Source organism: Camelus dromedarius, chromosome 3 (assembly GCF_036321535.1).
Source record: "Camelus dromedarius isolate mCamDro1 chromosome 3, mCamDro1.pat, whole genome shotgun sequence".
NCBI lineage: Eukaryota > Metazoa > Chordata > Mammalia > Artiodactyla > Camelidae > Camelus > Camelus dromedarius.
Window position 1 is genome coordinate 78,191,619 of NC_087438.1, and position 1,153,433 is coordinate 79,345,051.

Here is a 1,153,433-nt window from a genome sequence, read left to right on the forward strand (position 1 = left end):
CTGCGATGTAGAACAAGGTGAGTAGGTGTTTCAACATCTAAGGGTTGTGTCAATTATAGTTTGTTTTATCAGTGATGTAACTTCAAAAGACTTAGCGGTTCAAAACAACGTTCATTTATTTGCTTATAATTCCGTGGGTTGGCAGTATGGGTTGAGCTCAACTTGGGTCAGTTCATTTCTGTTCCACATAGTGATGGCTGGACTCACACGTGCATTTGGACTTTGGATAGGATGTCTGGAATAGCTGGGGTGGCCACAACAGCAGAGACCTTACTCCACATGCTCTCTCATCCTCCAGGAGCTACCTGGGCTTTCCCACATCGTGATGGCAAGTACTTTTCAAGCCTCTGTTGTGTTGTTTGATAATGTTCCACTGGCCGAAGCAAGTCATATGGCCAAACTCAGAGTCAGAGTGAGAGTGCGTGTATGTTTGTGTGTGTGTGGGTGTAATACCCAGTAGGCATGGATACTAAAAGATATAATTCACTGGGGCCATTAGTATAACAGTTTACCTCAAGCATAATTAAAATTTTAACTGGAGTTGAAATCTCAACTAAAAGTTGGATTACAAATAAAATGTAAGTTTTACTATCCTTTTAAGATGATAAACCTTTCATCATTCCTTAGATCATCATAGTCTGTCTGAAGTATCCATCAGGACTTAAGTCTAGGTAGGCAGCCAATCTGAGTTCTCCAGGTAAGCAGACTTTCATTAAAACAGCTTCTAAGGATCTGCCCATTTCGGATGAGTGGATTGGTTTTATACAGTCCCTCAAATGCACTCCTTTGGAGAGCTCATCTTGGAGGTGGTGAATTATTGCTTCTGTGGAAGGATCAGGTGACTAACCTTCCATTCATATCTCACTGCCACAGGCAAAGAATCTCTTGACCTCTTTAGATGCTGGAAGAAAGATGGTGCCCTCCAGTACATTGGACAGTTCAGCCTGCAAGAATATAATTAATCATTACTTTCTGGGTCAGCTCCTGAAACAGCTCCTTTATCATCATCCATCTTTTTCTAGAAGAGATCTTTAAATTCCACTTTGTTAAAGAAAGAATAATGTGGCTGCTTTTTGTGGGGGTGGGATAAGAGTTTAGAGAGGGTATCATTTTCTTCTTTTGAGAGAGAGAAAGAGATTTCAAAACATCCATAAGTGTATTTGTAAAAATCCTAAGGATACTTATGTCTTTAGAAAATTATCACTTGTGCAGAGCGTAGTGGACATTTGTGCCAACAACTATTGCTCCTTTATTTCTTTTCTAAATTTTCATGTGAGAATTTATGTGTTTCCTGGAAAGCTGGCTTTATCTCTGTGTTCTAACTTCAGAGTTAGAAGCTAAGATTGTAATTAGTTGGTGAATTTTGTTTCACTGGACTCATTCAGGTGTGGGCAGGTAACCTTAACTATTATAATTAGATTGAATTTATGGAGAATGTAAGGACAACTATATTATTTTCCACAAGATGAGGAAGGATAAGCATATAGTATGTGGAGCTGCTGATAGAAGTGTCTCTCTCGAGACCGTAATGGGGACCAATGCTGGATGAAGAAAACCATGCTGAAGGCAGAGTGGCAAGATAGGAAAAAATCAGTGAGCTACTGAATCAAGCTTTACCTGAGTGACTTTTCAGTTATGTGAGCCAGTAAACTACCTTTTTGCTTAATCTAGTTTGAGTTAGGCTACCATATTATTTGGAACCAAAAGCATCCTAACTAATGACCTCAAAAGGCAGATGAGTTGCTCATTTTGTAAAATCCCTTGAAGATTAAAGGATGAGGAGGAGGATACCTTTGAAGGATGATAATAAAGGGAGGGGACATTGTCTAACATGCTGTTATCTGGAGAGCCTTGCATGAGAAGGGTCTGACAGATGACATTTTATGGTGCAGGAAACATCAGTAATGAAAAAATCCAGAAAGTGGAATTCTGTCCTCTTACTGGAATGATAAAGGAGACTTCTGGCCTGGGACTACTTAACTTTTAAGTTCCTCAAAGGAATACGAAGCTGTAAGGCCAGGCTCTCACATCCCCTCCAACCTCTGGCCCATAGCTGGTCCTCATCTTTGCATGTCTGACTCTGTCCTAAAACAGGGTCTCATGTGAAAGTAGGTCTACACACCTGCCCACGGGTCCCAGTTCTATCCACACACATTGCAACAGCTGCCCTTGCCTGTATCCTGGGCCACCCAAGCGTATACATGGTGGTTGTCTCTCAGATAGCTGGATCAGGGGAGAGGACCAAACGAGACCTGAAATTGGCTTTAGGGCTGTTGAGGCAGGAATTTCAGGATGTTTATACTCCAAGCATTTAAAGAAGCAGATGCTTAGCCCCTGGGTGGGCCCATCACCTTGGTCCCTGTCTCTTTGATGGGGGTGTGGATGGAGGAGGGTAAGATGGGGTCCGCTAAAATATGGGGCCCAGCACAGGGGAGCGTCTCCCCCATGTCTTAGAGTTTTGTGCGCTATCCTCTTCCTTGTTACTACAGTCTCCTTTTCAGTGCCTCTTACTGTCTTTTTCCTCTTTATCTTAGTAATGTTTTTTACTTTCCCCAGGTCCCACTTGTTCCCACGTCTCTGTACACTGTGAACGGCTGAGTGTTCTCCTCCATCTTTCTGGACTTCTCAGAAGTCCAGCATTTCTTCTGTGGAATTTCTCAACCCGTTGATCACTCTTCATCACTTGTTTATAATAATTGCAAAAATAACACTTTCTCCGCTCCTTATCCCCACCTGTAATTGAGTTACCTGCTGTTTCACCCAATGACCCACGAATGCCACTCTTAATTATAATGCCAAGGGGACTGTCTGAGATGATGCGGAGGGGAGGCAAAACTTTACCCATCTTAGGTTTTTCAGCTGGGGCTCTTTAGCAAAAGGACTGATTAGCAAGCAAAAAATATTTGTTAACAGCAGTGCACACCATGCAGGAGAAAACTAAATGAAAAGTAACTCAGAGTGGTGGCTTAATATTTTGGCTTTTATAGCATCTTTAACAAAGAACAATATATTTGTGGAGAAATGACAAGAGAAAGGAAGGCAGTTTCAGGCTTCCAAGGGTGGAAAACTGTGGGAAGGTAAATGTATGAGAGGAAACTAATGAGTAAGGTTTGTTTGCACGTTTGTCTGGTGGTGTCTCTGGGCCAGTAAGAGTCTGTTTCCAGTAAAAGAAGAATTTATATCTTACCTTTAGGCAGAAAGGGGGAAGTTTCTTGTGTGTTTGCTGTTTCTTAATTGCCTTCAGATGAAAATTTTATGTCAAAGCAGTATCTTTCTGGGGTGGCATATTCTGCAGTTGGAAAGTCTGTTACTGGAGGAGTGGATAGGTGAAACATGGTGAGTGTACTCTGTGGGGTGTTTTGCATCACTTAAAAGTCACAGAGTAGGTATACGCATGTAACATGTATGGGTTATAAAAGCAGGTCCCATGAAGAAGTAACAAAGTAATACCATTCATCTAAAATAAAACTTCATATATAAAAATATAGATTATTATAAGAACAGAAACAGTAGAGGAGCCTCATGCATACTTATGATGATCACATGCCTTGGACCACAGTCATGATTACTCATCTCTCAGCACTTGAATTTCAAAAACAACACATCATTTTGCCAAGGGCAGTCCATGTGGTGTCATTGAATTCTTACCTCCTCAACCCACCAGCCAGGGTCTCGAGTACTGCTTCTTGCTTTTACAGCCTCCTTGGTATTGATTCATTGTGTGTTTAATCCCTCACACTTCCATGGGGAGGTGGGCCAGATTACACCTGGCTGGGGTATCCCTAGCTCTTCTCTGAGGACACTGCATAACCTTGCCATCCCTGATTAAAAGAGAAAGTCCGTTTATAGATCTGGGTTCTGTAGGGTATCAAGAAAAAGTTAGAAATGTCTATTTGTTGTTTACCTTATCCTTAATGTTTAAATTTTCTGTATTTTATTAACAATAATCATGATACATTAAAATAATGTTAATTAAAGGTAGAAGTTAAGAGAGTGTTGGAGACCACTGCTTTAAGGAGACATTTGTTTGCCTGAATCCTCAGGATCCTTTAAATGGTGACTCAGCTTTGGCTACCACAGAGGAAAACCTTGCCATTTTTCACAGGCTTTTAGGGGATGATTTATACTTTTAGGGGAGGTGAGTGGGAAAGAGTTACCCGTTTGCTCCATAACATTTAATAGCTTGCTTGTTATTGTCTGAAATGTCAACTCTTAGTCTTAGAACATTTCCTTTTCATTCTGTAATGTTTCTCAACTGAGAGGTGCTGGTGGAGTTTGAGGGGAACAATTCTCCCTGGTGTGGGACTTCCTGGGTATCAGAGGAAGGTTAGAACCCCTGGTCTCTACCCTGTAAAAGGCAGGGGGATTCACTCATTCTCATAATCCTTTGGGATAACCGCAAATTCCCCCAAGTGTTTCCTCAGGCCCCAGGGGGAGGGGTCGTTACCTGCCCTTTTAAGAACAATTCTTCCTGACACTTTGCCTGCACTTTCGGGACTTTTTGCAACCACTTGAACTTGCCACACCTCTACCATGATGCCTTCCCGGTGTGCCAGCCCACACAGATCTCTCCCTCCTATGAATGCACAATACGGTGTATTTGGCCCATATGTGTTACCTTGTGGTATCTATATTATATTGTTGTCTTATGTGATTATTTAGTATGCATATGCTTTATAAACTTTTATGATTCTATATATTACTGTTCCAGTGAGCTTATAAGCCAGGAGACCTGAAAGGTGGGAGAGGGGGAAGGCAAGTCCTCCACAATGTTTTCTGTTCTGATCAAAGCCTCCCTTTAACTAGATTCTAGGTTAAAAGCTTTGATTCTAGCAGAACTTGGAATGTTGTCCCCCAGCAGTTTAGGAAGGACAGTAGACATGTCACTGTGAATTAAGAACTTTACGTTTCTATTGGGGACTTGAGTTTAGCTTTGGGCTATTTTGGTAGAGTGACCTTTGATTAATATGTGTCCGATCAATGAATTGCAAATTGTAGTAACCAACTGCTTGTGAGAACTTGGTCAGAACAGCTTCCTTCCTCACTAGGGTAATTGGAAATTTTCCATTTCTCCATGACATGAGAGAAAAGAATATTTCTCCTGAAATGTCTGTCTTACCACTGAAACTCACCCAGGATTTTGGTAGCATTTTTGCTGACACTAAATGTCTTTGTCCTAATTTGGTAAGTGAGGACAAATGCAGTGATAATTTAAATTCCCCTCCCTCGCCAAGAAAAGGAGCATCTTGGAGGAACCTGGCCTTGCTTTGAACGACCTTTCTACAACTTGATGCTTGTTACTTTGTCTAACAGCCAATTAAATTTGCATGTGGAAAGAGTCTATAGAGAGCTTCTGGTTGAAAGAACAGAAATGCTAGGGAACGCGTAATAGTTGTCAGTGTATAAATCATCACAGACCAGGCCTTGAGAGCTTGTTAAGCTTAGAGCAGAATCAGCAAGATTTGCTGAGTTAAGGGGACTTAGCACCTGTGTGTGTGTGAGAGAGAGGCAGGAGTCTGAATTGATAAAGGAATAGCAACAGAGCAGGAGGATTTTGGTTCTCATTCTGCTAGTATAGGGGGCCAGAATATACCATCTCCAAATATGCCATTTGGCTTGAGAATTATTCTGAGCTGGAAGCAAATGAGAATCAATAGATGCAGAAAGACATCTTCCTAAAGCTTCCTTTATCTGACTAAAGGCAAAAGCTTCTGAAAAATGAGGACGACAGAAAGTTGGCACTGAGATGGACCTGCACAAATACTCTTTTTTCTATTAGTTTCCCCTATATATTTACCTTCCCACTGTTGCCTCCTTGAAAGCTGACAGACCTTGACCTTCCTCCTGTCACTTGTCTACAAATGTTCTTTTGTTAAGATGCTATATGCTCCCAAATTCTAACCATCCCTTTGGATTACTGCGTACCTTCCATATGCGTGTGTGATTTCTCTTTTTCATTTGTCTTTTGTCAATGTAATTTTAGAGGGCCCCAGCTTGAGGACCTAGGAGGGCAGAAGGAAAAAGAATTTTTTCCTCCTCTATAACAGCCACTGGGGTTGGGTGAGGAGAAATAGAGGAGGGAGTGCCAGGTTTTAAGGACTCCGTGATTTGTTAGGTTGGCCGCAAACAGTGAAGAGATATCAAAACTCTCCTATTTTAAAAAGTTGGGCCTTGACAGAGGTAAGGTCTCCTTGTAGTGAACTCCACAGTGCATTTGTTCTCCTGTCACTACGAGTAATCATGCTGCTAGGCCAGCAGACCTGAAACAGAACTAGCAGCAGAATTCTCTGCAGCATATATTTAGTGCAAAACAGTTTTGCATCCAGGCAAGTGAGTTGGAATCAGACAGTCTCCACCCGCTGTTCTCTCCTTTCGTAACCTGCCCCAGCCACCTGCTTCTTTGTCAATTCTCAGTGTCCCGGCCATGCTCCACCTCAGGGCCTTTGCACTTCTTATTTTCTCTGCCTTGATGCTGTTTGCCCAGTGAATCACATGGCCCACCCACTTGCTTCTTTCTGATCTTTACTCAAATGATGCTTTCTCACTGAGGCCACCCCATTGAAAGTTGCCTTCCTCTCTCCCATTATTTTTCTCCCAAGTTCTTGTGATTATTTAACAGATTATAAAATGTGCTCATTAGTCTCTTTTTTCACCGTTCTGCACTCCAATACACAACATGCCCTCCCTAAAAGGGAGGTTTTTGTCTGCTGTGTTCACTGCTCCATCCTCTACACCTAGAAAGGTGTTGGGCACACAGAAGGTTCTCAGTAAATGTTGGTTGAAGGAATTGAATGATTGGCCTCTGTAGCTCTGAGCAGCTCCCCACCTGCCCAGTGTTCATTCTGCAGGCCTGGGGCTCAACCTCCACCCCCCAACTCACATCCACCTCGCCTCCAGCCTCTGGGTTCCTAGCTCACCAGGCTGTCCTGGCTGATGTAAGATGCGTGTTCCCCAGTTCTCCTACCTACTTCCCCTCTGTCTCTCAAGTCACCACATGACGTTTTAAAGAAATTTTGCTGTTGGTAACTACAAAGAAGCAGACAGGGTTAGCTAGAAGGACAAACAGTGGAGAAGTCATCGGTTACCACACATGTCACAAAGTATAAATAAATATTACCCCTGGTTTCCAGCTAAATTTAGAGGATCAAGGCTTGAATCTGTTTTTCTGTCTTCTTGTGTTTCCTTATTAGAAGAGCCTCTGAAAGATCTCTGTCCCTTTAACCTATTTTCTCTTTATATTATCTTTTTTACCTAAATTCCTCAGCAGTGTTTCCCATTTATCTCTCTTCTACACACAATCCCTGATTATCTTGTTAGGTGAGAATACTAGGTGAAAACATCTCAGGGAAATATTTCCAATGTGGTCTCTAATGTGACCCCCCTGTCCCCACCTCACTTCCTACCTGCCTTTTTGGACCTAGCAGTTTGACTTCTAGGAATTTGATCTGTGAAAGAAACAAGCTACAGTAATGGCTGAATGCACAAGGACATTTCTGGCAGAATACTTGTAGTGGGAAAAATCTAGGAATAATCTAAATGCCCATTAAGAGGAACTGATTAAATAAATGGTGGTATGTTACAGAATTCTATATGCCTGGTGCGAACAATGAGGCAGATTTTCAAGAAATAGTTAAATATCTAGTCTCCTAGACTTACATCTGCAGAGAATAGCTTTGGAAAGAGAGGGTTATTGGTTGCCTATGAAGAAGAGCGCTAAGGGGCTGCTAGCTCACAGTGTATTTCTTGTATTCATCTTCTTTTATATCCTTCAAGACACTTTTGTAAATTTCTCCATAAAGGTTTGCACATGTGTTGTTAGGTTTATATTTAAGTTCCAAAGACTTTCAATTCTTTTGTGAATCATGTATTTTCCTCATGTCTTTTCTTTTTGATAGGCTGGTATATAAGAATGCTATTGTCTAAATTTGGTTGATCTTGAATTCAGCACCTTTGCTGAACCCTGTTCTTAGTTCTAATAGATTAGTTCTAATAGAATGCATAATATTCTTGTATTCAGTCTTAAATTTTCTGTGTAGCAGTCATATTGTGTGTGAGTGATAATTTAGCCTCTTTTGTTCAATCTTTCTTTTTGTTTGCTCCAATTTTTTTTCTACTTTTGGGCTGAGTTAATCAAGTATTATAAAGTCCCTCCCCCTTTCCCCTCTGTTGGCTTACAAGTAGGCATTGCTAACTTTTTAATACGTCTACTTCTTTACAGAATTTCTTAAAAAAATAAAAAAGAAAATCAAATGTCTTTACTTGATACGTTCTTCACAGGGCTTGACCAGAGATTTAATTTAAAAAACAGAAAAACAAAAATGACACCATAGCTTAAGATAAAGAGTCCTATACAGAAATCAAGGAAAGGACAGGCCTAAGAATGCAAAGAATACAGTGAGAGAAGCTTGGACAGCCAGGGTCAGGACTCTTGAGGGAAGACCTGCTCTTAAACTTCCTTGCACGTACTTCTTAAATGTTGTGGGTGTCTCTAGAACTTAGCGTTTGTGTTCAGAGGGCTGCCAGTGTTGGGTTCTGGCAAGCTGTACATGGAGAGCAGTGTGGTCCTGACGTCACACAGGGCGGCCCACTTATCCTCCGAGATGTCTGGGCCAATGTGACCCTGGTGTCCACATGGTGGTGTTCCAGGGCTCAGGAGCTTCATGGAGGATGTGCTATGATGGAAGCCACCTGGGAACTGCAGGGACAGTGCTCCCTGGGTGGTCCCCACCCATTTGGAAATATCTGATTCAGAGAAGGCAGAAATTCTGTCAGCAGACATCCTGAGGGTCACCAGCTCCTGCTGGAGTCTCCTGCCCACTAGCTGTCAGTGCCCAGGCTGGGGAATATCCCAGTCCCTTAAGGGCGGCTGCAGGTCACAGTTCTGGGAGGCCATGGGGGACTCTGGCAGGGAGACAGGTACTTGCAACTCTTTATATAATGCCTTATGCAATCTAAAGTTGTTTTGTTCAAACGAATAGGGATTCAGAGGCAACAGCAGAAGGAAGGGAGCCTCCATCAAAGAGATAAGTCCTAAAGAAAACAAAGGATCACTTTGGTCCACCTTGCAGGCTCATAAACAGTATTTAGGAGAATGATGCCTCTCTTCTGTAGGGAAGATGTTGCTAAGAAGGGAATAGGTCAGTGAACAAGCTCTCCTAGATATATGGAAGGAAGCCAGGAAACCAAATGCAGCAACCGGGACAAGACTCAGCTCAAATCCCCTCTTTCCACCCCTTCTAGCCACGCTGGAATCCCTTTATTCTGATTGACTTCTCATTGTCTTAAATAGGTTAGTTTTTTTCAGAGCTTCTTAAGGTGAGGGAACAAGTCCTGACTTTTATGCTGTTCAGGATACAGATTCAGAATCTGTGGAATCAGAAAGTAGTGGACTATCTTTTGTTTGAGAAGAGAACTGTGAAATGAAATTGCATCTAAGTCTCTTCTTATTTAGCCCTGACTAGAAGCCAGTCATGGGCATTGAGATTTGCAAAGGCAGCAGATCGCCTCGGGCTAAATCACTTTGTGTATTCAGGTACTGTGCTTTAAATTACCTTTCGATGCATTGATAAGCATGGTGAAGGTTGGAGAGTGTGGCTTAGTGAGCTAAACCCGCAATCCTAGTAATTGATTAATTAGGGTGGAGAAGACTTCGATAAGATTAAATTTGTCTCTTATTACAAGTTAGAAACTTACTCTGTGGCATTTTCCTGACATTCAAGGCAAAGAAGTACGGTCTTTTAAGGTCAAATTGTTTTATTACAGCAACAGGGCCTGTCTTAACTGGAGAATCTAGCTCTTCACCCCAAGGCTTGCTTGAAATCCAAAAGTTTGTAGGACATATTGTGTTTACTTGGAATAATAATATGCATTTATTGTAAGAAATAGTATAATACAGATGCCGTATTACATGTAAGCTATCAATGACCTACTTTTAGCTTCTCCCCTTTTCCTTTCTTTATTCTCCTAATATATAACTATATTCCATAAAACTCTGGGGAGAGAGAAATCAGTCTGCTGGCTCTGCTCCTCTGCAGCTGCTGGTATTGGAATAAAGATGCCCCTGGCTGTTTCTGATTCAAATCCAAGTCAAAGCTTTGTTTCTTCCAAATCCTCATGTTAGGCACATGGCAGGTGTTCAGTTCATACCTGGTGATTGACTGAATGGAAATTGATGAACTCTCTCTAATAAGGGACCTGGGGACCTGCGGGCATTTTCCTCTAGTGTTTTACATGAGAATGTGTCTGCCCTGCATTTAGAGTCATCATCTGTGCTGGACACAAACTGAAGCATGTGGGAAAGATACAGTCTCTTGCCCCCAAAAGTATACTGGATTAGATTCCATGGTTCTGATTAAACTCTTTTTCTAAGTTTACATTAAAGCGAATTAAATACAGGTAGTTAAAAAAAAAAACTGGCTTTTTTTTTTTTAACCTGAAGTTTTAGCCAATAATCTTCTGAAAAAGAATGTCACTGAAATAGAGGCAGCTGCCACCTCTGCTCTCCAGATTCTTATTTGTTTTCTTAGAGGTGCCATTTGGTGTGGCCCAGAGTCACTTGTGACAGCAGGGCCCTTCAGGGCAGCAGGGTATTGTCTGAATTGTTTTATACTAAAGCTATTCTATACCCGCGAAGACTGACAGCAGATAGACTTCTAGCTGAATAACAAGTTGGGGCGGGTGACAGGCCGACGTTTTTCAGAATTTCTCCAGTAACCAGTCAATCTGCTGTACCTTGGGCCATGCTCAGCCTACAGTAAAACGTTTAGGAAAACGACAGAAGCTTCAATCCCTGTCAAAATGGAGCAGAAAAGCTTGATTTCAGGACTGGCAGACAGTTTAAAATTTCTCCCTAAAGATGTGCTTTCATGAATTAAATCTGTTACTGAAATGGATATGTGAAGGAACCAATTTGTTTCTGTTTAGAAAACACTTTCTCTGTAGAGTTTTAAAATTAAACCTGGAAAATGAAAAGTTTTTTTTGTTATTGTTGCTGTTGTTGTTTTGTTTTGTTTCAAGAACTAGATATATCAGTGTTAGGTTGTAAACCCGAAGAGTGATAATTCATTGATTTGGATGGAATTAAATAGAATGTGTTGAAATTGATGAGATGTAAATTACTTGAAATCACTTACATATAAAGTCATATGTATGGTTTTGATGGAGGAGGGATGGAAGAAGGCGACAACCTGGTGAAGAGAGTGTTTGAGAAACAGGAGCAGTTGGTGATGAATGTCACCTGCTTTACACTGTGGATCAGGAATACTAGCTATCAGAAGGGATGTGGCTACTCTGTATCTCTTTTCCATTTCTTTGTGGATACTGGGTGGAGAGACTGCAGCAAGAGGGTCTGAGAGTCAGGCTCTTGGCAGGCTGGTGAATGAATGGAGGAAACAAAGGGGAAATCATCCAGTAGAACATCTCCAGAGATAACGTGTTTTTTTTTTTAAGGATTGATTTAAACAATTCAAGGGAGAGAAAGCAAAAATAAACATTTCTTTTAAAAGTCTCATCACCCAGATCAAAGCATTTTTTGTCATTATTAAAGATGGGAAATACCACAGCATGTTTTTCTGCTGGGATTGACCCAGTAGACAGGGAAAAGTTGATGATGCAAGAGGAAGAGGGGCAATCTTGGGTGCTTTTCCCTCAAGTAGGTGAGAGAAGAAGGGACATAGTACACAGCTGGAGGAGCTTGCCTTAGAAAGGGGTACAGACTGTTCACCTGCAGAGACAGAAGATGCAATAGTCCTTCCCAGATTAATTAGGCCTACCTCATAGAAGCCAGAAACAGGGGGACTTAGATCTCAGTTGTGGTACCTAACATCTTTCCATTACATTTATTTCTTCTATATTAATCTATTAACCTATCAACTTTCTATCCACCCACCCATCCATACATACATATATACATACAGCTATGTAAATTCACTCTTGAAAATCATTTAGGATAGTTTACAAAAACTTTAGATCGAATACTAGGGATAAATGATCCAAAAAACTAAGTAAAACCTGTCTGGCAAGAGAGGCAGGCTAGAGTGCAGAGAAGATGAAAAAGGGACAAGGAAAATGTAAGGAACTCCATCCCGGGAGGCACTGTGAAAGCTGGAACTGGTAGATTTCTAATCATTACTTCATAGTCAAAATGCACTCCATGGAGGGGATGAAAACAAGCCATCTAAGGAGAGGTGCTCATCTTGGAGTTCTGTGATCAGCACATGTGCTCCTCTGCTGTGTTCCTCTGGGCGTGAGGGACTCTCATCATTTGTGAGATTCCATCTTTCCATCTAAGATCCACTCAAACTGGGCTTTGCTGTCTTCTTTTCCTTGCCTTGCCTCTATTGTTATTGCTGTTGCTTGCCAGGTAAGTATAGATGTAGGAAGGATGAATAAATCAACTTTGATAAAAAAACCTTTCCTCTGTATTTTATTTTTGCTCTTTTGCTAATTTTCTTTGGAAAATTTGTTTATTCCAAAGAAAATAATTAAGAACTTCAATAAGAGACTTTGAAACTAAAACTTCATATATTGGTCCCAGGCTCCTTTAAAAATTAATTTCCATTATGGAATATTTCAAACAAGCTGAAAGAGTCAAGAGAAATAATGTGCGTACCATATATCCAGCACTAAGATTAAACTGGTATCAAACTGTTGATATGTTTACTTCAAGTTTCTCCTTCTCTTTTGTTTTTCACTTTGTAGGAAATAGAGCATTATAAATGGGCCAAAAACTTACCCCCCTACTTCCCGTCTTCCTCTTACTCCAGAGTGTGTCGTTATTTTTCCCAAGCATGTTTTTACACTTTTATTGTACATTTATGTATTTATGAATACTATCCTTTTGCTACTTGCTTTCTGCAACTCATACTATGTTTTTGAGGTCTATTCTTAATGACTCATGCAGCTCTCCTTTTAATCTCAAGAGCTATATAGAATTTCATTGGGTAACTTGAGTTTGTTCTCTTTAGATTTTTTCCAGTTTTTCTTTTATAAACAGTATTACAGTGAATATAAAGAGCTTGTTTCTTTGTGAATATTTGTGAACATTTTTCTGTGATAGACAATAGGAGTAGATTTCTACTCGTCGTGGATCAGAATCTGTGTCTATCATCTGTCGATCTAGACATCTTCAGCTTTACTAGATATTATCCAATTCCTTTTCACAGCAGTTTAACCAATGTACACTCCACCCACAGCATAAAAGAATCACTGTTATGGATCTGATAAGTAGTTTGGACCAAACCAGATACAATGGTGTAATAGGCCAAATGTGTCTGCCAATGGCTACTCTTTGGAGAATTCCCATTTTCTTGGCATCTCCACTTTTTGAAGTGTCCAAAACACTCTAGGCATGACCTTATGAAGTTATGCCTCTTAAAAATTGTCCTACTTTCTTACATATCAATCACTAGGTTTGTTAGACATTTTAGTATTTTACTACTCTGAAGGATATAAGTTGTATTTCGTTTTGCTACTTTCATTCATTTTAATAGCTGTGTGGAATTTTCAATGAATAAATTTTCTCTCATTATTAGTGAGGTTAATCGTTGCTTTATACATTCATTGGCCATTTGGATGTTGTCTTCTGTGATTTCTCAGTTCTTATCAATTATACATCTTTCTCTTGGATTGTTTGTCTATTTTCATAAAATTTTATTCAGTGTATACATTATTAAATTCTTCCTGCAGTCTGTGACTTGCCTTTTAACTTTGTTTGTTGTGCCTTTTGTAATAGTTTTTAATTTTGAAGTGATCAAATTAATAAGTTCCCTTGTAGTTTCGGCCTTTTGTGTCCTGCTTAGGAAATTAATTTTTATCCTGAAGTCATAAAAGTATTCTCCAAAATTTTAGAGATTTGCTTCTTCCATTTAAGGCATTAATTTTTTTAATGCACAAGTTGGATATCTGCTTTTGTTTTTTTCTATATGGATTACAAAAATTTTCAGCATCGTTTATTGAATAATGTATTTTTTTCACCATCTGATTTATGCTGTCTGCTCAGTCATGTATCAGCTCCCATATGTATGTGGGCTTGGTGAGCCAATTGTTGACCATTGCTTAAATTATGATGGTCTCAAAGCAAGTTGGTATCTATAGAAAGAACCCTCATTTATTATTTTTTTTCCTTAAAAAACAGTTTCGGTCATTCTTGGTCCACTGAGTGAATTCGAGTATCAATATATCAAGTTTCTTAAGAAAGTCTTTTGAAATTTTGATTGAAATCGTACTGAAAACATTAATACATTTTCTAATGTTAGATGACCTTTAACCTCCTCGGTCAAGCCTAGGTTCACCACATTGTATTTTTACTTTTCTATGTTGCTGTATTCAGTTTACTAATGTTTTATGTAGCATTTTTACTTCTGTATTCACAGGTAACACTGACCTTTCTTTTTCTTTCTTATCCTTGTCTGATTTTGGTATTAAGGCAATAATAGCCTTATTAAGTGAGTGGCAGAGATTTTTCTCTTTTTCTATCATCTAGAATAGGAGTTGGCAACCTATGGCCTGCTTGCTGAATTTGCTTCATTGCCTGTTTTGTAAGTGCAATTTTGTTGAAATACAATTTTGCCTATTTGTCTGTGTATTGTCTACAGCTGCCTTTGTGCTACAGCACAGAGTTGCATCAGAGATTGAATAGCCTGTATGTAAAAAAAAAAAAAAAAAAAAAAGCACAGTAAATCAAAAATAAGTGGAAGGAAGGAAATAGTAAAATTGAAAGCCAAAATTGACAAAATAAAAAAGAGAAAATAGGGAACACCAGAAGAGCCAAGAGCTAATTCTTGAGAAATGTTGATTAAAAAAACTTCTAGAAGACTAACCACAAGAATGAGGGGAAATATGAACATTAAGAATGGAAAGGGGGACATAAAAATGAATGCTACAATTCAGGGATAAAAATTGCAATCGAATATAAACACTGGTATTCCAATCAAATCTGAAAATTCAGACTAAATGGATGTTTTATTTAGAAAATAAAAATTATTGAAAGTATTAATTTTGACTCAAGAATGAATAGGACATCTACTGCATATATAACCATTAATGAAATTGAAACTGTAGTTAAAAATTTACCCAACACACACACACACATATCTGCTAGGACCAGATACTTTTATAAGCAAGAAATACCAAAATTTAAGGAACAGTCTTATGTAATGTGTTCTAGAGTAGAAGTTGACAAATTAAGAATATCATTATTTGAACAGTCTTTAAAAAATTATTATTATTATTATTATTATTATTATTATTATTATTAATAATAATAATTTCTAAGCTCAAAGCTTCTTGGGTCATACTGACATCATCAAATTTAGCTCCGAGCTGGTCTGAGGCTACAGGTTCTTCTGGAGCCTTCTCTTACCTCATCCCAGTAAAATCCAGGTTGAGGTAGACTTTCTGGTCATTATCATGTCATAGTGAGTAGATTATTTCAAGCCCATGTTCTCACTAAGGGTGCAGGACTTTGAGAACCTTGGTTCTAACACTTGTCCTTGCTCAGGCTCAAGACCTCATCTCTTGCCTCCAACGAGGGCCAAAGTGCTTTGTTGCTGAGACAGTCACCCCTCCAGCCCACTGAGGGCATCCTCCCCGATGGCTCAAACACACTAACGATTACAGTTTCAATCTCTCTCTTTAGTTTGAGAAACTAGAAAATCACTGTTATGGGTTGAATTTTGTCTCCTGCTTTACCCCACCTCCCACCCTCACATCCCAAAGTCATGTGTTGAAATCCTAGTCCTCTAATCTTCAGAATGTGATTGTCTTTGGAGATGGGGCCTTTAATGAGGTAATTAAGGTAAAATAAGGTCATTAGTCTTGGCCCTAATCCAATCGAGCTAGTGTCCTTTTAAGAAGAGGAAATTTGGACACAGACACAGAGAAAAGAGCATGTGAGGACATGGTGAACAGGCGGCCATATTTAAGCCAAGGAGAGAGGCCTCAGAGGAAACCAACCCTACAGACTCCTTGATCTTGGGCTTTTTGCTGTCAGAATCCTGAGAAGGTGAATTTCCATGAAAGAAAAGAACTTGCTTAAGCCACTCAGGCTGTCGCACCTTGTTGTGGGAGCCCTAGTAAAAGAATACACTCACTTTTTCTTATGAGCTCAACTTTGCATTTAAAACAATATTTATTAGATTCTACCTGGCAATTCAAACTATAGCGGGAGGGTTTTGAGGAGAGCTAGAAAACGTATTGTGGGGACTAAATTCCCAGGCTCATTTTAAAGAGCCGCATTGTGCCTTCTGGACTCCACCAGTCTTCATTAAAGGCATCACCTAGTGTCTGTCTAACAATGAACATTAGACCAGAGGTCAAGAGCCCCAGGTTTTCATCACAGCTTTCCATTAACTAGCTGCAAGCCAGTTAATTACTCCTTCTCAGCTTCAGGGCTCTCATCTGTAAAAGAGTGGTTTCCAAACGGTTCTAAATCTTCACCTCTTCAAAGCCCCCTCAGGAGCTGCTGAGGCGTGAGTGAGTGGGGAGGCGGATGGGGTGTGTTCTCTGCTGTCAGCCCACTTCAACCTGAGTGATAACTCGTGTGGGTTTTTGCCTTTCCATTCTGAATAATAAGTGAACAAAGCGTTGTGGGACCCAAACAAGCTTCAACTCATTTTTTAAAAGATAAAATCTTAAGTTCACTGTGGCTTAATGTCCACCGTCTCTAGATAAAATGGGGAGCCAGGTCCTGGAGGTTACTTCTTCTGGGTGTTTCTAGGAGTTGGTGGCAGAGCCTAACACAGGACTCCAGGCCTCTGGTTCCTGGCCTTCTCCTCTCAAGCCAGCGCTCTGTTACAGCACAGTGTGCATACGTGACCAAGGGCATTGTCTGCAAGACATGTGTAATATCGGGACCTGTTCAGATATTCCTGGAGACAGACCTATGGAGAGAATGATACTGGTTCATTTAAAAGTGCTGCCTGTTTGTTTCAGCCTTCCACTCTTCCCCGCTTTCTTGCACTTGTGGTGGCTGACGCGGTATCTGTCAACAGCTTAATGAGTCATTTGAGAAAATGGTATCTGGCCATCATCAGTGAAAGGAGGCTGCATGATCACTGTGGACCATAATCAAAATGGACAGTCATTGTCTGTCAGAGAAGCCAGAGTCCCAGCATTTCTCTGACTACATATATAGCTGTGCCTTCTGGAAAGGACATTGACCACACCCCAAGACCTGGTCTGTAGCCCTTTGGTGTCCCTGAGCCTTGGAGTCCCTGTGGATCAGTGTCCAGCAGAGATACAGGCTGCAGATGGTAAATTATTATTTCATCAGATTCTCTTGGAGCAAACCTTTTTTGATATTTGTACAGCATCCAAACACACACAAAAAAAACAACAAACAAATAAATCCCATGGACCACTTTTGGGTTCTAAATGTTTTTAAATTATCGGTCTCTCTCTTAACAGACTGAATCCTTTTAATTATCCTATTTGTCTTCTCAGTAAATAGTCAGTACCTGATTGCCTTTGGCAGTTTTTCTGCTGGAGAGTTTCATGTCATTTTTGCTTTGCTGCAGTTGTTTCCACAATTGTAAGTGGGGATGTTCCCTTATATCTTTGTTATGTATCATGCTAGTATCATACTAGTGCTGTCTGTCTAAGAATTTTGTCTGATTTATTTATCCTAGAGGCATAAATACATTTGTTATGAAGTTTGCCCTGGGGTTAGACTGTTGGTACCCATTACTTCATACCTTATCTCTACTCCTCATTCATAAGACATCATTTTGAAATATTTTCCCATTATTAAGAATCCAAATTAATTTCAACAAGATTGGGAGAACTGAATAAAATATTTAACTTTTCTTTATAACTGTTTTTTAAAGAATCTTTTATGGAGTCAAACAAATTTGGAACCAGAAGTAACCTTAGCAATCATAGTCTATTTGGGATATTTCTTTCGGTTTTTGGTAAAAAGCACCTGAAGTTCCCTTTGGGGACCCATCTTTCTCCAACGCTCAACCCAGGTGGTTTGCGTGGAGTTGACTTTCATTCTCCCTGGCTCTGGGGGTGAACACAGGGTCAGACATGGCTGATTAGCATGTTATATCTCTCTGGCCTCATTGATTGGCTCAAGGATAGGTTCAGGATGCTTGCTTTCAGTGTTAATAGAGAAATTTCCTCTTGACCATGGACTTGAAGCTGGGGGGATATAGGGTTGAAGCTGCTAGCAGCATCCTGCCCCAAGTTAGAGGCTGGCAGTTAGTCCTCCATGGAGGAGAGCTGAGCCAAGGAGTAGGGGGCACCAGGTCCTGGTAATAGAGCAAGCTGTGCCTGGAGCCACTGGCTCCTGCATGTTTTAGTTACAGGAGGCAAGAAAGTACCTTCCTTGTTTTCCAGTGCTCTCATGCGCAGACACACATACACACACACACACACACTCTCTCTCTCTCTCTCTCTCTCTCTCTCTCTCTCTCTCTCTCTCTTATTTTTTCCAAGCCAATTTGATTTGGATTTTCCTTCACCTGCAACTGAAAGATCCTGGCAGCCAAGTTCGGTGTTGGAATTCTCACATTCTTAGGAGTTCCATGCCAGAATGTGGCATCATGAGGCCCTACTCCACTGCCCAGCCCGTCACGCATGTGCCATGTTGTCTCATCCCCAGCTCTCACTTTGGAGGTCTTCTCATACACATGGATGGACATCCTGTATATCTAAGCTCTATCCTGAAAACCCTGACAGGGGTACTCTTGGGTTGATGCTTGTGCATAGGGATAGGCATTTTGGAGGCATGGTTGCTCCTTAGATGGACAGATCTGAGGAAGACGTCTGTACAGTCCCTGGCAGCAGGCTTAGGGAGAAAGATTTCTGGATCTAGGAACAAAGTCTTGAAGCAAGTCTCAGGGCCTGGGGCACCCCTCTTGGTCCATGGCCTCTTAGCCGTGAGGAGATGAGCTTGGCCAGAACATGGGTCCCTCTTGCCTGGGTCTTCGGGTGATGCTGGCTTTGCTTTCTCTACTTCTCTGCTGTCTAGTTTTGTAAGAACTGGTTCTTAGATGGGGAGATGGGGAACACGTGCATTGCAATTGTGGCAATGCCGACAGCCTGCTGATGTCGCTAATCTTCCCTCCTGTTTCTGAGAGCCACCAAAGAGGGTGGAAAGGACTGAGAAAATGGATTGATGACATTGATGCTTCTGCTGCTTTTTGTTTGCATAATATTTTCTCTTTCTAAAGTAGATATTTATGGTTAAACCACTGGACTAGGCAGAGTCCTTCCTGGGTCTCCGTACTGTATTTGTCCCTCACCTAACTACCCTCAGTATTGATTTCCTTTGGCTGCATCATCCTCACCTTTGAACTCTTCTCTCTTTCCCCACCTTAACTCCCATGTCTGTATGTCTGCATTTTCTGTGGCCTTTGACTGTCTTTTTGGGACTTTTCACTTTTGTATTACAGCAATAGCTGTGGGCTGCATACTCTTCTACGTTGTGCCACCACCTTATTATATGCAGAGACGTCCCTGGGCACCAGTCTGCACCCCCAGCCCCCTGCCCACACACACGCCAGCCCTGGGCAGCCCCACCCAGGTCCGTCTGTTCTAAATGCCTTTTAGCTTGGTTCCATCTCCCAGCTGGAGCATAAAATATGGATTTATTGATGCAGGCACATACATATACTTACAGAAAAAAAAAATCAGAAGTCATCCCTAAGATTATTTAAGCATTTGTTACCAGCAAGAGTTGAAACTGAACTCAGGTTTGGCTGCTTATTGCTCAAAAGTCGATGTTTGAGGGACAAGGGTTGGTGGGAAAGGAAAGATTTTTTTTTCAGGAGGCCGGTGACCTGTGGAGATGGTAGACTAGCATTCCCCCAAATCATCTCCCTGTTAGCAGAGAAAAAAGTGTTTTATAGGGGAAATTTTGGAAGTTTCAGAGGTGTGTAGGCGGGGACTAGTGCAGAACAGCATAATCAGTGCCGACAAGTCCTCTTGAAACTGTTCGTGTGCAGCCTGGTCAGTGTCATATTGATTGTTTTAAGTACAGTTAATCTTCCATTCCAGGGTCAGTTTGTTTCAATTTCCTTGAGGCCAATTCTTGAAATTATGCAAGATGTAGCAGCTTATGTCATGGCTACAGTCTCCTCATCATGCAGTTAGCTTTCTCCCTCTGGTGTTAGTTTTTGTATCTGCAAAACAACTGGGGAATGTGCATCAGACACTGTTACCTATGTCCTTCAGGGAGGAACTGAAGATTCTGTGACTCTGTTGTCCTCATCACTAACTGCTTAAACCCACTCTTTTGTGACTCATGGGAGGCCTGAGAGACTAGAGCTTTCCTACAAACAGGAGACAGGGGACACAGGGTGGCTTTTGTATCTGGGAGAGGGCCCCACAGGGTCCTGCTTAGTTTCACATTCTTTGTCCCAAATTTTATAGAATAGGAATCTGAGCCCCATGGAGGTCTTGTGAAAGCTCACACAGCCACCAGGACACAGCTGGGACTTGCACCCAGGCCTCTGACCCTTACTCCATGGCCCTTCTCATCCCCCCATGGTGACTCCCACCATCACATAGAAGATTTTCTCTTTCCGCCAACCTATAATTATTGGAACTAACAAAACATAAGAAAATTCATGTCAAATATTTTATTTCTTCTTTATTAGTTCAGGTTTCTCTTCTTTTATATTTAACCTTACAATGTTTTCTGGTCTGTGCATACTGAAACGTATCTCTGACTTCGTTTGTATTTGTTTCTCTTTCCTCATAATTTTTATTTTCTGAGAAACTAAAAGGTAACTTTACATTTTTTTTTAAATTTCAGAAGCCAGTCTGTGAGTCTAGGATAGAAACCCCAAAATAACCCTAGGATATTCAAGCTATTTGCTTCACTTTAGCCTCAGAAAGTGGAAACATGGCAGAAAAGGTGAATATATGTTTTTCCTCTAGTTCATTCACTAGCAAGTTAATTAATCACATGCTAAAGCCATCTGAGGTCAAGGATATTTTCTGTGTTCCCTTATCAAACATTGAAACACCCTCAAACTAAATAAAAATGACTTATAATCTTTTTATGAATAATCAGACTATCTTTGCAAAGAATTGTTTCCCAGGAATAAGAGAAATTTACAGCATATAGATAACAGTTTATGGCATAATTCAGTTCCTCTGTGTATGTTGCAATATTGGGAAGGGTACATATTCAATATATGATTTATTCAAACCAGCTGATTAGAAAAGAGTTTTTTCTTTGCCTCGTATGTGTCCATATTCTGTCAACTTTATCATATTTGTTTTTGCCCTCATGAGACTTGAAGTCTGATTTATTTATATCTTAGTCTCTTTTCCAGATACATAATTGGCAGTGAATAAATGAAATCAGTAAATAAACACATGACAAATTCAGGTAATAAACCTAGTTAATGAATAAGATGAAATATTTACAGTCAACATAGTACATCAGTTGGTAAACTCATTAGTGAGACAGTCAATGCAAGGAAAATTAATGTAATTTCCAAATTTAGATAGTGTGAGAATGGAAAAATTAAGAACTAAGACAGGAATTTTTTCTTTTACTATTTGTATAATTCTGTAATAATGGGTTGGAAAAATCTTTACTGCTTTATATCTCATTTCAAAATTTCTTGGCTACATTTGTTCATAATGTCTGTCTTTGTAGGATTTGATTAAATATTGGAAACATGAATGGGTATGCAGTCTATTCTTGACCAAAACATCTGTTCAGTCATAAATCTCTGTGCTCTGCTGCCCTGACCAAAGGGAATCTTGATATTTACTGAGCACCTGTGTTTTACATACATTGTTTTATCTAATCATCACAAAACACTTTAGGGTGTGTATGTGTACATGTGTACAATCACTATCCCTATTTAAGAGATGTGAAAAATTGACTTGGAGTGGTTCATGTAAGTTGTGCTGGGTCACAGAACTGAAGAATGATAGAATTAGGACCTGGACCTTGGTCTCAGTACCTGCTTCATGCCACCGCTCTAAAAGGCTGGAGTGAGTGATACTCTCACTTAATGGCCTAATAACACTCTTAATTCGTTTTTCTCCTCTGTCAATACTCACTTAACTTTACTGTAGAATCCTCTATTGAATCTTCATTGGAAAAGAGAGAAAAATCGGGTCTAAATTACGTGCAATATTTCCTTTCTATAGAATGTTCCACCTCCTGGAAATGTTCTTTAAACCTGCAAATTTTTAATAAAGCCCATCTTCTGGAAACTGTGTAAAAGCACCATGATAGAAAAGAGCTAAACCTTTAAAGCAGACTTCATCATGCATCATTCCTCAGAGGCCTGTACATGCCTGGCAGTAGATACAGCTAGTACCATGCTAAATACCATCAGTGAGGAAACCTACTTTGTACCAGACACCTTGTTTTGCGTTTTTATCGTAATAGTGATAGCAGCATTGTTTGAATACTTACTAGGTGAAAGAGACCATGTTTTGTATAAATCATCTTACATTTTTTTCAGTATTTCCATGAAGTAGAAACACTATCTCCATTTTGCACATGAGGAAGCATCTTCCGTGAAGTTGCCTAAATTCATATAGCTAGTTAGTAACAGAGCCCAGAATTGATTTTCCAGCCAGGTGATTTCTTTTCAAAACTGGAACATTACAACTGAGAGACTGTAATTGTCTTCTAAAAGGAAGGGAATAGTCCTGTTGAATACTCTTTACCAGAAGAAACTCAGAAATTAGCCCCTCTTTCCCAAATAATTTCTGAGCACACGTTGATGTAATGAGCTCTCTGCACGTGAAGGACTTTGGAGGATTGTCAGACAGCAGCTTTGCTTTAGAAGAGCTTGCAGCCTGCACCATTAGTATTAGACAAGCACACAACAGTCGTGTCACTGCACAGACAGGACCCCACGGGAGGCTGGGTGCGGCCACACAATGAGAGTCGAAAGAAAGGGTCTTCCCTCTCTCTCACTGGCATCTAGCAAAAAAATGAATTCACAAAACTTTTTGGATGACTAAAACAAAAAGGCAAAAGCTTTGAAAACCAGTCTAAAATTCTTACTTAGCATTTTTCTGGGTGAATCAAAAAATGCCAGATGCTTTACAAGTGAGTTTTCCTAAAACTGGAAAAAATATGAGAAATTCTGAAGAAGACAGAGGGGGAAGGAAAAGAAAATAGGAAAAAGTGACAGAAAAGGACATAGAATGGTGGGGATGGTAACAGAGATAACAGCTATTGGTCTCAGTTTTAGAAGCAACAGAGATGACAGAAAACAGTTCTGCTTTCTGAAGGGAATACTCTCAGAATGGCCAATTTCCTGTGAGCAGTAGGTGGCAGCGTTAATCTCCCCTAAAGCAAGACAAGAGACGTGACCGTAGCCTTGGAGAAAAGGCCACGATATTTGGAAACTGGAAACTGAAGATGTTAACAACTGACCTACAATAGCCATTGCTACTTTTCTTTTCATTGAACCATCACATAACACCTGAAGTATGTCTAATTTTGTTCCTGGGCCTCTATATTTCAAAGTAAGGAATTTAAGTATGGTGGTAAAGAGGGAATGACATTTTGAGTCTTTCGCTCTCTACTGTAAGTTCTGTGAGATGTGGGAAGAGAGCAAGTTGTTTGAGATAGAGTCATCTATATACTTTGAATTTAGGTTGACATAATTAAACTCACACCTCTGTGCATCAGGGTGTATGTAAATAGATCTAAACTCTCTCTATACATCTAGCTATCCTGTCAATATACTTCAGGTAGATTTGGGGAGTTCCCAAGGTTTGCTGATTCCAAATTCCATCACATCCAAGTTAGTGCTATGAATTGCTTTGCCTCATCTTTACATGAAAATTTCCACTTCAGCAAGCTAGCATTTTATGCACTTCTCTGTACCAGAGCTGCTTTACTAGTGACGTTCAGAGCTTTCAGAAGACATCCAATCCTTACAACAGGTTTAATGATGAGTGATTGAGCTTTGATTGTTTATCTTATTGAATTGTCTTGAATTAACACTGAAAAAAATTTCCTTTTGTGGTTGAGGTCTTTGCTGACAGCAGCAGCATCGTAATGGTGTGGTCTCATTATTTGTGTTACAAGGTCTCTATGATGTGGTTAGTTTGGATGAGGCTTGAAGGTGAATTTCCAAGTCCTTACCAGTCAAAACCCATTGAACCCTATAAATACAATAAGAGTGGTGGCATCAGGACAGACCTCTAATAGTATAAGCCCTGGAGTTTGTCCAGTTGGGGGTTCCATTTGAAGGAAAAGTGTACACAAATATCTTAATTTTGTAATCGACAGAAGCTTATGATCAAGGGAATATATTGCCAAGAACCTTCTTTCTCAGCAGGGCCGGTGGATACAAGAGCTTAGGTTTCATTAGCATCACAGTAAATTTGCCTCTGGATAGTACTCCCCACACTGCCTTCAAAATGCCTTTTCCTATTTCTCTTGTTCTCACTTAACTCCAAGTCCTTGGGGGCAAGTCCTTGGGTCTTTTTTAATCTCTGTACATTTAATATGTTAGAAAAAAAGCTTGTTAAACTGAACTGAACTGAAAAGTGCATTAGGAACTGGCAGCCTTGATATTCTCTCACCTTGTCCTGCAGAAACTAGGTCAAGAGATCTTTAGTCGTGAGGAATCTTCACTCATTAGCGTTGCTGTGTTCCTTCCCTCAACAACTTAGGGCATGATCTTTTTCTGGGAGGTGTTGTAGGTAAAAATATAACAGTGGCTGTTGTCATAGCAGTGGCTAACTTCAACGTAGAAGTCAAATTGCAAGGATGCTTGCAGAGTAATTGTTTTAACATATACGGAGTAACTATTAGTTGACACATGCTGGTAAAGCTATTAGGAGGAGTGGAACCGAAAACAAAGAAGAAGGTGATTTACAGAGCTGGGGTTTGCTCATGTGTAGTCATCTCTAGCTAAAGCCTGAAAACCCAGTGGATTTCTGAAGTCTAAGCTGCTGATCCAGGTTGAAGCAGGTGTGCAGATAGGCTGCATCTAAAGGGTTTTTCCTTCTCCCAGCAGGTCTGATAAGTTGATCAGACTTTCTGGGCCTTTTGGATTTTGATCCATGGAAGGGTAAGCTAGGTAAGAAGTTTTAAAGGTAAAAGGATTTTTTACTTCGGAAAAATCAAACTGGCTATGTTCCAAAATGAAAAAGTGCCTGAACCTCATTAGACACACACATCTCTGCTTATTGATTGATCGAGTTATTGAGGGAAGAAAATGTGTGGCAAATCAAGTGCACAATTACCATTGGTAAAAGGATTCTGAGTCTGGAACTTCCTAAAGACATCCTGGTAAAGCCACAGAAGGTGAAGATGCTTTCTGTGTAATTAAGACCTCTGCATAGATTTAGCTAAACTATGAATTTGTAAGACAGTTTGTGGTATGCTGATGAATATTGTCAATAAAATTGTACCGTGATTAATACATCTGTTGAAAAGTGGAAGCTCGTGTCTTATGATGCTTTAACTTAAAATCTTGTATCTATAGATAATACATAGTGTTCCCTTTTAATTTGGCACTTTTTTTTTTTGGTGTTGCTCTTTCTTTCCTCATATCTGACACGTTGATCTAATTTAATGATCTGAGCACACATAGAGGTGGTAGAGGTGGTTTTTTAAAACCAGGTGTGGTTGGAGGATGCAGGGAAGGAAAAAAAAATCTTCCTCTGCTCTCTTATGTTCAGTAAATGAAGCCTGCTAATTAAACTGACAAAAGACTGGTTAACAAAAGAAAAGGCATACTGATTTTTTTTTGTGTGTGTGTTGATGTTTTAATGTTTATGTTCATGGAGGCCTTCTTGGTAGGAAATGAAGACCTCCCAAAGAAGTGCTTAGTTTCTGGGGCTTGTACACCATTTTAACAAACAAATTTATGGAGAAGTAATAAGAAAGAGGAAAAGGAGTTTGAACTTCTAAGAGTGGTAAATTGTGGGAAGGTAAATATATAGGGCAAACTAATGGAAGTTCAGGGTCATTTTAGTGAGCTGTATTTGTACAGACTCATCTCTTACTGACTTGATGTGATGTAAAATAAGGAGCCCTGCCTGAAAGTCAAGAGAAGTGGGCTCTGGTCCATGGTTTTTCCTTCAGCTATGTGACAAGGAAAATCATTTACGGTAGGGGGGGGTGTGTATTTGTGGAGGATGACCAGAATAGATTATTATTTTCCAGTGCACATTCTGTGGAACACAAGTCTTGGGAAAAGCTTCTTCAAAAAATGATTCCATGGATAACTCAGCAAGCAACAGCCCTTTCTTAGAGATTCACAAAGCGCATTAGCACTGAGAATTGCTGCATTAAAGAAATCTGCCAAATATTGTTTGATCTAGCATTGCCAAAAATTATCTGACCACAAAAGAACCTTCTGTTTGGCTTTTTTTCTTTAATAGCAACCTTTAAGTACTCCTGGGAATAGACGTCTATCAAAATTACTTAAGGAAAAAAACCTGAGCTTGATTATCTCTAAGTACCTTGCTAGTCTTACACTTTATAATTTTAAAATTTAATTCACTTTATGAAATAATCCATTTGTACATAGTAATATATTTAGTGCTATATAGAAGTGGTCAAATAAAAGTGTGTTGGCTTTTTTTAGTTACTTTTCATTTGCTTTTTTAAAAAAATAAGTCTATTCACACAGAAAAATAAGTAATACACCTGATACTATACAAGAAAGACATGATAACATAGGTAGAAAAATTAATTCAGCTAAAATGCAAGGTATTTGCAATATGTGTGTAATTGGCATGCAGTGGGTGGTTCAAGGAAAAAATCACAAGAGCGTTGTAGTTGGGAGATGCTTGGCATGTTAATAGAAATGTTCAGTCATGTGGGAGAAGCTTATGAGTGAGGAGAATGGTTGGGAGGAATTAGGGAGCATTTTAAAGGAAAAAAAAAAAACAATTAGATTTTGATGTTACAGAAGTTGGTAGGATGGCCTTTGAAGTGATGAGTCAAGGTAGTGCGGTGGCCAGAAACATGAGAATCTGAAGGTCTGTGGTGTTGAAAGAGACAGCTCCAGGTGATGTATATTTCACTCTGGACTACCCTATCCTGAGCTAGGAATTTAATTGTGGAGATGGAGGCAGACGACATGGTGGGACAGATTACGTGTGAGAAATAATGCGTCAAAAGGAGTCAAGGATGACCAGGATTGACCCACTGGGAATGACCCAAAAGCCAAGTTCCCTGATGGCAGCCAAGGGCCAACCTAGGAAGGGGGCCATTCTAAAGAGAGCATGCTTGGATACTGAGTTCACTTTTTTCCACAAAGGAAGTATAGGAGTCTTTTTTCAATACAGGTAAGTGAGAGGAGAAAGTTTATAGGGTAAAACTAGAATGATTCAAAGGGTATAAAAACAGAGAGAGAAAGCATTTTCTATTAGAATGTGATGGAATGCCTCATGCCATTTGGCTGATATTTAAAATTAGTAGCTTTTCGTAGTTATGCAAATTCTTCACATACTCATTTGGGAAAAGTAATGCATAAGGAGAGTAAAAACACAATTAAGCATACTGAGTATATGAAAACTTTGATTTCCTAAGAGTTGTATTTTTTGGGGAAGTGTTTTTTCATGTGGTGATTTGATTGGTACAGAGGAATTTAGGACTAGGTTATCTACCAAAGTCAACTTTACAGATTCTCTGCTTCCTCAGCTGCCATCCCCAGGCAGGAATAATGATCGGTGGCTTTACACTTTTTGGCTTTTTTCCTCTCAGTTGAACAGACAGGCCCTGTTTGTTTTCCAAGTCTCTTCCCCAGGAGATTTAAGTTCTCTCAGGGCAGTGGGCATTCTCGTATTCCCCCAGCATTTTGTAGCCTGGTACCCAACAGTCAAATATTTTAAAAGTGAGTTGAATGAAATTAATGTGAATTGTATTGGATCTATCTTACAAAAATTGCAAATTCAATTTTTTGTTAATATAATAACATAGAAGTTACTTGGTTCTGAATTCTTCTTTATATGTCATTGGGATATTAGACATCTGACAGAATTTTATACCCAGGCCAGAATAGTTGCTATTGCTGAACGGATTAAAGACATTTTTCCTCATATTTGATCATTATTTAAACTCTAAAAATAAATAAGTAAGTAAACTCTAATACATTAAATGCAGAAAACTTGTATGTCTTATTTCCTTAAACCTTGAATGCCAATCACAAAATTCATCAAAAATTTGTTGAACATTTCAATAAAATTACAGAAGTCCAAGAAGGAAATTTTTCTTAAATGTTTTATTCACCTTTAAAACATATAATTCTGTCAATAATTACAGAAGGTATGATTAAATACAATTTTAACAACTGTTTTAAAACATCAACACCACGGATGTGGTTAATTGCTTCACTATTTGTATATCTACTTCTGTGACTAACATTAGCTAGTTATCTTATACTTGCCCTTAAAAGAAGCCACCCACCGTACCAGAGCTGAAGGTGCACTTTCTGGATTAATGCTCCATGGAGCAGAGGACCTGGTTGTGTCCTCTGTGGTCATTTATACCTGAACTAACATTTTTTGGAGTGGGTTCTTGGTCTGTTAAGGTTTACCTGCTGTGTAGGTGAGATTTGTAAAGCCATACTTTTTTATGCAAGCTTGTGCTACCCATTTCGCTCCCAAGTTCATCATAACTTCGTTTCAGGGTGTCCCTCCTTGATTCACCATTTACTTCATTATTTGGTATTAGGGTTAGACTTTTCACCTCTCTCTGATTATGATTGGTGTTCAGAATTGCCTGTTTCTGCATATCATCAGCTTCACTCTAAAACCCCTTCACGTGGAGAAGTGACTAGGATTTTGGGTTATGCTCCAGATCAGTGGTAACTCTTATTTCTGAGACAGATCTTATTTATTTATTCTTCTAACTTCAAAGAGACAGTTATTTCTGGACATCGAGAGATGGAAACTGAGAGTTTTACAAGCTGTTTTGCTTCCTGTGACATGCAGTGTGCAAACAGCCTTTAGATATCACCTGCCCTGCCCTCAGCCGCCATTCGAAAGTGGGCACCATCTCTCATTCCAAGTGTCCTGCATCTGTGTTGGCAGAGGGACAACAAGGACATGAGAGAAGATCTTATTGGCTCTTCTCAACAAGCTGTCTTGATTACTTTTTATAAGCTTAGTGTCGAGGGGGCAACATTTGTAGCTGAATCATGAAATCTACCCCAAGCTTCCTTAGGTTTTAATGCACTAGACCTTGCTGGGCACAGTCCAAACCAGGGAGATACCTTTCACTTTAAATAAAGAAATGAGATTAAAAGACAAGGCAGCAGGATCCTTAAAGGCTTGGCGTTTGTATATGTCATTTCCTTCCTTAATAAAAATGTACAGAGAAAATTATTCAGAAGATTGTTACTATCTTTGCCATATCTCTTTTAGAACCATTTATAAAAGCTGATAACATTTTCTACCACAATAAAAAGGGAGTATGCCAATGAAGACATACAGATGGCCAATAAGCACATGAAAAAATGCTTGATATTGCCAATTATCAGAGAAATGCAAAGCAGAACTACAGTGAGGTATCACCTCACACCAGTCAGAATGTCCGTCATTAAAAAGTCTACAAATGATAAAAGCTGGAAAGGATGTGGAGAAAAGGGAACCCTCCTACACTGTTGGTGGGAATGTAGTTTGGTGCAGCCACTATAGAAAACAGTACAGAGATTCCTTAAAAAACTGAAAATAGACTTAGCATATGAAACAGCAATCCCACTCCAGGCATATATCTGGAAGAAACTCTAATTTAGAAAGATACATGCACCCCAATCTCCATAGAAGCACTATTAATAATAGCCAAGACATGGAAGCAACTTAAATGTCCATTGACAGATGACTGAATAAAGAATTTGTGGGGGGGGTGTGTGTGTGTGTGTATATGGTATACACACACACACATATACACATACACACAATGGAATACTACTCAGCCAAAAAAAAGAATAATGCTATTTGCAGCAACATGGATGGACCTGGAGATTGTCATACTAAGTAAAGTAATTCAGAAAGAGAAAGAAAAATACCATATGATACCACTTATATGTGGAATCTAAAAAAAAAAAAAACACAAAAAAATGAATGTATTTACAAAACAGAAAGATTCACAGACATAGAAAACAAACTTACGGTTACCAGAGAGGAAAGGGAGTGAGGAGGGATAAATTGGGAGTTTGGGATTTATGGACACTATCTACTATATATAAAATAGATAAACAACAAGTTTATACTGTGTAGCACAGGGAACTATATTCAATACTTTATAATAACCTAAATGAAAAAGAATATGAAAATGAATATATATATGTATAACTGAATCACTATGCTGTAAACCAGAAACTAACACAATATTATAAATTGACTGTACTTCACTTTAAAAGCTAAAAAAAAACACAAAGAAAAAAAAGGAGGGGAAATGTGTTAGGTTGCTGGTATCAGGGGAATTGCAGACCTTACTGGGAGCAGAGGAGCGGAGACCTCCTGAGATTTCCCCACAACTTCCTATATTCTGTAAGATTGTCCCTTACTCAGCTTTTAGAAAGGATTGCTGTTAGAGACTTCCTTTAACTTCTTATCTCACTCGTTCATTTATTCCTTTGTTCATTTATTGATTGATTCATTCAATCAGGATGTAACCCAAATTTATAGAGTGGGATCCAGGTGCTAGATACAATACTAATAAAAAACCAAAATGTAACTGGATTTAAAACAAACTTTTCTTACAAAGTTTTCTTCTTTTACCGGGGGTGGGGACTAAAAACTTGGCTTCTGTATAAGTGATCTTGGGACCAGGAAGGAAACTCGCTATAATGGTTTAGGAGGCTTAGGAGGCAGAAAAGAGCCTGAAGTGAAACAGAGGAGCTGTACCATCAGTGACATGACAGCAGATGCCACGCATCCCATGGTTATTTTAACTTAGACCCCAATTACCAGGAACTTTGAATAGTGTTGGACTGGCTTTAGGATAATATAAAGTAATTATGGTTAGAAAGCTTATATAAATGTGTACATTTGTCAGCTTGGCAAACTTTTTTCCTTATTTCCAGGAAGGTACTTTTCAAAATTACATAAGAAAATAGTCAAGGAAACTCAGGAATAAACGACCACAGAAAGATTGTCACGTTTTACTGTCTTCTCTGAAGAATATCTGTTATGTATACATCCTTTAATATTTAATCACTCAAGTAAGCCATAAAATGAATTGTCCTATATCAGTAATTAATGATGTTAGCAGTAGATGTGTCACATGGGTGAGGTGTGGGAACGTATGACAACATACTGTTACCACTGTCTCTATCAGTGTGGGAGCCACCATCAGTTTCATTAGAGTATAGTCTGCCTTTGTCCATGTTTTTGAGCTTTAGTGGAGAACCATCTTGAGTCCGGGCCTACCTATGTCATCTGTGGGGTCTGTTTCCACTTTGCACCAGGGCAAAATGAAGATGCAAGGCCTCTTTTTCCAAAAACAAAAGTGTTTAGAGCTTTAGAATGAATGGTTAAGCTGCCCTGTCCAATTTGGGAGATTTAGGAAGAGATCCAGCCCCCTCCCCTCCCAAAAAATCCCTTAACCTGGAATCATAGATTCTAAAATCAACCTTTAGAGATAGGTTATTGCCTCAAAGCTCCTCTTTTATAATGCAGACACCTTGGGGAGCTGTGTCACTTGAAGCTGCTAATTACCCTTCAAAGAAATGAGTTCCTGAGATGCTTTTCTTTGAAGTGGAAGTGGCTGTGCGCTTTATAGTGGAGAAGGGCTTGGAGCAGTGGGTAGGGACCAAAATAGGCACCAAAATAAGAAAAAAAATGAGGGGAAAGGGTAAAAAAAAAAAAAAAAGTCTATGGCAACTCAAACAAAAAGTGCTGTATTGCATATTTGAAAGTTGCTAAGAGATTGTAGATCTTAAAAGTTGTTATCCCAACGAAAAAATCTTGTAGCTGTGTGGTGACAGATGTTAACGACTTACTGTGGTGATCATTTTGCAATATATACAAATATCAAATGATTGTGTTGAACACCTGAAACTAATATGATGCTATATGTCAATTATACCTCAAATTAAAAAAAAATGAGAGCTTAAAAAAATAGGCAGTAGTAGAAGGTGGGCAGAAGACGGGTTTTACGCTGCTGAAAGAGAGTCTGTGCGGAGGAAGGATGAGCGGGCCAGAGTCAGGAAACCTGGGTCTGCTCCTGCATTGCCTCCAAGTCTCTGAGCAGCCTTGGGAGGTCAGAACTTCGCCAACGCTTTGAGGATTAGTCCTGCTCTGGTATTCAATTCGCTGTCCCCATTGCATTGAGTCTGGTAGCTGGTACCCCTCAGTCCTTAAGTGCAGAACAAAAGACAAATCTCAAGGTGAACAATTTCAAACCTTCCAGAATATTCTGGAAGTTTTCCTTTGCATATTGTCTCCTTTATCCATTCGCACCCTCATCTATTCATCATAGTAGTTCTAAATTCCCAGTCTGATCATTCCAACATCCCTACCCTGTCTGGCTCTGACACTTGTTCTGTCTCTCCAAACTGTGCTTTTCATTTTTTGGTATGCTTTGTAATTTTTTTCTTCATGGCCAGACAAGGTAGACTAGGTGAAAGGAACTGCTGTAAATAGGCCCTTAGTGATGTGGTGGTGAGGTGTGGAGGGAGGGGAAGTGTTCTGGTAGCCCTATGAGTAGGTTTTGGTCTTTCAGCGAGTTCGTGCTCCTGGACTGTAAATTTCACAGGTGTTTCTCAGGTTTTTTCCCTCCCCCTTTAGTTGGGACAGAATGGCTAAAGGGCACTGGTATTGAGTATTGCACTGCCCCTGGATTAGTTAGGCTCTGATAATACCCCAGCAGGTTAGGCTCTGGTTAACTAGTTTCTCCTGAGGACAGGCTTTATTAAGAACAGAATGCTCTAGTGCATTTTAAAATGGTTCCATTTCCACTCCTCCTTTCGGAAGCATGAGGGGATTTTTCTCCAAGATTCATTGTGAGAACCACGTTGAGCTCCTAGAGGTAAAACCCACAGAAGTGTGGAGGCCTCCCTCTGAGTGGGTCTTCCTGTAGTTTTTAATCTCAGACTTGTCCACACTGAGCCTCCGGCAACTAGTTAATTACAGTTCAGGTTTTCCTGCTCCAGCACTGGTTCCCATGGAGGTTTCTGCTCTGGTAAGTTGTTATTCTTTCTATTTATTTGCCTGTCTGTTGCCCCAGTTTGGGAAGAAGTTGCTTGCCCTGTGACCTCATTTCTTTTACAGATCTAGGAAGAGTTGTTGATTTTTCAGTTTGTTTAGCTTTTTACTTGTTCTTAAGATGGAGTGGTGACTTCCAAGCTCCTTACATGTGGAACCAGAAACCAGAAGTCTGAAAGGGTTACCTTGACCTACCTAGTGTCTACTGATCCTAAAGTAAGGCCTTGTATTTACGGGAGAATCTACTTCCCTCATTTCTGGGTTGACATTGGGGAACCCGCAGTCGTGAGTTTTACATATCTCAGGGAGTCTCTAGTTTTCTGAGGGGATGTAACTCATCTTTCAGATTCTCTAAAGAAATATGATAACATTCATGTTTTAAAAATAGCATTTGTGGGTATCACTACCCACAACTTCCGTTCTGGGTCTTGAACTTGCTTGCTTTGGCCCCTCAAGAACAGATATGGGGCTGCTCTAGGATGCTCTCCAGGCTGAGAGCTGTTTGGAGGCATTTAGGAATGTGCCCATGACATTTACTAGGTTCAGGACAGACGTAGGGCTTATGGGATAATGAGACATTTCTCCCTGCAAGAAGTAAACTGCTGCTGCACTGGTGCAGGTGGACGGAAGTGCAGAGTGGATGGCCAGTCATCCGGGGGCCTGTGTGGTTGTTAGAAGGTGCTCAGGGTGACAGCTCAGTGGTTGGCTGTCCAGGGCTAGATCCAACTTGGCTTTTGATGCTCACCGGGACTTCCCAGGAGGTGCCCCACCCTTTTCTTCAGTACCAGGCAGGGAAGAGCTGGTATAGTACAAGACCTGACAAAACCTTTCCTTGGGCTTCTTCCCCTCAGTCTTCCCAGGATCCTCCAACACAACTACCTTCCCCTGAAACCCTCTTTATTTTTTCCCTCAAAAGCTTTTGTCCCTTAGAGCAGACCTTCACAGTCCATTAAAACTGGAGCTGAGATTGTTAGTAACCAAAAATGAATTCCTCTTTCTCCTTTCTTGAAGGCAGAAAGGACATATTCTTCAATCATTGCAAAAGCAGAGGGTGGGTGATTTATTTATCTTTTAAGCTCCTTCTCCATGAGTTCAGGTCTCCTACCCAATAAAAGGGGTTGGGGTGAAAATTAACTATCCATAGTAAAGTGATTGAAATTAAAAATCTTGTCACTCACTACCTCAAGGAGTCATAAAAGCCAAGAACTGTTAGGTGGTTAAAATATGTTATATCTTAAGAATTACTGCTCAACGACCCACTTTACTCCTTTTGGACTTCTGGTATTCCTCACCAAGGGGTGAGTTCTACATCCCAATAATTAATAGGAGAAAAAAGAGGCTACATTTTCAGCTATCTGGAATATTTTACTTGTGTTTAGTTTTGTAAACATTTATTAAGCAACTCTAAAGGTAGATTGTGCTGGCGAGTTGGAAAGTGCAGAGATAAATAGGACATAGTTCCTGTCCTGAAGCTTATGATCCGAAAGATAAAATAGATTCTAAAAATATATGCAGCCTGGAGAGTGTGGAACACAGGTGGGAAACGTTATACCTTGCTTTTTAAATGAGGAAAAACTCCATGAAAGGAGGTAGCCTCTGAAGGATGAGGAAGATTTTGACAACTAGAGATACGTCATTCTATTTAGAAGTCATTATGATTTTCTCCTCAGCATCCATCCAGCACATCTATTTGGTGACAGCAATGTAGTTTCAATGAGATGGATCCTATCTCTGCTCCCTAGATACACTTTGATTGGTCCAACCCAGTTAGGGAACATGCTTCCTTTCCATTGTAACTCATTCAGGTAATCCAGACTTAATGCATTTTGCTAGACCACAGACATCAGTTGAATTTGCATGCATCTTAGCCATTTTTCTGTGAATTCCATGACATTTATGTTGTATTTCGTTCCACTGGCTAGCTACTGTAGTGTACTGGTATGAAACAGGGACTATTGTAGACTCCATCATGAAGGAAGCAAGCCTAAGATTGATTCAGACACAGGGTCACAGAGCAGAGAGAAAGACAGAAAAATGGAACCTCAGTACTCATTTAACCTAAAAATGAAACTTGAAAATCCTTCAGTGGTTCATTACATAAACCAAAAAATTCACTTAGCTATCTAGGCTGATTGAAATTAGCATTTCTGTTCTTGGCACCAAGAGTATTGTAAATGATACAAGATGAGGGAGGTGGGGTATTTCAGGGAAGCATAGTTCAGGCTCAAGAAACATCATAATAAATCAAGATAAGATGGGCCATAACTTGGAGGCACAAGGGCCATGAATGGTAGGCTAAGTGTGAGGATTAGAATTTTAAGCTGAACAGAAATGTAAAGATCATAGGTTCAGCACCTTCTTTTGTCATGTGAAGAAAGGAGGTTCGGAGATCCCTACTGACATCTCTGGGGTAGAGCTGGGAAGTGACAGGTAGGTAATAAAAGCCACCAATTTGTTCCCTAGACCCCATCTGCCTCCTCAGTTCTTGCTTGATCACAGTGCACCTTTGGACCAGTCTAACTGCCTACTGGATAGCTCCTCCTCCACGTCCCACAATGTTTTCAGACTCAACTAGGACAAGATAGAGCTCAGGATTTTTGCCCAAACCCTTGTCCCTCCCCCAGTATTTCCGGATCTCATTTGCTCAAGATAGAATCTGATTTTTTTTTCCCTTTTCATCTAAATGTTCTTCTTATATGACCCACTCATCTTCCGTTAACACCTATATCCAGATAACTCACAAATAGTCTTAAACCTGTGATTTTTAGACTCTTGTGTATATACATATTTCATCTGTACATTTTCACTGAAATGTCCCAGAAGTATATTAGACTGAATATGTCCCCAAATGCAATAAATATCTCCCTATCCCCCCAAATCCCAGACAAGTGGGTCCACTTGTTAGGTGTCTGGGATTCATTCTCATTTCTTTCTTTTCTCTCAACCAGTCCCTCCACTCCCATTATCCAGTTGATCAGTATTATTTTTTAAAGTTTTTATAGTACTTTCTCTTCTCCCTACTCGCTGCCATTGCCTTTACTGAGTCATCAACATTTCTTAATCAGAAATAAAAATAGTCAATCTCCTTGCCTTCATTCTTGCATTACTTCCAATCCATTCCCCCAACTACTGTTAACAATCTTCCTATAATAGACATTGTAGATGACCTTGTAATGGCTCTGGATACTGATCTGCTCTGCCCCCAGTGTTGTCGTTTGCCTGGTCATTTATTTATTTGTCTACGACTCAACTGAAGTCTATTTCCCACACAGTGCACAGCCTCTGATGGCTCTGCTTAGATTTGCCCCTTTGTTTTATCTTTTAGCTTGGCTGCCCAGGGTTCAGCATAAGCCACTATTAGTCAAGGTCATGTTTGAGTCACCATAGCCAGTTCGATTTTTAGTCTTTACTGGTGTATGTGGCTTGCTGCTATCTAATTCAAGGAATTTGTGCTGTTGTTTTTGTCTGTTTTGCCCCACATTTGAGTTGGAACCAGTAGCTTGGAGGTTTCTCCTCTGAAGGCTCCTGAGGGCGCGGCATGGGCATGCGTATGGTCTTCTGTCTGCCAGGAAGGGAATGACCATGTTTATAAATAATATGTAAGCCTAGGAGTCACCCCTGGCTTGGAGCAGCTCATTGTTCACATGGTGTTTGGTTAGAGGCTGTGCTTGCGCCCCTTGTGCCAGTGTATTCTGCCCTCTATTGATGGGTCTGTGTGTGGCTTGGGTTGCTTTCAACTCTGTCTCCATCCTGCCATGACCACTCATGAGTGGGTGCAGCCTAGCACATGTGCACAGCCTTTCCATCACCCAGAATTACCCCCAGAGGGCCTCTTCTTGGCTGTCTCTTCCATGGTTCTCAAAATTGAACTGGCTACTGTGCCATTTTGTTTGTGTCATAGATAAATTCTCTTTACTAATATCTCTATTGCTTTTGACAATGGCCTTAGATGTGGAGTTTGTCCCCTTCTGTTCCAAATAAGCCAGCCACCTCAGGCAGAGCTGCAGAACTTTTTAATCTTACGACCTTCCTCAATCCCAGGAAAAGTCTCCTGGGCACCCAGTGTGAGCTAGGATCATTGCTACTGAATGCAGTTTAGTATATAGAAGGCTGGGCTCCTTTGAATCTCAAACCTATAAGGAAATTTCAGTCCCCATACAAATTGCTGAGATGGAGGAATATATTCTCTGTCCTCCAGACCTCTCCTTTTAGTTTGACATGATTTGTATTATTTTCATGTATTCATTTATAAGGATAACAGATTTCAGGTTATTTTTAGGTCTTTCAGCAGGGAGACAACATTTTATTACATGAGTATAATAAAATACAGCAGATCGTGGCAGATTAATGAATTCCATTAGCCAGAGCGTATAATAGGGGGACCTAACCTAGTGCGGAGGAGGTGAGTGGGTTTAGAAGATTTCGCTGAAGGATAGATACTTTAAGTATGAGTTAGGGCAGTGGTGGTTGGTCTTGAGAGCAGTTCAGATGGAGGGAAAACTTTGAGGAAGGCCCTCAAGCTACAGAAAGCTTGCTATTTTTGAAGAACTAAATAAAGAAGAGCATAGCTATGGATGCAAAGGAGACTAGTGCAAGGGGAAGGTGAGGATTGAAGCCAGAGAGGAAAGCAGCAGGTAGATGGTACAGGGCATAATGAACCAAACTAAGACTTCTTTGTTTCTACATAACATCTAGAAAGTAGCAACTTTCAGAAAAGGATGAACCCTCCTAAGGTGCAAGTTGGCTGGGAGAAGTTGGCCGTGATGACTCACTGCTGTGAGGAACAGAGTGGTACCTTGCTGATGATCACGTGCACAGTTTCCACGGGCAGCTGAGCAGGCCAACTTTTATCTTGACTTCGGAACAGGGGTTCTGTGATAAAGAGCAGAGACATAACAAGTCAGAATGGCTTCCTGGTTGTTTCTGTCCAGTAAAATCAGTCAGCTAAGTCCTTAGGAGACTTATTTGAAACCCAGGTTATGACAAAATGCATGGAACAGACAATGATGTTGCTGCACTCATACCTACAGGCCCTGTGATTGTGTGAACAGCAAAGCTTAGGACCACGTGTCTTAGGGTAGAGTTAGAGACGTGAAACGAGAAGTCTACCATTATCCCATACATTATACATCAGGATTTAATGGTATTAAAATTTGGATAATTTGTTGTTCAGTCTTTTTTCCCTACAAATCTCTCTCTTTCCCTTTCTTTAACTTTTTGGAGCTAGCCATTGTTCTGAGCACTTGATGAACATTAACATTTATTTCTTACCACACTCTCATGAGATAGAGGCTACTATTTTTTTCACGTTTTACAGAGAAGGAACCTTGCATCAGAAAAGTTAACTGACTTGTTCAAAGTTACATGTCTGTGGAGTGGTAGAGCCAGGTTTCTGATCCAAAACTATACTTCCTCCCAAGAACAATGGGATGCAGCTAAGAAATTTGAAGAGACAAAAGATACCATCAGTTCTGTTTTTAAGAGATTGTTCTAGCCAAAATGTTGAGGAAGTATCTGGTAAGAGCAGGTAGACCTGTCAGGGGTATATTGTGATATTCTAAATGAAAAAATGATGGTGCCTTGAAGTTTGGCAATGACTGAGAATATGGAGAGATGAGATTAATTAAGAGATGCTTAGGACAGTCCTAACAGGATTGAAAGTGTCAAGAATGACACCCATAATATTAGCAGAAAAAAGTAGGTGGATGGTGGTGCCATTTAATAAATAGGAAACACTGAAAAGGGAGCATATTTGAAGGGGAAAATGGTAAGTTTGGTTTTTCATGCAGTGAGTTTGGAAGTAGAAATATGGAATAGGCATTTTCATGGGTAGGCATAGAGCAGATGTGTAAAGTTTGGGCAGGATAGGAACCTGGTATTATCTTCATATAGATAGTATAGATACTAATTAAAGCCATGGTAAGAGACAAAATTGCTTCAAGAGAGTAGACAGAGAAGAGAAGAAGGCCAAGGACTCAAGAATTAAATGAAAACTAAAACAGAAACAAGCCTATTTATACCTTTGATGAATCCATAGAGTTGCCTTATTGTGCTGTAATACATTTTCTGAATTATGAAATAGTGATTGCAGTTTGTGAGAACTAGATTTATAATTAGAATCTTAGTTTAAGTGTTGGATTCATGGCACCTTAAAAAGCAAGTAAATACTTGCTCTGATTATGCACTGAATGCCTGAGAAGCTAGTCTTATCGGCAATGCTTCTTGTCATCCCAGAATAAGGATTAACTGTGCACTCTACTCTGGAGTAGCCCTGGATGATAAAGACAGATCTTCATAGATTAATATCCCATATCACAAGGGAAAGATATTTTTGTTCCTCTTGTTTGTTTTGCTTTCTCTTATAGTAAAAGCTGCCTCTTTTCTGGAAAAATGTCTTTCCATTCAAAATGTGAAATTTTGTATGCCAAGAAACAATGTATTTACTGCATTCTTTTTGGTTTATTGTGTTGAGTACACATGTGTCAAGGAATGAGGTTTGGGAAGGGATGAGACCAGATGGGGATATTGTCTAGCATATTACTGTCATTGTTCTGTATGGGCATCGACAGACGCTCAGTACTTTCAGACTTGACTAATAGATCAAAAGATACAAGTTTTGTGTGTTTACAAATTACATTCACCATGCATTCATTATCCCTTTCACCACCATTCATTAATCATTGCAGTAAAAATCTACCATGTTATGTGCATTTGTATTTTCAGCTTTACCAATGCTCAATATGATATATGTATAACATACCTAAACAGAAATAAATCTGGAATTTTATGTTTAAACATACACCCAGCTATATTGCTGAAATGACAAGATAACCAATACACAAAGATATGATACAAATACTTTGAAAATTTTTCAGTTTGCACTAACATGGAACATATGCATTCCCTATGATGTATTTGTTCTATTGGTTATCAACAGAAATGTGTACATATGTTCACCAAAAGATACATATTAGAAAGTGCACAGCAGCACTATTTATGGTAGCCATAAACTGGAAACCAACCAAATGTCCATTATACTTAAAAGGAAAATAGAATACTGTATGACAAAGAGAAAGAATGCTACAACCACATGCATGGACAATTATTATTATTTTTTGGACAATTATTTTTTGACAGAGGCAGTAAATTATTTCAATGGAGAAGGAATAGTCTTTTCAACAAATGGTGACAGAACAACTAACAACTAATTAAACATTGAGTATTGGAAAAGACCATATACAATTTGCAAAAACTTAATTTGAGATTGATCATAGACCTAAACATAAAAGCCAAGTCTACCACATTTTTAAAAGAAAAAAATTTGGTAACATCTTCATGCCCTTGGTATAGGAAGGTTTTTCTTACATAGGACACAAAAAACACTGACAATACAATAAATTGTAAATTGGACTTAATAAAAATTATACTTGTGCTTATCAAAAAAAAAAAACGCTGTTAAGAAAATCAGAAAGTGAGTCAGACTGGGAGTAAATATTCACTGTACACATATGACAAAGGACTTATATCCAGAATATATAAATCAATAATTAAAATTGATAATTAAATCAATAATTAAAATACGAAATCTAAATCAATAATTAAATCAATAAGTTAAAATCTAAATCAATAATTAAAAATATGAAAAACTTAATTTAAAAATGGGAAAGAGACTCTCAACAGAAATTTCACAAAAGAAAATAAGCTCATGGGAAGGTGCCCAAGATAATTAATCAAATTGGAAATGCAAATTAAAATCACAAGGTACTACTTCATACTCAGTAGAATGACTGAAGTTGAAAAGGTTGATATTGCTAAGTTAGATGAGGCTGTGAAGCAACAGGAACTCTCGTTCAATTGGTTGGAGTAAAAAAGTTGTGCAACTACTTTGAAATACAATTTGGCAGTTTCTAATAAAAATCGAATATACGTCTCATTTCTTTCTTTCCTTATCTAATTTGCAAGGACCTCTGCTATTATGCTAGACTGGAGTTATGATTATGGTCTGCCTTGTAGTGTTCTGGATCTTAAGGGAATGCATCTAAAACTTCTCCATTAAGTATAATTTTGATTGTATGCTTTTTGGATATACCTTTTTACCATTTAAAAAGTGTTCTCTTCTAACCTTACTTTGCTGAGATTTTTTTTATCATTATTAAGGACTGAATAAATTTTATCTGCTATGGTTTCTAAATGTAAGTAATCATAGGATTTTCTCTTCTTATCTTCCAAAGTGGTGAATTACATTAAAAGACTTGCTGAAGTTCAACTCTTTTTTTACATTCCTGAAATAAACCCAACCTGATCATAGTATATTACTATTTTTAATTAACAGTAGGATTCTATTAATTAGCTAGTATTTTATGTATGATATTCATGTTATTCATAAGTGAAATATAAAGAAATTTGAAGAAAATTTGAAGAATAAATTTAAACTTTTATTATTCACAAATGATATTATTATGTACTGAGAACATCTAAAAGATCAACATAAAATAAGAAGAGAGTTTGGTAAGGTTGCTGAATGTAGGATCTTCCTATAAAAATTAAAGAAATATTGCCAAAATACCCATGAGAAAATATATTAAAGTTACTCCATTCATAATAGCATCAAAATTATAAGTTTATTGAAATTAACTAAAAAAGACATCTCTGCAAAAGTTTTAAAAACTCTAACGAAGAAGCTAAAGTATGAAGATGTACTCTGTATTCTTTGATAAGACAAATGAATATAAATGTCAGGTTCCTCTCAATTACTCTATAAATTCAAAGCTATCAATTTAAATTTCAGCTGGAGCTATTGAGGAATTTGATAAACTTACTCTAAAATTCATATGCAAATTACTTTTAGTTATTAAAAAGAAGAAAACTATTAGGAGGAACTAGGCCTACAAGATATTATTACTACAAAGTTATAGCAATAAAATATTACGGTGTTGATAAAAGAGACAAATAGACCGAGAGAAGAGAATAGAGAACTCAGATTCAGAGCTCAGTTCCCAGACCTGAGAACCTCTGGCCTGAGTCTGCTCTGATCTGGTTCTTCTTCTAGGAGCTGCTAGCTTTTTCTGTATATCCCTGCTGTCTTTGTTCCCTTGTGACTTCCTGGGCCAGCAATGTCTCTGTCTATTGCCAACTTTCTCTGCTTATGAATTGTTGTTTAGTGATACCTAGAGTGAGGCTTTGCTTTCCTCCATTGAGCTTTAGGAAGCGTTGGCCACACTTAACCTGGGAGTAGCACAGCTCTGTAACTTGGATTCCTACAATGTGAGGATCTGTGAGAGACAGGATAGAGCATACATCAGAACTGCTCTGCTCTAGAGACAAAGAAGCTTGGTATTTATCTACCAAACCAATCTGTCATTTGATGAAGGAGAGTCCCTGGCATCTGCTCTCATGCTTCCAGTTGGCCCCATCTATAGTCTGAGCATACTCCCCCTTCTAGAGAAAGCCTTTAGTCTGAGAGTCACAGGTGTTTGCCGTAAAATGCTGTTTGTTGGTTCATATGGGAAGGCTGAGCACCAAAACAACTACTGTGTTATGTTACTGCCTTCTTTTTTGAATATAGACTCCAGAGAGGCTGGTAGAGTCTTAAAGTGTTAAAGAAGTCGGTTAGAAAACCCACAGGTACCCTTGGGTGGTGGTGGTGTACTCCTATGACTCTCAAATCCCTGGAAATGACTTGAGTTTTGTCTGATTCTAAGTAAAACGATTTGTGTTGAAAGTAGAGTGTAGTTTTTCTTTGTGGAAACACCTCATAATTGAGCCCCACAAGCTTTAAGGAAATTATCTCTCCCTGTGTTGAGGCTGAATTACATATAGTCAGCTTTTCGGATGACTCTTACCTGTCTTCCCCTTTCAGTGATACAGTTCCTGCTCACTTGCCAATATCTCTTATCCGCATGAAAAAAAAGCACACCATCCAGAATCCTGGGAGAACCAGCAGACTCACAGTTACTCTCTTGACCAGGAGAAGTCCCTGCAGCTGCTTGTAGTAGAAGTAGAAGATTGAAGTCTCCCCACAATGAACTGAGTTCCCCCTGGGGACCTAGTGCCTGAGATAATGGCCCCATTTTGCAAGCAGATAGCTTAGTAATAAAGCCTGGTGTGCAGTGGAGCACAGTGCAAATAGTGGAAAAAGCCTGAGACTGCCAGAAGAGTAAGATTGAAGATTCCACCTGGCCATCTATTAGTTGTATGTTATTAGATACATAATTTAACCTCCCAAGCATCAGTTTATCCTTGTGTAAAATGCAGGTTAACCTAATTCATGGGGCCATTTTGAAAATTAAATAGAATAAATATAAGCAGTGCCAATATCATGAAAGATGTTATTGATACAGTAATAAAAAGATCTCTTCTTACAGAAAATAAATTTTATTTGTAAAGGGAGTTTGTTAGTCATTGGTTTTGACCATTTCTGGGGAAATCTGGAATATGCTAGTTTAATGCTAGATTGTGTCTACTACATACGATTTTAGGGCTGGTAGAGCCAAATTCATAGCATAAATTTTCACTGTTTTTTCAGTGCATGAAGGAAAAAATCCCCTTGCTTCCTTCATTGCAGGCTCCTCTACTCTTTGTAAAATCATCACATGGAACTGCACTTCAATTAAAATTATTAATTAAAAAGAATTTATGAATTTAACATAAAAAATTGAAAACATAATAGACATATCTCCATTTTAGTGTTTATCTGCTCCCAGCTATAAACTACGAATCGATTAGCATTCTTATAATTGCTTTTCCTCTCCTCCTGTCATCTCTGTTTTCTGTTGTTTAATTTTATTTATTTAGCATTTGTAACATTTGCAGTTTTTTTTTTCAATCACAATTCCTTCAGGCTTTGTTGTTTGTTTAAATGGATTCAGTGCTTTCCACCAGATCTTCTGTCACAACTTCTTGCTTGCTCTGTATTTTGTTTCTTTCTTTTTTTTTTCTTGTTTGGCTGCATTTCACTACAGGACAATTTTTCAAAAAGTTCTTGTAGGCGTTACCGTCCTTGGATGTTTTCCCATTTGAGTGTGTCTTCCTCTTGCCTTCATAATTGAATTATAACTTGTCTGAGGAGGATGTTGTTCATTCCAGTCACTCCTCCTTAGTCATTGGACCTGTCTTCTGATTTTCTGACACTGATTATTGCTGTGGGGAAAACTGAGGCTGGCGTGATATCTCACCCTTGTCCAGACTCTGCTCTCTTTGTTTGGATGCCTAAAAAATTCTTTTTTATCATTAAAGTTCATTTCCCAGAAATCTTGATATTGATCCATTTAATTCAAAAAACATGCCATTTTTTATATTTACTGGTTCAGTTCTTCCTAAATATTTAAGAATATATTCAGCATCACTTGGGGTCTTTTACTTCAGAGACCTTAATTATCTTTATATTATTGTATTTGTCTCTACATACCTTGTTTCTTATCTAACTGCCTTAGTCTGTATTCTTCCTCTTGTATTTATTGCGACTCTCAATGTCATTAATTTGATTCTCACCTCTATTCATTCTACTTTTTGCTATTTAAAATTAATTATTACGTCACTAATGAATGACAGCCGTTCATTGTATTGTTATCAATTTGTTGCCTTCTTTCTGCAATCTCCTTGTAAATTTCATTCTATATGCGATAGTCTTGTTTTTGAGATCTTATTCATTGAACTAAAGACTTCCACAATCCATTGTGAAAATATACAAGGAATCTTCTGTTACGTGGGTTATATTTTCTTCAGTTCTAAGCTATTTCTCTCGCGTTTGCATTTTGTTTCTCTTTATTTTATTTGATACAGTATGTGTTTCATTCAGGACCCTGGCAGGAAATGGATAGTGCGTGCAGACTGGGAAAACTGAAGAATGTCTCATAAAGAAACTGTTTACAAAGATAAACAGGATTTCAGGATGCCCAAACAACAAAAGCTAGTGTAGCATCCCTTGGCCAGGAACAGCAGGGAGCCATGACCACTCCCAGGCCAGAAGGGGCAAAGAGATGGGAGCACAGAGAAGCCCAGAGCTCAGAGAAGAGAGCTGCAGAAAAGGCTGCCTGATGGAAACTGTGGACTTCTTAGAGAGTCAAGCGTCTCCATGGTCGTAAGAGGTCAGATGAGAGACAGGGAATAAATATACCAAGCTTAATCTTTTCCTTTCCTTTAATCATTTGCAAGTGCCTTCCAGTAGGAAGCCAAAGGCAAACGTGATAAACGTCAGTCTTCCAGAGCATAGAGAAGGCAGGGGAAAGGTAGAGAAGGCAAATGGAAGCTACCCAGCACAGAAGATTGTCAGACATGCCGTGTCACTGCTTTCCCTCTTGCTTAGGTTTGAGTGGTTCTGTCCAGATCTTCCTATACTGTAGCATGATGTGAGTTAATTCTTCTTAGCATTCATCATACCTAATCTGAGTGTTTGCCCTTTCCCTCCAGATCATACTCTGAGAGTAAGGTGTCTCTTCCCTTTTACATTTCTGGTGCTGGAAGCTATGGGTATAAATAAGAGCACATGGGGAAGTGTAGAGTTTAGATATATGACCTGGATTTTGCTCTCTCTTCTAATTTCCATTAAATTTCCTATTTCAGTGCTCTCTCTGCCACTGGAGGGGTAATTCCATTCCTGAACTTCAGCTCATTTCCCCAATATTTTTCCCCCCCACATTTATGATTTCAAATTCTGGAACAGTACTTCTGCTTTTCCTTCTTTTAGTGAGGATTTTACTTCAGCTAGTGAAATTTTTCTTTCTTTATACTCTTCTGCAATGCTTGAGCTCCTTTTTAGCTTAATTTAATATATCTTTACAACTCATCCTGTTGTATTTTCACCTTGCCTTTTACTTCTTGTGATTTTCTTTATATGGACAATAGCTTCTCAGGTCCTTTAGGGACACATGCTTTCCAAAAATAGCAATTTCTCTTCAACAAATAATTTCATTCATCCACTATTCCTCTGAATCTTTAGGATAATGTTCATTTCCCCTTATTCTGTACATATTCTCATAAGTCCAAAGTGTTTTTCTTGCTCTTATGCAAACGAGGCAGAAAATATCTAGACTCTATCTTTGTCAAAAGACTAGAGGTGTGGAATTCCCTTGGCTTTATTCATCTTCAACTTGGGTACCAGTCAAATCTCCTTGTCAAGTCTACTCTTTAGAGGAGAGATTGACATGGACAGCATCCAGCCAAATTCCTAATGTTAAGCAGACATTTGTCTAATGCAACTTGGCTGTTCTGAGGTGGGAACTTCCCTTGCTCCCCATTCTTGGCTGTCTGACACTCTGAACAGATGCAGTCCATGAGAAGCTATAATTACAGGGCTAACCACTGCCAGGGCTTTTTCTGCCAGGGAATTTCCATGCCCAACTAGAGCACCTCTCAGTAGGGTCTGCACATCCTAGATTATACTGTGCCACTGTCAGTGCATGCCTGCCCTCACTCCCCAGTGCTGGGTGTGGCAATTTAGTGCCTCTGAATGGATATAGAGGAACAACAAAGGGGCCATGATCTGCTTACTTGAGCAATACCAGTTAAGAACTGACAGACCCTGTTGAAAAATCATTTTCTAAGTTAGAGTCTCTGGGTGAGGAGTCAGTTGGTAGAGGAGGCACACAATATCTTTACCTTCTTTCAGACAGGTGGTAAATCAAGTGAGTTTTTCTCAGTCTTTCTCCATCACTTTTCATAGTGGAAATTGCTCTCAGCTTCTGCAGTGGTTTTTGTGGCAATCTGAATTTTCATCTTTTAAGGGCTTCATTGTGGGAAGTTTTGAGTGTGCATCACTGTGGCTAGAACAATGCACTGGCCCTTGAAAATACAGCACGTGTGAGCAAGTTGTCATAAAGTATGCAGTCATCCTTTTTGGTGTGGGGAAATCTCAGAAATATCCTACCCATCTAGAGAGACTTTTCTTTCACGGTGTTGCTGTCTTTAGTTGAAAGAATTCCAGAGGTGGTGTGTAATTTTAATTAAATTTGCTTCATAGATGAGTCTAGAGGCCTTATTTACTATGTGCCAGAACAGTTTGAGTAAATTAAGTTTAATGGTAAATTATTGCTGTGCTGACCAAATGGGTCAGTAAAGAAAGCTGTGAGTAATAACAGAAGTTCTTTGCTTGGCTATTTTGTAATAATGAGATCGAGCTACATGTGACTGATGAAAGCAGATCCTATTGATTAATTGTGGGGCCCCTGTGACCTTTCATGGACCCCGGTGCTAACAGCTGTATAAGACCACAGATACCAGCACAGCTGCCCAGAGGACCAGAAAGGGACTGCAGTCATCTCTCAGTATCCACAAGGGATTGATTCCAGAACCACTACAGATGCCAAAATCTGCAGATGCTCATGTTCCTTATACAAAATTATGTGGTATTTGCTTATAAGCTACATAATCCTTCCATATACTTTAAATCTTCTCTACATTACTTGTAATACCTAATACAATGTAAATGCTGTATAAATAGTTCCCAGCATGGGACAAATTCAAGTTTTGCTTCTTGGAACTTTCTGGAATTAAAAAAGAAATTTTTTTTGATCTGCACTTGGTTGAATCCAAGTTGAACCCATGGATACAAAAATCTGACTGTAATTCCTTTTCCTGGCTCCTCCTACCAATAAACATATAGCTAAATTGCACCAATATTTTTTCCTTTGGCAGCTAATTTTTCCTTGTTTTTCTGATACTAAAAACACAAATTTTCTCTCTCTTTCTGCATATATATCTATGTATATGTCCATCCTTTCCTTTTGTCCATATAACACACAGCTAATCCCCTCATTTCCTTCGAGTCTTACTTTTTCAATAATCTCTAATTGGACAATCCTATGAAAAATTACAACCCAGCCTCCCATCTTGACTCTTTGAGACTCCCTTACCTCCCCACAAAAATGCTCTATTTTTACTCTTTGACACTTGTTACCTTCTAACAAACCTGAACTTATATACTTACTGTGTTATTTGTTATGTTGTGTTCCCCTTCCTATCAATCTCCTAGGATGTAAGCTTCACAAGAGCAGCTTCTTTGTCTGTTTTCCTCATGGATATATCTCAAGCATCTTGAACAGTGCCTGGCATGTAGTAGATGTTCAGTAAATTTTTTTTATATATAAACATTTTTTATTGAGTTATAGTCATTTTACAATGTTGTGTCAAATTCCAGTGTAGAGTACAATTTTTCAGTTATACATGAACATACATATATTCATTGTCACATTTTTTGCTGTGAGCTACCACAAGATACTGTATATATTTCCCTGTGCTATACAGTATAATCTTGTTTATCTATTCTACATTTTGAAATCCCAGTCTGTCCCTTCCCATCCCCCACCCCCTTGGCAACCACAAGTTTGTATTCTATGTCTATGAGTCTGTTTCTGTTTTGTATTTATGTTATTTATTTACGTTATTTTTTTTTTAGATTCCTCATATGAACGACCTCATATGGTATTTTTCTTTTTCTTTCTGGCTTACATCACTTAGAATGACATTCTCCAGGAACATCTATGTTGCTACAAATGGTGTTATGTTGTCAGTTTTTATGGCTGAATAGTATTCCATTGTATAAATACACCACATCTTCTTCATCCAGTCATCTGTTGATGGACATTTAGGCTGTTTCCATGGCTTGGCTATTGTAAATAGTGCTGCTATGAACATTGGTGTGCAGGTGTCATTTTGAAGTAGGGTTCCTTCTGGATAGATGCCCAAAAGTGGGATTCCTGGGTCATATGGTAAGTCTATTCCTAGTCTTTTGAGGAATCTCCATACTGTTTTCCACAGTGGCTGCACCAAACTGCATTCCCACCAACAGTAAAGGAGGGTTCCCTTTTCTCCACAGCCTCTCCAGCATTTGTCATCAGTAAATGTTTTTTGAAGGTATGAATGGATGAGTGAATGAATGATGTGTCCCTTCTCTTTTCTCTGTCTTTTCAGTCTGTACTTCAGAGATTGTCTCCTTTGGAATTTTGCATACTGTTTTTGCCCCTGTTCAATATTTAACTATTGTGATTCCCTTTTCTTTGGATTCTAAAAATGTGCTCAAGTTGTTCTCATCTCAAAAAAAAAAAGCTTCCTGAGCCTGCCTCTATGTTTAATGTCTTCTCTGACCTTCCTACATCATGAAACTTCTGGAAGGGTGCATCTGTTTTAACCTCACTCCTCCATTCGGTGCTTTGCCATCTGAGTTCTCTCTTGGCTACAGAACTGAAATGGCTAATGCAAACTTATCAGTTGTCTTCCCTTGGTCCTCATCTTATTTCATCTCTGTGGGTTTTGGTGGTAATGACTAATCCATCCATCTTAAAGGTTTGTCCCCATTGGTCTCTGATACTGTGTTAGCTTCCTTCTTGCCAACTGCGCATACCTTTTCTTTCTCTGCTGTATCACCTCCCCCACTTGCCCCTTGAGTTGTGTTCTGTATAATTTAGAGTTTAGGACTACCGTTTATTCTTTCTTTACACACTCTCTAGCCAGTTTCATCAACCTTGGTGTTAGTTACCATTGATACCACCAATCACCACATCCCAAACTCCCAGCTTCACACTTTTTTTTGTCAACTTACTATTGAGCATTTTCAACTCAATGCTTAAAAGCATTTTAATAAAACACACCTAAAATTGATCTTAATTTTCCAGTCTCTATCCCTAAGCCTCATCCTTCTATCTTCATTATCTTAGCTAATGGCAATCCCTTCCACATATTTTCCCAAGCTAGCCTTATACGTGAATTATTCATCCAGTTCTTGTCACCTCTAACAGAAACTTATGTACACAATTAGTTCTTTTATATGAGCTCCAACCTCCATATGCATTGGTTCCCTGTCATCTTGATCTGGATTACCGAAATATTCCTTTAACTGATCTTTGTTTCAGTTTCTTATTATCTAGTCCTAATTCAATAGGCTTCTGACCCAATCCAACTAAAACCTTCAAAAACAACTTCTAGTCCAACAAACACTTACTAGGCACCAACTTCAGTCCCATCAGAGTGGTCCATGCCCTTAAAAGACCATTTGTTTACCAGAGACCCATGTATAAACAGAACGCAATGTGGTAAGTGAATAAGTACAATGCTGGAGATATGAAACAGATGAAGTGAGGTGGGTTGTCCCAGAGTCACATGCATTTGTCAGAGTGGAGCCCTCAGTCTCTGGATTCCTAGTGCTGTGCTCCCTCCATTGTGGTGGTATCATCGACATTTCCTGTGCACCATCCACAGTGTAGAGGATGTTTCCTGTTTGGGGAAGGTGTTTATTGAACTGTGGCTTATTTGGCTCTGGTGTTTATGGCTAATAAATTTCAGATGGATGCTGGTGAGATGTGGTCAGATTTGGAATGTACTTTGAAGGTAGAGTCAATAGGTTTTGCTTATTAGTTGGCTATTAAAGTGTAAGAGAAAGAATGGAATGAAAGATGATGCTAAGATGTAAGACTTGACTCCAACAGGAGGAACAGGGTTGTTATTTACTGAGATGGGGAAAATCACAGGAAAAACAAGTTGGGCAGCAAGGTGGGGACGGGGTTGGACAACCAAGTTGGAGATGCTCATTTGGCAATTATCACATTGAGGTTCAGTGGTCAAGGCTGGATATATAAATTCATGATTACTAATTGTATTGTTGATATTTGAAACTTTAGGATTAGATGAGATCACCTAGGAAGAGGATGTAGAAAGAGAATTGTTCTGAGGAATTACTCTCAGGGACTCCACTTTTTAGAAATCCAGAGGTTTGGGGAATCCAGTAAAGGAGACAGAGAAAAAAGAGCTCTTGAGCAAAAGGAGAGTGTGGCATCCCAAAGGGCAAGAGAATAAGGTGTTTTAAGGAGGAGACTGTGATTAGATGTGACTGTTGGTAGTTCACGTAGGATGGGGTAGGATGGAGACCATGAATCAACTACTAGATGTAACAACAAAAGTTGTTAACAAGAGCAGTTTCAGTGGGAGATTGAAAGAATAAAGCATTATTGGAATAGGTTCGAGACAGACTTAATGGAAAGACTATAAACAACTCTCTCGAGGACTTTTGTTATAAAGAGAATCCAAGAGCTGGAGCGGTAGCTGAAGGGATACAAGGATTGGAGGAGAAAAAGGATGAGGCAGGCAAGAAAGGAGACACCTGGAGGAACTGTGTTCTTGAGCTAACAAATGAAAATGGGACCCAGTGTGCAAGAGCAGGAGTTGGCTTGATAGGAGTCCAGAAACTTAGAAGATGCAGTGAGTGAAATGATGTAAAGTCAGGCCTTATTAGGAAGGACTTTGATGATATTTTTTTAAAGTTTTGAGTTTATTGTATAGAACATAGAGAACCACTGTATATTTTGAGCAAGAGAAATATGTGAGTGGAGAAAGACATGATTCTGACTATGGACTGCTCTCCAGCCAAAAACTTTAAAAATGAGCAAGACACATGGCTATTTCCTTCTTTCAAGTGTCTCTCCTCCAGATTCAGCCTTCTTTTATTCATTCTGCCGTAGGTAGAACATTTCTTACTTACCTTGCTTTGTTTTTGTATTTTGTCCCAAGTTTGTAGTTGTTATTTGCAAAGATAAGTTCCAGGATGTACTACTTGGCTACTCTGGAAGCAAAAGTTGAGTCTTATATTCTTGGCAAAATATGCCAGTTATATGAGTTATCCAACCCAAGGCACAGTTACACCCTTTGGCATCTTCTGTGACCTTCCTCCACATGCCAGTTGTTGGCCCTCCCAAGTTGAAGTGCTTTAATTAGAACATATTATCACACTTTCCAACCAGATGACATTATCAGAAATTTTACTGTACTCTTACAAGTAGACTGGGCATTGAAAGGAGGGACCCAGGAATTGACAATAAACTTTAAAGTCATCTGGTCTAACTAAGGTAGACCTTGGCTCTGATACTTGATTGAATCACTTTAAAATTCCACAGCAGTTGATGATTCTTTGCTTATTTGACAAGGTCACTTTGTACACACATATTAGATAATCAGTGATTCTCCAATAAGGATAACATTGCTTCAATTCTGTTTCTTGATTTCTCCCCACAATAGCTATAGATACAAGCCACATATAGAGCTAAATGATCAAAGCATCATTCCTGAAAAAAATCAATTTATATTTACTCAGCTTGCTCAACAAATGTTAAGATAACCTAAATCATGACATAGAAAATGAAACCTGGGTCATACCAGCCACTGATTCATTCAAGACAAAGCTATTTAAGACCCTCTTTAAGTGGGGCAGTAATTTTTGATAGATACTGAAGTGATGGCTTGAAAATCATGTTGGTCATTATAAAATCTTTGTTTAACACAGCATGAATACAAAGCATCAAGTCTGTGTGGGTTTTGACAATAAAAGACTAGGCTTTCCAGAATGTGATGAGTAAAGAATTGAATAATTATTAACTGAGAACTCTAGGGAGAGATAAAAATGACAGTCTCCTTATTAGATAGGACTTAATTCGACAATATAAAGAGCTTGAAAGCATGATTTTAATATATTAGGAAGTCAGCAGTATGGCTGAAACACCAACCAGCTCACAGTTCAGGACAAATAGCCCCATTATCAGCATTATCAGCTGAGCACTGTGGTGTGCTTGTCATGGTTCAAAACAGGGAACAGAATGGCAAGTGTGTCCTTCTGTGGAAATTAACTCATTAGTGTAGTCATTCATTCAAAAAAATGCATGTGTCAGGCAATGTGCTAAGATGAGTAATACATGATCTATGGCATAAGAATCTTGAGATTTAGCTGAAAGTGACAAACTTCTACTAAAATGTGCCATCAAATGTCATAAATAGTCCATGGCACTGTGCACAGGCTACAGGGGGCTGTAAAGGAAGGGATCTATGTACCTTGAGGAGCTATAGGACAGGCAAAGACTGAGGAAGGTCAGAAGTTCAGTATGTTATATGGCAGCTGAGGTGAGTAAACGTTTATTGGTCATAAATGGCAAGAGAGGGCATTGCAGGCATAAGGAGCCTTTAGAATATACCTGGGATAGCTTCTCTGAGGACAGATCAATAATTTGAGATGATAGAATATTGGAGGAAAGAAATGAGACTGGAGGGAAAAGTAAAGGTCATATCAGGTAGAGTTATTTAAGCAATAGACAAGCAGACTGGAATCAGAAGGACACCATAGGACAGGCAGTGCAGTGATTGAGAATAGGGACTTTGGAGTAACTGGAGTCCTGATTCTGCCACTTCCAGCCATTTGTGAACTTGGTCTACTTACTTAGCTTGTTTAAGCTTCAGTTTGACGATCCAGAAGAGATATGATGTATCCCCTGGGTCCTCTAATCTCATTTTATCTAACTCTTCTCTAGTTCACTAGGCTCTGACTCTACTGGATATCTTTTCTGACCTCCAGGGAGCAAAATGTAGTCCTGTCTCCAAGCCTTTGCTCTTGTTGTTCCTCAGCTTAATAAGCTCTTTTTTTTTTTTCAATTTTAAAAAAATTTCAGGGTTATTTTATCTTTTAGTTGAAGGATAGTTCCCAATATTGTGTCAATTTCTGGTGTACAGTGTAATATTTCATTCATACATATACATACATATATGCCTTTTCATATTCTTTTTCATTTTCATTATAGGTTACAAGATATTGTATATAGTTCTCTGTGTTACACAGTATGAACTTGTTGTTTATCTATTTTATATGTAGTTAGTATCTGCAAATCTCAGACTCCCAATTTATCCCTTCCCAATCCCTTTTCCCCCTGGTAACCATAAGTTTGTTTTCCATGTCTTTGAGTCTGTCTCTGTTTTGTAAATAAGTTCATTTGTGTCCTTTTTTTTATAAAAGATTCCACATAATATACGGTATTTTTCTTTCTCTTTCTAATTTACTTTGCTTAGAATGATGATCTCCAGGTCCATCCATGTTGCTGCAAATGGCATCATTTTCTTCTTTTTTATGGCTGAGTAGTATTTCATTGTTTATATGTGTGTGTGTGTGTGTGTGTGTGTGTGTGTGTATCTCCCCACTTCTTTATCCAGTCATCTGTCAATGGACAATTACACTGTTTCCATATCCTGGTTATTGTAAATAGTGCTGCTATGAACATTAGAATTCATGCATCTTTTCAAATTAGAGTTCCCTCCAGATATATGCCCAGGAGTAGAATTGCTGGATTATATGGTAAGTGTATTTTCAGTTTTTTAAGGAATCTCCATATTGTTTTCCATAATGGCTGCACCAAACTACATTCCTCACCAAAAATACAGGAGTGTTCCCTTTTCTGAACACCCTCTCCAGCATTTATCATTTGTGAGCTTTTTATTTATGGCCATTCTAACTGGTGTGAGGTGATACTTCATTGTAGTTTTGATTTGCATCAAAAGTATGGAAAGTTGCCTATTAATCAAATAAATTATGTATTTTCCTGAATAAAATAGAGTTTCTAAAGGAAAGGATGAAAAGCAAGGAATTAGAAAGTACCAACTGTTTTGGTCAGTTTGCACTGCTTTAATAAAGACACCATAGACTGGAGGCTTATATAACAAACACTTCTTTCTCAAAATTCTGGACTTTGAAAAGTCCAAGATGAAGGTGCTGGGAGATCCAGTGTCTAGTGAGGCCTTGCTTTCTGGCTTATAGATAGTTGGGCTCCACCCTCATGACTTAATTTTCTCCCCAAATCCCCACCATCTAATACCATCACCTTGGGGCTTAGAATTTCAACATGCATTTGAGGGGACTCAAATATTCAGCCCATTAACACAAATATTATTTGCTGTCCCTTTGAAAAATTCTGTTGTGTGCATGCGCATTAACTTATTTAACTCTTATTTGTAGACATTAATCTTCTTTTGAAACCCCTGGAGTGGATCATGACTGGTCAGTCATGGTGGTTCCATTGCTGCTTACCTTTACCCGGCCTTGACAATCCTTCCAACTCCCCTAGCCCCAGCATTTGCTTTAGGAGTTGATATGTGACCCTGCCAATGAGACATGACAGAGAGTTAGCAGGAGGGCTTCTGATAAATTTTGGCCTCTATGACGAAAAGAGGTACTAGTAGGAAATGGTCCCTGTGTCACCAGATGTGGTAACTCTAACTTGGATAGCCATCTTGGATCCATGATACAGGCTAGCCCAAAGACCGAGCTTATGTGCCAACAATGACAGAGCAGAAATATTAAAAAATCCTGGGTCCTTGATGATGTTGATGAGCACTTACTTAATTGGTCCCAGAGCTAACCTATCTGCATTCTTCTTGTTCGATGAGATAATAAGATATTTCTATTTTTTAAGCCAGCTGAATTAGAATTTTATACTAGTAATAGTCAAAAGTATCCTAATTTTACAGTTGGTATATATGTAACTTTAAAAAATTATGTTGAAATCATTATAGACTTACAGGAGGTTGCAAAGATAGAGTAGAAGGACCTGAATACCTTTCATCTAGCATCCCCCAAAGGTACCATCTTGTATAACTGTAGTACAATATCAAAACCACAAAATCAGCATTGGTGCAGTGCTACAGATCTTACTCAGTTTTCACTGTTTTTACATACATTCCTGTGTGTGTGTGTGTGTGTGTGTGTGTGTGTGTGTGATTCCATGCAACTTTATCCCATATACAGAGTTGTGTAGCTGCCACCACAATGAACATACAGAATTATTCCATTAGTTCAAAGAACCTCCTTCCTGACACCCTTCTGTATCCACCCACCCTAACAACCACGAATATGTTCTTAGCCTAGAGTTTTATCATTCTGAAGGTGTTATATAAATGGAATTATATGGTATGCAACTTTTTGAGGCTGATTTTTTTTTTTTTTTACTAAGCATAATGCCCTGGAGAACCATTCAAGTTGTTGCATGTACAAATAGTTTGTTCTTTTTTATTGCTGAGTATGTTCCATTATATGGATGTACAGAATTTGTTTGACCATTCACCCAAAGACATCTAGGTTTCCAATTTTTGCTATTATAAAGAAAGCTTCCATAAATATTTTCACACAGGTATTTTTGTGTGTGTATTAATACAAGTTTTCATTTCTTTTGGTTAAATGCCCAAGAGTGTGATTTCTGGGTCATATAGTAAGTACATATTTAATTTTATGAGAAACTGCCAAACAGTTTTCCAGAATGGCTGTACCATTTTACATTCTAACCAGCAATGGGTGAGAGTTTCAGTTTCTCTGCAGTCACCAGCATTTGGAATTATACTACATTTTTTAAGCTCTTCTAATAAGTGTTGTGGTATCTCACTGAAGTATCTCATTTTCAAAGGATACATAAAAATCATAATGGTTATATTAAGGGAAACAGTTTAGAAACAAGAGGGAAGAGTAGACATTTTATTTGTAGCTTTCTATTTTGTTTGGATTTCTTAGGTGTGTATATTAGTTACATTTCATAGATCAGCAGGATTATGGGTCACTGTTCTGGCTTTATCTTCACATTTCTGTTTTAAAATCCATAATACATGTTTAACAATTCTCATGTTATTTCAAATTGGAAGCAACTGTCTACACACCTGTCTCTGTATTGCTATCAGAGTTTATGTCGAAGAAAAGCTGCAGGCTTCTAATAATGTTGGTTGTCCTGGTTTTACATTTCACAGTCTTAACACTCATTTACTCAAACTGAATATAATTATTCCCTTGTGTCTACAAATTTGCCAGATTACATCCTGTTCTAGACATGACTCCATTTGTTGTCTTCTGAAGCCACACAAAGCAGAATACATTTTCCTGTTAAATGCCATGCTTAATAGCATTTTGGAATTTTATTACTTGTGTTTTATGCAGCTAAAAGAAAAGGTGGAAAACAGCACATCATGCATTGCCTTCCTTGAAGTCTGTTTCCCCCACAGTGCTATTTTTACTTTCAATTTGATCTTTTTAAGAGGAATGTTTATACTTCATTGGGTTTTTGAGTAAGGTCACGTAAAGAGTAAACGTGTAGACACTGGTTATCTGCTGTCTGAATAATGAATCTCAGGAAGGCCTGCAAAACCCTCTGCATTAATCAGAGTCGGAAAAATTGCCTAATCAAGCACAGGAAAGGAGCAGAAATAGAATGAAGTTGGACATGACCGTACGTGGCAGGGAAGGTGCATTATGGCTGGGCAGAATCTTATCAGCCACCTTCAAAGTTATCACCTTTTGACCTGAATGGATTGATTGTGTGGTAAATCATGTTGATCGTGCACTTGGGTCAGTGCCCTTCAGACAAAGACCAGCATGAACACACGTGCAGTAAAACAAGTTGAATTCATTAGCCATTACGATGGAGAACACACACCACGGAGAAATACTGGTGTCTTCATAAGAGGATGTTAAAAAGAGAGGATCTGAGGAAGCTGGGCTTTTCTCTAAACTGGCTGTCAGAAAGCAAAGGCAGTTCTATGATTGGCTATCTAAATTTTGCCTGTAGAGAGGTGGGGAATAGAATGAGCACAGGGCTGTAACTGGTAAAGAGCTAGCCATCACTCATCTTAGCCAGGAGAGGTGGGTGTTTGGCATTTTGTGGGTGCCACAGTGACCTTGATTTTTGTCCCTGCTTAGAAGGAAATTATGTAGTGGCCTAGTTTTGTCTCATTTAGTCCATGGTCTCTGAGTAATCTTGTCTGAGGTTGGTTCACTGTGAGATTGTTAATGTTCAGTAAAAGAATCATATGGACTAGCTGTGGGTGCCAGAGCACCTTCTGAATGTCTGTGGTCACTCCTTTGTTTTCTTTCTGCCATGACTGCAAAGTTGAAACACTCATACCACAGTGTGCTATATGGACCGTAGATTGGTGTATGTAATACTCATGTGGCTTTTAAATATATTTCATTTATATGCCATAGCTTTTGACCTGGCTTTCAAATATGTTGTCATTATACCAAGGTTAAATGCAAACATAAAATGCATGACTTTCCCATCAACCTGGAAGTCAGTCTCCAGAGTCTGTCTGATCCAGTCTTCTGCCTGCAGGCTAAGCTACCTATGATGATTGTAAAAAATTGCTGTCTTTCTGCTTTTAATGATCTGACTGAAAGGAAGAAAATTCCCCTGTTGCCTTCAGAAGTCCATAGCCTTCAGTTTGACCCTTTGAAAATGTTTTTCTACCCCATTCTCCATGGAGATGCTCTCTCTGCTGTGTAATTGAACTCATTTCCTGAAGCAGGCACCAAGGACTCAAAACCAGGTGGAGTTTGCGCTGAGTCTGGCCACCTAAACTGTATTATTTTGTCTGCATTATGTTTTACAAAGAGGAGGAATTTCACGTAAAATTCATCTTTTCACCTCCCTTGAAGAATCAGAATATTTGGCCACACTGGACAAAACGTGTTGGAGCTGAGTAGCAACTGCTCCTTTAGGTCATCCAAAGATTGTCGTGGTCCCAACCACAGCCTACTGCATGACTGTTTCTGCATGACTGTGCCACTTGTTTCTGTTTCCTGCCCAGCCTCATAACACTTGAGGTGTCAACCCTGGCATAAATGCCCTTTCTCTGCTGCTTGTGTATATTTCTCAAAATGGGCTATGGATCTTAAGGTGGTCCTTGGGGTATAACTAATTTCATTCAATAAACATAATATACCTTGCTAGAGTGTTAATTGTGCTTTAAGTTTTATAAAATACATTATTTTTATATTAAATGCGATATAGATACATTATGGAATGCAATGGGAAATGGATTTAAAGATAAAGCTAGAAATTAAAAGAAAAAAAGCTGCCTCAGGCTTTGCCCCTGACCAGCCCATAGGGTGGTTTCATAGGAAGAACATATACCTTCATCTTTTCCATTGGAGTAACTTTGGTGGAAAAGTTACAGAAGAGCAGTACTAATATAATCATCTCAAGTTTGTATTTTCCTATTTTTGCAGACTTTCAGAATGCCATAGAATTTTTTAAAAAGAAAGAAATTTAGATGTTAGCTAACTTTTAATTAACTAGTTTATTGAGGGTGTAAAAGATGTCAGTACATAAAGCCAGTCTGGGCACAGACAGAACTCAAATAACCAGATTTCCAGTCTTGTTCTGTTAAATGTATAACTGCTAAACATAATGGCAAAAGAGTTACACATAAATTATGTTTTGACTTTCACTTTGGTTTGATAATTCTACTTGTTACCATAGAATGGCAGATAGAAAACTTATTTCTCAAAGCAATTCAAGTCTTTCCTGATGTAGTATGAAAATGGTTTCTATCGATGTATAAGATAAATGATCTCAAGTAAGACTCAACTGGAAGTTGCTGGTTACACCAGGAAGAATATATTTGGTTTTATAGGTTGGTACCCTTGGACAGTTTTAACCATGAATTTGTAATGATCTAAAGCAAGATAGGCAAGACAGAGAGAGAAAATACTATAACTTGAAATGGATCTGATTTTTCAAATGTGACTTGTAATGTTTTTCCCATCTTTGCCAACGTAATGAAAATGGCATATTTATAGATCAAATGGTGTGCTTCTGATTTAATAGGTCATGCATTTGTTTTCCCCTTCATAACAGTCTTTATTTTTTGCTTTTTTATTGAACTATGGTTAACATATGATACTGCATTAGTTTCAGTTGTACGACGATTCAACATATATATACATTACAGATGAGCACCACGGTAAGTCTAGTAACCATCTGTTACCATACAAAGTTATTACCGTATGACTGACTGTATTCCCTTACTGCATATTATATCCCCAAAACTGTTATTTTACAACTGGAAGTTTGTACCTCTTAATCTCCTTCACCTCTTTTACCCACCTTGCCTCCCCTCTGGCAATCTCCAGTTTTCTGTGAGTCTATTCTGTTTTGTTTGTTTGTTTTGTTTTTTAGTTTTCAAATATAGGTTTAATCATATGGTATTTGTCTTTCACTGTCAGACATATTTCTCTTAGCATAATACCTCCTACATCCACCAAAGTTGTCACAAATGGGAAGATTTCATTGTTTTTATGACTGAATAATATTCCATTGTATATTTAGCCATATTTTCTTCATCCATCCATCCACCCACGGGTATTTAGGTTGCTTCTGTGTCTCAACTATTGTAAATAATACTGCAATGAACTTGGGGGTGCATATATCTTTTCTAATGAGTGTTATTGTTTTCTTTGAATAAGTACTCAGAAGTGGAATTGCTCTATCTATGTTAGTTTAATTTTTAACTTGTTGTGGATACTCCATAATATTTTCCATAGTGGCTGCACCAATTTATATTCCCACCAATAATGCACAAGTGTTCCCCTTTCTCCACATCCTTGCTAGCACTTGTTATTTGTTGTCTTTTTGATAATAGCCATTTTGGCAGGTGTGAGGTGATATCTCATTGTGGTTTTGATTTGCATTTCCCTGATGGTTAGTGATGTTGAGCATATTTTCATGTATGTCTTCCTTGGAAAAATGTCTGTTCTGGTCATCTGCTCCTTTTTTAATTGGATTTTTTTTACATTGAGTTGCATGAGTTCTTCATATATTTTGGATATTAACCCCTTATTGGATATATCATTTGCAAATGTCTTCTCCCATTCAGCAGGTTGCCTTTTTATTTTTGTTGATGGTTTCCTTCACTGTACAAAGCTTTTTTAGTTTAATATAGTTACATTTGTTTATTTTTGCTTTTGTTTCCCTCGCCTGAGGAGACAGATCCAAAAAAATATTGCTAAGACTGATACTGTCTGTTTTCTTCTAGGCATTTTATGGTTTAATGTCTTTATGTTCATGTTTAAGTCTTTAATCCATTTTGAGTTTATTTTTGTAAAGAGTATAAGAAAGTAGTCCAGTTTCATTCTTTTGCATGTGGCTGTCCAGTTTTCCTAACATTGTTTATGAAGAGACTGTCTTTTCTCCACTGTATATTCTTGGCTCTGTTGTCACAAATTAATTGACCATATAAGCATGCATTTTTTTCTGGGCTCTCTCTTCTGTTCCATTGATCTATGTGTTTGCTTTTGTGCCAGTAATTTTGATTACTATTGCTTTGTAGTGTAGTTTGAAATCAGGGAGCATGATACCTCCAGCTTTCTCCTTCTTTCTTCACGTTGCTTTGGTCATTTGGGGTCTTTTGAGTTTCCATACAAATTTTAGGGTTATTTCTTTTTCTGTGAAAAATGCCATTGCTCTTTTAATAGGGATTACATTGAATCTGTTGATTGCCTTGGGAAGTATGGTCATTTTAACAATATTGATTCTTCTAATCCATGAACTCAGTGTATCTTTCTATCTGTTTGTGTCATCTTCACTTTCCTTCTTCAGTGTCTTACAGGTTTTTGAGTACAGGTCTTTTACTTCCTTAGATTTATTTCTAGGTATTTTATTCTTTTTGATGCAGTTGTAAATGGGACCATTTTCTTAATTTCTCTTTCTAGTAGTTTGTTATTAGTGTATAGAAAAGCAACATATTTTTCTATATTGATTTTGTACTCTGCAATTTTACTGAATTCATTTATTATTTCTAATGGTTTTTTTTTTTTTTTTTTTTGGTGGAGTCTTTAAGGTTTTCTATATATAGTATCATGTCTTCTGCTAATAATGACAGTTTCACTTCTTTCTTTCCAGTTCGGATGCTTGTTACATCTTTTCCTTTTCTGACTGCTGTGGCTGGGACTTCCAATACTATGATGAGTAAAAGTGATGAAAGTGGTCATCCTTGTCTTGTTTCTGATCTTCGACGAAAAGCTTTCAGCACCTTTGAGTATGATGTTAGCTGTGGGTTTGTGATATATGTCCTTTATTATATTGAGGTATGTTCCTCTATACCCACGTTGGTAAGTGTTTTTATCATAAGTGGATGTTGAATTTTGTCAAGTGCTTTTTCTTCATCTATTAAGATGATCAAATGATTTTTATCCTCCTCAGTTTGTTTATGTAGTATATCATGTTGATTGATTTGCAGGTATTAACCATCCTTGAATCCCTGGGATAAATCCCACTTGCTCATGATGTATGATTCTTTTAATATAATGTTGAATTTGATTGCTAATATTGTGTTGAGGATCTTTTACATCTATGTTCATCAGTGATATTATACTGTAAACTTACTTTTTGTAGCATCTTTGTCTTGTTTGAACAGCAGGATAATGCTGGCTTCATAGAATGAGTTTGGAAGCATTCCTTTCCCTTCAATTTTTTGGACTAGTTTGAGAAGGATATGTATTAATTGTTTAAACATTTAGTAGAATTCACCTGTGACGATGTCTGGTCCTGAACGTTTGTTGTTGAGATTTTTTTTTTTTAATTACTGATTCAGTTTTATTACTAGTGATTGGTCTAAAGATTTTCTCTATCTTCTGATTTAGTTTTGGAAGATTGTCTGTTCCTAGGAATTTACCCACTTTTTCTAGGTTGTCCAATTTGTTGACATGTAACTGTTTGTAGTATCTTTTATGATCCTTTGTATTTCTGTGGAGTTGGTTCTAATTTCTCCTCTTTCATTTCTGCTTGTATTTACTTGGGCCTTTTCTCTTTTTTTCATGATGAGTTTGGCTAAAGGTATATCAATTTTGTTTATCTTTTCAAAGAACTAGCTCTTAGTTTTATTAACTTTTTCTATTTTTGTCTCATTTTATTTATTTCTGCTCATCTTTATTATTTTCTTCTTTCTACTCTCTTTGGACTTTGTTTTTCTTTTTCTGGTTCCTTTAAGTGTAAACTTAGATTGTTTATTTGAGATTTTTCTTCTTTCTTTAGTTAGGCCTATATCACTGTAAATTTCCTCTTAGATTTGCTTTTGCTGTGTCCCATATATTTTGAAACATTGTGTTTCCATTTTCTTTTGCTTCAAGGTATTTTTTTGACTTCCTCTTTAATTTCTTCATTGACCCGTCTGTTCTTTACATGTATGTTGTTTAGCCTCCAAGTATTTGTGTTTTTCCAGTTTTCTTTTTGTAATTAATTTCTGGTTTTATTCTGGTCAGAAAAGGTGATTGATACGATTTTAATCTCCTAAAATTTATTGCATCTTGTTTTGTGACCTAGCATGTGATCTGTCCTGGGGAATGTCCCATGTGTACTTGAAAAGAATGTTTATTCTGCTGTTTTAGGGTATAATGTTCTGTGTGCAGTTGACCTTTGAACAATGCAAGGGTTAGAGGTGCCAGCTCTCTCACAGTCCAAAATCTGTGTATAACTTTATAATCCACCCTTTATATCTGCAGTTCCACATCCAACTATGGATTGTGTAGTGCTGTAGTATGTATTTAATGAAATAAATCCACAGATAAGGAGACCTGTGCAGTTCACATTCATATTTTTCTAGGGTCAACTGTACATCTATTTAGTCCATTGGGTCTAATGTGTTACTTCAGGCCAGTGTTTCTTTACTGAGTTTCTGTCTGGATGATCTGTCCATTGATGTGGTGGAGGTATTAAAGACTCCTCCTATCATTGTATTACTGTTAATTTCTCTCTTTATATCTGCTAATATTACCTTTGTGTATTTAGGTGCTCTTAGTTGGATGCATAGATGTTTACAAGTTTACGTCCTCTTCTTGGATTAATCCCTTTGGCATTATTCAATGACTTTCTTTGTCTCTTGTTTTAGTCTTTGTTTTGAAGTCTGCTTTGTCTAATATAAGTATTGCTACACCAGTTTTATTTTCATTTCCATTTGCATGGAATATCTTTCCATTTTTTCACTTTGGCCTGTGTGTGACTTTAGATCTGGATTGAGTCTTCTGTAAGCAGCATATATATGGGGCTTATTTTTTTAATCCATTCATCCTTCCTTTGTCTTTTGATTGGAGCATTTAGTCCATTCACATTTAAAATAATTATTGATATGTATGTACTTGTTGCCATTTTGTTAATTGTTTTCTGGGTTTTTTTTTTTTTTTCAGGGTAAATCTGAAGTCCTGAATGCTTTTATTGTTTTTTATTAAAATTTTTTTGAATTGAGTTATAGTCAGTTTACAATGTTGTGTCAATTTCTGGTGTACAGCACAATTCAGTCATACATGAATATGCATATATTCATTTTCATATTCTTTTTCATCGTGAGCTACTACAGGATCTTGCATATATTTCCATGTGCTATACAATATAAACTTGTTTATCTATTCTATATATACCTGTCAGTATCTACAAATCTCGAAATCCCAGTCTGTCCCTTCCCATTCCCCTCCCCGCTGGCAACATTAAGTTTGTATTCTATGTCTGTGAGCTGTTTCTGTTTCATATTTAGGTTCATTTGTCTTCTTTTTCTTTTTTTTAGATTCCACATATAAGTGATATCATATGATATTTTTCTTTCTCTTTCTGGCTTACGTCACTTAGAATGATACTCTCCAGGAACATCCATGTTGCTGTAAATGGCATTATGTCATCTTTTTATGGCTGAATAGTATTCCATTGTATAAATATACCACATCTTCTTTATCCAGTCATCTGTTGGTGGACGTTTAGGTTGTTTCCATGTCTTGGCTATTGTAAATAGTGCTGCTATGAACACTGGGGTGCAGGTGTCTTTTTGAATTAGGGTTCCTTCTGGATATATGCCCAGAAGTGGGATTGCTGGGTCATATGATAAGTCTGTTTTTAGTCTTTTGAGGAATCTCCATACTGTTTTCCACAATGGCTACACCAAATGCATTCCCACCAACAGTGTAGGAGGGTTCCCTTTTCTCCACACCCTGTCCAGCATTTGTCATTGGTAGACTTTTGAATGATGGCCATTCTGACTGGTGTGAGGTGATACCTAATTGTAGTTTTGATTTGCATTTCTCTGATAATTAGTGATACTGAGTATTCTTCATGTGCCTATTGGTCGTTTGTATGTCTTCCTTGGAGAATTGCTTGTTTAGGTCTTCTGCCCATTTTTGGATTGGGTTGTTTGTTTTTTTCTTAAGTCGTATGAGCTGTTTATATTTTCTGAAGATCAAGCCTTTGTCAGTTTTATCTTTTGCAAATATCTTCTCCCATTTCGTAGGTTGTTGTTTTGTTTTGTGTGTGGTTTCCTTTGCTGTGCAAAAGCTTGTAAGTTTAATTGGGTCCCATTTGTTTATTTTTGCTTTTATTTCTATTTCTTGGGTGGACTGCCCTAGGAGAACATTGCTAAGATGTATGTGAGATAATGTTTTGCCTGTGTTTTCTTCTAGGAGTTTTATTGTGTCTTGTCTTATGTTTAAGTCTTTAAGCCATTTTGAGTTTATTTTTGTGTATTATGTGAGGGAGTATTCTAGCTTCACTAATTTACATGCTGCTGTCCAACATTTGCTGAAGAGATTGTCTTTATTCCATTGTGTGTTCTTGCCTGTTTTCTGGTTTTTTATGTAGTTCATTTCTTTCTTCTCTTATTCTCTTCCCTTGTGATTTGATGAATTTCTTTAGCATTATGTTTGTATTCCCCTTTATTTTTTGTGTATCCATTTGTAGGTCTTTGGTTTGTGATTACATAAGGTTCATATATAACAATGTGTGTATATAGCAATCTATTATAAGTTGATGATCACTTAAGTTTGAGCTTGTTGTAAAAGGACTACCATTTTACTAGCCCCCGCCATGTTTTATGTTTTGTATGTCATATTTTACATCTTTTAATTTTGTGTACTACTGAACTAATTATTTTAGATATAGATGATTTTGTTATTTTTTTCTCTTAACCTTCACGCTAGGTTTATATGTTGTTGATCCACTACCATCATTGTATATTTGCCTTTACCAGTGATATTTTTTCTTTCATAATTTCCTTATTTCTAGTTGTGGCCTTTTCTTTTCACTTAAAGAAATCCCTTTAACATTTCTTATAAGGCTGGTTTATTGATGATGAACTCCTTTAGTTTTTGCTTGTCTGAGAAACTCTTTCCTTCAATTTTGAATGATAACCTTGATAGGTAAAGTATTCTTGGTTTCAGGTTTTTTTCTTTCAGCTCTTTGAATATATTGTGCCAGTCCTGTCTAGCCTGTAAAGTTTCTGTTGAAAAATCAGTTGATAGTTTTATCAGGGACCCCTCGTATGTAACTAGTCATATTTCTCTTGCTGCTTTTAAGATTCTGTTTTATCTTCAACTTTTGAGATTTTAATTATAATGTGTTTTGGTGTAGGTCCCTTTGGATTCCCTTTGTTTGGAACTCTCTTTGCTACCTGGACCTGGATGTATGTTTCCTTTACCAGGAAATTTTCAGCATTACTTTTTCAAATAATTCTTCTGTTCCTCTTTCTCTCTCTTCTCCTTCTAGGATCTTTATAATGTGAATATTATGTTGTCCCAGATGTCCCTTAAACTACCCTTATTTTTTGAAATTCTTTTTTCTTTTTGATCTTCCAGTTGGATAGTTTCCACTATCCTGTCTTCCAGATCACTGATCCTTTCCTGTGAATCCTCTAATCGGCTGTAGGTGCCCTCTAGTGTATTTTTCATTTCAGTAGTCGTATTCCTTAGTTCTGGTTGGTTCTCTTTTATGTTTTCTGTCTCTTTGTTGAAGTTCTCACTGAGTTCATCCATTGTTTTCCTAAGCTTGGTGAGCATCATTATGACTATTACTTTGAACTCTTTATCTGGTAAATTGCTTATCTCTGTTCCATTTAGTTCTTTTTCTGAGGTTTCATCTTATTCTTCTATTGTATGATATTCTGTTGTTTCTTCAGTTTGCCTAATTCCCTGGTTTTGTTTCTATGTATCATGTACATCAGCTACATTCCCAGGTCTTAAAAGAGTAGCTTTATGTAGACGGTATCTGGTAGGGCCCAGTGGTGCTGTCTCCCTTGGTCACTAGAGCCAAGTCTTCAGGGGTATCCCCTATGTGGGGGCCCCTGTGTTTTTTTTTCAAATTAACCAACTGTAATTGTTATCCCAAATACATTTTTTCCATACATATCCATCATACACGGTAACCAAAAAAAGCAGTGTACATGAAATAAGAGAAAATAAATTAAAAATCCATAGCATAGGTAAAGAGGTTCTAGTCTGGAGCACAGCTGAGTTTCCAGCAATATTTCCACATTCCTCTTGTGGCTGGGCCATGATTGCTGTGGATGTGCCGGTAGGCAGGATTGACCCTGAGGTTAGCTGGCTGCGAGGCTCAGATGCAACTGCTGTGAACGTCATGGTGGGCAGGACTTGTCCTCAGACTGGCCATCTGTGAGGCCTGTCCAAGGCTACTACAGGTGCACTGATACATGGGGCTGACCCCCAATGCAAGTGTCTATAAGGCCTGGCCTCAGCTGTCACTGGTAAGCTGGTGTGCAGGGATAGATCCCAGGAGTGGGAGCCACTTTGGAGGAATGCTGGTGTTTGTGGGGCTACCTGCTGGGTGAGGCAGAGCAGGATTTGGAGGGACATTGGTGCTGGCCGAGATGGCCTGCTGGGTGGGGCAGGGTGGGAATTGCTTTGGAGGAGTTAGCCCAGATGGATAGGTTGGGCAGGGTGGGTACTCAGGGGAACACCAGAGTGGGGCATAAGGTATTAGCTTAGAATGATGGAGATGATGAGAGTAAGAAAAATGGTACCTGCTAGCTAGGTGAACGGAGCGTTTAAAAAAAAAGTTTCCTGCCAGCGTTTCTGTCCCTGGAGAAAGTTCCACCAGATCCCTGCCCCTCTGGCACATGCCCTAAGATTGGGCAGTGAATATCCTTCTCCTATGACCCAGACTGCCTCTGTGCTTGGACTGGGGGAAGTGAGTTTCTGTGGGAGCCCTTCAAGTGCAGAGTCTTCGTTTACCATAGCCCTCTGGCTCTCCTGAATGTAAGCTCTGCTGGGATTCAGTCAGATATTTTGGGGATTTGTCTTGCTGGTGCAGGTACCCAGGGCTGTGAGCCTGATGCAGGGCTCAGACCCCTTACTCCTCAGTGGGGACCTTCAAGGTTGTGATTTCCCCTACCATCTGGGGGTCACCACACTGGGGGTGTGGGTTCAGATTAGACTGTGTCTCTGCCCCCTCCTTTTTATTTCAGTATGACCTTTTCTTTGTATCCTGAGTTGTAGAACAGTTCTGGTAGTCTCCAGGTCGTTTACAGAGACAGTTGTGGAAATAGGTAGTTGTAGTTTTGTTGTGTCCATGGCAGAATGTGAGCTCAGGATCTTCCCACGTTATTTTCTTGATCTGGAGCCTATGAGTTATCTCTTAAAACCTATTTCTGTTATGAAGTTGGTGAAGAATGTGCCTACCTACAGTTAAATAATAATTAGTATCATTTTGCATGAAATAATATTACAACAGAAAAAAAATTGACAGGTTATTTGAGTTTATGGAAGCTGGAGTTTGACTTACAGAAGTAGTTAACTGATCTCAGAGGAGCAACCATGAGTCATACTTGAAGAATTTATTTATTGGCAAATCTCCAGTGGTGAATTACTTCTTTTCCAAATTCCCTTAGTTATTTATATCAACATCTATGATGGATCATAATTACTTTAATTTGTTTTGAAAGGAATTGATTAATAGCTACTGCCAAAAATACATGATGCATAAAGTATATTTCACATCATATGCAACTTTGAATCTTATATATTCTTCATAAATGGCTCTATATTATGAAGTGTGATTGCTATAATAATTTTATTTGACGAATACTCAGCATTTTCTCTTTTTAAAATAAAGGTACTAATATCACTCTTGGTTGAATAGGAGCTCTGGGAACTTACTAGATCCAAACATATGAGTTGCCTTTTGTAGGTCAAGGTGGCTGACTATTAGAAATTTTATATGACTTAACCTCAACTGTCCAGTTGCCTTATTTGTCATATTTGTAGCACCTCCAGGAAACTTTTACTTGACATGTACAAGAACAGACTCGTGATCTTCTCTTGCAAAGCTGCTGTACCTGCATGAGGAGGTATACCATTGTTCATTCAGCTCAGTAAACTGGAAAACTGTACCCCACCTTTTGTACTTGATACTGTGAAATTAGGTCCTATCTATGTCTAGCACTGCTGTCAGTGCCCAGCCACTGTGGTTTACTGTCATTTCCCCAGGTCGGGATGCGCCTTATTTCTTGCTACCATCAATCCTCTGTGCAGACCACACTCCCTACGTGGAACACTCTCTGCACACACCCATCACTTCTCTCCTTTACCACATACATTTCTATCAATCTTTTATTATTTATTTAAAGAATAAACAGTCAGTTTTCCTGGGCTCAGACTGGGAGTCCATGGGTCTTGAGGACCTCTGTGGATTTGTCGATTTTGTTCTGTATATTCTTTTCAGCCTACTTCTGTAGCCTCATGAGCTGCTTCTTCCGGTAATGGATCGTGGCCTTTTCCTTCCTCTCTTCTCTTCCAGGGTGATTGTTACTGCTTGGCACTTCCAGCCAACCTCATGAGCCAGGCACCTTAGGTAGGCAAACTCCCCTGGTAGTCTTCAGACACACGACCTTTAGGGCGGCGGGAACCACCATCCACTTTTTCTGTTAGGGAAGGAGAGAGGTTTAGAGACCTTGTCATAAGGTGGCGGGATCCCATCAAACACTTTGAGGCAGACCAGAGCGGCCTGGCCTTTCTTGGTCTTGTGGGGCAGCATGCCTGTGGGCAGAGGACAGCAGGCTGGCTCACGGGGCGTGGAGCGCAAGGCCCCTGCTGCCGCAAGTAGGCAGGCAGCCAGGCAGCCTCAGATGGTAGTGGATGTGGAGTCATCTCATGGTTGGGAAACGTGACAGGAGTGGGAGAAGTCCTCATCACCGGCCTCTATTAATCTTTCAGAGTCCTTCAGATTTAGTGCCTTGGGAAAGCCTTAATGTTTTCACTAACGTATTTCAAATTCCTATTATCTCTCTCCTGCAACTGTGTTTTTTTTTTTCTTTCTAATGTTTGCCTCATTTTTAAAAAGGTATTTGGTGGCATTCTTTACATAAAATAAAATTTATTCTTCTCATGTGTGTAATTCAGTGAGTTTTGTTAAATATGTAACCACCACTATAATCATGATATATAAAAAGTTTCTTCTGTATAGCACAGGGAACTATGTTCAATATTATGTAATAATCTTTAGAAAAATGTGAAGACGAATATATGTATGTATATGCATGACTGGGACATTATGCTGTACACCAAAAATTGACACATTGTAATTGATTTTGCTTCAAAAAGAAGATATGTAATATTTTCATCAGCATAAAAAGTGACTCATGCCCCTTTACAGTCAGTCAATCTCCTCTGCCATCCTTTAGCCTTTGATAACCATTGGGATGATTCCCACCCCTATGGTCTTGCTTTTTCCAGAATGCTGTATAGATGAAATATATAGTATATTGCTTTTATTGTCCAGCTTCTTTAACTTAGCATAATGGTTTTGAGAGTCACTGATATCTTTGCATGTATCAATAGTTCATTCCTTTATTTCTGAGTAAAATTCTGTCATATGATGTACTATAGTTTGTTTATCTATGCAGTCCATTCATTTGTTGATACACATTTGGGTTCTTTCCAGGTTTTGGCTAATAGAACAAAGCTGCTGTAAACATTTACATACAAGTCTTTGTATGGACGTATGTTTTCATTTCTCTAGGATAAATACCCAGAAGAGGAATTGCTGAGCTGTATGGTAAATGTATATTCATCTTCATGTGAAACAAGCAAGCTGTTTTACAAATGGGCTATACTAGTATACTATTTTGCACTTTCGCCAACAGTATATGAGACTTCTAAGTTGTTCTGCACCCTCACCAGTAATTGGTATCATAAGTCTTTTAAAATTTAGCCCTTTTAGCACTATAGTTATATTTTGTTGGTAGTTATTAATTTGTGTTTTCCTAATGAATAACGATGTTCCATATCTTTTCACGTGCTTATTGGCATCTATATACCTTCTTTGATAAAGTATGTGTTCACATCTTCTGTCCATTTTTTCGGGGTTGTCTTCTTGCTATTGCATTATAAGAGTTTTAAAAAATATATTCTGGATACAAGTTTATTTTTTTAATTAGATTTTGTTTTGTCAAACTGTTTTGCACAGTGGTACTATTTTACATCCCTGTCAGCCGTATATGAGAGTGCTAGTATCTCCACATCCTCATCAACACTTGGTATAGTCATTCTAATAGGGATTTGTGTGTGTGTTTAATAGATTTTATTTTTTCGAACAGTTTTTGATTTACTGAAAGATTTTGATTTACTGAAATACAGAAAGTTTCCGTATATCCTATACTCAGTTTCCCTTGTATGTAACATCTTATATTAGTAAAGCATATTTATTACAATAATGAGTTAATATTAATACATTATCACTAATTAAATTCAGTACTTTATTTAGATTTCCTTAGGTTTTCCCAGATTCTAGGATGCTATTTGGAATAACAAATTACATTAAGTTGTCATGAATCCTTAGGTTCATTTTGGTTGTGAGATTTTTTCATTATATTTTTAATTTGCATTTCTCTAATAACTAGGTATTTTGAACGTTTTCTCATTTTTTGATTTGACATCTGTGTATCTTCTTTGGTGAAGTATCTGTTCAAATCTTTTGCTTATTTTTACTGTTTTTTTAAATTACTGAGTTTTGAAGTTTTTTGGTTAAATATTCTAGCTGTAAATTTTTAATCAGATATATTTTTGTAAAGTTTTACTCTCATTCTGAGGTTTATAATTTGTCTTTCCATTTCCTGAACAGCATCTTTCAAAAAGCAAAAGTTTGCAGTTTTGCTGAGGTCCATTTTATCAACATTTTCTTCATATGGTTCAGGCTTTTCTTGACTTTTCAAGAAATCTTTTACCTAACCCAAGGTAGAAAAAGTTTTCTCCTATGTTTCTTCCACAAGCTTTATATTTTCAGTTTTTATATTTAGGTATTTGTAAGTTTATTAACAATAAACTATATAACATTTTGAATTTTCATTTTCTGCATTTGAACAATTTTTTTGGACCAATTTTATACTGACACAAGTAAAAAGTGTATATTTTAAATTCTCAGTGACTCAGTATTCTTTGCTTTGCATCACTCAATTCATGGATTGCCTCTGACATTAGAAGTTCTTTCCATGATAGCATTACAATTCAGTTTCTTTTTGAAATATATAAATAGTATGTGTCAATCACAGTTCCTTGGTTGCAAGCAACAGAAGCCAATTTTGTTTCTATAAGCTAAACAGGTAATTTATTAGAAGACTATGAAAGGAGCTGAAGAACTAGGCTTTAAACAGAAGGAAATAATTAGCTCTAAATGGTCTTGGAAGTATGAACTGTTCCATTTCTTGCTCAGTCATTTCTGCTACAATGAATGACCCTAAACCTTCTTGCTATCTGGAGTAGGGTAGGAGTGGAGAAATATTCTTTTTCATGCTTGCATCAAAATTAGAACTGAAGTCTAGCAGGGAGCTGGGAAATGAAAACGATCAACTGGTTTAGCTTGTTGAGTGGGTCATGTGCTCACTCAGTTGCTTGGAAAGGTGTCCTAATCAACAGCCCTCAGATTATATTCCGTGGAGGAAAAGGTTCTTCTTTAAAATAAGTTGTGGGTACTAATACTTAAAGGAGGGATGGATTCTGGGCAACCCCAAACAACAAATGTTCTCTCTGTATAATGTATTGCCTTGAAACTCTCCTTCTGGCTTATGTATATGTGTGTGTATATTTCATCCCATATGCAGAAATGAAAATGATTTCTAAATAGGTATGTCTGTCTAAGTGAAGTGATCAGTCTGGCCTAAACTTGTCACTGAAAAACCAACTAGTAGTTCAGATTTAAAAGAGAAACTGTGTAGTACTGGAAAAAGAAACAACTGGGAACTGGAATAAGTATCCTCTAGTTCCTTCTCGGGATGCTAACTAGCTGTGGGATTTTGACAAGTCTTTTAATCTGGTTACGTCTCAGTTTACTTAACTTTGGAATACAATTATTTAAGTACATTATGCCTGTCTCTTCCTGCTCTAAATTCTCTAATTCTAAGGATATTATCCATGTAAATAGTAACTGTTCTTGTGCTAAGAACAGTAGCTATAACAAGAAAACTGAATACACAGATATGCATACATAGGCATGCTAGATTGCCAGACAAAATACAGAATAATTTTAAACATATTTCTTGTTTATCTGGAATTCAAATTTAACTGAGTTCTCTGTATTTTTACTTGCTAAATCTGATTACCCTATAAGAGACAGACAGACACACAGACACACAGAGAGAAAGAATCAGTGAATGGAAGGAATTACAAGTGGATTCTTGGATTAGCGCTGTTTAGTCAGCTCCTCCTTAATTGAATCTATAGCAGCTTCAGTAAAATTTTTCAACTGAACTCAAGGGGTTTTCTAGATGAAATACAATCCTATGCCTTTGTTATAAGACTATGTTGATTTGATCTCTTTTAAGAAATCATGATTTTTAATAAAACACATATTTCTCCTTGAACTTCATGAATGAATTTGCTAAATGTGCTTCCATCTACAAACTCACGTTAGTGTGTCATCTAGGGCAGAGAAGTATTTTTCTAAGCTGCTCAATGGGTTGCTGACTGAATCAGTATTTTGCCTTGTTGAGAGTTAAGGTTGACTCTATCAATAAAACCCATTGGCTTTTTTAATCTCCTTTGTTTTGTACTCTTGTACCTATTAATCACATGGAAGCTGCTTATCTTTCATCATCTTGGCTTTGATGGATACTTTATGTAATAAGTCCAGACCTTCAACACTGAGTAATCACTCGGGGACTCGTGCTTATGAAGGTTCAGTAACTATACAACAGTGATACTGTTGATATATGAGCTCTTTTTCTTTCATGCGTTCCCCACTACATGTACCAAAATGACAGAATATCTTTATTCTGTCTTTGTAATTTGCAATTGCTTATTTTAACTTTGGCATATAATGCATGGGTGCTTACTCTGAACAAGGACTTCTCATTTGTAAGTCACGTTCCAGGTGTTTGAGGGCATGCATGCTTTGTGTGTGTGTGTGTGTGTGTGTGTATTTTTTTTAACTGAAGTATAGTCAGTTTCCAGTGTTGTGTCAGTTTCTAATGTATAGCACAATGCTTCAGTCCATGCATGCTTTCAAAACAAAATTTAATCTATTGTCAATAGTCAAGAGTTATTTTGTAAATTTTCATGTTAAGAGTAAATTTTCTTTTGTTATGGCTCTAACATGGTAAATATATTTAGTAATCCCTCTTAACAATGTATGGCTTTACTGTCAGAAGATGTACTAGTGTCAAACTAAAGTAGTAGAATGAAAAAACCCGATCAATTGGTTCTTAGATAAAACAAATGAATACAAGAGCTCCTTCCTCTTCAGGTCAGCGTGGTCCAAGCCTGAAATCCATCATGAAAATACACTTCCAAAGGTCCAATCCCACAATCAAAACACCCTGTTCATGATTATATATATATATAAAATCTCATATAAAACTGCCAGTTATCACAGTGGCTTATAGCCCTTGTTAAAGGTGCAGGTTTCTGCCTTCCTCCACCTTCAGGAGAGATTCCAATACCATAATTTGCATAAAGCCCAGGAGTCTTCATTTTAAATATCTGGAGATTCTGACATTGTCAGTCTGTGGACCACATGTTGAGAAACGCTGGTGCAGGAAATCCATGTATCCAGTTGTAAGCCTGGGTATTTGCATACTACTTCAAGACTGGCCAAGCAGAAACCTGGGGAAACCTGGTTTGGGAGTCTTGCTCCCAAGCACAGGGTCTTACGGTGACCAGTCACACATTCTGAGCATAATCAATAAAGGTTGCATAATTTCTTAGACTAGAATGAAAGGTTTGCATAGTCTGCAAAACTTAACTAGAAACTGCATTAGCAATAAGCTGGTAACTATAAAAATGAAAAGAGTTTTAAAGTTTGAAACTGCTCATGGGACTTTGTTTACATTCTACAGATTCTCATCCCATTGATTTTAGTATCCAATTTTAAGATTTCAAGGCAGTTCAGTAATAAATTTTGGTAAAACATGGTAAGCCCTTTGAATAGCCACTTGTAAAGTTTCCTCTTTTTGCTGTTCACATTTTGGTTCACCCAAGTTCAAATGGACAGATAGATCAGAATAATTTACCAGCTGTAGCAGGAACCTGGATGATCCCTGTGACTTTCTTGCTGGGGGAGCACACAGAGGAAAAGATGGCACATACTTGTATCCCTGTTCCCACACGGACTGTGGGGGTGTCTCAGCTGATGTAATGGGAAAAACTAAAGGAATGCATATTTGCTCAAAGGAGACTTTACCTTCAATCAGCAGTATCCAATATAAAATAAAAGGAGGTAAAAGAATAAAAGATTAATTTTACCTACCTTATCTATATTGGGCTTGGACCAACCTGGAGTTAGAGAACAGGACATGAGATGCTCAGAGGGAAGTCAAGGGTCCCAAGGGACAACCTATGAGCATCTCCTGTCCCTGAGGTACTGTACTTTCTGTTCAGCCAATGAAAGCCCTCGCTTGCCATTTCTGATTTTCTAGCCGCTTCTGTCAGCTGTTATCGGAGCAACAATTTCAGTCAGTCATTTTGTCTATTCAGGCGAACAACCAGTGTAACTAATTTTGATTCACTGGATCGACTCAGTGTTTTACCAAATTTGATTAAATCTGGTGGGTATCTTGTGTCTTGAGGGTAAACTTTGAAAAAGGAGGAAGTTGCATTGTGTGGTTGAAACAGGACTAAACTGCAGTATGGCATATGTAGATGGTTGTCCTAGTTTTGATACTGACTAGATCGCTGATTTCAACTGTAGTCTAGATAGGGTCCTAGAACAGAAGTGTGACATTAGGTAAAAACCAAGAAAATCTGAAGTATAGACTTCAGTTAAAAATGGCATGTCAGTGGTGGCTTGTTTGGTGGTTGTGACAAATGTACCATCATACTAACGTTAGATGTTGGCATCAGGGGAAACTGAGTGTGGGGTATACAGGAACTCTCTGTAAATACTTATAATTCTTCTGTAAATACTTATAATTCTTCTGTAAATCTACAACTACTCTAGAAGTGTTTACTTAAAAATGTATTTGTATAGAGAAGGAGAGCATTTCTTAAAATCTAGGTCGTATGGTGTTCAGGCAGATCTCTGTTTGATTCTGTTGGTTTGCCAAAGACAAGTAGTTGGTTCTGAATTTATCAAATGATCTTAAGACAGCACTTTAATAAGTTACATCTTCGCAGGAGACTGTTTCTGTATTTTCTTCCAATCTGTCAATAATCCCAAGAGCAGGATTAATTTGCTTTGTGCTCAGGTAGACAGAATTAGAAACATGATCGATGTGGTGATTACTGAAATAAAACTTGACTTTCCTCAAAATAATAGCCTAAGTTCTCTTGACTTGGAAGGAAATATTTCCCCAAGAAGTAAGAGAGCTTTGGTATTTTATAAAATCCAGGGAATTGAAAAGAAAGGCAGAAATAAAACTTTTTCATCACTCTAATAAAAAATTAAGTACTGGGAGCAATTCAACATACTAAAATGTTTGGAGTTCAACACATTATAAACATCTGTAACAAAACTGATGAAAGCAAATATAAAAACAAAGAATGTCCAAAAAACAGGCAGATATAAAAACCATGGTGCATGATTGAAAAATAGCTCCAAACGGGGAATATGCTTAGTTAAGAAAATGAATGGTCAGCAAGACCCCATTTCTCCTACTTGTTTCCTCTCACTTATAATTTCTTAACCTTCTGACCTTACAGATTCGAACATAAAGTGATCAAATTTTAAGTCTCTAACATCTTAGCTTTTAGTAACTATTGCAAAGTGTGAAGGGCAAGGAAGAATATACGAAAATTGTCTGTTTTAATTTATGTTAATGCGTTTTGTAAGATCACTAAACCAGTGCCGCTTAATCTGGAGAGTCAGCTAAATGGAGACATGTTAAGAAAGCTCCTAGTGTAGATAGGATAGGTTTAATCAATTTGTCAGCCAAATGTTTGCTGAGACTGAGTGAATAGGGGACAGGAAAGGTAAGTTTTAGCACAGGAGAGAGTGATTGTGAGCAGGCTTAGGGATCATGGGGAGTTGCCCAAGAGGGAAACTCAGGATAGGAAGTTAGCATGAAAACCCCTGAATCATCAGGGCTGTAGGGAAGGTCTTTATAACAAACCTCTAAACAGGTAAGAATAAAATGCTATTGCCCAATTTTGTCCTAAGGAACCCTCCGTAGGGAAACTTCAGTGTAGCCCTGGTTTTGAGACTTGAGAGCAGGGTATTTCACTGTCCCTTGTCACATACACAGCTGAGAGAAAATGTCATCATGTGAGGAGTCAGGACCTGCATCTAGTTTCAGCTCTACCTCTAATTTAACTTGTAACCTTGGGGAAAGCATCTTCCTCCTCTGGTTTTGTTTTCTGAAGTCAAAGCTACTGGGCAAGAAGCTCTCCAAGTCCCTTTCAGATCTACTTTGCTGAGAGGCTAGGAGGGAGATGTAACTATCTGATGAGAGTGCTCGGAGAGCTTCCCAGAAAACTGACACATTAAGAAACTAGCTTTAGATAAAGTGTATAGAATTCAGATTCTACAACTAAATAGATGAATTTTAGCATTTTGACATTCCCATGCCCATTTTCCTCTTTTTTCAAGTTGGATATATAAAGAGTGTTTTATATTAAACAAGACTGCTCTCTGTGCCTCCATCATTTGCCCATACTTTCCTCTTCCCTTTATACGTTGAAGGTGTAGCAGTTTCAGTATTTGTAGGCAGGAGCCCAGACTACAGGGCTTGAGGACTTCTGCACAGTGGGGAGACATTCCTATTTCTGGTGGTCGCAGACAACTTCTGCTTCCCTTGCATTAGGCGTGTGTTACCCTCAGAAGATCTCAGGGAGATTGCTTAATGTTCTCCGGACTAATTTGATCCCTTGGAAATATTTAAGATCATACATGCTAACTTCCTAGAAGTGATTTTATGCCTACACTGTGTTTCTGACTCTGGCATTTTGAGTTCAGTAAGCATAGTCAAGAAAGTCAGTTCTGCCTGGGACATGTTTCCATTTACATGTTATTTCATTTACATTGGCACAGGTTCCTGGCCAGGGGGTGGTAATCACAATACTGGGCTATCCGGGGACATAAGCAGGCTACAGGTGATTGGTCTTTCTGAGCCTTGTCACTGGGGCATGGATAGATGTTGACAGGAATACTCTTTTTCACCAGAAGTAGCAGTTCTAAAGGGGAGGGAAAGGATTTCTACCCATCAGCCGTTTCCGGGATTTTTAGATGACAGTTTGTTGATAGGATGCAGGCTGTGTACTATATGAAGTGCCTCACCACCGAGTTTTCAACTGACAAATTAACTAGGAGATTTTCTCAGTCATTAACTGCTTGACTGGTTGTCTGGGAGTGCAGACTGGCTTAGACTGATTCTTCGTGACAATCTTGTTAAGCTGTGACACATCATGTCTCTAATGTCTTCATTCTAGTATACAATGATCATGTAAAGTCCATACAAACAAATGTCTTTACATGAAGAAATAATAGTATTTCAGCCATCAGCTTAAAAACTACCTTCGCATACTACACATTACATGGAATGATTTTAAATACGAGAGAGAAGGAAATATATTAATATATTATATAATAGACCCCACATTTCCCATAAGGGCAAACGTAAGCCTTGGAGTGATCAAATCCTTAAGAGGCCAAAATCTGGTGGTTCCTTTATACCCCACATCTAACCACATCTAACCATAAAAAGCAGACAAGCTTTGAGTTAGTTGTATTATCATTATCATTTTAAAATTCTCTAAAGGCCATACAATCCTTAATGCCTGTACCTAAATGATGTTCTCACATCCCCCCTCCTCCCCTTTGTATACCTTTGGTCATGGAAAAGGCATAGTTTTGAGGAGTTGCATCATTTAAGCATACCTTTCTTCTATAGGATAATTCCGAATATGTTGTTTTTAAAAAAGGACTCAATTCCTCACAAAGAACAGTTGAAATTTAAAAAGCAGGATTCAGAGAGATTAAGTACCATTCTCAAAGTCAAACCACCAGTAAGTAGTAGAGTTGAGGTGTGAATGCCAATCTCTTTGACTCCGGTGACCACTCTTGTGAATTTACAGATTCATAGTAGTTTTCTACAAAGTCTGATCACATATAGTAATATTATACATTACTGAGCATTTACTGGGTACCAGTCATGGTGTTAAGTATTTCATGTATATTGTTCTACTTAATTCTCTTGGCAACTACCTGCAGTAATATAAATACTTTTAAATAAGTGACTTTTCCGTAGTCACACAGATGGGAAATGGCAATGCTTTTACAACAGTGCTCTGGAGTCTTGTGCCACAGCTGCTAAAGCTAAGGCCAGTTTCCTGGGATAAATTTCATGCACGGAACTAGACAAACTCGTATATGACCCTGACCTCTGCCATCAGGAATAAGGAACAGATGACAACTGCAGGTTTGTACATCGCATGCTTTTTGAGAAAAATGTGTTCTTTCTCTTAGTTGTTTCTACAAGGGCCCTGGCTGTATTCATATTTTCAGTTTATTCAGTGACTGCCAGCTAGATCTGGCTTGCCGTGGGGTGAAAAACAAGACTGTGATGGCCAAGTTATTTGAAAACCAAATGTGCATTCTTCCAATTCAGTCATTTGCTAATTGGTCTTTTCCTACCTGAGAATCTGGCCTGGTGTTTCCATCTACATTTAAATAACGCTGGCTAACCTGATAGTTTTGGTATGCCCTGCTATCCTATGATTTTAAGAAAGTATTTGTGTATCTTTAAATGATGAATTTTGGGTCACGGGGTATAACTATGACCATGGTGGCAATAACAAATGATTTTGGGGAGCTGAATCCCATTGGTTTCTTTTATGTTAAAAGAATAGACAGAGGCATAGAAAACTATGCAATGACATTCTTAGACTTTGAGAAATCAAATGTGTATTGATATATTAACTGTGAATTTCTTTGAAAAGTAGTTTACAAAATCGAATTGGAATTCCAACTGCCACATGCATTTCTTCATGCAGAAAATGCTTTGCATTACTCTCAATCTTGCCCAAAAAGTTATTTTTTAAACTAGCAACTGACTAGTTGAAAAACTTTCAGGTCAAATTGGACTGCTCTTAAATTATAGATGGACTTAACCAAGCATGGTTCATCTATATTATACTTGCTTTTAGTGAATTGCTCAACAGTGGGGAGCCTATTAATATGCTTGATCATATAGCAATCCCCATGTGAAAAGATGCTGGAGCTTCACATCTTGGTAAAACCGCGCACAGAACTGCGGGGCTCAGCTGCGCACGGCTGACACCCACACAGCTTACTCCAGCTGTCTTCATTGCCACACAGTCCATTTATGGGCAAGCCGTTCTTGTGGCTCCCGGGAGATCAGCACACCACCACTGAATCTCACAGCTGGAGATTCTCCTGGAACCCATCTAGGTTGCCATCTGGGTTTAAATCCTGGCTCTGCCCATTAGCAGTTCTCTGACCACAAGCAGATCATTTAGCCTCTAACCTTGTTTCTTCCCCCAATTAAAGGGAAAAGAACACTGATAGAACTATTATGCAGATATAGCACAGTGCTGGACTAGTAGCAAGTGCACAGTAATTGGTAGCTATTGTTACCAACCATGGGCAGGATTCCTATTTACTCCAAACCAGGGAGTTTCATTGTTGTTCCGTTATTAACTATCATTTGAGTTGGAGATTCCACTCATTACTAGGTAGCTCATTTCCATTTATAACTGATGTTTACGTTTGTTTTCTCCTGCCGAATTAAAGATTTAAGACAAATTATCATCGCTCTCTGAGGAAATCTCAAAGGCTGGTTACTGATTAGAGTTAAAATGTTAAATTTTACCCTGTACACATTTCCCAGGCAGTTTTTAAAGGCCCACAAACAATTATTTAAGAGTTTGACCTATCAAGTTTTCAGGATCTGGAATGGCACACTTTGCCTGTGACATTCAGAGCTATGTTAGAAATAAACATAGCTGATGAAACCCCGACTCTGCCCCAGTGTGTGTACTCAATAACGTGGATACAAAAATAAACTAGGCCTGGTTCGTGACTGCTGTTGGGCTAGCTGGCAGTCCCTTCTGTTTCCACCCAGGTATTGTGTCTCCTGCTCCCAAGCTACACCAAAATACATCAAGTTGAGGATTCTGATATTTATTTTCCTAAAACTTTCAATGCCCACTCACTTGGAAATTTTTTGAAAACCCTGAGGGGATACTCATATGCCAGTTTGAAGAATACTGATCCAGTCTACAAACAACTGCCCATTTCACAAATGAGGAAATTGAAGCCCAGAGAAATGAAATCATTTGTTCTAGTGTGAAGGAAAAGCCGGGCTGGTCTAACAAGGTAACTCTTAAGTCTAGGAATGTGAAGGAGAGGCTGGGCTGGGCTAACAAGATAACTCACAAGTCTAAGTATTGGAATACTGATCTGAGTTCTGCTAGACTAATTTGTAAATCTAGGTTAATTAGTGTTGGTTTGCTGTTCGTGTGTTTTTGCTAGCCAGCTGGGTTTTCAAAGATACATATCTGGCTTTGGAATGTTGGTTTGCTGCCTCCCCGCCTCCACTTTTGTGATGATAATGCTGCTAAAGCTGTTCCATGCCTATTGGCCTAATACCCCAAGCTTGTACTTTACCCTGTAAAACCTCATGTGCACGTCTTGGAGGTGCTCAGAGCTTCGGAGCAGAAGCCCCTCTGAGCCCGCCGGCGTAATACATCTGAGTACTCCAACCCTCCGAGTGGTGCTTGTTTCTTGGCTGGCCTGTCGCTTCCGTAACACTAGTTTCATATGGTGAAGGAGTGGCACGTCTTGGACTTAGTTAATGCCCTTGTACGTATGTCCCCATGCTCTTTCTTCTGTGCCTTAAGATAAGCAATGTCACATTGCCAGTGGGAGATCACTTTATTTTGTGACATAAACTCACATGCACATCTCGACTTGTTACCAAGTCCAAGCTCATACTCTTCACCCCACAACAGGCCAATAAATCTAGAGACAAGATGTTGGGGAAAGGAATAGGGGCTTTATTCCTTAATTCAAAAAGCCAGCAGAACCAGAAGATGACAGCCTCGTGTCTCAAAGAACCATCTTACCAGCATTAGAATTCAGGCTTCTTTTGTACTAAAATAGGAAGAGGTGTGGCTGGTTGTTGCAGATCTCTGTTGCCAGGCAGACCCCAGAGAGGATGTGATAATCCTTTGTTCTTGCAACTGTCCACATAAGTCTGGTCACTTCCTAGAAACCTTCAACAAGACAAATGTTATTTTCTATTCTACAACATGTTATCTCTACATGAATGAAAAATGTTATGCCTTTAAAGGTCAAGTCTGGGAGGCAGAACCTTGAGAAAGGGCAATTATGTATATTTCAGGCTCTAGGCAACATTCTTCTACCTTTTGACAAAACAAAAATGCAGAGCCAGCATGACTAAGCACAGGCAACAGAGCACAGAGGTTAGAGCTAAAGGAATAGATTCAACAGGGAGTTGGGTTTGTTCTTCTCTGTTACAGAGTCATATTCCCCATTCACACATCACCTAACCAGTGTGACTTAGAAACAAGAGGACTCAGTCCCCCTACTTCCATGGAACTTGCTATGACGTTCCATTCATCTTTTTTTTTTAATCTCAGTTTTAATGTCTAACATAGTAAATACCAAAAAATAGGACTCACCTAAAGAAAAGCTCTTTGGAGTTCTCCATAATTTTTATGAATGTGAAGAGATCTTGAGACCAAAATATTTGAGAACACCATTCTCATTCTCTCTCTTAGCAGAGTGGTTCTCAACCATGGCTGCACATTAGAATCTGCTGAGGACCTTTAAACACTTCTCATGCTTGAGTTCCACACTCAGAAATTCTGATTGATTAGTCTGGGTTGTAGCCTGGATGAAAAGATTTTAAAAACCTGTTCTGGTGAATCTAAAGTATAGCCAAGGTTCAGAACCACCGCCAGGGACTGCACGCCCAGTGATTACTTTAGGCATAAACACCCACAAACACACTAGAACACATTTTCCAGCATCTCTGTTTCCAGAGTATAAGGATGGACTGTAGCCCTTTTTTAGCATCTCTTGGAAACTCTTGTTCCCTGTTGTTCCTGGAAAGCTATGTTTTAAAAGTTGTTTATCTCTGTTCTACCTAACTTGGGGTGATATTTTCATAAACCATTCTGTTCCCATTTGCTTGATCTTTTTCATTCATTTATACATGCATTTATTTGCTAAATACTTTGAAACGTGCTCTTTCTTAGTCTGGGCTTTAACTGATAAAAGATAAGAAGGTAGTTACAAGTGACTGGAAATTAATTTGGTTATCCTAAGAAACCTTAATAGTAGGGGTTTTGATTTTAACAAAGGTTAGAGCATTTACCCTGGACGAATGTGAAGTTCAAAGTGTAGAACTGACTGATGAAATTCTGTGCAGTGGTTGATAATTGCTTTATTTAAAGTTTTTTTATTTATTACATAAGGTTCTGTCCAGACACATAATGGTTACCTGAATTAGTGTTCTAATGACTATTTCTTTTTTCTTGGAATGTCCATCTTTGGACACACTGACTCCTAATGTATTCCCCAAAGCAGTATTGTGGTGACACTTCTGATAGTTAGCTACGAACCAGAGCAAGAATAATACTATTCTTGTACACATGGGTCTCGTTCCTCTATAAACAGCGTAGTTCTCCCCTACATTCAGAACTCCCAGAGCAAGGTTGGTGAGAATGTTTGCTATGGGACAGTCCTTTGTGATGCCCTGTACTGGCCACCAAGTGTCACTCTTGCTCTTTTTGCTATTGAAAAAAAAATGTTTTTACTGACAAAGGAACACTTATTCTTTGTCCTAGCCCTGATTCATGGATTCTAGTTCCAGTTGTGAGTGGTTGCGTCTTAACCAGCTTTCTTGTTTGATGTCACTTTAGCAACTTGAGGTTGGTAGTCTGGATCCCGCTATGTGGGTTAATGGCATGAAGGGAAAATAATAACAGTGGGCTGATGTGATGGATGTGAGCCTTTGTGCCTCACTCACCTGGGCAAGCTGGGTTGCCCAGCTCATTTCTCATCTTGGAGAAATCACTCTGACAGCCTTCTATGCGAGTGACCATTCAGAGTCAATCACTTGTAGAGTCCTGTTGATAGAATCGAAAAGCTAGTTATTTATAGCAAAGAACTATACAATTTCAAAGGGGTAAAAAATGATTGTGAACTCAGTTTTCTTACTTGTGTAAGACCAATTACAGAAACAAAATGTAGAGCACACTACTGAGAAATGAATGTATTGAGAAAAGGAAACACATTCTCCCAGAATCTCAACGACAGGATCCTATAGTGTGTAGCATTATAGTTCATCCTTTTAAATTTTAGCTTATACATGTGTGTGTGTGTGGGGGGAGCCCATAAAATTTGATGTTAATAAAACGGATTTTCATAGATGATGTCAATGTTAATACCAAGTTGATGTCCATCAGGGCTCAGAGGTAGGAGTATTCTTTTGATAAATATGTATACCAGATTTCCTGGAGTATATGTGCATACCTAGTTCCATGGTCAATAGATAGAAAGTGATATTTTGAGCTCCCTGTCAAGGGATTAATCCTTTTTAAATTCTTTACATCTATTGTCTGATCTTCTGAAGTTCATAAAGCATGGCTGGAAGCTCCGTTATTGAATACAACCTGATTTAATATGGTCCAGGGGTGTGATTGAGAGATTAGACTCTGTGCTTACAGCAACTCTCTGGTCCTTTAAAAGTTTCTCTTTATGGGGGCAAGCTGAGGTAAGCTGAAACTAAAGGCTGGGATAAGAATGGGGAACTATGCTCACTGACACCCTCTCCTCTCAGATTCTACTCAGTAGTAATTAATTATTTCATGCATATTTCTTCCTGGCTATACTAGAAGAAGGACGAGCATGATGTAGCTAAGATGCTTAGAGTGAACTGTTGCTGGCTTTTATGGAAGCCACATCATTTCATTAAATTGACATGGACTTTGAATTCCTACAGTTCTGAGAATTGACTTCTGGCTCTGGCACATATTAACTCCGTGACTTTAAGCAAGTATCTTAACCACTCTAAGACTTTGGATAGTTTTAAATGAAAAATAATAGCCCTAAAATTTTCCAGGGTAATAATTTCCAGGATTATAATTAAAATGTGTGTGTGTGTACTTTTGAGAGAGAGAGAGAGAGAGGGAATTGAATGCATAATAAACATTCAGTAAAAAGCATGAACAACTGAATGATGATAAATACTCCTTTGATCTCCTTTAGAATTTGGTGAGCTCTATTTCCACCAAATAAAAACAAAAATAAAAAAAATTTACACTGCCCTGTGAGATAACTAAACTCTAGCCGTTCAGTGAAATGAAAGAAGGTGGCTGTCCTGAAATAACAGTTGTTAGTTGACATATTAGGATATATTAGTTTTCTATTCTTGCTGTAATTAAGTACCACAAACTTAGTGGTACTTAGTGGCTCACAGCAACACAATTTTATAGTAATTCAAAGAGGATTTAAATGAAGTGGCTTTAAGGAACAGGTCCTCAAAGTAGTATTTCTGGATGACATTTCTCATATGTCCAAGGATTATAATCTCCTGGGGTAGGGGAGTGGAGGAGCAAGGATCAAGGTAACCCATAACAAGCAGTGGAATCATAGCTACTCAGGTTATCACTGTAGGATAGAATGAAGTGGGAATAAAATTTTGTCACTATAGCAACAAAGTGATTATAAAGATGGTTAGAATCATCAGGCTTCTCAGTATGTTTCTGCAGAGCATACACAGGGAAAATTAAAGGCCCTGGGCAGCCAGTAAAGCACACATATGAGAAACTAGAAGATCTCTATGAAAGCTTTGAAGGAATGCTTTGTCTCCCAATGTTTCAGGGTCGACAAGACTAAGGATCAATCCCAGGACAGATTATAAGGTTGTAGAGTTGAAGACTAAGATAAGAAGTGGGAAAGAAGTGGGACTCTGAGAAACAGGGTAGAGACATTCGGGCTGACTTAGGCAAGTCTTGAATGTCCCATGAATTACCTTTCCTATTGAGAGACTACCATAGAAGTCTTTCAGTGACTACAGATGAGGTACTAGTCTCCCAAACTGATGCTAGTTCTTTTCAGCACCTATCCCTACCACCTCTTACTGCCTCCAGGGCAGGTACAAGATTTAGAAATCAGCAGAGCTAGGAGGTTTAAATAGGAGGGCTGCTCATGGCAGAGATAGCCCTAGACCAAAAACGTATGAGACCTCAGCAGTCTAGATCACCAGGAGCCTGGGGAGCATGTGGGAGTGAATTTAAAGGTGTTCGAATCAGAGGGATGAGATACAAAGCTCAAATGGCCAGATGCACTGCTATGGGTGTACCACCAAAGAGTCAAGATTTGGTGTGCTGGTTCAAGAAGTGGGACCCTGAGAAATTGATCATCTGCAGGGTTAACAATTCTAAGCATGAACTCAGTGATGACCTAAATTTTAAAAAGTTGAAAAGGTGTGAGTCTGAAGACGCAGGAAATGGGAATGTTGGAATGATCTATGATTTGCAGCCAGCCAAGCTGCTCTCTAACTGTTCTCCCTGGTAGAACTGGAGGACGTTCTCTTCGCCAAGAGATTAACTACGTGGCATTAGTCTTCGACAAATAAAAGGACATCTTTAGTTTTTAAACATAAAATTTTATAACTGTAAAACTTCCTTCTTGAGTCTTCCTGTAAACTTTTCAGATACTGTTTGTTAGAACATTTGTCAAAGCAAACTGTGGAAATAATATTACAGTGCTTGGGAATTATTTAGAATGCCAGATGGAACAAGGTTTAGAATTAATGGTCATAAGCTGTGATATAAGCTAACAGCCTTATGTAAAAATAATATGTCATTATTACAATGTTATCCTCAAAAATAGATCCTCAGTAATGTCTTTTGATAGGTTGAATTTAAACAATTCGCGTTGCAAAAGCCACCTTTATTTAAATGTGGCCACTATAAATCAAAAGATCGCTGTGAAAGCTCTATTCTTTTCTTTTTATTTAATACAAGAAAACTGAATAACTGTTTATCAGTTTACTTTCCAAAAGTATTTTAATGTATTTTTCATACATTATATCACACCTTTGTTTTCAAATGCATAAACATAGTTATAATTTAATGACTACTCATAATGGAATTTCTTATGCAACCATTACCCAGATCAAGAAATACACTGCCAGCATCCCAAGGCTCCATGTTTGCACCTAACTGATTGCAATCATAGCCCTTTCCTCAGAGTTTAACCACAGTCCTAAATTTACTTGCTTTTCTTTGAAGATTTGCTTCTTATATATGCAATTTTAGGCAGCTTAATTTAATTTTGTCTGACTTTGCAATTTTTTCCCCACAATTTTACTTTTGAAAGTGTCAAGCCAGGAGAAAAGTTGCAAGTGTAGTCATTTAAGTGAAAGGGGCATTTCCCACAATTAAATAAATTTAAATATAGACTGAGTATTAAATAAAATTAAGGAATTTTAATTTTGTTAAGTACAGATTATTTTGGGTAAGTATGAAAATATTTTTCATTTTAGAGATGCATACTAAGATATGGGTATAATCTCAAAATATTAATTTACTATAAAATATTTAAGCTTAAACAAGTAAGTGTATGTATATATATATGTACACACACACACACACACATACATATATCACAAACCACAGAAGGACAATAGATTTTTGAATAATACCTTGTTGTCTTTTGCCAGTAACTATTCTCTGCTTAAAACCTAGCTCCTGGTTTTATACTGAGTCCTTATGGTGACTGCATGAATGGCTGTGGGTCACCAAGGGAGTATGGGACCTCAACTGCCAATCATGTACTGGCGTTATCTAACCCATTGAACCACAAAATTGGACATGCAAGGCAAACTCTATTATGAAATGGAAGTTGAATGTAGGGACCAGGTCTAAGCAGGTCCAAAAGGCAAACGTAGATGGCATGATCAAGGGGCTCAGACTCCCACGGTACCTGCTCCTCCCACTTCATTGCGTCCGCCTCCGCCCACACTTGTGCCTTCATGACTGGTTCCCTCTGGCTGGTTAAAGGAAGAGGGAAAAGCATGGGCCTGCTTACAGGTGTATCTGCCCCATGTGCTGGGGAAGAACAGCTACTATACTACATTCTCACCAGGTGAGCTCGAGGGAGGGGGAAGTGGTGGAGGGAAATTCTCCCCGTGGGCAGAGTTTAGGGTGGTACATCTATTGCCCACTTGGCATTAAAAGGGAGATGGTCTTAGGTGCAAATGTACGTTGACTCATGGACAGGAGCTACTTCATTGACCTGCTACTCATGGGTTAGGAACAAACTGGAAAATTAGTGAGAAAGTTCTGGGGAAGAGAGATGCAGATGTCCCTCTCAGAGTGGCACAGAGTATGAAGATATTTATGTCCGGTAAATGATTACCAGAGGGCAGCCACTTTGGAGTAGACCTTCAACAATCAGGTGGACAAAAGAACTCATTTTCTAGATATCAGACTCTTTTACCAGTCATCTTGGAACCTACTTAATAGATCCATGTGCCATGTGGTCATGGCACCTGCAATTAAGGCTATCACAATCTTTTTTTTTTTTTTTTTTGACCTACGCTTATCTGGCTACTACTGTGCTGAATGGCTAACCTTCTAAAACCAGAAGCTGATGCAACAGAGTAGGGACAAAGAAGATTGTGTTTGGAACCTGAGACAATTACTGGAGTGCCTCTCAATATTCCTTAGCCCAGTGGTATAGGCCCATGGACAACTTTAGCACTGCAGTAATGATACAATCATTAAGTATCCTGATTTTACAGGAATGGAGTTTTTGATCACTTACTTCCATAAAGAGCTGCTCCAGACAAGGTACTGAATGAAACATGGCATGAGTGATCTACAAAAAGGCAGCCGTATTAATCAATTTAGGTATTGGCTTGGCTGCAGAAGTAGGGACTTTAATTCCTTATTTTCCCTTCCCTCCACTCTTATCTTATATGGAGAACACTGGTAATACTAATATTCTAGATTTCAGATGAACATATGACTAATTAGCATCAGTTTGTGTTAGTATGGGAGCTGAAGGAAAGGTGTATCCCTTCTTTGGGGACATAAACTTCTCACCCAGTTGCTGATAATAAGAGAAGTAAAGGATGGACCCTGCTGTCTACTTGTCATTTGCCATTTCAGAGCTATCTCCATCATTCTCCACCCTTCTCTATGCCCTAGAAAGCTGACCCATATGGATTACATAAACAAAGAATTGCTTAATCTTTAGCTTCCAATTGAGTTTGGCTAGTGGAGAATCCCAGTTGGAGATTGGAGGAAGAGGGGAAAGTAAGTTCATGATATTTATTCCCCAGCCCTATCCCTGCAGGAAGGAGCTAGCTGGTTCCCTTTACTACTTCTCTCGGAAGTCATTCTGCATGAGTGACTCTTTTTGAGTGCCAGTAATCTCTTTCTTCAATAGGGACCTAGGCTTGGCTGCATTGCCACTGTACAAACCCTGTGGCACTTTGTATCTTTCATGTTTTCTTTCCATCCTGCCCTTGTCTTTGTAAATGGCCATTTTATAAAACCTTTTCACATTATTCTAATTTGGAACTATCAATTTCCTGCTGGTTTCCTGCAATGGGTGATAATACAGCATGTTTGTTTACTGGTGGGAATGATCGAGTAGAGAAGGACACATTGATGATGAAGAAGAGAAAAAAGATGCAAGAGAAGATCTTAAATGAGTTGAGAGCAGATGGGAAGCAGTGGGAGGTTTGGCTTTAGTAAGGAGCAGGGAAAATTCATTCATCGTAGCAGGATCCAGGGCAGAGTAAACGAGTAGAAGTGCAGGTAGGTTGATGGATTTGTTGTTAGACAAGGTATAGAAGCTGTTTATTGGTTGCTTCTGTTTTTATCAGTGAATTAATAAATGTAAGTTCATTAGCAATGGATTCTTAAACAAGACATAAAAACACTAGCTATAAAGGAAAAAGTGGTAACTTGAACATCATTAAAATTAAATAAATCTTCTCATCCAAAGACACCAATAAGTGATTGAAAAGATACAGTTTAGACTGGGAGAAGACATTTAGAATATATATAAACATTAAAAGATACACATCCAGAATATATACATATATATATATGTAAATATATATAAATATATAAAGAACTACAAATAAATAAGAAGAAGACAAATGACCCAAATGGAAAAACGGACAGAATACTTGAACTGGTGCTTGTCATAAAATAATATCTCAATAGGTAAACACAAATGGGAAAGTGCTCAATATCATTGTTCAGCAGCAAAGTACAAATTAAAATCACAGGGAAATACCACTACACTCAAATAATGATGGCCAAAAGTTAAAAGACCAACAATAATAAATGTTAGCAGGAAGTTGAACTTAACCTGGTGGAGTTCAGTCAGCTGAGTATTACAGAGGGGTAGATCCAAGGGAATTCAGGATGTGGACCAAGAAGTGACTGTAGCAACAGCGTTGAGTAGATGCATGCTTTTACAATGTCAGCGAGTCTCTGCAAACATGGCGTTACTCTTACTGTATAGTCTTATACTGATGTAAGTTGAAGGTATTCATTTCAGGGAAGCAGCTGTGCCGTAACTTCATTTCAAGATGAAAGTGCGACAAGCTAATGGGAGGTGACTTTTGCAATGGCAAAACTGTCGTCAGTACTCATTCCGTATAAACATAAACATTCACCTGGTGTTAAAAAGTGAATGAATAATTTATATTATAAAGAAAGAGCTACTTTAATTATTGTTCTGAAGAGAGTCTCATGGTTGTTAGACAAGCTGCCAGCCTAACATATTGGCTTTTAAATTATTTCACCCATTCAGCCAGGAAAATGGTTTTATGTGGCTTTTTTTCTTCCTTGAATACAATAAAGGATGAAAGATAGCCAGCCTGGCTCATGAATACATAATGAACAGTGACTAGAAGAGATGGATCTGGTAGCACCTCAAAGAGTAAATCAACTGGAAACTATCTCCTCGTTAATTTTCTACTCAGTAAGGTGCCATAGTCTTGAATCTGAGACCACATATAAAGGCTCTCACTCTGAGCAGACTCCATGCCCTGGTGATCTGCAGGGCAGGTGCAAATGGTGTTGTCATCAGGTGTCACCTGTGGAGGGTAGACACCCTGAGTGCAATGTTTGGCTTGTTTTCTGTTTTCTCAAGTTATTTTGCTCTCTCCCTCTAAAACATTGGTGTTGTGTATTTGTGTGTGTTTAGCAGTGCAGCTGAAGTTCATTTTCTATAAAGACTGTTTAAATGAGAGATTCCACATGATTTCCTTCTTCCAATTAATATTTCATGCTTTATCACTCTTATTATTAATCTACCACGACTGAGAATCAACCTGTTAGAGACTTGTTTTCTCTTGAGGTTTGAATTTTACACCATTTGTTTCCCCAACGACATTGTAAAATTTTTGAGAGTCAAGGCATTATCTGGACACTTCCCTTATTGTGCATATCACAGTGCCTTGCATTCCATATCTTTAAGAGATACATGAGTGGAAAGATGGATGATGGATAAACGGGTGGATGGATGGATGGGTGAGTGAATCTGCCAGTGGCTGTGCACCTAATTTGGTAAATAGGTGAGTAAAGGAGGACAAAAAATTTGATATAGCAAGCTATATTCTTTTGTTTGTTTTCTCTTTATGTATAATAGGAAACTAGTCAATTTCCCAATGAGTTAAGTATTTTGAATCCAAGTAATAGATGTAAATCAAGAAAGGCTATATTCATCAAACACTAAATATTTTAACAACAACAATAACGACAATAATAAATAAGCTATCTATATATTTCCACTTTGATCTTTAGTATTTCCAAGAACCTTAATGTTTGGTTTTGCAATCAAAACAGTCAGCTTTGTGAAACTCTCATAGCATAGAATAGGGATTCCATAAAAAAGCAAGTGCTCCTAGGGGCCTCAGATTATCCTAGATATTTTAGGAAAAATCAGATCAGTAGCAGCCATAATATTTGATAAAATATGGCTTTTTATTCTAAAAGGAATGCATGCTCATGAAATGAGTTTTAGATAATATAAAAATTTAAATGAAAGTCATGACCTATAACTCCAACACTGAAAGATAATCACTATATATGAAAAATTTTGCTCTCTGTCTTTCTCTGTGTTGGTATGTGTATGTCTGGGTATACACACATATGTGCACATATGTATGCTATTTTGAAGTATAGGTTGGGTGTGAAGGCTCAGCCCTCTGTCACCCTGAACCAGAACAAGGAATCAGAGACTAGGGAGAAAGAAAGTTTGCCTCTCCTTAAAGATTATTTTTAGATGCTGCTCTTTCCATAGTTGTCTGTCATCCTCTGTCTGCTGTTTTTCCCTCAGGGATTCTTAAAACTTGTGATTTACACCTCAAAATTATCAGAGGCCAACTTTTACATCTACCGCTGATCTTTGCTTCTTCCCAGAGCCAAGAGGAATACAACCCCACCCAAATTCTCTTTCCTAAATGCACAGCAGAAGGTCAGCAGTGGGAAAGCTTCAGGATCAGGTATCCAGGCAGCCATCTTCCCAGAAGCCTTGCTCAGGATCTTGATAGACTGTTTTCTCTGTTTATTATCAAGGAGGTTAAAAAAAAATCAGTAATGTATTAAGATGTTTTCACCTGATTGCTCTCATTTAAGCCAAGACACCAAACCTTCTGTAGATCCTGATATGGCTTCTTCTTGAAACTCTGCTTTCAGTCTTGACCCAACTTGAGGCAAAGATGGTACAGTTAACAGTGTCCCAAGGAATCATAGGCAGAGAAATCCTGGTGCTTCTCACTAAGAGAGGGTACATCAGTGAGGTCCTGGAAAGGATCTCCTGATTTTTCTGATCCCAGTGGGACTCGGGCAGGATACCTTACTGGGCAAAATTGCTCCCCTTTGCTCTGGTTTGGAGAGAACTGCTGTACATTAGACGTGGAGAGAGGAGACAGCTCCCCAGTACCTCCCCAGTACCTCTTACCTCAAAAGAAAGGTAAGAGGTTTCCACTTTACATTCTTGGCCTACAAGTGTGGAAAAGACTATGACCACAGGGTTGCCACGGTGGTGAGATCCCAACAGCATAACAGCACAAGTATGGAATGAAGGCAGGACCATGAGCAGATGAAGAAAATCTATGACCTGTTCAAGGGGACTCTGTAACATGGAAGACCAGGACCTAGCTCATCAGAACAGATGGCTCCCAGTGAACTAGAATTAATGGAAGGGAATTTGAATAAAAACCTATGGGAACTCTCAAAGAGATAAAACTAGAGCATTGAAAGTACTTAAGGGGCAAGATATCAGTCTTTCTGCATTTGAAAATTGAATCAATGAACTTAAAAAGAGAATGATTTCTCCTGAGCACAGAATTAGTACTTAGAAAGTAATATCTCACAACAGAAAGTTAAAATGCAAAGGTAGATAGCCTGTAGGAGATGGTAACAGGTCTGGAGGGTGGATCCAGGAGACTGATGCTGGGTATCCTGAATTCTAAAAACCAAGAAAAGTTCTTAACAGATTTCAGTAGTGGGGGAAGACGCTATTTATATATGAAAAAATATCCAAATAGCATAGGATGTCTCATTGGCACCCTTAGAAAGTAGAAGACAGTGAAATAAATTAGTGAGTCATGGAGAGTGAAGAACTGTAGTCCAAAAACTCAGTTTCCAGTTGATACATCATTCATCATTCATCTTTGAAGACAGTATGGGAGGCAGAATTGTAAAGATGGGATCCCAACATTCCTCCCTTTTTAGTCAGACACTAATCTGATGGATACTGATGTGAATGAATTTTGCAGATATGATTAAAAACCCAGATTAGTTGGCTTAAGATACGGAGATGGGTCTGACCCAGTCACATGAGTCATTTAGAAAGACAAATTTCTCTGATTGGTAATAGGAGATGAAGTCAGAGATTGACACCATTGCTGGCTTAGAAGATGGAGGTGGCCACATGCTAAGAGATGTGAGCAGCCTTTGAGAGCTGAGAGTGGTCCCTGGCTGATAGTCAGCAAAAAAATGAGGATCTCCAACTCTATAATCACAAGGCCACCTGAATTTGGTTACCCATCTGCATGAGTATAGAAGGGAATTCTTACCCAGAATTTCCAGATAAGAACACATCTTGGCCAACCTTGATTTCAGCCTTGTGAAACCTCAAGCAAAGATTTCAGCCAAGTTTGCCTGAATTTCTGACCTATACAATTTTGAGATAATAAGCGTCTTTTAAATTGTAAGGGTTTTCCCCAGTTTTAATAAGTAGTTGACATAAATCATTGTCTAAATTTAAGGTGTATAGTATGATGGTTTGATTTACATTTATTGTGAAATGATTACCACAGTTGATTCAGCTAACATCCATCATCTCATATAGATACAACAAAAAGAAAAAAAAAATTTTTTCTCCTTGAGATAAAAACTCTCAAAATTAACTCCCTTAACAACTTTCCTACATATCATACAGCAGTGCTAACTGTAGTCATCATGTTGTACATTACATCCCTTGTACTTTTATCTTATAACTAGAAGTTTGTACATTTTGACCATCTTCCTCCAGTTCTCTCTTTGCCTGCCCTCTGCCTCTGGTAATCACAAGTCTGATCTCTTTCTCTGTGAGGTTTTTTTTTTTTTCCAGTTTCCACATTTAAGTGAGATCATACAATATTTATCTTTCTGTGTCTGACTTACTTTGTTTAGCATAATGCCTTTAAGTTGATCTATGTTGTCACAAATGTAGGATTTCCTCATTTTTTGTGGCTGAGTAATATTCCATTATATATGTATATCAAAATTTCTTTATCCATTCATCCACCCATAGACACTTAGGGTTGTTTCCACGTGTTGACTATTGTAAATAATCCTTCTATGAACATGGGGGTGCAGGTATCTTTTCAAGTTAAGTGTTTTCATTTCCTTTGGATATATTCCGAGAAGTGGAATTATTTGCTGGATCATGTGGTAGTTCTATTTTTAGTTTCTTGAAGATCTTCCATACTGTTTTCCATAGTGGCTACACCAATGTGCATTCCCAACAACAGTGCACAGTTTCATTCCCTTTTCTCCATGTGCTTGCTAGCATTTGTTACCTCTTGTGTTTTGGATGATGGCCATTCTAACAGGCGTGAGGTGATAGCCCATTGTGGTTTTATAAATTGTAAGGTTCATGTTCATTTGTTATGCAGCAATAGAAAATTAATACAAAGATATTTGGAAACATATGTTTTCAGAAAGCATTCTACTCCATACTGTATATTGAAAGAAACAGCAAGGAAAGTACTCTCAGTGAACCAAAACAGAGATCTCAACATAGAGGAGAGCAGAGAGCCAATGGAAATGAGCACCAGCCTTTCATTATAGGTGATGAAGGTTAATGTAGATGGTAATGAGTTAGCCTGGTACTTGAAATTCTAAATTATCTCACTATAACCCAGGACATGAAGGGGACTGGTGGTAAAGTACCAGCATCTCTTCCTAAAAGTTTTACCTGGTCAGTGAGGACAGGCACCAGAGAGCAGAGGGAGAAGTCAAGCATGACACGTTGAGGAGTGGAGGTAGAATGAAGAGACAATTCACTGATGCAGTAAAGTAGGGAAAGGAGAAAAGAAAAGAACCAATAAGTATATTAAATGGTGAAAATGAAATAACTTGGAAAAAAGAAAGCCATGTACACTGGTTGTTGCAATAAACAGGAAATGTTGGATTCTCCCATAGAAAGACAGAGACAGTTGGACTGGGTTAAAAATCCTGTACTGTGTTATATGTAATGTATTAAAAACAGAATGATAGAGAAATGTCAAAAATAAAAGATTGTGCAAAAGATATATAAGGCAAATTCAAACTAAAAGAAAACAGAAACATACCTGATGTGATAAAAAGACCTTCAAAGCCAAAAGCATTTCATGAGACAAAGAGGCATGTTATGCAGTAATAAAAGTTACAATCCATCAAGAAGAAAAAATGACCGCAAAGTTCAGTCATCAAGTAAGAACTGCTAAGTGTATAAAGCAGAAATTCCTCAAACTCCAGAGAGATGAATATGAAAACAAAATGATACTTCTTATTATATGTCCCTTAATGAATCAAGGAGATAGAGGATTTAAATGATACAACCAATATAAACATGTATCTGTATTTTTATAGTTATTTGGAGAGAGGAGAACATAGGATACATGCAAAATTTTGTATGGCACAATAAAATTTTCTTTGCTTTTTCATGCTTATGCAACTTTTTTTTAAAAAAAAACCAATTGTGTACTTGGATAAATAAAGCTTAATAAATTAAAATTTAGAAATTGATAGGCCATATTCTGTAACCATAATCCAGTAAAACCAACTATCAAAATTTTTTAAAATCTTGTTTTTTACTGAAGTGTAGTTGATTTTTTACTGAAGTGTCATTGATTAATGACAATAGTAGTTACAAGTGTATAGCAAAGTGATTCAGCTATACATATACATACTTGTATATATATGTATTTTTTTCAGATTCTTTTCCATTATATGTTATTACAAGAAATTGAACATAGTTCCCTGTGCTATACAGTAGGTCCTTGTTGTTTATTTTATATATAGTAATGTCAATTATCAGAACTGTGTGAAAAGTAAGAATTCACTATAAAAAATATCTGTATCACAGAGGAAATCAAAACTGAAATCAAATATTATCTACAACTTTTCAAAAATGAGAAAAAAAAAAACTTTTAACCAAGACCAGTAAAACATAACTCAAGCCATGCACAGAGGAAATTTTATGTCCTTGAAACACTTGTATTACCTAGAAAGGAGGGACTAAAAATAAACTAATAGATTATCTAATGATTAAATACCTTTCCATTTCTGGGATAGCATAACTTCATCATAATGTATATTTTTTATATTGCTTCTTTGGTTCATTAATACTTTGTTTAGAATATTTGTATATATTTTATTATTAAAAATAGCCAACATTTTACTTTTTATAGTGTCTGTCACATTTTGATATCAAACTTATACTTGTCTCATAAAATGAGTTTTGTCCTTTTAATCTATGTTCTATCTAGAGTTCTCTCTCCTTTTTCGTTACTAATACTGTTTATTTGTACTTCCTTTTTTCCTTGATTAATCTTGACAAAGATTTTTTTAACTTAGGCCTTTCCAAGCACCAACTTTGATTTTGTTTGGTTTTGTTTCAGAGCACCGTGATCCTTTTTGTTATATGTGTATGTAATTTATTTAATTTATTTCTGATCATATTTTATTATTTCATTCCTTCTACTTCATTGGAATTTTTTTTTCTGTTTTTCTTTCTCTAACTTCTTCTGCCATTTATTTTTCTCCTAATATAAGCAATTACAAGTATGATTTTCTCTCGGAACATCACCTTAGCTGAAGCTTCCGCTACAGTCCGTAGTATTGTTTTTAACATTGTGCTGTGTTTACACTTTCTCCCTCTCTCCCCTGGACCGTTCAGACACACACACATACGTATGAATATCTGCACACACATGTACCAGAAATTCTTTACGGTTCAGCCACAAAGTGTAAAAATATGTCATCAGTCATAGAAAATTTCTTAATTTTTTGGTTGACATTAGTCGTATCTCTAAGAGTGAATCCAAAAGCCTGCTTAAATTGTGTATTAGGGTATAGGTCCTTCATATAAGCTCATGTCCTTCTGTAATAATTTGATAGTGATAAAATATTTTATCTGCTTGTCCTGGTTTTAGTTTTGGTGTTGAAACTGATACAATGTTTTACTACTTTGTATTTTAGATCAGTTTCTGAATTTATAAAAGGATATTCCATAACATTGAGCATTCACATCGTCTTTGCTTCTCATTTCCTTTAGCGGCAGCCTATAGTGAATAATCTATCAGTGGAAAAACCAGCAGCCATTATTGGGTAGTATTAAAAAAAAAAAGTAACATTCCAATCTCCTAGCAAGACCAACAGTACTTCACAGAATCATGTGTCAATGTTGCCAATTTAAGGACTTACTCTGCTACCAAAACTTACTATTTTTTTTAGACTGCCACTTAAAGGAATTGCATAGAGTATGTTATATATATAAATGTCTTAATCTTAATTTTATTTGCAAGAATTACTCATTCTTGGCAGCAGAGAGGTCCACAAAGGCGATCTTAGAACATGGTAGCATTACCTACTGTATAGCCAGGGAACTATATTCAGTACCTTATAATAGCCTGTAATGAAAAAGAATATGAAAAGGAATATATATGTGTGTGTGTGTCTATGTTTGTACAACTGAATCGCTATTCTGTATGTCAGAAATTAACACAACATTGTAAATTGACTATACTTCAGTTAAAAAAAAATACACCTACAGAGTAAATAAGAAAAGAACCTGGTAGCATTATAAGCAAGATGGATTAGATAATGGTGACTTTTCTCTTCCATAACACAGGCACCTGCTAGTGTTTCCGGACCTTGCTTTTTGCTTTGTACATGACATTGGTGGATTCCTTTGAGCCAGTAACATCTCTGTGTTGATTAAACTCTAAGCCTCGGAGAAGAATTGTACTTTTCCAAATTTTCTCAATTTCTCAACTGATTTTCTTGGGATTTGAAATTGAGAAAATCATGCATATCTCCTTGGAAATGCTGCAGAGTAACTCCCTTGTGGGCACACTGCCTGTGTGTTTACCGTTTTGTGCATTCTGTCTCTTCTACATCTCTGACCTTCCTCCTGTGATCATTATTCCTTTGTCACGGGGCTTCTTTTATAGGTTTCTCTAGGGAGAGGCTGCCAATAATGAAAATGTCTTTATTCATGCTCATTGTTTAAAGATAATATTAATTAGTATTCAATTCTAGTTTGATGACTGCTTTATTCAGTTTAAAGCTATTACTACTCTGTCTTAGTTCTTGCATTGCTGTTGTTGAGAAATCAACTCTTAGTGTTGACTTCTCTGGGCAGAGAGTAACTTGCCCTGCCTTAGAGCAAGAGTTGTAACCCAGATGTAGCTGATTAAAATAATTACTGTTGACCTTGGGTAAAGTCCCAGGAAATTGAAAAAGACCCCATGTGTCTCTGAGTTTTATCTCATTGTAAGGAGATAATTGTAGGAGCCCACAAGTTTGAACTCACTGTTAACAAACAAAATTCAAAGGATATTGTTATTTAAAGAAATAGAACTGGCAAATTTTAGCTTCAGATGTTTTTAAGAAATTATATTACTGTTTTTCTATAATATAGGTACTCATTACATATGTTAGAGAAAGGTTTTTTATTCATCTTTATTTTAAATTCTTATGTTCTTTATTTATTTATTCAAAGTGTATAAAAAAGAAAAGCTAGAAGAAATGTTCTATCAAAATCAAAGAAAATATATAGCAAATGTTCTTAAATTTTCATGTAAATTTTTATATCGTGTAAAATGTGGATTCAAAGCCTGCTTGATTTAATATGATACTGTGGCATAATACATCTAGGAAAGGCTCCAACACTTGAATTCAATTATCAAAATACAAGTTGACCAACAAGCTAATAAAACTTAACTTTGTCAAAGCAATTTCTCTAAGTATAGATTAAATACCACTATCTCACTACTCTAATCAATTAGCAAAGACTACATTTTAGATAAAGCGTTCCTTGAATTATAAATTAGTAACATTTCCTGTGTTGATATAGGCTTTATTAGGCTTACTATAACCCTACTACATTTCAAAATAAATCACTGCTTTCTAGAAAGTACATTTTTAAATATGTGTTAGTATTTGATATTCTGCAAAATGTCATTTACTCTATACTATATTTTTCACATTTGTTAGGACAGAGTATTTGCCTCTTTTGGTAAGGATGAAAAAAATTTGTTTTATTTCACTGTCTATTTTTAAGGAGAAGAATTAAATTTTGTGTGTGTGGCAAGTTTAGTATTTATTTTCAGGATTGGCCCAGTATCTAAAATGAAAAATAATGCTGTGATAAGTGTTTTGTTTTTTTTTTAGGATACGGATGATTTTGAGGTACAAAAGTAGCAATAATATTTAATTATTGCTTATATGACTGTGGGAACAGAATCAAGATATTATTCTAAGATTATGAAATGTAGTATAATAGCATTGATTTGTTTTGTTCAAGCTCATAATTATTTTTTAAATTATATTGAGAACCTGCTTTATCTGCATTAGGTACTTGGGAGATTCGGCAGTAAATGAGAACCACTGTTGGATTCTAGCAGTCTCAGTCTGCCAGTAGCCACAGCCCTCATTCTTGGCAAGGTTTCCAAGACTGCTACATGGGCAAACTTGATCAACCATTATCTCTCGTTCTACTTTTTGACTAAGGAAGGCACCTTGAGTCTGTTGGCTTTAGTGCAAGACCACAACTTTTTGAGTCATTTTTTTCTAGTTGAAAAGTTACTGTGTCATGACTCCCACTTCTGGCTGTGTTAGAGAAACATGGAGTCAGTTTAATTTCTTACTTTCTACAGCTAAAAAGCTGGGAAAATATATGAAACATCTGTTTGCACACATTAGATATAAGGTAGCACAGGACTGAGAAACAGGAAGCAAGTGTATAGTGTTCTGAGCTGGCCAGGTTTTCTTCCAAGAGGCACATTTGGACCAGCGAAGCAGGAAGAGGATGCCAAACAGAACTGCAGTTGTCTCCACAAGTTGAGAAGGCAGAGGTAAATGTTCAGGGAGTCTGAGGTGATTAGAAATTGTGGAAAAGAGTTCCAGAGAGGAAAAAATGTCACAGAAAAAGGCTCTAGAAATCTAACTATGAGTTCCTTAGCTTCATTAGCTGAATAACAATCTGTTCATGACCCTAACAAAGCTTAAAAAGAAAACTTAAAAGGATCAAACTAAACAGCAAGTAACTTAATTGTCCATCAGGACAAAGCCCAAATTCCTGACAAGAAGACAACAAAAATCAAGACTCTCAACAATATAAACTTCATGATATCCAGAATACCAAAAAAAAAAAAAAAAAAAATTAGGTATAAAAAATCAAGAAAGTGAGAACCATAATTAGGAGAAAAATCAGCCAGTAGCCAATAAAATCAGTAGAGAAAATGCAGTCTTTGAAACAAACTGTGCTGGCTTTATTATATCTATAAGGAAAAAAATGAATTTTGATGTTTACCTCATACCATACACAAAAATTAACTTGAAATTGATATCTCAACTAAACATAAATGCTAAAGCTATAAATCTTCTAGAAAAATGAATGGGTAAAAATCTTTATGACCTTGGGATAAGCAAATTTTTAAAAAAATAAATACCAAAAGCACCAATCATAAAAATCATTGATACATTGGAGTTTATCATTATGAAAACAGCCACTCTTTGAAAGACATCATTAAGAAACTGAATATAGAGACTACAGATTGAATAAAAATGTCCAAATGCATAAAATACATGTAAGTTATTTATATATTCTAAATGCGTAAAGAACTCTTACAACTCATAATAAGAAGAGAAACAGCCCAATATAATAAGAACCAAAGATTTGAACAGACCCTTCACAGAAGAATATATATACATAGTCAGTAAGCACATAAAACAATGCTCAACATCATTAGTCATCAGAGAAATGCAAATTAAATTCACAATGAAATACCACTACACATTTACTTGAATAGCTAAAATTAAGACTGACAACCCCAAATGTTGGTGAGGATGTGAAACAATTGAAATTGTCATATGTTGCTGGTGGGAAGGCATAATAATACAACCACATTGAAAAAATGTTTGGCGTTTTCTTATCAGGATAAACATGTACATATCATATGACCCAGAGATTCTATGTCTAGATAGTTACTCAAGGGGGATAAACATATGTGTACACAAAGACTTGTATATGATTGCTCAAAGAAGCTTTATTTATTATAGACAAAAACTGCGTACAATCCAAATTTTCATCCTTATATGAATGGATACACAAATGTCAGTAGTCCATACAGTAGCATAATACTTAGCAAAAAACGATATAACTGTCTGATACACATAACAACATGGACACATTTTTAAAATATGCTGGATGTAAGAAGCCAGACACAAAGTAGTATGTAATGTGTAATTTTGTTATATGATATTTTAAGGAAGATGCATCTAATCTATAGTGATAAAAGCCAGATCAGTTGCTGATTGAGGCCAGGAGTAGAGCGAGACTGGGAAGGACATTAAGGAAACCCTTTGGGGAGATGAAAATACTCTATATTTTGATTGGCTGTGTATAGTTGCCAAACTCATCAAACTGTATAACTTAAAATATATGAATTTCATTGTAATTAAAGTTGATTTTCAAAATTATGGTCATTTGTCTCTTAGAGGCATACTCAAGCTTACCTTTTATTCTTCAAAGTCAAGAAAAAGTTACCATTTAACTCTGAACATTTTGTGTTCTCTGTTCCACTTTTACTTGAAAACCAGCCAATTCTTTTATGAGCTCAACTCTTTTTTATTTTACTTTGTCAAATACAGCCTGGGGCTGCCATAACAAAATACCACAGAATGGATGGCTTAAATAACAGAAATTAATTTTCTCACAGTTCTGGAGGCTGGAAGTCCAAGATAAGGTGCTGGCAGGACTGACTTCTCCTGAGACCTCTCTCCTTGGCTTGCAGACAGCTGACTTTTGGCTATGTCTTCCCAGGGCCTTCCCTCTCTGCTTTGGTCCCTGGTGTCTCCTTCTTCTTACAAGGACACTAGTAATATTGGATTACAACCTCACTCTTATAACCACTTTTTAACTTGATTACCTCTTTAAAAGCCCTATGTCAAAATATAGTCACACTGGGCATTAAGGCTTCCGCATGGAATTGGTGGGGGGTATGGGGCATGTTTAAGTCTGTTCTACTTTTTGGCCCCCCAAATTCATGTCCTTTTCACATGCAAGAACACTCGTATCATCCAACAGCCCCCAAATTCTTAATTTATTCTAACATAAGCTCTTAAGTCCAAAGTCTCATCTAAATTTCATCCAAATCAGGTATAGGCGAGATTCGAGTTACAGTTCATTCTGAGGCAAAATTCCTCTCCAGCTGTGAACATGTGAAGCCAGACAAGTTATGTGCTTCTAAAATAGACTGGTGGGACAGGCCTAGTTCAGATAGCCCCACTTCAAAAGGGAGAAACTGAAGAGACAAAAAGGGGTGATGGGCCCCAAGCACGTCCAAAACCTGGGAAAGGAAATTACATTAGATTTTTTTTTCCCATTAGATCTTTTTTTTTTTTTTAATACACTGGTTTTAGTGTAAATAAGCAGTCCAGTTCTGTTAATTAATTTAATTTTTTATTGGGGAGTAATTAGGTTTGTTTATGTGTTTATTTTTAATGGAATTACTAGGGATTGAACCCAGGACCTCACGCATGCTAGGCATGTGCTCTACCACTGAGCTGTACCCTCCCCTCTTCCATTAGATCTTAAAGCTCAAAAATAATCCTCTTTGACTGCATCCTCACTGCTCTCTAGGTCCACTGGGGCATGACTCTGGGTGGCAGCACAGTCCTCGAAGGCTCTGAGTGAGAGCCTGGCACCTGAGGCATCCAATGGTTGCAGCCTGGAAGGAAATGAGGAGGAAATGAGGAGACAGCCTTGCCTATGGAGCCAAGGTGAAAGTGGCCCTGTCCGTGTCCGTCCCCCCCCCCCCCCCCCCCCCCCGTCTGTGATGGCAGGGGCATCCCTGTTGATTTCTGAATCATCCTTGATCGTTCTTTTCTTTTCTTGAACAATAATGCATGTCGGCAGCCAGATTGCTCTATTGTCCCATCCTGTAGAATCCCAGAATTCTGTCTTCCTTCATTTCATCCTACCTCCATCCCCTTTACTTCCTGCTGATAGTGTCCCTGCTGGTATAATCTCATCTCTGTTCTTGGCTCCTGCTGTGATGCCTGATTACACCCATGAGTCACACCCATGATCTCTTTATCAAATGATTTTCCAACCATGCCCTTGAACTCACTTTCGCCCTGGAACTCACTCTCTCATTTTTGGCAATATGTCCCTTTGGCTGAGAATTTTCCAAATCTTCAAGTTTTGGTTGCTTTTTGCTTAGAAATTACTTCAATTCCTCTCTCTCCTCTCACATTTTACTATCAACAGTTAGGACAAGCCAGCCTGCACCTTCAACACTTGGCTTAGAAATCTTCTTAGCTAACTGTTTTTAGTTCATCATTTTTAACATCCACTTTCCACAAAACAGAGAACACCATTTGGCCAAGTTCCTTACCACTTAGCTTGGCACCATCAGTAAGTCTTCAAAAGGCCATTCCCCCTTTCTATCAAGCCTGCTGCTTCAGGATGGTTGGGAACGTGGTCATAGCTGTGAATTCTACAAGTCCACTGCCTCATTTCATTTGCTGTAAAGTGAGTTCCCTGACCAGAAGCAGAGGTGTGTGGAATACCATGACAGTGGATAAGGCATTCTTTAAGTCCATGGATGGTACTTTTGGCAGAAGCATTGCATGTGGGGGAGACAAATCCATATCCAGGAGTAAGTGTCTCTTCTGGTAAGAACAAAATGTTGTCCCATCCATGATGGAGGTGATCCAGTGTAATCAACCTGCCACCAGATAATTGGCTGATCACTGTGGGCGGTGGTGCCATCCTGGAGACTCAGCATTGTTCTTTGCTACTGGCAGATCGGGCACCAGTGGCGACCATAGCCTGGTCAGCCTTGGTGGGTGGAAGTCTGTGTTGCTGAGCCCACAACCTCTGTCCTTGCTACCATGGCCACTCTGTTCATGAGCCCATTGGGTGATCACAGGGGTGACTGGGAAAAAAAGGCTCATTAGTATCTGCAGAACAGGTCATTTTTCCACTTAATTATTAAAGTCTACCTCTGCTGAAATCACCCTTTGGTGAACATTCATACAGGATACAAATATCTTCACATTTTTTTCCCCTTCAGAGATTTATTCACATAACTCTTCTCCAGATTTCCTCGTCACCAGTCTTTCATTGCTGCTTGTTCATAGGTGCATAATCTAACCCCATGTTTCTGCAGGCAACAGTGTTTTTTTTTCACCTTGTGTAACATGGACACTATTTTTAAACTTCCATGATCATTCACCATTACCCACAGAATGACTACTTAAGCCAGCCCCACATATTTTAAGATTTTGTTTTGGCAGCATCCTGCACCTCATACCAAATTATGAATTAATCATGTTAGCCTGTGAACAGTCTCAGGGGCACAGAGCAGCAAATATTTATGCCTCACTTCCAGTTACTCATCTACAGTGAGTCTGCTGGCAGCTCTGTTTGTCCTTGTTGCTCAGGGACTCAGGCTGAGGGAGACCCCATACATGGCTTCAGGGTGAGAGTTGGCAAGCTTCCCATTGTCAAGGAGGTAGAGAAGTGTGATCTTGTTTTGTACTCAGAATTAGAGAAGATCTGGGTGTTGGTATCCTCAAGTAGTTTCTACATTAAGAACATAAGATTAGACATTAAAAGTCATCACTTCCTCTCAATCACTCAAAACCTAGGCAACTCTGTAACTAGGGCACCAACAAAAGCCAATCACAATCTTAATACAAATTCTTGCACAGTTAAAAGGCATAAAAACTCTCTAATACATATAGATCTTTGCTTTAAAAAGTTAAAAGGTAAGTCGGCTTGATGGAGTTGGCATAAGGAAGAGTTGAGGCTCTTGAATCACGGAGCCAAGAGAAAAATGTACATAGTTTGGGGGAATCATGCAGTAAGTCCTTCCAAGATAGAACACTTCGCTAAACTCAACCCAAGAAGAATGTGATTGAATAGGTTTCATGTTCAGGGTCGTATTCCTCTGTGGCTTGCTGTGTTTTGCTGTATTAGTGAATCTGGTTTTCAACTGCTATTATTGGTGTAAAACTTTAATATGCTGGAAAGAAAAAAATCACATATGAACCAATGTGATTTCAATAGTACACGGTTATTCCCTGTTTACCAGTGACATATGAGCTGATTTATATTGCCAGAAATATGCCTTGTAGCTGAAAGGCTGTACTAAGTGTAAGAGTGGAAGGGTGTCAGACAATCTGTAGTTGTCAAGCCTTATTCTAATCTGAAGGAATCAGGGAAGGCTTTCTGGAGGAAGTGATTGACGCTAACATCTGCAGGATTTTTCAAGGTCAAGCTGTTGCAGATGTTGAAAAGAAAGCATTTCAGAGGAAAAATTGGGGGAGAAATGCTTAGAGACCAAAGGGCAACAAACAAACAAATAAACAAAAATCTTTTTAGAAGGAGCTAAAGAAGGCTCAATACTTTTGAAGGTGAAGAAGCAGTTGGTGTGAGTTGAAACTAGAGATTTAGAACACAGCCAGACCAGGCAGGGGCTGTAGGCTGTATGAAGGATTTTTTTTTTTTTCTTAGTAAAAATGGAAGAGAGTGACAAGAAAAAAATTTGGCTGCTAAATGGAGAATGGTTTATTCCTGAGGCAAGAGTGGGAGCAGGGAGACCAGTGAGAAAGTTATTGCTGTTGTCTAAGAAAAAATTGGATGGTGGCTTGGACCCAACTAATTACAGTGGGGAAAAGAGCAGATGGATTCAAGAGCTATCAAGGAGGTAAAATAAGTAACACTTAGTGCTGTGTGTTTGCATGTGGTGGGCAATGTCGGCTAAAAAAATGCACAGCCTAACAGTTGAGAGTTAGTTTTATTTGGCAGACATTTCTGAGGACTTGAGCCTGGATACAGCCTCTGAGATCGCTCTGAGGGACTGCTCTGAAGAGGCAGGAGTGGAGCCAGGATATACAGGAGTTTTTGTAACGAAGGCCACATAGTCAGAACAAGAAAAGATTACTGTTAATTAAAAAGAAAACTAAGTATCTCAAGTTAAGGAATTTAGTTCTCTTCTTTGTATGAGGAGGTGCAAAACTTTGGGCTCGTTGAAATCGTTCCTTTGATAGGCACTTACGCTAACTAGGACCGGTGTCCTGTTCTTCCACATCCTGAGTCCCCTCAGGGGGCACCTTGCAGGTGGCAGCAGAGGCCCGGCTGCCTGCTGGTCTTCATCCTGAGTTCCCTCCGGCTCACTGTCAGGGTGGTGGGAGTGGCTGATGACTTGATGGCCACAGCATCCTTTGTTTACTAATAGGGCAGGCACTATTTTTCATTCACAGTGAGAACAGCGAGCATGAAGAGTCAAGAATATAAGGTAAATTTTAGATCTGTTGTGCCTGAAACTGCAGAGATATTGCCTAGTTGTTGATCAGATATACAAGCCTGGATTTCAGGAAACAAGTATGGGCTGTGGATAAATTTGGGAGTTGACAACAAAAAGATGGTTGTTAAGACCATGACAAGAGTATAAGAACTCATTTGGATATTTTTCAACATTGGCTCCTCAGCGGTGGAGTGCCAGGAAGACGAGGAGACAAGCAGCTTTCTTCTTCTATTCTAGTCTTCAAGACAGGCAGGTTGCCTGAGCTGCAGCCAGTGGCGAGCACTGGAACCAGTTCAAGATGCTGGGCTGCTACAGCTGGTTTCTCTGAATGACATGAGTGTAACACCGTAGTCCAGTGCATTGGCTCTGCTATTTACTAATCATGGCCCCATGGGCAACTTCTCTGTAACTCAGTTTACTTACATATAAAATGGGGATAGTTATAGTAATTATCCAATTGGGATATTATGAGGATTTAATGATCTGATACACGTAAAGCACTTAGACCTGCACTTGGCGTGTAGTAACTTTAAATAAGCATAAGCTATAAATATTACTTCTCTCTAGGTTCAGTGTGGGCATAAAGGTAGGGATCAAGAACAAAATGGCAGGAAGATAAATAATGGAGGATGGAGCATGGTGGCTTTCCTCCATGAGCTCAGAGGGAAATAAAAAGAAGTTAGTGGGTATAGTACTAAATATGCCCACTCTCATGGATTGTAACAGTCATCTGCTAAATGGTTCAGTGTCTCCAGTGTCAGGCACTGTGTACACCTATGGCAACATTAGGAGTCAGTGAGTCAGGAACGCCCCCCAAAAGTGACATTTTCTTGGCGTTTTCTTTAACATCTTTCTGGGGTACCACGCAGATGGGGAAACCCCAGTTCATGAGTCAGTTTCTCTGAGGTCAAAGTAAAATGATGTTTAATGAAACAAGAGTTTATGCAGCTAGGTGTTGGCAGGACTTGATTCACTAAACTGTGCTCTGGTTTCCTCAGTAAATCTGAAGTTGTCTTTCATACCAAACATGGATATAACACCTGTGCCATTCATTCATGCATTCATTCATTCATTCATTCATTCAGCACGCATTCACTGAGAGCCTATGTTGTGCTGGGGTGCTGTTCTAGGATGTATCAGTGATCAAAACAGGCAGAGTCCCATCCTTGTACAACCTGTATTGTACATTATAAGGAGGGCATGGAGGTGTGGATAATTCATGTAAAACACTTTGCATGTGTTTTCTGGAAACAAAATTTCCTACCTGATGGATAAAATTTTGCAGTAGTTCACCCTGCCTTTCTGACAAAATTTATTCCTGTCCTGGTAAGTGCCCCTTCTCCCTTGTACTCCCTATGTTCTCAGTTGATATCATACACTTGAGATCTCTAAAGATACTGTAGACTAATCTGGTCCAAACTTCTCATTTTATAGATGTGACAGTTGAGGCCCAGAAAATGAAAGGAACTTGGCTTAAGTCTTCAGAGCGAGTGACTGCCTTTGTCAGATGTAAGATTACCTTAACAGATTTCCCTTGAAAATTAGGTGAAAAGAAAATAAAATAGTTTAGAGATCCCCCCCTGCCCCCAGATACCCCAATACATGATGCTCCAACTCTTGAGTCTTCCAATTGATGCTTACTTACAGTGTATTTCTATGTAGGAGACAGAGGATTACATCAGTCAGGAGTGGGTTTGGTGAAAGCAACAGTAGATAGCAACACAGCAGTGGCTTCAGTAAAACAGAAATTGATTTCTCTCTCTTGGAAAAGAAATGCAGAGACAGGCTGCTCAGGGGTGGTGAGGTAGCTCTGCCATTTCATGATTCCGTCCTTGCAGCTCATCATTCCACCATCCCTGGAGTGTGGCCCATGTCCTCATGTCCAAGGTGGCTTGTCTTGGATGTCATCTCTGTATTCTAGATGACAGGATAGTGGAAAGGGAAGAAAGCAGTGAAGTGTGAGTCCTACTATGTCAATATCAGCCATGTGTGGTCAGAAAAGCAAGTCCAGGAAGAGTGAAGTAGGGGAGGCTGCTGGCCAAGATAGTGGAGTAGAAGGAGCGAGAGCTTACCTCCTCTCAGGAGCACACCAAAATCACAACTCACTGCAGAAAAGCCTTCGATAAAAAAGACTGGAACATACCAGAAAAGATCTTCCATAACTAAAGATCTTCCATAACTATAAAGAAGGAACCACAATGAGATGGGAGAAAAAAAGAATAAGGGATTTATTTTAGGGACTAGATCTTCCAAACTGTGGGCATGGGTTCAACTGTTTATGTTCTGTGTCGGTTCTGTGTGTGGTGCTGGACCTGAAGATAGCAGGACAGGCCATTTAGAAAGAAAGATGGACATTTTCAGTCAGTTTCATATGTCAACTTGGCTAGGCTATCATCCCCCAGTCATCCAGTCAACTGCTGTGAAGATATTCTATAAATGTGACTAAACTCTGTAATCAGTTTACTTTAAGTCAGAAAAATTATCCTTGATAATCTAAGTTGGCCTGATTCTATCAGTTCAAAGGTAGAACTGAGGCTTCCCAGAAGAAGAAATTTCACTTTTGGACTACTTGAGAGGTCCATCCTGCCCTTGCTGATGATCCACCTTACAGACTTTGAACTTGTATAGCCAAGTCTTGGTGTAAACCCATTCCTTGCAATATTTCTCTTAATTTATATCATCTGCTGGTTCTGTTTGTCTGGCAGAACCCTGACTGACACAGACCTGAGGTGAGAGAGAACAAGGATGCCCTGGAACCCATGAGGATGAAAGATGAAGTGGAACTTGCCCTCATCTCTAACCACCTCCAAACCTCCAACTCTGACGAGGCTGGTGACGTGGAGGAAAAGCTGGCACCCTTTGTTATGAAGCTAGCACGCTTTGTCCAGGAGCTGGAGAAGCAGTAGGATCCAGCAGGAGCTGTGGCAGACCCAGCTGCTATGTCATGCTGACAACGTGAGACAGCAGATCTGTGAGGAGCTGCACAGGCTGCAAAGACACCTGACTTTACACTGACCTTCCCAGGGTAAACATGGCTGCCGCTTCACTTCTGCCTTCCAAACCTTGTGTGGATTTCTCTTGTGCCCCATCCTGGCCCTGGACCATAGAGAAAACACAGTACGAAACCACCACCGCCAGGTATCTTGGGGGAGGTTTCTTGGAAGCTTCCATCTGCCTCTTTATTTTACAGCTCATTGGCCAGAACATGCAGAGCGCATCTGGCTGTATGTCTAAAAATCAGGGGTCCTCTTCTTTTGAAAGGGAGAATGAAATTGGGGTGGATAACTAATCCTTTCTGTCAGAGGCATACACTTTACAGAACCCAGTTACTACCTTCTAGAGCCTAATTTTTTAGGAGGGGGAACAAGAAACTGTACAAACTTGTGTTGAGCTTTGAGTTTTTAGCTAAATAGAAATACTTTCCCTTAGTACTCCCTTGGAAAACTTCACAGAGTGTTTTTATGTTTAAAAAACTTTCATATCTCTAAGTACGATCCCCAGGACAGCAATGAACCACTCTAAGCCGACGATTCTTTATCCCAGGTGTCAAAGTGTATCTTATATAGATTAGCAGCAGGACTTTTTAAAGGTCTTTTGAGGGGATATCTTTTTTCCCTGGAAGAAGACAATGTAGGGTTAGTGACCAGGAGCCTCCTGTATACATGGAACGCCCTCAGGGATCTGCTTTAGTACAATGAAAAGGAAACCCTACTTACATTGTGGACTTACATAGATAAAATAGGTTTTATTTAAATGCTTCTTTGTACAAATTCAACCAAATCAACTCTAGCTCATATTTGTGCAGTAATAATAATATTTCGTGTCTGTTGAGCTTTACCACTGGCCAGGCACTCACCTATGCAACTTCAGTAGGTGATCACATTGAATCTCACAAGAACCCTATGAAATGTTTACTAATACTCTTACTCATATTTTACAGATAAGGAGTTGAAGCACAAACAGGTAAAATAAATTCCATAAGATCGTATAAACAGCCAGGACAAACTCAGCACATGGTGCTCCAAGGCCTTCTCTTGTATCTCCCTGATTCACTCCTGGATCCTGACTCATCCCAGAAATAATATATTCAGGACCCTCTCTGTTCTAGGGCAGGAAAGTGAACACAGGAAAAAATGTTTCAACAGCAGGGAATTTGAACCAAAAGGGGTTTCCACTTAGTCCACAGATGACTGGAAAGTTAAATTAATAAGAAGCCCTGTTCCAGGATCATTCTGATTGAGTACAGTTAAGTAAATAATAACCTCTTACTGTATTAGGATCAGTTCTAAAAGGAAAACACAGAGACTGGAAGGTGGACGACAGGGAAGAAGAGGGGTAGGGCTGGTGGGCTTAGCACCCCCACTTCTGACCTGCATGAGTGCCCTTTGATGAGGTCCAGGCATCCTTCCACGTCTCATAAACAGAGCCCTACTTCAGGGCTGAGTTCTGAGGTCAGATGCTGTTCCGTGTGCCTCTGAAGCACCTAGGGGTCCTCAGGGGCTTTACACAGCACAGGGGCTCAAGAACTGTTTCAGGAAGGAGTATTTGAATGAAGGAGCTTGGGAGCCTTCTGTATGATGAGGGTAAGAATAGGAGCACACATGGTTTCTCCCGTATGACCAGTATCCACTGGGGCCAGGAACCCGTATGTGACACCATAACTACCCTGTTTTTTTTTTTTTTTTTGTGAAGGGTCAGTGTGGGATTTGATACAGAGACTATCTAGATGTGTGTATCATGCTGACAGACAGCCCTGAGACCCCCAGTAAGCCCGCAATTGGATGACAGAGGATGTGATCCTTCATTGCTCTTAGAGTCCCTTCAACCTGTTTTGACCGTGTGTGAGACTGATAGACAAAAACCCAAACAGGTTGAGTGTTGCAGAAAATATGAAATGAGCCTGAAGACAGTGAATCCATGGAGGATTTTTTTAAACTAGGCACCTGATAACAAAAGGTACCCAGCATGACACACCGCCTGTCTGCAGTTCACCTGTCTCAAATCCTCTTGACTCTCTTTCTCTCTCTCTCTCTTTTTTTTTTAACTTGGAAATGTAATAAATGAAAGACAGACTGCATAGAAGCAATCAAAATCCCGAAGGCTAGAGATATTTCTGCCATTCACAGAATGCATGAAAACCCCCTGTCTCTGGAAGGCTCTCCCAGCTCTCAACGCTCAGCGCGGCTGGTGAGTTCCCTGCAGCAGCTGGAGTGGAGCTATAAATAGAGCGGGGCGGGAAGCGCCCTCCGGAGGGGGAGCGGGCGGGAGATCCCGGGCTCTCCGCTCCCTCCGCTCCCCACCCCTCCGGCGCCGCAGCTGCGCGCTCATGGCCGGGGAAGCCTGCGGGGCGGGCGGGCGGCGTTAACCGCCGCGATGCCGGGCAGCTCCGGGCTGCAGCGGGTAGGGTGTGATGGCGAATACGCTGCAAAGGGAAATGCAGATAACGCTTCTGATCTTGTACTGGGAAAACAGTCTGGGATTCCTCTCCCTCCCTCTCTTTCCCCTCAAGCTCTGGTTAACACTTGTAATTCGGCCTGAAAATACACGAGAGAGGGAATTTGTTCCATGACTTTAAAAAGAAGAAAGAAAGAAAGAAAAAAAAAAAACCGAGCGGCTGAAATCCATGCCTTTAGATTAAAATCATCCCAAATTTGGTCTTGGGAATGGTGTTGGCTGTCATATTTCAGTGTAGGGTTATCTCCGCGCGTGCTGCTTACTGGACAGTTACTTTCCTTGGGAGGGAACGATCAAGAGCTGTGTGTGTGTGTGTCTGCGCGCGCGCGTGTGTTATTTTTGGCGCATGCACACCCCCTCGGTAGCCTCAAGGTCGGCAATACCCTGAGCATTCTGGGCCCCCCGCCGTCTGGGCTTGTTCCTGCCAGCCAAGGACTGGAGGAGGGAGTCCCCAGTCCTGGCAGGGCATCCTGCGATCAGGTTCAGTGTTCAGCAAGGTCGGTGCTGAAGCAGGGACCAGCTAGTGGGAGCTGGGCTCCCAGAAGGTGGACCCCGAGCAGCCACCAGTGGGCGGCGCGAACCCGGCCAGGCCCCCCGCGCGCCCGGGCTCCCCCGGTGGGTGCTCAGAGCCCCGGAGAGGAGGAGCAGGGAGGGGCGCGTCATTCTCCCGGGCAGCGAACTGTCACGGAATTTGACACCCCAAGTGGCAGCTGGTCCCTGGCCAGGACTCCTGATCCTTCTCAAATGGAAACAGTTTCTCCCAGTGAACCTGCCGGAATTCTCAGTGGAATCTCACTTCGGCTTTGCCTCCTGGCGCATTTAAGCAAGGCCGCATTTACCACTTTGAGACCGGGAAGGTTCCAAATGGAGAGGGGCTCCTGGTTGCAGAACAAGGTAAGCTGGAGACTAAGGTGACATTGACTGTGGACACCAGATTTAATGGGGACCATCCTCCCCCTAGGCAAGGTGATGAAATGAAGTTTGCCTTGGGCTTCCCCTCCCCATCCCCTTCCCCAGGCCTCTTTCTGTTTCACCTTTTCCCTGCCCCCACACATACCTTATAAAGAAAAATTACCCTGGGTGGGTAGGGGGTGGAGGGACTCCCTCATGTCCTTATTTTCAGCATTTTCTTATTCTGCACTACACGCAGATGCCACAGTACGACTTGAAATTTCCCATCTCCCCTCCATCTCTTGTGCCTACTCTCCTTTCTCCCTTGCCCGAGTTCCCTGCTGCCCCTTTTCTTAATGCAGCCTACTTTAATTTCTTTGCCATCTCTGTTTCTAACTTCCATTCTCCCTCTTTGGAATTATGAACCAAAATGAAGGGAGAGAGTGGAGAATGTGGTGACCCTGTGTGTGATGTAATGCTCGGGCTCTAGGGTGTAGGGGTTGATGGTTTAGGAATCATTTCTTTCTCAAGCCTTGTTGAGCACTCTGTGCTGTTATTAAACTTCTTCATGTGTGGGATGACCAGAGCATTTTCTTGAAAATAAGCTGCCCCTCCCCCCAATTTTCCTCCCAGAGCCTCTCTCCTTTCCTCTAGGCTGCAGGAATAGGTGTCTGCAAGACCAGGCGGGTGTAGAACATGTGGGAGAGGAGAAAGCTCCTTAGATCCAGGCTGGTCTGGTGCCCCTGTGCTCTCATGCCATGAAGTAGTAATAACTATAATCACACATTAATCACAATAATCATTTATCAAGCACTATATTTGTGGGATTTTTCTCATGAACAATTAGAACTCCGTGAAGGATTCCTATTTATCTCTTTCCTTTTTCTTTTTCTTTTTTAACATGTGGGGCAACTCAGGAACAGATGATTTAAGTAATTTGTTCATAATCACACAGCCATTAATTGGGGAAGCTGAGATTGAAACTCAGAAGTCTGACTCTGGACCGACCACAACTCTTAACCCACTACATATCTCTGTCATCACATATTCATCCATCCACCCTGAGATACAGTAGTGAACAAGGCAACCAAGATCCTTGGATCTTATATTTTAATTGAGAGAGACAGACAATATATCAGCAAACAGACTAGATAACTTCAGGTAGTGGTAGATGCCACAAAGGAAAGAGAACAGAGTATTATACTAGAGAGCAATGACCTTCACATGGAGAGCCAGCAGGGAAGTTCTCTTTGTAGTGGGAACATTCATGCTGAGACCTTAAAGCATTGAGGAGAGGAAATGCAAATAGCTAGTGAACATATGATAATTATTACCTTCAGTAATTACAGAAGTGCAAATTTAAGTCACACTGGGTGTCCCCTGTACATTCATTTGGTTGGCCCCAAATTAAAAAGATTGACAATATCAAGTGATTGAAGAAGATGTAGATCCACAGGACCTTACAGCGTTGTGGGTAGGAGTCTATAAACGGGCACAATGACTTTGGGAAACAGTGGGCATTATAGCCCAATATGAATATTTATACACCTGTGATCCAAAGTCCAACTCATTTTTAGATTTATATCTCTTAAAAACTGTTGTGCATGTTCAACAGGAGACATGTCCATGAATATTCATAACAGTCTGGTTCCCAAAAATGAAAAAAATAAAAGAACTCCATCATCAAGGAATAGATGAACAGTATAATATTGTTACACAGAGGAATATTATACAGCAGTCAAAATGAATAGACTAAGTGACACATAGCGATATGATTGGATGTAAGCAATATAATATGTGAAAATTGGTTGAAAGATTATATATAGCATGATAATCTTATAATAATAAAATTACTAAAATGAAAAAACCCTACTACTTAGGAATATACATAGTTGCAATAACATTATAATAATAAGTAGGAAAGCAAGATATGTGAACCTGAGATTTGAACACGTGGTTACCTTGGATGGGGAGAAGCAGGATGACCATATGGTTGGAGGTGAGTCAGTGGCAAGGTCTCAGTTGAGTTTTGGCTGGTAGGGCCAGATGTGCTTATTACATTGCTAAAAATAACTAGTAAAGAATGCAATATGACAGGCCATGTGTGGACTAATGATGAGAGTATATGATGAACCAAATATTAAGACTAATCCTGTTCTGTGTACTGTGGTCTGAAGTGGTTTAGGAATCATTCCTTCCTCAAGCCTTGTGTAAGTGGAAGGTAGGTAGGAAGGAGCAGAAGGCAGATATCTCAGTCAGGGAATGGTAGCTTGAGGTTTTTCAGGAAGAGGAAGGTGGCCAGAGTAAGGATGGGCAGCAGATCAGACAGGCAGGCTGGGATCATGCAGGGCCTTGTAGGTCAAGGAATAGATTGAAGGGTTTTAAGCAGGAGTGAAATAAATGGATTTAAGGTTAAAAAGGCCTCTCTGGTGCTGTGTGGAGAACAGACTAGATGACGGGAGGGGCCCTTCGGAGGCCACTGCAGTAGGAGAGGAGAGAAGATGGTGGCAGGAGTGGGACTGTGTTTCTGCAGGTTATTTACTGCAGAGGGCACCAGCCTGGAGGTCAAATCCAGCCTATACTCCTCTTGCCAGCAAACATCCTATCACAGGGTTGTGAAGGCCTGGAGGAGGGGCACCTTTTTCAAACTTGCATAAAGGGCTCAGGACCAGCAGCAGCCCACTGGTGATCCGGGCCGTGAGAATGGATTTGAAGAGAAGTTAGATGGATTCCGAACACATTTTGGAGGTAGAATGGACAAGACTTGTTGATGGACTAGATATGGGGGCTGGTCAGGGAAAGAGAGGAGTCAAAGGTAACACCTGGATTTTTTAATTTGCCTCTGGGGATGTTGATGGTGTTTACAGAGAAAAGGAAGAGCAGGGAAGGGGAGAAAATCATATTTTAGATATATTAATTTTGAAATGCTATTAAATGGTCAAGTGTAAATAGGGAGCTGGTTTGAATCTGAAGCTTGAAGGAGAATTTAAGGCTAGAGATTTAACTGTGGAAACTATAAGCCTGTAGATGGTATAGTTCAAAGTCCTCTGCTTAAGTTGTTTTCAGATTGTGAATTCCTTTGGGGCAGAGAAATGTTGTCTTTTTTTTTTTTAATCTGCAAAGGAGGGTAAAGTAGTATAGGTGATCAGTAAATATTGGTTGCATATAGACGTGGAGAAATAGAAGGTTCAGGGAAGAAGTGTCCTGGGTGACACGACCCTGCCAGGGGCTAGAAGTTAAGGCTGTGTCCTTGTCAATTCCCCCTGAGGCTGAAGCAAGTCTAATGTTGGTGCCATTGTCACATGCAGCACTGAGCTTCATAATACCCTCTGGGGCCAGACCTCAGGGGTTGGCCCTGCCCGACTACCTTTGGGCCGACGAGGTTCTCTTACGTCATCAAATTTCATCGCTCTGCTGACATCTAGTTCCCCAGCCACCACCCTCCCATTGCAGTTCCCATCTCTTTACTGATCTGTCTCCTTTCTTCCAATGGTGCCCCTTGGCCCTGTTCATTGGTGTATCTCTAGTGCCAGCACAGTGACTGGCTTATGGGATGTATGCAGGAGCTCTCAAAGGATAGGAAGGGGGGAGGAAGAAGAATTCCCCTTTTTTCTTGGCTTTTAAGATGGTCAGGATGAGAGCATCCCATTCTCACTAATGATAAGTGCACAAGGACCTCTCTTTCCTCAGACAGCTGGGTACAGTATTGCTTAAAAATGTAAGCTTTGGACTAAAATAGCCCTGGAATTCAGTTCAGGCCTACCACATACAGCTTGATGAGATCACTGAACCTCTTCTACGGACTCAGTTTCTTCATCTGTCAAATGTGGAGAATAACAAAACCTTCCTCATGCTGTCATTGTGAATTTTAAGTAACATAATGATGTGAAGCTTCTTAGCACAGTGTCTGGCACATAACAGGGACACAGTAAAAGTTTAGTTGTTCTTATTTTCTAAGGCATTTCATTTAATTGTCAGTGCCTCCTTCATTGACTGACTTCAAGGAATGCTTCTGAGAATTTAGGCTCCTCATCCAGAGGCGCCTGTGCTCTGGCAGGGAGGTAGTAGCCATTTTTGGCAGATGGGAAACTATTCCTGGGCACATGGGCATTTGCTGTCTCGTTTCTCACATTACGCCACGTAGTATTCCACTGCACATAATTCACGGCCAGCCAGGAGTCTGAATAACCGTGAGGATTCAGAATGTATTCATTCAACATTCCATAAACAGTGATTGAATGTCTTACTATGTAAATGGAGATGCAGTGATGACTAAGACACAGTCCCTGCTTTCAAGGAAATCACAGTCTAGTTAGGGAGGCTGACAGATAAGCAGACATTTACAATGTACATTCATAGGATTACTTCTGGTCCAGGACCCCAGCCATAAGACCCTCTGCCCAGTGCTGGGAAGAATGGTGTGAACATAATAGTTACTAACTTGGGTCTTTGGACTCGTTGATCAATAAAAATTGGTAAGATGCCAGATGAGAAATTCAGGCGAGGCTTTATTGGAACTGGTGCTGTAGCAGGAGGGAGTGAAAACAAGTTAATGAGTTTCCTTGCTTGCTCTCCATTCTTTGAGGGCTGGCTGGTTTCTTAAAAGGGGTGAGGGTAGGGGTGGATCAGTGGGTCTGGCCAGAGGGGTGGCTTAGGTGGTCTGCCTCCCTCCTTGGTGGTGCTGTGTGCAGGAATCATGTGCAGTGCCCTGCCTTTTCTCCCAGCACCTTGGAAGTGGCAGTTTGTGGCCTTTTTGTATCTTATTGTTTATAATCACCCCAACCGCAGGTGTGCATGGGTGCAGTTATTTTCAGTCCCTTATAGTTTCTTTGTATTCTGTTACTGGAGGAGACTTTGTCCAGGTGCAAGCACTCCAGTAAAGGGTCCCAGGTCCCAGGCTATCTCAGTAATAGTGATGGTCCCTTGGATTTGCACGTATATTTACAAACTACAAACCAGTTCACTTTTAATTATTTCATTTGATTTTCATAACACCTTCATGTTGCGTAGGTAGATTACTACTCCTGTTTTATGAATGAAATCCAAGACTCCATTGAGCAGATGCATTTACATAAGGCACACTGTCTTATGCCATGATCTGTCCTTCCAGCCTCTTCCGCTGTCCCCATGCAGGGGTCTGTCTAGCTCACCACTCTTGTGAGCTAGGGTTTAGTTTTGATTCTGAGTTTTACACCCTTGGATTTGATGGCCAAGTATAGCTTCCCTGTTGGGACCTTTGCTCTCTGTAGACTTAAACTGACAACTCATCCCATTTGATCAGCTTTGTCCAAACCTTCCAATCTCTGGGACTCACTCTTGGTACTGGCCACGAGGCAAAGCCCAGGTGAGGATCAGGACGGTTCCCCTGAGAAAAGGAATCAGCGCTAGAAGCTTGGTGGATTAACCATGCTTGTGCAACTGGGAAGTGGAGGAATTGACAGAACTTTTCATTCCCCAGTTTCACAATGCTTTTTCAGTCAGTTGTATTGCTGGCTGTTTCTACGCAAAGAATATAGGAGTCATTTCAACCTCCTTAAAAATGGAATGACTTATTTGTAATTTTTCAGAGATATTTTAACTGTAGTTGGTCATTTACGAAGCACTTGGAAGTCTTCCGATTCAGAATACATCATTGAATAAAATCTGCTTAGGGTTTTTACATAAAGAATATATATATATATATTTAAATTAGGGAAAGTAAACCTCACGAACTTGTCATGTGATTATAACATGGGAGAGTGAGTTTGTTGCTGAGCAAATGCATTTTTCAAATCTATTGTATTTATTATATTTGTAGAGGATATTAGTAGGTGTTTGTGCTGCCCACAGAATGTCTGGGTGGGGCAGCTCAGACACCTCCTGCCAGGCCTGCAGTGCAGCAATACCGCAGTTTCACAAATACCGAAGGAGAACTTCCTTCCCCAGCTCTTTAACCATACCACAATAACTTTGATTATATTAGCTTCAGCAAGGGGTCAGTTGGTTAACTGGTCATATTCTTTGAATTTAGTTTGTGAAACATGTGAAAAATAAGAGCCATTATTTATCAAAGGTGAGTTCTCAAAAGAGTTTTTTAAAATTCCATTTACTTCAGTGTAATAGGGATCAAGTTACATGTTAATTGACTGGTAAAGAAATACTACTACCATTTTTCTTCTGTATGAAGGGAGACTGGTCTGAATTCCTAAAATGTCTGAATTACACTGTCTGTGAGGGTTTTAAGAAATAGCTTTGTTTTACTTTCAGTTCATGCAGTAATAGTACTAACACAGTGTTTTCGATGAGAGTTTCTTCTATGTATGGCTAAAATTCATATGCAATTATTAGTATCAGTTGACTATAAATAGGTAAGTGCGAAACAAATCTGGTTTTGTTTTAAAGTGGTTAAAATTTTACGGTACTAATTTGCTCAACATAACTCTTCCTTGTACCTAGGTAAACTTCAGCCTAAGCTATTTAACAAGGACATAATTTATAAATTACTGAAAACTGAATGATGTTTTGCTGTAAATTCACATTGAAAACCAAGACTTCACTCCCAGATGAAACTTGAGTTTCTGCTTAACTTGAAGGGAGAGATTTTTTTCCTTTCAGGTTGGAGAAAAATTTACAACCTGACGTGTGTAGACGGCTTTGCTGTCTTCTGGAAGACTTGGGGCTTGTTAGCTGCAGACAGCTGTGCTCAGCGCACTCCTTCCAGACTCCAGCCTCTGTTGTTGATATAAAAAATTTTTACACAGCCCCTCAGATAAAAGGCTGCCAAAAACTACACCAGAAACAATGATGGTCATGTATGTGTCTGAAGATGCTGGCTGCTTGTGGTCAGGGCATCTCTAGCCAATTAGCATTGATTGAATCTTCCTGCTATGCTTATTATACTTTTACTGCAAAACAGAATCCCGGTTTTGCCTCATGTGGAATGGTAGAGACAGATGCAGAGGATAGCATGGCAGGCCGGGCCAGACCACTGTTTCTCAAATTCTTGTCTTTCCAAACACAGATTTCCAGACCCTAGTCTCAGATATTTTGACTCTGTTAGAATTTCCCCAAAGGTCCATTTCTAACAAGCTCTCAGGTGAAGCTGATGCTGCAGGTCCTCGGAACACCCTTCAAGCAGCACTGGCCTAGGTCATGAATTTGGAGGAGACTCAGGTGTTAACAGTGGGAATGAATTTCAGAAACCAAATTCACCAGAACATGACTAGTCCTGCAGAGGTGGGGAAGGCAATGTTATGCTGCCCAGCTGTTCAGTGGGACCCACATCGTCCTGGTTTTAGCACTGAAAGTCTCGTGTCCCAGGAAACTCCTCAGCCCCAGGCAAACTGGAAAGTTGGTCATCATACGAGACAGTCTGGGCTGGCTTAACACGGCAGCTTTATTGTGCTTTAAAGTGACGGGTGTTTGGCTTAAATTTTAAGCTCAAGAAAAGCCACTGAGCATGCTGTGGAATGACACGGAATCACGTGTAACAGAGGGCTGCCAGTTAGAATCTTCAGCTTTTCTAAATCTCTTTTCTCGTAAGTTCTGGTAGGTTGGGGAATTCCCAAACTTGTCTGCACATTGGAATCACCTGTGGAGCTTTTAAAAAGAAAAACGAAACAAAGGGATGCCTGCCTGCTACCTGCCATTTTGAATTTATTGGTTTAGGCTGTGAGCCGGGTTCTTAACCGTTGCCAGAGTTCCCCAGGTGATTCTGATTGGCAGCCGAGCCTGGGCGGCGCTGCGGCGGGGCGTCTCCGAAGATGGCGGCCTTCAATAGCTCCCGCTTGCCGCGCACACGCCGTTTTCACAAGAAGCGTCTATTTCCTGTCCGTTGAGTCACGCTGCCTTTGACTCTTGCTTTGAACAGTAAAATTTGGTGGCGGTGAGTTCTGGGGCTTGTGGCCCGGTAGGCTTTGCTTCTTCCCCGCGGGAAGCCGGCCCCCACGTGAGCCGTCTGTCTGCCCATCCCGAACCCACGCTGCTGTGAGGACGCGCCGCGCGCCGCGGGGAGGGCGAGCCGCGGCCCCAAGGAGCAAGTTTGTGGGGACATTTTCTGGGGCCTTCTAGCACACTCCAGCTAACAGCTGACTTTGGCCAAGTGTGACCCCAGCTGGTGCCACCGCGCTCGGAACCATGCAGGCAAGTCCCCCCTCATATTTGCCTTGGGTCATTTCACTTTGGGTGGTTTGTTTTATATACCTGAATCGTAAGTGTGGGCCTGGTAACAATAACGCAAAGGGGGCATTTCGAAAAGCCCTGTGTAAGTGAGGAATGATTTATTCGTCATCCAGATCAAAGTTCAAAGCAAATTCAAACCATAGTGCTGAATATTTGAAGGGGAAATTCTTAATTATATGAATACAGTTATTAGTGATAATGACCAAGAGATTTCACTTGTCAACATAGTAGATTCAGCAGTGCTTTCTCTTGGGTCCTGTAGAAGGCAGAGCCCAAAACAATGCTCATAGTGCTGTATCAGTTTATTTGGGCTGTGCAACCTAGGAAAGCGAGGGTAACAGGCAAGAGAGAAAGAATGTGATGTGATGCAGTGTAGTGCCGTGTATTGCCACACTCGCTACTGTGTAATAACGAGCTGTGGTCACTATACTATCTTACTTGGCATCTGGGGCTTCTCTGGAACGGTTGCAAAAAGGAATGGTACCTTGGTGTAGTTCACGCACGAGAAAAAGAAAGAGGAATTTAGCTTCCCGGCTCCCTCTAATTTAATTTTTCCCTGTTAAAGTTTCACCACATGGGAAGCTAAGTCTACACACTCCTGCCTCTCAGTGGATGCTGAGGAATCTAGGTACCATCCTACACAGTACATTATTCTTCCACGTCCAAAAGTGGAGGGTGCCACACCTGGGTGTAGTTGAGGAGCTCAGTAACACCGGGAGGAGGAAGAGGTTGAGGGAATCTGAGAAGGTCCATGGTGCTTTTGTTTGTCTGTTTGTTTATTGGTTTTTTACCAAAATGCATACTATGAGGTCTCTTACTTTGATACTATTTTTGCAAACTACATTCTGAGGCTGAGATTATCCATTGGTATAGATTGCCATCCTGCTTTTAACCATATGCTCAGTATCAGTTCCAAGATAAATGCGGTATTAGCCTTGACTGGTCTTTTCCCTTCCAATAATCTTACCAGACACAACAGTCTTCCTGGACATTTGCAAAAGTCAACTCCAAGGATTTGGTTTTTCTTTTACTGTTTGGCAGAGCCAGGTCTCTTTTCTTATATAAAATGGAGTTTGCATGCTTTATAGCCTTGTGACACCATTGAGCTGTCACTTCCGAACACCCATCCTTTTTTTACGTGCTATTAACTCTTTTCCTAGTCAGGCCTTTTTTTTTTGCAGTGGGGAAGGAGATTATGAACAAAAACATTATGTCATGTTTAGTTATGTCATGAGGTTAGGCAGTTCCTAAACATCAATGGTTTTAGATGACTCTTAGCATTATATTTTGCAACCCAATCCCACCCTGACACTAGGAGCCATTATGTTGGAGAATCAAGTCTGTTTAACAAATTGAAGGGTTTATTGTTCTGTGTATGATTTGGGGGCGAGGAGGGATTTGTCTTCACTAGTTTCTCATCTTTGCTTATGGGATTTTTTTTCTTTTAATTATCACATGTGTATAAGTAGTGAAGATCACCTAACTTCAAAAGGGCAGGCAAAAATAATTTTGTCTATAGTTAAAGCTGTGAAATTAATCTGCCCATTGCTTTTCCTGTGGACAGATAACCTCCCACTGAGGTGATTGATTGACTGTGATGATACCCAGTCATTAGTTTTTCTTCGCTCCTTGGGGCAAAGAGAGTTAGGCTTCCTCTCATTTTTATAGAAATATACCCAAGTAGTAAGCATGGGAAGATTCTTATGCCCCAGAGAAAGAGATGAGGATTGCAAAACACCTCATGTCTTTTTTGCCTCCCCATGTTGCAGAGGCTGAGCCTGTGGTATCATTGTTTTCCAGTGATGATTATTAGGTTCACCTTATTCTCAAATGGAGTTGTGGCATGCAATCCGTGTCTAGCTAGTCTCTGCTTCCTACTAGGGTGAATTTTCTAAATGTTCCCCTGATCAAGTGATAGATCTTTGGACCTAATGGTTGCTCTTGAATGGACGGTATATGCTGTATACGGAGAAATAGAGGTGTTTTATTTAAGACTCTTTAGTAAATGAAAGAAGTCCGAATCACACTGTCTCAAATAAAAAAGGAAATTCTCGGCTTTTGTGAAACAAAGAGTGAGGGTAGGACCAGCTATATCCAGGATTCAAGCAATGAAGTTATAAACTCTCCTCCTTTCCCTCTGCTCTCCCCACAATGTTATCTCTAATTCTTGGTTCTTATTTTGTCCAAGATGGTGGTGGTCTCAGACACGATTTTCTCTTGTGGCTCCAGGACCCACGCTGACAGATTTAAGCTTTACCTCTAAAGCTTAATTTTGTTTTAACAAAAATTCTGAGAGTGAGTTTAGAAGGCAAGCCATGTTCAGACTTGGGAGGACTCTGAGAACAGAAGAGTGGTGATTCCCCAAGGGAAATTTAAGCTGTTGTACTAGAAAAATGAGAAAGGGTGCCAGTCTGGCAAAAACGATAAATGTCTGCTTCTTTGGGAAAAGAGACCCACTACCTCCTAGCTGAGAGACTTTAGCCTTGAGAATCATATGCGTAGTTTTGTCAGTTATCTGAAAATGGATCCAAGTTTCAGGGCTAGACTCACATTAACTGAGCCCAGAGAGACTGATGTATAAACCCTTGACTGATTTATTCACTCACGATGAGGACATTCAAATGACCTCAGATGCCATTGTTGATAGAACAGCCTATTTTCCCCTCTTAATAAAATCACAAGGAAAGCCAATCCTAAGAAACCTGCTAAATGAGGATGCATCAGGACAAGAGGAGATAATACAGTGGTCCTTAGTAGGATCTGCCCTGGGAACTAGAGGCCTGGGGTTCTCAGAGGCAGAGCAGCATGGTTCCTGGATGGTATACCGAGAGTCTCTATGAAGTATTGATGTTTTGGACTTCTCTTTTGGCCAGTATTTTTCAGTGTGTCCTCAACTAGCTACATTAGAATCACCAGGGAGCTTGATAAAGTGCAGATTTCTGGCCTCACTCAGACCTGCTGAGTTGGAATTGAAAAAAATCTACATTTCAACAAGGTCCTCTGGTTTTGTCTCTGCAGTATGAGTTTCTTCTCTAAGCTGATCAAACCCTCTGTTCACACAGTCTTCATTCTGAAAGGATATAAATGATCAGATTTCTGCTTAATAAATTATTAAACATTTTGGTTTTGATGACCCATCACAGCTCTCAACGTAAGGTATTTTTAGATTCATTTTGATGATAAAATTCTGATTAGAAAGTAATAATGTAGAAAGTAGGGAAAGAATGGAAATTTATAATGAGTTTGGTAAAGTCATCTGTAATTTAATTACCATTCTTGTCTTTCTTTGTGTGTGTATGTTTCCATATCCTGTTCCTTCCATACGGGGATCTGAGTATATTGTACATAATATTTGATTCCTGCTTTATTTACTACAATTTAATTTGTGAGCACCTTCCCATATTGTTAGTCTTCACTTAGATGATATTAATGGCTATTCTCAAAATTTCCACTCGTCTATTTTATAATTTTATAGACAGAATTTTATTCCCACAGATCATTAATCATGTATAGTGCATGTTGTTTTTATAAGTGTGGAAGGAGATATTATGTGTTACTTTAAAATTAAGCAGATAGAATCACAATATTTTACAAACAAAAGCTAACTTTTTCCAGGAGGGAAATTTTTACATACGTTCTTAATAAGGGAATATTATAACAAAGTCACCAAGGTCTTGTGTCACAAGATTGTTAGGTACATTTAACCTCCTGTTACTGAACTTGTTTGTAAGTTTAAGTTAAAAAATTAACTTACATGAAATATTCTATTAAGCATATTTTCTGTAACAAATTACTTTGCCTCAGGATCAGTCATCCTTGGAAGATAACTATTAAATGTATCTCTGAATATGACATGAGAGATTTTGTGCCCTTTAAAAGACAGACTTGGGCAGAAACTCAGCTTCGAGCTTGTAAGATACAGAAGAAATAGGCATTTAACAGAAAATGTATGATCCCATAAAAATTGTATGCCTATATGCAGTCCTGGCAGACTTTACTAATTCACTGTCCCAGGTCAGCTTAGCCTGGCCTGCACCATGGGCCTCATATTTGCAGCCAGAGCTCACGAAGTGTTTATTCACACAGTTTGCATGGGTGAAAGCCCAGGCTGCTGTCACTTCTGCTGTCACACGTTCCAGGTCCCCCCTATACAGCGCAAACTGACAGGGAGAGACTTCAGAGGCTCTGCCTTCCCCCGTGCTGCTGGAGGGGCCAGGGGACAGTCAGTTTGGGGGGGAGGAGTGGTACTTGATGCACAATGAAATGGACTTTGACAAAAGAAAGATAGGCGAGGAGGAGCCTGTGGCTAAATTGCTGGCCTTTCTTCTCCTCCCTGCAGAGTAGTCCAAGATGCAGGTGTTCATACTCCCTTCTCCGAGATGGCGTGGAAGGCTGCGTGGCCAGCTTCATCCACAGAGCTCTTGCCAGCTGGGTTACACACTCCCTCCTCCCATGTGTTCTTCCACTCCTGCCTCACTCTTGCTTCCCTGAGAGTACAGCCCACTGGGGCATATTGCCATCACAACCTCTTTTGAAATGGAATCTGATCATGAGACTCTTCTGTTTCAGCCTTTCTCATGTTCCCCTTGGCTTCTGTCTTGACTGTCCTTACCCAGCATGGGACATAAGACTCTCGTGGTCCAATCTGGCACCTCTCTAGCCGTCTCTTTCATTGTTCAACTAGCATGTTTGTCATGTTCCAGCTACACTTTATTACTTCATATTTATCCAGTGAGCTGTGCCTTTACCTGTGCAGTTCCTTGTCTTTCTGGTCTTCCTCTATTCAATAATGCCAACTATTCCTTCAAGAGCGGGTCTTAGCATCTCCTCTGGGAAATTTTTCTAGTCTGCCTCTTAAAGAGGCCAGTGAGCTGTCAGGCAGGACTTCTGAGAGTTAACTTGGTTAAATTCCCACAGACGAGGAACTAGCCCTAGTTTCTACAGGTCAAGAAACTCATATTTTGCCAGTATCCTCAACAATGATCAGTATCGTCAGAACTGGTGCAAACTAATCAAACTCATGGAGACAAAGCTTTAAGCCCTAATGATAATTTGTCAGTTTTATTTGTCAGTTATAATCATGGAGGACTGTGATGCTACACATACACATCCCTGAGTAGGATAGACCAGGATTCATGGTCAACTAGCGTGTGACATTGGACAGGTATCAAATCTCTCTAAATTCAGTATATTTATATGTAGAACTGTAGAAATGATACTTTTTATTACTCAGAAGCATGAGGAATTAATGACTTTTTCTAAATTCCAGTCATTCATGTAGAAGTTAGATTTTCCAAGTTCAAAGAATCAGTCAAGGGTAGATCTAGGATTGGAACTCAAGCAGTTTGGCTCCAGAGTCCATGTGCTTCACCACCTGTCCTAAATAGTTTTCTTAAATTGACTACTTTTTTTTAAACATTAATTTTAGGCAGAATAATGATTTTTTGGAAATCATAAGGGTTGATGCACTAGCTGTATACATATAATATATGTATTATACGTATCATATATGTAAAGATAATTGGTTGCAAAGAACAGAATCCACTCTAGCTAAGTTAACCAGTAAGAATTTTGATTAAAGGATGTTAGATAGCTCCCAGAATATCTGGAAGGCGCAGAGAGGCAGCCCTGGGAACAGAAATTCAGGAATACTGGCAGCTAAGAAGCACACAGCCAAGAGACATACCCTCAGCCTCCAAGCCTGGTTTTGCGGAAACACCACTGCTCCCCTACAGCTGCCCCCGAACGACCTTCAGCACCCTCAGCCTTGTCAGGACGTCTGGACTCCCACTCTGGGCTGAACAGATCATACTGATCATTCCCACAGTGACATTTGGTGAAAGTGTGTCTGAAAAAACTTAGGTCACGTGCTTGCACCGGTGCTGCAGAGGATTCCAGGGAATGCTGCTTGAGTTTTTTCTGACTCCTAGGGTAGAGAAAGGCAACTACCATGGTACTGGAATTAGGGGTTAAGTCAAAATACAGTCTCTGCCACACACATTAGAAAAAAAAAGTTCGTTGGTAATTGCTGGAAATCTTCATATATAGAGAGTATATGCTTTGCACTCAGAAAGAAAATGAATTTTTACGTGGTGTGCTGGGTCTGTGACGCTCTCAGTACGTTGAGAGGTTGATGTTATTGATGCTCTTCTCTCTGAGTTACTACATCTTCTCTGGACAGTGCCAGGAGGGCACTATCCAATTCTTACATTGACACTCATAAGTGATGCCATGTGAGGTAGAATGGCGTTGTGGTGAAGAACATGGACTTCGGAACCAAACTGCTTGGGTTCCAATCCGGGATCTACCATTGGCTGGCTCTTTGAACTTGGAAAATTTCATTAACTTTTCTGTGCCTCAGTTTCCTCATGTCTCATGGAGGTAATAGTTCAAATCTTGTACAGTAGCAGCAGCAAAGTTTGCTAAGTTAATATTTTCCAAGTGTTTAAAACAGTGCTTAAAAATAAGAGCTATATAAATGTTGGTTAAATTAATTACATGCTGCTAATAATGTCTATTTTCAGATAATTGTAACAGTTTTTATCCCTTGCCTGCCACCTTATATACAGATGATGCACAGTGGCCATTTGTTTAGTCACAGTGGTTTTTCTCCAGCCACACATGAATAGGAGGAAGCTTTTGTTACAGTTTATATAAATTGGCTCTCCAGTATACCATTTTTAAAATGTGAAATCCAAGGCTGCTGGAATAACTTCTCTATTCCCTTAGCCAGTGTCTTCTTTCGGTTCTTTTGTGTCCTGGGTGGCACCCATCTTACTGGAATATTCCCATCAGTTGTGCCCCAGGAGTTTGGTCTGAGGAGTGCAACATTCTCTCTGCTGCACACCGAAGGGTAGGCATGTGGGATGTCTTTTCCTGGGTTGACTGCCTGGCCCATCTTTCATTTTCTTTACCTTTGAGTAACTTCTCAAAGGTTTAGTCTGTTGATGTAGTCAGTCTCTCCCTGTAAATCTGCATTCCAGACTTTATCCTGATCGTTCAGTTAGCACAGGCTTCATGGATGGCTCCGTATGAGCATGGCTGCTGTTATAACTTACTATTAGAAGAACCTTTTTAGAACCTGGTTCAGTGTGGATTCAAAAGAGCGTTACCATTTATAGTCCCACAAACCTGAATAACACCCCATGTCTAAAGTTTCTGCCTAACCCTTACCTCCCCACTCTTCATCTCCACCGTCTCCTCCCTAGAAAATATGTGCATCTCTGGAACATGACATTTAAGACTCTTCACTGCTTATGTTTGTCTTTGAGATCCTTTGAGAGCTGGTCCTAAGGTCTATTCAGCATTGTGTTCCTTATTTTCTGTCACAGTGTCTGACTCACAGGAGATGTTCAATAATTATTGATAACTAGTAACTTGAGTGGTACATACAGATAAAGCTATTTGAGGATAAAAAGAAAGCACTGTTGAGTATTCATTTCAGTGATGGAAAATAAGCTACGGTTAACACTGGCTTAAGCAATGACAAAATTGGACAAAATATAGTTCCTTCACTTTGTACACTATAATGTAGGGTCCTGGTGGTAAGGGGAAATTGCTTGTCTTTCAGGTTTCTCAGGATGGGATTCTAAGGATAATATCAATACCTTTCAGAATTTTGTCTGAGTTTTATTAGGGCTTCTACTCACTGCCCATATTTTAACCTTTGAATAAAAAATAAAAAATTACCAATTTTTAAAAATTTCCTCATTGATTTTTGTTTTCTGTGAAGATCTAAGAAAGGAATTTTTATTAAGCTATAATTGACATATAACATGTTGGTTTCAGATGTACAACATAATGATTTGACATTTATACATGTTGTGAAATGATCACCACAGTAGGTCTAGAGATAACATCTATTAACATGGTGACAATTTTATTTCCTGCAATGAGAACTTTTACTCTCATAGCAACTTCTAAATATACAATATAGTGTTAATTAACCATAGTCTCCATGCTGTACATTATATCCTATGACTTACTTGTTTTTTAACTGGAAGTTTGTACCTTTGACCCTCTTCATCCATTTCACCCACCCTATCCCCTACCTCTGTAAGCCACCAATCTATTCTTGTAATGTGATCTATTCTATGAATGTGATTTTTTTGTTTGTTTTTGATTTTATTTTTAGATTACATATATGAGTGAGATCATATGGTATAGTTTTTGTCGTACTTCACTCAGCATAATACTCTGAAGGTCCATCATATTGTCACAAATGGCAGAATTTTCTTTTTAATGACTGAGTACTATTCCACTGTATGTTTTCTTTATTCATTCATCCATCAATGTACACTTAGATTGTTTTCATATCTGTGCTATTGTAAATAGCGCTGCACTGAGCAAGGGGATGCCCATATATTTTTGAGTTAGTGTTTCTGTTCCCTTTGGATAAATTCTCAGAAGTGGATTTGTTGTGTCATATGGCAGTTCTATTTTTAACTTCTGAGGGGAAGCGCCATTCTGTTTTCCATAGAGGTTGCACCAACTTACATTCCCACCAACAGTGCACAGGGTTCTCTATTCTCCACATCCTCACTAACACTTGTTATTTGCTATCTTCTTGATGGTTTTGATCTGCCTTTCCCTGATGATGACTAGTATTGAGCATACTTACATGTGCCTGTTGGCCATCTTTATGTCTTTCTTGGAAAATGTAGGAACTTTAAACTGATTAACAAAATTAGGTACAATTTATGTCTTCTGGGCTTCTGAGTTGATGGGACCTGTCTTGAGACCAGGCATACTCTACCAAAATATCTCTTACCATATTATCTAAACTTTCATCAACAGAGTTAATCTCTTGTGAAATTTAAAGGCTGTGGTATATGCGAGAGGGAGGGGTAAGGGAGCATCTTTAAAGTAGTCTGTTAAAATGAAAACTTTCACAAGGAGACAAATACTCTGAATTGTTATTAAAAATAGCAACACACAATCTCCACAGTTTATGCAGTTCAGATAAAGAGGAGAACATCAAGAACATTTGAAAGGGTAGACAGAGACCAGAGTGAACTTTGCTCCTTTTAAGTGTGCTAAGAACCAGCCTTTGCAGATTTTTAAAGAAAAATATTGGGAGCAATTACACTGGCCCATGTCTTCAGCCCCTCTTCACGCTGCTCTAGTCCTGTGTAGTCAAGCAAGCTTCCTTTGAAGTATTACTGAGAGGAGAGGCTGGTCTTCTCTAAGAGGTAATTGACTCAGAGGCTTTTTTAACTGCGCAAAGAAATGAATGTCCTCAGAAGGAGCTTGAGGACACCATCAGAATTAAAAAGAACTTGGTGATGATTTAACAATGAAAAGAAGAAAGTCAGTCACTTTGAAACCTTCAGAGGAGCCAGACTTTGAAAATTTAAAGTGACCCATTAGAAGTTATTGAAACTGTGAAGTTCACCTTAATTTTGAAATCAATGGAAGTTCTTGAACTATACTCCTTGCAAAAGTTACTGGTTAGCATCCCACTGAACCACAGGATACAGGAAGGCCCCTTCCTTCCTTCCTTCCTGTCTCTATTATATCTACATGCTTAGCATAGTGCTTAGTACATAGTTAATTGGAAGAAATGTAACTTAAATGAGTTATTGTCAAATGAAACTGGTATAATGCTCAGTTTAATTGCCAAACACAGGTTGGAGATTGGAGAAAGTGGTCTATTTTACATAGCCATGCTCTTCAGAGATTTAAAAATTCTAACTGGCTGCGATTATTCATGCATTTCTTAAAAAGTGTCATTGAGTGACTTGCCTGAAGGCAGGAGCTCCCAGCCTTGGATTTTGGAAGGACAAGAATAAAATGAGGTACAGAAGCAAACCATCCAGGAGGAATTCCTTATATTTACATTTCCGTGTATAACTTTGGAGGGAGTTCCAAAGGTTAAGGAAGGCTGACGGTTTGCAAAAAATTCTCCAGTTCTTCTTTGCTCTGCAGGATCACAAATTTCATTTCTCCTTGTGATTTTACTGTAAAATTTGCTGCTAAGTAAAATGCAAGAATAATTTTACTTATTTACTTGGCAATATGAACTTGGGAATAAAAATCAGGTCATACTGACAGGCATAGATCTGTATTTCTTTCGTGGTAGGTGGTGTGAATGGCCACTGAGTCTTTCCCTACTTCCATTCATATGCATGGCATGTGACATTATAAATCCTCTTATTAAGGGGTAGAGTCCATGTCCTTACCCTTTCAATCTGAGTTGGCCATTTGACTTACTTTAACCCCTGGGGTATTAACACTTATGCCTCAAGCAAAGTCTTGAAAAATGCCTGCATGTTGGGCTTGTGTTTTGCTGGTCTGGGGACACATGTGAAGGAGCCTAGACTGCCCTAGTGGGTGATGACAGGACACAGCACTGCTGACAGCCAGAAGCAGCACCACTCAAACTCACCATGGGTGCGTGGATGAGCCCATGGGAGAAAAGCAGAAGAAACATCCCCGCTGTGCTCAGCCTAAATTGTGAGCTAAATATATCCTTGTTTTAAGCCACTAAGTTTGGAATGGTTTGTTATTCAGCAGTAGATAACTCATACACCCTGGTGCAGCTGTGCAGGGATTCCGCCCTTTCTTAACCCCTCTCAGTAGTCCTCAGGTCCCCAGAGGATAGCGCTGATGTTCTCTGAGGTATCGTATGCTTGGCCCTCGCGCCTCACGTCTGTCCCTCCTCTGGCTCAGGGTCCTGGTAGTGCTGATGTCCTTGGTTGTGGTCAGTGCCCAGAGGGGCAGTTCTGCTGCTGATGGTGCTGAAGCTGGCAGCTCTCCTGGCATCTACCAGAGATGCCCCCACTGGAATGTGTGCTCGAACTCAAGTTGGGCATCTCTGCTTTATCATAATTAGGACAGAGTGAGAGGGATGATTCGGACAAAATCAGAAGAGATGTGATTTTGAGAGCTGGAGGGGCCTTCGAGATTATTCCAACTTCTCATTTTACACAAGAGGATCCTTGCACAGAGGGCTTTGTCACTGTGCCAAGGTGCTATGATATATGAGTACCAGATAGGGGATCAAAACAGAAGATTTCTCACTCCAAATTTAGGGATTCTTTCCATTTCATTTTCTTTAGTTTTGCTTTTCTTGTATCATTTAAGATTTGTCAAAAGAGAAGTGTAGGTTTGGGGAAAACTTACTAATAGTGATCAGTAAAAAGTCTGGTGTATGATGAATTATCCCTAAGGAGTAATTTGATTGCAATGAGAGAAAAATGCCCATTTTCCCTTTTAAATTTGTGTCCTTCTGTTTAAATGGCTGTTTCACTTGAGAAGTTGAGACGTGCTTTGGAGATGGAGCTACAGCTCAAGCCGGCCCAGCAATGTTTGGAGACCTGAGCAGCTTCCCGCAGCCACGCTGGGTCACGTGCAGGTGGAGGGGTGCGCTCTGTGGAAACTTACACCACTACCCGTGGGGTCAGCCTTATCTCAGACACCGATTCCACATTGGAGCACATTTTGTCTGTCTGGGGGACGTCAGAAACACTCCCAAATTACTGAGACTTCATGTAGGGGTGAGGCTCAGTGTAGCAGAGAGGTCTGGAGTGTGGACAACCACAGTTGCCAGACTCGAACCTATATTGTGCTACCATCCTGTATGGGCAGCAGGGCATGTAGGAGGCAGGACACTAAGAAAAAAAAAAGGGGGGGGTGTCATAGCCCAGAGTCAAAAGGTAGAGAGGGCCCTGCCCTGGATCCCGAGTGCCTACAGCTCTTCTCTCTGGTTCTGCACATCCTTGTCAGGTGACAGATGGCCCTTTGGAAGCCCCTTTTCCCTTTTCTAGTATCATTGTAATTGGCTTCCATTTGCACAGCGGGAGAAACCTTGAAGAGGGCACTGAAGGCACTGAGGGAGGAGTCCAGAGCTGTGTTCTCTGGTGGGCCTTAGGCCCACCCAGCACTGGGGCAGTTGGGGCGATCATTTTAAGGCATCATCAAAAGAGCGCTACCAAGCACAAAGCAAGTGTGTGAAAATGGGAGTCTGAGAGTCTCTGCTCCCACTAGTGGGAGGCCTCTCTGTGGTGGGAGATCGGAGGAGAGCCTGGCAGAGGCCTGCTTCTCTCTTCACCAGCCACCCTGTTGCATCAGAAACAGATCCATAGGGAGAGGAGTTATTCACTGAAACAAATGTATTTGTCTTAGATATATTTAAAAAATATTCCCAAGCTTTCCTTTCCGGGTATATTCTTTTATCTCTGTCATTGGTGTAAGAATGCTGCTTCCAATAAGGGAAATAAATGTTTCTTGAGGAAAATGGCCAGTTACAGTACAGATCTGAGGAGACCATTTCTTGTTGAAAGGTAGCCCAGGAAAAGCAGGGCAGTCCAGTCACAACATTTCCGTTTCAAGCTTCTGATGGGTATTAAAAAATGATTAAAAGGGATTTTAAAAACGAATGGAAAATACCTTAAGGATCTCACTTTAAATTGGAAATCTAAATCACCACATCAGTGACTTAATATGTATTTTTATTGAAGTATAGTCAGTTTTCAATGTGTGTCAGTTTCTGGTATACAGCATAATACTTCAGTCATACATGAATATACATGTATTTGTTTTCATATTCTTTTTCACCATACGTCACTACAAGAGATTGTATAGGACAGGGAACTATATTCAGTATGAACTTGTTGTTTATTTATTTTATATATAGTAGTATCTGCAAATCTTGAGCTCCCAGTTTATCCCTCCCCACCCCCTTCCCCCTTCCGCCTGGTAACCGTACGTTTGTTTTCTATGTCTGTGAGTCTTTTTCTGTTTTGTAAATAAGTTCGTTTGTCTCTTTTTCTTAGATTCCGTATAGAAGTGATATTGTATGGTATTTTTCTTTCTTTCTGGCTTACTTCACTTAGAATGACAATCTCCAGTTCCATCCATGTATCTGCAAATGGCATTATTTTCTTTTTTATGGCTGAGTAGTATTGCATTATATAAACATACCACAACTTCTTTATCCAGTCATCTCTTGATGGACATTTTGGTTGTTTCCATGTCCTGGCTATTGTAAACAGTGCTGCTGTGAACATTGGGGTACATTTATCTCTTATAATTAAGGTTCCCTCTGGATATATGCCCAGGAGTGGGATTGCTGGATCATATGGTAAGTCTATTTTTAGTCTTTTGAGGAATCTTCATATTGTTTAATATAACAGCTGCACCAGACTACATTCCCACCAGCAGTGTAGGAGGGCTCCCTTTTCTCCACAGTCTCTCCAGCATTTATAGTTTGTGGACTTTTTAATGTTGGCCATTCTGACTGGTGTGAGGTGATACCTCATTGTAGTTTTGATTTGCATTTCTCTGATAATTAGTGATATTGAGCATTTTTTTCATGTGCCAATTGGCCGTTTGTATGTCTTCATTGGAGAACTGCTTGTTTAGGTCTTCTGCCCATTTTTGGATGGGGTTGTTTGTTTTCTTATTACTAAGTTATATGAGCTGTTTATATATTCTGGAAATTAAGCCCTTGTTTGTCTCATCTTTTGCAAATATCTTCTCCCATTCCATAGGTTGTCTTTTTGTTTTGCTTATGGTTTCCTTTGCTGTGCAAAAGCTTGTAAGTTTAATGAAGTCCCATTTGTTTATTTTTGCTTTTATTTCTCTTGCCTGGATAAATTGCCCTAGGAGAACATTGCTGAGATTTGTGTCGGATAATGTTTTGCCTATGTTTTCTTCTAAGAGGTTTATTGTGTCTTGTCTTGTCTTTAAGTCTTTAAGCCATTTTGAGTTTATTTTTGTGTATGGTGTGAGGGAATGTTCTAACTTCATTGATTCACATGTAGCTGTCCAGTTTTCCTAACACCATTTGCTGAAGAGACTGTCTTTACTCCACGGTATGTTCTTGCCTCCTTTGTCAAAGATTAATTGACTGTAAATTTGTGGGTTTATTTCTGGGCTGTCTATTCTGTTCCATTGATCTGTATGTCTGTTTTTGTACCAATGCCATGGTTTTTTTTTGATTACTGTAGCTCTGTAGTATTGTCTGAAGTCCGGGAGGGTTATTCCTCCAGCTTCATTCTTTTTTCAGTTTTTTGGCAATTTTGGGTCTTTTGACATCAGTGATTTAAGGTAAGTTAGAATCCAGAACCCTTGGGCCTATAAAGCTACATCCTTGGTGGTGAGTAGAGAAAGGGAGCTGACTGATCCCTGTCCTGGTGATGTGCCAACTAGTGGAGCTTTGTTTCTTGGCTGGATTTGTTTTCCATACATTTCATGTATTTGCTCTCTATCCAGTGCCTGTCTTGGGTCTTTGAGCTAGGCACTAGGAAGAGAGGACACAGGCTGTTAGGGCTTTGGGTATATTTGAGGCTGGGGGCAGTAAGAGAGTATGAGTCTTTAAGAAAAGGACATAATCCAGGCTCCATCCCCACACCCTGCTCCCTGATAGGGACAAATGAAGAGCAGGACACCAGACAGTTTTGCAACATTCTCTGAAAACTACGTGGAAAGAGAGATTCATTTTCCATGGGGATGGCATTTTATGGAAGAGAAGGTAGTTGAGCCTTACTGGCTGCTAAAAGGTGAAGATGGATAATCTTTTCTACAGGAGTGTTGGGAGGCTTAGTAGCAAGAAAGACTATGTCAAAGAAAACCAATAAAATGCACTTAAGCCATCAAAAAGTACGTCATTATTTTGTATGTATCTGTCAACCTTATTATCTGACATCATAAATTCACTTGGAAGTTCCCTTTGCCTTGTGGCTCTTTGGATTAAGACTTGATTTTAATGGCCTGAGTATACTCATACTTTCGTACTACCGCCAACTCCAAGTATACCCAAACCCCTAACAGCTTGTGTACAGACCTTTGCAGCAGCATCTGCTCACCAAGCTTCTGGGTAAGGTCAAGAATGCTCTGTATTAAGTGTAGTTTATTTCTGCTTCATGATTAGGGGGAAAAGTATTTTAAGAATTTTTGCACTTCCACCTAGCAGAATTTTAAATGTATTCTAATAAAAACTTTAAATCCAAAATCAGTCATTTAAAAATACAATAGGCATGCAGTGAATATAATATAGCACTATTAGCCATGGTCAAATACAAATCAGTTACTCCAGTAGTATGAGGTCAGAATACAGTCAGAATCAAGGTAAGCTCTTTCTTAATTAAGCAACATGACGGAGTAGAAATAGCACAGGCAGGACTAATTGCACATTTATGTTCTGATTCTGCTTTCAGGGGAATTCTAGCCATATAAAAAGAGTTGGGAATTTTTTCCTTATCATTTGTTTTCTGAAAGAATTGCTATAAGACCTTCTATATGTGTTTGATAGAATGTACTAGCGAAGTCTTCTGGGACTGTGGATATCTGTGCGAGAAGGGTTTTATTTATACAGTCAATTTCTTTAGATGTGGGACTAGATTGTAAGTTTGTTTTGAAAAAATTTTGAATCTTCTATGGAATTTGTTCATTTTATCTGTTTTGACAAGTGTATTGATATAAAGCTACTTGTAAGGTAGTCCCTTATTGTCTTTATGATTCTATTGGAGACATAGTGATGTCTTTATGTTTGATTAGTCTATACACAAGTTTATTTTTTGGAAAACAATTTTTTATTTCATTGATTTTTTAAAATCATTAAAAAATTTATTTGGTATTTTACTTGCATCATTAGTATATCTCCTTTCTACTTAAACTTGAATTAGCCCTTTTGGCTTTATAAGATAGAAGCTTACAGAATTGATTTTAGACATTAAAAAAAAAAATCTTGAATTAGGATTTAAAGCTGTAAATTTCCCTCTAAGCAATGCTTTACCTGAATCTTACAAGTATTGAAATTTGTGTTTTTGTTTTCATTCAGTTCAGAATGTTTTCTAATTTCCCTTATTTACTTATTGACCCATTTTTGGAGGTGGGTTTATAAAAATTAATAGACTATTTTTAGAATAATTTTAGGTTTACAGAAAATTGAGCAGAAAATACATGAAGTCTCCAGATTCCCCTCTCTCCCTTGCTCAAGGTTTCCTCTATTATTAACATCTTGTATTAGTGTGGTAGGTTTGTTTCAGTTGATGAACCAACATGGGTACATTATTACTGATTAAAGTCCATAGTTTACATTTGGGTTCATTCCTTATTTTGAACAGTTAGTTGGGTTTTGACAAATACATGATGTCCTGAATCCACCATTACAGTATCATATAGAATAGTTCCACTGCCCTAAAAATCCCTTCTGCTCCCCCAATTCATCACTCTCTTCCTAGGCAACCATTAACCTTTTTCTTGTCTCCATAGTTTTACTTTTTTCAGAATGTTGGAATCAAACAGTATGTAGCTTTTTCAGACTGGCTTCTTTCACTTAGTAGTATGTATTTTAAGTTGCTCCTCGTTTTTTCATGGCTTGACAGCTCATTTCCTTTTATTGCTGAATAATATTCCACTGTGTGGCTACCAGTCTACATCTCCTTTCACCTTTTGAAAAATATCTTAGCTGCTTCCTGTTTTTGGCAAGTATGAGTAAAGCTGCTGTGAACATTTCACATGAAGGGTTTTGTGTGGCTGTATTTTCAAATCACTTGGGTAAATATCTAGGTTTGTGACTGCTGGATAATATAATGAGATGATGCTTAGTTTTGGAAAAAACATACACCAAACTATCTTCTAACATGGCTGTATCATTTTGTTTTCTCACCAGTGATGAACGAGAATTCTTGCTCCACATCCTCGTTAGCATATGATATTGTCAGTTTTTAAAATTTTAGCGTTTCTCAGAGATCTATAGTAGTATCTCATTGCTTTAAATTGCAACTTCCTAATGACATGTGATGTGGAGCTTCTTTTCTTATGCTTATTTGTCATCTACATGCCTTTGATAAGGTGTTTGTTTAGATTTTTTGCCCATTTTAATTGTTTTTCTTATCATTGAGTTTTGAGTCTTTGTATATTGTAGGTACAGGTCCTTTATGATATACGTGTTTTGCAAATATTTTCTGAGTCTTTGGCTTATCTTTATATTCTCTTAGCAGTGTCATACACAGAGCAGAAAATCTTAACTTTAATTAGGTCCTACTTACGAAATTTTTTCTGTTATGCATCCTGCTTTAGGTTTTTCTCTATAAAATACCAAATCCAAGTTCTCCCAGGTTTTCTCGCATGTTTTAGAAATTTTCTAATTTTGTGTTTTACATTTAAGTCTGTGATCCATTTTGAGTTAATTTTTGTAAAAGGTGTAAAGTCTATGTCTAGATGAATTTTTGTTGCATGTTGATACCCAATTATTCTAGCACCATTTGTTGAAAAGACTGTGCTTTCTCTTTGGATTTGCCTTTTTCCTTTGTCAACAAGCAGTTAACTTTGTGTGGATGTATTTCTGGGTTCTCTGTTCTGTTTCACGGATTACATGTGTCGATTTTTTTTCCCAGTGCTGTGCTGTCTAGATTACTGCAGCATTTTATTACCTCCTGAAGCCAGTTTTGTCTGTTCTGCAACTTTTTTTTTTCTTCAATATTGTGTTGGCTATTCTGAGTCTTTTGCCTTTTCTTAAAAACTGTAGAAGCAGTTTGTTGATTTCCACAAAGTAGATTGCTGAGATTTTGATTGGGATTGTGTTGAATCTATAGGTCAAGTTAGGAAGAACTGACATCTTAACGATAATGAATTTTCTAATCTATGCATATGAAATCTCTCTCCATTTATTTAGATCCTCTTTAATTGCTTTTCATTGGCATTCTGTAGTTTTCTCCATAGAGATCATGTACATATTTTATTAGACTTACGTATTTCATTTTGGGTGATGCTATTATTAATGATGTTATGTTTTTAATTTCAAATTGCAGTTGTTTATTGTTGGCATATAGAAAAGCAATTGACTTTTGTATATTAACCTTTTAGCCTCACTTTTACTATAGATTTCAAAAAAATGATTTCTGGTTCAATTCTGTTGTGTAAGAGAACACATTCTGCAAAATTTCAGTCCTTTTAAATTTATTGAGACATGTTTTATAGCCCAGCATATGATCAAATTTGGTAAATGTTCCAAGTGCACTTGACAATAATTTTATTTTGAATTTCTTGAGTAAATTGTTCTATAAATGTCATTAACTCAGTTGTTAGTGTTTTTTTAAGTTTTATCTTGCTGAATTTTATCTTTTATTCCACCCATTGCTGAAAAGATTATTGAAACCTCTAAAAATAATTATTGTTAACTAACTTGTGCTTACTGGGACATAATGTGCATTAAACCATTGTCTTAGATAATAGGTAGTTGAAGAATTTAAGTTTACGAAAACTTCCAGAATTTTTCAGTCCTCCTTCTATGTACTTTAAATACAAATGAGGGATCTGAATATGTTTCTTTAAATGTTTCTTAATACCTTTATTGTTTTACAACATTTTCCTTGTGAGGTTAGAGGTTGAATGGATGTTTTTGTTTTCAGGTTTGGGTCTCAGGAAAAAACTGAGGGGTTTGAGTCAGTAGATATCCCTTAATTAAATGGAAAAGCTAAATTTGGGAATGTGAATTATATTGTGCTGTCATTCCAGGTATCTTTTTGTGTATTTAGAGCAAAGGCAGTTTCATAGATTTTTAGTGATCTAAAGTCTGAGAGGTGGTGTGTCTTATTGTGCTATATAAGTCGATGGGTAAAGACATAGGAAAACCTGTGCAGTCAACAGTGGTCAAGAAGCTTTAAGAGTGAGAAATAAAATCTGGATACTCTGACTCTTAAGTTGTCTCCTGTGACATACCCAGATAGCACAACGATGAGCTAAAATTTCCAGGAAAAAGTGCATCAGTACATTTATAATCTGAGTAGGAGAACTGGTTTTATTGCTTTGCAGAGAAGAGGCATGGATAATTATCTAAAATTGGAAGGCTGAATACAGTCTTCACAGCTTTATGTGTCCTACAGGAGAGACTGCCTGTATAACCATTCCTGTAGACTTTGCCTCCTCTTACTCAATTTCTTCAGTGAGGAAAGTCTATAACTTATCATTTTCTTTTTCATCCTTCTCTCAGAAGGAATTCTTCCCTTAGTCAGACCTGAAGAAGTATTGTCATACTTTAGACCTCAAATCTGAAGACGTATTGAGAACCAGTAGCCCATCGCCATAGTCAGGAACGTGACAGAAATCTAAATTGTCTTATGATAGACTTTCTTTTCATACTACATGCAGTAGGTCTTTACAGTTATGAAATTTGAGGGGAGGATACAAATATAAATTGAATAAGGACATTTGAATAGAGCTTGATGGTTTGTAAAGCAGTTTTAACATTATTTTAATCCTCATATTAACATCCTGAGAAAGGCAGTCTATGATCCTTACAGTTCTCTCTGCTCAGGACTTTTGCCAGTTCCCTTTTTTCTGATACCAGTAGCCATCTTTCAGCTTCCTCAGGGAAATCCCTCCTCTACTATCATGGTTGTTAGTATAAGGCTGTTAATCACAGTCCCCCTGCTGTCCTCTGGCTATGGAGTCAGGTCAGTTGAAATAACCACTTTCACCTTCCTATTCATAGTGGCTGGTTAAGAGATTGTGATGTGATTCCAAAGGGCCTTACATGAGCTCTCCCGGGCACTTTCCTGCTGAAATGGATGTAGAGAAAATGTCTTCTTGCTTTTGGACTCATGTTACTAGATGGATAGGAATTTGGAGATGCTTTAAAAATCTACACTGACTAGAGTAGGAGAAAATGGGGTTACTATGGCAAGATGAGCACAGGTGAAGTAAACAGATAAGGATCACTCAATGGGTTGAATTCCTGGATCCAGCAATTTGACTACATTTTGTGAGTTAATAAATTCCTTTTTCCTTAAGGTAGTTTAAGATGGCTTCTCTTAGTTTGTTTGGGCTGCTATAACAAAGCACCATAGATTGGGTGGCTTATAAACAACAGAAATCTATTTCTGAGAGGTCGAGAGGCTGGAAAAGGGAAATCAGGGTGTCCACATGGTCGAGTTCCGGTGGCAGCCCTCTTCTGGCTGTAGACTGTTGACTTCTCCGGCACCCTCACACAGCAGAGAGAGAAGCATGTTCTGGTGACTCTTACAAGGGCGCTAGTGTCATACCTGAGGGCTTCACCCTCATGACCTTATCTAAATCCAAAGGCTTATCACACTGGGGAGTCGGGTTTCAGCATAAGAATTTGGGGGATACAAATGGTCAGTTCATAATAGTGGATTTTTTTTGACTTGCAGCCTAAGGAGTTTTCCCTGTTACGGATACTTCTGCCTCATTTCCCACATGAAAAATGAAGGTTCCGTGAGATTCAGTAATGAATCTATAACCATATATAGTAGAGTAGGCTTAAATAAAGTTTATTCTCACTTCAACTAACCATTCTGTCTGCCAGTTACCTTGCTGCTTAGTAATAAGCATCTTGTGGTAGTTTTGAAGGTTGTTTTGTTGTTTTGTTTTGTCTGTGTGTGTGGTTGCCATTGTTGTTCCCATAAGAAAGTTTGCTGATCTGACTGGATAAGCTCTTCTGCTCACACCCTAGCAGAGAGGTGATGTCTGGTAGCTCCCTGGCTCTGCTGTGACTTTGTTTGCCTGTCCTGACCCCTCAGGACCAGGTGTCCATGCTCCAGGTCTTCCCAGAATACATGACCTATTGATCTACACCCACCAGGCCTGAGCCATTTGAAATCTGATTCTGAAGGTGCTTAGGATGGATCCAAGCTGACCATTTTATCTTACAACGGGTCTCCACTCTTGGAGAGTCACCTGGACAGATGAAGGTAAAAGAAAGTGTCCTCATTTGTTTCAAAATGTGTTGGCTGGCCTGCCTGTCCCAGGGCAGTCCCCTGCCATCCTGTGAGCCCGAATGTCAGCACAGTGGGCTTAGAATTGAGAAAAAATCCTTCTTCATTTCGTGAACAATAAGAAAAGAAAAGAAAAGAAAAGAAACAAGTAATGTGATTCTGTAAAGGTTAGATACAGTAACACCTCCCAATTCAGCTTTGCTAGAGAAACAACAGCTCCGTAAGTGGATTTTAAAGGAACACTTTAAACACCAAAAACTTTATGAAAACTTATTTTGAACATTATGGGATTGAAATCTTTCTAAAATCAATTGCACACACTCCTGCTTTGCTTTTTGAATCAGAGCTCTCCTAATGTAGACTGTTTCCTTAGAGACTTAGGAGGTCTCACTGTTGTTTCTGGATGACCACATAGTGGAGTATTCTGTGCTTTTTGATAATTCCATCCCACTTTTTAATATGTTTTCCTGTATATTTTTCATTGCTGATTTTCTCTACTACCTGTTCCTTTTTATGGCTGTTAATATGTTCTTTGCTGTCATTTTAAATCACCTGTCTTATTTTAAACATAGTCTGTGTGACACATGCCTCTGGCCCTCTCTTACAGAGTAGAAGGTGAAGGATTTGTGGCAACTTTTTCTCTCTTCACATGTAGAGAACTCTTCCATTTACCTCAATTGTTCCTGGCAGGCTTGAACACAGAGCATCACTGGGTCCCACGGAGAGAGAAGAAGCAGAACTTGGCCGAAGACCTGCGTAATAACTGGCATTTTGCTGACCGCTTGTGAGGTTTCCAGCATCGTGCCTTATCTCATGTAAACCTCACTGCAAGGCTTAGAGCAACATTTGCCAGGCAGTGTACTAAATGTTTTACATATATTGTCTCCCTTAGTGCTCAAAACATCTCCGCAGACCTCGCAGGAGGAGGATAACTTGGAGGTAGAACTGGGCACAAATGTTGACCTAAGCACACTGGATCCTGGGGCAGATTTGGCAACATGATGCGATTACAAATTCTATCCTAAAAGATTCTATTTAACAAGTTCTATTTCCCAGGGTCACAAAGCAAGCCGCAGAACTGAGATACAATTCTGATTTTTCCAGAGGCCATGCTCTTAACCACCATCCACGTGGTCTTAATTCCTTATCTACATCTTTGTTTTTCTGTGTAGTACAGCAGGCTTCTTCTAGGGCTTGGTTTGCCTCACTCCTCCTAGCTCTCTCTTCCCCGGGGTGGAATTCTTTTCTTCACATGTTCTGTTCACTTGTACTCAGATCTCCCTCTGTACCCAGTAATTGCTACCTGGCTTTCTGATTGGGCGCCATGTATGCACCTTCTGTGTCCTTTTCACGTGGTGCCTAAAATAGCTCATTAAATCTGTGAGTGAGTTGGTCTTTTATTAAGCACGTTGCACTTCATATAGTTAAAAATGGCCTATGTTAGTACGTATCTGGTCTATGGAAAATGTGCATATGGATTTGCAGACCCCTCACTGTAACTTGATGGTCCCCTGGGTCTGGAGTCCACAGGTTGAGACCACTGCCTTGGGGCAGCATGATTTACTGGCAGAGAGCCAGGCTCAGCAGTCAAACAGACATGACTCTGTCACGCCCTAGGTTCCAGGACCTTGGTCATGAATCTCAACCATCACCCAACAAGAATACCTTTTTGTAAGGCTCGTTGTCACAGTTCTATGAGATCAGGCATTTAAAGTACTTAGCACATACTGTCAAGTCAGCAACCTATTCTCATCTGGGAGTCCACAGTTTGGAGGTTAAAAGACATAAAACAGAGAAAGATGCACCAACTTTGACCGTGGTGCACTGGGTCCTGGGCTGATTGGGTAACACAGTCTGGAATTATAAGTTGTGTTACTTAATATAATCAAAGTAAGGATTGGTAAAGAGACTTGTAACCGAGTTATGTAATGACAGCCCATACCTTACATGGTCATTCCACAGGGTATCATTCCCCTCCTATCTCTCTGTCAGGGGCTATTGGTCAGAATTCAGACCTACACCTTGAGACCTTTCTCATCTCCCCCAAGTGTGAACTGTATCACTGAAGCCTCCGGACAGTCCCTCTCTTCCCTGGAACTGCCAAGCCCTGCGTCTTCCCACAGACCTTGATCTCTCCCTCCTTGCACGTCCCCATCCACTCCCAGTTCTGAGAGCTAAGGCTTCTGTCACAAATGCCAGAAAGCCCTCGCAGACTTTTTGTTTGAGACTCTGTACAAACCTCTGCTAGGAATGGAGAGATGATGTGCAATGTGCTTGATGGGGAAGGAAAGGTGGAAATGGCAGGGAGGGAAGTTCCCCCAAACTTAGTGCACACACAGAAGTGTCATTTACCCCTCCACTGGACTAATAGGTGGCAGCCCTAGTGGAACGTGGTGTGGAAGAGCCAGAGCCCCACTAGTTTCACTCTTCCTCAGCAGAAAGTCCCTGAGACTCTGCCACGGAAACTCAAGGGATCCACCAAGCAGATAGAAAAGAAAAAAAGCTCAAAGACAGAACAGTTGTTTTTAATCCTTTAGAGGGCAGCTCAAAATAATAGCAACTGAACCAAGAATACTTTCTGTACTGAATTTCGTTTAATCTTTCCATGACCCTCATGAAGCAGGTTCTGGTGTTACTTCTATTTATAGATTACAGAGCTGACTCAGACCAAGCAAGTGGCCCATGGTTACCCAGCTAGTAAGTGGAAGACAAAAGATTTGAACTCGGGTCTATCTGACTGTGTTCTGGCACTTACCGTTTGCTGTAACGGGATCCTGAATGTAGTAAGTCTGAAGGGTAGACCTAATCTATGGTTAGACTCGATAAGAAATTCTTTTAGAAATAACTTTTTAAGAAGCCCCCCCCCCCCCCATATTGCAGGTTAAATATTGGTGAAAATGGTGGGAAGTAGCTTTGTTTGGAGAGGTGATTCCTACAGAGTCCACTCAATTTCAGTCTGTTTTGGTTACAAACTATCTGACCTGCCAGTGAGTTCCTGCATTTAAAAGGAGAATAAAAACAAAGAGTGTTGCAGTATCTGTGAAAATTCATTAGCACTGCTGGAAACTGTGCCCTCTAGCTGGTGAGTCACAAGTGTCTCTTGTGTGTGTTTAACATTTATCTGAGCTTAATGGATAAAGCAGATGAAATTCCCATTTCGAGTACTGGAATACACAGTCTTTAATTAGAACCTCTGTTATGCCCGAAGCTCTGAGACTGGCCACTGGCTCCACCCAGATTCATCAAGTGGGTCACCTTGTCAAGGGCCTGGTCTACTTCCTCTGTGGTTCCTCCTCCCACGTTTATGCTATTTGGTCTCCAGGGCTCTGACTTCCTGTATTAGTTTCTTTTTGCTGCTATAAAAAAGTACCATAAACCTAGTGCCTTAAAACAACACAAGTTTATTATCTTACTGTTCTGGGATTCAGAAGCCCACAGTGAGTTTCACAGAGATAAAAGCAAGCTAATGGCAGGGCTGGTTTCTTCTGGATGATCTGAGGGAGAATCCACTTTCTGGCCTTTCCCAGCTTCTGGAAGCTGTGTTTGTTCCTTGACTCATCACCTTTTCTCCCTCTGCGGCATTACTTGGCCTTCTGTGTCTGACTTTGCTGTCTCCCCCTTTTAAGGACCCTTAAGATTACATTAGACCCACCAGGATAATTTCCCTATCTCAAGGTCCTTAACTTCATAACAACGTCAGGGCCCTTTTTACCACGTAAAATAACATTCATACGTTCCCCAGATGAGGACGTGTCCATGCAGCTTTGGAGGCCATCGTTCAGTTTACCATACCTCTTACAGAAGGCTTCTCAGAGAAAAGAAGGGTTCTGTGCTCATGAACAGGACATGAAACTTGGAGCAGGGTTTTGACTCCAGTCTTGAATCTGACATGATGCTCATTATCAGACTGAACAAAGCCTTTGCTTCTCAGACAGTATCGTGTAATTGAGGTTTTGAATTAATTCACTAATATCTCTCTCAGCTATAGGATTACATAACTTGACATATTTATTTATATTAAAATGTAAATGACTTGAAGCAGTTTTGCTTGGCTTCTCTCCAAAGGATTGACTTTATTTTAAAAATAAATAGTTCATTGCATTTGCTGTGACAAAAACTTTCTTTAGACAAAGAAACATTTACTAATAAAACCTTACAACACAGGCAGCCAAGTTCTTCCTTCAATATTAAGGCTTATTCAACTTGGGACCAGTCATATACATGAATATATAGGCCAGAGTTTCTCAGAGTGTGGTCCATGGGTCATCTGTAATCATATCACCTGGGACACTTGTTAAGAGTGGACATTTCTGGGACCCAGCCCAGACCTGTGTTATAAGGGCTGGTAAGTGGCTTATAATGAATGGCCAATGAAGTGAATAGTTTGAACAATAAAGTTTGAGAATCGCTATAGTATAGACATAATTAGTGATTACAGCTTATAAAAGTCAGAAATTGCTGGACTAAAAAAAGTTATCCCGTGCCCTTTTCCCACCTTCGTATTAATTTTGCAGATAAGAAAACAGAGGCTTAGAAGAGTGAAATTTCTTGCGCAAGCCCCAACAGCTACTTACTTCGAGGCAGAGTTAAGACTACAAGTCACATCTTGAGGCTTCACATTTAGAGTTCATTGACAGTTGAGCTATTTAAGTTTCTTTGGAAAAAAAGTATTTTTGACAAGATTAATTTTTTTGCAACGTATTAGTGCCTACTTTTAAAAACTAAAAAGATACTTAGTCAAGACTGTCTATAGAATGACTAATCATTGTTTTCTATTGTTGTTAAAGATGTCCTCACACAAAAAAAATTTATCTTAACATAGTAAAATTTGATTTATAAAACATTAAAACAATGTTCAGCTAAGTCACTAAATATATTTATCTTTAAAATATAAAATGCCATCAATGAAATGTGCCCCTTTGATATTAACTCCATAGGAATATGAGATGCTCCATGTATTACTTCATAAATTACAATCCATTGCTTTATCTTTATTCCTAATTTAAACATCCCAATGTATCTCAGTCTCATAGACCAAAAGTAAATGAAATTAGTCATTTATAGTCGGTGTACAAAAATAGAGTAGAAAGGAATGAGACATTGAGTGTAATTTTAATGTAGATTTGACCTTTGAACCATGTTAATGTGTTACATATTCCAAAAGGAAAAATGAATTTTAAAGAATAGGAAAAAAAAAAAACCTAAAGTTAATTGACTTTAAATATTTATCAACTTTATAACCACAAGAAAAAATTAGTCCAATAACTTTTATATATAGTTCTCTGATTTTATCCATTTATTAGGAGATATTCTAAGAGCAAAATGAATTCCAAAGAAATATTAACTTGGTAAGTTTGTGAAGTGGTATGGGTGTAGTGTTGCTGAATTTTGTATATTAAAGAATTAATCGAAGAAGTTAATGTATTATTCTTAGAAAACAATATTCTGTGCAGGAGGGAAAATAAAAATATGGAATGAGAAAAGAAGAAGATGAAGTTTCTCCTTGAGTGTTTCAGTATGAATATATGTAATAAGTATGCATATTACATGTGTGTGTTTATATGTGTTCTATATGCCTAAAGGGTCTAGAAGTGATGAGTCTTCAGTGGCACTAAGATACTTAGAGCCCCATCCTTGGTTCCTAAATGCAAGAAATTAAAGCTCCTTGCAGAAATTACAGATTCTGGTATAAATTAAGTTTAAAGTAAGAAGTGCCCCCAGACTGATAGGAGATGTCAAAAGGTTCAGGAGAGGACTTCTAGTAACCAAATTTGGACAATTTGAATGTTAGAAGAATAGTGACAATAATAAAGTATTAAACACTTAGTGAAAAATAATCTATGTCCATAGTGATGGCAGAATCCTATATTAATACATAATTATAAATATATCAACCTTGTAGGTCTTTTTTCAAATGTACAATATCTTTATTATTGTACTTACAGGTTTGCAGGTATATTTATCTACTTATATTAAGTGCTTTAATAAATATCTTTTACTATTATTACTATAATTTGTAATTCATTTGATTGCATAGTAAAACTGAGTGTGCCTGTAAATTCTAAGTTAATATTATTTGATGTGTGTATGAGTTTTGTGGATGTAATTTGGCAGTTTTTGTAATTTATACTGGAATCTATTTTGTAAGTGTTAGAAATAGTCGTGGAATTTTAGAATTGGAGGAATTTTAGGGAATATTTGGTTTAATATTATTCATCCCGCAAACATATAAAGACTTTGACATGACAGATTTACAGTAGACCCAGTGCAGATTGTATTCTGTACATACATCTCTAGGAGTCACCATTCACATGATGGTTTACAGAATGGTATCACCTATGGTTTGGAAAGCACCAACTGCAACACCCTGCTTCCTGGAGATAAAATAGTGAAAAAGATGAAACAGTCCCAGACCTCTGAAACTTCTCAGCCTACAGAAGAAAATACACACAAGAATAGGCAAATACACAAGTGATAAAAACAACATGACCAGGTTTCTGTGAGAGCTCACAGGAAAGGCATCTACCTCAGAACTAGGGGGGTGAGGGGTGGTTTCTGGGAAGATGTTTCATCTCTGTTGAGGTCTGAATGAAAAAGACAGGCTGAGGAAAACGAAGGAAGGTGAGACAGATGGAGAAAGAATGTTCAGGCTGATTTAACTGCAAGCTCTTGGAGATGAAGAGAGAGTGGTGCTTAGGGAGTAGGAATAGTCCTGTTGCAGAAACAAATGCTCAGAAAAACTGGAGGCTGCAAGAGGCTAAGTGGCTTATCTGGGGTCACCTACCCTATCTTCTGTATTCGTTAATGAACACGTTAAGTTACAGCACGTTTATTCATTTTAAGTGCAATTATAGACTGTCGGAAATGTTCTGTCACCGGCTATACTACGTTGTGATCTCGGCCCATTCGTCACCCTAGACTGGAGCTTGTCAGTTTCCGAGGGCAGCTATGTCCCGCTCATCTTGGCACAGCCACAGAGTCCATTATTGTCTGCTCACAGTTCATCTTCAGATGTGTTTTGATTGATAAGGTCTCCATCAATATGGAATGGTAATTGAAATATATTTCGATTGAATATATATTTCAGTGAAATATAGTTATTACAGAAAGACATTTCATCTAGATATGAGACATCTGCACATGCAAAAGCTAAAAGCACGACAAAGAAGCTAAGAGCAAAGGCATACCAACTCCTCTGGCAGGATTCTGTTTGCTAGTCTTGTTTGCTTCTGTTCTGAGATGCTTCCTGTTTAGTAGTTAATACCAATCATCTATAAGTCAAACAAAATTGCATTGATGAAATGTCATGAGTCAACCTTGAGAGTCCTAAAAAAAAATCAAAATAAATTATATTCCCATTTGTGAGTGTTTTGGTAATACTTTCAGCTAATCATATTATCTTGTAATTTTATTTTAAAACATCAAATATACTTCACATTATTTTTGCTGTCAAAAATACTAAGGTAATTTGTTGCTAATAGGTTATCATATTTACTTTCTTTTTTTATTAGGTTCATGAAATTTTCAGGAATTAAAGTTAATCCTGAAGGAAGTTCATGAATAAGTAAGTCCTCAGTCCTCAGCTGGTTTTGCTTGGCGATATATATTTAGTTCCTTTGTCTGAGTTAGGTAAAATTTCAAATTCCTCTTTTAACTATGTTACCATTTTTTGTTATGGTTATTCTAAGATATTTTATATTATTTTTGTCAGCCAAATATGGTCATTCATCTGTTATTTTTCCAAAGTTGTTACTGTGGTTTTAGTGTAGTTATTCAATTTGTGTTTGTCTTTTGAACTGACCATGCTGCTGAAGTATATTATTAGTTTTAATCTTTTTTCCCCAAACATTTTACTGTGAAAAATTTCAAACATACTGAAAAGTTGAAAGCATTTTTTAGTCAATATTCATATACCCAGTATCTAGTTTCTACTGTTAACAGTTTATTGTACCTGCTTATCCTTTTTCAGTTAATTTTTGAAACAATTTTCTTGGATTTTCTAGATAAACAAGTATTACACAAATAATTTTTCTCCTACTCATGAATATTACACCTCTTCTTTCTTGGCTTAATTCAAGAAATGATTTAAAATTAATGGCTATTATTGACTTACTCTGATGAATAAGAAGAATGTGTCTGATAATTTATTGTTCAGTGTAATATTGGTGATGATTTGGCTTAGATTTTCTTTTTCATATTAATGAAGTTTTGTTATTCGTAGTATAACACGATTTCTTCATCAGGGATGGATGTTGACTTTCTTCAAGTAACTTTGAATGCTTACCGATAACCATTACTTTTCTCTTTTGATTTTTCTGATTGACTTAATTGGTTGATTTATTCATTACTTTGTGACATATTTATTAAAATTATGTTTTGTCCCAGGCATTGTACTTGGCATTGAATATAATATAGGGGTAAAAAACTCCAAAGGTCCTGCATCCTGCCTTCTTGGGGAATGGAGTCTAGTGGAGTTTATATGATAAGTTGAGATAATTGATGTCCTACTATTAAAACATCCTGTAATTAGTTGAATAAAACCTACTTGATTTTAGTTCTTTTGTTCTTTCAATATGTAGATGAGTTAGATTTTCTAATATTTTATCGAGAATCTTTGCATTTTTAATTTACAAATAAGATTTGCCAGTAACTTTTAATTTATGTTTGTTATACTGAGTTTGCCAAATTCTCATACACAGGTTATGCTTGCTTTATAATTCGTCTTTTTCTGTGACCTGGAAATTTGCATGACATAACATAAGAACTGTCTTTTCCTTAAAGACTTGAACCTGTCCAGGTAAACTTCCAGGTTAATTCTTTTTAATTCAACTTAATTTGTTTTCCCACAAATTCACCAATTTCACTTTAATTTTTCATTGGCTACGTTTTATTTTTTATTTTTAATTTTTCATTGTTTTCATATAAATTTTAAGTGTTTTTCTACTTCTGTAAAAAAAGGACATTGAAATCTGGATAGGGACTACATTGAATATATAGATAGCTTTGGTAGTATTGCCATTTTAACAATATTAGTTCTTCTAATCCATGAACATGAGATACTTTTCCATTTATTTTCTTCTTTGATCTGTTTCATCATTGATTGCCCTGTAGTTTTCTGAGTAGAGATCTTTGACCTTCTTAGTTAAATTTATTCTTAAGTATTTTATTGTTTTTGATGTTATTGTAAATTGGTTTGATTTCTTCATTTTTCAAAAAATTTATTTTCAGATATAGAAAGTCTACTGATTTTATGTGTTAATTTTCTGTCCTGCAACTCTACTGAATTCATTGATTAGATCTAACAGGTTTTTGTTGCTGTTGAATCTTTAAATTTTTATATATATAAAATCAAGTCATCTGCAAATAGAGACAGCTTTCACCACTGACTTTAGCTGTGTGGGTTTGTCATAGGTGGTCTTTACTATGTTGATATACATTCTTGCTAAGCCATTTTTATCATGAATGGATGTTTAATTGTGTCAGATGCTTTTTGTCTATTGAGGTGATCATATGATTCTTTTCTTTCATTCTATTAATGTGATTTATCACATTGATTCATTTCTACATGTTGAACCACACTTGCATTTCAGGGATAAATCCCACTTGATCATGGCAAATGATTCTTTTAGTGTGCTGCTAAATTTAATTTGCTAGTATTTTATTGAGAATTTTTGTATATATGTTCAAGAGGGATATTGGCCTGTAGTTTTCCTTTCTAGCAGTGTCCTTTTTTGGTTTTGGTATCAGGATAATGCTGGCCTCATAAAATGTGTTTGGGAGCATTCCTTCTTCTTTGATTGTTTTGGAAGAGTTTGAGAAGGACTGGTGTTAATTCTTCTTAAATGTTTGGTAAAATTCACCAGTGAAGCCACCTGGTCCTGGACTTTCCTTTGTCAGAAGGTTTTTGATTACTGATTCAATCTCTACTAGTAATGGTCTATTTGAATTTTCCATTTCTTCTTGATTCAGTTTTGGTGAGCTTTACGATTCTGAGAATTTTTCCATTTCACATTGAGTTGCATAGAAAATTTTCTAAAAAGATTTGTTATTAAATCTGTATTAGTGATTCTGTTTCATTTTCATTTTTAATTTGTAATACTTATATAATTGAAGTTCTTTATGCTTCAGTACTAGGTAAAGAATATATTTACAAGGGGACTTGTGATATGTTTTAAATAACCTCCTAAGGTTATACATAGTATGATTTCCTTTGTATAAACAAAAAGGACATACGTTATTTTTTATGAAATTATACATATGAATCCGTGAATCTGTTGATAGTGGCTAACTGTAGAATGAGAGTAGGGGCTAGCAAGGGTCTTTCCTTTTAATTTTATACTTCATGGTACTGTTTTAGCTTTCTCGCTATGCATTAATTTCTATTTTATAAAAAGTAAACAAGTTCTCTTCATAACAGGATAATGATTGTTAATGATCATGAGTCATAGTGCTTTCTTTATACTTTTCTGTATTTTAATAATTTTAGGAAATTTTATTTTAAATTTTAGCTATGTTATTGTTAAAGCCAGAGGGGAAAAAGCGTAATGAATTGGGGTAGTGGCTAGCAGAAGCATCTAGATTCGTAAGTGTATACCTCTGTATCCATGCAGTGATAATATCAACTCTTGTGGGTCCAGGAGATTTAGAAGTATGACTGCCAAAAAATGATTCTCAGAATGAAAGGAAACTGTTAGGGAGGTTTACAGTGTCAAGGAATCATTTCATTCCTTTTGTTTTTCTCTCTATCTCCTAGAAATATAGGAATCAATACTCAGGGACTGGCAGTTTAGAACTCTGAAGGTGAAATATAGACTTAATCTTCAGAATGAAAAAAGTAATTTTTTCTTGAAGCAAATGAAGAGTTCTCTTAGAACAGAGAAAAATAGTCTTGGGAAAGCAAGTGTTTTAACTTTATAATAAATTATGAGCAGGTGGTTAAAGGTCAAGGCACAGTTTGTTTCTTAGTCTCTACAGTGTTGGGGCAAAATGTACAAATGTCTAGGAGCAGTACCTTAAAGTTTTTGATCTCAAGGATGATTTCTGAATTAGTTTGCTATTTATACCTATGCTCTTCCTTTTAAAATTAAGTTATGTTCTCTGGCAAGGGAAACATGAATATAGTGGCAATATGGCTCAATAGTAGGTGGGGGAGAAAGGAGGTGTGACCATTTTTTTTTTAGGGCAGTGGTCAATAAACCTTATTTATATATCAAAATACCTAGAAAGCTTGTTAAAACAGACTTCTGGGCCTCATCCCCAAAGGTTCTGATTCAGTAGCTGTGGGTGGGGCCTTACAAGTTCTCCAGTGATGTTGATATTGGGGGTCTGGAGACCATACTTGAAGAATTCAGCCTCCATAAAGGCCCTAAACCACCAGCTGGGGACCTTGATTAACAGATTATGGTTTGGACCTTCTTTCTCTGGTATGTGATTACAAACCTTTCATAAGACCCAACCCAGTGATTCTCAAACTTTAATAACAATGAGAATAAGAATCACCTGAGGAATTGTTGAGTTTTAGGGTCCCAGGGCCTATCTCCATGGCACTGGGAGGAGCCCAGGCTTTTGAACTCATAAAAAGCGTCGTAAATGCTTTGGTGCAAGGACCATGATTTTATTAAAAACTATATTTTTTATGTATTTAGAGGTTGCAATTTCTTGACATCTTGGTCTAAACATTATTAACACCTAATGTAAGTAGGGCTTAGTCGAAGACTGATGATGCTTTTATATGAATAAATAATAGCAATTTTATTAAGAAAAAAAGATTTGAAGAGAATGTTACTCTCTGACATCCTCACTTGGTAAGGCCTGGCTAATTCTTTTCTGTATTCTTGTCCTAAAGAATCCCTGTACAACTGGTAGTCCATACTTGCCAGAATTCAAACCACAGTGTTCTAGAAAGAATCACATTTATATGGCTAGCCTTACAAGGGCAAATTTGTAGAGAAAATACAACCTGGAAGATGTGGGCAGGTAGAGGAAACAAAGTAGAATAAAATTAAATTACTGTTCTGTGTATGTATTTAGACATAGATGTGGAGTGTCAATATAAAAATCAGAAAGAGAATCATTTCCTAGGACCACATGGCCAATGTTGAGACTGTCTTTTATCAAATAAGCATTTCAAAAGTTTGAGTTGAAGATAAGTATTTAAATTAGCTTTCAACGTAATGAATCTTTAAAATCATGGTATTTAAATAATAGTGGTCTGATGGTAAAGATTCAAAATTGGAGCTACTTAAGTCAACACTAAAAAGCCAGTAGTTTAAAGAAAAAAAAGTAGAACAGTTGAATCAGCCACATTTTTTGTGAAAATTAATTTAATCATTTTCTAAGCTTAATAGCACAATTGTCAAGTTACAGGAGTAACCTTCTGTTTGTGCCATTTTGGTATTGAATCATTCTGTTTGTTGAGTAACTTGCCACAAACTCCCTGAGATAAGGTGGTGACAGTGGAAACTGCTTTAATGACAATTCTTTTCTCCAACTGTTCTGGAAAATACTGAGATTCGTATGTTGGTTTGCACATGGAGGGAGGATTGATTCTGCCAAGATTCTAGGCATTTTACAGTGCCATCAGTCATAGGTATCTGACCTCTGGGATGATTTATACTTTTGTTCTGGTATGTGTTTTAATTGAAGTATAATATAGTAATGCACAAGAGATGGGTTTTTATATGTGTAGAGTCAGTGAAATCACCACTCATATCAAGAAAGGGAATATTAACATCTCTCCAGGGAACTCCTCTGTGTTCCCTCCAGTCAACAACCCTCATAAAAGGAATCTTTTATTGTTTTATTCTGAGAACTTCTAGTAGCCTGGGGAACTTTGTTTTTGAAGTTAATATAAAGGGAATGATAGAAAATGGACTCCATTATATTTGGCCATCTCACGGTTGTATCCGTGAGATTTATACCTGTTGTTTCATGTTGCAACGTGAAATATTTTGTTCTCTTTCATTGCCATGTAATATTCCATTATTTGAGTTTTGCAATTTACCCATTCTATAGTTTGTGAACATTTGGGTTGTTTTTGGTTTCTTTCTTTATTGGAAAGTATTGTACAAGTATTTTGTTGTACATGTACATTTACTGATGTAGACGTATCTGGGAGTGGAATTGCTGGCTCATAGGATTTACAGCTTTAGTCCATACTGTGTTTTCCACAGTGGTTATATTAATTTCCAAGTTGTTGCATTAGTTTAAAATCATAGCAGCAATGTATGAGAGTTGTTGTTGGTGCTGTACATCTTCACAAACACTCAGTATGTTGTGTTTGTTTTATTTTAAGCTGTTTTGGCAGATGCATAACACATCTTACTTTACTTTAAATTTCCTTGATGACTAATGAAATTATATATCTTTATATTTGTTTATTGGTTATTTGAATATCTTTTTGGGTTAAATTCCTGTTCCATATTTTTACTCATTAAAAAGATAGCTTTCTTGCTTTCTCTTGCTTATTTATAAAACATCTTTATAGATTCTGTGAGTCTTCATTCAGATATATGTATTGAAAACATCTTCTACTTGGTGACATCTCTTAATAGTAACTTTTCTATTCTTTTAATAGTAACTTTTGATGAACAGAAGTTTTACGTTTTAATGAAGTCCAGTTTATCAACCTTTTTGTTTATGCTTGATGCTATTCCTGTTTTGTTTAAGAAGTCTTTGGCAATTGCAAGGTCATGAAGATACTCTTCTGGGAAATCTTTTACAAGCTTTAAACTTTTCACATTTAAGTCTTCAGTCCATCCAGAATTGATTTTTATGTATGAAGTCTAAGGCCCAAGGTATTTTCTCCTCTCATGTAAGTATCAAAATAATCTAATTGGGAAACCATTATTTCCCTCAGCAGTGGCATCTTTTTTTTTATAAAGTAGGTAACCATACACATGTAGGCAAGTTTCGGAACTCTTGTTTTGTTTTAATGGCCTTTTTGTCTATTCTTATGCCAACAACAGAGTGTTTTTGTTATTATATCTTTATAATAAAATTGATCTCTCTTAATGTGAGTCTTTCACTTTTGTTCTTCTTTCAGATCTCCTTTCCTAGTGTTCATCTTTTGTGTTAGTTGTCTTTTAGAATGGGCTTGCCAGTTTCCACCCAAAATAAAACTGCTGCATTTTGAATAGGATTGCATCGAACATATACGTCATTTTGGGGTCATTTGAAAACTTTATAATATTGAGCCTTCCAATCCTTGAGTATAACACAATCAAAAGCTCCATTTATCTAGGTCTTTAATTTCTCTCGGTGATGTTTTGCAGTATTATTGGTTCCATTTCTTTCATTAGATTTGTTACAAAGTAATTAATGATATTTAAAGCTATTAGACATGATACTGTTTTAAAATTTTATTTTCTAATTGGTATATAAACCATCTAGTAGCCTTACCCAAGGTTAATTTGTATCTTATCACATCATCTACAAATAATGAGAGTTTTCTATCTTGGTTTCCAATCTTTATTTCTTTTTCTAGGTAGATTCTCCAGGGCAGTGTTGAATAGACCTGGTTTTATCAGACCTTCTTGTTGTGAATACCATAGTAGGGGAAAACTCAAAGGGAGAGGTTTTTATATTCCACCAGTAAGATGTTTTCTGCAGATTTTCTGTTTATTTGTCAGTAACACTTTGTTAAGTTTGTGGTTTGCATCTATTTGTAGTTTGCTAAGAGTTCTTTTCTGGATGGAAGAAATTATTAATTTCATCTATATTTAATTCATCACCATAAAATTGTTCACACTGTCTCTTGTCTTTTTTCATTTAGGCAAAATATGTGGACAGTGAACTGTAGTTTATAATTTGGCAAGTTTTGTTTAGGTATTCAACAATATTATCAAGATTTAGAGTATTTTCATTACGCCAAAAATTTTCCTTGTGCCCTCTTCCAATTACTCTCTAACACATTTCTTACTTCTTTAACAGGTTAAAGTAATGGGTTAATTTTTCCTTTTCTTGAGCTTGACATGAAAAGAATAATTAAATTTCTGGAGGGGTAATCTGGTTTCTTTGTCTCAACATAATTTTTATGAGATTCATCCATCTTGTTGCAATATCAATAGTTTACTTTTTTGTTGTTGTTGTTGAGCAATATGGCATTGAATGCATAGACCAAAATTTATTTATCAGTTCCATCAATTGATAGTTGGGTTATTTTCAATTTGAGGCTTTAGTAGTTAAGGCTGCAATGAGCAATCTTCTAAATGTCTTATAAATCTTTTAAAATATTTTGTGGACATTTGTGTTCATTCTCTTGGGTAAATGGGAGTGTAACTCCTGGATCTCAAGGTAAGTGTACATTTAAAGTTGTAAGAAATAGTCAGTCAAGTTTTCCAGAGTGGTTTATTTATCTTGCACACTCATCAGCAGTGGATGGGAGTAGCAACTGCTTCACGTTCTCCCAGTATTTGGTGCTGTGGGTTTTCACTTTGGACTCTTCCAGGGTTGTAAAGTGCTATCTCCATAGAGTTTTAATTTGCATTTTCCTCTTAATAGTACTGGTGAGCTCCATTTCCTGTGCTTCCTGGGCTTATTGGCCACTTTCATATTTTCTTTTTTGTAGTGTCTGTTCAAGGTTTTTGCGCATTTTAAAAATTGAGTTGTTTTTCATTTCACTATTGACTTGTAGAAGTTCTTAATACATTCTGGATCAGTTATTTGTCATATATATATGTTAGATTTGTTTGACATATATGTATTTTATTTATATTTATACGCACACACACACACACATACATACATATGCATACATACTGTAAATATTTTCTCCCAGTTTCTTACTTGCCTTGTTTTGAAATGTTTTTATTTGAAAATAGATTTAGATTTATAGAGAAGTTGCAAAGTTAGTACAGTTTCCATATACCCCACGCTCAATTTCCCCTATTATGAAATTCGTACATTAGTGTGGTACATTTGTCATAATTAATGAACCAGTACTGATACACTATCATTAGCTGGAGTCCATACATTACTCCTGTCTCCTTAGTTGTTACCTAATGTCATTTTTCTGTTCCAGATCCCATCCAGGATATCCTGTTACATTTAGTTGCTGTATATTCTTAGTTTTCTCTTGGCTGTGACTGTTTCTCAAACTTTTGCTTGCTTTTCATGCCTTTGACAGTTTCGAGGAGTCTTGGCCCAATATTTTGTAATCTGTCCCTCTATCGGAATTTTTTTTTTTTATGATTTAGACCATGGTTATGGGCTTTTGGGAGGGTAACCACAGAGGTAAAGTGGTCACCCTTCTTAACACCTCATATCAAAAGTACATACTATTAACATGACTTATTGTGGATGCTAGTCTTAATCACCTAGTTTAGGGTGCTCTTTATCAGGATTCTCCACTGTAAAGTCATTCTCTATCCTCTTTTGCGTAACATATTCATTGGAAGAAAGTTACTGGGTGCAGTCCACAGTTTAAGGAGTGTAAAGTTATGCTCTATCTCCTTAAGGGTAAATTCTCTGCACAGGTGGTTTGTTGATCGTCATTCATTCATTCATTCAATTACATCAGTATAGCCTCCTCTGTATTTATGTCATACTTTGCATTATAATCCAGTACTACTTTATGTATGTTTTACTCAAATTATTCCAGCTTTAGACATTTGGCACTCCTTGAGTTACCTCCTGTGTCCCCTTAATGTACTCCCAACATGTGGTTTTTCTTTGTTATTGTTGTTTGTTTGTTTATTTGTTTTTAGCAATTCCTTACTTTCTGGTACCACAAGATGCTCTTGGCTCACTTTGTATCTGTCCACCTCCACTCCTTGAATCTATTTCTCCATGGAGCCCTGGTTTCTTAGATTTGAGAATGTAATTAGAAACCTATAGCTGGTGTTAGTCATGCTACTGCTCTTGGGGTGTCATTGCTTTTCGGTCCTGTTAGCTGACACAGCAATGCAATATGTGTATGGACCCATAAATATACATACCTCTAGATCTGGATATTCAGCTGAATCTGTGTTAACTTCCTACTTATGCATCCAACCCTGATTCAGTACCACCTCATTCTAGGCTTTTCTTGGTTTTCTGTAATCTCCCACTTAACCAGTGAGAACCCTGGGTCCCATCATCAGTTATCCACTTAATTAAGTATTTGATTCCAGTAGACACGAATAGTGATTAAGGAATTGTTCACCTGTACCCCTAGAGTAGGGGACAGTGCTTATGTGTGGTTACTTTTGTCTTTATTCTTATAAATTCTACTTATTTCCAATATTTCCTAGGTCTGTACTGTCTTGCCCTAACTCCCACCATTTTTTTTTTAATGCTTTTTAAAACAGATTCTTTTGTCACAATCTGCATTCTGTTCTGGTATTCCCTGAACTCCTAAGTGATTTTTTAAAAACTCGTGTACATTAAAATTCACTCCTTCTCCTCTAAAGTTCTATGGGTTTTGACAAATGTATACTTTCATGTGCACACCATTATTGTATAATATAGAATAGTTTTGTTACTAAAAAAATCCCTTATGCTTCATTTACACACCCATTCACTCCAGATTTCCACTCACCACTGATCTGTCCACTGTCTCAGTTTTATTATGGTGATAATGTGACACAAATGGAATTATACAGTATGTAGCCTTTTAAGACTGCCTTCTTTCACTTACCAAAATGCAGCTAAGAATCACCCATGTCTTTGAATGAGTTGAAACCTCATTCTTTTTTTTTTTATCACTGAATAGTATTCTATCTCATGGATATATCACAGCTTGTTTATCCGTTCACCTCTTGAAGAATATTAGCTCATGCTGCCTATTAGCTGAAGGCTTCCCTGAGTTCTTGGCCATATAGGCTACACCATACAGCAGTTTATTTACTCAAAGCTGGCAACAGATTGAATCAATGGAAAAAGTCTTCTAGCAGGAAGGAAGTTACAGTCTTATGTAACATAATCAAGGAAATGACTTCTCATCAACGTTGTCTTTTTCTTCTGCTTAGAAGTAAATCACAGGTCCTGCTAACACTCAGGGTGAGGAGATTACACAGGATATGGGATATCAAGAGGTAGAGATAACTGGGGCCATTTTAGAGTCTGTCTACCACAACTAGCTTCAGAGATGATCACAGCTCTTTTCCAGAGAAGCACATCTTTTATTTTCTTCAACATAACACCATAGAGAGTAATAGTATGGCTGAATATGACCAAATGAATGCAGTGGGGTGGAATAGCTAGGGAGGAATTAGGGTTTGTAATTAGACTTGTCCATTCATGTGGAACAAAGACTCTTAGGAAGAAGAGTTTGAATAGTAGACAACCAGATGATCACTGTCCATTTACAGTCCTAGAAGGGGTCAAAAAATGGGCCTCCTCACTGCCCTGCCAGAGCCCAGGGATAGTGAACCCAGGCAGATGAGGCAGAGGCTCACCATCCGGGGGTTTGTCGGCAGCCAGCACATCCTGTCAAGGCGTGGGATTAGTAGCAGTGCTCCAGGTCCTGGACTTGCAGGAACACGAGAAAGGAGCCAGGACTGGACAGGATATCAAAATAAAGACATGGGCCTTAGAAATCACCACTGTGCACAGATTCTTAGATCTGAGGCAAAAGTCTCAGTAGAGGGCTTGGGATAAGAAACACAGAACTCATGCCTAAGTTACAAGGTCGAGACAAGCTCAGTTGAATTCTGGAGCACTTACAATTCCTAACTCCATCAATTTCTCTTGCCCTTGGACAGGATTGAGTCTAGATATTAGAATGGAATTAAACCTGCAGCTACGCGGAGAGAGAGCCCCAGAAACAGAAAGCCTTGTGGGATCTGCCATCAGGTGATGCCTCCAAGGCCTCAGGGAGCTTGTAACACAAGCAGCCTCCCTTTCAACTTCCTTTTTTTCTCTCTCTGTTTGACACACCATCTCCAGGGCTTACATGTATTTCCCTCCAGCTCCCAAGGGCATTTGTATTTTGAGCCTTCTTTCAAATAGTGGAATAAAAGGCCTTGTACCTTAGTCTTGGAATTTCAAATATTTGGAGAGAGGTAGAAGAGTCCCACAAGAAAGCGGTACCCTGAATCTCTTTCTGAAATCATACCTACAGATGGCTATGTACCCTTCAGTGAAAGGTCATCTGTCACTCACAGAACAGCTTTTTGTTGAGCACCTATTGGTGCTATTAACTGTGTTTGTGCTGGAATAAAATTGTGAGAAAAATGCACATTATTCCTGCCTTCAAGGTTGTTTAGTCTAGTGAGGTGTCAGACTTAGCATTGATTCACCCCATGTAGTAAAGTTAGGGCACAGAAAACACATGACGTCCTAGTCATGGGTCATAATAGAGGAATGGGCTTGGTCATAAAGATTGTTTTATGACAGGTTAAGGATTTTATTGTTTTTCCTAAAACATCAGGATGGAAGAGGTATATTTTAGTTTTAAAAGATCACCTTGCCTATATAGTCAAGACGGATTGAAGGGGGGCAAAAGTGAGTTCAGGGAGATCACTAGGATGGATATTGCAGTAAAAGATGATGTAGCCTGGACTAGAATGGAGCTATTGGAAATTAATGTGAAAGATGCATTAGGAGGTGTAAATCAGCAGGCCTCCCTGAGACGGAAGGCTCTCTGGCTTGTGCACCTGGATGGATGGTACTTCCAGTCCCTGAGACAGACATCCCTGGAAGAGGTCCATGATTTTTAGGGGAGGAGAATTTAGGAGCAGTTTATGAGTTAAGATTTAGATTTGTGAGTTTCAAGAGGCATTTGAAATGTCCAAAAAGAAATGTCAGGTGGGCAGTTGCTAGGGGGGGTCTTGAACCCAGAGCAAATACTTGAATTATCAGTGAAATCCTGATAATACTTGGAAATTCCTGGGCATGGATGGTATCAGCCAGAGAAGGGCATGGAATGAGAAGTACAGAGAAATAACAAAGGGAAATAAAGGGACTAGGTGCCATGTACAGTTGAAAAGAAGCTTCTGGGTCACATGAGCTTTGGCAAAAACACATTGATCTAATTTGATTTTTTTCCCCACCAATTATTTATGGTGACTTTGGGCCTGGAACATTTCTCTGTATACAAACTGCACAAAGCAGCTAATCTCAAAGGATTGTACATTTAAAAAGCATTTTTTATATTACAAACCTAATTAAAAGCTGAAAATGCAAGTAAGTATGTGGGTGGAAAAACAGGAAGTATCTATATTACATTGTTTTTTTTCCCACAGACTGAATGAAAATAATTTCTGAAAAGATAAATATTGCCACTTTTGCACAGAGGAGTGAGGGCATGTTACTTCACAGTGTGCATGTCTGTACATGATAATGGCATTGCTCTCCATCTCTCTCCATCCTTAGTTCAGAGAAAATAATTCCTCTCATTGTATAATTTTTTATACCTGAAAACTTGAAAGGCAGAAATGGATTTAATCAGTTAGCCAATGTCTGAGTTGCTTTATGGTTTGACTTCAAATACAGAGACAGGGATGCTTTTCTTAAGGATGGAGAGAGACTCGAATCATTGAGGCCTCAGCCAGCAGACAGAAACCTTATGAACCCATTGAAGACAGTCTTTTGAGGGGGGTATTGCACTTAAAAGTTGAAAACAGTTTTGCTTTCTCTGCTTTAAAGATCTCTTAAATAGAACTGTTTTATTACCCTTGTTTGGGAAATTCTCAATGTCTAATCAGTTTGAAGTTCTTTCTCATGTCTAGCCCAGCTCTTTCTTGCTGTCCTTGAAGATGTTTCTTCTTATTCAGAATAACAAGCAGCTGCCTAGAATCTTTAATTGAATGATTCTTCATATAAGTAAGGAGATTAATGAAGTCAGTTCTTACCCTCCATCATCTGAGTTAAAAATCAGTTAAAGGAGTAGTGTGCAATTACACACTTAACGTGGAGGAGAAAAAACAAAAGATACGTAGGCAACCAGTTACTGACGACCCACAGGGAGAAATAATTCCAGCCAGCCAATTCCAGAAGTCCCCTTTCCAAGTCTTTAATATGTATGTTTTATTTTCTGGCTTTTCTACAAATTATTTGGATTAGAAGTAGATATGCAGAAGGATGGTTCTGTGTATGAGAAGTTAAATTGATGCAGACCCTTCCTGTTGTTCTGGACTACATTGGCGGAATTCATTTGCTCATTTAACAGATGCTTATCCAGTCCCTAGTCTGTACCAGACACTGTTAAAGGTTCTAGAGATACAGCTGAGAAGGGAAAACAATTGAAACATGACTTCCCTCATGGACCATGAATAAAATGGAATGATTGTATGGGTGAATCTGAAAATCATAAACTGGATTATTCCTTGCTAATCTAGTTGTTTTCAGTTAGCACATCACTGTTGTTGGTTATTGCTCAAACAGGATTCCCTGAGTGTCCTCTCATGCTAGGCACTGGGCTCTTAGGGAGTTTGTAATCTGGCCAAGAAGAGGAAGCCGCAACACAGATCATTATGTGACAACCTGAGGCAATCAGAAGATTTTGCAAGGCAACACAGGATCAACAACTGAATGAGTGGCTAGGATTCTGAGGAGGTATATACTAAATTATGTCACAAAGTGGTTTTTTTTTCCCCCCTTCACAGTGTTAGTTGGTGGAGTATACATAATGTAAAAATAATTTGATGTCTGCTTGCATTCCTATCAACAATAGAATCTCTGTGTTCACATGGTGTGAAGTTCTAATTCTCCTTTATTATGGGAATCTCTTTGTGCTGAATCAATTTATTAATACGTCAGGCTTTCATTAAATTCACTAAACCTAGTGATTATTCCATATGGTCAAGTTTATTAAATGCATACTTCCAAGTGGCAAAATGTGGGCAGTAATTTAGATGTTCCAGGAAACTTCAGACTTTTCTTATTTTTGCTGATAATCTTTTTCTTTGTTAACTTGCCTTTTAAACAAACCAACCGTTTGTCACCTGTGAAATGCTTTTACTATTCCTCCACTAGCATTGGGCAACTTATAAAGACAACAAATAAACATTCCTTGCTGTGGGTTAGCTACTGGGAACCTTGCATGAAAGCATCTGAATATATAAGGCTGATGGTAGAGCCCTTGTGAAAAACATACCTCATCACTTGGATAATTTTCATCATCCTTTATGGAAGATGATACCTATGCTGATGTTGCTATGGAAACGTTAGATTCTTGATAACATATTGGAAACCAGATTTCCAAAATTTTGCCACGTTGTTTGAAACATGGTACACTATCACTTGAGAAATGAGCATTCTGGCGCGTTTTGGGAAATGATACACTGAGGAGGGAAAAAAAGGTGTGATTAATAGGGAAGAGGGAGATTATAGTAGACGACCTTTCAGGTGTCATGCAACTGGAGAGTCTACCCTCTCTTTTGGTGTTCGATCCATGTTTCTGAGGAATGGCCACCCAACTGTGTACTAAGCACCTACACTCATGGCAATGGCTGCTTGATCCAGTGGCATATTGTGCTTGCTGAACTCTCTTTCTTGGTCTTTTGGAACTATGATATAAAGACACCTGGTAGGTGTCTGTGTGAGCATGGGGCTGTAACAACAAAACTTAGGAGCTGTGAGGCACTATATTCTGCCATGTAAATAAAGGAATGGAGAATGCAGATCTGTGGAGATGGAGAGGAATGGGGCAGAAGGCAGAGAATAGAGGAGATAAGAGACGAGGGACAATCTGACTGGTTCCATTTCCTTGTGGGTGAAGTGGCTGTGAACTGATCACCAGGAGCCCAGATAGGAGGTCAGTCTTCCCCCAAGTCAGGAAACCCAAGGGGCCATTGTCAGAGGAACAGAGAATGAATACTGGGAAAACAAAACGGTTGTTTTTTTCTGTAGTCAGAGAGACAAAGGGAGAATTTTTCAACAATTGGAAGTTTTCTGGTTATCTGAAGAAAGTGACCCACAAATTACAAGAGGAGTCATTATAAAATTTGGATTTTTATAAAGAATTTTTTAAATATAAAGGATTATTTTCTTTATCTACATTAGTATTAATTTTGTGATCATTTGACCAGGGTTGGGTTGAAATTTGATTCATACAGTGCTTGAAGGAAGTATTCACTAAGAAATGGAGTCAGAGAGTTGCTGTTTACCCACTTGAGCAAATGCTATAAGACTTAAAGTTTAGCAATATCTATTCCTTCATGCACACATAGCTAACGATTATAAATGCATTTTTCTGGCCCACTTTGAAACTTACGGTAGTACTTAGTAATTCACACTTATAGGTGGCATCCCCCCAGTTATTCAAGTTTGGTAAATTACTACTTGGACTGCATCCATTTTTTTACTTGCTGGCAAACTGTACTGAAACGAAGTCCCCCTAAAACAGAGTTCCTCTGCTGAGTTTGTGATTAAATTAAAACATTCTTTCCTTTCTTATCCTGCATCTGTTCCCCTCTGGATTGAGGAATATCAGAGAAAAGGGGGTATTGAAACCTTCCCTGAGTTCATATGCCTGGTGTACAGTGAGGGCAAGCAAACTGAAACACTGGAGTTTGGAGCAGAGAAAGGTTTAAATCAAGGGCCAAGCAAGGGAAATGGGTGTCTTGTGCTCGAAAGACCCAAACTTCCCGGTGACTTTCAGGTGTGGGATTTTAAAGACAGTGTTAGAGGAGGGGATAATAGGGTGTGTTATATTTCTGGAATCTCAACTTGCTGGTTCCAGCCAGTCTGAGGTCTAGTGTTTGTGGTCAGCATGTAGTGACCATCTTCCACCTGGATAGGGGTGGGGGTGTCAGTATAAACAAATGCAGTTGTTCTGCAGAAGCAGAAGCAGAACAACTCAAGGATACATATCAGATTGTTATCTACATCCCTTCAGGAGGAGCCAGGAGTCCTGAGACTCTGTTGTCCTGATTATTAACTGCTTGAGTCTGCTCTTTGGAACTTGGGAGGCCTAGGGGATAAAGCCTCTTTTTCTTTTTTTTTTCTTTCCTACCCACAAGAAACAGGAGACCTGGAGGGACTTCGGTATCCAGGAGGACCCTACAGGGTTCTGGTTGGTTTTAGTAAGAGACTTTGGTTTTGAACAACTGTCAATTTATTTATGCTGTTGAAAGAATTCTTGGGTTTTAGAGATGAGGACATGTCCTCATCTTTTGCTTTCCTGGACAATTACTCACCACTTTGTTTGATTCATCATAAAATTGCCATCTGCTTCCATGAGTATGAGAAGTCACACAAGGAGAGGGGCAGATGGCTCTTGTTTGATAATGGTCTTCCATTGCCTTCCCTGCTTGTGAAAAGGCGAGGAGGGCTTGGTGACCTTCACGATGGTAGACATTCAGCTGTAGAAACAGTGAGAGTAGAAAGCATGTGCACATAGAGCCAAAAGGGGAATTTAATTTCTGGCTTTATTTGTATAGGCGAGATCAGGACGTGACTAAGCATGTTGGGAAAGCCTGCTGAAATGTAGCCATAGCGCTGCACACCTAGGGCCTGACGGGAGACTTTCTACCTTGGTCAGCCTGGTCACTTTTATACCAGCACTGGGTGTGACTACTCTGAGAACCGCAGGAGCCATATGAACAAGGCTTAAGCAGGCATCCTGATTCTTACCTGTTCTCCCACCTTACCCACTCCAAATGCTCTGGCAACCATCTGAATGCCTCAGCCTTCTTTATTAGTAAACATTGCAAGTGTCACAGCTTCGTCCCTAACACCTGGGAGTGACCAGCACTAGTGCCTGGGATACTCTTTCTTCCATGTTGGCAACATGCTCTTGGGGACAACAAGCTGCCTATGAGATGACTGGACAACAGGGAAGCATATAAGCCCATGGGACTGGACTGTCTGTGAGTGTGTGTGGGCTCAGGTACCCAGAAAAGTGACAAACCCGGGGTCTTGGAGGAAATTGGACTTAACCTGTCCTGAAGGGAGTGGGAACATTGAGAGAACTCACTGACAAGAGGAAGGGAAGCTTTCTGGGTAGGAAGAACCAGGTGATCCCAAACTGGGATAACAATGCTATTAATAGTCACTGAGCCCTCATGTTGTGTAAGGCACTGTGCTGCGTGTTTGCCATGTGTTTGCCATGTATTCCATCATCTCATCTCCACAGGTATGTACTGTTATCCTTCTGACTTTAGCGCTGAGGAAAGAAGCCCAGGAAGGTGAATTGGCTTGCCCACAGTTACAAAGTAGTACGTGGTAGAGGCTGGAGTACGTCAGACAGACATACCTGCAGAAAAGATGAGAGGCTGGTCCTGCCTTGTGTCTTACGGAGCTACTCTGCACGCAGAGCCTTTAGCTGGGACAGCACTACAGCTGTGGCACTGGAGAGCTGTAAAAAGGACTTCCTCTATAGAGTTTCTCCAGCCTGGTAAAAAGGCAAATCTGTGACTCTTGCGTTCCACGAGCCCTGGTGCTGTTGTGAGTTACTTGGAATTCATTCCCCATCACCTTCCCCGAACAATCACAGCACATCAATACATCACCAGTAACAGTCAAATTTACAGACACACACACATTATGCTAGAAACACTGATAACGTGAATCAAAGTCATCCATACATACCTACTGTATAACCTTGGTCTGTCAAGCAAAAACCAAACCACGTTTTCCAGGCCATGGCTGATGGCATCCTTCTCACTTTCCCACATTCAGGAACATCTGGCTTCCCATCTCTCAGGCCCCCTCTGTTTTCTGCCCCTAAGCCTTGGGCGTTCTAATCCTCCCTCTTGGAACACATTTCTTCCTTCTCTCCATCTGGTCGCATCCTCTCTTTTCTTCAAAACTCAATGTAAGATCAGCATGTTCTAAAAAGCTCCCAGTGTGGACCCCTAGTCTGCACTGGTATCTCCCTTGTCCTCTCCAGCCTCTTTGAATAGCATATGGTTCATTTGCTCCAGTATTTGAGAATAGCAGAAATTGTCTGTGAAATCTGTAGAGCGCCAAAAAGCCTTCAACATGGAGCAAAATGACTGTAGCCTGAACACTGTATTTAGGTGGCCAAGCTAATGGAGAAACCGAGGCAGGTTTACTGTGTCTTGGTGTCTGGTATAGGGAGGGTCTGAGGACAGTTGAACTGCTGGAGATAATTATCATATGCCATTAAAACACGGAAAGTCACCAAGAGCAAAAAGACAGACACGCACACACAGAGGCAAAATTGTTTGTTTATTCAGTGAAGAGTGCATAGGGAATCCATGTCAGGAAAGGCCAAAAGTAGCTCTTTTAAAATGAACTTCATTTAGGGCAGTACAGCAGTCTTTGATCATCATTTAGCCAGGAAGTTCTAGATTTTTAAAATACATCCCCAAACATTATGGAAATGTACCTGTTTTCTGAGGTTTCATTAAATTATACTTACGTTCATTTTTCATGTGGAAAATGAGCTCGAGGCTTCAGTGTGATGAATCATTTCCTCCTGTGTGACAGTGGTGGAGGAAGTTAATTTAGTGCTGCTGCAGTAATCTTGGCCGCCTCCTATTTTATTCTGGGGCTGTTGTGATTAATAGGATTATGTTGGAGTGATCACCGCTGCCTGTCTGTTTACCCCCTCACTGAGGTCAGTGCTGAGGTTCTCCAGGATTCTCTTGGTTTCAAGACCTAGCTTGTCATGTTCATAATGCCATCAACTTCTGCTGTATCATCACCCCCATGGAATGTTGAACTGAGCCAAGTGAACTCTCAGAGTCGTCCGGGTTATGGGAATTTGGGTTGTTTATTTGGAAAGTATTGACTGAGACCTGGTGGTGAACAATACCTTACACGGTGCCCAGGAAATCAAGGTCATTGCATTGGATGCAGTGTGAGGGAGGCCACTTTGTAGTGTGGCGCCCTGGTGAGCGGTAGGAAGTGGGCTGTAGGTGCAGAGGTGGTGGTGACATGACAAGTGAATGATACCTTGTTTGGCTTTGATCCCATCAATCATAAAGTAAATAGTAAATTAGGGTGAGTGGTAATTATTTTCCATATTCCGATTGTGAGACACCTTCCGATTTTGTGGAGTGTCAAGAAATACTGAAATACTAAATTAAGTTTAAAATAAACTGAGAGATACAGGTTGTACGTCTGTGTACGCTGCATAAATCTGGACGGGGCTGGCTGGCTTATTTATTTGGTTATGTATGTATATATTTATTTATTTCCTCGTGTAGTTGAAAGTATGAGTTGCTGTGTCTGGGAGCAGTACTACCCTTAGATTTGGGGAAGTGGGGCTCCAAACCTCAGGTGCCTTGTGCCTTGACTGTACCTTCCCTTAGAATTTCTAGATCCCCTGCTGATGCCTGGAACTGTCCTGAGGGCTTTTAGTGCTATCTGATCATGGTCCCTGAGCCTGGATTGGGACATGAGTGAGTCCCAGTCTCAGTTTCTCCCATATGGGGTGTCTGCAGCTCTCCACATCATATAATGAGCCGACCAGATATCCGAAGCACTGTGTAACTTACACTACGGGGTCATATCAGGACTCCGTGGCTGGCTCATATGGCTGGACCTTGCCTCCAGAAGGGTAGCCTGGAAAGCTGGTTATTCCTTCTGGCCAGTGCGGTATTTTTTTGGTGAGCTCACACAAGATGGGACTGTCTGAATGGAGCTCACATAATCATTTCGTGCAGCTTCCACACATGTTGGAATATAGGACAAGTTTAGGGCCCTGAGGGTACCTCTGGTCCACTAGTATCTCTTGGCCTTGAGCCATGTATATGGACCTGTGTATTGACTCTTGCTGTCCATGTCATGGCTGAAGGATCACTTCCAGCCTCCAACCCCTGAGGACAGTAGGTGTGGAGGCAGACATTCTTTATATGACCCCTTGCTGTTGGCGCCCAGGGAAGTTGCCACATGCCCTCCAGAGGCTCCACATCACATGCTGGGCTGCCCCGTGGGGGTAGCTGTACCTGTATCCCTTCAGGTATTTGGAGACCATTGCTCTCTGCAGTGCCAGTGATCTCTTCCATCTGATATCCTCTCTTGCCTCTGATCAGTATGGTGACATCATGCTTCCCCAGGTCGCTGGACAAGGGAAAGACCTTCCTTGCCCTAATGCAAATGTTCCTTTTATCCTCGCCACTTGTGGCAGTGTGTGGAAGACAAGGGTGAGGCCAACACGGAGAATCAGTCACATTCTAGGAATGCCGTGGTTATATATTAAAGAGTTCAGAGGAGAAATATGGGTGTAGAAAGTGTTGTTCTATATTTATACAATGTAATTCTGTGTAGTAAATTTAGCTTGACTAGAAAACAAATTATCACTTGCATTTCCCTGCATCTTTTTTGTAAGACTTGCATTTGTGGGCATGGTGAGTGAAGCCCAATGAAAACTTGTGAGAGTCATTGGAAGCTAGAATTCATGGGCAGCACAATGGATGATGTAGTGTCAGGAGTAATGATGTAACCAGCATTAAATAAATGGAAATAGGGAGCTGCAGAGGCAAGAAGAACTACATTTTTTTCAGTAAAAACAGGTTGTGAGTAGTCATGGCATTGTGAGTAATAATAGCTCTGCTACTTTTTTCTCACAGTGGGTGATACGAAATTAGCCAGAAATGATGCATATGGCAGTAAAAAACTTGAATTGATGGTTTCTGGACCTGAGCAGGAAAAGTTGGCACCTAAACACTAAGAAACTTCTCGTGAACTGATTGGAAAAGAAACTAACGTGTCTCTACTCTACCCATTAGTCTGTGTTTTCATTGAAAAATCACTATACGTTAGATGAGCCCATGAATTCTGTTTTACATTTTTAAAATGAAATCTGTAGTATTAGACAAGGGTACCACAAAAATTATTTGCCAAGGGCCCCTCACATCCTAGGGACGGCCCTGTTGGGAGGGGTGTTTACTGGTGATACAGAGGGAATAAGCTCTCTGCACTGCCCCCTGGAGGATTTATGTTGAGCTTAGATTCAACACTGGAATTTACTCTTCCTAATAAAAAGGAGAGACATATGAAGCGCCCTACTTCTTGAAGAGAGAAAAAACGAAGAGGAGTGGAGGTACACGGGAGGGAAGCCTGCTGGGCTGCAGACGTAGAAAGAGAAATTGCCCCCCTGGGTGAGAAGTTTCTGGTAACAGATATTTACCTAAGAATGTTGGAGTGGAAGTAACTCTTTTAAAGGGAAGATGAAGTCTCTGTATTTTAAAATAAATGTATATCTGGGGATAGAATTAGCATTTTCTGCAGCTGCTTAGTAAGAACTTTTGAGGAGGACATGTCCATCCACTATAGAGCACGCTTATGTGACAGACAACAGTGTGAAAGACATGGCCAAAGGATGGCTTAAAACGGCCAATGCAACACAGAGATAAATTCAGATTGTTAGTGAACCAGGCAGTACTCTTATTAATTGAGGCCATGTTTTCTTTTGTCCAGCGATCTGTTATATCTGGAATTCACTGTAATTGTCCAAATAATTATTGACAGATTCTTAATGACATTGGCAGGCTGCTGTTACCTTGTTCCTTGTTTCTCTAGGCTTGCAGGTCTGCATATATTCAAAGCAAGCAGGTTCATTCTTAGCATAGCCTCATCGGTACTGAGAGGAGTTCGTACATTGTCTTAATGCTCTCCATCAGGTCAAATTTAAAGTACCCCCATGTTACTTTAGGCCTTTTTCTTTTTTTGGTTTTGATTTCTGGACATGTTCAAAGATTCATGTCATTTGGCTGTGTTTTCTCCTAGTCCATATGCTCCTACTTCCATTTTTTAATAAATATCTGTAAAATGTGGCTCCCTCAGGGATTCCCTGTGCAGCTACCCTGGTTTCTTGATATATTTCATTTGTTCTTATTAATGAGAATTTTTAGCTACACCAGGTCTTGTCAGTCACACAGCTGCTTATTCAAATTGTCTGATCGTTAACTGCATTCTTTACTTCCCAAATTTTTGCAATAGAAATGTTCTCTTATATTGAAAAGCCTATATCTTGGTAATCATAAATTCCTTATGCATGTGTAATTTACAGAGTACATACTGTGGGTATATATTTCTTTGAATTCCATCATTTTCTGTTAGTTTGATCAGCTAAGTTGCTTGCCATTATAAAAAGACAATATTGAGGCAAAGTGATTAAGTAGATTGTAATTACCCAAAGGATAACTTCAAAAAGTTATGGGACATTCAAATAAAAGAAAAAGATAATGACCTGCAAATGACTTCATAAAACAAGTTTTTCCCCAAGATCACAAATAATTTTTGGTTGCTGCTAACTTTTCTTTAGAGACCCAGAAAAGAAAAATCTCAGAACAAACTATATGGATATTTGAAAAACTGGAATTCAGTGTGGGCAGTGAAGTAACGGACACTGTGTACTTTTGGAGAATCTAAATTATTACCAGTAGAAACTGGAATTTCACAAACATGATCATCTAGGAACTTGGGAGGGAGATCCAGATGGTAGAGTAAGAGGATGCTGGGCTCCTCTCCCTTCAGGAGCACATCAAAACTATGGTTACAGTTAGATTGACTCTCTGAAGTCAACCAGGGACTAGCAGGCTGGCTCTTATAACCAAGGCTACAAGAAAGATCTATGGAGTTTGGTAGGAAGAAAGGAGAGGCTATCTGGTGGCACTCACACTCCTAGCAGGGGATGCAGAAAAAGGAGGGGGTATCACAGGTGCAGGATCTTTAGGGAGTGAGGGATTGGAGCCACACATTAGGCACCCAGACCTAGGGTTGACCACTGGGAAGACAAGCCCCCTTAGCTGGTTTGAAAATGAATGGGGCTTACCAGACGAGGGTTGTAAGAAACCTAGACTCTGCTCTTAAAGAGGTCGCACACGGACTTACTTCCAATGAAGCAGGGAGGCAGCAGATTGAAAAATGCCTGGGGCTTTGGCCAGCCTGCTGAGACCACCTCATTGTGCCCCAGCCTGCACTGGGCTCCTGCTCCAGCTCCTTTGTTCCATCTCTGCTCCCTACTAAGTCACCATACACAAAATACACACAACAAACAAAATAAACTCAACATGGATTAAAGACCTTAATGTAAGAACAGAAACTATAAAACTCCTTGAAGTAAATATACGCAGTATACTCTTAGACATAAGTCTTAGAAATACTTTTTAGATCTGTACCCTCAGGCAAGGATCACAAAAGCAAAAATAAGCAAATGAGAGCTAATTAAACTTAAAACCTTTTGCAGAGCAAAGGAAACCGTCAGCAAAATGAAAAGCTAACCTACTGAATGGGAGTAGAAATTTGCAAATGATATGTATAAGTAGTTAATAATCCAAAATATATAAGGAGTTCATACAACTCAGTATCAAAGCGAAAAACAACTCAATTGGAAAATGGACAGAAAACCTGAATAGATATTTTTCCAGTGAAGATATACAGATGGACAACAGGCACATGAAAAGATGCAGAACATCATTAATTATCAGGGAAATGCACATCAAAACTGCAATGAGATACCACCTCACACCTGTTAGAATGGCTGTCATCAAAAAGCCAACAAATAATAGATGTTGTCAAGAATATGGAGAAAAGGGAACCTTAGTACACTCTTGGTGGGAATGTAAATAGGTGCAACCACTATGGAAAACAGTATGGAAGTTCCCAAAAAATTAAAAATAGAACTACCATATAATCCCAACAGTTCCAATCCTAGGTTTATATCTGAAGCAAATGAAAACATTAATTTAAAAAGATATACACACCCCCAATATTTATCACAGCATTGTTTACAAGAGCCAGAATACAGATGCAACGTAAGTGTCCATCAACAGATGAATAGATAAAGAAGTGAGACACAGATTCACGCGCGTGCGCACACACACACACACACGATACTACTCATCCATAAAAAGTCATAAAAATTTTCCATTTGTGACAACATGGATGGACCTGGAAGGTATTATTCTTAGTGAAGAAAGTTTGTTTTCTATGTCTTTGAGTCCATTTCTGTTTTGTAAATAAGTTCATTTGTCTTTTTTTAGATTCCACATATAAGTGGTATCATATGATATCTGTCATTCTCTGTCTGATTTATCTCACTTATGGCATTATTTTATTCTTTTTTATGGCTGAATAGTATTCCATTGTATAAAAATGCCACAGCTTCTTTATCCAGTCATCTGTCGGTGGACATTTAGGTTGTTTCCATATCTTGGCTATTTGTAAATAGTGCTGCTATGAACATTGGGGTGCATGTATCATTAGAGTTCCCTCCGGATACATGCCCAGGAGTGGGATTGCTGGATTATATGGTGAGTCTATTTTTAGTTTTTTGAGGAATCTTCATACTGTTTTCCATAATGGCTGCACCAAACTGCGTTTCTACCAATAGTGTAGGAGGGTTCCCTTTCTCCATACCCTCTCTAACATTTATTGCTTGTGGACTTTTTAATGTTGACCATTCTGACTGGTGTGAGCTGATACCTTATTGTAGTTTTGATTTGTGTTTCTCTGATAATTAGCAATATTGAGCATTTTTCATGTGCCTATTGGCCATTTGTATGACTTCATTGGAGAATTGCTTGTTTAGGTCTTCTGCCCATTTTTGTTTCCACTGCCCATTTTTGGATTTTTTTTTTTAATTAAGTTATATGTGCTGTTTATATATTCTGGAAATTAAGCCCTTGTCAGTTGCATCATTTGCAGATATTTTCTCCCATCCTGTAGGTTTTTTGTTTTGCTTATGGTTTCTTTTGCTGTGCAAATGCTTGTAAGTTTAATTAGGTCCAATATGTTTATTTTGTTTTTATTTTGTTGCTTGGGTAGACTGCCCTAAAACATTGCAGATATTTATATCAGAAAATGTTTCGCCTGTGTTTTCTTCCAGGAGGTTTATAATGTCTTGTCTTATGTTTAAATCTTTAAGCCATTTTGAGTTTATTTTTGTGTATGAGATGAGGGAGTATTCTAACTTCATTGATTTACATGTGGCTGTCCAGTTTTCCCAACACCACTTGCTGAAGAGACTGTCTTTTCTCCATTGTATATTCTTGCCTCCTTTGTCAAAGATTAATTGACTGTAAGTGTGTGGGTTTATTTCTGGGCTCTCTGTTCTGTTCCATTGATCCATATGTCTGTTTTTGTGCCAGTACCATGGTGTTTTGATTACTGTAGCTCTGTAGTATTGTCTGAAGTCTGGGAGGGTTATTCTTCCAGTTTCATTCTTTTTCTTTAGTATTGCTTTGGCAATTCTGGGTCTTCTGTGATTCCATATACATTTTAGGATTATTTGTTCTAGTTCCATGAAAAATGTCCTGGGTAATTTGGTAGGAATCCCATTAAATCTGTAGATTGCTTTGTGTAAGATGATCATTTTAACAGTATTAAGTCTTCCAATCCAGGAGTATGAGATATCTTTCCATTTGCTTTAATTTCCTTAATCAATGTATTGTAGTTCTCGCTGTATAAGAGTTTCACTTCCTTGGTCAGATTTATTCCTAGGTATTTTTGGATGCAATTTTAAAAGGGATTGTTTCTTTACTTTCCTTTTTGCCTAATAATTCATTGTTATTGTAAACAACTGCAACTGATTTCTGTATGTTAATCTTGCATCCTACTACCTTGCCAAATTCTTCTATCAGCCGTAGTAGTTTTCCATTCATGACAACATAGATGGACCTGAAGAGTACTATTCTTAGTGAAGTATGTCAGAGCTTTTAGGGTTTCCTATATATAGTCTCATGTCATCTGCATACTTCCCAGAGTGAGGGCACTTTTCCCCCTCTGTGGATCCCTCCCTGGGGAACAGGTTGCACATCAATTTCCTTTTTCTTTCTTTTTTCCCCTACTGGTTTCTGAGGATTTCCTTATATTACCCATGTAAGAGATATTCTCCCAGAGTTCAGTAGGTGTTGTGTATGATTTGTTCCATATGTACATGTGGATTTTGCTGTATTCATGGGAGAGGCTGAGCTAGGTGTCCTTCTACTCCACCATGTTGACCAGTCCCACATACACTTTTTATTTGTTTCTCTGCTTTATTTTTATCCTCAGCATTATCACATCTCTTATCATAAATATTTTATTCATCTATTTTGTTATTTATCTTTCCTTTTCACCAGCTGTAAGCTTCAGAGGATGGGGATATTTTTCTCTTCTGGTCACTGCTGTATCCCCAGCACTACAATAGTGCCTGAGACCTAATGGGCCCTCAGTAGATATTTGTTGAATGAATAAATGAGACCTCAACTAAAAGAGGTAATTGATTACCTAGAATTTTCCTCTAATACGTTTATACTGGAGAGAGATTGTTTTAACAGAATACATTAAGCTCAGGGATTTGTTATTTAAAAAAAAAAAACGCAAATCAACTTTCTATACCCACATCATTGATATTAGGCTGAAAGTTAAATATGAACAAACAAAAAACAGCTTTCAGCTTCCACTTTAAAAGTCATGCTAAGTGACTATTTATAATAGCCAAGACATGGAAGCTGCCTAAATGTCCATCAGCAGATGACTGGATAAAGAAGATGTGGTATATGTATATACAGTGGAATACTACTCAGCCACAAAAAAGAATAAAATAATGCCATTTGCAGAAACATGGATGGATGTAGAGATTGTTGTACTAAGTGAAGTAAGTCAGACAGAATGACAAATATCATATTCACACTTACATATAGAACCTAAAAAAAAGGTACAAATGAACTTATTTACAAAACAGAAACAGACTCATAGGCATAGAAAACTAACTTATGGTTACCAAAGGGAAAATGGGTGGGAGAAGAATAAATTAGGAGTTTGGGATTGACAGATGCAAACTACTATATATAAATTAGATAAATAGCAAAGTCCTACTGTACAGCACAGGGAACTATATTCAATATCCTGTACTAATCTATAATTTAAAAGAATATAAATGTGTAAGTGAATCCCTATGCTGCACATCAAAAACTAACAACATTGTAAATCATCTATACTTCAGTTAAAAAAAAAAAGTCATGCGAAGTGATCTGGCATTGAACCACTTTCCTCTATGTTGTCTCGGGATCTCAGCTGAAATTGAGGTGGAAATTTCCATTTTTAAATCGTGTTACATTAGGATTAATGTATTTTAATGAACATTACCAGTGTTAAACTGAATGAAGCAGGAAAATGAAATTGTAGGGACTGTTGCTTTCAAAATGTATTTTGAAATAAATAGGAAAGGTGTTCAATTCTGTTACCTGTTTCTTCTACTCTGTAGCTTCCTGGACAGGGAAGGACTCAGTTGTTTGATTTCTTTGCTTCTCTGCAGGGCAGATCTGCAGTGCGGTCAGCTGCAGTCTTTAAGTCAACCTGGAGCCAGCATGGGCTCATTATAATAGCAGTTTGCCTTTGTTGAACAAATTACTGTGTGGTGGATATGGCTTTAAGCATTTTATGTGGAATGACGAATAAATCATTACATGAATCCCGTGAGTTGCAAACTATTGTCATCCCACTCTTCAAACCACATTCTGAGGTTCAGAGAGTTTCAGTCACTGGTTCAAGTCAAAGGGCCATCAAACAGAGCCAGGGCAGATGCCAAACTGCAGTGGAAAATGTATCATATTATGAGCTGGGGTATCTGGTTCAAATCCTGCCTCTGAATCTGTCTTTGCCTTTGGATGTGAGGAGAGAGTTGTAACTTCCCAGAACGTCAAGGCCATGTCTGTCAGTGCGGGATTTGAGAGAGGTGAGCTAAACTAACCATTCAACTGTGTTTAAACCCAGTTAGAAATGTAGTCCAGATAGTGTTTGGTGGTTGATTAATTAAAATCCAGGACAGTTTTTCCCTGGGGCTCCCACAATAAAAAATGAAAAATGCTTGCATTAGTTTCTTAGAGCTACTATAACAAAGTGCCACGGGCTGGGTGGCTTAAAACAAGTTTGTTGTCTCACTGTTTTGGAGACAGTTCTCTGAAACCTGCAACCTGCAACCTGTTCTCCCTCTGAAGCGTGTGGCAAGATCCTTTCTCCCAGCCTCTGGTGGCCCCCGGCCTTCATTGGCTTTTACCTGCATGACTCCTGGCCCTCTGCTTTCATAGGGCTTTTCCCTCTGGGTCTCCCCACATCGTCCTCCTTCTGTGTGTGTCAGTCCTTGTGTACAGAATCCCCCAGATGTCATAAGGACATCAGTCATACTGGATTATGGCCCACTGTAATTACTTAAACTTGTATAAAGACCCTATTTCCAAATAAGGTCCCATCCTGAGGCACTGGGGTTACATTTCAACATACCTTTTTGAGACACAGTTAACCTGTAACAGTAATGTTCTTGATTCATGTTCTCTGTGGAACTCATGTCAAGTTTAGGCCTCGGTGCTTTGTTTAGAGTTTACCTGCTTTCCCTCAAAGGGATACTTAACACTAAATCAATCTGGATTCCTTACTAAGGTTATTTTCTGCCTAATCCTTAAAAACAAAATCAAATGAAAAAAAAAATCCCAAAGGCAAATCTAGTAAATCTAAATCTTATTTCAGCTTTCTTGTGTTGATTCATTCCCCTAAGCCTACTCCAGATGCAGAGTAATACTTAATTTCCCTCCCTAGGTAAAGTAATACTATGTAATTTTCTAGTTAAAGAGTGTGCTGTGCTACTTGTATTAGGCAGGGTCCTAGCTGAAAACATCAGGCACATTCAGAGTAAGATAAAAAGAGGATCTAACAAAGGACAGTGTACAAAGGCGTGGGTTTGGTGTCTTGCACTAACAGGCAGAGCAGTTATCAGCCGTAGATCTGAAGGGAGGACATGAGGGAGCAGTTACTGTGAAGAGTAGCAATTCCCTTTGATTGTGGGACACAGGAGGGAGCAAGGAAAACAAACACTCTAACTTTACTTTCCCTGTTCTTTCCTATCCTTTGCTGTGGCTCCCCATTAGCCAAGTCCACCTGGAATCTAGGGTTAAAAGAGACCCCTTTGAGCTGGTTCATATGTGTCAGCTCAGCACAGAGGTTGGAGAAAGATGGAGAGCAAACAGGAGTGCATTTGAGGATGTCCAACACCGCTAGACCCTTTTGCCTCTCAATGTCCACGCTTTTTCCCTCCTTTGGTTGAAACCCAACACAAGAAATGCAAGAAATCCCCTCAGCTACCTAATGAAGGATGATGCCAATATGGTCATACTCCCATCTAAAACATTAGCTGCCACTGTTGCCCTTCGTGTAATATAGCAAGAAGAAAATGGAAAAGAAGGTTAGAGAAGCAATTTAGTGACCTAAAATATAGCTCCTAACATCCCTGATTGGGGAGCTAGTTCCACGAACTTCTTCCTCCCCAGTCATGGCTGTCTTCTTCTGCCAGCCATTCCGTCTTCCTCTTAACTCTGCTGCAGCCTCAGCTGGGTGATGGTCTTTACCTAGTTGGTGACCCAGTTCTTTATTCCTGTAGGGTCTGAGTTTTTGGTGGTCTTATGTATGTTAGATCCCTGCATTTTCCTACTGACCACTAGTATTGGACAAAGAGAAACTCAGAGATGACCCAGTGAATCCCTGGGTTTCACATGTTATCCTGTATTGTATGGCAGCAACCCAATAATTGTGGCCAGTACGAAGACCTGCTTCTCAGACTGTTGGCTTGGGGGCATGAGGGCCCCGAAATGATCTGGAGGCATTCTGTTTTCGTTTTATTTCACGTAACTCAGTCTCCTGGTAAAATCACTGCTTCTGTGAACCCTAGGACCTCCAAACACATCAAATGCAAAGTTCTTCAAGAAGCTTATTAGATGTAATTATGGGAGGAGTCACTCTTACCTCCCCTCTTGTTCCCAGCCCTGTTCATTCTAGCAGTGGAGGAGACAACACTAAATACTAGCTGTTGATTTAAGACATATCCCTTGGCCTGTGGGACATCCCCCTGGCCTTGCTGTCTGGTATACCAGCTCCTGCCATCATTTGATGATGCAAGGTTTTGGCTATTTACAATTTTGTTATTTTTCTGGCATAAGGTTTAATAAATATGCTCTTTAAATTTGTTTTGCATGTTGTATATATATTTTCTTTTCTTTTACAGTTATGTGAATAGCTCTGATTTTTTTTTCTGTTTATTTATCGTTCATTGAGTATAAGTTTACTCAAATCTATAGTCTCTCTGAGAAAAGAGTGGTATATTTTCCTTAGCTTTCTTTCCTGGTTACTTAGGTGCTAGTAGAACTTGAGTGGGAGGAGAAAATGTGAGCTCATGCACTTATTTCATTCATCCAGGAAATTGGACCATGAGAAGAAATAGAAACTTTAGATCTTCCTGTTGGAGCTACTCAAACAGGATCCAGTCACTTTCTTATCTATTGAAATTTGGGTCCACTGCTTAGTTCCGGTGGATTAACATCTTGTCCTTCTAATTTCTTGACTATATGCCACTCTATTTTGCAATCTCAGCTTTGTAGACTTATTGCCACCTCTGACTTGCAGATTTGGATGTCGATGTGGTCTGTGTGTGTGCCCGTGGTCCCCCTGGATCCCGTTCTGTAGCTGTGCCTCTCCTCATCTCTCCCCACCGTATAAAGAAGCTGTATACTTTGCAGCATTTGTCTTTCATAGCCCAGAAATAACACAATCCATGCAGGTATATTAATCAGTGCATACTTGGTTACACAGTTATAACCAACTATAAATGCAGAGAACCTAAATTCCATACATGCAAGACAAAAAGTACATCTGTAGAGGTGTATGTTTTCCTGGAAGTCCATGTACAGCAGTCATTCAGAAAAGCTCAGTGTTTGATGTGACTACTCTAGTTGCTGTGAGTAGGTCAGAGAGTTTGGCCTCAGTCCGGGACAAGCTTCAAACTGTGGCAAATGAGTGACCTTCATTTCTCTGGGTCAAAAGTAAAACTGTGAATGTCCAGAAATAAGTGGAAAAATCTATATGGTTTCCCAAGCAGTATTCTTAAGATGAGATACTCAAATTCTGTCAAATATACTTTACTTTACTCTATATAAAATTAAGGAACTAGGTGTGGGTGAGAATACGTCTCCATAATTCTTAACATCTAATATCTTGGTTTTTAGAGAAGCATAGATTCTAATGGTTCATTATTATTTCACATTGTCTGGACGGAGCCTGGCAACATAGGTAGAAATGACTGAAGGACCATAAATAAAGTAGAATAATAAATAGCAAGGCATCAAATTCAGTGCCATAAAAAATAGTCTTAGGCAAGGTCTTGTTTAATATCTTAATTTATAATGCATTAGGCAGAAGAAATGGCTTGCTAAAAAAATTCACTCGAGTTGGCATATTTTGCATCACAAAAAAAGTGTAAGAATTGACCATAATTGTAGGAAGTCATACTTCTCTTATGATCAGACTATTCTAAAGGACTTATGAACGCTGGTCATCCATTGAAAGGGGCATTTACACACCCAGATCTAGGAAGCGAGACCCGTTTACTCATATTCCCTTGGTGCCCTGTACTGATTAGGATTATTTCAAAATCAGAAAAACTCAATAAATGAGTAATTGTAACTTTACTGCCTTTGTGTAAATTTACGATAAATTTCTGTAATTGTTTGAGTTCCATGATGCTTATTTTTTATTTCTGAAGTAGATCCTCTATTTTAGAGTCGCTAGAGCAAAACATAACCTAGAAAATAGACTAATACAGCCCAAGGTATTTTATTTTTATGAGTTTTTGGTACCGGCTAATTTATCTGCCATTTTACTTTTCAAATACCTCCTTGAAAATTATAATCATAATAGTAATAGGAATTTTACTTTGCACAGGCACTGACTAGATTTGATTTGCTGTTCTAGTTGGAATTATGGATGTTCCTTGTAATTATTTGTTTGTGGAATACAAGGTTGGGGGAACTTGACTCCATGTGTTGTCTGGCCTGTTAACACCCACTACACCACAGAGAAATCCAGGAAAACAAGTGCTACCCTGCTCACTTCTCTGTGAGCCTTGCATGTTGAGATGCAAGTCCCACACCTTCCGCAGGGGTCAGTAAAAGCTTCATCTTCTTGGTGACCTCTCTGGTGTCACTTTGTGATCTGTCAAATCTGCCACAGGGGTTAATTAAAAGAAACTCAGATCTTTATATGGGGAATCAGATTATGAATAAGCAAAGATCTTGACAGTTACAGAAAAAACAAATGTTTAGCATGAGTACCATATTTCTTCAGGTTATCAATGCCTACTCTCGTTATGTGTGTTTTTCACCCTAGGGGTGAGGAGCCTGTTGGTATTTTACTGATGGTTAAAAATGCATATTGATTCCTTTAAAAAAAATTCATAGGAGGTAACCAGATTGTTATACAGAAGCAGTTTCTCTAATTTGTTCATTTTGACTCCATTTGAGGGTCGTATCTGCCTAATTGTATGACTTGATGGATGTAATCCATAAGGAGGTCTTTGCTCAGATTTCTATATGGCAAGAGAGCTACATGTATCCTGCTCACAGGTGGCTAACTTCTTCTTGAGATACTCTTTTACCAGCCTCTCTTCCCACCCAGGACTGAGAGAGGCTCAGGGTTGAGGCTTCCTCTCTTCTGCCCTTTCTCCAGGCTAGATAACCCTATGCTGGGATGGACTTTTAAATCACCATCTTATACAGCAGGAACTTCATTCCCTATGGGTTTATAGTAAAACCATATGCTCAGTCCTCTTAGCTTTGGTCTTTGATATTTATTGGGAAGTATTTGAATCTAGAAACCTTTTTTTTTTTTCCTCTCTTAAGTAAATGAAAGCTTGAATTATCAGCCCTTTTTTCTGGAGTGGCCTTCAAGAGCCAATTTACAATACTTGTTCTTTGCATTCCAGCCACTGTAATCCTCATCTTCCTCAAAGCAACGAGTGTCTCTTGCTCAAAACAAGAAACTGTGAAAAAGTAAATTACACTATCCAGTGTTTCTCTACACTGGAATAGTGAGAAAAGCATGGAATTTGAGGATTTCTGGTTAAAGATAGGCCCTGTACATGTTTATCTGACACATGTTTATATATATCCCAAGTTATTTTCTAAATCCAATTTTTGGGGGGTACGGGGATAAATAGCTTTAATGGGTAACAGCAGGCTAGAGGGGTAAGACAAGAACCCTGAGGCCCAGGCCCTTCTCATGATGCCCTGAAGCCACAAGTCCCAGGGAAAGGTGGGAAAGGAAGATAGGGAGCTGGGGGCTCAGCCCCAGGAGTTCAGGGAGGCCCACACAGGGGCTAGTTGAATTTGGCCTTGGAAAAATCCATTTCTGGATGCTGACTTATGAATTTCAGAATCTCCTGTTTCAGCAAAATACATGTAGAAGGATTTTTTTTTAAGGCATTAGAGATGGAGAAGAGCCAACGTTAAGAGATATTTTGGAAATTATGAAAAGACCTAGTAGATCTGAAAGAGTCATATCTTAAGCCAATCATAGAGGAACACAGAAAGTCCCCTGATTTGCACAGCAAACCCCGAATCTGCTCAAGAATCTGCAGCCCCAGATGCCTCAGAAAATGAAGGTAAAGGTGGGGCTAAGTCATGAGGATTGGCTGAAAGCCCCTTAAAGAAGCAGTTTCCCCCTTTCCTTCAACACTGCCTCTGCTCCAACCCAACAGTAAACTGAAGACTTTGCTCTGTTGATAATAAAGCATATTTTTCTCACCAGGTAATAAGCCAGATGTTGCTGAACTGGGCACATATGAGAAAAGAGAATCAAGCTGAAGCAGGGATTTTAAATGAAAGGTTACACCTGAATATTAAGACCTCTTTGCCCCTATCCTGTTTTCCCACTGAGGTCCCAAACTCAAGTGATTGGAAAACTGTTTTCTTGGGTTTCTGACAAGCCTAGAGCAAACATATAAAGATACCAATAACAGGGTTTCTTAAATGAAAAAGACTAACCAGATTCCCCTTGGAAAGGCCATGGTCGAATCAGCTCACAGAATTTCCAGTCAGGGTTTTAGATATGAGCAAATAGGCAACAATTAACAGATATTTGATAAAGTGTGTAACGTAAAAGACAGAGACTAAAGCAAGCAAAATTTACAAGAAACAGAGACTTCTCATGAAAATTAAAGCTTTAAAAATTGATCATTAATATTCTCAGGCATAAGGAAAAAATTGGATCTCTGAAGATGCGTTTTTAAAGGACTATTCAGAGAAAAACTCTTGGAAATCAATGTTTACATATGGAAAATTAAAAAGTAAGTTTAGAAATTCAATAGTGAAGGTACAATATCTGAATAATAAAACCCAGAAAGAGAGAATGGAAGGAAAGAAAACATTAGCGAATGAATTTAAGAAAAATTTCCAGAATTGAATTGAGTTTGCGGATTGAAAGAGCCAATAGAGTTCCCGGATTAATAGGTGATAACAGACTTAAACCAAGATACAGCATCATGACACAGAACTCTAGAGACAAACAGGAGGTCCTAAAAGTCTCAAGAAGGATAGGATGGTAACTATAACATACAAAGGATCAGAAATAAACACATCTGCAGGGTTCCTCACAGTAACACTGAAAGTAGGAAAACAGTGGAGTATTGTCTTCAAAATTTTCTAATATCTAACCTAAAACTGCATACTCAGCAAAACTATCAATTAAGTGTGAAGGAAGACTAAAATATCTTCAGACATGCAAAACCTCGAAAAACATAACTCCTAAGAACTCTTTTTGAGGAAGCCACAAGAGGAGTTGCTTCATTAAAGTAAAGGAATACATGAAGAAAGAAGAATTAGTGGGATTTGGGGAATAAGGAATCCAACTAAGGAAGAGATGAAGAAAATATTCAATATTGATCATGAGAAGAATACATGGCATGAGGACTCCTGGCCAGCAGAGAGGGCAACCACCCCAGAGAGACCGCTGGGAGAAAAGTCCAGTAAAGAAAACATTAAAAACAAACAAACAAACAAAAAAACACCTGGGATATTTAGATGCATTTTAAGATTTATAGAATTGGAGAGCAGTTTGGAAACACATTAACATTCAGCACTTGAGAAACTAGAACCGTTATTAAATCTGAAGAAAATAAGTCATACAAGGAAAGAAATCAGATTACTACTTAGCTACAGATACTAAATAGGCATACTCATGTCAACACTGTATACAGGATACTACAGTTTGGAGGGGATGGCAGGGGATGGTGGTATGGAGGTGGTGGGCAGATAGAAATAGTGAAAGAGTGCTTGATTCTTATCTTTCAGTATGGAAAGTCAACCATTAATCTCTGTCCCTCTCACCGGACCCTCGTCCTCCCCCCAGTCAAGTGGTACACTGTAAACAGGAGTGTTTAGTGATGTGGGGTGATGAATATCAAAACAAACAGCTCAAAGACCTACAGGCAGCTAACTGTGGGGAGTTGGAAATGAGAGAAGGTAGACCTAAAAAGACTAATAGTTTTCATAATAAGCCCTTTAGAACATTTTAATGCTTAAAGCTCTGTGTCTGTCTGTCATTGATTAAAACAAACTTAATTAGAAACAGAAAGATACAGGGTGGGGTTAGAAATAAAACTACTTTCCAATCCCAAATCAGTTTTTTCACATGTAACTTAACCTCTCTGAGCCTCCCATTCTTCACAAGGAAAGTCAAAACTAAATGAGATAATTTATGTAAAGCACTTAATTATAGTCAGTACTAGCTTTAAGTAAGCTTTAGTAAATGGCAAACATTCAACTTAGCTTAGAAAAATCTACAAAGCCTCTGTGGAGGAAACTCAGGGTTACCAAGATTGAGTAACATGTTCAATCACACAGCTAAAAAACATAAAAGCCACATTTGACTGAGAGACTATGAGCTCTGAGGCCACATTTTGTCACCATTCTGCTTTATCTTTCCTGCTTTTCCTAGAAATGAAACTACTTCTTTATCTTTATTCCAAACAGTACCAGACTCAACAGACAATCAGTATTTGAATTAATGTTACTAGACTGTGATGTTTACCCATTTTAATTTATATAATAGAGATTCAAATAGCTTCAAAGTATACTGTAATATACTCTTTTTTAACTGAAGTATAGTCAGTTTACAGTGCTGTGTCAATTTCTAGTGTACAGCATAATAGTTCAGTATACCATAATAGATAAACAACAAGTTTCTACTGTACAGCACAGGGAACCATATTTAATATCTTGTAGTAACCTATAATGAAAAAGAATATGAAAAATTTTTTTTTAAATAAACAGCAGTCCAAGCTTGTTAACATATGTCAAAATTATCTTTTAAAAATTCGATGACAATTCTTCTCCAGTAAGCATTCCATAATGTTCGTTCCTTTGTTCCCCCTGCTCCTTCCCTGGGGACATGGGAGTCCTTCATGCACACACCACAGAGGGGAGCATAGAGTGGACACTGCATCCATAATTTTAACTTGTGGTGACTTCAAGTAAGCCAATCACATAGGTGTTATCCAGGATGAGAAAGTTACCAAAAAGGACTTAAGAATAGATTAAATAGTAAATACTTTGTATAGCATCATGAAGTCTAAATATGGTAGTTTGTTTTATACACAGAAATAATACAGTGTTGGACAGGATGGTAATAATTCTCATCCAACCAAGTCTTGGAGAAACGTAGAATGCTGAGTACTGTTAAGATCTCATCACCTCATTAACTCTGGAAATCCAGAAGTTATCAGAGAAGAACAATGAGAATGATAAGGTGCTGGCAGAATGATTTATGAGAAAAGATTAAAATAATTCAAAAAGAAAAACTTAGACAAATAGTAATGAAATAATATTGCTTATCTGGAAACAGACCATCAGAAGCAAAACTGGGAGGAAACAATAGGATGAGTAATTAAAATGACAGTACGTTTTAAGTTTACTGTTTTCAAATCAGTTGTTTAAAATCAATTGCTATAAAGAGTATGAGGAAACATTAAAGAATATTTTAAGTGGAACTAAGTAAAATATAATCTTCCAAAGAACAGAATTCTAGGAAAATAAACTAGCATTGCTTCTGTCTTGGATGTTTACCAAAAATGGTCAAAATTTGCAATAATCCTTCCAGTTTAGTTTAACTTTTTTACTATGTTAATATTTAGTTAAATTTATTTCAAAATAGTTAATATTTTTCAGACAGGTGGAAAAATTTTCAGACTGACTATTTAAATACTGCAGCTTGTTAGAAAACATATTGACAGTGAATCCCTTGCATATTCTGCTGGGTTTTTGTTTAAAGAAAGGTTGTTAATGTACTCTGTATCTCAAAAGAATATTCTGTAAGCATATTTGTTGTCTTTAGTCAGTTATCTTATCTATGACAAATGGCAGCAAAGAATCTGAGATATAGGAGGACAGGACACACGTCTGTTTTATTTGCCATTAAATCTTCAATATCTGGCACAGTTCTTGGTACCTAGAGGTGTTCTGTAAATATTTTTGAGTTAATGAATGAGTTATATGATTCTGTAATTGACATTCCATCTGAACATTTTTATCCAGAGTCAGAGTTTTTCCTTAAGGTTGTATATGCTTCTTTTTTAACTGGGTCGAGATCATAGGTTTAGTAACCAAATGTAGAATCCAAATTTCTGTTTCTCTTTGGAGTTGGAAGTTGGGATATATATTTTTAGATGGATAGCCAATAACGCTATTATTTACTTGATCTGTTCATCCACTCTACCTCCATGTAGAGCAGTGGTTCTCTCAAAGCCGAATCAGAAACTTTAAGAAGTACAATGACTGGGTTCCACTCAATTACTGGTGAACGGGTTCTCTGGACATGGGAGCCAGGCATCTGCAACGGACAGAAAGGAAGAGAGAGGGGAGGAGACGAGGCCAAAGCAGACGTCAGAGGAGAAACTACAGGTCACAAGCTAACAGTTTTCAGTTTTGTTTCTCCATTTTCCTCTGTGAACTTTCATTGGTTGGAAGGGTTTTTATTTGACTTCTGGATACTCTTTATGACAGTTTTACTAAGGCTAAGGAGAGTTCGCAAAGCAAAGGAAATAAATAAACTCAACATCACAGGTTCTGCCTGCCCCAGTATCTATCTTATATGCTTAACTCAAGTAATTGGGCTGCTGTTCTATTACTTGAAAGGCACAACATCCTGTGGTAAACACAGCGTATTTAATAACTAACTCTTTTACATGGCAGCCTTCTTATTTTTCACTTCCTAACTTTGAATTTTCTCTTACCTGGCTGGAATATATCTTAACGTTCTTTTCAAGAGGACATGTGTGGTGTTTCTTCTGTGTCCTTTGCTTATCTGAAAATTTTGTGTTGTTTTCACTGAGGACTCTAAACTTTCCATTGTCTTCTGACATTCTGTTGCACAGAAGATTGAAACTTGCCTGACCTCTTCGCCAGTTCCCACCCTTTTTCAATTTGGAAAACAAACACACACTACAAGAAAATAAAACATACCCACAATTCACGTGTCATTTTTGGGAACCACACACCTCCAGAGCTTGTGGAGGTTAAATAGATACTAGAGCAGTAATATAATAAATACTCTGGAACATTCTTTCACACCCTATACCCACATGTGCTGAGTTGTTTGCCTCAGAAAGACTTCATTACAAAAGTAGTGTCCAGACATGGAATGAATAACCCCTAAAAGGTGCTCTGAGATTCAAGTATTTGTCACTGTTTGTCACAATCTGTATAGCAGCACTTAGCATTTTACCATCTAAATTTTAGATGGAAATTCCTACTTTGAAAACCAATGTAACTTTCTAATTTGATAACAGGCAAATTGACTCAAGAACAGAATTACATACATAACTCAAATTCTATAAACTAATGTTGGCTTATGAGCACTTTAGAATTAGAATTTGTTTAGTTTTTGTGTATGTATTTATCAATGGCTATTAAGAAATAAAACCAAAAATGTTTCTTATTGATTCCTACATATTAATCTGTTGCAAAAAGTTACTGTCATCCTCATTATTTTTTATACATACATATTTTTATTGAAGTATAGTCAGTTTACAGTGTTCTGTCAATTTCTGGTATACAGCATAATGCTTCTGTCATACATGAACATACATATGTCCGTTTCCATATTCTTTTTCACCATAAGTTACTACAAGGTATAGAATATAGTTCCGTGTGCTATACAGCACTCATTATTTTTTAAAACCAAAATATCACTGAGAAACTTTCAGGTGTAAAATAGACGTAAGTTAATCTTGAGTTGAGAAAAAACTGATTATTTTTTGGCTCTCTTTCTGGCAGTAGAAACACCAAAGCTTAAGGGTCCTTAGAATTAATCCTGCCCATTATTTTGGTTTTTTAAATTTTGGAAAATGAATTAAAGATTAAACAGCAGAAGGGAAGGGACAAAACTCAGGTACTACCCACTCCCCTGCTTTGGTCCAGTGTGGTTTTGTTACCCCATTCTGCGTCTCTAGTTCCCCTTCCTCCCGCTGTGTGGGATTGTAACAGGGTTATCATGAGAAGTGTCAGGAAAATCAGCTGAAGGTTTGAAGTTGCTTATCTGCTCTTGCTTCCCATGGTAGTTTCAGTTGCGACAAAGAACATACAAAAGAGAGAGATGTCGGAGAACAAAGAAAAGGTCAGTTCAATGAACAGTCCAGTCACATTGAGCGTTTGATGACAAATATATGGATACCCTCTCCCGTAGATAAAATGCTCAATGGAATTTTTAAATTTCTCATCTGGTGCTGACACAGATCATAGAGTTTGAAGTAAGGTGGAAAGATGCATTTTCAATGTCTTACCCAGGTGTTTAGCATTAGAGTTAGTGGGGCTGTCTAGAAAGGTAAAATCTCTGCTTGGTACTACAGGTAATATACTTTCTCTCTATCACATTTCTAAATTGTAATAGGAAATGAAAATACTAATGTTTGCGTTCATGTGGTGTTAACACTGCATCCTCATAGATAAAAGTGAGGAAATTAAACTTTTCCTGTTCTCAAAGCGATAAGATAGTGACAGATAAATTGTTTTTACTCATGTGGAGCTAATCCCCTTTTTCAGTTGATGCATTTCTTCTTAAATGTAAAAAAGATGTTAAAACCAGAAAGTCAAAGCTCAGAAGTTATGGATGAGAATAAATGCTTTGGAATAGGAATGAAAATGTTTCTGTGATAGTTCTAACTACCATTTTGTTTTTGCTATATTGATTTAGATTCAAATTGCTGTAGAGGAAGTGTCACCTACTTTTAAGTGATGTTTTAGGATTCAAAAAATGTTAATATGATGAAAAATATTTGGAAACAGTAACAGTAAAACGAGCACTTAAAAGTAATTTATTTTATCTGTATTTCACACTATTCTTGAAAGTATTTCTTTGGTGATTTCCCCATTCTCAGGTTGAGTGAATTGCTAATTCCCAGTGAATTGTACTGTGTCTTATAGGAAAGGTTACAAAAATATTCAGAAGAATACCCTGGCATTACTCTCCTCAGAGACAGAGAATAATCAATCTAATTTGTAAATAGGATATTTAGAACAAATTAGTGTCTGAAGAATCAGCACTAGTCAGGAAATCTGTTTTTAATGAGTGTCATTAGGACCAGGATGAACCAGAAATTAAGATAAGAAGTATGCGTACCATGAGACATGAAGAACTAATGCATCCTTTAACTGGATTAAGAATGTATTTTTACCTAAGTCATAAACAGTTTAGATTTATCTTTCCATTTTAACATTAACACTATAGTCATTCCCATCAAGAAATTATCGATAAACCAAACTGACTACATCCTTTCCATGTAGATGCTGATACAGATAGTCAGGGCCAATGGAAACTAAACTTAGTTTGGGTAGCCTGAGGTGGGAATGGAATAGAATTAGGAAGTGTACACAAAAACACACACACTGACACTCACACGTGCATACATACAAGGAATGATGTCAAATGGGAGCTTTCTCATTGGAACCCAGGTCGCTTGGGTTGGATGACAAGATAATCCAGAGGCTTGGTGGGGGGACTTTTGACCTCTCTCAGGCAAAATCTAAGCTCACAAGGAAAGGTAAGAGCCAGAGTAAGAAAGTAGTACAGAATATATGAAAAAGAATGCTGCATTCCTCATATGGGACAAGACATTCTGACTACGAGGGATGAAGGCAGACACAGATGGGAGGAATGAGTGGGCATACTCTGAAGATTTGATACTGGATCTCTAATGGGCAGCTTGAGAAAAGACAGGGAGACACCAGAGAGCTACTGTCACACGCTTCATCTGCTAGTGCTCTCTGACCTCTCCTGTTTGCCATACGGCCCAATAAGGGACTTAGAATCTGACCAGTTGGTTTCATGTTTGCCCTTCCTGGTGAGAGGTGAGATGGAAAGAGATTGAACAAGGATGTGGATGTGCTCCTTTCCTCTCTTCTGGGGACACTGGGCTAAGTTATAGAAGCTTAATATGGATCCCAGGTTACTGATGTTCTAACAGAACCCACTACTTAGTATGTCAAAGAGGATAAGGACTGATGAAATTGTTTCAGGTAGGATAATAATTTTGATTGATGTGAACCTGGAATATAGTTTAGGCTCCCTTCATACTAACCTGCACCTTAATAACGTGAATTATTTCTAGACTAGTTATATGCACGCATTCATGCTGTTGTGGATAGAATGATGATTCTTCTTCCCTGCTTAGTATGTTACATTGTCACTTACTAGGAGCAACCTAAATAGAAAATTGATGATGACATTTAATAATTGTCAAAAACTGGCTTGAGGTCAACCATCCTAACCCCAAAAGCATTATTTTTTTGGCAGTTCTTCTTCATCACTTAATTAATTTCTATGCAGCACTCTGACAGAGCGGGTCAAGTCATTCAGTTACCTGGCAATACATTTTATAACTAATTGATCTTGAAGGATTCCCCAAGAAACTACTTGGCATAAAATGAGATCTTGTGTGGGCTTTACTGAAAATTTATTAAGGCAATAGTGGGATAACGTTAAAGACCATACTGAATTTTTTCCATGGTCAAATCATTTTGACTATGTTCTCTGGGGAGGAGTTCTGAGCCTCCATCATTTTTATACTGGAGTAGACCAGAACTTTTTCAAAGCACAAACTTAGCTCTATCTATTGATACCTGTGTGATACACTTCCTCATGAAATTGAGGTAGCTACGTTTTCCTGCCCCTGTCTGGACACATTTTCATAAGAAGATGCCAGTCATAGTCAACTTTCCTTGTGCTGAAAGTTGAAACTTAAGACTCTTCTCTCAATTAATAGTATAAAATATTTGTACCTAGAGTCATATCAGAGAATACAAACTCAAAATCTGTCTCCCATTTTTTCCCAAAATCCTAGTTATATACATTTCTTTTCATGTCCTAAATTGTACTCTTAAATTCAGTCAGACCTTTAGAAACCAGCTTACTTGGATTACATCAAGTATGAAAATCAACACAAACACAGATCTCTCTGACCATGCTTCTGCTGAGAATTAATTTTTTTTCATCACAGGGTACTGTGAATGTATTTCACTTTTTGCTTTGGTCTACTAGGAATCTCAAAGTCATATTTGTTACTCAGTTTTAACAACTGAAAAAGACATTAGGATCTGGCTTACAAGTATTAATCCTAATTTTACTTTTTCATTCTGATATTCTACTCGTCCCTAATTTTTCATTTTTTCCCTTTACTGTTCTATTATATGTATCAATGACCACATCTGTAAGTACCAAAGCAAAAAACATTTTTGGGAAGAAAGTTGGCATTCCAGTAGCATGGTCTTCAGCTGAGAGGCCACATCACATCAGATATTAAAACATAACATCAGCCAACAACAAAAAACCCCTTCATGGTTCTCTCATCTGTAGCATACACCCCTCAGAGAAATGCCCTCTGCATAGGAGCAGAAAAACTCAAATAACTGGCACTTTAATTTGTTACTCATGGCCTTGCAAACTATCAATTTTTGTTCATCTGTTCATTGGAAATTCCATGGAGGAGTTCAATGAGATTTACACATTATTCAATGAATACATTTTTTTTTTTAATAGCACCATACAGTTTCCTCTTCACCTCTCCTGCTCCTTGGGGGCATAGCACAACCCACATGTAGGTCTTTATTACTTTCCTCGTTACATCTATAGAGATACATCATTGTCTCTTTAGACTTCCCACTCTAGATTCCAGAATTTAAGAGCCTTGTTCTTCTTTCATGCTTCTTTTAGGAGTCATGTTCTCTCTAGCTTCATATTTTCCCCCAGATGCCTAACTCTAATTATGAATCAATACCTTGGGGACCACTCACTAATGATTTTGCATGCTAATAATAAATGCACTCTAACCTGTAAAGGTCAGTGTATTGCTATTTGACTATGTCTCTGTGACTTTGAATTCATGTAGCCTGAAACTGTGGAGGGGAAGAAACTTATCAGTATAATCATCCCAGTTTACAAGGTTTATAGTGTTGAGCCCTTTAGTTGTAGGAATGGAGAAAAGACAACCTGGAATCTGGTGTGGGTCTTGGGAACTTAAGCAATTTTATGTATCTTATGCCTTCCCATACAAAGTCTGACCAAAAAAAGGGAACCTCTTTACAAAGACTTGTGGATAAGCCCTTGGAGATGACCATGGTGGCTTCTCTGGTTGGTTCTCAGTTCTGCACAACTCTCTCTTTCATCCCGGTATAACATTTCACACCTTAAAGTGAACTACTGGCAACATTAATTGATTCAACCAGTGTTTAACTAATGCCTATTCAAGACAAGGCATCATACAAAGCATTTAGTAAATATTAACAAATAGGTAGAAAAGGTGTTCTGTTTCCAGGTGGCTTATCTTTGTTAAAAGAAAAAATTCTAAGACTTGTTACTGGTTAAGCCAAAGTCTTCAGTCATTTCAACCTTCTTATCACCCACCAATGTATTTTAATTCTAAATTCTCCAAATAACCAGTATCTGTGCATCAAAATCTGTAAGTGGAAGAGATTTTAATAGAACAGAAAGAGTAGGCTTGTATTCTTTCACCTCTTTTTTATCCATCACTGGAATATTCACAGGTTTTTAACAGTTAGGCAATGACCCTGGCCTTCTGAAGATTAGGAGAAATATAGTGAGCGGGAAAGTTATACTTCATCATGGGGACTTTCACCTGGGAAGAATATAGAGGGGCAGCTCATACATAGTCCATATATACATCACATGTTATATATGGGGTGTGTGTGAGTGAAAAAAATTCCACTTAGTTATCTCACTTTAGGATATATTAAGATATTTCTGTGTGAGTCCGTGGAACTTTAACTCATTCCTTTACATGGCTGTTTCACTATTCCAGCTTGTGATATCTATTTAAACATTGTCTTATTATCATTTAAATCATTTCCAGTTTTTCCTACTGCAAACGCTACTGCCATTAACTGCTTATACACTGTCTTAGTGAGCATGAACAGGAGCAACTCTAGGACCTGTAAGTAGAACCAGAAGATTGAACTCCTACCTATACATACTATTCTGTATGAAGTTCTTCACATTTTGCCCTAACTGTTCTCTGAAATTGTAGCACATTGATTTTCAGGGGTTGGTGTTTAACGTGCCACAAATTCAAAAGAGGGACTTAGAAGAATTCCAGTGGAAACAGTGTCTCCTTCCCAGAAGAGAGATTTTCAATTTATTTTCTTTGCATTACCTTCAGATACTGACACTTCACCTCGAATGAACTGATGAGTGCTCAAAATGTTATAGAATATTGTTATTAAGTTATTTTTCATTTTCCATCAGTGATCATGCCTAAAAGTACCAAATCAAAAAAATATCAAAGAAAATCATCAGTGTTACTGGCAGGAAGATGGTGAATTCAGTAAGAATGTGGTTGTGAAATAATGCCTTTTTAAAAACTTTTCTGAAGTGTTTCCATGACAAGAGTATCATAAGGAAAGAGCCTTTATATCTAGTTTTCACAGGTAAGTTCTAAATGGGTACATTTTCCCAAAATTGCCTTTTTAGTGAAATGTTTCTTACAATGCCAGTATGATTCTTAATCTCTTCGAGCGGCTTAAAATTAAAGACAGCTGAAATAAAAGTATTGAATAGAAAATGAGTTGAGAAAACCCAAGGGCAGCTGGCAGATTTTATGCCCCAGTGTAACCTATTCATGGTTGTCTTGGCTTTACAAGTTACGTGAACTCTATGGGAAATTTTGTGCTGCTTTAAAAAACAACATGCAGAGTGTCTCTGAAGAATTGTGTCCTGTAATAAGACACAAACAGACCAACCAAAGACGTGTAATGGCTACCCTATGGAGTTTAGAACAGTCTAGACAGGAACACTTAGAGTAAATTATAGGAGTTGACCTGTTCATTATCTCCTTTTAACTTTGTAAAGGTTAAGTTTTCTAGTGTTGCATACTTCTGAACTGACTTTTACCTAAAATGGAAGATCCTCAATCCCACAAGTCTAGAAAAATGTATTCTGAGTTGCATGTGCTTTGATGTATTTTTCAAAGATTTCAGCTACAGTCTGACATGCTGTGTTTGCTCAGACGCAGTGGAAAACCTCTGTGGCTGGCATGCCCTTGCAGATGAATTTGTCTCTTTCCCTTCACAGTGAAACAGCATTTCATGAAATTTAATTCCTGATTAGTTCCAAAAGGCCTACTTCCTCTGGTCATGGATTAATTTACAATGGTCCATCCGTGGGATAATTTTGGATGCCGTAAAAACCACCATACATCAATTAAATGGACTGGATTTTCTGTCCAAGGCAGGGAATGGGAAGTTATCATTTTAGCCCTTGGTATATGAAATCAAAGCCTCCTCAATTGGCTGTGTGAAGCTTGCTGTATCCTCACTTCAGGAAATAATTAAAATCCTCAGCTTCCTCTAACACTGTTTTACTTTTAACGTCTAGTACTGTTTATTGCTGGGGACATTCCCTTTTTTTCTCAGCATGTGATATCAATTCGAGCATGTTTGGGGAGAGGTAGTTTATAAGCTGTGGTTTTAGAAGTATATTTCTAAAAAGGCTAGGATTACTAATATTGTCATGTTAACAACTGCTTTCTTTTTAGGCTAGGATTATGGGGAATTCTTACTTTAATATTCTTCTGACACATAAGGAAAATGTTCCATCTTCTCACTTCTATAGATCATGAAGTTTCTCCCTGAGGACTGAGAGTCTTTTTCTGCCTCTAAATATGTACTTCTACTAATTTTGAGTCTCTGCAACATTAAGTTGTCCTAGACATAGGACATTTTTGTTTCCTTTCTTAAAAATAGTGTGCTCATGAATGTCTGAACAGATCCTATGAACTCAGATGTATATATCAAAGGAGAATAAGATTTACAGTTGGGTGTGGTAGGATCTGCATAGCTTTTGAAAGGCTGAGGGTTTTGTTGGTGTGCTCAAGGGGAAAGGCTCAGTAGGGTTCTTTTTACTATGGGAACCCTGGTTAAAAAAAAATAATAGTTCTGTAGATGAAATAATTACTCAATTCCAACAGTGAATGTTGAAAGGAGACTATGTATAGGTATACTCAAGGACACACATTTTCCAGGGGAAAAATAGATACTTTGTCCAAAAATTCATGTGGTAAATGACCCAAAATGAGATGAAATCTATGAACTATTTCATGTCTTTGGAGAGTTAACATAGCCCATAAAACTCATGGCAGTTTTACTTTAGTTGAATTACTGTATAATTTTCTATTTTACCAAAGTTACTGTGAAAAATGAAAAGAATTTGTTATTCTTAATGGTCTACACCCATTCTGCAATGAATCACAAGTTATATTGCCTGAAAACAGAATGAGTTTCAAAGGTAATTGCTACACTATTATTTTTTAGGTTGATATAGTCTTGTACATTTTTTTTTATCGGGGAGAATTACATTTCATCTGTAATTGTCTTCCCCTTTGTTTTTTACCTGATAATTTCTCAACTTATTTTTCTACCATAGATCCGTGTTTCTTAACCTTAGCACTGTTAACATTTTGAGCTGGATAATTCTGTGTTGTTGGGCCTGGCTTGTGCAGTATAGGATCTTAGCAGTATCCCTGGCCTGTAACCACAAGATATCAGTAGCACCTTCCCCCTAGTTATGGTAACCAAGCATGTCATCAGATGATGCCAAATGTCCCCTGGGGGGTGTCCAGTTGCTCCTCACTGAGAACTGCAGCAGACAAAGCAATATACCATGTGTAACTCTAATTTTTTATTAAATGCCTTAATTCCTTATTTATTTGGAAATAATTTGTCATTTATTCAAGTCAAAGAAAATTCTGAAGTTGACATTGAGCCTGCTTTTCCCAGAGCTCAAAAAATTTCATCAGGATTGAGCATGTAAGTTTAGGTTATAAAACATTTTACTCATTGCCAGAGTTCTTCAAATACTTTACATTCTAAATTTCATGAAGAAAACTTTGCACAAATGCTTGAGAAGAATGGAATTGCATTTATTGTAAGGTAATGCTACTATTATTACTAGAAGCTGTTAGTCATTTGTCAAGACTTTTATTTAAATATACATATACATCAAACATTTCTTTTTTTCAACATGTTAATTAATATGGGAACCAGTAAGATAAACTGGTTCAAGGAGCAGTTGAAAAGCAGGTATTCATGGAAAATTTCGTACACAAATCTTAGACACAGAACTGGTTAATATTTTCTGAGGGTAATGATAACTTTGGGGGTTTATTTTTCATCAAACAAATGATTTACATCTCTACAAAAGTCTACAAGTTAATATAGAACTCCTCTAAGTTGTGGACCTTTAATCAGTATTCTTAATAGTGTTTGAAGTATCTCCTTTTCATAGACAGAGATATTTACCCTTTTTTAAAGTAAATTTCTCCATGCCCAGACCGTCTCCCCCATGTGCAATCTCTTCTTCTCCATTTTCTTTCTTTTTCCTGCAAAATAAAGGCCTTTAAAAAATAGATTTGAGGTCTTTATAAAACAGCATGTTATGACCCTTCTGTAGAATCCTGCCCATTTTAGATAAGCCTGTCTTAAACTTACACTGCCTTGGCAGTTTTAATGCGTGACATTGTTTCTCATTCAGTCCTAAAGGTAATAAGCCTAACATTAAATACAGTTTCTCCTCATACAGTTTTGCATCTTTCCTATTCACTACCCATTCCCCTCCACAAAGGAAGAAGATGAATACAATAACCGTGTTAAAATGAATCAGGAAAATGTTCTTTATATTTTTGTCAGCATTTAAATAAGAAATACACAGACTTCTTGATGCTTGTGTCTTATGACTTCTACAGAGGCTCAGATTTTTCCGTAACTGAAAAATTATGATAAATAGGTATAAGGAGGCCAAATGACAGTTTCATAAGCTATTTGCTGTCTGGCAGTTGCCTACTGCTTTGGTCTGATTTGCTTTGTCTGGCGGTAGAATGTGTCCATCGGAAGATAAATGAATTCACACACAGCGCAGCTATGTAATCATGTTATATTTCAGGAGAAACCATATGTGGTCAAGCGTGTTGCATGTTAAAGATAGTTGGTTACTAAGGAAGTAATTTTCAAAGCTTTTAGAAGACTGTTAGAAACTGTAAATACAAAGTTCCAGTTAAAAATCTCTTCCCTCTCCATTTCCATACAGTAAGAGCCTCTTAAATGTCAAACCTTTCCACTTCAATTCATTTATTGTTTGAGGAGGCTCCTCTTGGTTGTATAGAACGCTATTCTCCTGAAGTTTTTAAGTGCTTCCTTTTAACAATTCCAAGAATACAGCAGTTAATTTCCCATTGCACTTGATCTGACTCTAAAATTTAGGTTAGTCACAGAGCTAGGGTTTCATTTGTCATTTTGTTAAGAAGGTCACATCATGTGGCTGTATTAAATTTAGGTTGTACTTTGATGTTCTGGGTGGATATATTTTCTGAGTTAGGACCAGAAGTCCTTGGCAAGTGAATTATCTTTTCTACTTTTTTCTATGACCTTCCATCTTTTCGAATTCTGGTAATAGTTAAAGAGGGAGTATGGAAGTGTTTCAGCCCTTGGAGATTAAATGCAAAGACTTTAGCATCTGTAGGTTTGTTGAGATTCCTTCAAGACAGAAATCATCTGCAAGAATATAGACTCAAGGAACTGTTTTAGTTATCCATTGCTGTGTAACAAATTGCCCCCCAAATTCAGCAGTTTAAAACAATAAATTTTTATTGTCTCAGTTTCTGAGGGTCAGAAAACCCATGGCTGAACCAGGCAGTTTTGGCTTGGGTTCTCTCAGAAGGTTTTAGAGAATCTTTTGGCTGAGGCTACAGTTCTCATCACTCAACAGGAGCTGGTGAGTGTGTGTACAAACTCACTACAGTGGATGTTGGCATTCCTTGGTTCCTTGCTGGCTGTTGGCCAGAGGCTTTGGTTTCAAGTGTGATTCTCTGCAGGGCTGATCACGACTTGGAAACTTGCTTTTCCCAGAGTGAGGGAGAGAGGGAGGAGAGGGATGAGAGAAAAAGACAATGCCCAAGACAGAAGCCACAGTCTTTATAACCTATGGGAAGTGACAGACCATCACATCTGCCATGTGATACTGGTCACCTGGACCATCTCTTGTGCAGTGCAGGCAGGGACTACACAAGGACTCTGTGGCTTGCACCAAAAATAATTTAACTCTCATTTATTGGATGCCTGCTGCATGCTTTACTGAAATTGACTCCTCCCTTCCTCCCCATGATGTTTTCAAGCAGAGAATATGATCCCCATTTAGGAAATAGAGACAAGAGGAGGACTAATAACTAGCCTTAAGTCACAAAGCCAGTAAGTCAGTAAAGAGCCCGTGCTCTTTTCACTATACTGTACTTTCTTTACCTTGGGAGTCTGCACCGCCTACTTTAAGGCCATGCTGAAACTTCTCAGACGGTGTCACACATTTTCCCCTAAAGCTTTCCTTGGTTCATTTTCACCTCTCCAGGCACTATCACCACTCTTACAGCAACAGTAGCCACCCATTTCCACTTAGTAGAGCTTTTAAAATGGTCATATAAGGCTCAATCGTATAGTAGTTTAAATTTTTTCATTCTATTAAACACTTTTAAAAAGTCAAATACCACATACTCACACTGTGGTAAGAGACTATGCAATGAAATAGAAATAAGAGTTTTTAACTTAAAAGAGCTCAAAATATTTAAAGCAATAAAACACAAAACATAGTTACAACCATTCATGTTTGTCTACTTTATTAATCCAGGGTTCCCCACTTTCCTTCAAACTGTTAAATATTTTTAAGAAAACTGAAGGTGACTTATGTAGGTCAAAACATATTGTCCTTATGTCTTTTGCCTGAAGTGTCAGGAAGGGTATACTCTGTGGGCAAATATAATGAAACAAAGTGGAATATAAGTTTAATGTTGAGTAAGAAATGGAAAGATGATTTGAGTTAACAAATCCATCACACTGTGCTGCTGTTCCCACCTCCCAAATCCATGTGGACATTCTTTACCCTTGGAGTCTCACTTTGACCTCATGATCTTCTCCACGTAGAACTTCAGTCTGTTGTTCCTTCCACTGGATCACATTGCTCACTTCGCCATCCTTGCAACTGTAGCATTATAAGTTACTTAGATGTTTCAGTTTGTTCCTAAGGGTTATGAAAGGTGAAGAGCTCATCTTTACTACAAAAGACTCAGAATATCGTTGTCCTCTAAAAACAAGGCCTAGCTGGTAAATAAGTGCTATAAATGATCACGACTGCCCTGGAGTCTTTGGAAATGCTTTTATTGGTGAGGAATTTGGAAGTGATGACATAACTGGTGAAACCCCAAAATGTTACTAGATTGGTAACAATGTCGTTGAACTCCTTATGCTGCCGGGCAAGTAAAGCAACTGAGCCAGATCAAAACATAAAAATACATAGAGAGAAAGAAAAGTATTTGGAACTGCAAGATGTCTTGGTTGCAAATTCTACAATCATGAACAGACTATATGCCAGATTTTTTTTCAGAATTATTGAGAAAATTTTGTAATGCTCAGTATGAGTTATTCTTTAGAATATTATTATAACATGGCCCTTTATGTGTGACATTTTTTCACAAATTTGCCTTGCCTGCAATATTAAGACTGCTTCTATTTAAGACTCTATGTTGATACTTTAAAAATTAACTCAGAATAACTAGCTATGATGTTCTAGCAAGTCCCTTATATTTAAAGATTAACTGAGATAAATGATGGAATATGCTTATCACTTCCCTGGCACAACATAGGTGCTCAAATAATGTTAGTAAATTGCCCCCTTTCTCCTTACCATATTAACCATCATTTCTGAGGATTCAGATTATTCCTAAAATGACTCTTTTTTTGGAATTGATTTTTTAATACTATTTACTGAGTATAAGTTTTTTTTTGTAATATCTCTGTGCATTATTTAGCAGCAGTCATTTTAATTTGCTTGCTTACAACAAAATTTTAATTATAAAAAACCGTACATCTACTAGAGTCCAGCAAGGCCATTTTCAGTGTTTAAATGCTACAGTATAAGCCTTTATTTCAGATTTTAAACGATTGGTGGTTGTTGACAAATAAGTATGGCTCTTAATTCTCATGAGCATCTTGTACTATCTTCTAGGTGATTCAAGATGCTGAAGTTAAAAAAGGGAAAAAGGAAAGAGGGAAAAACATGAAGCAGTGGAAAAAGCACAGGACTAGGAGTAAGTAGAATTAAGTTCAAGGCCTGCTCTATCATTATCTACATGTGTGTGTCCTAGTACAAATCATTTAACCTTTCTTGGCTGAAAATTCCTCTTCCAAAAAATTGTTAAGAATAATAGATCTAAGATTTTTTTTTCAGATCTCTGATTCTATTCATCCTTAATTGTGAATATTATTATAGGCCATATAATAGTCTTGAAAAATAAGATAGTAATTGGTTCAGTAGGGAAATGAGACTTGCATTTTATCCATCAACAGAATTTGGATGAATGCTCAAAATTGAAGGAATTTGACTTATGGCAAGGAGGGGCAAAAGCAAAAGGACCATGCTAACAGGTGCTCATCATCTGGTTTGGGTAAAACATCTGGTTTCCTTTGGTTGAAGACCATTGTGTTGGGAACAGGCTGAAATACAGTGATGACTGTATTAAGGAGATGGTTGAAAATTTTGCTTTGTAATGATAGTTCAGTTGAACTCTGTAGCTGAGGCCCAGATTTTTAGAGCAGAATGAGTGTATCCTGATTTGTATTGTTCATTTCTCTGTATTTTTCATGTTGCTAATTAATTATTTAATTTCTAGCAAACATAAATATCAGTTTCTTCCCTCTTTCCTTTGATTAAGGAATTGTGGAATGTCTGCAATCTTAAATGCCATCTGTTAGTGGAAAATTATACTTTAGTTCTGTGATCAGTTGTACTAAGTACATGTTTATATATGTTTTCATGCCTAACAATTTGATGTCATCTGATGGTCTTGGTAATTTGGCTACAGTATGGCAACCCTCAAAAATCCAGGTGAAAAAGTGCTATGTTGTATTTGATAGTACTTACAAAACTATACTCTCACATTAAGTCATCAGAAGTTGGAGTAAGGAGCTGAGGAAAGGGTAAAAACAGTCACTGAGAGAAAAATGTAGGGCAGTTTTCTGATCAGTATGAAAGAGTGAGCTGATAGAAGAAATATCCTTCTGGATAAAATATAATCAATCAATGAGTCTGAGCTCAAAAGCAAAAAAGGGAAGATCCCAGATACAAAAATTAATGCAAAGCCAGAAAGGTGCCTGTGTACTGAAGTTGAAAGTCTCCAAAGAATAATCAATATTTGTTTTAAGACCTACTATAAAACTTAATTTTGAAAGCACAAATGAAATGGACAATTCATTTGGAAATCACAAATAGTAAAATTTGACTTGAGAAGAAAAACTATAAAGCACTAAAGATTTTGAATTGGTTGTCCTTTCCCCTTCCCCGTCAAGACATCAGGCTCAGATGGTATTACAGAATATAGTAAGTAATCCTTCAAGGGAGGCGTGAGTTTTATTTTGTGTAAGCTATCACAGAGAAAGAAGCTAAAACTGCCCAAATGGTTATAAAGCTCATATAACTCTGATACCAAACTTGATAGAAAAAGATAATAAAGTCACAAGGCAGTCTCCACGTGAATATTGATGCAAAAATTCAAAATGTAATGTTACTACTTCCATCATTAAAAATGTTTAAAATTAGATATATTATCATCAATTAGGGTTTGTCTCAGGAAGGCAGAAATGACTTAACATTAGACATCTAATGTGGTGAGTTTTAATATTTATGTTTGCTAATTTTATACTCAGTGGCCTATTAGGTGTTCTGAATGAGAGACAGATTTATTACTAATTTTCTTTAGTCAATAACAAGCACATGACCTCTCCTACCCTTTCCACTCGAGACCTTATCCTTGTTTTAATCCAGTGAAACCAGATGAACAAACAAACCTCTTACATGAGTAGACTGACACCGCATAGGTGAGGGTTGGAGAACAATGAATTTATTCCTTTTATATACAGGAGAGAGGCAGCCACCTACTTGCCTCGTGAAAGGGAAGGGTATATTTTTACTTATTTGAGGGAGGATGGGAAGGATCATAGATTCTCAGTCTAGCCTTTGATATGTAAATGTATCTTTCTAAGGGCTTGATAAATGGCTGATGTCTCTGGCTTTTAGGACCTAGAGATGTGCTCAAGGTCTGGCATTTATATCATTTGAAATGCAGATACCCAGGGAAGTAGGGCTCCAGTCTTCCTGGCACCTTAGGACCATAACCTAGGGACTTAGTCCAACCTGTAACCATTTGGCCCTCTTGATTCTTTTAGGTCAGAGCAGTTAACTAGACGAATGGCCACGGACTTGCTTCTTCTAGCATATTTCTACAGAGAGGGACGGCAGCCATCATCTTTATATCAAACACATCTCTGTGTCTCAGAAGGCTAGGACCTTGATTATAAGTCAATATAGAAGTTTTACTGTAAGTCTTAAACAATACAAAAGATAAGAATAATAAAAAATGTATTACGGATGGAATAAAAGACAATCCTGGTATCAGCTGCAGTCTAAACAATGTGTTCATTCAACGTTCAGGGTACCATACAAATATACTATTAATGCTAATGAAAAAATACATCAAGCTTGTCGAATGCAAGAGCCATATAGAAAACTTGACAGAATCCCTATGCAGTAACAGATTGAAAATGAATTGGTAAAATAAAATTTTACTCATCACAGTAAAAAAGCTAGTGACTAGCAACTAACTTTATGAAAACTATGTAAGTTCATCATGTCAAATATTAGAATATTTAATTGAAAAAAATTAAAGAAGACAAAAAAGAAGGGGTGGGGTATAACCTGTTCATGGAGGTCAGACTCAGAATTATGAAAGGTCAATTCTCTCAAATCTGTGAACTCACTTTTCTTAATTCAAATCCTCAGGGAATTTTTGAGGCATTTGAAAAGCTGATTCCAAAAGTCATATGAAAACGTGAAGATCTAAAGAAATGTGGAAAATTTTGAAGAAGAAAGAAAATTTGCTTTAGGAGAAATCAAGAAGTAATGTAAACTTAGTCAGGATCTGAGAAAGAGAGAGAGAGAGAGAGAAGGAGAAGAGGTTCATTATAATGAGTTGGCAAGCTGGAAACCTAGGAGATGCAGTGGGGTGGTTCCATTTGGCATCCAAAGGCCTGAGAAATTGGAGAACTGATGGTGTGAGTTCCAGTCTCATTGCAGGGTAAAACTGATGCAGTCAGGCAGAAGAAGTTCCTTTTTTTTCCCCCACTTAAAAAAAGAATTGAAATACAGTTGATTTATAATGTTGTGTTCGTTTCTGATGTACAGCATAGTGATTCGGTTATACATTTATATATATATTTTCAGATTCATTTTCATTACAAGTTATAAGATATTGATCTAGTTCCCTGTGCTATACAGTAGGTTCTTGTTGTTTAACTGTTTTACATACAGTGTATCCTCTGAGTGAGAACCCAAGCCTTCATCAGATAATCGTGGTCCAGCACAATAGGGAAATCCTTTGAATGAGTGCTGTTCAGATTCCTCCCTTAGTAACATCCCCTTGGCTGATTAAAAAGAACTATATAAAATAGACAGAGATTATTCCAAACTAAAGCTGTAACCAAGGACATTTCTTCAGAAATATGTAGTGGTGTTTTTTTGGGGGGTGGGGGTGGGAGTGTTGTTTGTTTTGTCTGTACTGAAGGAAGATACACTGATTTCTTTGAAGTTTTGTGAATCAGTCCTTAAATTCTGAAAACGTAATATTCTCTTTAGCAACGAGTCTCTCTGCTCCAAGACTGTTTCAAGCTCTAGAAACACAGAAATGAGAAAAGATATTTTGTTTTCAGTGTAAGCGGATGAGTTCAGCATGTAAATGTGTATAGTTTTATACTTTAAACAATTTTAAACAACTTTGTTGAGATATAATTCACCTGCTATGCCACTCATTTAAAATATAAAATTCAGTGTTTTTTAGTATGTCCGTAAGGTCCTTTGTCCATCAACACAATATAATTTTAGAACATTTTCATCCCCCACTGAAAGAAACCCATATCCATTAGCAGTCCCTCCCCATTCCTGCCCTTTTCCCACTTCCCCTGCTCTAGGCAATCACTCATTTAGTTTCAGTCACTATAGATTTGTGTCTTCTGGATATTTCATATAAATGGAATCATACAATAGGAGGCCTTTTGTAACTGGCTGCTTTCACTAACATGTTTTCAGGTTTCATCTGTGTTGTAACATGTGTCAGTATTTTAGTCCTTTTTTATAGCCGAATAATATTCCATTGTATGACTGTAGCTCATTTTATTTATCTATTCATCTCTTGATGGGCATTTTTGGTTTGTATGAATGATACTATTATGAATACTCGTGTACAAGTGTTCATATGAACATACATCTTCATTTCTTTTGGGTCGGTCAATACCTGGGAGTGGAATGGTAACTCTGTGTTTAACCACTTGAAGAACTGCTAAAGTTTTACCAAAGTCAGTCCATCATTCTACATGCCTACCAGCATCTGAGGATGCCAGTTTCTTCAGATTTTTACCAACACATAATGTTGTCTTTCTTTTTTATTACAACCATTCTAGGAAAGTGAAGTAGTATCTCATTGTGGCTTTGATGTACATTTCCCTGATGGCAAATGATATTGAGCATTGTTTCATGTGTTCATTGGCTATTTGTCTTTTTTGGTAAAATATCTGTTCAGAGACTTTTCTGATTTTTAAATTGTCTTTTTATTACTGAGTTTTTTTTTTTTTAATATACTCAATATAAATCCTTTACCAGATATATCTCTTGTGAATGTTTTCTCCTATTCAGTGGGTTCTCATTGCACTTTCTTCTTTCTTTCAGCCTAAGAGTTTTAAATTTCGATGTAGTTTAATTTATTGATTTTTTTTTGTCATGTTTGTTTTTGGTATCACATCTAAGAATCCATTACCTAACCCAAAGTGGTAACTTCTGGTTTTCATCTAAGAGTTTACAATTTTAGCTCTTATGTGTAGGTCTGTGATCAGTTTTTAGGTAATTTTTTGTATGATGTGAGGAAAGAGCCTGATTTCATTCCTTTGCATATACCTATCCAGTTCTCCCAGCACCACTTATTAAGACTATTCTTTCCTCATGCGGTTATCTCGGCATCCTTGTGCAAAATCAGTTGACCATAAAGTAAGGGTTTATTTTTGGATTCTCACTTCTGTTTCATGGATCTATGTGTCTGTTTCATTAATACAATGTGTCTTCTGGCAGTGACACATTCGATTAATACTAGAGCTTTGGAGTAAGTCTTGAACTACTCCGTTTCCGATCTGGGCCGGCTCACCCCTCCTTAGGCAACCTGGTCATCCCCCGCTCCTGGGAGGTCACCATATTGATGCCAAACAGTGAAGACACCCGATTGGCATAGCGCACTACAGCCCAGAATTCCTGGGCTCAAGTGATCCTCCTGCCTCAGCCTCCTGAGTAGTTAGTTGGGTGTACAGGCACGTGCCACTGCGCCTGGCTGGAGTTAAGTTTTGAAATAAAAAAGTGTGAGTCTTTCAAAGGGAATTCTTATTTTTCAAGATTATTTTATCTCTTTTGGTTTTCTTGTATTTACATATGAATTTTAAGATGAGTGCATCAATTTCTGCAAAAAAAGCCAGCTGGAATTTTAATATTGCATTGAACCTTTAGATCAGTTTGAGAAGTATTGACAATTTAACAGTGTTTTTTTCCCTGATCCATGAACATGAGCTGTCTTTGCATTTATTTAAATCTTCTTCAAATTCTTTTAACAATGTTTTATAGTTTTTAAGATATGTTTTCCACTTCTTTTGTAGAATGCATACCTCAGTATTTTATTCTCTTTAATGCCATTATGTATGAAATTATTTTCTTAATTTCATTTTTAGATTTTTTATTGCTAGTGTGTAAAAAAAGTCAATCCATTTTTGTAATTTATCATTTACCCTAGAACTTTGCTGAATGTGTTTATTAGTTCCAATAATGTTTTAGTTGATCCCTGAAGATTTTCTATGTACAGATCATGTCATCTCTAAATAGAGATTGTTTCATTTGTTCCTTTTCAGTCTTGATGTCTTTCATTTCTTTGGCTGGCTGATTGCTATGATTAGACCCTCTAGTACAATGCAGAATGGAAATGAGGAGAACAAACATCCTTATCTTGTTCCTGATCTTAAAGGAAAGCAAGTACTCATTTTTTTCACCATTAAATATGTTAGCTGCAGTTTTTGTAATTGCCTCATATCAGGCTAAGTTTCCTTCTACTCCTGTATGGCTGAATATTTTTATCATGAGTGAGAATTAGATTTTGTCAAATACTCTTTTTTTTTTTTTCTCTATTGTGATAATTAAATGACTTTGCCCTTTATTCTATGAATATAGTAATTACATTAATTGATTTTCAGATGTTAGACCAATCTTGCATTCCTGATATAATTCCCAGTTGGCCTCGGTATACCATTTTTTATATGTTATGGGATTCACTTTGTATTTTGTTTAGGATTTTTGTTTCTATATTCATAAGGGATATATTCTTTTGCGTTTTCATTTCTTGTGATGTCTTTTGTAGCAGAGCAATACTGGTATCATAAAATAAGTTGGGACAATTTCCCTATTCTATTTTTGTGGGTGGTGGTTGTAAAGGATTGGTACTCTTTTTTTGAATACTGGGTGGAATTCACCAGTGGATCAGCTGGGTCTGGGCTTTTCTTTGTGGGAAGTTTGTAAATGACTAATTCTTTTTATTCATGATTTGCCTACTAAGATTTTCTGTTTATTCTTGACTCAGTTTTGATAATTTTTGCCTTTCTATGAATTTGTTCATTTCATCTAGGGTATCTAATTTGTTGACATACAGTTGACATAGTATTGTCTTATAATCCTTCCTATTACTCTAAGATTAGTAGTGATACACTGGTTTTGCTCCTGATTTTGGTAATTTGCATCTACTCTCTTTTCTTGGTTTATCATTCTAGCTGAAGATTTGTCAATTTTGTTGATCTTTTCAAAGAACCAATTTTTGGTTTTATTGATACCTTTTACTGTATTTTTATTCTCTATTTCATGTATTTCTGCTCTAATCATTATTATTTCCTTCCTTCTGCATGCTTTGTGTTTAGTGAGCTGTTATTTTTCTGGTTTCTCAGTATGGAACATGAAGTTATTCACTGAGATCTTTCTTCTTTGTTAATACAGACATTTAGATCTCTAAGTTGCACTCTGAGCACTGATTTAGTTGCATCCCATAAGTTGTGTTGTATTTCATTTTCATTTATTCATTCATATTTTCTAATATCCATTATGATTTCTTCTTTGACCAATTGGCTATTAGTATGTTTAGCTTCCAGGTATTTGTCAATTTCCCAAATATCCTTCAGTTGTTTATTTCTAATTTAATTCCTTTGTAGTCTGAAAACATACGTTCTGTTATTTCATTTGTTTTAGATTTATTGAGGTTTGCTTTGTGGCTTAGCATTTTGTCTACTCTGGAGAATGTTATCTTTATGCTCAAGAAGAATGTGTACTCTGTCGTTTTGTGGAGTTTTTTAGACAGATTTGTTAGTTCTGGTTGGTTTATAGAATTATTCAAGTCTATTTCCTGTTGATCTTCTGCCAGGTTGTTCTCCCCATTATTGGGGTGTTAAAGTCTCTGACTGTCATTGTTGACGTGTCTGTTTTTCCCTATAATTCTGAGACTTTTGCTTCTTTTTGCCTGTCTCTCTCAATGTGGAACTTCCATCCTGAGAGTGAGAAGGGGCAGAGGTGATCAGGGCCCCAGTATCCTCAGGCTGCAGCACCTGGGATAAAGCTTCTGCACTGCAAGTTGGAGCTGGGTTGGGGATACAGGCCCAGTCCTTTTGATCTCACCTTCCTGAAGTAGAGCTTCTGCAACATGGGGCTTGCAGGAGAGGTGGATGAGAAATGCAAAAGCCTGCTTCTCCTGTGGTGAAACTGTGGTTTCCAACTGGGAGCTGGAGGGAGGGGAAGCTCCTGTCTTCCTGGCTGCACAAGCCTTGGGTAGAGTTTCCCAGAAGCTGGGGGATGGGTGTGACAGACCGGGTCTTGGCTCAGATGCCACAGACTCTCACTCTTCTCTTTGAGGTTCATTAGATTTTCTTGAATTAATGTTTCTCCTTTTGTTATATGCATTTAAAGCAATTTAAATTGTTTTTCTTGGGAGTCTGCCCAGCTCTTTACTCCTTCATTCCAAAAGTCTGCACCCTGCCCCCTTTTTAAAGATTTGAAATACAGTGATTTTTTTGCTTCATTATATTTCCTCCCCCACCTTTGGTTTGTTTTGATTAATTATTTTTATAAGGAGATCACTTTAGCATTAATAACATGAAGTGAAATTGTAGAAGGTTTATTCAATAAATAGTTTCTTCCCTATGGGATCTGTATCTGCCATTTCTTAGCTAATTCATGAAGACATATGGCTTCATTAAGGTTGTTTATTTGTTTATTGAAGTATAGTCAGTTACATTGTGTCAATGAGATTTATGTTGAGTTTGAATCTGATAAAAGTCACATAACATAACATTGAGTCTGTTCTGGTTCCTATAAAACATTGATGTACCACAGTCAGTGCAGCTCTGTGGGGACAGAGTCTTAGAACTTTGTTCAGGCAAATCATCACATCCTTTGGTTTCCTTGTGCAGCATCTTGTTACATGGCATTAAATTTCAAGCCAGACCCTAATGTTGGTCTCTGATTCTTACCTGAACTTAGGACTGGAGCTAAGGTTTCACTCCAACCCAGACATAGTATCCCACTTGATAATTGTAATAGCTTACCAGTTATCATTCCCCCTAATAACCACGGTCCCTGTGGTCCTGGTACAGTTTCAGTTAAGGCAGGAGTTGTTTGCATGACAGAATTGATTTCACTGGACACAGGGCTTTCCCCATATCATGAGAGTCAAGCAAAAACCTGGCTAATTATGCCTCAGAGAAAGATGCTTTCTCAAAAATTTTATAAACCTCCAAATTAAAACAATTTTCTAGGTCTTTCCTGTCAATTCCAATCATTTTCTAATACAGCTCTTTACCCATCTCCATATAATGGCAGCAGGCATGGTGTTGGAGAGCAGAAACCTTACCAGAGGAAATAGCATAGGCAAGCCCTTTCCTTTTTATTCTGAGAGTTCTAGAAAATCATCTTGTCATTATGAGTTCCTGGTTTTTATGATTCCCAGTTTTCACCCCCCAAACATTGAAGACTCCTGGTTTTATTAGCTATCTTATTTAACATTAAAAATCATAAATATCATATATTGTGTATCAAATGAAGAAGAGACATTATTTTTTATTTTTTAAAAATTTCTCGAGGACTTCAGCTGGACCCAAACTCTGGAAGCACCCTTGTTTAACAGAGGTATTCTGACTTAACAGAAAAGGAAAACCATTCTATGTGTGCCCCACCATTCTTGGCTATTTTGCTGAGTGGAAGAATGCTCCTGAGCAATGAAGGAAGGAGGGAGGGGCGTTTTAAGTTTTTTGGCCTTTCTGGTTTTAATGTCTAATTCTATTTTAGTACTAAACCTCTTCTGTTTATTATTGTAAGAAACTTCTTACAACCTGGTGAAACTCACCATCTACAGCCTTGAGCCTTGTGTGGCAGGATAAATATCTAACATTCTAATGTTCCTCTTCCCAAAATCTCATCTAAAGTTCTCATTTTGCAGGTTAAGGCTCAGAAAAGCCAAGTGTCTTGTCCAAAATTAGACAGGGTTCTTGCCTGTAAGTCTAGTGATCTTTTGAGCTCACAGTCCTGCCTCTAGAAGGGGCAGCTTCTCAGGATATAAAGACAGTTCTTAGTGTCCAGAACTCTTTTCTCCTTCCTCATTCTCCTCGGCAGATGTGCAGAGTGAGTAGAAGTAAAAATGAGGCTAAGAGTTTGTGTTCTCTCTTCCTTCCTTGCCACAGCATACCCCGTAGTCACTTTTTTTTTTTTCCCTGAAATGACGGTGTCACCTTATAGTGGAACCTCCAAAAACCTGAGTGACTTTGTGGAGCAGACTCTGGACTTACCAATTTCAGGCACGTAGAATGAGAAAGAATATATTTTGTTGTGTTTATCTTCAGAGATTTGGGGGTCAATTTGTGACCATAGCATAACCTGCTATATCCTTATAAGTTCCAAAACTTAGGAGGAGATCACTTCAAGCCACTGTTGCATGAAAGACTCACTTTGAATAGATAAACAATAAGGTCCCGCTCTATAACACAGGGGACTATATTCTATTGAATATAGAATACAAGGCCAGCATCTTGTAGTGGCCTATAATAAAAAAGAATATGGAAAGGAATATATATGTATATTAGTGTAACTGAATCACTCTGCTGTACACTTAACATTGTAAGTTGACAACTAATAAAATTAAAAAAAAAAAAGACTCAGACTCCCTTTGAAAACAATACGCTGAGTTCTTTGATAATGAGAGAACTAAGAAGGACACAGCATCTGGTCAGTGAGCTGAGCAATAGCAGGAAGAAACAAGCCTAAATGAAGGCACAAGCATGGGAGGATTCTTCAGATTTTTTCCTTCTAATTCAACGGGCACAGCTGTGTTTTGGTAAAACATTGTCCATCCTTGAGTATAGGTAAAATTAACTAAATTTTAGTTGTTGTATAACACGAAGAGCTAATGGGGCATGCCCTTAAACTTGAGGTTCTAGCTTTCTTAAAAATATTTTTAAATGTATTTGAGAAGAGTCAAGTTAAAATCACACGCTGTGGGAGACACTGAGGGTATTAAGTTTGCAGAATGACTTTGCAGTGGATCCTCGCGACACTAAAGTATTTACCAGTAATCTGATTTCTTTATATGCTGCACAGTCATTTTTATGTTACATTCACTTCATTTTGTATTTTTTGGATCATTCTCATGCTGCTTAGAGTGCGCTAGGTTGTGGCCTAATTGCCTTGTTATGCAGTATTAAGTAATCTATAAAAAATGAGTAGAAGTGTGAATCGAAAGGAATGATCCTTGGTCACTGCAGGTGGCATAGGAGGGCAATAACAGTGGACTCATCATAGATGTAGGTGGAATGTTAAGCAGAACAAACCACTAGACTAAAGAGATCCTTCAAACATTTGTTTGGAAAGAAACCCCTCAAAATAAACTAATGGTGACTTATTTAAAGCTTAATCAAATGAAGAATAAATATAACTCACTTAAGGATGGTCTCTATTTTACAAGAAAAATATTGGTTCTCAGTATTTTACTCCTAATTTAAAATGTCCAGATCCTAACTGCTCTCAGCAGTCTGTTGGAAACCATAAGTAATGATGCTTACAGGCCTTTTAACAAAATTACATAAGTTCCTTTTCAAAGGCTTCTGCTTCCTACTATAATTAGATAGGGGAGGGCATGAAAAAGGCAGACATCCTGTTATTTTTTAAAAGTAGGATTGTTAATGTGCTAAATAGTACTAAATAGTAATTTCCCACTGTGAGTGTTCTTAAGTTCCATTCAAGGAAAGACCTCAAGCCCGAAGTTCATAAAAATGGCTAGTTAGTTGAGTTTGTTTCCTCCTCTTTTGATTGTATTTTTTATTTTTTTGTTTATTTATTTTGTTTTGTTTTTATTTTTTTACAAAGTAGACAACTCTGAGAGACTACCTAAATTCAATCTAAAACAAGAGTAAACTTAGTATATTTGCTAACTGGCCTAACCAAGATACTTCCGTGATTTCGGCTCTCAGCTCCCAGTACATGAACTCCCACATCTAAAGCTCTGAAGACTTTCCCCTTTCTTTTAGGATTAGTTTTAATCCCCAGCCCCTCTCTGAGTATTTCCATTTGGATCTTAAGTTCCAGCTGAATTCAATGTGTCTAAAACTAACTTCAATTTTTTTCCTTCGGCAGTAGCTCTTAAACCCATAATTTCTGTCAATGACACCATCTTCTTTCACTGCCCCAGGCCTGGATTCTCAAAATCACCTTTCTACCATTATTTCCTTTACTTCCTTCCCACTCCATATTTTTTTCAGCACCAAATCCAGATCATTTTTCTTCCTTTTGAATTTCTCTCAAGTAGCTTCTTCTTTCTCTTCTCACCGTCACCCTCCTTGGTCCTTCTAGACCCTCCCCATCTCAGCAGCACTGGCTTAGTGGCTCCTTTACCAGTGTCTTGCCTCCCTCTCCTGACTCCAGTCAGTCCCCCATATGACCAGAGCAGCCCTCCTTGAGTCCTCCTTTCAATCTGGTTTTCATCTGTGTAACACGCTGGTGCGTCTCTCTTACCCATGGAGTAGAGTAAAAAGGTCACAGATCACAGCCTCAGACTCAAGGATTTCTGTCGGTCTGGCCCCATTCTGGTTTCCCCTCTCACGCTGTATCATTTCTTAACCAAAAGTCTCTCAACTCTGGCCAAGCCAGTATGTTGACTAGCCAGCAAAATCATAGTTCCTCTTTCTGATTTTGAGTCTTTTCGTCCGTATTTTCCATTTAGAATTTCACACCTGTGCCCACCCAGATCCAGTTTGTAGACTTTTCCCTTTACCCAAGACATATTTAGTGAGCATCTACAATGGATCCTATCTCCAAAGCCATTCTGATGGGAGCTGAGGGAAGTGTCTTTGTGCGTTGGTCTCTTATGACTGCTTCCTGCTTTGTATTGTAACAGAAAGAACCCTGGACTGTGAGGAGCCCTCTTATAATAACTGCTGTCTGAACTTACAGAGAACCACACGTTGTCCACTCTCTCACTACCTCGTGGTATCAACAGATAAAATTGTTACCCAGTGCATTTTTTGTTGATGAATAAACTGCCATAGACAAAGTCTTCCCTTCCTAGGACTCAGTCTCCTCATGTGTGAAATGAAGAGTTGAAAGTAGTGTATCACTGATGTAATTCCATGATTCTGGTCATTGACACATGTTTTCTATGGCCATGAATTGTTGGCCAACTTTCTATACCCATTCCTATTGTATTGCATCATCTTTGCAGAAAGACCTGTAAATTCTCAGTATGTATGTGTTGCTTGGTTTTCAGCATCTTAAGCCTTTGAATTTAGATCTTATTTGGGACCATCATTGTCCTCCCCACCCCCTTACACTTGTAAAAATCATTGTAGGAGTTTCTCCTTGTCCTCGAAGAAAGGCAAAGAGGAAAATTCCTAATACACTGTGTGTCTCAGGATGACTTTCAGACTGCTTATGTTTGCCTCTTGAGGACAGTTTTAGGAAAGAACACAGTAGACTCTTTTCTTAAACGATACTCATCTCTCCAGTGATACCCAATACACCAAAGTGACCCAGCCCTGCTATTTACATGCTGAGAGGCATGCTAGAACAGAATAGGGATGTCTTATCACAGAGAATCAAAGAGATAACAAATTCAGTTGTTAAACTAAAAGCTCCATCTCAATCATAAGTGATTTAAATATGTATAAAGCTTAGAGGAGGCAATGCATGTTGGAACTAAATTCCACAATGGGAATTTAGGCATGAGACTGGGATTAGCACTGGATTCTAGGCCTTTTTATGCTGCTTAGTGAGTCTGGATAGAATAGCATTACCAGCATCACATCATGGGCTCAGAGATTAAAACAAAAATGAGAATAATTCACATTCTGTTGGCAGTGTTACTCCAAAAGGAGAAGGGAAAAGATCCCAGTTCTTGTCATGCCTGAAAGATAAGAATTCAGACTGGAGACGAAGTGATGTGTAAATTTAATATATATTTAATATTGTAGTAGGAATTACTTTAAGACCTTAATATAAAAATTTTAATCCTTTTTTTAAATAAAAATTCAAAACTTAATTGAATGAAAATGTTCTAAAATTGATTGTGGTGCTGGTTGAACAACCTGGTGATTTATACTAAAAACCATTGAATTGTGAACTTTAAGTGGGTAAAATGTACTCTATATGAATTACATCTCAGTAAAGCTGTTATGGAAATATACTCACAGAAGAAAATATGAATCACATTTTATCTTCAGTCTACCTAAACTTTTAAGTGTCAAGGCTGAATAGAACTCTTATAGACATGCAAAGACTTAAGGTATATTGCTATCATGAGCTCTTCCTGCAGAATTTACTAGACAGTGGCCTTCAGAAGATCAAAATGACTAGAGAGATACCAGTGTAAGGACAGGTAATAAGTATTGCATACGTATTTATCTGTGGTAGTGAGACCAAATGGTTGTTACGCATAGGGTGATCATCTATCCAGTCCACTGATACAGTCCAGTGTATACCTCTTGTCTTGGCCTAATTAGTAGTGACCCCCTTCACCCTCAAAACTTTTCTCACTTTGTAAATAGTATGCATGTTCTAGAGTTATGTGAGCACAGTAGTATGGGTAAAGGCTGTATGTGCTCAGAATGCAGTTACAAAACAATTTATTAATGGGGGAGAGAAGTGGGTAAGTTTACAGAAAAGTAGCATAAGCCTAATAATTGCCTTTGAAGTGTTGCTGAGAGTAAAAGGACATTCCTTTAAATTAGATGCTCAGGGAGTGGAGGAGGTTATTAACTAATTTTAAACGAGGAAACCAATAGAAAATGTATGAGTGTTTGGGTCCTCTGGCTCTCAAGGCCGTTAGAAATTCTTTTGTCTCTCCCTCCTCCCCTCCACTTTCTAAGTGCATTTCACCGAAACTACTGTTGAGGAAATTCAGGTCTTACTACTACCCACTCATGATGTTGGCAAATGTGTCGTCACCAAGGTTTATTGTAGATGGTGTCTGTCCTGTTAGTTTTTATTTAATGTATCCTATTTGCTTTGTCTGTAGGGGTAATTCAGGAAGATTTAAAATTCACACTCCAACCCTCACCTTCTTCCCAGTGTGTTCTGGAAACCATATCTCCCTTTTTTTGGTTACTTCTTTTTTTCTTATGTGGCACATCTTCAATAAATTGCCAAGAAAGAGCTCAGGAGAAGTTTTTGTTTGTCTGTCTTGGTGTCGTTTGTATTAGATGCTTTACTTCATTGCCTTTGGGGCTTTCGTGTTTATTCTTAAACACCAGGGACTAAGAGGCTCACTGGAAGCTTGCTTGCTCGCCGAGCTGCACAGCAACGTGAGGGTGGGCACTCACACCCTCCATGGTCTTGGTACAGAAGTGTCGTTTCAGGAGGCAGTTAAGTTTCTCTCCAGAGAAACCCTTTGCTCTCCTCCTTGGGAGCCAAGACTGCCAGCCTTCCAGGAGCCAAGCAGGAATAGATGGTGGGAATCTATTTTTAGCACAACAACCTCTACTTGTGAGCATCACTGTTTAGTCCCTCTGGTTCAGTCTTTTCAGACTTCCAGTCTCAGGACAGGAAAAGTGGATTAGTGCCTAATTGCTTCTTTTTTTTGTTGTTTTTTCTTTCTCTCTCTCTCTCTCTCTCTCTCTCTCTCTGTGTTTCTAATTGAAGTACAGTTGATTTACAATGTGGTATTTCTGGTGTACAGCATAGTGATTTAGTTATATATGTATATACTTTTTTATTATGGTTTATTACAAGCTATTGAATATAGTTCCCTGTGTTATACAGTAGGACCTTGTTGTTTATCTTTTTTATATATAGCAGTTTGTATCTGCTAATCTCAAACACCTGATTTATCCCCTCCACACCCCTTTTCCCCTTTGGTAACCATAAGTTTGTTTTCTGTGTCTGTGAGTCTGTTTCTGTTTTGTAAATAAATTCATTTGTGTCTAATCTCTTCTTAACTCACCCACCTTCTGAGATTTTTTGTTCCTCCCTTTTCTGCCCTTTCATTTTCTCCAGTGTGTGCCTTGGCTGGCATTTTATCTTCTGTTGTCCACATTTAGCTTGTGGCTTTCTCTTACCAGTTCCCTCTTAATGGTCTGCTTTCTGGCTTGCAACTATTTGTTGGCATTTCTCATCTGCTTCATCTTTTCACCAGCACTCTTTGATTTTGTAGAGCTTGTGCTTTTCAATCTTTTATTCTCTTTTCAGTTGGACATTGGGAAACATTGGAGGGGAACATGCATTTAAACTGCCATGTTTACTGGGTAGCTCACTGGTAAAACCACCATCCATGGCAGCTTTATTATTTCCTTATATAGGTATAATAAAGGTACAAAAACTTGCTTAAGGTAGTATACCTAATAACCTGTACTATATGGATTGAACCCAGATTTGAAGCTCTTTTTCTCTGTATGAGCTGCCTCACAAGAAATAGTTCAGATTGATAGCTTTAAATAGGACCTCAGGCCCCAACAATACTCACATGTATTGAGTGCTTCTGCAGACCCTGTGCTGTGTGCTTCACATGCAATATCTAGTTTCATCCTCACAGGAACCCCGTCAGTGAGGTCTGTTTCTATCCTCAGTTTACAGATGAGAAAACTGAGCTGTAAAAAGGTCACACAGAAAGTAAGAGAAAATCCTAAATAAATAGTGTCAGAACCCTAGACCAGGGGTCCATAAACATTGTTCATAATGGAATGATTAAAGGGATGGTTAGTAAATATTTTAAGCTTCATGTGCCACATGGTCTTCTGCAATTACTCAACTCTACCATCATGGCAAGAAAACAGCCATAGGAAAATGTGTAAAGAATGAGCGTAGTTGTATTCCAATAAAACTGCAAAAATAGATGGTGGGCTTAATTTGGCCTCTTGGCCGTAGTTTATCTATCCTTGCCTCAGATAATTTAAAAAAGTAGAAATAATGAACACCTAGTAATTAAGCTGAATTCTGCTTCAGCCGGAAAGATTGTTACACTCTTGTTCTGAGGCAGAGAGTCAGTGAACGCTTGGGCATTTCAAACCTCACATGAGATAGTCAGGCATGAGAACCTGACTCAGCAGGAGAGGACATTGGCACAGGCAGTGGCAGTGCTTGAGGACGAATGAGATGGAGGGCTGCCTGCTGCTTGTGCAGGTTCTTCCTGGGCTCCTCACTGTGCTCCTTTGGTGAGGCTGGGTCTCCCCATGTGGGCCAGATGCTTGCTTTCAAAGAATGAATAATGAAAATGGACTAATGGCCACCAAAATCAGCATTTGCCATTTGGACAAGAGGAAGCTGCAACTGGAGTGCCTGTCAGTCTTCTAACAGCTTAAAAACAAACAAACACAAGAACTATTTTATCAGGAAAAATTAACAGCAACCTCAATGTTAATCGAAAGGAGTAATTCAGTAAAGTCATCAATGATTAACTTTTAGGCTATGGCCACATGGTTTCAGTAACAAGAAACAGATGGTATCATCAGTTCCAAATGAATACTACCAGATGTTATCTCTCATATTTACCCTTTGGAACCAAGATCAGAGGAAAGGGTTACTTATCACTTCCACATAAATCAAGAATTGAAGAAGGAGGAGAAATGTACTAGTTTGGTGACAGTGATTTTGCTTTGCCACAAGCATAACTCGAATAGACTTAATGAAACATTTCAGTTTTTCAAAAGTACTTGCTTCAAGGTTTGTCTTTGTATTGTATAGGAAGCCAGCAAGATAGCAATCATTTAAGATTTTATTCCTACTACAGCATAGACTTGTCAGCTATAACCAGGATCCGAGGCTTAGGGTAGAAACTATAATCACTTTTATCTTCTCTGCCACAGTGTATAAGAACACAGTTCCTAAAGGGTGATTTTAAAGTGGAAAATGTACTTTATATTCAGCTTGGAGAAAGAAGCTGGTAGCTGTATAAAGAAAAGCAAAGGAGACTTACTTTTCTTTCTTCACTGTGAAACATACTCCTGATGCTCTGTAACATAAAAGACTTTCAGCATGATTATGGACTAAGACTCTAAGGCAGGAAGGGATCATGCTGTCTCTAGGCTTTGAAAAATAGTCAAATGTAGTCACTATATTTAAATCAGTAAATCGGATTAGAACCCAAGACGCAAAACTGTGTTACAAGTCAGACCTCCGTTTCCATTCCCTCCTTGAGCTACTCTCTCTGCCCATCGAAATTTCTACCTGTGTTTCTGCACCAATTAGTTCCTGGACCTCCTGCCTGAGAAAAGAAACATGGCAAGGATGGACTGTTCTCTCATCACCAACTGAAAGTCACCCATGGCCTTCACATGTTTGAAAACTAGCCCTGCAAGCAATTTTAGAAGCTCTTCTTGCACCTTTATGTTACAAAGTTGATGTAAATTTACCCTGGAACATTTTTGTGTGGGATAAAACTTTTGAGTGGTTTTTAATATCTAGAATAAGACTAAGAAATGAACATGTTTTAGGGCTCCAATGTCTAGAATTGAAAGTATTTTTTAAAACTGGCCTGCTATCCAAACTATACTCAGAAACAAAGCATTTGGTTCTTTTTAATTCTGATGCAGAACTCAGTTATTTCATTGAAAAGAATGTTATGTTTGGTCTGATGAATTTACTTCCACTGGGATTCTCCTCTGGCTGTGGTTTTCAAATCTTCTTGATTTAATGACCCTTTTTTTTTTTCCAGCCAATAACTTTACTTTGTCTCTTCAGTCTATAATTACTATACCAAGAAAAGAAAATAGTGTGAAATTTCAGCAATGTGAGAAAAAAGTGAAAAACAGGAAATAACTTGTTTCTCCAGTTTTGGTCTGAGAAAGGAGACTGCACTTACATATGGTATTTGGGATGGACTAACATAGGAGATAATTGTTAACACACAGGTCTGTAGTCATTGACAGGGAATGATGCTCAATTGTTTTGACTCAGTTATAAATATTTTGGGAAAACTTCATTTGGTGGTTCTCAAAGTGTCCCAAAAGCCCGTTGGATGTATGGACTTCCTAGGACAGGGTATCTCAAAGGAATCAGAACGATCTGATGTTGTAAGGTAAAAGGGAAATTCCTGAGTTTCACTCCAGGTATTTTTTTAAAATAAAACCATTGATATGGTATCAATAGATGCAAAAAAGCATTTGATAAAATCCAACACCCACTCAAATTGTTTTCTCATTAAACTAGGAAGAGGGAAACTTCCTCAACTTGATAAAGATCACCTACAAAAATATACCACTAACAGCATATCTAATGGTGAGAAATTTAAAGCTTTCACACTAAGATCCAGAACAAGGCAAAGATGTTTCCTGTCACTACTGCTTTTCAACAACTTACTGGAAGTCCAAAATAATGCAATAAGAAAAGAAAAGGAAATAAAAGGTATTCAAATTGGTAAGGAAGAAATAAAACTGTTCACAGGTGGCATGACTGTCTATGCTGAAAATCCAAAAAAATTGCCAAAAATTTCCTGGAACTAATAAGCAATTATAGGGAAGTTGTAGGATACAAGATTAATATACAAAAGTAAATTGCTTTCCTATATAACAGCAATGAACAGGTGAATTTCAAATTAAAAACAGAACACCTTATATATGAGCACCCCCCAAAATTAAATACTTAGGAATAAATCTAACAAGATATGTACAATATAAGGAAAACTACAAAACTCTGATGAAAGAAATCAAAGAATAAATGGAGAGATAGTCAGTGTTTATGGATAGGAAACTCAAGATATCAGTTCTTCCCAGCTTGATCTGTGGATTCAGTACAATCCTAATCAAAATCCCAGCAGATTATTTTGTGGACATTGACAAAATGACTCTAAAATTTATATGGAGAGGCAAAACCCCAAGTACCTAACACAATATTAAAGAAGAAGAACAAATTTAGAAGACTGACACTACCTGGCTTCAAAAATTCCTGGAAAGCTATAGTGATTAGGACAGTATGGTATTGGCAAAAAAATGGTCAAACATATCAATGGAATATAATAGCCCAGAAATAGCCCCCACATAAATATAGTCAACTGATCTTTGACAAAAGATCAAAGGCAATATAATGGAGAAAAGATGGTCTTTTCAACAAATGGTGCTGGAACAATTGGACATCCACATGCAAAAAAATGAATCTAGACACAGACCTTACACTCCTCACAAAAATAACTCAAAATGGATCACAGACCTAAATATAAAATGCAAAGTTATAAGAATCCTGGAAATAACATAGGAGAAAATCTAGATAACCATGAGTTTTAGATAAAACGCCAAAGGCACAATTATAAAGAAAGAAGTGATAAACTGGAGTTCATTGAAAATAAAAATTTTGTGCTGTATGAAAGACAGTGAAGAGAATGAAAAGATAAGCCACAGAATGGGAGGAAACATTTGCAAAAGACATGTATGATAAACAATTGTTAGCCAAAATATACAAAGAATTCTTAAAACACAAAAATAAAACAACCAACCTGATTTTAAAATACACCAAAGACTTTAATAGATATCTCATCAAAGAAGATACCCAGGTGACAAATAAGCACGTGAAAAGATGTTCAACACCATATGTCATCAGAGAATACAAATTAAAACAATGAGAAATCATTACACACCTGTTAAAATGGGCAAATCCGAACACTGACAACACCATAAGCTGGAGAGGATATAGAACAACAGGAATTCTCAGGCATTGCTGGTGGGAATGCAAAATAGTACAGCCATTCTGGAAGACAGTTTGGTGGTTTCTTACAGAAAACTAAACATACTCTTAACATAAGATTCAGCAATCATTCTCCTTTGTATTTACCCAAAAGGAGTTGAAAACATATCCACACAAAAACCTGTACACAGGTGTTCATAGCAGCTTTCTTTGTAATTGCCAAAACTTTGAAGGGACCTAGATGTTCTTCCAAGATAAATGGATAAACAAACAGTGGTACATACAATGGAATATTATTTAGTACTAAGAAAAATGAGCCCTCAAGCTGTGAAAAGAAATGGAGGAACTATAAAGGCATATTACTAAAAGACATAAGCAAATCTGAAAAGGCTACGTGACATATAGGATTCCAGCTATATGACATTCTGGAAAAGGCTAGTGGGAAGGGAGGGATGAACAGGTGGAGCACAGAAGATTTGGGGGGCAGTAAAACTATTCTGTATGATTCTGTGGCAGTAGATAAATATCATGCATCTGTCCAAACCCATAGAGTGTACAACACCAAGAATGAATCCTGACGTAAACTATGTGCATTAGGTAATAATGATAGGTCAGTGTAGGTTGGTCAAATGCAACCAATAACGCTCCAATGAAGGATGTTGTAATGGGGGAGGCCTTGCCATGTGTAGGGGCAGGAGTTTATAGAAAATCTTTGTACCTTCCACTGAATTTTGCTGTGAACCTAAAACTGCTCTAAAAAAAAAATAAAATTTGTTCTAAAAAATCAGAGAACAAAATCGTTGAGATGGCATCCATAGGTAAACTATATCAGGGGCTAGCAGACTTTTTCTGTAAAAGGCCAAGTATGGTCTTTATTGCACATGATTCTTTGTTTTTTGACAATTCCTTAAAAATGTGAAAACAGTTTTCAGCTGATGGGCCTTAAAAATCAGGTGGCAGTTTGGATTAGGTCATAGTTTGCTGATTTCTGAACTGTGTAGTTAGTAACATTGGTCTTTTAGAAGAAAGTTCTGAATGCTAACTTTGCGAATAAATAAAATATTTTTTAGTACCTTCTGGTTTAACAAGTAAGACATTAGAAATATGTTTTCTGTTTTAAGTGGCATTGTTAATTGATGCATTGTCCACCTCTCTCATCACCTCCAACAGAGCAATGCTAGACAAAATATTTTAAAATATGTGTTTAAAGTATCTAGGTGCTACACCACTATGACAGTGAGCAAAAGGAGAGAGCAGTCTTACTCAAGAAGAGGAAACAAAACCTCATGAAAGATGGCTGATAAAGTCAGTTAGCTGGTGAATTATCATTCAGAGAAATACAAATACTAAGTCAGTCTCCCAAAACAGATTTTTAAAGAATAAGTATTTTTGAAATATAAGAAAAAGGAATCATGAGAGACAGATGTGACTCAAAAACAGGGAAAACAAAAAATAACCAATTAGAGATTCTGAAAATGAAAATTACTATCTTGTTTTAATTAACAGGTGAGCACAATTAAAGAGATAATAAATTGGAAGACCCAGAACGAAACACTGAAAGTTTGAAAAAATAAAGTGAAAATAAAATTTAAGATCTAGATCAGAAAATAGTTTGAGAAGTTCTAATATGTACCTAATACATTTTCCAAAAATAAGAGATATAGCAATGGGAAAGAGACTAGATTTGAAGAAATGAGAGTGTGTCTTCTGAATTGAACAAAGACATAGATCTTCAGATAGTGATTTAAGTGGTAAATATGAGAAATAAATTCAGTCTTATGTACAATATAGTAACACCACCACCCTATATCGACACTTCTACTTGAAACAGAAAACAGTACTTTCTGGCAGATACCGTCCTTTAATTTCATGACTTGAGTGAGTAGCTTATGACCTAGTTTATAGTCTCCACTTGTTCCCTTAACCATATTCTTTTGTATAGGGCAGGAATTACAGAACCGTCCATGATATGGCTGTAGGTGAAAAACAGAAGAATCTAATTAAAATATGTTTTCCTGATTTTCTGCAAAATAACGAGAATTATGCTGACTGTAATTTTTTCCCATATGTGTGTGATAATAACATCCTAGAAGGCAACAGAATAAACTCTTTAAATGCTAAGGAGAGGGGATTCACAGCCTGAGGACTGTAAGCACTACATTATCATTCAGGAGTAAGGATGAAATAAAGTTTTAGACAAAATCTAACACATTTTACCTCTTACAGATTCTTGCTGGGAACTACAAAAGGATGGACTCCAGCAAGAGAAAAAGTGAATCTAAGGAATGGAGTGGGGTATAAGCAGTAACGGTGAGTAAAATATGTGCATTTACTTCCAATGTAAAGCAGAGTGATTTTACTGAAAAAAGATGGTTAAACTTAGGTCAGAATTACTTCATTTGAACCCTCCTCTCTGCCTATGGTTTCAGTTATTTTCAATATAGTGACTTGCTCTTTTTCAACCATTCACTGGCCATTTTCCTACTAGCTGACTACCACTGCCCTAAGAAGAGGTAAGACGGTTGATATTTCCATAATAGGAGGGGAAAAGAACAGACAGTAATTGTTTATTTGTCTTTGTAACCCTTGGGTAGGCTCATTCTGTGATTACAAAAGTGCCTGTCATGTAAAAGGCGCTAAAAAATTTTATTGAGTGAATAAATATATTCTTATTTAAATTTTAAGACTGGTTTCCAGCATTTTGGTAGGATTAGTTATCAGCACAGAGATTCATAGCCTTCGTTTTTATCAGAAGAGAGTGATAAAAATGAAGTTGTAATTAAAAACATGTTATAAAGTCTACATTTTTAAAATCTTATGACAAGCTTCAAAGAATAATTGTGGGAGATAAGAGTTTTCTGGGAGTTCTTTTTTGGTCCTGAAAAATTAATGTCAGGTTAAAAAAGGTACTTATTTTGGGGGATAACAACAAAAACCTTGTTCTTCTTTGGAAAGGAGACACATGTTTTTAAAGACAAAATTCTTAATGAGTAATTGTTTCAGGATCTGTCACCCAGTTATTTTTATATGAAACATGCAGACGGATGCTTCTCACCTTCAGTCCAGAGGCAATTTCTGTGTCCAGGCTGTCTTGCTGTCCTAGCATTTATTTAGGGCAATCTCAAAGATGGGCTGGCAGCTCCATCCTGGTGGTAAAATCATCGTCTTGGCGGAGTAATGATGATTTCCTTACACTGTTGCTCATTACCCAGATTGGCAGTTAGTAGTTGGGCACATTTAAGGTACCAGCACTAATTGTTAAGGTCCCTTACTTAATTTTCTGATTACCTGAGAAAGGCATGGCTTTTGTTCATACTCTCATGGCTGCCAAGGCTTTGTGAAACATCAATATGAAAAGCCAGACTTTTTGTGAAGCAGGTGGTTCTATTCGCAAAGTATGTTTTACTTGGTACTTCTTGGTAAGTCAGCTCTGGAAAAGTACAGGTCTTGTATATGTGGTGGTGTTGTTTCCTATGGAGTTTTTGATTCTTAAGACTGGTGATGTGGCTACTTGCTGAGACTGAGCTGCCACAGAGAGTGTATGTTTGGACTCAAATATTTAATAACCACTTAAGGCATCAGGATAAAAGTCTAGGCTTATTTATCCACATTGAAGTCTCTTCTGTTTTCATGCCTTCCATCTTTTCGACTACTAACATCTAGTTAGCGTCCAGTGATTTTCTACAGAAATAAAACATGAACTTAATAAATATCTAATCAATTTTTCCTCTCTTTTGCTACTTTTAAAAAAAAAGATGTATAATTTAGATCAAGACTTAAAGAAATACAAATCCCTGGACAGTTATACTTCAGTGGGTAGCATCCATCGTTTGACATTAATGCTTTCCCAGGCTTGGATAGAAAAATTACCCATATTTACTGGAATGAAAAGATTTCCAAAGATATACAGAGGATTTTGGTGCTTTGAGGCTACAGAAAAACTTGTTTAGAGAAAAATGTTATGGGAATCCTTTAATTTACCCTTTCAAACTCATTTATTTGAAATTAGGGGAGAAAGAGACCGTGTCCATTTTCCTTTAATCATATTTTTAGATGTTTCAGTATAGCATATAGTCCATAACATTTTTCATGTGTAATAAAATTAGTGGTTATTTTGACAATAGGATTGAAGTCTCACTGAACACTTGAAAAAGCTATCATAGGTAGGGAAGTAGATTATTCAGAGTCCACTTAGGTGACAGAAGTCATAATAATTTTATCAGGAGAATTTAAGTTAATGATCATCCAGGAATTGGACATCTGGAAAAGGGAACACTATGTCACAGACCATCTGTAGAGCTGAGAAAATTAAGGGTAGGGATTAACGTTATTAAGAATGAGAACTTGGCTGAGGGACTCACAGCACTTGGGCTGAGACTTCTGAGGAGAGTGCGTGGCCGAGCTGTGTGAATGCCTCAGGAACTCCACAGTGGTGTACATGGGACCAGGAACCAGACTGTTGAAGAGGGGGTACCAGTTAGCTGCAGCTGGGCCAGTGAGAAGCTATAGTGATGTTGTCGCACCAGTGTTGGAGAAAAATGCAGCTGGAATCAGCTGCACTCCTGGAATAACCAGCCACCATCAGGTGTGTCTTTGTTGGATGATGCTGAGAGTAACAGGAATCAAAACAGGAACAGGAAATAACTGATAAGGGCAGTGTCTCTTCTCCTTCCTCTTGTCTACTCTCTCTCTAGTGCCCCCTGTTGTCCAGCTAGCCAAAGAGAACTGGTTTGCAGCATCCCAGCCCCAGAATCCCAACACATAAAGAATAGAAGTGTGGATGTGAAGCTGAGAGATGATAGTGTAATAATGAGCACAGGAGAAAATGAAAAATAAAGCTGACTTTTCTTGCTTGCCATCTGTATGGTTATTTCATGAAAAACATATTTAATACTTCGGGCTTTCACATTTTAGATAAAATAACCTATTATCTCAGAGAACAGGTTTTCTCCTTGCTGAATTAATTTAATGGAGACTGAAAAGAAGTTCTTTGGGTAAAGATGGTGCTCTCAGGATAGATGTGTGCTTTCCCAAATTTCTTCAACTAGCTCAAGATATATTTTTTTAAAATAATCTTAATCATGTTATAAAATAATAGTCATTCATGACAGAAAGAAACCAGATGAGGAGAAAAGAAAGCTGATGAGTTTGATTCATGCCGAACAACAGAATAGAAGAGGCACAGCACAAAAGAAAGCAAGAGAATGCCACTGCAGATGTGGGAGTGGTTTCCAGGGAGCTGCAACCTAAAAATCAATGAATATGAGAAGCTGGCAAAGCTTCTGGAACATTAGGATCAGTAATAGGGTAATTTCTTTCTGAGGAGGAAAATCAGTCAGTCCCTCCTTTTATCTCTAAAGGTGCTGAGGAGTGGACAGTAGCAGTTTGCTGTCAAGGTCAAGTGATGAGTGTAGGCTGTGGGGCCAGAGAGAAAGTCCCTTGCATGGCTAGTGACCCCCCAGCAGGGCCTTGGAGCCAGAGAGTAGAAGACTGGCTGCAAACTTGCCTGTAATACGTGCACTGCTCTTGCCCCACAAACATCTGAGGTAACTGTCCAAGAAAGGACCAGGTCAAATAGTGGCTCTGGAATACACAGCTGACCAGACAGCCAAGCATTGCATGAGGAAGTCTGTTACCATGAAAGAGAGTCACCAAATTCATCAAATAGGTGACTTTACACCTGAGAATTTAGTTATTTGAGTAAACAACCCCCAAAAAGTTAAGAAACTATAGTTGATATTGGGAAGATGATACAACATCTGTTTTTAAAGAGTCATTATGGGAAGAAAAATAAATCTCATGGTAATTATAAATAAGTGGTAATTTTAAAATAATCTTGTCCTGGACTTTTGTTTGTAGAGAGGTTTTTTTTATTGCTGATTCTATTTCATTTCTAGTGATTGATCTGTTCAAGTGGCCTGGTTCTTTTTGATTCAGTCTTGGTGGACTGCTTATTTCCAGAAAATTACCCATTTCTTCTAGGTTGTCCAGTTTGTTTCCATATAGTTGTTAATAGTATTTCTCTCTCTCTCTCTCTTTTTTTTTTTTTTGTATTTCTGTGATTTTGGTTGTAATTTCTCCATTTGCCTTTCTTATTCTACTTATTCTATTTATTAATGTTCTCTTTTATTCTTGGTGGGCTTGCCAGAGGTTTGTTAAGTTTGTTTACTCTTTTGAAAAACCAGCTCTTGGTTTGATTGATTTTTTTCTATTTCTTTTTTATCTCTATTTTATTTATTTCCTCCCTGATCTTTATTATTTCCTTCCTTCTGCTGACTTTAGGTTTTGTTTGCTATTCTTTTTGTAATTCTTTGAGGTGTTAGGTTACGTTGTTTACTTGAGATTGTTACTGTTTTTTGAGGAAAGCCTGTATCACTATGAATTCTCTCTTAGGACTGCCTTTGCCATATCCCATAGATTTTGTGTGGTTGTGTTTTCATTGTCTTTTGTATCAAAGTATTTTTTAAAATTTCTTTGATTTCATCATAGACCCATTGCTTTTTTAGTAGCATATTGTTTAATCTTCATGCTGTCATTTTTTTCTCCTTTGTTTTTCTGTGGTTGATAAAATAGTGAAAATAATCAGTTTTATAGAATAATAATTCAGGACAGAAGAAAGGTGGGGAAAAAAGAAAGCAGATGAATTTAATTCACACAGAATAACATGAATCAACAACAGTATTTATACCAATGTAAATATCTTGGTAGAAATGAAAGATCTCATTAGTTAGCTTAAAGGCAGAATAGACAAAGCTAAAGGAAAAGGTAACAAGTCAAGATTTTCTTCAGGATAGAGAATAAGAAATAGATGAAAATGACAAAAAAATTTATGTTACATTGAAATTGGGTCTTCTATGCATTCCAAGTACATAGAAGAAAGAGAGTGCAATGGAAGAAATAATCAAAGAGATTATTTATAAAGCATTTTTACTGTGTAGTACAGTACTAATTAAAAGGGCCCCCCAAGCTGCCAGTAGATTATATAATAAGAGACACATACTTTTGTCTGTGGTGTTCTATATCATATTCCTAGCAGTTAAAACAAGTGCTTGGCATGTAGTAGGTGCTCAATAAATAGTTATCAAATGAATGAATGAATCTAAACGTCAAATGGTAAATTTTGAGAGCACCAAGATTCAAGAAAAAAAAAATCCCAAATGTCTACAAAGAAAAAAAAAAAAAAGAATTAGGTTTGCATTTGACATAATGATGAAAAATCCTAAGTGGGGCAAAATTTCAAGTTTGGAGGGAAATTGATTTTGAACCTGAAATCTTATAGCCAACCACATTAACACTGGAATGTGAATATAAAATAGGACATTAAGAAGTATGCTAAGTCTCAGAAATATACTAACTTCAGGCCCTCTGCAATGTATTTAAGCTTGTACTCTGGCAAAACAAAAATGAATTAAAGAGGGACATAGACTGGGGAGCAAATGAACTGGGAAAGCTTGTAGTAAAGTCTATGTAATTATCCTTCATTGAAAAAAAAAAAAAATCTGGGACTAAAATCCCCGAAGATTTCACCAGAAGGAATAGTCAGGGGGTTGGGGGAAGATTCAGTGCTGATTATTGGATAGGAGAAAGAAAAAACATTCCTGTTTTCTTCAGTAGAAAAATATACCAATGCATTTATTTAAATTTTCGAAAAATATGTTTTAACATAAGGGAAGCCATCAATTAAATATTCTTAAAACACAGAGCATATAAGAATCTTTTAGTGTTTCATTTTAAAAAATATTGAATCAAGTTATATGAACATTCTTAATATGATAAATACTGTCAAATTCTCTACAGTAAAGTTGACCAATTTATACTGTGTCAGCAGCATTTTAACGTGCCTATTTCCTGTAATCTTCCCAGTGCTTAATATAATCATGTAGCTTTCCCCTTAATCTGATCGTGTTTTGTAACTTGGTCTTTATTAGAGCCATGTATCATGGCTGTCCCTTGAGATCAATAAAAAGAGAGCTCTAACTCATTCTTGTAAATAGCTGCATAATGTTTCATAGCAGCTGGTACTTATTAAGATGATGCCTGTTTTGTTCTTGGTGCTATCGTTCATAACAAATCTTCTTCAACAGCTATTCTTGTGTAGGCAAAGATTGCAAGGTCAAATGTGAGCATCTAATTTTAGTAGACCCTTTTGGATTTCTTTGATTTCAACGTTTTCCTTTTCCTGACTACTCAATACAAAATACTGTTTTAATTCTCTTTAAAATCTTAATACTCTCTGAGAATTTTTCTTCATTTGTTTTTTTTTTCCTGATATTTTACTCTGTTTACCTCTAGAATGTAAGCCCTTTTAGGTGAGTACTTTGTCTAGCTTGTTGTATGTCCAGCATTTATGGCAGTCAATCAGTTATTGAATGAATGGATGAATGCAGTTGTGAATGTTGCGTGTACAATGTCTTCCTTCTTCCTTGCTTTTTTTTCCCCCTGCTTCCTTGCTTTTGCTCCTGCTATTCCCTCTGCTGAAAATACTGTTACCTGGCAGATGGTACTTACTCTTCACAACCTAGTTCCAACTCTTCTGAATTCATGAAGCATTATTGGATCTTCCCCTCAAAAGTGACTTTCTCCATATTCATGCCTCTACAGTGTTCTGTCCTATGGGACTCACACTTTCCCCATTCTGATTTCCACAATAACAACATCATTAGTCGTCCACACAGCTGTCTTCTCAGTAGATCCTAAACTCATGAAGGCGGAGCTCAAGTGCATACATCTATCCTCCAGAACTCTGATCATTGTACTGCGCACTTGACAGAATTTTTAATTTAATTAAAGAATTACCATAAGTACCCTAATACTTTAATAGCAGACTTAGTAGAAAAATACTCAAATTTGGAACCAGGAAAAAAAAAAACCTAGTTTTTTAAAATGAAACCCTGTTCTTTCATGCTTAGCTGTCTGATACGGGTTTTGAATTAACCTCTACATACATCTTTCCTTTTTGTGAATAAGGATTATAATCCCTCACTTGCAGTATTACAGTGATGAGCAAATATAAAACATGTGCATGTGAGGTACATGTGAAGGTATAGATGAAACTTAGTTCTTGGAACACAGTAGATGTGTGTTAGGTGATTCATTCATTCATTCATTCCATCAGCATTGAGTGCTTGCTGTGTGTCAGACATGATTATTATGATAAAAAGAAAAAGTCTCAAGTCTTAGAATTTGTATTGATAGATATGTGTAATTTAGGGAAGGATGAAAAAACAAGGAAATACATTTTCATTTAAGTGATTAAGAGCTTTGAATCTCAGGTACACACCATGTGGGAACAAAAGAATTTCAGTCTTGAGATACCTTTTTAATTTATTTGAAATCAAATTCTATTTCATTAAAAAACTATTGAACATAGAGTCTCCTCTCAGTATAAGTCTCAAAATAAACTGAAGAACATAGGAATTACTTTTGAGGTCCCGTTAGGTGAAATAAACAAAATATATTTAGGTAAAAGTTATTAGCATGTGGAGTCCAAGAGAAAATCTTGAATATTGCATTTACCGCAGTGATACAGTAAAGCTAAATTTAGTGACTGCATTTCACATTTTGAAAATGTTGCCAACCAAACACATTTAAAAAGCAGTCAGCTCAAAACGTATAACCTTTAACCATCTACCTAAAGCTTTGAAATAAAATCATGATGTTGTATTCTGCTTCTGGGAGAAAATTCAGTAATTGTCAGTAATTGAAAATAGGTGCTATATTTTCTTTTAACAAAACACAGACCAAGTAGCAGTGTAATGTCTGAAATTTACATTTTGGTAATTTATGTTGCTCCATTTCTGGTATGTAAAATGAGCTTTCTTATTCAACTTCTTTCTTTAAAAGTGTATATTCATGATTTTTACACTGTGACCTCTTCGTTATTTTATTAAGGGCTCAGTTGTAGAATGTTGTCAGTCATCTACAAGAAAAAAAGTGATTTTGGGGTTTATATAATTTAAACTTTCTTTTTTTTTTACATGTAAAGTCTGTCATTTATATTTTCTCTTTACAAGTGTTATGATTTTTTACTTTCAAAAATAAAAGACAAAAATAGCAATAAGTCATAATAATTTATATCATAATAAATATTTTATAGTACACTGCCTAATGCCCCAATATTAAAAAAAAATAGATTGTTTCTGAATATAACAACAAAAGAAAACACTGCAAAGAGAAATTAAATTTCCTAAGCTATTTAAATTATTGTAATGATTAGATAATTAAATTAAATTAGATTAGATTTATTAAAACAATAGAAAAGGTAAAGCTTCAGAAATATATGGTTTCCTAGAAATAGAGACAAATTGATTCCTCTTCAGAACTCCAGATGAAGGTATTTTCCATTATATTACTTAGTGTTCATCTTCACAGGGATTCATATGATAATGATGATTTCTTTTTAGAATTTTGGTTCCTAAACAGTGTGAACTATGAGCTTATTTCCTTTTACCATCTACTAAGGTTTCTGCAATCACCTTTTGCATGTCCTTTTTTGCTTTTGTGGTCTGGGAGCTCTCAATTGAACTTAGTATTCAAACACAGCAATTACATTCTCTGGCATAGTCAACTCCTCTTTCTTAAAATGCCCTTGTTTTTTATCTTTATGTTAATTACCTTGTGTAGGCATGCGTTTCACATCTAAATTCCTGAAATTTTTTCAAATGTTATAAATTTATAAAAGGCTTTTCCTTACAAATTCTATTTGTGATTATTTGATGTAGCAGATGAAGAAATGGGAACAACAGTTAAATGTCTCCATACACACACCCATACAGTGTTTTTAAAAAACAAAGCAAAGATAACCTTGTTTTGTTTAGGTTTATTTATTCAAAAGATATCGTAGTACTATTGTGGTGCTACTAAGAAAGATGGAAGCAATTGGGATCTTAGAAAACATTTGAAAATCTGAAAATGGGACGAAGAGAAATAAGCCCTCATTTTAAAGCCAGAAACAAAGCTTCTGAGGGTAAAGGCTGAAAGAGGACTGAGTCCCAGGAATGAACTTGAACATACTTCACAAGTGGAGCATACTTCACAATTTTTTTTTCTCTTTTTCTGGCATTGAATGCCAGCTATTTTAGATAGATACACCAGTTATAATGAACAAGCTTAACAGGGAAAAATGTCTCAAACAAAATAAAAGTTCAAGAGTTTGACTTAAACTAAGAGACTGCATTTCTTTTTAGATAGATTGGCAATTAATTTGCCCTTAAATGTATTTATGAAATAGAATTATGGAAGGTGAATTAAACACTAAAGTAGGAGTCTTCATTTCTGAGAGACATTGACAGTTATGTCCCAAGGAGTAGTGGTGGCCTTATTTTTAGTTACCTGGGGAAACTGATTTATTCTCTGATTTTCAGTCTCTTTTCGTAATGATAGATGACATTATGATCAATTCTGATGGTGACCCCCATGGTCACCTTTATTAACCTTCTACTTCTAGTATTTTTCTAACTCAAGTATAAATTAAAATTGCCAGTTATAGCTTAAAAACTATGACAGCCAATTAAGAGAAAATTTAGGTTGAGTTGGTTGGCTGAATTCTGTGTAAATAGGAAAGGTGAGTTTCCAGAGCCCTGCTCTTCACTACATGACTTAATCACTTACCCTCTTCTCCAGTTTCTACCTTCCCATGAAATTCTTTGTTTTTCTGTTAAAACTGTCTACTTGGCATTAGGCTATTTCAGGGACACAGATGCGTAGGATAACTGGATTCAAGACTATTAGCATCTGAATTTGCAAAAATATGTTTAAATGAATTGAATTGAAAGTATTGAATTCAGTTAAAAACCACAATTCTAGTCCACTGATTTCACTTTTTTTTTTAACTTTTAAGATTTATACTGATATCCCAAAGATAAGTAATCTTGCAAAAATTGTGAGAGTCCCCGTAACTTTATATTCCACCGAGAATCTGTGATTTGGCCACATTTCATTGTTTTGAGTTGAAATAGAACATGGCCCATAGAAGTAAATTTTTAAGGTGAGAGGCTCCATGGAATAGAGAATTGATGGTCTTGTCTAAATTGCAAATAGGATCAAACACACATCATCAATCCTGTTTACTTTGCAAGTTATTACATTAAATTTAGTTCTAAATTAGTGTTATAAAAATGTTTAAAATTAATGGTCCATCTTAAATCATGCAGTATTTCCTTCTCTATACATTATTAAAAATTTCATTAAAAAAAGAAAAGCTAAGTAGTCACTGGAAACCATCAATAATCTTTCCACATTTGCACATTGCCTTTCAGTCTGTCCCCATGGACTCCCGCCTTGTAACATCCTGTTTACAGTGGGCCTTTTTACCTATTCATGAGGATGCCTAACTCTGTTCACAGTAAGGAATATGTGACAATGAATCAGGCTTAACTAAAAGTTTTTTCACATCTTCTTTATTATCTTTAGATGATCTTGTTTTGTTGAAGTTTTTAATAATAAAGAATTCCCATTGAATTATCTTCTCTAGCTTAAAAAGTCCTGATCTTTAACCCTGTGATGTCACAGGCTTTTTATCTTAAAGGCTAACTCTAATAAATTGATAATGAAGGCTCAGAACGTTGTGTTGAGAAGGATTCTGAGTCTTCAGAAGACCTTGGCAGGTGATTGATTAGCAGTTATGCTAATGGAAACAGGAGGATACTTTTGAAAGAGAAAATGTTTATTACTGATTTTCAGAGATGTTTTTATATTCTGTTTTTTATTTTTACCAAATACAAAAATAATTTAGTTTCTTGCCTTTTAAAACTGACTTTACTATTTTATTATTTTGTAATTTTTTTCTTTTTTTTTATTTACAACATTGAATTAGTTTCTGGTGTACAGCATAGTGATTTAGTTATACATATATACATATTACTATGAAAAATATGAAAAAGAATATGATTTTCTTATTTGAAGTAGTGCTTCTTGAAGGTGATAGACTATTGACTGTGTGCTCTTTCTGGGTCAGTTGGAGTACCTCTTCATGTACCTTAATGTTCATACAGATGATTTGATCTGATCTGAGTGTTCTCATCACTCACATGTCTGAGAACATATTTCTGCCTTATTTCATGAAAAACAGCTTTCATAGAAATTTTTTTTGATTGGACCACAATCTTCTCATTATTTGCATGTTTCCTCCTTGACTCGTATTTTATAAGATGGCACAAATATTTGGAGCCAACCTGGTTTGAGTCCTTTTTTTTTCTGAACTAATACATGAAGAATTTCTTTCTTCATTCTTAATAACTTAAAAATACCAGAATTTCCTTTTTTCTTATAGTTCAAAAATTTATCAATACGTGTATTTTAATCAGTCACACTTAGAACACAATGAGACTTCTCAATTTGCTCAGAAAATATTGATTGTTTTTTTCTCTGATTGCTTTTGTTCTGATTGTTCTGTTCTCAACTTTAAGAAAACTACTTGTTTGCATCCTTCCTTCTGTTTTCCATCGTCTACATCAGTCATCTCCTTTTGCACTTAATTTTGTCCCATTCTTCTCAGTTCTGAGAAGACTCTTGAGTTTTTTATACACTTACTTGATACACATCTTCTTAGAACTGACACTTACTGCTGCAGTCTCCAACACAGCTCTTAACTTGGCTATAGCGTTATTCCTTACCAGTTCATCCATATCTCATTCATTTGATTTTTCTCTTAAAAAGTTATTTATAACAATCTTCTTTTATTTGATAGCAGCCATGTCTCATGAACTTTATTGAAAATGTCAAACAGTTCTTGGAAGTTTTCTTCTGATTCCTATTCTGAATTATTTTCGGAGGTGTCATTTATCTTCTGAATTTTTACCTTATTTGACAATATTTTCCATAGGTCACATGTTACTTTTTTTTTTGCTCTCATCCTCAGATAGTATAAGATCAGCATTTTCAATGAACAGAGAGAGAAGACTGACCTTGGTTTTGCCCTTTGTTCACACATATGATGGAAAGTTTTCCATTTCAGATAAACAAATTGGGCTGAGGGGCAGACAAAGTAGTGTCAACTTTTAAAGTCTAAGATTCTTGCAGAATGTCATGTAGTGTACTCTGTTCTGCCCAGGTATCCCTGTGCTTTCTTTCCCGAGGGCTTGTTACCTCTGTGACACTGAACTGCTGTGGTATATCAAACAAAACAACTCCGAGAAGAATTAGGTGTTTCTTTATTCATGGATTGCTCACCCAGCACGATATTGTTTGGAGGAACACTGATCCAAAAATACACTTAACGGTTGTCAGGGATTCTGCAGGCTGTGTTGTATGTGTGTGTGGAGGGGTTGTTGTTGGCCGAGGAGAAGGGAGGGAGGGAGAGTGGCCACAGAAGCATTCTACTTACCCTGAAAGGGTGGTATCTAGGGATTGGAACAGGATGGCTGCCAACTAGTGAGTAGTGGGCCTTCTTGGAACTGACTAAGGAGCTGAGATGGTCAAGTGCATCTGCTTCTTCCACTCCTTTTTAAAATAGTTTTTATATCATGAAGCAAGTTCAGAATATTTCATGAGCCAAAGCTTTGAGAGGATTTTCTCCATCTATCTAGATTGGCACTCAATAAATGAAACATATTTATGTCCCACATGGGGGGGGGCAATGGAAAAACAGCTTCAAGCTTCATAATTAACTTCTGTGTAAACACAAGTATTTTTTTAGAGCTTTAGTTTCTCGTGTTCTCCCCTAGGAGAGCAAAGGAGGACATCCAGGACATCATTTCAAAGTCACCCTTTTTCACCCATCCGTCCCCCAAAGGAAGTTGGGCTTTCTCGTTCATCAACACATGATTAACTGAATTACCATTCCAGACAAAATAGCACAGTTACTCTCTGGAGCATGTTTATAAAATATGCAAATCCAACTTGTCCGTTGCTTCATTATTGCATCCATTATTTAGTTTCATTATAAAACATTTGAGGGTAAGAAAGGATAATTAATGCAATTAAGTTTCCATCGTTTAGAAATTCCCTAATTTTAGTAAATGTTTTAATGGAACTCTAGCACAAAAATAAAGATGCAATTCTTTACTTTCATTATAACAGCACCAAATAGAACAAAATAATTACTCTGAAACTCAATAGTCTATAAATGAACACTGGTGATTTAATGGAAAGCCACTAAACTGTATGTATAGATTACAAATGTATGTACATTTTTCTTTTTCTGTTTCTGGATAAATAGAGAATGGGAGAGGAAGGAGGCTTAGCTATTTATTTTGTAAGGTACTTGCATCTGTATTATCACCTTGTAACTTACCTGAAGCATCACTGATTTGGGGGATTAATTTTTTAATACTACATTGCCAAGATTCATTCATATTTTGTATGTAATTATAGTTTGTTCATTTTAACTTCTTTGTAATGTACCACATCATAGTCATCAACTCTCCAATGGAAGATTGCTGTTCACGGTAGTTTCTTTCTATAGTGTACAGTGCTACTAAAAATACTCTTGAATGGAAATTCTGTCTTACATGTGCATGCGTTTCTCTTGGGAATATATTCATAAGATTGGAATTCTTGGGTCACAGGAGCTATATGGTTCATCTCTAGGATATAATGTCAGACTTACTTCCACTATCCCTGCAGCACTTTTCATTACATTTTAAATTATTTATTGGTGCCTTGGATATATACAAACACTGATGCATCTTTATTGGTGCCTTGGATATATACAAACACTGATGCATCTTTTGATAAATATCCTACTAGTGAATATTTATTAAGCATCAACAGGTGTTTGGTGGACTGGGCTTCATCCTAGAGGCAAACTTACAAACCATGATCACAACCACTCTTCTCAGAAATTTCATCATCTGGTAGAATTAAACCTCCATTTTATGATGTGGGTGGAAAAAATTCAGAGAGAGAGAGAGCGAGAGAGAGCGAGAGAGAGAGCGAGAGAGAGAGACAAAGAGAGAGAGAGCGAGAGAGAGACAGAAAGAGAGAGCGAGAGAGAAAGAGACAGAAAGAGAGAGAGAGAGAGCGAGAGAGAGAGAGACAGAAAGAGAGAGAGAGAGAGTGAGAGAGAGAAATAGCCCTGGTTCTGCTCTCTATATGTGTGAAAGAACCTGGGCAAGACAGATAAGCTCCTAGAACTTCTGCAAACTGAGGGAGTTGGACTAGATTAGTATCTTTCAAACTGTGTCCTGTGATGACCTTGCTCTGTTTATCGATGAAGGTGTGAATGTTGGAGATTATTTGGTAGCTGAAGGTGGAGATAGGGGAAGGGAAGAAGAGACAATGCTGGGACTCAAGGAGATCTAACAAAGCAGTTTCCCTTTGATCTCCAAGGTTTTTATATTTCATAGGATAAAGTTTTTCTATTGATAAGCCAAATCAAATGTTTGAAACTTGCTGGAATAGATGATCTCTTCAGTCCCTTTCTGCCCTAATGTCCTGTGACTATACACTGTATTATTTTGGGCAGTTAATGCTAGCTGCTACAACTGATGAAGCCCCAAATCTCAGTGGCTTAACCAACACAGGTTTATGTTGAACTCATACATAGCTGCTATGGGTTGGCAGAAGCTCTCCTCCATCAGGTAACTCAGGGACACAGCTCTCTCAATTTTGTGAGGCTGTGCACTCACCTCTTAGGTTGTAGCAGCATAGGAGAAGAATGGAGGAAGCACATCCACCTTTAACTACTCAGCTTGGAAGTGACACCACATAAGTTCACAGCCCTTTGGCTGAACCAAGTCACATGGCCCCAACTTCACCCCAGAGCAGGCAGGAACATGTGGGAGAGCACATTGAATATTTGAATATTTGGTGCACAGTAACTCTAGCACATGTACCAAGTGCAGGAAGCCTAATTCAGAGGCAAAAATGGCAGAGTGATCAGAGTCAAGGTGAGATACAGTTAAATAGCAGAGATTTTCTTGGAAAGGTACTTTGTTATCCTCAAAGAAGTTATTCTTTCCAGAAGATTTTCAGTGTGGTCTTTTGTTTTCTGGGAAATACACAATGTTTCTATGAGGACCCATAATTTTCTTGCTTTTAGGGTTGAAGGATAAGATATAAAAATGGGGTTATTGGGTCTCTCTCATACTAAACTTCAGTTTTTTAGAAAACAGTTCCTCAAGTTCTACCATGAGGAGTAGATGTATCAATTCATGTTATTTTAGAATGTAATTCCACTATCCCATGGCTTCTCAGCTCAAGCAATCTGTTTCCTTCTATGCAGATCAAAATGCAAAGACCCTTTTCTCCTGAAGTGTGTGCCTGTTTTTTCCTATGTGTGCTGAGATGAAAGCTAACACAGTACAGTCTTTCCACCATCTTGATGTGTCTTAATTGTACTTTTGAGTTTGACGATACTGCCTTTATCATCTGAGTTCTGCCTCTCCTTGCCCAGTGGCACAGCATGCTCGATATGGTTCACTTTCTGAAACAACTGATTTAACTTTGACGTTGCTAATGATCAGGAGATGTCCAAAAATTGCATCAGAAACAATTAAATCGTTTTGGGAAGGGGCCACTGCTGAGTTGGTGTGCTCTTTGGGGGGTGATTGTGGTGACTCAAAGCAACAATAAGAGCAAAATGGAAAGAAGCCTGTGCCTGGTGTGGGGGTGTAGCTGCAAGGAGGACTGGGAAAACAGTTCAGCTGGTGAAGCAAAGGTAAAATTATAAACAGAATGCTGCAGGAAATGACTGACATTAGGGGACATGCTTCAGCTGCCTGATGAAAAAAAAAAAAAGCCACTGAAGACTATGAAAAGGAAGAGAGAAAAAGTGAACTCATGTCAGGAATAGGAGCTGTAGAGGAGATACTTACTGAAATATTTAGAGAAATATCTTTAGGAGCTTAAAAAAAAATCAGTTCTGCAAAGGAAATGACCATTTTGTTTCCTGATCTTGTTTTAAAATGGAGCCTAACTAGGGGAAAGCAGATTTGGGGACAAAGGAAATGGGGTGGGACCATGTCATTCTTCCTGTGTCTCAGTTGGAGGCACACTTGACAAAGGAGCAAATAAAGCTTCTTGTTTGGGTTCAGCCATTTGTCTTTTTGCTTAATTTAATTTAATTTTTAATTTTTATTTAATTTTTTTAATTTTTACTTTTTGATTTAAAGTGTACTAATTTCTGGTATATAGCATAGTGATTCAGATATATATACACATATACGTATATATATACACATATATATATATATATTCTTTTTCATTGTATGTTGCTACAAGCCATTGAATATAGTTCCCTGTGCTATGCAGCAGGACCTTGTTGTTTATCTATTCTGTACATAGTAGTTTGTATTAGCCAATCTGAAACTCCCAATTTATCCTTTCCCCTTCTTTCCTCTTTGGTAACCAAAAGTTTGTTTTCTATGTCTGTGAGTTTCTTTCTGTTTTGTAAGTTCATTTGTGTCTTTTTTTTTTTTTTTTTTTTTTTTTTTTGATTCTACATTTTAACTGTTATCATATGATGTTTGTCTTTCTCTGTCAGACTTACTGCACTTAGTATGATAATCGCTAGGTCCATCCATGTCTCTGCAGATGACATTATTTCATTCCTTTTATGGCTGCATAATATTCTGTTTTCTTTACCCATTCATGTGTTGATGGACATTAAGATTGTTTCCATGTCTTGGCTATTGTAAATAGTGCTGCTGTGAACATTGGGGTGCATATATCTTTTTGGATTAGAGCAATTTGAATCATTTGGTTGTTTGTCCTGCTGCTTCTAGTGGTTACTCAAATCCAGGTAGGAAAGGTGGTTCTTTGAAGGGTGAGTTAATGAGGCAACTCTCCAGTGTTTTTGTGGTAGGATTTTGCTCTTCCCAACCATGTATTTTACCAATTTTCTTGAGGAAGTCTGCTGAGATATTCATGTAATGTCCCAGCTATGAAACCCTTTAAATCATCAGCTGTAAACACCAAACAATAGCCATAGGAGATTTAGAAAGATAATTAGAAATCTAAACTTTTTGAAACATTAGACTGAGATAGTTTTATAGCTGAACTGTAACTAAACATTTTAAAATATAATTCCTAATTCCTGTAATTATTTAAATAATTGAAGTAAAAATTTGGAAGCTTCTTAATTTATTTTAAGAAATCAGCATAACTTTAACACCAAAACTTTATCGAGATAGTACTCCGTAAGAACTAAAGATCATTTCTTATGAATATTGATGTGAAAAAAATATATATAAAATGTTAGTCTATCAAGTTCAGCCGTATATTAAGAGAATAATAATCTATGAGTAAGTCAAACTAATGCAAGAATAGGAATGCAAGAATAGTTCAACATTAGTAAACCAAATACAAAATGTGTTATAATTTTAAAAATTATAAGCAATATTGTAAGATGCCACTGATAAATATTATATTTATATTTATATGTTATATATGAATATTATATTTATATGTTATATATAAATTTTATAGGACCTGATAAAATTCATCAGTTATTCCTCATAAAAACTTATAAAGTAGAATAGAAAGAATTACTTGGTCATGGTAAAATTATTCATATAAATACCTACTGTTAAATATATATTTTAAAAAGGAAACAAAAACCATTTTCAATAAAATCATGGATAATAGACAAGTACTTACCAAAATTATTCAGTAGGGTTTTGACAATTATACCTAATGTAATCAAGCAGTTTTTAAAAATAAATTCTTAAAAAACAATGCAAATATTTGAAAAGAACAAATCACTTACTGATAATATAATTATACCTAAAATCTCAAGAGGCTTTATTAAGAACTGTTAGTCTGAATAGGGAAATTGGTAAAATGCTGAATAAAAATATATATACTGCTAGTTTGCATAAAAGCTATGCATAGCTTTTATGCAAACTAGCAGTATCTGGTTAGTAAAGATTATTTTGGGGGAGAAAAATTTGTGTATGTATTGCTATGTATCCTGGTTCAAAGAAATCCCCAAACCATAAAACATCTATAAATAGGAAGATGCTTGATTATATGAAGAGAATATAATGTATCGTAAAAGTCTTTCATAAGACCCAAATAAAATAGTAAACATCTAGGTAAAAAGATCTAATTTCACAAAAATAGCAGTCATTCCAAACATATTACATAAATTAATACAATTCCACTCAGTATTTCACAAGACTTATTTTGTAATAGGTAAAAATTATTATTTAAATAATTCATATAGCTGGATAAATGGTTGAGTACTAAAACATTTTAAATAAAATAGCAAATAGTGTCATGCCTTCACAAAAATTAAAACATATACAGAACTAATGTAATCAAAAGATTATTATATTTTCACAAGAATCTACATAAGTGGACTCCTGACACCTAAAATATTCCCAAATTGATTCAAGTACGTGTGGGGAGTTAGCATATAATAAGGGTAAACTTTTAATTCAGTGGGTAAAGGATTGTTTATTTAATAAAGATTCCTATCATGTGGAAGAGAAAAAGCTGAGCCCTCTATCTTTCACAATATACAAAAATTTTTATCTATGTTGACTCTTCAAATCATCAGAATATTAGAAGAAGATTTATGTAATTTGGGCATGTAAGAGACTATCAAAATTATACATGATACATAGAAGACTTAAAGATATATATATTGCACTATCAGTTTCTTGAACCATGAATGGTTATCTAAAACCATGAAGTGTCTGAGATTTTACCAACTTGCAAGCTACATGGGCTGTCATCATGTTATGGATGCTGGCAGAAGATATGTTTCTTGGTTCAGAAACAAAGGACTTTATTAGTTACAGGAACAGCAGTAGCCAGAGTATTGGCATTTTCTTGTGCCTGTTTCCAGAGCCCCAATTGCCACATGGAAAAATGGAGTGTCACATGACACTTGCAAGCATCATGGGTTACAGCAGGAGTACCCTGAGCTTTGGGACCCCGAATTTTCTATAGTGGACAATAAGCATGCCTACCCTCTCCTCCAGAGGGAAGCACTTTCTCTGTCTGCTATGGCTGTTCTTTGTACAAACATTGCTGTAAGAAGAGTGCAGGACACAGGCAGGAAGTGCCTCTGCTCAGAGGCAGATAGAAAGTCAAAGAGACCCATGGAAGGTTGTCTCCCAACAACAGCATAAACAAAGTTCTAGTAAAATAAAAAACTTCTTAAAAATATTTACACCACATGTAATAGAAAATGAATTTGTATGTTATATGTGTATATATATGTTAATATATGTATTGACCCAGAAATTCCATTTTCATGATTCGTCTGACAGATAGAAACCTAGTTCTCCATAAATGCTTATTTACAGGGATATTTGCATAAGTATTGTTTATAGTGACAGGAATTGAGATGCATCGTGAACACACATAAAAAATTCTTGGTACACAGTGTATTTTATAATGAAAAAAGAAAAATCAACAAAGAAACACAACACCTAAATGTAATTTGTTTGGATTGTGGCTTAGAAGAAAGACATTGTAAATTCTCACAATTGAGTGGAAAGAAAAAGCAACAAAAACCTACAATTACATTTGATGTCAACCACATAACAACAGTTCACAAATATGCTGACTTATGTTATAGACGACGAAGAAGGTTTCACTGTGGGCAGGAGTAAAGAGGGGATGAGCAGGCTTCCATCCAGAGTCCTTTATTGTTATAAAAACACTCTTAAATCCCTGTCTTCAACCACTACAGATTGTAGGATAGGATCCCAAAAGGAAGGATTCACCAAAAATAACTACATGATGAACATGGTTAATATCGAACTTCAGTGACACCTGTCAGACCTAACCTCAGTCCATTGCTATACAAACACACGTGGGAATGCTCCATAGTGATGCAGTCCTGCAAATCCAGAACTAAAATGTAACTTCTAAAGAAGGTTCATTCGTATCTATGTAAATCTGTCCCCAAATTCGAGAATTTCCTGAAAATCTTTTGGGAAGTTAAAGTGACTGCACCATTTTTATGTTGAAGCAGGTAGTAAACAGATTACAGACAGTAGCACCAGTAGAATAATTGGGCCTAAGAGCTAAACAATATTTTATTTGTTTCTTTAAAAAAGAAAGAGAGAGAGAGAGAGAAAGAGAAAAGGAAATGTCTGGACTTGTCCAGACACTAGTCTAGATGTATTTCTTTGGTGAAGTCTGGGATGACAGCTACAGCTTCTTGGTTTATATTTATGTCTTCAATTAACTGTGTTATCTACAGCTTTGCTCATTGAGTCTAATATCACAAGTTATGGGTCTCTAAAGTCATAAATTCAAATTCATTTTCTTAGTGAGATTGCTTATCACTTGAAAGGGAGCTTTCATTCTGGAGCTCCTAGAACTTCTGGATTATTCTGTAACTCAATAATAACCATGCAGGTGAAACCCTTAAGTAAAATAAAACAAAGACTGTTAATGGCTGTCAAATTACTCAGCATAAAAGGCAAGAAATAATGGGTTTACAATGCATTAGCTGTTTTAAAAGAATTGTCAATTAAAGTGCTCAGCTAGTTGCAAATATATTCATCAGACAAAAGCAGGTACTGATAAAATATGTAAATGCTTAAAATAATAAAGGAAGATTAAGGTGTCAAAGTTGATGAAAATAATTATCCCATGGTAAAAACAGGTTAGTTTTCTTCCTTAATCAAAAGCTCTGATTCTCCTGTCATGTAGGTGCATTTGGGGTGCAGGTGAGGGAGGTGGAGAGGAATTGGGGTGTCTGGTCAGACGTAGAATGGCCTGAATGTTAACAGGAATATTGATGGATGTGATATCTCTCTAGGCACGTAATAAAACGCCTTGCATTTGTTTAGCATTTTATACTTCATATGCTTTCACATAGATTATTTCACTTAATCTTCTCAAGACTCTTGTTAATAACGAGAAGTTCAGAGAAGGAAGATGAATTACCCAACTTTACAGAGAAACTCCATCAACAGTCGAGTTTCTAATTTCTCGCACAGCATGCTCTCTGGACTGTATGGCTGTCTTTTTGTTTAAAGCAGCTCTGATGGGCTGCTTGCTTGTTTGCTCAAGAACAATTTATATGACTTGAAAGTAACAATATAAGCAATTTTCTTGACAACTTTCAATATTAAAAAAAAAAAAAAAGGAAGAAGAAGAAATCAAACACCACAGGGCTGCCTGAGATGCTCTAGTTCATTTTACAGAGGAGGAAAGCAGGACCCAGGATGGCTAAACCACTATGCCAAGGCCACTGAGCAAGCTGGAAAAGAGCCTAGGAGTTGGGGCTGAACCACCATGCTTTACACATCTTCCTTTTCTCTTGGGTTGCCTTCACTTTGCTCCTTGCCCCACTAGCTCATGCCACCTCCACTAAAACTCAGAGGGAATTCACTCCAAAAGTCAAGTGAGTTATTATAGCCTCAAATCCCTCAGGACTATTAAGACATACAAACAGATTCCCTAAATTAGAGATTACTTCTTGGGGCATCAGGATGGTCTTCAGACTTCCACACAGCATTGTGGTTTTTGATTCCTGGTTTCCTCTGATCTGTTGGTTGAATTGTCCCTGATGCGACTTACTGCCTTCATGAATGCCAGTAACCTCTCTCTAAAATTGCTTCAGTAAATACTCAAGGTCTTTGACATAAAAATGTATCTCATACTCCAGAGGCCAAGATATACTGTCTTTTAAAAATTTATGGTCATAAAAAGCACCTACTGAATGTAATTTGGGGTGATTATATATCCTATTTGATGAAATTATCTGTGATTGCTCTAGGCAGCAGGAGCCATCTAAAGTTTAAGGTAGAGATAAATTGTGTTTTTGATATTTTAGAAAAGAAACATAAGGTCAGGGTCATTTTTCATGTCTGTAAATGTCTACCTATTGTAATGATGTATTTTGGCCTCTGAACTGAATTGTGTATAGGGTAGAATAAATCATTGAGAACCCAGGAAGGCTATACAATGATCAGTAATGATGCCAAGTTAAATCAACATTATCATTGTATAAAACCAAAAAATCTAATATTTTATGTCATACGACTGAGTCTTATTGTACGTTTATTTTGAGGCTGATTAAATAGAGCATTTGTGATCATCATAATCCCAAGGATATTTCCAAAGCCCAGTTGTATTTTAACTTTCAAATGAATAACACAATGTTACTTTTACTTCATTTGTAAGTCTCAATAAATCTGCCTTTATCATCTAACATAATTTAATAAGAATTTCTAAAATTAAATTGATGTATTATTGGTATGCTTTTAATTGGCAAAGAAGAAAGTAGCACTTTTGTGGGAATATACTTTCTCTGATCTGCCTCATCATTCCAAGGACGAAAATCAAACAAAAAAATTACCTGGAAATAGTAAGATTCCATCACTGGCTAATGAGTGGGATCAGTGAGGAGAACTAAAGGAGTAAGAAAGAGCCTGTGCCAGCCCTGCCTGTGCCTGATCCTCTTGTGAGTCTATTGAGGGATGAATATCGGTCAGTGTCTGTCCATAAGCTTTCCCAAAGGTCCATTTAGATGAAAAGGTGTCTACAAGGCAGTATAAAGTTTGTTTAGATTTAAACTCTGGCTCACTTATTGGCAAGCACCAGAAAGCTAGCAAAGTGCTAAAAGTGAGACTCAAACTGTCTTCTTGGATAACTTCTGAAGACTGGAAAACAGATTTAGGTTTCTCTTCCAAGTGATCTGTTGCATATTTAGATCAACTGCAAGAAGTCATTAACTCATCTGCTCTTTTTTTCAGTAGACTGAACTTGCTCAGAACATGCTAACACACACCTTTCCATGATGGGATTTGGACACTGTCTTGAGTTCTTGCAGGAGTATAGATGTAATTCTTCTCCACTGTACTCCAGCAAGAGTGTCTGAAGCAATGCCTCCAGATCTGGTGTGGGTGTGTAGGAAGGAGGGTGACTAGATGGGCTTCAGAGTAGCTGTGGAACCTCTCAGCTTACTTGTGAGCTGTGCCCACTCCAGTTTTCATAAGGGCCTGGTAACATAAGCTTAATAAAAACACAGTGTCTCAGGTTTAGAAAAGAGGGGCAAAAAGAGAAAGAAAAATAAAGAGGGCCAGTATAGTTTCTGTTATATAGATAACCTCTAATTTAAGAAAAAAGAACCTCCAAATTACAACAGCAAACTCTGCAAACGGTAATCACTGTGCATAGTAGTGCAGGACCGTAATAATGACTGTGCAAGCTGGAAATGAAGAAAATGATCTTAATAATCAATGGGGAAAATTGGGATTGTTCTGTGACCTTTAAAAATTTTTGTCAAAACACACTACCAAAGAAGAAAATTACAGGCCAATATTGAAGACCATAGATATAAAAATCCTCAACAAAATGTTAGCAAACAGAATCCAACAACACATAAAAAGATCATACACTGTGATCAAGTTGGACTCATCCCAGGGACATGAGGATAGTTCAACATACAAATCAATTAATATGATACACCCCATCAACAAAAGAAAGGACAAATATCCATATGATCATCTCTATAGTATGATGTCCTGTCTTATGTTTAAGTCTTTAAGCCATTTTGAGATTTTTGTGTATTGTGTGAGTTTATTTTTGTGTGTGGTGTTCTAACTTCATTGATTTACATGCAGCTGTCCACATTTCCCAGCACCACTTGCTGAAGAGACTGTCTTTACTCCATTGTACATTCTTGCCTCCTTTGTCATAGATTAATTGACTGTAAGTGTGTGGGTTTATTTCTAGGCTCTCTGTTCTGTTCCATTGATCCATATGTCTGTTCTTGTGCCAATACCATGCTGTTTTAATTACTGTAACTCTGTACAGCCGCATGTAAATCAATGAAGTTAGAAAACCATGCACAAAAATAAACTCACACCATACACAAAAATAAACTCAAAATGGCTAAAAGACTTAAACATAAGACAGGACACCATAAATCTCCCAGAAGAGAACATAGGCAAAACATTCTCTGACATAAATCTCAGCAATGTTCTCCTAGGGCAGTTTACCCAGGCCATAGAAATAAAAGCAAAAATAAACAAATGGGATTTAATTAAACTTATAAGCTTTTGCACAACAAAAGAAACCATAAAGAAAACAAAAAGACAACCTATGGAATGGGAGAGAATATTTGAAAATAATGCAACTGACAAGGGCTTAATTTCCAGAATGTATAAACAGCTCATACAGCTTAATAACACAGACACAAAAAACAGCCCAATCCAAAAATGGGCAGAAGACCGAAACAAGCAGTTCTCCAATGAAGACGCACAAATGGCCAATAGGCATGTGAAAAATGCTAAATATGGCTAGTTATCAGAGAAATGCGAATCAAAACTGCAATGAGGTATCACCTCACACCAGTCAGAATGGCCATCGTTAAGAAGTCCACAAACGTTTGAGATTTGCAAATACTAATTATTATATGTAAAATAGATAAACAGTAAGTTTAGCAATAAGTATAGAACAGGTAACTATATTCAATATCTTGTGGTAATCTATAATGAAAAAGAATATATGTATGTATATGTATGACTGAAACATACTGTACACGAGAAATTGACACAACATTGTAAACTGACTACAATTCAACTAGAAAATAAAATTAAATTTAAAAATTTTATCAAAACATTAGAAAAATATTACTGTTGGATACAAAGACATAGAGAAATGAAAAAAATACCAAAACCTAGTATTCAGTTAGTACACTGAAATTTAAAACATTAGAAACATTGAGAATTAAAAATACTTACTTCTTTGTAAAAAACGTATTAAGAATAGTTTGCACCATGTTTGTCACCTTGTTCTCACCGTGCACCTTACCATATGAAGTGGGCATCTTTTCTTTGCCTTGGTGAACTGTCACACATCTTTCTCATCATTGATTATCTTCCAGTATTTTAAGTGTCACGGAATCATTCCAAGACTTCCTTTAATGTGAAGTTTTTTGCTCACATCACTTCTTTTAAAACATCTTCATTTTTTCTTCTATAAAATCATCACCAAGTTTCTCTGACTGCGTATCAGTCTCTTAAATGTTCGCACTGCTGCCATTCGCATGATCTGCGATTTCTTCTATAACCCTATTTGTTTTCTATTCCAAAGTCGCTTCCAGAGTTGTCGCTTTTTGTTTGCTGTGATTTCATATTTGTTGATCATTTGTTTCCCTCTGCAGATTACCATTTTTGTAAAATGTCATGGGGGTTTGTCACTGGGGGACAAATAGGTAGTGCAGCTATGTGCTTTGCTGTCTGTGTGTGAACTGAATAACAGATGGACAGTAACCAATCAAGGACAGCTTGGGAAAAAGAACTCTGTGGACTGAAGAGCTAACATCAGAGTTTTTACTTTGTGCACTTTATTTCTCCCCATTAATATAGGGTGGTAATTGAAATTTCAGCCATGTTGTTGAGGAGGCTGGTGTTATTTCACTAAACCACAGTGACTGAAATTCATGCATATCTGAACCATGCAAAGCAAAGACTGCTTGCATTACACTGTAATGGTCATAAAACACATTGGAATTGAGAATGATCTGGTGTAGCAAAGAATGACACTTGTGGTAGGGAGCCTACTGGGATTCATTGGAGCCCCATAGAGAAATGACTGCTTGAGAGGTAGACAAATTAGTCTATATCTGTCCTGCAGAAGAAGCTGGGAAGGGCATCTTTCTTGGTAAAGATCAGCTGGAGGTTGTCCCAGCATAGACATTGCCAAAGGAAAAGAGAGACAGTGAAGAAAATTGCAGACCTCAAGCATCACTGGAGAGGGTAATGTTTGTAAGCCCAGGTGAGATGATCCTTGGCAACATCCTAAAATAAATGTGTGGAGGTCTCTTGTGAGGGCGGATCTAAAAGAAAGATCCTGCAATGGCAGCTGGGGTTAGAGCCAGAGAAAACTAGTTTCCTGCATTGTGACCCAATTTTCCACACCTGTTGGTGTGACCTGAGGAATACGATTCCTGATTTCTTCCTTTGAAAGTGCTTAAGAATCATACAGAAAGTCTGGTCTTAAAAGAATACGCCTGAGGCATTTCAGAGGGTGTCTTTGGATAGCCTCTAAGTGTCTTTTGACTCCTAAATGCGATTTTTCAACTGCCAAAGAGCAATTTTAGTTACCTGTTGAGTGTCAAGTGGCTATCCAAGCCATAAATAAACAGTCAAACCTAGAAAAGTAGCAAGGGTGTGTAGGGCACTTTCTGGAAAACTGTTTTGAGAAATTGCCTCTCAGCTGCCTCTAGAGAGCCATATTTCTAATCATTAACTGCCCAGAGGGGTAAAGATTAAGCAAAAAAGAAGTGCCTTTCACCCAACAGTTTGCCTCTGAAGTACTGATTATCTGTGACATTGACAGATATTGACAGCTTTCTGTAAAATCTTACAGGCTCCGTGTGCAACAGTTGCTTCAGTGTCTGTTACCGTGGACACTCATCATAATGGCACTTTAGCCTTATGAACTGGACCAGGAAGATTGAGTAGAATGTTTGCCATTGTCTGAGGGGCAGAAGGGGGAGGCAGGTGCTTCTCTTTGTCTGTGTTACCTCACTTACCACTTAACCACCTAAAAGAGAGCTTGTACAGCTCTAGGAAACTTTCCGTGGCTCCGAACTGCATTCCTTAAACCTTCTGTACCAGTGCATACCTTTATAAGCTTCTATCCCAGATGAGTTCTTCCCCTCGACCAAGAACAGGCACTGGCTAGTTTGGATTGCTGCTGTGTTATGCTAAGGCGGCCAGAAGTAGTGTGCAGGGCTCTGTCCCTTCCTCCTAAGGCAGCAGGGGCTGGGAGAGTCAGGGAGAGGTAGATAGATGAGGCCAACTGCATCTTCTGGAATGGTGATGGATGAGTTAAGCAGGAGACTCCTGTGTAAGGTTCAATATGCCAGGATTCAAAAGAGAACAAGATGCTGGTGCCAGAAGCCAGCGTGGCTTTCTTCAGAGTTTTTGGGCGCGCCATTCCCAGGAAGGCTTGGAATGGAGAGATTGCATTATTACCTAGCGGCAGTTACTCATCTGAGGAGTGGAAAATTCCAACACAAACATGCACTCAGGCAAATTCTCTGTGGCAACGTACTTTAGTATTGCCACCACCTCACCCTCCTTTCTGTCTTAACTCCCAGGCTAAGCTTTGATCCTGAAGAGGAGGAAAAACTTCCTTCTACCCTCTTAGGTTCTGCAGTTGGGCCTAAGAATCAAACTGATACAAGACAAATTAACAGGAGAAAAACATGCAAATTTTATTTCAGATTTGTACTTGTACACGGGTATCTTCAGAGGCAAATGAAGACCTGAGGAAGCTGTTAGGCCAATAAACTTAAATACATTTATATACAAAGAATGATAAATTGTGGAGATGTGACAAGACAGAGGAACTTGGACTGGGGCAATAAATTGTGGGACAGTAATTAGGACACATCTGGGGGAAACTAATAGAAGATAAGGCTCATTTTAGTAGATTTGTTTGTACAGGTGCATCTTCCAGTCTCTGGTGACAAGAAATGCTTTTCTTCCTGGTACAGGGAAGGTACCTTTCTTATGGGAAATTTCATGACTTGCTTTGCGGTAGAAAGAGGGAGGTTAGAGAGTTCTTTCTGCATCTGCTTTTTCTCAAGTGCTCAGAATGAGCAGTATGCCAGAGGGGCATGTTCTGAGGGGGCATGTTCTCAACTTCTTCAGATCCAACTCCATCGTGGGGCAGTTCACCATTACTGTGAACACAGCTGCGGGGCTGCCAAAGGACCACCCTCTCCTCCCCCATCCCCACCCTCACCCCTACCCCCAAGGCAGTAAAAGGATCAGGTCCAGAGCCTTAAAGAGTGACCTTTTTCTCAATTAGGTTTGAAGCAACTGTAAGTTATCTACTGGCTATACAGTGCTAATTTGCATGTTTTATAAAACATGACCAGTGGTTTATAAATCCAGTTGAGTCAGGAGACTGATCCGGTGGGGAGATGTGCCCATAGAGTTGGTGCAATGATACCTAGAGTGTTGAAATGATATAATTTGTAGAGTGTTGAAATGATATAATTTTTTTTTATAAGTCCCTTGAAAAATATCTGACCTCTAGCACTCCCTGCCCTCACGGTAGACCTGCAGAATCCAAAGCTCATGGTAAGGGCCCTGCAGACTATTTTTAACAGGGGATGGGTGAAACTCCACTGTCTTTGGCTCAGTGTGGGTGGCTTGGCCAGCATTTAGGGACTACTTCTAGAATTGTGTAAGGCGCTTGGCATCCCACCTGGCGTATAAGTGGTAGCTATTGATGCTGCTATTGTTATTATTCAGCTCAGTAAAAAATATTCCAACCCTAAGAATTATCCAAAAATATGATGGGCTGGTTTTGAAGGTGTTGATACCACTGTCTTGGAAACTGAAATGCAGATGGATCCGTAGCATGATAGTTAAGAGCATAATGTCTGGAGCCAGACTACCTAGGTTTTAATACTAACTTTTCCACTCACCAGATACTTAACCTTGGGCAGGTGACAGTGATTCCGTTTCCTCATGTCTAAGTCACAGTAAATAACATCTCTGTCCATAATATTGTTGTAAGAATGATCATATATCTAATTTAAAAATTTAAAAAGCATGTTTAAAAAGTATTTTACCATCTCTGAAATCAGAGTACACTGTCCAGTCAATGGTGTGTCATAATCTGTGGCATTGTTTTTTTCTTTCTTTGTGGTACACAGCATGATGATGCCTTTTATAATCAGCAGTAGCTTAGATTTAGTGAAATACGTAAGTGATTTAATCCATGGAAATTGCTAACAGCAATGTCTGACACATAACAAGCACTCAGAAGGGTGGCCAGAGTTGATTCAGTTGGAATTTCTCAGGGGAAGGATTATGTTTCAGGTGAGTCACTGGGTTTGATAATATTTAGCTCTTCTAAGTTTAGCTGGATATCTTCCGTGTGCCTCTCTCAGGATGCTTATTTTTAGAATTCGGTATTAATTGTCTTTATGTTTTCCATTTGAGACTCTAGACTTTTCCTTCCTTTTGGCCTTCCATCTTGGTTTAGGGTAGGACTCTAGGCTCTTCACCAGTTGGGTTACTACTTTGGAGGGTTCACCATGCTTTGTTTATTGTTCAGCTTGGTCCTAGACCTTATTGTATAGTAATGTTCCTTGTTTTGTCCAGATTCTTACATGGACAGGAAAGGGAAAATGAATATTAGAAGATAAAGGTAGTTCAGATACACATGATTTCAGCTTGAGAGTGGGTGTTATCCTCATAATGATATTAAGAAAACTCCTCACCATCCTTAGTAGAATGTTGACCAACGGTAATTCCACCATGAAATGGTATTTCTAGTACCTCTTAATTTAATTTGCTTAAAACTAGCAAGGATAATGTGAGGCTTAGTTATTTTTGGAATATTGCACTTAAAATAAAATGGATACTCGACTGATTTCCAAAAGAATATGTGAAGTGAATGATAATAAAAGGTGAGGCACTTAGGGATCAAAGAGCTCAGAGTCTGTCTGAAAGGAGCAGAGGGGATAGACGTTTTTAGGCCCCTTACTAAAAATTGCATTGCTTATGGAATAAGTTAGGCTTTATTTCCTAGCAGCTAAACCAAAAAAAAAAAAAAAATGTACAAGGTTTTGTAGCCTCATTTACCAAATAGAGAATGAGACCAAATTAATTTACAGAGAAGAAAACATCATCCTTGAAATGAAACTCAAGCAACTGTTTACCATGTTGATTTCTGATCATGGCGAGATAAACTGTACCTAAAGAAAACATATCCAAATAATTTTACTGGCTCACTTCCATGATAATGAATATATTATTAACAAATACACTTAAGTTGCTCTCATGAACCCATAAGATACAGAGAGTACTCTGAAAAGAGTCCCAGCATGTAGTGACCATTTAAATGAGTCATTCGAACTGGAGCATTTCAGTGAAAGGAGTGCTGCTGATAATTATGCCAGGAAAGCAGGTAAAAACCTGGACGATCCTGGTCACCCCCAGAGAGAGTTTCCATTTTATCCCTTTCAGACCTAAGTTGGGTGGAAATTGTTAGGAGTAAAAGGCAATAGAGACAAAGTCGTTGCATAAAATAAAGCACGAGGAAAGTGTAGACAATCAAAAGAGCAAGGAATTATGTAATTCCTGCCGATGATTCCTTGTACAGTGAAACCTAGATTTTTTTTTTTTTTAAGTCTGGAGCTTGAAGTGCTATGGACCACATTCACGGAGGGCACAAACATGATATCCTTAAAGTTCTCTTTGGATTTCCGAAAGAGATTTCTCTGACAATATTATAATGGATTCAAATTTACGGAAGTAAATCCAGCTATTTAAATAGATATAAGTTGGAGTTAGAATTAATGAATAAAAACCTAAACAGTTCAGGATTTTTAAAACATTTCCTAGCTTTCCCTCCAAAAATGAATAGGGGGCATTTTCTTTTTCAGCCAAAAATATGCAGAGGTGGTTCTCTGCAAAAATGTAATGAATCTGACTCCGAAGAGAAAATTGTAGATAAGAATGCTAAAATTCACTACCTGACGTTCAGGGTCAGAGAAGTGGCTCCGTATCTTGGTGACTTAGGATATACGCAGTGTTCTCCTTATGTGAGCTTTTCTTAGCACTCAAGTAGACTTGTCTGGATTCCCTGCTTCCTTGTGGCTTTCATTGCGCTGTATAAAGAAAGTTAAGGGTATACATTTCTAGGATGAGCCTGATGACAGTCTAGGAAAATTGGGAGAAATCTTTTAAGGGCACTTTAAATCAGTATCTTCGTTTTTTTTCTTTAGTCTTGTAAAGAGACTGGAAATAACTAAGTCTAGTGTGAGCATTTGGAGTGGACCTTCAATCAAAGGAAGATGATACTATAAACAGGTTCCACTGTTGTTTTAACTGATGCCTCTCCGAAAGTCAGTATGGTTCTCTGTTATCTTAGATTTAGAATTGGAGAACTTGCCAGAGCTACTTCATCCTTACTGGAGTCTTGCTGGGTGTCTAAGCCCACCCATATAGGGTCTCTGGGGAATTGGAAGTGTCTCTTGTATTGAGGAGCAAAGAGAGAGTTCACTTAGTGTTGAGCTCATTTTCAAAGGTTCTCTGAGACCCAGAGGTTTGGAAATGAAAGCCAGCTATATCTGCTTTGATGTGTCAGAACAAAATTAGAGACATTTCCAGGACTTAGATGGAAATGTCAGCTGATAATATGAAAAAGTAGAGTGCACAGGGCGTATCTTAGTAAGTCTGATGGAAATGGCATCCAGGAGACGGCTGGTAATTGGAGCCTATGAATGATATAATGAAGTCTATGTTCCCTGAAGGAAAGCAGGCAAAAGTCTGTGAAATGCACAAGCAGAATGCAGAGTGAGCCAGGCCATGGGTCTGTTGGGGGCCACACTTACAGACATGCTGGTGTGACCGAGTTGCTGCTGCCGCCTGATCTTAACCTGGTACTAACAGAAAGGCTGAATACTTCTCTCCAGCTGTCCGGAGACCGTTCATTGCCCATCCACAGTGCTGAGTAGATTATGATTCCCTGACCAAAGAAATGAGCAGGCTAACTCTGGCTTTAAGGACCTATCTGGGCCAGTGGTGGCTAGAATGGTGCTTAGAATGCTGATGTGATTTGATCAGCAAGCCACGTTAGCACTGATATTTAAAAATAGAGTGATTTCACACAAAAATACATAGAGTTCTAAATTCTCTGAATAATTGAAAGTTCCTATAGTGCCAGTTCTGCACTGCATCCTCGTCACCATCAGCTGACTCTTTGTAAACATGGGACAAGAGCCCTGGAGGCCTGTCTTCAGTGCTGAACAGTGGTGCTGGTTGTCGTTACATCCAGCCTGCTTCTCCCATGTTTGTTGCCTGCTTTGCCTTCCTAAACACTTGACTTTGTAACCCTGATCTAGCCTCATGGGGAGTCACCAGGGCTTAATGGAAGGCTCAAAGCCTTACAAACACAGAGCGATCTTGACTTGAATCTTTCGATGACATTTATTAGATGTATCAGTTTGAACAAATTGCTTAACTTCTGAGTCTCAGTTTACATATTTGTAAAATGAGACTGTTAATGCCTACCTTGTAAAGTCGTTTTCAGGATTCAAGAAAATATATGGTAAAAATAAATTTAAGATAATTAAAATATATAGATATAGTGCAGTGCCTGGCACAAAGCAATAGTAAATAAAACATAGTTATTATTATTGTTCTTCTTGTTCTTATTTGTTTCTATGCTGCTGTTTAATAGAACAAATTACTTCATTAGGGCTTGATAACATTCAAAAAATGCTTAATTAAAAATTGTGCACTAGAGAGGGGACCATGTGCATTCTACCTGATGCTGTGATATTTTGCATCTTCTCACAAAAAATTATATTGCATTTATTGGTTATTTGGGGGTTTTTCCTAGGAAAATAGATTCCTTTACTTCTTCTTGACTCTGCATTTGTTTTCTTAAATTTATCAGGAGAAATAGATTAATATAATAAAATACTTATTTGTACTTTAAACAATTTTTCTGTTTCTTATCATACTCTAAATATATTTTCTATTAACATTTATTTCTTTATACTCTGAATTGGGTTATAACACAAATGCAATGAAAATCAAGACAAGAAAAATATAGTAATAGAATGGAGGGAAATCAATATACAGGGACCCCCTCAGATGAGCCGGAACCTTGGGATGATGGAACCTTTATTCCTGCATCTTCTCACAGCAGTGAGGGACCTTCATCGGGAGAGGGAGTCCCTACCAGGTTCCAGATACTGGAATGGGGGCTCCATATTTGCATGGATATATACCTTTCTGGTTTTCTTTAAAAATAATCAGTGTTACTATCTACAATGGACCCCACAATGGCAATGAGGACTTTTGTTTTATCCCATTTGAGGATTTATTTCCTGTGTAACCAACAGAAGAACAGAACTAAAAAATAAGAATTAGTCTTTTATGGAAGTTAAGTATCCTAGGAAATGCCTCCTAAATTATTCTTCTCTATTTTTATTAGGCTTGATTGCCAGATCAAGCTCATTTTGTAAAAGTTTGGTGTTACTTCATTGTGTGTGTGTGTGTGTGTGTGTTTGAAAGAGAGAGACAGAGGATGAAGGATGAAGGGAGGGAGGGATAGGGTGGGGAGATAAAGAGAAATAGTGAATTACTGATGGGATGATGTGATGACCTGTGTGCATGGCCACAAAGAGGAGCCTAGGACTGAGCAAAAAGTGAGCAGTCAGGGCTGTCTGTCTTGCTGACACTCCCCTACCCACCTCACCACTTCAACAAGCAGCTTTGCTGTCTGTCACGTGCATCTCTTTGATAAGCAGACTCTTTCCCCTGGCTTGTTAAAAACTACTTTCATCCCAAAGAGCTCTGCTTCTCTTTGAGGAGTAGCACTTCTTGAATAGCCTTTCTGTGTATCTCCAGTGGGCAATACGGTCTTTTCAATTTTTCTCATAAGAGTAAGGCAGAGGTTTTTTTCATTTTATTTACTTCCTTAGCCAAACCCCAGTGACTACCTTCCATTCCATCTGGGATGCTGGGCAGCGGACCTATTCTTCCTAGTGCATTCACTCCCAAAGAAGGAATGTCTGGAATTCATAATCAGAAGTGATACGAGGCTGCCTTATGGGAACGTGTGTCCGGTGGGAGGAGCAGAGCACCTGGAGAAGCTCTCAGTGAGATTGCAACTAGCTTCCTACCTGGGTGGGGCAGAAGCAAAGACATGCCACAGGTAAATGGAAGATCTTTGATCTAGACTGCTCACATACAGCTCACAGAAATAAGCCCTGACAATGCAGTTTTTCTTAGTTGTGGGAAAGAATTTATCCATGATACTTTAAGAGAAAGACGAGATCTTTATTTTTACTCGTCTCTTTTCATCAGAGCTGTTTCATCTCTACGCTCTTTGCACCATGAGCTTTTTTTTTTTTAAACAGGTTATGAATCTTTTATAATGATTTTTCAGAAAGGCTTTCATGGTTTTATTAGGTTGTTGGATGCCTATTAAATCTTTATTGTGTCCTTATTATGCAATTAATCTGTTAGTCTTGGAACTCTGCATTAGGGACCTTTACTTCGTTAACAGAGGCACGGGCGTGTACTTCATCGACGTGGTCTCTGAGGCAGGCTCAGTAAGAGAAACTAGACAGCATGCCGAGTTTTTACTTAATTGTAAAGCCTGTAGACTTTAATCCTGAGATTCATTGATAAAAACCCATTTTTATCTAATGAAAGTATTTCTGGAAAAAATGAAGCCCTGAAAATATCCTGCAGTGTTTTGCTATGGACTATTTAGAAGAAACTGTCTCACTGAAAAGCAGTACGAAAGGATAGGAAATATAAAAAATATACCCAGCGTTTGTATTTGTTTTTGAAAGAAACAAATGTAGTATAAAAGATTTTTAAATGTTTCTACATGAAGGGAAAAGAATCTTCCAAAATACAGTGCCTGAATCCTGTATATGTGTAGATTAGAAACATTTATTTTACTGATCCTGAGATCGTGGAGAGGAGAGATCAGCATCTCTGAAATGACAAATAGTTTTCATTTCTTTAAAACTGATATTTAGGCAGACATCTCAAATGCACCCCACATCTGATTTCTACAGAAAGATCTTCCTCAAAAATCTCTTTGATAAACCAACGTGGCTAAGCTGAAGCAGACCCGACTATCTGTAGGGTGGGGCTTACAAAGAAGTTATCATAGTTTATACTTCAGAAAAAAAATAAGCAATCATAGTAGGTATTAGGTTCTTTGAGGGTCTAGTGTGTTTATCTGAATTTTAATATAGCACTTTGATTAAGCCTTTGCTTTTTCATATCCATGCCTTAAAAAGTCGTTCTCTGCCCTCTACTGCCAGTGTTCATCCCCATGTCCCTTAATCTCCTGAACCTGTAACTTAAAAACAAAAGACAAAGAAAAAACTGTTTAAATGAAATGTTTATTTACTTGGGAGAAAAAAAAAATGATTGACAGTGTTTTCAGTTCACTCTAGAAAATCTGTGCATAATTTATGCCGTATGTTCTGATTTTACTACCCAGAGATTATCTATAGGCTTGACTTTACTGAAAGTACATCTTAAATAATCTGATGAATTTATGAAATTGGATTTACTCATTCTGGCAAATCAGTAAGAATTCATTGATGTGTTCCACATTTTAAAAAGCAGTTTGTTTCCAGAGCATAGCTTGCCAAATAAGAGCTGTAAAATAGAGAAACCATTTGCTTCAAGTGTGCCTTGTCCTTTTTATTTGGTTGGGGGCAGTGGTGTTGGAAGGTGCTGCAGAGTGGAAAGGAAGGGGCTGGAACGACAACTAGAGAAGCCCCACAGAGTGTGGTGTTTAAAGATCTCCATCCTCTATAGACAGCTTCTAGAAAGGAGACAAAAAACCCAGGTAATAGGGGGACTGCTAAAGGTCCCCAACAGTGATTAGAAGGTCTGATACATTTCTCTCTGACATCCGTCCTAGACCTATGTTAGAATTATGAGAATCATTTCCCTGGATATCTGCATTCATTAAAAACCAAAGCTAAATGGTCAGAATTGGGAAGTATTTTTAGCAAATTCCAACCTCTCCCTCCCCCCCAACTCTAGCTCCCCAGACTAATTATGTCTCACAGTAGCACACCCATTGTTTCCTCAGTTTAACTCCCCCACTGAAAGAGGGGCCTTTGATGTTCAGATGGCTTGTAAAATACAAAAGTGCTTTAATTCACCAATCACCAATGGCATGATCAAAGTAAATTCTGTTTTAAAATTTAAAACCTAAGTAGTCTCTTTTTCTTTCTAAAGAATATCTAGTCCTAGATTGAACTACTGCAGACCCTTCTGGGCCTACTGCTGTTTAATGAATTCAGTGGTTAATTTAAACACAGAAGCTCTGGGGTGGCTGCACAGGGAAGTAAAGACAAGTTGAGGAAGCAGAGAGGGCTCCTGAAGGATGGGGTGAATTTAGTAAGAAGAATTCATTACACTAAAAGTGAAGTCTTGCTCGTAGCTTCGGTAAATCCAGGACATAAGTACAGGATGGCCTCTGCGTTGACTGAGAGTTCAGTAGATCTTCATAGGGTCCTGTGGCTTCCAGAAAGGCTCCTGTGGCTGTAGTTGCAGAACAGAACTTTGTCTAGGCCAAGGGAGGGAGCAGTCCGCGTTAACTTCAACACTCCCTGAATTGTGTCTGGTTTAGGAATGTCAGTTCAGGAAGGCAATCGGGGCCAGGAGGCAATCACAGTGTACGCACAAATAAGAGCTGGATATTTGTCTTGGCAATAAACTGACTCAAGTACATGAAAGGCTTCCCCATCTCTGTTAATATTGGCCCAACCTCCAAAAGATAACGACATTCACTTCTACCTGCTTTGCTATTACTCTTAACTTTCCCCATAATCCATTCTCTTTTCAATAGCCAAAGTACCCTTTTTAAGTGTAATTCAGGTCATTCCACTACCCTGATTACTTTTGGTTTTCCAGTTGCATTCCATTGTGGTTAGGTAGAGTCCCAACTCCATCCTCTGCCTTTAGCACTTTCCCAGATCCGGCTCCTGCCCATTCTTCTGACCCCGCCTCTGCCACTCTCTCAATGGCTTACGGTTCTCTAACCACAAAGCACACTGTTCCTGGATGCGCTGGTAGCACATTCCTACCTGAGAGCCCTTCATGTAGCTGCCCCTTCTGTCTGGAATCCTCCCATCCCAATTTTCTCCAGAATGGGTCCTTTTTTAAAAAAATTATTCAAATGTCAAGGTTTTTTTTTAACTTAAGAATTACTTAGTTTTTTAGTTGAACTACAGTCAAGTTTATAATGTGTCAATTTCTGGTGTACAACATAATGTTTCAGTCATACTGATACATATGTATATTCCTTTTCATATCCTTTTTCATTTTTATTATAAGTTACTATAAGATACTGAATATAGTTCCCTGTGCTATACAGTATGAACTTGTTTATCTATTTTATATACAGTAGTATCTGCAAATCTTGAACCCCCAGTTTAGACATAAATGAACCTATTTACAAAACAGAAACAGACTCACATAGACATGAAATGTCAATTTTAATGTCACTTCCTCAAAGTGGCACTCCTGATCACTCAATTTAAGTACTTCTGTTGTCTTTATCAATGCAATGTGTGTGATTTTTGTAGGACTGACGACACTTAATTTCCTTGCTTCTTTGTTGTCACTCTGTACCCCCTCCACATTAGAATATGATATCATGAAAGTGAAGAGCCTGTCTAGTTTGTTGACTCAACACTGGCATTTAATAAATACGTGAAAAAAAATTTTTAAAAAGTGAGGAGGCCCTAGGAATGGAATGAGTATATTGAGTTCACAGTCAGTAAAGATTATGCAGAGGCTATAATGGATGGAAATAATATACAGGATTTTCATTTAATTGTTCAATTACTATGTATTGATCATTTGGTATTTATCAGTCACTGTGAAAGGCATGTGGTTATACAAAGAGGGAAACATCAGTGCCTGCCCTTGCCTGTCCTCCAGGAGTTTACAGTCCAGAGAGGAGGAAGATGTGAAAAAGACCTCACAAGTACAATGCGATGTGGTATTAGATCTATACACAAAGTGCGATGCCAACTCAAGTTTCACTGAAAGAGATGGGGTTTAGGGAAACTGTTGAAAGAAAATGAGGCATTTTCCTGCTGGATTAGGTGTCCAAGAAAAGAAGGCTTTCTTAAGTAAGACAGCGATATAAAGAGGGCATGTGTGTTCTGAGAATTGTAAAGAGCATGCGGAGATCAGAGAGAAACAGATGAGAGATGAGAGAGTGAGAGGTAGGGAGGAGCCAGTAAGCACTAGATCAGGAGAGGTCTTTTAATGCTTCCAGAAGGAATTTGGATTTTATCTTGCAGCAGAGAGGAGCCATTGTGCAATGATCAGATTTTCATTCTGGAAAGATGGCTGCAGTGGGAGGAGACTTGTTGCAGAAAGCTGGGCTCAGAGGTGGTTTGGAGTTCTATTAACAGTCAGATCAAGGATGATGGAGGTATAAATCGAAGCATTCAGAGGCCATGGGGATGCATAGAAGAGATGGAGCAGGTAGTAAAACTGGTATTTAGGTTGGCCTCCAACTCTGTGATTCAAACGTTGTTACAAGTTTTAGAAGAAAAAGAAAGAATCTAGACTTAACATCCTTGTTTCCTCTTTCCCCTTCACCCACACCCAGTTCTTCAGCAAGTCTTTCCAGTTCTGCCTCAAAAGTTATCCTAAACCCCTCCCTTTACTCTCTCCCTACTCCCATCCTCCTGCTCCGAGATACCACCCCTTTTGTCTAAACTGCAGGAGCTCCTAGTGATCTCCCTTTTTCCATTCTAGTCCCTCAACAATCCATTCTCCACACAGCAGCTGTAGTGACCTTCTGAAAAGTAAATCAGAACAAATCAGTCCCCTGCTAACAACTTCACTTCATGTTTGGCATTAAATCCTAAAGCCTTTCCCTGATCCAAAATGCAGTCTTTGCCTATGACTCTGACCTAATCTTTTATTTTCTTGAAAATTTTTTAATTGAAGTATAGTTGATTTAATACGTTGTGTTCATTTCAGGTATACAGCAAAGTGATTCAGTTATACATAAATATTTTCTTTTTCAGATTTTTTTCTGTTAAAGATTTTTTATAAGATACTGAATGTAGTTCCCTGTGCTATATAGTAAGACCTTGTTGTTTATCTATTTTTTACATAGTAGTTAGTATTGGCAAATCTCGAACTCCCAATTTATCCCTTCCCACCCAATTTCCCCCGATAATCATGTTTGTTTTCTATGTCTGTGAGTCTGTGATTTGTAAATAAGTTCATTTGTGTCATTTTTTTAGATTCCACATTATTAGTAACATATAACATTTGTCTTAGTCTGTCTGACTTCACTTAGTAGGATAATCTCTAGGTCAATCCATTTGCTGCAAAAGGAAGTGACTTTTGAATTGCGTCTTGAAAGACCTGATGTAGAGCGAAAAGTACCTGCTTATTGCTTAAATATCTCACTCAGCTATTTTTTTCTTTTCCTTTTTTTAAAGATTAAAGTATAAATAAACCAACTACACTCTGCCCTGATACTGAAATTACCCTACAAGTCAGCCTCATTGGCTTTACTCCCTTCCTTTGTCTGTATTGTTCTTCTTCCAGATCTTTTCATGTTTCACCCCTTCTTGTCAATCAGGTCTTAAATGAAATCATGCTACTCCTAAGTATAATTATTTGTGTGTGTATAAATTTATAAGTGCAGGTGTGGAATATGTTTCTTCATTGTAGTGTAAGACCTTTAAAAGCAAGAATCTTGAATATCTTATCTAGTGCTCAACACAGTGCCTGGAACATAGTAGAATGTGGGATAAATATTTGGAGAATGAATAAATAAATGCGAGAAAAGAGGTCTCTCTTGGTGCCATTTGCTCTCCTTTTCCTGAGAGGAGTTTAGGGGAATCCCTTTCCCTTCTTTGTCTCATTTTGCCTTTCTCTTCCATCCTGAAGTCTCCTCTTCTAGCTGAGTGTTCCAGGAGGTGCAGGTGGCTTTTGTTTGCAGATGGAAAACTGGCAGTCCTCCCACCTTGCTGTGTTTATACTGTTTGCATGGAGTAAGGCAAGCCACAAATCTGCTGTAAACCTTACAGATGAGATTGGAGAGCAGAATGAGGGGGAAAGAGAGGGAGATTGTTTTCCTTCAAGGTCATGTGGCTTAAGTCTACAGTGACCACAGTCCCCTGCACGGGTGGTTTTCCTGGTGTGGTCATGCTCTTTGTGATTTATTTGTAAATAGTTTAGTACAGACGTGTGATAAATGCAGTTTGTAAATTAATGACTACACAATCTCAGGTGTTTTGTGAACATTTGAAGTGCCCCATTCAGGGATCCATTCTCCAGAGATCTCTAAAAAAATGATCCCAATGTCATGATTTAAAACTCTACATCTGAAGATACACTGATTAGCAGCAGACATAATTGAAATACTTTTTCATTGGTGAAGTGAGTAGTGTTGAAGACATTCAGGTTGCTAGAAAGATGCCACCTAAAGATACAGGCATCTCTGACCTTTGATGATGAGAGCAAGGACCTGAAATACCTGCTCTTCCATGAGCAGTGCACCCAGCAAGCCTGGCAGCCCAACAGCATGCCAGGCGTAGCCCTCAGTTTGTCCTGGTCCTGCCGTCCACTGTCCCTTAACGCGGGCTCTGGACACATGATTCAGGGACCAGGCAGGCTGATTTCACAATCGCAATATTACGTGCTGACATCACAGTGAAGCTTTCTGATAGAGAGTACTAATCAGAGTGCCCAAAAGGCAGAGAACCGACCTCGCTGAGCTTACCGGAGCAGCGTGTGTAACGTGTTTGCACCTGCTTCCTAAGAAATGTTTACACTTGCGGTGGGGTTTTCTCTGAGGATTATTTCCACTGCTATTTATTACTCCTCATGAGGTTGTGGGGGGAGCAGGCAGATAAGTCCATCCGTGCATTCTCAGCAGCTGTCTACGTTTATTAAGGAGGCCCACCCTGGTGAACGGCAGATTGACCTAGGTTACTTCAGAGGTTGTGCCCAGCTCTCTCACATCACCCAGCGACCCGTGGTCCACAGGCATGGCTGAGCTGGGCAGCCGCCAGTCCAGAGAGGGCCCGCGGGAACTGGGCACATGATGCTCATTGCTCTGCTTGGTCACTGTGAGCTGCACATGTGGACACCTTGCCTGGGAAAACTAGGGGAGGCCGGTTCAAAACAGGCACAGCGCTCTCTACCACTTTGCTGTACATTTAAGTCCTTGCAGTGATATGGCTGCAGGAAATCTCAGTGTCGGGCTTCTGCAGTGTTTCCCAACCTTAAGGAGATTCGTGTCTCAATTTATAATTTTCTGATGTCAGCAACTTGCTAATGCCCATCGCTCCTTTCCAATTTGACTTTGTTTCTCTGCTCATTCAGTTTTCCTGAACCAGCCTTTTCTCATTGCACCATTTCTTAAACTTGTCTGTTCAAGAGAGCAGCCTCCTTCTGTTAATGGTTCAACTGGTTTTCTTCATAGTTGATCCTGCAAAAGTACACGTTTTCAGTAGCCTCATGCTGTAGAAAGGGAGGATTATATCAAAAGACCAGCCACTTAGCAAATTAATGTTTCAGTTCATTAAAGCAAGTTGCAGTTAAAATACCAAAATGTTCTATGACCTCCCAAGTTTATATAAGCCCTCCCAACAATTTTTTTAAGAGAGTCAATTTAGCAGAGTGGGTAAGAACATGGGCTTCTGAGCCAGACTGCCTCAGTGTGAACCCCGGCTCTGATAGTGGCTAGCTGAAAGATCTTGGGAAATGTAGTTCACTGTGCTGCAGCTTCCTTACCTGTATAATTGCAGAAATAGTAGTGACTTCTTCATAGGGCTGGTGTAAAATTAAATTTGGTAAAGCTGGAGAAGTGCTTAAAGTACTGACTGAAACGTGTATTTTTAAAAATACATATATGTATATATCATCAAGGTCATCCTTAATGAAAACTTTGATAGGCAGGAAGCTGATTGTAATGGAAAGAATGAGTGGACCCTATTTGCAGCATATCTACCCACCAGCTCTTGACCTTGAAAAAAATAATTTGACCTTTCTGGGCTCAGACCTCTCCTTTATAAATAGAGATTGGCCTACCTACCCTCCAAGTCTCCCAATAATACTAAAATGTTGTGATTCTATAAATTTATTCTCCACCCTGGAGTTTAAAGAAAATGCTTTCAAAAAGAGTCTTAAAAAGACATAATAAAAATAATAAAAGTATAAATGGAAAGAGAAGATGGTGTTCAAATTTCTTTTGACATTGGGTCCAGGCGTGGCCACTAGCCTGTCCTTTCTAACTCATCCCACCCCTCGCTTTTCATTTTTCTTTTTAATCTAGGCTGGCTTTGGGCAAGCATGTTGTTAGAAAGACGAAAAAGAAAAAAAAGCTTGGATTGAGGATAAACAGTGTGCAGGTGGGTTTGACATGAGTGTAGGAGAGGTTATGTGCGGGCCCACATCTTGCCTGAGAGAAAATCAGTGTCCAAAGAAAGTACCTGAAGTCAGGCCAGTGGTCTTATCGAAAAAGAGACCAACTTCTACACCTCATGGAATTGGGACTAAGAAGGCTGTTACTTATTTTCTTGCTTATTTAAAAACACGTAACTTGTACTAGACAACTAGACGTATTCACATATGACAAAGAACTCTCTCTCCTTCACCCTGTGGTAAACCTATGCATTGGGTTGCCCTTTTCAAATGAGTTCTCCTTTTGACCCCTTTCCAACCTAGCTGTGCCTTGGCGGCCAGTGCAGTCTAAAACCAGGCCTCTCCCTGTCCTGAGAAGACAATTCTAACTATTTCTGGTTCTTACAATCCAATTAAAACATGGGCAGTAGATCTAAAGAGACTTTTTTCCAAAGAAGACATACAGTTAGCCAACAGGTACATAAAAAGATGTTCGACTTCATTGATCATCAGGCAAATGTAAATCAAAACCACAAGATAATACCTCACATGTGTTAGAATGACTATTGTCAAAAAGACAAGAAATAGCAAGTGTTGGCAAGGATGTGGAGAAAAGGAAACCCCTGTATATTGTCAGTGGGAATGTTAGTTTTGTGCAACCATTATAGAAAACAGTATGGAGTTTCCTCAAAAAATTAAAAGTAAAACCACCGTACAATCCAGCAATTCCTCTTCTAGGTATTTATCCAAAGAAGAAGAAAACAGTGATTTGAAAAGATACCTGCACCTCCCTGTTGATTGCAACATTATTTACAATAACCAAGATATGGAAACAACATAAGTCTACAATGATGGGTGTATAAAGGAATTGTGGTATACACATACTAGAATATTATTCAGCTATAAAAAAGAATGAAACCTTGCCATTTGTGAAACCATGGATGGACCTTGAGGGCATTATGCTAAGTCAGACAGAAAGATAAATACTGTGTGATCTCTCTTATATGTAGAATCTAACAACAAACAAACAAAGCTCATAGATACAGAACAGATTGATGGTTGTAGGAGGTGGAGGCAAGTGGGAGAGATGGGTGAACTGTTTTTATTATGTTTTTAGTTTAAATTGAACAAAATTAAAAAAAAATCTTTGTGTATAAAATACAAAATATTCAGCTTTTAAGTTTTATCTCACATGGGAAACCCTCTCTTTTCTGAAAAGTGATTCTATTTGCTAAAGTATTAAGTCATCAAATAATAAAATGGCCAGCTTGAACAGCACTTTACAGACTGTGCATTTATCCCTCCCTCTTGCAGAGGAGTTGAGAACGTTAGGGAGAGTCTTCTTAGCAAAAGGGCTGTTGTGTAAATGGTGCACTCGGTGCATGAGCTCCGTGCAGGAAGCTTCATTAAATCCTCTCATTCATCCTGAGCTTGACCCAAAGCCAAGCAAGGCTCTCTGAGCGTCTACTCTCTCAGGCACGTGATGAAAACCTTGCCTACCCCATAGCTGTGCAGTGTAGTTTAATGAGACATTGTCTATGAACCTGAGTTACAGACAGAAAACATTCTTCCAATTAGGTGATTAGTTTAAGCTCCCAGCTCAGTATGCCTAATGACCAACTCTACCTTTGTACTTGGAAACAGTTCATCTTTCCCCCCAGAGCTTGAAGTTTCCCATTCTTTTCGTCCTTTCTGTAACTCTACATTTTCTTCTCACTTGAGACATCATTAACAGGACTCATTCTGTGATTTCTTCTGTGTAGTAATATGTGCTTTTTATTATCACCTTTCATGATCTGTAATCCCAGTACTTCTGAGCTTCTCTTTCCATAGCGCTTGGTTTGTACACGTATAATGCATGAGGTAAATTGTAGAAATCAACTGATCTCTTTATATAAAGCAAAATCTCATGCAACAAATTTAAAAGTTGTGGTGCTTTGGTCAGAAACTATGAACTGTTGAATGACAGCAATAATTTTTGTTACTTTTTAATGAACCTGACTTGTGAACTAGAAGACATCCAATTAGGTGATTATTTTAAGCTCGCACCTAAATATGCCTTAATGATTGACTCTGCCTTTATAGTTGGAGACAATTCATCCTTTCCCCAAGAAAAGATGTTGTGGTTGAAAGAAAATAGGGATCATTTCTTTCCTGTTGGCAGCACAGGGAAAGCTCCTCTCCTGGTGTCAGTGTATTGGTGCCCACCATGGTCGCAGTCCTCCTGACAAACCTAGAAAAAATACTCTAGATGATTATTTTGAACAGTAAAGATTTTAAGAACTATAAGCTACAAAGAGTTGGCCTCATAGGAAAGTGTAAAGGGCACTGTTGGCCTGGAGTTGGGAGCTAAGCTGACATGTTGCTGGTAGCATCACCATTCATGAGTCCTGCACCAATGGCCCCATAAATAGCAGCATTCCACGCAGGGGACCCCATCTGCCTGCTTGCTCTGTAGATCATATCCCCTGGGCTTCTAGTCCCAGGAAGCGTGCTGCCCTGCTAATGATGAAAAGGACAAGTACCTTCAGGGACATAAGTATGTCAGATGAATTCTACGTATTGCTTGAAAACCTAACTCAACCTGTGAGTTCTTTAATGAGAATTTATCTTACTGTATCCACCATTTGATTTTTAGTTTCATTGTACAGAAAGAAGGTGGGACTAAGCGATTTTTAACTAGGGCTTGTAGAGAACTTTTGAGGAACCAAGCACTTGCTAAGGCGTCCTTTCCTTTACTCTCACATTATCCCTGTGAGGGAGGTTCTGTTTTTATAATGAGCACATTGAGATTCAGAGTAAGTCACTTTTCTGTGTTCCCAAACTAGTCAGTCATTGAGCCATTTGGAAAATATACTCTGAAAACAAACATCTCATTCACTAACTTTTAAAATTGTGATACTGTGGAAGATTCTCTTATAAAATGAACCAGTGATACACATGTTGTATTACTCAGGGCTTTCTGCAGAAACAGAACCAATAGGGTGTATGTGTATGCATGTACATATACATATTACATACGTGTGTGTGTGTGCATGTATGTGTAGAGAGAGATTTATTGTAAGCTGTTGACTCATACAATTACAAAGGCTAAACCCCAAGACCTGCAGGTGGCATGGCAGGCTGGAGACCCAGGAGTGTGGACATGTGGTTCCTGTTTGTGTCTAAAGACCTGAGAACCAGGAGAGCTGATGGTGAATGCTCTACTCCAAAAGCCAGTAGGCTTGAGACCCACAAAGAGCCAGTGTTTCAGTCTGAATATGAAAACCAGAGAAGACCAGAGTCCCAGCTCCAGGCAGTCAGGCAGGAGGAGTTCCATCTTACTCAGCCTTTTTTGCTGCCTGCAGACTTTCACCTGATTGGATGAGGCCCACCCACATTAGGGAGGGCCATCTGCTTTACTCTGTCAATTCCATTGTGAATTTCATCCACAAGTACTCTCAGAGACACCCAGAGTAATATTTGACCAAATATCTGGACACTCTATGGCCCAGTCAAGTTGACATATAACGTTCACCATCACACATGTGGTTTGTGGTCCTCTGGCAGTCAGCACTGGGGTTTGTTGCCTGCTGACCCTGTGCTCAGCTCCCTGCCAGACACTGGAAAAGACTGAAGCAAAGTGAAGCATACCGTATCTGCCCTAGAGGGATTGGAGAAGACAGGGCTGATCTTACCATCAGAAGGAAATGTTCTTTGGGCCTCTAGAGCAGTGCTGTCCATTAGAATTAGAGCGAGAGCCACTAACACGAAGCATGCATGTAATTTTGGATTTTCTAGCAGCCACATTTTAAAAAGGCAAATTGTAATAATATATTTTATTTTACCCAGTATTCCAAAATACTATCATTATAACATGTAATCAACATGAAAATTATTTATGAGGTATTTTACACTCTTTTTTAAAAAAAGTTCAGTCTTTGAACAGTGTGTATTTTGCAGCTACAGCCCATGCCAATTCAGAACAACCGCCATTCAGGTGCTCTGTAGCCACACATGACGAGTGGCTGTTGAATTGGCAGTGTAGCCACCACGTCTGCTGTGAGTGCTCTGTCTTCACTTACTGTGTTATTGTCTGAGAACCAAGTAACTGAGAGTCTGGAGGGACAGAGCACCTGTTTGGAGGATTGACTGTAACAGAACTGAGGTCTAAGTGATGCTTCTCAGGACAAGCTGCCTGGGAATCTCAGACCTGGATCATTGGCAGTTACTCAAGATCTAACCAGTCTGTCAAACTATGTTGTTACAAGGTGATCTATTTTTTTTTCTGTACCAGAATAGGCTGATTCTTGGGCTAAACCTGCTCCTAGATACTACTTTTTGTTCTACATTACTCACGTCCCTTCTCTCCCCAGTCACACTTACTATTGCCACATGAGGAACTCCTGGGAGAGTGGATATTGGCATATGAAAGAATGAGCCAAATCACGCTTTCCACAAGTTTCTTATACTGAGAAACAACCAAGAGTGAGAATACTCCGGAATCATAGGATTTTGCTGATTCCCATCAAATGTACATAATATGCATTCCTCTCACTTACATGTCCCACCAGCAGCCCCCTTTTAAATAAAGTTCTGTCGATTCCCCTGAGGATACTTATTCATCCCCACAACATACCTCTAAGGTAACTTGAGAATTCTGTTTCTGGTCAGCTTCTCTCCTTGTCCCATTTGGGTTATTGATATAAAGATGCTGCGTGAGCCCTCTTCCCTCTTTCTTAATGAGGCTTTCCCAGGCAGACTTTCTCAGAAAGGCATCTCTGGGTCTGTTTGCCCAACCACCCCCATTCTTCACAGTCTGTCTGCTCCAGTTCATGAAACTGCCCTTGGCGATGGCCTTTTTTTGTGTGTACCACTTTGAGGGTGGACAATGTCACTGATACTATGTATCAAGGAAAAATCATCTCACCTCTCAAGGGCCCTAAAAAAGATAGTGGCTGACTGTGAATTTTGAGGTAGAATAGATTTAGAACCCAGTGCTCATTGTTCTATCATGGTGATTTGCTTAGAACATTGTACTGATTAATAAAGCAGACAATAAGTTTGGTTTTTTTTTTTAAATTCCCTTGGTCCTCTTAGACAAAAGTTATTTTATTTTCCCTGAGAAAACAATATTCCCTGAATAGTGATTAAACTGTTTTCCCCTTGAGGAGAAAAAAGAATTTCATATCCTGTTAATATTCACATTAAAGTCAAACCTAGTTATGTCATTTGTAGCTGAGTCAGGCATTTGGCTCTAGATGCAAAGTGTTGAGTCAACTTAGAGTTAAATTAAAAAAATAAAACTATAACTTGATAGTTAAATTTTTTTTTTTTTTTTGATGTGGGAAACCAGTGTTCCTTTTTCTCTCTCGAGAAGCTTTTATGACTGTTGTTTCTTTGTGGAAGAATGTCAGGTCCTTTGCAAGGAGCTCCCTCCCACGCTGCGGCAGAATACCTGAAATGCCACTTCCTTCTGATCCCACACTCAGCACTTCGTATTTGATGCGGCTGAAATCACGTCAATCACCTCGTTTACGCCCTAAAATGCACACCGTGTGCATTAACACTTACCAAAGCGCGTGTGTCTTGGCAAACCATCTAAGCCAAATTAGGGCAAAACACAAAAGGCTGATGAATGGAGAAAAGTGTCCAGTCCAGTGCACCAACTCATCTGTCATGCGTTTGCTTGCCTTTCCACCTTTATATTCCTGATTTCTGTCACCAGTTTTTATTATTCACATACATCTTTATGGTTATTATCCTTCCTACGTTGAATTTCTAGAATTAGATTCCTGCTCTCCGTTCCTAAGTTTGTCCAACATCTTATACAAAAACAAGGAAAATGGGCTGTGCAGCTGCAGATGTAATTGTGATAGCGTCTCTCCCCTTCTGCCTCGCCAGCCTTTGATTTCTGCAGTTTGATGGGTTAATATGGGTTAATATGAAACCACCTTTTTGCAAAGACCAACCTGACTCCTTTTACTTTTCTCAGGGTGGGTCAGGGCTTGTGTAGGTGATACTTGAACCAAAAGAGCAGAGGCAGTGGGTCATGTTTAAAGGTGCCTCCTGGGGAGCTGAGGACCTTAAGGCCAGGATCACTCACCCAAATCCAGCCTGATGCTCTGAGTCCAGGTCTCAGAAGTCATTTCTCTGCAGCTAGAATCAGTTAATCTAGTCCCTGTGAAACAGCACTTGGCTGGTGATGGTTACTGCCAAGCTAGACAACAGTGGCTTATTTTATTTTGACTGTGTTAGAGTTCAAGGTGTGGAATTTCATTCAGGAATGTGGATGCAGCACAGAAGGGCTATTCCCACTGGCAGGGTAGCAGATGCAGAACAGGAAGGAGAAACCAGTCTTTCTCTCAGTCTCCCAGCCATCTGTGGGGTTCTCTGCAGCTACCCAGAGAGAGGAGGCACACAGGACCCTCCCGTTGACAAAGTTTGCCCTCAAGTCATAAGCCCATCCACAAAGTCTTGAAAACTTAATAGGCTTGTCCTACAAGCTATTTTTATCAGCTATAACTATACATACAGAGCACCCTCTTCTCCTTAAGATGTCTATTCTTGTCTTTCATGTTTCTCCAAGGAATTGGAAACCATATTCTACATGCTACACACACTGAATCTCAAATGCTCAGTTTCCTGCTCATTTATTCTGATTATTTTGAATCATCTCTGATTATATGACCTAAAGCAAGGGCCTACACTTAACCACATAAACTTCTCTACAAGCATTTGGCAGGATATAAGTTTCAATTAATTTTCCAGTTTCCTTTCCTAACCTCCAAACCCACTCTTCACTGTCACCTCACACATGGATTGTGCTGAAGGGAACACAGGTTAGAGGTTTTAAGACAGGCTGGGACCTGGGACCTAGGACCCTTGTTGCAGTGCTTGCACAGGCTGGGACCTGGCACCCTGGGTTGCAATGCTTGCACCAGGACAAACATCCCCTCAAGCAACAAAATACAAAAGCTGTAAGAGACTAAAAATAACTGAGTGCATGTGCAGTTGGGATAAGTTATGAACAAGATACAAAAAGACCAAAAACCTGACTGCCACTTTCAAGGTGTTGGGAACAAAAGCAGAGTACCAGGAGCAGAAGCAGGGTACTGCACATGATCCCTACTCTCAGTACCATCAAGGGGTGGGAGGACCACCTAAGCCACTCTTGCACTCTGACCCCTGGACCCGCCCCCTACCCTCACCCCATTTAAGGGACCAGCTTGCCCCTCCTTCAGGGAGCGAGCAAGGAAACCTATTACTTGTTTTTTTCACACACACTCCCCCCCCTTGCTGCAGCATAAGTCCCAATAATGCCTTGCTTGGATTTCTCACCTGACGTGTTAATTTCTATTGATTAAGGAGACCAAGAACCCTGATTGGTAAGTTTCTTGCAAGTTCTTAGCTCAGACTCTTCCACTTCCTAGCTGATTGATAAAGTCAGAGGTTTTCTCCCAGTGATTCTTAACTCTTTTTTTCACTGGGGTCACTGACCCACTCCAGATCTGCTGAATGCTGTAGATCCTCTCCTCATGTAATTGTACGTGCAGACAGATTCACACTTGCAGTTATTATGACTCTGTGGTCTCTATCCATGAACCCCAAGTCCCTCCATGAACACCAAGGGTCAGATCAGGTCACGGTAAGAAAGTCTTACCTCCTGGTGAAATGAAAATCTGCCCATCACATGGTAAAATGTGAAGACACAGATGTCATAGTGGGAAATCATTTGATTGCTTTGGGTCTTATTTTAGTAGCAGTGAAAGTAATAATTCTTATAATTTAATCAGTTTGGATTCAGAATTCAGAGGTATGTCCACATATTAATTTAACCCCCACAAAAAAGAGTAAAATTGAGGGTCACTCTTAGACTTTTCCATAATAGCATATGCAAAAGTTATTTTTCTGTTAATTTTGATTCACTTCCCCCTCTGGCTAATGATGGGCTGTTCATCAGAAACATTAATCTACAAAGAATTAAATGGAGCTTCCTTGTTCTTCATGTTTTGAGAGTTTCTGCTATTTCTAAGAGCGTCTGATCCAGACAGTTTTATCCCACCACTTTTTATTTCCATTGAGACGGAAAAAAAAATTTATAGTAATTTTTGAATCTGTGAAGGGTCATAATAACCAATCATACGAGCCCTGATTCAAATTGTAAGGTGCTTTTATTGTCTCATAACTTCAAGCAGATCAGCCTGAGCAAAGCACTTGACTTTAGTTCTATAACATTGAAAATATGGATAATAATCCTTCTATTTTCTATCAAATTTTAGTCTTTGAGACAAGAATGTGATAACATATTATAAAGACTGATTTATCTGGCATCTTATCAGGATTCTCTTGACTTAATACATTTGAAACCACTCATACAAAACCAGTTGATGTGTTAAGGGAATCGTTAAGGTCAAGTTACATCCACAAATGTTTTATTGTCATGTTGTCATATTTTACTCCCAGTGTTTGAAAGTTGACAATTTATATTTGATAGTCCTTATCAGTCTGTACTAAGAACACGGTAACAGTTTTACTATTAAATCAATTGCATATATAGCATAAAACTTAAAAATACAGAAAAACACAAAGGAGAACATTTAAAGTACCAATAATCCTATCCCCAGGGTCTATGTATAATGAGAGTGATCACTCTCTATGGGGAATTTTAACCTCTGTCATGATAGCAGGAACTTTTAATCTTCAGTCGTCAATCATGTTGGCTTATGCGTTCTTCTTTTATTTCAACGTAATTTTCCTTTTTAATTCCTGCTTTTTTAATAACTATGGACTGCTTTTGTCATGTATATATGATGCATAAGACTATTTTGGGGGAGTTAGACAAATACTTTTTTAATTGAAGTATGGTTGATATACAATGTTGTGTGCAGTTTCTGGTGTACAGCATAGTGATTCAGTTATATACATGTACACACATAATTCTTTTTCAGATTCTTTTTCATTATGAGTTATTACAAGCCCTTGAATATAGCTCCCTGTGCTATACAGTAGGATAGCAGATACAAACTACTATATACAGCACAGACTATTTTTATTTAAAGTCAGTATAGTATATTGGATAGGAGTTTGGACTTCTGAGTCACCTCTTGTTCCAGAATTAGCCTTGCCGCATTCACGCCATGTGAACTTGAGTAAGTTGCATCTCTCCTTTGTCTCAACTTTACCTCCTATAAAATGGGGACAGTCATCATAACAGTGTCATAAAGAGGAACAATCATCCTAATAGGGAGTGCGTGAAGAAATGCATGTCAAGTTCTTAGTGCAGTATCTGGTATTTAAAAACTGGTAACCATTATACCAGCTATTACTGGGAATGTTGGTGGTGCTTTTGAATAAAAGCTTTTGTCTTTTCTGATCACAAATTTTTAATGCTTATTATAAACAATATTTACATGTGCAAATTAGGAAAAGGAAATGCTGTCTCCTAAATAGTAGCTTCCTTCCATCTTTTATCTACCATCAACAGTTTACAATGTTAAATTTTTGCTATGGTTGTAATTATAATTATATATACATACATATATATGCAAATCCATATACTTTGTATAGATAATTTTGAAAGAGATCATACTAAATGTTCTGTTCTGTAAATTCCTGAATTTTTCACTTGATCAATGCCAGAAACCTTTCCATGTCAATATTAGTAAATATTCTTTTCAGAAAGGTTTTGTACATTTTTTCCCTATAATTTAAAAATTCACATGTATTTAAAAATTTTGTAGCTGCCATGAAGGAAAACTGTTGATGCTGGTATTTTTGTCTTATATCCATTTCCCTTACTGGATTTTCCTCTTTGTTTTCTTAGTTTTATTAACCTTGGATTTTCTAGGTAGCTATTATATCAAGTGTAAAAAATATAATTATGTCTCATCTTTTCTAATACTTATACTTTTTATTTTTCTTATTGCATTGGACAAAACTTCTATTATATGCTGAATAATTATAAATGGTATCTTCCTCATTATACTCTTGACTTCACTAGGAGTGCTGCATTTATTTAAATGCTAAGTTTGTTTGTTAAAACCTTAGAGTCATTCTTAGTTTTTCTCTTTCATAATTCACATTCAATCTATCAGCAAATCCAATTGGAAATATATATGCTCCAACAACTCAAAATACACAGTCCAGTTACTTGGCAGTATCTCTGCTGCTACTCCCTAGATCGAGCCGCCATGATTTTTCTGCCTGGCACTGCGGTGGCCTGGTAAGGGTTCTGTTTATACCCACCTTTTCTTCTTTACCATCTATTGTCCCTAAACAGAGTGATCCTTTTAAAATGTAAAGCTGAGCTTCTCAATGCCATGGATTAAACTTTCCAGGCATTGTAATCATCTTTAGAATAAATTCCAAGTTTCTGCAAGGTTGCACATGATCTGACCCCTGACAACCTCTCCAGCCTCATTTCCTAAATCTCATATCTGTCATTATTCTGCTCTCAGTCATGCTAACCTGGCTTTCCTGTTGTTCGTCACCACACCAACCCGCCTTCTCCCTTCAGTCCCTTCTACTTGATATTTCCCTCTTTGTCATATTCTGTAGCCAGATATTCCTTTACCTCCTTCTTCATTTTATACAGATCCATCCTCTAATACCTTCTTAGAGAAGTATTTTCTGACCACCTTATCCGCACAGCACCTCATTCATTGCTGTCTGTCCTTTTATTCAGGTTTTCATTGTCTTCCTAACAGTTAAAAATACTTGGCATTATATTATCTAGTAACTTATTTATTTGTTTATTGTTGTTTCTACTGTAAGGATATAAGCTCTCTGAAAGCCTGTCTTTATTTTGCTTGTTGCTTATCTTCCATGATGACAGAGCCTAGGGCATAGTAGGTATTCAATGCATGCTACTTCTAGGATGAATAAATTAATGGTTACAACACTTCCCAAATGCCCTTCATGGAAAATCACATTTACATTAACATTTTAAAGACTGAGAAGTCTGGCAATTCTGTTTAAACTCGTTTAAGAGTTTCCTGTTTCACATAATCATTTGAACATGAGAAACTTTTTCCCCAAGATACCGCTATTATGAGCTTGTAGAATATTGCTCTGTTGAACCTAGGCCTGGGAACCCCACTCTCTTGTTCTTATGGGGATAAGGGTCCTTCTAGCTTTAAAATTAAGTGGAAAGGTTAAGCTTACACTTATGATCTGAAACAGTTGAAATTAAAGTAAGAGCATAAATTATTTCCTTGAAGGCTTGAGTGAAATTTAAAATATCTGTATCTGGTGTCAATGGTTAGGGCTGTAATTTTGACAGTCTTCTGTGTTTTTCTAAGATCCATTAAGATTTTATATTCCTTCATAAATAACTAAATTCAAATCTTTTTTCTGGAAATTCACTCAATATGGATTATCTAGTTCAGGTGGTATAATTTTTATATAATATTCTCATACTTTAAAGCCTTTGTGTACATGCGTTTATGACACTTTTCTCGTTTCTAAATTTATACGTGTATGTTTTTCATTATTTACCTACATTTTGGTCCTTTGGTAGATATCCCTGAGTTTGTATATTGTATCATTCTCTATCACTTGGTTTTATTTGTTAATGCAACTGTTTATTTCTTTTGATGGTAAGAAGAACAACAGTATATGAGGAAACTACAAGGGGTCAAGAGGAGGGCACTGGGGTTAGGAGCAGGGCATGGGAGGCAAAAGCACATCACTGAGCATGATCCCTGCAGGCAGCAGCAGCACTAGAAGGGGTTCGGTGGACCACCCGAGCTCCCTCCTGTCCAGCCTAAATCTGGTCAGCAAAAGCATGAGAAAAATCTTTTGAACCATGATATAGTTAAGCAGTTACAAACACCATTACAGATATCAATCAGATGGTCATCAATGACAATAGGGGCTCAGTTAACATTTAATATTTTCTTGTTGTCTTTATTTTTTGCAGCTTCACTCTGCTATATCTAGCTATGGATTTGCTTTTACTCATCCTCTTGTTTTTTTAGGTCTATTGAATAGACTTACTCTGTTTTCAGTTGGTCTGTTTTCTTTCATCAATCTGAATTCAGACGTCAGTTTGCTTTAAACACTGCTTCTTTCCTCTTTTTCTGGAGCTCAAATTAATGTATGCGTATGCTAGACTATCTTTTAATGTCTCTCATCCTGTCCAATGTATCTCATATTTTTGTCTCTCTACACATCATCCCATCTAGTTTCTTCTAAACTATTTTCTAGTTTATTAATTTTCTCTTTAGTGATGTTAAACCCATCTATTGAATTCTTAATTTTATTACTGTATTATTCAGTTTCTACAATTTCCAGTCAGTTTTCAAATTCTTAGTGTCACATTTTACTTTTTCTAGTGGCTTATTATAGTACTTAAATTCAGCTTTTATCTCAGTGATCATAGTAACCATAACTGTGTTACTTTCTACACCTGGTAATTCATAATAAGGATTTTTTTCTGTTATCTATGGTTTGTGTTGATTTTGACTATTGTTTTTTTTATATGTCATATGGTCTTTTATTATTTGCTGAAATTTTTATTTGAAAAGTTATTTTAGAGAAATAATTTGAGACTTAGAATATATCTTCTACCAGAGAATTTGATTTTTTAATAACAGGTACCTAAAAGTGAAAGCAGCCTAGGACCAAGGCTTGAGGATTTTCTGAGCTACCTAGTTGACCTACCACAGTGTCCTAACTGAAGAGTACAGCCCCTTAATGTCCTACCACAAGTACAGTGTGTGCTACGTTAGGTTTCTACCTTGGTGGGCACTAAATTCAGACCCGTCCTTCCTGAAATCAGAGCTGAAATTTACATGAAAAATCTGCTTGCCTTTAAGCCCTTACCCCCCAAATAGGCAAATTGTTGTAAAAGTGACACCCAGGAAAGAGGAAGTATTCTTCAGGGTATTGACTCCTGGTGTCTTCAGCACCCTAAACCTTGCCCCCATCTCAGTTTAAGGAACTCCACTTCTCAGGTGCTTCACCTGTATGGGCAAATATCCCTGAAAACAAGTGCTCTAGTGGATCTCTTTTTGCTGTATCTTCTCAAGAAGAGATTGCCTAATATCTTGTTGGATCTTTATGTTAATTAAGATCCTTTCTGGCTTTTTCACTAAGTGTTTTTGTGGTCTTCAACAAAGGTTACAAATTCCCTAGTCTGCCGTTGTTGCAAATGGAAGCCTATTTTTAGGCTTATGTGTGTGTATGTATGTGTATAGCAATTGGATTTCTTTTAAAAACTCATTTCTGGTACCAGTCTGTTTCAGTACGAGCTATTTCTTCTGGTTGCAACTCATTATTCTCCTTTTAAACTGTGAATTTTCATAATGTCTGAAGATTTTTCATTGGCTACTCATATTGAAAGCAGATCTAGACAGTTGAGTATTAGTAACTGATGAAGTCTCCATTGGCTGTTGGACTTCATCACTGTGGTTTGAAATATTCCTGGGTGTACTTAATGAAAATAGACAGGTAGGTCTGCCCCATCATGAGAGAGTGTATTCACTACTTGGATTTATGGATGAACCTCACCTCCACGTGTTGGGCAGTTAAACCAGCAGTGGCGAAGAGGCGGACATTTCCCATGGTCAGCACCAACTGGCATTACAAGAGATGGGTTGGTATTTCCCTCTACATCACTCTCAAACTTACGGTTTCCACAGGCCTTTTAAGACTGTTAAGAATGTGGGCAATGAAGCCTCATTACCTGAGTTGTGATTTATTCATTGTATAATCTGGGTCAAGTAATTTATTATCACTATATTTCATTTTCCTAATCTCTTAAGTGGTGATAATAATAGTACCTACCTATCTGAGTATTATGAGAAGTAAATGAGTTAATATATGTAAAACAATTAGAGCAGTACATGGCATTTAAGTAATAAATGCTCAATAAATGTTAGCTATTATCATGTCCCCATGTAAGCTTTTAAAACATGTATTTAAAATAGCTTTTCTCAATCAATGTCTAAAATAGAACAAAATATTTTAACTTCCTCAGACTATTAGAGTAACCTGAGTATCACAATTCTAGATCTTTCTAGATAACAGAAAAATTTCTGGTTTTAATTTACATTTTTATGTCAAATTATTATATTCTAAAATATTCTTTTCGAATTTCTTTGTTGTTGGTTTTTGTTAATAAAGTGTTACATTTAATCAATTAGATAATTGGCACTTGGAAATTTTGCTGTTCAACAGAAATGATTTCATTTTGGCGTCTAAAACAAAAGGTATAATTTGTAGCAAGTAGGGCTATCCTCATTTTCTGATGGTAAGAATGTTGAAGTCTGGTAAACTTTAAATGACTTATTCAGTTATAAGCACAGTAATGTGTTAAAAGCTCTAGTTGAAAAGGTAGACAACGTCAGTAATCAGAGGAGCAATTTCACCAGAGATGGAAATTATAATAAGTAATCAAATGGAAATGCTAGAAATTATATAAGGATGTAAATTCAGGTTAAATGAGGTCCTAATGGTAGGGGCTCTAATCCAATAGGATGGGTATCTTTATAAGAGACATCAGAGAATGAGCTCACTCTCTCCTTATCTACATGCATGTGCACCGAGAAAAGCCTATGTGAGGACATAGTAAGAAGGCAGTTGTCTACAAGCTAGGCAGAGAGCCCTCACCAGGAACTGAACTGGCCAGCACTTTAATCTGGACTTCTAGCCTCCAGAACTGTGAGGAAATAAATTTCTGTTGCTCAAGCCTCCCAGGTTCTATTGTTTGGTTCTTGTTCTTGTTGTTGTTGTTATGGCAGCTTGAGTGGACTCACATAGTTGGGTAGATGTTATGGATAATTCCAATTAGGAGAGAAAATCTGAACTAATGCATAGAAGAAAGAATAAGGGTGGTTTGTGAGGGTATGTGCAAGTGGATTAGTATGGCTAGAACATTGAAACAGGACTGTGATGAATGAGGAAGAGTGAAAAATAATGATAAATGAACTAGGCCATTTTGTAGAAGTCCTTAAATTCCACACTAAGGAACCTAGGTTTTATCCTAAATCAAATTCTGTCGTAGATCAGAATTAAATAGTGAATTCGCAAGATGACATTTATGGTTTTTTTTTAAATTATCATCTTTAGTCAACAGTTGTAGTTTGTTTGAATGATGAATTTTTTGTGGACATAAATTGAGGGTTAGGATATCATTAGGAAGCTGTTCCAGTCTTTTAGGTAACAAATGATTAAGACTTAAACTACCATATTGGAAGTAAAGAAAGAGCTGAAATGGATCTAAATACTTTTGTGTAGCTAAAATACCAGCTCAGTGTTCTCCCTGAGGGGAAATTTAAGAGAAAGATAGATCTAAGGGGTTCTTTGCAGGCAGAGATGGATCCTGATTTTCAAGGGCCTGAAGCATATGCAATTTGGGAGGGTCCTCTTTATGGGAAATATTACAAAATTATAAAATAATTTTTTTACCCCACTCAATTTAGCTCCATGATAAATTTACCTCCACTGGCCAGTTTTATGCTTGAATGTCAGGGTTGATCATATGCCGGTAACGCAGCTAACATTCATAGGGCAAGGGCAAGGGCAAGGTTAGGGAAGAAGACAGTCAATGGGTTTAGTTTTGGACATCCCATGTAGACATCAGAGAAGCAGTTAGAAACGTTTGAAAGGATGCTTGATATGACAGTCTGGATTTTCTGAAATTTGAATTTCAAGAATAAGTGTACTAATTTAGGAGTCTTCAGAGAATAAGTAGAAATTAAAACTAAGAAAAAGAATTAGATCATCCAGAGGAGATAGGAAGACTGATAAAGAACAAGTATAAAATGCTGAGGAACACTAACATTTTAGTGTAGGCAGAGGCTCAGTGAAAGAACAGTGACATTTTAGTTCATTGGTCTAGGTAATAAAGTCCTAACAAGAGCAGTGGTGATGGTTGCTGAGAGGAGTGATGTTGTTTCAGAGATTTTAGTTGACCAATAAAACTAGAAGAACAGTTCGACAATGGAAGGATGAAAGAAAAGAGTGAAATAAGGATGATAATGAGTTTGTAGTATTTGGGCAAGTTGAGTAGATGAAATTGTCATTCACTAACATGGGAAGTCAGACAGATGAACAGATTTAAGGGAAAAAATGGTTAATTTGTAGTACTTCCAGAATATCATGATAGAAATGTCTGTTAACAGTTGGAAATATATCCAATAATTGCTGATTTTGAGCTAGAGATTATCTTTGCCTTTATTTTCCAATGTAAAAGAAGAAAGTTCCAAAATGTTGTGTCACTTGTCTAGTGTTACATGGTAACTGGAGCTCCTACAGAAGGTGAGCTCAGAATCATCAGCCAGTCTGTGGTGTTTTAAGCTCTAAGAGTGGGGACTACAATTGTAAGCGTATTTAGAAGATGTCCACAGACAGGATCCTAGAAAATACCAAGGACCAAGAGAATAGAGGGTGAGAGCCAACCTAAAAGCATCTGCTCTTTATTCCTCTCTCCCCTCACTTCTTGGCAAGCACCAAGTTGTTTTCTGTCTCTATGGATTTACATATTCTGGATATTTTCCACAAATGATATTATACAATATGTGACCTTTCAAGTCTGGCTTCTTTTACTTAGCATAACATTTTTGAAGTTCATCCAAGTTGTACTATGTATCAGTATTTCCTTTTTATGGCTGAGTAATATTCTATTCTGTGTCTATACCACAACCTATTCATCTGTTCACCCTTGATGGACATATGCGTTGTTTCCACCTTTTAACTATTACAAATAGTGCTACTATGAATATGTATATATTATTTGTTTGAACACCTGTTTTCAGCTATTTGGGGGTATATGCCTAGGAGAATTATTGGCTCATGTAATAAGTCTATGTTTAACTTTTTAGGGATTCACCAGCTGTTTTCCACAGTGAGTGAACCATTTTACATTCCCATCAGTAATAGGTTTTCTAATTTCTTCACATCCTTGCCAACATTTCTTATATCTGTTTATTTGATAGCCACCCTTGTAGGTATCAAGTAGTACCTCATTGTGGTTTTGATTTGCATTTCCCTTATGGCTGATAGCATTGAGTATCTTTTCATCTTGTCGGTGAGTGATTTGTATATCTTAGAGAAATTTCTGTTCAAATCTTTATTCATTTTTATTGGCTTGTTTTTCTTTTTGTTATTGAATTGTACATGTTCTTTGTGTTCTGAAGACTAAACCCTTATCAGATAAGTGATTTGCAAATATTTTTATCCAGTCTGTTGATTTTCTTTTTGCTTTTCTTCCTTTGCTGCACAAAAAATTAAATTGATGTAGTCTAATTTATCCATTTTTTTCTCTTGTTGCATGTGCTTTTGGTGTCAGTCTAAGTATCCATTGCTAATCCAATGTCGTGAAGACTTGATCCTGTATTTTTTTCTAAGAGTTGTATGATTTTCATTCTTAATTTAGGTCATTTTTTAGTTAATTTTCATATGTACTGTGAGGTAGGGGTTCAACTTCTTTCTTTTGCATGTAGATATATAGCTGCCCTATTCCCATTTATTGAAAAGACTCCCTGTTCCCATTAAATGATCTTGGTACCCTTGCTGAAAATCGTTTGGCCATGGAATTATGATTTTATTTCTAGACTCTCAATTCTGTTTCATTGGTCTATATGTCTCTTCTTATGGCAGTACCACACTGTTCTGATTACTGTAGCTTTGTAATAAGTTTTGAAATCAAGAATGAGTCCTCCAAATTTGTTCTTCTTTTCCAAGATTGGTTTGACTATTTAACTTGTTTCAAGATTGGCTTGAAATCCCATAAGAATTTAAGAATTAGCGTCTCTATTTTTGTGAAAATGCTGATGGAATTTTAATAGGATTGCTACAAATTGCTTTGTAGATCACTTTGGGTAATACTGCCATCTTAACATGAAGTCTTCAGATTCATGAATATAAGCTGTCTTTTTCTTTACTTATTTCTGAAAAATTTCCTTCAACTATCCTATATTTTTCAGTGTACAAATCTTTTACTCCTTTGGTTAAATTTACTCCTAGGTATTTTATTCTTTTGGATGATACTGTAAATAGAATTATTTTCTTAATATCCTTTTTGGATTATTCATTGCTGGTATATAAAGCACAACTGATAAGTTGTGTTGATCTTGCACCCTGCAACTTGTTGAATTTGTGTATTATTCGTAAGGGATATTGACCTTAAGTTTTCTTATCTTGTGATATTTTTGTCTGGCTTTGGTATCAGGGTAAAACAGTTCTCATAGAATGAGTTAGCAAGTGTTCCCTCCTGCTCAGTTGTTTTGAAACAGTTTGAGAAAGATTGATGTTAATACTTCTTTATATGTTTGATATAAATTACCAGTGAAGCTCAGTCCTGAACTTTCCTTTGTTGGGAGGTTGATTACTGATTAAACGTTTTGTTATAGGTGTGTTTAGATTTTCTGTTTCTTAAATCAGTTTTGATAATCTGTATATTTTTAGAAATTTTTATTTCTCTGGGTTATCTAACTGATTTGTGTATAATTATTTATAATATCATAATCCTTTTTATTTCTGTAAAGTCAGTAGTAATGTCCCCATTTTCATTTCTGATTTTAATTTTGTACATCTCACTTCTCTTTTCTTAGTAGTAATGCATATTAACAATATCTTTAGACACTTGCATAATCTAATGTGATATAAAAATATCTGTCATTCCTGTTAATGGCAAAGTCATAGGTACTTAGTATTAGTTGTATTAGTAATTAAAGGAAATAATACATTTCAGTTAAAGGTTAGTGAAAATAAACATGCGAATTTTTTTCCCACTGAAGCTCATAAACACACAAAATTCTATCCTCAGACCCTCTGGAGGCCTAAGGACCTTAGGTTAAGAACCCTTATTTAACACATTAGTCTTCAATTTAAAAAACACTGCTCTAAGCCATTGGGCACATGTTTTTTCTGGGGTTAGAGGAAGGAGAATGAGCAGTCCCACGTAGCCCCTACAACAAGTCATCTCCAGCCTAGAGAAAAGACTTACTTTTCCCTTCCAGTGACATCTGGGTTCCAAACTGGAATCAAATCCCAGTGTCCTGATGAAAGGAAGAGGCTAAAACTCTTGCCTCTGCTGCTGATATTATTGCTTACACTTAGAAAACAGCTTTGGGGACAAACCCTTAGGTATTTAGTAAGACTAGAAAAGAAAGTCTCATTTCTGAGGCTTAATTAGTATTTGTGCAGCACCAAGAGGTCTGTGTAGAAATAGCCTTGGGTAAGAGCAGATTAGTGTTTTTAATTATTATCATTAAAAATGAATATTTACAGGAAATTGGGCTGAAGGCCATCTGGCCCAAGCCCATTCCTAAGGGAGGCCATGAAGCACTAAAGGAGTGGAGAGGGGAGCATGGTGCAGAATAGATGGTACTATTTATAGTTTCTCAAGGCTCTAGTTTAAGTCATCAACTGGAAAGGGGCATTTGAAAGTTAAAGTAAGCATCAGGAGATGCAATACAAAGAATTATTGAGTTTTGTCTTTTTTTTTTTAATTTTTAAGAAAAATTTTCATACTTTAACATAAAACGTGGTGATAAATATTTCTTTCTCCGCTCTCCTGTATATCTATATATATAGTCTTTGTTATTTCTTTTAATTGAGAGATGTAAAGTAAGCATTTTAAACATTATTCTATTCACATGTGGCCTTGGCAGGTCATTTTATTTCAGTGACTCTCTGTGAATATTTATCCTTAGCTACTTCCTTGGTGATATATTGATGAAGCAATTACTATTAGTCTAGTAATGCAATGTTTGTATTTTTAAAAACATAACTAATTCATTATTTAAGTAATACAAAATAATATTTTAAATATAAGATTGAATTTTAAGGTGTTAACTTTATTAGGTCATTTCTTTTATGTACATTTCTTAATTACTACAAAAGTATCATTTGCTTATAAAAAACAAATCAGAAAAAGGATTGAATATTATTCTTTACCATTCATAATAGATTGACAAAAGAATACTGTAAGATCTAATGAGAGTTTGGTGAGAGGACTCCCTCCTACTTTGGTGTTGGGAAAGTAAGTTGATGTAACACTTTGGGGAGTAAGTTGCAATTTATGTCAAGAACCTTAAAATAGGCACACTATTAGACTTTGTCGTTCTAAGTCTAAGAATTTATCCTGAAAAAAAATCATGAGTACAGAAATATCTTTCAGTGCAGATATATTCACCATAGTATTATTTATGAAATTAAAAACTAAGACAATCCAAATATTATGTAATAGAGGTTGGGATATAAGGGATGTAATATTTATTGGCCATTAAAAATAATATATATTAAGTGTTTGTAATAACATGGGAAATGCTCAAGTAACTGTGCAGCATATAAAAAGGAAAGTGTGTTTGCACAATGGTCAGCGCATAATCCCTTAGCTATGTATTTGGGCAAGTTGCTTAACCTCCCCGTATCTCAAGTTTTCTTACATGTAAAAATGGAGATGACAGGAATGTAAAATGACAGCAACTCCTTTGTACAATGACCATGAATATTAGGAGGTAGTATATATGTCCATTGCTTAAACAGCACCCAGCACAGAGTAAGTGCTCCACAGATGCTATCTGCTGTTATTATCATCATTACTACTGGTTTATCAAAGTAGATTCAGGGGAAGAAGCCACAGATACCAGCAAAGATAAACATTCTTTAATGTGGCAAAAGATCCCACTTACTGCACAAAGGTGGCTCTGCTGGATAATAGACACAGAAGTACTCCCAGTCAGAGGGTCAAGCTTCCCTTGCCTTCCACCTCCACAAAGGTCAGTACCCACCTGCTCACAACCACAAATCATGGTCACAATCCCAGTACACTCCTAAGTGATCACTAGAAGATCAAAAGTTGAATTTGATCTAGTTTTTCAGGTGTGACTTCCCTCTAGAAGGCTCAGGCTTTACAGCTGTGAAGCTTATTTCTGCATTTACATATTAAGTGAGTAAACCAAGATGAAAAATTATAATAAAAAATACCATCATGAATATGTTATAAGAAATAATCCTGAATAGAAACTAAGAATCAGATTAAAGAAACCAAAATGTATCCAGAGGTTGGTCTTAGGTAGTAAGATCATGGCTGACTTATTTTGTTCTCTTTCAAATTTTCTGTTTTCCAGAATGTTATAATTTGAAGATACCATATGTAAAGTAAACTGAATGACAGTGGTAAAGGTTTCTTGTATCATGTGTTCTACCTCTATTTTCTGGACTCTCTTCAGCTGTATGGTGTTTTTCATGGGGAATTTCTGTAATAGGCTGGTGTAATGTAGCCAATCCATATTTGATCAGTATTAGTATAAACTAGAGTCTTTCAATTTAAAGTACTAGAAACATGTCATCAAACCTCAGTAACAGGGGGAATTAGTAACTAATCCAGAGGGTAAAGTTTAATGTAATGAGTTAAAAATGTCACCAAGAAGTCCCTCCCTCCTACTCATTCTTTTTTATCTTTTTTTCTTTTCCTTTTTCTTTCTATCTCTGCTTCCATGAGGATGGTTGTATGCTAAGGCTACTTCCTTTGTATTTGTCAGCAACATCCAAGGCTACAGCCCTCCTCATTCACACATATGGAAGTGACCTGATTGGACCAAATTAGGTTACATGGTCATTCCTCAACCAGTTACTTGGGCTTGGAGAATGCCATATGCTCATTGGCTTAGTCCTGACTTTAATGCTCATTCCTGAAACAATACTGAGCCAAAGGAGATAGAATTATCCTGATTGTAGAATGCAGTCAAAATTTGCTTATTTAATAAGCCCTCACTTTCAAATGTTTAAAAAAAATTTTTTTTAAGATGAAAAGGTTAAATGCAGACTTTGTGCTGCTGTCTTCAGACCTACTCAGTCATCTACCACCCTTCAGCCATTTCCATATACACAGCGCCATGTTGGAAAGTAACCCCTGCTGTGAGGGTTTCCATTTCCTGGGTTATACACTGGAAAGCCTCGTGGTGAATCATTCAAACGTAGGATTTTGTTGTCCACCCCATTTGCATTGTTCAGCCCTCCTACTCTCTTCATAGTCAACATTTCTTCTCTTTCTTACATTGCCATTGGTTCTCTCTCTAATATTTTATATTTGGATAAACTTATGAGCTCTTCATTGTCTTTGGCTCTTGGTTTCCAAGTACAGTTTGAAAATTCCCTAAATTTTTCACTCTCTAGCCCAGACTCTTGCATTTAAAAGTGACTTTCAGGACCATTGTTTCTATCATAGGTTTTTAAAAGTCTCATTTGAAATTCAGAAACCTAGAAATCAGCTTTTTGTTCTCGTTGAGTTCTTTTCTGTCTTTTCTTCCCTGGAGCAGTAGATTTCAGTCTCTGAGTCTAGTTTTAGTTGCAGAAGGGCTTTAGGGTGCAAAGCAATTACTTTGAAGAATATTTTAAAACACTGTCTTACTGTCATAATAAATGCCAAGAATCATGCAGACATTAAACACTTTAGGGGTTCAAAGAAAAGGGAAATTAAGTTCTAGCAAAGGAAATCAGGTATTATTCACAAAAGGAGTGGGACTTGAGCTAATTCTTAAAGAATGAGTAGAAGTTTGATACGAGGAAAAGGGAAATGAAATTCTTCTGGGGGCCTGCTTTTGCTGTGATGGATTATATAGTGTGATGTTCTCTGTGGTGTGCTTCTCTTTTAGCAAAGCTCAGGCAGGAATTGATCCACATTATTTGTCAGTATCATTGTTGATTACAAATATTTCCCTCAAGTGAATGCTTGTTTTAGTCTATTTGAGCTGCCGTAACAAAATATAGTACACTGGCTAACTCTTAAATGACAGAAATTTACTCCTCACAGTTCTGAAAGTTACGTGTCCAAGGACAAGTTGCCAGCATATTTGGTTTCTGGTGAGGGGTTGTTTCCTAGGTCATAGATAGCTGTCTTCTCATTGTGTCCTCACATAGGAGAAATGGTGAGGGAGCTCTCTGGGATCTCTTACATAAGGGCACTAATCCCAATCATGAGGGCTTGCCTCTTGGCTCTCATAATCTAATCACCCTAAAGACCCACCCTCCTCCACCTCCAGATGTCATCACAATGAGACTTAGTTTTCAACATACGAATTTTGAATGAACACAATCACTCTATGGCAGCACTTAATTCTCATCACCATTGGAAAGCATAAAGCACATATTTGCTGTCCTAAGTTCAGGTAACCCTCATATTTCCTGCCTCCTTTTGTTATCCAGTACTGTTGGCCTGGTTGCATTGAACTGCACCACTGCCTCTCAATATGGAGGCCCCAGGGGTCCACCAGAAAAATGCAGGAGGCTGCTAATAAGGAAAGGGTTTACTTGGGGTCTTAAGAATTGTGCTTCTGGAGACACAGATTCGGGTAAAACCAAAAAAAGTGTTCCAAGGAAGAGAAAGAGGGGCTTGTAAAGGCAAAAACCATGAGGCTGTCTTCTGACACAAGAAAAGAAACCTTTGTCCTTAAGGGATGACTGTCACAAGTCGTTTTAGAGTCAGGATCTGGTAAGTTCTTTGAGTTTCTAGAATATTGGGCAGATATTCTGGATGCCTGCATTAAGACAGTAAGTGGTCAACATTTTGCATTCTTGTGGCCTGAGAGGTACATAAGTCACACTTCCTCAGTGGCCTTTCAACTCCATTTTAGTGAGCTCTGTTAGCAATACCAACACATTTTGATTTTCCTATCACACAAGAGATTTTTTTCCTTTAGATGATAATGTTTAAAAATACTGAAAGGTAAATTTTCTGAATTTAGTGATGATTCATAATGAAAAACTTTTATAAAAAGTTAAATTTTAGTCTCTTAAATCTTACTTATTTTTATTCCTTCACTTTGTTTTCCAATTAGGCTATATGGACTGTTTTTGAGAGTTCTTACATTATTATGTAAATAAGTTGTCCACTCTACTGAGTATTTTCTGCCTGGAACTAGTCTTATTGATTCCTAGAGTTCAAATTGTAGCTTTAACGGTGGACATTTTTTAACCTTTCTCTGTTTCCTCTTCTATAATATGGGAATGATAAACCTTATCTGTTTCGCATAAGGATTAAATGAAAAAATTACGTAAAACCTGGTAGCTACTTTAATTAGGATTAGAATTACTCGATAACGGAAGTGAAATTTCCATATTGTCTGCTGAGGGCATATTTCTTGGGCCTTTTCTCCATTTACAAAAAGCTCTCTCGTAACCTCTTTCTACTCTAGTGCCAGTGCCGTGGAAGACCCTTTTAGTACACATGGGCTTGCCCTTCTCCTGGTATTCCTTGGGGTCCCCCTTCCTGAGAGATAGAATCGCCTCCTGAGACATCTGCATTGAGCTCCAAGGGGAAGGCTGGTGCAAGAGCCAAACTGACCCAAAGTGTCATTGGCAGAGGTTAGCACGCCTCAACCTGACAGGACTCTAGGTCCTCTATAGCCACATGGTAAGAAACTTTTTATGCTGGGGTAAAAGCAAATTTGCTTATTTGACCAAAGCAATTTAACAGAGAAGGTTTGCTATGAAAGTAGTAAAGGTACATATATTATCTCAAACCCTTCCTTGAAAAAATCTTTCTGATGCACGTGTTGTATTATAGATTTGAGAATACTGATATTCAGCATTAACTAGCAACCTATCCCTAAAAATTACAATCCACATCTGCCAAGTTTCAAAGCTTTCCACCTTCCTAAGAATTCGAGAGTGTTCATTGGATCTACTTTAGGTAGAGGGCAGGCTGCTGATTGAATGTGCTCATACCTGGGAGCTGATGTCTCTCCCAGTCACTCCTTTTTGTACTATTGAACTTGTAATCATGCTTGACTTTGCAGAGTTATTAACAATTCATTTGTAAGCAGCTTCTATCTCCCAATGAAAGGTAAATTCCTGGTGGATTGAGATCTTGCCTATAGTTCTTTATATGTATAGACAGTGAACATTTTTTCTTTCCAAAAATATTTATTTAAAACCTATTAAAAGCACCATATTAGATGTGTAAAGAAATATAGACAGTCTATTTCTATGTTTCTATATATAGACAGTGAACATCTGTCCATTCCAAAAATACTTACTTAGAACCTACTTCATTCAAAGTACCATATTAGATAGATGCTACTATAGACAAAAATATAAAAACAAGTTTGCTAATCATGAGGAAATTCTTCATCTAGTAGTAGAGGAACTAAAACAATTAAAATCGTAGTCATAATGGAAGAAATAGAAGATGGTGATAGATGTTAACTTTTGGAAACAATTAGAAAAATGAGAATGGATGGTTGGCAAAAGGAAGAAAAACAAAACAAATGGCGGGGTGTAAATCAAATTTTATTTCATTTTATTTGTTATCACATTCCTCTGAGAGAAAAGACAGTAAGAAGACGATTTTTTTAGCCTTGTGATTCCACTTAGCATGTGAGAATTCTGAGGCAATTAGATTGAAGCAGAGCATTCTAGAGGGTTTGGTGCATTCTGGTATGAGGTCATTGCAGACAGTTTACAACCAAGCCTGTGTTTGGAGCAAGATTTGTCTGAGGCAGCGCAGTAATATGACTGCCATAAGAAGCTAGGAGTTACCAGATGAGTTGTTGAAGCATGTGTCACTGCATTTCAGGGACTGTATTACTTAGACTCAGAAGGTGCATGGTAATTCAGACAAGCCACTGTGGAAGTTCAAATGTAAGAGAGAAGACTTGTGGATGGAAAGGACTAGAAGAGGCCACATAGACAGTGACATACAGACAGATGGAACAATCTCAGCCAAACAGAGAGGCAGTACACTTGGGTATATGTCAGTGTACTGAAACCAGTTTGCCAAAAAGTCGATTCAATTTGGCAAATGGGCCATTCGACAAGTTGACTTTTGGCAAATTGGTTTGCTTCTGGAAATCTTGGAACATATATAAGCAGGGAAAAGTGATGACCGAAATAGTGTTTATTGTTCTCATACTAGGTGTTAGATACTGTGCTCAGTGCTTTGTATATATCATCTTTTTTTTTTTTTTTTACATTTTTTGGGGAGGTACTATTTATTTATTTTTAATGGCGGTATTGGGGATTGAACCCAGGACCTTGTGCATGCTAGGCATGCACTCTACCACTGATCTATACCTTTCCTCCTGTGTATATCATCTTATTTCACCTTTTCAGCAAGGCTTTATGGTATGCATTAATTATACCAATTTCTCAGGTTTAGAAAAACTGAACATCATAGTTCATAGAATATAGAGGGTAAAAGTTCAGTTCAAGATCTCCCAGTCACTTAGTTGAAGAGCTACTATTGAACACAGATTTTCTTAGTTTTAACACTCTGTAGTTTCTGTTTCAACACACAGCCCAAATTTGTATTGAAGCAGAGTTTCAGAAGGGAAATGGGTGGAACTAGGATTATAGGCAGAGGCCAGAGCTCAAATACTCAACCAAGGAGCTTGAACCTGAGAAATGGAAACCGTGGATTCATTGGAAGAAAGAGAGTGACAGTAGCTTGTTTCTGTTTTAAGAAAATTTTATAATCAGTGAGTACAGTGTCAGACCAGTTAAATACGCAGGTGTTCGTTGCCAGTGCCTCACCTTACCTGTACCATTTTATGTCCTGCTCTGGACGTCTCTTGATGCTAACAAGCAGAAACCCAATGAATACTCACACATATACAAATGAGAGTGTGGAGGAGCTAATACCCACGAGACCAACTATTGACCACTGAGGGTATTTCTATGATCACTACACAAAATTCCTCAGAGTGTCCAGCAAGATTGGGCAGTGGTGGCCAACTTGATTTTGCATCTTTGTATTTACTTCCTTTCCTTCCTATCTTGCCTTCCCTCAATCTTTATTCTTGGCACTACATGCCAAATAATATATCTGCACACATCCTTTGTCCTTGGCTCTGTTTATGATCAAACTGCCCAAGACCGTAGGCGTCCTTATTTTCCATCTCAAAAACTTTCTTAATATTGCAACCATTGTTCAATTTTTATTTTCTCAAATGGCAGAGTTTTGTCTCATGTCTAAGATCAACTTTCCCGTTTGTACTGTCCAACCTGTTACCTTCCATACCCCTCAGGAACTTGCTCTGCCAGGCATTCCTTCTCTGTCTTTTATCTTCAATTGCTCCCTTCCACATAATTCTGACTTATAGACTACATTCTCAGGTCCCTTCTCTACATAAGACTCTTCTTTGACCCTAGATTCCTGTTCTCTCTTATTTTTCACCTTGAAAGCTGTGTGTACTTTGTTTGACCCTCCTTCCTCACAGCTAATCATCCTGCTCTCTAACCTCTGATTGTATAGCTTTCTTGGCCATCATTCATATCATATTTTTTTTAAATGCTACCAGTGACTTCTTCATTTGTTGGAATAATAAATGGTGTTCAGTCTAAGCTTCCTTGAGCTCTCTGGTATATTGATTTTATTGATAGACCCCTTCCTCCTTTTTTGCCACTATCCTCTGAAAATCAGTGTTCTCCACTGTTTCTCTCCGTTCACTAACCAACAACTCTAACCCTCTAGGGATCCTCTTCATCGATGGAGTGTACTTAGAGGCTTAGTCCTCAGCCCGACTCTATCTTCTAACTGTACTTCCCTTCCTAAGTAATTTTATTCAAAATAAAATACATAACAATTCTTAGCACTGTTTCTTACTACTTTCTTTTTAATGTAAAAGACTCCTAAATCACATCTCAGCCAGAACTTTTTCCAAGGGCAGGTCACAAATGTCCATCGACCAGAAGGACTTCTCTGCTTATGTATACAATTGATACCTCGACTTCTTAATGTCAAAAATACAAGACATCATCCTCCTGAGTCTGCTCTTTGTAATGCCTTCCAAACTTTACTCAGTAGCAATACTTTTGTCACAATCTCTTCTCTTTTCCTAGTGCCCTACTATAAATCCCTGATTTCTACTGACTTGCCATTCCACTTCTCTTAAAATCTGTCATGGGACCATCGGTGTGAGTTTGGTGGAGAAAAGTTGGTGCAACAGAGGCAGGTGCCTTGGGAGTCTGGGCCTTCTTGTTATGCGGTGTTTTTCGGCCTTTTGGACCCACTGGATCTCACCTTGAATATATCATTTTTACCATCCTGTAGACTGCTACTGAGTCTGCCCACACTTAGGATTTTGGTAAATTTTATAATGCCTGCTTACAATGGAAACTTCCGTCACACAGTCACTTGGTGGCTCATAATCAAATACTTCATCTCAACTAGAGAAGAACATGCCAGAAGCTGTCCATGGTACCTTAAAAATCCAGTGAGACTGACCAGGTGGTGTGCCTGTTTTTCAGTACAAGGCAAAATCTTTTACTTTAGATAGGATATGCCAGCATGCCACAAACTGCTGGACTCCTAAAGTATTAACCAAAATAGCAGATCCTGAATTTTTGTTGTATCTGTCAGGGTATATAATCATAAGATAGAAGAAACACAGGGTTTAATATCAAGAATTAACTATAACAGGAGAAGAGCTATAAAGGTTTAAAGAAAACAAAAGAGTACCCTAGAAATGAGAGAGAATGTGCAAGGAAGGAACTAACTTACCAGGGGGTCCCCTCCCCAAGGCTGGGATTCAAATTCTGAGAATACATGTGTTTGCAGCCCACTGGATGGCAGAGAATTGACTGGTTTGCGGTGGGCAAACAGGAACTCTCTCCAGGATGCAGGCATTTCACGGCTGGTGGGTGGGCTGACAGAGGGAGTCAGGTATCAGGAACTTATTCACCAGCAGGATATCATAAGGCATAAGCAGAGGGTACTTGTGTCCTCATCCAGAGGGCATGTACGAAGTGGTCATTGGGCCAGGGCTGGTGCTGCAAACTCCCCAAGGGATTGTGTGTTCTGAGCTTACAGCTGTAGCAGAGCATCTGTAGATGTCCCCATGCATGCGCTTCTGCTAGCTGCAGAGTAAGACTAAGCATCGAAACCACAGCACACCTGAACCAAGAAGAGACGCCCCCTTTCTTCTGCAGTGTCTCTTCAGTGCCCTCTATTGACAAAGATTGATAGTATACTCAACTGCAAAGGGAGGGATGCTTAAATGTTCCCAAGTTCCCAAATATTCCCACAGGAGTCATTTATAAAGGATGAATTTGGAGCTGAGGCAATACATTTGTAGCTTCCAGAGGGATGCATTCCCCACGCTGTGATGTGGATGTTTCTATTAGGATAATTGTTGTTTCCTGATCAGCAGATCTAATAACACAATGTCATAAGTAGAGTGAATCTTCTGTAGGTTGTCAGGGTGAACGAGGCCTCCATAGATTGTATTATGTCAGAGTTGTCACAGCCCTGGAGCTAGATGGTGAATGTAAACTGGCATCTTTACTTCATAAAAGCAAACTGCTTCTGATGCCCTCACTGATGGGATTAAGAAGGATGCATTCTTAATGCAGCCCTTACCTGTGAAATCCGTGGCTGTGTGCCAAGGGCCAGTCTGTGCTGACCTCTCCAGGAGGACAACTCTTCAGCACAGCAGCTGCGATCATGGCTACAGCTTGGTTGACTTGTGTGGTACCCAGTCTCATGCATTATATTCTACCTGCTTTTGCAGGGGACAAGCAGATAAGGGGATAGGAATATATGCAGGGCATTTTGATCCTTTGGGACTTTGATAGTTGTACTGTTCTCTGCAATTCCTCCTGGAATATGGTATTGTTTCTGATTTACTGTTTTAAGGGGGGTAGTTTTTGAGGCTTATACTTGACTGTTTCTATGAAAACGAGTTATATTTCACTGGTTAGAGAACCACAGTGGGGGTTCTGCTAGCTACTAAGCATCAGTAGTGCAAAGTTATACACTGAGGGTCCAGGAAAATAACCGCAGGACTGGTCTGAGAACCTGGTGAAGATGTGGTCGGGGCAGAAGTACACTTATCACCTGCCTTCCGTCAGCCCCACTGTAATAAAGGGGCTGTGATGATGTTTTGGTTCCCCTGGTGTCACTGGTAGACCTTGTCGGGTGATCCTCGTGAAGTCTGAGTACTGTCTTTTCTCCATTGCAGAGCTGCTGGTAAATGGCTGTAGATACCTTTGGAGAAGGATAATGAGCGTATTTATTGTACATGTTTCTGGTGACATTGCAGGATTATCTCATCAGTCATTGTCTTGTGGGTCTATGAACTGACTTAGATCTGGAGACTGGATAAGGAATCTCAGTTCATTCCATTGCGGCAGTTGACATCAGATTTCTGCATGCCAGGTCCTAATTTTTAAAAAAGGAAGTAACATAAGCTACTATTTATGTTCATATTGTTGTTAATAATGGGCCTTGAGCCCATTATGGCAGTTACATCAACCTTGCCTCCAGTGTTTAAATGCCACCGACCTTCCCTGTGCTGTTCTAGAATCCTGTCATCCTTATTGGTATTACGCGACCCAGTCCCATGGCAGAGTCTTGTTGTAACTCTGACCCGTACGGGATAGTCACCACTGTGGTTTTCAAAGATGTCAGTGTTTCCTCACTGGTGCATTTTTATTACCTTAATGAAGGGACTATTCTCTGGACCCTTCTGGAAAAATAGTCCAGGGAATGAGTTCTCTGATTAGCTATAATAAATCCATTCTAAATTCCTACGTCCTCAAGCATCTTACCTCAATACTCTGCCAAGATGGTTTCAGCCTCTCTACCTCACTTTCCAAAGGGCATCATTGAGGCCAGTCTTTAAGGAGCTGTCCCAGGAGCACATTAGCAGGGGATCATGAGTGCCCGAAAGGACGTTGATGTCAGTCTTACTCCTCAAATCCGCTGTTCAGCTTTACTCCTCCCCCCACCACAGTCCAAAGTCCTCATGCTCCATCCCCACATATACTTTGCTCTTTCTTCCTGTGTAAGTTCCCCCTGCTCATTCCTTCCTTCATGTGTGAGTATTTCCCCCCAGAAAAGGAACTGTATTTCCCCTATCAGGCTTTACTGAGGCTTTCTCCTACCCCATCCTAATATATTGCATTTGAGAATAATGCTGATGTCACTGCACACTAGACATTACCACGACCCTGCTAACCACTACCAATGGGGTCTTTATGGCTATTTGGCTGGTGAAAGGTCCAGCTCCAGAATCCCATCATAATGTTTTTCTCTAGCCAATCCTGGTACCAACCATTTTATCCTTGGTCCCCCTGAAACTGCAGCTTAAGATGAAGACTTCTATGCAAGTAGTTTATTTGGGAAGGGATCCTAGAGTTAGAGACTTGGGAAGAGCAGCAGAGAAGGAGAGAAAGTACACAATATCATACTGTCAAGTTGGCCACATAGAGATGACTGATGCTTGAGCTTATATTGGTCAAGAACAGCCTCCTGATCATTAACTCCCCTGAAACTCTAGGTTACATATGTAGGAGTATCAAGTATATTCCCATTCACGTCCTACCTGCCAGTGTCAGAGGACTCCCAGAATAGGAAGTGAGAGCACACTGTTCAAGTTGACACGTTGTCATAGCATGAGTGAGGTTGGTCAAAGTCAACATGAAACAGGTGGTGGTAATGATAATGGCTCTAGTAAACATTGGGGCTGAAAGGATGTGAAATGATGCACAGTAGCTATTCAGATCACTAACGGAGAGTGCAGCAGTGGCTCACACCAGAATGTGTGGGTAATGGACGGACTAAATGGAAAATAAACAAATCTCTCTTTCTCTGCTTTATGTCTTGATATACACATCCAAAACCGAATGTTAAGTTATTCCCTTTCTGAAAGAAAAAATGAAATCTTGCTAATAATTGTAGTATTTTAAAAATGTTTTTCATGTCTAACAACTCTTTGTCAAAAGACACAGTTTTTATACAGCTATCTTTACTCTGGGGACTCCAGATTAAAGAAATGAGAATGTTTATTCCAACACTTGGTTTAGGCCTGAAGGAGCTGACTGATTTATTTTCTTCCCATTAGTAAACTAGTTGCAAATATATTTAATTTAGGGCACGTCAGGAGTTATACTCATTCACTTGTGTCCATGTAAGAAGCTGCATAGTACCTTTAAAATGCTTTATATGGGCCAACAGTTTTCCCCAAGGCAGACAAAATTGGGGCAGTGTGTTTCACAGGAAAATAGCAATTCAAAGTTAAAATCAGGATCCAAAACATCACATAACTTGATTCAGTCATTAAAGGCAAGTCCAGCTTTCAGCTTGATCGTTCAGGGGAAGCTATATAATAATACAAGACCAGGGTTTTTAGACCAGCTTTCCCTCCTGAGTTACATGTAATCTTGTAAGAAACCTGCATGCAGAGTACAACCTCATGCTGTGAGTCCAGCTTTCATATAAGTTGAAGCTTCTTAATGTATATTTTACCCCAGTATTAGGAAAGATGGAGAAACAATTGCTTGGATTGCTTCTTTGTAGAAGGAGCAGGCAAGGGACACCGCAGGCCAGTGGACATAATGAAGAGAAAGGTAAACGAAGTTATTCATGTGTTTGTCTCAGAGACCCACTTGGGGACATATGATACAAATCAGGCTAGGTGCTAAAAGGGACAAGGAAAGCTGGGAAGAACTAGCTGACCAGTAGAGCCAACCACTGCAGACCCAGCCAAGTGTAGTCCAAGAAAGAATGTGATAGATGCTCTAAGAGAAGTGCAGAGTGACTCCTGCTTCAAAGATGCAAAGAGAATATGAAGAGTTTCTCGTGTGGCACCAGGAATGACTTTGCAAATAGGCTGGAGCCTGGACTGAACCTTGGAGGGGTAGCTTGGATTTTGAAAGGTGCAAATAGAGGTGGGATAGCACCCTAGGTTGAGAGAACAACTCTCCTCTTCTTTAAGGCTCAAAGCCCAACTGCTGTCGTGAAGCCTTTCTTTCCCTACTCCTTCAAGTTGCAAACCACCTCCTCTTCATGCTTTTTATGTCTCTCCTCTAGCATTTGTTGTGTGCTGTTTTAGATTATTGCTGCATGCCTGCCATAGTCCCTTCACCAAAGAGGGGACAGCCTGAAAGCTGGATTCATGTCTGACTCTTTCCTGGAGCACCAGTATCCAGGATAGGACTCCAGACAGAGTCAGTTTGCAGTAAATCAATGCGTGGATGAGAAAGGCAGTGAGGAATACAGCTAGTAGATTTCGTTCTGGTCTTATTTTGCAAATTCTTATTCTATCCACCGAATAAGATTTTCTCAGCAATCAGGTCCCCCTTTCTGTCCTTTGGCAGTGTGCCCTCCTGTGCTTATATACTAACACAAGAGACAAAGGAGACAGGGTGAGAGAGACGAACTACTATAATACACGGAGACCACAGTGCTCCGGCGACAGCATTCCGCGTGATAAATGGAAGACCCTGCACACAAAGCTGCCTTTCACAACGGTCTCTGTGGAAGAGCAGTTCAGCCAGGCAGAAGTGATAAGGTTAATTTTCTTTTCTCAATTAGAAAAACGTTTTAAAACACATTGTATTGGATTGCTAAATATACTGGGGAAAATAGGAGCTCTATTTTAAATTCATTAGATCTCAGGAACTGAAAATGTCAATTTCACCCTTCACTTCTTGTGCCTAGAAACTACAGCACATATAATATGGAAACTCCAGCCTTCTTGCTGTACTTTTTTGCTTATTTCACAGGCTCAAATATTACTTGTTTCATGATCTTGTGATTTAATTCTTCTTGCTCCTCCCTCTGATTTTCAATAATGGTAATATGAGAAAAGCAAAACTTCAGAACTTTCAGAACTACAGTGTGCTTTAATACTTCAGTTTAAAAAAAACACACATTAAAGTGAGGACCAGATGAAAACGAAAAGTATTAACTTTACTAACATTTAAACCTAAAAACTACTCAACAGAGGACAGCTCAGTATTTGTAGAACAGGGCATTTTCCTAGAGTCTCCATTTCCAGGGGAATGAAACAGGATCCACGGTGAAGTATTCCCAAGGTTAAATTTTTTTTTGAATGACCATTTACTAAATGGATTCAGAGAAAACTGGAAAATTATGAACAGAGAGCTAGGACATAGCAACCATGACTGTATTAGACATGGATATTTCATAAATTGTAAGTTCTTAAAGGGTTGACATTATGTCCAAAAATGGGCAGATCAAACTGCAGTCACCTGTTTCATAAATGCAGTTGGAAGTGTTGGGCTTAGTGGCATCTGTGAAACCAGAGTCTCTGTTCATCAAGTGCAACCGACATCTAGTTAAATGCTGTCTTTAAAGCAAAACTCATTTCCCTTTCCCCAAAGGCAAACGTGTGCCAGGAAATGAGGTGCAGCACTATCTGAGATCCAATATATCGTAATATTTGAGTTGCTTATCAATCAAAGTCTGTCTTTCTTTGCAGCCGCTTGACAGTTCCCTGCCTCACACAAGCCTGGGAACAGGGAAACTTTCTGGCTGGAGAATCTGCTTTTCTAGGCAATGACCAGCTGAAAGAATCTCATATTAGCATTTTTTTCAGTTAGGCATCGGTAAATTTCCTCCTAAAAATGATAATGGCACTGACTAGAAATGAGGCAAGAGGTAAAAATATAAATAAAATGGCCTTTCATTTATCATCTCATTTGTGGTTGATGAAGATACTCTTTAGATCCCAGAAATCAAAGTGGCTCTATTAGTGACAACTGATTTATAAAATAAGAATTTCTGCAGTTTAATAGCCATGACCGTGAATGTGGAACCTTTCCAGGAAGAGGATGATTTTGGCTAGCACCTCTTGGCAGAGTCTTCACTTAGAGTTGAATGAAAATTAAAATTTTCCTTTTAAAAAGTTTATTTTCACTGTTTTTGGCAGGCTCTCTCTCTCTTGGAAAATCACTCTCAGGTCATCTCTCTCCACTTGGTGCCTTACATTGATGTGATGATGTTTTTCTCTTTGCTTTGTTTTATGAAGATTCAAGGAGTCAAGCATGCACAACACCTAGCCCAGGGCCAGGTATTTACTATCTAGACTATTGCTGTTGTAACTAACTAGTAAGGTCTTTCTGTGTGGATTAGGAACGGGCCTTTGGTTTCATTTTCAATGAAATCCACTTGACTTGGATTTCCAAGTTCTTGCTCTGTCACTTATTATATTGATAGGTTGAGCCAGTCAGTTACAATTTCCCTGAACCTCAGTCCCTCAGTTCTAAGGGGAAAAAGTCATACTGTTTCACATGGTGTTGAGTGAGCTGATAAATGCAGTGGCAGTAGCACTTAGGAGTCTGAAGTGCAGTACACATAATAGCTATTAGCGTTGAGAGGAAGAGAAATCCAGACCTCGCAACAAATTACTTCCCTGTCTTATCTACTCCTATTTGTATCAGTAAATCAGGGACCCATTTCTAAGGGGTGAGAGTTCTCCTGGAATGAATGGAAAGAAAGATCTTAGGAACCAACCCACTGTGGAAATAGCGTCCCTGGCTTTCTCAGACCCCTGGGGAGTGGGACCATTGAAATGCTAATTCACAAGAGGGGCTGCCCCAGCCCTCTCCGTGCTCTTGGCCTGAGTTTCTGGCACAATCTCTCCTCTTCCTGCTGCTGGCTCTTTGAACAGGCTCTCCAGGCATTTTAAGTTTGGCAACCAGTGCAATGATTTGCTTCTTCTTAAAATAACTCGAATCATTTGATTTGGCTTGCCGCTTGGTTCCCCCTTGGTTCATGCTGTAGAAACAGAAGGGGGAAATGTAAATGTTCACACAGATCCAGCCTCGTTCCCCCTTCTGTTCTGTACAAACCCCCATATGGTCAAGAACCCAAGTGTTGCCCTTTTCCAGAACAGCTGACCCTGCCCACAGTTCTTCGCACTGATGCATAAAGCCTTCTAAGGATCGAGTTGAACCCCTGGAAAATTTATATTTGCAGAGGTATGTAAGCTATCCTCGTGTAAATTCCTGTAGGGGTTAAGCCCTAATGATTGAGGAAGATATAAAATGGAAAAATCAGATATAACTGGAGAGGATTGCACTTGACATAATTTCCTAGCAACCTCCCAGTTTTCAAGACAATGTTTACTTTATATGTGGTGCTTTTCAAAGTCATGCCTTTAATGTTATTGCTGTATAACATAGCTGATTTTCTCAGTAACATGTGTAGCTCAAAGACGAACTATCATGAGACTGGAAAATACAAGTTGTCAGTAGTTGCAAAGTGCCTAGTGAATTATATTTTGAGCTAAAAACATGTTTTTTTCTGATTCACTATAATAGCTGACTGCTATTATATTTATAAGCCACTCTGTCTCTCTGGAATCTTGTTTTGATCTCTGTAGAAAAGAAGATATTAGCCTGAGTTGTTTTTATATGTTTCCTTTGTTTAATTCATTTGGCTTCCATTTACATTGTTCCCATACAGTGAGCGTCATTATGCACACATTTGTTCCGAAATGCAATGGAATTTTCACTTTCCTTCTGCCAGGACACTGAATGTTGTCAGTTCCTTCAAATTAAAGTAGACCTTTTCATTCACAAGGGAACCTTCCCAAGGCTTTCATGGAATCCTCAGTTGATGAATTTCAAGGAACATTTCATTCCCCCTCTCCATAGTTAACTATGACTGAAAATTTTTACCTGAACTCTCCAGTCCCTTAACAAGTCTAGATATATGAGTTTAAGTCACTTATACGTATATAGCTGTTAAAGGCCGTCATTAAAATAAGCCCAACCCCATATTACATTGTAATTGTTTGCTAGTAACCTAAATCAGCAAAACTGCTACAGTGATGGTAAAATGTGCAGACATGTGGATCAGGGTGAAGATTAAATGTATTACACAGAAGGGTGGAGTAAATTACAGCAGCTCAGGAAGTTGACTCCTTCCTGGGGTGTGTTAGCTAGATATCAGAGGAGACGATCTGCCCTCAGACACTTTTGATTCCAAAACGACATCTTCCTTCTTGGACATGCACATTTGCAAAAGGCAGCTTCCTCTGATATATGTCCATTTCCTCTCTTCAGTTCTGAAGACATTTTTTTTGCAGCTAAGTGGCCCTCTCCTGTTAATTTCACAACATGGAACACTTCCAAAAATACATCCTAAAATGTACTTGTGGGAAAGATCAGCCTAGTAGTCCTACTGGTTGCTTCGTAGAAATATTTGTACAGGCTTTTGGCTTCTCCTAATATCACTGTTCAGTTAAAAGGATTTTTTTAAAATCATAGCTTGATAGCAACTTAATTCCATAACTATGAACATTTTATTTCTCATTTGCGCAAGGTGGAGCCCTGCTAAAATGGTTTCATGGTTCACGTTTTCTGTTTCTCAGTGTTTATGTATTTCCTGTTTTATAAATCTGAGCTACTTTCTGATACAATTTTTTAATTAATACACTTTATTTTTAGGGTAGTGTTATGTTTATAGAAAAACTGAGCAGAAAGTGGAGTGTTCCTATGTACCTCCCCTCCCCTGCACGACGTCTTCCTATAAACATCTTAGATAGATGGAGTACATTTATTATAACTGATGAGTAATGTATTGTATTGATACAACACATTACTATTAGCTGAAATCCATAGTTTACTTTAGGGTTTACTTTCTGTGTAGTACAGTCCTTTGGCTTTTGACAAATGTGCAGTGTCATATATCCAACATGACAGTATCATAGAGAATGTCTTCACTGCTCTAAAAATGTCCTGTACTCCACCTGTCTGTCCCTTCCCCCTCTTCCCCCTTCCCCCAGCAACTCCTGGAAACCACTGATTTTTTTTTTTTTTTTAACCATCTCTATAGTGTTGCCTTTTCTGCTACAACTGTTCACTCTTCAAAATTCTTTTATTTTCTGGCAAAGAACCATGCCTTGGGCTTGTATTATATTCCCTTCATTTTCATGACTGAACTAGCAGAAGATTTTCTTCTCGAGAACAGTATGAATTTTACCACCAAACTTATTACCAAGGTATCAAAAGTGCAGAACAATGGCCAGCCTGAGACAACGGTATTAGAGACCACCTAGGCCGACTCACATGTTAAGTGACTCCTTCTTGCATATTTAGCTTTGAAGCATAAGAGTCAGGTTTACTCCTATATAAATATTTATATTTATATAGGAGTAAATAAATAAATTTTACTCCTAAATAAATAAATTGCTGTGTGATGTGAACCTTCAGGTGCTCTTGAGAGCCCTTAAAACCTTGAGGGTTAAATCCACAAGTGCCAAAGATAAACTGAAACCAGCAGGCTGGAGCGTGTGACCAAGGCTGATTTCTCCAGCAAGATCCACACAGATTTGACTGTGGACCTGCACACCTGCAGCTAAGCTTGAGTCTTCCGCTGCTGAATCAATGGAATTAAAAGCTATCAGTGACCCCAACCTAGACCTTTTAGAATGGGAACGAATAGGAATCAAACTCCTCTCTGCAAGGCATCATTGCTGTCAACTCTCTTTGCCACAAGAAGACATAAATGCCTACCATTCTGTTTCCTTGTATGTTACATGGTAGGTTATGTTTCTTATAAATGACTGTTCTGGTGAATCCAGTTAGTTCAAGCAATTCTCTCACCAGTTGCAAGTCCCTCATAGTTCAAATTCTTTAGGGCTCTGGTTGAATGCAGTGCCAGCATTTATTTTACAGAGCTATCAAAAGGCAAGATTAATGCATTCCAGAACACAACTAAAATAAACAGCTGTGTACAATGCTTCCTATGGAAAGCAGAAACTTTTTTATATCTCTCTCCTTCTATGTCTAAAAGAATGGGGCTTTTTTTTCATTATTTATGATTCATTCTCACATTTTTTTGTTTCTTTCAGGGTTTAGAATGGTTTAAAAAAGAAATATTTTACTAGATTTTCACCTTTCGTGAAATAAGCAACATTGATATAACATACACTCCAATAGTGGACAGCTCCCATTCCTGCAAACTCAGAGATCCATTCAAATGTCTTTATTTTATTGGATTTAGTCTAATCAAATATTTTGATTGTTGAAATGTGTTTCTTGAAATAAAGTAACCCAGTTAAGATACTTAATAAGGTGACATGTAGAAAGATATAATAAAAACAGACAGAGGAGTTGTCTGGGTCCTTGATAGAGGAGCTTTTCTGGTGAGTAATTTTATGGGAACATTCCAATCTGAGAAACGAGGGTTGTCTAAGACTCACAGATGCATAGAAAAGGGAAGTTGGCAGGAACTAAATATTATTCTGAGGGTGGGACCTGGAGGGAGACAGGAAAATCATTTGCCCTAGGCCTTATATTTACCAAGGACCTCAAATGGAGAGGATCTAATTAACTTGATACATGCAGGAGTGAGAAGCAGTGACAGCCCTGAAATATGTTCATCACATACGTTATATAGCTCAGTCATTTTTAGAACCTATGTTAGCCTTTCTTTATCAGGGGCCCCCCAAATGGAAGTGGCCATGAGCTCTTCTGACTTATGGGAGGTGTGATGTGGTACCTTAAGAGAATTTACAGGTCTGGATTATTATAAATTCCTTTTTAGTGATAACTTTATTTCCCCGTGACAGCCGATGTGGCATATGCCTGCATTTGTGCGCACGCGTACACACACACACACACACACACACACACACACACACACACACACACAGAAAGAATGGAATATTACTCAGCCATAAACAAGAATGAAATAATGCCATTTGCAACAGCATGGACCGTGGACCTAGAGATTATTACATTAAGTGAATTCAGATGGAGAAAAATAAATATCATATGATACCACTTTTATGTCGAATCTAAAAAAAATTACACAAATTTTATTTACAAACCAGAAATAGACTCATGGACATAGAAAACAAGAGATGGCTACCAAAGGAGCAAGGTGCGGATAAATTAGGAGTTTGGGATTAACTGATACACATTACTATATATAAAATATAAACAACAGGGCCCTACTGTATAGCACAGGGAACTATATTCAATTTCTTGTAATGAGCTTTAATGAAAAAGAATCTGAAAAAAATACACATATTTATTTGTATATGTATAACTGAGTTGCTTGGCTGTTCACCTGAAACTAGCACTGTAAAACACTTACACTTCAATAAAAAATAAAATTAAAAATAATATTAAAAAATAAATTAAAAATTAAGATAAATGTGAATATATACTTTAAATAACAAGCACAATTAAACGTAGCACAGTTACATAGGTGAAATTCCAATGGTTTGAAAATAAAACGTTGTTGATGGGTTAAAAAAAGATCAGAGGTCACCTGAACCTCCTCCTGGCCCTCGAGGCAGCACTGAAGATAACTCTGAGGGAACTTAAGACTTCATAGAACAAGATTTGGAAACCATGAGATTGGTTTATCCCCCTTCACTTACAGATACCCAGATCTAGGCTCAGAGAGGTTAGGTATCCTGTTGAAGATTGCCCATCTGGAGGGAAGACAATCTCCTGATACACAGTTGAGCACTTTCCCCCCAGTAGGAATTGCTGATAGTAGTTTCATTTTGATCCCATGTTATTCTGGGTTCAGAAGGCCAGGATTCTCAGGAATGCTGGTGTATGGTAAACTGTTAACCTGGGCCCAGGGATAAATCCATATAGAAAGCATACCATGACCAGTCGTGTTAAAAAACATGTGTGCATAAGTATTTACTACATATTACTCTCTAGCTCAACCACTTAAGGTACACTACGATGAAATTATTATAACATGAAGGCTTGTATATATAATTTATAAATATGTTTATATTCACACACAAGTATAGTAATCACACCTGTTACCACAACTACTATACCTGTGTGATCACATACACACACATGCACAAAAAGAAGGCAGGGGAAGAGCAGTACAGGGCACTCTCTGAATCACTGCATTCACTTAGTAAATGTTTATAGAATAAATTCCAGATCCTGGGCTCAAGTGAAAGCCCTTTGAGACCAGCAGATGCCTTCCAAAAGGGGCTTTTCAGAAGAGTGGCCTCCTCGCAACTTCTTCCCAGACCTTTTTTTGTTATTGTTGTTGCTGTTTTGTTTTTTTTTAACTTGCTTCATTCTGTCATCTCTGAATCCCTGTCGACTCTTTGCTGCTACTATAACTTTCTGCTTTTGAGACAGAGCCCCTTGAGAGCTTGTTGAAATAAAAAGAAAATAGAGGCTTGTCTGGACTGCAGAAATTTGGAATATTGATCTCATTTTTTTTTTCCAGCAGGCCAGCTGTATATTGTTTCAACTCCAGCTTAAAGGGAAGCATATATCACCTGGCCTTCAGGCTCCTGTTGGAGCCTCATATCTCTTCACTTTCGGTTAAGCAATCCCCTATCCAAGGGCATAGAAACCCTATCCCCTTAATCAAAAGCTTCCCAAATGGGTCATACCAGTTTTATTAATCATTGTTGAAAGCTTACAACAATAGCAAAAATCATCTCTTCTCCCTTAGACTGTCTGTTGGACTCAAACGTGTGTTGACTTGAGATTAACCTGTTTCTGACTTTGATTCTTCTTGGGGTTTTACTTCTATATCTGATACCCACCCACCTCCTCCCGGTTTTGGCTTTAGCATTCTTCTGGTGGTCTTGACCACTCTGAAGAGTCCTGCCCTTCTGTGAGGTATGTGCTATATAGGAAGTCTTCAAGGGAGCAGGAATTTGGAGATTATCTAATTGCTAATGCCATTTTTTAAAATGGAAAGTAGAGGTTCAAGGAGATAAGAGTACTTACAGAGTAAGGAGGTTGTTGGTGGTATCAGTCGTATGGAGTTGAAGTAATGAAGCAGCAAGAAGCAGACCCAAGGTCAGAGAACTGGGGTGATGATTCAGAGCAAAAAGGAGAAGTATCAAGAGAGATGAAAGTGACTTCCACATTAGCTATCATACTCAGTTCCACAGTAATCACATATCAAGCAAAGTGGACAGGATGTGTTACCAAAGAGCTGCCCACCGTGGGCAGTGTGCCTGCTGATCCTCACAGCAGCATGAGTGTGACCATGAAATGGATTATAAGGCACTGAGGAAAAGAGAAGAGGGACCAAGAGGGGCCAGAGCTGATGGGCAGACCACAATAGCAGATCTTCAGGATCCCTGGGTATTTGCCGCAGTGTATCAGAACTGAAGATCAGCATGTACCCCTCCGCTGTTAGCTGCACATCTGCACTGCTGCATCAGGCAGCCAGGCGGCCCTACACTGGCTGCTTCTCCACACCTGACAGTGTCCTGCTCATTACCTGCCTGCTCTTCAACTGCACTGACTTCATTTCTACTCTCTGGAAATGCTTACTAGCTTCATTTCCTTTCCGCCTAGGCAAGATAAAGCTGTGTTTTGAGGAAAAGGCAGTGTAGTTTAAAGACAGGTTCTCTAAGTGCCCTATCTGTGGATAGTTCCTAGAATTCACTTTGGAATATTTGAAGTCCATTGCGAGATTCTTGTCATCACTCTTTGTTTGCCGTGCTCATGTAACGTATTTCCTTTCCTAGTAAAATCTAAAGCATGGCCACTTATGTGATTATCTGTGAAATGTGTATTTTGTTGAATGGATATATTTATAACCCCAGGTATGAAAGAGCTGAGACATCAAAGAATACATAAATTGTAGCTATAGTTTACTATATAGTATCACACCATACATGTAATCATATACTTAAAATAACAATTGCAAGGTACTGTAATGCTAGATTATGTGAGAATATATAATTATATATGACAATTCTTATATATAAATTATTATATGTAAGTTGTTATACCATAGTATTGTTCACTCATTGACAGGCACTAGAATTACATTATTTATGTAATCTAATTTTACTCAGGGTTCACTAGCTAAATTTATGCACTATGGGTGAAATCATACTTACAGTTTTAAATTCTCTTCCTTCATAAACCCTCTTCCATGCTCCCTTCAGTGGGCTCCTTCCATATTTCCAGCATAAGCCTGTGCTGTTTCAATGTTTTGGCTGTGTTCTTCTTAACCATTCTCATTGAACAGTTTAAGCGTTCGTGCCGGAAGAGACCATGGAGACCAGGATTTAACTGTGAGAAAGCTAAGGCTCAAAAGTTGTTAAGCGAGACATCAGTCATGCCGTCCTACATTTTTATCGATCTAGTCTTCATTCTTACGTACCCTGCCATATTCAGACTTCGGGGATACATTCAACAATCCCTTCTCCCTCCCATAGTTGACTTGCCTAGAATAGGTAACACAAGACTCCTCACCTGGAGAAGATGAAGGTGGGAACATGTTTGAAAAAACTCTCAGTATAAAATTAGGAGAGAGGACAATTGGGGCAAACTGTTCTTCTCTGATTTGGAAAAGCAAGAGTTTCCCAGCAGTCAGCTCAACACTAAAGAAGGTGGCTAGGCTCAAGGTGCAATGAAAGGACTGCTCCCTGAAAAGATGCGGGGAAGTATAGACACACCAACTGGGACAGGAGCTGGGGGATCCCTCAGGGTTCATCTGGAGACTCTCTCACCCTATCAGGGACTTGTGCAACTTGGGGGACCCTATGAAGGGGGAAGCTCGTGAAAGAATTGCATGCAGTGCTTGCCATGACAGGGTATTTGACAGCTAAGAGAACTGAGAGAGGCAGCATCAGCTCAACAAACAAACAACAGCATTCTGCTCCCTTACTTTCACTATCTCTAACTTTCTGCTTCTCTTAAAAGAGTGGGGAAGGAGACACAGCAAGGATAGAGAAGAACAGACCATGCCCCTCACTTCCAGTCCTGGCTGTGGGGGGCCAGATCTGGTGGGAGGGAGAAGCTTGGAGTTAGGTGAATTCTTTATAACTTTCTATTTAAATTTGCCTCATTTTTTTAACCCTAATATTCTATAGTACTTAGAAATGATGTGGGATCTACCTGAGATATCCAGATTTAAGGAAGGACGGGGATTATTTAAAAGAAGTGAAAAGAAAATAAAGCGCTTACATAATTTCACCCCATGAAGTTCACCTATTCAATACGTCAGTTACACGATTATCTTTGAATCTTTTCCTCTTGTATGATTACTCATTCATGTTTGGGGTGTGGGGGAAATGGGGATCTATTTCTGTGTTTGTGTTAAAGCTTCCATTTAAGAAGACAGCAATGGAGTATCATTCTTGAACATCTTCTCCATAATTCCTGTGAACTTCAAGGAGGGAAACAGGCTGGTTGGGAATGGGAGGTCTCTCTCTGAGCTCCATGTCCAAAGAAACACTGAATTCCTTCCTTTGACTAATTCCCAAGAGGAAGATGGAGAGTTTCTGTAAGCAGATTATATGTATCACACTTATCACATAGAAACATGAGAAGAATGAGCCAGAGCGTGGGGTGGTGCAAAGTGTCTTTGGTTTGAATTTCTTTTAAAAAAAAAAGAGAAAAAATGATAGCATTTTGGTATGATAATGGAACACTGAGGAAGACTTTATGAAACATTATAGGGTTTGGTTTAGGAGCAAGCAATAATTGTGTTATACCACATTTTGTTTAACCTGGAAGCAACTTAAATCAGACTTTTTCCTAAATGTATAAAGATTTATTTACAATGAACAAGTAATATAATAACTGTGGCAAAGAGTAGATATTTTCATATGAAACAATGACTTTTTCTACCAGCAACTCTTCTCAACTTTAAATATATTTATGGGTCCAAAAAGATTCCTCTTTATCTCTCTGAGCTTTGGGCTGTATTCTAAATTGCTATGTATGAGAGAGTCCATTTCAACTTCCTGGCCTCCCCTCGTGATTTGGTGGCAGAGAATTAAAAGCACAGGGAAGGAAGGGAGAATGCCACAATGTTCTCAACCATGAAGTATCCTTCATGAAGTTTCCTGTCTAGAATAGACCTCTTGCCTTCTCTTCTGTCAGCTTTTCACTGGACATTTTATAGAGGTTTGCAGAGACGTATCTAGCTCCTCTCTTCAAAATAGGGTAGAATGTCTTGCCCCGTTTCGTCAGCTTAGAAACTTTAAATGAAATTTTAAGACAATTGGAAGTCCTGTTCCATATCCTGTTACAATAAAACCCAGAATTAACCGGCAAGTAACATGAAGATTTAACAGTTTGATTTTTCCCATTTCTTGGTTCTATTTCAAAATCAGTTTATTTGTAGAACTCACTGTACTAATAGTTACTTAACTAGAGAATGACAGAAAGTTGTTGCTTGAAGGGACTTTGAAATTTTCTGAGTTCAGTCATTCCACTTAGCAGGTAACATAAGTGAAAAAAACAATGTTAAGTAGCTTAACTAAAGATAAATAAGATATTAGTAGGCTAAAAATGTTTTTTAAGTCTTGAAATTTTTAAAATCATCTTTCAACTAAAACCCAGGATTTTTCTTAACGTCATCTCTTAAGTTCCACTTGGAGGCTGAATTTTCAGAACTTCCTGGAGACTTAAATCTCATGTAGTCACATCCATTTATTTTACAAGTGAAGATATTAGTCACAGTTCATGGGCTATAAATCAGATAAGTCAATTCCCAGCTTTCTCTTCATTGAACTTGGGATTGTGTGTGTGTGTGTGTCCGTCCATCCATCTGTCCGTTCGTCCGTCCCCTTGTGCATGTATGCTTAAACAAACAAATTTGGTTCCAGGGCAGCAGAGTAGCAGAATATTTTTATAGATGCTTGAAGCTCCAGCTAAACATGTGGGAGAGTTTGAGAATGAGGGAGACTGGCTTGAGGAGAACCTCTGTGATCTTGTACAGTCCCTCCTTTGTTACTTCTTTCAGAGAGTGAGTAGACTTGATATTTTGATGGTGATGTGTTTAAACACAATAAACAAAAATAAAATGACTCTTCTTTGAAGTGAGTCTGTGCTCAGGCTGGACATTGAGGAGCCTGGCTTACTTTAGGGTTACCTAATATGAAGCTACCATCCACAGTAAATCTCCTCAGTTAGGACGCTGCAAAGCATAGTGGTTAAGAGCATAAACTCTGGAGTCACACTTCCTAGGTTTAAACTAACCAGCTGTAAAATTGTAGCAGAGTTGCTTTAAGTCTGTGTGCTATAGTTTTATCTACCAATTGGAATTAATAGGAGTATTCATCTCATTTTGGTACCATTATAAGCACCAAATACTGCATCTGCCTTGAATTGATATTTAGTTCAACCACTTAAGCTTAAATCATTAAAAATAATAAAACGGGAAGTTAACTTGGTCAGCAAAATATTTATTTTATCATTTACAGTGTAAGTTGCATTAACTTAGTACACATTAACTTCACGTTCACTGTATGATATTTTCTGATTTGCTTTTCCTGTCTGGATAAACAGACAATTAAGTATCATAATATAAACATGTCAACAGGTCTAATCAGTTAATCAGTGAAATCTGAAAGCACGTTGTGTTCTATAAAGCCCTATAAAATATAAACAGTAACTATCATTATAAACCGAATCTGGCTAGAATCCAGATTAACAGATTAATTAACAAGTGTTCACTAAGTCTGAGCTAAAATGCAAAGTGCGTGAAGATGATTGCCAGTTTGATCATCTTTTTGTCAACTCCATTTAAGAATAACTTTTATTATAATGTATTCTTGATGTGCTGTACCAAGTCCTATGTACTGAAGTAATAGGCAAAATAATGGTCCCCTGAAGATGTTCATGTCCTAATTCCTTTGGAAAAATAAAAAAGGAGGGCTTTGCAAATGTGATTAAGGTTAAGCAGTTTGAGATATGCAGGTTTTCCTAGATTATGAGGTAGGCCTGATCTAATCACTTGAGTCCTTACAAGTGGAACATCTTTCTTGGCTGTGGTCAGAGTCAGATGCAGATGTGGGTATGGAAGAAGGGTCAGAAAGATGCAGTATTGCTGGCTTTGAAAATGGAGAAAGAGGGCCAAAGCCAAGGGATATGGTGACCTCTAAGAGCTAGAAAAGGGAAGAAATAGATTCTTCCCTAAAGCTTCCAGAAAGGAATGCAGCCCACAAAAACCATTGTCAGACTTCTCGCCTACAGAACTGTACAGGAAGCTAACCAATTTGTTTTAAGCCACTAGGCATGTGATAACTTGTTATAGTAGAAACAAATACAGATGTTGGTACCTACAAATGGGATGCTGCTGAAATACCTAAAATATGGAGGTGGCTCTGGAATTGGGCAGTGGGCAGAGGCTGGGAGAATTTTGAGATGCATGAGAGAAAAAGCCTCGATTGTTTGCAATAGGCCATTAGTGGGAACTTGGATGTTGGTGACTCAGCTAGTGAGGAGTCAGAAGTGAGGAACGTGATAGAGGAAACATAAATTGCCTTAAAGAATACGAAGTCATTGTAAGCCTACTGTTAGAGAAATATGGACAGGAAAGACACTATTGGTGAGAGCTCAGAAGGAAATGAGGAACTTTTATTAGAAACCAAAGAGTAGGGGATCCTTGATATATGGTGGCAGAAACTTTAGCGGGACTGTGTCCAGTAGGTATGTAGAAAGCAGATTTTGTAAATGATGGAGTTGGCTATTTACCAAAGAGATTTCCAACTAAAATGGTGAAGGTGCAGCTTGGTGGTTTTCTCACTGCTTAGAGTAAAATGCAAGAAGAGAGATAAATTGTGGAGAGAAAAAGAAACAGTGTGTGCTTATTTGGGGAGTTTGCAGCCTCTACAGTTTTCAGAAGGTACTAAAATTAAGAGATTCACTGTCATTCACTAAAGAAAAAGCCAAGAGTGTTGCTGTACAACCTTTGCTAATATCTCAGAAAAGACTGAGGTTAAGAGATGCCCTCAGTCAGACCAGGAGCATCTAGGAAGCTAAGGGCACCAACCCCAGCCATCTCAGCAAAAGCCAAGAACAAAGGTGGGATTATGTAGGAAAGAACTGCAGACGAGCTTCACTGTGGAGTGAAGCACTGTGACATCCATAGGCATCCTTGGGCTACCTGACAGTGCCCCAAAGGAGAGAAATGAGAAGGGCCCATGGGGGTCGGGGTCTGGGTCTTGGCCGGGGCCTTTCCCCACTGGAGTTGCCTCCCTTGCTCGTTCTTTGTATCCAAGGAGAGTGAGTAAGAATTTCCGGGGGCACTTCTGGTTCTTGAAATCTACTTGAGTCTTAGGGCAATACTACCTACACCAAATATTATCTAAGACTTTCAGTGAAGTCTGGAATAGCAGCCTGTGGTCAAACATTTTTGTGGGGGGTAGGGTATAGAAAATGCATGAATTTGCCTAACAATGGAGTAAATCAAGATTGTAAGTAAATTCAATCTCAGTTTTGCCACCAAATGCACCCTGAAGCAAAAACGCTTTCAGAATTTGGAAGATTTTGGAATTGGAGAGAGAGAGTATGAGAGAGAGAGAGAGAGAGAGAGAAAGAGTGTGTGTGTGTAGAAAGAAAGGGGGAAAGTGGGAGAGAAAGAAAGAGAAAGCAGAGAGAGATTGAGGCAGACTGAGTAATCAAAGGGAATGTTTTGGAAGGAAGCATTAATTCTGCCTAGGAGAGTCAGAACAGGACCCAAAATGGTGGGTGGAGTTTGTAAAAAGGGGTGAGGGAACATTCTAGGTAAAAGAAGCAACATAGACAAAGTGGCCAAAGACTGGAAGTGAGAGGTACAATCTGAGGGCAGTGAGAAGGATGTGACTGGACCATGAGTGCTCAGCAGGGAATGGTAAGAGACGGGGCTCCCAGCAAACTGGGAAGGCCAAAGAGTGTGGGCTTTATTCTGTACAGCATGAGCCATCTGAAGCCTCCAGAAAGGGAGCACCATGTCCAGTTCTCCCTGTGGCCCTGTAGTAAAGGGTGGGTGCATCTAGAAAAGGGTGCATCTCAGTTTCTCTGAAAGCCGATGAGAGACCAAACTGCTGCACTGCGCTAGAATTCCGTCGATGTCCTCTTGTCCAGGGCAGCTCTCTCCCGCCATCTGGTTGCCTTCACAGCCTCTGGCCACACTAGGCAACCCAGTAAAGAATTTTTAAGGATGAGTTTTCATTTTAAAATAAATCACATTTTTTTCAATCTATTGTGTATTTCAAGTCCTTAGTCCTGTTCTTGCCTTTCCATTTGGCAAGTTTCCTCTTGGCTGTAGTTAGCGGTTTCTTCCGGGGCCACACTAAATTCTGTTCTATTAGCAACAGTGGACTCTGACTTGGAACAAAGAGAAGATGCTGTTTACCTGTTAGATGAAGAAGCACACTGCAGAAGTGAAGTGCTCTCTCTCCTCTACCTCATTCCTCCCGCCAAACATTGTTAAAAAAACAGATTAATGAGGGCAAGAGCAAATTACACACACACACACAAACAAACAAATAAAAATGAGAGGTGAGGTGGAATGAAAGCAGGAAAGAAATTTAAACAGTGTGTTTGGCTGTCAATAAAATGTCACGTTTTCCATGAGCTCAAATGAAAACAGTTCTTGATTTTGACACTGGGAGAAGCGGACACATGATCCCAGCATTTACCCTACAAGATGCATAGTGAACGGTCATTTGAAACAAAGTCTTGCACGCTATTAAAGCATCACTGGTTTTTTTTTTTTTAATTGAAGTATAGTTGATTGGCAAAGTTGTATTAGTTTCAGACGTATAGCAAAGTGATTCAGATAGACAGAGACAGACAGACAGATAGATACTTTTTCAGATTCTTTTCCATTACAGGTTATTACAAGAAATTGAATTTAAGTGATTCAGATAGACAGAGACAGACAGACAGACAGATAGATACTTTTTCAGATTCTTTTCCATTACAGGTTATTACAAGAAATTGAATTTAGCTCCCTGTGGTATACAGTAGGTCCTTTTTGTTTATCTATTTTATATATAGTAGTGTGTATCTGTTAATCCCATACTTCTAATTTACCTCCCCCCTTTTCCCCTTTGGTAACCATAAATTTGTTTTCTATGTCTGTGAATCTGTTTCTGTTTTGTAAATGAGTTCATTTGTATCCTTTATTTAGATTGATTTTAATTTTCTCATCTGCCTCTCTTGAAATAGATGTTTGAAAGTTGGTCTTATTTGAAATTGTCATATGTGGGAGCAGAATCCCACAGCTCCGAGAACCAAGCTATCCTTCTGGATGTCCTTCATTTCACAATGGGATTTGAGTAAATATTTTTAGTGCAGTACTTTTTGATCTATTAACACAGCTACCACAATTACATCACTTCAAAGCACAGGCAAAAGCCACACATCTAGCCTGAAAGAAACTAATTCTCTTTAAGTTGATTTCAACTGTATTTTAAGACCTGAGGAATAACTGGCCCAAACAAATGAACAAAACTGTGTAGGGCACAGATGTACCCTGAAAGTGGGTAAATTATTAAAATCTAGATCAAACTAAATTTGTAGAATCAAAGGGGTAGTTTTCTGATGTTGGCAGTGAGTTGGTCATTATTATCATTTGAAGTGTCCCCATCCATGCTTTCTTTTTGTGCCTTGACTTCTTTTGGACCAAAGGTGAGGCAGAACTTGGACAGAGATGTCTTTGTTATTCACTTCCAAAAGGAGAGTCCAGCTGATTCAATTTGATAAATCAGAGTGGTCTATGAAAATATAATAAGGGCATGGCAAACAGTTAGGACTCTTCTAATTTTAATTCCCTTCTGGAAATACTGTGACCTGAATCAGCCAGTTAGTTTACTTGACATCTGACTCTACTTTCACCAGAAAACCTATGGATGTTACTTATTGAAGAGGCAAATGGCCTTCTATAAGGATGTAGCTCCTGAAGGCTTTGGCAATGTCAATGAATATCACGTATTTCATTGAGACTCATCCTGATGGCTGTGAGAACTCTTAGAACCTTTTATTCTCCATCACTGTCAGTGGATCGGTCAATTTGTGGTTGGCTTTTAGTTTTTATTTTTTTTGATGAGTCTCCAGTCTAACCACATATAATATAATGTTATATTCTCCTACTAAAATGTATAAGTCCGGGATGTACCACCTGTGGTTGTCGTTTGTAAGACTCTCCTGGGTCATGCTAAGTGGCTCCTTTAATGGACCTGTTTCAGACCAGGATCTGAGACCAGTTCTACAGCAGCACAACACCATGGGTTAAGAAATAGACTTTACGGAGGGCAGGAGAAACTGATAAAAGTAGCAAGAGAAGGGAAGGTACACCACCCCCACCACCCCTGCCACCTTCTCACCATCCCAGGATGCTTTGCTAGGACAGTTTTATATTCCTGTTCTCCCTCACCTTCATCCTCTTTTATTATGGTTCAAGTATAAGTGCACCTTTGTTATTGGGGGATAAATGGAGATCTTGATGCTACATTTGCGAGAAAGCTGTTTATAGGTGTGGTCTAGGGACCAGCTACCCAATACCTGGTCACTGTGGGGCCCACCTTGCTGCCCCCTTCTTCAGGAAAGAAGTGTCTGTTCCTGTGGGAAACTGAACTTTGGAGCAGCCCTGCCTATAGGAAGATCAGGGATCTTCCCCCTCCCCAACCCCCAACTCATCTTAGCTAGGTCATTGTACGCAGTGCCGAATGGACACCAGGGGTCACTTTCAGACAATTCTGATCATTGCTCTCACACTGCCTGCCCTAGAATAGCAAATGTCACAAGGCATTCAACAACAGTCCCTTCAGCTGGCCAAAAAAAGAGTGTATTTCTATCTCATAAATTCCTTAACTATATTCCTGCAGCCCTATCCTCAATGCATGCCTGCCTTCTTCACTCCTTACTTAGGATTGTTCCAGTAGTCTCACAGTCAATCTTTGTGCCTATATTTCCTTTCCTGTATTACCAGCTAAACGTTCTTTCTGTAGCCTAAAATAGCCCTTCTGATTTTCTTCCCTTTGGATCCTAATAGCGTCCATCCATCCCTGAACAACCTTGGAACATTACACCCCTCTACTGATGCAGAATGCCCAGCCCACTGCCAAGTCTAACTCCCTGAAGAGTCTGGAATCCCCAGAATCTCTCCAGATATCTTCTACCCCCTCAACCCCTGCCTGCTGCTGCTTCCCTGGGCCCCGATGCTGCTCTGTCCTACTCCTTAGGGCGCCATCATTGCTCTTGCTACTCTCAGGAGCGTAGTCTTTCTCTGCAGGCAGCAACCCTGTACCCTCTTGTGAGAGCCACCCAATGTGGACATTTGCAACAGAGAAGGGAGAACTGACTCTCCCCAGTGGACCCTGCTCTCTTAGATGAAGTCCAAGGCTTCCTTCTGTTATGGAGTATCTTGAAACAGCACATTCAGGTACTTTGTACACCTCATTCTCTTGTTAGGAACTTGACCTCTATCTTGTTGCCTACAAGGGAAATAAATGCTACATAATAGCATTATGTAATTATGTAAATGAATCATTTGCATAAAGTAGATTTTAGTATGAACTACAAAGCTGATGCTGTACTCAGATTCCTCCATCTTCTCAATTAAGCAGTGGCCATGTATCAGGGTTATTGTGCCCAGTGCAGGCCCTTCTTGGGTACGTTCTGTCCCTAGGCCAAGACATGGAAACAACTTAAACTCCTTATCAACACTCTTCACCCAGTCACCACCCCGGTCACACACACACACTCACACTCTCTCTCTCTCTCTCTCTCTCTCTCTCTTTCTCTCTCTCTCTCCTAATGGAGTCCTCCACACATTTTCCATTTATACCCCCAGACCATGTTTGAACTCCCAGCAAGGCTCAGACTCAGCTTAGGTATTCATAACATTTTAAGAAGTTGAACTGTGAGACCTTCATATGTTAAAGACTTTTGATTACTTTTTTGTTAATATGTGTATTTTTAATTGAAGTATAGTCAGTTTACAATGTGTCAATTTCTGGTGTACAACACAATGCTTCAGTCATATAGGAACATACATGTATTCATTTTCATATTCTTTTTCACCATAAGTTACTACAAGATATTGAATATAGTACCCTGCACTGTATACAGCTTGAACTTATTGTTTATCTATTCTGTATGTATCAGTTAGTATCTACAAATCTCTAACTCTCAATTTATCCCCTCCTACTCTCCTCCCTCCCTGATAACCACAAGTTTGTTCTCTATGTCTAAGAGTCTGTTTCTGTCTTGCAAATAAGTTTGTTTGTCTTTTTTTTAGATTCCACATATGAGTGATCTCATATTGTATTTTCTTTCTCTTTCTGGCTTATTTCACTTAGAATGACAGTCTCTAGGTCCATCCATGTTACTGCAAATGGCATTATTTTATTATTCCACTGTATAAATAAACCACAGCTTCTTTATCCAGTCGTCTGTCGATGGATATTTAGGTTGTTTCCATGTCTTGGCTATTGTAAACAGTGTTGCAGTGAACACTGGAGTGCAGGTATCTCTTTGAATTAAGGTTCCCTCTGGATATATGCTCACGAGTGGGACTGCTGGATCATATGGTAAGTCTATTTTTAGTCTTTTGAAGGATTTCCATGCTGTTTTCCATAACGGCTGCACCAAAGTACATTCCCACTAGCAGTGAAGGAGCATTCCCTTTTCTCCACACCCTCTCTAGCATTTATCGTTTGTGGACTTCTGAATGACGGCCATTCAGACTGGTGTGAGGTGATATCTTATTGTAGTTTTGATTTGTGTTTCTCTGATAATTAGTGATACTGGCATTTTTTCACGTGCCTATTGGCCATTTGTATGTCTTCATTGGAGAATTATTTAGGTCTTCTGCCCATTTTTGGATTGGGTTGTTTGTTTTTTTCTTATTAAGTTGTATAAGCTGGTTATATATTCTGGAAATTAAGCCCTTGTCAGTCTCATCTTTTGCAAATATTTTCTCCTATTCCATAGGTTGTCTTTTTGTTTTGCTTATGATTTCCTTTGCTGTGCAAAGGCTTCTAAGTTTAATTAGGTCCCGTTTGTTTATTTTTGCTCTTATTTCTATTGCCTGGGTAGACTGCCCTAGGAGAACATTGCTGAGATTTATGTCAGATAATGTTTGCTTATGTTTTCTTCTAAGAGGTTTATGGTGTCTTGTGTTGTGTTCAAGTCTTTAAACCATATTGAGTTTATTTTTGTGTACAGTCTGAGGGAGTGTTCTCACTTCATTGATTTACATGCAGCTGTCCAGTTTTCTTAGCGCCATTTGCTGAAGAGACTTGTCTTTGCTCCATTGTATGATCTTGTCTCCTTTGTCAAAGATTAATTGACCAAAAGTTTGTGGGTTTATTTCTGGGCTCTCTACTCTGTTCCATCGATCCATATGTTGGGTTTTGTACCAATCCCATGCTGTTTTGATTACTGTAGCTCTGTAGTATTGTCTGAAGTCTGGGAGGATTATTCCTCCAGCTTCATTCTTTTTCTTCAGTAGTGCTTTGGCAATTCTGGGTCTTTCATGATTCCATATACATTTTAGGATTGTTTGTTCTAGTTCCGTGAAAAATGTCCTTGGTAATTTGATAGGTATCGCATTAAATCTGTAGTTTGCTTTGGATATATGACCATTTTAACAATTCTTCCAATCCAGGAGCATGGGATATTTTTCCATTTCTTTAAGTCTTCTTTAATTTCCTTAGTGAATGTTTTGTAGTTCTCCGTGGGTAAGTCTTTCACTTCCTTGGTCAGATTTAGTCCTAAGTATTTTATTGTTTTGGATGCAGTTTTAAAAGGGGGTTTCTTTACTTTCCTTTTCTAATATTTCATTGTTAGTGTAAAGGAATGCCACTGACTTCTGTATGTTAATCTTGTATCTTGCTACCTTGCTGAATTCTTAAGACTTCCGAATATATACAACATGACTGGGCTCTTACAGTGGACCCTGTCCTCCTGCACAAAATTCTTTTTGGCCTCATTTCCTGCCACTTTTAAGCACCCCAACCTCTAGATAACAGTCTAATGTTTTCCTTTCTCAACATACATGGTTCTCATGCCTCTAAGCTTCACAAAGAATGTGTCCTTTCTTGGAGCAAACTGCCCTCAATCTGTCTATTTGACAAATACCCACTCAGTCATTGAGGTGCAGTTCAGAAGTCACTTCTTTGTGAAGCTTTCCTTGATGGCTGTAGTGTCCTCCTCTGGCCCCCTGTGGGCGCGTATTTATACTGGAGAACTTGATACTTGTGTGGTAATTACCCTTGAGCAGAATCTTTCTCTCACAATAAACCACACTTCCCTCCTGGACAGGATGACCTTGACTTGCTCAATTTTACATCCCAATTGAGTGCAGGAAAAAAAAAATAGCAGATGCTCAGTGTTAATTAAATAATGGTCAAGTGGGAAACGAACAACACTAGTGATTATACACACGTCGCTATTTACAATGCAGACCTACCTTATCATCAGAATTAAAGCCCCACCAACTTTTCTGCTTCTCTAGTGGATGGTTTGTTCTCTATCACTGGCTGAAGTGCTGCAGAGCCAACAGGTGACTTGATGGCTTTGCTACAACAGCTGAAGGGGGAGTCCAGTTTCCCAGTATAAGCAGGTAATAAAGATAACAAAATTCCAAAGCTTGGAGAAAAAACTAAATGATGGCTTTGAGGGAAAAAGATGGAAATGAAAAATGAATAAAGGAATGTTTAGGAGGGAAAAGAGCTGGAGGAGCTCACAGTTTGGAGACACAGAAAGGGAGGAGTTGAAGAGCTGAAAGCGGAGGAGTTGGGGACCACAGGGCAGGGGGTGCTGAGTGATGGAAGCTGAGCTGCTCTATGAAGGTTCTGTTCTGCCCTCCCTGTCTGCAGCAGGCAGTGTGGCATGGGGTAAGCCTCATTCAGCAAAGCATCAGCTATCTGAAGGCCAAGGAGATGTGTTAGTATGGTATTAATATTAACAAAACATCAGGAAACAGAGAATCTCATTGATCTGAATTCTGCTCAAATCAGATTTGTGGAATTTAATGGGAATGTGATAAAACGTAGCTTTATGCTGTATGCAGAATTTACTATGCAAATTCTAGTATAAATAATTAATCTACTTAAGAAAATCAACTGTTTTCCAGTACCCTCAAGTACTTTAGAAGCACTGATTACATATAAACAGTGATTAATTTTCTTCTTCGACAAGTGACCAAGTATTTTCTCTATAAACATCTGTCAGACTGCAGTTGGTTAACAGATTTTAAATTATAAGTGTTGTGGAGCCGTCTGGCACTCTCTGGAGTCACAAAACTCCCCACTCCTGGGTTCTCTGTGTGCCTCAAGCCATTGACACCTTAACTATCCCCCCACACCTCCCCACTGCAAGACTGCTGCATACCTACATTTCTGCAAGATAAAAATCTTCCCTTGAACAAAACTAACTGCCCAGGAAATAACCCCACAATACATCTCACAAATAGTCTCACAGTCCCCTAGGTGAACAGGCCTCACTTCCTGCCTTTATCAGAGTCATAAATCATATTATTCAGAGTATCCCCTGACAGATCTTACAACCAGTTAGGTACCTGTGCATGAATTGATCATTGCAGCCGCCATTCCTTGTGTACACAGCCCCGTCCCCCCAATAAAAGACCCTGCAAGCCCACGCTCAGCGCTCACGCAGGCAGCTCTTGCCTGTGTGGCCCGCTGTTGCCTAGAGCAGGGTACCTATTAAGCTTTCCTAAACTTTCCTCGATGTCTGGTACATTCTTTTACCCACGCGCATCACCGGCCCACTGCTGTCATGTCCCACAGCAGATGTGTCTGTAAGTAACAGGACTGCATTTCTTGAGAGGTATTCAGACTTTTCCCCAATGCCGAATAATCCACTACTCAAACAATACCCATTCATAGCTTTAGCCTATTCATTGTTTTAATACATATCGAATCCCTGCTCAATTCCAGAATGTGTGCTTACCAGCTGAGGGCTGCAGAAGAACCAAGCTCAAATCTATTTGCAAGTGGCTGAGAGTTTAGTTGGGAGTTCTAATGTGTGCAAAAGTGTCTACAACACAAAAGCTGAAAACCTGAAAGTTCCACAAGGGAGAGATAGGCTTGAGCTCTTTGGGAGTTTAGAGGAGACAAAGATTCTATTCATTCATTTGTTTGTCCTTTTAATTCTAGGATTTTGAGTTTCAGGAGCCACAAGTGTTTAAAGTGTAAGAAACCCTCTACCCTCAAGGAGTTTACAGGCTAGAGCAGGGTTGAGCGGAAGAGACTGAGAGCACGTGACAGAGACGGACTGATAATTAGAACAAGGAATGGATGACCTACTACTGCCTGAGCTAAGTGTGCCAGTCTTCTCAGCAGCAAGGCTGTGTCAGACAAGGGGGAGTGTCCTCCACTTCTCCCATCCACCTGGTGTAGTTCTATATTTTTGTAGATGACATTTATTGGAGTTACTGATATGTTTTGGTAAAGAAAACATTTGGGGAGATTCTGGTTGCCTTCTAAACACTTCCATTTTACAGATGTAGTATAGTTTTTTGGCTTTGTTTGCTTAGTATTTCTGGAAACATAAAGCAGGATATTAGGTATTTTACTGCTATCATCCTTCAGTGAGCACCAGGTACTGTGTAATGTAGATACAAACAAAGGCAAAGGCCTTCCTTACTACACTGTCCCGAAACATGGAAGCATGGAGTCTAGGGCATTTCTTGTGACATTTTAATTTTATGAGCTTGTTTGTTATTTACCAAGTCTTAGGAAGAATAAGATACGGAGCTAGTTAAGTTAGAGGCAAAAACTGGCAGAATAACTTACTAAGCTACTCAGTTGTGTTTTATTCTTTTAAGCTACTCAGTTGTGTTTTATTCTTTCTGCAGTAAAAATAATGTTATTTTTCTCTTTCCTAATCTAAGAAGCTTACATTTCTCATTCTTGTGCCTAGCCTCCGAAGAGTCATGTGATTGTAAATGTGCCTGTCTCACTGGAGTGTCACAAACATTAGGTTGCATCACTTTATCTCAGTTGCAGATATGCAAGTGAGATGACGATTTCTCCAGTCATCCCTTGGTGTCAGCGGGGGTTTGGTTCCAGGACCATCACAGATGCTCAAGTTCTTTTTATAAAATGGCATGGTACAATGAATACCCTCGGCTCTTGGTTTTTGTGGGTTTGCATCTGTGGATGCAGAGGGTGGACTGCATTTGTATAATGTACCCATCCAGCACTGTTGCTCCCTAAGGTTTAGGGAAGCAGAATCACTTCTACAAATGTGGGAGCAGTTTTGCCTGCTGATCCTCTCCTGCACATTTTCCTGTGTTCTCCAGTCTGTAAGAGGGAATGCCCTGGGTGTTTTGCAGCTTCTATTTTTGGCTCTGTAACTGAATCCATAGTGACTACCTTAGATGTTGGAACCTAGATTCAGAACATGAAGCTTCTTAGACAATGAAACATCTCTCCTGCATTTCTGCAGTAAGAAATGACAAAACATAAATATCTTAGGATAGTATCCTGACACAAAAAACAAGGGGAGGCCAGTACAAAAGGAAAAGAAAGTCAGGGTCTAGGTAAACTATGTAACTCTGTACATAAACTGTGAAACTATAAACATTGAACAATGACTATTCATAAGTCACACCTCTGTGCATTTACACTGGTAAGTATTGCAATTATAGTAAATGTTTTGTTAATCAAAATCTATAAAACATGCACCGACTAAATGGCCCAGCACCATGCTAGGAGCTGTGAGAGATTTTAAAAAACAACAAAAAGAACCCTGAAGGTGAACCTTGTCTGCACTGTTAGTGGAAACCAGACTGAGAAATAATGAAAATACTAGCAGACAGTATGTAATAGCATGTCAGGGGCATGGAGTACATTCCATACCATGCCTGGGAAACTCTCCAGGAGGCGAACCATTTTCATTCTTTCAAAAAGGGAAATGATATTTAACCTGTCATGTGTTGGTGAGAAGACTGGACCAGAATTTGCAGATTATTTCCTATTTAAGGTATGAGGTACTAAGAGTTTAACTATGACAATAGCTTTGAGAATGGAAAGAGGATTGAATATATGAAACATTTAAAGAAAAATTGACTTCGTTCATTGATAGCTCATACATGAGATTAAGAAGGGTGGTATCATTTAGGAATCCAAGTTACCCACTTTACATGACTGGGATAAAATTAGGATCATTTAAAGAAACTGGGAAGGGGAGTCAGCATGAGGAGAAAAACGATAGGCTCCACATCAGCTGGGGTTAGTGCACTTATGAGTCGGAGACTGAAGTTAAGCTGGTCACAATGTTTTTATGTCCATGGGAAATTTCTGTGTACAGGAAAGAAAAAAAAGCTACAGTTACTTGAATTTGAAATTAACATGGAATTTATTAAATTAAAAATTGTAAAATGTGGTTTTCCTTAACCCCTTAAATTAAACTTACAAATATTTGTAGTCAAATCTAGATCATATAAACTAAGAATGATTATTTTTAAGGAATCCTTTGAATAATTTTTGATAAATTCAAATTTACCAAATCTAAGTGTGAACCTCATTAAACAATTTGCCTTATTTACTAGCTTAATTAAATCCCCAGAAACATTAAATTGCATGTATAAATTTAATATAAATAAATTTATAAACACTTCACATGTCTGATTTTGGTGAGTTTAGAATTCTAATACGCAAATCTTTTCAAATATAAATGTGTAATTTCCTATACATCTAGTAAAATCTATATATTTTAAAGTATATATATAATTTCAAACTTTTATAGATATCAGTAGTTTTAATAGAATGAATAAATATTAACTTTCAACTTAAAATCAAAAGCCTGAAATCAGTTTTACATTTGAAACTGGATTTCACAGCTAATCTGTCAGATTTTCTAACACTGCTAATAACCTTTCTTAACCATTCACAAGCATCAAGAAAAATCAAATACAGAAATTATCTTGATCTTCACACTAAAGTACAAATACTTTGCATTTAATTTATTTCATGTCTGCATTTATTCTAAACTTTCCCATGAGTAAAAACTACCTACTCATTAAGAGAATAATTTGACCCACGTGAGTGATGCAAAGTTGATCATTAACCAGTGATGTTTGAATAAGACCAAGGTCTCAAAAGTCTAGTGTTTTCAGTGATTCCACTTTTGTCATAGATGGGCACATTGTGTCCTTCCTGTGGTTGATGTAACTAGGGGGGACTCAGACTCCTTCCCCTTCAGTGAAGTCTGGTTTCTCCTAGATTCAAATTCCCCTCCAATGCATCTGCACCCCTACAAAGGTTGCGGAAAACCTCCTTCACTACTAGGTTGGATTCTGCCTGTCTTTAGCTTTCAGGTCACTTACTTAAAGGCCATTTAATATTTCTCCTTTGTAGAAGGAGCCCTGTGCTCCTTACACAGTGACAGTTCACTGCCTCGCAAACCTCATAAATACCTTCTGTTCTCTATTCTTATTCTTTTACATCTTTTCTGTTGGGTTGGGCTCCACTCTTAAATATTTTAATATCATCCATTGAGTTGTGTGTCGCTCACTGCCATCATCTGACTCAACAGTCACCTAAATATACTCACGCTACTCACAGATCTAGAGAGAGGTTTGGGGTGATCATAAAATATGGAAGAACCCTGTATCCACAGAAATGAGTTGGTGGGAACTCTGTTGGTGAGAATGTAAATTGGTGCAGTCACTATGGAGAACAGTATGGAGGTTCCTCAAAAAAGTGAAAATAGAGCTTTCACGTGGTCCAGCAATTCTACTTTGGGATTTATATCTGAAGGAAACAAAATCACTGTTCTAAAGAGCTGTCTGTACCCCCATGCTCACTGCAGCATTATTTATCATAGGGAAGACATAGAAATAATCTAAGTGTTCGTTGGTTGATGAATGGATCAAGAAAATGTGATATATGTATACAGTGGAATACTATAGACATAAAAAGGAAAAAATCCTGCCATTTGCAACAACATGGATAGACCTTGAAGGCATTCTGCTAAGTGAAATAAGTCAGATAGAGAAAGACAAATACTGAATAGTCTCACATATGCACAGTCTAAAAAACTGAACTCATAAAAAAAGAGTTCAGATTCATGGTTGCCTGGAGTGGGGCACTTGGGTGAAGATGGTCAAAAGGTATAACATTCCAATTTTAAGATAAATAAGTCCTGAGGGTGTCAAGTACAGCATGGTGACTGTAGTTCACAATGCTGTATTGTATGTTTGAAAGTTGCTAAGAGAGTAGATCTTCAAAGTTCTCATCACAAGGGAAAAATAGTTTTTAATTATGTGAGGTAATGGATATTAACCAAACGTATTGTGTTAATCATTTTGTAATTCACACACACACACAGAGCTGTCTATCGACTTGTTACATTGTATACCTTAAACTTATACAATGTTATATGCCAATTATATCTTAATATATAATTGACACATATGGAAAAAATAGAAGAAGTGAGTGTATGTGGAATTGAGCAGAGCAAATGGTAGAGCGTTTAGTGTTGCTGAAGTTTAAGAGTTAAGAGAAGGAGAGGGCAAAAGAAACAAAGAGTGGTTAGAAATATGGGAGAAGGTCCAAGATCACATGAAAACCTAAAGTGGAAAGAACTTCAAGAACTGGAGGCTGAAAGAACTAAAAGTCATGTGAGATTAGGAATGAGAAAAAGTCTTCAAAATTGACTGGAAGGAACCGAGTTGAAAACTGGTCTTGATTTAAGTCATGTTCCCGATAGTATTGCCAAGTTCCTCTCTCAAAAACTAAATGTTGAAAATGATTGAAAGTTGACCCCTTGAAGACATTCTCAAGTAACTGATATTGTTCAAGGCTGAAGAGTTTTCATAGTTGCCTTTAAGCATATGAGAAAGAATGACTAGTAGTTTACCATGTTTTGCAAAGTGTTCAATGAAAGCAAATATATTTAAGGCACTCACATAAAAGAAACAGTCATTAAACACAGAGAAGAACAGCTTGAAAGCTGTGGAATCTCTGGCCTTAGATGTCTTCAAGAAGAGCCTAGAAAATCATTAAGAATGTATGTGTGTATATGTGTGTATGTTCAGTTCAGGAGGGCAGAAAAATGAAATGCTATCTAGATTCTTTTTAAAGCCTTATTATTCATTCTTATTTGTAAAGGAATTGAATAATGTATCTGAAATGCCAACCAAAATTCCTAGAACATAAAGGGGACACAAATAACATTAGTTAACTTGTCACCAGCTCCAGATATTCATTCATTCATTTCAAAATTTTCTACTGTCTAAGGTACTGGGGATGAATCATTGAACAAGATATTATACCAACACTCCTTACATACTAGTGAGGGAGACAGATTGAAAAAGTAAACAAACATACAAATAAAATAATTATAATCTGTTAGTTGTTATGAAGAAACTAAGTAAGGGACTGAAGTCAGAACACTTGAAAGGAAAGTGGGGACAGGCTACTTCAGAAAGATCTCTAAGAGCGATATGTAAAACCACCTTGCCTTCTGTCCAAGAAGAGACTTGAGAAGGGTACAAGTGGAAGCTAGAAGACTAGTTAAGGAGCTGTTCCAATGATCAGAGTGAGAGGATGGCCACCAGAGCATAGAGGGAGAGGTTTGAGTTAGATTTGGGAGACAGCATTGACAGGACATGCTGAAATATTGGATATAATGAAAGAGAGAGTTGAGGAAAAAAGATTTATACCATAGGCAACTTGGTGCCGTAGACAGACATAGGAAACTGAGAGGCAGACAAGGTCTAAGAGGAGTGTGGAATGAATTACTGGGTTAGTATTTGAACTTACTGAGGTTGAAGTGCCTGGAAGACATTGTAGTCATGGTATCAGACTAGAAGAAAGGTGTCCTAGGAGTTAGAGACAGGAACATCTGTGTACAGTAATGAAGCATCTTGCAGTTATTTATAGAATAACATGTTAACATCTGAAAAACTGGAGAAAACCTATGTAAGTACCAAGAGTACACGAGTAAACCGTTTCTTATCTTACGTTTCCTATGGCAGCTTAGCTAGTGGCTCCTTTTAATGAATATACACAGTTTAAGAATGTAGCCAGAGCTGTCCTTACTACTCCTATTGCCAGGACAAGGCTAGCTGGTTTGTGAGGATTTCAAGTTGCTCTTGGTGAATGACCATAGTCAACAGTGTTTTCATCTAGGAAAAAAAAAAAACAAACCACTCTTGGCTTATATTGAATTTTAACAGGCAGTGCCCAGCATGAATTTGTAACTTCAATCCAACTAGATTTGTGTTTTTCAGGGGCAAATAAGCTCATGCATTAGAAGTTTTATTTCACATTTGGCTTTCCTTCAGTTTTAGAAAAATTAACTGAGGCTCCAAGTCTGAATTCCACTTTTAATAAAGGCAGTCACTGGGAATAAAAGATTAGACATACTGAATTTATACCAGCTAGAGAAGCTGGCTATGTTTTCATTTTTCTCAAGTCTTTCAAGTCATTTCCTTGAACAAAATCAACCATCTAGGCACTTTGAGTACCTTTTGCAGTACTTTTTATGAGTAGTTTTTTTTTTAAGGTCCGTTAAGCCAACATTGTACTTTTACATCTGTATTTTAAGTTTTGCTTTCCTTCTTATTTTTGATGCACAATTTGGTAGGTGAATGCAAATTATTCAAGTGCTGTTTCCATCTGAATTTCTAATGCCAAAATCAGGTTGGAGCTAAAAGGACTTCCATCAATTAGTGATAAGCACAGGGAGGTGATGATAAAGTAGGTTTAAGCTGCCACTGATCTCTTCTAAATATGCGTACATATCCAGGGACAAGGAAACAGAATACTCCTGCTGTACATGACTTTGTGTATTTGTAAAAGACTTTGAATATTTCAAGTCATGTCTAACTTGTGTTCTAAAGGGCCTTTTGGTACCTTTAGCAAGTATGGAATATGAGTCATTCTCATGAGAATCCAGAAAGGTTAGTGCTGTCCTCACTTTACAGTTAAAACACTGAAATTTGCAAAGATTAAGTAATCTGACAAGAAAATGAGTGGAGCAGGATTTCAATCTAGTCTTTCTTCCTCGATAGCTTTTTGGGCTATTCTGTATCACTATATAGGGAGACTAGATACCAGAATCAGCCTGTGGTACTGGATATAATCCATGAGGGAATGAACAATAGTGGTACAGTTACCACTTTGGAAAAGCTAGCATTATTTCTGAGTTTGGCATTTCCTTGTGGGAGTAGGGGCTGGAATTTTCTCTGTCCCTAGTTGTGAGCCTGGAACTGCAGCTCCACTGGAGCTGAAGGTAGAGCAAGTAGAGGGCTGACTAATGAGGTAGTAGGCAGATTGCTGTTGATTTCCAGTATTTTCCAAGAAAATAAAGGAGGAAACCCAGAAAGAGGAAAACATGAGTTCCAGGAAATAAAAATGGTTTCCTTGGCCTTGGGCCATTCAAGAACCCTGGAATTTATGGGTCAGTCTTTGATGGCAGTGTCTGCCGTTCTTTGTGTCTAAGCCCCTTGGTCTATTCAGAGGGCAACTCCACTGGTGGCCGTCTCTTTTCCTGCCAATCCCAGGTAAGGAGAATCATCACAAAGGTTCTCCAAGCAACAGTACATGGTATGGTTTCTCGTGGTCACCTAGACAGCCAGCTCTTGCTGGGATCTTGCTGCCCTGAGCAGCGTATTTGAGAAGGCTTAGGTCTTGGCCATTCAGAAAACCTGTAATCCAGATCCCCTCTTCAGGCCATGGTTTTTGATTTGTCCCAGCCTCTATGCCTTGTCAGGTCATACAGCTTCACTCCGTTATGGTCCGAGTCCCAAATTGCAAATGGGTGCTATTAGACTTGCTCTGAGCAGAAAACATGCCCCGTCCACTGCCTTGTGTGTAGAAAAAAGGTTTAAAGCTACAAATATTTAAGAATTAGAATTAATGTAAAACGTTGGATATTATATTTTCTCTTAAAAACACAAGAACTCTGGCAATATTGGGCCCTCAGACCTCGATGACAACAGCTAGATCTAGCTGAATTGGGTCAGCTTCCTTTAGATGGGGCAGACACTTCTCAGTTACCACGGTCCCTACCACTCCCAACTGTGTTACGCCTTCAGGGCTCTACTTGCTTGTTTCAGGCCAGGCCCCTGTAGGTATTTGAGTTTGTGAAGTATATCTAGAGCTTCAAGCCACAAAGCTCAGTTTATTAGCTTTCCCCGTGCTGCGTAAAGAGAGTCCCAGTTTGAGACACAAAATCCTAGCTTCTTCTTAAGAAGAATAAGAGAAGAAGGGGAAAAAAAAAAAAACTATCAATTTTTCACTCATCCTCCACCACATACAACAGAAGAAACTTTGTTTAGAAAAGGTGAAACATTTGTATTATGGATACATGATTCAATTTAGGATTTGAATTCAAGACTTTCTGCCTCCAACATCCAAGTATTTTCCATTATACAATGAAGAAAAAGCATTATGAAATAAAGTAGAAGTAAACATTTGTCCCAAAAAGGAGATTTTATTAATTCTATCTGCAAATATTTAACTTCCCCTATGAGAAGAGAAACTGAAATGATCACTTGCCAAAAAGATTGAGCAGACTATCGATGCTTGTGTTCTTTTTAAGCTGTCCCAGCCTCTCATTTGCCAACCAAAATACAATGGGGTACAAAAATATTTTCATTATTTGCATCTAATTGATTATGTGCCAAATGATTATGCTCTGAAGATTGCTGTGTACGTGTGTGATGTTGTTACCGAAAGATCGGCCCCTGTTCCTGACGAGCCAAATAACTCAGAGACAGGGTCTTAGAGCTTAGAAGAAAAGAGGCAGCTTTATTGCTTTGCTGGGCAAAGGGGACTCACAGCAGCCTGGTGCCTTTAAAACTGTGAACTCCCTTGGGGTTGGGGCTTAGTGATTATATAGACAAACGTGTGCTAACATGAAGGTGATAACAGTCAATAAGGGTCCTGGGTGAAAATTTCTTCTAAATCTTGGTGAGTCAGTTTTGGCATCATGGGACCATCTGGTGATCTGGAAGGTCATCAGCCCGGAGCTGCTTTATCTGGTTAGACCCATCCTGTGTCACAGAGGAACTCTGAAGGGTCTGGTCCTTTTCCTGAATTGATCATTCCATGACTCTCTTCCTGAAAAACGACTCAGAAAACATGACTATAAATTTTAGTTGTCAGAGCAAAGTGAAAACAGCAAAGTCAACAACCTTAGCTTTAACGAAGGGCCTGGGGCTGAGAGCAGTGTCCAGTCAGTCAGATTTGCTGATCATTCTAAAAGCAAGCAGTAAGCATACAGCCAAGAATTTGTTAGCCTAAGTGTGGCCATTCTATTATTTCTCCTTCAGAATCTCACACACACTCACACAAAGACACACACATACCTTTTCCGTGGTTGATATTGCTTTCCCAAGCAGATGTCTTTCATTAAAATGATCATTAGCCAGAGTATCATATAAATAATATTATAATATAAATTTCTATAAAATATATCATTAAAGAGATTTTACTCATAAAATACTATTGACGGAAGTTTATAGACTTTTCTTTTCTTAGTCTTGGTTTTATGGCCAAAATCCTAGCAAAAGGATAACAGCCAGCACACACTAAGGAAAGATGTGTCAGCATCCATAACAAAACCAACCTTCACACCAAAAGCATTTGACACAGAATCTACACAGGGACATTCCCATATAGAAACAGCCCTTGAAGACCATAGTAGATAACTGTTTCTCCTAAATTCATAGAGAAATGTAAGTAAAATGAAAAAGGAGAGGAACTATACCCAATTAAAAAAAACAAAATAAATCCCCTGAAAGAACAAATAATGATAGACCTCAACAGTCTACTAGACTCCTAGTTTAAAAAGGAGGTAATAAAAATGCTAAATGAACTAAAGACTGGGTAGAAATGCAGATCACTGTACCAAGGAACTAGAAGCTGTAAAGAGGAACCAATTAAAACAATACAACTCAATGTTGAGATTAAAAAAACCAATCTAGAAGCAATGAAATCTCCACTTTATAAAAACTGTTTGAAGTAATAAATGAACTCAGCAAGGTAGCAGGATACAAGATTAATGTACAGAAATCTGTGGCATTTCTTTACACTAATAATGAAATATCAAAAAGAGAAAATTAAAAAAACCCAATCCCACTTAAAATCACTCTGTCTCTCTCTCTCTCACACACACACACACCCCCAAACAAAACTACCTAAGAATAAACTTAACCAAGGAGGTGAAAGACCTGTACACTGAAAACTATAAAATATTGTTAAAGGATATTGAAGATGATTCAAAGAAATGGAAAATATCCCACACACTTGGGTTGGAAGAATTTGTATTATTAAAATGGCCATACAACCCAAAGCAATCTACATATTTAATGTAATGTCTATCAAAATACCCATGACATTTTGCATAGGACTAGAACACATCATCCTAAAATTCATATGGAACCACAAAAGACCCTAAATTGTCAAATCGATCCTGAGGAAAAAGAACAAAGCTGGAGGCATAACTCTTCTAGACTTCAAACAATACTACAAAGATGTAGTAATCACAACAGCATGGAACTGGCACAAAAATAGACATATAGATCAGTGGAACAGTATAGAGAGCCCAGAAATAAATCCACACATCACACACCTATGGTCAATTAATCTATGACGAAAGAGACTAGAATATACAATGGATAAAGGACAGTCTCTTCAACAGGTAGTACTGAGAAAGCTGGACAGCCATATGTAAATCAGTAAAATTAAAACACTCTCTCACACCGTATACAAAAATAAACTCAAAATGGTTTAAAGACATAAATATAAGACTTGACACCATAAAACTGAAGGAGAACATAGGCAAGACATTCTCAGACATAAATCGTAGCAATAATTTTTTAGATCAGTCTCCTAAGGAAAGAATAAAGAAATAAAAGCAAAAAGAAACAAACAGGACCTAATCAAACTTAAACATTTTTCCACAACAAAAGAAACCATCAACAAAATGAAAAGACAACTAGGGATGGCAGAAAACGTTTGCAAATGATGTGACCAACAAGGGGTTAGTATTCCAAAATATACAAAGAGCTGATACAACTAAATAGTGAAAAAACAACCCAGTCAAAAAATGGGCAGAAGACCTAAATGGATATTTCTCTAAAGGAGACATATAGATAGATGCCAACAGACACATGAAAAGATGCTCAGTGTTGCTAATTATTAGAGAAATGTAAACCAAAACGACAGTGAGGTATCGCTTCACACCAGTTAGAATGGCTGTCACCAAAAAAGTTTACAAATACTAAATACTGGAGAAGGTATGGAGAAAGGGGAACCCTCCTACATTGTTGGTGGGAATGTAAATTGGTACAATCACTATGGAAAATAGTATGGTGTTTCCTTAAAAAACTAAAAATAAAGCTATCATATGATCCAGCAATCCCATTCCTGGGCGTAAATCTGGAAAAGATGAAATTTTAATTCAAAAAGATACATCAATCCTGATATTCACAGCAGCACTATTTATAATAGCCAAGACATGGAATCAATCCAAGTGCCCATCAACAGATGACTGGCTTAATAAGATGTGGCGTATGTACAAAATGGAATATTAATCAGCCATTAGAAAGGAGTGAAATATTGCCATTTGCAGAAACATGGATGAATCTAGAGAATATTATACTTAGTGAAGTAAGTCAGATAAACACAAATGTGTATCACTTATATATGGAATCTGAAAAATAATACATATGAATATATATACAAAACAGAAACAGACTTAGATATAGAAAACAAATTTATGGTTACCAAAGGGGAATAGGTGGGAGGAGGGATAAATTAAGGGTATGGGATTAACGGATACAAACTAGTATATAAAAAAATAGATAAACAACAAGAATTTTCTGTATAGCACAGGGAACTGTATTCAGTATCTTGTAATAACCTATAATGGAAAATAATCTGAAAAAATTTATATGTAACCGAATCACTTTGCTGTACACCTGAAACTAACACAGTGTTCTAAACAAACCATACCTTGATTTAAAAAAAACACATATTAGACTTGTTTTGAATTCAAGGATGACAATAGGGATTATTCAGGTATGCAAAATCACTTGCCCCGTAGTGTGTTTTTTGAGTTCTTACGTTGTCTGCATCTGGATGTGTGTTAAGTTTTGTTTATAAATTCAGTATCAGGTTTTCAAGCAGTTGGTTGTCACCTCTCCGTATCTTGCTATTTTCACTTTATCAGACTCGGTTTATCTTTTTTCTTAGTCTTAGCTTAAGGTTTTGTTTATGTGGAAATCAGACAATCAGGATTACTGAAAACCTGAAAGCTTGCTTAGGAATAACTAGTGTATAGGCTTTTGACATTCATTTTGGCTCCTAAAGGCTGTTGTTTGTTCTTAGTCTTTGGCCAAATTCTGGAAAGATGGGCTACTTGGTAAGAGATTGCTGTATAACTGACTTGTTATGTGTACCTGGTTATTAAGATATAATAATTACTATTTCCCTAATCCTAAAAATATTAATGCATGAATGTACATAAGTAGAAATGAACAAAAGGAAGCTGACGGCCTAAATACATCTTTTTTGAACTGTGACTCAAATAAATAGGATAGGTAGGATTTGGAGGAAATCTCAGGTACAGTTAAAAATCAATGTGAGTTTCTGGATTGGTTCTTGGACCGTAAAAAATGGTAATACTGGAAAAATTGATGAAGTTTGAATATGAGCTGTAGCTTAGCTAATAGAATTGCATCCATGTCTATTTCCTGGCTTTAATAAGCAAGCTTGTCATATGAGATGTTAACATTAAGGAGAGCCGAGTGAAGAGTAAACAGAACTCTCTGTGCTGTTGTTAAAGCCTGATTTTCAAAATTTAATAATTTAATAAAGTGTCTTAAAATAAAAATGTGTATGATGAACAACACATTAGCATCCTAGGTTAACGGAAGTTGCATCTCAAAACACAGGCAAAAAATAGAAAGAAGTTGAAATCCTGAGTGAAAAATAAATGATTTGGGAGATATATCTAGGACACAAAATACATAAAACAATTAATATTCTAGAAAAAGGAAAAATAAGACTTGAAATATAAATAATAAAAAATAAATAGAAAATACTGTGAACTAGAGAATGACTAGAGCCTTTAGACAGACTCATCAAGTGTGTAGAAGAATTAATGGGGGAAAACACACATACATCTAAATATACCCTAACAAAATTTCCTGAACTCCAAGAATATAAAGAAAATCTTGCAAGCTTCTGATTAGGGGACCAAAGGTTATTTTCATTAGAAAGGAAATCAAACTAGCATCTGAGTTTTCAATAGCAATGCTGGAAGCTGGAATATAGTGAAATAACGTAGGTCAGCTACTCAGAAGAAAAGACTCCATTCCAAGAACCCGACACCTAGAATATACTGAGTTATATTATATACTGAATATACTGAGGATAGACTGAGATAGAATATACTGAATATAATATTCATCTGAAAATAAAAGGACATCCCAGGCATGGAAGGATTTTGAGAGTATGCCCCACTAAGGGAAAATTAAATCAGAACAACATAGTTGAGATAGGGAATGAAGAGGACTAGAAGACATTGTGATAAACAGTGAATCATACTTATATATGATATACACACAAAAGTACAAATTCATTGGAGGGGTGATGAAAATATGAATAGAAATTGCATTATGAGTGCATTTTAAACTTCTCCAAATCAAAGTCCTATTCTGTAGGAAGATGTTGGTGACCAAATAAAGTTAGAAGAGGGGAAAAAAAGAGCCTAAAATACATTTAATTAAGGATTACAAAATTCCTCATACATATTATTTGGAAACATTATATTTGCAGTGGTTATAGTTTTGAAAAAGCTATTTTTTATTATTTGTTGCAGGAGGTACTGCATGTGGCCTTATTATTTTCAGCTCCCTGAACTATCAGTTTTACCCTTTACATTTGATTTTCTTTAAAAATCTCTTGATTCAATTTCTGTATCTTTATTTCCCCAAAAGCTAATGGGGTGTGATATTTTTGCCCATAGTTCTCCTTTAGCATGGATCATAGAAAAAAATATTTTATATGCTTGCTGTTCCCATAAAATAAATGCAGAAGACTTTATAGAGAACCTTTGTTGTCACATGACTGTGACCACCTTCACCTCCCCACACCCCCTTCAACCAGCGATAGATGAAATAGTTCCAGAGAGTTAAGTGGAATTAACTTTATAGCAAAGTTTAGGAAGCTGTTATTTTAGTTTGCGTAAAGGCCAAAAAGATCATATATTTCCAAAAGGTAACTGTGCAGCTACATTACTGGTAAAACTGGCCCCAATCTGCAGTTCATTTTTAAGTTTGCTCTGACCCATGTAAAAATCTGATAGCCACAATCTGATTCTGGCACAGTTCTTGCCCAAATGATGACAAGCATTTCCATTTTGGGAAAAAAAGAAAAAACTTCAGTGGAGGCCTAATTAATTCTGGGATGGCAGTTAGCATCTGGAGTTCAGGGACAACCTACGCAGAGAATTTAGCAACCTTGATTAAAGACCACAGTAAAGTTTCATTTCCATAAAGTAAAACAAAACAAAGCAAAAAATTAAGTTCACATCTCTAAGATCAGTAATTCATTTTAATACATTAGTAAGAAAGAAATGAGACTTTGATTCTTGGATATTTGTGTAGCCTCTAGGTTTTTTTTTGTTTTGTTTTGTTTTTTTATTCCTAAAGCAACAACTTTAAATTTATGAATTTAATTTGAATTAAACACTAATTTAGCAGACACTTACTGGCCACATCCCATGAATCTGGGGCTGACTGGGATGAGGAATCATTGGTTACAATACTGGGAAGTGCAGAGGTCGGCATGTGAGAGATCGGGAAAGGGCCCAGAAGACGTTCACATACCTGAGCTTTATGGGTTTATTTTCCTTTCTTTTTATTGTATTTTCAAAAATGTATTTATTGCATAAGATTCACCCAGCAAGCAACACCTAAATGCTGCCCTTCATGCCACAGCCACATCCAGTTGTCGGCACTTGCCACTACCATCCAGATGGTCTCCTTCCTATATACAGAAAGGAGCATGTAATTTTTTATTTGTGGGATCATACTGTGTGAATTATTCGTTCACTTGGTTTTATGTAATGATAATTCTATTTCTCTACATATAGGTCTTACTGACTCTTTAAAAAACTATTATAGGATGCTCTTTGATGGACATTTATTTTATTCTGTTTTTTTTCCTATAATGTTTCCTACAGTGAACACCACTGTAAATATATCTTTGTGCACGCATATAAATACTTTTAAAGAATAGATTCCTATTAGTGGACTTGTTAAGTGAAAAGATGTTGTATACTTAACATTTTGATGGGTCTTGTCAAATTGGTTTTAAATTGGCTTTACCAATGTACAGTCCTATCTACGGTGTATGAGAAAGCTGGTTTCTTGCATCCTCATCAGTATCAATGTGTAATACAATATTTTTCAATCTAGTAGAACTAAAAATTGTTTCCATTTATATTTCCTTGATTATTCAAAAATCTTTTTTTGCTTTCTTTGACTATTCGAATTTCATCTTCTTTGAAGTGCTCATTTATATTCTTCAATTATTTCTTTGCCCAGTTTGATTATTTTTCTTTATCTCATCAAATTCTTAGACCTTTTAAAAATATGTTTATTGATATTAATCCCTTGTCTGTTAAATACGGCACTTGTCTTTTTGCTTTTGGTCCCTATGGATGTCTTGTAATACTGTAAGATCAAATCAGTGGTCTTTTTCTTTATGGCTGTTGGATTTAGTCACTTGTTTAGGAAAAGCTTCTCTATCTTAAGATCATAAAATCCTATCTGCTTTATTTTCTTCTATACTTCTTTAGTTTTGCCCCTTACATCTAGTGAGTTGTGTTTTTAAGGAGTAGTTAGGTCAGCTACATAAAGAAGGTTTAGAAGACTTTTCTAAACATTTGGTTGAGACAGTTTTCCTTGTTTTTAGAAATTGAACAAGAAAGAACAGAGTGCCTTGTACTTTGAACTTTTTGAGGACATAATCTGTGTCGTATTCATTGGTACCTTCAAATGTGGATGAATTTTTCTCTTGCCCATTTCCTCTTCCGATCTGCTGGGAATTGAGGTCTCTCTAGTTAGTTATCTGAAAGACTTCCTCCTTCTCACTTTTTCTGACCTCTCTTGAAGGCTGTGAAGCCATGTTCTTCCTTAAACCTGGGAGAATGAAAGCTGCTTCCAACGAAAATCCAGACAGTCCTCTCAGGAAAAAAAAAAAATGAGAAGAGAAAAAAGAAGAGAGATCATAAGGGCCCCGTGAGGACTATATACTTCTAAGACATACAAACAGAGAATACCTTCTTTGCTACTTGTTAAAGGGTTAAAAGTGAACTGCCCCATCTTAGTAAATCCAAGCAAAACTAACTCCTACCCCTCCCTCTGAGCAGAGCTCTAATAAACAAGATCAACACTCAGGCAGGCTAAGGAAGAAAGTGGCACCCCATCAGTTATGTCAGAATTTACTACTTGTAGGTAAAGCCCCATTTTAAAACTGCCTTCTCTCTGTTGTTCTCCAAAGTCCTGATTTCGGGATAAGCAAAATGCTAAAATTTAGAACAGGAAATATAAGAGTTCTTTATCTTGGAACTCTGCTTAATAACCTAGAAAATCTTTTTGATTAATCTTATTTCAATGGCTTAGTACACGTCATATAATTTATCTTCAAGAACAAAGTGTTCTGTTTCCTATATCTTTTCTTTTCCCCCCAGTGTCCATGGGATCACTAAAAAAAGTAAAAAAAAGAAACTTTTGTTCTTAGAAAAGTAGTTAGTACATTTAAACAAAAAACATGACCTGTATCTTGGCTAAATATATAAACAAATAAAAAAAATCCATGAATAAATTAGTTCTTCAAGTAAGAATGGGAAATGTGAGGAATTTTGCATTCCTCTGATTTAATTCCCAACTCCAAGCTCCCCTAGACAACCATTCATGAGACAGCTTTGAGCATTGGCTTAGCTTTCATTAGAGGGCCTCTGACTCCCTTGGTCTCTCTTTTGAAGTGAGCATTGAAGTAAGTCTGATCCTGGTGCTACAGTCACTAGTCACTATCAAATGAGACCCCTGCCACCTGCACAGTGCCTGCCTTGTGCCATGTCTTCTTGACTGCTGAGTCCTTAAGATGTTGGCTTCTAACATCCAGGCCACATGCTGTGGGCTGGGTGCAGAGTGCACTTCTGCTGCCAACCCTCAGGACTGAGAGCGTATACTTCCCAAGTTGCTACAGACGACCTGTTAATAAAGGCTTTAGTCTCACCATGCTGGAAGTATTGGTCTGAACTACTGAAGGGTAATAGAGCTAACATACTGCAGAGAAATTCATTAATGGCCACAAGGAACCATTGCAAGTCATCTTCAGAGAATGCTGTGGTCTTAGGTCCTGTGCACTGTCTGTTAGAATCATATGATGACAATGATTGTTAACTGGAGAGTTGAGTACAAAATATACCTGATCTATTATTTACATGTGAATAAGAGGTATCTATGTTCCACAATTAAAATAAAAATACCACAGCTTATTTTTCAATTAAAATTCTTCTGGGATATTTACTGAATCATGATATTTCTAGGATAAGCCACCTAGAGTTGGGGGAAAAGTCTTGAATTCACAAATGCCTCAAAATGAATAGATAATGGTCACTTAAGAAAACTCATTCCTGCTTCTCTATAATTTTATCTCATGTTGCTTAAGCAATATTCATTGTGTGTGTGTGTTTAATGGAGGTACTGGGGATTGAACCCAGGACCTCATGCATGCTATGCACGTACTCTACCACTGAGCTGTACCCACCCTCTAGCATTATTTGTTTTAAATTGATACTTTAATTTGAGCATTCAGTTTTGTTTGGCGATTTCTTTCATTGTTTTTAACAACTTTTTGAGGTATAATTCACATACTATACAATTTGCCTGTTTTAAGTCTACAAATTAATGACTTGGGGTATATTCAAATTTATATGACTGCTACCACAATCTAATTTTAAAATATTTTTATCACACCAGTAAGAAGTACTGTACTCATTAACAGTGAATCCCCATTGACTACCTCCTCCTCACCCCCAGTGTAAGACAACCACTAATGTAACTTTTGTTTATAGCTTTGACTATTCTGGACATTTCCAATTGATGGAATCATACAATATGTAGTCTTTTGTGACTGGCTTTCCTTCATATATTTTCAGGTTTCCTCCATGTTGTAGCATGTATCAGAATTTCATTTCTTTTTACTGATGAATAATACTCCATTGTAAGAATATACCACATTTTATTAAGACATTCACCAGTTGAACTGTTTCCACTTTTTGGCTGTTATAAATAATGCTGCTTTAATAGTCATGTACAAGTTTTGTGTAGAAGTATATTTTCATTTCTCTTGACTATGGACTTAGGAATAGAATTGCTGGGTAATATGGTAACTTCACATTGAATATTTTAAGGAACTGCCAAACTGCTTTCCAAAGCTGCCATATACCAGTTCACATTCCCACTAGCAATGTATGAGCGTTAGAATTTCATCGTGTCCTCTCCAACACTTGTTATTATCTGTCTTTTTTATCATAGGCATCTTAGTGGGTATGAAGTGGTTATCTAATTGTAGTTTTGATTTCCATTTTCCTAGTGGCTAATGATGTTCTGTATTTGTTTTTGTGGGCTTATTGATCATTTTTATATCTTCTTTGGAGAAATGTCTATTCAGAGACTTTGCCTTTGGGTTATTTATTCTTTTTATTATTGAGTTAAGAGAGTTCTTTATATAGTCTGGATACAAATCCCTTTTCACATCTGTGATTTGCAAAAATTTTCATCCACTCTGTAAATTGTCTTTTTACTCTCCTGCTAGTGTCCTATGAAACACAAAATTTTGATGAAATCGTGTATATATATATTTTTTTTTTCTTCTGTAGCTTATTGCTTTTAGTGTCATGTCTAAGAGACTGTTGCCTAATCCAAGGTCACTCACCCATATGCTTTCTTCTAAGAGTTTTATAGTTTTTGTTCTTACATTTAGGTCTTTGATCCACTTTGAGTTAGTTATTCTGTATGGTGTATAAAAAAGTCTAAATTTGCTTTTTACATGTGGATATCTAGTTTTTCTAGTGTCCTTTGTTGAAAAGACTATCTCTGTTCCCATTGAATTATCTTGGCACCCTTATCAAAAATCAATTGACTATAAATGTAAAGGTTTATTTCTGGACTCTGAATTCTGTTCCATTAATCTATATATCTATCCTTAATCCATAATACATTATCTTGACTACTATAGCATTATTACAAGTTTTTATTCAGCAAGTTTGAGTCCTTAAATTATGTTCTGCTTTTTCAGAATTGTTTTGAGTATTCTGGGCTACCTGCATTTCCATATGAATTTTAGGATCAGTTTGTCAGCTTCTCCAAAAAATCATCTAGGATTTTGAAAAGAATTTGACAGAATCTTTAGATCAGTTTGGGGAGTATTGACATCTTGACAATATTAAATCTTCTGATTCATTAACATGGGCTGTCTCTCCATCTGCTGAGGTCTTCTTTAATTTCTTTCAACAATATTTTTAGTTGTGTACAAGTTTCATATTTTTGTTAATATATTATGAATTTTTAAATTGTATCTCACATGAAATCATTTTTTTAATTTCATTTTAAAATTACTCATTGCTATTGTAGAGAAATACAGTTGACTTTTTAAATATTAATCTTGTATCCAGAAATATGTTGAATTTACCTATTCTAATATATTTTAGTGGATTCTTTAGGATTTTGTGTATATAAAATCATGTAATCTGTGAATAGAGGTAGTTTTACTCTTTTCCATGTGGATGCAAATTTTTCTTTTTCTTGCCTGTTAGAATTGGCTAGAACTTTAAGTATAATATTTAATAGAAGAAAGAAAAGATATTGTCTTGTTTCTGATCTTAGGAGGGAAGCATTTAGCCTTTTACCAGTAAGTATGATATTAGCAGTGAATTTTTCATAGATGCCTTTTATTGGGTTGAGAAGGTATCCTCCTATTTCTAGTTTGTTGATTGTGTTCGTTATAAAAGGTTTTTGAGTTCTGTCAGATGTTTTTGCTGTGTCTATTAAGATGATTATATAGTTTTTGTGCTTTATCCTGTTGATATGTTTTATTATACTAATTGATTTTTAGATGTTAAGCCAACTTTGCATTCCTGTGATAAGCCCTATTTAGTCATAGTATATAATTTTTATATGTTGCTATATTCAATTTGATTATATTTTGTTAAGAATTTTGCATCTATATTCATGAATGGTATAAATGATATCAGTCTCTAGACTTCTTTTCTTGTCATATCTTCAAGTTCAGTGATTTTTTTTTTTTTTTCCTGTCAACTCAAATCCACTGTTGAGCCTGTCTAGTGAATTCTTCATTTTGGTTATTGTCCTTTTCAACTCCAGAATTTCCATTTTGTTCTTTTTAACAATTTCTATCTCTTTATTGGTATTCTCTGTTTGATGAGTCATTCTTTAATATGGTTCAGTGCTGGGCTTGTGAACTAAGCTGGCGTGCTAGATATGCCACGCAAGTTTTTCAAAATGTTGGAACAGGGATGTTCTGCTTCCCCCTGAATAACAAGGTTGTGAATATGAATCCTAGAACTGCTACAGCCATTTTTCCTACTAGAAGGTAAATTAATATGACAATTAAGCCAATATATATGTAGGACAGTGACAAGGAAATATCTGAAGAAAGTAGCTGGAACCTTGATGATGTCTTAACCTTCAAAACAAACAGCAGTGAGGTCTTCCCTAATTATGATATTTTCAGTTAAGTGGGCCAAGAAATGCTCCTTGTTAAGAGAACTTGTGAACAAAAGTATCCAATAGTTTTAACTAATTAAAACATTTTTGAGAAGGACTCAATCTAAGTAGCAAGGGCAAAACTGTAAAAGTGAGTTTTGCTATTTTCTTTGTCTAGTATATATCTGTTGTGTTTTTTCTGATATATTATATCATTTGCATAATTTTGTATCATCTAGATACAAACAGTAGAAAAAAGTGCTGCTAAATTTACAGATAAAACAGCAACAATACAGAATAAAAGTCATTTTTAAGAAAAAACTGGTTTATTAGATGAGGATGAATATGCAAACCTTGAGGAAGATTTATCAGCATTTAGAGTGTTTTGCTGCTGAGAACATTGTTATGTTTAATTCTACTTAGACAAGCATGTTTTTCTCTTTATATGAGTGGGCACCATCTCTCTCCTTGCCCTAAGACAATTATTTAGGGGTAGGTATTTATAAATAGTTCCAGAAAGGGGGCTAATGATATAAAGATAGACGAAGGATGATTGATAAATTTCCTGCGCCTGTTTGGCAAGAGATGGAAAAGGAAAACACAGTGTGTTGATGAATAACACATGGGAGTGAAGTTAACAGGAAAAGAGAAAAAATAACTAATGCATTGTGTGTCCTAATCCTGTAAGAGAGGGGAAAATGATGATGGGAAAAATACGTTGCATTTCAGAGGGAAAGTAAATTTCAAGAATTTTTTTTTAAAAGGATCTCCTTTTTAAGTCTTTGGGATTTTTAAAAAAAGTTTATGTATTATTTTATTTTGGGGGGGTAAAGGGAAGATCATTAGGTCTATTTATTATCAGGTTTTTTTTTTTTTTTTAACGAAGGTACTGGGGATTGAACCTAGGCCCTTGTGCATGCTAAGCACATGCTCTACCACTTGAGCTGTACCCTCCCCCAACTTTAAGAACTTTTGAAGACTCATTACTCAAAGTTCAGACTTTGAGCACTGAGCTGGGACGAAACTCTGGGGATCACCAAGTGGAAGCTTTGACCTCCATACTTAGGAATGTTTTTGCATTTCTTTGATCCCACTTTTTTGCCAGCTCTACTCCTGCTCTAAGACACACTGGTTTATCTCTCCTTGTGCATGGCACAGAGCCCTGCCTCCTTTCTCTCATTCCGCTGCTGTTTGGCATGAAGGGAGCTGCAATGTGAAGACACTCTGCAGCACACAGAGGAGCTAGGCTGGATCCCTGCAGGACTGCATACAAGTTCTTCTAAGCCATAGGGCAAGGAGCTTGAGCCTTTTCTCCCTTATTACAGAAAAAGCCAAAATGCACTCTGTTAGTGCCACTATCCATACTCTTCAGTGGCCTTCAGCTTCTGTTGTTACTGTTGCCAAAAATGAGAAGTGTCCAGGCTGCCAGCAAAGTAGGCAGAAGGCCGTCTAAATAGACTGGAATCTGTACTTTTAAAAAATATTTAATAGGCACCTCGCACCTGCATGCATACAGCACTGCTGTTTCATCCACACTTGTATTAGATCCTCATGAATTATTCTGTTGATCAATTAAGTTAACAATCTCAGTATTTAAGGATCTCAGAATCCCAGTCAAGCCAAAGAGGAAATGTCCATAACGTCCTTCAAAGGTAGTGAATGGTAATGATAAGCTACTGCTGTGTGTGTGTTCCTTGACTGCTGGTGGAGTACAAGCCTGTATGAGTTAGGTTATTCTTCTGCTATGGAGGAAAGGCTAGAAGAGTGTTAAACCGACTCACCCGACAGACTCCAAAAGACTGTATTTGAAATCTGGCTTTTCCTTGCTACTCACTAGCTGTGTGACCCAGGGTAGCCCAGGCACTGCATCTCAGGCATTATCCTCACCTATAAGAAGGAGATGATCACAAACCTCCCCTATCTTCCATAAAGGTTTTTGAGAGCTGCAAATAAAATAGCACATGCGAAACTGCTTTATAAATGAGAATGTGCTATCCGCTAAGTCTTTTTTTTATGACTTTCTCAATTTGGATGTGTGTTTCTAGCTGCCAAGGGGTATTTGTTTATGGAATCCATAGACTGTGTGAACAAAAAATACTGCAAGTGATATCAGTAAACAAAGAATACTGAAGCCATCAAGTCATCAGACAAGGCCGCCACCCCCCCACCCCCCCCCCAGTGAAGATAAGCCTCTGCACCCTGAGGGGACTCAGAATAAGAAAGGACAGGATACTGGCTGTAGATAGCTAGATGCTTGTCAAAGGAATGATTTCAGTGAACCCAAATGTTTGCTCCCTCCCATATATAGAAAAGCACTAAATTCTTTAACTTGAGATGTCTGGCTTTTTTCAGTTAACAAATAATCTTTTAATGTTCCAACTACCTGGTCTTTGTTGTAAAGCTCCTATCTATCCTGACTCCTCCCCTACCTCTTTGGAGCAGCCCCTCAGAGCGATCTGAGAGGCTGTCATCCAAGCTCAAGTCCTCAGAAATGTCTGCCGAATAAAACATAACTCTCAACTTTTAAGCTATGCATTTACTTCAGTCAACAACTGTTATCAAAAGACTTATCATAGCCAATAATTTGAACCTGTTCACCTATGTAATAGTTCAATTCTACTAGCAAAACTGGTGTAAGTTCTATCTTTTTTTCTCTTTTTGCTGGCACTGCTGAGACTTTTATAGATATGCTAATTAGCTGAGAAATGGTAGGAGAAAAGGAGAAAAGTAAAAAAAATTTTGGAAAGTAATGATGTTAATGAATAGGCCCTAACATGATAATTAATCCCTGAATAATAGTGGTTTTACTAAAAATTAACAAGCCTATCATCAATGAGCTCATTCAGGTCATGATACTTTCTAATCATAATGCAGAAGTAATAAAGAATACATACAACAATTCCGTTCTAATGTTTTCTCCAACTGTATATTTCTTATGAAGTTAAGACAATGTGTGGTTTAAGAATAACAGTGTTTTAATGTGATGTGTCAGGAAACAAGGAATTGCCCTTGGGCTAAGAAAACAACTCTGATATCCCCATTTACATTTACTGCTAAGCAAAGTAAGTTCAGAGAGGCTATGTCTTGTTACAATCTCTGTGACTTGCATCACCAAATAACTTACTTACCTGGGCAAAGAAAAAAGAATTCCAAAAAACATTTACTTGGTAGGTCAGAATATCCATCAGAGCATTTGCTGTGGGAAACAGATGCCCTGGACCCCTGTATCAACTGCTCTGACTGCCTTTGAAATACACCAGAAACATCCAAATTCAACAGTCTTGCTTTTTTAATGAACAAGGAAGAGAGAGAGCACAGACAAATAATCCTTGTGAAGGAGAGAATTATACAAAAATTGGGATAATATAAATCTGAATAAAGTAAGGGATCAACGTGCAAAGGGCCTGAAGCTTTTCCCCAAGCCCCTGTGGTCTGGGCAAACAATTTTAACACTGTTATTCTTTGTGGGGTACTTGGGTGGGGGAGTGTTACGTATATGTGCATGTTTACAGGCTTGAAATACAACCCATATGGGAAAGAAATCTTCCTAGTTCATAAGGAAAAAACCAAAAAAACAGGTAATTTTTACAAAAAAGATAATAGAAATAAAGGCATTTAATTGGTTGGATTTGACATGCATTTTGTGGATGAGTATGACCTCTGGTGTTAAACTAGGGAAATTCCAGCACATACATCTTAAGGGCAGAAAGAGAAGCAAATACAATTTTCCAAAAGCTAATCATTGGAGGTTGCAGGCTTTTGTATTGACCTTTCTTTCAGCCTTTCTTATTCCCTCCCTCCTTCCCTCCTCACTCTCACAAATATAAATGAATATTTACTATGTGGAAAGTACTATCCACGGGGAAGATACTGTCTTTGTTGTTCTAACTGCTTAATTTTACATGTTACATTAACAATCCCCTATAGGGAAGAAAGGCTAAATTATAGTATACTATATTAAAAGTTTACATAGAATACTTGAACTCTGTTTGTTAACTTTACAAAGAGGCTTGATGAAAATAACTTCTTAGATGTGTCCGTCTTAACTAGATAGTGTAAAATGCCCCAATAATGTTATTAGGATTCAGACTCAAAACATAAAGTTGTTAGGACATCTTGTGATTTTTCATCGTCATACAAATACAGGATTATAACACTCTCCAAATACAGACATTTATTAGCAAGATGATTTTTTGAGTGTGTGACAACTAAATGATTCCTTAAAACAAGGAACAGAGATAGCAAGGACGAATAATTCCTGTGATAAAGAGATAAAAAATGATAAATATCTGACTGATTTGCTCTCCTCTCTCTCCAACCACAGTGGGTTTCAAATTACTATATTATTTCATGAAGTTTTTCAGAATATTGGCTAGGTGGAAGCACCTACGGTAATCTGAGTTTTGGTATTCTGACAGTTTTACATGCCATGGATGAAATCCTCATTTCTTTCTTACCTTTTACATCCTATCCTCCACGTGAACCCCCTTTGTGAGTAGTGGGAACTCCATCATTGCCATAAATCTCAGCATACATCATGTTTCTACATGATGAATGGCACTGCACTTAATCCCCTACTTAAGGCATAGGATACACATGGCAAAAGATACAGTATTTTTTCCCTTTCATTTTGTTTATGGAACCTCTTTGGAGCCTTAAATTTGCTGTTTGAGAGTCAGTTTGACAAAAGAAGATGCAGACATTACTTTTTTAAAATGACATTTTAATAACTCTAGAATCTTATCTACTTTCACGCTGTTAACAATTACTGTGATATTTGGGGGAGGATTGATGTAATCTTTCCTCTAAATTTACGAAACACTAATGAAAGTATTAATTTACTGTGATAATACTTCTTTGATGTGTTTAGATTTGGAAAGATAAATCAAACTTTTTCACTTAATCAGTTACATGTAGCAACTAGAAGGATATATAGTTGTTATAAAGTGAAAATAAATGTTATTATGGATTTTGTGCTTGAGTTGAATTTTGTTTCACACCAGAAGGTGAAATACTTTTATTTTGGAAGCTTTTATTGTTACTTCAGATTACTCATTAGAATTGTTTTTAATAGTCATGCTCACCACACAATTCATGCAGATCCACTCAACTGTCTTACAGATTCTACCAGCTTCAAAATTCTAAACAAGCTTTATTGAATTGCCAAAAAATCAGAATTAAAAATAAAATGCTATTTCCAATTTTTAGCCATTCAAATTATATTCTTGACCAAGACTACTGAGAAATACAAGTTCTGTGGGACTAAAAGCAATCCTCTCCCCTTTTTCTTTTGGATCTGTTTACTTGCATGTACAAAAAAATAAAATTGTTTAACCCAGGTCCAAAGGATATCCTAAAATGAATTATTCACCCCATGGCATTGAAAACACACTCTCTTAAGAGCAGGTACCTGGTAAGCAGCTTTAGGGCAGCTGCCGAGTAGAATATCAAGAAATTGGATCCAGGTGAGAATTCCAATTACCTAATGAGAGTGATCCGCTTTCACGTTAACTTCTTGGTCTTTCTGTTTCGTTGTAACTGCTATCATAAAAATCATGCTTTAAAATCACAATTTAAAATAAAAAAAAATTCCAACTGGCCGATTTCTTTCGCTCCCCTTTTCGGGAGACAGTAATCTCAATTTACCTAAAGAAATAAGAAGGATAAAGACTTAAGATGGGGCAGTAACAAAGAACTCTCGAAAGGGTCCCCTACTGCTTTGTGTTGGTATATCACCTAAAAGAACATAACACAGGAAATTTGTGAGGCACAAAATACAATTTTTTATTCGTTTATTAGCAAATAAATATACCTAACTCTAGCAAAACTCCAGCATTGTCTCCAGGCAGCTATTATTCAGCCCAGGTTATCATTATTAATAATTTCCTAGCCAGGCTGTGACTACCGGGGTGAATCAGCCCGCGCAAGGCCCGTCTCCATCCGTGCCGCTGCAGTTAGGGCTTGGCAGAGAAGATGCTCGGTGTTTGCGCATCAGTGATCCGCCTTTGCTTTGTGTCTTTGCTGCAGGTGGGGAGGAGGAAGAGGAACAGAAGAGGAGCTGGTGGCCGGGTCGCTGAGCAGCTCCTAGACCCTCAAGCAAGCCTCCTCTCCTCGGCAGGAAAAGCTCGCGGACCTACCAGCTGGGGTGGCCAGAGGGCCAGAGCGCCGCAGCCCAGGACCCAGCGGCCGGGGGCGCCAGCCCCTCATGTTCCGCAGAAGGCAAAAATGTGAGCGGCAGTAGCTGGGAAAGCCCTCCGCCCCCGCCAGGGGGACCCGGGAAGCCCGCGCGGGCTCCTCCCGCGGACGGAGGGGATCCCCTCCTCCGGCCCCGCCCCCATCCTCCCCCGGCCCGGGCGCCGAGGCAGTTAACCCTACCCGCGCCGCAGTGCACTCAGGCAAGAGCGCAGCGCGGCGCAGCCAATCCAGACTATCAGGCGCTAGCGCCCAGCAGTGGGGAAAGATCGGGTAGCCGGGCCCGCTCGGATCGGCCAAACCGAGGCTCAGGCCCTGGGGTTCTCACAAGCCTTAATGTACTGACTTAGCTAGTCGCCCAAGTTTTTCTCTCCAAAGCGGGTGCCCCCGCAGTTAGTTGGCGGGCAGCCGGCAGCCCACTCTCCACGGTACCATTGGGAAGAAGTGGGCGTGGGGCGAGGGGGTGGTTGTTCTGCAGCTCTGAGAGGCGTGCAGGTGGGCGGAGGAGTGGCCCGGGTTCAGCACTATTCCCTTGCTTGACCCCTGGCTGAGGTGGCCCAAAGTGCTGCAGTGCCCCACGCAGGTGATCTACACTGCGTGTCCGGCACTAGTTAGGGGGGGGCGGCGGCACGAGAAGGAGGGACGCCCCTTTCCTTTATCCTCCCCCTACAGACCCGCTGCACTGCCTGGGGGCTCCTCATCCCAGGTGGTGCTCACAGGCGCTCCCAATCAGCAGGTGAAAACACCGCCCTCACCCTGGCCCGGCCTGCGCACCCTAGGATTTTCATCCTGCAGATTCCCTCCTCCCCATCTCTTTCTCACACACGCTCCCCTAAACCGCGCGCGCCGCAAACTCAGTCTTGGTCCCCGCAGGTGATGTCATGCCCATTGTTTTGGTGCGCCCAACCAATCGGACTCGCCGCCTGGATTCTACCGGAGCCGGCATGGGCCCTTCCTCGCACCAGCAGCAGGAGTCCCCGCTCCCGACCATAACGCATTGCGCAGGGTGCACCACCGCCTGGTCTCCCTGCAGCTTTAACAGCCCTGACATGGAAACCCCATTGCAGTTCCAGCGCGGCTTCTTCTCAGAGCAGCCGCCGCCGCCGCGCTCCTCACACCTGCATTGCCAGCAGCAGCAACAGAGCCAGGACAAGCCGTGCCCGCCCTTCGCGCCCCTCCCGCACCCTCAGCACCACTCGCACCTCGCGCACCAGCAGCCGGGCAGCGGCGGCAGCAGCCCATGCCTCCGGTGCAACAGCTGCGCCTCCTCCGGTGCCCCAGTGGCGGGGGCGGGGGCGGGGGATAACCTGTCCCTGCTGCTCCGCACCTCCTCGCCCGGCGGCGCCTTCCGGACCCGCACCTCCTCGCCGCTGTCGGGCTCGTCGTGCTGCTGCTGCTGCTCGTCGCGCCGGGGCAGCCAGCTCAATGTGAGCGAGCTGACGCCGTCCAGCCATGCCAGTGCGCTCCGGCAGCAGTACGCGCAGCAGCCGGCGTCCACCTCCCAGTACCATCAGTGCCACAGCTTGCAGCCCGCCGCCAGCCCCACGGGCAGCCTCGGCAGCCTGGGTTCTGGGCCCCCGCTCTCGCACCACCACCACCACCACCCGCACCCGGCGCACCACCAGCACCACCAACCCCAGGCGCGCCGCGAGAGCAACCCCTTCACCGAAATAGCCATGAGCAGCTGCAGGTACAACGGGGGCGTCATGCGGCCGCTCAGCAACTTGAGTGCGTCCCGCCGGAACCTGCACGAGATGGATTCCGAGGCGCAGCCCCTACAGCCCCCGGCGTCTGTCGGAGGAGGTGGTGGCGCGTCCTCCCCGTCTGCGGCCGCCGCCGCCGCTTCATCCTCAGCCCCGGAGATCGTGGTGTCTAAGCCGGAGCACAACAACTCCAATAACCTGGCGCTCTACGGAGCCAGTGGCGGAGGCAGCACTGGAGGAGGTGGTGGCGGCGGCAGCGGGCATGGCAGCAGCAGTGGCACCAAGTCCAGCAAAAAGAAGAACCAGAACATCGGCTACAAGCTGGGCCACCGGCGCGCCCTGTTCGAGAAGCGCAAACGGCTCAGCGACTACGCGCTCATCTTCGGCATGTTCGGTATCGTGGTCATGGTCATTGAGACCGAGCTGTCGTGGGGCGCCTACGACAAGGTACGTAGTCGAACCCCTGCCTTTCTTTCCCGGGCCGCGGAGCCGGACACCGAGTGGTTGGAATAGGCACTGGCGGGAACTCTCTGCCTGCCAGTCCCGAGCCTTCCCACGATCGGAGGCGCCCGCCGGGACAGCGAGCACCGCTCAAACGCGCACCCCTAACCGCAAGGCAACTCTGGAGAGGAAGCCTTTCCGCGCGCGGCCAAAGTTCTGTAGGCAGTCAATGCACAGCGCGTTTGGGCACGTTCAGTAGTAGTGGTTTCAGGAGTTGGTGGGGGAAAGCATAGTGTATTCCTCTCCTGGTGCTTGCGATGTAGGAGACCCCGTTGAAACCCAAACGCTTAAACTCGGGAATAACTTCCTCTTGGATTTCGAGAGCCAGAAGCTGCCTGTAGGTATGCGTTGCCGCGGACCTCACTGCTTGGCCTTCCCGGCTCTCATCTCCTCTCACTTCCCATTGAGGCCAAGTGCTGTGATAGATCTCAGAGCCACGATAGGTGCCCCTACCCCTCTCCTCCTCTTGGAAGTTGAGGACCACTTCTTGGGGGCTGACCGACCCCCGAGCCCTGAAAGATGATTAAATGTGCTTCTTTTTAAAAAGCGCTTCTGTCTGTGTTGCAGGCGTCGCTGTATTCCCTAGCTCTGAAATGCCTTATCAGTCTCTCCACGATCATCCTGCTTGGTCTGATCATCGTATACCACGCCAGGGAAATACAGGTAACTTAGGTTCTGCTGTTTATGAATGACTAAAGCCTTGCCGCCAGCCTGGAGAAGTGTAAGGCAGTAGACACTTTCCCCCAGCCCTCGTGTCCTTGCTTGAGGTTACAGAAGACACATGCTGTATTCTTATCTTAGCACCTGACCTGTTCTTTCAGGAAGTTAAAAACAAAACAAACAGTGCAGCATGTAAACATGCAGTCGTTTCTGGGATGTATTTGTTAAACCTGTCAGATTTCCCTCTCTCTTCTTTAATAGATCCACTTCTCCATACCAGTCACTGCGTTTGTTTTTCTCAAGACCAGTTATGCACTAGCCTTAATATGTCGGGTAAATGCGTACTCTTGTTTGATACACGTCTTCCTAGTGGGTGGGTCATTATGGACAATTGTGCCCATCTATATCACTGTCACTGGAGAAGAAAATGGGCCCACGATACTCCTTGCTAATGTATAAGACAAGAGGAAAATTCTAACCTTTTCTATATCTTTCAACATTAAAGAAAAGATCTATTGTAAATTTAGGATTCAGATTCTGTATATCTGATAGTTTGGTAGATTCTTAGGTACAATTATTACATTGTTTAAAATGTTATTTAAGAGCAAAGGCCGCTGCCCTTGTAAGTGGACTTGTTAGGGAAATGTTTGTTTTAAATGCAGCCAGGAACTCTATTGTTAGGTTTCACTGTTGCTGACAATTTCAGAATACTTCATCTAAAATTCATAGGTCATTTTTTGAGTTGTTTACTTTGCTATAGCTTTCAGTCAAAGGAATATTAAGGTTTGTGAATTAAAATAACTATAGAGTTTTCAAAAATTTAGAGTTAAGATTTTCCAGTTTAGAACTTACACTAATATGCATTTTTTGATTTTTTTTTTTTTCGAGCAGTTGTTAGGCATTTGTCCGAACTACTAAATCTTCAACTTTAGCCTGCTTTCCTTTAGGAGTTGCCATTAAATTTAAATAGCTTAGTGTAAATTATAAATTAAATTAATTTTAAGTTAGTAATTTGGAAAAAACATACTAAATATGGAAGAAACCAATTTTAACTATTGCCCAAACAAAATAAAAATACACATAGCTCCGAATGAGGGGGGAGAAATCACTTCGTCATGCTTTCAAATTTGCAAAAACTTTGAAAAGTGTGATTTTGAAGGAATGAGAACAGAAAATGATAATTAGAAAGAATGAGAAATGTTTAGAAGTAATAAAACTGCGCTGGCCAGACAAGGCAAACACGTTTGAACTCTTTTAAAATTTTAACAATTTACAGAGGTGCATCTTTAATTTAATACTAGTGATTGTGGGATTTTGAGATTCTTTCAAACATTTTAAAGTTATGCGAAAGTGTAACTTAAATATTATGAGGGTATTGCCTCATTTTGACTTGAAGAGTAGAACACTAAAAGCTGGGGGACGAAATAGGTGTAAGGAACCTTTGACTCATTTTACAGATGAGGAAGTTGAAGTCAGAAGAGATGACCAGCTGGCCAGTTCCCATGGCTAGACAGTACAGAGCATGACCAGCCCTGTTCTAGGGTCAAGCCCAGGATATTTCCTGCTGGGCTCTGCTACTGCTTGCCAGCAACCCTGAAACATGGGTTTATCTTTGTGGTTCCTCTCTAAATCTAAAAGTTGGGTATATCATTAGGGTTAAATTTAAAAGGTGACTCTGAAATCTCCTTAGGTATTTTTAAAAATCAAATAACCTAATTTTCTTGTTTGCTCATTTCTTAGAGACCAGAGTAGTTTTACTTAACTCACCCTGGAAAGAGACCTTGCTGTTTTTTTGGGGGGGGAGGGGTGTTGGGTTTTGTTTTGTTTTGTTTTGTTTTGTTTTGTTTTTTCAATTCAACGTCAGCTTTCATATTATTCCTGTTCCTTCTGAAAAACACACAGCTAAACAAGCATTCATGGCAGGAGGACATTTGATAGTATTCACATCAGGAACAGAGTGTCTTCCTGAAAACACTGACTTTTTAGGAATTATGGGGAGATTTTTTTTTTAAATAACTTATATGAGTTTAAGAATGGCGAAATGTCAATGTGTTCTAAAAAAAATTTTTTTTTTTGATACCATATTAGAATTCTTAACACTTAGAGAAACAAATTCAGGAAGTCCTATTTTTATAGATTATTTCGCACTTGAAAGAATCCCACCCCTGGTTAGTTTTGAGGAATATTTCTGTTTTACAAATGCATAGATATATTGATTAGATATGTATAGCATGGGTGATAAAAATGAGGACATGGATTCTTTTTCTTAAGACTTGTAAGCACAGTGAACCTCTTTATTGCTAGGGCAATGTAAACCTCACAAAAAGTTAGATTTTTATGATTGGGTTTATCTGACGTAACATGGTTTCTATTAAAACAGACTTAAGATAATTTCAAAATAGATGCATGGGACATAGCATTTAATTTTTTTTTTTGGATGTAGCTTTTACATTCAGTGTTTAGTCCAGAGGCATTTTTTTCCCCTCAAGCTGAAGCTCCAAATTCTTATCTGAGATGCTTTTAAAATATATATATATATATAAAATGGAAAAGGATCAAGTAAATATGGAGACCCTGAGCTAAAAGTCAGGAGCCAGAAAAATACGTTCTACTTCATCCGGAGAATAAAGTCAGATGCTGTTGAAATAGTTACTCTAAAACACAGTAAAAGCAAGTTCGCAAGCTAATGTATAGATGTGTGGAAAATGATGAATTGTGCCCTTTTTTTACTTATAGGTGTGCTTCTTTCATAAATTTCAAGCAAATAGGCACTTGTAGGTTTACTGTTAAGAATTCCAAGCATATCAATTAGCTTTGAGTTGAGGCCCTGTATGTAGGGCTTATGCTGCCATTCCAAGTGTACCCTTGGATGTAGCATATAGTCTAATGTGACACTTACTCTCTTTCTTTTTAGTGTAACTGTAGGATGATTGGACAGTGACAGCTAGCTAGTGTGGGTTTCTGGTACATGGTAGGATTTCTCACTGCATTCAGAAAAAGTGTTATAGCCAACATTCTGGCTCTCTCTTCACCGGAATTGTTTTAATGAAGCCTGGGGAGGCCCTGACATTTCCATAGAGAACCTTGGTAAGCACATCAATGTGACCTTTTATAAAATGTTTATACACACGCTATCAAAATAAGATGGTTCAGGTGAGTCATGGATGGAAGTGCCTGAATTTAAATAGTGTGATGGGAAGGCTTTGTAAGAACTTAGCTCAGTACATTACAGCTTTGGTGTCATTTTTCAGTACCACAGACAGCTCAGTGCACCAGGCTCTAGTTTGTTCATTTCACTAATTACTTTTATACCCCCCAACCAAAAATGAAATCACTTTTTTGGGGGGAGGGGAGTTCAGAATGCTTATATAAAATCATTTAGTGAGAGCAGTTTTTCAGTTAAGAGGATATTAGACTTTTTCAACTAGACATTTGGCCTTTCTATATCCATCAGTAAAGTTAAAAAAAATGAATAATGAATAAATAAAATGAATTTTAGCAATGGCCTTTGTTATCAAAACCTTCTGACAAAAGATGAGTACTACAGGGATTGTTTTATACAATTTGGAAAGGTCACTTGATGCTAAATAAGTAGCCTACCCACCTCAAATCCAAGGTCAAATAATGGGAACAAGAGAGGCATGATTTCCTGTGGCTTTGCTTTTTAACTCCCTCTTCTGTGAGATTTAAAGTATTTCTTTAATGGAACAAGAATAAGACAGAGTTCAAGTACTCTTTAAGATCTTCATCATCAGATAAGTTGAATGTAGATTTCACTTCATCTTTTCAACTTTAGTGTTCCCAAATTTCTCTTGAGGAAGCAATTTTGTTGAAAGAAAGAGTTGCTTAGTATTTTGATATAGGAAAATACAAAATTCTAAGTTGGGAAAGAAAGCCTCTCGGACCACAATCTTTCTGGTTCTCATGGGATTTGGCAGAGTGGCAGGTACTGTACTTTAAAGTTGAAAACATTTTTGCTTCCTTGATTTAGTTTTGGTGATAATATAGTCATATACCAAACAACATTAGAGGAAACACTGATTTTTCATTGGTATCTTTTGCAGTAGAATACCTCTATGCATTCTCCTTCAAGTTAGCTTTTCAGAGATGCGTGATATAGATCTAAAACTGGGAGAACACAAATTAAAATTTCTCTTTACTTGTGCATCTAGGCCACACAAAGGAAGGAGTGAGTGAGGTCAGGGGCCTCAGCGGCCCCCAAAGGCTCTTGATCTGGTTGGGGAGGGATAGTTAAGTGCCCACTTCATAGACTCTGGCTCACCTCGGGGAGGGTAGGAAAGAATGCTCGCTTTCTCCCTCCTACAGAGAGCAAGTAGAGGCTTCCAGATCATGCAAAGAATACTGCATTTGGTTATTATTCTCATTCATAAAGTAATAAAAAATAAATACACAGAATAAAAATAACTCAGTACAGAAGAGTTTAAAATAAATGTGATAGTCACAGCCTGTCTTATTCCTCAGAAACAACCACTTCAACCACTTTTAAATTTTTCATAGATTTCTCCAGAACTTTCAAAAATAAATGTTTAATTGTGTTTAGAAACACACACACATTGCTTTTGTTGCTAAATATATCTTGAAGATTTTTCCTCATCAGCACACAGAGACCCATCTCATTCTTTTTTAGCAACTGTTTATTATCCCATTTTATGGATATACTGTGGTTTACTGGTAGGCACTTGAAGTTTTCTGGGCTTTTGCTAAATAAGCCATTCTAAACATGAACACTCTTGTATATGTACTTTACTAATTAGACTATACACATATGGTAAATATCCAGCAGTCAGATTAGCTGAATCAAAGTGATCATTTAATAAATTAAATGAAAAGGTACTTATTGCCCACCAGCCCTTCAGAAAGATTGTCAGAGTTTACATTCCCTGTTTCCTGACACATATTCCCCCCACAGCATTGTTAACACTGACTACTATAAAAAGGAATTTAAGATATTTTGGGCTTTTTAAAGTTGACTATCTTCCTGAAAAAATTTTTTTGGAGAAAAATTCTTTAAGGACAAAGCTCATGGCCTCAGAAGGCTATTTGGAACATTTTGCAATGTCTAGGGGTGCATTATCTAACCTGCTGACAAACTGACCAGCCATTGTAAAGATGCCCAATTATTATTGTTTTACTTAAAAATGAGAGATGAAGGAAGCTGAAAGAATAGAAAAAACGGTCTTAGATTGATCTTTAGGCCTCTGCTGTGTCTATGAGGTAGAGGAGAGTTAACTCTTTGGCTACAAGACTCCAAAAGGCAGCGAGGTGGGAATCTTGCCTGAATTGCGATGCTGTGTGGTGGTCAGCTCCACCACCGATAGCTGTATTGCCAGCAACTTCTCCATCAGTTGTAACCAGACTCTCAGTCCCTTTGACTTGGTGTATATGCGGTAGTAACGAAATCACTCAGGACTCATTTTCTCCCCCTGCCTGTGTAAAGATCTCTGCATTATTAATGGGGGGGGGTGACACCAAATAAAGTGATCCTGGTGTGTTTACAGAGCAGCATCACAAATGAATGAAGAGTGGAACTTTAGGTTTCCTGCAGATGGGTTCCCTTGATCTGCCAGCTCATTTATGGGCCACGTTATGTACAGCTCGGAAAGAAAGGCACTGTAGGCTGTCATCATCCCAGAGCACATCTGGCAGAGCGGACAGAGGGAGCTGGCACTGATTGCACTTCACAAAGTTCCTTTTGGTCAGGGTAGAAAGTGGTTTTGCGGGGGCCGTTTTAGAATTTCTGCTCATTAGGAAATCATACGATGTTTGCTACTTTGGAAGTATATTTTTAACCTCAAACTTCTTTAGAATTCTCTTTAGAAAACTGGAAACTGTATAGAGAGGATCTGAACTGTTACTGGGCCCAGGATCCCACCCAGCATGGAAACTCCCTTTATGTCATCACAGATAAAAATGGTCACCCAATTCCTACTTGAACCCTCTTCCCGTGATTGTCTGTACAAAGCTGTCCATTCCATTGCCAGACAGCTTAAATTTTAGGAAGATTTTCCTTACGTTGGGGTGAAATCTGGTTTTATTCCTCCCCATATTGAACATTTAAAAATTTTTTGAGCTCTGCTAATACAGTGGGGGAATTAAATGGTAAGGTTTCCTCCCTCTTGGAACCAAGCAGGTGGGGTTAAGGAGAGAGAGAAGACTTAAGTAGGGGGGAGGGGAAATCCTTGGAAGTCATAGGAAATGTCATAAAGGGGCCATAAGAGGCTGCAACAGAAAAAAATGAGGGGCAGAGGGTTGCACACCTCAGGGTGATCGGGGAGTACTCTCTAAGGAAGTGACTTTTAAACTGAGACATAACGGGAAGGAAGTCATCTGCTACTGGCAGAGTCCGGAGGAACAACCTATGCCAAGGCCTCGTGACTGAGAGGAGCTTCCTGCACGTGTACAATTGAGAGGAAAGCAGTGTGGCCCAAGCACAGTGGGCCTGGATGGGGCAGAAGGGAGTGTACAGTTCTGATACCAAAGGGTCTTGAGGACATGGTAAGAATTTTGTGGCATTTTCTTCCAAGTGCCTGGGGCCGTCATTTTAGCATAGAAGAATCATGATCCAGTCTACTGTTGAAGCAGACCTTTTGTTGAAGCTCTGAGAAGATTGGTCTGGAGAACATTAGGAGACTCTTGGCAAGTTACATTGTAGAGGTGATACTTGGACAGCAATGGTGGAAATCAGAAGTGGTCTGATTTAAGACCCAGGTTGGAGGTAGGATGGAGGTCCTAGTGATCGGATATGACAGGTGAGGGCAGGGAATGATGCAGAGATGGGCTCTGGTTGGAGCATTTGAGTATGTGGTGCTGAGGAGGGAGGATCACATTGAGGGGTAGGATGTGTAGTCAGGAAGGCTTCTGATTGGTATGTTTCTGGTGGTACAAGAGAATCTTGAGTAAAGAAGAAAGGTCTGTAGTGGAAATTTAAATTGGGGAGTGATCAGCATAGGGACTGTTTTAAACCGCAGGAATTGATAAAATCACCGAGAGAAAAAAAGAGAGAAAAGAAGGTCTGACATCTAGAGGTTGTGTGAAGGAGGATCTAGAGAAAAGAGATAAGAATGACTTGTGCTTGAGGTGGAGATGGGAGTGTTTTCAGGAGGGCACAGTGCTGTGTGTTGGTTGCTGTGAAGTCTGTTACTGTCGGGGGGAGAGGTGCCTGTTGGGTTCGGCAAGTTGAAGGTCACTGCTGACCTTGGTGAGCAGTTTCATTGGGATGGTAGAAGGCAGCCTGTAATTTCCAGTAAAACAGAATAAACTGATTTCTCCCTTCACAGAACTACAGAGCAAACATTTAAACATTAGGTAGGTCCCTTTAAATGCCCTCCTAATTAAATAGTTCCCAGTTCTTTGAATATTCCTGATCAGACTTAGAATGTCCCTGATCATATTCTTTTGGGCTGATTGTTTTATTGAATTCCTTCTTCGAATCAGGTCAGAAATGTAGTCAGTACTTTCAGATAAGATCTGCCAGTGAACTTGCTGCCTCCCTTCATCAAAAATGCTCCATTATACTGACTGTTTAGTATAAAATGATCATTGCCTCACTTGAACTGTTGCCAAGTAACACCTGTAAAAATGGTGTTGGACTGAATGTATGGCTTTGCATTTAGTGGCTCTGTTAAATGGCATCTTGGTTTCAGACGAGTGTTCAGCCTATCAGAATAGTTTGAATCATCATTGTGATATTTATTTGATAAATACTTATTTAGGTTCGGAAAATGCTGTGTAGGGACTGACGATGGAATTGGCTAGACCGAAATCAGTGCTAGATTCTGTTCCAGAAGCATGGCCAATATTGGTGGCTGTCACCCGATTTGCGCACATTCAGCTCTTCCTAGCTGCTTGCTAGCTGTGACTATGAAAAGTGTACCTTGGGAACCTATGCCCAAGGCATGAGTGAGCCACAGTCAGAACTGAGCAGTAAGACCTTCTTTGTAGTGAGCCGTCTGCTCATCCATGATATTGGGTACAGCCTGTCAAGTAATACCAACGCTATGAACTCTTGACTATCAACCAGCCCACCTTTCTCTACAAGAATGTCACAAGGACTGTTAGATCCCTTGCTGAAATCCATATATTCTGTGCAGTCTCATGATCTGCCAGTCTATTAGTGATGCCCTAGAAGGGAACAAGACTGATGTGCTTACCAACGTAGGTATTAAAATGTAGGCTTCATGACCAAATGCCTTTTCTCTTAAAATTTTTGTTTTCCTCTTCAAATTATAAAACTAATAAATATTTATGTTAGAAAGTTTGTAAAACATAGAAGATGTGAAAAAGAATATGTTAGTTTACTCTCACCACCCGGAGATGATAATTATTGTGATACAATGTATTTACATTAAGTAGATGGACCTGATATTTGCTATATATTGCTAAAAAGAAATTTGGTGTTCTTATCATGTAATTTTCTATTAATTTCTCCATGTTATTAAGCATTCTAAATAGCTCTGATTTTTTTTTGCATCATACAGCTATCATCAATTTAATCCTTTCCTTTAGTTTTAGACACTTAAGAAAAATTAGAAAGAACATATTTAAAATATTTTTATAATAAATGCTTTTGCAGGTGAACTTTTGTAAGTTTCTCTGATGATTGTCTAATGGTAAATTGCCAAGGCAGAAATTACTTTGTTAACTTGGTTATTTTCTGGAGCATCTTGGTTCAATTTACTGGTTAGTATTTGAACACTGTACTACCCTGTGAATCTAGGAATTTGCTTTCCTGTAATCCCCTGTAGCTTCCTATTTCTTCATAATTTGGGTTTGTAATATTGGGTAACCAGGTTTATAAAAGGGTATTCCTGTTTAATAATTAAAGTTTATATAGAAAGAGTGTGAAAGCAGTATTGGAAGACAACTTTGCCCCCAAATGTTCCCAATCTTTTTTTATTATACGAAGCTGTAAAAACCATAATTTCTGAAATTTACTCTATAAACTTTCCTGCTGAGCAAAGCAATCAGACTCTCCTTTGAGTTGTTTACTGTTTTTTGCAGCGCAGCCTCGTAGCTTCTGGAGCCAGCCTGTCTGGACTCATACCCGGCCCTGCCACTGATTAGCTGTGTGACCTTGGACAAGTTACTTAATCTCTCTGTACTTCAGTTCCCTTGTATGTGAAATGGGGACTGTAGAGTCCCTCTCTGATCGGGTTGTTATGGGGATTGATATATGTATATATATATACACATACATACATACACACACACACACTCACTCACTCACTTAGAATGCTGCCTGGCATGTGGTGAGGGCTATTTAGGTGTCAGCTGCTGGTTATTGTTAGCTATTTTGAGGTTTGTTGGGGTGGAAGGGGAGGAATTGGAGCCCAGCCTCTCTGGGCTTTGGGAAACAGTGATGGTATTTTTTTCTTCTTTTACAAGTCTTCTAAGAGGGAACATTAAAAAAAAAAAAGGTGTGCATTCAAAGTGTTCATTAGTTTATTAACATTTAATTTGAGAATATGTATGTATGTTTTTTGTTTTTTTAAAAAAGCTTTAATCTCTATTAAGGATAGCCAATATTGTTTTAACTGAGTTAGTTCACATTCTCTCTGTGGGCAAGTTAGCTGTCTGGGGGACCAGATAGTGTTCATACTGGTTGTCAAGTCAGTAAACTAGTGTTAAAGTACTATAATGCTTTGGTTCATAGTTTTTACCAAAATAGCCATTTCCCCTAAAAACCTACCACAGGCGTGGCTTCTGGCTGAAAGCAAGGCTCTCTGTGAGGCACGTTAACTCCTTCAGGCATACAGATCACAGCTGATGGCATCTTCTACTAATTAGGACCCTGGTGACTTAAAAGAGTTAAGTGCAACACTCTGAAAAGTAAGCAAAGGGAATAAATTGGATAATGGAAAATTCTGGTATTAACCCCCTGCTGAATGGAAAAGAGGTAATAAACAGCCAATGGCGTTTGTATGAAGGACTGTAACTGATGGCATTTCTGACTGTACTCACTGTAGGTCTACAGGGTATTTAAACAAAAAGCTTTTTAAAAAAATTTTTTTCTGTATTGGATTTATCTCTGACAAGAATTTTGTTTGATGTGCCACCACCCCCAGCCATAGAGCTTGGAGTCCAGTGGTTGGAAAGAATTGATAAGTTTGTATGTGTGTCAGTATGACAGGCAACATCTCAAAATATGCTTGGTTCGTTAAGTGGGTTTACTTTTTACCGTATAGCTCGTGTCTTCTGTTTCATTTCAAATGATCTTTAGTTGAATCTGAATTAGGCTGGTCTCTGTTTGTGAACAATGTGTTATTGTTGGGTGAGTTTTCTTCTTTGCTTTTGGAATTTGTGAAACACATTGGGATTCAGACATTATAAGCTTTGAACTGAACCATGATAAATTTTAACAGGCAGTGTTCTCTGTCGATAATTGGTCATGTGCCTTCTTGAATATCTGAGCATTTTTACCAAGTATGTATTTATCTATAATGGTTATCCAGAAGATACTAAGATGGGGTTGTTTCCAAGTAATCTGACTATTAAAATTTGGATATAAACCCTTAATTGGTTTTGTTCAATGAAGTAGTCTTCTTTCTATCACAAAGTTTTGATCTTCCAAGGAGATTGTATGCAATATTTGTGTATTAGTTTTCACACAAAGATACTGATTTGGGGGAGGAGGCATTAAACACTCTAGTTTGGTTATCATGGTCTTGAGTAGTGCTTTCCTGACAATAGTGTCTGCTGTCAAGAGGGTTAAATAAATACATGGTACTAATCCTTAAATTGCTTAATTTTTTTGCTGGGTGGCTAAGGGAAATTATATCCTAATGTTGGATTTAGTTTTAAGGTCACAGATTATTTAAAATACTGAAAAATAATCATTAAAAGTGATGGCTGTGGGATTTATAATAGTCACCCCCTGGTTTTTCACAGGTATATCTAGTACTTTTAGACATATATCCAAGCAAATCTATTGACTGAACATTAATTTCATTTATATGGATGTAGCTGTGAAATTTTGAAATGAAAAGTCTTAGCTTTTAGACACTTGCCTTAAGTCATTTTTCATGTTGGTAAATCCTCCCATACTTGGAAAAAAGTTTTTATAATTAAAGAGTATGAATTGCTGTCTATCCTTTGAAGGGAAAATAGCTTAAGATATATTTATTTAGTTAAATATGTTATTAGTTTAAAGCTTTAGCTTACTGCTTAAAACTGTGTGTAATATACATTTTAACGCTACTGTTGAGAATTATTTTGAATAGAGTTTTACTTCTTTCCCATTAGTTTTTTAGTTAAGAACCTCACTTTGTTATTTGTCATTGTCAAAAAGGATACTTAATGGCTTTCAAAAATTAAGTGGTAGAGATACAAAGAGAAGTCTCATATGAGTGTTTTGGGGGAAAAAGCAACAATACTGTGTTAGTGCTGAAAACTGTTTTTCAAAATTTCCTTGATTTGGAATTCACTGGCTCTTGTAGGTTTTTAAAATATCATTTAAAAAGGCTTATCTTACGCATTCCTTTTTTTTTTCTTTCAGTATATCTTCTTTACGGTCTTACCCTTTTTGACAACTGTACCTACTTTTCAGTTGTTACCTTTTGGCCATGTTCTGCTGCACGTCTCAGAATGTGTCCCTTGGGTGTTCTTTACATTGGAGGATGAAAATCCAGCTCACTCACTGTCATGTTCATTCTCACTTAGTCTGATACTGTATACACAGATTGCTTCCGTGACAGCTATTTTGAAATAATGTATCCATTATCCATCCAGTGTGTCTCATTGTGGTTTTACACAACTGGCCTCAGAGAGAAAGTGAACGTACGTTTAGGGCTTAGTTCCTCAAGCCCGTGTCAAAACGTCCTGCCCAGAGATCACACAGCATAATCAGTGGCGAGCATTTTTTCTGTATCATTTACCCAGAAACAAGAGCTCTTCTCTGCATTATTGTGCAGGAGCACACATCACCACAGCAAGATGATCATTGTGATGGAGGGTGGGATAAAGGCTCATCTTCCAGACCTGAATTGTGACATGTTGCCCTGTGGGAACCAAATTCAGCAAGCACAAGGGAATAGGATGAGACTGAGAATTCGGAGGCTGGCGAGGTTGGGTGATGAACTCAGATACGTGCCCTAGCTGCCTTCCCAAGACAGAATGCAACTTTTTATTAATTTGCTCTCACTTCCTTTCTCCTCTCTTGGTATAGTGATGACCTGTACATTTACAGTGAGGTCAAAAAAGTCAATGACTTACTTTTTTTCTTAAACACAGTGGGGGAAGATTACAATGAAATACTACAAATCCAATCCCTTTTACCAAGAAGAAGAGCAGGATTTTATAATTATCTCGTTGACTTTGTTGTAAATTTGCCTTTTGGATCCTTCTAAGGAGCAGCCCTCCCTACCCTGCAATCTCCGAGGTCCCTGCTGGGTGTGTTTACGTAACCCATCCCTCTCAGCTCCTCTAGCTTTGTTTTCACTGGGGAATATTCTGGGGGAACACATGCTGTGTTTTTAGATTTCCAGCTGTGTCAGGATTCCCTAGCTGACTCTGAACCTCTGGGAGTTCAGGATACGCGCTGATCTCTAATATGCTTGGGTGCATCACCGTGGTTGGAGGAAGGACAAATAGGCATAAATATAACATTTTCCAGTAATGAGGCCTCATATCTGACACTTGTGCTTGTGTTTATGTTGAGCGTTAAAACTTTGTGGAAAGCAGAAGAGCTGATACATACCATCTGGCAGGACCTGTCACTGTCCACCAGGGTGTGGGTGGCAACACAAAGTATGGCCCCTCAGATGACAGTGTAGGAGGAGAGTTCATACAGACACCTTGTACGGCCATGTGTGCTTCTACCACCTGTGCTTCTGGGAAGGAGCCCAAGGTGGCGTTTAACTCTGGCTCTGGATCCAGACAGATTGGGGTTAGAATAACTCAGCTTCACTCTGGTGACCATGAGAAGAAAACTTCACCACTCTCAGCCTCATTTTCTTTAATTGGACGGTGGAGATCATAGTTATTCCCATCTCACTAGATAGTTTGGAGGATCCAGTGAGACAGTGTTTATAGTGTGGTACTTGGCATGCTGTAAGTGGCACAGTCAGTAAATGTTAACTCTTTCTATGGTTCCTTTTCCGTCATTACTATTTTGAAATAAATATGGTAGCAGAGCCTAGCAGGGATTTCAAAGTGGAAAGGGGGCTGGGTAATAATGTACTGTATTTCAGGGTAGTTGAACCAAGTTCTGGTAAAAGGGAAGTTGGGCAAGGAAGGCAAGTACTTGGTTAGTTAGGGCAGGGAGTTGGCAAACTATAGCCCACAGGCCAAATCTGGCCTCCTGAGTAAATCTAGCCTATTTTTATAAAGAAAGTTGTGTTGGCACACCTTTGTCTACGTACTGTATACAGCTGCTTCGGCACTACAGCTGGCACTGTGGGCAGAGTTAAATAGTTATAACAGAGATGTACGGCTGCAAAGCGCAAAATAGTTGCTTTACAGAAAAAGTTTGCTGACCCTTGAGTTAGAGACCAGGATGGTCAACAAGGCAGCGAGAAACATGCATAAAATATTCCTTCTGCCTTTGCATTACTTTATTCCTTGCTATGATTTTGAGCTTCTTTTTTTTTAATGTAAGTATAGTCGATTTACAATGTTGTATCTATTTATGGTGTATAGCATTTTGATTCATTTATATATATATATATTATTTTTCATATTCTTTTTCATTATAGGCCATTACAAGGTATTGAATCTAGTTCCTTGTGCTATACAGGAGGACCTTGTTGTTTATCTATTTTACGTATAGTAGTTAGTGTCTGCAAATACCAGGCTCTCAATTTATCCCTTCCTACCCACTAGGCTTTTTAAGGTACATGGTGAGCAGAGGTTCAGGTAGCCCTGCTCACACCTGGGAAATGCAGATTTCTGTAAGGGTGACGTCTTGTGCTGTGATCCAACCTCTCAGTCTCCCTGTAATAATCTGCATTCTGGGATTGAGGTGAAGGGCATCTGGGAATTAGTTATGTCATCACAGCTGAGTAGAATGGCTGTCGTAGAAGCTGCTTTTATATGAAGTCTGAGCTGGAGTTTCAGCTCAGAGTTCTTTATTGTGGAGGCCAGTGATGAGAAGCTGGGCCTGTCTGACACTGGGTATTCTGAAAGTTAGTTTCAGGAAAGTTAGGCTGAGGGTGGTTTCCATTCTCATGAGTCTGTTGGTGTTTCTGGCCTCAGTCAGGAAGAGAGGCTCATTTGTTTCATATTTTGAAATAAGTGTTTTATAGTTAACTGTTCTTTAACTCCACGTTTTATCACAAAAATCACAGTTTAAGTTGGGAAGCAATACAGAGTGTTGGCTCACTTCTTTATGTCGAATTCTGGCTGCATGTATACTTTATTAATTTGCGTATTTCTGTACCCTAGTGATTCAGGTTATAGTTCATAAAGATGATCTTCTCCATTCTCAGCTGCCTGCTGGACAGTTCCCCTTGGAAGCCCCGCCGGCCCTTACTGTTCCCTGGGTCTCCTCCTTGCCCTCTCACGCTTGCTGTCTGCAGGAAGGGCACCGCTGTCCACCTGGGACCCTTGATCCTTCTTCCGCTCCTCTCCTCTCCCCTACTTGCAAGTAGAGTCACCAGGTCCTACAGATATTTCCTCCTCGGTGTCTTTTGCGTTACCTCTGCTTTCTGGTCACGTTCTCAAGGGCCATGGTTTTGTGTTTCCTGAACTTCAACTTTTCCCAGATCCTCCTACAATCTCTACTGTGTTTCCATTTAATTAATTTTTAATATTTATATTATTTATAGTATATATTATGCATTACATTATACAATATGCAATATATTATGTTATATATGTAATTATATGTGTACATGTCATTATATATGACATATTGCATATTACATAATGTAATGCATATATATTATATATTGATACATAATATATACTTGTGTATTATGATAAAATATAAAATACGTTGTATATATAATAGAATAACACAATATAATATATACTATAAATATATGTAAATATAGTTCAATAACTATATTATACAATATATAAAAATATATAATTTATAAAATATACAGTTTAATTTATATAAAATGTTTAAATAGTATATAGTATATTATACATTATATCATTTATATTTTAATATTTATATTATATACTATATTATATACTTATTTACTGTATATAAGTATATATACTATATATTTATATCCTATTCCTATATTAAAAATTTTTTTCTTTCTCTCTTCTTGTAACCTCATCTTAAGTAACCATATCCATGAAATTACAATCGTAGTATAATTGCATGTATTTTCTAATACACAGTGAGTTAAAACTATAAATAAACAACACACAGCCCAGAATCATCTCAGAGGAATACGTCAAGCTCCTTTTGGGAACGTCTGCCTTGTTGTTGTCGTATTGTTTTAAATGTGTGTGAGTGTAGTCTCAGTTTCCAGTTTGACACCTCTCCTCACCCCCATTCCCTGCTTCTTTCTAATGGTCCGTCCTCCCCGCCACTGCATGGATGTCCGTCCCAGACATAAACCCGATCCCATCACAATAGTTTAAAACTCTTCCATGGCTCTCTGTTTTCTCAGGGTGACATTCTTTAATGCAGAGGCTTTACAACACAGTTCTCTAGATCAGGCCCCTGTCTGTCAGCTCCGCTCAGCCCTGTTCGCAACCCCCGAATATGTCACTTCCACTCCAGCAACACTGCATCACTTGCAGTTCCTGAAGCACAGCACACTGTTCCATACCTCTGTGCTTGGAATGCCTTTCCCCTTTATTTGCCCAGATTCTGCCGGTGCATGAAAATCAAACTCAAGAATCATCTCTGCTAGGAAGCCTTCCCTGCCTAGGCCCCTCACTCGCCGTGACTTAGCCGCCCTCCATATTTGGGGGCTGCCCTAAAACAGTTAACAAACACAGTGGTGGAGAGGCCTGATAAGACATGGAATTTGATTCAAACCCGAATTTTCCTAACTTCATATCCGTGACTTTTGACGGCCTATTAACAGCTCTGCACTTCAGTCTCATGTGTAAAATGGGGAGAATAAGGCTCCCTGAGGGCAGGTGGCATGGACTGATTCTGCTTCCCAGGGCTGAGCAGGCCAGTGCACAAGACCTGGAATGGATGCATCGGGAATCCATATATCTTACTGTGATGCCTACGATAGTGGGCTGGAGTAGCCGTCTCTGTACTGTCATCTGTGAAATGGGGACAGCCATCGCTACTCCTGCTTCTCAGTTCACTGAAGGATCGCTGACCATGTGTGTAAAGCGACCTGTCTTAGAGGAGCTGGCATGGGCATCTCACCCCAATAGTAGTTTAATTAGTGCACCTTATCTTAGCATCAGGGCTTTCTCCTCTGTTGTATTTTCCTACCATAACTTCTGTATCACTCAAGAAATTTAGCTTTCACTATTTGTAATTCAGTTTGACTTAAAATTATTAAAACTAGATGTTAAAATGAGCACAGGTGTAGTTTGATCTCATTGGGTGAAGTCATAGCAGTGCTTCTCTTTCTAGTCCTCATAACTCTATGAAAAGAGACAGAGTTTGTAGACTTGGCTGAAAGAAATGTGAAAATGAACCCATCCAGGTACGACAGAGCTAGATTAGGAAGGCGCTGATCTTTTTAGGAGGTGGTGGTTATAAATCAAGAGGCCCTGAAGTCCCCTTCCAGTACTTCAGTTTGATGGCAGAGCCCTCCTCTTTGGGCCTCCTTCCATTCCCTACAGGGTGCTCGTGGTGTTCCCCCTCTGATGTTTCCCCTTTTACTTCTTGCTCCTTACAAAATCCCCTCTGGCTTTTTCAGTTCATTTCAAACATCACCTTCTCTGTGAAGCCTGGTCTGTTTATTTTAGACACTTTACTTTTTTCCTTTTCTGAGCAGTGTCTGTATGTATTGCCATTCTATATAATCAAGTATTTCGGCCTCCTGGCGTTGTTTTCTGCGGATATGCTTCACCTTCTCAAGGGCAGTTACACAGCTGGTTAAAAAGGGCTTTCTAGCTCTTCAGTTAGTCTTAATAGGTGACCGTCTCGAGCATCCAGAATATCTCCAAGTCGGCTGTCTTTTTTTTTTTTTTTTTTTTTAATTTAGGTAGTGGGGATTGAGCACAGGACCTTGTGCACGCTAAGCATGTGCTCTACCACTGAGCTGTACCTTCCCCTGGCTGTCACTTCCAAACCCTCTATGATATACAGCCATTTGGGAGCTTTAGTAAATTCAGTAAATTGTTGTCTTTAGTGGATATTCACCAGCCTGAACTTGAGTTACAATTGTTTGATGTATAGATATCTGCACATGATTATTGCTACCTCTGGGGAAAATCATAAATCTCTAGTCTTATATCTAATTCACCTATTGGCATTATGTTCTCCCGTGTCCATGTAATTACATTAGGGGACTCAAGAACTCTGCTTTGAGGTGCTTGATATAGGTGCATCTTTGTCTGGATGTTAGAGACAGAAAGAGAAGGCTAACAGAAAAGCCCCCTCGGAGAGAATTGCTCTCCCTCTCAGGAGTCAGCAGTTCTCTTGTCTAACAAGAGACTTGTATTCTCTTTGCCTGTTTGTGCAGCTTTCTGCCATAACACTAATGGATGGATGGCATCTGCTGTCACAGTGCTGGTCATAAGTCCATCTCTGGAAATCGGCCACTCCCTCGATTAGCAGCTTGCTTCTGTAAAACCCATGTGATTTGAAGTCTATGTGTTCAGAACTTCTCTCTGGGCTTTAAATATCTCTCTGGGTTTAATATCATGTTCCCTGGCTTAAAAATGTTTTGAGTGAACTTTTTATGAAATGTGTGAACCTTCTTGAGTGTAGCCATTGAGGTTAATAAGAACAAATGAGTATCTTGGAAGTGTTTTCCAAATTGTCCAGGTGGTAAGCCAGAATAACCAATCTGTGATATTTTGTGGAAGGGTTTAGGTAGGTTTTTCTTAGTCCAAGTCTCCTGTTTGTGAATTTGAGCCACCAGGGTACAATGAGATCTGTATATTCTGACCCTGTATTTTCTTATTGCTTTCCCACGCATGTAGTATTTGGTGATGATATAAAAAATTAGATGTGATGACAAAGGTAATGATGAGATGAAAGTGATATTCCTTAAGGAATATGCAAAACGATTGACTACCTGAGGATGAATATGGTCTTAGAAGGGAAGACGAGGCAAAGGAGAGATACTGGAAGACTTAATAAGCACCAAATACTTACGACTGGGTATGGGTAGGGACAGGAGCCCACTACGTGACTAATTGAGCTACATAAAATAGATGTTAGGGTTTGTTAGCTACATGCTAATGGCTATTCTTTGGGGAAGTGAAATAACTAATAGGTATCAAAATAACCGATCTGTGTCGTGCACCTACTGTGAACAAGCACTGTGTTAGGTACCTTTACACACATTGTCTCATTTTATCTAGCTTATAATTCTTATTCAGCTAGTGAGTAGCAAAGCTGAGAATGAAATTCAGATCTAAGACTTCAAAAGTTCTTTCCTTTTTTCAGCATGGACCTTAGTGTTAATGTGTGATTTCATCTGGAATATATGAGAAAAACTGTTTCAGCTATAAGCATAAAATAAAGTAACTGCTTATTAAAAACGTATGATATTCAAACATTTAGTTTAATATAGATGAGGGAGATACTTCCTCTGGATTTTACATGGTGTTACTTTCACTTCACCAGTTGATACAAGGAATTGGTGGTAGAACAATCTTTATCCATAATTAATTGTTCTATAAAATATGGCAAATTTAGTGTCTTTCATTTGTCTCTAGGGGTTGTTCAGAAAGAGCCACAGTGTTGGGATGGAAGCCAATGTTCAATTAACCATGAAAGTGAAGTAGAGGATGGGAGAGATCACTGATGACTAATAAAATCTGGATGGTATCTGAGGCTGTGCCATATCTGGGCTCCATTCTGGGATTCCCATCTTAAAAGTCTCACAGCTTTTTCTTTGACATATTTACCTAGTGTCGCCATATACACAACCAAACCAAATGACATGGTAGTCCAGGGAAGGATTTCTTGGGAAGAGGACATGTATTATTCTAGTTGCGTACAGCCAGCAGGCTTCACACCAACTCCCATAAATTGCTTGTCACTGTAGCACAGCACTGAGAATGATTCACGAAACCATCAGACAGGAAAGGGCTGTATGGGCAAGAATCTGGGTTGATTTATCATGTCTACCATGAGCGTGGGAGGGGAGGTAAGTGTTAGCCTGTGTAACACACACATGCCATCCCTTCTTTACTATTGCAAATGTCATTTAGGTTCACTTCTCTGTACAAAGAACTTATGAATCTCTGAGTAAAGAAGTTGTTCAGTTTAAAAAATCATCATTAGGGAAACTGTCTTAGTTATGCTTTTTCTACATGCACAGATTTGTTGCTGTCTTAGGAAGTGTATTTTCATAAATGTGGAGTGAATTTGGTGTGGGTGAAATGCTCTACCTCATAACATTCAAGGTATGCAGATATGTTGCCCCATTGGTTATTGTGGAAATCTAAGTCTGAAGATTTAGTACACTGTCACGCCGTTGGTCTCCTCTCCTGCCTGCCTGCCTGTGTTGGCTTCCTTCCTTCACTTCCCTCCTTCGTCTTCTTTTTTCTTATTTCCTTCCCTCCCTTTCGTTCAACCTTCTTCCTCCCTTGCTCCCTCTCTTTCCAACTTTGAACAGCAGTTAAACCCTGTTCATTAAAACTTTAATTTATTTTTTCTTGTCCTGTTTCACTTTTGAAATTTACAAGTGCATATTCATCTTGATTCACATAACTGATATCAACCGTGAGAATCACCTTCAAAGCATGTAGCACATACTGTGCAAGGAAAACCAAATTCCTTCTCGTGGCCTGTAAGGTTCTTCGTGATCTGATCTTTCTCACCCTTTCAACCCTATTATTCACAGCACTCCTCACCTCCAGCTCTGTACGTACGTATGTACGTACACACACACGCGCACACACACACACAATCATCCCAAACTGTGTGGAGGGCCAAAGCTGTGCTATTCTGTTAGCTTTCTGTGCCTCTGTGTGTTATGTGCTGCACCTTTTGCCTGGAATATAGTATTTTCCTCTCTCTGCCTTTGGACCCATCTCAGGCTCCCCTCCTGTGACGGGCTGTTCCTGAGCCTGTGGGCTGACCTAGTTGTCCTTCTCCTGTATTAGCATCTCGTTCTAACCCCTGTACTAACATAATATGATCATAAACCATGACAGTGAGGCACATGGGTAGTATGTGTTCAGCCCTTTCTGTGTGCCAGGGACCCAGATAAGGGCCATACTTAGCTTATCTTACAGTTGTATGATACCTTAGTGAGATAGGTATTACTGTTTCATTGAGGAGAGTGAAGCATAGAGAACTAACGAGACTTGCCCAAGATCACAATGCTTGAGTGTGGTGGAGACTTTTCGATAAAATTTTGATTGTTGATTTACCCTGACTTTCCTCCCCGGCATCATGAGTTCCTTGACGTTGTGGACTGTTTCACTGATTTCTGGGTCTCCATTAGAGATTGGCATGTTCTGTAGGCTCAAGATGTTTGTTCCACTCAATTTGATTGGAGTCTCATTTGTAATAGACTATCCCGTCTTTTACCTCTGCAAATTTTAGAATGTAGAAACATCTAGTTAACTGGTTTTCTTTATTTTTCCTCAGATTTTTGTGTATTCTCTACGAATTTAAAAATCAGGTAGCCTCAATATGACTTCTTGGCTGTAGCCTTAGTTTTGAACTTAGTATGTTCAGAAGAGTTATGGCACTTGAAAATTCCTACCATGTGAATGATGGGGTGAGATTTTTTTTTTCTCTCATTCTAAATTTCTGTGTCACTAATGTAAACACCTAAGGAATATCAGGAGAGGCAGCTGGTGCTGCATATGAGGCAAAGAACTAGTTGACTGAGATAACAGCTACTATTCTCTTTCTGTCTCTCAAATTTATTTTGCCAGGGATAGTTTCCAGTGTCTTCTCACCATCGCCGGTTTATTCACAAGGTCAGTGGTTCTTCTTTTCGATAGAGAATCTTCCTTAAGAAGTAGGTCAATTTTTACTTTCTATGTTAGTTTCTACAGCCTACATTTAGGGTGCAGTATTTTTATGTTAGGTCACTTGGCAGTCATGGAATACTTCTGAGTACGTGTCGTTCCCCAGAGCATTAGAGTGAAAAATGGACCTAACGGGGGCTTTGGAGGAAACCAACTTCATTATGGCCCCTCTGATTATTTCCTCTTTATTGGATCATTGAGCAAGAATATTTGCCTGAGATAGATAGATAGATAGATATAAAATAAATATTTATATGTATAAGTGAATCACTTTGCTATACACCTGAAACTAACATTGTAAACCAACTACACTTCAATAAAAAATAAGAATTAAAAAAAAAAAGAATATTTGTTGATTTGAATCCAAAGAATACAAATTGATCATCTTTATTAAAAATCACCAGTACCAGCCCTGACTGACTGGTTGTAACATGTGGGTGTTCAGAGCTAGTCCCCATGATTCTGACTTAATTACAGGCATGGCTAGTTGTGATAGACTTGCCACTTAGCATCTGCCTTGTCACGTTGTTTTCAAATCAGGAACGTCACTATTAATTAACAACACACAACAGTCATGAAAGAGCAAAGGAGGATGTTTTAAAAAAGGAAGTTTTGGGAATTACACACTAAGCTACAACTTAGTGCAGTTTTGCTTAACCTTGATCCTCATCTGACTGGGTTTAACGTGTTTCTATAGCTCCGTTCTAGCTGACTTTGAGGGCTGAACTTGGAAAAATAAAAATAAACAACTAAAAAAAATTCTTCCTTGTTTGTACTCAGACTTCGGGCTCTTGTATCAAACGCGTCTGGGATGTGTTCCCAGTTGCCGAGACTCTGAGCAGTCGAGCTTGAAGTCATGCTGGTGACTTTCTTCTTTCACAGCTTCTCCACTGGCTTCTGCTCCAACAGAGCCTTTTTGTTGCACATGAGAAAGGAAAGAAGACAGGTCGCACAGCTCAGCCCCGCAAGGGAGACTCTGAGCTGAGATTCCCGGGCATTTCAGAAGGGTTCCTTCCCAGAGGCTCTCTAGCCCTTTGCCTGTCAGCAGTAGAGGGTTTTTGTGCTCTGCGGTGTCTATCATTTTAGAGCTAGCTTTTTTTCACACACTGTTATATTTTGGATGTAGAGTCTAGTTCATTTACATTAATTGTTGCAGCTCTTATTTTTGTACCAATTTCTGACAATTGCTTTGAGTTCATAATGTTTTTTCATGACTTATTTCTCCTTTTCTTTCCTTCTACTGGGTGAAGTGAGGATTTTTAAAAATTTATTTTTTTCTCCAGTTTTTTCCTCAAATTCTTAGCAAATATGTATATATCATGGTGTCTGGAGTTAATCAGAATTTCATTCCTTTTATACAGTATAACAGCTCTTGGAGGCCTTCATCTAATCTCCCTTTCTCGCTCTGTCTATGTTATTGGTATCTAATTTTTTTTTATATCCTGCTTTTCCAATCTCTTCCAAATTAGTCATTATGATGATGTTGATGACTAATTATTTACAGCCATTTTTAAATTTAGGTTCCCTAGCGTGCCTACTTGTTCCTTGGCTCCTCCAGCTCCTTCTTTCTGGTCCTCTTTCCTTCGAGCTGAGCTTGTGGTACCTCCTTTAGCAACCACTCTGCTCTTCATCTTTGTGTCTGAAATGTCTTTCATATTTTTTCCCCCAAAAGAGATTTTACCTGTGTGTAGGGGTGTACAGGCTGACCCTTATTTTCTTTTAGAACTTTGGAAGAGATGATAATCAATTATTCCATATTAAATTTTAACAGTCTAGATAGAAATATTTCTAAAATTTAGACAGAGGTATGATGAGTCTCTACTCCCCTGCCTTCCAAGAGAAGATCTGTGAAATCTCAGAGAGCCTTTGTTCAAGGCAGCACTGTTATCTGGAACAGGAGAGTGGTGTTGTGTTGCAACGCAGTGGTGTCCTCTGGGTGATTGAGCTGTACAGGATTGTTTGTTCTTTCATTAAATGAATTAAGATTGTGGGGTCTTTTGAGACCCTGTGTCTAACTTGTGTGTATGTGTGTGTGTTATGTGTATCTTTCCTCTCTTCCCAGGACTTTGTGCTACAGCTGATGTACTCAATGTTATAGTTGTCTTCCTTCAGTCTGCTGTTTCCTTCCTTATTGTGTTTTCCTTGTTTCTCCTTGGCTGAATGCGGGGGCCCTAGATAACCAAACCTGTCAGTAATATATGGGTTCATTTGATACTGTCACTAGCATCGTCTCTGTTTTCTTCCTAAAATCGTTTTATAACAGGCTCAGTATGCGATGAGCAGCCAGCAGTAGACCTATTAAGGACCCAGTTTCTGAAGCTGGAGTGCTTGGGTTCATATCCAGACCCTAGCTCAGCACCATAGAACCTGGCTCGTTCCCTAACCCCTCGGTTCCCCTACTCAGATACAGATGAAAGTTGCATCTACCCTCTTGGGTGGTTGTGTGTGTTTTTTTTTCTTTTAATAGATTGGGGGGTGTGATTAGGTTTATTTATTTATTTGTTTATTTATTTACTTATTAACAGAGATCCTGGGGATTGAACCCAAGACCTCATGCATGATAAGCATGGACTCTGCCAGTGAGCTATACCCTCCCCTCTGCTTATGTGTTTAATATGAATTAATACACATACAGGTTAGGGCAGGGCTAGGCCCTATTAACACGTGGTGAGTTAAATATACTTTAAAACAACTTTAAAGTTTCATCTTAAGTACTGTGTGCAATTTGACTTCTATACAACCAATGTTTCAAAAAAGTATTCAGGATGAAGAAAAACTTAGAGAAAGACTGAATGAGGAAGTGGCGTATTTCTGTTACTGCGGAGCATAGAATGGAATGTGCAGATTTGTTTAAGTATTTCCTCTCTCCAGTGAGGCAGGAGGTCTGAGGAGCTTCTTCATCTAAGGTCTTCAGGGAGTAAAGATGTGACATTTTAGAAATCGTAATGGAAATTTGTGGGGTAAGCGTTTATTTGCTTTATAAGTGTTTGATTTGCATCTAACTTTGCAGTGCAGCCTGATGCCCCCATCAAACGATGGGAATGCTAGAGGACCTGAACTGTAACTCCAGGCTTTTCAGCAACTCACCATTTGACCATGACCAAACTCTTTCAACTGCTTGCACTTTGATTAGGCTGTCATAAGGGCAAATGAACTAATATATGTGAACTGGCTTTTAGCTAGCTTTTTAAGTGCTTGAGGTAACGAAGGTGATAATAATACATTTTAGCCATGTAGCAATCATTGCTATAATGCTTCAAATGAAAATGTCCAGTTTTTATTTCAGATTAAACTTTTAGAATCAACAGAATCACTCATATTCAGTTATTTCATGGCTTTAGGACTAACCACATTTATTTTCTTGTGATTTCTCCCCTCTCAACTGCCAAAATTATTTGAGGATGCTTATGAAAATGTATAGACAGGTAACATAAGCACGTCAGTGGAACATTAGTAAGAAATTGACCATGAAGGAATTTTATTCCAGTTTTTCGTTTGCTCTTGTCTTGATTTTCATCCTTTCCAGTACTGTAATCAGTGGTGTGAGTGTCTGCGTCCATCTCTTCTTACTGTAGTTGGGTAAGAGTATGTTCATTGAAGGCCACCTGTTGACCCAGGTCTGAAATCAGTTATTCTAAAAGAAACCAACATTTGCTGAGGACTGTCTCATTCAAGTGTCCTTCAGTCCTGTGTTGAGAGAGACTCTAATTAGACCCCCTTAACAGATGATGAAACTGAGGCTTAGAAAGTTTAGGTGGAGAGGTCATCAGCGGTGGAAAGTCAGAGTGAAACCTAGATCTGCCTGAGTAGATTCTAAAGCACAGGGTCCTAGGCTATATGCATTCGTGCTTTCTGTCAGATCACTTCTGTTAAGAGAACCAAAAGGGGAAAAGTAATTCTTCTAACTTTATGGAAGTTCACAAGTAATTTTTAGACACAACTGGTATGAATTCCAAGACACTGATCGCAGTTACCCAGTAATACATGAACATGTGTGAAATACCTGAGGGGACCCCCAGAAGCTGTGGGCCCGGCTGTGAGAAGCCATGTGAAAGGGGGTTAAGCTTTTAAATAAGTTTCAAGAGCAGCAGGGCATGGATTTATGATAACCTTGTATCACTGGACCCCACTGGACAATTCTAGGATTTTGGTCTGTAGACAAAGCCCTTGTCTGAGTCAGAAGAGGAGAGTTTTCAGAAACTCATAGTTTGATAAGAATTCTTTCAAAATAGGTACAGTGGAAGTTTCTAAACTTCCTCTCAATAATGACATTGCTCTAATCTGTTTTTCCTTACCAACTTCCCTTCCTCCTCTTCCATAACTAACTTTCCAGTTTTCATATCACAAGTTAACATTTAATTCATGTACTTGCCCCTCTTGAGGGCCTATGGAATATTATTACTTATTTATGGGGTCATGTTTACTAGGGTCAGCAGAGGGAATGATTACTTCATAATAATCTTCCAAGGTTGACGTTATTTGTGTGTGTGTGTGTGTGTGTGTGTATTTATTTGTTTTGGTCAGTGAGCCAGATAAGGTTTAGTGAGATTAAGTATCTTGCCCAAAATCACTTACCTCGTAAGTGGTCAAGCCAGAGATTAAATCCAAGCTTCTCTGGTTCCCAAATATGTGTAGATTTCCTATGAGTCACACAATGTGATATTCTGAGCAGTTGGTTGATATTTAAAAGGCATGAACAAAAGCCTCCCACCCATAAATAACTCTACCACTCAATAGTTATTGTGCTTTAAATTCCAATATTTGAGATGCATCTTTTTGGAATTATTGTCTGCTCTCTCCATGAAGTGTTTTAAGTTACTAATTATTCTCCATTTTTATAGACCTTAATACAGCACTTTAATGTATATTAAATTAAATGTAGGCATTCTTTTAGCTGCTCAAATAACAGAAAACCTCACAGTGGCTTAAACGAATAGAGTAAGTGGTTGCTGGTTTAGTGGCTTAAGATATCAGGGCTGGTATTACTGTGATTTTTTTTTTTTTTTTTTTTTTTTGGCCTTTTCCTCATGGTCACAAGACAGCTGCTGCAGACCCAAGCATCACCTCTTTTCAGGGCTGGAGGAAGGGAACAAAGAGCACTATGCCAGCCAGATGTCATTTTTATCCAAAAAAGAAAACATTCTATTAAATCCTCCAGCAATCTTTTGTTTATGACCTCTGGTCACAACTGCATCACATGGCTACACATATCTGCAAAAGAGTCAGGAGGATATTTCTATGATGGAGGTGGACAAGAGAGAAGAGGGAGGCGGTGGCAAGGAGTTAGCCAGTGAACAGGGTTGGCCACAACGTATATGTGTTCATTTCATCATTACAACTACTTTCAGAGACAGCAAATAACATTATGTCCATTTTACAGATGATGGACATAAGTCCAAGAAGTTTAAATGACTTCCCAAGGTTATGTAACAATTTAGACTATCCAGAATCTGAAACTTGGTTTCCTGCATTTTTTACACTCTTTGCGAAGAAGGAGTTAGTAGTTCAGTGATTAATATTTTACTGCATTAGATTTGAAATCCTTCTCTTTGGTTGCAGAAAATACTCAGGGCAGCATGGGTGCACAGGGCTGCTGGAATGGGCAACAGACTCCTAAAGGGAGGGAAGGCTGCAGGGTGGGTGGTGAGGGAATGACACACGTCAGCTGTGCTTGTTTTGCACGGGAATGGACACTGAATACGAATTCTGAGCCTGGCTTTTCTGTTTTTCCCTTCTGCAGTTCTGGGCTGAGGGTCTTGGAGGAAAAATCAGTCAGAACATTGACATCTCTCTGCCCCTATTTGTCCTGTGACCCGGTCTCTGATGGGCAATTGTGGTCTAAATTCTTTGTTGACTGACTCTTGGCAATGCCTTCATGAAGGAAAAAAATCTCATTATTTGTCTTGCCTCAGTAGTGGCTTTTCATTCTATTTCATCCAAAAGCTGGTTTCTGAGGAAGGGAACTCTTTTTTGGATGAACACATTTTGTGCATTTTCTTTGGGACCAATATCTTTCAAATATCCTAGAACTGAATTTGGAAGTTCATAGTCCTGAATGATAAGAGTCGAGGTGACGACTGTGGAAGGGAGGGGTGCGTACCCCATGCTAGTCTGTGATACAGCCTCCTCGGACTCCCCTCTGGGTTTCCTCAGCGTTTTCAGTGCCTCTGTTAGGGCAACTTCTACCAGCACTGTGGTCATTCATTTATATTTTGCTTCCTCATCAAACACCAAGAGGCCTTTTCATCTTTGTATCAACAGAACTTTACAAATAGCAGCGTTCAATAACTAACTGAAAAAAAAGAGCTTGGTTTTATTGACTATTTGGTTTAAAGGTTAACCAAAAAAATCTTATTTATTTTTGTTCATGCTGTTGAAAACAAGTTATGTAATGTAATGGTTCAAGGTTTTGCCTTAGTAGGCAGAATATTTTAGATATAAATGGTAATTCAGTGTGTTTGGTACTGTAGATTGTTATTTTAAATGTCAGTTACTCTTTTCTAGTTGAGCCATTTTGCACATGCAGATTCTTTGTTGGGATGCATTTGAATGTCTTATGACCTCAGTCATTCTCATTTTTCCTTCTTCTCTTTTTTTTTTTATAATCATTTTCCTTTATTTTTGTTATTAACTTACATTTATTTGTTCACTTGTTTCCAAAAGTATTAAAATTATATAATTAAAAGTCTCCCCTCCGTTTCTGATCCCCAGCCAGTTCACCTCCTCTAAGCAACACTTATCATGAAGTTCTATAATATTTTTTCAAAGAATTTTATGCACATACAAATACAAATATATGTTCTCCTCTTAGGAGAACTAGACAAGTAGTAGCATATTGTTTGCTTTTTTTAAAAACTGAGTTACTTCTGAGACCACTTTCTTCAATAGTATGTAACAATTTTCTCATTTTATTAATTCCATACTATTTATTTACTTATTCTAAATACTGTTTATTCCATTTTGCAGACATCTGTTTGTTTAACCCCTTTCCCTATTAGTGGATATTTAGATTATTTCTAGTCTTTTGCTAATATACAGTCAGTGCTGTAACAAATGATCATATGTGTTCACTCTGACCCGTGTAAATATGTTGATAGGACAGGTTTCATCTAAGGAAACAGAATTTTGTGGTCAAAGAATATGTGCATTTATGACCTGATAAATTGCCCTCTCAGAGGTTGTGCTGGTTTACACTTGCACCTGCAATCTATGATTCCTGTTTCCCCACACCTTCACTAGTATGGTATGTTATAAAACTTTTAGATCTTTTTCAATATGACAGATCAAAAACATGGTATCACATTTTCCTCTTACGAGTGAAGTTGAGCATCCTTTTTATAATAGGTTTAAGAGCCATTTTTATTTCCTTTTTCATGACCTGATGTTTGTTTCCTTTGTTCATTTTTCTGTGAGGCTGCTCCCGTCTCTTTTTAAGGATTTATAGGAATTTTTATACAACTAGGGAAATTAGTTTTTTGTGATAACAATTGTAAAACGTTTCCTCTGGTTTTGGTGTTTGACTTTTGTACTCTCTTTTTTGTAGTTTTGCCAGGCTTAGAAAACAAAAGCTTCACGTAACCAAGTCAAAAAGTATATCAATATTTTCTTTTAAGGCTCTGGTGTTTTTGTCAGATTTAAAAGACCTTCCTTTTGGTGAGCTTACAAAAATACATGATTTCTTCTAATATGGTGGTAGTTTCATTTTTGTACATCCAAATCTTTCATCTGCCTGGAATTTTTCTTGATATATTTGGCATGAGCCAACAGTTAAGCTTTATGTTTCTCCGGATGGCTATTTAGTTGTCCCCAAATCATTTTTCAGTAAACTGTGTTTTTCCCACTGATTTGATTGTCTGCCTTTATAATATTCTGAAATTCCGAGAGTGTTGGGTCAATTTTGGACTTTCTCTTCTGTCCTGTTGACCTCCCAGATATTTTATGTGCCACTACCACATGGTTTTAGTTATTAATGTGTTTAAATCTATCAAGGCTGCGTCTCCCTTATTACTTTTCCTTTTCAGCGTTTTCCTGGCTATTCTACCTGTACTTAATGTTCTTAACAAATACATACCTAAAATGATTTTATTTAGTCTGTATTTTTTAAGAGCTCACTTTTATGCTGAGCACTGCCCTGAATTCTCTACTAGGAAGGAAACCCAGGGTGTATAAGGCACTGTCCCAGATCAGACCACAGAGCTTTCAGTCTCATTGAGGAGGAAAAGCACATGTCAAGGAGGCTGAGGGCTGAGGAGAGGTCCCCACATGACCACGTGACCTGATGATGGGGCAGGCCTCTCCCACCCTCTTCCTGCTGATGACTCTCACTCCCAGTTCATTGTGGGCAGTGAGCTTGAAGTATATTATATTTGGAGTATCTAAGCAAATATAAAGCAGTTACACTGGAAAGTTCAAGCTTGTGATGGGATGTACTCGAAGGACATATCCCGTGTTATACCTGCAAGTTACTTTACTCTGGTGAAGACCATTAACCACAGCTCTAGAGTTAAAGTAGATGAAATTGTCCTGCTTTTGCCCTAAAAATCTTCTCTTATCAATGTCAAAATGAAAAGTGAATATAGCAGTGTGTTACTATCTGTCATTTTGATAACTAATGTCCCCACACCCCACACAGGTTAACTTGAAACAGATTATATATATTATATGGATCATATGGAATGTAATGGAATTATTTTTACAGTTGAACTTAATTCTTGACATGGAATCAGTTATTGAAAAATGTGACATTTAGAATGTTTTCACTCTATAGAATATTGAGTACATTAACATACTTCTAAACCTGGTAAACGTCACTTTACAGTTTGTAATTGACAGCCCTCACCCCTGGCTCCAAAAATAACACTTTCTTTTCTTCCTGCTTCATAGACGGGCTTGACCTTTCAGCTGCCCTCCGTGTGTGGGTTCCTCAGGACTTGGCCTGTGTCCTGTCCTTTTTATTTTCTCTATTTTTCCCTTTGATCTCATAAAACTACCTAAATACTGACGTCTTCCAAATTTATTTCAATAGTGCAGACTTCTCCTCTGAGTGACTTGCATTTCCTCTGTGTACTTGGCATCTATACTTGGATGACAATGGCCAAAGTGAAACCTCCTCCCTCCCTGCGTCCAGCCCTATTGTACTCAGGAAGTGGCACAGCCATCCACTGTGTCAGAGTAGAAACTCAGCCGTCTGTGACTCTTTTTTTTTTTTTTTTAAATCACTCCCACATTGAGCCAATCAGCAAGTTCTAGCAAGATCTCCAAACTATATTTCTAGTGCACCCACTATCTTCATTCCCACGCCAACCCCGACTCACCATGGTCCAGGTCAGGGGGATACTAACAACAGCCAGTCAGATGCAGTAGTGCTTCCTAACTTGTGTCTTCCCTTGTATATGCTGGTTTTCCCACAGCAGTAGGATGAGCCCTTTAATCTGTAAATCACATCATGTCATTCCTCTGCCTAATACCTTTTAGTGGGTTCCCACTGCGCTTGGAATGAAATCCAGTCTTGACACTCATGCAGGAAAAATGGGGCACGAGAGGATGGCCATGTCCCAGGACCCAGGCGAGTCACTGGGACGTGCCCCACCAAGTGAGGGTCCTTGGCTTCATTCAGGAAAGAATTCAAGAGTGAACCATACTTGAACAAAGGTAGATTTATTCAGAGAGGTGCACACTCCATAGACCTAATGTAGGCCGTCTCAGAAGGCCAGAGAGGCTACGAGGCATGTGGGTGGGTATTGAGTTTACATTAAAATAGATACAGACTCCATAGACAGAATGCAGGCCATCTCAAAAGGCAGGAGAAAGGCCACGCACGAGGTGCAGGGTTGTGAGTTTTTATAGGCCAGTAACTTCATATGCTAACAAGTGCAAGGATTATTCCAACTACTTTGGGAAAGGGGCTGGGATTCCCAGGAATTGGGTCCTAACCTACTTTTTGACCTTTCATGGTTAGGCTTGAAACTGTCGTGGTGCCTGTGGGAGTACCATTTAGCACGCTGTTGTATTACAATGAGTATATAATGAAGCTCAAGGTCTACTGGGAGTTGAATCTTCCACCATCTTGGTGCTAATTGCTGTGTCTTTCTTTTAATAGTTAGGCCCTGCCCCCTTCCCTCCTGTCTCAACACCATGATCAGCAAGGTTCTACATGTCTGGTGCCTCTTTGTCTCTTCAAACTCATCTCCTTTCACTCTGCCCCTTGATCATTAAGTTTCAACCACTCTGGGGTTCTTTCATTTCCTTAAGCATGCTAAGCTTTTTATAGCCCATGGCTTTTACGTGTGCTGTTACCTTTGCCTAGAATGTTCTTCTCCTGGCTGTTTATGTGACTGGCTCTTCTCTTTGTCCAGGTGTAGCCCTAAATGGTTCTTCTTGAGATGTCTTTCCTGATGACCACATCTGCTGTCACCTCCAATATATTGTTCTCTATCTCATCTCTTTGTTTCCTTAATGGCAGTGTCCACAGACATATTTATCAAATTGCTATAGGTCTGTCTTTCCTGATGAAAGTTAGTTTTGTGGGGCAGACCCTCGGTCTGCTATAAACCCTCTGGGGTGGCTAGTATGTAGCATAGTGCCTGACACATAGTGAGTATTCAGTACCCTGGATATCTTATAAGTAAATGAATAAAGAAAGGAATAAGCAGCAATTAAGGGTGGGATTATGTGAAGAATAGAAGAAAATATTTCTTTCTTAATTTTAGCATTGTAATATGTACTGTGATCAAACAAAACCAAGAATAAAGTCATTTTAGGTGTTGGTTAAATCTTGATAGTAAAAAGCAACTACGAGATAGAAGATTTCTCTGGGGACGTTACTGGACTTGCTCTGGAATTGCAAAATGCTGCTGCTGCAATGACTTAGCATTTAATGGGATGAGTTCTCTACAGATTTGGAAAATGTCATAGATTTATTTTACTTGTTTTTTGCTTCAGGCTTCTCATATCCTGTGAGCATACTTAATTAGCATTAGGACCGGTCCAGTGATTAGGATGGTCAACAGTAACTGAGAAATAGCAAGGTAGTTCATTTACAAGCATTAATTATTCTCTACTAGGTGGATGTGGAGCCTGTCCTTACGGAGCCTCACGGACAAGTAGGGGTGGCAGTCCTACAAAGACATCCTTATCGTCCTCTGTGGCTGCATCAATAAGATGTACATACAGGGATCGTGGTAGAACAAAGGAGGGAGTTTTCAGATTTGTCTAGGGCATGGACAGTGTTCTAAAGGTGACCGTGGAGTTTGGTCTTGAGTAAGAATTTGCTAGGTGGAAAGACTTTCCAGTCCATAGGACAGAATGGTCAAGGACCTACTTGGGCAGGTCCATCGGAAGGTAAAGGGGAAGGCTTCTGAGAACACCAGTGGCACAGTGTTAAAGTTATGGGAATAACAGAGAACCAGCCTTGTCAGGGAAGTGAGCAGAGGGAGCCATCACAAGGGGCCTGGAAAGAGTATAGAATGAGATCAGAGGAACAAGTGAGTGATGAGAGGAGGGCCAGGCCGGGAAAGATTGAACACTGGAGGTAGCATCGCTATACATCAAAATTGGCATTTCTTTACCAGTTGCCTGGGAAGGTACTTACTCTGCCTTTCTGCTGCTGTTGCGGGAGTGGTGTGGGGAGCGCCTGTCTTGCGACTGTGCTCGGGATCTGCAGCACGGCTTTTGACTCTCCGGAGGCTTGATGCTTCTTACTCCTTTTAGGGCTGGATTTGATTTTTTGCCAAGTCATTCAGAGCCATGTTCAGTGAAGAAAGTAGACATACTGGGGAATCCCATTTTCAGTAGAAATGGAAATGTAGATTTAAATAACAATGCTGTTTTTCTTACATGACCTGTAATAGGCCCTGATAGCAATTTCCAAAGAGAGCAGTTCCATCATCTCCGGGAGTACAGAGCCTCTCAGAGTAACTAGTTGGAAGGATACATTCTTTCGGGTATAAACGGCTTAATAGATTTTAGGGTCACATTCCTTTATGGTTATACAGTACCCAGGAAGTACTCACTGCTAGAAAGTTTAGAAGGCTTCTACCAGGACATCTATACAATCTTTTGTATATCTTTATTATTGAAATCCTTGTTGCCACCGTGGTATTGAAAGTGGGGAATTGAACAGAAATATTTCTGTAGCCAACTTGGCTGCTTTATTTATGATCTGTTTATTGGGAACTGGAGATTTTTTTTTTTAACTGTCTAGTAGCATTTATCAAATCCTTTGAGGTCCCTGGATGAAAAGTTACGATAAAGGCATACCTAAAGCCATTATATAGCCAGAGCTTAATTTGTTACAATTTTGTTGTGTTTATGAGAGATTCTGCTGGTTCTCCCACTTTTTGAGGTACCAGAAAGAAGTAATACTTTTTGTCCTCAAATTCCTGTCTTTGCAAAGCAGCACTCATAGCAGTGTTTGAATAATAGCATAAGAAGTAGCTGTGACCCACAGGATAATTAACGTAGAATGGGGATTTGTAACCATCTAAGTGGTGGGAAATTGACTTTCCTGACTCCAGAGGAGCGGAGTCATGGTGGAGATCTGCTCAGCCAATTTCCTTTGCAGCTCACCTGAGGACACACTGTTCTCACATGGGTTGCTTTCATTCCACACTTTTCTACCTAAGTTGGCTACTTACCATGAGGCAAAGGATATGTCATCTTTCTCAGTGGGGGAGCACTGTTGGCATTCTGGGCAGACAGGTCCTTTCTGTGCGTGGGACTCTCAGAATTGCAGCATGCTTGGCACCCCTGGCTTCCTGGCTGTAAATGCCAGTAGCCTTCACAAGTCACTGTGGCAGTCAGAAGTGTCATCACACATTTCCAGATGCTCTGGTTGTTTATGGACTGGAGCCTGGTGGACTTGTTTACTGAACAGTCAGGGAAGACAGGAAACATTCTTCTCTGTTCCTCTTACTGTGTCTGTCTGTCTGTCTGTCTGTCTGTCTTTCTATCTCTCTCTCTCCTTTATTTTCTTTTTGTTTTCTTTCATTGTGGAGTGAGGAATGATGGAAATAAGAAAAAGGAACCTCTATTAAAAAAAAAAGGAAGGTCAAAAACAAATTAATAATCCAAGGCAAGGCTAAGGGAGAGCAAAAGAAAAGAGATTTAAAAAATAGAGCAGTAGTGAAGAAGCTGGAAGAAATGATTTTGTCACATTTATCCTGGTCCCTTGTGATTTTTCCCTCTGAAGCCAAGAATAAGATTTCCTGTAAGAATACTCGTGTATTGTTGCATTATAGAGTATGAATGATTGCAGAGACACCGTGAATAGATTTCACTGAGAAGAGGGCTCAAGCTGTGCTAGCTTTAGCTGCAGACCCTCAAAGATGAGAGCCACTTGTTAGAAGGCACATCCATGTGGCTTCACCTAGGGGGAGGTATATTCCTGGGAGACCTGAGCCCCTTATTTTAAAATGATGTTTCTTACATGATTGTCCAGAAGCACAGACTCCGAAATACCTTCAGCTCCCGTAGAGAACGTTTTGAATTTTAATTTGTGTAAAACAGAATTCTCCTTTTCTGCCATTTTTGAAAAATAGTGTACCTGGCTAGCATTTAGAAGTTATGACCTCTAGCTTGCCACAATTGCTAAAAGTCACCTGTGATGTATTTTAAAAATCTGCGCTAACACTTGTGGACCATTCATGCCATACTGAAGCTGATTTTCTACTTTATTTTTTCAGTTGTTCATGGTGGACAATGGAGCAGATGACTGGAGAATAGCCATGACTTATGAGCGTATTTTCTTCATCTGCTTGGAAATACTGGTGTGTGCTATCCATCCCATACCTGGGAATTATACGTTCACATGGACGGCCCGGCTTGCCTTCTCCTATGCCCCATCCACCACCACCGCTGATGTGGATATTATTTTATCTATACCAATGTTCTTAAGACTCTATCTGATTGCCAGAGTCATGCTTTTACATAGCAAACTTTTCACTGATGCCTCCTCTAGAAGCATTGGAGCACTTAATAAGATAAACTTCAATACGCGTTTTGTTATGAAGACTTTAATGACTATATGCCCAGGAACTGTGCTCTTGGTTTTTAGTATCTCATTATGGATAATTGCCGCGTGGACTGTCCGAGCTTGTGAAAGGTAAGTTTGTTTCTTTTCCTGAGAACGTAATTTGCTGTACGGTGTTCTTGAAAGTTGGAGAAAGAAAACAGTTTTGACTAGAGGCGTGTAGTTTATGCACTCTTGAAAATTTGGGGTTCTCGACTGGGCTTCTTTTAAATGGGTGCGACACAACTTTTCTTAAGATGTTTGCCTACAGGAGTATCTTGATGGTTAGGTGTGTTTTTGTTTTCTGTTTTTTGTTTTTTCAAATTTGATCAGTTTTCAGCCGAGGGCTGCCTTTTTAACCCATGTCTAAAACTTGGAGACCTCCAAATCGTATGGGAGACTTCGATCAGAAATGTTTGTTTAATGGTAATACTGAATCATTTTGGTGCCTCTTTGGTTACAGTGTTGATTGTTGTTGAGATAGAAATCCAGGCGAAAAGTGGTGATGCAAGTTGTCTGAACTTTAGGGAACATCTCAAAATGGTCTGTTGATTGTAGTGCCTATTTATACTAGTGGTCACATGATTACTGTATATTCCTTGTAATGTATTTGGTTTTATTGAACTCTCAACAGTTAGTGAAAAGGGGCCGTTTACATTTGTTTTCTTGTCTGAAGAGCTCTGGTGGTGTGGTGCTAGACAGTCAGAACTCGGGAGCTGCTCAGTGAGTCTGAGTTAATCAGAGCATCAGTGATGATAACCTTGCCATTTAACAGACAAACAGAAATAGATTTGTTACGTAAATAGGAGGAACACCATCATAATGAGATGGGAAACATCTTGTGACCTCAGTGAAGAAAATTCCAGTTGAAATCAGCTATAGACATTTAGAAATGATTTAAATGTTTATAGAACTTAAATATTAGGAGATTGGTGTTTGTGGTAGCTAGGTATTTTCAAATTTAGCTTTGAAAATCAAAATCGTACACACACACAAATAGTTTAACAACGAAAAATGTCTGTATGAGAATTTTTGCAAAATTAGCAAAGCCAGGGCACCCCTCCCCCATTTCTGTTTTCCAGAAGCAGTCACTTTAAATTCATTTAGCCCTTTCTGTGGTAATTACTTTCCATATTTCTAAGTGGTATTGCTTATGTTGCTACATCTAGATTTTCTGTCTAGATTTTTATGGAAGTTGAGGTTTTAGTTTTCTTTCACTTTTTCTTGAACCTTGTTTCTCCCTCTTTCTTCGTTGGTTCCCTCATTTTGGCTGAATTTGTCTTCCAGTAGCTTCTCAGAAAAGGTAGTGGGTGAGAGAGAGTTTTTGAGACCTGACAGGTATAGCAGTCTTCATTCTTGTCTTCTGCTTAATTGATAACTGGGCAGAATAGAAAACTCTGGATTGAAAATTATTTTCTCAGAATATTGAAGACTTTGTGAACGAAAAATACCACAAGCCACATCAATAAACAAGGAATGCTGAAGTCAAGTCATCAGCCGCTGCTGCCGCCCCCGCAGTGAAGACAGCCTGGCCTCTGCAGCCACCCACGATAGTGTACCTGAGGGGACTCAGAATAAGAAAGGGCAGGGTACTGGCCCTAGATAGCTAGTTGCTTGTCAAAGAAATGATTTCATTGAGCCCAAACGTTTGCTCCCTCCCATACATAGAAAAGCACTAAATTCTTTAACTTGAGATGTCCAGTTTTCTTTAACAGTAATCTTTAATGCTCCAACTACCTCGTTTTTGTTGTAAGACTCCTATATATCCTGGATCCTCCCCTGCCTCTTTGGAGCAGCCCCTCAGAGAGATCTGAGAGGCTGTCATCCCAGGCTCAGAGTCCTTAGAAATGTCCACCAAACAAAACATAACTCTCAGCTTATAGGCAGTGCATTTATTTCAGTCGACAACTTCATTTTCCTCCAGCTTCCAGGGTCCAGCAGTCTGATGCTGTTCTCATTTTTTACCCCCCTCCCTTTTTTTTTTTCTAGAAGCTTTTGAGGATCATGGATCTAAAATGGCACAAGGAGGGTATATCTTGATGTGATTCTGTTTTAATCCAGTGGGCCTGTTCAGTCTTGAAATTAATCTTCAGTTCCTGGAAATTTTCTTAAATTAATGATTTTTGTTCCTATTCTTTTGTTGTGTGGATATTGGCCCTCCTATGTTCTTAATTTTCTCATTTTCTTTCTGTATTCTTTTCCATCTCTTTTTGCTTTTTGTGTGGAAGAGAACCTCAATTTAGCTTTCAGATTCTTTCTTTTGAAATTTTGTTTCTTTATTATGTATTAATTCACAGTGTCTCGTATTTGATCCCCGAATGCCCATTTTTTGAAGATAGTGTCATGCTTTTTCCCCCATAGATGTACTTTTTTATTTCTCTAGAGAAGTTAATGGTAATTTTTGGAATTTTTTCTATTTGTACGTATATTTTTTTGGTTTCCCCAAAGATGATTATGATTTAGTTCTCTTTGTTTTGTTTCCTTTTGGCTTCTGTCTGTTTTATAAGGTTTCCTTAAGTGTTTGGTAACCTTGGCTGTCCACTCGTACTTAAGACTGAGGCTAAAGACCTGATTAGAAGCTTTCTGTACAAACCTGGAACGTGTCGGCTGTGGGCTTCACTACAGGGTGATTTGGATGGGGGCATGAAACACTGATTTCAGTATCTGTACATATTTTTATTTCTCTCTGAACAATCCTACTGGCTCATGGGAAGTCTTTGTCCTGCCATGAAGGTAGATGCCTGGATAACAGCATACTGGGAATTGAAAGACGGGGCAAAGAAGAGGTCTCAACAGTCACTATGTGAACATCGACTTACCCTCCTAGTTGCAGAGGAGATACCCTGCAGTCAGTCAGCCCAGAGACCTTGCCTTTTACCTTTCAGGATTGGCAGAGGCGTTACCAGTCACACAGGGTGGAAGAGGGAGCCTAGGTGTCGAAGTGCTTGTATGCAGTATCTGAACCTGTCCTCACACTTAAAGCTCTGCCATTATCTTCTCTCTCAGAAGTACTGGTGCCCAGGATCCCTGAGTCTTTGGTTGTGTGTGTGGAGGGAGGGCGAGGTTGCTGGTTTTCAGTGCAAATAGGGTTGCTTCCTGATTTTTCGCCACTGTTGGGCTAGAATTCTCCTTTCCCCAGTCAGGTAAGTGAGTTTTCACTTGTCAGTTGGCTTTCAAACCTCTTTCTTCTTGTCCTTATGGGTTGATGCTTTTTTTGGTTTGTTTTATAGTCATTTTAAGGGGGTCTGGGAAGGGAGCTGAGGCCAGCATGTTTGTGGAATCCACCTGTTTTTATGAGAAATTCTGTAGTGACAAGTTTTTAATACTATGGATCTGAATCTTTTTTTTAGAATGTCTCTACATAAATACAGCATTTGAGGGATTAAAGTTTTTCCTTTTAAAAAAAGATAGACTCCTCATGGTAATGCTTTGTTTCCTAGCTGTCATGGTATTTAGAGGCTTATGATATTTTCTGGAGCAGATGTACCTATGAAGTTTGAAGAATAAATATGGAAAACCTTAGTTGATAAACCTATTTAGTTTATGAAAATGACTCTTGGTTGAAAGTTGTGCATAACAACATAACCAGGGGATAAAAGCAGAGTTGAACAATACCTGCATCCATGTGGGTGGTCCCTATTGCATCTGCTTCCCAAGGGCCAATTAAATAACAAAAATGTGCAAGCCATTCATTGTCTTTTCAAAATGGCTCATCCTAGCTGTTTGAACCCATTGTCACTTAAATACAGAAAGCCTGAGGCAAGCGATGCCAGATCTTCTTCGAAGCCTAAAAGTAAGTGTGTTTTTTAACATGCTGAGACTGTCAGATGAAGGACCCTCCCTGTTTTCATATAAAGAGGTGTGAAAAAGGGACAGTTATCTGTTTCACATCAAGAATGAGTCTGTAGCCAGCAGTTACCTAAAAGGAACACATCCATGGTCTGAGGAAGGGAGGGAGCCCAGACCAGGGCTGGAAAACGAGGATTTAGTCCCTGTTGTGTAATTTAGGGGCTGAGTCAGCTCAGGCCAACCAGCTCGCTTCTTTTTGCCTTGGTTTCTTCCTTACAAACTCCGTGGATCGATCAGCTTTTCTCTTCCAAAGGTAACATTTTATAATTGTACAAATGTGTCGAAGAAGAGAAAAATCATTAACCAGCATGGTGACAGTGGAAGATTTTCCACATTTCATTCTTCATTAAACTTCCCGTTTTGCTGCACAAAATCCCTAGACTATGATTTGTAAGATACAAAGATATAAAAAAATTTTTTTGGTTTGTTTTTTACAAAGTTCATTTTGAATATGATATAGCCTGCATCTTACACTTCCTTAGATGTTTACTTTCTGGCTGTTCTTCCGTCCGTCTTTCCTGCTTTCCTTCCTTCCTTTCTTTTGTGAAATTTGTAATACTTCAATATAACACACAACTCTCCTGTTTTTTGGTTTGGAATTTGGATTTGAATGAGCTCCACTAGGCCCATCCTTGGTTCATCCAAACATTCCTTCCATATAAAGGAGGATTCACACCCGATAACTAAGTTATCCTCTTAGTAAACGAGAGTAACTCTAAGAATGTTTTTTAAAGGAGAGAGTTTTTGAGAGAGAGAGAGGCAGACGGCTTTCTGGAGCAATTTTACAAACCTATCCATCTCCTTTCTCCGAGCACAACACATCTAGAGGTTTCTGGAAAATGTTCTCCATTAATGAGGAGGGTGTCCTATAGGAGGCATCTGTTCCTGATGGATTACTTTCCCTGGCAGATCAGGTACCTCTGATTCACCTATAAGTAAGAAGGACTCTTCTTTTCTATTCGTTCCTTCATTCCTTTTTTCTTTCTTTCCTTTTACTGTCTTTGAGAATAAGAGGAGGCAGATCGGCATTATTTCTGGGGCCTACATTTGTCAGGAGGAGGCTACCCCAGACCAGATCACAGCATCCTTTCTATCTTTGGTTCTGGTCTGACCTCGTGTTTTGATGATAACAGGCCTGGAAAGAACACTCTTTTCTGAAGCAGCCTGGGAAGTATGGCCTGCTGCTGTTCACGGGGACCTTGGACAAGGCATTTAATCAGATGTATCAGGGGAAGCTTCAGGAACATTTGTATCTTGGGACTGTGACTCCAAGAGCTTGGAGTGCTGAAAATTGGGAACTATCCTATCCCGACTTACATCTTTTGAGCCTTCACTGGCCTTGTGAAGGTAGCATAGGTGAGTGTTCAACCTGAAGTGTGTTGTGCGATTTCTGAGGAAAGTCAGTAGCTGTTTTGTAAGGGTACGACTGGATACCGTGGGCCAGTACTGTGTTACACAGAAAAAACCATTTTGCTTTGTGAATGTGCATTGAGAATATCCAAGACAGGAAAGGAACATTTTCTTCAGCCAGAACGATTGGCATATCTCAATACTGATATTTCAGAAGGAGGTGGGAAGGGATTGTAACATTTGGCACAGTTTGGGAATTTTTAAAAATGTTTCTTTGTTCAGTACATTATTTTTCTGTCTACTACAAGTTTTATAATGTGGGAGGGGGCCCACTTTGGGATGGAGAGGAAGAAGGAGAAAGGAAAGGCGAGCTGGGAACTTTGGTGGCAATGTTGCAAGTAGAAAAGCAGACACTGAAGAAATCTGTAATAAGCCAGAGATGCTGGGCACTGTTTCTGTCACTGGAAAAGATTCATTTAGTTAAGACATTAGTAGCCAATTAAACTTACTGTTTTTATTCATCTCATTTTATCTAAGAGCATTTAAATATGCAGTAACTCATAAGCATTAGTTAGAGACAGGTTTTTAGAAATGACTTGAGAATGGTTTGCTTTTTTTTTCGAAGTGGGAAAATTGGAGAAGCAAACAATGAAACTTATTTTGAATAGTTCCTAATAATCTAAACTGCATTTTAGATGGATTATGAATAAATTCTTTCCATCACTAAAAACAGATGAAAATCTGTTTGGTATTTATTTTTTAAATTATCCAAGACAACCTGAGGGATGGAATTTAATTAAGGTTTCGAATCTACCATTCAGTGTCTGAAAAGTATGTTTCATTTCTTTCATTAATCAAAAAAAACTTTTTTTTAACTCTGTCCCTAATAGCCACATTGCATTTTTTTTTAATTGCCTGAAAGATGTTTTCTGAACTGTAGTTGAAACTTACTTTATTATACTGTGGAATATTACAGCCAAATCATACCCCATAATAAAACTTTATATAACATACATTTCATATAAAATAGCTGTTTTTTGGCACAAGGATTGACTCTGTCTTCAGACATCAGTATTATGGAGTTGCTGAGGAAAGTCTTTGTAGGATGAGAATATCTTCTTTTGTAACTAAACCAAACAGGTTTTCATTCTTTTAACACCAATTCATAGAAGACATCTGATTTGGGCTTCTACTTTCTATTGAATATGGGCCCAGAATTTCAACTCCATTTTGTACATACTAAGGTAAAAAGAATACACTTATTCTTGAGAACCAGTAAAACCAAATATAGAATGGTAGTTGTTTAAACCTAGGAAATTAATTCAGCATTGTGGTGGTTACCTTTTTGTAACTAGGTGTGAACCTGTTACTGTAAGGTAATGAACATTTATGACTTCCTCTATATAGAGGAAGTTTTACATAAAACTGAACTTTAAGTTTCAACATGTGATAAACTATTTAGAATGCGTAAATGACCTGGGTTCTAATTTTCAAGTTTTTCCTTTCAAGAAAGTTTTTGTTGGCTTTAGTTTTCTCTTATATAAGCCAGTTTTTCAAGGAGAGATGGATGGGATCTGAAAATCTTATTTGTTCTGTTTATTTATTTTGTATTACTTATATAGGATCAAATGGAGCCAAATGTGAAATGAGAAGCTGCATTTTAGAACATGAACTTGTTTTCTTGATCCGCTGTCTATGATTTTATTTTACATTTTCAGGAGGCTCACTCAGAGACCTGCCCTCATTCAAGCCCTGACCCCCAGAGATGCCTTATTTCCTGTTGATTTACTTAAATTAGAAACATGTTACTTGTGATCAGGTGTCTTCAATAGTTGTAAAAGTCGTCATAAAATGTGCATGGCAGGGCAGGGGAGACCTCCTGCTGCATCCTTGATTTATTACTGTGTCCCCAGTAATTAGATTATTTCTCACCACTTTGGGTTTCAGCTGTTGCTAAGTAAATTGTAGGCATTTCATCAATGGGTGTGTAATTTGTGGTTGATGGTAATGTAATACTTTGTAAACTTATACTTCCAGGTCTGATTCATACCTACAGATATAGCGTTTTCAGGCTCATAAATGAGTCACAATTTTAAAATGGGCCCTTTCAAGTTATAAGAGCTGGCAGTTTGAAAGCATTCATCAGGCATCTGTGCCTTGCAGAGCATCACAGCTCAGGATGATGTTTGCCAAATAAATTGGTCATGAAAATTTTACAGAAAGAAAGCCAGTGCTCTCTCAAGCTTGATTTTCTCTTCATTCCTGCGTAGGTAGGATTTGGTTTTTGGTCTACCTCCTGAGACAACAATAAGCATTGGTATTTGTTGGCAGGGTGCTTTGAGATCCTGGTCTGATGAGTGCAGTTCAAATATACCAGGAATGATTATGTTCAAGCAGAAAAAAGGAGAAGCTGGATAGCTGAGAAATCCAACCTCATGATCTCCTAGTCAGTTCATCACAGTCCTCCCATCCTGACATCCCTCCAATGTCGAGATTTTATGCAGAATGGGTTCTGAGTGTCTTCCCACTTTGGAAAACCCCTTGCTTCATCCATTATGCAGTGTGTATGTGCATCCCTGGGCAGCGTCCTTCTCTCCAGCTTTAGAACCTCCGTGATAGATAGAAAGAACACAGAGTCGCAATGTAGATGTCCTGACATTCCAGCTATTTTGTCTTTAAGAAAATTAGTATATTTCTTAGCCATCTGTGGGGCTTGATGGGACAAAACTGAAGCATTCCCTACTTGCCTGCAGAATTTTCTACGTTCTATTTCTTTTTCAAGTTTAGATCTGTTATTTTTAACATTACTGTATTGCAGAATAGCACTAAAATAACACAAGAAATTCAAGATTTTAGAAGTGCCTTTATATTCAATAAAATGTACAACTTTTGAACAGTTACAGAGTTTGGACAAATTTCCATCTATTACAGTGTTAAACTTTTGTAACCGTTAGTACATATTAATGGGCATGCTTCCTCTGGTGAGAATTCACTTAGGGAATAAGATGGGCTTTAGAATCGTATCCCAGAGCTGGTGTTGTGGCCCAGAGCACCTCCTATATATAGGAGGGCTGTTTGGCTTGACTTCCTTGAGAGGGACTGGATGATCTATGGCCACCCAGCTTGGCAACCTGGTCGAGCAGAATCTGGCCTATTGATGCTTACTGCAACTCCATGGAGGGTGTGTCAACCCTTGAACTCTCCCTCTCTGCCATTTCCAGCCCTGTTTTGTCCCTGATTCAGAATCTTACGGATTCATAAATAGTTTGATCACCGCCAAATTCCTGGGCATATTGGAAAAGGCCCAGTCATCAGATACTGAAACGTAGCATGGTGGCAAAGTCAAAGCCATTTTGAGTACAGGGTCATTATTCAATAAAGGTTTGGTGAATAAATTAAGGAATTTAAAAAAAAAAACTTCACAGAGAGTTCCATAATTTTTGGCTAAAGCGTAAAAAGAAAAGATTCTTGACATTTTTGTGGGTTTCTTTTTTAACAACTTATTGAAGTAGAATTTATATACATATTTTAATTGTACAATTCAGTAGTTTTTAGTCCATTTAGAGTTTTGCAACTATCACCACTATGGAGTTTGGAAACAGTTCTCTCATTCCCCTCCCCCGCCCACACAAAATCCCTGGTTCCCATTTACAGTAAGTCCCTGCTCCCTCCAGTCCCAGGAGACCACTAGTATGCTGGCTGTCTCCATAGATATGCTTTTCTGAGTGCTACATAGAAATGGAATCAGGTAATACATAGTTGTTTTGTGGGGTTTTTTGTTTTTGTTTTTGTTTTTTGCATCTGGCTTCTTTTACTTAGCTTAAAGATTTTGACATTCAGCCATGTTATAGTTTGTGCCTTTTTACTGATGAGTAGTATTCTGCTCTAAGGAGAAGCCACATTTTGTTCATACGTCACCAATTGATACACATTTAGAAGATTCCCTGTTTGGGGCTGTTATGAGTAAGATTACTGTGATCTTTTGCACAGAAGTCTCTGTATGAACATATGTTTTGGTTTTTCTTAGGTAGACACCTAAGAGTGATTTTTCTTAGGCAGACACCATTGTACATTTTTACCAGCAATCAGCAATACTTGAGGGTCCTGGTTTCCTCACATCCTTGGCAACATTGTCAGTCATAGATACATCATGTCATCAGTCACATATATATATTCTTAAGTATATAATCATATAAGCATTCCAGTGAGTAGAAAGTGGGTTTAGTGTAGTTGTAATTTGCTGTTTTCTAATGACTAATAATGATGAACATCTTTTCATGTGGTCATTCACCATTTGTATCTCTTTGTTGGCAAAATGTCTGTTTAAATCATTTGCCCATATTTAAATTGGGTTATTAGTCTAAGTAAATTGCAAGAGTTCTTAATATATTCTGGTTACCAGTTCTTTATCAAATGCATGATTTGCAAATATTTTCTGTGGCTTGTCTTTTCATTTTCCTTCTTGTGTTTTTGAATACACTGAAGGCGTGCATTCTTGCCTGGAGCTCTAAATCACTCTTGCCTGATGTCCTAAAGCCACAGAAGAAGAAAGCCACCTACACACACCCGAGGGGATGTGAACTCTTTGAAGAGATTTGACTTTCTTGTTAAGTTTGCAGCTTCATAATGCTTCTCCTTCCTGCCCTTTTTCTGCCCTGAAGTCCTGCTTTTCTAGTAACCACTGTTTTCTAGTAACAAGAAAGAAAGGAATGGGCAAGGGAGATTATTTTTTTTCAGCTCAACTTAAAAAACACCTTTCTAATTCTTGAGCATTGCTTTGATGATTGTCGTAGCTCTGAAAAATGAAGTCCAGAGAATATGTCATTTTTACACTTAGGGTAAAGATGTTTCTGACTTGCCTCCCATGAAGATACTTAAGATTCTTTTCCCCTCTAGTTAAGGCAATATATATTTTTTTAATTGATGTACAGCTTTCTTCATGACCAAGGGCAAACATCTGTGACATGTCTGACCCTGTTTTAGGGATGCAGTTAAAGATTGTTAAAAATCAGGCTCCCCTTCTTCTTGGTGTGACCTCACCAGACTTTATGACAGTTCACAGTTATGACTTTGGAAGAGTGATGCTCTCGCCAGGAGCTGCCTGACCAGATGACCCTGGCTTGACTATTCTTCATAGCGTGCTTTGTATCACAGTGACAGGATATCAGAGTGAACATCACAGGGACATGGCGATTGATATTCGACACTCAGGTTTCCACGGTGGCTCAGGGGCAAAAGATTTTTGAGTGACTAGTGCCTAATATCTTTGTGTTCAGGTTTCTTCTCATAGATTTAGTGTTCTAAAAGCTTTCTGTTACATAAAATATACTCTTTTAGTTTATTGCATGGCATTAAATAGTGTAACAGAAGAAGATGCAATTTAAAAATGAGTTTTTGCAGAATTTGATATCTAATGCTGTGGCTTTAGAACCTCTTATGCAACTTCATATAAGAATGATAGCCTGTAAATATGAAAGCCACAATGGATTTGGACTGAGTTGGATTGGCAGAAGATAACTTTTGCCAATAATCATAGTAGAAACTTAAATTTAGTACCTTCCTTGATTTAAAGAAATGGTTCCCAATATTTTATGGGATTAGGCATATTAGTGATCTTCAGCTCTCTGTTTTTGGACAAAACTGGGGCTAGGCTAGGTATTTCTGGGGAATCATGCTGAATCTCCACTTATTATTTTGAGGTCATTTTATGCTTTTGTCCCCAAAGGCACAGGTTACACAATGAAGCATCCAGGACAGAAAGATCAGCTTTGGGCAGTAACTTTGACCTGGTTTAGCGGCCAGCCTTTGGAATTCCTGGTTTGCGCTATGTCTGGAAAGGGATGAGGATTCTCAGGTTTACTACTCGTTATGGTAGTCTGCCCACCACGCTTTCTAGTGGTTACTAAGCCGTTTTATTCTTTAACAGGTTCTAAGACACTCAGGGGTGTCAGTGTGCAGTGAGAGGCCAGCCACTCTGTTGGGCGATGTATTCCTGTGTGAAGAGTCTCCATTTCTGAAATACTCAGAGCTTTTGTTCCTCTTATCATTCACCGTACCCCTACTGCATCATCTGGATCCCTGTTTTTTCTGCCCTACTAAGATCGCTGACGTTTATCACGAGGGGGCAGGCGTTTGGGGGAGGGCTGTGATGATGAGTAGTTGATGGTAAGGGGATGAAGGCGCCGTGGTAGGCAGGTTTGATGTGGTCTTGAGGAAGAACCAGGAAGGCTACTCTAGTCATTTGTTGCTGGCATAATATGCTCCAGACTTTTACCTGATCCTGGTTAGATTAGGGGTTAAGTGCTTGCTGCAGTTTAAAGGTATTATTTGAGTGCTGGTGGCAGTCTGTGCTCATTTGTTCAGGAGCCCCATCTGAACTAAATTCAAGGGTAGAGACCATATCTAGTGCCAATTTAGGCCCACAGCCCAGAGCCCTTTAATGTCTGGGTCAGATGAGGCCTTACAAGTCACCGAATTCTGTCAGGTCAAGAGCGATACCACCGCACCACGAGAATTTACAACATAAATGTTTCCATACAAATGTGCACCCATCAGTCAGAACAATAGAAGGCTGATTAGTCACACTTCAGGAGTGACTTCATATATTGGAATTGAACCCTACAGGAGTCATTCTGAAGAATTCTACTAATAGGAATAATTATATGTGGGGAAAAACCCCTCATGTCTTTATTTTATCATCTTCCAGAAACTGGTTCGTTGGCAAGTAATTAGAGTTTTACGATTTAGTAAGTTAACAAAGGTTAATGAGGAGCTCTGTGTTCATTTAAAATTTCTTTGAAGCAAGGGCAAAAATAGCGCTCACTGAACATTTGAAGACTGCAGGCACATTGGTCTTGGAAATCTGAAACCTTCCTTCTGTGTTGGACCCACAGGCAGAAGGCCTCATGGAAACGTGACAGGCATGGTACACCCTGCTGGAAACCCTTCTCAGTGTTCAGTCTGGAAGTATTTTTATTGACTCTGCTGGAGCACACAGACTTCTGACAGAGATTCTGGGTCTCTTATCTTGAGTGTTGCTTTCTGGGCTCTCAGCTTCTGTGTGGCCCCGTCACTGACTGGGGTTTGCAAAGAGAAGGCAGAGAGAACCCCACCCCAAGGTGACACAGAGAGAGCTCGGCGGGGCGGAGAGACAGAGGGGCGGAGCACATGCCCCGGAATCAGCATTCCATCCTTCCTTTCACAGGCCTTCCCTTGTTCTAAGATCACTCCCCTCTGCCACTCAGCGTGGGTCCTGCAGTGTGTTTAATGTCACAGGTACTTCCTGAGAGCCTCATTAACTGTAATAGACAACCTAGCGCTTTGAGACACACACAAACACACACACACACACACACACACACACACGGCAGGTGCTGCTCCCCGTGGGCTGCAGAACTTTCTAGAATCCCGACCTCAGCCATCTGGGAAGAAAGCCTCATGAGCAGTAAACCGCCAGGATTCCCTTCCTCATACAATCATTTCTTTAAGTAAGCACAGCACCGAAGGAGTGCAAGTGGGCTCTTTGAAAGGTAACATGAGATTTTTTTTCATAGCCCTTTATCCAGTTTTACTTTTTATTAGAGATCCTGTCTGGTTTAGTCTTTGTCTTAATTGTTGCTTCTTATTGATCAGTTTTTGTAGAGACAAATAATCAGGATGAATTGAGGAAATGAAAATCTTTCCAGGGTGCTGAGCTAGCTAAAGCAGTGCTTTGTAAACAGTGGCCTGTGAGTCAGATTTAACCTACCACTTATTTTCGGACAGACCAAAAGCTGAGAACAGTTTTTACCTTTTAAAATCATTTAGGGGAGGAGAGGACTATGTGACAGAGACCATATGTGGTCTACAAAGCCTAAAATATTTACTGTCTAGCATTTTATGGAACAGGTCGACTGACTCCCAATCTTAAAGTAACATCATTTATGTCAAGTTTGTTTCCAGCACAGTATGATATTATAAATTACAAAGGCTTTTTTCTAATTTTACTTTGAGTTTCAGACAATGAATTTCTATATTTCACAACTTAATCTTTATAATATATTCACAACTAAATATAAACTACTTTTGGTGACCAAGGATCAAACATTGGCACTAGCTTAAGTGATGGGCACAAGTGTCCGATGTCAGGCAGTCTGAGCTGTGACTGACTAGTAGCAACGAAATGCTGATGCAGGTCATTTTTGATATAGATTAAAAGAAAAAAACTACCTCCTCTGTCTACCTTAAGGTAACGCAGTATGACCTGAAGGAAGTTCTCTGATCTGTCGGGGGGGTCTAGTCTCCTGGGCTTTGACGTCACTGACCTTGCGCTACATCAGTAGAAACACTGACTCATTAAGACATCTCATCTGGAAGTTGTGGAGGAACAGATCTTGAGATGCATTTAGAAACCTCAAAATGTGGTCATTGAACGTTGGCAGGAATGACTCCTTTGCCGAGGAGGATAAAGTCTTCTTGTAATACTTTTCTCCACAGTGTGTAAACTGAGCTGTGAGTCAAGCCCTGGCTCCACGTTGGCATTTTTAAGGGTAAAACAGTCTTTACTGCTGTCATGTAATGGAGCAGCTACGTGAGGTCCTGTGGTTGCCTTTGTCCTGTGGTCTCTGCTTCCGAGTGCAGGGCTGTTTCTATCAAGTCAGCTTCATGTTACTTAGCCTATGTCTTCCCGTTTGACTTTCTTATACGAGTCTCTCCTGAGCCCTCTCATGAGGTTTGCTTGCTATTTCTCTTAAGTGTAACTGCCTTCTCCATAAACATAATGTGCATTCCTCAGAAGAATATAAAGGAAAAAGCTATAATTTGGCCAAGATACCAGATACCTGGGACAATATCATGGTTGTGCTAACATTTTTCTATTAAATTAAGAAAGCAAATATCATATGATCTCTCTTATGTGTGAACTCTTTAAAAAATGACACAAATGAACTTCTTTACAAACCAGAAATAGACTCACGGACATAGAAAACAAACTGTGGTTACCAAAAGGGAAAGAGGTTGAGGGAGAGATAAATTAGGAGTATGGGATTAACATATACACACTATTATATATAAAATAGATAAACAACAAGGACTTACTGGGAACTACATTCAGTATCTTATAATAACCTGTAACAGAAAAGAATTGAAAAAGAATATATATATTAATGTATAATTGAATTACTTTGCTATACACCCAAGACTAGTACAAGATAAATCTACTACACTTCAATAAAAAAAAATTAAAGCATTCACAAAACATATTGTATAGGAGATCCAGAGCTTTAATGATGTTTTAGACTGGTGAGAATTTCATGTTAGTAGCACATCACAGCTTCCCCCCTCCCCACCTCATTCCATGTGACCCTGCAGAGTGGCTATAGTTCTGTCTCATCTTGGCTGCACCTGCTCTGGCCCCAGGGGACTACTGTTTCATAGCAGTTTTCAAGCTAGATAATAATGTTCCTCTTCCTTATCCATTGTTTTGATGGACACGTTTTTCGTGCTTAAGACAGGTTAGGTGGGATGTGACTAAAAATTGCAACACACTTCTTTCTCAAAACAAGTTTATTTTTTGAATGCTGCAGATTTTTGTACCTTTGCAATACAGCCTTCAGCACTCTCCAATCTATTTTGCACATAGCCTTGGATGTTCTTGATTTAAGCATATATTACATTCCCTTTTTATAGATTGTCTTTGTTGGAAAGGAAGAAATCCTGAGTTATGGTTAGTAGTGAACCAGCAAATTTAGGTGAAATTGTAAGAAAAGAAAAAAAAAAAACGAGAAGAGAACCTAACATGTATGTTAAACCTTGTTAAAGTAGATTACATTTTAAAAGAATGTATTTGTAATTTACCCACTTTTAATCAAATTGAAATTAATTTTCTTGGTATGTTTTAAAAGGAAGTGCAGCATTTGAGCCACTTATGTTTCCCAGTTTTTCATTATCAGTATTTAGTCACTGGTATTCAACTAAAACCCTTCCATTCTGCTAATTAGCCTTTTCTGAAATCACTATGCATTAAGGAGAAGCATGACTCAATCACAAGGAAAGATGCTACTGCTGCTGGTGGCATCTCCATATTAAGGTGTTTGTTTAGTTGAGTCTTGTCTTCCATAAGACAGAGAAACAGGCTGTGTGTGTGCAAGTCTCTTAAAGACTAGAAAATGGCTGGGCATTCTGAAAATAATACTAATATTATATAAAATTATACATATTTATAATAATTTATAATACATACACATGTATAACACATCTATAAGATGTACAATTATATGTCTTCTCAGTACTCCTTGGGTCAGTTGTGTGGTCAGTCCCTCTTGTCATCATGGCCCCTGTGGTGATGAAGCCAAGTCGGTATGTCTGACTATGTGGTCCCTGGAGTTTGCTTTGGGCACAGGTATAGGATGTTCTCTCTGAGCCATCATGGGCCTCGTGGGACAGACCATCGTTAGAGACTCATAGGTGACTGGAGTGGTTCAGAAAGCAAGTTCTACCAAGGCCAGTTGGCATCTTGCCAGGCAAATGATTAGCACTTTTCTAAATGTTAGAGGCCATAGTTCTACGAGTCCATTAATTTAGTAATAATGGAGCTCATGATTATTGACTGGCCAGATACTGTCTTAGGAGGTGAAAGTCACACATCATACACTGTGGCAAATTCAGTTAAAACAGAGAAGTGCACGTATTCCTAGGACCCAGCACAGGATCTGGCACAAAGCTGATGTCCCATAAGTTCATTAACTCTCAGCTGAGCATCACCTGAAGCAGAGCAGCAAGGCTGATGTCCCCATTTTCATGGAAGGCTGTGTAGCTGATTCCTAGCTTGGCTCCTCAGTGCAGAAGGGTGGCTTTGATTTTCTGTGTGCCTGGCACCACACATAAAACCCGAGACCAAGCCAGCCATCAATAAATAGTTGTTGGGTAAAATAATCAGTGGGTAATTCGAATTTTTAAGGAGCTTTTTTCAAATCCTCAGACTTAATTTGGACCACAGCTCCCCCACCTACTCATCCCTACAAATAAATAAACAAGCAAAATAGAAAACTACACACACACACACACACTCTTACACACAGGCAAAAAACCAGAATCATACAAGTTTAAGTGAGGAGACTAATAAAAATCTACCCTCTCAAGGGAAGGTGTTTCATAAGCTGTTTTCCACTCCGTAAGCTAGAGCTGCTCTTCTTTCTATTAAGACCTATTTCTAAAGGTACTTATTTATTAAGAGGAAAAAAATACAACGTAAATGGGTCCTGGCGAGACAATGAGATCAGATGGAAAAGTCCCACGTACAAATACATATCTCATGTACAGATACATATATTGGCACTCTCGATACCTATATTGGGAGGATAAATGTAAAAACGGCATCATCTTTGCCCTCCCGGAATTTACAGTAGAGCCGGGTAAGTGTGTGAACAAACTCTAATTTGAGAGAGAATAAAATAAGCACCATCGTCCAGGGACAAGCCCACAGATCATTCAATCAGACTTTAAACACTGAGGGGAAGACTTCCCAGAGAAGAGAACATTTGATTTGGGACTTGAAAATGGTAGAATTTGAAAGGCCAAAAAGTGAAGAAGGCTAGTGCAGACAGAGAGAGCAGCGTGAATAAGAGGACAGAGCAGGGCAAGGTCACGGGTGGAGTCCTCTGCGGCCACAGCAAAGAATTGATGAAGAAGGGCTGTGGTGGGAGGTTATGCTCAGCTGGGGCTGATGCCTGGGAGAATAAGGAGTCTGAATTTGAGTCTGTAGCTCTGTTCCTTCCTCTTACACCTCCTTTGGGACGTTTGTGTCGCCTGTATTATTTTTTATAAGAACTATTATTAAATTGACATTATTTTTCTTGACTACCTTTACTTTAAAAGGAAACTTACAATCACTACAGTAAATAGTAAACCTATAATACTTGCTTTAAATAAATCCAGAAAACCCAACACTCATAGTAAATTCTCATTTGACACTTTTCCTTTACTACGGCTGTAGGCTTCTTAAAAAGAGATCAGCAGGCGTCTAAGGCCCGATCCTGACCCGTTGACACTAACTGATGCTTTTGTTTTTAACACATACTGTAAGGATCAAAAGAAGGTGAAAATAAATGATTAAAATGATACTTTTTTAAATCCCGAGTCTCGGTGCTAGTGAAATTCTTCTCACATGCCTCCTAAAACTTTGGCCTGTGTCACTGCCTACACCCTACACTTTCAGAAACTCCATTGGAGACACTGGAAAGGGCCTGACAGGGTTTAGGTATGTGAGTAATATAAATGGTGCCCATCCTTTAGAAGGAAGACCATGGCAGCCTTGTTGCAAAGGGCAGCTGGGAGCAGGAAAACCAGCTGAGAGGTTCTCCCAGGATCTAGGCCAGAGGGGAGGGCAGGACTAGCAGAGTGTACCTTCCATGTGTCGGTTCCTGAGAGAGTGGTACCCAGTGATGTACGGAAATCAGGGAGAAGGCTTTGGGGAGTGATCTTAGATTCTAATGTGTGTGAAGTGGTGATTGGGGATTTAAAGATACACTAAACACAGGAGGAGAGAGTTGAAGAGGGGGCAGTGAATAGATTTATTACGGAGATGCCAAAAATATGTTGAAAGGAGAGAATACGGTGGTTAAGACCAGCCTGGTCTTCATCTAAAGATATGGGAAGCAAGGAGGAGGGGAAAGGAGGTTAAGGCTCAAAGAAAGGGAAATTAAGGGAATTCTCATTAGGTGACCTTTGGTCTCTGTGAAATGGAAGTTACAGCTATTTATGGAAAGCAAGTTCAGTGAAGAAATGACAATAATCTAAATTCAGTAAATGAATGATACTACACTCTGTTCTACCCAGGACCTTGGTACGAATAAGGAACTTAACTGTCATGCTTTTAAACGTTACAAACTCTGCGTAACTCTTAAAATTCTGCAACTTGAGATTCAGATGACAGCCACTTAGGAAATTCATCTAGGAACTAATGTGGTCTGCTTCCTGCATGTGTCTGAAAGGTCCCACTTTCTGCTTCTGTGTGACCTATAGCAACGATCCTAAAATGCACACATCTATGTGTCAGAGTCATGGGGTTTTGGAAGTTCAGAGATGGGAGGGACTTTCAGGGTTATCTTGCCAACTATTAACTTCATTCTTGAATCCTGTCAACCAAACAAAATGTCATCCAAGCCATACTTGGAACCTCAAAGGATGTCCTTTCCAACTCCTGAAAAAACCTCCTCGGACCAACTTACTTTATTTTTAGATACTCCCAAATTTGATACAGTTGTAGTGCCTTTGCTGACTGGCTAATCCTGAGTTTCTTGGTCTCAACTTCCCCCCCATCCCTGTCCTGCTGGATCTCACTAGAACAAGAAGTAAGACTCATGCTGACACCTTGGTTAATGGCAGCAGAGTTTACTTGATAACAATACGGGGTTGCTTCTATTTGCTGATGTTTGGAGTATTTTAATTAAATATTTATAGTGAAATGCCATTTGAATACAGGTATTATAGCGTTTTTCTTTTCAAAGCTTGTAAAACTCTCTCATCACTAACCTTCTTAAGCATCTCCTCGTTTTCTACCTGGGGTTACACTACTATGGCTACTCATGTTGGACCTGCCAAACCACAGGGTCTATAAGCAGTCATTTCTCTTCCGTGCATTGCTTCAGTTATCCACCCGTCCACCACATGCAACTGCCTGTGTTGGGCCAGGTTGAGAACGGTGACAGGTGACTTAACATTCTACTGTCTCCTTTGTGGATGAGTCAGTGGGCATCACCCAATGCTGGGCGCATTGTAACTGCTCCATAAATAGGTGGCAAATTAGTGGACTGTGTCAGAGAGCGGGTTGGAGGATGATAAGCTCTTCTGGGGAAGAAGGGGGAGGTGATGCCACAGCCCTAGCTCATATCTCAAACCTCACAGACTGTCAAGTTTGGCATGCCTTGAAAAGCAAAAAGTTGTGCCCGGGACCTAGCCTCGGGGACGTTTGAGTGCTACGGAGATGAGGAGATGGGGAAGGAAGGAGGGTTAAGGAGCAGATGCTGGTCTCCACTGCCCTCCATCCTCTCCACAAGTTGGCAGCCCTCTCAAGTTCTACCTCTTTTCTGCCTGATGAGCACATGATTTCTGCTTGAGGTCCCCTCGACTTGCAGCACGGCTGAGGCTACAGAGAAGAAAAATTGGTAAACAGGCTTCTTTTTTAAAAAGTTTGAAGAGATGGCTGAACCAGGGGCACCAAGTGTGGCTAAGTGCAGGGTGCACAGTCTCCTTGAGAGCTCTGGGGGAAGCTGGTCCACGAGTGCCACTGGGCCACCTGTCACAGTCCCGGAAGGCTCGTCAGTCCCTTTCTACCCCTGCTGCTTGCGCACCGCTGGCAGCTCAGAGAGACAAATTCCAGGGTTAGATGGTCTTCTAACAGCAGCAGCCGCTTCAGCCCTGTCACAGAGTCCCTTTCCTCCCCACACCCCTTCACTCTTCATTGTCCTCGTAGCAGTGGTTCCGTCTCTCAGCTCCTTGGCCTGTAGCTTTGCTTCATTTCACACAGGCAGGAAGGGACTTGTGAAGCTCTGAGAATGAGTCTTCAGTCTACTCATGCAGCCTCTGTAAAAATTGGCAAATAATGTTTTTTTTCCTAAAAATAACTAGAAAACAAGGACTTTCTTACTATACTCAGTCAAGAAGAACCAACCCTGAACTTTGATATATAGGGGAAAGAAATTGAGGGTAACATCCCTTCAGTTATGCCAGGAAGTGATTATATATGATTCTGTGTAAACTGTAGTCTCCTCAAAAGAGGTTCTGTGATTTGATGCCATAACTTCATTGAAAGGGTCAGATAGTGGAAGACATGGAAAAATGAATAAAGCTTGTTTTGTAGACACTTCTTAATGTATAGCAGTCTCTTTTGCATTAAATAATTAACACAGAGGAGATTTTAAAAAATTAATCTTGAATTATGTTAAGGCATAGTTGGATGATATGTTTTAACTTTCCTTTATTACAGTTTTACAAATTCAAAAGGATGTAAATACTTGTATAGGGACTTTAGCTGGACTTGCTGCCTCTCAGTACGTAAATATATTTGTACCTCCATTGAGGGCCTCCTTCCTTAGAACTGAGGTTGGAGAAAAAAAAAATACACATGGAAAATAGATCTGATTTACTCATTGGCAAAGTGGAGGAGCTGGGCTAACCAGTTCAGTACCCCCAGCTCCGACTCTGTGCTTCGTGCTGTGATGGTGTGGAGGCTGTCAGTAGGTGCTCTAGAGATGGGGCTTCAGTGCAGTGATCAAGTTTTGTTGTTCTGTTGACATTGTTTAGCCCAGTCCAGGAGTGTGTAGGACAGGGGTGCACTACGAGAAAGAATAGCAGTTGCTGTGTTATCAGAGGGGCGGGAGTGTGCACAGCTAAACCACCAAGGTCCCAGCTCCATAGGGGAAGCAGCTTGACTGCCTGCCATCCGGTCACACTCACTAACTCTGCTGAGCTACCTTGGAAAAGAGCCGTCGTTACCCCGCATACCCTCAGTAGGGGTGATGGCACCTTCGTGGGGGCGAATGTTGGTTGTTGGGGGTTGAACAAATTTTGCTCTTTATATATAAAATTTAAATACACATAAAGCACAAAATCAGATCTATAGTAGCCTGTGGTATTACAGTATCATGCACATGTTTAGGTTAAAAAAGGCTTCTTGGTCTATTGGGAGGGGGTATGAAAAAAAGGCTGAGAAATGCAGATTATCCTAAAGTTTTAGCGGAATAGTCTGTCACTCAGAAAGTTAAGGTGTTCTGACTTTGGTTACCGGGCAGGCAAGTGACTCAGCTGGCCCTGGAACCCACCTGACTGATCTCGAAAACCAGTGTGCTTTGAGAACTTGTTAGCTGGCTGGGAGAGGTCAGCAGTGCAGGCTTTTGGGACTCTGGGTCATTCTGTTATGTTCATAAAGTTCAGCCAAGTGTTGTTGCAGACACAGGGGAAGCAGGGAGGGGATGTTCCCAGTGTTTGTAAGCAGGTCGTTGCCGTGTGCACATGAGTGTGGTGCAATGGTGCAAGTGCTGAATTCACTTTCCTTGTTTTCTCTGATAGCCAGGGTGGATTTTCAAAAGGCATTTCTGGGATTCTAAAAGATACGGCATTGTAAATTTAAGTACAGGCTTTCCGTCTGTGTCATTGGCATAGGTCAAATCCACATCATTGCACACATTTGTTTTTTTCTGGTCGTTCATTAGTTCTCAGCACCGGAGGCACTTAATGCAACGGAATATAGGAGCCACTGAATTCTCGCTGAATTCTTGTGATAACCGCTACTCTGGAAGTCGCTTGTTCATGACGCAGGTGGAGGTGATTTGTAAGAACAGCACTGCAGTTTTGTCCTCCCTGTCTGTTTGGCCAGAGCCCTGGGTTGTGTTTACTGAGAGTGAGACCCAAGAGCAGCACCTCTCTTTGGTGACACGTGCTTGTCCTCAAAGTCTCCCTACAGAGGTATTTCCACTCAAGTCACATAAGGATGCTCGGTCACAACACCTTTGATGTTCCTGGCTTCAAAGCTCCAAGTTAAGAGCCGATTAGCAAGGGAATCACAGTTAATGCATTTTGGACTTAGTCTAATGAATGTCACGCTTCAGCACGGGAAACTTCTAGCATGTGAAAGGAGAAAAAGGGCAAGAGGGAGGTGGCCCTGATATGAAATGGATTTAAAATTTCCAAGCCTAGCAGGCGAGTCTTCAGAGAACTGCAAAGGGGGAATCTGCTTATATAGCAACAGCAGTGTTTGAGGTGAAGTGGAGGAAGATTCCGATGCCCAGGCACTCGGAGGCATTCGACACTGGAATCAGTTTTCAAGGGAAGTGCTGGCATGGCCTCTCAAAGGCTCCCTAAATATAGAATAGATTTCTTATCCGTCTGGAATTAAGTTGGAATAAGACTACCTTGATAATATGAACACAGTTTGCTGAAGGTTTCTTATGTCCAGTGAGTCTCTGTTTTTTTTTTTCCTAAGAAACTTTTACGTGTTGAGTTGAGGAGAAGCAGCACAGCGGTTGTGGCACAGACCCCGGAGCTGCATGGCCTGGCTCTGAATCCCAGCTCTGTGGTCTGCAGCTGTGGGATCTTGTGGAACTTACCTGAATGTCTCTAGACCTCAGCTTACTCATCTGTAAAGTGGGGGTTAAATGGTACCCACTTCATACAGGTGTTATGAGGATTCAATCAGTTAATGTTTTCAAATATTCTATAAGGGTTTATTAAAACAAAATCTTTAAAACACTTTGTCTCTTCATTTAAGAAATGTGAAAAGACTCTTATCAGTGCTTTTGAAGTTGTGTGCCTATATCACTGACTCATATCCACAAGCAAATTATTTACACACACTTTTAAAGCATTTCATGTTTAGAGATGCAGATATTTGCATGGTATGTTTGCATTGTCAGGAGAACCCAAAGAAACAAAACCGGCCCCACTTTGATGCTTTTGGTGACTTGACAGCTGTGGGTCAGATGGTGTGTTAGGGTTACATTTGGTAACCTAAACAGGCTGCCTCTGAGGACCCTGCTTTTCTGGACGCCTTCTCAGATGGTGGCTGTTTTCACTCACATACGTCAGTTACCTTCTCCCTGAAGGAGCTGCTGGGGTCCTTCTCCCAGACCAGTGTTCCTCTCTCCTTACTCCTTAAAAGACCCCAGCACTTTGGCAACATCTGCTTTAAACGCTCTTCCTGGTTGCCATTCTCTCTCCTTTCCTCCTGGCTACACCATCGTGCAGGCTGAAGATGCTCTGACCACCACACGGCAGTCATTCTCAATGCTTTCAGTACCCGCCTGGACAGCACATCCATGCCCCAGGACTCCCAGGTCCTTGAGCTTCCTGTCCTTGTCCTCTGTGCTGCCTCATCTACACACCCCTATGGCCCTGCCTTAGACTAGTGCTTCTCTGGGCAGAGAAGTCGCTTGGGGATCTTGTTAAAATGCAAGTTAAGTTCTGTAGGACTGGCCTGGGGCCTGAGATTCTACATCTCTTACAGGCACCCGGGTGATACTGGTGCTGCTGGTCCACAGACCACAGTTTGAGTCAGAAGGCTCTCAACTGTCAAAAGCATCTCACCTCCAAATCCTGTTGACGCTGCTGTTTTCCCAAGTCTGTCCTCTTTCCAGCCCCTCCCCGCTGCCACTCTAGTCCAAGTCACCTCTATTTCTCATCCTTAAGGGAAAATAGGTTGTGAAGAAAGACTCCCATAATTGCCTTCTACCTGGTCCCTGTGGTCCCCCTGCCCCTATGTCACATCCCCCCCCAGCAGCCAGAGATCCTTTAAAATGCAAACAAGATCATCTAACTTTCTTAAAACCCTCCTGGGACTTTCCATGACACTTTGAACAAATCCAAAGGCCTTTCCTTTTGGCCACTTCTCCTCTTGACCTCCTCCTCCTCCTCTTCCTCACACTCCTCAAACCTGGGCCCTCATCAGGGCCTTTGCATGTCCCTCTGCCCTGAACGCCCTCCGCAGTTTTGCACAGTCTCTTTCTCACAACACAATTTAAAATGATCTCTCCCCAAACACGTCACTGTCTGTCCCCTTACTCTGCTTTATTTTACTTCATAGCATTTATTGCCTGACATTTTCTGTAACAAAATAGTTCCCCATAGTACTTGCTGTGTACTCACTGATGTTCTAAGTGCTTTACAAATACTAATCCGTTGAACTTCTTGATAACCCTGTGGGGTAGCTCTATTATTACCCCCCCCCCCCATTTAGAAATGAGGAAACTGAGGCACCAAGGGGTTAAGTCACTTATGAGGTCATACAGCTATTACCTAATGGAGCCTGTGTTTGAGTTTGGCTGGCTGACTTCAGAATCCATGTTCTGAGTCATTCTGCCTCCACTCTTACGTGTAATATACAGTTTTAGAAATATTATCTAATACATAAACATGTATTTGTTATTACTTATCTCTTCCACTGGAGTGTAAGCTCAGTGAGGGCCAGGACTTGATTTCTAGTTTCTGTAGTATCCCCAGCACTTAGCACCCTGCTTAGCATGTAGTAGGCACTTCAGAGCATTTACTGAATGAATGAGTTCTACTGGTTTCATTCTCTGTGTTTAAAAGCATTGTTTGGTTAGCTAAAGAAATTTATGTAAATATTAGTATTTTCACAAAAGTCTGGGGCCTTTTTTACATAAGAAGAGTATGTTCTTTAGGTTGTAAATTTTTAATAAAGCTGCTTAACATTATGTACTTCAAACCTAGTTTCCCTGAAGAATTTTAGCTCAACTTACAAATCTTACTATACTATTGATAAATATAGTAAAATAAAAAAACAGGCAGCTTTACTGTTTCTTTTATTAAGGGTTGATTAATTCAAGTTGATAAGACTAAATTCTTTAACAGTTGTTCTCATTTACAGACTTGATTAAGTAAATTGCCTTCCCTGTCTTAAGTTCTGTTACAATTTAATGTATTCATTTTTCTTTGTAAGCATTTCAAATGCCTGACAAGAAACATTTCCAAAACGAACAAGCCAAACTTCTCAAACCCTTATTCTTATTAACCTAATAAATTAAAGCTTACAGCAAATCAGATTCACCTAAACATTCCAACACTGTTTTATAAACTTAATCAAATGATTTAACATCTCATAGCATAAAATCACAACTCTGGTAAAAATGAATTCTTCCTAAACTTAACTTTAAAAATAACTAATAGATAAGGGTTGATAAATGGCATTAGTTTTGTTCAATTTTAAGCGTAGTCAGTATTCAAACATTTAGTCTGCTTTCGGGAGAGTCCCTCCCTCCCAGGCAGTCTGAAGTACTGAGTCTCAGACATCTGAAGTACTGACCCACCTGTTGTTCCCTGAGGTCACACACAGGACACAGAGATGCCGCTCCTCTGATCAGTAGGTCTCCCCAAGCTGGAGGGGGACATACTAGCCCTTTTGTTCTAGTTGTTTTGAAAAGAGCAGACTCTGAGGCCACCTTCCTTGGATAGAATTGATTCTCACCCCCAAGTCTCACTTTTATGTCCTTTCCTTACCTGCTTCTTTTACAATTTATTTTTTCAACTTTTAGTCTTGACTGCAACTACTTTGCACAGCTTTTTCCTCATTTTCAAGAGTGTTTTGGCTATTTTGAGCCCCTTGAACTCCCATATGAATTGTAGGCTCAGTTTGTCAGTGTCTACAGAGAAGCCAGCTGGAGTTCCAATAGCAATTGCATTGAATTGGTGCATCACTTTAGGGAGTGTTTCCTGTCTTAAGAAGATGAAGTCTTCTGTCCCACAAACATTATATGTCTTTCTATTTGTTTAAATTTTTAATTTCTTTCAGCAATGTTTCATACTTTTTAGAGTATATGTTTCACACTTTTCTTAAATTTATTCCTAAATAGTTTATTTTCTGATGCTATTTTAAATGGAATTATGTTCTTAATTTCATTTTCAGATTGCTCATTACAACTATACCACTGATTTGTGTATGTTCATTTGCATACTGTCACCTTGGTGATTTTGTTTATTAGTCCTAGTATTTCTTGTGGGTTCCTTAGGACTGTCAATATACAGAATCATGGCAACTATGAATAGAGAGAGATTCACTTCTTCCTTTCCAGTATGAATGCCTTTTATTTAATTTTTCGACTAACTGCTGTGCTAGAATGTCTAGTACCATGTTGAATAGAAGTGGTGAGACTGGACATCCTCTTCTTGTTCCTGATCTTAGAGGGAAGGTATCCAGTGTTTTACTAGTAAGAGTGATGTTAGCTGTAGGTTTTTCACAGATGGCTTTTTTCAGATTGAGAAAGTTCCATGACATTCTTAGTTTGGTGAGTGTTTTTATCATGAAAAGGTGTTGGATTTTGTCAAATACTTTCTCTGTGTCTATTGAGATGCTCAGATAATTTTGTTTTTTATTCTGTCAGTATGGTACATTAATTGATTTTTGGATGTTAAACCAATCTTGTCTTCCTGAGATAAATCCCACTTGGTCATGTTGTGTAATTCTTTGTATATATTGCTAGATTTGGTTTGCCAGTACTGTTTTTGGAATTTTTGCATCTCTATTCATAAGAGATATTGTTCTATAGTTTTTTCCTTGTGATGTCTTTGGTTTTAGTATCAGGTAAATACTAGGTAAATAGAATGAGTTGTAAAATGTTCTCTTCTCTGTCTTTGTCTCTCTCTCCCTCTTTTTTTGTGGGGGGAGAGTGTTTATGAGAACTGGTATTAATTCTTCAAATATTGGAAAGAATTTATTGGGGTTTTTGTTTTATTTATTTGTTTTTTTGGCCTCTCCTCTGACTTTCTGTACCCACCTTGCTTATTCTTAAGATTTCTGCCAAATTGTGAATATCTACAATGTCAGTGGTTATTTGAAGTAGGTTTCTAAAACATGATAGCACTCTTTATTTGCTGCTGTGGGATGAAGAATAGCACCCAAATGAGAATTTTTTTAGTCTTGTGTATTGAATGGTTTCTTATCAGGAAGGGAGGAAAATCACCTGGACTGTTCATTTCACATCATGCCTGGTAGGTGCCTTTTAAGGTGATAGTTTTACCTTTCTAATCTTTTGCCTCAGTTTTTAGGCCAATTTTCTAATGGAAGTACATAAAAATTAAGTTCTGAATCTTTCCATGAAGACTCTTAAAGAAAAGGACAGGTTCACATCTCACAGACTACAAGAAACAGTTTAATGGTTCCTTCTAAATAAACCAATTGGGAACATACCTGCTGCCTGTCACCTTAAAGATCCTAAAGTCATCTCTGCCCTGCCGCTGCACACACCTGTTTTCCTCGCTTGTTCTCTTCTCACCCTCTTTCTTTCCCCAGAGCAAACTTGGTCTGGAACTTCTCTGACTTCTTGCTCACCAACTTCTCTCCTTTCTGCCCACCAGGTACTTGAGAAATCTTGCCATTTCTTGGAAATCTTCCAGTTAACAATACTGAAAAATTCTGACATGTGGGAGTGATGGGAGCGCTCAGGCTGCAGGAGAGGAAGAAAAGGAAGCACCGTTAAATAGGGCCCAGGTGGAGGAGGCGTGGGATTAGCCAGCGTGAGAGGTGTCCAATAGGTGCGGGCGGTGGGTTACCGAGCACGGCGGCAGCTCGAGAGGCTATGCGGGTATTTTTCTGGCTTACACATTCCCATCAAACTCATACCACTCTTGTTTCTTAAAACCTGAATAATGTTAATCTTATTCTCAGGGTGTATAGATACTACGCTCTGAAGCTGTTTTACTCCAACTGGTGATAAATGCACTGTATCTATAGAATATTCCTCTTGTGTGCTGATTTCTCGTGGAATGTTTTCTCACAGTTTTCAGTAAATAGGTCTTTCCCAGGTGAAGAAAGTCTCTTTCTTGAAGAAGTTTTGCAGATTGGCTTGGATGCTGATGGCTAGCCTTATTAGTAAGGTGGGGAATAAACCAAATGATCTATAGGCATTTGGATGCTTAAAGTGTTTTATTTGCTTCAATTTTTAAATGATACCTTTTGCCCTACTTAGCGTTGCATCAAAACAGAGCGAATCTGTCATAGACATGTATAAATAAATTTGTAGCATTAATTTAAAAGAGCTATTTCAGACTTAATTTCATGTGCCTTTGTCTCTTGTGGAATTGGAAGGCATCTTAATGGGCATTTGCTATGATGAAAAGGCCATATATGCATGAAAAGATAAGGAAGCACAAATGTAATGCCAAACACCTAATTCTGTCACAAGATAGCAGTATACCTTATTTATTTCAGTGCGTGTAAGCGCTGCTCGATGATTATTCCCTCTTCTTCTGTTTCGTTGATAGCTTTCGTATTTATTCAGTGAAAAGATGATAGCTCTTTTATCTGTTCATTCTCAATTTTACAAAGTAATTTTGTTAGGCTGTGGTTTTTCATTTCACTCTCTGTTTTATGGGGATTTTCTCGTTAGACTAATGAAAGAATGTTTGAATAACAAATATAAAAAGTAATAAATGCTTTAAAGGGGCAAGCATTCAATGAATCCACTACACCCTTAAAGGGAAATATTATTTCTTTCAGACATATTTGCAATATATTAATATACCATGGAATAGTTAACATTTCCTAAAGTATAATTCTAATTCTCTTCTTCTTACCTACAAAAATATTAGTTTTGAACACTTTAGAAAGACACATTTTTAATATAACCTACTTTTCTATCTATAAAAGTAGTACCTATTTATTTTAAAAAAGTGTTTTTAAAACACAGGTAGAATTTTTATAAGATCACCTAATATAATTTCATCCAGATATAATCAATGTTAATAGTTCTATCTTTGCTAATAGTTTTTAAAATTTCTTTCTCTTTGTTGGCTATTTACTTCTCAAGACTCTGTAACCAGGATGGAATCCAAAGCCTCCGGTAAAGTCTTGCAGACACTCTAGTCTGACCTGTGCTACCCTCTCAGCTTCGTCGTTAGCTTCGTCGTTAGCCACTCTCCCCTCCCTTCCCCATCTCACTGCACCAGATACCATGCAAGTCTTCTGTTTGGGCGCCTCAGAAAGTCAAGACTTTCCTTGTCTCAATGCCTTGGAGTATGATGTTTCCTCCACCAGCATATTCCCCTTCTAATGTCGTCTTTTCTTTTTTTGTACTTCAGTGGCAGAATTGAGTTTGTCATCCTCTCTAGTTCAGTCCATCTTTATTCATTTTATTTAATAATTTTTTATCTTCAGATCCCATGCCTACTCTCCCCTTACCCTTTCCCAAAAGTAACCATTCCATTTTATTAATTATGTGTTTAGAGATATGTCTGTTTTGATAAATTGTGTTTTCTGTGAGTGCATGTGTTTTTAAGTTTCATTGATGGTACTGTGTAATAAATCTCACTCATTTTTTTTTTCCTTCCCAGCCCTGTTCTGAGGTCCATCTGTGTCGCTCTTTGCAAACCCACCTTACTCATTTTAGTGCTGTGTAGTACTCCATTGCATGTGTTTACCATACTCATCCTTCCCCCAGTGACGGGCCCCTTCCCATGCTGGGAATAAACATCCTTGAACATGTTCTTTTTATCTATCTCTTCACAAGGTTAATCCCTACTCCTTATTTAGCCCCCAGTCTTAATGTCACTTCCTCAAAGTCCAATTGCCTGGCCTTTGGCACCACACTACTCCCGTTTCCTACCTAAATTAGGCCCCATGGTGGGCTCCTGGGAAATTTCTTGAAAATGTTTGTTACTGTTTGCACTTATATATTTATTTGCATGACCCTTTATTTTGATGATTGTCTTTCCCACCAGGCTATGCGCTCTTTGGCTGTAGGGACTGTAATCTGTTCTGTTTGTCACTCTTTCTTACTGCTTAACATAAAGCCTTTCATTCAACTGAGATCATACTACATATAGTATTGTACCTTTTTAACATTATAATATTACAGTTGTGATAGAGAAGCACTTAAAAACATTTAATAGACTTTACTTTTAGAGTATTTTTAGATTCACAGCAAAATCGAGAAGAAAATAGAGAGAATTCCTAAGTACCCCCCCCCCCCCCCCCAGCTCCCTCCCCACACACAGCCTTCCCCACTGTCAACATCCAGGAGTGGATGTTAACCCTGTATCCTGCAATCTTGCTGTAATCACTTACTAGTGTCATGAGTTTTCTTTGTTCTTTGAGGTTTCCTACATACAAAATCATGTCATCTATGAACAAAGATGGTTTTATGTCTTCCTTCTCAATCTGCACACCATTTGTTTCTTTTTCTTATGTTATTACATGAGCTAAAATTTCTAGTGCAGTACCGAATAGGAGTGGTAAGAAGAGACATCCTTGCCCGGTTCCTGATCTTAGTAGGAAAGTGCCTAATTTCTCACCAGTGTGTGATGTCAGCTATAGGGCTGTAGTAGGTTTTCTTTATTAAATTGAAGAAATTCCCCTCTTTTCCTAGTTTCCTAAGAGTTTTTTTTAATCATGAATGAGTTTGGGATTTTTACAAGTGTTTTTTCTTCTATTTATAATATCATTTAATTTTTCTTCTTTAGCTTGTTGATATGAGGGATTACTTTAATTGATTTTCAAATGTTGACCCAGCCTTGCACACCTGAAATTAATCTCATTCAGTTGTGGTCTGTTCTTCTTTTTATACACTGTTGAATTTGGTATGCTAACATTTTGTTGAGAATTTCTGCATCCACATTCTTGAGAGATATTGGTCTATAGTTTTACTTTCTTGAGAATGTCTTTGGTTTTGGTATTAGGGTAGTTCTGGCTTCACAGAATGAGTTAGAAATTCTTTCCTCTGCTTCTATCTCTAGATAAGATTGTAGAAAATGGGATTAATTTCTTCCTTAAATGTTTGGTAGAATTCACCAGCAAACCCATCTGGACCTGGTGTTCTCTATTTTGAAAGTTATTGCTTATTTATTCTATTTAATTAGATAGATAATAAGCCTTTTTGTATTAGCTTTTTTTTTTTTCCCTTGTGTGAGTTTTGGCAGATTATATCTTTTAACGAATTCATCTAGGTTATCAAATTTCTGGGCATAGCGTTGTTTGTCATTTCCTGTATCATCTTTTTAATGCTCATGGGATCAGTAGTGGTGACCGCTCTTTCACTTCTGATATTAGTAACTTTTGTCTTCTCTCTCTTTTTCATTGGCCTGGCTTAAAATTTATCAATTTCATAAATCTGTTCAAAGAATAGGCTTTTGGTTTTGTTGGTTTTTGTCTGTTGAGTTCCTATTTTCAGTTTATTAATTTCTATCATTTTTATTATTTCTTTCTTTCTGCTTACTTTGAACTTAATTTGCCCTTCTTTTTCTAATTCCCTGGGGTGGGGTCTTCTTTTTAAATACAAACATTCAGTGCCAAAAATTTCCCTCTAAACACTCCATCCTATGAATTTTGGTAAGTTGTGTTTTCATTTGCATTTAGTTCAAAGTATTTTTAATGTCTCTTTCTATTATTGATTTCTAGTTTAATTACACTGTGCTGTGAAAGCATATCATGTACTTTTTATTCTTCTATATTTTTAAGGTATGTTTAATGGCCCAGGATGTAGTCTTAGTGAACATTCTATGTAGATCTTGAGAAGAATGTGTATTTGGCTGTTACTGTGCATTCTATAAATGTCGATTAAATACAGTTGATTGATCATGCTGTTCAGTTCAACTGTGTCCTTAGTAATTTCTTCCTGTTGGATCTTTCAGTTACTAATAGCTAAATGTTGAAGTCTCCAGCTATAATAGTGGGTTTATCTATTTCTCCTTGCATTTTTACTAGGTTTTGATTCACAGGGTTTGATGCTCCATTCTTAGACCAATACACATTAAGGATTTTTATGTTTTCTTTGAAAATTGACTCTTTTATTGTCATGTAATAACCCCCTTATTATCCCTGATAAATTTTCCTTGCTTAACTCTGAAATTAATAGAGATACTCCAGCTTTCTTTTGATTAGTGTCACCATGATACATCTTTCTCCATTTTCTTACTTTTAATTCATGTGTCTTTATTTTTAAAGTGGGTTTCTTGTGGACAGCATATTGTTTGGTCTTGGTTTTTGATCCATTCTGACAGTCTCTTTTAATTGGTGTGTTTAGACTATTGACATTTAAAATGATTATTAACATAGTTGGATTAATAGCTAACATGTGTTGTTTTTATTCATTGCTCTTATTTCTTCTTTTTTTTTTTCACTCTTTTTGACTTCTGTGGTTTTAACTGAGCCTTTTATATGATTTCACTTTCTTTCCTTTCTTAGCATATCAGTTATACTTTTTCCCCAGTGGTTGTCCTAGAGTTTGCAGTAGACATTTACAGATAATCCTAGTCCACTTTCAAATAACACTACATGCATACCTTGTTTAATTGTGCTTCACCTGAGTGTACTTTACAGATACTGTATTTTTTGCAAATTGAAGATTTGTGGCAACTCTTTGTAGAGCAAGTATATCGGCTCCCTTTTTCCAGCATTTGCTTATATTATGTTTGTGTCTCACATTATGATAATTCTCACAATATTTCATACTTTTTCATTATTATTGCATTTGTTATGGTGATCTGTGCTCGGTGATCTTTGATGTTCTGTAATGACCAACTAAAGTCTCAGCTGATGGTTAGCATTTTTTAGCAATAAAGTATCTTTAAGTTAAGGCATGTACATGGTTTTATAAACATAATGCTATCGCACGCTTAGTAGAATATAGTGTAGTGTAAACATAATGCTTATATGCACTGGGAAACCAAAAAGTTCAGTTGACTTGACTTTTTTCCATATTCTCTTTATGGCAGTGATCTGGAACTGAACCCACCATACCTCTTGGGTATGTGTCTGTATTTGCTTCCCTGGTTAGTGCAAGTATCTTATAACAAAGTATTTTTAATTGTCTCCTCCCATCTCTCATATCATTGCTGTCATCCATTTCTTTTATCCATAATCACCAAGTACATTGTTGCTGTTATTATTTATCCAAACTGTTATCTGTTAGATCAATTAAGTTTAAGGGGAAAAAAACCTATTTTAAAAATTTTACCTTCATTATTCCTTCTCTAATGCTTTTTATTTTCTTTATGTGCATTTGAACCTGTATCATTTTCCTTTTCTCTGAAGAACTTTTAACATTTCTTGCAAGATGTGCTGATAACAAATTCCCACAGTTTTTCTTGGCCTGGGAAAGTATTTCTCCTTCACTCTTGAAAGATGGTGTCTTTGGATACAGAATTCTCGGTTGGGGGGGGGGTATCTCTCAAGACTTGAAATATTTCAATTCTCTCTTCTTGCTTACGTGATTTTTGAGAAATCTGATTTACTTCTTTTTCTTGACTCTCTATAGGTAATTTTTTTCTCTACCTTTTTTCAGGCTTTTTCTTTTCTTTTCTTTTCTTTTCTTTGACTTTTCATAGTTTGATGTGGTATCTCAAGGTGTAAATTTTGTGGCACTAATCCCACTGAATGTTCTCTGAGCTTTCTGGATCTGTTGATTAGTGTCTGACATTAATTTAGGGGAAGTTCTCAGCCATTATTGCTTCAGATATTTCTTCTCTTCCTTTCCCTCTTCTTCTGGTATTCCAATTACATGTATGTTACACCATTCATAGTTGTCCCATAGTTCTTGAACATCTTGGCTTTTGTGTGTGTGTTTTTTCTCTTCCCTCTAATGTCTTGGAAGTGTCTATTGACATATCTTCATGCTTCAGCCTTGTCCAGTCTTACAGTGTTTTGTTTTTAATCTCTGGCATTTCTGTTTGCTTCTTTATTACAACTTCTCTCTCTCCTTATACTAGTCCCTTGTTTTGCATGTTGCATATTTTTTCCACCAGATCCCTTAGTATATTAATCATAATTATTTTAAATACTGGTCTGAGAACTCCAAGATCTCTACCGTATCTAACCCTAGTTGATACTTGCTTCATCTCCTCAGAAAGATTTTTTTCTTCACTTTTTACATGCCTTTTTTTTTTTTTTTTTTGAAAGCCAGACATGAAATATTGGTTAAAAGGAACTGAGATAAACTGGTCCATTGTAATCCCCTATTACCCAGAAGCTCTCCTCTTGATGTGGCGCTAATGTGTGGGGAGTGGAAGCATTCTGTGTACTATGATTAGGTCTCAGCCTTTTCCTGAGCCCAGGCCCCTGGGCTTGAATCTTCACAAGTGCTTCTCAGGCTTATTTCCCCCCTCTAGGTAGGCCGGGAAGGCTAGAAGGGGCTGGAGTTGGGTGTCAGACTTCGGGGGAGAGCTGGTATTTCCCTTTTCCTGCTTGATTAGACCCTGATAAAATAGTTTTGAGATCAGGTTTTTTTAAGGAAATAAGTTGCTCTGGGCTTATTATAAGATGGTGGTTTCCACCCTCTCTTTTCTGGAAGCACAGTGGAATTTTTCTAAGATCTTTCCCCTTAAGATCCTGGGGCTTCTGGAGATGAAACTTGCAGAAGTGTTACGCCGCTCCCACCCCACACTCAGGCCTCCAGGAGTTACCGCTCAACCTAGTTCACGCTCAGTCTCCAGCGGTTAGTCAGTTACCCTTGAAGTATTCCTGCCAGATCCTGGCTTCAGACAGGCTTCCTGAGAAGTTTCTTTGCCAGGTAAGCTTTGGTTTTCTGTGTCTGCTTGTGTCTGTAGTTTTTTCATGGTGGTTTTTTTGTCCTGTGACCTCAAATCTCTCCTGGATCTAAGAGGAGTTGTTGAATTTCAGTCTTTAAACCTTGAAAAAATTTTCAGCCTTTTTCTTGTGCGAGTGGAAGTGACAACTTCTGAGCTTCTCAGATGTCAGACCAGAACCTCAAAGTCTAAAAACATTATTTTTAATGACTAAATAGTGTTTCATCATGTGGATATATGTTTAACTCTTGACAAAATTTTCTTTTGACAGAAGCAAAGATCTTTTAATTTTGTCAAAGACCTAAGTATAAACATCACAGTATTTTTTACTTTTTTATCCCGGGAATCCATTTTATTTTACATGCTTGTAATTTTATTCAGTTAGTCTTTTTAAATTCTTCTCACTAAGCCTTCCCTTCCACACCTTTAGGGCTAAATATGAAGTATAGATAGTAATCATTTTGGAGTCTTTTAATTTTAAATTTTTACATGAAAATAATAGCAAAATTTAGTCATTCCTTCTGTAAGGAAACTATTTTGGTCTGTCTTCCAAAGGGCATAGTTCATTAACTAGATAAATTAATGAGCAGTTGAACTTTCGTTTTACTCATAGTTATTAAGCTTCTTAGGAAGGATTGCCTTAGATTCTGCTGGTCCCCAGGTGGGGGTCCTTATCGCTGAAAGCGTGGGGCTGAGTAGCAGTCGAGCAGCTTGTTTTAATCTGCTTGCATGTTCTCTGAAAAGCTGCTTTTCACTGTTCCTGCCCTCAGGCAGTAGTCAAGGTCATGTTGTCATAGGTGAAATATGAAATGAGACTCTGCAGCTCACCCTTCTCCAACTTAAAAATAAGGGATCACCCTTAATAGAAGGCTCTGCTGGCTGTAGTGTATGAACACCAAAGTGGTGATGGCACTTGTGTGTGGTCAGGCCACTCAGGATGGCTGTTCTCTTGCCCGCTGTACGTTCCCTGCTTCACTCACATGACTGTCCAGTCCCCTTAATTTTAGGGCTTAATTCGTTCCTGGTAACCATGAGCCCGCCTGACTGTCAGTCCCCTCTATACACGGTAGCCTCCTTCTCCCCTGAGGAGTGAAGACCCTGCAGTGTCCTGCCTGACGTCTGTTGTGCACGGGGGGCTGTCACTCCAGGACCCTATGTGTAAGATCCCCCTTCCAACAAACCATTAATGCCTCTGTTTCCAGGCCCTGTCTTCAGTCTCGAAGCCGGGCAACTACAAGGCTTGCAGGCCTGTGGGGTGCAGCCCAACACTTTATATTGTTTTTTGTAGTATTTTTCAGGTTTTAAATGTTTCATTGGTGTAATAGAGTTAGAATTTTTTTTTTTTTTTTATCAACCTTGAATGTATAGTGATTCTCTTCTTTCCCCTTACGGAACCATTGAGTATTGTAAAATTAGAAAGGCAGAGAATCCCTTAAAATGAACAGTCTTGGTCTTACTTGTATGCGTGTGGTTAGGTGGATAAGGCCTTAGAAAATCAACCCCCGTGGAGTCAGCATTGAAAGTCCTGAGGTTTGGCTTTGATGTTTATTCTTAGACTACACCAGGACACACATACCTGGGGGTTATTTATTTTTTATAATCCTTTATTTCTCTGTCTTTTGGTCTGTATCTAACATTGGCATTTAACGAAAGGCATCTCTGGATTTTTCATTAAGTCGAAGGAATATAAGAACATGAAAGGAAAAAAATCAATGAATCATATATTTCAGCTTTCCAGTGTTAGTTTCAAATTCTGTAGGTATTTTTAAACAGTGCTTTCTGCCGTGATGTCACTGTTCTTAGGCACTATTCAAGGGCACTAGCTAGTGCCTCTGAAATGCAGTTAAGATTATTAAGGTACAGATTTTAAATCTTTATTAATCTTAATTAAATTTAAGTAGGCACTTTTGTCTGGTGGCTACCATATTGGGCAGGACAGATTTGGACTTTGTTGTTGTGTTTTGTTTTGTTTTTTTAATATCTACAAAATTGAGTGTGTGTGCGCGTGCGCGCACGCATGTATTATAAGAAAAGTTTAAGGACGAGCCTTTCATCCAGAGAAAGCTATCTGCAAGAAAACCTGGCACAAAAACTGTAAAATTGTTTATATATAGAATCTGAAAGAATTGTCCAAGAGATAATTTAAAGCATAGTAAGTTTGGTACACAGATTAAATGGACTTATTCCCAGAACAATGGAAGAGCAGTCTAGGAATTGAAAAGTGTCTGCTAGAAAAAGGGGAAAGAGGGCGGGCTGGTGGGGTGGGGAGAGGGGGGGTGTGGATGAATGTAAGACTTGTTGAAATTTTAGAATTACTAGGCGAGGTATTATTACTGTGCTGGCTCTTTAATACGGTAGGAGGGGAAAACCCTAATTTAATCTGCTTTCTATAGTGAACATTTATGAGTTCAAGGTAAATAAACAATGTGTTGCAAAATCTGCTTATTCTTTCATAGCAGTTAACTTTCTTTGAGATTTTAGATGGCAAGAGCTAAAAGTAGAAAATAAAAAGTGTTTAATTTACTGATTTGGACACTACTGAAAGTGTTACATAATTCAAATCCTTTATGATGCATTTGGGTTTTTCCAACTCTTTGTGGTCCTATAATATATTCTGAAATTAAAGAACCAAGATTCTTGTTAGACTGTCCGGTGTAAGGGAATCTCCACCTTTGTGGGAAGGTAGCAAATTGTGATTCTGGGGGAGAGGAGTGGAACATAAGGAGTGAGACTTGGGGTGGGCAGTAATTTTTTTTTTCTCTCTGAGGCTTGCTTTCTCTCTTTTTTTTCTTAAACATTCCTTTTTCTCTAGTTACATTTGTCTTGCTTTTTATCTATCCCAAATTTTATGGGCCTAGTAACATTTTTAAATGTTTTGACCAGTGAAACCAAAATAAAACACAAAGCTCCATCTTACCTCAGTCAATCTGTTAATATATTTCATTTCACCTTTATCTCCTTCTTAGTGTTTCTAAAGCAACTGTGCAGCTGTTTACTTCCTTGGAGAGAGAAAACAGATTGCCTGCAATCTGCCAGATTTCAGTGCTGTGGTCTGGGTGTGACAGTTGTGTACATAATGATTATAGGAGAACATACTTAGTGTACTTACACTTTAACATGTAGGAGTGCCACAATCGTAACATATAGGGAGGGTGAAAGTTTTAGATAATGAGATGCTTATCTGGGTTTGGACAAACTGTACTATAAACTAATTCCTATCACTCCGTGTGGCTAGATGGAATTGTGGCCAGGCCAGTGGCATTTGGAAGGATTAAGATAGGAGAAAGTGTTGAATTCCAGAGATGGGACATGGCAGTATTAGAAAAATATTTTGTGTTGCATCTTTTGATGTGTTGGGGACAAGACAGTCAAAGGGCTTAACAGTTTGAATTCCTAATCTCACACTTCACTTAAAAAAAAAAAAGTTGTCCAAAAGAGCTTTGGGAAGGTGCCCGAATGTTCCCAGTGGCCAGCTTAGCCATGCCAACAGTGGCAGCAGCAACAAACACGGTCACTGTGGTGCCTCCTCCTGTCCTTGTTTACTGGGAGAAGCGGTAACGTTTCCATGCTTCAGACGTGCCTGTAGCATGTGGTCTCTGCCCACTGGTGATCATCGTACCTTAGCACTTGGTCAACAAGAAATTCAGCCCTGGTTGTTCCTTTTGATTTCTGGCTGTTTTCTCTTATTTCCCCATTTGAAAACTCCTGTAGCTCTTGAGAAGTGGGCAGCAAGAACTTCAGAGCCCTGATCTGAAAGAATCTCTTTCTGCAGATGTATCTGTGACAGGCTTGGCGCTGCAGTGGGTGTGTTAGAAAGGCACCCTTCATCACTTGCTGTGATGTCTTTGTAGAATACATTAGTATCAATAGAGCATAATTACAGCACATTTTAGGTGTAAAATTAACTTAGACATGATAGTGTGTGTTTTTGAATAAACTTCAAAGAGAGCAGAAGTGTATAAAAAAATCTGGAATTCCGTCTTCAGCAATAGGGTAGATCTGATAATCCCGATAACCCTTCACAAAACACCCAGAGGGGCTGGGTGAGATAGAAACATATGGTGGAATGGCCAAGAAAGCAAGAAAGTTAGGAGAATGTCCACGTGCCAGGGGAAAAATGGCAGTAGGAATGCAGGTCAGAAACTGACTTTCATAAAAAAGATGTGGTGTACACACACACACACACACACATACACACACAGGAATACTACTCAGCAATAAAAAGGAATAAAACAATGTCATCTGCAGCAACATGGATGGACCTGGAGATCATCATACTTAGTGAAGTAAACCAGAAACAGAAAGAAAAATAACATATGATAGCACTTATATGTGGAATCTAACAAAATGACACAAAATAACTTATTTACAAAACAGAAACAGACTCACAGAGATAGAAAACAAACTATGGTTACCAGGGGGAAAGTGGGGAGGTAAAGGATAAATTGGGAGTTTGGGATTTGCAGATTCTAACTACTGTATATAAAATAGATAAACAACAAGGTCCTACTGTATAGCACAGGGAACTATATTCAATACCTTGTATTAGCCTATAATGAAAAAGAATGTGAAAAGGAATATATATGTATAACTGAATCATTATGCTGTACATCCGAAATTAACACAATATTGTAAACCAATTATACTTCAATTTAAAGAAAAAATGAAGAAGACAGAATTGGTCCAAGAAAAAGAAAGAAACTGGCTCTCATTCTTCAGCTACTCTGCAGATAGCTTCTAATCTTGGTACCCAAGAGGCTTAACCTTTTAAGGTTCTTTTTTTTAAAGGGAAAACTGCAGTAAAAAATAGAACTTATATTAGAGCACGATACATAGTCACACACACGCCACTGAGCAGGAGATCCTGTAGCAGTGTGCAGAGTTCTCACTGAGGATCAATGCTAATGTACTCTTGGTTCTATTGTATTTGATTCTGTTTTATTATAAAAGGCTAGTGATGATGGTGGTTCTCACTCTTGGCTGTTCATTCAGGTCACCTGGGAGCTATAAAAATATATGTTGCTGGCTCCCACCCTCTGTGATTCTGATTTAATTGGCCTTGGGTTGTGGCCTGGGAATCAGGGTTGTAAAAACTCCCTGGGTGATTCTAATGCAGAGCCAAGGTGGAGAACCACAGCACTGAATTGATTTCACTTTCTACTAATGGGACTTGACAGCAGTTTGAAAAACCTTGCTCTAAGGGGAAGTACCTTTAATGAAAGAGGAGACTAAATATAAAAATCTCCCACCACAGAAAGAAACCAAACAGAAAACATACCTGTCTCCCAGCCTGGGTGGTGTGTATGCTTGGGGTTGGGGTGAGAAGTGGGCTCCCCTGAAGAATATGTAACCACAGGCCTCATCACGTGTGCTTTTGAATTTACACTACTACGTGTTGAGAGATCAGCATGGAAATCCCTGGTAGGTAAGACCCTGAGTCACCTGGCAGAAGCAGATGCAAATCTCTCCAGAGGGACACACCTCAAGCCAGGTCCAGCAGGAGTTCTTTCCTGACATAAGACATACAGCTCCTCCCACCCCATCCTCAGCCATCCAAGGCTGCAAAATGCATGAGGATACAAGCCACTAAGATAAAAAGCACAAATAACAAACAAAAAGATGGAACACCAGGCCCCTCAGAACTTCAGATATGCAGAATAAGAAAGAAATGTGCCTAAACTGATTGAAGAAAGATAAATGAAAGGCGTAAAGCCAGAAGTATGCTGTCAAAAAGCCCGAGGGAAACTTTGAAAGTAGCAAACAGGAATCTCGGTGGGTAAGTATCAGATTAGACACAGCTATCTCACAGAGAATTACCAGAAGACAGAGCAGAAGAGATACGTCTCAGAATAGTGCACACTCCTCAGCTCTAGAAGTAGATGGAAAATACGAAAGAAATGGAGACACATGGGTACAATGAGAAGGCTTAAGTGCCTCAAATTCTTCCAGGAAAAGAAAATCACGGAAATGGGGATGGGACTTGGAATTTTTTTCAGTTGAAGACGTGTGAATCCTCAGATTCAGGAAGCCAAATAAATCAGAAGCAGGGTAAAGAAAAAGAAATACGCAGACATGTCTTAGCAAATTACAGAACATCAAGTAATAGTTCTTAAAAGGGATCAGAAAAGGAAAAGACACTTGTCACAAGTGATTGCTATTCCTATTTAGGTAGACAAACTTCAAAAAAACTACAAAACCAAAAACCAAGCTGGAATACAGGGACATATATTCAAAGTGCTGCAAAAAAAATAACTGTCAATCTAGAATTCCACACCTACCTAAATTTTATTTAAAAACAAGATCAAAATAAAGATATTGGATAATCAAAAAGTAAGGGTATTTACTGCTGACAGATCCTCCCTAAAGTGACTTCTAAAGGATGTCCTTCAGAAAGATTAAAGTTCTCCAGGCCGTGTACCACTCAGCGGAAGAGGGTTATTGAACTTTAAGGGTCTTGTTGAAAGTTGTAATGATAACCAGTAAAATAAAATGAGAATGCATAACACCCATGCAAATAGAGGACTGTAAAATGTGTGGTATGGGAGAAGCACAGAACAACCAGGCAACTAGAAATTCAAAATAGCAGGATAGAAAAAAACCCACAGATACTAGAAATCACAGTAAATGAGATCATTAATTTTCTTTCGGATTCTACTTAAAGTTTACAAGAGATATATCTTTGTATACATATAAGTACACAAACAGGTTGAAAATAAAAGATGGGGAAAAGATGTATCAGGAGTAAATGAATCAAAAAAGATTGGGGTAGCTTTGTTAATATTAAAGAAAAAGTCTTTTTTTTTTAACAAGGCACGCAGCATTTACTCTCAATAAACATGTTTCCATTGCAAACTCTTTGTAAATACAGTATAGATGATTATATAACATTTCATCAAAAGAATATACCATAATGTAAGTAAGTTTTTGTTAGTTTTGCATAACTTAGTTTGGCTAACCCCTTTCTTTTGGGAGACTGCTTAAGGTACTAAGCGTTCAAACTAATGTGAAACATCTTGAGAAAAATTCTGCTACATCACTTTCATGAAGCACCTAGTATAAGCAACAGCCCCCAAATCAAGGGAGTAAGACTCCTGCAAGTGGGGAAGAAAAACTTCTGTTTGAGTCAAGCAGTGGTGCTTTCTGCTTCCCACTTTTTGTTCTTTGCTAATAGGCCCAGCAAAAAAAAAAAAAAAAAAAGTTGCAGACAAAAACCCTACCTATAAATGTGTCTTATTTTAGGTGGAAATAGAAAAGCAAAAATAAACCAAACTTTTCATCCATCTGTGCTGTCAGGTAGAGTCCGTGATAGTGCTACACATGCTAGTTGCTGGTGCAGTCTTGGGAAAAGGGCTTTCTTTCTATCACAGGGCATAGTGGTGTGGTAATGGAGTTGGTTTTACATGAGTGATCCTCTAAAAATACTAGCAATGCTGACTCCCATAGAAAAGCGCAGAGAAGGCAGTGAATGCAGTGATGTGACTCAGTGTGAGCTGGGACTCAGTAAGCCACATAAATAATTGTCAACATGGGCACGGAGATCTTGACCGATAGTTGCTTTTTCTTACAGCTTGTTTTTGAGAGCATGCCCAATTTACCAAGTAACCCATCTGTCAGTTGCAGGAGCCTCAGCTGCAGCATTGGGTACAGGTGACGGTGCCTCCACCACACAAAAGTAGGTGGCTGAGTCTTTGGGCTCGGTGGCTGTGATGTGCCGAGTCCCGAGAAGTTCTTTCTTACCTAATGTGCCTCTTAATCTTCCTGATTTCTCAATCCCAGTTGAAATCAGCTCAAACAGAAATCTGAGAGCTTTCTCTTGCTGCTTATACCAGTGCAGGCTTTGAAAGTTAGTCACTTTGTAGCTGCAGTTGAGCGTTGCGCTTCATCCCTCATGGACGTCCAGAGATGGGGGGTGCGATATCACTTTGTCATTGCTGCTCACCTCGTCCCACTGTGGTTCCCACTTCATGTTTCCAGTTGAAGATCTTTTTTGCTAGTCTCCAGTCTTTTTTTTCGATGGTTGTTTAGTACTCATTTGTGGTTTTGTTGTAGCCGCGAAGACAGGCAAACTCATGGTCCTGCTACTCCACCATCTTGACCAAATCCCCAAAATAGCTTTGTTAATATCAAAGAAAAATAGTCTTTAAAGTAAAAACTTTATTAAGAGTGAAAAAGATCATTACATAATGTAAAGGTACCGTTCATCAGGAAGATTTAATAATTCTAAACTTGTCTGTGTATGTCTAATTATGTAGCTTCAAAAATAAATAAAATAAGACAATGAGCAAATTATAAGGGGAAATTTACACACGCACCATCATAGAGGAAGATTAGTACAGCTCAGCATTTAATAGGTCATGCAGACCAAAAGTTAGTAAGAATATAAATGACTTAAAGATGATTTGAATAACAGTAACCTTGATCATAACATATATTGAATTCTATAGCCAGCAGTTAGTGAATGTATGTTCTTTCTAGTTTTCATAGACATTTTCAGTAATTGACCATATGTGATCCATGAAATATATGTCTTAGTAGATTTTTATAGAATTAGCATCAATGTACAGTCTGTGTTCTTGGACAATAATTCAGAGAAGTTAGAAATCAAAACCCCAAAAGTAACTAAATTTAAAATAAAAACATCCCCCTTTTGCCTTCCTGCTCCTTAGCAATAACTGCTATTTCCCTCGCAAAAACTCCATGGTAATAATAAATTTGTATCCTTCCAGACTGTACATCAATATAGACATTTTTAATGGATAATTCTTATGATTACATCATCCTGTGTGTCTTTTAACTCAGCCGGCTACGTGGTAGTACCTGCAGGTGTTCTTCTGTTACAGCTGACTGATAGAACTTTCTATCTCAAACGAGAGCTTCGTAAAAGAGGCACATGACCTTGGGTAGACTCTTTGCTCCCGTGATCTGGTCTCTGCAGCCTGTCCTTCCAGAATTCAACTGCGAAAGAATGAAGACTGTCAATGAGTCGCCAAAAATATAGGTTTTAAAGCTGCAGTGGGCTTTGTTCACAGAAAAAATAATTGGCAGTCTCAACGAGCGCTTTCTGCCTTTCATTAGACACTATCTTAGTGTAGCTCAGAATCCCATTTCTCCAACAGCCACACATTAGAAACAGGACATTGCTGACGTGGGGATAACAACAGTTAGTGACAACCTGTCTGCAAGGGACTAGGACAAACAAAATGGTAAGAAAGCTACTACATTAGACACCACAGTCTAGTGCCTTTTCACCTGGGGACAAACGTCCTTCCCCAGTCACAGGAGAACAAATGCCTCAAGTCAACTAGAGAGAGAGAGAGAGAGAGAGTTCTTGTTATGAAGAATAAAGAAACGTCTGCTCTGTGTAGTGAAGCCAGGAGGGCAGGAACATTTAAGTACTGAATTTTAGGAAGAATATATGAGAAGTGAAAATGGTTGGATGCAGAAAGTTAGGCAGATGTTTGAGGTTCAGTGATAAGAAATTCACTTATATGGGTAAACCTTGGCACAACCCCTCGCCAACCTGCAGTTCTGCTTCCTGGGATTCACGTGCTGCTTCTGTGCTTCTGAACTGGGGCAGATGTGCCTCCTTCCTGCCCTCATTCAGCACATCCTCCTTGAGTGCCTGCTCTAACAGGTGCTGTCATGGCTGACGGACGCAATTATAGAAGCCTGGGACCATGGACCTGCCTCCAGGGTTCACAGCCCAGGAGGAAAGTGAGAAGATGTGCACCAGCAACAGGGGTGCAAGTTGGAAAGGGTTACGTGCCCAGGAGAGGGAGAGAGAATGCTGTATGAAGGAAGTGTCACTTGTACCAGACCCTAAGAATATGCAACAGTTGTGAATCGAGGGAGAGAGGTGGGACAGATGGGAGAGAGAACACACAAGTTCGTTGTTCTGTTTGAGAACAGAGTGTGTCAAGCTAAGGTTAGGAGGGCAGATGGAAGTCTCATTTAGGGAGCCCTGAATGCCAGCCTGAGAGATTTTTCAAGTGTTTTCTTTAAGAGAATGACTGATTATTTAAATGCCTGAAGACATGGGGGTCTTTAATACAGTACTAACAGTTGATTTAAATTTCTTTCTGCTTCAGTGGAAGTCTCAGGTTATTTTCAGCATTTGGTCACATACTGTTCATTGTTCTCTTGTAGAAAGAACTTTAGAATCATTAGGAGCTGCTTCGTTGGGATTATGTAAGGGATGTCTTGCTTCCCGAGCCTAAATCGGATTGAAGAGTTAAAAAAGAACAAGAACACAAGGATCTCAAATTATCCATTGCATAAAATATTTAATTTCTTATGAATAAGTGGATTTTACTAAAATTATTTTTCTGCCCTCCAGGGCTCTCGGGAAAGCAGTTTAATGAAGGATACTGATTTTAGAAGCTTTTAAAATTTTTATAGTAAAAATAGTCTGTGAAGGCCCATGAAATAGGTCCGTGGGTAGCAAGTATTGAAGCCTCTACGCCAGTTAGCAAACCTCAGCTTTGCTAAGGAGGGAAAGCTTGAGTGAGTGGTTAGAAGTCAGAAGACCGGGGTTCTGACCCGTGTCTGCTGAGGACTTGTGGTCCCACTTGGGACAGTCAGTTCCCATTTCTACGCCTGTTTCTTTAGCTATTTAATGAGGTTGAACTGGATGGCTTCTAAGATTTATCAGTTCATGAGTGTAGGAAAGGAAGATAATAAATAGGCAGAGAAAAAACTACAGAGAGAAGAAATTTAAGTTTTAGTCATTAGTTCATTCTCACTTTCTTCCTCTAAACTGAATGACAGAAACGGGATTAATTTTAGGCCTCAAGTTTTTCCTCCATCTTAGGGGTACATCCTGTTTTATTTGTAAGTTGTTTTGTTGATTGCCTTTTTAAAAATAACTTTTTAACTGAAGTATTGTTGATTTGCAGTGTTGTTAGTTTCGGTGTATGTTGATTGCCATTTAAAATCAGGTGACTGGGTTATTTCCCAGCCTTATCAACTTCTTCGCTTTCTGACAAGACCTCTGTTACCTTTTGTCCTGGGGATTTTGTAATCATTAGACCCTTTGGAACTAAGGTATATTTCTATTTATGTGTGACACATGTACATGGTAATAACTGGGGTTTTTAATACAGTAATAACAGTTGTTTTGCAGTTGTTTCTGTTGCAGTGTATAATCTTGTAGGCTGTTTCCAGCACTTTGTCACTTAATCTTCACTGTTCACATACGGAAAGAATTTTAGAATCATTAGGTGCTGCTTCATTGGGATACATAAGGACTGTTTTTCTTCTAGAGTCAGAATCAAACTGAAGAGTTTTTTAAAAAGGACAAAAACAAAAGAATCAAAATTAACAAATGCCTGAAATACATGGTATCCTACACATTGAGGAATTCATCTTTAATCTTGGGAAAAGGGGTTAATAATAATTTTAATTAACTTGATAGGTTTAGAATTATTGAACACACACTAATAAAACTCCAGGTTTTCTATACATTCACTAAATTTTGTCAATTTGTTAAAGTTGAGACACACGCAGTCAGCAAATTGCAACATATAACAACACAAAACAATGAAAACTATAAGAGTGTGGGCATTCATAGTCTAGGTAATATATTTATCTTACTGTTTGGCTACACGACAAAAACACGACTGTATTAAGTTTGATTTATCCTGACTTTGTGGTTCTATTTAAGCAAATAACTTCCAAAATTGCAATTTATTTAGTGATTAAACATGTAGGATTTAAACTTCTTACAATTCAGCATACAGAAATTTAATGAACTTCTATCAGAAACCAAATATTGAGCTAGTCAATAGGATGTAAGAGACATTCCCCCTTCGGGTTCTTAATGACCAGTGGAAGAGACAAATTACAAAGTAAAATTACAGTTTTAACACCAATGCTGTGCCATCCTTGAGGACTTGTGCCTCAAGGAAGTAGGGAACACTTCTCAGATAGGATAGGTGTTGAAGATGGAGAAGTGTGTTAAGGACAATTAGGAGCCAGGGACCAAGAGCAGCAGAGTTTGGCTTGTGGCTGGTGATGGGAAGAAATGGCAAGGATGGTGGGTTGGACCAAGTTGTAAATGGCCTTGGATACTATGCTAAGAAGGTGGGACTTTCCTTTTTGAACAGAGGGGAGCCATCCAAGGCTATGAGACAAAGTAGCATAGTTAGATTTATGTTTTAGAAACATAACTAAGGGACCAGAGAGGAGGAGGATGTGGGGAGATAGTCAGGAGACAAGGGGGCTGGGACAGTGTCTGTTGTAATTGACGAATCCTCCATCATCTCGGCCCTACAATATGTTGGTTTAAATGAGGATTCTTTTCACTTGTTCATTCACTAAAAATCTATGGTTTGGAATCTACCGTGGTCCTAAGTACCGCTTGGCCTGTGTCTTTAAACCAGAAACAGTGTGCACCTGTCAGGACAGTGGTGGTAAGAGAGAGCAGTGCAGGAGACTGTACTGAAGGGGCTGCCTGACCCACTCTTAGGAGGAAGAGGGGCGTAAGAGTTAAGATATGACTTTGGAGATGGGATGCGAAGGACTAGATGCCAGGCTAGAAGGGGGATTAAGGTATAAGAGGAAAGGACAGCATGTGTGGAAGGGTGAGAACATTGTATACCCTGTGAATGGATTCTTCAGCTGGAGCTTCAAATCCAAGTGTGAGACTAGCAAGACTGGAGAGGCCAGCAGAGGCCAGGCCGAGAAGAAATGGCTCCGTTTCGGCTCCTTGATTGTAGGGATGAGACTTAGTGAAATAACCCCCTGTACCCCTTGCCTGATTTGGGGCAGGCAGTATGGTGTCTGGAGACTACTTGATGGAGGAGAGGGCTATGGAGGAGGGACAGCAGTTTGCTGCAGAGATGGCACAGATTGGAAGCCGTGCTATTTATATGTCTCACTGCTGACTGGCCTGAGTGTCCCCAGAGGCCAGGGTGCACCCCACCTGTCGTGCTGAACACTGAACTTCTTGTCTCTCCCTGGAGCCAGGGGTTAGGACACAGACCTGCAGGACGCCTGCTGCTTCTCTCCACCAGCCCCAAAATAGCCCCTAAGATCCTTTTGCTCCTTGCACCCCACACTGCACCAAGCACAGTATGTGGCTTTATCATCTGTTCTGTTCTGAGGCCGCCATGTGTCCAAGCCAGCCATTCTCCAATTCAAAGTTCAGATGGCCCCTGAGTTATATATGATGGAGATCACAATTCTCAATGCAGTAGCAACATAGCTTCTATGTATAGAAATGGGTTTGTGGGTTTGAAAGATATGCCCTGGAAAATACATGAAGTGACACCTGCCAAGTGATTGCAGGATAAGCACCCCTTATATTTGTAATGCACTTGTGTGTGTGTATAAACTGAAAATCATTAAATCCTTAGTAGAGAAACAAAAATGTCCCACATATACCTTATCTCCATTTCGTGACTGGGGGAAAAATAAAGGTGTGACAGTTATTACTGATTTTCCTCTTTAATTTTAGAAGGCAACCCTTGTGTAAAGTGTTCAGCCAACTTTCCATCAGGAGAGACTTTGTGAAAAGGTTATTTTTTTTTTTAAATTGAATTATAATTGCTTACAATGTGTCAGTCTCTGGTGTACAGCACAATGTCCCAGGCATGCATATACATACATATATCCGTTTTCATATTCTTTTTCATTACAGGTATTGAATATACTTCCCTGTGGTATACAGAAGAAGTTTGTTTTTTTAATCTATTATTATATATAGTGGCCAACGTTTGCAAATCTCAAAATTCCAAATTTATCCCTTCCCACACCCTTTCCCCCAGTAACCATAAGATTGTTTACTAAGTCTGCAAGTCTTTCTGTTTTGTAGATGAGTTCTTTAGTGTCCTTTTTTTGTTTCTTTAGATTCCATAAATGAGCGATCTCACATGGTATTTTTACTTCTCTTTCTGGCTTACCTCACTTAGAATAACGATCTCTAGGTCCATCCATGTTGCTGCAAGTGGCATTACTTTATTCTTTTTTATGGCTGAGTAGTATTCTATTGTATAAATATACCACAACTTCTTTATCCAGTCATCTGTCGATGGACATTTAGGTTGTTTCCATGTCTTGCCTATTGTAAACAGTGCTGCTATGGACACTGGGGTGCATGTATCTTTTCGAATTAAGGTTCCCTCTGGATATACGCCCAGCAGTGGAATTGCTGGATCATAGGCAAGTCTATTTTTAGTCTTTTGCGGAATCTCCATATTGTTTTCCATAATGGCTGCACCAAACTACATTCCCACCAACAGTGTAGGAGGGTTCCCTTTTCTCCACACCCTCTCCAGCATTGATCGTTCATGGACTTTTGAATGATGGCCATTCTGACTGGTGTGAGGTGATACCTCATTATAGTTTTGATTTGCCTTTCTCTGATAATTAGTGATATTGAGCATTTTTTTCATGTGTTTATTGGCTATTTGTATGTCTTCATTGGAAAATTGCTTGTTTAGGTCTTCTGCCCATTTTTGGATTGGGTTATTTGGTTTTTTGTTATTAAGTTGTATGAGCTGTTTATATATTCTGGAAATTAAACGTTTTTTGGTCACATCATTTGCAAATATTTTCTCCCAGTCCACAGGTTGTCGTTTTGTTTTGCTTATGGTTTCGTTTGCTGTGCCAAAGCTTGTAAGTTTAATTAGGTCCCATTTGTTTATTTTTGCTTTTATTTTTATTGCCTTGGGTAGACTGCCCTAGGAGAACGTTGCTAAGATTTATGTCAGATAATGTTTTGCCTTTGTTTTCTTCTTTATCATGTCTTGTCTTAATTATCTAAGTCTTTAAGCCATTTTGAGTTTATTTTTGTGTATGGTGTAACTTCATTGATTTACATGCAGCTGTTCCAGTTTTCCCAATGCCACTTTTCTCCATCATATAATTCTTTCCTCCTTTGTCGAACATTAATTGACCGTAGGTCTGTGGGTTTATTTCTGGGCTGTCTATTCTGTTCCATTGATCCATATGTCTGTTTTTATGCTAATACCATGCTCTTTTGATGACTGTAGCTCTGTAGTGTTGTCTAAAGTCTGGGAGGGTTATTCCTCCTTTTGCTTCTTTGTTCTTTTACTTCAGTGTTGCTTTCACAATTCTGGATCTTTTGTGATTCTATATAAATTTTAGGATTGTTTGTTCTAGTTCTTTGAAAATGTAATTTGATAGGGATGGCATTAAATCTATAGATTGCCTTGGGCAGTTTGGCCATTTTAACGATTTTGACTTTTCCAACCCAAGAGTATAGGATATCTTTCCATTTCTTCAAGTCATCTTTAATTTCCTTAATCAGTGTTTTGTAGTTCTCCATGTATGAGTCTTTCACCTCCTTGGTCAGGTTTATTCCCAAGTATTTTATTGTTTTGGATGTGATTTTAAAAGCGATTGTTTCTTTACTTCTGCTAATTCACTGTTAGTGTAAAGAAATGTAACTGATTTTTGTTTGTTAGCCTTATATCCTGTTACCTTGCTGAATTATTTTATTAGCTCTAGTAATTTTTGTGTGGAGCTTTTAGAGTTTTCTATATATAATATCATGTCATCCTCATATGGTGACAATTTTACCTCTTCTCTTCCAATTTGGATCCCTTTTATTTCTTTTTCTTTCCTGATTGCTGTGGCTAGGGCTTCCAAGACTATGTTGAATAGAAATGGTGAGAGTGGACATCCTTGTCTTGTTCCAGATTTTAGTGGGAAGGCTTTTGGTTTTTCACCATTCAGTATTAATGCTGGCTGTGGGTTTGTCATGAATAGCTTTTATTATGTTGAGGTATGTTCCCTCTATACCCACTTTGGTAAGAGTTTTTTTAATCATAAATGGGTGTTGAATTTTATCAAGTGCTTTTTCTGTATCTATTGGAGATGATCATGTGGTTTTTCTCCTTTCTTTTCTTGACGTGGTGTGTCACATTTATTGATTTGTGTATGTTGAACCATCCTTGTGTCCCTGGGATGACTCCAACTTGATTATGGTGTATGATCTTTTTTATGTGCTGTTGGACTCTGTTTGCTAATATTTTGTTGAGGATTTTTGTATCTATGTTCATTAGCAATATTGGCCTGTAGGTTTCTTTTTTGGTAGTTTCTTTGTGTAGTTTTGGTATCAGGGTGATGATGGCTTCATAAAATTAGTTTGGGAGTACTCCTTCCTTTTCAGTCTTTTGGAAGAGTTTGAGAAGGATCGGTATGTGTTCTTCTTTGTATGCTGGTAGAATTCTCCAGAGAAGCAATCTCGTCCTGGACTTTGGTTTGTAGGGAGTTTTTTTTTTTTTTTTTTTTTTTTATTGCTGATTCTAGTTTCATTTCTAGTGATTGGTCTGTTCAGGTGGTCTATTTCTTCTTGGTTCAATCTTGGTGGACTGTATGTTTCCAGAAACTTGTCCATTTCTTCTAGGTTGTCCAGTTTGTTTCCATATAGTTGTTCATAGTATTCTCTTATGGTTTTTTGTATTTTTGTGATATTGGTTATAATTTCTCAGTTTTCCTTTCTTACTTTGTTTGTGTTTTCTCTCTTTTCTTCTTGGTAAGGCTGCCCAGAGGTTTGTCAATTTTGTTTACTCGTTCAAAAAACCACCTCTTGATTTGATTGCTTTTCTTTCGTTTTTTAAAAATCTCTGTTTTAGTTATTTCCTCCCTGATCTTTGTTATTTCCTTCCTTCTGCTGATTTTAAGTTTTGTTTGCTCTTTTTTTCTTAATTCTTTTAGGTAATAGGTTAGGTTATTTACTTGAGATTGTTCTTGGTTTTTGGGAAGGCCTATATTGCTATGAATGTCTCTCTTAGGACTGATTTTGCTGCAGCTCATAGATTTTGTGTGGTTGTGTTTTCACTCATTTGTTTCAAAGTATTTTTTAATTTCTTTGATTTTATTGTTGACCTGCTGGTTTTTTAGTATCATTTTGTTTAATCTCCATACTGTTGTTTTTTTCTCCATTGGTTTTCTGTGGCTGATTCTTAGTTTCACGGCATTGTGGTCAGAAAAGATGCTTGAAGTAATTTCTGTCCTCTTAAATTTGTTGAGGCTTCTTTTGTGACTAGAGTATATGATCTATCCCAGAGAATGTTCCATGTGCACTTGAAAAGAATGTATATTCTGTTTTGGGGGGATGTCATGTCCTAAAAATATCAACTGAGTCCAACTGTTCTGTTGTATCATTTAATATCTCCATTATTGATTTTCTGTCTGGAAGATCTGTCCAATGATGTTAATGGGGTGTTAAAGTCCCCTACTATGATTGTGTTCTCATGAATTTCTCTCTTTACGTCTGCTAATATTTGTTTCATATTTGTTAGTACCTGTTAGTATTTATAGGTGCTCCTATATTGAGTATATATATGTTAATGAGTGTAAAATCTTCATCTTGTATTGCTGCTTTAATCATTATATAGTGTCCTTCTATATCTTTCTTTATGGCCTTTGTTTGAATGTCTGTTTTGTCTGAAATCAGTATTGCTACATCTCCTTTCTTGTCATTTCCATTTGCATGAAATATCTTTTTCCATCCTCTCACTTTCAATCTGTACGTGTCCTTTATCCTAAAGTGGGTCTCTTGTATGCAGCATATTGTAGGTTCTTGTTTTATTATCCAATCTGCCACTCTATGTCCTTTGATTGGAGCATTTAGTCTGTTGACATTTATCGTAATTATTGATAGATGTGTATTTATTGCCATTTTGAACTTAGTTTTCCAGTTGATTTGGTAGTTCCTCTTTCTTTTTCCTTTTTTTGGTTTGATAATTTTCTTTTGTATTATCTTGGTTTCTTTTTGGTTTTTGTGACTCTGTTGTATGCTTTTGATTTGTGGTTACCCTGTTTGAAAAGGTTATTCTTAAGGAAAATATACATGTTAAGAAATAAATATTTATTAAGTCAAATGGAGCCGAAGAAAGCCATTGTGGGCTGCATTATTCTTCACACTGGTTCAGAACTGTTTCTGTGGAAGCTAAGTAGCTGTCTAAATGAAATGTTCCCACTAGAGAAACATCTGTTTTGAAACAACTTTGACAGATACCAAAAGATGCAGAGTAAAAAGAGATCATCTACGCACCCATTCCCATGACTTTTTTTTTTCTATAGGTTGCTATCAGTATACATACCACAGAACAGTAGTCAAAATAATCTTGTAAATATATGAAGGGAGGCTGCTTCTGTGACTTTTTTAGTAGGATGCCAAGTGAGCAGAGTTTGAATACTGACAATGAGAGAAACACTCGGGTGTTCAGGTTGTTTGATTTGGAAATGAGTCAACCTAAAAGGCACCTACCTGGCTATCAGGTTTCTGTGAATTCCTCCTTGGGCACCAGCTATGTCCCATAGTATGTATGGGCAGGATTGTGGAAACTGACTAAAGGAGACCCAGTAGGAAGAACAGTGGGGGCTTTGCCTGACTGTGCAGACTAAGGTAATCGTTCATTCAGTGTGGATTTCGGATTAGGGTACTTTGCCTCCCTGCTGGCCCCAGTACCTGGTGCAGGCTCCATGAACTAGGGGAGCACTGCGTGCCTGCATGAGTGAATACACACAAGGTAATCAGAATTCACTTTCTTTCTTTAAAATACTTCTTTTCTTTACCCAAGAAGCATAACAACAGAATAAGATAACAAGTAACAGTGGAGCATGGAATATCATGTAAATGTATATGTAATTTCCTGTCCTGGAAGTCCAGGAGTGTATTGTATGTCTTTGTCCCATTTCATTTCGGTGGATAGAAAGTTCAGTGTGAATATTATGCCTGAATTAAAATAGCTATGTTATTAAGGTGTGATTATGTGTGTTCTGTGGCTCCCATGCCACAGCGTGGCCCTTTTGTCCTCATTGTCCAGTATAGTGGCCAGTCATCCCACATGTACATTTTATTTTAATTTTAAATTGTTTAAAATGAAGTAAGATTAAATACTCAATTCCTCGTTTGTAGTAGCCACCTTTCAGGTGCTCAGTAGTGGCCACTGAATTGGACAGCATAGATATTGAATGTTTTCATAAATTTATGGAAAGTTTTTTTTTAAACAGGGCAGTAATGTAGTTCATAGTTCCCATTCTAATTTGTCTGTTTTCAGATTAGATCTTTCCTGTAAGCTGCCTTACAGCCTGTGCTGAACCCATGCAGATACTTTATCCGCTGGGGCACTTTGTGGTTTACCAAGCTATCCACATAGTAAGTCTTAAACTGGTTTGGTAAGGTGAAGGAGAAGGCCAGTGTGCACGGATTGACTTCTGCCTGCATAGCTAGCCCTTCATCATCTCAGTTCATCACACGGAGGACTGTGTGTTTTTAGATCTAGCTGTTGCATTGGCTGCTCTAAACCCAGTTTTGTCATTTTCACAGAAGGGAATGTTTCTGGCTCGGTGGGTTCACATTTCGTTAGTACAGTTTAACAGGAGTAGATTTTAAGAAGATCACATCATTGCGATGGTCGTTGTACTGAAGAGATGAAGAAATGACTGACAAGCGTTGCACAACTAGGCTTAAGCTCCTGGTTTGGTTGGAGTGTCGTGATCCTGATCCTCGATGGCTTCTGGTTACTTGCAAACAGCCCAAGTGCAGAGGTCATTTTCCACCCAGGTTTCCATTTGCAGTATTTCTTTTTATTGATTCCCGAATTCTCTGTGAAAAAATCTCACTGATTTTGCAGGCTGAATTGTGATTCCCTGGGGGGAAGTCTGTCACATGTGGCATCAACGATCATCTCCAGTGTAGTTGGTGTAGCTTGCTTTCCTAAGTGCACACTCTCCCCATGTTTGCTTCTGCAGGCGATACACATTCAGCTAGGAATGTTTTTGACTACCATTTTAAATTCTGAAAGTACTAAAAATTGAAGGAAAATGAACAACTTTTGAGTTTTTTCTAATTTTTCTTTTTCTGGAGTAATTGGAAACAATAGTAGAAAATAGTGAAGACTGAGATCTGTTTATGTGTAATGTTAGAAAATGAGGCTGATTCTTAACTTGTGTAAGTGAGTCGTAGACTGACTTGAGTCTAATGTTTATGAGTTTTCATGGTTTATGTAGTCTTTTTTCTCCAGTCATTTATGTACATTTCCCCAGCACTGTACTCAAAATAACTTCCACCATTTCTTTTCTCACTTTCAGCCTCTTTTGCTTTACCCCTCTTTTTCTCTCCCCTTCATCTCTTTCCTCTTTTAATTTATGCTTGTATAAAAACATTTTCTCTAGGCTTAACAAGACATACCGTTTTCATTGCAGACCTCTGAGGGCTTCACTTAGTGGAGGATTGATAGGTCTTTGGTGACAGTGGATTGGGTTTGAAGAAGGTCTGTTTCCCACATGTGTTCCTTCTTTATGAACCTAGACCTGAGTTTTAATTCAGTTCGTGATGCTTTGGGGGTTAAGGTCTATATTTTAGCTGATCATGCGCAGTCAAGCAAGGTGCATGCAGTTAGCAGGCACTCAAAGACAAATTTTTAGAATTGAAGTGGGAAATTTTAACTGGAAAACCTTGCAGATGCCCTTCTTAGAAAATATACTGTCCTTCTCCTCAGCTTCACTGGAGTCACTTCAGCTCAGTGTCCCTGAGAGCTCCCTCTGCTCTTGTCTTGGTTTGGTGGCTCAGTTTTCTGACTCTCTGCTTCTCCTCTTTCTCTGTGGAATAAAACCACATTTGGGAATGTTCTTCTTCCCTAGAAGCATAGCCTGGGACGGTGAAGTGCTGGAGGCTAGAACTTCTTATTGTCCTGTGTTCTAAGTAGGAATTTTCACTTGCTATATTTTGAAAACTTAAGCTTTAGAGTCACTTGATAATTGCGTACTGTTGATGTGGCCTCTCAGAGCTGGGTTGATTGGGGTCACTAGGGTAGATTCTTTTTCAGTTGACGGAGAGCCTACACAGAAGTCAAAAATCCCTCAGGGACACATGACAGATACTAGACACAAAAATGTACCTTCCTCCTCCCCCTTTCCCCCCAGAGGATGGAATTATTAGTGTAGGTGGGAGGACGGGCACCTGAGGAGTAGGAGAACAGGACGACATAGAAAGGTTCAAGAGTTTTTTTTTTCTTTTTTCTCATTCAGACTGCTTGTTGCTGAACATCCCTCTGCCTTATTCTCCTTGTTTTATGGACTAACCTCCCCTCACCTCCTGACTTACCGCTTCCTCCCCTTCCTCCTCTCTCCATTCCTCTTCTTTGCCATCTCAGTGGTACTAGTCACTGTGCTCATTGACAGTGACAACAGAACGTGGGTGAGACTGGAAGGGGGGAAAACCAAAAGCTGCCTGTGCTGGGGAAAGCCCCAGTGTTTGCCACCTCACCTGCGTGCAAGAAGGTACACTTGCAAAAGCAGTGACTTTTCTTTGTGTCTGCTTTTCCACAAATAGAGGATTTGGTCAAGTAGAACACAGAGTCAGTCTTGATGTACTGATCAAGGAGCATTTGGTAAGTACTTCATGATCTTAGTGCTCACAGCCACCCGGGAGGTGCGTGGTGTGGGTCTCATGCTGGAGGAAAGGGAGGCTCAGACTTGTTAAGACTCAGCTACTTTGGTTAAGGCAGCCAAGCGGGGGTGTGGTGGTCAGTACCTCTGAATACAGAGCAGCCCTTCCTGGACTTGATCTCAGAGTGAGTAAACCAGACCTTGACGTCTGTATCCTCAGATGCTGGTTCAGTTCCAACATGGCCTGGTTAGAAAAATTCACAGGGATTTTTTTTTTTCTTCTTGCACATTTAAGAGGTATAGTCTGGTGTTTGATGTAGACAATCTCAGAAGGGTGAAATGTGAAGATATGCTGCTACTTCAGAGCTCATTAGATTGGATCTAGGATGGAATCCATGTCCAGACACACACATACACACTCTCTCACCACAAGTGATGCCCCTAAGATACTTGGTAATAACTGAGGGCTCCCAGATGTAGGAGTGGCCAGGCAGTGTGTATATCACTTGTGACCACCGTTTTTGTTTTTGTTTTTGTTTTTAATTGAACAACCCATGCCACCAGGATGCCTGGGAGAGGGGCTTTCACTTGAAGGCATTTCCCAGCAAAGTCGCCTCATAACCCTGACTCTGGCACTGGTTGGCCCAAACTCAGCCAGGCAGCCGTGGGGATAAACTGGTGTGACACTGCCACCTAGTGACTGTCCGCCCTGCTGCTCTTCCCAGCCTCCCAGAAGGGAAGTGATTCTGGGTGCGGGCTGTCACTCCAGTGGGAGATCACGGTGGGGGCCTTCCAGAACCACAGCCTGCCAGGCCAGCATAGACATGCTCTGTTTGCCATCAGCAGAGCCTGGCATGTGTCAGACATGACTGTATTAAGGTTTTTTCGATAGAGGAATGTTTGAAAGTTGCCTTTTTGGTAAGGAAATCTTGGGCCTGACCAAGCGTGGCTCCTTCTCAGTCTCCAAGGTGTCCACCTTCCCCTTAGAGGTGCTCACAGTGTGTACCGTGTGCTTGGCACATTGCAGGGGCTGAAGGACTGGGGACTGCCCCCAGAAAAATGAAAATAACTCCTGGCTGGGAAGTTAACAAAGAAACGAGGGAAGGGAGACTTTGTCAGAAATGCAAGCAATGGTTGTAATATTGTTCTGGAACTTGGCATTTCTTTGATTGCCTGGGGAGTAGCCGGGCACTGCGAATGTAATTTGTGCCGGATTCCATGGTTTGCTAGTTTCATTGCTCTCTGGATGTGTTGGAATGAAGGCAGCCCCAGATTTTCCGGTAGCTGTTGCAGAGTCCCAGGTGCCCTGAAACTCTGGACCAGTGGTTCTCACTGAGGGTGGCGGTGTCCCTGGGGCCATTTTGGAGAAGACTGGTTTGGTTTGTTTGCTTGCTTGTTTGTTTGCTCACTGTCACTGGGTGGAGCCAGGGATGCTCTGTATTCTGTTTGCATGGAACATACCCACCCAACAGTGAACTGATCCCACTTGACCTTGGGCTGACCTGCTGAACATTTTGTGTTCCTAAAACCTATTTATAGTTTTCTTAGTTTAGAGATGTCTTCATTTTAAACATAAACAGTCAATATTATAACTCAGTTGTAGCATGCACTTAATTTTAAAATAATGTCATTAGTTTGTGAATTGAGGGAAAGTTGTCATTGGTTTTATCTGGAATTTGACCAAAGGTTTTTCACATTTCAGAAGATCACATTAGCCATGACTGTGCCCCTGTGGCATTTGAATTGCCAAAACCATACGTGTTCATCAGACTGAACTGCATTCAAGTGCTTTTCCAGATAGGTGCAAGCAACTGACCGCTTCTTAAGTCTTCTAGGTTAGCCTTGCCTGAGTATTTAGATATTGAAATATGTGACTTATTGTAAACTACTTCTGTCTTACATCTTTGTATTACAGTTAGGATATTATATTGCTTTTTACTTTATGAATCATGTGTATAGATAACTTGTATTACCTGGATTATAATTCAAGATCTTAAAAAAGAGCATTAGGTCCATTGGAATGGAGAACCGCTGCTTAAATGGAATTCTCCGTTCAGGGAAATCTCTCATGGTGGGCCTTATATCCCGGGGTCTTTCTCCGTCTTCGCTTATAGAAACCAGACTTACTGCTATGACTCTCTGGCCTCAAAGTTCTTTCTTAGAGCTTGTGTATTTCAGCAAGCCCCTTTATCAAAGAGACCTGAATGCTGGTAAGCCTTTTCAGGTCTGTTTAGGGCATGTTCGCGTGATACCACTATGTTCCTATAAGTTTGTAAGATATGTAATTATTTGACAATTATTTATCGAGGTGGGAAGCCTAAGACTGTTAACCTATTGACAGATAAGTCATCTCTGAACTTACTTATTCTTACATAAATGAAAATGTGTAAACGAATAATAGAGTCAGACAACAAAACGTTTTTGTCATCTTTTCAGGGAAACATGATGAATATAATTCTTCAAGTTTGAAAATCCCTCTGTGTTCTGTTACCCGTTTCTTTTTCTTCAGGGACACTGAGCTTTATTTCTTAAAAGCTTATGCTCTTAGACAGAACATACCCAACTATGGTCTCTGCCCAAAGGCCAATCTTCTGTGTCCATACTGTCAGTGAAATTCTCATCAGCCACAGTAAGCAAAAGAAATTGGACATTTCACAGAAACACACATAGACACACACACACACACACACACACACACACACACACACGGCATGGAGGAAGGAAAATGAAGAAAAGAGGAGAAGGAAGGGGAGAGAGAGAAGTGTTTAGATTTTGTTTTACTTTTCTAAATAAACAGAAGAGGGGAAAATTCCAAAGTGCAAGGTTAAAGGAGTAAAATAAAAACCAAAGTAGAAAGCTCACTCTGGTGTCTAGAGTTAGTTAAGACGTATGCACTGAATAAAAACTGAATCTGGCTCATGCCTAAAGAAAAGTTGGGCTTTCCAGGCAGCACCACCCTGCCTGTCTGCTGCTTTTCTCCTGATCCTTGCCGGTAGTAAAGGAAGTCTGTACTGGGATCCCCAAAGTCCTAAAGCCATGTCTGTGTTTTCATGACTCAGTGATGGGGAAAAGTAGGAGTATCAGGAGGAGATGAGGAAAGTCACATGGATTTGGGGGCATTTCAAATTACCTGGCCAGGAGGGACTGTCTTTAAATTATTTAAGGGAAGTTTCACACATAGCATTACACTGCTCTCACTTTAGAGCACCCTTACTCAGAGAGGTTTTTACTAAAGGGCTTGGGCCTACTAGATGTTACATTTTGTTTGAATTTAACACTGTAATTTTAGGTGTCAGTGTTATATTATTAGACACTCATGTCATTACTTCTAATCTGTTATATACATTTTTTTCTTGATCTGTCTTTACCTCTCATATTCACATTTACTCTAACTTGCCTGTTACCTTATTATTCCTTGCAATCAATTTTCTCCCTTACTACATTGTAAGCTTCTCATGAATGCTTACTACTTTTTTATTCATCTACATGTTCCCAGTGCCTCCGGAAGTTTCTTTATAAATATAGATTCTCACCATGGTATTGAATGAGAAGCTTCTGAAATGAAGCTAACAGATAGCTCTCAGCCTTGACATTAAAACCACGTGGGGAGCTTCTTCGGTTGTGGATGGGACTTTTGCATGGGTATTTTTCAGGCTTCCTAGGCGATTCTAATATGCAGCTACAGGCGGGCACCTCCGATGTGGATCAGTGACAAATAAGAGATACATGTCACCCCTCCTTTGTGACCCATCTAGCACTCAGCACTTTTCTCCTTTGGACTTAAATAGGTGCCTTCATTGGACTTCTTTGTATGTGTATATGTTTTAGTTAACTGAATCAGTTATTTTTATTTGCTTTTACTTGAAGTCAGAACTACATGCACATATCTGGGTTTGGAGGGAGGTAATTTATCATATTCCTCTCGCTCCTCTGGGTCATCAGCTGGCAGATGTCAACATGCCAGCTTCATCACCGGCATATAGCAGAGCGGCACACCACCACTGACCTGGTGTTCTGATGACTGACCACTGAAGTAGATGGAATCATAGGTGTACCTTCATACCCTGGGGGGATCAACCCTGCCCAGGTCAGCTTACCACCTAGAGAACCGAAGAAGGCCTTCTCGTGGGCAGGCAGAGCAGAGAAGGGGCCGGAACTACTCCTGTTCTGTTCCTCCTCCCAGATTCTCCATCCCTCCCCTCCACAAATCTGGGAGAAATAGACTGCCTCCCCTCCCCCCACCTCATAAGGACACAGAAGTGAGAATAAATGTTAGAGGCAACAACCATTTATTGTTTAGCTGTGATCTACTTTCCCTCTCTGAAACTTTTAAAGATCTTCTCTTTACTCCTAGTATTTAAAAATTTCCAGTGGTCCCCCTTGGCACAGGTCTTTTGTTTTTCTGTATGCAAATGCTCAGTAGAATTTTCCTTTAGCAATGCCGGCCTTCCAGGCTTCCTGGAAAACCAAAAACATAGAAGAATGTTCTCTTTTCTTTCTTTCCACTTCTGTGTTCTTCTTTGGGATAGTTGTTAGACCCTCTGTGTTCTCTGCGAATGTATCTTTTTTGTTCCCTTTCTGTTTTTCTGTTCTACTTTCTGGGAGATTTCTGCCAATTTATATTCTAATCATATTGTGAGTGTTCTCATAGTCTTAAGTTGTTTTAAAGTTCCTCTTTTTTATCCTTTAGTTGCACTTCTTGGTAGCATCCTGTTCCTTTTCATGGATGTCATGTTTACTTTAGCTCTTGCATGGTATAACTTAGAAAGTTCAGGAGTCCTACACATTACTCTACATTTTGTTGAGATTTTTTTGTTCCCTCCCAACTCCCTTCCCTCCCTTCTTTTCTTTCTTTTCCCGTCATTTGTTTTTTTTTGTCTGTATCTTTTTTATAGAAAGCATACTTCAAATGTGTGCTGATCATTTGCTATTCTTTCACGTTCAAGAGTGGGAATTGGAGGCTCTGTGTGGGGACAGGAGCTTACTGTCTGCTGGAGTTCACTATAGGGGGGGTAAGTGGAAAGCTGCATTTTTCATTAGAAAATCCTTGCTGTTAGTGCATGAATGTCTTTTCACTGAAACTCTTCTGTTTCTCCAGAGAGAAATATTCTTTCTCTGTATTAGTGAGTTCTAAAATAGGGTCAGAAAGAGAGAGTGAAGAAAGGAAACTAGGAACGTTGTTGTTCAGCTTGGAAACTTGAATTTAATCCTCATGTTTTCAGCCTCAAACATCTTTCCGGACCTTAGCTGGGCCCTGCATCCGATCCTCTAGCCTTTCCTCAGAGAACAGACCTCTGTCTCCTGTAAGTTACCCGGCAGCACCAGGCAGGGCATCTGTTACTCCACACACTTTGACATCATCATTTCTCCTGTTTTCGACTTGGGACCTTACCCACTCAGCGCATGACACCTGGTTTCTCCAAGCAGCGACCCTCCCATGGGTTCTCTGATAATCTGGATCTTGTAACTGGGGGCACTTACACCATTTGTATTTAATGTGGTTACAGATATGCTTGAGTAAATCTGTCCCGATAGCTTATTTAGCTGACCTTACTATAGAATATGGTGTAGTGTGGTTGCACGAAGAATTTTGAATTCTTAGGGGTAGGTTCAATTCCTGCAGTTCTAGAAATAAGAGGGTTTAAACCTCTATTATTTACTCTATCAAAGTAACTCTTTTGTCAGACATATTTCTTATGTCTGGGGAGGAATGCTTGCTGTTGAAATAGGTAGTGAGACATGTCATATACATAAGGCTAGAGTCAGGGGAAGAAAGTTTTTTCATAATAAGTGTATTAGCTGGTCATATCAGAATCGGGGGTAGGATGTGTCCTCTGGCAGTTTTCTATTTGTCCCATCTGTTCTTTGTTCCTTTTTTCCATCTCTGCCTCATTTTGGATTGCTTATCTTTTTTTATTCTATCTTACATCCTTTATTGGGTTATCAGTTATTACTCTTTGATGTATTATTGTTTTAGTGGGTTTTTTGAGGGTTTACAGCACTGTACACTTAGCTGTACTGTAACTAAATCATCAGTCTTCTCTTCACCTGGCATTGTGTCAGGTCTGCCTTCAGGCGACGCTGTGCTACTTCACGTGTGGCATTTTCACTTCTCCAGCCTTAAAGTTTTACTTGCACTAATTCGTACTCAGCTGAATATTCAAGGAGACCTCTTTATCCAGATGTCTTAATCTCTCTCTGTGCAGTCTCTCCTCTCTGTTTTTGGCCCTGTAGACTCTGGCCTGTCTGTATTCCCAGCTCTGTCTTCAACTTGGGGAGACCTCTGGGCTCTGCTGATTTCCATCCCTTAGCTACATTCTAGAGACTCTGTTCAGGCATTAAACTGGGGCAACTGTATGACTCACTTTGGCTGTTTACCATTTCTCAGGAATCACTGTTCTTTGTTACTAGGTGATCTGTATATCGTTAACTACCATTTCAAATATTTTGTCTGGTTTTGTAGTTGTTTCAGGAAGGAGCGTAAATCCAGTTCTTTGTTGTTCCATCTTGGCTTGAAGCAGAATTCCCCGTGCACTTTTGTTTGTATAAAAATATGTTATTTTCCATTCTCTGATTTCTCTTTTCCTTTCTTTTTGTTCTTGTGGGTTTATACGCTTTTTTTTTATTGCCTTACTATAATTTTAGTGGTATTTTAGAAGAGAATGATGGATCCAGGAAAGAGAATTGATGGTAGACTGATCACATGCATTTAAATCTCCATAATACTTTTCACTATATAACTAAGGCTGACATTTGAGATCAGAGTTGAGAGCTGAGATAGTTTTGCCATTCATAATATTAACAGTATGTTTAATAGAAAAGGATTAATGAACATAGCTTGTCAGCTCTTAATCTACATTTTTGAATTACTATTTACAAGTGTAAAAATAACTTGTACAAGTTGCAGATCTTGGAACTTAATGTGACAAATCTGATTCATGCTGATCGATGGGCAAGACTCATTTCTATCCCCTTTCTCTGTCTTTATATTTGTGATCCTGAGGGCCTAGCATGTGGCCAAGAGCAAGTCAGTTAGAGGAAAAATATTTCACACTGTCATACTGATTAATACAATAAACACCGATTCCCTGCTGCATTCTTCTAAGAGAAGATAAAACCACGAGTAAGGGGCAAGTTTGATGAGCAAAGTATACATTATACGTCTTATGACCCACGCCAGCATTGGCTGATGGCATGAGCCACGTGTCCGCGAGAGGCTCTGGGATACAGAGGAAGGACCTGTGGTCAGTGCCGCCTGGAGTGCCACGCTGACGAGGTCTTTGTGTAGTCTGGACAAAGGAGGGCTCTGAGCAGATTCTTAACGTACACATCAGGGCTGGGAAAGTGTGGGAGGGTATTTTTAGGCAGAAGAGAAACGGACCTGCAGCGAAAGAGCTGGGAAAAGGGATGATGGCGTAACTGCCAGCTGGCACTATGGCCGGAGCTCCTGGTGCTTATGGAAGGTGCTGAGAGGGAGGGAGGCGTGGTGGGCAGAGGCTGCCTCTTTCAGAGAGCAGAACTAAATAGTTCACTTGGAAAGACAGCCCTGCTGAATTGAAACAAATATTATGGAAAGCTGTCATATTTGTGATTTAAGAAACATTGGTGGACCCCAGTCAGGAATGAATGAAGAAATGAAAGGAAACTAAGAAAAGGGACATTTTACTTCTTTTAAAATGTTAAAGCTGATCTCATAACCTTTAAGCCTCTGAAGCATGCAGTGCTGTAAAACAGTTCAGTAAGTCCTCTCTCCATACCCTCAGGTCTTTATTTTAAAAGCTTGACATCATCAGGCATTGCTTGCGCTCATTTTAATCTTATTTAATAGGTTTTTAATTAAACAAGATTCATATTGATTAGCATTTGAAGTTTGCCACATGAGTCACTTCTTCATGTCTTTCCCAGAATAGTTGTCCTTGTGGAGAAGAAGGATGGAATTGTCTGAGGAAGTTTGTGAAATGAGCATAGACTGTAGGGAATGTTTTGAAATTTTTAAACTACTTAAATGTATGTATTTATCATTCACAGTGGTGTGAACCTGGCATAATTCAAAACCTGGAAGTGTTCTAAGTGATAATATCATCCTGTTGATAAGTCTAATGTTTATTTCTGAGTTGCTGAGAAAGAAATTTGATTATTCTCATAGTAGCTAATATGCCTCTAATTTCCTGCCTCTTCTTGACTGTTTACAACTAAGTATGTCGGAGTGTAACATAAGCAGTAGTATAAAATGCTATGTTTTCATTCTGAGCTATTTTCCAGGCAGGTTCATTATTTAATAAGTGAAAAAGGTGTAATTTACCATCGAAGCCCAAGCCCTGAAATACCAACTCATGGAAAAATACTTACTCCTAATTAGGCCCTTCAGTACGGGAGTACCGCGTCTGACAGAATATACTGGACATAGCATATAACAAGCACTGCCTGGATGATATAACGGTGTAATACTTGAGAGTATTTGGCAGAGAATCAAATGAGGATGGGAGAAATTTTTATATTTAAAACTTGTGTGTTTATTAATGGTAAACAATTAAAGAAGAGTTAGCCTGCCTCCATGTTCCAATAGATGCTTTCCATTGTAACTTTCAACGTCATTTACTGCTCCAAACATTGAAAACCAAATCTAGAGTGCTTTCAGGAAGAACAGATTAGAAAGACTTTGACACTCTTGCCACAGCTGAGGAGATTGCCTTGTGGGCACCAGTGATGAAAGTGTGCCTTAAAGACCTTTGTTTGTGGTATGAAATCTCAGACTCGTCTTTGTAGTTGCTCTACCAAAGGAGCAGCATGTGCCTAGCGGATGTGTTCTGGTCACTCATAATGCAGCAGTGACTTGAAGGATCACTCAGACATGATCACACTTTTCAAGTGGATAGTGACTGAGGACACTGTTGATATAGAGAGGGTGAAAAATACTAGCTGATTCAGCCCAAAATATCTGTGGCTTAAAACATAACATCACATGAGAAAGTGCAAGTGAAGTGCTGAACACATCGTGGGCTTAACAGATATTTCATGTGCATCAGCAAATTAGGGCTATCAGCTCTTAAATGTATCAGATCTCTGTGCAAATCATACTTTGTTAAGAAAGAACGTTATCTCACAATTGAAAATTGAAAGGACCTGAGGCTTCTGCCTCCCCTCTTTTGTGCAGCCCACACTCACGCCAGGGTAATGTATTCTGTTTCAGGTAACTGCTTGATGAGGACTGTTTGTAGAGAGCCCCAATATCATGAATACGATATAATCCAAAGTGTACTTCTAAGGGTCTGGTTTAAAATAAAAGCCACGTTCTCCCACAGAAGCCTCATCACACAGGCTTAGCAGTCTCCCCAAGTCAATCCAGAGCTGGAAGTGTACCCTGGAGGGCATCACCCTACTCCTGTGTCCATGTGATTTAACAAGAGTTTCCCAGGGGAATTGCACGCCCCTGTCTTCCTGAAAAGCTAGGAGTACATCTTCAACTCCCTTTGGCAGTGACAACCTCCCACCAGGCCATCCTGGGAAGAGTGGACTCCACGTCTAGGTCCTGGTGGCAGTTCCCTGGGGCAGAATGGCAGAGTTTCTGCCCTCCCAGCACCAGAGCCTGGCAGGATGCTTCTCAGCCAGGACTGGTGCCCCTGCAACTGCCCTTCCCTTTCCTTTCAGAAGATACGATGACGCCCTGACTCCTTGCTCTGGGGTTCCACTCGTTCCAGCCAGAGGTTTCTCTTTCCCTAGACCAAAGTAGCAGGGAATACCATTTCTTAGCTTCTCTCTTCTTTGGAAGAAAAAAAAAAAGGTATAAAAGTGGTAAGCATGAGACTTCATGTATCCAAAGACAGAGGTAGGGTCCACTATCTTCGCTGTCCGAAGAACGATACTGCAGAGGAAAGCTTATACTTGATAAACTTGGCATGAGATAAAGAACGAAAAGAAAAAAAAAAAAAGGTTCAGGGGATGCAGTGGCCCCTTGTAGGTTGTATATGGGAGCAATCCTGGGGCTCAGGTCGCTGGGCAGCCTCCCCGCTTCCACGGCTCTGGCTACACGGACAGGTAGCCAAGTTGAAAGGCGGGGGATTAGGAGAATGCTTTGCAAAGCAAGAAAGAAGGGAAGGAGAACCATCCCCAGTGGTATCTGAGAGCTAGGAAGAAATGGTGGTCCTTAATAGCAGAGTAAGGAATGCCTCTAGTGACCAGAGAGAGTTGGGGTGTGATGCTATGGACCCCAGAGGAGGGCCACTGTCTCCCATGACTGCACAGAGCTTGCGTCCAGGGCAAATTTCTCTCGGGTGACAACTTGCGTGGACTCACGATAGTTTGCTTGGGGGATCGCCGTGCCCCACCTGGGCCAGAGTTACTGCTTAACAGTGCTAACTTGAGCAAAACATTATAGGATATCTGCTTCTGGTATAAAAATCCTCCTCATTAGAAAAACTTGATACCTCAAAGAATGATCAGGATAAACTACATCCCTGTCCCTCTTTTTGACTCAGAAACTCTGTGTGTAACTGGTGAGGCAGTAAATTCTGTTAAGCTCCAGTTCTGGGTGTGGAGTGTGAATCAAAGATTCGTTTTCCATCTTCAAGGACGATGGCTAGAGCAGGACCTCCAGGTAGACAGATACGGTGTAGTCCTGTGATGGAGAAGTACACAGGATACTGGGGAGCCCCAGGGAGGGGCTGGGAGAAGAGTAGACAGACGAGGCTCCCGCTTGAATTGACTTTGAAGGATGACTAGGAGTTGGCGCATTAAGGAAGTAGAAGTAGCAGAGGGAACAGTACGGCTCCTCCCGGTGCAAGGGTGAGGAGGGAGATCGGGGGACTGCATGTTGTCCCACAAGCTGGGTACATGATTGGGCATCAGGGCAGGATGTGATGTGAGCACTGCCGGAGCAGGATTCAAAGATAAATGTGCATTAATCAGCTCACACCAAGTGAGAAAAGCAGTTTTCATATTTTACCGTTTCTCTTTCAGATTCTTTTCAAAGTCGAAGCAATTACTGATGTCTTTCAGATTGCTTAGGTGGAACCTCAGTTTTATTTACAATAGTGAGTTGTAAATAGAGCAGGTTATAGAAGCTACTTAGTAAATTTGGGGGATTGAATTGAACTGCCTTTGGCAGCTCTACTCTATATTTAATTATAAAGGACTGGCTTTGTTTGCTATTTTTCAGGTACCACGATCAACAGGATGTCACTAGCAACTTCCTGGGTGCGATGTGGTTGATATCAATAACTTTTCTCTCCATTGGCTACGGTGACATGGTACCTAACACATACTGTGGGAAAGGAGTCTGCTTGCTCACTGGAATCATGGTAAGTGTCTTTTTACTTTCCGACTCTTATGAACACTCAAGAAGGTACTCAGACCATTCCGTACACGTGCATAAGTCATGATAAGCTACTCAACTTCCCAGCAGCAGGAAGGCAGCATGAGTAAATCAGCTGGCAGAGAACCCCAGCCGTTTTCATGTGAACTCTCCTCGTCACAAAGCTCTGAGCACACAGTGCTGCTGGGTTGTTCTCTGGGGCTGTGTGCTAGTTTGATAAGTAGATCTGACCTCAGAGCTTTAGCTTCAAGGTCAGAAAGTTCTTTGTCTAAGTCTGGGCTCTGCCACTTCCTACTTGAGGAAAGGAACTTGTGAACTTGAGTAAAACTCTCTTCTCAGAAACGTGCTTGCCTCATCTGTAAAGTGTGGACCGTAGTAACTGTTTTGGAGTGTGCTGAATGGTTGAAGAATTCCATTTTTTTCAATTATCTAATTAGATAATATTTGTCATTTTAAGAAATGCTTGTGGAGTGCCACTTACAGCGCTGGCCTAGGGACTGGGCACACGGCAGAAAAGCCACAGAAACGGTCCCTGTCCTGTCTTTGTGGATCTTACAGGGAAAAACCTGCTTTTTAAAATGATTAACAAGTGATTGTTAAATACATTTGTGATGAGGAAGTAAGGCTTCTGATCGTATTTGGGGACTGAGGGGGAGGGATGGGACCTACCTAGAGAGATAAATCCCTGGAAAGCTGACTCTGAAACTGAGGTGGGAAAGGTGTGGTCAGGTCAGGTGGAAGGAGGGAAGGGCATTCCAGGGAGAGGAAATGGTTTATTTGAAGATAGACAAGGAGGAGCTTGGTACACTAGTGCAGGGCCCCTGGGCAGGGGCGTACAGAGTGGGGAAGTGGCGTGCGGCCGGGGGTGGGAGGCCAGATCTCGCAGCACTCTTGAGAGAGGTTTGCTGCCCGTGGGGCTGGGCCGCTCCTCTGGGACGCCTAGCAGACTGACAAGTTCCTTGCCCCTTATAGACTATAATTTGGCCAGGAGTGGTATTTCTCTTAGTTGTGTGAAAATGGAAGGCTAGCAAGTTGTCTAAAACTTACTATAATGTGGTGTGAATCTGTAAATGTCTAAGCCAGAGGTAGCGGCAAATGGATGCCCCACTTTCAGGCACCTAGGTTCACTTTATCTTTATCTGCTTTTTATAGTTTGGGTACAGCAAAGAGCATTATCCTCATGCGTGTTTGGTTTCTGCCTACGTGAGGATGTGAACTAGGACTGGAAGCTCCTTAGGCAGGAAATTCCCCGAGTGTCTGAATTGAGGCATCCCTGCCCGGCGCCTCCGCTGTGTCCACCCCCACGTGGGCAGGAGAGAAGCAGGCTCTCCTTGCGAGGGCCTCTGAATGGTGGCCAGCGCAGCCTGAGTCTTCAGAGCAGCTGCCTGGGAAGACTGTTCCAAGAGTCAGGACTAGCTGGAAGGACACGGTGCCCATGACATACACAGAGGGGGAGTCTTCTCCTCACTGAGAAGTACTGAACTGGGATAAGGCAGCGGGATGTGAAAATAAAATCTGGGGGCCATTTTCAGGGTCATCAGTAGTAACAGGATGACTGTATGTGGAAGAGATAATTTGGGGTCACAACATTGTTTGCTAGTAAGAGAAACATACAGTTTTGTGAATTTTAGAGATTTTTTTTCATTACGATTGGTATGGTCCAGTATGTTTTACTATGGGATCATTTCCTCCTTTTTCCTCAAAAGATGGCATTATATAGTATGATACTCTGGGAAATGGAATTTGCATGGATGTATTGTGGGAGGACCCATAAAGGCCCACAAGGGACATGAATGATGCTGTTTAGAAAAACAGAACTGGTAATTGTAGAATCTTTCCCCTTCTGCTTCTTAGAAACAATTTCCTTGGTGTTGCTTTTTGGCAAGATACTCCCCCTTTTATTCTTGAATCAGGTATGACTCAGGGTTTGTGCAAACCGCTTCATTTGCCATGGATCGGAGCCAAGCTTGAGGTTAACCTTGCCTGGATCTTGTACTTTTCTCTCTCCTTTATTTTTTTCTTTGTCCCTCATGGCTCAAGAACAGTTCTCTCAAAGTCTCACCTGACAGCAGAAATCTTTTATTTAGTTGCTTGAACTACTTTGTTGTTTAGGTTTCACTAGTGATCTTACTTTGTTGTTTTTTAATATAGGACACTTTTAGTGTGTATGGACACAAAAATGTTAAACACAGTGAAATTTACAGTGACGTCACTGCTGCCCTCTAAGCTCATGGTGAAACAGTCCTTCTGTTCTTAGGCCGAGGAGCTCCACTCCATCTCCCTCTTAAGGACAGGCATTTCTTAATTAACCCAATCAAAAATTGTTCAGTTGCGTATAGAGAAATTCAGTGATCTTTGTAAGCCTGGTTGAAATACTGTGTAGAGTTGCATTGGCTCTGTCCCTAGGCCCAGCAAGTTCTCACGGAGTCAGGCCACAGGGCAGTCTTCTGAGGGCGGGCTTCTGGGAACTGGTTATGTCCCAGGTAAATTTCCTGGGGATCAAGAGCCTATGTATTGATATTACCTTGAAGATAGTACAGAGAGTGGCTGACGATATAGTGTTCTAAAAGGTTAAGGTTTTTTTCATAGTCCATCTAAAAGGTTAGTTTTATTTAGATACACTATGTTTCTATTTTGTCAGACAAATTCTTTTGCCTTTGATCGCAAGAAGTTTACCAGTTTGTCACTTCAGGATCATCCAAGCCCGATAAGACTTGTTTTTATTAAAGGCTTTTTTTTTTGTTCTTTCTTTCTGCCTATTCTCCCTCGGACTTTTGAAATGCATGTTTAGCTAAAATGCACATTGTTAGATTTCTCAAGAGTCATCTCTCTGGCCTTTCATAAATTGTGGAAAAGAAATATAATTCACAACCCTTCTGGGAGAACACGGGGTCATCCCTGAATCATCTTGTGTATTATCTCTGAAGTACTGTGATTCTTTGTGCTCTTTTATATTTGAATTTTCTTGTTCTTGTGGTTATGAAATTTTGATAGAATTTATACCTTTCTGGTTTTTTTCCTACTTTGAAGTAAAAGACAGTTGATCTGAATGTTAACAGCTACAAAGCTTTCCCATTTTCAAAAAGTAGACATGAAGAAACAAGCACTGTGTTTGCTTCATAAAGCTAACGAAACCAAGGACTTATTTCATGAAATCATCTCAAATATTCACATTTCATTGGTAAAAACTCAAACTGTAATTTAAGTTTTTTAAATAGCTTAATTTATGTCACAAGTTACATTTTTGGGAGCCAAGGACATTAAAATTAATCTGCCATGCTCTGGGCAGAGCTATATTGTCAGACCGTGAGGAGAGAGTTTTCCAGAATATTTTCTAAGAGAGAAACAAATGGTCGTATCAAAAAATAACCTCTCCTCCCCTGAAATGTAAATTATAAATCCAAAACATATCAAGCAAAGCTTTTTAAATGTTTCAGGTTGTGTTTACAATGTTATACATAGATGATTATGAAAATACTAGAATAAGTGGATTTTGTACACAGAAATTGAAGTGTATTGAACAGTTGAAGAATTACATTTTTTCAATTACATAATTAGATAATATTTGTCATTTTAACAAATATTTGTTGAGTCCCTGTTGTAGTGCTGGCCTAGGGACTGGGGACACAGCAAAAAAAAAAAAAAAAAACCAGAAATTGTCCCTGTCCTGTTTTCATGGATCTTACAGGGGAATACCCACTTTTTAAAATGATTAACTAATGATTGTTAAATACATTTGTGACAAGTGCATGAGGAAGTAAGGCTTCTGATCTTATTTGGGGACTGAGGGAGAGAAATGGGATCTACCCAAAGAGATAAATCCCTGGAAAGTTGACTTTGAAACTGAGGTGGGAAGCACGCAGCTAGGCAAAGTGGAAGGAGAGAAGGACAACCCCCAGGAAGAGGAAGTGGTTTATCTGAAAACAGGGAGGCAAGGAAGAGCCTGGCTCACCCAGTGGGCCAGGGGTGTACAAAGTGGGAAAGTGACGTGAGGCTGGAATGGGAGGCCAGATTTTGTGGGGTTAACCAGACCTAACTGGTAACAGAGCTTAAGAGACAAAATCTTTCTCTCCCTGGATATTATTTTTAAAACGTAAGATCATAGGATTGCCTAATAGACAAAGTCATTCATTAGCCTTCAAGAGAAAACCATTAAGGTTGAAATTACTTACTTTTTTCCGTATTCTATCCTTCCTCTTTTTGAAGAGATACTAAGGACCTAGGGACTTACTATTATGGATTTCATAACTACTGGGATGAAATCTAAATGGCTTTATTCTTTTGGTTGAAGGTGGTAGGCAAATAATACTGTTATATCATGGTGTCTTCACTATTTGTCAGTACCAGCTTGTTTCTCAGTATCTCCAACTTTAGAATAGAGAAGGTTATCCTATCCACCACTGTATGTCTCTACATAAAGATACAACACAAGCTGAAGGCTACCATTTTCCTCACCTCTGAGTACATGTGATTGTTTCAAGAGTACAATACAGCCTGATTGGCAAGCGTATCTTGTCTAATATTAAAATGAAAGTCATTCATTTATCATTTTTATTTCTCTCTCTATAAAATTATGGCCACTCTTTAACTATTTAGAGTATGAATGGCTGCATTTTGGGCATAATTACTTTTAAATATGGAACAATTATGTGCCGATTCCTAGGGACACTGGTTACTATCTGAAAAGTGATCCTCTACTAATAGTGATGTATGAACCCCTAGATTTTGACAAAGTCCCCCATGGATTCTTCGACAAAAGTGAGATTACTCCAGATATGAGTGATTTAGGTTTCTTCCATCCCATCAATAATTCTGTATAAAAAGCAATGTATAAAGGTTTTCTACTTCATAACAGTTTAAAAATTACACCAGTTAATTTTAAAAATTTTATTCAGGGAGCAAAAAAAAAAAGAATGTCTTTAAACCACCTCAGGATGAGAGCATTTCATAATAATTCTGTCATCAAATTTACCAGGTGTTAAGAAGTCTTAAGGTCACACGGTGACTCGGTCAGCTGTCAAGGGTTCAATAGTTTTTATCCTCAAGGGCAGTTAACACTATACTGTTAACATAATCAGAGGGTATTCCAAAACACAGCCATAAACTAGCCAGAGCTTAGAGAAAGAGAGTGACTGGTATTAAAGAAGGCCCAACCTAAAGTCTGATTGTATTTCTGCTACTTTCTGTCTTTGCATTTAAGGATAATTTTTCCCCTACCAGTAGACATAGGGATCCTGAAAAACTAAAGGCATTTCTTGGTAGTACATGTGTGAATTAGCCAAAAAAAAAAAAAAAAAAAAAAAAAAAAAATCCCAGGATCCTTTTATGTGTCTTATACCATTTGATATGAAGTGTTTAATATCAAATAATAATTTTTAAGAGGTTTTTATGTTACTTTTATTTTCAGTTCTTTCTGGTGTGACTATTTTATCTCATCAAATACAGCCCAGTGAAGAGAGCTTATCTTTAAATTCTTACAAGAGTTTCTGTTTTGTGCAGAGCAGCCGGAGGGGATGATGGGCCCCAAGGCTAAATTGTACCCCACTGATGCTCTAAGCGAACCTTCACTGCTCCCCACAAAAATTTCTCAAGAAATATGATAGCTGCTTTCTTCAGGTACAGGCAAGTAAGTAGCTGGACGTTACTGTGACCTTCTAGCCTTCGACTACTGACTCTACAATTCCACCTCAGGTTTCTGAGCTGTCAGCACTCTGAGCTGGCAGGGCTGCCGTCCCCGTGTCTGGGATCTGCGCCCCCCCCCCCCCCCGGCACTGGTGCTAAGAAGGAGACTTAAACCCAGGGATGAGTCACTGCCTATGGCCGGGTTCATGTAGCACTTCCTTCTTTCCAGCCACCAAAGCACAAGAATGAGCTGAACAAGTAAATTACCCTAAAGGAGCTTTGAGGCTCCTAAGCTCACGTTGTGTCACTGAATTCAAAAGACCACACACATACCTTCTGCCCCCTTCCTTAAGGCGAGGACATTTACCTTGACCTGCACCCTCCCGTCAGCCACGTAGCTGACCCTTGAACAACACAGCTTTGACCTGCGTGGCTGCACTTGCACACAGATGTTTTAGTAGTAAACGCCTCAGTCCTGCAGGGCCGTGGTGGGCTGCATTCGTGGGCCCGGAGGGCTGACTCCCCCTGACCCCCTCGTTGTTCAAGGGACAACTCGATCTGAAGATGCTCAGAGGCAGGGAATTTTGATAAAGGGAATCTGTCTTCAAAATTATCTTGAATCTTGTTTATTTTCATGACAGAGATCTTGGAAAACTCCAGTGGGATATAAGACTAAAGCTAAATGTTTCATAGACTTTTCTTTGCCAGAGATGCTTGTTGTACGTATTCTTATGAAAGAATAATTGCGTCAGGCAAGTGCACTAAAAATATATTTATTATTCTAGGACACTGAGTCAGTCAACCACAGGGACAGAAAAAGGGGCAGTGTTTTCAAGTACTCACTTCACCTTCCTTTTGGAGGACAAGTTAATATTTTTAGATGAAAATTAATCTTTTAGCTGTTTTATTAACTTGGTTGTACTTGAGGTAGAAAGCATGAGTTTTTCAAAATAACTGTACTTTAGGAAGTTTTCACTAATGGTAGTCTTTGTCTGCTTTCAAAATGAACTTTGACCTTTTAGGAGCTATTGTGAGACTCAGGAGGATACTTAAACAGGGGAATAATTTGAACATTAGCACAGGTTAGCAGCGTCATTCTCCGTGGTGGTAAGTAACCTGGAATTTCTCCCGAATTTATAAATTTCATTATTATTATCTATCTTGACCCTTCGGCAGATGCCTTTTTAATAAGGAAAAATCAAAACCTTTCTCAGTATACTGTTCAAGGAATTCCCCTTTTCCATAGGCTTGTCTGTTAAGCTATTAAAGCTTGAGCCCAAAGAGGTTTTTCATAAGTACTTGTAGGATCAGCATCACCAGGTGATCTAAAGTAAAAATGTCACTTCTTTGAACTTTTCAATCAGCATGTGATCAGTGATCTTGGGGAAAATGAGCTACCTGAACTTCTTTTACATTCCAGGGACCAACATGGCTTTCAGTGTGTGTGCTGTATTAGAAAAGGAAACAGTGGAGAAAAGTTCTGTATTTTAATTCGGCATCTAAGACTCTCCAGGTGCTGGGATGGCTTACACTTTCTGTCATTTGTACGTTCGCTTTAATCTGGTGTCGTGCGCATTAATACTTGCGTTTGCTACGACAAGGCATCTCTCCCTGCTTTTCCTTTCTTGCAACATCTCATTTGTTAGAAGGAAAGCTGACAAATTAGCCAAGGAGAACTTAAACCTTTGATTTTAATATATTGGCTTCATCAACAGTGGGGTTTCTTTCCAATTTAGTTTTTAGTTGTCTGAGCATCCTGAAGTAGCAGGTTAGTTATTTGCTTGGCTTTTTTCTTAATAACATAAATGAAATAGAAAAGTAACCAGGAAGCATTTTCTGACTTTGGGGAAAAGACTCTGACTCATCTTGTTAAAGGCATACTGGAATCTTAATTTCAGAGAGTAACATATGTTAGTCCCCACTGTTTCTATATCCATTGTGATCATGACAGGATTTGGAGACAATGTTGTAAAAGCATATTTACTTTCATTCTTATTCAGTTTATGAGACACAGTGGTCCAGGAAATAGACACAAAAGGGACATCGTGTCCTTACTTTAATTACTGTAACCATTAATGTGTTGGCAGAAATTTACCTTGAACCTAGAAAGCTTTTAGAGGTGAGCCAACTTCATTGTGCATAACTCTAAAAGTTATTTTTAAAAACCTGATTCTGTACATATCAAAACCTCTTATGATTTATTAGGAACCTAGGGAGGAATCAGGCTTACAAATAACAAGTAAAAACTTTGCAGGTGAACAAAAAGAGGTTTCTAAATGGCTCTTGGGGTACAATTTAAATGGTACAGTTCAGATAAGGGAGTGAGGGACACAGGTAATATTTTCAATCATTATTTGTCAGATTCACTTGCTTTTCTCAGTTGCAACAGGAGTACTCATTTTAATGCATGAGACTTTGGGCTGAGTGAGAGGACGCTCAGCAAGAAATGGGCCAGGAGCAGGAAGGAAAAATAGAGCTCAAGAATAAACACAAATAAAAATCAGATTCCATAAGCTTTTGATACCAGTGATTTTCCGTTCCGGTTGGGATTTTGATTTCTTTCCAGAAGAATCTCAGCAGCGGCCTCCAGCCAGGGGAGAGCAATATTCAGCTTCCAGTGCCAACTGCCACTCAGAGATAACTCTCCAGTGGTAGAAGCCCCTCAGGTTTTGTACCTGCTGCTGATTAAAAAGCCATCGCTGCTCCTGACGCTCCCCGACTGAGGAGCGCCTGGGAGCACACCAGCAACAGGTGATGCCGAACTTGTCGAGCAGATGCTACCGTCCAGCGGGCAGGTGCTGATTCAGGCTGGTCTCTCATCAGAATACTGCAGCTTACTCAGATTTGGTGGTAGATGGTTGAAAGTCAACAGAAGTATAGATGCTTCACAGGCCACTCTTCTCTTTGGTACTCAGCTCCAAAATCACCTTGCTTCCGTTGTCTGCACAAAGAACAAAATATCAGGATAGCGATCACTCAGTCCAGACATTTCAGACCCTGTCGCCTGCCTTTGCTTTCCTTGTTTATCGTCTCCTGGATGTCTTCATTCGTAAGTGAAATGACTCTGCTAAGAACCTTTGTTTTATCTCGTGTTTAAAACAGAAAGTAGTTGATGCAGTTTGCCGTTTTCCTGTCATATCCTCCTTCACTTAAGCAGTTAGCTCTGTTAGAATCACACGGAGAGCTTTAAAAGTTTCTAGACACAGTCAAGTTTAAGAACAACTGATTTAAAAGTTGCCCCAGTAATAAAATAAGAATAATGTCTTTCCTTCTTTTGGTAACTAACCATATTGCTCAATTTTTAAACATTCATACTTCAAGAGTTAATCATATAAAATAAGCTGAATTTGAATTTGTTTTGCTTTGACATACAGTGTTCCATATTGTATTGCGGATGTGGAAAGGACCATGAATAAGCATATGGGTGGTCCTAAATAGAGATGAAAGTATTATGAGATGAGGTAAAGGGTGGGAAATAGATCAGAGCTAGTCAGAGTTCCTAAGTGAATAATCACTTACTCTGCCTTAGTTGCCTTGTTTCTAAAACCAGAAGTTTAAACCAGGTAAGTCTCATGCCTTCTTGCTTCTTCCTCTGATCATATTATTAGTATCACTTCATTTCTGAGGATCCTGATTTCTTCATAGAGCTGGGTAGGAGATATTTAAACCCTCTGGAAATACTATATTTAAACAGTAGTGGCTCATTAATAAGGGCACATCTCTATGACTGTAACGATCAGGGCATGGCAAGACAGGGCAAGTATGCATGTCCGTATGTATTTTCTCCTGTCTTCACAATCTTGTCCCTCCTGCCAGATGTGTTGCAACAACTCAGGAAGACCAGAAATTCCTTCTTTGGTTAGTACTTGAATGGCTAAATTACATTTATTAATTCAAATAAAGATGATTTTATATAATTAATTATAAAACAAGTAAAGTATGTTCATGAAGAAAGATCATTTTTCCAGGCTGGATTTTTTTTAAGGTTAATAAGGATATGGAAAGGTTAGGTTAGGTGTTTTCTTTTAACTATAAACTGTTGTCACTTTTTAAACGTGTAAGCATATGTTTGTGTAAGTAATACGTATTCATTGTAAGGAAGCACAAAGAACAAAGTAAGTTACTAGTATTCCATCCGTTGAGAGAGAAGTTCATTTCACACTTGGGTTTCTTTCTTTCCTTTCCAAATACTTTTTAAAAAATGAAATTGGGGCAAATTACATATATAGGCTACTAACTTGCTTATTTAAGTATATCGTCCTTAAATATTACAGAAAAAAATTCAATATACTGTGGATATAGTTAAGATGTAGACCACATTTTAAGGTGCAGAGTTGCTATCATAACCAGTGATTTTTAGACCTACTTGGTAACGAGGTAAAACCAGGTTACCTTGTGGGAATCAGACTCTTAGGTGGCTGTCTGGTAAGCACGCCACCATCTCGGCTAACATAAAGGGGATGCTATTTAAAATTGGGTTAAAAGGATTCAAAAATCCAGCAAGCTGCTTTTTTACCATTTATTTCTTATAAATAAAATGTATTTGATACAAATATCATACTTTTGTTTTTAAACTATGTGCACTAAGTTTTCTCATCTCAATCTAAAGGCATGTTACTTGTGTTCATCACCATGTGTTTTCTGTAATGTTTATTGAAGACACCGGGCACTACAGTGCTTTTTATCTGTGATGCTTGTGTCCTTGGTGCAAAACATTAATGAGGTTGATACCAAAAACACCAACTCTGCGTGGTGCTCTTATCTCCTGGTTTCAGGGTGCAGGCTGCACAGCCCTGGTGGTAGCTGTGGTGGCGAGGAAGCTAGAACTTACCAAAGCGGAGAAGCACGTGCACAACTTCATGATGGATACTCAGCTGACGAAGAGAGTAAGTCACCAGCCCTCTGTCTGCAAAGGGGATAGCATTAGGGTTTTTTTTCTTGGGCCTCTGAAGCGGAAAGGACATTGTTTAAATTTGACATCCTTGGAGAATCAATTCCACTTTTTTGCATTTTGAGAATAGAGTCTTTCTAACTTTAGGTCAGTTAGGAAACAATTGGACAAGCTGGTTATTTACTCAAGGATAAAAATAGACCACATAAATCTAAAATAGGCATACTTCATTTAACATTTAATATTTTCCTGAGCTTCTGGGAGACAGTCACTATGCTAAAGACTGGGGTTGCAAAGACCAATAAGAAACTAGCCACTGCCTTGAAGGACCCCAGGGAAGGGGCAGAGAGATGTTGAAACAAGTGTACATTGGTGGCATGCTCTGTGATTAGTTTTCTTCCATCCAGATGCCACACCATTTTCATCTTTACAAGTTTTTGAGGGAAATGCTATTATTATACCTAGTTTACAACTGTGTAAGCCAAGACACAGAGGTTAGGGAACTTGGTCAAAGTCATCGTATCACAGGTCAAAACTATGTAAAAAGAAAAAAAAAATTTTTTTTTAAACTAAATTGTTAGCCTCTCTTCCTAGTCATGTGAGACACCAAAATAACAAGGTCAAAAATACTTAAAGATTATGTTCGAGTCATCTTGCTGTATGACCACTCCCCAGGGTGGAGTCCGGTAAGGGTCTCACTGACATAACAAAATACACTGTCATTTGGTAACTTAACCCATGAGAGAATCAATGGAAATTCCAAGCAGAGTTCTAATTGTAGTGTTTTTCACTCACTCTTGATTTTGGTTGCCACTGTCCTGTCGGCCTGGATTTATCGCTGTGGAATGTCTTCTGCTGCTCACAGTTTTCTCTCATTTTCTTCAATTCCTGAAATCATTCTCCAAACTGGTGAACATTTCTCAGTGTTAGAGAAGAACACACACAAGCCCTCCCACGCGGGGAGGGAGGGGGTAAGTGAGCTGAGGCGGGGGGCACAGTTCTGGTCACTGTCAAGGGTAGACTAGGAGAGGAAAACACAGACACAGGAGGTTATTAGTCCACATTGTATCCAAAACTGTAGCATGTGCTTTGGGTATCTCATGTGCTTGTTTGGATGCATTCTATACTATACAGTTTGTGTTTAAAAATCCCAAAGAACCCTGCCACAAAGTCCCTCGTATACTCCAAATTTGGTTCTTATTGTTATAAGCAACTATTTAGTTTTATTTCAAGAAGGAAATACGTAATTGCTTTAAATGTACTTTGGAATATTGATATTCTATATCATTACTGAAACATTTTAGGAGCTAGAAAATACAAGAACTTTCACTTAAAAATCTACAGTGTAATATGGCCACATACTGCCCTTGACGAGGCTTTATGTGAGATTTACAGAGGTCTCTCAGTCTCATTCAGGAGATACTCCAGGTTGATTTTATAGTTTAGTCGCTCTGGTTGAGGGTCTACCCACCTCGTCACTACTGAGCTTCTGGGCTGGATATTTGTCATGCGGGACTCTCGTGCCTCGTGGGATGTTCAGCAGTATCCTTAGATGCTAGTAGCACGTCCCCCAATGTGTGACAACCAAAACTGCCTCCAGACATCGCTGTGTGTTCTCCTAAAGGGACAAAGTCACACGCAGTGAGAACCCCTGCTTTACCTCGTTCTTCCCCAGAGATCAGGAGACTGGGACAGTTCCTCTTAACAGATACTCTCTGAGTAGACTGCATTTAGTGTCATCTCCTCCTTCCTGAGGATATCAAGTTTGTTTAACAAAAATATACTATATAGTGGGAGAGTTAACTGCTGAGGAGAAAGAGCTGAAATGTATTCTAGGACTGAGAGAATTTTAAGCTTTTATGGTGGTGTTCCTTCAGCAAATCAGATGAAAGTTCCGTTTTTTCCTGCTTGGCAGAAAAGTGCATTTTTGCTCCTGTTGCTCCTGCCCCCTTGAAGGGACTGTGGATTCAGCATCTAGACGACTTTCTTTTGGTTTTTAGGAACAGAACTCATTTCCCAAAACTGACCGAGTTTTCTGATGTTACTGCTGTTCTGCTTTGAGTTTTTGTATACAGTTGACAAACTCCCTGCGGATAATATTGAAGCATGAGTCAGACTGTTGGTAGAAAGCTTTTTCAGTAAGAACTGCTCTAGCTGCAGGATTCCCGTGCTCCATTGTGCTTTTATAATGCTTTATTAATTCTATTATCTCATTTCTTTCTTCAGAGTGCAGCTACTTTGCAGTATTTCTTGTGAGCATCATGTCTCTCATAGGTCTGAGAAAGACACTCAAGCAGGCTTGCCAATTGATCGGTTTTTGTAGGCAAAATGTCACTAAGTACAAGAACAAATGTTAAAATGGCATTGAAATCAAGCAGAAATTTCTGGTTTAGCATACCCATTCCATTATTATACTCAATCCAACATATGAAAATAGTAGCCCTCTTGTGGTCCCCACTGCATTATTTTATCCAAAGCCATCAATTACTAGGTGTCATTCAGTTGGAATTGATTCCATTTGGTTATTTATGGAATTTTTAAGTGGACCCATTTATAATTTTAATTTTTTTAATTAAAAATTAAAAATTTTTTAAAATCTAAAATAATGATCATTTATGAATTATTCTAGGGAATAACCAAGAGTAAACAAGGACCTAATAGTTATTGAGATGAGAGATTAAAAATGTAACTTCAAGGGTGCTACTTATAGCTAGAGAAAAATTGTAAGTCTCCCCTAAACACTACAGGGAAGTTTTCTGATGTTCACACTACAGGGAAGTTTTCTGATGTTCACACCAAGGGTAACGATGGTAGACCTGAAATCTGAACATGATTCTGAATGTCAGATGATGCTCCCTAGAGGAAGTGTCACCTTCCGAGCCTTCCATTGTGTATTTTAACTGAAGTGAACAATTTCTATTGAAAAAGTTACTCATCAGGTACAAATTTTGAGGAACAGTTTTATCTGGAAATCACTTCTATGTAGGACTGTGTACTGGCATTAAGGGAGGCTTGCCCTATATAATTGTAAAATGCACATGACAGTCTGCAATCCAAAAATGGCCAATAGACCCATGTTTGCAGAATAATCTAACGGTTTGAAAATGAAAGCATGAAAGCAGTAACTTGGCAGTAGGTTCGTCAGACAGCACCCGCTGAGTAGTGGGCCTGTGGCACTTCTTCACCGTACAGTGGCAGTGTGTTGACCATGCTATATAGCTTTGGGAAATATATTATTACTATTCATTCAGGTCTGTCTGAATCCAGAGGAAATCTTGGAGTTTGGTCCTGTGGATACTTTCAGTTTAGAAAGAAACTTGCCAGCAAGCACCCAGACGTAATGTTTAAAGTCACGGATGTACCACGAAGGGTAATGATACATATTAATGTCCACTATGGATGTTTCCAGTCCTGTTAAGAATTCTCAATAAGATCCAGAATCAGAACAGTAGTGCGCAGTTATGTAATTTGTGTCCTACTCATCTCTTAATAAGGGAACAGAAATTCTATAGGATTTACTTTCTGGAGCTTTCAGTGGTCCCAAATGCATCGACAGACCTACTCCCTGTGGGTTTGCATGTCACTTCCCTGTAAGCATGTCACTTCCCTGTAACAATCCCCATCCTTCAAACCTGGAGAACACTGTATGTTTTCCACCGTCTTCTGTTCCCTTCAACCTTACAAGGGACAAGAAAAACCTACTATTATGAGTAGAGGGTAAGTTTTTCTATTGTTGGATCTACTGTTTGGTGGTGGTTGTATTGAAAAATAGCACTTAAATATGATGCTTTAGGAGATGCACTCCTGTGTTTGAACGGGAATTCAAAAGAGGATGTTTCACCATAAATGCATATATCTCTCTGTTTTTAAAAGCAACTGTAGGGATTTCATTTTCAGATGAGGAGTCAATTTTTATTTTCAGCCTGTAGTTGTACAGTGAATATTTACTGAATGAATACAAATTTTGTAATATAAGGCCTGGGTGCCATCCATGTGAAACGAAGCATATTTAAATTACCAACAAAGTCATAACAACAGAGACTTTTCTGTCAGTTGATTAAATAAAGGGGGCTAAATAAGCAAGCAGTGTGCTGAGTCACTCCGGGAGGCCGGATGACTAGGTCTCCTTGTACATTCAGTGATGGAAACACGGCCACCAAGCTTGCAGAGGCCACACTTAACCTTGGCGCCCTGGCGTTTTGCCTCTCCCTGGGGAAACAGAGACCAGGGAGAGAAGCACTGCACCAGCAGAGGGAGACAGCAGCATCACTGGGTTCTTTTTAAAAAACGAGATCAGCCCCTCCCTAATCATTCAAGGTAAGTGTTCCCAGACAGCTACAGGTACTTTTAAAAAGGCACAGAGTCAAGAAAACCAGTTTTTGAGAAATAGCTGCTAAATAAAGCTAGAGCTTACCATGATCTTTGGGAAGAAGGACATGACTGACCTCCAGGTTTCAGACGGTTCTGCTCTGGAACTTATCAACTGCTGTGTTTGTTTTCTTAACAGGTGAAAAATGCAGCTGCCAATGTACTCAGGGAAACGTGGCTAATTTACAAAAATACAAAGCTAGTAAAAAAGATAGATCATGCAAAAGTAAGAAAACATCAACGAAAATTTTTGCAAGCTATTCATCAGTAAGTACCAGCCTTCACTTTCAGCCCGCACTAGTGACTCTGGGTTTCAATGTTTTAAACTTGGTAACTCTTCTTTCATAAGGGATGGAAAAAACAAAACAGTGTCATGTTTGTTCCAAGAAGACAGTTGTTGGCATTTTCATAATTCCAAATATGATATCCTTAAACTGTCAGTTCATTTAATGATTGTAAATCATCACTATTGGGAGAGTTGCCATGTAACATACATTGTCTCCTTAGTTTGTGTTTTTAGATAGAAGCAAGAATTGGATTAATATTTCCACATTTAGTTTTATATATAGTTCAAGATGTTTTGTTTGTGTATGGGGAGGGAGGACCCTCGTACTGCCCAGCCAGGATTTCAACGTTTTATTGCAAAGTCCTTCTTAAATATCAGCGCCCTCTTGTGGTCGGTCTAAGATTGATAGGCTGAAGCTCCACCTTGAAGATAACGGCTTATGGTTGAGCTGAAGCTTGGGTGTCCAGGTATTCATTCACCAGCTTGTCTCACTTGCCTCAGAGAGGCAGGTACTCAGAGCTTCGCCAATTTTTATTTTTTTAAGAGCACTTTCAGCAGAAGATACAGAGACTTTGCACATAGCCCTCCGCACCCACACAATATATACTCCCTCAGTCATGATGACATGTAGCCACCACTGTGGTATCATACAGAATAATTTCATTGCCCTAAAAATCCCTTGTGCTCCATCTAGTCATTCCTCCGTCCCTCTCCCCTGGAAACCATGATCTTTCCATTGTTTCTGTAGCTGTGTCTTTTCCACAATGTCATTTGGTTCGAATCGTACAGTTTGTAGCCTTTTCAGACTGACTTAAATGTCTTCCATGCCTTGATAGCTCATTTCTTTGTGTTTTTTTTTTTTGCACATATTTTTTAATTTACATATATGTACTATTCATTGTTTCTAAGACCATTTGGAACTCTACTTACTTTTTTAAACTTACATAGTTATCAAAGGAATAAAGCTAACTATAAAATAAGAATTAATTCAAAAAGATACACATATATCCTAATATTAACAGCAACATTATTTACAATTGCCAAGACATGGAAGCACCCAACAGTACATCAAGAGTGATGCAGTACATCAAGAGTGATGTAGCATCTGTGTCTGTGATGGAATACAACTCACCCCTAAGAAAGAAGGGTATATGGCCATTTGTGGCCCTTCATTCACCTTTTTTTTTTCCACCTCAAAAACCAGAATTTTATAACCAGCATAAACATTTCCATTACATCAAAAATAACAAAATACCCAGAAACATACCTAACCAAGGAGGTTACCTCTATTCTGAAAACCAAAATGACACAAAGCAGTGGAAAGATTTCTTGTGCCCATATGGAATGAAATACGACTTACCGTTGATGTCATTGGTATAGTTTCATGTAGCCACAAAAAAAATGCTTTGACAGTTTTTGTAATATAATTCTATAGCCATGTGTAAGTGGTGGGTATTTATATAAATTGTCATAGAACTCAAGTTAGGACTACATCCACACTGAAAATCTTGGGGGACCACTCGGTAAATTTTTTCTAATTTTCCTGCAGGTGAGATAATTTTAAGACTAAAATGTTAGGAAAAAACACTCTGTGGGGAAATGAAGTTTGAAAACTGTCCCTAGGCAGATGGGCACATGGCCACAAGGCGCACAGACCTGAGCTGAGGGCTCCACGGCGCAGATTACCTGGGTCTCTGCACATGCTGCTTTCAGATAAAGTGATGGAGGAAACCACTTGTGATTCTTCTGCTGCTTTCAGACATTTCTCCTTCTGTTTCTTCTGTAGCAATGTGTCCTTCTAAAGTAGATGACCTGCAAGCAAGTGAAAAGTGCTCTGAATTGTTTTGTAAATTAGTCTTGGGGCTACTGGGTGTCCTTTGAGGGGGGAGGGTACGTACTTCTACATTGTGAGAAGTATACGGGCTGGGTGTGGCTAGATTATTCTCATTTTTCATATTTATCTTTCATTTTATCTTAGTGAGTGAAGTCAAAGTAAAGCACACAGGGCTCGATTCCTAAGGGCCAGGACTTCCCTACCCCCCTGTTCAGACACAGTGAGACCATCAACCTTGTCAGTCTGCACCAGGGGAAACTGGACCTTGTTGGTTAAGGAAATACTGACAAATTCGTTGCATAGAGCTCTCCTGGCCTCTCCTATTCTCTGATTTGTCCTGAGAGCTTTTTCAGTAGCTCTCCCTCCTTCTGCCAGCCTCCTCTTTCCTTTTCTTCTCCAAGCTTCAGAGCCTCCCTCCCAGACACATGACCTCTCTAGTCTCTGACGGACACCTCACCCTCCAGGCTGGTGTCCTCTTTTCAGTACTGTATCTATCTTTGGGGACCGTCACTTAGTGCCAGGAAGCATTCTGTTTCTGTTACTTTTAACTCTTTTTCTACTATCAGTATTACCTTCAAAGTTTCTCATTCTTCTGTCTCAAGTAGAGACCCATCCATGAACATGAACTTGTCTCTGAGTCAAGAAATCCCATCAACTTAATTTCTATAACAGAGAGTGTGAGATTACCCACCTTTCAGAAAACCAGGCTTCTCAACAGCCCTGAGTTGGAAAAGATGTAATCTAGCAAAAAAAAAAAAAACAAAAAACCAAAACTGAATTACTTAGAATATTCTCCTTTTAACCATATCCTATCATACTAGGCAAAATGTTTCCTATTGTTTACGTGAGCATCATGTATCAAGGAGACCAAGATGACTTGATACAAGTTCTTCCTTCTGAACTCCAGTTCTGGAGGAAGCCACGCACTTTAAGGATGACAATAATCGGATAGTGCTTCTCTCTTATCAGTACGCCAAACCCTGCAGAATCTTAACAGGATCTTCCAGTTAACGAATCGAGCCCCCTGTGCACCACTGAACACCACACTGTGTCACTGTGCTCCAGAATATTTTACAGTTTCTTTTCTTTTGTTTTGTCTCTTTATTTCAACAAAATGAAAATAGAGCTCGGAAGTAAGTTGTGTGAGCCGCTCCCTTCGACATTCGCAGAATTTTCTACTGGCTGCATGCACCCAAGCGGGTCCCTGATTTGTGAATTTTAGTAGTCTGACTGCTGCTGTGGAAATGTGATCCAAAATCATGATATTTTCCTGTGATAAGTGAAGTTCACAAGGAAGAAATCAACATATGTTTCTTATTCTTCTTTTTTTTGGGGGGGGGGGGGATAAAAGCACAATACACAGCTGCATGTTATCTTTTATTCTGGCAGCTGCAGCTTAAGTAGGCTTCTTCTCCCCATTCTCCGACGTTCCAGGCAGTCTAAACAGCAACGAGGCAACATAATTTAAGTTCAAGGAGCTACAGGTATTCCAATCAAATAGGGCTAATCTACGCCAGCTTTCCAGATTAGCGGAAAACAAAATGGGCAAAATTCTACTGTCATGAACGTAATGCAGAAATCCCAGACAAGTAAATGGGGCTCCCTTGTTGTGAAGGACCCACCTCAGGCAAGGGACCAGCACCGGCCCTTCCGCTGGGCTTGCAGAACTCAGGGCTCTCCTGCCCTCACAAGTTGCTGGAGGCTTCTGATCTGGTGTCCCCAGACTTCAGGCATGTGTGCCAACTATACTATGACCTACTTAAATCTGAACAGAAAGCGTGATACAAATCCCTATTCTAAATGGATAAAAATATATATCACTCCCAGCAACGAGAGGTGAAGATAACATCAGTTGATAATTGAAACACAGCTACTGAATTCTAACCATAGGCTATTGCCTGGAGAGAGCTCTGAGCTGCAATCCTGCTCCTTCTTTTTTTAAAAAGGAGGCCCTGGCAGGTGTTAGGAGATAAAAAACAGGATAGGACCAGCCTGAGACATTTTTCTTATAATAATCAAGAATTGGGAGAGAATTAAAGGGAATAACTGTCTCTCCATCTGTTTCAGCCTTGTTTAGTGTCTTGTTGGAGTACCACTTAGTCATCTAGAACACCTCTGTTGGTATAAATCCAGCACTGCAGAAACACTGTCCTAATCTAACCCTCTTCTTTTCATACATGCAGAAACTTAAGGTCAAGTTGGGGCCAGGGAGGAAAGAATCCACGTGTCACAGTGTTACGCTCTGTAGTACATTTCTCTATAATGACCCACACATTTTCAAAGTTGGGGGTTTTTTTCTGGGGGGGGGGGGGGCTTGTTCTTAAAAGGCACACATCCAGAATTGTAACCCTTGCACGTACTTGGAGAAATACATCTCGACAACATATTAGATTTAAATATGCTTGTCAATTTCTTTTAGATTCAAACACATTCTGTCTCTATAGTAGCTTAAAAAGGAGCTACTTAACTGAGCTCCAAGTCTTCTAATAGAGAAACACATAGTTAGGATCACAAGTTCTAACCTTAAGCTGTTTTCGATGGTTAAAGATCGTGTTTTAAGCAGGTGTCAGTTAAACTCTTACTGGCAGAAGGAACTGTCTCTTCGCTGTGGAGCAGATTTCGTGACATATTGGATACCCACATTTCAGAACAAAATCACTGAGCATCGTGAACATGTGTTACAGAAATCTCCCTGGCAGTAAAATCTTGCCCTGTGAATTTTTTTTTATCCCTTCTAGCTAATTACCTTTCATTTAAATTGGGAAATAATAGAGAGTGCTCTCTCCAACATTAATACTATACTTTGTAAAGTGACCCACCATTGAAGTAACAAGATTAGCGTGGATTCTCTCACCAAGTAGCTCAGAGAGACCTGCTTCTCTTTTGGAGCATGGCTCCCAGTGGTTGGCTTAAAGAACAAACCACTTTTCTCTCTCTTGTTAGAAAAATCTTAGTTTCTTGGTACCGTAGCAAGCACTGAGGAAATATTTCTTGAAATATTATGTAAATAAGGAATGATAAGTACTCAGTCAGAAAGAGTATTTTCTTAAAAGAACAGTGGCTTTCTGACTGTCAATCAGATATATGCAATGATATTTTTAAAGTTTCTAAAAGTAACTATATACAAGGACAGATCCCATCTGTTGGACACTTTAATTGTCCTGTGACTTTTATCTCCAATAAAAATTAAGAAAACTTCTCACCAAGAAATGCTCTGGCTTCCTTTCAAATTCAATGGCAGTTTAAGATAAAAGTCAAGTGAAATACAATGAAGAATAAGAGAACTATGTGTTTTGAGTTATCTTGCTGCTGGTTGAATAAAAGTTTTCTTTTTGCAAAGAAGAATCTCACTTATCACTGTATTTCATCAGGTTCAAATGCCTAACCCAACCCATCTCAGACTAAACAGGGCCGATGCCCGTATCCAGTCACGTAGGCATAGGAAGGTGCTCGCTGCTCCCACACTGATGAAATTCCAGCTGCTTTGCATACTTCTTCCTATGTCTATTTGTCACGATACTGGGGCTTTAAGGAATGTTTTGGCTTTTCTCATATGGTTAAATCCTTATGAGCCTTTCCCAATTCAACTTTAACTACCCGGTAAATAGCTGTCCTAAGGACACCTCATCTCTTAGTCTCTATTTTCCTTTTTTGCGGTGTTGGGGAAGCATGCTTCTCATTGTACCGATACATAACCAGTTTGGACTTTACCCCAAATATTCAAGGCATTATCCATGCAGTTATTTGCTCTTGTCAATTCTGTGCATGCTCTTTGGAAGGCGTATGATAGCCGTAGCAAAAAAGGAGCCCTTCTGACTTCAGATTTTGTCTTTTAGATTAAGGAGTGTAAAAATGGAGCAGAGGAAACTGAATGACCAAGCAAACACGTTGGTGGACCTGGCAAAGGTAAGCATGGGTCTCAGCCCTCGTGATTACATCTCTGGGAACTAACCACTGCACAAAACCCAATAATGCTGCAAGGGGAGGCCACCCCAAACTTATTTAACAAATTAAATTATAAGAACCATGCTGAGAGGATGGCCTAAACTGTAAGAATTTTTCTAAAACTCTTAATATGTGCTTTCGTTACATGCGTTGTTCAGCCCCGTCCTAAACACCCTAAAAGCTTTCCCACTGCCAGTGCTTTGCAAGCTCAGTAAGAATCCAGTGCACTACGAGGCAGCACCTTTGCGGTTTTTCTGCGTAGCTCAGTCTCATCCCTGTGAAAGCAGATGCACATCCTGGGTTTCACTATGTGGCTCAGGGCTACACAGAGCTCAAGAGAATTATTTTCTGTATTTTAAACCAACATAGACTTTTTTTTGACATACAAGAAATTAGAGCTTACAGCTGTCTTTCAAAAAAGGGTCATCACTTTTTATAATTTATGGTGGTTTCTGTATGATACAAAAACCATGCCATTTTTTACATGGTTCTTCTCAAGTAAACTCCACTTTCAAAATGTGACAACATTGCCTTTTCCTGCGTTACTTCCAAAGGAAGCATTAGAATAGCGTTCTGAGCCTTTCAACACAAATGCTTTTCCAGAGGCAGCTCTCAGTTGGACCCAGACGTCCTACTGCTTGTCGGATGTATCAGCTGTGTCCTTTTTAAAGCCTCCAGTATAATCTATAAAAATTACACCTGTTTGTCTGAGCCCCATGAAATAGCACAATTAATTATATTCATGTTAATGTATATCAACAAGACATGCTATATAAATACGTTGAAAATGAATATTTGATATCCTGTAAGTAGAAGACCACAAGTGAAATATGTAACGACTTACCTCTGGGAGAGCGGGCATCATTCATTCACGCTGGGCAGCACACGGATGTGAGGACCAAAGATGTGCTCAGTATTTTCACACATGGCTCCCACAGGGACACATGAGGAACAAACATGGGGCGCATTCTTTCATCACTCCTAGATCAAATGATAAAAGACATTGGGTGTTATTATGAAAAAGAAAACATACTTGCAGTGCTTGAAAATAATATGTAAGATACATCATTTTACTATGTGTAACATCGTATATATTACTGTTATACATACTATATATAATAGATACACTCTTGAAGTAAAATTATATATTTATGATGCAAGATGCTGTTTCTATTATTTCTTCAGTGCTATGCTTATTATTAGGACTGGCTATGCCATCAGGGTTCAGTATTTTCTGAATGAACGGATGTTGCTTACATAGTCTCAAGACTGTGTGGTAAAAATAAAAGTCAATGTATTCTGTCTTCATGGCCAAACTCAAACTAGGTGACTGTGTTCTGAATAATAACTCCCTTATTTAATCAGTTCATTTATCATCATTAAGAGGTTGTTAAGCAAGATAAGAGCACATATTATAGAGGCAAATTAGATAGAAGGAGGGAAGGTTTAACCAAAGGAGTCTGAGACTTGGGAAAGGCTGCCCTGGACAGGGGTTCATGTCTCCATCCTTCCCTTCTTGACCACCATCTTCCCTCTCTGGCTCTGAGCTGATCAGCCCTGAGGTCCTCTTTCCTTCTCTCTTGGCTATTTCCAGAACTGTAACTGGGGGGTCAGAGTTATGAATACCCTCTGATCAAGAAAATCAATTACCAAATTCGCCAGGATCCCAAAAGCCTTTTCCTATCTCAAACCACTTAGTTCTGATTAAGCTGCAGCCCATAAAATGGATTCGTTAACTTGAGTATCTCCCCAACTTTATTCTCTCAATGATTTTCTGTAAAAATGTTATTTGACCCAACGGAGAGCCTATAATTTGGAACAGAGGACAGTGAAGAAACTTGGGAATTTTTAAATTGCTTAAGTGACTCAGTGACTTGAACAAATCAGTTTGTCCTAAGCCTCATTCATATTCCACCTTCAAAGTTTCTGCTACATCCCAATACCATCTGTACTATTACGCGTTGTTCTTTAAGTCGGCTTGTTTTTCAAAAGCAGCCTTGTCCTAATTAATATACATGTGGCAAAATGAAGTTGATCTGCTAACTTTTCCAACAGCCATTAAAATATATACATAAATATGAAATCAAAACCTGTTCATCTGTACACCACCCAGCGTCCCTGGCCGCACCACCAGCAGCACCTGCACACCACTTTCTGCAGCTGGATCAGAGTAATGCCTGGGCTCTTGTATTTCTAAATCCTGGCATTGAACAGACGCTGAATTTGCTTGGCCAGGCTGAGTGTTCAGTTAGCTGACCCCACCCCACCACACTGTGTATCACCCAAATGAGACCAGCCCTCAAGCTGCTGTGAGAGTGGACAGTTTGCTTCCAGGGCAAGTGTAATTAAACCTTCGCTCTTTGTCTCTCTCTTCCTCTCACGCCTGTTTTCCAGACCCAGAACATCATGTATGACATGATTTCCGACTTAAATGAAAGGAGTGAAGACTTTGAGAAGAGGATTGTTACCCTGGAAACAAAATTAGAGACGCTGATTGGCAGCATCCACGCCCTGCCTGGGCTCATAAGCCAGACCATCAGGCAGCAGCAGAGAGATTTCCTCGAGGCTCAGATGGAGAACTACGACAAGCACGTCCCCTATGACGCTGAGCGGTCCCGGTCCTCGTCCAGGAGGCGGAGGTCCTCCTCCACGGCGCCACCAACTTCATCAGAGAGTAGCTAGAAGAGAATCAGTTAACCACAAAATAAGACTTTTTGCCATCATATGGTCAATATTTTAGCTTTTATTGTAAAGCCCCTATGGTTCTAATCAGCGTTATCCGGGTTCTGATGTCAGAATCCTGGGAACCTGAACACTAAGTTTTAGGCCAAAATGAGTGAAAACTCTTTTTTTTTTTCCTTTCAGATGCACAGGGAATGCACCTATGATTGCTATATAGATTGTTCCTCCTGTGATTTCACTACCTTTTTATCTGCGCACTTCAAGCAGACTTTACTGCTACATTATATGATATGTAATAAAAAAGTTAATTTCTGCACATACTTGTTCTGTCATTTGACATTTCTAAAGGTTCACTTCGCACATGCTTTTCAGGGTAAAATGATTGATCATCATCCAATGCATGCTAATCATTTTTATTTCTGAAAGTTTGGGCAGTTGGAAGAAGACTTTCAACTACCCCACCCATACCCTATACACTGAGACTTTCTCTCGTGATGAAACATTACAGACACAGCCATTTGACCTAGCCAGCTGACTGTTCTCCGTGACTTCACAATGTCTCATTTCTAATTCCGTTTGTGTCCAAATTATATGGGAAGTGAGGCTTTAACATCAAAGCTTGTGTATAAAGTAGGGGCACAGTTGTTTTCAAGAATTGTTGTTTTCCCAGTTTACCAGCAGATTTACTTGAAGAAAGTATCAGGGTTACACCACTGTCTATGAACTGATGTTGCAGAATTTTAGATTTAAACTACCTATGTCATCACTTCTCATACATTTATTTATTCTAAGGGGCCCCTGATGCACCCTGTGTGTGGCTCATACACGCATGTTCACAGGTGCATGTGGCTGCATAGCTCCGAAGAGCATGATCAACACAAAGGAGCAGCACTCTGGCCATGACACACGCCACCAAGCAAGTGGTCTGTACTTCCAAACGTGGTACATGGAAGTCAGCGGCATCCAGTATATTTCACAAGTTTTATTGTGCTTGTTTCACGGGCAGTTAAGGTCAGCTTTTGTGAAATGGAACTGGCTAGTTACTGCTGTTAACACATCTCTTCCCATATTTACTCTAGGAACCCAGTGGGTTTAGCAGAACCGTTCTGAGGTAACAGCACTGTGGACTTCACTTCCCTTACATGGTGGTCGTCTCTAGAGTCTACAGTAAGAGCTGGTCTACAGTGGTAGGGTCAAATGCCATAAAAATAAGGCTCCATTCGGACACCTCTTAAACCAGTCCTATTGGGTTGGGCCTAGATCTAAAAACGACTCCTTCATTTTCAGAGAAGTCTGCTTTGACCCTCTAACCCTTTATTCTGCACCACACCCTTTGGTGTCTACCTTACGACACTGCAAGTTGCTAGCACACCAAGTAGTTTTCTTCTTTAACACAAAACTAGAGCTATATATTTCATCACCTTACAGAGTTCAATGAATAAAAGTCACTTTCATAACTATTCTCCATAACTGATGCAAAAATCTAACATTGGCATTCAAGATCAAACACGTAAGTATATGACTCCTTTAGGCTGCATGAGAATCACTTGCCACTTACTATGGCCCATCTGAAGTGGCTGCAGACAAAGCTGATTCACACATCTTACATATGTCTGTACAGGACGAGGGCAAGGCCTGGAAATAAGCGAAAGAAAAATGATTAGAGCACTGCTTACTGGAACACACTGCGAGGTAAACAAACTTTAGAATCCTACTTCATCAAGATTTTGGCTTCGTAGATAAAATTTTCTTTTATACGTTCTGGGTCACAAGAATATATCAAGTATCTGGTGTTTAAACAATGGATGTAAGGAGTGAGAAACTGAAAAGATGATTAATGTGTTCCTACAATTGTTGCAGTTACTTCTTGCATAATTAAGTTTAATTTTCATCTTACTGATCAATTAGCACCACCACTCCAGAATACGAGAAGACTGGGGCTAGAATAATATATTGCTCCTCTTGCTGAGGAAGAGATGAGAACGTGAGTTTTATGTAGATTTCACTGCCTTGCGTCACTCTCCTGTTCCGATCCCCAGTTAACTGCAGCTCATGTAGGGTGTAATTCTCTACTCCAAAAACTGATCTTCCTTTTCCTATTTCTTTATGCAAAGTATACGAGGCCTGGTAATGAGTCAACAAGACAGTATGATCTTTTGTTTTGATATTTTAAACAACATCAAATAACCACAATTTGGAAGAGGAGTCAAGGACCCATCTATCGCATAGACATTGTGGTCAACGATTTGCAGAATGAAACCAACTTTTCCTGACATTTCCAAGCCTCCCCCAACATGGCTTTGAACGTGAAGCAACGTCTTTTGAGGGCTCCTTGGAGAGCTGCTCTTTCGTGAACTCTACGCCTTCCTCTAATTTACACTGTGTTTTCCAAAATTTCTAATTTGATAACTGAGTCTGTTCTTACACTTCAACCTACCACATCCTAGCCTCTCTCTCTCCAGCCTGCACAAGGACGTATGACCACCACAAATCATTCTGAATTACAATGACGACGCCTTCCTCAATATTTTCATTTCCCCTACTGACACACAGTGTCATGGATTGGCCACTAGAAAGAAGAGTCCATGCTATTCAAATAAAAAAGGATGAACCAAAGTCTTAACATGGAGTAGATCTAGGAAATTTCATATGCTTTCTCCCTAATTTCACCTCCCTTGGCAACTGTTTTCCAACAGACTCTCCACCAAAGCATCTGCAATAATCAAATAATTATGTTCGAGGACAGGGTGGGAAGTGGGAGAAAAACCTGTTGGTTAGGTTTCATATAAATCTTTAGATACGGATTAAAATTTCACAGCCCTACTGTTTTTCAACTTAGCCCAGTCTGGAGAATGACAAAGTAGAAAGAAAAGGAGATTAAAATTCAGAATTGGGTTCGGAACTGAGTTCCGCCACTCGCAGGCTCTGTGTACTGAACAGCCACAATCCTGAGCCTCCTTTTTCTCATCCACAAAATGAGTATAAAAAGGCACAGCTAACAGTGAGGCTCTGTAAAGCCTAGCACCTACTTAACGAAATGATGGTGGGTATTTTTAATACTATTTCCAGTAAAAGGCAACAAATATTAAACACCCCCGCTATCTGCCTGTCTCATTACAACTTCCAACACGTGGCGGCAGAGGCCGCAAGCCCTCCCCCTTCACCTGTCTAGCTCTTAACGCAAGTTACAGGACTCGGGATTGATTTATTCATCTCCTGCTCCTATCACCGCTCTTGCTTAATGTGATCCCAGAATATCAGCTCGTATATACGTTCCTTGTGCTTCTGTCATCCTCCTTCCTCTCCGTGCCATCCCACAAACTCTGTTCATAACCATGATCCAGAAACATGAAGGCGTTTATGCCGTACGCTTAGGACTTGGGATATGTGGTGAGGGGCGTGCTGATACAGTCACCCAGCACTTGGACCAAAGGGCTCACTTCCTTGTCCAAATCCACCCCTGTAGTCCATGAGCCTTCACAGACTTCTCCCAGTCTATGGAACCCTCCCTAACAGTTTGTGAGTTCCAGCCGAACCATCAAGTCCATCTATCCAGAAAAAATTATCAAACTGGTTGTTTGACAGAATCGTAGAAGATGTGGTGCCTGCAGCCCCTGCAGGGAGGGCTATGACATGAGGCACTTCTCTCCATCTCACTGTCACTGTTGTGAGAGGCCCTGATGGGCATGCTCTTTTTCAGTTTCTTAGGCCAGGGAACAAACAAAAATAGAGCCCTGCCAATGATGCGTTCTAAAACTTCTGTCAAATATGTCACAAGTCAGTGAACCCAGAAACAGAAAATACAGATAACGTGACAGTTATTTCATATTTCAAATTTTTACAAATACTTGGAATTTTTTTCTCCAGTCATGCCCTTTTCTCTAGTTATGGGTTTTCCTCTGACCCAGTGTTCTCAGTCCTCCATTGGTGCAGGGAGGAGGGGAGGGAGCAGCTACAAGAGTAATTAGAAGATACCGGGACTGCTCACCGGGGCAGTGTTAGCACCACTGGATTGGTGCTCGCTCAAGTTCAGATCCAAAAGTTGGATCTAACAGTTCAGATCTCTGAGATTTGCAAATATTAACTATTATATATATATATATATATATATATATATATATATATAAATAGATTTAAAAAACCGTATTTCTTCTACATAGCACAGGGAACTACATTCAATTATCTTGTAATAGCCTTTGATGAAAAAGAATATGAAAACAAATATATGCATGTACATGCATGACTGGGACACTGTGCTGTACACCAGAGACTGACACATTGTGACTGACTGTACTTTAATAATAAAAGACAAAAAAAAATTTATGAAAGTTCAGATCTAAAAGTGGAGTGTGAGGGAGGCAGGGGTCCACAAACTGTGACCAAGCAGAAAGCCGGACAGAGGGACACTTTCTCTCCAGCCTTTCTACTTGCTTAATAACTAGCCTCTTCTCTACTCCTGCTTAGAAAAACAACTCTTGTCTCTACATAGCCCTACTATTTAGTTATCAATGTCCCTGAGGTCTTCCACTCTGGCCAAAAATAAAAATTAAAAGCTGTGAACAAGATATTTCTTGTTAGTCAATTCTGTCACTTAAAAAACATATTTGGGGGCAGTGAAACCTAGTGCCCTCAGCTAAGGTAAAGGAATAAAAATACCTGAGGACCCTAAATGAGTTTAACTCAAAGGCAAAATACACATGTGTCTGACAAGGGACTTGTACAGGTCACAGAACAAACTGTGTTCCCACCCACACGCAGAGGAAGTGCCACCTGTCACCTCCACTGAAGGCCAGCAGGTAACGAGCCCTCAGTCATGCAGGCCAGCACCGCACACGCTTGCAGACACTGTGGCCACCGCCCGCCTCAGATGTAGACGAGCGGTGGCATGTGACACTAAAATAAAGATATCTGTGTCTGCGCTGTAAAGGGAGGCTCAAAATCACTTTAACAAGAAGACATTTGGTACAACGTACAACAAAAATCAAACGCCTTCTGGTCATAACATTCTAAATCTACATTACTCTGTCTCAAAGACCAGAATTTTCACTGTGCCACCTACCACCCCTTCAGGGGGAACTAGAGGAGATGCAGACTGTCTTCAGTTTTAAGGCATCTACTGTGATCATGTGTTGCTCTGAGTCGCACAGACCCACTGTCCCTCCATGTCAGTGATCCCCAGCTTCACTTGTTCTACTGCCTCTAAATGAAACTGTTAGGTCAAACATTTTTATTTTTGTGGACTTTGGGAATGTAAGTCCAAAATTAGCCTTTCTGTTGGATACAATTACAGTGCCTCAGAGAGAAAAGTGACAGTGAATAGATAAAAGGCTTTAAGTGAGCCACTTTTTAATTTTTGAGTTAGTAAGAGAAAAATACATACTAGGAGGAAATATTGGTATCCCTTAAATATGACTACAATGGGGTACTTTTTACTTTCCTTCTTTGAAACCTCATTTTTATACTACTTAAATGTTCTAAACATGTTTAGAGACACTGAGGATTATAATTCACTTAACAGAGAGCACTGACAAAGGTGTTTTTGCTCTTAAATCAGGCTGCAGTGGGAAAAAAAAAAGATAAAATTTTTCTAGTGATTGGGAAATAGCCCCAGTGTGGAATCCTTTGTACTTCATGAGATTCCTGTCCCCTCTGTTTTCTAGAAAGTCACATTAAGAGGCTATGTTTTCTGTATCAGTAATAGAGAGGATCTGAAAACCTAGTAAAAAGCCAAATACTGCTTTTAAAAAACATTTCTTTTAAATTAAAAGATTAAATGTTTAGAGGAAAAACCTTTTGCAAAGGTATTTAATGAAAACTTCTTTATAAAAAGGAGAGAAGTAAAGGTAATAACATGTGTTTTCATTCCTGACTTTGATAATTAGAAAACAAACCATAAATCAAAATGATTTTGGAAAAAGAAAAAAACCCCAACAAGAAAGCGTAAAAATGAGAAAGCAAAAAGCAAGGGATCCTAAGTAAAATGAAACATAACACCCTGACAGTAAGTAGAATGGTTTAATTTACACTCTTTAAGAATAGACCATAAGATTGAGTTAAACACAAAATGCATCCATGTGCTTTTTACAAAAGACACAAAATTATAGAAAAAAAAGTTAAAACCCAAATTCCAGGGGATAATTTAACTAGTGCAAACAAATGAAAACAACGTTAGCAACATTCGCTTCAGACTAATGGAACTTAAGAGAACCTGTATGAAGTGGTAAAAGGATGGCCATGTGACACTGATCACTGAAGAGACAGCTGACATGAACTATATGCACTGAAACAGCAAAGCATTTAAGCACAGCTACCAGAAAGAAAAGAAAAAACAATCATTGTGGGAGATTTTAAGACCTCTTTCAGCCTGGAGAGATTCAACAAACCAAAAATTAAGAGTCATGCTTTATCAAGAAAAATAAACATTATCAGAACTGGCCCCAGAATTAATAGACGCATGAAAGATGTGCCTTTTAATAAATGACCTGGAGGAAGAAGACAGGCATTTTTCAAAAGATAGTATTAGATCCAAACCAAAAACAGACTCACAGACACAGAAAACAAACTACAGTTACCAAAGGAGAAAGGGCAGGGAGGGAATAAATTAGGGGTTGGGGATTAAAAGACACATGTTACTGTATATAAAATAGACAAACAACAAGGACCTACTTGTATAGCACAGCGAACTATATTCTATTTCTTGCAATAACATATAATGGGAAAGAATCTAGAAAGAAAAAAATACATATGTATGTATATGTATAACTGAATCACTGTGCTATACCCCTGAAACTAACATTGTACATCAACTACACTTCAATTTAAAAAAAAGAGATTTTACTCCATACAAAAGCTCAATGTGAAAACGAAATTACACAAGTATTAGAACACAATGTGGGTGAATTTCTCTAAAACCTAGGTATAATGAAAGGTCTTCTAGAATCCAGAGGCAATAAAAGACTCATAAATTTGACTTACTAAAAGTAAGAGAACTATTGCATAGCCACATAAGAAAAGATGGCAAAAAGTTAAAAGAAACTGATAAACTGGAAGAAACATTTGCAACATTTATCACAGACAAAGGACCAATATCTCTAGCATAGAGAAAGAATTCTTAAAATTGAGAGAAGTTCTAAAACCCTGATAGGAAGTAGAAAAATGGGCAAAAGACAGATGATTTTCCCCCCAAAAAAGGATATATAATAATTCTTAAACAGATCCAGAGATGTTCATTTCATTCATAATAACAGAAATGCAAATTAAAACAACACTGATACACGACTCCTCACCTATTAAATTGGAAAACACTGGAAGTTTGACAGACTAGTTTTTTGTGAAGTGGGTACATAAGTACTTCAATACTTTGCAGATGGGAAGGTAAAAGGGTACAATCCAGTGGAAGGAAATGTGGCAATATCTACGAAACCTACAATGGATTTCTTTTTGACCCAAAAATATTTCTTTTAGGTTTTTATCTCTAAAATGTAACTTCAACATTATGTAAGTATATACAAACAAGAGCATTAATTACAGCATTGCTTGGAACTGCAAAGCATCCAATATAGCGTAAACACTGACATTGTAAAATTTTGTTCCAAATGGAATACTATGCAGCTGAATAAAAGAATGAGGCTGATCTTTGCAATCATATAGGGAATGATTTCCAGGATTCATTGATAAAACTGTATACCTACAGGACACAGGTGGGAATAGGGTGGAAGGGATAGGAAGGAGTAGCTGACGTTTGTCTGCACATATGATTAATAACAATTTTTACTTCTTGAGTTATGTTATTTTTATGCTCAAAAGTTCTGTATAACAATGAAATATCATAAAAGAAAAGAAAAAAGATACCTTTAAAATTGCATCAAAAAAAACCCTCAATAATAAACCTGACCAAGAAGGTGAAAGACTTATATGCAGAGAACTATAAAACACTGGATAAGGAAATTAAAGATGATTTAAAGAAATAAAAGGATATTCCACACTCTTGGATTGAAAAATTAATATTGCTAAAATGGCCATACTACCCAAAGCAATCTACAGATTTAATGCCATCCCTATCAAATGACCCAAAATATTTTTCACGGAACTAGAAAAAAATAATCTTAAAATTTATACAGAATCACGAAAGACCCAGAATTGCCACAGCAATACAGAAGAAAAAGAACGAAGCTGAAGGAATAACCCTTCCAGACTTCAGACAATCCTACAAAGCAACAGATTTCCAGTCAAGATGGCGGTGTTGTAGGACCATGAACTCACCTCTGCTTGCAACTACAAGACTACAGAGCAATAGTAATCAAAACAGCATGATATTGGCAGAAAAACAGACATATGGATCAATGGAACACAGTAGGGAGCCCAAAAATAAACCCACGGACTTACGGTCAATTAATCTTTGAAAAAGGAGGCAAGAATATACAATGGAGAAAATATGGTCTTTTCAAAGCAAATGGTGTTGGGAAAACTGGATAGCAGCATGTAAATCAATGAAGTTAGAACAATTTCTCACACCATATACAAAAATAAACTTAAAATGGCTTAATGACTTAAACATAAGACAAGACACTACAAACCTCCTCGAAGAAAACATAGGTAAGATTATCTTCTGACATAAATCTTACAATGTTCTCCTTGGGCAATCTACCTAGGCAATAGAAGTAAGAGCAAAAATAAACAAACAGGACCTAATTAAACTTACAAACCTTTGCACAGCAAAAGAAACTTTAAACAAAAAGAAAAGACAACCTACAGAATGGAAGAAAATATTTGCAAACGATGCAACTGACACGGGCTTAATTTCCAGAATACACACAGCTTACACAAACCAGTAACAACAACAAAACCCAAACAAAAAAATGGGCAGAAGACCAAAACAAACATTTCTCCAATGAAGACATAAAAATGACCAGTAGGCCAATGAAAAAGTGTTCAATATCAATTATCAGAGAAACGCTAATCAAAACTACAATGAGGTGTCACCTCACACCAGTCAGAATGGCCATTATTAAAATGTTCACAAACGATAAATGCTGGAGAGGGTGTAGAGAAAGGGAACCTTCCTCCACTCTTGGTGGGAACGTAGTTCGGTGCAGCCATTATGGAAAACAGTATGGAAACTCATCAAAAAACTAAAAATAGACTTACATATGATCCAGCAATCCCATTCCTAGGCATATATCCAGAGAGAACTCTAATTTGAAAAGACACCTGCACCCCAATGTTCATAGCAGTACTATATGCAATTGCCAAGACATGGGAACAACCTAAATGTCCATCTACACATGACTGGATAAAGATGCTGTAGTATATTTAAATAATGGAATACTATTCAACCATAAAAAAGACTAAAATAATGCTATTTGCAGCAACATGGGAAGACCTGGAGATTATGATATTAGGTAAAGTGAGCCAGAAACATAAAGAAAAATACCATATGCTATCACTTATATGTGGAATCTAAAAAAAAAAAAAAAGAGAGAGAGAAAAAAAGACACAAATGAATGTACTTACAAGACAGAAAGAAACCTACATAGAAAACAAACCTATGATTACCAGGGGAAAAGGGGTGGAGGTTGTGGGGGTAGAGGGATAAACTGGGAGTTCAGGATTTGCAAATACTAACGACTATATAAAACAGATAAACAACAAGGTCCTGCTGTATAGCACAGGGAATTATATTCAATACCTTGTAATAGCCTATAATGAAAAAGAATATGAAAAGGAATATATATATATATATATATATATATATATATATATATATATATATACACATACATACACACAAATATATAAAACTTAATCCCTATGCTGTGATTACACCAAAAACTTGTGACTATACCAAAAATTAACACATTGTAAACCAATTATACTTCAATAAAAAAGTTTAAAAAGTCGATTAAATAAAATAAAATTTAACCAAAATAAAAGAGAATCCAAAAATTCTATCAATGCCAATACAGGGGAAAAAAAACCCTAAAACAGAATACAAACAAAATAAACCTCAATGCACTTTAAACGAAAAATATTACCATTTCAAAATACATGTGTTGGTGGAGGAAAAAGCCCTAGTAATATTTTATAACTTTTTATTCTGCACTAATCATGGACTTAAAAAAATTTGCAGAAAACAGTACTGGGGTTTCCATATATTCTTTACTTTACTTCCCCTAATGTTAACATCTTAAATAACCACAGCGTAATTATAAAAACAAATTAACATTGGTACAATATGAACTAATTTACAGATCTTACTTTAATAACCTCAGTCTAAAGAAATGTTTCAAGCTTGATTTTCACAGCAGTGTGGGTCAGCATTTCTGAAACTACTTTCTGTACCCTGGCAGGTTGCAAAAAAGTGAATCAATATATTGAGAACAGTAGGACCAGGTTTCTCATTGTTGGAGAAGGGAATTAGCAATCCAGAATAGGGTGGGAACAACCCCGGTACTGGAATGGAATTGGAGGCATCCATATGAACTCATGTATACAGATACATGTTTAAACATATATTTGTGTCTTTATTTCCTAATTCTGTTTACTAAAAACAGCTAGAAGCAAAAACAAAACAAAACAAATAACAAAAAACCCAAACCTAGTGCTTCAATTTAATTTTTTTTTTATTTCTTTTGGGGGGACAGGTAATTTGGTTTATTTATTTTTAATGGAGGTACAGGGAATTGAACCCAGCACCTCGTGCATGCTAAGTACACACTCTACCACTGTGCTACACCCTCTCCTCAATCTTATATTCTTAAAACAAGTCTCCACTAAACACTGAATACCATCCTCCTTGTAGAAATGCAGATTCCAAGAGTAGGGCAGGGATGTTTCAGTTAAGCCTGAACAGCTTATGCCTCAGAGTAAGATTTACATGAGATCATGAGGACATGAAGGGCACAAAAGCCAGTTTGAACGTGCATGCATCATGAAATCATAAATGTGGGATAATTTGAGCATCAAAAAAATGCTGATATTGATAGTTTATAACTCACTGAATTAAAAAAAAAGCATGACTCCATGCTTAATAAATAAAAAAGCAAAACTCTTCCTTATAACGGTGGAAAGTTTGTGGAGAACAGGAAGCATATGTACATAGTATCAAAATATCCCCCAAAACGTTATCCTACAAAGGGTTAAGGGTCATTCTACTGCTGAAAAAAAAAGCAAAGAAAAGCCTAGTGACCACTTCCTTAGCCAAAGAAATAAAGTGACATCGTCAACACCCCCGCAGACCAATCTCACACGTTCCCTGACAGGACACAGTATGGACACACCAGCTGTGTCTTATTCCTGCCAAAAGCACGTAGCCCTAATCTAGTACTGAGGAACCAGCGGACAGTCTAACGACACAGACTCCCCAAAAATGCAAACTGATTTTTTTTTTTTAAAAACTAGCCTATATGCTTCGAAAATGTCAATTTTAGAAAAGACAATGAAAGCTTGAGGAAATATTCCAGATTAAGAGAGACTGAATAGACAGAACTAAATCCAAGTCATCTTTCTGAATTAGACCCTGGACCAGGAGGAAAAAACAAATTATGAAGGACATTTACAAGGACAACTGGGACAAATGGCACAACTGGAACACGGACTGTGGATAAGGTAATAGTTTTGTATCAATCATAAATTTTCTTTTCTTGCTAACTATATTGTGGTTATAAAAGACAAGTCTTTGTTCTTAGAAATAATACACATTTAAGAATTTAACATAAAAGAGCATAATGTCTTCAACTTACTCCCAAATGGTTGAGAAAAATGTCCCCTGTCATGAGTCAGAAAACGGGAGGGGGTTGGAGGGAGACTAAAAGCACTATGAAAAAAAGTTAGCAATTAGTGAATTTAGTTAAAGTGTGCATCAAAGCTCTATGTATTATTCCTACAACTTTTCTTTAAGTTTGAAATTACATCAAAAGTAAATTGTTACCCCAAAGTAAAGGACCATCGTTAGGTAGCAGATGTAAGAAGAATTAGTTACAGAAAATAAAGACAATGGGATAGGTCTATATACAGGCATGGAAAGTTCTCCAAAGTCTAGTATTAGAGTTTTCTTTTTAAACTTGGAAAATAAATTAATTATTACCCCACTTACGTAACACACAAAACCATACGTGTCTCTGCATTCATACATAAATGCACAAAGATTATTAGAATCCTGCCTCTGCTCTGGGCCTCAGTTCAAATGCTACTTACCCTGTTACTCTCCCTCCTCATCCCAGCTGAAAATAAACGCTCCTTCCTCCAGGCACTCAGACAGGTTCCACATTCTCCTTGTGTGCTTAACCCACCCTGCTCCCTGCCGCAGCTGAGACCTACAAGACCTGTCACCCATGAACAGAGAGCAGACAGGGGTTTATCTAGGCATCCCTCAAAGAGTCAAAGCGTAGTGAAATGTATGTGCTCTGTGCCCCTGAATTGTTTGTTAATTGAACAGAAACGTGTTGGCCTCACAGTCAGCATCTTAGCAAGGCTCCTCGGTCTTGATTATGGGGGAAAAAAAAACAACTCAATGTTTCTGATCAGCATGTTCTGAGTTCTTAGTGTTCTCAGAGTATCTGATCTTCACCTAGAGCTTGATCTGGATCCTGCTGCTTGGAGCCCGCCAGCAAGCTGAACGTGGCTAAATCCCGCCACGGCCAGGCTCCAGGGATACTGGCTTTCAAACACTTAACATTTGCTTTGTGTTACCCTTTTATTAGGAAGATTAAAACTGAAAGGGAAGCAAGTGAGGCAGGGCTTTCTTCTTTTCTTTCTGCAAGAACAGCTTGTTTCCATGACATTTATACAGGGAGCTTTTTCTAAATGACAAGCAGATTGTTGGAAGATGTTATTTTCTGTCTCTTTGCTTTGGATCTTCACTTAGTGGGTGTAATGTAAGAGAGACAGCCCCACTAGGAGGGTGACTGTCAGGTATATGGATTCGGGAGGGGATCGGGTGGGGGTTTGTTGAATCCTATCTGTTGGGGTTGCTATAGCAGCAGCCTAACAGATTCTGGCTGGAAGTTGTAAGATGTATCCGTGTTGTTATTTTTTTATATGGAGTAACATTTCTGCAGATCTAAGTGTCTGCTCTCTTTAGCTTTGGCCCTTAGTGAAGAAAACTGAAGGCTCACAGAAGCAGCCACCCATTGCGGGGCAGCAGGAAATCCTGGGCACCAGGGCCCAAGAGAAGTGACCAAGTTGTGCTCGAAGGTGGGGCCTGTTTTCTGCAGAAAAGAAGTCAGCCTTGAGGCCATGACAGTGGATGAAGGGAACGCCAGGCTCTCCAACCCTGACCTCAGCCACATTCCATGTAAGAGGTTACGTCACCTCCCATTCCCTCCACACTGTGCTGGTTACAAACTGCTTTCACTCATGTTACCCTTTTGAAAGAACTCAGAGAAGACTGGCTTTCTTCTACATCAGAAATCTCTCCTTTCACTAAGCCTCTTGCCATTCTCATTGTTACTGCCTTGGTCCAGACCTCATCACTATTCCCACGGGTTTGTCCAGTGTGTCTCTGAGACGTCAGCATCTTCTGTGTAGGTAGGGGGTAGCAGGGGCGGTAAACGACCCTACTAAACCAACCTTATTATATCATTCCTCCTAATGGAAGAATATAATTGGTTCCCTGCCATCTACAAGACAAAATCCAAACTCCTTAGGCTCTCTGAACCTACTTCCCAATGCCCTTTGTTCCTTGCACTTTCTCTGACTGGTAGCTGCCCCTGCCCCCCAATCTCCAAGCATCCTACAGTGTGTTCTTCACACACATTATGCATGGAATTACCACGATTTGCCCACAGATTTTTGTTAGTTTGGTCAGTAGAGCTTTTAGAAAATTATTTTGAGCTTCAATAACTTTCAAAGAAGCAAACATTCTTGAGTCTGCCACGGGCTCCTTTGGTATCCCTGCCTACTCCCAATCCACTTTGTGTATTTATATCACTTGCTTGGTCCTTGAAGGCATTGGAATTTATGCCTCTTGATCAGGAACTGCATTTCCTTCCTCGTAATTAAATCCCCACGATTCAGGATCTCGAACAAGCAGCACTACCAATTTAAAACAGCACGGCGTGCCCAGGAAGGTGGGCTGCTGCATTTGCTGGGCTCCCTCCCACTCTCCTCATTCCTCTACAAGAGCAATGATGTAACTATTATAATTAGCATACAATTATGTCTATGCCCTTCTTCTCAACCATACTGTCAGCTTCCTCAGAAGAAGTCAATCTTAGAATTTTCTATATACACACTGAGTAGCAGAATGCTGGACTGTGGGAAGGTGTGTTGCATCAATGATCACCATTTTACAGGTGGCAAAACCAGGTCTCAAGCTGGTTAAGTGCATTCAATGGCCCAGATCCTGTGTTGGGCAACACCTTAGTCCTGATCTTCTAATGCTGAGACCAGGTTTTTCACACGTTCCCACACTTTCAGAGCCTCAGAAGCAGAAGGACCACCATTCCTTTTTCTACCTGACCTTCTTCACCGTGTATAGCTGGGTCCTTACATCATGGAAGTCTCACAGATAAAACATTAAGTCCATGTGACATTTGTGGTGGAGACATTAGCAATAAAATATAAGTATTCCCAATCGTTCTCCTTCCCTCACCTTCTAAGGAGGAGTCTGGGTATAGGTGTGTTGGTTTACCTCCAAGGGAAATGGAATGAAGCAGAAATGAAGAAACAAGCCCAGAGAAGGGGGCAGATGGTTCTAAAAGAATAACTGGAGGAACATGGAGAAGAAAATATTCAGAAGTGAACAGGTGAAAAGACAAGAGGGGAAAGAAGAGATGCTCCTGGGTTGTGTGGGACCTGGTAAACAGCACGGCTCAACAAAATTTTTAGGAAATTCTGCTGCATGTGGAGTTGTTTAATTTTCTGTTTCACCACTCCCCTGAAGAAGGCCTCCTTGTTTACATCTCTGTGAATCCTCCAAGCCTAAGGAATCATATTTGTTGTCCGGTATATGCCACAGTGCTGTGTTACACAGAGCAACTGCATCAAGCCTCAGGACCATTTGGTAAAATATTTACTTTACCTTCCATGTTCAAATTTAAGAATGAAGTCGAAAAGAGGTAGAAGGTGATGCAGATACCATCAAAGGCAGATTTACTTGGTCTTCTTGAGCAACTGACCTTTTATCATTAAGAAATGACCCTAATCATCACTAGCAATTCTACTTCTCTTGAAGTCTTCTTTGAAGTCATAAGAGCTACCCTAGCTTTCTTACGATTAGTCTTTGTGTGGGTATCTTTTTCCATATTTTCCCTTTCACCTTCTCTATTTACTCATTTAAAGTGAATCTTGTACAAACAGCAAATAATTGTTTTTTTTAATTTTTAAAGCTAATAATCTCTGCCTTTAATTGAAATGGCTGGTCCATTGATGTTTAATGTAATCACTGATGTGGTTGACTGTACGTCTATACCTTCCCAGGGTTTTCTCTGTTTGTTGTATCTAAATTTTATTCCTCCTTTCATACCTTCTTTTTGGTTAATTGAATAAATTTTAGTATTACATTTAAAAAATCTTAAGAATCATCTTATTTGATATTAAAACAGTGGTCCAGAGAAGCCACTTGATTTGCTGAGCTTCTTCCAAAGTCAGAGGAGAAATTTAAAAAAAAAAATCATATGCTGAGTAAGGGCTGCCTGAAGATAAAATGGAAGGGCTAGGACCATTCAGGATGCTAAGAAACAAATTACAAGTAAGGTGAATTAAAGAAAAAACATCTTTGAGTGAAAATCAGAATTTTCAACCATAAAGAAGGTTGCTCTTCCATATAATGGGATTTGTAAACCAGGTTTCATCATCCCCCTGCATCTCTACTCCTCAATCTAAAGTAGGAGCAAAATCAATCAAAAGACAAAGTGGCAGATTGGATAATAAAACAAAAGCCTACAATATGCTGCCTACAAGAGATTCACTTTAGAATGAAGGACATACATAAATTGAAAGTGACAGAATGGAAAAAAGATATTTCATGCAAAAGAAAATGACAAGAAAGCAGGAGTAGCAATACTCACATAGGACAAAATAGACTTTAAAACAAAGGCCGTAAAGAGAGATAATGAAGGACACTACATAATGATCAAAGGAGCAATACAATATAAAGATATTACACTCATTAGTATATATGCACCCAATACAGGAGCACCTAAATTTATAATACAAATACTACAGATATAAAGGGAGAAACTGATGGGAATATAATAATAGTACGAGACTTTAACACTCCACTATCATCATTGGACAGGTCTTCCAGACAGATAATCAGTAAGGCAATGGAGATACTAAGGGACACAATAGGACAGCTGGACTCAGTTGATATTTTTAGGAAATTACATCCCCCCAAAACAGAATATACATTCTTTTCAAGTGCTCATGGAACAGTTTTTAGGCTAGAACCACATACTTGGCACAAAAGAAGAAGCCTCAACAGATTTAAGAGGATAGAATTATTCCCAGCATCTTCTCTGACCACAATAGCATGAAACTAGAAATCAATCACAGAAAAACAAATGAGAAAAAAATGACAGCATGGACACTAAACAACATGTTACTAAAAAACCAAAGGGTCAACAATGAAATCAAAGACGAAATTAAAAATACCTCGAGACAAACGACAATGAAAACACAACCACACAAAATCTATAGGATGCAGCAAAAGCAGTCCTAAGAGGTAAGTTCATAGTGATACAGGCCTTCCTCAAAAAACAAGAACAGTCTCAAACAAACAACCTACCCTAACACCTAAAAGAACTAGAAAAAGAGGGGCGGAGGATATAGCTGAAGTGGTAGAGCGCATGCTTACCATGCATGAGGTCCTAGCTTCAATCCCCAGTACCTCCATTAAAAAAAAATAATCAATAAGTAGACCTAGTTACCTCTCCTCTGCAAATAAAAATGTAAAAAGAAAAAAAAAAGAGAATTAGAAAAAGAAAAACAAACAAGACCCAAAGTCAGCAGAAAGAAAGAAATAATAAATATCCAGGAGGAAATAAATAAAATAGAGATTACAAAAACAATAGAAAAAAAATCAAACAAAGAGCTGGATTTTTGAAACAGTAAACAAAATTGACAAACCTCTGGCCAGGCTCACCAAGAAGAAAAGACAGAGCACACAAATAAACAAAATAAGAAATGAAAATGGAGAGATTACAACCAACATCACAGAAATACAAAAAATCCTAAGAGAATACTATGAACAACTACATGGCAATAAATTGGACAACTTAGAAGAAATGGACAAGTTTTTAGAAACATACAGTCCACCAAAACTCAATCAAGAAGAAACAGATCATTTGAACAGACCAATCATTAGAAGGGAAACAGACTCAGCAATTAAAAAAAAAAAAAAAAAAAAAAAAACCTCCCTGCAAACAAAAGTCCAGGACCAGATGGCTTCACTGGAGAAGTCTATCAAACATACAAAGAAGAGTCCATACCAATTCTTCTCAAACTCTTCCAAAAAATTGAAGAGGAGGGAGTACTCCCAAACTCATTCTACAAAACCACCATCACCCTGATACCAAAGCCAAACAAAGACACTACAAAAAAAGAAAGCTGTAGGCCAAAATCACTGATGAACACAGATGCAAAAATCTTCTACAAAATATTAGCAAACAGAATCCAGTAACACATAAAATAGGTCATATACCATGATGAAGATGGATTCATCTCAGGGATGCAAGGATGGTTCAACATATGCAAATCAATCAACACCATATACCACATCAACAAAAGAAAGGACAACAGTCACATGATCATCTCAATAGATGCAGAAAAGGCATTTGACAAAATTCAACAGCCATTTATGATAAAAACTCTTACCAAAGTGGGTATAGAGGGAACATATCTCAACATAATAAAAAGCTGTTTTTGACAAACCTACAGCCAGTATACTCAACAGTGAAAAGCTGAAAGCCTTCCCACTAAAATCTGGAACAAGACAAGGATGCCCATTCTTACTACTTATATTCAATATAGTATTGCAAGTCCTAGCCATAGAAATTAGACAAGAAAAAGAAAGAAAAGGGATCCAAATTGGAAGAGGAGAGGAAAAATACTTATTATATGCAGATGACATGATACTATAAGTAGAAAACCCTAAAAGCTCCAAACAAAAACTACTAGAGCTAGTAAAAGAATTTGGCAAGGTAGCAGGATACAAGATTAACATACAGAAATCAACGGCACTTCTTTATACTAACAATGAAATATCAAAAAAGGAAAGTAAAGAAACAATCCCTTTTAGAATTGCATTCAAAAAAAAAAAAAAAAAAAACTTATGAATAAATCTGACCAAGGAAGTGAAAGACACATGCAGAGAACTACAAAACACTGACTAAGGAAATTAAAGATAACTTAAAAAAATGGAAAGATATCCCATGTTCTTGGATTGGAAGAATTAATATTGTTAAAATGGCCATACTACCCAAAGCAATATACAGATTTAAAGCCATCCCTATCAAATTACCCAGGTCATTTTTCACTGAACTAGAACAAATAATCCTAAAATTTATATGAAATCACAAAAGACCCAGAACTGCCAAAGCAACACTGAAGAAAAGTAATGAAGCTGGAGGAATAACCCTCCCAGACTTCAGACAATACTACAGAACTACAGTAATCAAAACACCATGGTATTGGCACAAAAACAGAAATATGTATTAACAGAACAGAAAGCTCAGAAATAAACCCCCAGACATATGGTCAATTAATCTTCAACAAAGGAAACAAGAATATACAATGGAGAAAAGACAGTCTCTTCAGCAAGTGGTGTTGGGAACACTAGACAGCCACATGTAAATCAATGAAGTTAGAATACTCCCTCACACCACACACAAAAATAAACTCAAAATGGCTTAAAGACTTAAACATGGCACAAGACACTATAAACCTCTTAGAAGAAAACAGGCAAAATATTAATCGACATAAATCTCAGCAATGTTCTCCTAGGGCAGTCTACCCAGGCAAGAGAAATAAAAAGCAAAAATAAACAAATGGGACCTAAATAAACTTATAAGCTTTTGCACAGCAAACGAAACCATAAGCAAAACAAAATGACAACCTATGGAATGGGAGAAAATATTTGCAAAAGATGAGACTGACAAAGGCTCACTCTCCAGAATATATACACACAGCTCATACAACTTAATAACAAAAAAAAACCAAACAACCCAATCCAAAACTGGGCAGAAGACCTAAAGAAGCAATTCTCCAATGAAGACATACAAATGCCAATTGGCAAATGAAAAATGCTCAGTATCACTAATTATCAGAGAAATGCAAATCAAAACTACAATGAGGTATCACCTCACACCAGTCAGAATGGCTATAGTTTAAAAGTCCACCAATGACAAATGCTGGAGAGGGTGTGGAGAAAAGGGAACCCTCCTACACCATTGGTGGGAATGTAGTTTGGTGCAGCCCTTCCGGAAAACAGCATGGAGATTCCTCAAAAAACTAAAAATATACTTTTTCTTTTTAAATTCACAACCTTTATTTTCAAGACACTACCTACCCTTTTCAATACAAAAACATTATAAAAAAAAATGGAGATGACATAATGAGAACAATCAAAGAAAACGCTAGCAAGACAAACGTTCCCCCTTCCTAAAAGCAAGAGGGCTTACTTTGGGGAATGAAAAAAGAGGAGACTTAGGTTAAGAGAAACGTGAGCAAGGACATTTCGATTTTGCACCACTGAGCCCAGATTTTCAGGAGAACCTACATTTTTTCCGGGGAGGTTCTAAAGCATCTGTCTAGAGAGGCAGTGGGGCGATTTGGGGAGGGCAGTAGATATTAGAAACCCAGGAGACCTGTTGAGTGAATGGGAAAGGCGCCGCCCAGACACCAGGGAGAATCAGGAACCGCATCCACGCAGTCTCCCGCCCCCATGCAGTCCCCCACTCCCACACGCCCAGGGTGGGAGGAGGGGAAGTGGGGCACTAAGGATGCGCACGGACCCCCGCTCAGGTCCCTGGCAGACCTGGAGGTGCGGCAACCGGAGACACAGCTCTGGAGACCAGCCCTGCAGAACCTGCCCCAGGCTGAGCACGGGGAGGACCGAAGTGGCAGCGCCGCCGGCCCTGGGAGACGCACGGGGAGAAGCCGCGTCACACCAGGGTCCTCAGCGCTATCGGGACCCTCCCCAGCCCCTCAGGGTGGCCAATCTGCAGTCGCAATAGGCGACTAGTTCCACTTGCATGGCCAACCCTGCGAAGACCCGCGTCTGTGAAGGGGCTGAGGCGAGGCGGGGGCCGGGGAGGAGAAACTCACGTCCCTCATGGCCGCGGCTGTGTCTGCGTAGCGCTCCGCCTGCTCCGCCAGCCGGGCTTTCTGCACCAGTTGCTGGCGGTCCACCATCTTTATCGGCTGGGTCGGGCTGGGCTAGGAGTCCAGGGGAGCCTGAAGGGCTGGGGAAGATGGCGGCAGGGCTGCTGCCCGAGGCTGTAGCTCGTGTGCACGTGCGCAGGAAAGACCGACCCACCAACCCAGCAGCTGAGGCGACAGCGCAGGCGCTGAGACTGCGACTGGAGCTGCGACCGCAGGACGGGGCGCTAGACGGCTCAAAAGCCTTACCGTATGATTCAACAATTTCACTCATGGGTGTATTTCCAAAGGAAACCTTGATTCAAAAAGACACGTGCACCCTAATATTCATAGCAGCACTATATACAATAGCCAAGACGTGGAAACAACCTAAATGTCCATCGACAGACGACTGGATGAAGAAGCTGTGGTATAGTTATACAATGGAATACTATTCGGCCATAAAAGAGAATAAAATAATGCCATTTGCAGAAACATGGATGGACCTGGACATTGTCAGTCTAAGTGAAGTAAGCCAGAAAGAAAAAGAAAAATACCATATGGTATCAGTTATATGTGGAATCTAAAAAAAAAAAAGACAAACTTACAAAACAGAAACAAACTCACAGACACAGAAAACAAACTTATGGTTACCACAGGGGGAAATGGATGGGAAAGGATAAATTGGGAGTATGAGATTTGCAGATACTAACTACCATATGTAAAATACATAAACAAGTTCATATGTATAGCACAGGAAACTATATTCAATATCTTGTAGTAACTTATGGTGAAAAAGAATATGAAAATGAATGTATGTATGTTCTTATATGACTGAAGTACTGTGCTGTACACCAGAAATTGATACAACATTGTAAACTGACCACACTCCAATAAAAATATTTTTAAAAGTAGGAACAAATGAAGCAATGCCTGAAAATCGTATGTAGACAACAAAACTCTTCACTAATGCATAGAACCATTACTGTTTGTTTCAACAACTTTCTCCAGTCCATCCATTTTTGAATCGGCATAAGATCATACAAGAGACATTCTGATACCCATATTTCTTGAAACCTTTCATTTGGTAACGGTTTTCCTTCCTTAACGATATCAGACAGCACAGGCAACTACATAAAGAGAAAATACTTTAATAATTGAAATGATGTTTCAGATGTGGACCAAAGTAGTGAGAAGAAATGCTCTGAAAGTTATGAGATGACAAAACATTCAAATCAGATGCAAGCCAGCTGAAGGCATGTATGGTATACACAAATTTAAGGATGCTGTCTTGAATGAGTCAGCAATGTACTAGTTGTCTAGCATGCTTAACATCTTCCATTTCTACCATCATCAGCTGACTGTATGACTGCCCAGGACATCCAAGCTTTCTGGTTCTCTAATTTTTCAAGTACACTAGTTCATACACTGAAGTACTCAATATTGTTTTAAGGCATTACTTCTCCTTGAATTGATCTATAGATCCAATGCTATCCCACTAAATCCCCAGCAAACATTTCTGTAAAAATTGACAAGCTGATTAAAAAAATGTAAATGAAAATACAAATGACCTAATATAGCAAAAACGACACTGAAAAAGAAGAAAAGAGTTGAGGAATCAAACTACCTGATTACAAGGTTTATTTGTAATCAGTGTGATATTGGCATAATGACATAACATATAAACCAGAGAAACAGAACGGAGTCCATAAAGTTACAAATAAGTTTATAAATACTCAGAGATAATGTATGTAATATATGTATGTATGTCGTATGTATGTGCATAATTAATAATTAGGATAATTAAACAAGGAAAGGATAATTTTTCAACAAGAGGGACTAAACAATTGGATATCCATATGTTAAAAAGTAAAACTGACCCTCATGTCATACCATGTATAAAAATGGGGAACTAGGGCAATGGTTTTTAGTTTTCCAAAATGCCATGGGGTTTGGTAGTTCAAAGATAAGTTTTCTCTCCGTAAGATTGTGCATGTTCTCCAGTAGGTTTCCTGACAATTCTATTCAAAGTAAATGAATGCTACCATGAGTCCAATGCCCTTCTTGGAGAAACTATTTTCTATAAAATCAGCAGTGGAGAGTCTACTTTTTATGCTATGTACTTTTTACCTTTAAGGGTAAAGAAAAATGTCACTGTTTTTCAGAGAAAATGCTTTGCAATTTCACGGACTCTGATTATTAAATCCACATTTACTATATCTTCCATCATCATAGTCTTTAGCAACAGTGAAAAGCTTTAGAATTGTTTGGGTTTTAATGTTATTTTTGTTACCGTCATAAAACAAGCAATCTAGGATACTTTGGCGACCAAATGAGGCCACAGCTACTGGCATTATAGATTTAAGAAATGTACTTGGTGTAGTTAAAAATTACCCAAGCATGTTAATTTTGCTGAATGACCATTCTGATGTGATTAACTATTCATGTCATTAGCTTTTTTTATTGCTAACAAAGTCCATCTAGAGAAAAATATTTTTTTCAACTATCTCTAAGGAAAAATCAACTGATTTGCTAACTTCCAGTAAGGCAGTAAGACATAATTCATGGGTCACTGATTTTAGAAAATATGGGCAAAAGTTAACAACCATTTATTAGGAAGTTTCTATGTGCTTGATATTGTATTGAATGTGAAACTGAAAAATGGGTAAGACATGTTCTCTTATGCAGGAATCCAGACACGTGTCTCTGTAGAGTTCTGGTGAAATGTACCTGAATGAGGTTAATTCTGTAGTTGCTCCAGTTTTTCATTCAGGCTCTAACAATGTGATCTTGATCTGGTAGATAAAGAAGTGAACTGAGAATCAGATCACCAAACCAGTAGTTTGTATGACTTTCTTGTCACATCATATCTATCTCCCCCACCAGAATGTGAGGCCCTTGACGGAGGAAATGGCATCATTTATCTCAGTATTCCCAGCCTCTAACAAAGTATCTGGCACTGAGTAGGCTGTAAACTAACACTGCTGAGTGAATGAATGCTACCTTGTAACTCCAACCATCTAAGAAGTTATAGTTGTGGTTCTTCATCTTTTGGATTCATGAACTACTTTGAAAACTGGAAAAAAATGTATTATATGCAATTACCAGAGACAAATGCATATAATACAGTATTATTTATGTTATTTTAGGGGTACCCTGAAGCCCATTTCTGGTATACACAATAATTTTAATAATTTTATATAGAAAATAAAATTTAATAATTTTGTATAGAATTTTTAAACAACTAATATCTTCCTGTCTGTAAACTAATCACCTGCTCTTTAACCCTCTGATTTATATATTCATAGTTGCATTTAACCTGTTAGGTCTCTTAATATCTTATTTGGAATTTAAAAAATGCTCTAGAAGGCTACCATCCAAATTATATTGGTTATATTCCCAGCTCTGTCATTAACCAGCTGTATGGCTTTGGATAAGTTCCACAAACAATCTGGGCTTCAGTTTCAGACCTGTAAATTAAGGAGGTTGAACTAAGATGATTTCTAAAGTTCCTTATGGCTCTGAAATTCTCAAATCCTCATTCCAAAACGCTGGAGTTTCCCTGATGAAGGAAGGGATATGTGCAATGTAAATCTGCTTTGAGAGGGGAGCACTAAGCGTTGTAAAGATTCAATGTTTAAAAGGATATTAAAGTAAACCCTTTGTGGATGTCTGCAGGAGTCCAAGAATCAGATCTATAGCTTAGACATAAATCAATTTTCAGGACTCTTGAGATTTCCACTGTGTAAAGGAGTAAATACCCTCTTTGCCCAGTGGCTATTTGACTTTTAACATCATCTAAGTACTGGGAGTAGCCTGTCAGAATTACTTCTGATTCCCAAGTCTAAAGTGAGAGATGCCCTATAGAAAGTATGATTTGGGCAAGAACTGACACAAAAACTGATGAGGGGATTCAAAATATAGAGTACTTTCTGTGAGACTAAGGTCTTTTCTTGGCATCAGATTCAATATTTTGTGATATCAGTGCATGCAGGACTCAATGCAGTTAAATTCAGTTTTATAAAATGCCACTTAACATTTTTTCTTTCCTCCACTCCAAAATCCTGACTGTCTTAACAGTCTCCAACAGAGAAAAGTCCTAACTTCTGTCTGTACACATGAAACCTACCCATCTGGTCCCAATGGACACTGGTTCTCCCTGTTCTCCCTAAACAAGATTCTCTTTTAGACAAGTTATTCAGCCAAATTCTGCTGATACCATCAAACTTGACTCCCTCCATGCCATGTTCAGGCCATGAACCTTTCTCATAGTCAAAGTCCTATTAAACATGGAGTTGTTTCCATTAATGATAGACAAGGAAATTTGACCAACCCTCTGACTGAAACTACAGCTGGAAAAAAATTTTTTTACATCCATTTGAAGCTCTCATAGAGCTAAAAATGAAATAAATAAATTTTAAAAAGTGAAGAATTACAAGTCAATATCAAAGTAAATATTTGCGGCAGGTCTCGCCCACCTTATCTGGCAGTTCTGCATTTCTACACTGAAAAGCTAAGCAGAGCTTTTGACAATCACAGAAAAAAAAGAGTAACATAGATTAGAGTTCAGGACATACAAAGGAAGAGATAGAGAGTGACATCTGATCCACAGAGGTGGACTAGGAATTGATACTGTTTCAGAATGTAGTGGAAATATCTAATACACATGTAATTAGAGTCCCAGATAAAGAGTTAATGGAAAGTGGAACAGAAGCCGTATTTTAAAATATAATGGCTGAGAATTCTTCAAAACTGAGAAAACACATCAAGTCACATATTAATGAACCCCAGTCTTGATGAATACAAATTCTTTTTTAGAAACCCAAACATACATTACAGAAAGCTGTAAAACTTTTTTTTTTTAAAAAGATTTTTTTTTTAATCTGGAGGAATAAAAGATGTTACCATCAAAGGAGCAAAAAAGGAATTGACAGCTAATTTCGACAGAAGCAAAGAAATGATAACTGCCAACCTAATAGTCTACAGCCAGCAAATTTTTTCTCTCAAAAGTAAATGGAGAAGAAACTATTTTTCCTAAAAAATAAAGACAAATTTTGTTCTCAAAGGAATACTATGAGGATTTCCTTAGACAGAAGGAGAGAAGCTCATAGATACAATAAATGAAAATAATCTAAAGAATTAATGCATGGGAAATTTAAATAAACACTGATGGCAGAAAATATTAACAATAATGTATTGTGGGGTTTAAACATATATACTTAATTAATATACATTCCAAAACAATAGTGTTTAAGTAAGAAAGGGGATAAAGAGAATTAAAGAATGTTAAGATTCTCACATTCTCAGGAAATGGAAAAAAGTACAAATTTATAATAAACATTGAGAAGTCAAGGACACATATTCTGATCACTAGGTATTCTGATCACTAGGAAAACTATTAAAAGAAAAATTTAAAAACTGTACAAATGACAAGTTAATAGAGGATAAAAGGGTATAATACAAAAATTAATCCATAAGTTAAGAGAAAAAAAATCATTAAATATAAAGAATGACAAAGTAGATTTAAAATCATACTTATCAGTAATTATGTTAAATTTAAATACACTAAATATCTGCATTATTACAAATCATCAAAATATTTAAAAATATTAAACCCAATTATATGCTACTTCAAGAGATAACTCAAAAATACAAGAATACAGAACATTTTAAATTAAAGGGATGAAAAAGGATACCATAAAGAATACTGAACCAAAAATGGCTACTGTAGCTGTATTAACCGAAGAAAGTGCACTGTATGTGTTAGAGCAGGCAGATAGCTAGATATGAGCAGAGGAAGGGGGACACAGACCAAATGGCAGGAATTGGGCAGAAAGGAGGGGCACAGGCCAAATGCAGGAAACCACACATCATGTAAGCAGCAGGGATCCTTGGGCAGAGAAAGAAAAGCAGGAACCTTGGGGCTGATAAGGGATCATGCTTTTTGGGATGACAAGTGGCCTGGAGAAGAACAAAGAAAGGTGAAAAGGCAGGAATTTCTAGTGTCGAATGTGACCTTTTGCTCATTATGCCCTCATTTCAATAAAATTAGCCTTGCAGATCAGAAGTACCCATCATGCACCGACGCCATGACACTTCCGATCCAGACTAAATAAGGACAAAAATCCCTCCTCCCCTCGGGAAGGTGGAGTTGGGATGATAATCAGGGAATACGACCCCAAACCCTTCCCTCCCCAGTGAATATTCCGCCCATTCATTTTTACACCCTATGTAGCTAACTTGCCAAAGAAACTCAGGGCAGCCGCTCACCTGAGCCTGCCTGCTCTCCCCTGAGAGTGTACTATCCATCCTTTAATAAATGCTCACTTTACCTTTTTTAACCTCTAAGTCTCGTCTCTGAATTCTTTCTGGGACGGGACAAGAACCTGGAACACCGGCTGCATCCATCGGCACCATACGGAGAAAGCATTAATAGAGTTAAAGAGGAACATTTTATAATGGTAAAGCAAAATCATGTCACAAGGAAGTTTTAATAATAATAAACATGTCTCCTTTTATTAACAGAACAGTGAAAGATATAAAAGTTGGCATAATTAAAAGAAAGAAAAGACAATTTTATAATTATAATTACAGATTTTTGACACACTGCTCTCAGTTGTTGCTGAGATCAAGCAGACCAATGGAAAAAACAAATACAGCAAGACTATAAAAGATTTGACCAACACAATAGCAAGCCAGACACAACTGAGCGTCTAGGAAACTACTAAAAAACATGTATTATTGGTAAGGATACACAAAACACTTACAGAAATTGATCTTATACTACCCACAAAAAGAGTCTCCAAAATTGTCAAAGGAGTGAAATCATACAGAGCATGCCCTCTGACCACAGTGGAATTAACCTACAATTATGGTTTTTTATAATGTAACTAAAAATTGCCACACCTTTGGAGGTTAATCAAAATACTGCTAAACAAACCATGAGTCAAAGGAGAAATCACAATGGAAATAAAACATATTTGAAATGAATGAATATTAAAAAAGAGCAAAATTTATAAGATGCAGGTAAAGGTATCTAAGGAAGGGAATTACAGCTGATCATTTATAGCCTTACATTGTTTTCATCTATTAAAAGTCCTTACTAGAAATGAAAAACGCTGAAAAATCAACACTACAGTTATCTATCTTAAGAAATTAGACAAATGAAATGCTAATCAAATTTAAGAATAATAGCAGGCAGGACATAATAAAGAGCAGAAAGACAGAAAGAAAGGAACCAAAATTACAAGGAAGAGAATCAGTCAAAAGATGTTTTTTGAAAAGATTAATTTAACTGATAAAATCCTGGTGAAAGTGATTTAAGAAATATGAGAAAAAGGAAAAACAAGCAATTTAGAGAAGGAAAAAAAAGAGGCTAAAGGTCAAATACTACAGACACTGAAAAGATAGTAAGAGGATATTACGAAGATTTTTATGCCAGTACACGTTAAAATACAGATGAAATAAAAATTCCTGGAAAAAATATTTTACCTAAACTGACATGAGAAGATAATAGAAAAAATGACTACCCTGTAAACTACTAGGGAATTGATTGTATAATTAAAAACATATCCATAAAGGAAAATCCAAACCAAGATGGCTTTACCAATGAATTCACTGAACACTGAAGGAAAAATTATCACCAATCATACTTAACCTTTTCCAGACAATAGAAAAGAGGAAAATTTTCCAGATCTTTTAATGACGTTGGCATAATCATGATGCCAAAACCTGTCATCATATTAAAATGAAGAAAAAGTATAGGATTTAAAAACAATAGGAGAAAAAGACTTTTAAAAATTGTCAAATGCAGCAACGTGTAACAAGGATAATATATCATTAGGAAGTTGGGCTTATTCTGGAAATGAAGAGATAATTCTACATTTGGAAACAATGTAATTCACCTCATTAACAGAATAAAGGAGGAAAAACATTCTATCTAAATGATACAGAAAAAGCATTTGATAAAATTCAACATCCATTCATATTCATTCAAAATATAACTATTAGCAAGCCAGGGACAAATTTCTTAAGTTAAAATGTTAAAAATGTTTCTTTATGACATCAGAAATTATACAGTACTGCTGATTAAAATCACCATTGTATTAAACATTGCACTGGATGTCCTGCTCAGTGTTATAAAGCAAAAAAAGCAGAAAAAAAGGTAAAAGAATTAGAATGGAGGAAATAATACTCTTATTTTTAAATGACACAATTACATATATACAAATGCTGAGAAGGCCAATATCTAAAAATTAACTGTATTTCTACCTCAGCAATAAATAATCAGAAAATAGAATTTTAATATAGGTGTCATTAAAAATAGTATCAAGCATATCAAAGACCTAAAATAAATCTATAAAAAATATGTAAGAACTCTAATTATAAAAAAACAAACAAAAAACATTATTATTGAGAATGATTTTTAAAGGACTTACTTAAGTGGAGAGATAATCATGTTTTTGAAATGGATAACCCATTACCCTGAGGGTCATTGCCACTCATTTCTCTTCAGAATGACCTACACACTAAATACAATCTTAAAAAAAAAAAATTTAACCAGGCATTGCTTGAGGGAATTGAGAAGCTAATTCTAAAGCTTACATGAAGATTAAAAAGGCCAAGAATATTCAAGACATTCCTGAAGAAGAATAAGAAGAGATTATCCTATCAAGTTTTTATATCCTATCAAGTTTTAATTTTGAAAGTAATGAAACAATGGAACACATAGAAGATTATACTGAAGAACAATCTCATAATTTGAATTATAAAAAATTCATAAACAGAACAATGAAAGTACTATCTATAAAGGAAAAGACTGCTAAACTGAACTACATTAAAATGATCAAATTCTGTTTATTAAAAGATATCATTAAGATCGCGAAAAGGCAAGCCACAGAATGGGGAGATAGTATTTCCTGTACCTATAACCAGCAAAGGGTTCACTTTCAGAATTTATAAAGACTTCCTACCAATAAAAAAAAAAAGACTGACATTCCAGTAGAAAAATAAAGAAGACATGAAAAGGTACTTCACAAAAGAGGATATTCAAATGGACAATACATACTTTAAAAAGTCCTAAACCTTATAATTTAACATGGAACTGACAGTTTAAAATGCAATAATATTACACCTATACACAGAAGACTGGAAATAAAAATTATTGATAATATCAAATGTTACAGAATATATAGATCAGTGCTACTTCCTAGGATCAATAGAAATATAAATTGGTACAATCCCTTTGGAAAAAACATTTTGTCAGTTTCTGCTTAAACATAGTGTTGCCCTAGGACCAAGCAATTCTGTCCTTCAGCATACATTCAACAGAAACGCATGCATACGTGTAGCCAAAAGACTTTTGCAAGAAAATGCATAGCAGCGTTATTTCTTCTCGTGATAAACTAGAAACAATCCAATGTCAATCAAGAGTAGGCTTGATAAATTCTAGTATATCCTTACAATGAGATGCTATCAAAATAAAAAAATACAGCCACATCTAATAAAGCTGATGAATCTCAAAAACTTGATGAGCAGGAGATGCCAGACACAATACTGCAAGCAGCGAATTATTCTTTTCAGCTAAACTTCAAAAATAATCTGTGGGAGTAGAAGTCATGATAGTGATTACCAGGAGGAGCTGTGTATTAATAAGAAGAACAAGGAAGGCTTCTGAGGACTGATAATATTCTATTTTTTATAGCATCAATCCTGAAACTTAGAAGAAGGTTCTCAGGGCCTGCCATATGCTGAGTCTGATACGTGAACGTTCTTTACCCTGTTGTGCGTGGCTGTCAGGACTGTTCACTGTATGACTTGTAAGGACAAAAGAATGGGGAGACTTGGCTGGCAACGCATTTAAGGTAAATGTCCCAGGCTTGGTTGCTTTCCTGTGCTGATATGATCCATCAGTCAGTCTTTGTCAAACTTGCTTGTGATCAAAATGCAACTGTGTGGTGATTTGGGGCATCAGAAACTGCACCTGAGTATCTGAAGTCTCTGTGATGAAGCTACTGTTACTCCCTGATCTGGATCCTTTTTTAGAGCAAGGATCCATTCATTTGTGTTTTTTTCTGTATGTATTTTTACCTCAATGAAAAAGTTTAAGAAAACTAACCTGCCTTTAGGTCCCAGCTTTAAGCTTTCCATTTGCATGTAGTGCTCTTTGATTACCATGATGAAACAGAAACATACACAGGGTGTGTGTGGGTGTGTGTGGGTGTGGGAGAGTGTGTGTGTGTGTATCTCCCCTTGTTAGATTAGTAGATCTTTATTGTTCCTGAGAGACTAACTCCTACAATTGTAAATAAATATTTCTATAGTTGGTGGCTTTCTCCCCAATTCCCCCAATTCTATTTCTTTTGTGAATTTTGTTTCCTCTGTCTACACCCACACCACAACTTGGCTATATTTTCAGCTTTTTTGTTACAGTTTTTGTCACTTGGTGGTCAGAGTTTTCCACAAGGAAACATTTTTCTTAACTCATGGAAGTTACGAGAGATTCAAAAAGAAAAGATCATGTAGGCTGAGTTGAGCAGGAGATAGAAGATGGCTGACTAGACCCACTTACTAAGTGTTAATGTCTGTGCACACCCACCTAAAGGTCTAAGCAACTCTAAACCATGCCCCTGCAGAATTTCACATTTCTACATGCTGTGGACTGTTGCCTGAACAAGTCAAAACACTGGTTATAAAAATCCCCAAATGACAATTGCATACATGATCATAATTATGTTTCCATTTCTTATCTTCCCTAATCAAGTGTAAACCATTTGAGATCAGTTTGGTTCCTAGAAAGCACTGAATAAATTTTAACAAAATAAGTAAAATGAATGAAAATAGAGTATCTTGATTTATTTTAACTTACTCAATTCTGCTATATCAAGAATTCTTCTAGGATTAATGAAAGCTTAGAGACCTTTAGGTTTAGGGTAGTCAGACATCCAGGTTTACCGAGGATAGTCCCAGTTTACGTATACTGGTCCATGTAACTACTGTCTATTTCATTAAAAAAAAAAATCTCAGTTTGGACAGAAGTTTATATGGTTATTCTACTTAAATAACTTGTTTGTATCAGTTAGCTATAGCCACAATGATACTGTTTAACATAATCACAAAATGTCAACACTGTACAATAGTTAAGTTTCTGTTCAGCTCTCTAGTTTGTGTGTAGGTTAGTAGTTTGCTCATTTTAGCTGGGATGACTCATCCTCCTTCTCAGACTCAGTGGCTAACATGGGCATCTTCTCATGGTGATGGCAGAGGGCAAAACCAAATTCATAATACTTCCCAAGCTTTTGATCATGTTATACCCAATAACATGCCACTGACTAAAGCAAACCACATAGGAATTCCATGTTAAGGGGCAGAAAAATATATCCCACCTCTTCTGGAAGGAGCTGCAAAGTCACACGGCAAAGAACATAAACACAGGGAGGATGCGATCAACTACAGTTCCTTATAACTGCAGTCATTACCACCACATTTGCGAGGTCCCTGAATGAGACCTCGTAGACTGCAAGCTTGTCACTTGGCACTTGTCGTATTATAATCCAGTGTCTTTCCTAGAACTACGAGGAACCTTATCACAAACTGAAGCTATCTGATTTTTACAAAGCCTTTAAGCTCAAAAGGTAACAGTGACAGTGGTAGATGTGTGATGTTCTCTCTTAGAGCCTGTCTCTAGCTCTGTGAGCAGGACTGAGAAGCCCCTGAACTGTGTGCAAGCCCAGCTTTTCTCCTGAGGCCTGTTACATGGCACCATTTCCCCCTTAGCCTTCCTGACAAGCAACAGAATCAGAGGCAGAAGTGCTCTCCCCAAGCCCAGCCCGAGGTACCAAAAACAAAACAAAACAACACTTATCCATAAAAAAACAAAACAAAACAAAACATAACAACAACAACAAAAAAAAAAAAACCAGAATTGGACGGAATTGATGGACTTCTCTTCAGCTGCATGAACCATGTTCCATAGATAACTGGGGAAAATTTCATGTTCCCTTCACTGAAATGTACCAGAGACCAGCAACACTCCGTCAGGCCCCTGTACTCTCCATCCCAGCATAAGGAGCTGGGCTGATATAGTCTCCTTTTGCCCACCTGATGTATGATTCTTATTTAGTCCCTCGAGTGGGGGACTGTCCAATAGGGAGGAACTTCTTGGCAAGAGGTACCATCTTTTCTCCTCTTCCTATTTCCTATCCCTGGGAAAGATGAAAGGGTGTGTGTACATCCAAGAAGGTATCAATTTCCAAGACTATGAAAAATTAGGTACATACTGGCTCTCAAAGCTGATCATTCTAGCTTAACAGACAGAAGCAATTATCCAGAACCTATCAGGTCAAATGAGATGGAACAGTTGGAGCACTGGAACTGGCAGGTAAGTAATTAAGCTAAGTTCTACTATTAACTTAATGTGAGACATGAGGTCACCAGGCCTCCATTTCCTCATCTTTACTAGTGTGTACTAAACAGCTTTCATGATTCCTTCCAGTCATCTTTGAGTTTATGGAGTCAATGATACACTCATCACAGAGCGCCAAATGTGGATGCTCTAAAGTCACTGGGAAATAAATACCCAGCTGTTACATTATCCTGGACAAGGAGAGAGGTACGAATATTTCTCAGAAGGAAAATTTTCTTCCTTCTCACTCTGTTTCCATTAATTAATTTTCTAAACAAATCCCATAATCCTCCAATTAGAAACTTGTTTCCTGTCACTAGGGTCAAAATACCAGCCCATCTTCACTCACACAATTCCTTTAGGAGATTGGAAAATATAAAACAATGAACGGATAAATGAACACTGACAGAAACAAGAACGATGTGCTAAAATCCTCTATCCCAGACTTGAACATTATTCACTATTCATCCAAACATTTATGGGTTAGGCAGTGGATAAAGATTGAGAAAGACAAATAAAGAGAAAGAGAAAAGCATTTCAAGAGTGCAGAATCCAATAGGCAGATCACTTCACAAATAATGACCACTCATCTATAGCGGTGACACACGTGCTGTTATAAAGATTCATACAAAGGTCACGGAGGTCCAAGGAATGGCAAAGCTAACTGCACAGAATCTGAGTTATGCTTCACAAAGTCTTTGACACCAATTATTTTATTCCCCAACATCCTATGATAGAGATACAATGCTTTCATTCCCAGCATCTTACTTCTGCAGAAAAAGGTCCAAGGCCAAGAGAGATTTAACATTTTGCTTCTAGATCTTATTACAATTGTACAGATGCTACACTATAAAAAATTATAAAGCTACTCCTAGCCTTTAAACTAGAAATCTCACACCTAAGAATTTAGCTGCTTTGACCATCCCCTATGACCAGAAGATGGATTATGCATATTAAAAAGATTTTCCTAAAAAGATAAACATAGAGGATTTCTTGTTATTAATAAAACAAATGATTACTGTGCTAATAAAACTACATTAACCAAAAATCTGTATTCCCTAAGCAGCCAGTTCAGTCACATGTTATTTTCCGTGTAGAACAAAAAATAAAGAACATTTTAGATAAAACTGTTTTCTAACCTGTATATGTATTTCCCCCAACTTTTTAATGTATTTTTTTTTCTGATATCTAGAAACCTGTCTTCTTGACATTGCACATGGGAAGCGATCAGATAATTTGATTACTGAACTCTACTCAGAAAAAAAAAATGCACTTAACTACTTCCAGGTGTACTCCCTACTCCAGATTTTAATAGTAACTTGTAAAATCTTTCAAGGAAAAATCACATCTTAAGAGAAAAAAGCAACACTTTATGTTGCTTATGTGAATGATACCATGCTGAGAAAAACTGCAAGAAATACATTAAATATACTCATGTTTGATGTCATAGCTTTAAGCACAAGCCAGAGCAAGTGAAACATTACTTTGCGAAACACGATGGTGTGTCCTGCTTTAAGTAGTTGTGCAGATATAGGTGTTGGTTTGCAGTATATCAATATTCTACACTCTAAAAGAAAACATCCTAACATCACTGAAGTATCTCTGTGCAGTAGATAAGTTAGCACCATATGGAACAGGAGAGGGCAAAAATTAGGGTGCATTAGAGAAAAGCCAAATATTATTCAATAAATTAAAAAAGATAAAAAATCTCTACAATGACAGTCTCAATCAATAAGAAAATGATACCCAGTTTACACACACCCATGCACAGGGAAAGAACTTGCTTTAGTCCAAAATTTCAGGCCTTTCTCTGTTACATGAAGTGAGTGACAACTTTGTAAATAGTTAATATGACTGAGTACTTCCTTAGTAATTTCAAAGTATCAGTAATTTCAAAGTATCATTAATTTCAATTTATCAAGTGCTTATTTATGCCATGTATAGTACCAAGCACTTTACGTACCATTGGATTTAAAATTTTTCACAACTCTCATTGTAACAGAAAATAATCACTAGTTAATCACACATCTTGATGCATCCAAGGTGATTTAGCCAATAAGAGAGCTCAGATTTGAATTAACTAATGTTAAATAGTTTGTCACTTCCACCACATTGTACAACATTGTTTGTTTGTATGTATGTATGTGTGTGTATTTATATGTGTTTTTCCTTTATTGCTTTTATTACAGACTATAATTTTTGATTCATATGATTATTTCATTTATATTGTTACCTTTCCAGTTTTGACAACTGACAGGGCAAGGATATCTCACTTAACCATCAAGCCTCTCGCCTCCAGCATACGGGCTGGCACATGGTAAGTATTTAGTGAGTATGCTTTCATCCTTGGTCCTTAAGATTCAGGCCAGTATTCTATGACCCAAATCATGATCCTGCTGTTAAAATACTACTAGGCATTCAAGATCTTACAGGAATGCTACCTTTATTCTCAAAAGAGGTCAAAGGATATAACAACACTGAAAATAAATCACCACCATCATAAATTAGCAATAGAATTTTACCGATTTCGGGGGAACCACCCTGAGAAAACACAATTCCAATACTTTTTCAGTTTTGACATAACATCTTGACCTCTGAGTGAGCAAATTATTGCCAAAATTCTAGGCTGGGGAATCACATTCACCAAATGATATGAAAAGCTTGAAAATCAGTTTTTTTGTTTGTTTGTTTTTATTGAGTAATAGTTATTTTACAATGTTGTGTCAAATTCTAGTGTAGAGCACAATTTTTCAGTCATACATGAACATGTATGTATTCACTGTCACATTTTTGTTCGCTACAAGCTACCACAAGATCTTGTATATTTTTCCCTGTGCTATACAGTATAATCTTGTTCACCTATGAAAATCACAGTTTTAAAGTTCAAAGGGTCCATTTTCCTGATTCATGTTCCCCTTTGGCATAACATAGTATTAACTCCATGCTTTTCTCTTTTCCAGTCAGACTGGAAGGAAAAACAATCTTTTATTTAAGCCATTAAATGTGATGCCCACCATCAGAGTGAGGTCAGTCACAGAAAGACACAGGATTGAGTGCCAGTGGCTTATTTAACTCTGACAGTCTCTTTCTAGGTGCTTAATGTGGCCCTGGCTCCCCTATTCTGGAACCATTTTGACAGTGACAGTTTTTAAAGAAGAGTTATTGATAACTTCCTCAACTTTTGATAATTCATCTCTTTGAAAAGCCATGCATTCACTCACTGGCCCTGACATAATGGTGAACACTCTGGAAACTCTCTGGTTATGAATTCTGGCAAAAAAAAACAAAAAAAAAGAGAGAGGCATCTCCAGGAAAGTGATTTACATTCTGCTTAAAGAGATACTAAGTGCCTGGCTATAATTTTGCTCAAAACTTATTTTTATTAATATATGACCATACATATAGAGAACATTTCTGCCATCATCTAAATTGTTTTAACATAATTTACCTTTTTCTGGAAACAGGCTCAAGAGCAAGGAAAATGGACTATTTTGGTGAATATTCTTATACATAATAATACAAAATTATTATTCTAATTCCTCGAACAATCCTGGTAGGCAATCAATATTGTCCCACTTTACAGATGAGGAGACACATTCAGAGAAGGAAAGAAAATTTTCCTGTTTACTGAACTGTTAAGCAGCAGAGCCCATGTTCAGTTAAATCTGGTTCTTTTCATGACACTACCAACTCACTCTTTTTTTCTGGACTAGATTTGCAAGCAGCATTATGTTCCCATTGGACACTGTACTTTGCTGTGCTTACTTTTTAAAGAAGTTCTCTTTCCTCAGGCTCTACTCTGCCAGGACAGAAGAGTGCACACTTCTATTTAAGGGCACATGGCAGGGCCTCTCCACATAAAAAAATCTTTATAGGGGAGTATGAAGCTTAGCAGCTCTGCTTACCATGTGCTGTGGACATAACTATTCAAATTGTGATGCTTTGGGAAGTTCAAACAGGAAGAAATAAAGTATTAACTAGAGGATAGTGTTAGTATTAGCGAGGTACGTGGCAGCACTGTTCACAGTTGTGAAAAATAATGAATAGACTTACCACATAATCCAGCAATCCCACTCATGGGCATATATCTGGAGGGAATTCTATTTTGAAAAGATACATACACCCCAATGTTCACAGCAGAACTATATACAATAGCCAAGACATTGAAGCAACCTAAATGTCTATTACCAGATGACTGGATAAAGAAGTTGTGGTCTATATATACAATGGAATACTACTCTGCCATAAAAAGAATAAAATAATGCCATTTGCAGCAACATGGACAGAACTGAAGGTTGTCATTCTAAGTGAAGCCAGAAAGAGAAAGAAAAATACCATATGATTTAACATATATATAGAATCTTTAAAAAATGACTAAATGAACTTATTTACAAATCAGAAACAGACTCACAGACGTGGAAAACAAACTTACGGTTACCAGTGGGGAAAGTGGGTGGGGAGGGATAAAATGAGAGTTTGGGATTTACAGATACTAACTACTAACTACTATATATAAAACTGTGTGTATATATAACTGACTCAATTTGCTGGACATCAGAAACTAATACAACATTGTAAACTGACTATATTTCAATTGAAAAAATTATGGAACTAACCAGATGTACATTGATAGTAGAATGAAGAAATAAACTGAAGTACATTCATTACACGGGAAAAATGTAAAAATAAGTATGAACCAAATGCAGCCTACCACATTAAAACAAACTGATGGCATTTGGGACTATTTCCTAACATTACCACACATTCATGGGTTTACTTATTGTGATGGTTAATTTTATGTATCCATCTGACTGAGCCATGAGGTGCCCAGACACTGGATTGAATGTAATTCTGGGTATGTCTGTGAGTGAGTTTCTGGATACGGTTAACAATATGAATTGGTAGGCTGAGTAAAGCAGATTACCCTCCCCAAAATAGGTGGGGCTCACCCAATCTGTGGGAGAATCTGTTCTCTACTTTAGCCTGTCTTCTAGCTGGTACATAGGTCTTCTCCTGTCTTCAAATTCTAACTCAGAATTTACACCATTGGCTGTCTGGATTCTCAGGCCTTCAGACTTAGACTGGAACTTAACCATTGGCTCTCCTGGGTCTCCACCTTGCCAACTGCAGATCTTGGGACTTCTAAGCCTCCACAAGCACGCGAGTCACTTCCTTATAATAAATCTCTTTACACGTGCATGTGCACGCGCGCACACACACACACACACACAAAACCTATTAGTTCTGTTTCTCTGGTGAACACTAATACACTCACACAGTTTCTGGACATCTGTCATAATCACCATCCAGAGGAGGATATGGTCCTGAGCCCTGGGTCAGGGGAAACCACAGAGCTCTGAAGCACCTGGACCTCTAATCCCACAGAAAAAAGAAACCAGAGGAAAAGCATCTGAAAACAAGTGATACAATCTCCAACAAATAAACAAAAACTAATTCAGCTAACAGGCTAAATGAGCAATAAAAAATCAGTAAAATAGAAATAGTATCAGCAAATCTGTCAAACAAAAATAGACTAATTTATTATTTTATTATTTTATAATGTTGAATTTCAGGGGTGAAGGAGAAGTGGATGATAAGGAGGTAACCATGAGGATGTGAATGTAGTGGAAAGACAGAAGGCATGAGACCCTCAGGAAGCACTCATCCATTCATTTAACAAATATTGAGTGCATGTTACTAGAAGGCTCTACTAATCCTGGAAGAGCACCAGTGAACAAGAACAAACTAGAACTTGCTTCTCAAGTTTTGAAACAGGATGGTCAGTTTGTTTTGAGATAATTCTAGTTTAATTTAGGATGAACCATAGTATCCAGGTGAAGATGTCTTATATACTTAAGAGACTGGAGAAAGATAAAGAATGGAAATTCAGATATTGGAGCCACAAAGAAATGAAAGTTGAAATAATAAGAGAGAAGATGAAGGATTTGTGACACAGAAAAATAAAATAGAACTGAGAACTAAACATCAGAGAAGGTCTGTAATTTAGAGAGAGGAAGAGTAAAAGGAATCAAGGAGAACAGAAGGAATCTACCAGCAACACAGAAGACCAGGGTAGGGAGGACAAGCTGGCAAAGAAGGCAAAAGAGGAACAGCTTTCAAAGGTCAGAGGAGGAGTTTTCCAAAAGGCAGATAAAAACAAAAGGGGAAAACAACCAAGAGTTAGATGCCATGGGGTCTCTGAGAGGCAATGTTCGCCTCTTCTGCCATGTTCTGAGCCATGGGAAAATCAACATGCTACCAGTTATGTTCAAAAATTCCAGAATGGAGGGAAGTTGTATGGCAGTTCCTTTTAGGGGTCTGGAAGGTAGGTGGTCCTGTAGGGTTTCAAGGTCTGCAAATAGAAGTGGATCCAGAGAGATGGACCTGAGAGAAAAGCATAGAGATCTCTGAGCCTCAGTAGAATGTATTCCTTTGACAAAATACTGAGAAGTGCCAAGTCCAGGGAGCCAGGATGCAGTGCAGATAGCAGTGTGAATGGATAACTGTGACCACGAACATCAAGGTTGATATCCAACACCAGTGTCAACTCATAGATAATGACAACCAAGTGCTCATCACTTCCTTGTGCCCTGACTTTACGTAGGACTTCATGAAACCTGAAATCTAGAGGAGAAGGAGATGGGGAAGAGCTCTGATTTGACCGAGAGAATGTGAATTAAATGAATTTATCATAACTTAGCTTTGATTAAGTTTCCATGATTTGGCAGAATTTGGGTCAAACAGAAATGAAACAAAGAATCAATGTAACATGGAGGATGAGAGCACAGAATCTGAAGACCGGCTGAATGATTGCAAATCTCAGTCCTATCCCCCTATTAGTTGTGTGACCTTGAACTAGTCACATCTCTATGCCTCAGTCTTCATTTACAAAGGGGATCAATAACAGATTCACCCCATAAAGTTTTTACGAAGATTGAGAAAGTTAATAATTGTACACTACATAGAATACTTCTTGGCAAATGGTAAGTGCTTTATATTGTCTTTGATGCTGTTGGTATTACAGGAACATTGGTATTATAATTTCCTACATAACTAATTAGAGGATGAGCAGTCAATAATATAAAAAGAAAAAAGGAGAATGAGTGATGAGAGGAATTCAATGGATTTGATGGTGAGAAAAATCCACATGAACTTTGAGAGTCAAGCTACAGCCAAGCAGAAAATAGAAAACAGTTTGTAAAGGTTAAATGGGGAGTACAGAGGAAGAGGAGGGAGAGGCACCGAAGAACTTAGTCATCTGACATAGCTGGCTGTGGAGAGAAGAGACTGGTCCCAAGTCATCTTGGAATTAGATTTTGTACTTATAAATATTTCCACAGACCCTCGCCACAGAATAATAATACATGTGTATTATATTATTTCTTATATACATAACCCAGAGGGTACCTTTACAATTATTCCAGGATTGGGAAATGAGAGACAGGATGTGATGACTGTCTTAACATTTAGGTACCCACAGAGGCAGAGATGGCTGGCTGCTCTCTTTTTTTTCTCATGACCATAGCCACCTTACTCATGGCAGTCTTTTTTGGAGTTAGCTGGGCCTCCTGAGTGAGTTCTTGCCAAAGGAGTATGCAGGTAAGAGTTAAGTGTCAGAATCAGGCTTGGATGTCAAAAACCTACCATGCTCTTTCCCTCTGCCACCTGCCAGGAATAAAGACAACTCCCAGGGCTGGCTTGAAGCTACAGATGGAAAATGGCAGACCCTCGACAAGCTACCACCCTGGAAGACTGCATGGAGGAAGGTGGCCTGCCAACTTACTCACCTGCTCATTCCTATTACAACAGAGACAAATAAACTTCCACTGTGTTTGGACAATGGACATTTTGTGGACTACCAGATCAGTTACCATATTCTAACTAGTAAGTGAAAGTAAAAATAGATAGACTGCTACCCACAGAGAGCTGATGTTTAAACAAGTTTATACAAACTGGATTTAATCATTCCAGTTACTGGAATTTGACACAACATTGTAAAATGATTATAAATCAATAAAAAATGTTAAAAAAAAATCATTCCAGTTAAAAATGAGATTATGGCTATGTGTATTTTCAAAGATTTTCCCAAACTTTAATCTTTTTTATACCAGCTGCACCATTTTTGCTGGATAGAAGTAACCATTTTTATCCTCAGCACTTGGAACATCTCACTCATGGCAAGTACTCGATAGTTTTTTTGTTAAATGAAAAAAAAAAAAGAATATATACATATCACCTGTACTTAACATTTTTATTTCAATAGGTTCACTTTTTGAACATAAATACCTATTTTAATATTTTATTGAGCAAAATATATATTATGTTTATATATACATATACATATATGTGAGAATAAGTGTAAAAATAGATGTTTATATATAAACATATGTATGAAATCATGGGTTTGCTATTTTGGTTACGTTTCTTCTACTTTATATTTAAATAAATAAAATTCTAGTACAATTAAAGTTAAGAATCTGTTCTTACAATGAAATTGATTTTGCATACTAGCAGAGGTGAATGTACCACACTTTCAGAAACGCCAATTTAATGTAATTAACTTGCTCCTTATGCAGTCCACCAATGCGTTCTCCCCTCGATGTCATGGAGCAGACCCATCCCTATGAGGTGACAGAGTTCCCTTCCAGAGAGAATTTAACCCTCAGAAGTATGTCCAGTGCATTCCTTAGCATGATGCCGTCTACCTGCTAATAGTATATATGAATGTGATGTATAATAATGTTTTGGAATCAGGTGCAGCGTTTACTAATTTGTATTGATTTGCTGAATTTGATGAATCCTGAACCTTATTTTTTTTGCAAATTTCCAGGTAAAGCTTAATATTCTAACTCATGATTACAGAACTTAAATTTCAACATTTCTAGATAGGTCAGTTCCTTATTTTGAAAAACAACAGTAAATATAGATTTGTAGGAAACAATATCATGGAAGTTAGGTTTATATTTTGTGTTTCTTTGTATTTCTTTGAAAAACAACTTTTTAAAGTGGTAATCTCTTCAAGTAATCTAGACTTATCTTAGGAATTTAAGAAAGGGCTTAGTCTGAAAACTGCCGGCTATTCTGGTCTTTGAACAGGTCATTTAAATTTTTATAATTTTATAATTATGTCAGAAGAATGTTTAAAAAATTTTAAATATATATTTTTTTGACCCAGACATTCCACTTTAGAAGATCTTAGAGGAAAAAAAAAAAAAGTGCCATATGTAAAGACTAAGGATATTTATTGAATCATTGTCCAGAGTGGGAAATCTGAATATCCAATACTAAGAAAATGGTTGCAGACATTGTGTTACATCCATCCTATAACAAATAATGCAGACATGGAGAAAAACAACTTAGATCTCTATCTACTCTCCTGAAGGCTCTCTATCATACATGGATAAATGAAAACTGCAAACAGTAGAAAAACATGTACAATAGGCTGTCATTTTTATAAACAACTTTATACCTGGATTTGTTTTGAATGAGTAAAAATAACAGTAAAGGTACACACTAAGTTACCTTAGTGAAGACAAAGGAGAAAAAATTATTTAATTCTTCATACATTTTATATTATTTTAGTTGTCATAATAACCATATATTTTTAAATTAAAAAACTGACATTAAAAATAATTTTTTTCCAGTAGAAAGAAATAGCCTAGTTATTTTTAGGGTTTACCTTTTACCTTTTTTTTAATTGCTATTAAAAAATAATTTTATGTAATTAGGAAAGTTTATTTTCTGGTAATCATATATGCATGCCTATTTAATATTTACTCTGTTCCTTTTATACATGGGTTGATTTTATTAAATGCCACGATTTATAGGTTTATCATAAAGGGTGACAAAACCTTCAAACAAATGCAGTTTTATACTAGGTTCACAACACAGTCTGGAAAGACAGCAAAATGTACTGCGACCTCATCAAGCTGCTCTCATTGACTTCTGATCAATCCTGTTGACTGAACCTATTAAAACATCAGTAGCTTTAATGGGTCTAAAGGGACCTTAATTCATGTTCTCCTAACAAACCAGCATTTTAAAAGGGAAACTCTAGTCCAAACTGGATCAGTTTTTAACAATGCCGGAAGCCAGTTCAGTTTAGGGCTTTTCTTTGTGGATGAGTGATTGGTATGAGAATATAATAAATGAACATCATGAAAAAGAGCCAATGTTTGAAAAGGTATCACTCCACTTACTCACACTCAGAAGTGCAGGAAATTATAACTCTAAATGTAAACAGACAGCCACTTAGAAAAAAAATATTTAGAAAGAGAACATAGATTTGGAAGGCAACAAAAAACTGGATACCTATAGCAGCACTATTTACGACAACCAAGACATGGAAGCAACCTACATGTCCACTGACAGATAACTGGATAAAGAAGTTGTGGGGGGGGGTGTACACATACACATACATACATACATACATACACACATACACATACATAATGGAATACTACTCAGCCATAAAAAATAGAACAATGCCATTCGCTGCAACATGGATGGACCTGGAGACTGTTATTCTAAGTGAAGTAAGTCAGCAAAAGAAAGACAAATACCATATGATATCACTTGAATGTGGAATTTAAAATAAAAAGACACAAATGAACTTATTTAGAAAACAGAAACAGACTCACATACATAGAAAACAAACTATGGTTACCAGGGGAGGGAAGGGGATAGGAAGGGATAAACTGGGAGTTTGAGATCTTCAGATACTAACTACTATATATAAAATAGATAAACAAGTTTTTACCATACAGTGCACAGAATTATATTCAATATATTGCAGTAACCTATAATGAAAATGAATATATGTATATGTATGTATGACTGAAACATTATGCTTTACAGCGTACAATGTTGCATAACATTGTATTTTAATTTAAAAAAACTAGATACCTTAATTTGGTTTGCAAAGTGCTTACTGAGTGCATAATACATTCATTCACCTGTTGGTTACAAATGTTTTGTTCAAATTCCATAGTACTGTGCCCAGTTCCATACAGTAAGGATAAAGCAATGAAAAATCCAGCCCTGTCACCAGTGCAGTGCCACCATTTTAAGAACTACAGAGTGCCACCTTTTTCTCAAGATGCTTTACTGCCGTCTACCTAAAGCTGTCATAAGAAATACACAGATCTAAGATGACTGTAAATACGAATGGTTACCCTGGAGTTGGGAAGTGCCCAAAGTGTACAGTATCCTAGGAACTGAGGGTACAGAGATACAAGATAACAGATGCACCATGAGACCATTTCAATACAATGGTGAGTGTCTAAGGCACAGATATATTCCAGGGGCTAGGTGGGCCCAGGCTCGGAAAATGCTTTCCTGAAGAGATGACAGTTGAGCTGGACCAACTTTTTCAATTTTAATATACTTCTACCTGAATAGGAAGGAATGGTGAGTATCTCGTAGATCCAGGCCAGAGCACTGGAGGGTCCTTGAAGAGGGCTGTCAGATAGAGATGGGGTAAATGTGGCAGGGAGGTACCAACCCTTCATGAGAAAGTGATTTTCTTCAATATAAAGAGCGAGCCCCAGACACTCTCTTGGGGAGCTACACCATGAAGATCCCCCAGATTTACAGTATAAAGATTGTCCTCTCTGGGAATGACTGGGCAGCTGGCAGGAGAGAAAGGGAAAGCAGAAGTTCGCCAGATGAGAACTTTGTGCCTCTGCTGAGAAGAAACTGTAACCACACTTCAGTATTATGCAAATGACCTCTATTCTTAAAAGTTGGCTGAGAATAAAGAAATCTATTGTGCTTACAGAAATATTGTGTGAAAGCAAGGAGGGAGAGAACAAGAGTACTACTTGAAATGTACAATATAATTTTTCCCTAGCATCATCCAAATGAAACATTTTTAGAGCATCAAGCCTGTCCACAGCTCAGAAACTAAAAAAATAAAAGTTTTTCACATTTTCCTTATGCTTTTCCACTCAAGAATATTTTTAAAATATGGTTCCAATCCTAACACATAATCATACATTTCTTTTGTTCAACAGCTCATATATCATCAAGAAGAAGAAAGGGGAGGATTTGCCTTGGGTGGACTCAACCATATCTAAGACTTCCAATGGCAAATACATTTGGGCAGAACGGCATGGATTCTGCCCTGGATTTCAGTCACAGTGCCCAAGAATCCTACCAGGAATCGGGGGAAAATACTGAGGGTTGGGGAAGGAGAGAGGGCTGTGTGTCTACATCACTGTTCTTCAAGGTACTCAAGTGTAGAATTCAAAATGTAGGATGACTTGGTGAAGAAATTAAAAGATTGTCACTCTAAGTGTGAAGTAAGCCAGAAAGAGAAAGAAAAATACCATGTGATATCACTCACATGTGGAATCTAAAAAAATAAATAAATAAAAGACACAAATGAACTTATTTACAAAACAGAAACAGACTCGCAGACATAGAAAACAAATTTATGGTTACCCAGGGTGGTGGGGGAAGGGAGTGGGAAGGGATAAATCGGGCATTCGAGATTTGCAGATACTAATTAATATACATATAAACTAGATAAACAAGTTCATACTGTATAGCACAGGGAACTATATTCAATATCTTGTAATAACATGGTGAAAAAGAATATGAAAATGAATATATGTATGTTCATATATGACTGAAGCATTATGCTGTACAGCAGAAACTGACAAGATTGCGAACTGAATATACTTCAATAAAAATATATATTTACAAAAGAAGAATTATTTGTATCAGTTTTACAAGTTCTAGAGATAAAATACTGAAAAAGATAGGAATGTGTCTTCCTCCCCATATAACCCCATACAACCCCCTGTCTGGTCACTGGATAATACTATATTTAAATTTTTTAAATACTTTACTAAATTATTGATAATTTTTATTATTTTACAAGGCTTTTAAATAACAGTGCAAGATTGAGTTGCCAGGAAAATGTGAAGCTTAACGTACTTTATACCTAGTAAATATCTAGCCACATTTTCTTTTTGTGAACTATATAAATGCATCCATATGTTTTTCTAAGTGCTCATTCATTCCACTGGTGGTCATCAGAAACTGTATATATCAAGTCATAAATGTACAGAGACGCTCAACATGCCATAGGCTCAAGAATTTCTGTAGAGTTATTTTGATAAGCAGACTTTGGCCATAAATTTACTAATTGTAAAATTGTGTGCTGTTTCAGGAATTAGAGCACAAAACTCTTAGGGAGAGCAGCAGTATCTGAATGGTGACCATTGACGACTTGTGCTCTTAACTCTTGACTGGGAAGTGGAGAAAAAGTGCCTACGGGAGAGACAAGTAAAACCAAGACCTCAACTATGATTGAACCAAAAGGCTGACCAAATTACAAAGCAAATCTCTATCCAGAGCTTAAATTTTATGAAGTTGTCTTTAAATATCTCATTTTGAATCACCCAAGAATGGTCCAGTCTAGAGCCATCAAGAAACGGATGTTCCCTTCCCAATTTGTTGATAATCTGTTGTAAAGCTCTAGTGGCCAGACCTTGCCCAAGACTGTTGTATCTCCTTTATGCTGGAGAAAAAAAATACATCAAGGAATTTAAGTCCTGTCCTGGGTATCTCAACGCTGGAGTGGGTCCAATCTTTTGTGACAGTCTAGCTAACTCTGAATGTACCAGGAATGCGCTTCAGTCTAACTAGAGTGGCCAGAAGACATGGTCTGAGAGGAGCAGCAAGTGCATTTCATTTGGGGGATAGCAGAGACCACTCTGGGAAGATGCTAACTTCAGTTATCATCAGTTCAGGGGGTCTTAAGAACTTCATACAATACTGCTGCCTCTGAGTTATAAAAAAAAAAAAAATTTACCAGCAGACTTCTGACCAACCAAAAGAGGAAAATGGGGCATTCACAAAGTAGTTTTGCATGTAATCACTGAGAACTGTTATTCCTCCATGTCACAGCAGCAAATTATAGCCAGAAGAGGGATATGTTTTCTTCCTTTTTAAATGGGCAGATTCCAGCCTTGGAAACACTAGGGAAATAAAGAGCCCATCACTGAGTGTGGAGTTTTGAAAAACTGATTCTAACTTAAAAGCTTTAATTAATTGTCCCACATCAGGCTACCAATAGGTTAATGCTTTTGTTCTTGGCATTACCACCTTTATAAAAAATACATGGGTGGAAAAATGTGAATAAATAAATGAGAGTGATGAATGTACTCACATTTAAAGATGGAAAGGAGAAAAGAGAAACCTTTTCAAATACCACATGGGAGAAGAACTTAGAATTTCCCCCTCAGAAGGTGCTCACCGTGTTTGCTGCCCATTTGCTCAACTATGTTTACTATTTTAGCTTTCATTGAATCTTAACAGAAAGCTACCCGGGATAAAGATGCAAATAAGCTTTTGGATGATTTGCTGCAACCCCAATAATTGCCTTTTTCCATTTTCTGAATCAAACATAACAATATAACCCCATGCTACATTTTGGGGTTTTTTTTTCCATTTTATGTTATTTTTTTGACTTAAAAAATTTTTTTTAAATTGAAGTATAGTCAGTTTATAACATTGTATCAATTTCTGGTGTACAGCATAATGTTTCAGATATATATATACATATATATATATATATATATATATACACACACACACACACACACACACACATATTCCTTTTCATATTCTTTTCCATTATAGGTTGCTACAATATACTGAATATAGTTACCTGTGCTATACAGAAGAAACCTGCTGTTTATCTATTCTATACATAGTAGTTAATATCTGAAAATCTCGAACTCCCAATTTATCCCTTCCCATCCTCTTTCTCCCTGGCAACCATAAGTTTGTTTTCTATGTCTGTGAGTCTGTTTCTGTTTTGTAAATGAGTTTGTGTCATTTTTTTAAGATTCCACATATAAACGATATCATATGATATTTTTCTTTCCCTTTCTGGTTTACTTCACTTAGAATGACAATCTCCAAGTCAAATTGCATTATTTTATCCTTTTTTATGGCTGAGTAGAACACCATCGTGTGTGTGTGTGTGTGTGTGTGTGTGTGTGTGTGTGTTTATGTATGTATGTGTGTGTACATATATATACATACACACACACACACACACACATATATATATATATATATGAATGACACATACTCTTTACCCAATCATCTGTCGATGGACATTCAGGTTGTTTCCATGTCTTGGCTACTGTAATAGACTTTATTTTTTAATCAATTTTAGGTTCATAGCAAAATTGCGTAGCAAGTACAGAGAGCTCCTATATAACCCCTGTCCTTAAATATGCACAACATCCCCCTTTATCAACATACCACATCAGAGTAGTTTATTTGTTATAACTGATGACTCTACATTGACACATCACTATCACCCATTGCCCACTGTTTACATTAGAGTTCACTCTTTGTATTGCATATTCTTTGGGTTTAGACAAATGTAAAATGACATGTATCCACAATAATACCATACAGAGCAGTTTCACTGCCTTAAAAACCCTGTATTCCACTTATTCATCTCTCCCCTCCCCCACCCTCTCATAACCACTGATCTTTTTTACTGTCTCCATAGTTTTGCCTTTTCTAGAATGTCATATAGTTGGAATCATATGGTATGTAGCCTTTTCAGATTGACTTCTTTCACTTGCTAAGATCATTTAAGGTTCCTCCATGTCTTTTCATAGCTTGACAGCTCATTTCTTTTTAGCACTGAATAATATTCTATCGTCTAGATGTACAACAGTTTATTTATCTGTTCACTAACTGAAGGACATCCAGGATGCTTCCAACTTCTGGCAATTATGAATAAAGCTGTTATAAACATCCATCTGCACGTTTTTGTGTGGATGTAAGTTTTCAACTCCATTGGGTAAATATCAAGGAGTGTGACTGCTAGATCCTATAGTAAGAGTATGTTTAATTTTTAAAGAAATAGCCAAACTATCTTCTAAAGTGGCTATACCATTTTGCATTCCCACCAGCAATCTATGAGAGTTCCTGTTGCTCCACACCCTCACCACTATTTGGTGTTGTCAGTATTTTTGAATTTAGGCCATTCCAAATAGTTATGTAGGTGTATCTTATTACTAATTTGCAATTCCCTAATTACATTTTCACATGCTAATCTGTCAATTATGTATCTTCTTGGTGATGTCTCTCTTCAGGACTTTTGCCCATGTTTTTAATTGGATTCATTTTCTTACTGTTGAGTTTTAAGCATTCTTTGTTTATTTTGGGTAACAGTCTCAACAGATATGTCTTCTGCAAATATTTTCTCCTAATCTACAGTTTGCCTTCTTAATCTCTTGACACACTGAGTTTCACTTCTCATAGAAAAAGGCAGTTACTTGGGAGAACAGGATATTTTTTGGCAGTCTGTCTCCAAGTTATGCTGCAGATACACAACTTATAATCACAGAAATAATATTTTCTGACTCCTCCACATTCAGAAAAGCAGCACCATTATCCAACGTATAGGTATCCTGTTCACAAAGCAGTTTTATTAGACTTTTACTCCTCAAACTTTTTATTTGTTCAACTATTTTATGTTCTCCTTTCCTACCCATTTCAAAATTGATGGGTTTTAACATCCAAACTACCTTTGCCAAAGATCAGCAGTAAATTGATTTTTGCCAGTGAGAACTGGGAGGGAAGAACTCTTTTGGAAAGGGAATTTCTGTCTATTCTTTCAGAAGGGGTAGGTCACCTCAAGCTGTCCAGCTATATTTGACTTTATGGCAAGATACATACTTAGGGTTTATTACTGGGACAGCCACAAAGAAGTATCACTTTAGCTTTAAAGCTATAGGTTTCAGAGAGAAGAGTATATGTCTCTGATAAAGAAGAGAACTGAGAATAATCCTTATTTCACCAAGCCTCATCAGAGTATTAGAGAAGGTTTGACAAAGAGCAATGGCAAAGACCACAGGAAGGAACAACACAATCAATAAAGAAAGATTAACTCAGGGATTCCCTAGCCAGGGCAAGGTAGGAGGGAAGATTACCTCATGTTAGTTTGCCTAGCATGAAAATTAACTGCTTTTCTTTACTAAATACTCTACAAGGTTTCAGGGCAAACTGCCATACTTCAGAGTTAGGTATCCAAAGCACAATGTTTATCATTCCCTAGGATAAGTGAGTAAAGCTCAGAAAACATCTCTGTCAGGTCTGAGATAGTTTAAATGACTTCCTGCTTGAAGACAAAGAAAGCTGACCCTCCCTGCCAATTATACTTTTCTTTGTAGTTGAACACTTGAGTATTTCAAGAGGGGAGAGCTTTGGCTGGTATGGCAAAGAACTACCAAAAAAACTCACAAGCAAGATCCTATAAGAATCAAATCATAACCTTTCATTTGCTGACCCTGTCCAGACTGACATCATGTAACTATTTTGTTGATGAAGGCACACAAAATCTTGCCCAGGTCTATACAGACCATACTGACAGACCTGTAGGTAGGGGTGTAGAAAGAAAGATTTGAAGATGCTAACTACTATATATGAAATAGATAGACAACAAGTTCATACTATATAGCACAGGGAACTACAGTCAGTATCTTGTAGTAACTTACAGTGAAAAAGAATATGAAAATGAATATATGTATGTTCCTATATGGCTGAAGTTTTGTGCTGTACACCAGAAATTGACACAACATTGTAAACTGACTATAGTTCAATAAAAATATATTTTTAAAAAAAAGCAACCCATGCCTCCTGTCAGAAAACCCCAGAAGGACAGGCCTCCCGTTATGCAAAATGAACTAGAAACAAAACTTCTAATATGGGGCTCATAAAAAGTTCCCCCACATAACAAAAGAGGACAATTACCATGAAGAAAAGCACTTGGCCTACTATTATTATCTCTAAGGAAAAAAATACACGAGGACAATGCCTAGATCATACCATCACTAATCTTTAACAAGGGACACAAGTCTGGGACCTGCTGGTAAAATCTGGTCCACAGGAGTGTGCTATTTGGCTTCATGAAATACTCTATGTAATATTTTATTTTACAAAGATCTTTCTTTTTTTAAAATATGGGTTTCTTGCTTCTTTTGGTAAACTGGGAAATTTTACCAGTTTACTAAATTTGGTAATATTTGGTCCCTATTCCCAACTGCAGAACAATGGATTGGACCTGAGAAACAGTCGCTCCCTAAGATGGGCTTAGGGGACCCACTATCTGTCCCTAGATCCTCACACAAGCTCACTCTCATATGTGTCACCCACCTGATCCCTGATTCGGATCCATAATTACTGACATGTTGGAAACATGGACTTGATGAAGCCATAGAAGTCCTAAGAAGTGATTTGTAGTTAAGATTTTAAAAAATGCAAGAGCTGGAACTTCTGGAATGATGGAACAAGGACCTCCATAAATCTGCTTTTCCATAAAATCAATAAAAATACATGCAAATTTGACAAAATCAACTTTTTGGGAACTGTGGAAATTAACTGAAGGCTTGCAATAATCTGAGAAGCAATTTATTTTTTTAAAAAACCCTGCAAAACCTCAGTAAGAATGGCAATGTTAGGGGCATTTTAACTTGGCCTATTCCCATCACTTTCTCCTAAGTAGTTGGACAAAATACGGGTATGCATCTCAGGGAAGTGGATAAATAAACTATGCAAAGGCATTCTGCAGAAGTACTATTCAGCAATTAGAAGTGACAAAGTAGATGGACATATGGTAAAATGGATGGATCATAAACAGTCACAATGACATGAAAAAAGTAAAGCAGTTTGAGAGCTATAAGCACTCATACATGCACACAAAATAACAGTATTTATTTTATAATCATTTATACAAATAAAAGATATGCACAAAACACAGAAAGGTGATGCCTATAAGGTACAAGGGACAAATGAGAGTGGAGAATGAATACAGAAGGATTTTCATGGACCAATGAAGGTGATGAGTAATGATCTGAGAGCTGATTGACTCAACCTTCTGTAACCAAGGAAGAAAAACAAGAAAGAAGGAAGTAAAAAGGAGGCAAGGAAGGAAAGAAAGGGGAAAAGATAAATATTGAGAAAAGAATGAAAAATAGAAAAGACTGAAGGAAATCAAAAAGCTATCATGGGAAAAGAATTTACATTTGAGGTAATAAATCTTAAAAAATCTTACAGAAAATCAAACCAGAATTAGAGTACTCTGAGGATATGGGGTTTCAGGACATCCTGAAAACCAGAAGCAAAAATAGGATCCAAGGACACCTGGAGAGCGAGGCTACCTTTTATCCCTGTCTGTTTCCCACCTCCAATAACAGGCATATGGCGTTCCTGGTGCTCACTATGGTTCAAGAATAAGGAAAGCCCCATGTGCGAAACATTCCCTTGAATGGGAGCGTATAACTTTTTACTGTAAGCACTTTTGAGAATGGTGATCTAAGCCTGAGTATAAAAGGGAACAGCCCAATGAGAATTCTAATTTTGGTAACTCTGGTAGGATTTTGCCTTCATGCAATACTCTACTGGGAAACTACATACCAAGTTAAACTTCATGTCAGTAAAATTGATTAAAATTTTGAATTACGGGTTCTGCCTTTTAAAATTCCAAGATTGTGAAAAACAGTTACAACATGGAAGAAATTTTAACACCTTATATGTATTGCTGCACTGGTCAAGTTATTTATAAATTGTAGTGAGAAAATGTTTTAATCCAGAATACACTAAAATAAGTATTATGTTTGCTCATTTAGTTGAGAGTTTGGCTACAAATGGGGTCACTAATTACTACGAGAATGAATTTTGTCCTTAGAATCACATGTACCCTTCTGAAATGGGGTTTGATCCAGGCCTTATTACTTAAGGCATTTTGTACTAGACAGAGGTCTTTCCTGTGTATCCTGATTCAGGCCAACTGCTTTGCAAATGATTTACTCTCCTCCACCTCTCCACGTAGATGCAACTTTCAAAATATTAAATCTTGTCCCTACCCATTTTACCATAAGAAATACATAAAAATATAGAGGAAGAGCTATAGTAACAATCAGCTATAAAGACAAAAACTAAATAGTGCTTTCAGTTTATTTTATAGGCACGTATCATGTGCTCAGGAACAAATAGAGGAAGACATGTGTGGGAAAAAAAGCGAACTTTGTGGAGGAAGTAGGCTCTAAAGAAACTCACAAATGACAGAAGAGATAGGGCTTGGTCAGCGAGACGTGATGGAGTTCTCAGGCAGGGGCACAGGAGGGATGTCTGGAAGAGCTGTGTGTTGAGTAAATTAAGACAGGGGTTAACAGGTTAGGCCAGAAATAGCATACAAGGTAAGCTGGTGACTAGCAGGGGTAAAAACAACCCTCAATAGATGGAAAACCTTAGCCCCAAGCAGTCACCACAGACCACAGACAAAAGAAAAGGCTCAGGATCTGAGAGTCTTCAGAAATCACTGATTGGAGTGGACAATCTGGGCTGAAGCCCGGATTGCTGACTACAAGCAATAAAAGGTCCAACAGTCCAGTGAAGAGTAGATTTTTATCAATTAGTGGCAAGCCAAGAACTTACTAAGAGCTGGGTACCACTGCAGCTTGCTAACGTTTTCCAAAAGTCAGAGCTTGGTTTGATATTCTTTTCTCCACTAGATACAGACATCTGTATTCTTGAGGAAGCATTTATTTCTCTGTAGTTAGCAAAATGACCACAGTGCTTACAAACAGTGCCGTGCAGTCATTATGCTTAGTCGGTGTGGTTTCAGTCCCAGAATGACTTTACCACATTTTACTAAATCTTTTGAGCTAAATGCTAAATACTTCCCCCAGGCCAGGCCTTCTTTAAGTATCATGAGAGTGGACCAAATTACTCGAAGCATTCTCAAAGCAGTGTCAGAGACTTTTCAGATCAGGAGAAACAAGAATTATTTCTCACATAAGAATACATATTCCAAGCTTTATGCCTACTTCACCCCCATTCCTTGCTCTGCCTAGATGTTTCACAGCTGCATCACCTAGCTATAGCATGACGCTTAATTCAGAGTGTGCTGGTGAATGTAAATACACTTCTGAGTAACGGTATTGATCATTAACTTTGGGGTGGAATAAAGTGAGTATGCTCTCGGAATTTCTAATTAAAAACACATACACATTATAGACATACACATACACATTTATTTATATATGGGCAGGGAGGACAGATTGTGCCTCTTCTGGATCTAACTCCTTTGAGTCTAATGAAATAAACCATAAAGAAGAAACTTCTAAAATCCATACTAAAATCAAACTTCGGGTTCCTCGTTCTGAGTGTCAGGAGCTGGGAGGTTGCCACTCTGCCCTAACAATAAGTAAAAAACTGAACAGACTGGACAATCAACAACTCTTCTTAAATACTTAAGAGAGGAGAGGACATGGGACAAATCACTGCCCCCAAGAGGGGAGACACAGACAGGCAAATGGAGAGAGCATCACGGCTTATCAGAGCACAGACTCATGAGCAGAGACTACGATGGGAACCAGTTCCAGGGTAGGAAAACCTGAACTGTAACTGATGAATTGTTGGAGGCTCAGGGAGGATAACTGAGAATTTAAAACTTTGGGGGACCTTGTCATGGAAGTGGGGAGGCCCACAATATTGTAAGATTCACCTCCAGCAGCTCAACCAGGTTCTTACAGTAAATATCAAGGAAAAATCTCCTCAGGCTTCTGGCAGGGCGAGGAGAAAAGGAATCATTATGAAACATGCCGGAGCACTCTGTTCTCAACAAGGCTTGACCTCAGAGAAAGCTAGTTAACCGGAGCCTAACCTGCTAGGGTACTATGAGAGTCTAACTGACCTGGGGAAGGGAATTATCCAACTGCAGCCCCCTTTAGCCACTCTGTCCCACCTAAGGAAAGAGGAAAAAACCTAAGAAACATTTGTGAAGTTCACAGTCCAGAGGTACAGGCTCACTAAAAGACTGAGACAATATTAGGACTTTAGAATGTTTCCCCATCCCTGACATCTTACCACCACATTACTAAAAGCCTATTTATAGCATTTCTTTAACCTGTTACCTAATGTCTGGCTATCAACAACAGCAACAACAAAAAAACAATGGCAAGGCATCCCAAAAGGCAAAAAACACAATCTGAAAAGACAATGCTAGCATCAGAACCAAACATGACAGGGATGTTGGAATTATCAGATCAGGAATTTTAAAACAACAGTGCAAGTACTCTAATGGATAAAGCAGACAGCATTTAAGAAAAAAGATGCATAGTGTGATCAGAGATGGAACTCAAGAAAGAGTTAAAAAGAATTGCTAGAGATCAAACACACAGTAACAGAAATGAAGAGTGCCCTTGATGGGCTTATCAGTAGACTGAATACAACAGAGGAAAGAATCCCTGAGCTAGAGGATATGGCAAAAGAATCCTCAAACACTGAAAAGCAAAAAGATCAAAGACTGAAAAAAAAAAAGCAGAACATAATACCCAAGGATTGTGGAACAACTGCAGAAGGAGTAACATAGGCATAATGGGAACACCAGCAAGAGAAGAAAGGGAAAAGGAAACAGAAGAAATGTCTGAAACAATAGTAACTGAGAATTTTCCCAAATGAATGTGAAAAAGCAAACCAAAGATCCAGGAAGCTCAGAGAATATCCAGCAGGATAAATTTCCAAAAAAAAAAAGACACCAAGGGATATCATTTTCAAACCACAGAAAATCAAAGACAAAGAAAAATTCCTGAAAGAAACCAGAGGGAAAACATCTTATCCACAGAGGAACAAAGGTAAGAATTACATCTGACTTTTCAGCAAGGGTGAAGAGACTGAAGTGAAATAATTAAATTGTTGAAAGAAAGAAACTACCCTAGAATTCTGTACCCTGTGAAATTATCTGTCAAAAGTGAAGGAGAAATATACACTTTCTTGCACAAATGAAAATCGAGAGCATCTGTTGCCAGTAAACCTGCCTTGCAAGGAATGTTAAAAGCAGTTCTTTAGAGAGAAGGAAAATGGTACAGTTTAGAAACTGGGACCCACATAAAGAAAGGAAGAGCACTGAAGATGGAATAAAAAGGTAAACCAAATCCACATTCAGACCTTGGGTACAATGAGAAGGAAGAGCGTAGGGAACACCCTAGGATACCAGAAGCAAGTTTGTCTAGTTGGGTATCATTGAGATGATAGGAGAAGCCTTCATTTCACAAGCTGTGGCAGCAGTGTGGAAGGATGTGCACAAGCAAAAGAAGAGATATAAAAGGAAGCTACGTCCACAAAAGCTGTCTACCCATTCTGCTGCGAAAGAAATTCTAAATCATCTTCCCGCAGCGACCTTTTCCCCCAGTTCTTTTCATATATGTTATTCATGCTGACTTGATCCAAATTCCAAACACCTATAAAAAGAGAGCAAACGTGGTCACATGTGAAGGGCAAGCAGGGAAACTTGGTTTTAATCTACGTTCCACTTCTACCTTGGTCATTTATAAGAGATGCAGGTCACTGTGCCTCTCTTCGTCTATGAAGTGGGGACAGTTAGTTAACCAAACCGATAATCTCTGAAGATCCCTGTGGCTCTAAGATTCTTTGACCTAGTTAGGAGAAAGTCCAAAGCTTCTAAGAAAATTCTTAAAATGTGTTTCTCTACTAGAATTCCTAGAACTGACTGCACAAATACCACGCAAATATCTATGGTAAAGAAGAGGGTAGTAAAGCAAATCTTTATTTAGGAAGATTAACTTTAGTAAGAATGGTTTGGTCTGAATAACAGAACAAAAAGTAAAAAAAAAATCCCTTTATGAATTCAAATAGGAGGAGGAGGACAAATTATCTCAGGCTATTAGGATACCAAATTCCAGCCTCTGATGTGTTTCTCATTCAAATCAATTTTCTTTCTTCTATACCACACAACTTTTAGACTTCTAAGCAAAGATACAAAGACTTTCCTGAATTTTTCCACTGGAAAAGGCCTCTCCATCCTCTCAATTCCTGCTGGCCCTCACACCCCTCCCATGGCCTGTATCACTTTCCACCTTGCATTCTAATTATATGATTACAAATGTTACCTTCCTTGGCAGACTGTGGGCTTCTTTAGTGTCTTATTTACCCTTAATATCTTTATTATCCCTGGTGGCACTTTGCCCAATGTCTTGCAAATAGGAAATACTCATTATGAATGAATGAGTCAATCAATGAATGAATGAGAAGGAGGGAGGGAAGGAAGAGAAGGAAAGGAGGAAGAAAGGAAACAACAAACCCATTTGTAGTAATGCATCAGATGGTGTCTAGTTCCCTAAAAGAACTGATGACTCCTAAGTATAGGAACAGTGGGCACAGGGAGGACAGCTGCACCCAAAATGATGCTCACCTAAGGAGATAGGGCATGAGTTTTCTCCTTGGAGAAGAAATGATCAGGCACATGATGAGAAGACAATAAGAAACTTTTTGGTTGAAACTGGCCTGGCGTATGTAAGGTGCTAGAATGTTCTGACATGCCTGGTTACATCTCAGGGATAGGGCTTCTCCTATGTAACAGTATTCAGCAGGCATCTTAATCCTCCCTCTCTCCTCAGACCCCACTCATGAATATGACACCCATATAGTTCTTATTTTTTCCTCCCAACTCGCAATCATTTCCCCTCATCTTCCTTAAAGACAGTGTTTAATCAGAACAGGACAAGATTTAGACTTGATACAGGCTGAACACTCTCCACCACCATATCCCTTGGTATCAGAATCTGCAGAGTAAAACCTATTAAAACTAAAAAGAGAGCAAAAACTCTTAGATTTGTATCTTATATTTCTCTAAATCAGTATTTGCATAACTGTAGAGACCAGCAATGGTTGTGCACAGGAAAGCAAGAAAGAAAAAAATCTGAAGATTTAATTCTTGAAGACAAACCAATCTGCCATTTATAGCTACAAATAAAATAATAGCAACGTTTATTTTAGGGAAAAGGAAAGAAATATTAACACACGACATCTTCTTGCCTACCTATGTCCTTGCCATGAGACTAGGAAAGAAAGGGAAAAACGATTAACAATAAAAATCAAAGAACATTTTTTTACCTCACACAGAAATAAACTCAAATTATTAAGCTCTGCTTCAAGCCAATAACATGATAATATGTTCAATTACAAACTATTAAATGATTATTTTGTGGAAGAAACTTGCTATCCTTGGCTATAAATACTTTACGAGTGGCAACATCTCAGAGGACAGAACCACTATGTTGTACCCCAACTCCTGCTCAAGCCCTCCACACGTTAGTTTTGGTCATCAAGCTGTCACAATAGTTGGCCAGTTGGTGTTCAATGTAGACATTTCTAGATAAGGAAATTGAACCTCCAGTGAAATGCAAAGTACCTCTTGAAACTTAATGAACATCTTAGCCACTTGAACAAATGAAAGCTTAAATTAGATTGCTCCAGGATCTCAATGTGAAATATGTGTACAACTCAATTGCTCACACCAGCATTGTTCCCATAACTTTTTGTCACTCCACTCCCTTCTCAAAAGGAAAGAGAATAAAAAAAAAAAAAAAAAGCCCTAGGCAAATGAGGTAATGATGGAATGTTATGTGGGTTTGTAGTTGGAGCATTGAGTCAGCACATCAGAGGGAAAGATCAGAGGAGTTCAGAAGCAAGAGCTCTTTGCTTTCTGAATGCAGCAACAGCTGCTTGTTTAAGGACTGGCTGGAACCTCCGTGAAACCTGAACCAGTGGAGTATCAGAGTGAAACTGAAAAGCTCCAAGTCAGAAGTTATGTCTGGAGTTTAGGGATCTCACTGTTGGACCCTGCTTCCTTTGCCATTTACTCAGCCCACCCTTGGTTCATGTCACCAGACTACTTTCGTTCTATTCATTTTTGAAGGACCCGAATAAGGTGTCCTCCAGGCAGATTTGAGCATACCACTAGATCCCGAACTACAGTAACACACGATACTGGAGACAAAAACAAACAAAATCCCAGGTCTCTAGTATCAAAAACATGAAAGCCAAGTGCATTTTCTTGGCTTAAATTATTTGGATAATTGCCTGTATTTCCTAGTCACTTATCAGTCAGTATACACTAACCAAAAGTAGATCCAGCAATCTTCTTGAACTCTGAGGTTTCAGCACTTGACCTTCACTCAAAGTGATTCAGCTGTCACTTTTCAAAAATCCAAAAGGCTTTGTGTGGGGTCAAATACATTTACACATGTATTGAGGATACATGGAGACTGACAGTGGCCATCTGCAGGCATGTAAGACAGTGCAGAATTGGGTCACTGCACAAGTGGACCCTTCCTGAGTGAAAACAGGATTAATCACAGGATGACTCAGCATACAAAAGTATGGACGAAACCAAGTGGACACAACAGCAGAGAATGAAGAAGAAACCCAGATTTTCATTCCAGGTTTGTTAGTGTGGTGAGATCGTTAGCAACTCATTACACTCTTTGGGCTCCAATTTTTTAACGTGTAAAGATAAAGAAGTTAAACTATTAGTATTGATGTAGTTATGTTTCATGCCTCACAAGCTCCAGAAAAGGAACTGAGGTTGATAGAAGTTGTACTGGAAGATTTCTAAATTTACTTTTAGCCCTTACATGATTCTCATCTGGAAAAAAATAAATTAAATGAGAAAAAAACATTCCTGAGACGAGACTCCTACAGAGAAGTGAGACCTTCAGTCAGTCACCAAGCAGATGCCACCACAGCAGTGTCTTGGGATACTGGTTAGGATGAGTTTGACCTCAAGAAACAGAAATCCTCAATGCAATGTATTAATAAGGAAACGTTTACTCTCTCACTGGAAGATTTTCAGAGGTTGTGACACTAAAAACTGTTCTCCAAGACCCAAGTTCTTTACATTCTGCCACCCTGTCACCTTCAGTGCATGGGCCTGTCCTCCATCCAGCTCTCCTCATGCTGACCAGATGGCGGCCACAGCTCTAGAAACCACATCCTCAGGACAATGTGCAGCAGGAAAAAAAAAAGGATCTATGTTTTCCTTATTTTGTATGTCTTGTACCAGCAAGAAAAGTACAATTCCCAGCAGATGTCCACTCAAGTCTCAGAATTTTTACCTATGCCTTTGTCCACACCAATCAAATGAAAGTCAAAAAGGACCACCAGGGTTGACCTAGTTCAATTACGGACTCATGCCTTGGCCCTGGAGACATGGCCAGATTCCCCTGACATAACAGCGCTGTGTGAAAATGGGTGCTATTAGCAAAGAAGTGAAGGAATGGCTTTTGAGAGGGAACCAAAATTGCTACACAGGAAAGGTCTCCAAATCATCATAATAATGCATTATTTTAAAAGAATTAGCTAGATCAATGATCCATTATTATAAAATTGGATACTGCTCAAATTTGCTACTTATCTAAGAAGGATATGCTTCACAAATTCAGTATAATAAGGAGGATTGCTGCCTCTTAACAGTCTGTAATGGATCAGTAGGAAAGTGATTTTTTTTAAATAATATAATAGATGTCAACCTGATCTTTCCCACATAACCCTCTCACATCTTATTGGAAGAGACACAAAGAGAACAGAAGAGAGGAGATTAACTAGGTAACACAGACTAGAGCCAACGAAATCCTGAATCAGGGTAGACAGAGAGGGAATAAAGAGGAGGTGGATTCGAGACACGTGCAGCAGGCAGAACTGGCAGCTCCTAGGGACAGACTGGATGTGATAGTACAGGAAGAAGGGTCTTAAAAATTATGGAGGAGGAGACAGAAAAGAAAAAAAGAGAAGAGAACAGCAACGATATTTCCAGGAGAGGAATGAGCAAAGATAATAAATTCAAGTTTGTGGACGGTTAAATTTGAGGCTGTTTGAGTCTGTGTTTCGAGTTCAGGTCAGGTGCTGCCTTAGACCAAGCATCTTTCTGTAGGAATGGAGAAGGAGAAGAGAAGAATGGGTGAGGACAAACCTCTGAGGAAGGGAGAGGGTATAGCTCAAGTGGTAGAGTGCATGCTTAGCATGCAGGAGGTCCTGGGTTTGATCCCCAGAATCTCCATAAATAAATAATAAATAAACTTAATTACCTCCCACCCTCCTCAAAATACCAAAACAAACAAAAACTCTGAGGAAGACCAAAAGTGAAGCAGTGAGCAGAGGAAGAGAGTTGTTCAGAGAGAGATAGACAAACTAGAAGAGAAATGCATCATGAAAGTTAAGAAGATAGTTTGTTTAACTTTTTAATTGAAATAGTTGGTTTACAATGTGTTAACTTCTGGTATACAGCATAGTGTTTCAGTTATATATATATATATATTTCTTTTCAGATTCTTTTTCATTATAAGTTATTACAAGATATTGACTATAGTTCCCTGTGCTGTACAGTAGGACCTTGTTGTTTATCTATTTTTCTATAGTAGAGATAAATATGTAAAGGAAAAGAGTTGTATATACTAGGTGAAACGTGGCTCCAGAGTCATCAGATAGTTTCGGTAATGAAACATAGTCTAATGGAATCTGGGATTACAGATGTGGAAGTAAGACTGCAGTGGCTTCAGGAGTGAATAATACAAAGGAATGAGGAACAGAGATGCGGAGTAGCCAGAGGGAGTCAGAATTGCAGGAAGACATTTTGTTTTGAGGACGGACAGATACAAGCATACACATAGGCTGAACCCAAGGAGCCTTTAGAAAGGAAGAGATTTTTTAAGTCACTTCTAACAGACTTTTTAATTAATTCAACAAATTCTATTTGAGTCCCTATTATTCAAACAATGAGGGTACAGCAGGGAATAAACAACAAATGATAGATTTCTAGTAAAACATCACAATGACTCAAATTAGTTCAAATAAGAAGCTGGCAATGCATATTGTTTATTTACAGTTCCAAGAATGGTGGGTCTTGCTAAGAAAATGTGCAAAAGCTTAGACATTGTCTCACTGGAAAAGACGCCAGAATGACAATATATCCATGTAGCTGTTTTGATTACCTGTTCAGAGTACAGTTTATTGAGGCACAAGCATCACCAGGGGTCTCTTTCCTGGGGCAGTAGAATGCTCTTAAACCAAGCAGGGGGGCTTTTTTAGGATTAGGAAATCTAAATAGGACCAGACAGTCTGATCCTTTTTTTAATTGAAGTATAGCTGGTTTACAACATTGTGCTGATTTCTGGTGTACAGCATAGTGATTCAGTTATATATACATATATAAATAAATTCCTTTCATATTCTTTTTCATTATAGGCTAATGCAAGGTATTGAATATAGATAGTTTCCTGTGCTATACAGTAGGACCTTGTTGTTTATCTATTTTATATCATGGTTTGTATCTGCAAATCCTATATTCCCAATTTATTCCTCCACCCCAACTCCTTTCCCTGCTGGTAACCGTAAGTTTGTTTTCTGTATCTGTCAGTCTCTTTCTGTTTTGTAAATAAGTTCATTTGTATCATTTTTTAAAATTCCACATATAAGTGATATCATGGTATTTTTCTTTCTCTTTCTGGCTTACTTCACGTAGTATGATAATCTCCAGGTCCTCCTATGTTGCTGCAAATGGCATTATTTTATTCTTTTTTTATAGCTAAGTAGTATTCCATTGTATAAATATACCACAACTTCTTTATCCAGTCATCTGTTGATGGACATTTAGGTTGCTTCCATGTCTTGACTGTTAGTAAATAGTGCTGCTGTGAACACTCAGAGGTAGTGTAGGAGAGTTCCCTTTTCTATACATCCCCTTCAACATTTATCATTTATCATTTGTGTAGTATTCAGTGATGGCCACTCTGGTCAGTCTGATCCTTTGATGTGTATCTGTTTCAGGAAGGCAGAGCAAGGTTTTTACAGCAGCAGTTACAAAGCCAATGGCAACAACTAACTACAGTGTTCAGACCTCCAGTCCTTCCTTCAGGTGTCACCCACCTGTCTAACAACCTCAGAGCCAGAAATCTTGCAACAATTGATGCCACTGTTTCTCACTCTTGTCTTTCTGAGTCCATCCTAAATACAGCATTACCAGCCCCTCTAAGAAACTCTACTTAACTCCGAGCCCCTGCTACTCTGACCATGCTCATCTCCTCTCTCCTCCATGACTTGACAGCCTCAGCTTTTTTCCTCAAGATTTTCTCCTCTCCCCCAAATCCTGACACCCCAATTTGTCTACTTCTCTAAACACAGGGTCATTCACTCCTTTGATCCCACCCCAGGCCTTTGCACTCACCAGTGCTTATGTTCAAAACACTCTGCCCCGAGAAAGTCACAGTACTTCCTCACTTCATTCGGGTCTGCTCTACTGTCTTCTTATCAGAAAGGAATTTCCTGATTTTTCTGTGAAAAATGGCACCCCAATCAGTCTCCATCACCTGCCAGATTATTTTCTTCATAGCACCTTTAACCAACTATCATATCTATTTGTTTTCTGTCCCCCACCTGCCTTCCAGCATCAGAGTATAAACTCCCCGAAACCAGGGATTTTTTTATTCACTGCTGTATCTTTAGGGCCTATACCAGAGCCTAGCACATCAGCAGCAGCTCAATATGTACCGGGTGATTGCGCCACATCCCCAGTACATCACTAACACTTCTGTAGGCTCATTCTTCCACTTCTTCAATATCACTTCCTTCAGGATGCCTTTTCTGACCTTTTCACATTCACCTCCTTCCAAACCCAGCCTCAGTTCATTACCTCTCCATCCAGAGCAGTTCACCTGGTCACTCAGAAAGGAAACAGATCACAACTTTCAAAATGTACTATGACTCACAGAAGAGATGATCTGTACCAAAACAAAATTTCAAAACAAACAAGGCTGCAAACGCTTTAACAACCGCTCATTCAGATTCATATTTTATGTAAGAAGATCCCAGATAAACTGATTAAAAGTCTGAAAGAAACATTATCAAAATGGAATTCCACTCTAAAAATTGGTTCCTCCATAAAAACAACAAGAATACAGCAAAAATGATCAAAGGCAACTTCTTTAGAGCTCTGTAAATTAACCCAAGACCTGCAAAAGCTCCAAGGAACTTTTTTTCAAGAAAAATGGCTGAATCTCAGTAAGAAGAGCAAACAGTAGCTCCTTACTCCTCTCCTCAGTTCTGTGTGAGCTTTGAAAATCAAGAGCTTCACAAACACACAAGCTGTGAAAGCCATCAGCCTAGCAAGATGCTGACTGATCACCTGTATCATGTGATTTCTAAAATTTAAGACCAGTGGTCCAGCAACTCACCTAGTTTGAAAACTTTGAACAATCTCTACCAGATCTCACTTTCTGCCTTAAAACCACCTTATGACAAATCCAAGCCTTCATACCCTCCGTCCCACCACCCCCATCTCAGTAAGAATGTTTCTCAACATCCTCTTCTTAGACATCATTGAGAGTCAATCAAGGTAGTGCTCTCCCTAGTTTAGCAAGTCCAGTAAACCCAGCTTTGCATGATCAATGGGCCTCTCTGCTGGACTTTGGCAGGGCCTTGGACTTCACCATATGCTGACCTATTTTCTTGTCTCTAACTCCCATCAGCTTGTGAATTGGGGATATTCCTTTCTTTCTCTATATCACCAAGTAGAGGACAAATCCTGGAATCTAGTAGATGCTAAGGAAATGCTTACTACATAACTGAGTTTATTCAAGATTCAAAGTTGGGAGATTTAAAACGTAGCATCTGGAGTTTAGTTAGCATTTTGTTTCAACAAGGAATTAAATACCTTAGCCCACATGTCTTTGCCTACTCAGTCAAAGAATAGAAGCGAAGGCAAAGAACAGGAATAAAAACAAGATGCCAAAGATGTTTGCTTGAAAGAATACAGAGCAGCACGCCAATAGGAAAGAGCGGAGCCCTGCTGCATGGCTACCGGGAGAGATCACATCAAATCGTCACACAAACACTGAGTCACAGGATTCACCTCATTTGCTACAATGACGCAGCACACACCAAACATGGGCTAAATCTGACACACTTATGACATCTCTTTCTTTGGAGGAAAACATCATAGATGTGACCAAGTTAATAGAGAAGAGAGCAACTAGAATGCCTTCTCTCACCACTTTTTTTTTCATGCAGACTTTATGATCCATCTTCTATTTTTACCCTTTTTATAGAGACATGGGTAGGGAAATATATTTCTCTGTGCAAGACAAACAGCAATGTAGCAATGAACAGAAGTGGACACTAAGTATGGGGCTTAAGAGTCAGTAGGGAGTGAGGGAGATGTCACAGACCTGGACATACCACTTCTACCGGGGGGCAGGTACCCTATAGATACGGTGCCAACATTTATCCCCATTTCCTAAGAAAACCTAAACAATACATATTGTGATGTGGGCTTTCAGAATATTCAGATATTGTTTTAAATTTGATGGACAAAGGGGAAAAAGAAATTAAGAAATGGGTGGAGAAAGCAAAGGAAGAAAGAAGCACCATGAAAGGATGCTTACACGTGAAAGGATTATTACAAATAAAATGTATCTGTGGATCACCAGTTCCCATCCTTCCTCCAACCTCCCTACTATTCTCACAGATGGGGAAATTCACACCAAGAGAAGAAACATGGCTGGTTAGTGTCAGGAAGGTGAACCCAAAGTACTTTCTTCCTAAGCATTTCCCTGTAGCACATCGACCTAGTGCTGCTTTCACAGAACCATAATCTCAATCACACAAACATTTTCTTTCAACCTTTTTAACCTGTCTCCTGGAAGTGCGGCATGCTCACAGAGTAATGCTGCTCTCTGACACTCAGGGAATGAAAAGAAAAGGTAAGCATCCACCTGTGTCCATGTGAAAGTCCTCCATGAATACTTAGCTCCTAAGAAGTCTACTTCCTGACCCTTTTATAATATGACCCAAGGGGTTACAGAGTGCTCGAAGCAAACAGTTTTTATGACCCCCCCCATCTTTACTATCAAGCTCAGTCTGGCACAGTAATTTTCTTCTGAGCCTCTCAAGGCATTTTAGAAATTTCCATCTCATATACTCACTAAGTAAGCTTGCACAGGAAAATATTAGTCATGCTCATGAAGGTGAGGTGTGGATAATAGAAAACTTTAGACCTGGTAGACAGGAACACGAGCTCAGAGGAAAAACCAGAAACAAAAATCCAATGTATCGGGCCTCCTCCTCTTTGTTTTCCAGCAAAAACTTATTCATAAAGTTACTTCTGAATACCTGTCTCCTGAGCTCTCGTTAAACAGGGATTATTTCAGCAGGGAGTTTAATTTCAGAAACTCTTTCTGAAACTGCATAGTATCTTAATTTTGCAGAGCTTTTTGATGCTTATTCTCTACTAACTGCTTATCTTTTTCAGTAGCTGTGGCCTTTTTTGATCCCAGAGTGAGCTAAAAGAATTTAGGAGGGGTTGTGATTTTATATCTGACAGGAAAACAGGCTACGTATTATATGGAAGGCACCAAGCTAGAGCCAAAATGTTCAGACCAGGGCTTGTGTAAATAAAGAGATGAACCCCTTTTCCCAGTACATTTTTTATTTATCTATTACTGGGTCAGACAACCAGCCTTGGATCCTGAGTAACTACTAAATATTTCTCAATATGAATATAAGAGAGATCTGGGGAGTGTTAAGCATACAAATTCCTGGGTCCTACCCCAGACCCCATGAATTAGCATTCTCCTTGGGTGATTATCTCACACATAAAGACTGGCAACAGGGAAGCTGGGGGAAAGCCTCACGTCCTAAGACAAAAGTAGTGCAGGGTTTTCACAGGGCCATTCAATTTAATAGTTCAGGAAACCCTGCACTCTGAGTGAACAATGAGGGAAGTGCATTAACTAGAGACTTTTTGACTTCAGGTCCTGATCACTGAGAGGAGAACTTACAATATTGCATCAATTTTGATTGAGGCCATGCTTAAGGATGTGGCTGCTCCACAGATCTCCCATCCAGGCATAGCTAGAAAGTCATTTAACTATTCCCACGATTAGAGAATGGCTGTGAAGAAGGTATGGCCTCATCTAGAGAAAATTCTAATTCGAAAAGGTACATGCACCTCAATGTTCATAGCAGCACTATATACAATAGCCAAGACATGGAAGCAACCTAAACATCCATCGACAGATGATTGCATAAAGAAGATGTAGTATATATGCAGAATGGAATACTACTCAGACATAAAAAAGAATGAAATAACATCATTTGCAGCAACTTGGATGGACCTGGAGATTATCTTACTAAGTGAAGTAAGCCAGTAAGGGAAAGACAAATATTACATGATATCACTTATATGTAGAATCTAAAAAATGATACAAATGAACTTATTTACAAAACAGAAACAGACTCACAGACATAGAAAACAAACTTATGGTTACTAAAGGGGAAGGGAGGGATAAATTAGGAGTTCTGTATTAGCAGATACAAACTACTATATAAAAAATAGATAAATAACAAACTGTATAGCACAGAGAACTATATTTAGTATCTTGTAATAAATAACCTATAATGAAAAAGTATATATATATGTGTGTGTGTGTATAGCTCAGTCACTATGCTGTACACCAGAAACTAACACAACATTGTAAATCAGCCACACTTCAATTTAAAAAGTAAAATAAGGTATAGCCTCTACTCACAAGCATGGTGTAAGGTTAAATGAATAACTCTGAAGTGTTACATATATATCAATGTACACAACTGTAACTTCACAAGGCACTGAAAATATCTTCCCATGATTGCTATTTGAGCAATAGGCTTTGATAATTAACCATTAGATTATCAAAGGAGATAGAATTTGATATTCTGGAACACTTGATTAACTACACAGGGTTCAAAACAAGAAGTGAAAAAGACTGAAGTTAAGTAAATTAGAGCATGGGAAAAAATGCTGCTGCCTTTAATTTAAGAACCCAATTACATGGCAAGATTATACTAATTTTATTTTATTTATTTTTTAAACATTTTTATTGATTTATAATCATTTTACAATGTTGTGTCAAATTCCAGTATAGAGCACAATTTTTCAGTTATACATGAATATATATATATTCATTGTCACATTTTTTTCTCTGTGAGCTACCATAAGATCTTGTATATATTTCCCTGTGCTATACAGTATAAGATTATACTAATTTTAAGTAGACTTATCCTGAAAGAAGAATGAGCAAGGAGCAAATTGTCCTTACCCTAACTTCAAGTTTCTTTTTTTCATTTATTTAGTTTTATTTTTTCCATTATTTTATTCATTTAGTGAAATCTAAACAAAGGATTTAATATAATAGATTTTAATTTATTAATGAAAATAACATTACAGTATTTTGAGAGAATTTTTTTAGCCAAGCCCTATGAAAGAAATTTTAAATAAGTCTGGTAATTCTTTCAGTGATTTTATAAATATTAGTCACAAAGGGATTAAGCAACTTGCTCCAAAATAACGTTAGCCCAAGTATGCAATGATGTATAAGTGAAGGTATTCATTTCCAGCTTATTTGTAATAGTGAAAACCAGAAAACCTAAATGTCTACCAACTAAGTACTGGTTAAAAAGTTAAGGTACCTCCATATAGTAGAATACTATACATTTATTAAGAATAAGGGAGACCAATACATATTGACATGCAAAAATGTTCAGTATGTTAAGAGATAAAAACTATGTGGCAAAATAATATATACAGCATCAACATCTATTAATTTTTAAAGTATGTATATTTATATAGAAACAACTAAAGAACAACTTTAATGTTCATCAAATCAGGATTTTTTGTTTTATTCACTGCTGTACTATTTGAATATACTATTTTATAATAATTTAATGTTTAAAACTCAATTGCCCCCAAATCTGCAATTAATGGGGGAGCAAAATAAAGTATTTCTGTAGGAAACCTTGAATCTTTCCAAGCTATATCCAGGGTTCCTTTTCTGTGTTCCCATTTTACAACCCTGTGCTTACCTTTATGATTCTCTACCCACTTCTACCTCTACCTGGATCCTGGAAAGGTGCCCAGGACCTTCCTTATCATCCCCCTACACTTGTTATCCTAGACTGCAGTTGCTGATTTTCCTACCTGTCTATTCCATGGTTCTCAAAGATCAGTGAATGCAGCAACCATGTCTTATTCATATTTATTCATAGCAACTAGTACAGTTTCAGCCACAACATAAATATTCATTAAATGCATGACTTCCTCACCTTTAATTTTTGTTTTAGCCACATACTACTTGCAGTTCTCAGAATTTCCCTTGTCCTAGACATTCTGTGCAGGTATTATTCTCTTTTTCTAGACTGCCTTTCTACTCACCACTCTCTACTTGGCAAATTCTTATTTCTTAAACCTAGAAACCCTGTTCAAATGGCACACAAGGAAACAAAAATCAGATAAAGCTTGGAACATCCTTCTCTGAACTCTCACATGGATTTACACTTTTTTTAAATCAAATGTCTATTTTACCCTATCTAGGCTCTCTCCAGTATAGCAGTTTCACATTAATACCATAAATCGGTTGTTTGAACCAATTCTCATTCTCCAGCCTTCAAAATATTATAGCTTCATGGATTTCCTAGAACTTTCCTTTATATAACAGAGTCACTTGTCCTAGGAGATCATCTTAATTACTGGTTCTTAATAACATCTAGCATATTGGGGAAAAGAAAACCACAGGTAGAAGGACCAGCTGGTAGAAGGCCTTGAAGGCTGAAACAAACTTTGCACCATTCAGGAAAACAAAGAAGATTGGGGTGGCCAAAGCAAGGTGAGGTCAGAGAAGTAGGCAGCTTCTCAAATCAGAATAAACATTTTGAATATAAAGAACAATTGTGTGACAATTTATGAAAACTGAGTAAGAGTTATTAATAAGTTAACAGTACTGTGTTAACTGTTCACGTTATCAGTTTTGATCACTGGACTATGGTTATGTAAGATAAAGTCCTTAGTTTTAGAAAATAAATGCAGATATATTTAGGAGTATAGGGACACTGCAGTTTACTCACAAAAAGTTCAAATTTTGTGTGTAAATAATATGTTGTTATCATTTCAGCAGTATGGGTGAAGGATGTATAGGAATTCTTTTCATTCATTTTAGAATTTTTTAAGAAGTCCAAAAGTGTCCCAAAATTAAAAGTTTAAAAATACTTAAAGAAAAAAGTAGCACTAGGACACATGTCTGTTAGATTGGCTCAAATCAAGAGACCAAGTACCAAATGTGGACAAGGAGGTGAGATAATCAGAACTCCTTTTGGAAAGCTCTTTAGTGATATTGATGAAAGCTAAATACCTATGTCTATCCTATGACCTAACAAGTCTACTCTAGGATACACACACAACAGAAACGGTCAAATCTGTTCACTAAAATACATGGATGAGAATAATCGAAAGAAAATAGGTTTGATTCTAGAATTCCAAGCCAAGTAAAGAATTATTCAGTTGTGAGGAAAAAACAAAGACCTTCACATTTACAAAGAAGAAAAGAAAAAAAAAAATCAGAGAATCTCTCGAAGTTCTAGAATGTAAAAATTTTACTTTGTATATGTGAACAATATTTTACCTGCACAATTGGCTGATATTTTAGTAACTGTCTAGTCTAGAACAATTACTAGAAGAGAAACAAGTAATGAAATTAAAAGGATGAACTTAGGCGAAAAAAGCTATAGTTACTGTTTAGTTTACAGAGGTCATTTGTATACTAAGAATAAGCACACTCTGAAGCACCAATTCTAAAGTGTATTAATATGGTAGATCAACTGGAGGTAAGGGGACGGGATGAAGAGGGAGTTGGGGGATATACAAGAATGCAAAATCTTGGAGGAAAAACACTATAGATGCTGATAGAAAATATAAATTTATTTATGTGTGTTTTTATAACAATCAAATGTACATTTCATCAGAGAACAATCCCACCTCTCTTATTTTCTATAAAATATCATGCCCCAGGATAGTATCTGGCAATTAAGATTTGTTGACTTAATGATGCGTGAGTATGTGAGTGAACATACAAATGAATAAAATTATTTCAGGGTCACTACTATAGGTTGAAGTTATTTCAAAATCAGTAAATAAAAATAAATGCCAGTGGGTTTAAATACTCACTATGTAGCTATATTTAACATTCAAATGAATTCTATGTACCAGTCATTTTGTTAGCACATTAGAATTGCACTATCTAATTTCATCCTCACATCAATGTATGGAGTGCTCTAAGTCTATTAGATAGGAGTTCTCTAGAGTAGTACATCACACATGAAGGAACTGAGACTCAAAAAAATGTAAGTAATTTGCACAAGATCTTTACAGCTATCAAGGAAAAGAGTGAAAATGCAAATCTGGGAAATCTAACTTCAGAGCACATGTTCTATAAAAAGAGACATTCTCATTACTGAGATTGAATTAAAATATTAAAAGATACAACAATCATGAATCTTTCTATGCTTGACAACTGATTTGGAATAGAGACAGGAAAACCAGGTAAAAAATACCAGAGAATGTGATGCATCTACTGTTCAGAAATCTATATCAAGAAAAGAATCAAGACAATAGATTTCAGTAAGACAATTTACAAGCCTGGTATTTTAAAGATTTGGGAGACTTTTCTTGAAACTATCTGAACCTGGCTCATTTTTAGAGGGGTGGAGATTTAACTATCTTTTCCGTTTACTTTCGGGCTGTCAGCGTGGGATTCCCTAGAAGGGCAACATTCAGGGGCCCACTGGTATGAACTGAAGGACCCGGCATGTAGCTGAACTCACAGCTAAGGCTTGTTACAGTAAAATGGTATCAGCAAGGAAAAGAGACATGGATGGAGTCTAGAAAAATCATACACAGGCTTCCGTATGTTCTCTCCTTTCTGGAAGGGCACTCTTAGGAACCAAACGTACTCCTTTCTTCAGCAATGAAAAATGTCACATGTGCAGTGTTTCTGCCCACTGGAGATCAGTGCCCAAGGTTTTTATGGAGGGCTAGGCACACAAGCTCTTTCCAGCATGTTGCAAAATTGCAGATTCCAAGAAGGAAAGCACACATTCAGGACAGATCCAAGTGATTACACTGTCTAAAGCACAGAGAACCGCCTTTAACAGTGTGGAGAAGGGGGTCAAGTGCCAAGATCTCAGATGCCAGGCAAGAGCCAACCTGTCCTTCTGAAGACAGCAGCTTCAGGCCTGCTACATGGACTCTACTGCACATTGGTCTGTTTAGTTTTCTATTTTTTGAGCTAGTTTTTATAGTTTACATTTACCTAATAATCTTTGCATTACCTAAAATAATCTTTTGCTTAGGTGTTCAAATGAAATCCATCAAATTGTATTTTTGTTCCTCATGTTGTATGTGTCTCACTTCTTAAAGTCACTCCTATGTAAAGTTTACTTTATTAGTCTTTCTAAAGAACAAGATCTTAGTTTTTACTCACCGACTTCATTCTTTCTTTTATCTGTGCTTTTGTCTTTACTGACTCCTTTACTTTGTGTTTTACTTAGCAAGTTTTCTCTCTTCTACAGGTGAAACCAAACTGAGATAAATACAAAAATGTAAAACCCATGAACAACTTCTACAGCAAAACTAAGTCACAAAGCATCCCCAAGAATCCCCAAAAATAGGTGAATGAGGACCAGCTACCAGTAGCCATAATAACCCGCATGAGCTCAGCAACTGTGTGGGAGGAAATGCAGGAAAAAAGAGACATAGGAAAAGAAGTGTCAGATAAATGTCAGGGAAGGGAGGCGAACCAAGCTGGCTCAGGAAAAAAGAAGTAAGCAGAAGAACAGGTCTGCGATGAAAGCCCGCCTGAAAGGCAGGCTCACGAAAATCAGACAAAAACATTCCATTTTTAAATTGGCTAAAATTAGTTTAGAAAATGATACAAGATGTGAAACAGCATAAATCTGAAACAGTGAAACTTAGAAATGAAGGGACAGAATACAGGAAAAATACAAAACAAGAGTAAAAAATATTTCAGAAATGCAGAGTAAACTAGAAGGAACAGAAGAGCAAAAAAGAGCAATAAGCTCAAGATAGGAGGAAAAAGGAAGAACTCTTTTTAAATAGAAAATAAAGAGTTTTTCTTAAATTTGTGAAAAAGTGAAAATGTGGACAATAAGTAAAGAACATCAAACATCCAGATAACAAGAGTTTCTAAAGAAGAAAAGCAAAGAAAAGAAACAAGAAAAAAGTGTAATTCAAGAAAAACTTCTTAAAAAATACATACATATAAGTGTGTATATGTATCTACATACATATATATGTATACACACATATACATATGTATCTACATACATTTTGAAACTATGCATTGAAAGAGTATACTATGTAGTAGAGACAGAAAACGACTAATAGAATTTTACTCTGGTAAAATTAGTGGAATTTAAATTTTTAAAACAATTATAATCCTTTTGTTAACTGGGCCCAAGAGCCAGTGACTTATATGGAAACTGAAAATGAAGTTGGATTATTATCAGACTTTGAAAGAAATCCTTTATGTCGAAAGATAATGGAGTAACATGTTTAAGACACTCAAAAAAAAAAAAAAAAAGAAAGAAAATGGAAGCAAAGAATTGTATTTTCAGCAACATTACTTTCAAGTATAAAGTGCACAAATAGAGTTACTGACACCACGAAGTCAGGGAATCTTATTTCTATGAACACTCTGTAGAGAGTCAACTAGAGAAAGAGGTTCAAACAACCAAAATAACAAGAAAAACATTAACATAAAAGCCGGTGGTGAGTATTAAAATAAATAAATAAATAAAAATATATATATTACTAATTCTAAATGACGGTTAAAAATGAAGGTATAAAAATTAATGGCAGTGCAGCCATTGTGGAAAACAGTACGGAGATTCCTCAAATGACTAAAAATAGACTTACCATATGATTCAGCAACCCCATTCCTGGGCATACATCCAGAGGGAACCTTAATTCAAAAAGATACATGCACTCCAATGTTCATAGCTGCACTATTTACAATAGCCAAGACATGGAAAGAACCTAAATGTCTATCGACAGATGACTGGATAAAGAAGTTGTGGTATATTTATATAATGGAATACTACCACAATGGAATAAAAAATAATAAAATAATGCCTTTTGCAGCAACATGGATGGACCTGGAGAATGTCATTCTAAGTGAAGTAAGCCAGAAAGAGAAAGAAAAATACCATATGATATTACCTATATGTGGAATCTAAAACAAACAAACAAACTTATTTACAAAACAGAAATAGACTCACAGACATAGAAAACAAACATGGTTACCAGGGAAGGAAGAGTGTGGGAAGGGATAAATTGGGAGTTCGAGATTTGCAGATAATAACTAATATATATAAAATAGATACACAATAAGTTTATACTGTATAGCACAGGGAACTATATTCAGTTTCTTATAGTAACTTATGGTGAAAAAGAATATGAAAATAAATATATGTATGTTCCTATATGATTGAAGCATTATGCTGTACCCAGAAATTGACACATTGAAAACTGACTACTTCAATAAAAAAAATTTTTAAAAACCAAAACAAACCAAAAAACCCCAAAAACTAATGGCTATACGTTCTGACAGTGCAGATACAGTATAGTGCAAAAAACAGAGAATAGGAAAAGCACATGCATATAGTTACATCAGTCACACTGAAAGTGGTAGTATTTGTACCGTTACTCTGAAACTTGTGTATATAAGGTTAAAACAATTGAGCAGGATAGTATTAGTGTGAAACAAAGGGATACATAAGTCATACAGAAGATGTTAAGTAAAATCCCCATGGACCAGAATTAGAATTGGGAGAATCAGCATTACTTCATGATCTACTTTACACATGCACATAGGTACACACACATACATTGTAGCTCTGACCACTGGAAAAACCTAGAAACAATCACCAATCCACTCATATTGAACATGCCTAGTACATAGATGATAGTCTCGAAATCCTAGTTCCAATCACAAGAACCTAGGGCTTCTTAGAGAATGGCTGATTCCAGATCTAGAGCAGGAAATGGACAAGACGATTCTGGCAAGTCCTTTCAAAGCACAGAGGGAATAAGCTCTCTAAAACAGATATGGTGCTGTCAAAAGCCTCAGGCACAAATTCCAGGAGGCTTCAACTGGCCAAATATGGGAAAATTTGAACTTCAATGAGGAGAATAATTGTGATAGTTTAAAACCCGTCAAATACGTTTATATGCAGGAGTTCTAATGATAATAAAATGAACTAATTGGTTAACTTCAGAGAATGATAGGGAACCAATTCATTATCTAGAAAATTGGTAAATAAAGGGAAAGAATAAAGCACTATCTTGCTTAACCAAATAGCAGTAAGCATTAGTTAGATTCATTCTTTAGCACTGTCTACCCTAGTAATTACCTCATCTATTGAGTTCTTCATTTCAACTATTGTGTTTTCCACACTTAATATTTCCAGTTATTTTAAAAATATAACTCATAGCTTTTTTTCAGATTGTTGATAGCTTATCATCTCTTCAATACATTTATTATACTTATTTTAAACTATCTGTTCCAATAATTCTGCTTTAGTTTGGATATGCTTTTCAGTTTATTTTCTTTCTCTAGAGTTGAGGTCAACACACTAACTTTCAGTAAAGGACTAGATAGTAAGTATTTTTGGTTTTGTGGGCCAGATGGTCTCTGTCACAACTACTCAGCTCCACCATTGCTGTGTGAAGCAGACACAGACGACACGTAAATGAGAGTGTGGCTGTATTCCAATAAAACTTTATTTATGGACACTGAAATCTGAGTTTTATGTAATTTTGATGTGTCACAAAATAGAAAGAACCCTTCTTTCTATTTAATAAAACGATTTAAAATGTATAAACCACCCTTAGCTCAGAAACCATACATAAACAATAGAGTGGATTTGGTCCATGGGCTGCAGTTGGCTGACCACTGCAGGGAGGGGTTGCCCTCCTCCGGTGCCTGGCTATTTTGACCTGTAAGCTTATGTTTCTCAGCGTATTTTAGCTACCCTAAATTCCTATTTAACAATAATACATATTTAAAGAAATACTTACTTGGTTAGTAATTAATTATGGGTTTATATGTTATTTCTATTTCTAAATCTTAGGGTCTGACTTTCTTTTAATCTCACTAAAGATTCCCAAGAGACCAGGAGCATGAGATGTTAGTAATTCTCCCACTGTCCCTCAGACATTACAGCAGATCCCAAGGACCTGGCATTTTCAGTTGAACCCATATCTCTAATAATTTTACTTACAGTGAGTATTCAGAAGACTCAGTTTCTCTGCTTTTTTTTTTTTTTAACTGGAGCCATTTTAAATACGGGTCAAGATTAATCAAGCACCTCCTTTTATCTTTCCTTTGGGGGAAAAGTCATCAAGAAACACAAAGTTATCAATTTAACACCCCATGGACCTACAGGACAGCTGGAGCAGCTAGATATGAACTACATGACTGTCTGTTCTCAGCTGAAGCTGCAGCTGTCTTTCCCTAAGCCTGCTGAAGCCAGAGAGCCAGTGATGACACTTAAAGCATCAAGATTCAGAAAGACAGACCTGTAAAATCACAAACCCTTGAGACTTGGCAGTTAAGAGGCTAACTTTCTTTTGATAAAATCATAGTAATCATTGCTTTGATTCCCTGTCTTGCTCTGCATCAACTAACCACTTTGATCTGCCCTAATCCTTCCTGGTTATAAGAGGCCAGAACAGCAGTCTAAGAGACAGTCTGCAGTGGCACCTCCATGCCAAGCCAGGAGAGCAAATCCCCAGCATTTGCCAGTCCAGTCCAAAGCTCCTCCTGGGGCGGTGGGGATGATGCCTAGAAAAGGTGGGACAATGTGGATATGCACCAAAATGGTGTCTCATCTGTGGGGGGAAATATAAGGCACATATCCCACATGGAAAGCTTTCACTCAGATGACTACTTCATAGCCTCAGTCTTCCCAGAACCCTCCCTAGAATTTCCACCAAGGTTGAGGCTCTAATTATAATATATATCATTTCCATGTAGCCTTTCTCATTATGTCACTGTCATGAGAAAAGAACCCTATTCCATGGGCCACTAGGAATTGTTCAGCTTCAGTTGGTCCAACTTCAACTGTATTTTTGTCTCATCTTGTTTTAGTCTTTGTAAGGATAATCCACTTTCCACCTTGCTTTTTCCTAATTCTCCATACAACTTTGGTGACCTGTGTTGGTTCCTTCAAGAACTCCAACTACACACATTTCACTTTTTATCTTCTGATCCATACTGTTCATTACAATGAAAGCTTTTATTGCTTGCCTCTGTGTTCTGTATTAAGTATTCACATGAAATATCAAAAATATTATTTTCTAGATAGTACTCAGACCTTTCTTGCATATGCCTCCACAGTGCATACACACAATCGTTCATCAATAAATACTTTCTCTCACTCATTACATCATCTTCACCAACTTTAAAATTCCAGTCAGACACCATGGCTTCAGTACATTTGAGATGATCTCAATTTAAATTAGGTGAATAATTCAAATCTCCATCTTAAGACACCCTTGGGAAGTGGGTTATTTCCCTTTCTATACGTTTGATGCTGAAAAGAAGTTTATCATTATATTTGAAAGCATTTAGGGTAAAAAAAAAATTCTGAAATGGAATTTGAAGGGTTAGTTCTTACTTGAGGCAATCCACCAAAATCCTAGTTTAATTGTCAGTAACTGTGCTAATCTGGCTCTGAGGGACTGGGTACATCCCAAGTCCTCTTTTCCAAAATCAAGTCCCAATTTCTCCAGGAAGTGCTTCCTAGCACTTCAGCCTACAGTCTCTGCATCTTCTCTAAACTCTTGAGGCCTTACTGTCTTTGGCTTTGCTTGTACGAAATAGAGATCTGCTACGTTTGAGTTCCTAAAAGTAATGGGTATATATGGAAACAGACAGGAACAAGATTCAGAGCTATGTAAACAGACCTTGTGGGAAATTAGAACGAGTCAATCAAACACGTCTTGAACGTAAAGGAACAAGAGCATCTCCCACAGGAATCTCTGTCCTACTGTGTTAAAAAGAACTCTCGATTTCTTCCCCAAAGTTGCTCCTTCCCCATGCTTCCCTACTTCAGCCAACAGTAATACCAAAAACCTAAGAGTCAAATTGAATTCTCTTCTCTTTCTACCCACATTGAATCTTTCATAAGACCTGTTGACTCAATCTGTAAAACATATCATAAATCCACCTATTTCTCTCTTTCTTCAATGCAGCCTCCTCAGCCCAAACCATCATCATTTCTCACTCTAAAACCTAATGTACCCTTTTAAGTATTTCCACTATTGTCCTCTTCCAATTCACTCTGCATAGCAGTCAGAGTGATCTTTCTTAACATATGGATCAGATGCTCTACTTAAAAACACTCTACCGGGTTTCTAGTAGGTTACAGGTGGACTGGACACAAAATCATAAATGAATTTAGGTGGCCATAGCAGGGAGGATCAAATGCGCTATCATCTCCTACACTGACTTGCCATGGTCTCCAGAATCCCCAGTAGGAGAATCCCACACAAGTGCCAGGGGCACTGACCGTGTAAAGTGGGAAAGCTCAATTTGTACTTGAGGCTGAAGTCACCATTCCAGAAATAATTACGGAGAGACTGTATTCATTTTCTGCGGCTGCTCTAACAAGTTACCCAAAATTTAGTAGCTTAAAATAACAGAAATTGATTGTCTCACAGTTCTAGAGGCCAGAAGTCTGAAATCAGTCACTGAGCTGAAATCTGTGTGCTGGCACAGCTCTGGAGAAGAAACCATTCCTTGCCTCCTGCAGCTTCTGCTGGTGGCAGGCATTCCTTCACTTGTGACTTTATCACTCCCATCTTCAAAACCAGCGTCTTTAACTCTCTCTGTACCCTGTCTTCTCATCATCTTTCCTCTGGGCATGTAAAATCTCCCTCTGCCTCTCATTTACCTGGAATAGCATTTAGGGCCTATCCAGATAATCCAGGATTATCTCCCCACTTTAAAATCCTTAATTTAACCACATCTGCAAAGATCTTTTACTCCAAATAAGGTCACACGTACCAGCCCTGGGGGTTAGGCCTTGATACCTTTGGAGCACCAATTTTCAGCCAACGACATGGACTATCTACAGGTTCTCTTTTAAGGTAATATAGACAGACAACAATCTTGTCTAGTTCTTGAACCAAACTCTGCATCAGCAAGGCAAAATTCACACATGAGAGGGAAAAAAACAAGACACTCAGGTGTCCCTGAGGAATATGTGCCTTCACCGTCTAGCATGCCAAAATGCCCATTTCCCTGAAGCCTTCAGATGGATTCTCATTGCCCTTAGAGTAAGTCTCAAAATCCTTACCACAGCCTACAAACCCAACATGATCTGGCTGCTCCGTGCTTCTCTGACCTCTTGTTACACACACTACAATCCCCTGTGTTCAGCAGCTATTTCCATAACTAGATCTTAGGAAGGTCTATCTGACCCAGTGGTCTCTGTACTTGCTGTCTCCTTTGCCCAGAATCCTCTGTCCCCACATTCATTCTGGCAAGCTCCTTCTTTTTTTTGTATCTCAGTGTCCATATCATCTCCTCACAAAGGCCCCTCTGGTTTTTTCCTCTCTCTTAAAGTTATCTAAAACTATCTGGTTTACTGATTTGCTTATTTATCATGTGTCATACCTCATTAGAATATGAGCTTCCTGGCAGTAGGATTCTTACATGTTTTTGTTCCTACGATATTCCAATGCCTGGCACAGAATCTGTTCTCTCAAGAAGTCACAAGAGTGAGACACGTAAGACTGAGAATCAATATAGGCATCCTAGGTCCTCCATGAATGTTTGACTAATAAATCAACAAAGGTAGACAAGGGGAGGAGCCAGATGTTGGCACTGCGAAAATCTCACAAAAACATCTCTAGGCAACATCTTGAAAATGGAATACTATTCATGTAAAAGCATACAGACGCCTTAGGCTGTGTCAAGAGGAGGTGGGATTGCATCACAGAGGAAAGGAAGCCAAGAATGAAAAGATAATCCCTAGTTTATAGGTAGGATCTGAATCCTATAGCTGTATTTCAACACTGTTAAATCTCAAAAGGGAGAAATATCTTCAATGTAGATATGTAGATAAGAGCTTATGTTCTTAAGAAAGAAATATTAATGCATTCTAAAGTTTAATGTAATCACCTTCTCCAAGACTGTATCTGACTTAGGATAGAAGGATAGGATAATGGTACTGTTCTTGTTCTATTGTTTTAAGTGTTATCTATAAAAAGGAAACCTCTTCAAAATTACTTTCTAGAAAGGCTCTTTAAGAGGCACACTGCAGAAAAGCAGAGGTCAGTATTACTTCTGGACATGTAATCATAAAATCAAGACATTGCTGGTAATATTCCACTGGATAAAGAAAGCTCTTCCAAGACAAAATCATTAGCTATTAGAGAGCTCTTGTTATCTGGTAGATGAAAATATAATCAATCAGCAAAATACCACTTCAGAGCATCCTTGCCTCACTCCAATACTGTATCATTATTTACATTAAAAGTAAAGGGGCCTTCTTATTCTAAATCAATTTCAGATCCCAGGTAAAAAGTGGTATCAAACAGTTTAAGATTTACCACATAGGAAAAAATGGTAACAACAATTTATAAAGATGTTATCCAAGTCAGCAATTCTACCACTAACTGTTGAGTGACCTCGAGTAAGTCATTTTCCCTCCCTGAGTATCAAATTTCTCATCTTCACAAAGAGGGCAATGTCACAAATTGTCTCTAGGATATGTTTGGCTCTTAGGTTTGGTAGAGATTTACTTACATCCAAGACAATACTGTGATAAATAATGAAGCACTCAAGCAGAATATGTGGTCTAAGAAACGCTCATCTACTGACATAGGAATAGATTTGGGTGAGAGAGGATTGCTAGGAAGCCTTTGGGTCTTTTCCCACTGAAAGACTTGGGATCAAGAAAGAGTTGATCAACTTGGTCCTACCTGCCTTGTTCTTACTTGTTTGTACTAGGCATTGGCACCCCAGTTTCAATTTGTATCAATGACACACATGGTGGCCATACATGTAGCTATTTGTTCATGTGGTATCATGCACAACCAAAATGTATTCCAATGCCCTACCATGTTTTTGCACAACTCTTGATAAACAAGGGCCAGGACATTCTGATCTGACAGGTCATGGGACCACCTGAATGGACCACAGCCCGTATCGACTAAATTATTCGTCATGTCTCCAGAGGGCCCTCAAACAACCGTTGATAAGAGTAAATGGTAACACACAATCCTTTTACCTGAAACATCTCTGCCTGTGATTTGCACAAGTCCTTATGGACCTACTATTCTCATATACACATCATAAAACTAATCATTTCCTGTTTCTTTAAAGCTCGTTGCATTTTGGGAGAGGCTTGGTCTTGTTTCTTAGAAGGGCTGTATAAAATGTTTGCGACTGTATCTGTAAGTACCAACCTCTTCTCTTTTCCAAAGAAATGTTTCCACTGAGCGTAATGCAGCCTTTATGAATTTTTAAACTGACATTGTTTGTACCTTTTTCTCTCACTAAAATGGAAAATGAGATTCTCAGGAAGATTTTCTGAGCCTTAAACATGTTTAAAGAGTATGTTTCCTTTTACCAAGCCTAAGTTTAGCATCGCAAGAATGAATCTAATTATTTCATGCCCTAATCACTACAAGATGCATATTCCTATAAATCACCATGAAAACACTGGTTACCCTTTGCAGACTTCCTAAGAGAAATGTAACCCTTTAGTGGCTCATAACTATTCAAGGATGATGATATAGAAGGATCTTTCACAGGACTGGTTCTCTCCCAGAGGAGAGCCTCTGGGCCTTCCTAACACCAGATTCTTTCCCTGTCTCCAGATGTTCAAGGACCTCCTGCTGCCACTGTATGTTTCAAATTTAAAAAAAAACTCTGTTCTCTTTGAGCCCTAATCCATGATGCTCGGTTCTCAGAGAGCCATAAAGAAGAGTATCAACCCAGTAAATGAATTCACTGTGAAATGCAGGGCTGATGATGGTTCCCATGCCTACCAAAAGTGAGTGGGATGGGGGTGTTTGGTGGTGGTCTAGGTGACCTGAGGACAGAGAGGCTGGAGCTGAGGTGAGTTTTCTTCCTATAGCACTGAACGCACCATGGCTAGACTTAGGTTCACCACTGGTCCTGAGTATACATGTATAAATAAAAATAAAATACTGACTGAATAAAAGACTGAATGTAATTTGGGGTAAGGTGGGAGTTTATTTATAACTTTCAGTACATGCATGTCTTGAGCAAAAACAACAGTGTATCATAGAATTGTCTCCACTCCAACTTTTCCTAGGTACTCTTCTTCCTTACCACCTTTATGTCAGAGGCGAGAGGATGCATGGTAAGAAATGCACCTCAAATTACACTGGCCCTACTTGCTCCATCCTTAAGCTTCATCCTAATACAAAAATACTTTCAAAAGAAAAATGAATCTCATTTGCTTAACCCTAAAAAGCAAGGGAGTTCTCTACTGAAAGTTTCTTGAGAAAGCAGCATTCAGGGAAGTCATGAGCAAGTCTTTCTAAAACCCTTATTTACGCATATTTCTCCCCAGTGTCCCAAGTCTGACACTTTTCTTCCTTGCTGTCCTACTGCCCCTAGTGTTTCTTGACTCTCTTTTTCTCCCCTCTCATCTGGAATAATCTCCCCTACTCTAAACTTCTGTTTTTTTCTTCATTTTACCCTCCTATCAGCATGAGAAAGACCCCCCCTTTTCTTTTATTCTTCTCTCACATGACACAGGTCAGACCTGTGGCTAAAAAGAAGCGGAGACTAGGAGGCACAAAAGCCAAGAGGCAGAGTGAGAGCTGCAATGACCCCTGCAGAGACGGAGATCATGCACAGCAGGACACCTGTCCTCCAAGGTGCAGGGTTCAACAGGTGTGTTCAGCTCTGATTCAGGTAGGAGGCGATAATTCGGGGTAGGGTGAGGAAGGAGCACTTTTCACTTGGTGAGAGAGAACAAATGTGAAAAACATATGCAAAATGTAATGTCAGATGAGCAAATCCATGTTTAGGGGGGAGCAGGTGATGCAAAGATGCTGAATCTGGCATCTGGGGAAAAGGGCTGACACACACCAGAGAACTCAATCCAAAAGGAGAGTTTACAAAAATAAACTCATGGACACAGAGAACAAACTATGGTTATCAAAGGGGAAAGGGCAGGGGAGGGATAAATTAGCACTCTGGGATTAAGAGAGATGCATTACTATATATAAAATAAACAACAAGGTCCTACTGTATAGCACAGGGAACTACATTCAATAGTTTGTAATAACCTATAATGAAAAAGCATATAAAAATATATGTGTATGTATATATATGTATAACTGAATCTAGCATTATAAATCAACTACACTTTAACAACAACAAAAAAAATTTTTTTTAAAAAGTCAGACCCATACAGAGTGTTGAAAAGTGGTTGCCAGGAGCTGGGGAATAGGGGATATAGGGAGAGGCTGATAAAAGAGTACAAGCTTTCAGCTATACGATGAACAAGGGCGGAAGCTCTGATGTATAACTTGACTATGGTTGATAACATTGTATTGTATCATTCAGATTTGCTAACAGAACAGAACTTAAATGTTCTCAACAACTAAAAACTTTTTTAAATGTAAAAAAAAAAAAAAAAAAAAAAGAGGCCTCAGGAAGAACAGATAAAGACCAGCTCCATGGAACCATTAGACAGAAACTAGTGGGCAGTGCCTATAGGATGCTGTCATCAGGATGAATTCATCCCAATAATTTTTCTGCTTTTCTGTCGTCTCACTCATGTGAGAATCAGGGCTGATGTGCTAGCGAAGATAGGACTGAGGAGAAGAAAGAGGTCTAGAGAATTCTGTAATGTGCAGGCTTCAGGAGCACCAGGACTCAGTCCCAGGAAAAAGACTAGAACTCCTAGCAGGAAGACTCACTTCCAACCCCCATAATGAGTGGCTGAGGAGCAGAACCAAGTCTGAGCTCACAGGAGGAGCCCCGCGGGGACTAACACACTCCAACTTTCCTTTTCTGATACCCAGGGGAGCCGATGCTGATACTCACAGAGCTGCCTGCAACATTCTGAGAGCTGGGTGAAAACTGGGAGGATGGAGAGCAGCCTGGCCGCTCTTCTTTTCGTTAAACAGGACTGCAGTGTAAAACCCTAAATATTAACTTGTGGTCCTCATTCCCAGAGGGCCTGTGAACACCTTAAATAGTCATATAATTTGATTCCAATCAGCGTTTTTCCTTCCTTCCCATTTAACAGTGCTACTAGGTTTAAGGTACTGAAACTGTAATACCACAAATACGGTCACACACACGAAGATCATATATGATGACCAGTCTATGTTGGAAAGAAGCTTAAAAATTCCCCCTCACCATTTCCTTTTTATTTTGTTTGCCTTTTTTACCCAGAGAAGTAATGCCTTCTAGTTTTCTCTGATTCTACCACCAGAAGTAAATGGAAACACAAAAGCCTTTTATTATGGTACTATGGATGAGTAATTTGCCTCTTCCCAGAGGCATCTGCATTTAAAATAAAATATGCCAGGCTTGAGAAGCTGGATATAGCATAAGTGAAAGATGTTGACCTTACAGAAACAAAGTCTGTAAGGTGATGGGGAAGAGAGCTATTTGGGGATAGAAGCACTTCTTATACCTCTTAAAATAGACAAAGGAGCCTTCTTACTCCTCTGAGTAAACTAATCTTAATTTGCATGTGTTTGATTTCCAATGTACCTGGAGGTATGGTAATCTCCCTGTAACCAATATCTGACTGTTCAGTATTACTGCCAAATGAGGGACCTCAAAGCGTTTGCGATGATTTACCAAACTAGAGCACACAAAACTTTTTACTCCTGCAGGAACTGAGAAGCAGTCCTAGATCATAAGCTGGTCCATAATATGTTACTTGGGAGTTACTCTCAAGAAGAACACACACAATTTCAGTAACAGCTAGCGTCAAATGTTCAGTTTCAGTTCTCACATTTGGATTTGTGCTCTCTCTTGGGGTGGCACAACTGAAGGACAAATGACCTCAGAGTAAGCAACGCTGAAGAGAGGTCATGTCCTTTTTGAAAGAGATAAAAGTGGCCAAGAAACTGAGTCCTCATCAGACAAACAAGGGCCTGCCAAACACTAAAGAAACTCACCTCTGAGAGTGAATATAACACTCACGCTGCTTGAGGGTCATATCACACGGGTCTCATTTTTGCTCAACAACTTAACTACAATTCATGACCAGAAAATATAGTGGTACAGGGATAACAGAAAATATTCAGCAAACGGTATTTTGGGGAATGTACTCCACAACTGGCTACCATTTCAAAAGAATTCATCAGTAGCTACAGATAAGTTTATCTATTGAGAAAACCAGCAACAATGATAATACATCATACCCACTTGACCACAAAAAAAGCATGAGATTGGAAAATAAATTCTTCTACTTCTATTCTTGGCATGGACAACTTTGCCTGAAACATATTATCTAGAGCATTGTTAATATGGCTTATTTCAATGTTATAGGTTTTGGAGTTGTTTTTAAAATTTATTTTGCATTCTGTTTTGTAATTGTAAAATACTATAAGCCAGAGTTCATTTCTAGTTTATGTTTGTATATGTTAAAGTAATAATATTCTAAAAATAATTTGTCTACCTTGGGAGTTTAGGAGAATTTTTTTTCTTTAAAAAGGGTCCATGAATAATTTAAAGTGGAGAAACACTACATTTTGCCAGAATGAGAAAAATAAACCATACTTGATAAGGTCTAGATCTAAGTCAAGTTTAAAATCCTGGCTCTGTTTCTTGGTAGCTGTGTAATCTTTAGTAAATGTCCTTACTTTCTTTAGCCTCAATTTTTATCTATCAAGAGTATAATCATAAAATCTCCCTCATATTCTGTGTGAAACGAGATAAAATGTATAAAGGACTTACCAAAAAATGCCTGGTTCATGGTATATGGTAAAAAAAAATTAGTAATTAAGTAACAATTTCAGGTCTAACATTTTAAAGCTAACAGTTAGCAAAAAGAGCAGACAAGCTCAAGGGTTTCTGAAAGTGGCTGTTCACCATGAACCCTGGATAGGCTAAGATTTCTAGCTGGCCTTTGACAGATGTCAAAACACATGGAACTGATATTTGGTCAATGAGCCACTAGACTGATGATAAGCCCTAGATGGACCCCATTGCCTAAAAGTGATAAAGGGATCACGCAAGAACAAGAGCATAACAGAACTGTGTTTACCAAAATTCAAGTTCCATCACCTCTCCAGTGTAATACAAGACCTTTTTAGATTAACACCAACTTGCCTGTGAGATGAGAAGTTTAGGTGACGCGGTCAATTTCAAGACTGGCCAAATAATTCTATAGACTGCAAGTCTCAATTTTATAAGACTTCCCCATGATAGTAAGATACTCTAAAGATACAGAGGATCCTAATTTAGAGGTTTATTTTGTTTTGTTAACCTAATTAATTCATTTCTGTAGCTCCATGTATCAGAGCATGCTGTTCTCCAAGCCATGCTTATAGCACGAATAAATGATTTCTCTCACAGCAGTGATTCTCAAGGTGTACTCCACTCACCTTCAGATGAGATAGAAATAAATCCAAAACTCAATCCCTAATTTGTTTTTTACTTGACAGAGGAAATAGGCATATCAGATGGGGGTTCTAAATCATCCAGAGGGCTGAAAACAACTGCTTTGTTCCTACTAGTAATCCAAATGGGGGAAGGTTGTTCTGTGTTACCTATTCCTTAACATCAGTGGGCTCTCCATCCCAGTAATCACCCATACGGATGCACATCTTTTACCTCTATTTGAAGGAACAATCACTGTCAAAACAGTGTCCTTCTGAGGGCATGGCCAAGATGGCAGAATAGGAAGACCCTGAGCTCACCTGATCTCAGGAGCACACCAAAAGTACAACTGTTAACAGAGCAACTATTGATGAGAAAGAACAGAATCTATCAGAAAAGATCTTCCAGGAACCACGAAACAAGTGGGAGGTGGTGGTGTAGTCATGGTGTAGTCAAGACTGATATCCCAGGGGAGGGGACAACCCACAAACAGAATAATTAAAGTTGCAGATGATCTCTCCAAGGAGAGAGGGGTCTGAGTCTCATATCAGGCTCCACAGCCTGGGGATCCTGCATTGGGAAGATGAGCCCCCAGAACATTTGGCTTTGAAGGCCAGTGGAGCTTACTTTCAGGAGAGCCAGAGGGCTACGGGAAATGGAGACTCCACTCTTAAAGGGAACACACAAAACCTCACATGCTCCAGGACCAAGGGTAGAAGCAGTAATCTGAAAGGAGACTGGATCAAAATCACCTGCTAATCTTGAAGAGTCTCCTGGAGAGGCAGGAGGTTAACAGGAGCTCACCCTGGGGACAGAGACACTAGCAGTAGCCATTTGGGGGAGCTCATTCTACCGCGTGGACACTGGTGCTGGCAGGCGCCACTCTGGAATCTTCCCTCTAGCTTACTGGCCTAGACCCAGCCCCACCCTCACCCACCAGCCTGTAGGCACTGGGATGCCTCAGACCAACTAACTAGCCAGGTGGGAACATAGCCCCACGCATGAGCAGGCAAGCTGCTTTAGACTCCCTGAGGCCACAGAAACCCCTGGACATGGCCCTGTCCACCAAAGGACACCAGTCCCAGGACTCCTTCTGTCCTGGGGCTACTCAACAGTGACTAGTTCTAGCCTCAGGACCAGCCTCACACACCAGTGAACAGGCACCAGCCTCAGGACCCATTGGATACCACCCGCCCACCATCAGGGGGACACCAGCCCCAAGACCACTGCAGATCTGCAGGCTGCCATGGCAGGAAGCAGCCCTCCCCACCAGCAGGCCCACACCAGCTCTGAGACATCTTGGGCCCCTCAGCCAGCCACCCTTGCATCCAGCCACACTCACCAGCAGGCTGACACAAGCTTTGGAACACCCCAGACCTATGTCAGGAACAAATCCCATCCTCCAGTGATCTGAAACTAGTTCTGGGACCCCTAGGCCCAGAAGCCAGAGGCCTGTCTCTGCCTGGCACTTGGCTGGCACCAGCCCCAGGACCCAGCTTCACCCAATGGTGGGAGAGAACCAGTGCCAGGATCTCCTAGACCCTGACCCCGCCCACCAGCAGGTAGGCACTGGACCAGGACCACCTCACCTACCTTGTCAGGACCCAGCCAACATAGCAACAGGCCAGCACCAGCTCTAAGGCACCAGGGGTGCCTCAGCCAGCAGCCCCAGAATCCAGCCCTGGATTGATATAGAAGTTCCTAAGATTCTACTCCAAATCGATGTAATTAAAATATGGAATAAGGTGTGTGGACTTTGAGTACCATATTAGTCTTCTCTTGCTGTGGAAGAATTACCACAAACTTAGAAGTTTAATACAATACCCATTTATTATCTCACAGATTCTGTACCTCAATAAAAAAAACAACTGTCTTTTTTAAAGTTTCTTCTAGAATTTTATAGAGCCCCTTGAGGGCCTGGACTGTACAAGAAATTCCTTGATGAATAAAATGGAAGTACTATGGTAATGGAGTCAGACTAAGAGTAGAAGCTTGGGTCTGCTAATTCCTGCCTGGGCAACCCAACGATACAGTATAAATCCTATGTATGATATAAATTGTACAGTATAAGGTAAATTTTTGTCAGGTTCAGAATTGGCTTAATCACAGTCACACTTAAACAAAAATGTTGTCTAAAAGCATTCTAAATCATTCTCAAGAATCAGTCTTGGTAAAATGTGATTCATTCACTCACCTGGTTTATAAAATGAGGTTGAGGAATAGAAGCCCAGAAGAAAGCATGTGAAAAATGCATTGGCATCTTTAAGATTTCTCTTTTAAATTCAGAGTGATATTGTATAGACTAGGAATTTTTCAGCCTGATGGGATGCCTTTATCTAAAGATCAAAATCAGTATCGAGAGATCATCCTTTCCTTGGATCTTGTATACACTATGCACCACATACAATCCTGAAACTAGTATCTTCATTAGAAAGAGTGAGCCTGCTTAATCAGCCTGCAGTTGTAAACTGATTTTTCATACAACCTACTACAGACAGGGTAGGCAGACATACATCAAGTTGTTTAATCAAGGTTTTCTCTAACCCCCTCCCACATCCCCATTTCTTCTGTCACCCCTACTTACTCTGAGCTGTCCAACACTCCATCTGATGGGCACTTCCTACTCTGCCAAAATATGTGTACCCAAGAAAACCCTGTTTTCACTCAACGTTTTGTATCTCATCTGAGGAACTACCACAAACTTATAAGTTTAAAACAATAGCCATTTATTACCTCGCAGATTCTACAGGTCAGAAGTCCAAGCAAGGGTTAGCTGCAAATTCTGATCAGGGTCTCGTCTCACCAGGCTGAAATCAAGGTGCCCACTGAAGCTATAATTTCATGTGAGGCTTGGGTTCCTCTTCCAAGCTCATTTAGATTGTTGATAGAATTCAGGTCTTTGTACTCCTTAGAGATGACGGTTCTCATTTTCTTGCTGATTGTTGACCAGGGGCTACTCTCATCTCCTAGTGGCTGCCCACAATACTTTGCCATGTGGCCCTTGTAGACAGTTCACAATATGGCTGTTTGCTTTCTTCCATGGCAGCTTTCTCATGTCTGGTATCTCTTCTTCCAAAATGGCCTGATCTGACTAGGTTAAAGGTTCTCCAGACTTGGTTAAGGGCCCTCTCCTCCCCTATCTCATAATCTCCTTTTTTATCTACTCAAACTCAACTGTCTTGAGACTTTTATTTCATCTGCAAAGTCCCTCCACCTCGGTCATACAATGTAAGCTAATTACAAAATGAAATCCATTATCTTCACAGTCCCGCCCACATTCAAAGGGACAAAATTATACAGGGCGTGTATATCAGCAGGTGGGATCTTGGGAACCATCTTATAACTCTGGCTACCACAAGTACATTCCTTTGCTAACTATTCTAAATTTCCATTATATAGATTCTCGAAAGCTTTGGCCCTAAGGTTCTTAAAGGCACTTCTTACTGAACCAGGAAGCATCAAAGGCAGTAAAATGAAAAGAACTGATGCTTTGTAGGATGAACTGCTTTCCCCATTCCCAAAGGGGAATGAAGGGCATGAATGAAGACAGGAGAGAATAATCATTTAAATTTGTTTTAGATGAAAAGTCAAGATAAATTCTCCATTTAAAATATGTGTAAGAAGGTAAAAACCTTTTAAACCATTTGCATAGACAGCATACAGCAGGACACAATCATGGAGTTAGCTAGGTAATTATTAGAATGAATATGTGTCTTTAAAAAGATGTATACATGGCCTATAGAGAATATTTTAAATTTCAAAGAATATAACTGACAAAATTGAAAAATAAATCCAATGATCAAAGTGCAGGTTTTTCATACTGTTCTTAACAACAGCTTTTTCCAAAAGCTCACTGTAACCCAACTGGTTTTAGGAAGCCCAAAATAAAAAGTACACTGGACATCTGAATTCTTTCAGAGTCCTTGGTATGTAATAATTTATGGCAAACGATTCATAACCAGTTCAGAAGTGTGTGCCCTCGCCTTGCTCCAAGAATATCCCTGCACCAAAAATACATAGACATAGATTGTCATCGGAATGTACGACGTCCTCATGATTTGGAAGTCTCTCACCAACAGTTTATCAACAAGTTTTCTACACTGAAATTTATTGGTCACCAAAAAGGAAACAACCTTCCTATATAGTTCATGGGAACTAATCAGGAAATATGAAACAACAAATAAAAGTGTTCTAAAGAGCTAATATAATTTTTAAGTGAATATTTAATTCAGCTAACTTTCAATAACGTGGTTTGCTCATTCCTTGGTTGAGAAACATTCTATGGGAGATTAACTGAGAGAGAAGGGTGGAAGCTAAGAGCAGATACTAACTACTATATATACAACAGATAAATAACAAGTGTCTTCTGTATAGCACAGGGAACTATATTCTGTATCTTATAGTAACCTATAATGAAAAAGAATATGAAAACGAATATATGTATGTATATGTATAACTAAAACATTATGCTGTACACCAGAAATTAATGCAACATTGTAAACTGACTATACTTTGATAAAAAAAAGGTACATGACAACACATCTGTGTCTGGTGGGCAGATGGGGCCATGGATCTTCCATTTGAATTTGGAGACCATGCAATCTCAGCATAATTGTAAATCACTCTACTCTAAACATTTCATTATGATTTAATGAGATAAACGAACCCTTCTTCTCTATCAAAACCATGTTTCTGACCCAGTGGGGAAGGATGAAGGCCATAATTGAGTTTTTTGAAGAAATAGTTTAAAAAAAATTCTTTATGTGTTTCATTTGCTTCTAATCACTGACCAGATTCAAAGAGAAAATTATTTATAGACTGATAAAATTTTTTATTATTCTTTCTCTTCCTTTCAAACACATTTTGATATTATTTCTAAAGAGTAAATTTCAGTGTATTTCCCAATGGGACCAATCATATTAGATTTCATTAATTAGTGAAGCAGCTTTGAGGACTAAGCTCTAGGTATGTCCACTTAGTAAAATACAATATGCAACAACTGAATGTATAAAACAATTATGTCATCAAGCATATAAAGAATATATTCTTTCAATCAACTTTACTACTTAGTTACAAATATTTAATAGAAATGCTGGGTGGAGCCATGAAGAGAGAAATTAAAGCCAGTGTGTTAGAAGTCATGTCAATTGAAGATCAATCAGATAAAATGTATTAAGAAATTATAATGTAGAGTAAGAAAAGAAGATTTAATGCAAAGTGTCTAATTTACATATATACTTTCTCAGGTAATAATAAAGAGCTTTTTCACTATCAATCAAAAAAGTATCTAAACTGCAATTTATGTCAACTAACATTTTCTAGCATTAAGAACACTTACATATGGAGATTGATATATCCCCAAAATATATGAATTTACAAACATTTGCTTTCTTCAAGATTTCTGACCATTCCTAAAGCTTAATTCATACTTAGATAATTCAAACCATATTTCACTAGGAAAATAGGGTATTACCTCTGTTCTCTGCCTTCTCACTACTAGACCTCCTTATTATTTGTTTTTGAAACACATGCATCCTTGTACCCTCCTATTTTGCCAAAGCAAAACCTTCTATTCAAATACTACATTACATCCCATCTTGCCTCTTCCTGGATGCTATTTTATTATCTACCTTTCTCCTACCTGTCCCCACCTTCATAAGTGGAATTATATATTAAAATGGCTATTGAAGCAAAAAGCAGACAAAGTTTCAGAAGGCACTTTTCTGTAAGCATTATCACATTTGTAATATTTTAGACATCCAAGCAAAAACAATGAACAACAAAAAAATTTAAAACTCAAAAGCAGATAAACCATCAAAAAAGATGCCAACTCTGAAGGCTGCTGGATTGGAATGGGGAATCTGAAAGACACAGAAATGCATTCCCAGCCTTATGCAGAGCCTGGACAATTGAATTTACTTTATATCTGTCTTAAACTCTCTTTCTAGCGACCTGAGAGGCCCTGAGGGTCAGAACATACAAAGGAAAAGCATCCAAGCAGGTGTTAGTAAAATTGCTGAGCTCAATATTTTAAGCCCTTTTCTATTGGTCCATTGGCCTCTATCAACAAAATAGTTTGGCCTGAACAAATTGATGAGGGTGGGGTTAAAGCCTCTTCTCCAGTGGGAAGTTTTAGTGTATTTTATATTCCAAAAAAAATGATAAATTTCTATAAGGAGGATCAGAACTTAAACTGCTGGGTTGAAACAAATACTGCTGTGTGTGAAAAACCATTGAAAACGGTGAAACATGAGTCTGAGAGTAAACGACTGCCCAGGAGGCCCATTCTGAAAGGGCTCTTCCTCCCTGGGCGTTTGAGGTGCATACTTCACCATGCCAAGAGACATATTAGAAATGGGTCAAGTCACTTTTTTGATGGAAGTTAATGTCAAGCCAAGGACATAAAAACCAAAGGCATTAACTCCTACCTCAATTACCCAAGAGAGTCCACACCTCAACTCCAGCAAAAAAGTAACCTTAAAAGTCAACAACACTAACAGATAATGTCTTAGATTAAAATGTGTGATTAAGACCTTTATTTTTTCCTTTAATGATGCAAGCACCTGATATTTTAAATAACTAAGAGTTTCCATGGCTATACCAAACACACCTCTTCCTCCAGCTTATTCAGCTCCAGAAAAATCTCAATTGGCTATTATTTACACTGATAATAATGTATCTGATGCCTTAAACATAAATGGACCCTGAACATTCTCATCAAATCACCTTCTACCCTCTTCTTTTCCTTACCCCACCACATACAAAGACAGTTACCTTTTAGTCTCCTGAATGTACAAGCCCATTTCTACCCTATATCCTTCTCTCATGCCATTGTGGCCTGAAGCACTCCTACCTATCTCAGACTAACCTAACATATCCTTCAGTTATTAGGCAATCTTCTCGTCCCAAACTGGACAGAGGAGCCTGCTTCATACTTGCAAAGTTTCTTATGCTCTTTAAAAATCTTATAAAAACTATAATTAAACATGTAATTATTTGTATAATGTTTTTATCCCCTATATACTGGAACTCCATGATTATTATGGTCTTGTTCACAACTCTATTTCCAGTAAGGCCAGACTGACTACTGCCAAGAACTTCTCAAGTAGGCAATCTAAGCAAATCTCTTACTGGAGAAAAAATTTAGGTCTATTGAGCAACTTGTTAATTCTCTGACGGTTCACCTTCCTGTGGCCATAGTAGACACAGCCTTAATCGTAGAAGCTAATTCATTTCTCATTTTAAGTTGTTATTGCTCAACAAATCATCCCTACCCAAATCAATGATATCTATGGACTTGGAAAGAATATTGATTGGTTAGCAATTTTGTGTGGGTAATTCTCAGAAGTGTATAGCTCGCTGTCAAAGCTGTGGCATTCTCTTCTGCTGGAAGATTAATCGATGTAATTAGCAATTCTTGGATTACTCAAGGGGGGTTTACACTGGTAGCTTTATCACAGATTTTACTGACCAGCCTCTGAAAGGTACTATGAAAAGAAATGCTAGCAAAAGGTTGACAGTGGAAACAAATTTGGGATTTGTATTAAATTGAAGCCATAAAAGCAGAGACTCAAGGATCCTTGAGCTAGTCAAAAGGTTGGTGCATAAAGGAGAATCACCTCACTTTTAGCAATGCAAAAGAACTTTTACTACCACAAAAAAAATCACCCCTGAAAGGGCAATGGCTTCACTGCCACTGGGTTCACAACTGAGGGCAGGCTGTATAACTATCACCTGCCAAGGAGAAAGCTTCTAAGGACAGGCGCTCTGAAGTCTAGAAGAGCCTGTTGACGAAGTATACTTACGATCTCTATGTACTCTAAAATGCTTTATTTTGTATACACACACATACAAACACACAACCACAAGAGGATATTAGAATGTGTTAGCAAAGGAAGGCCTTAATTTGTAGAAGAACACATGTCAAACTTTGATATGAGTGTTCATGGGACAAGGAGAGCCTGCTGAGCCAGGACTGGCACTCAGGAAGAATCAGAAAGGTCAAATAGAATCAGCTAAGGCAAAGAGAGACAGGCAGTCATCACAAGCCATATGGAAAAGATGTCCCAAGTCAAGAGGGCCACAGAGCAAAACTGAGCAGGGGTGGAATCCCTCTGCCTGAGAGTTTTCTGCTCTCCGGTGCTTTATCCTTTGTTGTGGGTTTCACAGACCTGGGCCCTTGTCACTTATCAATCAGGGCTTGAAAGGACCCACAAGTCTGCCCTCCTGAAAATATCTAACTTACTAAACTATTTTATGGGTTAATAATTGTTTTGTTGTTGTTGTTGTTAACTGCTTGGTTGACTGACTTACTGATCATAAGGTCAAAAATTTCCTGTCTTGTTTCCACATGATGGACCAACAGCGGTTCTAAAACAAAACCTTCCATGACTACTTTCTAGTCTCACCAAGCTAATTTAGTGAGCCTCCCTCTGTGATCTCATAAAACATCACACATCCCTCTGTCATAGTGTTTACCTCATGGGGTTGAATTTTATCTGTTTACAGATCAGTCTCTCTCATAAAACAGGAGCTATTCCAATATGAGGACCTTGTTTTCTTCTTGGTATCACCAGTGACATTACTCAAAGAACCATTCAATTTTGGTTTTGTTTTTATTGGGTGTGCTTTCTAAACATACATGCTTTTTAAAAAGGTGGTGGTGGACAGGGATGACTAGGGAGAGCACAAATGATTTTAAAGGTAAAAAATACTCTATATGACACTATAATGATAGATACATTTCATTGCACCTTGTCCAAATCCATAAAATGTATGACACCAAGAATGAACCCTAAGGCACACCATGACTTTGGGTGATTATGATGTGTCAATGTAGGTTCATCAATTGTAACAAATGTACCCCTCTAGTGGGGGAATGTTGATAATGGAGGAGGCTATGCATGTCAAGGGCAACGGGTATATGGAAAGTCGCTGTACTTCCTGCTCATTTTTCCTGTGAATCTAAAGCTGCTCTAAAAATACAAAGTCTTTTAAAAATATTAAGAGTCCAATAATAAAAGAAAAATAAGCCTATTAAAAACGAGAGAGAAATGTGCATTTGGTAATTTGACTCTGTTGATGGCATGATCCATCAATACCGCCCATCCAGCAAAATCTTCCGCTTAGATCACACACACACACACACACACACACACACACACACACACACAGCCAGGCCTCTATGACTGCACTTCTTTAATAGTGGGCACAGTTATGTGTCTTTGATCTAAAATGTGCACAGCTCACTAAACCGATAACAATAAATGAACAAAGAAAGAAAAAAGAACATCTCCCTTAAGCTTTAAACTTTCACTGGCATTAGAAAAACACCATAGACTTTCAGGCCCTATGGAGGCACTTGCATATACTGACTCAAATAATCCATAGCAATATTGTGAGACGGTCAGTGATATTCCTTTTTACAGGCAAGAAAACCGAGGATCAGAGAAGCTAAATAACATGACCAAGATAACAGAGTCAAGAAATGATGGAGCTGAGATGTGAACATGGGAGTGTTACCCCAAAGTCTATATATTTCATGTGTCCTCAGGCTGGTCACCATTCAGAGCCTCATATTTGGTCTTGAGGATGGTAAAGTTCAACAAGAAGAGACAAAGTAGCTGAAACAGTGGACAGATCAAAACCAGGAGGGCCAGGAAAAGGAGGAGGCAATGGTAGCTAATATACTAGTTGGAGGAACTTGCAGTCTCAAAATGTTAAGATTTTGCCCATGGGAAGAAGACAATTTGGCAATGTATTTCAAAAGCCATAAAAAGCTGGTATTCTTTAACTTAGCTATCACAATTCTGCTAATTGATTCTAAATATGTAATTCAAAATATGGAAAAGCTACATGCACAAACAAACATGTTCATTCTACTGATTTTTTACAAAAGAGAGGGAGGGGTGGGGGCAGAAGGAGAGAAAAAAAAAGAGAAAGAAGGAAAGAATGAAATTTATTTATACTGTGCCTGTCTTAGTCCATCAGAGAAGTGAAATGGCAAATATATTTATGAGAGTGTACTGAGGTAACTAGATATAAGATCAAATAAGACTATAAACATAAATAATAAACAAATATACGTAACATGTAAAAACAATCTTATTGGATAAATGGAATTATAAAATTACACATAGTAAAATCTATTACAACTCTACCAAAAGATATAAAATATCTAAGAATTAGATGAACAAAGGATATAAAAAGTCCACTATGGAGAAAACTGCAAAATATTAGAAAAGCACATAAAACAAAATCCCCGTGAATGATAGGATTCAATATCTTTGAAATGTCACTGCTTCAGAAATTATTCATAAATTCAATGCAAGCTCAATCTAAATCCTAGGGATATGTTTTCAAGAAAATTCAACTTCCACTGAGATTATTCTCCAGAAAAAATTATTTCAAGTTTTATAAGATGTTTATTATAACCATGTTTATAACAATAAAAATTGACAGAGTATAAGAAGTAAAAAATACTCTGGTCTCTAGGGTTAGCAATAAAACAATAAAAGTATCGCTTATAAGCTAACTGGAAGTATGGAAAAATAAAAGCAATGAAAAATTTTTAAATGGGGTTTTAAATTGAAGAAAAAAGAAATCCTCAGTGACAACTGATGCTAAAAATATTTAATGGTGATACAAAGGAACTGGTAAGACAGTTTCTAAGATATGTATTTACATTAATAGTAAACAAACCAAATACTCCAATTAGAAGATAAAGATTGCCAGACTGAATAAAAAGCCAAGAACAACTACCTGTTGCTTCCAAAAGACATTATCTTAAAGGTAAGAACAACCAAGAAGAAAAAAGTTGGAATGTAAAAGAATGGAAAACTACTTAATGAAAACACTGACAGAAAGAAGGCCAGTGCAGTCATACAAATATCAAAGTAGACAAAGTCTTACTTGAGGTTGAAAGGGATACTTTATAATCATAAAATTGTTGTATAAAAATGATCAGTCTTGAAGGAAAATATAACAATTCTAATTATTGTTAGAGATTTTAACCTCTCTCATAACTTTTTCAAAAATATATGAAATCTGTAGATATGTAGAAGACTTTTTCAATTTGTCCCCAAACTAGTTTTTATTTTTTTTATTGAGGTATAGTTAATAAAGAAGACTTTTTAAACACAACTAGCAAATGTAACCTCATTGAAATAAATAAAATGCTGTGTAGAATACATATTTACATATGTGTTAACTATTGTAGAATACATATTTCTTTAGCTTCAGCACACATGTAATATTTAGTAGAATAGACCATGTGCTGGGCCAGAAAGCAAGTTTCAGCAAATTTCAAAGCACTAACATTAAAATGTTCTGACAAGCTAGAAATCAGTAACAGGAAGATAACTAGAAAATTCCGAACTATTTATGTTTATCCATTACACTTCTAAATAACAAATGGATTAAAAAATGACAATAAAAGGTATAAAATATTTTGAACTGAATGATCATGAAAATTTGTGGGATTCAACTAAAGATCTGCCTAGAGGAAAAGATAGTTTTAAAAGCATATATCAGAAAAGAAAGGCTAAAAATCAATTATCTCAAGAAATCAGAAAATGAATGGCAAATTATACCCAAACAAAATAAAAGAGATATGAATTAAATTGAAAATGCACAGTAGAAAAATTTGACACTGTTAAAAGTTGGTTCTTTGCAAAGGCTAGTAAAATTGATAAACCCCTAGCAAGACAAATCAAGAAAAAAGAGAAACAACACAAATTACTAACATGAGATATAAAAAGAAATAAAACATTACTATAGATCCTATGTAGATACCATTAAGACTATAGAAGAATATAATAAACAACTTTGTACCAAAAACAGAAGATTTAGGTAAAACAAACTCTACTAAAATACTACTTACCAAAACTGAGACAAAAAAAAAAAAAAACACCACCTTAGAAAATCTGAACATTTTTAATTAAATTAAATAATTTGAACTTAAAGACTTTCACACAAAGAAACTCTTGGCCCAGATGGTTTCAAGGGTGAATTCCTGAAAATATTTATTGTACTAGGTTGAAAAGTATCCCTCCAAAATTCATCTCCACCCAGAAACACAGAATGTGACATTATTTGGAAATAAGGTAACTGTAGATGTAATTAGTTAAAATTAGATTATGCTGGATTAGGGTGGGTCCTAAACTAAATATGACTGATGTTTTTATAAGAAGATGAGAAGAGACTCAGACACACAGAGACTGCCATATGGCAATGGAGGCAAAGATTAGAGTGATGTTTCTCTAAGGCAAAGAAAGTCAAAGATTACCAGCAACCCCAGAGACAAGGGAGGATCCTCTTTTAGCCTTTCAAGACAGCATGGCCTTGCCAACATCTTAATTTATTTCTGGCCTCCATAACTGTGAGAGAATAGATTTCTGTTGTTTAAAGCCACCCATTTCGTGGTCATTGGTTATGGCAGCCCTGAGAGATTAATATTTATAGGATAAATAGTTTCCATCTAATTCAAACTCTCCCAGAGTACAGAGAAAGGGAACCCTTTCCAATTTTAATTGTGATATCAAAAGTGACAAAGATACCATAAGAAAGCAAAGGTAAAAATCATTATCACTTATAAATACAGACACAAAAATCCTCAACAAAATATTAGAAAATGAAACTCAGGCTCAATAATCAATATTAATATATGTTACATATTAACAGAATAAAGAAGAAAAAAAATATGGCCTTTGGAAGCAATGCATAGAAGACAATTTAATAAAATTATACAAACATTCTTTGAATAAGTTTTATCAAGCTAAAAATAGAAAAGAATTTTCTTAGTTTGAAAGAAGAAATTGGAAGAAAGAAGGAAGTCTTACAGCAAGCATTATCTTTCATGTTGAAATACTGAAATAGCTGCTAATGAATACTATCTTAAAGGTTTCGACCAGTCCAACATGGCAAAAAAATGTTTTAAAGGATTTAAATGGAAGAAAAAAGTCCTTATTTGCAGATAACATGATTGCATTCATAGACAATCCAAAAGAACCTACAGATGAGCTATTGGAATTTAAAATAAATAATTAAATTTAGAAAACATTGTTGAATTCAAGGGCAAAATTTTTAAATTACTGTATTTCTATGGACTAGCAACAATTAGAAAAATAAAATTTATAAAATAATAATATTTACATACCAAGGTAAAATTTTTAAATATTATGATGGTTAATTTTATGTATCAACTTGACAGGCCATGGGTTCCCTGATTTCTGGGTGTGTCTGTGAGAGTGTCTGAAGGACATTATTATTTGAATTGGTGGACTCAGTAAAAAAGATTGCCCTCCACAATGTAGGTGAACATCATCCAATTCACTGAGGGTCTGAATACAACAAAAGGCAGAGGAAGGAGGAATTTGCCCCTATTTTTTTTTTTTTTCCCTGACTCATTGCTTGAGCTGGGACATTTCATCACATGTTCTTCTACCCTCAGACTGATATTTACACCACTGACACCACTGGTTCTCAGAACTTTGGATGCAAACTTCTTTACTTTGGATTTAAATTACACAACAGGCTTTCTTAGATCTCCACCTGCAGATGACAGGTCATAGAACTTATCAGCCTCCATAAGTTTGGCAGCCAATTCCTTGTAGTATCTTAACATTAATATCCCAGGAGTAAATCTCATGAAACCAAATATAAAATATAACTGAGGCTTTCATTCTGCTTAGGATGTAGAAAATAACTAAAAAAATTCACTTGGAACCTGGAGTACCTGTCGAGTTTCTCTCACTTCGGGAGTTAACAAAATAGGTCTAAGTTGCTCAAACTTGCTGTATTCCCAAGCAGTGCCTATTCTCATGACTGGCTCTTACTTGGCTTCTAGGAATTGACATCTTGAAATATTCTGTTAGAAGTATGTTGGGCACTCAGGACTTTGAACCAATTAATCTAGATTATTTGTGCAAACATTGTGGTTTGTGATAAGCACCCGCTTTGGTGGACTGGAGCTTCAGTAACTACAGTGAATCATGAAGATACTATATGCCTATGTGAGTGACCCCTGATAAAATCCCTGGGTACACAGGTTCAGGCCAGTTTCCATTTTGCATGTGTTGTCACTATCAGTTGCTGGAGATACTAAGCACATCCTGACCAGTTCCCCTTTGAGAGGACCCTCTGAAGCTTACATCTGGTTTCCTCCAGACTTCACCCCATGTGCCTTTTACTTTTGCTGATTTTGCTTTGTGTCCTTTTACTGCAAAAAAAACCAAAACAAAACAAAACACAAAAACAGAAAAACAAACAAAAAAACCCTGTAACCACAAGTTTTACAACTCCTGAGTCCTGTGAGTTTTTCTGGTGAATCACCAAACCTGTGGTGATCTCTGGGACCTCTGATAGAGAACCAAACGGTGAGAATAAGATATATAAACTATAAAAAAAACCCATTATTTTAAAAAAAACTCTTAAGAAAGTAAAGGTCACAAGGAAACCTATTGACTTAAAATGCAAGAAATATCAATGCCGTTTTAGGAAGGAATATACTCACAGCTACTTTTATCTTTGGCAGAATAGTAGAAGGAGGAAAAAGTTACCATAGGCATAGTAAAAGAAAACAGCCAAAGTTTTAACAAATTTTTAAAAGACAAGTATGGATTGGTATGATGGTTCTGTATGCACTTTCCTGCCAACTCTTATCCATAGATCTTCAACCACTGTTCATAAGAATGACTGGGGGCAGAGCATGAGCACTGAGATAAACTCTCCCTGAGTCACAGGCATAAAGATCTTACTGATATATGAAGGCAGGGCAGGAGAAATGAAAGACACTCCACAGGTACTCCATTCCTTGCATTGAGTACCAAACAATAACAGTCAATGACTGGAGGAGGGCAGGAGAGATGAGATACACATTTCAGGCAATCAGATTTCAGGAAGGTTCTGATAACATACCCAATTACACTTGGCCTTTGAACAACACAGGGGTTAGGGGTGCCAATCTTCTGTGCAGTCAAAAATCTGTGTATAATTTTATGGCCACCCCATCATTATCTGCAGTCCCACATCCACAGGTTTAACCAATTGTGGATTGTGTTGTACTGTAGTCTGCATTTATTGAAAAAAATTCCCACATAAGTGGACCTGCACAGTTCAAACTCATGTTGTTCAAAGGTCAACTGTAATTTGAAACCTGTTATGAATTGAATCTAAGACAAAAAACCTAGCAGCAATTTAGACCCAGTTTAACTATAGACTAAACTGGCTTAACAGATCATATAACAGACTCAAAGCAGCAGCAACATGTTCTTTGCTAGGCCTGTATTAGTTTTCTAGGACTACTGTAACTAATTACCACAAACTAGGTGACTTAAACAACAGAAATTTATTCTCTTACAGTTTTGGTGGCTAGAGGCCTGAAGTCAAGGTCTTGGCAGGGCCATGCTCCCTCTGAAGTCTCTAGGGAAGAAGCTTTTCTCTCTTTCAGCTTGGAGGTTGCTGGCATCCTCAGCATTTCTTATTTTGTAGCAGTATAACTCCAAGCTCTGTATCTGTCTTCATGGGGCCTTCTTCACTATATCTCTGTTTCTAAATATTTCTCTTCTTATAACAACACCAGTCATTGGAATTAAGCCACACCCTAACCCAGTATAACTCTACCTTAACTTGATTACATCTGCAAAGTCTCTATTTCCAAATAAGGTCACATGCACAGATACTAGAAATTACTTCAAAGTATCTTTTAGGAGAACACAATCTAAAGAGCAACAGGGTGTAGATACATACTTAAATTTCTGCTCTTCTTTCATTCACAATGTTTTGCATTCATTAAAATGTTATGACACATGAAGAAACAAGAGAATGTGGCCCATTATCGAGAGAAAATAGTCAAAAGAACCAGACCTAGAATGATCCACATGCTAGGACTATCAAACAGAGACTTTAAAATAAATATGAATGTGTTATAGAATCTAGTACAAAGTGTGGATGACATGTGTGAACCATAGGTAATTTCAAAAGAAACACGAAAACTATATAAAGGGGCTAAATGGAAATCCTGAGATGAAGAATTATTTTTATGGGCTTATATACAGAGTGGATATAATACAGGAATAAATCAATGAATTTGAAGATAGTTCAGCAGAATTTTTTCAATCCAAAACACAAATGGGAAGGGAGTTTTAAAAAATAAACAAACATCAAAGATATATAGAACAATAACTGTGTGTTACTGGAGCAGCATAAGGAGAAGAAAATAGATCAGAAGACCTTTTGAAGAGATAATGACTAACAATTTTCCAAAACTGATGAAAGAAAGCAAACACACAGGTCCTAGAAGTTTGGAAAATTCAAAGGACAAATATTAAGAAAACCTCAATTAGGTACACTATATCCAACCTGACGAAAATCAAAGATAAAAAGAAAATCTTAAAGGCATTCAGAAAAAAGATACATTACACAATAAGCAATGATAAGAATGAAGACTGACTTCTTATCAGAAACAATGGAATACAGAAGACAATGCTACATTTTAAATTATTGAAGTAAAAAATCCTGTAAATCAAATTCTATACCCAGCAAAAATATCTGTTAAAATCGAAGTATAATACAATTTTTTCCAATAGAAAAATAGTTGAAAGAATTACTCTCCAGCAGATCTGTACTACAAAAAAATGCTGAAATTTCCTTAGGTTGAAAAATAAAGAAACCAGAAAATATTAAAATATTCATAAATATATATATGATTTTACATCTAAAAATTCTTATTTATATTCACATAAACACACAATATGTGTTATACATACACATATACAGTTGATCCTTAAGCAATATATGTTTGAAATGCAAAGATGCACTTATATGCAAATTTTTTTCAGTAATAAATTCTATAGTACTACACAATCTGCAGTTGGCTGAATCTGCAGATGTGGAATCACAGACAGAAAATCAGTAAGGCAATGGAGATACTAAATGACACAACAGAACAGTTAGACTTGGTTGATATTTTTAGGACATTATATCCCAAAAAACAGAATGTACATTCTTTTCAAGTGTGCATGGAACATTCTCCAGGACAAACTACATACTCAGGCATAGAAGAAGCCTCAACAAATTTAAGAGGATAGAAATTATTTCAAGCATCATTTCTGACCACAATGCCATGAAACTAGAAATCAACCATAGGGAAAAAAGGAGAAAAAATTGACAGCATGGAGATTAAACACCATGTTACAAAAAAACCAATGGGTCAACAATGAAATTAAAGAAGAAATTAAAAAAACTTTTTGAGATAAATGACAATGAAAATACCACCACACAAAATCTATGAGATGCAGCAAAATCAGTCCTAAGTGGGAAGTTCATAGCAATACAGGCCTTTCCAAAAAAACCAAAAACAATCTCAAGTAAACAACCTAAGTTATCACCTAAAAGAATTAGAAAAAGAAGAGCAAACAAATCTAAAGTCAGCAGAAGGAAGAAAATAATAAAGATTGGGGAGGAAGTAAATAAAATAGAGATTAAAAAACAATAGAAAAAATCAGTCAAACCAAGAGCTGTTTTTTTGAAAGAATAAAAATAAAATGGACAAACCTCTGGCCAGGCTCATCAAGAAGAAAAGAGAGAACACATACACATACACACACACACACACACACACACACACACACACACACACACGAAAGGAAAATGGAGAAATTACAACCAATACCACAGAAATACAAAAAACCATAAGAGAATACTATGAATGACTGTATGGAAACGAACTGGACAACCAAGAAGAAATGGACAAGTTTCTGGAAACATACAGTCCAGCCAGATTGAACCCAAGAAGAAATAGATCACTTTAACAGACTGATCACTAGAAATGAAATAGAATCAGTAATTAAAAACCTTCCTACAAACAGAAGTCCAGGATCAGATGGCTTCACTGGGGAATTCTATTAAACATACAAAGAAGAACTCATACCACTCCTTCTCAAACTCTCCCAAAAGACTGAAAAGGAGGGAGTACTCCCAAACTCATTCTATGAAGCCACCATCACCCTGATACCAAAACCACACAAAGAAACTACCAAAAAAGAAACGACAAGGCAATATCATTGATGAACATAATGCAAAAATCCTCAACAAAATATTAGCAAACAGAATCCAACAGCACATAAAAAAGATCATACACCGTGATCAAGTTGGATTCATCCCAGGAACACAAGGATGGTTCAATAAACGCAAATCAATCAATGTGATACACCAGGCAAACAGAAGAAAGGACAAAAACCACATGACCATCTCAATAGATACAGAAAAAGCATTTGATAAAATTCAACACCAATTTATGATTAAAAAAACTCTTAACCAAAGTGGGTATAAAGGGAGTATATCTCAACATAATAATAAAAGCTATTTATGACAAACCCACAGTGAGCATAATACTCAACGGTGAAAAACTAAAAGCCTTCCCACTAGAGCAAGACAAGGACACCCACTCTCACCACTTCTATTCAACATAGTCTCGGAAGTCTTAGCCACAGCAATCAGGAAAGAAAAAGTAATAGAAGGGATCCAAATTGGAAGAGAAGACGTAAAACTGTCCCTATATGCAGATGACATGATACTATATGTAGAAAACCCTAAAAGCTCTACACAGAAACTACTAGAGCCAATAAAAGAATCCAGCCAGGTAGAAGGATACAAGATTTACATACAGAAATCAGTTTCACTTCTTTACACTAACAATGAAATAGCAGGGAAAAAAAGTAAAAAAAAAAAAAAAAGTCCTTTTAAAATTGAATTTAAAAAAATACCTAGGAATAAATCTGAACAAGGACTTACACATGGTGAACTGCAAAACACTGATTAAGGAAATTAAAAATGACTTAAAGAAATGGAAAAATATCCCATACTCTTGAATTGGTGAAATCAGTATCACTAAAATGGCCATACTGCCCAAGGCAATCTACAGATTTAATGCCATCCCTATCAAATTACCCAGGACATTTTTCACAGAACTAAAACAAATAATCCTAAAATTTATATGGAGTCATAAAAGACCCAGAATTCCCAAAGCAATACTGAAGAAAAAGAACGAATTGGTATAATAATCCTCCCACACTTCAGACAACACTACAGAGCTATGATAATCAAAACAGCATGGTATTGGCATAAAACAGACATATAGATAAATGGAACAGAATAGACAGCCCAGAAGTGAACCCACAGACCTACAGTCAATTAATCTTTGTCAAAGAAGGCACGAATATACAATGGAAAAAAATAGTCTCTTCAGGAAGCGATGTTGGGAAAACTGGATAGCAGCATATACATCAATAAAGTTAGAACATTCCCTCACACCACACACAAAAACAGGCTCAAAATAGCTTAAAGATTTAAATATAAGACAAGACACCATAAACCTCCTAAAAGAAAACATAGGCAAAACATTCACTGACATAAATCTTAGCAATGTTCTCCTAGGGCAGTCTACCCAGGCAATAGAAATAAAAGCAAAAAGTATACAACTGGGACCTAATTAAACTTGTAAGTTTTGCACACCAAAGGAAATCATAAATAAAACAACGACCAACAGAATGGGAGAAAATATTTGCAAATGATGCAACTGATAAAAGTTTAATTTCCAGAATATATAAACAGCTCATACAATTTAATTTTTTTAAAAACCCAATCCAAAAATGGGCAGAAGACCTAAATAAGCAATTCTCCAATGAAGACATACAAATAGCCAATAGGTACATGAAAAAATGCTCAATATCACTGATTATCAGAGAAATGCAAATCAAAAGAACAATGAGGTATCACCTCACACCAGTCAGAATGATCATCATTCAAAAGTCCACAAATGATAAATGCTGGAGAGGATGTGACGAAAAGGGAACCTTCCTGCATTGGTGGTGGGAATGTAGTTTGGTGCCGCCATTATGGAAAATAGTATGGAGATCTTTCAAAAGACTAAAAATAGATTTACTATATGATCCAGCAATCCCACTCCTGGGCATATATCCAGAGGGAACTCTAATTCGAAAAGATACATGCACCCCAATGTTCATAGCAACACTATATACAATATGCAAGACATGGAAGCAATCTAAATATGCATTGACAGATGACTGGATAAAGAATTTGTGGTGTATTTATACAATGGAACACTACTCAACGATAAAAAATAATAAAATAATGCCATTTGCAACAACATGGATGGACCTGGAGATTGTCATTCTAAGTGAACTAAGCTAGAAAGAGAAAGAAAAATACCATATGATATCACTCATAGGTGGAATCTAAAAAAAAAAAAAGAAAAGGAAAGAAAAGAAAAAGGAAAAGAAAAGAAAACAAAAAGAGCACAGTAATGAACTCATCTACAAAACAGAAACAGACTTGCAGACATACTAAACAACCTTATGGTTACTGGAGGAAAGAGGGTGGGAAGGGATAAATTTGGGAGTTTGAGATTTGCAAATGTTAGCCACTATATATAAAAATAGATAAAAGAGAAATTTCTTCTATATAGCACAGGGAACTATATTCAATATCTTGTAATAATCTTTAATGCAAAAGAATATGAAAACAAATATATGTATGTACATGCATGACTGGGTCACTGTGCTGTACACCAGAAGTTGAAACATTGTAACTGACTATACTTCAATTTTAAAAATCATTGAAAAAGATAATTACATTAAATATACATGGATTAAAATGCATTAAAAAGTATAAATTGCTATATTGGACAGAAAAGCAAGATCTAGTCAAACTACACTTTGATTGTAAGAAACACACTGAAGGACACATATCAATTAATAAATGATGGATTTAAAATATATACCATTTAAACACTAAGCATAAGAAAGCTAGTGCGGCTGTATAAATATGTCACAGTAATAAAAGTCACAGTTCATGAAGAAGAAACGCATATGTACCTAACAAAAAAGTACTTAAATACATGGAGAAAAAAATTAATAAAAAAGGTGTAACAACTCCCAGTCAAAACTGCTGACCTTCAAACTGTTCTGTCCATATTAATTTTTTTTTACTTAGAAAGGTTTTAAAGGTTTGAACACTATCCACCATGCTGACATTGTTAGTATTTATAGATTATTATATCTAATAACTGCAGAAAATACATTCTTCTCAAGTTTACATGAACTGTTCACCAAGATAGACCATATCCTGAGCCATAAATCAGGTCACAATAAATTTTAAAGAATCAAAATCATAGACACTTAAAATCAGAGAGTATGTTATCTGACTGTGACAGTATTAAATTAAAAATCAGTAACTTTAAGGTGTCTAAAAATTCCCTCAAATATTTATAAATTATACTAAACACTTATAAATAACTCAAATGCCACAATGAAAACATTAAAATATATCTTAAACTAAATGATGATAAAAAAACATTATGTCAAAGTTTGCAGGATACAGCCAGAGCAGTGCTTGTAAGGAAATTTATAACTTACAGGCCTATGTTGGTAAAGAAGAAAGAGCAAAATCAACGATCTGTGCTTATACTTTAAAGAGTTAAAGAAGAGTAAATTGAACCCAGATACAGGAGAGAGAAAACAACAAAATCACAGCAGAGATCAGTAAAACAGAAAACAACAGAGAAAATGACTAAAGTCCTAAGTTTTTCTATTTTGAAAAAGAATAATAAAACTGAAAAACCTCTAGCAAGACTGAATGAAAGAGAAACTACAAATTCAGAACATCAAAAAATAGAGGGAATATGACTACGCATACCATGGCCATTAAAAGGAAAAATAGTATAAGTAATTTTATGCCAATAAATGTGTCAACATACATTAAATGCATAAATTCCTTGAAAAAAAACTTACAAAAATTGGAACAAGAACAATGTTAAGTATCTCTATATCCATGAAAGAAATTAAATTGTAATTAGAATTTTCCCCACAAAAAATGTCACTCTAAGATAGTTTCACTGATAAATACTATCAAACATTTAAGTAAGAAATACCAATTTTATATCTACTCTTTTCAAAAATGGAGGACAGAATATTCCACAACTCATTTTATGAGGCCTGCATAATGCTACTATCAAGACTTCAAAAGCAGAATAGACTAGCATCCCTCATGAACATACTCAATAATAATGATATCAGCAAATAGAATACAGAAATAAATAAAAAGGGTAATATGTTACAAACAAGTGTGGTTTATTTCAAGACTACAAGATTGACTTAATTTATAAAATTTAAACAATGTAATTCATCAGAGTAACATATTAAAGGAGAACAATTATATGATCATTTTAATAGATATAGAAAAAGTATCTGATACAATTTACTACCCATTCATGACAAAAATACTCACAAACTTAGAAGCAAATTTCTCAACATGATAAAGGGCATCTAAGGAAGACCTACAGATAATAAGATACCTAACTTTGAGATACTGAACACTCTCTCCCTATGGTCAGAGTAATGCAAAGATGCCTGTTATTACCACTTTGCTAGAAGTGTAGCACTGTGCTAGAAGTCCTAGCCATTGTAATTAGGCAAGAGAAACAAAGAAAAAGTCATAAAAATTGGACAGAATAATTTAAATTTTCTTTATTACTGTAAATATACAGACCATTAAGGCTGAATATAATATCCAGAAACAGATCCTAACTTATGACAAAATTGTCAGTGAAATACAGTGGGAAAAGATTAATCTCTTCAATAAATGGTGCTAAAGCAATTGCTTAACATATTTAAAAAACCAAGTTTTGACCTCTTCCTCATATCATACACAAAATTTGACCTCACATAGATTCTAGATATCAATGTTAAATACAGAAGAATAATCATTTTAGACGATAACTGAGGAAAGTATCTTCATGATCTTGAGTTAGGCAAAGATTCCTTAAATAGGAGGAAAAGATACTAACCATAAACAAAAGATCAATTAATTGGAATTCATTAAATATATACAATTTCTGTTCATCAAAATAAGTCTTTAAGGAATGAAAAGTCAAGCCACAAATAGAAGAAGCTTTTAAATACATATACAACCAAAGGGCCTAAAATACATAAATTCCTAAAAGTCAACAAGAAAAAAAGAGAAAAAGATAACTAAATTTAAAGTGGGAGAAAAGACTTAAATGCCTCAAAAAAAAAAAGGATATTTAAATGACCAAGAAACAACAACAAAAATCCCTAACAATATCAAATGTTGCAAAGGTGTGGAGCATTTGGACGTCTCATACACCGTCAAATGTATAATTGATTCAATCACTTTGGAAACCTGTTTTGCAGTAACTTTAAAAGACAAATGTTCAAGGATCTTGTGATCTATGAATTCCACTACAAGGTACATACTCACAGAAATGCATGCAAATAAAGACATAGTCAAGGGCATTCTTGGCTAGTCCCAGGAATCAGGTAAAGTAAGGGAGATGCCTAGTGCTCAAAATCTGAGGAGGTGCTGACTCCCAGGGTATGATCTTGAGAGTGAGTGCTTTCTTAAATCTTGCATTCCAGGCACCTCTCTTGCCCTACCCTAGTCCCACCCCTGGTCTTGGCAACAGTGTTCGTAAGAGACAAAATATCCAAGTATCCATCAACTACAGATAGAGAAGTAAACTGTTAATTATAAAATTCACCATACAGCAGTAAAAAGAATGAATTGGTAATCTTCAACAACAGATATCAATTTTGCAAACAATGTGAAGTATGATAAGTCTGTCACAAAATAAGACATGATTCCATTCATACAAAGTTTAAAAACAGACGATACTAATCAATTGTGATAAAGGTCAGAACAGTGATCCGTTTTAGAGGGACAGCAATTGTGAGGGTGCAGGAGAGGCTCTTAGTCCTGGTAAAAGTGTATCTTGATCAAGGTGGAAGTTACATGGGTGTGTTCACTTAGCAAACATCAACTGACATGAATATGATCATTATATGTATATTATTTATCATAATACATCACTTATGATTTGCTCACTTCTCTGTGTTACTCAATTTAAATGTTTACAAAAAACAAAAAAACAATGGAAAATACACATCCCCTTCTGTGTACTGATATTTTGAAGAAAAAGTAGGATGGGGACCATAACGGGGAGAAGGGTACCAGTGGGCTTCCCCTGAATCTGTAATGTTTCATTTATTTTAAATTATGGCAAACAAACAAAGATAGCAAAATGGTAGAATTTGATGGAGGTGAGTAATGGGTATGCAGTTCATTGCTTTACTCTTTGCTTTTCTCTTTTGAGTGTTTTATACTAAAACAAAACAAAACAAAACAAAACAAAACAAAACAAAAAAACAGCAACGTGGGTTATCTGGGGCTGAAATTTGATCGACAAAGGGGACAGTTCAACCCACATAATTATCAACACCTCTTGAAAACACCATAAATCTTGGCCTTCCCCAGTAGACTTCTCATTCAGTTCCCTGCCAAGACAAAATATGCTATTTGCAACAAGCCCTTCAATTCCGTTTAAGAAAATCATGCAAAATCAGGAGAGCTTGTTTTTAGCTTTCCTTTTGTATTATAGGTTTTGAAATGGAAGCTTCAAAAAGAATATCCTGCCCCTCCCATGCCTCCATCAAAGTCAGAATCCTTGAAAAACAAGTGATTCTGTTCATCTCTCACTGATCCTAAATCATAGAAAAGATAACAAGTAAGATTAACTTGACATTCACAAGGCTGTCTGTGTGACAGACTTGCAACTGCAGATACAAAGTTTATTTTCACTCTTCCTTTGCCTTTTAAACTCAGTTTTATAAGAAACCACCAGAAATGCTGGAATTTTTCATTATCCTTCAGTTTGCCTTTGCTTACCTCCATTTAAGAAAATGCTTCCTTTCTTATATTAGAGATAGACTGGCTGGAAATACCTCAGTCCTCCATGTCCTGTGAGTGGAAGATCCCCACAGTGCAAGACAGAACCAACTGAACAATTTTAACACAGATACAAACTAGCCCCAGGTTCTGCATCCAACCTGTGACAGGCTGGATGAGAAAGCTCTCTGTTGACCCATTCATTTCAATTCTTTCCTAGCTCTAGGGTCAGTTTTCAAAGGTGGAGGGTGGGAGTGGCAGAGGATCTCAAAGATGGATCCAAGGAGACATGGTAATAAGTCTACCATACAGAAAGACCAAAGACCATGGTATGACAGCGTGGGAAGAGCAATGGGTTTAAGAGTCAAAAGCTCTGTATTAGATTTCTGACTTGTTGGACTAAGCAACCATAAACAAGTCATTGTAACCCAACTCCATTTCCTGTCTACAAAATGAGCAAGGTAATGCCTCTCTTTCAGGAGTTTTGTGTGGTTTGCATGTTGTAAAATGTTGCAAATATTACATGGGCATAAGCAGTAAAAGAAAATGCCTATCACTAGCTCACCTCCTAGTCCACAGCCTTGAAAGCACTATTTAATTTATCTTTAAGTCAAGTTTCATTCTTTTCCCTATATGCTCATTACATATTTGTTTCATTTTTCCACTTCTTTTTACATCTTCTCAATAGGCTGTTATGAGGATAACATACTATGAAGTGTCAAGGTACTGGAGCTTTTGCATTTCTGAGCTTTTCAGTTTTGATGTGTCTAAATTCTATCTTTCAGTTGAAATGAGTATGTGCCACTCAGAAGCAGAGCACCAGATGATAGACACTTCTCAAAAAACCAGTTAAGCAGACATTACTGAGTCAGGCAGTCATGCTGTCCATTGGATGGTGTCAGGAGGATCAAGGTTTTGAACAGAAGGGATTATGAATCATAAGTAAGGAAGTATTTCCTAGCCCTAAGGCTATGCCACAGCCTATGACAGACTGTAGGCTTTGGAACATCACTGTAGTAAAACTGACAAATTTTATTACTTTCTCCTTACAGAAAAATACAGCATTTGCAATTGGCAGATTGATGTTTCCTGCTGCACCTAATTTGGAGGGATTTGCATTTTTTAAAAGATGTATTTGTGATGAAAAGGAGATGTTTATTCTCTCCCATCTCATTTCTATTGACTTTCAGCTCCAGCTCCCTCTCCTCACAAGTTAGAAATGTCCATTACTTTCTTCTCTTTCCACTCTTATATTCCATTCTTATCAAGTGAAGAGAAGTTACTGATATGATTTTTCAGAGCATCTCTTTTTACTCTTTGGCATGATTGCCACTTTGGCCATTTTATCTCCTGTCTTCCTATATGAAGTAAGGGTGTGGTCCTAATCAATGAAGCTGGATGAATAACTCATTTCAGACCAGCAGTACAGACTGGTTGTCTTCAAAGCAGTAGAGAAGAAACACAGGATATCTGAATTCAGCCTTAGTCCTCTGCCTTATCTTCAGTGAGCTTTTACCAGACATCTCTGCATTCAGAGTTACAGGGTACTTGTTCTCCATTCATCTAGAGATAATGTATATGTTCTATCAGAAAGACCTCTAACAGGGCATCTGTAGTGTTCTCAATTTAGGGTCCTGAGTTTGAGTACATACCCTGTAATTGTGAGAAAAAAGGCAGATTCACACAGCCTACATTGCTACATCAATCCCACCTTGTATTGGGCAATGTTCTTGGATAATACAACAATATGATTTCATCAAATTTAGTTGTCCTCCAGAAGCATCTCTTACAGAAGAGGTTAATGCTACCTTTTGGTTAGCATGAGTAGACTCTCCTTCCAGATGCTCAGCCTGTAGTTGGGTATGCTCAGTCCTCCCTAGCAGCCTACAATACCCCATTCTGAGGAACTCTGGGAATAGAATGAAACTATTACCAGTTTAGGTCAGAACCCAGGATTACCACAAGACAGAATTCAGCATCAGGTTACAGTTGAGGGTCAGAAATCAGACTACAGCCATGATCAGCCAGCCAGGGGGTAACCTCTGACCCACCACCACAGGTCATAAGGGCTTGTCAAGGTCAAACATTCAAGGAGACAGGAGCGAGCACTCAGTGAGCATGGGGATAGGGAATGGAGACCATGGTCTGAAGTTTCTCTGCTTTTTGCTATAGAAAGAAGCCTGAAAGCAGAATTCCAGGTCTAGGGTCACAATGATTACCACTGTTAAGTGACACCCAAACATTCTTGGTGCCAAGACAGACTGCGAAAACATTTTCTTGACATTTTGCTATAGAGCAGGATATTTAAGAAAAAGAATGAGGAATAAGTGTGTGTTTAAGGATCCTTTACTCTCCCCCTCTCCATATGGAAAGAGAACTGATTTCCATAAAAGGTGTTCATCTGATATTCTGGCAGGATAACAATTCTACTGTTGTCTTCGTTCAAGAGATAACTAATCATAACATCTGCACTTCCTTCATACAAATTTGTAACTGAGTTCCCAACAGTATGTCTCCATACTTCATCAACAATGTCCTGTTAGCAATGGGCAGGGCCCAAAGAATCTTGTATGAAATACTAGTCCCTAGAGATGCTCTTTTCTTTAAAATGAAGGGAGAACTTGCAATGGTCATGTATAATTAAAGAAAGCAAAATAACAACCCTTCTGAAGATTCACAAGGCATATTAATCTATCAAAGGCTCTGAAAAAATCCAAGAACAAAAAACACTCAAAACCTCTGATTAACAATTTTCCCCCAAACCTGAGTATCCATAAGTCTTCCTTTTCCATATAAGCTATTAGCACCCATATCACAGAACTGACATTCAGACGGGCATCTATCGGGAAACTCTGTCCTGTCTGGAAGTGCAGGAGACTTAACTTTCATTTCATAACCCCAATGTTGCTGAGGAGGGAAGAAAAGAGAAAAAAAGAGAGAGAGAGAGAAGGGAAATGGAGGACCTCTCCTATAGGCACATCTGAGTGGTTCAATTTGTTGCAAACATGTATGAGGCACTAATTTATGGTTGAGTAGCCAAACATGCCAGAAATTAGGAAGATTCAGCGCCATGATACCTAGCTGAAGATGCTGCACTGATTCATAGTCGGACAATTTGTAGGCTGAACCCTACACATGCCAGAGAACAAATCCTTTTCCACATCCCTCAAGCCCACTGCAAACACTCCACTATGACTTGTTTGTTTTAGGGCAGAGAGGTAATTAGGTTTACTTATTTATTTTAATGGTGGTCTTGGGGATTGAACCCTGGACCTTGGGCATGCTAGGCACAAACTCTACCACTGAGCTATACCCTCCCTGTGTACTATGACTTGTTTGAAGGTGACCTCAGCAGCATCGCTTTTCTGAACCATCATTGGCCCACCACCAATGATCTCAGGTTACCTTTCAGCTAGGCACTTCTGGCCCCTGGGTCTGAAGGACCTGCGATTCAGTTCAAGCAAATACCTAAGGTAAAGTACAAGAGAATTGAGAACTGCAGGGAATCGGGGAAGATCAACCTCTGTCTTAGTTAGTTATTACTCCATTAAAAGCCACCCCAGCATTTAGAGGTGCAGAGCAGTGATTTATTATTGCTCTCAATTTTGTGAGATAGCTGGTCCCAGCCTGCAGTTCTTCTGTTCCATGTCATGTAGCTGAAGCCATGCTTGCGGCTGCATTCAGCTGGGGCTCAGCTGGGGCTGGCATACGTAAGGTACACCCCCTACCCTCCAGGGACTCTCACACCATTCCACTATCTAGTCTGAACTTACTCACAGCAGGGCAACTGGGTTCCAAGAGAAGGTGACTGGGAGCTCCCAGTTTTCTTAGGGCCTCAGCTCAGAAACCGCAGAACCTCATTTGTGATGTATTCTACTGGTCAAAGCAAGTTCCAAAGTCAGCCCAGATTCAAGGGTCTAGACTTCACCTCCTGATATAAGAAAAGCATTCACTTAGGGAGGTAGGAGGGTTGTGAACGGTTAATTCTGGAGACTACCCACTGCAACACCCAACACTTCACATCCAACAGCTTCAGCTGGTGGTAAACAAAAAAGCCAACATCATTTCTGACAAAGAAGCAAATTTAAAATGCAGTCCTTTTTATCTAGACCTATACGATCCTTTGGAAAGACAAAGGAAAACCACTACAGACCCCTACTGGGCTCTGTTTAGAGCAAACTAAATGAGCACCTAACTCCTCCAATTTCTTAGGGTAAGTCTTTTTAGAAGGTGACTGAAATAATTAATCCTGAATGAACATTATGTTCCTTTTTAGACAAATTATATTCCCTGACTACTCAGTAAATTATAAATTAAATTTCTAATGCGGTTCATGTTTTCCTTCCTCACTTACAATCCTTCTCAAGGAGCAAGCAATTCTCTTTAGCAACAGTCCAACTGACCTTTGAGCCTGCATTTAGCCATATCCAGGAAAGAACAGGTAAATATTTACTTAACAGTATTATCACCTTCCCTTCAAGGTGGTAATACTTTCCTTTTGCCTTAGTCACCATTTGAAGCACAAGGGAAAGGTGAGTGGGCTGGACAGCTGCCTACATAGTACATTCTGAGGGATACTAAGAAGGGGCCCTGCCCCAAAATAGCCCTCACAGCTGCCATGATAGGATGCTCGAAGTACCACCATAGAGATTCCTTTCACTCACTTATGGTACTGGCTCTCCTGGGATTCAAGGACAGAATGCAAAGACCCTAGGATATGGGAACACATGGGGCCACCACCACCTATTAGCTTCCCAACCTGGAGAGAATGGCTAAGCTGGGGTTTTTGAACAGTCAGGAAAAACCAAGTAGGGTTGGGGGTTTGTGAGGGCCATAAAAGCGGGGGTTCTCCTGCAGACAGGCTGTATGTTCCTGGAGGTGTGGGGACCTCAAGGGGAGAGAAGGATGAAGAAACAGGGCATGCCTCTCCAGCTTTGTAATGTTCTGAAGGTTGTTTGTTGGAGGAAAAGAGAAGGCACAAGAGAGGAGGGAGGGAGGGAAGGAGGGAGGGAGGGAAGGAGGGAGGGAGGGAAGGAGGGAGGGGCAACAGGACACATTCTGAGCGCTCTCTCCAAAGTTATCACTTCAAGAATTTCTAAATTAACGTTTTTCATCAGGACTGTTAAGACCAGGATGAAAAGACATTAAGGAATCAGTGTTCAGAGGAAAGAGTTAAAAGAATAACTTTATTTTATGGTTTTTTTAATTGAAGTATAGTTGATTTACAATGTTGTATTAGTTTTGTATAGGAAAGTGATTCAGTTTTATATATATATATTCTTTTTCATGACAGGTTATCACAAGCTATTAAATGTAGTTTCCTGTACTATATAGTAGGTCCTTGTAGTTTATCTGTTTTAAATATAGTAGTTTGTATCTGCTAATTCCAAACTCCTAATTTATCTACCCCACCCTTCCCCTTTGGTAACCATAAGTGGTTTTTTGGTTTTTTTTTTTAATGTCTGTGAGTTTTTCTCTTTCGTAAATAAATTCATAAGTATCATTTGTAATTAAAAAAAATTTTTTTTGGTTAGTGGAGGTACTGCAGATTGAACCCAGGACCCCATGTATGCTAAGCATGTGCTTGACCACTGAGTTATAACCCCAACCGCATATCATTTTTTTAGATTCCACATACAAGTGATATCATACGATATTTGCCTTTGTCTGACCTACTTCACTTAGAATGATGATCTACAGGTCCAGCCATGTTGCTGCAAATAGAATTATTTCATTCTTTGTTATGGCTGAGTAGTATTTCATTCTGTATATATATTACATCTTCTTTATCCAGTCATCTGTTGATGGACATTTAGGTTGCTTCCATGTATTGGCTATTGTATTTATATGCTCCTATGAAAACTGGGGTGCATGTATCTTCTTGAATTACAGTTTCCTCTGTATATATGCTCAGGAGTGGGATTACTGGATCATATGGTAAGTCTATTTTAGTTTTTTAAAGAAATCTCTATACTGTTTTCCATAGTAGCTGCACCAGATTACATTCCCACCAAGAGTGGATGAGGGTTCCCTTTTCTCTACACAAAAGAGGAACTTTCTAATTAAGTTTTATCCAAGATTATAAACCAAAAATAGCTAATACTTATACTGTACTTTCCATGGATCAGATAATGTTCTGAGAACTTGACATATTTTAGCTCACTTAGTCATCACAAAAGCCTTGTGATACAGACGCTTTTATTATCCCCATTTTAGAGATGGGGAAGCAGGCTGGAACGGTAGATCGACTATTTCAGGGTCTAACAGCTAATGGGTCTCACCACAGTAAATGGTGAAGCCAGAACTTGAACCCAGGCAGTCTGACAGCGAGAACTTAGGGCTTCCACCATGTATCACTAAACTGTGATGCTTGCCAGGGACCATTCTATACCCAAGCGCTTACATATGCAGAGAATATGCTATCAGGCTAAGATTTGGTTTTCAGTACTGGCAAAGAAAATTTTGAATCTGGAGTTAGGTGTTTCTTATTGAATTCCTACTGGTGTTGCTAGAATTTTTATTCTGTGTGCTTTAAATTAAAAAAAAAAGTAGTATTAAAATATTATGCTTCCTTCAAAAATAATGTGTGGAAATTATTTTTCTAACATTTATTCTAAAATTTATGGTCAGTCAGGCAGTAATGAAAAAATGCTGGAAAAACAAATCTCCATCTCCAAGAAGCACTGTTTCTTCCCTTATTTTCCTAAACCAAAGTCTGGTGTCACAAAGTTGGACTGCCTGATGCCTGGGCACACCTAGGACATCCCAGTGCACCACAAGAGGTGGGATCCTGACAAGTCTGACCCTGCCCAGTGGGTCAGTGGCCTCTCACTATGCATGTGAGCAATACACCCCTGCAGAATCTGAGGACCAGCTCTGAAAATATCTCTCTCTCAATTTCTTGTTGGTCAGATATCTAGTCAACTATAAATTCCAGAGATGATGTTCAATCTGCATCTACCCATGTTCTCTACTACTCATCTCCCTTTCTTTCCCTAATCTTATAAACACACACACATTTTCCTTCCCAAATGGTAGAAGGGATTGAGGAAACCCTCTTGCTTGGGTGAGAGGAGCACTCAAAGCTGCAAGTGAAACACTTTCATTGATTGCCATCATTAGGTCTAGCCACTTAGACTAATTTAATAGAAATCGAAGTTAGGTTACAGCCACAAAAGACAAGAGCATGGCCAATGCACCATCATAAATCTCCATCAGTAAATATTTAATGCTGGAAAGCACTAAGTCAGTTTAGGACACTGGCTTACTGAGAGGGAACTGCAGTATTCAGTATTTAGGAATCAGTGAGATAACTTCTGGCCCTACACTGTGGCTTTGCGATAATTGAAGTGAATCATACATTAGGAATGAGAAATGTAGTTTCCAAAAGGATACACTAAAAATGCAATTCATCCAGAGGAAGCAAAATCATCTCTATCTCCTGTAGTCTCCCCCTAGCAGTGCTCAACCCAGCGAGGTACCATGGTCCTCCCACTACCGGGCAGTTGGAAATGCCTGAGGCACTTTCATTAGTGGTCACAAGGATTGAGAAGCATCACTGGCATTTAATGAATGGCAACCAGTGATGCTAAATGTTCTGCCATGTGCCACAGAAGGGTGCTGCACAGTGGAGAATTTCCTAACTGAAATAGCGGAAAAGCATCCTGACCACTACATTAGACAGCTGCTGCACCGTCTCTCAGAGCCCCCAGTTTCTACCCTACTGTCTACTTGTCTGAAATTAACAAATTAGCTCTCTGTGTTAGAAAGTCATAGGCTCCTCCTCATCTTTTAACTAAGAGGAAAGACTATAATGCAACTCTACCCTGTCCTGTTGAAAGGGACCAAAGAAGTCACTTACGTGATGTGTACATCTGGTGAACAGAGACTAAGAGGAGAAAATCCCTCTTTAAGCACAAGTTAAGATCTATGGAATTCTGTGAAATAGGAGGACATCAAGTGGCTGGATTTGGAAAAGAGGTAGTGGATGAAAAGAAACAAAGATGTGAGCCAAAGTAGGCTATCTTAATTTTTCCCTTCCCATCTTCCCCTTCTCCCCTGTTACTGAGTAACCACTACCTGTGGGCACTGTGTGATGCCCTGTGAAACAGTGGTGAGTAGGAAGTGACACAGTTTCTGTTCTCATTAAGTATACCTCTCACTGCGGGAGACTAACACTTAAAATAACCACACAAATAAGCTAATGAATGAAGACCAATGCGATCATCTGTGGTTGCCAATTTCATTACCTCTAGATACAAAGAGCACCAGAAGAGTATTACTTACATCAGATAGTTCCTGGGTTCTGTTATCAGCAAGTTAGAACAGCCACTAAATTTTGATAGATCCATTTTTCCTTAGGTGCGCAAATGCCTGTTGCTTTGGCTAGTCACGTGAGCTCCAAGTGGCTACGGGAGAACTTTTTTGTTGTACTTTTTTCTGATTTTCAAAATGACTCATTTCAGCTCAGGATGAGTCATCAGGGATGACTGACCCTATTTCCACATACAGTCTTAATTACCTCCTCCCACAGAGAGGCCACAGTGCTACAATAGAGGTGGTCTTAAGATCCCTTGTGGGACTTTCAAGAACAGTCAGCATCATTAAGCTAATTCCGCAAATGCTGATAGAATGCCAGCCCTGGGCCTTGTTCAGCATAATGGCCCAAATAGGTAAAGATGAGTTAGCAGCAGCCCTTGACCTCAAGGGGCTCCAACTGGACAAGAAGATAGAATCATACAATGTGATGTGTCACAGGAACACGATGGCCAAGTGTCATGGGACCACAGAGGAAAAGACTGTTTACTCCTGCACTGTGTTCTGAAATCACTCTGTCTGGTTGCAAAGGAGAATGACTGGAGATGGAAATCTAGACTCTCAGTCTTTCCTGATAGAGATACGTGATGCTGATGGCTTTGGATAGACCATCCTATGACTAAAGGCTTTCGCTTTTTTTATTGAGTGAATGGATTCTCCATAATGTTTCTTGTTCAAACCTGGGTATGAATTGCTTCTCTGTTAGGACAGTTTAACTCAGATTAGCTGAATGAGGAGTTGGGAGATCTCCCTGCATGTGCATGGGGGCGGCTGTGACCTTCTCCTTACAAACTTCATGAACAATGCCTGCCTCACCTCCCAGAACCCTCCACCCCAGCTGACCCACACTCAGCAGTGGAGCTGCTGGTACAGAGAAGGAGTTCAGGGGTGGCATCCAGGGAGTATGAGTTCACAGCGGCCTCTCCTCACTCTCAGATCCCCACCTTCTGCCCCTTCGTGCCTGACCTTTCCAGGACAGGAATGAGGGTCCACGGCCACATCACCAGTATTCAGTCTGACAACTCTCTTTTTTGAGGTCAAATTAAAGAGAACTCTGCTGCCTCCCCAAGCTGGAGAAGCTGCTTGATTGACTTTTCAGAATTGGTCTCCATCTGGAAGCAGAAGGAAGTCAAAGCAAAGGCCTCATTTAGATCCTGGGGAAATCTGAAAAGCAACTAAAATGTCCATAGGGGCCAGAGCAGACAGAATCCTGGATGAAGCGTAACTGTTACCTGGACACAGAAATCCAGGTAACAGAAACAAGAAAAAGTAGAGATCCAACTTTTCCTTAGCGTTTCCTGGGTTTTTCGCCTCATTGCCCCCACCTTCAGCTCATTATCTTAGTATCTGGCAGTACCTGCGTAGGGAGGTTCCTCCAGGATAGAGTGGTGTCCATAAAGAAGCAGTGAGCATCATTTAGGCAAAGCAGAGTACATTTCTCCCTCCCAAACTGAAACAGTTCATATGTCTCTGTCGATACTTTCCACAACAATTTCCTCTGAGATTGAAAATGCCTCTTAGTTTTAGTCCATTTCTTTCAGCTCTCATGAAAGGTGTCAAAACTAGGAGTTAGAATAGTAGCAGTTCATTCTTTAAAAAGCCAGTACGGCAAACTATGTTGAAGGATTTAGTTTTATTTACACACAATACAATGGTTAAGATATTTACGTATAAAGTATACCCCACAAATATCTGAAGCGAGCATGGAGCAACTTTTAATAAAAAGCACATATAGAATAACGCAGCTGAAATGGGAAATCAAAAGATGGCGACAACATTTTGAAATTTAGGCTGGAGGCAGGCATTGTCAACCACACATTAGAGATGAAGGACATAGCACTGGGAAGTTAGTGACTCCCGCACACCATGACTGCCTTTTGAGGCGATACCCTGGCTCTTGTCTAGGGACCCTTGGCTGGTCAAAGTCACAACCAGCTCTCCTGGAGCAGCACAGAATGAGCGGCCAAGCCGAAACGAGATCTGGGAGAATATGGGACAACGTCTCCAAAATCTGGGAGGGACAACAGTACAATTCTGTGGCTGATATTTTAGAGGTCACAGAACAATAGATCAAAGTAAAACTATCTGATTATTGTCCAGACATAAGAGACTAGTTTTATCAATGCCTATTTTTTAAAATTTTTAAATTAAAAAAAAATTTTAAATTGAAATAGTCAGTTTACAATGTTGTGTTAATTTCTGGTATACAGTATAATGTTTCAATTATACATATGTATCCCTTTTCATATTCTTTTTCATTATAGGTTATTACAAGATACTGAATATAGTTCCCTGCTATACAGTAGAACCTTGTTTATGTATTTTATATATAGCAGTTAGTGTCTGAAAATTGTTATTTAAGGCCTATTGTTAATTAGAAGAAATGATCTTTGATAAAGATGTGCATCATTCAGAGGATGAAGCGTAACTGTTTTTATGAACGTTTCCACTCGTATATGGGAAGATTAATTGTGTTAGTAGTAGTACTTAGGGTCTTAAGAAAGGTATACTCCAAAAACTCACTTCTAACACTCTGGTGAGGCAAAGAGCACCATGATCAGAAACCTGGAGCAATAAAGCAGAAACTCAAATCCCTGCCATCTCGGGGAATACAGAGTGGCCGCCCCTCATCCTCAGATCCCCCCAGACACTGGGAGCCTCATCCTAGAGTTGCCACCTTCTAAACACCTCCCCGTCCACCTCCTCCTTCCCATCCCCATGGCCATTCAGGGACTCATGAAGGAGGCTGTTCCAAGAACCTCCCACCTTGACCCTTTCAATCTTACTTCCACAGCACCACCAATTATTCCTGACAAAGTCAAATCTACTCATGTATTCTACCACTATCAATTATTTAATGACTTCCTATCATTAGGTAGAAAGAATCACTTTCCAGCTCTCGGTGGTAAAATCTGAACCCCTTAGTTTTACAGCGAGGATGTGAAAAACTCACAGTCTCTCTTCTCATCCTCATCGCCATTCTGCGGTATCACAGCCTTGTGCCCCATCCCAGCTCACTTCACGCTCTAAGCACCCCAACATACTCGCCCTTCCTCACACAAGCTCTGCACTCTCGTGCATCGGTGCTTTTGTACATGCCACTTCCTTCACCAAAAATGCCCTTTTCCACTAACTGCACCTGGACCTCTTATTCCATTTACCTGAAATCTTTGGGCAGAGTTATCTATTGCCTCTGTAGTCCCCGAACTCTTTGTGCATGGGTGTCCTCTTCACACAATGGGTTAGTAATCACGGGTGCACCCTATGTGCCAAGAATACGTTAGTGAAGAGAAAAAGAAGAGACCCAGTTCCCGCCATCAGGGTGCTTATGTGGAAGATACAAAGGTTATGAAAGTCAGTGTTGTAACAGTACTATAGGGGAGAGGCGTGTGGGCTTTCAGAGTAAGTAACAGGTGTAAGTGACTTAGGGAAAGCAGGAAAGGCTTTCTTAAATTAGCCATGATTTTTTTAGTAGAAATCTGATGAGCACATCAGGCAAAGGGGGACAAGAGTTCTATTCAAACCTCAATCTTTAGACCCATCCCAGTCCTGGGACTAGTTGGTACCATTCTGCAGTGATATTTGTAAAATAATTGAGGGTGAGCATTTAGAAGTTTTGAGGGCAATCTGACACTGATTTCCTCTCTCTTGAACCTAATTAAAAGTGAGGCTTGTATTTGTGTCCTTTTTAGTCATTTTACTTTACTAGTGTTCCATTTTCATTGTCCAAAAAATATCAGTCTGTGATGGGTTACAAACATTTAAAAAACAGTAACTGGCCCTTCCTCCCAGAGAGTTGGAGGAGCACTGCCCCAGTCAGAAGGACAGCATGTGAGGAGGGCCGGCACTGGGACAAACCACGGCTCTGAAAGAAGGCGAGGTGAAGCCTCGAGTAGGGTGCACAGTGGAAAAAGAAGTGAGGCTGGCGATGTGGATTCTGAGAATATCAAGCTCACACATGATGAGTGAAGTCATGATTACTGTTGCAACCAACTGAGGGGGGAGGATGGAATTGGAGCAGAAGAGAGGAAGGCCTAGGACTAAGCCCTGAAGAGCTTAAGTACCCACTGGCCATCAGGGAAGGACGAGCCTACAAGGATGACGGAGGAGGAGGAGGAGTCAGGCAGGCTGAGTGATGAGACGGGTGGAGCCTGCAAAGACAAGAGAGGGTTTCAAGTGGGTGGAGTGGTCAGCAGCACTGAGTGCAACCGAAAGGACAAGTTGACCAGAAAATGACACCTGGATAGAGTGACAAAGGAGTCATTGATGTCTTCAGCAGAAGCAATCTGGTGGAGAGATGGGGCAACTGAGAAAAATTAAGCAACAAGGAAGTTGATGAAAAAGAAACAGCAAATTGTATAGCAGTCAAAAGGGAGGAGATCTGGTAGCAGGAGGTGGATGCGGGTGCAAGCATGTGTTTTGTTTGTTTTTTACTTGGGGGTCATTTTTTGTTTTAATAAGAGAAATCTGAGCATTTTAAAAAGATGACAAACCCTTGTTAAGAGGGAGGCTGCATACAGAAAATAGAGAAAATATCAGTAAGAGTTTATGTTTTCTGAGAAAATGAGTGAGGTTGGTACCCAGAGCACAACAAAGTAAACTTTATCCCCCAAAAGACAGTGTTCTTGAAAGAATGGCCTGTGAAATCTATGATTAAAGAGGAAGGAAAGAAAGAGATAAATGGGAAGAAAGTAGATGCATCAGTGGAACGAGGTGCTTGTGAGTCTGAAGAACAGTCATTGTGGGAAAGCGCGACCAAGTCATCCAGAAGGCAAGAGTATCATAATCAGAAAGGAAGCATTGATTTAGTCATTTCTGAAGAGAACCAACAGCCCGTATCTTTCCTGTGTTGTTGATTTCTCTTTGATGTCTTACTTTTCTTCTTCAAGCTTTGTTTTGAATACTGCTATTGTCTTTAATTTCTTTGAAACTACAGAAAAGCATCTGTCTGACTTCTCCCTCATTTTCCAGGAGGAGTCACCTTCTAAGGTGTATCATTCCTCTCTTTGTTTTTATTCCTTTATTTACGGTGGGCACGGATGCACAAAGTTTTCAACTTGCTCATATTTGCTGTGTCTTCTGGTGATTCATCATCTCTGCAGCAGTTCTATCCAGGCCAACGAATGCCAAAGAACAGGAGGGGAAGGGTGAAGAGAACGAGCTAAAGCAGTTCCAGTTGTGATTTGGGGTTGCTTCCAACACGCAACTAAACTGGATGGGTCTTCTGACACGAGGAACATTTCCCCATAGTTCGCACACTTCGGAAAGTCAGGGAAGTTCACGCTGAAGCCCTGCAGTCCCAGAAACTAATGCTCAATGCTGGGGCTCCCTCTCGCCTTCCTTACCTAACCAATCCCCTTGCCTTGAAAACTAGTCACAAACCATCTACACCCCCCAGCCCCGCCCCTTGTTACAGTGTGGAATTAGACATCTCTGGGAGATACTTCCTTTCCACTCCTAGAGCTCCACTGCCTAATCACAGAATGATTAGGTGGGTCTTTGAGAATTACACCACATACTGTTTGGACAGGGATCACTGACTGGCAGCTCACAGATGGAATCCAGCTGGCAGATAATTTTGTTTGACCCACACAGTTTTTGACAGACAGGAACATTTCATATAAAAATCCATTTTTTCAGCTACTTTTGTTAAAAACAACAACAACAACAACAACAACAAAGTCAGATGATCCAGCAATTCTCAAAGGCAATTTTTCCTCCATGGCAAAAATTGGTGGAGTTTGAGCTATGGTTGTCCCCTTTAGATGGGTGTGCCATTTACTTCCACCCTCCCTATTCCCTGCTGCCTGAAATTCAGCCCCCTTCAAAGTCTGTTGGTCATCTGGCCCTGGTTTTAGAGGAGCTATGTGGTATTGTTCTAAAGATCTTTCCCCAAGCCCACATTGCATTCTGTTCGGCAGATCATTTTTATACTTTATTTTGGGGGTTGTGGCTGGATTTTTTTTTCCCTTTCTCCTTCAACGTAGATTTTCTTCTTTATTTTTTTCATTTGCATTTTTTTGTAGTCATCTTCTCTATTTGTTACTCCATTTATTATTCAGTGTATTTAAAGAGAGAAGAATATAGTAAAAATGACTTTACATCATCACAAAAATCTGAAGTCTTCCTTTCCTGACTTTTTGGTATCTTCTCATCTAAAATGGGCAGTTATCAAAACAAACTGCAAAATGTATGCACATCAGAAATGATGAAATGGTTGATAAAGTGCTTTAAGGCCTAAACAAAAGAAGTCACTATAATATCACACACAAAAAATGAGTAGTGGTTTATGTGTTAACAGAAGAATCAAGCAACAGAATGGAGAGAACTTTTAACAACCTTTTTCTGTTTCTTTTTTCTTCGGTTTTCAAGATAATCTGGATATGCAAAAAAAAAAAAAAAAAAGTAAATGACTTCTTTTTAGAAAACATTTAAACACCGTGTCAGAGGTGAGGGAAACTCACAGGGAGTCTTCACTCCTGGCTGGAGGCCCTCCATGGACAGTCTTTAAGATGTGTAATAATCCGCCTGGAATTTGTCATGCTATACAAGTGGATTTCAGTATTTTTCTTGGGAGAGGAGCTGTACCCTCACAGATAAAGGAATGTTGATCAGAGTTCAACCTTATCACTTCCCAGTGGGATCAGGATGCAAGCCTCCTCAGCCAGTCTTCCTGCCTCCATCATGCCCCTCTGCCGTGAATTCTTCCATAGGGCAGGTAGGGGATTCTTTAGGAAACACAATCTGCTCATATTCACCTGTTCAAAACTTTCCAATGGCTTCTCACACACTCAGAGTAAAATGCTTAGCATGGCTTCCAAGGCCCTACAGAATCAGCCACTGCCTCACTCTGACCTCTGAGTCTCCCTTTTTGTCCTCTTCCTCATTGGTCACCATGCTCACTGACCTCATTCCTCTTCCTGAACCAACCATGTGTGCTTTGGCCATGGGACCTTCTCATTTGCTCTTCCATATGTCTCTCCTCCAGCTCATTCAAGCTTGGCTCCTCCTTGTCATCTCAATCTCAGGTTAATGTCACCATATCAAAGAAGTCTTCCCCGATCTCCTGATCTACAAGTACTCTTCAGTCACTATCTGATACATCCTTCCTTTTCAGGATCTTCTCAGCATCTTCTCAGCCCTCATTGCCATCTGAAATCATCTTGCTCACTTACCCGTTGGTCTCCTCCTCTAGCAATACTGTCTCCTTGGGAACAGGGACCACATCTTCCTTTTCTACCACAGCCTCAGCTCGTTGCTTGAATGCCTGAATTCTATAGGTGACACAGTGAGACTGAGAGAGGGAAAATGGCTTCTTTAAAGTCCCACAGCTCATCACAAGCAGACATCATCATGTAATCCACGCCTCCTGAAATCAACTCAGAACCTTCTTCATAAGCCCTTAGTTCAGTAAAAGGGAAATTCTACTAAGGTGGTTAGAAGATAATGAAAAGTCAAGATAAATACTAGGGCCCCATTATTTAGTCAGTCTTAACGATATTTTTTATTTTGTAAGACTGTACCACATCAAATGTATACTCTCTCTCTCTCTCTATATATATATATACATACCCATATAGACCAATATTCATATTTGATGATAAAGTTTTTTCAAAGAAAATGCACTTTCTAATAGATTCTAAAGGCTGCCAGCTGATTTAACTAAATTTAGTAAGAATTATTTAGGTGCAGTCTAATCAACAGATAGTCATTCAATTTTAGTGCATTTATCATTGTAACAGAATTTAATGTTTATTAGCTGCTCGTATTAACAATATTTATTTTCAAAGAATGGCATCCAGTGCTATCATTTACCATTTCACACGGTTCTTCAATCACTTATAGTAATAAGATTTATAGCAATAATAATGTTATCACAGTTAAATGTACATAATTTTTTTGTCCTCCTAAGAAGTTAAATTGCTAGTGAGTTCAAATTTTCTTTCCCAGACTCCACCAAATAAGCAATTAACTGCCAGTGCAGCTAATTGACTAAATTAGTCCTGAAAGACTCCAGAGCCAAATGCATCCCTGTAAGCTGATGGTATGATTCTTCCCTTTGACAAAAATTGAGAGCTGTACTCAAAGTTGAGAACTGTGTCACAGTAGCTCACTAGTGTATCGGGGGGAAAATACCAACCAAATAAAGTGAAAAAAAGAAAAAAAGGGTTGTTTCAATGAAGCAAACATGAAAGTTTCCTCTTACAAGAGCCACAACATATTCTGCTAAAAAGGAAACTGTTATTCCTTCCAGAGACATCTACTTTTAAAACAACGGGGGTTGCATCCAGCTTGGGACAGTTCATTCCCAGAACAAAGCAGCAGCCTGATTCAAGAGCCATAGGGCTGGAAAGGGTTTGCAATCTCAGGGGCAAACAGGAATAAAGGCATCTTTTTGACTCATCATTTGGAGAAGTCTGCTAGGGAGAGGTGTCAGCCTCCTCATGGCCTCTCGTGCTCCTATCACAGCAGGAGCTCGCAGAGGAAGCTGACTAACCGAGAACTTCAGCAGCACACAGGCAGTTCTCACACCTTAGTGAAATGCAGTGCTGTTCAATTAAACGCAAACCCACATTTTCTGTTTTCAGTCCAGGAGGAAAAATTGAGAAGGGTATATAGTTTTGGTGAGGACAATGTCCACTCAGAAGCATCAGGATGACAGGCTCCTCTTGACACCTTGATCATCAGTGAAGCTCCTCCATGGGGAGGCAACCCCACAGAGGCAGGAGCTATGAAGTCAGGGCAAAACTTGACAAACAAACATTCAGGAACATCACTCTGTGTTCCTGGACTGCAATCAGGGAACAACACAATCTTTAGGACTTGAGAAATCGTCTCTCTGTTTGGACTATAAACCAAGTCAATGAGGCTGTTAGCCTGAGAAATCAGCTCTGATATTTCTAATTCTAAATATTTTATTTTAAAAAAAAAAGGAAAGTTCTCTAGTCCCAGATCCAGACATAATGTACACCAAGCATCCTGGACTGTTAACCATTCTAAGGCCATGTTCTTTCTCAGCAAACTGACATCTACTTCTTGTTACGTGACAATTCCACGTGGACATGGAGGAATACCTGGCAGCTCTGGAGTGAGCTTGGAAGTACGTATGAGAGAGAGAGAGCGAGAGAGAGCGAGAGAGAGCGAGAGAGAGCGAGAGAGAGTGAGAGAGAGAGAGAGAGAGAGAGAGCGCGAGCGCGCGCGAGAGAGCGCACGAGCGAGCGAGCTGTGGTAATGGGTCGCATAAGCCCAGGGGTATCCTGACTCTTCCCAAGTACAAACGTCCTTAATAGCAGCAGAGGCCGGGTTCTCTAAATGTGTGGTAACTAGCGCCAGAATTACAAAGCATCAGTACAGTTCACTGAGTGTGTGTAGAGCAGGGCTTCCCCACCATTTGATTAAGCTATTTTTCTGTTCAAAAACCTTCAATGACACCCATGTCCTACCAGAGTCAAATCTGCCTTCCAAGGCCCTTCTAAACCTGATGTTCCCTATAATCAGTTCCAGCACCCTCTGCTCCTGGAGACATGCCTTCCACTCCAGGGTGGCTGGCTGCCTTTATCCTACAAACTCTCCAATATTATTCCCTCATCCCATCCTTTTTTTCCGTAGAAAAACATCCTTTCTCCAAATGCAGATCAGGTCAAATCCTCTCCTTCCCTGACAAACCCAGACTTTACTGATTCCTCCTTAATGGGATCCCTTTCAGGTCAGGCATCACACTGTTTGGCTTACATTTCACATTCTTCTCCATAACTAAAATTAAAATTCCATGAACACAGGAGTCAATATCCCCTATTTCTTCATAAAGAAAAAAGTCTTGGCATAGCTTAGTAAGTTGCTAATAAATTTTGGTTATTTATTGTTCTGATTTCTGACTGTTACTGCATATGCCAAATCCCATGATAATAAATACAATTTCATTAAAAATGTGCTCAGCAAACTTGTCAAAGCTTGATGAATGGTTCACTTAATTATAATATTAAAGTAACTTGGTCAAAAACTAAGCCAATTTATGAACTGTATTTGTAACAACGATCATCCTTACGATAACTCTTATACTCCTTCACTCCCATGGAATTTGAATTTAAACCCTCTTCTTGTCACCATGTACGTTAACTGTCACATATAAGTACAAGAAAACCTGGGAAACCTATCAGAAAAGCCTAAAAGAACTCTCTTTTCCAAACTGTAAGTCGGCCAGCAGGATTCCGCCAGAAGGCAAGACTGGAAGTGTATTTTTTCTCTCCCTCAGAACCCGAGAATCTCAGTTCCCTTTCTTCTTTTACTCTCTAGTTTGAAAATTCATCACCTGAAAGCAGTTGGGTGTAACCGCTTTTCCAAAAGGATGGTCTAGCAGCTTCTTTACCTCTTTCTCCAGTGAGTCCTGTGTGGAAAGGGGTGAAATGAGAATTTCTTTATTTTTGAAGACGTAGCGTTTTCAGAGCCCTTAATGGGTATAGTTAACTGTGGCTGATAACTGCTGCTGGTTAATCACTTTCCCTGCAGCAGGAGATGGGGCAGAGGTGGGGATACCTGGTCAGGTAGCTTATCTCTGACTTGTCAAGTATCTGCCCTGGGAAAGCAGAGGTTCAAGATCACAACATCTGAGCAACACAGGAAAAGGAGAGGGCTGACTTGGCAGCTTTCTTGTAGAGTACAGAGTACACCAAGCAAGCCCCTCAGAAGCAGGATTCCTCGGGGCCCAGTTCAACTACTGGCTTTAGGTTGGCCTTAATGAGTGGAAAATACATGTTCAGTCTGTCCCTGTGAGCCAAGTTTTAAACAGAGGAGCTGTGAAAGGCCTGATGATCCCCAACATATCTCCTTAGACAACTCCTTGAAATTCTCAACCTTACTGTTATTTTGTTTGCATATTATTTCCAGGAAGCCATTTTTAAAATGCAACTGCAATCTAGATGTGAGAAGAGAATCATCCCCATCCCAACTCTCCTTAAATCTGGGTGGGACTGGCTTTAATGCAGCCAGAAGAAAGGTAATGTTCTCATAAAGATCGCTATTAATACTCAGAGGACTTGGGCCCTTCTGGCTCTATCCACCTCAAGGCCTCTAAGCGAACCTCTCCTTCCTTTCCAACATCAGTTTTCATGTGACTTCAATGACATATGAATACACCCATGTACGATCCATTCACCAAGCACTTTGGAATTCAGTCAACTCTCGCTTGAAGATTTGGGTGACATCACAGAGCCCAGAGCCTACTATTACCCTCTCTCTGGCCCCGCTCTTCCTTCCCACCATCTCCACTTCTTCCTTTCCCTTAACTCTTCTTCCTCGCTCTCTGGAACAAAATGAATGGCTCCTCTTTTCTTGGTCACAGTCATTTTCTGAGTACTTTGTGCTGCTTAAACATGCCCTTGGGGTTATATCCGGTTTCCAAGCAAAATAACCACATGTTTCTGTAAAAATCAGGGCCTCTGCTAGCAGGAACTCTGGCCAATATTTTGTCACCTCTTCACCTTTGCAGCCTAATGTGATAAAGTAAGCCACTGATACTGACACCTTCGCTAATAACATCAATAAAGAAGAAGAGAATTGAGGAGAATAGGAACTTGAGCTTTCACAGAAGAGAAAACACTAAAACCACCCAGAGTCAGAAGAAGCTGTGATAGGGTCCTGGGAACCCTGGTGGCAAGCCATCTGAAGCCTAATCCCACCTGCTTCTCAGTGTCACCATTGGATGGTCCCAATTAAGATCCTTAACTTGCTTTAGTAACATTTTGTCATTTTTGCAGCTTGGCTTTTTAGAAAGGAAAACTCTGCCACTCAACAGAAAGCTAGTACATCTAACAAGATCCCCAGCATCAAGTGAAATAACAGAAATATTTTTCCTACTTGCATTTGTGAGCCTCAAATCCATTTACAACCCAGCCTCTACCTACCCAACTTCCAGCCACAAATGCTATAGTGCTTCATGACCCAGCACCTCTGCACTAACACTGATCCCTCCAGCACCACCTGCTGCCTTGACTCCCTGCCTTCACTGTTGCTGGTCATCCACCTGAACTCTCCTTTCCCCCTACCCAGCCTCCAAAACTGAAATCAAGCGGATCTTTTCCCGCAAAGGCTTCCCCTGATTCAACATCCCTCTGCGGTGGTTTTGGCTCCTCTACCTACCTATATTTTTTTTTCTAGATTTGTACTTTTCTTACGGCATTGTGATTATTTGTTCACACACCCTTCTCCTCTGCTAAAGGATTATGCCCTTGAAAGCACGGCTAGCATCTGACTCATCTCCACATCCCCAATGTCGAACGTAGCCGCTTCCATAGCAAGTATCTGATAAATGTTAAATTGCATATATCTCTCCAATCTTCCTAAGCTTTTTGAAAAAGAACAGCATTTAATCTCTCTCAGCTCCCAACCCACTCACTTATGGTATTTGTAAATCATCTTAAAATTATTTTAGTGTTATATAAGGTGCAAGAGAGTTAAAGCAACACTCCAGGGAAACACAGCTGCCCTAATCACAAATGCACACTTCAGCATAGGACAGCTTTATTTAATCTGAGAGCCATATTCCAGTGGTAGCTTTCTATTCCTATCTCAGTCAACACCAGAGGCTCTTTTTTATTAGCATAAGCAATTTTAATATTACATTTATATTGGTGAAAAGAATGATATTAAGATTTGTTAGGTCATGTCATCAAAATGGCATGAGTCTTCTACCATCTTTCTCCTGAAAAACACCTATTTTGATAATCACAGAGTTCCTCTGTGGAAGCCTATGAGTCCAGTGGAGAAGTTCCAGCACACCACTGGTACAACAAAATATATCCAAAGTGGGTGCACAGAAGAGAGTAAGAATAGTTTCATTTAACTCATGTCATCCATCCCCTAAGGCAGCACAGCTCAGTGCCAAAAGAAGTTTTCTTAGCCCATGATTACTCCAGAGAGGAAGTGAGAGCACTTAGTGAGTACCTCCAGCTTCCTCAGCTGTACAGGATGCTGCCAAAGAGGCTCGTTTCTTTCTCACCCCACTGAGATGTGCTGAGTGACTGGGCCTGGGGTTCGGGGGAATAGAGTGACGATGGGACAACAGCAAACAGAGCTCTTGGAGGGCATTCAAAGAAACAAAGACCCTACCAACCACTTCTATTAGGAAGCTCATCCATGAATCACGGGGGATGCCTTGCCTGCAGGTCCAATCAACTGGCCCACAAGTATCTCCAATACTCCACATAACTCACCCAAACATATCCCTACCCTGGGGACAGCTCCCACTGCATGACCCCTAGAGCAATGATGGCTGCTGAGCACACACAGGAAGCTGATATGACTCTATGGGCTTGGGAGAAAGCACACAAACTTGAGTATTCAGCACCACCCTCAAGAAAGCAAACAGGATGTTGTCAGCAAGTAGCATGGCTTTGCAGGATCAAAAGAAGGCAGACAATCTTAAGAATTCACTACAAAAAGGGAATAAGAAATGCAGAGCAGGAGTATCCACAGAAAAGATCTGAGAAAGCCTTAGAATCCCTACCAGGGCTGATGGAATGTATTTCCCTCTTGAAGCCCACCAGTAAAGACTAGTTGAGGTAGTCAAATGCAAAGACTGCAAAGCAAGACTTTAAGGAACACGAAAAATCAAGGATACATGACACCAAAAGAACAGAACTTTGCAGTAACAGAACCCTAAGAAATTGGTATCTGTGTTTTGCCTGATACAGAATTCAAAATAGTTGTTTTAAGGAAGCTCACTAAGCTACAAGAAAACACAGGAAGATCATTAAACAAAATCAGGAAAACAATACATGAATATAACAAGAAGTTTAACAGGAAAAAATTTTAAAAGAACAAAACAAATTCTGGAGCTGAAAAATACAATCAATGAAAATTTAAAAATGCAATAGAGAGCATCAACATCAAACTGGATCAAGCAGAATAAAGAACCTGTGAAGTAGAAGATGGTTCATTTAAAATTATGTAGCCAAAGGTTAGCAAAGAAAAGAAGAATGAAACAGGATCAAAAATACATAAACTATGGAGCACCATCAAGGAAAACAACCCATGCAGTACTGGAGTCCCAGAAAGAAAAGAGAGGGAGAAAGGGGCAGAAAGGTTGTTTAAAGAAATAATGGTTGAGAACTTCTAAAATCTGAGGAGAGATTTGGACATTCATGTTCATGAAGCTCCTAAGTCCCTCCCAAATTTTAACCCCAAAAGATCTTCTCCAAGGCATATTGTGATCAAAGCAGCTAAAATCAAAGAGAGAATTTTAAAAGGGGCAAGAGAAACAAAACTCTTCACAGACAAGGAAATCCCCATAAGACAGAAACTTTATAGGCCAGGAGAAAGTGAGATGATCTATTCAAAGTGCTAAAAGAAAACAAAAAACTGCCAACAAAGAATACTTTACCTACTAAAGTTGTCCTTCAACAATGAAGGATAACTTCTCTTCCAGGCAAACAAAAGTTAAGGGAGTTTAGCACCAATATGCCTGCTTTACAAGATTTGCAGAGGAGAATTCTTTGAGGTGCAATGAAAGGACACTAATTAGTAAATGGATTTTTTTTACTGCTAAAGGGAAGCACGTAGTCAAATTCAGAATACACTAATATCACAATATAGTCATGTGTCAACAACTTAATTCCAGTACAAAAGTAAAAGAACAAGAATATTAAAAATTACTATAGCTATAATAATTTGTTAATGGATACCCAATGCAAAAAGATGTCAATTGTGACAACATTTTCTTGCTTAAGTGCCCTGCTTAGATCCTCCAGTATATCCTGCTCTTCTTGTGATATTTTTAATCATGTGTTGATAGCCAGCCTATCTCCATTTCAATCTATTTCCAATACAATCTACCTCCTTAGGACACTCCTAACCAAATTGATCTTGAAACTAGCTAACTCTTAAAAGGCAGGGAATCAGCTTTTAGGCAATAATGTTAGAGTACATTGTCCTATGCCTGTATTGCCCTTCCTCACCCTTCTAGATTCTTAATCTCCGGTTCTGTTTAGTTGGAGGTTCCAGCTAAATAATCTCTAATGTAGCAAACAAATGAGTGACTTTGACCTCAGCCCAACTTGGTAGGAAACCCTAAAGAGTGCTCCCCATACAGTAGCTAGGGCAGGCTGTGGGAAGAGCCTGCTCTAGGGTTCGTATTCATTGATGTTACAGGTGTGGCCTCTCCTGTGTTCACTCTGTGATACTCAGCAGTCTCAACATATTTAATAATTGTTAATATTCATAACAACTCTCCCATGTATGACACCTGGGGAAGGATTAAGATCAAGGAAGTTAGAATGTCACTGCAGGAAATGTATTGATTTTAATCAATTATGCAAGGATATAATTGCCTCATAAGCCTCTTATGCTCCTAAGGAACAGAAGTCTTTAACTCACTGGACTCACTTGAAAACCCCTGTTGTGACTTGTTAAAGCCAGGGTGCTTTTGATTAACAAAAGGGCTGGGTTACCTAGAATCTGGTCAAGTTAAGCTCTAGGTAGCCACTGACATTTTCCTTTTATTTTTTTTTTTTTCAGTTTTTCTTCACCTGGATCTGCAGAAAAGGACTGTGGGAGTTTCTGCAAGGAACAGAGTAATATGGTCCATGTAATTACTATGAATATTACTTAGTAATCTGATGGCAACCTGAGTGAGCTTGAAGTTCTGAGTTTTCAAATTCCTTCTAAAACTATGTAGCTGATTACACCTGGATCTCGAGTTTTGATTTACCCTGTTTATGAAACCTCCATGCTAGGACTCAAAGGGTTATGCCAAAATGACCTTAGACAATTTGATCAAGCACAACCTTTAGATTATTTCCGCAAAAAAACGGTGCTCTTCTGCACTAATACTTGCAGTACAGGGGTTCCAGAAAGAAAAGAGAGAGACAAAGGACTTGGGAAAATTTTTGAAGAGATAATAACTGAAAACTTCCCCAACTTGGGAAAGGAAACAGTCACCGAAGTCCAGGAATTGCAGAGTTCCACACAGGATCAACCCAAAAAGGAACACACCAAGACACATAGTAATTAAACTGACAAAAAGTAAGGAGAAAATATTAAAGTTAGAAAGAGAAAAGCAACAAGTAACATACAAGGGAACTCCCGTAAGGTCATCAGCTGATTTTTCAGCAGAAACTCTACCAGCCAGAAGGGAGTGGCATGATATATTTAAAGTGATGAAAGGGAAAAAGTTACAAGCAAGAATACTCTATCCAGCAAGGCTCTTGTCCAGATTTGATGGAGAAATCAAAAGCTTCATAGCTAAACTAAAGCGAAAAGAATTCAGCACCACCAAACCAGCTTTAGAACAAATGTTACAGGAACTTTTCTAGTCATCAAACCATAAGAAAAGAGAACAAAAAGAAGAAAGAGGAAAAAAAAAAAAGACCTACAAAAGATTGCTTTGGCTGTTTGGGGTTTTTTTGTGGTTCCATATAAATTTTGGGATTGTTTGTTCTAGTTCTCTGAATAATGTCATGAGTATTTTGACAGGAGTTGCATTGGATCCGTAGATTGCGTTGGGTAGTATGGCCATTTTGATAATGTTGATTCTTCCAATCCAAGAGCACAAGATCTCCTCTTTCCATTTCTTTTTATCATCTTCAATTTCTTTCATCAATGTTCTACCGTTTTTACAGTATAGGTAACCTCCTTGGTTAAGTTTATTTCTAGGTATTTTGTTGTTTTTCATGCAATGGAAATGTTTATGCCAGTTATAAAATTCTGGTTTTTGAAGTGAAAAAAAAAAGTGAATGAAGGGCCACAAATGGCAAAATATCCTTCTCTCTTATGGGTGAGTTGTATTCCATTACATACATATCCTGTATCTTCTTTATCCATTCATCTATTGATGTGTACTTAGGATACTTCCATATCTTGGCAATTGCAAATAATGTTGCTGTTAATAGAAGGGTGTATATCTTTTTGAATTAATTCTTACTTTGTGATTGGCTTTATTCCTTTGATAACTATGTAAATTTAAAAAGCTAAAGCTCTAAATGTTCTTAGAAATGATGAACAGTACATATATATAAACTTAAAAATATGTGCAGTATACTATGTGTATGTATTTACATGCAATATATTGCATATGTGTAGTCAAACTGTAACAAGCTTACCTAATAAAACTGAAAAATTAAAAAAAAATGGTACTCTTCCAAAAGTTTGAGGTAGATGAGGGTTTACTATTTCCCAACAACTTTGCTACCAGGCTACAAAGAAAATTCAGGATGAAATCTTCATGATTTGTGGTTAGTCAAAGTCTTTTTTTTTTTTTTTTAATTTCTTTTTTTGATGTATAGTCAGTTTACAATGTTGTATTAATTTCTGGTGTACAGCATAGTGATTCAGATAGATAGATAGATAGATATATCCTTTCATATTCTTTTTCATTATAGGCTATTACAAGGCATTAAATACAGTTCCCTGTGCTATACAGTGTGACCTTGCTGTTTATCTATTATATATAGTAGTTAGTATCTGCAAATCCCAAACTCCCAATTTATTCCTTCACACCCCACCCCCACTTACTTCTCTGGTAACCACAAGTTTGTTATTTATGTCTGTGAGTTTGTTTCTGTTTTGGAAATAAGTTGGTGCAGCCATTATGGAAAACAGTATGGAGATTCCTTTTTTAAAAAAAAGTAAAAACATATGATCCAGCAAACTCCTGAGCATAAACCTGGAGGAAGCTCTAATCTGAAAAGATACATGCACCCCAATGTTCACAGCAGCACTAATTACAATAGCCAAGACATGGGGAAAAAATTAAATACTTATTGACAGATGATTGGATAAAAAAGATGTGGTATGTATGTGTGTATACACACACACACACACACATACACACACATAATGGAATACTACTCAGCCATAAAAAAGAATAAAATAATGCCATTTGCAGCCATATGGATGGACCTGGAGATTGTTATACTAAGAAACCAGAAAGAGAAAGAAAAACACCATATGATATCCCTTATATGTGGAATCTAAAAAAAATGACACAAAAGTCTTCTTAATTATGAAACTAAAATCATAAGCAACAATAAGAAAGAAAAGGTAAACTGGGCTTCACCAAAACTCAAAATTTTTGTACTTCAAAGGATACCATCAAGAAAGTGAAAAGACAACCCACAGAATGGAGAAATATTTGCAAATCATCTATCTGAAAAGGGACTTATATCTAGGACATATAAAGAATATTTATAAATCAGTAATAAAAAGACAAATAACTCAAATTTAAGTAATCTGAATAGACATTTCTCCAAAGACAATATATAAATGTCCAATAGCATATAAAGATTCTCAACATCATTCACCATCAGGGAAATGCAAAGCAACACACAATGAGACACTACTTCATAGCCACTAGGAGCCAGTAACAGTGGTGGGAAAACATTTGTTTAAAAGAAACCATGTCTCATAGGTGAAGATACTTTTTTAAAATGGAAAGCATTAAGAATTCTCTGGCCACTGTTCCTAAGAACACTACGTGTTTAAAATCCTTAAATGTAACACAAATTATTTTGAGTGTTTTCAGAATCATCCTGAAATCCACAATGTTGTGTTATGTGTACAAGGATTTAAAAATTATATAGATACTCACTGTCAATCACATTTCTTTCCAACTATGTCAGGAAAATACTGATCATCACCCTTTCACTACTGATGAATTTATTCTGAGTAGCAGTTCATGCTGCTGCTAGTTGGTTGTCTCAGAGATTAATATTCTTTTTTTGGGTCTGTTGACATAAGTAGTTCCTCCATGAATCTGACTTGCAGTTAGGATAAACTGATGGTAACTAAATTGGTAGATCCTTAGCTGTTACCATCTGAAGGTTAACCACCTATATTTCCTGTAACATTATCTGAAGGCAGAGAATACTATTCCTTCTCAATTATATCTACTTTTCTATACAACAAAGTATATCAGCAAAGACTTAGAAAATACTATTCTTGAAAAGATTCACTGAAACACAATGTAAAGAAACATAAATTCACAGAGTACTTAAGATGGCATTCTGTTAACCTTCAATTACAGATTCACTATAGAAAAAACTCTCAAATTTCAAAACCAGAATTGAACTATTGGTGTCTTTCAACCTACCCTCATCATTATGCTTATAGTTAAATATCCTTCCTAGGATACATCTCTCCAGGGTTCATCCATTGCTTTAACTCTACAATTTAGGCCTACAGACAGCCTATATCAAAAATAGGCACCTTTCTTATCTGCCCATAGCTTACCTCAATTATCTAGTGACTTTCTTGAAATTTTAGCTATTGATAGACATAGCCTTTTATATTTGGCCTTCCTTGTTTTCCAAATTTCTACTACGTTTATTGTACCCACCTTGCACCTGAATTTTCCCCATTTCATCACTTACAAGCAATAGATCAGCCATATCTCTTCTGGATATTTGCCAGCACATATCTGCATAATTATTGTTTTCTCACAATAATTTCCTAGTAGCTCTTCTCTAAATTTTTGAAAAATTCTTTTTACTTTGATCAATAAGGGTCTTCATTCCCACATCACACTGATTAGTGTATGGCTTACATCAATTTACAACTGAGTCTTTTTTCACTATATTTTAACCATTAAGACTATACTAAATCACTTTATTGTTAAGAGGCTCAATGTTACAAATAAATATAAGCTTTACTAAAATATAACTGTTGAAAATATATTCAACCACAAGTATGACAAAGTTTTAAGGAAAATCAGAAGTATCCAAGACGGTGGAATAGGAAGACACTGAGCTCACCTCCTCCCATGGGCACACCAAAATTACAACTATTTACAGAGCAACTATTGGTGAGAAAGATCAGAATCTGGCAGACAAGATCTTCTATAACTAAAGATATAAATAAAGAAGCATAGCAAGATAGGTAGAGACACAATATGGTCAAGAAGCATAACCCAGGATGGATGACCCCCAAGTGGGAGAATAATTGTAATTGCAGAAGTTCTCCCCAAGGAGCAAGGGGTCTGAGCCCTACACTGATCTCCTCAGGCCATGGGTCCTGCATCAAGAAGAGCTCCAAGAACATGTGGTTTTGAAGGTCACCAGGGTTTATTTTCAGGAGAGACAGAGGGCTGTGGGAAACATAGACCTCACTCTTAAAGGGCACACAAAAAATTCTCAAAGGCTCTGGGATCTTCAGAAGAAGCAGTAATTTGAAAGGAGCCTAGATCTAACCCCACTGCTGATCTTGGTGAGACACTGGAAAGACAGGAGCTCATCTTGGGGACACAGATACTGGTGGCAGCCATTTTGGAGAGCTCATTCTACCACAAGGACACTGACACTGGCAAGCATCATTTTTGGAATCCTCCCTCTAGCTTATCAGTGCCAGCACCCAACTCCATTCACCAGCCAGTCACCAGAAGGGGGACACCTGAGGACAAACAACTAGCCAGGAAGGGACACAACCCCACCTACTGACCAACAGGCTGCCTTAAGATCATCTAAGCCCATAGCCACCCCAGGACACAGCCCTGTCAACCAAAGGGCCAAGGTCCCAAACCACACACCAGTGGGCCAGCACTAGCACCAAGACCAGCCTCACACACCAGTGGGCAGCACTAGCCCCAGGACCCTCCAGGACCCTCACCCACTCACCAGCAGGCTGAAATACCAACTCAAGGACCCCAGGGACATGCAGCAAGAGACAACGGGACCAGGCTACACCTGCCAGTGAGCCAATAATAGCCACAGGACCGCATGGGTCTCAGCCCTACCCTACAGCAGGACCGTACCAATCCAAGACACATTGGACCTCTCAGCCAGTCACCCCAGGATCCAGCCACACTGGGACACCAGTGACCCAGTGAGTCAGCAATACCTCAGGACACCTAGGAACCTACAGCTAGCCATGTCAGGAGCCAGTCCCACCCACCAGCAGGCCATCACTAATTCTGGTAACCCCAGCTGCATGACCACCCATCCCAGAATCCAGCTCTACCCACCAGTGGATCATCATTAGGCCCAGGATCCCCCAGGGCTCTGAAGCAATGAAACTCATGACCCAGCCCCACCCAACCGGTGGCCAGCAGCCTACACACAAGGCAAGGCCTGGCAGCCAAAAATGGACAGCGGCCCAGCTACATCAACCAGACCACCCACATAGTCAGCATGCCACATCAGAAAGACTCATGCAGTCCATATAAGAGGCATCCCTATAGCTCTGATGACCAGAGGAGAGCACGCTGCTGGGACACAAACGATCTCCTACAAAAGGCTCCTTCTCCAAGCATGGGAAGTATATATAACCAACCTATGAAGGACACAGAATTAAATACAAATTAGGCAAAAGGAGGTGATAAAGAAACATGTTCCAAAGGAAGGAACAGTATAAAGTCTCAGAAGAAGAACTAAGTGATGTGGAAACAGGCAATCTACCCAATAAAGGGTTCAAAGTAGTGTTCATACAGATCTTCAAAGAACTCAGGAGGAGGTTGGATGAACAGAGTGAGAAGTTTGAAGTTTTTAACAAGGAGTTAGAAACTATAAAGAAGAACCAAAAGAAATGAAGAATACAGTAACTGTAATGAAAAGTACACTAGAAGGAATCAGCAGTAGATTATATGATACAGAGGAACAGATCAACAAGCTAGAAAACAATGCAAATCTGAACAGAAAAAAGAATTTAAAAAACTGAAGACAGTGTAAGAGACCTCTGGGACAATAACAAGCATACTAACATTCACATTGTAGGGGCCCCAGGAAGAAAAGAGAGAGAGAAAGGGGCAGAGAAGATATTTAAAGACGTAACATCTGAAAACTTCCCTAATTTGGGAAAGGAAACAGATATCCACGTCCAGGAATCACAGAGTCCCAAACAGGATCAGCCCAAAGAGAACCACATCAAGACATATTTCAGTTAAAATGGCAAAAATTAAAGACAAACAGAATATTAACTGTAGCGAGGGAAAAACAAGTTACAGAGAAGAAAACACCCATAATGTATTAGCTGACTTTTCAGCAGAAACTCTGTAGGCCAGAAGGAATTGGCACAATACATTTTAAGTAATAAGAGGGGGAAATCTACAACCAAGAATATTCTACCAGGCAAGACTTTCATTCAGATTTGATGGAGAGACCAAAAGTTTTACAAACAAGCAAAAGCTACACAAGCTTAGCACCACCAAATCAACTTCACAAGAAATGTTAGCAGGACTGCTCTAAGCAAAAAAGAAAAGGCCATGACTAGAAACATGAAAGCCACAAAAGGAACAACCTCATCAGTAAAGGCAACTATACTGTAAAGGTAATAAATCGACCACGTATAAAGTTAGTAAGAACATTAAAATACAGAAGTAATAAAATCATCTATTTCTATAGTAAGTAGTTAGGGGGTACATAAAACAAAAGAATGTAAAATACAATGTCAAAAACAATACCCTTGGGGGAAGGTAGTACAAATGCAGGGTTGTTAACATGCATTTGAAATTAAGCAGTCAGCAACTTAAAATAATCATGCTTACATATAGACTGATATATATATATATATATATATATATATATATATATATATATATATATATATACATACATACATACATACATACCCATAGCAACTACAAACCAAAACTATAATAGATACAAAAAAAAAAGAAAGGAATCAAAACATAACATTAAAGAGAGTCATCAAATCACAAGAGAACAAAAGAAAAACAAAAAAGAACTACAAAAACAATCCAAACACAATTAACAAAATGGCAGTAAGTACCTATCAATAATAACTTTAAATGTAAATGGACTTAATGCTCCAATCAAAAAACACAGAGGGCCTGAATGGGTACAACAAGACCCTTATATATGCTGCCCACAGGAGACTCACTTCAGATCTAAAGACACACAAACTCCAAGTAAAAGGATAAAAAAGGTATTCCATACACACAGAAGCAAAAAGGAAGCCAGAGTAGCAATACTTACATCAGACAAAACAGATTTTAAAACAGAGACTGTTATAAGAAACAAAGAAAGACATTACATTAGGATTAAGGGATGAATCCAAGAATAAGACATAACAATTTTAAATATATGTGCACCCGACATAGGACCATCTAAATACATAAAGCAAATATTAATAGACATAAAGGGAGAAACTGACAGTAACACAATAATGGTAGAAGACTTTAAAACCCCCACTTACATCAATGGAGAGATCGTCCGAAAGAAAATCAATATGGAAAGGCTGGCTTTAAATGACACATTACACCACTTGGACTTATATATACGTACCGAACATTCCATCCAAAAGCAGCAGAATACACAGAATTCTTTTCAAGTGCATATGGAACATTCTACCAAACAGATCACATAATATAGACAAAACAAGTTCAGTAAATTTAAGAAAACTGAAATGATGTCAAGCAGCTTTTCTGAACACAACCTTACAGGGCCAGAAATCAACTGCAGGAAAAAAAACCAGCAAAAAGCACAAACATGTGGAGGCTAAACAATAGGCTACTAAACAATCAATGGATTACAGAAGAAATCAAAGAGAAAATAAAAAAATACCTGGAGATAAATGAAAACACAAGGATCCAAAATCTATGGGACACATCAAAAGCGGTTCTAAGAGGGAAGTTTATAGCAATACAAACCTACCTAAGAAATAAGAAAAATCTCAAATAACAGCCTAAACTTACACCTAGAGGAACTAGACAAAAAAGAACAAACCCCAAAACTAGTAGAAAGAAAGAAATCATAAACATCAGAGCAGAAATAAATGAAAAAGAGACTAAAAAAAAATAGAAAAGATCAATGAAACTGAGCTGTTTCTTTGAAAAGACAAACAAAATTAATGTAGCTTTAGCCAGACTAACCAAAAAAAAAAAAAAAAAAGAGGGCCCAAATAAATAAAATCAGAAATGAAAAAGAAGCAGTTACAACTGACACCACAGAAATACAAAGGATCCTAAAAGATTACTATGAACAATTATATTCCTAAAAAATGAACAATCTAGAAGAAAAAGACAAATTCCTAGAAATGTACAATCTCCCAAGACTGAATCAGGAAGAAATAGAGAATATGAACACACCAATTACCAGTAATGAAATTTAATTAGTAATAAAAATACTGCCAAAAAAACAAAAGTCCAGGCAGATGTTTTCACAGGTGAATTCTACCAAACGTTCAGAGAAGAGTTAACACTTTTCCTTCTCAAACTACTCCAAAGAACTGCAGAAGAAAGACTGCTTCCAAACTCATGAGGCCACCATCACCCTGATACCAAAACTAGACAAAGATATCACAGAAAATTAGAGGCCAATATCACTGATGTACACAGATGCAAAAATCCTCAACAAAATATTAGCAAACTGAATCCAACAATACATTAAAAAGATCATACAACATGATCAAGTGAAATGTACCCCAGGGATTAAAGGATGGCTTGATATTTGCAAATCAATCAGTGTGATACACCATGTTAACAAATTGAAGAATAAAAATCAGATAATCATCTCAATAAATGCAGAAAAGCTTTTGACAAAATTCAACATCCATTTATGATAAAAACTCTCAACAAAGTGGGTATAGAGGGAACATAATTCAACATAATAAAAGCCATTTATCATAAGATCACAGCTAACAGCATACTCAGTGGTGAAAAGCTGAAAGCATTTCCTCTACGATCAGGAATAAGACAACAATGCCCACCCATGTCACTTTATTCAACATAGTACTAGAAATCTTAGCCATGGCAATCAGACAAGAAAAAGAGATAAAGTGAATCCAAATTGGAAAGAAAGAAGTAAAACCATCACTGTTTGCAGATGACATCATAATATACATAAAAAATTCTCAAGACACCATTAAAAGAGCTAGACCTCATCAGTGAATTCAGTAAAGTTGTAGGATACAAAATTAATATACAGAAATATGTTGCATTTCTATACACTAACAACAAACTATTAGAAAGAGAAAATAAGAAAAAAATCCATTTACCACTGTGTCAAAAAGGATAAAATAGCTAGGGATAAATCTAACTAATGAGTTATAAGACCTGTACTCAGAAAAGTATAAGATGCTGATGAAAGATATTAAAGATGACACAAACAGATGGAAAGATACACCATGTTTATGGACTGGAAGAATATTGTTAAAATGACCATACTTCCCAAAGTAATCTATGAATTCCATGCAATCCCTATCATGATACCACTAGCATTTTTTCACAAAAATAACACAAATAATTTAAAAATTGGTACAGATATATGACCCCCAAATAGTCAAAACAATCTTGAGAAAGAAGTACAAAGATAGAGGTACCATGTTTCCTGATTTCAAACTATTATAAAACTACATTCATCAAAACAGTAATGATAGGGCACAAAAACAGACACATAGATCAATGGTACAGAACAGGGAGCCCAGAAATGCACCCAAACTTATGTGAGTAATAAATCTGTAACAAAGGAGGCATGAATATACAATAAAGAAAGCACAGCCTCTTCAACAAATTGTGTTGGGAAAACTGGACAGCCACATACAAAAAAGTCAGACTGGACTACTCTCTCATACCATGCACAAAAATAAATTCAAAATGGATTAAAGACTTAAATAAAAAACAGAAAACCATAAAAGTTCATAGTATTTTGGGGGATATGTCTCCTCTGGCAAGGGAAACAAAAGTGAAAATAAACAAACGGGACTGCATCAAACTAAAAAGCTTTAGCATAATAAAAGAAACTATCAACAAAACAAAAAAGGCCACCTATTGAATGGGAGAAAATATTTGCAAACAACGTATCCAATAAGGAGTTAATATCGTAAATGTATAAAGAACTCACACAACTCAACATCAAAAAACCCCAAACCCAATTTTAAAAAGGGCAAAGTTTCTGAACAACATTTTTCCAAGGAAGACATACAGATCATCAACAGGCACGTGAAAAGATAATCAGCATCACTAATCATCAGGAAAATGCAAATCGAAACCACAATGATATATCACCTCTCACCTGTCAGAATGGCTATTGTCAAAAAAACAGCAAATAGTAAGTGTTGTCAAGGATGTCATAAAAGGAACCTTTGTGCACTGTTGATGGGAATATAAATTGGTGGGGCCACTATGTTAAAACAGTATGAAAATTCCTCAAACAATTAAAAATAGAATTACCATATGATCCACCAATAGCACTTCTGGGTATTTTTCTGAAGAAAACAAAGACACTAATTTGAAAAGATATTTGCACCCCTATATTCATTGCAGCATTATTTACAATACAAAGATGTGGGGTGTGTGTGTGTGTGTGTGTATATATATATTATATATACAATGGAGTAAACTGGAAGAATTAAAACAGCCATAAAAAAGAATGAAATCTTGCCATTTTTGAAAACATGGGTGGACCTAGACAGTATTGTGCTAAGTGAAATGAGTCAAAGAAAAGACAAATACTGTATGATTCCACTTATCTAAAAAGTAAAACAAAAGAACAAACACAAAACATAAACACAGTTACAGATACAGAAAACAAATAGGTGTTTGCCATAGGGGAAGGTATGGGAGGAGGAAAGAAATAGCTGAGGGAAATTAAGAAGTACAAATTTCCAGCTGCAAAATAAATGAGTCATGGATATGAAATGTACAGTGTGGGGCATATCGTAACATGTAGTATCTTTCTGTATGGTGAGTGTAACTAGACTTATTATGGCAATCATTTGAAATGTATAGAAATATGGAAACACGATGTTGTGTAATAGAAACTAACATAATGTGGTAGGACAATTATATTCAAAAACAAACTCACAAAAGAAGAGATCAGATTTGTGGTTACCAGAGGTGGGTTGTGGGTATAAGAAGAACTGGATAAAGGTGGTCAAAAAGCACAAATTTCCTGTTATAAGATAAATAAGTATAGGGATATAATGTACAACATGATAAATATACTTAACACTGCTGTATGTTATATGTGAAAGTTGTTAAGAGTGGATCCTGAGAGTTCTCATCATAAGAAAAAACATTTTTCTGTATTTATTTCTTTAGTTTTGTACCTATGTGGATATTTACCAAGCTTATTATGATAATCACTTTTATGATATATGTAAATCAAACCATTATGCTTTATACCGTAAATTTGTACAGTGCTGTGTGTCAATTATATCTCACTAATACTGAAAGAAAAAACCAGAAATGTTAGCTGAGGAAACAGTGCACTCTCCAACAGAGAGGCAGAGAATAAATGTAATTGGCTTGGGATTAGAGAGATGATGATTCAAGGGTCATGAGTTCACTAGAAAGAACATCTTAAAAAAAAAAGGACACTATGAACTCATCTACAAAACAGAAACAGACTCGTAGACATAGTAAACAATCTAACGGTTACCGGGGAAAGGGGGTAAGAAGGGATAAATTTGGGAGTTTGAGATTTACAAATGTTAGCCACTATATATAAAAATAAAAACAGATTTTTTATAGTTTCTTCTGTATAGCAGAGGGAACTATGTTCAATATCCTGTAATAACCTTTAATGAAAAAGAATATGAAAATGAATATATATGTATATACATGACTGGGATATTGTGCTGCACATCAGGAACTGACGCATTATAACTGACTGTACTTCAATTAAAAAAAATAAAATAGCGAAAGAACATCTAGAAAGTATTCAAACCTGACTTTAAAGAATAAACACAAGTGCATGTGAAGACACAGCAAGAAGACAGCCATCTATGAATCAGGAAGCAAGTTCTCATGAGGCACCAAATCTGCCAGTACTTTGGACTTTCCAGCCTCCAGAATTATGAAAAATAAATGCTTATTATTTAAACCAAAAAAAAAAAACCCACAAGTAAATAATACCTTAAATAACAAAAAATAGAAGCAAAATACTTGGGACACATAACAGAAAAAAAGTTTAACGTCTTTGATACAAGAAGACTTACAAATCCAAAAGGAGAGGAACCTATGAAAAACGGGAAAAGGATAATAATGAGGCAAAAAGAGATACAACTGGTTAATACTCATATTAGTAAGTATTCACTCTTACTAGTAACGAAAGGAATACAAATTTAAATAACAGCCTTTTATTCTCAGACTGAGACAGGTAAGAAAAATGAAAAATCATAATGCTGAAATTTCTTCTAGTTCCTATCGCTGTAAAATAAATTTCCCCCAAATTTGGTAACTTGAAACAACCAATTAATTCTGATCACAGATTCTGGGGTCAGGAATTCAGAAAAGTTTGTTTCTGCTGTATGGTTATGTGTGGCCTCAACTGGCTAAACTCAGAAGCTGGAGGTGACTGGATCAGTGGGGGCAGAAGTCAGTTGGAGTGTCTTCACTCCACTCGTGGCTTGATGCTGGCTGTCAGCAAGAAACTCATCTGGGGCTGTGGGCCAGAACACCTCCATGTCCTCTCCACGTGGCCTGGCATGGAGGCCTCTCTTTTATTACATGGTGGTGCCCCAGGCCTCCAAAGACAAGGGTCCCATGGGAAGGAAGCAGGTGGAAACTTGTCACCCTTTATGACCCAGCCTCTTGAATCACATAGTATCAAATCCCCTGAAGTCACAAACCTGCCCAGATTCAAGGGGTGCAAACAGACCCCATCCTTCAATGGGAGGAATATCAAACTTGTATTGTATAAAGACCATGTGAGAGAGATTTTGTTGTGACCATCCTTAGAAAATACAGTCTGCCACAGAAAAACCGTAGGAAAACTGCATACTCTCATAGAATGCCAAATGTGAATCGGTACCTTTCTGAAGGCTAAAGTGACAATATAAACCAGAGATGTTATAAATGTTTTAACACTTACATGCAAAAATAAGACCTTACCCTAAATCAAATCATCTTCTACTTGGGGAATGGATAGATCCACTTTACTTTTCAAATACATCAATTACTAATCTTCTAAATATAAATAATGAAGGTTTTATAGCCTCTTATTTTATGCAGATGTTCTTCTGGAGTATGTTTCACTGAGTGAATTCAATATGAGTTACACATTCATTCAACAAATAATTACTAAGTTCCTATTAAGTGCCAGGAGTTCTACCGGATGCTGATTAAATTGGACACCTTTCCTGCTCTCATGGGTTCAAAATCTACTGGAGAGGTAGATATTAAATAATTACATGATTATAATTAGAGCCTATGAGAAGTGTTTTAAAAATAATGTATAGGAAACTATGAAAGCATTTTCAGGTACAGTTACATTAGGGATCAAGAATCTGATACTTAAATTGAGACCTGAAGAATCACTAGAAACTTACTATTTGTGGTGTGAAGAAACTTCTAAGCAGTGGAGAGAATTGATATAAAAACCAAGAAGGAGGAAACAGATTGGCATATTGGGCAAACATAAAGAAGGTCAATACTTTCCCCGTGTACTTACTGAGTGAGCGGGACAAAGGCACAAGAGGAGACAGAGAGGTAAATAGGACCCAGACAAACCCATGGCCTTATGTCCACATTAAAGTTTTAAACTGTATTATCTGTGCATCTAGCACTCTTGGAAAGTTTTAAAGCAGGAATACAATAATGTCTCATTTTTTTTGTATTTTCAAAAACTGTTCTGACTTTTCTCTAAAGGATGGAGATAGTGGGAGTAGAGGAGGAGATTAGTTACAAGTCCATTGCTGTGATCCAGGCCAAGAGGTGAGTGTGACTTTGACTAGTGTATTGGTAATGAAGATGAGTTCACTTGGTCAGGAAATGAAGTATGTTGGATATTCAAAACTCAAAACTAGACATTTCTACACTACTCATAGTCACATAAATGGATACAATCTTTCTAGAACACAACTTGACAATATATTGAAAGCCTTAAGGTATTAACAATCCCTTTAACCCAACAATTCCACCTCTAGGCATTTATCATAAGGAGTAATCATAAGTGCAAAGAGTTAGCTCAAGGGATGTGTAGAGCAACAATGTTATAACTAAGATTGAAAATCATCAAAAGACTAAGGGTTGCTCAGATCCTGATTCTTAAATATGATTTTCCTATGAAAAGAAATAGGGATCTTTAAAGAAAAGGTTGTTCTCAGTACAGGGCAGGTAAAAACACACGATGATCATGGAGCAAACATCAAGGAGTACTCAAAAAACAAAAGAGAAAGGGACAGAGGAACCAATCTGCAAGATCTCCCAATGGCTAAAGCTCAAACTAAAAAAAAAAAAAAAAATTATAATATAGTAATATATTATAAGCCAAAATATAAAAGAAATGTGCACAATTTCCCACTGACATAAATATATGTTTGAATAAATGAAGGAAAAACAGAAATCTTCCTTACAGAAGGAGTCCAAAAATTTTGCAGATAACCCTGTCTAGGAGGTGGACCTCACTGTTCTTAACCCCTCTATCCACCCACCCCACAGTTACTCCTCCCAATGCCCGCTGAGTGTGTGTTGGATTTAGTGACCTTCTGATGAATAGAGAATGGATACAGGGAGGAAGGGTAACCTTACAGTGGAAAACCTGGTAACCACCACCTTGGCTAGGCTATCAAAGTTAATGTTGCCAGTGGTAAGGCTTACTGATACCAGGCATTCCCAATAGGATATAAGAAGAAAGTCACTTTACTTTTGTGGTATTCTTCCCCAAACCTGTAATTCCAGTCTAATCGTGAAAAAAAAAAAAATCAGAAAAACCCAAATTGAGAAACATTCTACAAAATATCTGACCAGTACTTCTCCAAACTGTCAAGATCATGAAAAATAAGAGATTAAGGAAATGACTCAATACCATGTGATCTCCTAGACTGGATCCTAGAGTAGAAAAAGATACTAGTGGAAACACTAGTGCAATCCTAACGAAGTCTGGAATTCAGTTAACAGTAATATACGAATGTTAGTTTTGGAGTTTTTATAAATAGACCGCGGTTATATAAGATGTTAACACTAGGGGAACCTGGGTGAGGGTTGATGGAAACTCTCTGTACTATCTTTGCAACTTTTCCATAAATCTAAAATTATTCTAAAATAAGTTTATTTTAAGAAATAAGCTTACAGTATGGTTGTAGCAACAGGAATAACATCCTTGAAACAATTACAGAACTACCAAAGGAGGAACAGAGATCCCCTTGCTGGTGATTTCCCACCCACATGGTTTGCTGCCAGCATCTTTTTGCTGCCTTCTTATATACACTTGCCTGGTGGTTACAATTTTCTTTTGAGATACTGGGAATTCATGTAATTAAAAAAATGATTCTGTGGAACTCATTTTTAAAAAGACTATTGGTTAAACACTGTGAAATAATAAAATGGAATACAGCTGTAAACATTAAAAATACTGCTGTAAAATAACATACTATAGTGATATTGAAAAAGTTTTACCATGTATTATTCACATGAGGTTCCCCTGTTGATGTTCTCATAGTATTCTATACTTCTCTGTCATAGGAATTACTATAATTGGAATTAAGTATTTTTGCTTTTAACTCTGTAACTGATCTTTCCATTCTTTGAGCATACAAAGCCTTTTTTCATTTAGGACCTGTGCACTTGCCCTGTTCTCATTTGTCTGAATGAGGATGTCCAAGATTTTCTCATAGTCAGCCTCTTCTCATTACAAGTCTCAACTCAAATGTTACCTTTTTAGAGAGATTGTCAAGAGATTGTCTAAAATAGTACTTGCTACCACTATCACTCTTCCTCAGATAATTCTGCTTTATTAACCTTCACAAACACTGTCACCATCTAAAATTACAGGATTATTTGTTCACTTGACTATAGTCTCTCTGCTCCTTCTAGAATACAGCTCCATTAGAGAATGGACTTTTCCTATCTCCCAGTCACTCCACACCAAGTGCCTGATCCAGGACCTCATACAAAGAGGTGCCTGGTGTCTGTGGCAAAGATGCTGAAGTGGGTCTTGGTTGGATACACAAATTTAGAACCCAGCCCATACAGGTGATGGCTGAAGCCACGAGAGTGGATGTTATCACCTAGGTGAAGAATACAGGAAGCAGAGGGCTGAAACTGAGCCTGGGAAGCCATCAGTAAGTGCAAAGTGGAGGGAGAGGAATTAGAGAAGACAGAAGAAGGGATGGAAAGGGAGAACAAGGTCCTGGGAGCCAAGAGAGGAGAGAACTTAAGGAACTCGGCAATGCTAAATATGGGGTCAAGAAAAGTCATTGCTTTTAACAACTCAAATCTGATCTCTAATGAGCACACTTTGCTTGTCTGTGGAGCAAAGCATATAGGCCCAGCTCTAAAACATGCCATCTCCTTGCACTTCCTTTGAATAAAGCACTGGCCATACCTGGTGCTTCTCAACATCAACAGAGCAAGATGGCTGCCATATCATTACACCCTTACTGCAGTAAGTAATTACATAAAGGCATGAAGAAATGCCAAAACAGGGTCACAAAATTTGTAATATACTATAAATTCTCTACATTAAACACATTAATGGTGCTGTCTGAGTCGTAGGGTCATGATTCATTCCTTTTCAACTTTTTAACGGATTCTTCATGTTCCAAGTTTTTCAAAACATGCATGTATTCCTTTTATAAAATCTTTATGCATTTGGCATGCTTATCCAATCAGTAAAAATATAGATAAATACCTAAGAGTCTGGCCTAGAGGCACCTTCTGTCACCCTTTTATTTCTCAACATTAAACAAAGAGCTCAATGACATTAACATTATCTCTAGAAGTTTTGTGACAGAATACAACGTCCTGCTTTCTCTAAACTTTACACCACCAACTCTTCCATTGTCAGAGTCCTTTTTTCCAAAAGAATTTGTGTTAATAGACCAAAACATTATTAAGATTAAGATTCAAAATACTGACTTCAACAGGATGGAAGGTATTAGATAAGGCAGCTTTCATTCTAATTCACTTAGATAAACAGTAGCTACAACGAAGGTAAATAAAGCTTTTAGAAGATGCCACAAAATGAGAAAGTTTCTTGTGAATTAAAAAATATTAATAACAAAAAAGTACAACAGAGGATTGTTGTTTTCAGTTGAGAAGTCAAGCAACAGGGTTTTGGTGAGCAGACCCAGAAGGAGGGTAGAAGTCTTAACGCCCTGAAGTGATGTGGGATCATCCCAGGTACTTATTCTGTTTGATTATATGCTCCCACTTCCCTGCACACTTCACAAGATGGCAACTGGCAGCCCCCATGTCTTATCTTGGGTTAGACCAGCACCTCGATGCTTTTTAATTCATGTTTTAAAATATAACATAAACCTAGGAAACTTGAAGGGTTTTCTCATGTTCTAGGATATTTTTAGTTAGTTTTTTTTTAGCCTTCTCGAGAAATTCTTTCACATATGAAGCTGAACTAAGGAGAAAAAAGAATTCAAGGCACATACACTAGAGGCAGGTATCAGAAATTCAAGGGACAATATGTTCCTACAAACAATTCAACATCCACCAACTCCACAGTTTGTTCCTTTTTGTTTTTCATGGTTGCTCCTTACACTTGACGCATCATCTACGATAACTCTTAATTTTCACCATGGTAAGTCTGTAGCTCTCTGCTTGCTTCTCAGCATACTCTGATACAGCATCACCCATTCCCACCCTCAACTCTGACTCTAGAAGTTTAACCTGACCCTTGAGGTCTCCTTTCTCTGAAGGGGTATCCCCTTAACAAGAGAACTGGAAACACTTCAGGTTGACATGGTGAATGTACTTAAACATGTACGAGCCTTGACACCGACGATCAGATTCTACTATCATGCCTGCTACCTGATCCATTTACTCATACAACAGAAATAAAATGTCATTAGAACACAGATTCAGCTTTTAATACTGCCAAACATGCCTACAAAAAGAGCAAATGCCTGATTGTACTTATTCCTAGACATTAACACCTAATCTATGAAAACGGTGCAGTAATTTGTTAATTAGAGCTATGTGTGCACTGAGAAATCTATTTTTCCCATTTGGTAGAAATCCAAAAGATTGAAACTATCAGGTTGTGTTCCAAACATACTGAGACCTCTCTATCCTTTAATTCTGAGATATTTCACACTGTTACCCAACCAAACTTGGGTCCGCTTGCCTGTATGCAGTAAAGCCAATCTACTGACACCAAGTTGTGGTGAAGAAAAGTGCAGCGTTTATTGCACGGCACCAAGCAAGGAGTTTGGGTCTTTTAAGCACTAGCTTCTCTGGCCTCCTATTGTTTGGCCCCCCTGCAATAAGCACTGCACTGCACTTTCACCGAAACCTGGTGTCAGTAGATTGGTTTTACTGTGCGCAGGCAAGCAGGCTCAAATTTGGTTCCATAACAACACTACTGAAATGTTAAGACTTTGAACTTTTCCAAGTCCCCAGTAAAGAAAAGAGTTTCAGGAGTCATAAATTGTTAGGAAAGGTGTGCCTAGGTCCAGCTGAAGGCACAGTGTTGGCCAACTTTGAGAGAAACAACTCCTCGATTGTCTCAAATCCCCAATTAACTCTAATCATGGCACATGTTCCTGCCGATCTCCTGGGTCTGAGATCCCCTGTTTAGAATTACTTCTATGACTTAGGTCTCAAGAAGTCACCCCAAAAAATGACATAACAGAATTTTAGAAGCAGTGGATATGATATAGAGCATCTAAGCCATTCTCTACTTTGTCAGGTGCAGAGGCTGAAGTCAAGAGAGGCAGTGTGACCTGTGCAAGGTCACCCAGAGAGGCAGTGGCAAACATTGCCCTAAAACAATTATCTAAGGCTTCTAAGTGGAGTGTTCTTGATGTATATACAAGGACCTAGCAAAGTTCCTGTCCAGGGCCGCAAACAACATAAGATTGTTTCCATTCCATCACTATAGGCATCCCTGTATGTCACTCGTTCTCAAAGTGTGGTCCCTGGACTACCAGAATCAGCATCACCTGGGAACATTTTAAAAATGCAAATTCTCAGGCTCCCCCGAGACCTAAATCACAACTCTGAAGGTTGGGCCCAGCAAGCCATGTTTTAATAAACCAACCTTCCAGCTGATTCTTACCAGTAAGCAGTTTTGAGAGCCACTACTCCACATGAAGCTGTTCATACCCTTAACCTACATCAGGATTCTTATTTTCTTTTTTCACCAGAAGCCTGACACAACACATCATCTATTTCTGGTGAAACCTGGTATGGAATAGATCAGTTTTTCTCAAATATTAATATGAAAAACTGTTACCTGGGGCTCTTGTTAAAAAGCAGATTGTGATTCACTAGGTCTGGGGTAGAGCTTGAGAGTCTTTATTTCTAGTAAGCTCCCAAGTGATGTCAATGCCACTGGTCAGTGGACCATACTTTTAGGAGCAAAGGAGAATGGTTAACGAGCTTCAGCGTCAAACTCTAGGGTTAAGTGTCTTGGACTGAGGAGGGGTGAAAAGTGGGATATCCCACCAGTTATGTGCCCTTTCATGGAGTCAACACCATTGACAGTGCAGGGACCTCTGTAAAAAGGCACACGGTTCAGAAGACCTCTCTGACACTTCACCAGTTATTAGGTAGTAAGTCTCAGAGTTTCAGTAGTGCTTTTAGAACAAGGCGTAGGACTGAGGGGGGACTAAAAGGGGACTGAGGGAGGTCCGAGCTACAGTAAAAGGAGTAGCCGCGGTGCTCTGAGGGGCACTGCAGTGGGAGGGCTCTGAGTACCCCTGAGAGGGGTCACAAAGACAGACATGGGGCTGAAAAAGGGAAGCTGAGAGGCCCTGAAAACATGCATGACTGACTTCACAACTTTGAGAAGGGTCAGTCCAGGGCCCTGGTGCCAAGGACTGTCGATTAACTCTACACAGTTTAGTCTGAGGGAGGGGCCTGATCACGTCTGATGGGATGCCTTCAGTTTGAGCGTTTCTCATAAAACCACTCCCTTGTCTTTATGTGCAGTACTCTCAGACCTGCCTTTTTACATTTTTTTTTCTTCCTTCTTTCTTATTCGTATTGGGAACTTTCTCTGGAAAATATTTTCCCCACATATACCACTAAAGAAGAAACCCTATGCCCAATATTTTAAAGAATGTTGTTGGACTGTACACAAGGCAACATATGACTGCCATGAATTATTCTGATTGATGTCTCAGTGACAGGTGGGTGTTCACCAAGGTAGGATGCTCAGGATCAGCATGACAACAGGGCAGGAGAAGGTTCTGCTGCTTAAGGGCTGATGGCAGTAAGGGACTCTTCTTCTCAATTTACAGGCCTGTATTCTATCATCAGTTTTCCCACTCCTCTTTACTTCTGCCTTACACAACCAGAAGGTTCCAAGCAGTTGCACAGTCAAAGGTCAAACAGACAAGATGACTAAGAACACATTCATGGGGGTGAATGGCAGGGCAGATCCCTGACTCGTATTCGTGGTATGAGCTGAATGCCGAATACTCTGTGGTTCACTCAGAGAAGATTCAATGACATTCAGGCCAAATATCACTGCTGTCCTTGGCTGACCTCCTATAATTGATCTTAATAGGACGATATCCCAGGGCACATTAAAAGCACAGTCCCTACCATCCAATGAAATAAGACTTCTAGTGCCACGTCATTTCTAATACAGGTCAGGAAGGAAGGGGAAAAAAATCACCTGTCATCTTCCAAATGACTTTGATGAATAATTTGTTGGCACACTGAACTTAGTTGAACTACACTTTTCCTATTGCAACAAAATAAAGGAATAAGATGATCAAGACCAAAATATTCCCCTTCTTGGTGATTCTGTACTATAGTTGGCTGGTAACTTGAAATTTATTTCTAACAAGCCTTGAACTCTGAAGTCATTTTCCCCAGTGATGGTTCAGTAGCTGACATTTGTATCCACACTGTATCCCATGCCAAAAGAGCCTCTTTGCCTTTCCAAATATCCTGCCAAGCTCCACCAGGGAATTCTGGACGGTGTAGGAGATTCAGGAAGTGAATTGAGGCTGCCAGGAATCTTCATCCAGGTTAATCAGCTCTGTAGACTCTAGCAGAAAAGAAGCGAGCTGGCTGGCTGAGCAATGCGGATAAGCAGATGGCTTGGGCACAAGTTAAATGAACTGCATATTGGCTTCCAAATTCTCTTGCATCTAAAGCCATCAAAACAACGTGATGTTACTGCAGATTTCATATCAACTTGATGAACACTTACCATAACAGGAGAGAGGGGACAATAAATTCAACACTTCACTACCTTTTAAATGTGAAGTTCATATTGACAATGCACAGCAAGAACAGTTAAGGGAATGAAATGTTAAAGACTTTTGAGTACTTACTTAATTTTTAAGGTAATTCCAAATTTATACTTTTACAGTGATTGTAAGAAGTCCAATAAAAACTGAACAATTATTCAAGGCATACAGGTCTCAAATTTTATAAGAAATATTTTATGACATATTACTAATAGGAAAAGAAAAGATTGCAACTGGTTGCATAAAGATTTCATTAGCTCAGGAAACCAAAGACCATTATACTTTTCTGCCACGATGAGTAGCACTGTTTTCTTCCTAGAGAGTCCCATGATTTTAAGTTATCTGAATGAATCCACACATGAGGAATGAATTTAGGGTCATCATTTTTTATTAGATAAACTTAGGTCAGGTCTGAAGCAGAAAGTAGCAGGGACTTATAATTCTAAGTCTACACTGAGTTATATACAAGGTCAGAAGACAATGATGATGTAAATGTTGTGGTCTTTTATTGTCCCAGAAAAAAAAAATCCTTCTATTTGTTGGAATAAAAAAATCACCTGATGAACAAATTTAAAATGAAAAAAGTTTTGTTTGGCTTAGTCTTCATGCACATTGGCTCTCATGCTGAAGCACAGAAGAGTGGTGGGTACCATAACAGGAAAGGATCCAGCATGTTAATACATGTTGAGATATGCTGAGATTTGTAGGTCCTCATGACTCGCTACTTTTAGTACTAGAGAAGTTATTTATGTCATTATAAAGGCTTAACTTTGAGAACTGAACATTATGTTTGAGAATTTGTGAAGGCTAGAGCAAAGCGTCTTTCAAAGGAAAAAAATGTAATTGCAAGTAAAATGCTTTGAGGATTAGACAACCCACATAGCAAATAAAAGTCATCAGGACTTTGTGGAGTATGTTGTATGAAAATAGATTCTACTAACCTAAGGCATTACATGAAAGCTATCAGCCTTCCTTGAGTCCACTGATTCTTCTACAAATTTTGTGAATCATCTGCTATATGCAAATACTTTTTTAGGGTACTGGAGATACAAATGTATAGTAGACATCAATTTTTGCCTACAAGGAACACATCTTCCATTCTTTGGATAATCCTCCTGTTTCTGTGGGGAATTGCTTCCCTCCTAACCACCTTGAATGGTGGAACCCATCACTGTTCTCCCTCCTCATGAATACAGAGATGGACACTTGACCCAAAGTAGACCCAGAGAACCCACTTCCCCTGGAGACAGTAATTGGTCTAGAGATGAACACGTCTCCAGATGGGCCAGAGTGTTGGTGTTAAAAGGACACAACTTGTTACCATGGCCACCACCACATGGAAGTGTTTAAGAGAACAAAGCTGTCAATCACAGGTAAGAAGAAAAGAGACAGAGAATGTTGAAGACATTCAAATCTAGTTGAAGTACTTGAAATCCCTAGAGCCCCTGAACATTCTGTAACATGTCCTTCAGTCCTGTGAGCTACTCCAATAGCCTTTCAAATCATTTCTCCTTGTGTTACATGTATCATCAACCCTTTAACACAGGTCTGAACTGCACGGGTCCACTAATAAGATTTTTTTTTCAAGAACGTCTGTAAAGTTATACATGGGTTTTGACTGTGTGGAGGGTCACTGCCCCTCACTCCCAAATTGCTCAAAGGTCAACTATAATTTGAGTTGAGTCTCTATCTCTTAAAACAGAAAAGTTCTAGCTACTTAAATGGGGTGGCCAAAGAGACCCCGTCTGCCCTCTGACATTACCACCTAGGAGGAAAGAACATCAATTGAATGGTAAGTACATCTGTGGTTTCATGGTGTGGAAGTACCAGGAAGGGATGTGATACAGACTGTACCACTTCACACAGCATCTTCACCAAAAACCTTGGAAACAAACCTTCAATCAGTGGCTGACTCAAACCCTTTCAGTTTTGCAATCTAACTTGGAGCATAATTTCAGAAACCTTTTCAGAGAAGACAGGTCTCAATCTATTAGGCTCAGGAATCCCATGTAACGTTCTAATCAAGTGCTCACTGGCTGGTCTAGCAGACCAAGGGCAATTGGTCACTTACTTTGCCTGAGAGCATGCTATGGGTTTTGCAGAGAAATCGTTAGCAGCCAACAGGTCTTCGGGTTGAAGGAGCTATTATAGACAATTAAGGTAAAGAATTAAAGATTTATTTCACCTTTCCTGGAAGGAATTGTATGTTAGGGTAACCATATCATCTGTTTAACAAAAGAAAAGTTATTCTTTACTGAATAATTCAAATTAATTGATATGAAAGGAAAAACAGAACTAGAAAATCACATTGTGCAATCCCATGCAATAGTCACCAATGGATAGAGACAGATAAGAGAAAGATGGAGAGCGTTACAATGGTGGGACCAGCTGTTACCACCTGAACTAATGATCAACCTTAGCATCCTTAGAAGTGAGAAAACCAGACATTGTGCCTCACAATAGGACACAACGTGAAGCACTTGGCCCTGCCTATGAAGTGTCCTTGCCAAAACAGGTGAACCAGAATAAAATCAAGCCTCTAGACATCTCTCATTTACTGGCAAGAGAGGAACAGAAGAGCAGTTAAATATCACCACAAAGAAGCCAACAGACAAATCCAAAAAGCAACCATTCTAAAGAATGAGCTCAGTTTCTACAACAGGTCACCTGCAGAAGATAAAAAGGAAGGAGGAAGAGGACTACTTCAGATTAAAAGAGATTTAAGAAAAAACAAATTAATGTGTACCTTGTTTGGGTCCTTGACTCAACTAAACCAACTATAAAATGACCTTCAGTGAAAAATGGAGAAATATTATTGTGGAATAGGTATCAGATGTTATTAAGGAATTATGATAGGTATGATAACAAGACTGTGGTCCATATTTGTTACAGATACTGATGTATGTTGGAGTGAAATAACATAATGTGTAAGGTTTATTTTTAAATACTTCAGCAAAGGAAAACAAAGAATAGATAAATACAGCATATGGGGCAAAATCTTGACAAATAACAAGGAGTGGTAGGCAAGCAGATACTCATTGTTCTATTCTTTTTATTTCATGTCTATTTAAAAATTTCCAAATGAATTTTTCAAAGTTTGGCTCTTTGCAAAGAAAAACTAGTTTTTAAGGAGCATACTATTGAGAATCACTGTTAGACAAAACACATATTGCAATTAAGTAACTTATAAGTCAGTCAAAAGAAAACAAGAGAAGCCAGCTTTCAAAAATATCTCACTCAATAACAAGATATGTTTTTAAGAGCAGAATATTACAAGATACTGCACTGGCTGACAGTTAGTAGTTTTTAAAATTTATCAAGGAAGAAAGAAACTCTTTAGCAACAAATAAATTATTTAGAACAGTTGGAAATAGTTCATTTCCTGACTTAAAAAAATTTTTTAATGAAAATTTTTTAACTATACAAATTGGTCTCTGTACAACTGTATTTACTATTTCTTTAGATTAATCAGTTCAGGTTTAGTGACTTGTTTACAAATATTTTTTAAATTTTAAAGACTAGATTTAACAGAAATGTTTTATCAATTCACAATTCTATTTATCAGTCAGAATCTTTAAAAAAATTTGAAAATAGCTAGGATATGTTGGTAAAAGGAATGGATATCAACAAATGATTATTATTGGAGACAAATACAGAACTTAATAAAGAAGTAAACTGCAATCTTCCTATACACCACACATCAGATTTGAAGTAAATGATGTGGAGATTCCAATAGAACCCAAGAAAAATGTTGTCAACAATACTATAGTTACAAAAAGCCAATACAGGAGATTCTGCCCACCATTTTCAAAACAAAAATTTAAAATTACAATGAAAAATTTATTTAGCTGAAAGGAAAAGATTTTTGTCCACAATGTTATGTACCACTGAAATTCACAGTTAAAATAAATTTAATTTATTTATAACACTACTCTGTTCTTCAAAGAAAAGGTAAATGACCTTCTTCTCCATGACTTAGACCACCTGCTTATAAAGTGATTGGAAACCTTCTGGGTATCCCCTGCTCCTGCCTTTCTGTATCATTTGCCTCCTTGGATCATCTGGAATCATATACACAATTGTCCAGCTCTCAAAGAAATCAAAGAGCTTCTTAAAATCCTGTTATCTTTGCGGTAGAAGATAAATGCTCAAAAAGGTTTCAAGAAATATCTTAACAGAGGTATCAGTATTAGAAAAATAAGAAAAAAAATAATGTTTTTAAGGCAACCACCGAAGAAAAAGCAAATGATTCTGCTGTTTGGGCCTGAAATGTTCCCTTCTTAAAAAATGAGGGGTTTTAGTTTGTCACCCAACTGCTGATATAATGTAGATGACAAATTATCCCACAAGCCTAAAGGGTGAGGATGTTTGTTTCACAGGATATTATTTCTTTTCAGAAAAAAAAAAAGCTTTAAAATTTTTAAATGGTTTTCTAATTAAAAAAATTTTTTTAACATCTTTTATTTTAAAAAAGTTTACTAAAGTCGAGCATTAAAATAAGAACCTTTGTCATATTTTTCTTTGTCTGCTGTGACTACACTATTAGGAAGGGGCTTTCTTCAGGAGAGTTAAAAATACTGGATTTCACTGGGGATAGGGTTTAACCACATAATTTACTATTTCCTATAATCTCCAGGAGTGACTAGACTTGGTGAATCTTCTAAATCTTCTCTCCTCATCTTCTCATTTGTTTTATCCCATGGGAGAAAGGGACACTAACCTAGTTTTTTAGATCATAGCTGACATGATTCCTATCAGAGCATGGTGACTAGGGGGCGGGGCCAATGCTTCTGGCTACTGTAGCTGCTCTCTCTAATTTGTAGAAAGCAACTCCAAAGAACTGTCTGTAGTTGTGGTCTCCTCCTTCCTCATTCTTTTCCAGTCCTCTCCAAACACGCTTCCAATGCTCTACCATGCCCCAGAGACTCCACAAGATCACCAGCTGCCTCCATGTTGCCAAATCCAGTGATCATTGTCGTCCTTCATTCACTCAAATCTCAACAGTCTTTGACCACTGCTCATACTTTACTCAGTGAACCATCTTCTCTGGGCATCCGTGAGGACACACTTTCCTGGCTCTTGTGCCATCTCCCTGGCCATCCTACTCAGGCACCTATACTGGTTCCTTCTGCCCTGTTCCACATGTAAATACTAACATATTCCTGTTGGGAGCAAGGCATAAAGAAAGTAGGATTCATGAGAAATTACTTTCTTCCTGTTCAATTAGCATGTCTTTTTTGTCTGTCTCCACTACCTTTGCTCTATATCGAAGGCCTAAAGAAGTTTTAGAATTCCTTTCACCATTTCACTTAGTTTTAGACCACTGAGGTATCTTTCTGGTCTGTATATTAGAGTACACAAAATAGATGATGTCACTATACATTGACAATTTCTTGGTTTGAGGTAGGAAAAAACCTCTAAACTATTACAATCACAAAGGATAATGGAGGAAATAAAACATTCTGTGCCTAGGAATAATATCTGTATGAAAACATGCCTCTATCAACAAGTGAATTGAGTGAATTGTGGTATAACCAAATCAATGAAAACCTTTTCAGCAATAGAAAAGAGTAACTGTCACCCCCAACAACCATCAGGAAACCCAAGACAATCATGCTGGGTATGGGCAGAAGCAGCCAGAGAAAAACATTCCTACAGTATGATTCCACTGATAAAATACTCTACAATATGCAAACTAATCTAAAGAGAAAGAAAGCAGATCAAGGTTGCTCAGGGATGGGATAGGCACTGGGATTAAAAGTGTACATGGTAACTTTGTGGGGGTATCAATATTTTCATTGTCTTGATTACACTGATAGCTTCATGATAGCTTCAAAATTTACCAAATTGCATACTTAAAATATAAGCAATTTAGTGTACATAAATAATACATAGTAAAGCCACCTAAAAAAGTACAGAGCTTGATTTCAAAGGAAAGATGTTGAGAATGACATAGTAAAGGGAATTCAGGAAACATAAATTTAGAGTTTTGCCCAGTGTTAAGTATCAGATTTGAGGAAAAAATATCTGGGTACTCTCAATCAGGTATAAATGGGCAGAATTTGTTTAAATAAGAGATCATCTTTACAAACTCAAAATTCAAGAAGAAGCTGAATTAGTGGACCCAAGGTTTCCCAGGACAATAAATGCCACTTTGCATAGATGGCAGAACTCCTTCATTATACCCTTCCAGTGATTGGTCTGGATACAGCCATGGGGAGCCCATCTTGGTGACTAAGAAAGCCTTAACATTTCCTTCAACCTACCTAAACATCAGTCTGCCTATTCAAATCCCTGCTGGGCCACATACTGAGTTACCTGGGGATAAGTTACATCTATCTGTGATTTAGTTTCCTCATTTGTGACATAGAGATAATGATAATAATAGTACCTACCTCATAGAGTTGTGTTAAGCAGATTAATGCATGCAAGTGTTAGAGCAGGCAGATAGCTAGATATGAGCAGAGAAAGGGGGACACAGACCAAATGGCAGGAATTGGGCAGAAAGGAGGGGCAAAGGCCAAATGCAGGAAACCACACATCATGTAAGCAGCAGAGATTCTTGGGCAGAGAAAAAGCAGGAACCTTGGGGCTGATAAGGGATCATGCTTTTTGGGGGTGACAACTGGCCTGGAGAAGAACAAAGAAAGGTGAGAAAAGGCAGGAATTTCTAGTGTCCAAATGTAACCTTTTGTTCATTATGCCCTCATTTTAATAAAATCAGCCTTGCAGATCAGAAGTACCCATCATGCACCGACGACATGACACTTCCGATCCAGACTAAATAAGGACAAAAATCCCTCCTCCCTTTGGGAAGGTGGAGTTGGGATGATAATCAGGAAATACGCGGCCCCCAAACCCTTCCCTTCCCAATGAATATTCCGCCCCTTCATTTTTACACCCTATGTAGCTAACTTGCCAAAGAAACTCAGGGAAGCTGCTCACCTGAGCCTGCCCTCTCTCCCCTGAGAGTGTACTATCCATTCTTTAATAAATCCTCACTTTACATTTTTTTAACCACTACGTCTTGTCTCTGAATTCTTTCTGGGGATGGGACAAGAACCTGGAACACGGGTTGCATCTATTGGCAACACAAGGTGCAAAGATCATCTATTATTATTTTCATTATCATTCCCATTTTAGAGATAAGAAACTAAACCTCATGTTCATGAATTTAACTGACTCATAAGTATATGTAAGAAATGAGGGTAAAATTCAGATCCTTCCTACAAGTTCAGCATTCTTTCCCGTACAGTGCATAGATTCCCTGCAGACAAAATATACTTGCAGTCTTGAGAAGTTCGTGCTCCTGATCAAATAAAAGCAGGCACGGCTACTCACCACTTAACAAGTTTGGCAAAACAAAGCCTGGCAAATTTAATCTCTGCACTTATTGGGAAGATCTTGCGCCCAGCTGACAGAGAGACCTTGTCTAAGAATGATTCAAAACCCTAACTAGATTGAAATAAAGAGGGAGAAAAAGATTAGTGATTACAGACTATCAAAGTGAGCCCTGAGTGAGGCAAAACTGGTCCTTGACAGCTGATAAAAAGGGAGAGAGAGGTCAAGTTAATTTAAGCGTATTGTCTTTCCCGGAAAACAGAAGAGGCTTCCTTTCAATTTAATTCCTCGTTTTAGTAAAACTCACAGGCTGGCGCCCCCCCTGCTGAGCCTTCCTGGGGTGCTGTGTCACCAGAGCCCATCATGACCTGATACAGTCATCACTGGGAAAACAAACTAAAGCCCATCTCTTTTTATTCCTCAAATTTATTTTGTCTCCAGACATTTAAGAACTCTAAGTTGAAATAATTTGAGCTTCTGACTTGAATTTTAACTTCCTATGTGTCCATCATCCTTTCCAAGGAAACTCAACCAGCTATTTGGAGTTCTAACACTTTTCCAGGGGCCAGAGAAGAGACTGCAGATGTGTAGGATACGTAACTCCATTGTCTCATTGTATTCACTTTGAGAGGATCAGAGGCCGCACATCACCTCATTTGGCTTTCATGGGATAAATCTACACACAAAAAAGCAAGAGCCCTGAAATATTTAGCATTGGAAGAAATACCTTCTGGCTTCCCCAACACACTAAGGTCATAATCACCTTCTTTCTTTATTCTTGCCTCCAGTGACCAAAGTATGCTTCCCCTTACCCAGTAAGGTTTTCCACTGGCCATTCACAAGCCCTCCCCTCCCTGTATCCCCTCCCTGTATCCCCTCTCTCAATCTCCCACTCTTCCATTCCTCCCAGAGAAAAGGGGTCATCAGCATTTACCAAGGTTGCCCTAGACCTACCTCACACATCACTCACTCATTCACTCACTCTCATAATGATGCTAATTAAAGGACTCCAGCACAGGAGTCAGGCAAGTAGAGAGTACTTCCAAGAATTCCTTTGTGGAAAACCTCTGGAATCCAGGATTCTGCAGACAGAAAAAAAAGAAGTTGCCTGCCATTTCAGTAAACAAAGAATGCTGCCTGCCGTTTGGGTAAACAACGAATTATGCCCACAATCAAGCCATCAGCCACTACAGCTGCCCACCCTCCCCAACAGCGTGCCCTGAAGGGATTCAGGATGGAGAGAAAAAGGATACTGGGCCCTGATAGTTAAGATGCATACCAAAGGAATAATTTGAGTGAATTCAGACTCTTGCATCTTCCCCTACAGAGAAAAGCACTAAAATCATTAACTTGAGATGTCTGGTTTTTGTGACTAGCAGTAATCTTTTGATGTTCAACTTCATAGTTTTTTTCCAACAAAAGCTCCCATATATCCTGGCTACTCCCTTACCTCTTTGGAACAGTTCCTCAGGGCAACCTGAGAGGTTGCTTTTCCAGGCTATAGTTTTCAGTAATATCCCTGAATACAACTTAATTCTCAACTTTTTAGACTGTGCGGTTTTTTCAGTTGATAACTCCATTGGTTAAGAGCGTGTATCTAATTTGATTAAAGACAACAATTCATAGGAAATATTCAAACTGAACTTGAATGTTCAGTTTAAAATATAATCATCAATGTTCTTTTCCTTCCAAATGTTGGGGCACTTTGAGAATCCATGTGAGGATGCGTTCAGAACATCTGCTCTTCAATTATAATAGCCATACCCGGTTAGCCAATATGATAAAATCCCCATCTCCAGAAGGAAAAAAAAAAGGATCAGAAATGAAAGGTACAGAAAAAAAGTAAGAAAATCCATCAGATGCGGTTCCCTTGAAAAGAGGAGTCAACTCCCTTTGATAAAAAGGTGACTCCAAGAGAATAAATTAGTGAATAAAATCCTTCACAAGCCTTTTTATTGTTTTAAAGCAGTTTTACCAATACCTCATTGTCCCCCCTAAAACAGGGAGAAAAGCATTATTAACTCATCACAGCACCAGGAAGGTTGGTTAACTTGCCCCCAGTTCACACAGAAATAGAACTGGCACCCAAGGTCTCTTAGCTTACAGGAAAATGACCTAAACTAAGACAGCTTTTCCCCTTCAAGTTAATTCCCTTTAGATACTGTCAACTGAAATAAAATGCACAACCTGAAAGTTGAGAGTTATGTTGTATTTGGCAGACATTTCTGAGGACTTAAGACTTAAGCCCAGGCTGACAGCCTTTCAGATCTCTCTGAGGGACAGCTCCAAAGAGGTAGGGGAGGAGCCAAGATATGTTAGTTTTTCCAACAAAGACCAGGCAGTCAGAACATTAAAAGATTAATGTTAACTAAAGAAAACCAGATATCCCAAGTTAAGGAATTTAGTGCTTTTCTATGTACGGGAAGATGCAAGATTCTGGACTCATTGAAATCATTCCCTTGATATGCACCTGGCTGTCTAGGGCCAGTGTCCTGTTCTTCCACATCCTGAGTCCCCTCAGGGGGCACCTTGGGGCTGGCTGCAGAGGCCCGGCTGCCTGCTGGTCTCCATCCTGAGTTCCCTCGGTTCACTGTCAGGGTGCTGGAAGTGGCTGATGACTTGATGGCCACAGCATTCTTTGTTTACTGATATGGCAGGCACTGTTTTTTGTTCGCAATACTGAAGGCCAATAGATTGGAACTTTGCCCATCTTGGACTTAAATTTCATCTCAACAGGAGCTTCAAGCCTGTGTTCTTCTCAAGAGATTGGCATTAAGTCCACGTGCCATGGCTCAGCCTCCAGAGTCCTTTCTGGGAGAGGAGGAAAGTCTTGAGAGGGAAGTTTCATTCAGAATTATTCCCAAAGTGATGCAGGAAAACGGATGTGGGGCATGAGAGCCATGTCCCCGGTCTTGATTGCACCCCTGGAACGTGCCCTGGCAAGTGTGGGTCCTTGGCTTCGCACAGAAGAGAATTCAAGTGCGAGCCACCGCTGAGTAAAGGTAGATTTATTTAAAGAGATACAGACTGCATAGAATGTAAGGCAAGAGAAAGGCAAGAAAAGAGGTGTGGGAATTGGGTGCTCAGGTTAAAATAAAAAGTAGGTACACACTCCACAGAGTGCAGCCATCTCCAAAGGGGAGAGAGAGAAAAAGGCCACTAGGTGTGGTGTTGTCAGTTTTTATGGTCTCAGTAGCTTCACAGGCCTATAGGTGGGACCATTCCAACTGCCCTGGGGAAGGGGCTGAGATTACCAGGAGTTGAGCCACTGCCTATTCTTTGTCCTTTTGCGGTTATCCTTGGGACTGTCATGGGCCTGCGGGCATGTTATTTATCACACTGTTACAATGAGCATATAATGAAGCTCAAGGTCTACTAGAAGTCAAACCTCTTAATCCTTAAGACCAACTGGGAATTGAATCCTCCACCATTTTGGTGTTAAATTGCTGTCATTCCTTGAGTGGCTATGCCCTGCCCCCTTTCCTCCAGACTCAAAAGCTTCTGCTTTTGATTTACACAACTGATAAATTCAAAAACATATTAATGAGACAGGAGTAGGTCTCTCTCTCTCCTTTCAGAACCAGTTAGAATATTTTAATTTCACATCAAATAAACTAAGGCAGAACCCATCTTTCCCCTCCCCACTAGCTGTTATTTTAAATTAGGAAAATAATAATTCAAGATAGTTGTATCAAATTTACAGGCTTTATTATCAACCCTAATGAAACCAAGAGTTTATGGGACTATTTCAAATCCACTCATTATGCTAATTAGTTACTTGATTCAGAGAAGAGAATGAAAACAATGATCTTACAGAAATCCAAATAAGGGAATAGGAATTTTAAATCAATGCATTTATTTCTCTCACCTTCCAAAAATGATCTAAACAATATTACAAAAATACATATAGGAAGCTAAAATAAAGAGTTGGAAGATGCAATCAAGAACTGAAACCACTGGATTGTTTAAAATAAGTTGACATTTGTCATGCCAACTACTAGATCATTACTCTTTAAAAAAAGAAAAAGAAAAAACGCACTACAGTGAGTTAAAATCTGCTTTAAAAAAATTCCCCTGACATTTTGAAGGAAAAATAATAAAATGGCCGCACTTAGGCTAATAAATTCTTGGCTGTAAGCTTTTGCTTGCTTTTAGAACGATCAGCAAACCTGATCTACCTGACACTGCTTCCAGCCCCAGACCCACTGTTAAAGCTAAAGTTGTTGAGTCTACTGTCCGATTTTACCTTACCCTGATGATTAAAATTTACAATCATGTTTGGCTTCTGAGTCATTCTCCAGGAACGGAGTCATGGGCCGATAACCTCAGGAGAATGACCAGAATCCCCAGAGTTCCTCCATGGCGCCAGATGAGTCTGATCAGATAAAAAAGGTCACAGGCACACGACCTTCTAGACCACCGGGAGGTCCCACAATGCCAGACAGACTCATCAAGATTTAGGAGGAAGTTTCATCAGAGACCACTGCTGATCATTATCACTTTTTATGCTCTCTGGGTTATTTGGCTCGTCAGGGACGGGGGCTGATCTTTCGGCCACAATATGACCAGCATTCTGGGAAAACTGCTCTTAGTTATTAAGCTGTTCCAGCATTATCAGTGCGTTACCAAAAGGAGACACTTCTTGTTTTCTCTCATCTCTATTGCTTCTTTTCCACCAATTACTATTGACCCTGATTTCAGACAAATCAGGATTAGAGAAAAGACACACACAATACCTTAGAGATAGGTAACTGGGGCACAGGGGAGTGGACAGAAAGACGGTCAGAATCTCAAGACCTTTGCAAGGCAACTAACAAATACTCCTGTTACACATCTGAGAAGGACGTCACACAGCTTCTGGCAATGCTCGTAGTCTTCCAGATTTCTAGCACCTTCTGATTAGGTCCTCTGTGGTTTACATATATGGATTCACAACAGATAGCAGCATTTATTTCTTTAAACCATATCCACCAAGTTTTCCTATATACCAAATTGTATACTCATATGCCAGTAAGGTCCATTTCTGACCCCTGAAAACAATTTTCACACCCATTATTCTTGTCAGCAAGAAACTAAAATTCTCCCTCTAATGACCCTATTTCACTGCAAAATAAACAATCTAAACTTAATTGCTTGGAAACACTGCCTGTTGGAGAGATTTATGGATTTTTGTTAGATAGTCACGTGGGACGTGAAATGTGTATCACGGGACCAAGTCCTGAGTACGATGCCTGCTGCCCCCATGTCTTCTGAGGGCTTCATGTGGTCCTGGTTCAATGCAAAGGCTTATGAGCTTATGCTGTGGTGTCATGGTCCAAACAGATGAACCCGGTTACTGGTGAGCCAGTAACTTCCTAAGACCACAAATACTGTTAAAATGAAGGAAATGTGAGACTTCTTGATTTAAAAGGCAGATAAGAGGAATCTGTTTTTCCTTCTTTCATCCATTTATTAGAATATTCATAGAACCCTGAGAGATGCCAAGTAGAGCAGCACAGGTAATATTTAACAGCTGCCTGCAATACCCCCGGAGGAATTTTGACTAAGAAAAGGGAGAAAATGTATTTGAATTAGAAGAGTCAGAAAAAGATGACAGGGGAGATTTTCACCCAACAGCATGGCAGACCCACACTTGGGAGAGAAAAGATTTCTCTGATCTAAAATAAGGAGTGCCCTAACTAAGCACTGCACACATCAGCTTGAACCAGACCAAAGTCCTTCTTGTCCCCACCACCCTTGTCTGTGCTTCTTTCAATGCACCTACTTGAAGAACATCCTACTTGATGAATGTAACGTCTATTTGGTTGTAGAAGGTGCAGGCGGAGCTCAGCATCCTGAATAAGAGCTTAGTGACAGGAAGAGGCAGAAGTGAGAGAGAGCTGGGGAAGCACTGCTTTCTGGGAGGCTGCTGTGCGCTGGTAATGACCAGGAGAAAAGGATCAAGTGTGTCCTCTTATGAAGAGTCTAATAGCAATAGACAACTAGGAGGCAGGAGGAGGAGAAGACCCCCCTCTCAGCCTAGCAGAATCACAGCAGGAAAAGGACCAGGAATTTGGCTTGCAGCTGTGAAGGTGATCTGTCCCTCTGGTTAACGCCCTAGGGGAGGCTGCATTAATTCACAGAAGAAAAGGCAGAAAGGATAAGGTAAAACTCACCATTTGGTCTGTTAACAAAATCTTAACCTCTCTCTAAACATGGGCCTGGATAGTAGAGGAAAAAGCATTTCAGAAACAATCAATGTGAGGTTATACAGAGACTCTACAATATAAATGAGGACACAACACTCATCAGAGAGAAGAACAGTATTCTTCTGAAAATACAGGCAAGATGATGAAATTAAAAAAAAAAAAATCCCAGGAGAACTTACATTACAGAAAAGCCAACTAGAACCAAGATAGAGGCAGAAGTGAAAAAGGAGTTGGATAGGATTAAAAATGACTACAATTTAAATGCAACATTAGCGTTAAGATCAGCAGGGGAAGCAAGAAAAGTGTATTTACATTGCTGAAAATATAATCAGTTAGGTGGAAGAGAAACTCCAAACCTCTCAGAATGCAGACACACTGGCAACGGAAATTATGAGAGAAAAACAACTTGAAGAGAGAATGAATAGTCAGCCTTGATATTAGTGGTATATATTTTTTTAAAGTACGTAGCTACAAAGTATTACATGCTTCATATTCTATTTGTTAATTATCTTATTTTGATCTCTCTTGTTTAATGTTTTTAGTTCCTCAGATGTGTTTCTTTTTTCTAAAGCTAATGGACTCAGCACTTACTCTAAAGCCATATGTTCTACTAACCACTATTAAAGTATCTACATGATAAGAAAACACATTCTCTTCTTTTGCTGCTGCAGAAAAAAAATCAATTATTTCGCATCATAAACTCTTTGCAAAAAAAAAGTTCTATGAAACATCTAGAATTCAGATACAATTGCTATCTAGAGAAAGCAAGTACTCTAAACCTCTGAAATGTCTATAACTACGATTCATCATATTATTTACCAGTAAGTATACCTAGGTAATAATTAAACATCTCTGCTATCTCAAATGTAAACTACAAATATGTTACACAAAAGGTAAAATAAAATAAATCAATTCTGGTAGATTTCTCAAAGTTCTTTTTTGTTTGTTTGTTTGCTTTAGAGTTTTGTTGCCATTTCCATAACAGATAACATCTATGGGAAAAAAGAAGAAAAGTAATACTCAAAGATTAGAACACTGAGCTAACAAGGACACACAATAATTTGGAAGAGTTCTATCAGTACCATGTTAAAAAAAAACCATCATATGAACATACCTACATATAACATTAAAATGCCAAGAGAAAAAGCAGTAAAACATGAAAAAACAGTATTTTCAATGAAAGAAGTTTCTCAAGAAATTGTGTTTTCTTAAGTATTATGAAGGACAGAGACAATAAAGAAATACCTATCTAAAGGTAATTCTGACATCTAATAATTCTATGAATAGTTAAGCTGTAGTTGACATGAGAAAGCAGTAGTAAATCTTTCTCAGATAATCAAATACTCAACACATTACATTAATTTATCCTTACACACACACACAGAGGGATATCCAATTACATAAAATAAGAATAAAACTTTTAAACAAAAATATGAAGTGATATTTTAAATACCATTTTATAACAAGTATTAGATGCAGATAGTTATTTCTTTATGGTTAGATTAGCAAAGAATGTGTTTAAATAATTAAAAGATATCCACAATAAAATAGGTTGAAAACAGTAATTTAAGCCTAAATGTACAGATTTTAATAAAAGTGTTAGAATGAAATATTCTAAAAAATATTCTAAAAAATTCAACCTGTAATACAGTGAAAAATATTTTCATAGTTTAAATATATTATTTTATTGTTAGTACTAACAAATGGAGATATATTTTAGTGTATTTTTTGAAATCAAAATTTACTTTTTAGTGTAGGGTCATAGCTTTCAAATCACTAGAAAAAAAGAAAAATAGAATTTAAACCAAGTTTGTATCCACCCAGAAAAAGACCCAATATTAGTTCTGACAGTAAGTTTAACAGTTCAAACAAGTATCCTCTTTCTCTTCCTACTCCTCTCTCCAAGGCAACAGCCCCATTTCTAATTATCAATTTTTATCAATGACACCTATCAACTAAAAAAAATGTACAGCCTCAAAGTTGACAGCTGTTTTATTCTGAGGACTTTGAGGACTCGAGCCCTGGAGGCCTCTCAGATCGCTAAGGAACAGCTCCAAAGAGGTAGGGGAGGAGCCAAGATATATAGGAGTTTTTCCAACAAAGACCAAGTAGTCAGAAAATCAAAAGATTACTGTTAATTAAAGAAAACCAGATATTCCAAGTTAAGGAAGTTAGCACTTTTCCATGTGTGGGGAAGATGCAAAAGTCTAGGCTCACTGAAATCATTTCCTTGATATGCACCTGGCTGTCTAGGGCCAGTGTCCTGTTCTTCCACATCCTGAGTCCCCTCAGGGGGCACCACTGAAGGGTGGCAGCAGAGGCCGGTCTTGTTTCCATCCTGAGTTCCCTTGGCTCACTGTCAGTAGTGGCTGATGACTTGATGGCCACAGCATCCTTTGTTTACTGATACGGTAGGCAATATTTCATTCACACACCACTATTTTTTTCTACAAGCAATTACATTAGAAACCTAAGGATACTCTATGATTCACCCCTAAATTTGATAAGGTACCAAAGCATATGAATTTCTCCTTAGAAATAGCTCTTGAATTTGTCTTTCCCATTCTTACTCCTCCACCTATGATTAAAGTTACTAAATTTCTCATCCTGTTTGATTCTAAGCTTCCTCTGTTTCATCCCACATATAGATAACTCTGAAATTCTGCTTCAGACTATAACCCGGCAGAAGAATTTATAATGTCAAAAACATCCTACTCCAAAAGAGCTGGCTGTCTTACTGTCCCTAAATGTCATTTTCTTTATAATTTCCACCCATTGGTATGTGGCATTTACTTTGCCAAGAATGCCTTCCCACCTATCCCTTCCAATGATCCAAGTTTTATCTTTCTGCCAAGACTTACTCAGATACCACCTCCTCCATGAATTCTCCACTCAATCCAGTACATGTCTTTGAATTGTTATAGGACTTGTTCCATCCATACTGCTTATTGACACTTCTAACATAATGTCATGAGTGGGTTTTATTTCTTAAAGCACATACATCTCTATTTACTTGTTAGCAGGATTAGAAAGTTCTGGTGAACCACTAAGCCCCATTTCTGTTTTTGAGTATTTTTCACAGTTTCTCAGCAAATCATGTTGAACTGGTAAAACAAAAGAGGATGAAACATTACCTATGCTTACTGCCTTGTATTTCTTTTTTCAAGGCATTGGAGTGGTTCTCAACATAGTGTCAACGCTAACACCTTCACTTGGAAAGGCATTTTGGGATTTAATCCTGGACCTTGTGGGGGCTTTCTACTATGTTAATTTTCTCATTTGAAGTCTCATACCTAAGTGAAAACAAAATTAAATTCTTGCTGCTACAGAAAACAGTAAACCCAACCAACTATAGCCTAAGTAAGGAAGAGGATTATTCCTAACATGCAAAACATCCAAAACTTGGCCAGCAGCGACTGACATAGTGACTCCCAGACTCCACTGGGGACTCTAGCTCCTTCTCCATCTGTTCTTTCATCTGCAGCCTGCGCCTTTTTTCCTCATCCTTATAGACACTAGGCAGCGGCTGCCTTCCAGCAGGAAGGTGTTCAAGGACAAAAGGCCTGAGGGTCTTGTCATTTGGACAATACCCCTTAGGGAATTTTTCCCAGAAGCCCTACTCTTTTAACTTTATCTTAGAGGGCAAGAATTGGGTGACAAGGGATTTTACCTCAGACCTCCCTAAAAAGTAATTTGGAAGAAAGGGGATTAGGCATTGGGTAGATAGCTAGAAATACCTGTCCTAGTAAAGAAAAAAGACATTAGTAACCTCATCCTCCACATTTTTAAATATTTTATTTTGACATAATTTCAGACTTTGAGAAAATTTATAAGTCTATTAAAAAGAATTCCCAGATACTTTCACCCAGATCCCCTATTACAGTCGTTTCTCTCTGATGTTATTAGAAACACTGCTAGGGTTTCCCAATTAAGGAAGATGCTAGCCTCAGAAGTAGGGGTGTAGGGGTGTGTGTGTGTGTGTGTGTGTGTGTGTGTGTGTGTGTGTGTGTGTGTGTGTGTGTGTGTGTGTGTGTGTGTGTGTGTGTGTGTGTTTAATTTGAATCTGTAAAAAAAATATGCATCAATTCCTGTTTGCTTGAGTGCATTTTGTCAGGAATAGGGGTTGAATCTGGTTAAAAGCTTTTCCAGTATCTGTGGAAACAATCCTTTGTTTTTTTCCTTAGATATATTATTTACATATATTGATGGTCTCCCAAATATTGAACTAACCTCACATTCCTAAAGTAAACTCAGGTCATTATGTATTGTTATCTTAGAGGAGCACTGGATTCAGTTCATCATCTTTTATTTAGAACTTTTGCATCAATATTCATTGATGATACTGGTTCATCAATTTCTTTTACTACCTTCATCAAATTTATGTCAGTGTTATACCTGCTTCATAAAAACATTAGCAAGTCTTCCTTCATTTTCAATGCTGTGGAATAATGCATAGAGCATTGGGGCCACCTGCTCTTTGAAGTTTGCTAGAATATCCCTGTGAATTCTCACCTGAACACAGTACATTTTGTGGCTTAGTTCCTTTTCAACTTTCTCAGTTTCTTCTGGGGCAATTTGGTTGAGTACATATTCTATCTTTAGTTGGGTCAATTTGGTAAAAAGTAACTCCTTAGGAAATTATCTACTTCATCTAAATTTTCAAATTTATTGCTTTGCCAACTAAAAATTGGCACTTGGTATGTCTCTACAAGGATTAAATCACAATGGCACTTGCCATCTTAACCCCACAAGGATTAAATCATGAGTTGCTGCAGCCACTGACTTCCAACACACCCTGAAAGGAGTTCAGGGTGGAGATCAGGAATGAGGCACTCTGTGCTCTGGGAAAACGGGCAGCACAGGCCTTCATATAGTTATTTTCAGGACAAGATTTTATGACCCCAAATTCTCAAGTGTCCTCTTATCTAGAAAAGCACTAAAATCATTAATGGTGACACCTGCTCCTTGTGACTAGCAGCAAGCCTCTGCTTAAATGTGTGCTTGACTGCACGTCCCTCCTTCACTAAAATCGTAAATGATACTGAGTTCCTCCCTGCCTCTCCGGAGCAGTTCCCTGGAGTTATCTGAGATGCTGTCTCCTGGGCTGTGAGCTCTTAAGTATTTAAGATTATTTTTCTTTAGCCTTGATACTTGAAGAGCAGCTTGCTAGAGGGAAAAATATTTGGTCCACATTTTTTCTTGAAAATGGTGCTCAGTTGTTGCCTTGCTTTGTCTGCTCTATTTAGAAGTCTCATGCCAGTCTAGTTATCTTTCCTTATAAGTTACTTAATCCTTCCCCTGGTGGGGCTGAGGATTCTTTATTGTTGTTTAGTAGCTTTATGACAGCATGACTTTGAGCTGATTATTAAAGGTTAGTTTATAATAGTGCCAATGAGCCCTTTCAAAATATAGACTCAAGTCCTCCACATCCAAAAAGCTTTTTTAATAGTGGTAAATATTAGTTCTGTTCCACTTTTTGTTTTTGTTCCTTGGGACTCCAACCATTTAGACGTTATTCTTCCTTTGGTTGTCTTCCAAATCAATCACAATACCTCTTTTTACTTCTTCCTTTATCACATTTTCTGGTTGCTTTTCTATTAATGTCCTTTATTGTGTTTTTATTCTTCTTTTATCATTTTTTAAGTTAGTCTACATTTCTAATATGATTTTAACTGAGTTTAATCAAGTTGTTTCATTTGAGTTTTTCTCCATTTTGCTTCTAATTTTTGGACTTCTGACTCAAACCATTTTCCAAAACCCACAAAAGCTTGTTTGAGGATATTAAATTCAGCTTCGAGTGTTGCATTTCAGTTTCCTTTCTATTTTGCCATTGGTTTTGGTGAGGATGAGTTTTTAATCAGCTGAGTATTTTGATTATTCTCATTTTCTGTTCTATTTTTGTAATAGCCTTGAAAAAAAAAAGATGGAAACATCCTTCTGCCTTTCTACGGACAGAGCCAGCAATCTGGGGTGTTTGTATGGTTTCTACTTCAAGAACACCTTCTTCTGTCGGTGTAGCAAGGACTAAATTTTGGGGGTGAGGGGAGAGAGGATGAGAGAGGTGTGGTGTATCTTTTCATAACTTGATTCTCTTCTACCCAAACTTCCCCTGTCTTTTCCCCTTCACCAGACACTTTCCAAGGATAGCTCTCCACTTCTAACATTCTTCTTTGCCTGTGGTGTTACCACTCAGTGACTTTTTACTCATGTCCCGCACATACTTTCAAGTCCCCTCCCAGTAGTCAGAGCTCTGGCCTGCACCACTACACTTTCTCTTGGTGGTTTCTGTTGGATTGATTTCCTTCCTACTGCTGTCTCCCCATTTCCTTTCTTCTGCACTGTTTTTTGCTGAACTGCCCATATAGTCCCCAAAGGCTTGCAGTACAGAGCATGGAATCTAGCATGTTGGGATTTTATGTTTATTCTTCCACTTACTGGTAATTCGAGGTTTGGACAGTCTGACTTCTAGTGATGATGATGGAAAAGAGTTCATGCAGTTGTGTTGTTTTTATTGGTTTTTATTATGTTGTTTTGAAAAGTTGGCAGGGTCCAATTTACACATCCATCCCTAGCTCAGCTATTTTCCCATTTTTTGAGATACTGACACCAAAAAAATGAGGAACAGGTGTTTTGATGAACATCACCACTTTAAACAGCTGACAAGAAAACCCAGCCTTTGGATAGAAAAGTAACTGTCAAGAAGAGATCTTTTACAGAGTTGAGCCTCTATGGAATTTAACACTCTCATATTTTAGCAACTTTCCCATGACTTCTATGACATAGGAAGTAGGCAGAGCGAGGGAGTATTAAAGGATATAATGGCAAATTTGAGGAAATATGTGTCTTAAAGGACATTATTAATAACAATCTCAGATATTTAAAGATGCTACCCATCTATGGCAGCTATTGTACTGTGTCAGTACAATATGGATAAAAACAATTATAGACAAGGGGTATTTAGGACCTTCAGAATCATCTTTAGTTTCCACTGCACACAGAAACACTGAAATTAACACACTTCATCAACAGATACCAACTGCCACATTCAAGATAGATGGCTTATTTTACTTTCATGGCAAACTATGCCATTACATCATGTTATGTTACAATAGAATCTCCTGAACCACCTCCTCAGTGTGAAAAATTGAACATCTGCTCATATCAGACACTGTTTAATGATGTGTGCCAAGCTTAATGTAACTTCCACCTGACACTTCATCACTTATACTTAGAGGACCATCTAATATCAGCAGCATTCCTTAGTATTTCAACATTGTTTTCATCAACTGAACATTGTAAAAAAAATTAATTCACTCATTAAATGTTATCTTATGTTCTCCATTCTGTGATATATGTGAAAAAGTAAATTAGAAACACTTCATTTCCATTTTCTATGTGAATCAAGATACCAGGATATCTTTCTCATATCATTACCATTAATTTTTTGCTTTTTCTCTTCAGGGATCAACTATTACTCAAGAAAGGAAAGGTTTTCTTCATCCCAGTTGGCTTCTGATGACTTTGTTGCTTCCTTTGGAAGAATCAAATGTTTTGGAGTAGGTGGGTGGGAAACAACTTCATTGCCAAAATCCTTTAAAAATTTCAAGAGTTCTCTGGAAAGAGTTGAAAAAAAAATACCCCTTTTTCTTTCTCTCAATAATTTCTAACAAAACCACAATAAAAGAAGGCATTCTTTCTTCCACTTTAATGACACTCATTATGCTTGTAATTACTTGATGATTATTAGTCATTCTGCATATTTTTTGACCCACAGACACAAAGATAATCTTTTGGACATTTTTTTCTTTCAAACTGTATTTTCACTTTCATGCTTATTGCTCTGTTAAAAACAAGACAGCTAAGCCTGCTTACATCACCAAACCAAAACTTAACACTTAATTATGGTTTCAGTTTCAGCCTCTCCCAAGAATGGAATCTTAAGCCAGTCAGTCTGGAATTATCTGGACAGCAGTAGTGAGGTCATCTGCCTGAGACACCTGCCTTCCCTACAGGAAGGCCACCTCGCCAAAACCAATTCACATTTTGCTAGTTTAACTTCCTTGTCAGCTCCCTGCCGCCTATGAAAGGTTTTCATTTTGTAAAGCTCCTTGGAGCTCCCTTCTATGTGCTAGATGGGATGCTGCCCGACTCAAGAATGGGTGAATAAAGCCAGTAAGATCTGAAAATTTTACTCATTTAAATTGTGTTATTTAACACCTCTATTCAGATAAATTGCTTTTTGAGCCAAGGTTAGTACTGATTTTTTAGAAATACACCCACTTCTTCTAGATTCTCAACTTTATTAGTAAAATGGTCTTCTTTTACTTAAAATTTCCTAAAATCTTTCATTCTACCCTTTTCAATTCTTGAAAAAGTTTTGGTTCTTTGTTGTATTTCTACTCAGATTTCTCCAGGAATCTAGATTCTAGTTAAAGGGAAAAATATTTAACTGATTAGGTTGTTAGGTTTTTTTTCCTACTAATTTATGCTTTTTTCTTTATATACTTGTTTTTTAAAATATTGTTGGTCTTAGATTGAGTTCCTATGTGTCTAATACACGTAATTAAAAGTATAACTTTCTTTGAGTGGGGAGGTAATTAGGTTTATTTTTTAGAGGTACTGGGGATTGAACCCAGGACCTTGTACATGCTAAGCATGTGCTCTACCACTTGAACTATCTCCTATTCCTGTTTTGAGCTTAGTTTTCCCAACAACTTAACCCTATCTGCTTTCTTTCTTTCAAGTTGTCTTCAAATTCTGTTTCCTCGATGGTTCCTCTCCCTATTTCTTAGTATCACTAGGAATTTATTCATGATCTTCTGTATGTGTGGTTCATAACTGGGAATCCCACAAAATGAAGTAACTCTCTACCCAGAAAAATACATACGCACTGAGACTTCAGGGCCCCCTGGCTCTCACCAACCCCCTGGGAAGAGTGGAAACAAGATAATGTCACTGACTCATGGACCTCCATTCACTCCAGCTTTTCCCAGAAAATATATTTAAAACCCCACCTGTTTTCCCTTCCATCCACTTTTCAGGATCCTCCCTAGACTTTCTATCAGTCCCTTATCCCTTGCCTGGCTCAACTGCCAAGACCACTACAGGACTCTGTCAGATGCTAACATAGATGGACCTTGGTTTTACATTACTTTTACAGCCACATGTCCACAACAGAAAAAGACAAAAATGTTTTCCAGAAAGAAAGAGAAGGTCAAGCAGAAGTGATATTGCTGGGCAACAAAGCAGCTGGGTGGGAGAGGACCCGCCGGCCAACAGCCTCAGCTGCAAACCATCACAGGCAGTGATGAATGGTGTTACATTACCCTCAGGGGTGGGGACAGCCTAAGATGATAATGAATATGCTGGGAAAGAGTAATATAACCTCATCTGGTATGGATGGGTGGTTATCAGCATCTAGGCTGCTGGATAGGAGAACATGTTGACATTATTTATAGCTACAATGCAGGGCTATGACAGAGATCCATTGTAAACAATGCCTTCCAAGGCAGCTGCTTTCCATTAAAACCATATAACAGAAAGGAGTGTGCAAAGGATGTCTTAGGGTCGTGGCATTAAAGAGGGCTGTCATCTTTGCTAAATCTGGGACTCATTTGCGTTCCTATTTTTATTTCCATTTACTTTTTCTATATCTGAGCAAACTTTCTAATTTTTTTAACCAGTGAAGTTTTTTTTAAAGTACATTTCTATTTAGAGCTCTCATTACTTGAAAATGGGCCAAATTACACATTTTTTCAAAAGTGAGGAAACTTGGTATAAGATCCTCTCCCCAAACCCCCACGAAAAATGTTTTTCTCTATCAAGAGCTTAATGCCTAAGTCTATTAAGGAATTGCCATTCCCAGAGAAGTCTTACTTTATATGAAAATAGGTTAAAAGGTCATTATCAGTTTAAAAAAATCTGATTATGAGTGAAAAGAAGTTATTAATGTCCTGAGGGTAGAATACATTAATCACGAAACTTGACCTAGATAAGTCCCCACATCTCTAGTGCCAATCTCTAGTTGTAAAATCACAGTCTTGACATCAGAGGAAATGAGAGTCCCTAAAGTGAGTAATATTGAAACGTTCTGGCAGAGAAAGAAGTTCAGGATTACGATTCTACTTCTAAACGTTTTTGGAAGATCGACTTTAGAAGCCCAAGAAACAGAAGTTTTATAACAAAATATCTGGAAATCTCTTGTAAGCTCACCTTTCCTAGTAGCCCCCTCCTGCCTGCTGGGACAAGGCAAACCTGTTGCTTTGAGTTTATTCACCACAGGGGCTCATGCCAGCCTCAGCTGTGGGGAATTTCCTCTCACACTTGATTTCATCGAGATGTTTCCAGAAGGTCACAGCCTTTCTCGTTTCTGTACCACGTGGCTGAGTAACTTGTCCTTTTACAGCTGTCCCATTCTCTCTCCTTGCTTTTCGCCTGGTATGGGTTCCTTATCCCTTCTCCATCACCGTTATAATCATCCAGAGTCCATTCTAGTCTCCTGTCCACCCCAGCCCAGTTTTCACTCTTCCCAGAAACAACCGAAGACCTAGAGGTCCATTACCTGCCACTTCCCTATCTCAACAGCTTCTCTTCCTGAGCAAAGTCCAGCCAAAGACCTTGTTTCTGGTCACCTCCCTTCTCAGACCAGGCAGCTTATCAGGTCTTTAAACATGGATTCAGGTTGGTGTGTTAGAACAGCACAAAATGCAGTTCCTAGAGTTAGGCCCCCTTCAGTCAATGCTGGGCTCTGTCACCTACTGACCGCCTCACTTACACAAGTCACTAATCCTCTCTGAGCCTCAGTTTATTTGCATATGAGAGGGAGATAATAACGTTGCCTACTTTTATAAGGTTATCATGAAACTAATGAGTTAATCCATAAGGTGAATTTATATGGTAAATTCTCCATAATTGCTAGCATATTACTCCCCCAATTGATTTTTCTTTATACTTAATGGCAAAAATCAAAGCACAAAGGAAAAGAGGAAAGACATTTGTGTCCATGAGGACCCAACCAAATCAACTGAGGAACTTTTTAACTCCTCTTCACCAGGGCTTTTGATTTTCCTTGTTGAGCCATTAGTAATTATGACCATTAACATTACTTATATGCTGTTTTGTGGGGAGGAGCAAATCAAGTTTGTTTGTTTGTTGTTGGATTGAACCCAGGACCTTGTGCATGCTAGGCATGCACTCTACCACTGAGCTATACCCTCCCCCTGGGACTCATCACATAGCAACAGGTCTTGATTTTGTTTCCAAACCTTACCCTCAGGACTCTCTCCAAAGAGTTCTCAACAGGACAAACAGTGGCTGATGCTACCTGGGTAATAGCTATTATCTCATAACCTTCTAGAACCACACCAGCAGCAAATATGTCATCACCTATCCTCTTCCAGAAAACCAAGATCTGTCTTTTCAATATCCAAAACTGATTATTTCCTCAAAACTTTAAAATCATCGCCCCTGTTTTTGTTTTGTGTGTACCTGTGATTAATTATGATGGAAATGAAAGTTTAAGGTAAAACACAGTCACTTAAAGTGCTGATCATATCAATTTCCCCTTCACAGGAGACCAGACCTGCTTTACCAGGAATCTAGTTAGTCATCCAACAGGCAGGTTCTTCAGGTTTGAGGGGGGCAGGAGTTCCTGCCTCAGGCAAAGGAAGAAGAGTGAAAACAGTACTGTAAGGTACTGTAGAACCAGTAAGGAAATGAGAAGTTTCAAAACAAGTGGGATTAAGAGCAACTTTTATGTCCCAGGGGGTTAGAGGTGGGATTGTGGTTGGGGATGTAGTGGGAAGAGCTCAAATTTAGAGAAGAGAGAATTGGAGCGTGAAGAATGCAGGAACAAGTAAGTGGATGGATTCAGAGTGGCTGCTATATATAGTTCAATGAGTTTAAGGACCATCTTTTTTCACAGCAGACAAGTAGATCTGGCTGTTTTTATATGTCCCAAGGCTTGGTAGATCCATTATGGCCCAAAATGTCTTAGTTGCTTATTTTATTTCAAAATTCACCTCCACTGATCATGCAACCTGAGATCCTCAGTATATAACATTGTGATTAAAACGTCAACCCATTCACTTAGCCAACAATCCCGAGCACTCAGTATATACCAGGACCAACACAGGTACTGAAGGCAGATAAGTGAATTTCTGCTGTCAAGTGTGTTCTTTGGTAAATCAGATTAATAAGAAAACAAACTATTATGGAGTGATCAGTGAACATACTATGAGCCAACAAGAAAGCAACTATTAAGCCTACAGGGGAATGTCTGGAGCATTTCATAGAGGAGACAGTGTTTAGGATAGTTTGGAAGGAATAAGGAGTTGGTACAAGTTTGGGGGAAGGTGAATTTCAAGTGGAGGGGCAATTTACAAGAGGGACTATTTGAAATTCACTTGACTCATGAGAGAGAGTTCAGCATGACTGACCCTGGGGGGTGTATTTGTGGCTCAGGGCTCGGGTAATGCTGTGGAAGGTTGAAAGGAAAAAATGGGGAGAAGAAACTGTAAAGAACCCTGCCAAACTGTAAAGAGTTTGAAAGGTCTCAATCTGGATTAGATTATAGAAAATCAAGGCTGCAAGCAAGAAAAACCAAACCTATTGCAGTAATTACATGTGAAAGTATAAGAATATGAAATAAAGCAGAAGTTGTATATAGAGAGGTTGGGAAGTACTGAAGAGTCTTCAGGTATCAAAATACAGACTGGACATTTCACTCGTGGTGTCTTGTAAGCTTTACCAGCTCCTCATATCCAGAGTGCAACTAATCACCTTTCCAACCAAACTTAACTCCTCCTCCTGTCTTCCTACCCTGCTTAACGCTTCTTTCATTCAAACAGTCTCCCAGCCTGGAGACAAGTGAAAACTTCAACATTCCTCTTCCCTCCTATCCAGTTGGTCATCAAATGCTATTGATTTTAATGCGGTGGGGAGGTAAAATGGGAAATAAAAGGGAAAACTGCTCAAGATCAACATGGAATCACAAGTGCTATGTGCCCTCTTATGCCTGAAGTCTGGCTGGCGATGAGGAATTAACTCACCACTAAAGCCTAAAATCCTGTGGTCATAAGAAAAGTGGTGGCTCTTTAAGGCCCATCCCTTTCCCCCGCTGAATACTCTCATCCCTTCTCCACTCCACTTCTCCATCAAAAATCTCCACTGCAGCGCAATGAGGCGGGTGACCTTACCTCACTCTTGTTATCTTTTTCATCTAGAAAACAAAGCTATTTTAAAGATCCAGGATCCCTGACAAGAACAAAGTCAGTATTCTGCAAAGATTTTGATAAAAACGTGCAAATAAAAGCTATATAGTCATGATTCTCAGATAGGCAGAACTTCAAGGTTAAATCTAAGGGTAGAATCGGTTTGGGAAGGGGAGAAGGAAATACCACTAACCACCTTCATTCAGGAGAATGGGAGAGGGGGTCAGATAAAGAGCAAAGAACAAGTATAGATGCACTTATGAGGTAGAGGAAAAAAATTAAAATACTAATTATAAGAGAATGTATCAGCTTTGGAAAAAAAAATAAAAACAAGAAGAAATTCAGAGGAAATATACATTACTAAAACTGGCACTAGAAATGAAAAGCAATAGGGATAAAAAAGAATGTTATCTAAAAACTTCCTCACAGAAGTACCTGTACAGATAATGTCACAGGTGAGTTCTAAAAAAACTTTCAAGCAACAAACTCAATTGTTAAAAATTTTCCAACACAGATGGAGAGAACACAAACTGCCAATTTTTTTCAAAAGCCTGCATGATAGTGATACAGAAATCTGATAAATATAGCAAAAAAAGAAAACTACAGTGTAATCCAATTCATGAATATTAATACAAAAAATTCTATATAAAGATATAAGCAAATAGAAGCCAAAATCTCTCTAAAAGAATGATGTATCACTAACTGTGTCAAGGATGATTCAATATTAAGACATATTAATATAATTCATTCTATCAATAAGTCAAAAGAAAAAAACACCTATATTATCATCTATACAGATACTGAAATGGCATTCCATCTTTATCATCTGGAAGGGATAAAGAATTTTAATTTTTAGCAAAAAAATTTATAAATACTCTATTGCTGATAAAATACATACATATATATATATATATATATATATATATATATATATATATATATATATCTCAAGTCAAATGCCAGCCATTCTAATGGTAAATTAATATATGTAAAACACCCAGCAGAGTCAGAGTTTTTTGGAAGATAATCAGTATCATATTATCTATCATATCTATCATCATTGCCATATCCATCACTATTATTTATAATTATTATAACCATTATTAGAAATTTTTCTATATTATCAGTAATAAAAACACATCACTATCAATATTTAACACTATTTTGAAAGTACTCCAATTAGCTAAGAGTAATAAAGGACAAAAATTGGAATAAAGTTAAAACTCTAATCATTTTAGAGTATATGACTTCAAACCTATTAACACCAAGAAAATAAAGTGAAAACTAAGAGAAATGGTGATAGAATCCAGTAATGTATCTGGTTATGATACTAATATATTGCTATATCTATTATGAAAACAATGAGCAATTACAAAATATAAGAAAAAAGCTCATTTATAATATATACAAAAGGACAAAATACATGGATGTGAAATTTGCAAGAGACGTCCCCATTATAAAGAAAACTTTGAAACACTAAAGAAAAATAACAGGATGGTGAATAAATAGAAAGATACACCTTATTCTTGGATAGAAAGACTCAAGTTGTAAAGATACCAATTTTCTCATTAGTTTTGAAGTTGAACAAATTGACTCTTAAGATCACGTATGATTAAAATTTTCCATTAAAAAAAGAATCCTGATTGGGGACTAGCCTCACCAGATAGTAAAACATTACAAACATCACAAAAGGAACGGTTGGTACCAGTGTCTACACAGAGTCTACCGAGCAGAGTGTTCAGAAATAGGACTAAACACATAAGGAACTTGGTATATAATAAATTTCAAACCAATTAATGATATTAGGATAACTACCTACCATTCTGAAAAAAACAAAAAAGTATTTATCTGACTTTCTATACCAGTGAAAATTCCAAATAGATCAAAGATTTAAATCTGTATTATTAAAGTAAAAATGCAAGATATTAGGACCACTGTGTATACTCTGCAAGGTAGAAGGCTAAAGTCTCAGACACTAGCTGCTCCTAAGAAAAACGTCCCTGTGATTGCCACTGTAGGCACTGACTTGAAATGGTCCAAGTCTGCTTCTTCCATTAATCAGAACCATGGGCTGGAACACCATCTTCTTTTTCTTTTTTTTTCTTCTCTAAGTTACATTTCACTCAAAAGAGGAAATAATATAAACAACAGAGTAAGTTTCCTAAAAGCAGAGACAATGACTTTCCTAGTTCTTGGAACATATCAGGGGTTCACTGTTTGTGGGTCTGAGCTCCAATCCCACCATCATGGAAGGAAGTCTCACACTTCAGGACCCTCTCAAGACCTCTGCCATCCCTCCTCCCTGCCGTACTTCCTTCCCATGCACTGTCCTCATCTTCTTATCTCGACTTGGAAAAGTTGACTTCACCAATTCAGATCCCTGTTTTCTACTCCTGAAATACCCCCTAGAAGCACCTTTTGAATTGACAGTGTTCTATACAATGTGTTCTTTTTTTAAATAAATTTCAGGGCACTAAAATGTTCTGAAATTGTTTTAACTACACCAAATAATCTGCAACCCTGAAACCTCAACTTGAGAAGAAAAACACTAGCAACTGACAAGTCCCTCTATTTAGGGCCAGTTATAAAATGCTAAAACATGATTGAGCAACACAATCATAAAACACATGCACACACAGGACTCAAACTAGAAGGAAATGTGAACATAGGGACATAGTTATGTTAGCACAGTAGAAGGGTAAGTTTCTTCCTTTTATTTTTTTAGTATTCTGTTACATAAATGTAAATATGTTTCAATTTTTAAATATTCTCATTAACAAATAAAAAATTCAGAGAAAAGTTACATCATCCTGAAAAGGTATTACTGTATTTCCTTTCTATCTTTAATGTTTTATTTACTCACATACACATTTCATAAAACAATGTTTTATAAACTGTTAATCTAGCTTTAGCTACTAAGCATTCCACATCATTTAAAATCTTTCAGAACATTTTATTGGCTACATAATAATCCAAAGAAAGGATGTATCATAATTTTGTTTACTTATTCCACTGTAGTTGGACATTTAGAAGTTATAATAGCACAAGATTTTACACAAAAGTTGTAATAGCAGTAATAGCATTTCTGACCATTTACTTTAGCTAACTCTACTTGCAAAAATCTGTTAGTTCACATTTTTAAGATAGCCTAACTGGATATTTATTATAAAGCTAGTTTTAATGATTTTATTGACCAGCATCAACCACGCACCATCAAGCAAAATTCTTACCTTTGATATTCGTTCTTAACTAAAATGATCAGCTCCTATCATTTCTGTAAGTCTTCAAAGACTGAGAGATGAGGGTTTCAAGAGACTAGCTCACTGGTTTATTCCTAAAAGTTTCTCACTTTTTCTAACTCACTCAATGAGACATCAGGTGAAAACCCAAATAAGAAAACCTCCACTTGAGAAGAGCACACAAAAATCTCCCATAAGGCCCTCAATTCTCCTCAATTTAAGGACTTATTAAACCCATGGTTCTAAACTTAGTGGGCATCAGAATCACCTGGGGGGCTTGTTAAATACAGACAGCTGGGCCCCACCTCCAGCGTTTCAGTAAGATGGGTAGGATTCCCAAAATTTGGGTGACTAGCAAGTTCTCAGTGGCTGATCTGGGGACCACGCTTTGAAAATCAACGCACTAAATGATTATGTTGAGTGTCTATTACGTCCCAAGTACTGTCCCAGGTGCACAGAGACACCAGTAAACATGACAGGCAAAGTTCCTACTCTCACGGAACTTATCTGCTAATAGAATAAACGGATGTCAGCCAAGAAAGGCTGGAGAGGGATTTGAGGTGAGCTGCCCAACTGGAAAAACGCATGAGGAGCCGACATAGAGCAAAACATCACTTTATTGCAGTATAAGCGGGTGGCACATGCAGGTGTGTGCACTTGTCCTTTTATTATGCCTGCACATGCGTATTGTTCATAATGATGACTCGTGCTACTAGCGCATGCGTACGTTTACTTCTTACCTCACACACATGCAAGTTATTGTGAACTTTGACCTGGGTCCCACTACCTACTCACTTAAAACTACCAACAACGGACATCAGGCAAGAAGCATGTAAGCCAATGAGCGGAATTTCCTGGCAACGCTAAGTGTTAAATTCTCTTAGAAATCCTCTACAGTGAGAACTGGTGTCTCCAAATACAGGGTGCTGGTACCTGTTATCCATCTGTGTCCTATTCCCTGGCCCATATAGGGTTGGAGCCAGAAAAACAGATCAAACTACCTGTTCGTGTTTTAGCAAATCCCTTCTCAACTAGGCAGAAAACCCAGCCACTACAAAACAAAGGAAGAATTGTATCTCCCATTTACGGTTCTGGAAAGCACACTGTTAATACTTTTTAGAACCTGGAGGGAAAATAATAGGTCTTTTTGTATCGGAAAACTGAATTGTCACTGCTATTCCAACTCAAGGCTTAATTATACATAAGGAGAATATATCGATCGATAAAATGAAGTTATACATACAAGTTATATATACAAACCATTTGACTTAGCAGAATCGATGGAAATGCTACAAATAACTCTTGTACTAAAACTGCTTCCAACCAAATGGAAATCAAGTACTTAAATGTAATTAAATACCATGTTATCTACATCACGATTACAAAATGCCTCCTTCTCAAATGCATTTGTTAGGTATTAAAGGACATTAAATGAGAGAGATTCTCCATCCCACCAACGCTGCCCCCAAAGATCACTACAGGACTGCCTTAAAGATCTCTCTTAGGAAGACAAAATGCCCTGTTCCCTTTTGCTTCGGCAGGCAGCATTCAAGTACGACCTAATAAGTGGGCTTTGGTATAAACAACTAAATAAACTTCTTAGCATTGACTTGCCGCTGGCCATTGCTTTAGGGCCTAAGAGTTCTTTTCATAGTTTTTCAACTTCAGAGCTGGCTTTCAAACATGCTTTAAGCATGATTCAGAGTAAAATACACATTTTTCCACAATGAACCAGTGTACCCAACTATGTACACATCTGAAACAAAATTTTACAAAATAAGAGCACTCCCACTGCACATGAAGCCTGATGACATTTTCATTCTATTTCCTTTGTTTTTAATGCCGGTAAAACCCACTAAGTTTATCTTACAACCTAATGGGTCATAACCCATAGTTTGAAAATCTCTGTTTAGGATATGTATAAAATCCTACAAATCCATGCAAAACCACCCCTCAAGAGAAAGAAGTTGGGTTTTTCTTACCTGAAGTTTTCAGAGCCAGAAGGGGAAGGAAAAAACTGCTTCCATCTAGTTGGTTATGCAGCTCAAGCTCCAAGAACCGCCCCCACTCCCAAAACCACCCAGAACCAGGAAGTGTGTGTTTAAGTATCTAATCTGGGCCAGGTGTGTAATTTCCATCTGTGTCTGTCCTTTCTTTCAGGGAAACAGAAAAGCTTCAACCAGTTTCATGATCCAGATCAAGTTTGACCAATAGAACTTTCAGCAAAGAAGGAAATGTTCCATATCTGTGCTGTCCAAACAGTAACCATTAGCTTCAAGTGACTATTAATCACATAAAATGTGCCTAGTATGACTGAGAAGCTGAATTTTTTTTATTTTACCTAATTTAATTTACTTTTAAATAGTCACAAGTCTAAGTGGCTACCAGAGAGGACAGAGCAGATACAGATTCTCCTTCAAGTATTCACCACATCGCTAGAGTGAAGATTTTTGCCAAAGTAGTAATGAATTTTCTGCCCTCCTAGTAACCTGAAAATGTTATTTTTCTGGGATTCTAATTCATTTCATTTAGGACTGCTCAAGCAGGCAGGGATTGTAGAGGTTTCTTCTGCAATTAAAGGATGTGCCTCTTCTACCAATTTGTTCTGCACAGTGAACAGATTTAGCTAAATTATGGGAAGTTCTTGCCACTTTTGGTGTGTCCCTGACCATGGAGGTATGCATTCTCTCCCTGACTCTCACACTAGCTGATAGCCCTGGGACGTTTAACTTCTCTCCACCCGTGATCCTCCTACCAGTGAGAGACCAAAGGAATCAAGCACAAATGCAGACATGCTGTGAGGACAGATTCACAGCCATTACCTTTCACCTTGTTTGCTCCTTTTAGCAACTTGGTGAACAGCACACACATGCTACAGAATGGTAATGCTAAACAGAGACTCTTCTCTGGAACTTCTACCAGGGAAATCTCCCTTCGATCTTTTCAGTAGTGACGTCTGCTCTCGTGTTGGCTTTTATAAATGGCTTTGACAACTGGAGCTCTGATTTCAAGGCTGAATGGCCCAACTTCCTCTGCTCTCTCTGGGTTTTCATCAGGAGCCATGATTTACGGGGACTAAACAAGGTATAATTTGATTTTCCTCTAAAGTAAGCCATGCATGTTGATCAAGGCTGGTTTGCGGCAAAGTTTTAAGTAGGCGAAGCTCATCTTCCACTACGTTCATCTGTTCTGCTGTCACCCCCGGTCCCATTAAAACCTGATCTCCAGGTACCCAGTCACTTTCTACTGCCCAGGTTCTCTTCTGAGACACAACAGCCCAGATATAACATCCTACCTTCAATGGTTGGCTCACTATTTAGAAACTCTCACCAATCTCTTGGTCTCAAAAGTTACTGACTCCAAGTGCAATATTTAGGACCTTGCTAGATAAAGTATTCTAATAAAGCAGCATGCCCAAAGTGTGAATCTAATAAAAAATAAGTATGCACTGACGTATAATGGCCTTATAGAAACAATGCCTTAATACATTTTATGGTTAAAATTTCATGCCTAATAGCAGAAGGTAATTTTTGACTTGCAAATATTTTGGACCTCTTCCATCATATAGAAAGGGACTTCCTCTGTCTGTAGCTATAGGGATATCAGTAACAAATCAAAACTCACTGCCTCAGAAATCCAAATAATTGATACATCTCTGCTATGGAGTAAATAGCAACCCTTCTGGGTGAGGCTGCATGAACTCTCCTGGGTTTCCAAAGTGTAGTTATATTTATCTGATCCAAGAGAGAAGCATGTTTTAGCCAAAGGAATTTCCAAAATTTGGCCCTGTTGTATCCTTCACCCCTTTACTATTAATCCAGTCAGACTCAGCAGCCTCAAAATATTACACAAAGTATAGCACCAAATCACTGAGTTCATTCACCTTTTGAGAAGGTGATAACCCATTTAAAGGTGGAAAGGAGAGTAAACAGTAAAACCAGATCTATCAGAAGTCTTAACCCACAAGCTTTCTCAACATGAGTAACAGACTATGACTGAACTTGGACTTTCAAATAGTGAAAGTAAAGGAGGTTCCATAAAGTATACTAACTGGTTGCAAGGTTCAGAAGGGTTACTGGTACCATGGAAAATGGAGAGGAAAAAGACTATCTACGTGCATAATATTGCTGTTTCCTTTTTCAGATGTTTCTCGTGGGGGTACACCCTGCTCACCACCCTGCTAAGGGACTTCCCCTGCCAAAGCCCTCCCCCACCATGAATTTATCAAAACCAGAACTTGGAAGCAACATCAGTGAATTGATGAAAATTTATGAAATTGCCAGAACTGGCTTTGTCTGTCTGTCACTTCTCAGAATTATAAATACATTTTTACTTTCGTTGACTTGATTCAGTTCAGCGTATTCTCCAGTCTCTACGGGTCTTGGGCACACATGAGCACGTGTCAACACCTGCGTGTTGAACAGGCTCCCAAGTTAACATGTTCAAGCCTGAGCCCTGACCCTACACTCCACACACCTTCTCTTCCTGGTCTTTCCCTCTGCAGAATGTGGCAAGACCATTCTTTCATAGGCTCAAGTCAAAAACACAGAATTCATCCTAGACTCCTCTCTTCAGCTCATATCTCACATCCAATCCAGCAGCAAAACCTTTTGTCTCTATCTTCAGATGATACCCAAAATCTGATCACTACTCATCTCCTCCATTGCTACCACCTTGGTCCAATCTACCATCATCTCTCACCTAATTATTGTGTAGCCTGTGTAACCTACCTGCTTCCTCTCTCGACCCCCTATTTTCAATGCAGCAGACAGGGTGATGCTCTTAAAATGTACATTAGATGATGTCCTCTCGAAGCCTTGCATTAACTTCCCATATCATCCAGAACAAAAGGAAAGATTCTGACAATCATCTATATGAACCTAACTTACCTGCCTCCCGCCCCTACTTCTCAGCCCCCTTCCCCTGCTCTCCTGCCCCCAGTTCCCTCCACTTCGGCCACCACAATGGCCTCCTTGCCATTCTTGGAGCAGGCAAGGAACTCTCCTGCCTCAGGGTTTATGCTTCTTACCTTCTCTACCTGTCACCCTCTCCCCTAGGGGTGCAGCTCATCTCTCAACGCCTTCACCCGAGAATGTTAACAAATGGCACATTGTTAGTGAGGCCTTCCTCGGACTTTCGCTTTAAAACAGCAGCCCCTCCCCCCACACCCACACACACTCTCAGTTCCCGTCCCCCACTCCTGCTTTATCTCTGTCACACATATCACTACTGACCACACCGTATATTGTAGCTTACTTATCTATCTTCTTCATTGGATTTCTTCCCTAGGCAAACATAAGTTCTGTGAAGACTGGAGTTTTTGTGACCTCAGTTCCACTGTTGAAGCCCCAGCTTCTAAAACAATACCAGGCACATAACAGATGCTCAATAAATATTTGGTGAGCTGGAAACACACTGATATAGATGCAGCTTTTGCGAGCTAGTAGCCCCCTCCTGCATTCTCTTAGGACCTTTCCTCTCCTTCCACCCAGGTGGTCCCAGCAGGTACCTGACATGAGCATATTCTGGCCACAGCTGCCCGTCTCCCGGCTCTGCTTCAGCATGTCCTTTGTCATCATAGGTGGGCCAGTGCCTGTGCCAATGTTGCCACCTCCAACCTCCTCACTGCCCCAGCTCCCAAGGCCCGCTTTGAGCTGATATCCACAGTTCCTGGTCGCCACAGCTCCTGGTCGCCACAGCAGGCCTGGGCCACGGGCTGCCAGTGTCCCCCCGGCATGAAGGCCCTGTCCTGCTCTTAATATTTCTGTCCCGAGCATGACCACAAGCCTCATCCTTAATTCCCTGGGGCAACTTCTTCACTTACTAGTGTACTCCTGAGCAAATGATTGAACTTCTCTGCTCCTCAGGATTCTCATCTGTAAATGCAAATCATATCTGTCTCACTGCATGGCTGGAAGACCAGAACTAATGTATGCGAAGTACTGAGCAGCACTGTCTGCTGGAGAAGTGCTCGATAAGTATTAGCTATGATCATATGGTGATGATGATGATCTTTATTGGCCCAGTTGTGGTGGTCGTTATTATTGTTCTTTAGAATAGCCCTTCTGGGAACCCACAGGCCCTGGCCCATGGTCCAAGGCTCCTATTAGGGCCAACTTCCTGATGAACTCCCAGGCTGCCCGAGGTAGCAGCCGCACCCACTCCTATGCAGGAGCATCCTGAGTTGTATTTGGGCGTGTACGAGTCCAAGCCCAGAAAAGCAAGACTCACAAAAAGGCAGGAATGTCTCCTCCTCTGGAGCCAAGTTCTGCCTTCCTTCCAGACTCTGATACCTCCCCAGATGAGCACCAGGGTAAATACCCATACCTTAAGGACAGCCCTGTGCCCAAACCACAGTAGTGTTATCAATCTAATCACAACCCATTAACCAACAGCAGTAGCAGGGATTTATTTCCCTCAGTAACCCGTTCCTTAAAAACAACAAAAAAAAAGGGGGGGGGGGTCAGCTCCATGACCCTGGACAAATTGGTCAAATACCAGGTACCTGATTTTCTCAATTATAAAAGTAGGTACAATTGTATCTGCCTCATATGGTTGTTGTGTGGATTAAATGAGTTAATACATATCAAGAAGTTAGAACAGTGCCTGGCACATGGTAAGAACTTTACAAGATTTGCTGTGACTATTTTCCCATAGCAATAATATAAAGACAGTCTTCTCTTCAAGTAGTCTAAGCATTGTTTTATCTGTTCAGTGCCTCCCCAAAACTGGAAATCCTGATGGCTAGAAGGAACTTTTCTTCACTTTTCTATTTTTAGTGCATTGTAGAGGGTCTAGCACAAAGTAGGTTTTCGATGCATTTTTATTGAGTAAATAAATGAATGGATAAATGCATTCATGAATGATTTCCTTATTCGGGGTCACAGTGAAGCCCAGATTGTTGAAAAAAGTAATCCTTGCAAGCAAGAAACAGTAAAGAAAATAAGGAGAGAAAAAAGCATCTCAAAAAATCAGGCTATTCCTTGAGGAGGAGGCAGAGTATTTGACTAATGATGGATTGGGGCCCCTGGGAGGCATCCATCACTTCTAATCCTGGACTCTGCTGGAGGAAATGAACCCCACATGCATAAATTAGTGAAAGGCATAATAGTGATTCGTATTCCTTTTGCAATTTCCTCTTCTGCACAGCCACTTATGCAGATTGAACAAGATGTCACTGTTACATCAGGAACAAAGTGAGACACGGAAATTGACAAAAAGAAAGCCTGATCCTGGATTTGGTTAACCTCCAACTAAAGTCTTCCCTCCAGGAAAAGACTCCAGGAAAGTGGGGAATTGTTATTTTAATTCTGATATTTTATGATATTACAGAAGCCATTCTGAAGTTGCTAGAGGAAAGCAAAGAATAAAATCATAGTTGTAAAACCAGGGGGAAAGAAAAGAGTAGAGAGACAGAATCTGACTAAGCAGAATTCTTACACTTTAATATCTGAACAGTGACGGAGGTATTAGAGGTCACAACCTTGGGGGCAGGAAAATCAACTCCTTTCAGAAGAAATTATTTTTCTTGCTGTTGCAAGGAAGTATTGAGTTAAGCAATGGGCGCTTTGGGTTGCTAGACAGATCACTAGCAAAGATCACTGAGAAATTTAGCCCAGCGTAGCTAAACAAATACTAACAAGAAGTTTCACATAAAGATTTTAACTTGATACTCTCAACTAATCCACAATAGGGAAGATAAAATTATTCTCACTTTACAGATAAAACTGAGAGACACAAAGTGACTTTTTCAAGACCATACCATCAACAGACAGTGGGGGGCCTTGGCACCAGGCCTTCTTCCCTAAGCATTCAGCCTCCCTTCTCCGCCATGTGTGTCCTGCATGTTTAAACAGATAGAAACGTGTATGTGAAATATACTTCAATCTTCAATCAGCAAACATAAAAGAAGGAAAAAAAGGAATTAAAGGTAACTTATGGCATATGATACAGAGAACATCTGCTATCACCAGGAACCACAGTAAACTCCTTACTTAATATTCTTTTCAGAAAGGACAGAGAATTACAGTATCTCAGCAACTTTGGAGACAGTGACTCTACCCACCTTGGCTGCTGTGAACTGAAGCAACACAAATTCAAGAAGCCATGAGAACAAGATTTTAGAAGGAAACCCTTGTGCGATGTCCTGAAAGCATGGGTTATGATAAATATATCAATCTAATATGGGAAAAGTGATGAAAATAGTCATCCTCAACTGAAGAGAACCACGTATTCAGGAAACTGAACACATATTTATGTAAATTTGAGTGGTTTAAGTAGTTGAAATTAAAAGACTCGAGTAGAATATGAATATGTATTATTATTTATCATATTCATGGAATTTAACATCCTGTAAAATGTTTCACAGATAGTGCTTATGCTATTCATTCAAGCTTTCCCCAGATTGGCTCATATTTCCTATTGTTGTCTGAGAAAACCAATGTTTACACTAGGTTAAGACACAGATTTAGGAATCAGTTTTTTTTAAAAGAGAAGAGAAAATGGAAAAGCGAACAAAATCTTTAAAAGCCTCACACAGAAGGCCTCAGCCCAGACGACCAGAGTGGGAACCCACTTTTGCTCCACCTAGAATCCCACTTCTATTGGCCTCATCAAATGAGCGGCCCAGATAGAAGGAAACTATTCACATCTTTGTTCACTTCCTAAGCCAGGCTGCCCAGGAAATACACTTCGTTTTTTTCTCCATTTAGAGAATTCTGTGTTCCTAGGAAGCCAACTAAGGCTGGGGAGCGAGCATAAGCACAAGAAGGTGTAACACCCGGAGCACCGTTTGGGGCCCTCCCCGCCCTACTGTGACAGGATCGTCCCTGTACCTCTCTCTCTCAGTTCAGTCACGTGCCCTTCCTTTGCACTCTACCCAGATGGACTCTATCCATCGTACCTCTATGAGGTAGATGCTACTATCACACCCATTTTAAAGTTAAGTAGATGGAGGCTTGGAGAGTTTGATCAATTTGACCAAAGTCATAAAGCTAGTGAACAACAGAGCTGAAATTTGAACCCAGAAAGCTGAGCCCAGAGGCCACTGTGTTCCCCAGGTCTTTTTTTTAACTCTCATTTTTTATTAAAGTGTCAATTTATAATGTTAGTTTCAGATGTATAGCAAAGCGATTCAGTTATACATATACGTATGTATATTTTCAGATTCTTTTCCATTACAGCTCATTACAAGAAACTGAATATAGTTCTTTGTGCTATACAGTAGGTTATCTATTTTATATATAGTACTGTATATTGCCTCTTACTACAAATGTCCTTGCACTTAGGGGAAAGGAGCCTGGAGCTGGACTTGACATCTTTAGTAGGTTTGGGATTTTTCCATTGCTGTTAAAGGCAACACTCCTGAAAGCTTTTACTTCTATAAACACACTATTTTTATAATCGACCCTGAGGTTTCCTTTCCTAGAATTCACCCCCAGTAATAAAATCATTTAAAGCCAGCTACCGATTTGTCAGTTCTTAGGCAAAGTGCCTCCCGGACTCAGAATTCCTCAGGATCCTGGACGGATGAACAACAAACATGAACAGGATAACTCCTGGCTAGCTGCAGGAAGGGGCGCCCCAAACCTGCAATTATATAGGGTGACATGACTCCCCCAATTGCTAGATGTTTGGGGGAAATGAATCATCCTAGCAGGCACACATATTTTCATAGCATGTTTATATTCAGTATAGAAAGAATGCATTTGCAGAAATAACAGAACTGTGTTTCCTCACCAAGGGAAGAAGAAATATAACTCTAAGTTTAAAAAGCGGTGGGAGGCTCTCTCTCGCTCCCTAACATCATAATTCACCCTTTCAGCCATGTGCTGCCATGCTTGATCTTTTTACTTTTAATTTATTATTTGTGCTGCTGCTGCTGGGAAGCTTTGATGTCAGGGACTAGAGGGAGGTGAAGACATCATCTTGGAGGTGCAAGGATGTCCCTTCAACACCACGATCTCTCTTCTTCACCTGGTTGCCTTCTAGCTCACCCAAGTTGTATCTCGAAAGAATTGTAAGGAGAAAGAATCTTATCTCAAGGGATTGCAAGGCCCTGGGGCAAAGAGGTGCGACTGTGGAAACAATTTCCTATCAAAGCCTAGGTCTGTCTGCAGAGATGCTCATTCACTGTATTAGCATATATGTCATTCATCATTTATTCAATCAGTGTTTACTGAGCATGGAATAACTGCTATGGACTGTGGAAGAGACAGGGACACAGTATGTGACAGATACTGCTGACTACCCATCCAACAGCCACTCCTTCCAACTTCTTAGATTAGAGGACACTAATTTTGTTTAAGTATCCAACAATCAAGGAGGGGAGCCCTGTCTCCACCCTAGCTAATTAGTTTAAGTCAGGAGTCAGCAAACACTGGCTCACAAGCCAAATCCAGCCTACTGGCTTCTTCTGTATATAAAAATATACTACAACCATGTCATCTTTACGTATCATTGATAAATGTTTTCATGCTGCATAGCAGAATCAAGTAGTTACAAAAGAAAGCATATGGCCTGCAAAACTATAACATTTGCCCTCTGACCCTTTATAGAAATATTTTGCTGAATGCTGGTCTAAACCAATTAGTAATACCATGCCCCTTGTCAGTGTTTGGTTTGGTTTCCAAGTGGACAAGTGACCCAGCACTGATAAATGACACTTGAGGGAAGTCTGCTGAGGGTAACTGGGACAAAAAGAGGTTTCTTTTCTTCCACTGGAGTGACTCCTAGAATGATGAAAACCAACTTGCATTTATGAGAAAGGCCAGTCTAAGGACCAAGTTGACATCCTGGGGATAGCAGGGCAGAAATGCAGAAATAACCTGTCTTGATGTCTTCAGGCTGTTGAACTAGCCAACCCTGGAACCAGATACCTCGGCATTTCCTGGCCTGTGAGATCACGTGTCCTTGGTGTTCAAGCCAGATAGGTTAGGATCATCATGTCTTCTTGATGAGTCAACCCCTTTAAGTTTAGGAAATGACCTTTCTAAAAAAAATTTTTATAATTCTTATTTTTAATTGAAGTATAGTTTACAATGTCAGTTTCGTGTGTACAGTGAAGTGATTCACTTAAACATATATATACATATGTATTTTTTCAGATTCTTTTCCATTACAGCTCATTACAAGAAACTGAATATATTTCCCTGTGCTGTACAGTATGTCCTTGTTGTTTATCTATTTTATATATAGTAATGTGTACCTATTAATTCCAAACTCCTAATCAATGACCAACTTTTATCTTGGTAATATTCTTTGCTCTAACATCTACTTTGTCTGATATTAATATAGCCACTCCAACTTTTTGTGGTGAGTGTTAGCACAGAAATCTTTTTCCATTCTTTACTTTAAGCTATTTGTGTCCTTGAAATGTGTTTCTTGCAGGAAGTATATAGTTTCATCTTGCTTTTTTATGCACGATGGCAATTATTTTCCTCTGCATCATGTTATTTAGACCATTTACACTTATTGTGATCATTGACAGAGTTAAAGTTTAAATCTATCTTTCTGCGATTTGTTTTTTATTTGTTTCATCTGTGCTTTGTTTCCTTGTCCTCTTTTTCTCCTCCTTTTGAATTAATTGTTTTATGATTCTATAATAGCTCCTTTACTTGGCTAATTTTGGTGACTGCCTTAGGGTTTGTAGAATACACCTCCAAGTCATGTTATTTTATGTATGGTATATGAACCTTATAACAGTATACTTGTATTTTTACCCTCACAACATTTGTGCTATTTTTGTTACATACGTTACCAATTCCACATTGCATGGCATTATTTTTGTTTAAACAGTCAATTATTATTTTTAAAAGGTTAAGTAATTAGAAAACATTTATATATGTACCATGTGTTCACCATTTCTGGGGCTCTTTATTCCTTTCTGGAGACCTGTATTTCCAAATGGTTTTATTTTCCTTCTGCCTGAAGACTTGGCTTTAAAATTTCTTAAAATGCAGGTCTGCTGGATGAATTCTATCAGCTTTTGTGTATCTTTAAAAATCTTTATTTTGTGTTCATTTTTGAAAGATATTTTCCCTGGGCACAGAATTCTAGGTTGACATATTCTTTCCCCAGTACTTTAAAAAGTTGTTCCATTGTCTTCTTGCTTGCATTGCCTCCTATGAGAAATCTGCTATAGCCTGATCTTTGTCCTTCTATGTGTAACATGTCTTTTTCTTTGGGCTGCTATTAAGATTTTCTCTTTGTCACTGGTTTTGAGCAACTTGAATATGTTGTGCCATGGTATGTTTTTATTCATGTTTATTGTACTTGAGTTTCATTGAGCTTCTCAGATCTGTGAGTTTGTAATTATCATCAAATTTGGGAAATTCCCGGTCATTTTTTCTTTGAATATTTTTTGTATCCTCATCTCTCTCTTTTCTCCTTTGGACACTAACTATACATATATTAACCAGCTTGAAGCTTTTATTATCTCACAGTTCACTGATGTTCTGTTCATTTCTGTTTTATCCTTTCCCCTCTCTGTGCTTTATTTCAAATAGTTTCTATTTCTACATCATCTAAGTTTACTAATCTTTTCCTCTGCAATTTCTAATCTGCAATTAATCCAAGCAAAGTATTTTTATCCTACACTGTAGTTTTCATCATCTTTAGAAGTTTAGTTCGGGTCTTTTTCAGATCTTTAATGTCTCTACCTAATCTTTTGAGCAACTAGTATTTTAATGTCCTTGTCTTTAATTCTAACATCTCTGTCAGTTTTGGTTTATTTCCTATTATGGTCTGTATTTTCCTGTTTCTGTGCATGCCTCGCAATTTTTTTTACTGGATTTACTAGCCATTGTGAATTTTACCTTTTAAGGTACTGGATATTTTTGTATTCTTATAAATGTGCTTGAGATTTGTTCTGGAATGCCGTTAGGTTTTATGGATATAGTTTGCTCCTTTCAGGTTTTTCTTCTAAGATTTATTAGGCTGAACCAGAGCAGTGCTAACTGAGGGCAAATTATTCCCTACAACTAGACCCTTCTGTGTACTTTACCCAAAGCCCCTTGAATTATGACATTTTCGGGTCTAGATGTTGGAAACAGGTACTAATGCTGTGCAGGCATTGTCACTGATATGTCTAATTCTTTGTGGGGGTTTTTCCCTCAGCCTCTGTGGTGCATGCATACAATCATTGCAATTCAGCTGAATTCTCTTGTTATCTTTCCTTCCACAGATCTCATCAATCCAATAGCCTAAACAACAACAAAATTTCTAAGGCCACATCTAAACCTTTCTTTCTCCAGGCCTGATCTCTCTCCCAAGTTAAAGTCCAGTATTTTCCAGGGATCTCTATCTGAATCGACTACCAACACTTTAAATATAAAATATCTCAAACAGAACTTATTATCTTCCTCTTCCTCCAGCAGCTCTTTCTTCTTTTATAACCCAGTGGCTCCCATTAACCCATTTAATGGTTATCATTATCATTTCCAAGTAGACCCCAAACCGTATAGTGACCTTTGACATTGCCTCCTTTCTCACATTCCAAATGTTTCACGTGCCCTGCCTTTATTTTCTATTCTTAGACAATGTTCTGTTCTCTGCCACCACTGAAGTTTGACCTACTATGTGGTCTTTCTGACAGTATCACTTTGCAGAATTTTTAAGAATAGTGTCTTAAAAGCCTTATTTTAATTATGTCACTATGTCTTAAAAGCCTTATTTTAATTATGTCACTGTCTTCTTTCAGAACTTCAGTGATTCTCAATTGCCTGCTGAAGAAGGTATAAAAATCCCAGCTTGGGCACTCTAGCCCTCGGTAATCTAGCACCCTTCCCATTCATGTTCTCTGCCACTATGCTGCACAGAATCTGTGTTTCAGCCAAACTTCCTAAACACTTTATGTTAATCCATTTCTCCTATCACTCTCTGTGCCTGGCATGTCTTCCTTCTCCACCACTGCTATCAAAATTATACATATCCAAGTGTGACTGGTACAACCTGTCTGGAAAGCAAATGTCAACAAGATCTAATATTTTACACACGTTTTTATTCAGAAATTCACATTTAGGATTTTATCCTAAGGAAATAATAGATGCACACAAAAAGTTGGCTAAAAGAATGTTTATATTACCAGTGTTTTTAATGGGACAAATTGGAAAAAATCTAAATGTTCACTAGAACATTTAATAATAAGATATGCAGTCATCTTTAATGTTATAGAGAGACATTTATTGATATAGAAATATGTTCGCTATATGTTAAGAAAAAATAGACTGTATATAATGTAATCCCAATTTTATTTTTAAAATGTAATTAATTCATTGATAATATCTAGATAAATAGACAGAATAAAGAGTAAAAGGCTATATAAACTTTACTGTTAACAGTGGTTATTTCTGTGTGGTCAGACAACAGATTTTCTTCTTCTATTTGCCTATTTGTATTGGTTTGATTTTCTATAATAAATATGTATTATTTTCACAACTTGCAAAACTCACAGCTATTATTTAAGGGCCAACCCTCAAGCAACCTCCTTTCTGGATATCAAAGCACTCATTTATCATTTTTATCACCTAGGAGCTCATATCATAGACAACTCTGTGTGTGCCTCTGTTTTTTTCTACAAGATACTTCATGTCAAAGAGTATGTATTAAAGAGCCACGAATCCTCCAGCATCCCACAGGCTGGGTGTGCACAGTGATCCCTAACAGAGTGAATGTTAGGCAGCAGTAAGAGGCACAAAAGCTATAGATAAAAAAGTCAAAGCCAATAGTTGACATAAGTGTAATATTTAGTTTACTCTTGAGTTTTCATTCCCAATTCTTTAGTTCTCTCACTATCTCTGGGAGAACTTTTTATATTTATTCTATCCTTTAAATCTGAATTTATTCTATCTTTTAAAAATTTTTATACTATTCCTACTGTAGGAAAATACCATGTCCAGCATTTCAGTTCTCCTTTTCCAAAGGAAGAAATCATGGAATATTTAAGAATTGTTTGATATTTCAAAAACTTGCTGACCTACAGTACTGGCAATACCTTCTGTGGCTGATACCACCATAAACTCTCTCACAGGAAGATGGTATCCACTCCTTCAAAAACACACAGCCCCACTGCTTGGCAGATTAGAAAGACATGAGAAGCTGAATCAGCCTAGTAGACTTTCCCTGAGAGAATAATTACTAACTGACACTCAGCCTGCAGGAAAAACAACCTGCACAATAGTGGAAACTATTATTTGCATGAGACATAATCTCAGGAGTAACAAAGTTAAACACGGTGTTCTTGAGTTCTATTCCTGAAGGTATCCAGAGTTAATACCTGCCAAGACATGTACCAACTCAAATCAAAATCTGAGGATAAAATTGCCCATGATGGAGATTTCTTCCTGAAAGACCTGCCATCAAGAACTGCTTTTGTTCAAAATACTTGGAAATGTGGCTAAATCCCCCTACTTCCTTCTAGGGCAAAATTACATCCTGTTCCATGCCATATCTCAAAAGTAAGATGCAGAACCCTTACTGTACATTTCAGATGGACAGATTTTACTTCTAACAAGACTGTTTACAATGATGAAAGGTGTTCCTCCTGGCCTCTGCCTGGACCTCTGGCTGCATAACCAGTAAAGTCTTCAGCCAGGGTTCTCAAATTTTAGTGAAGATGAGATTTACCTAGGGAGCTGGATTAGTCACTTAATGCTGTGAAACAAATCACTTCAAAACACAGTGGCTTAAGGGACAAGAATTCAGAAGAGGCTTGGCTGGCTGTTCTGGCTCAGACTCTCTCCAGGGGATGTAGGCAGACATCCGCTGGGGCTGCAGTCGTTGGAAGGCTTGACTGGAGAAGAGATGCTGCTTTCAAGGTGACTCACTCACAAGGCTGGCAAATTAGTGCTGGCTGTCGTTAGACAGCCTCAGTTTCTCTCCACGTGGACCTCTCCACAGGGCTGCAGAGTATCCTCACAGCATGGAGGCCAGCTGCCCCCAGGGCAAGCAACAAGAGACCAAGCAAAAGCTTTTATGCCTTCTATAACCTGCCCTTGGAAGTCACACACTGACAATTCTGCTGTATTCTTTCTGCTACGTGGGTCAGCCTGACCCAACGTGGGAGATCACACAAAGGCATGAATACCAGGTGACATGAGGCTCCTGGGGACAGGCAATCTAGGAGGCTAGCCACCAGAGTCCACCTTCTATCCTTCAACCCTGAGATAGATGCTGTAATGGGATGAGACTTGGGGGTCTCTGCGGAGGGGAAGGGAGGGGGTGAGTGTATTCTACACATGAAGGAATATGAACTGCTGGGGCCATTGAGTGCCCTGAGACAGAATGGCTCCAAAGATGGCCCCAACTATATATTTATCCCATCCTACATGCTCTTCTTACAATGTGACTGATCTCCTCCCACCAAGAGGTGGGGTCTATATTTTGTTCCCTTGAACTGAGGGGAGAGAGAGAGGAGAGGTCACTGCCCCAATCAGCGGAGAAGGGCATATGGTCAAAGTGATGCTAAGTAAATTTTGGAGGCTAGGACACAGTAATGATACAGCTTCTGCCATATTTCCTCCCCCCATCTCTGAGGACAATTGTCCTTGAGACACAGACACCATATTGTGAGGAAGCCCAGGCAACACAGAGAGGTCACGTGTTGGGGTTCTGGCTGACAGTCCCATCTGGGCCCTCAGCTGACAATGAGCATCATCTGTCTGTGAGTGCACAGCCCTCAGGTGCTTCCTGCCCCAACCTGAGTCTTCCAGCTGGGTCGCCAGACATCATGAAGGAGAGATGGACCACCTGTACTATGACCTGTTGGAACAACTGACCCACAAAAGCCGTAAGAGATAATATCTGATGATGGTTGTTTAACCCATGAAGTTTGAGGTAATTTAAGGTGATAGATAACTAATGCAGTAACTTAAAATATACTTGTTAGGACTACAAATCTTCAGCCCCCACTCCAGACCCACTGAGTGAGATTTCCTAGGCCAGGAGAAGCCTGGGAAACTATTCATTTACAGAGTGCCTCAGATGATTTTCACCATCAGGAATATTGGGGAAATTCTGATGGAGTATTTTCCGCCACAAGTCTCAATGGAATAGTCTACTCAGGTTTTATCTTTGACTATCTATGCATTTCATTCACTTAGTGAAGACTACGACTGACTAGAAATTGAATCTAAATATGCTTCCGGATGAGATGATCTTGAATTTCTAATTCTTCAATTTTATAGTAAATCATCAGAAGGTAGTGCTTAAAGAAGAAATATAGAAAATACAATACAAAAAGTTTTACAGATTTTTGGACAGCATGTGAAATCCTGTTTCTTCAACCTTTAAATACAGCTGTTCAACAATCAGGAAAAACAGAGAATGGAAGAAAAAAAATATTTTCTGTGGCAACTTTAAATGTACCAAGATGGTGTAGAATCCCCAAGTTATCTTAAGTGGGGAAAAAACAAAGTGTGTAACAGTATCTATCTACTTACCAATATAAACATATATATTTATTTATTTAAGTGGTAAATGCAAAAAACTACCTCTGAAAAGATATACACAAAACTGGTCATGCTGGTTGCCTTTAGAAAGAACTGTATGGCTGGGGTAAGAGCACAAGAAAGACTTATTTTTCACTGAATATCTTTTGTATCCTTTGAATTTTAACAGATAAATGAAATGTTTTTAAAACATCTTTTCTCTTTGGTGATCCCTCCTTGAGAATCATTCCAGAACATGAAAATGTGACCCCCATACCATTATTGGTTACAGTTAATTTTTTTTTTAAGGTTTCACAGTAAAAGGAAACCTGAGATCCTTCAGGACTAGTGATCCTAACAGATTACAATCTAGTCACTGTAGAGTTCAGCGCTCCATCCTCATTTATCACTGTATCTCTCGGTTGTCACTGTCCATCCTCCAACTTGTTACAGCACAGCACTTAAACTCTGCACAAGTGGACACTTGCCTTGGGCCTGTCACTCCGAGAACCCTGCTTGGGCCCTTCTCTGGCCTTGCCTATCTCACTCACTAAAGCGCTATGGCCAAGGGGACATGTCCATCAGGGCCTACAGGCTATGGGCTTGGGAAAACCTACCACCACTTGTTTTTGTGAAAGAATATGGTAGGAGATGTTTTATTTCAAAAATAAATGATAGCCATCTTGTCCTCAGAAACAACAGTGACTTCTATATTGTCATTCTCCTGTATTGTTGTTATTTAATGAAACATGTTACTAGGCTTAACCCCAGGGAAAAAAAATCAATATTATACATTAGTAAGGATTTTAATGTCTTATGCAAAACGATATGAACATATTACTTAAAAACAAGCAAATTTTAATACATTTTTTTCAGAAGCAAGTTTGTCAGTGGGGGATCCTTTGAATGTCTCTTTTGTTCAAAGATCATTCATATTAAAGGCTACATATCCTGACACTGCTGCTGATTGTTGGATAGGAATCCAATGGAAAGAAAATTGGAACCAAGAGGTCAAAAGAAAAAAAGAAGCTATATATTTGTCAGCACATTGCTCTTCAAGCTTTGAATGTGGAATCTGTTGTGTAAAACACAGAAGAGTAGACAGTCAGTCAAAGAGAAATGTGTTCTAGCTGGAAATGAAAGGAAGATTAAAGAGAAAGTTACATGTTAAAACTACCTATAGTGTACCCTTTTGAGGTATTTTAATTTGTATGCTATCATGAAAGGCTTTTTTACTAGGAAAAATATCCATATGGATGCATGAGCTAATGTGGAATTTCTCACTATTTTTCATAGCAGCTGAGCTTGTAAATCACTCGAGATCTCATTTAAGTGGAGAACAGGGACAGATCATGAATGAACTGCAAATGGGAGCAAGGGAGGCCTCGTTTGACTACATGGAGATCTGGAAAGCTGACATTTGAAACGGGCACTTATTAGCAGATACTAACTACTGCATACAAAATAGATAAACAACACGGTCCTACCGTATAGCACAGGGAACTATATTCAATACATTATAATAACCTATTATGAAAAAGAATATATACAGTATAACTGAATCACTATACTGTACTCCAAAAACTAACAGAACATTGTAAGTCAACTATACTTCAATGCTTTTTAATTTAAAAATTAAAAAAAAAAAATCAAAGAGGATTGGCCAAAATGTGTTGGAAGATATAAAGAAATAACTAGTATGGAATGCTTATCTCCCTCATCCCCTACAAGAAAACAAATAAACAAACTAGAAGATCTGGAACTATTATACCGAACCTGGTCCAAGAACCATTATACCAAATCTCTGGGAACTCTGCGATGTAAAATAATTTACTTCTGGACTCTGTACATGATAATAGAAGATAGGTAACTGTGATTTCTGGAATGCAGATGCTGATGGGGTGGTAAGATCCCTCCAGACATGCTGGTTCACCTCAGAACACGTCACCAGTGACACAATATGTCAGCCTGTCTGGTCTATGGACAGTGACTCCTCAGTGTCTCCCTAAACTGAGTTTCTGTCTTATTGAGAGCCTGAGAAAACTAGCAGTGATGTAGAATTCTGTCAAAGAAATTATTTTTATTTTAGTGTTTAAAAGGTCTCGTTCCCTACAATAACTAAGTGCACAAATGAAATTATCTGAGAAACGGGGACTTCTACTAATTCTCTCCCACACCGGGCACAGAGCAGCTGAGGGGCGACTCCCAGCTGTGCGTGGTCCTCTCCACATCAACCCAGCCACGAGACCCAGGTCACTTCCTTTGCATTGCATACATGCTCACCAAGGTTTGCAGGTGAGTTGCAGACATTACTGAGAGTTTAGAGAAGAGGAGGAGGGTTACAACCCAACAAGAAAAACAATTTAAGATTAAATATGAGACATCACGATTTCCAGCACCCCCTGGGCCCTGTTTACCAAATCAAGCATTCGGCACCCACAATGTGATTCGAATTGCTATTTCTGTTCTGCTCTCTCAGTCCCATCTCATCTTTCCCCTCTCCTCCCACCCCAGAATTTATGTCCATTGATGTAAAATAGTACAGTTCTTTGTTGTCTCTTTAAACCACATTCCCTTGAGGGACTTGTCTTCTGCCCCCAAGCCTTTGGCAAAGCATTTAATCCATAAATACAGTTCCTTTGGTAAAAGGAACTCATGCCCTTTAGCAAAATGATCAGAGTTTTTACTCAACATGAAGCACTTTGCAAAGTGCCAGGCAAACAAAGGGCACTGTTACTGGTCACCGCTGTTACTCTTCACTCTTCCACGGCCAACAGGAACTCTCTGTTTGTTCAGGGCCCCCTGGATCCTGCAGGGCTTCCCCATGCCAGTGCACCTGCCCCACCAACCAGGAGGAGGAGAAGAGGGAGGGGAAGGGCGAGGGGGGAGAAAGAGGAGGGTTTTTTTCTCCTATGTGATTCTGGCAGAAAGAGCTCTCTAAGTTAAACTGAACGCAGGTTACCTATGCACTTGGCCCAAACTTTACCCTTAATCAACTGTCTTAAGCATTTTATGGTTTTTATCTAATTGGCACCACCCTTCATCCTCCCAGTGGTCTGAGTCCCCGGAGATTCTGGCCAGAAGTAGAAGGGATTCACTCCTAGTGATCTCTTAGAATATCAGGACCTTGGCCTTAGGTTTCTCAGTAAGTGAAGCCGTCTTTTTCTGCCATTTCTGAAGCCCACTGCTTCCACTGCCCAGAGGCCCTGCAAGTGGACTCTGTCTCCTGCTTCCGGGCCACTGAAGCTGTGCCATTTTCTAAACCTCTCTCTCCCCTAAACATCCAAGAACTTCTGTTCCTATTGGTGCCCAGACCCAGAAATTCTCACCCTTGGGGCTCATGGTAATTCAGTGTTGGCGACCAGTTAACTCAAGGGTTCAGAACCTTGCAAAAGACACACAGACCCCATTTTCCTGGGGGTGAGGGGAGGTGGTGCTGAGTTCATCTCTTACTTCTGTGTTCTTTCTGCCTTCTGAATTCACAGATACTTGACTTAGTGGGTTTCCTTTTGGCCTGGGGAAGGTTTTTCCTACTATATTCTGAGAGACAAGATTGCTTGCTAGTTGAAGATGCACAGCACTCCAGGGCTGAGAATTTCAAAGGACTCTTCAAAACCACAGTCTAGACCCTTCATTCACCAGTAGTCACAATAATAATACCTCACATTTAAGGAATGCCTCCCATGAGCAATGCATACGGTTAAGCGTCTCGTATACATTATCTCATTCAATCATCCTTAAAGCCCAATGATATAGACATTTTTATTATGTCAATTTTACAGATGAAACTGAGGTTCAGTGAGGTTAAACAACTTGCCCAAGGTCATAGAACTAATGTGTCAAAGTCAAGTCCAAATGCTTTTAACCACTGGACTATCCTACCATTGAAATCATTTCATTAATAAGCCCTCTGAAGCCATCCCTCATATGTCCTCAGAGCCTTCTACACATAACTGAGCTGTGCACTGATAAGCCAGTCTCAGATGCTCCCTCAAGTCAGCAGATGAAGCACGGTGGCCCAGCCTAGAGGAAAGCTGGTTGAGAATTGCTAAGCAGAGCTGGAAGCTCCCCTCAGCAACAACTCAAAGAGGAAGTTTCATCTGAGGCCCTAGGAGATGCTCTGCAACTCAGAGCAGACACAGACTGCCCAACGTCATCCCTGAAGGGTCAAGGTCAACCCTTGGAGTCACTGCCGATTAATACAGTCATCATTCCTACTTCCCCCCTGAGAAGCCCCCAAACTCATGAAATAACCAGGCTTGCCTTCTGACCAGCTCATAGAACTACCTAGACTTCTCCAGTATCACTTAATGGTTCAGTGGGACCCGCCACTTTCAGCAGGGTGACTTCTAAATCTCCAGTCAGAGGTACCAAAGCAACAGATCTATTTGACCTAATGCTGTCACATACTGGCCAGCCTTGGGGAGTCCTCCCAAAGGACCATTTTAAAATCCTTAGCTATGTTATAGCTATGTGGTGTACCCTCAATATTAGCCCCCAAACCTGTGCCCCCCAAACCCTGAGCTCCACCTCAGGCTTGAGCTCCCCAGAACTCCCACACATCTAAGAATGTACAGTTGCATGGTCCTCCTATAGGAGTCTGGGGCTAACGTTCTTTCAGATATCCTTTCCATTATATATTCCATCTTACATACCTCATTCAAAATATTCCTGCACTCTGCTTCATTCTCAAACCATTGGTGTCCACCTTATACACACACTCCTGACTTCAATTTTAGCCTGTAACATGGCTACCCAAAGTACTAGTATATCCTTCTCTCTTATTTATTTTCCATGAGGCACTGACAGGCACTTTGGTACAAAACACAAACTCAGAAACCTGGGTAGTAGTTCCAGGTGTCTCACTAACTAGCCAGCTTCTGGACCTTTGCTGTGTTCTAGGCTCCTCTCCAGGATGGGCATCCGGAATGACTGTTAAGCTTCCTTCAACTCTAAACCTTCCCTCATTCTCCCCTGCAATGTCTCACTGCCATGTAAAGTTAATACGAGCTTGTTCCCTTTCTATCCATCTTCTGATCTTCCCCCTAATGGCTGGCATTTCCAGTGTGCTCCCTAATGTCTTAACCTTGGAGATATCCTCGATTTCTCTGCCTACAGAACTAATCTAACCAATGCCAAGTTCTGTCGAATGACAGTACTTAAATGTATTCCTCTGTTTCCCTTTATTTCAGTCTTCATCCATTCAGTTTTACTTGTACATAAACTTTTCCAGTGTAAACATCTCCATTTTTGCTAGTGTAGTCTCCTGACTCTTTTTTCCCTTCCTAATCCTCTCTATATAATTATACAGCAACAATCAACTCTTTCATGTGTGACTTGATACTTTTCCTTCTCACGAGAAGCTCCCAACTGCCTCCTGCATTGATTTTATACTCCTTCAACCAGTCCCCAAGCATACCATCTCAGGTTACCTCCAGGCTCATGTCATTTTAAGCTTGTGGAGAGAAAATGATACTAGTAAGCAACCTTTGAAATAATGGCTGCTGTTTCTTTCAGACGCCTCAGCTTCAGAAAGGTCACAGAAAGTTATCTGCTTCTTATTAACATCTAATAGCTGTGTTGTTCCCATAGGCAGAAACAAACAAACAAAAAAAGCAATGGCAATTTGACAGTGACATAAACACCTGTCTGGCTAATGAATTCCTTGCCAAGTGCATGTTCCAAGAGAGAAAGCAATGTCACCTTTAACATAAGTGACTTTTCCCAGAATGCTGGAGTTGCACCAAGGAAAAGTAAGATCTGTGAATAGCTTAAATGAAAAAAAAATATTGGAGCTGTATCTCTGGGAACATTAAAATGGGAACTATCATGTCATTTTGGTTCATCATAACTGTATTTCCTATCTCTCTCAAGAATAAGCACAGTGCCAACTGCCATTAAAACTTCACAAGAACCCTCAGGTTCACCAATTCAGGTATTTCCCTTGATGGACCGTAAAATGCTCTCTTTTCTAATCCTAGAAGCAAACTACCCAAATGATATAAAAGTGCATCTTTACGACTAAAACGATCAGGCTATCAAAGTTACTAAATATAACCACGAAGAAAACAGACTTCCCCAAAGCTGATCAATGCCAAATATCTTACAGGTTGAGACTCTTCCATGATATACCACACATGGAGAAAGAAAGCAGATATAGATAACTATGAAAGCTCCAGAGTCTTAACTCTTTCCAAACCACTGCATTCTGGATGCTCTCTTGCCACACAAACACAGCCTCCAGGGGGCTATGCATGATCTGTAACCAGAGAGGCAAAAAATACACATCCCTTCTGAAAATGAAATCTCCAAAGGTAAGGCCAAGATGATACCACCACTGTAACATCACCTTTTGCCCCTAGCAGCTTCTATTAGAGCAAAGCTTTAGAAATTTGAGGTGTCTCAGAGTGGCAGACTGGATAATAAAGCAAGAACCTTCAATATGCTGCATACAAGAGACCCACTTTAGGCAGAAGGACACATATAGATTGAGAGTGAAAGGATGGAAAAGGATATTCCATGCAAATGGAAAAGCCAAAAAAGCAGGTGTTGCAGTACTGATTTCAGACAAAATAGACTTTAAAACAAAGGCCATAAAGAAAGATAAAGAAGGACATTTTATAATGATTAAAGGAGTGATACAAGATGAGGATATTACACTCGTTAATATATATGCACCCAATATAGGAGCACCTAAGTACATACAAGAATTACTAACAGAGATAAAGGGGGATATTGATGGGAATACAATCATAGTTGGAGATTTTAACACTGCATTAACATCACTAGACAGATCTTCCAGACAGAAAATAAACAAGGCAACAGAGAAATTAAATACTACAATAGAAAAACTAGATTTGGTGGATATTTTCAGAGCATTACACACCCAAAAAATAGGATATACATTCTTTTCAAGTGCACATGGAACATTTTCCAGGATCGATCATGTACTTGGGCACAAAAGAAACCTCAACAATTTTAAGAAGATAGAAGTTATCTCAAGCATCTTTACTGACCACAATGCCATGAAACTGGAAATCAACAACAGAGAAACAAAGGAGAAAAAAAGGAAAGCATGGAGACTAAACAATATGTTATTGAAAAAACAATGGATCAATGAGGAAATCAAAGCTGAAATTAAAAAATACCTTGAGACAAATGATAATGAAAGCACAACCACTCAAAACCTATGGGACACAGCAAAGGCAGTGCTAAGAGGGAAGTTTATAGCGATACAGGCCTTCCTCAAAAAAGAAGAACAATCTCAAATAAACAATTTAACCCACCACCTGAATGAATTAGAAAAAGAAGAACAAAAAGCCCCAAAAAGCAGCAGAACGAAGGAAATAATAAAGATCAGAGAGGAATTAAATACAATAGAGATTAACAAGACCACAGAAAAAGTCAACCAAACCAAAAGCTGGTTTTTTGAAAAAGTAAATAAAATCGACAAACCTCTGGCCAAACTCACAAAGAAGAAAAAAGAGAGAGCACAAATTAGCAAAATAAGAAAGGAAAATGGAGAAATTACAACAAACAAAATAGAAATACAGAATATCATACGAGAATATTATGAAAAACTATATGGAACCAAACTGGATACCCTAGAGGAGATGGACAAGTTTCTGGAAGCATACTGTCCACCAAAACTGAATCAAGAAGAATCTGAACACTTGAACAATCCGATCACTAGAAAGGAAATAGAAATAGCAATTAAAAACCTCCCTACAAATAAAAGTCCAGGACCGGACGGCTTCACCGGGGAATTCTACCAAACATACAAAGAAGAACTCATACCAGTCCTTCTCAAACTCTTCCAGACGATTGAAAAGGAGGGAATACTCCCAAACTCATTCTATGAAGCCACCATCACCCTGATACCAAAACCAGGCAAAGACACTACCAAAAAAGAGAATTATAGGCCAATATCACTGATGAACATAGACGCCAAAATCCTCACCAAAATTTTAGCAACTAGAATCCAACAACACATAAAAAAGATTATACATCATGACCAAGTGGGGTTCATCCCAGGGACACAAGGCTGGTTCAACATACACAAATCAATCAGTGTAATACATCACATCAACAAGAGAAAGGACAAAAACCACATGATCATCTCAATCGACGCAGAAAAAGCATTTGATAAAATTCAACACCCATTTATGATAAAAACTCTCGCCAAAGTGGGTATAGAGGGAACATATCTCAATATCATAAAAGCTATATATGACAAACCTACAGCCAGCATAGTACTCAACAGTGAAAAACTCAAAAGCTTCCCACTAAAATCTGGGACAAGACAAGGATGCCCACTATCACCACTCCTATTCAACATAGTCCTGGAAGTCCTAGCCACAGCAGTCAGGCAAGAGAAAGAAATAAAAGGGATCCAAATTGGAAAAGAAGAGGTAAAAGTGTCATTATATGCTGACGACATGTTACTATATATAGAAAACCCTAAAAGGTCCACACAAAAGCTACTAGAGCTGATTGAAGAATTCAGCAAGGTAGCAGGTTACAAAATTAACGTTCAAAAATCAGTTGCATTTCTTTACACTAACGATAAATCAACAGAAGAAGAAAGTAAAGAAACAATCCCCTTTAAAATAGCACCCAAAGTAATAAAATACCTAGGAATAAATCTAACCAAGGAGGTGAAAGAATTATACACAGAAAACTATAAACCATTGATGAAGGAAATTAAAGAAGACTTTAAAAAATGGAAAGATATTCCATGCTCTTGGATTGGAAGAATCAATATTGTTAAAATGGTCACACTGCCCAAGGCAATCTACAGATTTAATGCAATCCCTATCCAATTACCCAGTTCACAGAACTAGAACAAATCATAATAAAATTCATATGGAACCATCAAAGACCTAGAATTGCCAAAGCATTACCGAAGAGAAAGAAAGAGGCCGGAGGAATAACTCTCCCAGACTTCAGACAATACTATAGAGCAACAGTCATCAAGACAGCATGGTATTGGTACCAAAACAGACATATAGACCAATGGAACAGAATAGAGAGCCCAGAAATGAACCCACAAACTTTTGGTCAACTCATCTTTGACAAAGGAGGCAAGAATATACATTGGAATAAAGACAGTCTCTTCAGCAAATGGTGTTGGGAAAACTGGACAGTAGCATGTAAAACAATGAAGCTAGAACACTCCCTTACACCATATACAAAAATCAATTCAAAATGGATTAAAGACTTAAACATAAGACAAGATACAATAAATCTCCTAGAGGAAAACATAGGCAAAACATTATCTGACATACATTTAAAAAATTTTCTCCTAGAAGAAATAAAAGCAAGAATAAACAAATGGGACCTAATGAAACTTACAAGCTTCTGCACAGCAAAGGAAACCAGAAATAAAACAAGAAGAAAACCTACGGAATGGGAGAAAATTTTTGCAAGTGAAACCGACAAAGGCTTGATCTCCAGAATATATAAGCAGCTCATACGACTCAATAAGAAAAAAATAAACAACCCAATCCAAAAATGGGCAGAAGACCTAAACAAGCAATTCTCCAAGGAAGACATACAAATGATCAAAAAGCACATGAAAAAATGCTCAATGTCACTAATTATCAGAGAAATGCAAATCAAAACTACAATGAGGTATCACCTCACACCAGTCAGAATGGCCGTCATTCAAAAATCCACAAATGACAAATGCTGGAGAGGCTGTGGAGAAAGGGGAACCCTCCTACACTGCTGGTGGGAATGCAGTTTGGTGCAGCCACTATGGAAAACAGGGTGGAGATTCCTCAAAAGACTAGGAATAGACTTACCATATGACCCAGGAATCCCACTCCTGGGCTTGTATCCAGAAGGAAATCTACTTCAGGATGACACCTGCACCCCAATGTTCATAGCAGCACTATTTACAATAGCCAAAACATGGAAACAGCCTAAATGTCCATCAACAGGTGACTGGATAAAGAAGAGGTGGTATATTTATACAATGGAATACTACTCAGCCATAAAAACCGAGAACATAATGCCATTTGCAGCAACATGGATGCTCCTGGAGAATGTCATTCTAAGTGAAGTAAGCCAGAAAGAGAAAGAAAAATACCATATGAGATCACTCATATGTGGAATCTAAAAAACAAAAACAAAAACAAAAACAAAAACAAACAAATAAACAAAAACAAAGCGTAAATAAAGGACAGAAATAGACTCACAGACAGAGAATACAGACTTGTGGTTACCAGGGGGGTGGAGGGTGGGAAGGGATAGCCTGGGATTTCAAAATTGTAGAATAGACTACACTGTATAGCACAGGGAAATATACACAAAATGTTATGATAACTCACAGAGAAAAAAATGTGACAATGAGTGTGTATATGTCCATGAATAACTGAAAAATTGTGCTGAACACTGGAATTTGACACAACATTGTAAAATGATTATAAATCAATAAAAAATGTTAAAAAAAAAAAATAAATAAATAAATAAAATCTCTACCCTAATGGAATGTATATAACAACTAACATTTATTGTGTAGTAACTATGAGCTACACACTATTCTCAGTGCTTTACATAGGTTTACTTTATTTAGTCTTATCATAACCCTTATGATGGTGAGTAAAATTATTATTCACCTTCTAACAGATCAGGGACCGAGGCCCAGAGTTAAGTACCATTCCTAAGGTCACACAGCTATGAAACAGAAGAAGGGGAATTTCAAATTTCAGTAGAGATTATCTGGCTCTAACCACTGTGATAAGTTCTCAGGCAATGCTCAGCACATTCTTAGATATGTTGGTTTCCATTAACTGCTTACTAAGAATGGTATTTTCAGATGGACAGATACTTTGCACATTGCAGTATAATTAGTATTGGTAGTACTGTATTTCATCTAATCTAGGTTGCATCAAATATAATTCACACTATTAATTTATGTGCCATTAAATAAGAAACTGCCAATATAACTGAAAAAAAAAAAAAAAAGAAATTTGAGGTGTCTGACCTACTTTTAGGTAGCTGCGTTTGGAAGAGCAATTTTCCCAAACAGCTTTCAAAGTAGATAGACAAGCCATTGGACTTTTGCTGTCCATCTGTCCAGACATTACTGATGGGAATCCCTGGAGAAGATTCCAATTTCTTTTCACTTGCAAAAAAGTTATGACCCAACTCTAAATGTTCCTCCACTCAGTAAGCAGCGCATCACCTTTAGACTCCCTGTGAGCGTGTTATTAAAGGAAAAGAACAGAGCCACGGAAAGATTTCTCTAATCACCCAGCCTAATTACAAAGAGGAGTAAATCACTAAACATGATGCCTTAAATATAATAAAAAGAATAATTTAGCAAACCAACAGGAAGTTGCGCCCTCAGCAGGATAATGACATACCAGTTTAGGTCCAGGAAACAAACCTCAGTGCTTACTATCATCATCATGATCACCATTATTCATTATGTATAGGTGGTATTAAGCACTTTTGAAGAGTTTCACAGGACACACGCCCTGCTGAGGTGCCCATGCGGGTCTTACTCAGGCAGTACTGGCCAAAGATTCATGGGACTTTAGAAAAATGTCTATCGAGTTCAGCTGAGCCAAGTACATTTGTCATCCTCAAGACAGGATGCTGTTCAGAAGCCAGAAATCTTTTCAAACATGACTGACCTCTCCCCTTCAGAGATTCAAAGGTAAAGTTCTTGTGGCTTCAGATTCCCTGTTCCCTCCAAGTGAAGTCTTGTTGTTCATAAAACGTCGATCAACAGTCCAACCTGCCCCTAAGCCCAGCTCCTCCCTGAGCCCTCCCTTCCCTGCTTCCCCAATTATGACAGAACTACTGTGCACACTGTTTCTGCCTCCTCAAAGCAGCAGCACTTGTCACAACTACCTCCTACCAAGTAGAGAGTTTGGCTCAACTGATAACAGCCTGAGGTTAATGAGACCAAGGCCAGAAGTCCGTTTTTAACCCATGAGTTTTACTGTATGTCATGCTATTGGACTACTCTCAACCCCAGGCACCTGCCCAGCAAATCCATGAAAATGATCATGAGTGGGGTAGGTAGAAAGGGCAAGGTGCCCTTGGAGCCCATCAGGATTCCATCTTCATCTAAGGCAGTGTGAAAATGGTAAAAGATGTTTATTTCAAAGAGGAAAACTTCTGTGTGATGTAAGTGGGATATAATTTGGTACCTGAATACCAGCAAATGACATTTAAGGGAGCCATATTACCTCTAAAGATCAGCCTCTATCTTCTCTAAGTCCTTTAGTGGCATCTACTGAAGTACCCATCTTTCAGATTCAGGCAGCCTCAGTCCCTGGTCCAACCACCAAATAGTTGGGGCCAGCCAAGAGGGTTTTGAACTGTGACTCAAAGCCCCATCAAGAGTTTTGGGCTCTTGTTTGGCCAGCCAAGTGGACCACCAGCCCAGGCACAGCAGGGCCAAACCTAAGCTTTCACATGACCCCTAAGCCACCTCTGTTGGTCCCTTGGCAGGCCACAGGCACTACTGCCTCCTTTGTGCAGGCTACCACCCTGTCTAGTGCCCAAGCCCAACCCGGGACACAGTCCATTTGGCTGGGTCTGGATACTCAGCCTCTAAATTGTCTTCAGAAACTTCTTCTTGGATAAGGAACCACCTTCCAAGCTGAAGGCAGTATGCTCCCACTGCCTGGCAACAGCAACCACAGCCTGCCTGGTCCCCCATTTACAACCATCCCTGCATCCCCTGCATCGCCCTCTGTGATGCCAATGGCTTCCGGACTCTGTGCCTGGGCCCGCCCTCTCCCTCCTCCTCCCCCACCCCCTCCTTCTCCTCCACACCCCCCTCCTCCACCCTGAGCTGCCAAGGACCCAGCAGGCCTCACACCTGAGCTATGACATAAGGGCTAATACTACCAACTTTACTCTGCCAAGCTGCAGAACTGGAGAGCAGCTGAATAAGCACATGTTTTAAAATGGTAATGAGGGGATGTTTGAAAGAAAAGTATATGGGAACAGTTGGCAGAATATTCCCTTCCATGAGGGTAAACTGTTGTCATCCTGATGCCTGATTTTACTTTCTAATCCATCCCACTTTTCTGTACTGTGTGTTCCAGGGCCTAATGATTTCTTTTCAAGCTACCTTAAAGCAAATGGTACTGTGAACCGCTTAATTTAGAGCTGATAAAACACAGACCCATGAGAAATCTGTCTCAGAGGATACAGGGTGAAAAGCATTCCTGACAGCTCATATCTGTTCAGTGGAGAACAGAACTGATGACATGGTGTTCTCCCACCTGTGCCTGGGTCATGTCATGGCCTCAAGGCTGGCTGGACCTCCCCTCTCACCACTGATCCTCCATGATCTTCCTTACATGCCTCCAGCCTGGACCCCTCTCTCCTCGAGAGCACCAGGCAGGGTAGCAAATGCTCCATCATCCACTTTCCATTCTGGATGGGGGCAAAAACAATCACCAATCTCTGTTTCACGACCCTTCTTCAGTAAGCCTTGAATTTGCTTAACTCCCACCCCCTGAGGAAGCTTATGAAAGGCTCTTTTTATTTCCAAAGACCAGCTTTTTGGTCTTGCAATGCTTTGTTTATGGCAGGCCCTGAGTTAGTCCAGATCACTTTAAAGGAAAGATTCAAGAGATAATCAATAAAGACAAGTGTTCACAGGCAAAGGGGAAAAGGGGCTTTATTCATTCCCAAATGAATTCCCACTCTCACGTAGCATTTTATTACTATAAAAGCACACAGGCAGGTATTGTTGGGTCATTTTGTTCTCACAAAACCTCAACATCATAACTAGGTCAGTCAATATGGTGCCATCTACTCAACAGACGAGGAAATGGAGACACAGGGTAGTCAAATGGTTTGTCCATGTTCACACAGCTGATGAGTGACAGTCAGGTCTGGGAACAGATCTCCACTCACGGAGAAAGAGGAAAGTCTCAAAAGCAAACTATAAGACAGATATCAAAGGGTCAAGGGTGACAATCACACTGACATTTAAGGATAATCCTAGGTGGGACTATTTCGAGATCTAGTGAGGTCTAGGCCACTTCCATATCTGTATTCTGATGATTCAATTATATATATGTACATGCATACATATGTACACACATGCATACATGTATATATGCATACACACATATATACATGCACACATATGTATAAACATATACCTGCATGTATTCACATACATATACATGTATACACATATACACACATATACATGTATGCATGTGTATACTATATATACATATACATACATATGCATAGTTTTAATACACTCACATGATATACAGCTGAACATTGAGGCTCATGTGGTTATAAATCTGAGGTGTGCATGAAAGCTGTGTACAGCAAGGTTGCCCCCCCGACCTCTCTCCATCAGCACGCCCCCCCCCCAACTTCTTGATCAGCCCTGACCTTGAGATTTCCCTAATGGCATTTTCATTAAGAACCAAACATGAGCTCTCTGTCCACCCCCACTTTTAAAAGTGGCCATGAGTGAAGGAGTTGCTTTGTTTTAACCATATGTTTTCCTCCTCGAGGAATACAAAACCAAGAGCGGACGTGTCTGGATACACGGAGCCTTGTGGAGACCAAAGCTCCAGCAGGATCGTCAATCACAGAGCTGCCTGGCTAGGGATGCGCCCTCACTGGGCCATGTGACTAGGGCACAGCTGGACCCCTTGCAGCCAGCCAGGCACTGCAGGGCCTGGGCCGGGAGATGCCCGGCCACCTGCGGGCTCCTGGCCAGCCCTTGCAACTGTTTCATTTACCGTTTGGGACAACTCTCCACAGGGCTCAGGAAAGTGCATGCTGCTGCCACACTCGGCTCAGCTTCCCCTTCCAAGCCCTAATGAGGTGAGATAATGGATGCAGGAAAGTGTGCAAATGCAAATCAATATGGAACATATGCTCCAGCTCCCTCCCATACCTCAGAGCCAGGCTGGGAGAGCGGAGGAAAGACTTTTGAAATAGTTCTAGACCTGGACTCCTTACTCTTCCCTTGAGAGGAGAAAAATGGAGGTTACAGCTCCCTGGTCCTCTGCAGTTCTGGCCCAGGGAACAAACTGCCAACTTGGATTGCTCTTCTCAGGAATGCTTTTACTGTCCATTTGTCTCTATCCCACATCACAAAATAAAACCAGCAAGATAGAACAAGAAGGAGAAATTTGGCACCAGTTAGTCCCCCATTTTGCCAATGCCCCATGCACCTTTCTAAGTATGGAGAGGCAGACCCTGGGCCAATGAAAAAGGACAGTGGCAGGTCCCTGGACCTCCCCAGCCAGGAGGCTGAAGCAGTCCAGGCAAAGGGCCAGGCAGAGCTGGGCCTTCTGCCCGAGCCATTGCGTCAGTGGGCTCAGCAGGCCATGCTGCTGGCCAGGGAGGTCTCCGCTTTCCGGAGTCCAGGGGACAGATAAGCTGGCATGACACTCTCCTCGCTAGCCAGATCCCCAGTATAGAGAGTTTTCTACAGGCTCTTTCACACTGCATGTGATGCTCTGAACCAAGAAAGGGAAAGGAAACCAACACATGGATAGGTTGCCTGCTCTGTGCCCCATCCTCGCCTCCACCTGCACGGTCATTGCTAACATCCCCACTTCACACAGGAGGACACAACCTGATTCCAAGCAGGTCAAGGAAACAATGTGGATGGAATGCAAACCTGGGTCTGTCCCTCTCCAAAATCTGGGCTCTTTCACCGTACAATGAGGCATCCCATTTCACAGATTCTGGTTTGGGCCAAGCCACACTTCAACTGAGCACTCAGTCACCAAAGTCTCTGAAGTCATTTAGGTACCCAGGACATCAATTTCCTGCAGCGCCCTTCTTTCTTCCTCACGGATCTCAAGGGTTTGCAAAAGCCATCACAGGGCCTCTATTCCACCTGTAGGCCTTTATCCTATAGCCATTGCAGAGTATGGAAATGACACAAGGGGCCTGACTTCAACAGTTGTCAGTCCTTCAATATGTGGCAAACTCCTGCAGATACAGAATTCTCAGAAAAGGAATGGGGGAGTTCCATCGTCCAGCAGATTTAGTAGATAGGGCTCAAGCCAAACACCTCTCACCAGTTATGCAACCTTAGCCAACTTACTTACTAGAGAACCTAGAGGGCTTAGCTTCCATTATTCTCCATGAAACGAGGTAACAGTGTCTCTCTAAGAGAGTTATATACCTTGGAACTGGACCCTGGAAGCAGGCTGCCCCAGTGCATGCCCACAAGCCACCACCTACTTGTTTACAACCTTGGGCACTTTATTTAACTGCTCTGTGCCTCAGTTTCCTCAACTGCAAAATGAAATTAAACATTGTGCTTGCCATAGAAGTTTGTTCTGAGGATTGTACGAATTAATATTTTAAAATGCTTAGGTCAGTACAGGCTCGGAGTCCTGCTATGTGAATTTAAATTAAACAACGACCATGAAGTGCTTAGTGGCACAGAGCAAGCTCTCCACAATGGCAACTATATTTATGACTGACTTGCAAAGATTTCGAGTGTCCTATCTTTAACAACAGTAGCCACAGTTTGGATTGTTAATTGAGCCATCTGCCGTGAGGATGGCGAGTCAACAGGCATTTCTCCAATGGATGGCGTGCACCCAGACGGTGTCATGATTGAGGAGCTCTGGTTCCACGCACTACTCCTCTGGGTCTGGTAGTCTCTGCATTAGCAGGCTTTGCTTCCTCACAAGCTGTGGATAAGTCGGTGACTCTGCCTGGGGCAGCCATTTCTCTGGACTGATGTATGGGAAAATTCCAACAACAACACAGGCAAATGCTCTGAAAATTCCCAAAAGGATGTTCACTCTCTGCCCACCAGCTCAGAACACAGGCACCGGCCAACTGATTCCCACTCAGGGAGAGGTTTATTGACCCCACAATGACTTTAATGACTTATAAAATTCTCTGACATAATGCCTAGACACAAACATATTTATTTTCCTAAGAACTCACAATGTGAGTTTGGGTTTCTGCATAAGGAATGACTGAAGACAGAGATCATAGTTCACTGGGAACATCGCAGTGCTAAAGGTTAACCAGCATGCCTACAAACAGTTTTGGACAAGCCTACCCCTAATATCTTTGGGAACTCAGACAAGAATATAAATCGAGCCTCAATGTTAAAAAATATATGTATGTTCTATATTCCTACCTTGACAACAATGAGGTGATTAACTGTAGAAGGTCAGATTCCAACTTAGAAATCTTAGATTCCTTTGAGTTTGGTGCAGGAATAATGTCACAGGAGGACAGTCACCCAGGAATCCTGGCTCCACCTGTACCACAAAGAACTGCATGTGTTTGAGCACAGATACCACAGACCACATGTCCAACCTCCATGCGCATTCCTTTCAAATAGCTACCCTTCAGCCACCCCTTAGACTTTGGGTCACATGATGGTGCCTGACCTACCCTCAGGAGGGTGGGGTCAGCGTGGATACAGGATGGGGTTTTCTGTGCAGAGAATTCCAGGAACCTTGAACCCAGAATGTGGCCACTAAGTGAATAGCGTCAGCTGGGTAAGTGGAAGTCCCTTTGTCCCTGCAGATTCTGGCCCTGCACGTGGAGAGCTATGTGGCTAGGGCAAGCTCAGTTGGGCGCCCCTAAAATGCAGGGCTCCTCTTACTCAGGTCTGTGTTCTGAGACCTTGATCTCTGTCACTTAAAATGCTAGTGGCTCTGGGTGAAGAGCCACCCTCTTCTCCACCACTTCCCCAGACCTAGAACCCTTCTGCTTCTGCTCCCCAGGAGACCCCAACAATTCTGCATGACTTGAATCACCACCACTAGTCCTTGGAAGTTTCTGATTGGCTGAGTCTTCTTGCATCTCTGACAGGGATGCAGCCTGCAGGAAACATGCTTTAAAGTATCTTGCGCTCCTCAATCACAACTGTTTCAGCAGAACATTGTGTTCTCATGTCTGTCTAGTTTCCTGTAGTCACCTGGGCTGACAACCTCCAACTTCTGGCCCCAGGGTAATCACTAACCAGCTCTAGTGTCCATAAGTTTCCCACTTTTCTATGGCTATTACTCCTTATTAGTTGCTGTTGCTTTCTTTTGTACTTTTCCATTAAGACAAGGGACTAAGATGCATACTTAAGGTTTTTAAATTTAGAGTAATACAGTAAATCACTTGTTTCTGGTAAGTTGCACCATGCCATGTGTTATTCAAGCTTAAAATTTCCACTGATGACAATTGCACTTCCAGGTCATAGAAACACTTAACAGAAACACTTCTACCAGAGAATTGTTTGTGTGTTTGTTTTCTGTCTGAAAGCACTTTCTTCTGCAAGACAAGCACTATTGTCTATATTTGGACAACTTACTCTAGTGATGCTGAATGCCCCATCTCTTTATCTATTCTTGCCTCAGTTTCCCCATCAGAATAATGAGGTGATGGGCTAAAGCAGTGGTCCTCAGGCATTTTTGGTCTCAGGATCTCTTTTCACTTTCAAGAATTATTGAGGAGCCCCAGAATGTTTTTTTCAGGTAGACTAAATCCATCAGTATTTAATATATTTGGAATTAAAACTAGAAAGTGTTTTAAATTAGCAGCAGTAAACCCATTACATGCTAACCTACAAAATGTATCTGTGAAAAATAACTATTTTCCACAACAAAACATGAGAATAGAATTGTTATATAATTTTGCAAATCTATTCAGTATCTGGTTTGAGAGGAGACAACTAGCTTCCCACATGTGCTTCTGTATCAATCTATTGTGATATATGGTTTAGGCTGAAGTATATGAAGTAGATCCAGCCTCACACAAATGTGTTGTTGGAAAAAGGGGGGGATATTTGAATTCCTTTTCCAGATAATTGTCATGAGTTGTCCATGACATGATACTGAACTTTACAAGTTGTAGTTTCTTAAACATCAGTTGCAAAGCAGAGGGCATATCAATAAACATTTTGTATTCTGATACATGAAAATCCATGGGCCCATCTTGCACTTTGAATGTATCTTTTACTGACAGATGATTTTGTAAGAGCATGCATTTGTCACTTGGAAATATTGGTTCATTGGCTTATTTCAGATCTTACAAATATTGACGTATCATTTTGCACAGCACTTAAAAATCATATTCATTAACATTACCGCCAATCTCATTGGAAAATCTTTAAGTATTAGGAAGACACTAAATACTACAGTAGATAGACGTTTTCCAAAATTCTAACTTTTGCTTCAAAGCTAAAATTTTATCATCGCCAATTGATACTTTCAGATGTTTTTCTTGCAACAGCAGGCTTACGTCTTTGATCTTTAAGAAAATGTCCACCAGCTTCCTAGATGTGAATAACCAGAGTTTGCAAGCATTCTTTCACCTAAAAATTAATAATTTTCACTGTTGATCAAGAACATTTGTAAGTAAAGCTGGCTTTTTTTTTTTTAAACTATTTTTTTCCTGTGACTGTGCAGTGCTAAAGAGTACTGTTTAGTACCACTGCCTTGATCCAAGCTCAGGCACCAACAGTTTTACCACATTCCTTTGTGTCCTTGATGTAAATGTCAACAAGATGAAAAAGGCAAATTATATGTAGTATTATTATGAAAGCAGTTTTGACCTTGAAGACTACTGGAAGGGTCTCATGGACTTCCAGAGGTCCATGGACCACAACTTTGAGAACCAATGGACTAGATCAATACTTGTGTCCCTGCCAAGTCTAACATTTTATGATGTGCTTATTCATGCTTCTAATGATGCTGTGGCTCTCACTCTTCTCTTCTGTCCACTCTTCCTCTTCAAACCTAATTTGCCAGAAGCCTTCTTCCTTTACTTGCTTTGACTCAGTTGTTTCATTTCTCTTCATTCCTACTTCTCCTCTCCAGAAAAACTACTCTGTGCAGGCACTTCCATAATCTCTTTGGGATAAGTTCATTCACTCATTCATTAATCAAATATATTTAATGAAAGCCCACTATAGGATTGCCACTCTTCCAATTAGTGGGACACAATGACAGGACACAGAGCTCTCCTTCTCAAGAAGGTTCTTTGTCTCCTGCTAGAAATGCACATGTAAATAGAGATTACAGTGGAGAGATTTTAAGACTGTGGGTACCATATGGCCCAGAAAGACATCAGCCATTAACATAGAAAACAAACTTGTGGCTGCCGAGGGGAAAGAGGGAGCAGAGGGATAAATTGGGAATTCGGGATTTGCAGATATTAACTACTGCAGATAAAATAGATATACAACAAAGTCCTACTCCATAGTGCAGGGACTTGCATTCAATACCTTTTAGTAGCATATAATGAAAAATAATATGAAAAGGAATATATATATTTTATATATGTATATGTGTGTGTGTGTATATATATATATATAGCATATATATGTAATTGAATTACCATGCTGTACACGAGAAATTAACACAACATTGTAAACTGACTATACTTTAATAAAAAATACAAGATATAGGGGAAATTTTTTTTAAGTTTTAAAAGAAATCAGTCACATCGAACTGTTATTCTATAAAAGCAACTGGGGTGTGAGAGGTTGTATACCTGACTTTACCACACTGCATACCAGCATGCTAACTAACAACCAGAGAGTGCTCAACCTGCCTGGTACCTGTACATAACGATGACAACAATATCTAGAGGAGTTTTTCAGCTCAGTACTTTAGTAAGATAAGAAAGGGAGCCCCTAAAAATAACTGAACCCACAATCCGTAATGGTAGTTCTCAACCACAGAAACATTAGAATTACATGTTGTGCTCTGTTCAAGCATCCCATTTAAATGTCCTGAACCCCCAGTGATTCAGATTTAACTGTCTTAGGGCAGGGCCCAGGCATCAGTCTTTTTTGAAAATTTGCATGGTGTTTATAATATGCAGCCAGGGTTGAGAACTACCAGTCCATAATGAGATTCATCTGAAACTGTATTTGTCGGGAGTGCTAGCTGACGTTACACACAAACCCAAAATCTCAGGAACAAAATAGAAGGTGCTCTCGGGCAGCCAGGGAACTATCCTCCAAGTGCTGATTCAGGGATGCAGGCTCTTTGCATCTTGTGGCTCCATTACCTTTAATGCATGCCTTCCATTCCACTAGGGAATAGGAAAGAGCTTGGAGAGGGCACATGGGAAGTCTTTATGGGCCAGACATACGCAGCACCCATCCCTTCCACCCACATTCCGTTGGCCATAACTCAATCACCTGGTCACATCTAACTGCAAAAAAGGGGTAGGAAAATTGGTCTATCTGTGTGCTTAGAAGGAAAAGGAAGCAGGGTTGGTGAATGTCTAGCCAGTCTCGGTCATAGATTCTTACATCCAAACAACTTATGTATAAGAATATAGTCATCTTCAACGAATTCATTGTGAGGAATAAATAAAAACAGAGTGATGGGGTCTTATAGACTTTAAAAGGCCAAAAGATATATAAACCAATCACAGTGGGTACGCTTTACTTACATCCTGCTTTAAACAAAATTAACAATTATAAGACAATTAGAAGTTTGAAGGCTAATTATATATTTGATACATTTGTATTGAAATATTTACAGATAAGTTAAATACACTGGGTTATGCTTCAAAAATAATATGCGAACAAAGAGGATATAGATGAAACAAAACTGCTCATGGGTTGATCATTGTTGAAGCTGAATTATGGGTATACTAGTCTATTTTTATAGACAATTAAACTTTTTCATAATATATATGTATAAAAAGATACTGTTGTAATTCTAGTTACAGTGTGCAGCCCCTTTTCCCTGTGGAACTGCTGCCAGGCCTGCCCTTGACCTAAGCAAACAGTTCCTGTGCTGTTCTGTGCATATATTTTCTGAAAAGTTCAGTTTCTCCAGGGAAATTCCTTATTGTCTCAAAGTCTTTGTAACTAAATCTTGGTCTTTGCTTATATCTGCATATAGTCATCAGGTCACTGATTTCTGCCAGAGGCTTTGTTTACTCAACATCATCTTGCAAGATGCTGGCCATGCCAGGTATGCTGCAGCTCCCTGCCTCTCTCCCCTGAGCCCTCTGTGTGCACATAGATGGGCAAGCACCCTTCAGTGAAGGATGTTTACCAAAAGTCCCTTTTCCTGATTGAAAACTAGAAACAAGAAGCTGAATTCACACCAGAATTTACTTTTGTGTTATGCATAAACACATCCCAAGAATCAGAGCTTGAAGAAATGACTATGTGTTAGTTAATAGGCAATGTTGGAGAGTAGAGGATAAGGCTTTAAATGTGCAGTGAGGGGGGAGTGTAGTAGCTCAGTGACAGAGCACATGCTTAGCATGCACGAGGTCGTGGGTTCAATCCCCAGTACCTCCATTTAAAAAAAAAGTAAGTAACATAAATAAACCTAGTTACTTCCCCCCTCAAAATAAATAAAACGTATTTTTTTAATATGCAGTGATAAAATCTAAGAACCGTTTAGCCTTATTCATGGTTCTCCTTTCCATCCTACTAAAAAATCACATCAGAAGTCAGTATATTCTCCTGGACCAGGTCCACTCACTTCTCCTGGTTCCAGGACACATCTTTAACAGCTCTTTCTGGAGGCTCTTTCCCCAAAAAGTCTCCTACTGCCAAGGGACATTCATCTCTACTCATCTTCCATCTCCTCCTCTTTATTTACAAAAAGACTCAAAATTAGAAGTCAAGCTTAGTTCTTCACACCTATTTACTCTGCAAAGCCAGATGCTCACAGAACCCCGGCTTTCTTCTCTTTCTCCAAGACCTTCCCTTCTTCCACATCTTCACAGCCATTTGGGTCCCAGCCATTTCTTGTCTCTCTTGCAAGAAGCTTTCACTTAGCCACCTATCTTCTTCTTGCCCTTTCCACAACTCTCTCATGTTTAGGGCTTGAAATGAACTTGCTATCCCACCTTTTAGTTCTCCATGTGCTCCACATGGGGAAGCCTTCAACATGATTCCTCTGGATCCCTTCAACCTAAGTGTCTCTTCCCATACGCTCCCCAAAGGAACATGTTTTACCACCTGGGTTTCCCTCATTTATCACCTTCCAGGTTCTACAGCAGCCCTTGCTGCAACTGGACAAGACCAGGGTGGACTGGCTCTGTGAGTTACAGACACTTTTCATTATTCTTCTACCTTTGACTGAAGATCTAAGTACAATCTCAGCCTTACCTCTATGGTGCTATGGGATATTACAAGGAATTATGCTTGTTTGCTCACTCAGAACAGTGTTAACAGGGAAACAGCGCCACCTAGAGATAGTGGCAGAAATAATTAACTGAGGATCTTCAGGAAGATGACAAATCTTAGGACAAAAAAGTTCGGATTTCTCCAAATCCCTCTGCAATCTTAACTGCTAACTCTGGAGGATCTGTGATTATTTTTAAATGATGCTGGTCTACAGTTACTGCTTTTTCTCCAAACTTCTCACACAGAATTATCATGAAGGGAGAATCCTTTGGAGGCCAGTGGAGGTGACACAGCATATACAGGAGAGAGAGGGAAAAATACAGGTCTAAAAATTGAGAAATTCAGTTCCAGGGCTCCCTCTGCTACCAACAGGTTGTGTGGAGTTCACCTAATGCTCTGAAGCTGTTTCCTGTAAAAACACAGCCTCTGAGCACCCTTACAATGTCCAGATTCCAGTGTTTTAATAATGCCTTTGTAAGTAATTATGTGTGTTTGTGTGTCATATGTATATATACACCCACATACAAACAAAAACACCACAAAAAATAGGATACTTTCCTGATTTGTTTCTTACTCTCTCAGGAGAATATATATAACAGCTTTAGACAAGTATTTAGCCTCCTTGTGCTTCAATTTCCCTATTTGTAGAACAGAAAGAGAGAATCTACTTAATATGGTTATAGAGAGGATTAAATGAGGTATTACGTGTGAAGTTCTTCAAGCAGTGATTGACACAGAGTGACTGCTATGTGAATGTTCACTATGATTCTTATCATTGCAATTGGAGGAAAAAATTCCAGGGACTAGAGAAGTTTACAATATACCTCTTTCTCTTTGTCGTGGCTTTCTCTCATGCCTGAATGGAATCACATCTTGCTAAAGGAGAGGGAAATCTTTAAGAACCTAACCCAGGTATTCAACCAGGACAGCTTTGTGGAAGATGCACACATATAAGTAACCAATTTATTTCCTCCTATTTGTCAGGAGAAACCTATAAATAAGATTTCTCAAAATGGTGGTCCAGGAATTCCCCGGTTCCCCATACATATAGACTCAAACTTTTCCACACTCAGCATATCCCATTCCTGTCCTTCCTGATTACAAATGACTCATTTGCTTAAGGCAGACCCAGAAGTCAGGCTGGACTCTTCCCTTGGCCTCATCCCCTACATCCAATCATTCAGCAACTACAGTCATTTCAATGTCCAGAATGTATCTGGGCTCTGTCCACCTCTCTCCACTCACACAGTGTGATCTAAGCTACCGTCCTCACTATGAAAACACTCCAACAACCTCTGACTTGATTCTCATTCTCTCCTGTTCTCCAACAAGTCAACCAACCTAGTAGTCACAGACCCTCAGGAAACACAATCAGATCACCAGGGCTTTACACTTGTCATCCTCTCTAATTCTCACAACAGTGTAGAGCATCCGGTATTTGGTCAATACGAATTTCTTGACCTTCCCTGCTCTGATCCTACCTCTGATGAGGCTTTCTTTTTCTCCATGTTCAGATCTTGAAGTCACAGATCTTCCTCCACCTCCTTTCTTTGTTCAGGGATCTTATCAGCTGTGTATGCTGGAGGAGTGGGGTGAGGCAGGGTGTTGGATTAGCAAAAGTCAGTTTGTTAGAAAGAGTTTGCTACTTTTTGAAAGAGTATCTGACAGACATCAGAGAATTAGCAGCAGGAAACCCAGGAAAGCATGGCTGCATTTCTTTCTCTAAGCATTCCTGGATCAGAATTCTTAGCAGGGGACCTGGAACTGCAGCTTTTCAATAAACATAAGTTGGATTCAGGCATGAACTAATGAATGATTGAATAAATGACTGAACAAACCTACCTGCTGGTTGTCCTACTCAGAGGCAGAGAAGTAGACTGCTTGTTTCTCTAATTCTGTGGGTCCTCACTGGCACTGGCCATATAAAAATAAACTGGAGATACTGAATCTCCCCACACAGAGTAGAAACCATGTAGCAGGTTCAAGTTTTCCAAGGGTGTCACCAGTGAAAAATGTCTCTCCCAAATTATGCATACCCCAGAGAGCTGAGTTATCACGAAAACACCATAGCTGCCTGTCCTGTTCCTGCACTTAAGTCTCAAAATTAGAAGCAGTTTGTTTAGAAACAAACAAGACGAAAACTCACTTCTCCTAGAGAACTGGATTCATCAGAGAAGAGAAGCAGAGTAATAATAACTTATTTCATACAGAGTAATTAATAGTCACAAAGCATTATACACATGGCAAAATGCCCATCTCAAAGGGAGAAGAGCATATGGTTCCACTAAACACATTCATAACAAAGAAGCAAAGAATAGTTAAACAGAAGGCTTCAGCTTTTAAAGCCTGTATGTTTGGACTGTCCCCCGTAGAAGTCTAATTTTAAATTGGGACAGGTTTTGTAAGATGGGCCCATATTTGAGCAAGGTCAAGCACTGCCAATGACTATTGTTAGAACACACGCTCTCCCTTCTTCCCCTGGTCCCTTTCTTTTCTCCCTCTCTTCCAGCCTCTCTCCCTCCCTCCTATCCTGCCCATGGCTAGAATGTGTCCAAAAACTCAGTATTCACTGAACTAATATTTACCAATATACAGTGGCATTTTTTAAAATGATAGATACAAATGGCAAATAAATATATTAGAAAATATATTAACCTTGTTATTATGAAAAACATGAAAATGTCAAAATAACGGGCACCATTTTCATTCTATTAGGATTGCAAAATAGATTTAAATAATAGTAACACCAAATTCCAGCATCATCGTGGTGAAACTGTAGCCACATATTGGAATATTTTGTCAACCTGTTTCAAGAGCTATAAAAAAATGATAATGCCCTTCAACCTCACAATCTCACTTTTGGGAATGTCTTCTGATTGAATAAAACAGACACTGGAGAAGCATCACGTACACAAGAAAAAACTGTAAATATTCAGCATTGAGGAACAGTTAAAAATGTATCTATGAAAATGAACATGAGTTCAATGGCTTTTTGTCATAGCCATTAAAATTTGAAAGTCTTTTTATGTGATTGTCAATAAGAAAGAAGACAAAATAGTGAACTGCCAAAAGAAAACCTAGTTGTTTAAGAACCATTTATGTTCAGGCATCATAAAGCCAGGACACTTAGCCATAATTAGAGGGCTCGGGATCAATGCACTAAGGGAAGAATCTGTCAGAAGCAGAGAAAACATTCTTTCTCAATAGTAACAGCAGCTCTAGTTCTCTGTTATGGGAGCAGTGGACTGAGGACAATTAGGGCATTTGGGGAGCAAACTTCCACCCAGTGACACTAGCACCTATTTCTGGCTTTGTTCTGTGAAAGGGCATTGCAGAGAAATGACCAAAATTAAGTGGAAAACAAACATTTGCATGAAAAAACAATTTCAATGAAATAAGGTTCCAAGACGGCCTCAAATACCTCCCGAAATAGCAGACTATAAAAGAAGAAGCAATCATTTTCGTTTTCTTTCCTTTTGGGGTCAGAAACGCACAACTAGAAGCTGAGTGGCATAATTTAAGAGATCAGGAGGAGAAGGGTGCTGGGGGTGGGCGTGGGTGCGGGAGACTGGGCAGTGGGCACACAGGCAAGAACACAGCCCGACAACTTTCTCCAACTGCTCTCTCCCACTCCAAAGCACCATGTCATTTTCTGAGGGGAAAATCACATCTTCTCAGTTCCCAAAGAAGTGAGCCCTTCTATGGTAAATGTTACAAGTCAACATCCTAAAACCGACCAAATTGTTCATCAAATTTAATCATGAAAGCTGTCAGAAGGTCTTTTACGCAAATTCCTTTTATTCTAGGAATTAAAAAAAATACATGTTTGGGATTCTCCTCTTTCTGTTTCCCTGAATGCATTCCTCCTCCCTGAGTTTTCAGTGAAAGAAATAAATCACAAATCAGCATGGACAATTATCTCTGGAGGTGTAGGGAAAACAACATACTGCTTCCTTCCCCTCCACGGTTTTTTCACTGTAAATGTTTGGCGGGGCTCCTGCAAATTAAATCAAGGAGAAGCTGCAGTTTAAAAGGTGATTCCTCACTTCAGCTTTTGGTTCCTTTGATCAATTAGTCATTCTCCCATGGTGTATTTGTTAGTTAGGCTTCGGGGATCTCACACCTTCTCATCAGTGACTAGCCATTGAGATGGGAACGAATCAATGTAAACAGAATTCTGCCTGTGACTTTGAGTCTTCCTTGAACTAAGGGAAAGGGAGATCAGGGAGGCTGGGGCCAAGTAAGGAGCCACGTTTACAAATGAGCTTGGTATGAAAGACATGAGATTCTACAAAAAGTAACGGAAATGCTGCAGACATTCGCACTTGGATAAAAACCAGCCGTGTAGAATAAGGATGCTATTGTTAAGTATTATGCTATCGTGTGGCTGTCATATTTCAGAAGGCTGGACTGTACCCGTCACACAACCAATTTATCATAATAACAAATTGTAGAATCTACATTTGTTTACGATAGAAAATAAATTGGCAACAGATGGACTAACTGGTAGACATCCTTAGTTCTTTCTTCATCAATTATGTTTTGCTGAAAACTGAAAACCTTAAAAAAGCACGGCCAGGTTCAAATATTCAGGTCTGCCATGTCCCAAGCCAGCTGGCATGCAGAGGCCTGGCTGGCTTTTAGTAAGTACATTAACACAGCAGCACTTGTGGGGCGCAGCCGGCATCAGACCTTAATCCCTGAGCATCACCCAGAGCCTAATGAGAAATAGGGGTTACCAGACCTCCTGAATCAGAATCTCTTGGGTCAGGGCCCAGGCCTTTGAGTGTTTCCAGGCCCTCTAGATTCCCAAGCGAGCTGGTTTGAGGATCACTGGCAAACAAAGCATTATTCACAAACAAAACTCCGCTTCGCAAAATTGAAATTACATCCAGTTTTGCAAAACATCTTATAACTCTGCTTACACAGCCTGAGGTTCCTCCTTAGAGGGTGTGCATCCACAGCTTTTAAAATCATCCCAGCTCTGACCATGGCTGGGGAATAGACACATTTTGCCTGGATTGTGGAAGCAAACTGCTAAGCACCAGAGGAGTAGAAGAGTTCTCACAGCAAGAGACCCAACTGTCCATCACTGACTCCCCTACGTTCCTTAGAGGAACCAGAAGCTCCAGGCACCAGCCTGTCCCACACAACTAATCACTCAGAGGTGAGTTCTGAAGGGGGAGCGGTCCAGGAAAGCAGAGGGGAGGTTGTATGAGCTGGAACACTGGAGCCCAAGGCCTAGGCTGGAGGTCGGGGTGCCAGGAGAGACGGAAGGGACAATACAGGCTTCATATCCCCCATGGGCATGTCTCAAGCTCAATCCAGCTTCTCCAAACCTCAATTCCATCACTTATAAAATGAACAAGTTGAGTTTCATAACCTCCAGTACCCTTTCCAGATCTCAAGTCCTGTCACTGAGACCTGGACAAGTCACTTTTTGAGTCTGGGGGTACTCCTGCCATGAGAGAAGAGCAGCTGACTTTTCAGGGTGGCGAGAGCATGGCCATCCACACCAAGCCTGTCTGTTTCAGCTCATCCCTACGCCACCAATGAGCTGGGACAACTTGGGAAAAATCATTTCATTTCTCTGAACATAGTGAACTTACCTACATACAGGGGTAAAGCAGCTCCCTCGTAGGACTGCTGGGGAGATTAAGTGAAACCATCCATGTCATCTTCCTAGATCAGGTCTGGTAGCTGGTGGCTAAAAAATAAATATTAGCGTCAATCCTTTCTACCTTTATGTGATGTAGTAATCCCAGGAGATTTACACAAAGCATTCTGTAAATGTGGCGTGAAGTCCCCACAATAGAACAACGAGCTAAATGACCTCTGAGGCTTCCTCCATCCTCTAATTCCACCCTCACAGACACTCAACAGCTTTTTGACATGATGCTTTAATTGCAACCTGTGTTAGTACTTGCTTTTATAGCTGCATGCATTGTAATTAAATAGACTGCAATTAGCAGCAGGCTAAATTACCTTCACATCGTGTAAAACAAAAAATAAAACTAAGAAACCGATTGATCTCTGTAAGCTGCTGGGTTGGTTCTAATTCCCAGCTGGTATTATTTAAAATAATATTGCTCATTTTTTGATATAATGATGAAAGAGCTGAAAATCCCCTTTGGTGGGTGGGGGTGTTTTCAAGGAAAGGGTATGGAAATGGTGAAGAGTATTTCAACTCCTTTAGGAAGACGGGAGTTCAAATTTGCCCTAAAGAGGCTGAGGTCTGCACAGGGTCCTGATAGACATTTAGTAAATATTTGCTAAGACTGCTGAGTCTGCGGCACTTTGCCGCAAATTCTCGCTGATGTCCCAGGTAAAAAGGCCTGCCTCTTTTGAGTAGCATGCTAGGTACAGTAGTTCAATTTGGATATGGAAAAATGAAGAAATTTCAATTTATTTATTCTGTGCTAAATTCCATGTAAATAGAAAGCAGCAGTCCTAAGTTGCGTCGAAGCCACATGTACTGCTGGGGTTCAAAGACTGCTACGTGCCCAGGCCTCTGAGGAACCCCTTGGGAAGGGATGTGGGCTGAGGGAGCCATGACACCTACCATCCAGTTCCCCAAGGACTGGCCCCTGTCTTAGTGGTGTAGGTCCCCAGGCTGGGAAACTCTTCAGTCCCAGGAGACCAGGAATGCTGGTCACTCATGGAGTACAGTGTGCTTATTAGTCCAAAAACAAAGCCTCAGCCTGGATCTGAGTATATGGAGGTGTTTCTCGTTCAGCTTTGCCATCTGCTGGCCCAGCCTCCCCATTTCATTCCCAACAAGCAGAGTCAGATCCCTGTTTGGGAACTAGAAACAATAAGGAAAAATCAAGTGTACTTCTTGCTGCCCAGACACCAGCAGCCCCATTTGGGAGCCTCTAGAGGATTCTGCCCTTCCTTGTCAGCAAGCACGGGCAGGGTGGCATTGGGACCAGGCACTGTGGCACCTCCTGACACAGCAATACCCATCTAAGAGAGAGCAGTGCCCACCAGACAGCGGCTGCCCAGAGAAGGTGTCAGTGCCCAGCTGCAGGGTGTTGGAGCAGGAGACTGAGAAAAACCAGGACTCCAACATGTGACTGCCTGGGAGACCTCAAAGGCCACTGCAACCCTGCCTTAGTAAGTGCAAGCAAGAGCCAGGAAAATGCTTAGTTTTTAAAAAATTCTTTTACTTGACTTCTCTTTATAAATACCATGCAGTGCTACACAGGACAAGAAGGGGAAGGGAAGACATCATCTTTTGAAGTACAAAGGTATGTTATCATTTTTCAGCTCAGAATGATGAAAACCTGGTTCTAATCAATTATTTTGTTAATCTTGGATTACACAGCTCCCCAGGCTTTTTCACAGTTTTGACCATGTATGTCCAAGGCTACTTTTCAGGTATACAATCAAAACCAGAGAGGCCTCAAAGATCCAGTCTCCCTAACTTCAGGCAGATTCTATATTATTATGGTTGATATTTATATTCAACAAATCATTATTTTATGAGCAACTTGGGTCCTAAGAGGTTTGTGAAGTTATTTGCTCGAAGCCACCCAGCTAGTGTTCGGAGCAGAAGCGGGTTTGGGTTGTCTAATTGTTGGTGTTTCCCATCGCCTTCACAAATTAAATTCTAGCTACTAAACACCTCACTCACAACCCCATTTCTTACAGAAGCAAATGTTCCCAATGTTCTCTTAGGTTGCCCAAGCCTGATTCTTCCCCGTTTCTCAGAGTGAAGAGTCATAGCACAGCTCTCATTGTCCACCACTCTCTTGCCCCTTCCTGTGCTGTGTTGAGACAAAAGTACAATCTGATTGTCTGTCCTGATCTTTTGTTTTTGAGGGCTTCTTGTTACCTATAAGAAGAATCATGAGGACAAAGCAAGAGAGAAATATGGACTCATAATATAGTAGAAAGAGAGGCCCAACCCTAAAGGTGCATTCAGGTTCTTGGCCACTAACTTTGCAATCTTAAAAAATCACTGAACCCTTCTGGTTTTCCATTTCCCTATTGTAAAATAATAGACCCTAAGAGATAGAGAAATAAAATAAAGGTACAGATGGATGCTTGGGGAAAATGAAGAAAAAGAGGAGAGCAGGATGAGGGAGGAAAGGAAGGAAGGAAACAGGGGAGGAAGGAAAGAATGAAGAAAAGCTGGAGCTTAAAATTCAGAAGCCCAGGTAAATCCATTTCAACCAATACAGAGAATGGTAGGCTCTGAGGATGAGAGGAAATACAGACTTCCTTCAAATCTAAAGCTCTCGGGGGAGGGTATAGCTCAGTGGCAGAGCATGTGCTTAGCATGCATGAGGTCCTGGGTTCAATCACTGGTACCTCCATTAAAAAATAAATAAACAAACCTAATTACCACCCCTCAATTCAATTAATACCTTTAGGTATTAACTGCTACTACTACTAATAACAATAAAGCTCTTGTGTCACAGGTAGGAAGGCTCAGGCACAGGGTAGAGTGACTGTCCCAGGTTTGTACAGTGGTTCTCTGCAGGACAGGTAAGTACAGCCCTGTCTCCTGCCTCCCAGCCTGGTGTGCCCTCTGCTACTTGGCTCCTCTTTTGTTCGGGCAGAAACTTGGTGTTGGATCTGATTTCAAGCAATATCCAACACCAATAACATTTCCTTGAAATGTGGTCCTTCTGCTAGGCTAGAAAATCAGACCCAGGGAATGTGTTGCTGTCACAAATTTGGACCTATAATTTGTAAACTTCAAAAAAAGACAATGAGTGTTCCTTCCTACTTCTAAAAAAAAAGAAAAGAAAAACAGAAGGACGGAAGGAAGGTTGGGAGGAACGGAGGGAGGGAGGGAATGAAGGAAGGGAGATGGAAGGCTTACTACCTAAATAATTTCATCCAGCACCTTTTCAGCTGCAAAGAATAAGTCAGAGGACAAGCTCTCACAGGATCCAAATGCACATTTACAGAATGTAGACGCTGCCCGCCCTAGTGATTACAGTCTCACTTCAGCTCAGAGCTTGGGTGGCAAGAAAGGAAACACATAGCATCACAGCCAAACACCAGAGTCTGAAGATTCATTAGGTGAAGAGAAAACTGCATCCTTTAAGGTAAAAAGAGATAGGAGAGATGGAACTTTGTGCCTGGGACTAGTCTGAGGTAACGACAATCTTCCAGTAGCCCAGGAATCGATAAAGATGACATATACCCATTAAAACTAAAATGCCAGTGAACAATAGGTAAAACTTGTATAGTGCAGCAAAGGTATTTATGTCTTGGATTTTTTTAATGATCCCTTAGTGTCTTGTGTTTCTCCCAGAGCGTCTAATAGGACTATTTCCTGCAGTGGTTGCTACTGAAAAATATATGAATTGAGCGTTCACAGACCTTTGCACAGAACCGGTACCCTAATCTCCCAAGCAGCTACGTATTTTTTCATTCCTATATAATTCTTTCCTCATAATTGTATCCTCATTTTTTTCCTTGAAAGACATGTTTTTTTCCTGAAATAGTCCCACCATAGGTAATAGAAACCACGTTGAACACAAAATTTTAATCCTCAAAGTTATAAAAGATCAGTATTCTGTCTTTTCAAGAAACATTTCCCCCAACCTAACAGCACATTTCTGTAGTCACGTAAAGCAGTTTCACCCAAGCTATGGCAAAGATAATAAGAAAAAAAACCCCTAGATTTCCAGAATGAATTCTTGAATTTCACCTGGAGTCAACATATGTAACAAATACAAGTGTTGGGGGTTTTTTTATATAAAGTTAATGTTCACCCTGAGCAGCAGAGGAAGGAAAAAGATCTGGAAAGGCATTCACCATGCAATCACATCTAGGAAGTATTTCTAAGTTTAGCAACGATTTCTGTCATAGAAAGATCATACCACATCACCGTCTAAAACTTCCTCTTTGTTCTGTAGAGAAGTGTGGATTCCACCTTCAAGTTGCTAATTGGCTTGGTTGGCGTTTGCCTTGATTCTTACTCTGCTTTGTTTTGCTTTTTACATTCTCTCCAGCTCTCTAAGAGGACACAAAGAGGGAAACTACACCCTGAGGACCAATAGTATTGAACAAAAGGGTTGGAAAATGATTGCTTCAGTCAGGCAAAAGATAGAAGTGGATGTTTTTCATTTCTCATTATACATCACGTACTTCTATTAGCCACAACCTTCGGTATTTTTTTTCCCTAACCCAGCTAAAATAAGGTCTCTCCCCCGTCTCCCCGGCCCTGCAACCCTGTCAGATAAAGTCTCAAGTTGGGTCGCTGCCCAAGGAGTCCTTAGTTAATTGCATGTAATTACGCTGCACCCTACTTTCAAATGCTAGAGCCGTTTCTTGTATCCTTGTAACAAAATACACCTGAGCATTCCTGCTGTTGCTGAAGCCTTTCAGTGGCTCCCCTCTTGTCTGAACATTTGATAATCTCATAGCTCTTGGCTGAGTCATGGTGATCTTTAAATATAATGCAGGCTACCGAGCTAAATTAGTAATAGCAGCTGCTGACGGTGCTCCCTTGGGCCGTGGTCAGCTCTGCCAAGGGGCTGCATTGCTAAGCCAGAGACACTTCTCGTAGGGACATTAAAGATAAATGATTGGGTCAGTCAACTGGCAACCGTCATGTTCACCTTACTTGATAGGAAGGCTTTTATTGTAACACAAATATCAAAAATAAAAAACAAAAAGTTAGCTAGGACCAGAGACTATTTTTTGGAATTTCTTGCAGGGTGTTGTACTGCTTTTGGAGTGTTCTCCTCTTGTTTTAAGAGTATAGTGCTTTCCAGCAGACTGGAATGTCTCTTCAGTTAATGCAAACCTCAGATAGCTGGTGATAGAACACTTGAGCACATCTTGGTACTCAGTGGTACTCATCATACTACGCAAAGAAATCTCTGTAGATATTTTGAAGGATTTCGATTTGGATCTGTATTTTTGGCTGGGAAGAAAAGGGAAATCTACTTATCTTTGAGCACTTTGATTTTTTTTTTCACCTTAAGCAAGCAATTAATAATCCTGGATCATTCTGGCAAATGGCTTGTAGAATCCTGAGGTCAGAAGAGACACATTACATGATACTCATCACAACAACTCAATAGTGTACTCCTGAGACATTATTCCCCTCTGGAAGTCAGGATTGCCAGCCCAACCCTTAGGAGGAAGCCCAACCCTTTACTTTCTCCTGGCACCTTCCTGCTGGCCTACAATTAGAAGACACTCGCCAGTAGGTGGTGGTGTTATCAGGAACTCATAAAGTGTGGTCCACAAGCATTAGAATCACCTGGAGGAGCTTGTTAAGAATGCAGATTCCCTACACTACACACTTACTGATTCAGAATCTCTGAATGGAGAAGGTGAGAATCTGCATTTTTTAAAATATGACCCACCAGGTGATTTGTTTGCACTTCAAAGTTTGGGACCCACTTACTCAGTTATATTCCATCATTGATATGACTACCTGAGACACATACTAGCTTGCTTTCCCCTCTGTCTTCTTAAAGATCAATCTTGTGATTAAAAGAACAAAAAATAAAGCAGATAGTTCTAGAGAACATATCAAAATGTGAAAAACAAAGTTCTCCAGACTAGCCCTCAAATCTCTCACTCAGGTAATCCAGCCTAAGGTCCCATTCCCTAAGGAGACTGTTCCTTTGTGATGTGGCCATCCAGATGTGAGAAGTCACACAGAGCACTTCAAGAGCCAGATAGGCCCAGGGCCCCAGGGTTGAATTCTCACTCACATGATGACTTGCATGGCTCTGGGCAAGTGATACAATATGTATAATCCTCGCTTTCCTCATCTGTATTGTGCAGTTAAGAAGAGGTCATACATGATAAGATTAAATGAGACACTGTCTACCAAGTCCTTATAACTCAGTGATTATAGCTCCTCTCAACATCATGGATAGCCTTTTCAACTTTAAGGTCAAAAGTCCTTTCCTCCAAGGGTCAACAGCCCATGGTCAGTTGTTCCACTGCCATAGCCAGGAACTTTCACTCTTTCACCAAAGAAAGCTTGTGTCTATTACAACTGAGTCAAGGAGCAGGGGACCGCTCACTCCTTTTGGGCTCCTCTGCTCTAATATTGCTGTTGACTACTGATTTGCCCTTTCTACTTGCTGCTGACTCACATAGGGTTGGTTAAAGGAGTCAGATTAAGTACATTTTAATGTTGGTTCTGTTCGCCTCTGGGAGCACTTCTCTAGAAGCTTACGCATAACCATGGCACCAAAAAGTGAGCTAAAAGGCTTTATCATCTCTCCCCATTATCTCTATCAGCACCTCCAAAGCCACTTCAAATAAATGTAGAACAAAAACTGAGTGCTTCCTGTGCCAAGAGAGTTTTAAGACCTGTCCTGAAGCCCTCCCTTCCAACCCATGTAGACACTCCAGAGCCTCCACTGCCTGTAAGGAATCTGTTTTCGACTGATTGACTGATTAACAGAGATGGTCCCTACCATTGGATATGCTGTCCTCACATCAATACTCAAACGTGTAAAAAAGGAAATATTCATTCAAGTGTTCATCAAATTAACGAGTGTTATTGCCTGCTAGGCACAGATAAGGCACTGGGAACTCAAATTGAGTAACATGCAGTCCTTCTAGGAATATAAATTTTAGCGATGCAGAAGTATCTCAGAAATTCAATGGAGCAAATTATCTGACAAACTTTACAGACTCAGCTCAAAGTAGGAGCTTAACAAATATTACCTTCTTTTCTTTTCAAAAAACACACTTCTTACAGAAGTATCTGTTTTACTGGTATTCATATCACAAATCCATCAGAGTTGGAAGAGATCTAACACTGTAACAGAAATTTCAAATCTCCAAAAATGTGCCACCCATTTCTAAAACAAGAATCCAAACCCCAAAAATAGAGAAGACAATGACCCCTACTAAACCCGAACCTAGAGAACAAAAATCTGAATTAAAGCAACTGAGGAAAATCAACACCAGAGGCCTTCAGCTCTAAGTTGTAGGTTAGCAGCCACATAGATCAGCACTGACCAATGGCTTTGCCAAGACTCCTGAGAAATGCTGTGTCATTCTCAAGTCCTTTTAAATCCATTCCCACAGCACCATTGGAGAAACCAGATGCCAGAAGATGACTCACCGGCTCCGAGTCATCCAGAACAATCACAGGCCTGGTGTGAGGGCTGGGGAGCAGGTGAAGGAAGAAGAACGGGGTTACTCCTCCTCTCTGCAGGGTTGTGTGGGCTCGGCAGCTAGATAGCTCTGCCTGTTCTAGCGGTGTGACATTGAGTAAGTCATCCCACATTCTAATTCACAGTTTTCTCATTTCTAAAATGGGGGTAGTAAGTATACCTTCCTCATGGTGTTGCTGGAAGGACAGAAAAGCTAAGCATCTGAGAGCCATACACCTGCTTATTTAGAGCACTCATGAAATCCCCATGGCAGGTCTGTCATCCTTGCAGAGGTGTCCCTAGAATGGTACCTTTACATCATCATACCATCATCATCACTGTCATCCTCATCTACATGCTCCAGACTCAAGATTCATCGAATGCCCCCTTAGGAGAAAAGAGAAGCGATCAAAAAGAAAAAGACTAAGTCTGAGCCTTTCTGAAGCTCACTAAAACACATAATGGAATAGGACTAATGAAAATGGTCATTCATTGGACATTTGTTGTGTGACAGTCACAGAGCTAAACACTTTATCCACAGAGTCTCATTCAGATCTCCTACCAACCACAATATGAGGAAGATGCTATTACGACTCCCACTATGGAGATGAAGAGAGAGGATTGAAAAAATTGAGTCACCCATTTAATGTCACACAGCTAGAAGTGGCAGAGCTCTAAGTGCCAGCCACAACCTTAGCAAAGAGGAGAAGAAACAGCATATAACTCCCTCGTTCACCCAAATGGGAGACTTCACACGCAGGACAGGCTAGGAAACTTGCCAAAAGTCTGTTAAGTCAACCTCATTTTCTGGTTGATTTTTTTCTTTCAAGTAGGTGCTAAAGTTCTTTTCTCTCGTTTTCCTTACGAAGCATCCTCACCATTTTCTCAGAAGATAAAGATAGTCACTACCAAGAAAAACAAAAGTCAGATAAGTAAATGTTTTAAAAAAATAATGTGCTATTATTTTAATCATTCTCCTTTGCGTTTACGGGCAGAATCTTGACCTGGGAATAATCCTACATATTAAAATACCATTGCCCGTGTTCTGTTTTGCTTTTTTTCTTTTTAATTGTTTCAAAGACTGTAGATGATGATTTTTTTTCAACAAAAGGAAGACACTTAGAAGGAGCCAGCTGTGTGTCCGTCAGCACACTGACAGCTGGAATTGCAGGACCTCAGTTACACCCGGTGAGTGTGGTGTGCAGTGAAGACAATGTCCTACCTCTCTGATGTGAGGCCACAGGTAGAGGAGTTCCACAGGGGAAAAGGTGGGAGCCAGTTTGCCTTGAATAGGTAACCAAATCCGATGCACAGCTAAAGGTGCCTAACCTGGGCAAAGGACGTGCTACAAAGAGGCCTTTAGCACAACAGAGCTGCACACCGCACAGAAGGCGCCTCTTTAAAAAGAAACAAACTCGCTCACGTAACTGGTGACTGGCCCAGGGAGAAAGAATGTTTATCCTTAAGCTGAAATGTGAAACAAATGTCCACTCAGGAAAGACACTGTGATCCTTCCTCCTCCACACGTGGGGAAGAAAGGGAAGCCAAGAGACAGTGGGATGTCTGTCCCAAGCCCACACAGCAGTCCGAGTCAGGGAGACAATAAAATGTAGCTGCCTCTGACTCCCAGAATATTGGAATGTTTGTAAGCTCACTAGGCACAGTCAGCCACCTATTTCATTTCTATGAGTTGAAAATAGAAAAGTCCAAACAGTACCATGGCCTCCATCCCAATAGTACAACCACCAAATCTATTCTTCATATTTACATTAAGGACTTACGTAAAGGACTTACAAGAGGCAAAACAACTTTGAGAAATAACAAAAATGAAGGACTTTCACCACCTTACTTCAAAACTTATAAGACAACAGAGATTAAGAGAGTATAGTATTGCTGCCAAGACAGACAAATAGATCAATGCAACATAATAGAGACTCCAGAAATAGAACCACATATATATGATCAATTGATTTTAGACAAAGATGTAAAAGTAATTCAATGAAGAAAGGATAATCTTTTCAACAAATGATGCTTCTTGAACATTTTGATATCCATATCCCCAAAAAACTGAACTTTGACATAGAACTTGTACCATATACAAAAATTAACTCCAAATGGATCATAGACCTAAATGTAAACAAGATGATAAAACTTACAGGAAAAGCCTTAGGAGAAAATCTCTGTGACCCTGGTTAGACAAAAATTCCTTAGAAACAACACCTAAAGTGCATTCCACTAAGAAGAAAAAAAAAAAGGTAAACTGGACTGCATCAAATAAAGAACTTCTGCTCTTTGAATGGCACAGTTTAGGGAATAAAAGGATAAGCCATAGGCTGGGAGAAAATATCGGAAAATCACACATCTGATAAAGGCTTTATATCCAGAATAGATCAAGAACTCATAAAACTCAATAATAAGAAAGTAAATAACCCAGTTTTTTAAAAAATAGGCAGAAGATTTGAACACACATGTCACCAAAGAAGATATACAGATGACAAACAGCCACTAGGAAAAATGCTCAACATCATTAGCAATTAGGAAAAATGCAAATTAAAACCATAATTCGGTGCCACTATTCAAATATTAGGATTTCTAAGTTAGTAAGATTGACCATACCAAGTGCTGAGGAGGATGTGAAGAAACTGGAAAACTCATATACAGCTAGCAGGAGTGTTAAATGATGAAACCACTTTCAAAAACAGTTCAGAAGTTTCTTAAAAGTGTTTTTTAATTAAACGTACAGTTATCCTTCAATTTCACTCCTAGGTATTTACCCAAGAGAAACAGAAGTATATGACCATACAAAGATTTGAATATAAATGCTTATGGTAGGTTTTGTTTGTAACAGCCAAAACCCAGAAACAGCCCACAACTCCACTAACAGGTAAATGGACAAACTGTGCTATAATCATACAAGGGAATGACACTCAGTTATAAAAAGGAGTAACTATTATTGGTACGCACAGCAACATGGATGAATCTCAAAATAATTATGCTGATGAGAGCAGACAAACAGTTTAAACTGTTAGATTCCATTTACAAAAAAGTCTAGAAAATGCAGACTAAACTATATTACAGGAACTAGACCAGTGAGAGCCTTGTAGGGTGAGAAGTTGGAGGAAAGAATCACAATAGGGCAAGAAGAGACTTTGGGGGGTGATGGGTATTACCTTTGTCAAAGGACTTTTTAAAATCATGACAGCAAGACCCTTGGCCTTGATCCTAAACTCCTTTCCTTTCCCTCAACCTCACTTTTATTTGCTACTCCTCCCTTCCCCAAAACAGTGACTAACAAAAGCACGAGGATTGCAAAACCAGCTCTCAGGAGAACTGTTCTGACGGTTGCCTGGATGAGATTGCACTATGCTCAGCAGGAAGCCCCAAGAAGAGGGAAAAATCTCTAAATGATACCAGTGGTGAGATTCACAACAGTTAAAAACTGAGATTTTTATCTGAGTCACAGCACAAAGACATGTAACCCTCTCTTCTGGTCACCCTGCAAAATCCCGTGCCTGCTTTGAGCCGGAGTTCCCTGGTCTTCAGAGGCTTCCTGGTGCATATCAGCAGAGTCTTTAACATTTATTTCACTCACTTAAACATTTAACATCTTGATTGTGGTGAGGCTGTATATATACATAAAACATACAAAATTATGTAGTTTAAATAGGTGTGATTTATTTTATGTTAATTAGAGCTCACTAAAGCTGGGGTTGTTTTTAGTTTTACTTTAAAGAGAAATCAGGCAGAAGGATCCAAATCTGAGTGGCTAACAGACAAGCACTGGAGGCTACCAGAATATTCCGCAAACCCTTTCCCATGTCCAGAGCCTATTCCATGAATGATCTCTCCTCCAGACTGAGCACCACACGTGAAACTTTTCCATTGTGTCTTGGGCAGTGTTTACCCAGTGAAAACCCATGTACATACATAACATGCAGAGGTGGTTTTCTCCCTTTTTTTGGCTTCATTAACCTTTACTAAGTCAGCTTTGTTTAGTCCCCTCAAGGTCTGTAAGACTTGGCATCTCATCACTAGACTGAAAAACCAAGGTTATACTCTGGTTCCTCTTCAAATCAAATAAACCTTTTACCCTTTACTTAAAAAAAAAACTATTCCCAAAATTTCTACATGAAATCATGTCTATTATTTTTTAAAGAGCAAATGTATTGCAGACTTAGAAAATTAAAGAATGCAAAACCACAGGCATATACTCCTGACCCTCACCTTCTCTTGATGGTGAGCTATGGTTTCCAGTTTCACAAAAACAAACACCAAAGTGCACTGCTTTGCCTTTGGATAAAAACAAAACAAACAAATCTCCAGCCTTCTGCAATCCATGAGTTCTTTATAACGCTGGGGCCAAGTAACAGAGGTAAAAGACAGGAGTGAGTTCTGCCTGCCATGGCCTGACTCAGTGCTTTTTTGTACTCTCCCCACCATAAGCAGAGTAATTAATGTGCAAGCAACCAAGTAACTGATAGTATGGGCTAACCCTGTGTCCTATGGGATGGAGGGAGGAATGCTCCAATGATTCTGTTACAAGATACCTTGTTGAATTAACAGAAAAAAAAAATGAGGAGGAGGGAGCACTCCTGGTTTTTTGTTTTTGTTTTAGATTGGCCACCTGAGATTTCCCAGCCTCAAGTCTGGGTATGCCTCAGTGGTCCAATTATACCTCTCTTTACATAGAGAAATAACTGAGTAGAACCAAGAGGAAGAAATTACCATTTAAACAGGGATGGTGCACACAGCAGGCACCAAATCTGTTCACAGAATGACTCAGGCCTTGATACCTAGCTGAGCAATCCAATCCACCTACCTGTTCCTAGGATGTCCCAGGAGGATGCTGCAGTTACAACACTACCCTATGGAAATTGCATTTACAGTAAGACTGAATAAAGTTCAGAGGCTTCCATATTGCAAAAACTAGGCAGGCATCTTATCCTCTACAAGGCTTCATGATTACTTCTATCCTTAACTATGGACCCCTAAGTCTGCCCAGAAAAAAAAAAAAAAAAAAAAAGATGAAATAGAACAAAACCACAAACTGATTTCACTGGTCCTTAAATAAGCTACTGGTTCCATATAATGTGAAAGGCAAATACTAGTTGCCATGCAAGGTACCAGACAACTCTTAGAGGCAGCATCAGGCTAATTTTAAGTATGATTGGTCTCTGTCCTTTCACCCACCATGGCTGTTTGGACATTGACTGTGACCAGAGGAAAGTTCTGGTCTGAAGGTCCAGCATACACGAGCACACTGAAGTTAGTTTTTTTGTGGTAAATAAAATCTCTCAGACACACTATTTCCTGTTCACACCTCTTAATCTGTATGTGTGATGTTAAAGTCTTAATTTGCATTTGAGAGATGTTAATGAAATATTCTTTATAATTGCTGAAAACAATTTTTCATGCTGTAAGCCCCTTCTAATTTCAGAAAGGAATCAGGATACAAAAGTCCTGTATCTGCCATTCCTGTATTCTTTAAAACTCTCTTTATTCCCCTTTAGTAGCTAATCCTTATTAGCAGCTAAAAATTCTTCTTATTAAATCTTCCCCCTTCAAATTATTTGTACAGTTTTTGTCTCCTGATAGAGCACTGAACATTTCTAAGGGATATATGAATGATAATTCCTGGAATTGTGCAGAGTGCAACCTACCCAACTATACATGATGGCCCAGCACAACACCCCACACATTTACATGTCAGTCACATCCTCTGAACCACAGACTACTCTATACAGGGACTAAGGAAGGTAGTAGAGCAGACTGTTACAGGCAGGGCTCCATAACCAAATTACTGGGTTGATACTGTGGTCCCAACGCTTGAAGGCAATGGCCTGAAAATGCAGGAAATCGAACTTTCCTCCTAAAGTTGGCTGTGAGGATTGACAAAGAAGAAAAATAGAAATTTAAGCATTGTGCCTGGAATAAATACATGCTCAGTAAAAGGGAGCTTTTGCTTTTATCTTATTCAAATGTGTATTCCCAGCATTTTGAAGAGTGACTACAGTGACTAGCACCTCATAGCTGCTGTGACTAAGGGGTGAACTCTTATCTTTTAACAAAGATTTCAGCTTTGCTTCTAAGATAAAAGACAAAAATTGTGTAGAAAGATGCTTTATTTCTCAATTGTTGGAAAGCCAGTGGCTCAGAAAATCATTTTATGATATATTCACTGGGAGTTAGAGAAGATGGGAGAAGAGGAAAAGACTAGAAAATGAAAATAAAGCAAATGGGAAAGGACATAAGAGGCAGTGGGCTATTCAGAGAGAGGACATGGACCAAATATGGGAAATGAAAACTGAATCAAAAAATATTTTCAGGAATCCCACTCCTGGGCATATATCCAGAAGGAACCCTACTTCAGGATGACACCTGCACCCCGATGTTCATAGCAGCATTATTTACAATAGCCAAGACATGGAGACAGCCTAAATGTCCATCAACAGATGACTGGATAAAAAAGATGTGGTATATTTATACAATGGAATACTACTCAGCCATAAAAACCGAGAACATAACGCCATTTGCAGCAACATGGATGCTCCTGGAGAATGTCATTCTAAGTGAAGTAAGCCAGAAAGAGAAAGAAAAATACCATATGAGATCGCTCATATGTGGAATCTAAAAAACAAAAACAAAAACAAACAAACAAAGCATAAGTACAAAACAGAAACAGACTCATAGACATAGAATACAAACTTGTGGTTGCCAAGAGGGTGGGGAGTGGGAAAGGACAGACGGGATTTCAAAATTGTAGAATAGATAAACAAGATTATACTGTATAGCACAGGGAAATATATACAAGATCTTATGGTAGCTCACAGAGAAAAAATGTGACAATGAATATATATACGTTCATGTATAACTGAAAAATTGTGCTCTACACTGGAATTTGACACAACATTGTAAAATGATTATAAATCGATAAAAAAGAAAAAATCATTAAAAAATTAATATAAAAATTAATATGAAGAGAAATAGAAGAAAGAAAACTGGAAATTAGCAAAAAAAAAAAAAAAGGAATTTAATTCCATAGAAACCATCTCGGGACTTTGTCATAATCTGCAAGAACACTTAATTGCTCTTTCCCTGCATCATGTGAACCTGCAGCTGGTCTGGGCTTCATTTGCTTCCTTCTATTTTTCTTCCCTCTTTATCTTGCTCGCTTCTTAGGGGCACTGAGAATTCAACTCTACAAGAACCGGTCTCTAGCAGGGGCCGATCAACCTGAGACCTTTGTCTTTTCACTTGGCCACTGGCCCCTGCAGCACACTGGAGACTTCATTTCTGCTCACCTACTTTCATGGGCTTCATTCACCAAGGTCTAGTCAAAGGTTGGCCTGCTTTGTTTTGTTAGAAAAACTGGGGTAAATAAAAAATTTCTGCCTGCACTACAAAGGGTTACTGCCACTGGGGAATTTTCCATCTCAAAATGAAACTGGGTTAATTGGGAAGGGCATGAAGAAATACTGGAGACCAATTAACAAAATCTAAAGTCTCCCAATTAACAAGATAATTGTTCAATGGCTTTGGGGCAGCATTTAGAGCTCTAGCAAAGAAACCACTTGTTCCTGGCTTAGTCAGAGAGTGGTTTAAGATCCTTCCCATCACATAAAAGGAGCCTATAAGTATAAAAAGAGATTTTGAGAAATCAGGACATCTGTGGGAAGCCCTAAATGGACAATGTCATGTGTCCTGAGGAGCCCACATAGAAGTATTCCTCGATTGACGGAGTTTATTCCAGTGTTATCACCAGTCTCAAAAGCTGTGCCTGAGGGAGCCTTACAATAGAGAGAACACTCTTGGCCACACGTCCTGGATTGCTGCCTACTGGTTTTGATCCTTATGTGTACTCCAATGATCATCCTTTTACTAATGCGGTGTTTCAGCTTGGCTCTACAGTTTTGATAGCATTCATTACCCCTCTGATGATTTTTAAATCAAGATATGATCTCCATGAAAGACCAAAAAGGAGAAAGTGGGAGAGAGAAGTCTTCCCGGGGCTGATCTCCTGTAGGCGGGAGGCCCATGGCTCATCCTCCGCATAGGAATGGAATTGCTATATGAGATCAAGATGCCCTGCGGAAAAAACTCAGAACAGCTGACAAGCACCACCGCAGTCCCTGGGAGCATAACCACCTCCATCAAGAAGAAGACACTTTACTCCAGAGGAGAGCTCAGTCCTGCCCACAATGGAGCCACCTGCCATCTGCCTCCAGCCCATCCATCCCCACACAGTCTGTCCTCTCCCTGAGAGCAAGCAGGGCAGGGAGCCAGCTGTTCCCACTCTAAGAAGATGGCAGGTGATGTGGGTGCAGAGCGCTTGTGGCCACCCTGGTCCACGGCCACCCCAGTCCATGGCCATACTCTCTTTGTGCCTCCCATCCAAGCCCAGCTTAGCCCCCAGGGCACTTCTCCTTGGAGAGCCTCACTGCCAGCTACAGGAAGTTTTTCCTTTGCTTGCATGATGTTATGTCGTCCATGAAACAGGTCTCTGGTTCTCTTTTTAATGCTGTTTTGCAAGGAAGGGAGTGAAAGAATAAGCTGGGGGTATTGAGGCCTCCCACCAGCAGTACTGGCAGCTACCCCTAGCAGGGAGTGTCTTCTGAGGTCTGGATTTAAAATACCACCATGACACCATGATGGCTGAGGTCAGCCATCCTAGTAAATTCTGAGTTTCTTCAATAAAGGTTGAGAGGTGATTGGGCATGAAACCAAGACTGTTGTCATCCTCATCCCTGTGTATTACCAGAAAAGTTTTGGGAATGCAAAGGATAATTTCTGCTATTTGGGCTGAAAAGCCTTTAACCAAATAAAAACTCTCTGCCATAAGCATTTTTTTTACCCTGCCATGTGGTCCCTGACACCCTACAAGGAAAAGACTGAGACTTCTCTCAAATGAATGGGATAATTGGTGATTAGAAAAGATCACGGACCTGCCCACCATCTGCCCCTCAAGTGTTCTGACACTTTTGCACTTGAGCCCGTTTGAGTGTTGATGGGGTGGGTTATATATCCTTTTCCCCAATGTTTTACCCCCACAGGACTAGGAATTATGAACAGTTGTTGAGTATTCGTATATTTGCTTTCAAATCTCAAGAGTTGTACTCTATCAAGTTCCCACACATGGTAGAAAAAGCTCAGAAACTGAAACTCATCAAAACACCAGTGGCTAATTTGCTTTAAAAATCACACCTCCCCAGAAGATGACAGCCTGGTATTTTCTGTAGAAACCTATCTGAACACTTCAGTCTGTCTTTTAGGGAAGAATTTTCTACAGATGAATCTAGCAGAGCCAAAAGTCTCATCGTCATCCTTGACCGAATTTGAATTGGTGACTTTTTCCCGTGGAATATAAAAGAAACTTGACCCGGCTTTGGTCCTGGTGTCTTGTCTGTATCAATGACAGCACAGAAAACCGTGGCTCAGCTGCTCAGGGGCAGTGACTGGCACGGCTGCTGGAAAGTAACAGGAGAAGTTTCAAGGAAGACTGTAGGTAGCAGAAGCGATAATGAGACCGAGTGTGATCCCCAGCCCCCACCAAGATTAAATGCGCAAGTGTCGCTCTTCTCTAATTAGACATTTATATCATTCACTTTCCAACCTTCAGAAATAGCCAAGGAGAGTGCTGAACGTGCCAATTTTTCTACTGACCTTTCACAGCTTTGCCAAGCAAAGACCCCTCTCAGGGTGGGGCAAGGGGAGGGGAGGGAGTACAGATTCACTAGCCTCTTTCAAGTCAAGCACAGTCAGCCAGGCCTTCTGCAGGACCCACTGTCACAGGCAGAGACTCCAGGAGGGAAGGATGATCTGTTGAATGTTTGCATCTTAAATCCAAAGAATGTATCCCATATGCTCCCCGCAGCCTCAGATCATGGAAGCATTTCTCTGTGGTTTCTGAATGGAACAGCTTGTCTCTTCCTGCTGCTTTACAACCATCAAGAAGAGGAAATAAATACTCAAGTTTTTTGGTAAGTTATAGACACATGCTTAGTGCTTCCCATCCTGTGACTGTAAACATTCAAGCTGCCTTCTCTCCCCCGTCTCTGGCTTTTGGGAGAATTTTGAGCATTTCTGAGGATGCAGTGATCTTTAACAATGTGTATAGTTTACTCAACCTCGGCCTAATCCTTGCTCTCCAAGAGATGCCGGCTGCTGTCATGTGATGTAACAGACGTAGAGAATGAGCGGGCTATTGTTAAAGGGGTAGAGGCCATTAAGAAACATTAACCCTGGGAGTCTAGTGGGTAAAATAGATGCAGTAGTGAAGGAGGCCCACATGGGCCCTGACTGATGGAGTTTGCATTTTAGTGGGAGAAAACCTACTAAATGGATTATTTCCTTACTTATTTATTAAAGTTAAATAAGATAAATGATCAGGGAATAAAGAAGGGCTAAGGGTAGGGATGAAGGACTACTTTAAACAGGGCAGTCACGAAAGACCACTCAGGAGAAAGAATTTGAGCTGGGACCTGAATGACAAGAAGGAGGCAGCCAGGTGTAGAAAAGCATTCCAGGCAGGGGAGATAGCAGTGCAAAGGCCCTGAGGCAGGAACAGAATCTGGTGGATTGCAAGAACAGCCAGAACATCCATGTGGCTGGAGCATGGTAGGGCCGCAGTAGCATGGGAAGCGGTGAGACATAAACAGAGGCCAGATCACAGAAGGGTGTTTATTTTAAATCTAGTAAGAAGCTATCAGAGGGATTTAAGCAGGAGAGTGATAGTCTCACATTTTTCAAAGATTATGCTAACTTATCTTTGGAGAATGGACTTTTTATGAAGTAAGAATAGAACCAGCTTGGGCCAGCTTGGGAGGCCAGCTTGCAGTTTTCCCAGGGGAGATGATGATGGCTTGAACCAAAATATGGTGGCAGAGCAAGTGACAAGTCAGGAAGATAAAATGGTTATTATTATACCAGTTTATGAAATAAGAAACAGAACTGTCCAGAAGTTGAGGCATTCTCAAGACAGCACTGCGAATGAACAGCAGAGTGTGGACTAGAACCTAGTTCACTTTATTTCCAGCCCAGTATCAGGAGGGTAATAAGAATTCCTCTATTGAAATAATTAATCCTAATAACTAAATAAAGGAACTCATCCCTAGCAAAATGTCTCCCATAAAATCATGCCACAGACCCCTCTCCCCCTGATGTTCAATGCTTCTCTTCTCACAGGGAAATCCAAATGCAGACAGACCTGAAAGTGACAGGAAGGGGCCACTCACACGTGTCCCCTTCCCTCCTGGCCATACCCGCAGTTTGGAGCAGAGCCCTATGGTGTGGCTAGTTGACCAGCAACTGCTTCTGGAAACGGTGTAATGACTGGGGTTTAACTGGCAAGACCCCATATCATGTTCCCCTCTGGATGAAGGAGATCCTGGAGGAAGGATGACAGCCAGAGGATGGATGCCAAGGACTCTCCATAGAGCAGAGAGGCTGAGGGAACCCAGGCACAAGCATTTGGGTAGTGACGGTGCCTGGGAAGAGTCAACTGTCAGGACCTTGACAGCGAGTGATGGGGCAGGAAACCTCTTGAGGAGGAATGTTGCTGGGAACTTGGGAAGAGCTTTCTAGTTCAAGTCTGAGACCCAGATTCTAGTCCTGGCTCTGTTATCTGCTGGGCCTTTGTTGGGCCAGTGGAGGGTGGGTGTCGGGGGAAGATCAGATTAGTGGTTTGATCCCCAGGGCTCCTGGGAGGTTCTATAAAGGTGCTTTGCCATTCTCTTCCCTCTTTTGAAGATTTAAGTGGAAGCCATATATTTATCTGCCATATGTAAGGCTGAAATGGTAAGCTCACCCCTACAACTCTGATGGATGTTTTATGTTTATAGTTACAGAAAGGGAAAAATAATTAGGTCTTAATGAAGCAGTTTGGAAGAAATCTTTGTAAAAAGAACTATGGGATAGAGATGAAGGAAAGTAGCAGAAGGGCTCCTTGATGGTAATTAGGTTGGAAGCACAGGGTGTGATGATCCTCTGAGCCTATGAGCTTTAACGGTCTGGAGACTGGACTACTGACAATCTCCGGGAGGCACTCTTCACATGAGGTGCCTCAAAAAATTAAATGCATCTGTATCCAGGATGGGCCCCAGCTACTGCTGTAATCCCATGACAGGGCCATTTCCTGGGGTAAAGTCTCTTATTAAGTGGGTTAGTGTAGATAAGACGTGACCAAGTGGGAAGAGCATGGGATCAGGAGTCAGGAAGCCTAGGTTCTGGGTCTGGGATGAATTTAAATAGTTAAACCCTTGTGAGCCTCTGCTTCCTGACCTGTAAAATGGGCAGGATTAGACTAGATGATCTTTAGGCCTCTGTAAATTTAAGTTCTATAATTCTGAGGATTTCCATAAGGTCATTTGGCTTTAACTTGGGTTCCCTAGAAAACAGGGCTAAGGCGAAAGCTATCGTGCTGACATTTTAGTGCAAGGTACACTCTCAGGGAAAAACGATGGAAAGGGAAAAGCGGTGGAGAAGGCAAGAGAGCACACACAAGGAGGGTGTTACCAAGCCATTTACGCCTTTGCAACACATGCAGTGCACTGCTCACTCTCAGGAACCATGTCTCAGAAAAAAACCATAGAGGAGAGGGAAGGAGGGCAATTTGCCTAACGGTGCCTTTCCATCTCCTCTCAGCCATCAAAATCCTCTCCACAGAGTATTAACTCGCCTGTGTCACCCACACCCATCAGGCATCCACTGGGATGGCCAGAACCTGTGGTGGGTGTGAGGTACACCGCCCAGCTCCTTGTCAGTCCTCCCCAGTCAGGACCCATTAGCCAGCTGCTCAGAGACAAAGAGAGCCACCTCAGCCAAGGTCATACCCCCTTCCCAGGGCAGCCACATCCAATGACCAGTTGATAAGGGAACACAAAGGCTCAGCCCATTACTTCAATTTGGAATAACTCTGAAGGATCATCCTAACAGCAGACCTCCCCATGCATTGGCCAAGAACTCTGTTGCAAAAGCATCACACTGTATGTCCTCTGTCCAACCCCACTCTGCTGGACAGAATTAGCCTGACCCTAAATCTCAGGGACACATAACAATAATTTTAAGTACATTAGAGGAAAAATCCAAAGGGGTGTTCTTCCTCTGTTCCCTACTATTGTTATTGGAAGGATCAGATGCTTTGTGTCATTCTGCTTTAAATTCAGAATCACTGTCCAGGACAAAGAGGATCATTTGTTATTGCCTGAGAAGTTCCTGCCCAAGAAATGACTAGTTATGAATATGCACATCAAATAAGTTAAACTTCTGAGTATTTACTGGAACACCAATAATAATTTTTTTCTATTCTTTTTTTTTTCTAATAACTTAGTTTTACTTTATTTTATTTCGAGGGGGGCAGGTAATTAGGTTTACTTATTTATTTATTTATTTCAAAGGAGGTACTGGGGATTGAACCCAGGACCTCATGCATACTAAGCATGTGCTCTACCATTTGAGCTACACCTTCCCCCACCTCCATTTATTTTTTTAATTGAACTATGGTTGATTTACAATGGTGTATTAGTTCTATGTGTATAGCAAAGTGATTCAGTTATATATATATTCAGCCCTCTTCCCCTCCTTTCCCCTTTTAAATTTGTTTTCTATGTCTGTGAGTCTGTTTCTGTTTTGTAAATAAGTTCATTTGTTTCATTTTTTTAGATTTCACATATAAGTGATATCATATACTTGTCTTTCTCTATCTGACTTATTTCACTTAGTATGATAATCTCTGGGTCTATCCAGGTTGCTGCAAATGGCATTAATCATAACAATACTTCGGTTTTTGTTTTAAATCCTAATGTCCCTAAGTAGCTCTGTCCTCTTCTCAGACTTCTCCGATGCTCCCAGAATGACAAAGGCCAAAGAGCCCATAAGTAATTGTCTGCATTTAAGAAGAATCCCAGGAAAGCCTTTTACTTCTACTATTTTTCAAACTGCCAACAAACTCCCTGAGCACACAGTAATGGCTCTGAGTCTCTTCCTTTATACGAGGCCATCCTGAGCACATGTTCTCCAAGGAAACCCTTGCTTTCTCTGCATTTCAGGCCATTTCCCTGCTTGCCTATCAGCAGAAGTGAGAGCTGTCTGATATTCCTGGCCCTGCAATAAGGGTCAGGAAGGAACCACATAAAAACTGAAGCATTCAGTACAAAAGATCCACTCTGGTGCCTAGATGATCTCTATTCACTGTTTACACTTAATCAAATATAATTATCCATCTTTTTCTTTCTCTTCCTTCTTTAGATGGCATTAGTCAGAGTACAGTGTCCATAGCAGGGACATTAAAAATCTCCTTCCTCTCTGTAGTCTAGATTATGCCATATTGAACAGACAAAGTATTGGGAGACAACTAGCAGACAGACCCAAAGAAAACATGAGAGTGTGGAGACTTAAAATACATCCTCTACAAAGAACCAGGGAATGCACCAGGGGCACTGGGTCTGGAGAAGCGAGTCTGATTGTCTTTATGTGGGTCAAGACGCTGGTGTGTTCTTTGTAGTTTTTTATCTGTTCAGGTTGTTGGTGGCAAGAAGTAGAAACTAACAGGTTCACCGTAAAAAGAAGGGAAAGAGGAGGGAGAAAAGGAAGAGAAAGAAGAGGGAGAAAAAACTGAAGTGAAACCAGAAGAAAAAAAATCAATTACTGAAAAGATAGGAGGTAGTTCAAAGAACAGAAGGAAAGCATGCGTTCTGGACTCAGCAGCAGTGCGGAACAGGGCAGACCAGGGACCTAAGCAGGGGTTGTGGTCAACAGGGCAACGGAGCTCCTACTTCTCTTCTCCTTGTTTCACATCCTCAACAATCAGCGTTCCTTGGGCCCACCTTGTGGCCCCTCTTGGCCACTGGATGGTGGAGAGGCTTGGCTGGCAGTCCCCACCAGTCTGCCTGAGGAGGAAACAAGTTAGTCCCCAGAGGAAAAACCTGGTGCAGTTTCCAAAGGAAGGGAGAAGGAATCTTGAAAGTCTAAATCAGCTGTTCAAAGGTAATCCACAGACCAGCAGCAGCACCTAGGAACATGACAGAAATGCAAATTCTCTGGCAGAACTTCAGACCTACTGGATTAGAATGTCTGGGGATGGGCCCCAGGAATGTGCATTGTAACAATTTCTTAAACGTGTCAAAGTTGAGAAGCACTGGTCTGAAATATCAGATGCTAATCCAGGCTCCAGAGTGCATAAATAGGACAAACAGAATGAAAGTTAAAAAAATAGATTTTAGACAGAAATAAGGAAGAAAATATCTAAGTGTCATAATAAGTGCAGTAGCCCAAGGAACCAAGGAGCTCCCTATTGGAGGAACCAATTGGAACGTTGAAGAAGAGACAACATCAAATGATCTTTAAAGTCCCTTCTAATCCTGAAGATTTTGACCCTGACTAACTTTAAATATCTACCGATCTATAATTATGAAATAAAATCCTTCTAGAGAGACAACAAATTCTCTTTGAACTATCTGTGAATAGAGACACTCTATCCACCCAAAGAAAGCACAGAAGAACTTGTAGTCCCATCTCTTAGTGGCAGAGAGGACTTTTCTGTCCTGATGTTTGCAGCTGCCTTGGCCACAGTTAGACTTCCCCAGGGAGAAGGTGAACATTTGTTAGGCAGGCTGAGAAAAAGCCTGGACTCTGGGGCTTTTCCCAGTGGGCAAAAGATATATCAGCTGCTAGTCCTACTAAAAGTTCTCTTGTGGTCCAGCATTCGGTGATTTACTTCATCAGATCCACAAGATTGTTCAAATTGTGAGCTGAATCTTAGAACCCAAAATCCAAGCCAAACCAAAACAATAAATATTTATTGGCCTGACAAAGAAAAACAAATAAAAATGATCACATACCAACATCACTATGCACTCTTTTTGGATTGGACTAGCATTTCTCCCAACGAAAAATTATTCTGGAGAATGTAAAAAAGAAATAAGCATTTCTCTTTTATCTCTATGCTATGAGGATGACTTGTAGAATATTTTCCAAACTTAGTTGGGAAATCCTTTTTCACAGAAATAACATGTTCCTTCAAAACAGACTCTAAATCATTTGATTAGAGTGACCTTTTATCAAAAGCAAAACCAATCTTGATGTTTCCTATTCTCTCAACATGGTTAGCATCGTTTCCAAGCTCTGAAGAGATTTGTTTCCCCTTGCTTCTACTTAAATCCAATGATACAGGAAAGCAGTAAAATGCCACTGACAAAACAGCTGTCCAAGTCTTAGTTCTTATGGAAGGGAAATTTTCACTCATAAAGTAGTTTTATCTTCATTTAGACCCATAAATGTACACACTGACTGGGAGGGGAAGACTGTGAGTTTCCCAAGTTTGTTCATAAATGTTCTGAATGAAGACGTGTGAAGAGTCAGTGATGGGATGTAAAAGGCCTTCCCAGAAGCTTGCCTGCTTCAGCTTTTTTATTCTTGACAGGCACACGATGTTGTAAACACCTAAGTGCCGGCTTTATTGCTCCGCTACCAAAAACAAGTCCTGAGTCAAGTTTAAATTCTGTTTGGTAAGCATACAATCATTCAATTTTACAAGGCACAGGTCTTACTTAAAACTATGGTGGAATGTTTAAATGGGGGGAGGGGAACCTAATGATATATAAAATAATTGGAGATAAATCATTTCAGTTAATTTTTTTTTTCAGAGAAGAGTTAATCCTTATTTTTTTTCTTTGACTGTTTTATTATCTTTCTTTCCAACTAGCTTTCTTTCCCATAAAAAGGGATGGCAATTTTATTTTTTAAGTAGCGACAAAGGGTTTTATACATTCAACATCTCGGAAAGTAAACAAGTTAATTAATTCAGTCAACACAGTATCAACCGATGCAGGCCATTCTCTTTACTGATTCCAGAATTAGGTCTCCAAGCACTGGTTGGATTAGGTCACTCCCACTGTCCATCTGTCACTGTCCATCAAGTCCATGAGAAAATTCAAACACAGTTGTGTAGCATTCAAGGGCTTCCTTTACAATCTGGCCCCATGCAACTTCTTGATTCCTCCTTTGCCATCCCCTTCTCCCCACACACAATTTACTGGGTATGCTTGAGGCCTAGAGGGAAGGCAGTATGAGTGGAACAGAGTAAGAACAGGTTCAATGGCCTGAGATAATTAATGTCAGACACCAAGCCCCGGATCCAGGAAGTTCAGAAAACACCAAGCAGGATAAATGCCAAGAAAAATACACCTAGGCATATGATATTCAAACTTCAGAAATCAAAGATTAAAGAAAAACACCTTTACTTAGACAGGAGCAAAGATAAGAATTGTATCCAACTTTTCTTCAGAAATCACACAAGCAAGAGAGTGGAATGAAATATTTAACATGCTGACAGAAAAAAAAAAAAAAAAACCACTAATCTAGACTTCTGTATCCAGAGAAATTATTCTTCAAAAGTTCAGGAGAAATAAAGATTTTCTCTGACAATAAAATTGTTATAGCAGCACAAACTGACTGAGCAAGAGGTTAACATCCACTAAAATTCCTACAACTCAACAAAAACAAAAACCCAATTAAAAAAATGGGCAAAGGACTTGAACAAAAATTTCCCAGAGATTAATAAATGGTCAATAAGCACATGAAAAGATGCTCAGTATCACTAATCATTAGGGAAATGCAAGTCAAAACCACAATGAGATACCACCTCATACCCATTAGGAAGGCTACTATCAAAAAGAAAAGAACAAGTGTTGGTGAGGATGTGGATAAATTGGAAACCTTGTGAAGCATTGTTGGTGCACACAAAAAAATTGTACAGACACTACAGAAAACAGTATGGCACCTCCTCAAAAAATTTTAACATGCAATTTGACTTTTGTAGATATGCTCAAAAGCACTGAAATCAGGGATTAGGGGAGATATTTTTGCACCCATATTCACAAACAAAAAGTGGAGGCAACCCAAGCATCCATCAACAGATAAATAGATGAGATATGTGATATGTACATACAACAGAATATTATTCAGCCTTAACAAGGGGGAAAATTCTGACACATACTACAACATGGGATGAACCTTGAAGACACTATGCCAAGTGAATGAAAATGAAAAATACTGTATTATTCCACTTATACGAAAGTACCTGGAGTAACCAAGCTCATCAAGACAGTAAGTAGAATGGTGGCTGCCTGGGCCTGAGGGGAGAGGGGAATGGGGAGTTTTCGTTTAATGTGCAGAGTTTCAGTTTCACAAGATGAGCAGAATTCTGTGGATGGATGGCAGTAATAGCAGCACAACAATGTAAATATACGCAATGCCACTGAAGAGTACACTTAAAAATGGCTTAAATGGTCAATTTCATATTATGTATATTTTATCACTATCCAAAATACTCAAAAGTAAATGTGTAAAGTTAAACATGTATCAAGACAAATTTTTTATATATAGAATGATTTAAATTATGTAAAATAAAAAAATTAAAATTCTAGGGAAAAATATTAACAGTTAATCTTCTTGAGTAGATTTATGGTTTCTTTAAAAATTCCATTTACATACTTTCTAAATGGTTTCTAATACATATGTATTACCTTTATAGTAAAACAAAGTAAAAGAAAAATTATGTAACTAAGGGACTGTACACTTAACAGAAACATATATTCAATATAAGGCAGAAACTGAGGAATCAGTAATGCTTCCAGAGAGCTAAAGGCCAGTGAGGAAAACAATGTGGACATTAACCTGAAATTGATGAGGTAATTAAAAAATCAGTCTATGTGTTTGAGCTACATGTCTATAAACAGAAACATCATTCTGGTTTTAATGAGAATTCCAGACATATTAAAATCAGGGGCAGAGGGAATAAACCAAGGTCTTGACAACACTTGGGTTGTTGTAGTTAAGAAAACTCAAGACTGACTGCCTGAAAAGGTACCATTTTTTTCTTTCCTTTTATTTTAAAGAAAGCCTGTACCTTTACCATCACAATGTTTCTAGGAAGTCATTAAAGTGATAGGAGGGGAACTATACTTAGCAGCCTTGGACCTCCAGCAGTGCATCAGCAAACTCATCACTTATTATGAAATGCCAGAGAATCAGCAAGAGAAAAATGATTCAATGAAGAAAAAGGAAGCCAGAACTGACCAACAGGAAGGTGAGCTGTTAGAGTCAGAGACAATCTTCTCAAGGTACGTAAGGGCACTAAACCATTTGAAATTGGGCTAGGAAAACAAAACAAATTACTTTTTTAATAGCTGGGAAGCAATTTAAGACAGCTTGAGTAATAGCAAAGTCAATATCCCCTTCTGTATTTATAAATTCAAGCTCCTGTACCAGGCAGGAGAACTGGCTGGCTGACTGTTATAGAACAGATTATCCTTAGACACGCTAGCTTAGAGCAGGGCTCTGGCAAACTGTTATGGATAAATTCCTTTTCAAGGGGGAGAGACAAGGCAAGGAAGCACTTCCAAATCTCTAAGGTCTGTCCTTACTATCTATCAACATTTTCAATATGCTCAACTTTGACCAAGCAACTCTACTTCTAGGAATACATCTTAAAGACATTCTTGTATTAGTAAATGCACAAGTGATGCTCATGGCAGGATTTTTAGTAAAGGCAAAAATTTAAATCAACCTAAATGTCCATCAGTTAGAGAATGGTTAAATAAATCATGAACTGTTCAAACTAGGAATACTATGCTGTCATTAAATGAAATCAATTATATTTGTATATTCTGACATGAAAGTATGCCCATGGTATGTTGCTGAAGTTAAAAAGACTAAATTTTTGATAATGTACAATGTAATCTCATGTGCTCAAGTAAGTACATATGCACATGTATTTGAATATGTATATGTGTATATGTACATGTATATATGACTACATAGAGAAAGAGATCATAAAAATAATAGTGAACACTTATGGTCTCAGCAGTAACATTTTTAGCAATAATACTCAATGGAGTCAGTGTAAGTAAGAAAAAATGGGAAGAGGCTAGCCATTTTTAATTTATAACCTTGTGCAGTGATAAAAACTTTTTCCAATTCTGAATATTAATTTAGTTAAACTTAAAGTTTAAATTAATAATTTAAACTTATTATAATTTGGCTCTTCCAAAATTTTCCAACAATGTTCAGAAGTAAAGTTTAGAAGCCAAGCTTGTTACAAAATTAAGACATCATTAAGAATCATATTATTCAAAAAATGTAATGCATGAGTACACTCCAGGCTCGTTACTTATCATGGAAAAAAGTCTCTCGATAGATATGGTTACTGCTTTTGTCAAGCCTCCCAAGACCTTTAAAAAGAGGCAGAATCCTTACCCAAAATGTGAACATAAATTATATAGCATTTCCATGTTTCTGTACCAGAGCCATCCTACAGAGTAGGTCCTGGCCTGAGCTAGTTCACTATTGCTCTGAAAGAAGGAAAAAAACATTACCCACATTTTCCTGGTGCTGACAATAGCCACCATAAGCCACGTACAACCTGTGGGGAATGCCACAGTTACAGGTGTTGTGCCTATAACATGATCAGCCCTCAAATATTTATTGAATGGAGAAGTGAATGAATGAACAGATCATGACAATTCGTTTCAAAGGCTGCTGGCCTCCCTCATACTCAATCTCGTCATGGTTAGGTTTGACTTGTTTGTCGCAATGACCATCATCAATAGCAGGGTTGGTTTCATTTATAAAGAATGGTGTATAGGTCATTAAAGCTTATGCAAGAGAGAAGACTTAAAGTTTTTCAGGGACCTATGTCAGCTTTTCTAGTTCATCAGACATTCAAAGGCAAGAGACTGAATTTAAGAGCAAAATCAGGAAACGTACTTGTGGGAGAAAAGACAGGTGACTATTTGGTGAAAACAGGAAAGGCCAATCATGGTGATAGTCTAGTAGTAACCATGGCAGTGCAGTCCTAGGAAGACTGGTCTGGCTGTGTTTCAGCATCAGGAAATCTAATCCTTTGGAGGCCTTGGTACTGGGCATGAGCTCAACAGGGCAGGGTGGAATATGTTCCACAAGGAGGTGTCCTTCATTAGTCATGGTCCCTAACATTGCCAGGAAAACAGAAAGATGACAAAGACCAGCATGACTTGCAGTAACTTCAGATAGTTTATCGCCCCTATAAAGCCCATAGGCAATTCAATGAATCAAACCCATTCTAAATAAGAATACTTTGACAAATTGTGTATCATTTTCAAAAACCTTTTCTGTTATCAACATATTACATTCCATTCCAATTTCAACCACCTTAAGCACCACAACAACCTACATCTCATGAAAAGCAGAGAGCTATTATTAGCAGAAAGAGGAGCAACCCAAATTCAGATATCTCTGCTTTCTTGGTGGAAGCTCTCGGCCTTGTGAAATATTTTAAATTTCTCCTCACTTATATTAATCATGGAAAGCTTTACAATTGGAAAAACAAAAATTCCAAAAGAAATGCTTTGGAGGTGTGCAAATAAAATGAGAATGCATTTTAAAGTAATAAATTTATCAGTGAATTCATGTGCTAGGTAAAATAAATAATATAAGGGGAAAATTGTTTCTAAATATTAAAAAGTTCTCTTTTTTTCAATGAAATAAATATTTATTGAACACCTACAAATGTGCTAGGTAGTGCCCTAGACTATGAAGTAGAGAGCAAACCATATTTGCAACAAAGATGGTAAATTGATTAGAAAAATAACAAGACTTCTGCAGATACATGAGCAAAGGATACAGACAATTCCCAAAAGAGGGGACAGCCTGAAAAAAATAATTGTATGAAAGACCTGATCAAGTAGTGATCAGAGATATAAATTACAATCATAATGAATCATTTTGATTATCAAACTAACAAGGACTACAAATGAAAAACATCCTTCTTAATTTTACTATAATAGTAGCTTTGGGTGTCTGTAGTTCATCTAGTTTATTCATCAAATTTCACATATTTTGAATTTTAATTAGATAACTGATTATTATTGGTAATTGTTTCTGATTGATTACTATTTGATGTTCTAACAAAGTCCTTAATTTACTTAATCTGATTCTTACTTTCCAAGGCAAACAATCTCTGCTGTTCTTAATATACAGAAGCTGCTTTTTTCCAAAATGTTCAAACACATCCCACTCCTTTGCCCCCTCCCCTCCCAGATAAATATCTCTCAGTGACGTTAGAGTTAAGCAGCAGTGGGCCTTCCTTGAGCTACAGCTAACTCAACTCTCCCTTAGGTAAGTAATTGAGAACTCTTCTCACCTTGAATTATCCCCATTATAGATAAAGTTAAGTAATTTAACAGAATTGTTATAAATTAAAGCATATCAATATTCAAATAAGCATAGCTCAAGAGAATATTCTTGGGTACTGTTGATAGATCTAGAAATAAAGTCACAGGGGCTACATTGTCATTAATGCAATGGAATTACACCCAAAGGAATGGGAGTGCCAGACGCTGGGTGGGAGGCTGGAGAGGAGATCAGATCAGAATGCATCTGTGTTTGAGGCCTTGAGGAGCCTGAAATGGAGAAGCACACGCTCACTCCAGATAAAATCTGTTTTGTTTTAAGTTTCGGAAGTTCCTGATTTGGCAAAATAGATGATGTCAGGTTTTCTAAGTATTTCTCTTAATCTAGAGCAGTAACTCTCCAGGTGTCTGTGGTCGGGGAACGGGCGGGGGTGGTATGCTCTTAAGGGTGGTGGTACAAGGCTGCAACGATGGGAAGAGAAGAGTGAGTAGCTTGAAAAGGCATATGATACACCTTCTTGGGTAGAAAAGATGGGGCAGAGCTGCAGGGAATAACTCGCATTATTTGAGGTGCACTTTGTCTAAGGAGCAGCCTGTGTGCAGAGGAGCCAAAAAAGTTCAGGAATGCTGCTCTTGATGGTGAAGATGGTCTCATCAAGATGTTTTCATAGGTAGAGATTGGAAATATGCCATCCCCAAGCAAGAGGTACTCCTTTTTCTGAGTTATCAGCCACAGTGATCATTCAGGCCACAGCTGACTCTGGGCACAGCTGTAAAGTATGGCTTTTGTAAAATGTTATCTCTTCTGAGGGGTCAATTCAGTCCACTGGGGCCCTTGACTCTTCCAGCCCCAAGCTGTAACTGAGCTTAAGATAGAATGATACTCTAAGATAAAACTGCTTTGAAATATGATAATTAACAAAGGTGAGTACACAGGAAAGTGAATTCTTGGGCAGGTGTATGTTGAGGTGGGATACAAAATTCTATGATGTAGTCATAGTGATAGCATTACGGGAACGAAAAGCATAAAGGATACAGCAAAAATATATAAAGAAGTTTCTTAAGCGAGAGAAGCAGAGACGATCATCTACCGCAGAGTTAAACCACATACTCCTTAGCCCAAACGAGACCAATATGATTTCCAGAATATTTATACCAACAATCATTCCAAGTAGCCATTTATACCAGCATTTATTTACTTAAGAGCTCACAAAGCAGTGTAGTATAAAGGCTATCATTTCAAACTTTCTGGCTTGTCTCTTTCTAGTTCCATGTCCTTTGGCAATTTTTCATCATCCTTCTGCCATAGTTTCCACATCTGTAAAATCTGAGTTGACCATAACATCTACCACGAATATTTTTCATGATACTAAGTGCATTAGTGAAAGCAAAGAACTAAGTACTGTATCTAACACATCATAAACACTCAGTAACTGCTAGCCATTACTATTGCCAACACTGGAACTTATCTTTAATTTTTATATCTTTACATCTCTTTGATCTTTCACAATTCAATTTTATTCTTGACTGAATTTGCATTTGCCTTATAAATATAACTGAATTTTTTCCATATGATTAGCCATTGATTATTTATATATTGGAAATTATTCATCTCCCTTATTTGCCTTTTTTGTTTTTATACTGATTTGTAGATATATTCCTACAAATATCTGACTTCTAAGATTTTTTAAAGATTCATCTCATAAAAAATAATTTAAACAATACATTTTTCAGTCATGAAACCTATTTGAAGTTATCTCAAGACACCATGACCTTAAGGTCATTTTAAATATAAAGAACTGAAGGCTAAGGTCTTATGGCTATAAAATAATATCTGAAATATATATGCTTTATGAGACTTTTGTTAGAAAATTCTTCCAAGCCCTTTTTATACAACTCCCATTAACAGGGGCTTAGAAGTACATATTTCACAATTATGGGATGTTGTAGAACGTATGACATCACATTGCCATTCATACCCTGCTCAGTGCAGCGGGGTCTTCAGCAAGACTTCTCTCCATGTGAAATACACCAAGGCTCTCTATTCTTTTTCTTCTTTTATTGAAGTATAGTCAGTTTACAACTGTGTTGTGTGAATTTCTGGTGTACAGCACAGTGATTCAGTTACAGATATATATAAATATATTCCTTTTCATATTCTTTTGCATTATGGGCTGTTGCAATGTATTGAATACAGTTCCCTGTGCTGTACAGTAGGAACTTGCTGTTTTTTATCTAATATATTAATAGTTAATATCTGCAAATCCCAAATTCCCTATTTATCCTTCCACACTACTTTTCCCCCTAGTAACCACAAGTTTGTTTTCTACATCTCTGAGTCTGCTTCTGTTCTGTAAATAAGTTCATTTGTCTCATCTTTTTAGATTCCACATATAAGTGATATTATATGGTATTTGTCTCTCTCTGTCTGACTTACTTCACTTAGTATGATAATCTCCAGGTCCATCTATGTTGCTTCAAATGTCATTAGTTCATTCTTTTTAATGGCTGAGTAGTATTCCACTGTATGTATGTACATATGTATGTATGTATGTGTATACCACATCTTCTTTATCCAATCATCTGTTGATGGACATTTAAGTTGCTTCCATGTCTTGGTTACTGTAAGTAGTGTTGCATGAACACTGTGGTGCATGTATCTTTTTGAAGTAGAGTTTCCTCTGGATATATGCCCAGGAGTGGGATTGCTGAATCATATGGTAAGTCTATTTTTAGTTTTTTAAGGAATCTCCATACTGTTTTCCATAATGGCTACAGCAAACTACATTCTCACCAACAGTATAGGAGGGTTCCCTTTTCTCCACACCAAGGCTCTCTATTTCAAAGCAAATACACATCCTCCAAAGTGCCTGGAACACAGACAGCATCAGAACAAGCCATTGCAATTTCCTTCTGGTAGTTCACAGAGCAAGAGCACTCCGAAATTTGTATGCTCTATAAATAACACAAAGGCAACTCTGTTTCATGGAGCTGTTTCTTTATTTTTTTTTTAATTAAAAAAAAAAAAGACAGAACCTCAATTTAAACAATGCTAGATAGGACTTTGTCTTAAATCAATAAATACCAATTAAGCTAATGTACCCATCAGGCTAAGTTTCAAATAAGGTTTTGAAGCTTCTAGCTAATTGTCAGTAACAGCCCTGTCATTACTTTTATTGTTTCTCAATAAAATGTAAAGTGTTCTGACATCACACACCAAAAAAGCAAGGGCCAGACAGAATCAATTATCTCCAACCTCTAGTATCCATCCGTCAGCATAAAGATATTTAGATGTTCTCAATACTTCTTTATAATTTCATTCAGTAATAGTCATTGTTCCTGAATCAAATAGTCAATGACTGCTTGCTATGTGCTGAGACTGGAAATACACAATAAATATGATAGCTCTCTTCTGTACAGTCATGGAATTTAGAGACCAGTAGGGGAGACTGGCAATGACAACACAGTCAGAGAAGTTAGGAGGAGTTGGGAAACCTGCACCCCGGAGAAACAACCTCCAAGCTGAGATCTTAGCAAGATGACGAAAAGCAAACAAAGGGAGAAAGAAATGCCAAGTATAGAGAAATGCAATTGCAAAGGTGAGGAAAGGAAAAAACACCAAGTTTTGTCAATCATATCTTAGTAAAAGTGGATGAAAAAAGACAATAAACAAAGCACCCCCCTTACCCTGAGCAGTTTCCTACTGGAAAAAAACGATGAGCCATCAGGTAAATCACTCACAAGTCATGATCTATGTAAAGCTCTCCAAGAAAAGGAAGGTGTTTTATGAATGGCATATATTCCAATGTTTTTAAGTTCACTTAATAAGGATTGGTCTTTGGTGAAGTTAAACCATAAACTTTGGAACTGGACCACCTGAGTTAAAATTCCTGCTCCACACACTCAAGATCCAGCACCCTCGGGAAATTTCTTCCCGCTTCCCTTACCTCCTTCCACAGGTGTATCATGAGGGTCTCAGTGGGCTTCACAGAGGGAGGTCCTGAACAAGATGTGCTTTCTATGCTTCAAAGATCTTACAGATTTGCAGTAAAGAAGGATAATAAAGTCTGGCAATCTCAATTTGCTTAGCTACTCACTAATGCAAACTGGATGTGGCTAAATGAAAAAAAAAATAACATAAAGCAAAAAATAAAAATAACATAAAATATAGGGACAAAAAAAGCTGGAAGTATTGGTGGGTGGCAAGAGATAAGAAATTATATCAAAGGGCTCAGAAAAGTGATCGGAGCTTGAGATGCTCATTGAAGCTTCAGGATAGATTAATATTAACCAAAGAACATATATGTAGTAAGAAGAGACAAGGGTCTAGGACAGTATTTTAATTCAATGGACAAAGGCAAAGGCACTCAAAAAGAAGCCAGTGAAGGAAGAAAAGGAGGGGGCAGGAGAGAGAGGAGGGGGAAGAGGGAACTAGAAGAGTATAGTGTCACAAAAATCCAAGAAAAGGGACAAGGGTATATATATAGCTCAAGTGGTAGAGCGCATGCTTAGCATGCAGGAGGTCCCGAGTTCAATCCCCAGTACCTCCTCAAAAATAAATAAACTTAATTACCTCCCACCACCAAAAAAGAAAAAGAAACAAAGAGCAAAAACAAAATCTAAGAAAAAATGAGAAGTTATTGTCTCAATGGGTACAAAGTTTCTGTTAAGAGTGATGATGGAAAATTTTGGAAACGGTAATGTTTGAACAACACTGTGAATGTAGTTACTGTCCTAGAATTATACACTTTAAAATAGTTTAAATGGCAAAGTTTATGTTACATACATTTTACTACAATAAAAAAAATTGCAACAAAAAAATCTAAGGAAAAGAGTGTTTCAAGACAGAGACCAGTCAAGTGTTGTTTTTCATACAAGTTTTAGTAAGATTAGGAATAAAAAGTACACTCTTTCAAATACACCAGTGACAGTGTCATTAGTAGTGTTGGTCTGTGCTTCAGAGAAGAGGGGCGGGAAGGAGTAAGGATCCAGAGAGTAGAGGAATAAATGGAGAAGTGAGGTCAGCAAACACAGACTATCTTTAAAGAGCTTTGCCTGAAAAGAGAAGAGAGAGAGGATGGCAGCTCAAGGGGACCCTGCGATTGAAACCTTTTATTTCCTTTTTAAGATGGAAGCAATGGAGCATGTTCTTTATGGTAATGTCATCTTGCCTTTCTGAGTAGATTTGAGCAAAAAAGGTAGGAAAAGATTCCTTAGTGAGAAAACCATCAATTACAAAAACATAAAGGAGTTAAGAGTGAAACTAGTTTATCCCCTGCCTTTATTCCAGATAAATGGTTGTCTCTTTCACTCCTAAAGGAACTCCAAATACGATTCATCAGCCCTCCCTATTAGTCTCTTCCATGGTGCAATCATCCATAAAGACAAGAAGACCCTCCTTCATCAAACAGAACTCTCTACATGCAATTACATTCTACTTTCTTTGGCTCTGGTCTGCACAGTGGTATATTAAGGGCATTTGCTAAATGACACCTCAGTCATTGATTCCTCAGATTAAATAAACCCAGCATTTCAGCTCTTACTCACAGACTCTGTCTCTAACCTATTTTTCAACTCTCCTTCCAGGTTTCCTCCAATTTCTCAACTTCACTCTCATTGATCAGTATCTGTCTTTTTATTTATGCTTTCCTTCCTCTTTTCTTCAAAACATCTGTCAAATTCAGTGTTTGATTACGTTTCAATCAATCTTTAAAGAGATGCTGGGAGAAAATTTCCCAACCAGTTCCTTGCCTTTGTAACCTGCTCTTGGTGAAAATTTAAGACTTGGTTCTCATTGAATTTCTTCCCTTGGCAAATCCTGCAGCCTGTATCTCTTTCTCAAACTCCAGATTCACAACCCATTATGAATTCATCCATTTATTTAGAAAATACTGATGAACTCCATTCTAGGTGCCAGGAATCATGGCAGGCACTGGTTTTACAAAAGAGAGAAAATAGTCACAGAACCTGCCCTGCAGTCTAGTGAAGGACTTAAACATTAACGGTGTAAAACTGCAACTTTGCTAAGTGGGATCAAGTAGAGTCGAAGCAGTAGGAGAACTGAAATAAGTGAATTCAACCTAGTTATTGAAGTCAAAAAAGGCTTCCGTAAGAAGGTAGTAATTTAGCTGAAACCTGAAGGAGTAGGAAGTAACTGGGCTAAAGTATGCATAAAAGAGAAAAGGTTTGAAGGGAGAAGAATAAGTATGTGAAAATACCCCATGACCAGAGTATGAAGCACAAAAGAGGTTGAGAGAGGTCAGCAGGTACAAAAGAAGAGGCTGGGAGAGAATACCAGTGAAATCAGGCTAGAGATGCAGGAGGGTCTTGTTAAGGATTTTGTTCTTTGAAATGAGCCCTCCGGTTGCAGTTTTTACTGCCGTTGGATGGTGACTGAAACATCACAGAACACTGGTCAGGAGGCAATTGCAGCAGCCTAGGACTAAGATAACGTTATTTCAGACTAGGATGGATCCAAGAGGTAAAATTTTAGGAGGTAAAATAGACAAGACTTGATGATGGATTACATATAGCGGATGTGGGGGCAGGTGGAGTAAGGTAGAGGGAGAATGATTCCTGGGTTTCCAGCTTGAGCAGCTGGATGGAGGATGGTACTGTACGCTGAAATAAGAGACACTGGGAGAGTTTGATGAGGATGATTGGTATTGGTGCAGTCTGAGTTTGGAGTTGCGTTTGAAGCGCCTTTACAGCAACTTGGTGAGAAAATGGAGGAGAGAAGTCTGGTGGGTATGCCTCTGGAGGCACACAAGGTCATTTTAGGTCATACATATATTGTATTTTTACAGTTATATGTTTAATGTAATGTGTTGCAACAAATGATTTCAGAAGTGTTACATAGAATTCTGTGAATCCATTTAAAATCCTCTTAAATGTCTATTAAACCAAAAAGTTTTTTTGCTTCTGGTGTCTGCCCTGTAGTGTGTGAGGCTGGTCTAGAGGCTTGGGTAGGCTTCCTTGTGGGAGGGGCCAGTGCCTGCCTACTGGTGGGTGGAGGGTCTTGGCCCTCTGGTGGGCAGGGCAATGTCCAGGAGCATGTCTAGAGGCAATTTTGGGCTCAGGAAGTCTTCAGGCAGCTTGTCTGCGGATAGGTAAGGGTGTGTCCCCAACCAGTTAGTTGTTTGGCCTGAAGCATCCCAGCACTGGAGCCTACAGGCTGTTGAGTGGGGCCAAGTCTTAGTGCTAATGACTCAACCAAGATGTCAGCCTCCAGGTGAGTTCATGCAGATGACTACTCCTTGGTATGTCCACCACCAGTGTCTATGTCCCCAAGGTGAGCCATAGCTGTCCCCTGCCTCCCCAGGAGACCCTCCAAGATCAGTAGGTAGGTCTGGGTCTGGCCCAGGCTCCTATGAAACTACTGCTTTTGCCCTTGATCCCAGTGCACGTGAGATTTTATGTGCATCCTTTAAGAATGAAGTCCCTATTTCCCCCAGTCCTGTGGGATTTCTGCAATTAAGCCCCACTAGCCTTCAAAGCCAAATACTCTAGAGGCTCCTCCTCCTGGTGCTGGAATCCCAGGCTGGGGAGCCTGATGTGGGGCTCAGAACTCATACTCCTTTGGGAGAAACTCTGCAATATAATTATTCTCGTTTGTGGGTCGCCCACCCAAAGGGGTATATGATTTGATTACATCGTGAGTCTGCCCCTCCTACTTATCTTGTTTTGGTTCTATCTTTATGTTTTTAGTTGTAGAAGATCTTTCCTGGTAGTTAGTTGTGATTTTGGTGTGTTCATGACAGGAGGTGAGCTCAGGCTCTTTCCACTCTGCCATCTTGGCCGCTGTCCTAAAATCAATTTTTTAATTACATAAAATAACAATAGTAGAGGTAATATTAGATCAGGGAAATCTTGTATGGTACATAAATATTACACAAACAAAGTTTGGAAAACTATGGCCAGGTGAAACTCAGCCCTCAATTTCATTAGCAACTTCAGAAAAATAACAATAATTCATCTGACTGAAAGTTTTGACATGTTTCTAAACTGTGTGTACAAACACAGATAATGAGAGAAGAAATTTCAGGACATTAGAAGAGATAGAAAGGGTTATATATTCTTCACACATTTCCAAAACTTTTCTATTCTGAAGGAATCTCATCAAAACTGCTCCAACATCTGTAACTACAAATGTGAACGTAATTGCTTTTATCTTATAAAAATAGCTGAGTAGTTCAATGGTATTTGCAGTCAAAGGAAGGTGAAGAGGATTGCCCTGCCTGCACCTTACAAAATGACTGCCTTTCAGAAGATGGAGCACAGACATCAATTATTTGTGTTTAGTGATATGTGTTCCAGTCCTATTACTGTAGCTGAATGGAGAGCTGTGTACTTGGGCTTCAAAAAGGCTAGAGTCGCTCAGGCAACAAAAGCAAAAAGACAAGTGGGACTACATCAAATTTTTAAACTTCTATATATCAAAGAAAACAACTAACAGAATGAAAAGGCAACCTACAAAATGGGAGAAAGTATTTGTAAATCATAAATCTAACACAGGGTTAATATCTACCATAAATAATGACTCCTACAACTCAATGACACAAGAACAAGTAACCTAATTAAAACAATGGGCAAAAGATTTCAATGGACATTTCTTAACAAATAAGATATACAAATTGCAAACAAGCATTTGAAAAGATGCTCAACATTACTAATCATTAGAGAAATACAAATTAAAAATAAGATATCACCTCACATCCATTATTTGACCACTACAAAAAGAGGAAAGAGAATAAGAAAGACAGAGAAGAGAGGTCAGCATTGTGGCAACATAGGTTGTCCCTCTTTTTCGACAACTCACCAAAAACAAAAATTTGGGATTTATCCACAAATAAAAGCATGGCTGTGGCAGTTGTGGCACCATAGACCAAGGGACCCTGGAGGAGTTTCACCCACCTGTGCATCAAGTATAGGCAGAGGGACTTCCATGACTGTGGCCCCTTAGTTCCAGCCCCTCTCAGCCACTGTACAGGAAGTAAGAACATTGACTTGGACAGTCACCCACAGACAAGAGAGCCTTTGTAGAAATCTAGGTTTCTAGAGAAGAAGATCCAGCACTCCATGGGAGGAAAAAAGTATGAATTTGGAGTAGGTAAGAGGAATAGCTTGGCTTTCCATGTATCACCACTCCCCAAGGCATCACAGCTTAGGACTAGGCAAGACTTTCTTGCTCTACGATTTCTCCTGTGAGAGAGAAAAGGAGAGCAAGAGAGTGAGCACGTGGCTTCCCTAGCTGTGCTGACTGCTGCCAAAAAGACTCATTTCTCTCCTGCAGCTTAGATGCCCTATGACTGAGGGGAGATTGGCAGATAAAATTCTCAAAGGCATTAAAGGAAAATGTTTCTTGATGCTGCATTATGGACTCCATTAGAAAACCAGTCCACAAGCTACTTGGAAAGCATCACCTAGGGATTCCCACAACTGGTGGATGGGTACTCTATCAGTACTCTCCATACCTTATCTACACATACCTCTCACTCCATACCAGACCCCTGAGCATGCTACTGAGGGTGACAGCAAGAATGAGCTTCAGTAGACAACTAGGAAGTAAATGCAAAAAGCAGGCCAGGGTCTGTAGGCCAGGGAGAAACCATAAACTTAAGCTATGGTGTTACCTTTAGGAAAGTACAAAAGAACATATCAGCAGCTAGATAGGTAAATTATAGGAACAAGACACAGAAGTGTAAGAATTCTGCCACAGCAGAAAGCTAGAAGCATGGAGCAGGTGTATCCATACAATGGCTGAGAAAGCCTCAAAATCTCAAGCAGGACCTATGAAAAGTATTTCTCCCCTGATGGCAGTTAGTTAAAACTGAAGGACATAACTACTTCAAATGTGAAGATAGCAATGCAAAACTCCAAAAAACGTGAAAAATCAAGAAAACATATCACCAAAGGATCATAGTAACCTTCCAGTAAGTGAAACCAAAGACAAGGACATAATGTTCCCATGAGACATCTCTATAATTTACCTGATAAAGAATTCACAATAGCTGCTTGTTGAGGAAATTGGTGAGCTACAAGAAAACACAGAAGGACAATTCAACAAAATCAGGTAAACAATACACACACAAAAAAAGAATTTTAATAAAGAGATAGAAATCATTTAAAAAAAAAAAGAATCAAACAGAAATTCTGGAGCTAAAGAATTCAACACATAAAATGAAAACTGCAATACAAAGCATCAATATCAGAATGGACCAAACAGAAGAATCTGTGAGTTAGAAGATAGGAACTCTGAAATTACCCAGTTAGAGAACAACAATAAAGAATAAAAGAGAGTGAAGAAAGCCTACAGGATACCATCAAAGGAACCAATATGTGAATAATTTGAGTTTCAGAAGGATAAGAGAGGAAAAAGTGGTAGAAAACTTATTTAAAGAAATAATAATTGAAAACTTCCCAAACATGAAGAAATGTTTGGACATCCAAGTTCATGAAGCTAAGAAGTCATCCGCTAATTTCAATCCAAAAGGATCCTCTCCAAGACACATTATAAGAAAACTGTCAATAATTAAAGACAAAGAATCCTAAAAGCATCAAGAGAAAATATTCAAGAGAAAAGAATATTGCAGCCTACAAAGGAATAAGGCTATCAGTGGATTTCTCAGCAGAAACCTTACAGGCCAGGAGAAAATGGGGAAGATGTATTTAAAGTGCTGAAAGGAAAAAACTGCTAACCAAGAATATTCAATCTGGCAAAATAATCTTTCAGAAATGAAGAAGAAATAAAGACTTCCCCAGATGAACAATAAGCATGGGAATTCATCATCACTAGACCTGCCTCATAAAAAATGCTAAAAAGAATTCTTCAAGCTGAAATTCAAGGACACTAATGAGTAGTATGAAAATATATGAAAATATAAAACATACTGGTAAAGGTAAATATATAGTCAAATTCAGAACATTCTAATAGTATAACATGGTGATATGTTAGCCACATAACTATACCATAAGGTTAAATGACAAGACTATTAAAAATAACTACTATATTTTATATTTTTATATTTACTATAAATTATAGCTACTATAATTTGTTAATGAATACACAATTTAAAAAGGTAAACTGTCACATGAAATACACAAAAAGGGAATAAAAAATAGAGTTTTTGGATACGATCAAAGTTAAGTTGTTATCAGTGTAAAATAGATTGTAATATGTATAAGATGTTTTATGAAAGCATCATAGTAGCCACAAAGCAAAAATCTTTGTAGTTTCACAAAAGAGAAAAAAGGGAAGAGGCTCTAAGCATATCACAGCAAAAGTCACCATTCACAAAGAAAAACAGCAAAAGAGGAAAAAAGGAAGAAGGAAATTACCAAAGGCCAAAAAACAATTAGATGGTGTCAGTAAGTCTTTAACTATCAATAATTATTCTAAATGTAAATGGATTGAATTCTCCAATTCAAAGGCATAGAGGGGCTAGACGGACAAAGAAAAATAAGACCTACCTATATGTTGCTTACAAGAGACTCATTTCAGTTTTAAGTACACCCATAGGCTCAAAGTGAAGGTATGGAAAAGATATTCCATGCAAGTGGAAGCCAAAAAGGACTAGAGGTAGTTATTCTTTTATTAGACAAGATAGACTTTAAATCAAAAATGGTAACAAGAGACCCCCAAAAAAGTTATTATATAATGATAGAGGGGTCAATTTATCAACATATAACAATCGTAAATATATGCACACCAAACATTGGATTACTTAGTTTTATTAAGTAAATACTAACAGGTCTGAATAGAGAAATACAAAACAGTACAATAATAATAGAAGACTTCAATATTCCACTTGCAACATAGGGATAGATCATCCGGACAGAAAATCAAAAAGGAAATGTTGGATTTAAACCATACTTTAAACCAAACAGACATATATCCAACAGAAGCAGAATACACATTCTTCTCAAGAGTGCACGGAACATTTTCCAGGATAGATCATATGATAGGTCATGAAATAAGTCTCAGCAAATTTAAGAAGATTGTAAACATACCAAGAATCTTTTCTGCCACAATAGTATGAAACTAGAAACAAATTATAGGAGGAAAGCCAGACATTTTACAAATATATGAAAGTTAAATAACATACTCCTGAATGACCAAAAGGGCAAAGAGGAATTCAAAAAGGAAATCAAAATCTCGAAACAAAGGAAAATGGAAATATAATACACCAAAACCTGTGGGAGACAGCAGAAGCAGTTCTGAGAGGTTTATAGTGATAAATGTCTGTATTAAGAAAAAAGAAAGACTTTAAATAGCCTAAATTTATACCTCAAGAAACCAGAAAAATAAGAGAAAAAAAAAAGCCCAAAGTTAGCAGAAGAAAAGAAAAATCAGAATTGAAATAGAGACAAGAAAAACAATTGAAAGGTCTCCAAAAATAAGAGCTGTTTTTTTGAAAAGATAAACAAAACTGACAAACCTTTAGCTAGACTAAGAAAAAAAGACAAGATTCAAATAAACTCTGAAATGAAAGAGGAGGCATTACAATTTTTATCACAGAAATGCAAAGAATTTTAAGAGACAACTGTTGAAAGTATATGCCAATAAATCAGATAACCCAGATAACTGACTTCCTAGCAGAAATTATGGAAGCCATCAGACAATGGAATATCATATATTTAAACTGCTAAAACAAAATGCTTGACCATCTGCACCCAGAAAAATTCTGTACCCAAAGAAAATCAACATAAGAACTTTTCAGGGAAACACAAACTAAATCATCATCGTAAGACCAAGTTCAAAAAGGAATAGTAAAGGGAACTCTAAGTATAAGGGAAAAACTCCAGACAGAAACATTAAAATCAAAAAATGAGTAAACAATAAAGAAAAGGTAACTGTAAAGGGAAAGTAAAAATAAATAGTAACTTTATAAAAGAATAACTATGGGGTATTATATATATGTAGACTAAGATGCATAACAACAAAGCACAAAAGGCAGTCTGAAGGAAACTCCAATCCCAGTCCCACATGAGGTCATGCTCTATCATGTTACTTCTTGTACTATCTTAACTGCTTTTACCAATATCAGGAAACATCTTATATGTTTAGTTTCCCTAGACTAAATATAAACTCAATGAAAGGAGATACAGTAATTTATCCGGGTTGCAGGAAAATACTTTGCAAAGTATGTCAATGGGCCCTCTGTTGATCTTCTTTCTTGTAGCACACTGCCCTCTATTAATTCTGAGGCAAATAATATTTAAGGAATCATTAGAAATGATATAGTAGAAACACAATGAAAAATCTGAACTTTTTGTTCCTCTAAAATAAGCTTCTGGGGCCAATGTGACACAGTAATTTTTAAAGCCAGGCTTTAGTCCATGTAAAAAGAGTTTTATAATTTTCAGAAGTGTCCTTTTATACACCAAGAGCAAAGCTTAGAGATTTAACAGAATTTTACCAGAAGCCATAGACAGACAGAATTCAGGACATGATACAAAGGAGGCTCCCAGGTGTTCATGGAAGAAATACAGAGCTCCTCTTGTTGGAGGAAGGAGCTAGTATGGAAGGACAAATCTAGAGTGAAGAATCAAATAAATAAACCTAAATATCTCCCCCGTCAGAAAAAAATCTAGGGTAAAGATGATGCCTGGGCCCCCTAACCAAGAGGAATGGGTCAAGAAGATAGAAGTCTCAGATAGGTTCAGAATGAAGCCAAAATCAGTAAGAGTCTGAGCCCCAACCTCCACTGCAAATCACAGGAATGCAACACAGCAGAATAGAAAGGAAAAAGGTGCCTCAAGTCTCCCCTGCCTTCCAAGTTGTGTAGACAGAACTTAAAGTTTGATTAATATTCCAAATGGAAGGGATGGAAGAGGGCAAAGAAGATGGCTGAGGGTAGAAACTGAGAGTCTGTTAAGGTGAAGGTCGAAATGGCCACATTGCAAAGGGTACAGGAATCATAATCTAGAGGAGTCATGATTTGAAGGAGTCATAATCAGATCTCAGAGGCTGCACATCCCTAGCAAGAGCTGAGGTGATGCTTCTTCAGTAGAAGGAGATACACACATGATCATCACATAAACCCTGTCCCAAGATCAAACACTATCCATTGTGTACACAGTAGATGAAGGGATAATAGGAGTCAATTCCCAGAAACCAGATGAGACAAACTGAGGTCAGTAGAAGCCAACAGAGAAGAGCACTCCTTAGATCAGACTCACTTTGCCACACCACCCCGACTCCAACCCCAGTCGGTTAAATAAATTCCACCTGGGTCCAGATCTTCATAGGAAGAAAGAAAGAGAAAGGGAGGGGAGGAAAGCTCTGAAAGGCTAACCAGGTCCCCAAAAGAGACTGAGTGTACCTACAAGAGACTGTTTTGAACGTAAAGAAATGGCGACTTTTAAATGGCAAGTTTACTCTCACCTTCCATCCCTGCTTGTAGAGAATAGGGTGTTTCAGAGCAAGATTCATTTCAGAATTTAAAGAACTTGCTTTTTTGTTTGTTTGTTGGCTTGCCTGCTTGCATGTCTGGGTTGCCCCTACCACATGTGTCCTTGTTTACTGGTATTTCCCCAGCAACCAGTCAAATGCCAGGTGCTTAGCAGGGGCTAAAGGCCTTTTCTCACTTTTCAGCAGAACTCACTTCATGCATCACCCCCTTGAGAAAGCCACCCTGACCCTTTTATATGCCCTCCTGGCTGGAGTAAGCCCCTTTTCCCTGCATAGCCCTGACATCCTGTGCATACCTTTACCATAGCATGCGTCTCCCTGAACTGTAGTTGTGCTCTGTTCCTCTCAACTGTGAACTTCTTGTCTCACTTCCCTCTGTTCTCTTCTAGATGTCAGAAAAATATGTCTCTGATGAGTTAATCCATTCAACTATGAGTGAATTTTCCGTGCTTGGAGCAAGAGGCTCAGGAGGTGAACAAACATGGCCATAATAAAAGGACAGGGAAGAACTGATCAATGGTCATGATTGAAAATAGGGCCTTTCATTGTATGGTCCCACCACATCAGGCTAACCGTAGCCTTCTCTTGGGCCATCTTCAGAGCATCCTTGAGGCCTTTGGCAATTTCTGGGGATATGGGGAGCTTGATAGGATCCCACCCTGGATACTGACACTGTAGTAGACAACATGGAAAAGGGGCCAAGGGGGCAGTCACAGAACTCAAGAAACTAAAGCGCCTAAGAAAAGAGATGATTCCTACACACATGCACACAGACAAAAAGGCAAGGCAAGTTCACAAAATAATTATCATTCTCCAGCTACCTCTCACCTGGCTGCCTTCCTACCTGCTTGGCACTGCTCGGAGAGGAAAGAGGTTGTGTCAAAAGGCTGCCTTCTCTTTGACATTTCTTGCATTTCACTCATTATTTTAAAATTCTGACATTTATTATTAATCAGTTTCATCCAGTTTGAGATCCACATGACTAAGCTCTTATTCAAGCCAACTTGAATTAATTTGGCAAGTATAACTTCATCAAGCATGTGCTGAACAAAATCTAAATATATCAGCCAAGAAGATAAGCGGCACGGCTCTTTGGCTGTAAAGACGTGTGACTGGGATTTCATTTAGGGGTGGGGAGACTCTCAGTAAAGCAATATCCAGGTTTCTTTTGCGGTTTGAAGATTGATGTATTTTGCATTGTCTTTTATTTTTCACTAAAGACTGACGCTGTCATATTTAAGATGAGCAATTCTCAAAAGGTACTTCCTACTGCCTCATAAATGTAAGATAGTCTTTGCTTTAACCTCAACCTGCTACCTTTCTGAGTTGCCTTCTGCTACATTCATTCTCTGGGATTTCTTGATAACAACGCATATGATATATTTTATTACCTTGCAGTGTCATGGACAAGGTGTGTGCTCATGAGATTTGTTTAAAACTTTCCTAACTCTCCCTTAATTGTTCTTGGTTTGCACCAGATTTTACACAGTCTCCTGGCATTTGCATTGCGGGGATGGTGCAACTGTACATATTTGCTATGGAAAGCTCCTCCCACAGATGTCCCCTGAGAATCCACTAAACAGGAGCTTGTGTTCTCTCAGAAAACTATCTCAGATGCCAGTGAGTTACTGTGAAATGTTTGTCACTGCCTCCCAAGTTCTTCCTGTTCAACTAAGAAATTCATGCATGTACAATACTTTGCATTTGCTGGGGTGTCACAAAAGCTGGAGAACAGAAGGGAAGCTCTGAAACCACATATTCCCTTGGATCATTTGCTGGGAAGGGAAACACTTTAGACAAAAACAACGGCCTTTCATGTTTCTCACACTCCTCTGTGCAGACTGATCTTATGCATCTTTGGATTCTCCCTGCTGTCGCTTTGGCTCTAATTAAATTCAACATTCTCCCTGGTGGAGGCATCTTTAATGACTCTTCAGCACTACAAGCATCCTCTCAATTTCCTTATACTCTGATGCATCTGAAACTCACAGAGGGTTTCTCCATGCTGTACTTTTACCCTGCCACAGGTTTTGAAAAATGTAAGGTCAGATCTTTCCTGCAGAACCTTGTATACCAGCAATTCATTACACTCTAAAAATAAAAAAATAGACCCAAACCCTACAATCAATTGGCAGACCTAACAGGCACTGTGAAAAATACAAAAGGAATGTAAAACATAGCCCTATCTTCTAAAAACTTATAGTTTATCTGAAGAGGAAAATGAGAAATAATAGAGCAAGCATGTCATCCAGTACTCAGTGATGTGAATTAGGATTACAATGGGCAATGAGAGACTGAATAAACCTAGGTCTCTGGGGATGTTGGAACCAGAGCTGTCTTCATAGTGGCAAGTCTTGTTCAGACTGAAAGAGATACAGGGTTGAACTGAGCAGAGAAGACAGGGTAGACCATCAGAGACTGTAAGAATTGTGAGCACAGAGGTCCAGAAGCAGGGGTGAGCATCACCCTGGGAGGATTAAGGAGTCAGCTGAACTAAACCTTGTAACATTTGTGTACATCCAAATGGTTTTCTTTAGTGGGCATTTTCCTTCATCTGTGAACTCATGTCTTTGTGCATTTTTGCCTTTCAGAGAGACTGTAACCTATGGGCTTTAAAGTCAGAAAAAACCCTAGATTCAGATCCCAGCTCCATCACTTACTAGCTATGTGGCCTTGGTCAAGTTAATTCTATTAACGTTTCAATTTTTTCAGCAATTAAATGGAGACAATAATGACATGTTTTTCAAAAGGTTACGGTAAAAACTGAATTACATGCTTATAAATAACACAGAGTCAACCACACAATGAGCACTCAAAAGTGTTACGTATTTTACTAATGAATTAACTTTCTCTAGTGTTTGCTACTGGTTTTCAGATCACAAACCCCTGCCTTAGCTCATCCAGTCTTACTGAATAAAAAAACACTACCTCCTCTATGACACTTTCACTGGTCCTCTGAGCTGAAGATAACTTCTCTCTTCTCAATTTTCATAGCATATTTGCTAACCCCTTGTTATAATTATCATATTTGGGGGTATTCATGTCAAGGCTTCATCCTTGTCACCTTCTAGCCTCTGAGTGCATTAACTGCATGATTGAAAATCAAAATCCTCTTGGCTTTTCCAGCAGCACTTAGCACAGCACCCGCTGCTCTATGTAGGACCTAATAAACTTTGAGACCTGAATTCAATAGTGACTATTGCTGAGTCAGAAAACTGTCTTCACAGGAATTCTAAAGGGCAGGAAATGATTGTATATTTCTCCTTCTTTCACTTATCCTTTCAAATAAGGAGCTTTGCTGGCTTTGATGTTGCCAGGCAGCTAGAGAAGGGTGAGGTTAAAGAGTTCCTGGGGAAACTTGACATCTGTCCCCTGGATTTGAGGAGGTGGATGTGGTGGAGACTGGTGCCTGGCTATGCCCATAAAAGTCTGCTGGAAAGCCTGGCTGTGTTGCCAATGTAGTTGCCACAGATTAAGTGGATCCCATGGGAAGTAACTGGGCTTGAGTTATCTCCAGAGGAGATCACCCAGGAGGACCACATGTTGGGAAGTCTTGCCCCAGAAGAAGAAAGTCTAGAAATAGGGATAATATTTAAAATACTTACTACTAGTAAGACACTAGCACCAAACAATGAGGATGGATGATGATCCAGGACAGATCCATATTGGCTGAATATCAGTCTGGCCAGAGGTGGTCTCCAAGGAGCAAGAGTAGGCAAGTGGGGTGGGCTGTAAGAGGTTGGCTACTAGGGAGAGGCTCAGTGTGAAACTCCGCAGTAGAAAGGTGTCGAAACAGCCAACCAGATGCCCGTAATGAGAGCCAGCACTTGGGCAATACAAAGAAAACTTAATTTTCCCCCTAATCTGCTCTCCCTTTGTACCCACCGAACACAAGTAGGAGAAAACACAGATTAAGGAGAGTAAATGAACAGACTACACGTGCTCTTTCCCTTACGTTGGTTGGGAAAAGCCTGGGTGAGGGCCTGCGCTGGAGAGAGGCAAGAGGCTGACGTTCTGATGTTCATTTCAGATGAGACAATTCAATAGGGACTAAAAAAAACTGTGGAAGCTGCCGAAGATATTATATTAGAACAAAAGAGTGATGGACTTAAAGGCAGGAATCTGAGAGAAAAGTTATTTCCTGAGTGCACTCTTTTGTGTCCAACCTTTTCAAAAAACTGATTACAAAGCATCAAGGCTTTCAGGAGTTGTCATGCAAGAACCCTGGCATTAAAAAGATGAACTATTTTTCACTTCCTTATTGATACTTTGGCCAGTCAAACAGCAGTCTAAGTGTGTATCTCTGACATGGGCCATTTACTACAGGACACATGAGAAGAGTTCATTTTCCAGTGTTATAGGTACCAGGTTATAATGTACATGAAGTGGGAAAAATAATTATGCTTTTTACAGTGGCTGAGCCAGAGGTGGATATTGACATCAGTTCTTGAACACCATTAATCACCCTCTCTGATATCTGATTTCCACTGTGTGGAGGATACTCTTGGTGAGTGCTGAGGTGGAGGTAAGAGGGCAAAACCAAACATTCAGAGTTTTAATAAAAAAGAATTGGATTCCCTATAACAGCCACCCCTGATTCTCTGAGGGCAGATGGAACTGATGTGATGTAGAAGAAAATAGGGAAAGAGAAAAATGATGAGGTAATTTCCACTTTTCTCATTGCATTTGGCATGATCAGGCTCAAAAGAATTAAAAATCTCAAGTAAATTTTGAGCCAGAGACAACGTCAACAAAATCACTAACACTGACATTTTTATTTGGAAAGATGAGTTTATATTCAAGTGATGGCAGTAAGCTCGTCAAGATATTTTTTCCTCCAAAGAGGCTTGTGACACTGTACAATCAGGACTCCAAAATCAGAAACTTAGCTTAAATCTATCTCCTCATAATGGGTCTTCCCTCTTCCTGCCGTATCTATATACATAAAAGCTAATTCCAAATATCACTGGATGACAAACACTAAGGAATATTTAATAAATAAAATACAAAACATATTTACTATGGCTCAAGTAGACCAAAATTTCTAGAACAATCTTTAAATAAATAAATAAATAAATAAATAAATAAATAAATAAGGAATTTGGCTGGGAGAAGTGAGCTCTCCATAAAATAAAAGTGAATTTCTTGGGCCACAGTGTCCTTGTTCAGCATTCCTCAGAGACAAATCCTTGTTGGCACACCAGGAGAAATGCTGGTAGAACTAAAAGAGAAATTATCTAATTACTGTAAAACACAATAAGTTGTGGTAGGCATAATAACGGCAAACCCTTATGAGTAACTCCCAAAAAACTCAACATCTTAATTCCTGGAATCTTTGAATGTGTTATGTCACATGGCAGGGGTATTAAGACTGTAGATGAATTAAGGTGGCTAATCAAGTGGCCTGGAGATGGGGAGATTACCATGGATTATCCAGGTGGGCCCAGTCTAATCACACAAGCCCTTAAAGTAAGGGACCTTTTCTGGCTCTGGCAACAGTGAAATGTGAGGATGAAAAAAATGTCAGAAAGATGTAATGCTGCTAGCTTTAAAGACAGAAGAAAGGGCCACAAGTCAAGAAATGTGGGTGGCCTTTAGAAGCTGGAAAAGGCAAAGAAAAATTTTTTCCTGACAGCCTCCAGAAAGAAATGCAGACCTGTTAACACCTTGATTTTAGCCCAGGCACCAAGATTTTAGCCTGAGACTTACGCTGGACTTCTGACCTTTAGAACTATGAGATAACATAATCAGTTTAAGTTGTTATGGAAGCAAAGGAAAATAGAGGTATATGTTGTAGGTTTCAGCCCATTTTTAGAAAACCTCCAGGTAATACTAGAGATCAGAATATGGACTAAAAATCACATAAATCCAAACCAAATAAACAATATGAGTAATAGTCATTTCAACTGACACTACAAAAAGTTGATGTGGGTCAAATTGAGGTCTGTAAGCCAATCAGAAAAAAAGGAAATGGGTCAAAAAGTAGGTGAAAATCAAAAGAAAAGAAATATAAATAAGACTCCACGACAATGGGTATTTGGTGGTAAGTATAATTTACTGCTTTTTCTCTCACTTTTCTCCTCCCATCCCTGAGCTGTCTCTGGTTCTCTCTTCTATTTATATTACATTCTATCCATCTTCTTTTACTTGACTAATATATAAGAGATTTAAAATACATTTGTGTTATATGTTGCATTTATCAGACTTATCCTGTGTTTCCTATTCTTGATTACTAAAGTGGATGATTGAACTTCCATTTCTTCCCATGACTGTAGCCCTCAACTCATTTTCCCTGGGAGCTGATGTTCCTGAGTGAAATCAAGACAATGTGGTGTTAACCAGAGTAACTACAGGCTTGTTCTGCAGAAAACCACCCGTGCGTTATCTTCTTTGTATTTTCCAGAGAAGAGAAGGTGACAAATTTCTTCAGTACCTAATTTGCCTGGATATCTTTCAACTAAACGCACTCAAAGGGAAGATATTTTGAGTGAAACAGGAGACACGGAAACCCTTCCCTTCCTGCCGCCAACTCCCACAAGCGGAAAGTCATGAAAGCCCAGTCAGTTGCCCATAAACTGTGTCCCTGGGTCTCAGCTATGTTGCCATCATTTCAGATCAGCCCCACTGATGCCAGATGGACCACCCAGATACATGCTCATTAGTCATATGTTTTAAAATGAGCCCAGCTCGCACACCCACCCGATGGTGGCAACGGAAATGATTGCTCTGGGCACCATGACTGTGTGACTGTGAAAGCAACTGTTTGGTGTTAACTGATTTGCATAATGGTGGAGAACTCCCGGACTCCTGTTTTGGAGGAAGTCTTTCCTGTTTCTGCAGCTCCACATGCAGTGCTAGTTTCTAAGGGAGGGGGAGCCAGATAGTGAAGCCATGTCACCCTGCCTGTTTGAAGGAGCAGTGCTTCTTGTCACCCTACACCTCCTCAGTTTAGTTACATGAGCCTTTGAAAGCAGAAGGAGTAGCTGTCCTCCCTGGAAGTTTCCATGTCCTGGGTAATATATTCAGACCCCAGAACAAGATCCGAGTGCCCACTCAACTCTATGAGGCAGATGAGAATAATACAATTGAACAAATGTCCCTAGTTTCTGAGTGAGACACCCTGGTTGCAGTGGACAGGGATTGTAGAGGGGCCAGATGGGCAAAAGGAGATTGGTCACGTGGCTGATGGACTCTTCCAGAAGAGGTACAATGAGGGCCTGAAGAAAGCCATGGCCTTGAGAAGAGAACAACACATACAGCCAACCACATATTGGCAGTCTGATAGGCAGGGTAACGGTCCAAAGATGTCCTTGTCCTAATCCGCAAAACCTGTGAATGTTACCTTACATGGCAAAAGGGACTTTGCAAATGTGATTCAGTTAATGATGCTGAGATGGGGAGTTACCCTGGATCAACTGGGGGTGCTCAATCTAAGCACAAAGTTCCTGGTATGAGGAGGCAGGAGGGTCAGAGTCGGGGAAAGTGATGACAAAAGCAGAGGTTGGAGTGGTGAGGGGTCAGAGCCAAGGAATGAGGGCAGCCCAGTGAAGTCAGAAAAGGCAAAGAACAGACTTTCCCCTGGGACCTGCAGAAGGAATGCTGCTCTGCCCACACCTCGATTTTGACCCATTTCAAACTTCTGACCAGAACTGGAAGATAATAAACTTGTGTTATTTAAAACAAAAGAAAAGAAAAACATCCCTATAGCCTCAAAATAGAAAAAAAAAATGCAGTCTTTTTCCCTTTCTTCTACCCAGCAAGCAAACTGTTTTTTTTAATCTTCCAGACCTAACTCTTAGAAAGAATGGAGTTACTTGTTTCAAAATTCTTTGCACATGGGAATAAACAGTTAAAATTGGGTTGTCTCCAACTTTAGGGTACAGAGGATTTTGTGAAGATATGGACTGAAAGGAGAGTGGGCTCTGCCAGTGGCAGAGACCAGTGAGTGCCTCAACCTCACCCAATGCTCCAGGAGATACTAGGACCTTCTCACAGGGCTAGGATGTGGATTCCCAGGGAGTGGACCTGAAGACACAAGCCTCAAAGTCCATGGTCAGATTTCACAGGGCAAACTGGAGGTGAAACAAATAGACTCTTTTAAGCAGAATAACTGCTTGACTTCAAATGAAACACCATTTGGATAATAAGCATTTCATCAACAGCAATTACAATATGGAGCCCAGAAGGGCCTCTCCAAATTCCTGCACAGTGTAAGAAACCTCCCATCTTTATATAACCCCAGAGAGCAGAAAGCAGCCATCAAACATGCCTAAAGTTTCATTTCTTATCAATAGGCAGACAAAGACTCATAGCCTAGCATGATTTAATAGAGAAAAACAAAATTGAAATGACATTTCTTGTACCCAAATACAGTGGAACAAATTCTTTCCCCATTAGAAAATGATCACAATGAATCCTAACATAATTCAAATCCCAGTGCAACCCTCCCTGGTTATTTTTACTGAAACTCTTACACCAACACTGTTGTCTTTTCCATCTGAATCAACCTCCCTTTGATCCCCTTTCTCATAGAGCCTTTCATTCATGTTGGTAATCAGCAAGCAATCCTACAGACTCAACTTCTTGGAATAGCTCCTCCACCTTCTCATTTAATTGAAATCTGGTTATCTTTTGAGGACAAAGCATTCCTGGGTAGCCTTCCAGATACAAGCTCTTCTTATCTTCAGCCTCGTGTTGTGATGGGCAGGCTGTCCTCTCTGTTTCTCATTGCCATGTCCATTCCATTGCACGTCTACCCTCTTATAAATCCCCTATTCTGTGAGGCTGTATCTTCTGGCTCTACCACCTGGCTCCTGGCTTACAACCTTCCTTTGTACCCCAACTCCTTTCATCATTTCTAGTAATACAAACATACATCTGCAAGACCTTGCTGATGCCCTGGGACACTCAAAATTCTTGACCTTCTTATTTTATGACTTGAACCTCCTATTTTGTTACTTCAGTCCCCTATTCTTGTGATCAATGACAGGACCTTGCCATCACCAAAAACTGTACAACTTTGACATCTTAAATGCAAACATTTCACTCTATAGACAGTCTCCTCTCCTGTTAGCCCACTTGCTTAAGTACAACCATTTAAAAATGTTTCATCCTCATCATGACTTCTAACCCATTGGTCCTGTAATTTTTTTCTCCATCCAGGGCCTCATCCTCCACTCACTTCCCTCCTTGTTCAGCTTAGATGACACGCCACATCATTGTAATTACACCATAACTAGTGCCGGCAAACACCAATCCATTTCCTCGTCCCTTCTCTCCCTCCATCATACCCATCTGCAAAAACACCTAGCAACCACTCACCTTCCTGTGCCTGCTCCCATGGCAGCTTAAAATCGCTAGAGAAATTCAAACAAGCAGGAAGAATGGTCTTACTTTTAATTCATATTCTCGCATATCAATAGAATCTCAAGGGCCCAGCAATTTCACTTCTCTCCATAGATAAGCATAGATTTCTGGTTCTCTAAGACTGCTCTTTCACATGTTCACCTGTCTCCTGAAGTTTTCCACCCCACTTTCAGCCTCAGATATTGACCTTGCCTCATACTTGACAATGTTTCCTCATCGCCTCACCACGAGATCTACAAATCTTTGCCCATATGCACACATCTTCAACAAATTTTTTTTCAATTAAGGAAGTGATCTGTTCCTTTCCAAGGTTATCCCAGTGCTTTCACAGGGGCTACAGTTACCACCACTAACCAGTAGTATCAGTCTCTCTCCCTCTACTGATTATTTCTAGCAGTACACAAACATGCTCTAATGTTTCTCCTAAGAAACAAAGAGGAGGAGGCAGAGGAAGAAGAAAGAATACTACTCTCTTTTACATACCCCGTCAGCCATTACTTCTTTTTATGTGCAGAATTTTCCAAAAAATCGCCTGCCTCCCATTCATACCTCAGTTCCCTTCAATCTGGCATCTTACACCAACTCCCTCATATGCTCTAATTGTTGACTGTGCATAGGAAAGCTGTGGATTTTTATACATTCATTTTGATTTACTCTCTCAGAAGTGTAATTCACATGTCACCCGATTTGGTTTCAGTTTTCAAGTAGACAAACACAACATCTGCATATATATGTGATTTTTCTTCCTTCTAACATGAAGGTGTATTATGCATTCTGTTCTCATTGCATACATTAAGATTTATAGCACGAGGAAGAATGGCAGCAATGAAAGCAATTAGGGTGGGCACCACTGACTTATTTATGACTACAAAGAGAATACTTTTGGGGTGAACTTTTAAGTGTTTATTTTGAAATATTTTCAGATTCTAAAAAATTACATGAAAGAGTATACCATAGATATTCTTCTGCATTTTGTATTTTTCATTTAACAATATACCCCCAGAAATCATTCACACTTTTATTCCTAGAGATCCTCCCCATTAACCCTCCACTGTGTAGATTTATTTGGCTTATTCAAACACTCTCCTGTATATGGGCATTTAAAATATATTCTGTATTTTGAAAATTTTTAAATGCTGCCATAAATATATGCACAGAAATATTTTGAGATTTGAGGAGGTACATCTTCAGGTAAATTTCTAGAAGTGGGATTACTAAATCAAAAGGTAAGTGCATATATCATTGTTAGATTTTGCTAAATTCCCTTCCAAATGGGATGTACCAGTTTGCATTTTCACCAATGAAAGCACTTACATGAAAGTGGCAGTCTTCCCACAGCCTCACCAACAGCACTTTTAGTCATACTGTTTTTAATTTTCACCAATAGGATGGGTGAAAAAATGATATCACAGTGTCGTTTTAATTTGTATTTGCATCATTGTAAGTAAAGTTGAAAAGCTTTTCATTAATTTAAGGGCGATTTTCCTTTGTTTAAATCATTAGCTCACTTCCCTATCAAGTTTTTTTTAATTTTATTTTCTCAATTTTTAAGCATTCTATATTAAATGGAGATATTCCCCTTTAACTGCAACGTATATTGAAACACTTTCTGCCAGTTTGTCCTTTGTATTTTGACTTTCTTTATGGTCCTTTTTGACATACAAATTTTTATTTTTATATTGTGAAATGTATCAGTTTCTTCTTTTATAGCCTCTGTATTTTGAATCATAGTTAGAAAACTTTCCGTTATATGCCTGTTACAGAGGAATCTGCTCATTTTTATTCTACTACCTGGTTGGCTTCATTTTTTGTTTAAAACCTGCATGCATTTGGAGTTTATTCTTGTGTGTGGTGTGAGTAAATGATCTAGTTTTATCTTTTCCAAAGGAGTAAACAGTTTTTTAAGCACTATTTATTAAAAAGTGTATCTTTGACTTGATAACTTGAGATATTGCCTTTATCATAGGCTTAATTCCCTTACATACTTGAGTCTTTTTCTGAACTTTGTTATTTCACTACTCTGTTTACTCATGCACCAGTATCACACTGCCTAAATTATAGAGGCTTTATATTATGTTTTAATGTCTAGTCTCCTTCATGGGTTTTGCTACTTTCCTGGATACTCCTGCATGTTTGTTTTTCCAAATGATATTTAGAAACAACCTATCTAGCTCCAGAAGAAAATGTATTGGTGTTTTTACAAGGATTGTACTAAACTCTTACAAGAATTCAGTGAGTCATTCTAAGAATAGGGCATGTCTCTCCATATGTTCAAGTATACTCTGAGTCTTCCAAGAGTGTGATAAAGTCCCCACAAGTAAGTTTTGCACATTTCTTGTTAAGTTTGTTGCTAGTTAGTCTTCTTTGTTCCTATTGAATATTGGGCTTTCTCTACTTTTATAACCTCAAATTCATTTTTTACATGTGTGGATATGAAGGCTAGCTATTCTTGTATATTAATTTTATAACCTGGTACTTCATTACTTTTTAATTGTTTGAGTTAATCTTATCATTGACTCTAAGGTTTTCCAGTTATGTGATCATATCATCTGCAAATTGAAATAGTTTTTACTTGTTCTTTACCAATTCTTATTCCCTAGCTTATTTTGCTTATCTAACTGCGATGGCCAACATCTCCAACAAAATGTTCAATAGTGTGGAGATAATGGGTTGCTAAGTTGCTCTATGTTTAAAGTTGTTTACTGATCCCCTTAGTACTTGAAGGATAGCTTAGCTAGACATAAACTTTTAGTTCACACTTTTCACTTTGTTGAAAACGCTGCTTCACTGTGGTTTTGCTTTTTATGTTGTCTTTGAGAAATCTGATGCCAATCTGACTCCATGGCTTTTGTTACTTGATCCTTATGACTGGAGGCCTTGAGAATTTTCTTAACTCTTTAAATCTAATTATTTTTCTCAGATATGTCTTAAAGTTAATTTTTCTGAGTTAATTTCTATATATGTATCCAGTGAGCTCTTTTCATATGTAGACCTAGATCTATTCTATTTCTAAAAAAAGTTTCCTTGAATTAGGCTTTTAAATGTTAGTTTTGTTATTTGGTTTCTTCTTCAAGGGCTCTAATCAAACATGTCATTTCTTCTTTTTCTTCCATTTCAACCATTTCCTCCCCAACCCTTTTCACGTCTATCTTTATCCCATTTTTATTCTCTTGGTTATTTCCCATCTTTCTTGAATGCTCCTCATTAAATTTCCTTTTGAGCCTATTCTCCCTTGGGCAACTTGTAATTTAGTCTTCATTTGTGAGATGATTTGGTCTTTTTTCTTCTATTTCCTTTATGAGTTTAATCAACTCTCTTTTCATTTCTTTCTTTGATTTTGTCTATTTCTGTTTTCAATTTTTATATTTCTGACTCAAGATAAGCTATCATATCCCCAAATGCTTAAGTACATTTCATCAGTTTGGAGAGATGCCTGACAGTTTTCTTATGCTTCTTGGTCGCTTTGTTTGTTTGGATAGGGAAACAGTCAACAGCTTAGGTAGACTGATTCTTACTTTCTGATGTAAAAATTTTATATAGATTTATAACATTTTTTCCTATTCATTTTGCAAGGTGAGGTGGTTTTCTAGATTCCTAATTCAAAGGCACCATGTTCTATCAGTGACCGAAGTCCAGTTTCTTCAGTGGGTGTGTTTGGTGTTTTTGTTTATATGCTCGTTTCTATATTCTTTTCATTTTGGAATAATTTTAGGTTTATAGAAAAATTGCAACGACTACAGAGAGCTCCTGTGTATCTCTCAGCCAATTTCAGTCTCCCTTAGTGTTAATTGTAAAAACTAAGAAAACAACATTGGTATATTATTATTAACGGAACTCTGGACTTTATTTGAATTTTGCCAGTTTTTTTCACTAAGATGTTTTTCTGTTCCAAGATCTAACCCAGGTTACCATATCGCATCTAGTTGTCATCTTTCCTCTGGTTTACGAAATCCTCTCAATCGTCCCTACTTTTTTCATGATCTTGACAGTTTTTAGAAGTACTGATCAGATATCTTGTAGACTGTTCCTCACTTTGGGTTTAACTGACTTTTTTCTCCGATTAGACTAGGTTTAGAGTTGGAAAGAACCAAGACAGAATTTGGAAAGAATACCAAAGAAGTGAAGTGACTTTCTCAACACATCACATCTTGGCGTACAGGATATCCTCATGTTTTCATTAGTGATGTTAAATTTGATCACATGGTAAAGACAGTGTTTGCCAGTTTTCTCCACTGTAAAGTTTCTATTTTTCCTTGCCTATACTCTGTTCTTTGGAAGCAAGTCATAGAGTCCAGCCCATAGACATTAGGGGAGAGTCTAAGCTTTACCTCCTGGAGAGGGGAATATCAACATATATTATTTGGAATTCTTCTGTAGAAAAAGTAGTTTCTTCTCCCCACTTCATATGTTTATTTCATCATTTATTCATAGCAACATGGACTTGTCTATGTTTTTTTTATACTTTGGCCTATAATTCAGTATTTGGTTGCTCAAAATATTCTACCTTTGGCCATTGGTAATTATTTCAGGTTAGCTCCTGTGTCCCTTTGACATGCCTCTGTCTTCTCACTTTTTGAGAAAACTCTTACTTCCTAGTACTATGTTTGCTTCATTTGGTTTTTTCATTTTTTGTTTTTGCTTTTGTTGAAGGAATTGCGGTCCTCTGGGTTTTTTCCTTCTTTTTTGTCTCAAAGAACTCTAAATTTTACCCTTAACTTCCACTTTACGATCCTTTTTGCCTTCTCCATCCAGAAGAAATGCTTTATAAAGACTGCCACCTCATATCATGCATATTTTTAAGACCCTCCCTATCTATAGTCAGCACTGTAATCTAACAAGACCCTTTTTTTAAATTATTTTTATGTTTCAAATGAACTTCCTCTTTCCAGTGGTTGCTTCTGATCAATTTCAAGTGCACTCTAGCTCTCTACTCCTCTCTTCCACCCAGTTTTTCTCTGGGCTGCCCATACTTGCCACAAACACTTGCACGAGAAGCATGATCAGTCACTCACTGGGATTTGCTAATATTTACACATATTTGTAATTTTGAAAATTCTTGTTATATCCACAATTACATTTCCTTCACATTCTTACTGTTGTTATATTTGTGTCTTCTCTCTATTTTCTAGATCAAAAAAAACTAATGAAAGAAACTGGCAGGTTTTTTTGTTGTTATTGATCCACTTTTGAGTTTGTTTTTGCATTTGTTTTCTATTTTGCATTTGTTTTTTTTTTTCCTTTATTTTTGTTAGTCCTTCCTTACAGTTTTTTTAAATTTTGTTCTTTTTCTAACTTCTTATATTGAGCACTCAGTTCAATTAATTTCTATTTTTCTCATTTGCTAATACATGCATCTAAAGCTATATATTTTCTTCTGCCTATCACTCTGACCATATCTCAAAGCACAAATTTGTATATGTACTGCTTTCAGTGTTGTTCATTTTGAAACAATTTGTCATTTTTGTTTTATAATCTCATTAAGTCAAAAATTATTTTAAAGGGTTTTTGTAAAGATTTTTTGGGACTGGAACTAACTTTGTTGAGAGTGTCTACTTAGATTGTGTTGTAGACAGTGAACACAGATTGTGTGATTTTCCCTTTTTTGTCAGTTTAGGTTTCCTTCATGGCCTAACACATGATCTGTTTGATAAGGTTTCCTACAAGGATATATATACATATGCTGGTCACCAAAACTGTTTCCTCTTCGTCCTACACATAGCAATATTACAATTCCCATCCTCCCATCCAGGCCTATATGGCCAAAGAATGAGGGAAGTAATTAAGTGTCTACTTCCAGGTCTTTTCTACTTTTGATCCACCGAGTTCTTTTCTCTTCAGACTTAAGCTGAACACAGCGATCCTAGAAGTTGAATGTTGAAAGGGACAGAGTCACAAGAAAGGAGTTAGATCCCTACATCACCTCTTGGAGGAGAGCCACCAGTTTACCACAGACACCTATTTTGAATTTTACACGAAAAAGACATAAAAGTCTATTATGTGAAACCACTGGGGTTTATCTATTACAGCAGCTAGTATTATCTATGCAATATGTTGACTAAAAAGCCCTCGCTATTATTCATTCCTAAGGGTTGAGGTTGGCATTCTTTAGAGCATGTCACCTTGATCCAATCTCACAGTTTCTTCCCCCATGAGTCTTTATATTTGCAGGCTGTTAGTTTCCTTCTTAGCGTTTGTCATTATGTGCACTACTGCATGTCAATCACTCCTGATGGATTATGCCTAACATGTGGTTCTCAGAAGTTATTCCCAAAAGGAAAAGGATCTTTTATGTTATATATCAATCTATATTCAATATCCATGTCAGGGCCTCAATACCTAGTAGGTATTCAAGAAACATTTCTTGAATGAATGGATAAAGGGAGAATGACTGCTAGACAAAGTCCTTTGTGGAAGAAATCTGTGTTACTCCTCTGGTGGCTCCTAGAAAGCCCAATTTATATATTGCGTTTAAGTGTATGCTAGAAGGATCACTATTGGAGGCTTAGGGAATGTCTACAGTGGGAAAAGAAAGAATTCCAAGCAGATTGTTAAACTGGTCATTTAAATGCACAGTGAATCTTCACCACTTTGAATATCTGCCTTCACCACATTTCTTTCTCACGGAAAAGGATCGAGACAGAGACAAGGGAGCCATCCTCTCCAAACCTTAATTTTCAAAAATAGAACAGAGACGAAGTACTAGAGACCACTTGCAAATATATCACCTACTCCCCGAAATCAAGCAAAGCAGGATTAGCCTTCGATTACTTAATTAACCAGTCCACAGATACCAAGGGCCTCTGCCATATGGTTTTCCACCATCTTTCTTCTACTCTAATGACAACTGCAGACAAAAATACACTTCACTCTCCTATCTTTCTGACTTCATGCCTTGCTCCTGCTTTTTCCTCCATTTGGAATGTGCCCCCATCCACACCCCACTCTATTTCTGCCTTCTGATCTCTTATCTGTCCTTCAAGATGAAGGACACTACCTTCTCTAGAGTTCCTACTCCAGTCCTCTCAACTGGAAATGAGCTTCTCTCTTCCACCTTCTAAGATCAGTTATTTTATTATTTGGTTCAGATGTGAGGTAGACTATACAAAGAGATTAGTATTTAATACTTGGCAGTGTGGATGGTATTAAAATGGGAGTCCTGTGCTGTAAAGCTCAAGGATTCAAAAGGTTATATTGAGATTTTGCACCTGAATATGTACACTTAAAATGTGCATAGTGAATATTGACCTTCCATACAAAAACAAAAATTGAAACCTTATCTAATTTAGAAAAAAATAATTCTAAACACATGTTTGGAGAAAATTTTTGAAAACTTGGTCCAGGGTAGGGAAAGATAACAAACGGCTAATGATCAAATAAGAAGCATATGAAAAGGGGGTTGGTGATGGCCTTTAAGGGAGATTTCCAAGCTTAGGGTAGAGAAATAAGCAGATAGTAATGCAGTCGAAAGATGGTCTAAATGAAAAGCAGAGAACCACGTAAGGAAGGAGTGAGAGATGGGAGCTGTCAGCAGTACTACAGAGGAGAACAAATTCTCGGGAAATAAGCTTAGGTGTAGGGAGCTCAAAGGAGTTGACTTACTGACTTCTTTCAGAATTGGAGTCATATTTGTGGATCTATATGTGGATCTATATCTGCTAGAAAGCTGGAGCCTTTAGATACACTTAGATTAAAATGTGAACAAAGTACCCCTGAGACACATCACTACCTCTTCTTATATAAATTGTCCTCGGCCACAGTTGAGTGGTCTCATCTGACAATCTGGGCAAAATCGGTCTAATTTGACCCAGGGTGATAAAACTATCTCATTTGGAGTTATTTGTGTGTCTCCTTTTCTTTCTTGGAGAAACTGTCTTTTTCATCACTCTATCCATAACAATATGTATAGAGCTCTGTTACACTCGATGCACAGTCAATTAACTTTGCTCTAGGAGTCCTCAGATAGTTCCAACATGACTTCCACAATCCCTTTAGCAACCCTTTAAGAACTTAGATTATACAGATATTAAATTTTAACACTGGAAGTAACAGTAGATATGTTCAAGGTCTGGAAAGGCAAAAAAAGATTTTGTCATTATTCCAACTATGATTGATTGCCCCTGACTGCTTGGAGTTCTGCTTTGAGAGGAACTCTTAAGGTCGTTTCCTGCGGAAAGAGCACTACAATTCATTAGGGATGTCTGCTAGGGAAAATGGCAGCTTGCATGCTGTGTATTTGCCATCTCTTGTATCTAGAATAATGCCTCATTTTGCAGATACAAGCACGCAGTTTTAGAGACTAATTAATTTGCTCAAAGTCTAATAGCTATTTAGTGTCAAAGTCAAGACAACCTAGACCTCCTATAACAGTGCTTATTTGATTATGTAATACTGGGACTAAGTTTTTTTGGTTTGGGGGGGATTTTTTATAATGGACAATTCAATTTTCCTATTGTACTAGATCCACTCACTTGGACTTCAAAAAAAAAAAAAAAAAAAAAGGTAGCTAAGAAGCCACAACTGTAAAACCTTCAAAACCTGACTACAGCAAAGATTTGGACATATTACCATGTCCATATTCCTAAAAAAACAAAGCTATTTATTTTACAAGGCAATCATAAAAGATGTTAATCTAAAAAGTGATGTCATTCCTCTTCCCCAAAACCAGTATATAATATTATCTGTGGCTGTGTAACTAACCAAGCCGAAACATGGTATATTAAAGCAACAAAATAATCACTCAACTCACATGTTTCTATGGGTCAAAAATTTGGGAGTGGCTTGGCTGGGTAGTTCAGCTCAGTCTTCAGTGAGGTTGCAATCAAACAGTGGTTGGAACTGGGGTCATCTCAAAGCTGGGTTATTCAGACAGAGATGTGAATAGCTGGAGGCTGGAATATCTGGGCTCTTTGGGCTCTTTTCTGTCTCTATGTGGCTTCTCCACGTGATCTCTCCAGCCAGGTGGCTTAAGGTAGCACAAATTGTTACATGTCAGCTCAGGGCTCCCAAGGTACAAGCACTGAGAGAGAGAGAGCCTACTGGAAGTTGTCATACCTTTAATAATCCAGCCTCAGGAATCAAATAGTGTCACTTCCACCACACTCTACTGGTCAATGCAGTTACAAAGTCTACACATACCCCACCTCTCAAAAGAGGAGAATCAACGTCACATTGTCAGAAGACAGTGCAGAACGGGATATATAATATAATCTGCCATGAAAGATTAGTCAGAATCCAATGTTGGCATTCCAGGGAAGAGTTCAAAAGCAATCATATCATACTTTTCTGGGAATTGAGATAAGATTATTAATTATCCTACATTACAATTGCCACATGGCATCCAGTTAAATTTGAACTTCAGATAAACAATGAGTAATTTTTAGTGTCAACTATGCACCGTGCAATATTTAGGACATACTTATTCCCCTAAATTATTCATTGTTTACCTGAAATTCAAATTTAGGTAGAAATTCTTTATTTTTATTTGCTAAATATGGCAACCTTATCCCAGATGGTCCAGGAACTGACTTTTTTATCTGGTATTTGGGTTGGGGTAAGACAATCTCAGTGTCAGTATCATTATTACTTTCCAAGTTTGCCTAGATATGGTGACCAAATTGCCTTATCTGAAGCTGTTTTCATCTCTAGAGTGGAACACAGACTTCCGTGTACCAAGACTAGTGTGAATTTGGGATCATTGTCTTTTTAGCTCTCTGATTTCCCAGAGTTTTCTTTTTCAATATTTCAGCTGTGCATAAGCTGATCTCCTGGCACTGGTTTTGTTTCCTGACAGGCAACATTAATTCATTTTCACATTCACAGTAAAATCACTTCTCTCTCTGTCTAACAACAACAATAATGGTGAAAGCCCATTCGGAAAACAGCTTGATGGAACAGCTGCTTCATACTCATTATGAGTCTAACACTTTCTCTATTTTGGGGGAAGGGATGCCCACAACTACAAGTACATTGCAGTTCAGGTATCCAATAAACACTGCACTTTTTTCTGATTTATTTTTCTACTCACATAATTAATGCGTAAGTTGTACAATTCTTATACCGTCTTCAGTGACTTACTAACATTTTCACCACTAATCTCCAGACCTATCCAACCAGGATGTCTTACAATGTCCCCCCCATTATTCCATAAATTCCAAAGCTGCCTCATATTTCCAGTGTCACTCAAAGACTGGCTTAAATGCTCCCCTTGGGGAGCCAGTGTTGGGGAGGGCAGATAAATTACGAGTTTGGGATTAGCAGATACAAAGTACTATATATAAAATCGATAACAAGATCCTACTGTACAGCTCAGGGGGCTATATATTCAGTATGTTGTAATAACCTATAGTGAAAAAGAATATATATGTATAACTGAATCATTATGCTGTACACTGGAAACTAACACAACATTGTAAGTCAATTATACTTCAATAAAATTTTTTCTAATTTTAAAAAATCCCTTTATATAGCATCATTATCTATTGTGAAATCTATTCTGGATCCCCAAATTCAAATCCGAGAGTTAAAATATTCACTAACAAACAAACAACAAATCTTTCATTATGTCCTTTCTCTGGTATAGACAAGTACAAGTAGTGATGACTCACCTGAAAATTCATGCTGCCATGGGAAGTATCAGAGTGATGTACTACTACTGGTAGGAGATGGCCCTGGTAGCAAGATAATATTAAGCACCTCCAATGAATTCACAGGCAGATCTAGCTCTCCTCTTTCATTGCTACAATAAAGTATATATTAGACACTGCTGGTGCCAACCCAACATTCATTGTCTTCTTTTTCCTTAATAACAGAACCTCAATTTTATACAACTATCCATTCCTTCCCACCATGTTTCTTAAGGGAGAGTTGGGAGACTCAGACACTCAACACTGAGACCAATCATGATGTCTCCTCATGCATACAAAGCTCAGCTTCTGAATAATCTAAGTCAAAGAGAGAATGCTATTTCCCTGGCCACTGTGGTTGGCCCAGGGGTATGCAAGTGGACATAGAAAGGCAAGTAGGTAGCTCCAGTAATGGTGAAGGCCACCCTGAGGTAATGTCAGAAGTAGTCTTGGGATTAAGCGTACAGTAAGACCAGCAAAATGGAGAGACATAAGAACCTGGGTCCCTGATGACAATACTGAGCTACTGCTTTATATCACACATGAAGCAAAAAAGAGGAGATAATAAATTTTCTTATTGATTAATCATTTTCAGTCAGGATTTTCTGATTCTAGTAGTCAAAAGCTTGCTTACTCAAACTAAATATAGAGTGGAGGATCCAGTCAAAAAGAAGAACAATGTTTTTAATCTTTCCCCAAGCCTTTCCTCACCTTCAACATAGCCCAGCTTCCATTAGCTATACTTGTACTTTCGTATCACCAAAATGTTTAACTGTTACATTTTCTGAACTACAAAAAACAAACAAATTTTTAATACTTTAACAACAGACATGCTTTAAAAATTAGCTTCTTTCCAAAAAGATAGGAAGCTGCCTCCAGGAACAGAGGATATAAAGACATAAGAGGAAAAGCACTGGAATCACAAGACCTGGGTTCTAAAACCACCTCTATCTCTAACCATTATTTGCAGTCCTGGATAAGTCACTTCTGCAGCCCCATTTCTTCATCTGCAAAATGAAGGACCTGGCCTAGGCTGCTTGTCTAGAATCTTTCAGCAACTTAAGGAAAAATAAAAATAAAACAGAATTACTTGATTCAAGTACCAAAAAAAAAAAAAAAATACATCCATAGCTTAGAAAATACTTTGAGGTTAAATTAAGGAGTATGTGAACAGTGACCTTTATTCATACAACTGGAGTTTGATGTGTTTCTGCTCCAGTGGTAGGCAGAGATGGCATATTTATTCAATTCTTTCAGTTAGAAAATTTTAAATGCAAATATATGTAAATTATGGACATTATAAATGAGAACAAGAAAGAAAAATAAAATCCTGATTATGGGTTGGCTGAAGGGACATTATCAGAATCCCAAAATGAAACCCAAAAATCCATGCTTGGAGAACCACAGCCAAGATTAATCCCATTCTCGCCCCTGCATTTCTAAGTCACCACCTGGAGTTCCTACCATCAGTTAGTACTTAGTGCTCCTGGCTGCATTAGCATTTCATGAATGTAGGAGGTTCAGAATCTCAATCCACAAAACTCAAGTATGCCAAAATGCAACTTTATTTTCTATGTATGACCTGACTTTCTCTCTCAAACTTTGCATTCCATCATTTGGCAGGAACTTTAATCAGGCACTGCTGGGTAAAATCAAATTAAGTCAGGGTTTTCTTTCCTTAACCCTTATTTCTGGGGTTGCAGTTAAATTCCAAGGGCAAAGAAAGGGCAGAGATGGTAATACTTAGCATCAGAACATGGGAAACGGCCTTTGGTCATGGTCTCACCTGTCTACACTGAGTAGTGTCCTGGTTCCCGCTAGTCACTGATTGGCACCTGTCCCCCAGTGACATGTGCAGAGGCATACACATGTGGTCTCTGGTCAGCCACATGCTCCACGCCACCCATGCTGCTGCACCCTCATCCCACTGAGAGACTTTCCCATGTCCTGGGGCCCCTTTCAGTTCTTTCTCTGGCCCTGTCAGCAGGTACACGGGAAATGTTGAGATGTTCTCCCTGCCAATCTCAGATTATAAGAAACCTGATAGCTGTGTCAGGCCATGTCTGTCTGTACACAGTTGTCAGCATTGCAATTCTCCTGCTCTCGCCACACAGTGCGGGGTGCCGGGTACCCTATGATTTGTCTTTCCTGATCATTCAGTGTGAAGGAGAGGTCTCCCCAGCCTTTGTATCACATATTCTCTCACTCCTCTACTCTTCATCAGGAAAAGGTCCCTTCTAAGAGCTACCCTTTGCCACATCCAACCCTCTTTCTTCCTTTCTACTTTGCAAAATCCTCAATTTAAGAGTGAAATAAACGAGGCCCAGAGAGGTTAACACACACTCCATGACCACACAGCTTACTACTTCCTTTGACTCCAGTTTCCTCATTTACTTACCTATCTGTCCATTCATTCAATGAACATACTGAATTCCAATAATTGACACTCAGTGAGAATAAGACAGCATTACTGCTTTTGAGCAACTCACATTCTAGTGAGGGAGGCACAGTCGTAAATAGATAATGACAATACAGTTAAATAAATTATTGGCCAAACAGACATATGAACAAGTGATATGATGGCTATTAAAGGAGCTCTCTGGATATTTCCCTACCAGAACCTGAACTTGCACCCCTCCTGACACTTCTTCTGATAGGAAACAGAAAGGATTAGCAGATTGGTCATTAGCTATTGTTCTCCATGCAGTCACTAAAACCACACCACCACTTCCCAGAACATGGGCTGTGTATGTCCAACAAGGGGAGGGAATGGTATTCTCTAAAGAGCCCTTACTTGACGTTTTTCTTTGTTTATGAATTCCTGTACATTTTTTATGTTTCTATTAAAGGATAAATAGAAAACTGTCCCACAATATCCAAAACCATGTAAGTGCATAGTGATTGAAGATAGCCATGGGTCCACATTTCTGCCATGAGGAAAATAATAAAAGGTCACAACCCCACTCCATCCCCACTGTGCCAGAATAGCCCAGTTAGGTCCACAGAGATATCACCATTCAGCATTCAGCATTCAGCATTCAGCATTCAGCATCACTCTCTCTCCAAGGCAAATCTCTCCAAGGCAGTTAGCTCCATCAGTTCTGGGGCCCAGAATAGTTCAGGCTGTGGGCTGTAGCAAAGCAGTTAAGGCTTTGACATTACTTGGTACAGGTCCCAGTTCCTTGGAATTTCTGACTCATTGAAATCAGAAGATTTAAAGCACAGTCTATCCCAGAGAAGGAAGACTGCCCCAGTGTTCTGCAGACCAGAAAACAGCAGCCCAGAAGGAGAGGGCTGCTCTTATCAGATAAGGGGTGAGCGAGTGAGTTGACCACTTGGCTGGGAGTGAAATGGTAGTGGAAGGAGCACTGTCAAAGGAGAAGCTCCCAGCTAAGCTTCAGCAGCTCTGAAAAGCAGCTCTAGATGTGGAAGGTAGTGGGAAGGTGTGAAGAGAAGCCATGGGGCAATCAGAGGAGAAAAGACTGTGGAAGGAAAGCTGAGAAACTACGCCACACATAAGAGTCCCAAATCAAACCCAGATTACAGTCAAGAAGCAGGTACACCCCAGGCCACCTTCAAGAAGCAAGAAAGAATGAATAAATCAAATAACTACATCTGGTTATGGATACCTGAAAGAGACAGGGACACTTCCCAGTATAGTAAAAGAAATGGTGGAAGTTAAGCATGCTTCAGAGAGGAGATGTGGGTAGAAATAAAGACTATATTTGAACAGTAGAAAAAAAGGCCAAGAAAAACAGAGAAAAAGATTGAGGTGAACAAGAGGTACAGCACAAAAGAGAGAAGTTATCTCCTACAGAGGGAAGGACTCTTGTGGGACCTGCTTCAGAGCAATGGCCATATTTGAAAGACACTGAGGCGGAAAGGATGGGAAGGGAGAATAGAGGGGAAATCAAAAAAAAAGGAAAAAGCACAGAAAACAAGCTTTGTATGTTCAGATGACTGAAGTCATAAGACCCATAGGAAATAGCCTAGAACCAGGGAAAAAAATTGAAAGGAAAGAAAGGAATCCCGGGTGAAACAAACAAAGGCATGTACAGGAAACCCAAAACGTCGTAACTGGAGAAACAGTAAAATTGGAATGTGCTGATAGATCTGAAACCCGAGAAGACAGGGAGAATTGTAGATACCTGGTATTTAAGTATTTATGCCTAAGTCTGTGAAGATCGCATCAGATCCTAGATGTAAACAAGCCACCAAAATTATACACATAGATATAGAATTGTAAGTTATTGTCATACGATTGTATTATTAACAATATGAGTAAAACTTATCCATTATCCAGAAGCTACCAATAATTGACCTAAGCACATAAACTTAACAGCAGCCTTTGTTGTGCTTCCAGCACTCAAGTGGAGAAGCCATTAGGATAGGGCCAGACATGAGCTCACTCAGGAAGTCAGAAATGGAATGGCTCAGGGGATGGAGGGCCCATCTACAGGTTAGTCGCAAAAATTCAGCTTTCATTCCCAAAGGATACCTCATGCTTTCCATGCTTCTTCTTCAATACCTCATCCAATTTCCCCAAGACACCAATAGCTCTGAGTGCCAGACATGGCTGATTATCTCCCAAAATACATTCTCTTTTTTTCCTTTAGTTAATATTCCCCCCACCCCCAAATTTCACCTCGACACATGGCTGACCAGCCCAAGTGTACATGTCTCAGCCTCCCTTGCAGCTATATGTGTCATATGATTATGTTCCGGTTGCTGGGATGAAAGAGAAAGTAATACTCGCAACTTACAGGTTGTACCCTCTGAAGTATTCCCCTTCCCACTGGCCAGAATGTGGTTATGATGATGAGAACCATGGCCTCCACCTTAGACTATAATTTGGGGAAAGTGCATTGAGGATGGCAGAGCAGCAAGACAGAGGGAACTTGGATCCCCAAAATTGTGAAGCCACCGCATCAGGCTGGTAACTGCTTATGTTCAAACTGTTACATGAGAGAAATGTAGATTTATATCTTCTTTAAGCTACTGTTCTTTGGGCCTTTGTTAGTTAGCAGCCATACCAATATCATAACTAAAATAAACAGTATCGTTTAGGTAGTTAGTATGAATTTCTCAATCCACATACTAAAACATGTAAGAAATGTGAGTTAACCTTTCATTATGTCAACTTAATCTCTATTTCAAGCTCCACCTAATTTGATGGTAAAAAAAAGATCACCTCAATCAAATGCGAGCTTTCTCAGCCAATCAAAGTTTTCTCTACTAATTTAAAGTTTTCTTCATTCCCTGGTCCTCTGAGAGTCTGCAGCATCCAGATATGAAGAGGGACTTAGGAACGTGGTCTTGAGAAAGATACACTGGCATTTTCCAAGTTGTAAATTGGTTAGGTATTTAGATTCCTGTAGTCCTCAGGTGCATGTGACATCTACTGACAGGCCCATACTCCCCAACCAAGAGGCCATTTCAGGAGTACTGGAATTTTCTCAGCTATGGCCATACCACTGGAAGCCATATGGGAAAATGACATCTTACTGTTCCTACACCCCATCCAGGGTGCCTCATCCAGATTTATGCCTCAGGACCCTCTGCCAAGACACCCCATGTGATGTCTGATCCCCACTCTTTCATTTCTAATAGCAGAGGATATATTGCACTTTCCCAGGGGAATGAAAAAGCAGGACACAGCCTTCTCTACTCTCAAACCCACAAACATCCCTGTTCATTTTATCACCTTCTCCAAGTCTTAGCATTTCAAATTTAAAAAGAAAAAGAATTTGATAACTGCTGTGACAATCCACCTTAGAGTGAGGCCTAATGTCATCACTCCATACTTGGCAAATGATACCCTATTCAGATTTTCAACATATTCAATTGACCAACTAAAATTCACTGTATTCATAAGTATTTATGCTTAGTTAAGCCTTTCCTCTAGACATCTTATATTTCATACGACTTAATTATGTGTGACTGTTGACCAAATCCCTGAATAATATGCTCTGGCTCCCCAAATGACCATGTAAATAAATATCCTTATATCCATGAATGTCAGGCTTGATTATATGTGACTGTCAGGGGAAGAGAGGGTAGGAACTTTACATTTATGTTTTCATGAATTCATCTTAAGCTTCATCTGCTTTGCCACATGGGCCAGGATCATAAGCTGGATGTATTAATTGATACTAAAGATAAAATAGATAGGAACAGTCAGTTCTTTGACCCTCAACATGAGAGAACTTTTCTGCTGTTTTACTTGGGCCCCTGTCATGGTTACAGCCCGAACGATGCCATCAGCAGCACCTGCCCTTCTTCCCAAATCCCAGTTTCAAACCTGCCACTCTGTAATCATGGCCCTTATTCTTCCAGAAGATTTTCTCAAGAACTCCTCCTGACAAACTTTCTGACCTCTTAATGACCTCAAAACCATTTTCTCACTATCCATTAGCTAATTATCCACTGGGTTTCCTTTTGCTCTCATCCCTATTTGATTCTACGTGCCATCATTACGATCACTCCCTTGCTAGTGTCTTCAACTCCCTACATGCTGTCTGTATGTCATCCTTGCCTGGGAAAATCCTGGTCCTCTATGAGTCTTACTTTCTATCTTTTCTGTGCCTTTACCTGAGCAGCTGAATATTGCCACAGTAAGTTAATAACTAAGTTCATTCCCTCATTCATTCTTTTAATAAATATTTCTTGAGTGCCTACTATTTACCAGGCCATTCAGGCACCATGGAGACAGTGGTAAAGAAAACAGACAAGGCACTTGCTTTCTGGAACCTCTATTCTCATGGACAGGGCTCACCTGAAGTTTATGAACCCAAATGTGCTCTTATGAAAGGCCAGCAATCCTATGCTGTTCTTCCTGTAGGCCTGCTTTCCCACTGATCGGATCATTTGATGTCTTCTGCTTTCTCTCAATCTCCCATGCTCCCTGCTTGATCCACTTCTCACCTGATGGTCTTGCCTCATTCTTCACTGACAAAAGTAGACAAATTGACAGCCACAGGCCTCATCATTTACTGAAGTCTATCTTCCTTCCTGTTAACAAAAGAAGTTTTCTTGCTTCTCTCAAAACCAGGCCCTCCCCCTATGCTCTGGATCAAGGGCTTTGCTTCTTCCCGTGTGACCTCTCTGGAGGAACACTTCCATCACACAAAAACATGGTCTCTCAAGATCCATCTTCTGAAAGCCCTCCTTTTCCCTTGACCTCAATAGAACTACATTTCTCAAAAGAGATGTCTAAACATACAATATCAACTTATTTATCCCTTTTCACTTTTCAACCCATTCTAATATGATCTCAACACAGTACCACCCACTCCAACCCATGGCCCTTATCATGGTCACCAACTATTATGCCATGTTGCCCAACTGACACCTCTCTGTCTTCATCTTACTGGACCTCTTATCAGCATTCAGCTCAGCTGATAATTCTCTCCTCCTTTAAACACTTTCACCTCTTGGTTTCTATATGCTCCAAGATTTCCTTTGCCTCATTAATCTCCTTCTCAATCTCCTTTGCTGCTCTTTACCTGAGCTCTAAAGCTCTAAGGTATATCTCCAGGCTTCTTTCTATTCTCTCCTCTCCACACACATTTCCTAGGTGATCTTCTCCGTAGTGTAGCTTAAAACTATATATATGCCAGCAACTCCCAAATTTAATCTCCACTCAGACCTCTCCCTTAAGGTCCAGACTCACATATCCAACTGCCCACCCAACATTTAATTACTCCTCAAGTCCTGTCAATCCTAATACATAGATGGAGATGTGGGTTGTTTGAGTCAGTTCATGTTTCTCCATCTCTACTGCCCCCATGCCAAGGCTAAGACTAAATAAGACGATAGTCTCCTGTCTCCATGCTACCATTCTTGACCCTCTTCCCCACATTCTTCACTCAGAGGCCAGAGTAATCTTAAAATATAAGTGGTATCATGTATATTTTCTGCTCAAACAAATCCTTTAATAGCTTCCCTTTTTGTAGGAAAAAAATTTAAACTCCTGATCAATGGCTCTAGTGCAGCACATGACCTGGCTTGACCCATCTCCAACATCAATCACTTGTCTTTGCAGATGGTATTCCTTCCTTCTGGAATGCCCTTCCCTTCTGTTCTTTACACAGCTAGTTCCTTCCACTCTTCCTCAAGTATAAAGCAGTTGGCCCTCACTCTATTGCCAACTTCCAGGTGGTGTCTTTCATAGTACTTATTATAATTTGTAATTATTTTTTAATAATTCAGTTGTTTTTAAACAGTGTTTGCCCTTATTTCCCATTCAAATGCTAACTGCACATAAGCAGGCACAAGTCTGCCTTATTCACCATGGTATTTCCAGTATCTATACCAATGCTTGTACCAACTCAAAATTAAATTAGACGTTTGCAGAACAAATTCATAAAAGAATGAGTGAATAAAGTATGGGAGCTCTAAGGGTGTATGTACCATTTCCAGAACTATTAAAATTATCATGTGGCAATAGCCTGCTAACTTATGAATCCTAGCTGTTGCTTTGTATTCTGTAATAAGAATTTTTTTATACAGCCTTTGAGATGTGTGGTTCTCTAGGTTTTCAATTTATTTTTGTTGTACATAGAGCATCATGTATGAAGCCCCAATTATATCCTGTTAGGTGTAAGCAAGTAGATCAAAAGATTCAGAATCCACTCTCAAGTCTCCACAGTGAAATTTCCCGGGCGTGTGAGACTAACATGCTGAAAGCATTCAGGGGAGAGCACACAGATTCTGAAAGCACACCCTAGTAGCACATACAATGAAAGCAACCATTTGCCTAACTTTTACCCTGTGTCGGGCACTAGACTAAACCATTTGCATGCACAGCGTAGTCAGTCCTCACAGCAACCCAATGAGAGGGACCAATAATTCTCCATTTATAGATGAGGAAACCAAGACCTCAAGACTTGGCTAACATGTCCAAGTTCATACAGAGAACAAGTAGTAAAACCACACTCCTCATCTTTTTGCTAGTCTTCCTCTCTGCGCCTTCAGAGGTACAGGTGACACAAATGAAGGGAGAGAATTTAGGTCTCTTTTCAGTTCAGATGATAGGAGACAATGCACAAAGAATACAAAGGGCCCGCAGATTCCAGTCTTATATCTTGGAATTATCCTGTTTTAACAAAGGGGATCTTCTACAGTGGAATAACTTTTTTTCCAATGTACTTCAGTCATTGTTATGCAAACCTCATATCCCATGTTGCACAAAAGTCCTGAGGGACCCTCTGGTGTGTGTATCTTTAGGTTTTTAGAGTTATTCTTTCCTTTTCCAGAAGGCTTGAAAATGATAGGCCAATGACAGCTGCATTCCTGTAGCCCGTTAATGTGTTCACTGGGCCATTTTTCAGAACGCCCCCCACAGAGAACACGTGGGGCCAAGAGCCAGGGAGGCAGATATGCTCCCTACAAACTGCATCTCTCAGCCCCAAACTGCACAAGGACAAAGGCTTGGCAAGTAATAGGCACTAATGAAGCTGGAATCATAATTAATGTTAAACACATTTCCTTTGGCCCACAGTTTACTCTCTAGAAACCCCCTTGTTATCTGCCAGCGCTCCTTCATTGTTTCATTCTATTCACACCAGAGCAGGCAGGCTATGAGGTAAGTCTAACAATCAGAAATGACAGACTTTGCTCCAGACAGAAAAGGGACACGCAGGGAGAGGTCACTGATCATTACACATGGTAAGCTCAATACAGGTATGTAGAGCAGTCATCAGATTTAATAACTGATGTCCTGCTTTATTGTCCTGTTTTATAACAAGTATTAATAGTGATAGCTAACATTTTTTGAGGGTATTCTCTCAAGTCTTTTGCACTTACCAAGTCTTTTAATCCTTACAGCGATCCTATGAAGTACTATTATTAGCCCCATTTTACTGATACAGAAATTGAGACTTGAAAAGCTAAAATAATTTGCCCAACGTCACATAGCCAGACACTGGTACTGCAAGAGTTAAAACCCCAGAGCCTGAACTCTTAACCGCTATACTCCCCTGCCTCTCACAGATACATAATCAAACATCTCTAAATGGCAACCTGGCTGCCCTTAATTCTAATCAGAGTCATTTTCAAACATGAGCATTCTTAGCTCAGTTATGATAAAATCATAGATATTTAGGGTTAGAAAGGGCCCTAAAGAGGCATGTGGACTAAAGCTTAGGCTTATCCTATTTATTCATAAGAGAAATAAGCTCAGATTAGCAGACAGCAATAATAGGGAAGTCGATTTTTACTCAATCGGAGAAAGACTGTTCTAGTGAATATCACAGGAGGTTTCCTGAGCCAGGCCTCGAAGTGGTACACATCACTTCTGCACTCATTCTACTGAAGAGGGCTTAGTCATGTGACCAGCGAGGATGGCCGAGCAGCCTGGCCCCCCTGTTTTAGAAGGAGAAGACAGGTTTTAGTGCACAGGAATTTTCCTTTCAGCCCCACAGAGTTTTTGCCTTACTTGTGGCTATATTCAAAAGTCACTGAGAGTCCAACGAGCCTTTTTGTTTGTTTGTTTGCTTTCTTCAGATTTACTGTAGTAATGCAAGTTGCTGATGACCATACTGACCTATTGATCACCATACTGAAAGAGCTGAGAATTCTCAGATGAGAGAATCTGAAAATAACATAGGCTTTTCTAAATGCTGAGAGGAGGGGCATGGTAATGGCTGGGACACCAGACAAATGTTTCAGAGAATCTAAAAGAAATAAGCAGCATGTCAGTATAGATATAATCCCATAAAGAAGAGATAATCTACTCCCATACTCAATACTGGAAGCCCCAAACCACATAATCCTTCCAATGCGTCCCAAGTTATGCTTACATTTGTGCTTTTTCTGAGTTCTTAACCCAAAAATAGAGAAGACAGTAGGTTTAAAACCCATTTCAGCTGCTTGCCAGTGAAAAATGGCATCACGCAGTCGATGGTTATTTTCGGAAAATCCACTCTCCTCTAGCGATGAAAGCCAAATCAGATGGTTTTTCCACTTGATCAATTTTAAAGTGTAGAAGTCGGGGGAGGCGTGTCTCAGTAATAGACTCTAAGTAGGACTCCATTAAAAATTTACAATTTAATAAGAAATGGGGTTTGTCTCACAAAGATCTGTACATTCGTTACCCAAGTAGTCCATCTACGCACTTTACTTCTCCCTGAAGACCAAAATCCTGACATGCAAGGGCTTTTTCTCTCCTCCTTTCTATTTCTCAGGATTTTCTCTTCCTCTCAGAATTATTTGAAACAGTCATTTTTTTTCTGACCATAAACAGAATGAACAATAACACTCCCTCATTTTCCAGGATGCTCTGCACATCCAAAGACAAGGACCTGTCTTTTCCTTCCCAGTACCAAGTACAGTGGCTTGTCATCTTAACTGCTTACAGATAATCATGTCTTGTTTGGGGTAAGAGCCTTAAGTCTGGGGAAAGAGCCTAAGCTGGGGATTCAGCAAACTATAGAAAAAACCATGCTTCTTCTATAAAATGGAAAATTATATGGCCATTTAAAAAATCATATTTTCAAGGAATTATTTCAGACCTAAAAATAATAACTACTCATTGGAACACTTCTTAAATTTCTAGTCATAAAAATATTGAACTTTTGTCTTATAATTTAAGAGTGAAAACAATGTTTGGCATTCCTTACTGACTCATGCAGAAAACTTGTCAAGATTCTTTAGTTTAATCTTATCAGGCTTTCTATTGTCCTTGAAAGAAAAGGAAGGCTGCATTCAAAATGAGTAGATTCCCAGAACTCAATGGTTATTCGCTTTGTGAAGACAGATATCTACTACAACCCTGCTCTTTATTTTGTGAATAAAGTTGTAAGCATAATGAAAAAAAGCAACTGCTATATAATGCTACACAAGTAGATTGTTAATTTTATGAGGAAAGATTCTACCTAGTTTTATCAATAGCACTTCTATTCCATCCTTCCATTTACCTATCTTGTGACATGACCAAGATTCTAGCTATGATTTTTGCTCATATGAAAATTTGGGCAGAATTGAAGCAAGGATCAAAACAGTATTGGCAGTAATGAGAATAATAGCCTTAGCACTACTTTACTGTGTCCATGAACTATGCCAACAGTTTCATGTATCTTACCACACTTGAGTCACATACCAGCCCCCTATTTTAGAGATGAGAAAACTGAGTCACAGGTTTAGATGTATTCCTCAAGTTCCTACAGTTAGGAAATGATGACTCTGGGGTTTAAACTGAGGGAATTTGACCCCAGCACCCACTCTGCTAACTCTACAGCATGCTGCCTCATACTTTTATTAAGAAGGAGAGGAGAGAGTATTGGGAAAAATAAATGTCTAATCTTCTCACAGATCTATCCACCAAGAACATTAAAAAATCAGCCAGGAAGTCAATCTCATCTGCCGTCTGTAATTCTAGGCCAACATTCTCAGTGCCCATTTGAAATCTATTCATTGACAGACAAATACTGGTGTACCTTTAGAAACTATGCCTCCAAAAAAATAATCCTGAGAGCTAATCAGTAAAAGCCTCTTCCAGTTTAGCACACAAAATAAACTCTAAAGAATAATGTAATTTTAGAAGTTTCCTCAGCACAGAAATGACCACCTCTCTGGTCTTATCTTTCTTGCAAAGCAGGAAATGAGAAGACAACATAGAAAATTATGGCCATAATTTCTAGCTGATTGGAGTTAAAATAGCTCTTGAAAAAAATAAGTGGTAAAATAGGCCACAAGCTCAAATTAGAGATAGCGAGTCTTGGAAAGCATTCACATTTTCAACGGAGAGACAAATTAACCATAAAATAAACATTAACCCAATGGTTCCAACTCAAGAAGAAATAGAAATGGGCCAAAGACCAATCAGCTTTAAGCAAATGTAATGCAGACTCTTTTAACAAATGGGACAAATGGGAGAATAAGGCTGAATCCCTCCAGGGCCTGGGCCTGGTGAGATCCACCGCACAGAGGGAGGTAATGCCCAGAACAAGTAGGCAGGGCAAGAATCTAGGATACGGACAACAGTCTGATAAAACTGGCCTATTACCCCAACTTCACTGCATTTATTTAGAAAACAATTTTCCAAGAAGCAATGCTGAACTCCATCTGCAGGCCCACAGAGGTGAGCACACTCTGAAGAGGTGAAGTCCACATCTACCCACAGGATAGGAAGTCAGGACAGAGAAACACTGCTAGCCAGAGGGGTGGGTAGGGAGAAGAATGTACAAGGGCAGCATCTAACATTCAGACATCCAACAGGCAAGGGAGTAAGGGTGGAAGAAGAAGGTTTGTGCTAGATTCTAACCACGGTTCTGCATCACAAGCCTGAGAGAATAAAAATCATCCACCACAGTTCAGGTCGCCTCCAGGCATCATGTCCTCCTTACCCACGTCCAGAGGTCCTTTTTGCAAAAGAAGACATTAACCAGGCAACAACAACAAAACAAGGATTCAGGCTGGAAAACCAAAGAGAGCTTTTTCAGCATCAGGCAAAGGAACGACTGGTCCAGCTGTTTGCTAACTTCAGCCCTTTGGAACTAAATGAAACTGAATGTTTCTTTTCCACTGGAATCTGAAAAGATGGAAGCAGCAGTGGTTCTAGAACCTTAAAACATTGCCTTGGAGGCTGAGGCACCCTCTGCCTTGGTCATATTCATTCAAGCATTATTTCCTTCAACAGACCTCTTTTGAATTCCTTCTCTCAGACAAGTCCTGTGCCGGGGAAATACAGACATCAAACAACAACCATGCATCCTGAAGGAACTTGTATTTGTTGGAAACGCTGAGTCATCAATCCAAATACATGCCCTGTGGCTTAAGGTAAAATGTTTCGAAAGCTGATAATGTAAAGTAGAAGGAAAGAATCATGGCTTGCCAGGGAAGAAAGCCAGCCGGTGGGGGAGGGGAACCTGAGCCAGTTTCTGAGCCACATCTCAAAGGAGGAATACAATTTCTGCAAACAGAGACAGGGTAAAAGAGCATCCTGAAAAGAAACAGAGCTAGAACAAAGACTCTAGATGAGAGGAAATGAAGGAATGATTAGAGGGGGAGCAATCTGCTTTGGTTCTAGGATGACCCAGACCACAGGTAAAATGGAGCTAAAATACACAGCTCCTAGGAAATCAATACAAGAGAATATGATGGGTAGGCACTAAACATTTTTAATTGTGGAGTTGATGTGACCAGAGATCAACCATAAGGGAGAAGTGTTTGGTGGCTTCAAGGGGTGGAGGGTGCAAGTGAGAATAATCATTGTACATTGATTTCAAGCAGTAAGAGATGGACCTAAGAAACTTCAACAGGAAATGAGGGAGATGGCATCAAGAGACATAAAGAAGGTAGACTCTACTGGACTTGGTGGCTGTGGTGGAATTGAGACAGGAAGGAAGGGGGCAGGGGACAACCATTAAAGGACTGACATACCAGTTGAGGATATGACAAAAACTGGTTAGAACCTGCTAGGCCCAAGATGGTAGAAGATTCGCCTTCCAGTAGACCTTGAGCCTCATCACACATACACTCACTGTAATACATTAGCTGCTAACTGATACACCCCCAGCTCCATGAAAGTTCCCAGGCTGACTATAAAAGGCCAAAAAGTGGGTGGTAGCCCAGTTCCTGGAAATCCCTGCCCCTTCCTCAAAATATTGGAATAATCCTCCCACTTGTTAGCCTATGAAATTATCAAGCCAATAAAAACTAGCAACATGCCCTGGGGCTGCCTCTCTTGCCTTCTGAGAAGGCCTGCACTGTCTATGGAGTACTTATCTCCCTGAAAAAATCTACTTTCACTTTACCACGGCTTGCTCTTGAATTCTTTCCTGCACGAAGCCAAGGACCCTCACTTGGTGGGGAACATCACAAGGACTCACCTGCGACCTGGGACAAGACCACCCTCTCACACTAGTTACATCAATAGCCCCAATTCTTCACTCCTCCCTGTATCCACATACTTTGCCAGGCAAAACCGCAGGCACCCCCACTAAAAAGTTGAGTCTTCTGAATCTGGACTCATCCAATGGAACGAGGAAGAAAGGAGAGAGTTTCTGTTTTGAGTCCAGGCTTCTAGAAGCCTTGCATGTTTCTGCTCATGCTCTGTCCCTTTGTCTTGAAAACATACTCAGCTAGAGCTAAGCCACCCATCACCTCAGCCAGCATAGCCCCAGGTGGGTAAGTGAGCCCAGCCAAGATGAGTAGAGCCACCAAGGCAGTTGCCACCTAACCCCAGACTTAGGAACCATGAACACAGGACTGGGAGCCACTAAGCTTTTGTGATTGTATGTTGTGGATAACTGACATGGCGACTGCTAAGAGAAAAGGGAGAAGGACAGCATGGCTTGGGGAGACTCACAGATAAAGACAATGACACCAGGATGTATGTGCGAAGTGAGAAGGGTTTGTGCCTGGGACAGTAATGGTAACTAAATAGGACCCCAAATTCCACCACTGGAACAGCATTGTTTTAGATTGTTGATTTATAGGCTAAAGAAGTAGGTTCAACTATATAAACAAGGGGGTAGCAGACTATATTCTATGAGCCAAATTTAGCCTGCTGTCTGTTCCTATAAAGTTTCCTTGGAACACAGCCATGCTTATTTGCTCGTATTCTCTATGCCTGTGTTAGCACCACAGCAACAGGTCTGAGTAGTTATGATAGATATGGGGGCACCCACAAGGCCTGAAATATTTACTATCTTGCTCATAGTTTGTTATAAGGGATCAAACAAGGTATTCTCTTTTAACACAAAATTTTCCAAATGTACATCAGCAAATGTTTCCTGTAGGAAGAGAGAGAACACTTCCAACATGAGCTTGCTTTAAACAGTGCCTCTTTCTCTCTATACTGTGTGTGATATCCTCATGGTCTTAACAGCTTGATGTGTTTCAAGGGGAAAAGGACTAGATACTCAAATGATGAAAAGGTGGTTGAAGAATATTCCCAACAGAATTAGTCTTCGTCTCACCCACCCCCTCTCCTCCTATCCACGAGTTTTGTGGCAGTGTTGATTAGATTAGCATTGAAAAGATCCAGCCTCCCATCAAGTATGGATAAGTTCACAGAGTTCTGCTCTATTTAAAAAATTAAAAGGCCACAAAAAAATTTTATTGATTATATAATGAGGGATGAAATATATAATAACAAATAGTTATTATTTGAATTAAAAGTAAATAATATTAACATACATCATGTTTTATTCTATTATTAAATGATTTCTGATTTTTTTAAAGGTTCCAGAATCCATTTGGATTTTCTAATTATGAAATAGTATGTTCCAGATGTGCGGCTGGGTGGGGAGCCCTCTCAGCACAACCTGAGTCTCTGCATTAAACTAGTTCAGGGGGCATTCACAAGAATGGCCGGAAAGCAAAGCCACTCAGTTGGGGGGGGGGGGTGTCAAGACAGGCTGAGGGTCCTCTACTAGTAAAAAGCACTATGGCATAACACAAAGTGTGTAAGATTTGGAGTCAGACTTCAGCTCTGCACCCAGCAACTGTGTGAGCCACCTCTCAGCCCCTCATTGTCTCCATCTGAAAAATGCTGGAGTGATAACATCTTTGCCCACGTTATCTCACAGAACATTTATGAGAATCAAAGTAGATAGCATATCAAACACACATAAGAAATAAACTGCTGTTCAAATGTTAAGGCGTCTTTAGAGATATTTATCAATGTGCAATAAAATTACGCCAGGAATTAACTATGCAGAAGACAAACCTCAATACTAGAAGATACTTAAGACGTGACCTTTTAATAAACAGAAGTCTTCCTTCAGCACATTTCAATGAAAGGGAAAATACAGGAAATAATCTCCAACCCTTAATAAGCGAGATTTCTAAAGCTGGTGGGTAATTTATATGCAAATCATTGAAAACATCTGCCAGTGGTTTCAACCAAGTTTATGTTGATCACATTTCTAATTGTGGTTTCTTAGCGAGTCAGTTGACTCATCAAGTACATCAATAAACTGCCCTATATAGGAAGTAATTTGGAAATTATTTGGGAACTGTTCTGATTGATGTCCCCAAAAGTTTCTAATTAGCCTTTAGAAATCTCCTGAGGTACTGATTGCTTTGTAATGGTACCTAAACAATTGGTTCACTCAAGAGCACCTAGTTGTGACTATGAGTAGAAATGATATCCTTTGGCAGGCTTTTTAGTTCTTTGGTAAAAAGAACTGTGAAGTGATTCCTGGGATGAGTTTATGTAAACAAACATATAGAACAACCCATATGAAAAGTACTGGGAATTAGGACACCCCTGTGCAGCCACTAGGTAGCCATGACTTTGAGAAATGCATCACTTCTCTGGCCTTCATTTTCTTATTTACAAACTGGGGCATCTGGATCCATTTCCATCTTTAGACCTGAGCAAGAGAAGCCCTGCCCTGGGCCTGACTTTGGATCCCCTTGGTCAAACCTTCCTTCCTCCCCACTCCAGTGGGGCGGGGATACCTGGGGTCAAAGAAATCTGCCTACATGGAGCCTACATTCTGCACTAGCTAGTCATGCTCTGGACCCCTGGGATCCTTGAATTCCCTGCCCAATAGCCATAATCCTGCCTCCAGGGCCTGTGTAGACCTCTTCCCTGGGTCCACCCTCCCAACAAAGGAACACACCCATCGTGTACATCCTATGCCTGAAGTGGGGCCAAAGGGACAGACATGGGCAGGCAGTGTGGAAGGACTTTGTACACATGGGTTGGTGAGTCCACATAGATCGATGCAAGGCCCCTAAGGAAGTAGGTAGCAGGACTGTTCTGGTAGTTTCTCTGGTGCTGCCACATTCCAGCATTGGACTCTGAGCATTTGAATTCCAGATTCAAAATCGGCCTTTTAGGTTATTATGAAGGTGGTCTTTTCAAGGTTGGAGGACAGAACATCTTACTTATAATGCGTTAGCTTGATTTATTAATTTTCAGTATTACCCAGTTGTTACACATGGGTCTTCATTTGTATTCTTGCCCTAAGCCCCACAAACACAAGGGGTGTTCCTGGCAGATCATACCTCTCTAAGGTCCCTTCCAGCTCTAACTTATCTCAGAGAAAATGAAAGAACATTGGGACCAGAAGTTTCTCTGTTTAAATTTTCAATTTATTCCAATGACTCCTTGAGCAAATTGCTTAAATTTTCTAAGTATCAGTTTCTTCACGTATAAAAAAATTAAAAACTGCAAAGTCATAATAAGGATGAAATGACAATCTATCAACAAGTCTGACACTTAGTAGGTTCTCAACATATGCGAGCTCTCTGCAATGGGAGAAGAAGACACATGAGGGATGAATCAATCAGCAGTCACACTCCTTGGTATTTACTCAAACAAGCTGGAAACTTATGTCCACACAAAAACCTGCACACAGATGTTTATAGCAACTTTACTCATAGTTGCCAAATCTTGAAAACAACTAAGATGTCCTTCATAGGTGACTGGATAAACTATTCATGACTATTAAGCCATGAAAAGACATGAGGGAAACCTAAATGTATGTAAGTGAAAGAAGCCAATCTGAAAAGGCTATCCAGTGTACAAATGATATTCCAGAAAAAGCAAAACCAGGGAGACAGTAAAAAGACCAAGGGTTAGGGGGAAAGGAGGGATGAATAGGTGGGACACAGAGGCTTCTAGGGCGGGGAAAATCTTCTGTATGACACTATAATGGTAGACACACCTCACTGTATTTTTGTCAAAACTCATAGAATGTACAACACCAAGTGTGAACAATAATGTCAACTATAGACTTTGGGTGATAATGATGTGTTGATATAAGTTCATCAGTTACAACAAATAACCACTCTGGTGATGGATGTTGATGTAAGGGAGGCCATGCATGTGTAGAGCAAGGGTTATACAGGACATCTCTATACTTTCCCCTTAGTCTTGCTGAGCTTAAAACTGCTCTAAAATCATTGTCTGTCTTTTTTTTAAAGGGATGAAGAAATTAAATCCTACCATAATGAGCACACACTGTCCCTCACGTCTCCTTCAACAACAATGAGATTCTGCTAAAAGAGGAATTATTCCAAAGATCAATAACAACGCTTTTTGTCTGAAATGAAGAACTTTAGCTCATCAAAAAAAGAAAGTCATTCAAATTACGAAGCAGATGTTCTTTACCAGCTGTTGGCAGATCATCTCACCAGCAGTGTCAGACGTGGAGTTCCAGAAATACAAAGATGCTAAAACAGCAGTAACTCAGAGCAGAGTTTAAAGCAAAGAATTTAACCCTTAGAGGATACAGAGAACTGTGCCATCACTGGATACAGGGGTGTAAAATAAATTTTGAACTTGAGTTAACAGGGTCAATATTTTTTCCAATAAATCTAGTGAACAGTGTTTACATACTGTTTTGATTAACATGTGGTTTTATTTTTTTTAAAGTCATCAACATAGAGAATGCACTGATTAGTCGGGGCCAATGAAATTATATCCATGTCCAAGTCTCAGCATCCTTGAGGAGCTGAAGTGCTCCATGGAGAATGTGCTGAGCATAAAGGGAATACAACTAACCCAGCCACTCCAGAACTCTCTTCTGGAGAAAGGATACCATGGAGTACTCCACCTTGTCTAGGACCCCACTATTCAAATAAAATGCCAAGTTCCCCCAGATCCATTAATCAGGATCATAAACAATGAAATAATACAATGTTCTGAAGAGCACCCAATCAATGGCCTATGCATTACTGAGACTAGAGGAATGTCTTATGAGTGCTGGACAAGCAAAAGGCATAGAAAGTAGGCTGTAACCCTTCTCTCTCTCTCTCTCTCTCTCCTCTCTCTCTCTCTCTCTCTCTCTCTCATAAAAATTCTGTTAAAGCAATGCAATGCTGCAAGGAGGACTTAGTAAAGCAACCTAAAATAAGGTGCTCACTTGCACTGGAAAAACCTCTCAGCTTTAAGAAAAAAGTCATTGTTTCAATGCTGAATTGTTAAGCTGGTCCAGTAAGGGTGTTTTTAAGGGTCTGAAGAAATCAATGAACATTTTTGGATGCTTGGAACTGATTATTCTTCATTGGGAATAGGCCCTTCCTGATAGCACAGGGTTTGTAATTAGCCATGTAAATAACAACCATGGGTCAGCCTCCCTTCCCACTCAGCACTGGTCAAGATTTTGTCAATTGCCCAGTTTTGGGCCCATCAACTAAAGTGTGATACTGAAAATCTGAAGGGGGTCCAGGAAAGAACAAAGAAAATGATTAGGAAACATTCTCCCATGAGGAAATATAAAGAAATGGGGCTTATTTAACCTAGAAAAGAAAAGGCTCAAGGGAAACTTAGTAATTTCCTTTAAATAGATAAAGGCTAATCTAAGAGTGACACGAATATGATTAGTTTTACGGATAACAGTTTAAGAGATCATATTACAGCAGGAAAAAATTAAATCAGGTATTAGGAAAACTTGGTAAGATCTGTGATCTACTGAAAATTATGAAAGACTGGGAGTAATTTTTTTTTTTTTACAGACATTTAAGAAAGGAATCCTCTCACAATAACTTGCATGTTAGGGGGAAAAATGAATGAAATGGGTTTCTAAAAGTTCAGTCTCTGAAATCTGAAGTATTTTTAGGACAAATAACAGCACTACCTTATGTGTATCCTCAAAATCAAAGTCTATTCATAAGGATTCCAAGGATTTAAAATGGTACACATCTTGCATTAATAATGCAAATTAGAATCAAGTAAATAAACAACAGAAGTTCATGCAAAGCAAAACATACTCTGGTTTCTTAGTAATGTGCTAAAAATGACACTCCAACATGATATAAGAAAATGCATTACTAGTCCTCAGTCAAGCTAAATCTGTTTCAATCATCTCCAATAGTTCATTCCATCAACTCAAAAAATTTAAGCACATTTAAAGTCAAAGATTTATGTATGACTCATCCTGGAATAAATTTCTCCTCAACCCTGCTATCCTCTCTCACCTAAGCCAATGCCTACTGGTTGGCTCACCCCTTTCTTTTCATCTTTATCCCTCATCACAGTGGAAATGCAGGAAAACAAAGGCAAAGATCCTAAAGCAGTCAGCAAGAAAAGACTGAGGACCAAAAGAAATGACCATTAGACTGACAGCTGACTTCTGCGCAGCAACAATGAAGATATAGGCCCGTGGAATACTCCAAAGCTGTCAATTTACAACTCAGTTAACTATAAAGACATTTTTTATAGAAATTAAAATTAAGCAAGTCTATCACCAATAAAATCTCACTAAAAATTATCAATGATATTTTTAAAATGTAACTGAACCTAGAAAGACCATAATGCAATAAAAGCAAGCTGCTTTTCACGTAGCTAGGGGGATTAAACATGGAACTTCTGGAGGCCACTTACACATGGAAAGAGCCTGTGCAAGAATTGAATCAACAGGAGAAAAGCAGAGGGGAATCAATGGAGAAATTGATTCATTCATCTTAGAGCCCAGGAACTAGTCATTTCCCTGGAGTTCTTAACCATGTAAGACAACAAGTTATAATTTTCATTCCAACCAAAAGGAAAGAATGTAGAACATAAAATGTAGAAATGTAAACTATGACAAAGCAATTTATAAAGTGAAGCACACAAGATAAAAATTTTAAAGGAATATAAAAAATAACTTTGGGTGGGTTATGAGGCACTTTTTAAATTTTCTTTGTTGCTTGAGAAGAAAAGGAAGAGGAAGGTAAAATGAGTGGCAAGACAGGAAGGAGAAATAATTCAACTTAAAAGTTCCAAGTGAAAGAGTTTAGATGTGTAGTGGTAATAAGGAAAGGGGAGGAATAAAAATGGCATTCAGATTTTCAACTTCAGCAGCAGTGGACTGAGATGCTATTATTTATAGCGATGGGGAAAAGTAAAGGAGAAGCAGGTTGTAAAGACCAAGAGTTAAGATTCAGACAAGAAAACAAACTTACGGTTTCCAGCAGGGGAAGGGGATGGGAAAGGATAAATTGGGAGTTCAAGATCTGCAGATACTAACTAATATATATAAAATAGATTTAAAAAAAAAAAACAAGCTTATACTGTATAGCACAGGGAACTATATTCAATATCTTGTAGTAACTTATGATGGAAAAAGAATATAAAAACAAATATATGTATTCTGAAGTATTGTGCTGTACACCAGAATTGACACAATATTGCAAACTGACTATACTTTAATAAAATATATTTAAAAATAAATTTTAAAAGATAAGTAAAAAGACTTAAGATTTAGAAATGTAGTGTTTCCAACTACAAAGGTAAAGAAAATAGTTACATAAGTCTAAATATCTAAAGAGAATCCAGAACTGAAGATGGAACCTTGGGAGTACTGTCCAACACACAGTATTTAAAGTTTCTAGTAGGAGAGAATGTAAGAGGGGAAAAGGGAAGAAAGAAAAGGGCAGAAGACCAGAAGACAAGAGCCCAGATTGAGTCTTGAGTTAAGAAGACAAGTGCAAAGGCCAGTAACACTTTAGATCTTGTTAACACTATTTTCTCAATAGTAATAAGGTGAGGTATTCTGGGCATATATCTGGAAGGAACTCTAATTCAAAAAGATAGATGCACCACGGTGTTCATAGCAGCACTATTTACAACAGCCAAGACATGGAAACAACCTACATGTCCATTGACAGACGACTGGATAAAGAAGTTATGGTAAATTTATACAATGGAATACTACTCGGCCATGAAAAAGAATAAAATCATTCCATTTGCAGCAACATAGATGAACCTGGAGTTCTTCATGTCATTCTAAGTGAAGTAACACAGAAAGAGAAAAAAAAATACCATATGATATCACTCATATGTGGTATCTAAAAAAAAGAAGGAGGAAAAAAGGACACTATGAACTCATTTGCAAAAGAGAAACAGACTCAGACTTAGTAAACAATCTTATGGTTACTGGGGAAAGGGGTGGGAAAAGATAAATTTGGGAGTTTGAGATCTGCAGATGTTAGCCACTATATATAAAATAGATTTGAAAAAACTTTCTTCTGTATAGCACAGGGAACTATGTTTGATATTTAGTAATAATCTTTAATGAAAAAGAATACAGAAATGAATATATGGAATATATGTATGTATATGAAACACTGTGCTGTACACCAGAAATTGACACATTGTAACTGACTGTACTACAATTTTTTTAAAAAAAAGTAATAAGGTGAGGTAGATTCTCATCCACAGTCCATCACAGGTGGGCCATCAAGGGGAGAAACAAACCATTCCTTGGGGTCTTGTGCATCACACCTGCAGCACACGTGTTGAACCCCACAACAGTGACTCACAGCTCAAAGAGAGCACCCCTTGCAGTTCCAACCCTGACTGGCACAAGAACCAGGCCCTGATCCACTAAATCTAATCTATTCTCTTACTTTAAAAACCCACTGGTCCTTGTTGTTCATCTGTTTTACTATACACATTAGATATACATTACCATATACAGAATAAACATCAAGGACCTACTGTATAGCACAGGAAAGTATACTCAATTTCTTGTAATGAGCTGTAATGGAAAAGAATCTGAAAATATATATATATAACTGAATCACTCTGCTGTATACCTGAAACTAAAATTGTAAATCGATTACACTTCAATAAAAAAATAAGAATTAAAAAAAACATTGTTTTTTCTCTGTCCTAAGTAAGCTATTTCCAAAAAGTTTTTTAAAAGGCTTAATAAGGGTAATAACATAACAGCATTAAACATGGAATCACTTCTGTCAGAGTCAAACAGCAAAAATGTCACTTGTACTGATACACTAAGACTAACAAAGAATCACCGACTAGACAGAGAAAAAGAGAGTCACTTGGGAACGTAATAACTGTCTGATACATTGTTGGAATATTCTGGCCAGTTTTCATTTTACAAATGCTCAAATCTCTCATCCTCTTTGTTTAGAAAGCTAAAAAAGAAAAAGTTAACCAAATTTTACTATATTTTCCCTGCATTTTTAGCCTTTCAAAGACTGCTTGGCCTGAGTATATCCATGGTCTTGGGCTATTGGTTATGGAAAAGGTAGCATAAAGTATTTGTCCTTACTTCTAATCTCAGATACCTTTTGTCATCAACCCCTATTCTTTATCCAATTTGATCCCCTCTTCTCAACCCAGCTTAAATCCTTTCCCTTAAATCCAGTCCAAAAGGATCTCACCCTCGAACTTGAAGTAACTGGTGTCTGCATAATTCACTTGACACTTGGTCGTGTGCTTGTCTTATCACATCTCCTTCCTCACTGATTTCCCTATATTCTGGGGCAACATTCAGGCACAACCTTCAAGAATGGCGAACTGTTCATCATGTAATTTGTGTCTCTCCGTGTTTGGACTTAACTAAAGAAGTTTTATGTTTTGCCTATGGGCACAAATGCCTAATATTGTGACTGAGAGAATTACTCATTCCATTTTAACTTGTCAGTTTAACCTTTTGTTGTTAATCAGGCTACCTGGATTAACTTTTTTGCTTCAGTTCATTTAACACTGGCCTAGGCACTACATATAAAACAGTGTCTGCGTATAAAACGAAGATGAAGAAAACAATGTCTGCATAGAAGCTGCTTACAGGCCACCGAATTTATTTGCCTAAAGCCAGCTCTGCTGCAAGAATCAGAAGCCCTTTATATAGCCAGAGAAGGTAAGAAGATATGAGTACCAGGCAGCTCTCTATATAAAGTATTGGGCTGGGAGGAGAGAAAAAAGGAAAGAGCAATAAAGTGAAGAGTCCCTGAAGGAGGTAGAAAAGGACCAGTGATTACAGGTTGGTGCCAATTGCTCCCATGCTTCTGATCATGGCATAGTCAGAAGATGAGCATCCTCAGTGCAGTGAAGTCAGAAAGAGCTACTCTTAAGCTCTGGGAAGTCAGTCCCACGCTCTAGGGAACTCATGCTTGGATTATTGCAATAGTTGCTTAGCAGCTCCTTCTTTGCTTCCTGTTTCAAGCCTATAATTAGCTCTAAATGCAGCCTCAATGCTAATCCCTAGTCCATCTCCAGAGCTGCTCACATGACTCTCATTTTCTAATTAGCATTATTCCCTTTTACTGTATGAAGTGGACTTCGGGTATTAATTTTTATATTCCAAGTTCTTCAATAATTGTCCTGAAAGTACATAAATGGCTCTATACCCATTCCACTGCCAAGCCCAGAGGTGAGGTCCAGATGTGGTTCTCATGAAAGATTTGCATCTGGGGTTAGGGCTTTGCCCAGTTCTCCTTCATTAGCTTGACTAAGTGAAACCCAACATCATCTCAAGTGGAGTCAAGAGAATCCTGCTGTTTTTTCAAATAGACTATTGCCTAGCGATGTCACTTTCACCCCATCCCACCCACTTCCCGCTTTCTTACGTCCAAAGCAAGACTGTAACGTAGAAGATTCTACCTTAGCCAAGCAGGGAGTAGAAAGAGTATGGACTTCAGAGGCAGACTGATCTGATCTTAACCTGACTTACTAAAATCACTCATTCATGCACGCATGCATTTATTCTGTAATTACTGAGCACTTAATCTACACCGGGAAATCAACTGAGTGGGGCTGGGGTTGCGGTGGTAAGATCTACTCCCTCCCTACCTTTGTGGACTTCAGAACAAGGCAGGACAGATGATCATTTCAAAAGAGCACTGTGGGTGCTTTGATGGTGGGCAGCGGGGAGCACAGGGGGCCCCTCATGTAACCTGCAGAGGGGGGCTTCCAGCAGACATAGCACCCCGGATGAGCACAATAGGGGAGTAGGAGCCAGGCAGCCATCAGGGATAGAAGAACGTTTCAGGCATGGAGGGCAGGGCATATAGCGGCTCCAAGGATAAAGGAGCACAGCAGAATGAGGAAAGAGAAGAATCCTGACGTAGGTTAAAAGCAGTGGGTAGGAAAGAGCCTGGCAGAAAATGAGGCAGAAACAAGGACTGACTGGTTATCCCAAGGTGTGTGGAGTGAACTATGAGAATCGTGGATCACTACACAGCAGAAGAGGAAAAGACAGAATCAAAGGTTTCTCTTTGGCAGGTTCAACCTTACAGGTTTCTTGAGAAAGATTTGGAGGGAAAAGGAGACACAGAAAAAGAGGTCAGTGGGAGGCTGCTGCCATAATCGAGGTGATAAATGTTAAGGACCCAAACTCAGGCCCCAGCAGAGGAGAAATACGGAGAGGCTGTGTGTGAGAGGAGCCAGAATCAACAGAAACTGGAGACAGGGTGATGTGAGGAAAAGAAAGAAAAAGGAGGGAGGAATAACTTTCAGGTTTCTGGCCTACACATCGATGCCATTCCAAAAAGAGGGACTCCTGGAGCCTGTACATATTTTGGAAAGACAATGAGTCCAAGTTTAGATGTGTTAAATTTGATGTGCCAAGGACACAGCCACCTGGAGAGGGCCAGTGGGCACTGGGTAACTAGTCTGGAGCTCAAAAGAGAGATCTGGACAGAACACAGAGACATGAAGCTCATGGGCATACAGGTGCTGAGTGAAGGCACGTAGCAGGTGAAATCACTCAAAGGTGTATACAGAAGAGAAAAAGACCTGGGAAACATCAGTACATAGGGGATGTCCGGAGGAAGACAAGGCCACAAAAGACTTTGTGAAAGAGCCTCTAGATAGGTATGAAGGGGAAAAATGTCCTCCACAAAATGCAAAGAACAATAGATACCCCCACAGGGTTGTCATGTGAATTACATAATGTCTGCATGTAAACAAAACATAATGTCCCCAGGACTAGCTACACAATAGGTAAACCATAAATGGTAAATTTCATCATCATTAATGTTACTACTTATAATAAAAATAATACAGGAGTTTTCCTTTGGTGTTTAGGTAGTTGTCTGTTTTTAATAATACCCCTTAACACAGATTAACTCTGAAAATTTGGTGTACAGTGTACAGTAGTCTGGGATGAAAGCTTTAAGTGAAAAATGCACGTGTTTATTTCAGATGATACATCTGAAACAGATGAAAATATGAAATTCTGATGTAAAAAATGCGTAGTTTAATAAATAAGTCTACTCTCTGTCTCTTCTGTAAGTGTATGTGGTCAGTTTATGGAAACAGCAAAGTGATCATACAAGGTGGAGAATAAAATTTAGAAGAATGAGAAACGTGAAGGATATTAGCCACCTGAGGAATGGCAAGAAGTAGCAAAGGAACTGTCTGTAAGTATGTGGCTGAGGAGTTCTGGAAGCATTTCCTCTAATCTAAGGTGCAAGGCACAGAACAAACAATAAATCTCCACCAAATAAATGTGCGAATGTGAGAGTCGGGCCAACTCAGCCAACTGTTCCAACTCTCCCCCTGGGCTTCCCAGAGGTACCACACATTCAATCTATAAAGTGGACCAAACCCTCTCTTCCCCAAAGTCTGCTCTTAAGCAGGGGAATGCCGTTATCATCCACCCAGACCAAGTCTCTGAGCTCTGCTCCCTCCCTCACCCCCAAATCACTACAACCTATCCATGGGACATTCTGACAGCATCCCATTCTCCACCGGAAGTCAGAGTAGCCCCTCTAAAACCCAAACCTCCCCCACATTCCTCTCCTGTTTAATGCCTCCAACGACTCCACACTGCTGCAGGAAAAATCCCAAACTGTTTGATGGCATAAAAGACCCTCCACAGTTCACCCCCAGCTTGTCCCCAATGAGCCCACCTATTCCCCGGTCATAATGATGCCTCTAAAGGCTCTTTGGAAACCCCATGACATTTCACACAGCCCTGCCTTTGTGAAGGGGTTTTCTTCCCCGCTCATCTTCCAGAACTCCACCTCAGACACACTTCCCCTCTGAAGCCTTCCTGACAACCACCCTTTCACACTACTATAGGTAGAAAGAAATCCCTGTGCTGCATCTCTCTGCTCTGCACATCAGATCATAATACCTACCACATTTTATTGCAATTACACGTATAAATGTGTGTCTTCCTTTGAAGTATTAACACTTTGAAAACAGAGCCACTTCTTAGTCACCTTTGCATCTTCCACATTTAGCAGAGTAGCCTGGCATATAGTAGGTGCTCAATAAATGTTTGTTTGCATTTATAGCTTATTTATTATTTATGTATTAGCATTAGCTATTTAGTATAGTAGGTTTTTTTATTTGATGATTTAGTTTAGTCAATAGTCTTTCATGACTGGAGTTTCAGTAAAGCAGTTCTGGAGAACTGATACCTTTTTTTACATTGATAAAATCGTGATTCTGGACTTCAAAAAAAACAGAAATTCCTAGATCTCTCTCAAAATATGATAACCACATCAAGATAAATTCATCCAGTGAGAACCATCTGGTTTCTCTAGATGACTTCTCTACTTCTGCCTGAATTACAATGATCTACACTGTGTTTAGGGACATTTAAAGGAGTTCTCTGGGAGTAAGTATAAAAATATACTGGAGTTTTAAGGAGACAACTATAAAACTCTACTGAGGGATATAAAAGAAAACTTGGACTACCTAAAAGCAAAATGGGCACAGGATGTAAACTAGTAATCACAAAAGAAACAGAACCACTCACGTAAGCAGTTCAAGGACTGTCATCGGACAAGGATTTAAAAGACTGATTATATCCGGCAATAGTTAAGTGGAGAGCAGGCACTCCCCACACACTGTCGGCAGGAATGTAATTCACAGAGCATCTTTGAGGGAAATTGACAATATTAAAAAAAAAAAAAGTAAATGTTTATATCCTTTAACCTATCACTCTCATTTCTAGAAATTAATCCTATAGAAACACTTGTGGAATGCAAAAAATACACGTAGACATACCTGTTTATGGGAGCACTGACTGTGACAGCAAAAAATTGAGAATAACCCTGTGACCATTACGTCGTTAGTTAAGTAACTTTTAGTTCATCTATGAATAGACCATAAATAGAATTCTATGCACCCACAACACGTTCTGAGATAGAAACATGCCTAATACGGTTGTGTAAAAGAAAATTACAGAATAATACCATTAAATGATTATTATAGAGTAACACTACAAAATTTCACTGAAAGTAATAATAACTATTTGTGAAAATTTTTCAAATTCGGGGTAGTATTAAGGTAGTACCTTCAAAAAATTCTATATGACCTGTGCTATTATTCACTTGTTTCTTAGAAATCAACCAATTTTTTATAAAAATGAATGTACTGGAGGAGAAAAATTATAGTATCCATGAAATCTTGAGTTCAGTACGTGAGTATGTTTTTCTGATACACTTGGAAAATAAATGCAGAATATTAAAATGAAACAAGTTCATCCCTATACCACCTAAAACCATGTCTTGTGTGTCACACACCACACTTTGGGAGTGAATGTGAGGACTGGCAGAGGCAACTAGCCAAACAGGGGAACTCCTTCACCAAACTGCTAACAATCTCCTGGGGGGCGGGGGTTGAATTAGAAAGAACTTTCATTTTCTCCATTACAGATGTCTGAGATATTTGGGTTTTTATAATGAGCGCATAGTGCCTTTGTACTCCAGAATCAATAAACATTTATTTTCAGGCTTCTCTGTCTTGGATTACCTGTCAGAGAAACAGGTATCACACTAACTAGACCTAAGACGATGTGAACAAACAGCAAACGAGTCACCTTCGAAGTGAGGCCCGCGCAGTGCTCTAGCCGCAAGGTGACAGCCGCCATCTACATGTCACAGGCGGACGGATGTGCGAGCCTGAAGGATGAGTCTGTGCACGTGGACGGCTTGGTAATGAAGTGACTGCCGCGCCGCCATCCACAGCATCAGCATCTCTGCCAGCCCCAGGCCCCGAAGTCACCAAGAAAATAAACCCCTGTCACCAACAGTGAGGATGTGCTGCCCAGAGCCAGACTGCTGTTTGGAGGGAATGAAAGCATTTACTGCTGCCCTGGAAGATCAATCTCCAGCGCTTGGGATGAGAGAATCAGAGTCTGCGCTGATGGAGAGATGGGAGAAAGGCTCAAAGGAGCAAGAGGAGAAACGGGCTGTGGACTGATTCTGTCCAAAGCCCTCCTCGCCCTGCACTGTGACCCCTGCACAGGGGAAAAAGAGACTGGCATCACTGACTCCTGCAAGCCCTCTCCCTCTCCACACAGACAACCCTGCTCCATTCTCTGCATCTCTAACCTGAGCTACTATGTTAAAAAACACTGCTGACGGCAGGGAGGGAGGATAGTTCCTCTTACTCTACCTGCAGCCATCTAAAACTCTTAGGCTATGGAGAGTCCCAAACCACTGTTATTATGTAAAAGCAAGCATTCTGATAAAATTGTACATGAATGCCACTGAAAAACATTTAACAACCTGAATTTCTTCCCATCTGGAGTGAACTTCTCTTTGTTATATGGCTAGACACCCACAGAAGTTAATGTATAAGACATTAGCAAGTGACCAAAGAATAGCATATGATAATGTCAAACACCTACAAAAGAGTGACAATTCCATAGTCAAAATGGAGATGCTAATATATACTGTAAAAATTGTCAGCTAAACAACATTCTGAGTAGCTAGTCTATGAAATTACACCTACATAATAATTTTAAAGTCTGTAAGTCTTGAAATATGTGATAAGGATCTGGTGATTTTTTTAAGTACAGTTTTTATGAAAATAAATAAATAAGAAAACAAATGACTAGAATAAGAGGCAGAAGGTTTTTTATAGTCTGTAGTCATCATACAAAAGTACTCTATTTTGTATCAGTGTCTAAATTAACCTGACACTGACATCCTTAAAAGCAGAGTCAAAAGAGATCCAATTCTTTCAAACATAAAATAAAATGTTAACCACTCTGATTTACTTGAGCACAAGAAGGCAGCCTCCAACATCCAGTCACCTCTGGTTCTCAGTTTAACTGCTTCCAGACAGGAAGGCAAATCCTAAAGGTTAACCACATTAGTGCTCTGGGTTACAAAAAATGTTACATGACTTTAAAAATCTTTAAATGAGATTATCCTCAAAAGACCAAAAAAAAGTGCTTTTCTTCTCTGAAAATGTTCTCTCATCACTAGAAAATTAAATGAGACACTGTCATCTTAGGGAGGCAAGTTAGAGGGGGTACTGAACTTGGAAAAAGGTTAAAACACTCTTTTTAACAAAATATAACATGTATAGTCAATGACCTTCAAATATTTTTCACTTGTTTTATTTTAAAAACCACTTTTAGAAAATGAACTAGAGCTTGACGACCATTCATCTGTTCCAACATTTATGAAACACCCTACTATGTACCTGGCTAAGAGTTTGGGATTCTAAACTGAATAATATCAAGACATATTGACTCTAATGTAGGAGACAGGTGAGCACATAAACAGTTACGATGCATCTAAATAAGTGACATAAAAATATAAGCGGTGAATTCATATTTATTGGGCACTTAGGATATACTAAACATCATGCTTTATATACATTATCTTAATTCTCTCATCTCTTTTTGACTAAGTACCATTACTGAACTATTACTGAATGTATTTTACAGATGAGGTAACTGATATAAACCGAGGTTAAGATACTGGACCAGGATTATTCAGCTATCAAGGGGCTAAGCCAGAACTGGACCCCAGGTCTCTTTGGCTCCGGTGCTGGAGTCGCGGGCTGGACTGGGAGGGAGTGGCAGGAAAGGGCGTGGGGGCGGGGCAGCAACGTCCTTGGATGCACATTGAGGTTCCTTGACCAGTGGCATCAGCATCATCTGGAAACACGTTAGAAATGCAAATTCTTAATCCCAAACCCACATTTACGGGACCAGAGACTCAGGGGATATGGCCTAGCAATCTGTATTTTAACAAGTTCTGCAGGTGACTCTGATACATACTAAGATAAGTGAAATAAGTCCATGGTTTACCTCTGTTCTCCCTTATGTTCCCTACCTGGGTTCTTTGCTTCCTGGAAGGAAGAGTCGATGTGGATTAATCAGACATGGAAACACTGGGTGGATCATATTTGCTTGAGGTGGAGTCACTCGGCACTAAAAGCTCAGCTCTCAGGCATGGCCCTCTCCCCTCTGTCTCTTACACCCGTGGATCCAGAGCAGAAAGTTCTCCTGACCAAATAAGTCCTGCCATCGCCACACTCTTTCACACGTCCTCACTTCCCTCTCCAGGAAAAAGAGAAGATCTTGGCTGGACCAAGATCTCTAAAGACCTAAGCACTAAAAATATTGTAGTATTTGACACATATAATGAAAGAAAAAATTTAAGTTTCTTCAAAGTGAAACAAAAACTAAATGCTTATAATAGAAATTTCTTTTTAGATTTTTCTAGGAATATTCAAAGGAGTTGACTTTTCTTCTCTTTGCCCCAGCTTTTCAAGGGTCCTAAGCACATACATAAAAGCACCTCAGCCTGGTCCTCCAGAAAAGAGCTGGGGTTATCAGGCAGCCTCCACCGGTTCTACTCTACACCAGGTGGACACCTCCAGGACAGGTAATGTGTGTGTTGGATGCTCCTCCCCTGGTGGCAAGATCAAAGATTTGGGTGTGAGCTTCAAGAGACAAAACAGAAAATGCTCACTATCTTGGGAAAGATGAACTCCAGGTGGTCCTGCTCAGCTTCCTGGAAGTTGGGTCCAAAGATATGGCAAATAATAAAGTAGGACTTTGCCTTCTAGTTGTAGGTCACTGCCTCCTTGTGTATTATATTTGTGTTTCTCAAAAACTAAATGGAGAGAAGCAATCAATTATGGGCATTCCTGGATCACATCACATGGTTCCAATTCCTCCATCACAAGCAGTAAACTTGATGCTCCAAATATCCAGCAGAAGTATAAAATAATATGGAACATAATTCATGCAAAAGAGCTTTGACTCTTTCAGAAGAAATCCATACACATAAACCCAGAGGATCCTCCTAATGATCCACACTGAAAAGCACACTTTTCACAGTGTCAAAGGTAGAGACCTGGTGACTTCTACACACTCCACTCTTCACCGTAAGAATAAGCGGTGATGCATTCTTCCTCCCTACAAAAGTGCTTTATCATTGTGTTATTTAGAACAGTTCCCAGAAGGATACATCCTTCCCTGTGCTGCTTGGCTAAGCCAAAAACAGCCGTGATGCTCAGTACGTACAGTCAAAAACAATTCTTGAAAGCTACTGAAAACATTCATCCAGAGCCACTCTACTGAGCGGCTTCCCAAAAGAAGTCTCTGTGCTCACCAAGCCAGTGCCACATACACAATGATGCCACACAAGGACCAACTGGCCACTCAAGTGTGTCCTGCATGCCTGCAGACACTTGCCACGTTCTGGGGTCTTTTTGACTCTCACAGGGGAGACACAGGCTCTGAAGCAGAGATGACTGATAGAGCTTGTAAGGATTGGCTGCCAGCCCACGGGCGATTGGATTTCTCCACTGCTTGAGCTGAAGGATCCTGCAGGAAGATTCTTCCAGGGTGTTCACTGCTATTTGAGGTTATATAATAGCAAATATCTGAATAAGTGATTATGTGAATTTCCTGCAAAACCATGAAAGCCCAATTCCTGGTCTAGGAGAGGGGAGGGGATGGGAGGATTTGAAGTTTCTGTCTTCAGCAGCTGACAGCTTATTATTAAGAAAGGCAAGGTGTCAAAGACTTGACATTTTTCGTTACCACTTTGGTTGACTTCATACACAAGCAAATGTGTTTGGCAGCCTTGTAATCAGAGCACAGGGACACCTGCCTGAGAGGAGAAACTGATTCAGGGAAGGGATTTATACTCCTAGCTCGGATGAGCCTGAGCTCATTTCAGAGGGGAAGCCAGTGGGCTGGAAAAGGACATGCCTCTGAAATGAGCTCAGGTTGACAGTATTTCTAGGCACGAGGAAAATGCTCACATTCTAGCGTGTTTGGGTATGTCAGCAGAGTGGACACTAGCATGGGCAGGAAAGCTGGACTCTGTCCAGGCTAGCTGTTGCAGGGTTGTTTGGGGTAAGGGGGTGGGGTGAGGAGGAGGGTCTGCAGTTCTCTGACAAGTTCACAGTTGGCTGAATACAGAGCTACTATATCCAGAGGCATCTGAGGCAGCCGCTGGGCCATCTCCACGTGTGCACAGTCAGCTGGAGAAATTTCCATAAGTAATCAATGACTCTTGACTCCACTGATTATGAAATACCATAAATTAGGCTCTCTTCCAGAAGACTTTCTGATTGGTCAGAAATCTGACCACTCCCAAACATTTTGTCTGTGTTACAGCTTTTGGAAAAGGGGTTTAGGGGAGTCTTATTTATACATAAAATGGAACTGAAGGGAAAAAACAAACTTGAACATCTTAATTGTCTGAAGATCAGTATGTGACAAATGTGTGATGGAACCTATCTATCCATCCATCTTAGAGTACGTTCCCATTTCCACAAGTATCGCGTATGTAACAATGGAGGTGCTGTCTCAATTGTTCTCACACTTGTCTCCTCTTCCTAGTGCCTCATTTTAAAAGAGTCACCGTACAGTTGGGATGCTTTCAGTTGCTGGTAACTGAAAATTCCAACTGAAACTACCACAGATGACACCAAAATGTGTTAACTTTAAATACAAGAAGTTCAGAAATCTGGCCATCCAATTCCCGTGATTCACTTGGCTTTGTTCTCTGTGTGTTGGCTTCGTCCTCCAGATGGCTGTGAGAGTTCTAACTTCATATCAGATGCAGTAAAGTCCATAAGCAGAAAGGTGTCACTTCTCCTGGTGGCTTCCACTTTGGAAGGAGGAAACATCTCCCAGAAGCCCCCATCCCCAGAAATCTCCCCTCACATCTCATTTACCAGACCTGGGTTGCTACCCCACACGTAAAGCAGCAGCGCACAGAAAGTTTGAGATTCCCAGTATTGTCAGAGACGGACTAGCATCCACCAGTAGGGCTGGAAGTGGAGACAGCTTTCCCTAAAGCACATGGAGAGACATGTGAGAGAAGGATGGAGGTCTCAACAAATAAATGGAGGCTCTGTTAGGAAGAAGAAAGGAGGGAAGCGGCTATCTGGTGGGCCAGCAGGAGTGCCGGCTATAGGCATTCACCAGCTGTCTTATACTCAGGGGAGAGCAACAGAAACATGTTCTGAGTGGTAAATCCATTATTCAACTCAGAGTCGAGTCCACTTCTAAGGGGAGGTTTACAAGTAAAGGTCTCTGAAAGTTAAGAGTCCCCTTCATCAGCGATTCCTGACCAGATTATCATAGAGCAGAGAGACCATCTGATCATGTCTAAGCATATGCAGCCTCTGCCACCATTAGGACCTATGGGGCCAGCATGTCCCAGAAAGCAAGCGTGAGCCCCTACAGGTGCCTCCAACAGCAGCCTGTGGAGGGTCCTACAAAGTAATTCCCACAAAAGCAATGGAGAAACAAGAGTGACTTAGCTAAAAGAAAGAAGATAAGGGAGCAAGCTGCTGCCTTCTAGAGTCTAAAAATATTAACTTGTCCTGCGTATTGCTATAGTTAAAAGCTGGGTACTCAGAGCAGAAGTTTCAAGCAAACAACATTCAGCTCAATATAAAATTGAAGTTATCAGCAACTAGAACTGCCCAACCATAGCGTGGGCTGCCATTCAAAGCAGAGAGGTCCTTTTCACTAAAGCAGCTCAAGTAAGGCTGGTGACAAGGAAACCTTTCCCAGGAGAAACACACTCAACGCATTTTAATAACAAGGTGACCCATTTTGACACCAAGCATTATGCTAATAACTTCTAATGCTCAACGAGTACTTGATTGCCATGTAGAACATGCATTTATTTAAAGTTTCTTAAACGTAAAAAACATTTTCCACTAAAATTTATAATCAGGAAGCCCCTTGCATTAATGAAGTTAGGACATGGGTTCATGTCCTCTGTGTGAGTGGGTTATGTACAAAATACTGGCCAAAACCAAACTCATCTTCCCCAAAGTCAGCACCGACTGTAGAATTCCCTACCTCACCACCATTCTCCGTGTCACCCAGGAATAAGCCCTTAGAGTCAGAGTTCCTTTCCTCTCCCTCCCCACCTACCCCCAACCAGTCAACAAGCCATGTGAATGTGCCCTCCAAGATGCCTCTTACATGGATTGCTTCCTGCCTTTCTCACTGGTCCCCCAGGATGGTTCAGGGGATAATTATCTGTCTGTAGAATGTATGCAATAACTCGCTAACTTGTTTCTGTGACCCAAATGCACTTCCTGAAGTACAGCTTCAATGACATTACTCATCTGCTCAAAAAATTCCATCAGGTAAGGACAGCCAAGCCTCCAGAGACACACAGTATCCAAGAATAGCAGGGTCTAATTAAGGTACCATCCACAATTCCAGAGTCAGGGGGCCTTCACAATGCCTGTCCGGTGGGATTTCGGGATGGCTGTAAACTACTGTAGGTCTGCCATCCTTCCCCCTTTCAAATAGAAGTGTAGAATAACTCCAGAATTATGTACAAAGTTAGGGGGCAAAAATCTTATCTCTTTAGTTCAGAGGACCAAGGAGGAGTCCATGGAGCTAATAGAAACTGCTGTGAATCACGTAGAGATTCTGAACTAAAAGCTGGGTTGAGTGACTGGATTCATGTTCAGACTGTTACCCTTGGAGAGAAGGTGATTGTGATCTATTGTGAAGAGATCATTGGAAAAGTAGACTGAGCAGAGATATTCCCAGGTATTGACAAAATTTCATTTCATATCCCTTTTCCTGAGCACACAGGAAGACCTCATTTCCCAGTCTCCCTTGCAGTTGGTTGGGGCAAAATGACTGGGTTCTAGCAAATAAGATGTTTGCAGAAGTAGGACACTTCTAAGCCTGGCTCTTAAAAACATCTTGCATGATCTTTCACTTCCCTCCGCTGCTTGCAGCAACCTAAGAGCGTTCCCAGCAGGTAAGCTCCAAGATGGGGGAGCCTCCATCAGCCTGAATCTCTGAGTACCTACAAAGAACCCACCATTGGATACCTTCCATGCCTGAGAAGTAATCCTTTTGACATTTGACAACAGTCAACATTTCAGAGTCAGTATAGCTGGTGCTGACTAGTCCATACACTAACACCAGCTGGCCATTTCATAAACTATGCTTTTGGTCAAGAAAGATACAGCAAAAAGGGTATAGCTGAAATTATCCTAATTCACCCAACATTCAGAAAAATTCTCCTGGGGTATCAGGGTCCTCTTACTATGAAAAGATAGCATGTGTTCATCATCATCTGTGTGTTTTACCTTAATCACCAAAAATTGCCATTCTTGACCAAAAATTAATTCCACCAAGCAGGAAGCTTTTCCTTACTTTAAAAAAAAATTAAAAAAAAAAAAAGCAGGGAATACCTTTTCCCTTAAATACCTGAGAAAATTTTTACTAAAAAAAAAAAAAAAATTTAAGTAGCTCAAGCTGTTAAAAAAAACTTTTTTTAAGGTAGCTCAACTTTAAAACTCAAAAGTAGTAATCCAAAATGAGGAGACTAGTTCCCATGTTATGTTGCCTTTAATTTTTAGTTTAAAGTGATGTGTTTTTAACATTGGCAAAATATCCTGTCTGCCTATGGAAGGGCGGAAATCTTCCTAACCTAAAAGATGACTACAACTTGAATAATAGCTATGACCTTTTCTGAAAGAGCACTGTTGTGTATTTTCAAGTAAACACTAAAACCAAAGAAAAAGCTAGTTACTTAGAGCACTAAGGTAGCAATTTATAGATTGAAGTGTCAGGCAACAGTTGTAATTTGCGACAGCACTGACTTCCCTCTGTGCTCATATGTGGTGGTCCTTTGAGGCCTCTTTGCAGTGCCCTTGGAATCTTAATACCCCATATTTCCAGAATAACATTATATTTAATACTTCATTTCAAACTTGCAAGTAGACAGACTTAATTCACATAGATAAAAACTGACCAAAGCAAGCAATGAATGAAACAAACAAACAAAAAAGAGTTAAGCACAGAAAAAGCCACAAGAATAGAGAAAAAGGAAGAAAGTAGGGAAAAGAGTAAGGCAAGGGAAGGTGGGTAAACAGAGAAACATATCAACATCCCTCAAGGTACCAGGAAAGGAAACAGGAAGAAAGGATAAACAACTGAGAATGGCCACATGGAATCAGTTGGGTGGGAACGGTCCTTGAGTCTGATGTTCTGTGAACAGTTACCATCTCAGGCTTTTGTTTCTATCTTATACCTGGAAGGACCAGAGAATTTGTGAGAAGGGAGGTTCTAAACACCATACCTACTCCTGTTTGATGCAGAAATCTTCTTAAACACCCCTGAAATATTTTCCTCTGGAACTGGAGAATGGGCAACCCAGCATCATTAAACTTCTGAAATTTCATAGGAGCCAGAGTAAGATTGATAATGATAGCCAGATATCAGTCTTCCTTCCTTCCTTCCCCCCTTCCTTTCTTTCATTCCCTCTTCCTTCCTTTCTTTCTGAATTCCAAGATGTAGGAGCAACACATGCTGTGTCTCCTCTCAACCAGGGAACTATTCTCAGCATAGTTACAGACTTCCAGATCTAGAAGTAGAAGTTGAACATGGTCAAAGAGAGGAGGATTAACAAAGAAATATGAAGTTTAGCAACTGGAAAATGAAAATACAAGACTGTTTCCATGGGAAACTAGATTTAAGGCAAGAGGTAGTTCTATCCTGGATAAAAGCCTTTGAAGTTTTAGCTGCTGTTAATAATCCCTCAGGGAACCTCAGAGATTACCCTTGGTCGCCCTCTCTTTTCAGCCTACAAATTCCCTGTAGATCCTTTTCTTTCAATCCTCACTCTACTGGGAAGGCTTAACTTTCCTTAGTGGCCAGATCAAATCAATTCACAAAAGCTCCCACATTCAGGAGAATGAATTCTACATTCTCCCAGTCTTGGGGTTTCACCCTACACCACAGTGATCACCAGAGAGAAAGAAATGGCAACCCAGATACACAAAAACACTGATTTTATTTTCACTGACACTAAGCAAGACAGGAGAGGTTACAGCACAAGAGAAGCTCTGGTATCTGGTATAGCATAAAAAGTCAATTTTCTCCTTTGTTTACAACTCCAAGGCTACCATCCCAGTGATCTCACTCTGACCACACCTCACAACCCTCCCAAATTCCTTTCCAGATCCTTTTCCAGTGCAGAGCCAGGCGGACCAAATGCTGTCCTTAGATAATCACTGTTTATTTACATTTGACTTGTCTCATTAAAATACCCGTTTTCAAGGAAGAGACCTCTAATCCCAGCAACCAGAGGCCCAGCAGGTACCATCTACTCTATGTTAAGACCTTTGTCCTACCTGGCCCCACTTTCAAGTATGTTCATATTTATCTCATCCTTAGAGTTAAAAGAATTCACATATACTTTAGCCTCCTCTTCCTTATCTTGATGAACTGAATATTTCAACCTAAGCTTAAAAACCCCGTACTATTGTCTACAAGATTACCTAACTCCTTTTTACAAGGCCTTTTACCAAAAACAAAACAGTAACATTTGAAGATCCACACACTACTATTGCTTCTATTCTAGCAGAACAGGCGTCCTCCTCCTCTTTGTCAGAATCTATCATTCTCCCGGACCAAACTCATCCAAGCATAGTTACACCATTGTCTTGAGATGGATGATGTCCAAGCTTCTATCTGTAGCACAGATCTTTCTTCTAAATGCCAGCCTCTATTTTCAGCTATTTATCTGACATGTCCCTGAACCATTCTGCTTAGCTTGGCTTCCCCGGGAAGAAGAGCCTGAGATGGAGATTTCCATGTGGATGGTTTTTTGGGGGCTGCTCTTAGGAACACCACCTGTGAAGGAGTGATGTCAGCAGGGCTGGGCAAGGAGAGGTTAAACTGTGATGCAGCCACTGCAAAGGCTCAGTCAATCCCACAGAAACCAGATGGTCCTTCAAATCTGTTCCAAACTGGGGCAAGGAAACTCAGACTTCATATTCCAAGATCTCCCTGCCATTGGAGGCTACCCCAAGGGAAGGAGCATAATCTTGAGGGAAGCAGTTCCCCTCCGGGAAATTCCCAGGGAGGAATTTAGCTATAAGCCATGGCAGCCAACTTCCCAGACAGCAGGGAAGACAAGTATCTAGCAGCTTTACCTCCTCCTGTGATCAGAGGCAACTGCTCCTGCCAAGACTGCGACTTCTTTCCTTACCTCATGCTATCTTGGCGTGAGGAGCCTAAAGTAACTAAGTGCAGTCAGAGATTAAAGTTTAACAGAGACTCTCTCTGTGTTTCCTGATGGAAACATGCTCTTCTGGGAACCAGGATTTCTATACCCAAGGAGCCCAGAGTTGCGGGACTAAGAAACACAAATTCCCCAGGTGGGTTACTGGGAAGTGATGGCAAGAGAGGTCATCTTCTATTTCTACCTGCCTGGTTTCCAGACTCATGTCTTCTACCTTCCCAGGACACAGGACCCTATGTTGGTGGTTGATTTAGAATGCACATTGCACACTAGGGGAGGACCCCATGCTTACAAGGTATTAGCTCAAAGTTGATGCCACAGCTGTGCCTTTCAAAGGCCATTCAGTTGCTCTGTTTGGCTGCAGCTTCTAGGTGGCATGGTATGTTAGGGCTGGAAGTGCGGGACATGATGGGAAGAGTGGAGCCCATGGTCAGGGGCCCGTTGCTGCACTTCCTTGGCTGCAAATAGGTCCAGGTGGCACATCACAGTAACATATCCAAACTGAACACATCATCCTCCCTATCCCCACTCCCAATCCACCCCACATCCTGTGTTTCCTATCTTGTAACAAGCAGACTGCCATGCTGCCCAAACGGGATGTTCCTAGGCAAGCCGTGCCACTGCCTGAATAGCCCTGGCACTGCCCCCTCTCTGGCACATGGTTCTGTATCCCAGAATATACTCAAAGCATCCTCCTGGAGCAGCAGTCTACTCCAAGATAAGTAGTTTTTAATAGCCTTACTATATAGAAATAACAAATATGTTACAAAGTAGAACAAGAAATCAGATGAATTTTCAAAAAACATAGACAACTTCAAATAAACATGATGCTTTAGCAGACTGATTTGGACTGAATGCCCAGAATCCTGGAGAAACGTGTTCACGGTCCTATAACCTTAGAAATTACTTAAGAGAGGGAAGCAATGCTTTGGGAATGTGCCCAGAGTAATAATTAGGAGATTTGAAATTGAGAACTGGATTTCCAATTGATGATTTAATTTAGTTAAGACATTGAGAAACTTAATTCCTCCATTTCCTCATCTATAACCCTACCTACAAATATCTGTTCAGTGTCTGCTCTTAGATGTCTCAAGGCACTGCAAACTCAACATGTCCAAAACCTATGTATAATTTTTCTCCACAATCCAGTCCTTTTCCAGTATTTCCAATCCCTGCAAATGACACTACCACCCATTCAAAAACCTAAGAATTCTCCTTGACACCAATTTCTTTTTCAACTCCTATATTAAATCTCTAACCATGCCCTGCTGATTTTACTTCCTAAAATCAGGATAGATGGCTCTAGAACTCATCCATTCCTGTCCATCTCCTCCACCACCACCAACACCCCACCCCAACCCACTTCTTATCTGGACCAATGCAGGATCCTCCCAACTGTTCTACCTACATGTACTCTGCCCCTACGCCATTCTCCGGAGATTCTGGGCATTTCGTCCAAATGCCCCTCACCTCAACAAACACACATCAATTGTCCCCATTCTACCACTACTGCCTCCTATTTAACATGACCTAAGAGGCAAGACATGGCCAGGTCTCTGCTTCCCTCTCCAGCCTAGTCTGAAATCAAGCTCTCACTCACTCTGCCCTCTGGAAATGCTCCTCTATTATGGGCTGAATTGTGCACCCCTCACCCCACCCGCTGACCTACAGAAAATTCATACGTTAAATTCCTAACCACCAGTACCTTAGAATTCACTTGTATTTGGAGACAGGGTTTTCAAAGGAGTAACTAAGGTAAAATGAGGTTACATGGGTGGGCCCGAATCCACCCTGACTGGTATCCTTGTAAGAAGAGGAAATCAATAGACAGGCACATACAGAAGAAAGACCTTGTGAAGATACAGAGAGGATGGCCATCTAAAGCCAAGGAGAGAGGCTCAGAAGAAACCACCACGGCCGACACCCTGATCTCTGGCTTCCAGCCCCCAGAACTGTGAGAAGTAAATGTCTGTTGGTTAAGCCACTCGGTCTATGATACTTGATTACAGTGGGCCTAGCAAACTTCCTCCCTAAACAAAATTCCTAAACCATATCAAAAATAATAGCTACCAGTTTCTGGGCACCTGCCCCATGCCGGGGTCTGCCCTTGACCCTTTTCTCATCATTTTATTTTACTCTGACAAGAACTATCATCACTAATGAGAATGAACTGAGAAATTCACATATTTGTAAAGTATGAGTGTAATAAAAATTCAATCTCCTTTTAAGTGAAAGCTGAAGAGAGGTTCTCAGCCACAGCTGGTGGAACCCACCATAAGAATCTGCCATGAAGGCTGTGAAGGAAAGAGGATGGAAGGAGTGATGGAGAGGTCTTGCCTTGGGGAAGCTCTGGGATCTAGCTAATGTTCCCCAGTCCTCCCTCCATCCTGCAATTCCTGTGTATCTGAAGGCAGGTCCTCAGTGAATGGACAGCTAAGTGGCTGTGTAAAGCCATCAGAGAGAAAGATGTCAAATATGTCAGAGCTACAGAGCCTCTGTAGGTGCACTTACATCCATTCACGTCCTTCTGAATCTGCCTGGGAAAGTAATGACTGCTTTAAGGTTTAGAGCCATGTCAGCCTAGGTCTGAATACAACTTCTATCTTCTTCTATTTGGGAAAGCCATTTAAATTCTTTAAAACCAAGTTTCCTCATTCATAAAATAAGGCAAGTAAGTATAACAATTTTATGATAGGGATATTATAAGAACTCAATGAGACAATATGTGTAAAGCACTTATGTAATACCAGCAAAGAGGAGGCTTAAATAGTATCCCATTAATTTAATGAGAAAGCATGCCTTCACATGGGGACTGTCTATGAAATTAAGCATAAGGTCTTACCTGTTTGAGGTATGATCTTGTAATGGACATTGTCAGGGCTCCTCCCAGCTCCCCTCAGGCTCCTTTCACTTTTCTGAGTCCCCTCCCCAGGCCACTGTGTTCTTTGGCCTCTGACAGCCTCATCTGTGCCTCTCTTGGGCGATACCTCAGGCCACTGGAGCCTGATGGATGACAGGTACACAAGTATGAAAGCCCAGCTCTCTTGCTGTGTGTGAGGATAAACTCTAAGTTCCCTAATGGGATCGAAATGAGGGTGAATCTTTGCCTGAAATGTCATCCTTGCTTGACTCTTCCACTTACCCATCCTGCCTCTCCACCCCCTCAATTCCTCAATAAATTCCCCCTGGGATCATTTCATCAATATATCTCTTTCACAAGGACCCCAATCTCAGGGTCTGCTTCTGGGGAGTGCACCCCAAGAAAGATCCCATCCTCCTGGTACTAGCAGGAAGACTGACAGCCTTTTCAAAGGTCCAGCTCTAAATCCTGCAGAAGAGGCAGGATGCAGGGCTTGGAGAAATGGGGTCCAGGTGTTTAGCCTCTCAATATGCAGGATGCTGGTCCTTCACCAACACAACTAGTGAAAAAAGATATGGGTCAAAATACTCTCTTTTGAAATCATCACATTTGAAATTGGAAATTTGAGAAATAGATGTCCTTATCCTTTTGACTTCTTTTTCTGAGACTTAGTGCTTCCATCTGTGAAGCTTTTCTACTAATAAGTTTCACACAGAGTTTACAGGGATGCCTGTAATTGCATCTTAACCAAAATATTTTTAAGTTAGTGTATTTTCTTTCTACAATATCATCTCCTCCCACTTAGCCCATTGTCATAAAAGATGCTGCAAGAAATCCCAGCCAGCATGTGGCCAGCTAGAGCACAGAGGCAGTCATGCCATTAAACCTCAGGGTCTCTATGTAAGGGGTCTCTACTATGACAGGGACAGAGACCACCAAGGTCTTTACCATCACAGACACAGTGACCACCAAGGGGGCCATTCTTTCTTCCCACTGGTCTGTTCAAGTTCAACAAATGCTTATTGAATACTCTCTGTGCTACAAGCACTCTGCTATCTGCAGTGACCAGTGAAACTGATAAGTTTTTGCCCTTGTGGAATTAAAGATAAAAATTAACGAAAGAAACATATAATTGCTAACTACTCTAAATGCCAAGGAAAAAGCCCAGGGTGCCAGGAGGGCATATCACAGGGGATCTGCTCTATGGGAGTGAGTGAAAGAAAGTACTCAGGACAAAGTCAGGAGAAGAGGAGTGGGGAGGGAAAGAGGTGAAAGAGCACAGAAGGAATCTTGTGCAAAGATCCTGAGGCAGAGACAGGACTGGAGCACAAAATCAAACGAAGGTGGTGGGAAGTGGCACTGGAGAAGTGACGTGGAGTCAAGTACCCCCTACCTCTGCAATGCATGATCCCATCCTCCCCAGCATGTGAGCCTGGTCTCTGAAATCTAGTGCTTTCCATCTAGGCCCCGCCTGGTTTCAACCATATCCAATTTTTGATATTACCTAAGATTGTTTTTTATTGTGAATTGATACAAGCGTATGGAGCTCTGATGGTGGAAGTGAGCTCGTAACAGGGAGGGCAGAGGCTTTCAGCACAATATGCAGTAGTCAAATCATCAACAATCATTTTCTAGGGATAGTGATTAGGGGTCCGAGTTGAGCTGTGAACTGTGCTCCCTCCTTTCCTAGAGTAAATAACATAAATGCTCCAGCAAGACTCTTCTGGCTTGCTGGTAAACCCAGATCAGAACACTACTCATCAAGAGACCTCTAAGCACCAGATTCCTTTTTTAATGTCATGTGCAGCATTCAGCATTACTGCTAAAAAAAAAACGCAACTTTGCCAAGAATAACCAACATAAATGTGAAGGACTCTCTTTACAGTGACTAATGTCTGCGATGATGAAGGAAGCTCAAGGGAAAAGAGCCTCAGCGGCAGGCCTGCAGAGATGAAAGCCAGCTGAGGAGAGGCGCGGACCTTGAGATTTAGCGCTCTTGAAAGGCTGTGTTATCTTTTCACTCCAGTCAGTTTAAAATCCTCACGTTGTGTTTCAGGGACAGGGATGCTAATGAGTCCAGTGAAACAAGTCACAAAAACCCAATGGAACCAAGGCAGCCCTTTGTCCGGACCCCACAGTTGCCCTGTCCCCCGCCATTCTTCTGCTTGAACCCCACCAGCACAGCCAGCTAGACCTGGACCACCAGAGGGGAAGTTCAAAATTAATGAAGATTTCTATTTTACAAATAACTGTGCTGCTCAAGAGATGGGGGAAAAGAAGACAAAACAAAAACTGTATGAAGAATTCACTAGAAGTTTAAAAAAAATAAAATTAAACAAAAGAAGGGCGGAGGCTTTTTCAATCCCAAAAGGAAGGCAGTAGAGATTCACTTGAGGCTCGGATCACTTAACCTTTATTTTGAACCAAAACTGCTCCTTTTTACCAGGGGTTTAAAAAGCAGCTTATAAAGAGGGGAGATAAGCCTCAATTATTACTAATTCACAGTGTGTTTCATGAGACTTTCCCATGATGAGACACACACTGCAGCTCACCCTCGATCTTCAATGAAGGGAGTATCCAGCTAGGGGGTTCCCCAGGCTCCTTAGCAACCGCTCACTCAGCCATTTAGCTGAGCCCTTTCTTATCATTGCCCACAGCCATGGCCAACCGAGCCCGGGCAGAGCTCGCCGAGGAGACCCGCCAGCTACATTCTGGACGGCTCTGCTGGGATAACTGGTTCACTCAGCCACAGTGATGCTTTCCCTCCCACCCTGCCAACAACCCAGAATCACTTGAAGAGTGGGATTCAGAGGGGACACCCCCCAAAGTGCACGTGGTACCGCATGCAGAGGGTTAAGACAAATCAGGCAGCAGGTCAAAAAAATATGTGTACGCTTTCCCACATTCTCGGAGCTTGACTGGGGCTCCATGCTCCCAGAGAAAGTAAATTTAGAAGAAATCGTGCACTTTCTCGATCTGACAACAGGGCAACTAATAGAAGACGATGACAAAAGTAAGAGCAGCAGCTGAAGTATGTCAGGGCAAACTGTGCCTGAGGTCAATGGTTTAAAATAAAACTTGGAAAAAAAAAAAGGAAAAATAGCCTGCTTAGCCTGAGCAAGGCTCTAAGCAGGAACTTGACCTTGTTAAGTTCACACAGGGGCAGCCTCTGGAGCATCAATATTGATATCATAATCCCCACCTACTGAGCACCACCAGTATACCAAGTACTGGTTAAAATGCTCTATCTGCCTGCTATCATCTATTTCTTATGATAACCCCACAGGGTTGGTACTTTCATTACCCCCACATCACAGGTGAGGAAACTGAGGTTCAGAAAGTTCAAGTAAGTTACTCCAGGTCACACGGCGAGAAAGTGTAGACCTTCAAACCCAAGACTGCCTGCCTCCAACCAGTGCCACATCCTGTTCGTCTCTGCAGCCCAGCCCCTGGGACAGAATGTCAGCAAACAACATGGAACCCAAGTGACACATCCCCAGCTGCCTCCAGCTAACATAACGAGAACCCCAGGTGAGTTTCCAATGCCCACCTGCTGGTCGTGGCAATAATCAAGGGAGAGGGGTCATGAGGCCCCTTCTGTTCAAAGAGTAGATCTAAGCTAAGCAACCCCCAGATCCTTTGGTGGAGCAGAAGGACAGACTCCCAGGGTGGGGCCAGCCTCCAGCTGTCACATCCACAGAGCAAGGTGTTCCTGAAGGCCAGGGCAGATGTGACAATGTGAAGGGAGAAATGAGAATCCCTCTGAGAGGAGACTTACCCTCCACTGCAGGTGGGTGTGAAGGAAGCACATAAAGCCAGCTGAGCTGAAGAGGGACAGACTGCAGGAGGCCAAAACTCCAGTCACGACCACTCACCACCAGAGCTCCCAGCAGGTGCAGCGTCAGGTAGCACAGACGGGGCCCTGAAAGGCCAACGAGACACAGCAGCTGAGGCCTGGCCTCAGAGGTGCTCAACAGATGCCTGCTGGAGAATGAACAAGGCAGGAGATTAAGAGGGACAGACAGCTGAGTGTAAAATAAACAAGCTACCAGGATGTACAATGCAGCACAGGGAACATAGCCAATATTTTACAACAACTATAAATGAACTATAACCTTTTTAAATTGTGATGCACTATGTTATACACCTAAAACTTCTATAATACTTATATAATATTGTACATCAACTATACCTCAATTTTTTAAACGTTCAGTTCTGTTTAAAAAAAAAAAAAACCACGAACAAGTTGCAAAAAAGACCTCAGACCCGGGTGTGTCTGCTTCAAAACACCAACACCACAAGGCGGACTGTTGGAATTTGTCTGGCCTACAGAGGGAATTTGGGGCCAGGTTTCCAGATGGGGACTGGGTCTAGAAAATGGCAGTATTTTTAGAAAAGTGAGAGATGAAAAACTGGAGGTGCCTCACCCAAGCTCAGGCAGGTCAAAGAGAGAAACACGGTAAGAAGGCCAACCTCCAGGTTCCTCCTCCTTAGCATCTCATCCCCACAGGGTTTCCACCCGTGCCTAAACACAGAGTCACCTGGGACACTTGTTTTAAAAACACAGATTCCTGGCCCTCATTCGGCATTTACTGAATTCGAGTCTCCAGGGAGCGGAGGAGCATGTATATTTCTCATAAGGACTGCAGGACCGTTTAAGAGCAGTCATGTCGGGGAACCACAGCAAGAGTCCAGACCCTTCTTACAATGGCCTTTCTGACATGAGACTCACCAGTGCAACAATTTTGAAAGCTATTTCCTAGCTCAAATGACTATCTAGCGGTTTCAGGTTAAAAAAAAAAAAGTTAAAATTAAATACAATGGGAAAATCATCTTTTGAGCAAAGAATAGGAATTAAGTGAAAATGGACCACTTAGCAATTATTTTCAAAAACCAGATAATTTTGATTAAAACTGCCAGCACAGCAGAAGCTGAAGGCGTGTTCCCTTGCATCTGTCGTGCTAATAAATGTGCTAATAATAAGACTTATTTGGAATTCAAACAAAAGTCAAAGAATAAGCTCACTGGAGACCTGGATGTATTTTTTAGAGACTGTGCTTTCCTTAGGAACTTTAGACTTGAAATTAGGAATCATAAGTGAATCTTCTGAGTAAATAACTGAGAAAGGTCTTGATCCCAGTCCACCTCTTAGAAGTCTGCATCCTCCCGACCCCATTCGGTGGTAGACATGAGATTCTCCTCTTTGCGTCTGCTGGCTGGCCTGCTGGCAGGCCTGCAGGAGGCTGGGTGAGGGAGTGGCTGAGGACATGGCTTTGGAAACAGGCAGACCTGGATGGGTTCAAGTCCTGCTTCCATAACTACGTGTCCTTGGGCAAGTCATTTAAACTCTCTGGGTCTTGATTTCACCACCTATAAATGAGGGTGATAATGAAACCTTACTCCTAGGGTCGTTACGAGTATGAAATGAAGAAAGGTAGTACGCTATCTGCACGTCATCAAAGCTCCATAAGTATCAGACAGTTTCATTACCATTTTTATTGTGAAGTCTTAGTGTTACTCAACTTTTTAAGTAGCACTGGCCTCATGTGGTCACCCTCTGCTAAAATACTTTCTCTTCCTGGCTTCAGAATTTGCCTGCCTGCAGACCTGACATCTCAATTTTCATCCAGAGCTGGTAGTATCATCCACATCAGCATCACAGCTTTTTAAAAAAATCTCTTTTCAGGCCAAAAGTTGCTCTGATTTGCCCCATAATAAATCTGTGCTCCTGATGGGGAATGGACTGGATTTTCCCATGTTTAACTATGCTGAAAAGTCAGACCCTATAGCTCTATGTACATTCCCTGTAGTGGGATTCCCTCATTCACCATTTAGCCAAGTCTTACTTTTCCTTGAAAATCCCCTATGTGAGGCCTTTTGGGAATTCCCAGTGGACCTAACCTGTGATGGGGTCGCACTTCACCAACGACCTAAATTCAGCATTCATTCATTCATTCATTCTCTCAACAAAGATTTACCAAATGCCTACCAGCTGCGACACTGCTTTCATCTGTATCTCTCATCTGGCATTCTCTTGTGATTAATAATATAATTATTATTATATTATGTTATTCTGTCTCCACACCAAATTTTAACTCCCTTACCATCAGAGACCATGCTGAATCCCTCCCTAAGTCCCTAGTGCCTAGCAAGTGCTTTCCACACAGCAGACTTCCAGGAAAAGATTCTGCATTGACCATGATACAGATCCTTATCCATGTGGGGCAGTTTCCCTCACAGTAGAGAAGATACAGTGCTCAACCAGCTTGTATGGGCTTGATAGCGAGATATAAGACCTTAAGGTAAGTCCCTTTGTCTCTGAGATACCCTCAAGCCTTAAGACTCAGAGCAACTTAAATTCATGTCCTTCTAAAGCTTTGTCACTTCACCCTGGGCCTCAGAATTTCCCCTAAGGATGCTGCTTTCTCGGTATTCCAACATAGAGGAAAGCCAAGGAACAAAGAGACCTGTATATACTCAGACAATGGTTTCTGCATCTTCCTAGTGAAATCACATTTTCTGTTTTATTTTATTTAAAAATTCAAAAGCATTCTGCTGCTAATCTTATCCACCTCCCATCTCATCCTTTATCCTCTCCTTCCCTCCAAGAAAAGACAAATAAAAACATCCTGAGATCAAGCTGATTCCAATCAGCACCACTTTCCCCATTCCCTGGAGAACAAGGAACTCAGGAGTTGGCCTGCTACCAAAGATGAGAAAATTACAAAAGTAAAAAGACCAATATCTGTCCTGAAGCAGACTGAAAATCCCCTGCACACCTGATTTGTTTCACTTTTCCTCTGGATAATGTGGCATCATGGAGACACAAGTTTTTCCTCCATTAATAATTTCTGCCTTCAAAGGCAATTCATAAAAGATAAAATAAAAAAATTTTAAAGCAGTCCATACATCTTGGGTGATGGGAGTTTCATTAAGACATATTTGTTACTGAGATCTAACATCATAAATACTATTTGAATTCCTTCATCAACTTTCCTATACCCCTAAAATGCAAAAGTTACTGTATTTCCTTCTTCAGTCACAGATATCTTCCAAGATGTTTTAAGTTGGTGAATAAATTATTGCAGAAGTTATCTGAATTGTGCAGCCACATTGGAGACCAAAGTGAGTGTCTTTGAAGCCACTGGTTTTCACACCATCGTGTGAGGGCACACTGTACCCATTGCCCTGCTCACAGCCGTGTCCTTGGCAACTGTGGGTCCTAAGGCGGAGAGAACAACGGTGTGGGTGGACTTCTACAAAGTCATCACCACGAGTGGAGAAGCAAAGTACAGGTTGCACTCAAGGTGGGTGAAAAGCATATTTGGACTCCAAGTACAGCACAGTTCATGTCATAAAATATTACTGTGATGTTCTCAGACAACCATTGATGCATTTGATTCCCACTCTAAGCTGCCCAAAAAGGCAATGATGAGAAAGTCTAGCACTTAGCTTGGGTACAAAAAAATGCAAGAAAATCACAGGAAGTTTATAGTTCCTCAACTTGCTGGCTGTTCCATACTCAAGGAACATGAGCTTCCATTTCTATTTCTATTCAAACAAATTAAGCCATGGACTCCAGTTCCTGCCACTGGAGCCATCTTATTGCTTCACAGCCTCTTTCTGCTTCTCTTGATTTAAAGTCTTGTGAGGGGTGAAGTGGATCAGAAGACCTACTACTCCCCTCAAAGAAATAATCTTGCAGAGAAAGCAAATAGAACTCTTGGACATTTTTCTAAAACTTAAATGAGCACTTGACGCTGGGAACAAAATAACTATTCTTACTGTTCTTTCCCAATTAATGTCCTCTTGTCTCGTTTGGTAGTGAAACATATAATGTGATTTTAAAGCCATGAACTAGATACAATGTCTCTAAATTTAATAACTGGGCTCCACAAGCAAAACACTAAGGGAAAAGTAACAATTTTTTTAAATTGCCCTGCAGTTAGAGTCTGCTCTTTTCACCAGTTCTCTCTGGTTGGGAACAATGCCAGGTAGCCTAACTTTTTAGGTACCATTTTGCAAATTCATTCTACCAGAACCCAAACAGCCCCCTGTACCAAACATTAGTTCATTCATTTGGTAAAAGAAAGCATGCAGCTCCCATAAGGTCAAAGTCATATGAAACTCTTTCATTACCCATTTAAATAATAAGCCCAGTCAGCTCAGGGAATGAAGACATGATGGATTATAAGAAACAAAATTCATTTCCCTACTGCTATTCAATAACACCATCTTCTCTCCCTTCCTTTTCCTCCCACAATTTCCTCCCTGAGCCTTCAATTTGCCACTGTCACAAATGGACCCAGAGTCCCTTAGAACAGAGTGGGTGTTCACAAAGGAAAAGGCAGAAACTGGGCCGGGGAAGTAGCCAGCCACAACTCAGTTCTTCAGGCCATGAGATTACCTAACTTCATTCCTTCCCCTACAGACACAGGTAGGTGGCACAAGAAGAACTAGCTGAAAGACGCCATTGTATGCAAAGAAGGTGTAATTCACGACTATTCAGAGTCATCCAGGGTTCAGTTTTGCTGTTCTGATCTTTCTGAGTAGGAAATAAATTCTGTCAAAGGAAGTGAGACCTTATCAGTCCTCTCTGGGAGAAAAAGAAACAGTTATATGTTTCTAGTGAGGAAGTACTAATGTTAAATATATCCATATAGATAGAGAGAGAGATAAACATAGAGATAGGTATGGGTAGCCCGATAGAGCTAGACTCACAGATCTAGGGAGAGAGAGAGAGAGAACTGAGTGTTGATAGGTAGACACCTAGGTCAATTGATCATCATTCCTGGGATATCAGTACAGAATTGTAAAACAGTGCTGCAGGTTTGTACACAAATGAGGGGGAGCATGTGAAGCCAAACCTAAATAATTCTACGCTGCTTCCTAGAGATTTTCAGGGGAAAATATCTTTCTTCTCAAATGCTATCAGGTGGAGAGCACTTAAAGCCAAACCAAGTAACAATGAGCTGCTTCCCAGAGGTTTTCACGGAAAAATATTTTTCTTCTCAAATATTATCAGACAGAAAATCTAACAGCCACACAAGGAAGATCCCAGCTGGTTACATAATCCACTTTACCATCAACAGGCTTTTGTCATCCTCACTGCACTGTTTTTGGCAGATCACGCCGTTGTAGTGTTTGAGGAGGAAGCAGATCCACAAGTTACAAAGAATACCTATTACAAATGGCACCTTCCCGCCTTTGTCTCTCTGGAAAGAAAGAAGCTCAAAAGCAAACCAACTTTCCCATCGTAATCTGAGATTTCTCAGGTTCACTTATGGAAGAGCCACACTATGGAGGGACTAAGAGCATGACCTCCACAGTCCAAGATAACTGGGTTCCACTCCTTCCTCTTCCTGGTAGGAGGACTGAAGCCTCACTTTGCTTGTTAGGTAATAAGCTGTACCTACTTCATGATATTATTATGAGATGTAGGATTAACGCATGCAAAGGACTGAGGCCACTGTACACAGTAAATTTTCAGTAAAACTAGCAATAATTACTGTTATCTTTATTAATAAATTGATTTTGAGACTTACAGTTCAGATTCTGTAGATCTTGATACTGTCATGAAAATCCTGAGACTGGTTGACAACATCATGTATCTTACAATTTCCAAGACAATTTCAGTTTTAAATATCTTATCCTATGTTCATACATCCAAAGTATAGTCTTAGTAACTAGGGTACTCATTGATAGATAGTGCAGGTTATTTGCAATGAAAGAAGGAAGGAAGGCGAAATTAAGAAAATATAGGATCATGTATCTTTTCGAATTAGAGTTTCCTCTGGATATGTGCCAGGGGTGGATAAAGGAATTGTGGTATACACAAACAAACACACACACACATACACACACACAGGAATACCACTGAGCCATAAAGAAGAATAAAAATGCCATTTGTGGCAACATGGATGGACCTGGAGATCGTCATACTAAGTGAAGTAAGCCAGTCAGGGAAAGATGAGTATCATATGATATCATTTATACGTGGAATCTTAAAAAAAATGACACAAACTTATTTATAAAACAGAAATAGACTCAAAGATACAGAAAACAAATTTATGGTTACCAGGGGAGAAATGGAGTAGGAAGGGATAAATTAGGAGTTTGAGATTTGCAGATACAAACTACTATATACAAAATAGATAAACAAGTTACTTCTGTATAGCACAGGGAACCATATTCAATATCTTGTAGTAACTTATAGTGAAAAAGAATATGAAAAGGAATATATGTATGTGTATGTATGACTGGAACATTATGCTATACACCAGAAATTGACACAACAGTATAAACCAACTATACTTCAATTTTTTAAAAAAAAAGATCATTGTAGAAAGAGACAAAAGAGAGAATACAGAAGCTATTGAACACTGTGGTTCCCAAACTGGGGTTCCTGAACCCACTAGAGATGAATGAGAGCAATCTTTTTGTATAACCAAAGTCATAATAGACATCTTACAAACTACACAGCCATAAAGATGCCAAACTGTAACCAGCAGAGTAGATAAGTATATTTAATGCTTTAATGGAAAAGGAAATGAGAAATGCTTTTAAAAATTCAGCTTACCGTTGAAGTGCCAGTGGTAAAAACCTGTAATAAAAAGGGTGTTCAGTGATAGAAAATTTAGGAACTACCATTTCAGATCAAGTTCTTCCATGGCTCCAGGGGAATGGACACCAAAGCTAGGCAGGCAGTTACTTAGAAATGTTCTAGTCTATCAGGAACTTGCTGTTGAGTTTTTGATCCAAAGCACAAAGGAAATGCCACTCTCACAAATCCTCTCCAAGCTCCTCTTATATCAAATCAGCAATTGCCTTCTTTTCAAACCATAAATAGATGTGAAGTGCTATTTTCACAGAACTGGTTCCATAAAATCACATTTTAACAGTGAGCAGGAAATGTAAAAATATGCATTTGAAGTGAAGGTGCTGACCTCTGTTTTAATAGATAACACACCAAGATATTTCCTGAATGGGATGGCGGTTCTAACAGTTACTTTTCAGCGAGCCCTGAGTTCTCCTCCTGGGCCTTTATCCTTCTGCCTCCCTCAACCCACACACCTTTGTTGTCTGGATTCTGGAGGACCCTGTGGCTGTGGAGCAGAGTGTGCCTGTTGGCTAGTGATGGGGGAGGAAGGCTTCATCTCCACCTCTTCCGTGCCTACCAGGTGTAACCAGCAGAGCTCCAACACAAGACTTGGAAAAGGAGAAGACCACAGTCTCCCCCGAAATACACAGACTAACAGGCTGACCATCATTATCAGCTCTTAACTGAAGAGCACTCATAAGCTGGGACACAATAAAATTTGAGGTGTAAGAGTTAAAAACCAGAATGTCAGCATCCCGAGTCAATGGTTTAAGAGCTGGCTGTGACACTCAACACACTTACACACAAAAGAAATTCCATCTCCTGAGATATCCAAGCCTTTCCACAGCCAAGGCTGTTTTGTGGGTCTGAGGGGTGATGTTCACCCGAGAAGTGGAGAATTGGGTGGGAAACCAAGACAGAGGAGGTGAGTCATGTCCCTTTCCTTGTGTCTGCCCTCTGCTATGTGGCTTCCTTATTTTATTTAAAATATTTCTGGGAATGCTCTGAACATACGCCTGTATTATCTTCCTAAATGAAGCTAAACATGTCTGGACTAGCAAATATTGTATTTTACCATCTGAATAAAAAGACAGAAATTAATAGTAAGGATATACCTCCCTACAAGCTAAACAGTATTTTTCTTGCCACCTTCAAGGTACTCAGAATTTTCTCAGCCATCACAAAGAAAGATACACTGCACTCTTTAGGAAGATGGGAAGAGGGGACACACCCCTCCCCCAGGGTAGGACATATGCTCTGAGCGCAGTTTTCTTATATTTACTTCCCCCTGTGACCAAAAGATTGTATTTATGAGTTGTAACTCTTTTTATTTTTCCTTTGCATGATGCTGTAATCAATGAATAATCATACAGGCATTCATAAAGTACCTATTCCATTCCAGCAACAGTAATAAGCCCTTTCAGTGAACTTTTTGACAACAAACTTTGAGCTAAGTATTCTCACCACTTCAGGAAGGAAAGTATATGACATGACACAGTCCTGGGAGCAGCCAGAGCTGGAATTTGAACCCATGTCTCTTTGTCTCCAAAACCTAAGTTCTTACCCTCTCACTACTCACACCTGTGCCAAGACCCAGAGTTAACAGGACTGACAGGCCCTGGCAAAGACTGGCAGATCCCAAGTTAACAGAATTACAGGGGCTGGTGCCAGGGACACCCCCGGACACACCTTTCCTGCCTAGTCATGCCAGCTCGGGAGTCCACACTTCGTACCTCCCTCTGCCTCCTCTCCCCCGCGTGGCTAGCTTGTCTTCACCCACGGAATCCTGGCTTGGACTTGGTGAACTGACTCTGATCTCTTTGCTTCTGACGTCAGTTTCTATTTTTTGGTCTGGCTTAAATGCCAAATCCTCACCTCTAATCTAAGTTTAACCAACCTTTCCAAAGTAGTTTTGTCAGTCAGTCTGGAACCCCACCCCATGATGCCAAAAATAATCAGCATGTGGGAGTTATGAAAGTTCAAAATTTGTAGATACTGACAGGCACAGGTAGAATAGATAAACAAGATTATACTGTACAGCACAGGGAAATATATACAAGAGCTTGTGGTAGCTCACAGCGAAAAAGAATGCGATAATGAATATATGTATGTTCATGTATAACTGAAAAATTGTGCTCTAAACTAGAAATTGACACAACATTGTAAACTGACTATAACTCAAATAAAAAGTTGTCCTATTAAAGACTTATGAGTGTGTGTGTGTGTGTGTGTGTGTGTCTGTGTGTGTGTGGGACATAGGCACAAACACACTAGTTATTTAAAAAAAAAAAAAAAGTAATACTAAGATAACCCTCTGTCCACCTGAGAAGACATCTGCCAGGAATCCTTTTGTTTCCTTCAGAGAATTCACCACAGCCCTGCATGTCTGGGGAGAACTGCCCTGCAAGATCAAACCAACTGTGCAAGCCCTCAGGTTCTTGCTCCTTTTTCCAGGCCTAGCTTGCCACCTACTGGCAAGACACAGGAGCAAGAATCCAGGAGCACAGACACAAAAAGAATGGCAGGAGCTGAACCAGACAGCTGCCCTCTGCCAAATATTCATGTCCTTGGATTTTCCAAGGCCCGATCTGCCAGGCAACCATGGTAAGGCTAGAAGCAAGGTTAAGTTCTCACTCGCAAGCTGCTGTCGACATCTGTGTCTCCCTAAAGGAACACTATGAGAGAGTGAATAGTTTTTGTGACATTCATTGGCAGAAAATTTTCTTCCATTTAAGAAGCTGCATTTAAGAAAGAGCATCAGACAGAAGGGGCAAAGACAACATCCCAGAGAAAGGGCCTGGAGGCTTCCCAGTGTCCCCGAGAGGGCATCAGGAACACATGAGCCCACAGCAGTGGGGCCAGTGAGCAAAGCCCACAAGAAAGTAGCTCATGGTTCTCCCCAGGAACTTGAATTTGTGAGCCCCACTCCTTGAAGGAGTGCCAATAAATTCCTAGAGTTCAAACTAAACCCTAATGTTAACTCTCTCACTGACCATCAGATGGAAAGATTCTCTAAAAAATAATAATATCCTTGCTAAATGCATGTAAAATTACAAATTTATAAATATATTAAACAGATTAAAAACATATCATGCCAATTTGGTTTCAAGGTTGTCTTCTTCCAGGCCTTTGCAACATCCTTAATATCTCAATGAGCCCTCCCAAAAATGACTTTCTTACATTACTCAAACTTAAAGCCACCTATTATTTGAGCCAGACTCTTCCTTCTAAGAATTTATCCCATAGAAACATTCCCGTAAGTATGCAAAAATATACATACAAATATTTCAATCACAGGGTCATGCATAATAGCAAACAAACAGAAGCAACTTAAATATCTACTAATAGGAACCTGATCAATTAAAAAATAGTATATTTGATACATGTTACAACATAGCATGAACCTTAAAAAGGTTATGCTAATTGAAGGAAGGTCATGTATTATATGATTTAATTTACAGGCAATATCCAGAACAGTCATAGCTACAGAAACAGAAAGGGGACTAGTGGTTCTCAGGGGCTGGGGGAGCATGATGGGGCTGGGAGCTGATGGCTAAGGGGTATGGGGTTTCTTTTGGGTATCATAAAAATGTTCTAAAGTTAACTGTGATGATGAATTCTCAACTCTAAACATACCAAAAGCCACTGAACTGTCCACTTTAAGTGAATGAATTGTATAATATGTGAATTCCATCTCAATAAAGCTAGAAAAATGGTACCACCAAAAAAAGATCTAAAAAATACATCTCATACAACTAATAAAAAAACAAACAACCCAATCCAAAAATGGGCAGAAGACCTAAACAAGCAATTCTCCAATGAAGACATGCAAATGGCCAACAAGCACATGAAAAAATGCTCGATATCATTAATTATCAGAAAAATGAAAATCAAAACTACAGTGAGGTATCACCTCACACCAGTCAGAATGGCCATCATTCAAAAGTCCACAAAAAATAAATGCTGGAGATGGTGTGGAGAAAAGGGAACTCTCCTACACTGCTGGTGGGAAAGTAGTTTGGTGCAGCCATTATGGAAAACAGTATGGAGATTCCTCAAAAAACTAAAAATAGGCTTACCATCTGATCCAGCAACCCCATTCCTGGCCATATATCTGGAGGAAACTCTAATCCAAAAAGATAACATGCAAATAGAGACACCAGAAATAAACCCACAGACTTTTGGTCAACTAATCTTTGACAAAGAAAGCAAGAACATGCAATGGAGTAAAGACAGTCTCTTCAGCAAATGGTGTTGGGAAAACTGGGCAGCTGCATGTAAATCAATACTTAGAACACTCCCTCACACCATATACAAAAATAAACTCAAAATGGCATAAAGACTTAAACATAAGACAAAACACTATAAACCTCTAAACATTACCCAACATAAATCTCAGCAATGTTTTCCTTGGGCAGTCTACCCAAGCAATAAATGCAAAAATAAACAAATGGGACCTAATTAAACTTATAAGCTTGTATACAGCAAAGGAAACCATAAGCAAAACAAAAAGACAACTTACGAATGAGAGAAAATATTTGCAAAAGATGAGGCTGACAAGGGCTTAATCTCCAGAATATATAAACAGTTCATATTTAATAAGAAAAAACAACCCATCCAAAAATGGGCAGAAGATCTAAACAAGCATTTCTCCAATGAAGACACAAATGGTCAATAGGCAATGGACTTATTTATAAAACAAAAACAGACTCACAGATACAGTAAACAAATTTATGGTTACCAGGAGGGAAAGGGATTGGGAAGGGATAAATTGGGAGTTTGAGATTTTCAGATACTAAGTACTAAATAAAAAATAAATAAACAACATGTTTCTACTGTATAGCACAGGGAACTATATTCAATATCTCATAGTAAGCTATAATGAAAAGGAATATATGTATGTATACGTATGACTGAAACATTATGCTGTACACCAGAAATTGACACAACATTGTAAACCAACTATACTTCAATTAAAAAAAAAGAAAGAAAAAAGTGTCAAAATCAAAAAGAAGAAAAGAAAAATAGTATATAGATACAATGGAATATCATGCAGTCAGTAAGAAAATGAGAAATGCATTATTGAGAAAACTGTCAGAGATAGAGTCAATAAAAAAAGCATGTTGCAGAACAACCAAAAAAATGACTTTCTTTTTCAAGCTTTGATTTTGTTCCTTAATCTTCTCCACCTGCTGAGAAAAGATGAGAATAAGAAAGAAAGGTTGACCAGTCTACCTCACTGCCCTCTGCTGTCACTTGTCAGAAATGGGTCTAATGGGTTTTAAGTAAATTTTAAATTTTGGAGTCTTTTCTCTATTTAAAATGCATGTGAATTTCAGGTTAATCATGATAGATTGACTACAGATATTCATTTCCTTTCCCTCCTAATCTTCAGCCAAAATGACAATGACAAAATTAAAAAGATATTACCCACAAGGACAAAGAGAATGAGAGAGGAGGCAACAGGAGACAATGGATTCTGGCACATTTGTGGAAGGCTGAGGACTGGTGGACGTTACAGAGCAATGGTATTTCCACCTAACTGCACACAGAGATAAATGCCACTGAGAAGCACAGGAATTCAGTCTGCAGAAACGCTGTGAACTGTGTGTCTGGAAGCACCTGGAATCAAAAGCAGGTTAAGCAAGGGGTTGCAAGTCTAGAGACAGAGCAGTTAGAAGCCAGTTTCCCACCTACCCGACTCCATTCCCACACAGCCAGGCGAGTACTCTCCTCACCCATCACCGGGCTCCCCACCCCACCCACACTGGAAACTGGGGTGTATTCTCTGGAGAAATCAAGCCTGCGAGGCTCAAAATTCTGGGATTCTAAGCAAAAAAAAAGAACCTGATGTGGCACCAGGCAAAAAAAAAAAAAAGACTTCAGAGTGAATTCAGTCCCCTTCCTTCACCTACATCCTGAATACCAGCAACCAGGTTTACATATCTCTATGGACTCAGATGGTGTAAACATTAACTATTCATCAAAATTTTGTCACAATCATAGAGATAATGTGAAATTGATACATTTTCAATAGCAGTAAAAACTCAATGTTTGTAAATATGCAGGTAAACATCAAAAGAAACCATTAAAAGAGTAGGAACTAATTGTCTCTCAGATGTGTCAAGGAAATAGAGAAGGAAAGGGACCTGATCATCTTCTTTGTAAGACTTGTACTATATTTTTAAATTATATGCATGTGTTACTTTGATAAATATTTTTTAAATGCAAATAGCTAAGCAGTTTCATTTGGCAGAGAGGAAAATATTCTGGAGATGAATGGCGGTGATGGTGGTACAACAATGGGACTGTGCTTATTGCCAATGACCTCACTTACAAATCATTTAAAAGGTAAATGTTCTGTAAATACCACAATAAAAAGAATTTAAAATGGCACTTGGTAATTAAATCAGGGCTGGCTGAACAGTCAACCATTAGTTGCCATCTACATTCTGCGGCAAGACTAAGTGATTTTTCTCATACGAATAAACTTGCAGGATCAAGCTGATTGGTCCACGGCATTCGTTAATTTCACTCAAAAGTTATCATATGATACCATAAGCACAGAACTCAAAATGACAGGAACAATGGAAGACAAATTTTGACCTCAAAGAGTTTGGAGTTGAACAGATAGAGAAGAGCTATCAACTACGTCGATGTAAGAATTGAAGATGTAGCCTGTGAAGACACGAGCAGATGGTGCCTTACAGCAACCACTCCAAGTGCCTGTCAGTGCTGAACAAAAACTGGAAACAGATAACTGCTACAGTGTTGGTGGTAATGAAGTTTTGTAGAAACTTAATTCTACCCAAAAGACCAGAGAAGATGACTTTCCAGAGGAGATGCCTTTTGAACAGAGGTTTAAAGGGCATTCCAAGCAGTAGCCAGTGACCTCTCCCAGAGGTCCAGGCTGTCCAAATACACCACAGACCCTGGAACTGGTGAGGCTGCCATTTAAAGCTACAACAGCTTTACCATAAAGGCTTGGAAATAAAGTTGACAACAAATTATTTTATGGGGCAAAACAATGTTTTCTCTGACAACCTGTTACCCTGAATGAAGAGGCTGACAGTTTGAGGCTGGGCAGGGAGACGAAGGCTTGGACAGAGCAGGGCAGGGCAGGTAGGCATTGACTGGTGGCCTAGTATTTGCTAATTCTCTTGTTCCTACTATCCAGAAGCAATTACCCTTCAACTTCACTTACCTTTCCCTAGCTTGAACAAACCAAAAATTTCACCTGAGAAAATTGCCCAGTTTTTCAAACCACCGAACAGAAGCAAACAATACAATTCATAAAGAGATTCGGTAGCTTAGAGGAGATGTATAAACCTGGCATCACCCCATCTCTTCTGCTAGTTTCAGAGTTCACCTTTAACTCATGTTTTCACTACAGAGAGGACAGCCTTTGATTTTTACTTTGATGTACCTCCACATCCTACACACCAAGAAGATGCTTTGGGGTAAAATACTACATCTAATTCATTACCATAAAGACCAAACAAAATGTCTGAGAGAGCTCCTTCCTATGGAATTTTACATGCATATGGAAGCACTTAACTCCAAATTATGTAATTAACCCTACCCACTGACTTTCTCATGTCCTAACCTGAAGGAACCTCATCATTTTGAGTATTCCTGGGAATTTTGAGAATTTGGTTTATTTTCTCTATAGTGGGGAAATCCCACAAACATTTTGATTCTGTTAACATTTCTACTGTAATGTTACTTATGTTCTTTTTAGCTCCCCATGGAAGTGTGAGCCCCTCTGAGGAGGGACTGTGCTTTATTCACTCACTTATTCACAGCAATAAGAGTTGGCAGCAACAGAGAGATACAAAGCAGAGGCTGTGGGTGCTCTGTGCTAATGACCTCAGCCCACCCAGGCTGGCACTTGTAGGTGGTTCTTATTCCTACACTGGCTTTATGCATCTCTGTGCCCAGAGGGGGCCATCTGGCCATGGGAGCGTGTCACCCTACTTGTACAAGACAAAGTGTGATGATTAAACGCCCCAATGAAGGAGGAGGGTTGGTGAATAAATATCTTGGTATCCTGACTCTCACTGGGACAATTCAGCACAATGGTTCCCAGCACAATGAGTATCTAGTTGTCCATCTTTCCTTGTCTCGTTCCCACAATCTTTCACTGTAATTTCTGCAACCATCTCTCAAATAAACTTTATCATATGGAGTCTTTGGAAAAGCCTAGTGGAAGAATCGCAACAAAACAAATAGCTGTTCACCATTTGGAAAGTGGTTTCTAACATGCTGCTAGAGGCTGAATGGCTGACCGGAAAAGCAAGAGACCAGGTGACCTGAGCTGGCACTCTTAGGAGCTGGGTATGATCACATTCAAGAAGTTCCAAGGTCAGGCAGGCACAACATGAGTGGCTAGTACAAGAGAAATGCTACATTTAGGAATGGGCCCGAATAGGTCTGGAAGACACAACAAAGTTAACACAAAAAGAAGACCCAAATTTTTGTCCCTCCCTTAATTCTTGGATTCCGTGAGAGATTCTCTAACACCAGCTGATGGAGAAGGGGGAAAAAGAATAACAAGCCTAGTGCATGGATGGGTCATAAAAATGCACTGCTACCTCAGTACAATGTATTCCAGAAAATCCTCCAAGCAGCACACATGGTCATTAACCTTGTGTGGAGGGAGAAGTGGTCAGAAGTCAGGATATCCTGGGCAGTGGCAACTGGCTTGGTAGGTTGGCCAGGGGCCTAAAAGGAGCAACAGGACAATATTCGGATAGACACAAGGAAGTCTGGAGAAGAAGCACATAGATGGCTCTAGAGGAATGGTACAAAATGCAGGTCTTTGGGATTCAGGTCAATGTCTACCAGATCATTTACCATGAGATGTTATACAGAAAGGCTCACCCCATGGATGACAGCAAGCCTCTTTCCTTGAGCATCCCAAGTGCCTGCACAATAGTACCAGGTCCATAAGGACTAGTAGGGGTGGCAGGGAGGGAAGCAAGGCATAGGGTCAGTAGCCTGGGTGCTTTCTTATTAAAACTAACTAGTCATTACCTTTGCTAAATGTCAGCAGCAGAAACCAAAGCTGAGCCCTTAATCCGGTACATTCCCCAAGGAGGCCAGGTCATCCAGTAGCAAGTTTATTTCACTGGACTCCTTCTACCCTAGAAAGCACAGTAGTTCGTTCTTACTGGGACTGATGTGTATTTCAAGTACGAGGCTTGCCTTCTTTGCTGATGCTGCCTATACCAATAGCACTGTTGGAGAGTTCATGGATTATCTGATTATCAGCATGGGATCCCATATAACTTCTTGGACCAAGGAACCCACTTTACAGCAGTGCAACAATGGACCCACGACCAGAGGATCCACTGGTCCTATCATTTACCACTCCACCTAGAAGGCTGCCTGCCTGACAGAACACTGAAATGACCTCTTCAACGTGCAGCTTAGGTGCCAACTTGGAAATGACACCCAACAAAGTTGGGGCACAGGCCTTCAAGATGACGTATAAACAACTGAATCAATAATTATTATGGGATCAGTATCCCCATAGTTGGAATACTGCTCTGGGAACTAGGGGGTACAAGCAGAAAACCCCTCTCACCATCACTGCCAGTGAGCCACTTGCGTATTTGGGCTTCCTGTCCTGGAAACTGTATGTTCGGAGGGATTAGAAGTTATATTCTTTGGGGCTGGAATAGACATGCCAGGGAACACAGTTAAGAACTGCACTGAAGCCAGCTACCACTGCCGCCTGGTCATTTGGGGCTCTGCTCAAGGAGCTAATACACTAGTTAGGGGTAACTGACTGTGATTATGATGAGGAAGTAAGGTGGCTCTAACAGAATGGGGCCAGGAAAGACTGTCTGAGAATGTGGATGATTCACTGGGGTGTCTCTTAATGCTTCCGCAGCCTTACAAAGGCAAGATAACCAGGGAGTCTCATTAGGGAAGGTCTGGGTAATCCCACTGGGCTAGCAGTCTACAGGGGAAATGTTAACCAAAGGCGAGGGAAATCCAGAAAGAGCAACTGTTGGGGAGAGGACGAGTATCATGACAGTCTGGGGAACAACTGCAGCAGTGTCCCACCAACACTCTGGCTGCTAAGTCCTTATACCAGGGATGTGACAAAAACCACCTCAAAGAAGAATCAGTGCCAGAGTGACCCGGTGTGGGGCATGGTGAGGAGCAACTTGAGGGATGCACCGTGGAAGATGCATCCCTGCCTTGCCCTCATCCCCCTGACACACCGTGGAGGTCATGTGAAGATAATTCCCACGTGGTCCACTGGCTCCCTGCATCTCTCTGCCTGAGGGCATTCTCTAGCTGGGGAGCATTCCTGGCTCTCACTCAGTGGGTAAGCTGGAAGTGCCAGGGAATTAACACCCCCAGAGTGAGTCTCCACCAATGAGGCGTGTTGATAACTGAGTTGATAATGACCCCCGCTTTCTCACCTCTTGGGGGCACAATTCTGAATTGTATTTCACACTGTTTCTTAGAGGGATCCCAATGAGACTGAGTCCCAGTTCCCCACAGAAGTAACCTGTTACAAAAGCCACCCAAATGGTTTTTCTCCCTTTCCTGTCTCACTTCCCCACTCCCTCCCAGTGCTTCCTGGAATCACTTCCCAAATCAACTTCTTACACCCAAATCCTTGACTAAGGTTTACTTTAGAGGAAACTCAGGGTAAGGCCAGTAAGTGAAGGAAATTTCAGTATACTCAACCAACAGAATACTATGTGGCCAATGAAAATGAAAAGACACATGTATATCATGTTAACTCACAGACAAGCTTTGTTTATTCTGTTTACAACCACAAGCACATGAAAGCAGATGCTTAGAAAGGGAATATAGAGGCTGACCATGGCTTTGCTGGAGCTGAAGGAAGAAAGTCTTTCATGGAGGGAGACAGCATCACAGTGCTGAGGGTTCTAATGAGATAAGGCTGATATTTATGTTTTGATTAGGTATGTTTTGACTCGTGTGCACAGCATTGCTCTCCAAGTTCTGAGCAGTCACAAATCACAATTCAGTGACAAGATCACCTCCACCCTGGGTACTGCCCGTCCTCTTCCCCAAAGCTGCTCGTCTGCTCACAAACAGAAGGCTGGAGAAGCTCAGCTGCCTACACAGGTGAAGCTAGACAAACTGCATCCAACCCTTGCAAACCAACCCCAGTTGGGAAGAAAAGTTTGACCTCTATGTTGGGATACCCAGTAGCAAAACTCATTATCCAACAAGCCCAGAGCAAGTCCAACCAACTTCTGAGTCCAATGGGGCACAATGCGCCTGAGCCACAAAAGTGACACCATGTGGCTTCTGTCGTTGGAAATCTTCCTTTTTACTGAGAGAAAACAGATTAGCATATGTCATGGACCAGACCATAAATGAAAAGGATTAAAAAATTCTTCGTATAAAAATATATAAAACACAAGACATAAAAATATAAGACATCTGGAGGACAAAACACACCATAAAAAGAAAGTCAAATGCTAAAACAATAAACTGGGAAAAAAACAAAACAAAACACGTGTAGTATATACTATGACAAAGGGTTAATATCCTTAATAAATAAAAACAGGAGACAGATGGTGAATAATCTTTATTCATAAGCTTCACTGACGTATTTGCCTTGAAAGAGACTGTCAGCTCTCAACAGATATTTGGAATTCTGTGCTGACTTGAAAGAAAATTTTAAATGCTTTACTGGTAAAAAGAAGTCAGCATTTATCAATGACAGTGGAACTGCTAGACTTTGTGAAAGATTTCAGGAGAAGCTTTGGCTCGTTTCCATGGTTTTACATTGAGCAAAATAAGGAAAGGGAAGTGTTATGTTGGAGCTGAAGTCACCTATTGAACCTATAGGACAACCTAGAACCTTGTGATCTAGGGCTTTCTAAATGTTAACAGAGTTCTAGCAAGCTATGGGGGAAGTAATAAGGGAATCAGTCAAGGAAAGCTCTGTTTTCAATAAGCTGATTGTCTGACAATTCTGTAGGTTCGTTGTTTGTTTTGGTGAGTTTGGAAATAATCACCAAATAAAATGGGAGATAATTATTTTGATAGAAATGAAAACAAACAACAAAACCCAAGATTTTACACAGCACAAAGGAAAGCAATACTCTGTATTCCTCAGGGACTGATGGCATGGCGTTATCAATACTGCAATTTGAGAGACCCTAGAAAGCTTCCAGTGGAGATCATGTCCCTAATCTCTTCCACTGAAATTCAACCTTGGAAATTCAATTCACCCAGATATCAAAGGCCTTTGGTTTCTCATGCAAGTAGCAGCAAGGCTATCAATCCAAAGTCATTTCCATCTCTTGCCTTTTGGTGGGGATATTTTTCAACTTAGAAGTCAGGCCCCGAGAAGAGTTAAGACTGGAGAGTGAAGTGAGACCTGCTAAAAGGGGGAAACCTGTGAGGGAGAAAAACACATTTCTAGCCATTCTAGGTGTGCCAATTTTCCCCTGGGCATGCATACTCACAGGCACATCTGGAAGGCATATTGTAGGAAAGAAAACACCTCTGGATTCCAAGGTAAGTTGCTTGCTAAAGTGTAACAAGGACCTACTGCATAGCACAGGGAACTATATGCAATTTCTTATAATGAGCTGTAATGGAAAAGAATCTGAAAATATACATATAGTATGTATGTATATGTATTACTGAATCACTTTGCTGTACACCTGAAACTAGCATTGTAAATCAACTACACTTCAATAAAAAAAAGTAAGAATTTTTTAAAAGTGTGACTGGCTAGCTCAGATCAGGCCCACCTAAAACACAGAATGGACAGGCACAGAAGGTCTTAACTCCTCCCACTCACCCCCAGCCTTTGGGGCCTCCCCAGAATTTCACAAACCCACCCTTTTCACAGGATGAATGAACTGCCCCAGCGACAGGTTTCCCACTTCACCACAGCCACTCGGTGGCTTCTCTGTATTTTGCACACCTTGTGGGTTTTCAACAGTTGGTCACAGATCAGTTAGCATCTCAGGAAAGGCAAGAAAGCTTTTTTGAGAAAAGAAAAAGAGAAAGTTTGCAAGGCCTCCAGATGCTGAACACCTCCAGAGAATTGTTTGCTGTGGCTTTGAACTGAGCATCCTAAGCAGCTGAGAAACTTTCTCATTCTCAGCCTCCTCCCTCCCACCCAGGGATATTCAGGCCATTCACATTGCTTTCTGGGGATATCTCCCTTGCTCAGAAACCAAGAACACTGGATTCAAAAGAAAACTAACATTCTTTAGCACATACCTGTGTTAGGCACCATGGAAGGTGACTTCCATGCATTTAATCCTCAATTTAATCTCTATTTTGGGTGTGGGTGTAGTTGCCCCTATTTCACCAACCAAGGAACTGGTGCTCATAAGGCTCAAACTCCTGCCCAAAGTCAGCATCTGGGACAAAGCCAGACAGCAAAGAAAAACACAAGCTGACATGAAATCTGGGGCCCTTCCCACTTCATCACTCTACTCTTAGGTTTGTGGATATGGAAGAAAAAAAAAAAAAGGCACCTAAACTGGGCTAAGGTCCCCAGAATTCAGCTTAATAGAGGAACCAGGTATACTGGTGAGATCCATACTCAGGAAAAAAAGAGAAGTGAGACGTGACTCCTGCACTAATTCAGTATCATTGGTACATTCATTCATTCAGCAAGTATCTACTGAGCTGCTACCATGTGATAGAGAATGTTCTAGGTGCAGAGGATGGAATCAGACAAAATCCCTCGCCTCACAGAGCTTCTGTTTGGGTGAGGGAGAGAGATCATAAACACACAGCATTCATGACAGGTGGAGACAAGGGCAATGAAGGAAAATAAGCAATGGTGGGCAAGTGATTTCGGAAGGGGGGCCAGGGAAGCCTTCTGAGGAGGTGACCCTTGAGCAAAGCCTTGCCTCAGGTGAGGAGTGAGCCATCCACATGGCTGGGGAGGAGGCTGAGGGTGCTAGAATCAAAGGCACCAGAGCTGGGAGGATTTCACTGGCCGTGTTCCAGGAGCAGGAGCAAGGTGAGCGAGGGCCAGAGGACCGGCCGTGGGCCAGGCCACACAGACCCATGGAGCCTGCCTCAGAAGCCCCCAGAGGGTGGGTGGAAACACAGGCTGCTGGCCACCCCCAGAGTTCCTGCTTCAGTAGGCGGGGCCTGAGAACATGCGTTTCTACCGCGTTCCGGGATGATGCTGATGCTGCTGGCCTGGGGACCACACTTTAAGAACCACTGATGTGGAGCCTTGCAGGGCATGCTAATACTTTGAATTATGTTCTAAATGTGCCAAGAGGCCACTGGAGGATTCCAATGAATGGAGGAAAACATCTGTAAGAGGCAAAGGTGAACACAGGGAACCAGCTAGGGAGAAACGACAATTGTTCAGGCAATGATAGTGATGGTCTTGAACTAGGGTGGCTGGAGTGGGGCAGGGGTGGTGAAAATGATCACATTCAGAACATAATGCTGAAGGTAAGATTGACAGCATTTGTCAATGGACTGATGTGAATGAGAGACAGAATTCCAATGATAACCCTTGGTTTTAGACGACCTACTGAGCAAGGTGGATGCATTTGCTAAAATGGGGAAGAGAGGCTTGGGACTGGATTTTACTTTGAACATACTGATTTTCTGAGATGTTCATTTGAATCCAAGTTGGGTAGTAAGCAGGTAAGTAACTTACAAGTCTCAAGCTCTGGGAGAGGTCCAGGTCAGAGGTGTACATTTGGGAGGCATCATTTTTAAGCAGTCAGTGCAGTGATGCAGCAGAATGTGACCACTAGAGTGCGTGTATAAACAAGCAGCAGCCCACACAGAGCCCTGCACACTCAAAGGAGACAGAGAAGGAACCGCCTATAAAAAGGAAAAACCTAGGAGAATATGACGTTGTGGAGACCAAGAAAAAAAGAGTCTCCCTGAGAAGGGAGTGCCCAGTTCCGGTGAGAGTTAGAGGACTGATGAGTGGCCACTGGACTTGGCAACCTGCACGTGGAGTCATTGGGTAGTGGGAGGGAGACAAAGCTTGAAACACACGGAGCGAGAAACAAGTCTGTGCAAAATTTCCAGCTATGAGCAGGGTATTCACTCTCATCAACACACTGTCAACATGGAAATTCTCTCCTGTCAAGAATATAGTTGATAATCCTATGAATACAATTGTTAATATATGCTATTTATTTGCTTTTTTATGTGAATGTGAAAGAGAGTTTATCAGATTCCTTGTGTTTGTTCAGTATAAACCTGTAACAATAATACAAAAGATGAGGGTATCTTTGTGTCAAATTGTATGTTTTATGTATCTCAAGCACCAATAATAAAAAAAAGTTATTTTGGTCAATTATACTAGAGGAAAGACTAAATTGTCTGTATATTCTATCAAAGATTACAGAATTTTGCAAAGAACATGCCATCTCCTGAAGCACGCACAGCTCCCACGGCTTTTGCGACTTGTGCTCCTACAGCACGTGAGGAAGGCAGCTGGGCCAGCAGCCGACTGCGCCTCCCGGTCAGCTTCCTCTGACACCCCCTCAGCCCCAAGGCATGACCCCGCCCCCTCAGCATCCCCAAAGACCTACTTCTAGCAAGTTCCACCAGTGTGCACCTCAGTGACTTCCCCACCAAGGGTCAGGTCAGGGTTAGGGTTCTCCAATGAGGTCTGGCTCTCAGCCCAGAGACTGAATGGGGGTGTGGGGTAAGCGGGAAGGGTTCTTTCAGATTTGCTCCCTCCTTGAGAGCTCTTCTCAGTCACGGGGTGGTGGCCATTTCCTATAACTCCTATTCCTATATTCCTTAAAGTTCTCTTACCCCTTACTAGTCAGTTTCCTGTTACTCCAACCTCACATAATAGATCATGTTTACACTTAACTTTCCCTTCTCAAATTACTGTGTGGTCTTTGTCTCCTGGCTGGACCCAGACCAATACCGGTGGTTACAGGAAGGAGCCATTCTAACATACATGCTCTCCCAATAACAGAATCCAGATGAGCCTTTGGTCTGACCAGTTTTCTGAATTAAAAAACTGAATCCAATATCCTGACACTGTATACAGACTCTAACACCAGAGATATTTAATACAAAGCACATGAAAGATATAAAAAGTTATCTTCCATGAAGGATAATAGGTTCCATATCCCAGTGGCAAGATTCATGCAGCAAAGTAAGCAATCTCTTACCACATATGTGAAAGAAAGCCTTATGAACCAAAACGTGCCTCCGAAACAAGCTGCTGCTTCTCAAGGTGCGTCACCACTGGCTTATCCTCACATAAGATCACGGTCCCTGGAAATGACCACACTGGTTTTCCAACCAGTACCCAACTATAGTTACTGTTGGTGACAGATTTCTCTTACACTGCATAATTATCATTCATTCTTTTGAGCAGCCAACACATAAATCAAAATCAGGGCAATAATCTGGGTCTTTTGGGTAAACATGAACAGCTCAAAAGTGTTCAGCTGTCGGGGGGGAGGGGGTGCTCTGGGCTGGGCTACATTTCAGCACTAGGGGGCACCATCTTCATTTAGAATCTGCTCTCCACTTCCATATACCTAACACATTTTTGTTGTTGCTTTATTCTTCCCAATTAGGCATTCGTCCAATTAAAGGGAAGAATTCAAAAAAAACACGTCATTCAGAGTTCGACTGGGGACTGTGAAAGACTTGCTCTACAATATTTTGAAATCCTCCAAGAGAGGTCAATTAATTCTGATTTTTAACGTGGGCAGTTAGAATTTGTGATTTTCACTATGACTGACACTGTAAGCAAAACCCCAAACCCTTCCCAGCCTCTGCTGTCATTTGTCTATCAATCAACCATCAAAACAAAACTCTCTCAAGAGTGAATTTCACCCAGACACTGAATCTCAAAGAGGAGAGTGTAAAGTTAAGTGAAATTTCTCTCTGACATAGAATCATTCTATAATAGGGAAGGAGGGAGGGCAGGGAGTTTATTAATGAAGTTTCATTGCAGAGATCATAGGAAACAGTCTTCCTGTTTCTCCAATGCTTGGGGAACATATTTTCATTTTCCCAGAGTAGAAGGCCCTCTTCCATGTCTAAAACTGCATAAAGTACAGGTCACCTAGCACATCACTGAACAAGATCAGATTGCTCTTCATGAAAGATCTGTGTTGGGAGAGTAATAATGAGGTTTATGGAAAGTCAAAATTTATGATACAGGGATCTATCTAATTCTCAATGTAAACTATTAACATTTTTAGCATTTATTTTTCTGCTAAACATAAAATCCATAAGGAAATGACTTGTTCAAAGTCATTCCACTTGAGTGGAGAAGTGAATGGAGCAGAGTCTGACACCAAAACGCAAGCGTTAACCTCTGTATTATGCTGCTACGCAGAAATTCTACGAGTCAAGAGAATGTTAGCAATAAGAAGGGCTTTATAGGATCATCCAGACCAATGAAAGCTTGCCATCAAATGAATTCTTTTTTTAAAAGCTTTTTAGCTGTATGTATGTATGTATTTATTTGTTTGTTTATTTATTTATTTTGGTGGGGGGAAGGTATTTAGGTTTATTTAATAGAGGTACTTGGGATTGAACCTGGGACCACGTGCACACTAAGCATGTGCTCTATCACTGAGCTGTACATTCTCCCTTCAAATAAATTCTTAAGAGTTTCAACTTCTTTTCACCAAAAATATTTTACTATGATAATGATGATGAGGATAATACTTTTTGTCTTTGCTCAAATGTGCAAAATGTGTGGTTTTTTGTTATTTGTTATTGAAATATCAGGGTTCAGGGGTGAGGGAGAGGTCTCCTGGTCATACCCGTTTCACACCATGCCCCAAACCTCATCAGATCTTATTCTGCTAACCCCAGAGCACCCTAGACTTCCCCTCAGCAGGGTACATGAGCCACAGTTTCAGTTCAACTCCCATTTTGAAGATGAAGAAACCAAAACTTGGAAAATTACTATCCACAGCTTCCAGATCCAGCTCTGAGAACCAGAGCCAAGGGTCTGAAGAATCCCAACACATTGCTCTTTCCAGTAAAGCTGTATTTTAAAATACTATAATAGAATTAACAGAAAATGATTCCCCCAGGTTGTGTCAAAAAACTTCTGACAGGAAGAATTGAGGCTCTACTTCCCCCAATGGGAACTCAGCTGATTCCTAGTATCCTGCTCATCTTTTGAGCGGAGACCAATTGGCATCTATGCCATGGCAGTTACACTAAACATTTACTTTATGCTGAATGACAAGGTGGCCACAGAGAGTTCTGTAGTGTCTTTACTGCACAGCAGTCCTCAGCTCGGGGCTCACACTCATCACTGCCTCCTTTTCTAACTGACACAGTGGTGTCATCTGCTGACCAAGCTGGGCACCCACCAAGGCAGTGTCTGGGGTGGGGAGAGGGTGCCTTGCCTAACTCACACAAAAGCACCACGTGGACTGGTGGAGGCCCTGGCAGTGAACATGCCTTCAATGGTTTATTGTGTTTAATCCTCATTTAAATATGACAACCCTGTGACGTCGCTCCCATCATACCCATTTCACAGCAGAGAAAACTGGCTCATTCAAGGTTTCCCACGTTACACAGCCAGTAAGTGGTAAAGCAGGAATTAAACACAGGCCTTCAGCACCTGCGCAACTGCCAAGGTGTCCTGGTGCCAACAACGGAAAGCTTTATGCCCACCAAGGTCAGTTGGACCCCACAGCGTTCACATGCAGTTGCAGAGAGAAGGGTTGTCATGTGATCTTTCAAGAGTCCCCATGTGCATATTCCTCTCACCTACGCCCCAAAATAAGTATATAAAAATGCAACCAGAGAGACGAGGCCAAGATGGCGGAGTAGTAGGACGCTCGTGGCTCACCGTCTCCCACAGACACACCAAGACTCACATCCACGGACCCACTCAGCCAACCAGAGCACCTGTGGAACTCCGACAGAACATCGCCCTCTTCAAAAGACAAAGACGCCAAAAATCTGGTAGTAGAAAGGAAAAAAAAGAAATAAGAAAAGGCAAGGCAGAGCGGGACGGGTCCCGCAGGAAGGGAGCAGCAAAGGAGGACTGGCTCTCGTTTGCTGGGTCTCCCCTGACGGAGAAGCCAGCAGGACGGAGGCAGAGCCTCCGAGGCTCGGACCGGTATGGAGCAGCCCTTGACCGACAGAACTAAGTTAAAAGGGCACAGAGGGTCCCTGCGACACCCAGCCCGAGACCTCAGCCGGGAGCTGGGGGCCGGGACAGGCTGCTCGAGCCGGGCGGAAGACGGGAACGGCTGCACTGAGGCAGCCCCGGGGGACTGCAGGGGGCTACACAACGCGGATGAGCGGGTGCACAGGGCAGAACAACCTGGGCCCTCCATGAAACAACACGGCTGATGTGCCCTGCGGAGAAGGCTGCATACCTCCATCTCTGAAAACCCACGGAAGGTTTTCCGCCAGGAGCGGCGGGGATCAGGCACAGCGGCCATATCCTGCGACGCTTGGCACCCAGGCCGGGGCGGGGGGGAAACCTGAATCCGCGCCTGGGGGCTCGGCAGCCTCAAAGGCCAGACAGTTTACAGCCCGAGTCAGATAGGATCCTTCCGCCCGGGTGCCTCGCAAAGTCTGCGCCGCCAGAACAAGGAGCTGAGTTCGGGGCACAGAGCAGGGGCGGGGCTGTTCCGCAGTCTTCCCGGACCCGCCTGCGGAGCGCCGACCTGGGGCAGAGCTGCGGAGTGACCGGCGCCGACAGATGGCGGGTTGCCCCCCGCCTTTCTGGCAGGAACGCTGTGCTGGGAGGGGGCACAATCTGCTCGCCAACAAGCACTGGGAGCAGCACAGACGAGGGCGCCAACGGAGGGCCTCTGGAAACAGCAAGCCAAACTCGCGAAACAAGGCAAAGACAGACTTCTCATTAACAGCACGTAGTCTCCAGGAGAACAACCCCTCCCCCCACTTTTTTTTTTAATCTTTTTTCACCTGTTGTATTTTCTATTACCTTTTTAATTTTTATTTTTTAAACAATTATATATCTTCCGAGTTCTAACCCCTTTAATTTTTTTCTTTTAAAATATTATTATTATTTTAAAAAATCCACGTCATGTCATTTTTATTTCTCTTGGTTTTGATCTCCTGTTATTGATTATACACAGGTTTCAAATATATTTTTTTCCTCTTTTCTCCTTTTTCAAACGTTTGTAAGAGATGTCTCAACTCGATTGCTATTCTGCTTCAACTTGCTCTTCAATTATTCATTATACAGTTTTCAAACCTTTTTTTCTCCCCTTTTTCAAAATTCTCTATCGTATCTTTATCTGTTCTGTTTGATAACCTTTTTAATTTCTACTTTCTAAACAATTGTATATGCTTCTAGTTTTAATTCCTTTCAAATTTTTCTTTTAAAGTAATTATATTATTTTTTTAAAAAATCACCTGATTTCATTTTCATTTCTTTTGGGTTTGATCTCCTGTTACTGATTATAAATAGGTTTCAAATATCATTTTTCGATCTTTTTTCTTTTTAAGGGTTTTTAAAAAGATGTCTCAACTCGAATGCTAGTCTGATTCAAATTGCTCTTCTACAATTCATTATACACTGTTTTCAAAGCTTTTTTTCTCCCTTCTTTTAAAATTCTCTGTTTTATCTTTTTTATCTGTCCTATTTTCTATTACCTTTTTAATTTCTACTTTCTAAACAATTGTACATGCTTCTAGTTTTAATTTCTTTTTAAATTTTTCTTTTAAAGTAGTTATAGTATTATTTTTTTTTTAAATCCACCTGATTCCATTTTCATTTCTTTCGGTTTTGATCTCCTGTTATTGATTATAAATAGGTTTCAAATATCATTTTTTGATCTTTTTTCCTTTTTTTTTTTAAGGGTTTTTAAAAAAAGACGTCTCAACTCGAATGCTAGTCTGATTCAAATTGCTCTTCTATAATTGGATTATACACTGTTTTCAAACCTTTTTTTCTCCCTTCTTTTAAAATTCTTTTTTTAAGTTTTATTCCTACATAGGCATTAAATACATAAATAAATAAACTCCTTTAAGGACCACAATAGATAACTGATACTCCATAAGCCACAGTGCCAGAGATATGAGCAAGATGAAGGAACAGAGAAACCTTTCCCAATTAAAACAAGAGAAATCCCCTGAAAGAACAATCAATGAAATAGACATCGACAGCCTACTAGATCAAGATTTCAAAAAAGGAGTGATTGAAGTACTGAAGGAACTAAAAGAGATAGTGTTTAGAGATATAAAATATGTCAAAAATGAAATGGAAGCTATAAAGAAGAGCCAAGTAGAATTGGTAAACTCATTGGCTGAGATGAGAACTGAACTAAAGGCTGTGCAAAGCAGACTAGATAATGCAGAGGAATGAATTAGTGTCCTAGAAGACAGGACAACAGAAAGCACCCAATCAGAACAACTGCAAGATAAACAAATAAAAACAAATAAAAGCAACATAAGGGACCTATGGGATAATATAAAGCGTGCCAATCTTCGCATAATAGGGGTCCCAGAAGGGGAAGAAAGATCAAAGGGGATTGAAAAGGTATTTGAAGAAATCATGACTGAAAACTTCCCAAACTTAAAGAAGGAATTACATATCCAAGTACAGGAAGTTCAAAGGGTCCCAATCAGGAAGAACTCAAATAGGCCCACACCAAGACATATCATAATCAAGATGGCCAGAGTCAAGGATAAAGAAATGATTCTAAAGACAGCAAGAGAAAAGCAAAGAGTGAGTTACAAGGGAACCCCCATAAGGCTCTCAGCTAATTTCTCTACACAAACACTACAGGCCAGAAGGGAGTGGCAAGATACATTCAAAGTCCTGAATGAAAAAAAGATGCAGCCTAGGATACTTTATCCAGCAAATTTCACAGACAAGCAAAAACTAAAAGAGTTTAGCAACACTAAACCCATGCTAAAAGAAATATTGAAAGGTTTACTCTAAATAGAAAAGCAGCAGGATGCTACAGAAATGACAAATTCATAACTAGAAAGGTGATAACTCATGAATTACAAATAAAATAAACATGAAATTGTAAAAGAAGACATCTAAATCATTAAGAGTGGGAGAGGGAAGCAAGAAAATACAGAGCATTTTTTTTTCTTTCTTTTTTAAATTTTTTGTTTCTGGTAGGATGGGTTCGAGATACAGTAATGGGCTAATAGACTTACAAAAAAGGGTAACCACAATCCAAAAACTTACAAGGAAGTCACAAAAACTAAATAAAATCCATGATAATACAAAGGAAAATTACCAAACCACAAAAGAAAGAAGAAAGGAACAAAGGGGAAATACCAAATCAACTGCAAAGACACATTCAAAATGGCAATAAACACACATCTATCATTAATTACTGTAAATGTTAATGGACTAAATGCTCCAGTCAAAAGACACAGAGTGGCAGACTGGATAATAAAGCAAGAACCTTCAATATGCTGCATACAAGAGACCCACTTTAGGCAGAAGGACACATATAGATTGAGAGTGAAAGGATGGAAAAGGATATTCCATGCAAATGGAAAAGCCAAAAAAGCAGGTGTTGCAGTACTGATTTCAGACAAAATAGACTTTAAAACAAAGGCAATAAAGAAAGATAAAGAAGGACATTTTATAATGATTAAAGGAGTGATACAAGATGAGGATATTACACTCATTAATATATATGCACCCAATACAGGAGCACCTAAATACATAGAACAATTACTAACAGAGATAAAGAGGGATATTGATGGGAATTCAATCATAGTTGGAGATTTTAACACCGCATTAACATCACTAGACAGACCTGCCAGACAGAAAATAAATAAGGCAACAAAGAAACTAAGTAATACAACAGAAAAATTAGATTTGGTGGATATTTTCAGAGCATTACACCCCCCAAAAATAGGATATACATTCTTTTCAAGTGCACATGGAACACTTTCCAGGATTGATCATGTACTTGGGCATGAAAGAAACCTCAACAATTTTAAGAAGATAGAAATTATCTCAAGCATCTTTACTGACCACAATGCCACGAAACTAGAAATCAACAACAGAGAAAAAGTAAAGCATGGAGATTAAACAGTATGCTATTAAAAAACCAATGGGTCACTGAGGAAATCAAAGCTGAAATTAATATATACCTTGAGACAAATGAAAATGAAAGCACAACCACACAAAACTTATGGGACACAGCAAAGGCAGTGCTAAGAGGGAAGTTTACAGCGATACAGGCCTTCCTCAAAAAAGAAGAACAATCTCAAATAAACAATTTAACCCACCAACTAAAAGAACTAGAAAAAGAAGAACAAAAATCCCAAAAGGCAGCAGAAGGAAGGAAATTATAAAGATCAGGGAGGAAATAAATAAAATAGAGATTTTTAAAACCATAGAAAAAATCAATCAAACCAAAAGCTGGTTTTTTAAAAAAGTAAATAAAATCGACAAACCTCTGGCCAAACTCAGAAAGAAGAAAAAAGAGAGAGCACAAATTAGCAAAATAAGAAAGGAAAATGGAGAAATTACAACAAATAAAATAGAAATACAGAATATTATACGAGAATATTATGAAAAACTATATGGAACCAAACTGGATAACCTAGAGGAGATGGACAAGTTTCTGGAAGCATACAGTCCACCAAGACTGAATCAAGAAGAAACTGACCACTTGAACAAACCGATCACTAGAGATGAAATCGAAATAGCAATAAAAAACCTCCCTACAAATAAAAGCCCAGGACCGGACGGCTTCACCGGGGAATTCTACCAAACATACAAAGAAGAACTCATACCAGTCCTTCTCAAACTCTTCCAGAAGACTGAAAAGGAGGGAATACTCCCAAACTCATTCTATGAAGCCACCATCACCCTGATACCAAAACCAGGCAAAGACACTACCAAAAAAGAGAATTATAGGCCAATATCACTGATGAACATAGATGCCAAAATCCTCACCAAAATATTAGCAAATAGAATCCAACAACACATAAAAAAGATTATACATCATGACCAAGTGGGGTACATCCTAGGAACACAAGGGTGGTTCAACATATGCAAATCAATCAACGTAATACATCACATTAACAAGAGAAAGGACAAAAACCACATGATCATCTCAATAGATACAGAAAAAGCATTTGATAAAATTCAACACCCATTTATGATAAAAACTCTCACCAAAGTGGGTATAGAGGGAACATATCTCAACATCATAAAAGCTATATATGACAAACCTACAGCCAGCATAGTACTCAACGGTGAAAAACTCAAAAGTTTCCCACTAAAATCTGGGATAAGAGAAGGCTGCCCACTCTCACCACTCCTATTCAACATAGTCTTGGAAGTCCTAGCCACAGCAATCAGGCAAGAGAGAGAAATAAAAGGGATCCAAATTGGAAAAGAAGAGGTAAAAGTGTCACTATATGCCGATGACATGTTACTATATATAGAAAACCCTAAAAGGTCCACACAAAAACTACTAGAGCTGATCAAAGAATTCAGCAAGGTAGCAGGTTAATAGATTAATGTTCAAAAATCAGTGGCATTTCTTCACACTAATGATGAATCAACAGAAAAAGAAAGTAAAGAAACAATCCCCTTTAAAATAGCACCCAAAGTAATAAAATACCTAGGAATAAATCTAACCAAGGAGGTGAAAGAATTATATACAGAAAACTATAAACCACTGATGAAGGAAATTAAAGAAGACCTTAAAAAATGGAAAGATATCCCATGCTCTTGGATTGGAAGAATCAATATTGTTAGAATGGTCACACTGCCCAAGGCAATCTACAGATTTAATGCAATCCCTATCCAATTACCCAGGACACATTTCACAGAACTAGAAGAAATAATAATAAAATTTATATGGAACCATCAAAGACCTACAATTGCCAAAGCATTACAGAAGAGAAAGGAGGAGGCTGGAGGAATAACTCTCCCAGACTTCAGACAATACTATAGAGCTACAATCATCAAGACAGCATGGTATTGGTACAAAAACAGACATATAGAGCAATGGAACAGAATAGAGAGCCCAAAAATAAACCCACAAACTTTTGGTCAACTAATCTTGGACAAAGGAGGCAAGAATATACAATGGAATAAAGACAGTCTCTTCAGCAAATGGTGTTGGGAAAACTGGACAGCAGCATGTAAATCAATGAAGCTAGAACACTCCATGACACCATACACAAAAATAAACTCAAAATGGATCAAAGACTTAAACATAAGACAAGATACAATAAACCTCCTAGAAGAAAATATAGGCAAAACATTATCTCACATACATCTCAAAAATGTTCTCCTAGAACACTGTACTCAAGCAATAGAAATAAAAGCAAGAATAAACAAATGGGACCTAATGAAACTTACAAGCTTCTGCAAAGCAAAGGAAACCAGAAGTAAAATAAAAAGACAACCTACGGAATGGGGGAAAATTTTTGCAAATGAAACCGACAAAGGCTTGATCTCCAGAATATACAAGCAGTTCATACGACTTAATAAGAAATAACCAAACAACCCAATCCAAAAATGGGCAGAAGACCTAAACAAGCAATTCTCCAAGGAAGACATATAAATGATCAATAGACACATGAAAAAATGCTCAATATCACTAATTATCAGAGAAATGCAAGTCAAAACTACAGTGAGGTATCACCTCACACCAGTCAGAATGGCTATCATTCGAAACTCCACAAATGACAAATGCTGGAGAGGCTGGAGAGAAAAGGGAACCCTCCTACACTGCTGGTGGGAAGGTAGTTTGGTGCAGCTACTGTGGAAAACAGTATGGAGGTACCTCAAAAGACTAGGAATAGATTTACCATATGACCCAGGAATCCCGCTCCTAGGCATCTATCCAGAAGGAACCCTACTTCAAAATGACACCTGCACCCCTATGTTCATAGCAGCACTATTTACAATAGCCAAGACATGGAAACAGCCTAAATGTCCAACAACAGATGACTGGATAAAGAAGAGGTGGTATATTTATACAATGGAATACTACTCAGCCATAAAAACCGACAACATAATGCCATTTGCAGCAACATGGATGCTCCTGGAGAATGTCATTCTAAGTGAAGTAAGCCAGAAAGAGAAAGAAAAATACCATATGAGATCACTCATATGTGGAATCTAAAAAAACAAAGAAAGCATAAATACAAAACAGAAACAGACTCACAGACATAGAATACAAACTTGTGGATGCTAAGGGGGCAGAGGGTGGGAAGGGACAGATCGGATTTCAAAATTGTAGAATAGATAAACAAGATTATACTGTATAGCACAGGGAAATATACACAAGATCTTATGGTAGCTCACAGAGAAAAAAATGTGACAATGAATATATATATATATGTTCATGTATAGCTGAAAAATTGTGCTCTACACTAGAATTTGACACAACATTGTAAAATGATTATAAACATCAATAAAAGATGTTTAAGAAAATGCAACCAAATCAACTGGAAGGCTGTTGCGTTAGGTATTTCACTGTGAAATATTACATATAAAGTACATAAAACAAATGTATTGTTTAAGGAGTAAAGTGAACACTCCTATAACGGACCATCCAAGAAATTACCAGCGCTTCAGAAGACACCTTTTGGTTAGTTCCTTCCCAATCATAACTTCTGCCCTCATTCCTAGACTTAACCCTGTCCTGACTTCTATGTTAAGGGTTTATCTTTCTACTTTGATATCCACATATACATCTCTAAGCAATGTGGTTAAGGTCACTCAGTGTTCATTGAGCACCTATCTAATGTGGGCCACAGTCTCTGTTCTAGACACTTGAAATAATAATAATAAAGATTCCTCCCCTTAGGGGCTTATGTTCTAGCAAATTTCTATCTGTTTTTGAACTTGATAGGAATATCATGCAAACATATAGCACCATATTCCTTCTGCACAACACTGCGTGGTTCATTCACTTTGTCATATGTTACTTGTCATAGTTCATTTCCATTGCTTTCTGCAGTATCCCACATACATGTTTCATAATTTATTTCTTCATTCTATGGTTGATGGGCTTCTGGGTTGTTTCCAGTTTGGGACTGTGAGCTTTCTCATCCATGTATCCAAATGGACGTAAGAATAAAATCTCTAGGACATATACCAATGAGTAGAAATGTTGGGTCATTGGATATGCAAATATTCAAATTTACTAGATAATAAAACTATTATCCAAAAACAGTTGTACCTATCTACCATCTCACCAGCCAGGTATGAGTTCCTCTTAATCCACAATCTGACAAATACCTGTCATTGTCAGACTTTAAAACATTTGCCAATCTGATATGTTAGTGTTATCTCAGTGTGATCTTTTTTTTTTAATTGAAGTACAGTCAGTTACAATGTGTCCATTTCTGGTGTACAGCACAATGTCCCAGTCATGCATATATATACATATATTTGTTTTCATATTTTTTTCATTAAAGGTTATTACAAGATATTGAACACAGTTCCCTGTGCTGTACAGAAGAAACTTTTTAAAATCTATTCTATATAGTAGCTAACATCTGCAAATCTCAAACTCCCAAATTTATCCCTTCCCACCCCTTTCCCCAGTAACCGTTAAGATTATTTACTATGTGAGTCTGTTTCTGTTTTGTAGATGAGTTCATAGTGTCTTTTTTTTCTTTCTTTTTTTTTTTAGATTCCACATCAGTGATATCATACGGTATTTTTCTCTCTCTTTCTGGCTTACCTCTCAATGTGATCTTATTTTGTGTACCTCCAAACATGTATTGGTCTCTTGGATTTCCTCTTCTGTGAAGTGTCTATTTAAGTCTCCTGCTCACTGACAGTGAGATACATGAGCAAACAGTGGAAGCCTGTGAGCAAACCTGATCCTGACTATATGCCTGATACTTTTGAGCACTACTAGTCTACAGGTCAAGGGTCTTTATAATTTAGATGTTATTGTTGACATGACAGGTATACCACAGGCTGATGGAGTCTGGAATTTGTTGAGCACCTACTATACGCCACACATTACGCAAAGCAGGCTACAGTGGGAACTCATCTCAAAAGGTAATTCCAAGGCAATCGTTCACAGAAGTAATACAACAATCTAAGGACAACTTTTTATCTAATATCTAAGATATTAGTCTAGCTTGAAAAATAAAACTGTTAAATTCACAGGAAAAAAATTGTTTTTTTCTCTGAACATATTCTGTATTAACAGGACACTTAACTAGCAAAGAACAAAAAGCAGAAACAATCTTACTTCCTCACTCTAACAAGATCAAAAATGATACTCATGTTATTAAAGGGAGCCAACAAGTATATTCCATTGTATGAGAGAATTACAGAGAAACCCAAAGGCTCCCAGAGAAACTGGGACTTTGTGACATTTGCTCTGAGTTTGTGAAGGCAGGAGGGAAGTAATATCGAGTATTTACGCCAAGCATACATTACTTCATCTAACCCTCAAAAACCCTACAAGATAGGTATTTTTTCATTTACAGACAAGGAAACAGTGGCTCTATGAAACTTTGCCAAGATTACTCCCTAACAAGTAGTGGATCTGCGATTTGAACTTAAGTCTACCTTGCTCCAAAGTTCCCTAGGCAGACGATCCAGAAATCATGTCAAATGAGGACATTGTTGGCCAAATCCAGGAGAGCAACTCAGCCAGTACGTAAGCCACACTGACAGGAGTTGAGGAGGTGAGGAGAATTTACCGTAGAAGCCATTATTCTTTATGACTTATTAGGCTTTCAGAAGAGGGATGGTGAATCACTGATGTGATTTTCCGGCACTCTTTGATGGAGCAGCTGAGGATACCAAAAGGACCCTTGATCTAAATTATCTCTCTGACCCATTATTCTATCTTTTTAAAAAAGAATTGTAATAGCTTTTCTTTTAAAATGAATTGCCTGGTTGGGGAGAGCAAGGGTCAAGAGCCCTGGGAAACAGCAGCTGAGTCTGACATATTGTTAAGACATCCAAGTGTCCACGGCAAGTAAGCGGTTATATAAATGGGCTTGGGAAGCAGAGGAGAGGTATAAGCTGGAGAGAATCAACTGTGGAACCATGACTAGAGTCATATGCAAAGATGACAGTACTTAAGGGATTAGGATAATGTGTGAGGCAGGGAGCCACGATGTTCCTACTACTAGTCAATTAATAGACTGGAATAACAAAACCCTAAAACCCGAAAAGCAAACAGATGGTCTAAAATGACTCAAGATCCTCTCCCAGAATGTCAGTAGGAGAAAAATGCAATGATCTAGATTCTCCATTCTTCCTCTAAGACTTAACTGTTTATAAGAGATCTGATCTCTTCAAATAAACTCATTTGCAATCCAATCTTAGTAAAGGAGACCAGGATAGACAGCCTAATTTCAGTTGATATTTTTATAGTACATGTGAGAACCTAATCCTTCAGTCCAAGTTTCTCTGTCATGCTGCACCCATCTCTTCTATTAATACAAGTGTAGATTCCTCAGATGTCTAGATCCAAATTAAAAGTCATCTAACAGCCAAAATGTGTCTAATGTTCTTATTCACAGGGAATCTAGATTGGAAAGACTTGGAAATATCCTTAGAAAAGTGGTCAACTGGGGCAAAAGTGTCAAACTCAGGGGTCAACATAACCTAAACATATTAAAATCCATAAATTAAGTCTAGGTCAATTACATTTGTTGATTAACTAGGAACTGACATAATTGATTCAAATAATTGAACTTTATTTCACTTATTTCCATCATCAAAATATTTGGGGCTATGCTCAATGTGATTATCTTATTAAATCAATGCTATTTTCATGTCAGTCGCCCCTAAATCAAACTATCTTGAGTGGAATTCTAACATATGGAGAGAAGGAAGTTAATAGAGACTGGAAAACTTTCTAGTTCCACAAATAACCTTTTCCAGTGTAATTTTAGCTCTTAAACTACGTTCAAATGAACTGTTGACAGATTGAAAAACTGGAGAGAGGATATTGTGGCACTTGGTGGAATTAAAACTGATGAAACAAAATAATCTTTGGAGGAGTTAAAGAAATTATCTCAAAGAGAACTCAACTTAGACTATTCACACATCGAGTAAAAAATCCTTTCAGGAGCAGCCTATATTTTAGGGTAAAGGAAAAAGGCAAAGGATACCGTAGACTAAGCGAATAATGAATAAAGAGAGATTTGGGCACTGTCACCAAAGCACATACACTAATGGCTAGGCAAAGCGCTACCTAGACTAATTTTATACTTTGTAGGTAATGAGATTTTCTTTGGCAGGAACTAATAACTCCAACCATTTTAGAAGTGATTATATAAATCTGAAAATGTCCTATGAATGTCATTTCTTGCCACCAAAATCCTTGTCAACGGATTTGCATTACCAATTTCACAGGTATGGTTTTCTTCGAAAATACTCAAAAGCTGAGTCTACTAAGGACACTGAAAAGATTGAGAATTTCTCATCCTCCCACTTAACAATACATCTCTTCAAAACTCTTTGTGAGCCTTGAAAAACTCAAAGGCTTTCAGAAGTAGGGCAAGTTACAAAGGCGAAAAGTGACCCTGAAATGGAAGGGAGGGTACTGCCCTGCCCCCAAGCAGAAAGGCATTCAAATTTAAGTTTTGTTTTGTTTTGTTTTGTTTTACAACATAGGTATTTTTCCCATTTACAGATGTAGAAACAAAACATACAGGTACATTCCTCCTGGAGTGGCCACTTTCAAAACCCAAACCAAGGGACATTCTTTGAAGCATTATGCACAAAAGCAAAGACTAGAAAATCTATCAATCCAACAATTAAATTCTATGCAGTCATTTAAAACTTGCTTTCTAAGAGTTAATGATAGAACCTATTTTTTTTTCAATCATTGTCATCATTTTATTTGCAAACATTCCTCAATATTTAAATGGGTTTAAAAGGAAAATTGGATAATGGTTCAATATTTAGATTTTGGGATAAGTTTTTTGTTCATCGACTTATTTGTGTGTGTGTGTGTGTGTGTGTGTGTGTGTGTGTGTGTGTGTGTGTTATATATATATTCTTTTTCATTACAGGTTACTATAAGATATTGAATATGATTCCCTGGGCTATACAGTAGGACTTTGTTTATCTGTTTTATATATAGTAGTAAGTATCTGCAAATTCCAAACTCCCAATTTTCCCCTTTATCCCCCCTCCCCTGGTAACCATTAAGTTTTCTTCATCAGTAAGTCTGTCTCTGTTTTGTAAATGAGTTCACTTGTCTTTTTTTTTTTATTCCACATATAAGTGATATCTATGGTATTTTTCTTTCTCTTTCTTGCTTATTTCACTTAGTATAACAATCTCTATATAAGTTTTGAGTTCAAATCCCACCTCTGTCACTGATTAGCTTTGAGACCCTAGGCAGGTTACTTAATCTGATTCTGTTTCCTCATCTGTAAAATGGGTAAAATGATACACTCCTCTCAGGAATGTTATGAGAATTAAGAAACTATATAAAGCAATTAATATCATTCCTAGAATACAGCAGGCAATAAATGATAATAAATAATACATTCTAACAACTCTTTTAATTGTGGATATATTTTGCAATTACCACATTCTAGTAGTATCAAGGACTAAGGGTGAAGATCAAGCAAATTCTACGCAAGACACATTTTGGAACATGTGGGGCCCACTGACATCCTTCAGACTCCAAAGACCCCCATTCCTGGGCTCTCAGATGTCTGCCTGCGATCTCTCAAGAGATAAAGTACATCCTTTACTGAGCGTGTTTCCCCTAACAAACTAATAGCCCCAGGTAATGCTCAGGCTGGCTTGCTTCAGCGCATCTTATCAGCCCTTCCCAGACCCTAAACCCCTTACCTCACCTGTAAGCAATCAGAGACTTGTGCACAAGCGGATCAGGCACCTTGTGACCCGACCTTATAAAACACCCCAACAACCAGCCCTCGGTGCTCACACAGGTACCTCTCATCTGTGTGGCCCGCTCTTGTCTATGACAGGGCACCCTAATAAACTCCTTTCTATTCTTATACTCAACCTTTGGTAAATACTTTTATCAGCCCCCGGCCCACCACGTTGTGCACACAATAGAACACACATGCAGAAATTGATTGGTTTGTTTTAAAAGGGTGAGGTGTCCTGTAACCCCTTCACTTAATTGTGGAATCCCAAACTCACTCTCCTATACTGTATGACCCAGTATCTTAGAAATTTCAATTAAATGTTTGCCCAAGTGCCCAAGCGGATTCACAGCTTCTTTAAAAGATAATTTTGGCCTTACCTGTAAATCTCTTGAAGTGTATATCTCAGATGAAAGTTCCCATTCCTGTTAAGCTAGCTCAGTTTTCACTGCAAACTAGTGTGTGCTTTGGTACCTCTGATTCCACCTCCAGAGCCATGCAGACACAGAGGACCCATCGAGTTCTCTAAAGCCCAGCTACTCACACTGTGATCTGTGGATGAGCACCACTGGCTTCACCTGGAGCTGGTGAAAAAACGCAGACGCTCAACCTCCATCTCAGCTCTCCTGAATCAAAATCTGCACTTTAGCTGGATCCCCAGGTGGCCCATATGAACGTTAACACTTGAGAAGCACTGTTCCAGGCTACAAGCTGCTGTTTAATTAACAAGACCATGAGCAGGTTCCGGGAGCCACTGAGAGATGTATAGGAACTAAGTTAATCTGAGACACTGAACAGCTGACAGACTACATAAGTCCTTCTCTGCGTTTTATGTTCTCATGCCCATTGTTACGTTTTAGGTTTTTTGTTCTGTTTTTTTTCTAGTGGGAGGCAGTAATTAGGTTTATTTATTTAAATAGAGGTACTGGGGATTGAACGCAGGACTTCCTGCACGCTAAGCGCGCACTCTACCCACTTGAGCTTTACTCTCCCCTACTCCTTGCTCATTGTTATGTAATAACAAAGAAACACACCTAGACCATATTATCTCACAGAAAACTGAATTATCTGACCGGCTGAATCAGACCTCAAATTACTCATTTACATACGGTAGTTCCCCCCTTATCTACAGTTTCGCTTTCTATGATTTCAGTTACCCAGGGTCAATCCCAGTTTGAAAATATTAAATGGAAATTTCCCCAAATAAGCAATTCAGAAGTTTTTAAATTGCACACTAAGTAACGTGATGGTACCTCACGGTCCTGCTCCATCCTGCCGGGTCCAACACCACGGACACGTCTGCTCCTGACGTGCAACCACCCGTATCGTCAGCCCACGACAACCTAAGCTCGCCGGAAGCAGGTCGCGTCTTCCTTCCGACGTAAGGTCAGAAGGTCAACGGTAGCCTCGCGATACTCTCACTGCCTGCGTCATTCACGTCAGTTCATCCGGTCACGCAGGCGTTTTACCATCTCAGGCCACCACAAGTAGGTTGGATACGGTAAAAAATTTTCAGGGAGAAACCACACTCACAGAACTTTTATTACAGTATATTATGTTATGTTTTTATTACTATTGTTTTATCTCGTACTGTGCCTAATTTATAAATTAAACTATCACAGCTACGTATGTAAAGGAGAAAACATAGAATATATAGGTTAGTACTATTTGCAGCTTCAGGCATCCACAGAGGGTTTGGGGCATAGTCCCTGGAAATAAGTGGGGACGACTGCACCTCTCCAGTTTCATTTCGGGCATTACAAGCAAATAACAGCACTTAAATACACTTTGATTCCCCTAGTACAATTCTGTACTGAAATATATTCTCATCATTTCTAAGATCTCTTACGAGGTTAAACAGTATTTTTAGACATGCTATTTAAAAGCAGAATGTATATATGAAACCACCATATAGTGAGTACTTACTATACACAAGGCACTGTGTTAAGTGTTTGGATACGTGATCTGATTTACCGGAAGTGCACAGCACTGGAACTATTTTACAGACAAGGTGAGGTGCAAAGTTACTAACTTGTCTAAGATCACACAGCTATTACATGACAAACCTCAGATATCAATCCAAACCAAAAATCCGCACTAACCACTACTACTATGTCCGTGTGTTCCTCAGAATTCTCAGTGAGATTCAGAGCCATATAGACAAGTAAATGCTGGGAGAATTCCTGCAATCAAAAATACATCGAATACCTAATTTTGCTTAATGGAGTATTATCCAAACTTATTTGCTGGTGGAGTCCTCTCCTTTCCCCCAAACCTATAAACTGCTCTTAGACCACCCTTTAGACATGTACCCCAGGAGGAAGATCCCTGCTGTGTGCATCTCTAGAGAACACTTGCTGGCTGCCTGCCAGTTGGGTTTGTTCAGTAAGCAGCCCTCGTAGATCAGGTGGAGGGTATTTGACTCCCTCCCTGTCTTTGGCACCACATCTTTGGCAACAGCTGCCTCCTATAGCAACCCTCCCTTCATGCTCTCACTCTCCCTGAGACCTAGTAACACAATTTCCCCTTGTCCCCTTGTTCTAGAGGCAGCAGTGGCTTCAGGCTGTGACTAGTCCCTCCCGCCACCTCGCCACTTCTTGCTGCTTCTTTTAAGGTTGCCCATATCTCTTTCATCAACTTCTTTTCAACTGAACCAGCTAGGGTGAATTCTATTTCCAGCCAGAACTCTGACCAATGCATTATCTCAAAGCCTTTTTGCACTTAAGGTTCACCCTACCTAGCATGCTCTTTGCTTAGCTTCCTCAGAGTTCCCCAGAGGGGCTTCCCTGACCACCAAATCTAATATTAGCTCCCACCTCAGGCACTCTCAGTCCCTTCCACTTTTATCATCTCTCCTTCCTAGAAATTCAGCTCCCAAAAGTGGGAACCTAACTGCACTGTCTTGTTCACCTTTTACCCAGTGCATAGCAGTCTCGTAACAGCAGGAGTTAAGGACTTTTTCTCAGTTGATGTAATTCCAAATCAAACAACAATAAAAACTAAATTCCTTCAAGTTAGTTTTTTAAAGCAAAAAGAGTCTCAAGAAAAATTCCAACTCTCAGGATGTTAGTCCCATAAAAACGCAGGTAAAACTCATTTAAGATGAATGCCAGTCTGTCTGGTAGAACATAATTTCTTAAGTGTATTCCTGCCTCTAATGCTATTTCTCAATTGTCTTCTGTAGCAACCCAATGTTTGACTATATTCTCACATGGGATACACTCTCAGGGTCTATCAGATGATGGGCTATTTCTAAAGATTTAACGGGTTCAGATTTTGTTCCATCCCCAGGAGGTAGCTCTGATTCCTACTACTTTCAAGAAAGCAATTGTGAATATGAAAATTAACTTATTATACAATGTGATAGGGATATTCTCGAGTCTACCCTTACTTATTTTAAAATTAAGACCCATCAAACATTTCTAGCAATTCAACGAGATTCAAACTTAATACAACTACCAGAGCCCCATAACCTAAAAGTATGAATGTGAACTAAAGGGCCACTCATATGATCAAAATATGACCTATTATGGATCACAAAAGAAGTATTAGACAAACTGATCAATTAATTAAAATACAGTTGATCCTTGAACAACACAGGTTTGAACTGCATGGGTCCATTTACTGCTCTACAGTACTACACAACCCCCAGTGAGCTGGATCCTCAGATGCAGAACCGAGGATACAGAGAGAGGGCCAGCTATAAAGTTATATTTGGATTTTCAACTGCATGGAGGGTGGGCGCCCCTAACCCCTGCATTATTCAAGGGTCAACTGTAAATTAGTTTCATATTCATGTTAAACTTCTCTAATGGTCACTTCCACAAGAACTAAAGCTAGTAGATCCTAAAACAATCTTATCTAAAACTTTAGCTCTAATTTATTCAGTCAAACATCTTTTCATAAACTATTTGTTTCCATTTTCCATATAAACATAGTGAGAATTCCTGGCATTTTGATTTCAATCATTGCACTTGACTTACCTTTAATTTTTATGAAAAATGAAAGAAGACCAGGAGAACAATTTATACGCAACTATACAACGTCTTAAGTGGCTTTCCTCTTCCTATTAAAGTTTTATATTTAAAATGTCTATGTGATGTGTGCTTCACAGGCTTGAGACTCTCACACTTTACCACACGTGTGACTTTAGCAGCTTTACTGCACAATGATCCACGTAACACTGCATATGTGTTTAGTTCAGCCTATGTCATAAAGTGCCATTCATAAGTGAGAAAGTAACAAAGCCTACTAAACACTGAAATTCTCCATGATATTTCCTACTTGGGTCGGGGAAAAATAAGGTAAGTTAGTGCTACCAGCCTGAAAAACAGATTTCCATACCCCCACCAAAAAAATCCAGACCTAAGAGTTTGGGGTAGTCAATTAAAATATGTCAGAAGCATTCCAAAATGACTAATGCTAAATGCTTAACAGTCTAGTTTCTGAATACTCTACCTTCAAAAAAACTAACCAGTTTAAATAAAACCACTTAAAAAGGAACATCTTTCAAAAATGAAGATAAAATTAGATACAATGTAATTCTTCAAATTCAAAGAACTTTTAACTTTTCAAAGGGTACACACAGTCATTATGATTTTATTTATTATTCCTTAATAATAAAATTTGTATTTTTACTTGCTTATACTAAAAATGCTTATTACCACTGAGCCATGGAAAATGCCATACAACTGACCAGATCATTATTTCACATTTTATAATATATTTAATGACACTAAAAATATATCATGAACTTTTCAAACGTGTAAACATAAATCAGGACAATTTGATATGTATTATTTCTGTGAAAAAAATGAAAATGACAAGACACAAAAAGAGAGCAAAAAGAATGACAATTATCAGTGTATTTCCACTAATATTTATGAAACTAATTATTTGATATAAGCTCAAATATTTTCAGAGTAACCAAAAAAAACTGAAGACATATTTTCCCCCCAAAATTATATTAAGTGAAAAGCTTCATGTGTTAGCCAAAAACTTTGTTTCTTACAAGAAATCATCTTTCCTACACATGCAGGTATGGACATTACAGCTACAAGAACGCTGAAAAATGTCCTTAAAGATATAGTTTGTGGTCTTAAAATAAATCCAGTAGTATTCACTTTCCAGGCAATATATTTTTAGTATTAAATACATAATTTTCCATTTAAATATACTACCATTTCTATGGCCTTTTTCTTTTTACCTATCTATACCTTTTTTTTCCTATTAAAAACAAACACACAACGCAATGCTTAATACTAATTTCTATTCATAAGGCATTTTAAAAATATCTTCTCTTAGGACATAAACATGATATAAAAATGAAAAACCAAACACAAAAGAAGCATAATAAATACTTTTGTATCCCCCCTCAAAAAAAAAAAAATGTATGAGCAACACAAACTGACATAAATAAATTAGATTTCCTGTGCATACAAAGACAAGCCAGTTACCTATTTCAGTGTTCACTAGGAAAGAGTATCTTCTTCCTGTCATTTGTGAAAGGCAGAAAGGGTGTTCAGGTTTTCAGTGTTTTAAGAAGAAACATACACAAAAAACAAGTGTGGCAACAGAATACTTAGATGACATGTAATTAGTTACGAAGGTTAACACCAAGGCATTATTTTGCTCACATTTCTTATCCTAAGTCACATTAGGTGTTTAAACTACATGTTCTCTTGGTATTCTAGATATTTTGCTGTGATGGATTCCTCGAGCTGAATTCCTCCACTGCCCATTAATGCAAATGCTGGATACATCGTATGCGAACAGTCCACTTGGCGCTCATAAAGGCATTTCATATGGTCCATGTCATAGAAACCCACTTTGCCTTTGTCATAGTCGAGGAAAACCCCTATACTTGTTGGCATGGGTAGAACTCTGTTTTCAGGTTCATTGGAAGAAGTAGGTGACTTGGGTATAAAAAATTTCTTCATGCCTATAGTAACTAATGTAAAGGGTTGTGAAGAGTCAAAACAGGTATCTTCACTTCCGCTGTCATGCCCACTGTCTTGCTCGTATCTAAAACACAACACACAGACAAAGCAGAATCTTATCTGTATCATCATTGACAGGCCTTCAAGTAGCTTCAAAACATTTCCACAATGTAACATACATTGATTGAAAATTAAAATACACTCTACATCAAAAACTTTCTGTTAAGCCATAATCAATTAACATTAAGGACAGCACATTGCCACTTAGAATTACACCACAGACTCAGCCCCAAATTCTGTCATAAAATATCATCCAACTTTACCTAGATATATACACAGATGAGAATCTAAAAATAATTCTGGTCTATCAAAAATAAAGCAGAGGGAAGGGAACTGAAGGAACCTGACAAAGATTAAATATTTACAGCACAAGATCATATATTAAAAAAATAAAAAGCCAAGATAGGCTCCCTAATCCAAGGAATTACCAGACTAAGTAAAATAAATGAGCACCGCAAAATAATGCAGGAGAAAAAAGCATGCTTCTTCCTCCCCCTAAGAACTGTATTTCCTGGCTAGGATTTCTACGTGGATCTATGACGTAAGCAAGTGTTACGAAGGGTCCCCCCCACCAACTCACCCCCGTCAATTATAAAATAGTAACATCTTAAATAAAATTTTGATACAAAGTTCCTTCGTTTTTTTCCCCCATGCATAGTTTGCTTCTCATATATTTGTGATCATACTACATCAGCAATTTTAATCAAGTTTTTTCACTTTTGGTATCTCTCATGTTATAAACTTTTTAAAAAACATTATTAATAATAATAATCTACCAAGTAGACATGCCACTATGTTTAAGTAACTAGTTCCCTACTATAATTTTCACTGTTATTTCAATTTCTAATGTTGGTGCAAAAAGTTTTTCCTATCACTTGGAATGTTAATCTGGGAATTCTGTAGACATAAACAGTCAAAAATTATTTGTCTGGGCTAGTTCACACAATACCATCTAAAAAAACTAAACTGTACAGTCTCCATTAAACAGTAAATCTCAAGAAACTGGAATTTTTTGCCATGTAAATGTGTTTACCATGACCCAGTTTTGTAAAGTGCTTATGGGACAGTTTAAAGAAACTGTATCCCTTAACAAAAGAACAACTTAAACTTATCAATCGTGAAGTATGGCCTTTAGAGGCATTTCACAATTTATATCATTTTTATCACATAATGACCTTAATAATCAGTTACCTTAACTGATGTGAAAGACTTTCAAAGTTCTAAATTTTGATACCATAATTAAAAGATACCCAAAACAGATTTATTTCCTCATGGCATCAGAACTTAACTGCTAGGGGGGTGGTATAGCTCAGTGGTAGTGTGCTTAGCATGCATGAGGTCCCCAGTACCTCCATTAAAGAAACAAACAAACCTAGCTGCTTCCCCCCAAAAAATAAAAAAATTTTAAAAAAACCTTAACTGCTGAATTTCATTACTCACTGTGTGAATACAAGACAATCTGACTCCCTTTTTTAGCCAGCCACACAAGCAGAGCCAAAACACCTGAGTCTCAGAAATGTATACTCTATAAACGTAGTAAGGAAATCCAAGTCTATTTTCAGTCTTACCTTGCTAAATCAGGAGGTTTACTTTTTTAGAAAAAAATGAAAGAATTATCAAGTCCTAGAGCAATAAAAGAAGCTACCTTGGACTAACTGCATCCCGCGGAGAACGGAGCCATTCTTGTAGTTTATCACTGGAAGCAACTCCCACTTTTACCAGGTAGGAATACGGTTCCACACGGAAGGCCCAGAAGTGTTTCCCTTTTGTAATTCCCACATCTCCAATGATGTAGTCTAAGCTCGTGTAATAACCCACTTGGATCCGCTCCGCAGCAAGCAGAAGGTTAAAACCAGCTCTACTCTCTACACGGTCTCGTTTCAAGTTCAGCAAGAGGTGTTCATTATTATAGCCACATTTTTCATCAAAAAGGAAACTGAAAACTGTAAATAGAGCTTAAAATTAGTCTGCAAATTATTTATTAGCATTTCTACAATTTATGGTTAAATTTGACAGGATTTTCAAACAAATTACAAAAAAGAGAAGATGATGAATATATCATTCTACCGTACACAAATCATGACAAACCAAAACCTCAACTTACAAGTAACTTCCAGTAAATTCTCTATACCTGAAAACCTTCAGAAATCTCAAAGAGGAAGAAACATTTTAAATATATGAGAAATTTATGAATGACAGCCTATCTATCCTAAATATTGTACACTATTCAATCTGTCCTTTTATCCCTAAAATAAGGGGTTGTACATTTTCAAAAATATCCATACATATTCTTAAAATTTATTCCAAATTTGAAAAATATTAGCAATTTAATAAGGTATTTTCCTTTTCAATCAACATGGCAGACATGAGAAACAGTGTGCAGTGTACCAAAAAAAAAAAAAAAAAAAAAGCACCCAGGTTCAGAGATACCTGGGTTTGAATTCCTGGCTCAAACATTTAACTAGAGGATAACCTAAACTTTAATTTCCTCAACTATAGAATGAAGATAACATCACCTTCATAAATCTTTATCAACTCAAATCTATTAAGCCTAACATTTACTGGCTAGCCACAAAAGTGGAAACAATCCAAATGCTCATCAACAGATGAATGGAAAAAGGATGTGTGATATATACATACAATGGAATATCATTCACCCCCAAAAAGGAAATTCTGATACATGCTACAACATGGATGAGCCCTGCAATAAACCAGTCACAAAAGGATTATGTAAACCCACTCACGTGAGATAGGCAAATTCATAGAGGCAGAGGTAAAATAGAGGTACCAGGCTCTGGGGGCAGGTAAGGTTGGGGGTGGGCTGTGAATGGGGAGTTATTGTTTAATGGGCACAGTGTCAGCTGGAAAAATGAAAAGTTCTAGACATTGTGAGTGGTGATGGTGGATGTACTCAATGCCACTGAAATGTACACTTAAAAATGGTTAAAATGGCAAATTTTAACTATATTATACCACTAGTTTAAAAAAACTGCCTGCTAGCAAGCTAAAACCATTCTCCATATGTAAACTGACCATTCTTCCTGGTAATCCCTCCTGTCCCAGCATGGTAATTCACACTTCCTTTCAATCTCAAAAGTCTCCCAGTTTGCAAAATAAATTTAGATGGTCACTCAATTCACATGGTTTCTCTCAGAGAAAAGGGAGACAGCTTTTAGCATTTCCCTTCTTCCTTCCCCCTCCACTTGGTCACTGAAAACAGCAACTACTTTCAGGTTTCTTTTTTCTTCCACTTTCAGTCAGAGACCCAAAATGAAAGCAGAAACTGCATAAACTGTAAATTATTTACTTAAGACTTGCAAAAATGCATCTTAACACTCTTTTGAATTTTACTAAAATTCAAGAAAAATAATTTTAGCCAACCCTATCTGTATTTTTTTTTAAACTAGCCACAATGTACATGAAAAACAGAGAGTAGACAGTACACTCTGGACAAAAAAGGGAAGGAAGGGGGGAGGGTATAGCTCAAGTGGTAGAAAACATGCTTAGCATGCACCAGGTCCTGGGTTCAATCCCCAGTACCTCCTCTGAAAATAAATAAACCTAATTACCTCCCCCCTGCAAAAATAAAAATTTAAAGAAAAAGAAAAGGGAAGGAAGGGCAGAGGGCACAAAATATGGGTACATAAGCCACTGAAAACTGGCAGGAGCAACAGGGTCTAAAAGCCAACTGAAGGAATTTCTAAGGCTCTGACCGACACAGCAGAATGAGCCCAACTTTGGCTATAAACGTCCCTTACCCGTGGAGATGCTGTAGTCAGTATCAACTAAGCTGTAAGTCATACTTGCTCTCCACAGCTCTACAGGCACTGCTTAAGCAGTACTAGTGGTTTTGAACTTGGACTTAACTTGGAAGGGGGAGGGAGGGTGGCTGGGCAGGTGGAGCAAGCTATCCACAGGGTTCTAATACATGCCTTCCATCCCTGTGTGCTAGTCACCACTGAGCTAGAAAATCCAGATAAGTTAGGATTAGGTTAATTAAAATTACACTTCATGTTATTATACCAATACATTGTAAAAATATCTACCTAGATTCTATGTTAATAGCAATTTCTATAAAGTGATAAAAATATAATTAATCCCAAATTAATAACCTTGCTCACTCAAACATCTTCAGGTTTTGGTCTATCTGATGTCAGTCAGAAATCTAATCCTGTTCTCAGCCTACATGGTGACATTCAAGGGTTCAGTCTATTTCTAAATCCTAGGTATGGAATCTGCTTTTCTAGAATCTGTTATAAATGAGAGCTCGTGTTAATGCAGGTCTACATGGACACATTAGTTTATTTTTTTTAATCACAGTCTCTTCCAACTCTACGTTTTTGTATTCCCAGTATTCACATACCTGGAGCTGGAGGAGTATGAAGGATCAGTTCTCTGCTGCAAGGACTGCAGATTGAACCCTTGTAGGCTCTGACTCTGAAAGCATAGTTCACGTTGCTCTCAAGGTCTGAAATAACTTTACTTGTGCCACACACTTCTACCTCATTCCAAGACAACATTTCTTCATCTTTATTAATCTTCCGATATTCAAGGACATAGCTATCAGCTTTATCCTTTTCTGGATGGTGCCAATTTATCAAAGCATTGTTATAAACTTTGCTCTGTTCCTCATTGATCTCTGGCACATCTATGCCTGAAAGAATTATGAAAGAGAAAACAATGTTAAAATATTATTTCAGAACCTTTTTCCTCAGTAAAAATGATATATTGTTAACACTTAAAGGGTTTCTCTCCTGCTCCAAGAACTTTGTAAATTTATAATACTGCATGTAAGAAAAAGAATAATTCCTGCAACCACAACAACATGGGTGGACTTTGAGGATCTGCTAATAAGTAAAACAAGCCAGACACGGAAAGACAAACACTGAATGCAAGATTCCACTTACGTGAGTTACCTAAAATAGCTAAATTCACATAATCAAAGACTGAAATAGTGGTTACCAGGGGCTGGGGCACAGAGAGAAATGGGCACTTATCAATCAACAAAGTTTCCATTAAGCAGATGAATAAGCTCTAGAGACCTGCAGAACAACACTGTGTCTGTGGACAACAGTCCTGCATTGCACACCTGAGATCTGCTAAGGGGACAGATCTCACGGTAAGTTTCATCACAATAAAATTTAAAAAGAAAAATAAAATACAGACTTTAAAAGGTATATTTGTGTTTATAACTGAAGGGGGAAGGAAGAATGAAAAATGAGACAAACAAAAATTAATAAAACTCAATTTTAGCTCTACATATTAATTCTGAAACACCATAAATTAAAAAATTTAACTACATACCCTTCAGTTTCCACCTACTGAGTAACAATCCTGGATGTGAAATTTCTAATATGTATTCTCCTATAAATAATTATTTAAATAAATATTTTAAAATCTAAGTTTGATGAGTATAATAATAAACAAACTTTAATAAAACATTATAGAGTTTTCTTTCATGTTTTCTCCAATAGAGTTACAAAGCAATTTAAATGAGTTTTTCTTGGTATAAAGAAGATACATATTTTTGTAAGAAAATCAGAAACTACATGAAACACACACATAAAAACTAAATAACTCAAAGATAATCACTACAATAATTTTGTATAGCTCCTGCCAGTATTTTTCTCCCAGTGGCATTCCACTATATGGATGCGCCAACATTTAACTATTTTCAGAAACATTTCTAATTTTTCGCTAAAAATACAATGATTAAAATATCACAGCCAATTCTTTGTGCATATTCATAATCCTTTCCATAGAATAAATTCCAAAAAGCTTCACTGCTTTGGTCATATGGTAAAAATAAGCTATAAGAGTCACACATGCACACGTGCACATAAATCAACACACATTTATATCAAATCACAGAGACGTGTATGCAATGAAAAGAACTCTCCCCCTCCCCCAGCTGTGGATAAGCAATGGATAAGCACAAGCATGTCTGTGTGCATTTGTGCAACTCAGTGTTTGCAGCAATGAGATCTGGAAAGTCATCCCAACTACATGTTAAAAAAAAGGCTAGTTAGAAAATAACATGACCGGTACGCCTCACCCTATACCCTTTTCTTCTCTTTTTTTGGAAAACAGATTACTAAAAAAAGGTGTATGCAGGAAAAAATGAGGTGAGCACCCACAAGCCTGAAGCTAGGTGACTACTTTCCATTCTGATCCGTCCGTTTAGTGGTTCTTTGATATGCACCAGCATAACCCAACACTACCTGCCCTCAACCTCGTCTTCCCAAAGACTGTTCTGGGACCCCTAGGGGGAGGTAGGACCTTGTACTTCTAAGTAGACTACCATGTATATGAAAAATTCCAAGTATTTATTTTGGAAAAAGGGGGAGCACAGTATATGAAGGAGAATCAGCATTGCAAAGAACACCATACATTTGAAAAAACAAGATCATCAAAGGCAGGGTCAGTACTGAACTGATAGGAGGCAGAGGTATTGATTTGAAGAGAAAGGCAGTCACAGTAATAATGCTTCAGAGGTTTTAACAAGTCTCCTTTGACTGAAAACAAATCCACACATCTACACCCACACAGAAATTAAACTGTAAGTGTACTTTCCCAAGGGCTGTAGCTGTTCATCATGACTAGAAGAGAAATCTGAGGGAGAGGAAAAAGGTGAGGAGGAAGAAGGAAAGGAAGACCTCGTGGCTGGAAGGCAGCAGAACTCAAACATAAGCCAATGTCATGGGCTGACCTGTGCTCACTAAAACGCGTGTGTTGAAGTTCCAACCCCCAGTACCTCAGAGGTGACTTCACTGAAAAACAGGGTCTTTACAGAAGTAATACCATTAAAATCAGGCCATTAGGGTGAACCCTAGTCCAATATGACTAATACGACCAGTGTCCTTACAAGAAATTTGGACACAGATACGTACAGGGGGAAGACCACGTGATGGGAGAGGGAGAAGACGGCCGTCTGCACGCCTAGGAGAGGCCTCAGAAGAAACCAACCCTGCCCAGAGCTTTGTCTCAGGCTTCTGGCCTCCAGAATTATAAGAAAATAAATTTCTGTTGTTTACGTCACCCAGTCTGTGGTATTGTGTTGGAGGCCCAAGCAAACTCATACAGCAATGGAAACACTTCAACATCTTACAGCCATTTTTAGCCTGGAGGTATCATTTCTAGGTTTCTGCCCTAGGGAAACTCGTACACATGCGTAAAGAAACACTGACAAAGATGTTCAACAGAGCATTGCTTACAATAGATTAAAAAACAGAAACAAATTGTCTCTCAGTAGGAAAATTTACATAATGGAATACTATGAAGCTAAAATACAGCTGTAAACCAGAACTTCACGGTAGCAACAAATGTTTATCTTAAATTTCTCAAAAAAGCAATTGACAAAAAAAAAGATATATACAACGTGATGTCATTAACACAGTTTAAAAAAATACAAACCAACAGAATCTAGCTTTTATGCTAGATTAAAAACAAATATAAATAATATAAAAACATGGTTGTAGAAACATAAATGGGATACGATTTGGAGGATATGACAGTCTGGGCAACTGACAATGCTGCTTTATAATGTCAAATGGAAGAGAACCTGTGTTTCTTCTTCGCGGTGCAAATTCAAACTAAACAAGTGAGGGTTTGCCATTACTAAAACTTACCACTAGAGAAAAAGGACAATTCTCCAAGAAGTTCTGTTTGTTTAGATGTATTAACAACATAGTCTTCAAAAGATGTCTGAGCCGCAGGTCTAAAGCTCTTCAAGGACTCTGTAGCTTTCTGTATTCTACAGACAGATATATTTTATATTAACAAATGATTCCTTAAAGAGGCCAATCAGATTAAATAATTGCAATGTGATTAACAAAAGAAAACTTCATGCAACATTCAAGTTATGAGTGAAGCAAGAGGTACTGCACGCAGCACAGCACGGCGAACCCCTCAGCGCCGCAGCATTCAGTGACATTCTAAGCTCAGAGTTACGTACCTGAGGTGGAGCTGTTTTGCTGTCTGTACGAAGCAAGACTGGTCGGTCTCCTTCAGCACTTCCTGAGCGTATCCCACAAGTCCGTTGTTCTCTAGCAGCCCCTGATACTCTTCCATCTGGGTCTGAAATTTGTCCAATCTTAGTTTCTTTGAAGCATCAATTGCTTTCAAAACAGATGATTTCCTCTCTTCTAGAACTTCAAAGAGCTTTTCAAAATGTGTGATTGCTTCTTCTTTAGCCCGCTCTCCGTTACACTATTATAAAACAAGCAAAGTGTTACTTCATCTGCTAAATCCACATGGCTTTTCACAAACGAGCCAAAATTCAACAAAACAAACCCAAATACTGTAAAGAAAAAGAGTGTGTCCAACTCTTTGAAGCTTTCACAACCATAATGTGGCATCAAACACACTTAGCAAGGAATGGTCAGCAACTTTCAGACATACTTGTAATTTTAAAGTACTGTGTTTCCCTAAGTTTTCCATCTCCAAAGTCTAGCAATAAACAATTTAACCAATTAAATAAGAAAACAATGTTCAATCTCTATACAAAGGAACTTGAGGTAGAAATTAACTAATTTAACAAAAAACATAGAAAATACAGTTCTAGAGTTACTTACTCATTTCTAATTCAGGAAATTTTACCATTTCAATCATATTCCAATTTTTAAAGAAGTTAACCCACAGCTATGGACCTCAAAAAATGACATCCTTTACTAAGATGTAAAAATGTAACTCCTCTTCAAATTAATACTAATTTAATTATATGTAATTACAAAGCCATAATTTAATTAATGTTGATTTAATTATAACTCATGCAGATTAACTTCCTTATGCTTGAGCTTTTCTGTTCTGAAAACTGGGAAAGCAAAACCACTTAGGTTTTTCTAAAGACTGAAAAGGATTATTTACATAAAACACCCACCACAATGTCAAATACTCTGAAATAAACATCATTTTCACTGTACACAGAGCTATGCTTCTACTTTGCCATAAAATGATCCTCTCTGGAGGGCTTATTAAACACTTTGAACGTCCATAAAATCAGAGATCAACTTGATTTTGAAACAAGACCAGCAGAACACTTACAAGCACTAATCATAATAGACTCATAGCAGCAGCCAACAGAAAGGAGTCTTTGAGAACATTCTTAAAAGCTGACAATATATAGCAGAAGTGTGCTGTACATTTTCCAATGGCTTCTGGCCAACATGTATAGTGAAAGGAAAATTTTCCAGATTTCCTTCTCTGTTTCCTAACCCCAACACAGCCATTTCTTTTTTAAAAGGGGGTGGGAGGAGAGAACCCAGGGTGGTGACATTCCAGTAGTATTTCAGTGACATATGACATTAAACTCATAATATTCACCAAGTAAAATTCAAGTATGGAGACAAATTCTCTGATAAGCCTACAAATGCAGCTTAGGTCAGAGGTATAAAAAGCTAAATAATTTCTCCAGGGTCCCAAGCAATCAGTATCTACATGGACAGTTGATGCCTGAGTGCCTCAATTTTCAACCTACTGAATGACAAACTCAAAAACAAGCACGGGTTTTCCTTATTTCAGAAGTGAAGGCAGCATGGCTGAGAGAACCAATGAAGACAAACCTCAAAGGACCACAGATACAATCCCTGAGGCAATCTACCACCTAGGTGATAATCTGCTTTGTGTTGAGGTATTACATCAAACAGAGAAAGTTTGTCAATTAGACACAAATATAAAAAATAAAATCCTACTATTAAACTACACACAAAAATAACTTACTTAGGGCGGTGAATGTGATCACTGAATAGCAAAAAAATACTAAAAACAAAAGCAATACCAGTAATACAGTGCCATTCACATAACTTTTTAATAATTTTAACCTATTTTTGAAAAAAAAAAATCTCAAGAATTGTCTCATACTAGCCAAGATATTTTTATACTTAATGACAACTTTTAAAGTGATCAAAAGTAACAGCTCTTCAATTTATTTCAAATAGAGAAAAGAAATAGGGATCAAAATCAGTGAAGAATATTTGGAATTTTAAAATAACTCTGTCCTATCCTCTCTTACTATCGTTTTTTAAATGCTATCAATTTTTCTAATTTTTTACTTAATAACATGCAAAGGGAAAAATGTACATGCAGTGGAAGGTCAATGAGTCTTTGCAAACACACCCATGTAACCAGCATACAGATTAAAAATCATGACCAGTGCCCCAGAAGCCACCCTTACAACCTTTCCAGGCACTAATCAATTCTTCCCGCTCTCCAACAACTCCCATTCTGAACGACATAGTCTACTTTGACCTTTTTGGAATCACACAGCATATGCTCCTTTGTATCTGGCATCTTCCTTTCAATATAGTGCAAGATTTATCTACACTGTTGCACATAGCTGTATTCATTCTTCATTGCTATTTATATTCCACTGTTGATGGACACCAGTACTTTCCATTTTACGGCTAATACAAATAATGCAGCTATGAACATTTTAATATATGTCTTCTGGTGAACATATGTCAGGTACACACTTAGGAGTGTCCGGAAATTGAAATAAACCTGGTCCTATCAACATATAGTACATTTTTAAGTGCAACTTAAAGTTTAAGTTTACAGATAATTGTAAAAAGCTACTGTTTTTCTTATATTGCTGCTTTTGAGACGTCATGAACTGCCGTATAAAGAGTCAGTCGTTCTCTGTGCTCCAGTATCATTTAATCACAACCTCTATCAGCACTGATCACACAGCATCCTGTTTTTTACATTTGTTTTTCCAGAAAAGCAGCAGTGAAATCTAACACAACTTTGCACTCCCAACTCATATAATACCCTCAGGATTTTATGAATGAATGAATGTCTAGATGACTAAATGAAAAATATGCAAACCAGCTTATCCCTTACCTCTGTTTCTTTCATTAACAGGTTTAGTTCAGAAATTTGACTCTTCACCTGGCTCTCCTTGCCAATAAGGTAATCAATATCCTTTGAAAGCTTTTCCTGTTGGAACATATTAGAGACACAAATAAGCAGAAATAGAAGTGTAACAAAGGCCTTGCCAATTTTTTTTTTAAACACGGTATCCTTTTCTTTAGCTTCTGACGAACACACAGCAAAACCAACTACGGCAATATATGCAAGATTAGAAGTAGGTTAGAACAAGAACAAGGTAGTGACGCGCACTTTAGTCAAAAATCCCAGAGCGCTTCCTCCCAAGGCTTCTAAGTAAATGGAAGGGCATCAATTCATACAGTGCTGTGTTTCACCAGATTTTATAATTCACTCTCACACACCCCCTCACACACAACAGGAAAAACCACAAAGACTCTTCCAAAATGATCTTCATAGTCCATCTCACCCTAGATGTTCATTAAACAATTACACAGTACACAACAATGAAAATACACAAATAGGTAACTTCCAGAGCTTGTTTATAAAGTAGTCATTTTGAAATTGGTATAGTTTACCACAGATACAATGCCATGGGTTTCTGTGAGATCACTAGTGCAGCCCCAGAAAACATAATATACCTGAAATATATTTAAAAATAAACAATGATACCCTGAAGCACCCTGGGGGACAAAGCTGGAACAGACAATGCATCCTGAGTCTAAGTAAGAATAAGAACATCCAGAAAGCACATCCCAAGCTGTAGCCCTTAAAGGAGGATCGGAGCACTTCTTGGTCACAACTGGTGACCAAGGGTTGAATAGGGTTAGGAAGGAAAGAAGAGGAGCAGAAACCCATCTCTTAGGAATTAAAGAAGTGAGTCTCCTTCCTATACCATCTTCCTCTTTTTTCACTTAGACCGTGTTACGCAGTAAGAGAAGGTATGTAGAAATCAAAGGGAGAGGTCTCTGGCAGGACCCATCTTTAACTCAGGGACACCCAGCAAACAGACACAATGAGTTTCGTTGATGGCTCACTGGAGGGACAGAGGAAAGACCTCTTAGGCAGAGGAACGAGATCTCTGATGACTCAAGGGAGGATAGGACCAAGAAGGAAACTGTAGGACATTAACAGCAGGAAGAGACATTAAAATCTTGCATCTTAATCCAGCACTTTACAGATGAGGAAACCAAAGCTCAGTGTCTAAAATACAAACACACTCACAGCCGAACTAGACACCTCCTCATCGCGCACTAAGCAGGTTGCCACAGGCTGAGAGGTACTTTCTCAGCACCACGCTGCAAGGGAGATGACAGCCCCTCAGGACCACCCCTGCCGGGCCCATGTTGGGACCAGATGTACAGGGTGTGAGTGCTGGCACTCCTTCAGCTACAGCTCCAAGGGGAGGAATTCAGCCATTTAAGTTGAAGTAGGGCTTAGTTCTAAAGCAGCTTAAGTGAGAAGTGCGAGGTGGGCTAGAGAAGCATGGATGACAGGATTCAGAAACACGGGCCAAGGTCCAAGTGGCTCCAGTGAGCTGTGATGCTCAGACAAAGTCTCTGGTCAACCACAGCCTGTATCTGAGACGGCTCAGTCTCAGGAGTCCCCTTAAACCCAGGCAGTCCATGTTACGACTAGACCTGTTTTAACCAAAATCAGTGAGTCCATCTGTTCATAGGCCTCCAGAAAATATACACACCAGATACCGATATTAGGCACTTTATCCAGGAAGTTCATCTAATGGGGGAGCAGGTTTAAATCCTTTAGTTATATCAGGGCCCAGTCCTCTAGTAAGTGATCAGAGGCTAAAGGACCCCAAAATTGCTCAAAGCTTCCTCTAGAGCAGTGGTTCTCAAATGCGGGTGTGCATCGGTCTTCTGAGAGCTCATAAAAAACGCAGAGACCCAAGCTCCTTGAAGGAGGACAGCCCTTGCCTCTGTAGGCCTACCAAGTGTTCCAGGTGATTCTAATTACCCACCAAAGTTTGAGCACTCTCCTGGCAACGCTCAAGTGAGTAAAAATGAAAATAAAATAAATCTATGTCACTGAGATCGTGAAGTCCTCCAGCTTAAAATCTGAAACCAAGTGAAAAGGAGATCTAAAAAGATGTTTGCTACTTTTAACAAACCTACATAATTGTATCTTTACTAAAAAGTGAATAGATTAAAAAATCCATTATAGAGTCTATTTCTTTTAAGTCTGAAATTTAAATGAGAGAAGTTAATAACAGAAATGTTAAGGATAACTTAAGTGTATACTATTGTCGAAGATTTACTCCAGGTAACAGAAGACAAATTTTGGACAACATGTGTTAAGATCAAACCAATAAGAAACAAAAAAGGTATCAAAGTTAAAATTTACAAATAGTGGTATTGCCTGTTGGGGGCACATGAGAGAAACAAAGACTAAATTTACTCTCCCACTTGAAACAATTTTACAAACCTAACAGAATAAATGAAACGTCTCTCAAGACACTGGGCATCCAGACACAAAGAACATCTCCTCCCTGAGAGACGCGGAACCAGACCAGCCTATGACTTCCTCAGCTTACTGATGGAGAAAGTGGCCCAGGCCAGGCGCAGAGAACTCAAATGGGGTCCATGAGCTCCCACAACTTGAGGAGATGAAGCCGGGAGTCCAAGAAGACCAGAGGTTATAAAGCGTAACACCTAAGGACAGACAGCTTATTCAGCAGAGTTCTGATCAATTCGCAAGTGTGGGGAAACTGCTACAGGCCAGGGAAAGTATCACCCAAGAGCATGAGAGGGAACAATTCTAGGAGCTCACACAGGCTGGGAAATGCCTGTTCCCCAGCAGCCAGACTGAAAAAACCCTCAAAATTCATAGGTCATTGGGAAGAGTAAACAGTTTTTTACTTCAAGAGTCAGATAAATTTAGTCCTAGAACTAAATGCTATTCTGTCCAGCCTAGAAAGCTTAAAAGGAAGATGCAAAAGGAACAAATTGTTCCCAAGTAACTTAATCAGACACTGGAAGAAAACTCAGAATACAAAAATATCCAGTGTCCAACAAGGTAAAATTTACAATACCCGGCAGCCAACCAAAATTTGCCAGGCATGCAAAGAGGAAGGAAACTACAAATCACAATAAGAAGAAAAATCAGTCACAACTGACCTAGGAATGACACAGATGACAATGAGTAAATGAGGATGGACAATAAAACAATGATGCCTGTAACCCACGTGTTCAATGTAGAGGGAAAACTGAGAATGACAGACATACACATTCAAAATATGAATGTGTACGTATAATTGCAAAGTAGATACACGCCAAAAAATGCATACACATATTATTAAAGATAGAATGGAAACAAAAATTTAAATGGGTGGTAGATTTAAAAATGAATTAAGTCCCTTTTAGAAAGGAAAAAAGAATGAAACAAAAAAATAGCATCATACCACTGGCTGTAGACTACCAATCAAATTTGAAAGGTTTAAAAGGGCAGTGCAGAAGGCTAACAGACAGGAAGTAACTCAGTTTTACCCAACAGAATAAACAAAAAAGTTCATACTAATTCTATCGGCAAGCAACAAGAATCAAGTGTCTTAAAACACCCACATACACACACTAAATGCCACAGGCATCGTGCTCACTTGGGGACCATAATGAAGTGTCCTTCATCCCTCTCTCCCCTCAGACTTCAGAACTAATACATCTGCAGGACAAAGAGCTGCCCAGTCAGAAATACTACAACCCAGTATCAGTAGGGCATTAAGTAACACTGTAGGTTGTTAATTCATTTCAGTACAACAGATCACACAACATGCTGTGATTTAATACAGAAACACTTAAAGATCTTAAATAAAATGATACAGAATTATACAAAATTTAGTTCTAAAAATAAATTTTCTACCTTTAAGGTTTTGTAGGCACTGCTCATAGTGGTTACACGGTGATTGGAATGATTACCACCCAGCTTACAGAGATGACAAACTGGTCGCTTACATAATTCACAGTACATGTTTATTCTCTCTGTTTCATGTTCTGGGCACATTAAAATCTATTGAATAAAGAATAAAAGTGTGATTAAGGCTGTTCATAGCTTATATGGCGCTCAAAAGATTTCAATTAACTGGATAAATTTCCAAACAAAGATTTGCTTTATATAGAATCACTAAAAGCCACTTAAATAAAGTGTAAAAAGAAATAAAAGTGTTTGGTACATTGTATGAAAATTCTGTAGATTAGAATTACTGTTTTTCAATTTGAGGGTTCAAATGGTGTAGAAGATATTTCCCCTAAACTGGGTGATAAGAAGGTGAAAATTTCATTCCTATGAAACTTAAGCGAAATGCTTAAACAAGCTAGAAAGGCCTTCTGACCACAATGACTAGGTAATTCTTAATGACCATGATCAATATTTTTATTAAGTATCATAACAAATAACTTCTGAGAACCCATGGCCTCATAATCCTCAAAAGAAATCTATTACTAAGACAGTCTTGGAACAAGTTACGATATAAGCTTCCAGATGTTTCCTTTTACATATTAACTGTGTACACATTGACCAAATTTAAGTTTCTACCTTTTTATTTACTCTGTAAACTATCATCAAAGGTCCACTGAAATTTTACACAATAAAACTGTTCTCATTTGGAAGAAAGGGAGGACTCCTTTAATGTGTTCATGAAATCAAAATGCTGCTCATATTCCAAAAGACTAGATTTTAAGCAACTATAACTCATCTGATAACGTGGAGAAATTTTTTTAAAATTCCAGTATAAAAGCCCTTATACCAATGTGTAGCTCCAGGAGAAAAACTAGAAAAGATTTCAAATTTTTCATCATGTGAGGTTCTTACATTCTCCAAGCCATTATATTTAAAATAAAATATAAAGTCCAGCTTTTTGCAAGGAATGCAAGAACTCAAAATTAAAAGGCAAATACTCTACAGGATAAAAGACTACTTTTTAGAATTTTACTATAGTGAATAACACTAATGAAGGAAAAAAATTTTTCTCCTCAATATGTTCACACTTGGTTCTCTCATCAATCTTACATTTGCAAAGAGAACAAAACTGTAATTTATACTTAAAATTTTTCAATTTCATGAAATTCTTAACTCATAAAAGTTCTAGCCCAATATTCATTTAATAATCACAGGTTCTTTAATGATGAAATAGTACTTGTCAATTAAATTAATATTTTAAAAGACACATTAGAACACCAGGTTGAAGTTATAAATTTTTAAAAATCTGTGACCTTTAGATAAGGAACATAACAGAGAATTAGAAAGTATTTCATAAATCTATTGCCACACTGACATAATTTGAGGAAAAAGTCATTCCAAAAAGTGTAAGCATTGATTGTTTTTGTTTTTATCTACCATTTAATATGATGTGAAAAATACTCAGCTCATAGTTTCAAGAAAGCAACATAAGTGAAGATATCCAATAATCATTCCGCTATTCAGTCACATAGCAGGGCAAATACATAAAGTTCTCTCTTTTTTTTAAAGAACATATACACATACACATATATATTTATCTATCCATTTGTTTATTATTGATTTGGCAGAATGTAACAAATCACTATGTATCCTTCACCTAGCTTCAACAATTATCAACTCAGACAATTTTGTTTCATCTAAAACTTCACTTATTCATAAAGTTCTTTTGAACATTATTCCAGAAATTACCTAGAATATTTAAGAAATACAAATTCCACTTCAGATACTATATAACCACTATATCATAAACTTTAAACTGTGAGGCTATAATTACTCTTATTTATTCATAATACAATTTTAGGTAACTAAAAATGTCAGAATGTTTCCCAACCACAACTTTCAGACAGTTATATTAAAGCACAAAAGCTTTTTAATTGCAACCATTTCAACTTTAGAGAGTGTGTCTAAGATAACGTAACCTTTCCTCTATTAGTCAGAGCTCTCGCTATGGCCACTCACGAGCTCTACTGAATCCCACTGGACTGTAATAGAGTGAACCACAATATTGCCTTCTAAGCTCTGGGGGTGTTGAGCAGCATAGTAAGTAACTTCAATTACTAGGCCTTAATTTTTGGTGCCAGCTTTTAAAGTTATGTCCTCTATTACAATCAGGTTCTAGATGTGTTAGAATTTGTCTTACTCTATTGCTTAATATTTTAACTTAATAAAAACTCCACTTACCTTGGGTCTAAAATTAGTGGTTGGGCCCACATATTCATGCTGAGCTTTTACAGTTCCCCAGGGATGATAAATTTTGAAGCATTCGTTGCAGTAGCTTGCACTACAGTCCATGCAACTTTTTGTGGATTCTTGAGGTGGTGGTTTACAAAGGTCACACATAATGGCTGTAGCTGCCCTGGCTGCCTGCCGATATCTTTCAACAATAGTTTCCAAAGTGAAATTTCGAAACAGACCATTGATTCCCCGTTCTCCAAGATCTACATCATGCTCACAGCCAGGGCAAGGAAAAGTGGTTGTCCTCGGGGTCAGTGAATTGCGCTTCCAGCCTGTGTGATTAGTAAGTCCTTGTTTAGTTACACCAGTAGGAAAATGAACAGAATGGGGGAAAAAGGAGTCATGTTTTGGAAAGAGACATATCTACAATAGATTTCAAAAACATAACACTCAGAGTAGTTTCATTTGAATCAGTGTTCTGAAAATGCTTTTTTTTTTTTTTAAGTTTTTCCTTGGCATACAAAAGATAAGCCCAAATTACTTAGACAGTTACCAAAGCAAAGAAGGAAGGAATTATTCTATAACAAATCCCATATAAAAACCATATTAAGTCAAAGAGATATGTGGATAAAACACATATTACAATACTACACAGGATCAGGATCTTTTTAAATTATATGATTAACATTCATAGTTATTTTTATATATCATACATATCCAAAGGAATCTGGCTTGCATTTAAATGAACACAGCTTTGCCTGACTGATAGGAAGTGAGCTTATACATAAAAGAGCAGGAGTTTTTAATGCAGCCAGGGCCCATGGATTGACTCCAGGAAGATTCAGTTTGGTAAACTATCTGAAACTGTATGCAAAATGTTGCATCTATGTACCTATGCATATTTTCTGGTTAAACAATCCGTAGCTTTTATCAGATTCTCAGAAGAGTATGTGACCACAAAATTGTTAAGAACCACTGTGATAGAAGGTATCCCACTGTAGTATTGTTTTATCTGAGAAAATTCAGTAGACAAAATCATTGATTGAGGGCAATCTACAAAAGATGAAAAGCTCATTCATAGACCTAGAATCTAATGACTTTAAGAGGGACCAACCATTTAATATCTTCTTATAACCTGAAAAAAAGAATCATTAAGATTACTTAATTCAGTAAGTCAAAAGGTACCCAAAAAGTATTACATAATTTTACAATAATTATACATAATACATCAAATGACTTCTTCAGTATTATGCTGATTTTAACCAATCAAGAAACCAAGGCATGACAGTCTTGTCAACCCACAGGTTCACAAGAATCTGGGGTTGTCTGTTTAACACAGGTGCATGCATATCATATTTCCTCCTCTCTTGTACAAATCTATTCTGAGCATGGAGCGTTGGTCGCCTACAAAATAACTCCCTAAATATAAACACAAACTTCTTAACCTACAGCCTTCTTTCATACTACTATGTATCTAGTACCAAAAAAGAATGGTTTGACTGAGTATATCACATTTTAAAAAGGTCTTTAAACAGCTATATTAATGTTGTCTTGGCAACATTACAACCATCACTAATGACTGTCTTAGAAGATGTCTGGCATAATGTCACTACATGTAAAATTTAGCTGTCAGCTCGTATTATCCATTTGAAGCGACTTTACAGCATGCTAGATGGCATTGGGCCCCAAAAGTCACTTATGCAACAAACATGCAGCTGCATTATTTTAAATTTTAAATATTTTAAAAATATTTAAAGTTATTTTTAAACATACCCCAAAAAGCACATCAAAAAAGCTGCCCCATAAAAATTTGAAAATTCAGCATAAAATATATTCTTGTAATAATTCTAAGAACATGCAATACAGTCCAACATATTTCACACCACAGCAGGCACACAATAAAATAAGCAGCAGAGCTACTTTTACAACACATGCCAATGAAAATTTCACTTAGTGAAAAACAAGCCAAATAATTCTGGAAGTGATTTAGTGCAGTGGTCAAGTTTAAACAAATGGAAATTCATATTTAATAGCATGCTTCCACACATGAACTACGTGATAAGAAATTAAAATGGATACCTAATTTCAACAATGTTTTTAAAAATGGATTATTGGTTTTATGAATTAAAGGTTGTGATCAATTAAGTAATGAGGAAAAGCAAAAGTAAATTATGACAATAAAATCATGCTTTAACATATACACTGGTGACACCCAGATTTTGGCCTTCATGTTAAGAAATTAAAAAAAAAAAAGTTTTCTCCCTTTTCTGTAAACCTCTTTTAACTTATTTTTATAATAAAAACCAAGGTGTAAAGCATCATATTGAACTTCTTAAATCAGATCAAATATTAAATTAATACATTTTGGCTATTTTTCTAAACAAATCTTAAAAGCTTTCAAATTTTTTATGACTACTGAAGAACTTATATTTTATTTCATCTGCCTTAATTTCTACCATTGTTTTCATAAAAACAAAGAATAGAATATGTTCAGGGCAATAATGAAAACAGGACAGATCTAAGGATATTCTGGGAAGTAAATCTAAATCAAGACAGTAGAACTAAGAATAAAATGTAATAAAGTCAACTTTTCTCTATAACTGTGCTAATGAGCAACCATTAGCCAAATACGGCTATTTAAATTTAATTAAAATTTAACTTAAAATTCAGTTCCTTAGCTGTGCTAGCCACATTTCAAATTCTCAAGAGCTACATATGGCTAGTGGCTACCATCTTGTAAGATGTAGAGTCAAACATTTCTGTGATTATAGAAAGGTCTACTGAATAGTATTGCCCAAAAGCATGATATAATGAAAAAATAAAAAAAAGGAATGATGGCTTGGAAAGGCAGGGAAGCAATGTAGTCCAAGCGATGCAATTTTCTTCGTCAAACTACATTTGTGGGGTCAACAATACTTGCTAATTATTTGAACACTCCCATCTTGCAGAATCAGTTCTCTTCCCCCTACACCTTTACTTCAAAGATAGATTAAACTAGTTAAGCATGAGTCATGACACAACTGTAAAATGAAGACTCCAAAAAATTCCAGATTGGCTTATAGCAAATCCCCCCAGAAAGTCAGCTTTCCATTAGGTTTTACTATTTAAATTATCAAAGAGAATAATAAAGTATCTCAAAACTAAGGGAGTCAGTTCACAACAGGTTCTAAACCTGCGCCAGCCACATCCTCTCCCATATTCTGGCTGCAAACAACTTTACCACTGTTACCACCTGGCCAGTTAGTGGAGTTTCTCCCCATTTTGGTCATTCACGTTGGGCTTCTTGATGCCTTACGCTTCCACCTATCATTTCTCTTGGCCCATTCTGACCATCTGATGCCTGTCATTACACCTACCATTTGCCTATCAGCATTTTCAACCTGTAAAAACTTATTCTCAACTACCCTCTAAATCCCACTGAATCGAAAGTGGGTGATGAGCAACTAATTGTTTTTAAGCAAACTGTTTCTACCTTTCCTCCTAATTAGTAAATTTTAACACTTAAAATACTCAGGGACTCACTAAATAAACCCTGTAGGAGGATTACATGCAGCTTCTGGAAGCGGCTATGAGATTTTAAAATCAAGGCATGTAGGAGGAAGTGAGGAAAACAGAAAAGGGATAACGTTTCAGGTGTTTATTTTCTCCATTAAAATTTAAGGTATCACCAGCATTCCCCCCAAAACTGGCCAAGTTTACTTTAAAGGTCAACTGGAGTAAAAAAAATATATATATATATATTTTAATAAGATAGATTGGTCCATCTTTCATACAAAAGCAATGTACCCCCAAGTAAGAGCTCAATGTTAAATCTGTGATCCCAAATACTTTAAAATAGTAACAAAAAAGATACCATATGCATCAAACAAGCAAAGAGCATGTTATTAATTACAAAAATTACCAATACCTTTAAGCAAAGTTTTAAACACAGAACAAAAAGTACTGGCTTATTCAACCTCCCCAAGATAGCAATATGGATGTTAATATAAGCTTTGCTCCACTAAGTAAATGTAAAGGATTTTAAGGTAATATTTAAAAAAGAAAAACAGGGAAATGTCATTTTGTTTAAAAACTACCTTGTCATGGATATATGTATGACAAAACACAAGCACTAAATAATCAGTGCTCCCTTTAAAAACACCAGAACTTGCTTGGAAATTTAGTCCTGTTGACCTTTAAGTCATTTCAGCCCAGTTGGTTCACTTCCTACGTAATTTTGAACACTTGACCACTGATGTTTATTTAAAAAAACCTTATCTATATAAAGTTATTTAATTTAAATCTAATGCTATTCTGCCTGCGGCCACACAAGCAATAAAGCATTTTCTACCTCTCCACCCCAAAGATCTCCGTTGTGATGCTGTGAACAATGAACAGAAAGCTGGATTTAGAATTTAATTTCAAAGAGAAGATTCACAACTTGTTAACAGAAGATAAAGCAGTGACTGTGTCCTGCACATAACACAATTATTGAATTAACAGTAAAAAATGTGTTTTTCCTGGTACACATGGCTTTTCTATAAAGCCATCAATGTAAAGCATTAGCTTAGCTCATCACAGTTCAGAGTTAATCACTGATGGTGCAGCACTTACGAGACCTACGTTTTATCCTATAGGTTTGTATTTTTAAACAATCATATTTCTGGTAACTGTTGAAAATACAAAGTAAAAATCAAGCATTATTTCTTTTTTTTTTTTTTTTACTGACCTAAATCAGCACCGTGCATAAACATTACTAAAACTGATTATATCTTTCTGACAACAGACAATACAAAATGGGAGGACAAGTTGCATATAGATGACCCAAAATGAACAATTACATAGCTCTTTTATTTTCACAGAACTTAATATGCTACTGTTACACACACAAATCTCACTCTCCTTTCAAAGCATCCTTTTATTTTAAAGTCTGTCAAATGACGTATGAGATGCTATTTGCAAGGAATATGTGAGCTCAAAGTGTAAGCCAAATGTCGTATTTTCCAGTAGCCACATTAAAAAGTAAAAACAAGTGAAATTAATTTTAATAATACAGATTTAACCCAATATATACAAAATACTATCATTTCAAAAGGTAATCAATATAAAAATTATTAAAGAGATATTTTACATTCTTTTTTCACCCTAAGCTTTCCAAGTGTGTATCTCAATTCAGACTAATGTATTTCAAGCACTCAACAGCCATATGTGGCTAGTGTATTGGACAGTCCAGGTCTAACTAAACCCTTCATTAAACCAATGGCAAAACTAACTTTTAGAATTCCGTTCCTCCCACATCAATTACTGAGAAAAGGGTTTCTAGTTTCCTCCTCAAGTATGTCTAATTGATGAAAAATAAAAAAAAGAAACCTGCCAAAAGACAAAAAAAGGGAACATTACCTACTCATGAATTTATCTTTGAATCTATCCAAAGAAAAATTACAAGCAAATGCTCTATAAAGGATTAGTAACATTGTATTTGTAACATATGACTTTTACCAGTCTAAAATGGGTGATCATGAGAAGGAGGGCAATCATAAAATTTGCATTTATTTCACAAAAACCTCCAGGGAGCATTCTCACCCTCTGAGGGCATGATCTGCATTTGTTAACTAGCTCTGTCTGTTCTCCTTGATGAAGGACTGTGTTCTTATTACTTCATCTCTTATGCAGCTTTGTACAATGCTAAGCTATATGCTTCTTTAAATGAGGCATGGATCTATCTCATTCATTTTGCTCTAGCATTTTGCCAAGTCTGATAACCAGCAGGAAACTGAAGTATTTCGTGAATGAATGCAAATGGTACTCACTAAGGCACACAACTTCAGGGCTGGAGAAGATGCTGCAGCTGACAGAACCTACCACCCAAGGCAGAAATTCCCTCTGCACTGTTTCTAACAGAGGTGTCCCACCCATCGCTTAAACAAAGACTCTGAATCCTGATGGCCTGAGAGCTGGATGGGTCAGAGTCAAACATCTGTTTTGGCTGCCCTGCCTTATGTCAAGGTAGCATGGTATTTTTAAATAATTTAATTACCAACATTTAAAAAAACATTTCACATCAAAACCACTATGAAGTTTTTGGGGTGGGGGGGAGGCATTAAATGAACAACCTGGCCCTTCAACCTCATAGGATAATTCACTAGCGCCAGCCTAGTGGCTACGGCCGAGTTAGACAAGGCATCCATCGTGTCTCCACACGTCCCAGCCACACCCCGGGGTCTCCAAAAGCGGAGGCCAGGAGTCAGCTGGCTGCTGATAAATGGACTGTTGCTTTTCCTACAGTAGTTGAGTTAATGGGACATTGAAATATTTATTGTCTCTACATATTAAAAAAGTAAAATGAAAGCAGATCCTGTTTTTATTATGCCTGGGGGCTGCTTCATTTATGTACCTGTTTGGCCCCTGTAGTATCTAAATCTAATTTAGATAATTTAGACACTTTTAGTGACAGGGATCTGCCCAATTCCTTTTCAGATGGCCTTAGGGGTTTGTTTTCTCTCAGGCTCAGATCTCATCTCTGTTCGTATTTTATCTGCTCATTGATCGGGAATCTTTGCTGTAAAGATACACAGAGTACTACTACTTTTCCACAAAACAGCCGTCACCTTCTGCAGTCATCCCTTCTCCAAGCTAAATATTCTTAATTCCTGTAATTTATCTCCACAGAAAAGCTTTCTAACCTCCCATCAGAACATAATCCAGCTTAACAGGATTCCTAAGAATAGGGAGGAACATCTCAGTAAATCTATTTCTGATCTCCTGTTCTGGAAAAAAAAAATGCCATTGTTATGGAATACATGCCATTACACCATGCTATGCACAAGTCTTGTAGAAGTGGTTCGTCATTCAACATCTGCTCAAATATTTATTAAAAATCTACCAAGGACTGTGCTAGGTAAATTCCTGAAAACAGAAACAGTTAACTGTTTCATCTATATTTCATTCATACTTCATATTGATCGCATGAAAACTAACCAAATCTTAACATTACAGTCCATATAAAATACAGGATTTCCTGAAATACATATGTGAGCTCAATCTCATGGTAAGTGGAAATACAGTAATTAACCAAAATTTTATTTAATGGTTTGTGCTGAATATTAATATATAAAAAGTGACTGTTCTTGGTCAACCAAGCCAGGGCTCCTAATTAGCCAATGAGGATCCATCAACAGAATATCAAGTTTTATCTGGGAGAAGGATTTCAGGCTATCACTGTCTGTCCTCTCCTCCTCAGTATGCCAGTTTACCAACAGGGAGAAAAACATAAGAGGGATGACTTCATAAAGAGTGTAATCCTCTCCAGCCTCATATTCCCAGCACTCTCATAGCTACCTAATGCTCCTGTTTTTGTATATACATACAACTTTTATGTGTGAAAAATGTCTTCCAAGTAATTGGCGATCACCATTTTAAAGAAAAATTCATGTTTTTAAAACAGCATAATACCACTCTTAGATCCTATCTATTCGTATCCACTCTCTGATGAAGCACATACACACCAACATCGCCCCGGAAGACTTCCTATCAGAGCATGGACCAAAAAAGATGGCATTCTCTCAAATGCAAATAAGGACAAAGAAACTCTTTTTTGATTAAAAAGAAATTTTAACAAAATTAAAAAGTTACTCCTATCCTAAAGAGGGAGAAATAGGATGAACAAAAGGATTAAGCTGAAAACCTCAAAGCCCAAATTGAGCAGAGCGGAAGCCCTGAAGTCTGGTGCTCACGACCACTCAAACACTCTCCTCCACAGGAGGGAAGTGCCCAACATGACATGACCCTGTGGGTTTTTCCACCCTTACCTCTGCCTCCCCTTGACCCTCACTACTGATTCTGGCCCTTCATTTCCCAATAGCCCTGTTTTTGGTGATGTCAAATTAATTTCAATCTATATTAATCCTGCAAAAGATGTTCAGAAGAAAGAAACACCATCCCAACAGGAAACAATTTAAACACCGGCTATATAATAATGGTATAGAACATGTGCTATCCATCTCATTAGATCTACTTCCATACATTACTACAGAATTCCACTATTGTTTAGCTCATGTTCAAAATCCTTATTTTAAAAACTGGATTAAAAATAGCTGAAGGAGAAAATGGAATAAAATGACACCAAATAAACTTCCTCTAGAAAGTTCTCTAGCACTAGTCATTACATAGTCTCATCCCTTAATTCTACATATTTATTTACCTATTACCATACATAGATCGTTCCCTAGTACCTACTTTAGGAGTCCATTATTTCACTCCTCATATAAAGGACATCATGGGGCCAGAGCACCCCCTAAAATACAGGCACAGTTAATGATGGGTTTAACACAAAGTTGGTGTTCGATATCCAAGACCCACTTTATGTGCACACCAAAATACAATCAAAGTTCATTATTGAAAAAGAATATGAAAATGAATATATGTATGTATATGCATGACTGTGACACATTGTATCTGACTACTTCAACAACAAAAAAATTTGATTATGGCATTTTAAAAGACAGAGAGGTTCTTTTATAACTACAGTTCTAATTTATTCACCTGGAAAGATTAACCCTCAAAATGACAAATATAATTTCCCTTCCACAGTTATTACTGAACGTATGTCTAAGCTCCCCCACCCCAGGTTCTATCACATACCTGGTCTGCTAATTCTGTCAATTTTATCCACGCTAGGGGAGGGAAACCGAAGTCGAGGACTGCTCTGATTGGAGTTGTCTGATCCCACATCATTGAACGAATCATCAAGCATCAGTAAGAGTTCCTTTACACATTTATGACAGATACTATGTTGGCAAGGGAGAATCAACGGGTGGGTAAACAGCTCCTTGCATGCTGGGCAAATGAGCTCTCTTTCGATATTCTTAATGGTAACCTTAAATTGAGAAAAAGAAATCAGAATCAAAGGTTTTTAGTGTGCAAATACATAACATGTGTATACCTCTCGTATAAATACATATGTTTACTTCAAAAAAGAGTTAAATAGATTTATTTTAACCTGAAGTTTCTTTTTGGTTATGAAAGTCTATACCGCTAACCACCCTTCATCATCCATTGTGTAGAGCTGACGGGACATGAGATGGTTTTTTAAAAAACCTGAAATATGAGAAAAATTAGCATACAATATTAGCGGACCATAATATTTCATCAACAGTTATAAAGTGATTCAAATCATTAATTCACTGATTTTGGATTTCAATGAAATCCTGCAAGTAGATTACTTCTATAAAAATTAAGTATATAGCACTAAAAATATGACTCTTCATATTTAGAACATTATCTGTGTAATGGGCAAGTAACAAGAGCCAGTAAAAACTGGGTTAGCCATCTTATTCATGGATTCTTACTTGAAATCTATTTACAAGCTGAATTAGCAGCAATTTTCTACATTAAAGTGACCATTTTCCATATGCTGCAACTGTAATGCAGGTAAATACTTCAGGTTCTCAAGTTGCGCTATCAAAGCAGCTATCATAAAAGCACTTTATAAATACTGAAAGGGTGCAGAGGATTAGAAGGAACCATTATAAGTGCTCTCAATACTACACGCTTGCACTATTTTCAATGAGAAATACTGAGACTCATCACAACTAAAAAGGTCTGATGACCTCAAACCAGTTTTCCCATCCTTTGCCTGTGTAGGTGTCGCCTCATGGATCCCCCAAACTTCAGGTGCTATGAATCTATCTTCAGCATCCCTGAAACTGTAATGAAGGTATAATTTTAAAGTACCAATAACCTGGTACAATGACTTCAACTACTGGAAACACACAAAAAATTAAAATTGAATCAATTCACTTGTTTTAAATAAAAATGTATGCGAGTCAATTCCCCCTAAAATAACACACAGTGCTTTAACAATCCCTGACGACAGCACTTCAGCCAACTGGCTCCATCGCTGTTAATGGGTCTTGAGATGCAGCATTTGTTGCTGCATCATTCAATAAATATTAAGTGAAAGCCCCATCACGTCACAATCATAGTTTAGTTGAAAGATAGCTATACCTCACAATTCACAGCAAACAATACAGAATATTCATATCCTATCTCATGTCATACACAATTTGACATCTAATTCAAAGGAAAATATTGTCCTGAACGTCCAGAAAAAGGTTCCCACACCCGATTTTACGGGAGGTTTACCTCTTAGCGGAAGATTTAAAATCATTTCTACTTTCCTTGTACATAGAGCAGTGCATAAGCTTTCTAATAACCATGGCTCTAAAGCAACTCTTAAGCAAAACAAAAATTAAGTATTCATTTTACATTCATTGAGGGGAAGGAATCTGATTAAGAGAAATGTGACGTGGTGGCTCCCCCAATTAAGCTATTTCAAAATAAATGAGGTTCGACGGGAAAACAAGTTCGGAGAACTGCATATCCGACCCCTCCAAACAAAAACTCTTACACCCCGACAGCTGCGGGAGCAAGTCCAGGCAAAGCCGAGGAGGAGCCTTTGCTCGCGGCAACACGGAGGGCCGGGGCCGCGGGGGTCGGAGCGGGACTGGGCGCCGGCCCCACTGCCCTCCCAGACAAAGGGCGGCGGGACACGCGCGACGTACGCGCCCCGGGCCGCCACCTGCACCCGACTCCCTAAAGCGAATTCCATTCTACAATCTGAACACCACCAAAGAGCCCCGCCCAGACTCCCCGAGGTGCTCAGGTGGGCCATCACCGCACCCGAGCGGCGCCCTCTTCCGGGTCCTGGTGACTCGGAGTCCGATCCTCTCCTCCGAGGGGCAGGAAAGGGGCGTCCCGGGTTGTGGAACCCGGCCCAGGGCGGCGAAGGCGAAGAGGAAGCGGGGCCACCACACGCCCGCCCTCGCTCCTCCTTAGGAGAGGCTCAGGGCAGAGGAGAAAGAGAGACAAGGGGGCCCCGGCGGGCCCCCACCGAGGTGTGAGGCGGCCGCCCGTCTCCCCAACTCACCAGGGAGTCTGAACCATCCCCCTCCATGGCAGCCTTCTGCCAGGTGTCATCAACGGCAGGGTCCAAACAGGCAGACCGGCAGCCCCCGGCAGGCTCCGGTGGGCAGGTCTCTGCGGCGGCCGCGGAGCCTCGGTTCTGAGCCGGAGGGCGAGCTGGTCGGCCGGACCAGGCCAGCGGACTCACGCGGGGAGAAGCAGGCCAGGGCGGACCAAAGCACGGGCGCGGAGAGCCGAGCTTTGCTCCCTGCGACGGCCCCGGGAGTCCCGCCCCGCGGCCGGCTGCGGCGGCGGCTCCTGCGGACTGCGGCTGGGCGGGCGGCCGCGCGGAGACCAGGGAGAGGGCGCCGCGGAGGGCGGGGCCGGGGCGGGGCGGCGCCGTCGCCCGGGCAACAGCGCCCACCGCACAAAGGAGGAGGGGCCGCGGGCGGCTGGGCGACCCTGAAACTGAGCAGCGGGTCCGGGGTATGGCGCGCCGCGGGGTCCTAGCTCCCTCCGCCCCGCCGCTCCTCACTCCCACCGGCGCCGCCGCCGTCGGCCCGTGTCTGGGTAGCAAGCCTCCGGGGGGCGGAAGTGAGGGCGGTAAAGGGGCGGCGGTGGCGGAGGGCCGCGCCGGGGCGGGACCGGGGTGGAGCGGACTGGCGCTGCTGCGGAGAACTGCAGCCCAGGCCACTGCCCGGCGCGGACCTCCTGCCCCTCATTTTGCATTCCGTGCGCTTTGGTAAAGCGCGAGCCGAGCATCACAGACAAGTCCCATTTCCTGAGTCTAGACGGGGCGGCGGGACGAGGGCGGGTCCAGGCCGCCTGCCCCGTGCCGTCGGATCCATCATAGAGCTGCGCGATGGATAGGCGACCTGGGCCAGACTTCGCTCACCCCACCCCTATCGGAGCCGGGGATTTTCCCTAGTCGGTCCCTGCCCCGCCTCGCTCTCCTCTTCCGGCCCGATTCGTAGAGTGAACTTCACATTCCTTGACTGGGCACCAACCACTCATATTCTGCTTTCTGCTTCTGCTTTTCCACACCAGGGCGCGGCGCTGTCACGCACGACACGTTCTTGCCAAGTGGTGCGGGGACAAGCCGCAGGGTAGAGGTCTCTCTCCATTAGAGACAGTAGCCTCTTGCCCTTTCTAGTGTGAGCGTCCTGCCCTCGTCCCCGCTGCTGCTCCGCGGTTTCCTTCCCGGGACAGAGGATGCGGGGAAATCGGGACAGCTGGTCCTGAGCGGCTCCCGCACCTACGCATCCACGCGGCGGGCGCCAGCCGGGTGTTAAGCGCAGCTTCGCCAGCTCGGAGACTAGAGACGTTAAAATTCACCTGCTCAAGGGTGTTTCTTCCCTTTTCCAAGGCAAATTGAAAACAAATTAACCTGGGTTGTTGGAAGCTGTATTGTTAGAACACGCCACTGCCCTCCTGGCTGGCTAAATAATTCCATCCCTTACGTATAGCCTGAGAAAACAGGCGTTCTGAACATCTGAGTGAAGGGACCCCAGCGCAGAATCCTGTTAAGATTTTGAAAATGTTTCCCACTGTTATTTCCTATTTGGGAGAAGTCTCTCGCTGTGAAAAGTTCCGCCGTCTTCCCACAGCACTGTCAGCAGTCCTAGCCTCTTCTCCAGCCGGCAATTAAATAACGGTGTAGCAGGGTAGAATTAAGAACAGTAAGGCACCATAGCAATTGTCTTTAATGGAATACCCTCAGTTTACAGACGAGGTGCACAGAGGATGAACGCCTTGCCAAGTAATGATTGGACGATTCTGATCAGGATTAGTGCCCGTTGCGTGGGCCCACATGCTGGAGTTGAGGCTGCTTCCTTCCTTCCCACAGGTTCTGAAGCGTCCTAATCAAGAGGGAAATTAGGAAAATGCCTGCGTAATTTAGTCACTTATGTATGACACCATGTTCCCTTAAAAGGCCTAACTAACCATTAAAAAGCATTATAAGTCAGTTTCTGTTTTTAATACTGGTCTTTGGGTTCAGTACTACCCCTCTAGCTGTAGTCTCACATCAGCATACTTGAATCGCGTTTGGTCCAAAACTAACTTGTTAAAGTACAGAGTACAAGAGATTAGAAGGCATCATTAACATGAACTAACGATAAAAACTGTATAGACAATATTAAATTTCAAAGCTCTTCCATTACTCAAATCAAACTCCAATGATTAATCATTTTCCACCTGATTCTCAAATTTCAAAAATTATGCTAATAAACTTAGTAAGAATGTGGGAAACTAGGCACTTTCAAACTTTTTTGTAGCGGTGTATATTGGTCCAGCTTATCTGAAGGGAAACTACAAATGCTATCAAAAATTTTATATGCTTATACCTTTAACTAAGCAATTTCACTTCTAATAATTTTCCCACTGAAAGACTAGCATGTGTGCACAAAAACATGTGTGCAAAGATCTCATTGGGACTTTATTTATAGAAGCTAAATATCTAATCCATAATGTACATCCACACCTTGGAATACTATTGCAGCAGTTAAAATGAATGTACTGTTGAGAAAGGATTTCTAAAATATAGTGTTAAAAAAGTACAAACCCGTAATGATTCTGTATGTTGCCACTTTGGCAGAAAAAAAAAAATGAGAACAGCAGGCAAATTGCTTATATAGGCAAATAAGTAAATAAAAGTAAGTATGAAATAGAGTACAAAAAATGGTAACAGTGTAGGAAAGAAGTAAGGGGATGGAGTTATGTGTGGAAAACACTTTCCACCCACATTGTATTGTATGGTTTGCACTTTACAATATATGCATATTTTACTTCTCAAAAATTTTAATGTAATCTAATTCATAAACTTTTAATCCCATATTTATTTCAACTATTTAACCCATATACTTTTTAAAACAAAATGGGGGAGGAGGGATATCGGCAAGAAAATAGCAAATATGAAAACCACCATTTGGGGAGGGATAAATTAGGAGTTCGAGATTAGCAGATACAAACTATACAGAATAGATAAACAGCAAAGTCCCATTGGATAACACAGGAAACCATATTCAGTATCTTGTAATAACCTATAATAAAAGGAATATGGAAAAGAATACATGTGTGTATAACTGAATTGCTATGCTGTACAACAGAAAGTAACACAACATTGTAAATCAACTAAACTTCAATTTAAAAATAAAATAAAATAAAACCACCATTCTAAACTACCACTCTCTCACTTGCCTAGTCATTTCTACCAGCTTTGCTGCCATGCTTTGGGTCATCTCATCACTTTCAACACCCATCCATCTCAGCTATTAGTTATCAAAGATACCAAGGTCCTTCCCAGTACCCCAAGTTAAAATCCTGTGGGTTTGAGGGTTTTTTTTAAGTCCTTCTCTCTCCTTCCCTGGTACCTCTCTCTGATTAGCCTTCAAATCCCCTTGCAATAACACAAAATGAGTCTAGGTGGGCCTAGAGTCACCAGGCTTCTTCCCTGTAGACACGGGGAAGCTTTTGAAGGTAGTTAAGTGGAAATGACATGAAAGACCTGTTTTATTTTGTTTTGTTTCTTAAATCATTAATCCCCTAATTTGTACTGCATATACTATCCCTTGGTGCCTACCCTTCTTCAGTTGGGAGTGTTCTAGCACCTTCTTTTCCAATAGTTTCGTTTAAAATATGGGCCAAATTCAACACAAGGAAGCCTGTTCCATACCTAGTACCCCCTCCAGTCCACCAACCTTCAGTACCCTTGTCTACATCATACCTTGTGCTTGCTGGCATTGTGTAATCACTCTTCTAGCACAGGGGTGTGAGCTGTCTCCAATCTACCTGCTTCATGAAGTCCAAAAGGTCAGTTTCTCCTACTTCACCTGCCAATAACCGCCACTCCAGAAACACACACATACACACACACACACCCTATTCAGGTCTGGTAAAAGAGAGGCTCAATAAACGTTCACTACCTCACACTTACAATATAAACCTGATACCCTCTAGGCTATACACTATTCACTGACCTGGTCTCTTTCCACACTGACTACTAATACCCAACAAGAGATTAAATTCCTGGCCGAGTCAGGTCCTAATGACCATGGTGCATATTTTCAGTCAGTGCCATGAGGCACCACTGGCTTGTAATCTGTTTGGTCTGAGGTCAAACATCAGAGTACCATTCTGTTAGTATGTCCTGAACAAGAAGTAGCAACAGGGTGGCATGGCCAGCATCCTCCTAAACCTTGCCCCCTGTTAGGATCAATGTGGGTTGTTCAATTGAGAAAGCCCCTAGACTTAGGGTAAATGAGGAAGGTGGCAATGAAGTAAATCAACGAAGTAAATCACAGGGCTTCACAGTAGATTGGCACATGTCCTGTCTACACTGCTGGTATCAGGAGGTTACAGGAAAGTGACAAGAGATGACATTTATCAATGATTGACCCAAGCCTCTGACAGGCCAAGCTTACCTGTCATAAAGTGTTTCTATGGGAACAGCCTCAGGGGAGAGGAGGCCAGCGAGCCAGGAAGTTCAGATTTCCATTGCCCAGCCAAAGCCTCATCTCATCTTTCAAGCCACAGCTCTAGAGCCTCCATCCTCAGGTGTCTAGTTTTCATTGGTCAGCTCCTCTTACTCCGAAGTCCTTCAGCACTTACTCTTACTGCTCAGTTTAATACGATGACAAACTCATTTCATACGCCAAAGTCTGATGTTTTTTAAGACTTATCTTCCCATCCATGTAGAGCTTTTGTTTAAGAGAAAATCCAGTAGGCATTTATCTGCTAAATGGTAGCACTGGACCAACAGTTTGAGAGTTGATGAGTGGAACACAGTGGGGGTCCAGCAGGTATTTTGCCAGGAGGGTATTGGCTGCATGACTGGTGGGCAAAGGGGTCCCTTAGCCAACTTGGGGTGAACAACACTGATAATATACAGAGGTTGTTAGCAGGTCCCTTTTGACTGTATCTTATTATTCCTACACTTGGGGTTGCTAGGTTCAGCAAATAAAAACACAGGCCAGCTGTTAAATTTGAACTTCAGATACATAATGAACCTTTTTAGTATAAAAATGTCCCAAATATTGAATGGAATATACTTACACTAAAAAAAACAACAACAGAAAAAACTATGTGTCATTTATCTGAAATTCAAATTTAAGTCTACATCCTGTATTTTATCTGGCAACTGTACCTCCCATTGTGAAAGATCACAGTTTGCATATGAGGTATCTCAAGACCTAACCTTGTTGTCAAAGTAGCTAGACCAAATAGCTTTCACTTATTGAAGTCCTACTATGTGCCAATAACAGTATTAAGAACTTTGTACAAAATAGTCATTTAATTCTTGCAATAACCCTGTGAAATAGGTACAATTCCCTTCAGAAGGGACATGTAATCCTCACAACTCCTCCCTACCTATATCCAGAGATTAATATCCTCTAGGCCACATGGCTAGATACCAACAGACAAACCTGGGTCTCACTCCAGCATCCCTACTGCACTGCCCACAGGTAAGTGTAAAACATGTAACTTATAATTTCATAGAAAATATGATTTAAACATTCTTTGACAAAGTGGTTTCAGAGATACTTCCCGCCTCAAATTATCTTTTGAGCAAGGTAGTAAAAACATCAGAAGAAAATTCTGATATTATGAAATTAGCTATTTTCAAATGATACTGTTAACGTTTAAATCTTCTCTTTGCCTTCCCTACTCCCCAGAACACACACATTTTGCCCAATCCCAAGATATAAAAAAAATATTTTAAACAATACTTTGCAGTGGACACAACCTTAGTATTATCACCCAGTTTAGACTCAGTTGCATAACTGAGTGAGTAACTGTTTATGGTGCCCTCTGAAACAGATCATTTGGTGGCATTTTGGTTTTGGTCCCAGGAGATGTTTAAGACTTTACATTAGTCTAGATTGGAGGATTTTCTAAATGTAATTATTTCAAAGTATAAGTATCTTCTTGTTTGAAAGTAAATTTTGTGTTTATTAAAGTTCTTGAATTTTTTGTGCCTCAAAGATATTCAAAGTTAAAAGTAATATTTCACCAAATAATAGAATCATTGCCTGTTTCTCTATTAAAATTAAATGAATTTTAATTTTAATTAAACCTCTTTGTTTTACTCAAACTATTGTACTCCATGGACATGCCTGAACAGTAACTACCAACTGTTGGAAACAGAAAGTACTTTCTGGCTGTGAATACATAACTATACATGTGTTTAAAATTCTAAATAGAGAAGTACACTAAATATAAATTCCTCTATGTTCCTTGTTATCAAATCTTCATTATATGATTCTAGAAAAGTGTGTGATGGTGTGAAGAGAAGAAATTATGAAGATGATACAAAATTAATGATGCAAATCTTGCTGGAGACCAAACGAGTTTGAAAATACTGCTTTTGTGTAATCCAAGATACTGACCACAGATTTGGGAGGCTCTCTTTCAGTCCAAAGAGATGAGTTACAAAAGAAAAACAAAATAAATAAACAAAACCCCCTCAGAAATCAGCTTCCAGAAATGGTACAAATTTCTGTAATAGTGAAATATAAGGAATTTCATTTACATTGATTTTTAAACCTCTTGAGAATTATCATAGGTACTAATTATACATAAGGGGTATTGTTTGATGAAGAGAAAGACCATAATGGTAGAGATTACTGTGTACTTTAAATATTAAGGTAATCATCACAATAGAGTAAAATAAGCTGATCAAGTTTGTCATGTGGGTTTTAGGTTACCCTGAGGTGAAAGGCTCACCTCCCACATTCAGTGAACACAATAACAAGCTAATTTAATTTGAAATAGACACACAGCAAACTGGAGCCACTGTGAAATGCAGTGGATTGGAGGTGGGAGTGAAGTTCCACTTTTTACTCTGTAAAACTTTCTGTAAATTTTGAATATTTTGCAACAAGCATGTATTAAATGTTGTAAAATGTTAAAGCCATCAGGGAAAAGTAAAAGAAGTTTCGATGATGGTCAACCCATTGGTCTCAACTTTGCAGGGTGGGAGGAAAGGGAAGGCAGTAGGAAGACAAGAGCCTCTGCTCTTTTTTTTTTTTTTAACTCTGTGAACTTGTCGTAATTAGGTAAGTTTCACATAATTCTCTACATCACCAATTTGAGCAACAAAGTGAAGTCTAACTCCTGTGAGGAAAATAAAGCGAGTCAGTCTCCAAGGTCTGCTATTCCATGGCTAATACTCAGAGGTATTCAGGTATTGGGGGTTTGTCTTTTTCATTACAGTGAGCATCTTGTGAAATACAATGCTAATTCTGAGAGCTTTTTTTTTTTTTTTTCAAATCTGACTTTATCACAAGAAGCTTTAAACATTCACTAATGGTTCTGCCCAAGTGGCCCATTTAAGGTTTATGGGAAGTTCACCTGCTGCTTCATCATCACCTGGGGTGTCAAACATGCAGATCCCTGAATCTCACCTCATAACCATTCTCTCTGAATTTCAAGTTTTCCCTGCTAGTGAAGGAAAGTATTAGCCAGCTAATATAATTCTGGCTTACTATGAGGAGTATCTGAGCACCACAGACTTAAACTCACCTCTCAATCATCCTATTCTCAATCCCATCAAGAGTGGTCCATTTATTTTGTAATTAGCAAAAGGCATCCTCTTTCCTCCTCTCCTCTCTACCCGTCAACCCAGCCTTCAAAGTTTCTGGGCAGCCAGGGTCCTGCTGTGTGCTTTGGATAGCCGGGTTCTGGCCTTCTGGCTGCAGGCCAGAACTTCCTTCTAGGAATGTAGGACGCTCTGAGCCAGCACTTCCTTCTGGACTTCTCCTCTCCCCAGGGTCAGTCCTCCAGAGGGTGGAGAGGGCTCTGATAGGCAACCCTGGCCCAGGAGGTGGCCAAGCCTAAGCTGTTTGAGGGGGACAAGGAGCTTGGAAATGCTGGCCAGGATGTCCCCACGCATGCGCGGGAGGCCCCTCGATACGTTGGATCGAGCCCCTGGATATGAAGAAAAGCGGACCAACGTCCTCCATTTGTACTTCTTGTCCCGGAGTGTAAACGGTAGGGGTAACCCGAGGCACAACCTTTACCTTCGAAAAGTTAGTAAGTATTCTGTTTTGAATGGATGTATTCAGTGTGTGCAGAATAGAATTCAGGGACGCTCACCGCCCCCTTCCCGGGGCGCTTTCCTCTAGGAGTGCCTTAACCCGCTCCCCAGCCCAGGGAGCCGCAGGACTGTGTTACCTCAAGCATCTGCGGAGGTGGGGTTAGTGAGGCATGAGACTGAGGTTTCAGGTGCTCACACCAGGACTGCAGATCATCCTTCTTTCTATGACCTTGCGCAGGGAGTCCTTTTCTCCTCTATGCCATCACCTTTCCTCGAAACTCCAGGTGCAGAGGGCAAACGCAGACGCTGTTGCTGTCTGGCCACCGGCGGATCCCCGCAGACCACGCACCATGCAGCTTTTGCATTTCCCGACACTTACCGCCTGCAAACCACTTAGGAACCTCTCCAGGCACTTTCTCGGATGCAGCGCGGAGGCCCGCCTCCCAGCAATGCTTTCAGCCTAGAAGCAGCGCCACCTGGCCCGGCCGAGGGCGTGGTCGCCAGGCGCCACCGACAGTGCCAGCCTGGGGTTTTCAAAAGGGCTCCAGGACAGGTACCAAACTGAAATCCGGCGTCTTAGCATCACCCCTTCCCCATCACAAGAAGGATGCTTGACTTCTTCTGGGCCTGGGACAGCGGCCAAGGACCTGGAGGAGGGCTGAAAACGCCGGGGCTGGGCGAATGGGGTTGAGGGTGGAAGGTTCTGGCCCTATTTACCCGCCACAAGGTCGACTGCACACTGAACCCGATCCCACCCTCCTGGCCTGTTCACCTTCTGTTTCGACCCTCCCTCTGTGCTCCGCGACTGGGCAGGCGAGGTCACCCTCTCGAAGTCACCACGCTTGACAGCCCTGGGTGCATCGAGGAGCGCCCCCTCGGCCAACGCCCGGTCCCCCACCCCATCTCCCTCGACGTTCCGGGAGACCCCGCCGTCGGCCAGCTGACCAAGTCCCTTTTGGCTCATTTCAGAGATGCCGCGCAATTCAAAAAAAAAAAAAAAAAAAAAAGGAAAGAAAGAAAAGGCGGCTACTTTGCATGCTGCAGCTGCCGGGCATTCCAGCTGACAGTGCAGACCTGGGATTCCAGCCCGCCCTCCCTGGGGGCTTCAAGGGGCCGGGACGCCCACAGCCACAAGCCAGGTAGTGCCTGGGGTGGGGGCCCACGCCGCGGCTCCGCGCGCCAAAGCACTTACCTTGCCTCTGGCTAGCAATTCCATGATGTAGCCAAATTCACTTATCTCCCCCGACTCAGACATGGTTACGACCCTTCGCAAACTATGGAGGACTGAGGCGGGTGCATCGAATTTGTTCTTTTTCCCTTTCTCTGTTTTCAGTCTGAGTTTTGCCAAGCGCTCCGCTAGTATGCAGTTAACGAGGAAAAATGAGAAAGCGGGGGAAAAAGCAAACAGTGGGGTTGGGTGGGATGAAAGCCATAGAGGGCTCCTGGGCAGCCACGTCCGGCGTTCTTAGCTCTGGGCGAGCGGTCGGGGCAGGACCATGTAACGGAACAAACGAGGGCGGCGGCGGCCGTGAAATCCTCACCAGGCGGAGCCCGGCGCGGAGGCCCCGCCTCCTCGGGGGTCACGGCCCGCGCCTCCTGCCGGGGGTCGGACGACAGCCAGAGACAAACACCAACACAAAAGCGGGTCTGCTCCCGCGTGGCGCCCACTCAGCCCCGACACCCACGGGATAGTTAAAATAGTCCTTTATCCGATGCCGGGGACCGTGGCGGTCCGGAGCTCTCAGCGCGAGGACCAGGAAAAATCCTCATCCCACTGTCTGGAGGTGCGAGGGCAGAGAGAATGAATGCAGGGCAGGCACAACAAAGGATCTGGCTGACAGCGCAGGAAAAAAAATAAGTGAGGGCCCGGGAAATGGCAATGCCGTATCTCAAGTCAGCCTTCCTGAAATCCAATAGGTAACAAAGACCCAGCCACGGCTTTTGAGATGAGAACAAACACCAGGATTGTATTTTAAACACTCTAAGTGTGTAAGGGCGATTGTATCTCTATATCCTCTTGATACTCAACTTTCTTTTAATTAAAAAAAAAAAGAAAAGAAAAGAAAGAGTAAACATTCCTGCCAACAAGGTTCTTGGACAAACACTCTTACCCTTAGTTACGACTAACTGACTTTTCCAATTATACATTTCATTGATTGAGTTAAATATTCAGAGCATGTTTCTCACATTTTTCTACTTCTTTTGAAAAATAGCAGCTCCCCTAGGAGGCTGCAGCTGAAACAGCCTCTTAGTCTCCCTGCTTCATTCATACCTGACAATCTTTGCTTCTCTTGAGAAGAAAACTTGGCTGAACAAAATCGGGCCTACTTTATTCCTCCACTATAGGCAGTCTCTTATCTTTCTTGAAAAGGAGGAAAGTGATAAGGGCATGACATTTTCTTTTTCTTTAAAAAAAAAAAAGCCAGCTATAATTAGATTAGACACAACTGTAAGATTTATTGCAAGAATGAAATCATTTTCCTTAGGGGTTTTTCTTATTTGTCTTTTCTCTTGGTCACTTTCTGATTTCTCTTCTCTGGTCCAGAAATCCAGAAGTATATAATGCTTTCTTTCTTTCTTTCTTTCTTTCCTGCCTACTTCTCCATAAAGCTCCAGGAATATTGCTCCTTGACTGTTATTCCACCAGAACTTTGCTCCTTCTTCAATGTATTACTTTTCTTCTATGAGTTGGTGCTGATAGCCCCTGAGAGCCAGCAGCAAAAGTTAATGTGCTAGGTGGTCACTGCTGGGGCTCAGGAGGAGGTAAGACACAAGTATAAAGCTTCTTGTTTAGAAGCTTCTTCTCCTTCTCAGGTTCTGCGGAACTTGTGTATGCTCTTTGTTTCCATAAGAAAAACTAGATAGAATTCAAGTTAAGTCTATAGCATTCATGAATGGATTCCTCCCTAATTGCCAGAAAGAGGTGTTGCTTTGAAAGTTAAAGTTTTTCACACCCAGAGAGAATTCAGGCTCATCATAAAAATCAGTGTTAGAGCCAAACCATTAGTCTTATGTCTGCATTACAAGCAGGAATGAGGAAGGGAGAAACAAAGGGGCAAACTAGCCAAATGTTTCTCCTTAAAAAGCTTTTACCAAAATCCCATCCAGTGACCTCCACTTACATCTCCCATGTGAGAATTGGATCATATGGCCTTCTCTAGCTACAAGGAAGGCTGGGAAGGTGCTTATTTTACTCTGGGAACAATGCTACTCTAAACAAAATCAAGGGTTTATTAGTAAGGAAGAAGAAGAAACAGGTACTGAGTACGAAACTCAGTTTCTGCTACTCCTGGAAAGTCCATTCAGTTTTCTGAGTTTCAGTTTTCTCTTCTGTAATATGCTGGTTTTGAACTAAATTGTCTCTAATATCTTCCTGCTCTTAATGCTAGTATCTCTGATCTAAGGATCTCTTTGCCATCTGGCAGCACTAGCTGCCCTTTTTTTCCTCAAAAAGTTGCTATTATAAAAGATCTGTCCACCTGATTACTTGCTACTAGGAACTACTCCAGACAAAATATCTTTAACAGTTGCCTGGATTCCCACCCAAGATCAAGATTGGGCTGGGAGCAAGGGTCTTAGAGTCAGCTGCCACAGTGGCAGGAGTGGAACTGCCCATGAGAGTCCAGATCAATGTCCACAAGCTGGAAACTAAGCAGATATCTACTCAAATGCCTGGTGGTATTTATCATTCTTTATTTAGCCAGCGTATGAATAGTACTATGGAGCAGTAAAGACCTTTCAAAGATGACAGGCATACAAAATGAAGATAACATTAACATTTCCCCTGAAATTCTGTGTATGGACTTCAAAGACACAGGGTCAGTCAGTAGGCATCAAAAGTTGCTTTACTATTTCTCCTACTCTAAGAACAAAGTAAGATTAATATCATACAGATTAATATCTAACTTCATCCCCCACAGGACCAAAATCTTAAAAAAAGTTAATTCACGTTTCTAAAAAATAATAAAATTAACAAGACAGATGCTACTTCACAGTAAAAGAAAGAAAGCTATTTAACAGAGGGATTGTGTGATGTGTGGATTTTTCACACTGAGAAATCTAGCAATATTAAAGAGTCCCTTGCTGTGGAAAATGTACTAACTGCCAGCTTCCATCTAATTTAGAAAACTTCTCAATATAACTGCTCAAGTGCCATGCTGATTACTGAAATAACTGTCATGTATAGACAGCCACAGTTTTTGGCTTCATTTTAATCCACAACACCCTATTTTCTCCTCCTGATAGTAAACAATATAACACATAAAAATTTTAACAAATAACACAAAAAACACACATTCCAAATTTTTTAAAGCTGTGGACACAAATAAATCATTGTATTTGTGAAGGTTTAGAAGTTGAAAATTATGACGGTGAATGTTTAACAGTTTAAGAGTTAGAGACTAGAATTAGGAATATAAAAATATCTTTGGTTTTAATAAATCCTCATATTTACTTCAACAGCCTTTTTTTCCCAAAGTGCAAACATAAAATGTGGCTTTCTGACACAAATGCATCCTAGCACCTACACCCAGAAAGGTCATGTGAACAACAAATATTTTTAATGGCTCTATTGAGGTATGACTTACATACCATAAAATCTACCAGTTCTAAGTGTATAGTTCAGTAATTTTTATTAAATTATAGAGTTGTGCAACCATCTCATAATCCAGCTCTAAAAGATTGGAATAGCTCTCTTTATTGAGATTTTCTTTGATTTCTCTTAGCTATGCTCTATAGGTTTATTAGTGTTCAGATATATTGAAATGCTTTTGTTAAGTGCATTGCTAAGTATTTTATTATTGTGAATGAAATTGATTTCTTAATTTCATTTTTGAGTTGTTTATTGCTTGTACATAGAAATACAGGTAATCATTGCATAATGTGCTGTCTTGCCATCTTGCAAAATTCATTAATCTATAATTAAAGAAAGTTTTACTTTTTTCTTTCCAATCTGTATACCTTTATTTTTCTTGCCTTATTGCTCTGGTTAGACCCTCCAGTAAAATAGTGAATAAAATTAACAAGAGTTATTCCCAATAGGAGGGGAGAAGCATTCCATCTTTAACGATTAACTACACTGATTTAACTACAGTTTGTAAATTTTGATATGTCGTAGGTTTGTTTTTATTCATTTAGAAATATTTTCTAATCTTCCCTTGTGATGGGCTATTTAGAAATATGCTGTTTAATTTCTAAATTATTCCAAATTTCTAAATAATTTAGATTTCCTATATTTCTTTCTGTTGATTTCTAATCTAATTCCATTTTGAACAAAGACCATTTCACAAAATTATTTAAATATTTTTAAAATATATTGAGGCTTTTTATGGTCTAACATGGGAGTCTGCAAACTTAATGAGTGAGATATTAATATTAATTAAACATTTTACACTTGCAGCCATACAGTCTTTGATGAAAGCACAATCAACAATAGGTAAACAAATGGGTGAGGCTATGTTCCAATAAACATTTATGTACAAAAATAGGCAACTGAATAAAGCATATGAAAAGGTGCTCAACATCATTAATCATTAGGGAAATGCAACCTAAAACCACAATTGATACCATTTCACACCTATGAGGATGCTTATAAGTTAAAAGAAATGGAAAATAAGTGTTGGTGATAACGTGGAGAAACTGGAAGCCTTGTACACAGCTGGTGGGAATATAAAATGATGCAGTGAGAAACAGTTTCATAGTCCCCGAAAAAGTTAAATATAAAATTATCATATGACCCAGCAATTCCACTTCTACAAAAGAACTGAAAGCAGGGACTCAAAGAGATACTTGTCTGCAAATGAGTATTTGTTGCTGCATTTTTCACAATAACCAAAAGACAGAAACAACCCAAGTGTTGATCAACATATGACAAGCAAAATGTAGTATATACATATAATGGAATATTATTTGTCTATAATATAGAATGAGCTTCTGATATATGCTACACTATGTATGGACCTTAAAAGCATTAGTGAAATAGCCAGACACAGAAGGACAAATACTGTATAATTTCACTTATATAAAATATCTGGAGTAGGCAAATTCATAGGGATAGAAAGTAGACCAGAGGGGCTGAAGGGAGTGGGGAACAGGGAGTTACAGTTTAATGAACAAAGAGACTATGCTATGAATGATGAAAAATTTGGGTAATGGTGATGGTTGTGCAACATTATGAATGTAAATAATGCCACTGAATCGGACACCTAAAATGGTTTAAAAAAATTAGGTGTCTGGCCCGTGGGTTGTAGTTTATTGACTCTTTCCTAAAATATTATCTGTTTTGGGTAGTACTCCATGTGTGCTAAAAAGCTTGTGTATTCACATGCACCCCAATGTTCATAGCAGCACTATTTACAATAGCCAAGACATGGAAACAACCTAAATGTCAATCAACAGATGACTGGATAAAGAAATTGTGGTACAAAGATTTAAACATACGACAAGATACAATAAACCTCCTAGAAGAAAATATAGGCAAAACATTATCTCACATACATCTCAAAAATGTTCTCCTAGAACACTGTACTCAAGTAATAGAAATAAAAGCAAGAATAAACAAATGCGACCTAATGAAACTTACAAGCTTCTGCACAGCAAAGGAAACCAGAAGTAAAACAAAAAGACAACCTACGGAATGGGATAAAATTTTTGCAAATGAAACCGACAAAGCCTTGATCTCCAGAATATACAAGCAGCTCATACAACTTAATAAGCAAAAAACAAACAACCCAATCCAAAAATGGGCAGAAGACCTAAACAAGCAATTCTCCAAGGAAGAAATACAAATGATCAATAGGCACATGAAAAAATGCTCAATATCGCTAATTATCAGAGAAATGCAAGTCAAAACTACAATGAGGTATCACCTCACACCAGTCAGAATGGCCATCATTCAAAAATCCACAAATGACAAATGATGGAGAGGCTGTGGAGAAAAGGGAACCCTCCTACAATGCTGGTGGGAATGCAGTTTGGTACAGCCATTATGGAAAACAGTATGGAGAATCCTCAAAAGACTAGGAATAGACTTACCATATGACCTAGGAATCCCACTCCTGGGCATCTATCCAGATGGAACCCTACTTCAAAAAGACACCTGCACCCCAATGTTCATAGCAGCACTATTTACAATAGCCAAGACATGGAAACAGCCTAAATGTCCAACAACAGATGACTGGATAAAGAAGAGGTGGTATATTTATACAATGGAATACTACTCAGCCATAAAAACCGACAACGTAACACCATTCGCAGCAACATGGATGCTCCTGGAGAATGTCACTCTAAGTGAAGTAAGCCAGAAAAAGAAAGAAAAATACCATATGAGATCGCTCATATGTGGAATCTAAAAACAAACAAACAACTAAATACAAAACAGAAACAGACTCATAGACACAGAATACAAATTTGTGGTTGCCAAGGGGGCGGGGGGTGGGAAGGGACAGACAGGGATTCAAAACGTAGAATAGATAGACAAAATTATACTGTATAGCACAGGGAAATATATACAAGACCTTATGGTAGCTCACAGAGAAAAAAAAGTGACAATGAATATATATATGTTCATGTATAACTGAAAAATTGTGCTCTACACTGGAATTTGACACAACATTGTAAAATGATTATAACTCAATAAAAAATGTTAAAAAAAAAGTTGTGGTATATTTATACAACAGAATACTACTCAGCCATAAAAAATAATAAAATAATGCCACTTACAGCAACATGGATGGCCCTGGAGAATGTCATTCTAAGTGAAGTAAGCCAGAAGGAGAAAGAAAAATGCCATATGATATCACTCATATGTGGAATCTAAAAAAAAAAAAAAAAAAAGACAAATGAACTTATATATAAAACAGAAACAGACTCACAGATATAGAAAACAAACTTACAGTTACCAGAAGGGAATGGGGTGGGAAGGGATAAATTAGCAGTTCAGGATTTGCAGATACTGACTGGTATATATAAAATAGATAAACAAATTTATACTGTATAGCACAGGGAACTATATTCAATATCTTGCAGTAGCTTATGGTGAAAAAGAATATGAAAATGAATACACGTATATTCATGTATGACTAAAGCAATGTGCTGTACACCAGAAACAGACACAACATTGTAAACTGACTATACTTCAATACAAAATAATAAAAAATAAAATTACAATAGCATCAGAAAGAACAAAATACCTAGGAATAAACTTAATCAAGGAGATGAAAGACCTAAACTCTGAAAACTATAGATCATTGATGAAGGAAACTGATGACACAGAGAAATGAAAAGATAGCCCATGTTCTTAGATTGGAAGATTAATATTGTTAAAATATCCATACTACCCAAAACAAGTAGAGACTTAATTCAAACCCTATCAAAATACCGAAGACATTTTTCACGAAAGAAAAATATCCCTTTTGTAGGAGCCACTAATCTCATTCTTAAGGGCTTCACTCTCATGACCTAATCACCTCCCAAAGGTCCTACCTTCTAATACCACCACACTGAGGGTTAGGATTTCAATATAAGAATTTTTGAGGGGATATAAACATTCAGCCCACAGCAATACCCTCTACGTGGATATTGCTAGTAAATTTAAAGGCTGAAGATTTTGTTTCTGGTCACACTGCTGGGCTCTCTTATTATTTCTAATAGCTTGTTTATTCCCTGGAACTAAAAGAAAAAAAAAATTATACTATCTGAATACACACAGGCCATTTTTTCCCTATTTTTTGCCTATATTTAGAGATTTTTTTTCTTGTCTTCTTTTGTTATAACTACCAAGAACAATGTAGGCTAGCAGAAGTGATAAGTCATTCTAGTCTTATTTATGACTTTAAAGGAAACCATCTAAATAGTTTACCTTTTAGCTGAGGAATTTGGGGGTTAAGGATTTTGGATTAATAATATTCTTTATTGGGTTAAGAAGGTTCTTTCTATTCCTAGTATTCTAAAAAGAGGTTTTTTTTTTATTAGATATACATGTTGAATTTTATCAAATGCCTTCGTGGGACATCTATTTACATGACTGTATGGTTTCCATTTTTAATCTAGTAATAGACTGAATTACGTTAATTTTTTTTCAGCATTGAACCTCTTCTGGAATAAATCCTGCTTGGTTATGATACCTAAGTCTATTAATACATTACCGAACCTGAATATGGACAGTTCTTCAGCATTTTTGCTTCAATGTCTGCATTTCTCTCATCTGGTCACTTTCTGGTGGCCTAGGATTCTTACTGTTGCCTCTATCTACCCTTTCAGAGTCAGTAGCGCATTTGAAATCATTTCCATTTTTAGGTAGTAGTTTTTCTCTGTTAACATTATTCCATCTGCTTTGCATATTTCAGGGTTCCTTATAATAATTTCTGGCCTACCCAGTGTATCCATTTCTGTTTTCAAGTACTGCTGTGAATTTTTTAAAAAACAAAAAAGATTTGTCATTTCTAGGAATTTGGGATGGAAGAGACAGAGGCCTTTGCATACCTCTCCCTCCATCTTGCCCCAAATCCAAGATCGATGCCATTTTTAGACTCTTGCTGGAAACTGATTATTTCTAGTTCTCTTGGATCAGTTTAAGTATCACCAGAAAACTAGGCACATTAACCTAACAATTTCTTCTCTTTCCATAATGTGCTTTTTGGTTTAATTCCATAACATGTTAACTATTAGGAAGAAAAGCAGTTAGCCAAAGTTATCTGTTATGGAGATATGTCACAATATGCCTTTCCTAGATGGCTTTTCAACTACCATTTGGGACAGATCCTTAGGATTTCTTCTTGGAATGGACGAGCTTGGTCAGCTACCAATATTTCTTCCTTCTCTACATCACAGTAAGAATTTTTTTTCCCCAAGTGGAATGCTGGTTACCTCAGTAATATTAAGAAGAGTTTTCTTTTGAAGTCCCCTTTCCCTCAAGGTGAAAAGGATATTTGTATCTTCCAATAGCTTCTTTTATTTAGACGTTTATCACAAACAATCTTTGGCCCAAAGAGGGTGGCAAACTGCTTTGTGATAGTTTGCTTAAGGAAAGAGGATCAACTCTTGTCTCAGAGATTCCCAAATTGCAAAGTTGGAACCGTGTGCACATAACCTAAATTCATCCTCAATCTCAGAGGACACTTGTTTTTCTAGCAAGCAAGAGTTGGCCCAGGAGGAAACCTAGGATGGCCAACCCAGGCTATCTTAGGAGCCTACAGCCCCCTAAGACACGCTGCTGGGCACAAAAACTTAAATGCCTGCATCCCAAGTCCATCCACTGAGTCCCAATACGTATACCAACAGCATTCAGTCATTTATTCAATATGACCTACTGTGTGCCTGGCAGTGGTCTGGCAGTGTAGATTCAGCAGTAAACAAGATCCTTAAAATATAAATGTCCTTTTAGTACCACGGTCTGTTTTGAAAGCTTCAATTTTGTATTAGACTTTCTGATGCTGAGGTAATACGATCTTGATAGGGAGGGCAGGACCTTTTTTTCCTGCAAGGTATACTGTGAAATGATATACCATTTCTTTCCTAGGAAATGAGATATGCAAAGAGATCACCAGTTTGTTTGTCATCAGATATGGTAGAAATATATTGGATAACTTCTCTTAACTAGGTCATGACCACTAACCACCCCTACCCTGAACCATTCACACTGGGGCATAATTCTTTGGGAGATGACACCTTCTGTAGGTTCGGAGAAGGTAGGGTTAAGAGAGAATGCTGCCTCTGATCAATACAGCCACAGAATCATCATAAATTATTAAACACATACTCTGTTTTTAGTTTCCTTGATCTGCTTCTCTCATCGTGCCTGGTTGTGTCACTGCCACAAAAGTTTGCTCTTTGCAAAGCTGAAGAACCTGCTTGCAGGACCCCAGTGATCTTCCTGGGGCAAAGGTCCACTCTGGATTATTCCTCCTGCCTCGTAGTTAAGCAACAATGTTTTTTAACCATCCTGAGGATCCTGAGTGCACTGTTGCTTTAAGATGTTATAAACCAGAGATAAAGGAAGTTACTTGTTAGTGCTGGTAATAAGATAAATGGGCTGGCTCTAAGGGCCATCTTCCTGTTGTTCCTTGTTTATTTCAGAAGGTTGTTTTGTGAGAGTTGGCGGTGGGAAGATATGGGGAGGAAGGATAATTTTCAGGATCTCAGATTCAGATCTGATATTGGTTTTGGTGGCAGTGAATAAGGAGATAGGGGTGTATGAAGAGGTACGAATTAGTGTAAGATTATCAAACAGCAGGGTTCATTGGCTCTGGCAAAACTAATAAAGTATGTCTACTGTTCTATTTTGCCACTAAGACATATTCGTATGCCAGCGTTGTGCCAGCGTTCCTCAACAAAGAACACAGTTCACATTTTCATTAATCCGAAGTTAAAAATGTTAACAACATCAATATAGGCCACCAATTTATCGGTTAATCTAAGTATTTGCTAGGGCTTAAAGCACTGCTGTTTTATTCCAGAGGCAAGAAATCTGGAAAGTAGAAAAAAAATCTGGGAAAAAATTTGCAGAGTAGAAAAAAATACTAAGAAAGGAATTCTATAAGCATCATACTATAAGAATAATGTTGACTTTGACGGGGAGGAAGGACAAGCTTCTGGCCAGGATGCAGGCACATTCTCCCCTACAAACTGGCCAGCCGAGGCAGAGAGGAGGTATATAGTGTATGTTTAGTTTTTTTAAAAAAGTCACCTTTTTCTGAATAAGACCAAGGGCACCAAAGGAAAGCACACTGAGAACTGTGCGTGCTAAGCTATTGGCTGCTTGTCTGTAACCGCCATATTTACTCCCTTTGCACAGAACTCTCTCCTTCGGAGTTTGGCCATTCCTGATGCCTCTGTTCTCCTCAGTGACCCTGCTTTACTTCATCTGTTTATTACTTGAATTCATAATTGAAATGGAGGGATCTGTGTCTTCCATGATGTGAAGTAAACAGACTCTCTTTTAAGGACTCAGACCACTTCTGTGGCCTCTTTCCTAATGCCCACACATGTAGACAGGTCTTCATCTGTATCCCGAAGCCCCGGGACTCCTTCCACGGCTGCTGTTGGCATCTACTCTAGCAGAATTCTACAGTTTGACTGGTTGGCGAGTGTCAGAAGGTAAACAGAATTAATGATAAACAGAATCAGCCACAGCACCACAGCCAGAGCCTTAGTCTCTGAACTCATATCTCTTCATTTGCTGAGACAAGCACAATTTTTAACTCTATAGGGGAAACATTATGACATTTTCCAATGTAGAGTATTCTTTTACTATGATTTTCTTTCTCACATTTCTGGGACACAGTGACAATATTTGTAAATATTTCCTTAGAGAAGCAGCAATATAGTTGCATTAATATAAATGAGAAGAGTATTTTCTGCAAATTTATCTACTTTAGAGTTTCATCAGCTTGCTAGGGGAGAGCGTATTTCACAAAGGCATTTCATAGTATATTGTTTACTCTTAAAAACAAAAATTGTTAATATTTATCTTCCAGTATTCATCTATTTAAAGATGCATAATACATGTTTTGCTGTGTGTAATATGTACTTAGTTGAAATATTTGTCTCCTATGATTCCAGGAGTTTTAAGTTTCTTTTTTCAATATACCAAATTTGGTTTACTCAAATGAAAAGAAATGCTTTTTATTTAACTGTAAAAGTACTCATTGAGTAACAAATTCTAATTGGTTACACGTTACCCATTATTTTGTAAACAATGAGAAAAAATGGCTATCATATATAAAGTATCCAACACCTGTTAAGACTACAAGCATTTATTCAATGAATGAATGAATGAATAAATGAACAAATGAATATTTCTACTTTACAGCTAGAGAAACTGAGGTTAAAAGAAAGGTTTTAGCCATAATCAAGCATAATATAACTTAAGAAATTCTCTGAAAATCTGGTTTGAATATTCTTTTCCTTTCTTTCCTTTAAAGATAAATGAAAGTTTTAATACTGGACATTTACTCTTAGAAAGGAAAATCTGAGAGTGATGTTTTATAGACAAAAAAACCTTCAGATGAAAATTTCAGAAAAAAAAATTAGGAAGAAAATTATTTCATCTAAATGCCACTTCTTTCTTTTACTTGCAAGTCTAAAATAACCATTTAAATACTATATAATTACAGAATCTCATCAATTATAACTCGAAATTGTGGATAAGAAAAAGTTTGAACTCTTAGTAAAGTTCTTTTTTGTTGTATACAGCACCTTGTTTGTATTTTCTAAATGACTACTGCAAATGGAAAATAAAAACAATAACACAGCCTTATCTTCATCTGCCACCAACACCACAGTTCTAGTCTGAGAAACTGGATTTTATGATGCATGACTTCAAAACTTATCTTCTCCTCCTTCTTTGCTACAGAAACTTGAGAAATGCGCCCAACTTAAAAAAGGAACAACAACAACAAAAAAATCCAGAAAAATGTTTCCCAGCATTCTTTGCAGCTAGGGATACCCAATGAAATGTCACTGGAAAGTGTTGGGTGGGGTTTCTGGGAAAACCATTCTGCCCTCTTCTTCCTTCTTTTCTGCCTGAAACCCAGTCCTGATACCTGGCACTGCAATACCCCTGCTGGACTCCTGAGGAGAAGCTGAGAGCAGAAGTCACCTACTAAGATGATTAGACAAGAAAAAGAGATGAGCCCAAGTCTCTAGGAATGGTGGAGCTTCCGTCCAGTCTTGGACAACAGAGCTCCCACCTTCTTGTACTCAAGAGAAAATGAAACTCTAACTAACTTGCTTAAGCCATGTTATTTGCGTTTTCTGTTATATGCAACCAAACCTAATCACGACTGATAGAGCCACATTAGAGCTATTTGATTTTTAGCCATTCATTTAACTTCTCTGTCTACTCATCTGTAAAAATGGGCACAATAATAGTACTAGTTCAGAGAGTTGTTTTAAGGATTAAATGAATGTAAAGAGCATAGAATGGTAACCAGAGCAGATTGACCACTCAGTGGGTCTTGTTACAACTATTCACTTGCACCACCTGTCACATCACACCTGGAGTATAAAAGTGAAAGGAGAGGGTGTGTGAAGAGGTGAAATCATTGTATTTGTTTCTTGCCACATTCTTCAGAGACAGAGACCAAGGCAAAAAGCTTAATAGAATCATGATAATACATACTTCTCAATTAAAATCACTTTACAGATTACCAAACACTTGCAGATAACAGATTTTCTAATCCTTACTGGAGCTCTGAGATGAGGATGAATGCTGAAGCTTGTTTGTGTTGGCAGGTCATTAGTTGACTGGCTCAGTGGCCAGAGTCCAGGTTCACTGTTTTGGGGAGGGCCAGTTGGCTGGGTTCCATTTCATGGCCCTAGACGGTACAGCATACTTGGCCCTGGCTAACTGCCCGCTGAACCTGATTCCACGTTTAAATAGTGTGGGAGAAGATGTGAGTTTCATACTCAAGAAACTGTCTGTCTTCTCCACCTGCCAGCAGTTGCATGTGGGTTGTAACTAACGCTTTTCTTTTTTTTAAAAAGAGCTTTCCCAAATCTTTTTCAGAAATCTGACTTTTTTTTTTTTCCCAGCTAGTTTATTTAGAAGTCTTTTGAGCCTCAGGGGTTTAACTCTAGAATGCCTCTCAGATTAGCTCTACTTCAATCTTAATGTGATAAAGATGATAAGAGCTAGTAAGTACTGAGGTACCCACTCTGAGTCAGCACCATTGTAAGTGCTTACTCATATCATCCCATTTGATCCCCATGAAACTCTGCAAGGTAGGTGCTATTATATCCATCCTTCAGAGGTGGTCACCCTGAGCCACACAGCGCGGAGTGACTTGCCCAGAGTCACTGAGACAGGCAGTGGCAGAGCCAGGAGACAGCCCACGCTCTTAGTCACGCCCGACATCTGTCTTAGAGTCAGAAACTCTCTACTGCTGCCTTCACTTGCCAAGACTCAGCCCCTGGGGAGGGAGGGCGTGGGTATGTTTCTTTGACTGTGGCCATATTTTTATCACTTGTTACTCCATATCCCAGACTTTCATTATTCACAGAGGACGATGAAATCCCTCAGGCAGTGCTTCTCCCAGGTAAAATACCAAGACTGTACTGTTTTCTGTGCCAGGGGCTTATTGCCTTTGGTTGCTCCTTCATCTCAGCTCACTATCAAAAGCCCATGAGAACCTCTGGTCTGTGGCTCCAAAGCCACTTCTCCAGGGAGATTTTTTTCTGATGAGTCCATTCCTGCCAGTGATATCCAATCAGCTAAGAATGACTTCTTGTAACACATGCTAGAATAAAGTCTATTTCCTTGATCCTAACCAGCATTATCAATGTAATAACAGTGTTTTCAGAGAAGCAGGGGGAGAGAGGGAGGAAATGACATAGAATTTTTTAAAAGTAGAAAGGTATAAAAACTCAACTTCTGTGACCTTCCTCCTAAAACCCGTAACCTCAGGCTAATAATGAGAAAAACATCAGACGAATCCTAACTAAAGAACATTCTACAAAATACCTGACTGGTACGCCTCAAAACTGTCAATGTTTTGGAGGAAAGTCTGAAAAACAGCCAGGAGGAGACATGATAACTAAGCGTAATGTGGTATCTTGGATGAGACCTGGAACAGAAAAAGAACACCAGTCAAAACCTAAGGAAATCTAAATACAGTTGTTAAAAAAAAAATAATGCACTAATATTAGTTAATTAATTGTAGCAAATGTATCCTGCTCTAATGTAAGATGTTAATAATATGGGAAACTGAATGCAGACTGGGAACTATCTGTACTATCTTTGCAATTTTTCTGTAAATCTAAAACTTCTTTTTTTTTTTTTGCCATGTTTATTTTATTTTTTTGCCTTCAATTAAAAAGAAAAATGTGGGAGTTAATTTTAAAATATCTCTACTTTTGCATGTGTTTGAATTTTTATCACATGCTTTTTAACATTTTTTATTGATTTATAATCATTTTACAATGTTGTGTCAAATTCCAGTGTTCTAAAACTTCTAAAATGAAAAGTTTATTAAACAAACCAAGCAAACATGGGCAGTGTCATCAAGTTCTATCATATGTTTGAGATTCTACTAGGCCGGCTGACATACTGTCCTCTCATTTACAGAAACCCTGAACCAAACACCACCTCCCCTCTCCTCTGAAGAGCTTTGGGCACTTTATAGACAGGAAGACCTCAGTTTTTATTATTTGTATGAATCCACGTGGCACCTTTTATGATCCCTGTGTTACACAGTAATGAGATCTGGCCCAGGTAATGGCTTGCTAAAGGTCACCGGGATGGAGGCATAGCTGGGCGTGGAGCCTTGACGTGTTTACTGTTCCTGGTATCACTGCAGGCTGGGCAGGGAAACTGGCTAAGATGAATTCAGTTCTATTCAATTCAACCCATTTTAGGGAGCACTTACTAGTATTATAAGCACTGGGAATCTTAAACTGAATGAGATTCAGCTCCCTGCTTGAGGGCTGTGTGATGCAGTTTGGGAGAGACAAATATATCAGCAGATATTTTCAATAGAAGAAGTTGAGTGCCAAGGCAAGTTATTTAGCCTTAGGAAAAAATCTCAGCCTGAAGTGCAGGTGAGTTCTGGTTAGGGAAAATGTATTTCTTGGTTCCTTAGGGGCCCGGCTGCATCCACTGCCCTCTACTGAAGGTTCCCTTGGTGGCCGTAGTGGGACTGCATGCACTAAAGCCCATTTTCTGGCAGGGCATAAATCTTAACAGTCAGTGGCTCAGTTCTTGTGAGAATATGAAAGGGCTCTGATAGACACGAATAGTAAAGTAGAAAAAAAAAAAAGACAGTTCGGGTAACTTGGTTTCCTCCTGTGTCTCTGAGGTGTGAATGGAGAAGAAAGATATGTGCAGGATTTTCTGGACTGTAAAATATGTTGGCAGTCCTAGGAGAGCGTGACAGCCCTCAACTTTCTGTTTATGCTTTTAGTGTCTGATTAGGGACTTGGGACAATAGAGATTAATGCTATTTCCTTACACCCTTTGATAGCAGGGCACAGGCATTTCTTCTTTAGGTTGTGAGCCTCCCTTGGCCTGTTTCCTCCTTGTGAGAGAGCTAAGGAGCCATGGTTAACTCTTTAATCCTCTGGGCCATGACTTGAGGCACTGTACTTAAACAATTAACGATTTTCCAAATGTAAGATTTTTTTTTTTCCTTTTAATGGTGAGTCTCTGAACGAAAGAAGCAATTTCCTCTACTGGGGGTTCCAAATCACTCATCTCTGCTAAATTTTATTCTATAAACGGTTGAAATTATTTGCTCCCTTCCCATGTTTTCTGAGGATGTGAGCAGCCAGCTGTTGGGTCCTCTTCTCTTTCTGCTTGGAGTCTTCTCTGTCACCACCCTCTCTTCTCGTGACCTAGAAGTTCTTGCTCTCAAGGACAGATGCCCGCTTCACATTCTGAGAGAATTAACATCCTTCCCTTCACAGTGATTTTCCTGAACTCAGAAGAGGAAAGAAACTCTTTTGCTTGGCTTTATTCAGCAGCTGGTGTGGTATCACAGGCTGCAATTCTTTGGTAAATTACACCAATAATTGTTCAGCCATCAGGGGAAACTGGTCTTTTATAACATCTTCCTTTTATGAGTCTTCCTAACACAGTGAAATTACCTTAACACCCAGAAGAGGGTTTAAAAAGTGATATGAGAAGAAGGCTGGATGAGGGTGCATGTGGAAGGAAGTGTACAATGCTTGGGGAAGAAAAAGGATACAGTATGAGAATGTGATTTTTAACGTGGATGTAGACCAGCTAGGAATAAAAATTATTTTTAATATCTTTAAGGAAAAGACAGTGAGTGAACAATATTTAGTCTTGTATTTTTGAAAAATAAACACTGAACTGTGATTTAGTAGACAGTTGTCATACCAGATGTTTTTCATCTATAACTTATTTTGATATGATTTAATTTCTCTATGCAATAATACTATTACAGTTAAAATATAGCAAATCTATCTTGAAAAGATAGAGCATAATTTTATATATGGCTTGAGAGATAAGAAATGGGTTTACATACTATCCTGCATTTTATTCCACAAGTCAGAGAAATAGAAACAGAATTATTCTGAAATGATTCATAAATATTATATACTCTATTATTTTAGGGAAATAGCTTTCCAGTAGAAATGGCCAACAAGATTCCCTGATTGATTTATCCAATAAGCATGACTTTCATACCTACCAAGTGCTGTATTACACACTAGAAATTTAAAGATGAATAAACCCCAAAGCTGTTGATACCAAAAGCTCACAGTGCTTAAGACAGTAGACAGTGAACAGGTAATTACTGTCTGGTGTGGAAAGCTCTGTAACAGAGGCACATGATCAGAACTAGGGGGCAAAAGGGTGGCAGGAAGACTCTATAATGGACCAGTGTCTTGCTCTGCCTAATTCAGCAGGGGCAGGTAAAACTTGACTTTTAAGTTGACAGTTGAAGTATAAGTAAGAGTTTAGAAGGGCAGGTCAAGGTATTCTAGGCTGAGAGCCAGCCTGGGTAGAGAAAAGAGCAGAGAAAGCAGAATGCTTCTGGATATTAAAGATACTTCACTGTGACTGGGTTGGGAGAGGGGAATGACTCAAGACGAGGCTGGAAAGGTAGACAGGACTAAGCTCTCCAGGGTCTTATACAGCATGCTAAGGAGGCAGACATTACCCCATGGACAATACTTCTTAAACTTTAATGTTCACAAGACTCACTGGGGAGCTTGTTAAAATGGAGACACTGATTCGTTGGGTCTGAGTGTCAGCTTTTCTAACAAGTTCCAGGTAATGATGCTGCTGCAATAAAGTGCCCTGCAGGCCTCACTTACTTCGCAGATAATCACCAAGTCCAGTACCTGATATGGAATCCCTGTGTGCTAAGATGATACCTTCAATCCTTTGAGAGGAGGAGTTTAGGGTGGGACTTGGGCCAACAGAGCCTCCAGGAATGATGGATTCAGCCCATGAGCTGCCTCCTGGGTTTACTGCAGGTGGCCCACAAACAGTTTTTTCTATGTGTTCTATGATCAGAAGAAGGTAGCGAAGCAAAGCCAGTACAAACAAGCAGGTCTGCATGGTAAGAACCACAGTCTGGCTTTCCACTGAGAAACCACAGTGTTGCAACAATGAGCCCCAGTTACCCAGAGTAGCTGATACTGGTTGTTGGCATGTTTGAAGATTGAAATCTTGGTTCCAGTTCACCTCTGCAGTGGACTTAGTTTATCTAGCCCGTGGTGGTTTCTGCAGCAACTCAGCTCCATCAAGCTCAAAGCTGATTCTGTTACATAGTTGGCAATTAAGGAGGCGTGGGACTGAGAAATAAGAATCTTGTTCTGTGACCTTCCAGTTATTACTGTTTAATTATTTTTATGGGTTTATGAGTTATTTTAAGTCATTCCTTAGTCTTTTCTCAGAATATTACAAAGATTATTAAATTGCTCATTTTTCCTAATAAATTTTAATAGCTATTTGGAATAGGGAAATGCCAGGCTGTGCCCAGTGAATGAAAACTTGAATTTCTGCAGAGCTGATTGGTCTGGGGATCACCATTTATAAGCGTACAAGTACAAACACATTCACACATACGTGGTTGCATCTGCAGGTCCATTTCTAGAAATGGAGCCGGCCACACGTGTTGCCTCTACAGAGGGCTGCAGAATGGGGGTGAGTGTGGGAGGGAGACCTTCTCATCAACAGCACTCATTTTGTCCTGTTTAAAATTTTTCTGATATGAATGCTTACCTTTAGAAAAATAGGAAAGACAGACGTCTCAGTGATTGAAAAGCACGAGGACACTTGCAGCACCCTTTAGTCTGCTGGCCTGGGCAGTGACAGTCACTTTCCACCTGTGCCATCTGATCTTGAAGCTCTTGTTGTTCTGTGTGTTTAAGGGGAAAACATGAAAGTTATCGGATCTCCTGAAGCTAAATTACCCAGAGTCTGGGTAATTTATAAAGGAAATAAATCTTTGAAATAAATTTCCTGTAAGTCAGAATTTTTTCAGTTGTGTCCTCATTTGACAATTTCTGCCCTCTGTTCAAACAACAGTGAAATATAGTTGAAATGAGATGTAATAATATTCCAAAATAAAAATGAACCAGAAGGAAAGACATTTCTTTTTCACCCAGGCAAAAGTCTTCATTGATGGCCCTCTTACCACCTTCTCTCTCCACAAATACTCTATCGTAGAACTCTGGGGAAAAGCATATTCCAGATAGATGCTATGCTGACTGTTAACATTTAATGAATAACTTCCATTATGGTATTAAATATTTATAAGCTGAGAAGAAGCGTTGTATCTTCCATAAATGCTATGACTATGAAACATTCAACAGTTATAACCCAGTTTGCAGTCTCCTCTGACTTAAATAAAATCTCATTTTAGTAGAGTGAGCTCTCTGAACTCATTTAGACACTACAGTAATGTTGATGACTGCCTGTTGTAGAAATGAAAGCTGAAATCATTTGGTTTGGAGCTCTATATTCTGTAATCTGTGTTTCCTCTTCTCCTAGGATGTAGCACAATGTTTGAAAAACTGTATTACAAGCAGTGCTTCCTGAAACTCATTTGTCTGCTTAGATATTAATAGGCCTTCCACTTAGAAATTCTTCCTGCATTTTTAGGTTTCATCTATGAGGGATGTAGAGAGAAAATATAAATGTTTCAATATAACTAACACTGAGCCAACCCCAACTTCCTCAATGTTTTCAATAAAAATATCTTCCTTCTCCAGTGTTGGACATGGCCCGGGCCAGCTAGGGGTGACACAGCATGTTGTGCATGCTAACAGTTCTGAGCAGTCCAGTTACTGGAGGAGCCAGTGTGACTAAGGAGGGGTATACAAAAAGATTGACCTGTAACCTTCACCTGCTCTCTCTAAAGCCAGCTCAAATAAATGCACAATAAACAAAGAGGGTGATATGCAAATCACCTTCCCAGCAAATTCTCTAAGCCACACCTTCTTACTGATGGCCACTCCCAGAGCCCCCCACGTAACAAATTCTGGAGTTGGCACTGAATCTAAACATCTTCCACAGAACAGCTCTCTAAATATTTGAATATGGTGAATAAGGCCCATTTCCTCTTGCTCCCTGGAAAGCCCGGTCTTCCTACTTCTGACCTTTTTAATATGTGGTATTTAGAACCTGACTGTACAGAGCATAGTGATGTCATCACCTCATTCATTTTAGCTGCCCTACTTCTATTAAAGTGACACTTTAATAGGCAGGGATACTTAGAAAAACTGTGATGTGTTTCTTTCCCTTTGCATTTCCTGTTTCACCAGAGGTACTCATTTACCTTGAAAGGTTTAGTATATAGTACACCAAGGAGAAAGGGAAGAAATAAACAGTTCTAGAGTTTGCAGCAAAATAAGAATAATAAAACCAGGCTTTGTTACTTGAGAAAGGATTTTCTAAATTAAATTCCAATTAAAATGTCAAGGTAATGGTAGAGACCCTGGGAAATGAAGAAAGGAAAGTCCCTGTCACAAACGAAGGGGAGAAATCTTATTGTTCCCAGCCCTGGAAAATTGTGGAAAGGATGAAAGAGATGGGCAGAGGAGAGGTGTATGGAAGCCTAGAAGTGGTATCCTAGACAGGTGTGGAGGAAACTAGCAATACAGGGGCTGGTGGCCTGACAGTACTGCCCTTGGATCTGGACAAGAGGGGTCCTTGTACTTTAGAGGACCCCATTCCAGGGCTCCCCATGAGTTGAGGGATTGGTGGGCCCCCTTTCTAGACCATGCCCCAGGTACCAGAGATCCCAGAATTCCTGGGCCCATTTCCAGGGCCTTCATGGGCTTCTCTCCTGGGTCCTTTTTGGACTGTGCTGTCAGGGTGTGTGTACACCCTTTGGTGCAAGGTATGATGATGGAGCAGCTGTCTGGGGGAGTTGGAGGTGATGCAGAATTATCATAGGCATCAGGGAGCTCCTCAAGGTGTGCGAGGGTGCCTAGGGTGTGGAGAGAGGGCTGGCCACAAGCTGGGAACCTGGGTAAGGCCAAGATTTCTCAACTTGAACCTGGCCTTCCAGTCTCAGGTTCTTTGGGACACTTGGTAGGGGGATGTTGGTAGGGCAGGAGTCTGGACACATGATGAGAGCAAAGATGGCCTGACTCAGAAAGTGTGGAGTAAAGAGAAATCTTGCGTTCAGATGGAGAAGGTGCAGGTGCATGAAGAGAGATCAAGTAGGGGTGAAAGAGCCACCTCTTACACTCTTTCCAAGAAGAGAAAGTGGATGTGCATTCTCTGGCTATCCATAATGACTGAAGGCCAGGGCTGGCAAGCCAGCAAGCCAGGGAGAATTCTTTTCCCTTTGCTGGTTCTGCTTCAGCCCAGCAGCACCCACTGCCAAATCATGGCCTGGGTTGGAAAATGATGTTAACTGTACATTTATGCTATGCACAATTACTTGGTATGACTTGTTTTACCTCTATATCCAGGGTGGCTCAGTAGCATCGCAGTGGGGGGAGGGGAGGGAGGTTGCCAGATATATGAAATGAAGACAATGCTTCAGGCATAAAGATCTAGGAGTTTCTGCACAGGCCAAAGAGATGAGGGAGAGAGGGTGTGTGTGTGTGTGTTTTGTGTGTAGAGGGCTGGAGGAAGCAGATATGGAGTCGCTAAAATTAGGGAGATTGCCAGGGGCCGGGGATTAGAGCAAAGAGGCCAAGCGCTGGGAATGTGCAGTCAGGCACACGGCAGCAACCCACCTCGAAAGGCCACACCTGACCAACGGCAGTAGGCACCAGGACAGGGACCAGACCAGAGCAGCAACCTGCAAGAGAGGCCCCCACCAACCGCCTGGAGGTACATACACCCAGACAACAAGGAACAGGAGAGAAAAAAGACACTGACATCAGAAGAGACTGAAATTATTAGCTGACAAATTTAAATGGTCCCACTCCCTAGACTTCCCTACCCTGATAGCCAAAAAAGATGGGGAAATGAAGAATGAGTCCATTTGAGAAACTAAATGTAGCATTTTCTTTGCATAGCTGAGCATTCATCACATTTCAACCCGACTACCACAGACAAGATCATACTAGCTTTTTCAGGGTGGGAGTAAAGATCACACTATTAAATCACACTGAGCTTACGGTTAACTAAAACTTTTTAAAATTTAAATTTGCAAATGATACGGGATTCTTACTTGCTTCTGCTGAAGCCGCTTCTTCTAAATCAACGATTGGTTCTCAAATCTGAGTGTGTATCAGAGTCACCTGGAGGGCTTGTTAAAACACAGCTGATCCCACCCCCAGTTTCCAAAATGAGTAGGTCTTACGTAGGGCCAGAGAATTTGCATTTCTGAAAGTTCTCAGGTGATGCCAAGGTTCTGTCTGCAGACCACACACTGTAAACTGCTGCTGTTAAATCCTAAGTTAATGGAAAGACATCATTCTGATTTTACTCTCAACATAGATTATGCATCATTCATTCACACAGCATTTACAAAGAACGACCTTCCCCCCCAAACTTAGACTTGCTTTCTACGTGTGTTATCAACAAGGGAATACCTTTTTTTTTCCCCATGTAGAATGAAAAAAACTTTATGATTATTAACGTCTAGTGTTGCAGAAGATACGAGGAAACAGATACTCTAATACCCTGCTGGTGAGTTTATGAATGATTACACTGTTTTTGAATGGCAATGTAACAGGTACCACTAGTATCTTTAAAGTACACTCCCTATAATCTTCTAGGAACTCCATAGGGAAAAAAAAATATGATGTTCACAGTAACATTTGTCAGCTAGAAATAACCTTAATATGAGAAATATTAAAATAAGTATCAAGAGTCATAAAAGTAAAAGGTATTGCTTGAATAGGTATTCTTATATGCATATTTCTAAAATTTAACCACTGAATAATCTTCCATAGTATCATCTGTAGCTTAAAAAAAAAAGTATTCTCTAGCAGAATATTCTAGTGTGGTACTCAATCACTAAAATTCAAATGGAACAACAAAAATCCATATTCTAGCAAGCTACTTAGGTACACTTTATCAAATTGATTATTTTAGTGATTATTTTCCTTCACCCTTTAGAGATTACATAAAGCTCTACCAAATTCCCTGACTTGCTCATTAAGTGAGGGGGGAACCGGCTTTGAGCCTAAGCTCATAGTTATCTCCCATGAATTTTATGTGCCTTTCATGTTCCCACACACACTTAAAAAAAAAAACAACTTTTAATTTTGAAAAATTTACAGACCCACAAGAAGTTGTAAACTCTGGAGAGGCCCCATGTACCCATCACCCAGCTTCTCCAATGATAACATCTTATGTAACTGCAGTGCACTATCAATCAATTAAAAAAATCCCACATCTACTTTTCATGACAATTCTTCATTTAAAGCCTTGGTAGGAGCTTTAATGAAATGTTGTTAGGATTAAACATCTGGAAAAATGTGAAAAGAGGCAAAAGGATGAATACTTCAGTCAAAGAATTGTTATGACATGAAAAGAAGATCCCTGTCCTAGAGACAGAAACACGCACTCTAGTTGCAGCATTACCACAAATACACACACACACACATATACATATACATTCAATCTTGCATGAGTTCCTTCATCATTGGGCCTCAGATTTATAATTGGTAAAATGAGGAACTAAGCTACTAACTCATTTAAAAATCTGTGTCAAGGGAGCATGCACCAGTACAACCTTCTTAGAAAGCAATGTGGCAAAAGCTATCAGAATTTAAAACGTGCCCTCCCTTTGTCCCAGCCATTCCATATCTATACATCTAGCTTAAACAAATCATGTAAGTAGGCAATGATACATTGTCACGCATCTTACAGCCATATGATACATTTATGCAATGCAATACCATGTAGCTATTTAAAGCAAAGTATGGCTCTTGAGAGGCACTCATATGTTGTAGAACGGACAAAAGTTACAGTACAGCCTACACAGTATCTCATATTCTTATGTGTATATCTGTGGAAGTACGTATATGGTATTGGGAGGACTAGTGCTTAAATCTACCGCTTTTTAAACAAATCTACATCTGCATGTATGGAGAGAGAGAGAGTGATGAAAAGTCCGAAGGATTTACACAATAGTTGTGGTTATTTTTATAACGGATAGGCTGGGGATAGAGGTGGGGAGAGGATCATCAGCATCTCTTCTATTTTTTGAATTGTAAGAATAATAAATGCTCATTGTAAAAAAGAAGTTTCAAAGTAAAAAAACTACATAGTCTTCAAAAAACATAGGTAAATAATCTGAATAACTGAGCACTAGTCATTCCAATACTACTTAATTAAAAGTTCATCTTTCACTACTGAGATGCTACCTTTATTGTTTTCTAATATGCCATTGGGTCTATTTCAAGAATTTCTCTTCCATTCCACTGGACTACTCATTTGTCAATACTAAATTTTTAATCATGGAAGATTCATGAGCATGTTTTAATGGCAGGGTCAGTTCCTGCTCACTATTATTCTTTTTCAGTGTCCATATCTATTCTTGTATGTTCTCTCAAAAACAAAAACACAATTTTTTTAGGATAACATTAAATTTATAAACCTGAGGAGAGAAACATGTTTTGATGTTATTTAAGAATATAGTATATACATCTTCTCACTTGTTCAAGACTTTTCTGTCTTTCGAGAGTTTTATTTTTTGGAAGCTTTCCTCGTACACATTTGGACATGTCTTAAGTTTACATAAACGTTTCTTTCTCTTTTTGCAATCATAAAAGAGATCTCTTCAAGCATATCTTCTAACTAGTTTAGGTTTGTGTGTATATATATTTTATTCTTTTTAGTAAACATTTTTATTGAACTACATACAGAAAAGTGCACAAATCCTAAGTGTGCAGCTTGATAAATATTCATAAAGTGAATGCACCTATGTAACCAGCACCTAGATCATGAAACAGAACATCGCCAGCACCACAGAAGCTGCTTTGTACTCTTCCAGTCCTTGTGGAGCAAAAAAAACCAGCTGAAAAACAATGTGTTGATTATGATTCCACTTATAAAAAGTTCAGAAACAGACAAAACTGATAGTGATTCAAGTCATGATAGTGCTTACCTTTGAGGAAGGAGGTAGTGACTGAAATGGGGTGTTTATTTCTGATACCATAGATCATTTTGCTCATTTTGAACTTCATCTAAATGGAATCACAGTATGCACTCTTTTGTGCCTGGTAAAGGCTACTGACATTTGTATGTTAATTGTAAGCGAATGCTACTTTACTAAGTTCTCTTACAGTTTTTCAACAAATCCCTTTGGGTTTTCCAGATATAAAATCTTATCTGCAAATAGTTTTAATCTTTCTTTTCAATTCACATGTCTGTTTTCTTTTTTCCAATTTCATTTGACTAAATCCCCCAACACAAAGTTAAGTAGTAGGGGAGACAGTGGGCTTTGCTCCTGAATTTGGTTGGAAAGTCTTTTGTTAAGATGCTGGCTTTGGGCAGATATAATGCCAATGAATTACTCATCAATTTCTACTTAACTGACTATATTTAACGAGCACTCAATTTTGCTAAATGTCTTTTCTACAAAGATGGAGATAACCATATGATTTTCTCGACTCTTTTATGATGAAATTAATGGGTTGTCCAATATTAAATTACTCTTGCATTCCTGTAATAAACCCAGCTTTCTCATGACATTACTTTTTAAAAGTGCCATTGAATTGTTTGCTAGTATACTGTTAACATTTTTGCACTGATATATTCGTGAGAGCGATCTATAGTTTTCTCTTTGGTACTATCTTTGCCAGGTTTTAGAAACAATGCTATCATATTCACTTTATAAGATGAATTTGAAAGTCTTTTTTGTGTTTTTTGCCCTCTGAGATTCAAGATTCTTTTTATAGACCCTGGAATTGTTTAAACAACGCTGGGATTATTTAATCATGAAGGTTTGGTAGAAAAACCCTTGAAACAATCTGGGCCTGATGCTTTTTGTAAAGTGCACATTTCTTTTGAATTTCTGTATCTACTAGGGTAAATCTTGGCAATTTGCATTTTTCTAAAGTTATTTTCTAATTTATTATATAAAATTATTCAAAGTAGTGTTGTAATTTTGAAAATTTCCTTACTTTATGGTTCTCTTGTCATTTAGATATTCATTTTTCTTCCTCCCTTTTTTTCTTGAGTAAGTTGGCCGATGACTTGTCTATCTTATCTGATGGCCTTCCCCCTTTTTATTAATCCTTTCCTTCTACTTCCTTCTGGAAATTTGCTTTTTCACCCAGTTTTTAAGACTTGGTTGCTTAATTTTTAGCTTTTCCCATTTTTATTGATATAGTTCTAAAACTATAAATTTCCTGTCATAATGGCTTTTTTTTAAAAAAAAAACTAGGCTTTCATCAGTCTTGTGGTCATGTCCTTCTGATGTACTTTCATTGTATGTAGGGATATTGGTCTGCTTATTCTCTTGTTTATTAAAATTAAATGAGATTTGATTGTAATCCTTCTCATTTGTGTGTGTGTGTGTGAATTGAGTTTTCTTGTAATTTGAGGAGGGAAAGGTACCCTAGGATGACTTTACTTTGCTCTATGGCCCTAAAGCTTCTGTTTCATTTTCACAAAGTACTTTTAAAAATTATACATGTCCAGATATAATGTCTATGTATATTGGCTTTCCCTCCCAATGCTTACCTGGACTCTCTTCTCTTCCTATTGACAGTCCTGTCCAATTTGGATTCTAATTTTACCTAGGCTTTGTCTCGTTAGTATTAAGATGTATACAGGACAGGGCTCAGACTGCTCTAGCACGATCGTCAGACCGTACTACACTGCTCTAACACTTAGCTAACAGGGACCTATAGAAGCCCTCCCAGTTTCAGATTTTGTTCTCAGATGGGGCCACTGAACTTTCTAGTGAGAAACTGTGGGCAATGTTACAGTTCTATTCTCATGGCTGTCAGAAAGCAGCTGCCTGCCTTTCACTTCCTCCCACACAGATGCTAAAATGATGTTGGTTAGTGGTTTGTCCTTATAAAATTATATTTTGAAGTTCATGGGGACACCGTGGCACCTAGTTTTGCAGACTAGGATATGTGGCTATCCTAGTTATTCTGTATTCTTCTGGGGAGATTAAAAAAACTACAAAAAAGAAGCCATCATCTTCCTTGAGAGATCTGTGAGGTCTCTGTTATAGAAAAGAGGTTTAAATAACAATTTTTTGATGGTTATGACAGATATTATAACTAAGAATTTACTGCATTTCAGGTACTAGGTTAAGTACTTAATATGTATTATCTCATTAAATCCTCAGACAAACTCATGAATTAGATTTCTCCTCCCTCATTTTATCAAAGGGGAAGTTAGGGCTCAAGATTTCACTGGTGAACTCACAGTCTGGGATTTAAACCCAAGTCCAGAGCACCTCCTTACTAAATTGGCTCTCAATATTATCCAGTTTCTAATTATGTACCACTTTCACTAAAATTTCTATCTGATTTTAAATACTGATAAATAATTATTTAAAGATCCAATAAAAATGTATATATATCATAGGTCAAATCTAAAAACACTGTAAATGACAAACGGGCTGAATTGTGCTGTACGACCTGATTCATCTTGTTTTCATACATGTGCTCAAAACAAAGTTTCTCCTACCATCTTCTAAAAAAATACCATACTAGGGATAGGAGGCAGAGCACAGGAAATAGATTTACTCAAGACTTCATATTCCCTTTCTCATTCTATCACCACTGCTAAAGAACAAAATATATATGTACATACATATATACACACACACACACATATATATGTATATATATATTAAGTATTGCTTATAATTTATTTTATTAATACTTTTTTTTGTGGTAAGTAACTATTTAGAAAAAGTTATGAATAGTTTCTCCACAATTCACAATGGCCTGGTACTGTTTTGGTCAATATGCTGCTGTGGAATGTGAACATTCACTGGTCCATAAAGTTTCACAAGATGGCCTCTCACAAGTATATCAATTAGAATTATATTGTAATATATAATCCTATGCTATTAAATTATACAAGGAGTTAGAAAATATTTCTTAATAGTTTTATGAAATACTCCAACCTTGAAATTCTCCTTCATTTATTAATATGGCAATTCCAACCATGAATGGCAATTCAGGAAAAACAATTTGGGCTTTTTATATAGTTCTAAAGCATACATACCATTTTAATTCCTCATGTCTAAGAGATGACTTAGTTTGAGACATAGACGTCCTAATTTGTCAGGACTTAAACAGGTGCAACTGGAATAACATTTGGAAAGATGACATCTGTTGTTAAGCTTATTTTTTCCCCACCATCAGAAAATTGGCTTTATTTCTAATTTTAAAAAAAAGTTGACTTCGGCAAATTGAGGTTTAAAACTAAGCACGCCAATATGAAATGAACCATTTTTCCAAATATACACTAGATTTCCTTTGGGAAGGGCCATTATTTAAGGGTTTTTTCTTCACTCTAAGAAATAAAAATAAAAATTTAAGTATTACAATACCTAAACAGTGATAGTAGTAATTTAATTTTTATACTGATACTTTTAAAACTAAAAAGCCAATATTTATTATCACCAAGACTTTAACTTCATTACAATTAGCTAGGTCATAGAATGAAGAAAACAAAACAAAGCAAAATCCCAGTCCTCAACCCCTAAATAGTACGTTTCCCTCCCACTTACCTGAAAATACAAAAATATAAATGACCATGTACGGAGTGATACCATTAAATTTAGTTGAGCGGTGCTTTTTTTTTTTTTTTTACTTACATGTTTACTTACTTACTTTGAAAAAATTAGAAAATCATCAGTTTCAAATTAGAGCAGCTAGCACACTAGTGGCAACAAACTAAAGAAAAAAAGTTCAAGTGGCTAAAAATAACTGTTATAAAAGTACAATTTACAATATCATGTATCTCAGAAAAATAAAATCACTAGATGTCTTCCCTTACAGATGACTATTTTCTCTGCAAAAAAGCAACTAATGATTTGAGATTAAAATCAAACATAACTATTACTGACCTCAGCAACATCTAAAATAAATGACCCACACAACACAAAACTTTCACATTCATGATCACATAGTTAAATTACTTTTCCTTCAATTACATAATAGTCTTCTTAAAACAATCTATTAGAAAATTATTAGATTAGTTAAGCCTATTCATTTTTGCTATGAAGTTACTTTCATTTATACACAAAAGTTTAATTGGCACATTTTACTTAAGAAAAAGACAAAATAAGTCATTCTTTTTAAAAATTATGGGATCATCTGTTTTCAAAGAATAATCCCAGATACTTAATTCATTAAAGCAATGTTCTACCATCAGCAGTCAAGCTTTTTAAATGATCACTAAGTGTTCACCCGATTATCACAGCTATGTGAACTGTAAACTTCTTTTGAAGATTTGTGTCCATTTTATAATACGATACAACTTTGTACTGAAGAGTTTTTTAAAAAGATAAACCTACATACATACAGTTAATTTACCTCAAAGAACTTAGAAATACAGTATAAACATTAAGAACCACAACAGAGTCCACCGTGGTTCAAACTCCAACAAAGATTTTCTTGAAACCTAGTACAAAGGTTACTGGCTCAAGACCATATACCAAAGTGACATTGGCACAAGATTCGATTGTAAGACTCTACCTCTGAAAAAAAGAGCACACTTGGTTATACATGGCTTTTAACCTTGAGCTACAGTTACGCTACAAATCCCCCCACCCCGCTTCCCAATCTAAAGTCAGTCATGTGGAGATGTGTACATTCTCTGAGCATTGTTTAGAGTCCTTGGTTTTCCAGCTCTGATGGAGATCTCGTAGGCGTTCAGAAGTCCGTGTGCTTACATTCAGAGCAGGATGAACTTTACAAATGCCACTTTCCTCCATTAGTGACAGGCCACAAATTCCAAAGTATGCATGCAAAGCATCTGAAAATAAGGCATTTTTTATCACAACAGGCATTCTTATTTGTACATGTTACAAAATATTTTAGCTGCTTATGAGCCCATCAGTACATTAAAAATAAATTCAGAAAACTACTTACTACAGGTTTTGAAATATTTGCTTTCTCAAAGTCTCAAACACCAAATTTTTAAAAATCAGATGATCTATTATTCAAGAAAATCATCACTAAAAAAGAAAACAGTTCCTGGCTGAAGAAGTGACATTCCCAACATCCTCTATGATTAAAGAACAGACAGAAAGAGTAGCAGTAATATAAAAGACTTCTCCCTCTAACAGGTTATCCCTTTGTTTAATACAGAATATGGAAGCAAGGGGCTTCATATTGTAAAATTAATTTTTTTTCTTAAAAATGAAAATAAATTTCTGAATCTAAGGAGCATTACCCATCCTCTCTAAGTTGTACCTCTGACAGTTTCTAAACCATATAGAAAGCAGCTTAGGCAAACAACCCAATCTGGAATGCTGTACCATATTTAATTTTCCTATTTTGGGTAATGTCAGTCATTCTAAAAAATTTGACCTGACAATAAAAACAAACTCACACATTCTATTTGGTTATAATAATATGCGCATTCATATCATAACAGTTCTTCTACACTGGCCTCACTACAGTTTCCCATCTTTCAGCGGGCAGCAACCTTCTTCCATTAAAATGGTCCCTGAAATCACAAGGCTATTGCTTGCCTGAGAGCCTTATATGGACTTCTGAAGACCTCAGAGCTCAGCAGTTATGGAAACACTACCAAAAACAGATTTTGTAGCAGTCAAAATTTTTTTCTATTTTTGAATTGGTCATCATTTATGGCCTCATGAGCTATTAAAGTTCAAAACATCTTACCAAGTCAAACTTTGTCAAAAGAATTCAAGAGAAAGTTTTACTTACAGAAATATTTACTTTTCAAACAGGAATGACAAATAGTTGTGCTTACTCAATGTTATTTGTGAAAAAGTTAGTTCACCAATGAAAGCCTATGTTAACCCCCTCCTGTATCGTTTTCAGAAAATGCTTAGGTTTCCTCTGGCTAATTTTCCTAATTTTCAGACCACAAAAAATAAATTTTATTTTACCTGTACTATTATATTTTCCTTGCAGATATTCTAAAATTACAAAAGGCACAAAGTAACAAATTTTCTTGTCTATAAATGAGAAAATTTTTCTAGGAAAAAATGCAACAGGAAGAGGAAATACATTCAGAATAACATAAAATAGGATCTTACACTTTCCAGGTAATACAAAAATAAACTTTTTTTCTCAAGAGGATTTTTGTAAAAGCCAATGAACCAGAAGTTAAATGTTTAAAGCCTCAAAAATAAATTTAAAAAAAAAACTCCTTATCTGTAGGTGGTGATGTATTCAAGCTCTTTAGATGCTGAAATATGTTTTCTTCATAATAAAACTTGATTCTTTTCCTGTTTTTTCTATAAATATATATAAAATCTCTTTGTGTCAAATCTGCTACTAGATTAATTTATTGGAACCAGGAATAAGCTAACTTTTAAAATTCTTGTTAAAGTGATTTTTGAAACAGGTCTGGGAACAGATCTTTTCCACATAAATTCAATTTATCATACACAGACTTTCTATGCTCTGTAATGTATAGGATCTAAAGACACTGTAACATATCTAAAAAATATCACATCCAAGTATTCACACAAATGTTAAAGTTAGCAACTGATCTCTCTGGAAAAAAAGCTCCAAGAATTTTCTTTTAAAAAAGCTATTATTAACACTCAAAATGTATTTCAATGTTTATATAAGAAATACTTTTCAAGAGACTGTCACTCCCCTATTCCTATTAACTGTTAAAACAGTTCATTATTTTTTAAATTAGCATCATGCACTGACTGAAAACAATGGAATCAATACCAAAATAACTGTTTCCTTGAAGCACTTTTTAAACATATTTATAGCTATGTGTTACAGATACCAAAATTTTTAAATAATATTTTGCTTAAGAAATTAAAAGCATTGTACATTTTTAAAATAAATATATTTTGCATGAAGATACAAGTAAATATGAATGTGAGGAAATAATCCTGTTCATTTCAGGAACAAAAATATGATTCCACGAGCCCTTTATTTATATTTCGATTCAGGTACGTATTCAGACCATAACAGTTCTATGACAAGAGATGAGCTGAAGCGGTTCTAGACTAATAATAAAAACCATGATTCTACTGCAATGCTGCAAAAAATAATCATTCCTTGAATCTAGTTTCATATATTTATAGTTAATACTTACCAATTTGCTTATCAAAAGTGTCAGCATTCTGACTTATTTTTAACAAACTCTTGAACTGATTTTTTTGGAAGCTGTAGATTCAATTTGCTGGAGGTGAAAACATAATGGGGAGGGGCAAGTAGCTTGAGAATTATGCGAGAGGTGGGAGGAGAACCAAATCTTGGGAGGACCTGTGTGCCATGCCAGCTGACTCTGAGTGTTAAGACTTAAGTCTTTGAATGATTTTAACAGATTTAATAGAAGAGTTCAGATTAGAGGTTCTCAACCGTTTTTGCATTAGAGATCCCTTTGAGAGTCTGAAAAGAGCTTTTACCCTTCTCCTTCCCTTTAAGCAAATGTACAACACAAAGTGCCAACAGGAGGGGCACAAGATTACAGGCAGGAAGACTGATAAGACCTCTGCAGAATCCTAGGCCTGAACTTGGACCTAGTGACACTAAAGTCCTGGAGCAGGGTAGAATATGGAGATAATGAATTGGGTTGGCAGGTTAGGTCTGAGGGGCCTGCAGACAGTATCCATGTAATTACTGACTTTATTATATTAGAGCATGCACCTTGGAATAAGGCCTTTCTGGAAAATAGCAGAATTAGCCACATATTTTGAAGAAATGTCATTATTAATAAAGATATTTCATTTTTCTGAAGAATCCATTTAAAAGAACTTATGAAATAAAGAATCCTTTGTTCTTCACATCCATGCCATTCCTGAGTTTGGAAAGCATGGAATACTGTACTGTGTGAATCTATTTGGTTCCTGAGTTTTAGAGTGACTAACCATTGAGCGTTCAGATAGCAAAATATTCACCTAGAAAAATAACATGAATCTGCCAAAATTCAGGTAAGAGTATGGACAGTGAGGGACATCTGTATTCATGATTTGCGAATTTTGACTTAATAACTTCTGAAAAGAGTAAGAACTAGTTCCCCTTTTGGATTTAAGAGTAATTTATTCTACATAGCTTAAGTGGTAGCTAATAATCCTGAGATCTGGGATGAACCAAATGGTTCTATTTTGGACAAGGACCATTTAGACCATCTGCTTATTGCCTTAAATAAAACAAAACACCGCTAAGTGAAATATTTGCAGGAAAAAAGGCAAACTATATCACTACATCTTGATAATCAAGCCCTTCCTTTATACTCCCCAACACCCTAAATCAACTCTAAAGTTAAACAATTCACCTTTTAAAAACCTATTATTTAAACTAAGTCTAAAATTGTGGCTAAATTTTCTATCATATGCCCTTTCTGACAAAGATGCTTGAAGATCTACTCAATATATAAACAAAAGAAAAGTTGCTCTGCATTTATACAAAAAATAAATTACCTGGATGACTATCTGGCCACTTGGCAAATCCCCCTACGAGGCGATCTTGAGTTGATAAGATGTAATTTCGATTTTTTTCAAAGTTAGTGTACTGGAAAATTTTCAGAAGCTGAAATGACATGACAAATATAAATTTATTGACATAAAACTTTCATATTGACCTTTGGCTCAATTTTCAGGTATATATCATTTAAATATGCTTTTCTCTAGAAAGGCTCTCAGAGCAAGTCTCTGGGACTTGAACATTTAAAATTATCAACCACATTATCTTTTTTTGTATCATCCTATAAAATCTACTCTCCTTTTCTTGACTCACTATTTCATTCTTTTGAACCATACCCAACTGACTTCTCCGCACCACATAGCTACATTCAAAACACAACATCCCAATGTGCTCAACTTAATCAGTTATTTTAAAAACTGCAATTTTATCTATCCATATTTTAACTTATGATAGCCTTCTGAACTATTAGTTACAAACTGCTAGTAACAAGAACTAAAAATATTTCAAAAAAGAGCAACAAAAATTATTAATCAGGTTCTAGAGACAGTTTTGTTTAAGAATGGTAAAAACTTAAAGTTCTTTAATTAGGAAAGATAAAAGGTGACACAAACACAATTTTAGCATAACATCATATAGTTTAAAAATTTAAGACATGTATTTGTCTTTTCTCTCAAGATCCCATTAAAAAGAGCTACATAAAGGATAAGCCAAACTGTGAATGGAACGGGGTAGGGAGAGAGCAGTAGATTGTTAACAGAGTTCATGAAATGTCTGTAAGAGACAAAACAGTTGAAGGTGTGTTAATAAATCAGAGAGACACAAAAGGTATTGATAATTAGTGAATAAGCATTGTTTCTCAAGAAGAAAAACAAGATCAGTAAGAGAGTTACGGTACAGATAAGAAATAAACATATTCATTCTTTTTCATTTAATTAACAGAATATGAGGAAAGAGAGACACTAGAATTCTGATGCTAGAAACATTTTCCATCAAGTGGCATATGGGTCATTACATAAAAAGAAGAATCTACAATCTTAACACTGTAGTTGGTTTAGCAATAAACTATTTATAAGCCACAATAAGTGATTATTGGTTTTCAAATTACAGAATCAACCTACAGGTAAGGCATAAAATAATTGATTATTGTTACCAAACAAAATATGAATGTTAACTAACTTGACATTATAAAAGTAAAGGTAAACCAAAAGATTTAGAAGGGAGAAGAAAAGGTTCAGAACTGAAAAAAAACAAAACAAAACAAACAAACACCAGTAACAATTTGCTGAAAAAAAGGGAAGCCAAATTTTCATTTTTTATAGTTGGGAATCAAACATAATATCTAAAGATGTTAAGTCCAGAAATTGGCAAACTATTTAAAGTCATCTACAAGAATTAAATTTAAAAAATGTTTAAAAGCAGTTCCATTTAGAAAGTTGTCAAAGACCACCAAGGTCATATCAAAAATACTCAAGAATCAATGTGAAGGGGCTCATACTGGCTAAAGATGAGACAATTTGAGCATTAAAAAGAACAATGTATTGAATTAAAATGGATAAAATATATTAAAAAAATCTGTGAGTTCACAATGATACTCAAAGGGTAAAAAAAAAAACAACAACCTAATTTCCAATGATTTTATTGGAAAACTTTAAAGGATGCTAGGGAACCAACTCACTGTACTGAATGAACATTATTAAAATTAAGAGAATTATCTGCCTTTCTCTACACAGCCATACCTCAAGTTAAAGTGAAATTCTTCTTTGTAAAAGAATCCTAGTTAATAAATTTGGAGGGAATGATAAAATATAACCATTTTGCAACCCCCAGTGACATAATGGTTCTAAGTAAAGATCCTCAGTGGCTGCTAAAACTATTCCATAAAAAGATGATTAAGTTTTTATACACTAGCAACAAACAATCCAAAAGGAAATTAAGAAAGCAATTCTATTTATAATAACTTCTAAAAGAATTAAATATTTAGGAATAAATCTAATCAAAGATGTGAAAGATTTGTATGAAAAAACTGTAAAACACTGCTCAAAGAGATTAAAGATCTCAATAAATATAAAAAATCCCATCATTACAAATGGGAAGATTTGACATTGTTAAAATGCCAACACTACCTAAAGTAATCTATAGTTACAATGTAATCTCTATCAAAATTTTAACAGCCTTTTCTCTAAGAAATGGGAAATCCAATCCTCAAATTCACATGAAATTGAAAGGGGCCCTGAAGAACCAAAACAATCTTGAAAAAAAATAAAGCTGAGGACTTACACTTCCCGACTTTGAAACTTACTACAAAGCTACAGTAACTAAAACAGTAAGGACCAATGGAATAGAATGGAGAACCTGGAAATAAACTCTCACATACATGATCAGCTGATTTTTGACAAAGGTGCCAAGACGATTTAATGGGTAACAGACTGTCTTTACAAAAATGGTACTGGGAGAGCTGAATGTTCACATGCAAAAGAATGAAGCTGAAGCCCTTGTTTTATACCATCTATAAAAATTAACTCGAAGTGGATCAAAGACCTAAACTTAAGAGCTAAAACTATAAAACTGTTGGAAGAAAACATTGGGGAAAATCTTCATGACATTGGGTTTTGCAACAATTTCATGGGATAACAACCAAAAGCATGGCCAACAAAAGAAAAAATAGATAAACTGGATATTTCTCCAAAGAAGATGGTCAATATGCACATCAAAAGATGCTCAGTATCCCTAATCATTAGGGAAGTGCAAATCAAAACCAATGAGATACCATCTCATACCTATTAGAATGGCTATTATGAAAGAAAAAAACAACAAAAAACAAGTACTGGTAAGGATGTAGAGAAATTGGAACTCTTATACATTGCTAGTGGGAATGTAAAATGGTACAGCCACTGTGGAAGACAGTTTGGTGGTTCCTCAAAAAGTTGAACACAGAATTACTATATAATCCAGCAATTCCTCTCCTAGGTAATTATCCAGAAGAAATGAAAACAGAGACTTAAACAGATATTTATTTTACATCAATGTTCATAGCTACCTTATTCACAATAGCCAAAAGGTAGAAATAAGCCAAGCGTTCATCAGCAGATGAATGAATAAACCAAATTGGTATACACATTACTATATATACTATTACATTAGAGCATTACTAAACCATAAAAAGGAGTGGAATTTTGATGTATATGAGAGTATGGATGGACCTTGAGAACATTACGCTAAATGAAATAAGCCAGACACAGAAGGACACATATTGTATGACTCTACTTATACAATGTACCTAGTATAGGTAAATTTACAGACCATAAAGTAGAGCAGAGGTTACCATGTAGTCTGGGAGGGATGTGAGAATGGGGAGTTACTGTTTAACAAGTAGAGTTTATGTTGAGGATGATGAAAACATTTGGGGTATAGACAGTGGTAACAGTTACACAACACTGTGAACTGTACAGTTACAAACAGTTTAACTGATATTACATTATACATAGATTTTCACCAAAATCTAATTTTTTTAAAAAGCTGGTGGAAAACATTACAACAGACACATCAGTTTTGATAACTATTTGATAAAAGAAAAGACAATTAGAGATTATATTATACGCCTCTTGATATGATGCAATAGGAATTATATACCATCCTGACTTGCTATGGCTGGGTTTTTAGATGAGATAACAATATTATAGTTCCATTTTTTAAAAAACTATTTTCATTTAGTGATTATACTGAAGAATTTCCAGATAATGTAAAAAATGATGTCTGGGATTTGCCTTAAAATAATACAGTGAAGGGAAGGGAAGTGAGTAGGTGTATGGATGAACGAAGGTTGACTTTGGGATGAAAACTGTTGAGACTGGTTGATGAACATATAGGGGTTCATTAAACACTATTCTCTCTTCTTTAAGAGTATTTTTGAAACTTTCCATAATTAAACCAAAAATTAAAATGGTGCCCTTGAGGAATGGCATTGGAAGTAAGAGAAGAGACAGAGGCTACTGCTATCATTTCAAATCATTCTATTTTCCCAATTTATTTCAACCACATGTATGAATTTTGTTAAAGAGAAAAAAATTAGAATACTATATAGAGGAATACAGACTTTTGTTAGATTCCAGAATATTAGAACTAAGTGATACTTTTTAAAGGTAAAAAGGCAATTTTAAGATGTGGGAAGACTTGTGGGTACTCAGTGGCTAGAAACCTTATAGAATTAGAATTAGGTATATCAAAAGGTAGATGAGGAAAATGTAGGAACATATTAATCAATATATTCCAGAAGGCTCACACAAATAAATTATTAAAAAACCAAAAACCTTAAATGGTTTTTAAAGGAATGATCCATGGATTATCTTTTAAGATTAGTATCTTCCCATAAATCCTTTACTGGTATGTTCAGACATATCTCTGCTCTAGAAGGACTACTGATCAGTTTCAGTTACAAGTTTTTTTTGACATTATGCCTACTTTCTCACAAAGGTTCTGAGACACTGGAGTTTTTTAAGAATTGAAATTTTCAAGTAGTACAACAGATAACTGAATTCTGGGGAGAAACCACACAAAGACTAACTTTGCCAGAGCAACAGGAAAAATTTTGTAGTCTAAACTTCACAATATTAAATGAACATTACAAAGACCAAACCCTTTAAGCACAGTTTTTATTAATAAAGAGTAAAGGTTTCTCATTTTTATTATTTCACTTACCTTTAAAGTTGCTCCCACCCAAAAAGAATAACAGGTGTCAACAGGCTTATTAGGTCTTCCGTGATAACCATTTTGTTGCCTCATTATACACCACCTCTTTATCCTGTTCAATTCTTTTTCTGAAAAAACTTCTTCTAGTTTACCCATCAGGCACAGTGATGCAATGCCACAAAAAGTTGATCCTCCTGTTAATTAAAACCACACAATACTTTAAACTTATTAGATGCCTGGGAAAATAATACAAAAATGACTGAAGAGAAAAAAAGGGTTAAATAATTCTAGAAAATAGTAAAATAAAAGTAAAATGAAAAGACAAGCAATTATAATTTTTAAATAACCACTAAACAATGAAGTCTTCAATACTAATTTGATGAAACAGAAAAAAATTTAAATAATTTAAAGCTATAACAACCATTTTTTAATGAAAAAAAAGTAAGACTTGGGAAGATTAAGAAACTTGTTCAAAATTACATGGTTAGTGGGAGAGTTGAAACCAAAATTTAGAACTACTACTTCCTTTTTACTACTCTATCGCCTGAGTCGGATTTTAATTCCCTTAAAGACAGTGTATAGCTTATGAACTTGGAGGTTCCAACTACCTAAAGCTACTAATTTTCACATATAACATAAACCAGAAGCTTACATGCAGTCAGCTTAAGAAATTTAAGGAAGAAAAATTTTAGCAAGGAGAAAAGGAAAGTGTGCATGTGTGTGAGGTGGGGGTGTGGAGCAGAACACTGTATCTGTAAGTAGATGTACAATACATATCCATGCTCGCTATGGTACAGTGAATAATGCCCCTCAACAATAATCCAAGTCCTAATCCCTGGAACATGGGCATGTTAACCTTATACAGCGAAAGCGACTCTGTGATGGAGGTTAAGGATCTTGAGAAGGCAAGATTATCCTGGATGGGACGCGCCCTAAATGTAATCACAGGTGTTCTTATAAGAGAGGGGCAAAGTGAAATTAAACTACAGTCAAAGAGGCGATGTGACTATGGAAGCAGAGTAGGAAAATCTAATTCTTCCAAACCATATGAACATTTTACCCTAAAACTGTGTATCATAAGAGAATCACTAGAATGAACAGAATCATAACATTTGATAAATCAGTGCCTAGAAGGGTACAATGTATCCATTTAGTTTTCATGACAAATGGGCTCCAGGCTAAGGAGTAGTTGGAGAAGAGTAAATGAATTAAAAAGAAAAAGAAAACAGTATATTAAATACCAGTTAGACTGCAGAATTAGTAAGAAAAGCATATGATGAAATTTGATTGATATCAAACTGTAGAAGAGGTACACATTCTAAATTCAGCCTCCTCAGCTGAGGGATGCAGAGTGGAATATAAGATAACCAATTCATCGAATATTTACTGAACAACTACAGTGTTCAAGGGCATATGGAGTAAGACAAAAGTAAGACACGATCAGCTTACAACCCAGCAGAGAAGATAAGGTAAACAGAGGTAAATGGTATGAACCAAAGATTATGAGAACATAGAAAAGGGAGAAATTACATAGGGCTGGAGGGGACAAGAGATGAAAGATTTTACAAATTGACAGCAGAACCACACATAGATGGGTAAAATTTAAAGATTAAGAAAAGGTAAATGAAGAGAAGCAGGTGAAAGGGAAGCATTTCAGGTAAAGGAAACAGAGTATCAGTGAAGTCCAGTGGTGAAAAGGCAGCTAAGAACGTGTAGAGAAAACATTTTCTCTGCGGCCTAGAGCGCAGGGAAGGGATCTCTCACATGTGTGTCCGCAAAGCAAGGCTGGCACTGGGTCATGGAGAACTACACTGAGGGATTCAAGTGTGGGGGGAATGGCACTGCTGAGCAAGCACAGGGTTTCAAGAGGGTTATGACACTTACCTGATATGTGAGTCTACGAGGTAAGTTACTTAACCACTCTGAGTGAAACTGTAATAATTACTGTGGCAGTTCTGTACCGTGTTAACTTGGCTAAGCTAGAACTGTTTCCCAGAATCCCCTTCCTCACATGGTCTGAAGTTAGAGAAATCTGTGTGAGATCTGCAGGGTGGAAGTGAAGGAGCAGCCAGTGCCCTGGCTGTGGTGAGAGCAGGTAAGACACAAGGGCAGAGGTTCTGGTACACTCCAGCTTGCCCTTATTCTCCCATGGACTTTCAATCCAAGCTCTTTTTATTTCTGGCTCTAGTGACACCAGGCCCACAAATGGATGCAGGAGTAAGAGCCCTCCAGTCACATTCTGGCAGCTGGATGGGCCTGGCTCTCCAGATTCTACTGCAAGGTCTCACTTGTCCACCTGTGGCAGTGCTTCTGGAGAGCCCGCCAGTGACTTCCCTGATCTACCAACTACCCTTTTTAAGCCTTTACTTCTCCACCTTCTTCCACAACCACGTAAAATCTTACTCCTATAAAAAATTCCTATTCTTGCATATTCATGATGACTTTGCTTCTGACTGAAACTGACTAATACAAAGATGTCTACTCTCAGAGGGCTAGTGTTAAGATTAAATGAGACTAAATGGTAGCTGGCACAGAGCATCTGCTTAATAAATTCTTTTTCCTTTTAGTCTGTAAAAGATTATAAACTGGTGACCATGGAGGACTGGTATGACTGGCAAATTAAGAACAACAACAAAAAAAAACAGAATAGGAGATTAAATACCCCAAATTCTGGATTTCTGGCTTTCCTGAAAAAATCAGTAGATCTGGTAGTAATAGTTTCACATTCCTAAACAGGAAAAACAGGCTTGGGAGGAAGGAAAGAGAACGATGGTTTTAAAAAATGTGCAGCTTGAGAGGCTGCAGTGATAACAAAGTGGATGTGCCTGGCAAGCACATGGAAAGGGTATATGCAACTCAGAAGCAACAGTACAGATACAGAAACAAAGTTTGGGTGCCATCACCCCAGGGATGATTGACAGAGAACCATCTATTAGTTCATTCAACTATGTGCCACATGTTACAGGTGTGCGGAATGCAATAGTGAATAAAAGAGGCCACAACCCCCGTTCTCATGAGGCATACATTATGTGGAGACAGACAATAAACAAATAAGTAAAATGTACGTGATACGGAGAAAAATAAAGCCAGAAAGGGGGACAGGGAATGCAGGATGTGTATGCGGTTGGTTTGTAATAGGTGCATTTGTGGATGGTTTGCAATTTTAAATAGGATTATCCAAAAATATCATTTAAGCCAATACCTGAGGATGGAAATGAAGCCAGGTGTATGCCAGGAAGAGGGGTGAAGGATTCTATGTAGAAGGTATTCCTTCTAGAGAGTCCTGGTATTTAGAAAGATGAATGATCCAAAGAAAAGAAGAAAAGTTGGAATAAGGTAAAGAGGTGAGAGGAAGAAATAAAAATGGCAAAGGAACCAGAAACAACTTGTCAGGAAACAGGACAAGAGGAATGTGATGTTTTAAGAAAGAAGGGGGAGAGGCTAACAGTTTCAAATGCTGTAATAAACAGAGGATGAGGGGTGAGAGAAAAGATAACAGATTTGAAATGCCAATCATTCATGACTTCAAAAGAGAAATTTCATTTAAGTTTCTAAAGCTTACATGGAAAAATTAAAGAATAAGCCATTTGTGTAGAAGGGCAAATAGTATACCTGGACCACTATTCTAAAAAAACATGAACAATAAAAGCAGAGAAAAGGAGAATACAGCGATTTCACAGGGTGCCCAAACTGTAGGACTACTTTTTAGAAAGAGGTTTCTCTTGCCATTGTGGAGAGTGATAAGGTAAGACAGGGAAGAGAGGCTATACCAGTCTTCTAGAACAGTACTTTTCAGTCTAGCCTCACAGCACATGAGAACATTAAAATGTCTGACATTTGTAGGGCACACCACTGTGCTCCTGGCCAGAAGTCACCGAAACAGGAGTTCTAGACACCCAGGTCTTGGCTGCTCCAAGGACTGAGGGAGCAATAGCTTGGTGTGTCTATAACCCATCTGCAGAACACCGTGTCTGTGGCACCCTGAGTAGGAAGTCCTCCTCTAGGGCTTTAGACCTTAAACGTACCAAGCCAAAAAGAGCAGTAAAAGGAGGATGCAAGCTTTTTGGTATGAATCACAGTCCATCAATGATGATCTCGATGGGTGCAATCCTCCTCAAGTCATACTGACTCAAAATCACTACTCGTGTGACTTAGCAAGATTTTTTCCCATAAGACAATAGCATGTTTGAGTGACCCTTTCTGTCTCGTATCCCAGAGAACATAATCCCATTTTCTGGGGAACAACAGTGTGTTCCACAGGTCTCCCGCACTAGTGTCTCCTCAGCCAGCGTGCCCATTAACATCCTTTACAACACCGTGCAGCAGACCCTGTCTTCTCTGAAGTCTCATAGATGCCCGATTTCCAATTTGTGCAACTCCTTACCAAGTGGTGATGACCACTGACATAATTGCTAATGTCATCCCTGATCTCACAAAGACTCAGGCACATACTAGAATTAAGATGTCCTAATTATAGTATGGCTTCAGAGGAAAATCAAGAGTCTTCTATAGCTCCTTAGTGACATATACATTCTACAAATAACATCAAAGGAGGGAGTGAAAATGAGAGAGAGAGATTGAAGATACCGGAAAGGACAGGTCCCAGGGGAAGTACATGAAATATATGATAAAAATTTTTTTATACAAACCACCTTCCCTCATATTTCTTGATCTGTCACCTTAATCCTATCAATAATCTTAAAGAAGGATATAATTATTTCTACTGTTAATGAGGAAATCCTCAGAGAGATTAAGTGATGAGCCAAGTCACACAGCTAGTGTCAGAGATGAGACCTGAATACTGATGTGTTTTTTCCACTCTATGTGCTAGCAAGGGATGGACACAACAGGTGAGCACAAAGGAAACGAGTTCACTCAGACATCCTCCTTGATCTGGGCTCTTGCTTATTAAAAAAGGAGCACAGAAGTGTATTTACTTTTACATAAATATATTCCACTTGAACAAGTTCAGGCTATTGATGTGCTGACAAACTATCACTCACTCTTATGGTTCTGCCAAAAGTGAGGAAAATTTTGAAAGGAGAGAATGTACTTCGTGAACATATGCTATGCAGCAAAATATTTCATAACTATGACTTAGGATAATTGTATCTTAAATCAAGATGTTTTCATGCAGCTAACAGTTGAAAAGATCACTAGAAAATACCACTTGAACATTCTGGTCTGAATAATCTCTGAATGGTTACTGACCTAGAAAAGCCTCAAGTTGGCATAACAGTGTCAAAAGAGAGACGTAGGAAAGAAGATAATCAGGGTGTACCAAGGGTTGAGATAAACGTCTAGGTCCTACATGTTAAAGATACCGTGATGTTATTTAAAGGAACAAAAGAAACTACGTGTCCATTTATTTTAAGGTGCCTTACCATGAGACTCAAGTCCAGCTCCTTGCGCCAAGCCATTGTCATAGGACTGAAAAAGAAAAGCATGTTCAGTTTAAAAGGAAAATAATAATAAATAAATAAGTTGTCATTATGCTAATTTTCTGTCTCTTGATCTAATTTTATTTCTCCTTTGTATCTTTCAGATATGCACTCCTTCCTACAATGAAGTAGATCTAGGCATTTTCTTTTTTCTTTTCTTTCTTGTTTTTTTTTTTTTTAAGGCATTTTCAAGTACCTGATTTTGTATTCACTAAGCCAAATCAGTAAATGCATACACTAGGCACATTCTGAGAACGGATTGTTCAAAGGTGGCACCTACATATTTAATTTCTACATAATAAAAAGCCCCAACCCTTATTCCTCTCCCACTTGTAAGAATGTATGAGTTTAAGGAAAATGTAATTTTATACTCATATAACATTATAAACACAAAACAAATTATTTTGAGGCTTTTGGGCAGCCGAGGATAATGGTGCCTGCCTAAATTCGAATCTCCCTACATATCCCACAAAATCAAAACAGGGTAAGAACAACACAACTATACAAAACTGAAACCTCAGCAACGAAGCTAAAAGACATGCGCAAGCTTCAAACCACCTGTCTATAGAAAAAGAAACAGCAAATCCCAGCAAGCTGTCTCTCACACTCCTGACACACTTCTGCAGAGAACAAGGGCAATCTATGAAAAATCGTGAGCAAGAGAGAGGAGGGAACTAAAAATCGTGAGGAAGAGGGAGGAAGGGAGCTAATGGCAGGTCTAACATTATCTAAAATCACTGGCTCAAAGAGAAAGTCCACCCTAAGTGTGAAATACAGGCAATCCTTGCTCTGCACAGTTCCAATATACACAAATTCCAGGTACCATGGCTTAAATAACACAATATGGTTAGAATTTCATTAATAACAGTATATTAACTATGAGCAATCGCATTGAGTATAAACTCGCTGCTAGCTCCTCAGTGCACAAATCACTACATAAATAATAGCTGTGTTTCATGATCAGTGACTAATCACGTAACCTTTTTCAACTGGTCACTGCACATGTCACTTAGTTCATACACAGACAGCAAGGTATGTGGTTGTACTGTCTCTGTCTCTTAGTGATCAACCCATGTGATGTGTCACGCAAACGCATAACCAAAAAAAGGAGACTGGCCACCAAAGACATAAGTGCAATGAAGAAATGAAAAGCAGTAACAATGAAAGTGAAACTGAGATCAAACAGTAATAGAAGAGATAGCTATCATGACAGTGCTGGCTGTTTGGGACTAGACATGGATTCAGAAAAATTAAGTGAAGATGAAATATCTAGATGAATGAGGTTGTGATGAAAAGGATGAAGATGTTCTAGAGAAGTGATGCTGGCAAAAACTTCACATAAAAGGAACTCTCATAGACACTTCACAACAATGAAAATGCAAAGGACAAAATATTGGAAGCTGATACAAACTTAAAAAGGAGTATGATCATTTACCAAGACAGAAAGATGCTTGCTCCATATCATAAGTTATGTAATGAGAAGGTAAAGAGCACTATTCAAACAACTCTTCATACATTTTTTACAAAGAAAACATTTTAATTTTCAATACTGCTAATGTTTTAAATTCAGTGTACTAATAAACAAATATTGGTTTTACCATTAAAAAATTTCTATACATTTATAATTGACAGTAAAAGAATTTTTAATGTTTTGGCAAAAAACTATAAAAATCACAATTGTAATTCTTCCCATTGGTCATGATTAAGATCACTTTGCATCATTTCAGCCTGCATGATCATCATTTCAATTAGCGATACCATGCAAAGCGAGGACTGCCTGTACTGAAGGACTTCTGTAACACAGCACTGACTACAGGGAAGAGACTTAAGAGAATGTGTAAGTCAAGGGCACAGCATTCAGAAGGCATAACTCTGATCAAGACATTTATAAAGGAAGGGAGAAGGGCCCTCTGGAGATCAGATGACAAAGGAAAATTCAAAAGAGCAAAATTTAAAGACCCAGGAAACAAAAAAAGATCAGAGCTCTCTCCTACCAGGAAATCACACAACTCACAACATTTCCCCCATCACTAAACAAACAAACAAAAAGAGACTCATTAAAGAGAATGATACTGTATTTCTCTGTATTGAAAAGAGGGTACTCTTAAACTAGGAATTCTTGTAAGAAAAAAAAAATCCCTAAATGAGTAAACAGAAAAAGACAAATCTATACAAAATACCTCTGAGATGAAAAAACAGCAACCAGAATGCAAACATTTCAGTATACGAAAATCTGCCGCCACCTCTAAAAAATGGTGATAAAGCAGAGGAAAACTGCAATACAGCACCCCAAACTCAATTACATATCCTCAAGTAAGCATTTGGTGATATGAAAAGAAAATTTAAGATCAGAAAATGAAAAGGACAAGCAGTAGGAAGAAATAAAGAGTTAAATGATTTCAAATAAAGACAATAAGGGACATTTAAGAAAGACTGAAAATAGCCAAAAGAATAAAAATGAGACAAAGAAGTAAAGAGTGTCAAAGAGAAAGTGGCTGAAATGAAAGATAAGCAAAAAAAGAACACACACAAAATTGGAATACCTAAAGGAAAAGGCAAACTAATGGACTGTAGGTAAAGATCAGCAAACTGGGGACTGCAGGCCAAATCTGGCCTGTGGCTGTGCTTTGGATAGTCTTAGAGTTAAGAAAATGCTCAATCTCACTCCTAATAAAATAAATGCAAATTAAAAACATGCTGAGATATCATTTTTCACTCACTAGATTGGTAAAAATAAAAGTAGTGTGACAGCACGTTCTATTGGTGAGACTGTGTGGACACAGGCACTTTCATACGCTTGTGGGAATATAAACTGGTCCACACTTTTTGGAGAGAAAATGGGCAATATCCCATAAATTTATGTATACATTTACCTTTTGATCAAGCGATTCCACTGTTAGGAACTTATTCTGAAGATATATTTCCAACAATATATAAGCACATATGCAGAAGGTTATTAATTTCAACAGTTTGCATTTAGAAAATATTTACCCTATACATAGAACAGTTGAAAAAACTATGCCCTGTGCACACTATGGAGTACTATGAAACTTAAAAAAAAAAAAAAGAATGAGGAAAATCTCTATGACCTGATACAGAATGGTTTTCAAGCTATGTTGTTAAGTGAAAAAAGCAAACTGAAAAAAGTACTCTTTTGGGCAAGAAAGGAGTAGAAATAAAAATATACATATCTATTCATCAAAAAGAAGTACAGAAAGGACCAAACAAAAACTAATGAGGATGCTTACCTACAGAGTGAATGGGAACGAGGTGGTAAACATGGAAGTTAGGAAAAGAGGTGGAGACAGAAGGAACAGGAAACCCCTGCGAGTTACACATCTCTGAATGTAACTTTTTGTACAGTTATAACTTTCAGAACAAAGTTAATATTTCACATATTAAGTAAATAAAATCAACAAAGTTGGGGAGGGATTCTAAAATAGAATCTAAACAGAAACAAATAAAGAACTTTATTTCAAATAAATAATATAAAAATAGTAAAGGTGGGGTGGGGGCAATGGTGGAGGGAATAAAAGAAGTAATTGTTTGTTAAATCATTTTGACTACATATCCTCAGGCTCTAAACAAAAAGAACCAATGCATTCTGGATCACAGGAGCCAGGTCTGTCACTGTCAGAGAAGGGAGTCACAAATGGAAAGAGGAAGGTTAAAATGAACCCTGTGGTGCTGAATTAAAATTTGAGGTATTGGTATGAACTCATGGCTTTTGATAGACAGATACAGATAGAGATATGTGTAAGTGTGTAAGGTGGATGTCTGTGTATACATACATACATACATTTCCTAGCTCTGCTGCTGAGAGAAGGGCTGGAAGCAACGATATTCCAGTACCAATGAGTACATCTTGTGCCCAAATCCTACTTTCTAAACACCACCCTTCAATAAGAAAGCATCAGAACTCCTTGAAGAAATGACTGATTTCAGATCTGAGGTTGGGAAGGTAAAATACGAACCTTGACTATTCAGAAAGCAAGGAGGTGCTCAAAGAATGTAGGGGACATATAAAAGGGCACAAGAGCTTGCATGAGGGGGTTCTTGCTGGCTGAATCTGGGACAGCATCAAAATAAATAATGATAATAACAGATAATAACCCATTGAATAAAACAGGAATCTAGAGTCCATGTTTAAATAAAATAAATAAATACATAAAGGTGAGGGATACCTTTTTCTAACAGTAGAATTTTAACTGATAATTATAAAAGGAATGATAGAGCTGTAGAATCATTAACTCATACTAACACTAGTGGATAAAAGTTTGATGAGGGACAGGATATTTACAAAGTCTCCAGATATTTCAACACAAGATACTGAATAATTACAAAGAGAAAAATGCTAACTTTACAGAGAAAAATCTGGCATACACCGACTTAACCAAGAGATCAAAGTTAACATCACCAATAATAGGGCAAATCAACATGTTGTACCTCCAAATACAATGCACTGAGAAGAATATGGTATTATTTTTGTAGTACTCATGTCAAAATGCGTATCACCCACCTTGGAATATAGCATAAATCTCCTCCTCCTGACCTTTTAAAATGGAGATACTGGGGTCTGAACCTAGGATCTTGTGCACGCTAAGCATATGCTCTAACACTGGGCTGTACCCTCCCCCCTCCTTTCCTCTTAAAACTCTTTTAAAGGTTTGTTTTTTCTGCCTCCACAGGCTTTTAAAAATTTGTGCTACTGTAGATCCTACAAAACCTAATTCACATTCACAATTCAATTAAAAATAATTCCATTTCTCTAAGAACCTACATTTACATTTTCATTTTGAAACACTCACTAGTAAAAGTTGAATTAACAGCCTAAAATATTTTAATCTAAAAAATAAAAATTTCATATTTATGAAGTAAAATAAAACTGGGAGGCAGTACTTCCATTTCTCCAGTTTTATATGAGACTAACAAGCAGGGCAAAGGATATTTCTGATTAAAACTAAACTAAGCTTTCCCTACTATTGTCAATAAAAAGACTAAATTGTATTGTGTGAAAGAATAACATTTCTACTTGATATTCTCCTTAAAATAAACTTTAGATTTAAAACACAGACACACACACACACACACAAAGTATTAAGAAACCAAAAGTGACCCAAAAATCTACCGATTTCCCACTGACCCCTACTAGGACAGGCTATCAACATTTATCCTTGAGTTTTACTGTTTTTTGCTTCTAAGGCTGATCAATCTCTTTCTCATAAAGACATTGTTTCTTTGGATACAATCAGATTACATTTAAAATTTAACAGCTAAAGGGTCAATATCCTCGAAGATTTTTTTTATGGCTATTCCAACACACAAGGTACCCAGAAAGCAATCCTATTACCCTTACTTCAAAATTCTTGCTGGAAGAGATGAGGCATGCCACAGCCCTCATATGTGAGCAAGAATAACCTGAAACAAAGAGTCAATTTATCAACATAACTCACCATACTTCTTCTAATATAGCTGATGGCTTTTTTCATATCCATGCCGGACCAGTTGTTGAGCATATAGCAAATACAGGAAGCACAGTATACAAATCGCATGTCATTTTCACTGCCTTCAGGTACTGCACAAAAACTGAAAGTAGTAACAATAAGGATTTACTATTAACACTGTACTATAATTTATTTTTTGCAGGGGGTTGGTTAGAAACACCTACTTCATGTCTTTACTCACAGAAAAATCTTTCACTAAATATGGATTTAAAAACCACATACTATATGATTCCACAAAGAATAGGACTATTAACTTGAATTATATAAAATTATCTCTAAATCATTACTCTATCCCAAAGTTCTGATTTCTGGGTAGCTTTACACACTACCACAGTTACCCTTTCCCAGAAGCTACCTAGAGTAAGTTTATTTGCTCTCAGCCATGGAAAGCTGTGGCACATTGGCTTGAGAATCAGTGGCTGAAAGAGTAGCAGGTAAAACCTGGAAACTATTGGGTAGTAAGAAATTCTCAAGCTCAAGTTTCACTTATATGAAATTTCTTCTTAATGTACATATACAGATAACCATTACTTAAAAGATCATATGGTTTTAATTTTCACCTATGTAATTAGTTTTAGAGAAGTTATATAATAGCCTGTGTTTCATATCTACTCTTTTATTTATAAACAAAGATAAGATAGCAGTAACCAAAGACCATAATGAAATATTGAGAAATTAGTCACATGTACTGGCTTAGGTAAATACAGTAACAAAAACAGCTTTACAGTATTTCCAATTAATGTCAATTTATCTTGTATGTTTCCATTAATTCTCCCCTCATCGAGAGCAGTATTTTTAAAATCCTAACGGGAAAATAGAGACAAAAGTAGACGGAGTACAGATATTAACAACACAGCAGGATTTGTTTGCAAAGTCTTTTTGTTAGACAGCATCATATTGCTTTATCACTTCCTAGACTTAAAAAATGTTTACCTTAAAACTCTAAGATTCTTTTTTTTTAAGACATACCATTCAAACCATCATACATTAATGAACTCACTAACTTCATTTTGTATTCTTTAAAAATGTCATGGAAACTACCTACACTAGTTATAATATAATATTCAATGTTCATCTCTTTCTCCTCTATCATTATGTCTTAAGGCGTTAACAGTTTAGACTAAATGTATGTCTGCTTCAAAATACCCATTTTTAACTCAGAAGGTAAATTAAAGTAGATTCTAATCTTGAAATTATTCAACCATTTATTTATGGATATACTGTCTCCTTTTAAAAAAAAGAAATGACAATAGAAAGAATGAAGTTCTGCTACTGTGATTATTTTTATTTGCATTCATATAAGAAATCTTTAATTGACTAGGCACTTAAAGCATATGTATATAGTGAACTTTAGGTGGTGCTAGTAAGACTTTATGATAAACTCTACAGTTCTAGTATACTATATCCATTTTTAGTTCCAAAAGATTTTTCTTAAAAAAAAAAAGAAAAAAGACAAGTAACACAGAATGACCCATACCTTCCATCTTCTAGCTGAAGGGCTCTCAAGCCTGCTAAGCAAGCTTCTTTATTTACTCGGCTTAGGTCGTCTCCAAGAATAACTAGGCATGAAAGGCCAGTGTAGGTCATTGCTATGTGGCCACTATCATAAGGATGAGCGGTTCCAGGATTCTAAATTCAAAATTAGTATGTTAATTAGAAAACTGAAATAAAATCTGATTTCATTATGTAATTTGACACAAGGTTTCAGTAAACAGTAAAATTAAATGTTGGTTATACTGACTTCTACAGACACCGGACAGAGAAAAACAAAATGCAATTTTATGCATGTCTCAACGTAAGTATGACAGCATATTTTCCAGGCTACATAATTTTAAAATTTATCCTTAAGCTTTATGGAAGCAGATCTGATATTCAAATAAATCACATTATTTCAACTTCATATTTAACTAACCATATCGCTTATAATTTAAGTCTTATAAAGTTAGAAAAGCATGTAGAAAATAAAATTCTTTTATGTTATACGCAAATTAAACACCACAGTGGTAATCACCATTTAAAAATACTACAAAACAATAGCTGAAAAACCTTATTCTGTTCTCATATACAGTTTAATTTGCATCTCTAATAATATTAACACTTAGAATAGCAAATAACAAAAAAACACAAAGAAATCAAGATACTAATATTGAAAAATTCTCTAGAAATAAAATAATCCAACTTTTAAAATTTAAAGCCCAAATGAGTATTGATTGCAAAAACTGTTTTTTGAAGAAACTTTTACAAACTAGTAATTGCCCAGGTAGAGCTGGGAAGTCAAACTAGGAAATTCATACTACCACAATATATATTAGATTTTAGTTTTATTGATTTAACTGTTTCAAAAAACTATAAGCAGTTAAGTTTTATAAAACGTCTGACTTCAGTTGGCAATGACATGGATAAAATCTGAATTAAAAACTTATTATGCCAAGTAACTTTACATTCCACAACACACAAAGCATTTACAGTTTTACAATTATTTTTCAATAGTCAGCCAATCATATTAATTAGTTATTTTACTAAAAAACATGATTTCATTAAAAAACATCAAATTTCACACTGTACTAATTTATTTCTCACTTTAAGAAAGTTTAAATTTTGATAGAATAAGAGTGTATTTTAAATTCATCTTTCTCATAGGCTTTCCTTCTGTTTTAGTTTGGGCTCATCCATAATTGCCTCAAATACTAGAACTGCTCATAATACTAGAAAGTTAAAATGAAGCTTGTACTAGGGTTTTGGTTAAAACAGACTCCTTTGCCTCTACAATAAAAGTTAACCTTTACAACTACTGAAAGGTATGGCTCCGCTACTCATTGGCTTGCTTCACTTTCCTCATCCTGGAAAATGGAGACGTTAGTACCCATCTCACAGGGCTACTGTGTGGATTAAGTGCAGCTACTGTCTATGGAGACGCTAGTTCCCTTACTGATGCTGCAAGTGCAAGGCAGGTATCAAAAGGGCCACTACTTCTTTGGAGTCATGAACAAGGGGCTTGGAACCACCAGTGGCTTAATCAGAATACTTTCCCGCTCACTGACCTTCTGTGGTTCTTCACAGAACAAGTTTGCAAGGTGTCCAATATCCTCTATAATCTGAACTCACCCCACCTATCCAGTCTTACTATACAACGCATTCCTTATACGGTCTCACAAATAGGAGAAGCAAATTTTCATCTTGGTATCTGTTTCATCCTAAGTTCCTCCTTAGAACTCAAGCTCTTACACTCCTGGATATTCTATTCCACATTTATAACTTCCTTCTTAGAACTTCTGTAACATTTCAGTTTTTGGTACTTAAACGAAATATCTGCTATGGTAAAAGCACTATGGGGAATCTGAACATAAATCAAATGTAGACTTTAACCTTGAGGGTAGAAGAGAGGTCTACTTGAATAATTACAATACAAAGTAGAAGGTAGTGTCATGATGGATACACAATAATAAATACATGAATTTAAATAAAGGATTCTTTTTCTCAGCAGAAGAGGAGCTTGGTTAGAAACAGATGGAAAGGAGGCTTTATAAGCAGAAGAAAAAGTAAAAGCAAAGCAGAGAAGGAGAATTCCAGGCTATGTAGAATGTGTTAAGGACAGTACATAATTTAATAGAGAATATGGGATTTGCTGAAGGAAAACACTAAGAAAAGTGGGTTGAGAGGATCCATTAGTGTTTCTCAAAAAGTGTTCTATGGCCACTGAAGATCCTGGCATTCTTTCAGGGAGGTAAATGGCCCACAGGTGGTTTCAGAAGAAAAATTGGTGATACTATTTTATTTATGCATTGTACTGGAAAAATCCTATGTGCCTCCTCAGATTCTCTTGGCTTCATCTGTCTCCCGACTCTCAGCCATCACCCTTAGAGACAACTCCCTGTGGGCTGATATGATTCCACCTGTCGTCTCTAGCTCTTTCTGCCACTCAAGATTTAGATGAATGCAATACAGCACGGAGTGGGAACTAGCTTCCCCAGAAAATAAAAAGGTCTAGATCAATTAAAGGCCAAAAATGGGTTTCAGGAAAGTCCGTGAATGAAATGCAAAAATTTGTTTCTTCTTAAATTTTATTCTTGTTATTTCAAAAATGCCTTGGGAGAGGGGTGGGGTAGGAGGAAAGCAGGCTGTCTCTTGAAAGTAACATTATCAAAGAACTGTTTTACTCCAACAAGTGTAGGTATACACCTGTATAGGGTATGGTGCTGTATGACTGTCATCATTATCAATGTCATGCCTTTCGGATATCCTGCCTATTAAGACTAAATGGAGAGCTATCTCTATTCAGGACTGGCTTAAGTTGGAAAGTATTATATAAATGGGAAAAAAAGGACACATTTTATGCATTCTTTGTTTTTAGATTCCCTGCTAAAAGCAAAGGGCACGCATGATTGGAGACACCTTGGCAAAGTCATTCAACCTTGACACAGGCAAGCTGGTCTACAGTTTAAGGCAGAGGAAGAAAGTTGAAGCAGTGTCTCTATCAAATCATGTCACCTTCTCCAAAATCACTGCTATTTATTCCAAAATTTTGAAGCAGAGTTTGGGAAAACTGGCATCACACCATTTACCTTCAGCTTGGACCTGGATGTAAATCTTGATGTACACAGTACAGCCAGATACTGGCTTGTAAGCATTATATAAGCAGACTGACCCCATCAAGGAAAAAGTTAATCTTCTGTCAGGTCTCTTTCCACAAAATGATGCCAATTTCTCTGTTTTTTTACTGTAGAGAAGTATTTTGTGTACGGATGAAACACCTAAAAAAAGTTTATTTGGAGTCTGCTTCTTTGAAGAAGAAAAAAGCTTCTCACTTTGTTAGGACTCACTGATTTCTCCACCTGCATGTGCTCGTACCAAAGCCTCTGCCTATAACCCTGAAGACAGTCTGTCTATCGTCACAAAGGTCATAATTCATCACCACTTAGGTCCCCAACCACTGCCTAGGCAAGAGCTTTTTCTTTCATTCCTAAGAAATGTGAGCCAAATGTAAAATCCTTCTCTAACACCTGGAAGAGTTCACTGGTTTCTTAGAGAACAAATATCAAACACTTGAGTTCTTTATTTCCATTTTCTCCAGGAAATCACCAATAATTTTTTATAAACATACATGACAGTAAGACAGAGATAATTTTTCTAACAACAGGAATTTCTCTGTGTTTATATACTGTGCCTTCTTTCAGGAAGTAAGATGGGTATAGCTTTCCCTTAAAGAGTTCCAGCTCATAATACACATTATTAGACAGCATTTACCTACACTGAAACTTGGAAGCTTGGTTCTTGCCCTATACTTTCTTAGTTTTCTTTCTCACTAAAATCTCTCCCCCACCCTCTTCCTCCTAGTCCAAACAGAACTAACCTTTGATGGATTGAATGGAATACCCAGGTAGGAAGAGCCTCGGAAACCACAGCGGTTTAGATTTGATCCTAGAAAATAAAAACATGTACTTATTTAAAATGTACCTTATTTTTGTACAGATTCTAAAGCAGTTCAATTATACAATCTTTCAGAGAGTATTTTGGTACCAAAGCTTTGTCACTGTCTCCATTTTAATGCTAATGTTGAATGCTTACTAGGTGCTTCATGAGAACTTCTTCATTTAATTTCCGAGTAAGTCCAAATCAAAATAATGATTTCCTACCACGTACCTTTAAGTCTACCTCACTGCATACAAAATGCTTTCATACTTTTCCTAAATGAGCATTTTTCATGTAATCAACATACTCAGTCCCTCATTCTACAGAACAGAAAGCAGAAGCCCAGATGCGAAGTGACATGTTCAAGCTAATGGCTGGTTAGCAACACAAAAGAATCTAGAATCCTAATGTCCCATCCTGTGTCTTTTTACTTTAACTCACTGTTTCTTTACAGGGTAGCAAGCTAAAGGTATAACTGCTCTATAGTCACAGAAAATATATGTACCTTGTATTTTAGTATTAGACAGACCTTCATCTGAGTCCAATAACACACTTTGCTTTGAAGTACAAAAGAACACTTTAAGTTAGCACTTCGCCTCCTGCTTATTCAAAGTATATTTACTCGTGTGTTTTTCTACTACCTAAAAATTTTCAATTTTTCAAGTTATCAATGGACTAAAATTGGGAACTTAAGAAAGAAAATAGTTACTACATGCATGAAAAGGGAACCCTTGTGCATTATTTGATGGGAATGAAAACTGGTAGCCATTATGGAAAACACTATGGAAGTTTCTCAAAAAATTAAAAATAGAACTACCATATGATCCCGTAATTTTACTTTTGGGTATATATCCAAAGAAAATGACATCATTATCTCAAAGAGATATATGTACTCCCATGTTCACTGCAGCATTATTCACAACAGCCAAGACAAGAAAACAACCTAAGTGTCCAACAATGGATGAATGGATAGAGAAAATGTGAGATATATATATATATATATATATATATATATGTCATATACATATATGACATATATATATATATATATATAATGTCATATATATGTCACACACATATACATACACATAGACACAAGGGAATATCAGTCAGCCATCAAAAAGGAGGTCCTGTCTTTCATAACAATGTGGATGAGCCCTGAGCATTATACTATGTGAAATAAGCCAAAGACATATAGTCTAAGTTCTTACTTATAAGTGCAATCTAAAAAAGCTGAACTCATAGAAATAGAGAGTAGAATAGTGGTTATCTGGGCTGGCACAGAGCAGGGTGGGAAGATGCTGGCCAAACGGTACAAACTTTTAACTATAGGATGAGTAAGTTCTGGGGATCTAATATATGTACAGCATGGGGAATATAGTTAACAATATTGTATTGTATACTTAGAAGTTGTTAAGGCAGTAGACCTTAAATGTTATCCCCCCCCCCCTTACATACACACACACAAAGAGGAAATTATGTGAGGAGAATGCGAGTTTTAACTATTCTTATTGTGGTAAGCAGTTTACAATATATACGTGTATCAAATAACCATGCTGTACACCTTAAACTTACATATGCTACATGTCAATAATATCTCAAAAAAGCTGGAAAAAAATTTAAAAATATAAATGAAGAAAGTTATACCCACAGTAAGAAAATAATTATGGTTTTGAGAACTATTATAAAATCAGCATGATAGATACAGAAGGTAGGAATGTCGTACCAACAGACCGTACATGCTATTAAAAAAATCAAGTTGCTTTAAAAATAGGCTCCGATGTGAGGAGCTAACTTCCTATTTCTTATGACTGGTCCCTGACTAATAACTGGTATTCACTCTTATTTTTCTCCAAATAGGCACTGTATGCTACTCAGCTTTATATCCCCTGAAATACTTAGAGTAGCAGCCTATATATTAATTCTATGAGTAATTTAGGAAACTTTACTCCTAAATTTAAAACTCTCCACCAAGCATCTTCACCCTATTAACCGAAAAAAAATTTTTTTAAAAGAATACTATCTAATAGTGATAATGATTTTGATGAACATGGTTCTCTTACCTTTGCTCAATACTCTTAAATTGGTAAGTTATTTATTAAGACTTGCCAATGTATAATGAGTTATGAAAAGGCTCACACTCTTTGACTTGGTAATGATGCACCTGAAAATCTACTCCAGGACCTTCAAGTATGAGATGGTCATATGCACAAAAACACTCGCTATAGTATTATGAAAATAAAAATTGTGAAGTGACACTAAAGTCCACCAGGTTACATATAATACACTATAGCTATTCAAAGGAACATGATATTGCTATTAAAAGTAGTCAATAGGGAAAACTATGTAGTAATATACAGAAATGTATTTGATCAAGTTAGGCGAAAAAGTAGGATACAAAATATATGTGCACTATGTTTATAATCAAGCAAAGTGTGCTTATCGTCAAAGCCTGGAAAGGAATAAATAAAATAATATTGTGTGCGATGACACAAATAAAGGTGACTTTTGTTTTCGGAATTAGTCATCGTTGTCATCACAAATTACCACAAACTTAGTGAGTTAAAATAATACCCCATTTATTATCTCACAGTTCTGTAAGGTCAGAAGACTAAGGCAGGTCTCACTAGGCTCAAATTAAAGTGTTGGTAGGGCAACATTCCTTACTGGAGGCCTGGGGAACAATCTGCCTCCAAGTTCATTCAGGTTGTCTGGCAGAATCAGGTTCCTTGTAGTTGGGGACTAAGGTCTCCATTCCTTTGCTAGTTCTTGGCTGGGGGAACCCCTTAGCACTTAAGGTCGCGCTTGCCGTTTTTTGCATCTGGGCCCTTGTATCTCAGAATCAGCAATGGTGCTCATATCCTTCTCATGCTTAGACTATCTCTGGCTTCCCCTTCTGCAGCACCTCTCTTTTGCCCTTTTACACTGCATTTCTGACTAACTCTTCTGCCTTCTTCTCTATTACGATTACACTGGGTCTGTATATATAACACCCATACGTAATCTCCATATTTTAAGGCCAGCTAATTAGTATCTTAACTTCATCTGCAAAATATGTAGTAACTAGATTAGTTTTTGATTGAATAACCAGGTAACAGGAACTCTGGTGGGGGTAGGGGGGACATCTTTAAAATTCTGCCTAATACCCCCTTCCATATTCCAAACTGGATGTAATATTGTACTTGTAAAATCTAAAAATACATTATTCCTTCCTTACCAAGCCATGGATGCCTTTATCCTTTTATAGTTGCTTGTTTTAATCTCTCTTTAATTGGGGGAGGGGTAATGTCAAGTAATATTTTCCTAGGTTCTCTATTCCATCTGATGCCTAAAATGTTTTCCTATTGTGACTTAAATTTTTGAAATCAGTTTCTTTTTTCCTTAGGATTGCCTTTTTATAGCTTTTTATAGCCTTTCAAGCTACTGACTTGCTGATGGTTCTCTATGAAAATCAAATCCTGTTTCTACTTTTGATGGAAGAAAGCTCTGATTCCATGTTTTAGGTCTGAGTTTATACTTCCCTTAGGAAGCTTTTCTGGAGCCTCTACTAAGTTAGAGAATTCTGCCAGGTGTTTTATACAGAAGCTGATATGTAGTAAGGGTTTGATAGATATGTTTCTGAACGAAATTATTTCCTTAGAAATAAATGAATGAATGATATTTCTATTTGCTCATTTCTATGTTTTTATATTACTTAAACTACTAACTTTTCTGAAAAGTAGCAAGAATACTGATGCTTAAAAATACCATAAAAGGTTAGAAAACTGCCACATGGACACTTGGAATCAAACTCAAGATTCTATTCTTACTAGCACTGGGTTCCATAGACAGGTAACAACCTCTATGAGCTGGTTTCCTCCATTTTTGAACTAGGAACAGTAATATATTGCAAGCAATGTCTAGCAGCGTTCTTGTAAAGATTAAAGGTCATGTTTAGATTGTGTTCACCACAGTGACTATGGCTTAAATAAACAGTAATCATTTAAAATCGTTTTATCAAAAGTGAAATAGGAGGAAATAAACAGCTTCTGTTACAATTTATCAATGAAAGTTTCTTTAAAATAAAAAAAAATGCCTTTCCTTCCCTTTTCAAAAAGGAGTACATATTGTCATCTTAAAAAATTCACGAGGTAATTCTTTCTGGTTTCTGTCAAGATCTGTCTGCTATTGTGTGCATTCCTTTATGATTCTGGTAAGCTTACTTATTCATGATAATTATTAAAGTATAAACATGCAATTTATTCCAAATTTACAACTGGATGCATATTCAGGGTAAAGTTTAAACTTCTTTGGCAGTTATTAAATAGCACCATCTAGTGTTCCTATTCAGTAGTAACAAGGCAAACAAAGTGTGGTCTGACTGACCAAAAGAATCAAGTATAGTGGGGAAAAATATAGATGGTTTTGTGTCTTAACCCTGGCCCAAATCAAAACCCTCAGAGTAGGGCTTGAAAAATCAAATATTAGAAAGAAAAACAATCCCTGTCTGATCGAGAACCACTGATTCAGTGAATGCATCCATAAAGTCAAACTAGTTTATCTTGTTATATAGTAGTTTAGACACCTGTATTTCATAAAAACTCAGGTTACATAAAAAATGAAACACGGCAGATAGAAAGAAAAGGAGAAGCGGCAAAAATGGGAATATGTACACGAATGTAATATATATACACGTGAGTATGTAGAGTGATGTGTTACTAGACAATATAATGTGTTTAGCTATCAACTATAAGGAAAACAATCCCTTTACCTGCATGCCTGCACCTGAAAGACAACTGTTAAGCTATAAAGCTGACTCCTGCCTGATGACTGGGTCATATCTCACTTTACAACTTACGATTTTACTATTAAACTCATAATAAACACCATCTACATGTCAAGCATCATAAAGACAGTGCATTTAGATATTTCTAAAAAACAGAGAAAATCGTTATAAGCCAATGGAATGTAAAACTTCAATGAGAGTTTAAAAAGATTTTTATTAGCAGTTAACTTTTACTTTTCATAGGAAGAAAGGTATGTATTTCCCCTCTTTTGAGAGAAAATTTTATTGTGAAAGATAAAAATACATTAAAAATTGTACTGCTTCTAATAAATGTTCTCCTAGGGCAAATTTCTACCCAGGCAATAGAAATAAAAGCAAAAATAAACAAATGGGACCTAATGAAACTTATAAGCTTTTGCACAGCAAAGGAAACCATAAATAAAACAACCACCTATGGAAAAGAAGAAAATATTTGCAAATGATGCGACTGACAAAGGCTTAATTTCCAGAATATATGAACAGCTCATACAACTTAATAAGAAAAAAGAAAAACAACCCAATCCAAAAATGGGCAGAAGACCTAAACAAGCAATTCTCCAATGAAGACAAATACAAATGGTCAATAGGCATATGAAAAATGTTCAGTATCGCTAATTATCAGAGAAATGCAAACCAAAACCAAATCTCACACCAGTCAGAATGGCCATCATTCAAAATCCACAAACAATAAATGTTGGAGAGGGTGTGGAGAAAAGGAAACCCTCCTACACTGTTGGTAGGAACGTAGTCTGGTGCAGCCATTATGGAAAACAGTATGGAGATTCCTAAAAAAAATTAAAAATAGACTTATCATGTGATCCAGCAATCCCAATCCTGGGCTTATATCTGGAGGGAACTCTAATGTGAAAAGATACATGCACCCCAATGTTCATAGCAACACTATAAACAATAGGCAAGACACGGAAGTAACCTAAATGTCCACCAACAGATGACTGGATAAAGAAGCTGTGGTATATTTATACAATGGGATACTACTCAGCCATAAAAAATAATAAAATAATGATGCCATTTGCAGCGACATGGATGGACATGGAGATCGTCATTCTAAGTGAAGTAAGCCAGAAAGAAAGAAAAATGTCATATGATATCACTTATATGTGGAATCTAAAAAATAAAAAACAGAAAGAAAAAAAGAGGACACTAATGAACTCATCTACAAAAGAGAAACAAGAATCACAGAAACAGTAAACAATCTTATGCTTACCGGTGGGGAGGGGGGCGGGTGGGAAGGGATAAATCTGGGAGTTTGAGATTTGCAAACTACTATATACGAAAATACAGGAAAAAATTTTCTTCTGTATAGCACAGGGAACTATATTCAATATCTTGTAACAAACTTTAATGAAAATGAATATATGTATATGTATGCACGACTGGGATATTATGCTGTACACCAGAAATTGACACATTGTAACTGACTATACTTCAATAAAAAACAAAACAAAACAAAAGAACAGCTCTTTGGCTAAAATATCGCCACACTATTAATGGTGGTCATGCTGCTTAGATATAATTCAAAACTCGACTTGGTAATGTCTTAACTTTCTAATCCTCATTCTGAAAGTTAGATTTTTGCACTGAGCAACAGAATTCAAGTGAGGAATATGGTAATTTTTTATGTAAAAAATGGATATTTATATTTTACAGCTATAGAAATAATCCTTCACAGGTCTCAAGAAACACAAGGTTTCCTAGTAAAAGGACACACTTTACACAACTCCTTGTTTCAGGATGTCGGGAAACAAGGTAAATAAAATATTCTATAGTTTAAAAATGTCTTTTTATATCTATTTTCTAAATTTAACATATTAGTTTTAGAATAAGACCTAGATCAATTAAACAGAAGGTGGTAAGAGACTTTTTTCCACAGAAATTAGAAATTCAATACTGTTTCATCCAACAAAATAGTAAACTGAAAATTCAGAATCGCAGTTGGACTGTGAAAAGATCTGTGGTACAGCCTACCAGACATGTGACTAGTGGCAGCTGGGGACCGACCAACCACTGTGAAATTATCTTTGCAAAAAATTCTTGATCCACAATGCTTCCCAAACAGGTGCTCTATAATTTCTAAAATTTGCAACATGCTCAATTTAGTCACATGAAACTATACTTAAGTTTTTTAGCATGTTATTTTAAAAATGCAGCAATCTTACTGAAAAGAAATCTACTAAAAAATAAAATCATTTAACATTTTACCTTTTAATATTAAACCACCTTATCTACATTTCCAAACACTTAATACTAATGTTCTATAAGCTCTTAAAGAACAGATACCAGATTTATTTTCCTTTAGACCCAGAAAACAGCCTCAGAGCTCTCATGAAAAAAAAACCATATCATAGAAAAACATACATGATAATAGAGCACCTATTTCATTGGATCAGTATTAGAAAAATTGAAAATAAGAAACAGAAAACTATTCTAATTTTGCCTCCAGCACTAACTAGCTATATTACTGTGAACAAATTATAACTCTCTCTGGATCTTAATATCCTAACTTGTAAAATGATGGACTATAATATTGTTGGTTTGGTTTTAGCTCCAAAGTTCTCCAGTTGTGCCCCTGATAAGAGAGGGTAACATAAACTCCCAGCCAGATCCTTTGTGTTTCCTAACTACTTCCTGATGTTGATGAGAAGGGCTCCCAATCCTCCAATGCTCTAACCACACGTTTATTACTAGGATACTACTAGGTTCTTTACAACCCTGGAATTAAATGGAAGGCCAGGGTTAATTGTGATTAAATATTCACAAGGTACTTTAAGTGCCACACATGATAGTCTCCACTAGGGACCCCATATACTTCTACAGTAAAGCAGCACTGGGACTTGGAGTCAGAAGCCAGAGATTTCAGTCTGACTCTACTGTTTAAAATCTGTGTGTGGCCTCAGGTAGGTCTCTTAATCACTCTGCCTCTCACTTTCCCCTTCAGAAGAAGGCACAAACTTGATGTATCTGACAATGCTCTGAAAATTATAAAATATTAATATCTGTGTATAAGTAGGTTTAGTTTTTAATTATTTTTGTTGTGCTTTGAAGAGAGGTTAAGTTACAGATTTTTTGGACTTGAATTTTTTAATAGGGAAAGATTTATTTTAAGTATTTAAACAATGCATATACTAGAATAAAACTGAAGTATCTTATCCTGCCATCCCCTACCTCTGGTCCCATCTTCCTCCTTCATAAAGACTCCCTATGAATGTTCTTCCTAAACACTGATGTTCATAGATTACTAAAACAAAACACCCCTGTACATGTTGGTATTTATCATTTAACTATATATGATGAGCAGTTTCATGTCAGTACATACATAGATCTCAATCACTTTACTACTGCACAGAACTCTTTACTAGATCATAGTTTATTTAACTGTTTCACTTTTGCTGAATATCTATTTTGTTCCTAATTTGTCATGATAACAAACAATGTCAAAACAAACATTCCTCTATACAGTTTTTTGTGCACATCTATTAGTCTCCTGAGATTAGTAAGAACTTACCACAAACCTGGTAACTTTAAACAACAGAAATTGATTTTCTTATAGTTCTGGAGCCCAGAAGTCCAAAATCAAGCTGTTATTAGGGCTAGTTCCTTCTGGAGGCTCTGAGGGAAAATCCATTTCATGTCCCTCTCTTAGTTTCTAGTGGCTGTGGGCAATCCTGGTGTTCCTTATCGTGCTGACCCATCACTCTAATCTCTGCCTTTGTCTTCACATGGCCTTCCCCTTTGGGTCTCATATCTCCCTCTCCCTTCTCTTGTAAGGATACCAGTCACTGATTGTGAGATCCTTACCTTAATTACACCTTACCTTAATTACCTTAAGCCCTAATTCCAAATATGGTCATATTCTGAGGTTCTGGGTGGACATACATTTTAGGGGCCATTATTCAACTAACTAAAACACACATGAGAATATGTGAGGGTTAAAAATTATACTTCTAAAATGCCCTTCCAAAGATTACAATAATTTTCACTTCCATCAAAAGAAAGTGCTCTTTCCCTCATATACTTACCAGCTTTTAAAAGCTTTTTCCTAAATTGATGTGTTAGGTAAAAAACAATGTAACATCCTTATTTCTATTTTAGCTCCCTATTTCTAGAATTGGTTAATTCTCTTTTCATGTATTTATGACTATACTTCTCTGTGAACTACCTATTCATAAACCTTGTCATTTTTTCTCAATCTTTAATAATTCCTTATAATCTGGATAGTTATATTTTGCCTATTATGTATATTGGCATAATTTCTTCCAAGTCTGTCACTTACCTACATAACATTTAAAAATATTTATTCATTCAAATCTACCAATCTTTTCCTTTATGGTCTCTGGGTTTTGTTTAACATTTTAAGATTTTTAAATTCCCTAAGATTTTATGTGATATCACAAACTAGGACAAATACAGAGCTATGAGTTTTAGAAAGTATATTCTATGCAGTCTGCCAATGCCTTATGAATGAGAAAATATTTGAGGAGCCAGAGGATGCTCTAGGCTAAATGTGTAAATATAGAAAAGAGGAACAGTAAAGTAGGAAAAGGTACAGGTGATTTAGCAGTCCAACAACTGCTGATACACAGCAATGCTTTAGGCACCGAAAGAAAAAGAAATGTAAGAGACGCATTCCCTGCCCTCCAGAAGTTTACAATTCAGATGTAAGCAAAAATATTTTAAGCAACAGTTAACCTTCAATGACTGAAAAAATTAAAAATTAGCAATGGGCTTCAATCCAATGAAGTCCATGGAGTTCAAAAGTACAATGGGAAAGAGAATTCTGATGAATCTCTAAACAGATGGTAAGTACGAACTCTAATTCAAAAAATTTTTTTAAACTTTCATCAGAGAGTAATAAACAGCTCAATGAACTTTTGCAAAGTAAACTCACCTGTATAACCAGCACTCAGATCAAGAAAAAGTACTTACCAGCACCCTAGAAGCCCATCCTAATTACTTCTTGTCACTCCCTAAAAGCTCAGATTGGTTTTACCTACTTTTCAACTTTGTATAAATGGAAAAATACACTACATACTTCTTATCTCAAAACATGTTTGTGACATTCAACCAAATTTTTGCATATAAGACTAGATTGTTCTTCCCCGTTACTGTATAGTATTCCATTGTGTGAATTCGAATATATCATTTACACTACACTTATATCATTACATCTAACACCTATTACACTAATGATGGGTAGTGTGCATATTCCTACTTATGGACTCTTGTGAAAAATACTGCTGTGAACATTCTAGTACCCATCTTTTGGTGAAGACATGCTTTCAATTCTGTTGGGTACGTACATACTAGGGAGTAGAACTGCTGGGTCACAGAATATACATATGCTCAGTTTTAGTAAATACTGCCAAAGAGGAGTTGTAAAATAACAGCTGTAGTTGTACGACATTCTCATTTTCATTTTGGCCCTTCTAGTGAGCATGTAGCAAACACAATTATTAGGGATAATATGAAAGTTTAGATAACAGTCAACAAATCTCTCACAATAAAAAAATCAAACAATGAGAAAAGAAGGCTTTAAAAAGAATATGAGTATTAATTAGATCAAACATGGAGCCAGCAAACAGTCCTTAAAAGTGGATAAAAATGTAAGAAAGACTAGTGTTCTGGTAACCGTAACCTATAGCATAAGTTCTTTCATTAAAATGCAATGGTCTCTACTTTTCTAGAGAGACAATAGCTACTTTATTCTAAGGAAATAAGTATTGTAAATAACTTATAAAAGTAATACAAAATGTATTTTAGCAAAAAACTTACAGATTTCCTATGTACCACAGTGTATGATTTCCTATCTGTACTAGGTGAAATATATTTAAGAAACTCCAGCGTATAATTTGATTAGGACATGTATTTTTAGTAAACAAACAAAACTAATAAAACTACCTTACACCTGTTTAATATCTAAGTTAAAAAAAAACCCCAGACTTTTACCTAAACTAGTGGAAAAAAAAATCCTGAGAAAAAGGGAAAACACAAATTACTGCCACTTTGCAGGTGACTAGACTGTGACCTCACCTCAGCCACAAGTTCCTAAGAATGAGGACCATAACGGCTCTTCTCTACAGGTTTAGCAAAATACTCTTAGCAGAACATTCAGTAATTCCTACTCGCCAAAATGTTAGACTCTGTAAGTACTGACCGGTATATCACATATAGCAGGTGAAAAGTGGTAAGATATCTATGTATTAAAATTCTGATAGATCTAGTTAAAAACGCTTCATTATCAACAAGCATAGATTTTTAAAATTATATAGAAACAAATAATGCAAACTTGAAGAAAAATAAAGTAAAAAGCCATCAAGTATGTCCAATAGCATCTGCTACTGGACCAAAGCTCTTTCTTTCTTTCTAAATAAAGCTTTAGCTTATTATTTCCCCAAAGTTCATCCAGGTGAGATTTATATATGATTAGTCCAACCAATGAAACACACAGTTAATTTATAAATGCTGACTATTAAAAGAAAGGCAAGTGGTAACCAAAGATAAAAACAGCATGATTTTCTGGGAGCTTATTTGCTTGATCTAATTCAATTTAAGGTTAGAATTTTTAACATCTATAAGTTAAATCGATATTAAGTACTTTACACTTAATGGAGTGAATAAGAGTTTATAAAATTTGTGTGTATTTAGTTGATCAATAATTTATGAATTTTGAAAATGTGTTTAATTGATCAAGATGTATAAAGTTTTAAGAAGTATAAAAATTTCTTAAGTATAAGTAAAAGCTCAAAGAAACTATTAAAGAAATGCTAATGAAACATTAGAGGGAAAATGACCAGGAGACAGAAATGAAACTTTTTAACAGCAAAGAGTTTTTCTACTGAAGAGACAAAAAGAATGGTTGGGAATGAAAAATTGAGTGAATGCTACAAAAGTGATCAAACATAAATACGGAACGGAAGTAATCAACAAGCACTCATCAACACGGAAGTGCACAACACAGCAGGGTGCAGAACTGTGAATCTCTATCTAACCCCATCTCTAAACTGTTTTCTCCAGAGATTAATGATTAGACTTGGTCAGTATTGTGTTTGCATACAAGGGGAGTGTTGTATGACAAGGAAAACACAGATGAATAAAACATGCTATTATTTATAAATAAATACTAAGATTTCCTAGACCAACACATGTTATGCCAGGTGTAACTAGTCACACTAAAAATAAAATGTTAAAAACTCACTCACTGTCTTCTGTGGGAAGGACCTGCAGGGAGTAAATCCACTCTATTATATCATCTTTGTTCACCACGTCTAAGGAGTCCAACATATCTAGTCCGGAGAGTGCAAAAAATGCAATAGTCAACCTAAAAGAAAAAATATAAAATTTCATCTTAACTATAAAAACAATGAAGTCTTTCTTGTTCAGAAAAAAATAAATTCATTCTAATTTTACAATAATTCAAACAACACTCCCAACTTGCAAAAGCCAAAAAACACAACTTATTCTTACAGTTTAATATTATCAATCAAACCTTTGTTTTAATTTTTAACAAAGGGACATTTAAGGGTTAAGAAATCAATCCTTCTCATCTGAAGTATACATGAATCCACTGAAGCCAGTGTATGAGCAACCTGAAGGTTAAAAGTAGATTTAAAAAAGAGAATTTCCTGCCCCTAATCAATACAAATAAGGCCAAAAGACTGGAAAATATATAAAAATCTCAATTTTCACTGATTTGCCAAGCACTCATGCATATAGCTGGTGCTTAATTCTTAAAGATGTTAGAATAAATCTATCATTATTCAAATTTGTTTACAAATATGACCCCTTGGAAAAAACTTATAAGGAATTTTGGGAAATAAGGAAAACTTTAAAAAGTGCAAATGCATTTGCATTTCAACTCCCATTTTCCCAGAGAGGAACATTCTTTGATAAAACGGAATACTATAAAGCAAATACCCTTCCCCTCCAAGATTGTACACTAAACCAGAAATCTTAAGTGTTTTGCATTCATATAAAAACTAGTCCCTTTAGTGACTGCTTTTCATATAAAGAATTTGTTACATATAATCTCTTTCCTGTTGGGATTCATTCTACAATGTTATTTGATTCAGCATGGTTATCTCACTTTCGTATTCTCGTAATTCCTTCACTAATACTGATAAATTAAGACTTTAAATTATCTGGTCTAAAATCTTCTAGCAGAGCCACTTGACACATTGTGTAACCTTTTTAACAGAGATTCCAAGACATAATTAAGCCTTAATGCCCTAAGGCAACCACTGTATATAATTAACTGCTTTCCTATACATCTAGAATGGTATCACCAACTTTAGGAGAAATCCGAGAGCAATTTAATTCCAAAAAAAGCTTAAGGGCAAAAACTAAAACAAATGAGATACTGGTACACCCAAGAACAATATACTTTGAGAAACTTACAGTGAGAGACTATCGCGATGTATAAGACACCGAGCTGGGAAGTTTCTCTTGTATTATCTCAATTTAATTCTAACAACCCACTGAAATCCACTTGAATTAGGGAAGTGATTTATCTGGATAAGATCAGGAATAAATTAAGGGCAGTGGAACCTCCCTTTATGTGGGAAGCAGTAGTTCAGAGCTCAGACTTGCAGGCAAATAAACTAGCTTCAAATCCTAGGCTGGCCAATTTCCAGTCATATGTAATCTAGGCAGGTTACCTAACCTTTTCTAAGTCTTTTCTAAGTCGTCTTCCTTATCTGTAAACTATTAAACCTCACACAGTTATTGTGCTTACTTGCTCACAAGCAAGCACTAACTAAATGGAAGCTATTATTATTGGTATTTTCCCTGATTTGAAGGGACAGGAGTAACAATCACAGTCTTACACCACAGGTTTTTTCATTGGTTGGCAACCTCCACCACTCCCTCAACGAGTCTTCTCAAAAACAAAACGATACTTTAGACATACGGAAAATTTCTACACAATACAGTGGGCACATCTGAAAAATCACAGCTCTTGGTGATAATTATGTTTCATGAGATAAGGTCTGCCTCTAATGCCTATTACCCAAACACAAATGGCAACAATATCATATAACCAAAAAAAAAAAAGGATCTGAACCGCCCCTGAAAAGAAACCTGTTAACTGACAAAAGCTCACAATCCAAGATCTATATTCACTTGAGTTAACTAGTAACCATCATTTTTCAGAAGTTAATATAAAAGAAAAACCTTGAGTGAAGCAACAAACAATACTTTTTAAATTTTCATAATGCAATTGCTATTAGAAAAATAAAAATAATTTCTATTGGTCAGGCTAAAAGAAACAGGGAAATAGAATGATTTTGCCAAAATGGTGGGCCAGAAAGTAAGTGTCTAAACGTCTAGTTCAATATTAGCCTTCCTAAGAGTCAGCTGCTGCGTATCTATCAGTAAAAAGAACACAGGAATACCTGAATCATCAATTTAATATTGTATCATGACACCGAGACACGTGGCAGGCCCTCAATAAATGCTTGTGGAACCGAACTATAATACTAGATAAGAATGATGACTTAGTCAACACATTGTTTCATCTTAAAACTCTGGTATTAATAAAAATTTTGTGACTAGTCACCTTTGCTTAAAAAGTTGGAGCTTCTTCACAAGCACCTGAAAGTCAATTATGAATCATATACACCACAAAAAAACTTAATGCTGAACTAAGAAAAATAAAGACTGTGAACCAGGAAAAAGAAAAGATGAAAAATTTTAAGAAACTACTACAAAAACTGATATGTACAGGTTATATGTACAGGTTAAATGTGATTATTAAGCCATAAAATAACAAAAATGATAAAACATACTTAAGTGACAAACAGGAGGCATAAACAAATATAATTAATATCTCTTAACTAGTACACTGTGATATTATATATCTATTATCTAATATACTATGTCTGGTATATATCCTAAGATTATACAAAAGTTATTAAATCAACTCTTAAATTAACTGTTTAATCAGACAAGTTTTGCTGTTCTACTTATGCTATGGGCAGGATTACAGTTTACTGCCAACACTCATTAGTCTGTATGGTTTTGTCCTTGCTGAATTTTGAAGAATAGACCAAACACAGAGGCCTTTTGAAAATGCAACCACAGACCTATACTGATAGCTACAAGCGAAGTTCAACTGTTTAACAATCAAAATCGGATGATTTTTTAATTCAAATGCTTTAAATGCACATAAAATTAATCCTCATAAGACATAAGTGTGATTTATCAGTAGATTTCTAAACATCTCATATCATTACAATCAATGGGCTGAGTTTTAGAAATGTTATCTGAGGTCTAGATATGGGCTCTGCTAGTCAATCAATACCGATGGAGAAAGGAATATTAACGACGCTTCACTCTTCCTTTACCAAAAGTTCTGTTCCTCCATCAGGGCTCAGCTTACATTATTCAACAAATATACACCTATTGCCCTCTCTTTTGCCAGATACTACTCAAGGTTCTAGTGCAATGCTGTCTCGTAGGACTTTCTGAGATGCCGGAAATGTTAAAATAAAAACAAAAGTCACTGGCCAATGTGGTGACTGAGCACTTGAAATGTGGTAGCTACGGTAAACAGAGGAAGTGGCTTTTTAATCTGATTTAATTTTAACTAACAAAATTTAATAACCGAATGTGGCTAGTGGCTACCAAATTGGATGAGGCAGCCCTGGTGTTATCAAGGTAAACAAGACAAAAACTTGTTTTCATGAAGTTTACAATTTAGTGTGAAAGAAAGATATTAAACAAACAAACCAATAAATATATAATTTTAGGTGGTAACTGGAAGTAGCCTCTTTTGGAAAGGATGATTAGGGAAGGCCTAAGGAAATCCGGGTTAGGAACCTGCCCTATTGAAACTGCCTGCTTGCCTTGTTCAGCTGTCCTCCAGCACCTATCAAAATAAATATTTCTTGACCATGTATGCAGAAGTAATCTATGAAACTTCCAAAACTGACCCTGCCACGCAGTGTTCAAAATTCTCCACTCAGTTGAGAAAATACGGAAACAGATAAGAGTAAAACCAACTTGCTCTCTTCTTCCAATCCACTCCACCACAGTTGTGGAGCCTCACTTCAAACACAGCGATGCAGAGCAAAGATCGCCTCCTCCTTTCGTTATTCTCAGCCCCAGACTTTTACTCTGAATGACTAATTCACAGTTTCTTAGCCTCTGCCAGATCTAAGTCCTCAGCCAACTTCAACTCACAAGGCTACTGCAAATAAACTTTAACAGCCTGCTTCAAGCAACACTGCACCTCCTTAGTCAATCCTGTACTAGATTTACAATTCCTGGAAAGTTCCTATCTATCCAAGCTTTAGAGGCTCTCTGCCGTACCTACACATCAAACACCACACAGGCATCTAATTAGAAGTTGATGACTTTATGGAGGACAAGGAAGTATTAGTGATGCTATTTATGTAAATACGATGACAAACGCTTTGTTTTTTCCTTTCATATTCGGAAGTGAGGCCAAGTGACTCAGGTTTGGTGAAGGGGTAAAAAGGAAGCTCCAGCTTGACAGGAAAAAATGGGAAGTGAAAAGGGCAGAAACTGGAGATTCCAAAAGCCCTCGACTTAGAGCTCCCCGCAGCCCTCTCCCGGAGCTCGGGGGAATGAGGGTGACCGCAGGCGGGCCCAGGAGAAGAGGCAGTGCTGGGTGGGCGGCGGCGCACCTCTCCGCGGGCGCCCACTTAGCCGTCAGGTTCCGCACCGCCCTTCCCGGGGGCCGGGTCCCGTGTCGGCCCCGCGGACTGTGGCCACCGGTTACCTGCTGGTCTCCAGCGAAGAGTAGCGCTCTGGCAAGACCTGGAGGCAGCGCTGGAAGAACCGCACGTGCCGGTCCCGCAGGAAATCCAGCCGCTCTCCCTCAGCGATCCCCGCCAGCCGCTCGTCCTCTGTGGCCGCCATGCTGCTACGGAAACGACGTCCGCCGCGACCCGGAAGCAATTGGCGCGCGGCACCAAGGAAACCCGAGAAGCGCCGCTGGGGTGGCAGGTGGGGAGGGGGCTTGCCCCCGTCGCTGCCGCAGGCGGTGATTAAACTACACACTCTCAACCGAAGGTCTTAACGCGGCGCTTTCTCCCTGTGATATATCCCTAGGTAGCGCACCACCCCGCCTTTTCTACTCTTAAGTCCCGAAGGTTTGGAAACACCTCGCAAGCCTTGTAAAATCAGCTCACAGATCCACAAATCCTTCCAGAACTTTCATCCTCGTTCGATGTTAGGGAAGAACTGCAAGGTCAATACCTTCAAGTTCGCTTTGAGAAAACGGCCCTAAAGAACATGAAGATGGTATATATAAAAACAGGGATGGGTCAGTATAAATTTGCCAACAGACTCATTTTTGGAAGGCCACAGTTTTAAGCTGAATAGATAAAGAAATTAAACCTACAAATCAAATTATTTGGTTATGGGGATAACTAAATGCTTATTAAATAATTATTGACACTACAAAAGTTTAGAGACGTTCCTAGTCCTTTGCGCTCTCGCTCGCTCGCTCGCTCTCTCTCTCGCTCTCTCTCTCTATCTCTCTATCTCTCTCTCTCTCTCTCTATTCAATTCGCCTGTAAGGGGTTGTATTTTATTCTACAAGTCAAAGATTTTACTCTGAGTCATGTGTCATCCATTTGCAACACCAAATAAACTCAACATATTCTCCAACTATATGTATGCTAAAAAAAAGAAAGAAATAACATGCTTCAGGCTGCTTTTTCAAAAAGAGGGATTTAAATTGTTTCAACCATATACTATTCCTTTTTAAAGTGCTCCAGGCAGTCTTGAGGGAAAAATCCACCCAAGGATCAGGCTTGAACTAGGTTTTCATAGTTAACGAACAGAAGTCTGGGGCATAATTTTAATTGTTAGCTTTCTTAGAAAATGTATTCCTAAAAAAAGTACCATACGGGCTGGAGTTACCCTAATTCACCAATCCAAAGCACCTTGCAAAATGTTAGCTACCAGTAACCGATTATTCACAGGTACTCCTGCATGTAACAAATATTGTGATAACAAACTGCCAAGTATGGGCAGAAGGGTGTCCTTGGCGCTTCCCTATAAGTATGGAAGCCACAGTCCTTGCCCTTTAGTTATGCCCAGTCCAGATAAGTTTTCACTCTATTATTACAATGAAGATCTTTGTCTCTCACTTATACATATGGACCACCCAATGTGTGAAGATGTTCAAGGTGAAGCCATATTACATACATATAACTTACTAGAATCAACACTGCCCACTCTAGCTCAGAAACACATTCCCTATTCAGCCTGGCGCTTAAGGGGAAGCCAAATATTTCATCTGATTCTTAGTTCAAGAACCAGCAGTCTGACCCAAATCTGGAGCAAATACTTCTATGGTGAACTCATTCAGAGATAAAACACTTCCTAGGTAAGTAATCACCCACCTTTTTATGGGTGACTTTTACAGTACAAGATTTTTCACATATGCATGACAGAATCTAACTCAGACATAAAATTATTACAATTACTAGCTAAGAAGTGTAAACAGCACAAGTCTTCAAAGTGTAGGAATGATAGAGCATCTGTAAAACTGAATATTATTTAGCCATTAAATGATAATATTTCAATTATATAGAAACATACAGAAGCAATTATAGTATGGTATTTAAAATGTACTCTAAGACTAGCAACTTAAAAATATGTAGGTATACTTTTGGAAAAAGTTACCTTAGGGTAGTGGAATTATGGGTGCTTTGTAACATTTTTCCTTTAGTGTTTTTCCTAAATTTCTTATCAATATACTTTTTAATCCAGTATAATATTTATTTGACATCTATTCTAAGAGCTTGTAACTGAAGACATTATTATGTTTATGTTTATTCTATGTTCTTTATACAAAGGATCATATGATATATTCCTCATTTATTTTAGATTCAGGTAGAAGGACTGGTGTCTTCACTTTCATACTTTCTTTTATTAACAAACCAAACAAAAAATAAACAAAAAGCCGTAAGAATCACATCACCCAGTAGGCTTACCTTAGATTCAGGAAACTGAAAGCTGCATTTGTATACAACAAAAAGCAACAAGTTAGAAAGCAATGCATAAATAAACTTTTACTTTCTGTGTCTTGTAGCTGTTCAGTTCTGTTTTTAAATTCCCTTGTCCTGTTCTATATTTATAAACTGCCTCAAATCATTTAAAAAAGCTAAGAAGAACAAGTACAACAAATAACATGGGCATTCCTGATTAAGAATGTTTTATGTTAATTCTCTCATTTTGCACCCAAAATTGTATAATAAGAATTTATTTTCCAAAATTTGGAAGCCATCTACTTTGAATAATAACCATAAAGTAAGAAAAGGTTTTGACCACTACTCATAGTAGATTAATACCTGAGTCATTTGACCCAAATACATCAAATTACAATTAAAGATACACTAAAAATCATAAGAAATGAGTTTCTTTTATTTATTATGTATATAATAACTTTTCTATAAGATGGGAACTAATTAAACTCAGGAATTAAGATTTTTTAATATGAAAAGTAAAGTCAAATTAGGTTAAATGGTGTTTTTCTTTACAGAAGTTTGGAAATTTTAAAATTGATTCTTTTGACCAAATATAGTAGTCCAGCAATTTTAAAACATTTTAAACACCACCAAGAGAAATCAGGATTCTAAAGCCAGCTTATTTCAGATGATGTTTCAAAACAGAGAATGTTCATATTTTGGGACAAACAGAGCAGAAAAGAAAACTGCTGAGCCAGGAAGATGTGGAAGACACGAAGATTTTATAAATATGTGAAGTCCAGAAGGGCTCAAAGGAAATTTGAAATAGCTGAAGGAAACCAAAAAGATTATATCAATAATACAAATAATAGGGTATATATGAGGTGAGAGGCATATTTTTAAAATAAATATTCTCTATATAAAACAAAGCATGCTTGAAACAAATACAAAATATTTGTTAGACAAAAGTGTAGTAACTGACAAATTACCCATTTGTTTAACTTAGAAAAAGTACTAACTTATTTCATAACTCAAAAAAAACTTTCCACTTTACTCAAGCTAATTTAGCTCCAAGTTATAATAAAATTTTCATTTAAAAATGTCATTCTATGATTGTGTTAGTTTCTTTTGCTATGCCATGACAAAAACAAAGTATCTTTGAAATGTTCTGTTTAAATGAAATATTTCTAACATAAACTTATTCAGAGAACTTTTACATCAATAACAGGCCAACTTATACATTAAATACCCTCTTAGTATAAACAGGAAATACTAGTGACAAAGCCACATGGAACTTCATACTTGTCAATTCACATATGACACAATAGTCAATCTGACTAGGCTAGCGATATTTAAAGAACACGGTTAGTCACTCTCTCCTTGTTTAACTGAATGTGCAAACATTCTTATCAACTGAACACCAATTTCATTATCCCATATTCTTTACTAAACTCCTTGTCTCCAGGTTGGAATAGCCCTAAGGAGAAGAAGAGAAAAGCAATTATCAATATATAGGAAATGTTTTAAAAGTCTTAATTAAATGTTAACTTTTAAAAAGTATATAGATTTGCTTTACCAAGTTTTTATTATAAGATATATACATACAGAAATTGCATAAAATAAAAACATGCAGCTTATTAAATTACTCTAGAATGAACACCATTCTAAGCCCTTTTTACCTATGTGGGATACGCAGAAGTGGCCCAGAGCCTGCTGGTCCTATCTTTCTGGTCCGTTCTTCCCAACCTTTAGTAGGTTTGTAAAGCCTAGAGGGATCTCTCCTAACATTGTTTTCAACCTGTAATCACAAGTAAAATGAGTGCCAGTTAATTTATACGAACTATTAAGTTCGTACTCGTGAGTAAGGTCCTTAGTAACAGGAAGCAGTTTTAAGAAAAATACTTGATATTAGCTAAACAAAATGAAGTGTTAATAACCTCTTCAGTAAACTTCTAATTGTGCTCATATAGCTAAAATAAAATTTGGACTACATCAGTCTATTATAAAACTGTTAATTCAGTTTATTTTTCTAGTTAATTATTTTATTCTGCTTCCACTGTTGTTCTGTTTCTTTTCTATTTCTGTTATGAGGGAAATGTAGTGTAGCAAAGGATGACAGTGGTATAGCCAGATAATAAATTTAAGATAATAACCACCAGTAAGTCCTCTGTTTTATTCATGAGAGTCACCAGTATCTGTATCACCAATGAGATTGAACAATGCTCTGATAGCTGCCATAGGTCTGAAACAGGCTACCTAGGAAGAATGAAGAAAGGAATGAAGAGTAGGAAGAAAGAAGTAATTTAGGGTAAAAGAAAATGAGGTGCTTATAATGCAAAATGTTAGAATTCAAACAATAGTTGCTTAAGTTGTACCAAGTTATTTTTTGTAATATATAAGTAAATAGGTATGAAATAAAGGAGATGGATATAAAGAAAATGGAATTTATTTCTGTATCCTTACAAATCAATGAGTTACCATAATAACAGTGAAAATAAATTAATCTCAGTACAGAGTACCTTTTCTTTTAATTTTGCCAATTTTCTTTGTTTTTCTGCCTTTTCATCCTCCTTTGATTGTCTATCTAGAATTTTCAATTCAAGTTTATGTAAATCCTAGAAGATAAATACCAACAAAAAGATAACATTAAGAAAGTAAGATTAGCTAGACTGTTTCAAAGTTTAGTTGCCTACAAGTTAAATTATCTTAAATATCAATACTGTTTTAGTATCAACTTTTTCCAATAAAAGCTAAGAGCTTTAGTTTCTCTGAATATAAGTAATACATGCACATCTTTTCTGAATGACTTTGTTTTAAGTGTTTCTTGTTTTATTTTATGGCTCAATCTAAAACTTCTTTTCTTTGAATGGGTGAGTTACCTATTTTCACTTATCAATGAAGATACGTCTGGTTTTAGATATATTAAATTTTCTGTTTTACAGATTTTTTTCTTTCCTTGGGCTTTTATTATGTGACCTCTTGCGTTTTTGGGGAGTGGATCTTTTGTCTTTATATATAGACCAGAGAATTCCACTATTAATGTGTTTTTGCCTATTATTTTTCTTTGTACGTCTCTTATTTTTTGCTTTATGACTGTTGCTTCTATGTATTCTGATGCATAAGACAATTCATAATAGTTACCTCTCATTTGTACTCAAGAACTTTGATTCCTTTAAGTGTATGTTGAGTACCTACGATGTCCTAGACCCTAGGGTACAAGGATGAACAAAAAGGACAAAACCTCTGCCTTCATGGATCTTACATCATGGCAGGGAGACAGTGAACAAGTAAGGGAATCACCGATGGGGAAAAGCCAGCCAGTTTGTCAGAGAAGACAGCACATTCATGGCCTGGCCTATGGCTGCCTTTCCATGCTGGTTCCCATCTCCCACTTGATACTGAGAATACTGAGTGTTTACAGTTTCCCCCGCAAACCACACTGTTACACTCCTCCAAGCTGCCCATTCATGCTGTTCCCTCTCCTAGGAGAGACTGCCCCGCTCCTTCCCCCTTTTCCTCCTTCAAGACTCAAGCCTCACCTCCTGTCTGACACGCACAGCTATGGGAAGCTTCCTGCTTTGCATATCACCTTCAAAAGTTCTCTGTCCAAAACACAATCACCACCACTGTTTACCTATTATACCGCAGTCCCCGATTTGCACACCAGTCTTTCCCAGACTATAATCTACTAGGAATCAGGGAACATGGCCTACTTATTTTGCTACACTAATGCTCAGTCCAGGCCTGATATATCAGAAGCACTCAATTTTTGCTGAACTGAAGCTGGGAGTAATACATCCATGTGGAGCATTGAAAAGTTATTTAGGAAACGTGTTTACTCACTCTTTCTTGAAATCTGGAAATTTCATCAGCAGCAGTTTTCCTTTTTTCTGCCTTTTCTGTCTTTTCCCTTATCTCCTTTTCAAGTCTCAAAAATTCTTCCTGTTCTTTCTTCTGCTGGGTGTAATTTTCTAGCAGCAATTTTAGTTTACACTGGCGTTGGCGCTCTTTCTGCTGCTTTTTCTCCTTCTCTTCCTCTTCTTTTAACTGGGAAGCATATTTCATTGACATTTCTATACTTTTCTGTTTTTTCCAAGCTTCAACTGCCAATTTCTGCTTCTTCCTTTGTTCTTCCTTTTGCTTTTGATTGTCCTCCTGTTTATTATGAAAAAGCATAGGTATGTTCTCCGCCTTTTCCTTTAATTTGAAAATTTCCTCCTTTTTTTGCTGCTTTTTGGTTTTCCAATTCTGAATAGACTAAGTGGTTAAGAAAAGAGAGGAAGAGAACATATTTTTAATAACCTGAAACATTTTAAAATACAACCCCAAATCCATCTTTCTAGAAAGAATACTGATTGCAGGACGCAGGTTGCTTACGTTTTAAAGTGTTTTTGGTTCTTTTTTTAACCAATGGAATTTTTTCCACTTCTGTTTGCAAAATATTTAATATATCTTTTAAAACACTGCATAATAGTTTATTCCTTTGGCCTTTCTCTTCCTCTCTTAATCCCAAGGTACACAAGGACTTCACCTCATGAAGTAGCCTCCTCTCCTTCACTGCCTTCATTTGTGTTCTGAGGAAATACTCCTTTCCTCTGATCATTTCATGTTTCCAAATCTTCCTTCTAGGCTTAGAATCCCTTCTGAGTCACCTATTTCTGGTCAAATATCAGAAGAATTGAAAGTGGGGTAGTTGAGAGCACACTGCTCTGAAGCCAGGTATTTGGGACCAAATCCTGGCCTTGTCATTTACCAGGTGTGACCTCGGATGAGTCACTAAATGTCTTTGTCCCTATTTTGCTCATCCGTAAGTGGAAAGTAGCAATTCTCGAATAGTGTTGTGAAGATGAAATGAGTCAGTGCCTGGCACATAGTGCTTCATAAGTGTGAAAAAAAGAAAAAGTAAAATAGCTTCGTATCTTCATATATGAGTATATAAAGATTATTTACAAGCCTAGCAGGCTTCTCTATGCCATACAGGACACATCCACTGAATTACTTTTCCCTCAAGTTGGGAAATCATTTCCTTATCTTTCCTTACGGTATATCATTCATTTTCATTAAATAAATCCTTATGGTATGTGTACTATATGCAACACAATGTGATAGGAACTACAGATGATTGAAACAATACTGAACGCCGTCTAGTATGGTGCTTTTCAAGGTACTGGTCCACCATGTCAGGAATTCATGCCAGAATGTAAATCAATGTACTGCTTCCTTCAATGAGAAAATTTTCTGTGAAAAAACAGTCACCTGAACTAAACAGTGTGTTTACTGGGTAGCTGATTCTGGTGTGATCACATTATCTCACTGAAGACCAGAAATAGTTTGCAAACTGACATCCACTCTGTGGGCCAGCTCTGAGCAGCTCTGCTCCAGGTGAGATAAGGTATGTCCATAAATATTATAATATAGAATATGCCATTGCACATCACACAAGATGTAGAAACAAAGTGCTAGGGAGATTCTGAGGGGCCTGTTTATGTTTTAGTAGATAAGAAAGAAGTAGCATCTGATCTGGGCAGATTTGGGCAGGCTGGCAGTGGAGGGGGGAAGAAAGAATGGAGGTTCCGGAAAGCAAGAACGAGATAAGCAAGGGTCCTTGGGCCAGAGAGGTCATGGCATGTCTGAAAATAAGTATGTTCATTTAGGAAAAACACAGGATATATTTAAGAAAGTGGGAGATAAAAATGGTAAATTTCCTACTCCACATTTTAAACTCAACAGATTTAAAACTGCATTCCTGATGCTTTCCCCCCAAACTTCCCTCTTCCCCTCCAGCATGTCCTACTTCAGTAAATGGCACCTCCCCTGTCACACCCCTTCCCACCCCCTGCTACATCCAGTCAATCATCAGTTATCAGGAAACAGAGTGGTGGGAACAAGAAGAGAAAGCTGGAATCCAGTAGTTTACCTTTATTACAAGAAGCACTGTGTCTTCCTTTTCCCTAGAGAGGTGGACCTCAAACTTTTAGCCTGTTAACAGAATAACCTAGGGGACTTGTTTAAACACAGATTTCAGGGCCCTATCTCCAGAATTTGGATTAGTTCTGGGGTTGGGGCCTGCTAAAGTCTAATAAGTGCTGATTTTGCTGGTCCACAGACCACCTCGCTTGGTCCATGGACCCCACATTTTCAGTATCCTAGGAAAGAAGCCCAAATAATTCTTAATAGCTTGATATTTTGAGTTTTTAAAAATGACTTAACATTTCAAAAATTTTTCTTAAAGTTTCAAAAGTCAACCTTCTGAACATTCAGCTTATTTTGTAGAAAAACAATAGCAACAAGAACAAACACCAGCTACCTCCCCTAAAACTTTAGACTACACATGGAATCAAGTATTTCTTTAATGCTCCTTAGGTATGTTTGGTGAACTGTCATACCTTTCTGGTTAAACCAACTGAGTTGAAGTTTATCTAAGCGAAGGCTACAAAAAAGTGACTCAGACTTAGACTATCTAAACTCCTGGTTATCAACATGGGGTAATTCTTGCCCTCCAGGGGACATCTGGCAATGTCTGTACATATTTTTGATAATCACAATTAAGGGGGTGCTACTAGCATCTCATGGGTGGAGGCCAAGGATCCTGCCAACCATCTTACAATGCACAGGACAGCCCCTACAGTAAAAAATTATCAGCCCAAATAGTCAACAATGCCAACATTGAGAAATCCTGCTCTAAATTAGAGCCAGAATAATATTTTTGTGAAAATGAAGCTTTTTAAGGTATTTGCTACAATAAAAGAGTTACTTTCTTCTCTGGAATGGCCAAAATTTTGAGTCTTTTAAAATAAGCAATGAGGCTGAAGTTTCAAAACTCAAAGAAACTTCTGAGTCAAAGGAGTTTTTCCTACTGTCTCTTTATTTTCTGTTGGAAACAATGTGGGCTTTGCTTTACCAAAAGCCTGAGTAGATGTGAATTTCCTACACCTCCAGTGGGCAGAGAGGAAGTGTTGCACAGGCAGAAGTTTTCTGACCCACTGTATTATTTCTTGGGGTAGATATGTTTGGGCTTAAAGATGTCCAACTGTAGTTCCACCAAAATTACTTAACTTCTCAAAGACTGTTTCACCCTCTTATGGTGGAAGAAAAAGTGTAACATTGTAAAATGACTATAACTCAATAAAAAAAATCTTAAAATTTTTTTTTTAAATTAAAAAAAGGAAAACTTCAATACTGAAAAAAAACACAAAACCTCATGGGGTTGTTGTACAGTTAGTAACACACGTTAAAGAGTTTAGCACAGTCCGAGAACACAAACGTACAACAAATGATAGCTATGATAATTATTATTACCTCTTTTTTTCTTTCTTCTAGGGCCAGAAATTTTTGATACCACTTTTCGTGCTGTTGAACTTCATCCTGTGTTCTTCCAGGAAGGTGTTCTAGAACTTCTCCCATAAATGCTGGCTTCCCTTTATGCTTGTTTCTCACCTTTACAAAGTTCTGGTGATCATAATCATCCCAGCCTCCTTGTCGCCCTCCTGATTGCTGAAGGAATTTTTCAAAATCTACCACTTCTTCTGGAAGAGTACTTGGGGTTACTTTGTCTACAGGAACTTTGCTTGACATTGCTCTGAAAGCTTTCTCTGTTTCTGAATTACCTAAAGCCCATGTGTCAATTTTTCTTGATATGGCACTCAACTCATTATTAGTTGTTTTCTCTTCTTTAATAAGCTCTTCATAGCTAAAATTTTAAAAATAAAGTTTGAATGGTAATTTACAAACCAATCCATATTAACTGTTCATTTTTGACTCAAATTTTATTATTCCTGACTCATTTCATGTCATCTTCTCCACTTAACATTATTAACATTTATAAAATCTAAGCCTTAAAAGAGTTTCCTCAGAGAAAAAAACGAACTTTCAAGTTCTCATTTGGGATTTTTAGTGGCCAAATATAAATGAAAATTCACTTTAAACAGGAAAAGCAGTCTAAAACCTAAAACAAAAGAAGAGAGCTGTTACATTGCCTTTGTGTTAAGACTAGTATTAAATACATAACAAAATAGTTTATATATAATAACCTAGTAGAGAGTTACTGAAAAATACAGGTAAATAATTTTATGTTAAAATAAGTTTAAAACTTACATCAACCTCTGCTCTTCCTTAAAAGTGTTAATTGCATTTTCAATTTCTTCCATCATTTCTCTGAGCTTTTCCACAACTGTAAAAAAAAAAAAATAGAAAAATTATGTCATATTTCATTATGACCAAGAATTAAACATTAGGAAAAAAAAGGGAATGTTCCCTTAAATTAAAACATTTCTTAGACTAAAGGATAAGAAAAAATGTGCTGTTAAATAGTGAGTTTTTATAACTGCAATTGTTTTGATTACAGATCTTTTCCTATGTACACATATCTTAAATATTACTTTTTCCAAAAAAATGTTTTATACTACACATACTGTTTTGTGACTTGCACTTTTTCTTTAACAAAATGTTGCAGTTAACTCTCCATATCAATGTACATATGACTACTTCATTATTCTTCTTATGACTCCATAGTATTTCATGGTCTAATGCTACTCTAATTGATTTAATTCATTCTCCAAATGATGAACTTTTAAAAAGATGCAATGCTGTACTTGAATGAATATTTTTAGAGGATAATTAACTTGAAATGCTAAATAAAAAAGTATGCCCACTTGACAGTATGCTAGACACTGTCACCTTGTCCATCAGAGAGGCTCTACCAACTTACAGTTCCTGAAAGTGCTCTTTCCCATGTACTTCTAAGCATTTCTAAAATGATACCCAAAAATTTATCATCATTAATTTGACATTTTTATAAAAATTAATAAGCCTGAGTATTTTTTCACATGTGTTTTGTATTGCTTTTGCCATAACATGCACCTTATTTGCCCATTTTTCTATTAGGTTACTTTGTTGTTCTAATTTGTAGGCACTTTATACATCATGGATATTAGCTTTTTAAGTTACATACATATTGCTAATGTTTTCCTAATTTGTATTTCAACTTTACTTACGGGTTTGAGGTTTTTTTAAGCCAATTATGTCTACTTCTTTCTTTACGGTTTCCTATCTTTGTCATTCTTATAAATTATGACACAATTATAAAAATGTTAACCTATGTTCTCTTCTAATATTTTTATGGGTTGATGAATTAACTTAATGAATAGTAATTATAATATTCACGTTGACTACTCTTCACTGCTTCCTTTGTTAGTTACACAAGAGCTTTATGTGCACTGTCTCACTTCATCCCCCTAACCATGAGTTAGGGCCTATGATAATCTCCATTTTAGAGCTGACAAAATGAAAGCGCAGAGATCAAGTAACTTTCCTAAAATCACTAACCTTATAGTTCAAGAATTTGACCCAACATCTGTCTGATTCTTAAGTCCACACATCTTCAGCATTTTACTGTTTGTTCTGATCTCTCAGGAATGAATGTTGGTATGAGCAAGGAGGGAAGGACAGAATTTTGCTTTTTACAAATGACTAGAATTTGCCCCAATACTATTTAGTTTAGTCGTTCCCTTAGGTATCTGAAATGCCTGTGGAAGGCAATAATTCCAAAAAGCAAATGATGGGAAAATACTAGGCTAAGAATCAAGAAATCAGTCTGTTTTCCTTTTCATTAGCTAAATCTGAATCTTTCCATACCACATCTTCAACCTATATGTGACACTAATATCTGTTCTATTTCATAATTTGTAGGGATTTGATGGAATTTTAAAGATTAAAAAAATACATAAACATCAGATATTACAGTTTTCCAAAGTATCCTTCTTAATCCCTAACCACAAAGGAGGGCTTAGCTCCTCCATTAATGCCAAAAAGAAAAATTTATTAGAAAAGTATAAATTTTTCTAATGAATAATAGAAAATACTAATATATAAGAAAGAATATAAAATCCAAATTTACTTACAGTCAGGTGTAGGCTTCACATCTTTTAACTGATGCTGAAGTTTCTTTACATTGTTGTGTATTTTGGCCAATTGTTGCTGGATTTTTGCTCCTGTAAGGAAGAAAGTATGTATTTTAAAATAATTCTGTAATAAATGTGTTTACCAATTCAGGATTCTTCACACAAGACTGATCACCATCACTTAGTAAATGATAACAAAGAGCAATTAAATAATGAACCAAAGATTGTTATTTATAAGTGTTAAATTAACTTGTTGTAATTTATGGACATAGATTTAAAAAAAAATTTTTTTATTTTGGGGGGTAGGTAATTAGGTTTGTTTGTTTGTTTATTTTTAGAGGACATACTGGGGATTGAACCCAGGACCTCATGCATGCTAAGCAGGTGCTCTACCACTTGAGCTATACTCTCCCCCTTATGCACATAGATTTTGATATCAACTATTGCTGGAATATTGAAACTGTCTAACCAATATTAATTCTATGAATACTGACAAACTTTCTAGTGAGAATTAACTTAATCTAACCACAGCCTCTAAGACAGGGGCTGGCGATACCCGCCGGTGTCACAGTCATGGCCTCGAGGAGATGTCTTAGGTGCCATTTACTGGTATCTCTGCTACCAGTTGCCAAGCTCAACTAAAGGACCAGCCTGAAGTAAAGTATTAGGCCCACAGTAAAAGCCTGAATAACAGAGGAGAGTCTCAAAGACTTTCAGATGTTCTCTATCAGCAGCAGGAAACACTGGATTCTTCTTTCATATTTTCTTTCTGAAGTAATAACATTACTTTAAAATTTACTTAAATTAATAGGCTAAAATCATATGCTCACACTGATATACATATTCCTATAATAATAATAATAATAGCAATATTATTTTGTCATTTTGGGTATTTTATTTATGCCCCCCTCCTTCGTTTTTTGCAACTTTGCCATAAATGAACATGAAGCACCAAAAGGCTCCGTTCAAAAGTCCTTAACAGCAATTTTTAAAAAAAGTTTACCTTTAAGCCTGAAGCCAGTGCTAATATTCAAAACAAACCTCAAATACGCCTATGTGACTTTGGTTTGTTCTATTTTTTATTAAAATTCAAGAGCTCCATAAAAGTAGAAAATAAATCCAATGTATTTTATAGGGTCTTACCCATTGTTGTAACTCTAGGTCAAGAAACTTCCCTAGTAAAGTAATTAGGAAAGCTTTTTGTTGTTTTATTTTTGCCATAGTTTGATCAGCTACAGTTATACCACTATAGTGCAAATGATCTTTTATTTATTCATTGGAAAGTGACATTCTGTACTATAGGCAAATGATTCAAGTACAATATTACATAAATGCAAGGTAAAATTGTGGCATGATATTTGAGGTAAGAAATAGGTATTTAGTACTTCTGAGCTGTAATATGTAATATGAAGGGAAAATTTCTATACCCTTGTACTAACACAATGCATTCCTTCTTCTCCTAAATAAGATAAACACAAAATGTGAATAAAGAGAGGCAAAACTGTAGAACAAAGGGAAATAAAAAGATAAAAATAAAGTTGCCTTAAAAAGGGGACAATCACATGAATTAAAATACACAGAATGGAGACACACTACTTAATGGCATGCTTGAGAGACAGATCAACCTCTCAGTTGTCTATTAAAGAACTGTGGGAAATTAAGAAATATTAAGTAAGGGATGTTTAGATTCCTCTATGAATTAAAGAGGAGAACAGGAAATTTGGTATATTTATTGGGTCTTGTTGTCATTCCAACAGAAAAGGGAGAATGATTCCTGCCACTATCTGACAAAAGATGATTTTTTAAAATCATGCAATCTTATATTCTGAAAGAAAAAAACTTACTAAGAATTTCTTTTAAATGGCTATAAGGAAGTCCCATGAGCAGTGTAATCTCTATATAATAAGTCTTAATATTTTATAAAGCTTAGTTGGTTGATAACCATTATTTTTCTTTTAATCAAAGCTAAGAAGTTTTTCATTATAACATAAGGATTTTGCAACATATAAAAGCTACTTCACAAAGAAACAAGGTATTCTAGCAGAATTCTTTTTTAAGGTCAACATTTAGTACACTGTTAACAATGATTAATATTCATAACAAACAACAGAAAATATTAGCTGTACAATCTATAAGGCACGTTCTTATATATTATCTAATCGGATGCACAGGCAGCACTCCTAAGGTAGAAATGGTAGGTTTTGTATCGCAGAAAAGCAAACTAAGGTTAAAGTAATTATGTAACTTGACCACTTCATACCACTGCTAAGTACAGGTTCTGAATCTGTTGATGCTTATTTAGTCCAGGCCTCAGTTAGCAAGACCATGGTGATGAAGATCAGAGAGCCCAGGAGTCCACTTCCCTTTACTTTAAAAAATTTTAATAGCATTCGTTGATTTGTCAGCCAAAAAACAAAACACTTTTTTTTTCTATTAAAATGAAAGACATAATCACAGAAAACAAGCCAAAAAACAAGCCAGCTAGAATGACTCAATAGTGACCCAAAAGAATAAATATGTACCCCTAGAGAACAAACTCTTTACCGACTAGAAAGTATCTTGATAGAGAATATAACACAGTCAGTGCACAAAGACAAAGCACAGGGCAAAACTACAACTTTATATCACTCAACAGATTTTGTTCATCATGAACTCAGCTTACTTTCTGTTTTCCTGCTGTTCATCAATTTGTTTTCCAGTTCTTCCAGCATACTGTGTTCCATTCTGAAGTCACTTTTTTGGTTGTAGAAATGACTATGTTTATCTTTTTCTATGTTAATAACTCTTTAGGGAAAGAAACAAATAGAAAATATGACTTCAGTATATTTTTAATTATTTAAAATATGAAGACACAATCAATACTTTATATTTGGATTAATTCATCTAAGGACTCAAAATATAATTACTTGGATCAATAAAGCTAAGGAATCAAAAGAGTAGTTAGAAAAGTATTAAATTCAACTAAAATCACAAGTAATTTGAATTGATACTTAAATTACAAAATGTTAATTTAAGAAAATTCAATCCTAGACTTGTTTTGAAAATACACAAACCTTTGGCTATTGATTCCAACTCAATCTCACTGTGGGCTGAAAATGGTCACCACTGCTGATGGCTGCTTTCAACAGAAGATATTGTTAACTTTGTAACATCAGTCAAGACATTTAACCTCTCCAGGTGTGAACCTTCTTATTGCTAAAATGTGACTACCTGCTCTCCACTACCCAACAGGGCTGTGATTAACATTATATGAGATAATTATATGTGAGGGATCTTTATAAAGTAACATGCACTAAGGAAATGCAAGTTATTAATATTAATACAACTAAAACTACAAAGGCAAACCATCTATGAAGACAGGACTTTTGTATATTTAAGGGATATTGTCTACATTTACTTCAAAATTTCCTTCGGCTCATCCTTGCTCTTTGGCTTTAATTCATCTACCAGTAAGGAGTTTGATTGTTAGTTTGAAACCCTGGGTAAAACAGAACAATTACCATTAAGAAAATTTTGTGATTGGACAAAGAAATTTATTTTCTCAACACCTTTTTCTTTCTCCCAGAAGGTGGAAACTAGTATGACTACTTCTCCACTAAACCTGAATTTAGTAAGTGGTGAGGTGTCTCTGGCCATTGACTTAATTTCATACAACCTGAGGGGCAACTATCTAAGGTAGAATTTCCAAAACTTTTTCACTTGCCACACACAGAGAAAATTTTAATATAAGGCATATTGGGATAAACAGAAAAGCATGCCACAGGACCTACCTGGCTGCCCCAAAGGCTAAAGGGAACATAACTTGGATGTATGTCTGGGAGAGGAAGCAACACTGGGTAGAAAAGAGACGTCAAATAGATTTCAGTCTCCAGGTCAACTCTAATGGATTGTGGGTGGCTACTGGAGTCCTGTGCTGAGGACTTGGAAGCCCATTTGGTCTCTGGATAGGGTGTGGGGAAATTACTATGATCAAATAGAAATGTCTGTCATGGACACGGGATATGCTCCGACAGTAAGTTATGTTTTGCCATTCCTGGATTAGAAATATTCACGTACAAAGACATTCAAAACGTAATAATGCAGAAAAATTGCCACACATAGGAAAAGATGCTCAACCTTGCTTATAACATGAGAAACGCAAATTAAAGCTACACCATGATAGAACTGTACAGCTATCAGATTGGCTAAAAAAAATCAAACGTTTAAATAATATATTCTGATGATAAAACTGTGGGGAAATAGGTCCTCCCATACATTGTTGGTAAAATTGTAAATTGCCTATGGGGGACAATATTCATCACATTTGCAAATTCATAGACCTTTGACTCAGCACTTCTACTTCTAGGAATTTTTCCTAAAGATAAATTCACACATATGCAAAATGATGTGAGCCTATGTGGATACTACAATTAATTATAGCCTTATTTGTTTTAACAAAACTTTGACTATAACGAAAATGTCTGTCACAAAGGAGCAGGTTGCATAGATTATGATACACTCATACACTGGAATACAATGCAGTGGTAGTGTGTACGATGTACTGATAAGGAAAGATCTCCAAGACAGACTCTATTTTTAACAAAAGTTTTATATGAAAATCTCAGACATACCTCAAAGTAGAGGATGGTAAACTGACTCCCCTCATATAGTTCCATATGTATACCCCGCACACCACTCTGATTCAACAATTTTACCTCTCTTGGTACATCTATCTTTTCTTTTCTCTTTCTGCTTAAGTATTCTAATGTAAATCCACGATATCTACATAATTTCACACCAACACACTTTAGTGTGCATCTCTAGAGATTATGGATATTTGACTTATATAATTCCAATGTCATTATCAGACCTGACAAAATCAATAATCCCTTAGTATCTAAGATATACTCAAGTTAAAAAAACAAAATAAAATAAGATGCAGAACAGTGTGTATAGTATGCCACCATTTATATAAGACAGGAAAAGTCTGAATATGTATTTTTCTTTCCTTGTAAGCACATCAAACATCTATGGAAGGATAAACAAGAAACTAAAAACAGTAGTCATCTGAGGGGAGGGGAAGTGGGTGGCTGGGGTCATGGGTGAAAGAGAGACCTTCCACTGTGTACCCTTTGATATGAACTGATTTTTCAATTATGTGAGTGTATATGCTATTCTGAAAAAAACAATTATATTAGAAATTGTGTTTTTGCCTTTGCATTCAGTGAGAATTGTGGGATAGAAATACTCTTCCAATAGATTTTTCTAATACTCTTTCAAATAGTTATTCCAAAAACCTTGTAACAGACGAGGAAAGCCTAATTAGAGCTATAAAACCAACACATACTAGTCGGCAAGGTATCTATACTGGCATAATCTGCTCGTTTGCTATTTATATGGACATTAACTGCTTGGTGAGTTATCCTACCTAGAAAAAAAATACATAAACCAGAATTTCTAACCTAGAGTTCAATTCTAAGGTAGTGCATTTTGGATATTTAAAAAATTTGTATTTTATCAAATGCTGAGTATTAAAAATATGAGAATCATACAAATGCAGTGAGAATTCAGTTTTACAAAGCTACAGTATGGCATAACTTTTCAAAATTCAAACAGTACACTTTTTTATCAGTAGCATTTCTAAACAGACAACTGCCACTAATTCTGGCCTAGAGACCATTTCTTATGAAAGGTTCCTTTACTCTTGGTTCTTTAGCAGATTGATACTGTATAAATGAAAAGCAGTCTTTATTTTATAAAGCCTTCAAATACAGGTTAGGGTTGAGTGCTCTGAGTTCTAATACTTTTATCGTAACTCATGATATTTGTTGTATCATATGGTGCTACTAACAACATTGAACATTCAGTAAATATCACAGGTTATTTAAAGAAAAATAATATACACTAAAAATTAAAATAAATGGCAACTTCTCAATTATTCTAGTCAAAATTTACAGGATGGAATTGAAAGGGTCAGAGACCAAGGAAGGGACACCAATTAAAAGGCCATTAAAAAAAATAACTCAAGGGTACAGACTTTTCATTAAAATTATTCACTCACTCAAAAATATTTACCAAGTGCTTACCTTGGTAAGTGAAAATATATTCAATTTGCTACTTGATATATGTCATCTAAAAAAATAACTATTGTTTTCCTTGAAATACACTGATTCAAAGTGGTAAAAATAAATAAATAAAATTTAATAACTCTACTTAAAATTAACTTTGTATTAAATAGTTTATTATCATTTGTCTATTTCATACATTCCCACCTTTCTCCTGTTTTATATTTGAAAAGTTAGTGATTAGAATTTCATTAACTTAATGTGGCTTGGATAGGTGGAATAGAATTAACTTTATATTGCCCATAATAAAATGGCTAGTAATGTTACTTGAAGATAATGTTCTTATACTTACTGATTTTTAAATTTTTCTGCCGTGCGTATGAATTCTGCCTTCTTAGTCCGATTAACTTTCTGCTTCCAGTTTTGAAGCTGAAAAGGACAAATTCCACCTGAAGTACCAAGACAGCCATCATTCTACAGAGAAAACAAAACTAAATTTATCCTCAATAATACAAATGGTAGGATTTTGAAATGGAATTTTTTAAGAGATAAAACATCAATAATGGGGAAAATTTCTCAGGGGAAAATTTGGGGGCCAATGTTATTAAATTTAAAAAAATACATTTTGTGGAAGAAGGCATATCTATCTTAAATTAGTGAGTCAGAAATGTGAAATCTTCAGAGACTTAGACAAAAATCTAATTCTTTCATTTATTCAGTCATTTAACAATACGTATTGAACACTTAAGATGTGACAAGTGCTGCACTAGACACTAGAGAAGCAAATGATGACTCATGATTATATGGCCCCTGCCTTGAAGTCTAGTGAGGGAAACAGACTTAAAAAGAAAAGAGTAAATAAACAATAAGTTAAGGGGAAAAAACTCAAGTACAATAAATGAGATTAAGGAAATAAGAAGTGCTGAGATGAAGATAATAGAGCAAAGGGCTGTTTTCAGTTAGGATGGGCAAAGAAGATCTATTTAATGGGCTGATGTTTAAGAAAAAATGAAATCAGCCATGCCAAAAGCTGTAGGGAAAGGTGTGCCAGGCAAAGGGAACAGCACGTGCAAAAAGTCTGACAGCAGAAAAAATCTTCGCTACTTCAAGCAGAGAAAGGCCAACTGTGATAAGAGATAAGTAAAGTGTGGAGCTTGGTAGGCGATGACAGGAGAGAGGGAGGCATGTGGCATTTCACACCCACATTTTAAGTCACTAGGTGAGTCTGGATTTTACTGAAGGGGTTTGAGAAGGATAATGTCATGATATATGTAATTTTTTAGGAAAATCTTTCTGGCTATTTTTTTGGAGAATAAACTGGTGGAAGGTGGTGGAGGGGTGAAGCAAGATTGGAAGCAGGAGAATCAATGAGGTAGGTGGTGCAGCAACGCAGACAGGAGTGATGGCGTCCAGGACTACCAGGGAGACAGTGGAGATTAAAGTAAGAAGAGTAAATATATCTTGGAGGTATAATTAAGAGGAACTGTTTACAGCCTGGATGTGGGAGATGAAGAAAAAAGGAAGCAAGCCTTTAAATTTCTAGGAACAAGCAAGCATTAAGTAATGAATTTTGGAAATACTTTTAAAATTGAGATACAATTTACATGCCATTAAATGTACATAAAGTTTACAATTCAGTAGTTTTTAGTATATTCACCAAAGTTGTGCAACCAGCAACACCATCTATTTCCAGAACATTTCCATCAGACCCAAAAGAAACCCCATACTCATTAAACAGTTGCTCCCCACCCCCATTTCCCCCTACCCCTTGACAACTATTAATCTGTTTTCTAATTCTATGGATTTGCCTATTCTGGACAATTAATATGAATGAGATCATACAATATGCAGTCTTCTGTGTATGACTTCTTTCACTGGGCAAAACGTTTTCAAGATTCATCCATGTTGTAGCATGAATCTGTACTTTGCTGCTTTTTATGGCAGAGTAGTATTTCATTATATGGATCTACCACCTTTTGTTTATTCACTCATCAGTTGATGGACAATTGGGTTATTTTTGCTGTATGGTCAATATGAATAATGCTACCAAGAACACCTGTGTACAAGTTCTAGTATGAATATATATATTCAGTTTTCTTGGGTATACACCTAGCAGTGGAATTTCTGGATCACCAGGTAACTCTTTTTTACTCTCCCATTTAAACATTTTGTTTGTCTTTTCATTGTTAAGCTGGAAGCATTCTTATTAAGTCCTTATCAGAAAAACAATTTGCATATATTTTCCCCTATTTTGAGTTGTCTTTTCACTTTCCTGATAATGTCTGTCTTTTTTATTACAATCAACCTAATGGATGTAAAGTGGTGTCTCACATTGGTTTTGACTACTCCATAATGACTAATGATGCTGAGCATCCTTTCATATACTTATTAGCCACTTCTTTGGTGAAATATCTACTTATACCTCTTCCTATTTTTAAAACTGGGTTGTCTTTTTATTTTTGAGTAGTAAGAGTTACTTATATATTTTAGATATGTCCTTATCAATATATGACTTGCAAGTATTTTCTCTCATTCTCTGAGCCATCTTTTCACCTTGACAATGTACTTTTAAGCACAAGGGTTTTATATTTTGATGGAGTCCAATTTACCTGTTTTATCTTTGGTTGCTTGCCCCATTAGGTGTCATACAGAAGAAACTATTACCTAATTAAAGGTCATGAAGATTTACATCCATGTTTTCCTCTAAGAGTTTCGCAGTTTTATCTTTTACATTCAGGTCCCTAATCCATTCTGAGTTAATATTTATGTATGGCCTGTGGCAGATGTTCAACTTCACTTTTTAGTCTATGGATATCCAGTTGTCCCAACATCTGTTGAAAAGACTATTCTTTCGTTATTGGATTGTATTAGTATCCTTGTTGAAAATCAATTGCTCATAAATGTAAGGGGTTACTTTTTAACTCTCACTGATATATCCATCCGTAGGCCAGTACCACATTGTTTGATGACTGCATCTTTGTACTAAGTTTAGAAATTAACAAGTGTGAGTCCTCCTACTTTGCTCTTTTTCAAGATTGTTTTCATTATTTTGAGTCTCCTGCATTTCCCATATAAATTTTAGGATCAGCTTGACAATTTCTGCAAAAAAAAAAAAAAAAGGGTAGCTGAGATTTTGATAGGGATTGCAGTGAACCTATAAATCAATTTGGGGAGTACTGCCATCTCACCAATCTTAATTCTTCATATTCATGAACATAAAATGTGCGTTTAGGTAGGTCTTCTTTAATTTCTCTCAAAGATGCTTTTAAGTTTTCAAAGTATATTAGCTTCAGATATACAGCAAAGTGATTCACTTATGCCTATGTGCATATACTTTTTCATATTCTTTTCCATTACAGGTTATTACAAAATATTGAATATAGTTCCCTGTGCTATACTGTAAATCCTCATTGTTTATTTTATATATATAGTGGTATGTATCTGTTAATTCCATGCTCCCAGTTTATCCCTCTACCCCCCTCCCCTTTGGTAACCCTAAGTTTGTTTTCTATGTTTGTGAGTCTGTGTCTGTTTTGTAAATAAATTCATTTGTACTATATTTTAGATTCCACATATAAGTGATAGCATATAATGTTTATCTTTCTCTGTCTGACTTACTTCACTCAGTATCATAATCTCTAGGTTCATTCATGTTGCTGCAAATGGCAGTATTTCATTCTTTTCAATGGCTGAGAAATATTCCAAAACAGTATTATTTTCTTAACTTCATTCTTGAATTGTCCACTACTACTGTATAGATTTTTGTAAATTGTTCTTGTACCCTGAAAGCCAGCAGAACTTGTCTATTAGTTCTAATAGTGTGTGTGTGTGTTGTGTGTGTGTGTGTGTGTGTGTGTGTGTGTGTGTGTGTGTGTGTGTATTCCTTAGGATTTTTTATATAGAAGACAATGCCACCTGCAAATAAGGATAGTTTTATTTCTTCCTTTCCAATCTGGATGCTTTCTATTTGCTTTTCTTGCCCAGTTGCCTGGCTAGAATCCCCAGTAAATAAACTGGTAAGCGTGGATATTCTTGTCTTGTTCCTGATCTTACGGGGAAGCCCTCACTCTTTCGTCATTAAGTATTAAGTTAGCTGTTCGTATTTCATAGATGTCTTTATCAGGCTGAGAAGTTGCTTTCTATTGCTAGTTTGTTGAATATTTTTATCGAGAAAGAGTGTTGGATTTTGTCAGTTGCTCTTTCTGCATCCACTGAGATGATCATACAGTTTTTGTTCTTTACACTATCAATATGTTCTATTACGTTGATTTTCATATGCCTGGAATAAATCACAACTAATCATGGAATATAATCCTTTCCTACATTGTTAGATTTGGTCTACTAGTGTTTTGTTGAGAATCTTTGCATCCGTGTTCCTAAGAGATACTAATTTGTTATTTTCTTTCTTGTGATGTCTAATTTTGTTATCAGTGTAATAATGGTCTCATAGAATGAGCTGAGAAGTGTTTCCTCCTCTTTTTTTTGGAAAAAAAAAGCCCCTTTTATATTTACCTCTACATTTGTCTTTATTATTTGATATATTTATATATCTTCATATTATATTACCTTTATTATTACATACATTTACATTATACTGACTTTTATATTTACCTCTACGTTTACCTTTACCAGTACACTTTACTCATATTATTCTCCATGTGGATTCAAATTATTGTCTAGTATCCTTTTATTTTCACTTAAAGGATTTCCTTTAGTATTTCTTGAAGGACAGATATACTGGCAATGAATTCTTAGTTTTTTAAAATCTGTGAATATCTTCCCCTTCATTTTTTTTACTAAAGATTTTTACATTATACTGTGAGAAATTTATGTAGACAGTAAAATTTTTTTAAATTTGTTCATTAGTTTATTTTATGTATATAATATAACCCTGATCATATGGGGAAATTATGTTTAGCTGATGAAAATATGCTCCAATTCTGACAAGAAGTACTATACAGTTGACCCTTAAACAGCACAGATTTGAACTGTGTAAGTCCACTGATGTGCATCCTTTTTTCCAATAAATATACTGGAAAATATTTTTGAGATTTGTGATAATTTGCAAAAACTCACCAATGAACCACATAGCATAGAAATATTGAAAAAATTAAGAAAAAGGTATGTCATGAATGCATGAAATATATGTAGATTCTAGTCTATCTTCAACATAGGTGAAAGGTGATATTTAATATAAAACTAATAATCTGTCAATTTTCTTACTGTTTTATAGCTTTGCTTTCAAAGAATTATATTACCATACAGTATGCCTCTCTCTCCTAATTGGAGAAACTGCATGTCAGTCTATCATCACAGGTAAGTGGTTTTTCAAAAAAATGGAACAAAGTTTCCAATACTATATTATGACTATGACTATGACTATGACTATAACATTGTAAGCCATAGATATTTTATAACGATTCATTCATTAGTGTATAGGCTAGGTTACTGTGAAGCAATCATATTGATTACACTAGGCTACCATAAAGAATATTGCTACTTTTTCATTATCAATGCATGAATTGTCATAGCTATAAATAAATATGAATTTCTTCTTCACATTATCTTTTCATTTTTTATGTCGTGTGTTAGTAATACATATAACATCTACAGTGTTTTGTACCATATAAAACAATGTTGACATATGTACTGACAGGCAATTCATCTTGTAAACAGATGATGTAAACTTACAGTACTGATAAATACAGTAAATATAGTTTTTCTTCCTTATGATTTTCCTAATGACATTTTATTTTCTATAGCCTATTTTATTGTAACAATATGGTATACAATATAATACAAATAACTTATAAAACATGTGTTAATAAACCAGAAGATCAATAGTATGTTTTTAGTAGTTTTTATAGATATTTTCCATTTGGTGAGACATCATTCTCCTACTTTATTTTATTTCTTTAGAAATAGTTTCCTTTAGCTTTTTGAACATATTTAAAGTAGGTGATTTACAATGATGTTAGAACACTTCCCCATTTGATAAACAAAAATTAACTCAAAATGGCTTAAAGACTTAAATATAAGACAAGACACAATAAATCTCCTAGAAGAAAACACAGGCAAAACATTCTCCGACATAAATCTTAGCAACGTTCTCCTAGAGCAGTCTACCCAGGCAATGGAAATAAGAGCAAAAATAAACAAATGGGGCCTAGTTAAACTCATAAGCTTTTGCACAGCAAAGGAAACCATAAACAAAACAAAATGACAACCTATAGAATGGGAGAAAATATTTGCAAATTATGCAGCTGACAAAGGCTTAATTTCTAGGATATAGAAACAGCTCATACAACTTAATAAGCAAAAAGCAAACAACCCAATCCAAAAATGGGCAGAAGACCAAAATAAGCATTTCTCCAATGAAGACATACGAATGGCCAATAGACATATGAAAAATGCTCAGTATCACTAATTATCAGAGAAATGCAAATCAAAACTACAATGAGGTATCACCTCACACCAGTCAGAATGGCCATCATTCAAAAGTCCACAAATGACAAATGCTGGAGAGGGTGTGGAGAAAAGGGAACCCTGCTATGTTGCTGGTGGGAATGTAGTTTGGTGCAACCATTATGGAAAATAGTATGGAGATTCCTCAAAAAATTAAACATAGACTTACCATATGATCCAGCAATCCCACTTCTGGGTATATATCCAGAGAGAACTCTAATTTGAAAAGATACATGCACCCCAATGTTCATAGCAGCACTATATACAATAGCCAAGATATGGAAACAACCTAAATGTCCAATGACAGATGACTGGATAAAGAAGTTGTGGTATATTTATACAATGGAATACTACTCTGCCATAAAAAGAATCAAATAATGCTACCTGCATTGGATGGTATGGATGGACCTAGAGATCACCATTCTAAGTAAAGTAAGTCTGAAAGAGAAAGAGAAATACCATACGATACCACTCACATGTGGAATCTAAAAAGAAAAACAGAACACTATGAATTCATCTAAAAAACAGAAACATACTCACAGACTTAGTAAACAATCTTATGGTTACTGGGGAAAGGGGGTGGGAAGGGATAAACTGGGAGTTTGATGTTTACAAATGTTAGCCACTATACACATAAAAATAGATTTTAAAAAAAGTTTCTTCTGTATAGCACAGGGAACTATGTTCAATAGCTTGCAATAACCTTTAATGGAAAAAAAATATGAAAACAAATATATGTATGTATATGCATGACTGGGACGCTGTGCTGTACACTGGAGATTGACACACTGTAATTTACTGTACTTCAATAAATAAATAAATAAATAAATAAATAAATAAATAAATAAATAAATAAATAAATAAAGTAGATGATTTAAAGTCTTTGCCTATTATGCCCAACATCTAGTCATCCTAAGGGACAGTTTCTTTTTACTAGTTTTTTAAAAGTTTTTCTGTGTGTGGACCATACTTTCTTGTTTCTTTGCATATCTCACAATTTGTTTGTCAAAACTCAACATTTTAAATAATACAATGTGGCAACTCTGAAAATGAGATTCTCTCCCCTCCCTATGGTTTGTTGTTGTTGTTGTTTGTTTAGTCACTCTTTTGAACTAATTTGGTAAAGACTGTATTATTTGTCTGTGTGGCACTGAAATTTCTGATTAGTTAGCTTAGTTGTCAGTGAATGACTGGTTGGTCTTAGATGTCTTGAACCAGTAAGTCTCCCAGCCTTTGCCGAGGGGGTCTGTGTACATGCTGGGGCATGCCATCAGCACTTTGGCACTTTACAACTCTACCTTAGCCTTCACTTCCTGCTTGCATAGCATTTCAAGGTCAGCCAAAAAAGAGAACTCAGGCCTTTTAGGTCTTCTCTGGTGCATTCGTTTTCTACTGCTACAATAACAAACTTACCAAAAATCAGTTTACCACAAATTTAGAGGCCTAAACAACACAAATTTATTCTCTTAAAGTTCTGGAGATCAAGTCTAAAATTAAGGTGTTGACAAGACTGTGTTATTTCTGGAGGTTCAGGGGAGAATCTACTTCCTTAACCTTTCTCAGCTTTTAGAGGCCATCTACATCCCTTGGCTCATGGCCCCTTCCTCACATCACTTCATCCTTTTCCATTGTCACATCTCCTATTATTGGTTCTGATCCTCCTGCCTCCCTCTTACCTTTGTAAATGTATCAGCCCACCCAGATAATCAAGCATAATTGTTCCATCTCAAGATCCTCAATGTAATCACATCTGCAAAGTTCCTTTTACCATGTAAGGTCACATTCACAGGTGCTAGGGATCAGATGTGACTATCCTTGGAGGGGAGGGGGACTCTGCAGTCTGGACCTACATACAGCCCTATTCATGCGTGTGATCTTCTAGAGGAAATCCATTTTGAGTACTCATTTGAAATCAGAGAAGGAATATAGTTATTACTAATGGATCATTCCAGGCAGCCAAATGCCATAAAATACAGACCATCACAGGGGAGTCACCAGAAACAGAACAAACAGAGGACACAGCCCTGTCCCGGTACAAAACCAGGACATATACTAGTGTGATACTGCTAGAGACACTTCAAAAAAAAGTCGTAATTCAGCTGCTAAAATGGTCAAGAGGAAAATGGCAATAGAGAGAATAAAGAAATATGTAGCCTTTGCCCTTAAAAGTCAATGGCTGAGGGGAATTATGAAAAAATAGTACATAAATATTAAAATGCATAGATATGGTACATTATTACTTTTTGTAATGACTGAGAAATTTATGGGATTCCACACCCAACGGAGGTTGTAAAATAAAATACAATATAAAAGAGTTCTGGTGGGGAGGGTATAGCTCAGTGGTATAGTACAGGCCCAGCATGTAAAAGGTCTGGGTTCAATCCCTAGCACCTCCATTAAATAAATAAATGAATAAATGAATAAATAAATAAATAAATACTTAATTACCTCCCTCAATTTTTTTAATATTAAAAAAAAAGAGTTCTAAAACTTTAAAGATAATTACTCCAAAATAATTTAAGGGAACTGTTATAGACTGAATTATGCATACCTAATTCATAGTTGAGGCCCTAGCTGCCTTTGTGACTAGATTTGGAGATGGGGCCTTTAAGAAAGTAATTAAGGTTACATGAGGTTATAAGGATACAATCCTAATCCAATAGGACTAGTGACGTTATAAGAAAAAGAGACATGAGAGAACCCTCTCTTTCTGCACATGCACAGAGGAAAGGCCATGTGAGGACACAGCAAGAAAGCAGCTGTCTATAAGCCAGAAACCAACCTTGACAGCACCTTGATCTTGGGCTACCCAGTCTCCAAAACTATTTAAAAAACACATTTCTGTTGTTTAGGCTACCTCTCTGGTATTTTGTTATGGAAACCCTAGCTGGCTAAATTGGAACTCCAGATATTTTGGCAGACATTTCTAATATCATGAGGTTGTCATGAGAAAGTTAGCTCTTCTCAGGAAAACATCAGGTGGTTTCACTCTTAGAGTCAACAGGAATATTCATTCACGGAACTCTATGACAAATACTCAAGCTCAGTGCTAGGCTGTAGAATTTGAGTGTATAGTGTGTGAGTACGTGTGTGTGTACACGTGTGTATGTGTATATGCATTTGTGTGTGGTATGTTCGGGGAATACAAAGATGGATAATACATAATTAAACTCCTCAAAATCACAATATGGTACAGCAGAGATTCTAATTCCTTTTTTAAAAACCCAAACACCTTTGAGAAATTCTGCCTCACTATTATTGTGATTATCAACCAGGAGGCTCTGCCTTCTCCAAGCTGATGAGACTGTATAAAGCAGGGTGTCTCAACCTCAGCACTACCAATATTTTGGACCAGATGATTTTTTGTTGTGCTTTCCTTTGAGTCTGTGCCCACTTGATCCTAGCAACACAAATGACATTCCTCACAGCCCCCCTGCAGTTGTGACAAAGCAAAACTGTCTCCAGACATTGTTAAACATTAGGGACTGATAGAAAAGTTGAAACAGCTTCACAAGAGATTCTGATCCAACTCTGAGGAAAGGCAAACCTCTGAGGATCACCAGGTGGGTAAGAGTGTGCATCAATTAACAATGTTAGGCAACTTGAGAGAAATGCAAACCAGGCGGTTATAAGAATGTACAGAACAAATCATTTTCAGCTAAAGTAAGCCAGAAAGGTTTCATGGAGAAAGCCAGCAAGAAGGCTAAAACACCAGGGTCATACAGCTAAAAAAAAAAAAAAAAATCTTTAAAACACTTCAGTATATTTTATATATTATGTATATCCTATATATATTTATTTCTGTAATAATATATTTTACATGGTATTATTTTTCTATGTTTTATATTTTTTCCTAACACACTTGAGCCAGAGTTAGAATAGCAAAAAGAATTACAGAAGATGTGTGAGAAAATTTGTCTCAGGTGGAATTTCTTGAATTTACCTAAGTAAAGACAATGTATTTCCTTAGAGGAAGAAAAAGATGGAACCTGTCCTCAGCCCACAACAGTCTTTCATCAGGTAGGACTTATCCACAAATATTGTGAGTGTCTACTATGTTCCTGGCTACACAGGCACAGTTCTCAGTGCTGGTAATACAATAGTGAGTAAAGCTTCCAAAAGTTCCTTCCTTCCTAGAGGACAGGGTTTACCTTTCCAGGCAGTGTGGAGAAAGACAATAAAAAAAACAGATGTAAAATATGCAATGTATCATACAGTAATAGGTGCCATGGAGAAGAATAATACCAGAAAAGAGAACAGGGTGTGCTGGATAAGGGGATTCAGTTTGGTGGGGGGTGGGGGGCATGGAAAGAATCACTGAGCTGATGGCATCTGAACAAAGTTATCTGAAGGCAGAGATGGGGCTGGCCAAGAGACCATGAGGGAAGAGCATTCTAAGCAGAGGGAATAGCAGCTGCAAAGCTCCTGAGGTAGGAGAGTGCTTGGCAGTCTGAGGGACCACCAGGAAGTTATGGCTGCAGCAGAGTCAGAGCAGGGAACTGGAGATGAGGGGGCAGGGAGGTAGTGGGGGCGGCTCATAGGTCTCCTGGACCATGGTAAAAACGTTTGCTTTTACTCCGAGGGATCTGAGCAGTAAAGTGTCATTACGGGCTGAATAACCTGGCTGTTGCGAATGAAGGCAAGACTAGAAAAACAAAAACCAATTAGCAAAGTATTTCTGCTAGGAGAAATGATGGTGTGGACAAGGGTAGTAGCACATGAGGTAAGAAGGCGGGATTCTGGATTGATTTGGAAGCTAGAACAGACAGAACTTGCCTATGCTTTGGGTGTGGGCTGTGAGAGAATGAGTCAAGATATTTGACCTGAGCAGGGGAATCCCAAAATTCTCCTTGACGGATCCTCTGGTCCTCAGTGCGGAGAAAGGGGTCTTAAGATCATCTTTGGAAACACGTCTGCCTCAGACCATCCAATATTTGATTCCTCCTTGTGTTCCCAGGGTAGGTCCAACAGAGAAGCCACCAGTTACTGGGCACCGAATCTCTCTCTAAACAAGCATTGTACCAGGGGCTACCCAGACTTATTATCCAGGGTTCAGAAAGGTGCATATCATCAATTCTAATTTTTAGAGAAGAAACTGAGTCACCGAGAGGGTAAGTATGTTCCTATCTCATAGGAACTGCTAGGGAGCCGCAGAGCCAGGGTTCCACCCTGGTCTTCCCCGACTCCAAAACCACAAGGGAGGTGACTCTGTAAACGCAGTTAAACGCACAAGCGAACCAAGCGCAATGTCTGGCGTGTGCCAGGCCCCGAGCAAAGGAAGGCTATCACCGCGCCTCCCGCTTCCTGCAGCCGCGCTTAGAGGACACCTGTTCAGCTGGGGGTCCCGTCCCGCCTCCAGGGCCTGCAGCCCCCTCGGGCCCACGTCCGCCTCCTCGATTTACCTGTTGCGGCACCGGCGCTGCTCCTACGCCGGTCCCAGCGGCCGCGCCCGCCCCCGCCACAGCCCCGGCTACAGCCGTGGCCGCCGCCGCCACCACTACCGTCGTCAGAGCGGCCATCTTTCCAAGCCTAGACACTCGGGCCGCTGCGGCCACCCAAGCTCGGGGTGCGCGGCTTCGGGCGTGGGCAGGTCCTGGCTCTGCTGAGGCGGCGGGCTTCCTCTGGGATGCAGAGCCCAGCCGAGGTACGGGGCGGGGCCAGAGCACAGGGCGGGACCGGGGCGCAGGGCGGAGCCGGGCCGGGTGCAGGGTGGGGCGGGGCCGGGACCAGGGCGGGGCCGGACCGCGGGGCGGGTTGCGGGCGGGGTGAGGCGAGGCGGGGCCGGGCCGGGGGTGTGGGCGGGGTGGCGCGCTCCGCTCCGTTACGCTCTGAAACGCGGTTGTCTTACCGTGCACGTATCTACTCTTATTCTTCAAAATCTTTCTCTTCGCCTCTGTCGTCCCCTAACTGCCAAGAGAATTCATTGTTTTTTTTTATTATCACACTTAAATGTATTCCTGTCATATATAGATATATGTTCTACATAGATATCCACACACCCACAGATACAGACATTTTACGTAATAGAACTTCTTTCTAGGTTTCTACTGAATTCTGGTGAAACTAAGTCTAATTGAAAAAGACATTATTAACGAGCCTGAACAACAAACTATTTCACATTTTCAAACAAAACAGAGCATGCACCCCACCATCAGATATTAGAGGCAAGAGTGCTACATTTGCACTTGTAGGACTTGGCTAATGAGACGGGAGATTCCAGACACAGTGTTGGGAAGTTGGAAAAAAGTCAGAGATAACTCCTCCAGTCAAGGCATAGGTAACCAGTCGGAATTCAGCTGGTTTTTGGATGCACTGCCTTTTCCTCCTTGAAAGGAATGGGTTCATTCATTCAATCAATACACAGCTGCTACTATCTGTCGCCCTTGAGAATTCATTGTTGAGTTAGACACACAGGAGGTTCCTTTTCTCCAAACTTCTGGTAGGGAAAGCAAGTAAGTAAACAAACAGGGTGTTTACTGAGCACTTACTTTGTGCCAGCATTGTTCTAAATAATCTAGTGAAGTAGGTACTATTACCATCTTCATTTCACAGACAAAGTTAAGTAACACAAGACTATACAGGTAGGAATTGGGATACAAGCCTGGGTGGTCTAACTCCAGAGACCATCCTGGTAGAGACATTAAACAGGCAGGTGGAGCCCAGCACAGAGACTGGAGCCAAAGACAGGAATTTGACCTTCATCTCCAGGTAGAAAATATCTAAAAAGACTGAATAAGATCACTCAGGAAGAGTATAAACTGAAGTCTGAGAACTAAGTTCTAGAGCCCTCTAACACAGGTGACAGACAGCAGGAGGAGGAGACTCAGAAGGAGAGGTCTGTAAGAAGGGAGGAAAATCAGAATCCTATGGAAGAAATTATTTCAAGAAGGAGAGAATGGTCAACTGTGTGGTCTGCTGCACAGAGGTTGAGTGAAATGAAAACAGAGAACCGATGGTTGGATTTGACAATGGGGAGGCCAATGGCCATCCTGACAAGAGTGGTAGTGTCAGTAGGGTGGTAAGGACCAAAGCCTGGCTGAGAGGATTGAGGAGCTAATGAAGGTGAGGAGTAGAAATTATATCTTTAGACAACTATTTTAATGATTTTATGATGCAGGTGATGAGTTGAAATGAGGTGGTAGCTTGAAGATGTGTGGTCTCTGGTGTGTGTGTGTGTGTGTGTGTTGTTTCAAGGTCGGGACTACTGGAGGATATCTGTGCCCTGGAGTCCAAGTCACAAAAGGAAAGTTTGATCTTGGAAAGAGGCATCCACTCTTCTTGACTGGAGGCTGCTGCACAAGCTGGTAGATAGATTTGAAGAGAGAAGATGGGCTACTCTCCTTTCCCCATGCACTAGCAGGAAGAAGGTAGCTTGGGGGTATCGAAAAGGTAAAGCCTCTCTAATTTATGTACTTACCTTTCATCCAAAATGAAGTCTGTTGCTACAGCACTGTCTGAGCAACTGTAACTGTTAGTCTAGAATAATCTGGCAGCCTCAAGGGAAAAGAGTCAATCAAAAACTTGAGTAGTCTCTGCAAGGGACAGCACTGGACTGGATACTATAAGAGAAAATAGAACAACATGCAAGATGCCTGCTTTGTTAAAGATTTTTAATGTTTTATTAGGATGGAAAATTCAGAAAGAAGATTAAGAATCTCATAAACAGACAACCAGAGTAGGCCTTTGCAACATGCAGATTAGGCAGTTGCTTGGGTCCTCACTTCTGGGTCCTTTCAGCGGTGAGAGCTACCAAAATATATTTTCACTGTATAACCTCCTCAATTTAGTACCAATTCTAGTTTAACATCATAGGTTTGTCTTGCCTTAACTTCTTTTATATTTGTATTTATTTTCTCTTAGACACTGGAAATCTTGGTTCTTTGGACTGTCAACATATTTACTTATTTGCTTTTTCTTACAACAGTTACATAGTTTCAAATTATAATTCTAATATTACCACTAACAGTAAACCTACTGAGTGAAGTTTGCAATTCGTTCTTTTTGTCTCAGATGCTTTTTGTTCTCAGAATATGTCCTGCACAAGATGTTCAGTTAGTGTTGTGTTCAAAAGTCTTCTGAAATCTGTCTTTTCTCTGTATAATAATGGAATCAATTTTTATGCAGTTGGATTCTTTTGATTGTATTTCTGTTCAATTTCAGTTTTTCGCTGTTTACTTTTTAAAAAAATATGCAAAACTCATAATATAAGTAAAGACAAATGCTATGACATGGTATATGTAACGAAGCCTAGCTTCCAAACACATCCTCTCCATGCCTTTTCAACTGACTATCTGTAACCATTTTTTAATTCATTTCTGGCTCATTCTTTTGTGTTTCTTTTTGCAAAAATGAGTATATATATACATATATATGTATTCTTGTTTTTCCTTTTTTCTTTCAAAAACTTGTAGCATACTGTTTTAGTTTCCTAGGGTTGCCAAAACAAAGTATCACAAACTGGGTGGTTTATAACAATAGGTAAGTATTCTCTCACATTCAGGAGGCCAGAGTCCAAAATCAGGGTGGCAGCACAGTTGGTTCCTTCTTGGGGGCTCAGAGGGAGTATCTGTTCCATGCCTCTCTCCTAGCTTCTGTGGTCACCAGCACCTAGTAGTATCCCTTTGCTTGTGGCAGCGTTACTCCAATTGTTGCCTCTCTTTACGTGGCCTTTTCCCCTCGCGTCTGTGTCTCTGTGTCTAAATTTTCCTCGTGTTATAAGGACACCCATCATTGGATTAGAGTTCTCCCTAATCCAGTATGATCCTATCTTAACTTGATTATATCTGCAAAGACCCTGTTTCCAATCACATGCACTGTGCTTATTGGAGAAGAAAAAAACTTCCTCCACCATTCCAGGTTCTTCTGGTGGTCTAATAATTAAACTGACATAAGACATATCAACAGGAAAAAAGCAAATCTGAACATCATACATATGAGAGTTCATAGAAATACGTGACTCAAAGAGATGACCAAAGCAAGCAGCTTATATACTTTTTAAGACAAAGAAACAAATTTGTGAAGAACTGAGAAGACAAAGAAACTGAAGCTTCAGTACTAATTAGTGAAGGAATTAAGCAGAGTTTGTTTACACAGCCTTCTCTGCCCTGAATTCCCTATCCCTGGCAGTATAGATGCCTTTACCTCCTGGTGTAGGGAGGTTGCCCTTCACATGGGAGCTCTGTTTCCTGCTTTCAGGGGATAGAAGGTAGAGTCAGAGTGTCCTTGCACTGGCTGTTTCTCAAGTAACTTTAATTCAAAACAATCAATATGTCAATATGGCATATTTTGGGGTGGCCTGCCCTTAACTCCACGACAAATAATGATTCATTAGTATTTTGTATTTAGGGAAGTGTATCTTCAGTGGAATTGCTGAGTCAAAAGATAAATGCAAAGGCAACATAGCTAGATATCGCTTAATTCCTTTCCACAGAAGTTGCACCATTTTGGACTCCCACTCACAATGCCTGCGAATGCTTGTTTCTTTATTTGCCATCACGGTGTTTCTTCAAGTTTTTGTATCTTGGACAATCTGAATAAGTGAAAAATGATATCTCCTAGTAAGTGTAATATGCCTTCCTCTTGTTCTGAATGAAGGTCAGCCTTTTTTCATAAGTTGAAGGACATTTGTTTTTTCTTTGAACTCTTTTCATATTTTTCCCCAATGGTATTTGGTCTTGCTCTTTCCAGTTTTTAAGAGTTCTTTATTAATTAGTTGTTTGTGATGTAATTTTGCAATATAAATTGTAAATATTTTCTTCTAGGTTTTTTAAAATTTTATTTTTTATTGAAGTACAGTCAATTTACAATGTTAGTTTCAGGTGTACAGCAAAGAAATTCAGTTTTACACACTTTTTTTTTCAGATTCTTTTCCATTATATGTTATTACAAGGGACTGAATATAGTTCCCTGTGCTATACAGTAGGTCCCTGTTGTTTACCTATTTTATATATAGTAATGTGTGTCTTTTAATCCCAAACTCCTAATTTATCCCTCCCCACCCTTTCACCTTTAGTAAACATGGTTGGTTTTCTATGTCCGTGAGCCTATTTTTTGTTTGTAAATAAGATTTCGATCATTTTTTTTAGATTCCACATATAAGTGATATCATATGATATTTGTCCTTCAAGTCTGACTTGTTTCACGTAATATGATAATCTTGAGGTCCATTCATTCTTCTAGGTTTTTGTTTTGTAACTTCTGCTTTTTTTTTTTTTTTTTTGCTTTGAAAAGTTTTTTATTTTTATATAGTCAAGTTTGTCAATGTTTTAGTATTTTCTTGGATGCTTCTGGATTTTTAATCATAGTTGGAAGGGCTTTTCTCACTCCAAGTTTATAACGAAAAGAATCCTTGCTTTCTCACGTAGTTTCACTTTTTATATTTAGATATCTGGATTATTTGGATTTCACTCCGATATTCAGCATGGGATATGGATTCAATTTTACTTTTTCCCAAGTGGATATCTAGTTATGCCAAAAACACTTATTAAAAACAGTATATTTTCCACCAGCAATTTTAGGCATCACTTAACTTTTCACATGTAATTGTTCTATCTTGAATTTTTCATTCTATTCTCTCATTCTGTGTATCTATTTATGTATCTATCAATGAACATACATTTTTTAATTATAAGGGCTTTATAAAATGTTTTAATATCTTACAAGGCTCGTTCCTTTCATTGTTCTTCTTTTCCAGGCTTTCCTACCTTTTCCTGCTCGTTCATTTCCCAAAAGAACTTTGGACTCAATAGTCTACTTTGAGATAAAAATCTCAATATTTTTACTGGAATCATTTTACATTTTTTTATTAACTTGAGAATTAACATATGTATGATGGAGAGCTGTTCTATCCAAGAGCAAGGTATGCCTTTACATTTGTTCAAGCCTACTGCTGCATCTTTGAAGAGTAAACATTTTCTTTTAAGTTTATATAAGTTTTAAAAAACGTTTTCACTGCCACTAGAAGTAATTTCCCCTCCCGTGACATCATCTAGCTGGTTACTCTTTGGATATATGACGACTACTGATTTTCATTTGTTAATATTTTTATACTCTACTTTAATCAGTTCTCTTAATTTTGGTTTTATCTTTAGAATGATTCTCTTAGGGTTTCTTTTTACACTATTACATTACCTGCAAATAGAGATCATCTCTTTCTTTCCAATTCTCACACTTATTCCAGACGGCAAGATGGAAGAAGGCTGTCAATTTGGGTTCCCCTGAAATCAAATCATGAAACAAAGATTTAGAAGTGGCAAATATATTTTTTTACATAATTATGTAAAGATCACTATTGCAAATTGAACTGTGGTGAAACAGTTATGATCCATCCCAAAATCACAGAATAATATGCTGAAAATGTGTGGAATTGCTCCCAAGAGTTAAGCAAAATCAAATATACTCTTATGCCTGGCACTGGATTATTCTTTCAAATAGATTTAATTATTAACAAAATATTAGCATTACTGTCTTAAACACTCTGCCAAGTGAATGTGACCTATAGAATTCAGCAGTATAAACTGACAGGGCTGGAATAAAGTTGCTTCATATTGACTTCTGAAATCAAAATAAAAGCTAATGTAATATTATTTATATAGGGGGTGATAGTTTCCTCCACAATTTTCATTCTCAAATAAAAACTGTTGAATTCCTTCCCATTGGCCTTTAAAGGGCTATTCCCATACAAAATGTTCAATTGCTTACATTTAACTATATTTATGGAAGATAAAAAGGGAAAGTGATTTAAAGAGTTCCCTGTCTTTCAGCTCTTATTTGCCAGTTGCTCGGTAATGTTAGTTTCCTAACCAGATACTCTCCAACAGACTGTCATGGACCAAAAATATTTATTGTTGAATAATAAAAACAACAACAACAGCCAAATCAGCAACAGTGAATCTTTACTTCAAATGTAGCTGCTAAGATAATTTGAAGGTAAGTCCAGATAAAAGGAAAAAAAGTGAATATTTATTTAAAAAATAATAATCCTTACTTTTGAGGGCCTATTGTATGCCAAACACTCTTATCAACACATATAACTACCCTTTGGTGTAAATAAATAAAGTTTGAAAATCTTAGTTAATAAACTTTCTAAGACAATATAGTGAGGACATGGCAGAGCCAAGCATGATGCCGGAGTCTGACTTTATAATCAGTACGTATTTCCTTAAAGCAAAAAAATCTCCAAGTCTATTTTTCCTCTTCTGAAAATTTTTTTTCTTGGGAGGCCAGTAAAAAATAAAGAAGATAATCACTTGTGTTTGAATGGATGTTGATTATACTTTTACAGGTAGTCCCAGGTTCACATCCTTCAGATCAGCCTCAGAGAAATGAAAAATCTTCAATATGGTTGATAGTTCTATGACTACACCACTTAGTCCCAATGGAGCACTCTCCCCTGAAAATTCAAACCCATTTGATGAACATGAACCTATCATTTAAAAACTAAATTCAGAAAAAGTTATCACAGGGTCATTCTTCGGCAGCTAGATAGAAAATTAAACTCATATATCACCTATATATTCCCTCAGATTTATAGGAAAAATTTCAGGAACTCCTAGCTCATAGGAACAAAATAACATTAAATCAAAAACATATCTCTACACATAAATATAGAAGTTAACAAATTGCACATCATGAAAAAGATGAAGAAAATATTAATGAATGGTTGAAACTTCTGTAATGTTTGAGTTTTTTAAAAAAATAATTTCATGTATTAATTTGAGCAGCCGTACTAGCTACCTCTGGGCTTTTTTTTATGTGAGAAAAACAACTATTTTGTAAAACCAGTACTTTTTGAATTTTTGTTACACATAGGCTGAGATAATGTTAACAATTTAAAATTAGGTGGTGCTTATGAAATATAACAAAAAGTAAATGTCTACTGATAGGCATAATTTGGAGCACACAAACACTGTATAGCTTGCTCATGTTGAAAGGAAAATCAATTAGCATTAGGGCCGTTATCAAGGAAAGGCTATAGACATCAAACCAGGTTTCTGAGAACAGGGAAGTAAAAGGAAGTAGACATTCCATCAAGACTTGGGCAAGGAAGTAGGCAGCACTGAAAGACTGCTCAGAGAGTGTTACAGATCTGTCTGCAGGAAGTACCTGGAAACCTTAGTGGAATCAAAAAAGAAAGAAAGAAAATAGGAAAGGTTTTAGTTTGGTACAAATATATGAAGCCAAGTGTGTGCTTGACTTAGCTATTGGTCAGTGTAAATGAATGAGACATAATGACTAGTTCCTGCAGATTTGTTTCCCCAGCCCATCAATATTTCTGCAAGGACTAGTTCTTAGCTTGGGAGGCAAGGATGTTCACTTCCTTGGCAGAGCTTGGGATTGTAACTGTCAGATACCTATAGCAGAATTGCAATCTCTCTTTAAAGCTGCCAACCCATGGGGTGACTACCTGGAGAAGAGCATAGGGAAGGGTCTTTCAATATACAGAGGATCAGGGGATATATTTTATACGGTAGATCTAATCTACATATCCCGAACTCTATCCATGGAAAACAGGGACTATACTTTCTTTTTTAACACTCATGAAACACTCACAAAAATGACCATATATTTAGGCCACAAAAAACCTCAATAAATGCCAAAAAGCAGAAATAATGCAGATATAATTCTCTGATCACAAAGCTAATCAACCAAGAAGGCAGAAAGACCCTACTATCTAAAATTTTTAAAAATCTCTTAAAACTCCAGAGCCAAAGAAGACATCAAAGTTAAAATTGCAAGAACTCAATTAAACAGGGAAAGACACGGTAACGAGGCACACATTTTGCTGGGACACATTACAGCAGACACAGCAAAACTCTGGAGCCGACAGTTCTAGTATCAGTTTTCTGATCCAGCGGTAACAGATAAGAAGGTGTGTTCCTGGAGCTAAGAATTCTGGTGGCAACTTCTTGTTCCCAGGTCACATAAAGATGGTGTGTTCCTGGAGCTAACTGTAGAGATGTGGCTTCCTGACTGTGGCAGAGGGAGCAGGTCTCTCGGCGGGCCTGTTCTACAGTGTGGTTTGGGGAGTTATTCCCAGAGAGCTTGCTCCTCTGGCTCCCCACTGATTTATAAGCAATTCATCCCCTGTATTAAATTCCTTTCTGTTTTTTGCAAGTGAACTTTGATTGATAAAATAGATTAAAAGAAGAAAAAATTGTACAATTTTCTTCAAATACGCTTGAAAGGCATTTGATAAATTTCAACATCCATAATTAATTTTTAAAAATCTTCATAAAATAGGAAAGATGGATATGTCTTAAAAGCCAGCATTATGTTTAATAAGGAAACACTACAAGTATTCCTATTAAAATCAACAGCAAGACAATTATGTCTACAGTCACCACCATTATTTAGCATAAGTCTAGAGGTTTAACCAACGCAATTAGACAAGAGAATGTTTTAAGAAATATAAACATTGGAAGAGAGAATACATTTATTACTACTTATAGATGATGAGATACTTGGAAAATCCAATAAACTCAGTTATAAATCTGTTGCAAACAATACGAGAACTTATGAGACGGATAAGTACCAAATTAGTGTGCAAAAATCAACTGCCTTCATCTGTACAAACAACCAGTTAGAAAACATAATGGATATGTCAATTACATCTCCGTGGGGGAAAAAAAAGAAAACATAATGGAAATGAAGACCCAGATTGCAATAGCAAAAGAGAAAATACCTAAAAAATAAACTGAACCATAGAGCTAACAAAATGACATTTTAAATTAGTAACTCTTTCAGAGAGGACTTACACAAGAGGTTAACTTTCATACCCATGCATGTTTGAAAATGCTTTCATTTTGCTCATACCTGAAGGAGCGTCTGGCTCAGTAGAGAACTCTAGACAGTAAGAAATTTTCCCTCCGAACATTGAAGATATTGTTCTGTTGTCTCTTCTACTCAGTATTGCCACTGAGAAGCCCAGTAACAATCTGATTCTCGTCCATCTATAGTTAACTGGTTTCTTTAATTTGGAAGCCTTGGAAAAGCAAAAGCAAAAGCAAATCTTTTTGCTATTTACCATCAGAGGTTCATTGAGAAGAACTCAAAGCCTGCCAAATCCAGCACAGCACTGGCGTGTCCTCTCCAATACATCTGATACCATTGTGCCTACTTACTGTGGAAAACACAACACCAAAAGTGTAAGCAAAATTAATCTTCAACCAATTCGGCTCATATGCTTTAATGATTTCCTACCAATGAAATTTGATAACCTCACCCAACTACAGAAAACTGCATTTCACTTTTTATCCACCAGATGTCACCTGAGAAACAATGAACAGCAGTAGAGTCTGTATTTGATTCTTCACATATTTTCATCTTTTATGCATGACAATTAGAATGTTCTTGTTAGGATATATCAGCAGTAGGGGTATGAAGGCACAGACCTGTTAAAACCTTATCAGAAAAATAAAAACATTTACTCTCATATTCAGATTCTCAAATATAATCAATTAGTCTCTAAAATAGATTCAGTTTCCCAAATTTTATACTAAACCTGAGAGTTCTTTTTAGTGAAAATTGTTAGAACAGTTTTTAATACTACTAATTTACATATGATATAAACAGTTAAAAAAACCCAACTACTTATACCAAAATGTAAACCAAAAGAATAGAGACTAGTAACTTTGAAGTTCATGAACTAATTCTTGCCAACATTCTCATGCAGTCTTCTATAACCTGTTATCTCCTAATTTGTGTGACCAGACTCCTTAAACGACCTACAAACCCCACATGATCTGGCCCTGACCCCCTTTCCTGTTTGCTTCTCTCTCTCTCCTGGTTCTCCAGCCACCCTGGGCCTTTTCCAGATCCCCAAAAGTACCAGGACCCCCTTGCCTATGCTGGCAGCACAATCTGGAGTGAACCTCTAACCCTCCCTTTATCTTATTAGTCACAATCCTTCTGCATACGGTTTGAAAGTCAGTTCCCAAGGAAGCCTTCTTTGGCCATCTCCACCCCATGCAGATTTGGATCCCTTCTCATCTGTTTTTTCCTTTGTAACAGTTGTCACCATTTGATCTGATCTAGAGAAGCAGCCCTCATGGGGCACCCCTATGTCTTTGCCTTCTAGTCGCCAGTAGTGCTTAATAAATATAAATAAATAAATTTATATTTGCCTATGTATTTTTATTTATTTACAAATTAATAAATAACTTTTCATATTTATTTAAAGAACTACTGAGTACAGATTACAATGTTTGCACACCTCCCCTATTAGAATGCAAGTTCCACGGGGAATGAGCTTTGTTCTGCTCACTGCTGCACCCCTAGCCCGTCGCAGGCCCATGGCAGGCATCAATAAGTATTTGTTAGATGAATCCACGAATAAATGAGTAAGTATATATTTTCTAAACAAAAAATTAGACCATATTTGGATGCATAAAATGAGCACTAACTTTAGACAGGGTTGCCAAACATGGGAGCAATGAAATGTCTTAACTATTTTTGTCCACTGGTTAATGGTAGGTAATGTCAAAAACACTGGTCACTGATGAGGCCTAGGTAAAATTACACTTTACTGAATTTTTTTCATTAGAAATTTTGTTTCTTGTCAACCTCATTCACTCACTTAGGAACCAATAAATAATATGACACTAAATCTTCTCATGGGGTTTTTCCTTCCTTCCTGAGGAAATAACTGGGATTTTTCAAGTAGGATGATGTAGTGCAATTACTGACTATCTCTTACGTGCGTGTAAGAGGGGAACAGCTCTTCCACCAGGGAAAGGTTTGGACAGGGGATTTTTCCAGGTATTGCCCAACATGGCATGGGGATCCTGATTGGAATTATTAGACAGAGAGGCAGCACCTTGGAGAGACTGTGGCCAGAGGTTCCAGCAGTGTCCATCAGTGGGGGTGAGAGCTGATCTGTCTGGGCCTTGGGACACTGGGGTGTCCCCTGGAGCCATCCTGCTGTGTAACTTGCATGTGGCTACTGGTCTCAGAGCATCCGTGGTTCATTCTCCGGCCCTCACTGAGGTTCTGAGAATTACTTAAAAATCTTAATTTTTTTTTTTTTTTTGCTTAACTAGCTGAAGTGGGTTTAAAAAAAATTAAGAATGTTGAAAAATTCATGTAGCCTAAAAATAAATTTGGGCTTGTCTTCAATGACATACTTCTAATTCTAGATCTGCTCACTTATGTGAAACATCTCATTAATTTCCATCCCATATCCTATAATCAAAAAATTCTAGAATCTCAGACACAGAAGGATCCTTTTAGAGACTATTTTATCACCATCTTTGGCTTTGAGCGAATCTTCATACCACACCCATTTGAGAGAACCGAGTTTCTCCTGAAATAAACAAACAAACAAGGAAGTTTGTACTGGCTGAAATGTCTTTGTGCCAGCCATCCAATGAGTAGGGCTGAGAGGGCACCCTTGGGAAATTTTATTTATGTGAGAGACAGGTGAAGGGCCTGCAGGCTGTAACCTAATTTAGGCAGACACTTCTGGTAGAAAAAAACAGTGACCTATAAATCAGTAACTTTCCTGTAATATCGAGTGAAACCAGGTCACTATTTCCAGCCTTAACTTTGTTCCCTGGTCTCTTAGCATTTAGCTCTGTCACGAATTTGCTTTTGATAAAGTAAATTTGTAGGAAAAACAAAAATTTAAGGCAAAACCCACAGGAATTTTTAGAAAGTATCTCTCCATAAAGTACTCACCTATGCCCCAGGTATGTCACAGCTGTATGATGCTAGGATCACAAATTATTAGAAGCGTTATGGTAATCTTCTTCCTTTTAGCACATTAAAAAGAATCTGGTGAAACTTTATTTAAACTTTGGTTTAATTTCCCTCTTCAGTGGAAGGTTATAACAGGCAATGGGCAACAAGTTTGATCTCTGATTTAGAACTTTTCATTCCCTAAGGATGGTTGAGTGAATGAGTGAGGGTGTTAGGGTGGGTATCAGAATCACCAAAAGACACTATCACCACTCTCCTCCCCCATGTTCTCATACGCCTCCCTTTAGGTTAGGATGGCAAAGAAACAGAGCTCTGTGTTGGGTTTAGGTCAGGCTGATCAGAAATTCTTTTTTCCCCCTAATGGAGGCAATGGAGATTGAACCCAGGACCTCATGCACACTCAAACACGTGCTCTACCACTGAGCTAAATCCCCCACCCCTCATAATCAAAAATATTTTAATGCAAAATGCATTAGCCAGCAAGATGGCCCTGTGTAATCCAGAGAACTCTGCCCCAAACAGAAGTTTTTAAAAAACAATATACCCTGGTCACAAAAGGTGATAAAAGCCAACCATAGTTGCAAAAACATATCCAATAGTTTTACAAGGATGTGTTTCTCTAAAGGAAACCATACTGTGATCACATTTCTGGGGAAATTCTGCTCCTCCTGTTGTTTCTCTTCCTCTCTGCTTATGGCCCCTTGAACATGTTCAAGGCCATTTGCCCTGGTCCTATAGGGTATGTGGTCCCGGCTGAGAATCACTTCCAGGAGGAGTGGCTATTCTTTAATGGGATGGATCATATCCTCAGTGTGTCGGGCCAAAACCAGACTGAGAAGCATTAACTTAGAAAAAACAGAGGATAGGTCGTGTAATATCTGGCTTCTCTTTTCCCTTAATTTCAAGTGACAATTACTAAGTCTCCTTTCACTGGATTTTAATCCTTAATTTGAAACACCATTCTCAGGAAGCAGTGGGACTGAACCACTGTACCTTTCTCTTTCTCCCATTTAGATAGAAACACACACTCATTCTCTCTCTCTCTCTCTCTCTCTCTCTGTCTCTCTCTCTCTCTCTCTCTCTCACACACACACACACACACACACAAACACACAAACACAGCAAATTCAAACATAAAAGAGCATATGGTGACCAGCCTACCTCCCACCCCTGATGCCCATTTCCTGGATCCCTCATTCTCCTTCTGTAGAATCAACTATTAGTAACCTGTTTCTTGTTTATAATCCTAGAGATACTCTTTCCTGTAAGAGTAAATATCTTTTATATGAATATACGCTATACATACTGTTTACACACACACTTTTTTTAAACAAGTATCTTAGAGATAATTCTTTGTCAGCACACATGACTCTTCTTTTTGAAGGCTGCAGGATATCTGACTGTAATAGAGAACCAGATATTCTCTCAATGAAATTATAATTACTCTATTTTTCCCTAGTCTTATATCATTGTCAACTCTAAAGTACTTAAAAGAATGTAGCAGCATTTGATGTTAGCTAAATAGTTTTACCTTTCTATAAGAAATGCCACTGAGGTGACTGGAGGGGACTTTGCTATAAATATTTTTTCCTGTATTTTTAAAGTCTGTTTTTTAAGAGAAAGACTTTAATCTCTACTTCTTCCAAATACTTTCTCTCCTCTTGGCACTGATCCTTTACTTACTGATCCTAAATATGTGTAGGGTTGATTTTGTTATTCCTAGGTGGCTTTCACAGGCTTCTATTTCCTATTTCCAGTCGGGGTTAGGTGACCAGAGGACACAGCCTAGCAGCAGCCTAGAATTTTTGAAGGATGGGGTGCAAGTGAAGCTCCATCTCTGCCCTGCCCCAAGGAGTCCTCCAGCTGTCTTGACCTCAGAAAATCTGCCCTTGAAATTTCTGTTGGCATGCAGAACCAATCTGGCCTCTGGTCCATTCTTTTAGAGTTGCTAAAATTATTCCTGATGGGGTCATTGAGCATTGCCATAACCAAGGGATCCACCGAAGTCTGAGAGCCGGGAAAAGTAACAGTGAAGGAAATCTGCTGTGTTGCCCTCCCCTCACCCCACCACTAGTCATTTACAACTAACAAAGGTTCTCTTTCATCATGCCACCAAATACAACGGCAAGAGAAAGAAGCTACCAGTAATTTCACATATTTTTCTGCTACCAAGACTCACAAGCTTGTAAGACCATTCTTAGTATAAAAAAAAGTCCAGAGAATAAACACCTTGGGGTGAATAACTCATCTTTTAAAGAACCAGCAACGGCACTTGTGGGTGTTGCGGCAGATGATCAGCGCTCCTCCAAAAATTTATGTTCCCCTTCAGAAGGGACCGTAGTTTGTGAAATAACTGTCCCACTGGGATCAATATTTCCTAGCCAGCTTGCATTTAGGTGTCCTGGTTCTCACCAATGGAAAGTAAGTGGAAGTAATGTGTGTAATTTCTGGGCCAAAGAGGCTAAAAAGCTGGTATACCTCCCCCACTCTTCCCCTTTCTCTGACTTCTGGCTGGATGTTGACAGACAGGCTGACCTTGACAGAAGGCAGACTCTCCTTCACCCTGGTTCTCAGAATGCTTCTGTGGAACAGGGCTGTCTCCCCTCCTTCCTCGCTTGTACCTCGCATATCTACTGGACTTTACATAAGCAAGAAAAAAAAACTTTTGTTACATTAAGCCATTGAGGTTTCTGTGTTCATCAGCTAGCACTTGTTAATGCCTACAGATACGTGCCATAGAAAAAGTCTTGCACAAGAAAACATATACATGAATATCAATTGTGGCACTGTTCACTCTGAGGAAAAAAGTTGGAAAAACAACCTTAGTTTATTCATATAATGAAATACCACAAGTAGTTAAAAATGAATAGGTCTACATATATGTCAATATGGAAAAAAAAAATCTCAAAAATAACACTGAATGGAAAAGACAAGTTACTAAAGGATGTGCCAGGATGATGCCATTTTATAAAATTTTAAAACATGTAAAACAATATAATACTGTTTACAAACATATACCTATATAGTAAACATACCAAAACATGCATAGAGAAGATACACTCAGGTCAGTGGTTAGCACGTGGGAAGAGAAGAAAACACGGTGGTGGGTAGGGGAGGGGAGTTTTAGCTATAATTGTAACTTTTTTTTTTTTAAAAAATTGTTAAATTTTATTTATTTATTTATTGAAGTATAATCAGTTTACAATGTTGTGTCAATTTATGGTGTACAGCATAATGTTTCAGTCATACCTATATATACATATATTTGTTTTCATATTCTTTTTCATTGTAGGTTACTACAAGATATTGAATATAGTTCCCTGTGCTATATAGAAGAAACACTGTATATTTATTTTATATATAGTAGATAGTACGTGCAAATTTCAAACCCTCAATTTATCCTTTCCCATCCCTTTCCACCCTGGTAACCATCAGTTTGCTTTCTATGTCTGTGAGTCTGTTTCTGTTTTGTAAATAAGTTCATTTGTGCCTTTTTTTAGATTCCACATATGAGTGATATCATATGGTATTTTTCTTTCCCTTTCTGGCTTACTTCACCCAGAATTATGATCTCCAGGTCCACCCATTTTGCTGCAAATGGCATTATTTAATTCTTTTTTATGGTTGAGTAGTATTCCACTGTATATATATACTACAACTTCTTTATCCAGTCGTCTGTCGATGGACATTCAGGTTGCTTCCATGTCTTGGCTACTGTAAATAGTGCTGCTATGAACATTGGAGTGCACGTATCTTTTTGGATTAGAGTTCCCTCCAGGTATATGCCCAGGTGTGGGATTGCTGGGTCATATGGTAAGTCTATTTTCAGTTTTTTGATAAATCTCCATACTGTTTTCCATAATGGCTACACCAAACTTATAACTGTAACTTTTATTCATTATAAGGAGGGCTTTTAGCATGGTTATATTTTAATGTTGGGATATGAGGGGTCCCTTAAAACAGCATCCCCTCTTCCTCTCTTCCCAAGTTCTGAACCAAATAAGAAAAAGTTGGAGATTCAGACAGACTGACAACAAGCATTTACACTTATTCGATGATGAAAATGTGGCTCAGATCTGGAATTCTAAATACTGGACCCCAGAAATAGACAGGTGTGCTGATCTAGTCACCAACAGGGCTGGACTCACTATGGGCCTCCCACCCGGGTGCCTTTAAAACTGAGCTGCTCACAAGGCAGAAAGCAGTCAGGAGCTCAGGCTCACTGGGGGCAAGCATACTCTCAAGAAGAAGAGAGCAAGGACAGCCCTGTGCATCAGTAGTTCCTGTTTCCAGATGTGCCAGTGAGGGCAGACTCTCCACCACGCATGAGCAGGAGTACTGAGACACCAGAAAGACATCAGGAGCATCCCAACGGCTGAGCTCCTTTCCTGGAGAAGGAAATCTTAGGACTGGATAAAAATGTACCACCACCCGCTCCCCAGTTAGTACACCCTTAATTCTGGAGGTGGTTACATAGATATCTGTTATATTATTTTCTATACTGCTCTGTTTATTTGAAATATTTCCTAATCAAAATTTTAAGTGCGAGGAATCCTTAGTGTAAATGCCTCCTAACTCTGCTCAGAAGCCCTCCCCTCATACAGAAAGCATTCTTCGATGGCAATAGTTCATTTGAATTAAGATTCAAAGAGAAAAACAAAAGCATGGGACCAAAGATCTCTGTCAGGCATCATCAGAATGAGCCTGTCCAATGCCTGGCATTTGTCCAGGGAATCCAAGCACTTCACTTTAGGGAAACAGTCCAATGGCCTAGAACACTTTCTTGATTCAGATTCAAGTTTACCTGACATTTCACAACTGAAGAGAGGCCACAGTGAAGTGGTTGAGGGTTTTTGGAGTCTTGAGTTGGACCTAAATTCGAATCTAGATCAGGAGCACTCTGTGGAGAACACTAAACGTGTTGCTCCATGAAAGACTAGCCTTTCTAATCCACCAAATAGATGAAAAGCTTTTTTTATTTTATAAAGTCCATTTGGAAAATGCATTTTGTTACATGATTAGAGCAACTGTCCAGTATTTAATTTGCTTCAGTAAAATCTGGGCCCAATCCTCTTTCAGGTTCAATAAAATTGAAATCCTATTGGAAGACACACTTCTCAACTGTCCACTTTAAAATTCTCACTCAAATCCATGTTTGTGTGAAATTCTGAATTCTTGCTAGAATGAATGTTCCCTAGGGCTGCCCAGATTGACATTCAATAATTCACATGAAGGATATTAAAGCTTGGTCAAGACTGTAACTCTTTTAGATAGTTCGCTTGATATTTAAAACTTCCAGATTTAAATCTGGAATTAAATTTATTTGCTTCTTTGGTAATTGTCTGTCTTCCTTCACTAGTAGGTAAGTCCTGTGAGAGCCTGAATTTCATCTGGTATATAATAGGAACTTAAGTCACTGCTGAATGAACAAACAAATGAATGAAACCAGCAAGCTTTTTACCATTAAAATAATGTTCAGGTTAGAAAATAAGATTTGTCCTAGGCTAAGCTTCTTTTATCTAAATGCACTGAGTGTTACATGTAGTTTTTCTCTAATTCAATTATTTTAACTCTCCCCTCTTCTTCATGTCTAAAGTTAATCTAGAACCTTTCACATGTATGAACTGTGTACATTTTACCTTGTAGGCATACTTAAATACGTTTTCAAGGAGAAGATCCATGTGATACTGACAAATGAACTAGCCATATTTGGTCCTGGGAGAGATTCCTAAAGAACAGACGCCTGCTCTCACAGCAGCCTTAGTGTGCCAGCATCGATCATTTCAGGGGCTGCTTCTCTCTCTCACTCTGTGTGGCATGTTTGTCTCATTCCAGTACTAGTACAAAAGACTTCTGTTAGAGGTCTACCCACAGGTTAATGACATCATTTCTTCCATATGACAAGTCTATTTTCACTTTTTGCGAAAATATTAGAGAACTACTCTCAGATATAAAGTTATTTTCCTTTGTGGGCTTTTAGATGTTAATAACTTTTTATATTAAAAAAAAAACTGGAAATGGAACCATAAATAAAAAGTTCAAAGAGGGTTCATAAGTGATTTTTGTTCTCTTTTGAAAGAGGGACTTGACCTTTTGACCACAAGGCATTTAGGTAAACTCAGCATTCAGGGAAATTCCATTTGTTTGCTGGCTTTAAAGGCAGTGAAGATTAACAAAGAGGAATGTAATGCTAGTTAAAGCACATTTCCATAGACTGTCCAAGTAGGAAAGTCCTGCCTAAAAGGCAGGAGGGAAGACATACATCTCTGTCACCTTACTGCACTCCAACTACACCTTGCTCTTTGACCTACATTAATTTTCTTTAGTTTTTTTTTTAACTTTTTAAAAAATGGAGGTACTGGGGATTGAACCTAGGACCTCATGCATTCTACGCATGTGTTCTACCACTAAGCTATAACTCCCTCCCCAAGAGTTATTTTTACCTCAGACTTTTTTTTTTTCAGTTGTGAGGTAAAAACCTTGCTGGCTCATTCACTCACTCATTGAACAACTATTTATTAACTACTGATTATGCACAAGGGAAATTGCAGGTTCTCACAGAGCTCATGTATAATAGAAGAAGACAGACAGTTATCAAGTAAGCAAATAAATAAGGTAATTTCAGTTATTGATGAGGGTGATGAATAGAACAGGAAGATGTAATGGCAACTGTGAGTGGGTGATCTTGAGAGAAAACTGGTTGGGGAAATGCCATTGGAGCCAACACGTAAGCAGGAACCAGCCCTGTGGGGATATGTGGGGACACAGCGTTCCAGGCAGGGAGAAGAGAGAGGAAAGCATGTACTGGGAAGGAAAGGAGGCTTGTGTGATGAGTCCAAGGGAGCAAGGGGGAGAATGGTCATAGATGGAGGTCAGAGAAGCAGACCATGCAGGATTGCAGAATTTTGACTTTCTGCTAAAATGAAAAGTTGGTGGAAGATTTTAGTCAAGGTAGAGACATAATCTGATCTGTGTTTTCAAGGATGGAATGGCATGCTATGTGACAAACGGATCTATTATTTTAGCTTTGTCATTTGGGCTGATACCACTTAATCCAGGAGTTCCACCTGGGGCAGTGTAAGGATTATAATTGTTATTTTATTTTCTATTATTTGCAAATCTAGATGAGTTTATGATCTTTCGACTTATTCTTCCTTATCTTTAGTCTTGACCTCCAGAACAGCAGGGCCTCTCAGGTGATAATCTTTCCTGTCCCCAGAGAACATGACCATTATGACCTAGTATAGGGAGAAAGTCAGTCCACTGCCTCATGCTTTCCTAGCAAACACATTTGTTTGTCTGATCTGGAAAAGCCTGCAACTCTGCCAGAAACCAAGAATTTCTGACAGCTCAGCTATACCTGATTAATTAGAGTGAGTCTGCAGTTTTCTCTGGGAGCAGACACTAGTTTTACCAGGTGACTGCCCTCATGACACAGGTCTAAAACACGGCCACTTGTATAGGTTTTCTAAGTGCGAGACCTCAGAATTATGATTGAAGGAAAAATTACTTGAAGTATGAACAGTACCAGGCCCTCAAAAGATGGGGCAGGTCTGTTCTCCAAGACTTCAGGGTCAACTTTAACAGTCACAGTGACAATAGTCACCACCTCCTGAGCACTTAGTTTTCACCAAACATTCACCCAAAGCAGGTGTTGGCAAACATCTTCTGTAAAGGACCAGACAGTGAATGTTTGTGGGCTATATGGTCTTGTTGCAAGTAGTGCTCAGTTTTGCTGTTGCAGCGGGAAAGCTGCCACAGGTAACAGGTAAGGAACAAGTGTAGCTGGCTTCCAGCGAAACTTTATTTCCCAACACAGGTAGAGGGGCTGGATGTGGCCACAGGTCATAGCTTGAGGACTGCTAATCTAAATGACTTACTGAAAACTCCTGGTCTAAATGACTCACATGTATTACCTTATCTCATCCTCAAAACACTCCGATTATTCCCTTTCATTTACAGACGAGGAACTGGGGCACAGAGAGCTCACGTAACCGGTCTGGATGGCATAGCTCATACATTGCAGAGCTGAAATTCACACCCACGGAACGTGGTTCTGGGCACTTAGCGCTTACTCATCTACAGACTCTACTGACAAGTTTACAAGTCGTCTGTATCTTTATAACATGCTTCCCCCATGGGATTGTCAGAGAACAGAAGTGGGGAAATGCAATGAACCGAACAGTACAATGCTTGCATCAGCACAGGACTCTGGAGTTGTCAAGTCACTCCACATTCTTGTATCTTTCTGATGTAATATTTGAGGAATATCTGGGGTCTCTGGGTTCATGGGGACACCTGTGCCTAGGTCTGTGTGATCGTCTTGGCAGTTCACAGAAGAACTGTAGTATAGCAGCCTAAGATTTTTCTGCTTCTGTTTTTTCCCCTACATATTTCATATGATTATTGTGAAGATCAAATGAAAGGAAAAGAAATATAGAGAATCGTAGAGAATAGAGCTTCAGGGATAACAGAAATTTGGTAGCATGTAGTATGCATAGTGAGACATTTCAGGCTTCATTTTATTTCTCTAAAAATATGGATAAGTGTGTGTGCTCTTTAAAAGCCACACTGGGAAACTCTCCTGGATTTTTAAGAGAATAATAAACATATTTGGAGTTAAAATTTATTAATTTGGAGGGTAAAGTTTTTATGATAAAATCTTCTCCATCTGTGTTACCAAGCTAAGTCAAAGAGAACATCTGTTTGGGTGACTGTTTTGAACCCCAACGCTCACTGTTGGTACATCATTTGCAATGCCATAAGGCTCCCTTTTTAAATATGTCTATTGAAAAAACCAATGTCTGCAATGGAAATTTATGTTGTGTAGAACTTTCTTTATTATGTTTATGTTTCTGTTTTAAATTTTCATTTTGAAATAATTATAGATTCACAAGAAGTATATATATATGAATACATGTATATATGTATACAAGAAGTATATATATGTATACAAGGGGTGTGTGTGTGTGTGTATATATATATATATATACACATATATATACATACATATAGTGAAATCTCAATGCCCATCACCTAGTTTACCCTAGTCATATCATCTGCAGAGCTAGAGTCAATACCAAAACCAGGAGACTGGCATTGGTAGAATATACAGAGCTTATTCAGTTTCCCCAGCCTCATATGCCCTGACTTGTGTGTCTGTGTGTCTGTGTGTGTGCCCCGTTCTATGCAACTTTATCACATGTGCAGATGAGTGTAACCACCCCTACAATCAAGACAGAACTGTTTCATCAAAACAAAACTGCCTTTTGCTACCCTTTTAATCTATGCCCTCCCTCCTTAACCTCTGGCCACCACTAATCTGTTCTCCATTGGTCGAGTTTGTTATTTCAAGAATGTTACATAAATGGAGTCATATAGTACCTAATATCCTAAGTAATATCATATACTCTGAGACTGGCTTTTTCATTCCACATAATTCCTGTTGTGTGTATCAACAGTTCATCTTTTTTATTGCTGGGTATGGACGGACCACAGTTTGTTCAATCATTCAGCCACTGAAGGACATCTGGGTTGTTTTCGGTTTCAGGTTATTACAAATAAAGCTGCAATGAATATTCATGTACAAGTTTTTGTGTAAATGTAAGTTTTCATTTCTCTGGAATTTATTATCACTGTAAAGCACAATTGCCGGGTGTATGGCAGCATGGGTTTAGTTTTAAAGAAACTACCAAACTATTCTGGAGTAACTGTATCATTTTATTCCTATTTGTTCTTGAAGCATGTGTTAAATAAGAAAATTCCTTTGTTACTCAATATTAACTGCAATATGTATTATGCATATTTTAAAAACTTAATTAAATCATGGGTTTTTTTGCCACCTCATAAATTACAAACTTAATCTTGTCAGATCCACCCAACGGTGAGATAGACTGTAATCCTTTTCATGTCCCTACAGTAGAATACACTTCATGCAGTTGATCTTTATTAACGTTTACCTCTCCAATCTTATAAAAAAAAACAGTCTCTGCCACACTCAACATGTTATCGGCCTCTTTTTACAAGTGGAGAGTATAAAAGCAAAGGGAAACCAAAAGAGTCTTCCAATATACTATAATTTAAAAGCAGAAAGAATCAGCTCTTATTGGGTTGACTCAAAAGTAAATTTTACAAAACACAGAAGAACTTGATTTTTATCCCTTTTTTTCCTCTACATTTTCATGTAGGCAGATCAAAAGATCAAACTGCAGAAACTTTTTTTTTAAATCAAAGAGTACTTGGAAGTAAAGGTAGCATTCTAGATAAAAAGAGCAAACAAAAAATGAGGGCAGCTGGGGTAACACAATTTCACTGGACTGCAGAAGAAACAAGAGTCCATGATCTCAGCTGCAATTTTTATGACCCAACCGACAAGTTTTTGTTGAGAACCCATGATATGCCGGACACTGTACTAGCTGCTGTGGAGAGATGAGAATTTAAAAATAGAGAATAAGAAGTATAATGCCGTCCAAATGCTTCCTGTCCAGCTGGGAGCCACATGGCCCCACATGAGGAGACTGGAGAGTGAAACAGAACAATATAAACTTAATAATAACAGCTGGCACTTACACTGAATGTGGGCCAAACACTGGGCAGAGAGCTTTGCATACGTTTCTCTTTACTCATTCCATCCTCACAACAATCCTGGAGGTCACTGTCATCAGCCCCATTTCACAGATGAGGAAACTGAGGCTTAGGGAGTTAGTTAAAAATCTCACATGTCATTTACAACAGTCTGGTTTTCCATGTTCACTGAAAAGGTCCCTCTCATGTACATGAGCTTTCCTGCCCCAAAGATGGAGTGAACAGGTCCCCTCTCTACAAATGTGCTGCCTGAGCTGGGAGGCAGCGGTAGGGACCATCTCCTTTGGCCAGATGTGACACTGAGACTCATTCATCCTAGCCACTGATACTGACCTCAGCTGAGCTCCAGGAAGTGTGCCTTAGAGCCCAGATCTCTTCCATTCCAGAGAACTTTATCTCCCTCGTTGTTGTTTTCTATCTTCACTTTGGCCACAGAACCCCCTTTGCAAACATTTTACTCTGAGAATTGCTTTGGTTGAAGGACAGGGTTGGGGAGGGGACAGAGTCCCATGGGCTCGCACCACTTCCCTCCCCTGGAGGGTCCTGAGGGGCTCCTGCTGAAGCAGTTACTACATGAGGGCCCAAGACTCTTGCCTCTCCTTTGAGCATAAGAGGCATGAGAGCATGACCCTGTTGGCTGCAGTGGGGTGAAAGCCCCGGTGAGAGGATGGAGACGGTGCCCAGGCGAGCAGGTGAAAGAGGCTACCCCCATCTACTTGAGTATCTGGAAGGCCCTGGGCTCACAGGGTCCCCTTTCACCTGCCCCTCACCTGCCCGCTGACACCAGGATTCCACAGAGCATCGACGATCAAAAGCAGGTACTTTTAAAGGGGTAAAAGTTTAAGCTATTGTCAGTCACCTACAGTGAAATCTAATAATAATAATAAAAAAAAAACCCAAAGTTTTTAAATAGCTAGGAGACAGAAGAAAATGCAGAGGAAGAAGAAAAAGACTGCTCCAACTGGGAAGCCAGGAGGCTAAAAAAAAAAAAAAAAAAAAAAAAAAAATCTCTTCACTTCACAACGTTGCTGAGATCCAGCTCTGAGTGGAGTTTGTGGCCAGAAACTTTCCTGCTGATTCAAGCAGGTGAAATCCTGTCAGAGCAGAGGCAGCTCAAAGCACAAAACGGCTGGACAAAGTGTTTGCTCGGACTTCTGCACAGGACTTTAAGCAGATAAAAGAATGCATACATCTGGATTTTAGAATCTGGTAAGAAACATGAGGTCATTTAGCTACTCTTTAAAACAAGCAAATCTTTTCAAGTAGATTTTATTGTTTCTAAAATTATTTCGTATTCTTCAGAGGGCTTTCCTCCTTACTTTGGCACCATGTGGTTTTCTTTTGGTTTCTTAGATTAAAAGAAAATGATAAATATATTCAACATTTAAAAAACAAGACCCAACTTACACATTTTCAAGAAAGGGAACTTTCATCCTTGTACTTCTGATGTGAGTCTTTGAGACTCTGCCAGGACTTGATTTCGAGCCATTAATCCATTAGGATGATATAAAAATCTCTGTCCTCTGCCCCCACGACCCACAGCTAGAGGCATTCAACTAAAAAACTAGCATGATAAATGATGTTTCACAGAGCCCACTGGCAGATTTCAGGGTCAGAGATTTCCAAAAGAGGAGAATTTCCTAGAGAGTTTCTATGTAAAGACCCTTATCAAGTCTCTTCCTTTTGACGATTCTGAACCACTCATCTTTCCTTTGTGCAACCCTGAGCAGTAAGAACAAGATGTCAGACTGAGCACATATGCCTACCTCTCCAAATCCTTTCAATTAACACGATCCATATTTTTAAAATAAATAATAAAGTAATGCTAGAAAACAAGGCCGACTGCCACTAATGGACTAGACATTTTGAAAATTCCTTGAGAGTTAGCAAGAAGACAGGACTGGGTTGCTTGAAGACCTGTTAGAGAGGGCTGCTGCAGGGGTGGTGTTCTGGCAAGTGCTCCCAGATCAGAGATGCTGGGTTCCCAACGTGGGGACATGAGGCCCACACACTGTTGGGAGTACACACTGGTACATGCTTTACTGATGACAATGTGGTGGAATGGGTCAACATCTTAAATATGCATGATTTTCAAACCAGAAATTCCCTATCTAGATATTTTCCTTAGAAAAATAGCACACAGACACACAGACACACACACACACACACACATACATATATATATACCCAAAGAATACAAAGATATTCATTGTGGTTATGATGGAATTATGATACACACGTGTGTTATCTTTATAATAGTGGAGAAAAAACTGTGCTGACATGTAACTATCATGTAATAGCATGTAAAGGTCTCCATGATAGTGTTAAGTTTTTACAAAGTTCTTAAAAAGTAGTAAAACAACCCATAAAACCTATTCCACTTACGTTAAAATTTTCGATTTTCTATTTTTCTATACATAGATCTATAAATATAAATATGTATATTTATATAAATGGGTATAAAATTGGAAGGATATATATCTGGCTGCTAGCCATGACTATCTTTTTCTTCTATATACTTCTATACAGTTTGAACTTTTAAAACAAATTAGAATATATTCATGTATTACATAAATTTTTAAATCATTAATGCTTTTAGAACAGAGAGGAACCCAGATATTTCAAATATCCAAGGTACTGGATTCAGTGAACTACTGATTAGTAGAGTCAAGTAAATACACAACTTCGCACTGTGCTTATTCTGAGTCTCAAAGCTTTTAAAAATTTGTGTGATAGAAGGTACTACTCGGCGAGGATGGAGTTCTGGCTCCCCACTCAGCCTCTGTGGGTACTTCCCTGGCTGGGAAGGGTCCGAAGTCCCTTGTTACTACTCTACTGACATTGACTAGGGAGAGGGCGGGAGTCTCATTGCCACTGGCTGGTGGTGACTGACACTGCCCCGGGGGAAGGAGGAGGGCCCGTTACTGCGCAGGCGCAGGCGGGGTGGACCGCCAGGCAATCCCATGCTCTCCATGGAGGGAGGGGCTTGTCACTGCCTGGCAGGGATGACTACCAGCCTGGCCTTGTCTGACCCCACTTCCTTACAACCTGATGCGGGTGGAAGTCTAGGCTCCTCACTCAGCCTTGGCTGGGTGTTGGGCTGGAGGATAGTGGTTATTATCTAAATGTTTTCTGTCTTACTAGGCTGCCCTTTTCTGGGCCGTCTGGTTAGAGAGAGCTGGCTTACGTTAGTCCTTTCCATGTCTGCATCTACCGGCTTTTCTAGGTAGCTGGCTCCTTTAGCTCCAAGTCGGGGTAAAGGAGGCAGAAAGAAAACCCAGAGAATTAAACACCATGTTGTTCCATGGGTTCCTCTGTCCATGGATGGTCTGCCTTCTCTATCCACCTACTGGTATTTTTATCTTTGTTTTATATATAATGTCTAGGGCTCTTAGTTGCACCTAGCGGGAAGAATAGAGAAAAGTGTGTTTACTCCATCTTTCTAGAAGTAGAAGTTAGTCTACTTTTTCCTTTTAAAATTGTCTCTATTTTGATTTAATTTACAAAAAATATGTTTACTCTGACAAGTGAAACAACAAAAAGTTGCATAAGGAAAACCTTAATAATATAAAATCTGCCTCCACTGCTCCCTATTTTTATCCCCCTCTCTGAGATAATCAATGGTCATGACCTGGGGTGTATTCTTTTCATCTATTTTTTCCACGTTATTGCAAACATACATAAACCTAAGTACACGTTTGTTTTTGTTTCTGTAAAAAATGGTTTTCTACTTGTCAAAGATAAGCAAGCTTTGCATTGTATTGAAGTTGAGAAATTACTGGAAGCACTATTATTAAAACACTGTGGAGGGGAGATAAGTAAAGTGAACTGCCATCGCAAATCACAGAAGATACTCCACTTTCACTGTGTGGGAGAAACATGGAGAAGAGAAAGGAAGACAACAAACAGTGATTTTTCTAAGAGTCATTAAAGTGATTAAAACAGGCATAATTTACACACTCTTCTGCACCTGGAATCTGACCCTGGGATATATTAAAGAAGGGGTAGCCCAGTGAGTGGACCATAGGAAAGATGACCATGAGTGTTGTTATGTAAGTGCCCAGGAGCCACGCTGGACTGGTCCTAACGGAAGTGTGTCTTCTTTCTCTCTGGTGAGCACCTCCCACTGCCACACCCAGGGCCTTGGGGGGTCCTGTTTGCTCACAGGAACAAACCCCCCCATGAACACCCAGTCCTTACAGCTCCGGACCTCTGTCCAACAGGAGCGGTGGTGGAGATGGAGCACGGGCATCTCTGCTTTAGGGAATGAAGCTGAGCAGGCTCAGGACCACAGAGCCAGAATGGAGGGAGTGGCCTCCCTCCCCACCAACCCATGTGACGGGGGTCTTGACACCTAAAAGGGAAATGAAACTTTTCTCTTTCCTTAGAGGCAGTCTGCTCAGCGCAATGTCAGTTCATCTTTGGAGCCCTATGATTTCAGGAAAGAAGGAGGCCTATTTTCCAGAGTCCAGGTCTAAGGGGACTCACATAATATTATTGCCAGCTTCCTCTGAGGGGTCTCAGCTGGCGCTGAGTCTAGTCCTCTGACTCTGAGTGACAGCTGCAGGTCCTCTCCCTTCCCACTTTTATTCACGTCACATGGTCCACTTAAGGTCTGGCCAGGAAAACAGGGACTGAACGCATACTGCCTGGTGATCTTCCTGTTTAGACAGTGGCTAAAGGCACAGACTCTACCGCCACACTGCCTGCATTCCAGTCTAGGTTCCAAGCCCACTGAACTGTGACCTTGGGCGAGTCACTTACCCTTCCTCCTCCTTGATTTACTTCTTTATAAAATGAATATAATAAACATAGGCCTGACATGAGGATGAAGTGAGTTAGAACAAGGCTGGGCACATGACAAGCACTCCTACAGTATCAGCTGGTTATTGTTTGGTTTTTTCCAACCCAATGCTTTTCACAAGTGCACAGAGAGATTGTGGTGCATCTTGAAGATGCATTCACTCACAGCTTTCTGAGTTTCATCACTCTCCTTTGATAATTTTCAGACAGAGGGAATAAGAAGTTAGACCTATCTGACCATGGTAGAAAGGGCTGGGGAAGTGATCTTCTCTGAATAATAAATTTGAGAGTGGGAGGACAGAGATGGACAGATGGCTGGACAGCTATATCTAAGTAAGGGCAAGGGAAAAGAGGTACATGTAACAAGTCACAGTTGTGTTACAGATTAAATATGATTGGCAAACAGTGTTCTGCTTCATTTTAAAACATGGTAGAAAAGCTTTTGAATCCATCTTCCACAGCGTCCATCACATCTTCTGTGATAGAACCTGGGAAGGCAGTGAAGGAAGGCTTCTCTCCTAGGAGAGCATGGGGGTGTGATACTGTCTACGTCAGAGATGGAGTAGAAAGGTCCTTCTCCCCCTCTGGGCTGCAGATCAGCTTCCTCCTCTTGGTGCTGGAAGTCAATCATTCCATATCACTGTGCCCATGCTCACCTCCAAATTTAGGGTGGCCTAGAGAATTGAGGTCTCCAGGTCTTGCAACTTCTCTCAAAAAATGACTTGATAAAGAGTAACACTGTTTCCAGTTTTGTATCTCCGAGGTTTGCCTTGTTATTTGATTGGATGCTTTTTTTCCTCCTCTTTTAAATATAGGTAGGTTAATTGGGTGTACTGTTTGAAACCAGGCTTAAAATAGGAGCAATTAAATTCATTAGACCTTTGAGGGATAAATTAGTTAAGGAAGTATACTTTTTTTTTCAAGAATTGGCAGAACAGCTTGAAACCTGATTCACAAGCTACATTTCAGTGTTTTCAATATTACAAGATGATCTAGCCATTCAATCTTACGAAACTATTTATACCTCACCGTCCTAAAGCAAAGGAAGGGAACTTCTGCTGCTGAACCTGTTCCAGGGATTTGGATGGATCTGAATAATGAACAGGGAAGTTCCTTTAGGAACACAGAGTCTCTATCACAGAAATACTTCATTTCTTAGAAGTAGCCAGCTGGGAACAGGCCACAAGACCCCAGGCCTGTGTTGTAAGGAAGAACTGGCAGCCATCCCCCATCAGGCACTTCCACGTGCAATAGTAAACCATGCAAGAGGGCGGAGTGCTTGTTACCAATTTTACCTGCATATGGGTTTTCTCTTTTCGAGTACAGGAGATACTAATCAACATAAATAGAACCTGAGGGTCTATTCTCATTGCAGAAAACATACAAACACCACTTCTGAATTTATCTGTGTAATAACCTGAATCCTCACGGACCAAGCACATTAATGGATTGTGTTCATTTGATAAAAATCCTTTTCATCATTCTTTGACAATCATTTTCTTTCATGTGTTTCTGTGCTGTTGGAAGTTAGAAAATTCCTCCATTTCTCTTCTCTCAAACTAAGATACAGTCTCCTAATTACTAGAAAATTTACTTTTTATTTGCTGTGTCAACTCTAGACCCTGATAACCAAATAAGGATTCTGAGCTGGAAGCAGAAGAGCTGCCCTCCCCACCCTGGCTGATCCTCTCCACCACTGTTCTACGTCTCATTCTGAAAAGCACATTTTCATGGTATAATATGGTAAAAGAGAAATAGAAATAAGTAATATTAAATAGATAATTGAGCCCATATCAGTTTGGTACATTTGAGGCAGCATTTCTCAAAGTGTGGCCCATGCATCACTGACACCAGAAGAATCTCCTGGAGACTTTGTTAAAAATGCAGATTACTGGGTACCACCTCAGATTTAATTCATTTGAAAACTTTGTGGATGGCGACTGGGGATTCTGCATTTTTGACAGGCTCCCCAAATGATTTTGGTGCTCATTAAAATTTAAGGAGTTTAAGATTTGCTGAAAGAGTTGCTCCTTCTAGACCCCAAAGGTGACGGCTTGACAACCACTTGGAGAAAACACCTGTTCCACCTTAAAGCAATAGGGATAAAAAGAAAAGAATAATTACTGAATGTGTAAAATGTGTCAGAAATTTTGCTAGTTAGAAATTTATAAACATACTTTTAAAAAATATTATGACTCTCTGTTGAGATGATGTATCAGTTTACAGTCAAAAACAATGGAATCATTCCACTCCTGGGTATATAGCCAAAAACACCGAGAACACTAACTCGAAGACACATGCACCCCAGTGTTCACAGCAGCATTATTTACAACAGCCAAGACATGGAAGCAACCTGAGTGTCCATTAACAGATGACTGGATCAAGATGTGATTTTACACACACACACACACACACACACACACACACACAATGGAATACTACTTCACCATAAAAAATAAAATTTTGCCCTTTGCAACAACATGGATGGACTTGGAGGGTATTACACTAAGTGAAAAACAGTCAGAGAAAGACAAATACTGAATGATATTGCTTAAATGTGGAATCTAAAAAATACAACAAACTAGTAAATGTAACAAAAGAGAAATAGACTCACAGTTACCAGTGCGGGAGAGGGTAGGGAAAAGATAGGGGTAGAGGATTAAGAGGTCCAAACTACTATGCATAAAACAAATAAGCCATAAGGATATACGGTGCAACACAGCGAATGTAGCCAATTTTTTACAGTAACTGTAAATGGAATACAACTTTAAAAACTGTGAATCACTATGCTGTACATCTGAAACTTATATAATACTGTGTATCAACTATATTCAATTAAGAAAAAAGAAGTGGAACCAGAATGCATATTGAACATTCTCTGTTTAACTGCTGCACCTTACACTCCCCTTCTGGAGCTGGGAACTGGCTCTCTGGCTGCACAGAGTCTAGGAAATGGACAGATGGATATTACCCAGAGAGACCTCATGGTAGCCTGGAGGTGGCACTGAGTCTCTGGGATGCCTCACCATTTTGATGACCAGTCTAAACTTGCCATGTGTAGGTGGTTTATAGAATGGCTTTTGTCCCACATGTGTCTGGTGAGAAATGTGGGTGGAGGACAAGACATAATTTTTCCTATATATTGTTAAAACCATCATCACTGAAGTTTTTTCCACAAGTGTATCAGCTACCGTTTACTGACAACATGTCCTGGACTCTATGCTAAGCACTTCTCAGAATTTACTCTTCATAATGGCCCTATGAGGTAGGTGCTATTACTATCTCTGCTTCTTAGCTAAGAAACAAAAAAGTGTGAAACTTACGCATACAGAGCTAGTCAGCAGCAAAGGCTGGAACGTGTTTGACTCCAAAGGCCACTGGAGTCCTACACACTGGACCTGACGAAGCAAAGTTCAGCGTATGCCGTGACACCTGATTAGAGATCCAGTGCTAGTATGTTTAGAGAAAGTTTTATATCTCTTGGTTTATGGTTAAATAATAAAATTGAGTAGCAGTAGCTATGGAGCACTTCCTGTTGTACATTTTTAGCCTTTCTCTCTTTTCCCAGAGAACCCCAATCCTCCTTTCTTCATATTTTTCTAAGACCTTAAATGTCCACTTAACTTAAGGTGAAGAGACCTTACCTTGTTGCAGATGAGAGTTGTGCTGGGTTTTACATGGATATGATAGAATTTATACTAACCTCTGACATTTATTAAGGCATTCCAGTTAGAGCTGCCCCAGTTATTAGTGAACACACTGAACTGTGAGCGGACATGGATAATGGTTATACTTAATCAGTTTCACTGCATCTATTAAGACTTCTCATATATGGGCTCAGGAACATCTGGTCCTCCACCAACATACTATACACATTGCAAAGCTTACACTAGAAGAGGATTAGTCAAATCTTCAAGTAAGAAAAATTAAACTTGCCTGCTACGGAAAAATATTTAAAATGTTTCCACCCATTCACCACCAAACAACTGCTGGGAAATAATCTTCCATGGGGTCTCCCAGACTTCTGCATGTCTTGTGAATAGAGGCACAGGCTGCTTTTCCTCTATTTTTTCAAGGATGTTTGTACAGAGAACAGCCTTGGAAGATAGAGATCACGTCTCCCTCTGGAGCAAAGGGCAGGCATGCTGACTGCCCTTTATAAAATAGTGGGTTTCCCTAAGCTCAGAGTTTCTCCCTTACAGAATGCAACTCGCTGCATTTAGAGGTGTCACCTGGCCTTCTCAGAGGCCCTCCTTGGGAACTGGGGCTCAAGGAACAGGCAATGCTGATACTGTGGCTACTGCTACTGCTAGGAGTGATAAAATTCTTTCCCTCAGATCCAGGAGTGTTATGTCTTCTGCCAAGATCCATTAAGCTATAGCAGGCTAACTTGTTAAGCTTGCAAATGGTGTCAAATCTCAGGCCCTTCAGAGTCACTGGCAACAGCAAACCATTATTACTGTTCTTATTGTGGTAACTATTTATTGAGCACCTAATGTGAATCAATGAACCAAACTCTGTTCTGAGTAATGTACCATATGACCGCATTTAATCCTCACCACACTGTAGGGAAGTGGATAACTTTACCACCATTTTATTGTGATGACACTGAGACTAAAAGAGCAGGCACTGATGGTTGCCTATCCACTAGCCATTTCCCCCTTCTCAATTATATTCTGACTTTCATTCTGATATTCTCCTCTTTTTCACCCAGCAAGGAAGTCATTCCTTCCTCCAGCTATAGGGGTGAGCCTATCCCCTCTGCAGAGGATCAGTTTCTGAACTTTATTCTAAGCTAATAAGGGCATGACATTCCCCTGGCCATAGAAAGTGGGTAGGAAATGAACATATCATCCAGTTTGGGCAAAGGGAATGGAGGGACAGTGAACCAGAGACTTCTGGGAAAGACATTTTCTCGCTCTTACGCAAAGCCATTGGGAAAGATAGGCTTTCTTCCTCCAAATGATGATCTGTCCGGCAGAGTGGCAGAGATAATATTTAATTAATGCATACTTATCAGAATGAATGCTGGACATAATACTGAAGCATGGTCTGGAATTCTCTGTTTTGCCATAAATCACCCCATTAGGTGCTGGATTGTGGGGAAGTCCTCGGGCGAGGTGCTGCAGCAGCTGGACGGTGGGGGCAAGCAGCAAGTTCAGGGCAATGGCTACTTAGCAACTGGTACCAAAGTACTTGAGTATGTTAGTAACTGGTGAGCCTATACTAGGATGTTCAGGTGTGATGCGTGAAACTGCTACATTCTTCCTCTACCGGTCACAGGAAGATGCTCACACACAGAGGAGGGCAGAGTCAAAGCAATCACAGAGCCACTGGAGTGAGGTGATCCTGACAGCCATCCTCTCTAGACTTTTCCAATCAATAGACTACAAATTCGTTTTTCGTTTAAGCTAGTTTTGGTCTGGATTTCAGTTACCTGCAGTCAAAAGCATCCACAGAAGCATTAAGTAACAATCTGAGAACTCAGAGCAAGTAGCCACACTGGAAGTGAAAGTCAGGTCTGTCTGGCTTAAATATCCCCGCTTTTTCTGATGTACCAGGATGCTCCCAAGTTGCAAATAGAGATGAAAAGGTTATCTGCACACAACAAAGGCTGCATTCAAATTTTAGTTACTAAGAACTCCAAGAAAAATACAAAGGTAATGTCAGTGTTACCTTTCTGTATATCATTGAGAGTGTTCTCCACTCCTACTAGAAACATACCTGATACAGCCTAATAATAATAATATTAACATAGAGAAAGAAAAATATAATAAAATATATCCAACATTAAATTTACTGATGGTAGGTCTGACAGCTGAAGTCAGACGAGATGACCAGAAACCTGTTCCAGGAAAGGCCCCTCATACTAACATCATCTTGACAGCACACAAGAACACATTCCAGATTTTCACCCCAGGATATTTTGAACATTGTCATTAGTATCTTCACATTATCATAACACCTCCTAGATGCCTGTACAGGGAGAACTTACTTCTTTTTCATCTCACAGTCGCCACGAAGTCCAAGAATTAATCACTGTTCTAGAAAAAGAATGACTTGACTGTTCATATTTCTTTGCTCAATCAAGAATCAATGTAAATGAAGAACTATGCATCTAGTTTAATGAACAGTCTTTGGCAGAGTTTTCTGGCAATCTAATATATATACTTCTTAAAATAGAATATTTGTACCTATCCAGAGCTTACCCACCCATAAAATGTTGAGTTGGAAAGCTCTTGGAGACTTCCAATTCAAACCCTCTTATTATACATGAGAACACTGGCATGGAGAGGCTAAGTGGTGAAGGCGGGCCACTTAAAAAATATCCTTAACCTTAGCAAGCCATCATCATTTAAATGTACACTTGATTTGTTTTTGAAATACACATAAGTCACTTGGGGTGAAATAGTGTGAATAAAAAACACGAAGTGAGACGTAGATCAAGTTGAATAACATGTGACACTGTGAAATATAAGTAATGAGTCTGTGATTTTGGTATGGTGGATCCAAAGATAACTTAAAGGAAATGTTTTAAAACTACACTAGACAAAGACAACATTATTTCGAATAAGTCTGAAACCTCACAAGGTTACACCTAATTTGGAAGTATATTGCTGATTTTCAAAATATTTGGAGATTTTCTATCTTTTCATGATTTGCTTCTCACTCAATTCCACTGTGGTCAGAGAACATAATGTAAATGACGCCAATGCCTTAAAATTTATTGAGGTGTCCTTTATGGCCAAACATACAGTCCATATTGGCAAATGTTCCATGTGCCTTTGAAAAGAATGTGTATAAGAGGCATATTCTATGTATGTCAATTAGATCAAGTGTGTTAATTGTGTTGTTTGAATCTTCTATATGTAATGAAATTACCGTTTGCTTTTTCTACCAATTATTGAGAGGTGTATTAAATTTCCCACTATGATTATAGATTAATTCACTTCTCTTTTGAGTTATGTCCATTTTTGCTTTGTATAATTTGAAGTCATATTAACTGAATTCAAATTTAGAATTTGTTCTTTCTCTTTGGTGGAATTACACCTTATCATTTTGACATAGTCCTTTGTATTAATCTGAGTCTAACCAGTGGATTAAACAGTAGAAGTTTAATGAAGAGACTTAATACAGAATTGTCACACTCTGACAAGAGTGACTATAAAGTACAGGAAAGTCTATCTGACATCCTACATCTGAGAGAGTAGTCAGGAAAGGACAAACATGGAAGGAGTTCAGACCACTGGAGAGTAGAGAAGCTCACTGATTTGCCCAGGCTGGAGCTGGTCTGTAGTCACTGGGTAAGCAGGAAGCAACTCTCTGGAGTGCAGGTGGGGGAAGGGATCAGCAACTGGTGGCGAGGGTGTGCAGAGGGGGCAGGGCCTTGATGGGAGCCCCAGGTGACCTGTGTGGGGGGAACCTGCAGAGGAAGTCAGGGTGCCAGTGTGGACAAGAGGCCTTGGAGGTGCTAGTTTCCATGTTGAGAGGGTCATGGGGAGGTTATCACCTACATTTCTGTGCATCTGTCTAAAATAATTTGCCTTTTGCCTGAAAAACTTTTAATATTTCTTTCAGTGCAGGTCTGTTGATGACACAGTCTCTGAGATTTTATTTGCCTGGAAAGTACTGTTTTGTCTTCATCTTTGACAAATAAGTTTGCTAGGTATAGATTTCTAGGTTGGCAATTGTTTTCTTTTAGGACTTTCAAGACGCCATTACATTGCCTTCTGACTGCCAACATACCTTCCAACGTGAACTGATTTGTCAGTCTTGCTGCTGTTCTTCTGAAGGCAGTGCCTTAGTTTTCTAGCTTCCTCTTCTTCTCCTCCATCTCCTTCCCCTTCCGTTCCTTCTCCTTCAAGGTTTTCTCTTTGTCACTTTTAGCATTGTTACAATGATGTGCCTAATTGTGGTTTTCTTTGTATTTATCCCTTCTGGGGCTTGGAGTGCTGGCTGAATTTGTGGCTGGATGGGATTATTTTTTTAAATCACTTTTGGAAAATTCTTGGCCATTATCTATTCAAATATTGCTTCTACCCCATTTCTTTTCTTTTCCCTTAGGAGTCCAACTGCACTCATGTTAGATCTTTTTTTACTGTATTGCATCTGTATCTTCATTATGTCTCATGTTTAATCTGTTTTTTAAACATTAATTAAAAGCACTTGTGCCTAATAATTTCTATAACTGGGTCATCTGTGGGTCTCTTTCTATTGTCTATTTCTTTTCTTTTGGTCCTATTTCTTGGTATGCCTGGGTCTGAAAATTGTAGAGGTGGCAGAGAATGCCATATACCTCCAGAGAAGCATTCTCAATGACAGGAACTTTTTGCTAAGCTTTGGGAAAACAGAAGTGAATAAAACATAAAATCTCTGCCTTCATAGATTTTACATGCAGTGGGGACAATAGACAATAACAAATGAAAAACAATAATAATAAAGTAAGGACTGATAAAGGATATAAAGAAGAGCAAGTAAAGGGATAGAGGTTTAAAAAGGTGGTACATTTAGACAGAGTGACCAGAAGGTGCCATTTGAACTAAGGTTGGATAAAGTGGGGAGAGACATGAAATATTTACGGAAAGGGTGTTCAAGACAGAGGGAAAAACAAAGGCCTTAAGGCAGTGGAGATTTTGACTGGTTAAAGGAACAGCAAGGAAGCCAGTGTGGGTACAGTGCAGTGAGCAGTGGGGAGAGTGGCAGAAAATGCTGCCTGAGAAGGAAGCCGAGGCTACATATGAGAACCTAGGCACCCAGAGGAAGGACTTTGGATTTTATTTTGGGTATGTTAGATGGCCACTGAAGGATTCTGAGGAAAGAGCTGATGTGATCTGATTTTGATTTTAAAAGGATCATTCTGTCTTATGTGTCTGGAACAGACTGCAGCAGGCAGTGTGTCAGCGGGGAGACAGGGGCCGGGACTGTGGGGATCCACACCGCAGCTGGTGGAGGCTTGGTCTGGAGGGTACTGCTGGACGGCAGGAGAATCAGTTGGATTTGGAATGTATTTTTGAAGGTAGAGGCAGCAGATTCCAATGATGGCTTTGATACGAGTTCTACAGAGGTGGGTCTCATGCCCCTTGCAGAGCCCATCCAAAATACTCATTTTAGCACCAAGCTTTATAGCCTTTTTCTGTAAGAGAACCCTCCCTCTGAACCCATTTATGAGATTCATTTTCACAAAGCCCAACTCTGTTCCTGGGGTCTGAGAAAGAAAGAATGTAAACAATGATGGTTCTTAGGTTTTGGCCAGAGTGACAGGTGCGACAGTACCCATGTTTCTGAGCCTGGCACCCCGGGAAAAGAACAGCTGGGAATGGGGCTAGAGTTCTGTTCTGGACATACTAAAGTAAAGTTTAAATTCTTCACACTAGCATTCAAGACCTCATCCTCCTCACACAAGCTCCTCTCCCACTGCCACCTAGGCTTATATTCATGAAATTTTTCAAGTTAGAATATCCTTTCTTATGTTTTCTCTTTTTTTTTTTTTATTTTGTGAAATTTTACTCATTCTTCAAGGCTCAATTTGAATGAAAACTTTTCTATAAGAGTTGACTTCCTCCTCCATGTTCCAGGGATGGAAAACTGGAAGCCCACAGTAGGCGCTGAGTAATCTTTAATTAAATGTGAATGTTTTAGACAGAACGGGCATTCTCTGGTTTGCTTGGTCACATCACTCACTTATGTTTCCTGCTTAGGTCCTAAGAGAAAATCTGAGTTTATGAACCACGACCTCCTCAGATCATTTTGCTCACACCTCTTCTTTAGCAGTTATACACTGGGTACTCTTCAAATACTTAGCAAATTAATGAAGGCATAAACGGCACATTTTCCATACAGATACACTTGTCACCAGCAGCAGCTTAGTCATGGAAAGTTTCATGTATTTCATAGTATTGTTTCTCTTATTATGTTCCTCTTTCCTTCTTTTTCTCTGTTGTTATATTTTTTTCCCTTGTGGAAAATTTAAGGCTACAGGAATAGAACTCAAGGGTAGAAAAGACTATTATCTAAGCTGACTGTTGATTTTATCTGAACTGATTTCAAATTGCTCTCTCAGTTTATTTTGTGATGAAGCAAATATTTCACACTAATATCACCAGAACGAAAGGTAAAATTTATCTTTTACTAGGCTAGGGCTATGTGAAATAGGTCCATTTAATTTTAATTAAAAAATGAAGAATTAAATAAATGTTTTAATCATGGAGTGTTTGAACACTTTTTATTAATAAAATCCATTCCTACTTTCAACCCTTAGGTTAGCCCTTAGAGACAAGAATGAAGTGAATGCACCCTTTATGAGAATAATGTTTTAACGCCTATTTGCAGTTAAAAAATACAAACAGGCAGCAAAGTCCGCAGGCAGGGCAGCTTTCACAGAGAAGGACTGTGGCGAAACCAGATGACTCACTGTTTGATTTAGTGGTTGTAATAAACATCCTTGCCAGTCTGTTTTGTTCCCACTTAATTCCCAACTTCCAATCTTCTTTCTAATGAAAAACCAGCTTTGAAAAATTGCTCACCAAATTGCCTTCAGTGAGTCAAAATCTTATAATGTAGCCCTGATTGATGAAGGTCTTTGCTAGATTTTGCTAAGTTACCCCTGGGAAGCAGTGAGTGGAGAGAGGAGGAAAAAATGCACACGAATATTAACTGACATAAGACCATTTCTGCTCAGTGTGTTATAAAATCAGAATGAGGCTGTAACAATCAGGCTTTGATTTTCTTCCCATCTCTCTGACTCTTCAGAAATTTACTCCAAGGAAGTGTTTTGAAGTATCTAGATGAAAAGGTATTATGTAAACTCAAGACGTCCAACTCACCTCTGGCCTCTGCATAGGGAAGAAGGAGGATTATTCTATATGCTTCGTGGAAGAGAGAGAAGCAGCCTTCTAGCCCTACCTACCCCACTTGCATACCTGACTTGGGCTACGGCTGCTCTTCACATGGTCTCTGGGCTCTCGGTTGCTTGGAGCCATGGCCAAGTGTAAGGAAAGCACCATCTGCCTCTGCCCCAGAGTTCTGACACCTCCTGTAACTTTGTCAGAAGACTGGTGGCTCTCATTCAGGCACTGAAGATAGATACATAGAAGGAACCCTTCCAGCTACTTCATGGCCAAAGGGCAAGACAGTAGCAGTGGCAAAGCTATTATTCATGGTTTGCCTCACGCAGATTGCAGGGAGCCTCCTCCAGCTAGAAGGGCTGCCATCTTGGGTAGGAAGGAGATGGCAGGTCAGGTGTTTCTCCATGAGATTCACCTGGCTCTCCTCCCAAAGTGCAGAGAACCCACCACAGCCACCAAAGCACAGGGCACCCACACAAGGCTATCAAGGGGGAAGACACCTGCCCTACTGAGTGCAGACCTAAAGAGTTCAATGATGGGGGCAGAGCCTAAGGCTGACGCTGACTACACTGCTATTTTCTGCTCATCCTAGACTGCATCCCAGCAGCAAGTTCTGCGTCTCCACAGAGGAGCCGTGGGGACTGAGGAAGGGTCTTCTCTCCTTCACACTTAGGAGGCTGCTCTGCTTCTTTCTCCATGAAGCTAAAGAAGAATTTTGCATGTATGTGCTTGTGTATGTGGGTACATGTGTATATATACACATATATACTTATATACCCAAATATACATTGAAATATATAATATGTATATATACATGTTATATATAATATAAATTTTATAATATGTATTAGACACTGAACATTATATACATAATATATTATATATAACATACATTATATACATAATAAATCAAACACAATATATATTTTACAAATATGTTATACATGCACATATACATACACGTGTGTACGCATGTATGTATGTGTGTGTTTACTTTGCAGATCTTGATTTGCATTCCTGTTCATGGCCAGAGAAACAATTAACTTTCCTTTCTTCAACAGACAATAGGGAACTTCGATAAGGCAAAATGATGATGTTCCAAGATGTAACTCAGCCTTTCTCAAGTAGAGTCCTATAAGAGAATTATTCTGTACTACCCTAAGACACGCTTCATATGTGATGAATTAACTCTGCTCTGTGCATATACAGTGGTGCTAGTTAGAAATTATCTTGTCTCTATGCAAACATAATGGTACTCGTTATGTGTCATTCTTAGCACCACCCCTGGGTGAATTTAGAAATCGTTACATAATTTTCTGTATCCTGTCCTCTACCTAAAGTCTTGGTCCTGCCTTTCCCTGCTTAGAGGGTGGAAAAAGTAAGCCGTAGGAGTGGAAAGAGGCAAAGGAAAGATTAAATCCCTCTGCACTGCTGAAGCTGACTTGGCAGTTTCCTCCCCTCTCAGGCCTCCGCCCTCCCCTGCCCAGGGGGTGGGAAGGCATCTGCTTAGACAGTGAGGCACCAGAATGGAGGTGCATTTGCAACATCTGAAAGCGCATTCTGGAAGCATTCCAATTCGGCTAAAAGTGAAGTGTGTCAGATTCACTCACTTAGGCAGAGACTTAAAACCACCCATTTACACAGCAATATAAGATATCCTTCATTTCATAACATGTGCAAATGCTGCCTATGTAATCAAAACAATCTACTAACAAAGATCTGAAGAACCACTTTAAAATCTGATATATTATTTATGCTTCAAGGGAACAATGTTTTCTTTGTTTTGTGCACCTGACTCTCAGCAGCCCTGTCTGACTGGCAGTTTATAGAGGGCTCAACTAATGTTTATCATTAGTAAAGAGTTCACTCCTTCAACATGTGTTATGCAGCTCTGCACCAGGTACTATGGACTAAGGGGAACTGTATAAATAATGGTAGCTTCAAAATAACTATGATAGTAATAGAACACTAACAGTGGTTGTTTGCCTGCCTAGAATTCATTTTCCTTCCTCCAACAATAGCTCCTGATTCTCACTGCACTCGCCCCTCGTCCAGTGAGATTCCTTCCCTGGTTCTAAGGACAGAACACATGACTCAGGTGTAAACCAGTGAATGTGCTGTATATTCCTCTGTCCACAATGATTGGTTCAGAAATGGTCACATGACCTAAACTGGTCCAATCAGAATAAATCTCAAGACTTGTTCAGAAACTGCTGGGAAAGACCTTCTCTTTTGAGCTGGACTTTAACCCAAGAAAATGTAAGGCTAAAGCTGCCCCAGCAATCTTGTCACTATGAAGGGGCAGCCTGGAGCTAAATGGAGCCTGAGAATGAAGTCAGAACACAAGACAGCAAAGTCAAGAGACAGAAACTAAGTCCGAATGGTATGTATGGTTTAAACACTAAATCCAGCCTTGCCTGAAGCCAGCCCAGCTCCTGGGCCTTTCAGCTCCCTGGGCCAATAAATGTACTTTTTATTGTAAGCCAATTTGAGTTTGGTTCTATGTCACCTGAAACTAAGAAACAACTAACTCATATAAATGATAATGCTGATAATAATGATAATGCAAAGACAGCGGGGGAGAAGCCCGTGAAAACTTTATGTGAAGCAGAAAATAGTATTAGACATTAAGACTCTACAGATTTTATAGGAACCTTGCCTTGACAGAGGCAAAGCAGAAAGTAATGAGCTAAGATGCAGGGAAACTGTTAGAGCAGGCAGATAGCTAGACATGATCAGAGAAAGTGGGGCACAGGCCAAATGCAGGAAACCATACATCATGTAAGCCCCTCTGGACTGATAAACGGTCACACATTTTGGGGTGACAAGAGCCTGGAGGCCAACAAAGAAAGGTGGGAAAAGGCAGGAATCTCCAGTGTCCAAATGTAACCTTTTGCTCATTACGCCCTCATTTCAATAAAAGTAGCCTTGCAGATTAGAAGTACCCACCAAGCACTGACACCATGACACTTCTGATCCAGACTAAGTAAGGACAAAAATCTCTCCTCCCTTCACGAGGGTAGAATTGGGATGAAAATCAGGGAATATGATCCCAAACCCTTCCCTCCCTAATGAATATTCCTCCCATTCATTTTTACACTATATATAACCAACTTGCCAAATAAACTCAGGGCAGCTGCTCACCTGAGCCTGCGTGCTCTCCCCTTGAGAGCGTACTATCCATCCCTTAATAAATCCCCACTTTACTCCCTTAACGCCTGCATCTCATCTCTGAATTCTTTCTGCAATGGGACGAGGATCTGGACACCAGCAACAAAACATCATTTAGAATTTCAGTCTCATTCTATTAATCAAATGGCATTAACCTTGGCTCCAATAAGGTACATGAAACAAAAACCATACACCAGACACTAAAGCTTCTGAATCTAGTTTTTTTTGCTTTGTTGTTGTTGTTTTTTAAAGCTAGATTCAGAAGCTCTGTACAACCAATAGAGGTATCTCTGTCAGGTGCATACTACTAAGAGTGCATGTTGCCCTAAGCAACAACATCAAAATGATAAATAAGAAAAACAATCTTGAAGAGTCAGAGGTATTAGAGATCAGAGACAAAGCACACGCTCTTGCATCCCTGAAGTACAGCCCCGAGGAAGGACTGCAGAGTGTGAAGATAAACAGGCCATTATTTTGGGCAGCCACAATGTTAAATCAAGCTGTGTTCAGACACGTTCCCAGCTTTTAACGACCAAAATGAAACTCAGCAGTGCCTGTCCCTCTCGCCCACCGGCACACTCATGTACCATGTACCTCAGGGAGAGGCCTGCAGCCCAGCAGTGCATTTACTACCCTTTGTATTTACCACCCAGTTCCAGAGCTCTGCCAGCTAGGAGCCTGCTTACTAATTTCTTCACTTGGTAGATCTTCCCAAGTAATGAAAAAAGTCAATAACTGGAAGAGAACTTTTCTCTTGGATTCTAAACTCCACAAGGTCTCCAAATTGCACTGCATTACTTGCCACAAAACAGGGACTAGGACCCTGTGTGAGGTGGGTGGGAGTGTCTCTCCACTGAGACGCTAACACTTTTCTTAAAAACCATACTGTTGTATATTTTGTGTATTATTCCATGGATAACCAATCTTATCCTTAAGAATGGGCACGCTGCCTTTTAAAAACCATATTGCTAAAGGTCTTCTCCATTATTCTCTGGGAAGTACCTATCGCCTTAAGGGTAGGGTGACAGATTGTATTTTCCAATGACGGCCACAAAGTTCTCTCTGGCAGTGGCAGCCTGACCTTGCCAGTCTCACTTTAAGAACTATAGTTATTTTCTCCATTTCTCAACCCTCCTTGAATCTAGGCAGGCCCTATGACTGCTCTGGCTAACAGAATGTGAAGTTACAGTATCAACTCCAGGTATAGCCCTTAAGTGTTAATTTCCTATCTCTTGGAATCCAGCTGCCATGCCTGACTACCCTGAGATTAGCATGCTGTGAAAAGTCCCAAGGCACATGGAGAGGCCCTGGAGGATAAGACACCATGAAAAAGAGCGGACAAGGAGATGGACATGCAAGTGAAGAAACCACATTGGGCGACCAGCCCAGTCAGCCTTCAGATGATTCCAAGCCAGCCACCAGTTTACCTTCAGCTGCATGAAAGACTCTAAGATGGAGTCACCCAGCTGAGTGCAGTCAACCTTCAGAACCACGAACGATAATAACAAAATACTGTTTTAAGCTATTTAAGATTTGGAGGAGGTCTGCTAAACGCAATGATAGATATCTGGAACTAACAGGTAATTTGCCAATCTGCGTATCCCTTAATGCCTGGTGGATGTGGCAGATTTTTTTTTTAAATAATGAATTTTTATAATAACAACTACCATATCAGTTCGAGTTCTTCACAGCAAGCAACAGAAACTAATTCTGGCTGAGTTTAGCACATTTTTTGAAAGCACAGTGGGTAACCCATGAATCACAGGGAGGTCTGAAGATGTAGCTCCAGGCTAAGCAGGAAATAAGACCACAAAAGCTATGGCCCAAAACCATTCTGGGGAGGAAAGCACAGAAACCATCACCACAAAAATGACCATAAGCTCCTAGCCCCTTGGTTTGAGTGTCACTACCTCTCACATCGGAGTCTCAGTACGGGTGGCCCTGACTGCCAGAGCCTGAGGCACAGATAGGCCTCTGTCCTTGCTGCAAGGTGGGGCTTAGCAAATGAGTATCCAGCATTTTCAGACCCGACAGGGAGAGGTAATCTTTGCCTCCATCAAAGTCATAAGGGTAAGGGTGACTTCTCCAAAAACAGAAGTTTAAATTAAAAATTAATGACAAGAGGGGAGAATATGGCTCAGTGGTAGAGCGCATGCTCAGGATGCATGAGGTCCTGGATTCAATCCCCAGTACCGCCATTAAAAATAATTATAAAAAACAAACAAACAAATAAATAAATAAATAAAAAAGAGTGACAAGAGTTCACCACTGCTGCCAAGAATCAAAACATGCATGTATACATATATACGTGTGTGTGTTTGCATTATGCCACTTCTGCTTTATCACAATCTCTGTCATCCAGATAAACCTAGCATTCTACAAAATTAAAACTAAAATTAGCATTTATACTAAAGCTAACAGGACTTACAAGAAAAATAATATTAGGAGCAAAGCTCTTAAAATCTATACAAATTTGTAACCAGGGCATCAGTAAAAATAATAACAATCCTAAAAAAATATGAGTACAGCAAAAAAAAGTTACATAGAAGAAAAGGAAAATTTTTACCTAAAAAAATTAAAAAGTGAATGTCCTTGATAAAAGGGGTATGAGGGAATGTGGGGCTGCTAAATTATGGCGGCAAAGGCAACATGCCCAAAGACTGGGGAAAACCATGCAATGAACACTTTCTGGACAGAGCAGGGGATTGAACGGAACCCTCCAGAAAACAGGTGACTAGACATCATGGACAATTCTGTATTCCTCACACTTGCCATATTCAGCTGTATAGATACACCCTGTGATCAGCTGCTGGTATCCATGTAGGAAGACATCAGCATGCTGGAGAAATGCATCAGGACTTCCATGTTGGACTGACTTTATTCCACTATGTACCAGTCGTGTATGAGCTAATTCGTGTTTGCAAAAGCATTGCTGGAACAGAACAGAATGTTCTCTGTGTGTGGGGTGTGTGGGGGGTGTGTGTGCATGTGTGTGTGTGTTTGTGTGTGTGTGAGGGAGGGAGGAGGGGAGAGAGAGATAGAGAGAGTTAGTTCACACAACCTTTGCAAGCTAGGTGCTATTCTCATTTCATAAATGAGAAAGTGAAGGCTCAGAATAACACATCTGACCTAGTTCTAACAGATATAAGTGTTAAGCTGAGATCTGAAGCTTGTACTTTCAGATTTTAGGATCAACTCTCTTTCCACCCTATCTTGTCATTTACTAGGAAACTGGCTTTTACTTTTAGAAATTCAGACCTCCCTCTCCAAGTTGGTAAGCAGTCATGACCCTGGTAAACCCGGACTTGCATGGTCAGCATTGTCTTTCAAACTAAAGATTGGTTTCAGTTGATTTTTCTCCAAGGTGGAGACTTGGTTCCTTGGACCCTCCAGCAACTCAGCCTCAGCCTGTTCAGGTGATTCTCCATTTTCCTGCTTTCACTGGAGAGTGAGCACTCTGATGATTATTTTAGAAGTAAAAACTATGGTTTCCAAGGGGAGTTTCTAATATCCTTGAACCATTTTTCTTGCAGAACAAAGATTTCTCACTTCTCTCAGAGATCCAAGGAGAGAAAATGTTTCCAGTTTAAGCATAGATTTCTCTGCCTTTGTTTCTAACTTTTGCATAAAACTAGTTAAATAAATGAAAATGATCTGGGTGGGGACCTGCCAAGGGGTGGATAAAGTTCAGTCTCCTGAGGCTGAAGGACTCCACCAAATATTCAGAAGCTGATAACACTTCAAGGATGAGGTTCATCAAATGAGGGGCTGAGATGTGCACATGGAATGAGATGTTAAATGGACACACACTGGCAACCAGATTCAGAAATCCCTTGAGAACATTAATCTCCTGCCCAGGTATGGATTTAAAGAGAACTGTTAACCCACACTTCCTGACAATAGCTATACAGCTGAGTTATGTTCAGAAGAAGGGATGTGGGACGTAACGACTGGATAAATCCCCACCACTGAGCATATAAGAGCCATGAATCATTTAGTGCATTACTTCTGCATTGCAGTAAACATCCTCTCATGGGTTCCCAGAACTGAGGTACCTTCTCCAAACTTAACTTGCTGCCCTTACAGCAGTGGTTCTCATTGTTAGTGTGAGAAGAATCATGCAGAGGGCTTGTCAAAATACGATTATGGCCCCATCTCCAAAAGTTTCAGATTCTGTAGGTCTGGGGTGAACCTAGAGAATCTGCATTTCTACAAGTTCCCAGGTGATACTGTGAAGACTACTATCCTAGAGAAAGCCTGGGCACCAGACAGAACCCATCTCCATTTTTCCCAAGTGGAAAATCGGAGGTTAGCATTCTTTATGCTTCTTAGAAATCTGTGGATTTTCTCTTAGCAATGTTCTCCTAGGGCAGTCTACCCAGATAATAGAAGTAAAAGCAAAAATAAACCAATGAGGCCTAATTAAACTTATAAGCTTTTGCAAAGCAAAGGAATCCGTAAGCAAAACAAAACGACAACCTATGGAATGGGAGAAAATATTTACAAATGATGTGACTGACAAGGGCTTAATCTCCAGAATATATACACACAGCTCATACAACTAAATAAGAAAAAAACAAATAACCCAATCCAAAAATGGGCAGAAGACAAAAAGAAGCAATTCTCCAATGAAGATGTACAAATGGCCAATTAGGCACATGAAAAAATGCTCAATGTTGCTAATTTTCAGAGAAACACAAATCAAAACTATAATGAGGTATCACCTCACACCAGTCAGAATGGCCATCATTAAAAAGTCCACAAATAATAAATGCTGGAGAGGGTGTGGAGAAAACGGAACCCTCCTACACTGTTGGTGGGAAAGTAGTTTGGTGCAGCCATTATGGAAAACAGTATGGAGATTCCTCAAAAAACTAAAAATAGACTTACCCTATTATCCAGCAATTCCACTCCTGGGTATATACCCAGAGGGAGCTCTAATTCAAAAAGATACATGCACACCAATGTTTATAGCAGCACTATTTACAATGGGCAAGACATGGAAACAATCTAAATGTCCATTGACAGATGACTGGATAAAGAAGTTGTGGTATATTTATACAATGGAATACTACTCAGCCATAAAATAAAATAATGCTATTTGCAGCAACATGGGTGGACCTGGAGATAGTCATTCTAAGTGAAGTAAGCCAGAAAAAGAAAGAAAAATACCATATGATATTACTCATATATAGAATCTAAAAAAAAAAAAAAAGAGAGAGAACACTAATGAACTCATCTACAAAACAGAAACAGACTCACATACATAGTAAACAATTTTATGGTTACCAGGGGAAAGGGAGCGGGAAGGAATAAATTTTAGAGTTTGAGATTTGCAAATGTTAACTACTATATACAAAAATAGATAAAAAAACAAATTTCTTCTGTATAGCACAGGGAACTATATTCATTATCTTGTAATAACCTTTAATGAAAAAGAATATGAAAATGAAAATATGTATATATATATATGCGTGACTAGGACATTATGCTGTACACCAGAAATTGACACATTGTAACTGACTATATTTCAATTAAAATAAAAAATCCTAAGGGGGAAGAAAAAGAAATCAGTGGATTTTCAAGGAACTCACATTTGTTGAAAGTCACCCATATTTCTTTGCCTATGAGCTGTCCATCTCTGCCCTAAAGAAGTTCTTTTGATTTCATTTTGAAGGATAGAGAAACAACAGACCTAGTTCTAGTAACTCAGAAAAACAATTTTCCTGCTTGTCTTCAATAAGGGATAACAGGCCTAACATGATTTCAATTATGTGTATTTCACAGTAAATTTGTTTTAGTGGTGCACATGGCATATTCATGTATGTAAAATCATAATAAAAGCATCTCATAAGAATTCTAAACAGTACTCTTGCTTTAGCTATCCTTTTTTTTCTGAAGTATTTAAAGCAAGTATCATGCATCCCATTTCACCCCTACAAACTTCAGCATCCAGCTTTTAAAACTACTGACATTGTCTTACCTAACTGCAATGCCAATGTCATAATCAACAAAATTAATGATCACTGCTTGCTATTTAATGGAAGTCCATATTCAAGTTTCCTGATTGCCTTGGACTCTCTCCCCAGTTTGTTATATAACACCAGGACCTAAATAAAATCCATACATTACATTTGGTTATTACGTCCCTTAAATATCTCTTTATATAGAACAGATCCTTCTCCTTCTTTATCTTTCTCTTCTCCTTTTTCTTACTTTTTAATTGCAAAGATGTGTGGGAAAAAACAAGACCAAGTGTCTTTAGAATGTTCCACCACCTGCCTTTGACTGTTTGGTTCCTGGCAGGATCACTTAACTTTGTTCCTCTATCCGCATATTTCCTATTAACTGGAAGTTGGATTTACAGGATTGATTCAATTTAGGTTAAACTTTTTTGGCAAGAATACCTGATGGGTGATGCTGTGTACTTCCTAGTGCACAGTACCAGGGACACGTGCATGGTTGTCCTCCCCTTACAGATGCTCCGTTTCATCAGATAGGGCCTGATGGGTTCAAGTAGGACCATTCAATCCCCCTGTGTGAAATACCCATCAACCTTCTGTCTAATGGTTTCATCTACTGATGATCATCCAAACAGGGCTTCTGCATCCTGGCACAGATACCAAAGGTGAAATCAGAGTGTTTCTCACCACTGCTGTCACCTGCTTTCCATGCCCTTGCCTCTGCAGAGTGTAGTGCAGGGGAGTTCGTGACACTCAGCTCAGGGCAGTGGCAGTGCTCTGGGACTGGAGTGCCCCCATTTCGACAGCTCATTTTCCAGTCATTCTAAACTTCCCATAGGCATGGCTTTAGAGGTTCCAAGATGGTGGGCAGTGTCACTGAAGGGAGAATGTTTAAGCTCTGAGCGTCATCTCATAGTATTTACTAGAACAGTGGAAATCGAGAGAGGTCTCCGTGGCTGTCTGTTTACTTCATACACTTTGCATGCCAACAAAGTATTACTGTGCAGAGAACCCTCCGGCTGCACTCTTGTACATTCAGGCAGAGTATTTCACGGTTCTCTTCGTGTACCTGGAGATGCTGCACTTCCCTCTTCAATGCATAGTGGCCTCTCCCTTCCCATTTCTTTCATTTCATTAACAACAAAAAGACTAATGTTTCTGTTATTATTTTTCATTTCACAAAATTCTAGACTACTGTATGTCAATTTGTCTATTTTACGTTATGGTATTAATTCTCATTCTTTAAAAAAAAAAATGGTTTCTCTTGAGATAGCTCTGACTGTAACTGACCCGCAAAGACAACCTTCAACTCGTGAAAAGGGTTAAAGAGGGGTCCCATTTGCTTACAGTGTGCTTTATTTGGGGTCACCCCACCTATTCCTGGAGGACAGAACCGGGTGTATAGAAAGACAGTCAGGCTATGCGAAATACTTAGTAGGGGACACATATCTTGGCCATGACCTTCCTCCCTCACCTCTCTGCACCACTAAATGCTTGTGAGTGGCATGTACTGCTGCTTTGATTCTCCATTCTCACCACCCAGGCAGAGAACTGGATTTTTTGTTTTGTTTTTCTTTCCATCTGCACACACTGAAGCACAGTAGTTTCCAACAAGCAAACTGCACACAGAAATAGCCTCCTCCAAATGAGTGGGGTGGTTGCCTGGAAGGGAGTGATACGTAGGAGGCTTGTCACAAGAAAGAAAATACTATCTCATAGGGCAGAAGTCAACCTACAAGCAAAGAGAATGAAGAAGGAAAGCTTCTGTCATTTTAGAAGGACTGGGGGAGATGCCCCTAGGGTCTAGGATGTTATCTCAATTCTTTTTCTGCTCAGTGTCTCCTTCCACCCCTTGCAAAGAATCTTGACTTTCCAGCTCTCCCAGGAATAACCTCAGCTAAGGAGGACGGTGGGAAGGAAGATGGTGGGGTCGAGTGGAAGAGGAGGTCTTACTCTCAGGATCTGGGGCCTTTCCCCCTCACCTCCTGCCTGGGGCTCTTCTCGAAGGTCTGACTTCCCACTTGAACGGGACCGTCACTCTCTAGGCCTTGGTAGGATCAGGCTGGGCCCAAAGAATGCTGAAGGCCTACCTGTTCTTTTTCATGCCTGGGCTGAGGGCCACCCCTTCTTCTCCTCTAAGTCCCTGGAGATTTTGGTTGCTTTTTCTCCTCAGTAACAGCAGCAGTCTTTTTACTCAAAACCTGAGAGGTGGCATTACCTTTGGGGGAGGCTGGAGAGCAGGAGTCCCCGGTTCTAGAGAAGGAAGCGGGAGTCTGGGGTTGGGCCACAGGCAGTGAGCCATTTCCTTGCCCTCAGCCCGTTTTGCAGAGCGCTGGGTGCAGGGAGGGGGCCCTGCTCTGCAGAACCAGAGAGACTGGCTCCCACGCAAGGCCCTAGATGCTCAGATCTTCTTCTCTTCTAATCACTCTGGACTCCTGTCTTTTCTGCTTCTGATTATTTTTGCCCTTGCCTGCTCCATGAAAAGACACAAATCTCCAAGGAACACAGGTGAACCAGGCTGTTGCAGCCTCCCCACATATCCCCAAACCTGAGCACCACCCTTGAGGGGCAGAGGGAGAACCACCAGCTACTCAGCGACTGCCCTGGGGTAGGACTGGGCCTTGGGACCACCCCACCCGTCTGGAAGCCTAATGACACTAAGGAGTTCACTGGGCTTGAATCTGGAGTTGCACGGGGCACCTCCCACAGAGCCTGCAGCTTAGAGGCCAAGTGCATGCTGAGCTCTGAGGGCAGCTAATAACCTTGCCAGGGCCTATCTCCCTGGAGGAAATGGATCTGTTGCTATAGTAAAGTTCAACTGCCTTTTGTCATTATGTGAGTTTATCAAGAAATGCTAAGCTGTTTCCAGCTGAGCGAGTTTTTCTGTCTGCCCTGAAACCTCCAAGAGATAAAAGACCTTGGCATTCTCCACAGCTTGCCTGGTATAAACCATCACACACAAACTGCTTTCAAGCAGCCGGTGTGGCTGCTTGATTCTCTGCAGGGGCAGGACTGGAGTGCAGGCTCCAAACAAGAAGAGAAGAAGAGCCCTGTGTAAGTGGCACCCATGCTGTCCCACATCTGATGAGTGGCTGGGTGGGCTACAGGGATGTTTCATTTCAATTTTCTCAAAAAACAAACAAACAAACAAACCCAAAAAACAAAAAACTGAAGGTTGTCCAAGACTGTTAAAATATTCAATTAATAAGAAGTAAAACTTCCACATGACTCCACACAGCTGGAGAGACGGAGGACAGAGAAGGGCAGTGTGTGTATAGGCTGGAAATTAGATGAAAGAATATCATATGGAAGAAAGAAAGAAGCCTTTAGTGTCGCTCCAAAAGCCAAAACCAAGGAGGGAAAATTACAAAGGGGAACATTTTATCTTCGTATAAACAAAATTTTAAAGTTTTTTTTAATGTGGTAAAATACATATAACATAAAACTATTTTAACCATTTTCAAGTGCCCAATTCAGTGGCATTAAGTACATTCACACTGTTGTATGGCCATCACCACTGTCCATCTCAAGAACTTTTTCATTTTCCCAAACTGAACATAAGCACTAACTCCCCGTTCCCCCTCCCTCCTGCCCCCAACAACCACTATCCTACTTTTGTCTCTATGGGTCTGACTTTTCTAGGTACCTTGTATGGGTGGAATCATATAGTATGTAACTTACTGTGTCTGGCTTTTTTCACTTACAAACATTCAATATTATGTTTTCAAGGTTCATCAAAGTTGTAGCATGTGTCAGAATTTCCTTCCTTTTTTAAGGCTGAATAATATTCCATTGTATGTATATATCACATTTTGTTTATCCATTCATCCGGCCAGGGACATGGGGTTTGCTTCCACTTTCTGGCAAATATGAATATGAGTATCCAAGTTATCTGCTTGGTGTCCTTATTTTTAATTCTTTCCTTTTGGGTATTAAAAAATACTTTTTAATGAGCTAAATTAGATAAAGGACCTGTTTGCTCTTGAAGACTGTAAATTTCCCTTTTACTGGATCTAACAAAATTCCTGCAAAGGCCCAACCTTCAAAGACCTCCTAAGAGAGATCCTCATCTCTGAGCAGTATATGTGACTAATGAGTGATTCCCAAACCTGATTCTATATCACAATCACATGGGAAGCATCTAAAAATTACAGATGCCTAGAAATACCATACTAACCAAGTGAATAAACAATACTACTAATAATGAAACAAACTGACATCGTGCGTCTCCTAATACGATGCACATCATCTATGCAGCATTTCTGCCAAAAATGCTCAACCTGAATCTAATCATGAGGAAACAAATAACCAACCTGAAGCACACTCTGCAAAACAACAAAGATGCCAAAGTAATTTAAAAAAAGAAAACAAAAGAAAAAGTTAGAAACTACCCTAGATCAGAGAAGACTGAAAAGACATGAAAACCAAATACACTGAGGATTCTTGATTGGACTTGGATTTAAAGAACAACTATAAGGGACATTATTGGAACAACTGGGAAAGTATGAATATAGACTCTTAGATAATGGTATTGTAATAATGGTAAACCTCTGGAGTATAATCACTGTATTGTAGCTATGTGGGTGAGTATCTTTGTTCATAAAATAAAAATAGGTAAATATATAAAAGTGAAGAGAAATTACATTTGCAACCAGTCCTCAAAGGGTTCAGATCATAAATGTGTGTGTAGGTATATAAATACATAGACAGAGAGAGATCAATGTGGGAAAATGCTAATAATGGTTGAGTATAGGTGATATTTACACAGCTGTTTACTGATCTCTTCATGAAACGTTTATATCAGGTTGAAAATTTTACAGTAAATAGAGACAGAAAGACAGTAACCTGGATCCCACCTGAGACCCTCAGAACCTGCAGCCCCTGGGGCAGGGACTTGTATTTTTTTTGATGAGCCCCTTGTGAGATCCTGAAGTGACCATGGAACACCAACCTGCAAAACAACATGCGTGAACCACTAAACTAGATGCCTCTTTAGGTACCTTTCCATTAGTAATTCTGCAATTTTCTTGAGACCAGCATTTCTAAGCAGAAAAGATGGATCATTCAATATTCAATAGGCTAACAGTAAGAACAAAAAGGAAAATCAATGTCTACCTTATTCCAAAATAAGTCAGAGAGAAGTCAAATATTTAAATATAAAAAAATGAAACCAGGAAAGCACTAGAAGAAAATATGAAATATTTTAAATTCAATATTGGAATAAAGAAGGTCTTTCTAAGTAAGACACAAAATCTAGAAACATAAACTACTTATTTAAAACAAAAGTTTCTTCATGGCCAAGACCACTTGAAAGAAAGACAAAAGGCAAACTACAAAGAATTAATATCAACAAAACAGATGGCTAAAGCTAATTCACTCAATATGTAAATAAGTTGACAAATCAAAAAAAAAAAAAAAAGTAGTCACCAAAAACCCAATAGAAAAATGGGTAAAGGATATAAAAAGAGAGTTCATAGAAAAAAGACACACCCAAGGACATACAAATGCCTGTTAGACATAGTAAAAATTTTGTCAACTGTCACCCGTAAGACAAGTGGACACTAAAATTAAACTGAGGTATCACGTTTCACTTTCTCAATTGGCAATGTTCCCAAAGTCTAACCTCACACTATTCTGCAAAGGCTATGGGTAACAGGCAATTTCATCCACGGCTTATGGGGCTGCAAATGGTACACTCTCTTCAGAGGCCATTTCAGCAATATTGATCAAAATATTAAATGCACAGACCTCTCCACCCAGAAATTTCACGTCTAGGAATCCAGTCAACAGACATATTCATACATGTGTTCAAAGATGTAGATAAAAGGTATTAACTGTAGCATCCTTTTTTGAAGTAAAAGTCCAGAACAACCTAAGAGACCATTAATAGAACATGAAATATTGGAACAGCTATATAATGGTCATCTATATATTGAAACATCAGTATATTGCAACAGCTCTTAAAATTTAGATGGTGCTGATACGAAATTTTCCGTAAGCTCATTAAAGAAGAAAAAGCAAGATGGACAGCAGTTTGTATAGTATGTGCCCTTTTATGTTACAAAACACACTGTGTGCGTACATTTTATATCTGTATATCAACAAAATGTGGAAAATACACAAGAAACTATTAATAGTCATTACCTCTCTGACTTGGATTCTAGGGTAGGAGTCTCTCCTCAATCTTAAAAATAATCAAAAAAAAAAAATTTAAGTGCTAACATTCAGGGCTGGTGAGGGCCAAAGAATAAAGGTATTCTCATAGACTTTTGGTGATTGTGTAAAGTGGTCCAGCCCTGTTAGGGGCCAATTTGACAACGCCTATGCAATTTTTAAATGCTTGTTCCTTGTTACCCAAGAATTCCAAGTTCTTGTAATCCATCCCATAGAAACACTTAAACAAAATCATAAAATCATAGTTACAAAGTGAAAACTTGGGGGCCAGTTAATAAGTTAATCAACACGAATAAGGGAAAGGCCATGATATAAGGTCTGGTGGTCCATTTAGAAGTGGGACTAAGACTAAGCCACTATTGGGAATCACAATCCCAAGTATATCGTAAATATCACAAATCTTGACCATGTAAAAGTAATGACATGACAAACAAAAGCCAGAAGACACAGGGAAGAGATGTGGGAGAATAGGTGATGATTCAAATTACCAAGTTTCTCATAACAAAGTGAGTTCATTCAGTCTGTCAAATTTGAAGCACATAGTTAAAAAACAAGTTTGCCAGTCTCTTAGTAGTTTACATAATCTCCTCCCCTCCCCTGCTTTTCTCTTTCTATAGTCACCTTTCCTAACTTTACATTTAGAAAATAATCTCACTAATGATAAAAAAATAGTTACCCAGAGTTCATCATTCCTTGAGGTACTCAGGGGCATAGCACATGCCTGTGTATGCTGTGCACTGCACAGCACTAAGAGGTGCCCTTCACAGGTGCTGTAACATTGATGGGCCCCCTACAGTTGTGCAGTGCTCACCTGAACAACTGTACATGACCACCCAAGTTTACTACAGTTTTCTTTTCTTCTAATATTCAAGTATAGTTAAAGTTAATACTTTTCCATTAAACATAGTATAGATAAAATGATCCCACTAAACACAAATATTTTTCATTAGAGCAGCAGTACAATATGGTGCCTGGAATGCAGGCTGCCTAGCTTTGACCACTGACTCACTTTGTGATTTGGGGCAATGACTTAGCTTCTCTGGGTCTCAGCTTCTTCATCCATAAAACAGAATAGTTATAGCCCAACTAGTAGCTGTAAAAATTTAACAAACTCACGTAAATTGCTTCATCTCCAAAACTAAGATGAGTTGGCCGCCAAACATTCAACCTGACCGTAAGGAAAGAAACAAAATGAAGGACTCTGGTTTTGTTTGTGATCCCAGAAGGGGGGGCTCATTTGACTCTAGTTCATTAGAGAATTCTCCGTGCCTCAGGGATTTGCCCTGGTTCCTGATTCCCATGGTTTAGAGCTGTAATATGACTATTTGGATATGAACCTTTTAAATGTCCAACAAACATGAATCAAAGAACAAATCTTGGGCATGTTTTGCTTTTCTAAAAAAGAAGTTCATGTTTTAAAAATTATGCATAAAAGCGATTACAGTATAGCATTCAATATGCTTACTAAGTAAATTCTAATTTTGAACATCTGTGAATTGCTCTGAAGAGTTTTAGTGCTGGTGGTCTATTGTGGTTGATATGCAACTTTGATAACCAACTGGGTATGTGATGGATTATGACTCCCCTCTGTGGTCTGCACAGGGCTCCGCTGCAGCTTCTTCAGTGTATTAAGCTCATCTGTCACCAAGAAAAAGCGAGGGGAATGTAAACAGCAGACTGTAGACATAGCCTTAACCAATACTGTAAAGCACTTTCTGTGTACATTATTTATGGTTTACACCGGGGAATACAAATGTATTCTGTTTTGAGAAGAACAGATGTTCATTAAGGAAAATACTGTGACAGGGTATCTTCTAAACCCAGTATCTTCCTGCCTAAACTTCAAATGAGTCTCATACAATGAAACATTTTGTGAGTTTTCAAATCCCTAATTGGTGGTGGGCCCTCACTGAACCCCACTCTTACATTTATGCAGAATTAATGTGACAGGCTTACAATCTCTGTTGGATAAACCACTCAGATTCACTACAGCTTTCTAGATGCTTCCCTCAAGCATCTTTCTTTGGCCTGTCATTGGACTGCCTGTTTCCTTCGCAGCCATGAGCCAAGGGGCCCACCACATGACATTCACGAGAGGGGTCAATATATTGTTCAGGAAAACCACCACCACCACCAAAAGCACACCTAATCCTATAAGGCTGAGTTCTGCTTCCTTCTTCTGTGATTTCCTAGGCATTCACTTTCTGGATCCACACTTTCCCAGTGGTTTGCTCGAGATTCCAGGTTACAGCCAGGGACTGCAAGCTCCTCACGTTCTAACACTCCCCCACCTCCTTTTTGAGGGCTTAACATTTAAAAATTGATTTTTCTTGTTTCTTTTTCAAAAATAGCTGTAACATTCACATGGTTTAAAATTCAAAAGTTACAAAAAGCATATACAGTGAAAACTTTCCTCCCTTCCATTCACTTCCCAGCTGCCCAGCGCCCTTCCTCAGAGGCATCCTATGTTACCACTGTCTTGCATGTCCTTCCAGAGCTACTGTATATATAGTTTCTCCCTTGCTTCTTCAACTAGCGTAAGTACGCTCCACACAGAAGTCTACTTCTTAGTCTTGCACTTGACAATGTGTATGCACTTCATGAAGCAGTGGTCTATCTGGGAATGAGGTCTCTCTTCTGACAGCTTCAGGAGATCCCCATGCAGACTTGGAGGAAAAATGGACCATCTCAACCACAGAGATAAGCCCTGTCCACTCCTGTAAGTGTGGGCAGACAGACCTCACAACCAGATTACCCTGACATCCTCTGCAGGACTTAAGGTGACAAGGGAACTTTCCAATGCCAAGCCTAGCACTGGATACTAAGTAGGTCTCCACAGGTCTGCCAAATCATCAGGAACCAAAAAATGTTGAACCTACAGAATTCAGGAATGAGCATGTTGCAGAACTGGTAAAAGCTGTATGGAACCCATTAAAAGGTGTTTGTGTGCAACAAGCTCGTTAGTATCTTTGTCTTGAGGCAAGAGTCCGCCCACACACACATGCACTAGCCATGGGGCAGGGGCCCAGGGTCCGGCAGGACTCGCGGGAGGCGTGACCACGAGCAGCAGTGGGGCAGGTGTAACCTGGGTTGGGAGTGCACACTGCAGCACAGGGGAGGTGGCCAGGGCCGGTCACCAAGCACCAGGACTGAAGGGCAAGAGTGAGGCCAGAGACTGTAGGCGAGGCAAAAGCTAAGATGCCAAGAAGGTCAACAACTAGGGAGGAACAGCAGACAGGGTAAGAGCAGAGCTCGGGAGATAGGCTGGGACCCAAGGAAGGGTGCTGAGGAGTTCGTTTCAGGGTTGTCTAGCTGGGAGTTTGATGCGCTCACCCAAGAGCGCCAGGCCAAGTGATCAGTGCTGTGGCCCCGTGATGCCCGTCTTGGCAAACCACATGTTTCAAAAGAATAGCTGCACACTTGGTGCCTTGTTCAAAGCCCTCCTACGACTCCCACTTAAAATTGGTCCATTTAGCAGTCATCCTAGAAAATCAGTCTCCTCTGCTTTACAGTTAAACTGTAGGATCAAGAATTCAGTGAGAGCTTTCCCCTCCTTTTAAAGATGATTAAAACAACTGAAACTAAAACACTTTGATCTAAGACCCTTAGAGGTTACAGGTCATGTCTGATTGTGGTCATGAACTAATTAACTGAACACTGATTTACATTTTCTTTGGTGACTTAAGAAGTCCTTCAGGCCACCTTCATTACTAGGCTATCAGAATCAGGCTGAGACATCAGGCCGCCCATATTCAAGCCTGTCACCAGGCCTGGAGAGTGCAGGCGGTCTGGGACTCCCAGGCAAAGTACTTTCCATCTACATTTTCCCTCCAGAGGACATCCCCCTGTGGTTCCATTTCAGTCTGTCTCCGAGATGCCATACATCTGAGGGCTACTGCAACAGGACAATCCCATTGGCTCTGAACCCAGACAGGGAGAAGACTCAAATAACAGGAAGTAGGTCTTAAGCACGTTCTTTTACAAAAAAGTAGCGGCAGTCCAGAATCAGATACTAAGGGCGGGGTCACAAGACAGCTTCAGGGCATATGTTGGAACCTACAGTTTACATATTCTAACCTCTAGAGCTGCACAGTGGTAAAGACAGCAATGAGGTCCCCAAAGACCCTAACACTCTTCTAAATTGCCACAGAAAGGGTAAATCATGTTTAATTTCCTCAGTGTTAATGCATTTTGTTGAATTCTAGTTCTTTGAAAGTTGGTCATCTGAGTATGGCCACAATAAATAGCTCAGGTAGGCAGAGTGATTAATCAGAACACACCAGATCCCCGACAGGCCAACTAAGGAAGAGTTTACCAAATCCAGAAGTGTATAAATAAATCACTACTGCCAAAGATAGCCTCTTTTCCACTGCAGAATACTGAGCTCATAGCAAACCCACACTTTGAAAATAAGTGTCGTTGTAGGTACGGTTTGTAAATTCAGCAGTGTCCCTCTCTGCAACAAACTGTTGTGACTTGAGGCCAAGCAAGAGTAAACCACCCTGCTGAGAAGTCTTGTTCCAGAGTGGACAAAGGTTAAAGTTTGTTATAGAAAAGCTGAGCTTTCAGAGACTAGGTCAAAAGTCCTTATATTTAGAAACCTTACTCAATTCACCTTGTGCATTGTCAGCCCTCTCATCAGTCACTGCTTGTCAGACTCTAGTGGACCTGACAGAAGCCTGTGGTTTTCTGTGCTTCCCACATGCCCAAAAATTCATGGGCCCATGGCTCTGTTGGTTGACCCCCACTCCCACCCCTCTGGTCCTGAACCCAAGAGATTCACTCCATGGTGGCCACCCTCCCTCACCGCCCCTGCTGTGAGCATACCCCTCCCTCTCTTCTCTTGGGAACCTGCTCTCAGGCATCCCGGAAGCAGCCGAATCTTTTCTTTTTATGTAATTCTTCTAGAATTAATTCATGTTCTGCTACCTTATTATTTTGAAAGTGAATCTGTGTTTTAGATATTTTTCAAAAATACATTTCTTTCCTCTGCCTTCTTTCACATCTACCCACTACCTACTCCTTCAGATCTCCTGCAGCAGAAACATGAAGAATTGGCAGATTAAGTAGATCATAAAGGGGAGTGAGTATTTGTGGGGAACGTGACAGAGGGCAAAGACCAAATACCTCACCGTCATCACCACCACCACCATCATCACCATCACATCATCACTATCACAATCCTCCTCCTCCTCATCACCATCCTAAAGAAGAGAAGCTAACACTTATGGTGCCAGGGCCTATGCCAGGATCTTCATGGGCATCGCCTTACTGAATCCTTTGAGTTGTTCCTGGACAGAACAGCTGTTATAGTCTCCACTGCATAGACAAGGAAACTGAGGATTTCAGAGACTGATTTGTTCAGGAACGCACATCTAAACCAGTCTGACTCTAAAATCTGGGCTCTTAACCACTAGGCAATGCTGCCTCCCCTTGTGGCTAGTCAAACTCTTACAAAGATCACTTGAAGGCCCTTAAAAGAGTAATCCCATATTCACACAGGAAGCACAACTGAGGCTTTCCTAATCCAGCCATAAGTGCAGCAGATGATTGAAAGGTGGTATGCAAATCAAATTTTTGAAAATCAAATCCTATTCTAAATTCACCAGGGAAGCTTGCTTTATTCCTTCACAAAGAGAAGAAAAATATGATTGCAACACAGTTTCAATGGACCTACCTGGTAAGCTTGAATTTCATATATACGACTACCTAGAGTTGGGTTCAACGGCTGGACCCCCAACTCCAACCCATCTCAGCTTAGCCCCAACTCACTTCCTGCTGACAGTGTGGGAAACTTGTGATCCAGACAGAAGAGAGAGAAAATCACATCCCCAACGGCCAGGAACTGCTGGCCAGAGGGGTAGAGTAGCAGGAATCAGTGCTCCTTTTGGGAGAGGAGGGGGAGGAGGAGAAGGAGGCAGCCTGAAACATGAAGAAACCAGACTTGCACGATGGCTAATTAATTCCTCGGTTAACCCACTATTTATTGCTCAGCTCCAGCAGCAAAATCATTCAACAGTGATGTGAGTCAGATACCCTTCATGAAGCTATTTGTATTCCTCCGAGAAAAACAACAGAGTCAATAAATATCATCATGTTATGTGTCCACGCTGCTCCTCCTGCAGATTAAATCAGCGGCGTGCAGCACAAATCTTACCATAATTCCATCAGCATTGTGCTGGATCTGGAAGGAAGGGCCTTCAGCCCCAGGACTGCTGTCTGCAGACATTCATCATCCATTGGCACCACCAGGGATGCCTCAGCTGCAGAAAGCCACTTTGTCCAAGGCCATGGCCTTCCCAGAGAGGCCCACACCCAGTCACTGATGGAGGGTTATTTATGAAGGCCCAGCCATACCGGCCCAATCTCGGACAACTCTGATAGGCTGTTTTAGATCCAGAGCTCTCCATGAGCTTAACTGAGGCTCTGGACCTGCATGGCCACTCAACTTCTCCCTCTGCCCCGCCCTCTCTCCCCCACAGCTGTTGATCCCAGGGATGGGCTCTAACAAACAGCCTTCATACCACACTCCATATCAGGGTCTACCTCCCAAAGAACCCAGCTTGCAACAACATCTACACAAACATGTAAAACAAAAGTTATTGTATTAAGCAGAAGGGCTTTACATTTATTGTGCATAAAATCTTGGAAGCCAGACTAAAGTTAATTGAGAATTTGTGTTTCCTCCTTGGATGGTGCCAATATTAGCAAGAATGATTGCTTACTATTTCAAATAAGGTACAAAGTCAGACAATTTACTTATCAGCCCATTTTTTTTCTTCCTGGAAACTTATCTATGATAAAGTTATTTGGAGCCACTTACCCTTTACTTGGTAGGTGTAACAGATTGCAAAAATGACTACAATTCTTCCCCTTCCTGTACCTGTGCCTTCAGCAATGGGATTCTGCTACCCTTCCCATCAAGAGGCAGGCTGGCCCTGGAATCCAGGGTGCTCTTGTGACTTGCTTTGGCTAACAGAATGTGGTAGAAGTGATGTTGTAACAGTTGCAAGTAGGCTTTGAAGAGGCCTTGAACACTTCTGCTCTCTCTTAGATCCCTACCCAGACACCATGTAAAAAAGCCTGGGTTAGCATGCTGGAAGGTGAGGGGACTATGTACAACAGCAACAAACTAACCAAGCTGGGGCCGCCCTACAGCTTCCAGCCAAACCAGCAGACTTACAGCTTCCAAGACCAGAAGCAATGCCCAGCAAAGCTCAGCCCCAACTGCTAACCCACAGAACTGTTAGCCACATAAACAGCTTTTGTTTTAACCTACAAAATTGGGGCAGTTTATTATGCAGCAAAAGCTATCTAATAAAATAAAGGAGCTAGTGGTTATTTTCAAGACTGATTCTGAAAAATGAAATTTTAGACATATTGGTCCATTTCCAGAAACCTAAAAAATATCAGTTTTCCTCTCCCATCTCCTTTCATCCTTCCAATGCAGGGATCTGAGTCAATGATACTGAGTAGATGGGAAGAAATACAGAAAAAATTCTGTATAGGTGTAGTTAAAATTTCACTTTAAAAATGGCACAAGAAAAGACTTCACAGTCTAAGAAACAAACTTCCAAGCAATTATATAGAAAGAGATTGGTGGACAGGTTGGAAGTTTAAGAGCCATGACATTGAAAGTCCATATGCTGCCTGCTGTCTAATGTTTCTCTGTCCTACAGACACAAAAGTGGAGAATTGTAACAGACACCCTTAGAGAACATTTAGGAACTCAGAAACCTGCTTTGCCTGCTATGGAATACAGCAAATGAAGAAAGAAAGAGTATCTCTAATTTTCCAGTAACAGAATAAAGTCTTAAAGCTTTTTAAAAAATTATTTCAGGATAGTCTCTTCAGCCTCAACATCACCAAATGGTGTTGAGAAAGCTGGACAGTCACATCTAAACCAATGAAGTTAGAACACTCTCTCACACTATACATGAAAATAAACTCAAAATGGCTTAAAGTCTTAAATATAAGGCATGACACCATAAAACTCCTAGAAGAGAACATAGGTAAAACATTCTCTGACATAAACCATAGCAACGTTTTCTTAGGTCAGTCTCCCAAGGCAAAAGAAATAAAAGCAAACTCAGAAGCTTTTGCACAGCAAAGAAAACCATAAACAAAATGAAAAAACAACCTACAGACTGGGATAAAATATTTGCAAATGATGCAATCGACAAGGGCTTAATTTCCCAAGTATACAAACAGCTCATACAACTCAGTAACAACAACAACAACAAAAACCCAATCAAAAAAAATGGGTAGAAGATCTAAATAGAAATTTCTCTAAAGAAGACATAAATATGGCGAACAGGCATGTGAAAAGATGCTCAATTTTGCTAATTATTAGGGAAATGCAAATCAAAACTACGATGAGGTATCACCTCACACCAGGCAGAATGGCCATCATTCAAAAGTTTACAAAGTAGGTGTGGAGAAAAGGGGACCCTCCTACACTGTTGGTAGGAACGTAGTTTGTTGCAGCCACTAGAAGAACAGTATAGAGATCCCTAAAAAACTGAAAACAGACTTATCCTACAACCCAGCAATCCCACACCTGGGCATTTATCTGGAGGGAACTCTAATTCAAAAAGATACACGCACCCCAATGTTCACAGCAGCACTATATACAATAGCCAAGACATGGAAGCAACCTAAATGTCCATCAACAGAGGACTGGATAAAGAAGTTGTGGTCTATTTATACAATGGAATATTACTCAGCCATAAAAAAGAAAAACAATGCTATTTGCAGCAACATGGATGGACCTAGAAATTATTATACTAAGTGAAGTAAATCAGAATAAGAAAACTAAATATATATGATATCATTTATAGGTAGAACCTAAAAAAATGACACAAATGAACTTACTGATAAAACATAAATGAACTCACAACATAGAAAACAAACATGGTTACCAAAGAGAAAGGTGAGGGACAGGGATAAATTAGGATTTTGTGATTAGCAGTACAAACTACTATACATAAAATAAACAAGAAAGTCCTACTGTATAGCACAGGGAACTATATTCAATATCCTGTAATAAACCATAATAGAAGAGAATATGAAAAAGAATATATGTGTGTGTGTGTGTATATATATATATATACACACACACACACATATATATATATTTAACTGAATCACTTTGCTATACACCAAAAACTAACACAACATTGTAAATCAACTATACTTCCATAAAAATAAATAAACATGAAAAAAATTTTTCAGAGCTCGACATTGTATTACACGTTCCTATATCTGGTGCAAAAAGTTTGCTGGCACTGTAGCCTTTTCCTAGAAAAACGTCTCCCTGGTCCCTGGCCCAGGTCCTGACATAAATCTGGTTCCCTTTCTACTGCTATGATCTTCCAGATAAATTTGCACACAGCAGGTGTTTCCAACCACTGCTTTCACAGAGCGAGGAGTGCATTCCTGGTATCAGGCGGCTGTGGTGGTTTGCTGAGTCATAGTTAGGCTTCAGAAATCAGACTCTCTTCACCTCAATCTCCAAAGCAAATTTCTACAAATTCAACATCAGTTCATATAGGATTTTTAAATCTCTGAAAATCCTTCGACTTTCTGACACTTTTTATTTCTCCAACCTAGACACCTAGGATGCATCTGCATTAATTAGGCTACTTCCTGCTACGAGCAGACGGAAGAAGAAGCTGAAAGAGGTAGAGTGTTTACATGCCTCTGAGACAGCAGCCACTTCTTGACTCACCGTGTGGACGCTCAGAACCTTCCACGTGGGCAGCTGGTCCTGGGCAGATGTACATAATTAGTGTGTATGTGCTAGCAAGGTACCAAGAACATCCTGTGAGCAGGTCCCATTAAATCTTCCTAAATTAGGGCCCTGACCGCTCAATAACCTCTATATTTGCATGAGTCCATCCGCATGGTCACAGTGTCATTTTTATGACACGTTTTTTGCTCAGAGAAAAATAAGGACATGAAGGACAATGGCCTCATATTTGCCAGCATCTGGATTACTAGGAAGAACTGAAATGTGTCATTTTCTTCTTAACAACCTCCCTTTAGGTATTTTCTAGCCCACTCAGTCCAAGCAAGTATACTCATTTACAAACACAGGGCTGTTGGGGTCGGGGTGGGGGTTGGCTGGGGACCTGGGCGTCGGTGCATTCGTGGACTCAGGGGACATATTCTCCCTCCCCTCCCTTATGTGGAGATAAAATCTGATCAAGATGAACATCACATCAGGTGTGGTCTTCAAGGAGAAAGCTTCAGAAAGCTACCCCAAGGCATGTGGGTGTATTTGTGTCTGTGTGCAAGGTGGAAGGGGAACCCCACCAGCGTTACCCATGGGCTAAGGTGACAACAGAGAACGAGCATCCTCCTGCCTCACTGGAAACAGTTCTTCAGCTAATAAATGAGGTAAGCACCCAGTGAGCTCATAAGACCATGCCTGCCAATTCATGAACTGTTGACAATATTAGGGGATGCTTCATAATAATGTTATGCATTTCTGAGCTCTGTTTTGTTACATATTTTAAAATAAAACATAGGGTTTCTACAATTACAAATTTTAAACAGATGTTCAATATTTTGAAGCTAATAAAGTAAGGACAAGTGCTTATAAGAAGTGTATGCATTTCTGGGTGTTTTATAGCAAATAATACTGTGTGGTTTGAGCATTTAGGTACTTAACAAAGGTTTTAAGTTTTAAGAAGTGTAAAAAAAAACAGCAACACATAAGAAATGTTAATGCAAGATTAAGGAAAAGGCCAAAGAGAGTACGAAATGAATAAAACTACACAAATGAAAACAGAAAAGTAAGGAGAATTCAGTAAGAATGTAAAAGTAAGAATCCAGAAAAAAGAAGAATGGTTACAAATGTGAAGAATAAATATAAGACCAAGAACAATCTCAGGATGAAACGAAACCGAGAAACCCCAAGCACTGCACTGCGTAACTAGGAGTCCTGCAAAGTAAGGCTCTGGGGACAAGCGTTACTACGATAATATTTTATTAGTAAGCACTCACATTTTCTAAAACAGTAGATGTAATTCTGGGAAAAGCTAAATTGAATGTACAGAATTCTCAAGGTGTCTCGGCACCTGTGTGAGCATATGTGCTGTATCCCTCGCTGCTGGAGTGACCATCTTTTACTGGCTTAGTCACTGGCCAGTCAGGAACCTCAGTACAGATGGCCCAGTCACTGCTTAATTGGCTGTGGCCGTGTTTAAACACTTTGTTCTCATGATATTACAGTAATAATAACAAAAATAATGGTAACAATTTAAATATATTCTTCCTACCTAAGCTTTGTGGACAGCTGACTTTTCACTAGGCCCTGCTCCGACCTCTTACGTGTAAGATGGCACTGATCCTACTACAACTCCTATTTACAGACAAGGGATCTGACACAGAGCGACTGGTCTCAAGCTTAGATTAGCCTTTACCACTTTTCAATTGTCAGAGAGTTATGGAGTAATACGAAGTGTAAAACTGCACCAAAGGCCTGGGGTGCTCAATGCCAGAGCTCTCCAGCTTGTTCCTGAAATACACTGGCCCATGAGGCAGTGCAGTCTTCAATTCCCATCTCCACTGTTTCCAAAGGCAGCCTGTGAACTGCCTCACACTGACCTGGGCCCCTGCACATAGGGCTCGAGTCATATGGGCTTCTGGCCAATGGTGGGCACTATCTTTAACCCACCCTAGCTAAGGAACTGAATGATGTTGTTTACCAAACAATCGCACTGACTAGCTGAGGCAGTCCATTGGCTAAGAACAAAAGAGGGGGTGTGTGAGAGTTAGAAAGGACGAGGTTCAAATCTAAGTCTACCACTTATTGAATGAGATTATGGGCAAGTAATTTAACCTCTTTAAACTTCTGTTTCCTCCTATACTGCAAAAAGAGTAACGAAATTAGGTTTTACCTAATGAAGAATTTAAGTGAAAAATCAATAGACTCAGGTTTCCCAGAGTCAGCATTTCTAACACCTAGAAGGGTTTGGCAGAGAGGTTATGGAATTCTCTTTCCATAAACCTTCAAAACTATGACAAGCCTCATGAGTCAGAGGGGTTTCAGTGAGAACTTTCCCCCTTCAGAGGGAAACACCGGTGGTCTCTGAAGAACTTGCAAGTGGTCGCTTTGGTCTCCTCATGTCAACATTCATGATAGTCTTTTGCTTTTAACCCATCGACTTAACAAAAGATAATTTTTACTCAATGTAATGACTGTCTTGTTTGCTTTGCCCACATTCTAACTGTTATTAGAATACACTAGAGAATGAAAATATTTCTGTTTGAAAATTATCAGCCACTTTTGTTTCAAGAGAGCAGAAAGCCCCCGATCCAACATAAGATGTGTCTGATACTCTTTATCGGGGTGCCAAAATGTATCAAAACTAGTCAATTCCTTCCAAGCATCAGTGAAATAAAAAAGTGGAGAGACAGACGCAAAATGAGGAACGGTTACGTTAAAAGAAGAACTTAAGTCATCTTTTATGCCTGAGTGTTAAATTTGATTAATCTAGTCTATTTTTTGTGATAGGCAGAAAATGGGGAGAAAGACAGGTAAACAAACACAGAAAATGGGTTTTAGGCACTTGTGCTGAGAGTCCGCCTGAGTGAGTGGAGGAGGTAGGCACCTGCCAGTTCTCCCCGAGACGTCGCTGGAGACAGCGAGCTCAGTGTTCCTGCTCCAGGCCGACCAGACCCAGGAAGGACTCTGCGAGTTGCCTACCAGGACAGAAGCAGACGCAGATTCATTCCATCCAGGGCGAGGGCCCACCACACTGCGTCTAGAATGTACCCACACTACCTAAAACTTCCCGTCCTGGTGAAACATTCCATACAAGCAAGTGAGCGACCCTGAGCATCCATCCCATTATTCCACAAACACTGATTGTGTCCCACGCGTGCAAGCTTTGAGACACTTGGTGAAAAAACCTAATCCTTACTCTCAGGACACTTGCGGCTTGCTAAGAAAAGACACAATTATAGGAGTTACAATCAAGTGTAATGAGGATCACGATGGGGGCAGCAGGAGAGGTGTGTGACAGGGGCCCTAACCCAGTCTCGGGACCAGGGGCCTATAAAGGGAAACAAAGGTGGACACTAGTCAAAGGTAGGAAAGGCAGATTTTATTCACTGGTATAGAACTGAGCTCAACTCCAAATACAGCAGAGATAGCTAGGGATCCACATCCAACAAGCAGAGGGAGCGGGGCAGTAGATGGAAAATGACCAAGAGGAAACTTCAAGAGTCAGGGATTCTTGCTAAATTGGCCTCACAGAACTTTTGCTAAAGGCAGACCAGGGACTGAGAAACCAAGGGTAAGGGATAAGGAACTTGATTAGGTATCAATGGTGGTCAGACATCAAGGGGACGAGGGGACAGGATTCTTGCTAAACTGACTTATTAGGATACTTGCTAAAACCAGCCTCAGTGGGCCAAGGACAAGACCCAAGGACAAGGTCAAGTCAAAAAGAGAACTCAGAGGAGGCTGTCCAAAGGTGGGTCAAAAAGAAGGCTTTGTCAGAGTTTCCATTGCACAGAAAGGTATATTTAAGTAGCAAATTGAAAGGTAACTAAAGTTGGTTTAGGGCATCTTCTAAGTAAGGAGAAGAGCATGCATGCAGTCCTCAGAGGTGAGGGGAGTGCAGTGTACTTGGCAAAGTAAAAAAACTGGTTATGATCAGTGAATATGAGGCAAAGAGAGCAGGAAGTGAGACTACAGACATAAGCAAAAGAGAGATTTGGGGGTTTTGTAAATCTTGTTAGAAGCTCAGGTGTTAACCTCAGGCCAGTGGGGAAGGTTTAGCTGCGGGAGTAATATAGTTTGATTTCTCTAGACTTAGTGACAGTTCCAAACACTAGACAGAGCAGGGAAATGGATAAATAGTTAACTGCACAGTGGAGAAACCTGGCGGACACCACCTTCACCAACATCACCAGAGACATCAGGTGGTACCATGAACCCTGGTATGATGTCACAAGAAGGGCACCTCACCTCTGTGGTACCCTTTCCAAAAACTTAATCATGTGAAAAATAACAGACAAACCCATTCTACAGGATACCTGACCTGTACTCCTCATGACTGTCAAAGTCACAAAAAACAAGGAAAGACTGAGAAACTGTCACAGACTAGAGCAGACTGAGGAGATATGACAACTACATGCAATATGGTTGCCTGGATTGGAATCTGGAACAGGAAGAGGATATTAATGCAAAAGCTGGAGAAATTCAAACCGTCTGGAGTTTTAGTTAATATAATGTACCAATGTTGGTTTCTTAGTAACTTGTCTTCAAATGTAACTTGGTTATGTAAGATGTTAACAACAGGGGAAATTGGATGATGGCACTTATGAAAACTCTGTACTACTTATGCAACTTTTCTGTATATCAAACACTATTCCATCAAAAAATGTTCATTTTTAAAAGAATGACTGCATGTCATCAAGAACCCTCCACTTTAAAATGAAGCCAATGAGAAATCAACTGTGCCTTTGGGAATTGCAGCACATTATGAAACTACAGTGGTACCTTATTTCTCAGCCCAAATGGAGAAGGAAGTGTACCATGGAGGTCAATTTTTCAGAAAATTGAAACTAACCCTTCAGTCACACACAAAAAATGTAATTTTCAGATGGCAAGCCTTCAAAAGTAGATGATCAAGTTTCCTGCCCTCTGAGCAGAGGACACTAAGTATAATTGAATCTTTTCTGGGTTAATCAGGGTCACCGATGTGAACATGTGTTATTACGTTACATCATACCAAGTATGGTTCTGCCTTTCCTTTTCTTTACTGAGTCAGGGAGTTGGAAATGCAGAGGCGATCTCTCCTCAGCTGAGAAATGACTAAGGAGAGACCAAAAATGATGGGTGTGGATGAAGACTATGACAGGTGCCTGTGTAACCACAGGTGAGCCATCACTGGGTAGAGAGCATCTTCCACCGTCTTGAACAAGCCATTTAGCTGAGGAGGCCAGCGAGCAGCTGATGTCCCCAATTTGCTGTGCCATTTCATGGTTAGTAATGCAACCTCTGAATGCCAAGTGTATCCTCTGGATAACTGAAGACACCAATAATCCGTATTTATCTTATTCCAGGGCTGGGAAGCAGGTGGAGTTAAGAAGTTAACTCATTGATATTTTCATGAGAAAGTTTAAATTGTGACCTTTTCCAGCTCTACTTAGGGAATATTTTCTTTGAGATAGATCTCACGGGGAATTATTTGGCTTCTATTACACAAAGGAATGTCTAGTAAAACCAAAGAAAGCAGTATAGTGTAAGCCTTGGTCTTAGGTCACCAGAAATAAAAGAGGGGCGTTAAAATTCTGACTTCCCACCAAGTCTTTTCCACCGTCCTCTTCCAGGGCCATACGCCAGCCCGGGCTCTCTCCATGAAAAGACCATGTCTCCCTGCAGCCCAGTGATGGCCCAGCCTCACATCCCAGTCAAGAAACGGGCCCCTCCCCTGGAAAATGGACTTCACCCAGCTCTCTGTCCCAGCATGTCATCCAGTCAATCCCAGAACTTTTACTTCTTACATGAAGACAGAGTTGTGAGTGTCTTCCTGGAGAATCTTTCCCTTGAACAATGTCTGCACCTAGAATGTAAGCCCCTTGCATAGCACAAGCTCTATTCTTGCCTTTTTTATTGCCCAGATCAGCTCATTAAATGTCAGTCTGGAAGAATACTTCTGGATTAGCCAAGTGCTTATGCATTAACTCTCTTCAGGTAACCAGATGAGGCAGTAGGAGATAAGTGCCAAATTACTGGTACGAAGAGGAGATACTTAAAGAGCAATGAGGGTGTTCAAGAAGCTTCCTATACAACATGTACTTCATCATTTGTTTGACAGAGACAGGACTTGAGCTTTTGTCAGCATCAGGGATACAGGTAAGCTTGGCTGAGGCCAGAGGTTTTGGCCTGAAATTGTCAGCTAGTTGTTAATCTCAAACAAAAGTCTGACTAAGGGACAAGATATTTTGACACACATACTCTGTCTCCCTTCCTCTAGGAAAGTATGCAAAGATTTATACTTGTTTAGGGCAGTTTCTCCACGGCTGTCCCATGCACTGTAGGAAATGTAGTTACTAGAATTAGAAAATTTAAACGCAGGGTTCCCAGTTAAATTTGAATTTCAGGTAAAGAGCAAACTTTTTTAGTATGTGTACATCCCAGGCAATATTAATAGCATCCCTGGCCTCCACCCACCAGATACAATACTACCCTCTTCCCCCACCTCAGAGTTGTGACAACCTAAAATATCATCAGACATTGTCACACGTGCCCTGGGGAGCAAAACTGCTCCTGCTTGAGAACCAATGACTCAGGGTAACACATCAGAAGGCTACAAATCTGAACCTCTTTATCTTGGCTCCCACAAGAAATAGCTGTATTTGGTAAAATATCAGTGAAAGAATTAACCATATGAGAAACACTGTGGCACATCTTACCTAAACCATTTTGAAAACATGATTTATTCTGTTTTTTAATGTCCCTTGTGATCAATTCCCTTTAGGTTTTCATGTCAGGTAGATTCCTGGCTCTCTTTCAGAATCAGCAGGCTCATTTTGATCAGATAATGTAAATTATGAACCCTGCCGTATTTCCCTTTTTCTTTAATTGCTAGAAAGTTTAGAGGTAAATTTAATGTTCAGCCACAGAAACCATCAAAGCTCATGTGGCTAGTATTTACTTTTTTTAAACAAATATCTACATAGTGGCCTTTGTATGCCACATATATTTTAAAGGCTTTACAAATATTAACTTCTTGAATTCATTCTATCACTGCAACACCCCTGTGGATAAGTTCTATTATTATCCTCTATTTTCAGGTAACAAACTGAAGTCATTTCTTTTTTGTATTTCTATGAATTATTTCCTCTTCATCATCATCCTTATTTTATAAAGTAAGCCCCTTCAGATTCTGTTTAAAAGTTGACTGCGCGCAAGTCACTGTATCACACACCTACCCCACTGCAGGTCCTCTCAGCCTCCCCCGTCTCTTGGTCCAACTGTCACCATGGCAACCAGCTCCAACTACTTCCAGCTGCACTTCCCATAGCCCTGCCTCATGCCTGTGCCACACACCTCTCCTCTCCCATCCTGGGCTTTCCTGGTTATATCTAGATGTGGGAGCCCAGAAATGCACAATCCACAATTGCTGAGGAATTAACATCTCATGGTCAAAGTGTTCCCAAGTGGGAGACAGAAACTGATAGATAAATTCATTCTCTTTTTCTCACTCTGGAGAGACTGTCCTGAGATGCAGCTTTTCAGAGGCTGGTTCTATTAAGACAGAGCAACTAGGGGCACTTGGTGACAACCAGTTCAGTTATGCCTGCTACCATTTCTCTCTCTTCTTTCCTGCCTCACTCCCCTGTCTCTCATGTCTCTCAATTCTGTCCCTTGGCATTGTACTCCCTAACAAAGCAGATGCCATATATCATTGTCTGGCTCTGCTTTCTAAGGAATTCAGACTAAGACAATTACAAATAATTATAAATTAAATTACCCTGAAAGGAAGTTTACATAGTTATTTCCATTACCTTCAGTCAGTACAATTTCTTGTGGGCCAATTGGAATATAATCATGGAACAGTTATCCCCAGTAGACTTTAAGGGTCAACCCTATCACCTTTCCAGCTGAGGATACCAAGACCCAGGGAAGGAAGGGGATTGCTCAAGATCACATGCCCTGTTAGCACCATGTGAATACAGTACTTTTATTTAGTGTTTACCATGGCAGACTTCCATATACATGATTTCACTCTGTGTTCAAAAATTGGGTAATTAGTATTATTGTCCCCAATGCACGCATAAGAAACAGAAGATCAGAAAAAGTAAAGTGACATGTTCAAGGTCACAACATTAGAAAATGAAAGAATCAGGTTTACACCAGGCCTCCAAACTTCACATATCTATCTAGTTCTCTCCCCAACTGCTTCCCAGGACTCAGGGTGTAGGCCTTGGCTGTCCTGAGAACTGGGCAGAAAACCAAGATGGATTTTAGAGGGAGAGAGACTTTCAATTCAAGTCCTAGTCCTACCACTTAACAACTTTGTTACCCTAGTTACTTAATTTTTCTGAGCCTCGATTTTTAATTCCAAAAAAATGGAGATAACATCTACTCATGGGGTGGCTGTGAAGAGAAAATGAGATAGTATATATAAATCTCCCACCACAGTGTCTGTTCACAGTTAGTGCTCAATAAATCTGAGCCAGTATCAGTTCTCAGGAATCAAAGATGCCTCCCAAACACAGTATTAGCTTCTCTTTTGTAGGTGCTTATTAAGCATTACTCATGGTGCTAAGCATTTCCTATAAAACAAGGAATTACTTCTAACCATGCTAACCTCACTGAGGGAGGGAAGATGAAGGTGGAATGTTTACTACCTCCTCTCAATCTGTTGTTGCCTCTAACAACAGTTCATAAACTTGAGTCATTCACGTTCTCCCTTGTTGAACTTTGCCCTATCTGTGCAGCAGTTTTAAAACAAATTTATAGTTTAGTTTTGTCCCAAGCAAGAATACTGTGAAGTATTAGGTTGGATGGGCTAGCTATACTTTTTCTTACACACATTAAAACACACATACTCATTATTATGGTTTAAAAGTGTAGTTATTTGAAATACTCCAGAAAAAAACATAAGATGGAACAATATTAGCAAAATGTCGATCATTGTTGAAACTAGATTATGAGTATATGGGGCTGCACCATTCTCTAATTTTACATATCTCTGAAATTTTCATAATAAAATAATTTTAAAATAAAATAAAATACAATTAGCAAACCCAGAGGTGGGAGAAGGGAACATTCTTTTGCAAACACAACATCATCTCACATTCCCTAGAGAAGCAGTTGTCACATCTTGGGAGACACTGGCCCATACTACCCACTGCAAGGTCTCGTCACAAGCACAGACACTCAGGGGTTGCATCCCCTGTGCTAAGAACAACTAGTCACACAGATAAATGTCCAATTAAAGTTTGTTGGATCAATGAATGAATGATTATGCAGCCTCTTAACCTCCTTGGGGCTTTTAACTACTGTCTCCTTGGACGCCCTAAACTGATAACTCTCCCTAGAAAATGGACAGTAAATTTTCTTAAAAACTTCAACCCCAAAATGATTAGTACTGTAAAAACAGGCATGATTGGAGGAGCCCCTGCTGTTTTTCTTTTACTGCTATTGCCATCTGGCTTCCACTACTGTGAAAAATACCTAGAAAGCTTACATACACTTCCACGATCACATCTGATTGGCACTGGATGCTTTTTGCTAAATGAAATCAAATGTATTGCCTGATATTACTTGGCTACTACTGGTTTGTATGTATTTGGTCAAAGAATCTCTTATCAGATGCTATTAAGAATAAGTTTTAGTCGGGGAGGGTATAGTTCAGTGATAAGCTTAGCATAGAAGAGGTCCTGGGTTCAATCCTCAGTATCTCTATTAAAATAACTAACTAAATGAATAAACCTAATTACCCCCCAACCCCCAGAAAAAGAATGATCTGTTTTCAAATCATTCATTAATGGCAAGGAATATCACTTATAGTTAAGGCAATCTATAACTACCCAAAAGGCACAGTAAAGTTCCTAGCAAGTATTCATCAAATCAAATCAATTACTCTTAAATAAAAGAGTAAGTTTTATAACCATTTGCCTCAAATGGCTTATTCGACATCAGTCTGGAAAAGGAAGAAGGGGCAATGTCATCTCAGGAACCACAAGTGACTCAGGGTGCTTTAGAGTCTGACATGTACCAGCAGCCTCTCCCACTCATACCTACAGCCAAGTGAACTCCACCCACTCTCCGCAGATACTCTCTCTGGGATATTCCAAGATCAGAGTCTGGTACCAAATTAGACATCTCAATTAAAGGTTGAATATACTAGAAGTCTAAATCTATCCAGTAGGATAGAAAGGCTTTGGCAGGATGGGTTTTTGTGTATATAATTAGCTATCCTAAAAGACAGTCATAGTGTGCTGCTTTATTATGCAAAGCAATTAGTATCACGCAAAATGCTGTTTCAAATTATAAGACTTTTTTTTTCCTTTGCTGGAGGATACGGGCTAAATTTCTATTAAACATCCACATACCTTTTGAATCATCTTATGTATTCAGTATAACTGTTTTGAATACAGCAACAATAAAAGAGATTATATGACTAACTTAAAAACCCAACATAGCAGAAACACTTTTTAAAAGTCTGAAAAATTAGAACAGCACTTCTACTCTGCTGCCACAAAATACAAATACAGAAACTAGGTTTCTACTCCCAAGGTCTTTGTTCTGGAAGTAGCTTTCTCTCTTGTTTGTAGAATGAGAACAACACTTCACATCATTTTTACAGACCTTTTTCAGAAATGAAGTGGCTCAAGAATGGCTAGAGAATGAAGTGGATGCAGGATTGGTGGCTCAGCAGCCCCTAATTAGCAGTAGCCCCAAAAGACCAAGGTCTGATGCTGCATTAAGCCAGTGCACTTGGATCACCCAAGACAAAGCTGAGGATCTGCTCACCACTTGTGGAATAAACTAAACCTAAAGTATTTTTCCAAGGGAGTGATCAGCAAGTAATTGTCAGTGTAAAAATTCTACAGGGAAATAAAGTGCAAATGGTCCATAAATCAATGAAAAGATACTCAATCTCACTTATAATTAAGAAGTTAAAATTAAATTAGTACTTTCTCACCTCTTTGTTGGTCGGTTGAAATAGCCTTCTAACAGCTCCCCCTGCTTCCATTCTTGTGGATTCAGCAATGGCCTAAAAAAAAAAAATCAAATCATGTCTTTCTGGTGCTGGAAATCCAGCTTTCCAGTTCACATAATGGGTATATTTAAACATAAATTGTATCAGTTTGCAACTTTTTTCATTTGCAGTGTCTTAGAAATCTTTTCATGTCAGCACACAGAAATCTGTCTTTTCAGCTGCTGCATAATATTCCCTAGTATGGCTAAGGCTCATTTAGCTATTCTCTCATTAGTGAACATTTAGATTGTCAACAATTTTTTCCTGTTGTAAACAAGGCTTCAATTAACATCCCATATGTGCCTTCCTGTCACCTGAGAGTTTTTGTCTAAGGAAGATACTGATAAGTAATTTTTTTAAAAATGAATAGCCACTGCCAAGTTGCCTACCAAGCTAACTGTGGGGACACCCTACTAGTGAAGTATGAAAAATCTACTTAGTTCATTTGTTGTGGAAAAATGTGTTACAGCTGGTTGTTACAGCTCAGTTGTGACAGCAACCTGGATCCGGGGAGAGACCAAGCAGCACTCAGAGAGTTGGGGAACTCAGGTTTATTACCCCAGCAAGCCCAGAGGCGTTAACACTTCAAAATCTGGCCCGGCTTGTAGGTTTACACAGGCCTTTTATAGGCTGCCAGTTTTACACTTTCCAATATCATATGTAAATAAAGTATAACAAAAGTTGACCAACCAGGAACAAGCTTTGTAGAAATAGACCAATCAGGAGTGAACTCCATGCAAATGAAGTACCAATGGACCAAGTACCAATGAAGTACCAAATGGACCAATCAGAAGTTAGGGAAGTGGACCAATCAGGAGTCAGAGTAATAACCAATCAGGAGTAAAGGAAATAACCAATCAGAAGTGAGATCAGGGAACCAATAGCATTCTAGGTGTAAGTTAGCCACTTTAGAGGCAAAAAGTGAGCCTCGGGGCCAGGGAACTGGACGGTGCTGGGAGAAGAGCAGGCCCTGCCTAGGGGTCCCGCTGGTCTTTTTATGGGGCTTCCCTCCTCACATTAACCAACATTTGCTTCTGGATGTTCTGGACTGTTCCACTGTCTATTCCTGCGGCTTATACCTTCTTTAATTCTGGGAAATTCTTCTCTTGTCTTTAATTATTTCTTTAAATAATCCTCCCTCTTCTTCCTCCTGTGAATGGTGGAACTTTTGAATCTACACTTTGTTAATTTTCCTTTCATACTTACCATCTCCTCGGCCTTTTATACTGCAACGTGGGAGAACGCCTTGGCTCAATCTTTCAGCTGAAGAATTTGCTCTTTTGCTGTGCCCATTTTTAAATACACATTTCCGCCGTAGGTTGCAGCCTCTCGGCGTATCCTCGCGGTGCCGCCAGCCTCGGGGCCTCAGCACCCAGGAGTGCGTGCGCAGGCGCAGCCAGGGTCGAACAGTGGGGGTGGGGTGGGCAGGGGCGGCGCCAACTGTCCGCATGGCCTCGCTCAGCAGCCATGGGGGCGTGTTGGCAGCTCCTGCGTGCAGTGATCATGGGAGCCCCGGGCCTGGGCAAGTCCACCCTGGCGTTGTGCATTATCAGATACTTCCAGCTGAAGAAGTTCTCCAGCGGGGACTTGCTCTGAGACAACGTGTTCATGGACACTGAAATTGGTGTGCTGGCCAAGGTCTTCATGAATCAGGGAAAGCTCATCCCAGAGGAAGTCATGACTCAGCTGATCCTCCAGGAGCAGAAAAATTTCACCCAGTATAGATGGCTGCTGTGTGGTCTCCCCAGGACACTTTAACACGCTGAAGCCCTGAATAGAGTTATCAGATAAACATTATGATGGACCTGAACATGCCCTTTGAGGTCACCTATCAATGCCTCACTGTTCCCTGGATTCATGCAGTCAGTGGCCGCGTGTACAACCTCGAACTTAACCCTCCCAAAGCGGTTGGTCAGTGTGGATGATGTGACGGGAGAGCTTCTCACTAAGCGTGTGGATGATAAACCAGAGACACTTATCAAGAGACTGAAGGCTTACGAAGACCAAACAAAACCAGTCCTGAAATATTACCAGAAAAAGGGAGTGCTGGAAACATTTTCTGTAACAGAAACCAACAAGATCTGGCCCTATATACATGCCTTCTTGCAAACAAAAGTTCCACAAATACACCAAAAAACTCAATTACTCATGAGGAAAAATGCTTGTGATTAGCAGGATGAGTAGAATCTCTTTCTTTCATTTAGAAGTTCCCTGTTCTATGACTCCACCGTGTATGAATTCTTCGAAAGTTATTTTAGTTTTATTTTAATGGATTTTTTTCCTGGATATTAAGGATATGCCAAGAATAAGTATATTTGATACTAATATTTGTCTTTTGAAGGTGTCTAATGTGTTTTATACATCTATCTTCTATACCTGTGCAATTCAAAAACATCAGAGGTGTCTCAACTTTAAAAAATTCTTTTAGACCAAAATTAAAGGAGCAATGGGTAGTAATCTAACTTTTGCTCAGTAAGAATACGTGGTAAGGTTTCAGACATTTCTGAAAAAGTAAAAGATTACATTATACTAATTTGGAGAAAGTATCTCATCAGAAGCTTTTGCATAGCCAGATGCCTAAAAAGACATTTCTGTCACAGGGGACTTGGTTTTGTGAGATGCTATCACTATAAAATTCCAGATAAAAATAACTGGATTTACAGATGGTTTGCAGAAAGCAAATTTATTGCTTCATTTAAACTAGGAAACCTGTAAGGGGGCCGTATAAGTTATATTAATTTTATTGTTAAACATACCTTCACTTTATTCAGAATTTTCAATTTGCTACAAAAATGTATCATATAACACTTAGGAAAATATTACTTTGATGTGACCTGTTTCCTTTTGAAAATACAGGTTCACTGAGGGATATAACTTATGTTAGAAACTGACATTATAATGTAAGCTCTTGTATAAGCACCAAAACTAAATGAATTTTTTTAATGCAAAATGTATTTGTCGTCTTATGTTTTCAGACGTTACTCAGGTTAAGAAATGTGTGCTTTAGGATCTACTTGCCGGTTCTCTTTTTGATCCATATGCTTTGATGAGTAACAAATCAAAGCATTAAAAAAAGAAGAATGAATAAATGAAAACTCGTGACACCACATAGAATACAACTACTTTGTCATTAGGAAATGGAAATAGATCAGGCATGCCTGGTGGGAAATTTCCTTGACTAAAATAGCAGTCATAATTAGTAAACGGATGTAGCGATAAAAAGGCTTTATATTACAAGTTTGAAAGGACCAGGAAAGTAATTGCATTTGTTGAAAGTGGAGTTCTTTATTCCTGATCAAAGTTGACACCTGCTGCCATTCACCAACAACCTGTCTTAAGGGGAAAAAAAATCCTGCCAATGTGCATAGTCTGACCAGCCATGTTTAAATAATTATTTTAGATTCTTTAGGTGGGGTTAGGAGAATGTATGCTCATGTACTGTGATCTGGTAGGAGTAGAGGGGCAAAATGAGAGGTGGAGAAGAAACCAGACTACATATTAAATGGTACATTTACTCTTATTTTAGTTGGTGCTAAATCAAATGAAATAAGTCCTTGTACAAGCTATTACTAACTCCCTTTGAAAAATTTGGCCTATTTTACTCCAGGCACTTAAAATACATAAACCATATGTATTGGAGAAGGGATTTATATTTCTTTCTTTTGATTTTATTTTTCACTCATGGTCAATTTTTCAAAAAGGACCAAGCCTTTTAAAAGGATTATAGAAAACATTTCATTCTTCCAAATGCTTTCTATAATGTCTTATTTGAATACTGTTATATGCATTTCAAAAAAGTGAACTACTAAGCTTATGAACTATCACTAGTCACTAGGTTAGAAGGCATACATTAATCTCTATTACAATAAAATTAAATTTCAGAAAAATATCAGTTTCATCTGCTTATTCAGTTTTTCATTATAAGGACCAAATTTTAATCTCTGCGACCTCTTGTAGCTGGTTTGTTTGTGACTGCTCTATACTCACCCATGTATCAGAAAAATCTACTTAGGCTTATTCTCAGTTCCTGCTTTGCTGGCTCTATTATTTATCTTGCTTGCCTGTTAGTTCATCCATTTTGTTGAGTTTGTCATCTTTTGTAGATGATGAGGTCTTCCTCGTACGTGTGGTAATGCTGACTCTGTCATCTGTATGGTTGAGATTCTCCCTAAGATTTCATTCTCTGTCAGTGAGTGTTAGCTTCTTGGGGAGATCGCTGGTCTAAATTGTCCTCCAGTCCATACTCAGGAACAGTGAAGAAGGAAAAATCACTGGGTGAGATCTCTCTGGGCTGTTCAACTGGGTGCCCCATTCCCCTCCTCGTGACCCATGGCCATGCCTGTCTAATTTGGGCTCCCTGGCCATGACTCCTACCTGGAGGCTGTCACTTTGTCACTGCTCTTTGATTCAAGGGCAGACAGAGGGGCATCAGTGGAGGATGAGTCACTGGCCCCTCCTGCAGCAGTGCCCCAAGGACCCATGTATTGACTGTTCTCGATACCCTCCTGCTTCTGGTGTCTGCCACCTTTGGGGATGGAGCAGTCTTGGTGTTCTTTCACCTCTTTGGCACTAGTCTTCAGTGCCCATTCTAGATCAGGCTTTGGTTTTGCATCAACCCGGTCTACATCCCATACTTTAGGATTTATCCTGGTTTCTGGTTCACTGACAGTTTCACTTCTTATTTAAGATCATCCTTTAAGGCCCTTGTTGCAGGAATGAAGAAACTGGAGGATACACTCAGTCTACCACCCTGAAATGGAACCAAATTTCCCTGTCCACCCACGAAAAACATTAGACATTAAACCTAGAGCTTTGGCTTTCAAATATAGCCACACAGTAGAATCAGCTGGGAGATTTAAGACAGAACTTAGACATCCCAGATATTTTGATTGTATTACCATGAGTGGGGAGCCATGGTCATTGCTATGTTTGTTGTATTTTAAAAGCCCCCTGGCTTTTATAAACCACTACCCTAAAGTTGTGCAGCTGACTTCTTCTGAGAGGGCCAGACTTCCAAACAGTTTTCAGCAGAGACTCAGAACCACCTGACAGTCTCACCAGCTAGAATGTTCATCACAAAATGCTCTACCTCCTTGTCATACTTTTTTTTCTCCCATACATGGAGATATTTAAGCAATGGATATTCATCATTATTTAATCATTAGTCATCACCAGGGATAACTAACATTTTTCATTTTATCTGTGTTATTTATCAAACACCACTTCAAATGTCATTCTTGTTACTGAGTTTTAGCAGCTTACTTAAATAAGTACCTTTTCTTTGTGACCAGTGGGTCAAGTTCTCTGATATCTCTACTGTTTTTAAACTCAGCTAATGATGCTCATTTCAAGTATGCAGGTTGTGAAACCGACTTGTGAAGAAAATAATATACTTGTTTGATGTTTTCTGGTCTACAATAGCTTTTGTTTAGTTCTAACTAAAAATCTGGGGGAAAAAGGCAATTAAATGGATTCTGAAGATAAACTAATCCAAAACACAATTAATTGCTCTAAAAAGCAGTTAAATTTTCTATTAGTAACTGACATAAACTTATGTAAACTGAAAAGGGAACATCTTTATGTGCAATTGTGGGATGTCCTTATTCTCTAATTAGGCCTATGATCCAGGCCCAGGCCCATGGTCTTGTGAGGTCCTTGCACACTTTTCGTGGCTGACCACCTGGCCAGATTTACAGTGACGCCTTCTCCAGCAAGGGGTAGTAGATAGTAAAACAAGAGGTATGCAGAATGAAAATGAGTTTAAAGAGAGTGCAGGTGAGGAGTAAGTATTAGAAAGAAGAAAAGAAGATCGGGGATGTGTGTAAGAGAACTTTGAATAACATAACATGGTAGCACCACTCTCAGCAAACTGAGAACATGTTCACTGTGTCAGGAGATTGGAAAAAATATTCAAAATTGCTGGTGGTGGTGCTAGACTCTAAAGCAGTTAGGATTATTTGTAGATAATCAGAATGTGTGTTTAGAGAAGAGAGCGTTAGGCCACATGGATATAGAATTTGGCTACTGTCCAACTGTAAGGCCTTGAGAATTTATCAGAGAGCCCACTGAGCCACTGTTCCATGGATGGAACACCCACTGAATTCTGATTATGGGTAAGTGAAGAAATCATGGGCGAAAGAAACAAAGAGGAAGTAAGGTTAGACATTGACTGGAAAGACTCTGGGAGGAGGCTGGGAAACTGGTTATGTGGCAGGATGTCAGATTTGAGGGTGGAATAAATTAGAAGAAAATCTTTAGAACTAAGAAAGAAATTAGAAAATACTGGCAAGAGAAGTGATGGACTTGTGACAGGAGAAAAAGGAACAGACTCACACTCAGAGGGAGTGAGCTCTAGTTCTGCCTTCTCAGTATTTTTATTTCTTCTTATAAAAAAAGAAAAATAATGCCTCCTATACCCCTTGAGCACTGGGACATTGATAAGAACCATTAACTCAGGTAAGTAAAGAGATCCAGGTAAATTACTTAGAAGCAAGTGAAGTCTTAATGGGATTTTCATCTAGTAACACTAGGACTCACTTGCTGGCATCATTACCATTTGGAATGAACATTTTTATTAGTCTCTAACAGGTGGAAACATTGCATGCAGTGTCTCCAAATGTGATCACTTCATAAATCATTTGGGAACTGGTTAAAAATCTCTATCAAGTTTAATAATCCTAAAGAAGATGTGGTACACACACACACACACACACACACACACAGGAATATTACCTAGCCATAAAAAGAATGAAATGATGCCATTTGCGGCACCATGGGTGGACCTAGAGATTATCATAGTAAGATAAGAGAAAGACAAGTATATGATGTTGCTTATATGTGGAATCTAAAAAAAAAAAAGATACAGATTTTATTTATAAACCAGAAATAGGCTCACAGACATAGAAAACAAACTGTAGTTACCAAGGGGGAAAGGTGGCAGAGGGGTAGATTAGAAGTTTTGGTTAATAGATACATATTACTGTATAGAAAATAGTAAAAAAACAAGGACCTATTGTATAGCACAGAGAACTATATTTAATTTCTTATAACAAGCTATAATGGAAAAGAAATTTTAAAAATGTATGCATATGAATAACTGAATTGTTTTGCTGTACACCTGAAACTAACATTGTAAATCAGTTACACTTCAATAGAAAATAAGAGTCAAAAAAAATGTTTAACAATCCTAGAAACTTCCTTTTCTTAATCTCCATGATATGGCTCTAAAAGCAAATAAACTTAAGTAATAAAGCAATCAGATGACACTCCTGTATGTATAGGGGGCTAGGGCTCAGAGGAAGACTTTATAAGCAATGACAAGGTAAGATTCAGACTCTAACAACTACAGTCTAATAGCAAAGTTTTCAATGAAGTTGTAGTTTGTTACTAGCTGCCTGTCACTTAAAATATTTTCCCAAAATGCAGCTCTCAGGAGCTGAAATCTTACCTGGAAGCTGTAGTGACTCCCAAGTACCCAAAAGATGCCACGTGCTAGCCGATGATGCTCCTGCAGCTGTGGGCACCGGGGAAGGGAAATGTCAAGTTCTCAAAAACACCAAACTGAAACAAAACAAAACAAAACAAAACAAAAAAACCGAATTAAAACAAACAAAAAATAACAATAACAAAAAGCAGCAATACTTTAAAACAATTTAAGTCACTTTCAAGGATACTGTCCTTCTGTTTGGATGACTTTATGCTTCTGGTCTCCTGTCAATATGCTATTTTCTTTGCCTTAAGCAGAGCTTGCCTGAAACCTTGATCTGTGGTTTCAAGAAAGTACAAAAGCCCTCCTATTGCCCACAGGCCCTTGGTCTTCTAATGATGGTCACTAAAAGAGGGGACACATTCTTCTACTTCACAGTTAACAGTAAGGCTTAAAATCATCTCAGAAGACTTACACAGTGACTAATATTCATTCCAGGATAAAAATGAGGGCTATAAGAGGACAGAGAGAGTGATGGCTGCCTACAGCATGAATGGTGAGGTGGGATGTGGGAACCAGGAGAGAGGTCAAGAAAACTGTACAGAAAGGGAAGTTGAAGGATACCCTTCTGCCACATATCTGCCTAGGGCAAGGCCAGGTGGTAAGCAAGTATTTTTATGAGTCTAGCAAACCTTCCTCCTCGTCCCCTACAGAATAATCTCTAAAAGTTTTCTCTGACACAACAGGCACTTGCCACACAAAGTCCTTGGAAGTTCCTAGCTTTTCTTGCACTGGTATTTTGCAATGTTTCTAAATAATTACTTCTCCTTCTCTCTGCACTGCAGAAAAGGTGTCCATTGTGTGCTTTGATGCGTTACAGAGTGCCTGGAGTCTGCTAATCACCACATGGCCTTTTCAAGTCAGAAAGCTTCCTTCCTCAGGTCTCACGTGCAAATGCTGACAGTCATGTGATGATCCTTTCAATGATCTAAAGTTGAACATCCAGCTGAGCATAAGGGCCTTGGGTAGATTGAGAACTTAGCCATTTGTCCCCTATCAGCATGAGCTATAGGATAAAAGTCCATGTGAACATCATGAGGACATGTTCATACAAGTGTGTGGGGTGGGGAGGGGTTCTTCATCTCCAAACACATCTTCTAAAAGAGTGAAAATCCCTAACATGCCTCAGTCTTGGGCTGCATTAGTGAGCTTGTGCATTCTTAGGGAACCACATGTTCTGTACAGGTTATGAAGAACCCCAGCCACAAGTATGTGCCTGCCTCATGTCCAGATATTTCTGGTAAACTCCACTTGGCCCCCATCTCCCTAAAGACACAGCAGGCAGCTGTAAGTGTGGATCACCAGCTGAACCAGTCAACTCACTGGGTTTGCATGCTCACTCCGACCCTTACCATAGCCAAAAAGAGCATCACTGAGGCTGTGGATGATGGGGTCACACTCTCCCTGGGAATAAACCTGAAGAGTTGTATTGTGTTTGGACTGCCCTGCCCACACTCACACCTATTTTAGAAAGCACATGACTCTGACTCACAGAAAAGAGCAAAGTACCGCAGGATGGCTTTAAAACAGGCTGCACACCCACTCCCTTGGGCAAGATCCTGGAAACACCCAGGTCTCTGTGTGTCGAGGGTGAGGACCCTTTCCTCTCCTGGCAGCTATGAACAGACCCAATGAGTGAGGTCACCAAAATTCAGCAAAAAATAAGCAAGCATTTAAAATTACCTCCTAAGTATACAAGTTGACAACTTGAGCAAGAATGTGGGGACCAAAAAAAAAAAAAGTAAATCATTTATAGCTTGATGTCTCCTATGATATAGTTAGCTATGCCCAGATGCTGTGGGTGGGATGAAGCCTGAAAGAGTCCACATTAACAGGGGTTCTGAGTCCGCCAAGGAGGTGCATGAAGGACCTTTTTAGAGGGGCCAAGGGCTCAAGGCAATGGCATGGAAATGAAGTGCCACACAATCAAGTTCCCTTCCCCCGGCATCTTTCCTTTGCCAGGTTAATTCTCAGAAATTGTTTGGCAGCTGGCTCTGAAACCCACTCAGATTTGCTCAGATAAGTTGTGTATTATGTGGGGGCAGCAGGGAGAAGGGACAGTGCTGACTCTAGCTATGAAAAAGTCTTGGGAATTCAGGATGACTAACAAATTAGACCTCACTAGGGGCAGGAACCGGGGCCCCTCTGAAGCCCTCCACAGCCAGAGCTGAGCTCCCTCACTGTAGTTCGGGGGTTACAGGCTCCAATGCCTGGGGAGGGAGGGGGTTCACACACATGAAACAGTGGGTCTAAAGCAGAAAAGTGCTTGTGTCACTTAGGTTCAGGGTCCTGCATGCAGCAAGTGGTCGCCCTGGTGCCTCAGCTTACATTCCACATATTTGTTTCCTTATGTTCCTTAACCATGTTGGTAATTCTATTTATGTCTCCAAGCTCAGAATCTCTACAGAGTAATTTCATTGGTTCCTGGCTTGGTTAGGGGTCATTCCTGGTCCAGTCACATGGTGGGTAGGATGGCCCTTTCCAGAAGTTGTAGGTGAAGAAGTAGGGGTGAGAGGTAAACTGAGTAACTTTTGTTGACATTTCCAGATTTTGTTTCCTCTTTGGATCATGCTCCTGAACTGAGAAGGAAGCAGTTTGTCTAACCTGAACTTTCTGAACCTTCCTCAGTGAAAGGAGTTAGAAATGACCAGAAGCCCTGTGAAGATTTCCCAGCATGCTTAGAGGTGGAATCTAACTCTGACGGGCCTGTGGCTGGCGCCTTCCCCACGAGTTACTTCCCAGTCGGATTTTGAGAACAGATGAATACCAGCCATCACCTGAGCTTTTCCTATGGCCAAGATTGACTCTTTTCTCTTCTTTCTTCACATTTCTAAACTCTACCACTCCTAACTAATAATGTTTGTTTGGAAATAGGTCTATGCCTGATGGCCTTTCCTGTAGGAAGAGTTCTAGAATATTCTCTTCCCCGTAAGAAAAAAGAAACGGGCTGTTGTCAGTTTCCAAGGTGAGCTACTTGTCTTTACGCAGTCCTCACGTTCAGAAATGGTGAAAGGGGCTGGGAGCGCTACATTTTTCTCTGCTGGCTTGGTCTGTTCACATCATTTGTGTTCTGATTCAGCATTTTCCATGCCTCTGTAGACGCCACTCAATCTGTGTGTTGTGAAAGACAACATTTCTCAGTCTTGCAGAGATTTCTTTTCACACATCCCAATTCTGGAAGGTGGCCCCAATGTTCTTTACTGCTCCTTCTGCCCACCCACAGCAGAGCAGAGACCAGCACCCCTGATTTAGGGGCAGGAATCCTGACTGTGGGTCCAGCTCTCCATTTACTCACTGCTCTGAAAATTTGTAAACAGAGGCAATAATGGGACAAAAAAATTAATTAGGCTGGCTCCTTAGGTCTAGAGGGAGGACTTATAAAGCCCCTAGGGAAACTTTTGAATTATTTTACCTTTCTAAGGGAAATCCTAGATCAAGAATCCATCCAGGCCTGCAGAATATCTCTAAGAGTATGTATGTATTTTCTAGTCCCAATCTCTTTTCAACCCCAATACTTGGGAGAACACAAGAAACCCAAACACTCTAGAGTAAGCCCCAAAGCCTTGGTTGTAGTCTGGGAGCCTCTAATCTATAACATTTCAAGAAGCATCATATACTGGGGGTATATTGGTAGTCCCCCTTCTCTTTTTCATTTACTACTGGAAAAAACTTGAAGCTTGGAAGTCTATACCCAAGTAGTCGATATTTAACTACCTGTCAATTATCTTCTCCTGCATCTGATAATAACATAGTAATTTTCCTTTGAAATGCCCCTGGTACCCCACCCCATCCCACTCCCCAATCTAGTTGTGACTCTGGCTCCAGGCCTGGGTACCAGGTCTGGGCCTGGAAGATCACAGGGGCAGTGATTGGTTCAGAGATGGGCATGCACCCCAAACCAGGCCAGTGAACATCAGCCCTGACATTGTTGAAACTATAGAGAAAAAAAGTGTCTGATACTGGGATTTCTAAACTGGCAGATGGAAACCCTGGTAACCATCTTTTACACCCTGGAGGGAATGCCTGACTATGAATGAAACTAACAGACAAAAGCAGGGCTGAGGGGGAGGTAGCGACAATGTCCTTCATGTATCGTTTAAAGCCCTGGGTCTAACTGTACCTGAAATCACTCACCAAACTTTCCAGTCATATGGACCAATAAATCCCAAGTTTTTTTAAGCCAGTTTAAGTTGGGCATGTATTTCATAACCAAAATAGTTGGGACTAACACACCTGGTTAAGTGACAAATTCCTAGATCCCGTATTTCCCACATATTCCTCCCTTCAGCTCTCAGACTTTATCAACACATATTAATCTATGTGAGAATCCATCTCTGAAGCAACCCTGGAACTTGTCACTCCATAGACAGAGTCTTCTTGGTCATTCTACAGCAGTCCTTTCTGGTTCTCGGGGTTGCCAAGCAAGGTTCAGATTTTATTATTGAAGTAGTCAGTCAGCAAGTAAGGTTACTTCCCATAGAAATAACTGTCCTAAAATTGGAACACCAATTGAGCTGCTCTTGTGAGCTTCATAGGGCCTTGAGATCCTTTGGAAACAAATGTCACGTCTTCTGCCATCTGCCTCATGGCACACGGCTGTCTTACTGCCATCATCCTGCTGTGTTCCCATCCTGCTCTTGTAAGCAGAGCTCTGATGCTGCAGGAAAGAGTCAAAATAAACCTTTGTCTTCATTTGAAGTCAGAGTAAATAAGCTCCTGGACATGTGCCAACTCCTGTAGGAGCACATGTGTCCTCATTCATCTGCAAGAAGTAAACAACCTGGTGAAAACTATTTGGAGGCCACTGTGTTCCCAGGACTGTGCGTTCAGGCAGAGCATCAGTTTCTGCCCCAGCACTGGAGGATGGAGTCCCTAGCTAGTTCATCCATTCCTGGGGAGATGCTTTCCTGGGTTCTGGTCTCCCCTGATCCTCTGCATGCATCCTGGGAAGACTAGGTCCCCAAAGAGTCAGTAATATGGCTCATTTATGGGAGGAGGAGAGTGGGAGAAGCAGAGGAGAATGAGGAGTGGGAGTCAAAGAGAAGGGGAGGGAGAGGCAGAGGAGGACAGTGATCGGAGATGGGGGGCAATAATACCTTATTATAACCATTTAAATCAGTACAGACTGAAATCAGACTGCACCTTAAATATTAGTAAAATGATACTGAAGAAACTGTAATGAATGAAAACTCTGTGTGCTATTAATTTATAAAATTAGGCTTGGAGGAAATGTGTGCTATTGGAAGTAATTCTTTTGTTAATATAAAGACAGACTGTAGAGAGAAAATTCAGTCTGTACAAAAAATATATACAATGACAAATAAAAGCCTCTCTCTACACCAACTCCCTGGCCCTCTCTTCCTTCCTTCAGTTAGCAGGGTTTTATTTCCTTCTAGGGGAAGAAAAAAATATATATGTGTTTATATATACATATATAATGTATTATATAATATATAATTTATATAATTATATATTATATATAATATAAATTCACATATATGGTATAATAAATATAAATATATATAATTATATATAATTCATATATATGGTGTAATGAGCTATAATAAATATAGATGATAACATATGTTGTATAATTACATATATACAAGTTATATTTATATGATATAATTTATACAAAAGAGATCAAACTACACATGCCTCTTTGTAAGTTACTCATTTTTAGTGAATTATAGGACCTGGGGCTCTTTCATGGGAACATGGACAGATCTCATTCTTAGAATGGCTGCCTGATATCCCACTGAAGGCTTTGTGTAACTAGTCCCCACCCATGAATGTTCAAGTTGTCTGCAGTGTTTGCTCTTGCAAACAGTACTATTTCTTGGTATGTACCTACAGGGTGAAATACTGACTGGAATTGCTGAGTCAGTGGCTCTATACAATTTTACTTTTGATTAGTGCTTTATTTATTAACAATAAGCAATCAGTTACCTGTATTAATTAGCATTTCAGCTCTTTGCATCTAATGAAAAACCTAGAGTGATTTTTGGCTTAACCATATGAAGGTTTATTTTCACTTTGTAAAGTAAGTCCAGAGACAGGCAGTTCAGAGTCATCAGAGACCTAGACTCCTTCTTTCTTTCTGTTCTGCCGCACAAGGTGTGTGACTTCCATCCTCAGTGGTCCAGCGTAGCTGCGGCACCTCTACACCTCACAACTGCATTCCAGGCCACAGAAAAAAGAGAGGGAAGAGACGAACACACCTCCTAGATGAATCGGCTCCCAGCAAGCCCCGCATAACATTTCTGCCGACATCTCATTGACCAGAACTAAATCACACGGCACACCTCTTAGTAAAAACGCTGGGAAATATTTGGGCAGCAATGAAATCGGTCAAACAATGAAGGTTCAGCTTCTAAGGAAGAAAAAGAGAAGGGGGCAAGCAGCTTCTCCCACACACTGTTACTCGTCTTGGTAAGTTCCAAAATGCTGCTTCTTTTCAATTTTTAGCAGAAAGAGCTGAATAGATATATTTTAAACAAACAAAAAAGCTCCTCTACAACTCCCACCTTCTGGTGGTTCTGTTTCCTCTCTCTATTAAAGTGGGCACTTGGATGTCTTCACCCTATAGCAATAGGAACATTCACTGATACGAGCGGAGCAGACATGGGGCTCTGAAAAGTTTCTGGCACATGGCACCGGCAGCTGTCACAACCAGGAAAGCCTCAGCTCCGTGTGTAACGAGTCCCCGTGAGCCCATCATCTAACTAACAAAATTCAACTCAGAGACAGTCTTGTTTCAGCTAACTTCTTCACACTCCCACATATATTTTGGAGAAAACTTCAGTCATATGATTTCATCTATAAATACATCAACATTTATCTCTAAAAAACAAAGACTCTTTAAAAAAAAAAAAAACCACAATGCCATCATGGCATGTAAAAATAACAATTCCTTAATACAGAAAGTCAGTGTTCAACTTTCCAAGTCTTATAAGCTTTTGAACAACTTGCTTGAACAACAAATCCAAATAAGGTCCCTGCATTGCAGTTGGTTGATAGGCTTAAGTCTCTTTAACTTGTAGGTTTCCAGCATAGTTACTGGAGCTCTCTGTCTCTTGTTTTCTTACAATTAAAATAAATTTATTATGGAAAATTTTAAACACATATAAAGGCCTGTAGGCATTTCAAATAGCATCCAGTGGTCCAAGTTGTAGTCAAATCTGTTCCGTTTTCTGCATCCTGAACCTCCACCCCCATCCCAGGCACCCACCTTTGTTTGGGCCATCTCTTCCTGGCCCACCGTGCTGGCTTCCATCGGGCATCCCAGGCACCCATCCATCCTCCACCTGGCACAGATTTGGCCTTGTAACCCTCTGCTTAAATAGAAAGAGTAAAATAATGAAATCGTTGACAAAGAACTCATGATATTTGTTTTCTTGTCTTACTCAAAAACTTGTCTGTGAAAGCAGTTTCCAAAAGGTGTCCTCCATGCTGTACACCAGAAATTGACAACCTTGTAAACTGACTATACTTCAATAATGTGTATATGTACACAAAAGGTGTCCTCCAAAACTGCTGGGTGCTCACCTGGATATATAATATCAGATACTAAGTGGTGCACTGAAGTATTTGGGTGACAGAATCCCCTGCCTCTGGCTCAGGCAGGATGGGTCTGGGCCTGGGTTGCATGCACTCTCTTTGCTAACCTTGGGGTCTCAGGAATGTTCTGAGTCTCATTAAAGCCCAGTTTCCTGGTTAATGTTCTCTATCCTTTTCTGCTGTAGGATAGATATCCCTTTCTTGATTTGGTTTCTGCCTTCTGGATTTTTCCATGCCCATGTGCCTCAGTGTCCCTGCTTTCAGCCTGCCTTGGTTGCTAGTTTTCATCTCTGTTCCTGGATTCCAGCTTGGTTCTCCCCTTCCCAGCTTTGGACCTACCCCCTTTCAAAACTGTCAGTTCCAATAGACTCTACACATCCATTCTGCCAAAACACACACACACACACAACCATCACCACCATCAAAGACATGAGTTCAGATAATTTCTCTTTAATTGGCCACATTATCACCATACCTCCTATTTCCTTCTGTCTTGAAGGAATTAATTGCCTAGTGAGACAGTGAAACAGATCAATGCATGCATGATAGTAACACCCCTCCCCACAACCTGAACATAATAGCAAACGTCCAGCCCAGTGTGGGGATCTGGTATTTATTTAGCTAACAGAGATTCTCTAGGAAGTTGAATAATCAGAATTTACTGTACAATGTATTATGTATAATATGTGTCCAAACGTAAGTTTAGGTTGGTGGCAAAGATGAAATCACACAGTCTCGTTTCAGCAGGCTTATCGAATAAGTTATACTTAATCCTGGGGCAGAATCAGTGCAGTAGCCAAAGAAGGGCAGGATAGCAGGAGGAACAAAGTTACTTTTCAAGTTTGTTCACTCTCTGCTTTCTTCCCCTCCTCTGATCCCAAATATTCTTGGCTTATCTGTTCAAAATGGTCTCCTAAAATAATTTTCCCCTTAGGAGTCTCTGTGTCTACTCCCTTTAGTGGTGTAAACCAGTATCTTCTCAGTGGCTACCCTCCAGCTGAACTTTCTGGCTTCCAGAAATAGAGCTTGGCTCTCGCTGGCTAATCCTGTGTCTGGTGAACTGTCTCAGCAGGGAGGGCAGGCTGCTGTGACCAGTCTTACATAAGACCCTCCGGTGAGCAGCCCAGCAGAAGCGGGACCACGCCAGGCAGGACCTCCCAGCTGGCCCCATGCTCCCCCTGCGAGGTCAGGCCAGGCGAGCTCTTGGCTGCTCAGGGTGGCTAATTTTATCTCTTGTTATTTTTACTAGCACTCTGGCTGCTACTTTACTAGGGAATCTGAGGGAAGGTATCCCTTTACCTGCTAAATCCAGATCAAGAAAGCAAGTACTCTTGGAAAGAACAAAGGTCTTGAACTGGCCTGAAACCCAGCCCTCCTCAAGCAGTTGGAACAGCACATTTCAAGGGCTGGCTGTGCTGCAGGCCCCACGGATGGTAGTTACTTAGGCACAGAAGGGAGGGACCGTAGTGAGAGAGCCTGGAGCTACTGCCTCCTAACTGTAGTTACAGGATGCCAGAGTAAGTGTCTAGCAGACACTTCTACCTCTCCAGGCGCCTTTACGTGGAGGGAGGAAGGAAGGAGCTGGGAGAACAGCTGAAATGCATGCTTCTCCTCCAGTTCAGACAAAAAAAGGCTTAATTCAAGAGACCCTGGAAATAATAGGAAAACTGACATGTGGGTTCTACTTCTTTATTTTGTAACTGAGCAGGACCCTGTGGGGTCTTCCTAGGACAGACCGTCCCCCCTCTGCTGTAGCTCCTCTCTGAAGTACCCAGATCACAGTATCTCAGGTATATTTCCTGAGTTTTTGAGATGCTTAAAACCACCACCAAAGGGAAGAAATTAACTACTTGATGATGGAGAGCTCATGGCCCCAGACCTGGTGCCTAGGGGTTGATAGTGTGGACCACCCTGTTACCTCCACATCAACCAGTCAGAGAACTGTGTGCAAACTGATCACACACCCTGAGACCCCCTCCCTTACCTGGCCTTTAAATATGCTTTGCTGAAACCCTTCAGGGAGTTCAGAGTTTTCCTGGGCATGAGCCACCCCATTCTCCTTGCTCTGCCCTGCAATAAACCTTTCTCTGCTCAAAACCCCAACATGTTGGTTTGTTCAGCCCCATGGTGCATCGGGCACATGAACTTGCATCAGGCAACAATTCTATCGTCAATTCCCATTTCCACGGAAAATCAGGGGAGGTGACTCTACAGATAACATATGCGCCATATCTGGTGAAGGCAGACAGAGTGAAAAGTTAGGCGATCTGACAAAACATTTTTCTCAAATCAATCCGCTCAGCACCCCGCTTCAATTCATTTATCCATGTTATCTTTGGTAGGTTATTTTTAAACGCCAAAAAGGAAAAGGTCATTCATACAGACATGTGGTCTCGCTGTCACAGTCCAAGCCAACAGATCTTAACAAAGGAAATGCTGACCACAGACCTCTTCTTCTGCAAGCACAGATGGCAGCTCTGAGAGCAAGATGCTCTACTGGAACCAACAGCAAGGTCTCATCCCCCTTATTCAATTGTTTTCAGCATGTTTAGTTACCAAGCAGCTTTCAGTGAATGTCTTTACCTGTCCATGATAGAATGGCTCCCCTAATCCATGCACAATATCTGCATGTGTAGGATTAAGGCTTCCTTTTAGACACATTTCAGACACCACTCTTTATATGGACCTACAATTCATTGAAAAAAAAAAAAAAGACAAACGTGGCTAGAATCAGCGCAGGTACATGTTTAACAACAGGCTCTACAGAGAAACAAACTTATCTGTAGCGTTTGCCATTTTCTATGCTGTTAGTACTCCTCCCCTGCGCCAAGTCCCTGCTAGGAAGCTAACCTGACTAAATGTGGAGCTGGGAAGAGATGCATAGTGTGAGCATCTCTTGAAGGCAGTGTGAGCCCGTACAAGGTGGCATCAGGACACCACTAGCTGGAACGGTCAACAACAAATCGTTTCTGTCCCTTCTAGGGCATCTTACTTTTCCTAGACCAGGGCAGAACTACTGTTTTTATTTACTTTATCTTTGCCCACCCCCCCAAAAGGAGTAAATCAGGCCCATTTTGGATCACTGTTGTGTCTTGGTCTCTTCACTGCTCAGAACTGACTCAGTTCTTACTTTGGGATTCTGCTCAAGTCCAGGCAGCTTTGGGCTGACATGGTAGCAGTCTGTGGACTCAACAGAAGCAGAACAGCACAATGACTGAGAATAGGATTTAGAGTCCTAACAAAGTGGGTTCAAAGTCAATTCTATCATGAAGATAGGCTAGGAGATTTAGGGTCTCCTGACCTCTCCTAACCTCCCTAAACTGGAGTACAATAATATAACAAGCCCACTGGGGAGCTGTGAAGGTTAAGTAAGCAAATGTATGTAGAGCATTTAGCTCAGCTTCTGGACCATGGTGCTCCAAAAACAGTAACTATGATTATCATTATTGCCGTTACTTGGCCTGGTTTCTATCATCGCCCTGTCACTGCCTCACTAGTCTATGGTGGCCCCTCCTGAGAAGTGATCAGGGTGTCATCTTCTTGTGCAGCATGTCAGGAGCCCCTAGACAGGGCTCTCACAAGTCTCTCAAGGAAAGGGAACCTTAGGCTGGGGAATCAGGGTATCGGCCCCTGCAGTCCCACAGCCAGACATTTTCTGTTTAGAATATATAGTGGAACAGAAGAAAAGGACACAGATGAACTTATTTACAAAACAGAGACAGACTCACAGACATAGAAAACAAACATGGTTACTGTGAGGGAAAGGGTGGGAGGGATAAACTGGGATTTTGGAATTTGCAGATACCAACTACAATATATAAAATAGGTAAATAACAAAGTCCTACTGTAGAGCTCAGGAAACTATATTCAGTACCTTGTAATGGCCTATAATGAGAAAGATTATGAAAAGAAGTTTACTACATATGTATGTATGTGTATATATATATACATATATATATGTATGTGTGTGTGTGTATATATATAACTGAATCACTATGCTATATACCAGAAATTAACACAACAATGTCAATAAATTATAATTCAATAAAAAAATTAACTAAGAAACAGTACAAGACATTTCCAGCAGTAAGGCCACATCATCCATTAAGAGAGGGCATTTGGATGTGGACACGGGTGATTGCAGCTGCTGACTTCCCCAGCTTGAAGCTGGCTGCTGGGTAAGAGCTGTTCCCTGTGCTCACCTGTTCTTCCATCCGGCTCTTTACCTGATCTCACCTCCCCTCCCTCAGCCCAGACTGCCCCCTTTCATCCCTGTGCTTAAATCCCCCAGCCCTGCTTCTTTCCTAGGCCAGGCGCAGGGGCAGAAACCCCATTAAAAGCTGATCACATTTCTCCTTTTACTCCCACATGTATTTTGACCTTACCACAAGCTGCTGAGCAAGGCAGGGCTGATCTTATTACCCTCACGTCAGACCTATAAAGAAACAGCATTCCAGAGAGGCAAGTGACTTGGCCAAGGTCAGACAATGTTTGCGGCAGGGCTGGCCCACCCTTGGCTTTAGGTGTCTCTCCACACCTATTCACTACACTAGGATTCTAACCAGAAGCCAGTTTTCCCTATCAAGCCCCAAGCTGGACAGCAGCCCCACTCCAATGCCTGCATCGTCAGGATGATGGATTGTCTTAGCTCTTCCCAGTCTGTGTCTGGACGCACTGTTTCCATACTACCTTTGGCCGAGATGCCTTTCTGAGCTTTACTGGTTCTATGTGATGAGAGCACAGCTGAGGCTCCTGTGCTTCCCTAAATGGACTTGAAGCCTTGTGAGTTATGTAAGGGCTCTAGAATTCTCAGAGGAAAATCTTTCAAACAAACAGTAGTGCTGGAAGGGCCTGAAGATTGACCCAGCCCAGCTTCTCATGGCACTTATGAGCAGATCAAGGCAGAGGGACAGCTTGAGGGACATGGACCAAGTTCCCGGTGGCCAGTGGCCAGTGGGGACCTAGACCCCAGCTCTCCTGACTCCTTGTGTACTGCTCTTTTGCCTTAGACCAAGGCTGTTCCTTGGCCTTCTAACCCTCTCTAAAGACTTGGGATTTTCAGTTGTTTTTTAAGAAGGCTTAAAAAAAAGAAAGAAAGGAAGAAAAAGAGGCAAGGTCATAAACCCAAATGTGGAAAACAAATACAAGCTCTTCCTTTTCCACTGCGAATTCCTGCTGCTTGCTTACTCATTACGCCCAACACAAAGAAGATTAGGAAATGTCAACTAAGCTAAACAACATTTTATACGTAAAGCACGATACCTTTAAACAGTCTGCAGTATTTTTCTTTAAATACATGTGAAATCTAATTCCTAAACAACGAGCTGTCCTTTTTCAAATAAGACAAATGTCTGAAGGAGTGGCATAAACACCATGTTCAGAATGTCTTGGAATTCTTCCTTTGGAATTTTGTTTACAAGCTATGGCAAAGTTTTTGCATGTCCTGAGGAAATTATCCTCTGTCTTGGTGAGATTCGACTCTAAGCAAAGGCCACCAAAAAAAGACTCCACTGTGCGTCTTCATCTCTGCACTGTGGTGATTCAGAGGATGCTGACCATTTCTGTGAACCTGAGTATTCTTCCAGCTGTGAAAAGTCAACCCATCTGGGAAAACCTGTTGTGCTTCAGGTGGAGAGAGACTCAGCTATGCTTGCTTTTAGGATCAAGAGGACAAATCAGTCTCCCTTCAAGACCAGATAAGTAGTTCCAGTGAGATAAGGTAAGAAGTCCCCTTCCTTCCTCCTCCCAATCTTCTGGACTGTTAGCTGATACCCAAATTTTCTTTTAAAAATTGTTGCATATAGAAAGGTAAGGCTGAGACTTAATAGGGAGAGAGATTATCAAAGTAGGGAAGCCTTTCATTCTGTAATAGGGAAGAACAAATCTGATTCCATACTAGATCTGTTCCTTCAACTCGAACCCTGTGCTCCGTTTCCTTAGTCATAATGGTTCTGCACCTTTTGTGAAAGAATGTTGCCTATAGCCTGAAATATACAGGACAACCCATTCTCAAGGCTCTGACCTTTAAGGGTATAACAATTTTCCATTCATATAGAGATAAAAAGTTGCACAACAGAGAATAACATGTGTTTTGTCGGAGGTTTACAGGAACATCATGACCTGACCTATGTAAACAGCTGCAAGAGCAAAGGATTCCCGCATCAAGAAGTTTGCAACAACCAACCACACTCCTGAGGATTATAGCTTCCAGTTCAGGTCTTTGTTCCCCGAAATCACCAAAACAACACTCTTGCTAATGATGTTTTAAATTCCTCTAATGTTACCCAGCTTAGTGCTAACCACACATGAGGAACTGAATAATTGGTCTTCAATTAATTCCACCGTTTTAAATTCAACTTGTAACTAGAATACACAAGAAGAAACATTCCTCCTGAATCCACTTGCTGATTCTGGAAGGTACCTCAAGCATACCTGAGCTTTCCATCACTGTTATTTTATGTCTCTACAACCCACTGGTGCCTGTCTCTATATTTAATTGACTGACATTTTAAAGTCTTTAGCAACAGCACCACCAAATTTGCCCAGGATGTTTACTATCAGTTACTCATCAAAACACACCTATAGGGCAGAGGGCTATGAACACTGGCATATTCTGGGCCAGGAAACATACTCCTGATGACATAAATGGAATCTGAGGCAGAGCCATGATCAGACTTCTAGATACTCTGGGCTGTACATAAACTTAGACAACAGTAGTGGTCTTCATCACTTTATGGTTGACCCATTATTTAAAGCGTTACTTTCTCTAGAAAGCCTTTCTCAACCACTCCAGTACACAGAGACTCTTTCCTAGAGCACACTTTCCCAACCACCTCCTGAATTCCTAATATTACTGAGTCCAAACTCGTTCTGCTCGCCACATGACAGGCCAATAAATCAGGAGACCAGGTGTTGGGGCAAGGAATAATGACTTTATTTAGAAAGCCAGTAAACCAAGAAGATGGAGGATTTAACGTCCTGGAGAACCATCTTACTTAGGTCAGAATTCAGGCTCCTTTTATACTAAAAACGGGAGGGGGTGTGGTTGGTTGTTGCAAACTTCTTGATGTGGGAATCCTTTGCTCTTGCAGCTGTTTACATAGATCAGGTCATGATGTTCCTATAAGCCTCCAACAAGACACATGTTATTCTCTGTTGTGCAACTTTTTATCTCTATATGAATGGAAAATTGTTATACCCTTAAAGGTCAGAGCCTTGAGAATGGGTTGCCCTGTCTATTTCAGGCTGTAGGCAACATTCTTTCACAAAAGGTGCAGAACCAGCAAGACTAAGCACAGGATACAGAGCAGAGCGTTAGAGCCGAAGGAACAGATCTAATATGGAGTCTGGTCTGTTCTTCCCTATTACACTACCACACATTTTATTTGTATGTTATGTTGGCCTTTATCATATCCTCTTTACATGATCAGTCATTTCCAGTGGACCACATTACTTTCCCTCTGAAATATTGTATTCTTAGGGAAACTCTTGTTTATAGTCCTCTAACACTCCTAGCACCATGCTTATTCTAAGACGGGGCTGAGAATTCAGTGCCTGTGACCACCACTAGCCAGGATGGCTGCTAACTGAGGGCAATAAACTGCTATGAAAGCAAACCAGGATGTGCTCTTCAGCTTGACTCAAAAAAGACACGTGGATAACCCCTCCCAGGAACTGCCTCCCTGGTGGTCTCCTCTGACCCAAGCAGATAACAGCCACTGCCTCCCTATAGCCCTGGAAGAAGTCTTGCTGGGAAGATACCATCTGTGAACTGCCCTCTTCATCTCTCAAGTTCATGCAGAAAAGGCTCATGGGCTAACCTTGAAATGAGTAGCCACAGAATGTCAGATTGCCCTGGGGAACTGGGCAGCAAAGACAGAGCTGAGCGACAGCCTGCCTCCTGGGTTCAAACCAACAAACCCAAGATTAAACCACCTGTCTACCCAGCAAGTTTCCCATTTAATCTAATCATACAAAGATAACCAAAAACACATTTACTTAAAAAACAACAACAATAAAAAAGGTAAAAAAAATGTTAACAGAACATTTGGGAAATGAAGAAAAGAATTAAAAGTTACAAAATTATCTATTATCTCACTGATAGATATCATTAACATGTTGGTATATTTCTTTCTAGTCTTTTTTTTTCTATGTGAAAAGATTTTTCTCATGTAACTAAAACTATAGTTTTGTAACCTGATTTTTTTCACTTAGCAATAACATTTCACTTAATGTTTTTCATGCTATTGAAAATTATGAGAGCAGGATGGTAATGGCTTTATAATATTTCCTATCACAGAGGTACTCTGATAGTATAGCCCCGTTCCTATTACTATTCTGTTCACATGTCAAGTTAATGTTACTAGGGGGTGCAACTGAAAAACCTGCCCCAAATCATTTCATTGAAGTCTTTTTTAGGAAACAGACAAATAGACCCTCTTCCTATTGGAGAAAATAACCATAATTTCTCCTGACAAACCTACATTTCTCAACTATATACCAAAGGCCAGTGTAGCTGACACTGTTGATGCCCCATCCCATAGCTCCCTTGATCTATTCACCTGTAGGATGGTGGACTCATTCCTTTCCCCCTGACATCTTCTCATCTAAAACCTTTCTCCTTCTCGATCTGGAGGTTTTTTCCAGGATTCAAAGCCCCTGGGGTGATCCTCAACCAACAAGGGCAGAGCTGATGGATACATACCCCCGACTTCCTTGACCCTCCCTGGGAAAGTTCTGAGGCTCATTCTACTCACTTACCTGAAGGTCCCAGTAGGACTAAGCCTCACTTGCCTGCAATGGTAACCCACTTATCACGGGCTTTCCTCCCCTGTTTTGTTAGTCCCATTCCTTCAGAGATGCTTTCTGGGATCCACTTCCAAATAACTAGCTAACCTCAGCCTTGTCTCTAGGTCTGCTTGGGGGAAACCGAACAAAACTAGTTATCTAAAAGCTTGTCTCAAAAAAAGAGTATAGAGGTGGGATACCAATGTCACAACTGGCCAATAAACTACCGCTACTAATCATTCACTCTTGTGGAAAATACAAGAGTTTGCATCACTAGCAAATATCGTCTGAAACCTCCTTCCTTTCTGAGCCATCTTGACGCCCCTTCCACCCTCTTTGAAATGTCTCTCCATGGTTTTGAATATAAACAGAACACCAATCCCCGTTTCTTCAGTGGCCACTCTTTAGAATACACACATTGTTTGCCTTTAGGGCTATTAGCCACCTTCTGTGGTTGTTCTGCAAAGAATACGTACATACAGTAATTTGAAATGTCAGTAGATTTGAACAGACCGAAGTGCCTGCTAAATCTAACCAATAGTTTAATAGTCTTTGTGTATACAGCTGTGGCTTCATCTAAACCTGCAGCCGCCGTCAAGTACCACATAAATAATTTACCGCGGAGTGCTTGAGGCCAATTCATGATGCAATAAACGTTTTAAATAAATTAGAAACCAAAGAGTCTTTGAAAACTTTGACATTCCTCTTTCTACACAAAATAGTGCAAAGCTTTCACACATTTCTAGAACATTCTCTACTAGGAAGTGTTTTATAGCCCAGTGATTAAAGAGTCTATGGCTCATCCTTGCTCCCTTTCTTTGGACCCTCATTTCCCACACTAGTAAGCCTTTTTCTTCTTCACTTCTTGCTTTTATGCTATTGAACATTTAGAGACAGATTAAAATCTTTTGAGGCTAAATTATGATACATCTCTCGTTCCCTACTGACACGTAATTTAAAAGCATCACAATTCTAAATCACAGAGTGACTGGTAGAAAGACAACGAAGTTCTCATGTTTCCTACTATGAATATTTTGGTGCTTTTTTTGAAACATCAAATATATTTCAAAGATACTTCTTTTCTGGTACCATAGCCATGGGCTGAGTTTGCCTATTCAGCAATGCTATCAGTGACACACCCAAGATTACAGACCATTTTGCAGGGTAGAATTATGAAATAAAAAGCTGGCTGAAGTCCTAAGTCACATATTCAACTACATCCCTTATATATAATAGCCAAAGAATTAAAAGATGCCCTTGGGGGTTGAGTATAGCTCAGTGGTAGACCGCACGCTTAGCATGCACAATGTCCTGGGTTCAATCCCCACTACTTCCATTAAAAAAAAGAGATGCCTCAAATTCGGGCCTCTGGTTAGTATTCAGACAGGTGGTGAATTTATTTTATAGGAAAGTGGCAAGTCTCACCAAGGATGGATATTGTGATGCCAGAACCCCTTCAAAGGAGGGTGTCACCAATAAAAGTGAATTAATCTACATACCATCAAACAAATATCCCCAGTAGTTTTTCTACCAGCTATGGAAAACAAGACCTTAAAATAGCCACTAGACAGATCTGGCCGCACAGCCAATTTATCAGCACTCATGCTGGCCAAAAACCTCGGCTGGGTTTGACATCCAGAGGATGAATGGGAGCAGACTGTGCAAACAACTCAAGTGGTCTGATGTAAAGCTCCACATCTTAGGGCTCTCTTGGCTAACAAGTTGAAAAGACTCAACTCAAACTAGCTCAAGAAAAAAAAAGGAGTTGGAGAGGTTATGGTTTATGTAACTGGGGAGTCCTGTGTCTTCAGGAAAGTCAGGGAACTGCAGGCAAAGCTGAATCCAGGGGCTCAAACTGTGCCCTTGGGGCAGTACTCCTGTTTGTCCTCCCTCAGCTCTGGGTGCCTGGAGCACTGAGGTAATTCTGCAGGCTGGAGACTCTTCCGTTTCGCTCCAGTAAGCCTTGGGGCTGTCCCTGTGTGGCTTGGCTCGCATCCCATGCCCTCTCCGAAGTCTCAGGCTACTCTAGCCAAGGCTGGGGTTACTCCACACCGTAAATCTGGAGGTGACGCTGCCCACATTCATGTGAACTGAGAATGAGAAAGGGATGGTTCCGCGAGAGATGCCAGTCAAACAAGAAAATGTGTTTACTATGATGCCTTATCCCGCATTATAACATAGGTTGATTGAAAGAAGCAATCATGTCATACATCTTCCTGTTTAAAGCAACTGGCAGAGATCCTCAGCTCCAGCAGGTGTTCATCTCCACTTGTTGATCAAATTATTGACTCAAGTAGAACAATTAAAACCCAGGGAGGGGGGTTCTTTGGAACAAAGGCCATCCATACATAGCACTGTGTGAAGACAAAGGACTCACCCAAGGGCAGAAATTACACAGGCTTTTACAAGTCTTTGTAGGTACCTGCCTATCTCAGAAAGCATTTTAAATTCAAATAGGAGGTCCAATCAGGCTAGGAGACCTGACTCCATCTAGACTAGATACCCAACAACCCAGAACAACATTTTTGAGCGGTGAACTGGGTGAGATGGTTTGAGATGGGTCCTGTATAAAAGGTGACTGGGACTGCGTAGCTACTTACACAATATTTTGATAACCTCACAAGCACTTTTAAGTCCCTAATTTCTCACCAGCCAGTCAACCAAAGCCTTGTGGTAGAGCATTGCAGAAAAAACACCGGGGTGGGTTCTAGTCACCATGCTGCTATTAAAAAAAAGATGTGTGATTTTGGGCAAATCACTTGGTCTCTCTGAGCATCAGTTGCCATATCTATCTATAGAGGGAGGTATTGCTTCTCTTTAAGCTCTGGCATTCTGTAATCCACAATTTACTGAGCTCTGTAACAGGACAGTATCTCCCAGCCTTGGCCGCCCATTAGACATAGTTTGAGAGCTCTAAAAATAATCCTGATGCCTAGGTCACAACTCAGAGCAATTAAATACGAATTTTAAATGATAGAAGCAGGCATCAATATGTATTTTAAATCTCCCCAGGTGATTCCAGGTGATTTGCAACCAAGGTTGAGAACCACTATCCTATTGCATTCTGCAACCCTCTGGAAGAGCGAGATGAACAGGGTGAAAAGTGAGCCCTGGCAAAGCAAACCTCCCAGAGACCCTGTCTGCAGCCAGTGTGGCCCTGCAACTAGTGACATCTGCCACGAGCATTTCACTTCCTGCACTAGAAATTACTGTCTTGTATTGACATGCCTAGTGCCATCTGGCACTCAGCATATTCTAGGGCAACTTTCCAGAATTAGGGTATTATTATTTTTCATGCTGAATTCTTAGTACAAATGGTTTACCTAAAACCATTTCAGCCCAAGGTTATTTTTCACTCTTAAGAGAAAATGTCAAAGTACTCCACATGTTGCATAATGAACTAGGAAATGAGAGACACCCAAGTGATAGTTTAATCATTTTCTTTCTCTTATGTAATAACATATGTTTTTGTTCAATTACATGAATCATCAAATTTGCTCTAACATCAGAATGCAACGAAAAGCAGGGGGAAATCTATGCTTGGCAATTAGCTGCTTTTTAAAAGAAAAAAAATCATAATCAGTTGAACTTTCTATGGTTCAATAATACTAACCAGTATTTATGTCACTTTCAATGATAGGTTGGTCTGTTTCACAGAACCTTTTTTCCTAGGGAAAAAATTGCTATACAATTTCGTGATTCACATCCATACCTCCTGCCACATAATCTCATGTTCCATGCAAGCCTGCCTCCTACGTGCAAGGGCTTGCTTTTCACCTCTGTTGTTTGTTCCTTCTTGTCTCTGCTTTGTGAGCTCTGATGCCCTTTGAAAGTAGCAAGACAGAAATAACTTGGGTTGAAGTTTCAGGAAGTTATCTTGTCTTCATGAAACTCCATTCATTTAAAGACTTCTAAAAATATATCTGACAGGATTAAAAAATATGACATGAATGAAGTCAATGAAAAGGTAAGCCATCTTCACTCGTCCCTTTAAACAAGGAAACATTTTGGTAATTAAATAAAAATAAATGCCTCAGTTGACCAAAGTTAGCTTTATTTACTTTCCTCAGAGACACTCGAACGCATGGGACCTGTTTTTCCTCTTTGGATAGGGATGTCCCTCGGTGTAAACGGGGGCTTGTGCTTCTTTTCTGTGGCTTCAAACCCAGTATTTCCTACACTTTGGTATAGACTGCACTTCTATGGAAATGCTCAAAACCCATCTCTTCTACAAAACTCTTTCTATAGCAATTTCTCATAACAATTCAGATTTTGGTTTCTCTTAATTAATCGTATTGTCTGATAACACCAGACTCCACTCCCACATGGCAACCCGTGTCTGGGGTTGAGTAGAAATCAATCCTTTTAGAAGGAGGCTGGGTCCCTAATTCACCATTGTCTCTGTCACTCCTACTTCACTTATGTCAGTTACCACTTTCTCTCTGGGGTCTTACACCTAGGAAAGTCTCCATTGTTCTCAGGCTCCCTGAACCCCTCTAGAAGGTTTAAGAAGCTTGTATTACTAGGGTATTCCAGAGAAACAGACCTCCATAGGACAGATAAAGATAGACATCCTGTGTCTTTATATTTATAGATATGTAGAAACACACACATATACATATATATGGGGAGGAGGGGAGAGATATATTGATTGGTTTTGAGGAATTAGCTCATGGGATCGTAGGGACTGTCAAGCCCAAAATTTGTAGGCAGCCTAGAAATTGAGGTAAAAGTTGATCTAGTGGTCTTGAGTTCAAAATCTGGAAACTCAGGCAAGATCCCTATGTTGCAATCTAGAGGCAGAACTCCTTCTTTGGGAAATTTCAGTCTTTGCTGTTAAGGCCTTCAACTGATTAGATGAAGCCCACCCATTCCACAGAGGGTAATCTGCTTTACTTAAAGTCTACTGATCATAAGTGTTAACCACATCTCTAAAAATGCTTTCATAGCAACTCTAGACTGGTGTTTTACAAATAACTGGGCACCACAGTCTAGGCAAGCTGACATGTAAAATTAACCATCACAGACCTGCAGAGAGCAGGGCCCCTTTCTCAGAAATACAAAGTAACTGTACCTCTCACTTCCCTTCAACTTTCCTCCTTCCTTAACAGGGGGGGGGGGGGGGGCTTATCTAGTCCTGACACCAGAGAGCCTCAAATTCCCCCAAAGTTATTGATGAGATCCTAAGACATCTTCTGTCTGCTGCAGCTGCCCTTCCCCGAGGCCATACATACTGCAAGGCTGAGCTGCCTGGGGTACAAGCATGTACAGGAAACCACACCCTCAAGTAGTATTTCAGAATATCACCTGCCCCCATTACATTCCATCAGTGTTCATCAGTGCTGTTTCAGCTGTGCCCTCTTTTTTCCTTTCCTGCCCAAGTTATAGAAAATTTCCTTCATGGCTTATTGCTAATTCTTCATCACCCACTTATTCTTAAATTTCCCTGATTTCTCCTTACCACCCCCACCTACCTAAAGCTGCTCACTGGAGAGTTCTTGATGACTCATTAGTTATTAGAGTCTCTTGGGTCCACACTGCCTTTGGTCCTCAGCTGCATTTGGGGCTGCTACTGTGCCTTCCTTTTTGACTTTTCTTTCCCTGATCCTCTATTAGCAGGAGAATTATTATCTAACATCTCAAGTGCAGCACTCCCCAAAGATTTTCTTCAGCTGGGCTCTCTTCTCTACAACTCCTTGAAAATCTTATCTACCCCCAAACTTCATCATTGTGATAAAGAAGACTCCAAAATGTGCATCTCTAGCTTCAATCTCTCTCATAAGCTCTAAACTAATATTTCCCCCATATTTAGGACCTTTCCACCTTGGTATCCCGCTGGTACTTAAATCTCAGTATGTCAAAAAGTCATTGGATTAAAAGGGGGCCAAAAAAAAAAAAAAAAAAAAAAAGAACCTACAATATGCTACCTAACAAGAGACATGCTTTAGGGCAAAAGACACACATAGATTGAAAGTGAGAGGATGGAAAAAGATATTTCATATAAATGGAAATGACAAGAAAGTAGGGATAGCCATACTCATATCAGACAAAACAGACTTTAAAACATAGTCCATAAAGAAAGACAAAGAAGAGCACTACATAATGATAAAGGGATCAATACAAGAAGAGGACATTACACTCATTAACACATATGCTCTCAATATAGAAGCACCTAAATATATAAAACAAATACTAATGGACATAAAGGGAGAAATTGACAAGAACACAATAATAGTAGCAGACTTTAACACCCCATTGACATCAATGGACAGACCTTCCAGATGGAAAATCAATAAGGCAACAGAACAATTAGAGTTAATTGATACATTAAAAAAAAATAAAAAGAATATACTTTTAAAGCACACATGGAACATTCTCTAGGATAGATCACATACTAGGACACAAAACAAACCTCAAAAATTTAAGAAGATAGAAATTATTTCAAGCATCCCTTCTGACCACAATGATATGAAACTAGAAATCAACCATGGAAAGAAATGTGGAAAAAAATGATAATCCTTGAGACTATATAACATGCTATCGAAGAAAAAAACACCCAATGGCTCAAGGAGGAAATCAGAAAATACCCCAAGACAAACAACTGTGAAAATACAACCTTATAAAATCTATGGAATGCAACAAAAGCAGTTCTAAGAGGGAAGTTCATAGCAATACAAGCCTTCCTCAAGAAATAAGAAAAATCTCATTTTTAAGAGAGGGAGGTAATTAGGTCTATTTATTTAATTTCTGTTTGGAGGAGCTACTGGGGATTGAACCCAGGGCCTTGTGCATGCTAAGCATGCACTCTACCACTTGAGCTATGCCCTCCCCCTAGAAAAATCTCAAATAAACAACTTAACCTACCACCTAAAAGAATTAGAATAAGAAGAACAAACAAAACCCGAAGTCAGCAGAAGGAAGGAATTAATAAAGATCAGTGAGGAAATAAATAAAATAGAGATTAAAAAGAACAAACAATTGAAAGGATCAACCAAGAGCTGTTTTTTTGAAAGATAAACAAAATTGACAAAACTCTAACCAGGTTCACCAAGAAGATAAGAGAGGCAACTCAACAAAATAAGAAATAAAAGAGGAGAAATACCAATTGTACCACAGAAATACAAAAAATTATAAGAAAATACTATGAAGAGTTCTATGCCAACAGATTGGACAACCTTAAAGAAATAGACAAGTTTCTAGAAACATAAAACTCACCAAAACTGAGTCAAGAAGAATCAGATAATTTGAACAGGCCAATCTCTAGAAGTGAAATAGAATCTTTAATTTTAAAAACTCCTTGAAAGTAAAAGTTCAGGACCAGAAGTCTTCATCAGGGAATTCAACCAAAAACATAAAGAAGAACTTACACCTATCCTTCTCAAACTATTCCAAAAGATTGAAGAGGAGGAACACTCCCAAACTCATTTATGAAGCCACCATCACCCTGATGCCAAAACCATACAAAGATAATACCAAAAAAGAAAATTACAGGCCAAAATCTTTGATGAATATAGATGCAAAAAATCCTTAACAAAATATTAGCAAATGAAATCCAACAATACGTACAAAGGATCATACACCATGATCAAGTTGGATTCATTCTAGTGTTGCAAGGATGGTTCAACACATGCAAATCAATCAGTGTGATATACCACTGATATAGAAAAGACAAAAAAATTCATGTTCATCACAACAGATGTAGAAAAACCATTTGATAAAATTCAACATCCATTCATGATAAAAAAAAAAAACTCACCAAAGTGGGTATAGAGGGTACATATCTCAACATAATAAAAACCACTTACGACAAACCCACAGCCAACATAGAACTCAAGAGTGAAAAGCTCAAAGCCTTCCTGCTATATTCTGGAACAAGACAGGGATGATGCCCACTTTCACTATTTCTATTCAACATAGTATTGGAAGTCCTAGCCACAGCAATTATATAAGAAAAAGAAATAGAAGGTATCTAAATTGGAAGGAAAGAGCTAAAACTGTCATTATATGCAGATAGTATGATACTCTATTTAGAAAAGCCTAAAGACGCCACACAATAACTATTAGAACTAATAAATGAATTAAGCAAGGTAGCAGGATACAAGGTTAATATATAGAAGTCTATTGCATTTCTTTACAGTAACAATGAAATATCTGAAAGAGAAAGTAAAAAAATCCCATTTAAAATTGCATCAAAAAATACCTAGGAATAAACCTAACCAAGGAGGTGATAGACCTATATGCTGAAAACTATAAAAAACTGATAAAGGAAACTGAAGATGATGCAAAGAAATGGAAAGATATCTCATCCTCTTGGATTGGAAGGATTAATATTGTTAAAATGGCCATACTACTTAAACCAATCTACAGATTTACTCTATAAAATTACCCATGATATTTTTCAAAGAATTAGGACAAATAATCCTAAAATTTATATGGAAACACAAAAGACCCAGAATTGCCAAAGCAGTCCTGAAGGAAGAGAATAAAGCTGGAGTCATAACTCTCCCAGACTTCAGACAATACTACAAAGCTACAGCAATCAAAACAGTGTGGTATTGGCACAAAAACAGACACATAGATGAATGCAACAGAAGAGAGATCTCAAAAATAAGCCCACACACCTACAATCAATTAATCTACTACAACAGAGGCAAGAATATACAATGGAGAAAAGATAGTCTCTTCATCAAGTCGTGCCGGGAAAGCTGGACAGCTTCATATAAATCAAATGGAATTAGAATACTCTTTCACACCATATACAAAAATAAACTCAAAATGTCTAAAAGACCTAAATATAAGACATGACACCATAAAACTAGAAGAGAACCTAGGCAAAACATTTTCTAACATAAATTGTAGCAATGTTTTCTTAGATCAGTCTTCCAAGGCAAAAGAAATAAAAGCAAAATTAAACACGTGGGAGCTAATCAAACTTAAACGCCCTTGCACAGCAAAGGAAAACTATCAACAAAACAAAAAGACAGTCTATGGAATGGGAGACAATATTTGCAAATGATGCAACTAACAAAAGGTTAATTCCCCAAATAAACAAAGAGCTCATACAACTCAATAACAAACAACCAAACAAAAACAAACAATCCAATCAAAAAATGGGCAGAAGACCTAAACAGATATTTCTCCAGAGAAGACATACAGATGGCCAACAGAGACATGGAAAGATGTCGCTAATTATTAGAGAAATGCAAATCAAAACCACAATGAGGTATCACCTCACACAGGTCAGAACGACCATCATCAAAAAGTCTGTGAGTAATCAGTGCTGGGAAGGTTGTGGAGAAAAGGGAACCCTTCTATACTGTTGTTGGGAGTGTAAATTGGTGCAGCCACTATGAAAAACAGTATGGAGGTTCCTTAAAAAACTAAAAATGGAGCTAATATACGATCCAGGAATCCCACTCTTAGGTATATATCCAGAAAAGATACATGCTCCCCAATGTTCATACCAGCACTATTTACAAAAGCCAAGCCATGGAAACAACTCAAATGCCCATCAATAGATGATGGACTTAAGAAGATGCAGTATAAATATACAACAGAACATTACTCAGCCATAAAAAGAATGAAATATTGCCATTTGCAGCAACATGGATGGATCTAGAGAATATTATACATAGTGAAGTCAGATAAAGAAAGACAAATGTTACATGATATCACTTATATATGAAATCTAAAAAATAGTACAAGTGAATTTATACACAGAACAGAAACAGACTCACAGATATAGAAAACAAACTTATGTTTACCAAAGGGGAATAAGGAGTATGGGATTAATAGATACAAACGACTGTTCATAAAAGAGATAAGCAATGAGAAGTTATTGTATAGCACAGGGAACAATAGTCAATATCTTATAATAACCTATAGTGGAAAATAATCTGAAAAAACTTATATACACATATAACTGAATCACTTTGCTGTACACCTGAAACTAACACAATATTGTAAATCAACTATACTTCAATTAAAAAAAACATGTATTGTCTCTTTGCCAAAACATAGTGTGTACGTGTGTGTGCACTCCTGATACTGAACTCTCTATGAAGGTACCATATTTTCCAAGTACTTGGGTTTCAACTCTAGGGGTACTTTCTGACCATTGTCTTGTCCTGGCCCCCACATCCACCTCATTCCCAAGCACTGTTTATTCCACCACTATGTTATCTTGAATCTTTCTCACTGTCCCTGCCTTTCATGTTCTCACTGCCACTGTCCTGGGGGGTGAAGGCCTCCTCATCTCTCATCCCCTCCACCTGACTCCACCAGCAAATGAGCTTCCTTGATGTTCCTAAACACACCTGGTTTCTCTCTCACCATGCCTTTGCTAAGGTCCCTTCCTCTGCAACCCCCTTTCAGGAAGTTACCCTTGAACCTGTAGACAGTGCTCTGCCATTTTGTCATTTTACCATATTGCCTTGTAGCAATTTGTGCACTTCTAATTTTTCATTATGACTTTAATTTGTCTTGAAAGCCCCTGTAGCGATAAAGAGTTTATAATCTGAAAGGACAAATAAGCTGCATTCACCAGCATAAAGTGTTGTTCATAGAAGGCACTTCATAGGTATTCGGAGAAAGAAGACAAGTTTTCATCTTGTTTCCTTTCTGAAATTTAAACTAAAGGTGAGGACTTTCCTTTGTACTCTTCTATTCTTACTCTCGTTTCAAGCCCAGGTTAGGATGGAACACATCGATCTCAATAAACCTCTTTTACTTGAGGGACTCATGGTCTTAAGAAGACCTGGAAAAAGTAACCCTGCCTTGAGGCAGGAAAATATCTCAACTAGAGACAGCAAACTGGTGGCCACATACTGATTGCAGATATTCTTTGATGATCCTCCTAAGGTTTTAAACATTTTTAAACTAATTGCTTAATGTTCAGTAAATCAGAAGTTTGCATGCAAAGGCTGGATATCTAGCTTTTCTTGAAAAACAGTGACATCTAGCAACATTGGACCTGTATTCCCACTGGATGACAGCTGGCTTCTGCTGATTCAAGTGTCCCCCTCACACACTTGCGACAAGACCTAGACTCTTCAATTTGCTACATTTTCTTCTCACCCTATTTAAAGTCCCAGCCTGATCCCAATAGACACAGGATTTTGGAATCCCTGATCTAAGTCATTCAGGACGATAACTTCACTTTATAGCCCACCCACCAGTGGGGCTCTTCCTGTGAAAACACGCTAAGGAGTATTCCAGACTTCACCCTGACCCCCACCTCCGGGCTGACCCGTGAAGGCCCACTTCAGAGGGGCCAGTGGAGCCACTCCCTACATCAGTTCCTGCCTCTGACCTCATCCCCTTTCCATGGCCTTTCTTCTCTTGTTTCAAGTGAAAGCAAGCCAAGACCCTAAATTAAAACAAGCTTTCATCCTCACTCTCCTTAAAGAACAGATGAGAGTGACGACTGCCAACCCATCTCAAGTGCAAGTACCCCTCCAGAACAAACACTCACAGCCATCTTACACAGTGCAAAAGCCCCAGGGCTGTGCGGGGAAACGAAGGGAATTTCCCAAGTTAAGCAAGGATTCAGCACTAGTGGTTCCAAAAGTGCTTTTAGATAAAATGTGAAAGTTCCAGATGCCCTCTGGGTATTCTGTTTATAAAGCAGATATTCAGGGACTCCCAGGAATCTTCCAGATGATTAACTGAATTTACCTCTTTTCATCCAGATACTTCGTTCGTTAACTAAAAACTCAAGTCTCCGTAACTGAGCAAGACTGTGCTCTGTGAATAGACCCAACTCCTCTGAGTCTTTATAGGAACAGAAACCCAACTGATGAACATGAACCGTAAATTGCCGGGTGGGGCCCCAGCTAAGATGAAAAGTAAAATTGGGCAAGTCTTCAACTGGAAGTGTGTGTTCAATTAATGTATCATCAAATTAAATTCCTCAGGTTTTACTGTAACCTGATTCACCCACAGCTAGTCTTTTCTGAGAAAGAAAAAAATACACATATATACACACACACAAACACACATACTGAACATACACTGATTAACAATTGTACATACATTGGTTAAGATTTGTCAACTGAAAAAAATATGTACAATCTAAAAGCTGAGAGTTCTGTTTTATTCGGCGGACTTTCTGAGCACTCGAGCCCAGGAAGTGGCCTCTCAGATGGCTCTGAGGGACAGCTCCCAAGAGGTAGGGGAGGAGCCAAGATATATAGGCGTTTGGGCCACAAAGACCAGGTAGCGGAACATCAAAAGATTACTGTTAACTAAAGAAAACCAGATATCCCAAGTTAAGGAATTTAGTGCTTTTCTATGTACGGGAAGATGCAAGATTCTGGACTCATTGAAATCATTCCTTTGATATGCACCTGGCTGTCTAGGGCCAGTGTCCTGTTCTTCCACATCCTGAGTCCCCTCAGGGGGCACCTTGGGGCTGGCTGCAGTGACCGGGCTGCCTGCTGGTCTCCATCCTGAGTTCCCTCCGTCTCACTGTCGGGGTGGTGGTAGTGGCTGATGACTTGATGGCCCCAGCATGATTGTTAACTGATATGGCAGGCAATATTTTTCAATCACAGATTTGACTATGCTTTTCTTCTTCCAGAACCTTGGAAAAACACAGTTAGATGTGTCAGGAGCATATTACCTAGGTTGTTTTTAATACAAACAAGGAGTGAGATGCTGTCACCTTTCCAGGTGCCTCAACTCTAAAGTAGCAGGTGCATCTCTGGTTAAAACTCTCTCCTTAGCCTGATTTGTAGCCAGCAATGTACTTTACACAGTTTCCTAGACATGTGTTATTCTGAGGAACTATATGCAATGCAGTGGGGGAGGCACTGGAGGGACTAAAAGTCACTGATATAATTCACCAGCACCTCTGCCTCTCGCGAGTGCAGGGGCAGCACACAGCACGGGGCCCTTTGCTGTTGGGGGAAGCTGGGGCGCTGGGCAGACTCAGGCCAACCTGTCTTCGGCACTGGCAATGGGCATGGGAGGCTCAGGCAGACCCAAACAAAGGCCCTGCTCCCACATGCAGTTACCTGGTGAGAGCAATGACAGTAATAAAAAAAATAACACAAGCACATCCAGTTCTGGGCCTCTGCAGGACTGAGCATCAGCTGGGGCTCCTTGCTTCAGAGACATTAGCTAAGTGCTAACCTAGGTGGGGGCTTGCTCTATACCCTTACCTCCTCCTCCCAAGGCACTGACTTCACACATCCAGTGTGTGCCTTGCTGTTCTCTCTGGTGGGGAAGTCTTGGCTCTGGCCATTTCTCTCTCCCCACCCCTCTGTGTCTGCTCAGCCCTGTGAGCCAGAGCTCACAAACCGGCAGCCCAGGGGCTGGATCCTGCCGGCAGGAAGGATTTGTTCATCCGCAAAGTGTTTTGTTGGCTCACTCTTTTCACCCAGCCACTCCACATGCCCTGTAGATGAGCGTTCCCCCTGTGAATGAAAAAATATTACCTGCCATATCAGTGAACAAAGGATGTTGCAGCTGTGACGACATCACATTGCAGCTGGAGAGGGTGTGGAGGAAAGGGAACCTTCCTACACTGTTGGTGGGAATGAAGTTTGGTGCAGCCATTATGGAAAACAGTATGGAGATTCCTCAAAAAACTAAAAATAGACTTACTCTATGATCCAGCAATCCCATTCCTTGGCATATATCCAGAGGAAACTCTAATTTGAAAAAAATACCTGCACCCACAATGTTCATAATAGCACTATTTACAATAGCTAAGACATGGAAGCAACCCAAATGTCCATCAACAAATGACTGGATAAAGATGTGGCATATATATACATAATATATATATATATAATATATATAAAAAATGTGTGTGTGTGTGTGATAGAATACTACTTAGTCATGAAAAAGAATAAAATAAGGCCACTTGCAGCAACATGAATGGACCCAGAGATTATCATACTAAGTGAAATAAGTTAGAAAGAGAAAGACAAATAGCGTATGATATTACTTATATGTGGAACCTAAAAAATGACACAAATGAACTTATTTACAAAACAGAAACAGATTCACAAACACAGAAAACAAACCTATGGTTACTATAGGGGAAAAGGCAGGGGATAAAGTGGGAGTTCAGAATTTGCAGATACTAACTACTATATATAAAATAAATAAACAACAAGGTCCTACAGTATAGCACAGGGAACTATATTCAATACCTTGTAATAGCCTATAATGTAAAAGAATATGAAAAGGAATATATATGTATATAAACTGAATCACTATGCTGCACATCAGAAATTAACAGAAAATTATAAAATTACTAAACTTCAGTTTAAAAAAAAAAAGGCATCACGTTGCACCTGCCCCAACAGTGAGCCCTGAAGGAACTCAGGATGGAAACAAAAAGGCCACCTGCTGCCCAGCCCTCACCGCTGCAGCCACCCCAACGATTCCTCCTGAAGAGATTCAGGATGGGAAGAACTGGACACTGGCCCTAGACAGCCAGGTGCATATCAAAGGAATGATGTCAATGAGCTTAGACTCTTGCATCTTCCCATATATAGAAAAACCCTAAATTCCTTAACTTGAGATATCTGGTTTTCTTTTATGAACAGTAATCTTTTAATGTTCTGACTGCCTGGTCTTTGTGGCAAAAACTCCTATATATCCTGGCTCCTCCCCTACCTCTTGGGAGCAGTCCCAGAGCTATCCAAGTGGCTGTCTTCCCAGGCTTGAAGTCCTTAGAAATGTCCACTGAATAAAACATAACTCTCCACTTTCACGTCGTGCATTTTCTTCAGTCAACACCCACAACCTTCAATGCCTGGCTTCCCTCTTCACTGGCTCCTGTCTGTCTTGGAGGTGAGGGCAAGGCCCCCACTTCCCTGCCCCTTCAATGCCTGGCTCCAAGGTCCTGACTCTGCACCTTCCAGCCACCACTCCTGACTTCCTTGTGGGCTCCTCCGCCGGAGTCTCACTGTCTCACCACACGGCTTTGTTCCTGTTAAGGGTAGAGCGCCCGTGTATTCTCAGTCTATTATGTCAGTATGTGGTTTCCTTCCTATTGGAAACTGTGAGCTCCTTGAAGACATGAACTTCAGGTATTTTCATACAGGGTGCTTTTAAGGGGTGTTATGACAGTACCATGGAGATGGAGTGGGCAAGAGGACCGGAAGAGAGAGGGAAACAGTTTTGAAGAACCAGCTCCTTTCTTTTCATAACGTCCTTCATGACGTACAAGAGATTCATTCTCCGCATTCCTCAGGCAGGAGACTGAGGCCCATGGACTGTGATGGAATCACCCACAGGCCATCTGTGGGTGGAGCCTGGATCTGAGCCTAGACTTTCAACTCAAGAGTGCTTTCTGTTAAATTGTCTGGTCTTCTTTTGACCTATCCAGATATTTCCCTAGAAGCAAGAAGCAGCAAAAGCAGTATATTTTATGTTGGATAAAGTGGAAAAAAACCAACGGAAACTTCCCTTTCTGTCACTTACAAGTGGAATCTAAAAAATGAACTTATTTACAAAACAGAAACAGACTCACAGACATAGAAAACAGTTACCAGGGGGGAAAGAAGGGAGGGGTAAATTAAGAGTCTGGGGTTTGCAGATACTAACTACTGTATATAAAATAGGTAAACAACAAGGTCCTACTGTACAGCACAGGGAACTATAGTCAATACCTTGTAATAACCTATAATGAAAAAGAATACGAAAAAGAATTACATACATAGAACTGAATCACTATGCTGTACACCAGAAACTAATACAACATTGTAAATCAACTATACTTCAATTTAAAATTTAAAAAAATAGAACAAAACAAGAAACCTTCCCTGTCATTCATGGTGGGGGCAAATAAGGATGAGAACAGATGAGTCAAATGGCTCAGCAGACCTCCATTTTCCTTGTGTGCCCCTATTACACCCGGAGGAAGGGTCCAGAACTCTGTGTGCCTCATTCCGTCCCCAAGCACTTACTGAGTGCTTAGAGTGTGCTAAGCACATGGTTCAAAGTTTCTAATGAAGTAAGCCAACTTGGAGACATTCTGAACTATGGAATGCCAGCCTATTTTGCCTGGCAGGAAAATCTGCTGTTTTCTTCCTTATTTTCACTGCTCTAGGAAAAGCATAAGAATGACAAAGTTACTCCCACCCCTGCCCCTCCCCTCAGTGAAGTGGAGGTGGGGCAGGAGAACTGATGATGACCATCAAGGCTTCCTGCCAGCTCTGCTGGTGAAAGCTGGGCTCATTTTAATTTTGTCCAGTAAAATCAAGACAGGGGATTTCTTTTTCTTTTTAGCGGAGGTACCAGGGATTGAACCCAAGACCTCACGCATGCTAAGCACACGCTGTACTACTGAGCTATACTCTTCCCCCTTGACATGGGGTTTCTTGAACTGAATCTTTACCAGTAACAAGAGGAGAGGACAGGGTCCTTGTTAGGAGGAAGGGGAGTTAAGGTGCAGTTTTATTGTTTAATCTCTTTTGGGTAGGACCAGAGCAGGCAGGCACTTGGTCACAGCTGAGTGGGAAAACTCTATGCCTGGGGTGGTTTGAGGTCTCCAACATTACCCTGAGAGTAGAACACAGCACTTGGTGCCAAGACCTCGTTCTCAGAAGCCAGGTCAAGCCAGGCCTCATTCCGGGCGAGGCCAGGACCAGCTGCAGAGCTGGCATCGGAATGTCCCCTAATTCTTCGAGTGGCATATCTCGGTGTACCAGGACTCAGTCAAGCTGGAGCATAGCAGGAAGATGAGCTGGGGATTCACCTGAGCTCTAAAGGGTGAGGCTCCGAATTCCGTGAAATCCCAGTCATTAAAACAACCTTGGGCAGCTTCTCAGTCTTCCAAATAATCTCTCTACTTGTGCCCAGTTCAGGACATGCCTTCCCTTTTATCACATCTACATGTGGGGTGACACGTTCTCTACTGACTGGCTCCTGTTAGGTAATAGTGTGTTCCAATGACTTGATAAGATGCCTAGGTGATGGCTCAAGGGTTAAAGATTTAGATTCTGTTCAAATGCATATATCTCTAGGAAGCGTCTACTTGGACTAGCTAGCAAGGGGAAGGTTTGTTGAATTGAATGATTTGATTAGACAATCCATTAATGTGCTTCAAAACTCAAAATGATATAGAAAGTACCCATTGAAAAGTCTAACCTCCTCTTCCCCACCATCACCTCATCCATCCCACTCACCACCCCATAAAGTAACTGTTTTACTTGTTCCTCAGTATCCTTCCAGGGTTCCTTTATGCAAATACAAGCAAATATGAAAATACATTCATCCACCCCTTACACAAAATGTAGTCAGCTATGTTCACTGTTTTGCATTTTGCTGGCAATCATTCTCTGTCAGTTGACTGAAAACTTCCTCACCCATTTTTGTAGCAGTGTACTGTTTTGGTGGTTCCATCACAGTTCATTGAACTGGTCCTCTATCGATGGTCCCTTTGACTGTGTTCAGTCTTTGCTATTACAAAACAGGGCTGCAATGGAAAATACTGTACCTACATCCTGTCATATATATGCAAATCTACGAGTAGGAAAATTCCCAGGAGTGACATTGCTGGATCCAAGAGCCGATGCATTTGTAGTTCTGAGGGCTACAACCTAATTGTCTTCCACACAGCTGGCCCATGTGGCCCTCACAGGCATCACAGGAGAGTGCCTCTTTGTGGGGCGGGGAGGGTGGGGGGATGTTTGGAGAGAGATGGCTCCCTGTGCAGGGGCAGCTCTGACTACGCCCCGTGAGAGAGGTGAGAGGCGGCAGATTGTTCTGTGCTGTGCTAAACCGAAAAGCCCTGGAGTGAGGCTCAGGGATGCCAAATCCACTGGAGCTACTCTGGGTCTTAGAAAGTGCCCTGTAGCGTGGTGGCACTTTGGAAGACCTCTTCCAGGACAGAACTTGAACAGCTGCTTAGACTCTTAGATGAAGAACTCAAAAATGATTTGATATCTTCAAGACCGGCTTTTGAGCTTTCGAGCCTTCCAGTGTCAGTGGCTCAAACCCCTGTTAATGGCAGGAAGGCAGCGGGACCGGGTCAGGATTCACATGTCCTTTCACCTCTGCCTTTCTGAGCTTCCCTGGGCAATGGGATCAGTGACCCTGCCCTGCATTTCTCTCAGGGGGGTCTAGGGAATTGGATAATGTGGATGGAAGCCCCTCTCAAACTGTAAAGCTCTCTCCAATGTGGGAGTTATTATACCTGAAAGGCAGTGTCCCACCAAAACGCTGAGGACTGTGGATCGGGCAGGGCAAATGAATGAAAAGCAGGTTATGAGAAACCAAGTCACATGGGTCCCTAGGGTATAACCTGGGTCACTTGGGGAGAATCCACGAGCCAGCCTGTTCTACACGCTGCAGACCAGTGCTCTGACTGGAAACACTCTGAGTCCTTCCCCAACGCTGCTTGGCCTTCGACAAGTTGATCACGGACAGAAGGACATTCTGTTTCTTCAGTGTCAGAGGCTGACTCATTTCCCTCTCCTCTGCCACAAGCACAAGGACCAAAGGCGGTCCCTCCATCCAGAGACAGCAAACGACTCAGAGCGCAGCGTCCCTCCGGATCAGTGGTGGGGAAAATATATCTATGAATATTCATCCACTACTCATTTAGGAGTGTACTGTGTAAAGACCTTTTGAAAGCTGATGAGAATTGGCATAAAAGAGTTTGATTAATTCCTGAGTCAGCTGGCCCCCACCCCAGAACACATGCAATGGTTGTCATAGAGAGCGGGTTTACAAAGAAAATGTGTCTGCAGATGTGTGGGCTTGGCACTGCCGCAGCCTCCCACTCTCCAGCAAGAATGAAACAGACTCTCGGACTCGGCTGGGCCCTTACAAACGAAGCCACAGATCCAGGAACCAAACTAAACTTCAGCTCCCTGAGGGAGCATCCTCAATGCTCACATTTTCTAAGATGTCAGTTCTGACGATGAGGGACCTCTACCTGAAAATATCCCCTTTCCTATCTCCCTACTCCGCTCCCTCCCATCTGTGACAGATCGTTGCAGACCCTCTCACCTCCCGGTGAAGGCTTCCCCTACTGCTCTGTCCCACGGGGATGCTTCATTCTGCAGTCACTGAGCAGCTTGTCGGGACCTCCCATGAGGAAATGAACTGCACACCTTGCCATCTTGTCGTGGCTCCCTGCATTGGTGGCCTGCTTTTGCAATGAGTTTCGTGATCATTATTTACCTTTTTATATGCTCTTTCCATGTTCACTCATTCCCACACTCATTTTCATTCAACAAACATGTATTGAGCCTATAACATGCACCTGGACTAAGTGCTGAAGACTCAAAGATAATGATAAAGATAGTAATGATAGTAGTAATGATGATGATTAACAACGAACAACAACCGCAATAACAATGTTTACTGAGTACTACACTCCAGCTTCTGGGCTATCTTTATCTCATTTAATTCTTACAACAACCTGTAGAAAGAAGGTTTATTATTATCTCCCACTTTATGGATCGAGGCTCAGAAAGGCTAATTAATTTGCCTGAGGCTACACAGCTAGTATATGATGAAGTGGTAAATCCTCAGAAAGCTCCTAATGCTTAACTTCCAGAATATACAAACAGCTCATACAACTCAATCACAAAAAAACCCAAACAACCCAATCAAAAAAAAGGGGAAGAAGACCTAAACAGACATTTCTCCACTGAAGATGTACAGATGGCCAACAATCACATGAAAAAATGCTCAGTATCACTAATTATCAGAGAAATGCAAATCAAAACTACAATGAACAATCACTCACAGTGGTTCGAACAGCCATCGTTACAAAGTCCACAAACAACAAATGCTAGAGAGGGTATGGAGAAAAGGGAACACTCCTGCACTGCCAGTGGGAATGTAGTTGGTACAGCTGTTATGAAAAACTAAAAATAGACTTACCATATGATCCAGCAATCCCACTCCTGGGTCTATAACCAGAGAAAACTAATTTGAAAAGATCCATGCACCCCATTGTCCACAGCAGCACTATTTACTATAGTCAAGACATGGAAACTTGGAAACAACCATCAGCAGATGACTGAATAAATAAGAGGTGGTGTATTTATACAATGGAATACTACTCAGCCATAAAAGAGAATAAAATAATGCCATTTGCAGCAACAAAGATGGACCTGAAGATTATCATGCTAAGTGAAATAAGTCAGACAGAGAAAGACAAATATTATACAGTATCACTTATATGTGGAACCTATAAAATGACACAAATGAACTTATTTACAAAACTACGTATAACTGAATCACTATGCTGTACACCAGAAACTAACACAACATTGTAAATCAACGACACTTCAACCAATCAATCAACAATAAAAAACGGAAGCTCCTGACTTTGTGAAGAGAGGAATCCCTTGTAATACCTACCTGAGCGAGCTTGTGCCGTATACACAAACTGTGGTTGGTTGGATCTTCCTGCAGATTTTCTGGGGAGCCTCTGAATTCTTGCCCTAGAGATAGGAACTAATACAAGAAAGCAGAGGGGATCCCACCAAAAGCATACAGACTGTGAGAGGTCCGTTAGAAAGCCACAAATCCTGACAAACAACATGTCACCTAGATACACAAATAACTGCTTCCCTTAGTCATAGTTTCAGGTCCCTTTCACGTTTACAGCACCCACCTGGCAAACCTCCCCCTAAAAAGAAAATCAGCTAACTATACATAGCAGACCCTGTTAAATCCTAATCAACATTTCCTGGCCGCCCTCTTTCCAACAGCACCCAAATTTTGTTCACTCTCCCTCAAGGATTCGTGTGCTTCAGGGATTGGTCTGCACCTCTGGGAACTGGTTTAGGATGAACAACTGAACCAATGCAATGAGACACAGAGGAAGACTGCCTAGGAGGCTTCTGGGAATGTTTTTTTTTTCCCCAGCTCTTAAAAAGAGATGAGAGTAGTAACCTATAGTGAAAAAGAATATGAAAAAGGAATATATGAATGTATATGTATGACTGAAACATTATGCTGTACACCAGAAATTGACACAACATTGTAAACTCATTATACTACAATAGAAAAGGGAGAGAGATTGAGAGAAAGAGAATGAGCAAGAGCATCCTTATTTCTGCCTTTGCACCTGATTGACCGACTGTGTGAAGTCTGGAACCATGGCAGCCACTTTGAGACCAGGGGGGCCAGACAAGCCAATACATAGAAGATGGGAAGAACCTGGGTCTTTGATGACACTGTTGAATAGCTAAATAAGCCAATCCTGGAGCTGTCTTTCTGCCAGTTCTCTAATCAAACAAGATCATAAATCCCCTACTGTTTCAGCCTTGTGGCATACTGCCATGAGTCTTTGTGAATTAATGCCACTGTACTCACTGCTAGCAATGGACTTCCACAGTGAGGTCCCCCAAAAGAGGCAGGAAGGGCAACAAGCACATGGAGCTGTCCACAGTTCACCACAGTCCCCCGTGCTCTGCACTGCCTGCCTGCTTCCTTTCTCTGGTTCCCAGTCCAGCCCTCAGCCCCTGGGATAGGGAGCAGACATCTGATCACTTGAGTCTGACTTCTCTCCAGCCTCACGTTGTGAGATCTCTCCAAGGCTTCAGATGACCTATCCCATGCTCTCTGGGTCAGAGGACATAGAGGTGGAGTGGCACCTGGTGATGATGCTGAAAAAACTGTACAAATTCGAAATTCAGCACTGAGTAGAGAAAAGTTCATATCAACAGCGAGGAAAAGAGAAACAGGAGACTTTCTAGCAGTGTCTGTGCCAATGAACTCGGCTTGCAGAATTGCAGGGACACTGGAGGGGGAGGAGACATGAGATTATAACATTCATTTGTTTTGTAAAAGATAACATTGACTGAGCATTTACTCCGACTGTGCTAAGCAATTAATAGATATAATCTCCTCTTTTTCTTTCCTCTTGAGGTAGAGATTTCATTGTCTCTATTCCAGAGAGGACTGTCAGAGAGATTATGTAATTTTCCCAACTGCTGGTAAGCAGCAGAGCCAGGATTCAAATGGCTTCAGCCTGATTCAAAGCCCACACTCCACAAACTACCACCAGTTACTGCCTCGTTCATTCCTTGTTTTCATAAGAATTTGCCGAGCATCAGCACTGAACCAGCCAGGATCTGTGTTCAACACTGAAGATACAAAGACCAGTGAGACATAGTCTCTGTCCTCCCGGAGCTGACAAGCCAACAGGGACACGGCCACATCAACGTCTCCACGTGGTACCATGGCAAGACCCCAGGCATTATGAAACACAAAAAGGACATCTAACTCATCCCAGCGGCAGAGAGGCCAGATGAGGAGCCCTGGAGGAGATGAACCTCCTCAATTTTAAACAAGAGTTAAGGGGAGCTAAGGGGGCAGGAGGGTGCAGTGCTGCAGAGGGGACACGGCAGCAAAGGAGTGGCTGGAAGGGACTTGGGACGGCTCTCAGCTGGAGGTGATCTGGGCAGTGTCTAGAGACATTTTGTCTCATCACAATGAGGCGACAGGACCACACAGTGGAGATGCTACTGTCATCTAGTGAGCAGAAGCCAGGGACACTGCTAAATAGCCTAAAGCGCCCGCAATGAAGCTATATTCAATATCTTGTAGTAACCTACGATGAAAAAGAATATAGAAACGAATATATGTATATATATGCATGACTGAAACATGATGCTATACACCAGAAATTAACACATTGTAACCGAGTATACTTCAATTAAAAAACAAAAAAAAGAAAAAGAAAAATTACCTGGACTAATTATCCAGTTAAAAAGCAGGTCGAGAAACTCTGCTTTAGATTTTTAATCTTGCCCAACTGTTCATTTTGCAGATAAGAAAACTGAGGCCCTAAGAGCTAAGTGATGTTGAGTCTAAGAATCCCAGGGCAGGCAGGACTCATTGGTGGCCACTGAGACCCAGCACTGGAGAGCCTGGTGGCCTTACAGTGAGTGGTTCAGGCTCTGGAGCCAGACTGCCTGGTCTTGAACTCCACGTCTGCCTCTTACTATTGCACAACTTTGAGCAAGTGGCTGAACCTCGCCATGCTTCAGTTTCCTCCTCTGTAAAATGAGGATAATAACAAAACTTACGAGGTAGGGTGGTTGGTCTAGTGACTTTTTGCTGAATATGAACTACCCAAAATGCAGTGGTTTAAAATAGTCATTTTAATCACTAATTATCAGAGAAATGCAAATCAAAACTACAATGAGCTGTCACCTCACACCATCATTCAAAAGTCCACAAATGATAAATGCTGGAGAGGCTGTGGAGAAAACGGAACCCTCCTACGCTGCTGGTGGGAATGCAGTTTGGTGCAGTCATTATGGAAAACAGTACGGAGAATCTGCAAAGAACTAAAAATAGACTTACCATATGATCCAGCGATCCCACTCCTGGGCATATATCCAGAGGGAACTTTAATTCAAAAAGATACATGCACCCTAATGTTCATAGCAGCACTATTTACAGTAGCCAAGACATGGAAATAGCCTAAATGTCCATCAACACATGACCGGATAAAGAAGCTGTGGTATAATTTACACAATAGAATACTACTCAGCCATAAAAAAGAATAAAGTAATGCCATTTGCAGCAACATGGATGGACCTAGAGATCATCATTCTAAGTAAAGTAAGCCAGAAAGAGAAAGAAAAATACCATATGATATCACTCACATGTGGCATCTTAAAAAAAAAGACAGAAAGGAAAAGGACAGTAATGAACTCATTTACAAAACAGAAACAGACTTGTAGACATAGCGAACAATTTTATGGTTGCTGGAGGAAAGAGGGTGGGAAGGGATAAATCTGGGAGTTTGAGAATTGCAAAGGTTAACCACTATATATAAATATAGATAAAAATAGATTTCTTCTGTATAGCACAGGGAATTATATTCAATATTTTGTAATAACCTTAAATGAAAAAGAACATGAAAATGAATATATGTATATATATATGCATGACTGAGACATTATGCTGCACACCAGAAATTGACACATGGTAACTGACTATACTTCAATGATAATAATAATAAAATAGTCATTTTAGTTTGCTCACAAGATGATGGGTCAGGAATTTAAGCAGGCTCAGCTGGGCAGTTCCCAGATCCATGTGGTGTCACCTGAGGGTAGCTGGATCCCAGATGAGTTTTTCCTCTCACAGGTCTGATGCCTCGTCCATAACAGCTCAAGGCTGGGCTCAACTGGCCCCTCTCCCTCTCCATGTAGTCTCAGGAGCCCTCCCCATGGTTTCTCCATCAGAGTAGGCAAATCTCTTACTGGGTTTCTGGCTTTCCCTAGAATGAGCATCCAAGAGCAAGTGTTCCAAAAGACAACTCAGAACTGGCACATCAGCATTTCTGCTGTATTCTGTGGATCAAAGCAGCCATAGGGTCCATTCCGATTCAACAGGAGGGGCAGAGACCCCAATTCTCAGTGGGAAAAGTATCAAGGAATTTGTGGTCATTAGTCTACCTTGACAGCTATGGGAATTAAATGTGCTGATACAGATAAAACACTGAGAACAGTCCCAGCATGAAGCAAGCACTTTACTTGTGGCTGTCACCTTATTAGTGATAATAAGGTTATCAATTAGTATCAATAAAGTTATCAAGTAGTGCATTGAAAAGTCTTGCTGGAAAGATAGGGGAAGCAGGACCTTTCACGGGTGACTGCCTACCTCCATCCTCAACTCTTCAAATAAAGGAGTGGCTCACGTTGGAAAGAAGAAGCGATAACCCTGACCTGACACCTCTGCCCAGTGTGGCAACCTTGGCCACAACCAGCCCATGACCTGATGTGGCTCCCGTGGGTGGCTTGCAGGTAAGGGTGAGTGCATCACTCTGGCCTGGGGCCAGCAAAGAAGACTAGGCGGTTCACCCATGTGCTGCCCTGATTCACCCCAGGCTTGTGCTGACCACATCTGGCTGGGATCACCCCCTTTGCAAAACATTCTGCTCCATGGCTTCCAGGTAAAGCCTTCAAGATAAAGGAAGACTGCCTTTTCCAACTGTGTTTGTTGTCCTTTATGGCAAATATTTCCTCTCTCTTTCTTCCTTCCCATCAAGATGAATCTACGGAGTTGAGGATGCATGCATGTATTCACTCATTCACACATTTCACAAACACTGATGAAGCACCTACTGTATACTAGACACTGGGCTAGACTCCAGGAGTACAAACTGAATAAGACAGACAAACCTTTGCTAGACATGAAACAAATATTTTAAACGGAGGAGCCAAATAATGAACAAGTGAGATACAGATTCTGCTCACTTCTCTAAATGAAGCAAGGTGACATGATAAAAAGAAACTGGAGGTGTCTTTTACTTAGACAGGCAGTTTTGGAAGGGCTCTTTGGGTAGGTGATATTGAGCTTGGACCTAAGAAATAAGACTATGCTAGTCTCTTAAAAATCTGCTATGCTGTACACCAGAAAATAGCATAATATTGTAAATCAACTATACTTCAATTAAAAAAAAAATCTCTGGAAGAGAATTCACAGCAACCAGGGCATCAAAAGCAGAAACACTAAGATGAGAAAGGGCTTCATGTGACCGAGGTCCAAAGCTAAGTGTAGAAAGGACAAAATGTTGTGATAAGGCAAGTGGTCAAGCCTAGACAGCAGTCAGATCCTGCAGGACACACTAGCCTGGAAACCCAGCTCATATCTGAACTAAAAGGGAATTTACTGGCTCAGCTGGAAAGGAGAGGCACCACATGGAATTGAGCTGGCCTCAGAGTCAACGTGACTTGGTCTTTCTCCATCTCTCAGTCATCTTTGTTCTGAGTTGGCTTCAGCTCAGGAAGCTCACGGTTGGGTTCCCATAGCTCCAGGTACATTTACAGCCAGTAATCTCCAATGTTCTAGGGAAAACCTGGACTTCAGTCTTACTGGGTCAACTCAGGAGATGTGATAATCTCTGAGCCAATCACTGTGACACAGGGAAAGAATATGCTGATTGCTCAAGCTAGGGCTACATGCTGACCCCTGACACAGGGAGTGGAGTGGAGTCAGCATGCCCACACCCCATTCACAGTAAGAATCAGGGAGGGAGTAATTCCGCAAAGAAAAGTGGAGCAACAACTATCAGAAGAAGGTGCATGGATGCTGGGCAGGCAGGGGGGTGAGGGAGGTATCTACAAAGCCAGGCTATGTCAACTGTGGTTAGGAGTTGGGATTATACGCTAAGAGCTCTGGGAAGCCATCAAAGGGTTTCAAGCAAGAGAGTGACCTACTGGCATTTGACCTGATAACAAAAGGTTATTTTGACTGCTAGATAAAGAAAGGATTGCAGGTAGCTAAGCTTGGAAGGATTGAAGTCAGAGAGCATTACAGAATGACAGGCAGGGGAGGTTGGTGCCTTGAACCTGGGTACTAGGATGATAGCAGTAAGTCAGAAAAACGTGGACAAAGTCAAGATTCTCTTGTGGAAGAGCTGATATCTATGGTTGATGGTGTAGAGGAAGGGGAGTAAGCGAAAGAAGTCACGTAGGATCCCCAGGGCTTGGGCTCGGCATCTGGGTGACTCACGATGCCATTCAGCACAAGGGCAAAGATGTAGGAGGTGGGAGGACAGGGACAAGTCAGGAGGGTAAACCTGAGAGTTCCACCATGGCTGTGTTTAGTTTGAGATTCCTGCGGGATTATCAGTTGGTGATGGTGAGCAGGTGGTTGGACAAAGTCTGGAATACAGAAGAAAGGTCTGTGCTGGGGTTACAAACCCAGGAATCAGCACATGAACATTGTTTAAATGTGAAAGACTGAATGAGTTCACCCAGGTGAACATGTATATGGAGAAAGAGGGGAGCATTCACAGGATTTCTCCAACACATTTTTCATTCTCCCCTAATTGGTCTATTTAAGTTCTAAGTAAATATGGGCTCTCCCACCCCTAGAATTTTGTGTGTATTTGTACCACTCCCTCTGCCTGCAATGACTTCCTCTCACTACCCTGTACCCTTATATATTCATTCTTACAGGAAGAGCTCAAATCTACCCTCTCCAGGAATCCTTGCCTCATTAGCTCTGTTGCAAATGCCAGTCTTTTTGCTTCCTACTTTCAACGTTTTTTCTCCATACACTTGGCATATACAAAACCTTGTCTCGTGTTCTGTGTAGATATCATATTTCCCCCAAGTAGATTATAAACTCTCAGAGGGCAGCCTGCAAGCCTTTGTACTTCCAACACCTGGCAGACTGCCCAGAAAAAAAGTTAAAGCAAAGATCTCTGTTGATCAGGAACATTCACTCCTACTTTCTTTTGGCAGTTTTTGTTCCCGTGGCTGAGAATTCATCTGAAATTCCTACCTGCTCGGCAAGACAACGGCTCAGCATGAGTGTCCCAATCAAAGCCCTAAGAATGAGGCAGCAATTGCTCAAGGCGTTTAAAATACTGTGGCAAATATATGCTGTGTCAAATAGAGAGACTATGACTCAATCCATATTAAAAAGAACCAGGTGAAAGTAGTTCCCCACAGGGGAAAAGCAAAGAATTAAAATGAACACCTAGGAACTACTTCAGCTATTTCTGCATCTATTCCTGAATAATATTCCACTTATTTGGAACACATCTCCGTGTTTTTGTGCCCATTTGACACTCCCTCCTCCCTTCCCAGCCCAGGTTTCATACCTCAGAGCCTACAGTCATTCCAAAAGATTTCTGGGTGGTTAAATTGGATTCCCAAGTTCCCGACAGCTCTGTCAGCACAGGGGATTCCGGAGGGCCCTACATTTTCATTCTTTTCTGGTTTTACTAAGAAAACCCTCCCCACCCCACCCCACCTCTCCCCCAAACTACCCTGAAGCTCTCTCGCTGTATTTGTCTCAAGTTGGAATCCCGAGAGCCTCCAGCTCTCCCAGGTGCCCCTGATCTGAGCGCTCCCTGCTCGCCCACGTCTACACACAGCAGAGTTTTCCGATTAGGCAAATCACCCTTCAACCCCCACAAGTCCCTTTAAAGGGGCAGCAAGCACACCTGCAAGTTTGTGGATGCCAGTGGCTGTGATAATCTTGAGTCAAATCGAGCAGGTTTGATCGAATTTTCCAAAGCTGACTTTTACTGCTGATTGTCTCCTATCAGCTTGTTTTCCAGAAGTCATTTTATTTTTCCTTTTTGACACATATTTTGCTCCAAAAGTGGTATGACTTGCGTCTGCCAGTGAAATGTGGCTCTTTTTTTTTTGCCTCCAGGAGCACCAGCTGCACTCTCAGTTCCCTGGGCTCGGTCTACAGACGCTGTGCTGTGGAAAAGGACCCATCTTGGAAGAGGATCCCCTCACAATTGCTGTGTGATCACTAGCTAGTTAATCTGAATCTATTTCCTTCTGTGAAAAGTGAAGGCTAAAAACACTTTGAAGTATCATTGTGCGGATTAAAGGAAATAACATAAAGAAAGTGCCTAGAATCAGGTCTAGCATCTAGGTAGGAGCCCAGCAAACATGAGGCTGAATCATAAGAATTTGCCATTTGCTTAGGTCAGAAATGGTCAAATGTTAACAATTTCATACGGTTCAGCCCGCTATGGGCTTGTTACTCAGGCATCAAGGGGACCTGTGTCCAGCTGGCTGGAGTACTGGATACAGAGGAGGTGGAACCTCAGCGCTGACTTTCATTTAAATCATCAAAGAATCCAGGGATGCCAGCACCTGGCTAGGTGCTTTTGACGTTGGGAGATTTTCTCGACTGAGCTAGTTAAGTAAAGCTAATTTAAGAGCTAGGATAACAACGTGGCTAGGAGCCTAGACTCAGAGAAGACCTTTCCTGGGATCAAACCCCAGCTCTGCCATTCACCAGTTTTTGATCTTAAGCAAGTTTATTAGATACTCTGAGTCTGTTTCCTCTTCTATGACTTGGGATAATATGGAGTTGTTGTGAGAACTCAATAAGTTAATATACGGAAAATTCTTACAACACTGGAGAGCTGTCATTAATTTGATTTAAGATAGGTGGTGTGGCCTGACACGAGACCCAGGGACAGAAATCAGAAGCCCAGCAATGGAATGTCAGCCTCTCTTTCTTGAGCAGGACCAGGATCCCACCTGGGAAGCTCGAGGCTGGTGGATGTCACCACCTGGGACGGCTCAGGGAGCCAGTGGCTTGTGTTCTTTCCAGAAGCTTCAGGGGAAAGGTACAGAATTTCACAGTCACCGAGAGCAGAAGTAACTCATGAACACCCTGAAGACCTTGACAGAAAGGAGGTGACAAGATGAAAAGGGTGGGGGTACAACCACCACACACCAAGAAGAAGATACTGCTGGTTCTGGTGGAAGATGAAAGCATCAGTTGAATTCAGTGTTTACTTAGAAACTCAGATTAATTAGGACAAAGGCAGCATAAGGACAATAACAATGCCCTACAGGCTCTCCCATAACCACTTTGATGCATATTATCATCCACACAAAAACTTGAGTCAGGTAAGCACAGTCAGCATTCTATTTAAAGAGGAGGAACTGAAGGATCAGGGAACTTAAATGTTTTACTTGAGCCTAACTAGCCAATAGGTGGTGGAGCTGGAATTTAAGCCCCTTAAAGACAGGGCCATGTTTATCTTTCTCTTCTGAAGGCACTAAGCTCATGTGTGTTGAGCAACTGAATGACAAAACGGACTGTACCTTGAATGTAGGCTCACGTCCCCAGGCTAGTCCAGGTTCTCAGGCTAATGAATGGCTGTGATGTTCATGCTTTGTGGAGCCCCAAACATGCAGCTGGGCAGTAACCAGGGGCATCTAAAGGAGGCAAAGGGAAAATGTTTCAAAAGTTTGGGCTAGCTGTTGGTGGGACTGTAGTTTGGTGCAGCCAGTATGGAGATTCCTTAAAAAAATGGAAAGCAGATTTACCTTATAATCCAGCAATCCCAATCCTGGCCATATATCCAGAGGGAACTCTAATTTAAAAAGATACATGCACCCCAATGTTCACAGCAGCGCTATTTACAATACCCAAGACATGGAAACAACCTAAATGTCCATTGACAGATGACTGGATAAAGAAGTTGTGGTGTATTTATACAATGGAATACTACTCAGCCATAAAGAAGAATAAAATAATGCTATTTGCAGCAACATGGATAGATCTGAAGATAATCAGTTTAAGAGAAGTAAGTTAAAGAGAAAAGATACTATATGATATCACATATATGTGGAATCTAAAAAAATGACACATATGAACTTATTTACAAAACAGAAACAGAGTCACAGACATAGAAAACAAACTTATGGTTACTGAGGGGTGGGGAGGGAGTGGAAAGGGATAAATTGGGAGTTAGAGATTTGCAGATACTAACTACTATATACAAAATAAACAACCAAGTTCTACTGTAGAGCACAGGGGACTATGTTTGATATCTTGTAATAGCCTATAATGAAGAAGAATATGAAAAGGGATATCTATATATGTGAATAACTGAATCACTATGCTGTACACCAGAAACCAACACAACATTGTAAACTGACTATACTTCAACAACAAAAACTTTGTGCTACAGTAGATCAGGTATCTTGTATTCATAATCAGCATAAAACTTTTCCTTTTTCATAACCCTAATGAAAAGTGAGACTGTCCACCCACACAGCTCAGGCTGCTATTTATAACCCATTTGCATGTATATATATATATCCTACTTCTCATTAGTGACGTATCTAGAAGAATACTTAAACACCTCAAGAGGACCTTTGAACAAACATCTTTTCTTCTTGGACCTTTGAAGGAAAGGTAGGGAAATGTGACATTGGGAAATAAGCAGCCTCAGACCTTGCTCAGGGCTTGTAAAGGGTGTTCCTCCTCCATTCTGATGTGGTGCACATTTCAATTCTAAGTGCTCAAGCCCCACTCTGTTCCAAAGAGGTTTTTTTGAGTTCTGAGATTTTGGAAGGATGAGGAGAGAAGGTGGTTCTCCAAGTGGAGCATGTTTGATGAAGGACTGGGGGGTCTGGTGTCACCACAACTGCCTGGAAGATAGATGAGCACTGTGCTATCTGCTGTTGACTGGTGGCCCCTCAATGGCTGGCAAGGATGGTGCCAAACATAGGAATGCAATGCTCACACAACTTCCGCAGAGCCTCCTGGTGCTGATGACAGATGATGCTTGCTCCCAAGAGACAAATATTTGCAGCTTTTATTTGCCAGCTCTATCGTTAGTGATTCTAATCTGTCTATGATCAGTAAAGGGAGTCCTCAGGGTATAAATTAATGAAACTTATCTTTGCTGTCTTGAATCCTTTAGAATGTCCTCATTATCTTCCTGAAAAGTTGCCCACAATGTGGAGTAGGGTGTTGTGTGTTTGTCTCATTCTGAAACTTCAGAAAATTTTATTATTTCATTTATTTGATGGCTGTTTTCCTCTATTCTCTCTGTTGTTTCCTTGTGAAACTCTTTTAGAAGGCAACGGGACTTGCTGAATCTGTTCTCCAAGCCTCTTAGCTCCTCCCTCATATTTTTTTCTCTTTGTCCTGTTGCACTGTGCTCTGAGTCAATTTTTCAGGTCAATCTTCAAGCTCACAAATTTGCTTTTCATTTGTGTCACTTGTGCTCTTTCTCAGGAGTATTTTAATAATAAACATGCCCTGAAGACAACTGTGAAAACTTGCAGAAGGTCATAATGATCAAAATAAATGGAGAGATTTACCATGTTCTTGAACAGTAACATGGAATTGAGAATTCTCCAATTAACCTATAAATCCAAAGCAATTTTAGTAAAACCCCAGAAGAATTGTTTCTAGTAGACAAACCATCTAACGTTAATTGGGGTATGTTTTAAGAATAAAGATTTTTATCTCCTTTTCTGCTTGGGACTCCACTAAATTGATAGTAAAGGAACTACAACAACAAAAAGGAAGTAGAACCCTATAAAAGACAAAGAGAATGGATAAGACGAAACAGACAGGAGAATTCAACACAATTTTGGAAGCCAGAACCAGATGGAGGAGAGGTGAGTGATTTCTCATGGGAAGCAATGATCTGTCACCTGGAGGGGAATGGCTGCTAGTAAGTGAGCCAAGTCACCGCAGTGGAAAAGCTGAGTGGCTCAGCATTGCAGACAGCAGGCACCCTGAAGGGCTGGGTTGAGGTGAGGAGGTAAAAATAGCTGCTGTTGAAAGTTTGTTTATGGAATAATCATATTGTTCCCTCAGCTCACACAGTCAGGCTACTCATTTCCCAGACTGGTGATTAGAGAGTTATTTTCTGTATAATTTAATGGGAAAGGCTGAGACTCAGGGTTACCTGGATGGAAGCAGCAGAGGGGAGGCACATGAAATTTTGAAGGAAATGGTTGAACTACACAGTCACCTTTCCCCAAATTGCCCTCCGTAAGCTGACAGGCACAGAAAGAGTAGAGAAGATTCTTTTTTGACAAGATAAATGGCCCTAAAGAAAAAGCTTCCAGTTTTCTGTTTTCTTCTTTCCTTTCTTCTTTCCTTTCTTCCTTTCTTTCTCTCTTTCCTTCCATCCTTCCTCCTTTCCTTCCTTCTTTCCTCTTTCTCTTTCTTTCTCTTTTAAACTCTCTGCTCAGTCACCCCTAAATGGGACCCACAGTTTCATAAGTCCTGTCCACTCACTCAGGACCTCCAAACATAGTGTTAGAGGCTCGTTCTTAAATATGAACAGAGTGCCAAGGCTCCCAGACAACTGAGGGAAACCTCTAGCAAGAAAGAGAAGGATCAACACAAGAATAAACGGAAAAAGTCTGGAGGAAACAAACAGAAGAGGATATAAGATTTAAAAATCTACAACCATAGGGAAATAAGTGAAGATACTGTATACTTATATCCAGAAATAGAGGTTATATAAAAGGATAAGTCAAACAATAAGAAATAAAAATTTCTTCTGGAAATAAAAATTTAATCAAAATAAAACATTCAGTAGAAAAGTTGGAGAATAAAGTCAAGGAACTCTTTTAAGAACTAGCACAAAAAGACCCAGTACTAAAAATTGGGAAAGAAAAGATAAATAATGTAGAGGATGGACGCAAGGGGCCCACCATCCCACCAAAATACTTTTTAAAATAGAGAAGAGAGAAAATCGAGAGACGGTAAATAGGAAAGTAATGTGGCAAAAACATTTCCTAGCAGTAAAAGCCAAAATCTCCAGGTTGAGCATGTCTCTTTCACGCCCAAGAAAATGAATAGAATGAGACCCATACCAAAAGTACATAAATTGTGAGATGTCAGAGTTCTAGGGGAAAAGAGAAGCTCCTAATGGTTCCCAAAGAGGAGGGAAAAGTCATTAACTAGGAAACAGGCATTAGGTAGAACCAGGATTATTCAACAGCTACTGTGAATGTTAGAGGTTAATGAATATTAGGCATCAATCAGACAGCACCTTCAAGTAAGTGAAGGAAAAATCAGTTTCAACCTAGACTTTAAATCCCAGCCAAGTCAAGACTGCAGGGACTGGATAAAATAAAGACATTTTCAGAAGGGCAAGAACTCTAAAATACCACCCCTGTTCTTTCTTTTAAAAAAGCAACTGGAGGACTTTCAGTTCTCTTAATGACAGGCTAGACCAACCCTCCCATTCAGGTCAACCAAAACAGTTGTATGGGAAAAAATGTATAGAATATATTTATTTATTTAATATTACACATTAAAATATATTTTATATATAAAATATATATATTTATATTTAAATCTTCTTAAAAGTATCAAAGAGCTTATAAGATATCAAAGGATTACTATGCCAAAATTTAGGAGACTCTGAGAAGCAAGCACTCAAACTTGTTTTGCCCTGATCAGAAAGAAACAGCTGTGATATGGAGCTGGGGTATTTGGCAGCCTCACTGGGCAAAACAGATAAAAGGGCCTGCCAAGTGGAGAGTCTGATAAATACCCACATGTTAAGTTGAGGTCCCAAAGGGCTTTACTTTTAGAGCAGAGCTTCCCAAACTTGTCTGCACATCAGACTCACTGGAGAGTTTTTAAACATTCCAAAGTGCAGGCCACAACCACAGTCCAATTAAATCATGGTCTCTGGGGGGTGGACATAGGCATCAGTGTATTTTGAAGCTTCCCAGGTGCTTCCAGTGTGCAGATGAGTTTGAGAACCACCATCATGGGAGAAAGAGTGAATTGGCAATAACACTGTCCCCACAGTGGGCAAATCAAGAGATCTCAAGTCTGGAACTTCAATCAGGTGGCCCCAGACTGTCCAGAGCGAATGAGAATTCTCTGTGGAGGTGTATGTTTTCATCTTGGGCCTCAAATTAGCTCTAAAAATGAAATTTCAAATGCAGTGTTGAGCATAAAGTCTGTATGTGTGAGAACCAAGGGGGAAGAAAAGACAACAGACACAAACCCACAAAGATAAAAAGATCTCAGATAGTAAAAAGTATCGGGCACAGACTCCAAAATCATGTTCCCTGTCTCAAAAGATCAAAAGAAAAGTTTGAAAATTTCAGCTGGGCCGTGGAAACGAAGCAGTAACTTTGATTTGAAAAAGAACCAAGTAGAAAGACTAGAACTAAAAAATACAATAACCATAATTAAGAATTTAATGGACAGGTTTAACTATAGATCAGATAGAGCCAAAAATTAGACTAGGGGACTGGAACATAAATCAGAATAAAGTACTTGGAATGCATCACAGAAAGACCAGAAGGATGAGAGAGAAAGCAGAAGAGAGGATAAAAATCAACACGTAGGCACTGACAAACTTTTGCTTGAAATGTCAGATAGTAAATACTTCGAGCTATGCAAGTCTTACTCTCTCTGTTGCAACTATTCACATCTGCCACTGCAGATTTAAAAAGTAAATAAATAAGCACAGCTATCTTCAAAACTTTATTTACAAAAATAGGTGACTGACCCATAGGCCATAATTTGTCAACACTTAACACAGAATTAAAAGATCTAACATATGTATGTTATCATATCATGGAGACATGTCTCCAATTAGACACCAGAAGAAAGTAAGAGGAACAGGGTAAAGGCAATAAATGAAGGGAAAAATTGCTTAGAATTGTCAAGAACTGATGAAAGACTGCCCTTCACAAATTTAAGAGTCCAATGAATCCCCAGGATAAATATAAAGAAGCCTGTGCTTTGGTTTTCAAGAAAAGCAAAAAGAAAGAAAATCTTAAAAGAAGCTTGAGAAAAAGATCACTTGCAAAGGAGTGACAGGGTGACAGCTGACTTCTCAATATCAAAAAATAAATTAAATAAAAAGCCAGAAGACAAGGGAATGTTATCTTCAATACAATGAAAGAGAAAAAAAAGTGCCTACAGAATTCTATACTCAGCTAAAATATACTTCGAAAATGAAGACAACATAAAGCCATTACTGGACGGGTGAAAACACAGAGAGTTTGCCTCCTGTGGATCTGCACCTAAGGAATCCTAAGGGATGCACTTCAGACGTAAGGAAAATCAGCACAAGCAGAAGGTGATGTCAAGGGGGAGGAGAAGGAGGGCAAAGGAAATGATAAATATGTGAGTAAATCTAAGTGAATATTGACTGCACAGAACAATAACTATTATGCTTTATGGTATTTTACATATAGAAAGAATTGAAATAAATAGTAATAATAGCATGGAATTTGGGAAGTTGATAATTAATACTCAAGTGTTTATGTTGCCTAGGAGGAGAGTAAAGGTATTAATTAACCTTTAATAAGTTAAAGCTGTATATTGTAATTTCTAGGACAACCACCAAAAGAAAAGAAACAAACTGTGCAACTTCCAAACTAGAAGAAGGGGAAAACTTCAAACTAGCACAATCAATCAAGTCAAAAAGAAGGCAAAGACTGAGAGGGAGAAAACATTGAACAGCTAGCACCATAGAAAGCACAAAATAAAAAGATATATTTAAACACAAGTTACAGTAAATACATTAAATGTAGATAGACTAATTGCTCCAGTTAAAAAACTAAGATTGCCTAGCTAAATCAAAATTTAAACTAATAAACAAGTCCCAAATATATGTTATTTAAAAGTAACGTATCTAAAACAGAAGGATACAGAAATGTTGACAGCAATTGGAAAATATGCTCCAACAAAATGAGGAAATAAATTTTAAAAGAGAAAAACATAGGATTAAGGAAATATGGGATTGGAGTAGAAAGACAGGAGGTTCTGAGAAGAAAGCTTCCAGGTAAAAGGAAGGAATTAATAAACTAATGTTTCTGAGCATGGAGGAAATCTGCTAACATGTGTATGCCTCTGACTGAATATTTGGTGAAATTTAGATATAGGTTTATAAAAAATTATATAAGTAAAAACAAAAGCAATGAATAACTCCAAAAAAAAAAAAAAAAAAAAAAAAAAAAAAAAAAAAAACCCCAGGAAAGGATTTCATTTACATAAGAAGGAAATGCAATCATAATGTACTAGTTGATTCTGCAATTAAAAAGTCTTTGCCCATTCTTAATGTAAACCTAATTATTGATTTAACCAAAATTTCTGATATACTCTTTGAGCAGAAGAGGGAATGGAGTGGGATGTAACAGAGAGGAATATTTATTAATAGAAGCCAATAAATTATGTCTAAAAGTGATAAGTCAAAAATTAGCAGTATAATCATATTAGAAACACAAAGGTTAATCCTAGAAATATCAGCTAAAAGAAGTAAAAGGGATTCCCTCTGAGGACAAAGAATGAAAAGTCAAAGGGCAGGGGACAAATATTTGCACTTTTTCATCTTATTTAGCTTTTAAATTATTACATGTGCTATTTTGTTGAAATGTAAAATTAACATATGAAAAAAAAATTGAAACCGAAAATAGAAGCAATGAGGAGTACCTTTTCCTACCAGGTAAAAATTAAAATGAAAGTTAAAATTCATAATTACTTCATGCAGAAATAAACAAATAGGTATCAGAACACATCGTAAATTAGGTATGTTAAACAGTAATTGGCACAGAAACAAGACATAAAGATCAATGAAGCAGGACAAAAATCTAGAGATTCACGTTCATACGGAATTCAGTTTATGACAGAAGCAGCACTTCAGATCAGTAGGGAAAGAGAATTTATTTGATGACCAGTGAGACACCTGTCAATTCATATAGAAAAATTGTTGCTAGATCCCTGTCTTCACACCATACACAGACATCAGTTTCAGACAGATAAAAAAGCTAAATTCAAAAAAAAAAATTTTTAAGAGAATAAGATGTTATCTATATGTAGGACTTTGAAATAGGTCTATAAAATATTTTTAGGTGAAAAAAGAAAATAGTAGTACAGTATAATTAGCAGGATTCCATTTTTTTTTAAGTAAAAATATATGTGAATGAGTTTGTGTGTGTGTGTGTGTTGTGTGCATAATGAAAAGAGTCTGGAATAGACACCAAACCGCTAATATCAGTGACTACATTTTCATGGTGGTGATAATGGGGGAGATGATATTTCTCAAAAATATGGAAAAATTATGGATGATTATTACTTTCATTTTCTCCTGTTTTCATTTTTTCAAATAAAAATATTAAAAGGAAAAGTTAAAATATTTTAAAGTTGTAATTTTAACATTTAAATCTATCCATCTATTACCAGGAAATATTTTTTTTTCTCTCTCTCTATAGGGTAGAAAGCAGATGAATAATATCAAATTGAAAGCAATAGAGGGAAAACAATGAGAATAGAGTGTTTACATTATCTTGGAAAATCCACATGGATATCAGACCTAAAGGAGCATGAGGTCTGTATCTTGATCTCTACATCCCACCTCGGAGTCCTTTCCATCTCTTGCCATCATTTACTAAAAGACTTATTGGATGCTTCTTCTTTGCCAGGCACTGGACACTGGGGATGGGACCACCTCAAGTCGCTGTTAGCGGAGGGAGTGGGAGAGATGGAAAATCCAAGCCGACAGGCAATTATAATTCAGAACCCAAATTCCAGCCTGGAGGTGTGTGCAGAGAACGAGGAAGTCTGGAGCTGAGACTGCTTCCCAGAGACATCCATTGTCTCCCCAAAGGGAAGCCGCACAAAGGAACGGAATAGCAATGAAAAGCATTTTCACTTGTGACTGCAAAGTCAATGTCCGCTTAAGATCACTGAGACAGGAAAGAGTGAAGGTGGACATGAGGGCAGGTAAACAGCCGGAGCCAGGCTGTGATCACAGAGGGTAGAGGGTCCTTAGTGGGCCAGCTGGGACCGGCGTCCTCTCCTTTCCTCATCCCGCCCCTGGTCCCCGCCCCTTATCCTGCAGTTTCCCGGGAGGCTGAGGCAGACTGTGCACAGCTGTGCTCTGCTGGAGACACCCTGTCCTTATACCACACCCCCAACCCCCGCTGCTCCCTCCATTCAGCTCTCAAGGGAGGGGATACTTCTGTCCCCCCCGATGTTTTCTATGTCCAGCCCTTCGCTTCATTCTTCACACACGACAAATGCCCAGCAGTGACATGAAAGGAATCTGCACATGGCAATCAGATAACAATTCAGACGTGTACAGTTCAGGGAATAGCTTCCAATAAGTGCCAAGACTCAGATCCACCCGCAGGGTCCCTTACTTCCCCCTCTCTCCCTCAGAGCCCGCCTCTGCCACTGTGGCCGGAGCCCAGGGAGACCGGATCTTCTCTTATTTCACCATCAGTGCTTGTCCACACCTGATGTCCCAGTGTAATTATCAGTAGTTTCCCTCCACTCCCCAAACAACTCCAGTTTGAATGTTAAGTTCCAAGGTCACCTTTCCTGGGAATAACCTGCTTTAAGGCTGACAGTGAGAATAGCCATTCCTTTCTGGGAAATCCTATCCCCAACACTGAGGGAATGGTTAGGCCCCATGGGACCCAACAAGAGTCAGACTCCAATTGTCTGAAAGCAGTACATTTACCAAAATCTGGCTCACTCAGTCTTACATATCATGAACATCAGCGGTCCAACCCAGGTGGCATTATGATAAGGTCAATACTGTCCCTTTCCAGTCACCCTTCCAGTGAGAGCTGAGTACTATGCCAATCAGGAGTCCAAACGAAGTTTCAAGTCCAGTCTTGTTATGTGCCACTCAGACATACAAGCCACCTGTCCACAGGACAGTTCACCCAGCACAGCTCACCTTCAATGGCAGGACTTCTGGGTGGCAGAGGGCTAAGAAATTTTAGTAGATATACAAGCAACTAAATATAAAAACAAACTTCGGACCTATCTACTAACTATCCTGGGAGATGGAGACAAGATATCAGCACAGAAGTAAGAACGTCAGTATTCAAAGGCTATCTATCCGATCAGCAAGCTTCTGCTGTTTTCCTGATAGTGATGCCAATCTGATCAGGGAGGAAATTGGGCCTTGGCAAGCCATTCACCCTCAGAACCAATCAAACGTAATCAGGATGTGACAGGAGGCAGCTGTAAAAGGGCAGCCCCAGGTACCCGGCTGGTCTGGGGTCTATTCACCATGCTTTTTCCATCCACTTCTCATTGAGATATTTCTGTTGAAAGCGATGGTTCTGCTCCTGCTTTCAAAGCCTCCTACCACCTGAAAGGACTGTCACACAAGGAACATTGATTACATCTGGGCTGCTGAAGTGTCTCACAGGCTGGGAGTAGCTAAGTTTTCCAGAGAAAGTGGCACTCAGCTTTCGCCAGATTTAAAAACTACAGCTCCAGCCTAGAGTGGCATACAGCTTCCCCATGGGCAGGGAACGCTCCAACTTTCCCCATATGTCTAAATCTACATGGAGTTTCTCCTTTTCTAAATTGAGTCAGGAAACTTAGACCTGAGTTCTAATTCCAGCTTCTCTTCTACATAGCTCATATCTACTCCCTAGGCTTCAGCATCCTTGACTGGGGAAACAGGGTGGTTGGCCGGGGAAGCCACTGATGTCCCTTCCTACTCTGTGTTTCTGTGGGACGGCACTGCTGGTGTCAGCTGCCCTCTGGTTGTTGGACCTCAAAAAAAATTCTCTGAGCCTCAGTTTCCTCCTTTGTAAAAGTGGCGCCAACGTGTTAAGTGCCTCGCGAGGAGGTTGTGGCTTTGAGTGGGACAGTGTACAGGGCGATGTGCAGCAAATGAGTGCATACAGTAGGAACTCAATAAATGTTAGTGGGCACTCTCTCAGATTTTCCATTTGTAAAAGTTGAATGATCCTTGCCAGTTCTGTGAAAATTTAAATGAGCTACAGGGAGAGATGGAAGCTGTTTGGAGTTAAGAAAAAGCATAGGCAAATGGCAGGAATTATTATTATGCAAAAATGGATGGAGACCAGCATTTCCAACAGAGGAGCAGCAGATTTGGTGAGCCTGATTAATTTATGAAACAAACAAAAATCATAAATACCTAAAAACTGCTTAAACCCCTGGGTTCGTCTCAGATGAGTCTGAAATACAGAAGGCAAATGAAGAAGCTCGAAGGGCTCCAAAGCCAGGCCCCGCGAGGGGGCTGAGTTGGGGGTGATGGTGTCAGAGTGACTGTTGGGTGAGGGGAGCTGCCAAGGCCACAGGAGATGCTGGGATCAGAGGTGATAACGACTGAGGCAGAGGGGTGATGCAGAACCACTCACTGCGGCTTATGGAGCACTTTCACTCTTGTTACCATGCAGGGACTGAGACAGAGGGGATTTTGCTTCCCTTGTTATGAAGGAGGGAGATTTTTAACCCAGCAGTGGAATCATCACAAAGAATAGTGTGGCTGATTCAGCTTAGAGGTCTTACAGAGACGGAGCTCTCAGGCCTGTGGGCAGTGGGTCTTCTAGGGGCCCAGAGACAAGCAGGAGCCATGGGCAGGCACAGAGAGAAAGCTCTGGGCAGCAATCTAGGCTTGGCTCTTGGGTATTTTTTCCGACATTTTATTATGAAAAATTTCAAACGTACAGCACAGTTGAAAGCACTCACCAGGAACACTGGCATAACCCCACCTGGATTCTGTCATGATTGTTCTACTCTACCTTCTTGACCACATCTGTCCACCTGTCTACCCCTCTATCCAGGCATTCCTCCACGTTAATTTTGTTGCATTTCAAAGGGACTTATAGGCCTCAATACACTTTCCCCTAAATACTCCAGCATGCATATTAGTAACTAGAGCTTTTTTTTTTAAAGATCTTTCCTTTTGTTGTAAAATTTACATACTATGAAGTGCACAATTACTAAGATAATAGGTGCTCTGTTTTGACAAATGCATGCACCTAGGTGACCCAAACCCCTCCCTATCTAGATATAGAACAGCCAATCACCCCAAAGTTGGCTACAGATTTACTACATGACCTTGGACAAGACCCTGTTTACCTTTGATTCCAGTATGTCCCAAACTTTTCTGATTATAGACCCCCTTTTCCAAGTGCCAAGTTCCAAAATTCTGTCTTAAACAATTAAGCCTAGATGGAATGTTAAATATCACTTAGTTCAAGCCCCCATATTACAGTTGAAGAGATCTGAGAACTGGAGATGTTATTTACCCTAGATCCCTAAACTGGGGACACAGTTAGGACAGGAAGTTAATATTTATTGGGCAACCTCTCCAAACCAAGAAATATACGAGGCGCTGCATGTATGACCCTACACTACAGCCTGTCTCACAGTGTTGATGTAAAGATGAAATACGGTTATATATGTGGAGTGCCTGGCATTGTCCCTGGAACAAGCAGAAACCAAAAATCATTAGTGCTTTTCTCCTCTGTTCCACACTAATGTTTTAATATGTTCATGTGGCTAAGGTAACAAATGTGCATTCTGCATCTCATTCAATTATCGCAAAAACTCATGAGGTAGGCAGAAGAGGTATTTTTATCCACACTTTACAGGAGGTTACATGGCTAGTAAATCATGGTGGCACCAGGACTTAAACTGAGTCTCCTGACCCTAAATAATTGCAGAAGAGAGATTTAGGAGCTTTGTCCATGTTCCTCCCAGAGCACATGCTTAGCATGCACAAGGTCCTGGGTTCAATCCCCAGTACCTCCATTAAAAAAATGATAAATAAATAAACCTAATTACCTCCCGCCACCATCCAAAAAAAAAAAAAGTCCCCTGAGACAGGGATTAGAAATCTGGAGTCTATTCCCCTCTCTGCCGATAATTTGTGTGAAATGAAGTGGGGCAAGTCAAACCTGCTGCCTGGGCCTTAGTCTCCTAAACTTTGATAATAAGCTCTAAGATTCCTTCTAGCTTTTATTTTTCAAGATACTAAGCTATCTGGATTGAATCTCCCCTAAATTCAATAATTTCTCCTAAAGCACCCTAATGTAAACACTCTCCTCTTAGCTTAGACATGTGAGTGATGTCGAACTCTGCTTCCCAAGGCATTCACTCCTCCTTAGTCAGTCTTTGGTCTTAGGATCTGCCTCTCTGTAATTTCCTCTCATTAATCTTTGTCTGTGCACCAGAATAATCCAGAACAAGAGAATTTATCTGGCCACATGGCAGTATTTAAAATTTAAAGACATCATTCTGGCCTCCATTTTCCAAGTTAAAACTCTCTACTTCTTTTCAGTCTCTGTATAAATGCTTTCCAGACACCTCAACATCCTTCTAGCCTATACTGGTCCTCTCCAGTTTACCAATGTTCATCTTAACATTTAGTTCCTGAAATTAAGTTGTATATGTAGCTGTGATCTCAGCAGACATCTCAAAGAGCATCTTCAGTGATCTGGGAAGAATACTTCTCCAAGGATTTTGGTTTGATTAGCAACAAAACAAAAGCAAGAATTGGCTATTTTATGGTGGTTGTTTTTGCTGTTGTTTAAACCATCGACATCATACTATTGTTTTTCATAGCTGTGGTTCCAGCTGAGCCTGAGCTGGGATTCAGATTCGGAGGTTATCTGAACTGGTACTAATGGTGATCCACCAGCAATGATCATTCTGCACGAGGTGATTTTCACGGAGGAAATAGCTTGTGGGGAGGGTTTGGTGCCAGAGTGCCTGGATGGAAATGGGAAGTGAGGGCACAGGTGTCTATCAACATAGACATGTCTATCCTAGACATGTCTTTGAGATGTCTTAGATGGAGAGTGGGGCTGGAAATGATATTAGTGATACACAAGACAGTGTCAGAGCTTGGGAGAGGTGGCACTGCCCATTTCTGGTCAGGACGTAGAGGAATCCTGATGTGGTGAATAATGAAGGAAACATGGCCCTTGCATGTGTCTGTCCCTGGGAGGGGACCTGGGGTTCCCTCGTAACACCCCAGCAGTCAGTAAGCAACAGGCATCAGTTGGGGAGGGGAATCTGTTTCTCAGATGGTGTGTAGTGACCTTCTGAGGTTTCCAAGAAAAGCTTAAGGGGACTTTGAAGATGAACTGAGACCTTGTCTTAGGCACCACCAGGGAAATATGAGCTAGTGAAGTTGAATTATTACTGGTAATGAGAGCTCACTGGGACCAACAAACTGATGAAGCAAAGGAAATTTGAGTTCTCTTAATATTAACAGTTGATGTAATCTCTTTCATATTAATGTAAACCTACAGCATCCAAGACTTTTCTGAAAAATTCCCAAGAGATTCCAAATCTGCTGGTTTACATATACACTTCGAGTAATAAGAAATTAAAATATGTGGCCATAGATACTCTTAAAAATAGTATTGAGCAAAGAAGTCTCTGCAGCATGTGGTATAATAGTTGGCTTCATTGTTCTCTGCTGACTTTCCATCTTTCTAAATTCTCTGAAACTTTTCCCAAGTTGCTAAAAAGGATTCTGAAAAATAGATAATTTGAACAGACCGATCACTAGAAGTGAAACAGAATCAACAATAAAAAACCTCCCTGAAAACAAAAGTACAGGATCAGATAGCTTCACAAGGGAATTCTACTAAACATACAAAGAAGAACCCATACTGATCCTTCTCAAACTCTTACAAAGATTGAAGAGGAGGAAACACTCCCAAATGCTATGAAGCCATCATCATCTGATACCAAAACCAGACAAAGACACTACGAAAAAAGAAAATTAGAAACAAATATCATTGATGAACATAGATGCAAAAATTCTCAACAAAATATTAGCAAACGGAATCCAACACATTACTTTTACCAAAGTGGGTAGAGAGGGAACATACCTTAACATAGTAAAAGCTATCTATGACAAATCCACAGCCAACATAATACTCCATGGTGAAAAGTTGAAAGCCTTCCTGCTAAAATCTGGAACAAGACAAGAATGCCCACTCTTACCACTTCTATTCAGCATAGTCTTGGAAGTCCTAGCCATAATGATCAGACAAGAAAAAGAAATAAAAAGGATCCAAGTTGGAAGAGAAGAATTAAAATTGTTGCTATGTGTGGATGACATGATACTATACATAGAAAACCCTAAAGGCTCCACACAAAAACTGCTAGAGCTGATAAAAGAATTTGGCAAGGTAGCAGGATACAAGATTAACATACAGAAATTAGTTGCATCTCTTTACACTAACAATGAAGATATCAGAAAAGAAACAATCCCTTTTAAAATCACATCCAAAACAACAAAATACTTAGGAATAAATCTGAACAAGAAGGTGAAAACCTTATATGCAGAGAACTACAAAACATTGATTAAGGAAATTAAAGATGACTTAAAGAAATGGAAAAATATCCCATACTCTTGGATTGGAAAAATCAATGTTGTTAAAATGGCCATACTGCCCGAAGCAATCTACAGATTTAATGTGATCCCTATCAAATTACCCATGACATTTTTCACAGAACTAGAACATATAATCCTAAAATGTATATGGAATCACAAAAGACTCAGAATTGCCGAAGTAATACTGAAGAAAAAGAATGAAGCTGGAGGAATAACCTCCCAGACTTCAGAAAATACAACAGAGCTGCAGTAATCAAAACAGCATGGTACTGGCACAAAAACAGACATATGAATCAATGGAACAGAATAGAGAGCCCAGAAATAAGCCCACAGACTTATGGCCAATTAATCTTTGACAAAAAAGGCAAGGATATAAAATGGAGGAAAAAACAGTCTTTCAGCAAGTGGTGTGGGGAAAGTTGGACAGCCGCAAGTAAATCAATGAAGTTAGAACATTCCCTCACACCGTACACAAAAGTAAGCTCAAAATGTCCTAAAGACTTAAACATAAGATAAGATACTGTAAACCTCCTAGAAGAAAACCTAGGCAAAACATTCTCTGACAGAAATTTTAGCAATGTTCTCCTACAGCAGTTTACCCGGGCAATAGAAATAAAAGCAAAAATAAACAAATGGGACCTAATTAAACTTATATGCTTTTACACAGCAAAGGAAACCACAAACAAAACAAAAAGATAATTTATGGAATGGGAGAAATGTTTGCAAATGATGAGACTGACAAGGGATTAATTTCCAGAATATATAAACAGCTCATATAACTTAATAAGAAAAAAACAAACAACCCCATCCAAAAATGGGCAGAAGATCTAAACAAGCAATTCTCCAGTGAAGACATCAAATGGCCAATAGACACATAAAAAAATGCTGAATATCACTAATTATCAGAGAAATGCAAATCAAAACTACAATGAGGTATCACTTCACACCAGTCAGAATGGCCATCATCCAAAAGTCCACAAACAATAAATGCTGGAGAGGGTGTGGAGAAAACGGAACCCTCCTACACTGTTGGTGGGAATGTAGTTTGGTGCAGCTATTATGGAAAACAGTATGGAGAATCCTTAAAAAACTAAAAGTAGACTTACCCTATGATCCAGCAATTCCACTCCTGGGCATATGTCCAGAAGGAACTCTAATTTGAAACAATACATGCACCCAAATGTTTATAGCAGCACTATATGCAATAGCCAAGACATGGAAACAACCTTAATGTCCAAAGACGGATGACTGGATAAAGAAGATGTGGTATATTTATACAATGGAATACTACTCAGCCATAAAAAATGCCATTTGTGGCAATATGGAGGGACCTGGAGATAAGTGAAGTAAGCTAGAAAGAGAAAGAAAAATACCGTATGATATTACTCATAAGTGGAATCTAAAATAAAAAAAGACACAAATGAACTTATTTATAAAACAGAAACAGACTCACAGACATAGAAAGTAAACTTATGGTTATTGGAGGGGAAGGGTTTGGAAGGGATAAATTTGTTGTCCAAGATTTGCAGATACAAACTACTACATATAAAATTGATAAACAAGTTTACATTGTATAGCACAGGGAACTATATTCAATATCTTGCAGTGACCTATAATGAAAATGAATATATGTATGTATATCTATGTCTGAAACATTATGCTGTACACCAGAGATTGTAAACTGACTATACTTCAGTTTAAAAAAAAGAATCTCTGCTCCTAGCATTTTTGCCATCTTTGTGTGGTCCCTAAAAATAAAGAGAGAAACCCATTTGCAAAGGAAATGCCTGGGGAGCAAAGCTGTCTATTTTGGGGAGGGAAAAAATAATCAGCTTTTCTTAAGGATATATTAACATTAATCATAGAAACATTGGTCAACTAATCTTCAACAAAGGAGGTAAGAATATACGATGGAATAAAGACAGTCTCTTCAGCAAATGGTGTTGGGAAAACTGGACAGCAGCATGTAAAACAATGAAGCTAGAACACTCTCTCACACCATATACAAAAATCAACTCAAAATGGATCAAAGACTTAAACATAAGACAATATACAATAAACCTCCTAGAGGAAAAACATAGGTAAAACATTATCTGACATACATTTCAAAAATTTTCTCCTAGAAGAAATAAAAGCAAGAATAAACAAATGGGACCTAATGAAACTTACAAGCTTCTGCACAGCAAAGGAAACCATAAGTAAAACAAGAAGACAACCTACGGAATGGGAGAAAATTTTTGCAAATGAAACGGACAAAGGCTTGATCTCCAGAATATATAAGCAGCTCATACAACTCAATAAGAAAAAATAAACAACTCAATCCAAAAATAGGCAGAAGACCTAAACCAGCAATTCTCCAAGGAAGACATACAAATGATCAAAAGGCACTTGAAAAAATGCTCAATATCACTAACTATCAGAGAAATGCAAATCAAAACTACAATGAGGTATCACCTCACACCAGTCAGAATGGCCATCATTCGCTGGAGAGGCTGTGGAGAAAGGGGAACCCTCCTACACTGCTGGTGGGAATGCAGTTTGGTGCAGCCACTATGGAAAACAGTGTGGAGATTCCTCAAAAGACTAGGAATAGACTTACCGTATGACCCAGGAATCCCACTCCTGGGCTTGTATCCAGAAGGAACCCTACTTCAGGATGACACCTGCACCCCAGTGTTCATAGCAGCACTATTTACAATAGCCAAAACATGGAAACAGCCTAAATGTCCATCAACAGGTGACTGGATAAAGAAGAGGTGGTATATTTATACAATGGAATACTACTCAGCCATAAAAACCGACAACATAATGCCATTTGCAGCAACATGGATGCTCCTGGAGAATGTCATTCTAAGTGAAGTAAGCCAGAAAGAGAAAGAAAAATACCATGAGATCGCTCATATGTGGAATCTAAAAAACAAAAACAAAAAATGAACACTGGAATTTGACACAACATTGTAAAATTATTATAAATCAATAAAAAATGTTAAAAAATCATAGAAACAGATTTTGAACTTTCATTACATTTGAACTGACATGTGATGTTACAGAATGACTAGTAAACGAGAGAATGGAGGGAAAAAAGTCAATACGTCATTTCAATATGATTTCCTCACTTCTCTAATCCCAGTGTAAACTGTTTAGAGTTCTGTAGGGACTTTACTTCCATAAAATCAAAACATGTGCTTGCATGAGAGTCCCCCGTGAACTTCTAGATCTTGTTGAGATCATTTTGACCCGAGGAAGTGGGGAAGCTAGAGGGGGAGGTGAGGGGCAGAGAGAGCATGCAGTGAACTCACATTGAAGGACAGGCCTGGCTCTCACTCAGCCCCCAACCCAAGGTGCTCATTTGTCTTCCTTTAGAAGACAGAGGATCTTCACTATTGCCCTCAAGCATCACATTCCAAAGTCTCACACAGAACACCCTTCTTAACAACCGACCTAAAACAAGGCAGCCCCTCAGGGACAAGGACACCAGCAGAAGCTTCACTTTGCACTTGGGTCCAGAAGAGTCTGCAGACACACCCATCTGTTCAGAAACACCTATTATTGGATACCATTGGAAGATGGCATCTCAGAGGAAGACCACCCCAACTCAGGCTGGACCTCCAAAGCCAGCTCTGTGGGAACCCAATCACTGGTCCCCCCCCCCCCACCATCTTGAAGTCCTGGGGCCTCAGCTCTCCAATAGTGATACTTTGGGGACCTGCCCACTCAGGCTCGAGTCACATTTCTCCTGACAGCTAGTGAGGAACGGGTGTGTTAACAACACTTCTCCAACAGAAGCTCTTTGAGCATGGATTATTAACTTCAGAAGCCAAAGTGATGACCAGCTGGCTTCTTTCAGCGAGTCAGGCCCAAGAGAGTCATAGATGAGGGAACACACACCTTGCAAATGGCTGGCAGGAGAGCCGCTGCCTCAGGTAAAGTGTAGCCAGGCAGGTGTCTAAACATGGATGACTGACTGATAAAGAGATTTACTCTGTTCTTCGATTTCAGCCTGCCAGCCAAGTGGTTGTTCTTCATATTTCCTTCCATTTATCGATCTTTTATTCCTTACCTAATTTTTTAAATAAGAAAGCTTACGACAAGAGCCAAAAATCCAACAGACCTCTTACAACAAAAATAAAACAACTAGGATCTGGATAGGAAAACCAGGAAAGCACTGAATTATAAAGTCTAAGCCACAGACAATCATTGCAATCACCCCTCAAATCAGCTCCGTGCTCCTGGTAGCCAAGGCAAAAAAGGAGAAATATTAATTTTTTAATTCTAATAAAAGGAAATAAATTTGTTTATGAACAGAAATAAAATTTCCTCTGTCTCTAAACTCTAAGATGACTCCCTCCACATCTTGAGTTTTCCCAATTTGATTAAATCACAATCAGGACTGTCCTCTTATTCCTGGGAACTGATTCTGCCAACTTTGGAGAGTCAGGCCACTGTCTTGTTTCTGGACTTTACATACACCTCTGTGCAGGGAATATGTGATGACATTATCATTTATAAAATTATACTTCTAAGATAAAAATGAATTAATGGCCTTGAACTGTCAAACAACTCTAAAAATTGTCATCTTGTAAAATAGCCATTATTTCAATATTAGAGTCCCAGCATCTTATGGCTGAAGAATCCATGTATGTTAAACACGGCGTAGGTGAAACTCACCTCCTGGAATCCCACCCTCCTGTTACTGACTTTTTTACCTGACAGATGACAAGGTTTGCTTGCTTATTTATGGTAATTTTTAAAACTTGGGGTTTATTAATATACACATGTAACATAAAAATTTCCACTTTAACCATTTAAATAATTTTTAACCATTAAAACAATTGAAGTACAGTTAATTTACAATGTTGTGTTAGTTTCAGGTGTACAGCAAAGTGATTCAGCTATACATATATATGTATATAAATACATCCTTTTTCAGATTCTTTTCCATTTAGTAGTGTGTATCTGTTAATCCTAAACTCCCAATGCACCCCTTCCTACCACCTCCATTCTTGTTTTCCCCTTTGGTGACCATAGTTTGTTTTCTATCTCTGTGAGCCTATTTCTGGTTTGTAAATAAGTTCATTTGTATCATTTTTTTCTAGATTCCACATATATAAGTGATGTCATATATTTGTCTTTCTCTGACTTACTTCACTTAATATAGTAATCTCAATATTCTTACTTCTTCATTTTGTTTTTCTGAATTTTCTTGTTTCTATAATAAGCATGAATTCTTTGTGCAATTTTAAGAAAACAGTTAACAACAACAGAAAAAAGAAAGAAAATAGTCTCAAACATGCATTAAGGAAATTGGGAGGCTTGGGAAGCATATTAAAAAGTCCCAGGGAACAAAGCTCTGTATTTAAATACCAGTGAGCTGACTCGCAGGGGGAGTTGGGGCCCACAGAATGCCAAACCAACTGGTCAGTGGATGAGTTTTTGTCCATGAGTCATTCAGTTGAGGAAAATGCCAGCGATCTGCACCTCCACCCCCCAGCCTAGCCACAGCGGCCACAGCCAGCCTCACTTACAACCCACTGTCAGCGTCACTTCTTTCCTCCCCCACCTGAAGTCCGGGCATCTGCACAGAGCAAAGTGAGGAGCTGTCCGTGCTCCAAGTCACACACCCAAGCCGTGAGCAGGAAGCCATGGTCCCTTCTCCCAGAGGAGAAGGTGAGCCCAGAGACTGGGGCAACCACTCACAGACAGTCCTCCCCACACTGGGAGTGAGGCCCGGGGCCCAGCGCAGAGGGGCTGCTGGGAATCACCGCACAGACACGTCATTTCCTCCTGTGGGGTAAACCCTGAGAAAAAAATCTGATGACTCAATTTTTTTTAATTGAAGTATAGTCAGTTTACAATGTGCCAATTTTGGGTATACAGCATAGTGTTTCAGTCATACGTGAACATACATGTATTCATTTTCATATTCTTTTTCACTGTAGGTTACTACAAGATATTGGATATAGTTCCCTGTGCTGTACAGAAGAAACTTGTTGTTGATCTATTTTATATATGGTAGTTTGATGACTTGATTGTTTAACCTTGTTCCACACACAGAAGTGCTCACACAGTAAGAACAGCCAATGAAGTATCAGTTCCGTTTTTTTTTGTTGTTGTATTTTGCAACTGCTACATTTTCCGGTTGAAAATTGCTTCATTATCCACAATGTAGAGCCTGAAACCCGCCATGCCTCTAGAATATATAAAGTGTTCAAAAAATATTCAAAAATCCCTCCCACTAGTGAAATTACTGAAAATTCTCTGTCCTTTCTCTGAAAATGCCTCCTAGCTGCATCTCCACTAACCTCCACGCTCGGAACATGCCCGACCCCCTCCATCTGTCCAGAGGGTCTGGAAGGCGGGCAATTCCAGGAAAGACCTAGGGCCTGGTTTCTGCAAGAACTAAGGTGCTTCGGCACAAGCACCTCCTCCCACCCCCAGAGTGCTGTTGTAGAAAGTTCTGGAGAACCAAACTCAGTTCCTCCTGAGCACAGAGTCACTGTTCTGAGGATAAGTCCAAAGCCAAGTTGTTCAAGACTACATGCAGGGTCCCTGCTCGCTGTCCTACACTCTGAGGGAGACAGGGAAGAAGACAAGGAAGAACTATAGCATTTGTTGTTGTTTTGGGATGAAAAGTATGTTTTTTCTAGCAGGTATGGGCTTAGAGCACAGGTTCGATAACACAGCATTAGGAAACCCCACATGCTCAGTGGGTGAATCTCTGCGGACTCCTTGAGTCCCAGCTGAGAAAAATCCAAGACCAGTAGCAAAGGGGAATTCATTGTCTCAGGGCAATAAAAATTCCAAGGGTGGGTCCGGCTGGATACCTACTTTAGATCAAATGATTTCAGGAATCAATCTCTCTCTTGCTAACTATCATCTAATTTCCTCTGTGTTGGCTTCATTCTCAGCATACTCTCATGTTGAACTTCCAAAGAATCCTGGCTTTCACTTAAGGGGACTAAAGAAAGACAGACTTCTCCACTTAAGTCCCAGGACCCATTCATCTTGGGCTGGCCTGACCACCATGCTTCGTCGGCTTGAACCCATCAGGGGGCTTGAGGAATAAGCTGATTGCCTGGGCTTGGCCCTCCCCCTGCCACTCCGAAGGAAGACTGAGGCGATGTTCCCAGAAGAAGGAAAGGATGGAGGTCAGACAAGAATGTGAAATGCCCTCAGTAGGGGCACATGGTGGTCTTAGGTAGCAAAGACTGCTTCAGGTACAGGCAGGGACAGCTCAAAGGTCAGCGGTTCCAAGGATTGTCATGTCCATGGCTCATAAGCTCCAAAGCCTTGGAGAGAGCGGGGAATGACTTTCAGAAGCAACCCACCTTTAGGAGGTGAAATGTCACAACTCTGAAACGGCAACCTGAATTCAGGGAAACTGAGAGACACGTGTGAGCCAGTGTGTTTCGTGGGGAGCACAGGACTTGCAATGAGGCTTGAAGACGGGCAGGATTGGACTGAAAGATGGGCTGAACTATGCAATTCTGCATGAATAAAGGCAAGGAGTCTGGTACAAGTGTGGGAAATGCGATGGGAGAGGAAGGACCACAGCTTCCCAGAGAGATCAGCCTCTGGGGGAGGAGGAGACATGTGGCCTGGAGTGGAAGGGAATTTGAGGGACCAGATTAACGCTCCAGCACTGGGGGGTGACTGATTCTCATTCTGTCCTCTTCCTTTTCTGATTTGTCTCCAATGTTTTAACATTGTCAATATTTTTTGATTCTACCTTGATCTAAACATAGGTTTCTCTGTATCGCAGTCTAATTGTTTAAGGAGCCGAGTTTGAGCTGGCTCAGCCTCCGAGCTGCCTGCAGGAAAGCACTCCTTCCAGGATGCCAGTGCACAGTGGTCTGAAGCAGGTCTGCCCCCCGCCACCCCTGCATGCTTTACCCCAACTTTACCCCATCATGTGCCTGCCACAGCCTGAGGTCTCCATCCTTTCACCAAGATTTCAGGGCTATCAAGAGACAGGTGCATGTTAGCAGATTTAAAGCATCCTGTCACTAGGAGATGCAGCAGATTAGGTAGATCTCTTGTAAACAGAGATTAGTATCCAGTGTCACTCAGAAGA

At 38.9% G+C, this 1,153,433-nt stretch overlaps 4 protein-coding genes, 3 long non-coding RNA genes, 1 other non-coding gene and 1 pseudogene across 13 annotated transcripts; 3 read left to right on the forward strand and 6 right to left on the reverse strand.

Moving 5' to 3' along the window:
- Positions 1–69,545: 69,545 nt before the first annotated feature.
- Positions 69,546–69,629, reverse strand: LOC116152370 (small nucleolar RNA Z195/SNORD33/SNORD32 family). The gene has a single exon (XR_004136009.1). It is a non-coding gene; the product is annotated as a small nucleolar RNA Z195/SNORD33/SNORD32 family (small nucleolar RNA).
- A 43,574-nt stretch (positions 69,630–113,203) lies between these two features.
- On the forward strand, positions 113,204–348,733 carry LOC135320273 (uncharacterized). Its single transcript, XR_010379518.1, has 4 exons — positions 113,204–113,307; positions 201,336–201,417; positions 223,815–223,898; positions 348,558–348,733. It is a non-coding gene; the product is annotated as an uncharacterized LOC135320273 (long non-coding RNA).
- An 810-nt stretch (positions 348,734–349,543) lies between these two features.
- Positions 349,544–477,465, forward strand: KCNN2 (potassium calcium-activated channel subfamily N member 2). Of its 2 annotated transcripts, XM_031448838.2 has the most exons (8): positions 349,544–350,872; positions 351,494–351,589; positions 386,326–386,744; positions 453,373–453,514; positions 463,926–464,036; positions 468,549–468,676; positions 474,366–474,435; positions 476,869–477,465. In XM_031448838.2, the coding sequence occupies exons 1-8, from the start codon at positions 349,604–349,606 to the stop codon at positions 477,154–477,156; spliced, it is 2,523 nt and encodes an 840-aa protein (XP_031304698.2). In that variant the 5' UTR covers positions 349,544–349,603; the 3' UTR covers positions 477,157–477,465. The 2 variants fall into 2 exon arrangements, with proteins under 2 accessions (XP_031304698.2, XP_064339294.1); XM_064483224.1 differs by lacking the exons at positions 349,544–350,872; positions 386,326–386,744 and having other exon boundaries at positions 351,537–351,589.
- LOC105095374 (uncharacterized) lies at positions 459,300–859,258 on the reverse strand. Its single transcript, XR_837744.3, has 13 exons — positions 859,032–859,258; positions 820,054–820,259; positions 709,434–709,531; positions 478,715–478,791; positions 476,943–477,152; positions 475,319–475,455; positions 471,221–471,270; positions 470,382–470,507; positions 468,456–468,587; positions 465,513–465,659; positions 464,837–465,062; positions 463,982–464,056; positions 459,300–462,091 (listed from the first exon to the last, which is right to left on the reverse strand). It is a non-coding gene; the product is annotated as an uncharacterized LOC105095374 (long non-coding RNA).
- Positions 859,259–864,229: 4,971 nt separating this feature from the next.
- Positions 864,230–892,812, reverse strand: TRIM36 (tripartite motif containing 36). 3 transcript variants are annotated; one of them, XM_064483236.1, is made up of 11 exons: positions 892,525–892,812; positions 890,238–890,472; positions 885,949–885,978; positions 881,625–881,950; positions 879,348–879,494; positions 875,490–875,585; positions 872,605–872,858; positions 872,279–872,403; positions 869,014–869,304; positions 866,296–866,593; positions 864,230–864,675 (listed from the first exon to the last, which is right to left on the reverse strand). In XM_064483236.1, exons 1-11 carry the CDS (start codon positions 892,549–892,551, stop codon positions 864,321–864,323), a joined length of 2,184 nt encoding a protein of 727 aa, XP_064339306.1. In that variant the 5' UTR covers positions 892,552–892,812; the 3' UTR covers positions 864,230–864,320. The 3 variants fall into 3 exon arrangements, with proteins under 3 accessions (XP_064339306.1, XP_031304701.2, XP_031304703.2); XM_031448841.2 differs by lacking the exon at positions 885,949–885,978; XM_031448843.2 differs by lacking the exons at positions 885,949–885,978; positions 890,238–890,472.
- A 15,403-nt stretch (positions 892,813–908,215) lies between these two features.
- Positions 908,216–920,876, reverse strand: LOC135320275 (uncharacterized). The gene is made up of 3 exons (XR_010379520.1): positions 920,225–920,876; positions 915,995–916,097; positions 908,216–908,346 (listed from the first exon to the last, which is right to left on the reverse strand). It is a non-coding gene; the product is annotated as an uncharacterized LOC135320275 (long non-coding RNA).
- Positions 920,877–929,514: 8,638 nt separating this feature from the next.
- Positions 929,515–973,181, reverse strand: PGGT1B (protein geranylgeranyltransferase type I subunit beta). The gene is made up of 9 exons (XM_010987502.3): positions 972,586–973,181; positions 968,045–968,163; positions 955,965–956,032; positions 952,092–952,243; positions 950,564–950,696; positions 945,054–945,099; positions 939,679–939,863; positions 934,980–935,088; positions 929,515–931,372 (listed from the first exon to the last, which is right to left on the reverse strand). Exons 1-9 carry the CDS (start codon positions 972,723–972,725, stop codon positions 931,191–931,193), a joined length of 1,134 nt encoding a protein of 377 aa, XP_010985804.1. The 5' UTR covers positions 972,726–973,181; the 3' UTR covers positions 929,515–931,190.
- Positions 973,182–974,728: 1,547 nt separating this feature from the next.
- Positions 974,729–1,002,861, reverse strand: CCDC112 (coiled-coil domain containing 112). 3 transcript variants are annotated; one of them, XM_064483273.1, is made up of 11 exons: positions 1,002,596–1,002,720; positions 1,002,017–1,002,055; positions 991,081–991,202; positions 987,347–987,468; positions 984,685–984,774; positions 982,880–982,955; positions 982,085–982,475; positions 978,629–979,042; positions 977,305–977,400; positions 976,465–976,583; positions 974,729–976,262 (listed from the first exon to the last, which is right to left on the reverse strand). In XM_064483273.1, the coding sequence occupies exons 1-11, from the start codon at positions 1,002,710–1,002,712 to the stop codon at positions 976,232–976,234; spliced, it is 1,617 nt and encodes a 538-aa protein (XP_064339343.1). In that variant the 5' UTR covers positions 1,002,713–1,002,720; the 3' UTR covers positions 974,729–976,231. The 3 variants fall into 3 exon arrangements, with proteins under 3 accessions (XP_064339343.1, XP_064339335.1, XP_031304705.2); XM_064483265.1 differs by lacking the exon at positions 1,002,017–1,002,055 and having other exon boundaries at positions 991,081–991,157; positions 1,002,596–1,002,861; XM_031448845.2 differs by lacking the exon at positions 1,002,017–1,002,055 and having other exon boundaries at positions 1,002,596–1,002,861.
- A 75,773-nt stretch (positions 1,002,862–1,078,634) lies between these two features.
- LOC105095405 (GTP:AMP phosphotransferase AK3, mitochondrial-like) lies at positions 1,078,635–1,079,339 on the forward strand (annotated as a pseudogene).
- The last annotated feature ends 74,094 nt before the right edge of the window (positions 1,079,340–1,153,433 follow it).

Bases quoted from the DNA above. Each gene is read 5' to 3' on its own strand.
- KCNN2 (XM_031448838.2), top strand. From the start codon at position 349,604: ATGCCCATTGTTTTGGTGCGCCCAACCAATCGGACTCGCCGCCTGGAT. The intron at 350,873-351,493 runs GTACGTAGTCGA...TCTGTGTTGCAG, and splicing joins CGTGGGGCGCCTACGACAAG to GCGTCGCTGTATTCCCTAGC. The intron at 464,037-468,548 runs GTAAGTCACCAG...TTTTCTTAACAG, and splicing joins ATACTCAGCTGACGAAGAGA to GTGAAAAATGCAGCTGCCAA.
- TRIM36 (XM_064483236.1), bottom strand. From the start codon at position 892,551: ATGGAGGGGGATGGTTCAGACTCCCTG. The intron at 881,951-885,948 runs GTAGAAAATGCT...CTAATCACACAG, and splicing joins GAGATCTTTGGGGTGGAGAG to GCTGGAAGCGCAATTCACTG. The intron at 866,594-869,013 runs GTATGTGAATAC...CTCTATTTACAG, and splicing joins TCATACTCCTCCAGCTCCAG to TTTTCAGTTTCCTTTTTGAT.
- PGGT1B (XM_010987502.3), bottom strand. From the start codon at position 972,725: ATGGCGGCCACAGAGGACGAGCGGCTGGCGGGGATCGCTGAGGGAGAG. The intron at 956,033-968,044 runs GTGAGTGAGTTT...TTTATTTTCTAG, and splicing joins GGTCCTTCCCACAGAAGACA to GATCAAATCTAAACCGCTGT. The intron at 952,244-955,964 runs GTTAGTTCTGTT...TTTTGAATTTAG, and splicing joins TTCCATTCAATCCATCAAAG to AATCCTGGAACCGCTCATCC.
- CCDC112 (XM_064483273.1), bottom strand. From the start codon at position 1,002,712: ATGGCCGCTCTGACGACGGTAGTGGTGGCGGCGGCGGCCACGGCTGTA. The intron at 991,203-1,002,016 runs GTCAAATATCTT...TTTTCTCTGTAG, and splicing joins TTTGGGATTCCCCTGCTCAG to AATGATGGCTGTCTTGGTAC. The intron at 976,263-976,464 runs GTAAAAAGGGCT...TCTTCTCCTTAG, and splicing joins CTTCTGCGTATCCCACATAG to GGCTATTCCAACCTGGAGAC.